The sequence below is a fragment of the Microcebus murinus genome, chromosome 6 (assembly GCF_040939455.1).
Source record: "Microcebus murinus isolate Inina chromosome 6, M.murinus_Inina_mat1.0, whole genome shotgun sequence".
In the NCBI taxonomy this organism is placed as follows: Eukaryota; Metazoa; Chordata; class Mammalia; order Primates; family Cheirogaleidae; genus Microcebus; species Microcebus murinus.
In genome coordinates this window covers 20,805,498-21,811,371 of record NC_134109.1, presented here as the reverse complement: position 1 = coordinate 21,811,371, position 1,005,874 = coordinate 20,805,498, and the positions used below count along the sequence as shown (strand labels likewise).

Here is a 1,005,874-nt window from a genome sequence, read left to right as displayed (position 1 = left end):
CCTTATTGAGTATCATAGCAATTTGTTAAGCAGGCTATTAGAACATCATTATCCTGAAGGCATGTTCCAATTTACTGAACTGAAACTGTGTATGCATAGGAGTTTTTACCTATGTTATGATGTCCACTAAGCCAATTTCATGCTATCTAAATCTTGATTTAAAATGTTACAGATTTCAGCATACCACTTTTGTTCCCAGCAAAGATGGAGTAACAGAGACAAGATTTACCCTCCTCCCAGAATCAAACAAAAAAATAGGCAAAATATATAAGGCAATGCTTTTCAAGACAGGGGACGTCAGACAAAAAAGGACAGTGATCCCTGAGAGACAGGAAACAAATAAGGCAACTCTTATGATTGTCACAACTTACTGCCTTGAGAGTGTTTCCAGGCCATGGTGCAAGGAAAAGGAACCCAGGCAGAGCCCAGTGGATGCTCTGTATTGAGGAGACAAAGCTGAGAGTCTGGGAAGACAAAGGTAGCTGGAGTTTGCAGGACAAACTACAGAAGAGAAGAGAGCTGTGTAAAGATAAAAGTCCAGAGAACTACAAAAGGTCTCCATGGAATATTCAGTAAAGTACTAATCATTACACATATGTGAAGATACTAAGACTGTTGAAAGAAGGATCTAACAAGATTGGAGGGCATAGTACCCATCATTCACACAAGACTAGGAATAGTCACTCTTCCCACCAGCGAGACTGAAACCCCACATAATTCATGGAGCATTGGGTAGGGTACCCAGAAGGGTCTTGCCTCAGGAATGGGGAATAATTAGTCCTAGATTAAATACTGATTTGGTTCCACCTAACAAATCTTAAAAGCAAGATCCAAAAATCCCAAACCGTTTCAAAGTAATTTAACCACATATGACAACAAATCTCAAGGATATTTCTACAATGCAAAAAATCCAGCACTAAAAAGGGTAATATTTCCAATGTCTGCCCTCCAAACAAAAATTATTAGGATGCAAATAAGCAGCAAATGTAATTCATTTTAAGGAGAAAAATCAACCAATCTAAACTAACCCGGAACTGACAAAAGTATAAGAATTATCAAACAAGGACGTGGTTGTAGGTTGAATAGTGTTCCCCAAAAAGATATCTTGAAGTTTTAACACCTACTACCTGTGAATGTGACCTTATTTTTGAATAGGGTCTTTGTAGATATTTAAGGTAAATTGAGATCATACTGGATTAACATGGGCCCTAATCCAATGACTGATGTCCTTATGGGAAGAGGGATATTTGGACATAGAAACAAAGAGACACTCAAGGAGAATACCACATGAAGACAGAGGACAGAACACAGTAATGCAAGCCAAAGGATGTCAAGGATTACCAGCCACCAGTACCTAGGAAGACTCAAGGAAGAATCTTCCCCTAGAGTCCTCAGAGAGATTATGGCCCTACCAACATCTTAATTTCAGACTTCTAGCCTCCATAACTGTGAGAAAATTAATTCAAAAAGTTACATATAAACAAGGAAAATAAGAAAAAAAATCCCCAAATTGAACTTCTAGATATGAATATCCAATTTATAAGATGAAAACTACACTGGATTAGATTAGTGTCAGATTAAATATTGCAGAAGAAAAAAAAGAATAATGGATATGAAGACATAGTAAAAGAAACTATCCAAAATTAAAAACAAAGAGAAAAATAATTTTGTAATGAAAAAACCATTGATACTATTTTTATGAGACAACTTCACCTTATATAAGTATAATAATTGGAATCCTCAAAAGAGAGGATTAGTTGAGAGAGAATTTTGAGTAGTTCCATTCAGTCCCACCATACCAGCATATTGTGGATTTCCCTTTTACCTTACCTTTAACATCATACTTGGTGCCTTCTTTCTTATGACTTATAATGGTCCTGTATTATTACAATGGAACTTGACCATCTGTGGTGGCCAGATGGAACAAAGCAAAATCTAATACAGGTGGTTAGCACCTGTGCTGGTTAGTCCCTGGGCAAAATGCAGGCTGCTTTCCTTATCTCTAAGGAAACAGAAAAAATATATGGAGAAATGGAAGAAATAATGGCTGAAAAATTTCCAAATTTAATGAAAATGCATAAGGGCTGGAAAACCTATTTGAGGGAATAAGTGAGGAAAACTTTCCTGTTTTTGCTAGAGATTTAGATACCCAAGTATAAGAAGCTCAATGAACACCTGGGAAATTCATCACAAAGAGGCAATCACTAAGGCACATAGTCATCAGACTGGCCAAAGTCAATGTGAAGGAGGAACTCCTAAGAGCCTTGAGGTGAAATAGCAAGTAACTTACAAAGGAAAACCCATTAAGCTAACTGTAGACTTCTCAACAGTGACATTACAAGCGAGAAGGGATTGGGGACCTATCTTTAGTCTTCTTAAACAGAACAACTGCCAGCCTAGAACTTTGTATCGTATCCTACAAAACTAAGTTTCATTAAAGGAGAAATACAGACTTTTCCAGACAAGCAAACACTGCAGGAATGTGTTAAAACCAGAACTGCCCTAAAGGAAAAACTCACAACCACATTATACATAGATCAGCACAACACACACCTACCAGAGTAAAACCAAGCAAAAGCTAAAGCTCAAAGCTCATACTAAACAATAGCACAAGAGCTAAAACAAAGCAATAAAGTACTACCCAACAGGATGAACAGAAAAGCACCTCACATATCCATGCTATCAATCAATGTGAATGCCCCACTCATTCAAGAGAGATAGGATCGCTGAATGGATGAAAAAATACAACCCAAGTACCTGCTGTTGTAGAGATCGTCCAGAGTCTCTACCAGTGTTATGGCACGATGAAGAATGCTATAGACCACAATCTCAGGCTAAAGAAGGAGGAGAGACTCTTTTCCTTTCAAAGAGCTCCCATACCTCTCCAAACCTTTGTATTTATTGCAGAGAAAGGCATGCAAGGTCAAAGCAAAGAACATACAGATAGCATGTTTGGAAAGAATATATAGATAAAAAAATATCTGGTGCCAGTAAACACATCATTCTAAAGAAATCTAGTTAGTGATATGCAACATATCCATATTTATCTTGTGATTCCTTGTGACTCCTTAAGGCTCTAAAGAAAAGGGAAGGGACCCAACATCAATCACACTTGCATGCATTCCAAAGCCTGCTGTATGCAGCTGACTGATAAGCATTCATATCCCAAGTCCTGTTTGCAGGACTGCCAGATTCCTACCTTTCTCACAGTCCCTTTACCGAGGCCTTTATGCCTTTTCTAATATCCTCTACAGCTGTCTCTAGGAAAAACATCTAACCCAAAAGGACTCATACAGACTCAAGGTGTAGGGATGGAAAAAAATATTCCATGCAAATGGAAATCAAAAGAAACCAAGTGTAGCCATTCTCATACCAGATAAAATTAACTTTAAATCAACAGTAGTAAAAAATGACCAAAATGGTCATTGTATGATGGTAAAGGCAGCAGCTCAACAAGAAGATATAACAATCCTAAATATTTATGCACCTAACACAGGAGCACCCAGATTCATAAACCAGATTCTACTAGAACTAAGCAAAGAAATAAACAGCAGCATTGTAATTGCCAGGAACTTCAACATCCCACTGATAGGAACTGGACAGATCATCCAAGCAGAAAATAAACACTGGACTTAAATGGGACTCTAGAACAAATGAGTGTAACAGACATTTGCAGAACATTTTACCCCAAAACTACTGAATATATTAAAACAGTCTTATCATCAGCACATGGTACATTTTCCAAGATTAATCATATCTTAGGCCACAAAACATGTCTCAACAAATTCAAAAACAGAAATCATACCATGATTCTTCTCAGATCACAGTGTAATAAAACTAGAAATCAACTCGAAGAGAAATTTTCAATTCTACCCAAAGCCATGGAACTTCAACAGTCTGCTGCTGAACGATTATTGGGTCAATAATGAAATTAAGATGGAAATCAAAAGATTCCTTGAACTGAATGACAAAAGGGACACAAGCAATCAAAATCTATGGGATTCAGCAGAAGCAGTCCTAATGAGAAAATTCATAGTCTTAAACGCCTACATCAAAAAGACAGAAGATCACAAATTAACAATCTAATGACATGTCTCAAGGAGCTAGAAAAGGAAGAGCAAACCAAACCCAAAGCCAGCAGAAGAAAAGAAATAATGAAGATGAGAGCAGAACTAAACAAAATGGAAAACAAACAAAAATACAAAGTATCAAGGAAAAAAAGAGTTGGTTCTTTGAAAAGATAAACAAAATTGACAGACCTCTTGCTACATTAACCAGGAATAGAAGAGAAAAGACCCAAATCAACTCAATCAGAAATGAAAAGGAGATATTACAACTCATAGCACAGAAATACAAAATATCATCTGTGAGTACTATGAAAATCTCTACACACATCAACTCAAAAATGTAGAGGAAATGGACAAATTCCTGGAAACACACAACCTCCCAAGACTCAATCAGGAAGAAATAGCACTCCTGAACAGACCAATAATGAGCAGTTAGATTGACGCAGTAATAAAAAATCTTCTGACAACAACAAAAAAATCCCTGGACCAGATGTATTCATAGCCAAATTCTACCAGACCTACAAAGAAGAGCTGGTACCCATACTGCAGAAATTATTCCATAATATCAAGAACGAGGGACTCCTCCCCAACTCATTCTATGAAGCCAGTATCACCTTGATACCAAAGCCAGGAAAGGACACAACAAAAAAAGAAAACTACAGACCAATATCCCATATGCATGTAGATGCAAAATTCCTCAGTAAAATAATAGCATACCAAATTCAACAGCACCTTAAAAAAAATAATACACCATGATCAAGTGGGCTTCATCCCAGGGATGCAAGGATGATTCAAGATATGTAAATCAATATATGTGATTCATCACATAAACAGAAGCAAAATCAAAGACCATATGATCCTCTCAATAGATGCAGAAAAAGCATTCAACAAAATCTAGCACCCTTTCATGATAAAAACCCTCAGCCAATTAGGCATAGAAGGAATATATCTTAAGATTATAAGAGTCATATATGACAAACCAACAACCAACATCATACTGATTGGGGAAAAGCTGAAAGCATTCCAACTAAGAACTGAAACAAGACAATGGTGCCCACTGTCACCACTTCCATTCAACATAGTGCTGGAAGTCCTGGCCAGGGCAATCAGGCAAGAGAAAGAAATTAAGGGTATCCAAATCAGGAAAGCGGAGGTCAAACTATCACTTTTTGGTGACGATATGATCTTACATCTAGAAAACCCCAAAGACTCCACCAACAGACTCCTAGAATTGATAAATAAATTCATCAAAGTCTCAGGTTACAAAATCAATGTACACAAATCAGTAATATCTCTATACATCAATAACAGTCAAGCTGAGAGTCAAGTCAAAGACTCAGTACCATTTACAATAGCTATCAAGAAAATAAAATACTTAGGAATATAATTAACCAAGGAGTTGAAAAAGAAAACTGCAAAACACTGAGGAAAGGAAATTGCTAATGACACAAACAAATGTAAAAATAATACTATGGTCATGAATTAGTAGAGTCAACATTGTTAAAATGCCCATACTACCCAAGGCAATTTACAGATTCAATGTATTCCCCATCAAAATACCATAGTCATAATTCCATTTAATCCAGCAATCCCACTACTGGGTATTTACCCAAAGGAAAAGAAGTCATTTTATCAAAAAGACACCTGCACTTGAATGTTTATTGAGCACAATTCACAAATGCAAAAATGTGGAATAAACCCAAGTGCCCATCAATTCATGAGTAGATTAATAAAATGTGGTATATGTATACCTTTAAATACTGCTTAGCCATAAAAAAGGATGAATTAAGGCCTTTTGCAACAATCTGTATGGAACTGGAGACCATTATCTTACATGAAATATCTAAAGAATGGAAGAAAACACCACATGTGCTCTCTATTAAATTGGAACTAACTAATGAGCACATTTGTGCACAGAGGGAAGAAAAACTCAGTGGAAATCAAGCAGGGGGAGGGAGTATGAGGGCATGGGTGAAACCTACCTATGGGTACAATGGACACTATCCAGGTGATGCACACACTTATAATCCTGTCTCAAGCATTTAAAAAGTGATACATGTAACCAAAAACATTTGTAATAACATAATATTTGAAATGTTTAAAAAGAGGATAAATTGATGTAAATTAATGATCTTGTTTATCAATAATTAAATCTACCCAATGTAATCTCATAAAGGATAGCTCTAAATGTCAGAAATTAAACTGTTCATACAGTTAGCCTTGCATAATTTTATTATTATAATTAAAAGTGCCCTGTGTGTGGCATGATGACTTCTTTATTATTCTTAGAATAAACATAAAAGCAAAGTTATATGTTAACTGGAAATTTCCACTAAATTAGGTAAAGACCAAAATAAACTTTTGAAACAAAAAAGGAAGAAGAAGGAGAAGAAGGAGGAAGAGGAGGAAAAAAAGAAAAAATGAAATGGGAAAAAGATAAATCCCTAACTACAGTTAAAAAAATCAGTATCCAGGCCGGGCGCTGTGGCTCACGCCTGTAATCCTAGCTCTTGGGAGGCCGAGGCGGGCGGATTGCTCAAGGTCAGGAGTTCGAAACCAGCCTGAGCAAGAGCGAGACCCCGTCTCTACTATAAATAGAAAGAAATTAATTGGCCAACTGATATATATATAAAAAATTAGCCGGGCATGGTGGCGCATGCCTGTAGTCCCAGCTACCCGGGAGGCTGAGGCAGAAGGATCACTCGAGCCCAGGAGTTTGAGGTTGCTGTGAGCTAGGCTGACGCCACGGCACTCACTCTAGCCTGGGCAACAAAGTGAGACTCTGTCTCAAAAAAAAAAAAAAAAAAAAATCAGTATCCATATCTCAATAATTGATCTAGCAAGTAGACAGAAAAAACAACAAAAATAAAGAAGACTTGAACAACACTATCACCAACTTGACCTAATGACATTTGTAGAACACCCTACTCAACAATAGCTGATTATACATTTTTTTCAAGTATGCACTGAACATTGGACCAAGATAGACCATAGTCTGAGTCATAAAATTAGTCTTACTAAATTTAAAATTTTTAAGTCATACAATGTATTTTCTCTTGCTACAATGAAATTAATTTAGAAAGTAGTAACAGAACAATATCTGGAAATTTTCCAAATATTTGGAAACTAACACACTTCAAAATAGCCCATGAATCAAGGAAAAATAATCAAGAGTATTTTTAACTGAATGAAAATAAATTTATCAAAACTTGTGAGATGTCTCTAAAGTAGTACTTACAGGAAAAGTCTATAGAACTATACACCTATAAAATTATAAAAGAAAAATGGTCTTAAATAATGACCTCAACCTTAAGAAACTAAGAGGGAAAAAAAAAAGGAAAAATTAAACCCAAAGTACACAAAGAAAGAAGTCAAAGGTCAAAGCATATAGCAATGAAACAGAACATGGAAAAATACCAATTCTACACAGACTCTCATCGAAATTTGATGAGGAGGGAATATTTCCCAACTTATCCTTTGATGGAAGAATTAAATTACTCTGGTACCTAAACTAGACAAAGAAATTACAGAAAAGAAAATAACAGACTGCTACCCCTTGTGTACATCTATGTAAATTTTCTAAACAGAATTTTAGCAAATCTAATCCAAGAATATATAAAAAATAAATAAATAAAAACATCATGATCAAGTAGGGTTTTTCTCTGGAATGCAAGGTGAGTTTGACATTCAAAAATCGATCACTGGCCAGGCGCGGTGGCTCACGCCTGTAATCCTAGCTCTCTGGGAGGCTGAGGCGGGCGGATCCTTTGAGCTCAGGAGTTCGAAACCAACCTGAGCAAGAGCGAGACCCCGTCTCTACTATAAATAGAAAGAAATTAATTGGCCAACTAATATATATAGAAAAAATTATCCAGGCATGGTGGCACATGCCTGTAGTCCCAGCTACTCGGGAGGCTGAGGCAGAAGGATCGCTTGAGCCCAGGAGTTTGAGGTTGCTGTGAGCCAGGCTGATGCCATGGCACTCACTCTAGCCTGGGCAACAAAGCGAGACTCTGTCTCAAAAAAAAAAAAAAAAATCGATCACTATGATTTATCCCATTAACAAACCACCATGGAACCACCACCACAAGCAAGAGTTAGAACAACTTCATCACTCAGAGAGTTCTCTGGTGTTCATTTGTAGTCAGCCTCCCCTCTGAACTCCAGGCCTTTGCAACCATTGATCTGTTTCCTGTTCCTATAGTTTTGCCTTTTTGAGAATGTCATATAAATGACTCCATCAACATGAATAATTACCTATACATACATACTATTTTTGAGTTTGGCTTCTGTCACTTAACATTAGGCATTCAAGATTTGTGCATGTTGTGTGTATCAGCTGTTCATTTTTATTGTGGAATAGTATTCCATTGTGTGGATGTATCAGCGTTTGTTTATCCATTACCTACTCGAGGGACCTTTGAGTTGTTTCCAATTTTTGGTGATTATGAATAAAGCTTCTATAAACATTGGGATGCACACATATTTTAAGTGCACATTTCAGTGAATTTTCATAAATGTAGACATCCACTTAAACCTCCAGCCTCATTAAGAGTTTAGTTCCCCCGTCTTTTTCTAGCCAATACCTCTTAACCTTTATTCTGATTTTTATCACCATTAACTTTTTTCCCTGGGCTAGAAGTTCATATAAAAGTGATCATGCAGTATGTAAGGAGTTGGTATTTCTCTTACCCCAAGAGGAATAAGTAAGTGATCGAAGACTTTCAAGGAGGGAATTGGCACCATCTGATTTATCTTTGCAATTATCTGCCTGGCTGCCGTGTGAGGAATGATGAGGAGATGCCGGTGTGCCATTTAAGTATGCTTTCTCTTCCCGTCTTCCAGCGGGCCACGTGTTTCCATAAAATTCTTGGACGGACCAGAGTTCTCAGGCCGGATCCATGCAGGGAAGCGTCTCTGCCGTTCCCGGCTCCCCGCAGCAGATGGCCCCAGAGCCCAGGTCCTGACTCGACTCGCCGGCTGCAGTGCGTGGCGGGCGCCTCGAGGCGACTCCTGGCGGCGATCTCGGAGCGACGGTGGCCGCCGGCGCGGAGCGGGGCCGCGGGGCGCACGGGTTGGGGAGCCGCGAGGAGCCGCCAGGGGTGTCGCGCGCCGGCCCCGGCCGCACCCCTGGCTGGCCAGGGCTGCGTGGCCGCCTCCGATTCTCAGCCGAGGCATCTTCGGCCGGGAGAGCTGAAGTTCTGCGGGACACTGGTCCGCCCGGGGACTGTCCGCTCGGCGGGGACTTTCTCTGCACAGAGCGCGCGTGCGGGTGGGTCCCAGGCAGGCGGCGCTTTTAGGAGGCTACCCGCGGGGGAAGAGGGCTCTTCGGGTTTAAAGAGAAGAAAAGGTGGGGGCATCTAAAGCAGGCTTTGAAGAGCACAAGTGGGAGGAACGCGCGGGGCGCGTTGGAAAGCAAAGGGGACAGCCAGGACCGGTGTTGGGTGTCAGGGAACAGACGGCGCGGGCTGCGTGGCTCCGGCCAAGGAAAGTAAAGCGAGGTTTGTTTGGGTGGAGAGTTGCCTAGGGAAGCGGAGCACTTAAGAGCCTCTTTCGCCCCTCTCCAGCCTCCTCTACAGTGGTGAGATCACTGCCCCGTTGAGCGAGTCCTCCCTCCTCTCACCCCTCCCGTTCCCTGTCTCCTTCAGCCTGGAGGAACCCGAGGCGCAGAGGGCTGACAATGAGGTGATTGCGGAAGATGAAGAAGTAGCCCTGGGGGCCCGTGGACAATGAGGCCGGCGTCCCTGCTGCAGCTGGGGCTGCTGCTCGCCCTGCCCAGGAACCTGGGGGGAAAGGGGTGTCTGTCTCCACCCTGCGAGTGTCACCAGGAGGACGACTTCAGAGTCACCTGCAAGGATATCCACCGCATCCCCAGCTTACCGCCCAGTACGCAGACCCTGTGAGTACTGGGGAGAGGAGAGGGTAGGACCCAGAGGTCAAGGGCACCTGCAAAGGTGGACAGAGTGCAAAAAGCAACTTGAGAACAGACCAAAGTGGGGGTGGGGGTCGTGCATGTGTGTGTGTTCCCACACTTGGGAAGATATCTTTGCTGACACCTTCGTTATTTGTAACGCATGAAAAGGTACTTTTCATTCCAAAGAAAAACTTTGGAATAGGATGACAGTGAGTTGTTCTTTCTAAAGAGCTGTTATTCTGCGCTTTGCCTACTCCAAGCCCTGGCCGAATCTGTTTCACTTGAGATATTAATAAGATTAATAGTAATTCAAGAACTGACCTTTTTGATCTTTCCTTGGGAAATAAAATTGAAAAAAAAAGGGATTTCTTCTCTTGGTCTTTCTAGATAGGAAATCATCTTAGCAGTTTCCTGATTCATCAAAGAGTTGACAATTTAATCAGGGGCACTTTTTTAAATGAACTGTTCATACAATATGTGTAAGTTACTTACTCAAATGTGAACTGCCAATGAAATAATGCATACAGAAACTTTTTTTGTAATAGGCATGGTAGAGGTATAAACAGATGAAATTGAAATATATGAAACATATGTATGTTTTTTTATCTTCAGGTTAAATGTTACCAATTTAGAAACTTGATGTTAAATAAGAGTGTACACACACACACACACACACAATCTGTTTCTTAACAGAATTTTAAATCAATGATTACTGAAAGGATAATTGTAGACAAGACCAAGGGGGAAAAAGGCTTTCTTGATTGGTTAAAAATAGAAAGAATAATAAAACAACCTAGGTAGTTAAACTCAGTTAAGGTACGAAAGTGCAGATTAGTAAAGGAAATGTAGGTAAATGAAAAGAAAGGGTGAAGTTGTGCTTTCAAATTTTCTCAAGAATTTAGCTCATAGGGGCATTCAGCAGTAGATAAGAAATATTTCAACACAGGTACTTACTTCTATCCTCTGAGATACCCTAGTTTCTTAACTCACCTGAATTAATTAGTGTAATAACTTCCAGTGTTTCGTTCTCTATGCAGCCACCATAGAATAAATTATGTTCTTATCATCTTCTTGATTAAACCTTTACATTGGTTCCTCATGGCATCCAGAATAAAATTGTTTTGTACAACCTACAAGATCTTTCAAGACCTAGTCCAGTCTTTCAAACCTCAATGCTCCTATTAATAATTTCTCTGACTTCCCACTCCTCCTCAAAAGAACTTCTGACACTTCCCCCAAAGTTCCCTGCTGTCACAACTGCCTTGCCTTCCCTACCACATTCAGTTTCCTCTACTGAAAGTATAGTTTCCCCTTTTTCATCTGGCTAATGTTTGCTTTAAAGTCCAGATTCCCTGTCAATTCCTTCAGGAAGCCTCTCCCGACCCTGTCCCCCATGCTGGGGGAGCTGCCCTCTTTCCCAACTATATTTGGTGCATGAACCCAACCCTATCCCTTAGACACTGTGTGCTTTCCTGTAACTTGTTATTTATTTGCGTGTCTACCCAAGTAGGACATGAGCTCCTCTATAAAAGGTCCCTGTCATTTAACCCTGAATTCCTCCAACCCAGCACAGGGCCTAGAACTACTTAGATGCTCAAAAAAACCATAAGTGAATGAAGGGAAAATGAATACGCTGGTTTCAGATTGTCCACTGCATGGTGGGAAGAAAGAAGCCCCAAAACATCACTTCCTCAGAGACTTCTTTAACAGTGGCAGAATTTCCAAAGTCAATGGAGAGAGATGTGGTCCTGACAGTGCAAAGGAACTAATAGTCATCCTGCTTAAAATTCCATCAAATGTGAGGGAGAAGGATAATGTTTGAGAGAAAGCAATGGAAACTGAGTCAAAAACCCAGCATTCTCTTCATCATCCCTCTCTCACTAACTGTGAAACTATGTGAGATAATTTATTTGGAAGGACCCAAATTTCCTTCTTGGTAACAGAGAGGCTTCAACTAGGTGCTTTCTAGGTGATGTCATGATGCTTTCTAGAGATATCATGACGTCTGTACTAAAAATAGAAAGAAAATTAATTGGCCAACTAAAATATATAGAAAAAATTAGCCGGGCATGGTGGCACATGCCTGTAGTCCCAGCTACTCAGGAGGCTGAGGCAGAAGGATTGCTTGAGCCCAGGAGTTTGAGGTTGCTGTGAGCTAGGCTGACACCCTGGCACTCTAGCCCATCCACCTGCCCCATGGTCTTATGGTTGGGTAGGAGATAATTAGTTACAGTTTGTGGCTGCCACTGAAGAAGTGATTCTGAATCTTTTCCTCACTTCCCCCCTCCAGAGGGGCATGGTACACTTTCGTTATAACAATGGCTTTAACTGGATGGAAGGTGAAAAAGAGCTGGTATCCCTACCCCCATCTTCATGGAACATTCTAGAATCTTTGATATGTAGGTAGTCTGAAAAAAAAATTACTCTCCTCAATTGAGAATTACTGATTTAAGGGAACTTAAATGAAGCAAGAGAAAAAAAATTAAAATTGTAAGTGTTGGCATATAATTGTAGCTCACATTACCTCAAAACCCAGGATAGCAAGATTGACCCATTACTCTCTCTCATTCAGAAAGTTGCCATGTGTTGCCTCCATGCAGTAGATGATCATCCCTTCTCTGAATGAAGAAGTGGGTAGGGATTGACAGCCATTCTGGATTTGTGTGGATTCTTCCTCAAGAACTTGCTGACATACCTTGTCTTGTCCTTTTAACCTACCTACTTTCAGTTTCATAATGGCAATAATTGCCACCTCCACCTCCTCTAAACCCACTGCTGTCAGGGGTCTTAGGTTTCAATCAAGTAAATGGCTTGTCTACCACACACCTGTGTGCCTTCAGAAGCCTTTCTGAAGGAGTGGTTGTCACTACTGTTTTCAGGTTCTGTTTTTAGTTATTTGCATTCTGCATCTGTGGCTCCAACTGATGAACTATTCTAGTGTTTTCTAAACTATAGACATTCGTCATCTTTGGGATTTTTGCCTTGTGTTACTATTTACTCAGTATTTTTAAGTTGATTCACTTCATTAACTGAAAGAAGCTTGTTTAGGAAAGTTTATATCACAACTGTAAGTGGAAAATTAGCATGGCTTTCTATAAATAGGAGGTAACCTGAAAACTAAATACAGCAAAAACAAAAATGTAATTAAATCCTAGAAAGAGACTATTGTCTATGAATGCACTGAGAGCCTAAGGCTGCCTTCTCTTTGTTAAAAAAGAAGAATGGGAAGTGTTGAGAAGTATTAAAGAGATAACAATCCAACATGTGTCCTTGGTATTATCAGGATCAAAAAACAATAGAAAAAAATCACTTTCTCACTGTGTGATTCAATATTATTTAATGCCACGTGGGCACTCCACCTAAAATAATTTCATGTATCTCCAAGTCATCTTTGTTACACACTTAAGGAAATGACGATTTTTTCGTATTTCACAATGGTTTTAGTCATGATCATCGGTTATAACTTGAATAACAATTGGTCTTCAGCCCTCTGCTTCTGTACCCACAGGCTCCCCTAAGACACTCCAACACTTTGTGACTTATACAGGTGACTTCATTTCATGCTTTCAGGCTCCTATATATATGAGGAGGAGAGAGAATGTATGTATAGAGAGGGAATATATATACATATATATTTAAATCAGTCTAGGTATTTAATTGTGAGTGACAGAAAACCCACTGTGTTTAACTTAAGGAATAAACAAATATTCTGAAAGAATAACAGGTAATTTACAGAATCATTTTAGAACCAGGCTTTGAAAATAGGCCAGGGCCCAGGGTTAGCAGGGAGCTGGAGCCACAGCCAATTATCCGGTTATGACAATTCCATGAACAATACCAACACCACAGCCACTGGACATCTGTGATCCTGTAGCTGCCAGACTGTCTGTGTGCTGCCACCAATAATTTCTCAACTGCCTTTGCCTCTTTAAATGACCAACCAGAGAGTGATATTCTATACGGAAGCATCTGGCATAAGTTAACTGCCCTACTCTAGCTGCTGGAGATAAGAAGGAAGAAGAAAGACATCCCCCATTCCCCACTTTTGGTGTCTGTAGTGGGAGATGCCCAATTGGGTCCTGCTAAAATTGCACACAATGGGGAATTCTCTACCAAAAAGGGGCCATATGCCCTCTACATTGCTCATCACTTTCTTCATTCTGCAAATGTTTATTAAGTACTGGTTATATCCCAGACACTGTGTTAAGTTCTGGATTTGATGGCGAACACTACCAACATGTCCCTGTCTTCATGGATCTTACTAAAGTCTAGGGTGGAAGCTGAATATTGATCAAATAATCACATAAACATATAATTGTGTAAGTGTGCTGACAGTGTTCTTAGTGGGAATGAAGGGACTTACTGGGGTTCTTAGTAGGGACGGAGGGACTTACTTAAACTGGCTTGGAGCTACCTCCTGAAGAAGCTTAGAGCTACCTCCTCAAGAGAAGTTGGATATAAGGAGTTGTAGGGGTGAGGATGGAGGGTAGAGAAGTAATATTCTAAGAGCTTTGAAGAATTGACCTGAAAGCTAAAGGGGTTTGATTTGTTCACTTGGGATGAAGATATTAACAGAAAAAAAATATGTTACTACTTCCTTCGTAACATGATATAAGTCAATGTGCCCCCAAAGACATCAAATTGATGTCTTTGGGGGCAGCTGTTGTGTACAAAAACCACTTATTGGAGGTAACTGGTATTATAAGCAAATATTTGATTTGTTGAAGAAATAAATGTAAAACCTAGTCCTTTCTTGAGTTTTCCATATATTTATTATTTTATTTGTAAATCTAATTAATTGTAACAATTGCCTTTAAGGAGTATTTTATCATTTAATAATACTTTAATAAGTAATTTACCATGTCACTTAATAAAATAATAAATCATTTAAATGAATACAAACTTATTTTATTTTCAAGTAGTTGAACGCTTTACAAAGCTTTAATTAAACTTTATAGGTACCGGGAATCCTAAGTTTTCAGACATCCCAATGCTATTCACAGGGACAGGACAGTAGAGTGGCCCAGAGCCCACTCTCTGGAGTGAGACCATCTGAGTCGAATGCCTTGGTCTACTATTCCCTGGACATGCTTTAGGGAACATTGCCTAGTTTTTCTGACCCTCAGTTGCTTCATCTGTAAAATAAGGATAATTGTAGTACCTGCCTCATTGGATTGTGGGAAGGTGTGAATGGGTTAATACTATTAAAGGATAATTTTCAAAAAAAGGTAAAATCATAACTCTCACACAGCTGTAAACTGAACACATGTTAAAGATTTTTAAAGAACTTATTGATGAGTGCATATTAGTTTCCAAAGGCTTCCATAACAACATACCACAAACTGGGTGGCTTAAAACAACAGAAATTTATTCTCGCATAGTTCCGGAAGCCGGAAGTCAGAAATCAAGGTATTGGCAGACCCACTCCCCTGAACGAACTTGGGTTGAATCCTTCCTTGGCTCTTCCTAGCTCCTGGGGACTGCTGGCAATCCTGGGCATTACTTGGCTCGTAGCTGCATCACTCCAGTTATTGGATTTAGGGCCCACCCTAATTCAGCATGACGTCAGCTTCACTAATTACATCTACAAAGACCCTATTTCCAAATAAGGTCACATTCTGTGGTTTCAGGTGGATGCGAATTTTGGGGGGACACTTCAACCCACTGTAATGAGGAAACTGGTAAGATATTACAACTGGTTCAAAGGAGAATCCACAAAATAGACATATTTATAGATCAGAAAGATTGGAGTGAACATTCGAATGGAGACAAAACTAGCTTCTTCCATGAGAAGAGGGAAGCTTATTAAAACTCTACCATACAGGACAGAATTTGCATGTCTGCAGACAAAATTATTTTGCATTGCTACAGTTATCTGCAATCTAGAAAGTTGTAGAATAGTTTCTATATAATCAGTCTCAGAAACCTGGAAGGGTATGCTTGCATAATTTCCCATTGAAACATGTTTTTTTCCCCCTATAATACTGGCTCCCAGTAAGCACTATCCAGGTAAAACTTAGTAAAAAGTCTAATTTCAACTTTCCATTTCAACTGATTCAAGTTGAAATGGAAATTTAGACATACATAAAATATATAAATTAGTCAATTATACATTTTAAATTGAAATAGCAAGGGCAATCAATCTATTGGATATCCCAATAGGCTGACTTCTCTTAATATAAATGCTCAAAGTATCAAATATATATTGATTATTCTTAAACTCAACACAAATATAATAATACTATGGATCTGATTTAGGTTCTCATTTCTATTCTATTTAGAATTCTAAATTTTCCCAAGCTAAACAATGTTTATTGCTTAAACAAATTGATCTTCCTTCCCTAGTGAACTCCAGGTTCTTTATGGAACCATCCACTGGCTTCCTAAGTTTTACCTTATAGTTAGGATGCCCTATCTAAATGGAAGGCTGGGCACAGTGACTCATGCCTATAATCCTAGCACTTTGGGAGGCCAAGGCAGGCGGATTGCTGGAGGTCAGGAGTTCGAAACCAGTCTGAGGAAGAGTGAGACCCCCGTCTCTACTATAAATAGAAAGATTTAATATTAAATTTAAATATAAATTAATAGAAAAAATTAGTCGGGCATGGTGGCACATGCCTGTAGTCCCAACTACTCAGGAGGCTGAGGCAGCAGGATTGCTTGAGCCCAGGAGTTTGAGGTTGCTGTAAGCTAGGCTGACGCCACGGCACTCACTCTAGCCGGGGCAACAAACTGAGACTCTGTCTCTAAATAAATAAATAAATAAAAATAAATAAATAAAGCCTTCTCTTACACCTTCAGAAATGAACACCCAAAGAACCAGGGGAAACTGTGTATTTGTATGGACGGTTGTGCAGAATTATGATGGGAGGACAAAGTGTATGATCTAATGATAAAAAAAAAAAAACAAAAACACGTGTGTGTTGCAGGGGGAACTTAGCAAGGCATGTTTGTTCAGATTCTTCTCTGTGTCTTTGTGTCTTCATTCCTTTCCTCTGGGTACAGGGAGGACCGCTCTGGAATGATGATCTTATGACCTACTTTAGAGGAAGGTCAAAAGATTACTTTATGGCTTCAGGGGAGAGGGATGGGAGAAGGTCAGAGAGACCACTACTTCTGCTGTTTTCTCAAATGCCACGGTGCCATGTTTTGAGATGGTGTGTCCTGAACGCCATCACATCTATCATTCAGGTGTAATTCATAGCCTCCGTTTCACTCTCAAAGGGGTCCCAATTTTAAGAATAAATTATTCATAAATCTTTCCAATAGACCATGAAGTCCAGAGGCCTGTGGGATGTGCTGGGACGTGCTGAGCCTTGTTTATTGTCAACATAGCTAGGAGTCTATAACTTAAAAAAGAGGGTTGGTCTCTCAGTACCACCTCAAATCCTGCCACCCCCATGTAGATGACAGCAAACCTCCTCTGCTGCTTCAGTTAAATTTGGCACTTCTTTGGGTTTCTTAAAATACCTAGAGTGGGCCAGGCACGGTGGCTCACACCTGTAATCCTAGCACTCTGAGAGGCCCAGGCAGGCAGATCATTTGAGCTCAGGAGTTCGAGACAAGCCTGAGCAAGAGCAAGACCCCGTCTCTACTAAAAAAAATAGAAACAAATTAGCTGGACAACTAAAAATATATAGAAAAAATTAGCCGGGCATGGTGGCACATGCCTTTAGTCCCAGCTACTCGAGAGGCTGAGGCAGGAGGATTGCTTGAGCCCAGGAGTTTGAGGTTGCTGTGAGCTAGGCTGATGCCATGGCACTCACTCTAGCCCGGGCAACAGAGTGAGACTCTGTCTCAAAAAAAAAAAAAAAATATATATATATATATATACATATATATATATATATATATATGTATATATATACCTAAAGTGTCTTTACTTCTGGCTTATGGCAGGAACCTCTTAATTGATTTCTTTCACCTTTGTCCTCAACAATTTATTCTTCACACAGCAACCAGAGAGATCTTTTAAAATGTAGGTCAGGTCTTGTCCCTCCTCTACTTAGAACATTCCCAGTTATCTCAAAATAAATACCAAAGTCCTTACAGCAGCCCAAAAGGCCCTACATGATCCATCCTCTTTATTTTCCTGATTCTATTTCTTATTATATTATTCTTGCTCAGTAATTCAGCTTTCATCCTCTTCGCTGGCCCCATGCTGGCCTTAAGCTTGTCAACGCTTCTCACTGTAAGTTTTTCCCTCTGCCTGGAACATTATTTCCCTAGGCATCCCTCTGACTAACCCCTTTACCTCCTTTGCATTTTTGTTGTTTGATGGTTACCTTCTCAATAAGGCTTCCCTAATCACTCTATTTAAAATTGAACACAGCTGCTTTCAAAACAAAATCATTCCATAACACTTGTCACCTTCTCATATATTACATAATTTGCTTATTTTTATGTTTCTTATTGATGTATTTCCCCATAAGAATACTTTTATTGTTTATGTCTTTCCCCTAAGAGCAAAAAGCAAGCCTTTTGTTTTGTTTTCTTGTTGTTTGCCTATTTTATCCAGTTATGTGTTCCAAGTGCCCAGAAGTAACTTGGTATATAATAGTTAATAAATATTTAATACAGGAACGAATGAATGCATGAGTGAATGATTCTAGAGGCACTGTCATCCCATTAAGTCCTTCACACCCTTTTATGATCCTCTTCAAAGTCCTTGAGTTTTATTGTTCTGACAGGGTAGATGGCGTTCTCCCCTTGTTTTATATTTTTCCTGGTTATCTGGGATACTAGCTTTTTACATACTGAAATGACATCTGATGGGGTTCTACATCTTTCGTTGTTGTCTGGCCCTATGCTTACATTACTAAAACCAAGTTAAAGACACTATCCTGAACAGCCACCTCCAACAAATGTTAACTTCACCTGTGCTTCCTAAGCTTTCCAAATGTAGTACTCCTAAGTAAAAGGAAAGGAGAGAGTTCCCCCCCCCCATACCTGGGATACCCAGGAACAATCCAAAACAAGCGTGACATTCCTTTGAAATCTGTGTTTTTTGTTTTTGTTTTGTTTTTAAATTTAACTTCTAAAAAATTATGAAGAAATATTAATTCTTTTCCACTGCATCACTGTTTTTCATGTGGCTTCATATATACCTTCCTGGAGTATTTCCCTGCACCTTTATGGTAATGTACTTTTGTATTTGAATATCTCAGTAACTTCACCGAAAGAGGTGACTTGAATAGTCAAAATGGCAGGCACTACTGGAGGACAGTGAAGAAGTAGTTTGGGAGGTAGTATTGTGAGCATTTAAAGAGCCCAGCCTCAACAATCAAGACCAGGTCCACTGAAGCCAAACCCATTCAGTCATGATCTCATAGACCTGGACCCAGAATGTCTGGCTATTTTCACCTGTGTGAACAAACCATGGGTATCCTGGGGTCTAAGTCTATTTTCTTATATCACCTCTGATAAAGTAGTAAGCATAGAAAACTAATTCACATGCTCAAAACTTACTGGTAAATGAATTAATTTTGTCTGAATCTGTCAATTTATCAAAATAGGGATTTTTCCCTCATCCAGAGCTAAGAAATTGTTAACTTGAATTGATCTAACTATTTCATTATTTTAAAAGTTTCTGGTTGTACAAAGTATGTTTGTTGCCCTTCAGATTAAGCTTTATTAACCACAGGTTCCTAGGCTTCCTAGAAGCCCATGATTGTGCTCCTAGGAATCTGTGATTGTGTGAAAATTTGTATACATCTGTGCATTTCTGAGAGTCTGTAAGTTTCCTAAGATTTTTCAAAGGTGTCCTTGACCTCCAAAAAGTTAAGAAATTCTGCTTTGGAATAATTTTGCATTTTCGTATGTCTATAAATATACATTTGATATTTACTGTGACTCAACCTTTTCATTTGATTACAAAAATGCTAAAAGATATATTTAAAAAATAAACAAAAACTGCCTGATCTTTGAATGTGATGGTTTTTCTTCTGTATATATTAGTATGATGATTGCTCATTATGCCTCATAGTTAGCCTGTCCCTTGAAGAGGCTGTTTACCCAGAAGTTCACTAAATGTGGCCATTTTTCAAGTCAGTAGTTTAAAACATATTTTACAAATGTCTAGTGCCTCATATCTGACATTAAATCTTTCACACTGACTCTGTTTCCATTTTTACTGAAGCTAGTTAATATACTTAATTACTCTTTGCCTATCATTATTGCAATTAAAAAATAGCAGATGAAAATTTTAAGTATGGGCAAAATGGTCCCATTTATTCAAAATTACAGATTGGAATTTAAAATGTTCCATTTAGATGTCAGACAGTACTAACTTTGCTTCGTTTCTTTGTGAATCCTTAAGAACATTTAGAGTGTGCCAGAAACAAAATTTTAAAAATAAATTTTTAAAAATTCCAAAGCAGACAATTGCGACTTTTAAGACATCTTATAAATATTGTTTTCTTACATGTAGTGACATGTATATGTGCCCTGGATTTTTCTGGCATAGTCCTGTTGAAAATATTTTGCTATCAGAATATTCTAGAAATTCAAATATTTTATCATCATCTTAAGTTAAACTTCCAGCATCACTTTTGTACCTGGGAAGAGCTCCCTTGTGTCCAGATTTCTCTTTCAGAAAACATGATCTCTGTATTTATATGATACCTGAAGCTTTTGGCTTCTATTTTGCAGGCATTAGTTTAATTTTACCCATGCCTGAGTGTTATTATAATTACTCAACTCCAGAAAGGAGATTGAAATTGTCTCTTCTTATTGCCAGGTACTGTCACTTTATATTTTAATCTTTTTGTAGTTGGGAGGCTTGAAGGCTAGCTTTGGGGAAGTGTTATGCACCTGAGAATAAACAGGACCTAAGAATAGGCATAAACAAGGGACTGTCCCGTGGTAAGTCTTTAGTGGACGTTATGACTATAGTATTTCCATCTCAACTAATTCCATCTTGAGGGCTCAACCCTCATGACCCAATCACCCCCCAAGAGCCCCACCTCCTAATACCATTGCATTGGTGGTTAGGATATGTATTTGGAGGTAAGGGAGAAACACAAACATTAAGCCCATAACAGAAGGCCTCACTGAGAAAATGGCATTAGAATAAAGATCTAAAGGAGCTGTAAAAGGAAACCAGGCTGATATCTGGGGGAAGAAAAATATGAATAAATGCAAAGGCCCAGAAGCAGGAGTGACATGGGAGGAGCATGCATGGTATGTGTAAGAAGTAACAAACAGAGAAATGAGGCTGAAGCAGAGAGGGTAGTAGGAAATAAGGTCAGAGAAGTTTTAGGTGGACAGATCATGTTGGACTGTATAGATCATTATAAGGGAATTTAAATAAATAAATTTATAAATATGTTATACTTATTTTCAGAATGAGGTAAGATGCTATTAAGGATTTTGAGCCAAGAAAAAAAAATGCAAGACCTGATCCACATTTTTCCAGGATCACCCTGGTTACTCTCTTTGTTAATCACATGAGAGATGATGATGGCTTGAACTAGCTTAATAGCTGGGAAGGTAGTAAGAAATAATTGAATCCTGAGTTTATTCTGAAGGTAAATCTAACAGGATTTCCTAACAGATTATGCGAGGTCTGAGTGAAAGAGAGGAGTTGGTGATATCTTAGCCTGGGTTGTCTAGAAAGCAGAGCCTGTGTGAGAATTCTCACTGGGGAGTGTGATTCCAGGGAGGAGAGGTTGGGATGGGGAAGTGAAGCAAAGAGGAAAGGAGAATTTACTGTTGCTAGAAGCAAATGGTTGCTGGAACCCTTGAGACCACTGGAGAATTCAGATGATACGCATCTCAGGACTCTTGCTCTAAGAGGGAAGAAAAGGAAACACATATCCATCAGTTCTTGTCCCCTGTGGGTCATGGTATTAACTGCTGACCTTCCAGGTTTCTTGTGCATGGGTGATGAGAGAATTCCCAGGTATTAACAACAAGCCCCAGGGTGGAAGGTGAGAGGTGCAAGTGCATGGTGCAGGGCTGAAATGCGGTACTGTCAGTTTGTGCCTATGTGAAGCTAATCAGAACTCACACGAAACTGGTGGCTGTTGTGGGACTAGAATAAGAGAAAGGTAAAGCAGAGAGAATCTAAACGGATGCATAAGAGTAGTTCCAGGGTAGTTCAGCCTTTGCACAACTCAGATCTGCCTGGGTTTTCCATTAATATCTGGCTCTCATGCTAAAATGTCGTGCCTCCAATTTTGTGAGGATGAGATGCCCTTACTTCCTTCCGAAAGAAAGAAGGGATACGAGTCTAATCTACTACAGAGCTCCCTTCAAGATGCAATCTTTTCAAAGACATAATGCAAGAGGGTTTGTGAAATAAACTAAAATCTCCTCTGTTGCAGCTGATCCCAAGGCTGTCATTGGTAGTCATCATCTCTCTTTGACCCCAATTCTAGATTTCTCTTACCCTTGGCCAGCAGTTTGGTTGAGGTGATTGCCTGATTGAAAGACCCAGACTTCAACCCCAAGGGTTCTGAACCCTTATTTGCCTTGCCCTTTTCAGCTATGTTGCTGTGTTTTCCCTTTCACCATTATCAGTGTGTACGGAAGAACCAAAAGATGCCCCAGTTAAATCTCTGTGTTCTAGACATACTCCCTCTTGCTGCTAATACGTAGCAGCTGACCAGCTTCTCATGGTGAAAAGGGTCTGATTTTCCTATCAGTAGAGAAACTCTTTTATTTGCCTATTTGTCTACTGGCATGAGGGGCCCAAATGACCAGGTGGTCATTATAGTATTAGACCCCCTGTATTTCTTACTTGGCAAAAGTAATCTTTCTATTTAGGAAGTAGGACCTTTGATCTGGGAGGAATAGAAACAGGAAGCTCAAATTCTGGAAGTCAGGTCACTGAGGGGTAAGTGTGAGAAGTGCCAATCCTACCAATATCCCTAAGTCTTCAGACCATGTATTCCAGCTATATGGAACACAATAGCATACATTGGCTGTTGTGTCAGTGCATATACTTCATTAGGTCAGATTCCCAATGCTCTAGAGCTTTGTCCCCAAGTTGGCACCTTAGCTCAGTCATTAATGTGTCATTCCACCATTCTATTAATTAGGTAGTCTGCTTCTGCATGATGGGGTACTTGGTAAGACTAGAGGATATAGTGTTCATGTGCCCTATTTGCAACTTCTCTGCCATGAAGTATGTCTCTTAGTTAAGGCAATATTGTGCAGGTATTCGTATTGGTAGATTATGCATTCCATAAGCCCTTGAACATTTGTGCTGGTAGGCTGGTGGAGACATTTAAGTCAGGGAAGTCAAAGTAACCAAAATAACCATTATTTTTTAAATGAATCAGTATTTCTTACAGGATGGAGAGGATCCAATGTAATCAAATTGCCACCAAATGGCTGGCTGCTCTCTCTGAGGAAATGTGCCTTATCATAGATACAGGTTGGGCCATTGATAGGGGCAGTATCTTGATTAGGGTTGGTAAAAAGGAGCCCATGCTGTTGGATCTATGCTTAGCTTCCATTTCTGTCATCATGACCACCTCACTTGTATCCATTGCACCAACATTAATTGATGTCCCTAAAATGAGTCATCCTGTCCACCCCGTTGTTGATACTCTCTGATGGGCATTGATGTGAGACACAAAGATCCACAGAATCTGTGCCCGCTCCCATAGGTCCATCCATAGGCCTATTCCCTAGACTTTCTTGTTCTCTCTCTTCCAATATTATTCTGTCTAGGCCAGTGACCAACCAGCTAGGCTGCTTGCTGCTTCTAGGTATTCCACGTACATCCTCACCACAGTTCCTTCTCCCTTCATGCAAAGCAAATAATTACTTATAATGCTCACAGGTCTACCCAATGGGAAGATTTCCTTTCACCACTATTCTTTAGGGTCACCCTTGAGTGGGAATGTAATGCAGCACTAGTTCATTTTCTGGCTAGCAGTGGCTTATACACCAATTGGTAAAGCAGGCACCAACCTATCACCTTCATCAGTTGGTCATATGGAGCCCTCCATGAAGCCATCTGAGGTGAGCATGTAAAAGAGATAAGGGGAGTGGGGGTCTAGGCCACCTATTAATGAATTTACCTCCCCCTTCTAGATTTGCTTGATCCAGAATGTAAAATTTCCATCGTGAAGTCAACTGCTGCTGTGCTTGCCTTATTTTATGACTCAGTGGAACTAATAATACCAAATTCACAATGGGCAACTACAGCCACAGATTTACCTGGTGTCCCAGGAGGAGGGCTCAGTCTCTACTAGGGCAGAATAGCATGTCAGGAACTATTTTTCAAATAAAGGGTATTTCTATTCTTCAGAAGGCAGATCCTTGCTCCACAACCTTAGGGACCTGAATTTTAATTCTCTTACTGGGACTTGCCAGAGTATCCACAGGATATCCTTATCTGCAATGGATATCTCTAGTACTGTAAAATCTTCTGGGTTGTGTGGCTCAAGTGGCAGGGCAGCTAGTGTTTCAGCTTGAATCTCTATAGACTCTTCTCTTGTTCTAGGTCCTTCCTGAACGTGGCAGTCTTCTGAGTTCTCTGCTAAATGGGAAAATGGGTTGGAGCATATCCCAAGTGTGCTGTGTACTGCCTCCAAAAGCCAAGAGGCCAAGCAAGTGCTGTACTTTTTGTAAGAGGTAGGAAGGGCGAGATACAATAACATGTCCTTTACCTTAGAGGGGATTTTCTAGAATGCCCCAGACTAAACACTTTACTGATGGAAAGGATCCCTGAACCTTTGTGGGATTTATCTTCTACCCACTGAAACTCAAGTTTCTTACTAGGATTTCTAGGCTTCTTTTTCTACTTCTTGCCTACCAAGTCCAATTAGCATGTCATCTGGTAGTAGACCAGTACGATGATGTGTGTGATACCAGTACCACCGATGTCCTTGTAGATGCTTATGAAATAGAGCTGGCAAGTTTTGCCCTAGGGCAAAAAGACAAATGTGTACTACTTTTAATCCTCTCTATTGATAGGGATAAAGAAGAGAACACATTCACCAGATCGATAATCATATATAAAGTTCTAGAAGCTGTGCTGATATGGTCCAGTAAAGATTTATCTGACACAGCAGCATGATAGAATCTGCCTATTGGTTAAGTGTGAATCCATTGTTGTTTACTGTGTTTGGGGTTTTTTTTGTTTTGTTTTGTTTTTGTTTCCTGCAGGGGCAGATAAGTGAGTTATATCTTTAAGTCTTTCAAGTTGGCACTAATATCTGCAATTTATCCTGAGATGTAGTACTGACAGCATCAGCTCAAACCCTGCATCCAATCGTCCTAAAAGTCTAGGATTTCCCTTTACCAATTGATAGTTACTTTGGCCAATGGCCACAGATCTGTTTTGGAAATGTTCATGGGAACACTTGACATTAATGCTTGTTGTTGCATTGTATACGTTCCCTTAGGAGGATGCAGCCTCCATTTCAATCAATTGACTTCTGGTTTCTGAGATATTAAAGTTTATAAAAATGTGCATCTTAAGTTGATGAAATATGGTAACTCTTGATTTAGTTACCATACATAGCACTAAAGTAAAGAAATTGCCATAACATTAATTTTTAGATTTAACTTAATGCCTCAATGACAGATAAATGAGTATAAACTATAATTACAAAAACATCTAATTCTTCAGTGTTAGGATTTTTGAAAATTGCCATGATCTTTATCTATTATGAATTACTAATCCAAGTTACTTTTATTACATTTTGACAGTTTTAGCTATAACATGAATTGAATGGTTTTTTGGTACTACCTTTAAAAAACTATCACTGTTATGTGGTTTTCTTTTGTTCAGTTATGTATTGTATGTCAACTCTGTGCCCAGACCCATACTGTGTGTCTTCCTGTAAAATATCTCAGTTCTCAACAACAGCTCTGTCAGGGAGGTATTGACTCTACTTTGGACGAGGAAACTGAGACCTGTAAATGTTATCTTTCTTGCCTTTTACATCATAGACAGTGAGTCAGAATTCAAGCTCATGTCTCCTAACTCGAAATCAAGGGCTCCCTCTACTATTCCACAGCTGTCTTCCAAACTCTGATCTATTTTTCTTCTCTTTCCCCCTTTCTCTCCTTCTCTTTCTGTCTCCTCAACTGATGTGAAACTTATACAACATAAAATTAACCATTTTCAAATGTACCATTCAGTGGCGTTTGGTACATTCACAATATTGTATAGCCATCACCTCTATCTAGTTCCCAAATATTTTTGTCATTTCAAGAGGAGATCCCAAACCGATTAAGCAGGCATTCCCCATTCAACATTCCCACTCCTCCCAGCCCCTGGCAACCACTAATCTGCTGTCTCTCTGGGTTTGCCTAACCTGAACATTTTATATAAATGGAATCATATAATATGTGACTTTTGTGTCTGTTTCTTTCACCTAGGATGATGTTTTTAAGTTTCATGCACATTGTAGAGATAGAGTGCGGATAATCGGAAAAGTGATCCAAAGAGAAAACAGATGTAAATAGGCAGCGTTAAAACTTGCAGGACTTTTGGGGCAGGTTCATTTCTAACACATAGAGAGCAGCCTCACTCCCTGTTTCAATATGCCTTATGCCTTAGATATAAAACCCTGAACACCAAAAGTGTCCATATCTATTATTGGAGGCTCAGATCTACAAAACTTATTTCCCATGTCAAAAGGCTCTAAGAGTGACCATCTTGTGAAGGAGACTGTTTCTAGCAAGTTGGCTGAGGAACACCATGCATTTATCCCTTCTGGATCTCATGGAAATCCTAGACAACACTTCTAGGGAGAGATGGTTTGGTAGCAATGCATGAGCCATTATCCATAACTGTTTTATGAGTCAATAGTCATGTAAAGGGCTTTTTTCTGTTACAGGAAAGCTGAAAAATAGCTCTCACAATATCCCACTTCTATTGATGTTTCTTATAATATAGGCTTCTATACTTTATGTCTCCATTAAAAATTCTAACCAATACCCTAAGAAAGAAAATTTGCTATGAATTGAAAAACGTTTAAATGAGAAGTAGATAATTCTTCATCTTGTGTTTCCCAGAGCTTGTTTCTTAGCTATTTCTCCCCAACCTGCTTTGAACTTGGAAGCAGAAGATGTGTGTGTGTGTGTGTGTGTGTGTGTGTGTGTGTGTGTGTGTGTTGAGACAGAGTCTCGCTTTGTTGCCCAGCCTAGAGTGAGTGCCATGGCATCAGCCTAGCTCACAGCAACCTCAATCTCCTGGGCTCAAGCAATCCTTCTGCCTCAGCCTTCTGAGTAGCTGGGACTACAGGCATGAGCCACCATGCCTGGCTAATTTTTTCTATATATATTAGTTGGCCAATTAATTTCTTTCTATTTATAGTAGAGACGTGGTCTCGCTCTTGCTCAGGCTGGTTTCGAACCCTGACCTCGAGCAATCCGCCCGCCTCGGCCTCCCAGAGTGCTAGGATTACAGGCGTGAGCCACCGCACCTGGCCAGAAGATGTGTGTTTTAATGCTGATCTCCCACAGACTCTTTGTGTAGGAGATTCTATTTGCTCAACTCACAGGATGAACAAACTAGTAGATCTATAAGATCTGCTGTACCTACATCATCGAGTGGTTATCAGGAGCTTGTGAGCTAATACTGGTAACATGTATGCAAAATACTTGGTAAACCAGAATATGCCTAGATGACAGGTTAGCTATGATCACTAATGCAATATGGGTCTGAAAGCCTGTACGACCTGGCCTGATTTGACCCTTGGCATGGCTTGTATCAATTTGTAGAGGTCAAGCATCCATGCAGGGACCATTCAGCAGCTGCTTGGCATCAGGGTTATACAACTTTATTAAGAAGAGCAAACACGTATCCACTTTGCAAAAGGGATATTTTAAAGATTGTTCTTAGCTTCTTCCAGGGATATTTATCCCCAAGGAATTGCTGTTAGTAGGACAAAGTGACTGAAATTCTAACTGGGGGTGGTAAGGGGTTGGGGGATTCTGTCCCAGTAGGGCCCATAAATCTGTAAGAAGGATTTATCTGTTGTGTGTCAGAGTTTGGCTGAAAAGCCTGTTAGTATTTCCAAACTCTCCAGATGCCCGTATTTAATGCTTGATTGGCCTTATGTAGCATAACCAAATTGCCATTTCACAACCATCCTCAGTCCCTGGAATCTAAAACAACAAAGCCAGAAGCTCTGAAATGTGTTTTACGAAGCATGAAAGAATCCATTAAGGCTCTGTCTGATTCAGCTGTGTGTGATAATAGAAAGTCAAATGTACTTATGAAGGATTCCTTTTACTCATAAGAAACTTGGTGTTTTAGAAAGTATGTATCTCCTGGCCAAAAAAAATAGGGTGGCTTTGAGGGGCTATGCTATTTGGTATTATATCCATTATCTTCATTAACAACAGCAGCAAAATAGGAAGGGAAAATATCTTTTATAAAGCCTTGTCAGCCAAAAGTCACGGTGAACAGCAGAAGACACAAGTTTTCCACCTAATAGGAAAATTATTGTATTACTATGTGAAGGGACTATTTGTATAATAAAAGTGGTAAGTAGAAATGGAGATTGTTAAGTCAGGAGACCATCAATAAGTCATCAATATTTTTGTATCTATTACATGAAAACCATAGGATGACTCTGTCCTACTTCAGAGGACTGTTGGGGAGACCAAGGAAATCACTGTTTAAGTACACAAGGAGCTCTTCATTATTCATGGACTATCGTTCTTATTCAGCAGAGTAAGAATATGGACGTTCTGATTTTGAGGAACACAGGTTTATCATATAGGGATTTTGAGATAATTAGGCCATAAAAACAAACAAAGCAACACAAACTATTTAATTTAAAAGCTTCCACACCCATCCTTTTCTCCTCCAATTTTGTAACAGTGCAAGAGAAGTCCCTCTTCCCGCATCCATGTTCTCTCGGTCTCTTCACCCTACTCTTTTTTTATTTCAGCATATTATGGGGGTACAAATGTTTAGGTTATGTATATTGCCCTTCCCCCACTCCCCCTCAAGTCAGAATTTCAAGCATGCCCATCCCCCAGATGGTGAGCATCGCACTCATTATATCTGTGTGTACATACCCCTCCCCTCCTCCCCCCTCCCATCTGCCTGACACCTGATGAATGTTATTCCTATATATGCACTTAGGTGTTGATCAGAGAAACCAATTGGATGGTGAGTACATGTGGTATTTATTTTTCCATTCCCAGATCCTTTCCACTGCTATCTAAACACACTCAAGTGTCTCTTCTCTAAAAAAAAAAAAAAAAAAAAAAAAATGTCCTCCATAGTTCTTACATCTGATTCCACCTACAATTCCTACCTCTCTTTCTCCTTCCCCTCACAGCTCATAAAGAGTTTTCTCAAGTTGCTCTCTTGTTGTTTTCACTTCCCACTCACCATTTAGCTTAGTGCAATATGGCTTTTGCCCCCATTACTCAATTGAAAAAGCTCTTGCCAAAGTCACTAACAACCTTTGTTGCAAAATCCAATGGACATTTTTAGATCCCTCCCTGAGTTGAACGCTTGGTAGCTTTTGTCATTGCCAATTGCTTCCCTTGGTGTCCCCCACATCACACTCCTTGATTGCCTGGTGCCCCAGTGTGGGTCTACTGACCAGCACAGGAGGCAGGGCTGCTGCTGCACAATGGGGAAGATACTGAGCTGGTTAGTTGTGCCAGTTGCACTCCTTAACTTACAGCAAGCATGAATACATTCCTGAATGGAGCGCTCACCTCCAGGACTGACACACCCACCCCTTACACATCTTCTTCTCCACATGCATTCTAGCATGCCTGTCTTCCTGAGGGGAAACTTAGAAGAAGGAGATTAGGGAGAGGAACTCTGATCCCTGTTGCTGTAGTAGCTCTGTCTCAGGACCACAAGAGGTACTTAGGGTCTCTCTCATCCAATGTTCATTCTAAATTTCCCTCAGCTTTAACCTCTGCCAGTGTTGATAACTTATCTGGTGATGTGATCAAAGCTCTCATTTATAAGGGGTCTGAACCCAGGGTAACCATATTCTTCTCAAGCTGGGGGTATTGCACTTGTTCATGTATAGTCATAATCGAGCAAGTACCAAGACAAGTCCAAGTGGGTCATCTGAGTTCCTCCCTGCCCTCATTGTGTAACAGCAGTCTTACCTCTTCTTACTGATCAGAGTCAGTTACTCCTAACAAGATATAGACTCCTTCTTTAGTCTGCTGGTCTCTCTATGCAAGGAGCCCAGAATGCCCATGTGGTAGTCATAGCTTGTAGTTCTCTTCAGAGCCTAGAAGTATAGGAGTAGGAAGCACAGACCCTTTCAGTGGTTCATTGGATATAACATCAAGCATGGTCTCTCCTGTGGTTCCAAGATCCATATGTTCTTACTAATGGGGATACCACATCCATATAGAGATTTGTGATTCAGTGTGTAGCATGTATGATGCCACCCATTACAACAGAATATTGTCTACAATTTACCTCTTCGGTTGTACCTTTGGCTAGGCTATTCTGTTGCTCTTTGAAGCTAACTGCTTCTGGATTGTGTAGTACTTGTTAAGACCAGAGGATCCCATGGTCATAGGCTTCCTTATCTCTCACTTCCCTATCTCCTCTGTGAAATGTATCTCTCATGGTCAGATATAATATTGTGTGAAATTCTATGTCTGTGGATCAGACATGTTGAAATGCCCCAGAGAGTGGTGCTACCTGGGGCTCCATAGGTAAGAAAAGCAAATAGTTACCCAGAGTAAGTGTTTACTACTATGATAATAAACCACTGACCCTTCCAGGAAGAAGGGGCTCAATGTAGTCAAATTGTCACCAAGTAGCCATGCAATCATCTCAAGGAAAATGCCTACTGATGTCTGTCATTACGAGTTAGGCTTTCAATCGTGGTTGTAGCCAGATCAGCCTTTGTAAGTGGGAGTCCATGTTATTGGCCTGTGTAGCATCCATCTCTGTCATGGTGGCCACTCTGCTAACATGCTAATTATGCTAGTTATGGTCTAGAGTGGCCAATGACAAAGCCTGGGTTGGTCAACTGACCAGGTCATTTTTTCTTGGGTGTTCAATGTCTTTTCAATGGTGGCTGCTTTCTGGTGGTCAATAGTATAAGCTATAAAGATCTTCATGTTGCATGCCCACTCCCATATATTTATCCTCATGTATCTATCCCAGACTGCCTTCTTTGAAATCTTCTAGTCTTTTTCATCCCAGGCCCCTAACCAGATGGCCTGTCCATTTGCTCACAGGTCCATATATATTCTTACTTTGAGCCACTTTTCCTTGAAATCCACATATTGGAAAGAGTTTCCCTTGCCACTGTCTTCTAAGTGCAGGTGAGGTCTATTTTTTGGTAGATATAACCAAAAATCACATACCAAACAAACTGATCCATTAACCAAGCTCTGGCTTTTTCCTCTTCCTTTAGCTGCTTCGCTGGTATATGGCCACAGGTGTGAGCCAAGGGAGGGGTACTGCTGCAATCTTAGTAGGTGACTTGGAGTCTGGGTTACCTGCTCAGTAAGGTGACTTACTTGTGCCTTGCAGTCCTGCTCAGACTTGATCCCTGGTGGACCACTGTCCACCAGACAAACTGCTGCTGAGTGTACCTGACATTATGACTTACTGTGTCTTATGGAGCTCAGCTTGTGATGGGCAGTTTAGGACACATGGTCACTTGGTTTCCACAGTCAACTATTTAGTCTCATCCAGGGTCCAGAAGCATTCCAGGAGCTGTTTTTCCATTCTACAGATGGTGTGGCCTCACTCCAGAACTCTGGAGTACTGAATTTTTATTCTTGTAAGAGGGCTTGCCATAAAATCCACACCACACTACCTCTTTTTTCACTATTGACTCTTTCCTCCTATACAATAGGGTCTACTAGATCCTGTAGTCCAAGAGCTGGGGCTGCTTGTACCGCAGACTCTGCCACCTGGTGTGGTTCATTGAAGAGTAACATCTGTGAAAGATAAAGGAGGAGAAAGCAGGATTTGGCAGGGACAGCCCCAGGCCATGCTCTAGATCTAGCAAAGTCTCTGCCAACCCAATGGGGAACTGTGGAGCAAAGGGTTGCCTGTTAGAGGAACCCACACTGAGCACAGAGGCCTGGTTCCAGCGCCCCTGCCATGCTCAGCATTGGCTGTGGGCTTCCCAGGAAGAGGAGGGCCTTGGTGTAAACACTGTGACAGTTCCTGAAGGTGCTACAGATGGAGGATGGCAGCTAAATGCCTCTTGACAGCTACACAGAAAGCTGTTTCTTGGAGAGAGATCCAAGTGCCACATCTCCATGGCTGCGATACCCAGTTTTATTTTTCATCTTCTCTGTTTGCACTTCCTCTGTTTGCACTTGGCTTTCTGCACAAGCTTCTCTTTCTCTACCTATCACTTAAATGATGCATTTTTTTTTAGGTTCTTGTCTCATGCCACATTTCCCTAACAATTTCATCCATCCCTTCATGCATCTAATGAGATTCTAATGAATTCCAATATCAGACCTCTAGGCCAGGTCTCTTTCTGATCACTGAATCTATTTCATCCGACTGCCCGTTTAATATCATACAGACTCCTCATAATTGAACATTTCGAAAGTGACCTCATTATTTTCTTTGCCAAAACTATCTTTCTGTATACTCATCTCAGCAAACGGGTCCACCATTTACCCAGATGCCCAAAACAGACAGCATGGTCATTTACGACAACATGGATGAAGCTGCAGGACTTTATGTTGAGTGAAATAAGCCAGACATGGAAAGACAAGTGCTTTATGATCTCATGCATATATGGAGTCTAAAAAAGTTAATTTCATAGAATTTGAGAGTAAAATAGTAGTTACCAGAGGCTGGGGCGTGAAGGGGGGAGGAAAGAATGGGGAGAAAGGGTACAATGGGTACAAAGTTACAGTTAGATAGGAGGATTAGTTCTGGTGTTCAATTGCACAGTAAAGTGACTATCCTTAATGATAATGTATTGTGTATTTCAAAATAGCTAGAAGAAATGATCTTGAATGTTCTCACTACAAAGAAGTGATAAATGTTTGAAGTGATGGATTTGCTAATTACCCTGATTTTATCATTACACAACGCACACATCTATCAAAACACGATCTTGTACCCCATAAATATGTAGTTTTGTGTGTCAATTAAAAATAAAACTAAAAAAAAATTATCAGTATTTAAAGACAAAATAACCCAGACAGCTTGGAATTATCGTTGATACATCTGTTTCACTTATTTCTAATGTCAAATCCATTATCAATCATTACCAGCCTAAACATCTCTTGAATTTGTCTCCATTTCATTCATTTTTCTGCCATCTAAGTTCACAGAACTAACATTTATTTCCAACTAAACCTCTCTAAATGGAGTTTCTTTGGTCCTGGCTAAACATAGCAATCAGATTGATAAGTCTGTACTGTGGATGGGGGTCTCAGTTCCCTCTATAAAACATATTATTGACACCCATTGCTCTCTGGAGAAATTTCAAAGTCTCCCCATAGTTTACGAAGCCCCCAGGCCTTTCTCTTTTCTGGCAGATCTCTTACCAGTTTCCCTCCACTTCAATTACTTCTATTATAACAGCCACTTTGAACTTTTCATATATTCTAGAATGTGCCATCCGCTCTGCTACTCTTATGTGTTTACACAAGCTATTCTGTTTTACTGGAGCATTCTTTATTTCTACTCTTTCTAAAAAAATCTAGTTAACTCTTACTGTCCCTTTACACTTCAAAATTATAATACCTATAAAAGTACAAAAAATAGTAATATAGGTAGCTATATACTATCATCAAGATTAATCAGAAGTTAACATTTTGCCTTGTTTGACTCAGCTCTTTTATTTCTTTAAATAAATACGATGTTACAGAAATAGTTAAAGCTCTCCCAATATCCAGTTTTATCCTTCCCTCCCCACCCAGGGGTCAAAATATAATCCTATTGTTTTTTGCCCTCTGTTGCTATTAAGAAATCTGTCTCCGGTCCATTTGTCATTCTTTTGATGATGATTTTTTTGCCTTTGTCTTTTATTTGGCTTTTAAGATCTCTTTGTCTTTAATGTTTAACAGTTTCACTAAAATGTACGTAGATATTGATGAATTTTTGCATATCCTGCTTTGAACTGTCTTATCTTGAATGAGTTCTTAGCCATTATTTCTTTAATATTATCTCTCATTTTCCCTGTTCTTTTTTCTGTGAGCCTATAAAGATGTGTATTGAATCATCCATCTTTCATTCTTGATTTTTAATTCTTCTTTTATGTTTTCTAGTATGATATCTCTCTGTGCTACATTTTCTGTAATTTCTTTAGCTTTATATAAACCTCCAGGGTATTATTTTCTAGCAGACTACTTTTCTGTCTAATCCATACAGTATTACTGCATGTATTTTGCATTTCTGTTATATTTCAGTTGTCTGTTCTCTTTCATATTGTTCTGCTCTTTTTTTGTGGTTTTGATTATGTCTTTTATGTCTTAAATTATTTTAAACAAACATTTTATAGTTTGTTTAGTATAGTTTTTATAGTATAGTTTGTATAGTCGCTATGAAATCACTCTATTCTCTGTAACTCTTGGGGGGCAGTATTAATTTGACAGGTCTGACTGGCTCTTTTATAGTATATTGTTACGTTCTTCATTTATAATTTTGGATTATAAATTCATCTTCAGCAGAGCTTTATTCTTGAGAATCTTGTACAGCCTGGGCTGGGAAAACATCTCATCAGGAGCTCTGCATTTGTTTCCATCAGCAACATCAGGGATTTTACCACCCAGGGCCATAGTCTATGTTACTATCTCAGATTGGGAGGTGTCTCACTCCTACAGGAAATGCCAACCCAAACACCCAAGTCTATGAGCAGTTGTTATGATTTCAGATTCTCAAGAATATTTTTTTTTTCAAATACAAGATATATATAAGGGATATGAAACTTTGGCAAGTGGGCAGATCTTTTCCGACTCACACTTTCACTAAGTGTGTAGGCCTTTGACATTCTTAATTTTCTAGCAATATCTTAATTCCAACTCTGCCCTCCACATGGACCAAGGTCTCTTCTTACTCAGTGTTAGCATTAAAATCCAAACTCCCAGGTTACTGAGACTAGAACACCATCACATCCTATTCCTAGACCACTCACCAGGCTTATACTCTGTTCTTGGTCTCTCCTGACACCTGGAGAGTCCTGTTCTTTCAGAGAGAGTTCAGCTATTCATTGGAAAGAATTGTTATGTTTTACTCAGTGATCGTAGTGGGAAGGTTTAGGATTATTTAGATTTCAGGAAGTCTCCATCTTTTAGTTCCTAGATTATTTGTTCTACAGATATAGATTGTCTTGGGGGCTATATAGTATATTGAAAACAGTAAGGAAAACAGATGCAGATCCTGCACTATTAACTGTACAATATAAATTAGACTTCAGTTTTTTTGGAAGATTGCCTTAACTTTTCTCAAGTCCACATTACATAGATCTAATCCAGCACTGTCCTTTTCCTAATTCTATCACACTATCTGAATTGCATGTTTACTTGTCTATATCATCTTCTGAAATACAAGCTCTGAGCATGTGGTAAAGAGTGTCCTCCTGACTAATGATTTCACAGTGTCTCACACAAAGGCCTTGTAAGAATAAGAATGCAATTGTGGAACACAAATGCTTTAGAAAGTACTTGAAAATTTTCAGTATTTTCATAAAAATTCAATTATCAGCCTATTTCCTCCATCATTCATGTACTATTAATATCAACCTTTTCTTTTCCTCAAGTTCTTTCTTCTCTGCATATAAATTTACTCAAGCCTCCTCTATCCTTAAAAACAAAGAAAAGCAGTAATACCTTGCCTAGTCTGGTTACCCTCTAAAAATCTCATTCTCTCTCTTCTTCCGTAAAGTGTTACTTGATTCACCATTCCTGCATCTGCAAGTTCTCTTAAAAGCCAGACAACAATCCTGGTGCTTCCCACATGATGCCAATTCCAAAACAATACTGGTCCCCCATGAGGCAACTTACTCTTATCCTCTGGCTCTTACCTGATGTCTGCATTGATGACTCCTGGCTTTGCATGCTTATTTCTATACTTCAACCCTGGTTCAATTTTTTTTTTCTTTGAGACAGAGTCTCGCTTTGTTGCCCAGGCTAGAGTGAGTGCCGTGGCATCAGCCTAGCTCACAGCAACCTTAAACTCCTGGGCTCAAGCAATCCTGCTGCCTCAGCCTCCCGAGTAGCTGGGACTACAGGCATGCACCACCATGCCCGGCTAATTTTTTCTATATATATTAGTTGGCCAATTAATTTCTTTCTATTTATAGTAGAGACGGGGTCTCGCTCTTGCTCAGGCTGGTTTCGAACTCCTGACCTCGAGCTATCCGCCTGCCTCAGCCTCCCTGAGTGCCAGGATTACAGGCGTGAGCCACCGTGCCTGGCCCAATTTCTTATATTAATTGTTTCAATCCTTCTTCAAGTCTTATGCTGCATCCCACACTTTTAAAAAATTGAAAAATAAAAACCTTTTTATTGCATTCCATACTTTTGACAGCTCAGTACACCTGGGATTCCTCCACCTAGTCCTTCAGTTCTGAAAGCTCTCTGTTGCCCCCTCCTGGCAGTTGGAGGACTAGTACTTCCATTAGCTTACATTGTCCATGCTAACCTTATTGCTTGGTGTTGCTATTCCTCAGGTTCTAGTATCTTCCTTTCACTCTCATATTCCTCACTGCCACTGTCTCTTCATCCTCCACTCATTCCTCATCCCTTTCGGAATGACTTCTTCTGCCACCATCCTTCTTCAAAAACTCGCTACCCCATAGATACAAGGGCTTCTTTTCAGTCTTCTGGATGATTTCTGGTATTTGAAAACATGGTCCTTGCCTTTGGTATTTACCCGTAACACATTCTAAGAACTGGAAGTTCCATTAGAAATTATCTACTATAGGAGTCTTCAAATTTGACTGCAGATTAAGAGTGCCAGAGAATTTACTAAAAATTGGTTCCTGGGCCCTGTTCCTAAAAATTCTCACCTCGTAGGTCTGAGGTTGAGGTTGGAAACCTTTATTTCAATTTATTTATTCAGTTAGGTAAATCATCCATATGGTAAAAATTTAGATGATACCAATGAGCAAAGGCTAAAACATAAGTCCTTCTTCACCCTTCCCCTTAGGTTCCTTAAATTACCTCCCTTAAGGGAACCACTATTAATGATCTCTGGCGAATCCATCCAGACACAAATTCTATATTTTTAATACATGTTTCAACTGATTTTGATGCAATTGATCCACAAAGCTTGGGGATCCTCTGATCTGGTTTAGCTCCCTCATCTTCCTTGAAATTCTTTCTTCCCTTGACATCCTCTATGTTGGTTGTCAAACATCTCTGATAGTTTTGACTCTGTCTTCTTGGCCCATGCCTCTTACTTAGTCTAATGCCTTAATATGGGCACTCCTAGAATATTCCCCCTTGATCTTCTTTTATGTCTGTATTTTCTTCCTTGGTAATTTCCTCCAGACCCATGAGTTACTCAGAGAATATACTCATAGCTCAATCACTTGCTTCAACATCTCAAGCTTGCCGCCCACAGACCAGTATTTTTTGATACTTGTTAGACATTTCTGCCTGGTTGTCTAGGAGCACCTCAAATTCAACATCCAAAATAAAACTTCCTGTTAACAGAACTTCTCATCCTTCTCTCTTTCCTACTACCCTTACAGTCTTCCAGCATTACTGACACCTTCTCTGTCTCTTCAGTATTATGGTACCTCTGAAATGACCCACACTTCCATTCTCCCTGCCCCAGTTTTATATGTTACAAAATTTTTCACCTTAGTTTCATTTGTGTCTTCCTTGCCCCTACCCACTGATAAGCCTCTCAAGGGCTCTTGAGGGCAGCAACTTTATTTTCTTTATGTCTCAACACCCCACTCACTCTCTGATACATAGCAAATGTTCCCTAGATATGTTGAGTCAATGAATACCAGTTAAAGGCCAGCTCTCCTAACATGGCAGTTGACATCTTCCGTTTCTACTTTACCAACCCCTTTCATTTAGATACTCTCATTTACCTGTTGCTTCAACTAAGCCAACTATTTACTGCTCTCCTGAATGTACATTATACTTTTCCTTTTGTATTGCTTTGTATATGCTTTTCTTTCTGCGTGAAATGCCCATTTGCCCCATAACTGCCTCAAAATCCTACATATTTTTCAAGGCTCAGCTCAAATGCCTCATTCTTCAAAGGCTTCCCAAAGTCCTAAGGCCCTAGGTTCCCATAGAATTTGCATTACACCCCTCTTATAGAACTGGTTATAATCTTATTTATATTAGATGAAATTTATAAAATTGCAGGATTTTAGTTGTGGAAAGGACTTTACAGGTTATCTGAGACAACCCTGTATTTTACAGCTAAGGGAACTAAGGCCCAGAGAGAGTAAATGTCTTGTCCAAGATTAAATGTCAGCCAGTGACCTGTAGGACAAGATCTAGAACCCAACTCTCCTGAATCCCTTTTCAGAGCTATGCTGCCTATGCAATTATTTTATTTGCTCTTCTAGACTATTAGTACCAAAGGTCAGAGATTGAATTTTATTCATCTTTGCTTCCCTTATAATATCTAATATAGGGCCTTTCACATAGTTAGGTTCACGCAACTATATTGGATTGAAATGAACATTTAATGTACTGGTTAATAGATATTTTTAACCAATCTTAGCTCAAGTTCCCTGGAAAACAGAGTGTAAGGCAAAGATTACTTGTTGGTGTGAGAATTAGGAGAAAGAAACGGCTAGGAAGAAGCAGAACACAGGCTGCTGGTTTCCAGAGAGCAGTGAGAAATCCAGTAGGTAACAAGGCAAATGCATTCATACAGGTATCTCTGGGCAGGCTGTATGGAAAACCCATGCCTTGGGGGGGGGGGCAGTTCATAAGAATTTCTTCCCACTTCTTCCCACCTCTTGTTTCCCACTGATCAAAGTGACTTCCCTGCACTTCCAGTTGTGTCATCTGGCCCCTTTGAAGGCTCTTTGGAAAGCCAAATTCCATGCCCTGTGGGGAGGCTTCTCATTTGAGTCCGGAGTGGAAGAGGATGCACCTAAGATGTGTTTTATAAAACATCCCCGAACCAAAGCCTGTTACTTAAGCCTGTTACCTAAGATTGTTATTGTGTTAGTTTCTGAAGCACATTGATATTAGAAACACAACACTGGTGGCAGCTTTCTTTAAGAGACAGGCTTGAAACAGATAATTTCTAAATGTTTTATACAAGGAAACAGTGACATTCACAAATAAGAAGATAAAAATACAGATTGAACAAATTTGATTTTTCTTTCTTAAGAATAATTTGCAAATCCATACATAACTTTTAAAAATGATCAAATTTCAATGTTTTCTCATATGATGTTATGATTCTATGTTATAAGATATGAAATTCCTCTTTTAATTAAATTACTCAACACAGTGCAAAAGAATCCATCCTTTTAACTTATTACTCTGTCCCCAGACATAACTCATACTTTTAATGAAAGTTGTTCCCCAGTGAACATGACAAGAAACACCTAAGTGGGGGAAAGAATTCTTTTCTTCAAACAAGTGGTTTTACCTACTTACAAAAAAGACTTAAGAACTTGGACATACTTCAAGGGCTGCTGAATATTTGTCTTCAGCAGAAATTCTAGCCCAGATGTTCAGTAACCCAGGTTTGTTTTGAAAGAGGAAATAAAGAAACAAATTTCGTAAAGAAAGGCCAAAATTTGAAAGCAATTAATGGTGACAGGTCCAAGAACTTTGTTTCATTTTATTATTAACACTACCATTCTTTCCAGATTTTATTGTCATGTATTGGAGAAGACAGAGAAAGGAATTCTGGGAATTGTCAATAAAATTTTAAATAAAGGGGACATTTTAAAGCCAAGTTAAGTGCAGAGGAAGAGTAAAAGATAAACTGGCTGCCAAAAGATATTTTAAAGTTAGAAGATAACAACAAATGACAATAGGAGGCCTACAGAAATTCTATTCCTTCTAGATTTTAAATTTGAAAAGGAGTCCTTAGAGGCAGCCCCACTGCCCTAGTGGTGGAAGTTACTTTAAATGAAATCACACTAACAAACCTAGAGGGATTACATCCCTTGAGGCTAACGCGATGCAGTCATAAATATCTGAGGGCACAATGTGGAATTTCTGGGGAATATTGGAATACAATTATGGGACCGGTATAATAGGATCACTTTGTTCCAGTTTTCTAAAAAGAAGGAAAGTTACTTTTTATTTGCTGGGTCACTTATATGCACTAAGCCTCCAGGTCTCCTATAAATTAGGGACTATTTACTAGCCCCATTTATCCACCAGAATTGTATTGGTAATTAAATTAAATAGATATGCAAGCTGATCATAAATTCTAAATCGATATTAAAATGTTGGTGATTATTTAAATATCTTCCTTCTTTGCATTTTCATTGCATTTTACACATACCTCTTTTATAGATCTTAATATGTTGCATGATAGAGAAGTTTCTGTCAACTTCCCAACTAAAACGTGATATGCTCAAGAAGACAGGCTGGGACTTTCTTTCATATGACCTCACAGTGTAAAACACTGATTAGCATTTAATAGGTGCTTAATAAATATTTGCTTAATGGGACAAGATTTAAAAATAATCTCAGTGGTTTGTGCTGTAAACCAAAATGTGCAGGATGATATTTGACTAAGATAAATATAAACCCCACATTTGGCTCTAAATAATAAATAGCACAGGTATAGGATGGTAAAGTCCTAGTCCAGAGTTCATAGCAAAAATATCTGGGAGTTATAGTTAACTATAAAAAGAGCCAAAAGATAGGTGAGGCTTCTAAAAATATTAATATTAATTTTATTAATAGTATCATGGCATCAAAGGAAATGATGGGAATCAAAAGAAATGGGAGTCTCACTACATTAAATGTGAGCCAAATCACATTTTAAAAGGAATCAATAAACAAGTAAATTCAGGTGACTGCTGCCACTTGACAATGAGGGTATACAGTGCTCCATGCTATATTAAAAAGAGTTAAAAGAGTCCAAGTAGGACCCTGGGGAAGAAAAAAATAGATAGACTTGAGCACTCTTTAGATATTTAAAGGCTATTTGGTATTATCCTTGTAGGACCAACTTAGACCAATAAAATTTGTACTCCCAAACTGGATTGTCATATGTCAGATTTGGATTCAATATAACAAGGAATGTTGTAAAGATAACAGCTGTTCAGCAATTGAATAGACTCATCTAGAACAGGGGTCCCCAATATGGTTAGTTGTATAATTATTTCATTATATATTACAAAGTAATAATAGTAGAGATAAAGTGCACAATAAATGTAATATGCTTGAATCATCCTGAAACCATCCCACCACCCCCCAAACCCCGTGGAAAAATTGTTCTTCCATGAAAATGGTCCCTGGTGCCAAAAAGGTTGGGGACCATGGCTCTAGAAGGTGGAGAGATTGTGTCCCACAATGTCTGTGGCTTACACATTTCCTATAGTCCTATCTGGGCCTACCATAGCTCTGAGCACATAATTCTTATTCACTAAGTATTTTTCACAGATTGATGCCAGAGGAAATAATCACATTTAAGTATGAGTATACGCCTACTCTGCCCGGTAAAGTTTAGAATTGAACCCATTGTTTAGATTAGTGATCTCCAGATTTAATTCATTGTGTACTCCTATCAATAAAGTTTTTGAACATGTACTCATAATATATATATTTACAAATTCCATACTATACCACTGTACTAATCACTGCATCTTCTACATTTCTATAAAACACACAAGTAATGTAAAGGCAAATGCTGTTAGATAAAGAAAAAGAAATGTTAATGTGTCTTCTTTCTACACACCAAGGGACTGTCACAGCCACTCACTTTGCAGAGCACTGGTCTACAAGTTAGGAGTTTAACATACTCCTGCCTCAAATATCTGGGTATTTTTGACCCTTGTTGGTCAGAATTATCTACATATTAATCTTAATGTCTTCATTTCCCTTTTCCCATGTACACACAAAAAAAGATTTTTTTTAAAGAAGATTATGTTTTCTACACAGTTGACCCTTGAACAACATCGGTTTGAACTTCATAGGTCCACATGTAAGAGGATTTTTTTCAATAACAGTTACACTGAATGTGCCTGCCTCTCCTCCCTCCCCTCACACTCCTTCTACCTCCTCTGCCTCTGCCACCCATGAGACAGCAAGACCAACCCTTTCTTTTCCTCCTCTTCAGCCTACTCAATGTGAAGATGATGAAGATGAAGACCTTTTTGATGATTCACTTCCCTTTAATGAATAATAAACATATTTTCTCTTCCTTATTATTTCTTAATAACCTCTTTTCTCTAGCTTTACTTTATTGTAAGAGTGCAGTATACAATATATAATAACATATGAAATATGTGTTCATTGACTATTTGTGTTGTTGGTAAGGCTTATGGTCAACAGTAGGCTATTTGTAGTTAAGTTTGGGGACAGTCAAAAGTTATATGCAGATTTTCCACTGTGTGGGCATTGGCACCCCTAACCCCTGCATTATTTAAGGTTTAACTGTATATGTTTTTTTGTAAGTCTTTTTTAAAAATAATAATAATAATAATTTTAAAAGTCAGTTTCTTGGTGAGCCTACATGATTTTTATCTAATTTTTCTAACTTGTGTGTCAAAAACAGATGTTGTTCCCTTATAATTATAGTACATTTTACAAAATTGCAAATGCTTGGTGTTCTGTTGAAACAATAAACTTAAATGCATGCGTCAGCAGTAACCAGATCAATAATTCTTGCCTTCTGTCAAACTTTCAGTTACATCCCCAAGGCCCAACACAAACTCAGCAGCCTTATTTGAGTATTTAGATGCCCAATATCTTCCCTCTCTCCTCCCATATTTGAATTATCTTTAAATGAATTATTATGTGGTATAATACCACATAATAAACGCATGATTCTTCTTCATTCTTAAAAACTTTCCCCTGTGACCTAGTAAGTGACTATGATTTGTTTATTGCAAAATGTTCTGAATCACTTTGCTCTGCTGTTTTATACGAAGCGTCCAGCTAACCAGCAGAGGGAGCACCACGAGACACACTAGTTTCCTCTTGGTGTACAGACCTTCTGTTATTAAGTGGGCCAGAAAACTCCCACAAATTCAGAACTGGGCCTCAGTGGGAAGAAGCTCTATTCTAGCCATCAGGAAAACCTGGGATTTAAGCAATGGCACCACTAAGACTGGAGTCTCTTGGTGCTCTGCTGTCTATGTACTCTGTGACCAAATCATTGAACTACTGAATCTCAGTTTGTTTAACTGCAAAGAAGACACATAATAATAACAATTATTATTATTACTACTACCACCACTACCACTATTACCATCCATTTCATAACTTCTGGTTTTCATTATTAATTTCATTTAATCCTCATATGAGCTCTAAGAGGCAGATTGTTTTGTTTCCATTTTACAGATGAGGAAACTGAGGCTTAGAGGGGTTGAAGAACTCAACCAAGGTCACATAGCCAGAAAGGGAACTTGAACAAAGTCTCTCTGACTCCAAGTCTCCATGCTCTTCACCTGTGTTGGGAATGAGAAGAATAATACCATCTCACAGTTCTATTATTATAAACCTTACAAAGCACTTTAGCCTTTACCTCCCTACTTTAGGATAATTCCAGGAGGTAAATACAAACAAATAGTAACATCCAGCTCCCTTTATCTCTATTTAGCTCTCATTTTTAAAAAGTTGTTAAGGAAACTGAAGTTCAAAGGAATTTCATAAGGTCACATATATAAAAAATGGAGTTGGAATTGAATGGCTTCTAGTCCTCTGATTGGCACACCACACTGCTCTGCCACCTGGAGGGGAAGAGAGCCAGCTTTGCCTCTGACTAGTACTTTTACCCTAAAATGGTCAATAAAACCCTGCGGTTTTTGTGCATGCAAAATCGATGGGAATAATAATTAATTAATACTTATGTTAACTACCTCGCAGTGTTATTTATTAATATCAAATGATATAATATATGGAGGTGTTTATGGACTAAGTAAACAATATACCAACCAATATAATTCTATTATTAAGATCATCCTGGGTTAGAACTAGGTCTGGATTCTGACTAAACTGAAAGACAGCGCAGGTTAGTGTTTAATACGACCCATCTCTCCACCTCCCAATCCCCAAGTAGCAAATGCCATCCTGCTGCCTTTGTCCTGCCTCTCAGAGAGGGCTGTTGCCTACAAAGGCATTAGAAGGTATTGAAGAAGCAGGAGATTGTCCATATTTACTTAAATTTTTTGTTGAGGCTGCTTGTCTTGACTGTCCCATGAGGTGATATTTACCTACTTGGGAAGCTCATTATCTTGTTTGGGATTTGGCAGCATTTTTGTTGTGCTTTGGAGCAAGAGCTCAAAAGTCAGAGGAGTTTTCATTACACCATTATGATTTGTCCCAGTGCCCACTTGATATCGTTAAAAACAAGGACTAATGAAGTAATTTAAAAAGAAGAAATAGAATCTTTGCACTGATCCAGGACAAAGGGACGAGAAAATATTATACTTCTTTCCTTCTGCAATTTGTGAAACAAAATGTAGGTTGCTTCTGTCATTTTAAGAAACTGTCCTGAAAAAATAAGTGTGTGTGTATTATGTGAAGGGCATTGGAGGAACAGGAAATCATTCACCTACTAGATTTATTCATTTAATTTGATGTCATTTGAGTGCTAACACTATGCTTTGGTGCTGGAAATGGAATGCTAAACAGGACAGATAAGTCACCTATACTTTGGTGGAATTTGCATTCCAGACAGATGGCCAACATTGATCAAATAATTACAAGTTTGGTGGGTGTTAGAAAGGAGAAAAACATACTTCTATTATTAGTCTATGTATAAACACACTGCAATTTTTTGCACTTATTACTAATAAACATCAAGTGGAATTTACTGCTGCATAATAGAGAGCTCCGAATGATTTCCAACAATGAAAAACTTGAATTTCTTAAATAGTAGTTATTATGAAAAGAAACTAGAATGGCTAATCTTGGTTCTCTGTCTCTCTAAAGTCAATATAAAGAAAATGAGAGATACACAACATTATCCTGACCTCACTGACCACTAGAAAGCCCAAGAAACAGCGCATGCAGTAGAGTCGAAGAATCAAAGGACATGTTTTATATGGATAATGAATTCTGCTGACTTTTCCCCTTCTGGGCTGTAATAATTTTTGCCTTTTTTGTAATCATACCCTGTTGAAAAGCCACATGGCTTGGACTGATTTTTGCCTACTGCAGATTTTGGTTTCCAAAAGTACATCTCCATGACTAAGGAAATGGGCAATCTCAGGTTGGCTGGCTCTGTTGAGAACACTTAAAACTTGATTGCAGAATTGTATAACCAACTGGGGTCTTAGCATCAACTTGAATTTTCCCACTGGCATCCAATTTGAAGGATATCATATTGCTTGGAGAAGAAAAAGGGAGTAGTTATAATTTTTGTGGAGTAAAAGCATTTAGTAAAAGAGGGACTTAGCTATTATCTACCTTAGCTTCCCATCCAATGTAAGAATCTCCTATACCCGATCATGGTACTCATCCTTTGAATACATACGGTGAAAAGAGCTTACTATCTCATTTCTGAAGAATTCTGTTATTCTTTTCTATACCAACGAAAATCTACTACTATTGATCTTATTTTTTTAACCTAATTTCTTTTTTTTTAATTTCAAAATATTAAGGGAATACAAATGTTTTTGTTACTTGCCTGAGTTGGGGCTATAAATGCCCATCACCCAAATAGAGTTCATTGTACCCATTGTGGGTTGTGGTCTATGTTCACTGGAGCTCCTATAGACTCAATCAAAAGGAATCTTACTTCTATTTACTGATTTTCCTCCTCTCCACAACTAACAGATCTTTTCTAGGCTAACATTCCAGTTTTTTTCCTCAATTCTATATATACAACATGATCCTCCAAACTGCTACTACCATTTCGGATGGTGGAGATTGAAGAGGTGAAAGAAGATCAAAATGTTCGTGTGTATTTCCTAATACATTTGCTATTTCTCTCAGTTTTATAAATTTAGCAGATTTGATCAGCATATCACCTGTGCTGTCAGTCACACTGATAATTAAACTCCACAGGGCTACTTTAATTGTAAAGACAAAAGTGGATTTTCTCCATTAATATTGCCGGGTGGGAGGCTTGCTGACTCATTCTCTTTGGGTCCAGAAAATGCCCAACAAAATAATATTGACTCTCAAACTAAGCTCTGGGTTTGAAGATGCTGCCATGCTGTTGAGTCACAGGAATATATTATTTTTAATTTCCATCATTCTACTAACTTCAGTAACTTTAGCAAAGGGAATATAAAAACAGGCAACCTCTAACTTATAGGGTTTTGTTCCAGAAGTCAGTTGTTTGGAATTTATTTTACATGAGTATTAAATTTTCAGGCGAGCCTACTATAGACTTTTTAACTCCTAAAATACCTAACATTGTAATATTATAGCAGGTATCAGTTGCAAACCAGAATGTCATTTCAGGTTCTTTGCTTAACACGTACCTTAAGCACTACTAGAAGTAGTCTAACATCCCTCACTATGTTTAACAATGTTTTTCTGGATTAGTATGGCCAGAGTCACTCCTGGGAACACCAGAAACATTTTCATGGTGTTTCAGGAACATTTTCCCTCTCCTATCCCATTGTGTTAAGGAGTTCTTGCCCTACATCTGCTAAACAAAGAAACCTGGGCTCCTTGTGACCTGAGTCTTGTGTTGGCTGGGAATGGGAGGTGCCATGATAGATGCTAAGGACTTTCTGGAAAACAAGCAGACCGTTCAAGTCTCAGTCTTCATTTGTTCCATGCAGACTCCCATTCTTTCCTTCTATGCCAGCCTGATTCATCGCCTCTTCATACTCTTGCTCTCTCCTGCTATCCTCTCTTCCTGGGATAGTGCACAGTGAAGCCTTTCAGTTTTGCTTATTTAACTCTTAAGCACTCTGCAAGGCTTTAGCAGTTTTCTAAGATTACTTATTTCCCTGCTGGGTAGCTAAATAAATAATAATAAAAAAAAGAAATGGGGCCCATAAAGAATCTCTCTAGCAGCATCCTGTCTCCCAAGCTCTCTCCCCCTTCTCTGTCTCACTTGCACCTGGCAGGGAGAGGCAGACTCACCTGCAGATGCAGCTGGTGGAGTGAGTAAAATGTGTTGACTTTTCAGAAGAAAAGCAAGGACAGGTGTCCTAGGCCTGAAGGGAAAGAAGGTGAGGTCGGTCTGGTGTCCCACCCTTGTTGAGAAAGCAGAACGGAGCTGTTTGTGGGAGTTAAGAGTGAGAAGCTGAGAACTTTGGTCTCGCTTTTGCCACCTTCTCTCTTCACAAAGGAACAGGTGTTCCCAGCCGTTGCCCAAGGCCAACCCTTCACCATCATCTGCTTCCCTTCCTCTCCTTCTGAGACACACTGGCTATTACGGAAACACAATTCCTAACCCACAAGTCCAAAATCCAAACAGCTCTGAACATTGACATTTTTTTGGCAACTCACATTGCAGCAGAATTTGGCTCAAAATGACATGAGGTTATTTAGTCTTATATTTCCTCACACACTTACTACAAAAATATCGATTATCAGTGTCATTGTTTAAGGTGCAACCCCAAAGCCTGATTGGGTATAATAAAATGTATGTATATTATCTTTCTAAAATCTGAAAATTTCTAAAGTCCATCTGGTCCCAAAGTTTCCAGATAAGGGATTCTAGCCCTTTAATCTCTATTTTTCCTGCATCTTCCTCTTTCCAGTAAAGTGCAGAAGAGCATGGACTCTGGTACCCCAAGCTGGATTCATATCCTGTCTCTGATATCCATGGTGTATGACCTTGCTCAATTTACTTAACCTCACTGTGCCTCAGTTTCCTCATTTGTAAAATGGGGACAATAATACCATGTATCTCAGTGTTGTTATGAAGATTAAAATGAGTTAATCTATATAACTATATAAAATATCTATATAAAATGAGTTAATCTATATAAACTGCTTAGAATAATTCCTGGCACATAGTAAGCACTATACGTTTGCTATTACATACATCAACCTTAACCCTTCACCTCTCCCCACAAATATTACCCGATTTTCTTATTATAAAAATCCTACTCTTCACCCCAATGCCCCTCAGCCCTCTATCAGTTTACTTCCTTTCATGACCTAAGCAGACGACCATAAGTTCCTGTCCCCATTCGTGCTGCTCTTCAACTTGCTAAAATCTGGTTTGCTATCCCGTTACTCATCTCTATAGTAACTGCTCTCATGAAGGCCCCTAAGGACTCTTAACTGCCTATTTAAAAGGTTGTTTTTTAGTTTTCATTGTGTTGATATTTCTGCAAGAGATGACATTTCTGTGACAAATAGACCCTCAGTTCTCCTTCTACCTCGTCTCCATTGTGCTGCTCCCATGACTTGTTCAGTAAAGGTTGACCTCCCGGAGGATTACGTCCTTTGTCCTTTTCACACACTACTCAGGCTCCTTGGAGAATCTCATCCAATTTAACACATCATCTATCTCCTGAATGATAATGACTACTAGATTTTATCATTGACCCTGAACTCTTCCTTGTGCTTTTAGACTACATTTCCTAGGAAATCTCCACTTAGATAACCCGCAGGAATCTCAAATTCGATATATCCCAACCAAATTCATTGTCTTCTCACCGACTTCCTGCCCCTAACCCCCACTCCAGCCCCCAAAGGATCCCACAACATGTGTACTTCCTCATTCTTAATCTCAGTTTTAAAGGCCTTGCATTTCATCTACTAGCTTGAGCCAGAAGTTTTGAATCCTCATCCTTCTTAAACTTCCACATTCAATTAGTCACTAAGTCCCACCAATTCTTCTTTAGTTATTATCACCAGAACCTACCTACTGCTTCAGTCAGAACTTCCATCGGCTATCACATAGACCCGTGGCTTGACCTTTTTGACCATGGACTCGTGGTACAATTTTACACTGTGCCCCAGGATACAGGCATATTTATTTCATTTTTCTAAAATGATGGTCATGACACTCTAAATTGATTTTACAATCTACCGGTAAGTTACAACTTGCAGTTTGAAAAACCCTAACCTAGAATAATGGCACTCTGTTATCACTCCATCTCCTTCCCCATATCTGTAACAGTGGCTCAATAGTTAATACTTCATGGGGTGTGTATCAAAGCCCCCAAGAATCAGGGTTATAATTTGCAAAAGAAAATGCACCCCCAAAGGGGATCTTGATATCTCTTATATGTTCTATTCAGTTATCAAAATAATAATGAATATTTATTAAGCATCTACCATACATAAAGCATGTAGTAGTGGCCCCAATAAGCATGGCTTACTGATTTGGCATTCACATTTACAATTACTTGGAGTCTTCACTTAAGGACCCTTAACACTCCACATATTTTCACACCTCTGTGCCTTTGTACATACCGTGTTTCCCTGAAAATAAGACATACCTATAAAATAAGCCCTAGCAGGATTTCTGAGCATTTGCGCAATATAAGCCCTACCCCGAAAATAAGACCTAGTGATGGGCGTGGCTACGCAGTGTATCTGCACAACCCATGCATTTCATCACAGAGCGGTAAAGAAGAGGAGCAGCCCTTCTCATCTGCCCCATGAGAGCTCTATTGCTCGACATGAGAGATTGGAGCCAATGGTTCTAAAGGAAATAGAGTCACAAGAAATTCAGGATGGAATTTGGGGTTTGGAGAGTTATGATTATGTTCCAGAAGAAGATGACTTAACTATATTTGAATAAATGTAGATTGTTGTACCGTACTTAAAAAAAAAATAACACATCCCCTTAAAATAAGCCCTAGGGTGTCTATTTGAGGAAAAATAAATATAAGACCCTGTCTTATTTTCAGGGAAACACGGTATTATTCCCCTTGCTTGGAATGTTCTCCATATTCCCTTTCATCAGGCAAATGTCTACTTTTAGCAATATATATAAAAATCTATTTCTTTACAAAGGACAGCTAGGTAGTAGGTAGTGGTGGTACTGAGCCCAGTGTACATACCTCTCCAATCACTCGGTTTCCTGGTCACGGTGGTCCCAGCAACAGCTCCTGCCATCCCTGCCAGCTCACCCCATAAAGTGCTGGCACAGTAGCCTGCACCTGCTTGTTCTCTGATTCACTCTGACTCAGAAATACTAGAAGTCAGTTTCACAGTTTGTTAGACAAGGAGAAAGGTATGTCTGAGTGGTGTGGCCCACAGATTTTATAAGCACATGGCCTTCTATCTAAGAAAGTTTCCATCCTGGGGAATTCAAAGTTTCCTCCTCATTCTTCAACTACCTGGGAAATAAAATATGAGGTAGATACTGTTATGATCCCCACCTTGAGGATGAGGAATCTGGGACACAGAGAGATGAAGTAATTTGTACAAGGCATATGAGCAACAAGTAGTGGAGCCTATAGTTTGAAAACATCCCTAGAGATGAAAATGTGCTACTTGTCTCTGCTATTGTATTCAGGGGAAAAAAGACTGAGAATCCAGTTTGTACTTGTCCATCCAATGGTCCTCTTTCTCCTGCCTTCTAATGAAATGGACTCCAAACAGTTTTTTGTGCATGCTCTCAATCGGCACTCTAAAATATATTTGTATCCTAAAATATATGTGTATGTATGCATGTTTCATAGACACATATTAATATTACTATATTCATATACCATGTAAATTATAAAACACAGAAAGATAAATTCAAAGTATATGAAATTTTTAAATTATAACAAAAGTTCTAATGTTTTTCTTCATCCCAAAGTATTGCATGGAACACTGCACTTTGGAGACCAGATGTAAAATATCACACGTAATAGAAAACTATGTCTTTCTTCATATACAGGAATAATATTGATCTATAATCAATATTGTTCACAGAGCTTCTTTTGAAGGTGTGGTGTTTGTCCAAATGTCACATCCCCCAGGACACTGTTAAAGATAAGCATTTGCAGTTCTGAGATGATTAACCCAAATTAGGAAAGCAGATTGCCACCATAGATTACAATCTAACTAATGTGCCCTTGGAACCACTGGGCTCCAGAAGTTTCCTGGTATAGGATCAGTAAGGAATGATGGAAAGAGTGCTAGATTGACAACAGACAGGGGTTCTAAATAATCTGATCTCTACCTATAATAGCTATGGGAATTGGACAAAATATTTAGTAACAACAGGCCCTTTGATTAAATTGCTTTTGCATGTATTAATTCCACTGATATCCCACTAACTCTGTGAAATAAGTAAGGCAGACATTACCCTCTTCATTTTACAAATGAGCAAATTCTTAAAGAGGGTAAATAACTTGCCCACTCTGTAAAAAGTATAACTGGGCTTCACCATGGTACTTTTGACTCATGTACAGCCTTGCTTAACCTCTTTGGGCTTCAATTCTTAAAAATAAATTTTCTGTAGAATGGTGGTTGCCAAGGGCTGGAAAGAGGAGAGAATGGAGAAGTATTGCTTAATGGGTACAAAATTTTATTTTTACGAGACAAGAGTTATGGAGATGGATGGTGATGTTGGTTACACAACATCAAGAATGTACTTACGATTACTTAACTGTACACTTTAAAATAGTTAAGATGGTAAATTTTATGTGCATTTTACCACAGCAAAAAAAAAAAAAAAAATAGGGAGCCATATGCAGTGGCTGGCATCTGTAATCCCAGCTACTCTGGAGGCTGAGGTGGGAGGATCATTTGAGTCCTAGAGTTCAAGACCAGCCTAAGTGATACAGTGAGACCCTGTCTCAAAATTAAAAAAAAAAAAAAATGGGGAAAAAAATAAAATAAGCTTTCTTTTTTCAAACAGTTTTAGATTTAACAGAAAAATTGTGAAGATAGTATGGGTAGCTCCCATATATCCTACACCCATTTCCCCCTATGCATGAGTTTGCTAGGGCTGCCAAAACAAAGTACCACAGACTGGGTGGCTTAAACAAGAGAAATTAATTTTCTGTCAGTCCTGAAGTCTAGAAATCCAAGATCAAGGTGTAGGCAGGATTGGTTTCCTCTGAAGTGTCTCCTCTCGACTTGCAGATGGCCTCTTTCTCTCTGTCTCCTCACAGGGTTGTCCCTCCGTCTCTGTTTTGTCTGTGTCCTAATCACCTCTTCTTATGATGACACCAGTCCTATTGGATTAGGGCCTACCCTAATGACCTCATTTTAACTTGAATACCTCTTTAAAGGTCCTGTCTCAAAATACAGTCACTTTCTGATGGTACCAGGGGTTAGGACTTCAATATATGAATTTTGAGGATACACAACTCAGCCTATAACACCTTATTATTAACATCTTATATTCTATGTTATCATATTATAATATCTCATATGGTACATCTGCCACAATCAATAAACTAGTATCAATTACATTATTATTAACTAAACTCCACACCTTATTTAGATTTCCTTAATTTTCACCTACCAATCTTTTTCTGTTCCAGGATGCCATCCAGCACATCACATTACATTTTGTTATTGTTATAGACTGAATGTTGGTGTTCTCCAAAAGTTCATGTTTACGTTCTAACCCCAATGGGATGGTATCTGGAGATGGGGCATTTGAGGGGCTATTAGGTTTATATAAAGTCTTGAAGGTAGGACTCCCATGATGGGATTAATATCCTTATAAGAAAAGGAAGAGAGACCAGAGCTGTATATATACTGGCACCTTGCTCTGGGACTTTCTCCAGTCCTCCAGAACTGTGAGGAATAAATATCTGTTGCATAAGCTACCTAGTCTATAGTATTTTGTTATGGCAGCCTGAGAGACTAAGAGGGTTATCATCTCTCTAAGTAACTCTGACTCTGACAATATTAGAGTTTTCTTGTTTTTGATGACCCTGACAGTTTTGAAGCATGCTGGTCAGGTATTTTGTAGAATGTCCCTCGATTAGTATTTGTCTGATGTTTTTTCTCATGATTTGACTGGGGTTACAGGCTTTCTAGAAGAAGACCATAGATGTAAAATGTCATTCTCATCACCTCATATCAAGGGTACATACTCTCAACATGCCTTATCACTGAAGCTGTTAACTTTGATCACCTGGCTGAGGCACCGTTATCAGGTTTCTCTACTTTCTCCCACAAAGTTACTCTTTTTTCCTCTTTCCATACTGTATTCTCACTTACAGAGTGGGCATTGTGGAGCTTTATGTTTGCTATCTGTAAAACAGCAGGACCAGATTAGTGACTTCTAAGTCATCTTTAATTTTTTCCTTGTAATCCATGAGAAGTACTGTCCTGGTTAAAAGTGAAGTCTTTATCACAGAACAGAATGAGAGAGCAGGATCACTTAGGTTCAGACCTGTAGCACTCACTCTGAACAGAGGGCTACAAAAAAGCCATTGTGAAAGTATCAATGTAATGGTTTTCTCCTCTTTGCACCAATGGCACTGATAATACATATTGATCAGCCTTGGATAGATCATTTAACCTGTGTTCAGCCTCAGTTCTCAAAGTTTGCAGGAGCTTGAGTGGAGGAGTGTGTCTATTCTTCACACTGTTGGCCATAAATCAGTACTCAGTAATTATGTTGATTGCTGATTAGTTACATCTGACAAACACAAGAAACTGTTAGACCATTTTCTACAACTAAAAGGCAAAATTAGAATTTGTTAGAAATTTTACCTTTTAGTCCTAGAAAATTTATTAGAAATTTTACCTTGAACTCAAACTCTATGTATTTCTTATTCCAGTATATGACACATGTATTGAAATTCTACCAACATGAATATATAAAATAAGGCAAACTAAATGAAATATTGAATGGAAATAAAGGTCTTTAACCTTTATCATGGATGAATTATTCTTAAAATGTGAAGAACTTCTCGCTGTTTCATATCTAACTTTTTATTTCCTGCATCAGCTTTAAACACATTCTCATTAAGAAATTCTTGAAAGCTTCAATTTCTCTAGGAATAATGAACATTTTTCTCTTTAAATATTTAGAACACTAATTTGTTGTTCTTTAAAAGGTTTTCCTTTCTAATGATTATAAAAGCACATCTGTCTATATGCAGCAATGTACCCATACAATATGGAATTATATTTTACCTATAGTCCTCTAACAGAACTGTTATCAATTATAAATTATTTTCTTGCTTACCAACTAATTAAAATCATATTTAATCCCGCATTAAACATGATTACATGGGCAAAATACCCACATTTTTAAAGGAGAGGCCTAAAATGTTAATTCATTCAGAGAAAATGATACTTTGTAATTAATAGCTTCCATTGTCTCAGATTTTTTAAACAATGTCAGTGTAATCATGCTTTTCTGTCCTCATGCTTTGCAGGAAAGGAAACAAATGATTTATCCTGTATGTAAGAAGATTTTTTTAAGTGATGAAGTTTCTAGGGTTTCCAAGTTGCCAAAATGTTTTTCAATAGCATCATTTAGTTTGTAGGCCACATTTATTCATATACTAGCTACTCTCTACATAGTAATTATAGGCTCTTTATTATGGAATATTTAAAATGCATAGGCCAGGCGCAGTGGCTCACACCTGTAATCCTAGCACTCTGGGAGGCCGAGGCAGGAGGATCGCTCAAGGTCAGGAGTTCAAACACAGCCTGAGCAAGAGTGAGACCCCATCTCTACTAAAAACAGAAAGAAATTAATTGGCCAACCAAAAATATATAGGAAAAATTAGCCAGACATGTAGTCCCAGCTACTCGGGAGGCTGAGGCAGAAAGGATTGCTTGAGCCTAGGAGTTTGAGGTTGCTGTGAGCTAGGCTGATGCCACAGCACTCTAGCCCGGGCAACAGAGTGAGACTCTGTCTCAAAAAAAAAACAACAAAATAAAGGCATAAAGGTACATAGTGTAATACAATAAATACCCTACATACCCACCTCCAAGAAAAGTAACAATTGTGTTTAAAAAATAAAACATTACAGTTGAGTTCCTCTTTGTTGGGTTTCCATTTCCTTCATTCTGCAGAAGTTATCAGTTTGTTGCAGTTGATGTGCATCTTCCTCCTTTTGTTTTGTCATTTGATCACATATGCCACATTCAGAAATACCATAGGATTGTGTTTTGTATTTTATTTTATTTAAATGCTATCACATTTTGTGTATTATCCTACAGTTTGCTTTCTTGACTCCATATATACGTTTAAGAGAGATTCATGTTGATGCACATAGTCTAGTTTATTTAAGAAAATAAACTAGACTATGTGCATTTATTTTCATATGTTTATTTATTTTCATAAATAAACTAGACTATGCTACATAGCATTTCATTAGGTAAATAAATCAGAATTTATTTATTCATTTCCCTATTAGTGGGCTTTAAGTTGTTCCTTAAAGTTAACTCTTGCAAAGAATGCTATAGTGAACATCCTTGTATATTCTTGTGTATGTCAAATGTGCCAGTTTTTTGGGGGGGTATATACCTAGAAGAGGACTTGGGTTGTAAGATATAGTTAACTTCAATTTTACCAGATATTGCCACATTACTCTTTGGAGTGATTGTAGCAGAATTCATGCCTAAGTGAATGACAATCTCTATTTCTAGACATTTTACATATTTACCAATCTGATGAATATTCTTCTTGCTCTCATTGCTCTGACAACTACTGAGATTGAACAGTTTTCATGTTTATTGGTCATTTTAACTTTTATCTGTAAATTATTTATTAACATTAAAAAGTTTTTAAAATTATGATATAATATTTGTAGTCTAAAAGGCATTGCAATTAGAATATTTAGTCATATGTACTAACTTCTAGGTAAAAGTTTATGTCTCTGTTTCAATAACACCTGGAAAATATGAACTTAAATTTTTTTCCTATGTAGTTTTTACAAAGAGAATCTTTTTTTTTTTTTTTTTGAGACAGAGTCTCACTTTGTTGCCCAGGCTAGAGTGAGTGCCATGGCATCAGCCTAGCTCACAGCAACCTCAATCTCCAGGGCTCAGCGATCCTACTGCCTCAGCCTCCCAAGTAGCTGGGACTACAGGCATGCACCATCATGCCTGGCTAATTTTTTGTATATATATTTTTTAGTTGGTCAATTAATTTATTTCTATTTTTGGTAGAGATGGGGTCTCACTCAGGCTGGTTTCGAACTCCTGACCTTGAGCAATCCGCCCGCCTCGGCCTCCCAAAGTGCTAGGATTACAGGCGTGAGCCACAACGCCCGGCCTACAAAGAGAATCTTAATGGATGTACATAATTATAGAGATGTATAAGTGGGTTTTTTTCCAATAAACTTCATATATATATATAGGATTTATTAGATGAGCACCATTATGATAAACATTTTTACTATAAACATACATGCTCTGTCGTTTAGGAGTTTTCAAGCCAATAAAAATGTATAGCTACTCTTTATTGTCCACTATACTCTGTTATGAGTCATGAGCTTTATTAAGTTCTTGTGACATTGGGTGCCAGATTTCTGGGAAAGTAAGCAACTTGCCTGGACCCCACAGTCAGTGAGCATCAGAGCTTGTATTCTACCCTCCAAAGCTTACTCTTCCTACCAGACCACACATGTGGCCCAGGGAGGAATATTTACTCTGCTCTTTTAGAGTTCGAGAAAACATTGTTTAGTGGTCTGGCATCACCTATATTTACTTGGCTCGATTTGGGATAGAGTATAATCCTAGTCCTTGATGAAAGGATCTTGATGAGTTAACCTTATGGGTGATGGTATTTGTGGGATTATTTCCACGTTTAAAGTGATTTGTGGGGGAGGAAAGTGTACTAATCATTAATTTAGGATTATTAAACAGATTTACCCGTGAGATATGGGTCTATAAAATTCATCATAATTTGAGAAATGCAACAAATAACCACTTCTAAAATATCTTGTTGGTACAGTTATTTTAGTCTAAAAGCCAATTGGAGATCCGTTCCATATCAAGGGTTCCCAGCCCTCTTATGAGAAGGATTTGTTTTTTACTTTCTTACAGTCTTGAAGAGAAGTGAAAACAATGTCAGTGATGGTTTCCTCAGAGCCTTAGAACAGGTGTCCTCAAACTCCGGACCGCGGGCCACATGTGGCCCACCAAGGACATTTATCTGGATCTGCCCTTAAGGAAGTTTGTCTCCCCAGGGGAAACCAGATGAGCTGAGTTTAGGGGTCAGACCAGAGAGAGTGCTAGAAATCAGTAGCCAATCCATGACGTTTGAGGCCTCCTGGTTGATTCACATGCTGCCAAATAATCCTTCTGTTGGGTGTCAGAATCCAGAAATGGTAGGGAGTTTGTGTCTAGGGGATATAAAGGAAAATAAATGAGATAATGTGTGTAAAAAGCGAGAGAGAGTGCCTGAAAAATAGCCTTCAGTAGATTTCTTCTCCACCTCCTCCTTCTCCTTTCCATCTCATCTTTGGCACCCTCCCCCCTGGGGCTTGGACTTGTCTGTACAAACCCTAAGGGTCTGACTGAACAATGGCACCATATGGGGGTTTGCTTGAACAATGACACTGTATGATCAATGCTGCCAGACTCTTTAACATGCCCTGAGCACCACAATTTCATTGAATGGGAGCACAGTGGCAACCAAACTGAGGCTAACAGACTTCATCCTAGAATTCCCACACCAAGCAGCAAGCACAAAATGACTTGGAGACCTGGCCTATTCGTCATGGTATGTTAGCAGAGCACAATCTCAAAAAATTATTTCCTAAATGCTTTCCAAAGACTTGGTACTTCACGTGGATTGTTTTGGCCAACTGTAATGACAGTGAGAAACTAAAGATTGTCTAGAAGAACGGAATTTATGCTTTAAGTTTAACTTTGCTTTGGATTGAATGTTCCTTAAAAATAAACCTTCACCTGATTCTAATTTTCATTTCAATTCCACGGACTGGTGATTTGAGTGTTGGGGATAGAGTTCTTAGAATCTGTTTATGTGCTGTGAATACAGAAATGGCCTAATTCTGAGTATTAGGATCATGATCAGAGTTTTGATATAAACTCAAAACCTCTCTAAGTCACGTGTTATTTTTTGAAGCACAGAAACTGGACTTTGCAAACAACCTAAATCCTTTTGTTTGGGAAATTTTAAATACTCATTGGATTTTCTTGCCATGAAGTTCTGTACTGTATCTAGAAAACTTCTTTGAAAAATAGCTTTGAAAATTTAAGACTGACAAAGAACTTGACTAGTTGAAGGGAAAAATGATAGAGAATTCTGTTTTGTGGCAAGGAGGAACAAAAGGAAGGGGAAAAGTAATTATTGTCAATTTAGAATTCTATATTAAATTTCTACTGTACAGTTTGCAAGAGAGTTTTTGTTTTATCCAAACATACCTACAAAGTTAGATATATGTTCTAAATCCAGCATGTGAATGTCACTTCTTCAAAAAATTTTTAAATTATATTTTATTTTTTTAATTGACAAATAAAAATTCTATGTATTTATGGTGTACAACATAATGGTTTGAAATATGTATTCATTGTGACACGGCTACATCAAGCTAATTAACATATGCATTGTCTTACATACTTCTCATATTTTGTGGTGAGAACACTTAAAAATCTACTCTCTTCGCAATTTTCCAGTATACAATATGTTATTTACTATAGACCATGTTGTACAATAGATCTCTTGAACTTATTCCTCCTATCTAACTGAAATTTTGTATCTTTTGACCAACATCTCCCCAGTCCCTTCTGGTAACCATCATTCTACCCTCTGCTTCTGTAAGTTCAATGTTTTTAGATTCCAAATATAAGTGAAACCATGCAGTATTTGTCTTTCTGTGCCTGGCTTATTTCACTTAACATAATGTCCTCCAGGTTCATCCCTGTTGTTGTACTTGACAGGATTTCATTTTTTAAGGCTGAATAGTATTCTATTGTGTATATATACCACTTTTTTTTTTTATCCATTCATCTGTCAATAGACACTTTTCTGTATCTTGGCTGTTGTGCATATGCTTCAATGAACCTGGGAGTGCAGATCTCCCTTCAATATACTAATTTCATTTTCTTTGAATATATACCCAGAAGAGGGATTTCTGAGTCATATGGTAGTTTCATTTTTAAGTTTTTGAGGAGCCCCCATACTGTTTTCCATAGATGGCTGTGCCAATTTACAATCCCATCAATAGTATACAAGTGTTCTCTCTTCTCCACACTTTTGCAAACACTTATCTCTTTACTTTTTGTTAATAGCCATCGTAACAGGTGGAAGGTGAGATCTCACTGTAGTTTTGATTTGCATTTCCTTATTGATTAATGATGGTGAATATTTTTTCATATATCTGTTGACCATTTGTATGTCTTTTTTAGATAAGTGTCTATTTATATCCTTTGCCCCCCAAACGCCCCCCCTTTTTTTAAGAGAGGGACTCATTCTGTTGCCTGGGCTAGAGTGCAGTGGTATAATCATAGCTCACTACAATCTCAAATTCCTGGGCTCAGCCCCAGCCTTCCAAGTAGCTGGGAATACAGGTATATGCTGCCATGCCCAGATAATTTTTTTTGTTTTTGTAGAGATGGGGTCTCACTGTGTTGTCCAGGCTGGTCTCAAACTCCTGGCCTCAAGTGATCCATGTGCCTCAGCCTCCCAAAGTGCTAGGATATGATCCACAATGCCTGGACTTTGCCCATTTTTTAATCAGGATATTTGTCTTCTTGCTATTAAGTTGTCTCAGTTTCTTACATATTTTGGATATTAACCCCTTATCAGGTATAAGATTTGCAAATATTTTCTCCCATTCTGTAGGTTGTTTTTCCACTATGTTGATTATTTCCTGTGCTGTGCAGAAGCTTTTTAGTTTGAGGTAATCCCTAAATTCTGAATTTAATGTAAGGCCTAAATTGGATTTCTCTTATGCATCAACTTAGTAATGAAAGTAGATGATACTTGTGAAGACAAAGATCAGGACTCTAGAGATACAACAAGAGATATTTTATGAGAGAAAAACTAGATGTGGGTTGATGGGCAGGAGAAATTAAGAGAAAAAGGTATATGAACATCCTTAAATAAACAACAAAATGGTCAAATTTTCCTAACTCAAAAACAGACATATGAGAAAAAAAGTCATATAACATGTGAATTGGCCTACTCCAGAGAATTGGTGGCATAATCAAATATAAAAATGGTGACTCCAGTTGTGCCAAGATACAAACAAGATTGAACAGGCAAGAAGATGTGGATGGTTTAACACAAGTCAATCACCAATTCCAAAACTCAATAACAAATATTTATTTGTGTGTGTGTTAGTTAGGCACATAAGACGTGTGTAATAAATATTGTTGAAAGTCTGAATGAGCAGCACCTATGTACCAGGTGCTATACTGGTACTGGGAAATAGTCCTGGCTAAGACACACGTGGTATTTATTCTCATGGAAATTATAGCCTAGTGGGAAGAAAAACCATCATCATGATATGAGTGCCAGAAAAGGAAATATTAGTTGCTATTGGAGCACACAGCAAGTGGATTAATCAAAGCCAAAGGTCATATAAAATATCTCTAGGAAAGCGTGGGAGGAAGAAAATACAGGGGATAGGATTTCAGTGTACGGTTGTACAGATAGTGCACCACACAATCCTGGGGGTGCCAGTCATATGTGGGATGGCCCTGTAGAGGGAGACTGTAATGGAATGGTATGTGGAAAGGCCTGGAATTCAGGGGAAGTGTAGTAAATGCAGTCAAAGAACTATAGTCAAGGGAAGAGGCTACAAGAGTCAAGGGAAAAGTCAAACAGGATGAGGCTGGGAGAAGTATGCAATGGCTTGTTTCAGGAGAGCTTTTGAGGCCAGGTGAAGGACTTGGGACTTTAATCCTAAGGGAAAGGGAAACCACTTATGGTTTTGAGATTTGTGGTTTGAAAAGAAAACCAGCACCCCTAGTTGGAGGGTGAAGAAAGTTTTGGAGGGTGGCAAGAGGCATGCCGGGCAGCATGTGCAGTGGTCTGGCAGAGAGGGAAACAGTAGCCTGGACTTGGTGACAGGAGAGACACTCCAGCACGTGAGGTAGAGTCAACAAGACAGGCTGGTTGGGTGGGATTAAAGATTAAGAAAAAGAGAAGAGGCAACTATGTGTAGTAGACATGAAACATCAAAAAAAGAAAAACAAACCTAGGTATGCAAGAAATTCTTTCTTATCTCTGAAATAATTTAAATTGAACTCTGAGCCTTTCTCACACTTCTCCGTGGCCCATTTTCCCCACCTTCACAACTTGAGAATGTATACTATAGTCCATTACCTACTCCAAGCAAAACGCTCTGGGAGACCCCTTTAACCTCCAGCGCATGTCACCAAAATACCTCTCGTCCAAACTGTGGCAAATGGACCACAGAGGTCCTTTACTGAAGCTGGGAGGCCAGTGCTTAGGATGGAACCTTCTGGATATGCCTAGCAGCCTCACCTCCCCAGGGCATTAACACATGGTGACCTGAAGCTTCTACTCTAAGGACCAAAACTTTTAACCTTTCTCTTGTGCGAGGAATTCCTCTTCTCCCCTCCTTGTACTCAAAGGCACTGACTGCCCTATGCCCTTTCCTTTTGGGACACAAGATATGATTTTTTAAAAGTAGTTTTTTAAAAAAAATAATAACCATTTATTTAGTCAAAGTGATAATTTAAAGTTTTGTTTTTGTTTTTTTTTGTTTTTTTTTTTTTTTATTTCAAAGTACTACAGGAGTACAAATGTTTTTGGTTATAAGGATTGCTTTTGTAATGCTTGAGTCAGGGTTATAAGTGTGCCCGTCAGCCAGATAGTGTTGTAGTGAGCACCCCTCACCCAGATAGTGTTGCAATGAGCACACGTGTGCACAGAGGGAAGTACAACTCAATAAAAATCAATCAAGGGGCAGAGGGGAGGAGGAGATGGGCGAAAACCTACCTAATGGGTACAATGAAGGCTATCTTTGAGCATTTTAGGGTTTCATAACTGAGACCCATGAACTTGGGTGGGAAAAAATTTATATCTTTATTTTCACACATGTCTAACTGAAATTCAGCACTTCTTTTAACCAGGAATGTAGCCAGCAAACAACCACTGTGTTGGAAGACCTTTGTTGCAAGAAGAAATTCAGATGTTTTTATATCCCATTACTGTTGCTGCAGATATCTCAAAATATGGTTTACCATATCACTTCTTAGATATTGTTGCTTAACATGTTAATAAAGAAACCCTCATTTTGCTAATTATAAATTTTTTTAATATTTTGGTAACTGTATTTCAGCATATTTGGTTTCCTTTATAATCCCATACATTTTATAGGATTACATTTTATTTTATGCATTCAAATGCATTATTATTCTGCCAGAGATGTCTCCCCAAGTTTCTGGCATGAACAACTCAAGGGCATATTTATGGAGATGAGGAAAACTGGAGAAAAGTTAGGTTTGGGGTTGGGCTGGGTGGATGGAGATGATATCACAAATTTAGAACACACTGTGATGCAGTTAAGTACAGTTCACCTGTGAACTCACTGAGTTCTATTGAATCACAGAAAGTTTATGTCACCTGCACTCCAAAACTTCAATCAAAAATGTTAAACCAAAGCTAAGGTTTTGCTGGAAAAAAAAAATACCTGAAATATGCAGCATTAGCAGTGAAAGTCTAAATATCCAGGGTAATGTTTATTTTAAAAGCCATTTATGAAGTAAAAGTAAATGTATCCTCTAAAGCAAAAGGGACGTCTAACAGCTATTTTTCTTCATGTCAACTTTATGCCAACTAAAATGACTCAAGAGTATGGACATGACTTAAAATAAATAGTCATTATGTTTCAGAGGAATACTTTATGATAATTTAGCTGACTGCACTTAACTGATCATTTTAACTATGCAAGTCTTTTGAAAACCCAGGGTGAAAACAACTTCCTTTATTCTACAGATGCACACACACATACACACACATACGCTTTCCCAATCTCTTTGTTAGATTGAAATATATGGAACTGCCATTGTTTGGTCACAAATGGTCAAATACCAGCTGTTTCGTATGGGTTTCATATGATTTTTCCAAAGGTTCTAGAACAGTGCCCTGATTAAACTAAAGGAATTATCTGATGCTCATGTCATGAAAGCAATTCAAGACCAATTCAGAATAGATAGACAGATGAATAGACATATATTTTACTTTCTTTCCACTGTAAAATAAATGTTGAATCTGGGGGAAGTACACATTTATTTCTATTATTAATCATTTCAAATATCCTAGAAACATAGACTGTTAGACCTGTAAACATCCTCAGATACCCACTCAGTGAGTTTAGCTGGTCAGGCAAGTCACCAAATGTTTGAATTTATCGATAGTGTTTAAGGGCATGGATGTTGAGGTCAATCTTGGTTCATCTATTTGTTTGACAAATTATTTTTGAGATCTCACCATAAAGCCAGATACTGATGGAAGCCAAACTTAAAATGGTGAACAACACTCCTCCCTACTAGTTTACACAGGATTCCTCTTGTGGGATTAGTTTCCTCAGTTATGGGGGAGGGGAAAGGATAAAAAACATACGCCTCATAGAATTTCATAAAGATTAAATGAAATTAATGCATGGAAAGTTTAATTAATTAATAAAGTGCATAGCACACAGTATAATTTCAGAATAGAGTAGCTATTGGCATTATTATGGACCAGCCCCTCATTTTAAAACTGAAAGAAAACTGAATCACCTGGACATTCCCACTCCCTGCCCCTCCCATCTTTTGTCTTTGCACAGATTTTATTCTCAGATAACCTTTTCAATATGGTGGCAAAGATGGACCCCAGTAGCTTTAGGCTTACATTGTCCTCATGACTAATGATTCCAATGAGAAAGCTGTGCCTTTGTCCATAAAGCGGTGGGTGGTGAGGGGAGTGAAAGAGTAAGCCCCACATGAACTATATAGAATGGATTTATGAGAAAGAGGATTCCTACTACTAAAGAGAAAAGGACAAAGTAAATGTAGAAAAGAACCATAGCTATCATAGTTCATTTTGGGTAGGCAGAGGGGGGAAAAAAGATGTGTATGTACAGTGGTGGTGGTAGAGTGTGTATGTGTATGTGCTGTGTGCAAACTGTGACAATGACTTAGGTAAAGTATTTCCTAAAGAAAAAAATAACTGAACAGTGGGCATGCAAAAAAAAAAGTCATTATCATGTTTGCATTCAAATTCCTTCATTTTACATAATTTTGTACAATTCCTTGTTACTTAATATGATGATGTTAACTGCAACACTATGGATTAGAGCAATCAGATTAGGACTCCTTTGATTGCAGTTATGAGAAACTCATTCCCAATTGCCACCATAAAAATAAAGATGGGAGTTGAAGATAGGCATGAGCCTATCCGAAGATGACAAGGCCAAACCAGATCTCTATGTCAGTTAAATGCAGGTGATGAACCAGCCTGTGTTTGCAAAGACAAAATTTAACAGGTACATTCATGAGATTTAGATTCTATAATATAAGAACAGGAAAGGTAGAACTTCTTTGAGAAGATTCCATAGCAATTTGAACCCGTTATCACCAAAATACATGGGCAATAGCAGGAACCTTCTGAATAAGTATGAGTTTGTGTAATGAGCAGAGTTGTCAAGAACTTGCACCACTTTATCCTGATGATCACAATTTGCATCTACCCAACATAGTTTATCTCAGAATGAGGCCAGAAAGGTTAAGAAACATATCCCAAAGTCATTCACCTTGTAAGAAAGAAGGCTAAGTTAGGAACCCAGGTTCCTTGATGCCTAACCTACAGTATTTTGTCTGAACTAGTAGTTCTCAAACTGGAGCACATATCATAATCACCTAAAGGGCTTGTTAAAGCACAAATTGGCCCCCAATCCCAGTGTAAGGGTCTAAGAATTCGTAGTTCTTTCAAATTTCTAGGTGATGCTGTTGCCTCTGGTCCAGGACCACACTTTGAGAAAGACAGGTCTATATAAAACATACATCAATTCATGAGTGGAGTAATAAAATGCGGAATATGTATACCATAGAGTACTACTCAGCTTTAAGAAACAATGGTGATATAGCACCTCTTGTATCTTCCTGGATACAGCTGGAACCCATTCTACTAAGTGAAGTATCACAAGAATGGAAAAACAAGCACCACATGTACTCACCAGCAAATTGGTATTAACGGATCAACACCTAAGTGGACATATAGGAGTAACATTTATGGGGTGTCAGGAGGGTGGGAGGGGGGAGGAGGGGATGGGTATATACAACCACAACAAGTAAAATGTGCAACATTTGGGGGATGGACATGCTTGAATCTCTTACTTGAGGGGGGAGGGGAGCATGGGCAATATATATAACCTTAACACTTGTACCCCCATAATACGCTAAAATTAAAAAATTTTAAAAAGAAAAAAAAAAAACATACTATAGGCTGGGTGTGGTGGCTCACACCTGTAATCCCAGCACTCTGGGAGGCCAAGGTAGGGGGATCACTCAAGGTCAGGAGTTCAAAACCAGCCTGAGCAAGAGCGAGACCCCATCTCTACTATAAATAGAAAGAAATTAATTGGCCAACTAAAAATATATAGAAAAAATTAGCTGGGCACGGTGGTACATGCCTGTAGTCTCAGCTACTCAGGAGGCTGAGGCAGAAGGATTGCTTGAGCCCAGGAGTTTGAGGTTGCTGTGAGCTAGGCTGACACCATGGCACTCTAGCCCAGACAACAGAGTGAGACTCTGTCTTAAAAAAAAACAACAAAAAAAATCCCTACTATACCTTGAACGTTTCCTCAAACATAAGTATGGATCTGGGTATGGTGGCTCACATCTGCAATCCCAACATTTTGGGAGGCCCAGGTGGAAGGATCACTTGAGACCAGGAGTTCAACGCCAGCCTGGGCAACATAGTAAGATCCTGTCTCTACAAAATTTTTCAAAACTAGCCTGGCACATTGATGTGCACTTTTAGTCCTAGCTACTCAGGAGGCTGAGGTGGAAAGATTGCTTGATCCCAAAAGTTCGAGGTTACAGTGAGCTATGATCATGCCACTGCACTCCAGCCTGGAGGACAGAGAAAGACCCCTTCTCTAAAATAATAATAATAATGAGACACAATTAACTGCCAACACCCATTGAGAACTTACCATGTGCCAACCACTGTTCTAGGTACCTTACATGTATTAATCCCTAGGAGGCAGGTATGTTATTGTTCTGAATTTAGAGATGAAGAAAATTGTTCACAGAGTAGGTAGGTAACTTGTCCAAGGTCACATAGCTAATATGTGGCAAAGCTGTGTTGCAAAGGCAGGCAATCTGGCATCAAAGACCAGTATCTAATTTGTACACTATAGTTCACTTGCAGTAGTGCAGCAATGCCCATCACATACCTCTAGTGTAATGTCAGAAGACCCAAAGCTGATAGAGACACTGGCTCTTACTGAGAGCTGCTAGTATGTAGAAACCGAGGACATGAATATAAAGCCTGCTATCCACATAATTAATTACTATTCCACTGAAGAACTCATTCTATTATCTAGTAGGTTAGTTGTTTTTCCTGCTTTTCTTCCTCACTAGAATAAGAAAAAAAGAAAGATTCTGTGTTTGTTTCATATTTACTTTCCCTAAATCTACTGCTTGTAGTACGGAAGTGAAAAAAGGAAAGAAAAGGAGTGAGGAAGAGAAGAGAGGACAGTAAGCAGGAGGAGGAGAAAAAAGTGAAATAAATCATGTTCTCCTGTCACTAAGGAAATTATTATGTGGCAAAGTAGTTTTGTTGTTAGATAATTGAGACCTCAGTTCTACCTTCTACTCAATGTTGAATTACATTAATTGCTCTACCGCTCTGGGAAGAAAAATGTAACTCTAAAATGTTTTGGATAAATTCTTTCTTCTATATTTCTTGCAGCTTATTGAAACCACTTAGCATTCTTTTAAGTATGCAAAATGTACGTTCTGCATCATGAAAAAAAGGAAGTTCTCTAGATAACAATTATCAGTAAATATATGGCTATATTTTCAATGATCGCCTAACTTTATTCTTTTCTGATTTGACAACCTCAATTCCCATGACATTACTCCATAGTTGACACATTACATTCAATACATTGACCTGAAAGTGGGCTTAAAAATTACAGTCATTATTGTAGGCACGATGGTTAGATTCATGTGTCAACTTGTGTTATATGCCACAAGGTGTCCAAATATTAGATCAAACAGTTTTCTGGGTGTGGCTGAGAGGGTGTTTTGGATGACATTAACATTTGAATCGGTAGACTAAGTGCTATGATCTGAATGTGTGTGTCCTCCCAAAATTTACACATTGAAACTAACCCATAATGTGGTAGTATTGAGACATGTGGCCTTTGGGAGATGATTAGGCCATGAAGGTGAAGCCCTCAATAATGAGGTTATTAATGAGATTAGTGGCCTTTAAAAGAGGCACAAGGAGCTTGTTTTCCCCTTCTGCCATCTCAGGGCACAGCTAGAAGGCATTACCTATGAAGTAGATAGCAAGTACTCACCAGACACTGAATTTGCTGGAAGTCCTTGATCTTGGACTTCCCAGTTTCCAGAACAGTGAGCAATAAATTTCCATTGTTTATAAATTACCCAGTCTAAGGTATTTTGTTATAGCAGCCCAAACGAACTAAGACACCAAGGAAAGTAGATTACCCTACTAATGCTCCTCACCCAGTCAGTGAAGCCCTGAATGGAACATCAGTCTTTTTCTGCCTTTGAACTCAAACTAAAACATCAGCTATTCGAGGATCTAGAGCCTGCTGAATTTCAGATTGGAAATTAAAACCATTGTTTCTTCTGGGTCTCTAGTTTGCTGACTACAAATCTTGGAATGTCTCAGCCTTCAAAATTATGTGAGCCAATTCCTTATAATAAATACAGATAAATACATAGATAGATCTCTATCTACCTACCTATATCTAAAGAGAGATAAAGAGAGAGAGAGATTATACGTACATATACACACACACACAAACACAGTTGACCCTTGAGCAATGCAAGGGTTAGGGGTACTGACCCCTCATGGAGTAAAAACATCTTTGCATAACTTTTGACTCCTCAAAAACTTAACAATTAATAGCTTACTGTTGACTAGAAGCCTTGCCAATAACATGTGCAGTCCATTAACACATATTTTGTAGGTTATATATTATACACTGTATCTTTATAATAAAGTTAGAGAAAAGAAAATGGTATTAAGAAAATCATAAGGAAGAGAAAATATATTTATTATTCATTGATTGGAAATGGATCATCATAAAGGTCTTCATCTTCGTAGTCTTCCCATTGAATAGGCTGAGGAGGAGGAAGAGCAGGAGGGGCTGATCTTGTGTCTCAGGGGTAAAAGAGGCAGAACAGGTAGAGGAAGTGGAAGGGGAAGCAGACACACTTGGTGTAACTTTACAGAAATACATTGTAACTTCTGACATTTTTGCTTTTTCATCTCTCTAAAAATGTTTCTGCATAGTACTAATCTTTCTTCCACTGTTTGCTTTAGTTTCAAAACCCGTATCACAGAAAGATCCATAGATCCATAAAAAGAGTCAAAAGCAGTCTCAAATGACTAGAACCCTTCTGCCAGCTTGTCCAGTGTCAATTTGTTTCCTGGCACTGTTTCTTCAATGTCTTCTTCCTCATTGTCTGCCACTCGTTCAAAGTCCTCATCTTCATCAGGTTGTCTTCTGTTAAATACTCTAGTGTGATGTCTTTGAGCTCTTATACTTTCTCCAAGATCCGTATCTTGAAATTCTTTACCCCTCACCTTTTTGCCATACCCACAATCTCATGATTTCCCTGATTGGCTGTGTGGTAAATCCTGCGAAGTCTTCCACATCTGGACACAGTTTTCTCCAGCAAGAATTCATTGTTTCAGGCTTGATGACTTTCACAGCCTTTTCTATAACAATGATGGTATCTTCAATGGTGTAACCCTTCTAGATTTTCATAATGCTCTCTTTATCAGGGTTCTCATTTATAGCATTGACACTCCTTTCCATAGAGTATCATGTATAATGAGCCTAAAAGGTCCTTATGATCCTCTGATCTAGAAGCCAAATTACATGTGTTGTGTTTGGGGGCAAGCAGACCATTTTGATGCCTTTGGTATTAAACTCATGGAGTTCTGAGTGGCTGGGGACATTGTCCAATAAAAAAAAAAAACTCTAAAAAAGTAGTTCCTTACTGGCAAGGCACCTCCTGGCTTGAGAGACAAAGCACTGATGGAATCAATCCAGAAAAAGAGCTCTCATTGTCCAGACCTTCTTTTTGTACAACCAAAGGACTGTCTGGTGTTTAACTTTTTCCTACAAGGCTCAGCAGTTATCAGCTTTATAGATAAGGGCAGTCCTGATCATACCTGATTGCATTTGCACAAAACAGTAGAAGTAGCCTATCCCTTCCTGCCTTGAATCCTGGTGCTCGCTTCTCTTCCTTACTGATAAATATCATTTGTGGTATTTTTTCCAGAATTCTGCTCTCTGTAAACCAGTGAAAAGCAACAAGGATATTTAGCAATAGACAATCCCATTTGTGATGATTAGAAAATCTTCATTAACTTGTACCATAATATATATGAAGAAGGTCTGGTGAGTATAGTGAACTTGGACCAGAGAGAAGGAAGAAACTGAAAGAAGATGGTTACTAGGGATCATAGGCTGAGAGTGCAGAGCTCTTTGAAGTAGGTTATACACATTAAGGGGTAAGATGTGATAGAAAAAGATGGGTAATGGGTGGGCTCAAGAAGCTCCTGGAACCCCACAAGATACCCAGCAGTTGCAAGGGTTGTGATGATAAATGTAGATATGTGCAGAAAAACTAACTCTTCAAGAAACTACCCCTCTGTTCGACAGACCAGATGAAAAACCGAATGATAAGCACCTTGAGACTGTCAGTCTTTATCCTTTACAAAATGTACGCTTCGTGGAAGGATGGATTTTTTTCTGATTTATTTATTGCTATATTCTCCAAACCTAGAGTAGTACCTGGTATATAATAGCAGGTGCCTAATAAATATTTGCATGATGTGTGGATCAGTGAAAAGAAAGTACTGATAAACCACTCAGTGAACATACTTATATGTGTGTGTGTGCATGCACACACATACACACACATGTTATTTGGGACTCATGTTAATAACTCATGTTATTTGGGACTTTGTTATGTACTAAAAAGTCTTTCTACTATCCCAGAGCACCTTTCTGGCCCCTCCCATATTCTCACACATTATTCTGCCACAACCAGAGAAAATCCCCTCATTACCATAAAGGACTTAAAGTAGGATTTATACCAAAAAACTCTCTCCATATAAAGGAGGAACACGAAAATAAAAATCATAAAAAGAACCTCCACCAAAAATATTTTTATTGCCATAACAAATAAAAATTGTGACTGTTATCTGTGAGTTCACAAAACTTAATGAATAAGACGCCCTTTCTGAATAAGGATCCCAAAACTGAAATACAAAGTCTCAAGGAAAGAAGGGAAAGACAACATAACATTTTTTAAAAATGAGTCAGCAGGTCTTGAGATGGAAGTAAAAGAGCAAAATAAAATAATCACAGAAATAAAGGCTTTGATGAGAACAGCAATGTTGAAAATATAGTCAAGACATTCATGACATCTTAAGAAAACTGAGCAAAATAAAATAGAAAAGAATAAAGGCTAGAGAAAAATTGTAGATATAGAACATAGAAGGAAATGGAACAGGTGTAATACATGCTTTTAAAGACAAGAACAAATGGAGAACAAACATATTCAAAGCTATGGCAAAAAAGACTCCTGATATAAAAGAATACTTGAATCTATAGAATTAAGAAGACATAATATTCTAGCAGACATAAATATTCATTAATACCCATGCATAATCTAGTAAAGCTAAGGGACTTCAATGAAAAATAAAGAATCCCGGAGTATCAAAAAAAAAGTGGTAGCATAAAAACCTTAGCTGAAAAACTAAATAATTAAGCTAGCTTCAAATTTCTCCACATTCAGTGCTAGGGATAATGAAGTCATGTCTGAGAAATTCTCAGGGAAGTAAAATGTGACACCCCCCTCAAATTGCATACCCAGACACACGGTGCTCCATTATTCACTGTTTATATATGCAATAACTTTTTCAAATATTCAAGAATATAGGGGGAAAACTACCTGAGCTTTAAAAAACTGTTAACTACATCAACCAAGATATAAATGATGAGCTGTGAGCATTGCATCATTTTAAATGTAAAACTAAGGTTAAAATAATTTGAGGGAATTAGGATTACAAAACAGAATATAAATATAATAAGTGATCACTTTATAGAAATAATATAAGTAGCAAAAAGTTGGACCTAGAGGGTCCAAAATGAAGATGGGTATTAGTTTAAGTACTGATTTCCTCATTTTCAAAGTTGATTGTGTACAGCTGATCTAAGTCGTAAACAAAATAATGATGGAAAGTAGTTTAAGTACTGATTTCCTCATTTTCAAAGTACATTGTTTATGGCTGATCTAAGATTAAGTACATAATTGAACAAAATGAGTGTGGTAGAAAAGCAAGAAGGTGGAAGAAACTGAAAATATTCTAAAAACATCAGAGTGAGGAATTAATGGGTACTATTTAAAAAAAGATAACTTACTATAATATGTAAAGTTGCACTTTAGAAGATGAAGAAATTACTAGAAGAACTCAAAATGATCATAAACCTTCCATATTATGATAAAGAAATATGCACACATGCACTATGAACCTAAGAAATCACAAACTAATGGTAAAATATTTAAAACAAAGTATAATGGACTTCTGATTCTAGGAATGGGGTCTATGCCCTGTTGCAGTATAAAAAAGTATTTAAATCTTACAGCCATTAATAATAAATAATTATGAAAGAGGAAAAAAAAGGAAGCCCAGAGAGGTAAATCCTAGGAGTGTCTGACGATTTTGGATAAGTTAGTTAAGGAAGAAGTTGAGCAGAGGTTTTAGCAGCTCCATAAGTCTAAATAGAAAAAAATTCTAAATTCTGTTAAGGAGGGATCTCTGATAAACCTTCACACATTAAGTTGGGATGCCAAAGGGCTCCACCTAGGAGAAAGTGGTAACTGGAAAAAACTGAGACTGAAGTCCAGTTTTAAATCATCTTAGTTCCTTAGTTCCTATAATTGAATTAAGGTGATCTAAGATTGCTAGTGTCCCAAACTACCTGTCAAATGCAAATATAAATCCTCCCTGGGGAAGACAATTCTAGGCTTCAAATGATTTCAATATTTTCATATATAATTTCTTATATACAATAAAAGGTAATCAGACAAATGAGAAGAGAAGATGATATAAACAAATCAATAGAAACAACAACAATAGAAATGAATGCACAAGAGATTCAGATAATGAATTATTATATAACTTTAACATTTTTAATAGAGATAATTTTTTAAAAACCCAGAATTGGTTCTTTGAAAGATTATTAAAGTTGATAAATCCCTCATGAGGTTGGCCAAAAAAAAAAAGAATAAAAAACAAAAAGGGGATATGTTACCAATGAGCCTACAAATATTAAAAAATCATGATATGTAACCTTAACACTTGTACCCCCATAATACACTAAAATTAAAAAAACATTTAAAAAATCATGATATCACTTAAAGACATTATTAATAACAACTTTATATCCCTAAATTTGAAAATTTTGATAAAATGGAGAAATTCTTAGAAAAAATACAATTTGCCAAAACTGACACAAGAAGAAACAGAAAATATGAATCATTCTATAACCTTTAAAAGCAGTAAAAACCATAACAAAGGCCATTGTGATTTTCCCAGAGTTATTTCACTTACTTTTCCTACTTAAAACTTATTTTCATATCTTTGAGACAGCATTCCTTTTTTCAGCTATAGGAATCTTTGGGAAATTTTTTTTAAATTATGAGCACTTATTTTTCTCCTTTATCTTATTTAATTCAATGTTATAAAACTCTTCTATGATTAACTTTTGAAGATTATATTAATATATATTAGCTTCCCATCTATATTTCAAACCCCAGGAGAATAGACCATACAGTATAATAGTAAAAGTAGAAAGGGAGAAAGGAGGGAGATTTGGAAGGAGGGAGAAAAAGAAGAGCTGTTCTGATTGAGATTGTTACAGTTCTGCATCCACACTTTCTACAGTTTATTTATAGCCTTCTGGCATATAATAGTCATGAATAGTCATAGGTATTAAATATAAAATATTTTCAGAGAGGCAATATGACAAAATATCAAGGGCTCTGTATGTATATGTGTGCCTGTGTGTGTAGTCTTGCAGTCCTTGAGCAAGATCCTTGGGAAAAGTAACTTTCTAACTTTCAATTTCCTGACCTACAAGATAAAAGTGATCATGGTACCTATCTCATAGTATCATTGTGAACATTAAATGAGAAAAGATCCATGTAACACCATTAACACAGAGCCTGGGACATAAAAGCATTCAATGAATATTAGCTATTATTTATAATTACAATGGAGAGAAAATAAGTAAAAGTATATGTGACTTAATTTTAGGCTTTAAAATGTATTGATAAGGAAAAACCCAAATCAATCTAAGTTCATTTATGCTTACTTCATGGAAATAAAAATTTGTTGTACTCAGTGGCAGAAATGAGTATGGGGCATTCTGGGAAACTGTTCTTAAGTTGGCCTACCTGATAACCTATGGGCTGATCAAAACATTTGACATTTTTCTAAAGCAAAGAGGGTGAAATAATAACTTGGCCTTTCTTAAACAAATATACTCAGGGACTCTGCATCCCCGCCAGTTGTCTGTTACATGGTTTGTTGAGACTGAACAACATTGTCTGGAATTTCCAAGCTTCAGCACTATAAAAATAACTCACTAAAACTGTCTCCAAATAATTTTTTACTGTGTGATTACTTAATACTGCACTTTTGACTACAGTATGGGGTGGATGTGCTGGGAATTATGTTAGGATCAGTGAGAGTCCCGCATGAAGCCTCTTTTGTCACAAAGATCAGCCCTTGATGTTTAAGGAATGGTTCTGATGGATTCTAGAAACTTAGTACCCATAATTACTGGAGTATATTTATCCCAATGCAGAGGGAAGTTAATGGTGGCTAATACAACTTTGGTATAAACAAGGTCAGTAACGTTCCAATGTGAACTCTCAAGAGCTCTTAGGGAAAACAAAGAAATCATTTTCACAGAGAATTTTCAATTGCCTGCTCTCTAATACTTAACAGAATAGACCAAGTACAATCTTTTTTTCTTTGTCTCTTGGCTAAAAGACCAAAGAAAACTGATCCTTCACTTAATTGCAAGCAAAAAATTGTATTGCTTTTACTTAAGTCCACTTTTTACCTCAAAGACTGAGCTCAAGGTTATCGCACCCGAAATATATATATTTTAAAAATCTGAAATCTTTGCTCTGAATTTTAAAGTAAATTCTACTTGAATTATCATATGGGATGACATATTTTGGCATTAATCCTTTTCTCGCTCAATAAATTAAGAAAAATACAAGCACCATTTAAAAATCATTCAGAGAGGTAGAGGTTAATTAAATTCTCTTACCAGTCATTTTTTCATTTCGTGAAACCAGCTTTTCTAAATCCAATAGACTTTACTGAAGAGTGTCTTTAATGATTCTAATGGAACTGAGTATGAACTCCCAGATAGAGGTATGGATTCCCATCCACACAGACTATTTCAATCAAAATATAAAATCATGTACATTTTTATTATTATTTTATTTTATTATTTTTTAATTTAAAGGATTTCAGGAAGAAATGTACATGTGGTTTTATTCTTATGTGGTTTTTTTGTTTGTTTGTTTGTTTGTTTGTTTTTACTTCAGCCTTTCTCTAAGCTTAGATTTTTGTTTGTTTTAATCAACAAGATTGTTTGTTTGTTTTAATCAACAAGATTGTCAGTAGGAAATGTATTCTGGATACAGTACACATGGAGCAAACATGCTTTTTAGGTAATGACATATTCCTATTATGACAGTGGAGTTTTCCCAGGGTATATACCATGTATTGATGCCTTTTTCATATAAAATCATAGCATGATAAAACTCTAGACCTGTCTGTAGACGCTGAGATATATTGGAAATGAGGAAGCTCTGACTGGTTGCCTCAATTAATAAAACAATCAGAAAATCTCTAGGACTTCATTCCATAGATTTGAGTATCCATATATGTCCTGCATAAGCCCTGGATCTTACAAATCTGTCCACACTCTCACATCAGGAGTATGGGAGATGGGAAGCTGACCCGTTAGTGACATATATAACATTATGCTTAGAAGTGAATAAGTTTCCTCCACACTGCCATCTCATTCTCGACATAGAATCATCATCCAGTTTGTGCCCCTGTAGTCACCCTTTGAAGGAACTATACACTTAGGAGAAAAAGTGAGCCTAGGCTCTGACTAGGTACTGTTGGTAATATTTTGATAAAGAAGTTTATGGAAAAACTTATTTTTAATTGAATAATAATTTGACTCATGGTAAATATATCAAGTGTGCTGTCTATGAATTTTTAATTTAATATTTTAGGAAAACCATAAAGCTTCAACTTGGAGAACTAAATATATTTTAAGGGAAATTCTATCTATGTTGTTTCTTATTTATTTGCACTTTTTTCTATGGTACACCATTAAGGTGTCTTATTTCAGATTTCAAAAATAGACATTAGCCCTATGATCCCTCAGTGTACAACCAGTTATTTCCTCACCCCCAGGGAAGCAGCACCATAGCTAAGGGACCAGCCACATAAACTCTGATAGCCTAAGTGACTGAGGAACTCACAAGCATTGCTGACATTGACTACAGCTGAAGAACCTGCACAGAGACTACATACTCTGCCTGCCTGGAACCAACGCCAATGTACTCTATTCAACTGACACCTTAGGACACATCTGCAGGTGAAAGTCTTTCCCTCTGAAAACCACTCTAATAAAATTGGAAGCGGCAGCTGTTGCACCAGATGCACAAATATCAATGCAGGGACATAAGAAATATGAAAAAGCAATGATACATGATGCATGATGTATGATGTATGATACATGATACATGATGTCCACTAACTGAACCTGAAGAAATGGAAATTTATGAATTGCCTGAAAAGGAATCCTTAAGATAAATAATGATCTTAAGGGAACTCAGAGAAATATAAGAGGGCACAGATAGGCAAATTGGAGAAGTCAGGAAAACAATTTATGATCTGAATGAGAAATAAATATGAAAAGAACCAAGCAGAAATCTTGGAGCTGAACAATTCAATGTATGAAATTTTTAAAAAAAATACAATTGAGTGCTTCTACAGCAGACTAGATCAAGCAGAAGAAAGAATTTGTGAACTTGGAGATAGGTATTTTCAAATAAACTACTCAGAGGAGGAAATAAAGGAAAAATAGAACAAAGAAAGGCCTACAGGACTTATGGGACACCATTAAGCAAACAAATATCTGCATTATGGGATTTCCATAGGGATACAAGATGGAGAAAATCACAGAAAACTATTTAATAAAATAATAGCTGAACACTTCCCAAGTCTTGGAAGACATACGGACATCCAGATTTATGAAGCACAAAGGATCCCAAACAGATTCAACCCAAAAAGGTCCTCTATAAGGCACATTATAATCAACCTGTAAAAAGTCAAAGACAGAGATAATTCTAAAAGCAGCAAGACAAAAGCATTAAGTTACATATAAGGGAATCTCTATTAGACTATCAGCAGATTTCTCAGCAGAAACCTTTCAGGCCAGGTAAGAATGGAATGATGGATTAGATGTAATAAAAGAAAAAAAACCTGTCAGCATAGAATACTATACCCAGCAAAGCTTTCTTTTTGAAATGTAGGAGAAATAGTGTCTCTAAGCAAGCAAAAGTTTAGGGAATTCATCACTACTAGTCCAGCCTTACAGGAAGGGAGTGCTTTAGTTGGAAGCAAAAGAACAAGAAGTAGTGTCATGAAAACATGGTAGAAATAAATTTATTATCAAATTTAAAATATTCCATTATTTTTTTAGTGGCATATAATCTTTCAAATCTCTAATATGAAGGTTAAAAGTCAAAATAGTCAACAATTATTCTGGCTACAATAAGTTATTCAAAAACACACAATATGAAGATATAAATTAAACAACAAAATTAGAAATTGTAGGAGGAAGGATAAATCTAGCCTATTTGTATGTGAGCAAGGTCAAGTTATTATCATCTTAAAATAATCTATTATAATATAACTACACAAATTTTTATGTAAGCCCCATAGTAACCACAAAGAAAAAATTACAGCAGAAACACACGTGAAAAAGAGAAAGAAAAAAAGAAAGCATATCACTACTGAAAATTACCAAACTACATAGGTAATAAGAGAGGGAAAAAAGATATACAACACAACTAGAAGATAATTAACAAAATGGCAGGAGTATGTTCTTACCTATCAATAACCTTAAATGTAAATGGATTAAATTTTCCATTAGAAGACATAGAGTGTTGCAGTGAGCTATGATGACACCACTGTACTCTATCCCCAGCAAGAGTAAGACCCTATCTTGAGAAAAGAAAAATATATAGAGTAGCTAAATGGATAAAAAAAAATGAAACCTAGCTATATGCTGCCTACAAGAGACTCAATTCACCTGTAAGGGGTACACATAGGTTGAAAGTGAAGGGATGAATAATGACATTCCATGCAAATGGAGATCAAAAGACCACAAGAGTAGGTATACTTATATCACATAATAGATAAGTCAAAAACTGTAAAAAGAGACAAATGCCATCACATAATTATAAAAGTGTTATTTTAGCAACATAATATAAAAATTCTAAATATATATGCACCCAACACCAGAGCATCCAAATATATAAAGCAAATATTATTATATATCTAAAGGGAGAAATAGAATGCAATGTAATAATAATAGGGAACTTCAACATCCCACTTTCAGCAATGTACAGATCATCAAGACAGAAAGTCAATGAAGAAAGATTGGCTTTAAGCTGCACTTTAGACCTAAGAGACATTTACTAAATATTTCACCCAGTAGCTGCAGAATACATTATTCTCAAAAGCACATGGAACTTTCTCCAGAATAGATCATATGTTAGACCACAAAACAAGTCTCAACGAATTTTTAAAAATCAAAATCATGTCTAGTATTTTTTCTGATCACAATGGAATAAAATTAAAAATTGATAACAGGTAGAACTTTGGAAACCATACAAATACATGAAAATTAAACAATATGCTCCTGGAACAACCTGGGTCAATGAAAAAATTAAAAAGAAATTTTTTAAAATTCTTAAGACAAATGAAAAGGGAAACACAACATATCAAAACTTATGGGATATAGCAAATGTAGTTCTAAGAGGGATGTTTGTAGCAATAAACACCTATATAAAAAAAAAATAGAGAGATCTCAAACAAGCTAACATTGCACCTCAAGGAACTAGAAAATACAAGAACAAAGCCCAAAATTAAGAACAAAGAAAATAATAAAGATCAGAGCAGTAACAAGGAAAATGGAGACTAAAAAAACAATACAAAGATCAGTTAGACAAAGAGTTGGTTTTTTTAAAAGATAAACTAAATTGACAAACCTTTACCTAGACTAAGAAAAAGAAATGACAACTAAAATGAATAAAATCAAGTAAATGCCTCCCAATTTGTTCTTTTTGCTTAAAGTTGCTTTGACTATACGGTGTTTTCTCTGGTTCCATATGAAGCATACAATTATTTTTTCTAGATATGCAAACAATGATGTTGGTATTTTAATAGGGATTGCTTTGAATCTGTAGATCACTTTGGGTAGTAGACATTTTAACAATGTTGATTCTGCAGATCCATGAGCATGGTATGGTTTTCCATCTGTTTATTTCCTCTGCTATTTCCTTCCTCAGTGTTTTATAGTTCTCCCTGTAGAGGTTTTTCACCTCCTTAGTTAAATATATTCCCAGGTATTTCTCTTTGTTGCTATTGTGAAAGGTACTGGGTCTCTAATTTGGTTTTCAGTTTGACTGTTGTTGGTGTATATGAATACTACTGATTTGTGTACATTGATTTTGTAACTGAGACTTTGCTAAATTTATTTATAAATTTCAGTAGTCTCTTGGCAGATTTTCTCTTTGGGATTTTATAGACATAAGAGCATAATGTGAGCAAAAAGCAATAGTTTGACCTCTTCTGCCCCCATTTGGATACCCTTCATTTCCTTCTCTTGTCTGATTGTTCTGACTAGGACTTCCAGCATTACATTAAATAAAAGTGGTGACAGTGAGCAACCTTGTCTGGTTCCAATTCTAAGTATGAATGCTTTCAATTTTTCCCTATTCAGTATGATGTTGGCTGTGGGTTTGTCCTATATGGCTTTTATCATTTTAAGGTTAGTCCCATCTATACCAATTTTGTTAAGTATTCTTACCATACTTTGAGCATAAAAGGCATAAATTGAGCATAAAAGGTGCTCAATTTTGTCAAATGTTTTTTCTGCATCTGTTGAGAGGATCATATGGTCTTTGTTTTTATTTCTATTTATGTGGTGAATTACATTTATAGATTTGTGTATGTTGAACCATCCCTGCATCTCTGCAATGAAGCCCACTTGGTCGTGACAGATTATTTTTTCATGCACAGCTGAATGCAGTTTGCTAGGATTTTATTGAGAATTTTTGCATCTCTATTCATAAGGGATACTGGTCTGTAGTTTTCTTTTTTTGTAGTGTCTTTCCTGGCTACAGTATCAAGGTGATGTTGTTTTGTTAAACATGTTGAAGAGAATTCCTTCCTTCTTGATATGGAACAATTTCTGCAGGAGAGATACCAGTTCTTTGTAGGTCTCAGAAAATTTGGATGTGAAATCATCTGGTCTGGGACTTTTTTCTGTTGGATGATTTTTTATTGCTGCTTCAATCTTGTTACTTGATATTGGTCTGTTCAGGAATTCTATTTCTTCCTGATTGAACCTAGGGATGCTGTGTTTTTCTAAGAATTTGTCCATTTCCTCCACATTTTCTACACAGCCAAGGAACCAATAAATAAAGTGAATAAACAATCTATAGAATGGGAGAAAATATTTGCATGCTATATATCCAATAAAGGGCTGATAACTAGAATCTATAAAGAACTCAAGCAAATCAGCAAAAAATAATCAACCCCATTAAAAAGTGGACAAAAGCCATGAACAGGAACTTTTCAAAAGAAGATGGGCTGATGGCCAAAAAACATGAAAAAATGCTCAACGTCTCTAATCATCAGGGAAATGCAAATCAAAACTACAGTGAGGGCCAGGCGCTGTGGCTCACGCCTGTAATCCTAGCTCTTGGGAGGCCGAGGCGGGCGGATTGCTCAAGGTCAGGAGTTCAAAACCAGCCTGAGCAAGAGTGAGACCCCGTCTCTACTATAAATAGAAAGAAATTAATTGGCCAACTGATATATATATATATATATATATATATATATAAAAAATTAGCCGGGCATAGTGGCGCATGCCTGTAGTCCCAGCTACTCAGGAGGCTGAGGCAGAAGGATCACTCGAGCCCAGGAGTTTGAGGTTGCTGTGAGCTAGGCTGACGCCACGGCACTCACTCTAGCCTGGACAACAAAGCAAGACTCTGTCTCAAAAAAAAAAAAAAAAAAACCACAGTGAGATATCACTTAACTTCAATGAGAAGGGCCTTTATCAAAAAGTCCCAAAATAATAAACATTGCCTTGGTTACGGAGAGATAGGAAGACTCATTCACTGCTGGTGGGACTGCAAACTGGTACAACCTCTGTGGAAAGTAATGTGGAGATAACTCAAGGAGATACAAGTAGAACTACCATTTGATCCAGCAATCCCATTACTGGGAATCTACCCAAAGGGACAAGACATTCTATAAAAAAGACATCTGCACTCAAATGTCTATAGCAGCACAATTCACAATTGCAAAGATGTAGAAACAACCCAAGTGCCCATCAATACATGAGTGGATTGATAAAATGTGGTATATGTATACCATGGAGTTCTACTCAGCCACAAAAAACAATGGTGATCTAGCACCTCTTGTATTATCCTGGATAGAGCTGGAGACCATTCTACTAAGTGAAGTATCACAAGAATGGAAAAACAAGCACCACATGTACTCACCATCAAATTGGTATTAACAGATCGGCACTTAAGTGCACATATAGTGGTAACATTCATCAGGTGTCGGGCAGGTGGGAGGGGGAAAGGGGATGGGTATATACTCACCTAATGGGTGCGGTGAGCACCATCTGGAGGATGGACACGCTTGAAGCTCTGACTCGGGTGGGGCAAAGGCAATATATGTAACCTAAACATTTGTACTCACATAATATGCTGAATTTAAAAAAATTAAAATTAAAAAAAATAAAACAATAAAAATAGTCTACATATAAATAGTCCAATTGTTTGACTGCATGATCTTTCTGAGTCTACCTCCCTGATTTTGAAACCTTTGCTTGCTGCACACTCTTATAACTTGCCACGAAGTATTAATACTAAAAAAAAATGCACAATAGTAAAACAAATTCATGAATGATAATTTATTCTCACCAAAATAAAAACACCAGGCAAATGATAAATGTCACATTAAAATTGTATTACTATTGTCCAATTTATAATCTATAATTTCACAATATACAAGTATCTGGATTATTTGTATTAATTCCATCTTTTTCTACTACCAACACTTTCCATACTCACATAGTCTAGTTCAGTGAAATATACTTACATCTTAATGAAATATTGGTTGATTGATTGGCACAGATATTTAATACAAAAGGAAAACCTTAAAATGCAGATGACATTGATATTAAACAAAAAACCTTGAGGCAGAATCACGAAGTATTCTTAGCCTGTTTGCCAGGACACCAAATATATGACACACATATGGGAAGTTTGGTGTTTCTGACTGCACAGGCTTAAACATAACAAAGAAAATCAACCAGGCTGCTCAACTTGGTAAAATTCAGTCATGCTTATCAAGTAGGGGCTGTAGTGGGAAACATGTAGCATTGATTAACTAAAACTGACAGCCACATGTGCACATGTACACAAAAACTGTGTATTTAAGATTACAGAGACTGTGTAAGAAACAAGATGTTGGGATGTTGATTGGATTTACATGTTGATGAAATTTCACTGAAATGAGCCTACTATCGTGCAAGATTACTGTGAAAAATTTAATTGCACAGATTATGCTTATTGGAACATAGAGAACTGTCTGCTCCCTTTACTAGCATTAACCAGATTTCCCTTCCCCATGGCTACTACAAGAACAAAAAGCATGTAAAACTGGATCCTAGTCTACAAAATCTGCAAGTCAATCAGTGACAGTTTGCCTGCAGTTCTATTTCTGCATAATATCTTCCAAATACAGACACTCGAGATATAAATCTTGCCTCTTCAAGGCCCAAAGGAAACATTTGTCTCTAAATCGTATTTTCAATGATCATTCTTGGTTCAATAAATCATAGAAAAATAAATTTAAACTGTAAAATCAACTTATATTTACTATCTCTTGCAATTTTCATATCTTAAAGCCAACTTGTTTAACTATTAAATGTGAATACTCCATTAGGATATAAAACTAATAGATGTGAACTTTTTTTCTGCTGAGTTATATGTGATGCCTTAATTAATTATAAATACTTGTACTATCTGTATGCGATAAGCGTTTTGAGTTTTATCACTATATTTAGAGAGAATGAATAATCATTACCTTCTCATTTTGGATCATTGAAGGCAAATAAAAAAACAGATCTTCACTACCTAGCATACTATCATAAGAAACAAATGCTATTTTGATGCTAATTCTTTGGACAATAATAAATCACCTTGAAGTTTTTCTTATATTTTTGTCAAAAGAATATATATTTAAATATGTACTTTTTCTTTTTCACAAATATTCAAAATGTTTTGTGGAATTAATATTTTAGCCAAATAATTACATCCACTTGTTTTTTTCTCCCAACTACTTTTAAAGCAATAATCACAATGTCACACAATTCCCTGAATAAAAGTGCTGCTCTTGAAAATGCAAACAATGGGAAAAACATCCAGCTGCTTACCCCTAGGTAGACGAATAAAGAGAAAACAGACTGATGGTAGACACTCTATCAATTATTAATATGAAGAGCTCTAGCCACAAAACTCCTGCACAACAAAACAACCACAAAACTCCCCTAAGGGTTATTGCTGATGCATCTGGGGTCATCTGGGGGTCATGAAGGCATCCACATATTACAATTTACTCTCAACACCCTTATCTTAGAGTAAAATTATTGGGGGAAAATGGAACATAAGCTCTGTACATACATATGGGTATCTTTTTTACTTCATTAGCTAGATGGCCACATCCTTGCCAGTTATTTCTATTCTCTATTTGAAGATGCCTTAGAAGTAATGGCTTCCTAAATGATTTCATAAGATTAACCAGACCTAACAACATTTTAAAAACTAGGGAAGAAAGTAAAGGAAAGCTTAAGCTAATATGTGATGAACTTTAGAGAGGCAACCAAGACAATTTGTACAGAAAGTAAAATATGTGTGTGTGTGTGTATATAAACTCAATAATAGATTTCCTTTTCTAGATTATGGGCACATTACCATGAATATATCCAGGCAAATGTATGACTGTTATATTGCAATTGAATTTGGCAATCTATACAATCACTTGCCATTCTGATACTTCATTTAGCACTATTGAAATCAGTCTTCCATCATGATATTAACTAAATTCATTCAACAAATAGATAATTAATTTTCATCTTAGGCTAGGATTGCTGGCACACACCCCCCTTCACTTTTGTTTATGACTTATTATGCATATTATATTATCACTAAGACAGTTGCTCTGAAATACATAATCCTTATTGGTCTATGTTTATTAGTGGGCTTTCTTTAGTGAGAAATCTGGCTGGGAAGAATATCTTGTTTATGGAATTAAGCAAAACATTAGCATTCCAAATATTTTTATCTTTTAAGACACATCCTGCCACAGCTAATTCAATAGTAGGAAAAAGATCTTTGTTCACACTTAAAGTGTGTGTGTGTCTTTGTGTGTGAAAGAAAAAGTGAGAATTCAAGAAACAGGTGCTATGTATTTCAGAAAATCATACTTTGGAAAAGAATATAAACATTATTTGAATCTTTAACTCAAAGTCTATTAAATTACATTTAGATACTATTTCTGTTCCAAGTCAAACTTTTTGGGAACCATTGTAATCTTATTCTAATTTTCTGTTTAATTTGATCTATGTTATTTACTTTTGAACACAGGCTAACCCCAAACATTTTTAGTCAGTGACATTTTTAGTCAGTGTCTCAACATTTTACAGTTGAGACACACATTACCCACAGCAGTGTGTGCAATCTTACAATAATGTATGCCCACAAGATTCTTGCATTAGGACAGCTCTTTAAGACTTTCTCTGGGCCTAAGAAACTCAGTATCCTTGGGTGATACCCAACAGGTGTGTGTCTTATCCTCTGTTTTCCTCTGGCATGACCCCAATTTTACACAGAAATTTTAGTAGAATAACTTATTCTTCTCATATCTTTTTTAACTTCAGAATCTTAGATCTGGACCAACATGCTATTAATCAATTAAGGGAGTCTAAGTGGGAAATATTAAAAGGAGGACAAGTAATTTATGGAACCTGAATTTCTGAAGTCATATTAAGGCAGCATTGGGCTTCAAGGTGAAACAGATGCTGAAAAGAGCTTAAAATTTACTCTTTTACTCATTCACATCACCTTCCTCTCACTCCAAGTTAATAGGTCCCTTTATAAATTAATTTGGCCCTTCTGATGCTTCAATTAGGCAGGTTACAGTACTCCAAAGAAAGCGTAGATCAAGGAAATAGATTGTTGAGAAATAACCCTATAGCTCAGAAGGAAAAATAAACAGTGTAGTCTACTATCTATAAATAAGGATACTAAATGGATGGTGTGTAATCACCAATATTTAAGTGGCAAAAACAGACATAAGGAAGAGGTCATTAGTGTGATGAGGCATTGTCTTTATGCAAAGTAAGTTATGGCACTAGGCCCGCATTTTTGCATACAAGATTCTATTCAAGTACTCACTCTAGTAAAGAGAGGAACTCAAAAACTAGACCACCTAGGTGGAGAGGTATATTGGAACACACGAAGGTGTATCATTACTTATGAGGAGAACATTCCCAGACTTCTAAAGAGTATCCAAAAAAAGCAAACTGGAGGAAAAGCCATAGCTTTAAGTTGCATATTCAACAAAGATGTCTTAAGATTTTGAGGAAGAGTTAACTCCTAATCAGTCAGTTATTTCCAAACTGTAGCAAGTAGATCAAGGTAATGGTTGAAGAGATCTTTGCTTGGGCAAAAAGATGGTAACCATACTAATATTTTTAATCTTTAAGATAAAATAAGTGGATTTAATTTCTCTTAGTATGTATTTAATATACATTCTGATGGCATTCTAAGACATTTCCATTGATAAATACATAATGTGCATTCAGTAGTCCTGACATACTTAAGAAATATTATGTTGCCCTGCAGTTAACAAATAAAGTGTAATATCAGGCAAGGCACACTAGTTTACTGCTAATTCATAAATGAAGTTTGAGGATTTGTTTCCTGCATGTAAATTTCAGTGCCAATTCTTGTCTTGTTGGAAAAAATATTTCATGTTGTATGTTTGTTGAGTATTATTTTTACTAATTATGTATGATGAACTGTATGTTGTAAAGACTGTCGTGCTTTTAATGTGTTCTTTTTATAATTTAGATGAACTATTAGAAAAGCCCGGTGATTAAAACTCTAATTGTGTAACTGTTTTTTTGTAGGAAACTTATTGAGACTCATCTGAAAACCATTCCCAGTCATGCATTTTCAAATCTGCCCAATGTTTCCAGGATGTAAGTAGTTTTGTTAAATATAAAATTTACATTTGTGACATGTTATTTTCTAAATGTCAAGAAAAATACTGGGTACTGGGTACTGCATAAGTCAATGGCATCTCCATTCTCCATTTTTAATGTATATTAAAATTTTGTGTACATATTTATTTGATTTTGCTCCACTCTCTAATTCCTAGATGATTCTTTTAAATCAAGTGCAAATTTAAATTCATTTGGCCTTGAGAAGTTCATAATTCTTGAGGTAGTTTAATATATCTTGAGATAGGGCAAAACTGGAATAGGGAATCTCTTCCATAGACAGATTTATGTATCTATCTCCAATCCATCTCTCTTTGTTACCAATTCTTGAATCACCTTTCACCACTAATACAAATATTTACATTTTGTCATAAACATTTTATCAATGCTTTTAGATTTCTCACTTTAAAAAATTAAAAATAATTCTAAACCTTAAAAACTGAATTGCTATCCACTCAGAGTAAGGAGAAAAAGGCATTCCATGATAAGTTAACAAAGAGTAGATCTGTGTATGAAATGAACCAGATCTTTATTTCATTTAATTGATTTTGACAGGCTTTCCAGATAATTAAATAATATAGCCAGGAGCAACCTGTAGGGTTTCTAGCTAAAACTATTCATTTCATGACCATTTCTGGTGTGTTAATTGTGTCATTTGAGCAGTTCTCAGCCAGAAACAATTTCGCCCCTAGAAGCACTTGGCATTTTTGGTTGTCATCATTGGAAAGGGGACAGCTACTGGCATTTAGGAGAAGAATGCTGCTGAACATTCTACAGTTCATAGGACAGTCCCCACAACAAAGAATTATCTATCCAAAATGTCAACAGTACTGAGGCTCCAGATCATTCTAACCAAACATCTCCACAGTTTTTGAAGTTGCTAACGAGGCCCTTCTTTCTTCAGATTTCTGCCTTTTTTGGTTTCCTTGATATTCTTCTCTCATCTCTCTTCATATTGTACTACCCTGGCTACTCTTCTTTGGTCTCCTTTCCTGATTTCCGTTTTATTTTTGCCACTTCCTTAATTACCAGTTCTTTCTTTGTGTATTCTGCCCTAATTCCTCTCTATTCCCATTCCTCTGGCTTCACTATTGCCCGATACAGCTAATCCCCATATGGATCCCTTTACCCCTGACTCACTCCTACAATCCAGGCCTAGATTACAAACTTCCTTCCAAATGTTCCCACTTTGATGTCCCACGAGCACTTCAAACTCAGCATATCCAAAATAGACATATCATCTTCCTCCCAACCTGCTCATTCTCTTTTTACAGCACCCCGATTTAGCATCCTGTAAACTAAAAACCTCAAATTCCCCTTCGGCTCTCCTTTTTCTCTCATTTCTCTTATACAACTGCCTATTTCGTGTCTCCACTTGGAGAGCTTGTTGAATAAATGAAGTAATAGCCACACATTTATTGAGCCCTGCTGTGTGCCTGGCACTTTGCTAGATGCTCTGTGTACAACAGTAGATGAGACTCATGGAGCCTCCAGTTTCATTCCTACAAGAGTGATGAATGCCATGATGGGCTCAGGTATTGGCTGCTGTAATATACATATTACTCATGTGTATATTACCTGAATTTGGCAGAGGAGAGGGGTTGGGGAAGACCTCCTGGAGGAAAAAAATGGCACCTGACCTGAGATCTACAATATCTAGCAAAAAGTAGATAGAAAGATAGTTCCAAGCAGAAAGGAAAAGCCTGGGCTTTCCTGGGACTTGAAATAAGTTTATTGGGGCTAGAACTTGGGCTGGGAGGGAGAAAGTAGAAAAAAATAAAACTGCAGGGTAACCACATTCAGGGTCTTGTGCATCTTGTGAAGGAGTCTGAAATTGTCCCTAAGGACCAAGCCATTGCATGGTTTTAAGCTGGCAAGTGAAATGATAAGATTTTAGACACAGTCCCTTGGCTGTGCCGTGAAGGCTTGAAGAAAAGGCTGCGGGCAGGGAGCTGGGGAAGAGGCTGATGCAGTGGCTAGGGGAGAGGAGATGGCAAATCGAATAATAGGGAGGTGAGTGGGAATAAAGAAAGCATACACAGATTTCACAAAAAATAAGGGAGAACTGGTAAAATTTAAAGTTGATTGATTTGGAGGTGGAGGAAATGGGAAAGAATTGCATCCAAGTTTCTGATGAGGACACCTGTGTGGATGACAAGCCCATTCACTGAGATAGAGGAGAAGCAATTTGTGTATTTGCTGTGGATGGGGAGGAGGTAGGTCAGGAGTCCAAGTTGGGGCATACAGCATTTGAGGTGCAGGTATATTCAGTAAACATCAGGACATAGACATAATTTTTTCATTGATTTGACCAATATTTTTTCAAACCTTCCTACGTGCCCATCATTGCTCTGAGAACTAGGGATACATCTGGAAACAAATGAACAAAGACACGTACCCCCACTTACATGTGAATGAGAGGAAATATACAATGAACCAAAAACATAATAAATAAGTGTTAATAAATTATATCCTAATGTAGAAGGGAAAAATATATATGGGAAAAAGATAAAAGTCAAGGAGAGTAAGGAGGATTGGAAGTTCTTTGTATGTAGGGGCACAAAGGGGAGTGGTTTGGGTAGAGATTATGACTTGAGAGTTATAAACAGATAGATGTTACTGGGACCAGGGGAAGGCCTCAGTAGAGGGGGACAGGCTAAAGAGAATGAAAGAAAGAACAATTTTAAGAGCATATGGTCCCCGAGGAGGCCAGGAAGATGGGATCCAAGTAGAAAGACTGCCCTTCTGTAGGAAGATTGTCACCTCTTGTGTCATGATAAGAACTTTACAATAAAAGATGGGGCAGATGCAGGTAAACTAATAGGCTTATTGGTGGAGAATTCAAGGAATCTTCATGCCAAGGCTTCAATCTTTTCTACAAATTGTTAAAATTATTAAAGATTATCTATTAAGATAGAGAGTAGGGGTGGCAGAGTTAGAAATTTGGGGAGAAGTTTTAAAATAAAAGTGGGGGGGGCAATAAGAAGATGGTTGATGAGCTATATGGGGCATCCAGGCAGATTTGAAGGCCCTGTCGAAGGTTCTTCCAGGGATATTGTGCTAGATTCTCCAGTCTGGGTTAATCGTTCCCTGATCAGAGCACTTAACACCTTGTATGTTAATGCCATTTACCTGTCTGTCTCACACTACTGTGAGTTCCTTGAAGCTAGGGAACAGGTTTGTTTTGTCATCGTCCAGAAAGATGTCTGACACACAGTAAATGTTCAATAGATATTTGATGAATGAAAGCACATACACATGCATGAATAATAATGATTTCATATATCTCAAGGGGGAAGAATGTAATCACCAAGACAACCCTAGGTTTGTCTGGGACAGTCCAAATTCCCACCTGTTATTCTGGCATAATTATAAACAGCACCCTGTTTTAACTCACAAAAATATCCTAGTTTGAATGACAAATGGTATGGTCACTGTAATGATTATACAAGATTTATATGCTAAGAGCAAATCTGAAAAAGTGGGATCTGATTTTTTTCCCTAGCTTTAAAAATGGGAGGCCAGCACGGTGGCTCATGCCTATAATCCCAGCATTTTGGGAGGGCAAGGCAAGATAATCACTTGAGGCCAGGAATTTGAGACCAGTCTGGGCAACATAGCAAGACCCCATCTCTGTAAAAAAAAAAAAAAAAAAAGTTTTTGTTTTTTTTTTTTAATTAGCCAGGCACAGTGATGTGTGCCTGTAGTCCCAGTTACTCAGGAGGATGAGGCAATAGGATCACTGGAGCCCAGGAGTTCAAGACTATGGTGAGCTATGATAGTGCCACTGCACTTCAGCCTGGGAAACAGAGTGAGACCCTCTCTCTAAAACAAACAAACCAAAAATGGGATAAGTAAGCAGGGAATCATTACCTTCATCCTACTGAATAAATGATTCGTACATATGTCTTCACAACCGAGCTTTAATATAACCTTTCAAAGAGGTGTCATTAGGTTACAAAAAGTGGAACTTCAGTCTTAGGATGTGAGATGAATGGCTACCCCTTCAAACTTTTGAGAAAAGTTCACATTTCATAACTAAGAAATGCAGTAGAAAATTTAGAGCAATGGATATGATGCAAACTTAGGGAAACAAGTTGGCAGCCTTCAAAATGAATGAATCTTGCTCATCTAGAGGGCTCAGAATCATCCATGGTAAAGCCCCCCAATCTCTACACAAGAAATTAGTTCTTTTCAATGTGTTCCATTGTTCCTCTATGTTGGAGGTATATTTGGATCAAAACCATTTATATAATGTTATTATCCACAAGAGGCAAAGGGTTGGGAGACTGGATAAATCAAAGGATAATTGTTTAGAGAAGAGGTAATTCAAAACAGAAAGCACAGGACCATTAGAATACTCACAATAAACAAGATAAAAGCTCAGAAGGGAATAATCAGCACTCCTCTTATAAACTTTGTATCAGTGAAAATATTTTGCTGACAGATTCAATTCAAATAATAGGCCAATTGTACTCAACCTGGCTAGCCCATTAGAATTACCTAAGAAGCTTTTGAGAAATAAAAATACATATACAGCCATACCACTCTGAACGCACCTGATCTCGTCTGAAAAATAAAAATGCTTGACCTATTCCTCATAAATTGATTTAATTATCCTAGACTGGGTCTTAGACATCTGTGTGTTTTAAAAGCCCCACCAGTAGTTTCATTGTATGTCCAGGGTTGAGAATCTCTGCTATGTGTACAGCCAGAAACCATCTGTTAACTGTTAGTTTTCCCAAATGTCATAGAAATGCCTCTCAATAGAAAATGGTCGTTGAATTTGGCTGCATTAGTCATTTTCATTACAAGATGGAATTTGAGGAAGCTATTTGAAACATTCCTTACATATTCTTTAATTGCATTTAGGAATTTCGCTTTTCTTCTTTTTTAGTACTTAAAACTTTTGGGTTACCTCTGGCTTACAAAATGTAAGACAAATCTTGAATTTCTAGCCTCATTCAAAATCAAGAAGGGAAGTCTTGAGAGAATATGTAGTCATCACCCTATGGAATGTTCTATTATAGAATTGTGGTTTTCTCTTCATTTTCTTTGAAACTACATTTCTAATCCCATGCTATCACAGATTCCATTAAAATTTCTTCTTATTCATTCTAGTGTCATCTTCTAATACTTTCATTTTTTGCAACTTTGAGTAACTTATCTATTCATTTGTTCATTTTATTGAGAGTCTACTATATGCCAATTACTCTAAAAGACACAGAAGACTCAATGGCCAAAGACAGACACTGGTTCTGCATTTCAGAGAACTTACAGTCTAAAGAAACATCATAAATCAAATATCATCCAAACAACTGGGGAGTTCCACTGAGAATTAGTGAAAGGAGAAGTTTACGGTGCTATAAGGATATAAATTGGACCTAATCAGGAAGTTCGGATAAAGTTTTTCAAGGAAGTGACAGTTGAATGAGAACTTAAGATGAATAGGACATAATATATTGGGAAAGTTTCAGGTATCATGGGATTTGAAAAAAAAGTAGCAATTAATTTTAATGTAATTTGGGAGAACCTATGAGGGTTATGCATGTTGCATGATTTGGGAAGCCCATGACAAAGAAGTTATGTCAAAAATAGTATGTCTGGAGTTTACAACCCTACTAACCTTCTACTTTGTCTTATATTTTTCTGACCTTCAGCTACTTATCTATAGACGCAACTCTGCAGCGGCTAGAATCACATTCCTTCTACAATTTGAGTAAAATGACTCACATGTAAGTATAAGGAAAAATGCAGCATAGACCTAAGCCACAGCCACCCTTGATTGATAATTGTGAGGTTCCAGATGGCAATGGGAGCTGATTTCTAGATCAGGGGTCAAAACTTCTGTTTATAGGCCGGGCGAGGTGGGTCACGCCTGTAATCCTAGCACTCTGGGAGGCCGAGGCGGGTGGATTACTTGAGGTCAGGAGTTCGAAACCAGCCTGAGCAAGAGCAAGACCCCGTCTCTACTATAAATGGAAAGAAATTAATTGGCCTACTAAAAATATATACAAAAAAAAAAAAAATTAGCCGGGCATGGTGGCGCATGCCTGTAGTCCCAGCTACTTGGGAGGCTGAGACAGGAGGATCGCTTGAGCCCAGGAGTTTGAGGTTGCTGTGAGCTAGGCTGACGCCACGGCACTCACTCTAGCCTGGGCAACAAAGCGAGATTCTGTCTCAAAAAAAAAAAAAACCAACTTCTGTTTATGATCAAATTCTTAACTTGTTCTCACTCTCAGTTTATATTAATCCACCCTAATTACCTCTTACCCCCATGGTTGGAAGTTAAAGACGTTAGAAGTTTGTTTTTGAACTGCTATCCATTCTATCACTACTGTATCAGCATATTTTATTGGTGTGAATATCCGTGAGTCACTAAATATTTACTGAGTACCTGTGCAAGATTCTGCCAAACTGACATTTTGTTCCTTAATCAAGACAGAGAAGAGTTGCTTAGTGAGGTTAGAATAGAAGGGGGGTTACAACTCTAGCTCTGGAGTTGGTCAGAGTTGTATTTGAATACTGGCTTCTCTGCCTACTCGCTATCTAACCTTGGACAAGTTACTTGATTTTTCCTAGCCTCATTTGGGTAGTAAAAGTTCCAACTTCATATGTTTATTATAAATATTGAATGATATAATGTATGCAAGCATTTAACATAGTGCCTAGCATATCAAAACCAATCAGCACACTTCAGAAATAATGTCTTTTATTTCTCTAGTACATTATAATCTATAAAAAGTTGTACATAAATATTCACACTGCATTTTTAAAGTAGCCATATATTATTAAATATTAACTCTATTTTCTTGATGAGAAAACAAAAATATTTATCTATAAATACTTAGTATATTCTAGACATTATACTAAACTTTTTTTTGAACAATATTTAACCCTTAAAACAGCAACCCTGTGAAATAGAGATTATTATTTCCATTACTTATATAAGAAAAATATAAATCCCAAGAGGCTGAATATATTTCCCTTGGTCACAAAGTTACTAGGGGACAGGGCCAGAATCTTTATATTAATACTATAAATTTCTAACTTAAAAATTCTTACCCTGTGTGCTACATTCTGCTGCCTTCAAGAATAGTGAGGCCCAAAATGTTGCTTGCAACTATGGTGTGCTAGCTTACACCAGATCAACCATTAGTCTGAGAATAACTAGAGGAGCTAGATTTTAAAAAAATTTTGTTGTTGTTGTTTAAAGGTATTGGAATATTATGAAGGCTGGAAGGATTTGAGGGGAGATAAGCAAATCCCAAAAATATCACTTGGTTTTATTCCCCTTGAGGTATTTGCTGAATTGTAAGGAACAGCTTAAAGGCCGAGAGGCTGAACAGAGGTCTAAGCAGTCTCACGGGGCTGGGAAAATAAAAATTGGAGTTCAGGAATCGCTAAGAAGGATGGATCCTATTAAACACCCCAGGATTTTAGCAAGGATCCCTAAATAACTTTATCCTATATGTATGGGGTAACTGGAAATAGATCAGCCCTCACAAAGACTAAAACCCAGCTTTAAATGAGTAAAAAATAACCAGGCATACAAAAAAAAAGAATATAAGGGGGAAAAAATATCAAGAAGAAAACAGACAACAGAAATGATCCACAGGAGATTCAAATGATATAGTTATCAGACATAGACTTAAATAAAACAACTATAATTAATATATTCAAAAATTTAAGTAACGAGAATTTTTTTTTCTTGAGATGGAGTCCCGCTCTGTCACCTGGGCTAGAGTGCTATGGTGTTAGCCTAGCTTACAGCAACCTCAAACTCCTGGGCTCAAGTATTCTCCTGCCTCAGCCTCCTGAGTAGCTGGGACTACAGGTGCATGTCAATGTACTTAGCTAATTTTTCTATTTTTTGTAGAGATGGGGTCTTGCTCTTGCTCAGGCCGGTCTCAAACTCCTGACTTCAAGTGATTCTCCCACCTCAACCTCCCAGAGTGTTAGAATTACAGGCATGAGCCACCACACCCAGCCAAGAGAATTTTTATAATAGAACTGTAAACTATAAAAAAAGAATCAGTTGTAAATTCTAGAATTTAAAAAGTCAATAACTGAAATAAAAACCTAAATAGATGAGTTTGACAATAGATTAGATGTAGCTCAAAGGATAATTAGTAACGTGGAAGATAGATCAGAAGAATATATACAGCCAAAAGCATAGAGAGAAAAATAAAATAAGAAATATATAGCATCATAAAAAGTCTAGTGTACTCATGATTAGATCCCAACAAAAAGAGAAAAACAATGAGAGAAGCAGTATTCAAAAGAAATTTTCCAAAGCTCTTATGAAACATCAAATCACAGATATTAGAAATACTATAAACAAAAGGATAACTACAAAGAAAACCACATCAAGGCACATCATAGTAAAAGTACGTACAACCAAAGACAAAAAGAAAATCATAAAAAGCAACAAGGAAAAAATAGATAATACTTTCAATAACATAACAAGACTGATTGCTGACTTTTCAACAGAAATGATGCAATTCATAAAACAATAGAAAGATATATGCAGAGAATAAAACAGCAAATATCTCCAAACTCAACAAAAAAGATTCTTTAAAATTGAAACATACTTCAAGCACACAAAAATTGAAAGAATTTATTACCATTAGGCTTATATTAAAGGAACTGCTAAAGGGAATTATTAACACAAAAGGAAAATGTCTCACATGGTAACACATTTCTGTGTAGGAGGAAATGAAAAGCAACAGAGAAGGTAAATGTATGAGTGAATATAAATAAACCTTGACTGCTCAACACAAAACAAACAAAATAATATCTTAGGGGGTTTAAAATAGGCAATCCTGCTCTACATGATAGTGTAGGATCATACAACTATGCTGACTGAAACAGTGCAAAGCAATCTTAATAATCAATGAGAAAGAATAGGATTATTTTGTGACTTAATATTTTTTTCAAAACATTAAACTTCTTTTTTTTTTTTTTTGAGACAGAGTCTCACTTTGTTGCCCAGGCTAGAGTGAGTGCCATGGCATCAGCCTAGCTCACAGCAACCTCAAACTCCTGGGCTCAAGCGATCCTCCTGCCTCAGCCTACCAAGTAGCTGGGACTACAGGCATGCGCCACCATGCCCGGCTAATTTTTTCTATATATATTAGTTGGCCAATTAATTTCTTTCTATTTATAGTAGAGACGGGGTCTCACTCTTGCTCAGGTTGCTTTCGAACTCCTGAACTCAAACGACCCGCCTGCCTCAGCCTCCCAGAGAGCTAGGATTACAGGCGTGAGCCACCGCGCCCGGCCTAAAACTTCTTTTAATTTTAGTTATAAAGGCATAGGAAAAATATTACAGTAAAACTAATATTTATTTAGTGCACTATAATTTTAACCTTAGAAACACTTAGAATTAAAATATTTCATTGCTTTGTAAGAACTTAGCCAGAGTGGCTTGAACAGTTCTTGCTCTCTTTATCTTTGCTGCATAACTTATAAGACAGTATCTTTTTAATTCTTGAAAAATTATCAAATATTCTTTCTAGGTCTGGATCAGTTTCTACCATTTTATCCTTCACTTTTTCAATGTCATAGAATATTTTCAAAAGTTCCTTTAATGTAAATGTTTACCAACCTCATTTTTGGGGGGACATCTTCATCCTTTTCTTCACAACTACTATTCTCATTTATGTCAATAATTTGCCTTCACTAAGTTCCTTTAATTGAATATCTAGAGCTTCTCAGATAGTGGTAATATCAATATTCCCATGTTAACTATTTCTTCTATAACTCCATTTACATTTTTTTTTTTTTTTGAGACAGAGTCTCGCTTTGTTGCCCAGGCTAGCGTGAGTGCCATGGCGTCAGCCTCGCTCACAGCAACCTCAAACTCCTGGGCTCAGGCAATCCTCTTGCCTCAGCCTCCCGAGTAGCTGGCACTACAGGCATGCGCCACCATGCCCGGCTAATTTTTTGTATATATATTAGTTGGCCAATTAATTTCTTTCTATTTTTATATAGTAGAGACGGCGTCTCACTCTTGCTCAGGCTGGTTTCGAACTCCTGAGCTCGAGCAATCCGCCCGCCTCAGCCTCCCAGAATGCTAGGATTATAGGCATGAGCCACCGCGCCAGGCCTCCATTTACATTTGATTCAAATTCCACTGTCAGAATTATCACATTTCATTTCTTTGCTTCATTTTCATCTTTTTTGATTGATCATGCCTTCAATTAACCATTTTTATAAAATGTCATAAGGGTTTATTACTGAGAAACCTATAGGAACCACAACTGCATGTTTCTTATTTGTGAGTAAACTGAACAACAGATATGCAGTGGCCAGTTACCAATGACTTTGAAGGAAGTGATAGCATTGGCCACTTCTTATGGTATGCACCTGTTATTTACATAGTGACTTGTGGACTGAAGAACTGGTAACAAAATTTATACTTTATTCAATTACAGTTAATATACTATGGTAACTTAAATTTGGATCATGTTGTCAAGAACATTTATTGTTTAAAATTAACTAAATCATGATAACTGAACTTCATGGATATTGAAATGTGAGCAAGGAATGCTGTATATATAGAATTAAAATATACAATGGCAAAAAACAAAAGCTGAGAGGCTATAAATGATACTAAAGTATTCTAAGGAATTTGGATTATCTGAGAAGGGTTAAAAGTACTAACTTTCATATTAGACTTTTATAAATCATGAATAAATATTTTAATCTATAGGGTAGCAGCTAAAATAACTATAGACGAATGAATGAATAACTGACAAGTTAATAGTAGTGGAGAATGGAATAATAAAAAGGCAAGAAGTTAGAAGAAATAAGGAACTGCTGGAACAAATAGAAGATTTAACTCCAAATAATCAGAATTTACATTAACTGCATTAAACATAAAAGGACTAAATACACTAATTAAAACACAAAGATTGCCAGATTGGTTAATTAAAAAGCCAGGATAAGCTGTTACTACTCAGAAATTCTCTTATTTGCACCCAAATGCATTCCCAGCTGATACCTCAGCAAGTTTTATAACCCCTATTCTACAGAACTTATTATGTGCTATGGCAAAAAGGGAAAAGTTAGTATATTAAAAGATGATTAATTAGTAATGAAAACTTACCAATTTGGTTGTTTGCCTACATTCTGCAAAAGAAAAATTTAAATATATGTACCATATATACTAGATTGTATAAGATCTAGATCATATATTTATGTACTTATATTATTCTTATATAACACAAAATAAAAACTCCTAGATTTCACATTTGTGCAAAGTTATAAATATTCCTTGATCCCCCCATTATTTTCTTAAGTGAAATTTGTAACATTAACTTTAACATATCCCTATTCTTTCTTTATATCCCTCTTTCTAGATCTTTTCTTTTCCTTGTAACATTAGTCCTATACTGAATGATTGCCTTGTCCAAAAGCCACATTTTTAAATAAAAAGATTATAGATAGCCCCCTTATAAGTATGAAAAAACGAAATTATACTGCTTACAAGAGACATATTTTAAACATACTAACATAGAAAGGTTAAAAGTGAAAAAAGAAAAATATATAACATGAAAACAGTAAAGAGAAAACTGATGTAAATATACATATATGTAAATCATAAAGTCTTACTCTATATAAAAAGGGGCACTTCATAATGATAAAAAGAATTACTATACCAAAAAGATATAATGATTCTAAATCTAATGTCTACATGAAAACAGCTTCAAATCATATAAAGCAGAAATTGGTAGAACTTAAAACGAAAAACAGATAATCTACAAACATAGTGGGAGCTGATTTTAGTATAGTTTTATCAATAACAGATAGAAAAAACATACCAAAAAGTAAATAACTATACTGATAAAAATTTGATAAGATTTGAACATAATATACAAATTTGACCTTATTGACTTATAAAAAATATTATATCCAACAGTTACAGAGTACATACTCTTTTCAAGGAAATATGGAACATTTACTAAAATTTGCCATATGTGGAACCGTAAAAGTCTCAAAAGCTTACCAAAAAATTAAAATCGAGCATGTTCTCTAACTAATAAATAACCTGACTTCTAAATAACTCTGACTTATAATTAAACATAGATCAAGGAAGAAGTCACAATAGACATTGAAACAAATTTAACTAAATGATATTATTAATGAAATTAGGACATATTAAAACCTGTGGAATGCAGTTAAAATCATGCTCAGAGAAAAATACATAGCCTTCAAAAGATATATTAGAAAGAAAGTAAAAATAAATCATTTATGTATCCTTCATAAGAAATTTATTTTAAAAAGTAGTAAATTTAAACCAAAAACAATAGAATAATACTGAGGCCCAGGAAAACTGAGGATCCAGTACAATAAGGACAACAGTCAACAAAATTCAAAACCAAATCTTCTGACTCCAAATGTAATATTCATTTACCAACAATTTGGGGTTTTTGCCCCCTCATCAAAAATTAAATAGAGCCCCATTAAAAACCCTGTTGATCTTTAAGCAACCATTTTGTTTTTGTTATGAACTTTCTTTCTCACAAGGATTCTGGTTGTTATTTATAAGTTCTTTTATAAATATTGATTATTTCCCCCACTGAGCAAAACATACTAACTTCTTAGAGCAAAGGAAACTATTAAATACAGTATTTAAATAGAGGATGAGTTTAAAAATGGATTTTTAGTCTCTGAGCCAGTGGGTCATGGGAAAGAGTGATCAAACATGCTTTATTGTAATTTTCCCAGAAAGATCAATGATTTTGCATTCCAAAATAATAACATAAAACAATAGTTTTTAATAACTTAGAACGACTAAAAACAAATGTGGGTTTGACTTGACAGATGTCAAATAAAAATATGGATACTAAAGAAATAGCCATCCTTTTTCCAGGAAATTTCATCTCTTTTTATCTTATTAAATCAATAAAATAAATTTAAGCTATATGGTGGTCAATAATCTAGCTAGGTAAAAGACTCAATACTGGATATTTGGGTGTTTAGTTTCAGGTCTAATTCTGATGCACTATTTTTCTATGGAAAAATCATTTAACTTTAAATTGCTTCCTCAGTAAACTGTTAGCTTTTAGCAACTATTTATGTTTTATTTTAAAAAGTTTTTACTAACAGAAAATACTTATATTTATAGGTGTTCTTTGCTTCTGGTTTATGCTCAGATTAAAATTAATATTAATTAAAAAAGGATTTTCAAAAGGATATTTGCTTTATATATTTGAACTATTAAGTCTAATATCTTAGAAAATAAAAGAATAATGCATTGTGCATTCTTCAAATTTTCTACATATACATCTAACTTTATGTGCAAATGGTATGGTCAGCAGAAAAAATAAGTGAAGATTTTTGGGTGCATGCCACCCAAATGTTTAATACATTTATTTTGTAATCATTAATTAAACAGTGACTATCAACTAAGAATTATGCTACTCACATAAAAACAAAGCTGAAAAAATTACTCACCTTCTCTCAAGGGATTGGGAATGGCTTTGTGGATATAAGGCATGAAACCAAATATTAATATAGAATGATTTGTTTAATTTATAGACCCCAAAGTACCATCAACCAAACTCTTCTGGGATTCCTGAGTATAGAATTCAAGCCTTCTGGTTTATTTAGGAAAGAGAGCTCTTCACTATGTTGGATTTGCTGCAAGGGTAGATGCTAAACTAAAGACTACATATTTCAAATATCAATTCTTATTGCATTTATTGAAAAGCCTCAATAAGGAGAACATCAGCAGTAAAAGAACATTACGTTATTCTGTTTCATAAATGTGCCCCCCTGCCAGCTGTCCTTCCTCTGATATTTTTTGGTCATGTTATTTGATAAATAGTAGGCTGAGCTAGGGCTACAGACGAACTTGCAGTTCCCCATCACCGCTACTAATCATCCCCGCCAATGCCTGTTCAACCTTCCTCTGGTAAAGCTCTCTACATACATTTCTAAGAGGGCTTCCTAATGCATCTTTACATTTTGTTCAGTGATATGAATTGGACTGTTAAAACATAAGCACTAAAATTGTTTGTTAGTGACCTAGAGCTGGCATTCCAAAAATAAAAGAACTATTCATTCAATAAATACAGTATGTTTAACACTGTGTTAAACCTGTGGCTATTACATCCTACAAAGCTATATTCAAGATTCAAAAGAGTGGATCATTCTATTTTTATCCAAACTCTTTCCCCTTGGCCTCTGTGATACCACAGTCCTGGTTGTATTCCTACCTTGCTGGTCAGTCTTTCTCATCATCATCTGCTGGCTGCTTCTCCTTCCTCACTTCTAATTATTGGGGTTCCATATGGCCCAATCCTGTGTCCTCTTCTCTTGTCGCTATACCTACTTCTGCTATGTACTCTTATCTAACAATTTTCAGGCCTCTCCTCTTAGTGTTGAACTAAGTTGATATCTGCTTGATATCTCCTCTCAGATATCTCACATATGTATATCACATTTTAAGTATTCAAAACTGAACTCTTAGACAGCAAGATGGCTGACCAGAGACACCAGCTACCAGGTTGTCTCAGAAAGAAGGAAAAGTTTTAGATGAAAAAGAAAAAGCAAACAACTGCAGGTTGGATGTAATTCCGAGGGAAAAGTGCCAGAACCTACAAGAGTTTCCACAGAGAGAAGTTGCAGAGAGGAACAAGCAACAGCAAGACACTGACAGAAGTCAACCCCAGAGAGGCTTGGAGTCCAGCAAAAAGGGTAGGTGGAGTGGTGTGTTTCTCCCTCCCTCACGTCTCTGGCAGTCAGCAGGCTCCCAAGCTGCTAAAGAGCATTTCTCACTCCACAAACCCAAAAGCTGCTGCCAGCAGTGAACTGGGAGCTTCCTGAGGACAAAGCACCAGGCTTCCAGCATCCATGTGGTGCTTCCTGTAACCACAGACTTGAGCCAAGATGGCAGGTGCCATATTGCTTCTCTACCCACGGTGTGCCTTTGTTCTCCCCACGGGGCTTCAGGCCTCGGTTTTTTTTTTTTTTTTTGAGACAGAGTCTCGCTTTCTTGCCTAGGCTAGAGTGAGTGCCGTGGCGTCAGCCTAGCTCACAGCAACCTCAAACTCCTGGGCTCAAGCGATCCTCCTGCCTCAGCCTCCCGAGTAGCTGGGACTACAGGCACGAGCCACCATGCCCGGCTGATTTTTATATTATATATATTAGTTGGCCAATTAATTTCTTTCTATTTTTATGGTAGAGACGGGGTCTCGCTCAGGCTGGTTTTGAACTCCTGACCTCGAGCAATCCGCCCGCCTCGGCCTCCCAGAGTGCTAGGATTACAGGCGTGAGCCACCGCGCCCGGCCAGGCCTCAGTTTTTGTCTTGCTCATTCCCACACAAACATTTCCCAACTCCAGCCCAGACTGTGGGAGCCACAGGGGCCAGTGGGCCCCGAGGGATCTGTGTGACCCCAGAGGCTGGACATTGTGGGTGAGATGCCTTCCGGAGAACCAGACAGAGTGCTAGCTGTCTCCATTCAGGCTCTTTTCCTCTCTTTCCCCTGCCCTGCCCCCAGTTGCTAAGAGAGATGCTTGAGCTGGGGTTCTCAGGAGCTGCTGTTTCCCCTTTGTTGGGGCTTTCACAGAGAGGCTCACACCTTTGCTCTTAAAGACCAGCTGAGGAGGGCTCAGACTATGAGCTCCCTACTCCCCGGCCCTCCCCGGTGCTGCTTGCCTGGCGGCTCCATCAGAGCAGGGTTTAGCCTGAAGCAGAGGGACATCAAACCTGCTTGAGCACCCCATAAGCAACTTGAGACCAGAACACTTCTGCCTGTCACAGTCAGGGACTGATCTTCAGGGACCTGGGGACAGGACTGCAGGCCAGATCCTACACCCTCAGGACTCAATCCTGTTGCTCAGGGGCATGAAGAGGAGATTTGTGAACTAATCTCACTAACCGAGGAAGCCCTTGTGGGCAGAAATGAAAGAGAGCACAGCATGGGTCCCAGCCACAAGCTGCACTCATGGAGCACCCCTCCCCCCACAGAAAAGCCATACTTTCAACCCAGAGCAGGATCCTGGATACGGACACTCACAATCTGCAGTGCCATGACTGGGAAGCTCAGCTAGTGAGAATGGCTTTTATCAAAAAGTCTCCAAACAACAAATGCTGACATGGATGCAGAGAAATAGGAAAACTCATACACTCACTGTTGGTGGGACTGCACGTTAGTACAACCTCTATGGAAAACAATATGGAGATTCCTCAAAGAACCAAAAGTCTACCTACCAGTTGATCCAGCAATCCCACTACTGGGTATTTACCCAAAGGAAACAAAGTTATTTTATCAAAAAGACACCTGCACTCAAATGTTTATTGCAGCACAATTCACAATTGCAAAGATGTGGAATCAACCCAAGTGCCCATCAATTCATGAGTGGATTAACAAAATGTGGTACATGTATACTATGGAATACTACTCAGCCATGAGGAAGGATGAATTAAGGCCTTTTGCAACAATTTGGATGGAACTAGAGACCATTATCCTAAGTGAAATATCTAAACAATGGAAAAACAAACACCACATGTACTCTCTATTAAACTGGAACTGACTGATATGCACACAGGGAAGCAAAACTCAGTGGAAATCAAGCATGAGGGATGGGGGGAGGAGAGGTTGGGCTTAAACCTACCTAATGGGTACAGTGAACAGTATCTGGGTATTGAGTATACTTATAACTCTGACTTGAGCATAACAAAATTGATACATGTATCCAAAAACATCCATACCCCCATAATATGTTGAAATAAAAAATAAATAAAAGAAAAAACTGAACTCTTAATAGTCCTCCTGAAATCTACTACTCCTTCAGTGTTTGCTGAGCCAGTAAATTGCCCCTCCACTCATCCAGATGCAAATCCCAGATACCTGAAGGGTATCACTATACCTTCTTTCCTCATCATCCACTTCTAATCCTTCACCAAGTCCTGTTAATTCTGTTGCCCTAATATATAAAATGTACTGTTAGGTTTATTCCAGGCGGGAACCTGAAAAGTATGTATAGGACCGAATGTGGTTAATGCAAAATTTAGGCTTGTAAAACAATAGCCACGGGAGTCTGGGGAGTCCCTGGACTTTGTAGATCTGGCAGATGGCTGCAGCCAGCATTCCTTCCCCCTCCCTTCCTGATGGAGACCAAGGCTATCCCTCCCCCCCCCCCAGCTCTCCCGATAAGGATGACACCGGAGCAGAAGGATGGATGTGACTGGGGCCAAGGGGTAGTAGGAGTCAGTTGTTTGAAGAAGAATTTACTACAAACAGCTGTTCTGCCTGCCTTCCTCTGCTACATGTAGCAGGAAGCAATTCTTCATCTGCCAGTTTGGCCCAGAAACAAAAAACTGTGCAGGGCAGGTGGGGGGGGGGTTACGAAAACCCTCACTAACCCCCTTCTGTGCTGACTCTCTTTTCGGACTCAGCCCACCCGCACCCGGGTAAACATAGCCTGTGTGTGAAATGTCTCCTTTGGGTCATTTGTTCACCCTTTCATGTATCCTTTTCCTTTTCACTGCTGCCACTTTTATCTAAGCCACCATCATCTTATGCTTGAACTACAATAATTTTAGAGCTTAACTGGTCTTTCCAATTTTGACCGCCTTTAATTCATTATCTGCACAGCAGCCAGAGCGATTTTTCTTGGGTAAAATCCAACGAACTTAACATAAACTTCTGCTGTTTTCTTGAGGTATCTCTTGTTCATCTTTCTCTTTTTTTCTTCTTGCATTTGCCCCTAGAAGTCCATCTCCTTTTTTGCCTTTCCTCCTCTTTCCTTGTGGCCTCTCCCACCTCTTTCTTCTTTTCCAGCCTCCATGTAAGTTGCCAGCCTCACTTCATCAATTCTTACTAGTGGCAGTGTTTTATTTTCCTTTTATTCTCTACCTTTTAGGCTGACCAAGGTGGGTTGCATTGTCTTTCATTGTGACATTCTCTTGGGCCATGTGCTCAAGACTGCTTGTTTTACAATACTCCCTTATGGAGCAATTTTCCAGACTAAAAACCACACTCAACTTCCAAACTTTCATAACTAGTTTACATTTGTTAGTCTCTGACAGAACCTCAAACTCTCCTACCCAAACGGAAAACTCTGGCAAGTTTATTGCTCACCTTGAAAAGAGAGAGATTCACATCAGCAGAGACTAATAGTTGATGGAGCGGCAAGGTGGGATACTTATGAGATTTTGAAGTAGGATGGCCAACTCTCCCAGTTTGCTCATGACAGTGGGAATTCCAAGGGTACAGAGCTTTAAGATTTGAAATCACGACGAAACACAAAGGGGTTTAAACGGGATCTTCCCATGCAGGGTCTTGGTTGGGTAAGAATCATAGCATAATAGTTTAGGATTAGAAGGTGAGGATTTTGAAATGAGGGCTTCTAAGAGTCTTGGGATATAAACGGTAGACGCTTTCTGTTGAAGCATTGTTGGGGAATTTCTTTCTAAAAGTTTCTGTAATTAACAATAAAGTTATTTGCCCGGGTAAGAATCTTGTGGAATAGTAAATTTACATTAATGAAGACAATGGACCAGTAAGGGAATATTACTACTAACATAAACAGTAAGCTGTTTGTGTAGGGAGGAGGAAGAGTAGATGGTTTCTGTTCTCAGAATTGATTCCATCCTTTCTTTTTTAAGGTCTGTTTCATATTCAATGTCCTTAGTCAAAATACCTCATCTAGCAGGCTTTTATTTTTAATTTTGCAAGGATATTGCAACACTTCCAACCCAAAGTCCCTAATGTCCCTTCTAGCTTTCATTCCACTCATGAAAATAATAATAATAAAGCCATTATTTATAGAACCCTCACTGCGTGAAGGCCACATACAAAATCCCTTAGAGATATTATTTAATCCTCACAAAAGCCCTATGACACAGGTCCCTATTTTATAGAAGAGGAAACTAGCTCAAAGAGGTCAAGAAATTTTTCCAAGGTCATGTAGCAAGAAGTGGCAGAGCCAAGGTTCTATCTCAGGCCCATCTGACGACTCAACAATAAAAAGGAGCAAACTATTGACTCACACTACAACGTGGATGAACCTCACAGACATCACACTAAGTTAAAGAAGACAGACACAAAAGACTACCCATTATATGATTCCATTTATGCGAAATGTCCAGATAAGGCAGATTAATAGATAGAAAACAGATCAGTGGTTTCTAGGCATGAGGGAGGGAGTGGGGATGAGCTGTAAACAGGCATGTGGTCACTTTTCTCATTGACAGAAATGTTCTGAAACTGTGATGATGGTTGCACAATTCTGTATATTTACTAGAAACCATTAAAATTTATACCCACAATGCATGAATTTCATGGAAGGCAAATTCTTCTTCAATAAAACTGTTTAAAAATTGTAGAGGTCATATTCTAAGCTTTCTGATGGGCATGACCAATGACTAGACACAGGTCCCTTTAGGAATAAAGCCTCAGATACCATCCCTAAGGAGAAAGCCTACAGGTCTTTCTGCGTTCTTATATACTCTTCATATAAGTATAAGGAATGCCTTTAAATTCTTTTAGCCAATCTACCTATGTTGAATACATTTACTTTTCCTGGTGAGAGTCCATTTCTAACAATCACTAATTTCACTAATGCACACTGTGTATTCTTGATCAGCATGTACATAAACCTAAGTATGTAGGCTACAGACACAAGATATCACACCACATATGCAGAAGAGTCTTAAATCGCTGAAGTTACAGAGTAAACCCAAGTGAACTGTGAGGACCCACTACCTCCACTACATCTGAAATAGCAATGACAGAAGGAAGAGCCTCACCGCCCATCTTGCTGTCATCAATCATACAATTCACTCAACCTCCCACTCCAGTGCTCATTGTCTTGGCCAGGATACTTGTTATTGTTAATATTTAATAATAAAGATGTTTGTCCTCAACTCCTTACCAAACCATTAGAGGTTTTTCTTTTCTGTCTAAATCTAAAAGGAAACAAAACAAAACAAAACAAAACAAAACTCTGAAACTACAATTAAAAGAAAGCCCATAAATTCAAATGGACTGGAACGAAGTCAATGACGCAAGAGATCAGAACAGCCATTGTGTGTGTCCCTGTGAGGGGTCGGGAGTGGTTTGCTGTTAACGGGGCCAACTGTGGGCAGCAACAGTCCCCATGGCATAATGTAAATGCATGTTCTTCTCAAGAACATTTGTAAACCTAATTCATGTTGTTTTAGCTAGAAATGGATGTCGTATGGTAATGTGTTCCTTGTAATTTATACAGAGAAATTCGGAATACCAGAAGCTTAACTTACATAGAACCTGATGCCCTCAAAGAGCTCCCTCTCCTAAAGTTCCTGTAAGTATTAACTCTCCTCCCATCCCACTTTCTTCTTTTCTTTTCTTTTTTTCTTTCACTGGGGGGAACATTTCAGTGCTGTTGTCTGCCAGGAATCTCCCTAGGATGATGTGATCCAGGGTCATTTTAATGGTGTATAACCTGGGTTGGGGGCAATGTAGCAAGTGAAATGATCCACATTTTTAAAACCTAATCAAAAGTCAGCACATAGTGCTGGGACCAGAGACCTCCATACATACATACATATATATATATATATATGTATGTATATGTATATGTGTATATATATATATACCATTAGTTCCATGAGAACAGGATGACAAGATTTTTGTTCTCTATTGCATCTTTACTGCGTAGCACAGAGTAGGTGCTCAGTAAAAATGTGTTCAGTGGATGGGTATATATGGCCTCAGGCCCTCTGGACACCAGCTGGAAGAATCCTCCTTATATGCATTATAAAAATTAGAAAACAAAAACAGTATGAAGAAGAAAATAAAAGCCAACCTTAAGCCCAATACCCAGAAATAATCACTATTAATATTTCAGTTCATTTTCATCTAGGCCTTTAAAATACATATCCATAGATATTTTATGAGATAAGTCTTTAAGGATGCATAGAAGTTATCCAGGAAAAGAAAGTAGAGGAGTAGAAGAGAAATACAACTGGATGGAATAGCATGATAAAGACACAGAGGTATGGAACCACATGGCTTATTTGGGGAACTAAAAATAGTTGCATATTGAAGAGGTAGGAGTGGGAGATGCCAGGAGAATAGAAGATACTGATGGGATATCTGGGGTGCAATGAAAACGTATGGAACAAGGAGGGCAGTTGCTCTTCTTATGGACTGTGAGTTTCAAATCAATCAATAACTCTTTGATGTGACGATCCTCTAGTATGTACAAAGTTCTGTGGGGAACACACAGGATTCTACGTCATCGTCCTTGCCTTCAAGAAGAGTTTTGGGCCGGGCGCTGTGGCTCACGCCTGTAATCCTAGCTCTTGGGAGGCCGAGGCGGGCGGATTGCTCAAGGTCAGGAGTTCAAAACCAGCCTGAGCAAGAGCGAGACCCCGTCTCTACTATAAAATAGAAAGAAATTAATTGGCCAACTGATATATATATAAAAAAATTAGCCGGGCATGGTGGCGCATGCCTGTAGTCCCAGCTACTCGGGAGGCTGAGGCAGGAGGATTGCTTGAGCCCAGGAGTTTGAGGTTGCTGTGAGGTAGGCTGACGCCACGGCACTCACTCTAGCCTGGACAACAAAGTGAGACTCTGTCTCAAAAAAAAAAAAAAAAAAAAAAAGAAGAGTTTTGGAGTTCAAGTAACTAGAGGATATGTCAAAAAGAACTCATTGGGATTTTGAAGAATAGAGAGATCCTGGTCCAAGTATATGGCCCCCACTTGACTGTTGGGCTTTTTCCCCCCCTCTTCCATATGAACCCCTATTGCAATTAAACCGGTTTGTTCACTGTACTTCAAATATACCTTGTGGAGTCTCACCTCTCTCCTTTGTTATCTAGAATGTCCCATTTGTTCATTTTGAGACCTCTGGCTCCTGCTACCTCTCCAAATCCTATGCCTTCTGCCTTCCTCACTAAAAGGAATCAGGTCTGAATCTGCCTTAGAAAGTCTATCAATGGAACTAGAGTTTTTCTACTAGAAGACTTTCTCTAAAGCATTGCTGGGTTTTATCTAGGTCTCACTCTGTGACATGCCAAACCTCTCAAAAAACATTTCTGCTTCCATCATCTACATTCTAGTAGCTGCAACAAATGTTAAATCTGAGAGGCATCAGGAACCTAAGCATTTTTGTGTTCATGCTATTTCATGCACATCTTTTAATCTTGACATTATTCCCTGTATGGCATAAAATTTGGAAGGTAAAGATGCTGCCTTTGAGTGATTCCCTTTTTCTGCACATATTTTTAAAAAGGTACTGCTGCAACGGCACTCTCAAGTCACTGCTGTAGGAAAACCATTCTTGGCAAAATATTTAATATTAATACATTACTCTCCATGTGTTGATTTTTCTTACCTAAATTCTGCCCTTTTTTTCTTTTTTTCATTAATGTAGCGGTATTTTCAACACTGGACTTAGAATATTCCCCGACCTGACCAAAGTTTATTCGACTGATGTATTCTTTATACTGTAAGTATGCACGCATGCAATGTTTGGCAACACTTTGCTTGCCTCTCACAAAGACTAGGAGGCAGCCATGGAGATTGCTTGAAGCCGAGGAAAGCAATTGTTTCAAGGAGGAAGCAGTGATTGGTTGTGACTGCACTGTTGGGTGAACTAAGGCAAGGACTGAGGAATGGCCATCGGGCTTAGTAATGTGGGACACTGGTGATTCTGACAAGAAAAGTTCCAGTGGAGGGATGGGGTCGGGGAAGTCTGGGTGGAGAGGGCTCCAGAGAGCACTGGAGGAGGTAATTAGAACCACCATAACAAACTCTTTTGAGAAGTTTTACTATTAAAAGGGAGCAGAAAATATTTCAGCAGTTAGAGGATATTGGGTCAAGAAAAAAGATTGTGTTTGTGTGGTTTTTTTTTTTTAAAGGAGAAAATTATGGTATGTTTGTTTGCTGATGGGAATGATCAAACAGAAGGAATATTTGGTGATAACAATACTTTAATGTACATGTAGTGTTTAGTAGCTTTGTAAACACTTTGCCATGTATCATACTGGATCTACTCAAACACCTTATAAAGTAAAAAAGGAAGTTATTGCCTTTTCATTTACAAATGAGGAAACAGAGGAATAGAAAACCTAAGTGCCTTTGTCTCAGTAGAGTTCCAAGGAGCACTTAGGAGTAGTGTTCAAACTACTTCCTGTGACTTCTGATTGAAGGCCATGTGCTCTTTCCCAAAACCTGTGACACAAGTCAGTTGTCTTGCCTAATTGTATTGGAGTGAAACGACATTATGCAGAGAGAATTATAAATTGAGTTTTCACTACAGAGTCAGCAAATGGTGGAGTGATAGGCTTTGAACTCTTGAGGTTTTGCTAGGAAAAAAAAAATTATGCTTCTTTGCTACAGAAGAGCTCAGTTCAACATATAAGTAGTCTTCTATGAACTAGATTGGCATAGAAAGGTTCTCCAGGAGTATCTGCCTAGCAGAGTTTGGCACATGGAGGACATGTTAATAATCATCATGAAATGAAATTCAGACTCCAAATTCTACTACAATGCTTGAAGCTCCGCCTCAAGGGAGGAGGGGAGACAAGGGCAATGTATATAAACTTAACATTTGTAGCCCCATAATATTCTGAAATAAAAAAAAAAAGAGAGAGAAAAAAAATTATACTACAAGGATATGGTAACCAAAACAGCATGTTACTGGTACAAAAATAGAGACATAGACCAATGAAACAGAACAGAGAACCCAGATATACGAGGTCTGTCCAAAAAGCATCCAGCCATTGTTAACATAAGGAGAACGGTTTGTGTCACACTGATGTAACCTGGCAGCCAAAGAGAGTGTACTGGAATGCGCATGCGTGAACAATGACGCCTTCACTATACTAGTCAGTGGGGTGCTAGACGCCATTGAGTGAGCATGCCGTACTGTGTGTCTATCGCATGCAAAATGACTGAGCAAGTAGAGCAAGGAATCTGGATCAAATTTTGCATTAAACTTGAACATTCCCCTACAAAAAAACCATTTGGATGATTCAGAATGCTCTCAGGAACGATGCAGAGTACAACACAAACAAAAGTGTGGCACAATCGCTTCAAAGCTGGCTGAGAACCTGTTGAAAGCGATACACATTCTGGAAGGCCTGCAACTAGCAGAACACCTGACAATGTTGCATGTGTGTGGGTTAGTCTAAGAGACACTGGGAGAAACGTGTGAGGTCCCAAGGTGCCTATTTTGAAGGGGACTGAGGTGTCATTGTCCTATATGCAATGTTTCTTGTTTCTTGTGTTTTCTTCAATAAATGTCTCTATTATCACATTACATGGCTGGATACTTTCTAGACAGACCTCGTAAAACCATCTACCTACAACCAACTGATCTTTGACAAAGCAGACAACAGTCTCCCTCCTTCTTAAAGGTGCCATGCATGTAGAAAACTTGCTATGGACAAGGTGTCACACATTCAGAAGCAGCCTCGTAGATCTATCTGCTTCTCTTGAGATGAGGATTAAGTCAGGGACTTCAGCCCACACCCAAATCTTCCTCGATTACCACGTACTTGGGAGTATAGGGGCACGTCCGTCTAGCACAGCTGTCACCACCTCACCAGACCTCTGAGCCACCAGTGGTTAAGAAAGGTCAATGAAACTTAAAAAGAAGTATGATCAAGCTGTACCATGTCAGTTTACTTATTTAAGTGCATATATGCAGCAAGAGCCCAGCCCCAGGAGGAATGCATTTTTTCATAAAGTGTTTTTGTCTTTCTTTCTTACAGTGAAATTACAGACAACCCTTACATGACTACAATCCCTGTGAATGCTTTTCAGGGACTGTGCAATGAAACCTTGACACTGTGAGTATTGCCAGTTCGACTCCTGCCAACCAGTGAATTTCGTTTTGGGCCATTGCCAAATTTATACAGACCATGCAAGAACCATACTACCTTATAATACATACTCTATAGTCTACAAAGAGTTTCACTTAATTAAATAAGAGTATTGTCTTGGCCGGGCGCTGTGGCTCACGCCTGTAATCCTAGCTCTTGGGAGGCCGAGGCGGGCGGATTGCTCAAGGTCAGGAGTTCAAAACCAGCCTGAGCAAGAGTGAGACCCCGTCTCTACTATAAATACAAAGAAATTAATTGGCCAACTGATATATATATAAAAAATTAGCCGGGCATGGTGGCGCATGCCTGTAGTCCCAGCTACCCGGGAGGCTGAGGCAGAAGGATCACTCGAACCCAGGAGTTTGAGGTTGCTGTGAGCTAGGCTGACGCCACGGCACTCACTCTAGCCTGGGCAACAAAGTGAGACTCTGTCTCAAAAAAAAAAAAAAAAAAAAAAAAAAAAAAGAGTATTGTCTTATGGGATAGTCCAATGTAGACTACAACAGGGTTTAAGTAACAAGATAAGGGGATTTCTTTATAGCAGTCATTGGTACATTTTTAATGTAAAGGGCCAGTAAGTCTTTACAGACCATGCAGCCTCTGTAGCAACTGCTCAGGGCTGTCATTGTATGGCAAAAGCAGCCACACTCAATACATGCACTAATGAGCGTGTCTGTGTTCCAATAAAATTTTATTAATATTAATAGAAACAGGCAGAGCTTTTAGGAAATTGGAAGGACTGGTGTGTTCATAGCTTTGTTCAAGCAATGCTGGGCTTGGGGTGGGGGCTCCCCCTTCTGTTCTGCTTGTCATTGTTGGCCTTCCAGATGGGAGCTGAATGCCATGACCTCCAAGAACAGTACCAGTCACCCCATCATCTCCTCCCAAGGCTAGGGGGAAGTTTCTGCCATATCTCCCCTCTTGAGCCTGCTGTTGTCTTTACTGCTCCCACCCATCTCTGATCTACCTGCCCCTTTGGACCCTGGACTCTGCATACATCCCGTGGGGTTGTTGCGCTAGAGGTGTTTTCTGTGCTGTGAGTTCAGTGGGGGGCTGTAGTCTAGGTTCCTCTCCACCCTGGTGCTCTGTTCCCATCCACCTCCCTCCTGGGCCTCTGCGCTGCCCCAGGCCAGCCAGGCTGTGCTGGGGAGGGAATGGGGAGAAGGCAGAAGCAAGCAGTGTCTGAGCCTCAGGAGCTTCTCCCTACCCCTACTTCCACCCCCACCCCCACCCCCTGGGAGCTGAGAGGAGTTGCACCTGTTGGTGTGAGACCCTCTTCTCCCCAACCTGGGGAGGGAGGGACCAGCAGATAATCCCCACCGTCCCTGAGCTATTGCTGTACACTGAAGCTCAGCAGCTCAGATTTTATAAAAATGAATTAAAACCTCAAAAAAAAAAAGAAAGAAAGAAAGAAAGAAAGAAAGAAAGAAAGAAAGAAAGAAAGAAAGAAAGAAAGAAAGAAAGAAAGAAAGAAAGAAAGAAAGAAAGAAAGAAAGAAAGAAAGAAAAAGAAAATAAACAGGCAATGGACCAGATTTGGCCTTCAGGCCTTATGGTGCAATATTTTGTATCTGAGGATCCCCATTCTATAAAGGAAGAACCTGAAGTTTAAGCAAATTTAGCTGACTTTCCCAAGGTGAGTTGGAACAGTGGTGCCACTAAGGGATTTTCATACTCAGCACTCACTTTCACTTAGTCACTGCAAACTCGTATTAAGCTCCTGTAAGGGGATATGGAACAGAAAACAGTGCTGCTATCCATCATCATTTCCAGAGCTTGAGTGGGTGCTGCTCTTTAGATGGGCAAAAGTAGATGCTTAATTGGGGATATTCACAAAATACTCTAATAGAAAAGATCTAATAGAGGTATAAAGGATAAATTAATTCTCTAAGCTGGTGGAAAATTCTTCTCTCATCGTATTAGCCTCAAAGCCGAGTTGGGGCTACTTCTGAAGGATCCCTTCTGTTTTCAGTGCCACTGCCCAAGTTCAGGCTTGGGGGTGGGTGGGGGGTTGCCTGGATCATCACTCCAGCTCCCTGCCCCTGCTCACACTGTAGTCAGGAGGTCTTTATCAGATAGAAGCCCAATGGAATTACTCCCCGCCCCCCCCCCAAAATTGCTCCAAGCCTCACAATTCTTCTAAGGGGTTGTTTTCCAAGCCATTCCAAGTCTATCAGTTTGAGTCCTGTGAAGCTGTTTCAACTTCTGGGAGTCCATCCAAAGTGGAGCATTTCAGCTGATCCTTCTCACAACATGGGGAGAGAACTCTCTTGAAAAAGCAAGAGTCACCTTCTCAGCCACCATTTTTTTTTTTACTGTGCAGAAATGACACAGGCTGTTAGCCAAACTGCAAGGACACTTACCTTCTCTGTATAGGTTTCCATTGCGCCATTTAGCGCCCCTCACTAGGAAACTCTTACATTCTAAACTCCTTTAAAGAATGTTGCCTTTACTTTTCGGCACCTTTTTTTTCTAAGGACCCCACAGTTCAAGCAGCCTTTCAAGTCAAAGTAGGCCAGTGTCCCACACCTGCCACGGCAAGGGGCCCAGTGGGCATTTGATAAACATCTGAGTGAGGAAACCTCCTATTTCCTGAACTGTAGGTGAGGGGAGGCATGGGTTATTCATTGTCTTTTCCAGATGATTATTTCTACATTTCCACAAAAGTCCTTGCTTTTTTGAAGCTCATGCTTAAAAAATTATCCACATGAAAGGATACATGTTCCAACAGCAGAATTTATATCCATATTCCTGGTAGGATAGAGTTTCAATCAAAGTCTATAATCCTTTTGTCTTTCTCCACTATTTTCCCTTTTCTAGGCCTATTTGTACATTATGAATTTTATTTAATCTTTGAAATAAATTCAAACAAAAAAATATTTCTAATGAGCAGGACTCTCAAAAAGTCTGGGAAAACAAAAATGCCAAATGCATAATTCTCACATCTTCACAAAATAGCTCCATCTAGTTCAGAAAAAACAAACTGATCCATTAGAGTTTTTTTCAGTCTTTGTGCCTGTGTTCCTGTTATATTGTAGTCTTCACCCAGGACACCTTAGTAGCTGAAATTAAACCCACCATCTAATTATTTAAAACAAACAAAAAATAAAATAAAATCCACATAAACAACAATAAAACCATGAGATTATTTCTCACTTCCCCACAACTATATAGGATAAATCCAGGTTTTAGGATACTTCTTTTTACGTGGTCATTTCATAAGCAGGCCTCACTCTGTTAAATATAGAGTTAATTGACCCTCCCAGCAACCTTTTCCTTCGGTATTATTATCATATTTTTAGAGATGAAGAAAGTGAGAATAAGAGAGGTTGAGAAATTCTCAGGATCACCCAGCTATTAAGTGGCAGAGTCAGATCTGATTCCAAATTTGGACTCTCCTGTTTGGACTCACATGTTGTAGGACTCACATGCTATAATTTTCAAAGTTCCTCTACAACTGCCAACAAGGCTTCCCACTAGCTGTACCATGACTGTGGTCATGGCTGTCTTCTCTTACCTTAGTGGAAATAACCGCCAATAACCCCTATTTATCCCCATATTGTTCAAAGCTCCCAAGGTTGAGGCTCCTTCTTCTGCAGAAAGGATGTATGCTTTTGATGGGTGGGAAGAATTATATTTGGGGTCAGAGATCCTAATTCTCCACAGTACTAGACCAATGCATGTTTGGCAAGTCACCTCCATGTCTCAGTAACTTCACTAGGAAATGCAAGTGCTAACATTTCAGACTGGCCCCCTGGAATCATTGTTATGAGTTATTAGTTGTAGAAACATAGCAACAAGTTAAAACATTAAAATTTCCACAAAAGGGCATGGTCTATCTACCTTCATAGATTTGGCTATGAAGTTCAATGTAATTTAGCCAACAACCGTTAAGCATTTATCTACGATAAGCCCAGAGGATAAAAAGATTGATAAATTGCAAATGTGAAATAACATTTTAAATAGAAAAATAAAAAACATAAACATTTAGATTAATGTCTTTCAAAATATTCATTTTAAGAAACTTCAGTTCCTCCTCCACTATTGACATTGGGTTAACTATCACCTGAGCCCCCTTTTTCTGAATGTACATAGAACATTCTTTTAAAATCCTTAACAGTGGCAAATCTTTGTTCCTCCAAGTAAATCTGCTTCTGAGAATCAGCTTAAATTTACTAGGAGCAAAGTCTGGAGAATGAACATTCAAACTGAGAAACATTATCTGATGTCTCAAACAAGGCATACTGTAAAGTTTTCTTGGGGGGCACATACATGGGACTGCAAAACCTTTGTGCACGCTTCTGACACTGAAGAAAGGAAAGGAAACCCAACCCTTCAGAAAAGTGCCAGCACCACTTCTCACAGGTCACTGATTTCTCCTCTCTCTGTTGGTTGTAGGAAGCTGTACAACAATGGCTTTACTTCAATCCAAGGACTTGCTTTCAATGGGACAAAGCTGGATGCTGTGTAAGTCAAGGGTAGCCATGAAAACTGTCCCCTCCCTCCACCCCAAGAATGACTGTCCTGTGGGTCAGAATTCTGTTGAGAGATAGGCTCTACCAGAAAAATCTCTCACCTCCAATGTTAGTATGACCAGTACTTGGAAATAATGTCAAGAAATTTGACAAGGGCCCACGTTGAAGAACACTTACATTAGCTCTAATACTAAATCCCAAAGCTTATCTGTGTGTGTGTGTGTGTGTGTGTAAATGTTCATCTACAATGTACGTGAAATAAAAGGGTATATTTAATTAAGTCCAAAGCTATTCAGAAAAAGAGATTTCTCTTTTAGTCTTTTCTGACGTGTTTTTGGGAAAGATGTCAGTTCATATTTGACTCACTCAGAAACAGCTGAAAACCATATCCAACTTTTGCTTTTTCAAAAAATAAATAGTGCTCAGAACAGCTAGAACAGCAAACAACATTGTATTAATATTTGATTTGTTTTATAACACTGCTTGAGTATTTAACAATTACATTTTTTTCATTTCAGATGTTCTATTTGTCTTTTTTTTTCAAATGTACCAGCTCATTTTTTATAGTGTCTTGTTACTTAGTTTTGTAATTCCATCATAGTTTTCACTTTAAACATTTCATACATGGTTATTTTATATTCCAGAAATGATCACTACAAATTATGAAGGCCTTATGATTCTAAATCTGTTGAGTAGTACAGTGTTTCTCAAACTTCATTAGACATACAAACCAACTGGGAGGTCTGATCAAAATACAGATTCTAATTCAGGAGATCTGGGGTAGGGCTCAGGATTCTGTATTTCTAACAAGCTCAATACTGCTGGTTCATGGAGCACACTTCAAGTAGCATATGCAGTGGCTCAGAATAGAAAAGAACATGCATGTAGATTAAGATACCACCTTGACCCTGTCAGAATGGCCATTATTTAAAAAGTCAAAAAACAATAGATCTTGGTATGCATGCAGTAAAAAGGGACTGCTTATACACTGGTGGTGGGGATGGAAATTAGTACAACCTCTATGGAAAACAGTATGGAGATCCTCAAAGAAATATATTAGATGTACTATTCACTCCAGCAAACCCACCACTGGGTTTCTACCCAAAGGAAAAGAAACCATCACATTAAAAATATACTTGCATCCGAGTGTTTATCACAGCACAATTCACAATTGCAAAGATATGGAAACAATCTAAGTATTCACCAGCTAATGAATGGATAAAAAAAATATATATGGTGTAGATTATACATATATATATACCATGGAGTACCTCAGCCATCAAAAAGAATGAAATACTGTCTTTTACATCAACTTGGATGGAGTTGAAGACTATTATCCTAAATGAAGCATCTCAGGAATGAGAAAACAAATACCACATGTTCTCGCTTATAAGTGGGAGTTAAATGATTGGGCATCTATGTTCATAAAGTGGTGTAATGGACATTGGAACTGAGAGGAGGATGGGAGAGGGCTAAGGGATCAGAAATCACCTATTGAGTACAATGCACACTGTGCTGGTGACAGTTACACTAAATGCCTTGAGTTCACCACCATACAATTCAGCCATGTAAGAAAAAGCACTTATGCCTAAAAGCACTTTTGCCCCTAAATCTACTGAAATAATATTTTTTTAAAAAGAAATACCTATCAAAAGGTAAAGCACATATATCCTTTGACCCAAGGGACAAAAAATTAAAAAGGTATACATAGCAATAGTTTTCAATATTGGCTATAAATTGGGATCAACTGAAGAGCTTTGAGAGCACTGGTTCCTAGGTTTTCCCACCAAACATTCTGGGTGTAGCTGGGGGAATGGGAATTGTAAAATCTCCCCAGGTGAGTTCAGTGCAGAGCGAAAGTCAAGAAGCACTGCTGTGCAATGCGTTTCCAGTCTTCTTGTCCAGTTGTCACATTTCACATATTAGAGGAATGAAGCCCAATGAGGACCTGTGGCCTCTTTTTTTTTTTTTTTTTTTTTTTTTTTAAATTTCAAATTTTATAGAGCTGTCTAGTGGTTGAGTCAAAGCCAAGACCTGAATCCTGTGGTTTAGGACTCTTTTCCCTGTCCTAAGCTGGGATTCACCATTGCTGACTTGCAAGCCACCACTAAGGTGTGGACACCTGATTCCTCTGGCCACTGCTGCTTGTTTCTTAGCCCTGGAGATTATTTAGGCCTCTTAGCTCAGTCTATCAAAGGCATTAAATACAGAAGTTAAAATATCTTGTACCTCGAAGAAACTGACTCCAAACTACAAAGCTTCTGCACAGCCAAAGAAAGAGTCATGAAAGTAAACAGACAACCTACAGAATGGGAGAAAATTTTTGCATCCTATGCATCCGATAAGGGACTGATAACTAGAATATACTTAGAACTCATGAAAATCAGGAAGAAAAAAATCAAATAACCCTATTAAAAAGTGGGCAAAGGACTTGAACAGAAACTTTTCTAAAGAAGACAGAAGAATGGCCAACAAACATATGAAAAAATGCTCATCATCTCTAATCATCAGGGAAATGCAAATCAAAACCACAATGAGATATCACTTAACTCCAGTGAGAATGGCCTTTATCAAAAAGTCTCCAAATAACAAATGCTGGCGTGGATGCGGAGAGAGAGGAACACTCCTACACTGCTGGTGGGACTGCAAACTAGTTCAACCTCTGTGGAAAGCAATACGGAGATACCTTAAAGCGATACAAGTGAATCTACCATTTGATCCAGCAATCCCATTGCTGGGCATCTACCCAAAAGATCCAATGACACTCTACAAAAAAGACACCTGCACTCGAATGTTTATAGCAGCACAATTCATAATAGCAAGGCTGTGGAAACAGCCCAAGTGCCCATCAATCCAAGAATGGATTAACAAAATGTGGTATATGTATACCATGGAGTACTATTCAGCTCTAAGAAACAATGGTGACATAGCACATCTTATATTTTCCTGATTAGAGCTGGAACCCATACTATTAAGTGAAGTTTCCCAAGAATGGAAAAACAAGCACCACATATACTCACCAGCAAATTGGTATTAACTGAGCAGCACCTAAGTGGTCACATAGGTACTACAGTAATAGGGTATTGGGCAAGTGGGAGGGGGGAGGGGGCGGGTATATACATATATAATGAGTGAGATGTGCACCATCTGGGGGATGGTCATGCTGGAGACTCAGACTTGTGGGGGGAGGGGGGAAATGGGCATTTATTGAAACCTTAAAATCTGTACCCCCATAATATGCCAAAATAAAAAAAAAAGAAGAAGAAGAAATAGACTCGTGTGAGAGAAAGGAGGCAACTCAAAACTAAAGGCATAATCAGGAGAAGTTTCAGAGAAGGCAATCACACCAAGCACCAGTCACTATTCGGTGAGAACCTGACTTTACCGGTGCAGGAAGGCCACCAGCTCAGTGAGCTTCCTGATGAAATCTGCTGGGGGGACAAATTAATGAAAATGCTGGGATGATAAAATATTGTTAAATTCTAAGAACTGGGGTTAAACTTGGATCATATATATTGACTACATTGCTTCAAAACATCTGACTCCTGCTACAGTTGGCCTCCTGGTCATATTTAGAGCCCCCTGAAAAGACTTCAAGAGACTTTCAAAAGGGGACTTATGTAATCAGGGACTCCACTGTGCTAAGTGGATCTCAGTGTACGTCCCATCTAACAGCCTATTATTTTATGGCTTTGGCCATAAAACCAGCTACGGAATATCAAAGGAGTTTAGAGACATTTTCCATCGAAATAACAGGAAAACTAACAAGGGAACAATAATTTCTGTCCCAGCCTCTCCTCAGTCTTTGTGATGAGAGAAGGGATGGGGGGAGCATTTGTTTGTTCAAGCAAGCTATGTTTGTTAGGCTCTTTTTCCATGGTAAGTCAATGGGTATTACTTTTAAAAAGCAATTCATGGTCTTACAAAGTTAAACAAAGTACACAGGTGGACTTTTTAGGCTTTTTAATAGAATAATGTGAATCACTAGTATCCAAGCTCTGCTATAGTATGCAGAGCTTCCCAGGTAGCTCTTGGTTCCAGGAGCAACTATCTGGTCTGGTGTTCTACAGAACACTTTTTAGTGAATACTATCAATACCTCTAAGAGATAGGAAAAACTCAAGTGTTTTCCTACACTCACACACTCAACACAACACTTCTCATACCAAATGCGCAGAGACTTTTTTCCACATACCAAGCAGTCAATTCTCCAATGGACACCAGCTGGGTAGCCTGCAATTTAACTCAATTCTGACACTATCTACCTGCAAAGAGAGTCCAATCCCAGAAGGTAAAGGCTCAGCCCTCAAAATTGCCCTCTACTTCAGATACCAATCAGAGAGTCCAGGCTGTGGCCCATGCTTCTGACCCGGCAGCCATAATTCAGAGTTTCCGTGACCTCCTACTCAGTTAATTCAATTAATTTGCTAGAGTAGCTCACAGAACTCAGGAAAACACTTTACTTACTTTAAAGAATATCTTGAAGGAACCACTATATGGAAGAGAGGCTTAGAGCAAGGCATGTGGGAAGGGGTGCAGAGCTGCCAGGCCCTCTCTGGGCATGTCACCCTCCAGGTACCTCCACATATGCCTTGACTACCTACCTTCCAGCTACCTAGAAGCTCATGCAAACCCTGTCCTTTGGGTTTTTATGGAGGCTTCATTATGTAGGCACGATTGATTAAATCATTGGCCACTGGTGATCAGCTCAATCTTCAGCCCCTTTCCCCTTTCCAGAGGCTGAGGGTGGAGGAGTGGGTAGAGTTTAAAGCCCCAACCCTCTAATTATTCCTTGGTCTTCCTGGAGATCAGCCCCCATCCTGAAGCCATCTAGAGCTTGCTGTCACTAGTCGTCTCATTAGCATACAAAAGACACTGGTATCAATCCAGAGATTCCAAGGGTTTTAAGAGCTGTATGCCAGGAAACAGGGAGGAAGACCAAATATATATTTCACAATATCACACTACCAAAGAAGAATCTTTTGGGATGCCATTTTGTTGGGAGGCAGGTAAATTTAACAAGGTTTATTCTAGAAGCAGCCTATGGAGATTCTAAGAACTGGTAAAGGTTTCAGACCAACCGATGGTCTTTTGACATTAAACCCATGTAGACAGTACAGTATGTCTTCACTTAATATCATTGGTGGGTTTTTGGAAACTATGACTTTATTTATTTATTTATTTATTTATTTATTTTGGAGGGAAAAATATTATTTTTCTCTTCATTTTAGGAGTTAAATTTTAGCAAAAGTGACAATTATAATTTTGGTTTGAACATGATGCTTAAAATGAATTGGGTCCTGGACTTACTAAAATCATACTTATGTAGAAAGCCATATAATTGTAGGCTTTTTTAAAAAGGAAAGGGACAACTTTAGTAATATCAAAGTTAAAAATATAACATGGTAAGTTTCATGAGGTCAGAAACCACAACTTTTTACTTGCTACATAGGGTTTTCAAAAAAAAAAACAAAAAAAAAAAAAAAAAAAAGAAACTACAACTTTTTAATTTTTTCTTTATCCTGAATTAAACCTAATAAAGTATATTCATTACATATTTTTTTTTTTTTTTTGAGACAGAGTCTCGCTTTGTTGTCCAGGCTAGAGTGAGTGCCGTGGCGTCAGCCTAGCTCACAGCAACCTCAAACTCCTGGGCTCAAGCGATCCTCCTGCCTCAGCCTCCCAAGTAGCTGGGACTACAGGCATGTGCCGCCATGCCCGGCTAATTTTTTTTTTATATATATATCAGTTGGCCAATTAATTTCTTTCTATTTTTATAGTAGAGACGGGGTCTCGCTCTTGCTCAGGCTGGTTTTGAACTCCTGACCTTGAGCAATCCGCCCGCCTCGGCCTCCCAAGAGCTAGGTACATATTTTTTTATTATTTTTATTTTAGTGTATTACGGGGGTACGAGTGTTAAGGTTACATATATTGCCCATGCCCCCCCCGAAACTATGACTTTAAGCGGCATGATATATAATGAAACCCATTTTACCATAGCTAATTGGTGTAAACAAAGATGAAGTTTCTACAGCATATTTCTGATCAAATAACATCACCAAACTTCTAAGTAAAGACCTGAAAATGATTTAATACTAAACATTGATAGAAATGTGAGCTATAGATAAAAAAAAAAACCAAGATAATTATTCACCCAATTATTCCAGTTCAGGGTAGAGGATGGCCAGAGCCTATCCCAGCAGCCCAGACACAAGGTGGGCATCAGCCCCAGCCAGGACGCCATCCCATGGCAGGGCACACTCACATACACACCCCCACACATGCTCAGATTGGAACCATGTGGACACACCAATGAACCTACCATGCGTATCTTTAGGACGTGGAAAGAAACTGGAGTGCCCAGAGAAAAGCCGTGCAGACGTGGGGAGAATGTGCAAACTCCACATAGACAGTGGCCCAACCAGGAAGTGATTTTTTGTCTCATCAACGTTATAACGACATTGAACGAAATAGCATTATTCCAGGATCCGCTGTACCTCTCTCTCTTCCATCAGCTTTCTCCACTGAACGTATCATGGGCTCTGTGAGAGGCTTGGCTGATGGCAGAGAGTTATTCTGTTGGAGACAATGGATTATAATTCACTGGTGCCCTATACAGTAATTAACTGTCCCGTGAAACACAAGAAAGAAATCCATTTCACAATACTCTCTTGACATTTCTATGTGAAGTATTAAAGATATTTGGGAGAGTTGAACAAATGTGGGAAATGTTTCTTACTTAAGAATGATTTGTTTCTTGGTTTCTAAAAGTTTAGACCAGGGGTCAGCAAACTTTTTCTGGGAAGGGCCCAGATAGCAAATATTTTGGGCTTTGTGGAACATATGGTCTTAGTTGCAGCTACTTAACTCTGCCATTGTAGTGTGAAAGCAGCCGTAGACAATACATAAACAAATGAGGGTGGTTATGTTCCAATAAAACTTTATTTACAAAAACAGGGGAAGGCAGCATTTGACTGGAGAGTCGTGATTTACAGATCTCTAGATAAAAGTGTTCAGTGAGGATGACCACTGAGTGGTAAAATACGTAGTCTGTTTCTCCCAATTCCTGGTAAAGGTTAAAGGGCAAGCATGGGATAAAGATAAGAAGTATCTGGATAAAAATATTTTCAGGCTTAGAAAGTGCAGAGCCAATCATAATAGAAAACAAAGATTGTTTTTCAAATCAGTATTTAGATCCAAATTGGAAACTCTGCTCCTGTTATAAAACAATGCTCCAACACTCTAGCCTAAGTTTCTGATTCCTGGTTGGTAGAAATTTATTCTTTCCTAGATTTAAGCTCTTCAGTAAAAGGTATCAAGTAAATTCAATGCACAATCAAGATGATAAGGAGGTTTGGGACTGGATGAAGACAAGGATTAAGCTTTAGGTAAAGGAAACAGAGGTCAAGTTTCTATAGTAATAATGAAATAGTATTCATTTTGTGTTTTTAACATAGGGATGTTTCTGTTCTCAATGCTAATTATGATTTTATACGAAGACAAACACATTGATCTCCTATTATCCTAATAGTGTTCAAGGATTGCACACAGCACTTTAGCAATTTGGCAATTTCTGCAGAAGTGTGTTCAGATATCTTTAGGTTCTAATTTAAACAATGTGTCATCCAAAAGAGTGATCATTCTACCGCATGACAATTTACTGAAATTAGCAGATTTGACCTCATTTACACCCATGTTTTCAGTGTAACTAAATAATACGATTACAGCCAAGTTGGACAAATTCCACATTAAGCACAAGCGCTGATGCCTCAGCAGCAGTTAATTAGTTAGGATTTCATGAAAATGATGGCAGATGTGTAAAAGCACGTTGTCCTGTGATTTTCTATGGAGCCAAGCACGTTGTCATCACTCAGATGTGAAATTAATCATAATACAAGCATCTCTTGCTCAACAGAAGTGGAACTGCACTCAGTCACAAGTCAAGTCACGCACTCATTCTTTGGAACCCCTTTTCCATCACCTCTTTTCACAGGATCGGCATGGGGATATACTGCTTCTTACCGAATGTCTGAGTCTCTGTATGGCATTTTCTATGATCAAATTCTAGGAACTACTATCTGACAGTAAACATTTGGGCAGGAATAAAAATAACATTTTGATGTGCTAAGAACCTACCAAGGCACTAATTATTAAGAACAGAGAGTCAACACAATTAATGTGTTAATTACCATCACACATTAGCTGATTAGAAGTAAAACACCACAGCTTGGAGCTCTGGGAAAAGATGACGGTAGAGAAGATTATTGGATTAAGCAGGCTATTATTTCTCATGGGGTAAGTATTTGAACAGCTTGCAGGATATGCTGTAAGGCTGACTTTTCCCTCTGTGTATTGAAAACTTGAGCATTTTTTCACCTGTTACTCTTTACAAACAGGTGTCCTGATTTCTGCCTCCAAAATGATTTCCATAGAGCAATCCAGCTTCTCTGTAGACTCCCTTGAGAGCCAGGCAGGGGATCCTTTTAATTTTCTGAATCACCAGAGCTATGGGAGGAAAACATGGTTCTCCAGAGAAGTGTTCCCATGTGAGTCTCACAACACAGCCAGGTGCCAGCCCAAGGCTCCCCTAAAGGGACTGTGGGGGCACAGGCTGAAATTCCATCTCGGAGCTAAAATGTATCCTACAACTCCCCTGAAAGCAAACTTCTGCAGTGACAGCAAATTTCCTTGCCACAGCAGCATACTCCTCTCTCTGACACAGCTCACTTCCTTCTAAACATGGCATAGCCTCGCAGGCATCCTCAAACTATGGCCCGCGGGCCACATGCAGGCCGCCTAGCACATTTATCCGGCCCTCCGGGTGTTTTTGCCACCGCTGCCTGTCCTGCTTAGCAGCCGACTCGTCCTGGCCCACAGTGCGCACTCTCCAAAGGTATGAGGGACAGTGAACTGGCCCCCCGTTTAAAAAGTTTGAGGACCCCTGGCATAGAAGGTGCCTCTCTCTAGGAGTTACCCAGCAACCTGCTTTCATTTATTCATCCAGCAAGTCTTTACTGAATGGCTGCTGTGTGCCAAAAGTGAGTCCAGCAGAGAAGAATGTACGCACACACATTGTGCACATAACACAACTGGATATTTTTCCCAAACTCATTCCTGACTACATTCATTTTCCCGACTCCAGTATTTTAACCTAAGAATCTTAAATCAGGGCAGGGCATCTTAACTTCCTGTATAGAAAATGACATCTCTTTTTTAGGAAGTACTTCGTTTCTTCTAACAGGTCTCAAAGAAGAATAAGCCTCCCATACAGTGAAAAGCTGTTGAACACGCATAGATGTGGCAGCATCTATCTTATATTTAAAGGAAATGCCAGTTCTTTTCTCGTAAGCCCTTCCTAGGATTTATATTTAGAAATCCTGACTTTCAAGAAGTCTTTCCTTTCATCTCTTACTATAGCCTTTCTACTCTCTTTTAAGTTCGTTTGTGTTCATCTTCTCTTTGCAAGTGATAGCTTAAATTACCACCCCTCTGTGAAATAATCATTGTCTAGAATAGGTTATCCACAAAGCCTACCAAGATTTGCAATTGATTTACCCAAGCTGGTTTATAGAATGTAGATTCCAAAGAAATCAGGATAAGTCAAGCAATCAGTTTAACTAGAGTGACATTTCCAGAATGTCCTATGTTATATGATAAAGGAGCTTGATGGGGACATTTTCTTTCTAGATATTATGGCTTCTACACATATGTCCCCTCCCCACTTTCTTGGCTTCACATGAAAGGTAGGAGCAACGATCAAAACCAAGGTTTAAAGCTAAATGAGGCAGCCCTCAAAATTGCTAAAGGCAAAGTGACAGTTTCATTTTTAAGCACTTCATTATCTCTGAGGTGAAGTACCCAAACAACCGTGTTGGTGTTAGAGAACACAGTTTCCTGCAAGATCAGTTCATCTCCGTTCAAGCTGGCTGCGTCTCCTCCGCATCCTCCTTCTCCCCTCCTGGACTCTGGCTGGCTTTCCCAGTTTGAAGCCTGCTGCAGGGTTTCTGGTAAATGGCAATGCTTATCAACCAGGCTCCTTGTCCTTAGGGACGTATTGAATAGCAGATGAAAACACTGCAGCATTGGACAAGCAATAATTTGGTTTTTACAACAGTTTCTAATGATTAGAGCAAGCCGATTTTCACTTGCAGTGCTTGGAGATGAAGAGGAAAGACGGAGATGAGCTCACCGGCTCTTACTTGGTTTTCAACAGTCTGGGAACATAATGTGATCTGCAAGCTGCACTGTCCAAAGAATACAAAAAGAGATGCAAGCCAGTGCAGATCTTACCCTGAGCTTAGTAGTTGTATTTTTATAAAATCGTGCTGTTCAAGATCTTCTCTCCAGTTGTTTTCTCCAAGGTGGCTCTTGCCTGCTCTAGCCATCACTGACCAAGGTACTCTGTGGAAGCAGTGGGTGAAAGGAGGGTCAAACGATGATCAAGTGGGGAGTGCGATTGGAGCCATTAGGAAAGCACAAACTGGCTGCTTTACCATCTTCCGGTCTTTGGAAATATAGGAGAGTAATTGATCCTCTCCATGCCATATATAACAATGCCCTGGAAGCTGGGTGCCCAGCTGCTACCTGAAGAAGTCATGTCTGGGCCATACCCTTGCAGTGTTTGTAAACCAGCTGCCTCAACCGTCACTGCCATGGAGAAGGTCACTTTGTTAAATGCCACCACACTGTACACCAATTCTATTCTTTCATTCTTCATTATTTTTTCTTTAAAGCAATCGCTGGTGCCACCGTAAGAGTTTTCCATTGCCCACTTCACTATGTGGGAGAAAAAGTGTGTTGATTTGTTTTTCACTCACTCACACATTCATGCAACAAATAGTTACAGAAGCACTAGAGTTGGCACTGGGTATACAGTGAAATAGTGATGTACATTTCTAGTGCTGTATATACAGCAAAATAGTGATGATTATAGAGCAAAACTAGTGATGGCTATTTTAGATTAGGTAGTTCTCAACCTCTATTTAAGAAGAAAATTGAAAGACTCCAAATTGCATACCAGTTTATGAGATCCCATTGTGTGGAGTCTCAGTACTTACTTGTCACTTGGTTAATCCCTCATCCTGCCTATCTGTGGTTGGTAAAACTCTTCTTCCCCCAACCCACCCTGCTCTAATGAAGTCTCATGTCTGGGTCCAATTAACCAGGGGAAGTTTCTCTGTGAGGGCTCTAAAGAAGAAATCTTTCTGACCGAAACCTTAATATCACTATTATTCATCATCCTTAAAAATTTTCCATCAGGAGAACAAACCCTATAAATAGAATAATGGAAGTATGATCCATATCTAAGCAGACCTCCTAAGGGTCTCTGCTGTTTATTTTGCATCAACAGGTGGCCACTCACTAGGCTATGCTATGAGTTATTCTAAACGTGTAAATTGAGATCACTTATAACAAGGTTATACATGTGCTGTTTCTTTTTAAGTAATTTTGTTCTCTAAAAAAGCTGTGGGGGGGAAAGGCCAGTTTCAAAACTGGAAGCTTTCCTTGGAAGGAAAGCTTGCATCCATTTGGAGGGAATTTTATTTCAAAATCGCTTTGTGATTTTAAGTGCTTCAAAAACATTTTACCCTCAAATGCCCAATTGTTTTTGTTTTTATTTTTATTTTATTTATTTTTTTTGAGACAGAGTCTCACTTTGTTGCCCAGGCTAGAGTGAGTGCCGTGGCGTCAGCCTAGCTCACAGCAACCTCACACTCCCCGGCTCAAGGGATCCTACTGCCTCAGCTTCCCAAGTAGCTGGGACTACAGGCATGTGTCACCATGCCCAGCTGATTTTTTCTATATATATTAGTTGACCAATTAATTTCTTTTTATTTATAGTAGAGACGGGGTCTCGCTCTTGCTCAGGCTGGTTTCAAACTCCTGACCTCGAGCAATCCGCCCACCTCGGCCTCCCAGAGTGCTAGGATTACAGGCGTGAGCCAAGGCACCCAGCCTAAATGCCCAATTGTTTTTAAAATGGAAAGATCAATGTACCCATCAAACTTCTTCCATGGAAGTTATTATACTCTATAATCTTATTTGCCTTAATACCACCCTCCTCCACAATAGGTTTATCAGATAAAATCCAGAACATCTAGTTAAATTTGAATTTCAGACAAATAGATAACTTTTTCATTTAAGAATTTTTGAAAAAATTGCATGGGGAATTCTTATACCAAAAAAAAAAATATTGTTTATCCGAAATTCAAATTTAACTGGCATCCTATATTTTTATTTGCTAAATCTGGCAACCTTAGCTAAAGAAAAGACCTGAATCTCTGACAGTCCCCTTACCACTCACCACCTCCATTCCATTCCTGATTTAAGCCTAGTTTTCAAAAGTAAATGGGAATATCGGCCGGGCGCGGTGGCTCACGCCTGTAATCCTAGCTCTGGGAGGCCGAGGCGGGCGGATTGCTCAAGGTCAGGAGTTCAAAACCAGCCTGAGCAAGAGCAAGACGCTGTCTCTACTATAAATAGAAAGAAATTAATTGGCCAACTGATATATATATAAAAAAATTAGCCGGGCATGGTGGTGCATGCCTGTAGTCCCAGCTACTCGGGAGGCTGAGGCAGAAGGATCGCTCGAGCCCAGGAGTTTGAGGTTGCTGTGAGCTAGGCTGATGCCACGGCACTCACTCTAGCCTGGACAACAAAGTGAGACTCTGTCTCAAAAAAAAAAAAAAAAAAAAAGTAAATGGGAATATTAACCAATATTGAGAAACAAAATTTAAATCTGTTGGTATTAAAGAGAATTTAAAAATGCAGCTGCCACCTGCCAGGAAAATACAGAATTAAGGCAACTTTTATAAAATTTAGGTATGCAAACTAGATCATAATCAGGCTCATTTTCAAAAATTTTTGTCATAATTAATGTGTTTGAACCTTGCACGATCAAAACATAGAGTGTTCTGAGTGCCTAAGCCAGAAGAAAGCAATATATCTTCTAAATTCTTGAAAATCAGTCACGGGAGACCATGTTCGCATTGTATTCTGGTATTTTTACTAATTTCATGTGATTGCTTGAACTCACCTATTTTATTCTCTCTCTTTTTCTCTCTCTAGTTATCTAAATAAGAATAAATACTTGACAGTTATTGACAAAGATGCATTCGGAGGAGTATACAGTGGACCAACCTTGCTGTGAGTAAGACACTCGGAAGAATATTTTAGACATTTTTTTATTTTTTTGGAATTAAAATTAAGAGGAGAAACTGATGTTCAGGGGTAGAGAATGTTATTGTCTCGGGTAAAGGCTTCTGCTAGTACCTTTCTGCCTGGCCATAGAGGCTATTTCTTGGAAGAAAGTCCTTGTTCTCTGAGACTTGGAAGGCCCCACGCTTCAGCATGCTGTCCTGATCTACTATCTGGCAGCCACCTTGCTGTGGGCTTTCATGGAGGCCCTGTTCATGGAGCAGCTGCCGTTTGCAAAATTTTGAGGTACAAGGTCTACAAACAGGTGGAAGACACTTTAGTCTTTGCAGACAAAATGTATGTGAATGTACATTGCACAATGCCTGGCACAAAGATGGAAGAATATACATGTTATTATAGTTTGATTCATATCTGCAAGAACTTACAATCATGGGGGAAGATGGGATATAGACATTTTTTTAATAGCATGAAAATGTGCCTATGTGTTCATTTCCTCTGATTTACGCCCCCCACCTCCAATTGGAGATTAGATCCTGTTGGTCCTGTTTCCCCTAAGCTACTTTTTTTTTTTTTTTTTTTTTTTTTTTGAGACAGAGTCTCGCTTTGTTGCCCGGGCTAGAGTGAGTGCCGTGGCGTCAGCCTAGCTCACAGCAACCTCAAACTCCTGGGCTCGAGTGATCCTTCTGCCTCAGCCTCCCGGGTAGCTGGGACTACAGGCATGCGCCACCATGCCCGGCTAATTTTTTATATATATATATCAGTTGGCCAATTAATTTCTTTCTATTTATAGTAGAGACGGGGTCTCGCTCAGGCTGGTTTTGAACTCCTGACCTTGAGCAATCCGCCCGCCTCGGCCTCCCAAGAGCTAGGATTACAGGCGTGAGCCACAGCGCCCGGCCTCCCCTAAGCTACTTTTTCATTACCATCGTCCTCATTCCCCTGGTTTTGCCTTTGTTGAGAATCTTATCATTAAGCACCTAGCCCAGTCCTTGCCAAAGTGACACATGGCACCCCAAAAATGCACAAGACAATCCATGAGGGGCAAGAAGAAATATTAGAGGTTCTATTCACAATTATGTTTTAAATAAAAATTAATAAAAAAATTTGTTCTTATTTTTGAGACAGAGTCTCGCTTTGTTGCCCAGGCTAGAGTGAGTGCCATGGCATCAGCCTAGCTCACAGCAACCTCAAACTCCTGGGCTCAAGCAATCCTGCTGCCTCAGCCTCCTGAGTAGCTGGGATTACAGGCATGCGCCACCATGCCCGGCTAATTTTTTCTATATATATTAGTTGGCCAATTAATTTCTTTCTATTTATAGTAGAGAGGGGGTCTTGCTCTTGCTCAGGCTGGTTTCGAACTCCTAACCTTGAGCAATCCGCCTGCCTCGGCCTCCCAGAGTGCTAGGATTACAGGCGTGAGGTGAGCCACCATGCCCGGCCCTATTAATTTTTTTATTCAGATGATACTGTCCTTTAGATGTCAGGTAGGGAGCAGATGCATCCTGAAAGAAGAGTGGATGATCCAGAGGAGCTGACGCCTTCACTTTTTCACTTTTAACAATTTTATTTCACTTTTAATTGAATGCACCCAGTTAAATGGGTTTATGGTCCTTTTTTTTTTTTTCAGAGATATGATCTCCCCTCAAAATTGCCCATGCTGGAATGCAGTGGTATCCTCATATCTCACTGTAATCTCAAACTCAGGGCTCTAGCAATCCTCCTGCCTCAGCTGGTACTACAGGTGCGTGTCACCTCGCCCAGCTAATGATATTTTTTTTTACATTTTTTGTAGAGACAGGTCTTGCTATGTTGCTCTGGCTGGTCTTGAACTCCTGGCCTCAAGCGATCTTCCCGCATTGGCCCCCCAAAGTGCTGGGATTACAGGCATGAGACACTGGACCCAGCTTCCTATTTTCTTAACACATAGTCTCTGTATAAGAGGTCAAAGCAACTTTGAAAATCCACTGTGCCATGTGGGAGTTCACTGTTAATTCATGGCAAAGTACTTAAAAGCATTATGCATTTTTTCTTTTTACAAAAGACAAGTGAAAAAAATATGTTAGCCTTTCCTGTGATCGGTCTCTGTCAGTATTTGCTTTTTAACCTGGAAAATATTTTTCAATAACACCTTGATCTGCTTCTTCAAGGAAAAGGTGATATTTCCTCAATGAATAAGGGAAGTTATTGCTTTTCGAAAGAAATTTACAGTTTGGAGAGAGCCTCTACGAACAGATATTTGGAAACATATCCATGTTATGCGATTTTCCTTAAGAGAATGGTGAATGCCATAAAAATTCTGTTTTCTTAAAATCAGAAATAGAATTTTAACCTGTTTTTAAAATCTTTCCAATTAAGTTTGATATGAATGGAATTGGGTGCCCTCCTCCCAATTCAAATGTTTAACCCTTAATTTCCAGTACCTCAGAAGGTGACAGTATTTGGAGATAGGGTCTTTAAAGAGGTAATTAAGTTAAAATGGGGCTGTTGGGGTGGGCCCTGGTCCAATCTGACTGGTGTCCTTGTAAGAGGAGATTAAGACAAACGGAGAGACACCAGGGACAGGTACACACAGAGGAAAGACCATGTGAGGACATGGCAAAAAGGCAGCCATCTGCAAGCCAAGGAGCAAGGCCTCAGGAGAAACCAGACCTGCTGACACCTTGATCTTGGATTTGCAGCATCCAGAACTGTAAGAAAATAAGATTCTGTTGTTGAAGCCACCCAATCTGTGGTATTTTGTTACAGCACCTCTAGCAACATAATAGAGGGTTTCAATGGGTTAAAATCCATGTGCATAAAATGAAAATGAAACACCTTTAGATGAGTTTGCAAAAACAACTGATCGACATCAGAGAATATGAATTTCCATAAAAACATATATTTAATTGCTAAATTAGATTGAAAAATGAGAATCTTGATTTAGTGAGTGCCCTCAAGCCTACTTTATGTCATTTGGAAATGTCTATCTTTGCGTGGTAACTTTTTCAGCTGAGATGGCCATTTAAACCAAAACCAAAATAAACTGAACCAAAAGCAAACTTCAAATAGCCCCATATCAGAAAGGGTTAAAAAAAACACAATTTTCAAAACTAATTAAGTATATTCAATAATGTTGCTTTCACTTTAGTGAATGTTTTAAAAATACTATTTATCTGTATTATGTCCTTTTAAAATGTGTGCTCAGTACATTTTATAATGTATATAATATAGTAGTAGAGAACTACATGTATACAGCTCATGAATATTCATATGTTAAAGGTACATACTCAAATATTTTTTATTTATAAATGTGTGAGATTAAAAGCATTTGAAATCCAATTGTGTAGACCAGAACCACTCGAAGTGGGTCCACTACAGGTAATAATGGCTGTTCCAGAATGTATATCAAAGCACAGCTTCTTTCATGGAGACAGTCTTGTCATGAAAGTAAAGTCAGCCAAACCAAACAGTGTGCTCAGTGACGTAGTTGGCTGACATCCAGCGTAAGCTGCTTACCTTGTCAAGGACCAGTACGAAACCAATGGGCACCACCCTTTCAGTAGCAGTAGTCTAGGTCACAAGAGTCTCCAAACCTTCTCTAGCCTTTAGTCTTGGTCCCTCTTAAATCCACCCTCCCTAGACCTCCTGGGGTTCAAATGCAAACAGGATCTTAAACCCAATACTGATCTCCCATTCCCCTCAGGATACCTGCCTTGAAGTGGCCTGTGAGGCCCTGCCACAGTCTGCAGCTTTGTGTCTCAGGCCACTTTATCCCCGTGAACAATGGTCTATCCATATTGAACCTCTTGGCTCCCCTACCTCCCCGGCCTACTTACACAGCTATACTAAACTCTCGCTCTTCCTACTGCCTGGAAAACCCTTCTACAGTCTTATCTGCCTGGTGAGCACCTACTGGCATTTTGATACTCAAATAAAGATATCCTCTCTGAAGTCATTCTTGGCTCTCCTTCTCTGTGGGGAAAAAATGACCACTTCTTTGTACACCACCATACCCTATATATATCTCATGCACCAATAATATACCTTTCTCTCTCTCTCTCTCCAGGAGATCCTAGGGGCTATATCTGCTTTATTTCTATAGTTCTAGTTCACTCCTGGAACCACAGTATGAGCTTAATAAATATTTGTGAAATTAATACAGCACACAATAAGTAATTAAATCACTCTTCTGTTAACACTATAGCATTTAAATAGCAGTCACATTTTAAAGATATTTTAGCATGTTGTCCTTAAGGGAACAAGTCCATTTCTACCTCTTTAGAAATGGTAAATTAAACTACCTATTTATTTGTGCTGCTTTAAAGTTGTTTTTTATATTAATGGCAAGATTTTCTACAAGACTCTCCAGCCAAGTTAAGAGCAGACATGCAACTGCTTGAAAATGCCTTCCCTGGCTCCAGGTTGTGGAAAGTGAACTAGATGAGGAGTTAGATCCAGGAGTAGACTCCAGCGATATCACTTACTAACTGTAAGGCCTAAGTCTCAATTTTCTCATCTGTCAAAACAGGATAAGTGAAAGTAATGAAGTTTAAATAAGATAATGAATCTAAAGGATACAAGGATATCCTTGATGAATGTTAAACATCATTATGATCGTTTTCACTTCTTTCTGATCCTTTACATTCCATCTTCTGATCTCCTCTAACCACTCTGAGCACTCCTTCCTGATTTCTCTCATTAGCTCACTGCACCATTTTTTAAAATGGTTTTAGGCCGGGTGCGGTGGCTCCTAGTACTCTGGGAGGCCGAGACGGGCAGATCGCTCAAGGGCAGGAGTTCGAAACCAGCCTGAGCAAGAGCAAGACCTCATCTCTACTAAAATACAAAGAAATTAATTGACCAACTAAAAATATATATACAAAAAATTAGCCAGACATGGTGGTGCATGCCTGTAGTCCCAGCTACTCGAGAGGCGGAGGCAGTAGGATTGCTTGAGCTCAGGAGATTGAGGTTGCTGTGAGCTAGGACGCCATGGCACTTATTCTAGCCTGGGCAACAAAGTGAAACTCTGTCTCAAAAAAATAAAATTAAAATAAAATAAAATGGGGTTTAGTCCTGGGTCCCAGCTCTTTATCCCCTTTATCTTCCCCTTTGGTTAAACCATCTGCTCTCAAATATGATAAGAATGTGAATGATTTCTAAATCTCAGATTTCAGGTCCCAGATCTCAGCCCTTATTTAGTCATCTCACCTGCCTGGAATTCCCTTCCCTGCTCCTCATTATTCCTATCCATTCCCATCAAGCTGGTTAAACTCTTCCTAACCAACCTTTGAAAATGTACAGTAAACATGTACTGAGAACTTGCTAAGCTGGGGACTCTTTGTTAGGAACTATCAGTAAGGGAAAGTCACTATTTTAAAGGATTGTCAGAGAAAGCCTCATTGAGAAGGTGGTGATTGAGAAAGTGTCTGAAAGAAATGAAGCAGCAAGCCAGGTGGCAAGCCAAAGGCAGAGCATTCTAGACAAGTGCAAAGACCCCAGGCGAGAATATACCAGGCATGTCTGAGGAATAGCATGGAGGTCATTTGGGCTCAAGCAGAGTGAACTAAATGGAAGAAAGTAGAAGCTGTGGTCAAAAATATAATGGAGTAGGAGGAGCAACTTGTGGACGGCCTTAGGGGTCATTGCAAGGTCTTTTGATTTTGCTTTTAGAGGGGAACCAGCAGAGTATTTTGAGCATAGATGTGTCACAGTCTGACTCATGTTTTCACAGGAACACACTGGCTGTTGTGTCAAAAATAGGCTATAAGGGACAAAATATGGAAGACCACCTAGGAGTATATAAAAATAATGTAGGCATGAGCTGATAGCAGCATGCACCAGGGTGATAGCCATGGAGGTGATAAGAAATGATCTGATTCTGACTATATTTTTAAGGTAAAGCCAGCAGGATGTGTTGATGGATTAGATATAGGGGAGGAGAGATGAGAGGAATCAAAGACAATTGCAAAGTCTTTTGCCTGAGCAGTTAGGAGAATGGGCTCACCATTTCCTGAGACAGGAAAGAACAGTTTGAGGTGCTTGTGACACTTACAGGCAAACAGTAATATATGTGAATGTGAAAGTCACAATAGAGTCAAAGCTAAAGACACATTTGAGACTCTTTTTTTTTTTTTTTTTCATGGAAATCAACAGGGCATACATTTGAGACTCTTAGGAATGTAGGTTGTAATGGGGGGTATGGGTATAGAGGAAATCTCAAAGGGGAAACAGGATTGAAACTTCTGATAACTCTCCCCACCAAAGTCATTTTCCCTGACCTTTTCTTAAAATGAGAGTACTTTTGAGGAAAAAAAGAACATAAATTAAAAAGCATAAGTTCTCAATGACAAAGAGAATACGAGAGGTGATCATGTAAGTGACAAGTGTCTTCAGAGACCAAGAGAGAGCTGCATGCTAAGTACTTGCATGGGTGAAACCAATAAAAAGCAAGCTAATTCAAATCACAAGATCTAGGAAAGATTTTATCAATTAAGTGTTAAGTGCTCTGCAGGTGAAGATTTAGGTGACACTGATGTTGAGAGTCCTTAAAAAAAATTCATCCCCCCTCCCAGATGTCCTCTCTCATCCTTCATGATCAAGCAACTATTTCTTACCTATCCCAGGAGAAGACTGGAGTTTGCTTTCTATTAAAAAGTCATCATCAGGGCTTAAGGATAATAGGTACAGTTAAGGATAGAAGTGAGGCACTGTTCTGGAAACAAGATTGTATGAAAATTATATTCTAAAATCTAAGGCCAACAACCCCCTTATCCATTCATCTCATAGAGCACTGGCCTCAGAGGTTAAAGTTCTGAGGAAGCTGACAGGTCCAAGGAAAAGAAAAACCTACAAAAATGATCTAGTTTACCAAAGTTGCTATAGTAAAGCCCATCGGCCAATAAGCTCCCTCACAAACAAAAACAGATATGCAAGGACCACCAGACCTCTGAGAAAACCACTAACATTAAAAACATCAATGTCTTATCGTTTTCAGTGTACATATCTTTCATCTCCTTGGTTTAAATTTATTCATAAGGTTTTTGTTTATGATACCGTTATAAGTGGACTTGTTTTCTTTATTTCTTTTTCTGATAGTTCATTGTTAGTTTATAGAAATACAACTGGTTTTTTGTATGTTGATTTTGTATCTTGCAACTTTACTGAATTCATTCATTAGTTCTAATAATTTTTTGGTGAAGTCTTTAGAGCTTTCTATATATTATATAAGGTCATGTCATCTGCAAACTGAGGAAGTTTTTATTCTTTCTTTCCAACTTGGATGCGTTTTTTTTCTTGCCTAATTGCTCTGACTAGGACTTCCAGCACTATGTTGAATAGAAGTGGCAACATGAAAAACAGAGATTAGAACAAACAGAGAAAAAAACTTGGAAGGAACACAGACAGCAAGAAACAGAAGAAAACAATACAAGAAACGGAAGAAAACTTTAATAAAAATTATTGTAAATATTCTCAGAGAGATGTTGTTTTACATGCACAAAATAATTCCTTATACAAGAATATCCAGAAAACCAAAAAGAGCTCTTACAAATTAAAAATATGATAGCCAAAAAAAAAAGTTGTAAAAAGATGAAGTAAAAAAAAAAGATGAAGTAAAAAACATCTTCCAAAAAAGAGAAACAAAAAAAAAGAGAAAAATATGGAATAGAGGAGAGAAAAGATAAGAAAATTAGAAAATCAAACCAGGTGGTCCAGCACCCAACTGGCAAAAGTTTTAGAAACAGAAAACAAAAACCAAAAAAGAAGATTTCCCATAAATGAAGTAAATGAGTTTCTAGAATAAAAAGACCCACAAAGAACCTACGTCATAGAAAAAGGGGGAACATAAAGATACTCCATAAGATATGAAAGCACTGGGATAAAAAGAAGAGCCTAAAGGTTTCTAGTGAGAGAAATCACGTTATCTGTACGGGCTGGAGACTCAGAATGCCATCGGTCTTTTTGGCAATGACATTGAAAGAAGACAATAGAATATGCCCTTCAAATTCTGAGGGCAAGTGGTTTACAAACTATCGATTAATTATGATTGATAAAATAAAGACATTTTCCAACAGGCAGAGTCTTGAAAACCTGATTTCTCATTCACCTTTTCTTGTAGCGTAAACCAGGAAAGAGAAAAAAAACGAGGACTTCAGAAACAGTGATCAACACAGGAAAGAAGCAAATAGAATTCCCAGGATGACCACAAAGGGAGGTCCTAGGAGCCTGGATAACAAAGCATATTCGGCAGAGCTGAAGGATGCAGAGCTCCAAGAGGAAGATCTTCTAGACAGAAAAGAGGATTAGAAGATTCTCTGACAGGACTATGTGAAAAACTGGTTTGATAGGTGTTTTACAGAACTTTGGAGCATGTGGGAAGACTTAGCAACAGGTCCATTCAAGCCAGGACATGCAAATAAAAAAGAGAAACCGACATCTTGTGAAGAAACAAAAAACTTACATGAGAAAGGAAATGAAATCACAACATGCTAAGTTGTAATAACCAAAATACCGAATATGAGTTTAACCAAATTTGTCCTAAAACTACCTTGGGAGAGTACAGGGCTGTCAGGAAGGGAAGTGTGTGTGGGTAAAGAATGACAGAAGAGAGCTGAATCCTCTTCTTCCACAGTAGGGAGTCCATGAATAAAATCTACAGCCAACGAATCAAGAAATATGTACAATTATGGAAGGAAATGCTAGTAGTTAAAAGGGGCTGCTTCTGGGGCATCAGACCCCAAACTGCAGGGAGAGGCTGGCCAGAGGTCTGCTGTTGTGTTATCAAGTTTGCAGTATAATTTGCTTTTTCAAAATAGGTCTATGCATTATTTTAACAAAAATTAAAATTAAAATAATTTTTTTTAAAAGCCACAAAGCATAGGAAGAGAAGCAAATGGAGTTGTCATCGTGTGAGTGGCCAGTAGGAAGAAAGTAAGAAATGAACAAAGAAGAGTCCAGTCTCATTCCTCAAATTCCAAACACAGTCATCTTAAAATGCACTTGATAACTAGTCATTCCTGGCCTTGTGACATCTCCGTAATTCCTGTCTTGATCTTTTGTCAACATCTTCATTACTTTATTTCCCAAATATCTTCTTCCTGTAACTAGATTTTAAGATTCCAAGGAAAATGGACTGTGTCTTATACTTCTTGTAATCTCCCCCACTTCAAAAGAAAAGACAGCAAGTACCCAATAAATATTTGATGAATTCTAACTAAATAGCATATTGCCATGGTTTGGTTGTCATTTGTTGTATAAGCCAAACTTGGAAAATCTTAACTCCATCTGAAGAAAAGGTAATGAGACATCATATATATTTCTGCCTCATAAAGATTTTTGTGGAAGAACACATCCATCTCTGACAGTCAACAATCAAACTTGCCCACTTAATTTATCATCTTTTTTTCAAGGTCATTTCTCAAAAAAGAACCTAATTTAAAAAACAGGTTTAACAGAGTGAGATCTATTCTCCAATCTTTGCTATTTGAAAAAAAGCCTTTTAAATTTAGTTTGGGAGTTTAATAATGTTTTTTACTTAGTGAATTTTTAATCATGATATACAATCTCATTTTCTATTTTTATGCTTTCTATTTTTGATTATTTTATTTTCTTTTTATCTTATTTTGAAAGAGAAGCTCTTGGTATTATAATCCCAGCAGAAAGAACACACTGAAATGCAATGCCTTTCATAATAACCAGAGTTCTCTAAATATTAAATTACTCTACTTTAGTAGCATTTAGTATACTGTTAAATAAGTACCTCCTAAGAAGAGAGAATCTCTATGATAATATCCTTGAGTTTGTATTACAGGTATCAACAAAAATAAGCTTCAAAAATAAACTTTTGTGGCTTTTAGCTAATCAAATTAACCATTTGAAAATCCAAGGGTCATGGTACTGCCATCTTTCTTGGTTTAGAGAAAATAAGCCTTTTATGTTTTTTTGCTGTTTTTTTTTTTTTAACTCTTTATGATCCTCACAAGATCATACTATTCAATGGCAGAAAAGTTGTGCCAGACTTCTTGCTAGTATGCCTGAAGTCCACAGGTTAATACACAATTTTCTAAGTTGATCCTGGGCAAAATTATTTTTTTAATGAGGTATAATTTACATACAGTGACATACACAGTTTTTAAGTGTACAGTTGATGTGTTTGACAAAACTATATTACTCTACCCTAGTAAAGACTTAGAACATTCTATTTTCATCACCCAGAAAGTTCCCTCATGCCCCACCCTCCCTCCCATAGATGTACTATTTTTCTAATATTAATATAAAAACATAGGAGTAAAATTAACAGGTCATAGGATAGATGTACGTTTAACTTTATAGGAAATACTGCTACACTGTTTTCCAAACTGGTTGTCCCATTTTCTGTTCTCACCAGCAAGATAGGAGAGTTTCATACCATCTAATGCTTTTAATTATCAATTGTTTTCATCCAAGCAATTCTAGTGGGTATACAGTGGTATCTCATTGTGGTTTTAATTTTTGTTTCCTTGATTATTAATAATGTTGAACATCTTTTCATGTACTTATTAGCCATTGGTATATTTTCTTTTGCCAATTTGTCTGTTCAAATTCTTTGTCCATTTTTTTTCTTGGGTCATTTGTCTGTTTGCTATTGAGTTATGGTCCAGTTTAACATTTTTGACCTAAATGAATTCTGTTTGGACCCTAATCACTGGCTCTCTGCTATCCTCTCTTTCATCCTTTCTTTCCCTTTTCTCTTCCCTTCCTAAGGAAAATTGGCTAATCTAAAACAAACTAGTGCAAAGGACTCATTTGCTCACTTTTTCCACAAGTATTTTACTGAGCACCTACCAAAGTCTGGCTAAGTTATAAGGATAAGATACAGCCTCTGCTTTTAAAGAGGTTACAAACAAGTTCAGAGGAAATGTAAATAAGTAACTATAAGTTTAATGTAAAAAGAGCCCCCATATTTAGAGACTAAAGGTACCATTTCTGGTTAGGGTGATCAGCAGATGCCTTATTAAAGGAGGAAGTATTTGAGATGGGCTTCAGGTGAGGGGTAGAGTTGCAACAGAAATAGATCAATAGTAATGAAAGAAAGAACAAAGGCAAGTCTACAGGAAAACGTAGGATGTGTTCAGAGGAAAAAAAACAAACATAATTTGGGCCAAAGGGTAGTGTTTGAAAGGTGTGTTGAAATCATGTTTGAGAACCTGATCTGACTCAGCAGGTAAAAATGACCCCTGTGGAAATAGCAGAAATAGTTGCATAACCCCTTGCAGTTCGTAGCCCTCTTCAACCCACCCTCACGCCTCCTTTCCTTCACCTTTGCTCACCCTCAGCCCTGCCTGTATTAGTCCTGGATACCTCTGTCCTGGGCTGGGACTGCTCATCTGTACTTCCTGGTTATTTAGCAGGGACTAGACTGCCCTCAGAGAGGATAGAAATCGAGGCCCCCAAAACCTAATCAACCTGGAGCTCCTTGTCTTCCTTTCCGTGCTTGCCAAGTGGAGCTCTTGGAGCAGCTTTCTTGGAGGAGAAGGAAACCTCCTGCAGATGCAAAGCCAGAGGAGATTAGCATGCTAGGTTACTTTGCTCATCCACTATGAAAGGAGCTGCAAAAACAAGGCAAACAGGCTTCTTGCAATACCCAGTGTGGGCACCAAGCCAGACCCATTTCAAGAGGACTGGGTTGTTGGGCAAGCAACTCAAGTAGGTCTTTAAATAAAGGAGAAGTTCTCCAAAATACTGGGAACCCCTGTCCTAAAGTAATGGCCTCAAATGTTCATTTTACATCAGGGGATTGAGTCTGAATAAAAGTTTTCATATTCATGCAGGGCCAAAAGGTAAACTAAGCTAGCTTGTCATCTCTAAGAGAATAATGCAGAAACCCGTACACTGTTTCTTATAACATGGTTTTGATAAAGTTAATTGTTTAAGTAAGGGCTTTATTACCTTGATGAAAACTGATAGAAAATAAAAGAATTTTTTTCTGAGTCTGAATCTGAGGAAAACAACACTGGCAAAGTGTTCTAAACCATGTAAATTCGGAACCATTTTATTAACTAATCATCACTTTTTAGCCAGGAGCTAAACAGTGATAAATCTGAGTAACAAAGAGCAAGTAGACCAAGGTGGGAGGATCACTTGAGCTCAGGAGTTGGACACCAGCCCGAGCAATAGTGAGACGCTGCCTCTACTAAAAAGAAAAAAAAAAAAAAAATACATAAAAAAAAAAAAGAGAGCAAGTAGGGACACAAGTATTTCTTCACTGTTTCTTCTTTGCAACTTTAAGTGTAAAGAAAACTCCCTTGTGGTGGGTGCCTACGGCTCTGTGCTGAACATTCTTACATAAATTTTATTTCATCCTTTCAACCCCAAAGGATTCTAACCTCTCCAACAACACTTCTCTCAATTCTTGGTTATTTTGCCCATATCAAGTCTCAATTATTTGTGTAATGAAACACAAACACAAGAAGCAATTTCTGGTGTGTATAATTAGGCACACAATTCTTCCCAAGTAAACATGGATGGGTACTCAATTTTTTCACTCTTCTGGGAGCTTTACTCCTAGAACAGGTGGAAGGAAATAAGGTAGTTAGGGTTGTCGTCCTGACACAGTATCTCTGCCAAGATATGGAAATCCATTTTGTTAACTATGTTCTGCCTCTGAGTCTAAAAGAAATAAACACTGTTTTTTTAAAAGTGGACTTTTCATTTCTCACGAGTGGCATCAAGACCAATCCTTCTGCCACTATGGTAACTAACGGTTGTTTTGTATGCGTGTAGGGGTTGTGAGGCTGAGAAGGGAGGAGACTCAACAATGAGGGAAGGATATGCTCATGTTTCAGCATCGGACTACTGGCAGTAAAATGCCCTCGTTTCCTCTTGTCACTGTGGGGTAGAGCGCTGACCTTACTGAATTACAGCACACGGGCAGTTTTCAATTGCAGGATCCATTATGCTGGGAGAGTAATCTCCATGCAATGTCATAGGTCATGGATGCTATAGGTTTCCATACATTAAAAGAAATGTCATTATGCAAACTCAAGAGGAAGGAAAAAAGAGGATAATAGTGATATCTGAACTACAAAGCAATTTTTTTTTTTTGAGACAGAGTCTCACTTTGTTGCCCAGGCTAGAGTGAGTGCCGTGGCGTCAGCCTAGCTCACAGCAACCTCACACTCCTGGGCTCAAGCAATCCTGCTGCCTCAGCCTCCCGAGTAGCTGGGACTACAGGCATACGCCACCATGCCCAGCTAATTTTTTCTATATATATATATGAGTTGGCCAATTAATTTCTATTTATAGTAGAGACGGGGTCTCGCTCTTGCTCAGGTTAGTTTCCAGCTCCTGACCTCGAGCAATCCGCCCGCCTCGGCCTCCCAGAGTGCTAGGATTACAGGCGTGAGCCACTGCGCCCAGCCTACAAAGCAATTTTATTTGTACACATGGACTTCAAGAAAAGGATTAGTAATTTACAACCACCTGAACTGTTCAGACGAGTATTTTCTTATTAATAAGATTTTTTGAGTTTTAGCTATGTGCTAGGTTCTTTACAGATAGTATATCACCTTGAGCCTTTATTTTAACAATTCAGTAGTAAACGTTATTAGCCCTATTTAACAAATGAGGAAACCGAGGTGCAAAGATAGTCAGGTAAGTCCTCTGAGGTCACCTGGTTATAAGGGCAGCACTAGGATGCAAATCCAGCACTAACTGACTCAGAAACACAATCTCTTCCTAGTCCACCATGTCAACTGCTTTTTCGTACAATTATTCTTGTACCTGCCATAATTCTCCAAGTTTACTTGATCATTTTCTTGAGTTTCTGCTTACAACCCTCCAGGAAGTTATCATCTTACCCAAAAAAAAGCCAAACTCCTCAAAACCAGCCTTAAAAGCCTGTGTTGTTTGTCCCCTACCCACACTCCGTTCTCTCTGATCTCATCTCCTATTTCTTACCTCCTCATTGCTCTACTCCAGCCACACTGAACAGGTCACCCAGGAAGGTTCTCACCTTAGGGGTTGGGCACTAGCTGTTTCCTCCATCTAGAAGGCTCTTTCCCCAGATATCCATGGGCTGGCTCCTTCGCCTGCTTCAAGATTTTGTTTAGTGAGTGTAAGCTTCTCATTGAGGTCCTGTCTGAATGCCCTGTTTAATTTGCAAGCTTCCCACCACACTTCATCCCACTTCCCTGCTTTGTTTTCTCTGAGATGCTTATCACCACCTAACATTGTAGACTTTTACAGTCTCCCTTACCCATGGGAATATGCTCCCAGATGCCCCATAGATGCCTGAAATGGAGGACAGTATGGAACCTTATCTCTATATTGCTTTTTTTCCATCTGATAACCAAGAGGGCTCCTCAGTGACTAAGACCAGGTAGCACCTACAGTGTGGATCTGCTGGGCAAAGGATGATTGACATCTCAGGCAGTCAGGCAGGACAGTGCGAGATTTCATCACACTACTCAGAATGGCATGCAACTTAAAACTTATCATTTCTTGAATTTTCCATTTAATATTGTTGGCCCATGGTTGACCCATGGGTAACTGAAATCTTGGAAAGCAAAACAGAGGATAAGGGAAGACCACTATCCTTATTTACTCTCTGTCTGCTTTCCTTGATAAATAAATGCAATGGGATAAGGTTTTCCCTCATTTTCCATTGCTGTAACCCCTCTGCCGTGAACAAAGCCTCGCCCATAGCAGAAACTCATTAAATGTTTGATGAATGATGAACAATTTCAAATAAAACTTACAGATGGGGCAAGAACAGTTTCACTCTTCTGTTTATAAGTACTTGTCTTGGCATTAAAGTTATCATAAAGACAACTCTTTCCTTATGGGTTCCCTGGAAATGAATAAACACAGTAGCTTAGTAGCACAAATGATCGCAAATTCATGTTGCAATTCAATCATTGTGTGAAAAAATTAAACACATTTACTTGTGGTCACCAACAGCTTTGAGGGATCTTAAAGTAGAATATCTAATTTTAAGACCTGCTAGTTATTTATTCACATGGCAGAAGCATCTGCAGTTTATATAAAATGGAGTTGGGGCAGATGTCCTTCCTCCTGGTGGTTTCTTTTGTAGCATTATCCCTCCCTCCTCCTCGAGACCCCTCCTTCAGCTTTGCCTCATGTGCCATTAGCAGTGCCACCCAAATACCGTTTTGTTGTTATTATCCATGAACACCAAAGTCATTTTGTCTCTTTTTTTTTTTTTACATTAAAAAATATTTTTTCATTGACTAGTGCTGAGAGTGAAAAGAAAAAAAAAAAAATTTTAGGCCGGGCGCGGTGGCTCACGCCTGTAATCCTAGCACTTTGGGAGGCCGAGGCGGGCGAATTGCTCAAGGTCAGGAGTTCGAAACCAGCCTGAGCGAGACCCCGTCTCTACCAAAAATAGAAATAAATTAATTGACCAACTAAAATATATATATACAAAAAATTAGCCGGGCATGGTGGCACGTGCCTGTAGTCCCAGCTACTCGGGAGGCTGAGGCAGTAGGATCGCTGAGCCCCGGAGATTGAGGTTGCTGTGAGCCAGGCTGACGCCACGGCACTCACTCTAGCCTGGGCAACAAAGTGAGACTCTGTCTCAAAAAAAAAAGAAAAAAAAAATTTTTTTTTGGCCAGGCATGATGGCTCACGCCTGTAATCCTACCACTTTGGGAGGCCAAGGCAGGAAGACACTTGAGGCCAGCAGTTTGAGACCATCGTGGGCAACATAGCCAGACCCTATCTCTACCAAAACATTTAAAAAATTAGCCACATATGGTGGCACGTGACTATAGTCCCAACAATTTGAAAAGCCCAGGATTTTGAGGTTGCAGTGAGCTATGATGACACCACTGCACTCCAGCCTGGGCAACTTAGAGGGAGACACTGTTCTCTATTTAAAAACGTATTTTTTTTGACAAATAATGTAAAGTGACAATGTGATGTTTTGATATCCATATGCATTACAAAGTGATGACCAGTTAACATACCACCTCGTATACTATGCTTTTGTTGCAGAAACATTTAAGATCTACTCTCTTAGCAATGTGAAGCATACAATACATTACTATTAACTGTAATTACTATGTTGTACATTAGGTCTCCACAACTTAATCATCTTATAACTGAAATTTTATACCCTTTGACCAAAATCTCCTCATTTTCCCCATTCCCTTAGCCCCTGGCTACCACCTTTCTACTCTGTGTTTCTATGAGTTTGCCTTCTTTAGATTCCACATATAAGTGAGATCATGCAGTTTTTGTCTTTCTGTAACTTGTCTCACTTAGCAAAATGCCCTCTAGGTTCATTCATGTTCTCACAAATGGCAGTATTTTCTCCTTTCTAGGGCTGAACAATATTCCAGAGTGTGTGTGCATGTGTGTGTGCCATACCACATTTTCTTTATCTGTTCATCCATCAATGGACACTTAGTTTGTTTCCATACTTGGCTATTGTGAATAATGCGGCAAGGAATATGGGCGTGCGAATCTCTCTACAGGGTGCATTTCCCATTGGCTCTGCCTTTTAAATACCTGCAAACTCCAACCATGCTCAGCATGTCCACTGCTGCCACTCTGGTCCACGGCATCATTCTCTCTATTCTCGGTCTCCCTGTTTCCACCCCTTACTCCCTTTGGGCTATTTTCAAAGCAGCAGCCAAGATGATCCTTTTAATAAGTCAGATTGTACCATTCCTCTAAGGCTTTGGATCTTATTTTGATGGAAACACAAAGTCCTTTTGGTGGCCTACAAGGCCACACACCACCTGGCTCCCTCCCCACTACCTCTCTGACTTCCATGTTTCCCATCCCCTTGCTGTCTTAAGCTCCAGCCACATGGTGGCTGGTACACTCCCACCTCAGGGTCTTTACATTTCTGGTCCCTCAGCTTACGATGTCCTTGCCCCAGATATCAACATGGCTCTCCCTTCACCTCCTCCAGACATTTGTTCAACTATTCCCTCATCTTTAATTGTGACCCCACTCCTATGCTGTACCTTTCCTCTTCCCTGTATTCCTTTTCATCTAATATACCATTTTTTTTTTATTTACCCTTCTTTCTCACTAGAATGTGAGGACAGCATTCTGCATAAGGAGAGCAGGAATTGCTGCCCGTTTAGGGTACTGCTATAGTCCTAGCATCTAGAATTATACCTGAGACAGAGGCAGCAATCAATACATACTGTACTTATTGAATATATATCATGTTTCTAAATTCTTTTGAACACATTAATAGACGAGCTCACTCTCTTGACCTTATAGCTTTTAAGCCCTTAGGTTATTTTAAATTCACTATTAATAAATTAATTAAACTGCCTTTTAAGCAGTAAATTAACAGTAAATTTAATAAACAGTAAAACAGCAGTAAATTTCTGTTTTTAGATGCATTTTGTCTACCAATTTACAGATGTGACTGCACATTTAGAATGCAGGAGCTTCTACGTATTGACCTTTAGAAAAACCTACTTTCATTACAACGAAAACAGAAAAGACACTTGCAATTGCATTTGGAACATTAGCAAGCCAGTTAATACTTATTTAATTTGCAGCTGAATTCATCAAAAGTTAATCTTAAATAATAAATCAATGACAAAATCTCTCTCAAAATAATGGAAATTGTTCCAGTGTTTGGGGATACTAGAGTGCATAATTGCTTTTGAGGAGCAATTTGGTCTTCCTGTGACATCAAATATCGTTGGCTCTTTTTTTTTTCCCTGGCATCATTTAAATTCGGTAATATTCTGCTCTGCATATAATACTGCAGGACCAACTCTCTCCAAATCCAGGTCCTATTGCTTTCACTAGACACTTAACTCGAGATGATTTCCATGCTCCATGCAATTAGACTTTAAACTGTGTGCCAGGCTCGGCTCAGCTGCATTCTGATTTGTGAGTAAATACTTGCTGGAGACAAATTCTCATGGAGTTCAGTGCCCATCACTTGATAGGCTCTTTGAGGAAAGTGCCAGAGTAAACAAGACAAAGGGAAGCCCTCCAGCTTGTAGGTTTCTGCCCATCTGGCTACATTCACAAATGGATCCAGACCCCCTAACCACCGACAGCAACTCTCCATATTCTTCTCACTCCGAAAACAAAACAAAACAAAACTTTAAATATATGTTGAAGGTCTTATGTTAGAAAAGAAAGTACACTATTAAAAAATTCTGGATTCAAAGTGTTTCAAAAAACTCTGGGTGAATGGGAAAAGATACCGCTTCAAATAAAATGATCCCTGACTTGTTGAGTTTTGGAATTTCTTCAGAGGCTCTTTCTCCATCAGCTCCAGCGTTGGGAGACTGCCTAGCATGGCTCAGTACTCAACAAGTATTTGCTCTAAACTCTTTCTTGCACAGTTCTATGCAGCTGAGCTGTGTGCTAAATAGGGGGTGACTGAACATTAAAGATGATGCACTTTACCTAAGATTTTATTTTTTTCTCCCGAGATGCCTCTAAAAATATGAGAAAGGAATTTTTAGTTTGTGGATATCCACAAGGGCACAGAAGATACATAAGGGCATAGCCACGGTCAGGAGAGCTACCGAACTCTGAATGAAAAAAGGCAGAAGAGAAGGAAGGCAAAACTTAGCACACTTACAGGGCACACACAGTCAGAGTTTGCTGTCTTGCCCTGCAGAACCTCTGAAGGGCATGGGATTTAGAGGTGAGGGGTATGGCATGTGGCAAGGGCTGAGACTTGGGGCTAAAAATAAAAGGATTAATTAAAGGTTTATATATTATATAACATTAACCCTCTACCCAGTTTATGCACAATGCCAACGAGCAAGTATCTCCCCTGTAAGCTAGAGATTTAGTCTTTTTTCTGAGGAAGTTGAAAAATTCCAAAACAAAAAAGACATCCATATTCTGGCATTTTAGGGTTTAACAACATAATGGCCAACTGCCCACGCAAGTGCCCTAATGTGAAGTGTGCCGGCAGAAACGCTCTGTTTTAAGTATGAATGTGCAAACAAGGATCATCAGTCAAAGAATGCTTCCCACATGGAAGATCAAATCCAAGGTAAACAAATGGGGGGAAATAAAACTGGAGGAATCAAAGACATTACAGAGAACAGACAAGAACCTTTAACAAAGCAATAAGTAGTCAGCTGAGATAAATCTAAGAAGACATTTCATCCCTATAACAATGACAATGAGTAAAAATAATAGCTAATATTTATCAAAAACACACTATCAGCTACTTTTCAATAAACCCAAGATAAGGAAACGGAGGCACACAAAAGTTAGATGATGGATAGTAAGTGCAAAAGCTGGCATTCAAATCTAGATAGTCGGAATTTAAAACCCATGTTCCTAAACACAGTGGTGTGCTTCCTCAAATATGCTATTTTAAAAAGAAACAGAACATAAGAAAGTGCTCTTAAAAATGTACTCAAGGCCGGGTGTGGTGGCTCATGCCTGCCTGTAATCCTAGCACTCTGGGAGGCCAAGGCAGGCGGATTGCTCAAGGTCAGGTGTTCGAAACCAGCCTGAGCAAGAGCGAGACCCGTCTCTACTATAAATAGAAAGAAATTAATTGGCCAACTAATATATATAGAAAAAATTAGCCGGGCATGGTGGCGCATGCCTGTAGTCCCAGCTACTCAGGAGGCTGAGGCAAGAGGATTGCTTGAGCCCAGGAGTTTGAGGTTGCTGTGAGCGAGGCTGACACCATGGCACTCACTCTAGCCTGGGCAACAAAGTGAGACTCTGTCTCAAAAAAAAAAAAAAATGTACTCAAGCATTTGAGAAATATGTTTTCAGAGCCTTCTATTGGCAGTACCAACCAATAAACAGAATGAGCAGGGTCTCAGCTCTCATTGAGCTAAAATTAAAATTTAATAGAAGAGGTAGAAGATACAATTAAATAATTCTGCCAGGCAATTTAATAAAGTAACAGGAGAATATTACAAGAAAAGATGGTGATATGTCCGAAGGTTCCAGGAGATTTCTTTTCCAGTTACTAAGAATTCCAGAGGGGAAACAGAGAAAATGAGAGGAGTAACTTATCCCAGAAACAATACAAGAAAATTTCCTAGAGCTGAAGAGCACAGGTCTTCAGACTGAAGGGCCCCCTTTCCCCCATCACAAAAAATAGAAAAAGATCCCTATCAAGACACACCCTCATGAAATCTCATACCAGGGATAAAGAGAAGGTCAAAAAAGCTTCCAGATAGTAAAACACAAGTCAGTGACAAAAGAGCAAGAATTTGCATGTTATTATCCTTACCAAAAGCAACACTGGGTGCTAGAATTCAATAAGATAAAGCCTTTAAAATTTGAAGAAAGGTGATTTGCAACTTAAAATTTTATAGTCAGATAAAGAATCAATTGAATGTAAAGGTAGGAAAAAAAGAATCATTTCCACACATACAAGGACTGTGAAAATATCTTCATATAGCCTCTCTGAGAAATTACTTGAAAATATGCTGCAATGAAACAAGAGAGAAAAATCAAGAAAGATGATAACACAAGATTCAGGAAGAGACTCCCACTGGGAAGAGAGGAGCTACTTTTCTGAGAAGCTTGAACTTTATTCTGTAGTTATTAGAGGGAGCCGTGGGTTTCAAGCTGGAGAGCGATATGATAAGATCCACGTTTTAGAAAGGAAATTCTTTCCTAACTCTGAAGGGTGGAAGATTTCTGGGAGACAATCAGGAAGTTTTGCTAAACTCAGGCGCAACGTAATTCAAACGTAAACTAAGGTGGTAGCAATGAGAACCATGAGATTGTAAATATACACACAGCTGAGCTGACATCTGCTGGGGGTGGTGATGCATCTAGCATAATTTCATTTTGCATAAATATTCATGTTATGAATGCAGGGCAAGAACAAGACAGACTCTATGAGGACCATGAAGCCTCAAGCGCTGGAATGGTAGATGGAAGACAGGAAATAAAGATATACCAGTAGGCTTGGAGGGAAGAATCATTTCATTTGAGAAATTCTGAGTAGAGAGCCAGTGCTAATCCATTGGAAAGTGCAAAGGAGATCAGACCTTTCTTTCTGAAAACACCTAGACTGCCTGGCTAAAACCGCAGATCACTGCAAGAGAAGTTAAATCGAAAAAGAAAAAGGCAGTTATCACCCTGCTTGACCCTGCAAATGTAGAAGTCGTATGGATGAAGCGCCACAGGACCACTTTAGGAGCACCATGCTTAATGGACACTTAGAACTACATTAAGAGGCTCATGCCAGTGAGGAGCAAGGTGATCCCAGGGAAATTCGAATTTAGGATTATAAATGGCCTTAGATCCCTGAGATGGGTTGGAGAGGTGATTGATGGCCAGATCTGCAGGAGCTTAAAAGGCATGGTAGGAAGAGTAGATGGTGTATAGTGGGAAGGCACAGGAAAGGTTTTAAGCGGGAAAGCAATATTACTCGATTCATATGTTATGATTCACTCTGGCTCCTATGTGGAGAATGGATTGGAAGGGAGTAAGAGTGGGCAAGAAAGACAGTGCAGCAAGAAACGATGTCAGCTTGAACTGGGAAGATTATACTGGAGATGCAAATGCATGGGTTTGAGATTCTTCTGGATTTCAACTCCATAGGTCTTTTGCTAGATTAAATGTGGATGCAGCAATGATGGCTAGGAAACCCAACATGTTGGAGTGATTCCAAGGTTACTAATTTGAGCAACTGAGTAGACAGGAGTGCCAATTCTATGATGGGGAAAAAATGTAAAAGAAGCAGGTTAGGGTTGGGGTAGGGGATCAAAAGCTGCATTTTGGAAGGAACTATTAAGTTGGAGGTGGCTGTGAGGCATCCAGGTAGAGATAGCAAATAAGCAGTTGGATATACAAGTCAAGGTCTGGACTGGAGCTATATTTGTCAGGTTCTTTGATTTTGGCTTGAGTTCAGGTAAACTTCAAATTGGAGGAAGGAGGGTATTAACATTTATTGAGTATCTACTGTGTGCCAAACACCCATTATGTTACAAATGTTTCTGTCATAAGATTTATACACATATTCTGACACCTACTTTTTCCATGCCTGCCCAAGCATCCTCCCAGTTCAGTCCAAGTGGGACCCAGCTAGAGACCACCTGGGATACGGTCATTGCAGACACTCAGATAAACTGCGCAATCAATTTCTCCCTCCCAGATTCCTAATGAGTCCCTGGAGGGTTACTTGCACCTGCATCTGTGTTCAAAACTCCAGAGACCTGAAGGTAAGGGTTAGCTCCTGGGACACTGAAGCTGAAAACTCTAGGCCCAAATAATAGTTATGACTCCATCCTTGGTTTGCTAAATCTCTTTGGACACAACATGCCTTGTTTGTTTGTCTGAATTTTAGTATTGGCCTGCTTCATAAAAATACTTTGAGAATTGAGTTGAGCTTCTGAGTCACCTAGAGAGCAGATTCCTGGGCTCTGCCATCAGAGATTACAATTCACGTGGTCTGGGTGTGGCTCGGTCTGCATCGCAGGTGACTCTGATGCTGGTCCAGAGTGGTACCTGGACCAGAAACACTAATTTGCAGAGTGATGAGCTGCCAGTTTTCCCCAGATATCTGCCTCAGTGATATCTCTACCACTTAGATCACTATGGTGGTTTTAAAATAAGGCACCAAATTCTTTGACTCTCCTCCCATCAAGAAATGGGTTCTATGTCTCCTGCCCTTGAACTTGCTGGTTCTCTTAGAATCTGGCCACCACAATGTACGAAGCCTAAGCCACATGGAGAGGTCACATTGACAGTCCCACTTGACCTCTGTCTTGGAGTCATCTCAGCCCTGGAACTAGACACACGAGTGAAGGAGTCTGCAGATAATCCCAGCCTCAGGCTGTTGAGTCACCCCAGACTTCAGGTCTTCCCAGCGGAGCCTCAGACATCCCAGAACAGAGACCATCGATCCCTACCATTCCCTGTTCAAACTCACGATCCACAAAACCTATGCTCATATTGAAAAGATCGCTGTTTTATGCTACTTAGTTTTGGGGAGTTTTGTCATGCAGTAACTGGAATGGATTACTAAATTGTTTTCTCAAGAAATACCTATTAAAATGCAAACACATTACTTGCAAGGATAAACTCTGTCAAATGAACATACACAATGTTGTGTCTAGCAGACAACAGAGCAGGGGAAACGAGCCAAGAGATGCTCTCTTGTTTCACGGATAAGAAAGCATCACTGGGTAAAGAAACACGTAAGCTGCTCCCAGAAAACTGGAGGCAGAAAGCTGGCTGCACCTTGAAGGCAGCATTGGCTGGAAGAGAAAGAGATGCACCAAAACGATGGATGGGGCAGAAAAGCAAAATCCAGCTTCATTTCCTCCACAAGCATGCTTAAGTCCGGCTTGAAAATCTCTCCACTCTCTGACTGCAAAGCTGTTCATTTATGTATGCCAGTTTCCCAAATGTACTTGCCTAATGTTAAAAATCACCCGGGAATCGTACAGTAACAAGCACCAAGGGTAATTCTTGCCACAAGGCAAATTTGGGAAATGCTGGATTGTGGAATTTTTAAACTAAATACAAAACAAAACAGCAAACACAACACCCTTTCCTCATAAGAGTCACACTTCTGCGGTGAGAATGGAGTTAATACATGAACTTCATATTTGTGAAAAACTAGCAGCAAGTTCTGGCAGCCTTGAACCTTGAAAATGTAAATTCCCAACTAAGTCCAATTACAGTGATGTGGGGGAAGGAATTGTAAATATTGGAATTCACTTGGTAATCTGATACTAATCATAATATTAAATATTTTAAGCTGCAATTATTAATACCTTGTCTAAGGAATATTCTAATTGATAAAACGTAAAATAAGAGGGATGTTAGGTTAAATATCCATGGCTTTATTCAAGCTATTAATGATGTAAGTAAATGTGATAGAACCTAGACTCTCTGAGATTGAGAAAAGCACAGAGAATGTAACCCCAAAAGCCATGAATTAATTCTACTTTAGTAACTAACACTAATGTCTACATTGTTCCTAGCTTCATCACCATCACCCCTCCATTGTTTCTGGAAGTGATTTGAATCTCATTTCAGATTGTTAATCTAAATACTTGAGTTTTCTCTGCAGGGATACATTTACAGTCTTCTAAAGAAACTGGGGTGGGAGGGCTATTCTCTGTCATGAATGCTCTGCCATGAATGTCATGATCGTAACTGGTTACGATCCCAAGCTCTGCATCACTAGAACATTTTCCTGGTACTGGTGGTGATTTCATATCAGTGAGCAGTTTATCATTCCCAAAACCTTGGTCCCCACAGAGACTGGCAGCAATTTAGGCCTCCTTGAGCCTACTCAATTTTATTTCTCTTGCTTCTTGAGACTCTGTAATAGTTATATGGTAGCAAGTTCCAGAGTAAAATTGACATCTTCTCTGATTCTAAGAGTTTGTATGTATTGTGATGGAGAGAATAAAATGTCTGTGGAAATAGAATTTGTACTGATGGATACTGGGATTCCAAGTAATAAAAACAGGAGTTCCTTATATTATAACATAGATTTAGAAGCCTAATATCCCTCCTTTGTCCAGTGGCTCTGTGTAAAGAACTCAGGTTACATACTCAATAGCGGAAGGGAAAAAAAAATATATATATATATAAATAGCGGAAGGGAGCATAACACCTCCCCATTCATCTAGGCCTGTTGGACTTTGTGGCCAAGGATTAGAAGACCCTCCAGATTCACCATCTCTGCATTGCTGTGTTCTCTGCCTCCCAGGGATGTGTCCTACACCAGTGTCACTGCCCTGCCGTCCAAAGGCCTGGAGCACCTGAAGGAATTGATAGCAAGGAACACATGGACTCTTAAGAAACTTCCACTTTCCTTGAGTTTCCTTCACCTCACGCGGGCTGACCTTTCCTATCCAAGCCACTGCTGTGCTTTTAAGAATCAGAAGAAAATCAGAGGGTAAGTGGCCTGGGGCCTGGAATGAGTGACCAAAGACCTTGGTGGGAGATTAATTCACTTCTTGGTTTGGGGAAGATGCTTCATGGTTTGAAAACCAGGTGGAGAAGAATTGGAAGCATTCATAAGAAACAGGAAATCCATGGGGCACCATGAGTCTGTGGGCTCAAAGTGGTTGCAGATGAGAAATAAGGCCAACGTTGTGGACAGCAGTAGGGCAGGGGAGGTCACAGGAGATGATGTAGGAGATAGGAGAGACAGGCACAACCAGATCACGTAGAATCTTGTAGAGGTTACACAGACAAGATTTCTGGCCTTCAGACACAACCCATATCAGAGACTGCAACACATATTAGAAGCCACAACCATGAAGAAGTCTTACAAACAACACACACAATTGGATTACCTGATTGTTTTGGGCTTTGCGAATGTGATAGCTCACTGGTTACATGCCTATGGGCTTTGGAGTCAGCTTTGAACCCCAGTTTGAACCCCAGTTCTGCCAGTTTCTAGCTGTGTTATCCCAGCCTAGTTACTTAATTGCCTTGAGCCTTTTGAGAACTGAGATCATAATATTATCATTCATAGATGTTTTGAGATTAAATGAGAAATGGAACAGAAAACACCTGAAATGGAATGTTATAAATTCCCAGCTAATATTAACTATGATATATATGATTTGAATGTCAGGCTGTTTGCAAGGCTGTGAAGGAGCAATGACCTTCTTTTTCTCTCCATGCTTTCTCTGAATCTTGTGTTCACCTACACTTATACCCTGCATTATTCCCCCTTCATGTCTTATACAATCTATTCTCCTAACTCCACCTTCATTTATCTCTCATTCAATCCCCCTCAGTTTCTATATAAGGACCTACTGACTTTCTACACTCATATTTGCAATCAGAAAAAAATTCAGGATCTAGCTGTAGGGGAAGAAGCAAACAGGAAAGTCAAACAGCTGTGCAAAGAAGGTCAATGTGGGCATGACAACTGCAGAAACCCAGGAGTGGGGTAGGGGATGGTGACAGTAGACTCTGTACTGTCACCATGTGGCACTGAGAAGGAAAGGACCTGGGATAGGATCTAGAGTTCTTCTTAGCCTTCAGAAAGGATAGAACAGCCAGTCCACCAGGCATTTTAACCAGAACCCAATGGATGGATCAAAATCCACTCAATAGCTAACATAAATTAAAGATTTCCTTTTAGGCTGAGTGCGGTGGCTCACACCTGTAACCCTAGCTCTCTGGAAGGTGGACGTGGGTGGATCGTTTGAGCTCAGGAGTTTGAGACCAGCCTGAGCAAGAGCGAGACCCCATCTCTACTAAAAATAGAAATTAATTGGCCAACTAAAAATATATATCAAAAATTAGCAGGGCATGGTGGTGCATGCCTATAGTCCCAGCTGCTTGGGAGGCTGAGGCAGGAGGATTGCTTGGGCCCAGGAGTTTGAGGTTGTTGTGAGCTAGGCTGACACCATGGCACTCTAGCCTGGGCAACAGAGTGAGACTCTGTCTCAAAAAAAAAAAAAAAAAAAAAAAGAATCCCTTTTGTTGTGGATCTGGTTGGTGAGCTAGGAAAAGACAATAAATTTTATTTCCACGAGCATACCTGCATGGTAGAATCCATTTATTCATTTGCTAAACAAGTATTTTATGAGCACCTACCATGTGCCTGGTGCTGCCTGATCCATAGCAGTGAGTAGGACAGACAAGAGCCCCCTCTTGCGTTTTGTTCACAGACTAGTGGAGGAAGTCAGAACATAGACAGGCAAACAAATAAGAATATATCAGACAGTGCTATGAAGGAAATAAACACAAGAGTTGGAAAATGTATTTAAGGAGATCAGGGAAGGCTCTTCTGAGGAAAAGGCATTTGAGTTTAAAACTAGGTAATGAGTAGAGACAGCCATGAGTCTTCCAGGCAGAGGGAACCTGAGTTCTAGAGCTCCGAATAGGAATAATAATACCACCACCACCAACCAACACATATATGGCACTCACAAAGCTCCAGGTGCAGTTCTAAGAGCCTTAAAGAGATAAACTCATCTAATCCTTTAACAGCCCTGTATGAAATAGATATTCCCACTATCCCATTTTACAAATGAATCAACCAAGTTTCAGAGACCTGCCCAACGTGAAACAGCTAGTAAATAGAGCTAGGTCCTAACTAAGGTGACAGTCTCCAGCATTCATACATTTTTATCACTGTTGTTCCTAAAGTGGTTGCAGAAGACCAATGTCCCTGGATCACAGTTGGGAGGGAGGTAACAGGAAATGATATAGAAGAGGCAGCCTGGCCAGATCCTGTGGAATCATGTATATCATAGTAATAGATTACATATTTTTATAAGTGTTGTGGGAACCATTCACGGGTTTTAAGCAAGCATGACTCATTTCTGTTGCCTTGCAGAATCCTTGAGTCCTTGATGTGTAACGGGAGCAGTATGCGGAGCTTGCGTCACAGAAAATCTGTGAATGCCTTGAATGGCCCCTTCTACCAGGAGTATGAAGAGAATCCGGGTGACAGCAGTGTTGGGTACAAGGAAACGTCCAAGTTCCAGGACGCCAACGAAAACTCTCACTATTACGTCTTCTTTGAAGAACAAGAGGATGAGATCATTGGTTTTGGCCAGGAGCTCAAAAACCCCCAAGAAGAGACCCTACAGGCCTTTGACAGCCATTATGACTACATCGTGTGTGGGGACAATGAGGACATGGTGTGTACCCCCAAGTCGGATGAGTTCAACCCCTGCGAAGACATAATGGGCTACAAGTTCCTGAGAATTGTGGTGTGGTTTGTCAGTCTGCTGGCTCTCCTGGGCAATGTCTTCGTCATGTTTATCCTCCTCACTAGCCACTACAAACTGACCGTCCCACGCTTCCTCATGTGCAACTTGGCCTTTGCAGATTTCTGCATGGGTATATACCTGCTCCTCATCGCCTCCGTCGACCTGTACACTCACTCCGAGTACTACAACCATGCCATTGACTGGCAGACAGGCCCTGGGTGCAACACGGCTGGTTTCTTCACCGTCTTTGCCAGTGAGTTGTCCGTGTACACGCTGACAGTCATCACCCTGGAGCGCTGGTACGCCATCACCTTTGCTATGCGGCTGGACAGGAAGATCCGCCTCCGGCACGCGTATGCCGTCATGAGTGGGGGCTGGGTCAGCTGCTTCCTTCTCGCCCTGCTCCCTTTGGTAGGAATAAGTAGCTATGCCAAGGTCAGCATCTGCCTGCCCATGGACACGGAGACCCCTCTTGCTCTGGCATATATTGTTTTTGTTCTGTTGCTCAACATAGTGGCCTTCATCATCGTCTGCTCCTGTTATGTGAAGATCTACGTCACAGTCCGAAATCCCCAGTACAACCCAGGAGAGAAAGATACCAAAATTGCCAAGCGGATGGCTGTGCTGATCTTCACAGACTTCATGTGCATGGCCCCGATCTCGTTCTTCACTCTGTCAGCACTGATGAACAAGCCTCTCATCACCGTTTCCAACTCCAAAATCTTGCTGGTTCTCTTCTATCCACTTAACTCCTGTGCTAATCCATTTCTCTATGCTATTTTCACCAAGGCCTTCCAAAGAGATGTGTTCATCCTACTCAGCAAGTTTGGCATCTGTAAACGACAGGCTCAGGCATACCGGGGCCAGAGAGTTTCTCCAAAGAACAGCGCTGGTATTCAGGTTCAAAAGGTCACCCAGAACATGAGGCAGAGTCTCCCCAACACACAAGATGTCTATGAACTGCTTGAAAACTCCCATCTAACCCCAAATAAGCAGGACCAAATCTCAGAAGGGTATAAGCAAACAGTTTTGTAACTTGACCCTACACTACTCACAATGGCAGGAGGACTTATGGAAGGCTTGGTTCTGGAACACACATTCCAAATCCCCTGACACACCCAACACACAGCTGCCCGAACCTTTGTGCTGGTGATGTTCCATGGGCAAGAATTTATTTCTGGAGAGCAGCTAGCATTACCTTAATCTTTGCCTCCAAGAAGAAAGAGAGGCTACCAGTGTATCTGTATCCCAGGTAATATCAAAAGAATCTAGGCCGGGCGCGGTGGCTCACACCTGTAATCCTATCACTCTGGGAGGCCGAGGCGGGCGGATTTCTCAAGGTCAGGAGTTCAAAACCAGCCTGAGCAAGAACGAGACCCCGTCTCTACTATAAATAGAAAGAAATTAATTGGACAACTAAAATATATAGAAAAAATTAGCCAGGCATGGTGGCGCATGCCTGTAGTCTCAGCTACTTGGAAGGCTGAGGCAGAAGGATTGCTTGAGCCCAGGAGTTTGAGGTTGCTGTGAGCTAGGCTGACACCACGGCACTCACTCTAGCCTGGGCAACAAAGCGAGACTCTGTTTAAAAAAAAAAAAAAATCTATACTTCCTGGAAGACTTGCTCAATGCTAAGTCCAGAGATAATGTTGTATAAGATTTTCAGCAAATATTAATATCAACTGAACTGTGTCAACATGGAGTGTCTCACTTTTATGGAACATTTCATACTAAAGATTCAGCAAATGGCAAATGCTATTCATTTGGTTGGTGACCACACGATAAAATCAGCCCCTTAGCCGTGTGTTGGCTCAGTTCAACTTGATGTTCCCGAATGCAACCAAAGAGAGTTTGAGGTCCTTAAACTAAAAAGCCAGATACAGTTAGATGTCATATATGGAGCAGCTATTATGAGACATGAAGGAGGGGAAATGCTTAGCTCTGAGTTGCTTTTTTCGGACTCTGAAACTATCAATCATCTCTTCACAAGAATCTACCTGATGTGACCCAGCTCTTACATGTTGCCTAGAAAAAGTGGCAAGATTTCCCTTTATGTGGCCTAGCAAACTAAAAATTGCTATTCTTGGCCAGCCTCATAGCATAAAAGATGTGGACACTAAATAGTATTTCTAAGTAGCAACAAGTGGGAATCATGGGCAGAGAACACTCAATCACCTGTTGATTAATAAAACAGGCTGCACATCAGTTAACTGTGGGACTTTGGGCAAATCACTGGGTCTCAAAAGTCTACAGAATTGAAAGAGTTCAATGGTGTCTTCCAATTTTAAAACTCTAGGTATACCCCTTTCCCTCAAAATGTGATTTCTATGACAAAGAGAAAGAAGAGTACTAAGTAAGTAGAATATATTTTTCCTATTTTGTAGGGCTGCTGTCTCCTTCTCTTTGGAGTGTAGACATAGGACCCAGGAAATTTTTCCTTTGTTTCATTTTTGGTTCTGATGCCTGAACCAAAAAATTGTATTGAGTGACTAGTGTTGGATGTGAATCGCTCATCTAAGTATTATATTTACCCTGCTAAAATAATCAGGCCAAAACCAAATTCGTGTTTATACAATAAATGATGGTTGTACAAATTTCGGTTCATATTTCACTATGAAGAGTCACTTCGAAACACTGGTCTTCAGGGATTGGTTTCTTTACTTAGCCATTTCCAGCCCAAAATACAATACTAAACCTGTCAAAAGAGAATTTTTTTTCTCTTCTGAAGCTGCCAGCTCCTTTCAACCCTATTGATCACTAGACATAAAACCTCTATTCCCCAATAAGACATCCTTACTTGAAAGAGTCAGGATCTTTATCGACAGATGTACCCTCTAGGTTACCTGTCACAATAATTTCCTGCTAGAAAAGAGTCCCCAAGCAGAGATGACGTTTGCTTCTCAGTGCCCATGAACCACACCATGAAATAAAGGTCTAAGTCTGGGGGTGGAGGGGGGTTACGGGCCCCTTAGAGATGGTTCCCACCTGATTCAGCTGGAATCTCTCCACGGCTGTATCCATTCTCGATTATCATTGAGACTTGCATGTCTTAATAGAGATATTACAAACACCTAAAATCATGAGTTACCTAGGAGTTCACTTGTGACTAATGAAATGAGAAACAAATGTGTTACCTTTTAGTCTGTGTTTCTCTCCTGTAACATTTTGAAATATCATGTCTTGTTAATAATGTGTTTTATCTTGAATAGCTGCTAATGCTTTGGAAACAAGAGCCCTACAAAAGTGACTTCAACTGAATTGTTACTAAAATTTGCATCACAACATGAAATAAATTTTCCTCCTTTGAAATGAGTGTGCTGAGTTATTGTTGTAATTTGTGAGTTTCTTTTGGGGTTACCATTAGGTGTTAAAACTAAAGACAGGAAAAAGCAATACATCTGCTAATAAATCTATATTTACAAACTGTTGACTACTAATTCATAACTGAAGTATAACATGGTATCTTGATTATAAATGGTCTTCATGTGAAAAAAAAACTTACTCCTTGGTGAGTTGAATTATAATTCACTGGCAGGCAATGACCACTAAGAGAAAAAAATAGTAAAACAGACTGTATCAAGCAAATGATTAGTACTGATACTAGGAATTTAAATAGTGCTCTATTAAAGATAATAAATCTATAAGTCCTGTTCAGAGTTCACTTTATCTGACATCTTTCAATTATCTGAAGATAAACGCAAATTGGTAAAGATCAAGAGCCACAGACTAGTCACAATGGATGTAACAAAATTCATTCCCTAAAGCTCATACATGTTACTCAGAGTGTCTCTCAAAACACCCTCAAAGTTTATTGCCTCTTGCTTTGTGGATACTCTACTGTATCACAGTAGCAGCCAATGAGAAGAGGAGAAGAGGGCAGCCCTATGAGAGTGGCAATAAGGTAAAAGTGAAGTCAAAAAGAAGAAAACTTACAGGAATTAAAACAACAACAACAACAGTTTGAGAACAAATTCTCCTACCTGCTTGAAGTCTTCAGGGGAAAATCATATTACAACACAGTGGAGTGATTCTCATGCATTCTAAATACCTAAAGCAGGGGTCCTCAAACTTTTTAAACAGGGGGCCAGTTCATTGTCCCTCAGACCATTGGAGGGCCATTGGAGAGTGCACATTCCACACATGCGCACTGTGGGCCCTGGATGAGTCGGCTGCTAAGCAGGACAGGCAGTGGCGGGCAAAAACACCAGGGGGCAGGCTGGATAAATGTCCTTGGTGGGCCACATGTGGCCCTTGAGGCTTAGTTTGAGGACGCCTGACCTAAAGGAACAAAGAAAACTTGGTCACAGTAATACATTCAGTTTTAAAAGCTATAGAAGTTCCACATCCAGTGGTGGACTGAGTTCCCCCATCTACCAAGCTTTCTCTTTCAAATTCCACTGAAATGACAATTAAGAAATTTAAAATGACACTCTAGCCCGGGGCAACAAAGTAAGACTCTGTCTCAAAAAAAAAAGAAAGAAAGAAAGAAATTTAAAATGAGATCAAGCCCAAACTGCATGACAAAGAGCATAGACTTTGATGGCTTTCTGAGAAAATGGAAAGTCAATAGCCTTTAGTTGATGGTGGAGGAGGCTGCAGCCTAGAACTTACTCACAGAAGAAGGCTGCATCTGCAGAAGGATGTGTTCTTCTGCAGATTCCCTGAGAGCCCCTCAAGCCGGAAGCTCACAGGACTGATGGCTAATTAGGTTGATTAATTGAAAATCTGTATCCAGTTGGCCCCTCCCGTCCCCCTCCCATTCCATTAAGCTAAAACAACTGACACATTCAGTGTTTGCCCCAGGCTGAAATCAGGATCTCAAAGAAAGTGAATGAATAAGTTGTAAAAAGAGAACCAGCTCACATGAGCCAGGAGAATTGCGAGACATTCGAGGCAAATGAACTGCACATCAATAGCAAAAAGACCAAAATAAACAAAAAGAACATTTCCCTAGAGAAAATGGATAATTCAGAAACAGAGCATTATTTTTTTATTCTAATTAATAACATTAGAGAAATTTGAGAAAATATTGGGCCCCCAAACAATAGCAAGCTACTATTAAAAAAAAAAAAAGTGGTAATCAAAAATGAGAAGGAATTTTGGCAAATTTAAAATGAAATTACCAAAGCAAGATCCAGAGAGTGGAAGTGAAAGTAGAGGAAACATCCTAGACCGTTGAACAAATAAAGATGTGAAATATGAGACAAAAGTTGAAAGATATAGAAGATCAGTCACCAAATCCAGTATCTGTCCAAGAGGAATTCTAGAGAAAACATAGAAAAATAGTCAAGGAAACAGAAGCAGAAAATTTTCCTCAGCTGATAAAGATTGATAGTGTCCACTTAGTGCTAAGGGCGGTGAGTGAAAAAGACTCACATGTAGAACAGCATTCATAAAATGTCAGAACACCATAAGTAAAGAGAAGATCTAAAATGCATGAGAGCAAACCAAGAGAGAAAAGTCAGACATTAGAAAAGATTAGCAATCAGATTGGCCCTTAAGTTCTCATTAACAACACTATATACCAAAAGACAATGGAGCAACACCTTCAAAGTCTTCAGAAAAAAATATTTTAAATCTAGAATCCTACATGCATCCAAATTATCATCCAAGCATGAAGGCAAAATAGTGACATTTTTATACATGCAAATATTCAGAAAGTTTACTTATGTCAGACATATTATCCAAAACTTGGAAATAAGCAAAAAGATAACTGGGTATTCTTTGGGGGCAGTGCTAGATTTGACTTCCTAGTGTCTGGGCTATTTTACAGCTCTGTAAGGACAGAAGTTAACTTGTACATTTTTGTGTGATAGAGATTCAAATAGCATCCTCACTGTTTATAGCCCCATTGAACATTAACCAGTTTTGTATCAAACTCAGCAGTCTTATCCTAACAACTTACCTATCCTAAACCCTCGCTCTACTTTCTACATTCATGAATTTAAATTTTTGAGATCCACATGTGAGATAGCGAAGTATTTGTCTTTCTGTGCCTGGCTTGTTTCACCAAGTGTAATGTCCTCTAGATTCATCCATGAGGTCCCAGATGACGGAATTTTTTTCTTTTTTAAGGCTGAATAGTATTCCATTGTGTAAAGATGAAAGTAAGTGTTGACAAGGATGTGGAGAAAAGGGAACTTCTGTACACTGTTGGTAGGAATGTAAATTAGTACAGCCAGTATAGAAAACGGTATGGTTCCTCAAAAAAAAAAATAAAAATAAAACTAACTTCTGACCCACATAACATCTAAAGGAATTGTAATCACCACATCAAAGGGTTATCTGCACTCCCAGGTTCATTGAAGCATTATTTACAATAATGAAATTTAAACACAGAATTCTGGCCAGGTGTTGTGGCTCACACGTGTTATCCTAGCACACTAGGAGGCTGAGGTAGGAGGATCCCTCGAGCTCAGGAGTTCGAGACCAGCTCTGAGCAAGACCCTCTCTCTATATATATATAAAAAAGAAATAAACACAGAGTTCTAATAATTAGGAAATTTATTGTCAAAAACAGGTCTATATTTCTGCCCATTAGACACAAAGTATTTTGACAAAAATCTATTCATAACTTATTCCTCCCTGTGATTAAATTTTCTCTTTTACTACAGGCACTGCAATTTAAGGATAACCCCAAGAAGAGCTGCAAAAAGACCAAAAGAGCCGCTAGTATCATCCTTGGTTTTGTGGGTTTTGTTTTTTTTTTAGCAAATCCCAGGTTTAAATTTCATTGCATTCCATCTCAGGTCCCTTGTCATCATGTGAAGAAAGCTTCTGGAATGATATTGGACAAACTTAGATACTGATGAACTAGATGTTGACAAATGATCTATGGGTCTGTGGGACTATGGGACTCCTATGATTTTTTTTTAATTAATAACAAATAGAACCATTTCACTTTATTTGCTCTCAGATATTTCTCCAATTTCAGAAAGTGTCCCTTAAGCACTTTGAACAGGAAAGGAAGTAAGGGAAGTATTAATAGCTTCAACAAATGTTGGAGAAATGAGATACCCTGACCCACCAGTGCCATGGTGCAGATGAAAGAGGAGAGGCCTGACATCATACCTGTTTTCATCATCTGTGAGCCAGTTCTGGTGAAAGGGAAAAAGTGAGCACACACCTTTGGCACTCATAGGTCTTCTCAGACATCCAAGTTGCTACTTGATTGCATTTTAATCAGTGCGACTGAGCCACTAGTGGGAGCAATACTTGGAGGAAGTTAAAGCATTTCCTTCTATCTTCTTTAACTGTTTGCGCATCCAGCCCATTCGATACCCGTTAGTTCTCTCCAAACCCATTCACCCTGCAGCCACACCATGTCTTACATCTGGAAGACCCTCAGCGTACACTAACCCCCACTCCTATCCGAGTCCCAAAGCCCCTTCTCCAACCTAGTCCATTCTGTCCCTGTCCAACTCCTAAAGTACCACTTCTAAGCCCCCCATGCCACCATCAAAAAGAGGGGAAGGGGCCAGTGGTGGTTGATGCTGCACTGAGATAAATCAAGAAACTTCAAGAATCACCATCAGAGACAGGCAATGGAAACGGTGCGAGGATGCAGAGTATAGTAGCAGGAAAGGTTGAATGGTTCAGGATTAAAGATGGTGGTTATACACAATGAGAAAGAAACCTGTGCAGATATGTCTTACCCTCTGCCCCAGTTCGCTGAAAAGGAAATGCAGGGGCTAAGAATTTCATACTTACATGGTTGACTCTTAGAGCAATTGCTCAGTATTGCTACCAGTTAGTTCTAGAGAAACATTCTTTAATTTTTTGGTAAGTTATCAACAACCACGACAAAATCAATGGCTGGAAGGCGTGTCCAAAGACACCTAATCCACGCATTTCCTGGAAGGTTTTATTGCATGGACCCTGTCAAATGTGCCTGACACCATCCTCTGCTTGGTCTTTTACAAAGTACTCTCATGCACTAATATATGTCCTAAATTAAATGATAATTTATTGAAAAACAAAGCTCAATTTATTCATTTATTATAAGTCTGAGCACAGGGAGACACCAGCAGGCTGGAAAATCAGTAGATTGTATAATGTTGGTCTTAATTCCACAAAGATATTTGGAAATTTCTTTTGAAAAATATGCTAAGAGCCTGATTTACTGTTTCTATGATTTTGCCTTTTCTATTACAAAGTCTTCTGAGAGGTGCCAACAAAAGGTTAAATGGCAACGGGAAAGTTGAATGATTGAATAACCACTGATTTGTTTCCTAGTAGCCTGTATTTCCTCTGACCCTGCTTGGCTGGAATAAACTAAGAAGGAAAAGGAGGACAAAGTGGGGAAATTGGTAATAGCCTTCACATATATAAGTGTTTTTCAAGGGAAAAATCATCATTGACTTTGTTATTAATAAAATTACTGGTGGCTTTGACAAGAATGTTTTCAGGAGATTTATGGAAAGGAAGGACTGTTTTCAGCAGGTTCAAGAAAGAAAGAAGGAGAGACAATGGCAACAGCCTTTAAAGACAACTCCATGAAAAAAAAAAAAAGACAACTCCATGAAAATTTGTCATAAAATGGAGCACAGTAGGCTGGGCATGGTGGCTCACACCTGAAATCCTAGCACTCTGGGAGGCCGAGGCAGGCGGACTGCTCAAGGTCAGGAGTTTGAAACCAGCCTGAGCGAGACCCTGTCTCTACTAAAAATAGAAAGAAATTAATTGACCAACTAAAAATATATATACAAAAAATTACCTGGGCATGGTGGCGCACACCTGTAGTCCCAGCTGCTCGGGAGGCTGAGGCAATAGGATCGCTTGAGCCCAGGAGTTTGAGGTTGCTGTGAGCTAGGCTGACACCATGGCACTCACTCTAGCCTGGGCAACAAAGTGAAACTCTGTCTCAAAAAAAAAAAAACAAAAGAAAGAAAACTTACAAGAATTAAAACAACAATAACAATAACAATAGTTTGAGAACAAATTCTCCTACCTGCTTGAAGTCTTCAGGGGAAAATCGTATTACAACATAGTGGAGTGATTCTCATGCATTCTAAATACCTAAAGCTGGGGTCCTCAAACTTTTTAAACAGGGGGCCAGTTCACTGTCCCTCAGACCATTGGAGGGCCATTGGAGAGTGCGGTGCACATTCCACACATGCGCACTGTGGCCCTGGATGAGTCAGCTGCTAAGCAGAACAGGCAGCTACAGGCAGCAAAAACACCTGGCGGGCCAAATAAATGTCCTTGATGGGCCACATGTGCCCCGCGGGGCTTAGTTTGAGGACACCTGACCTAAAGGAAAAAGGAAAACTTGGTCATAGTAATGCATTCAGTTTTTTTTTTTGTTTTTTTTTTGTTTGTTTGTTTGTTTTTGAGACAGAGTCTTGCTTTGTTGCCTAGGCTAGAGTGAGTGCCATGGCGTCAGCCTAGCTCACAGCAACCTCAATCTCCTGGGCTCAAGCAATCCTTCTGCCTCATCCTCCCGAGTAGCTGGGACTACAGGCATGTGCCACCATGCCCGGCTAATTTTTTATATATATATATATTAGTTGGCCAATTAATTTCTTTCTATTTTTATAGTAGAGACGGGGTCTCACTCTTGCTCAGGCTGGTTTCGAACTCCTGACCTCGAGCAATCCGCCCGCCTCGGCCTCCCAGAGAGCTAGGATTACAGGCGTGAGCCACCACGCCCGGCCGCATTCAGTTTTAAAAGCTATAGAAGTTCTAAATCCAGTGGAGGACAGAATTCCCGCATCTACCAAGTTTTCTCTTTCAAATTCAACTGAAATGACAATTAAGAAGTTTAAAATGACACTCTAGCCTGGGCAACAAGGTGAGACTCTGTCTCAAAAAAAAAAGGAGCAGAGTAAGTGACTGCTGACAGGGATCTTTTTTGTTTGTTTGTTTTGTTTTTTGGGGGGAATCTTTTTAAAGATGGGGAATATTTATATTCTCTCTTTCCTCCAAAAACAAAGAAAATTAGACATGGCCTTATACATTAATACATGCTTAAAGACCATGAGAAAAGATTCCACCACACACCATTTCCTCTGCAAGAAGCCCATTCACTGAGTCATCAATCTTACAGTTAGGAAGCCCTTGTGATTACAAACTGAAAACCCCCGCAGTTCACTAAAATTCAGTCTCAACTTCCCATTTAAAAGTCTGGGGAAGTAGCCACCCACATCCAAGAAAAAGCGTTGCTTGCTTTCCCTTACCTTGCAGCCCTAGGAGTGGTAACAGCTTCGCTATGGCTGACTGCTTCATCACTCTGTCAATAGTCCGTAAATAGTCTGTAAATTCTTCTCAGTTAAACCCTTTGAGTAGACCATGCATTTCCAGCCAGGATCTTCACTGATTTGGGTAGACTGATGCTAGATCATGGAGGCTCTTGCATGCCAGACTGCAGACTTTGACCTTTATTCAGTAGCCAGTGGAGAATATCAAGGCTCTCGGCACAGAGTTGTGCGGGTTGTGCACTGTGCAACCGTGTGTGGAAGCCCTGGCTCTTAAGAAAGGGAGAGAGAGAATTAAGGAGGATGCAAAGGAGTCTGCCTGGGCGACAGTTCAAGGAGAGAATCAACATAACCATGTCATCAGTAGCTGAGAGTACCACAGGCACACACTACTGGCACTAAGAAGAGTAAGAGTGGCCTTGTCAGTTTTAGATAGAGATGCTCACAGCTACTTAACTCTGAGTTAAATAGCCCCATTCTGTCCAACGTTCCAGAGTCCATCCTTTGCAGCAACCTGTGCCCATTCACTGCAGGATTCTCCATCACTGCTGGCTTAGAAGCCAGTTGTAGTTCATAGTTCTTCAGCAAACATTGTCCCACTTTATCATTGCCTGATATTAGTGTGTGCTGGTTCTGGAAACCAGATAACCAACAATAAGGAAGACTACACATTTCCTTTAAGACATCAATCCCAGGCCCTTTGACAAGTTTGGGGAACAGCAGTGTTCCCCAAACGTATTAACATCATGGCACTCTGTGAATATAATCGTATTGTGTGCACATTAGGCAAATGGACAAGGCTACTCCCAGCCAGCAGCGATCAGTATAGAGGCTCTGGCTGCCCCAGGGTTTGGCCAGCTTCCCCCAAGGGTTAAGCAGCTCAATATTGAGGCACAATTGCAACACACTTGAGACTTGGAGGTTCTGCCTTAGACTTCCGATGCCATCTGCATCTCCGATGTCCCTTTCTCTTGTGGCTCTTTCACGAATTATCACTGACCTCAGGCACAGCCCGGTCCCCCTTTAACATTTGACCCAATCACAGACTTAAAACTCCTCTCTTGATTATCTGAAGCACAGCCAGGGCCACAGCCGGCCCCTACTTCACCTTTGTACCAATTAGAAAAAGGTGCTCTTGCTCTGAATGGACATTGCCCAGCACTAGGGTGCAATAGCAGCCAGTCAAGATCAGGAATATTAAAAAATCATGGAGTTACAGAATAAAGAGAAAGCAATGCCACTCAATAATTGGCCTTATAACATGCCCTTACTCAGACTTGGTTTGCAGCCCTCAGCAAGGCTGCCTCGTTACCTTGCTGGGCACCTTTCTAGCTCTCCTGCAGTCACTTTGTCCTCATGGCCCTTTAGCTGGGGAATTGACTGCTCGGTCCTGTTGGCTGGCTCTTCCCTAGGTGGCTTAACCTTCTGTAAAAGCCACACTTGCATATCAACTGCCACGATTCATTTTCAGCCTCCCATGTAGTACTGAGCCTCAAGATCTATCTTCGTGATACCTAAGATCTCGTGGAAATTTGGCCAATTCTATGATTTTCTCCCCCCCCCCCTTTTATTTCTTTCTGGCTACAGGTTTATTCAACACAAAATAACAACCCCCCTCCAATATTACTGAAGTGGCTGACCACATCCACGACCAAATCCGGCTCTAAACTGGAATTCGGTTGCTGACGCAGCCCCAGCCTAGGCTTTCTTGCAGCACCTGGGGGCACAGCACTCCGCCTGTAGGTGTCTCTCTCAGCTTCCCTTCTTGTGAGTCTTGCAGGTCGCTCACCTTCCAGACCTTTCGGCGGAGGTCTGCCCGTCTCTGGGCGGCTGCGGCGCAAGGTGGCAGGCACGATCTCAGGGGGCAAGTGGAGATAATGATGGAGATACCGGATATCCTCGTTGGTAAGGCACCAGTAGAAATGTCTCCAGGCAAACTGTTCCTTCACGTAGCCTCGTGACTTGAGAGACTGCATGGCCTTCATGACGTGAAGGTTGGGCACGTTCTTGTCTGCCAATTCTCGATGTTTAGGCATGTGGACATCTTTCTTGGCCACCATGACTCCCTCCTTAAAAAGGAGTTCATAAATGGCAATTGGGTTCTTCCTGGGCATCAACATCCCAGCGACTACAGGGTCCGGAGCCAAGGCTGGAAAGGAAAGCTGATTTTCTGCCTTGAAGCTCCTACTCTTACTGCTGTATCTGGACAACTCAATAGCTAAATTAATCCCATTAATCCAAATAACCATAATGTAGAGTATAATCCACTAAACCATATGTAGTAAATATTACCACTCCCTTATCAAAATCAGTCCCCTGCCTTCAAAGATTGGCAACAGAGAAGACCAGGAGAGGAAGACTAGAAGTTGCAGCTCTAAAGTGTAGGTACCCCTAAGTTTGTGGAGGGTCTTTCTCCTCGGCCAACTTGAATCTGGGCCTGATTTTATTAGTAAATTGACAGAGAATGTTAGTTTTTACTTTGTGTGAAGTAAGCAGCAGAGGGTCTTCCAAGAGTCCGATCAATACACATACCTTGAGTGAAGGTCACTCAACTAGTTACTAGTTTCATTTGCGTACATCCACACTCTCGCCTGTGTCCTAGATAAGTCCAGTGGCTGGACACACGAGCTCCGCAGCAATAGCCAAAAATGATTCCAGTAGACTCAGCCACAAAGTCCAGATGTGACAAGGGATGGACCCTTTTCCGAATATGGCAAAGGCTAACATGACCTAAAACCAAAGCTCTTCTGTTCTTTGCCAGATGTGAATGACCCGCCTGCGAGGAATACAAAAGAGAACCTTGGTGGAAAATGCCTGCGTCATTGGGTGCTTATTAAACAGGCACTTACTCAGCCTGTCCGTCAGCTCAGTGAGGGAGGTCAGAACTTGCCACACTGAAGGGCCATTGTCAACCAACGGAACGAAAAGAGGAGGAGGAGGAAGAAAGTTAAGGAGTTTTGAGCTGAGACATGAGGCTCCTTCCCAGAGCTGCTTGGAAATACGCCTTTCTCCCCTTTCCTCTTTTTGCAGAATCAGAGGCCTCTCGATGTAGTCACAGTTGACTGGTGCCACACACCAAACCCTCACCTGGAGGGGACTGTCTCCCTCCGTGGGCTGCACAGCTCCACAGCAGTCCCCAGGCGAAGCTGCCTTGTCCCTCTCCCCCTTGGGTGTCATCCTCTCATCCAGCATTTTACATTAACAACAAACCGCTCTGCTGCTGATTCACAGACCGGGGGACACAAAAGCACTGCCAGACAATGTGTGGGCCTGAAACTTGGTCATGCTTCTTTATCTTTTTGTATTAGTCTGTGATACAGGTCATGAGTTAGACACATCCATGTTAGCGTGGCCCCAACAATACCAGAAAATGCCAACTAAGGGGATTTTCTGTGTTCTATGAGACCTCTGGCACCTCCTTATTTGAGTTAAAACTCTCCAAGATTGCTTTTCCCATTTGATAATGACAGTTGAATCGGGATGGTAGATTGCCCCATCTCCCTGCCCCCAGCCGTCAAACCATTGTAAACTACTTAGGTGGTTTGAAAACAACCTTCCTTCCTCAAAAAGGGCAGGGCATCGGAAGCCAGGCAATCTGAAGTTAAGTCTCCTTGTGAGCAGTCAAGGGGCAGGAAAGAAACACACCAAGATAGGAAAGATTCTTCCATTCTCCATGCTGAACACCAGACTTCCCAGGATTGTCACTCCCTCAGTTTCTCACCAGAATCAGACTGTATTCCTCGGGTGAAGCCAGAACCAATGACTCCGCCCCCTTTGATGCAACACCTCTTTTTCCCTCATATGTATACTGAACTCCTTTGCCCAACTGCTGTTAAATCCAAAGCAACACTATTCCAGGAAGTGCTAGCACCACCTCTGACAGCAGGCAGACTTGAAGAGTTGCTCTACTTCTGCTTGGCTGGAGAGCTTTCTTCTTCTATGAAAGTTCATAGAGTCAGGATTCAAAGTTCACAGGTGGGAGAGCTTAGGGCTGCCCAGCATCAAAGTGTTCTCCCCAGGCCACATGGAGGGGCATAAAGTGCTTGTCAATCATCAAGCCTCTATCAAAGAATGTTATGTCTTTAAATATAGAATTGAAGACGATGCATACTTCTCGGTGAAATTTTATAAGACAAAATGTTGATAAACTTTTTTAATCAAAGTGACATAACAAATAAACTCTTCTCATCACATTAACTAAGATGCAAGCTTCATATTTTAAAAAAGTAATGAGTGTTTCAAATGCATAAATAAATGAAATAGTGTTTAGGCAATAGGGCTCATGCTGATGGCTATCAGGAAATAATAGAATGTAATTAACTTGGAAAAACCATCAATGATAAATTATAAATGTGGCTGCTGCATAATTTAATCATTCCTGTTATCTTTTTCATACTTGCAAAACAAAAACCATCTGTCTCATAGCAAACACCAGGATATATAATCAGCAAACCCATTTTCCCCACATCCTGGGTACCCACCTACATAGACATCCCCAGCTTCTCTTTCAACATCCAAGACCTCCTACACAATCCTCTTGTGCTTTCTATCTTCGGTGTTTTTGTTTTTTTTTTAGTTGTCCAGCTAATTTTGTTCTATTTTTAGTAGGGATGGGGTCTTGCTCTTGCTCAGGCTGGTCTCAAACTCCTGAGCTCAAGCAATCCTCCCACCTCAGCCTCCCAGAGTGCTAGGATTACAGGTGTGAGCCACCACGCCTGGCCAATTTTGACATTTTTGACACCATTATTAATGCTATATGACTAATAAAATCATGTGAATTACCTTGACTAAATCAAGGATCAATTTGTGTCCAGAATGAATACCAGTCAAATGCATAAGAGAAAAGAACATAGTCTTCATCATCCATGGATCTCCATAGGTCCAAGATAAAGAAACAATGAAATAAACAGTGTGCATTTTCAAATAGAATCAGCTTAAGGGAGTAATAACAGTAGCATCAACAAAAAATATTTTTGACATCACTATTTTTATTATCTTTGAATTTTTGTTATATATATTTTTTTTATTATTTTGGCATATTATGGGGGTACAGATTTTAAGGTTTCAATAAATGCCCATTTCCCCCCTCTATATATTTCTTTATACATAAGAAAGATGTAGTAGGCCATCACTGAAGAGAGACAGGTAAACTGAAATAAAATCTACAAAATGTCCTTGTTTATATAAAGGGTCGTGTGTGTGTGTGTGTGTGTGTGTATACAGGTAGATAGCATCAGAACTGCAGAACTGATCGCTTGCTTGGTGGTGGGGAGATCACTCCATGCCAATTTGGTCACAGAAGTCTTCTGTGTTGATTGTTGTCGAGTGAGAGAACAGAAAAGCACTTTGAGTTTGAGTGTGTTTTTTTCTACAGAGGTCCTCATAGTCTACAATTTATGGAGTAATTGAGTTTTGGGTATACATTATATGGGTTTCATTTTCTTTTAAAATTTCCTAATTTTTTTCTTACAGTCAATATTTAGATGGTCCATGCTTACAAATTTCTTTGTTCTCCATTTCATCTTCCATCCCCCTTCTAAATTCCATAATCTTTTTCCTAAAATTTATTATTTATTAGTTCTTTCAGCCTGGGTCTTATAAATAATAAACACTTTCAGTTTTTAATCTTTATTTTTATCTTAATGAAAATATCTTTATTTCATCCTCACTGAAATATTTTTAGTATAGGGGATAGGTTCCTGGGTTGAAATTCTTAGTGCTCTGAATATACTAACCAGGGCATTTGTTCTTGTTTTTGGTGAGCAACACATTCTTACAAGGGAGATATTGTTATCCCCATTAAACAGACAAACGGTCTAAATGCCTTGTCCAAAGTCTGCCCAGGAGAAGGTGGAGCCTGAATTCAAATTTGGATCTATCCAATTCTGAAGCCCATGCTTTTTGCACAATGCCACTATTTCTGTATTTATTGAAATGATTGTTTTCAAGTCATTAAAGAATAGGATCTGGGGACTGCAAACTAGTTCAACCTCTGTGGAAAGCAATATGGAGATACCTTAAAGCGATACAAGTAGATCTACTATTTGATCCAGCAATTCCACTACTGGGCATCTACCCAAAAGATCAAAAGTCACTTTATGAAAAAGACACCTGCACTCAAATGTTTATATCACCACAATTCACAATTGCAAAGTTGTGGAAACAACCCAAGTGCCCATCAATACATGCGTGCATTAATAAAATGTGGTATATGTATACCATGGAGTACTATTCAGCTTTAAGAAACAATGGTGATATAGCACCTCTTATATTTTCCTGGATAGAGCTGGAACCCATTCTACTAAGTGAAGTATCTCGAGAATGGAGAAACAAGCACATGTACTCACCAGCAAATTGATATTAATGGATCAACACCTAAGTGGACATATAGGAAAAATATTTATCAGGTGTCAGGCAGGTGGGAGGGGGGAGGAGGGGGTGGGTATATACTAACACAAGGAGTAAGATGTGCACCGTTTGGGGGATGGTCACGCTTGAAGCTCTGACTCGAGGGGGGGGCGTAACCTTAACATTTGTACCCCCATAATATCCTGAAATTTAAAAAAAAAGAATGGGATCTGATCTGATGCCTAGTTTCTAATATATATGACATCCAGAGCCTTTCATTTTTTAACACCCCTTTCTTCCTTGTACAACCCAATTATTTTCAGTAATAATCATGAAATAAAATGAATGTATGTCATCTATGAACTAAAATTTGCATTTACCAAACAAAATAATTGTACATCGTGGTTTACATGGTTTGTTTCATACTTAAGCACAAATAAAAATTCTTAGGGGTCACATAGAAGGATATAATTGAAGAACTAAATTTTGTTTCTTTCCTTACAATTGCTGTGCTATCTTTCTTCTTTCTTTCTTTCTCTCTCTCTCTCTTCCTTTCCCTCCCTCCCTCCCTCCCTCCCTTCCTTCCTTCCTTCTTTCTTTTTCTTTCTTTCTTCTCCTTTGTTGCCCAGGCTAGAGTGAGTGCCATGGCGTCAGCCTAGCTCACAGCAACCTCAAACTCCTGGACTCAAGCAATCCTGCTGCCTTAGCCTCCCGAGTAGCTGGGACTACAGGCATGCACCACCATGCCCAGCTAATTTTTTCTATATATATTAGTTGGCCAATTAATTACTTTCTATTTATAGTAGAGACGGGGTCTCACTCTTGCTCAGGCTGGTTTCGAACTCCTGAGCTCGAGCAATCCGCCCGCCGCCTCGGCCTCCCAGAGTGCTAGGATTACAGGCATGAGCCACTGCGCCCGGCCTATAACGGTTCCTTTCTAATCTGCCTAAACACAGAAATATATTTTACCACAGGAGTCAGAGGCATGAGCTGAGCTCTGAGTGGCAAGTCTGAACCCACTAGAACTTACTCTAGAAACAATGTGGCTGCGCCTTTACGTTGGGGTCTGACTTGTACAACTGGGAGTTGTCTGAATTAACTTCTACATTGAATACAATGTTTATTAAAAGATATATATACTTTTTCACTGTAGCAGAATAAAAACATCATCTTTGTGAATTTTCAGTGCACAGTTCAGTAGTGTTAAGTATATTCAGGTGGATGTGCAACAGATCTCCAGAACTTTTTCATCTTGCAAAACTGAAACTCTATATACATTTTAAACAACTCTCCATTCCCCCCTTCCCCCAGCCCCATTCTACTTTGTTTTTAAGATTTTGACTGTCGTAGATATCTCATTTAAGTAGAATCACATGGTATTTATCTTGTGATTATTTCATTTATGTGAAATCTTAAAAAAATAATATAAATGATGCTAATATTCTATCAAAATATTAAATTTATTAAATAATGTATTTGATATCACTATGCTTTAAAATGGTTAATATGGTAAATTTTATGGACATTTTACCACAGGAAAAAAAAATCTGGAAAAAAACCTCTCAACACTAACTGTGACAATTACACTAATTAGAACAAAATAATTATCTGTGGCCATACCACCATGCATGCACCCAATCACATCTGATCTCAAAAGCTAAGCAGAGTCTGGCCTGGTTAGTACTTGAATGGGAGAATAAAACAATTATTTCTTGTGGGGAGGATTGTTTTATCATTGACCTAGTTTAGGATTACTGGCACATGGTAATAATAAAAAGCACATCAATTTAATCAGCTTTATTATTGTATTTATATTCTCTGCCAACAGTTCACCTCCTTACTGCCTGTTCTCACGACAGACTGCTCCCCTCCCTGGGCACACCACTGCTGCAAAACATGCCAACAACAGCAGTGTGACAGCAGTCCAGGCAGTGGGCTACCCCACTCACATATTTACATTAAAAGTGGCGTTTTCTAATAACTATCTTTGTTCAGGTGGCTATAACAAAACACCACAAAGTGGGTAGTTTATAAACAATAAACATTTATTTCTCACAGTTCTGGAGACTGGGACGCCCAAGATCAAGGCGCTGGCACATTTGGTGTCTGGCGAGAGCCTGTTCCTTGCTGCATTCTCACATGGTGGAAGGGGCTAGCTAGCTCCTTGAGATCTTTTTGATAAGGGTATTAATCCCATTCATGAGGGCAGAGAGACCTCACGACCTAATCACCACCCAAAGGCTCCACCTTCTAATACCAGCACTTTGGGTCAGAATCTCAGTATATGAACTTTAGAGGATACAAACATCCAGACCATAGCAATAATCACAGGACATTAGCCTCCGGGTGTCTATATTCCTGCTGCACCCTGCTATGAAACCATCAGAAGTAGGGCTGCTTTGATTGCACCAGGGAGCTCTCTTAGGAATAAACGCCCTTCACCATCAGATTCACCAGAAAAGAACTGAAGTGAGGTGAGTATAGACAACTCGCCTTCAGGCAAACAAAAAGTTTTTCCCTCAGAAACATAGTCTTTAACTCATTCAACTATTAGGGAAGGGGTAATATCAAAACTGATCACGTTGCTGTTCCCCAAGTTGACAGTGAACAAACTAACTTTCCAAACTTTGCCATCATGGTCCCAAGCGGTGTTATTTATCTCACTGTCTTTTCAGAGTGGTGAGTACGGAAAGTGAAGAGTGAAGAAGTGTTCCCAGAATGCCTCCTCTGATCAGAAACAAGAGACCAGGTGGTACAAGATCACAGCCTTTTATGAACAGGTTTAGCTAAGGTGAACACCATTTGTTCCTACAAACTGAGGCAATGGAGAGACCTTTCATCCTGACCTCACTGCCAACCTGCCCATGCTTCACTATATACTATTAGGCAAATAGGCCGGGCGTAGTGGCTCACGCCTGTAATCCTAGCACTCTGGGAGGCCGAGGTGTGCGGATTGCTCGAGGTCAGGAGTTCGAAACCAGCCTGAGCAAGAGCGAGACCCCATCTCTACTATAAATAGAAACAAATTAATTGGCCAACTAATATATATAGGAAAAAAAATTAGCTGGGCATAGTGGCACATGCTTGTAGTCCCAGCTACTCGGGAGGCTGAGGCAGAAGGATTGCTTGAGTCCAGGAGTTTGAGGTTGCTGTGAGCTAGGCTGACACCATGGCACTCACTCTAGCCTGGGCAACAAAGCGAGACTCTGTCTCAAAAAAAAAAAAAAAAAATTAGGCAAATCACTTGGCCTCAAAAGTGCAGTTAACTCATCTATAAGATGAATATTAAAAATAACTACCCTCAAGGATATTGTGTGAATTTAAAAAGCAGCAAAGTATTTGGCACCCAAGAAATATTCACTCCTTGTCCCTGTCCCCTTCTCTTCTTCAAAACCAGTATTTCCAAACATTTCTTTCTACTTCACAAAAAGTTATGCCTATAAAATCTTTCAGTGTTCTTCTTTCATCTTCTCACATAAAGTCCCTTGGTTGTGGGAGGCAGAATTCCACAGAGAGGCTGCACAATATATGGAGCACATCAAAAAGGGGGGCTTTAAGAACATAAACAGTAAGCACACCTCTCTCTCTCACACACACACACACACGCCTTATAAAATAGAACATATAAACTAAGTGCCAGGGCACAGGGTCCTTATATATGTTCACACCAAGAAAGGGAGGACATTTTGGAAAGAGAAGATCAAGTCAGACTTGTACTAGAACAAGTCCAGGGAGAAGCCAAAGACTTGGAACATCTGTGCTCCTTTATCTCCAACAAATTGGCCTGCACTGGCCTCATCCAGGCAAGCTCCAGCTTGGCCTCCACAGACCAACTATGCAAGGGATGAGGAATCTTAAAGGAACTCTGCCAATCTTCCCAACCAGTAACTCCATCAAGACTGCACTGGGTTTGAATTTGGGTCTGTCATTGCACATATTAAGTACTCTTATTTGTGGAATAAATAAATGACATAATACATAATGGGCTTAAATGTAACTGAGGCACCTTTTATGTTCAAGGATAATCCCTCAGCCAATCAAAATTGTGATGACATTATAAATATTGCTGTTTTGCTTATTCAGTGAAAATTCTTGAATAGGATATTGAATGTCTAATGGGAAGCAGGGGCTAATATGAAGGTGAAAGACTCCCTGTAAGGGAAAGAAGGTGATTCTTTTTTTTTTTTGAGACAGAGTCTCACTCTATTGCCCGGCCTAGAGTGCTGTGATGTCAGCCTAGCTCACAGCAACCTCAAACTCCTGGGCTCAAACAATCCTTCTGCCTCAGCCTCCCAAGTAACTGGGACTACAGGCATGTGCCACAATGCCCAGCTAATTTTTTAATATATATTTTTAGTTGTCTAATTAATATATTTCTATATTTTTAATAGAGACAGGGTCACACTCTTGGCTCAAGCTGGTTTTGAACTCCTGACCTTGAGTGATCCGTACGCCTCGGCCTCCCAGAGTGCTAGGATTATAGGCATGAGCTACCGCACCTGGCCAGAGGGTGATTCTTAAGACATGCCTCAGACTTTTGAAAATCAACCTTGTTTACTCCAGTTTAACAACAGAGAAATGTGGAAGTGATTGCATGTTGTATAGACATGTAACCTTGCTGTTGGGCCATGCAAGAGACACTGATTTACACGATTAACAATGCTTTTTACATAAATTCAATGCTAAAGGTGGTTTATTCCTAGATGAATTGAGTTATGAGGTTTCTTGGTTGTAAACAACAGAAAGACTGGTTAAATAGAAAGGGAACTGATTGGAAGGGCAGTTACAGAATTAACAGGAAGGCTGAAAAACCAGGCTCAGGCAGGAATCAAGGGGAGAGGGGAGGAGCCACACCCTGTCCCAGCAAGTGCTTAGGAAGGAGGCTGCCACTAGCACCCTTTTCCCAGTCATGGTCACACCACTGGACCTGACCATACATAGGACCTCTGGCTGATCCTGCAACTTAGTTTCATGTTCTCAAAGTTCAAAGTCCTGAGTGCAAGCATCAGACTGACAATTTCTGAGATTGTGGTTCCTGTTTCTGGATACAGAGGCAGGCGATTCCTCACCTGTCATTCCACTTCCATAAAGAAAGGTATAGACTGCCCCCTCCATCCTGCCTGGCATGAAGCAAAACAGGAAGACTATTCTGACACCGGGAAGCCTAAACAACACATTTCCCTCATGCATCCTATTGAAAGTAAACAGCTGTAAAAGTCTTGCTCTATTCATCTCTTGAAACCAACCTGGGTGATACTTCTTGGTTTTCCTGGCCCTACTAGTCCCACCCAGCACTGCACCCTAACCTATGGCATCAGTAGTGTGGAAGTTCTGTCAACTCCACAGAGAAGCCAGTGAACTCTTTTTCAAAGTGGAAGAAACAGACTGTCAGAATCAGAGTAAGGTACTCAGGCATCAGTGTTTGACAACTCTCCATGTTTTTCTCCTTAACTGAACTGGGCAGACTCTATTAGTATTTAGAAAAATCAATTTTTAAAATATTATAGTTCTACAGTTTTAGCTTTGGGAAAATTCAACTTATTTTAGACATATAATTCAGGAAGTGTCTTTTAGGGAAAAAAAAGCTGAAAGCCTTTCTATCTGTTTCATTATCCTCCCTCCTATACTCAACATTCCCTTTTCTTCCCTCTGGCACTTCCAGTCCTAGCCAGATGCATCACACTTCAGCAACTCAACCTCCCAGGCTTAACTGGTTTTGTTGTAACCCAATCTTTGACTGCCGTTCCTTAATCAGATCACATTCTCTTTTGCTATCTTTGACCATTAAAAAAATTTGTTTTTCAGCTGAGTATGGTGGCTCATGCCTATAATCCTAACACTTTGGGGAGGCCAATGTGTGAGGACAGCTTGAGGCTGAGAGTTGAAGACCAGTCTGAGCAATTTAAGAGACCCTATCTCTACAAAAAATAGAAAAATTAGCTGGGTATGGTGGTACACACCTGTAGTCCCAGGTACTGGGAGACTGAACTAGGAGAATTCTCTGAGCCCAGAAATTTGAGGTTGCAGTGAGCTATGATGATGTCGCTACACTCTAGCCTGGGCAACAAAGTGAAACCCTGTCTCAGAAACAACAAAAATTTTTTTCAGCTCCACTAGTCTTTTTAAATTAGGTAAACAATTATGCAATTAAGCAAATAATTATGACATCTAAGTGCTTACCATGTACCAAGCACCACCCTAAGAGCTGTACATGTATTACCTCATTTAATCGTCAAAATCTTATCATTGTCATTTTACAGACAGAGAAACTGAAGCCAAAAAGCTTAAGTTCATAATCAAAGTAGGAGCTTGAATTAAATTGCAAAAATACAAGATTAGCTGGCAATAAATAAGATATCTTTATTATGATTATTTTAATAGTTAAAATTTCCAAGTTTCCTAGATAAAGTAGTCTGTTAACAAGATAAAAAAATTATAAAAAGGCAAGCTTTTTCTTAATGATTCAGTTGAATTAACTATAAAATTAAAATACCTGCTAATTATTTAATACCTTCTAAAATAACACAAAATATATTCAATATGTAATACAAACCTCAATAATTCAATTTTCCTAATATGCAATTATTTACAAACTCTAAAAGGAAACTAAGAGGAAAAGATTTAGCCAAACAGAAAAAGAAGAAAGCAATAATGTTCTCATATAATTTTATCCTAAATAATATATACTTTGAGTAGAAATACTTATTACAACATGTTAATTATATCAATTTTAGTTATACTTTGTCAGTGTAAATTTAGCCCAATCAAAATTCCTGTGTACCTAGAAAATACAACTTTTTAAAAGCTATTAAGAATTAGTAACACAGCTGAATAATTCACACTGACATCCCAAACTACTTATCTTATAGGCACAGAATTTAATGATACCTTTTTGTTGCTGTTATTAAATGGAGCTTATTCTCATTAACAATGTAAAGCATTTTCCTTCTATATTGTATAATTTTATTCAATTATCTGTAACAATGTTATATACTAGTAAGCAAAGCAAGCAACATTACTTTTTTTAAATAACATCTTTAATTAAAGTTTTTGCAAAGGTAAAATATTAAACTTAAAATAGGTCTTAGTACATCAAAATACTAAGTTCTCTAATTGTATTCCAAGATGGTCTTTAAAACATAATATCCCGTATATCACAGAAGAGCAACCTTGATCTGCAATTGTACAGAATGAATTTTACAAACATAATAAATATATTTACGCCCTTACACATAACAGTATGTACAACAGCAGTTGACAATAGTAGCTCAGAACAGCAAAAAGGATTAGCCCCTCTCCCAAAGTTGTAGCCCTGATGCATACTGGACTGTTTTAAGGAACCTTGACTGAAAGAGTAATTACTAACTCAATACAGTTCTTCCCTAAAAGAGAAGAGAAAAAAAGTTCTTTTGTTCCTCAAACAAAAATATTAAGTTTGGTGTCTTCTTCTCTTAAACCATAGAAAATGACAAAAAGAGTAAGGCAGGCTTAAAAAGGAAAGAATATAAAATTCAGAATAGTTTCCATAGCTTATTAATGGAGGATTAAAATGCAAAACTACTTAACATAAACCCATGAGGAAACATGTAAAACTAATATTTTTTAACCAATTCAAAATCTGCTATAGTTGTTTTAGACAGGTAGGTGGGAAGAAGACATATGAAATAAAACGTACAAAGATGGATCAATAAAGTATTACATTGCACAAAAGCTCAAAAAATTCAAGATGAAATAATATGAAAATATAGGAATTTTCAAGTCAAAATGCTATATTATAAAGGGAACTCATAAGATGAAATTATGTCTGCTTTCCTATATACAAGGCATATTTACCCTCTGATAATAATGATGACATTATTGCTATGAGATAATCAAAAACTATTCTTAGAGGGAGATAATTCTTTTCATTCCTCCATAAAAGCCGGGGAGCGCGGGAAAAAAAAACCTTTGATTTTTACTATTGTAAAAGAAAATCTTTATACAAAAGCTATTATATTTTTATGTTATTGTTTTCTAAAACCAGAATCTATTATGCTCATATATCAAGAACATTTTAATCACTATACACACTGCTTAAATCTTGATGTAATACTATTATAATAACATCAGAGTGGCTTTGATTTTAAGAGACAACAGTGTAAATGTGACATTATGATAGTTTTTAATTAACAGAAAGAAATGTGAACATTTAAAAAATATAAAAGCCAAATATAAAGATCATCCTCTTATAACAGACATTTTACTCTAGAAACAAATTGCACATTAAAGAGTCGTTTTAGCCATATGTGGCACTCCAAGAAATTAAATGTGCTCTCAGGCATTCAAGTGGTCTGATTATCCAAATGACCACACCATGCAAGAGTTTGTATACTGAAAAGGCATACATTTCCTCACTTTCGTCACTTTATCTTGTAAGTTTATATAAATTTTCCTTAGCACTGTTAATTAATGTTAATTGTTTTTCTAAGTAAAAGGTGCCATCACCATCTGTGCAAATCCAAACAAATTCTCTTCAGAAACCGTTACTTATTTTCATAATACCAAGTCTGAACTATTTTCCTTCTTTGGATAAAAACATGCTACTTTCATTTTAGAATTCTGTCTGAAAGTGGGAATCCCTTGCTCTGTTTTAAAGGAATGACATTATAATGGAACCTAAAATGAAATGGTTTGTTAAATACAATGTTAAAAGCATGATTAAGAATTCAAGTACAATAAAAGACAAGCAGGTGACATTCTTACAGCAAAAGCTACTATAATAAAAATAAACATGCTACTGATTAAAAAGGAACACGATGCAATAATATATAAGAGCACAATTTGGTATGCAGTGTTGTTTGGACCAGCTTTCAGAATTTTCACAGGTAAAAGAAAAGCATTTGCCAAGTATACCATAATTAATATGCAATACACAGGTGCAAATACAAATGGTTACTTCCTGCTTCAAAAATAACAAAATAACCACTCTGAAAGCAGTGGTTGTTCATGTTTGAAAAATAAAGTTATAAAAACAGGCCAGTATACAATGCTATTATGAATATGAATACATGTCTATATAGAGGGCTCAAGGCATGAGCTGAATATACAATAATCCAAGTTTCAGTAGCATAAAAACTACTAGACAGCCGAAGGGTTTCACTTAAGCAACACTGCAGCACTGCTAAATTTTTATAGGTAGTTCAGGTCGTTGACTTCTTCATTGAGTAAATATAAACCTACTAGCAACTATACTGAAGGACAACTGACAACAGGACTTCTGTGACTTTACTCCCTCTCTTTTCCTCTTCTCCCAGTCCCACCAATAATAACTAAAAAACCTCTGTGTGCTTTGAGAGTAGTGGGATAAACAAATAAATTTCCCCTCAAAAAACTGAATTAATCTAGTCAAAATAAAAACTGTATTACCAGTTATGGCATCTAAACAAAATCTAACTACTAGCATGCTAGACATCACCATTTACACCAAAGTTCAGAACATAAGAGACCAAGTTGGTAAGCGAGGTGGGAAGTAGGCAAAAAAAAAAAGATTAACCTTTTTGAAAAGTTTAAAGATTTGTGTTAAGAAAGACACACTATATAACAGCTCACAGTTTTCTTCTTCGTAATGTACTTTAAAGCGTTCACCTGTTACTTCTGGAAACACACAAATGCAAATAAAAGGAAGACAAAAATTGAAGACTAAAAAAAAAAAAAAAATCAATATACGAGTAATTTAAACACATGAAAATTTTGTCAAGATAAAAACACGGAAAGTCAAATTAGTTACAAGAATACAAAGGTAAAGACAAGTGTTCCTGCAGTTCTCCCAGGCAGCTAATTCATACTGAACATGGCAGTGCCATATTGTTCTTTAGAGCCCCTTACAGAATACAGACCTATGCATTCTTAATATACATATTACATTTCTATTATTTTTAATATACAAGTCAAATTTCTATGCTTTCTTCCCAATGTGCAAACTGGAGCCCATGTGTATGTTATCAATGGCCTGGAAAGGCCACCAAATGAAAGAGAGGTAACTATGTACTTAGTGGCCCACACCCACTACCCCCAAAATTTTCCCCTCAAATTACAAAGTTGCTTTTAAAAATTTGTTCAATTAGAATAATAGCTTTTTAAAAAATTATTTACTAGTAAACACAAGAAACTTTTATAATTACTAAATCGTTTAATAAAAATCCAGGTCCTCACCACCTGCCCTATGCTTTAATCAATCAATGCACAGAACGTTATCTGAAATGTTTAGCTTAAAGACTAAACACATATATAAGCACACACTTCAGCCCAGAGGAAAAATCTACATGTACTCATATACTCGTATGTCTTTCAGCTACATGGTACCTTTGTGAAATAAAACTGTGTTCCTGAAGAGCCAATTTGGAGTTTCTTTTCAAGGTGTGGGACTAAAAGAAACAAACACAGTTTTTCTGTAAGGAAATTAAAGTTGTCATTTTAATTCCACTCAACTCAGACAAGACCTAAGCCTTTAAATTACATTTAATAAGTGTGAAAACCTAATTAAAATAAATATCCATTCCTGGGTCAAATTTTGTCTCCAAACTATGATCACTGGTTACTTCCTTTAAACCTTAAATAGGTGTTCCATAAAGCAGGAAAGGAAGAGGTATATATTACTGAGGGAGAATAGCAAGTAAAAATATTTAAGACCTATTATGAGAGTTTTAAATTGTTTTCTTATACAAGTGAATTAAAATTCAACACCATAATTCTTACCCTTTTGTAAAAAGCTCACACGCAAGTTTTACCAAATATAACCACATACAATAAGCAGTCTCAGTTCAATCTATCAAAAGGGAAGTTTCTTCAGTTCATTCCAACAAGTATCTTCTGACTGAACCCAAGTTGGAGGAAGGAAATATAGACAAAGCTTTACATGCTAATTACCGGTGGCAGGTACCTGTATTTAAAATCGACAATTATGGTTTTCCTACACAAAACCCCAAGCCCCCACCCGAACAACCCCCGGTGCTACAGTTCCATGGCTTGCCAGTTAGAAGTAGTGTCTATGTTGTCAAGGTCTATCTTTGTTCCAGTAGCTTTGTTTCCACTGTACTTTTCTGACATGCAGAAATGAAGTTTTGGTTGGTGTATGTCCCAAGTTTCAAACTGTCCACTTTAAATTTTTTTTCGAGTTTCTTTGTTTTATTTATAAAAGAAAAGAAGCAATTCTTCACCATTCTGCATCTCCAATGGCTTTGGAAAATATATAATCTCTCCCATTAAGATTCATAATGCCATCCTTAAGATGAAATTTCCATTTGTTTTTACTTCTGTGTATCTAAATAAACAAAAACAAAAAGAATTAAGATACAACCAGAAAACAGAAACCAAACCAAAAAAAAAAAAAAATTCACAAAATACCAACACAAAACTTTGTCTTATACAATACTATATTTGCCAATTTGCTTCTTAATAAAATGTAGTTTGATCAAAACCAAAATTACTTACTAGGTAGGTTTTTAAAAAAATTAATTCATCTATAATTAGTATTATTTTACAGCTTTTATTACTTGTGGTCATTAATGTAGTTAAAAATATTTCTTTGTAAAGTATCTTATATCTCTACCAGGTTTACACATATATTTTTAAGGTCTACCTCAAAAATACTACATCCTCCACAAAGCTTTCACTATTCTTTCTCACTTCTAAATTCCCAGTGGCATTCTCAGTGACATTTCTTGCATTATTTGTTACATAATACAATTATAGACTCATTTCTTCTACTAAAATAAAAGCTCCTTATAATGTTCTCAAGACCTAACATAGAACTTTATGCATAATGCCATTTAAAAAATAACATCTAAAGGAATACTGATCTTCCAGTCACTTACAGCAGATTTCAAAAACTATGCACATCCACAGCTAAACCCAAGGAGAAGGGCAGGCTCTGGGTACTTCCATCCTTGCTTTCACTTAAAGCATTTAATTATGTTCAATCCCGCAGATTTGGGGGGAAGACAATTGTAAAACTTAATTAACTGAAGTGACCTTTCTTTCTTTTCCCAGTAAGCCACTCTTTCTTCAAAACAAATCCAAGATCCAACTAATTCTCACCAACTTTAACACTATTACCATAGTCTGAGTCATCATTATCTAACAGTTGGAATACCACAACATACCCCTAGTCTCATTATTTCAACCTCTGCTTCCTCCATTACACTCTACTTCTCCAGGAAAGCAGCAAAGTAATCCTTTTAAAATTTTAATTAGATCATGCTACTTGTCTATTTGAAACTTTCCAACAACTTTCTGATTCACTCAGAACAATAGCCCATATCCTTACAGAGATCCACAACATTTACCCCCGACCCTCCGTCTGACTTAATCCAGTACTGTACTCTCCCCTTCCCTCATTCCAGTCCAGCCACACTGGACCTCCCTGGCATTCATCACACACACACACAGGTGGACTCTTCCACCAGATAATAGCAGAACTGTCTCCAAGTCTTTGTTCAAACGTTACCTTCTCCAAAGACCTACTATGACTACCCTATTCAAAACTGAAACCTGTCCCCTCCCTTTCCCTGTTCTGTATTTTTCCACACCAATTACCAGCTTCTAATAACACCATGTAATTGACTTATGTTTTTGCAACTGTCTTCTCCAACTAGAATAAGCTTCTCAAAGGCAGGAAGGCAGGGAGTGTGTTGTTTTGTTCACTAGTGTAGCTCAAGCTCCTAGAATAGTATCCTGGAGTATCATAGACATTCAGTGTTTGTTGAATGAAAAGACCTATCTCCCCTTTTAATTCCCTATTCACAAGCATTATGTACCCTAAATGTGAATAAAAATTTATCTCCAGCATGAACTAAGTGACTGGAACCTGAAAGACACTGGGATTATACTTTAAAAAAAAAACACAAGAAAGTGGTGAATAGCCAAGAAATAGGAATTCCACAGAGAAGAAACTGATTACATTCTGTTGTAAGGCTACTTGCAAAACAACAGATATAGAAAAGTTTCATGGATCAAATAATATTCTGTATACTCAGCACTTAAGTTACATTGGGTAATAAATACTGAGTATTTTTATTTGAATAGAAGTGCAAAGTACATTGAAAAGCAATTCATTTATTGGCCCTATGACCTCCATGAAGGACTGTCCTGAATGTCAGGAGAAAACTCTTAAATTTCCTAATGAAAAATGTATTAAAGTAAAATTAAAACATATTAAAGTAAAATTCTCTATAAACAAGGCTGAAGCCTCTATATCTGAGGTTAATTTCACCAAGTACTCTATCAGTTCTTATCCACACACACTTAACACACTGACAGCCACACTAGAAAAAAATTTTTCCCCTTGGTGCCATAGTGTTTTATTATGAAAATAGAAACTATGCTCCTAAAATTCAAGTTGGATCAAACCATATCCAATCCCATTTTACGGCCATAGAACACTATTATACCTTACCTTTGGCTAAAACATCAAGCCCCCACCCCTCCAACCTTTAGAGCAACTCATGAGATTTTGATCTCTGCAAATTTTTAAATTTACAACTCAACATACTATTTTTTTTTTTTTTTTTTTTTTTTTGAGACAGAGTCTCGCTTTCTTGCCTAGGCTAGAGTGAGTGCCGTGGCATCAGCCTAGCTCACAGCAACCTCAAACTCCTGGGCTGCTCAAGCGATCCTCCTGCCTCAGCCTCCCGAGTAGCTGGAACTACAGGCACGAGCCACCATGCCCGGCTGATTTTTATATTATATATATTAGTTGGCCAATTAATTTCTTTCTATTTTTATGGTAGAGACTGGGTCTCGCTCAGGCTGGTTTTGAACTCCTGACCTTGAGCAATCCGCCCGCCTCGGCCTCCCAGAGTGCTAGGATTACAGGCGTGAGCCACCGCGCCCGGCCTCAACATACTATTTAAAACTATTTTCCATTTATTAGTTTAAAACATTAAAATCTGTAGGCAAAACAAACCCACTTTAACATTTAAAATTTTGTATGTACAGTTTGTCTCAAAGGAGAATACAACCTTCTATTAAAACAGGAAAATACTTAGAAGCATATTTTTCAGTTACACTAAAATAAAGATCCTTTTCTTGCCTGATAAATCTGGCATCTCATTACCATGAAATTGTGTTCTGGATAATTTATTTGTATGTTCTTCCCTTGAGACTGCCTGACAATAAAGATGTACTGGGATCTGCTGTTTTAACATCATACTCTTGCTCTACATATAATAGGAAATTACATTTGTCATACATAATGTGCATGGTACAGGGTATTAAGGACACTTACCCAAAACTCAAAATGCACACAAATAGATGCTGTGAAACTCTCAGTAACCTCACTGACTTTATTTTATAACTTCACTGGTATAAAACTGATCTAACTTTAGCTTTTTATTAGAAAATAAGATCTACTATTATGGCATTCTCCCTATAGATTTGTTTGGAAGAAGCACAGCTACTTATCACATTCATTTCTATAAAAGCAACATATATTTAAGATTTTCTTCATCTGCAAAGGAAACTTCTTGCAGGGCATGAATTCTGCATGTTCATGACTACAAGCTCCAGTGCCTAGAATAGTGCCTGGTACACTTAGTCACTTAAGAAGTATTTGTTGAATGAATAAATTGAATTCATAATTACAAACAAAACTCAACTGCTTCCATCAGAGTTTTCAGCATTGGTAAAGACCTCTGCTAAAATTATAAATTCCATGTAACATGTGCATGTATGACAAATTTAAAAATTACAGTCAACAAAATTTGATCCCAATTAAAATGTCTTGATAACAAAAATCTCAACACCAATAAGCATAACAAAAATACTTGGGGCAAAAAAAATCCTGCTTGAAAATTAAGAATTCAAGAAGTCAATGGCTAATTGTCATAGAACTTGATTTAAAAATTCCTAATGTTATCAAAGTGTAGCAAAGTAACATTTTAATAAATTTTCAGTAAAAACAATTATAGAGATTCAATTAAACCCTCTGGTTTTGACATACTTGTGGCCAAACAGAAAACAGGATTATTCCATTTAGTTAGCTATTGTTAAAGGACAACCCCAAAGTGGCTTTGTTTACTTTGCTTACAAGTGGAGACAGTCTAAACAGAAAAAGGATCATACCTCTTTTTCATTTCATTCATAACGTCTTTTTCAAATGTGAAGCTAAGAAATTGTTTTATCCTATTAAACTAATCTACAAAACTATAACAATGTTTTCACACTATTCATAATGAGTACAAGAGGCATTAATTAGCTGTCCAAATGTTTCAGTAAGACAGAAAGGAAAGGGAAGAAATTACAACAGAAACAACATTAGTAATACGAGGATGAAGTCCTTACTTTATCATACTGGCATACAACAACATTTTCTGTGTCAAAGAGTTCCTGTCCTTCCTCATCACTCACATCATCTTCACTATTGAGGGGCTCCTACAAATAGAAGAGGAGAATTTATTAATGTATTATTATAAAAGGCCTTTCTAATATTAACAGAAAAGAAATACAATGACCTAGATGTTCTTTGAGAACCAAGTGCCAAAGGTACATATATACATACACCAGAAATGTAATAATGTTAATCAGCTATGATTTCAGAGTTTGCTAACATTTTTGAAACTTCAGCAAGAAGTTAAAATAGGCTATATAACTTTATAACTTGTAAGTCTGAAAAGATGTTCAATTTTATTTCCCTTTATTCTTTAAAAATAACACAGGAAGGCCGGGCGCTGTGGCTCACGCCTGTAATCCTAGCTCTTGGGAGGCCGAGGCGGGCGGATTGCTCAAGGTCAGGAGTTCAAAACCAGCCTGAGCAAGAGCGAGACCCCGTCTCTACTATAAAATAGAAAGAAATTAATTGGCCAACTGATATATATATAAAAAATTAGCCGGGCATGGTGGCGCATGCCTGTAGTCCCAGCTACCCGGGAGGCTGAGGCAGAAGGATCGCTCGAGCCCAGGAGTTTGAGGTTGCTGTGAGCTAGGACGCCACGGCACTCACTCTAGCCTGGGCAACAAAGCGAGACTCTGTCTCAAAAAAAAAAAAAAAAAAAAAAAAAAAAAATAACACAGGAAGATAATTTTCTACAATAACTGTTTAAGATGTCTAGAAGCAGACCTAAGAAAATATGAAACTTTAATGAGCCAATGGCACTATGTACCAGAAATAGTATGAAAAGGAAAACAATGAATGGTGAAGTTAGAAAAGATACAATAAACAATAAAAATACAATAAACTAGCTGTTGCTTATAGTCTGGCTTGTATCATTTACATTAAGAACTAGGTCTCTGAATACAAATCAGTATATCTATACCCTGACGATGGTTACAGCAAAGGCATGAAGTAAAATTAAGATTCAAATTTTTGGACAGGCACAGTGGCTCACACCTGTAATTCTAGCTCTTTGGGAGGCCAAGACAGGAGGATCCATTGAGGTCAGAAATTTGAGACTAGCCTGGACAAGAGCAAAACCCACATCTCTATAAAAAATAGAAAAACTAGCCAGGCATGGTGGCACTTGCCTATAGCCCCAGTTACTTGGGCAGCTGAGACAGGAGGATCGCTTGAGCCTAGAAGTTTGAGGTTACAGACGTTACAGGGAGCTATGACAACTCTGCTGCACTCTAGCTGGCCCAAAGGACAGAGCAAGACTCTGTCCTTCCCCCCCACACAAAAAAAAGATACAGATTTTTTTTTAAAAGTAGATGGCAACACAGGCAGCCTGGTGTAGTGGCTTACGCCTGTAATCCTAGCACTCTGGGAGGCCAAGGCGGGCGGATTGCTCAAGGTCAGGAGTTCAAAATCAGCCTGAGCAAGAGTGAGACCCTGTCTCTACTATAAATAGAAAGAAATTAATTGGCCAACTAATATATATAGAAAAAATTAGCTGGACATGGTGGCGTATGCCTGTAGTCCCAGCTACTCAGAAGGATTGCTTGAGCCCAGGAGTTTGATGAGGTTGCTGTGAGCTAGGCTGATGCCACAGCACTCACTCTAGCCCGGGCAACAAAGTGAGACTCTGTCTCAAAAAAAAAAAAGACCAGCTTGAACAGAGTGAGGCCTTGTCTCTACAGAAAAATTTTAAAAACTAGCCAGGCAGTATGGAGACACCTCAAAGAACTAAAAGCAGACCTACCTAACAATCACACTATTGGGTATTTACCCAAAGGAAAAAAAGACATTTTATTAAAAAGACACTTACATTCAAATGTTTATTGCAACACAATTCACAATCACAAATATGTAGAATCAACCCACTCAATTCATGAGTGGATTAATAAAATGTGGTATATGTATGCCATAGAGTACTACTTAGCTATAAAAAAATGGTGAACTAATACCTTTTGTAACAACCTGGATGAAACTGGAGAACATTCTTCTATGTTAAATTGGAACTAATCGATCAACACTCACATGCACATATGGAAGTAAAACTCAACAGAATCAAGCAGGTGGGAGTGGGGTGTGATTTTGGGGTAAAATCACACCTAACAGGTACAATGCACACTATCTGGGTGATGGGCACATTTATAACTTTGACTCAAATTGTACAAATAACTTTCTGACTCAAATTGTACAAAAGCAATTCATGTGCCGAAAACATTTGTATCCTCGTAATATTCTGAAATTAAAAAAAAAAAAAATTAGCCAGGCATGGTGGCATGTGCCTGTACTCTCAGCTACTCAGGAGGCTTAAAGAGGAGAATCGCTTCAGTTTGAGACTGTAGGAGCTATGATGACACCACTGCACTACAGCCTGGGGGAGGGAGGGAAGGAGAGAGAAGGCAATGGAGAGAGGAAGGGGGAAAGAGAGAGAGAAAGAGAGACCAGAGAGAGATGAGAGAGAGAGAGAGACAAAAGAGAGAGACCAGAGAGAAAGAGCCTGTCAAAAATTTAAAAAAAAAAAAAAAAAAGCAAGGGGTAGGAAATTCAGTATCAAAGAGAATTAAGGGCTAAGGTAAAACCTAACTAGACCATACAATGACTGACTACATTAAACTTCACCTCAATTGTGGCAGAAGATAAAGGCTATTTCTAATAAATGAAGATAGAGAAGACAAAAGTAGAATGAAAAATAAAGTGAGTCTAAGCCTATTACCTACTCACACACAGGTCTGTATGTGTATATATTCTTTAACTTAAATTAGGTATCACCAATATAAAATAAAAAAAATTATTAAGGTAAAATTCATATAACATATAATTCAGTATTTTAACATTTTAAAATGTACAATGCAGGTACACTAACATTCAAAATGTATGTAACCATCACTAAACTAACGAGTTCCAGGACATTTCATTACCTTTACCCATTAAACACTCACACATTCCACATTCCCCTCATCCCCTGGCAACTGCTAATTTGCTTTCTGTGTCTCTAGATTTGCCTGTTCATGTAGTATGTTGCCTTTTGTATCTGGCTTCTGTCACTTAGCATGTCTTCAAGGTTCATCCCTATTGTGGCATGTATCAATTCCACTATATAGATATATCACATTTTATTTGTCCATTCATCAGCTGATGAACATTTGGATTGTTTACACCTTTTGGATATTGTAAACAGTGCTACTATGAACATTCACATACAAGTTTTTGTTTGGGCCGGGTGTGGTGGCTCACGTCTGTAATCCTAGCACTCTGGGAGGCCGAGGCCGGAGGATTGCTCAAGGTCAGGAGTTCGAAACCAGCCTGAGCGAGACCCTGTCTCTACCAAAAATAGAAATAAATTAATTGACCAACTAAAAATATATATACAAAAAATTAGCTGGGCATGGTGGCGCATGCCTGTAGGCCCAGCTACTCGGGAGGCTGAGGCAGTAGGATCGCTGAGCCCCGGAGAGTGAGGTTGCTGTGAGCCAGGCTGACGCCACAGCACTCACTCTAGCCTGGGCAACAAAGTGAGACTCTGTCTCAAAAAAAATAAATAAATAAAAACTTAAATAAATAAAACAGGCCGGGCACGGTGGCTCACGCCTGTAATCCTAGCACTCTGGGAGGGCGAGGCGGGTGGATTGCTCAAGGTCAGGAGTTCAAAACCTGCCTGAGCAAGAGTGAGACCCCATCTCTACTATAAATAAAAAGAAATTAATTGGCCAACTAATATATTTATATAGAAAAAATTAGCCGGGCATGGTGGTGCATGACTGTAGTCCCAGCTACTTGAGAGCCTGAGGCAGAAGGATTGCTTGAGCCCAGGAGTTTGAGGTTGCTGTGAGCTAGGCTGCGCACCACAGCACTCACTCTAGCCTGGGCAACAAAAGCGAGACACTATCTCAAAAAAATAAATAAATAAATAAAAATAAAAAATAAAACAAAGAGCCGGGCGCGGTGGCTCACGCCTGTAATCCTAGCACTCTGGGAGGCTGAGGCGGGCGGATTGCTCGAGGTCAGGAGTTCGAAACCAGCCTGAGCAAGAGCGAGACCCCATCTCTACTATAAATAGAAAGAAATTAATTGGCCAACTAATATATATATAAAATTAGCCGGGCATGGTGGCGCATGCCTGTAGTCCCAGCTACTCGGGAGGCTGAGGCAGAAGGATCGCTTGAGCCCAGGAGTTTGAGGTTGCTGTGAGCTAGGCTGACGCCACGGCACTCACTCTAGCCTGGTCAATAAGCGAGACTCTGTCTCAAAAAAAATAAAAATAAAAAAAAAAATAAAACAAAGAGAATCTTCCTTAACCCAATAAACATATTCATAAAAACCTACAACAAACATTATACTTAATAGTCAGACACAGAAAACATTACTTTTAAGAACAAGACATGGCTACCTGCTATCACCATATCTAATCTATATAGCTCTAGAAGGCATAGCCTACAAGGCCAAGAAAAACTGCTGTTTTTCACATGTGATGTGATTATCTGCATAGGAGACACAAAAGTCTACAGATACATTATTAGAATTAACAAAGACATTAGGAAAGTGGCTGGTTCAAGGATGAATATTAAAATCTCTACACATTTGTTAACCTAAAAGCCCTAAGGGACCACAAGATATTTACCATATTTGTACTAGTACCCCATAATTTATATATCTATAAAAAATAAAAGATCTACACATTTCCATACTACCAAAAAACAAATGGAAAACATAATGAAAACATGTCATTTAGAGCAGCATCAAAATTATAAATAATTAAGGGAATAAAAATGGACACGAGCCCTGAATAAGCACTTCCACATAAGACACAAACAAATAATTATATAAAAAGAGGCTGAAACTCATTAGTAATCAAAGAAATGCAAACTAAAACCATAATAGGACACCATTTCTACCTACCAAACTAGCCAAAATTAAGAAGCCTGATAATATCAGGTACTGGTGAGGATGTGTGGACATATGCACAATTATTATTACATACTGAATGGCTCGAGTGATGTGGTATTTTACTGCAAAGTTGAAGATGTACATGCTTTAGGATCAGCAGTTCAATGTTTAGGTATTAACACTCTCGCATACATGTTCCCAGAAGACACATAATAAAACATAACTATTTATAACAGTAAACAATTAGAAACAGTCCAAATGTCCACCAGATCAGAAAAATTGTTAAATAAATTATGGTATATTCAGCAGTAAAAATATTTATAGCTGTATGTGACAATTTGGATGAACCTCAGGAATACCATCTTGAGTAAAAAAAACAACTTGCCGAAGAACAGATAACAGAATTATGCCATTCATGTTATAAATGAATATATAAAACTAAATAATATGCTGTTTAGGAATATAAATACTTATGATAATATATAAAGGCAATTAATGATAAACACAAAAGGAGTGAGCATGAGTACTCTGATGGCAGAAGGAAGAGTATGGGATTGGGGAGAAGAACCAAGGGGACTTTAAGTAATGGGATTTATTTTTTAACTAGATAGTGAGCACTAGTGTACTTACATCTTAAAATATTTTTTATTCCTTTATTCTTAATTCAATATTTAATAAGAAATTATTTTTTAAAAAACTACTTAGATAGTTTAGAAAACTTTGTACTAAGATAAACAAGACTACCACATCTTAGGCTACAAAAGGCAATCAACATGAAAATTGTGGTAGACAAACATCTTGGACACAAGTAACTGTTCTAGTTTAGTTACTCATGTCTAGTTTAAAGAGGAAAACAAAGACGTATTTACATGTTTCTAGAAGATAGATACGAGTAGGTGAGGTTATTATAGTACTGATATGGAATTACTGAAGCAAAAGATTGGTAGAACGTCTATCTGTTCTACCAATGTCTTACCTTGAAGCCACATAAATGCATAAGCCAAAGAGTTAGAAATATTTGCACCATCTCTATTTCCTTTATTAATACAATTTATTAATAGTTTGGTAAACATTCTTTTTTATCAGCTATAAAAGCAATTATATTTTATAAAGATAAATATAGCCAGATAATCTAAAAACCTTACTAAAGTTAGAACAATTTAACTTGATCTTTAAAATCCTATGTTATATACTATCTAACAGCCTCTGGGGAAAAAAGGATAAAATTTGTCAGTTTGGTACCAAGTAATTGAATAGATTATTATTTCAATTCTTTTACTAGAAACTTACTTCTTCCACTTGCCCATCTTCGGCTCCATCTTTCTCTTTGTCTTCCTCTTCATCATCATCATCATCAAAGTCTTCTTCTTCATCTTCATCTTCTTCAGATGATGTGTCCCCAGTTCCATCAACTTGTAACACCAATGGAGCTTGTGTTTGAGCAGGCTGGGCCTGTGGTTGCTGTTGGCCAGTTGCAGTTATTTGTGCTTGGGCTGGTGTAGGTGCTGCCACTGTCGTAGGTATAACTTGAGTCTTATTTCCTGTAAATAAGATTTGCTGTGGCTGGATGATGACACCTGTCTGTGGTGAAATCCCTCCAGGAAGAGGAGCGAGTACCTAAGGCAAAAGAAAACCACATAATAGGAATAAGAGGATCAAATATGGTACACAGAAATAGCCTTAAGATTCACCAGAAATGGCCACATCTCATACACAGTTAAATCTACCACAGTACAAAGGTAATGTTTAACTAGTAACACTGATCCACTAAATTTCCAATTTACCATTCAAATTTCTGAAGGAAAAAGATTTTCTAACAATATCGCTTCATTTATTGAGGACTTACTAGGAATATGCCAGACATCAGGCCAAGATTTACACAAGTTTATCTGCTTGAGGAGGATATGGTTAGTTAATACAAGCTCAGTAACTTGCAAAGTTTACAGCCACTAAAAGGCAAAATATAAACCTTAGCTTTCTGGTCCAGAGTCCATGCTCTTACTGTTATGCTACAGTGCCTTCACATGAAGAACACTCGACTGAGAATCTGAAGACCTGGAAGAGGCAATATTGACACAGCAATGGCAAATCGTTTAACCTCTCTTGGCTTCTATCATCATTTCACTGTTAGACTAGAACCAATGGTTCTCAACCCTGGCTGCAAATTAGAACCATCTGGTATAGCTTAAAAAAAAAAATGCTGATACCTAAGCCTTACCCCTAATATTCTGATTTAATTAGTGTGAGATAAAAGCTGGAGGTTTTATTTAAAGCACTCCAGGTGATTCTATCATGAAACTATAGCTGAGAACCAACAGACCAGATAATTTTTAAAGTTCCTCCCTTCAGTATCTACAATTCTAAGGTAAACCGCAACTCAAAACAATGTATTAGCAAATATTACTATATGTATTATAATTCACCTATTTATAATTATAGTTATTAATAAAGAGCACTGAATGCCTGTTACTTGCATTAGGTTCAAGGAATGCAAAAATTGTAAGATGTAGTTATTTCTTTTAAAAAACTTAACAGATTAATGGTATACTAGACAAAGCAGTAACAACTCAAAAAGATAGAAGATATAGTAGAAATTATGAGCAACAGAAGAGGGTACCATATTCAGCTTGGGGAAGAGGTCATGGAAGCCCTCCTGGTAGGTAATACTTGACTTTCTGTTTGTGCTTTAAGGAGATTAGCTAGGTTTTTCTCATTGGTTGGTTGGTTTGGGGGAAGTGGTGGGTGGTGGGAGTAGCTGGATGGAAGGCCAAAGGCAGCATTCTAAATAGAAGAATAACATCAAGTGAAAACATCAAGTGACAGCAGCACATAGTTTTAGAAAGACGTAAGTTAACTGGATTAATTCTGCTCTGATTTTGCTTCCATCATCATACTATTTTATATAGACATATGTATACATCTGTCTCTTTTTTAAAGTATCTAAGTTCCTCAAGAAAATAACCATTCGTTTTTGTCCTCACAGTACAAGAGTATAACACCTGGCACACAAGTAGATGCAAATATTTAACTTTGATCTAAAGAGCACTAAAGCAAATAAATAATTGGGAGCATGGCTAAAAATAAACCTGAAGAGTTCAAAGAAACAAGATTCCAAAAGATCTTATAAACCATGTTGAGTTGTTTAGACCAGCAGTCTCCAACATTTTTGGCACCAGGAACCATTTTCATGGAAGACAATTTTTCCATGGACTGGTGTGGCTGTACGGTGATGGTTTCAGGATGATTCAAGTATATTACATGTACTGTGAAAGGGTAGGGATGCCTGGTTTAGACTTTTTCCAATAGGCAATGGGAAGTCACTATAAAATTTTAAGGTTTTTTAGAAAGATGACTATAAGTCAGTCAGGTTAAGAGGACAAGAGACTAGAGACAGGGGAATCAGTTAAGAGGATAATAGTTATTTTTTAATGACAAATTATGACAGTATGAACTAAGGCAATGACAAGTGAGAGAGAGAGAAACTATTAAGAAGAATTGGTAGTAATGATACCTTGGATACTGGAGGTAAGGGAAAGAGAGGATTCCACACACCCCCTTCCAAAAATTCATAAGCATCATGAAACTAGAGTCCCTTTCTTTGTTCACTCTTAAATCCCCAGCCCCTTATGAAAACCTCAATATTCAGTAACTGCTTGTTGAATAAAGGCCAAAGGACCAGCTTAGAAGGCTGGATGGAGAGTGTAGCCACTGACAAAAAAAGTATATTCAGGGGGATGATGAAAGATGTGCAGAGACAATAATAATTAAGTTTTAAACACACTGAATCTGAGTTAAGCTATGAGGTATACAAAAGAAATTTAAAATGACAGGGTCTGTAGCAATGGAGAAGAGTCTAAGAATTGTATACATATAGCCATGGGGAAAGAAAGGGGAACCAATTAGGGAATTCATATAGAAGAAAAAAGAATCCCATGGTGATCATAAGGGAAGATTCTTTTACCTGTTGTATAACAGGAGCTTGTACTCCACCTGGTTGCATTTGTGGTATAACCTGTTGCTGCAGAACCACTGACTGCTGAGGCTGAATGATATATTGGGCACCATTGGCTGCTCTGACCACTTGAAGAAGCTGGCCTAAAGCAAAAAGCATGTATTCCAAGTTACCACTTTAGCAGTGACTATCTCAAAATAAACGAATTCATATTGAATGTCAAACCACCGAAGGCCTTAGAAATTATCAAGTAGGAAGTCTAACAATTTTATTAAGGGCTATCATCCATACACAGTAAACTATAATCCTTCCCTTCCCTGACTTCCCTCCATGTATCAAATATATTGCTTACAATGTTTTATTTTCCTTATTTATCACTCTCATTCAGCTGTTTTCCAATAAGGTTTTAACAATAGATTATGAATCCTGATTAAAAGCTTAAATTATCTTTGCTAACATGGTAGGAGTCAAGAAAGAGCAGTAAGATCAGACATTTCAGGGGCTGTTGGTTTCTAAAGCTTTAAAGAAGTGAAGGCATAATAATTCATTTAATATCCTAAACCAAAGCACCACAGTACTTTGCTTCAAAATTCCTTAAAAGCAATAAAAGTTTGCTGAACTAATTATCATCACCACATAACACTAATTGTATGACTAGTTTATTTACAAAGAACCAAAACCCCCTAATGTGTTGCTTTAGATGATCCAGAATCTTGAATTAAAAAGTCAACAAATTATATCATTAAAATATGTAGCAAGACATGTCCCTAATTTGTTCACAAATTTAGAAATTAACAAATAAAAAAATTATGTAATTAAGATTACAGAAAACTCTTAAAATCCATGTAAATAAATTTTTCAAACACTAATATGCCAAAACACAGGAGCTAGACATCAGACTTTTGTCAATGAAGAGATACTACGTACAATAATAGCATGCAATAAATTTGCTCTTAAGATACTATAGGATTTAGTTTGATATCACAAATCAGTTAAAATGAGTCAAGTTTAACTAACTTGCAGGTTAAATATGTTTAGTGAAAAACTAAGTAAACAAGTGTTTTTATGTAATCATACTTCCATTCAATAACAGGGTTTTCATTCACGGATCAAAAGCTCAAGTGCAATTCTCATCTTCTCTACTGCATCCTCAATAATGATTACAGTTGCATGTGCTACAGCCCTCAAATAAAGTTATTTTAATAACCTAAACCAAATGGTAAAAGAAATATTAGTATTTCCCATCTTTCAATGAAGATAAAACATAAGAACTAGATGGCACAATTTTCTAAATTATATTTGAAAATGGTTCCATTATTCCTAATTACCTGAGTTTGTTAATATCTGTTGAACAGGAGTCACACCTGCAGGGAGTGCTAAGGTAGCAGCTGTTGCAGCAGCACTCTGAAAAAACAAAAACAAAAGAAAAAAAATCAAAGCAAAGCCACATATGTACATAGCAGTATCTCATTGTTTACCTCTAGACTATTTTAATAGTATATGAAATTTTTTGTTTACTATATACCAAAATGAAAAGTTCCAACAATAAGACCAAATCCTATCTTATAAAATGGCAAAAAAGACCTAGTTATTTCCAGCAATTAAATAGAACAATAATTGTTTTTTTCCCAAGAGAATGTGCTCTAAAGAAAACTTACAAGTACTGTAGTTCTCTTTTCCCCTTCCCTTCAATCTTCTTTAAAGTACCAAACCTTCCTATACTCAATCTAACCTATACATTTTTAGAAAACAGGCACATAAACAATGCTAACTATTCCATTATTGCTTCCTTTCCCACTCTTTGTTTCCTTACCCTCAATCCCTTGTTTTCAATCGATACACTTGAGGCAAAAGTGTAAGTATTTTCTTTTTAGAATTCTTAACTTTTTTAATTTCTACTAGAAGCAACAGGTACCTATAGAAACACTGTATCTTCACTTCTTCTAAGATGCCATATTATCAAAAAGAAAAATATGGGCCAGGCGTAATCCTAGCACTCTGAGGCCAAGGTGGGCGGATTGCTCGAGATCAGGAATTCAAAACCAGCCTGAGCAAGAGCGAGACCCTGTCTCTACTATAAATAGAAAGAAATTAATTGGCCAACTGATATATATCTAAAAAATTAGCCGGGCATGGTGGCGCATGCCTGTAGTCCCAGCTACTCAGGAGGCTGAGGCAGGAGGATTGCCTCAGCCCAGGAGTTTGAGGTTGCTGTGAGCTAGGCTGACGCCACAGCACTCACTCTAGCCTGGGCAACAAAGAGAGAGAAAGAGAGAGAAAGAGAGAGACAGAGAGAGAGAGAAAGAGAGAGACAGAGAGAGAGAGACAGAGAGAGAGAGACAGAGAGAGAGACAGAGAGAGAGACAGAGAGAGAGACGAGAGAGAGAGAGAGAGAGAGAGAGAGAGAGAGAGAGAGAGAGAGAGAGAGAGAGAGAGAGAGAGCGAGAGCGAGAGCGAGCGAGCGCATTATATTTTAGGTAAAACATGTATTGATAACAGATTAATACAAAAAATATCTTAAAAATCTTAAGAGAAGTCACAAACTTTTTAAAAATGTCTGCATTTTAAAATGGAGTTAGTATGTGATATTTAAGTTATGAAGATATACATGGGATTTATATTGGGCATTTCTTTAAATTCAGGATAAATTCTTAATTTACTGCTTCTAGAGTTTTCCACTTCTTGCACTCTCTCGAAAGAATCACACCATTCTGTTTTTATATTCTGTGCTTTAAATATTTTTATGTATCTCACTATACCTATATTTAGGTTGTGGTTTTTTTTTCCTCCTCCCCCCTTCAATCTTCTTTAAGGAGTCAAGCCTTCATGCATTCAATCTAACCTATAAATTTTTAGAAAGACAGATATTTGTATAAGCCAAGAAAATAAATATAAATGTGCTCTGGAGATGCTAACGCCAGAGAAGTCAACAAAAAAAACTTCGAAAATTACACTAAACTGGGTTAATAATACAACTACTATCTAATCTGGGCTCTAGATATATAGCTTTCCAAGAAAATATGTTTGTTATTGCCACTTGACAAGCCTAAGGAATCTCCCTATCCTGAGCCTAAAACTCTCACTGTTATCTCTAGAATCCAACTATTAATATAATTCACCAGGTTCATCCATCTTTAAGTTAAATATCCAACTATTCAATTTAAAATAAACCTTCTCTAATAGGCAAACCAAAAGTCATATTAGTTTAAGAAACATTAACAACCACTTACTATTGAGAAATATTATTTAGGAATATTAAATGCTATAATTTTTATTTGGTAAGATAATAGATTTACCTCTACTGGCAAACTGATACAGTAGTTTCTATAAAGCATACATAACACAATAACCACCTGCACACCTTCCACACATTCAAGTTGCTCAATAAATATTTGTTGAGTCATGTATCATAACCAAACCACCTTTTATTTAATGACCATTAAAAATGTCTCTTTGTATGAAATAGCCCAAATGTGAATAATGTATTAGAACAAGCATTTCATAAAGAGAACCTGAAACACTGGTTTGATATATTAGTTCCCTGAAATAGCCTTCTAATATTATCACTATCCCACATTTTCATGAAATTATGTTCATTTCTAAAGCACACAGAACCATTAGAAAAATCAAACTATTTTTACTGATTATTTTTGAACAAGAATAATAATGCAAACCAACAAAAACTCAAAACACCTTTACTGGTAAAGAGCCTACATTAATTATGTTTCAGTACATGCAACGGTGACTAAACAATATTAAAGCAAAATGTTAAAATATACATAAATGCTAATCCATTTTACTAAATGACATTTCTGACCTGTGATCTGTTTAAAGATACATGCTCCTCTGAATCAAAGAGATACAACCATTAAGTAAGAGATGGCCCACTGATACCCCAGAATTAACACATACCATTAATTCAAAATTCTCTTCCACAACATTTAAAATTCTTAGAAATTAGAAGGGCCTACCCACAGAAAAAAATTTCTGTTTTAAAATGATGGAAGTTATTCCCAAGGACGGTCTTAATAACACTAACTGCAGTATAGACCCTATAGTGAGACTTTTTTTCTTTAAGGGTAGAGGTTAAAAAGAAATTTGGGGCCTTAAAGAATTTTTTTGAATAAAAATTCTTATAAGAAATAATAGGTATGCGGCCGGCGTGGTGGCTCACGCCTGTAATCCTAGCACTCTGGGAGGCCGAGGCGGGGGGATTGCTCAAGGTCAGGAGTTCGAAACCAGCCTGAGCAAGAGCAAGACCTCATCTCTACTATAAATAAAAAAGAAATTAATTGGCCAACTAATATACATAGAAAAAATTAGCCGGGCATGGTGGTGCATGCCTGTAGTCCCAGCTACTAGGGAGGCTGAGGCAGGAGGATCACTTGAGCCCAGGAGTTTGAGGTTGCTGTGAGCTACGCTGATGCCACGGCACTCACTCTAGCCTGGCAACAAAGTGAGACTCTGTCTCAAAAAAAAAAAAAAAAAAAAAAGAAATGATGGGTATGCAATTTTTATTATTTTCATACAAAAGAACTGACTGTAGTAACTTGTTGAACTGCAAGTACAAATAGAGATCCTTGTTATTTGTGAATTTAAAAATTGCAACTTCTATTATCATGTGGAAACTTGCGATTCTGCCAAGGGATGAATTTATGAAGCTAGTAATATATAGAAGGAAGACCTTTGTCACGTAGGTGAGCGCTGCTTCCTATCTGGCTTATAAATCAATAATGAGCTCTGTGGTTCACTATTTATCATTGAACAAAGTAGAAGTGATTTTTAAGAATATTGCTTTGGGGGGAGGACAGGATGGGTATATACCATAATGAGTGCGATGTGTACCACCTAGGGGATGGACACACTTGAAGCTCTGATTCGAGGGGGGGGGGACACAAGGGCAATATATGTAACCTTAACATTTGTACTCCCATAATATGCTGAAATAAAATATATATATATATATATATATTGCTTTTTGTTTTAAAAAATCTGAATCTTAAAAAAATCTCATTGCTAGCATTACATAGACTAAGAGATCTTTTCACAAATAATGATTCTTACCTTTAAAAGTTTTGTCTGAATTTAAAAATACAATGTTAGAGCTGAGACACTACTCTATGAAGTTAATAGTGTGTATATTTTAAACAGAAGAAAATCCATTTATGAGAAAGTATTGAACTACTCTAATCAGACTGTGTTTTAATGTTTTTCTAAAAAGAAAATTCAAGGATGTAAGTAAAGATTTTCTAAAAATCTGAAGTTCTTTCAATTTTACAGTTAAACTGAACCACAGTTGATGAGAAATATTATATACCCTAAGTGTAATTTGAAAATTTGAGGACTTGTGAAGTTCAGGGAATATGGCTCAGAAATCTCAAAATCCTAATGTAATTCAACTGGCTAAAATGCATTTTAAGGTAGCAGTTTACACATTATAAGGAAACTTATTAGGCTACATATTATGGTTAAATCAAAGCAAATATTTTTAAATGTTTTGTTTTAAAAAAAGTTATCCTGAACTATCCAAATAGTTCATCTTCTTTTTTAAAAAGTTTACAATTCTTAGCATTCCTGATCTCTTACAATTAATAGGTCTCCTGAAATAGAACTATACTTAGCATAATAGGTTAGGTCCTAAACCTGCTTTTCATAGTAGGAGATGAAATAGCTCTCACAAAGCACCATTTCTTTGGTATTTTTAAACAAAGAACTGCATAACTTTATAAACTTTCATGTATAAGTAGCAAGCTAAACTTTATATTTGCTGCTAAATTCAATATTCAGAAAACTAAATAAAATAGCTGTTTCATTCAAGTCTTCAATGAACTTCAAGTTAATATGCACTATACATAGGTATAATCTCGATTAGGATTAGAATAAGCAGAGCCAATCAAAGTGCTACATTCTGAGTCTTACCATGTTTGATGCATTCATATGTTGTATCAGCTTAGAATCAGGAACAATAACTTGTGGTGCTGTGGCTACAAAAAAGAAACATGCAAACAAGAAACCATGAGGCTATTTTATAATCACAAGAATGCTATACAATGCTGAAAACTTTTTTATGTTTTCACTTTTTCTGCATTCAAATGCTCTCAATCATTTGATATCTAATGTTATAAATTTTATAAATTTCTACTGCAAATAACAGCTGTGATGTGCCCACCCTATACTGGAAAACAACAAAAACAATGTAAGTGACAATTCCTATGGATGCAAGACAATTTAGGAACGTGAAGTAGTGGAGATACCTAACACATTAATGCATTTCTGAGCATTAAGTAAACTGTACATTTGCCCACGCAATTTAATCTTGTCTTGCTAATTCAGATTAACTGTTATACTGACATAATAATATCACTGTTGAATGAGTTACTAATCCGTTAAGAGTAAATTCAAGGGCCAGATGGGGTAGCTCACGCCTGAAATCCTAGCACTCTGGGAGGCCAAGGAGGGCAGATCTTTTGAGCCTGGGCAAGAGTGAGACCCCGTCTCTACTAAAAATAGAAAGAAAATAGCTGGCCAACTAAAAATATATAGAAAAAATTATCTGGGCATGGTGGCACATGCCTGTAGTCCCAGCTACTCAGGAGGCTGAGGAGAAGGATTGCTTGAGCCCAGAAGTTTGAGGTTGCTATGAGCTAGGCAGACGCCACAGCACTCTAGCCGGGGGAACACAGTGAGACTCTGTCTCAAAAAAAAACAAAACAAAAAAAAAAAAAAAACGAGTAAACTCAAGAAGTTACAACTGGGTTTTTTCTTTTTCTTTTTTTTTTTTTTTTGAGACAGAGTCTCACTTTGTTGCCCAGGCTAGAGTGAGTGCCGTGGCGTCAGCCTGGCTCACAGCAACCTCAATCTCCGGGGCTCAGCGATCCTACAGCCTCAGCCTCCCGAGTAGCTGGGACTACAGGCATGCGCCACCATGCCCGGCTAATTTTTTGTATATATATTTTTAGTTGGTCAATTAATTTATTTCTATTTTTGGTAGAGACGGGGTCTCGCTCAGGCTGGTTTCAAACTCCTGACCTTGAGCAATCCGCCCGCCTCGGCCTCCCAAAGTGCTAGGATTACAGGCGTGAGCCACCGCGCCCGGCCTGGTTTTTTTCTTAACCTACATAGTCCTTTCTCCCCATATGACAGTTGCCAGAAAGAAGCCTGCTACTTTCATCAGCTGTTTTAAAAATACAAATCAGAAATAATGGTAATATTATTTAAGGGAAACAGGAATTTGTTTGATTCCGCAAATTTCAGAGAACAGACAGATAATCCCATTATCCCAATATTCTCTGAGTGAAGAAAATCAAATTTTAATTTATGATGACCTAAAATCCTAGTGCCAGGCTTGAAGGCAATAGGAGGAACAGTCATCAAAAAATGATTAAAGCATAAAATTATTTGATAAAAGGTACAGATTAAAATCTGGTATTAAAAGTCTTATTTGACATAAACAGTGAAATAACCCAAACAGCTCTTTCTCTTGTGTATTACTATCAATTTTAAGTCTTAGATATACTCTGAGATGGGGCAAATGGTAACTAAATGATTATCTTAAACTTTTCAATTACCTTCATTAACCTTTCCAGTACCTGTAGATTCACTGAATTAGAAGGCCTAGAAAGTTTTATAACTGAATATATATTTGTCATCACAGGAAAACACTTGCTACATGTAATGGATAAAGCTCCTTAGCTTTTTCAGGGCCCAGATTTTCCTCAGCTGTAAAATGGAGCCAAGGGCTATTTTATAAGCTCTTACAAGGCATCAGTAAAACAGTATCTATAAAATGAATTGCAGAATGCAAAGCACTAAGGAGGACACAGTCTAGCTATAATCCTAACATTCTGGGAGGCTGAGGTGGGAGGATTGCTTAAGGTCAGGAGTTCAAAACTAGCCTGAGCAAGATGGAGATCCCATCTCTACTAAAAATAGAAAAAATTAGCTGGGCATGGTGGTATGCCCGTGTAGTCCCAGCTACTCAGGAGGCTGAGGCAGAAGGATCACTTGAACCCAGGAGTTCAAAGTTGCAGTGAGCTATGAACACACCACTGCACTCTCTGTGGGGCTTCAGAGCAAGACTCTGTCTCAAAAAATAAAAATAAAAAAATAAGAATATAGTCATAAAAACTAAACTAAAACATGTCTTTGAAGGAGCATGTTGCACAAAGAAAGTAGACAACTATTTTATTATATAAAGCCCTTGGTAAATAGAATCCACATTTTATACAAATTTATACATACATATACTTCTCAGCTAACAGAAAGAGGAAGAAAAAACCAAAATCAATAGTCTCTTTTTTTAAGGTACACCAAACATTCCTTAAAAACAAGGTCCAAGAAACCCAGAGTACTTCTCATCTTTCAAAATAACAAATGTAATTTCCAAATCATTAAGAAGGAAAACAAATCCATTCTTACCTTGCTGTGATGCAGGAATAAGGACCTGCTGGGTCTGTGCTTGCTGAGGTACCGTTTGCTGAGGTTGAGTTTGCTGATGGTGGTGATGGTGATGATGCTGTGGCTGCTGGGGTTGATGCTGCTGCTGAACTTGCAATAAAAGCTGCTGCTCTTCTGAATGAAATCCATCTACTGCCCTAGACTGCATTAGTTTATTCTCCCATAACTAAGGCAAAGAATATTAAAGATTTCTAAGTGGAAAAAAAATAACTCTGGATATATGGATAAAACATTTTTAATTAATCTGTTTATAAAATTCTTTCATTTTAAAAGCTGATACAGCCACAAAAATATAATCAATCTCTAATTCTTACCCCAATGTAAACAATAATGAAAACAAATTTTTAAAGTATCAAATCTCATTTTTGCCATTTCAGATACTGGAGAATTTTTGTGTTTTTATCTTTGACAATCTTTTTACAGTAATCCCTTAATTATCAGATATTGTTTAGCAAAGAGTTTCATATAAGCAACTTTTTTAGTAATTAAAGAGTATCCTCTATAATATCAAAAACATTATTGTAAGTATTTTTATGGAACTCTTTCCTTAACACAGAATTTTCTGCCTCTAAATAACATAGACAGAACATAAATCCATCTAGAAAATGAGAAACAGAGGCAATCCCTGATTTAGAAAAGCCCAACTTTCCATCTGTCCAATCCTACATAAGAAAAAAGAAATAGCAATGCCTGAAGGCCTTAGAGGTTTTCCCAATCCCTCACATTTCTTGAAATTTCCCTTTCTTCCATTATGCCAAGGATTGATAATCCTTCTCTGCTTAGCCATTTATATTTTCTCATTTCACCCTAGAAGAGGTTCTGTGATAGAAAAAAATCAGAAATCGACAAAAATAAAAAGGAAAATATTGCAACTATTTCATTCTTCTCCCTAACACATTTCCTCACTACCAAGCTTAATGTTCAATCTAGAGTTTCAACCCCATAAGCAATTGACCAAAAAAGTCACAAACTATTCCTTGAAAATTTAAATTGAACTTAAATCAGTCATTTCGCATGCAGAGATCCACACATATTTTGTTTTCTCATCCAGGATTTGCTCTTAGGACATTGCCTAAGTCTCACCTGAATCTTCTATCAGATCCTTCAAGAGTTCCTTTTGCCATACTCTGAGATGTTTTTTTTTTTTTTTTTTTTTGAGACAGAGTCTCGCTTTGTTGCCCAGGCTAGAGTGAGTGCCGTGGCGTCAGCCTAGCTCACAGCAACCTCAAACTCCTGGGCTCGAGTGATCCTTCTGCCTCAGCCTCCCGAGTAGCTGGGACTACAGGCATGCACCACCATGCCCGGCTAATTTTTTTTTTTTATATATATATCAGTTGGCCAATTAATTTCTTTCTATTTATAGTAGAGACGGGGTCTCGCTCAGGCTGGTTTTGAACTCCTGACCTTGAGCAATCCGCCCGCCTCGGCCTCCCAAGAGCTAGGATTACAGGCGTGAGCCACAGCGCCCGGCCTCTGAGATGTTTTTATTATCTCCTGAACCTTCCAACCATTCCAGACATTCTAGATTTGTGTCTACATGCTATTAACAATTCCACCACATCTCTAAAGGCTAAATAAAAAAGTAATTCAAGGTCAATTTCCCAATGTAACCATCCCACTAGCAGGCCTCGACTTCCCTGAAGCCTATCCTTACAGAGATAGTAACAATACCTACCTCCTTGTTGTGAAGATGAAATAGCATACTCATGTAAAATACTTAGAATCTTACATAAATTCAGTGATCAATAACTGTTAGTTATTATTAATATTATCGGTGGCGGTATTAACTGTGTAATAATTATACCAGAAGTCAGGAAACCAGTTAGTTCTGGTTTGGCCATTAATGTGACCAAATCATTTACCTTCCTTGGGCAGCTTCCTCACCTAAAACAGGGGCAAACTGAACTAGATTACTTCTAAACTCATTTCCAGCTGATAAATCTAAGTCTCTGCTAATCCCAGATTAAAAATAGCTAGTTTCTTCCTGTGGTAACAAAGCACTACTTTTTCAGAGTCCATGTTTTGTCTAATTCATCTCTGTACAGTGCGCATCTAGCATAGCACACCATTAAAACAGGCATTTACATGCCGAATAAAACACATAACAACTAATGTATCATACATAGTAAGGTTTCTAAACACTCTGCTATTACCCAAACCTTCTACATCTTTTCCTCTCTTTCAAAACAAAACAAAGCCTAGTTTCCCACAAGCCAAAAATCAAGATAAAAAAGTCCTATTGATGCTTTAATAGTTTTTAAACCATAATTTTCCAAACTTAATGCTTCACTTTTTTCACCTCCAATTGGTCTACCCATGTACTCTGGACCCATCACCTCAAATGGAACTTCTGTGATAATGGCAAATATTAACAAATACATATTATGTGTGGGTACCACAATTTATCTAGCCATCCAAGTCAACAACCTAGGAGTCAGAATCCACTCCAACACCCCATCATTATTGTCTATTTCCCTTCTGAAGCACTGTTCCAATCTATCCCTACTATTATGGCCCTGGTCCTTCCCATACACTACTACTACTGCAAAGTGCAGTGATGAATTGACCGAGCTCATTGAACCCTGCATCAAGTCATGCATTCTACAAACAATTACTTAGTCTCTCCTATATGCCACACCATGTTAGAGGCACTGAGGAGAGTGAACAAACTCAACAAAGTACTTGTCCTCACAGAACCTACATTCCAATGGAAACTTATACTTCCAATCTATCCTTTATACATCAGTGGTCCTAAAAATGTGGTTCCAGAGCCAAAAACATCAGCATCCCATGGGAACTTGTTAAAAATGCTAACTCTCAGGTCCCACCCTAGACCTACTGAATCAATAGCTCTGGGGGTGGAACTAATAACCTATTTTAATAAACTGTCCAGGTTATTCTGATGCATGCTACAGCTGAGAACAGTTGCTTTAAAGTCTAAAGAACCTACTTAGACAAAAAGAGAAATTTTAATATAAATGGTTATATTATTTTAAAAGCAAATAAAAAAATAAAGTCTAAAGAACCAATGTGGGCCGGGCGCGGTAGCTCACGCCTGTAATCCTAGCTCTTGGGAGGCCGAGGCGGGCGGATTGCTCAAGGTCAGGAGTTCAAAACCAGCCTGAGCAAGAGCAAGACCCCGTCTCTACTATAAATAGAAAGAAATTAATTGGCCAACTGATATATATATATAAAAAATTAGCCGGGCATGGTGGCGCATGCCTGTAGTCCCAGCTACTCAGGAGGCTGAGGCAGAAGGATCGCTCGAGCCCAGGAGTTTGAGGTTGCTGTGAGCTAGGCTGACGCCACGGCACTCACTCTAGCCTGGACAACAAACCGAGACTCTGTCTCAAAAAAAAAAAAAAGAACCAATGGGTCATAAAAAGTCAATTTAGAATTTTTTTGTAAATGAAATAAAGAAAATGTCAGACTGTATCACACAGAGAACTGTTTCGCAGATTTAATCAAATGTTAGATACTATTATTTCCTAAGCAGAGTCCTAGCCAAGAAGTTTGGGAACCCCTTCCACATTGTTGTTAAGATGAATTTTCTAAAATTATCTTCTGCTTAAAAACTGGATCTACAGCAAAGTAATCTCTGTATGTTTGTGTGCGTGTATCTAACAACCTGGAATACTAATTTATAAAAGATTTCTAGGTCCCATTCTACTACCACTATCAAGTCAGACTCTCTGGAACAGAAGCCCAAAAAACTGCATTTTAACTAGCACCCCAAATAATCCTTCTCACTCTAAACATCAAGCTCCTTCGTATGGCATATGTTACCATATGCCAACTGCTACTATAATTTGCACTCTATTTTCTAACAGTACCAAACTACTTGTAGTTTCCTGAATATAGCATGCATAACTTTAGACTGTTACTTGTGATCGGCAGTCTTTCCTCACAATTCCCTATACAAGGGAAATGTCAAAGTCATGTAGTCTCAAAAAAAAGCAATCACTCACTGCCTCTGTGCATTAAAGGTATTTCTATTTTTGTATTTTTCATACTAAGTCTACCATTTCTACTACAGTATGACCTACTTCTGAGCAGTGACTATCTTATTTAGGATCTAACAAATGACTAAGAACTTACCAGTTACTTAGTATTAATTTCAAATAAGAAAAGGGAAAACAAACTATTGTTTCCTAGAATGTTTTCTCTATAAGGATGCTGATGGTAGTGACATTTTAGGCAGGACAATTCTTTATCATACAGAATCCCACAGGAAATGTGCAGGAAATACAACTTTTCAGGATCCTGCCTATTGAATGCCATCAGGAAATACAAACATGGCCCCACATGACTGCAACAGCTTTGGGGGTGGAAGTTAAGGAGGTGGTGAGAGGTTAAGGTAGTCTACTGAGAATCAGTATTTACCAAGTACCATAATACTGTTCCAGGTAATATGGGAAATACAAAAACAATACTATACAAGTACTTTGTATTAAGCTTGTAACATCAATTAAAGTTCAAATTCACTGAATATTTAGTTTCTCTCCAATTTCAATTTTATATAATTTTAATTTTATTTATCAAAATATTCTAATTTTAAGGCCGGGCGCGGTGGCTCACGCCTGTAATCCTCTCTGGGAGGCCAAGGCGGGTGGATTGCTCGAGGTCGGGAGTTCGAAACCAGCTTGAGCAAGAGCGAGACCCCGTCTCTACTATAAATAGAAAGAAACTAATTGGCCAACTAATATATATAGAAAAAATTAGCCGGGCATGGTGGCTCATGCCTGTAGTCCCAGCTACTTGGGAGGCTGAGACAGAAGGATCACTTGAGCCCAGGAGTTTGAGGTTGCTGTGAGCTAGGCTGACGCCATGGCACTCACTCTAGCCTAGGCAACAAAGCGAGACTCTGTCTCAAAAAAAAAAAAAAAAAAAATCCATTGCAAATATTTTCAGACAACTGACTTGTTTGGAAAAAAAAAAAAAAATTCTAATTTTAAATATCAACTGTTTAAAACAAATGTAATACTGTTTTGGCAATAGTAGTCACTACTAATACTATTGAAGACAACCAGGGATACTAAATTGTTATTTATTTATTTTGCTTGGAAAAGAGGAATAACTTTTTTCCCTCATTTTCACAGTATTCACTTTTCCTCGACAAGTAACTATTATTTCTGGCAGCCTTCAGTAATCTTTGCCAGGTTTCTGAAATTAAACATGGTGAAAATTCATGTTTTGTTCCTAAAATGATCCAGATGTATATCATGTTAACTAGCCTCATAACTAAATTTTATTGAGTTCTATTTTCTAAGTGCCTTACATGTACAGATTCACTTTTCACAAAAAATCCTGTAAGATAGATATTATCATCTCCCTTTCATGGAAAAAGAACATGAAGAACAAGAAGACAGACAAATTATGCAAGATCACCAACTAACAGCAGGCCAAACTGGTATATAAACCAGGTGATCTAACTCCAGTGTCCCACTCAGAGGTGGACCTTGGGAGTCAATGTCTCTTTGAATTCTGCACCATAGGCATCTTGCTTGCTTCACTCTAATCCTAGCTCTAGTCTAAATTCCTAATCTCTAAACTGTACTCCTGCTATTAGAACAGGCAACTGACTCTCAGTATCTTCTCAGGTACCACCCATCACCGACCCCAGTCACCAACCCCTAGTCACAACTGCTGTTACCTTCCTTCTTACTGTTAATATTGTATATGTCACATGGAGACAAAAGGCCTACATTCACATCTCTATCACTTATTAGCTAAATGACCTTGTCAAAGCATATTCCAATTCTACTGTCTCATCTATTAAAATGAAATGAGAACTACTGCTCCCTGGCAGTATACTGTGCTAGAAATTCTAAAGAATTCTCCTCCTTTCACAAAACATCTAGCTCTTGGATAAAACATATTACATTTCTAAGCTCCCAAGAAATAATGCTGGAGAAACACTGCTTCCCCCAAGAGCAAATGAAATAGCAGATTATTATCCAATTTTTGGTCAAAGTATTTATATATAACTAGAATAAATCAAGTACCTATACATAACTAAGGTATATTTAGATTAGTGGTCCTCAACTGGAGGCGATTTTATACCCTAGAGACATTTGGCAATGTCTGGAGGCACTTTTGGTCAAAACTGAGGGTTGCTACTGGCATCTAGTGGGCAGAGACCAATTAACATCCTACAATGAATAGCAGAGTCCCTGAAACAAAGAATTAACGAGTCCAAAATGTATGTCAAGATTGAGAAATCTGAACTAGAGGCAGATAAACTGAATTTCAGATATATTTCAAATTGAGGAAACTTTTCACATTTTGTTTGTTTTACTAAAAAGAGAGGCCATGTTTATAGCTCCCACAGTACTTGCTGTTTGGATATGGGTAGTCTGACAGCCTAGAAATGAGGATGATTATATCATTCCCTTTGAAGAGAATTTCTTTCTAGACAATCATTCCCACCCACAATCACTCAGCAATTCCAAATACATTTTACAGTCAAATATATATTTATTGATTGGCCTGGTATTGGCTAGGCCTAGCTATAATCCCAGCTATTTGGGAAGCTGAGGTAGGAGGATCATTTGAGCCTAGGAGTTCAGGGCTGTAGTGTGTTATGCCAATCACATGTCTGCACTAAGTTCGGCATCAATATGGTAACCTCACAGTAGTAGGGACCACCAGGTTACCTAAGAAAGGATGAACTGACCAAGGTCAGAAATGGAACAGGTCAGAACTCCTGGGGCTTTACACATGGCATTCCAGCAATACAGCAACATGGAGGGGTCTCAATAAAAAAGTAAATGAACAAATAAAAAATAAAAACAAATATAGATTTACTGAAAACCAGGACTGTATTTTTTGTTTTTCTACCTCCTATAGTTCACACATTAAAGTAGGCCCATAGTGGTTTAAGAGATAACCTCAAGAACTGGGTTGAAATTTATTATCTTCCTTTCTGCATTACCTAGTTAACTCTCAAAATACGTGCACTTTTATGACTCATCTTACTTCCTAACCTAATTCACAAATGTATTCTTTATAACTTACACAAGATTTTGAGAAAAGTTTGTAAAACAACCCAAGAGGGGAGTATAAACTGCAAAATATAAAATTGCTAGTTTTATTAGCATGAATGTCTAAACATGAGCAGTCCAATATGGCAGCCACTAGCCACATGTAATAAGTTTAGATTAATTAAAATTAATAAAAACTCATTTCCTCACACTAACCTCATTTCAAGTGCTTAACAGTCACATGTGGCTAGTGGCTATCATACTGATATGCACAGATATGGAATATTTTTATTACTGCAGAAAAGTTCTATTGATCAATGTTGGCAGTCTGGCTGCTAAATCTAGGGCAGATTCTAGAAATTCTAATGAGATCCTAAAGAAATTCAGTGCAGATAATTAAAATAACAAACTCATTTTAGTCTAACAGTTTTATTTTTAACTCCAATGACAACCCAGGATAGAAGAGTATGGCCCATTTAAAAACAACAAAAATATTAAGCTATTTTGTTCAGGTAGATTCTGGAGCCACATTTGTTATTACCAGTTCAATGAAATACTTAGTGAATGCCAACAGCATATGCCAGGCATTGTGATAGAAGCTGGGGATTCAAAGTTGAATAAGTCACTTTTTTTGTCATTAAAAATGAACCATTAAGCTAAAAATCACTGCATGACCTATAAAATGTGTGCTAAGAAAGTCAAATATAATAAGAATGCAGGTGGAGACATTTGGTCTCAAAGATAGTTCATTCTCTTTAGATAGAACGTCTTCATTATACTGGAACCAGTAGGAAAAATCAATTATCCGGATTTTCATTGTGAAAAACAAGAGTAGATTAACAAGCAACCTGGACTGAGAACTAGTTTGACTTAGGGAAAGGGAAAAATAATTACTTAAAGTCTTTAGGACCACAAGGACAACCATTATAAGAGTGTAAAATAAATTGCAAAATATTTTTTCAACCTAACATGGAATCAAAATAAGCTTGTTCTCTTATTATTCATATTTCTGAGATACTTTTATGCTGCTTAAGCAATTTCTACTGTTCTTCCAAAGCTGACATTCTTAATTTGTATTTTTATTTTTTTGAGACCCGGTCTCATTCTATCACCCAGGCTGGAGTACAGTGGCACAATCACAGCTCACTGTAACCTCGAACTTCTGGGTTCAAGGAATCCTACTGCCTCAGCCTCCCAAGTAGTTAGTGCTATAGGAGTAGCAGTACTAGCCACCATATCCAGCTAATTTTTTTTTTAATTTTTTTGTGGAGACAAGGTCTCACTATGTTGCCCACATGGGTCTCAAACTCCTGGCCTCAAGCAATCCTCCCATCTCAGCCTCCCAGAGTGCTAGGATTACAGGCTATGAGTCAGTGTGCCCAGCCCATCTGTATTTTTAGGCATCTACTCTTCACTATTAGTAATCCTTACAATTTCTACCAAAGTAAATAAGTATGTCCTCATCTTACTTACACCTATGTATTTTTCCTTCCTTACAAAGGCAGATTCTTATTGAAAACTCTACTTATTGAAAACTCTTATTGAAACTCCAGGTCAACTTCCAAAAAAAAGAAAACTCTAGAGAAGTTACTTATAGATGCCTAAACACACTAAGACATATTTCATCACCACAATAAAGGTGAGATTTGCCTTATTTATTTATTTATTCAGAGACAGAGTCTCGCTTTGTTGCCCAGGCTAGAGTGAGCGCCGTGGCGTCAGCCTAGCTCACAGCAACCTCAAACTCCTGGGCTCAAGCAATCTTGCTGCCTCAGCCTCCCGAGTACCTGGGACTACAGGCATGTGCCACCATGCCCAGCTAATTTTTTCTATCTATATTAGTTGGCCAATTAATTTCTTTCTATTTTATAGTAGAGACGGGGTCTCACTCTTGCTCAGGCTGGTTTCGAACTCCTGACCTCGAGCAATCCGCCAGCCTCAGCCTCCCAGAGTGCTAGGATTACAGGTGTGAGCCACTACGCCCGGCCTCATTTGCCTTATTTAAAATGAGCTGCTGGGCTGGGTGTGGTGACTTACGCCTGTAATCCTAGCACTTTGGGAGACAGAGGCTCAAGGATTGCTTTATGTCAGAAGTTCGAGACCCCATCTCTACAAAAAACAGAAAAATTAGCCAGGCATAGCAGCACCTGCTTGTAGTCCCAGCTACTCCCAAGGCTGAGGTAGGATAACTGCTTGAACCCCGGAGTCTGAAGTTGCTGTAAGCTATGATGATGCCACTGCACTGTAGTCAGGGCGACAGAGCAAGATCCCGTGTCTCAAAAAAAAAAAAGAGTTGCTAAGTTGCAGTCTCCACACCTATGCTGAATGGATAAATGAAACCCCAACAAATGTTCCTTAGCATTTATTTACTGTGATTGCTTATCTGTACATAGCTCTAACAGAATTCAATATCCAATTTCTAAACCAGCAGTTCTAAAACTTTTAGATCTCAGGACCCTTTATCACTTTTCAAGTTACTAAGGACCTCAAAGAGCTTTTGTGTATGCCAATTGTATCTTTCTATATTCATAATAATAGAAATTATAACAAAGACTTTTTGAATATTCACTTATTCATTTAGAAATAATGTATCAAATATATTAACAAATTTTTTTTCCAAAATATATTTTCCAAATAAAATTGTGTGAGAGTGAAAAATGGCTAAAATGAAAATAGCTAGATTCTCATATCTGCCTCTGCATTTGCTTTGTTTTGGTTGAAGTATATGAAGACAATCTGCTCCCCTAAAGTTAAGTAGTTGGGAAAAGAAATGGTATTTTAAGTGATAGCTTCATAAAAGTTAGCTGCAATGTAGAATATGAAGCCATGTATCAATGAATTTTTCATATTGTTAAAGTCCATTAATTTATCTTGCACTTTGAATGGTTTTTCCAACATTATACACTGGCTATTGAAAATTAAAAGTTCAGTGAGGCCAGGTATGGTGGCTCACACCTGTAATCCTAGCACTCTGGGAGGCCAAGGTGGATGGATTATTTGAGCTCAGGAGTTCGAGACTAGCCTGAGCAACAGCGAGATCCCGTCTCTACTAAAAAAAATAGAAAGAAATCAGCTGAACAACTAAAAATATATATGTAAAAAATTAGTCAGGCATGGTGGAACATGCCTGTAGTCCCAGCTACTCAGGAGGCTGAGGCAGGAGGATCGCTTGAGACCAGGAGTTTGAGGTTGCTGTGAGCTAGGCTGATGCCACGGTACTCTAGCTGAGGCAACAGAGGGAGACTCTCTCTCTAAATAAATAAATAAATAAAGTTCAGTGAATTATGCAGATCTTTCAAATGTAAACACATCTCACTATAGAATATCAAACTGAATTTCTTAATATCAACACTGAGTACATATTTTTAAAATATTCAGTTCATCAAAATGATGAGAATGCATAAAGCATTTCTGCTGCAATATTTATAGTTATTTCAGAGAAAAACACTTGTGCATATGAGTTGTGAGTTGAACTATTCACTTTTCTCACAGAACCCAACTTTTACTTGAAAGACTGACAGATAAACTATGATTTTTTTTAGACTTGGGCATAGAGCGAACCTTGAAGACTTCCAGAAAGAACCTTTGGGGAGAACCAAGGAGTCCACAGACTATATTTCGAGAACCACTATTCTAACCAACACGGCCAAAAATATTCCACAATGTCATGAGTCATTACACCACCAGGAAAAACACAAATGCTATTAAAAATATCTAAATATTTCTGCTTAAATCCGAAAGACAGAAAACCACCTCCCAATGTAAAATATATTTAAAAACCTAACACTTGGCTCACATAAAGGATCTGACTCAAGAACTTAAAATTCTTTAATCAAGCACTTATTCAATCTCTACAATTTAAATACATTTTGGAATATAAATAGATTAGGACCATTAAAAAAAATCACACATACATACACAAAACCCTCTTAGAGGGATGTCAAATAATTAGCCCATAAAATATAGAATGTTAACTGTCCAATTATAGCAAATGCTACTGCCAGGCATTGTGCTAATAAGCATTTTATATGGTTACTACATTTAATCCCTCAAAACAACTGAGGTAAGTACTACCAAGCCTTATCTTACATTTAAGAAAACTAAAATACAAAAGTACCTTGCCTAAGGTCAGAGGAAGAATGGATGTTAGAGTTGGGATTTAAAACCAGCACCCTTCACTAACTACACTGCCTCCCTCCAGCAAAGTCAAACGTTTACCCTACAGAAAAACTATAGATTTCTAACTAAAGAGAATGTTTTAGGAGGAAAAAACTATATTTTTTAAAAAAGAGATACAAACTCACAGTTTTTAGTTCCATCAAGACTTGTTCATCCACTCCTTCATCCAGAAAGATGTCTCTCACATCATTAATAACATCTTCAATCACAGATCTGTATAATTTAGGCTTTAAAGGAAAAATAAAAGACTGTTGAAAAGGTAGTTTTTCACAGATAATGCATAAAAGGTATTCACAAACTAAAACAAATACATTTTTGCCAACTATCTAAAACTAATTTCAAAATACTTGACTTTAAAGATAAAGCCATCCTAATAAACATCATTTGCCCTAACTAAATTTGATGACTGCATATTTTAAGAGAAGTTTTAAGACTAACGCATTCATAAACAGATGGTCCATATACATCATATACATACATATAATTTCCAGTTATAATTTCCTACGTTGTAGTTAAAATACCTAATGTGATGTTCAATAATCACTTTGTGGATTGCTTATGTCTGGCTCCTATTATTCCATGCTTGGTTTGAACCCTGTTATATCTCATAACCTCGTCACTAAATCTTAGACTTTGGAGAATCTTATGTCCAGCGGTCATTTGCCTAGTAATAATCTGCAATCTAATAAATATTCAAATTTAAAAATCACCTAAGTTCTGCTTCTGTGACCTAGTCTGTATCTTCAATATACCATTAAACTGCTCATACATACCCACAATAACAGATTTCTGGGGCCCAGAAGAACACAGTACACTGATCTCTTCCCCATGATTTCTCTCCTTCTACTCCTACTCAGGTGATAGTATGGAACATTATCACGAAAACCCCTGATGTTTATTTTATTGTTATTACTATTATAGTTGTTGGTATTACTTGAAGAAGGGGGTGGGCTGGAAAGTGGAGGAACTGGCTTCTAGAAAGATGCCAGAAGGATAAAATTAGTAATATAAGAACACATGTGAAGAATTTCAAAAGTATAAAATATTTTCCAAAAGCCAAAAGGTAGGAGATAGAACAGTAAGCCTAATCCACATCCTATTTCTAACCAGTGTTAATGGCAGTTTGTCTAGTTAGATGTCAAAACTAGAGCTGCTTCATTATAAATTCTATCCATTAATTATCACAGAGTTAAGATTAACAACCTTTTTAAAAAATGTTTTGTCATTATTCATGTTTTATGTTTTGCTTAAGGTAAAAAGTTACTGGCTACCCAATAAAACCAAGAGTTTGCTCTCAAAAGCAACTTCAGACAGAAATAAAAGTTTCATTACCATCTCTATCAGCAATAGTTATCACACGGGAACCTCTAAGAAAATGTATCCTTGTCTAAAATGGTCCTTTTCCTTAATCAAAAATACAAATGAGTCTGCCAGTACAATGTACCTCAATCACAAAAAATGATTCATTCCCTTTTCATTACAACCAGAAAAACAACTCAAATATCTCTGTTCTTGTGCTTACTGTTCCTCACTAACCTTGCTTTCTAATTTTGCCAAATTTTCCTCTATGACCTTTAAATTATTCACCTGTAAAATGTGCATCTCTGCAGTGCTTCCTTTAACATTCTAATTCTATAGATATGGAAAGTATATCTGACTATGGGTATCATCTTACTCAACATGATTTAACTACTAAATTACAAAAACATATCTATAAAGTGTTTTTTTACCAATAACAATTCCTCAAGGCATTATAAAGAGGCAATGGATCTTATACTGGCAGGACAAATCTCAAACAACAATATATATTATTTTTTCAGCAAACTAGATGTTGTTTTAGTGTAGCGGAAGGCAGTGACCTTTTAAAATCTTTTGCTTGGAGATCCCAATATTTATACGTACAAATCTGTTTTCTTCTTATACTTTATTTTAATGAATCAATCTTTTTTAAAAATTTTGCCTTTGTGCCTTAATGAACCCACAACTTGACCCCCTTAAAGGAGTCACAAGCACTTTAGTTGAAGGAAGAAGGGAAATGTGTATTCTTCATGAAGTATATGCATAAATAATTTAGCAGAATTGGTCATTTTGAAAGCCCTCAAAATACTGATTTTCTAAAAGTATATGGGTATACAGGCACTATTTGTAATAGGCAATTTTTAAATTATTACCTAAAATTCTACACTTTACTTGAGCCAAAGTTTTTGTCTTTTACCAAATGCAAAGTAATTTAAGTTTGTCCTGAGTTTTAAAAAACAGACATTCCAAACTTAAAAACTGGTAAATTAGAGGGCCACTAGTGGCACCATCAAGTGATAAGCTAGAAAATTCCTTTCAAAAGTTTTAGTTCCTCGACGTAATGCTGGAAAACAAATTGAACTTTTATATTTGATACCATGTTAATAGCCAATGCAATAAAATTCTACTTAGAATTTTAATTTTTTAAAATCCAGTTGTGATAAATCTCCTCACTCTAATTACTCACAGATCCCGGATCTACACATAAATGTACTGGGGAAATAAAGTCCTATATTGGAGCTTAAGGCACTTATGTATTTCTTTGAAATGCTTCATGTCTTTTATATTATAGGAAAAAATAATGAAATATTAGGAGCTATATTTCTATTATATTTTCTGAATACCTTATGAACAAAATACTACCAAAACCAAGTTCTCTGCGGCTAACACTTTAAGGTAGAAAGCATTTAAATTCCCGAAAAGAATGCACACCCCTTCCTATGCAAGAGAAATAACTGGACCATCTGATCTAAAATTTTCTTTTAGAAACAATAAATGAATAAAAATTTAAAAAACAAAACAAAAAGGCACAGCAATTAGGGTACCTTTCTCCTAACAAAGATGGCAAATCCTAGAGGCTGCATCAAAACAAAAACTTGGGACTCTGAAAGCAGCCCCCCGTCGGTTGTGAAAGCACAGGGTTAAGAAAAAGACCTAGAAATAAATTGAGCTCCGCACGCGCCTGCCTCTCGCCTCGGGAGCACGCACCTCCCAGCCCCGCTCTCTGCAGCTCTCACTATTTAAAGCCGGATCTGGTGTTTAAATGGAGAGGCGGTGACGTAGGCCTGAAAAGCACCTTCCCATCCTGGCAGAGTCTATATTAGAGAGCGGCAATGGCTCTATATAAACAGGGCAGCCAAAGGGAGGAGGACCACAAGGCTCAGGGACTGAAAAGCAGGGTAAGCGGCCGCAGCCATGATGGATCGACCCGAGTCGCCAACGGTACGGTGTCGGGCGGCCGCGGGCTTGGATGCGGCTTTGGGTCCGGACAAAAACGTGTTTTATTGTCATAATAAAAATAAGAGTTGGGTGGACTAGTGATCACATTGCACTGGTGATTGAAAAGGTTATTTATGTGACTGCTTTTTGCAAACCTACGTGATCGCAAGTAACCAAAAAGGGGCAAACGGGAAGAAGTAGGCAAATTTCAAGGCGAAAGCAGGGGCACTTTGACCACTGTAGGCTTTTTTGGTTTGTTTTGGTGCTTTTGCTAGTCGAAGATACGATGGGGGTTTTGCTTCCCCTTCGCCATTTTACCCTTTCGGAAGGAACTGAGGTAAGTGCTTTTCAACCTTCGTCCTTTAGAAAAAAAAACATAAAATGGCCCCACTGAAGGTTCCCAAAGCACAACCGCCAGGAAAATCCCAAAGTAACCCCCAAAGTAACCATTAACCTTCCACCGCATTAAAGTGGATTGTGATGGGTCTTGGGGATTCGCCCAATTCCCCAGACACCGTTTTTGTTCTGAGGCTGCTCGGGGAGCCCTCGCCGAGTCGGCGCGGCCGGGCCCCTTCGGGGGAAGCGGCGGCTTCCCGCCCGCCCGCCCTCCCGCCGGGGTTTGGGGCCGGGGCCGCGCGCCCGCCCGGGCCCAACCGCCTCTGCGGCCCGGCCCGTCCCGCGGCGGCCCCAGGCCCCGCCGGCGCCCCCGCCCTCCCCGCGGCCCGCGCCCGCCGCCCCGGCCCGCTCCGGTCCACCCGAGGCGGGAAGCGGCGGCCGCGCGGGCGGCAGAAGAGCGGAGGCCGAGAGTCGCCGCCGTCCCCGCCCCCGCCCGGTCCGGCCGTTGCTGCCGCCTGAACGAAGCCCCCGCCAGCCACCGAACCACGTCCTTACCACGGTGTTTGTATTTGCCGAGTTCGCCATTTCCACACACAACACAAACAAGAGGGGGCAACCCCGAGAAAAGGTTAAAAACAAAACCAAAAAAAAAAAAAAAACACCTGGGGGGGTGACACAAGTCACCGCAAGATTAGGGGGGAAAAATTAAACAAAATCGATCCTTAAGGAGTAGGGGGGAGCAGTGAGAAGAGTAGGGGGGCACTCCTCCCGCAGCTAAAAACCCCGAGAATCGCCTTAAAAAGAAAAAAAAAAAAAGCCACGACCCTTCAGGGGTCCGGGGGGCGTTGCCCGCTCCCCACCCCGCACCAAGGAGGGAAACCACCACCGGTCACCGCTCCCCGCGCCGCCGCTGCCGCCACCGGCTGCAGCTCCAGCCGTCCGGTCCGCCCGCTTCTTCCCTTTATATAGCGAGCCAACAAGCAGCGCGAGCCGCCGCCGCCGCCGCTGCCGCCGAGAGACAGGGCGGAGGGGGAGGGAGGGGCGGAAAGGGCGGGGGCAGAGGTAGGCGGGGCTGAGCGCGAGACACCGCGAGAGCCGCGTGCGCAGGCGCGCCGGGGCGGAGGCCGTCGCGAGCCGCGTCGTCACGCGCCGTGAAGGGTGCTGGGCGGGCGGAGCCCGGGGATTAGAGTAGTGAAGGCGGGCCTCCACCTCCCCAAGTCTCGCGTGACCACGTGGTTGGCAGCCAGGCGGAAGTCTCTGGCAGTTCTCTGCAATAAGGAACCTTGCAAAGCATTGATAGAAAGGGCGCCAGTTCTAGTGTCACTGCAATCCAAAGCTAGCTGGAACCGCGGCCTGTCAGGCGTTTCCGCGGTGCCGCCCGGGGGAGTTAGGAAATGTGGGAGGGGCTGTGGTGACTGCCTCGCTAGGAATGGCCGCGGAGGGTGGTCACGTGGCGCGGTTTCCGGCCCTTGGCGAGTTCATATTCTGGACAGTTTTAAATGCGGAGTCATCTCGGGTTGTGAGTTAAACTCACACTGGTGAATTCGCGGTCTTTGCGCTTCCCGCTCACAGGGTTGTGTTCGTGTTTCTAAAAGGGGACAAAAGTTGCTTTGGGCCCAATATTTGCACCGTCCTGAATTAGTAACCCCTGAACAATTTGTCTCCACGCTGAGTCCGGCTACGAAGTCTCAGGCTTCAGTTTCCCGAAGGTTTAGCCTCCACTACCCCACGTACTTAAAGTGACTTCTCACTGTGGTGGAAATGTCAAAAAGAAACTCCAACCCCTGGATTATAACAGCACGGTAACCTTATCTGGTTTCTAAAAATACTACTAAAATACTGTGACTCCATGGCCAGCGTGTGGTGACAAGTCACATCTCAAATATGGCCTTAACCCATGGATTCACATGGTCTCTAGCTGCGAGAGAGCAAGAATATGTCCGTGTCTTGAAGTGCAATTCCATAGGCGTTTGACCTGCTCCGCCTAAGCAAATCCTGCCTTTATGTCAACATTGCAAGCAGAACACAGAATGCTGTTTAGAAGGCAGAACTCGTAGTACCTAATTTTATTTTCCCTAGGAATTTTGAGAGACTTGGAATGTAGTCTGAACGAGTGAGGGAGTTCGTCCTCAAAAGGCAAAACAAAACAAAATGTGAAAGTTCTATGCCTTTGAAACCAGATTCGAAGAGTATCAAAGGCATCCTACTAGAGAAAGGAAAAGATGCAGCCTGCTAGGACCTGAAGGAAGGAATTAGAGCAGAGGCCCTTAATACTTTAAAAATGGGAGTGAATGGGTGTAGGGAATATCTCTTAACCTTGAGATTTCTTTTCACACCAACTCCATTCTCTATATTTAGTTGCTTAGCAATTCCCTGCACAGCTGCAGTGCTCTGGAGCACTCTTAAAGAAAAAAAGAAATCACAGGTGTAAGGCTGGTGGTCGGCCCCTCCCTTCCCTAGATCAAAAAAGAAAAGGCCAAGAGATCAGACCCCCCAAGGACAAAACTGCCAGGCCCCGCTGAGAGGAACCACACCCAGAAGTCCACCCGGATAAAAACGTTTTCCGCTCTTTGATTCCACAAATACCTCCAGCCCCTCCTAAAATCCCTGGCTCTTCCCGCCTAAAGTCCCCAGCCCTGCACAAAGGGTATAAAAGGCCTGGGGGAGGGGGCTTTCAAAGGGCAGCGACTTCTGGGGCCCCCTCTCTTGGGGCCCCAGAACCTCATCCACAAGTGTGTAATAAAGCCACATAGATTGGTCCCCACTTTCTCTCTGTCTTTTCTTTTCGCCGCCCCCGAAAAACCTTAGAACAGGAAATCAGTGTTCTTTGTGTTTTGTATAAAATTATGATTCCATCAACATTTGTAATTCATTTAATGTTCAGGTGCCAATTAGCTCCCAAAGGTATACTAAACAATACTACTGGTAAGTTTCATTGCATATTACTTTATGAAGACTTATTACCTCCTTATAGACGTAGTCCCAAAAATGTGCACATGGAATCCCTCACCTTCCACCTAGTTTTCTTCCCTATTACTTGGTATTCTTAACTAAATGGTCAAGTGTTTTGCCATCAATTAAGGTTAAGATCACTGCAGACAGGACATGGAAGAAAATCTGTAACATGGGCTTTCCACAGAATAAATTGTGTCTAGGTATATTGATGAGATGTATGCTCTGATGGATCTGACTTGTGAAATAATGGAATGCACTTCTTGGATAAAAGGCTAAACCACTCAATCCTGGCCTCCTTAAGACCTTCAGAATAAGGAGGCTCTGAGTTTGCCTCTCTCTTTATACCTTCTAGATTGCAACAATGCTTAAGCATTTGATTAATATTTACCCAGGTCCCTTCACAGGCATTGAAGTACCCATCATGGATTCCATTCAAATATATTGGTTTTCCAATTCCTCTTTTAGCTGTCATATGCCTTCAGTTGCAATATATATGTGTGTGGCAGCCAGTTTAGTGTTAGAAAGAATTTTCTGATATTCACCAAAATTATGGGACTGAATATTTGGAAGCTACAGCTGTTTAATTCACAAAACTGAAAATGTGTGAGTGGAAAACTTCTCCCATATAAGACTAGATTTAACATCATGTGAATTTTTATCTCAACTTTTCATTCTTTGTGCCTTAAAGCTTGAATAACAGCTTTGTGCCATAAGAAACATTTATGCTTGATTTCTGGTTTGTGAACTCATACTTTGTAACAGCCATGTACTTAGACAAATAGATACATAATACTGCTCTCTTTTCTTTCTGCATAATGTTTGTCTATTTTCACTTCACAATGTTTTATGTTAGAGGATAAAAATTGCTTTCTTTTAATATTAATATCCACCTTAAACACTGAACTACAAAACAAGAAAAGGAAAAATCAATGAGTAAATTTTTTTTTTTTTGAGACAGTCTCGCTATGTTGTCCAGGCTAGAGTGAGTGCCATGGCGTCAGCCTAGCTCACAGCAACCTCAAACTCCTGGGCTCAAGCGATCCTCCTGCCTCAGCCTCCCGAGTAGCTGGGACTACAGGCATGTGCCACCATGCCGGGCTAATTATATATATATATATATATACATATATATATATATAAAGAAATTAATTGGCCAACTGATATATATATATATATCAGTTGGCCAATTAATTTCTTTCTATATATAGTAGAGACGGGGTCTCGCTCTTGCTCAGGCTGGTTTTGAACTCCTGACCTCGAGCAATCCGCCTGCCTCAGAACTCCCAGAGAGCTAGGATTACAGGCATGAGCCACCGCACCCGGCCATGAGTAAATTTTGATATATCATAAACAAGATTACACCAAGCCTTATATGTTCAAACAATAAAATATTTTATTGTGCAAGTGACTATTTTAGCAACAATACCGAGAAAGAAAAAAGTCTAAAAATACTGATCACAGAAATTGGCTTAAGCTAAAATCTCATAACTTCCCTTCAGCCTCCATTTTCTTAAATAGGAAAGGAAGGAAGAAAGGGAGGGAAGAGGCGGGGCATGGTGGCTCACACCTGTAATCCTAGCACTCTGGGAGGCTGAGGTGAGGCAGGAGGATCCTTTGAGCTCAGCCTGAGCAAGGGCAAGACCCTGTCTCTACTAAAAAAAATATAGAAAGAAATTAGCTGGACAACAAAAAATATATAGAGAAAAAATTAGCTGGGCATAGTGGCACATGCCTGTAGTCCCAGGACTCAGGAGGCTAAGGCAGTAGGATTGCTTGAGCTCAGGAGTTTGGGGTTGCTGTGAGCTAGGCTGATGCCAGGGCACTCTAACCTAGGCAACAGAGTGAGACTCTGTCTCAAAAAAAAAAAAAAAAAAGTAAGAAAGAAAAAAGAAAGGAAGGGAAGAAAGATAGAAAGCTAATTTTGAGGTGTTTTTAAGTATTACACAGTCTTTATGTGCTCAGTAGTATTGGGCAGTTTTGGAGGATATGAAAGTGGGGAGGAAAGATCTTAACCTCAAGCTTACTAATTCTAATGAAAGTTCCCTTTGTAAAGTATAAACACATGTATTTCAGCCCTAACCCCCCACCCCCAAATTATATATTCAGATGTCACCCATTTTTTAGGCCTTCACAAAATAAGTGCCAATTTCCACATGCACTAATTTTTGGTGTGTTGGCTAAAAGAAGGAATTGCTAACCATGCAAATTACTTCTATACAAATGGGGAGATTTTAAAAATCTTTTTTTAGTGTTCTCTTCCTTTCTTCTAACTTAGAGTTTGAAATTGCTACTTCATGTCTTAAGACAGCAACTAACTTGTAATTATTGTCTGTGTACCAAAATATAAGCCAGTTTATGGTGGTTTAGCAAAATAAATTAATTTAGTGAATTAATATGGAGTTTTGGTGGAATCAGGATTGATTGCCAATAATCTACTGTGTGACCTTCTGCCATAACTAATTCTCTCTCTATCAATAAGTGAAATAATCACCACCATCTATGGTTATGGGGGAGATCCAAGGTACTGGGAAGTGCTTAGACAAGTATTTGGTGGATGTTTCTATTATTAATATTAATGGTGACTGTATAACAGCCACATCAATATCATCAAAGCAGGGAAATGTGTTTTTAATTCACTTTGTAGAACACTACCATTAGATTTTAATAATGATACTAATGGTCAATGATTAACTTATCCACAAGAAGTTTAGCCAAATTTTGATTTCTCAAGTGGTGAGTACACAGTATAATTTTTGTATGTATATAATGTAAATAAACTTAATATAATGTTAAGTGGAAAAAACACAGTACAGGCAAGTGTTCTTTTTATGCTTCTATTTATGAAAAGAAGAAATATAAAAATGTGTGTATTCACTTGCTTACATTAAAAAAAAAAGGAAAGATAAGCCATAACTATTAACAACAACAATAAAAAAGTTTCACTATAAGGACAGGGAGAGAATTGTATGGAGAGAACAGGGGAAAAAAACTAGACTTATTTAACTATACTTTGTTTTTTATTTAATTTATTTTACTTATTAATTTTTTAGAGACAGTTGCCCACGTTGCTCTGTTGCCCACGTTGGTCTGGAACTCCTGAGCTCAATTAGTCCTTCCACTTCAGCCTCCCAAGTAACTGGGACTATGGGTTTGTGCTATCATGTCCAGAAATACTTTAGTTTTTAGATTTGACTCTGAAAACACATAAATATTTTTCTTAGTTATAAAAAAATTAACTTTTGAAATAATAACCACAGGATGGTGTAAGGACCCACTGGACCTACTGTGCTAAAATTTTAGTACCTGAGCTAAAAATCCAGTGATCACTTGAACTCCACTAGCCTCTACTCAGACTGGAGAGTCACAGTGATGTTTTGGGTCTCCTGGAATCATTGTCAGTTCAGAGCCAGTATCCAGTAGCACCTGAAGGTTCTGTTTATTTTTCCCCCCTCAATGCACAGTTACCCTGGTAAAAGGCCATAGGTCTCTTTGGGGAAGGCTGGGAGAAAGGTCAACAGTGTATTTCATTGCGCAACTCAGAATGGTGCACAATTTAAAACTGATGCAGGAGGCTGAGGCAGGAGGATCGCTTGAGCCTAGGAATGTGAGGTTGCCAGGAGCTATGCTGATGCCACAGCACTCCAGCCTGGCGACAGAGCAAGACTCTGTCTCAAAAAATGAAAGGAAGGAAGGGAAGGAGGGAGGGAGGGAGGAAGGGAGGGAGGGAGGGAGGGAGGGAGGGAGGGAGGGAGGGGAGGAGGAAAAAGGAGGGAAGGAAGTAAGTTAGTCGACAGGTTCAGTGTCTGGTGAGAGCCTGATGTCAGCATCCAAGATAAGGTCTAGTTGCCGTGCCATCTGGAGGAGAGGAACAGCGTGTCCTCATATGGTGGAAAAGATAGAAGGGGTGAACTCCCGCAGTCAAGCTCTTTCATAAGGGCATATAACCATTCATGAGGGCTTAGGACCTAAATGTCTCCCTTAAAGCTAAGTGTCACCCTATGATTAAGTTTAACCCAACTGGGTGTGAGATGTGATGTGTTCAACTCCACTCCTGAGTCATCTTCCTAAAGAGGAAATCACTTGCTCAGATCACAGCGGGTGACTATGATGATGGACATTGAATCTAAGGGGATAAATGTGAAGCGTGCCTTTGCAGCAGTGATAGAGTGTGCATTGTAATGAAGAAAAAGAATTTTTTTATATTTATTTATTGTTTGTTTTGGCATATTATGGGGGTACAGATTTTAAGGTTTCAATAAATGCCCATTCCCGCCTCCCCCCCCCAGGTCTGAGTCTCCATCATGACCATCCCCCAGATGGTGCACATCTCATTCATTATGTATGTATATACCCACCCCCCTCCCCCCTCCCACCTGCCCAATACCCTATTACTGTAGTACCTATGTGTCCACTTAGGTGCTGCTCAGTTAATACCAGTTTGCTGGTGAGTATATGTGGTGCTTGAAGAAAAAGAAATTGTTGAAGTGAGATATTAGATAAAGAGACCACTTGAAAGATGGGGATAGTGGTCAGAGAGTGGGGTGCTTGTATCGAGAGCTGTGATGATTGAGCAGATGTATGACCATAGAATTGGTCAGCTAAAGCCAGATAAAGAAAAATTCATCAGAGTTGAGAAGGTCAAGGAACTAAGAGGCCTCATCATTGGTTTCATCATACATTAAGAATGGCAACAGGAGTAGGGATAAATAGGAAGATAGAGAGCCAGGTGCTAAAACCTTCAATGAATGAAGACAGACTTGGAGGTCAACAGGATAGCAATATTTGGGGTTGTAAGCATCTGATAGGATGAACTTCAAAGGATCTAAGTTTTTGAAGAGGAAAGAAAGCAATTTATGAAGCTGCAATAGGAAGCGAAGAGAATACTGATCTTATCTGTCTTCTTCAAGCCCAGAGGTGGATGGTATCAGAGGAACAAAACCACATCCCTTTGAGGGAACTGTAGGGCAAGCAGTGCCCTTAGAGACAACTGGGTTTCAGTGCGGGCATGAAGTGAAGGGAATGTTCAGACAAAAATCTCATAGATTAAGAGTATTGCTATAGACTGTGAGTGTCAGAGGATACAGGAAGTGTTCAGGCAATTAGGGAGGAGTGGGATAGGGGGCCATATTCATGGATGAATTGGGATAGTATGTTGGGAAGTGTTTGGACTTCTATTGGTCCATAAAGCATGTTGGCACAGTGATCCTGAGGGCCAATCAGAAGAAGATCAGGAATTGGTTTAAGACAAAAAGTCCAGATATCCCAGCATTCTTTTTTTGTTTTGTTTTGTTTTTTAGATAGGGTCTCACTCTGTTGCCCAGGCTGGAGTATAGTCATGTGATCATAGCACACTGTAACTTAGAACTGCAGGGCCCAAGTGATCCTCCCACCTCAGCTCCTAAGTAACTAGGACTACAGATACACGCCACCATGCCTGGCTAATTTGTAAAATTTTTTTGTGGTGGTGGGTTCTTGCTGGGTTGCCCAGGCTGGTCTTGAACTTGTGGTCTCAAGTGATCCTCCCACCTCAGCCTCCCAAAACAATGGCATGAGCCACTGGGTCCAGCCTGTCCTAGCATTCTTGCAGTTAATCAATGTCTGGCAGATAAAGGTATTAGTAAAGATATCTTCTGAGAGGTTGGTCTCTCAGACAGTTTGCAAAGAAAAGGCAGTCACAGGAAACTCCAAGAACTCTGTAAACTCACATTATTTAAAGACTCTGAACCTCAGTTTATTTATCAATAAAATGAATAAAATAGGGATAATAATGATATTTGCATGATAGTTTTGAAGATTAAATATGTGATAGTTTGCAGTAATCGATCCAATTCTTTGCTCCTCTCTATGTGCACACTCTTTACCTGTGACTTTGTGGTACACAAAATAGGTGAAGCATGTTTTCCTACCTCTTTAATCTGGGTCTGGCTAAGTGACTTGAGTGACCAACAGAATGTGGCAGAAGAGATGGTGAGCCATTTCTAAGCCAAGGCCTCCGGAAGCCTTGTGTGTTTTCACTCTAATTCTTGTGCTGTTTCCCCATGAAAATGACATATTCAGGCAAGCCTGCTGGTTCCAAGAGGGGATACAAGACACATAGAGTAGATATGTCCTAGCTAAGATGCCTCAGCCAATCCCAGCCTACAGCAGAGCTCCCAGCCAGCACCTGGGTGAGCCCAGCCTAGGTCAGCCAACCCCTAATAGACGCACAAATGTGTGAACTATAGTAGAAAATAACTGTTTTTTTTAAGTTACTGAGATTTGGGGTGGCTTGTTACACAGAAATATCTACTGATATAAAATATAAGGCATCAAATACAGTACATAGCATTTGGTAATTACTCAATGTGAATGTTCCAGTTACTATGGCTATGTAACAAATTACCCCCAAAATTACTGGCCTGAAACAACCAGTTATTATGCTCACAGACAATGTGGATTGGCAATCTGGATAGGGCACAATGGGCCTGGCTTATTTATTTTGTGACATCTGGTGCCTCAGCTGGAAGACTCAAAGTGTGAGGGCTGGAATCATCTGCAGGTTTATGTATTTATGTGTGTTGGTTGATTCTGGCTGTCATCTGAGACCCTAGCTGGGGCTTTTGACTGGAACACTTACATGTGGCCTTTCTGTGTGGCCTGGGCTCCCCCAAACATGGTGGCTGTTCCAAAGGTGAATGTCCTAAGTGAGAGCCAGGCAGACCCTGTATCCTTTTATGACCTCACCTATTTCACAGAGCATCACTTCCACTATACTCTCTTGGCTGGAGCAGTCATAAGCCCACCCAGATTCAAGAGGTGGGAAAGAGACTCCGCCATTTGATGAAGGCTAGAAGGTTCTGGAAGAGTATGTGGGAATGAAAATATTGCTGTTCATTGCACTCATTTTGGGAGTCTGCCATAGTTACCCATTTTTTATTATTTCTACTACTCTCATAAGATAGATATACTGATTTTCTCTAAATCCACCATTTACTCTTCATTCTGCCTCCTTTACTTACACCATGGTGCTCCCCCTACTTGGGATGTACTTGCTCCCTTTGCCCTGCTCTGCTTTGCCTTTTGAAGTGGTACCTTTTCCTTCAAGAGCTCACTGAAAATACACCCCTTCTCTAGATCTTTCCCCTGATTGTAATAGGTCATTTGTTTTCTTCCCTGAATTTCCAAAATTTATAAATTCAGCACCATTTATTTAGTACTTATCATATACACCTTGCATTAAACATTATCTTCTTAAGTGTAATTCATTCTGAGGGCAAGAAAAATAATATTTTAAAGTTTTAATATATAGTAATTACTAGTTAAGCCTAATTATTGTGCTAATCTTAAGAATTCCCTAAATGTTTATTGTTTTTGTTGATGATGATAATATATGATAATATCAAGAATATTCTGTGGTCTAGGCTGGGCATGGTGGCTCACACCTGTACTCCCAGCACTTTGGGAGGCAAAGGCAGGAGGATTGCTCCAGGCCAGGAGTTTGAGACCAGCCTGGGCAACATTAGAGGGCTGGAACTTTCAGCCCTAACCTGGCTACCTCAGGGAGAGGGCACAGGGGCTGAAGGTTGAGTTGATAACCAAAGGCCAATGATTTCAGCAATCATGCCTGCATAATGAAGCTCCCATAAAAACTCAAAAGGACTGGGTTCAGAGAGCTTCTGACAGCTGAACACATGGAGGTTGGGGTGGGCATAGAAGTCCCCCCTTATCACGTGAGACCCCATTTCTACAAAAAACAGAACAATTATCTTGCCATAGTGGTATGCACCTGTAGTCCCAGCTACTCTGGAAGCTAACGCAGGAGGATTATCGAGCCCAGGAGTTGGAGGCTGCAGTGAACTATGATTGCACCACTGCACTCCGGCCTGGGCAACAGAGCAAGACCCTGTCTCAAAAAAATAAAATGAGGCCCGGGCGCGGTGGCTCATGCCTGTAATCCTAGCATTCTGGGAGGCCGAGGCGGGAGGATTGCTCAAGGTCAGGAGTTCAAAACCACCCTGAGCAAGAGTGAGACCCGTCTCTACTATAAATAGAAAGAAATTAATTGGCCAACTAATATATATAGAAAAAAATTAGCTGGGCATGGTGGCGCATGCCTGTAGTCCCAGCTACTCGGGAGGCTGAGGCAGAAGGATTGCTTGAGCCCAGGAGTTTGAGGTTGCTGTGAGCCAGGCTGACGCCATGGCACTCACTCTAGCCTGGGCAACAAGCGAGACTCTGTCTCAAAAAATAAAATAAAATAAAATAAAATAAAAGAATATTCTGTGGTCTTATGATAAGTGAAGACTTCTAAACACATTTGAAGTATTCCTTTTGGGAATATGTAAATGTGGCACAGCTTCCCAAAGCCATTCTTAGGAACGTTTCTGTGTGTGCATGTTTACAATTATACATACCATATTTCCCTAAAGTTTCAAGTTTAGGAAATGTGCTCATTCTTTGTAGGTCCTTCGTTTACCCCCTCTTCATTGGCTTTGGTTTTCCATTCATTGCACCTCTATTTTCCCCTCAAATACTTTGTTTCCCAATGGCTCATCTTCTTTCCTACCTTTTATTGATACAGGGATTAAAATGAACTATTAAAACATTCAGTTACTACCCTATATTTCCTTATATATGGGTTTGTTTTCACAAATTCTACGTTTCTGATATTTTCATGCCTATCTTTATTGAAGAGATTCTCAGAAGCTCATGATTTGGGCACCAACTATAGAACTGAGGATGTCACATAATGTTGTGTAGTTTTCACACTGCAGGGAGGGGCTCTTCCTACAAGGTGGAGGTGAAATCCAGCTCTTAATATACTTGCAGTGTTCTCTATGTCCTGGCGTGGGACTTTGTCAGCTAGAGAGTGGGTTGTCATTTTGTAATTCAAGCAGAGGGGTCAAATGTGCTGCCTGTGGCTCTGATGGTACAGTTGCTATCAAAACTTTTCTCGAGCCCAGGGGTCGCAGTGGCTCACGCCTGTAATCCTAGCACTCTGGGAGGCCGAGGTGGGCGGATTGTTTAAGGTCAGGAGTACAAGAGTGAGACCCCATCTCTACTATAAATAGAAATTAATTGGCCAACTAATATATATAGAAAAAATTAGCTGGGCATGGTGGCACATGCCTGTAGTCCCAGCTACTTGGGAGGCTGAGGCAGCAGGATTGCTTGAGCCCGGTAGTTTGAGGTTGCTGTGAGCGAGGCTGATGCCAGGGCACTCACTCTAGCCTGGGCAACAAAGTGAGACTCTGTCTCAAAAAAAAAAAAAAATTAACCTATAAATTCCTTTGCTAGCTCAATGTGCTTCCTCCTACATTACCCAAGAGTAACACTAGGAATGGCTAGTACTCTGTTCTGTGTTTTATGTGCATTCCTTCATTTAATCCTCACAACAACCCTATGAAGTAGATATTGTTACTGTCCTCATTTTACAGGTTACAAAAAATGGAATCACAAAAAAGTCATTGAATTTGCCCAAGAATCATAAAGATAATAGTTGGTAGAACTTGTCTGACTCCAGAGTCCAAGCTGTTATCTTGGCTACTCTGCCACCTACACTATGGTTGTGAGTGAGTCAACTCTGTTCCAGTGACAGTAATAACTAGTAATATCTTCAGAGTACTCTGTCATCTTCAGGAATAATTGCTAATTGATACAGTAGTCATTCAAGAAATGTTTTTAAGCTCCTCTTAAAGGCTCAAAGAACACAGAAGTAAATGAGACAGGGTCCCAGCCCTCCAGACACACCCAGTTCAGAGAAAAGTTGTTTTTTTTTTTTTTTTTTTTTGAGACAGAGTCTTGCTTTGTTGCCCAGGCTAGAGTGAGTGCCGTGGCATCAGCCTCGCTCACAGCAACCTCAGACTCCCGGGCTCAAGCAATCCTTCTGCCTCAGCCTCCCAAGTAGCTGGGACTACAGGCATGCGCCACCATGCCCGGCTAATTTTTTCTATATATATATATATTGGTTGGTCAATTAATTTCTTTCTATTTATAGTAGAGACGGGATCTTGCTCTTGCTCAGGCTGGTTTTGAACTCCTGACCTCAAGTAATCCTCCTGCTTCGGCCTCCCAGAGAGCTAGGATTACAGGCGTGAGCCACCGCGCCCAGCCTGGTTAAATTTTAAATATGTAAAATTTATTTGATAAGTTTTGTAGTGGGAAGCACATGTTTTGTGTCTTATGTTTAATTAGTAGGAAAAAATGTGAAGAGGAGAGGTGAACAAATTACTATGATGATGATGATGATGCTTATCGCTCCCTGGGCTAATTTTTGGAGGTACTGTCTCTACATGTCTCAGGGAACATTAAAAATACTTCTAATCAGAAACAAGTACTTGGAGAATTTTACTTCTAAGATCTAGAGGATTTTGTGTATGTCAGCTACTGCTGTCCCTGGCCTCTCTTCTCTGAGGGGATTCTAGAGGCAGCACACTGTTGGGAAGGTGAGTTAGCTTTGCCATTATTGAAGCACTAAATGGTTTATAAAGAAAAGGCCTCCGAGCACAAAGAACTCAATTGTGGGTTGTAAAGATGAGAAGAACATTACCTTCAAGGTTCCATCCTTCACCCGACCATGCTGCCTGGCCACAGAGAACATTCCCAACAGAAGCATCATCTACCTGCAAGAAGAAATCCCACCTTGGAATTTTTGTGGAAAGAGGTCAAAGACCTTGAGTAGAAACAAGGTCATTTAGAAGTGAATGTTCACCTTTGTGGGTGTCCTGGGGTTTGTTCTTATTTTTCTTTGGTTATGCAGCTTTTAAAAAAAATTTTTTTTTTTTGTTGACGAATCACATAGAATTTCTTGTTAGCTTTTCCCAAACTGAGCAGCAGAGTACAGAGTCTTGAGTACTCTTTATGATTTTAAAATCTCAGGAAAGAATACATTGGTGTAGCCGGGCACGGTGGCTCACGCCTGTAATCCTAGCACTCTGGGAGGCTGAGGCGGGCGGATTGCTTGAGGTCAGGAGTTCGAAACCAGCCTGAGCAAGAGCAAGACCCCGTCTCTACTATAAATAGAAACAAATTAATTGGCCAACTAATATATGTAGAAAATTAGCCGGGCATGGTGGCGCATGACTGTAGTCCCAGCTACTCGGGAAGCTGAGGCAGAAGGATTGCTTGAGCCCAGGAGTTTGAGGTTGCTGTGAGCTAGGCTGACCCCACGGCACTCACTCTAGCCTGGGCAACAAGCGAGACTCTGTCTCAAAAAAAAAAAAAAAAAGAATACATTGGTGTTGACATTTTTATCTGCTATTTTGGTAACAAAATAGCAACTTTTTTTTTTAAACAGTAGGTTTCTGATAGGCTACTTGCAGGATTAGCATGACCAGGTTCAGCATTCCTAAATCTTTCTCCTTTACCCCACCATTCAGTCTGATTACTAAATGCTTGCATTCTGCATTTTGCACTGAGCCTTCCTTTCTCAATGCAATTCTCATTTTCTTATCAGAAGTTATGATACTGTGAAATATGTATTTGGTCATCTTCCTGTTTCCTGACAAATAGCTGCCAAAAACCTGGGATCTCTGGAGTGACAAGAGTGTCTTTTGTGTGCTAATGATGTGACTGGTGGTTGCAGGATGGCTGCAGGATGGTGGCTGCTCACTGGGAAGACCAAGGCAGGATTAGAAGGTTGGAACTTTCAGCCCTAACCCCGCTACCTCAGGGAGAGGGCACAGGGGCTGAAGGTTGAGTTGATCACCAAAGGCCAATTATTTCAGCATTCATGCCTGCATAATGAAGCTCCTATAAAAGCTCAAAAGGACTGGGTTCAGAGAGCTTCTGACAGTTGAACACATGGAGGTTGGGGTGGGCATGGAAGCCCCCCCTTATCACATTACCTTGCCTCAATTCTCTCTTCCATCCAGCTGTTCATCTGTATCCTTTGTAATATTCTTTATAAAAAATGGGAAAACTCAAGTGTTTTCCTGAGTTCTGTGAGCTGCTCTAGAAAATTAACCATACCTAAGGAGGTCATAGTGGGAACTCTAATTTATAGCCAGTCAGTTAGGACACAGGACACAACCTGTGGCATCTGAAGTGGGGGACAGTGTTGGGAACCAAACTGTCAACCTGTGAGATCTGATGCTATCTCCAGGTAGGCAGTGTCAGAACTGAATTCAATTAGAGGACACCTAGCTGGTGTCTGCTGGAGAATGTGCTGCAGAATCCACTGGCAGAACTGCTTGATTTGTGGGGAAAAACTCCCACATATTTGGTGTCAGAAGTGTTGAGTGACTGTATGAGGGCAGAGGATAGGAAAAATACTGTCTTTTGGATTTTTCTGTTTCTAGAGTTGGTGTCAGATGGGTTGCAGTGAGTGACTGAGAGGAGAGAAAAGCACTTTGGGGCTTTTCCTATTTCTCCTTATGGAAGTGTATTAAGTGAGTAGAAGGGGAGACATTTTGTACCTCCTGGCAAATCAGGAGAATAGAACAAGCCTGCAGCATTCCTGCCAGCAATAACCTTGGAATTGCAAAGAGACAGAAAAGCAAAATAGTAGGGCGAAGACTTTCCAGACTGCAGAGGCTCAGAGATGCGAGAAGGGGACTGACTTCAGGGATTACAAGAAAGCTTTATTAGAATGCAGAGTGAAATTTTCAATTCCACCTTGATTTGCATTTGCCAATTCTTAGTATTTCTGGTGTATTTTTCCACTGAGAAAGCTAATTCTCTAAACCAACTATTGCTCTTTAATGAACAGACCAAACCTAATAAATATAAAACATAACAAGGTAGCACATAAGTGTTAAAGGCAACAGATGAGACATGCAATAGGAATTTGGACAAAAGGAGGTCAACTTGGGCAGAAACAATTGGGGACTGTTTCAGATCTCTCTGCCACTGCCACCAGATCAGTCTAGACTCTCAGGACTTTATGCCTGGTTAGGCTAGAAGAGACAAGAGAGGGAGAGAATATTGTGACCTGTGGGATTTGCTCTAGACAGGTAAACAATAGGTTTTGTGCTGCTCCTTTCTATTGACCTAGACAGTAATGGGGGGAGGAAAGTACAGGTCAAATTTTGAGTTTATATTAGTTCTTTTTTGGAGATTTAAGAAAGACTTCTCCTTTGTTTGGAAAGATACTTTCACTGGGTCCATGACCGGATGAGATGGAATGGAACTAGAAATTACTTTGCATAATAAAAGTGGACTATAATGGTGACTCATTTTACTTGCATTCAAGTTATTTGGTCTGCCATTCCACTTAATGGGTCTGCAGAGCAGATAGAGGATGCTGTCAAGTCTGAACCGGTTAATTCATGTTGGTAAAACCTGGAATATTTGTGTGACTCATTTTAATAACTTCCCCACACTAACCATGAACCAGAACACATTGTGCACGTGGCTGGGATTTGGTTGGTGATGACTCTGTTGGTATCCTCAAGGAAGAAATTGAAAAATTAATTGAGTGTCATAGAGCAACTTACATTAAAGACGACTTATCCCGTAGTCTACTTTATGGGTAATTTAGGTGCTTTCAAAAAGTGTTGACTTGAGAATTTAATCCCCACTAAAGATGGGGTTTTTTTTTTGTTTTGAGACAGAGTCTCACTGTGTTTCCCAGGCTAGAGTGCCATGGCATCAGCCTAGCTCACAGCAACTTCAAACTCCTGGGCTCAAGTGATCCTCCTGCCTCAGCCTCCTGAGTAGCTGGGACTACAGGCATGCATCACCATGCCCGGCTAATTTTTTCTACGTATTTTTGGTTGGCCAATTAATTTCTATCTATTTTGAGTAGAGACGGGATCTCACTCTTGCTCAGGCTGGTTTCAAACTCCTGACCTTGAGTGATCCTTCCGCCTCGGCCTCCCAGAGTGTTAGGATTACAGGTGAGAGCCACCACGCCCAGCCTAAAGATGGGATTTTAAGAAGAGATTTCAGTTTTCCTTAGTCAGAGACAATGGTTTGGGAACTTGAGGAGTTAGCCCATTTACTCAGGTGAGAGCTGCAGGAGAAAAATGTTTAAAAAGAGATTTTTTTGGCCAGGTGTGGTGGCTCAGGCCTATAATCCTAGTAGTCTGGGAGGCTGAGGTGGGAGGATCGCTCAAGGTCAGGAGTTCAAGACCACCCTAAACAAGAGTGAGACCCCCATCTCTATTAAAAATAGATAGAAATTAGCTGGACAACTAAAAATATATAGAAAAAAAATTAGCCGGGCATGGTGGTGCATGCCTATAGTCCCAGCTACTCGGGAGGCTGAGGCAGGAGGATTGCTTGAGCCCAGGAGTTTGAGGTTGCTGTGAGCTAGGCTGATGCCATGGCACTCTAGCCCAGGAAACAGAGCAAGACTCTGTCTCCAAAAAAAAAAAAAAAAAAAAAAAAAAAAAAAAAGGGATTTTCTAGGCTGATCTCAAACTCTTGGGCTCAAGTGATCCTCCCACCTCAGCCTACCGAGTAGCTGGGATTATAGCACCTGGCTCAATTCTTTACTGTTTTTATGCTGTAGATACTCACCATTGATTGCTAAACTTTGGCAAACATTTGTTATACCCACTAGCCTTGATTTACTAGTGCCTTGCAGAATGGAGAGAGGGGGCTACCTCCATTAAATAATACATTAGTATTGGTGTTTGCACCAGAGTATAAGCATCACATAAATATTAGCTAACATTATTTAATACTATGTTTTGGGAATACAGGAAGCTGCCCCAGCCTGGAGGAATAGAGAAGTAATAGTTGGAGGTGACCAAGGAGTTAGAGCAGTTTGGAACAAGAATGGACAAATGTCAGAGGACATTTAAATGCTCATCCTCATGTCCTCTCATCCTCAACTTCTTCCCCAATCCCAAAGAACACTGGGGAGTATGCTTGACTTCAGTTACTTGAGTAGTTATTTTACTGGGATATTAAAGGAAAAGGGGACCCTACAAGGCTAATAATGCCTGTGACAATGTGGAACCTAGACAAACAGGTCACAAAACTTGTTCAAGGGAACTCTGGGCTGGTCAGGTTGGAAGAATAGTTGGAAGGCGTACAATGTTCTCCATAACCTAAGAAAATTTCATGCTCTTATTTGGCTATTAACTCTTTCATGGACCTGTTATCAAATACATGATTCCATACTGACTAGGCTATAAAATTCTCTGTGTTCTGCTTGACAGCAGGGGGCACTGCACTGGTCTGAGTTCTCCCCTTGTAGATGCTTGTATTTTGCAACTAAATGTCCCTGGTTGACCTGAACTAAACAAAACACAAAGCTGGTTAGGGTTTTTTGGCCTTGTTTACTCCAAAAAACCTTTATTGTCCTTGCCTTTAATCTTTCCCATAGTCCAAAATACCCAAGCACATTGTTGGCAGGCTAGTCTTTCTAGAATGCTTTATTGGCAAGATTCCAAAATTGCTTTACCACATTTACTAGATTGAGTCCAAGCTCGAGCTGGATGCAAGCTCTACCACAGCTTGGCCTAACCAGCAATTTTCTCTCTCAGTGTGCACAACTCCTTCACCCAAGACCAGGCTGATCTCCTGCCCCCTCCCAACCCTAAATTCCCTTCCTCTTGTCACTGAACCAAATTTCACTCCCACCTCCAGGTTTTATCTGAAAGCCATCTTTCCTGTGAAAACTTCCCAAGTATTCTAGACCATACTGATTTTTCTCATCTGAATGTGTGTTGATATTAGTCATTTGGATTCATCAATCAATTGAACATTTGTTGAGCGCTAACACTACTCAGGACCATAACGCACATTTATCATTTGATTATGTACTCTTTTGTATTTCTCATTTATTATGTGTATGTACTCATATCCAAGAAAACCTTAAGGACTGTATCATTTTCATTCGTTTTCTCACAGAATTGGGCACGAAATTGGAATATATTTATAATAATAAACATAACTTGAATTGACTAAATTATACACACAATAAACTTAACTAGGATAATTAAGCAGGTCACTTGTTAACTTGTTAACTTATGATCAATAACCACATAAATTGGGTGATGGGCCTTAATAATAAACATTACTCTTCATTATGCTTGATCTCATTATATCTTGCATAGTGACACTTTGTTCAAATTTTATTAATAGTTCATTTTCATAGCTCAAAAAAAGGTATTACAGATTATAATCAGCAGAACTAAAAACAGAGATAGCCAGTGTGTAGACTTTATTACATAGGCACATATTATTTAAAAAACAAAAAAAGTAAACTGGTTTTACATAAAATTAACCACAATAGTGCAAGAAGTTACGTTGAAGGAGGATGGATGAGGAAGGAAAATGCAAGCCTTGGATTCGCTGAATGAGTCATTGGATCTTGGGTTTATCTGTCCTGATACACTGAAATGTCATGGATATGACGACAATGGAGGGTGAGGAGGGGTGCTCCTCTGTCACCACCTGGCTGAAACACTGATTCTGATGAATCTCTTGAATATGGTGAAGTTTCTCCAGGTTCTGTTGGCAAGTGGACACAAATGTTGAATGAATGCTGGCTTAAGGTTGGAGGAGTTCGTATCCTTCTCTTCCCTCACCCCCATACTTTAAAACGCCTACAGTTTGCTGTTGGGATTTGCTTTCCCAGAACTGCTCCCATAGAGTGCCACTGGGGTCGCTCATCCTAGAGCACGTGGGAGCGAGCAATGGTGCTCAAGGCTTCTTCACAGTGTGGCTAGACAGTGTCCACAACCAGAACTGAGGGTCTGATCTGGGGCAGAACACAGAAGTGAACAGGAAAAGGGTGCTGGAATTCCTTGCTCTAGTTGGAATCGATCCAACACATCTAAGTACAACCAGAAAGAAACTAAAATCATACTCAAACACACCACAAAAAAGATGCCATTGTGTAGCTTGTACATGGTTTTAAATTTTTTAAATGACATTTTGGTGTTACTAAGAGACAGCGAGGATGGCAGGGGGAGGGGGAGAATGTCCCTTTCTCTCATCTGGCTTTCCCATAGCTTACAAGAGCCCCAGGATGTTTAAGGAGTGTTTTTTTCCTCCTTCAGTTTCCACAGTCTTATGTAAAGGGACATATCTATAAATTGTTGATCATCCTAACATCCTAACATTCTTGGACATTGGGGGGTGAGACCTTACTTCTGCTTCAAACCCTAACAACCACTTTGGAGACCAACCTATGCCTCTGCACACTCTCACCACTGTCTGCGGGTGACACTGGTGGAACTTCCAGAGCAGCATTCCAGGGGACCTTCACCGCCCTCTTTGATCCCCCTTCTTAATCTGTGTTTTGAAGGCAACTGCAAAAGAGAGGATTGTAGAGTTTTCTATGTCTCTGTTGTCTGGGAAGATGGTAAAAAGTACAGATGATAAAAAGGAAAAAGATGGACCAGCTGATTTTCCTAATTTTCAACATTTGAATTTCTTGGTTCTTAAGAATACATGAAGTCATATTGGCATGAAGTATCAAGGAAAGTGGCACCAAAGGATACTTTGTAAAATAACCCATAAAACTAGAGCTGGAAAGGATGTGAGGGAACGATTTAGTCCAACTTCCTCACTTTCTTTGTCTGAGGGAACTAAAGCCCAATTGGGAAAATAGCAAGTCACTGAACATAGTGATGGTCTCCATGACTACGTCCCTTAAAGATTCACAGAAGTCCCAATTCTCCCTTAATAAATGCATTATGGCATGCCTACCAGTGTCCTTATGTTTAGCTACTGCTTCCTTTAGGGAAGCTGACTGCTAACGCAGCACCTTGACTGGAGTAGACACTTGACAGTACTTGAGTTGAATAATATTCTATTGTATATCCCTGCTGTGCAATCTTTTATTTTTCCTAGAGCTTCTTACTTTAAGAGATGGCCTCTAGTTCAAGTATTTTGAGGCTTGAAGCCCAATGCTGTTATTTGTCATCACTCTATACTTTATCTTTGCATACTGAAATTCTGTTTTTTTAAGTCTGTTCTTTTATAGTTTTTTGTTACATCCAAGTATTATTTGCCTCACTCCAGGTGCTACCAAACACATTACTATGGATAGCTTCTGCCTTTACAGGCTTGGAATTACAATTTGAGAGGTATGTTTTTTCAATTCTCAAAACAAAGGACTAGACTTTCTCCAGCAGATTTCCTAAGGCACACTAGAAGAAATACAAAAATCTCATGTTCTCGTCTTAGTCAATACATGGGGAAATATTACTAATATACACGTGTCTATGTTTATGGTTGCCTTACATTGCCTCCACTTTTAATTCCTTAAATACATAAATATCAGTCATGATATCTAATGCCAGTCTAATTTGCAAAAAGCATAATTAAGAAATGGTGATTTGTAGAGAATTGCCACTTAGACATTGGTAATGTTTAGGAAATACCCTAGAAACTTGGGAGAATGCCCTAATTTTATCTAAAGATTTGTCATGGTTTGGATGGGATGTGGTAGTGAAGTGTTACTGATAATTCGTCTACCAGATGATACTTTTTCTGGATTTAATTTTGTCAGTTTTATTTGAAATTCCTGTTAAATCGCATTTTTTTTTTTTTTTTTTTTTTTTGGTGACAGAGTCTCACTCTGTTGCCCTGAGTAGAGTGCCGTGGCATCAGCCTATCTTACAGCAACCTCAAACTCTTGGGCTCAAGCGATCCTCCTGCCTCAGCCTCCTGAGTAGCTGGGACTACAGAAGCATGCCATGACACCTGGCTAATTTTTCTAATTCTAGTACAGACGGGTGGGTCTCGCTCTTGCTCAAGCTGGTCTCAATCTCCTGAACTCAAGGGATCCTCCCACCTCAGCCTCCCAGAGTGCAAGGATTACAGGTGTGAGCCACTGTGCCTGGCCTAAATCACATTTTTAACATAGCCTAAACTCTAGATATGCTGGAATTAACTTATAATCATCATTCTTAGAAGAGCTGATGTTACAATTCCCAACTGGGAGAAAATTCTAAAAATAGGCTGGATAGCAGTGCTTCCTACTAACACCAATTTAATTTTCCCAAGAAAAAATTTCAGTTCATTCTCTGCTTTCCCCCCACTAAATTTATGAAATATAAATCAACTCTGAAATCAAAATTTCATCTTACTATCTCAGACCTCCATCTTACTATGATGACAAAATAAATACACAGTAACACTGGTCAGTGGTTAATATTGGGAGAAACAAAGACCTAGCACCTGAAGACCAGCAGTGCATTCTATCAAATGTTTTTTCTCCCACTGACCATTCACATGGGCAAGGTTGGGGTTCATAGATCTGTTTGGCTTGCAGGTAAAAAAAACTGGATCTTGACTATGGACAGCATCTATACTACTGTATCTTTGGGCAGAGAAATGTTTTTCAATATGAATAAGGTACACTGTGGTTTAAATTCAGCAGCACAGTAAGTGCCTAAGTGCTGACAAGTATTATTAGTTGACTTTAGATAGGGGAATATAAGGAAAACAAAATTATTTAAGTCTCCTAGGAAATAAAAGCATGCTTACTTGCTTTGATATGAATATTTGATAAGTAAGGGTTAAGTAGTCTTAGAGTCTCAGGGTCAATATTCTTCCAGCAATCATTTATTGAACACCTAGCAATTTTCCCATATTTCATGAAAAATGTTTGCCCTATCAGCAAGGAATTAAGGTGGCTGACCCCTATTATATTGTAAGCTTTGTGCTAGGCATTAGAAACACAAAGAATAAGACATATTCAATCCCTTCATGGATCACATTTCTAAGAAACATGAGTTTCTAGAGAAGTAAAGTACTGCTCCCAACCTCTAGATTTAATTAGAAATGAGTCTCAAGTAAGAAATATTTAAAGTAAAAAAAAAAAAATGTTCTCAAGGATTATGAGCACTGCCAATAATGCATGAAAGGTAAGAGTAGGACAAAAACTAAACAGAAAAAAACAGAACATTCATTTCATATGAATGAAATGTGAACTTTTGATAAGGAATAACTAGTACTGTGGCTACAAGAGCAGGCAAAGGGTGTTTAATGGTTCCCCCCGCAAAATGCCTCACATTATCTTATTTGACATAGCAGTGGGTACATTTCTCATCCTTTTACTGTAAAGTTGAAAAGCAAGTCCTAGACTCAAAGGAAAGTACAGTTCTTGGTATCATGTAACATCCAATATATGTTCTAATAGTAATACTATGTAAAAGTAAAATGAGTTCACTTTTAATATTTTCACATTATTGATAACAGACAAGGATTATTTGTGACCACAAAAAAATTTAAAAAGTAAAAACTCAGATCCAGGGTGGCAAATGAAGAATGTGTACATCAAAAAAGTAATTTGTGTGTTCTTGTAGGTTATTACATAGGTAATTTGCCCAACAGTGTGTTCTATGTAGGTTATTTAGACCAGTAAACCACTAGGTTATATTCCTCAAACCTCTAAATGCTACATATAATCAGTTTTCTAAAAACAGTAGAAGGAAAACAAATTTGATGAAATCAAGGTGGTAGATTTTCAAAAATTAATAATAATTTGTGTGCTAAATGTAGATAGCATAGGAGGGATTCTCCCAACTCTTGGGTTTAAAAAGAATCCCAGCCAGGTGCAGTGGCTCATGCCTGTAATCCCAGCACTTTGAGTGGCCAAGGTGGGAGGATTGCTTGAGGCCAGGAGTTTAAGACCAGCTGGAGCAACATAGAGAGACCTCATCTCTACAAACCATTAAAAAAAAAAAAAGTCCAGGTGAAAGCATGAAGTCAATGAGAATTAACCAAGGGGTGGGGGGAATAAATCCAACAAGCAATAAACAGTTGATATTAACAGATGAGGCAGAGATCCTGACAGGGTGCTGGGCTTGAGGAAGTCAGGAAGGTGCTGGGATGACCTTCATTCACCTTAACAACTCTCTGACCCATCCAAATGTTCTATGAGGAATCTCAGATGCCTTTAGTACAATACTGGGGAAAATATGCCTTTGAATCCCTTGACAAAGACCTTGAAGGGACTCCACTGTATTTCAAAGAGTATGAAAAACCGTGTCTGAAGGGAAAGAAAATTGGAATTAGAGATTCTTATTGACCTTAAACCTATATTTAGAAGGGATCTTGGTAGTGATCTAGACAAAATCCAATGTAAGAGTCCCTTTCATAGCACCTGGGATCAGTGGTTATTTTAAACTTGAACATTTGCAGCAACAGGAAATTTTACAGCTTGAGTCCATTCCTCTTTAGAACAAGTCTTATTAGAAAATTCTTTCTTATATTGAAGCAATCATCTGTCATCTGTAAAGTTCCTTTGTTCATTTTTTGCCCATTGAAGCTACAAAGTCTAATTCCTCTTCTGTTTCATAGCTCAACAGAAATTTCGAGGCAGCTATTATATTATTCCCTCCTTGTCTGCATCTCATTCCCCACTGTACCTTCTGTTCTTCAGGGGAGCTACCATCCTATTCCCTATATAATCAGACCTTTCACAATCCTGGTCACCTACCTGTGGACACAATCAATTTACTGATTGATTAAATTGATCTTAAAATATGGTACCTATAATTGAATCCAAGCCTCCATCTAGATATGGACTGACCCTTATGGCATGCGGGGCTCCCTGAACTTTTAACACAGGTTGAATGCATCAGCTTTGTGAATAGCCACAATATACTGCTGACTTAAAATTGAACTCCCATTTCCCTAGAAAACATTTCTACATAAACTGCTGTGAAACCAGGTCTTTCCAACACCCTTCCCATCAACACACACACATAAACACACATATCCACAAACACACATTTCACTCTGTACTTAGAAGGATTGCCTTTTAAAATCCCAGGACATAGGGTTTCTCGTTAATGCCTATTCAATCTCATCCTTTTAGTTTTAGTCTTATGTTCAGATACTTCAAAATATAGTAATGATTTCTATATGCTAACATCAGTACATAGTTAGAATTCAATGATTGTTCATTTAATAAATTAATCTTGAATCTATCAGCCCTAAACTGGAGATACTGCTATTTCTGCATCATCTACAAATGTGAAATGTATGCTTTCTGTCCCCTCACTCTATTCTTCAAGGGAGAAAACACCAAGGTACAAATAAGAGGCAGAAGAGAGCAGAAACAGATGAAGGAAAGGAAGATTGTCCCAGGAACAGAAGGAGGAAAAGGAGTGTTCTGACCCTTGAAATTAGTATTTAATGTTCTCAACATTAGAAAAATATGTCTTTTCCCCAGCTCTACCCTGGAGACCTTTTTGATCTATTATGATACTGCAATTATTAAACTCTGAATTTTGGGGGAAAGCTCATTCAAGCTTAATTTTAAAATAGCTTTTAAAATTATCATTTCAGCTTAAATTTCCTGGGTTGAAGAGATATGTAACTGAACTGTCTATTGGCTATGAGGTATAAAAAGAACTCCCAAATGCCCCTTACAAATGCCTGAGGTATAATATATATATTCATATGTTTCAGGAATCAGAAGTGGCCTGGATTTTTCAGTATGAATTTGGGAATTCACTGAGATTGAAGCTATCTTCTGAACTGAATATAATCTTACATTTAATGTATTTTTTCCCCAGAATGAAGAAAAATAAGCTTAATTTTGCCTTCCCCTAACAGTAGCCCTTTTGCAGAATGTGGGTCATTCACAGAATAAAAAAGTATCCTATTGTGTCTTTTTCCATTGTCTATTATGACTCAGGATAGCAAATCCTGGGACTGAAACCTTAGAGAGATGAAACCTTAGAGAAAAAGTGTTCCGATCTAAACAATCTAGAAGCAGGAGGAAAACATCTCGAAAACTTCTGTTGCATAGTGTTAACATTTAAAGAATGCAGACACCTACACTGGTCTAGTAGATCCAAACAGGAAATTTGTTTCGCACCTTTTCTGAACATTTTCTAGAGGGAGTGAAAGAGATGGATTCTTAAGTTCTCAGGACTGCCTTTTCTAGAAACTCATGTGAGTGACAGAAGAATATCACAAGGAAATCATGTCAACACTGATGCGGGAGGTTCTCTTCCTGACTCTGTCACAACAAGCCACATACCAGTGCTTGAGATAAGCGGAGATGAGACAAGGAGGCTTAATTATACTATAAGCTCCAGAAGTAAGGTGAACCCCTGCTTCAGGTGTGATCAGACTCAAAGAGCCTTTCCAAAACAACCATTTCAGGGTTTCCTGTTAAAATGCAGGTAACTGCAAACAGAAGGTCTGATACACTGTTCCCAACATGGAGTGGCCACAGCAGGTATTGACTTAAACTTCAGCTACTCAAGAAGATACCCTATCATGACTCCTGGGTCAGGGTTCCTTACTGCAGGGTTTTGTCACTGTACCCCACACTCCTTGGGATTTTCCATTTCATCTCCTTCAAAGTCCGGCTTCAAACTTTTTTTTTGCTCAATTTCCACCTGCCAAGAATAGAAGTTGGAGATAAATATCAAAAAGAGGAGAAAAGCATGCAAACAAATAAATAAACCAAAAGAGAGTACCTCTGTAGGTTCTTTGAGATTCCCTGTAATTTTGCTAATGTTTTGGGCTTTAGCCACATTGGAGCTACTGACCCTAAGTATATCATGACTCTCTCTTTGCTCATGCTCTTTGCTTGGTCTGGAATTCCCTCTCCCTTATGGTTCACCTGGAAAATTTTTATTCTTTGGCTTGCACATTTGCTCAAAGGTCAACCCTTCTTTGAAGCAATTTTCAACTCATTAAGTAGACTCAAGTGCTTCTCCCTGTGAATATTTCAACTATGCTTTGTACACTTGTCCAGCTCCACTATACCATAGGCTCCACAGGACAGGAACAGGATCTTGTTCAATATTTTATACAATAATGTAGGAATACAGTAGGCAATTGATTTATCAAATGAATGAATTCCTTTGTAATTGACTGTTTACACCCCAGTACTTTATATCTCTTTTAAAAAAAAAAACCCTCCAAACATTACTGGAGTGTTTACAGTTCTACCATATCTTCTGCAAAATACTGTAGCTGTCATTACAAGGGTGTAATCAATTAATCTTGCCTTCAAGGCAACACATCTCATCTGATCTTTGATAAATCAGGTAGGGAATCCTCTGAGCTCAGGAATTTCATGATTGAGGTTGCACCTCTCAGCAACACTTGGGATACTTAGGATGCTGGACTCAGAAGGCAATGATTCAATACAAAACAGGGTTAAGGGAAGTCCTATATTTTGTCCTGGCCACAAGATGGAGTACTTGTTCTTTTTGGTAATTATGTGTTTTAGCTCACACAACTAAGGAAACATTTAGAGCAAGTGTCCTCAAACTACGGTCTGGCCTGTGGGCCACCTAGCACATTTATCCAGCCCTCCGGGTGTTTTTGCCGCCATTGTCTGTCATGGTTAGCAGTTGACTCGGCTGGGGCCCACAGTGTGCACTCTCTAATGGTCTGAGGGACAGTAAACTGGCCCCTGTTTAAAAAGTTTGAGGATCCCTGATTTAGAGGAACAATAAATCACCATATAAATCTAAGGACATTACAAATAGAAAATTATTAAAACACTCTGCAAAATCTCTTTTCGATAAACCTACTTTTCAAATCTTTGGCATTTAATCTTCTATTGAATTTCTAACCCTTCAGGATATTATTGTTTTCTATCTATGTCAGAAAGCTCCAACTCTGATTATTCCTTCCATGGCCCTGATCCTGTTATAAAAATTTTCTTGGCTTTTAAGTCTTGTCCTATAACAGCCCAGTGCCCAGGTCACAGTGACCTAACTTTGTTTAGATCCACTTCATCAGCTCCTGTAGCTGAAATATATGCTTTGGGTTAAGACTTTCCTAATGCTCCCCTCTACTTCCAAGTTCACTACTCTGCTATATAAACTTTATTATAAATGACTAATAATAACCCTTTTATCCCATTCTCCTTTTGTTGTTATTGTTCCTGATGACAGAAAGACATTTATATTCTCCTCTTTACTTATTTTTTTCAACCCTTCTCTTAGCCACGAGAGAAACTGTTCATTCAAATCAGAGCAGGCTCATCCACACCCAAGTGTGGTGAACTTCCTCCAAGGTGGGAAGAGAATACCTGCAACCACGGTAAGCACTGCTGAAAGGAATAAGAGGGGTGAGCAAATGAACTTGAAAGCATCAGCCAGACACCTCTCGAGGCTACCTGGTAGCTGTAGTGTGCGGAGTAATTGACCCATTTTCTGACGTCAGTCTTGTCTTCCACGGAGATGGATCGTACAGTGGCTTTGGAGGCAGAAGTTGTGGGCATGCTGAACTCGACATTCACATGATTGGCAAATCTGGAAGGCACTTCCCGGTCAGAGCCAAGTTCAAGGTGGCAAAAGAAACAGTGGGGGTGACCGGAAGCTATGAGAATAAAAGACAATTCAGAGATCAGAGTCTTTGGCAGCAGTGAGACAGTGGAAGCAGCAGCCGGAGAAGCTGCCTCAATGACAAAGGAGGCCTGCGGGCTGGGCACCTGCGGGCTGGGCACCTGCGGTCCTGCAGAGGATCCAGTGCTGGGCAAGAGGATCTGCCTTGGCAGAAATCACACTGTGTGTGCCTCAGACCCTTTGGTATAACATCACGTGACTATAGCAGCCTGGTATCCTAGCAAGAAAACCCAAGGCCTGAGCCACCTGCTCAGGCCAGAGTGATAGGTGAACACAGCACAAGTGCTAAGAAACAGGGGCTGCAAAGGGGAAGAATGGGAAAAGAGGGATCGGCACTTAGCACCTAATAAAACATCAATGGCAGCCACCTGAAGCAAAAGTGCTTTCCTTTGAAAGATGAACTGAATTTTCTTAATAGCACTTCATATTTTCAAAAGGCTTTTGGCATCGTTTGTGGGTTAATAATACATGCAAATGCCAAAGACCTTATAAACAGCACACATGTGTTAGGCAAACATATGAACAATTGACAGACGTCCAACTAGCAGAACACCTGGGTTTCACTTCCAGCTCTCCTACTAGGCAGCAGAGCTCCAGCCCCAAGTCCAAGTCCTTTTTCTCTCCAGGCCTCCATTCCTCACCTATAAAGTGGGGGGCCTGGCACTGTGGGGAGAGGTAGGAAAAGGTAGGCTGGATGGTGCCAGACCCTGCTGCTCTTTAATTTCATAAATCTGTGGGTAATTCTGTTGTACTTGGATGGCAAACATAGGGTTTGATTTTCACTTGAGAATTATTAGATTTTTGAGGAAAAAAGAGTTGGAGCTTAATTCTATGGTCACCACTGAAACATCATTGTCATTCATCTGATGTAACAGGAAACGTGTGTTAAGCACCCGAAGCCTGATGGTTGGTACTATGCTAAATCTTTTACACAGATTCTCTCGCTGAATCTTCATTACAATCCCTCGAGGTCATAATAATATCCTCATTTTATAGATGAGGAAACTAAGGCTTAGGGGGAGGTCAAGTGAGCTGCCTCAGGTCACAACTAGAAAGTGGCAGAGCTAAGAACTGAAGCCAGTAGTCTGACTCCAGAGTGTTCTTAACCACTTTGCCTGAGTCATAACCTCATGGTCCCCAAACCTCAAGACCACATTTGCAGGATGACAGGGGTAGAGAGGGAGTAAGTTGCAAGAGCCCCCAGATAGCAACTGGCTATGAATAAACAGCACAAAATGACTTTGCCTTAATTATGTAACTGAAACAGCCCCTTAGTTATCCCAGTTTCCCCAAAGAAGCAATTTCAATGTTCTTTATTGGTCTGGGCAGGACTTTTCATCCTCAGAGAGTGAGGACTTAACACACCCGCTCTCTAAGGAAAACATTACCAGAGTGAAGTATTTGTTTTGCTCTCTGTTTCACAAATGTAACATATTTCAAAGGTTATTTCTAAAGAGTAATAACTGAAAAATTTGCACGTTTTTAGGAAAAAAAATTAAATAAGATATACATAATGGTAAAAACTACATTATTTGAAAATGAATCCGTTCACTCTTTTAATTGTGTACCACAGATATAATTACATGGCTGTTATTTATTGGACATTTATTACAGGCCAGATACTGTGCTTAATGCTTTTAAGCACTTAAAAGCATTATTTCATTACCTTCTGAATGAGCTAGGTCTTAATACCCCGATTTTATAGATGAGAAAAATTTCTCTGAGAGGATTAAGTCAATTGCCTCAGGCCGCACAGCCCTTTAGTGGCAGAGCTGGAAAATAAAACTCAGATATGACTCTGACTTCAAACTATTAATATGTCCTAAATTCTTCTCAATATATTGCTATGGAATTAGATCACTTCACAGTATATAGGTGCATCTCTTAATTCAAGAGCAACTTGAGCAACTCTTTTTATCTAATTACCTTTATTTACACATTGTTAGAACATTGAAAAATCATTTTTCTACAAAACTGATTCCCTCCTCTCACACCACCGAAGTGTATTCACAGCAAACTCTGAGAGCAACATTCTTTCCTAGCATCAACTGTCAGATATGTAGGGGTGGTAGACAAGGAAGTGCAATTTTGAAAGCTGGTATAATGTAATTCATGGTAATGAACTAAATAAGCCTACCCGTTACATCATCTTCCTTGATGCAGTTGAGAAAATACAACATTAATATTCAGATTTTTACCTTCCATAAAAAGGTAATCATATTGGGAGTGTTTTCTCTTCTCCTGGTCTAATGAGAACTGAAACTCCAGCAAAGAAAACTACCTATACAGGACAAAATGTTTTATTTCCTGGTGAATAATCAGCACGACAAAAAGGTGCTAACAATTTCCTCAACTGGTATGGAAACATGTAATTGGCCAGAAAAAGTATAAGAAGCCTCTTTGGGGGGTTTCATTATTAAAAATATATAAGCATGACAGCAAAAGCAGTAACAGAAGTTGGATGTTTAGGTAAGAAATATCCTTATGCTGTCCTGCATTTCGGAAATCTTCCACAAACGAGGTTCCAGTAACCTGGAAATATATATGTAATACAGTACATAAACTACATTTATTTGGCCTTGAGCCTACTGAACACTCTCCACTGGGAAGCATTAAGGAAAAAGTGTTCGCTGAAGGCCTGTCCTGTGTCCCCCGTTTCTTCTGGTAGCAGAAGAACCAGAAAGAACCTCCTTTCTCTCCTTTTGGGAAATAATCTTCCCCAGTGCTGCATGTTGTCTTGGTGGTCCTGTCAGTCAAAACGCACTACCCTCCTCTTGATTCTTGAGCCAAGTGGCACAAGGAAAGAAAATAATTTGTGGCGATACATCCCCACAACTGCATGCTGAGGAGACATCCATGAGTTTCCATTACCAGAGCTATTCTGGTGCGATCCTTTCTGAAATCTCCTTGTTCAACCTGTCATTCAGTTCTTTCAGCTGACCCATATCCATAACCCATATCCATCCAACCAACAGTCTGTGGTTTTATTGTTTTTTGGGTTTTGTTTTTTGTTTTTGCTTAAGGTAGTCACTCAGTCTTTGCTGCTTTTAATAAAAAATCTCTCATATAGTACTTTTAAATATTTGAGAGCAATCACTTTGAAACAAGTGAGATATATTTGTACATACCACATAAACTATAAATCTCTACTCTCACATTAGAAATTATTTCAAGTTTGTGTCTATTTAGTTTCTCCTACTAAGAGGTATCTGCGGTATTGAGAAATGGCCCCTGGATGTGGCTGTGGAACTTCCGATGAGTTCTGTCACCTCCCTGGCTTTAATTTTCTCATCTGTAGATTGAACAGGTTTGACTAAGTTATCTCCAAGGCCCCTTCCAGCTTGAAAATCCCCAAATTCCACGGTTCTCTCTTTCCAACGGCCTGTGTGCCCAAGGAGAACCCAGGGTGTCTCCTTTCCTCTTCCAAGTTAGATGAGCCCCCTGGCTGAGGTAGAAATCACGGTGCTATCGCCAGGGGAATACAGCGCTGACTTCAGGGGAAATGAACAAGCAAGCACAGAGAGGAAGACTTTGTTTTAAAAATTCTGTCAGTTTAGAAATAGGGGGTAGCAAAGGCAGCCTCTAACACAGAGGTCCGATTGTCTCTTCAGTTTGCACTGCTACACCCAGCGTCTGACACACAACGCCCTGCTGTGTGTGTCCACTCCCTGCACCGCCCGGGGAGCCGGCCAGATCGTGTTGCCTCTGGCCATCACATCATATTATCTTCAGGATATGATAACACCACCACTCCACACTCAAGAGCTGGGGAGGAAGACTCGGAACACACTGTTAGAATTTAATGGTCGGAATGGAAAAAAGGATAGCTGCATAAGAGACAGACATTTCACTCAAGAGTTTTCCCAAGCCTTACTCTTTCTGCTCAGCTAGCATATCCACTTTTGTTAACAGAAGGGCAGAATTTATTATAAACAAGAAGAGAAAGGATTTAAAGGCTCACGGGAACATGGACTTGTTTTGTTGCCTGCCACTGGGGTCACCCACACTTAGTCTGAGAAATAAGGGTATTAGTGCTGGTTTGACAGCTCCCTAGTTTTGTCATTTCACAAAATCCCACTGGACCTAGGGGGAAAGTAATTGCCTTCTGGGCTCATTCAAGCACAAAACCATCCCTGATAGCTGTGAGCAGCTAAGCTAGGGCAGGTAAGCTTCTCTTTTTCTTTGGTTTAAATCCAACATTCCTTCCTCTACTTTTTGTCTCATGGAATTTTTTGGCACTTTTAGACTTCCATGTCTTGGCTGGATCTTCAGTCTGATTGGAGGCCATTTGTCTTTCCCTTCCCCTATCTCTGAGCTTGAGATGTTTGAGCTGACAGCCCTGGCACATAGAAGCTACAGTCATTAAATTAACTGCTCCATATACTGTACATATGATTGACCATAAACTGGCCATTTTTCCTACATCAAGGGAGAGTGACAAAGATGCCTCTTCAGGACCAAGAAGCCTTCCAGAATCTAGAAATGGATCACTTCCAGCACCACAGCTAATACTTTAATGACTCCCAAAAGAATAAAAATTCAGAACCTGGCCAGGAGTGGTGGCTCACGCCTGTAATCCCAGCACTTTGGAAGGCTGGCAGGAAGATTGCTAGAGCCCAGAAGTTCAAGACCAGCTTGGGCAACATAGTGAGATCCCCATCTCTACAAGAAAATTAAAAAATAAATTAGCCGGGCATGGTGGCACACACCTGTAGTCCTGGCTACTTGGGAGGCTGAGATGGAAGGATCGCTTGAACCCAGGAGTTCAAGGCTGCAGTGAGCTATGATTGTTCCACTGCACTCAAGCCTGGGGGACAAAGTGAAACTCTGTCTCAAAAGAAAAAAAAAAAAAGTTCAAAATCTACCCTGGAGAACTGTCTAGCAGCTCAGCTGAGAAATAATAATACATAGTTTTTGGAAGGCGTGTGCTAATGAGGATGAAAAGACAGAATGAATTGAACCACTATGCTCATTACTTACTTTGCTTAACTGTTTTTACTATCCTGGTCCCACTCCCCCTCTGTCACCATGCTTATCACACAAGAAAAATAAGCACTTCACCTAGGATTTGGCACCTTGATCCCAGCTGTTTTTTTCTTTTTCTTTTTTATTTTTTGAGACACAGTCTAGCTCTGTTTTCCGGGCTAGAGTGCGGTGGGGTCAGCCTAGCTCACAGCAACCTCAAACTCCTGGGCTCAAGCAATCCTCCTGCCTCGGCCTCCCAGGTAGCTGGGACGAGAGGCTCATGCCACTGCGCCCAGCTAATTTTTTCTAGTTTTAGTAGAGACGAGGTCTCGCTCTTGCTCCAGCTGCCATCCCAGCTGTTTTGTATCCACTCGGTTGTTTTCTCGGAAGAGAAACCACTACCCACCTGAGTTTTTATCAGGCAACCGGTTTATCCTCCACACAATGGAGTTGAAGGCATGCTCGTACTTGGCGGTTCCCAGGGTGACCCTCATGACAGGCTCAGAGCCAGAGACACCAGTGGAGCCAAAACTCGCCCCCCGGTTCACTTTGGCTTTTAAAGACTTTTCCCCCAGGACACTTTCCCTGCGGAAGTTTTTCACCCACTCACTGGGGACAGGGTAACGGACCATCACATTCTCACAGGGGACCTGAGCGAGGGGGTCGCGATTAGAGGAGAAGCCAGTGGACATCCTCAGCCAGCTCTGCACCTCCACCTCCGCGCCATTGATACTGGCTGCCGTCCTGAGCGTGAAAGGCAAGGTCTTCTCAGCAAACACCGTCCTGAACCGCATTAGCTCAAAGCGGCAGGCGTCCAGAGGGTTGAACAGAATAACCCGGGAGCTGTCGAACACATCCTCATCCACACACCCGTGAAAGCGGCACTCGTGCAGCTTGATCCACTTCGTGGTGGTGGTGGGCATGATGTCCTGCCGTGACACTACTTCGTTCCCTTTGACGAGGACGTCATTGAGGCCCAGGCGGCACTCTGCGAGCCCCGAAAGGAAACTCAGAATGTGGATCCGCGTCAAGACGTGGTGCCGGAGGATCTGGTTGTCTCCTTTTCTCACAACACCAGAGAATTCATCTCTGACATCCACGGTAATCTCCTCTTCAAGGTAGTTCAGGCCAACCGTACTCAAGTCCATGGACGACACCGGGAGAGCCATGAGGTGGTCCTGAACTGCGTGGATGAAGCTCAGGAAGTCGTCATAATTGGTGGTGCCCAGCTTGATCACTTGTTCCCTCTCTGCTGTGTGGGCCACAGCAGGTTTGGGCTGGTATTTCTTCTTCTCCTTGTAGGTGACACGGTCTATCCGCAAGCTGTGGATCCTGCCATTCTCATCGTAGTTCTGAAGCCGGGGTTCTGAAATCTCGTGGCAGATCTCCAGCTTGAACTCGCGGAATGGTTTTTCTAGGCCCTGCTCATAATACAGCTGCAGGTAGCCACTGTCTGTGAGTTTGATGAAGATTGGTCCCCAGTGCCTGGAGGACATGATGTTTTTCTTCTCAGGGATCCTCAGCATCATTGGCCACCCATCCCTGGGCTGGGATGGTGCTGACCGAGGTGGGTGAGCATCTAGTTCAACCCAGGCTACCGGGTCGTCATCAGGTAGCGTAGCACTGCCAAAGTGATCAGGATCATCAATTTGGAGTTGTTTGAGTTTTTCAACAGCATCAGAGTGTGACTGGCTTTTGCTTGAGTCATCAAAACTGATGGCATCCTGGTAGACGACAATGAGGGAATCTCTTTGGCTTTTTCCTGTGGCACTAGAAATGGCACTGTTTTGGGAGCGCCTCTCCTGCTCCTCAAAGAAAGCACTGAAAGGATTGATAGGGGAGGGCTGCACATCCTGCAGAGTCTCATTCAGGAAAGGGTTGGTTGCCCTCCAGGGTGGAGCCTCCGTTACGGAAGGCGGACGGTGTAAGGAGGAAATGTCCAGCTTCTGAACTTTGGAGATGTTCATCAAAGTGCTCTTGGGACGGTCCCTCTTCTTAAATGACCCTGTTGAGTTATATGGTACATCCGGGATCACAGATGCATTAGGTGGTGTATTCGGCTTCAGAGGGGAGGTGATTGGTGGCAAAGGGCAGCTGACTTCATTGTCATCAAAGGTGACCCAGCTGGGGAAACGAGCAGAGGTCACTGGAGGGGCAGGGTGCCCATTCATGGCTGGACTGCTGGCCTGCCAGCCGATGGCCTCCATCTCTACCTCTTCATCTTCCTGGAGCGAAGAAGAGTTGTCTAAAAGGAAAAGGAGAACATATGAGGGGCTGCCCTTCAGGGGTGCTAGAAATGTAAAGGAAACTGAAATATGGGAATGAAGGATTACTAGACTTCTTTGTGGACTCCAGTAAATTCCAAAGCAGCTCATTGCCTGTTTCAAGTGCTTAGTCTGGGCACAGATCTCATATTTTTGTAAAGAGCACAGCAGAGGTAACTCATTAGGCGTGAAGTACAGTAAAAATACGATGGCTGTTATCAATACAGAAGCACTGACTGGCAGTACCAAGGTCCCTTGCAATTTAACTCTGCATGCTCTCCCCTTATTTCATAGAAGTTTATGGAATAGATGTTTTCTGTACTTGGCTCTCAGGTATATACTCTTAATTTTTAAACATTAAAAACTGCCTTCTACATAAAATGATATAAACTGATCTCACCAAAATAATTATCTTGATTGCGAATAACATCTTGGAGGTATTTTAGCCCAAATATGATCAATAAACATTAAAGGCAACAGGCCAACACCCTTACTATGTAATAAGTTCATATAAGTCAATAAGAAAAACCCAAAAGCTCCCACAGAAATATGAGCAAAGGACATAAACAGATAACTCATGAAACTAAAAATGTCTAATAAGCATGTGAAAAATATCCAATCTCATCAGTAATAAAAAATGAAAGTTAAATGAAAAAATCAATGAAGATTTTAGCACTCAATCAGGGTAAGGGTGCCAGGATAGGCACACTAAATAAATGTGCCCTTAATGAGACTGTAAGTTGCAACTAATGCTGTGAAAAGAGATTTGGCAATTTACATTACGGGTCTTAAAATGTTTCATAAACAATGACTTAGTAATCCTACCCAAAGGAAATAAAATTGTGAACCAAGTTTGAAAAGCAGATATGTCCATTTTAGCATTATTTATAATATGCGGAAAATAAAACGAAAGATTTTAAATATCCAACACTTAGGTATTAGGAAATGGAAGCACACAGTTGAATAATACCCAGGCATTAGAATGTTTACAAGTATGCAGTGTCGTGTGAATATGCTCATCATATCATTTTTTTTTCCTCTAAAATATTTCTCCATCTTGAAGTTTATTTTATGATAAAAAGGTTATTAAACATAAAACTCCACTCTAGCAGAGTCATCAAGGAAGGAAATATAGGACTTGAATTTTGATGAGGAAAGATCCAACCCTTTTCAGTAGCATAAGGACCCTGGGTGTCTGCTGGGACTATGGGAAGGGAGGGGAAAATGAGGTCTTTGGCAAGGAGATAGCACAGACAACAAATGTGTGGCATAGCATAGGTACTCAGTAGAGGTTTGCTGATTGAATGAGTGAAACAAGAAACTCTTCTTTGGAGTAGCTCTTCCATTCTCTAGTCTCTGGAGGAAGGTGTATGGGATCTCTGCTACCATCCCACTGGTTCCACTGCCAGTCATTCAAAATCAAAGGGAAAGAGACATTCAAATGACTGAGTTTTCTGCCCACCTCACTAAACCTTATGTACATTACATCCAACCATACCAAATCAGCAATGTCACACATAATTGCACATGTAATCACACATGAATGGGCTGGCTGGCTTGTCAGCCTTCTTTCCAAGTAATTTATTCAAGTAGATAGCACTTCCCTCAACTGAAGATGTCAGTTTGAAAATGTACACTAAATGCATAAGTGTGCATATACACATATCCATACCCACCCCAGAAATATAAGGAGCAAAGGGTATTTTCCATATATACAGCATCACAAAAAGATTTCAAAGCATTTTAAAATTAAAGATGAGAATCTCCCTCAAATTAACCATGAATCCATTTTTGTAGGCATGTGATTTATCTTCTGGAAGGAAACAGAAAATAGAAAAGGTCAGGAAACAAACTAGGTTTGTAGTATTTATATTTTATTTATCATTTTCTTTTTTTTTTTTTTATTCTTTTTTTAAGACAGAGTCTCGCTCTGTTGCCCAGTCTGGAGTGCAGTGGCATCATAGCTCACTACAACCTCCCACTCCTGTGCTCCAGCGATCCACCTATCTCAGCCTCCAGAGTAGAGAGGGACTATAGGTGCTTGCCACCACTCCCTGGCTAATTTTTTATTTTTTGTAGAGACTGCGTTTCACTGTTGCCCAGGCTGGTTTCAAATTCCTGGACTCAAGGGATCCTCCAGCCTCAGCCTCTCAAAGTGCCAGGATTATAGGTATGAGCCAGCACGCCTAGCCCTTTTAAAATTATTATTACTATTATTTTTGGAAGTCTAAAGGGAACGTGGTGGCCCTGAGTAAAATATAACCACTTCCTTAGAAAAGTAATTTATCCCCCAGAGAGAACTGGGAAAGGGGTATGTCTCAAAACTCATCAATTTCTTTGTCTTTTTTTTTTGAGACAGAGTCTCACTCTGTTGCCCTGGCTAGAGTGAGTGCCATGGCATCAGCCTAGCTCACAGCAACCTCAAACTCCTGGGCTCAAGCGATTCTCCTGCCTCAGCCTTCCATGGCCAGTTAAGTTTTTCTACATATTTTTAGCTGTCCAAGTAATTTCTTTTTATCTTTAGTAGAGACAAGGTCTCGCTCTTGCTCAGGCTGGTCTCGAACTCCTGAGCTCAAACAATGTGCCAGCCCTGGCCTCCCAGAGTGCTAGGATTACAGGCATGAGCCACTGCATTGGCCAAAACGCATCCATTTCTAATGAGGCAGCTCTATAGAGCTTTTGTAAAGCGGTGTTTCCCTGAAAACAATCGCTATTGGTCCACCCCTTGCATCAGGGTTATACTCTTTGCCTTGGAGATCATTGCCACTCCCTAGTTTAAAACAAGCTTTCCTTTGGAGGGTGGCTTTCTGCCAAAGCTGTTTGTATATGCTGCCAAAGGATTCCCTTCTCTTGGGAATTTTGTCCCCAAAATAGCACTTCTCATCTTTTTCTCCTAAGCCAAAAAAGAAGGGGGTGGGGGAATGCCTTTGTCTCTACTGAAAATCATTTTCTCACAAAAAATTCCTTTTCAAATCAAGTAATTTAAAATCATACCAAGTCCTAAACAATTCTGAAGCATAATACAGTTTAAGTGAAGTATCTTTAAATTTGGAGAGAAAATTTTTTAATTAATTTCTAGAGATTCTATTTTCTTTTTGACAACCATTAAAAAATATCAAGACTTTGTTACAAAATTCTCTTTCCTCTGGCAGTTTCATGTCCCATTAATTACAATTGTTTTTTTTTTTTTTTTTTTGAGACAGAGTCTCACTTTGTTGCCCAGGCTAGAGTGCGTGCCGTGGCGTCAGCCTAGCTCACAGCAACCTCAAACTCCTGGGCTTGAGTGATCCTTCTGCCTCAGCCTCCCGAGTAGCTGGGACTACAGGCATGCGCCACCATGCCCGGCTAATTTTTTCTATATATATATTAGTTGGCCAATTAGTTTCTTTCTATTTATAGTAGAGACGGGGTCTCGCTCTTGCTCAGGCTGGTTTTGAACTCCTCACCTTGAGCAATCCGCCCGCCTCGGCCTCCTAAGAGCTAGGATTATAGGCGTGAGCCACAGCGCCCGGCCAATTACAATTGTTTTAAAAATCTATCCTTCGGGAAGGCCATGGGGCAAAGGTCAAATTTCTGAAATTGAGAATTTGGTTTTCTATGAAATCATTTATAAAGAAAAATTATCTTTTTATTTTCCTGCCATAAGGGCAGCATCTGAATTTAAAGGAAAAATTATCTTAAAAACATAAGACACTTTTACAGATGAAAAGCAGCAGTGGTCCATAGTTCACATGAACACAAAGCATTTCTTGAGGTGAAGCCAAGGTCTGCCAAACACTAGTTTTAAAAATGATCCCTTATTGGCCGGGCGCGGTGGCTCATGCCTGTAATCCTAGCACTCTGGGAGGCCGAGGCGGGAGGATGGCTCGAGTTCGAAACCAGCCTGAGCAAGAGCGAGACCCCGTTTCTACTATAAATAGAAAGAAATTAATTGGCCAACTAATATATATAGAAAAAAATTAGCCGGGCATGGTGGCGCATGCCTATAGTCCCAGCTACTCGGGAGGCTGAGGCAGGAGGATGGCTTGAGCCCAGCAGTTTGAGGTTGCTGTGAGCGAGGATGACACCACGGCACTCACTCTAGCCTGGGCAACAGAGCGAGATTCTGTCTCAAAAAAAAAAATGATCCCTTATTAAAATTGACTTCTCTACCTGTGAGCTCTTAATTTTGCTTCATTTCTCACTTGACTGAAAAACTTCTTCAATTATTTTTACAAAGTTTAGATTACACATCTTCTGAGCTCCTTTTTATTGAAGAACGCTCTTTGAATTTTCACATATAAAAAAACCAATTTATCTGTACATAAAATTCCTGAGGGAAAACATTTACACTATATTGTGACAAAAAGTAAGTCCTTAATATATAAAGAGAATGCATCCTTAACAAAAATTGATACACCCTCACAAATAAATACAATAAAGAAAACAGACAATTCAATAATGAAGAAATATAAATGTCTAATAGCTATTTGGGAAGCCTTATATTTAACCTTATAAAACTATGAAACACAATTCTCCCAGTATCAGAGAGACAAAGATTTAAAACAAATAATAACCATTATTGGTGACAGGTGAGGAAATTTACACTTTGCTGAGTACGTTAATTTTTTTCTGGAGGACAATTTGAAAATTTGTATAAAGTCTCAAAAAAAGTGATCCAAGAATTTTACTTAGAAGAGTTTATTCTAAGGAAATTACAAGACAAATATGCAACAATGTATATATAGTGGATGTTTATCATAGCAATGTTTATATCATAGAAAAGTTGAAAACAACCTGAATGCTCAATGGGAGATTGTTTATACAAATTGTTATACCCTTAAAATGGAATTCTTGATGTATGTTTATTCACATGGAAAGTTGACCAGGGCGTGTTGTTGAGTGAACAAGAACCTATAATCTGAACTCAGACTGTCTGGGTTTCAATTCCGTATCTGCAGCTTTTTAGATATGCAACTTTGGAAAAGTTTTAAATTTCTCTGTATCTTGATTTTCCCATCTATGAAATTAAGGAACCATTAAATCCTATTAAACAGGCAAATAATAAATGTTCACTGGATGTAGGCTGCTCATGGTACTACTACTAGAATGATACTTTTCATTATATAAAGTATATATGTGTTAGAAAGCTTTGAAATACAATATCTCATGATGTTTTCATGTGAAAGCAAATATCTCATGTAAATAGATGATTTAAAACTTTTTAAATCTGTATTCTTTAACAAAAAGTTGTATTGCCTACAAAATAAAGAACTAATAAAAGTTCAAAACATACCATTATTGTTACTACTACTTTACCTTAGAGAAAGGAAGCAAACCAGTTAGTTAATAGTCTGTTGAGAAAGCAGCAGTTAGATCTCTCCTAAGACAGTTATGAATGGTGCAGCTGGGGGTTAGGGGGAAGGCTGGCAAATTTCTCCTGTAAGAAATAGGCAAAAACTAATGATCTTGAATACAAAGCTAACTGCCTTGTATCTTGTATACAAAGTTAACTATTATTCACAATTCCATTTTAATGGCCTATTAAAATAAAACCCAAACATCCAGCATTATTTTAATTACTATCTCTTCCACTTGCTACCTCTAAATTGCTTTTATTATGAGTTGGGCTGCTGCCAAATAAAAGGCATGTATAAAGATTAGGTTCTCATTCTATACCACAGGGAAAATTTCCAGTATCTAAGAGGTTCCTAGCGTCTTTACTGATGCAAACTAAAATGAAATGGTGAATTCTTTTAATGATATACCACAATATATTTCAAGTTCCCAACAGATTAAAATTAAATGAGGTGATTATAATGGTAATCAAAGCCCCTAAAACCAAAGAAAAAGATCGAGAGAAAAATTAAATGTCTATATTTTGAACATAGAGATTCTGCTCTCCTTTCCCCCCATTTGTTAAACTAATTTGTTAATGCAAAGATAAATGGAAAAAACTTATTTAGTGATGTTCACTGGACTTTTTTAGGAGTGGCAAGAACAAATATTCTAAGATTGTTGCAGCTTTCTCAACATGAAATAATAGTCACTGTTATATAAGACCATGTAGAGGTATACTTTGTTTTACTGCACTTCAATTTATTATACTTCGCAGACCCTGCATTTTTTTTTTTATAAACAAATTTGTGGCAACCCTGTGGTAGGCAAGTCTATTGGTACCATTTTTCCAACCGCATATGTTCACTCTGTGTTTTGGGGTCACATTTTGGTAATTCTTATAATATTTTGTACTTTTTGATTATTATTATATTTGTTATGGTGATCTGTGATCAGTGACCTCTGATATTATTATTGTATTTGTTTTGGGGTGCCACAAATCTCACCCATATAAGGTGGTGAACATAATAAATAAATGTGTATGTTCTGACTGCTCCACCCACCGGCTGTTCCCCTGTTTCTCTCCCTTTCCTTGGGCCCTATTTCCTAAGTCAAAAAAAAAAATTGAAATTAGGCCTGTTAATAACCCACAACTAATTTTCAACAAAGATGCAAATAACTTACATTTGGGAAAGAACAGTCTCTTTAATAAATGGTGCTAGGGAAACTGGATATCCATATGCAGAAGAATGAAACTAGACCCCCATCTCTCACCTTATACAAAAATCAGCTCCAAATGGATTACAGACTGAAATCTAAGAACTGAAACTATGAAACTACTAGAAGAAAATAGTGTGGAAACACTTCAGGATATCAGTGTGGAAAGATTTCTTGAATTAGGCCTCAAGAGTAACTAAAAGAGCGAAGTGAGAAAGTGAAAGATAGCCGGGTGCGGTGGCTCACGCCTGTAATCCTAGCTCTTGGGAGGCTGAGGCGGGCGGATTGCTCAAGGTCAGGAGTTCAAAACCAGCCTGAGCAAGAGCGAGACCCCGTCTCTACTATAAATACAAAGAAATTAATTGGCCAACTGATATATATATAAAATTAGCCGGGCATGGTGGCGCATGCCTGTAGTCCCAGCTACTTGGGAGGCTGAGGCAGAAGGATTGCTCGAGCCCAGGAGATTGAGGTTGCTGTGAGCTAGGCTGACGCCATGGCACTCACTCTAGCCTGGGCAACAAAGCGAGACTCTGTCTCAAAAAAAAAAAAAAAAAAAAAAAGAAAGAAAGTGAAAGATAAAAATAAAATCCTAAGCCCCCCCAACCAATTAAGGAGACTCCCTCTTGTCCATGGTGACCCCTGAGAAACCTTAAAATGGAGTGTCTGGCCATGAGTGAACAGGAGGTCAGGCAAGCTTCATTATAACCGCCCCCCTCACTACTGTCATTAGGCTTTCTTTCCTGAGGGTGAAACATTATTTTCCTAAGGATTAGACAGAATCAGCCTTTTGAAGAGACTTACTACATCATTGTTTTCAATCAGTCTTTATTTTTTTTTTGAGGCCACCATGCCTGGCTAATTTTTTCTATATATATTAGTTGGTCAATTAATTTCTTTCTATGTATAGTAGAGATGGGGTCTCGCTCTTGCTCAGGCTGGTTTCGAACTCCTAACCTTGAGCAATCCACCTGCCTCAGGAGAGTGCTAGGATTACAGGCGTGAGCCACCGCGGCCTCAATCAGTCTTGATGCTTCAAAGTGCTTAGTCTTGACTTCTGCCAGAGACTCTGTTTCCTATCTTGCAAGACAGCTGCCTGTAAACTGCAACGTTTTATGAGAAATAAAGCTCTCCTTTCCAAATTTATGAACTGTGTGATCTTCAGTGGATGATGTTCCTAACACAAAAAATGATAAATGCTCGTGGTAGATACCTCAGCTACCCTGATTTGATCATTATACATTATTATACACCAAAACATCACATGTACTCTGTAAATATGTATAACGATTAAGTATCCATAATTAAAAATTAAAAAATAAAATTTAGAAATAGTAAACCTTAACCCTCCCTTCATTTTGTTGAGAAGACTGATGCTCAGCAATTTTAAGTAAATTACCAACAGTGAGATCAGAAGTCCTGCTTTTAATTTTTATTAACTCTGGTATTTCCTTAGTAAGCTTGTTTATTAAGTTAAAATCTGGTTAATTTTTCCCATTATCTTTTGAGATTGGCAAGAGTTACCTTGACACACAACTTCTTAGGAGCATTGTTCAAGTGGGAAAAGAAGTTAATTAAACAAGGATTAACACCTATTTCTATAGATAAGTCTTTGGGCAAAAGGTCAGGTGATGTCATGCACTAATGTGTAAATGTGTAGTCTCAACCTTATCAAGGGAGCTTTTAATTTACATAAAATATGCTGGGACCTACTTAGTCATCCCATACACTGTGATTAAAAAGGAGAGCCAGAGGATGAGCCTATTTATTAGTGCTCAGCATTGCCCAATAGAGAGAATTCTTTGATGCTGGTAAAGTTGACTGGTCAGAGATATCCCCAAAGTGAAGAAGCCAATTCATCAAATGACCATTTACCTCTTCGTAATAGGATCTCCATCAAGACACCCCCTTCTAGTTTTTATTTACTAAGGGGGTTTGTGATGCAGTACTGAGCACCTTTTTTCAAACAACTGGTCCAGTCTGCCCTGCCAACACCCTCCCTGCTTTTCAGGATGGACCAAACACATTTCATCTCTCTCCTTTTTTTTTTTCTTAGATAAGTAAGCATCAGACTTTAAGTTTGTTGAATGGTCCAGGAATATCCCTTGTTTCTTGTGTGTTTTGGGGGTGTACCCTCACACGGCGACCAAGAGTCAAACTTTTCTGATTCTAAACTTTTGCCTCAGTTTACCATTGCCCATTCCCCATGCCTTCCCCAACACTCAACCTTCAGATCCCTACTTCTGGCCTCTTTCTCTAACAACTAAACTATGACTTTACTAGCTTACTGGTTCCCTGGCTTAATGTGCCTTTCTGGTATCAGTTGCTCAGGTTGTCTTAGATGAGGGTTCCAACTCTGCCTGGGGAGAGACCCCATGGTGACACCTTGCTGTTGTCCAACAAGGCCAACTCCAGTTCCCTAGCAGAGTTCACAGGCTGAGGACTGGAATAGATTTTGACATCTATGGTAGATTGAAAAATCAGCATTCTGCTTTATAAATTTCTTAATATTTTAAATATCAGGATATCTTGAGAAGATTTAACTAGTAATGAGACCTGCAGAGACTCTAACCTGTGTTTTATTTATTTACTTTATTGCCAGAGCAAAAAGTACTGGTTTCCTTCCCATTCTCAACTAGTCACGTGTTGCTTAACAATGGATACACATTCTCAGAACTGCATCGTTAGGTGATTTTGTCATTGTGTGAACATTAGACTGTACTTATACAAACCCAGATGGTATAGCCTACTACACACCTAGCCTATATGGTACAGCCTATATTGTTCCTAGGATACAAACCTGTAAAGCATGTTATCATAATAAATATTGTAGACAATGTAAGTATTTGTGTATCTAAACATATCTACACACAGAAAAGGTACAATAGAAATATAAAGGTACAATAAAAATATATCATAATCTTATGGTACCACTGTCACATATGTAGCCTGTTGTTAACCAAAATGTCATTATGCAGTATATGACTGTACCTATACGTCCACCAAAGAGAAGTAGACAAAGAGGAGTTTGTCCAATTCTGAGCCTTTTGAAGGGGCTATAAAGCTCTGCTCAGTGAACTATCAAACTCTTCTGTGGTTATGAAAAGCAGTGGAAGGGCCCTTTTGGTTCAGGAGGTTAAAAGAGAAGGAGTAGTATGGGCAAGTTACTGTAAAGGAGAATGTATGGTGGGATAAAGGAAGGAGAGGTCTCTGTCCTGACTGATTTGAGCATAGATCAGGAAGTGCCAGGGCTGGGACTCAGGAACTTAACTTCCTGGAGGAGCGCTGGGCGGGTCCCCAGAAGTGGTGGCTTCAATACCCACACTCGTACTGTCACCAGGACCAGTGATGCATCAGGACTGCCTGCCCCATTTGCCACCAAAGTCTCGCTTGTGTGCATCCTCACTCACTAGTCACCTGGTCCCCATGGGGGGACACACCCCAGAAAAATTCAGGATGGCTGTAAGCTCTGAGAAACCTCTGGAACCCTGAAGGGTTGGAAGAACAGTCAAGTTCCTGGACTTTGGTGAAAGTGGATTTTAGGCTGAATCATTAACCCCTACGGAGTTAGAAGGGATGGAAGCCTGATGTTACATGTGGTCAGGGATGCCAATTTCTTTTTTTCCCCAGCGCTCTGAGGATGATGGGATGCCAATTTCTAAGAGCCTCATCACTCTTGGATGATTGGGTGAGCAGGTAAAATCAGGCTTCAGGCTTTGTAAGATGATTTCCAGATCCTAGAACTGCCAAGGAAGTTAAAGACACACCACACTGCCTTTACCATCTCTTAACTGCAATAGTTAGGAGACAGAAAAGGGCCAGATTTATGAAGGATTAGGGAACATCCAAGGATAAGGGCTTGATTATCCTTCTGGTTGTGCTAGGGAGTAACAGAAAACCAAGCTATGTTTCAGAGAAGATGTTAAAGTGGCCAAATAAATAAACCTAGAGGTTTTGGTCTCACCAATGGCTCTGTCATCTCCCTCCATGTTCCTTTCAATATATGTGTACACTTTTATCCAGCACTAATGTCCTACCAATCCGCATATGCCTCTGCAGAACTGGAACTCATCACTCTCTTTCTATCTAATACTTTTAAGTCTGGTTTCCATCACATAGGCATGAATCCATGCCTACTTATTCTGGGAGTGGGGCTTGGGAGTCTCACCAGTCGCACCTGCTCAGAAGTGGCTCACCCTAATAGGCACATATACTTTAAGCACACACAGCCATGCCTTTCCCTTCACAGTCCTGACAGTTATATAGCAGTGCCATTCTACTGTGGACTACATTCTGGGTCTGACCATTGGAATCTTGGTAATGGGAATTTCTGTTTCCCAAAGTTGACTGGTGGGGGGGGGGTGGAGGTAAGGGCAAAGAAACAGAGCTGGAAGCTATTGTACATTACACACTCTTGTGTGCATGTGTGCTGGAGATGAGGAGAAGAACAGGTGCCCTGACTGAGTCTGTATCAGGTCTGACTATCTTCTGTTTGTTACCTTTGCGAGGCTATAATGTTGTTTCCAGAAGAAATTCAAGAAGTCTGTTGGGGATGCAATCTGCCAGCTAACATCACCCATAGGAAGGTGAGGGGCAATTCCTGCAGGCTGAAAGAATCTCTGCAGATAACTCCCTTTCACTGATATTACCCAAAGCTCATTGCTCTTTATGAGACTTTCTTTCCAGCAATGACAACAACAACAAAATAATCAAATAGCTCACGCACCCAGTAGGCCACCTCTTTTCAATTGAATTTGAGGTTGGTAATTTGATTTCATTTCAGTACCTGTCCAATTCTCTTTTAGTTACCAAGATATCAAAGGAGACATTTTTATAGTCTGATGTAATTTATAAAACTGTAAACATATCAAGTTAAGGTAATCTCTTAGAAAAATAGGAAAACAGCTCATTTTCAGCACGACAATAGATTTATTCCAGCAGGTAGAGATCTAGTTGTACTCCTGAACCTGTTAACTTTTTCAGAAGACCTCATGAGGTAATCTGTGGGCAAACAGAGTGAAAAGCTATTTCCAGATGATTCATCCACTCAGTACTTTCCCTGACTTGCTCCAGCACCTGCACCATTTAGCATGTACACACAAGAGTCCCCTGGCTAGACACAAGGCCTGTAAGGGAAAGGCTAGCTTTAAAGTGGCTTGTACTAACAACGCTGGCTTGAGTTCCTGGCCCCACGCTGATGTCCAGTGCCTATTTTGTGTCACCACAGGCAGCAGAGGGTAAAGCCTGGGCTCTGGAGTCAGACTGACCTGGCTCTGCCACCTGAAAACTGTGAGCACTTGAGCACATTACTTAATTCTCTCTAAACTTCAGTATTTCTCAACTCTTCTGGGGAATAACAACTGTACCCACTTCAAAGGTTGCTGTGAGGGTAAATGAGATGGATAGTGAATTTAACAGTGGCCCATAGCTCAATAAATGTTAGCTATCAGCCAGGTGCAGTGGCTCACGCCTGTAATCCTAGCACTCTGGGAGGCCGAGGTGGGCGGATTGCTTGAGGTCAGGAGTTCGAAACCAGCCTGAGCAAGAGCGAGACCCCATCTCTACAATAAATAGAAAGAAATTAATTGGCCAACTAATATATATAGAAAAAAATTATCCGGGCATGGTGGCACATGCCTGTAGTCCCAGCTACTTGGGAGGCTGAGGCAGGAGGATTGCTTGAGCCCAGGAGTTTGAGGTTGCTGTGAGCTAGGCTGATGCCACGGCACTCACTCTAGCCTGGGCAACAAAGCGAGACTCTGACTCAAAAAAAAAAAAAAAAAAAAAAAAAAAGTTAGCTATCACATGAAGAAAAAAATATATGTATACTTTATTATCATTTCAGAATTCTTTTTTTTTTTTTTTTTTTTGAGACAGAGTCTCGCTTTGTTGCCCAGGCTAGAGTGAGTGCCATGGCGTCAGCCTAGCTCACAGCAACCTCAAACTCCTGGCTCAAGCAATCCTGCTGCCTCAGCCTCCCAAGTAGCTGGGACTACAGGCATTCGCCACCATACCTGGCTAATTTTTTGTATATATATTAGTTGGCCAATTAATTTCTTTCTATTTATAGTAGAGACGGGGTCTCACTCTTGCTCAGGCTGGTTTCGAACTCCTGACCTTGAGCAATCCGCCCGCCTCAGCCTCCCAGAGAGCTAGGATTACAGGCATGAGCCACCGCGCCCTGCCATTTCAGAATTCTTGAGGAAGCAAAAAGTAGGATAGGAGGAAGTGGGGAGGGAGAATGCCTTTGAGGTTATCCTATTATCTGTCTGATGGAGGAAAAAGGAAAGGAAGGAGGAAGAATGGAAGAAAGGGAAAGGGAAATGGAAATAGAGAAAGAAGAATATGTCTGTTTCAGGTTGTGATTCTATGAATCCAAACCTTCCCATAACTATCACAGAGATAGTTCTCAAAGGCTTTGGGAATTATAAGGGATATGAAAGTCTGTACTTCAAGTATCACACATATACATTCATTATGAATATAACAAAGAAGTGCAAGAATCCACTTAAAGGAAATGGTAAGTCATGAGTACATTTAGATCAAGACAGAACGTCCAAATTTCTATTCTCCCTCCTGTACTAAGAGCTGTGTTTGTAATTGTCAGGCAGGTAGAAGATGTTTTAGTTGTCTAGACAAGTAGTCTCCAAAGCAGAGGAGTACACTGAAGGAAGCAGACAGGATGATCCAATGGCATGTAAAAAATATTTTACAACTTCTATTTTGTTCACTTTTTAACTCATCTTTAAAACATGTTTACTCTTTGCTTATTATGTTATTAAACATTAACTGAAACACACAGTATGCTTGTAATTTATAAATAAGTTTGTAATATATATTTAATGCATATGCAATGTGTATATATATATATATATATATTTTTTTTTTTTTTGAGACAGAGTCTCACTCTGTTGCCCTGGCTCAAGTGAGTGCCGTGGCGTCAGCCTAGCTCACAGCAACCTCAAACTCCTGGGCTCAAGCAATTCTCCTGCCTCAGCCTCCGGAGTAGCTGGGACTACAGGCATGCGCCACCATGCCCGGCTAATTTTTTTTTCTATATATATTACTTGGCCAATTAATTTCTTCCTATTTATAGTAGAGGCGGGGTCTCGCTCTTGCTCAGGCTGGTTTCGAACTCCTGACCTCGAGCAATCCGCCCGCCTCGGCCTCCCAGAGTGCTAGGATTACAGGCGTGAGCCACTGCGCCCAGCCTGCAATGTATATTTACATATAATGTACATTTATAAGTAAATATATATATTAGAGACTCATGATCAAACCTTTGGAGAAATATGATGAAACGTGGAGAAAACTGATTTAGTGTACTAGGCATGTTTCAAATGCTTAAAATGAGTTCATATACACACAGAGATATCATCTCCCCTCTATTTTTCGTAAGAGCAGGCTATTATAACCAGAACAATGGCCTTTGCTGTCAGTCCAAAGGGAAAGGTATTTTGGCAAATATGGAGGATTTATTATTCCCTTAAGCCTATTATTTGGGCAATAATTCAACCCTAAATGCACCACCTCTCTGGTGACAATGCTAACAGCCTCACTCAGGCTTTCCCTGTTGCCTGGACTCCAGCTAAATGTTGACTTCACCAGCACCTCTCCTTGCTTTCTAGAAAGTTTTAAAACCAGCCTTCCAAATTCTGCAGAAATTATGAAAGTGATATAAACAAATTAACTGTTGGAGTTGTTCCAGGGCCAAAGATCAAGTGACCTCACATCAGAACACCAGTCTTTTCATGTCCCTTTCTTGACTAAACTCTTAGTGCTAAATACATAGCAATGACAAAAAGAGGAGATGTCTGTGAGATCGTGACCCATACCAGGGTCATCATTGGCAAGTGTCTTTGAATTAAATGTTTAAAACCTTCTGTTGTTCAAGTAACAGGCTGAAGTTGTTACTTTTGCTTTCAATTAAATCTTAGAGGAAAGGTCAACCCACTGGTTCAGAGAGGATGGACAAAATCAATACAGGAGACAATACAGAGACAAAGAATACTATTTCTTGCTCTGCACCTCTCCTCTGGACTTTGGGTAACAACCTCATGATTGTCCTTTTGGGGACTTTCCCCTTCTCATTCAAATCTTGATGGATTGTCAATCAAGGTGCCCCATTCATGATGCATATGATTCAAGCAAAGTCAGATTCTCTTTGGAAATCTTGAATGGACTGACTCAGGACAGAATAGTTGGGGGCTAAGTTATTCAGAGGGGGGGAACCCTAAAAAGCCTACACATTAGTTCTTACTGACTTATGTCTTAGAGTGGACAAGTTTCCTGCCCATCTGCAGGAGATAGCAAAATGGCCACAGATTCTTCTCTTCTCTCTTTATGCTCTTGGCAAGTCCCCTCCCACTCTGACTCTGAGTTAGCCATGTGATTTGCTTTAGTCAAGATCAAATACATATGTCTCGAGCAGAGCCTAGAAAAGTGCTTGTGCGTTCGGGCTAGTCCTCTTCTGCTGTATTTGGAACACCAGGCCCATCACGTGAGTGAGCCTTCCAGGGGATGAGTCAAAAAGACACAGTAGCCAACCAGGCAACTGACTGCAGGCCCGTGAGTCCCCAAGGAGGTCAGCTGAGCCAGGCACAAACTGGGGAATACTCAAGCACTGCCCAGAGTTGCTGATTTGCAAAATCATGAACTAAAACAAATGGTTGTCCTTTTGGGCTACTAAATTTTGGGGTGGTTTGTAACACAGTAAAAGCTGATGCACCAACTTCCCTAAAGCCTGAGTGTTCACTTTTTCTTCTGATTCTGTAAGCTACTACATCCTTAGAATAAACTGATTTTGTTTAGAGTTATTAAAGTTGGTATCTGTTGCTTGCAATCCAAGCTCCTTAGCAGCCAGGCAAAAGATGAATGAAAAGATCCTTGTAGGAACCATGGGCACATATAAGTTCCTAGAACCGTCGAAACTTATCTGACTACTGAGCAAAAATATTTCATTTTAATACTCCTCTCTACTCGCCCTCACTCTTTCCACCAGGATATAGAACAATATTCTTATTGCTTCAGTAATCTTAGACACATACTTCAAACTCTATAAATTTGGAGGGAAGGCGTCTTAGGACTCTTATTAAAAGAATTTCCATCTTTGGCCTGGGTCAACCTCAGCATTAACAGGTGGGAGGCAGACAGGACCTACTGCGTTGTCAAGCGGTCAAGAGCATGGACTGCTGCTCCACACTGGTTCACATCTTGGCTACTTCACCTACTGGCTTTGTGATCTTGGGCAAGTTACTTAAATGTACTAGGCCTCTATTCCCTCAACTAAGGCCTATTGAGATAATAACAGTACTTAACTCTTAAGTTGTGAGGACTGAGTTAACGTGTATGAAGTATATATAGCAAATATTAATATTAGATTAATATTTGATATTATTATTTTCAGGATATTCCTTAGAATTCCTTAGAGGAAGATCTTGGAAAGAGGCACTGGGCATTGTGGGGTTTTTGATAAACCCATGGAACAGAAAGCTTTATTTCTGGTCCTGGCTCTACCACACACTCACTGTGGTCTTGTGTAAGCCTCTTTGTGCCATTTCCTCACTGTAACTTGGAATAATCATATTCCCTGTTCTAGTCTACAGGGTTATTTGGAAACAGGTATGAAATAAGACATGTGAACATGCTTCTGAACATTCAAAAGTGCTCAACCACTGTATGGCTGTAAGGCCTATAATTACTATTCAGTAACTGTAGTTTTAGGTTCCAAGTGAGTCCTACATTCCTCATGCTGTTTAGGTGGGCAGAATGCATTCTTAGAATATTTATTTACAGATATATTAAACCAAAACTTGTCTATGTCAACTCTAGAACTGTGCTGGATTCTTGGTTACATATCAGATGAAAGGGGTCATGGCCTTTTCAACAGTCTCCAAGATACCATAGAGTTTCCCAGACTGGAAATGAAATCAAGTAACCACAGAAGAGGAGAAAGTGGAAGGGCAAGAACACTCTCACACCCTTGTATGTCCTGAACTGATAGATTCCACTTAATTGACGTGTCCCCCAGCCGTCCCTGGGACCATGGGGTTGAGTGTTCTTTGCCTCAGATGGGGACGACTCAGGATTTAAGGCACATTGGATCTGAGGCACTCACATGTGCATCCATTTAAGGCACACTGGTTTATAGGTGTTCCAGTCACCGAGTTCTAAAATAAGCAACAGTTTCTGTAAATATCAAGAAGATTAAACATCTTAATAATTTTAAGGAAGAGGCTGTATGTTAATAAATTTGGAAGGTGCAGAAACACACACAATTAAACGCACCTAAATCCTGCTGCCACCTGAGATGATCAAAGTCACCACCACCTTCCTTCAAGCTGTGTTACTCTGCATGTGCACATTCATGAACATACACATTTCTACAACATAAGGATTATTCTGCATATACAATTTTGGAGCCTACATTTTTTGCTTAATATTCTAGGGCGAGAATTTCCATGGGACAATGTTCAAAACAGGCAGTGTGGAAGACAGTAAGTGCAAGTAAGTAGCTGTTAGCAGTGTCTGACCGAGCTGTTAGTATGAACATTACGTATGCTCAGAGTTTGGAGGCAGAGCATTAAAACATATTACATTCCAGTAAATCTATGCAATGTCTGGCCACCTCAGTGGATGCATACAGGATATGTGAAAAGTAGTAAGAAAATGTGATACTAGGTAAGAGATGAACAATGCTGCTGATCTGTTTCATGAAGAAAATTTTATTCCTGCTGACATTCAAAATCAGGGACTTCAGTAGACATGAGATGAGGTAATGGGATTAGAACTTCTATTTTCAAATCTAAAGCTTCTTGCCCAGCTGTGACACACCATGAAATGTTGACAAACATGCTGCTTTCCACTCTTTAAAAATAGTAACTTTGGTGTCCTATGCTGAGGGCATTTCCAAAGGACCGGCTGGAACCTCCTTTGCAGCTAGACACAGAATAGATCGGTACATGTGGTTACTTGTTGCCTTCTCTTCTCTACACAGATGAGAGAAGTCAAGCAAAGGACATAAAGGTGGAACTTTCTGTCCGCCTCTAAGCAAGGATCTTAATTACATCACAGGGCAGGCTGCACAACACAGAACACAGAGGTTTGCTTCCTCAAAGACTTTTCAAAAGCATGCACCATACAGCACAGAAATTTCTATGTGGCAAATATCCTAGTCAACATGCATTTGATAAAGGTTTATGCCAAATAAAGAATAGACAGTCCCTAAACTATTTAGAGAGGAAGAATCTAACAGTACCATTAAAAACCTTAAGATTTCTGATTAAGATTAAGAGTGTCAAGGGGTGTGTAAGAGGAAATAAGCACATACTGTCTTCAGCATCAGGGCAAAATTAAACTGAGGAAAGAGATCTTCACAGTGTGAGTTTTTCTTCAAAATATCCAATTTGGGGTTGGATTCTCCCACCCCGCAGAGCCCTTGGGGACTTCTGGAGTGTGTCTGGGGGTCTCTGGTGATTCCTGGAGTAGACTTTAGGTTTTAGGGCAGGAGAGGGAGCTGGAAGGAGTGCAGGATAATATCCTACCACTGCTACCTCCAAGACAACCCCAGTGGCCCAGCGGACCCTTGCTCACCATGTACTGTATGCCAAGTGGTCTATCAGAGCTGTATAGACACGATCTCATTTGACCCTGGAGACACTTACATGAGGCAGATCCTAGCATTTTCCCTATTTTAGTGATAGGGACACTAAGACACAGAGGTTAGGTGACTTGGCCAAAGTTATGGAGCTAGTAAGAAGAGGTAGGATCTGAACCCCAGAAAGTCTGCATTCACAACCCTCAGTCTTAACCACGCTAGGGTACTGTGGCATCGAGACCGCTGCTCAGTGTTCTTAGAAGCATCCAATCTTGAGCAACTTTCTCAACGTCTAAGTCTCAGTTTCCTCACCTTTAAGGAGCACAATTTGGCTTATACACAAGATGGTTGTGAGGAACAAATGAGATGTGAATACAGGTGAATGTCATTTGTTAAATATAACATGCCACACAACTTAAATTATTTTCATTATTACTGATGAGAGACAAGCGGAAACACTTATTCATTCATTTCGAGCTTGAGTTTTGTTTTTGTTTAGAACAGTATAAAAGTTTTAACTTTAATAATCAATAGAAGGTACTGAAATAAACTGATATTCATTGCTATGCACATTAAGTATTGAGAAAGAAGTTAAAACATTCCCTGTATCAGGAACCTGTAATTAGAAAGCAAAAAAAAAGTAATTATTTTGACAAGACAGTGACTTAAAATGGCTCCTTGGGGGGCTTTGTAACTCCACTGATGAAACCTATTCTAGATGCTGGCAGGTGCATGACACTTCCCTTCCGGAAAGGGGAAATGAGCTATCAAGGATGTGTAGCTCTCCAGATAATGACTTCCTGTTCCACAAAAACAAAGCACAGCAGTTGGAAATAACAGCCTGTCTCCCATCCCCACTCCACATCCTACAGCTACCAACCACAGTCCAGGCTGAGGGAGGCTTCCTCTAGCTCAGGTCTCTGGAGCCTCAACTGCTTCTGATGGACAAAACTCCCAGAATTTAAAAGCCAAGTTTTCAAAGAGTTACCTCTGATGAAAGTCACCTGGACTCAGACTCCATCTGCTGGAGTCCACGCAAGGCTGGAAGTCCCTGATCTACAGTACCTGTATCATGGCACACATGGGCAGAATCTGTTTGTGTTTATTTTCTTGCTATGGCCAGTAAGTTCCTAGGGAAGAGAAGCTACAGAAAGGCCTGTTGAATAGAACCATGCTGGGAGTTTCATCTAGGAAACCGAAGTTGGGACAGGTGCAAAAATGAGCACTGCAAAACACTGCTGCGAGAAATTAAAGTATGCCTAAATAAATGGAGAGATTTTAGGTTTATGGATTGAAAGTTCAAAATTAGTAAGATAGAAATTTTTCTGAAATTAATTTATAGAATTAGTACAGTTCCAATCAAAATCCCTAGGATTTTTTCTTTGGTAGTTCGTCCATTTCTATCAAAGCCTGTCAATAGCCAAAACAATCTTGAAGTAGAAAAATGTTAGAGGACTTACATTACCTAATTTCAAGATTTATCATAGGCCAGGTGCGGTGGCTCACGCTTATAATCCTAGCACTCTGGGAGGCCAAGGCGGGAGGAGTGCTCAAGTTCAGGAGTTCAAGAGCAGCCTGAGCAAGAGCGAGACCCCATCTCTACTAAAAATAGAAAGAAATTAGCTAGACAACTAAAAATATATAGAAAAACTTAGCTGGGCATGGTGGCGTATGCCTGTAATCGCAGCTACTTGGAAGGCTGAGGCAGGAGGATCACTTGAGCCCAGGAGATTGAGGTTGCTGTGAGCTAGGCTGATGCCACGGCACTCACTCTAGCCCAGGCAACAGAGCGAAACTCTGTCTCAAAAAAAAAAAAAAAGATTTATCATAAAGGTTCAGTAATTAAGATAGTATAATAGAAAAGAAGCTATATGAACAGCCAGATAGCACAGAAAAGGTGCTCAACATCAGTAAACACCAGGCAAGTGCAAATTAAGCTATAACGAGGTCCTATGCACTCATTAGAATGGCTATAATCAGAAATTATGATAACATTGAATGTTAATGAAGATGTGGTACTAGAACTCTCATATATTGTTGGTAAGACTATGAAATAGTAAAATCACTTTGAAAAATGGTTTGGTAGCCTCTAGTAAACTTAAACATTCACCTATGACCCAATAATTCTACTCTGATGTTTGTGCTCAAGAAAAATGAAAAATATGTCCACAAATAGACTTCTTCAAAAATGCTCATGGCCGTTTTATACATAATAGTGAAAAATTGTAAACATCCCAAATAACTATCAATAGGAGAAACAAATTGTATCATATTCATGTCACAGAATACTCCTATAGCAATAAAAATAAATGAGCTATTTATACACACATGATGAATCTCATAGCCACCATCTGAATCTTAAATGTTACTATTGTCCCATAATTTACCCTGTTTTGATTCATTCAATTTCACACCAACCCTATAATGTAGATATTTATCCCTCAGTGTTAATTAAAAAGATTCATAGAGGAAAAATTCCAAGATGATATTCATTCATTCAGTATTTACTGAGCATATATTATATGCTACTAGGCAGTGTGCCATGTGCCAAGAATATAGTATCAGCAAATATTGACACAAGATTTAAACCCAGTCCTTTCTCTTATTCAATGTAAAATAATGAATAAGTCATTGTCACCTCCTTTAAGAAGTTCAGAGTCTAGCAAAAGAAACAGGTAGATCAAAAACCAATTACAATACAGTAAAAGCAATTACAATACAACACTAAGTGCTCTTACAGGTATATAAAAAGTGCTGCGTGAACCCAAAAAAGGAAATGACTAGTAATTCTGCCTGGGATAGCTGAAGCCAAGCTGGCAAAGGAGCTGACATTTCAGTTGGGTGATATAACAGCAGACAGAATGCCTGCAGTGGAATGTGCTCAAGATTCAGAACTAAATACACCCAGTTGGGATGCCAGCTCAGTGTTCACCTTTGTGAAATGTGAATAATTATCCAACAACTTGAAGGGCTGTTGTGAGAATCAGAAAAAATACCTGTAAAGATCTGAGCCCATGCAGAGGAAACTCAATTTATAGTAGCTTTTAGTTTTTGAACAAATAAATGGTGTTAGTTATATTGTCAACATATGTTTCCTCTTGTAGATTTGTATCAGTCTCCAGAAATGCTCACCTCTCAATATAATAACTTAAGTTTCTGAGGCTGAAAAGCTTGAGCTTTAAATCCTAAATCCACAGTCATTTGCTGGCTTTTGGTCTCCTCTCTTGGACATGACTCAAGCCCCAACACATACCATGACACCGTGCATTAAGTAGAGTTGGCTGTCTCAATCAGAGCACTTTATTAGAAGGTTGGAGGCCAGAACACAAAAACATTAGGACTCAAGGGAATAGCAACCACTCGGGACTATGCCTCTTTGTTAAAAAACCATTCAGACTGTCATGCATAAGCATGTGTCTTATCAGTTGGCTCCTCTGTGCCCAGCTCACAGCAATACTCACTTTCATCAGCATCAGATACCCCTGTCTACAAATTTCTGGAACAGAGGCTAACAATAAGTATTAAATTAATCTGAGAGAGACAGTCCAGCAAAGTAGGACCAAAATGGCAGAACCTTCTTAATACACACAGATTCTTCCTGCAGAGAATGGAAGGCTCGCTTGTACCAAAGATTTTAATATAGATAACGAAATAGGCTCAGTATCCCTTCTGACAGTACAGCAGGTTAGTGCTGCTGAATACTAAAGCATTTATAAAACAACAACTCAGAAGTTGTTTGCAAGGCTGGCTGGGTCTTTACTGACATTTCCAGTCAAATTAGAATCATTAAGGCGAGAGAGTGACCCCAGTGCCAGAGTCCACGCTGCTGTCCCCTGCTAAGCACACAGGTTTGTATGTGCAGTTGACTCACAAACTGACACAGAGGGTGTTTCTATCATTTAACCATCAGAGCAAACACAGCAAAGAGCTCTACAAGGGATACAACACAGGGAGAGTGAACAGGCTTGCACTGTGCCACAAATAAGCTGTAAGAGATACTTGAGAAATTATGTAAGCTCTCCAAACCCCGGGTCCTTCACCTATAAAATGGGATATTCACGGCCCTGCAGGACATTGTGAGAGTTACAGATGATTTGGGCAAGTGCCTGGCATAATGCCCTATATAGAAGAGATACCTAATAAATGGTTGTTTTTGGTATTATATTAATGTGAGGCACTGCTATCTATAGTTTTCTTGGGGGGGGGGAGGGCAAGATAAAAGGAGAAGATAAAAGCTGAGTTGATTGTTTTTATTAGAGACCATGTCAAATGGCTTTTAGACTGCTTATATGGAATGGAGTTCCGTGAGGTATGTGTGTGAGGGAGAGAGAATGAATACAAATCAGAATGAGAATGAGAGAACACATACTGGCTGAGTGGAGGATAAGGAGAGAAAAAGAAGGGAGAGAAGGGGAAAGGTATGTACTGTGTTTTCCCGAAAATAAGACCTATCCATAAAATAAGCCCTAGCAGGATTTCTAAGCATTTGCGCAATATAAGCCCTACCCTAAAAATAAGACCTAGGACGGGCATGGCTATGCAGCGTATTTGCACAAATTTGCACAACCATGCATTTCGTTGTGGAGCAGTAAAGACGACCAGCAGCCCTTCTCATCTGCCCCATGAGAGCTCTATTGCTCAACATGAGAGATTGAGGCCAATGGTTCTAAAGGAAATAAGAGTCGCAAGAAATTCAGGATGGGCTTCGGGCTTTGGAGAGTTATGATGATGTTCCTGAAGAAGAAGACTTAACTATATTTAATAAATGTAGATTGTTGTACCATACTTAAAAAAAATAACACACCCCCTGAAAATAAGCCCTAGGGTGTCTTCTTGAGGAAAAATAAATATAAGGTCCTGTCTTATTTTTGGGGAAACACAGTATGTATATCTTGTTACTAGACTATAAGCTGTATAAAGGCAAACTCCTCGATGTTTTATGTTATTTTACTTTTTACCCTGTTTTCAGTCATCATTACCTGCCCCGTCAGTGTACCATCACGCCTGGCCCCCCGTAGACACTCAGTCAGTATTCACTGAGCGTGCACTTGAATCAGGCACTGCGCTCACTTGCAGGTATGGCCATGACTAAACACAGAAACAGGAAACCAACAGCGGCGGTGTGAGACAAGTGTCAAGCAGTGGCTCTGATAAGCAGAAGTGCCCTCTGCCCCAGAGGTTGAGTCACTGCGCCACTGCACTGACACACTGCGACAGGTTCCATTCACAACACCAATAACAACATGAAGTCATCCTCTCAACAAAGCAATAAACCCTAGAAAGAGGCTCCAAATTCTAACCCAGGAAACGTCTGCTCAGTGAGCAGATCAGGTGCATGATACATTTTACTGCCCCATCCTGGACCAGATGTTTGACATACACTGCCGTCATTAATCCTCATGACAGGCTGGGCAAGGTGGCTCACACCTGTAATCCTAGCACTCTGGAAGAGGTGGGAGGATCGCTCAAGGTCAGGAGTTTGAAACCAGCCTGAACAAGAGGGAGACCCTGTCTCTACTAAAAATAGAAAGAAATTAATTGGTCAACTAAAAATATATAGAAAAAATTAGTCGGGCGTGGTGGCGCATGCCTGTAGTCCCAGCTACTCGGGAGGCTGAGGCAGAAGGATTACTTGAGCCTAGGAGTTTGAGGTTGCTGTGAGCTAGGCTGATGCCATGGCACTGTAGTAGCCCGGGTGACAGAGTGAGATTCTGTCTCAAAAAAAAAAAAAATCCTCATGACAATCTATGGATGGTACTATTTATAGTTTATAGGTGAAGAAAATAAAATTCACAGAGCTTAAGTAACTTGTCTATGGCCAAATATCAACCAGGTTTCAAAACCAGTGCCCTTTTCATCTACTTGAAGTAAAACACACACACAGAAAAGTACGCATATCATGTGCATAGCTTTGTAAATTTTCACAACTGAGCACATGCACGTAAACCAGCACCCAGATCAAGAAAGAAGTCCCCCTGTGCTTATGTCCAGTTACTCCTCCCACCAAGGTAACCACTATCCTGACTCACAACAACTCTGAGTTCTGCCCAGGACACTCTAACCTACAGTACTCTCTCTTCCCACTGAATTCCTCAGCTTTTCTTATCTGTGTTACCCGTTTGGAATTTCCCAATATTCTCTTATAGGGTCAACTGTTCATTCTTTTACATATCTTGTCTTTCTAATTACAATTATAAGCTCCTTCAGGCCAGGGTTTTATACTTATTTACACTCCCCTAGCACATCTAGTATGGAGCGGTCAACTATACGATATATATACCCCTAACAGTTACTTTCTGATTATTGTGTACCTGACATTGTCTTAAGCACTTTGCCTGGATTATCTCATTTAATCCTTTCAACAACCCAATGAGGTAGGTCCTGCTTTTATATCCCTTTTACAGATGATAAAACTGGGGTACAAAGGAGTTAAGTAACCTGCCCTAGGTCACAGTTAGAGAGGGATGGAATCAGCATTTCAAACCCAGGCATTGTTATTTTAGCCCTTTTTTTTTTTCATTTTTAGAGACGGGGTCTCACTATCTTGATGAGGTTGGAGTGCAGTGGCTATTCACAAGTGCAATCATAGAGCAGTATACCCTTGAATTCTGGGTTCAGGCGATCCTTACTGCATCAGCCCCCTGGTAGCTAGGACAACAGGCACACATCATCACTCCCGACAGAATTACAGTCTGACCAGTCATACTGTACAAATAAGAAATTTACCTTTGTGGAACTCAGTCCTCATCCTTTCATGATTGTAGCATGACTTTTAAAAAACTGTGGGGTTCCAGGGCCGGGCGCGGTGGCTCACGCCTGTAATCCTAGCACTCTGGGAGGCCGAGGCGGGCGGATTGCTCAAGGTCAGGAGTTCAAAACCAGCCTGAGCAAGAGCGAGACCCCGTCTCTACTATAAATAGAAAGAAATTAATTGGCCAACTGATATGTATATAAAAAAATTAGCCGGGCATGGTGGCGCATGCCTGTAGTCCCAGCTACTCGGGAGGCTGAGGCAGGAGGATCTCTCGAGCCCAGGAGTCTGAGGTTGCTGTGAGCTAGGCTGACGCCACGGCACTCACTCTAGCCTGGACAACAAAGCGAGACTCTGTCTCAAAAAAAAAAAAAAAAAAAAAAAAAAACTGTGGGGTTCCTGACATTACCAGAGACGGCTCTTCCTTGACACTCACCACATTAGGAAAAACAATGGCATTTTCATCTCATTGGCTCTTAGGGAAATGAAGAAGGGAAAAATCCAGCTAAAACTGGGTGTCCTCCAATAAAGAAGACAATAAAAAAGTACAACAGGACATTAACCCTTTAATAAATTAGCAAGCAAAGACAGCTCTGCAGCTGTGCCTAAGCATGATAATTACTACCTTTTTTAGCTGGCACTATAACAACAAGCACTGATTATTTAAATGGAAGAGCAAACAATAATTTGGGTGGAACATTATTTAAATAAATAACACTTCTAAAAATCAAATGTATCATGAATAGCAAGCATGGGGAGGTGCACACCCACAGAAAACACTGTTATAACTGGCAGGTGTTTGGGGAATTCTCAGTGATTACTCTCTTAGACCCTCCACATTTCACAAAAGATGAGCACAGGGCAAAATTAATGAGATTTTAAAAAAACAAACAAAAAAGTTATGCTTCCATATGAGTCTAAGCTGCTGAGCTATGCACATATTGCACTGGTGCAATTACAACATTAGGTATTTCTGGATTGCATCTTTTGGAAGTGTTTCCAGAGTGGGCAGTGTTCTTCAGCATGACCTAAGTGGTGGGAAATCTTCATTCCTTGAGGTTAATTGGATGTAATTTTTCAAAACCGTCAAAACTCATCTGGAGTGAAAGCTGCTGAGTCAATTTCTAGAAATTTATTTTCTTTTTTTAAAAGGGACAATACAATGTAGCATGTAAGAACATGGGCTTCAGAGTTAGAGAAATCTGTAGTCCAACTGACACTTGCTGGTGCATGTATGATCTTGAACACAAAACAGCCTTGTTGAGCCTCAGTTTTCTTACGTGTGAGAAGAAACTAATAGTCAACAGTTGATCCTTGAACACCACCAGTCTGAACTCTGCTGGTCCACTTATATGCCAGTTTTCTTTTGCCTCTGCCACCTGAGACAACCCTGCCTCTTCCTCCTCAGCCTACTCACTTTGAAGATGAGAATGAAGACCTTTATGATGATCCACTTCCATTTAATGAATAGTAAATACATTTTCTCTTCCTTATGGTTTTCTAAATAATTTTTTTCTCTAGCTTACTTTATTGTAAGAATATAGTACATAATACATATAACATACAAAATGTGTTAATTGACTGTATGTTATCAGTAAGGCTTCCAGTCAAGAGTAGACTATTACTAGTTAAATTTTCAGGAAGTCAAAAGCTATATGTGGATTTTTTGACTCCTTGGGGGTTGGTGCCCCTAACTCTTGAGTTGTTCAAGGGTCAACTGTATTGGATGGTGCGGCTGATAACGTATCTGAAGCTATTATATCTTTAGCTTTTATTAGGAGACACAAGCTAAAGGAGAATGGCTTTTGTCTTTTGAATATAAATTGGTTCTGAAAGGACTTCCCAAACAGAAATTTATAAGTTTTAAGCATTATCATTAGTCACTGTCAAGATTTACTCTGTCTCTGGATTTATGCAATTCAGCTCAAACTCAGAAACTAATTTTAAAAGGACCTTGAGCAGAAAAATCCTAACCAGAGTCCATGTGCTAAAGGTAGAGCATATATTCACAGGTGAGCCTCTTGGCGTCTAAGAAGGCCTAGATACTCATGCTACAACTCTGAGTCTATCCCTAACAACTTGTGGGCAGTGAAGAGGGCCAGGGAAGAGAGAGTTTTTTCCCCCCTCTCTTGCACCTTCCTTGCTTTGGGAACAAGGAAAAATGAAAAAAAAAATGATGGAGGAATCAGAAATTCTTAAGGGACAACCAGATTCTCCCAGAGGATGTGGTTTTGCCCACAGACATATCTGTACTGAGAGGTTGTGAGAGGATTAGGACAGAAAGGCTGCATCTTCGAAATTCAGAAGAACTGGCACCTGGGACAGAGCGAGCCAGAGAGGACAGGCTGGTCTTCTGACAGAGTGCTTTACTTGGTTCAGCAACTAGATTCACGACCTTTCCCTGGTGTTTGCCTGAAACCTTGTTCTCCCCTGCTCCTGTGAGAATGGAAATAGGTTGTCAAAAACCTTATAAAATCTGATTATCTTGACCCTTGAGCTTCAGTTTTCCTATCAATAAAATGAAGGGAAATCATACCTACATCACAGTATTATGCAAATCAAATGAGATTTCATGGAAAGCATTTATTATACTGTCTGGCACTTAGCAGTTGCTTGATAGAACAAAGGAGATGTTAAATATTAGATCTGAACTATTAAAAAGATAATAATATATAGATTTAGAAAAAAATTAGTCTGGTCTGGATAATTCTAGAATTTGCTGAATCTTGGTTTGAAAAATTGCTATTGTATCTCAAATGCATATTTTCTCCATTTTCTTTATACTTTCTCATTCATCTATATACTTTAAAATGTTAGTTCAGAGAATTAAAAAAACACTTGATTATCCTTGAGAAAATCTATTCATAAATATTCAGGTCCTGTGCTCTGCAGATCTGACCCTTCCTTGGAGTAGAAGAGCTAAAGCATGAGGCTCTACTGTGAAATATTCTTTCCAGTCAATCCCTTGGATGTGTATGGAGTTCAGGAATCTTCCTCTGTTTTGATCATGATTGTGTGTCTAAGGGCACAGAGTTTGAGGGGGAGTTATCCTTTAGAAGGAAAAAACAGAAACCGTTCATTCTGCCATCATTGTCTCTTTCAGATAATAAACACATATTTCCTATAGAGAGCCAGGGATAATGTGCCAAAGACAGGAAGAGACTGGGCCAAAGGTGGTGTTATCTTATTTGAGACTCCTCCACACAGAGGATCACCCTTGCATTTCAAAACAACAGCGCTCAAAATGTTTTATGTCCATGGTTGCTGTGGAAAGGCAATAGGCCATGAGACCATGTAAGCAGGACCCTGAATTAGGGCTGGGAGACCTGCCCTTCTACCCCTAGGAGAACTCATTTGATACCCTAGGACTCAATGTCTACATTTTAAAGCTAGGGAGCTGGATCAGATGATCCTGAATTTGTCCTGTCTTTAAAACCCTATAATTTATATTCACTCTTTTCCTACTTTTTATCATGAAAAGAGGACAATGTAAGCCACCCCACTTTGGCCAGCATTAATTAAGAATGACACCGCTTTTCATGTGACACACAAATGAAAGAAATGGTAAAATATGAATTCATGTTAAAGATAAAATATATATATAGTGCCATCTGGCAGTCATCACCAGGAGAGCTGCCTGCACGTGGTGTTGCACGCTTTTTCTCTTGCACCATCTATGGTAGTGATAGAACAATATCTGTAAATGCTCAAAATGGGTCATTTAATTTCAACCTATGAACAATCAAGACTAACTAAAGCTGGAGACAGGTGCACAGTGTAAGTGGCACCTCCTCCTCATTCAATGAAGTCAACATGAGAGTGGTAGGCAGCATTAGAAACAGGTGGTAATGTTTAAATTGTGTAGGACTGAGAAGTCTACTTGGCATCAAATGGCTGAGTATCCAGGTGTTATTCATTCATGAACTACTTGTACTTAACTTTATGCCAAGCCTTAAGTCTATGTGCTTTATATACATTATCTCATTTAATACTTGATTGCCACCCCACTCCCATTTTGTGGGCCAGGAAAAGTAGTGCGACAGAAGCTTGGGGTCCTGGCCATGCTTCTCAGCTGCACTGTAGTGACAGCTCTGTCACAGAGAGGTGGACAGGATACCTCCTGTTTCCTCTCCTCTGTGCCCTGTTTCTAAGGTCCAGTGATTCACATCCCTTTTTCTCAAGCCTGAAAGTCCTGAGAGACTGGATAGCTCAGAGAGTTTGATACCTGATATGCTCTTTGACTTTTTAAAAGTGTTGTTTTCCTCTAAGTGCCAAATGGTTCTATGACTACCTCTCTGTCTTCCATGCTCAAGTCAACTGGTACCACTGATATCCCTTGGATGCTTGTCCTATTAGGCATTAGTTCGAGTAGTAGATTTAAACTAGGATTGGGGCTCATGAGCAAGTACACAGATTTGGACAAGAGGGGAAAGTGAGCCTGGAACTTAGATTCCCACTTCCTGGACAATAGAGCTGACTTTATATTTGTTTTTGTTTTGTACCTAGTGTTATAGCCAGCCATTAACAGGTTAAGAAACAGTATAGTATATTGGAAAGTGCAAGGGAATGGGAGGGAAGAGAGAACATGGGGACACAGGGCTCTATCACCCCCATTCCTGCCCAACCATCTTTGCTCTGCTCACCTCTCCCCACAACCCAACAGAACCCCTGATAATGAGAAGTGCCAAATGTCAAGGGGTGTTTCTAATTCGTCAGGTGCAAAGGAGAAAAGGCTGAATATCTCTGAGAGTTATCTATTAAAAACAGTAACAATTTTTAAATTATACTATATGTCATGTACTGTGCAAAACAGATTTCTTAAATGATCCATATATTTATATTAACTCCATATAAACATAAAGAAAAAGAGGCACAGAATGGCTTAATAACATCCCTGCTAGTTGTACAGTTAGGAAGTGGCAGAGCCAGGATTTAAGAGAGGCTTTGCTACTGAAAAGAAAGGGATTTGCTTTGTAAGGAATTTTGTTAAAATGTTATTTATTTCCAACAGGTCTAGAAAGAGGCAAATCCCTAGGAAACCAAGTGAGTGCTCATAGGGGACCTCTTTGGAACTAGTCAAGGAACATCAAATAGGAAAGCACAACATTCCCACGTGTCACCTTCGTTATGTGTATTTTTGTGAACGAAGGAGTGGCCAATTAATATTGCCCAGTGAGACATATGAGCCTTATGGTTTGGCGATTTGTCAATCCAATTATTTCCTGGTCTTTGGCCAACATACCACACTGTCTCTGCCTTAGTAAATGAATAGGCAGAACGGGCACAGACGTGTGTGTGTGTGTGTGTGTGTGTGTGTGTGTGTGTGTGTGTGTGTGTGTGTGTGTGTGTGTGTGTGTGTGTATGTGTGTGTGTGTGTCTGTCTGTCTATAGAGTAGGTGTAAAGCCCACAGGCACACCTTGCATTCTTGGCTAAAATTCCTTCCTCCTCATAAAGAAGAGAGATTATGTGATTGTTTTAGTCATTCTTTCCTCCCAAATGGCTTTGGGAAGGATACAGTGAGGCGGCTAAAGTTTAAGCTCCCAACTGGCCCAAACACAAAGACAGGTTACAGACCACCACCCCCAACCCTATGTCTGTGGGTGTTGGTAAGAAAGGGAACCAGCCACGACTATGCAGAAATCTGTCTTCTGCCATTAAAGTTGAACTCTTAGGGGTAAGAGTCAGAAGAGAAACTTTACCTGTCCTACTTGCAAATACATTTTTATCCACACTTGTTCTCAAGATAAAGGCTACTTTGACTTCTTGAAGCTAGAGATTTTATGCTTTCTACTGAAACTTAATTTACTCAGTAAAATTCCCCTAAACCACTTCCTCTACAAATTGCAAACTCAGGGAGAACAAAAGGAGTTGTACCTTCTAATTTACCCAACTTCCCCTGAAGCCTCTAGTACCTGGCTGAGGAACATTCATCACACTTCCAACCTAAGGCATTCTTATTCTTCTCTCCCGGCATCTGGACTTAAGTTTGCTGCTTAAAATCAATTCACCCTTCACTGTTTCAATGTAACAGGTGTAATGGTTAGCTCTGGTTTCATGGCACATTCTCCAGTATTGACCGTAACTGTATTGGTTTGCCAGAACCTGCCAATCCTTTTGAAAATAGGTAACTTTCTGTGTTTTAAAGCAAAACAACTTCTGCAATCCAGTCAACTTTTTGAGTGTATGTAATCACATTTTGGTAGCAAACTCTTTGTGCCATTACTCAACACTGCAGGTAGGAATTCTGTTTAAGAAAAATGTCCTTGGCCAGGCATGGTGGCTCATGCCTGTAATCCTAGCACTCTGGGAGGCCGAGGCGGGCGGATTGCTCGAGGCCAGGAGTTCAAAACTAGCCTGAGTGAGATTCCCATCTCTACTATAAATAGAAAGAAATTAATTGATCAACTAAAAATATACATACAAAAAATTAGCCGGGCATGGTGGTGCATGCCTGTAGTCCCAGCTACTTGGGAGGCTGAGGTAGTAGGATCGCTTGAGCCCAGGAGATTGAGGTTACTGTGAGCTAGGCTGATGCCACGGCACTCACTCTAGCCTGGGCAACAAGGTAAGAGTCTGTCTCAAAAAAAAAAAAAAAAAAACAGAAAAGAAAAAAGAAAAAGAAAAATGTCCTTGCTAATAGAGACAAAAGAAGGACTCTTACAGGCAAATTAATGAAAAGGGCATAGCCCCATATTTTCACTGTTCTTCTTGTCACTGTCTCATCTTCTTCCCTGCCTCTTTCTTTCCCTTTTTGTCTACCACTTCCATTCTATATGCTATATTCGATAATAATCTCCTTCCAGGGTCTGGCTTCATTTCATGGATTCTGTCACAAAAGACTTACCAGTCCAATCAAGGAAAATCAAAACCTAATGATCAGATCAATGTCAAGATCCCAGGGATCTTTGTTTTGTTTTAATTTCCTGCAGCATTATTTTGGGTCTGAGGTATGGATGATAAAGGAAGAGAAGAAAAACAGAGACAATAAATCCTAAGATCGTTGAGGGGCAGAAACTGTGATGTAATTATCTTTGGACTCTCCATAAAGCCTACTGCAGCATTTTCAGTCATTCAGCGAAGGCTTACTGAGGGGCTACTGGCAGATTATGATGGTGAGCAAAACTGACTGGGGCCTGCCTCAGAGTCCTCAGTCTCACGGTAAGAGAGAATTTTTTTTTTTAAATAAAACATTCAGATCGTTATGAACTGTGGTAAGCATGATGAAAGAAAAGAACACACTTATCAGGGAACATATACTGGGAGTCCTTTTCTAGAGCCTGGGGGTCGCAGAAGGCTTCCCTAAGGCAGAGACATTGAAGCAGAGCTGTGATGTTTGAGAAGGAGTTAAGGAAGTCTCGCACAGGAGCCTTCTAGTGCCTCACAAATTATGCAATTTCCACAGAGCAAATCCTGTTCTCCTTTGAAAACAACTGGAGTCCCACTGTTTGGGGAAAGATGTAAGAGAAATCCTGGAAATCTCATCCAAGTCTTTCCTTTTATATATAATGGAATCAAAATACCCATTTGAGCTGCCCAAGGTCACTCCTGGTAGGACACCCAGGCTTCCAGCTCCCAGTTAAGCTCCCTTTTGGTGACACTGCCACAAGAATGGCAGTTTCAGTGGCCACAGGAACCCCAGGGCAGTGATGATGGGGCCCGTCCCATATGCCAGTGGTATGTAGTGGTATGGGGACAAAAGGGTTTTTTTTGTTTTTGAGACAGAGTCTCACTCTGTTGCCTGGGCTAGAGTGCCAAGGCATCAGCCTAGCTCACAGCAACCTCAAACTCCTGGGCTCAAGCAATCCTTCTGCCTCAGCCTCCCGAGTAGCTGGGACTACAGGTATGCACCACCATGCCTGGCTAATTTTTTCTATGTATTTTCAGTTTGCCAATTAATTTGTTTCTATTTTTAGTAGAGACAGGGTCTCACTCTTGCTCAGGCTGGTTTTGAACTCCTGACCTCAAGCGATCGATCCACCTGCCTCGGCCTCCCAGAGTGCTAGGATTACAGGCGTCAGCCACCATGCCCTGCCAATAAAAGGTTTTAAAAACTGAACTCAGTGCTGCTTGTGAAGAAAGGCTCAAGATGTTCAGGTGTTTTTTCTTCAAAAGATATGTATAAACCAGGAACAAAAAGTGAACCAAGCAGATTTCCCTGTCTGCTTGCAAAGTGAAAACAAGACATACAAGTGATCTTGGTACCCTGGCAAAGTGATCAATCACTTTTTTTTTTTTTTTTTTTTTAGAACATGATAGTGAGGTGGAAGATCAATCACTTTGATAGTTAAGGCCTATTGACTTCATCCATTGTTAGCCCAACAAGAGTTACAATTAGCCCTAAACTCTCATTGTCACCACACCTGAGCCTTTCTTGCCCCTCATGGAGATGACAAGAAGCAACTTTTTTCTTTAATGTACCTGTGAAGCCCCCTGCGAACTTAACACTGCTTAGGCACCTTTCCTCAGTAGCCTCCCCATCTTCTTTCTTCTCTTTACAACAAACTCCTTACACCAAATAACATCTGTGCTGTTCATTCTTGGTTAGCTTTTCCTTCTCAGAAAACAATGAAGGTACAGAGTTCGCTAGGACTGGTAAGTACAGAGGAGAAATCTACATTCTAGTCCATTCTGCATCTCCAAACTTAGAAGTGAACATGGGCAATAACCCAGGAGCAGTTACTATCACTCCATTTGTTAATAAGCAACAATAGTAAGAGAAAGTGTTCCAAATGTTGCCAGGGGTATATCTCAGAAGAGAGGCCTCCTTAAGAAAAGAGAAAAAAATGCTATTGACTATAGATTAAACCTTAATTCCTTCTCCACCTCACACTTCTTCAGGGGACAAAAGATTGGAAATGTCCTTCCAATCAAAACAAGATCTCTCTCTGCCTTTCCATGATTCTTAGACCCTGCTTTGTGTTGGCCTCTTTGTTCTGGAAAAGAAGCTGCTTCATTGAAACATCATAGAAAAACCAGTTGTCCCCCAGACAATGAAGTCACTTGCATGGGAGCATTTCGTGGGCAGGCGAAAATGCTGGCAGAATTCTCAACCTGTTGCTATAGTAGCAGAAAGAATGTGATTCAAGCAGCTCTGCTGAGATCCATATCCAAAGCCCTCCTGCTCCAGCAGAGAACATTAACCCTTCACTGCCCCCTTTTATTTTTTTTCAGGGGCAGAAACACCTGGGAAGAACCCCCAATTTTTCTTAGGAGCTAGATGTTGTAGTTTTAGCATTTGCTCTTTCATTTATTCAATATTTATTTAGCTTCTGTTAACGCTGGCTCCAAGGTTTTCAAAAGAGTGGTAAACAAAGCAGACATGGCCCTTAGCACTGAGCAAGAGGAGTAGGACATTAAAGAATTGCTCAATCCTTTTATCTTCGAGTCTTCAAAACACAAAGTAAATTATTGCTCAAATAACAATATCTGATGTAGTATAACAGTGTCAATGGGAGATACAGGAGGTTTTCAGCAAAGATGTCACCAGAAAGGAAACAACCTAGCCAAGATAACCATCTTTTTCATTAATTGTAGGAGACCTTATATATTCTGGGCCACTACAGTTACTTGATTATTTGCATGTGTTAATTTGATAAAATTACCACTAGAAATGCCTACTCCAATCATATTATACATCCTACAAAACATTGGTTTAAAAGCATTGTTTAATTAAACCAATTTTTTTCACATAAAACAGAAATAGCATATTCTGTCCGGGAAGCACTGCAAGCCCCCGCTGAACACGAGGTTATGATTCCTCATTTACAGTCACCAGACAACAGAAATGGCAGGTGAGGACTCAGAAAATACACAGAAGCAGCACAGTCACCAGGACCCTGGGAAGACTTCTAAACAGTCCTCACCCCATTTATTTCTGTGGTCAAGGCGGTAATGAAAAATTGCAGGAAATACAGTTTAGAAATGACCTACAATCCAGCTTGCTTTCCCTAACATTGTGATGTGGAAATCTCATATTGTTGAACACCTTCCTGCTAGACCTCCATGTTTCTCATGGAACACAAATACTAGGAAGGCAAGATTTCTTAGAAGGATTAACTCAGTAAGTAATGACATCTTGATAAGCATTTTGTGAAACAAGGCAGCATCCATCGGATTGCCAAGAAAACGCTGAAAAAACAAGACAGGTGGCAAATCTCAGCTGGCCAATAGATGTTATCTCAGGACACTTACATAATCCTGTGTACCTCAGTTTCCTCAGAGGTAAATTTGATACACGGTATAGATTCAAAGGCACAGAATGATAAATAGCAAAGCCTATAAATCAGTGGCCTGAAATAATGTGCTCGATTATTATTCTTAGTCATACTATGAAACATGGTTTCTACCCAGAGAATATTTGAGAACCTTGATCATATGTTAGAACACTGGTTTCCTATCCCAAGGAGAGAGGCTCAGACCACAAGGCTTTCACAGAACAAATCATGGAAAGACGGGCCATCAGGAAGGGATATTCACCCAAGTCTCTTTTTACCACTGCAGTATTGGGCTCAGCTGTCGGAAAAGGTCCCAATGGTCAGACCAGATGGAAACCAGTTCCTTATCACCTGAGAAAGAGGGGAGGCTAATAAAGGGGGAGTCATGTGATTGAAAGTAGTAACTCTTCCTCAAATAATACCCCTTCTGGAATTGGGCAGTGGACAACCAAGCCCAGTGACCTATACGCTTTACATTTTAGAGGGTAGGGTGGGAATGGAAACAGAGGCATTCTATGGGACTCCATTGCCACCTCTGCAACCATCAAGTTTGAGATACCTTCAGGAATTCCTTTCCCTTTAAAATTCCATTAGACAGATCATAGCAGCAAGGAGTCCAGTGCTTACTTCCATATTACAAGGACCAGGCTGGCTCCAGAAGACGGACGCTCTCTGCCTCAGTTACTCTGGGATCCAGTTAGGACTTCAGGAGCCTTCCAAAGTGGAAAAAGTGCAACTCCTTCACATGCCCCTGCCCCATGGGGCAAGATTACTTTAATGGCCCTGTTTCTTCACCCCTCTCTATCTCCACGTCCTCTGACACAAGCCTTTGCAGTTTCTCACACTAAAAAAAGTGAAATATATTTCCTTGCCCTTTGACATTAAGCTTGGTCTTGTGACTTGTTTTGGACATAGGATGCTAACAGATTAGTGACATAGAAGGTTGAAATGAGCTTGCACACAGTGGCTTGTGCTTTTGTCTCTGTCATCTCCACGAAAATAACATCCTCAAGCTAGTTGCTGGTGGCAAGGAAAGGATGACAGACACGTGGACATGGGAGCCCAGCCTAGAATCAGATGATCGCCCCCCACAACCTGCAGCCATAGGGGTTAGGAAATCCACATTGTTGTATGCCACTGTGGCTGTTTATAATCCAGCATTATTGTAGCAAATGATATACCAGCCATAGTAAAATTTCACCTGTAGTTTGAGGGTTTAAATTGCTTGCTTTGTTTTCATCTATAATACCATATCTTTGATTTTTTCTTCCCCATTAGACTATTAAAATCCTCAAAGCAGGGTCCTGTTACTTTCCCAAGGCTCCGGATTTATTCACAAGTCCACACCATGTAAACTCCAGGGGATACAATGGTAAACAATATATAATCCTAGCTATCAATCTGTACCTGTGAATTTTTTCTATCTAGCATCAGGGTCAGTGTGCTTTTTACCCAAAGGTGATTATAAAGTCTACTTTTGCAGCTGGAAATATCTCAAGTCATATTGAACTCTGAACCACCTGAGTGTTATTTGCTTAAGTGCCGATGAACTGGAATCACTGTATCTTTCAGTGATAGAAGGTACTGACATGACTACTGAATTATTGATTATTAATCCTGACCAATTACCAAAGATTTTTAAATTACAGATTCCTAATCTCCACCTACAGATATTTGATTGAATAAGGCCTAGGCATCTGTGTTGTTGAAAACGGCTCAAAGTATTAATAATGCTGACCATCACAAGAAATGACATCCACCTCCCCATTTAATAGAACTCGTGTATCCAATGATTGAATCTCTTCTGCTGAGGGTTTGTGATGATATTATAAGGGTTTGTGCTATGACATATGAGGGTTTGCACTAAGGGCTTGTGATGACATTAATAAACCCCACAAAGGAACCATGTCCAGAGAACCATATGTATCAGTCATTGTTAGCACAGCAAACCACTCCAAAATGCAGCAGCTTAAAACAATAAGCATTTATTATTGGTCATGAGTCTATGAGCCTGGTTGGATTTGTCTGATCTTTGCTGGGCCCACTCAAATGTCTGAGGCCAGCTGACTGGTCTAGGACTGCCTCATTCACATGTCTGCTGTAGGGTCACTGTCAACTGGGGTGACAGAGTCTCTGGGCCACAGCAAAAGAGCCCAAGAGCCTCTGTCTACACGATGACCGGGCTGGATTCCAAGTGTGTGAGGTCCCTTAAGGCCTAGACTTGGGACTGACACACCCACACACCTTTACCTCAGCACATTCTGTTGGCCAAAGCCAGCTATAAGGCCAAGCCCACATTCCGGGGCTGGGAAGCAGACTCCACCTCTTGATAAGAGGAGCTGCAAAGTCATATTCAAATAGAGTAATAACTGAGACCATTTTGCAATCAATCTATTATGCAGCATAACATAGGAGAAAATACTACCACTTCTAGCCAAATGTGATTTCTGAGTGTGGGCCAAAGTTTTCACCCTCATCTCAAAAAGTTATAAAGTCCTCGGTTAATGCTTCACCTGACATTCCTCATTTCTACTCCAGCCTGCACACACACACACATCTTAACCTTCAAGATCTCAGTTTCAAACTAAAGCAAAAGAAATCTAGTTACTCTCAGCACTATTTTATCTTATCCTTTGGGTTTTTTATTTATTCACCTATTGTTTTAAGACAGCAACTCTCTCTGTCACCCAGGCTGGAATGCAGTGGTGTGATCATAGCTCACTGTAACCTCAAACTCCCAGGCTCAAACGATCTTCCTGCCTCAGTCTCCCGAGTAGCTGGGACTATAGGCATGTGCCACCATGCCCTGCTAATTTTTCCTACTTTTTTCCTTAGAGATGGGGTCTCACTACAGTGACCAGGCTAACCTTGCATTCTTGGCCTCAAGTGATTCTTCCGCCTTGGCCTCAGAAAGTGCTGGGACTGCTACATATTCTTTAAAAAACCCAAAGGGAGGCCAGGAATGGTGGTGCACACAACACCAGCAAATAGTCCTAAGGAGCAGGACACTGAAGTCATTGAAGACTACCAGCTGATGCTAATTATATTTTAGCCACTGGCAGCTGGCTAAGACCTCTTCACTCCACCTCCCTACTTCACTCATCCTTACCTAACTGTAATCATTTAGGAAATACACTAAAACTGCAGGGCCTGACCTGAATCTACAACTGTTCTCCCTGTTCCAGGTTCCAACAGTTATGCAGCTTGGCTAGGATGTCGCAGCAAGTATTCTAGCATCCCTCCAACTAAGGTGCTGTTTTCGGTCTTTCAGAAAAATCACCATAGCCTTTTGGTGAGGGCCACTCAAGTTCTTTAAATACCTACTTGTGAGGTCTGGGACAGCAAAGAGTGGAAGGGAAAAGAATTCTAGAACCAGAAAACACCAGATGGTAGAGGGGTGGCCAAGGCTAGTCAGTGTCTGAAGGCCCTTTGAAGGCAATTCAGCAAGTGGCATTGGGAAAGTATATGCTGCTCAAAGGCAAGATTGGCCAGGTATGGTGGCTCACACCTGTAACCCTAGCACTTTGGGAGGCTGACATGGGAGGGTCACTTGAGCCTAGGAGTTTGAGACCAGCCTGGACAACATAGTGAGACCTCGTGTCTATGAAAAATTTTAAAATTAAAAATTTGGGCTGGGCATGGTGGCTCATGCCTGTAATCCTAGCACTCAGGGAGGCCAAGGCGGGTGGATAGCTCAAGGTCAGGAGTTCAAAATCAGCCTGAGCAAGAGCAAGACCCACGTCTCTACTATAAATAGAAAGAAATTAATTGGCTAACTAAAAATATATAGAAAAAATCAGCCGGGCATGGTGGCACATGCCTGTAGTCCCAGCTACTTAGGAGGCTGAGGCAGGAGGATTGCCTGAGCCCAGGAGTTTGAGGTTGCTGTGAGCTAGGCTGATGCCACAGCACTCTAGCCCGGGCAACAGAGTGAGACTCTGTCTCAAAAAAACAAAAAAACAAAAAAACCAAATTTGCTGGACATGGTGGCACATGTCTGTAGTCCCAGCTACTCAGGAGGCTGAGGCAGGAGGATAACTTGAGCCTAGGAGTTTGAGGTTATAGTGAGCTATGCTGCACCACTGTACTCCAGCCTGGCCAACAGAGCAAGATCCTGTCTGGGGCGTGGGGGATCAGCAAGGTTGTCTTAAATGCATAGTTTGGTTTTTGTTTATATGTCTAATTTTCAATCTGCTTGGAAGGATCACTGATTACAAGACTAAGCAACAAGAGTGGATCAACATAAATGAAAAGTGCAAAATTTACCATAAAGTTGCCTTAGAAAAGCCAAATTCAAGTGCATATTGCATTCAATTTGGTTTATGAAGATCCCTAGGAAGTTCTCAAAACATAACCAATAGGCTAGCAATGGGAGGAAACATTGTTGCCCTTCTTTTAAACTCTATTCTGTTCCCCAGCACTGGGTCTAGGAGAGAAGCAGGTTCAGTAGGGATGGTGATGTTTCAATACCATAATGCGTAGTATCCAATATGCAAATACCTACAAGAGCCAGCATGGCTATCAGTGCTATGAACTCCATGGATGGCTCAGAGTGGGCTCCATTTGCTTTTTAATCAAAACTGAAAAGTCACCAACTTAAACCCGCAATCTCCAGGTAAAATCACCATCATGTTTCCCACTCCCACCTCTTACTCACTTGGCTTCAAAATAAGTGGTTATTCTTGGATTGTTTTCTAATGAGCTGACTGATTGGGCTGCAGCTAATCTATGCTTTCAATTAATTAGCCAAAAGGAAACCAAAGCTGTTAGAAAGCAAACTACTGGCATTATCACCCCAGGAACACTGGTAGTGACAATGACAAGGAATTCTTGACTCCAACAGAAAACATACTGTACTTTCCTGAAACTTAGAAGAGGGGTATAAATTCTAAGAAGAAAAACTCTCACCTTGCCTGTGCTCCTCCCCACTCCAACCCCCACACCAGCCAACTTCATACTCTCTCTATGTGCCAGAAAGTCCACATGTGCCATCTTGCAGCACTATTTTTTAGGGCTATTGTTCACTGCTGCTCTAAAAACCTATGAATACATATGTTAAGTAAACCTGCTGCTTACAGGGAATCCTTAAGTTGCCTGCACAGAGGTGCCAAGAATGAACCTGTGCTGCATTTACAGAGACACCTGGGCATGGACCAAACACTCACATGCGTCACGGGAGTGTCCCGGGTTTGGGCAATTTTTATTGGACTTTCTTATACCACTCTCCTATAAAACCCTTAGCTCAGCACCGTCACAGGACAACGTACTCACGATGTAATTCCTTACGCCTGTTAAAGGGATAGGGCTGTCTCACTTATACTATAGGATAGCGTAGTATCAAATTAACTTTACACGTAACCTTATCTTTCCTACATTTTTCCTGAAATCTTCCCAGGTGTTGAATCTAGGGCTAGGCCAGCAACCAGAGGCAGCAGTTTCATTCCTTCACATGCCAGTGCAATCAACGGCTTGTGTTTAGAATAAATATTTGAGACACAGAAGCCTGTTAACAATGCAGTGCTTGATTACTCTGAATGACTCTCTCACTCACAGCAATTGAGGGAGAAGGCCTTGGCATGGGCCTTGTGCACAAAACCTGCTCCCCAGCCTGCATCATTTGCCTTCCGACCCTCCCCTCAAAGAATTCTCAACTCACTACACAAAGATCTCAGTTTTCTCCCTTAAATACCACATGAATCCCACATTGAACATCAGACTCTTTTCCTTCCCACAGCACCGCAGATTTAATTTAATACTTCCATATATATTCATATATATTTAATTAGACTTATCTTTTAACTCTTCCTCGCACCCCATCCCTGGCATCTTTCATTCAACATGGAAACTCTTTAAATTGAGTCTTCTGTTTGCTTGTTTTGTTTTGAGACAAAACACCCTCTTAGTCTATTTTAAAGCTATGGTGACAATTAAGCCACATTTCAATTAGTCAGAAGTGCCCGTGTACTAAAATGCCCACAATCCTTAATACTTTTTCTTCCTCAAAACCTATTTGGTAAGCAATGTAGTTTTTTTTCTATAGGGCTGAAAGGGTAAGTTGTGCTAACCAGAGGTAATTAGTATGTTAGGTTTGGTTCAAGGCCAGGCTATCAGGTTACAATTTCTAATAAACTCTGCAGGGAAAAGACGTTTCCTTTGTCTTGGGACCACTGAGAACTAACCAAACAAGCAGAACACCTTCAATTGTCTCAGAAACTCTGCCATCTAAACACAATTGAAAAGAAAAGCCAACGACCAAAGCAAATTAAATGAATGAAGTGGTCCTGCTACTGGCAGCCCTTACCATTGGGACCCTCGCCGGGGCTCTGGCTGCTCCAGGGGTGGGGTGAGGGTGGCGAGGGGTCCAGGCTGTGGGTGCGGGTGGAGGTTCGCTCCGTGCATGCTTGAACAGGACTCACCGCCGTCTGCCTGCCTGTCTGCCACTCGGTCCTCTCGTCTGGGTGGGAAGGGCCAAGATGAAAAAAAATGTGCAGGTTACTCACTGGCCTTCCAGGCCGACACACCCAGGAGGAGGGAGAGGCAAGACGCGCAGGCAGGAGATTCTTCAGAGGCTGTGCCTGAGATCTCCCTTCTGGTTCCTTTGTTATTACTTCCTGAACTTTAAGCTCAGTCTGCACAGGCATGGTACTTAGGGAGGCAAATAACACTTGGGTAATTAGATTCCAAGGGCTTAATGCAAAGGTTACTTTGCAAAGGCAGTGCTTTGGCACACATACCTTTCGATTTAGCCCTGAAATTTGTTTCCACGGTGTGAAAGTGTTAACAGGGGCAGAGGAAATGAGAGTGAAGGGTGACCCCCGGGCAGGGGCCTGGAAGAGCAAGCAAACCTGGATGTGATTTAAACAGTGAATTCCTAGAGTCTAACTTCTAGACTCAATGTGAGAGAAACAGGATTCTTCAACAGTCTCTCAGGCTCTGTGAACTGAGCATTGTACAGTAGGCACATTCTTGAAATAGGTATTCGTAAATCACGATTTTAGAAATGGCTTCACATTGTAAATGCAAGAACTTGTTACCTGATAGCCTGGGTTTTGATTACTCCTGAAATGCAGACTTTCACAAATGGAGGGACCCTTCAGTAAGTTGTCTGCTTGGGTAGGTGTGGGTGTCCATCAACAAAGGCCTGGCAGTAATAAGGCAGGAGATGGGGCCCAAGGTGAGGAAGAGGAAACTGACACTGACACCAACTACGGAGCAGGGACCTAGCTCACTTAATGCTGAAAACGCCCTTATGAGGGAGGATCATTCTTCTTCTTTAGCCCAGAGGTTAGGTGACTTGGCTGGTGCTCAGCCAGCTCGTGGATGGAAGACCCAGGCTCTGGACCCAGGTTTGCCTGGACTCGAGACCCCATATGGTCCCACCATATCGCCAGGAATGTCTCCCCCCATTCCCAGGCAACACTCACCTTTCTTCCACTTGCAACTGGCCTAAGGACAGATCACGTTTTCTTAAATTTTTATAGCTTTTACAAAACTAATAAGCCATGGAATATAATTCTGTGGGGTATTAGTAAGTGCAATAAAAATAGAAAAAATGTACTGTATAGGTTTCTTTATTGTAGCTTCTCACAGCCTTTAATACACAAATATATATATTGTCAATCTCCAAGTTCAGGACTTATAATGTGCCATGTTTCCCAAAGAGGGGAAGGGATCTTTTGAGTTTGAGAAACATAATTATAGAGATGCTTTATTGTACTTTTCTCCTTCTCTCTCTTTTTTTATTTCTTGAACTTATACAAAAAAAAAAATTCATTATAAAAAACTTCAAACAGGCCGGGCCCAGTGGCTCACGCCTGTAATCCTAGCTCTCTGGGAGGCCGAGGCGGGCGGATTGCTCAAGGTCAGGAGTTCAAAACCAGCCTGAGCAAGAGCGAGACCCCGTCTCTACTATAAATAGAAAGAAACTAATTGGCCAACTGATATATATATATAAAAAATTAGCCGGGCATGGTGGCGCATGCCTGTAGTCCCAGCTACTCGGGAGGCTGAGGCAGGAGGATTACTTGAGCCCAGGAGTTTGAGGTTGCTGTGAGCTAGGCTGACGCCACGGCACTCACACTAGCCTGGGCAACAAAGCGAGACTCTGTCTCAAAAAAAAAAAAAAAACAAAAAAACAAACTTCAAACAGTATATAAGGGTAAAATGAAAAAGTAAAAATCTCTCTAGTATCTTTAACAGCCAGTCCCATTCCCCAGAGGTAACTACTGCTGGCAACTTCTTATGTAGCTGTTCAGAAATTTTTATGCATATAAAGCATATGCATACTACCCTTTTAAGCTATCCTTTAAATAAAGTCTTTTCAAAAGGCTGCTTTTTTAAAACACCACTACCAGGGTTAAAGTAAACCCGTGATATGTTATTTGGTACTTTTTTTTTTAACTTAATGATATATTTGAGATTTTCCATATCAGCATCTAAAATTGCTGCTATTGGCAAGTTAAGAGTCAAGAAAAGCAAAAGGTAGGTCTAAAATGCAGGATCCCTACTTTACAGAAGGGTCTTCTACATGGGCCACAGTATGCTTCACGACTCAATGTCAGAACACCTGGCTTTCCCTTTCGGCTCTAGCTGTGCCACTGCCACACTTGACCTGAGGTATACACACAGAAAGGGGAGGACCCTTCGGCCTACCTCACAAGTGGCTGTGAGGGTAACAATGATGGTAATAACAACAACGCCAACAACCTCAGCCAACACTTACTCTGTACCAGGCACTTTTCTTCATGCTTTGTATGTATTAATTCAATTAGGCCTCACCTTCAACAATCCTAAGAAGCAGTTGCTATGATTAACACCATTTCACAGATTGAGAGAGGCATCTCGGACTGTGTACCCAGCACACAAGAAGGGCAAAATAAATGCTTAAAGTTATTATATTAAAAGTAAACACGGGCCGGGCGTGGTGGCTCACACCTGTAATCCTAGCTATTTGGGAGGCCGAGGCAGGCAGATTGCTCAAGGTCAGGAGTTCAAAACCAGCCTGAGCAAGAGCGAGACCCTGTCTCTACTATAAATAGAAAGAAACTAATTGGCCAACTGATATGTATATAAAAAATTAGCCGGGCATGGTGGCGCATGCCTGTAGTCCCAGCTACTCGGGGAGCTGAGACAGAAGGATTGCTTGAGCCCAAGAGTTTGAGGTTGCTGTGAGCTAGGCTGAGGCCACGGCACTCACTCTAGCCTGAGCAAGAAAGTGAGACTCTGTCTGGAAAAAAAAAAAAAGTAAACACGGTATTGGCAAGCCTGATCTTTGCCAGAACGTGTTCCTAAAAGCAGCACTGCAAAGAGGTTCCCATTTTCCCTTAGGGACAACGTTGTAATTGGAAGTTCTGTTCCAAGACTTTACCTTGGCTTCCTTACATTCCAGAAACAATCAATAAAATCTTATAAAAATAGAGATACAACAACAAATTTCATAATCATTCAAAGTAGTAAAATAATGTACCACGGCTCAGAGATTGGCTCTTACAACCCCTCCTTTTTACTGAAGGAAATAATATCCAAGAGACTGTGTGGCTCTCCTCTAAGAGTACATACCTTGTTACTGTCTCAGTAGTGAAACAATTTTAAAATATGCATACATTTGAAGCCCACATTACACAAAGGACTCCAACATATTCTATCATGTACTTATAGAATATATTGTATCATAAATTTGACACAATATTCATATACAAGTTAGAACAAGTATTATACATTTAATTAGAAATAGCTTCCCCCATCTACCTCCTTAAAATTTAAAAGATCATTTGAGGAATGATTTGACTAACTCATTTCTTAGAAACACTGTCTAGGGATAGTGTGAATCAATACCTTCTATTTTCCTATAAAATCCAGAGGCCTTCAAAATCAATCCCCTTCAAAATTAGTCCACTGGGTTTTATCCCCCCAACATAGTTGCAGAAGCATCTTCATATTTCGAGACATTACTCAGGACCTTAGCTTGATTTGGAGTGCAGAACTTTGACCTAATAATCCTCCTGCTAATTCTGTCTCCCCTGTCCCCACCCATCTTCCTAAGTAAGGAAAGCCTTATAGGTGAAGTCACAGAGGGGCAGAATGAGACATAGGAATACAGAAGAGTGACTCATGCTCCTTTAACATGAATATAGTTGAATGGTTACTATGCATTTTACTCTAAGAGTTAAAAAAAAGAATGACAGGAACTAACTCCTTCCCTTCTCCAGCTTTGACTTTCACCCCAATATTAGGCTATAACTTTCAGCACAGTGCCTAGATTATGGTGGGAGCTTATTCGTTATTTGGGTTATTTGTCCTGCATCCTGCCGGTGTCTCATTTAGTGTAATCTTCATCTCCAACGAGATCACCACTAACAAGTGTTTTTTTCTGAATCCCAGTTATATTCAACAATGACTGTCCATCTAAACAGGAGTCTATGCCCGGAATAGACAGCACAGTCCTGCTCTGAAATACGCACACATTTAAACAACGTCAGGGCTGGCTCCAGCAGCTCTAGACTCAGTAGGAGGGGAAAAAAAACAGCAGTGCACAATGGTGTTGAAGAAAGGGTCCAAACCCCAGTGCTGCTGCGTATGCTCTGGTTCCAGATTCCTGGTCTCACCTACCGTAACATGAGGCTGTGATTAAAATTAACTGAAAGGAGTATGTAAAACATTTTGTAAACTGCAGAGCACGGCACCAATGTCAGGTGGTGACCACGGTCACTTCCAGCTCTCTGAATGTGAGTGCAGTGGGGCGTGATCATTGCTCTAAGAGAGGAGCCAAGCTGTGTCTATTGTTCTCCATTCCCCAGCCCAGGGTCTGCTCAGTTGCTGTTCCCAAAGTAGGTCCAATCAGACTATGAATTAGCAGAGGGCACAATTCAAGCAGAAAATGGGACCAGCTTATTTTTCACATGGACACAGGCCTTTTCCTCCATTCCTCTTGCCCTGTCAGACCTTCTGAACTACTTCCTTCTAGCATATTTACAAAACTATTTTTAAAACTTTTCATTATAGAAAATTTCAAATGTACATTAAAAAGTGAAGAGATAGGTGGAACAAATCCCACTTATGCCTCACCAGCTGCAACGATTATCGATTCATTGAAATCTTGTTTCACCTATATCCCCATCCAGTCTGGATTATTTTAAATCAAATTCTCAGTATCATGTCACTTTATCCATAAACATTTCTGCATGTATCTCTAAAAGATAAGGATTCTGTTTATAAGCACATCAAAATATTACATCTAGGCCGGGCGCAGTGGCTCACACCTGTAATCCTAGCACTCTGGGAGGCCGAGGCGGGAGGATTGCTCACTGTCAGGAGTTTGAAACCAGCCTGAGCAAGAGCGAGACCCCATCTCTACTAAAAACAGGAAGAAATTAATTGGCCAACTAATATATATAGAAAAAATTATCCGGACATGGTGGCGCATGCCTGTAGTCCCAGCTACTCGGGAGGCTGAGGCAGGAGGATGGCTTGAGCCCAGGAGTCTGAGGTTGCTGTGAACCACGGCACTCACTCTAGCCTGGGCAACAAAGCGAGACTCTGTCTCAAAAAAACAAAAACAAAAAAACCCCAAAAAACAAAACAAAACAACAACAACAAAAAAAACCCCAAAATATTACATCTAAAAATAAACTATATATTTTAAATATTATCCATTATCCAGACAGTATTAAATTCCTCTAAACGTCTCAAAGTTTTTTTTGTACTTTGTTCAAGTCAATCCTGCAATTGGTTGGTAGGTGTTGTCTTTTTTAATCTAAAGGTTCTTTTTCCATCTTTATTTTTTCCTTGCAATTTATCTGTTAAAGAACCTGGTTCTTTGTCATGTTGATTGCCCCATAATCTACATTTTGATGATGGTGTGGTTTAACATCTTATGGCCCCCTGTATTTCCTGTGAATCTAAAATTAAATCTAGAGGCTTGATCACATTGAGATTTGATTTTTGGATGGACAAGTTAGCTGACAGGCAGGAGGAAGCAGACATTTGATTAGCTCTGGTGTTTGTGTGCTTAGCAGCCACTGAGAATCAGTGCCCTGTTATTACTTCACAGGGATTGAGAAATGGTGATTTTCTTCAATTACTTCCTCATTTATTAACTGGGATGCTATTAACACTAAAGGTTTACATTTATCTAAAATGAAAGCATACATTTCCCACTTCTGTTTTTGGCCATAACATGTTATGTCACACAATGTATCACTTACTTTCCATCTACTTATTTCATTACAATCTGTTATACTGAAATGATTACTTGGCTTAATAAAAAATGACTCAGATTTCTGGAAAAAAACAACAGCAGCAACAACTGGGAAACATCATTTAGAAACTTTCAGTCAAAGGGCAGTGATGGACTGGTCTGTAGCACATCATTCAAGTTCAAACCTGACTTTGCTACATATGAGCTCTATAAATTTAGTCAAGGCTTTTTTTTTTTTTTTTTTCTTTTAGAGCCCCAACTTAAGCATTATAGTCAAGGCTTTTTAACTTTCTTATCCTCAGTTTTCTCATTTATAAAATGGAGATAATAATGCCTACCTTAAAACTTTTGTGAGAATTCATGACAGAGTATGCAAAGAGCATGTTTCAGCATCTGACTAATAGCAGATGCTCAATAAACTGTCATTACTACTAGTTTCCCCACTGTCTTCCCATACCTAGCACAGTGCCTGGCAAATGGAAGTTGCCCAATCAATTTTGGGTGAATACATATTAGGATGATTGGCTTTACGTCTCCCAAGCTATTGGTGGCTTTAATATTTCAAGATGCTGGGCATACAGAAGCGAACAAAACGAACTCTCTACTCATGAACTTTTATTTAATTGGATGTAGGAATGGGAAAATGGGCATTACTTTTCTCAGGTTCAATTATCCTAGGTGGCTCTTTTGAAAATAAGTACCACTGGTAACCCACAAGGCTGGAGCAAGAGATAGATGCAAAATTAACTCAACTGCATTTCCAGAAATGTGAGAAAATGTCCATTTTCTCCAAAAGAAAGATGTGTCAGTACTGCTATCACCTTTGACTCAGCCCCAGATGCACTGAGGGATGACCCAGTGTAGTGGGCTGAACTGTGTCCCCCAAAAGCTTTACATCTGCTATAGATTGGATGCTTGTCCCCTCCAAATATCATGTTGGCATTTGATCCCCAATGTTGGAAATGGGGGTCTAATGGGAAGTATCTGGGGTAATGGGGGCAGATCCCTAGCGAATACATTAATGCCCTTCCTGGGGGTGGGTGAGTAAGTTTTCACTCTATTAGTTCCTGAGAGAACTGGCTGTTAAAAAGAGCCTGCCACCTCCCTCTCACACTCTCTTGCTTCCTCTCTTGCCATGAGATCTCTGCACACACAAGCTCCCCTTCACCTTCTGCTATGAGTGGAAGCAGCCTGAGGCCCTCATGAGATGCAGATGTGGCACCATGCTTGTTGTACAGCCAATAGAACCATGAGCTAAATAAACCTTTTTCTTTATAAATTATCCAGTCTCAGGTATTCCTTTCTAGCAATATAAAATAAACTAAGACAGAAAATTGGCACCAGGCATAGGGTATTGCTATAAAGACACCTAAAATGTGGAGGTGGCTGTGGAACTGGGTAGTAGGCAAAGGTCTGAAGAGTTTAGAGGGCTCAAAAGAAGATAAAAAGACAAGGAAAAGTGTGGAACTCTTAGAAATGCTGATAGAAATATAGACAGCAAAAGCCATGCTGACAAGCTCTCAGATGGAAATGAGGAACTTATTGGGAACTGAAGCAAAGATCAGCCTTGTTACTACACAGCAAAGGACTTGGTTGCATTGTGTGTGTCTTAGGACTTTGTGGAAGGCTGAAATTAAGAGTGATGACCTAGGGTATCTAGTGGAAGAAATTTCTAAGTAGCAAAGCCTTCCAAAAGTAAGTGGCTGCTTTTTTTTTTTTTTTTTGAGATAGTCTCACTCTGTTGCCTGGGCTAGAGTGCTGTGGCATCAGCCTAGCTCACAGCAGCCTCAAACTCCTGGGCTCAAGCAATATTTCTGCCTCAGCTTCTTGAGTAGCCGGGACTACAGGCATGCACCACCATGCCCAGCTAATTTTTTCTATATATTTTTAGTTGTCCAACTAATTTCTTTCTATGTTTAGTAGAGATGGGGTCTTGCTCTTGCTCAAGATGGTTTCGAACTCCTGACCTTGAGTGATCCGTACGCTTTGGCCTCCCAGAGTGCTAGGATTACAGGAGTGAGCCACCTCCACCAGCCCTGCTTGGGAAAGAGAATTTTTAGGAGAAGAATCCAAGAGTGCTTGGGAGGAACCACTTGCTTGAGAGATAAGCACTGATAAAAGGGAGTCAGGTACTAACAGTCAGAACAATGGGAAAAAGGCCCCAAAGGCATTTCATAAAGCTTTGAGACTGTCCCTCCTATCACAGGCCTAGGAGGACAGAATGGTTTTGGGAGACAAGCCCAGGGCACCCAGGGCTGCCCAGTGCCACCTTGGAATGCTAATTTCCACATCCCTGGGGCTCTGCATCCAGCAGCAGCTCAAATGGCTCCAGGTATGGTTCAGGCCACCACTCCGGAGAGCATACGCAGCAAGTCTTACCAGTTTCCACATGGTGCTAAGTCTGCAAGTGCCTGCAATGCAAGAGTGGCAGAGGCTTGGTGGCTTTTACCTAAATTTCAGAGCATGCATCCAAAAGCCTGGGTGCCCAGGCAGAAGCCTGCCGCAGGGGTTGAGCCACCCCAGAGAGTCCCTATGGGAACAGTGCCTCATGGAGCTGTGGGAACAGGGCTGCCATGGGGACCCTAGAATTATTAATATAGAGCCATGGTCAGCATGCCACCTCAGCCTGGAAAAGCCACAGGCATTTACTCCAGCCCGAGAGCAGCCACATAGGCTGTGCCCAGCAAAGACATAGGGGGAAGGGTATCCCCAGTTTTTAGGAGCCCACCACTCACACCAGTGTCCCCAGGATATGAAACATGGAGCCAAAGGAGATTATCTGGAGCTTTAAGATTTACTATCTGCCTTGCTAGGTTTCTGACTTTGGTGGGGCCTGTTACCACTTTCTTTTGGCCATTTCTCCCTATTGAAATGGGAATGTTTACCAAATCCCTGTGCCACCACTGCATCTTGGAAGTAAATAACTTGTTTTTGATTTTACAGGCTCACAGCTGTAAGGAACTTACTTTGAGTCCCAGATGAGACTTTTGAGTTGATGCTAGAACAAATTAAGAATTTGGGGTACTATTGTGAAGGGCTGATTGTATTTTGCAATGTGAGGAGGATATGAGACTTGGGGGGCCAGGGGCAGAATTCTGTAGTTTGAATGTTTGCCCCCTTCAAATCTCATGCTGAAATTTCCCCAGTGGTAGACATGGGGCCTAATGGGAGGTTTGGGTCATGGGGGCAGATCCCTAATACATAGATTAATGCTCTCCCTGGTGAGGTGGTGTGAGTTTTTATTCTATTCGTTCCCACAAGAACTGGCTGTTTAAAAAGAACCTGGTACCTCCCCTACTGCCCTACCTTGCTTTATCTCCTGTCATGTAATCTCCACACACACCAGCTCCCTTTCACCCTCCACCATGAGAAGCAGCCTGAGGCCCTCACCAGAGGCAGAGGCCAGTGCCGTGCTTCCTGTACAGCCTGCAGAACCACAAGTCAAATAATCTATTTTCTTTATAAATTACCCAGTCTCGGGTATTCCTTTATAGCAATACAAAATGGACTAAGACAAAGTCCTCACCCCTAGAACTTACGAATGTGATCTTATATTTGGAAATAGGGTGTTTACAAATGTAATCAAGTTAAGATGAGGTCATGCTGGATTAGGGTAGGCCCTAAATCCAATCACTGGGGTCCTTATGAGGCACAAATACCAGCAAGAAGGCCATGCAGAGATAGAGGCAGAGACTGGAATTATGCTGCCATAAGCCAAGGAATGCCAAGGATTGCCAGACAAGAAGCCCTCCTGACATGTTGATTTTGGATGTCTAGCCTCCAATTGTAAGAGAATACATTTTGTAAGAGATTGTAAGAGAATTGTAAGAGATTATAAGAGGATTGTAAGAGAATACATTTCTTACATCTCTCCCCAAGCACAAAATAAAAAGAGAGAGGGAGGGAGGGAGGGAGGGAGGGAGGGAGGGAGGGAGGGAGAGAGAGAGAGAGAGAGAGAGAGAGAGAGAGAGAGAGAGAAAATTTCTGTCGTTTTAAGCCACACAGTTTGTGGTAATTTGTTAACAGCAGCCATAGGGAACTAAAACATGCAGCGAACTCAGACAACTTGTGGCTTAAACTGCTTAGTGGGGGGTGGAGGTGGGGAGGGAGGGAGGGAGGGGGAGGGGGGGGAGAGAGAGAGAGAGAGAGAGAGAGAGAGAGAGAGAGAGAGAGAGAGAGAGAGAGAGAGAGGGAGGGAGGGAGGGAGGGAGGGAGGGAGGGAGGAGGGGTGGGGAAATCCTAGACAGGAGAATCTGAATCAGCTTTAATTTTTCTTGCATCAACCAGGCCTATGGCTGACTCTTCAAAGCTGCACAAGTACCAACAGGTAAACCTACTTTACCTGAAAAGCAGGTGGGCAGAAGCCACAGAACTTGTTGGCACTGACGCACTGGGGATAAGAATACCCTTTGTAGAGTTAGGCAGCTTCCATCTTCCACGGGGGAAAGGGACAATGTTCACATGATCCAATGTGGTGGGAGAGGCTCTCTGTCCTAGGCATCCACCTCTCTATCCTGATTGTATCTTAGGAAGCACCTATAGTCTAATAAAAATATCAGCACATTCTAAAGTGAGATGGTCCTAAGCACTCCCCTAGTTATCTAACCACACGAAGCCTTGGCACACCTTCTCCTCAGCACTATGAGAACAATTCAAGGAAGTGATGCACCAGAGAAACTGGCATGCGAGAGGTGCCACTTTACAAAGCCACTATCTAGATATTTGTAATAGTAAATCATTTGTGGCACCTCTCATATGCCAGAATGGTGGTGGCCATTCACAAACAGTCGCTCTGTGTGCCAGGCACTGACCTGGACACTGGAGAGACTAAAAATGAGTGACAATCTTCGATAAATGAATTGTGTAGGGCTGTGGGATTTAGAGATGGCATCTTTTTTTTTTTCTTAAACTGTCTTTGAATGTTAAAGTTTTATAATTAAATGTCTTAAAACTCAGATCTGATTTTTTTAAAAGTGGGGAAAATTGCCACATGCATTTATTAAAAATATATGTTTTACAGCATTTCCCAATGGTTCAGCAAGGCACAGATGAACCTTGCCAAGATGCCGAGGGGTATAGTGTCCACTCTCGAATTTACCCTCACCCACACTCAACTCCAACACTCGGTCATCAGAACATTATTTAGCACTTAATTAGCGGCTAATTATTTCAGGTGTGCTGGTTTTATTTTCCCAGTTAAGCTCCCCCAGGGCAGGAATTACCTCCCTTCACACCATCTGTAAGCACCTACTCAAAAGCCCACCATGCTACATCCAGGACTATGCAACAGATTTATCTCTACCTTTCTGGAGAACGAGCCATAACAAGCTGCGTAATGATTATGTTAGGGCAAGGAAGGAAGCAGAAAAGACCATGACTAAGAGCTCTGTTCACATTTGGGGTCCGCTTAATCACTTCCTATTGGTTCACCCTGAAATGGCACCACCAAGACCGTAGGGCAAAACATGCAGGTAGCACTAAGAGATCCAGCTGTGCATCAAAGTCACCTGGGAAACAGGTGTGTGTGTATGCGCACATGCACTGGCATGTGTACACACCCCAAGGCTAAAGCAATTAAAGCTTTCCTTAGGAAGAGATTAAATAGCCTTACTTAGTGAAAATTAAAGCTTTTCTTAGGAAGAGATTAAACAGCCTTTCTCAGCAACTTCTAGAATTTATTGTTCCTTCATGACTGCCACATATGTTTTGGGGACTTGCTGGAGGAAACAAGGAGGCTTCAGCCCCATACATCTTTGGAATGTGGACAGGAGTATTACGTGCCAGACACTGTGCTAAGTTCTTTATATTCATTGTTTCATTTATTCCAACCGGAGGCTCCACGAGGTGGTCTCAACCCTGTTTCACTGGCTGGGAAACTACCTAAAAAGGGCAGAGCCAGGCTTGGGCGCCATGTCTCGGTGACTCCAGCACAGCATTTCTGCATGACCACGGCCCAACGCTACTGAGAGGGAGGGTACAGAGCCACAGAATTAGGATCAAGCAAAACCATTAGTCTCTAAACATTGTTCTCCCAAACCCTCACCCACTGCCCAACAATATAAGCAATGAACTTTGGAGACCCTCAGATCACTCCACAAGGATGGCCTATATGCCTAAATCCAGCCTTAGATAGAGGGGAAAAAAGAGAACCACGTTGAAGCCGCTGAACTAGGGTTAAAAGCTGCATTCTTCCTCCCCTCCATGCAGAGCAGCTAATTGAGGTTAGAGCCATAGAAACCAAACAAAAGGCTCAGAGGAGCCCACACATCCCAGCCTTACTGCTGCCAACCGCTGGGGAAGGGCGAGAGGGAGCCCTCACCCTCCCTCGTTCCTCAACAGCCTAACGAAGATGAGGCCTGTCATCTTCCCAGGGAACAAACTCCGAGAAAGACTGATTTTTACTCCCAAACAAAACAGCAGATCCTCCTTTAAAGCCAGAAGTCAGCAATAAAACGGGTCATAAACACATTTACAGGGTTATAACCTCCTTAGAGGAGGCAACTATTTTTCTCCCAGTCCCCGAGCCTGCCAAACCCAAACCCAAACCCAAACCCAAACCCAAACCCAAACCCAGGGGAAGCTCCTCAGCATCATCACCGAGTGGGGTGGGAAGTCATGGCTCCCACTGTGCCGCTGCCATGGGCGGCTCATCGGGCCAGATCTACCCTGGTCTCTTTAAGTTATGGGCGTTTTCACCCAATACCATCTATTAGCCAATGAGGATCTCCAGCTTGCTTTGCATGTTTGGGATGATTTTGAAAAAAGTCACATTCATACCCTAAATTTTCCAAGATTCTATCCCATAAATGACAAAAAAAAAAAAAAAAAAAAAAAAAAAGAGAACTCCATATACATGATAAGCAAGCAAGTACTACCTTTGAATCAGCAAAGAAAAACTCAACCATTTTCTTGTTAGACTTATTTTATTTATACTCTTTAAAATGCCTCTTTGGGGCCGGGCATGGTGGCTTATGCTTATAATCCTAGCACTTTGGGAGGCTGGGGTGGGAGGATCATTTGAGCCCAGGAGTTTGAGGTTGCAGTGAGCTATGCTGAAAGCCACTGCACTCTATCCCGGGCAACAGAGCAAGACCCTGTATTTAAAAAAATAAAAAATAAAAAAATCTCTCTTTTGGGGATAGAAATTCCTGGGAAGAAGTCATCATTACTCAGATTTTAAAAATATTTTAGTGCTGAGTTCTTCACATGGGCTTGCGTGTATTAAACCTACTTTAGTGCCTTGAACTTATTTTGTCATCTTCTACAACTTTTTGTCATCTTTGTAGAATTAAGTTGACAAGTAGACTGTTTCTGGGACTGAGGATGTTTAGCTCTTTTCAATTAGGGAAGAAGTTGTCATAAGGAAAAAAGAATAGATTTGTTCTTTATAGATCCAAAACCTGATGAGAATAATAACTATAATAATAATTTTACTGGGAGAGAGGTGACATCTATTAAACATTTATTGTATCAATCATAATTCTAAGAGCTTTAAATATTAATACATTTTTTCATTCACTCTTTACAACAAACCTATGAAGAAACTAAAACTCAGAAAAGTTACGTATCTTACACTAAGTCAAACAGCTAATAAGTAGAAAAGAGAGTATTCAAACCAGGCAGTTAGTTGCCAAAGGACTAACTGGGTGGATGTTAAAGCTAGCTTACTCTATATAAACTAGGGATATACCCTAGTCTATTTTAACATGGGGCTAGGCTCAGTGGCTCACACCTGTAATCCCAGGCCTCTGGGAGGCCAAGGCAAGAGGATCCCTTGATCCCAGGAGTTCAAGGCTACAGCTATGATCAAACCACTGCATTCCAGCCTGGGTGACAGAGTGAGACCCTATCTCTTAAAAAATTTTTTTTTGTAACACTACATGAACCTGGAATGGGCTGCCTCTCTAGAGAGTAAGTCCTTCAAGATGAGAGGAAGCGACTGTTGTAGCAAGAAAGCTTGAGTTCTTGCTACATAGTTCTAGTATTTATACTTGCAATATTGCCAAGTTACCCCATCATGTCCCTGGTGATGCTGAGTTTCATATTCCAAGGTACTGAGCTACTTGATATCAACATGACCTTTTAGCTTTGAACAAATTCTGTAGTTACATTTTTTCATTTTTGTCAGGAAGTTAATGTGCCATTCAAATAGCAGAAGGGGGAATCAGTGTGTCATCACAGGTGATATTCAGATTTCTGTCAGAAGAAAAGATTTAGATTTGTACACCTGTTCTGAAACCACCTCCCTTTCTTCTTCTTGGAAGCAGATGGTTAAATACGCTTTTGCCAAAGTTTCTGTTCTAGAGCCAAGCAGCTCATCATCAGTGAGGCAGATGCTACATAGCACCTGCAGCTCATAGTACTCTTAAGCAAACCCCAATTAGGATGGATGTCAAGGTTCAAACATGGCAATGAGGCCAGAGGTGATTCAGATGCTGAAAGGCCAGGTAAGATGCCATTAAACCAGTCTTCTCAAAGTCACTATGCCACCTCCAGGGCATTGGCAACTGTCCAAATCCAATACCCACCTCCTCTCTGCTAGAAATACTGAGTCTAAGAACTATCTGTAAAGGAGATATGAATTAATATTTGTTGAAAGACTGCTCATTTTGTCTCCTTTAACTACTTTTTTCCTCCTCTTCATTTACTTAAATATTAGGACACAATTCAAGTCCCACCATACATGATGGAGCTTACAAAACAGAGGAAGTGAGTAATGAACAAAGTTCATCATTCAGGCTTGAATCACTAAGAGATGAGAAGCTTGACCAAACTTCTAGAACCTCTACGACAGTGACAGCAATCCCCTTTTGTTATTCTGAGGGCCAACAACTAGAATCCTAGGTCTCAGTCAAGCTCTTCCTATCTTCTGCTTTTTCTACTTCCACTTCTTCTTGGCCAACTGTCTCCAAAATTCCCTTCTTGGACACCTAGAAGGAAAGAGGGCCATGTCCTTTTTGCATGAGTCTGAAGCACATCAGCTGCTGTTACTTCTACAAGTGAAGCTGAGCAAGGAAACACTGGCGAGCCCAAGGCAGAACCGTGCAAAAGGAAAACTGAGCAAGGGTGAGACAGGTCGGGAGAAACGCCCTGCAGCAGTCCAGTGTGCCATCACAGGGAGCTGGCTGCTCTTTGGAGCAAAGACTTGCTGCCAATTTTAAATTACAAGAGTCAGCTCTAAAAACAGTGACCCATTCTCTGTATAATAACTAACCAGAGATACTCTCCAAGACAGTCTTCAAGAACCAACTCTGGGTGGTAATGTAAAGAAAAAGAAAAAGGAAAAGGAAAAAAAAATAAACAACTAGAAGATAAAGAAAAGGGAGAACGAGGTCTCAGTTCAAGCTTTCATCATGACCCTCTCAAAATCCAGCAAGTATTACAATACATCTCTCCCCACCCCAAGCATTTCCTGTTGTGTCCATCTAATGAAATGTGCAGGGATAGTGTGGAGAGATGCAGGCAACAGGAGAGGAAGCTGCTGGGTTGAGAATAGCCAGGGCTTCCCTTCTCAAGAGCCATCTTGGTTCTAGGGACATAGCTGGACTGCCAGACACATTGTCATAGCAATAATCCTGCAGCCGCAAGGCAGACAATGGAGAGACCTGAAGGAAGAAACAAAGACCTAACTTGGAGGAAGTCCAGGATTTCAGACCATAGGTATGGGTTCCATGAGTTTCATGAATGTTACTTTTGGATTTACTACAGAGTCAGTCCTGACAAAATCTACACTAAGACTTGAAACCTAATTGAGGAAAGTCATTAAAAAATACTAATGTGAGAGAAAGCAGGATCAAAAATATTATTTCATTTGGAGTAAGAATTAATGGAGCACATTTAGAGGACAGAGACCTTAGGGGTGGGGGAGAGAGACAGATACACACACAATATGCATGGGAGGTATCTGAAGAAGCAAGGTTCTTGGAGAGACAACAGGATTAATTCAAGACTTTTTTGGGGTTTTTTTTGAGACAGAGTCTCGCTTTGTTGCCCAGGCTAGAGTGAGTGCCATGGCATCAGCCTAGCTCACAGCAACCTCAAACTCCTGGGCTCAAGCAATCCTGCTGCCTCAGCCTCCCAAGTAGCTGGGACTACAGGCATGCGCCACCATGCCTGGCTAATTTTTTCTATATATATATTAGTTGGCCAATTAATTTCTTTCTATTTATAGTAGAGACGGGGTCTCGCTCAGGCTCAGGGTGGTTTTGAACTCCTGACCTCGAGCAATCCACCCACCTCGGCCTCCCAGCTTTTTTGGTTTTTGGTAGAGCTCAACAACATAGAGTTTGCGAGTATCTGGTAGGGGTTACTTGGGACTGAGAACTGACCAAAGAAAGGGATATGGCGGTAGGTCAAGGAATCAAAGAGTTCTAAGGCTACTGGTATAAGGCCTGAAGAAAAAACTGCCCTTGGATGCAGGCTGAGTCACAAAGCAAGTGAAGTCAGATTACCCAGAGAGGCATTCTCGTTACCAAGACAGCTCAGGATGGAGTGAGTGGATGAATGAAGGCCAGGAGCTGGGCAGAGGGTCTTTACCCCCAGACAAGCAGCAGGAGCAGCAGGGATGAGGGAGACCACAGGTCAGGAAGGGGCTGCGGGCTCTATCAGTGACAGGAGAGGGGGTAGCTGCTGGAGAAGTTGTGAGACTTTTCCAGGGTCCCTAGTCTTAGTCCCAAGATTCTAACCAGAATATTGATGTAAGGATATGAAAATCTCCATGAGCTTTGGAGGAGACCACGTGTCTCAAAGTGTCTGATGGTGCCTGGCAAATGGTAGGTGGTCAACAACCTTTGGCTGAAACTGAAATTGAGTCATGTGGATCCTGGGAAATTTGATCCTCACTGTTGCTGACCTTTGTCTTTCAGTCAAATATTTACTGTATACTATTATGGGTGATGTGTGTGAGGTGACCTAATAATGAATCAGACATTGACGATACTGCTTTTACCCTCCAGGTACAGCTGGTACAGATTGTGGTGTAATAAACTAGCGAAGATTCGCTTGCTCAACAAAAAATTATTGAGCATCTACTATGTACCAGGCACTAGTGATAGGCCAGTGACCACGGGAGGTCCCTGTGTACATGGAGGTCACATGGGCACGATGGACAATCAGAAACAGATAATTTCAAGTGGGGTTAAGTGGAACAGAGGAAAACAAAGGAAGGTAAAGAGGTAGAGAATAATAGGACACGGGAGGCCCTATTTTAGGTGGGGTGGTCTGGGAAGGTATCTGAGAAGAGATGACAAGTTAACAGAGACATGAATGGAGTGAGGGAGTGATCCATGTGAAAGTCTTAAAAATGGCCTTCCAGACAGAGGAAAGAGAAAGAGCCCTGAGGCAAAGAATAGCAAGTATGAATATAAGCATGCAAAGTGGTGACTGACAGAGTTGAAATAGAGAAGTTAGTTCTACCTCAGGGTATTGGTGTATGTGTGGGGGTGTGATATTATGATACAATAAGAAATATAAACTCAGCATGGTGGTACACACTTGTAATTCCAGCTATTCAAGAGGCTGAGGTGGGATGATAGCTTGAGCCCAGCAGTTCTAAGACCAGCCTGGACAACATAGTGAGACCATCTCAAAAATAAAAATGAAAACAAGATTTAAAAAAAAGGAGAAAAAAGAAAATGAAAGACTGAGTGTGGTGGCTTACACCTATAATCCTAGCACTCTGGGAGGCCAAGGTGGGAGGATTGCTTGAATTCGAGACCAGCCTGAGCAAGAGTGAGACCCTGTCTCTACAAAAAATAGAGAAATTGGCCAGATATCATTGCATGTGTTTGTAGTCCCAGCTACTCAGAAGGCTGAGGCAGGAGGATTGCTTGAGTCTAGGAGTTGGAGATTGCACTGAGTTATAATGATGCCACTGCATTCTAGCCCAGGCAACAGAGCAAGACCCTATCTCAAAAAAAAAAAAAAAAAATAATAATAATAATACATATAGGCCAGGCGTGGTGGCTCACGCCTGTAATCCTAGCACTATGGGAAGCTGAGGCAGGCGGATTACTCAAGGTCAGGAGTTCGAAACCAGCCTGAGCGAGATCCCGTGTCTCTACTAAAAAAAATAGAAAGAAATTAATTGGCCAGCTAAAAATATATATACAAAAAATTAACCAGGCATGGTGGTGCATACCTGTAGTCCCAGCTACTTGGGAGGCTGAGGCAGTCGGATCGCTTGAGCCCAAGAAATTGAGGTTACTGTGAACTAGGCTGACGCCACGGCACTCACTGTAGCCTGGGCAACAAAGTGAGACTCTGTCTCAAAAAATAAAATAAAATAATAATAATACATACACACACACACACACACACATTTGGTCTCTGCCCCTGGTTCCTATGACAGAACTCCTAAAACTCTTATAGATAGGGGTGCAAGAAGAATCTTCTGTTCTAATATTTGGTCTTTGACAATGATTCCTGACACAGAGTTTCTAAATCCTATGGACTTTCCGAGGTGAAAGGAACATCTTTTGTTCAAACGAGACAACTCTTGGTGGGCTCCTGGATAGCTTCAAGAGGGGGGCTGGTTGCCAGGGGAATCAACCATGTGATTAGAGGGTTTGAATTTTTAGCCCCCTCCTCACTCCAGGAAGGAAAGAGGAGCTGAAGGTTGCGTTGATTACCAATCAATGGCCAAGGACGTAATCTATCATGCCTGCATGAGAAAGCCTCCATAAAAACCTAAAGGACAGGGTTCAGGGAGCTTCTGGATAGCTGAACACATGGAGGTGCCTAAAGGGTGGTGTGCCCAGAGAGGGCATGGAAACTGCACTCCTTCCACATACCTTGCCCCATGCACCTCTTCCATCTGTCTGTGATCCTTTAAATAATAAACCAGTAAATATAAGTAAAGGATTTCCCTGAGTTCTGTGAGTCACTCTAGCAAATTAATCAAACCCAGGAGGGGACTGTGAGAACCCCAAACATATAGCTGATCTTTCAGAAGTACAGGTAACAACCTATCACTTCCAAGTGGTATCTTAGGTGGGGGGGCAGTCTGGGGGACTGAGCCCTCGACCTGTGGGGTCTGACACTATCTGGAGGTAGATGGTATCAGAATTGAGTTAAGTTATAGAGCATCCAGTTAGTGTCTACTGGAGAATTGGCTGTTGGTGGGGAAAAACTCTCACACATTTTGGTGACCAGGGGTAAGCATTCAGTATTGAGAGTAACACAAGGAGAAACACTTTGGTTTTTCCTATCCCTATGGGAAGCAAAAGAAGGAATACAGGAAGACTTCCCAGAGGTTCTGGCATTTGAGCTGAACTTAACAGACTGGCAGCATTTAGACCCACAGCAAAGGAACACTGTAAACCAAGTCCCAGAGGGAGGAAAGCAGAATGTGAATGGAGAACAAAGAACAGTTTGGTCTGGATGGAGAATGCATTTGATGGAGGGAAGTGGCTGAAAATGAGGCAGGCAAGGTGGAGGGAGTAAAACAGGGCAGAATGGAAAGAAAGTTTAATTTCTGAAAATGTATTACCTACCAGGCACCATGCTAGGTACTTTGTATTATTTCATTTAATAAACACAATTACCCCAAAACACCCCCATTTTAATAGATGACCAAATGAGGCCAGGAAAGGTTAAACCCGAAAGCGAGTCATGGATGTCAGAAAAAGGAGGTCAGGGTTGAGGCAGGGGAAATCACTGAAAGTTTGTGAATGCTGAGCTGTACTCCTCTGGGATTAACCTGGCACATGGTGTGGACTGCAGCTCCGGGGGAGGGGACTAGCAAAGACAGCGCAGATTTTGAACCATCACTCCCTGGTTGAACCATCCAGTTTCTTTTGTATTCCCAAGGCCTCAGGGTACAATGCTGTATCAAATAACCAATACCTGATTAATTGTCTAACCACTCTGAAGTTCTCGTGACTAGAGTTATATATGAGATATTCAGGGTTCTTCTTTCTGGGCTGCCCAAAGAAGGCTGGGCATTCTGAGCTTTTTCGGACAGTAAGGTAAAATATCAGGAAGGAACAACTTGGTCCTCAAACACTGAAAAGCTGCACTTGTTTTTGGCTTTTTTTAAATAAAACACTGTGCTATAACAATAAGATGGAATACTTAGAAAGGAATGGATTTATTGATGCACACAATAACATGGATGAGTCTCAAAATAATTATGCTAAGTGAAAGAAGCCACACAAATTAGAGAATCTACTCTACGATTCCATTTATACAAAATTCTTGAACATTCAGACTAATCTGTAGTGAGGGAAAGTAGAGTATTGGGTACTTGGGGGGACACAGAGGGGAAAGGGATTACAGATGGACACCAGGAAAGACTGGGGGTGGTGCACAGGTTCATTATCTTGATTATGGGGATGACTTCACATGGAGTACATGTGTCAAAACTCATCTGACTACACACTTTAAAGTTAGGGTAAAACACAATGGCTCCATAGAACTTAAATAGGGCTCCTATAATCAGGGGAGATAAGCACTGCGAATTTCTATAACTACTGGGACACAGATTTCTCATAGACATTTGCATTCTTTCAGGGCAAGAGATAGACTACATTTTCCAGCCTCTCTGGCAGAACTCAGGACCAGGCCAACAAAAAACGTGCACTTCCTCCTCCCGCCCACCACTTGGATGGAGGTGACTCTGAGGACCTGGAGTAGCCCAGGTTCCTGAACTCTGTAACATAGCACTCTGACTCCAACCTGCACTGACAGTGGAGTGAATGAAAATTAACTATGTTGAGTCACTGAAATCTTGCAGTTGTTACAGTTAGCCTCCTAGACGAAGACATTATATAAATCATTTAAATATTATTAATATAAATACACATCAATATATAACATATAGTATATTACATAATAAATTAGTCATTAATGGAATATGTTATATAATACATACCAATATATTGATATATTACTATTCCTAATACTCATATTAATACTGGTAACAGAACAGAGGGCAAATCATTGAATCTTAATAAGCCCTAGTTTCCTCCTCTGTAAAAAGGAAGGACATTTTTCTGCTTTTCTCACAGACTGTCATAAGGAATGAATAAAATCATGTATTTGAACGCTGTTTAAAAATAAATGTATTTTTCACATACAAGATAATGATCATAACTGCTATTACAAATGTCTAAATCTGATTTCCTTAGGCGGTTTCGCTTCCAGGGAGGACTAGGTGGCTTTTCTTTGTCTCAGGTCAGAAAGACCTCTTAGTTCCAGCAGCTCCCTCCTGTTTGATACAATCAGAAAACCATTCACTGGGACAATTCTTTTTGACATGAGATGGGAGATGGATGGGTAGATACATTCAAATGTAAATTCATAGATAAGGAATACATTTTTTAAAATAAAAATACTGCCAGCTATTCTTCATGTTTTATTTATATTTACTCATTTTAGAAGTCCCCCCCCCAAAAAAAAGTCTGGCCCTGAGTCCTATTTCTGGAAGGTCACAGGGAAGCAAAGCAGAACTGATGTATTGCTTACTGAACCATCACAACTGGAAAAGGGGCCTCAAAGTGCATTTGAACAATAGCAACTGAGAAGCAAATGAAAGCAATTGGCAGTATGTTGGGGGGGTGAGGGGCACAAACTTGCTCACCCACAGAGCTCCAATAGATGCCTTCGATTTCTTCCAGACTCTTCTGGATAGCGCTACTGTGCATACTATAACAAAAAGTCCTGCCAATACCATATATAATGTGGGTGAAGTCAAACACCTTTCAATGAATGTCCTCTTCATTTTGGAATCAGTCACCTTAATCTAAATTATGTCATAGTTACAGATAACCCCAGAATCTCAGTGGGTTGCAATTACAAATATTTATCTTCTTACACCCATGGAAGGTTAGCTACACCTCTGTTCCACATCTGTTCCAGGGCCCAGGCTGAGAGCACAGATCCTGTCTAGAGCACCAGACTGAACCCTAGCATTCATAGGCACTGGCCTAAGAGCTCAGATGCAGACTCATATAACATATGTCTAATATTTAAAAGTATAAACCAAGCTAAAAACTGTTACTTCCTTTAAGTACATCCTATCCTCCTCCACCAATATATGTTCATAACAACCCAGAAGCTCAAGATGGAATTCTGACTTCTTGGAGCTCCACATAGAAACACCACAGTCAGTGCAGGGAGGTCTGCTCTCCTGCCCTTCCCACTCCCCTAGGCTATTCCAGCCAGCACTGTGAAGGCCCTGGGTGCTCACACGTGCCCCCCCCCCCAACGCGTCTGAGCTCTATTCCCAACCCCTGTAAGTCTAGGGGTGTGCACACCAGCAGCGTGGTTCACGTTTATGTGCAACAATCTTGCAAAAGGCCTGGAAGTAGACCTGGGGCTGCTTGTCTGGCCAGAAGATCTTGGAGTGCTGCGTACATGAGCCATGGTCTAGAAGGTGGGGCATGGGGACAAGTGAAACCAGAGGAACACCAGAACAGAGTCCAAGCCTAGGTCTAAGGGTGACATTTGGGATACTAATGGGTAGGTTTGACAGAGGAAAAAAGGCGTGGTGGTGGAAATGCCTAGAAATCTGTGCTGGAAGTATTGCCTCCAACTGCATTTCCCTGGCCCCAAAGCAAGTCACATGGCAAAGCCTGATGTCAACGGGGCAGGAGTATCATCCTGTTGTAAGGGTGGTGTACATCACAGGGAGGGACAGGGAATGTTTCCCTAGTAATATAACCTTCTCTCCTTAGACACCAGTACTGGGGGTTTAAGGAAAGAGGAAAGTGGCCAAGAGTTTAAAATAAAGATTAACAGCTCACCTCTGGTTATTTTCTAAATGTAGTGAAATGACACAGTGCCTGGCACATAGCAGACACTCAGGGAAAGTGGAGGAACTGTATTAAATATGCCAAAATGGAAAATGCCCCCACAATCCCAGTATCCTCTGCAGGAAAAGGACAATAACTTGGCAAAAGGGAAAACATAAGTCTCCTGGGATACATTCCGGCTCAAGCTAATAATGCGTTGCTTGAGGCAACCAATTTGTACAAACAAGCCAATCCCTGAAAGAAGGAGGGGGAGGCAGCTCCCGACAGTAAACCTGGCGGCTGCTCCCTTCCCCCACTCCCCAACTTCCCTCCCCCCCTCCCCCGCCTCTCAGGAAAGCTTTTCTTCCTGATTCCAACTCTGCAGCAAAATGCCACAGACACAGCATTTCACAAAGGGTGAGCCCACCCTTCAGTCAGTAAGAGCTAAAAGCATAAAAGAAACCGCCCTTTTGTAAAGGCAGTTTACAAAAACTAGCCAAGGACATAAAATGGAACTTTTTCTAGTTAGATTTAGCTGTTTTTTATACAACTTTGAAAAATTTTCTTCCCACTAAGTCTGAGCTTTAAAATATGAAGAATTCTGAAAAGTACATTATATTGCTATCCTTATAAAAGCTATTGTTTATTACATTCTAAGAACTTTATGTACCTGGTCTCGCTTAACCCTCAGAACAAACCTGCTTCTCAGTATTATTATTATTATTTCTATTCTACAGTTTCAAAAACTAAAGGTCACTGAGGTTATATGATTTGCCCCATCTCACAGAGCAGGGCAGTGGCAGTGCTAGTGTTTAACCCTGTCAAACTCTGAAGACCATGACTTGCCATTATGCTATTAATATGTTTACTTACCACAAAGAATAAGAAACTAACATTATAATGGTAAAAAGTTAAGCACATGTACATGGCTTTTTTACACACAAAAAAAGACAGAAATATTTTAAAGCTTAACTCTCCCCAAAGCAAACAGGCCAGCCACCAAAAAAATATATCATAAAATAAATTTTAATATAGTTCCAGTAACATATCTAATTTTATTTCTAAATAAAAATATTTTCATTTTTATTTTTCCTGATTTCTAGAGTAATTTATGATCATTATAAATAATTCAGATCATACAGAAAAAATATAGTAAGGAATAAAAGTCATATACCCTCAAGATAACCACTATTAGCAATTTGGGATATATCCTATCAAATTATTTTCTATATATTTAGAAACACACACACACTAATGTAGCAAAACTATGTAGAGGCTAATTCAGCATAATTACTACATATTCTTTTCTGTAACCTACCATTTTAATTAACAATATAATTAGGATACTTTTATGACTGCATAGCATTGCATTATATGCAAGTATCATACTTTATTTGATGTGTGGTTGGATATCTGGACTTGCTTTGTTTGCTTTGCTACAAAAAAAAGTATAGTGTTGCACTGCACACAGGCACATGTCTAAGTATTTCCTTAGAATAAACTAATAAAGAATATAACATTCAAACTGAAATGGACTGCTAGAATGCCCTCCAGAAAGAGCTTTCCACAATCTTTGCATGTGAATTCCCATCTCTCCACTCCCAACACTAGATATTTTCAGTGATTTAAACTTTATCAAGCCAATAGGCAATATTGTTTAATATGCACACCTGAATATTGGGTCTAATCATCTTTTCAGATCATTCTTTGCATTTTTTCTTTTGTGACCTAACATAGTATTTACTTTTGAATTGGCATGTAAGCCAATGTGTCCAGCAGGACAAATGAGCCCTTGGTGAGCCACCAAGTCATTCCATAGGTAAGCAGATGAAAAGGCTGACTGAGGGATTTATTTATTTATCTATATATTTATTTATTTATTTTGAGACAGAGTCTCGCTTTGTTCCCCAGGCTAGAGTGAGTGCTGTGGCATCAGCCTAGCTCACAGCAACCTCAAACTCCTGGGCTCAAGCGATCCTTCTGCCTCAGCCTCCCGAGTAGCTGGGACTACAGGCATGCGCCACCATGCCTGGCTAATTTTTTCTATATATATTAGTTGGCCAATTAATTTCTTTCTATTTATAGTAGAGACGGGTCTCCTTCTTACTCAGGTTAGTTTGAACTCCTGACCTTGAGCAATCTGCCCGCCTTGGCCTCCCAGAGTGCTAGGATTACAGGCGTGAGCCACCACGCCAGGCCCCTGATTAAGGGATTTATTAAGCATAAACAACTCTTTTCTCCTCACTACACCTGTGGGAAATAGGCAATAAATGCAGTATCAGATCCAAAATTCTATAGCAAGTGGCACTACTTATCATGACTCCCAAAATACTCTATAGCTGTGGTCGCCAACACCTCCCCTTCCCCCAACCCCACCCCACAGCAGCATAGCAGGAGGTGAGAGCTGCAGCAAGCAAGGGAGCAAAGCCCCACCTGCACCCACAGCTGCTCCCCATCACGGGCCTCACTGCCAGAGCCCGGCCTCCCGCCAGACCAGCTGCGGCGTCAGACCCTCATAGGAATACAAACCCCAGTGCAAACTGCATGGGAGGGGTCCAGGTTTCACGCTCCCCATGAGAATCCCACTCTTGACAATCTGAGGTGGAGCCCAGGCAGTGACACCCTCCAACCCCTCACACCCCCAGACATGGAAAAAGTGTCTTCCATTAAACCAGTCCCCGGTGTGAAAAAGGCTGGGGACAGCTGCTCTATAGGATGGGCTTATTGTGTCAAAATGGCTATTCTGAGCAGGGACTTCTAAGTTGTAGTATTAATATTATGGGCTGAATTGTGTCCCTCAAGTTCATATGTTGAAGACCTAACACCTGGTACCTGAGAATTGTGACTGTATTGTATACGGGTAATTAAGTTTAATTGAAATCAGTATGGTGGGCCCTAATCCAATATGACTATCTTTATAAAAACAGGACATAAGGACACAAACATCACAAAGGGAAGACCATATGAAGATACAGGACAGGCCATCTGCAAGCCAAAGAGAGAGTACTCAGAAGAAACCAACCCTACTGACATCTTGATCTTAGACTTTCAGGCACAAAATTGTGAAAAAATAAATTTCTTTTGTTTAAGGCTCCGAGTCTGTAGTACTTCGCTATGGTGGCCCTAGCAAACTAATACACATAGCACTCCACATAAAACTAAGGAGAAGGCTGACATCTTGTTAATGTTTATAACTTGTTTATAGTATTTCCAGGCGTACCACAAAGTGGTGACATGAAATTGTTCTTGTGTCTCATGGCAGATGTGCTCAGCAGCAGTGAATTTCTACCAAACACAGCTGCTCTGTTCTAGCAGCTCAGCCTCCTGAACTTTTTATGATCTGCTTCTCCCTTTGACCCCAAGGTTAAGTTGTGAACTCATTCTCTCCTTTGAAGCAAACGCAAAAAACTAACTCCCATTTTTTGGGTAAACCAATGTTAGTATAACATTAATGAGGAGACCTGAGTAATTTGAGAATAGAAAGAAGAGATGCCCCTGCAGTAAAGTCAAGTGGGTGCGAATGGATCTCTAATATAAAAAAGAATTTCAACACATATTCAATAAGAAGATGGACTATAACTCACTATGAAAGAGAAACCAAAGAGAATTACAAAGACCCACAGGACTTTGGGACCACAGAAAGAGAAAGCTAATATGATCTAAAACACATTAGCTTGGGAGCCAATAGACTTTCTATAGCCACATCTCATTTTGATGTTAAACTTGCTATTAAGTAAAAAAAAAAAAGTGTAGATTTAAGCTGCACTTTAGACCAAACAGACTTAACAGACATTTATAAAACATTTTATCCAACAGCTGCAGAATACATATTCTTCTCATCAGCACATGGAACATTCTCCAGGATAGACCATATGTTGGGCAGCAAAACAAGTCTCAAAAAATTTTTTAAAAATGAAATCATATCAAGTATCTTCTCAGACCACAATGGAATAAAACTAGAAGTTAATAATGACTATACAAACACATGGAAATTGAACAACATGTTCCTGAACAACCACTGGATCAATAAAAAAAATTAAAAAGGAAATAGGAAAATAAAATATTTCTTGAAATAAATGAAAATTGAACTACAATATACAAAAACCTATGGCATACAGTAAAAAGCAGTGCTGAGAAGGAAATTTATAGCAATAATTGCCTACATCAAAGCAAAAGCAAGACCCCATCTGCCCTAAAAATAAAAAAAATTAACTGGTCGTGGCAGCTCGAGCCTGTAGTCCCAGCTACTTGGGAGGCTGAGGCAGGAGGATCACTTAAGCCCAGGAGTTTGAGGTTGCATGAGCTATGATGATGCCACTGTACTCTAGCCTGGGCAACAGAGTGAGACCCTGTCTCAAAATAAAATAAAATAAAATAAACTCAAAAAACAGTAGAAAGATTTCAAATAAACAACCTAACGATGCACCTTAAGGAACTAGAAAAACAAGAACCAACCAAACCTAAAATTAGTAGAAGGAAAAAAATAATAAAGATCAGAGCAGAGCTAAATGAAATAGATACTAAAAAAGACAATACAAAGGATCAAAAAAACAAAAAGTTGGGTTTTTGAAAAGATAAAACCGAGAAACTGCTAGCTAGACTAACCAAGAGAAAAAAAGAGAGAAGCCCCAAATAAACAAAATCGGAAATGAAAATGGAGACATTACAACTAATACTACAGAAATGCAAAGGATCATCAGAAACTATTATGAACAAATTGGAAAACCTAGAGGAAATGGATAAATTCCTGAAGATATACAACCTACTAAGACTGAACCAGAAAGAAATAGAAAACCCAAACAGACCAATAATAAGTAACAAAATTGAACCAGTAATAAAAAGTCAGCCAACAAAGAAAAACCTAGGACCAAATGGCTTTACAGCTGAATTGTACAGCATTTATAGAGAACACAAATTTTTCTAAAACTACTCCAAAAAATTGAAAAGGAGAAAATTCTTCCTAACTCATTCTATAAGGCCAGCATTATCCTGATACCACAAGTATACAAGGGTTAAACAAAAAAAGAAAACCATAGATCAACACCCTTGATAAACAGAGATACAAAAATCCTCAACAAAACCAGCAAACCAAATATAACAATATGTCAAAATGATAATACACCATGATAAAGCAGGGTTTATCCCAGGGATGCAAGGATGGCACAACATATGGAAATCAACAAATGTGATAAATCACATCAACAGAATGAGGGAGAAAGACCATATGATCTAATGAGATTTTTGCATCTCATTAGATGCAAAAATAGCACTTGATAAAATTCAACATCTCTTCATGATAAAAACTCAACAAATTGGGCACAGAAGGAACATATGTCGACATAACAAAGGCCCATTTATGACAAACTTACAGCTAACATCTATGCTGAATGGGGTAAAGACACAACACTTTCACCAAATTGGAAGATAGAAGTCAAGTTGTCCCTTTGTGCAGAAGACATGATGTTGTATATAGAAAAAGTTAAAGACTCCACCAAACAACTCTTAGAACTGAAAAAATGAATTCAGTAAAGTTGCAGGAACCAACACATAAAAATCAGTGGCACTTTTCTATATCACCAATGAATTATTAATAATTGAAAAAGAAATCAAGAAAACAATCTCATTTGTAATAGCTACCAAAAAAAAAAAAAATACCTGGGAATAAATTTAACCAAAGAGATAAAAGAATTCTACAAGGAAAACAAAACACTAATGAAAGAAATTGAAGAGGACACAAACAAATGGAAAGATTGCCATGCTCATGAATCAGAAAAATTAATATTGTTATCTACAGATTCAATGTAATCCCTATCAAAATACCAATATCATTCTTTTCAGAAATATAAAAAATAATCCCCAAATCCGTATGGAATGACAAAAGAGCAATACTGAGGAAAAAAATCAAGCTGGAGCATCATACCACCTAACTTCAAAATATACTACAATGCTATAGCAACCAAAACAGCATAGCGCTGGTCTAAAAACACACATAGACCAACAGAACAGAAGAGAACAGAGATCTCAGAAATACAGCCATGTATTTACAGTCAAGTCATTTTCAACAAAGGTGCCAAGAACATACACTGGGGAAAGGACACCCCAAATGGTGCTGGTAAAAATGGGTATCCATATGCAGAAGAATGAAACTAGGCCCCCTTATCTTCTACCATATACAAAAATCAACTCAAAATGTACTAAAAACTTAAATGTAAGACCCAAAACTATAAAATAAATAGAAGAAAACATAAAGGAAATGCTCCAGGACAAAAGATTTTATAGCTAAGAACTGAAAATCACAGGCAACAAAAATGAAAATAGACAAATGGAACTGTATCACACTAAAAAGCTTCTGCACAGCTAAGGAAACAATCAACAGAGTGAAGAACAACCTGTGGAATGGGAGAATGCACTTGCAAACTATGCATCTGACAAGGAACTAATATCCTGCATATACAAAGAACTCAGCAGCAAAATAATAATAATTCCATAAAAAGTGGGCAAAGGATCTGAATAGACATTTCTCAAAAGAAGACATACAAATGGCCAACAAGCACATGAAAAAAATGTTCGTAACTAATCATCCAGAAAAATACAAATCATATCCCAGTCAGAATGGCTACCATCAAAAAGACAAAAATAACAAATACTGGTGAGGATAAGGAGAAAAGGAAACTTTTATAAACTGCTGGTGAAAATGTAAATTAGTATAGCCATTATAGAAAACAATATAAAGGTTTTTCAAAAAAAGTAAAAACAGAACTACCATAGAACCCAGCAATCCCACTACTGGGTATTTATCCTAAGGAAAGGAAATCAGTGTATCAAACGGATACCTTCACCCCCACGTTCATTGCAGCAGTATTCACAGTAACCAAGATATGGAGTCAATCTAAGTGTCCATCAACAGATAAATAAAGAACATGTAGTGTATATACACAAAGGATTACTATTCGGCCATAAAAACGAATGAAATATTGTCATTTGTAACAACATGGATAGAACTGGAAGATATTATGTTAAATTAAATAAGCCAGAAAGAAAATTTCCCATGTTCTCACTCATGGGTGGGAGCTAAACAAGTTGATCTCATGTCAGTAGAGAGCAGGATGATAGTTACCAGGGGCTTGGAAGGAGGTGTTGGGAATTGGAGGGAATAAAGAGAGGTTGGTTAATTGGTACAAACACACAGTTAGAAGGAATAAGTTCTAGTGTTCGATAGCATGGTAGGGTGACTATAATTAACAACAATATATTGTATATTTCAAAACAGCTAGAAGATTCTAAATGTTTCCAACACAAAGAAGTGATAAATGTTCAAGGTGATGGATATCCTAAATACCTTGATCATTACATGTTGTATGCATGTATCAAAAAAATCACATGTACCCCATAAATATGAATAAATATTATGTATCAAAAAATGAAAAAAATAAACATGATTTCTAGGACCTGAGGACTTCCATCTCCATTGGCTCCACTGCTTTTAACTTTTTGCGTGAGTGAACTGCAACCTTAAGAAAGGCAATCCATTGTTTAATTCAGGAAAAGAAGAAAAAAAAAAAAGAAACTTTCAGAGACAAATGAAATGAAAAATAATCAGTTGTGCCTGGCCAATCTCTTAGGTTTCCAACTAATTCGCAGATTGGGTGGAGGACAAGGAATTACAAGGCCTGGCTCTGTTCCTAACACTCTGTTCTAGGCCATGGCTTTCTCACCCATAAAATGTGGAAATTCTACTAAATAATTTCTTGGATTTCTTCTGATTTTAAAGGCCTGCAATACTTAAAGAAATCAAACAATCACTATGATCTTAAAACCAATTGGGAACACATCTGTTTCCAGAAGCAGTGGGGCTAATCAAATAATTATAAACACTTGAGAGGGGCTCCGTACCAGCCACTAGGGTTTGAGTGCTTTTTGTTCATTGATAGTTTATTGAGTTTGAGTTTACATTTTAACTTAAAAAAAAACAAAGGTTCTTTGAGTTTACATTTTAACTTAAAAAAACAAAGGTGCTGAATGGTTTGTACAAGAGCTTCGGTGAGCAATTTCTAATCTCATATCAGTAGTGTCATAGCATTCATCTAGGAAGCTACTTAAGGCTGGAGACACCATCCTTCACAGGTGAATTTGATGGTTATTCAGAAAAGCTACCTACATTTAAAATATTTGGTAAAATAATTTAGAATTATGACCAGAGGAACTAATTTCCATTTTTCTCAATTCTCTTTCTAGATTCAAGTAATTGGGACCAAGGTATTTTGACATAAGCTTTTCTTTTCTTTCTCAGGTGGAGGAAAGGGTATAATACACAATGTGACGAAAAGAGGAGATGTAACTATACAAACATTCACTGGACACCTCCTAAGGGCTGAGCCTTGTTGCCGGAGACCAGGATGAGGACAACCCAAAAATGAAACCATCGGGGTTGCCCTGGAGGATCTGAGAGTTTGGTAGAGAGATGACGTCCATGCAAAGGTATTAATAGAACAGGTGGTCACAGGAGTGCTAACAGAGCAAAACTCAGGAGGGCACCTGCTTGGGGCAGTGTACTTTGCATTTTGTCTTTAGGACCATACTTGGCACAAAGTAAAACTGTGTGTGAGAAAGCATCATTTAAATTTCATCTTACATAATCAGTAGGATTTTGTCACGTGGATAAAAAAGGAGTTATTCAGGTGAAAAGCAAGAGCACAGACACAGAGGTGGGGAATTTTAGAGCATAATGCAGCAAACGGTTTGATGGGGATTCTGTCCATTCAAAATACTAAACACATTTTGAATCTGTTCAGTTTTCTCTAACCTAGTCCAGTCCTCCAGCCCAGGCTGCCATCTGTCTTGCATGGATACTGCCCTGTCCTCTAACTGGCACGAGCCCATATCCACCCTGTCCCATCTATAGTATTTTCCACATCTGCTCACATCATTCATTCCTCGGCTTAAAACCTTTCATGGCTCTCTGCTGCTCTTAGGAATAATTTCAAACAACTTAATATGACTTTGCCCACAAGGGCCCTACAAGTTCTGCCCCCACCTGGAGTCTAGGGTCTTGCACTGTTCAATATGTAGCTATTAGCTACATGTGCCTATTTAAATTCAAATGAGTTAAAATTAAAAATTTAATTCTTTAGCCCCACTAGCCACATTTCTCTTTTATAAAAAACTTTTTATTTATTTACTTATTGAGACAGGATCTCACCCTGTTGCCCAGGCTGAAGTACAGTAGCCCGATCATAGCTCACTGCAGCTTCAAACACTGGGGGCTCAAGCAATTTTCCCACCTCAGACTCCTGAGTAGCCAGGACTACAGACACACACCACGACTCCTGGCTAATTAAAAAAAAACATTTTTTTTAAAGAGATGGGATCTCACTATATTGCCCAGGCCCCAAATGATCCTCCCACCTGGGCCTGCCAAGCAGCTGGTATTATGGGTGCAAGCCACCACACCCAGCTAATTTTTTTTTTTTTTTGTAGAGATAGGGTCTCACTATATATCTCCAGGCTGATCTCAAACTCGTGGCCTCAAGCAATCTTCCTGCCTCAGCCTCCTGAGTAGCTGGTATTGTATGTGCGAGCCACTGCACCTGGTACACTAGTCACACTTCACTGCTTACTAGCTACATATGGCTAATGGCTACTGTATTAGATAGCACAGATACGAGACACTTACATCATCACAGAAAGTACTACTGGACAGTGCTGGCAAGATAAATCTCTCATCACTCCATGGATGAGCAATAACTTTTAGTCAAATGGAAGTACTGTCAGTCCTCTGAGTTCACTATGCTTTCTCTGACTTTTGGGCCTTTGCAAATGTTCCTTCAACCTCAGCTACCAGTTTTCAGTTTTAAAATTAATTCTCTGGAGAACATTCCCTAACCCATAGGCTAAGAGTCAGCTACCCTCTAACTGCCTTTACTTACTCTCAAGTATATCCACAGCCCAAACTAGACTGCAAGCTGCTTGAAGGCTGGGATCATGCCTATCTTGTTCATCATTACATACTTAGGTCCTAGCCCGGTGGCTGGCACAAGGAAAGATCTTGCTGAAGAAATGAATTAACTGCCATTACATCACAGAGTGTGTGTCCTTGACTGAGCAAGCACCAGGGAGACATCATTGGTTCTTAACCATTTTTGTGCCATAGACCCTTTGTCAGTCTAAGCCTACATTCCTTCTCAGGAAAATATGTTAAATGCATGAACAGTTAGGACTTAAAAAAACACACACACACAAAAAAAACAAACTATGTTTTGAAATACTTATCAAATATTAAAAACCAATTTCATAAATTTTTAATCTAACAGAATCTATTAACACAATAGTAGTATTAATATCACCATTAATACTGCCATAACTACCATGATTTCCAAGTAGCAATGGTAAGTGATAAAAGATAAATGATATTTTGAGATACATGTCACAACTATGATGTGCTGGGGAAACATCTGTGATTTTTATTGGTGACTAAGTGGGAAGCACTGCTAATATTGCAGTGGTTTGTTGCCTACATCCATAATTGAGGGAAATGCTCATCTCTCTGACCTCCCGAGAGGTTAGAGACAACAAAGATATAAATCACCCAAGTTCATGGACCCTCTGGATTCTAAGTAGTTCCAAATATTTAGTTTTGACACCTGTTTGGGAATGAAAAAACAGCAACTTAAACTCTGACCTATAGGATTGTGAGGAGAGGAGTGACCCTTCCAGAGGGCCCAGCCACAGGAGGGGCAGAGTGGCACAGTGTTGACAAGCCCAGGTGCCAATCTGGAGTTTATCACTTAACCAGGCATCCTCAAACTACGGCCTGCGGGCCGCGTGCAGGTGTTTTCGCCCGTTTGTTTTTTTTTTGAGACAAAGTCTCACTTTGTTGCCCAGGCTAGAGTGAGTGCCGTGGCGTCAGCCTGGCTCACAGCAACCTCAATCTCCAGGGCTCAGCGATCCTACTGCCTCAGCCTCCCGAGTAGCTGGGACTACAGGCATGCGCCACCATGCCCGGCTAATTTTTTGTACATATAATTTTTAGTTGGTCAATTAATTTATTTCTATTTTTGGTAGAGACAGGGTCTCGCTCAGGCTGGTTTCGAACTCCTAACCTTGAGCAATCCGCCCGCCTCGGCCTCCCAAAGTGCTAGGATTACAGGCGTGAGCCACCACGCCCGGCCGCCCGTTTGTTTTTTTACTTCAAAATAAGATATGTGCAGTGTGCACAGGAATTTGCTCATAGTTTTTTTTAAACTATAGTCCGGCCCTCCAACGGTCTGAGGGACAGTGAACTGGCCCCCTGTTTAAAAAGTTTGAGGACCCCTGACTTAACTAATGTGTGGCCATGGTCACTGTTGTCCTTATCTGTAAAAGAAGGATTGAAACACTACAAAGAACATCACAGAAGGTAATCAATAAAGGCACTTGTCACTTCCACTTCAGTATTAGTGAATTAGCAATTCTAATAAAGGGGACTTGCAAAAGATCTGGTTGAGGACCACAGGTTTTTTACTAAGAGATTCTAAAACATCTAGTTTACATCGCCCTTTTGGAACATAGCAGCTTAAATTCTGCCACTCTTTCACAGGTTTTGCTCCACACAGGTGATTTATTAACTGTAAGAATCTACTTCAATGTCATGGAAAAGCTTTTCCCCACTCACCATATTTACACTGTCTGAAGTGAATAAGTAGGGAAGGAAAATATGGCTGGTTCGGTCAAAGAATGTATAGAAGAGTAAGATTCTGAGATGCCCAAACTTACAGAGCATTCTTCCTCGGCACACCCCCATATCTACATATATTAATTGTTATTATTTTTTTCTTTAGAAGAGTCTTGCTCTGTTGCACAGGCTAGAGTATCATGGTGTCAGCCTATCTCACTGCAACCTTCTCAAACTCCTGGGCTCAAGTGATCCTTCTGCCTCAGCTTCCTGAATAGCTGGGACTATAGGTGTCTACCACCATGACTGGCTGATTTTTTCTATTTTTAGTCTCCTGGTTAATTTTTTTTTCTTTCTATTTTTAGTGGAGACAGGGTCTCCCTCTTGCTCAGGCTGGTCTCAAACTCCTGAGCTCACGTGATCCTCCTGCCTTGGCCTCCCAGAGTGCTAGGATTACAGGAATGAGCCACTGCACCCAGCCTACATATATTAATTTAAAAAACAAATTTTTTTTTTTTTTTTTGGAGACAGAGTCTCACTCTGTTGCCCAGGCTACAGTGAGTGCTGTGGCGTCAGCCTAGCTCACAGCAACCTCAAACTCCTGGGCTCAGGCAATCCTACTGCCTCAGCCTCCTAAGTAGCTGGGACTACAGGCATGCGCCACCATGCCCGGCTAATTTTTTCTATATATATTAGTTGGCCAATTAATTTCTTTGTATTTATAGTAGAGATGGAGTCTCGCTCTTGCTCAGGCTGGTTTTGAACTCCTGACCTCAAAGAATCCACCTGCCTCGGCCTCCCAGAGTGCTAGGATTACAGGCGTGAGCCACCGCGCCTGGCCAAAAAAAATTTTTAAACTATAATAAAATTCAAATAAGAAAAGAAAAAACAAAATGAATGGAGACTATCAGATAATAGTCTAACATTTGAAAACATGAGACAGGAGTCTTATTTCCACACTAGTAACATCTAGTTGTTCTCTTTTAATTCTTCCCAGTCATGAAATTACATTCCAATGGGCAAACACCCTTAAGCCTATGTAACTGAAGAACAGTCTGGAAATGAGGACCTTTTAGCCTTGTATCAGAATAGTTAACTGAGGACATCAGCAAGGTGGCAGAACAGAAGGTCCTAGGTGTCACTATCCACACCTCCTCCCCTGAAAGTTCAGCTAACAACTATCCATAGATAAGAACAACTGGGTGAAATGCTCCCAAATTAGAAATAAGCCCGAGTCACCTGCATGGTCCACAGAGCAGAATAAAAACCACATGGAAAGGGTAAGAGAAACAGTCTCCCACTGACCACTATTCTCCCTCCCTCCCCCAATTCAGCACAGTGCCACACAGAGAGGATGCCCCAGGATCACAGTTTCTACAGAGATAAAAAGGAACTAGAGACAGACATCAAACTTCCCTAGAATTCTGAAATGCTTCCCAGGGAGCCCGCTTCTACCTCACACCTCAAAGAGAACCCAGAAGGAAACTACAGCTAGATCATCTGGGGTCAGGTAGAAACAAAATCAAGGATGCAGAGCCCATCACAACCATGATGCAGATCTTGGTGGTAGCTGTGCACCTAACAGAGGGGGTGCCCTATCAGAGGCATTTGCTAATAGCATAGCCCACCCACAAAGCTAGGCTAGTTGCTCCCAGAAAGGCTGGGAAGTTCTCTACCTGCCTTGAATCCCTAGGTGGCTGGCCTCCAAGACCAACCTCAGACTCTATGCCAGAGTCCCACCCAAGGTGAGAGACAACCACTGCAGCTAATTATGGTAAATAGCAGGAGCTTGCCGCACTACACCAGAGAATTTAACTGTTTAACAATGTTCAGTGTGACCTAAAAGCCCACTCCCAGGCCCCGCCCCGGGGTGGGGGTGGGGTAGGGAGAAGACCTCTGCAGCATATGTTGGCAAGGAGCAGGGGCTAGATCTGCCATACTCAATAGTTTAAACAGTGCTTAGCCCAGCCTCGAAGCCCACCTCAAGGCCCCACATAGGCAGGGAGGCAAACCTCAACTATGCATTTCTACTGAGAAAAACAACTGGTCCTATCCACCCTGATTAGCAATTCCATCTAAACTTAAGGCCCCTCTTGTAATCCTATCCAACTTCTGAACCCAAATAGTGGTACCAGATGGTCAGGGAATACACCCTGTGGCCCAGCCCGATCTGAGACAACTGCATTGCCCATCTGGCAGCTCAGCCTGATTGCAGAACTCAGACAGCTGCTCCATCCAAACTCAGAGCAAAAGCAGAAGCCCAGCCATGTAGAGAATGCAAAAGCAGGCTCTGTCTGTCCAGGGTCCTTAAAGGCTGGCCCATCAAGAATCACAGGCTAAGTAGTGAAGGTTTATCACTGCCAAAGAAAACTGTAAAAGCCAGGAAAATTAGCTGTCTCTTCAAATGCAAAGACACCAATGCAAGGACAGAAGGATTACAAAGACTCAGGAAATCATGATATCTTCAAATGAAATAATAAAGCTCCAATAATGGATCCCAAAGAAAGGGATATCAGTAAAAGGAAAGACAAAAAATTCACAATAATCCTCTTAAGGAAGTTCAGTGAACTGCAAGAATATACAAATAGGCCGGGCACAGTGGCTCACGCCTGTAATCCTAGCACTCTGGGAGGCCGAGGTGGGCGGATTGCTCGAGGTCAGGAGTTCGAAACCAGCCTGAGCAAGAGCGAGACTCCGTCTCTACTATAAATACAAAGAAATTAATTAGCCAACTAATATATATAATAGAAAAAAAATTATCTGGGCATGATGGCATATGCCTGTAGTCCCAGCTACTTGGGAGGCTGAGGCAGGAGGATTGCTTGAGACCATGAGTTTGAGGTTGCTGTGAGCTAGGCTGACACCATGGCACTCACTCTAGCCTGGGCAACAGAGCGAGACTCTCTCAAAAGAAAACAACAAAAAAAAACCCATAAAATGTGGGCAGGGAAAGAAGAGTAAGAGTGTAGAGTTATTGTATACAATCAAAGTTAAGTTGCTATCAGCTTGAAATAGGCTGTTTTAAGTATATGATGTTCTATGTCAACCTCTTGGTAACCACAAAGCAAAAATCTTTAGTAGAAGCACAAAATAAAAATAGAAAGGATTCAAAGAATACCACTACAGAAAACCATCAAACCACAAAGGAAGATAGCAAGAGGGAGAGAAAGAATGTACAAAACAACCAAAAAACAATGAGCAAAATGGCCATAGCAAATCCTTACCTATTGATAATTATCTTGACTGTAAGTAGATTAAATTATCAAATAAAAAGACATAAAGTTACTAAATAAATGAAAAAATATGACACAACTATATGCTACCTACAAGAGACTAACTTCACTGTTAAGGACACACACAGACTAAAAGTGAAGAAATGGAAAAAGATATTCCACACAAATGGAAACCCAAAGAGAGCAGGGGTAGCTGTGCTTATATCAGAAAAAGTACACTTTAAGTCAAAAACCATAAAAGAGACCAGAAAAGGATACTACATAATGATAAAGGGGACAATTCATCAAGAGGCTATAACAGTTGTAAACATATATATGCCCAACACTGAAGCACCTAAGTATATAAAACAAATATTAAAGGATCTGAAGAGAGAGATAGATTATAATAAATGAATAGTAGGGGATCTCAATACCCAACATTCAACAATGGACAGATCATCCAGACAGAAAATCAGTAAGGAAACATTGGACTTGAACAACACTTTAGACCAAATGGATTTAATAGACATATCCAAAACATTCCAACCAACAGCATCAGAATATCCATTCTTCTCAAGTGCAATGGATTATTATCAAGGATAAATCACACTCTAGGTCACAAATCTTAGAAAATTTAAGATTGAGGCCAAGTGCGGTGGCTCACACCTATAATCCCAGCACTTTGTTGTTGAGGGTTAGGGTTGAGACATGAGAACCCTAGGAGTGGGACAGGAGCAAGCTGTGGACATGTCAGTTCACTTTGCAAAAGCTGCTCGACCCTGAGGGCGACATTCCATCGACCTTGAGGGGAACATTCCATCGACCTTGAGGGGAACATTCCATCGATCAGGGATGTCTGCAAACAGACTCCCACCTTGAAGCCTGAGGGCTACAGCCTGGATGTCTGCAAATGACCCCAGTTTGTAATCCCAAAGTGGAGAGAATGATCAAAGGATGTCAGCCCAGCAGATAAGAGCAGTTTGCTATTCTAAACCTGAGACAATGTTCCCATCTCTCTCCTGAGTTCATCTCTCAGTAAATGAGGAACTAGATAAAGTAGAAAAAAGTATGGGGTCTCTTTGTTCCTACTTAGATTGTATGAAATCACTGTAATCTGTAACCGTGAAAAAGAGAATAAAAACAGGTGCTAGGCTGGGCAAGGTGGCTCATGCCTGTAATCCTAGCACTCTGAGAGGCCAAAGCAGGAGGAACGCTCAAGGTCTGGAGTTCAGGAGTTCGAAACCAGCCTGAGCAAGAGTGAGACTCCGTCTCTACTATAAATACAAAGAAATTAATTGGCCAACTAAAAATATATAGAAAAAATTAGCTGGGCATGGTGGTGCATGCCTGTAGTCCCAGCTACTTGGGAGGCTGAGGCAGCAGGATTGCTTGAGCCCAGGAGTTTGAGGTTGCTGTGAGCTAGGCTGACGCCACAGCACTCTAGCCCAGGCAACAGAGTAAGACTGTCTCAAAAAAAAAAAAAAAAAAAACAGAAAAATTAGCCAGGTGTGGTGGCACATGCCTGTGGTCCTGGCTACTCGGGAGGCTGAGGCAGGAAGATCATTTGAGTCCAGGAGTTTGAGGTTGCGGTGAGCTATGATCACGCCTCTGCACTTTAGTCCAGGCAACAGAGATCTATTCCTCCCGTGCCTCCAGTGAGACCCTGTCTCAAAAAAACCAAAAAGACAAAATACAGCAAGTGTTGGCGAGGACATGGAGAAAGTGAGATGCTAGTACACTGTTGGTGAGAATGTAAATTAGCACAGCTGTTATGGAAAACTGTATGGCAGTTACTCAAAAAACTAAAAATGGAATTACCATATGAACCAGCAACCATACTTCTGGGTATTTACCCACAAAAGCTTTGAAATCAGTGTGTCAAAGAAATTTCTGCATTCCCATTTTCATTGCAGGACTATGCACAATGGACAAGTTACAGAATCAACCTCAGTGTCCAACAATAGATATATACACAACGGAATACTACTTACCTTTCAAAAAGACATTTCGCCATTTGCAAAAACATGGATGGAATTGGAGAACATTATGCTAAGTGAAATAAGCCAGGCACAGAAAGATAAATACCAGGTACTCTCACTTATAGGTGGAATCTAAAACAATGGAATTCAAACAGAGAGTAGAATGGAGGTTTCTAGAGCCCGGGACAAGGGAGAACAAAAAAGATAATGGTCAAAGGGTACAGAGCCTCAATTAGGAGTAAGAATTTTTTTTTTTGAAATATATTGCACAGAACAGTGAATACAATACTAATAATGTACTGCAGATTTTGAAATCGCTAAGAGAATAAATTTCAAATGTTCTCACCACAAAAAAATAAGTATTTGAGTTGATGGATATGTTAATAAGCTTAATTGTTCCACATTGTATTAAAAAATCATAAACATCACTTTTTACCCCATAAACATATACAACTATAATTTGTCAGTTTATAATTAAAAAATTAAAAATTTTAAAAAAGAATAGTTAATTAAAGATCCACTGTGTAATTTCAATGTACCAGGCCACTTGCTGGAGAACAGATAATGGATGTGGTTCCCGCTTCCAAGAAGGCCTAGTGAGAGATTCCTAAACAAATAATTGCCTCCCAGTGAAATCTGCGCCTAAGGGAGGTTTGTTCACAGCTTCTGGGACACGCAGATGCAGAGGAAGCTGCACTGTCTCTCCGGAGGGTTCTAATTGCTCCTTCCCACAACCCACATTGTTCACAAACACCAGCCTCTCAGAGTAACCGGGCAGGGTGAGCCAAGGAGAGAGCCTTGGGTTGAATCCCAAATCTACCTTTTTTATTTGTCTGACTAAAACTTCTTTAGCCATCGTTTCTTTTTTTTTGAGACAGAGTCTCGCTTTGTTGCCTAGGCTAGAATGAGTGCCGTGGCATCAGCCTAGCTCACAGCAACCTCAAACTCCTGGGCTCAAGCAATCCTTCTGCCTCAGCCTCCCAAGTGGCTGTGACTACAGGCATGCGCCACCATGCCCGGCTAATTTTTTCTATATATATTAGTTGGCCAATTAATTTCTTTCTATTTATAGTAGAGACAGGGTCTCGCTCTTGCTCAGGCTGGTTTTGAACTCCTGACCTCGAGCAATCCGCCCGCCTCGGCCTCCCAGAGAGCTAGGATTACAGGCGTGAGCCCGGCCTAGCCATCGTTTCTGCATCTATAAAATGGGATAATAACATCTACTTTTAAGATTGTGGAGATTAAATGAGATAATAAAAAAATAAACCCAAGAGAACCTTTCTGAGCATCTAAAAAGTTACTGTCACAAAAACTGATGTTCCCAATCCATATTGGCACAAACACTTGTTTCTGAGAAAAAATGAGTGCAAAATCTCTAGGGATATCCTACTGCTCTGGCCAAATTCCACTAAGATCAGTTAAATGCAAATGAATCAAGAACATTTGGTCTAAATTTGTTTTAAAGCCCATGAGGGTTTAAATACTTCTTTGTATGTAAATACATGTTTAGCAAAAGGTATTCTTGGGTCCACAGAAACTAGAATTAAAAAAAAAAGAAAGAAAGAAAGAAAAAGAGGTTTAGCAGAGCATGAGACAAAGTAGGGCTAACGTTAGGAAGCTAACTAATCCAGCAAGTTCGTCAAAATACTTCTTTCTGGTTTCTCTGGTTTCCAACATTTTTGCAAGTGTTGGAATGGTTCTAATGCCACACTCTAATCTGCACCTTTCTTGTATGTGAAAGAAAACCAAAACCGAAGCCCACTAGTTAACAGCAGCTTGTCCTACTGCAAACATTTATGTGTTTTCTCTTCCCTAGTTGAAACGGACTTCAAAGGCAGAAGGCTTGTTTTTATTCCCTCGACCCTATTACTACTCATCAACCCATGTACACCCGGTGGCATTTCAGAGCTACTCTGGTGAAGACAACAGGATGTGCCCGGCTCATCTAGGCAAAGGGGACCCTGCAGAGAGGGAGGGTAAAAGCTGAACCCCAGAGCAAACATCACCACTATTCTCTAGCTCTGCTCCACACCCTGTGATTTAACCAAGGTGAGGAGATTTGTTTTCCTTCCTCCTAATTATCCCCTTGGTGAGAAAATGAGAAGAAAGTGTAGGCTGATCACAGAGTCTTTCCCTCCATGATTATGCTGGGAATCGGACTGCCCCAGGCGGCTGCCAAATCCCTGCAGAACTCCCACCGCAGATGACAGGGAAGGGGCTGCGGCTGGGCTCCTTGCAGTCCACTACCAAGCAACAGGGCCAAGGTAAACAGGCTGGGCCGGGGGCACCACAGGCCCTCTCCATGTGGGAGGTGAATCACAGAACGCCTGCCTGGTCCATTACCCTCACACTGCGCTGGGAGGGAGAGCCCGGCTCCCCAACGAGGAGCTCTTCATCCTCTACCCGCCTCCACAATGCTAAAGGGTATGGGGGGGGGGCGGTGAGGAATCGATGACAAAAGTCTCCCCAAGGCAGTTCCTATAGCACCTCTCTGTGTTCACTTAGCACTTGCGGGCTGAGAAATGCAAAGCCCCTCTCAGATCTCATCCCACATGCGTACAGTCCTTTTGGGGGTAATAAAGGAGTAGGCAGTAATGATCCTTATTTCCCATATCAAAGGGAAATGAGGCAAAGAGATATCACATTAGGGTGTTTTCTTATTCCTACTGCTCTTTGCACTATATGAAACACCTTCACATACACCCTGTCATCCTGCCTGGGCAGGGACTCTTAGCCCCATTTCACAGATGAGAAAGGGAAGCTTTGGAAAGATGGCTTGCCCAGAGGAGAGAGAGACAATGGGAATCTGCCCCACGGCTACAGAGGAATTCAGTATACCCCGACAGAACCATCCAGCCTCAAAGTGGGGCTTCCTAGAGGCTGGCACTGCCACAGGCCTGGTGCCAGGTGAAGAGAGGTCATCACCTGGCTGAGGGTCTTTCCAGTGTGGACAGATTTTCTTAAAGCTCTCAATAGCTCAACTGAAAGTATTTTAAAATTCCCCACTACTGGGGTAAGTGCCACAGGTTTAAAAGCACTTGGTCATTCTCCTAAACTTTGCTTTTCTTTCACTTCTTTCTATCCTAGGACTCTGGATAAGTTCAAGGCTTTTCAAAGCCAGAACTCCACCCTGATTGCACAGCTCGGGATGTTCGGGAAGAGCCTCATGGGGTTCCCATAGCTCGGGGCTGCATCCAGACCCTGCAGAACTGCTGAGGACTCACCTCACTGCTTCTCATCTTCTAGGGTCTTGGAGGTTCCTGATTGTCACCTTGGGGCCTGGAGGGGTGGATGGAGGTGAGATGCAAATGAATACTATTCCATTATAAGCAGATAGAAGCATTCTCTAGCACCTGGGCCAACCTGGGCCCTTGCCAGATTACTAAAGAATAGGATTTTTTTCAAAGTAGCGTGTGTTCACAAACTTGCTTATATAACATGATATTGTGGGGATATAACAATTATCTTTAGGCATTTATATCTGTTAAGGAATATGAACTTTATCCTCTCCTTAAGCTCTGCCTGCTAAATATCTTATTTTAAATCCCTTGGTCCTTTTTATATTAAAAATAACCCCTAATGCAATATATGTATTATATTTTTATGTATCCTCCGTATAGAAGACAGTCTGGAGGGTAACACAGCAAACTGGTTACCATGGTAACTTGGGGGCACCACCAGGTTTGGGAAACCACTGAAAAAGGCTTTGGAATTTTGATTAAAATCCAGGTTGTCCATTTCTCAGTGGTATTCTCTTTTTTTTTTTGAGACAGAGTCTCACTTTGTTGCTGGGCTAGAGTGCCATGGCATCAGCCTAGCTCACAGCAACCTTAGACTTCTGGGCTCATGCAATCCTCCTGCCTCAGCCTTCCGAGTAGCTGGGACTACAGGCATGCGCCACCATGCCCAGCTAATTTTTTTCTATGCATTTTTAGTTGTCCAGTTAATTTCTATTTTTTCTTTTGGTAGGGACGGGGTCTCACTCTTGCTCAGGCTGGTCTCAAACTCCTGAGCTCAAGCGATCCTCCCACCTTGGCCTCCCAGAGTGCTAGGATTACAGGCGTGAGCCACCGCGCCCAGCCTAAAATATTTTTCTTAACCTTCCTGAGACCTGATGTCAGCTAGAAAATGGGGAGAATGAGACCTGCCTTGCAGGACTATTGTTAAGGACACACGCGAGATAAGACGCCTCGTGTACTGACACACAGTAAGTGCTGGCTATGATTATTGCTCCTATAAAAGAGGATGGGTACCCAAAGGCCATGCCTCTACCCTCCCTTTAGCTGTGGAAACCGCCTCCTGTTAAAGGAGAGAACATTCCTCCTCATACTCCAGGCTTGGTTTTACATTTGAGTGTCTGGAGCAAGCCTGATCTAGGCGCCATTTAGTTCCTGGTGGGGACCAAAGTTTGTTGGTTATTCTCCGTTTGTTCCACCCCTTCAACCCCATATCCACTCTCTACCTGCTGCACTCTGTAGGCTGCCTCACTGGGGCTTCATGCCCTTTGGCTGCTGGCTGTGATCGGCCAAGGGAAACACCAGCACAAGATCTGAGTATTTATTCCCCTCTATCTCCCTGCTTGGTCAAATCTCTGCAGTGGACCTGTCCTTCCTACAGCCAGAGCATCTATCTGTTAGGCAGGCCCTCCTCTATGATTCAAGCTCTTGCTTCCTCTGTCCCTTCATTAACATCTCCAGATAAACCCTTTTTAGGGCACCATCACCTTCCTGCCAGGACCCTGACCAAAACACCAGAGGAGGAAGTTTTCTTGGTGCGAACTATTAGAAAGACTTTAGAAAAGGGAGACACTAGGCCAGGCGTGGTGGCTCCCGCCTGTAATCTTAGCTCTCTGGGAGGCCGAGGCGGGAAGATTGCTCAAGGTCAGGAGTTGGAGACCAACCTGAGCAAGAGTGAGACCCTGTGTCTACTAAAAATAGAAAGAAATTAACTGACCAACTAAAAATATATAGAAAAAATTAGCTGGGCATGGTGGTGCATGCCTATAATCCCAGCTACTTGGGAGGCTTGAGTCAGGAGGATTGCTTGAGCCCAGGAGTTTGAGGTTGCTGTGAGCTAGGCTGATGCCACGGCACTCAGAGTGAGACTCTGTCTCAAAAAAAAAAAAAAAAGGAAAGAAAGAAAAGGGAGATGCTAAAAATAATCATAAGCTTTGGAGACAGATTAATAATGTCCAGTTCAGGCTAGGACTCTGATTTTCATCACTTGATGTAGAATGGCCACTGTAAAAAAAACCAGCTTACGCCCCAAGATCCTGACTTTTCCTTCAGTGAGGACCCCGTTTTGCATTTCTCTGAAGCAACAAGAACCCTGCAGCAGAAAAGGGAAGCAGTTTCATCCTTGATGATCACTTATTCTGTGTCAGGCATCAGGTAATTTGTTCTACATAAATTGTCTTGGTTGAAGCTGATAACAGCTTGGTGAGGTAATCACTGTTATTATTCCCATTTTCCAGAGGTCATAAAGATAGTAAGGATCCTGCTTGAGGTCACACAGCAGGTAAATGGCAGGACCAGGATTTGAACCTGAGCACTCTGACTCTGGAGTCTGGGCGCTCTCACCCAAGCCATGTGTGCCTCCTCCACAGGAAGGCCTGGAAACAGGGCTGAGAGTGAGGGGAGGTGAAGTGGGGAAATGAGCTCAGCCTCCCTTCCCAACAGCTCAGCTGCTGAAGGTGCCTTCCCATCCGTGAGATGCCCCCACAGTGGAAATGGGGTTGTACAGGCATATTTCAGCCACTGACCGGGATCATCAGACACAGAGACTAACCAGAATTGAAGGACTGTCTGTACAAACAAAACACCGCATTGAACTGTGGCTTGTGAAGAGAGAGCAAGTGTGTAATAAACTAGGATCCCTCTGCAATATTATGAAATACCAAACCAAATCCTTTCTGAACCCTTTTGTCTGCAAGAAAGATCCCTGTTGCAGAACCCAACAGCACACAGCATGAGGGCAAACATTACCCAAATTTGAAAAATGACCTAGAAACTTCTAGACAATATTTTTGAGAAGGAAAAACAAATAGTGTTGACATGCTGGATAATTTCATCTGCAGAGAAACTAGCAGTAACTCTATCACTTTCAAAGGAAACCAATCTCTCGGGCCAAATAACCAGAATGCCAAGAACATACAGCATTTTTCCAATGCCATCCCAAACCTTGCCCATAATACAGTAGTTGCTGACAGACCCATCCATATTCCACCTGCAAAGAAAGCCAGCATTGCATCCTATGACCACTGGAAAGTTTAATATATGAGCCATGGGACATGGCTACATTGCTAAACTGAGGCACAACAGAATAAACACTCAACTGCAAAATTCTGCTTCACATAACATTCACTTTTTCTCTGCTTAAATCTACCTCCTTCTTGCTGAAGAGGGAAGATGTGTGGGTGGCAGGATGAAAGATTCAGCCTTGTGCATATTACACATAGTTCAGTAATCCCAGGAGAAAATAAATTGACAAGGAATGGTATTTGTAGCAAACAGTGAGAAAATAACACATTAAGATACACTGTCAAATGGTTTCCCAGTATGAATAATCTGCCAACCCATCAGCCAATGTGTTTATACATTTTTCCCAGTGCAATTCCAAACTACTTTGGATTCTAGCTTTTTGACCAGATGACTATACCTGTACTCATTCTGCAAACAAAGCTGGCTGTAAGGATTTTAAGATGACCTTAAGGAGGACCCGAGAACACCAGAAGTGATTTGCAAAGCCCTCTGGCTTGGGGCTCCATCTTACCAGTTGAGTCAGCCCCAGAAGCCCGGCCACTCGTCTGCTCCTCAGCATTGATGAGCTGCAGGTCTGTGTATGAACGGCCAAAACTAGGACTGCTGGTGTCTTCAGAATGGGTGGTCCAGCTGCTCTCAGAGGTCAGAGGGCATCTCCTTAGGGAGTCGAAGGAAGGGCACGTCCAGCAGGGCATAGTCAAGGGTAGGGCTGGGGACAGACCAAAACCCAGAAGCACACAATATAAATAGTTGTACTTTGTTTGTCTTTAGTGCTTGTCTTACTTTAATGTCACTCAGATCCTATGAAATCTCAGCAGCCATACAAGGCAAGGAAGTCCAGTGTAAGAAGTATCATTCATGATGCAGACAGGGAAAACTAATGGACTGAGAACCCATGGTGAGTCAGTACCAAAACCAGTATGAAAACTAAGGTCTCAGGACCTTCAAATCAAAGAAAATCTCATTAGAGGAATATGAGTTACTTTAGGGTCTAATTTTATTTCTAAATTTAGATTTCAGCTTCATTCAAACCCAAACTACATGAGTCTTGCAGTTTCACCCTCACCCTTACATTTCCTCCATTGTTAGTGGCACACCAACATTCTCAATAAAACTCACCAATGAACACTGCAAAATTAGAGCCAGTTGGGGTTACGAATAGTAGAAACTCGACTACGTATGTACATGCATGCAGTATGCCTCTGCTTGCTCTGAGTTTGACTATAACTGTAGATTCTGCAGACTGTTATATATACAAATGAGGATTTACTAGGGCTGCTATACTGCACACCACACAATAAAAAATATTGGGGAAATGCAATTTGACTTTATTATCTTAGCCATGAGCATCAAATCATCCTTTAAAAAACACTTTAGATAGTAGTTTTTTTAAAAATAAAATCAAACACTCAAATTCTCCTAATTTGTCTTTAGTTAATTATCTACAACATGCTATCTCCATGGTTCTGCATAAGAATCACCCCATTGCAAATTTATCAACAAGTGTTGAAAACAAGTGCTGAGAAGAGTGTGGACAGGGAAGGAAGAATGAAAAGAAGAAAGAAATCACCCTTTATTGAGTATCCATGACATTCAGGCACTTTTACAAATGTTATCTTGCTTCATCTATCAATTCTGAGAGGTAGGCAGTACTTTTTTTACACAAGGGGAAGCAGACTCAGAGAGGATAAGAAAATTGTCCAAGATGATATAGTCAGTTCTGGCTGGAGAACCAAAACTACAGGGTTAGGTTAAGACATGGCAAGAGAAAACTGAGATTTAAGAGAGAAGAAAGAATAAAAAGCAACATTAGTGACACTGTATAAATATAAAACTAAAGGGAATTATCATTCCTTATTCTCTTAGGCATTTATAAAACATTTAGTTGTTTGTTCTGGAGAGCTGATAGCTCATACCCTCTTTTCTTTAAAAATATCATCCTCTCTGCAAGGTATTTCTGAGCTGAGCTATTCTCTCCAAAGATGTAAGGCCTCTTGTCTGCTTTATTTTTCCTTGACACTATCACTGTCCAATGTACTACATATCCATGTCCTCCCTACAAGAATCTAAGCTCTTTGGGGGGCAGAGATTTTAGTCTATTTTGTTCAGTTCTATATCCTCAGTCCTGGAATAGTGCCTGGCACAAGGTAGGCACTTATTAAATATTTGTTGGTCAAGTAAACAGATGTACCACACATCATTCGATAACAGTCTATATTAAAACAGTAAATATTAAATATAGCCTGTTAAAACTGAACTGGTACTTATAAAACCTCCTCATAAACACCAAAAAAAAAAAAATTAAAGCACTAAAAATGAAGAAAAATAAAACTAAAATTAAAAAATCAAAAATAAAATGCAGCCGGGCGCGGTGGCTCACGCCTGTAATCTTAGCACTCTGGGAGGCCGAGGCGGGCGGATTGCTCGAGGTCGGGAGTTCGAAACCAGCCTGAGCGAGACTCCGTCTCCTACTAAAAATAGAAAGAAATTAATTGACCAACTAAAAGTATATATACAAAAAATTAGCCGGGCACGGTGGTGCATGCCTGTTGTCCCAGCTACTTGGGAGGCTGAGGCAGGAGGATCGCTTGAGCCCAGGAGTTTGAGGTTGCTGTGAGCTAGGCCGATGCCACGGCACTCACTCTAGCCAGGGCAACAAAAGTGAGACTCTGTCTCAAAAAAAAAATAAATAAATAAATAAATAAAATGCAAAGCTGAACTTGTAAAAAAGCCTATTATTCTAGGACTGCCATTTCCTACAGTAAAGAGAATTAGATACTTTGAACTACTGTGGAAATAAAATTAAAATGTTAGGTCAAATGTAATAACATTATCTAAAATTTATCACAAGATAAGTGAGAAAGTGAAGAATTACCAGCAGCCAAGTGAAAGCTGGAACCCAGAAACTGTAAGCAGAGCCCACAACCTGATTTTCACACTGAGGATTTAAAACAAAGACTTTGTGAATATGAAGTTTTTTTTGTTTTGTTTTGTTTTGTTTTTGCCAAATTTAGCAATGGGGTTTGAATATCAACTTTAGTGACTAATGTTAATAAGTTCTGATAACCCACTACCATCGGACCAGCCAAGTATGAATTTCTTAAACCTCTTGTGAAGAAGGCAGAGAGAAAGAACCTAGGGCCAAGCCAAAATGGGAAATAGAACATACATAAATCAAGAATTCCCAAAAGGCTTAAAGAGTGAATCAGGAATAGCCCCCTACCCTCAAGCTACAGATAGCAAAGAAAACTGCCTTAGGCTTAGGTGCAGAGTAGAGGGAAAAATACATCTCCCCGGGAATTAATAACCACAGATTGTCTCTTATAGGGGCTGGCAGCTAAAACTACTTGTGTGGTCTAAAAACCCTCCAGCCTGAGACTTTGGTTAAGTATTGCTAGGCTTGCAGTGGCTTCAGGCACCTAGAAAAAGCAAGTACTAATCCTTTCTGGAGAAAGATATCTTCAAACCAGCCTTCTCAGACAGAATGTTCCTAAGTTGATGAGCACATGGTTTAAAAAAAAAACCCATAAATTAATAAATCACAAAATACTTTAAGAAATCAAGTTACCATGAACAAGAGCCAGCAAGTGGTATGTGTGGGGAGGTGTGGGCATAATAGACAGAATTAGACCTGCAAAGAATTCAGACACTAGAAGTATTAAGCAGAAAATATAACTATGCTTAATATGTTTAAGAAAATAAGAAATTAAAAATGTAAAAAAGAAACATATAGAATTGAAAAAGAACTATTAATAAATGGACTTCCAGAGAAGAAAAAAATACATACTACTGTAAACACAAAGTTGAATGGACAGCATAGACAAAAAGATGAATATATGAAAGGGAGATGAAAACACAGGAGGACAGAGTGAGGTGGTCTCACAGCTGAGTTCCTAAGGAGAGGAGAGAGAAAATGGGTGAGGGGCAATATTTGAAAAAATGCTGTTCTGCTGTGGCTAAGCAAAAAAATAAAAGTAACAAAAAAGAAAGAAAAAATGCTGGCTGAGATTTTACTAGAATTTATGAAAGATTTTACTTGTCAGATTAGAAATTCCATCTCTAACAGGATAACTACTCTGGGAGGCCGAGGCGGGGAGATTGTTCAAGGTCAGGAGTTCGAAAACATCCTGAGCAAGAGCGAGACCCTGTCTCTACTAAAAATAGAAAGAAATTAATTGACCAACTAAAAATATATATACAAAAAATTAGCCGGGGCCGGGCGCTGTGGCTCACGCCTGTAATCCTAGCTCTTGGGAGGCCGAGGCGGGCGGATTGCTCAAGGTCAGGAGTTCAAAACCAGCCTGAGCAAGAGCAAGACCCCGTCTCTACTATAAATAGAAAGAAATTAATTGGCCAACTGATATATATATAAAAAAAAATTAGCCGGGCATGGTGGCACATGCCTGTAGTCCTAGCTACTCGGGAGGCTGAGGCAGGAGGATCGCTTGAGCCCAGGAGTTTGAGGTTGCTGTGAGCTAGGCTGACGCCACGGCACTCACTCTAGCCTGGACAACAAAGTGAGACTCTGTCTCAAAAAAAAAAAAATTAGCCGGGCATGGTGGCGCATGCCTGTAGTCCCAGCTACTCGGGAAGCTGAGGCAGGAGGATTATTTGAGCCCAGGAGTTTGAGGTTGCAGTGAGCTATGCTGACGCCACGGCACTCACTCTTGCCTGGGCAACAAAGTGAGACTCTGCCTCCCAAAAAATAACACAAAAAAATGGGATAACTAAAAATAAATCCATAAGTAGACATCAATACTATATTAAGACCAAAGACAAAGAGCCAGCAAACAGAAAATACAGCTTACCCAAATTTTATAGAAAAGAATGATGATTAGACTGATTACCACATTTTCAACAGCATGACTTTTGGGGAGAGAAAGATTTTCTTTACCAAGACACAGAAACCATTAAGTATTAAAGAAAAAATTAAACAAATTCCTTACCATTAAAATAAATATCTTCTTTTCACCAAAAGTCATCATAACAAGAATGAAAAGACCATCCACAGGGTGGGAGATAGTATCTGCCACACTTGTACCCACCTTAGTAACTCCTAAAATCAGCAAGAAAAAGGCAGAAAACCCAACAGGAATATTCTTAAATAGGCATTTTATGAAAGAAAAAATCCAAATGGCATCAAAGAAAAAAAGATGCTCAACCTCATTAGTAATCTAGGAAATGCAAATTAAAACCACATGAGACACTATTACTCTTCCCCCTTCTCCTTCTCCAACCTCCAATGACAAAAATAGAAACATACTGACAATCCCCAGTGTGGGTGAGGTAGAGAACCAGTACCTTTCATGAACAGCTGATAGGAAAGGAAACAGGAGCCACTTTATTACCTGCGTTGATCACATAAAATAATTTAAAAAAAGGAGCCACTTTAGAAAATGGCTAAAGTGTGTTACCTGATCAAGTTGAAGATGAACACACCCTACAGCACGGCAATTCCTCTCTTACTTTTTTATACAAATGAACCACTGGCACATGTTCACCAGGGTAGAGGGTAAAAATGCTCACAGGAAAACAGAATGCTCATGGAAGCACGTTGTTAACTGCCAATAAGTAGAAACAACCCAAATGTCCATCGATAATGGAATGGATAAATAAATTGTGGTATATTACTATAATGGAGTTATACTGCAATAAAAAAGAAAAAACTAAAGGAACTACAGCTACAGATAATGACATGGACAAATCTCACAAATAATGTTGTGTTAAAGAAGCAAGTCATAAAATAATGCAGTGCTATTCCATTTATATAAAGTTCAAAACCAGGCTAAATTAGATCATATCATTCTTGATGCATGTGTAGGCAGTAACGCTGTCAAGAAAAGTAATGCAGTTATTATCACAAAACTCAGGGAGGTGGGAATTTGGGAGGATGAAGGAGGAGGATGTGACCAGAGGAAAAACATGGGGAGCTTCTGGGTGATGACAAAGTTTTTCTTCATTAAACTGGGTGATGGGTTGTACTGCTGCTGTTCTTCATAATTTAACATACATTTTTTAAATGTTCCTTTGTATTGTTCAATAGTTAATAAAACTTATTAAAACTGCATATCCAAAAAGACAGATTACTCAGTAATAAAGCTATTTTACTTATTTGTATTTTCATACTGGCTCTTTACATTTGTTAGATAAAATGCCGATGTTTCCCTTAAAACAGAAACTAAGAAAAATATGGCTAGGAGGCAAAGTTCCTGCAGCTCTTGAACTGTTCTCACTTTTTTTATTTATCATCTTAGAAATCTTGGATGAGTTATTTTATTCAAGTTCCTAGTTGAATGTCCTCAGGCCACAAGCTCAGTTGAAATGAGAGAGAAAGTACTGAGCTTGGAGCCTAATCTTCTCCCAGGGGCCAGACCTTTGATGGCTGTACCAGATGGCAACCAGTGGCTGCCACCACAGCACTTCATAGCCACATCCACTCAGAAAGGAAAAAAGTGAAAGAAAGATCAAAATCTGCCTCTCCTCCTTTCCTATATGAGGTTAAGAGCAAGGACTCTGGATACAGACTGGTTCACAGCCTGGATCCAGGCTTGCCCCTGTAGCCTGGGGCAAGTTACTTACTCCATCTCTTCCCCCATTTTTTCTTTTCTGTTTTTTGTTTGTGTGTCTGGAGATAAAGTCTTGCTGTGCTGCCTAGGTTAGAATGCAGTGGTGTCATAGCGCACTGCGACCTCAAACTCCAGGGCTCCAGAGATCCTCCTGCCTCAGTCTCCGCAGTAGCTGGGACTACAGGCATGTGCCACCACACCCAGCTATTTTTAAATTTTTTATAGAGACAGGGTCTCACTATGTAGCCCAGGCCCATCTCGACTCCTGACTTGCCCTCCCAAAATGCTGGGATTACAGGTATGAGCCACCACACCCAGCCTATTCCCCCATTTTTTCACCTGTAAAATGAGGCTAAAGAGTACAAAGCTCATAAGGAGATTAGATTAAAACCGAGAAAGCACTTGGAAAAGTGCTTGGCACAAAAAAACTACTCGAAATGGGCTAAGTGGTAGTGATTACTGTTTCCAGACATATCCTTACATCCAACTCTACTTGAACTCTCCATTTACATCTCTAAGTTTACATACATGTCCAAAACTAAGTTCCTGTTATTCCCTCCAAACTAGCTCCTTCATCCTTTCAGCCACTCAGAACAAAGCCATGCTGACGCCACGGCACTCACTCTAGCCTGGGCAACAAAGTGAGACTCTGTCTCAAAAAAAAAAAAAAAACAAACAAACAAAAAAGAACAAAGCCATGGAGCCATCCTTGATTCTTCTCACATTTGGTCCATCACAAGTTCTGACAGTCCTACCTTCAAAATATACCTGGAATCCAATGACTTTCCACCATCTCCAAGCTACCGTGCCGGGCCTGGCCACAATCCTCTCTCACCCGGACCAGCGCAGTGGCCTCTTACCTGATCTCCCTGCTTCTATGTTCGTCCTCTTCTCTGAGTCTATTCTCAGCCACACCCTCTGGACTGCTACACTATGGCAACTTCCCAGTTTTAATAGAATCACCTGTTAAACTCAAACTGAATCACGTCTCTGTGCAAAACTCCCAAATGGCTTCCTATCTCACCCATAATAAAAGTCAAAATCCTCACCAAGTCCTCCAAGGACCTACATGTGTCTGAGTCCCCATGACCTTTCTGCCTCACCTCCTTCTCTTCTCTCCGCATTCACTCCAGTCACACACCATGAGCATGGGTCATCCCACAGGGGCTCTTCACGTGCTGCTCCTTCCACTCGGAAGGCTCCTGCCCAATCTCTGCGAGCCTCGAGCCCTCGTTTCCTTCCGGTCTTCACTGTTCCATCACCTCTCAAAATGTCACCCTCCGACCTCTGTAAAATTTTACACCCACTTCACCATATTCCCTTCTTTTGCCTCGTTTTTCTCTCCTCCCCTTTTACCACATTACCTAACACACCTACTCTGTATCAACTTCCCTGTTGTGATTCTGGTACATTCTCCATCCCCCTCCCCCCCACAGCAGAACGTGTTCCATGGGACAGGAACACTCGGCTATATCCACAGCCTAGAGCAGCATACAGTGGGGGCTCAAAGCAACAGGAGTTAAATGAATAATAAATTAACAAGTTGTCAACTAATACAATTAACACGGCTATTATTAATATAATATTTTTCTTTTTTTTTTTGCCCTTTGGGATCCTGGACAGATTAAAATTTTAAATACATATGTTTTGATGTCACGTCTTATACTTTGATGTCTAATCACCAGGGCTGTTATGATTTTTCCAATGCTGTAAATGTGCCCATCTGTGAATACAAAATAATTCTAATTCCATTCTTTATCTATGGCTCCCCTGCTATTTCATAGTTGGCAATATGAAACAGCTGTCCCCAGGACCAGTTCAGAGGTGCTCTTGTTCACTCCCAGAAAGCTCCACTAGTAACAGATTGTCCAACTGTTCAGTAATCGCAACCTGGAGAGAGCAGGGATTGGGTCCAGTGTTCTCATAGTTGTATTCCCAGCACCTACATTTTTTTTGCATGAATAAACTAGTTAATTGATGCATGCATGGGTAGTTTATTGTGTTTTGTTTCCCACATTGAGGGGGAGATAGGCCACAAGTCCTCTCTGGGTGAGCTAGTACAGTCTCTGGAAGAGGAGAATATTGGAGTTTTAATAAAACATTTTAAGTTCCCTTTTAGATAACTGGAAAAAGTTATCTTTAAGAGTGCTTCACCACCCTTCCATAGCATGTTAGTATCTTTAAATATAACAATGTAAAGGGTAGTTTTAAGTGCTTTTTAAAGCAGCACCCAAGAAAAAAACATGACTGTGTGTTCCTGTGTATATATGTGTGTGTATCTGTTATGTATGCATGTATACGTGTATTATCTATGTTTATGTATATGGTGTATACATCTGTGCATGTATGTATAATGTATGTATGTGCATTGTGTACAACAATGGGAAATCACAAACTGATAATTGTCAGATAATAGGAACAGGGCAGGATGTATGAGAGGTCAGCCTAGTTTTCTTGCCTATTTTTTTTTTTTTATTTCAGCATATTATGGGAGTACAAATGTTTAGGTTATGTGTGTTGCCTTTCCCCCTCTTCCCCCTGGAGTCAGAGCTTCATGCGTGTCCATCCCCCAGATGGTGCACATCACCCTCATTATGTATGTACATATCCATCCCCTCCTCCCCACTCCCATCTGCCCAATGCCCGATAAATGTTATTCCTATATGTCCACTTAGGTGTTGATCAGTGAAACCAATTGCTGGTGATATTTTGTTTTTTTAAAAAAGAAAAAAATCAGCCAACAAAACAAAACTGACTTCACTGAAGAAGCCATCCTTCAGGTTCTACCTAACAGCTCATTAGTCCCATAAATGAGAGTCACTTAGTCACTCTGTAGTGACCAATCCAACACATACTAAGTGGGTACGTACTAAGTTCCAGGCAGTGTATTCTGGGATAGCAAATAAGTTAGACAAAGTCCCTTCTCTGTGTGAAAAATAGAGACAACAGACAAGCAAACTGATAAATATGAGACCAAATTTCAGGTAAAGACATGGGCTGTGAAGAAATTTAAAGCAGGAAAAAACTAGAGTGGGGGTGGAGTTCTAGGCCTTGCTGAAGAGGCCATTATGGTGGCTGAAGCAACTCTATCTTGGATGCTAATCCAAGATGATGACTGATTACCCCCCAGTTCTGAGACTATCAGATTTCGATGTTATCTACTATTCCTAGTGTAAGAGCACATACTTACCATAAATCCTGCCCTTAAGTCAAAAGGACCCGGATGTTATAAATCCTGCCCTTTGGCAAATTCTTGCCCTTCCCCATGGGTCCACTTCAATTATCCTACACATTCCTTCCCTATGGTCTGTAAGCTACCCCGGGTCTGGGGGGATAGTGGCTCAGGGATCCACCATCACTTGGCAGCCCAAGACACAGCTTCTGTTCCTAAATCCCTATTGAATGTTTCTTTTTGAGAAACTGGATTTCTCAGCCTCTTTCCTCAACCTCTCAATTCCTTTGGCCTTTGGGTAGGTTTGCATAGACCTGCTCAAGGCAGAACAGCCATGCTTGAGCAGAGTCCTGAGTGAAAATGTGGAGGAAATGCCCTCCGGGCAGAGGAAACAGCAAGAGCAGCAGCTAACTTATCTGGAACAACAGGAGAGGGGAGACAGACTGGGTTACTAGAGCTGAATGGAGCCCAGGGGAGGGATCTGAGCTCACATCTGCCCTGAGGAGGAAGGGCTCTGAGGAAATTCATTCCTGGATGCACCACTGTCTGAGATGGACTCCACAAAGGTCACCAATTACATTTAGAAGTAGAGAAGAACAATTCAAGGTATTAAAAGAAAATAAGACCTCCTCTGTTAAAGTGGAAAATACATATGCATGCACAATGCAGTGGCCCTTGTCTACAGATTCGGGATCTTATTCCACCCCCACTCACCCCCATTAGCCAGAATGAACACCACAATGGAAATTCATCTCTGGGCTAGTCTTCTCCAGGATGGAGTCTCTCAGCTGTCACCCCTGCCTCCCTCTTAAATGGCTGATGTCATCTCTGATCCTCCCCCAAACAAGTAGCTCTTTCTCTAGTCCCAGATAATTAGCTTCCCCAGACACAATGGGAAGGCCTGAGCCCAAGCTTTTAGGGAAGAACATTTGAGGCACAAGGGAATACTAGTGTTTTGCTCGGGCTGTGGGACAAATGTTCCGGAAATGAAAGTTTTTTGTGTTTGTAATTATGCACATCCTGCAGTATCTGCATAATGGGTCCAATTCAACCCTGGCCTTGTAGAAAAATTGCCATGTCCATGGAGGAAGGTCAGCACATAACATGACAAGTGAACAGGAAGCCTCATGCTGACAATAGCGCCTTAATTTTTTCTTTATAATTCTGAGGGTGAACTTTGCTCTTTTAGCCCATTTGCAGGCCATTTGCAAACATTCTACACACACACAGACTTATAAAATGTACATACTTAAAATCGGCCTTTGCTTTGAGAGAACCTTTATATAGTATACAGATTTCAGGTGGTAGGTAAGCTGACTGCTATATTCTTCCTGGCACATGGTAGAATTTTAAAGCCACAGGAGGCCTTATAAAAGTTAGTCAAACTTTCTGTAACTAGGGAAAGTCTGAGACGTTATTGCTAAAGGACCCACTGAGAATAAAACACGAGCTGGATTTAGGTTCATTTTCAAAAATATTTCTTCAGAGAACTATAAAAAGTTTCAATTTTGACTTAAATAGATTCACCAGAGGCTTTCTTTGTTTGTTTTAAACACTTCGGTTCTACTCACAGTTTAGCAGAATATCTATGCATCCAATTCAGGGTTCAACAAACAAGTTTTCAGTTAAACGTCTTGACATTTTTCACCATACAAACTTAGACTATATGGCATTTTCAAACTGGTGATGGGAACAGTGTTTTTGTGGCTAACTTATTTTAAGTATTTAAGATTCTAATAAAAATCTTTCTGAAGAGATAATTTATCTAGATGACCTGACCCAAAATAGTCTTATTAAATCAAGAAGATATGAATCCCACAATTGGCCTCCATTAAATTTTGGGGATTTTAATAGAGGAGACAATATTCACAAAAGATTCAAGGGGAATGATTTCATATGCCTCCTCACTCCTAGTATGTTCAGGTCCAAAGAACTGATGCCAACTCTTGTCTATATGTGGTTATAAAAAGCCTTTCCTTGCTCTCATTTTATTTTAATCGTATTTTTCTAAGGGAGATTGTGTTATCTCCTTTGTCCCAGACCAACCACGATGGCACTTACTCACTTCAAATGCTCAAATCCTGCCCTAATTGAAGTCCAAAAGAAAGTTGTTCCCTTGATGGATTTAAGCATTTCTGGAGTTGTTTTCCCCACCAGCTGTTGCTGCTGGTTATCCAATCACCCTTGGTATGCCTCAGTGCACAATAAAATAAGTAGCCAGGTCACCGAGGTGAGGACTAACAACTCCCTGGCTTCTCTGAGCTTTCCAGTGCAGCTCCTGGCCACTGAAATGCCATAAAAATAAGAGATTTACCACTAATGGCAGTCTCTTTGTCCCTAACTCCACTGTGCTTAGAGCCTGGTTGCATTTCAATTAGGGCAAACAGTACATTCCCATTCCAGGCTGAAATCCAGTGCTCCCGTGGCTTTATACTTAAGTGGCACAGTTTACAAAGATGTGTTCTTTTGTTTTTTTGCTTTCATTTGCCAGAAAAACTTTGAAGAGAAGAAGAAAGGGAGCCAGGGGATGGGAAAGGAGTATCGCAGATAACTTAGCTACTTCTTGTGTGTGTGCTAGCCTTTCTTTCCCAAACTTCTCTTTGCAAGCCATGACGTTCAGGTATGAAACAGTTGGCGAAGGAAGGCTTCACTTTTACCTGCAGAAATCAAGACTAGGTAGTACAGTGCTCATCGGTCCCACTTCTCCTCATCCTCATCCTCCCATCTCTTTCTCTTAGGCCAAGATCATGACCTTCTCATAAAAGGATATGCACAGAGAGGTTGCATGAGACAGTTACCAAGATAAACATTTTTCCCTTTCTCCTGACAAAGACATCTGATCGTTAAGTCTGGGCATTTAATAGAAGTAAATAGGATGTGGGGAATAAAATGGGAAGAAACTAAGGCTGGGCACGGTGGCTCACGCCTGTAATCCTAGCACTTTGGGAGGCTGAGGCGGGTGGACTGCTCAAGGTCAGGAGTTTGAAACCAGCCTGAGCAAAAGCGAGACCCCGCCTCTACTATAAATAGAAAGAAATTAATTGGCCAACTAATATATATAGAAAAAATTAGCTGGGCATGGTGGCACATGCCTGTAGTCCCAGCTACTCGGGAGGGTGAGGCAGTAGGATTGCTTGAGCCCAGGAGTTTGAGGTTGCTGTGAGCTAGGTTGATGCCACGACACTCAATCTAGCCTGGGCAACAAAGTGAGACTCTGTCTCAAAAAAAAAAAAAAAATGGGAAGAAACTAAAACTTGCAGCTATATATAACATATAAGATATAGGAAAGAGTCTGTTTGCTCTCGTGATACTGATATGACTGTGAAGATAGCTGAAGCCAAAAATTTGTTTCCATGGATCTTTTTGTCTGGCTGAACTTTGTCTCCCACATGCACAGGGACACACCTACATCCTCCACACTTCATCAAAGATTCCAAATTTGCATGTTTAAATGCAGGATGTCAAACATCTCTCTTGCTCTAATTCCATTTCATTCATGTGTTAATCAGTCCAACTGAATCCCAGCACTTTGGGAGGATGAGGCAGGAGGATTGTTTGAGGCCAGGAGTTCAAGACCAGACTGGGTAATATAGCAAGATCCCATTTTTAAAAAGAGCCAGGCATGATAGCACACTCCTGTAGTTCCAGCTTCTTAGAAGGCTGAGGAAGGAGAATCACTTGAGCCCAGGAGTTTGAGGTTACAGTGAGCTATGATCATACCATTGTACTCCAGGCCTGGGCAATAGGGTGAGACCCTGCTCTAAAAAACAAAATTTTTTTTTTTTTTTTTTTAAAAGAGTATGCTTGATCCACGCAGATGAAGTTATAGCCCAAAACAGATCCAGGATCTAACCAATAGAAATTAATAAACTAAGAAAAGCATTTTTTTAGAGTGGATAAATGAGAAATAGATGAACAAATCATTTCTATGTTGTCAGATTAGATTAAAAAGCACCAGATAGCCACTCATGTAACATATGTTGGTCACCTAGTGGCAATTTTTCTCTAAATGAGTACCACAGAACTAGGATAAAGCTGAGTAAGAGCTTTGGGGAAGCCCCAGAAGTAAACGATAACTAACAAGGGAAGTTGCTTTAAATTCTGACTTTAATCCTTCACAAGAAGAGAGGACAGATGCACCTGCTATAAAATGAACCTCTCAGGCAAGCACTTCCCCAACATCTGTTTCTTCCTTTCTTTCCTCAGAGTCAGTTCCAAATTCTCAACTACTATGAAATGGAAAACTTAAAAAAAATAAAATAAAAGCTGGAAAACAATCAACTGGAGGCAGATGGGGAAAGCGCAGGAGTACAGGTTGGTCCTGGTATCTGACAGAAGATCCAGGAAGAAGCTCAACGGATTTCTGTTAAATTCTGAGCACTATACTATTAATATGTCTTCAAATAGCCACACCTAGCTGAACTACAGAGAGGAAGTGCTTAATATGTATTTGGTGATTCATGGATAAATTATAAAGGGCTGTGAGGTTTGGAGATAAAGCTCAGTGAGTGACACGCACACATCCACTTAACAACCAGCCTACGCTATTACAGGCGCTCCCCTAACCCAGAGTAATTTATTCTCAGCCTTATGCAAAGGGTGCCATTGTTAAGCGTTTAGAGACTTAGTATATCAGTGTCCTGTGGCTGCTGTAACAAATTGCCACAAACTTGGTAGCTTCAAACAACAGTAATTTATTTTTTCATGGCTTGAGAGGCCAGAGCCTGAAATCAGAATCACTGTGCCAAAATCAAGACGTGAGAGGACCACACTCCCTCCAGAAGCTTTAGGGGAGCATCTGTTCTTTGCTGGCTTCTGGTGGCTGCTGGCATCTCGTGGCTGTGGCTTCAACACTCAAATCCTCAAGGCCAGCATCTCCAAATCTCTGTTTCATCTTCGCATTGTCTTCACTTCTGCATGAGCAAAATCTCCACTGCCACCCTTTTATAGGGATGCTTGTGATTGCATTTACGGCCCATACAGATAATCCAGGATTATCTCCGTATTCCTAACTTAATCACACCTGCAAAACCCTTTTTCCAAATATGATAACATTTACAAGTTCCAGGGACAATGACCTGATGTCTTTGGGTGCCATTATTCAGCTTAGTATCAGAGAAAAAAACAGAGTAGGCAGCAGGGGCTGCAGGAAAGTCTCACACTGTCTCTATTGCTGTTACTCACTGCACACATCTGTGTCATTTTTATGTAATGCCTGCAGTTACATACGTGGTCTTATTGCCATATATGGCACATGTATCCAAACATTTTGGATTTAAATTAAATCTGAGCTGCCCAACAGCCTCCAGAATGGAACAGTTGTCTAACTTGGGGGATGTCTACATTATCCATGGTGAGGGGGTAAAAGCATAGCTTCTCCTGCTTCTCCTGTGGCCTTAGCTCTGCCAATTACTCTTCTTTTTTTTTTTTTTGAGACAGAGTCTCACTTTGTTGCCCAGGCTAGAGTGAGTGCCGTGGCATCAGTCTAGCTCACAGCAACCTCAAACTCCTGGGCTCAAGCAATCCTCCTGCCTCAGCCTCCCAAGTAGCTGGGACTACAGGCATGTGCCACCATGCCCGGCTAATTTTTTTTTTTCTATATTAGTTGGCCAATTAATTTCTTTCTATTTATAGTAGAGACGGGGTCTCGCTCTTGCTCAGGCTGGTCTCGAACTCCTGACCTCGAGCAATCCGCCCGCCTCGGCCTCCCAGAGAGCTAGGATTACAGGCTTGAGCCACCACGCCCGGCCCAATTACTCTTCTTTAATGTGAACACAGTCACTGAAGGAAACTCACAAGGGAGTAAACCCATGTGGGAGTGGTTAGTGTGGGTAATGGGAACTACTCTGCAGCCTTTCATTCAGTAGGTTCATTGATGGGTCAAGTTTGGTATTGGTGGAGATTTGAAATTGAGTCCTTGGATTTATTACCATTTTCTTTACCCAATGCTCTGCACAGTCCTTCATGGTTCCTGGGTTTTTAGGTTAGAGACACTGCCTGAGGTGGGGCTGGCCCTATGCATGGTTTATTCTTGCCTACAGATGAGGCATTTTTCCTACAACAAATAGTTCCATTTCCAGAGTTCAGTTAAATTTTGACATAAGGAAACAGATGGAATTATTCATGTTTGAGCAGTTTTCAAGCAAAAATCATGCTTTCGTGCATTTGAAAGTTGTCATTCTTGATTTATTTTCTAAGAATATCAGTAAATCTTGGGAGGCCGAGGTGGGGGAATCTTTTGAGCCCAGGAGTTTGAGGCTGCAGTGAGCTATAACTGGGTCCCTGCACTCCATCCTAGGCTACAGAGTAAGATCCTGTCTCACTCGGCCAATCAATCAATCGATCAATCTCATATTTTTACAACAATGCAAGGCTTGTATTAGACTAAGGCAAGTACACTTGCCTTGGGTATAAAATTTAAGGGGGTGTCAAAAAACTCAGTAATCAACAACATTTTAATGCAATTTTTTTTTTAAAAGAGACAAGATCTCACACCATGTTGCCCAGGCTGGTCTCAAATTCCTGTCCTCAAGTGATCCTCCCATCTCAGCCTCCTGTATCAGTTTCCTAAGTAGCTGGGATTACAGGTTTGAGCCACGCAGCCTGGCTTAATGCAATATTTTAAAAATACCAAATCAAAATCAAAGGAACAAATTATGGCCCACAGGTTGACTACCTATTTTTGTAAATAAAGTTTTATTGAAACCAGTGCCAGGATTGGGGGCAGGGGTCAAGTGTGGCAGAGTCATGAAAGTGTTAGTTGGATCCTGTCCTTAAATACTGACATCTTGGCTCATCAAAAATTTTTTGTATTATTTGATTTTTAAAATTAATTTTAAATAATCTTGATTTTTAATTTTTTTAAATATTTAAACTCAGTTTTTTTAAGATCATTTTTTAAGATAAACATTATACTTTGGTATGGAGCAGAAGTGCTTTTTGCATATTTCCCAATCCATCACAGCAGATTTTAAAAAGACATACTCTAGAATCAAGATTTTTAACAATTGGTAAGTTTTACCACCTCATCAAGGATATTAAGTAAAATTGACATTTTTTTGTTATGAGGAAATAATATCCAGAAATTTTACCTGCCATTGCTTTTGCATATCAATGTAAATGTCAATGTAGTGAATGAGACAAATAACATTTTAGAAGTGTTATGAAAATAATTTTAACCCCAAAGACCCCTTGAAAGGGTCTTGGGAAGCCCAGGGGTCTATAGGTCACACCGCTGCCTTAAAGAATAAAGCTTTAAGAATTTATCAAAAGCAGGCCAGGCGTGGTGGTGGCTCAGGGCTGTATTCCTAGCACTCTGGGAGGCTGAGGCAGGAGGACCATTCAAGGTCAGGAGTTCAAGACCAGCCTGAGCAAGAGTGAGACTCTGTCTCTACTAAAAATAGAAAGAAATTAGCTGGACAACTAATAATATATAGAAAAAATTAGCCAAGCATGGTAGCACATGCTTGTAGTCCCAGCTACTTAGAAGGCTGAGGCAGTAGGATCGCTTGAGCCTGGGAGTTTGTGGTTGCTGTGAGCTAGGCTGACGCCATGGCACTGTAGCCTGGGTAAGAGAGCGAGACTCTATTCCAAAAAAAAAAAAGAATATATCAAAAGCATTAACCAGGTCCTAATCTGATAGATAGTCCAGGAAAAATTTTTTTAAAATAGAAAAGAATGTTAAAAATTTTTAAAAAGAAAAAAAAAAGCATTATCAATAACAATGTAAGATCCTCAGTCAGATGGGGGCAACATGATGAGGACTAACCTTGAAATTAGTTTTGCAAAAATAAATAAAGAGTTGAAGCAAACTGACCCATCTGTCATAAAAATAGTTTTGAGCAATCAGGAAATCTTTGAGGCTAAAGGTAAGATATGAATAAGATGCGAAAGAATCTGAATGACATGAATATAATCAGTACCCTGAAGGCACAGCCATTTCAGGAAGACTGAGCGAGAAACACCACCATCCCTCACCTCCCTGCCTCCCCTGCAATGAGGGAGCAGAGGATACCAGAGTAGCAGCAGCAGCAGGAAGAATGAGGCAAACACCACAGCTCACCCCTAGGCTGCTCCAAGACCCTGGAGCCAGCCTGCCTGGTGCTAAAGCTCTCCCGGCTACTTCCTAGCATACAACCTAGGGCAAATTCCCAAACCTGTTGGCCTCAGTCTCCTCCACATGTAACATATCTCCCTTATATGACTGTCGTAAGGAGTACCTGAGATGATGAGATTAAAGCATAGAGCACAGAAACTGAGAGAATAAGTATGCAGTAAATGTATCTTATTAAACACAACGAACACATTTCTATGCTGTTTCACTGCCCAGTGTTCAGTAACTTTTTCCCACATGTACAAACACTTAGCCCAGTGTCTTGCCAGCGTTAGGTGTTTAGTAAGGGAAGCTTGTCTGGACCTGTCGCTTCTTCCACACTGATTTGAGTGTCATGGCTCTCTTACCAACAATTCACAGAGAAATCTGATGCTTAAATGTGAAAACGCATACATAAATGTGCAAATTACTGTGCAAAAATGGTAACATTTGTTATATGATAGAATTATGTTTTAAATTCTCTTAAAATAATTTTCACTGGTGTTGAAAGCATGTTTGAAAAACAAAGGAACTGTTTTTGAAAAGTAAAATTAGAATAACATTTAACCCAGCAACAGGAAAACACAACAACCCTGCTTTTGGCAAGCACGTCTCCAGCAGACAGAATAAAGCCCCTTTCCCTAACAATATGGACATCTTAATCCCTAGAACCTGTGAACATATTACCTTACAAAAGGAACTTTGCAAGTGTGATTATGTTAAGGACCTTGAGAAGGGGAAATTATCCTGGTAGGCCCAATGTAGGGACCACAGAGGTCCTTAGAAAAGATGGAGTCAGAAAAGATTTGACTTCAGAAAAAAGGAACAGAGAGAAGAAAGGTAGAAAAAAACACAATATTCCTGGCTTTGGAGACAGAGGAAGGAGCCAGGTGCTAAGGAATGCGGGTGGCCTCTGGAAGCTGGAAAAGGCCAGGAAACATTCTCCCCTGCAGCCCAGTGACACCCATAATGGACTCCTGAAATACAGGATAGTAATATGATAAACTCATGCTGTTTAAGCCACTAAATGTGGTTATTTGTTACAGCAGCAAATAGAAAAACAATAGTCCCAAAGGTTACCCTTTGATCACTGATCACCCTTGGTATGCTTCAGTGCACAACAAAACAAGTAGCCAGGTCACCAGGGTGGGGACTAACAACTCCTATGGCTTCACTAAGCTCCGCAGTGCAGCTTCTGGCCATTGAAATGCCATAAAATAAGAGAAGTACTATTAACGACAGCCCCCACCCCTCAAGATTTGGATGTAAGAGGCCTGGAACATGAGAATATACATGTTTAACAAGTCCCACTCTATTAGAAATAGTCTGGTCCACACCTTGAAAGACATTCAGGGCTTTGAAGCAGGTAGAATGGCATCCTGTCAGCCCTACAGACCTCCCATGGAAAAACATCCCTGCTGAGCATGTGCCGAACCTTCCTGGCCTCCCGCCTGTCTCACCTGTTTCTTTATGAGGTGGTGACGTGCTGGCCCAGGGTGTGTCGTCTTCAAATTGAACCCAGTTGCTGATGGCCGAGGCCAGGTCAGGCGGGGGCTGCTCAGGGCTCCCAGGTGGGGAGGCTGCTTCAGAGATGAGGCCCATCTTTTCAGAGGAGTCATCCTGCTCCGAGTGGGAAAGGTCCTGAGAGCCTCCATCCACCACGTGGTTGTCCCCAGAGGAGTTCTCAGACTGGTCTGAGGAAGATGACAGTCCCGGGAGGTGCTCTTCAGTACCCCCTGGAACAGATACCAGACACCACCATCATGGGAGAAAGGCTGCTCCTCAGATTTGTCTCGTGGAGGCAAAAACTAAGGATGGGCAAGGGGTGACCACAGGACTCAACATTACAGTGGGTGGGGGAGAAGAAACAGCCACACCCATCTGATTCTACACTATAGGCTTGTTTCCCTAATCATGTGTAAAAGCTACAACCTCAGCATGTCTCTAGCCGGTGTCCAGGCAGGCTGAGGCTAGGAGCCTTCTTCACTATTTTTATCCCAGTGGCTTCTCCAGCACTTGGGGGTCACAAATAAAAATGCCTACAGAGGTCAAGTATGAAATATACCTTGAGCGAGACAAGTGAAAGGCAATAGAGACTGGTAGAGACTGTGGCTGAACAGGACAGCTTCTGTCTGAAGACACACAAACTCAAATTTCAAACTCTGTGTAGTCCAAGCTACACGCATTCACAGACCACCAGGTGCAAACCCTGCACTAATGACCAGCTGAATGAACACAGAGGTTCTTCTTATAGCATTGTATTCAATGTACTTGTCTTAGAACATTTAATAGCCTTCAAAAAATTCTTCTGAAAATAAAAAAACTATATCCTGATTATGGTGGTAAATGAACAAATCTATAATGTGCTAAAATTCATCAACTGTACACCAAAGGAAGTCAATTGTACTGCATGAAAACTTTTTAAAAATCAAAGAACTAAAAAATCCTTTTTCCCCTCCCTAGCCAAACAAACTGGTTCACCTCCTTATAATCAAAACTCCTAGATTATCACTGCCCAAGAAAAATAAAAGGTGAGCCACATACATAATTTAAAATTTTCTAGTAGCCACCTTAAAGAAAGTAAAAATAAATAGGAGAAACTGTTTTCAATAATACATATTCAACTCAGTATGTAATCAATATAAAAACTGTTAATGAGATACTGAAATTTTTTTTAAAAACTAGGTTAACTGTAGGTATGTTACACTTAGAGCACATCTCAGTTCAGACTTGCTACAGTTCAGGTGCTCAGTAGTCACATGGCTACCATATTGGACAGCACACCTGCAAACTCACACTTTCCAAGTGTTGCAAATGAAGGTGGGATGATTTCAGTTGGCACTGGCAGCTTCAGAACAGAACCAAGTTATATGGCTCTGCAAATACCTCCCAGACTCAACCTTGACCTTCATCCCTGAGCATCAGTTCCCTGGAAGTCATCTTCATTATGATCAAGGATGACAATACTGAGCTCTTTCCACATGCCAGGCACTGTTCTAAGCACTTTATGTGTGTTAATAATTCACTTAATCCTCACAACCACCTGTGAGATAGGTACTGTAATTAGCCCCATTGTACAGATAATGAAATTATGCATTAAATAAATAATCTACCCAAAGGCACATCACTCATGCATGGTGGATCCAGGATTTGAGCCCAAGCAATCTGGTTCCAGAGCCTGTCACTCTTATCAACTATACTTTAAAAAGGCTGAGAGTAAAGCACTTTGTAAATATTCAGTCTTTGTTTCTTGGAAGAAAAGAGCCCTTTTTTAGGGCCTTAAGGTTCCTACAGTGCTTCCTCAGGCTTCTAAGTGGAAGAATTCATGCATCTCAGGAAAGTGACAAACTGACTTTTTTCTATGTTAAGATCTCATTCAAAGAATGATCAAGCCGAAGCCATAACAGGCCTGGCTCTTTGCCAATCTCTTCACTTTAGGAAATGAAGGCACTCCTTACCCTCGGAAGGGGCAGCAAAGAGTGGCTCTTCATTGAAGGAGACCCACTCTGATTGGTGGGTAGCAATCACATGTTCCAAAGTCGTCATGCTAGGAAGGCGCTGGTCATCTTCACGCTGCTGACCTCAGGTGGACCCCAGAATGATGTCTGGGTTGAGGTGGAGTATGGTAGCACAGCAGACTTAGGCCTAAGGTCTGTTATAAGGGTCTTGCCAAGAGCAATACTCAGAACGTAGACAGATTATCCCCTCCTTGCTTTTAGTTAATCTGTCAAGCAGAAATCTGTTTGAAAAAAGAAAAACAACAAATTAAAAAGGATAATCATCACATTATACCCAACCCACACTGGTCTAGGGCTTTTGGCACTACCCGTGGGGGGCCTGAGGTGGTTTCCAGCTTGCCTTACCTCTCTATGCTCCTGTTTTGCCCCACCTTTTATATGGAAAGATCTGTGTTTAGCATTAAGAGCTCTGGATAAGCCTTCATATCAAACTTGTAAATAATTACACAAATTTCAGCAATTAGATTCCCTAATTTTCCCAATTATTATATTTTAGAAATACTGTTATCTATAATATAGTGCTATCATTGTAAAACAAATATTAAAACTTTTCAAAGTACTTTTACTCTCTCTTACCAGATGGTGAAATAAAAGCATGTTCTTCTCTATTAAATCAGTGTAGTTTCTTGCCTTAGGCAGGTAACTCTTTTCAGGCCTGATTTAAATTCTTGGCAGAAACCCAATGCTCTCCAGATGGTATCTCCAAGCATGGTTTACCCATCAAGAAAAATAGAAATGGAGTCATCTTGTTCATTTGGAGTAAGAGGATAGGGAATATTTGCTTCAGTGAAAAATGTCAGTGATAGAAACATATTTTCAATCTAGGCCAATTTGAATTAGTATATAAAGATCTACCCTTTACTCACACTGTAATTACATTCTATGTATACATTAGAATAGTTAATTGACTTTAAGTTTAGTTAATGCTATCAATGTCTTTCTACAACTTGAACCTAACTCTTGATCTAATAATGAATTAATAAAATCTGAATTAATACAAAATAAATGTGCTCCCACAAAACAGCTACTATACTCCTTGAACAATATCAATTCTTGGCCGGTGCCTGTAATCCTAGCACTGTGGGAGGCGAAGGTGGGCGGATCATTCAAGGTCAGGAGTTCAAAACCAGCCTGAGCAAGAGCGAGACCCCGTCTCTACTAAAAATAGAAAGAAATTAATTGGCCAACGAACAATATATAGAAAAAATTAGCCGGGCATGGTGACGCATGCCTGTAGTCCCAGCTACTTGGGAGGCTGAGGCAGAAGCATCGCTTGAGCTCAGGAGTTTGCGGTTGCCGTGAGCTAGGCCGATGCCACGGCACTCTAGCCCGGGCAACAGAATGAGACTGTCCCACCACAAAAAATAAAATTTTAAAAAAAATAAATATCAATTCTTAATAACTGAATACACACAATATTCAGATAGTGTTTAGAACCATTTAACTCATATTCTTCCAATTGGTGCACAATAAAAAGTCGAGGAAATTTTACTATAGGTTATTATCTACAGTAAATAATCTATAATGAGGAAAAACAGAGTAGAAAGATTTAATAGCTTTTGCTTTTTTTGGTGATGAAAACAACTAGTTTTGCTATATGATACTTCCTAAAAACAACTGATGTCTATATAGAATATAATTTTCAGAAACATATTCATACCATACTTCATTTGAATCAGTAGGCATTTTAGTTGAGTGGGACAGGTAGTACTATTAAATATAATCCTTTTATAGACAAAGAAATCTGGGCTGAGAGAAATTAACTTATCCAACACTTTCAGTGTCTCCTGGCCCTTATTTGGATCCTAAATTGCTTCCTCCAGGTTTCTAAGTGGAAGAATTCACCAATCTCAGGAGAGTAACAAACTGACACTTTTTTTTTTCATAATAAGATCCCACCTAAAGAATAATCAGGAACAAGCCATAATAAGCAGGTGTTTCAGATGTACCAAGCTAAGAAGTGATAGATCCAACCCTTGAACCCAGGTCTCCTGCTGCCAAAACAGTCTAACCTTTGGGTGACAGCCACCAGAAAATACTGCAGACTATAGCGTATAGTATTATAGCATAGAGACTACCGGTACTACCCAACGAAAGCACTTACAAATATCAATAACAATGAAACTATAATGAAATGGCCCGGGAAACTCTCTGTGTGGAAGTCTGCCAGAATACCCACGCCGTACATAGGACGGAAAGCCCGTAAGTTTAGTCCCTCTGTTAAGATCCTGACCAATCACAGGACTGTGGACGTGTGCAAACAGCCTGGAGAGTGTGGGTCTCCTAAACCAGAACTTAACAGAGAGCAGTGCAGAGCCCACAAACACACCAAGAGCTGATTCCCACGGGCTTCTGCTGATGACAGCTTTCTCAAACCCTGTCAAGTGTTAGTGTCACTCAGGGTGGTAATGGCTGCAGGCCAAGACAAGACAGTAAAACTGAAGAGTCAGATTCCCCCTCTCACACCAGCAGCAGCATGTAAACCAGCCCTCCTGCCTTCTCCAAGTAAAACAAAAAAGCCACAATACAGGTCCATGTGCTGACACATGCAGCGTCATAACTCAGTGGGGAAAACATCCTGCCGATCCCGTGATGATGAACCCAGCAAGATTCATGAATAAGTGGGGTGGGAGAGGAGACGGAGGAAGAAGAGAAGGAAAAGGTGAAGGTAATAGGGAAATACCTAGAAATTTTAAATCTGGAGGGATTTTATTTATTTTATATATATTTATACACACACACACACATACACACAGGCTAGTCTTGAACTCTTGGCCTCAAGTGATCTGCCCACCTCAGCCTTCAAAAGCATTCAGATTGCAAGTGTGAGCCATTGCACCCGGCCAAGAACTAGAGGGGTTTTTTGGGTTTTTTTTGTTTTGTGTTTTTGTTTTTGAGACAGAGTCTCGCTTTGTTATCCAGGCTAGAGTGAGTGCCGTGGCGTCAGCCTAGCTCACAGCAACCTCAAACTCCTGGGCTCGAGCGATCCTTCTGCCTCAGCCTCCCGAGTAGCTGGGACTACAGGCATGCGCCACCATGCCCGGCTAATTTTTTATATATATATCAGTTGGCCAATTAATTTCTTTCTATTTATAGTAGAGACGGGGTCTCGCTCTTGCTCAGGCTGGTTTTGAACTCCTGACCTTGAGCAATCCGCCCGCCTCAGCCTCCCAGAGAGCTAGGATTACAGGCGTGAGCTACTGTGCCCGGCCAAACTAGAGGGTTTTAAAGATCAATAGTCCAGCTTTCAAGTTTTACTTGAGATGGATGAGAAACTACATCCATAACAAGGAAATCAAGCGTAACAAGAGAGATTTGAGAGCACAGGAACAAGGGGGTTAGACTCTCCAGATTTGAATCCTGTAGAGTCTTAGACTCATAATCTAATCTCTTGTAAGCCTCAGTTTACCCTTGTATAGCAAGAATAAAACTCCCTTCATAATTCTAGGATTAAATGAGATAATAATTATGCCAAATGCTTAGTGGCAGGCATAATAAACACTCTGTAACAATGACAATGGTAATAATAGCAGGTGACCTTACAGAGGGCTTCCTGTGTGCCAGGCCCCATCCTAAGCCTTCTGTAAATGTGAGCCATTGCTGTCGCTACTGCTGGTGTTAAATGACTCGCCCAAGATTGCATGGTTTGTTAAAGTGGAAGTCTTGGGGCTAGAACCCATATTTCATGAAACCACCCCATTTCTGTCATGCATACATTCTGTTTTTAGTGGTTTCCCTTTTCAGTCATTGTTAGAGCAGTTCTCCTAGATGCTAAGTGGAGCCATGTGTTCAGTTACAGAGCCCAGTGACAGATTCTGAAACCTCCTCTTTATAGATGCAGGTATCTTCTGGCTGAGGAAGCAAGACCAATACTCAGAAAGCATGAATGGAAGAAGAATCTACTTTTCTTTAGCATATCCATCCCAGGTCAGATACGGGCTGGTTACAAATAATCAGTAGTTTCAAGAAAGCCTTGTAGAACAAATTTATTAGAGGGAACCCCCTATGCTACTGCATAGCCCTGTGCAATGGGTTCTAGGTATTTGCCATGGGACAGCCACATCCAGTGACCTATAAGACACTAGACCTTGAGAAGTGTTGTGCTAGCAACTGCAAACCCACGGAAGAACCTAATAATTGTGAGGCTAAGTTCACACTGGAATTAGTTTCTCAGTAAAAACCTCACCCCATTTTTAGAATGTGAATCATAAAGTGAGGCTTAGATTCACCACAAATGAGTGGTGACTCAGTATCAGCAGCAGGATTGACCAATAAACGCTAAAAATGTCGCTGAAGTCTTTGTTTGGGTTGCCATTTTTCAGACGGATGCTTCTTTCTCAGTATCCCGTAACTACTAAAATTTAGAGGTAGAGAATGCAAGTGGCTGATAAGAGGGGGTCGTAGAAGCAGGTATGCCTCTGTCAGTCCTCTAACACACACTCGTGAGCCCTGTGTGTCTGGGAACGTACCAGGCACCCTTTGACACGGCAACTCTCAAGCAGCTCACAATCTTGTTAGGGACATAAGTGAATAACCGCCTGCTGAAGGACACACTGAAAGTGTATGGCAGCTCAGCCATGGGAAAATCTTCGAGGGCCTCAGTGACTGTAAGGGATGGGGACAGGGCAGGATCTGAAGGACTGGACTGCTGGAAGGGAAGAGTGAGGATGTCCTTGATGACGGAGAATCAGAATCGGACCTCAGTGAGGCTTGTTTCTGGGCAGCCTAGCGAGAGCAGAGATGTCTACTGGTGAAAGAGAGGGGAAGGGACTGAAGGACCTTAACAGCTACAGAGAAGAGTTCTAAAGGGAAACCAGAAGCTGCTGAAGGTTTAAGAGCAGAGTGACTCAAGAAGTGTGCTTCGAGCACAGTGGCTCACACCTGTAATCCTAGCACTCTGGGAGGCTGAGGTGGGAGGATCACTTGAGCTCAGGAGTTTGAGACCAGCCTGAGCAAGAGCAATATCCTGTCTCTACTAAAAATAGAAAAATTAGCCAGGCGTTGTGGTGTGCATCACTTGGGAAGCTGAGGCAGGAGGATCACTTGAGCACAGGAGTTTGAGGCTGCTGTGAACTATGATGACACCACTGCACTCCAGCCTGGGTGACAGAGTGAGATCCTGCCTCAGAAGAAAAAGAAGAAGAAACGTGCTTACGGGAGATTAGCATTCCTCCCTGCACTGGGCAGGAGCTTATTAGTGTGGAAGTTATCAGCCACAACAGTACCTCCGGTATGTTCCACAAAGTCAGGGGCCAGCATCTGTATGGAGTACTCTGTGCTGCGCCCATCCTAGAGCCTAGGTTGCAAGGAAGAGCAAGACAGCATCACTACCCTCGAGCAGCTGACAGCTGATTGCAAGGAGATATGACAGCCACCTAAAACAGTAACTTATGTTCTCTAACCTATTCTGACAGGTTACCCATCAAAACCACAAAGTAAGCAACCGAGTAAAGGACTTACTATGGAAGTGGGTGGTCTTGAACTACAGCTTATTCTGGAAAGGAGCACTCTTAGCAAAAGAGCTGCAAGGCAAAAGCACTTAGGAAGGGGGAGAAGGAACAGTAAGTCTACCCAACAGTGAGTTTCATTCTGTTTATCTGAAGAGAGTGGGAGTACACTAGAAAAGGAGGGGTTGGAACGGTGACAGGTAAGTCACAGAGCTCAACCACTACCTTGGGTTTGGTTCAACAAGCATTTATACCTAGTGTCACTCACTGAATCCAAAGATAAAGAACACAAATTCTTTTGCCAGAAAACCTTTATAATAGCCATGTTGATTACTTTTCGGGCAGGCAATATCCAAAAACTCTTTCTTTTCTGAGAGGGAAAAAAATACTCTTTCCATCCCTCCTGGATGAGCAAAACCTAACATCCAGGCTTTGTCGATGGGTGTTAGAATCTTGAGAGAATGCTAAAAGGTGCAGAGGCCTTGAATGCATGCTAGAGCGCATGTAGACAATAGAAATTTGATACAAGCCCAGAGGCAGGCACATCCTAATTCAGTGGTGAAGCCACCAAGTGTAACATCCTAACTAGACCCATGGTGTGACCCTGGCTCTGTTCATGACGGCTGGGTCCACCACCTTGGAAAATAGCTGGTTCTGACCTATTTTCCAAGCCACATTTGACAGTCATCTGCCAATCCAATGAGTTTTCCACACCTTTCAATAGACTCCTTTCCTGCTTATATCAGCCACAGTTTTCTGTTGCTTGCAACCAAGAACTCTGAGATATGATACCCTTCCTCAACTCCCACTAATCCCATTTGTCACTTATCCCCTATACCTTCTCTTATGCTGACAGTATCTTAACCCACACTCATTTACCAAACTATAATGAAACTGTTTGCTAATGCAGCTATCATGCTAACTTGCCTATGAGTTCCCTGAGGAAAGGGATTGGATTTTTTTCTTGGTGCTGTCTCCCAGCTCTTAGAATAGGGTCTGGCATTTAGTAAATGTTTATTGACTAAGTGGTTAGATGAATGAAAGGATGAGTTAATAAACTTGTTTTAGCACATAGTAGACCAAACTACAGCCATGGCCTAAATCTGGCCATCTGCCTTTTTTTTGTAATAAAGTTATACTGGCACACAGCCACACCCATTAGTTTACATATTGTCTATATCTGCTTCTGCTCTAAAGTAGCAAAGTTGAATGACTGTGACACAGTATGGTTCACAGGGCCTAAAATTATTACTAATCAATAATAATAACTGGGCCAGGCGCGGTGGCTCACACCTGTAATCCTAGTACTCTGGGAGGCCGAGGCAGGTGGATCCTTTAAGCTCAGGAGTTTGAGACCAGCCTGAGCAAGAGCAAGACCCCGTCTCTACCAAAAATAGAAAGAAGTTAATTGGACAGCTACAAATATATAGAAAAAATTGGCCAGGCATAGTGGCACATGCCTGTAGCCCCAGCTACTCGGGAGGCTGAGGCAGTAGGATCACTTGAGCCCAGGAGTTTGAGGTTGCTGTGAGCTAGGCTGATGCCACAGCACTCTAGCCCAGGCAACAGAGTGAGACTCTGTCTCAAAAATAATAACTGACCCTTTACAGGAAAAAATGGACAGACCTTGCTTGAGAGCATTGTCCTTACCCCCAAACACAGACTTTCTGTGTCTTGACTGGATGCTTGGAATGTTAATAAGATGTTAACGAGGCCTTTCCACAGTGGCCAGGCTGGACTGCCAATGTCCCCCAGTACTGCCTGACTCTAGTATCTCTGTCCCATTCTCAATCCTGAAACAGCCATCTTCATTAAGTTCTTTATGGCTCGGTCTGTACATGTGCACTCCAGCCTGACCAAGGATTCTCTGGGTACACCCAGACATACTTCTGCTCCTCTCTCTCCCATCCCCATGCAACTCTCTCCTCTCTGGTGCCCTCTCCTACAGATTCCGGCTGCTTCAGTTGCCCCAAACTCTGATCTCTGTTTCCTTAGCTCAGCAGGACTGCTGTGCTTGGCTTAGACTCCAGCTGACTACACTGCAGTCAGGAAACTCTTCCCTGGAAGAGAGCCAAGGTGATTGTGGGGCTCACCTCAGCACAGGAATCTTGTGCTGCCTGTTGACCAAGGCCTGAATGAAAGCAGCTGCCTCATACATGTTGTTGTTTTGTGGTTGCTTACTACAGAAGGACTAGTTTGTTACCAGTTATAGCCAGAATTAGAAGTACTCCCCTGCAACATTCCTTTCTGACTTGTGTTCACTCTTCAAAACAGAAAAAAAAGACCAGTTCAGATTGTCAACGGAAAAGAAGCCAAACTCTGCAAAATAAAGAGGTTTATTCTGAGCCAAATTTAAGGACCATGGCCTGGAGCCACACCCAAGAAGCCTTGAGCAAGTGGACTGGCTGTGGCTGGGTTACAGTTTGGTTTTATGCTTGTCAAGGAGACAGGAGTTACTCGTAAAGTCATAAATCAATACATGGAAGGCTTACACTGGTTTGGCTTGAAAAGGTGGGACATCTCTCAAGGGTGGGTGTGTGCTTACAGGTTATAGATGGGTTGAAAGACTCTTTGGTTTGTAATTGGTTAAAGAAACGAAGCTTTGTATAAAAGGTTGGAATGTTTTAAGTTAGGATAAAGAAGTCTGTTAATCAGAGACAAGCCACCCAACATATACCCAGACTCAAGTGATTTGTTAAGTATATTGAGGACTTGCAGGTTTGCCTTGCATAGCTCTAGGCCTGTTATTGAGTTACAAAGGATATCTACAAGAAGGGATGGTGGCATGATGAGGCATGTCTGACCTCCTTTCTTATGGCCAACAACTCAGTTTTAGGGTATCTCCCCCTTGGCCAAGACGGGGTCCATTCAGTCAGCCCGTGGAGTGGGGGGAGCCTTAAGATTTTATTTTAGTTCACAAGATAATCTAAATAAAGTTTGTTTTATACTACTATCCTAGAAATGAATTAGAAGTTTTATAGAAATTGTGTAAATCATGAGAATGAAAGGAGGGTTTCATACAGCTAATATGGATCAATTTTGTCCTTCCTAAGCCAGGACAATGTTTTATTTTGCTAGTTTAGCTGTGCCACATAATACAAAGACATTATTCTTGCCTGGTTAGTGATCCAAAAGAGGTTTCTAAAATCTTTGCCCATCTTCCCCTTATACTCATTTCTTTGAAAATCTTTCAAAGAAGGCAGCTTCTTTGAAAATCTCCAAATCCACTTGTCGGGTATGAGCTCCTGGCAAACACTATCCAGCCATCTGTTTGGGGTTTATGCGGAAACATCTGAAGCTAGATCCCAGTGCCAATTCCAAACCCCAGTTTTTTTCCTAAACAAGAACAAGCATCTAAAGGTCAAAAACAAAACAAAACAAAACCAACAACTAGGAAGAAGGAAGAATGGGAAAAGTAAGACTTCATGGATTCTATGTATTTCCTTAGAGCTTTCTTCTAAAGCACGATATTCTACTAACTTACTGAGCATCTACTATGCACTTACAATTGTGCACAGTACAATGATACAAAACAATATCAAGTATGGTTTTATACTCTGAGATTTCTGTCATAATGAGATATAGGAACCACAAAAGTTGAATCAGGAAATTGAAGTAACCATGCAGCTTACTTTTTAAGTTCTTAGAATAAACAAAAGCCTGAAAGGTCCCATCGCCCTGAGAGAAAGACCTAAATCAGATTAAGGCCTTGGATCACTGTTTCTCTTCCCTTTCCTTCTTCCGCATTCTTTTTCCTTAAGAGAGAACAGAGTTCTCACTAATAGAACCGGGACAGAGTTCACTGAAGAACACACATACGCAAACATATATTTCAATTAATAGGTCCTTTGAGGCTGCTCCTAAAAGAGAAAACGAGTTCCGTGACCCTGGTTGTTTGCTCTTCTTATTTCAACCTTTTTCCCCCACTTTCCTTCTTTTATTTATGTATTTCAGTTTTTAAAAACAAAAGGAGCCTAACCACTCTTCTTCCCTTGGAAATTGGGGAATAGCATAAACACCTCAGCCTCAAATCAAGCACATATGAGAAAGAATTCCAAAAGGAACATATACCGTATTTCAACTATAGTCAGCATCTATCCGTGACTCTCCATAAATGAACTGCCCTCTTTTTGTCTTACAGTCACACACACCGTACACTATAATCCCTTATACCTAGTTGTCTCCCCCTCTCTAAAGTCATATTATTTGTGTGTATGGGGGTGTATGTGTATATACACATACACATAAATATATACATATATGCACATATATAAGTAATGTATATCCCAAGGTTATAATTATAAAATATTCTATTGCATAATTTTTCTCCAAAATAAACAGTCCTTATGGTTGTGCTAACAGTTCCATGGCCTCACATTCAGAGTCAAGGATCTAAGTGACACTTGCCTTAAAAAACAGGTTATGTATTACCTCTGATCTTTGGTGCATTCCTGAGGCTGTGCCCTGGAATGACATCCCCAGGCACCTGAGCAGTGTGTCAAATCAATGAATGGTCCCAGTAGGAAGTCAAGCTTTAAAATTTGGAAAACATTTTCCAATCCCTTAAACTCTTAGAATGTATTAGCTTACTCCATATTGGTAAATTTATCTCGGCTTAATTCGGTTTCACAATTTTGGAACAAGGATACTAATAGTTTGCTTGTTTGAAGGTAGGGAGTTGATGTGAATAATTTCTTCTCATCTATATTTTAGAGCCATGGGTCTATCACTTTGGACGTTCCAACATGAGACTATCAGTTCCACAGACTTATACGGGAATCTTCTGGGTTAGGGGTGCCTTCTTAGCGCAGCAGGAATCTTCTGGGTCCTAGGGGTGGCCATATTTCCTGGGCATTCCAAGAAGCTTAACAAACATTTACTACTATATTTCATTGAGCTAAGATGCCATAGATTGTAAAGTGTACCTAATTTCAGAGAAGATAAAATATTTTTTAAAAATATCTTTATATACATATATTTCTTAAAATCAATTAAATAGTCTTATTTTTATACCAAATAGTTACCAAAAGTTACAATTAGTATATAGTTCCAGAATTCAAAGAACTTCATAGATTATTTCAATTCATTTTTACAATAACCCTGAAATGAGTAAAGCAGATATTTTTCTCACTTGATAAACTGGCTCACAGAGGCTGTGTGACTAATTCAAAGTCACATAGCTAACCATAATGGAGTTGGGACAGAATCACAAATTTCCTGACTCTAAATTCTGTACTCTTTCTATAAGGATGGCCTTGCTGAAATAACACGAAAATATCTAATCTCATAATTTTATAATAACAGCTAAAAATCAATCCTATGAGTCTCTCTCTGGTCTCTCTGCTGACAGGCAACCTGTTGGGACTCTGTTTCACAAACATCTGAAAAGAGCCAAAAGGAATGTAAATCTTTCTCTTTACATTCACTAGCTCACAGCCTATAGAATTTGTTTCAATAGCCTCAAGGAGTTCCTGAGAAGCTCCAGAGCAGACAACAGCAGGGTAGACCCCTGGCCTTAGTTTCCTGCCCAAAATCATATCTCAGGGGCAAACTCACATCCCCTGTGATAAACCTGACCTCGTCTCAGAGATAACCAAGTCTCCAGGAACACAAGAAACAAGAAAGACGGACAACCTGATGTCTTGCAGCCACCTGCTAATTACTCCACAACAATTACTACTTTTTTTTCTCTTTGTCCCCATAAAAGCAGCAAGCCGCTTAGTCAGGCTGCTGGCATCTTTCTTCTTTTTCTTTGAGATAGCACGCTATCTCCCTGCTCTCTGAGCCACCCCCTTCTGTATCTCTCTCTTTTTACTTTTATTGTTAATCTCTGCAAAAAAAAATCTTTCTCCATCAGCACTGTGAGCACCTACCAGGCTTTCCACCCTAATGCTTTCCACTATCCCACATTCTGCCTTCCAGAAATTAAGTATAACAGACTTAGCGCATCCCCAACATCCATTTCCTCTCACCATCCTACACCAGAGGAGGGATAATTAATCATTTAAACCAATCACAACATTTCCTATTCTGCTTTCCCAGCCTTCACCTAGGGGTTGGCCACTTGCCAAGTTCTGGCTACTTAGACTTATAAATGGAGATAAGGTGAGATGCATAGATCTGGAAAGTGTTTTTTTCTTTGTTTAGTTTTGCTTTCCCAGAGGAGAGAGATGTAGCTCAGGTACCCTAACCCTTCTCACTTTCTCCTTTTTCCTGTCTTGAATATGGTCATGAGAGCTGTAGATACAATAATAACACGAAGGACAGGCAAAGAGAATCACAATCATTGGCCCTGATGTCATGGAGCCACTGAATTAGTGTCGACAAGCATTCATTTCTCTGTTACTTATTATGTGAAAAAATTATATTTTTATTTAACCTATTATAATTAGATTTTCTGATGCATGCAGATGAACTGAAAAATCGGTAGCAATAAATGTGGTAGGCAGAATTCTAAGATGACCCCATGATCTCTGCACACAGGTATTAACTCCAGAGAGCAAAACAGATTTTACAGATATAATCAAGGTTACTGCTAAATTGACCTTGAGATAGGGAGATTATCCTGGTGAGCCTAACCTAAATCCTACAACCACCAGCTAACCCTTGATTTCTGCCTGTGGTACTCCCAGCAGAGAACCCACCCAGGCTGTGGCAGACTTCTGACCTAACAAATGTGAGGTAATAAATGGGTGTGTTTCCAACACCCATTTTGGTGATAATCTGTTATGCAGCAACAGAAAACTAATACATAAGAAAATCTCTGCTTGTCAATTAGTGAAAGAAAAGGTTTAAGAGCATAAAGAAAAAAATGGAAGGAGAATTTAATCTAGAGCTCAAAATCTTGAGGGTCTGGACATACCTTTCTTTAAGTAATTTCCCACTATGGACAAGGGACTGAACTTCAAGTAAAATCAATCATTATCCATAGTAGGGAATAAATCAAAGATATTGCAAAACAGCAGAAAACATAAAATTATCCATGTAGTGTCTTGGAACATGCTACATGTTCTGGAGAATGCTCCCTCCAGGAGGTTTGTCTGCCTTGTTTGTTTAGGCCACTGCAACATTAGCTTGCCTTTTCAGCAACATGGGGCAAGACTGGGAGGGTGTTCATTTTTAGTGCAGAAAGTTAGGGAACAATTTTGGGTACTGTCCCTTTGAACATCAGGAGGCCGATAAATATTTCAACCAGTTTTCTGGAGCAAGAATGACCATATCTTGCCAATGATTCTCCCTAACAGTGAAGGATGTTAACACTTTGGAATGTATTAGAGATGGCATAAGAGGAGAGTGAGCAAAAAGGAAGGAAAGGAAAAGTAGAATAGACAGTGGAATCTTCTTTCTCACTCTTTTCTTAAATAGGATATTAATTAATTCATTCAACAAATGGTTATTAAACACCTGCTAGAGGTTCAGGATAAAAAAGTAAATGAGACAGATATGGACCCTGCCTTCAGGGGGCCTACATCCAAGAGGGGAAAAGAAGTATGAAACAAATCAACCATAAACAAATAAAAGGCCTACAAATAAATAAAGAGTTAAGGGAATAACAAGGGATTTTATACAGAGGGTGATAGGAGAAGATCTCTCTGAAGGGGTTACACTTAAGAAGTACTTTAAGAGGCCAGGCGCGGTGGCTCACGCCTGTAATCCTAGCACTCTGGGAGGCCAAGGTGGGAGGATCCCTCAAAGTAGGAGTCCGAAAACAGCCTGAGCAAGAGCAAGACCCTGTCTCTACTAAAAATAGAAAGAAATTAATTGGCCAACTAAAAATATATAGAAAAAAACAGCCAGGCATGGTGGCACATGCCTGTAGTCCAGCTACTCAGGAGGCTGAGGCAGAAGGATTGCTTGAGCCCAGGAGTTTAAGGTTGCTATGAGTGAGGCTGATGCCACAGCACTCCAGCTGAGGCAACATAGTGAGACTCTGTCTCAAAAAAAAAAAAAGAAGTACTTTAAGGATGAAAAGACGACAACTATGATAGGATGAAAAATAAAGAGTATCTGAGGTAGAGAGAACCAAAGATATAAACAGTCTGGGAAGGAAACAAACAAACAAACACAAAAAATCAAGAAAAAACTTGACCTGGGCATAGAACAGGCAAGGAGGACAGAGACATGAGATAAGGTTGTAAAGATAATTAGCTTCAGAAATACTTGGTCTTGTGAGTCAGATGAAGATGTTTAGATTTTATTCTGAGCTCAAGGAGAAGTCACTGAAGGATTTTAAAGAGATGCAACAAAATTTGATTTGCCTTTTCAGAGCTGGGTAGAGAAGAGACTGGAAGGGGAAAGACTGGAAGAAAACCATTAGGAGGCTGTTGAAATAGTTGAGATAAAAAATGATGGTGGCCTGAAACAACCCAAGTGCCCACTGATGGATGAATGGATAAGCAAAATGCATTATACATTCAATGGACGATCAGTCTTAAAAATGAAGGAAACTCTGATACATAGTACAACATAAATGAGCCTTGAGGATACTAAGTGAAATAAGCCACTTACAAAAAGACAAATACTATGTGATTCCACCTATATGAAGTACCTAGAGTAGTCAAATGAACAGAAAAAGTAGAAAGGTGGTTGCCAGGGGGGAAGGGGAGGAAGGAATTGGGAGTTAGTGTTTAACAGGTAAAGTTGAAACTTTTTGCAAGATAAAAAGAGTTCTGGAAATGGATGTGGATGCACAACACTGTGAAAGTATTTAATGCCATTGAAGTATACCCTTAAAAATGGTTAAGATGGTAAATTTTTTTTTTTTTTTTTTTTTTTTAAGATGGTAAATTTTATGTGTACTTTAACAACACAATTTTAAAAATCAAATTAAACTATGCAAAGCGATCTTCACAATCAAAGGGAAAAACATGATTGTTTTGTGACCCTCAAAAGTTTTTATCAAAACATTAAAACTCTCTTATTGTTATCATTTAAAATATTAGAAACACTGAGAATAAAGTGGTTTATTTCTTTTATAAAGAAGAAAAAAGAAGTGGTGCCTGGAATCCAGATGGGGCAATGGAGATGGAGGGGAAAAAGTGTTATCTGAGATATATTTAGAGGCAGAGTCTACAGGACTTACTCATAGATGCCACATGGGGGGAGGGCAAAGGTAGAGAAGTGACCATGGGATTCTGGCTGAGGACAGGGTGGGTGATGGTGCCACTGACTGGGGTTGAGGGAAAAAGTCAAGATTTGCAAGAAAAATATGCATTTCTTTTTAAATATGATACACTTGGGATGCTTATCAGACATCTAAGGGAGATGTCCACAAGGCCCTTAGACATGCGAGTGTGGTGCTCAGGGCTGGAGATACAAATTGAAAGTCAGCATCAGACAGAATGGATCTAGTTACCTAGGAGAGGCTGTCATCCAAGAGGAGATGTGGTCAATGCCTTCACGTGCCTGGGGCAGGGTGGACGCAGCCCTGTGAAGCTCCATCCAACTCCCAGGACCCTGTGACTCCAAATGGACAGAGAAGATGGGGGAGCCCCCTGAAGGAGTGCCGCTGTGTCCTGCTCTTAAATGCCAGGGCATGCGGAGTTCAAGGTCCTGGACCAAGCAGGCTACTCAGAAACAGATGAGTTTGAAATGGGCTATTTGTCCATGAGATTCATTGTATCCCAGAATTGAAAAACCAAAATTATTGCCAAAAAACTCAATAAATCAGCAAATTCTTTCCCTTTCTCTTGACCAGGCTAACTCCTACTCATTCTTTCTTGGTAGAAATAACAATGGTAATAGATAACATTGATTGAGCACTTACTATTCACAGGAACACAGGAGCATGTATCCTCTGTGATAACTCTGCCATTAGGGGAGGGGCAGGTGCCAGGCATGTTATAACAAGAGCAGGAATTTCCTGACACCACAGGCAATTTTAAAATTCTGAATAATTATTAAATGAGATAATGTGGGTAAGCATGCTTGGTAGAGTGTTATTTATAAAGTAAGGTCTACGCATTGTTGTTGATCAAGTGGCAAAATGTGGAAAGGGGCTTAGGCTTAGGGCCCTGGGAACAAAGCCAGGTGCTTTGGAGACTCTCCAAGGGCCACCAATCGTCCTTCTCTGGAGCTGGTTGGGGAGGCAGAGGCACAGGAAAGGGACACAGCTGGAGTGGCTCTCGCCTTGTTGACAATGATGCCATGACCCATTTCCTACCACCTGCCCTGGACCCAAGCACTATTCATGCACCAGCTCACTTTTGTCATCCCATAGATAAGTACATTATCTCCTTTGCTCCTCTCATCAACCTTATGACATAGGTATCATTATTAATAATATCACTATTTTAGAGATGACAAAAGCTGAGGCCAGAGAGCTTAAGTGACTTGCCCAAGGTCAAAGAGTAGTAAAAGGTAGTGCTGGGATTCCAACTAAAACCTTCCTGATTTCTGAGACTGTTCATAGACAATTCATTGACTCATTCATTCAACCAACCAACACGAATAGCCTCTAATGTGCCAAGCCTTGACCCTATGCTAGATGTTAGGGATAAAGAAATAAATAATCCAGAATCCAGAAAGGCCAGTTAGCCAATAGCCTCATACTCATTAAGGAGTTCAAATACTACACTGAAAGGGTTGAAAGAAGATGTGCCTCCTACAACTTTAAATTCAAGTCCCAATACCAGACCACTCCACTGGGAGGGGTCAATGAATATCCGTTGTAACTTCTATAGTTACCTTGTGTGTAGCAAAATTATATTACATGGTGGGTTTCAATATGTGTAAATGTACACGAAAGGTTTTAATTTGATCAAATGGAAATATACACAAAAAGATCATAACATTTTTCTAATCCCATCTTGGAACTTCTTCAGTTTTTAATATTTTTCTGGGAACCTCAGAAAAAGCAAGGAACATACATCTCTCTCCACCACCTCTGAGAAGCCTGAACTTGAATAACAGTGCAGGTTACTATGGGGCATGATCAAAGGTTGCAGGGGTGGGGTTTGGGGAACCCAGGGAGGCTTCCTGAAAGAGGCTATACCTCACCTCAGTCTTAGGAGGATGCACATCTTACTGATTCAGAGCACGAGCTCCTCAGAGAGGCCCCAATACTAACTGTAATCATGGGAATATTTCTGTAACTCTCTAAGCCTAAGTTTCACCTAATAGTATCTATCTCAGAGATTCCTATAGGATGAATAAAGATGTTGCATGTAAAACCTTTAGTGAATAGTAAGTGTTCAATCAATGTTATCTATTACCATTGTTATTTCTACCAAGAAAGAATGAGTAGGAGTTAGCCTGGTCAAGAGAGAGGGAAAGAATTTGCTGATTTCATTCCTGTGGTGATGGCATTCAGGAAGTAAAAGTGCAAGGAAAGGGGGAGACCTTAGAAATGTGGGGAAGAAAAGGAAGTAGTGGTGTCCGCTTCAGCCTGAGACAGGAAATGGCCGGGTCAGCTCAATGTGAGACATTGGTTGGCCAGGACATGAGTGGTGAGAGAAGGTACAGAGGCAGGACCACCACTCAGGACAACCCCAGGGCCCCATCCATGTGTCCATCAGTGTAAGCAGTGGCCATGGAGTGTGCCCTACACAGCCTGTGCAGCAGGAGGCGGCCACCTGCACGGATGGTGCTCCAGAGGTCCCTGAACAGTAGACACTGCTGCTACCGGCATCAGCCAACATGTCCCACTCCTGGTGCGGCCAAATCACCTAGGCCATTCCAGTCAATGAGGGTCAGCAGTGTGACCAGAGCCATCACCAACTCTTTTGGGCCATTGGAAACTGTATCTCAAGTCCAGCTGAGAGCCTGGGATTATCCTAATTTATCAGTATAGCTGTAGGAACATGAAATCTTCATTTCAGAAGCTCCTACCAACACTCTCTATACCAACAACAAGGATTAGAGGAAAATAGAGCTCTGGGCCACAAATCTCAAGCTTGGTGGGTGACTCTAAATCAAGGTAGCTCAATGTAAATTTGTCTAGAAAAACACAGGGCTTTATTCCCCTAGGTAGATGATGAAGAAAAAAACTATTTCCCTAGACAGGCGCGATGGCTCACGCCTGTAATCCTAGCACTCTGGGAGGCCGAGGCAGGCGGATTGCTCAAGGTCGTGAGTTCGAAACCAGCCTGAGCGAGACCCCGTCTCTACTAAAAATAGAAATTAATTGGCCAACTAAAAATATATATACAAAAAATTAGCTGGGCATGGTGGCGCATGCCTGTAGTCCCAGGTACTCGGGAGGCTGAGGCAGTAGGATCGCTTGAGCCCAGGAGTTTGAGGTTGCTGTGAGCTAGGCTGACGCCACGGCACTCACTCTAGCCTGGGCAACAAAGTGAGACTCTGTCTCAAAAAAATAAAAATAAAAAACACCAGAACTATTTCCCCACCCTTTCTTCTTTTGTAGTAATGAAACTTTGTCCTGATTAAACTGCCAGCTCCCCCCAACTCTTTCCCTGCCACTCAAGTCTTCAGCATCCCAGAGGCCCTCACCCACACTCCATCCCTTCTCACCCAAGCACTCCCACAGCACCATGTTGCACAACTCAACAGGGAGCCATTCACACAGAATGCAACGTAATCTGTGTACCCTTATCTGACACCACCCCTGGAGCTGTACAACCATCAGCCCCACAACAGTGGACGCCCTCCCATACTGCTATCCACACTGTAGGAAAAGCAGGGCAACGTTGAATGTTCAGAAGAAAACTTTTTTTTTTTTTTTTTGAGACAGAGTCTCACTTTGTTGCCCAGGCTAGAGTGAGTGCCGTGGCATCAGCTTAGCTCACAGCAACCTCAAACTCCTGGGCTCAAGCAATCCTACTGCCTCAGCCTTCTGAGTACCTGGGACTACAGGCATGCGCCACCATGCCCGGCTAATTTTTTCTATATATATATATATATTAGTTGGCCAATTAATTTCTTTCTATTTATAGTAGAGACGGGGTCTCGCTCTTGCTCAGGTTGGTTTCGAACTCCTGACCTCGAGCAATCCACCCGCCTCGGCCTCCCAGAGTGCTAGGATTACAGGCGTGAGCCACCGCACCCGGCCCAGAAGAAAACTTTTGACAAGAAAATGAAAACAGAGAAAATACCTACAGCCATTAGTAATTCTTGGTGGTATTCATCATGCAACAGAATAAAAGAATCAATGATAAGAAATAGTTATTAGGCTTGGGTGATTAAAATAGCAATGTCATTAGCAGCTCAAGTGAGAGCAAAGAAGGCCCCAGCACATATCCTAATGAATTCAGGAGCAGCCCCTTAAACTGCACAATTAATTGGGGATGTAGGTGGGAAATAACTTTTATTTGACATATGTTGAGATTCAAAGATTGTGAAACAAGTATTGCTTGTAGACGATCTGGATTTGGTACCTCAAAAAAAATTAAAATCTAAAAAGTTAGATTTTAGAGTCATCGAGGAAAAGATGATATATGAAGCCAAGGGAATGAAAGAGGTTATCAATAGCATAAGTAAAAAGATAGACAGAGGAAGATGACTGACTCTTGGAGTATGCCTACATACAGGAGGGGGGCTTGGAAAGGGGAAACGTAAGTCCTAAAGAGACAGAACCATACAGAACAGAGAAAAACCAGAGGTCTCCAGGGCCATGAAGGCAAGAGGGGATTTTCAAGAAAAAAGAAGGTCTCCAGACTGGGTAACATATTAATAGCAAGACCCAGTCTTTACAAAAAACAGAAAAATTAGCCAGGCGTGGTAGAGCGCACCTGTAGTCCCAGCTACTCTAGAAAGTAGCTTAAGCCAGGGACTTTGAGATTGCAGTGGGCTCTGATGATCCACTGCACTCTAGCCCAGTTGACAGGATGGCAAGGATGGCAAGATGCAAAGAAAAAAGAAAGGAAAAAAAAAGGAAGTCTCTCTAACGTCAAATGCTGTAAAGAGACATAACGGGGCTTGGATGGTCACTGATGACTCTGAAGAAAGCTTGCTGGAATATTTGCTCCTTGAAGGATGGACTATGCCCTTCCTCTCAGCATTTCCAATGCTTAGTGCCAATTACGCAGAAAGAAAGCAACAAGCATTTGTGGAATAAAGTAGAACAGCCGAACTGGAAACTCAATTGCAAAAAGTTAATAATAAACCATGATTACAGTTTAAAGTTTAATGACTCTTAATACAGCTTTGTAAAAGAAGGCAAAAAATTACCAGCGTAGGCATTGCTCATCCTGGTTATGTGCTGCCATGCAAGAAGCACTTTTCCATTTACCTGGCACAAACTGAAACTCACCTCAGGTGAGGAGCAAGAGGCTCTTTCCTGGGATCTTCTCTACCACAAATTCTCTGAATGACCACTGCAACACCTTTCTGCTTTTGTCTTCACAAATTTATTAATTTGGGGTTGATATAAATTTATTTTCAAAGACCTTAAAAATACCCGGAAGATGGGAAATATACATTAAGTATAATAGTCTCAAACTATATGTGGTTCTCAGCCATTTCCAACAAAATAAAATACCAACAGGTAAACACTACTTTCATGGAAGATTTTTATCATGTCTTCCCACCTGCTTTAGCAAAATTAAAACTGGGACTCAGGTTTTCACTCCCTAGAAAAAATTTCCAGACCAAGAAATACCTCTTGAAATCCCAATAAAATCTTTCTAAGCACTACAAATTTAAAACAAATTTTACCTTAAACTTGTTTTCTCTAAGTGAAGTATCCCAAGAATGGAAAAACAAGCACCACAGATATTCACCAGCAAACTGGTATTAACTGAGTAGCACCTAAGTGGACACATAGGTACTACAGTAATAGGGTACTGGGCAGGGGGGAGGGGGAGAGGGGCGGGTATATATGTACATAATGAGTGAGATGTGCACCATCTGGGGGATGGTCATGCTGGAAACTCACACTTGTGGGGGGAGGGAGGGAAAGGGCATTTATTGAAACCTTAAAATCTGTACCCCCATAATATGCCGAAATAAAAAAAAAATTAAAAAAAAACACTTGTTTTCTATTCAGGCACTAATACTCTGTGATTCTCAAACTGTACTTTAAAGAGAGAATACTAACAACTATAGCTAATGTCTTTTGAGTGTTTCCTCTCTAAGGTACTATGTTGAGGGCTCCATGTGCATTATCTTATTGAATCTTTACAACAGCTTCATCACATAAGCTGCTACCACTAATATATATTGTCCAGATGAGGAAACTATGCTTGGTTTGCTAACTTTCTCAAGGTCACACAAGTACTAAGTGGCAGTAAGCAGATTTATTTATTTATTTAGAGATAGTTTTGCTCTGCCGCCCAGGCTACAGTGCAGTGGCGTCATCATAGCTCACTGTAACCACAAACTCCTGCGCTCAAGCCATCCTCCTCCCTCAGCCTCTGGAGTAGCTGGACTACAGGCACACATCACCACATCCAGCTAATTTTTCTATTTTTTTGTAGAGATAGGGTCTTGCTATGTTATCCAGGCTGGTGTCAAACTCCCGGCCTCAAGCAATTCTCCTGCCTTGGCCTCTCAAAGTGTTGGGATAACAGGCATGAGCCACCATGACTGGCTGAAGCTAGGGTTTAAACCCGGAATATATCACATATCCTCATAAGAATCCATTTTCACAGTTATATCATTGACATTAAAGTGATATAAATTTGATTTTTAATAGGATTTTTAAAAATAGGAAATTGTGGAACAGATGGCCAGCCTGAACAGGGACTAGTTCACAAATGATGGATTTTTTTCTACCAATGGACCCATCTGCCCAATTCCCCTAAATGAGGGTGGCCAATGCCACTCAGTGCTGCATGGACAAGGAAGGACACAGAGGATCCATGACTGAAGACCTGGACTCCCAGCTTAGCCCTGCTGGATGATCCATGGTGTTCCTCCCTCTTCTTCTACCTCCACTGGCCCATGTCTGTCTAGGGAAACAGTGGCAGGTTTCAATGTGTCTTAGACTAGATTCCTTAGAAGACAGCACCAAGTTTCCATGTCAGTACTTTATAGCAATCCCAGGGAAGCTGGAGTGAGAGAAGAAGAGAAGTGAGGTAGGAAAGAAAATATAAGACGGAGTGGGTCTTAGCTGGCTTCACAGGAATCATAGCTTGTTGCTTGACTGTTGTTGATCTCCAAAAGGCCTGTTGGGAACTATGGCATCTCAGAGTTCCACTGGAGGCCTGGTGCTCAAAGGGGAAATGTAGGGGCCAGCTCCACCAGTTTCTTGCTCCCCTTTGGTCAGAGTTCACTCCATTGTGACCCAACTTCTCACATTTTTGGGGTGCATCTTCCGGCTCCTTTGGCAACAGATGAGAAGCCAGATGAAATGCCTTCAGTGTGGCATTTCATCTGAGTCCAGAAGTGGTGGCAGGACCCCCAGCAGCAGCCTTTCATGGCAGAATAGTTTAGTCCAGCTTAGTTAGTCATCAGAGAGGTCCAGAGATAGGTGGGGCTAAGCTGAAGAGGTAGCCAAAACAGGAAGTTTAAATCTAGGTGGGTATCAAACACTGGTATGCAATCCCACACACACAGAAAATAGAAGAGATGAGCTAACAGGTCTTGTTGGACTCTGAGTTATTTGTGCTCATGGAGCTCCTGGGGGTTATTAGAATCCTGATTATCACAGAACATCACCCATTCATTCATTCAATAAGTATTTATTAAGCATCTCCTATTGCTAACCATATTGTTGCAAAATTCCAGGGATAGAAAGAGGACTAAGATCCAGTCCCTACCTTGGAGAGAGAGAAGCAGACAAAACAGGAGGCACTGGGACAGAACTGCAGGGGTTGTGGACTTCTGGATTTCCAGCTTTCCAGCACTCACAGAAGTAAAACCTTCATCTTTCTGCAGCACAGGCTTCAGTATGTGCATGCACATGTGTGGGTACACCTAAGACATCTGGATTTCCAGCTTTCCAGCACTCAAAGTGAAACCTTCATCTTTCTGCAGCATGGGCTTCTGTGGGTGCCCCTAAAGTGCTTTGTACACTTATACCAATATACAGCCAGCACATATACACAACACCAAGCAGGAAGAGTTCCTGAGTTGAGGCCGAGACCAAGATGCATAACTCAAACTTGAAGGCCTCTCCTTGGAACTGGCTCCTAACCTTTTTTCAAAAATATAGCTCTCTGAATCTCTTTGAGTTATAATTTAAGCCAGAGACTCTTGTCTCTGGAAAATGCACATACATGCAACATTTATAATTTATAGTGCTTCACAGACACTCTTCCCAAAGTCCATCCATGAATCCCCTAGGACTCTCTGGACTCCCTGTTAAAAGCTGCCACCCTAGAACAATTTATCTAGCTTAAGTCACTTTCAGCCCTTTCAAAACAAAACAAAACCATTCCAGAGGAGCACAGCAGAAGGAAGCCAGGCACTGTGGCTTCTACTGACCCTGAACTGATAATTCCTTATTTCCGTTTTCAGTAATGCAGAGGATATCTCCTTCCCTTTTCTTTTCTGAGAATCCTTCCCCTCCCTCTTCCCCCAACAAAACAGACACACAGGCATAAAACCAAAACAAGCCAGCCAACGCTGAAACTCAGGCTGCGGCAGCAGGCCTCTTGGACTGCAGCTGTGCGGGGGCCTGGGCTGATTGGGACGTTATCCTTGTGAACCAGGCCTCTCACAAACAAGACACAGACACATCCCAAGTTCGTGTCTGCTGACTGAAGGCAGTGGCGCGTGAGTGTCTCCAACTGCCAGGGACAGCCACGAGGAAGCAGGACACACTGGGTGGGCTTGGCACAGCGTGAGAGTCGAATATCTGTTGATTGAGGGCTGGCTGCTTTGGTAGAGTAGGGTCTGGCATTTTGATATATGAAATGCACTATTGATATCCCATCCCTTTTTATAAAGTGTAAATTTGGAGAGTAGATATGTTAGGAAGTGTCACAACTTGTAGGATAAAAGAATTCTCACATTCTAAAATGTGAGCAACTGAGCACCCTTAAATGGTGACAACGCATGTGTCACCACACTCCTAGTTTATTTCCTTCTTTTAAATTTATTTTTCTAATTGCTATACGTTTTTATTATAAAATGAATATACTCCCATTAAAGAAAATTTGGAAAATAGAAAAGGATAATCACTGGTGTACTTCTAAAATGATTTGATTTATGAAAATTCCATTTGCATGTACTTCTTCAACTTCTCAGGGACACTTCTATTGTTTAATGGTAAGGCGTTCCTTGTAGGGGGAGGAGAGGCTGTCACCACAGAAAAATGGGACAGGATCCTTTGACCTTGTGATTCCCTGGGCTTTATTCTAGTAGCTAAGAATTATTTATTCTATTGTTTTTTCCAAGTTGATGGAAATTTCCCACCATTTATGCCTATTCTCTTTACTTCCTCAACCTGAAAGACCAGAAAGAAAAGCTCTTTCCTATTAATTTTTCTGCTTAGGGTTTCTAATGTTTTCTTCTTTCGGTTCTCACATCACCCACATCCATCTGGAGAAGGTTTCTCAAAAACTCTAGGAAGGATTTAGAAACAAACCACACCATTACATATATTTGGTCCCAACACCACTAATAGTAGTATTTCTTTTAGTAGACGTCTCACTGACAGTAACTCTTGCAAAACAGAAAAGCCACAAATTCAAAGCATATAAACCATAAATGCAAACACAGCAGACATACTAATTAGAGAATGTAGAGACAAGACTTCAGAATGTGATTCTCCCTATCTCTGGATTCTTACTTAGCTTTGAGAGGGAGACTCTTTAAAAAAAAAAATAGATTCAGAATAATATCATTTGCAGAATGAAATGAAGTGGCTTAGATGCGTTTTCCAACCAAGTGTAAAACTTCAATTCAAAACAGGAGAGATCAATTAGCATATTAGTAAAGAATGAGAACCTTTTTTACCTGGCTCAAAGTGGTAGAGAGCAAGTATGAAGTTTGTGTGTAGAATACTGAAACCCTGTCTTTGCCAGGGGTCTTTCTTTTATTCTGTGTTTCAGTTTTCAGATCTCTGGATGTTTGTGTACCTGTGATTCATGTAACAATATCACATACACAGGCCAGACTTGATCTCTGCCTGCACTGTTTCAATTACAGAGGAAACATAAGTAACTGACATATGCGTGTGGAATTTATTGCAGCATCTCCCTGGCTTCCCTTTTATTTTTAATAAAAAAGAAGAAAAATAGTAGCAGTATGACTTACATTAAAATGTGGTTTTCAGTTCGGGGAAAATGCAAAGGGCTTTAAACATGTGTGAGCTATCACTGCTCCTCACTTTTAACATGTTGACATGAACAGTGAGAATTTTATAGTGATAAAGCAATAAATTTTATAGTGATAAAGTGTTCATACAGCTTCACTGCATTAATGTAACACTGAGCCCTTACACCTAGGAGATGGGCATTTTTATTAATAACTACCAGTTCTCATCCCACAGATGAGGAAACTGAGTCTCAGAGATAAAGTATCTTGCCCCAAAGGAACAAAGCTAGTAAAAGGTCAAATGGTATCAACCTTAGTCTTAATCCAAAAGTCTATTGTAGCTGCAGTTCCCAACCCCTGGGCCACCACCAGATACTGGTACACAGCCTGTTAGGAACTGGGCCATGATATCACTGCCTGAGCTCCATTCCCACCCCAACCCCTGGTCTGTGGAAAAATTGTCTTCCATGAAATCTAGGAACCCAGGGGTTAGGCCACACAGCGTCAAGTGGCCAGCGAGCTAGCTAAGCTTCATCTGTCTGTCATCTGTATTTACAGCCACTCCTCTTTTTTTTTTTTTTTTTTTTCTTGTTTTGTTATTGCACACACAGATCATCAGCACTGACATGCAGCCACTCCTCATGGCTCACATCACCACCTGAGCTCTGCCTCCCTGCCCATGGAAAAATGTCTTCCATGACAGCGGTCCCTGGTGCCAAAAAGGTTGGGGACTGCTGCATTATAGAGTTCAAATGATAAAACTATCCAAAGAAAATACCAGCTGGTCCACACTTCATTATACAATGGCAAAGTGAAGAAAAGAACAAAGTAGAAAACTAGAGTGAGCTTGACTTTTCCCCTGGAGCTGGAATGCCCTCTGGTACAATCCTCTGACTACTTTCGTTCCTTGACATATTCAGATCCCACATGGAAAGTAGGGACCCCCACACAGATGCTTCCAGCCTTGACTTCTCAGCTGACTCCACCTGGTGCCCACTGAGCGTCTTCACGTCAACGTCTAACAACCCACTCAAATGTAACATATCCAAAACTCACGGCGACTTTCCCTCCTCCAAAAATACTACAGCAGAAGCCTTCCACATCCAAGATGATGGCAGCTGTATCTTTCCAGTATCCCTGGCCAAAAACATCAAGTCATCCATCCATGACTTCTCTTTTCCTCTTACACTGTTTCTCCCATGTTCCTTTTACAAAAAGGCAGTTTATGGACATATTTTTCATATGATCCTTTTAAATGGCTAGTTCCCATAGTACATTAAATAGGATTTCATTTGCCTGTACTTATCACAAATACCTTTGCTGAAGTAATCACGTGAGCTTCATCTAACACAGCACTGTCTAACATACATATCATGATGTTCACCTACCACTTTTTTTTTGTTATTTGATAAATACTTATGTACCACTTCCTATCTCCCAGATGCTGATGTCAAAATGTTTTAAAACTCATTTAATTACTCATGTAATCCTCATAACTCTATGAAGTAGGTTCTAGTTTTGTCCCCTTTACAGAGATAAAGAAACTGCAGCTAGGGGGAGGCTAAATAACTTACGTGAGACCACACAATTCAAACCCACACAGTGTGGCTCCAGAGTCTGTGTTTGTAACTGCTTCACCATGCTCCATCCATGAGACATACTTTTTTATCCTGTAAACATTTTTTTTTCCTGTCAGTAGAGACATATATGTGTAAATGAACCTACATTCTTATCTGGCTTTCATTTAGCCAGGGCCCCCAACCCCCCTTGCAAAGTGCCTGGCCTGACTGGGTGCATATTCTCTACCCCCTTTGTAGAAAAAAGGCAACCAAATGACAGGGAATCTAAGCCCTTGGTCCCATGAGGATTGCGCTGTGACCAGCCAAGTCACCCAGACCAGAGCCTGATATCTGACAGCAAACAGCTCTGACTCCTTGGAACTGCCTCCCCAAGGCCTGCTCAGGGATCAGGAACTTAAAACCAACTAAAAGCAGAGCATGTGAGCTGCAGGGGCCCTGAGCATGATGGATAGCACAGCTGGAGGAGCCAGCAAATACCAGGCCTGGCTGCTGCAGACAGAACAAGACAGCCCCGCCTATGCCAATTAGGTTGATGGGTAAGTGACTGAGAGACATGCTGCATTTATTCAAATAGATCTCCACTCTCTCACTCACTCCTTTGTTGGAGATTATAACAAAAATATTAAGAAGGATGACATAGGGGAAAGAAGAGAAAAAAGTGTGCTTCAACTGCCCTGTTAATATAGGGAACTGACAACCAGAAAACAAGGGCAGTTTTCCTCCTTCCAAGATCTCCGAGGGTGTGGCCAGAATGGACAGACGGCCCCTGTTAACTCTTTCCAGCACATTTCCTTTTGCTTCCAGATATAATAGCATAGTGACTAAGGGCACAGCTTGTCCAGTGAAGAGATTAAGAGGGGTGGGTTCAAAGCCCAGCTCCATTAGCCTTTGACAAATTACTTAACCCCTGCCTCTGCATGTCTCATCTTTGAAATGAGACACTCCTCCTTCTGACCTTACAGCCTTTAGGGCAAATTAGGTGAGACAATGTGGCACAAACTGCTCAACAGAGGAACTGGCACATAGTAAAACTCAATGAATGATAGCTACTGATAGTGATGTTGATAATAATTTCAACAATGATAAAAGCTTTTCACGCCCTTCAACTGCTCAAAGTCTGAAGCGGAGAGCAATGTAGGGACATGGGATGATTTACAATTAATATTTTTATGTTTGGCAAGTGTGGGGGAATCCACAAGTAAGCTATACTTTTGGCAGCTCTGGGTTCACACAACAGACAACATTTAAACAATGTGTAACTGAATAAGGCCACTGAATACAGACCATCCCAGCTTTATCCACCTAACCATGGCATCATAATTCTTCTCTTTCAAAAGCTTAAGTCAGGAAAGACAGACAAATATATTCAATTTCTAAAGCAAACAGTGAAAGAAAATCTGTTTTCATTTAAAGCATCTCATTTTTTTTTTTTAAGCAATTAGTTTAACTTCAAAAAGCAGCCAGTGGAGTGATTCTATCAAGCTGGTAAGGGTCTGGTGTCTCACTTCAAAGTTCAGGCAGATTGAAAGCCACTGATAGTCCTGCGATACTAGTTGGCATTTGGCATGAAAAATGCTTGAGAATGCCATTTCATTCAGATGGTGTGTTTGCACAGACCCACAGCACTAAAACAGTACATTCTTTCAATGACAGCCAGGGTTAAGCCTGGAAAAGAAGGGTATAATTATCTCACCCCCAATTTAAAATTGATGAGAACCTCTATGGGGTGGAATACTGGCTGGAGAAATAATAACTAGATGACAGGTGCCCTAAGTTCTTAGTGCCACCATCCTTGCAGAGACCTCTGAAGCAACTTAAGCTAGACACCACCATGTGAGGGGAGGGAAGGCCAAGTGTCAGGGGATTCTTGCATGCATGACTTTAAACAAGCCACTTGACCTTTCCAGGCCATACTGGAAGTGGAGCAACACCAACTTGCCTGCCAGTTTGACACAGTTTACGATGGGATTAGATTTTATTTATATAGAGTTTGACATCCTTAGCTCCTAAGTGCTTTCCTATTAATAAAATGAACATGTTAAAAGGTCGAATCAGAGGCCAGTGTTACTCACATACTAATGAACCACTGAATGGCTTTATTTGTTAGGAGGTTATGCAAGCCTGCAGATCAGTCAGATGGCAGTCAAGAAAGGAAAACTTTAAGAAGTCACTTAACTTAGACTCCCTTCTACTGACCCCTCACTCCAGATACAGCAGTCTAGTCAATGGATCTGAACAGGCTGTGGATCAATTCAGAGACACAGTTCACTTAGGTCCATTCCATAAAAATCAGTGCTCCCACCTAGCTAATCCTACTTCTGTTACAGCCCAGTGTAACTGCTTCTCCATGAACCTTCCCAGCCCAGCACCACCTTAGAAAGATTTCCTGTCAGAATTCAGGTACCTTCTGATTATCTATACTTAGTACTCAGTACCTTCTTTGATTATATGCCTACTATTGGTCTCACTGTTATTTAACTATCATTGATTTTGCATAAATACTATGTCTCTTCTCAAAATAAACGCTGTATCTGAAGACTGAGCATTATACTTCTCTGAATTCTCCATAACAACCTCAGAACCTTGCACCCAGAAGATGATCAATCCCATTCACATCAAGCTGCCTTCCAAAGGTTTTACTGGGCCATTAGCAATTTGCAAGGCTTCCTCACACCTCTTATTGCGACTAAACATCACAAGGAACATTGACCACCCTTTTCCAGTTAGTGAGGCTACTTCAGGCACATGTCCAAGTTAGTATGGGGCCAGTTTGGTGACAGAGGTATACATGATGAATGAAAAATTCAAGCTACCTCGAGTTTTCACACCTGCCCTTCTATCTACAGAATTTTGGCCAACTGTTCCTATTTTAGTTACGGCATTTCAGAAAGACAGCAACACTAGAAATTTGTCTCCTGAAATTGCTAGACATGTGAAAAAATATATATATGAGCTATATATGATAGCATTTATTCCATATAAACATATAGAGAAGATACTATTTATCAAGTGATTCGATACTTACATTTCTTAAATATTAAATTGTTGGATAAATGTTATCAATGGGAACAGTAGCACTTTCCAATTAGTATGTTCAACATTTTAAATCCCAACTGTCAAGTTCAAGTGTCCCTTCTCTCACTGGCTCTGACACTTAAGTCTAGAGTTTTGTTTGCTGCATCTTTAGGCCAAGTCTCCTGGAGACCTGAGATGGAGGGAACTGCCATAGTTCACTGTAGAGCTGGCCAAGGGAAGGCACCACTGAGACCACACCTGCAGGAAGTGGGTAAACAGCTGGCTTTCCAAAATTACTTGGAGAAGGAAACAGTTGGCCTCAGGCCTCCTGGACAGAGGACATGGTCCCGAGCTTTCTCATGTACCTCTGGAAGTACAGAATCCTGAGGAAGTCTCCTGTCTCAAAAAGCACACCTTCAAGGTGTGATTCATCTGTCATGTCTCAATTGGGACAACGGTTTTTTCAAATTTCACTCTCTTCATTTTATAGCTTGGGTTCACCATAATATTTCTTATTTTATAGAAATACAATAAGTGGAGTTTCTAGAATTTTTGTCCATAACTCAATAAACTATTTTACACTCATTCCACCTTGAAACAATTATTCTGACTTGCTAGCCAGCATTTAAATTGTGGACCCTGAAAATATTTCATGCATTCACATGCTGTTTGTCACATGTGGGCAAACCACTGATTATTGGGACCCTAGACAGAGTTCAAACTTTTGGTGTGTCCACATTTGGTGTGTCTCAAAAGTATTTACAATAAACCTTACAAGAAACCTTCACTGTATTTTATTTCCTGTGTTATGTTACACACCAACATATTTTCTCCTTTACATCCACGTTTGGAATGCTCTGTCGTTACAGGAGTGATGAGTCACAGGGGAACTGTAGCGACTTGCTCCACCTATTAGCATAAGCCAAACTATGGGATGATCTTGAGTCCTGAGGGGGTTATTTATCTTGGGGGGGGGCTTGATCACAATTTGCATGACCACATGGTACAGATGTTTATTCATGAAGGTGACCTCAAGTGAACAATTTCTTGGTCTGACTATATTAAAATTCAGCCAAATGTCCACCCAGTGGGCAAGTTTAGCTCCAGAAGAAATTACAACTGGAATGACAAGAAGTGTGATGGGTCAGGATTGGAATATGTCGGCCAGCTTGAGTGAGAGGTCTGGAGCCAGACAAAAGGGTGTGTGCTTGATGACAGGATGGGCAGTCTGGGCAGAGTTACAAAGGGAGGGGGCAAAGCAGCACTTGTATGTTTCTCACTTCTCTGAATCTGAACTGTTTTCATTTCCTCACTATGAGGATTACATCTGCAATTTAATATAAACCTAGAGATCAAGTCACTCTTACAGAGCCCACTGCTCATGGCCAAAGTCAGCCTTCAGCAAAACTGCTACATGGAGAATGTTGAGACCTTCCAGCTTTTTTCCTGCATCCACCAGGCCTTTCTACTCAGTTCTTTCCCTCAAGCACATCTTTATTTCTCCCTTTAGTTTGGTGGTTTTCAAAGTGTGGTCTTAGGACCAACAGAATCAGCATCACCTGAGCACTTGTCAGAAATGCTCGTTCTCAGGCCCCATCCCAGACTGATTCAGAAACTCTGAGAATGGGGCCCACCAATCTGTGTTTTCTGAAGCTCCCCAGGTGACTCAGATGCACGCCAAAGCCTGAGAACTGCTGCTTTAGATGATATTATAAAACAATGACATTAAGAGAGAGCATGTACATTTTGGGAGAGGACTTGTGAAGCAAGCAAGCCACTCAAGTACCTGACAGATCAGTTTCTACAGTAGTGGAATCTGAAGTCACATGACAGAGACAGAGAGATCTGCACCTATGTCAATCTTCTCTCCACATTCCCACTTGAGATGTGTGCTTATCCTGAAAATCTAATCCTGTCAAACTCCAACTTAAAACTCTTCAGCGGCTGCTCCCTGCCCATAGGATGAAGTCCCAAACTACTGGGGCCTTATCATCTGCCACTGGGCCATCTCCTGACCTTATTTCCTTCCACAGTTTCCCTCCTACTCAGCCATGCTGCCTGTCTGCAGGTTTGTCCTTCCCCATACCGCAGACAGTAGGCTTGGCCATGTGATTTACCTTGGCCACCAGCATGGAAGCTGAAGTGATGGCTACTACTTCTAAGCAGACTTAAAGTGCCATAGTTTTGTCCTGTCATGTTCTTTTTACCTTTGCCATAAATGAGGTCAGCACTGTCCCCAAAAGAAGCAGTTTCTTAAGCCTCCATGGGCCCCAGAATGAAGACAGAGGAGGAGTAGAGCTACAACGGACCCACATTGGACATGCAACATACGTGGGAAATAAGCTTTGGTTGTTGTAAACCACTGAGATTTGGGGGTTATTTGTTATTTAGCCTAAGCTATGATAGCACTTTTGATCATTCCTCTCGATCTGGAATGTCTTCCCTCTGCTCTACCCCTCCTTTCAACTCTACCTCACCTGTCTGTGCAAGAGGCTTGCTCATCCTTCTACACTCAGCTCAGGTGTTACCTCTCAATTAAGCCTTTTTATTTTTCCCAGGATAGCCGATCACTCTCATCTTCAGGACCTCCTCTGGCTGCTACAGACCTGTAACTACGTCCCCGGAACTGTGCTAGGGGCTTTCCATTCATTAGTGCTATCCTTAGAACAATGTCTCTAAAAAATAATAAAGAAATTAAAAATTCAACTCCCCCTTTTACAGAGCAAGAGAGACTGGCTTAAGACAGCAAAACAGCTAGTCCACGTTTCCCAGCGTGTCACAGCTATAGCTCTCACCAGGTGGAGGTCTGGCTCTGAACTCAGCAGTCTTTGCCTAGCCACACAAGCCTCCCCTTCCCCCATCCGCAGCAGCAAGCTTTCAGATCCTCCCACTCCACTGGAGACAGTAAAAGTGTCCTTATCAACAGCTGAAAGGGCTGCCACATTAATTTGCGACTTGAAAGATTTGCATCTGGAAGTGGGCTTCTTACCCCCAAAGATGATAATCACTTTCTCTAAATGGATGTATTTATTCCAAGGCTCTCGGCAAAAGCAGTGGAGACCTCAGAAGAATTAGGGCATTTTGTCCCTTCCCTAGGTCCCATGCTATAGGGGTAGTATGGTGTGATAAGACAGGCAGATTCTCACTGACATCACCCTAGAGAACCTTTGGAAAGGTACTTTGGGGACTATCATAGGGTAGGAAGCAAGTTGCAGAAGGTTCAGAACTCCAAGCAGGTCTGGTACATTTGATATTTTAAATTTTAAAAGAAAAATGAATGTGGCCAAAATCTTTAACTTTTCAGATTAAACAAGTAAAGGAAAGTGACACAGTGGCAAAGAATTGAACCAGACCACCCAGGTCAGACATGGGGGGGAAAATCACCTAAAAAACATGACTGCCTAAAAGTAGCAACTGCATTTTTAGGTTTCTATGAGCTGCTGGCATTTTGTTGTGTGGTTGCGTTCTCTGTCTCTCTCTTTCCCTCTCTCCCTCCGTCTATCTAATTTGTTTGTTTAAGGGAGGAGTGAAAACTGTAAAAACCTTCAAATATTTCCCCCAAAATCAGCCATACTAATACAAGATGAGCAATTAACAGAGTACCAGGATATTCTTTTCACACAACATTCACACTGATTTCTTCAAGAGTTACAAAGCTTTTCTCAGTTACTAGTCAGAATCTATCTCTCTTACCATTTCAATGGATCCGTTTTTTTTTATCTCCACCCCCAAGGATATATTACCTTTAAAAGATACCATCAGTAACATTAATAATAGCATTCCCCCCCCCCTCAAATGTAGAAAGCTATTCAGAGCTCCAAATGGTTGCTGGGCCAGTTTGGACACGTCTGATTTACTCTTTAAAAGACCATCCGCTCCTGGCTAATATAATCCTCAAAACAACGCTGTCAGGCAAGTGCAATCATTATCACCACCTTACAGATCAGGAGAAGGAGGCCCCAGAGCATGGAAAGGACCTGCGGGGCGGGGGAAGGGGGGAGGAGGAGCGGGGCAGGCAGAGGCCAGGAGCTGCACAAAACCAGTTAATGATTCACTCACAGCCCTCAGGCAGCTCCTTTCAGTAGGGGCTGCACCGACACACACACGCACACACACAGCCTCATCTTCAACTCTCTTCGTCCCAGCGAGAGGCGGGTGTCCTGCAAATTGCTTGGCAACGCGAGTCGGAAACTCCATCCAAAGCCCCGGGTCCAGGCCGCCTCTGGGCGCTGTCCAGCGGGCAGAGCGCCTGAGAGGCCAGGCTGGGGTCCTGTCTCCCGACACCCCGCAGGTGGGGCGGACGCCAATGCCGGGATTCCAGGCGTAGGGGGTGTGGGGGAGAAGACACCGTCCCCAGGGACACCTGTTGTCGCCTCCCTACTCGGGCCAACGAAGACGTCCTGGGCGACCTGGACCTCGGGTTAAGACACCGTTAGCAAGAAGTGTCTGTGCCGGGTGCGGGGGTCGCAGGTGTGCTCCCCCACTCGCCTCAGGCAGACTCGCCTCAGCCTCTCCCACCTCTGGACGCCCGCGGCTCGTGGGACTGTCACGGCCGAGGCAAGCTCGGGGGCGCGGGTTTGGGGGCGCGGGCGAGGGGCAGCGCCGCGGCGCTAGGACCTCGCGGACGGCCAGCCCCCCGCCCGCTCCACCTGCAGGGTCCCTCTCCGGGGTCGGCTCGCTCCCCCGCCGCCGGGCGCGGTTACCTGCGACGCCGTCCGCAGGGTCCCGGGCGTTGGCGACAAGGCGGCCGCAGCAAAGCCCGCTCGTCTGGCCCCAGGATCCCAGCCCGGCCCCGCTGCTCCCGCCGCGCTCCCTCCCCGCCGCAGCGCCGCCGCCGGCTCCCGACTCTCGGGCTCGCTCGCCGCCAGCCGGCTCGGCCGCCGCTCCCGCCGCTCCCGATTGGCCGCGGCGCGCGCCCGAGCCGCGCCCTGATTGGGCGGCCGGGGCCGGGGGCGGGGCCGGCGGGCGCCGCCGGGATCTGCTCCCCGAGCCTCCCGCGTCGCAGCCTAGCGGCCCCGCGGCGCCCCGCAGCCCGGCTCCTGGGGCAGAAGCCGGGTTCCCGGCCCCACCGCGCCCAGTGGAGCCGGCCGTCTACGCACCAGGCAAAGCGGAGAGCGTCGCTTGGAGTGAAACGGGAGTGGCGGGGAATGGCGAGCGCCCTGGAGTCCCACCCACACTGGAGATGGGGACCTCGGAGACGCGGGAATCATTGCTCCCTTGGCCTCAGTCCCACATGAGGCTTGGACTGCACCTTCGTGTTTGATACTTTGTACTATACAAACGGTGTAAGCTTCAGGGCAGTGGCTTGTAAGCAATGAGCGCGAAATAGTTTTGTGGACTCAGATTGGATTTTACATACAATCTCTAGGTGGTCCTTCTGGAGCTTGCAAAGGGGAAGTGACTTGTCCAAGGTCCCAACGCATCAACAAGTTGCTGAGAACACTGCGCTAGGCGTGGTGAGAGCGACAGACTGAGATCTTGATTAACTGAGGAGCTTAATACCTAGGTAGGTAGATGAGGCTACATAATAATAACAATAATGACCCTAAGGTTTTTATGGAGCATATTAGTTGCTAGACACTGTTCCAAGGGCTTTACATATATTAATTTAGAAGTACAGAAAAAGGCTGTCATAAAGACATCCACATGCCTCGTGAAACTTGTGGGCAAGTGACACTGATTCTGAATCTGGAGAGAGCTTGTCATTCGAACCACACACCAGCAGTCACTCCACACTGTGGTGGAGAGGCACAAGTTAGAACAGAGTGGCCAGAGGGAATCATTTTTCCATCCTCCATCTCTTCCCGCGTAGGCCTTTAGTCCCCCAACATTTCTGCCCACCCGCACTAAGTCTTTCTAAACAATAAAAACAGCCACTGTAAATCTGAGTGCCACCAGACCTTTGTGCCACCACTCACAAAACACCACCTTTCAACACTCAAATAAGCAATGAGTAGAAATAAGTAGCATAGCTTATATTTTAGGCTCTTTGGCTTTGGTTGCACTACTAGCTTGAAAGCAAATATATAACCATTTTTCTACAGGCATTTCCCTCTAATTCTATTCTTCTAGGTTGACAGAACCCTTAAGTGAGAAATTTGGCTTGGTTGAGAAGTAAAGACCAAAGTGAAAACCAGTTTGACCCGCCCTGAGCAGTCTTGACTCTTACCCTAGTATGAGCTTAAAGTCACTTATTTTTAGGAACCCAAGACCCTAGGAGGAAATTAACTCAGTTTTCTCCAGTTTAAATCAATGGAAAGTTTATTCACTTTCTATTGAAAAGATGGATTGGGCATTGGTTGAGCCTCACTTTTTAGGAACACCAGAGCTCAATAGGGTGTAGACCATGGAGGAAAGTTCTTTCATGAGCATCCTTCTCCAAGCATCTCAAGTACGTGGAGACATCAGCCCACAATTTTAGTGGCACACCTTGCATAGCTGTGGCTTTTGCCAAAACAGAAGTTCCATTTGGATTGGTCATACTATCACTCCAAAGGAGTGGTTAGCCAGAAAACTAGGCTGACCAAAGCAGTTTGTCAAACTACTCAAGCCTGGTCACATGGCACTAAACTCAGCCCAACGATGGCAAGTGAAGGAAGGATGACAAGTGAAGGAAAAATCTGGATCCACCACAACCACCCTGAAATATTCTTGTGGGCAGGAACTGCTTATATATCATTTATCCCCTGTCTTATCTAGCAAAATGCTTCACTGAGGTCTGCCTCCTGCAGCACATTTCTTCCCTGGTGAGTCCTACTTAATGCTCAAGACTCAACTAAAATACCCCTTCCTCTCTGAGTCCTTCACTACTTTCCCAGGCAGAGATAGTGAACCATTTACCAGTGTTATATTTCCCTTATAGCACTAAACAACAGGATTGTAGAGATCTGCTTAAATGGCTGTCTTTCCAACTGAAAGACTATGCATTACATAGCAATGTATCCCCAATGCCTGGCCTAGTACAGGAACACAGTAGGAACTCAATAAATGTGAATTGAGTGACTAAAATCCCTGACAGTCTAATAGGATGGCATTAAGAAGACTAGGACTATACCCCTATCCTGATCTTCAACAGGGCATCCTCAGTTCCAGACTAGGTGGGCATTTGGTGTGGGTCAAAGTGATCATCCAATCCAACAGTGAAAAGGTAGTTTCTGTGTACGTCAGGCACTGTCAGGTAGAGAGAAGAATAAGCGTGGCGTCAGCCTAGCTCACAGCAACCTCAAACTCCTGGGTTCAAGCGATCCTTCTGCCTCAGCCTTCCAAGGAGCTGGGACTACAGGCACGCGCCACCATGCCCGGCTAATTTTGTCTATATATATTAGTTGGCCAATTAATTTCTTTCTATTTATAGTAGAGATGGGGGTCTCACTCTTGCTGAGGCTGGTTTCGAACTCCTGACCTGGAGCAATCGGCCCACCTCAGCCTCCCAGAGTGCTAGGATTACAGGCGTGAGCCATCACGCCTGGCCTGTTTTGGTCTTTATGTAGAAGTTTGGTGATGATTTGTGACCAGAAATATGCTGTAGGAATTTAATTTTTGTTTATATCAATTAGCCTATGGCAAAATTGGTTTCAATGATGTTAAGCAAGGACTTACTGTATATTCATATAATGAAACATTTTTCACCCCATAATATGCTGAAAAAAATAAAATAAAAAAGAAATATTTTTTCAGCCATAAAAACAAATAAAGTACTGACACATGCTACAATATGGATAAATCTTGAATACATTCTGCCAAGTGAAAGAAGCCAGAAACAAAAGACCACATACTGTATATCACTATTTATGTGAAATATCCAGACTAGGAAAATCCAAAGAGACAAAAAGCAGATTACTGGTTGCCAAGGGGCAGGGGGAAGGAGAAATAGAGAATGACTGCTTAGTGGGTACAAGGTTTCTTTTGAGGTGATGAAAATGTGCTGTAATTAGATAGTGGCTATAGTTATACAACATTGCAAATATACTAAAAACCACTAAATTATAAAAAAGTTCACTGTGTACTTTCTGAGAATGCATATGCTCTGAGAGTGTAGAAACTGTCAGTGAGGGAAATGTTAGTTAAATCCTAAAGTGTGGTCGCTGAAAGAGTAAAAGTGTAAAGAGATTTTCCTAAGCCCATGAGAAGCAGTTAAATGTGTCTCCCATCTTTGGCAACAGAAAGGGGATTGAATCCTCGGATCTGTGTTGTTCAAATGAACATTCTATGATGATGGAAATGTTCTTTATCTGAGGTGTTCATTATGGAAGCCACTCGGTATTTGTGGCTATTGGACACTTAAAATGTGGCTAGTGTGATTTGAAGGACTGAATTTTCAATTGTGTTGAAATTTAGTAGTCACATGTGGGTAGTGGCTACCAATATGGCAGTGCAGCTTTTGCTGGTTTAGAGGACTAGAGACATTTTAACTAGCAGCTGAGAAAAATACTATGGATCTTGGAAAGGGGAAGGTCAATGTCTTTATGTCCCACAGCCCAGTGCAATCCAGTATCTGCTAGAAACCCTTCAATAAGATTGCACAGGGCCAGGCGCGGTGGCTCGTGCCTGTTATCCTAGCACTCTGGAAGGCCGAGGCGGGTGGATCACTCAGGAGTTCTAGACCAGCTTGAGCAAGAACAAGACCCCATCTCTACTAAAAACAGAAAGAAATTACGTGGCCAACTAAAAATATATAGAAAAAGTTAGCCGTGCATGGTGGCGTGTGCCTGTAGTCCCAGCTACTCAGGAGGCTGAGGCAGAAGGATTGCTTGAGCCCAGGAGTTTGAGGTTGCTGTGAGCTAGCCTGATGCCATGGCACTCTAGCCCGGGCAACAGAGTGAGACTCTGTCTCAAAAAAAAAGAGATTGCACTGCTCTCAACCCCTCTCCTTTCTATGAACTCTTAATGAACTTCATCCCATAGTGCAGAGTTTAGTTTTGACTTTATGGCAAAGTCCTTCCAGTCCACAAATATTTTTGGCCATAAACTTTGTGGAACATCCTAGGAATAGGAAGGATTGTAGACAATGCCAGCCAAATTCCAAAGGGTTAGTCTTGAGAAGGATGATAGGAAGAAGGGACAAGGACCTGGCTCATGCCCTCCTTCCCTCTAACACCCCCTACCCAGTCTCTCTCTCTGACTCTCCCAAGTAGGAAATCTTGCTATTGAGATGCTGAAGGGGTGTTGGAGAATCTTTATTTAGACTTCCTGTTTCCAGCTCAAGCCCTGTAACATCGTTAACTCCTTCAACACATCTTCTAGTTCATGTTGCTCTTTCTGTTGATCTTTCCTTTCTATGAACTTTCATTGAACTTGAACACAATAATATAGACTATAATGATTTTCTAAGTGTCTTTCTATAATGTGATGTCCCAACAATAAGATTCATTGGTTGAATAAATATTTATTAAGCTCCTGCCTATTTTGTGCCAAAACAGTCCTAGGTGCTGAGGATAAAAGGAACGAAAGACGGAGTCACTAGGCCACTTAGAGCCTGGTGAGCAGTCACACAAAGAAAACATTCTACAGCAGTATTGCTTAGATGCGTAGGAAGGTTCACTGAAAGTACAGGGCATGGAGCAGCCAAGCATACACATAAAAATCAGGGAAGGCTTTTCAAAGGAGGTGGTGTTTGAGCTCCTCTGAAATTTGAGGAATTTGAAGGATGAGAGAGAGTTTTTTTAATTTTTAAATTTAATTCATTTATACCATCCACCTTCCCAAATTGGATTTGAGGTAGCTTTTCAGGAAAAGTTTGGGGGCCTGATGTTTCAAAGAATGCATTAACATCAAGGTCTAGCTCAACACCTATGATGACAATGTTTTGCATTGCTGATGAGGGTATTAACTGGACAGTCACTCTTGCTGCTCTCAGGCTTGTTCCGGAGAAGAAGATAAAATGAATATAAGATAAAACTTTCTGATATCAAAGAATTTATAATCTCTCACCTGCACTATTGCAATATCCTTCTTACTGGTTTCTTGTGCCTAATATTATTTTCTTCTAATTCAGTGTATCCCAAATTGCAGTCATTTATGTCCCATTATTACCATTCTTACCATATCCATGTGTCATCTGGACTATTATAAACTTAATTGTTTCTTTAAATTGGCTATGGTTTTGCTTAGCTTTATTGAAAAGGATTTATCATCAATGGAAAACCAGTATCACTTGCCACAAAAAAGAGCACTGACCATAAAAATAATACAATGAAAACAAAACTACATTACTTCATTTTGGCTGGATATTGTTGTTTGTTGAAGGTTCTGAGTTTGAGGCCCTACTCTTTCTTTGATAAAAAAGGGAAATTACCAAGCTTTGGAGAATATTAAAGACATACTGGCATGAAACTGATCATTTCTCTTTGGCTTAATCAAACAGACTGAACGAGAATTGAAAAGATCATAACCCTCTCACTACAGGAGTCAATAAAATTTAATTCCCCTTTTGCATACCACTTAGAGCCGGCTCCTACACCAAGTAATGTCAGTTCATCCTGGGTACCACGCAGTTGTAAACACTGCTGTGATCCATCCATCCCTCTCATAGCTATCCTAACACATTGATGTTATCCTTTCTCTCTTATTCAAAAATCCTTGAATGGCTCTTCATTACCTAAGCAGAAAAAATCTTAGTTCCTTACGATGGGATGCAAGATCCTCCTTGATCAGGCTTAGCCTTCTTCTCCATCCTTAACTTTTGTCCTTCTCCTCTTTAACTTTATATTCCACCACTACTGATATATTTGTAGTTCCCAGAATGTACCATATACCATCATGTTTCTGTGTCTTTGAACATACTCTTCCTTCTACCTAGTATGCTGTTCACCAACTACCCATCCTTATCATCTTCCATTTCCCTTCTCTGCTTATTTTTATTTATCTACCTAGTGCCAGATACACACCACAACAACAGCATTCCTTCTGAAATCACCTGTCTGTTTCTTCTGGGGGATCTGCCTCCACTGCCTTCAACCATGTGATTCTAGCAGGGCCTGACAAGTTGTCACATGACTCCCCATCCATGACCACAGCTGATTGGCCTATAGGTGGGCAACTGAACCAAGGCGAACCAATCAGAGTTCCTGAGAATCTCCTACTGGGAGTAGAAAATTGGAGTCACTCTTTATAAGTTGAAAGGCACAGAGAGAAACAGAGGCAAGCAGAGATTCTCCATTCCATTTGTGCTGCAGACCAGCTATTTCCTTGCCCTTCCTTCTTTCAGGTCATGCAACTTTCCCTTTGATTTTGTGAGACAAATTCCAATAGCCTTACAATTAGGTCTCTTTTTCCTATATTAGTTTGAGCCCAGTGTCCTAACACATTTCTAATCATCCTCAAGGTCCCAACACAAGTGCTACTCCTTTGTGAAGCCTTCCCTGACACCCCTAAGCTGACGAATGTTCCCCTTCTCTTATGCCCTGTCTGCATTTTGTAACACCACACCCCCCTTTTAGCAATTATTTCAATAATCTTGACATTTTTTGTGTGGACAATAGTGTGTTCTGTCCCTTTTACCTGTTTTGATTATTCCATTTCTCACCCTGATGAGAAGGAAAGCTTAGAGCATGTGTTAATCCAATTTGCATTGCTATAAAGGAATACCTGAGACTGGGTAATTTGTAAAGAAAAGAAGTTTATTTCACTCACCATTCTTCAGACTGTACCAGCATCTGCTTCTGGTAAGGGGTTCAGGGAGCTTCCAATCAAGGCAGAAGCATGGCATGTCACTTGGCAGGAAGAGGAGCAAGAGAAAGAGGAGGTACCTGGCTCTTGGAAACAACCAGCTCTCCCGTGAACTAACAGAACTCACTCATTACCATGAGGAGGGCACCAAGCCATTCATGAGGGATCTGCCCCCATGACCCAAACACCTCCCAATCCAATACCACCTCCAATACCAGGACCTAGGCTCTTTCTGCTCTTCCATCCTAGGTGTTTTGGCCTTTATCTTAGGCTTGTTGCCTAGTGGTTGCAAAATGGTTGCCACAGCTCCAGGCATCTCATCTTCAGAAAAGTATTTTCAAGGGAGGAAGAAAGAGGACTGGGCTGGAAAAGAGGCTTCATTTTATATTAAAGAGGAAAATATTTCCTAAAAATCTCATCTCCATTTGATAAATTATCTCTTATATCTCATTGACTAGAACTGAATCACATGGCCATGCCTAGCTGCAAGAGAGGCTGGGAAAACTAGTCTAGTATCCGATTTTTCCAGTTTCAAGAATGAAAAGTAGGTGTATTACTGGCAGTACTGCCTTTAGACCGGACAAATAAGGCCCAGGTCTAAGCTCTGGGCCCCAGAGTTCCTATGCTTTATAATCTCTCTGTCACAATTTTCCTCTCTGGTGCCTTAGCCTAGCTGAGTCTGATGGTGCTACCTGGGTGTGTGACACTGAGCCTACATTAAGACCCAAACCCAACCTCCTCACACTTGCTCCCATTTCTCCACATTGGGGCACACTTGGACCCTCTATCGCTCACATGGAGCTGAGCAGAGGACCGGAGGAGCTCTTGGATTCATACCTATGGGATGCTTTGGGTACCCTGTGTCTGGGTCCTCCATCCAGGAGGACCTCCTGGAGTGTGGACTGCATCACTGGCCTGTGCACTATTTCTTTTGTGCAATTGCACAAGATTAAGCTACCAGAATGGTGCTGGATATTGATTTGGGGTGATTCTTACTCACATCACACACAGGATGCGTTCAGGGCTCTGGGCTACTGACATTGCTAACTTTTGGTGTGAGTTGCAAGTGCAGGTCCATGCATCAGTCTTGACCGGCCATATTCCAGCTGAAATGCCACCTTTGGTCTACCTGAGGGCAGCTGGGTTGGTGGCAGGCATCCTTTACCCGGTACAGCACTCAGGGCAATTACCCATCCTCCCCCCACCAGTCCTCTAGGGGGAGGTCATACCTGTTTCCTCCTAGGACTTACCGGGCCATTGCTCCACAATGCCAACAGGCCCTTCTGGTGGATGTCCCTGCTCGCCTCTCATCAATGGGGTGACATCATGATCTTCCTGGTCAGTCTTAATCTGTGTGGATGAGGGATGGACATTCCTTGCTCAAATAAATCTTCTCTTCTTGTCCATCCTATCATCCGCCTGGTGACAACGTATGGAAGGCAGGGGTGTGGCCAAGAATGAAAGAGAGCACTTTCTGGGAATGCAGTGATTAGATCCTAAAGAGCTCCAGAGAAGATTTGGTTGGAAGATGTGTTGTTCTACCTTGACAGTATTGTGAGATTCAAAAGAGACTGTGCACCAGAGAAACTTTGTAATCTACACAATTGTACGCAGGTATTAGTTATTTTATTAGTCTCATGGACAGATAAAATAACTGGAAAAAAAGGAAGGTTAAATATCTCCCATGACAGAGAGGCCCCATGAAGGACAGGGAAGGAGAGCTCTGATTTCAGATGGCCAAGGAGTGACGCTCAGCTCTGCCAGCTCCTACCTGTGTGATCCTGGGTCAGCTTGTGAGCTCTAGTTCCATATTTATAAAATGGGATAACAATACACCTACATCAGAGGGTTTGGGTAAGCATTAAACATACCTGGTAAATACTAGTAGGTACTCAACAAATAGTAACTGTTATTATTAGTTTATGACACAGGTATTTGTAGCAGGGCCACATGTCTCCTGGGCCACAGTCTTGTTCTGCACTAGAAATGAGTTATGAAAATATACTTGCAAAATGAGATTGCCCAGGCTGCAGCAACATACTAGATCAAGGGTGGGGAACCTGCAGCCTGAAGACCACACGTGGCCTTCTAGGTCCTTAAGTGCGGCCTTTTGATTGAATCCAAATTTTACAGAACAAATCCTTTTATTTTTATTAATACATTTTTGTTTGTCTTTTATATTTATATTTCATTTTTGAAATGAATGTATTTAAAATACCAAAGAATAAAATAAGTTTCAACAAAATAATCCTCCCAGATTGACTGGCATAATTAGAACATTAGTAAGCCATAAGGGCTAAACAGACAGCTGCTATGCTAATGATTTAATTTTAACTTCTGCCACCTGACTGGCACCACTACCGCATGAGGCTGGTTGGTGAGAGTTTATGAGGGTTGAGTATGTCAGTCTGTTATCAGCTTTTGACAATGGTGCGCTGTGTTTCTATTTGAAGTGGAATTTGTGACTAGTTGCACAGCTCAACAGTATTTTTTAATTCTGTCTGCTTAACAGCCCATCATGTCAAAGAAGACCAAGAGAACACTGAAGGAAGAAAATAGATTTTTTAATGAGGATTAGAAATTGCAATATTATCTTGTTTCTGCTAAAGATAAGATGATTTGCTTGCTTTGTTATACTGCAGTATCAACATTAAAGAAATTCAGTGCTCATCAGCATTATAACACTCATAAGGACCACAAATATTTTAAATTAGAGGGAGAGGCACAAAAGTTGTATTGTAGAAATTAAAAGATGGGCCGGGCGTGGTGGCTCACACCTGTAATCCTAGCACTCTGGGAGGCTGAGGTGGGCGGATTGCTCGAGGTCAGGAGTTCGAAACCAGCCTGAGCAAGAGCGAGACCACGTCTCTACTATAAATAGAAACAAATTAATTGGTCAACTAATATATATAGAAATACATTAGCCAGGCATGGTGGCACATGCCTATAGTCCCAGCTACTTGGGAGGCTGAGGTAGTAGGATTGCTTGAGCCCAGGAGTTTGAGGTTGCTGTGAGCTAGGCTGACGCCACGGCACTCACTCTAGCCTGGGCAACAAAGTGAGACTCTGTCTTAAAAAAAAATATTATAGTATTGCTTTTAAATATCTACATTGGCTTTTATTTCAAAAGGCCTGCATTTTAGTGATTAAAAAAAAAAAAGAGCACAGAGATACACCTTCTGTCTTTGCCTCTTCTGTTCCTTTTGCCTGAAATCCCTTTTTGACCCATAAAATCACCAAATGTTGTCCACTCCCCCAACAGCCAGGATCATTTTGCCACACTCTTGTCCTTCCAACAAGATCCTTTTTACTTACCTGTGTATTTCTCGACATCCTCAATAAATGCTTCTTGAATGTAAAGGTGAAAGAGAGTGAGAAATATGATTTTCAATTCTTATAGTTTGCAAACACAAAACTGTAGTTAATAGTGGACTGCTGTCCTCCCTCTCAGAGGATGAAGGCATTGGCAGAGTAACTTAGGGAGATGGTGCCTCTCTCAACACTAGGAAGAAAATGCCACAAAGAATAACAAACAATCTTTAACCTTAAGGGCTCCAGCCCCCAATATCATATGTGTCCTCCTGGGTTTTGGGACAGGCAGTACCATAGAGTGACCCCGAGTAGGCTGGGGCCCAAGACAGCCTCTGAATGAATCTCACTCATTCTGTTACCCCATGGCTGTTTAATCTTAGAACTAAACATCTCTGAGCCTGTTTTCTTGCCTGTAAAATGAAAGTAATACCAGCCCCAAGAGGTAATTTTGATGATAAAATGAGATAATCGTGCAATGTCTGACACGTAGGAAATGCTTAATTAGCGTTTGTTAAAAAGCTTTTAGAAAAATATCATTGTTGGGTGAAACTGTGCTGTCACTACTCACTGTTGATCAGTGATGATTCCACAGTTGTCATGGGACCATCTCCACACAGCTTCTCAGACTCTCGATCCAGAGTTGAACCGCCACCAAGAAGCTCGGGAGGCAGGATTTGGCAAACCCCTTCCCAAACCCCTTCCCCTCTCCAGCTGGCATAGACACACTCCACATTTGCAGCTTCCACAGCAATTACGAGAACCTACACCCTTGTATTGTTTTTCTTTTCAACGATGGTGCAATCACATGATTTTAACAGGAAAAACAACTCTGGAATCGGAGACGGTCTGGATAGAACCATGTCCTCCTGTCTGAGCCCCTGGGAGAAAAAAAAAAAGACTTTCGATGCTGTCAGGATGGGGGCTGAGCTAGACAGGAAACATGGGCAACACCTGTTCATAGCAGGCAACTGAGCAGGTTGCATTTCAGGATTAAAAACAGTAATGATCCTAACAAAACAGGAGCTCATATATACCGAGTGCTAAGTATCGAGTGTCAAGCTCAATCATCACAACAATCCAAGATGAAGGTTTTATTAACTTTGTTAGATCAACGAGGAGAATGCACCCCAGAGAAGTCATGGGCTTACCTCTCTTTTCACCCCTTCTGTGAGCTCTTGGAACCGGTACATTCATCCTCTAGCCTACTGACTATGGCAGCAGCGCTTCCAAACCCTAAAGTGCACGCAGATCTACTGCGGATCTTGTTGGAATGCAGATTCTGATTTACCAGGTCTGGGTGGAGCCTGGGATTCTGCATATCTGACAGTCTTCCAGGGAATGCTGCAGTCTGAGGGACTCTAGGTGCAAGGGTGAGGCCAGTGGGCTCAACCTTGGCTGTCCAACGGAATCGCTGGGGAGCTTTCCAAATGCTGATGCCTGGACCCCAGCTTAGAGACTCTGATTTGGGTGGTCTGGGGTGCAACCCCCGCCCAGCATTCCTACAGCTCTCCCAGTGAAGGCATGTGCGGCCAGGGCTGAGACCGCTGTTCTGGAGGAAGGTAATGTCTGCAGGCTCCAGAGGACACTCCATTACCCCGCGCCCCCTTTTCCCAGCCGCAGAGATGTCCTTGAAAAGACCTTTCCCAGCGAACTCCAAGCTCACGAGGAGGCCAGAGCGGCCACCTGTTTCCTTGAAATAGTTTGCAGCTGTGCTGGGTGACCTCATCGCTCTGGCTCTGCCACGGGACAAGCTGCGATCTGGAGTCTTCTTCTCAAGGCAGGGCTCCCCCGCGCGTCGGGGCAGCGGAAGGGGAAGAGCCGCAGCGCGCGGAGAGGTGCGCGCCCAGGGCGGACCCAGGTTGGGATTCCGGGGAAGGACGGTGGTGGCCCCACCCCGGGGGACCCCAAGACAGGCGCCACTGGGCTGCGTGGCCACCGTGGCTGTGAGCGCAGCTGACTGCCTCAGCCCTGGCTTCCTCCCCTGCTCTCCCTCCCCAGACACTTGGGAACTGATGAAATCACAAGGGGATTCTCCTCCCCCTCATTTAAGTGATGTATAAACAAACTAATGTTGAAGTATGCAAGTAAAAGTGCACAGTCTGCCTCCTCTTCCTCTTGCACTTCCCAGAGGCAACCACCTGTAGCAGCCGGGCTCATATCCTTCCAGATCTTTTTCTATGCATAAACAGGTATATTTCTACATACAACATGCACACATGTAATCCTGTTTTATAAACAAAAGTGCATCATGAAATATTATTCCAAACACTATCTTGGATATCTTTTCCATGTAGTTGCATATACTTATCAATTATTTTAGCGTGTCTCAAACTTGTCTGGAAATCAGAATCTCTTGGGTACCCTTTGTTGTTTATTTCTTGAGATAGGGTCTTGCTCTGTTGTCCAGTCTGGAGTGCAGTGGCTCAATCATAGCTAATGGTAGCCTGGAACTCCGGGGTTCAAGGGATCCTCTTGCCTTCACCTCCCAAACTGCTGCGGTCACAGTCACGGGCCACTGTGCATGGCTCACTTTTTAAATACTGAAATGGACAGGTCTCACCCTAGACCTGTTGAATGAGAATTTTTCAGAAAGGGGCCTGGGGAAGTCTTTTCATATTGATATTTTTAACAAGTGTCTCAGGTGATTCTTATGGAGAATGTCTTGCAAGTTTTTAATGGTTTTATGTGTCTCATATATGGATGTACCATCATTTCTTAACCAGTCCCTTATTGTTGAACATTTAGGTGTTTCCAGCCTTTTCTTCTTGGTATAAACAATGCTACAAACATACCCACATTGTATATGTTTCTTTAGAATAGTTTCCAAGGAGTGGAATAGCTAAGTCCAAGGATTATCTAGAACTTCTCATCCCCTGTAAGACTGTTCATGTTTAAATCTTGGAACTTCATAGCAGGACAGAAAGTTAAAACCTGTGTAGTCAAGACCAGTGCCAATGAAATATGACGTGATTCACATGTATCATTTGACATTTTTCAGTTGCCACATTAATTGAATTTTTTAAATTAAATTTTTTTTTTTTTTGAGAATGGGTTTTGCTCTGTCACTCAATTTAGCTCACTGAAGCCTTGAACTCCTGGGCTCAAGCAATCCTCCTGCTTTAGCCTCCTAAGTAGCTGGGATTATAGGTACATGCCACCACACCTGGCTAATTTTTAAAACTTTTTGTAGAGATGGGATCTTTCTATGTTGCCCAGGCTGGTCTCGAACTCCTGGTTTCCAGTGATCCTCCTGCCTTGCCCTCTCAAAGCTCTAGGATTACAGACATGAGCCACCACATCTGGCTGCCACATTGTGGGGATACAGAGAGAAGTAACCATCTATGAAACCGAAAGTGAGTCCTCACCAGACATGGAATCTGCCAGGGCCTTAATCTTGAACTTCCCAGCCTTCAGGACTGTGAGAAATAAATTTCTGTTGTTTATAAGCTATCTAGTTTATAGTACTTTGTTATAGCAGCTCAAATGGACTAAAATAATATTCTTCAACTACTTTTCATGTTAAGTCTTTGGAAACTGGTGTGAATTTTATCCTTAGAGTCTGCCTCCACTTGGACTAGCCGCATTTCAAGTGTTCAGTAGCCACAGGGGCCAAGAGACTATGGTATTGGATAGTGAAGATCTAGACCTTTTATTTTACTTGGAGCATATTCATAGGGGACAAGGGACAAACACTTGTGGAGCAGCTGTGATCTCCCTGAATGAGCATTTAACATCCATTATTGTTAACTGCTCACCAAGAAGCTGCGTCACCTCCCCTGAGTTGATGTCCTGAGTCCCTGTCCATTGCTCCACAGTTCAGGATTCTAAGTTTCTGCCTGCAGAGTTGCTGCACTGGAGCGAGTGAGTTGGGAGGGTGGGGCAGGGTGCAGGGAGGAGAGTTCTGGACAGGGTCTCAGGGTGGCAACCCAGGTTGGGTGAAGCAGCTTTGTTGAGGACTGTCACAGAAGCTTGGGGTGGGATTGGAGCATCAGGAAGGCGGGGCATGGGTCATTATTATGCCCATGGTTTCAGCTGAAGGTCAGTGATCTGCCAGTATCTCATGGCCACAACAGAGGCACAGCTAGAATCAGGTCTTCAGATTCCACAGCCTGTGCTTCCCTTCTACCCCATAGGCGTCTCCCAGACAGCTATTCAAAATCTATCCTTACGTGTGATGCAGGGAGAGCTGCCAACAAATTAAGTGAAATATTACAAGTCACATCGTAAACTAGTCTAAATGGTGTCCCATTCCAAGACTCGTGGTTGAAAATATACGCACTGAGGTTCCCTGGTGGAAGTCAGAGTTATCGCAGGTGGCTGGCAAATGCATTTGTGGACCTTCCTAGTTTATTACCTGAATAAATAAATATATGACAACTATTACATTGAAGTCTTTAAATTTTTTTAAAAACGGGCCCTCATACTGGGTAAAGTTGGGAATCACTGCAATACACTCTTTTGTCTCAGACTGTCACAAAGAGATCCTAGCTGCAAGTTCTGCTTCAGTTATGTAATTTTTAAAGTAAGTGTGTTCATTGTACTTGGTTGTGTCTCAGTTTCTAAATTTACAAATGGGTGTATTAATGCGTTTCTTTTCTAGCTAGATTGTCAGCTCCTCAAGGGAAAGACCTGAACCCCTAATTTAAGGCTCTGGACATTCTGGGTTCTTAAATCAGTATCGATGACTGCTTGAATAAAATGATATAAAAGCACAAAATAAATATGGTGTTTGTAATGGAATCCATGGATTTTGTCTGCTCAGAATTTCTTTCTCTTTCTGTGGGCTACAGCACCGGGATTCTCTTTTCCTCCTCCAATCCACAGAGTTTTGGTGAGGCTGTCAATCAAGGGCCCTGCCTTCCCCTAGCTAGATAAAGGATGGGCCTAGAGATATGAATCTTAAGTAGAGTTGCAAGAAGTGCTGCTTCATCTCCATCAGCTAGGCCAACCATTTCAGCTCATTAGCGCTGTCTGCTTATCCAGCTTTGGGTCTAATGACAAATTATTTTTTCACTATATCGAGAATAAATCTGAAAGATGGCTTTTCACCTTTTTACTTAACTCTGTTTCTTTTTCTTTTCTTTTTTTTTTTTTTTTTTTTGAGACAGATTCTCGCTTTGTTGCCTAGGCTAGAGTGAGTGCCGTGGCATCAGCCTAGCTCACAGCAACCTCAAACTCCTGGACTCAAGCGATCCTACTGCTTCTCAGCCTCCCAAGTAGCTGGGACTACAGGCATGCGCCACCATGCTCGGATAATTTTTTTTATATATATTAGTTGGCCAATTAATTTCTTTCTCTTTATAGTAGAGACGGGGGTCTGGATTTTGCTCAGGGTGGTTTTGAACTCCTGACCTTGAGCAATCCACCCGCCTCGGCCTCCCAGAGTGCTAGGATTACAGGCGTGAGCCACCACGCCCGGCCTTAATTCTGTTTCAGTTTGGAAATTTAAGCAGGTTTTCATATGCATCAAAGGAAGGGAAGGCTTCCAGTTGCTAAGTGTACAACTAGCTATTTTTCCCTAGAGGATGAAATGACAACAACTAATTCGATAAAAATTGCGTTTCAAAAATCTTACACTACAATTTGATAATCTCTAAGGGTTTGGGCACCACGAGCAAGAGGTATTAGGTGAGGACTTTGTGAAGAAAGTGAAACAGCTTTAAACTGGCACCTGTTCAAGCCAGAAGACTAGAATTTCAGCCTCCTGGAGTTGGAGCCCTGCACTGTAGCCCTGCGGCCATTCACAAGTGGCTGCAGCAGACCCACCTGGGGAGCCTCTTACAGGGTGTCCTGCTCCTCCAACCCCCACATCTCCTACACCCCCTATGGCCCTCCTTCTAAGCTAGCCTCATGCTCCTCACCCATCGCAACCCACACTAACCCCGACGATCAGATCAATAACAATCAACAGTCTAATAGGAAAAGCGAGCAAACAACATGATTAATGGTTCGTAGACAATGAAATGGGTATGATCCTGGCATATGACATTTCCTGTCCACACTGTCCGTTTCCCACATCAGGTGCCTGCTACTCTCTGGTTCTCAGCTTCTCACGGGCGTGGAAGGAGCAACCCTGGAAGACGGGAGCTGAGGTCCGGGGAGGCGGCATATGGAAGGGACTGGGTACAAAGCTCGCAGATCTTTGCTTCTCGTGTCATCGCACTCAACAACTGGGCACACAAGATGACTCGTCGGGTTGACGTCGGCCAGCTCTGTCCTCCGCTACCTCAGTGTTTTCAAAAAACAGAACACAACACAGCACGGGAGGTGCAAGTAGGCAGCACAGATGATAGCAAAGAAGGCCCCGGCGATAAAAAGCGATGAGCTCAGAGGGTGGGAACGTGACCATGGGTTGGAGGGTCGGGGACACTTCAGTGTGCCTCAAACGCCAGCTGTGTGAGGAGCAGGGAAGCCTCAGTCTGGGGATCTCAGCTGCATGTGCTGAGGAGCCACACTTGTCTCAGGGTTCTTCGTGGGACAGAATTCATCAAGAGTCAGCTGTCAAAGCACAGGGACGTATCCCGAGGACAGTGGGCTAGAGATGAGGAGGAACAGCCTGGAATCTGGACCTCAGTCTGTGTCCCTGTGTCCAGGCTTCACGCAAGAGTCTGAGGGGCCACCAGAAAACTGAAGCAGCCGTGTCATGAACACCCTTCTCCAGTGTGACGAGGGCACAGCGATGCTGCTTTGGAGCCAACGAATGGAGCGGGCACCGTTTCCCTCAGAGGACCTCGGAGCGCTTTGGAGCACGGCCCACATCACACAAATATCGTTCACCGGAGCAGACAAGGGACATTAGTTAGTGGGAGATTCTAACACCAGGTCTGAGACTGCTTGGGGACTCCAGGGACTAACCAGGAGCATTTTGAGAGGGGCCTAGAGCTCTCACAGAGAAGTCAGAGCTGCAGCCAAAGAAATAGCCCTTTTGTCACTGCCAATATTTTTTACCCCTAGCACTCTGGGAAGCCGAGGCGGGCGGATTGCTCAAATTCAGGAGTTCGAAACCAGCCTGAGCAAGAGCTAGACCCTGTCTCTACTAAAAATAGAAAGAAATTAATTGGCCAACTAATATATATATATATAGAAAAAATTAGCCTGGCATGGTGGTGCATGCCTGTAGTCCCAGCTACTCGGGAGGCTGAGGCAGGAGGATTGCTTGAGCCCAGGAGTTTGAGGTTGCTGTGAGCTAGGCTGACGCCACGGCACTCTAGCCTGGACAACAAAGTGAGACTCTGTCTCAAAAAAAAATATATATTTTTTACCTCTAGCATGATGATAATGGCAATGAAAACAGAATTGGCTAGATGACAGAAGAAAGAAGGGGCCAGGTTGTTAGAATCTGAGTAGTAAGCTTGGGGAGAGTTTATCCTGTAATGGTGAGCCACAGAGGGTTCTTGAGCAGAGGAAGTATGCGTCTGTTGCAAAATTGTTTGAGGAGGATTTGTCTGGTACACAGGGGAAGTCAGAAGGGCAGGGGAGCAGAGATGGTATGAAGACTGTTACTAGCCGGGCATGGTGGTTCACGCCTGTAATCCTAGCACTCTGAGAGGCCCAGGCGGATTGCTCGAGGTCAGGAGTTTGAAATCAGCCTGAGCAAGAGTGAGACCCCGTCTCTACTATAAATAGAAATAAATTAATTGGCCAACTAATATATAGAGAAAAAATTAGCCGGGCATGATGGCATATGCCTGTAGTCCTAGCTACTTGGGAGGCTGAGGCAGCAGGATTGCTTGAGCCCAGGAGTTTGAGGTTGCTGTGAGCTAGGCTGATGCCACCGCATTCTCTCTAGCCTGGACAACAAAGCGAGACTCTGTCTCAAAAAAAAAAAAAAAAAAAAGACTGTTACTGAGGACCTTCACCAAGACAGTAAGAGCAGAAATGGAAAGGATGGAGAACCCGAGACAGAGCACAGAGGAAGTGTCTGTGTTCCAATGAGCACAGCCTTGGCCTGCAGCCCTCTCTCTTGCCTGGCTAACTCCCACTTGTCTTCTACACCCCAGCTCCTCCTCTTTCAGGAGGGTTCCAAAACTTCCACCCCTTCACTGGCTGGGACGCTGTGAGAGGCTCTATCTGTGACATACCCTTCACCCCCTGGGCTGGTCCATTCTCTCTCTAGACCATAAGTCTCTTGAAGGCAGGAAGCTTCTTTTTCATTTCTATCCAGTGCGCCCAACACACTTGTAGGTTATATTTATGGGGCTAGAGAAGAGGGAAGAATACAAAGTGTTTTTTTCTGAGAAAAAAAAATATTCATCAGGTTCCAGTTGTTTTTCACTTTTCTTTCTTTTTCTTACATCTCAATTTTTCCTCATGTCATCTAAAAATTGAAAGTAACACTGATGTGTGTGTGGCATACAGTGGCATTTCTTGACTTTAAAAAGAAAATCATTTTTCTAAGGAGGTTTTTTTTTTTTGAGACAGAGTCTCATTCTGTTGCCTGGGCTAGAGTGCCGTGACATCAGCCTAGCTCATAGCAACCTCAAACTCCTGGGCTCAAGCAATCCTTCTGCCTCAGCCTCCCGAGTAGCTGGGACTACAGGCATGTGCCACCATGCCCGGCTAATTTTTTTTCTATATATTTTTAGTTGGCCAATTAATTTCTTCCTATTTTTAGTAGAGACGGGGGGCCTTGCTCTTCCTCAGGCTGGTCTTGAACTCCTGAGTGCAAATGATCTGCCTACCTCGGCCTCCCAGAGTGCTAGGATTACAGGCGTGAGCCACCTCGCCCAGCCTAAGGACCCTTTTTAGACTTCCCCCTCCTTAATCATCCTCCTCCCCATCATGAGTACAATTTTAATACCCCAGACACACTCTATCTGTTGATATACTGTGGCCCTTTGGAGAACAACAAACCATTGCAACATTGGAGACTTTTTCACACCCCTCACCCCAAGAACCCGTTTTCTCCCCCTTGGGGAGATCCTGTCACTCCCAGTGAGAATGCATGCTGTAGTTTCCCAGGATTGTTGTAACAAATACTGTGAACTTGGTGGCTTAGAACAACAAAATTTTATTCTCTCACAGTTCTGGAGCCAAGAGGTTCAAAATCAAGGTGTCGTCAGGGCCGTGCTCCCTCTGGAGGCTCTGGGGGGCCACCCCTCTGTGCCTTGCCCAGCTCCTGGTGGCTCCAGGCATTTGCTGGCTTGTGGCCGCATAACTCCACACTGCGCCTCCGTCCTCATGTGAACTTCTCTTTTTCTGTGTCTTCTCCTGTCTTTCTGTTATTTTTTTATTTTATTTTATTTTTTGAGACAGAGTCTCAGTGTGCTCTGTTGCCCGAGCTAGAGTGCCATGGTGCCAGCCTAGCTCACAGCAACCTCAAACTCCTGGGCTCAAGCAATCCTACTGCCTGAGCCTTCCGAGGACTACAGGCATATGCCGCCATATATTTTTAGTTGTCCGGCTAATTTCTTTCTATTTTTAGTGGAGATGGAGGTCTTGCTCTTGCTCAGGCTGGTCTCGAACTCCTGACCTCGAGGGATCCTCCTAGCTTGGCCTCCCAGAGTGCTAGGATTATAGGCACGAGCCACCGTGCCTGGCCTGCCTTCTTCTTTTAAGGACACCTGTCCTTGGATTTAGGGCCCAACCAGATAATCTAGATTATTTTAGCTCGAGATCTTTAACTTTTTTCCTTTCCTTTCTTTTCTTTTTTGAGACAGAGTCTTGCTTTGTTGCCCAGGCTAGAGTGAGTGCCGTGGCATCAGCCTAGCTCACAGCAACCTCAAACTCCTGGGCTCAAACAATCCTTCTGCCTTAGCCTCCCGAGTAGCTGGGACTACAGGAATGTGCCACCATGCCCAGCTAATTTTTTTTCTATATATTTTTAGTTGGCCAATTCATTTCTTTCTATTTATAGTAGAGACATGGGTCTTGCTCTTGCTCAGGCTGGTTTCCAACTCCTGACCTTGAGCAATCTGCTCACCTGGGCCTCCCAGAGTACTAGGATTACAGGCGTGAGCCACCTCGCCCAGCCTAACTTTTTTCAAATAAGGCCACAAACACAGGTTCCAGGAACTAAGACAGGAACATATCTTTTTGGGAGCCATCGTTGAACCCACTCTAATGACTAAAATATTTGGGGAGGCAGGGGACCCTATCACTTGCTGACAGTGGAGGAGTGACAGTGTCACTCTTCAGCAACACAAGCCAGAACACTTTTCACAACTCGCACTGCTTGCTGGTCTAATGTACTTTTTTAACATTCTGCGATACTTCTGGCAGTTACAACGATTTTATTGTGGACAGCAGGGGAGCACACATCCATGCTTTCCATCTCCAGAAAAGATGCCTGAAAAACTTGAGAAACACTCAGTTTCTTCACCGCAACTTTCCCTCAGAGGTAGCCCTTTGGTGCTCTCTAGTGGACATCTTGGTAACTACAGCCATGCTTTCCAGAGGAACTGGTATTCGCGGATTTAAAACTATCTTATTAGCTATGTGAGACATAAGGTTGCAATTCAACACACACAAAAAAAGGAACTTGGAGCATCTAATCCATACTATACCCCAGTACAATTACTGTTAACCTTTGAGAGAAGCGATGCTGGGCAGAGTAAGAGGAGACTGCCTGGGTTGTGGACTTGGTTCTCCACCCCACTGGAGCTTCCCTTTGCATAAACAAAACAAGTCCAGAGGGAGCAGGAAGATGGAACTGAGACGGTTGCCTGTCTTCTTCACCCAGAAAATCCTGAGAAAGGAGTGAGGTACGTGCAGTACTAGAAGAATATTGAAAACTTAGTTTTCAAGTTTTTAATAGTACTTTGGCATGAGTGTCATTACTTGGTAAGACTTTTGAGAAAACCTAAGCAAATCCCCCAACTATATTTCTTGCATGATCTTATAGCAGCATCAACCTACTCGATGAAGAAAGACATGTGTCAAAGGGCCCGGGCCCCATGTGAGTATATCTATATATGTGTGTAACCATGATACAACCGCATCTCGTCCCGACTCCATCAGAGTGCTCCTCTTTCCTGGCTCAAGGCCTCAGCCACATATAGCATTCAGGCGGTACTGAGTGCAATTGCCACACGGTAGCTAGTGGGGCAGAGGTTGCCTTGGTTTCTTTTCAATGGTGGCTTGAGTGCTCTATGTTCCCTGCTTTTCAGCTTGCAAGCGGCTTTGTTATTTCAATGGGCCACCTTCAATGTAGAGCCCTTCTGCCTCAATTCCTGGAGCACAGCCACCCCTCTGTGGGATAGGAGTGGTCATTCCTGGGCCCCACATAAGCCATGAAAGTAGCTGCCATACACACTTTCCTCTCCCTCCTCTACGCTGTTTTCCCAGCAGGGACTTCTCCTGCTTGCTTGGGAGCAGGGAGAATTGGGCAGGGGATTCAGGGAAATTTTACACGAAGTAGTTAAGTCATACATACACACTATATTTGCATTTAGGCAGATTTTCTCTAGCACCAACTCTGGACTTTAACCATCTTTTATGATGCTATTTCTACTGGAAAGTTCGTTTGCTAATTCAAACATTAATCATATTAATTTGTGGGTTGGGCATTGTGTCAGGCTGTGGGCATATACTGGTGGGTTAGACAGCGTATGCCCAGTGCCTGTTCTCTTGGGATTTATCAATAGGGAAACCAAGATCAAACAAATACTGTCAGCAATGATAGGAAGTGCCATAAAGGAAAAACACAAAGGGTTGTATAACAGGTGGACCTGATTTAATGTGGGGACAGGCAAGTCTGAGCAGAGACCTGGAGGAGGAAGGCAGAGGTAGGGAAGAAAGGCATGCAAAGCAGGTAGAAGACTTGAAATAGGTGTGAGCAACACTGCATGCAATATCCTCCATTGGTGCCATTAATCTTTTCATTAGCTCAGCTATTTCAGGAAAATTGATGTGGGAGGTCTAGTTCTAAATTTGTAGACAAACTGGGTTGGTAGCAGTTAAATTAGAAGCTCTTAAAACTTAAAATCAGGGAAACAGCTTTGGTCTTGAAAAGCTCCCGAAGGCCACTGTTTAGGAAGTCCGTGAAGGTGGGGCTGTCTGATTCATTGTGTGTGTCACCCTCATATTCCCATAATTAGTAGCACGAGTTATATACAGAGAAGTTATCTAGAGGCAAGTTAAACACTGATGATTTCCATAACTATGTGTTGACTATAAAGGTTGCTGATGCCACAGAGAAAAATGAATTTGTGATTGTGGCAGCCTAATCTCCAAGACAGCCACCACATTGATTTCTTTCCTCCTTATCTGCCCAAGTTGATCCTCCACTGGGAGATGGAGTCTTCCTCCACCCAGTAACCCTTGAACCTGGGCTTGGCCTACATGACTCATTGACCAGTGGGATGCAGTGGAAATGCTTGGGATTTCTAAGGCTGGGCCCTAAGAGGCCTTGCAGCACCACCTGGGCTCTTGGAGTGCTCACTGTGAGGCAATTTTGCCTACTCTGAGACACCCACATGTGGACAGGGTGATGCTGGCCAGTCCCGGCTGTTTTGGCCAGCCCAGCCCAGGCACCAGGCATGTGAGTGAGGGAGCCATCTTGGATGCCCTGGTCCTGGCAGATGTCAAATGGAAAAAGACTGAGGTCCTAGCCACATGGCTCCTCAAGCCATTCGAGCCACTCCTTCTCACCCTGGAGTTTCGGCTCGGAGATGAGAACCCCAGTGTGTTCTAGATTTGTTTTTTAAGTCTTTATAATTGCAAAGCAGCAGATGTCTGCAAACACTGATTTAGGAGCACATGTTAAAAGTAGAACAGCATATTAGCATGGACAAGGTTGACAGGTAAATGGAAGAAATGTTGCACATTTTGTTACTCTTTCCTGTTCCATCATGGGACTGTATTTACACCTCCATTATAAACCTGACCATGTTGCATTAAGGAGGCAGCATAGCATAATAATTAAGAACTTGGGTTTTATAGTCAAGAGAATTCTTTATTTGAATTCAAGCTTTCAACATTAGCTGAATGACCTTGAGCAAGTTGCTTGGCCTCTCAAAGCTGTTTCCTCATCTGTCAAATGGGAATGACATGAACAGTATTGACATTGTGGAGTATTCAAGATTAAATTCAATAATGCATGTAAAGCACTTAGTGCCTGTCATATATTGTGTTCCACCAATCAATGGTGAAGATGACCCCCAGAGGACAACAGCCTCTTTAAATTCATTCTTTCATTCATTCTCACCTTTAAATTCATTTTATGCTTCAGTGTCTGGAACACAGTAGGTGATTAATAAAGACTATTGAATGAATGACAAAATGAAACCTTATGTTATAAATTTTAAGGTTGACCTTTTTGACATAAAAGGCAACTTTGCCTGTAAATTATTTGGAGCCAACCATTTTAGGACAGTGGAAGGTGTCATTTCCACCATGACCTTAGAAGAGTCTGGAACCAGTGAGAAAAGTCTATTCAATTTCTTTTGGCAATTAAGATCTCCAATGGCTGGATAGGACCTTAACCACCATCCACTGCAACCAGCCATGAAGCCTGTGAGAACCATGTAAAGTGAGTGGCTCATCCAAGGCCATCTACCCACTGTGAGGACCAGAACCCAGTCTAGAACTGCCTCCCGCCTCCCGCTTTCTATAGCATATTTTTCTTCTTCCTTTGCATTTTAGGGTCATTCAGTGGGGTTAGGACTAATCACTAATCTCTGTTAGTAAAGGTTCAGGCAACTCAGGAAGGGCAAGGGCATACGGGTTGGGAATGCAAGACCCAACTGCAGCCAAAGGTGCTTGTGTCTAGACCTCACCTCTCCCTATGCCTCTCCCCTGTGTGTCATAATTACTCTTGTGCTGGAAATGGTGACTCACAATTAAAAAGCCCCTTTACATACAGGTAAGAGGTCTAATGGGATGCAATTTAGTTTCTCCGTAGTTAAGGGCGGGCTTTCATCCTTATTCGTAGGTCTTTCCTCTCTTTCACTGCTCTAAGGTATGAAAGTCCTGTCCCTAACTGCGCTGTGTGCAGTGAGACTTAATTATTGACTCTTTTTTGGTTTTGCTAACCCGAGTACACAAAACATCCATTTAGTTATGAGGTTTCGATTACTTTAAGTCTCAAATGAGTAATGAAATACAGATACCAATTAAATAAACTTATGGCTTCAATTACCTTTTTTCTTGCTTTTGAAATAATAAAGGCTGCTGTTTACAGCTCCAGTGTGGACACTTCCACTTGCAGCACATACTTCAGCTGGAGTCCAAATAGGGCTGTAGGGAAAATATTGTGCTGTTCTCACCTCTCTCTGTCCTGGAAGTAAATTTCCATCTACTGAAAGATGTAAGATGCTACCAGCCAAAGAGTACTGTCTAAATAGTATGTAAAAGAAAATAATGTACATGGGCAGGTTGGGAAAATTCAAGTAAATTCTTTACTAGCACATAAGGGAAACAAAATCAGCTGGAAGGTTCTATTTCCCACCACCATGCGCGCGCACACGGATTAGTCTCTATTCATTCCAGAAGATTGTATTTCGAAAAAAAAGTTCAATTAATCAAATTCTCCTAAGAAAAGTACACAGTGGACAAGGCCATGGGGGAAGAGAGTGGGGAAACCCACTTGGGCAAACTCTGAAACCCACATCTGTGCTTTCACATCTTGAAATAAATCTGTTTCCGAGAATGGAGGTTTCTGTTGTTCATATTTAAATCTTGCATCATGTAAAACTCAATGACATCTTCATTTTCAAAGTCAGAATCCTTACTTAGGATACCTGAATCTCATATATATTACTTGCAAGACTATGAGAAATTTTTTTCAATTCTGAGAGGCTAATTAACAAAGTTCCACTGGGAGGTAGAGAAAAGGCAAAAGGAAACTGGATTGAGCAAGAACAAAAATATTTATATGAAATGTTCCAAAGTCAGTTAACTAACCACATTCTACTCAACTTACACGAGAAAAAATTGTGGGGATTTTAGAAATGTCATTTAAGACACAATTAAGCATCACCACTAGGTCATGTTTAGGGGAAACTGAGATTAAAAAAAAAAAGTGGCCTCTAGGAAAATCAGAGTTTTGCTCAAAATGTAGTACTAATGATAATCTACTATGTTGGTAGCATTTTCAGGATCTAATTATAAGCTTCAATCTGATGGTTTTCTACGAGTAGTGGCAGAAGTGATAAGAGAAGAAATATACAAGGCCCATGACACATTAGGACCTCCTTTTGAACTGGTAGATTCTAAAGTTCATTTTATTTATTCATAGAAAATAGTCAAAGAATAAAAATCTTTCTTCTCTTGTTTCTTTCTTCTCCATAGTTTCTACCATGGAAATTACTTGTAATTTTTTACTTGCACATAATTCACGTATATGTTGTTACTTAGCATAAGCAAATATCAAAGCTGGTCTAACCAATCTACATTAGTATCATAATGGAAGTAAGGAAAGAGGTTATATCTTATCAAGTTGCATCCATTGAAGATCGAGGGCTCATTCTAATGACTTGGCAGGGAGGCTAAGTGGCCAACAGGCATCACACCCAGCTCCAGGGTGAAGGGTCAACCTGCTGGTATGAAGGCTCTGACATCTGACTGCCCCTCAACTTTTATTTTAGGTAAGTCAAGGTCATCTAGGGTGGCAGATTGTGCTCCCACAAGTAAAATTTGAGATCCAGTGTCCCTCTTGCTGGTTTGCATCATGCAGGCTTTTAATCCAAAGATCTGAAGCTTCTAAGGCAGAACATTTTACCTCAATCATCTTTTCTGAGTTGCCTGCTAGGAAGGTGATGGCCATATTTGTAGCCCACTTCAAACTTGCATTTTGTGTACAGAGTTCCCTCCTGGTTTTATATTTTTTTTTCATTTCCCCCTTACTCAGATCTTATTTATTCTAAATAAATCTTATAATATTGTATTGTATGCATCTCTGCAAGCCCTCTTAAAAACTTCCTGGGAGAAGGCAATGCATAAGCAAATTTTAGACAAATTATACAATAATCAGGCTAATTTTGAGTGAATCTTGCTTACTATATATATCACAGGTTGATTCAAGTCAAAGATATCAGAGATTTATAAGATGGTAACATTTCTTAGCAAATTCATATTCTCCCTAAGGCAATATTCGACTTATAGGAATCTGAATTTCAGTAGTTAAAAATGAAAGATGGATTCAAATTGCCCCAAAAGTATGTTTCTAGAACCTCCTTAATTTCCAAAGAGTTTCAGTTAAAAAAATCAAATCATTCAGGTTGAAAAAAGGAGGCTGATTGGGAAGGTGCTTGGTCACAGCACATTACAGCATATAGGATAACCAGAGGTGGAATCTTTATTTCACAAGTTTCAAGATACAGTACAAAACGAATCTGTACATCTCTCTATTAACAGGATTTGTTTACACAATTATATTACACTTCACCAGCCTTTATACTGCATTTCATTAAATACAAAATAAATTTACAAAAAAAGTCTACCATGGTGTTCCTTCACAATGCCAGGTTATGGTCTTTTAAAACTTCCTCTCCTAAATATTCATAGTGGTTACACCTTGATCATATCAACATTATAAGTTTTATGAGTTTTTTTTTTTTTTTTTTAAATCAAAGAGAATAGTGTCAGCCTTTGTCTGTCAAACCAAATAGGAAAAACAGCTCATTTGAGATGGCTCCATGTACATAACCAAGCCATCCTTCTCATGCACAGAAATCAGATTTTTTTCTTGTGCAAATAGTCACTTTAAAATATAAATCATTTTCTACTTGTGATCATTTAAAATTTTCTTGATATACCAAATAGATGGAGAAATTTAGCTTCTTTTCAACGAATACTACACATTTAAAAACCAGGTAGTACCTCAGACAATGTAGCATTCAGAAATTGTATATTTTCACGTTTGAGAGCGATGACTGATGAAAGATATTTGCATGAAAATAGAAGTTTTCTTTTTCTCTAATTTTTTCATGCATACCTCTTTGTCATAATATTATGTAATATGTATTATAGTCACTTTCAAAATAAATATCAGCTGTCACTGGAGCAAATATAGCCCTTCTCTTCTTGGCAGGTAAAGGGACGGTTTACCTGAAGCATCTTGTTTTGAAATGTGCATGTGAATGCTAGTCCAGACCTCTGTAAAGGAAGTTTTTGCATATGTAGTTAGACATTGAGACACATGCTACACACATGAAGAATTGTATTAACAGTTTTCATTTACAGGCCTGCATGCATGCTTCCAAAACACTGGTTTGAAGAACAAACATGAGGAGGAAGGAAGGGAAGGAAAAACAAAGCAAAAGAAAAAGATTCCTATATATAAAATATTTAAGTTTCCTCGAGGCATCAGCAGCTCCTTAATTGAATAAATCATCAGATCATCACCAGGTCACTGGTGTAATTTTCCAAAAGTTGCCAATGGTACAGAGATAAAACAGCTTAGTGGTAAAACTCTCAGAAATTAACCTTACATGCAGAAAAGTAATAAATCCTCAAGAGTATCAAGATTAATGATTCATAAATTAAACTGATTTAATTGCTAAATAATGAAGTCTGAAAAAAGCCTTTAATTTACTTTTTCTGTGCCATTGACTATTAATCAAAACTAAGATAAGCCTCACCTAGAAAACAGAAACAAAAACTTCAAACACAAAAAGAAAAAAACCCCATCAATGCTACCTTGATAAAATAAAATAGAAGCAAAATGGATAGTTTCAAGAGAGTTGGCTAACCAACAAACCAAACCAAGAGAACATAAGCTAAATAGAGAACTACTGTCATCAACTTTGAAGGCAGGAAGACACACTATAAAAGGTATGAGGAGAGATGGGCTACCATGGAGAAATGAAGCCACACTCTGTTAACTGTAAATTCTAACATTAAAACTCCTGAATCCTGGAGTCAGTTTAATGTCACTGACATTAACTAGCTTTAGTTATTGTCATTTTATTCAAATGGATGCCATTTGATTAGGTAAGTACTGAGCATTATTTTAGGAGAAAAACCAAACCCACCAATTCCTATTTGCTTAGGTACCACGTCCCCTGAACAAAAATGAAAAAGGAAGCAAAGTATTTTGAGACAGTTTTTAAATAAAGCCATAAGAACTAAGAAATTTTAAAGATACCATTCAAATTTCTGGTAGCAAATGACCCAGGGTAAAACAGGAAGTGGAAACGAACCAAGAAAATGATATTTGGAATGTTAATTTAAAAAGGCAAGTGTAAACTAATAGCAAGTTTCTTATTACATGAAGAACAAGACTACACTTTCCCATCTGGCCTAGGTAGTACACACTGTTTTAAGAAATGTTTTCTCAAAGTACTAATGGAAGGAAGTAAATGAAGATAGAGATACAAATGCTAAAGGAGAAATTAGATGGCTGGCAGAAGAAAAAAATGGAAGTTGACAGTCACCTTAGAGGGGTTTTACAACTTTTAAATAAATTAAAACAGTTCCTTCTAAATGGAACATGGCAGCTACCATGGATTACCCATATTTGATGGGGGGGAAAAAGGCAGTGAAGACAGCAACATACTGACCAACTGCACTCAAATCTCCATGTGTAAGAGACCAGAACAATTCATAATATTTACAAGAGCTGCCTAAAGCGACATTACACTGCTGAGGGTAAAATTTCCTACCTTTCACAGACATGCTTTTATACATATGGTTCTCTCTGTGACCACCTGTTCAAATTCAGAAGCAATTATCTGGGAGGAAAGTTTGCTTACCAGATTTCCCATAATACTCTAAACACAATGTATACAACTTCACATTTAAAGCCTTCATGTTCATTACAGACCAATTAAATCTAGTTCTAAATACAATCCCAACTTCAAAAGACAAAGCACTATAACTCTGTAAGTAATAAACTCTTCAAGTTTTCCAGCAGATGAGGGATTATGGGAAAAAGTATAAAGGTTAGTATCAATAGACTGATGCTAACAGGCATCAAAGCCTGCTCAGATATGAATGCAGTCTCAGACTAGATACAGGCTGGTGAATGCTACCATGTGACAATAAAATGAAACACAAATTCAATTTAAGCTTTGTTTCATTTGTGTGATTATGTGAAGTTCTCAGTTTTCTTTGTTGTTTTTTTCCCATGCTATTTAACCAGCAAATTCTGAAGTGTAGTAGCCTTGATTTTCCTGATGTTAACAGTGAGAGGATGGTGAATAAGATAGCTAAGGAGGAGGCTGACTTTCTACTGTAATATAAAACTATAAGAAATAAAAAGGTACCTAAACAGTATAGAACGGTACAAACAGACTTTGGCTTTCATCAACCACTGAGTTTAATCCATCTCTGATTCTCTGTCTGAGTTCTAGTACGATAATGGTAGTCACTGTATGCAATATCCTGGCAATTACATTTCATATTTAAAGAATTCAGGAGGGTGATCTGTTCTTTGTTCAATAAGAAATGCAAAGTAAAATAAATTCTGGGAACAAATGCTTCAACTTTTGGGAAAGTGTGTCTATGATCCTAGTACCCCATCCAGAGTTGTTTAATATTGTTTTCTAATTTCTCCCATTTAGTCCATCCTCTGGCTTCCGGATCAAGGCTCTGTATATTCAAAACAAACAAGAAAATTACACCGAGTAGGTGGTAGGTAGGGCAAATTCACGTTAGTGCAAGGACTCAGTTCACTAAGTTTTACATACATATTCCATTCAAAAAAAAGTGAAGTTCACAAAAAACTCTTAAACAAGTCCTTTCAGTCTTTGAAGAAAGAAGTATAATGTGTGACAATCACCATTAAGAAGAAACCTGCCAACCTTTCTTTTAAAATAACAAATATGCTTAATGTGTATACTTGTAGGTGGACTGATAAGCTTCTCAGTTATCGCAGTTCCAAGACATTTTTTTTTTTACTTAAAAGGCAAGTTCTATTCTCTGGCTTTCAAACATGTTTAAGGTTAAACTTGCAACTAACCAGGTTTTCCTTTTTATATTGATCAGTTTTTAGTGTTGATGCACAAAACCTTAAAGATGGCTGATATAAGAACTTACGCACACTGAAAGAATGACCGAAAGGATCCAAGAAAGATAGCTGGATACAGTAGACATTACTGGATAGAAGATAGCTGGATACAGTAGACTTTTGAGTATCTCACATATGTTTCCAGGAAAGAAAAAAAAGGAAAGCCACTGAGAGTTGTTATTCCATATGGCACTGAAACAAACATTCAACTTAGTTCAGGTAAGAGTTACTTATCCCTGAAAATAAAGGCATCAGATTCTAAGCAGCTTTAGGAATTCAATGCTTCTTTGTGCCTCTTCCAGGAGGTGACCACTGATCCAAAGTCCTAAATCAAATGCAAGTGTTCTCAGCAAACAACTTCCTTAGTTGTCACTGATCAAGGGTGGACATGGCGGATGCTACTGTGGTGGCTGCTGCTCCGGGGGCCCTTCCTGCTGGGGTGGAGCTGGCCGTGGCCCTGGAGGCCTGGGCGCAGGCATGTCCTGGTGCTGCCTCTGCCTGTAAGCTATCACTGTTCCCAGCAGCAGCGCAATGATGGTCATGAGGTAAAGATCCCACTCAGGTCCCAGAAGCTGGTCCATGTCAAGTTGGGTGAACATATCTCGAATCTTAATGAAAATAACATAATAAAAATCATTATTGCCACTGAAATGTCAGGGAAGGAACTGGGAAAGTTATATCACAAATTAGAAATAAGTACAGAATCTAAAAATAATTGGTTTGAGGAACATTTTGCAATGTGTATTTAAAAAGAGGGTTTTAAAGCCTTCAACTGAAGCTCAAAATAATGTGTCTCAGGCACCAAGCTATTCATTTATAACAGGTGACTATACAAAATGTCTAACAGGGTTTTTTCCATCAGTAATCTAATGCACTAATTTTCAACCATTTTTCATAGAAAATATTTGAAAGGAACCCTGGGACAATGGAGAGCCAAGGAGGGGAAATTAGTATTGTGGCCCACCTGTTCCCTATTTGTAGTACTGGCACATCAACTGAAAAGCTCTCTTCTACAACAGTGGGGCTAGTCTACTATTCTCTTGTAGTTGAAGACTGAAGAAATTCATACATTTAATAGTTGAATGAATAATGCTTTTTAGTTAGGATTTAACTAAGATGCAAAATATTCAACATCTGAATTTGAACTTGAAAGTTATGTTCTTAGCCTATGACATTTTTTCATTGTTGTAATGTCACTTAAGAAAAGTTATTCCTGATATTTTCTGCCATTTACCCATAAAGGAAGTAAATATGGGGTATAATCCTTTATTTAAATAAAATTATGTTTAAAAGGTCTCCATAATGCATATTTGTAGGTATAGGTGTTAAATTGGTCTGGGGAAAAAATAAGAAAATACTAACTGTGTTCCCTGGAAAGGAACCTGGGATGGGAACTTTTGTGTTTTACTTTCTTACCATCAATACTTATTACTCTTGTACTTTTTTTTAAGTTGGAATATTTAGCTGATAGGATTATGGGACATTTTATTGTCTTCTTTATAATTCTATATTAAAAAAAACCCAGCAAAGATATAATATACTCAGTACAGTGTATTGCAAGATGAAATCTTAGACTGTAATCACAGTTTATTCGTTTTAAAAATTGTGGGAGACAAGAGTCTGAAACAGTCCTAAGAGAGAAACAGCAGGCTGCCACACTATCAGCTTTCTAATCAAAGGAACAAAGATAGTTTCAATCAGCATAGGGTACAGCATACTCTGGCTCATGCTACCAAGCAATTATAGCAATTGATATCACATGTGTTTCTCAGCAACTAGAAGACAGAGTCCCACACGTCCAGGGGTCTGGTGCCCTGTCTATGGAGACACCACAGTGGCATGGGCTAGGGTGGCAAAAGGGAGAGGTCTATTTCTCAGTGTTATGCTGGAGCTGTGTTGACTACATTTGTATCTGTGCAATATATGAGGGAAAGCCTGTTCTAGAATCTAAGGCTGAAATGACATACTAACCTGTTCTGAAAGACATTACAAAAGGGTGAAATATCATCCTTTTCTAGTCCTAAATAAACTAAAGTTAAATAGCCGTTGTGGCTAACAAGCACTCTGAATATTTTAGAGCTTTCAGAGTTATATGCTGCACCAGTTCATCCATTACTAGAACTATAGGTATTGGAAACAAAATTTAAAACTGGCTGGCTGGGCGCGGTGGCTCACGCCTGTAATCCTAGCACTCTGGGAGGCCGAGGCGGGAGGATCGCTCAAGGTCAAGAGTTTGAAACCAGCCTGAGAAGAGCGAGACCCCGTCTCTACTAAAAATAGAAAGAAATTAATTGGCCAACTAAAAATATATAGAAAATATTAGGCAAGCATGGTGACGCATGCCTGTAGTCCCAGCTACTTGGAAGGCTGAGGTAGAAGGATTGCTTGAGCCCAGGAGTTTGAGGTTGCAGTGAGCTAGGCTGAGGCCACGGCACTCTAGCCTGGGCAACAGAGTGAGACTGTCTCAAAAATAAATAAATAAATAAAAATGGCAGAACCCCAAAGCACCAACATATAAGTATTGTTAACTAAAGCTGGTAGTTTTTTTTTTTTTTTTTTTTTTTTTTTGAGACAGAGTCTCGCTTTGTTGTCCAGGCTAGAGTGAGTGCCGTGGCGTCAGCCTAGCTCACAGCAACCTCAAACTCCTGGGCTTGAGTGATCCTTCTGCCTCAGCCTCCTGAGTAGCTGGGACTACAGGCATGCGCCACCATGCCCGGCTAATTTTTTATATATATATATCAGTTGGCCAATTAATTTCTTTCTATTTATAGTAGAGACGGGGTCTCGCTCTTGCTCAGGCTGGTTTTGAACTCCTGACCTTGAGCAATCCGCCCGCCTCGGCCTCCCAAGAGCTAGGATTACAGGCGTGAGCCACAGCGCCCGGCCAAAAGCTGGTAGTTTTGAAGAGAATGGGTAACTCACCTCCTATCTAGGTCTATCATTAGCCTATTTAAATATTTCAAGCTATTTTTAGACAAGAAAATTCTTGTGGCATTTTTAACTTATGTTTCACTACCAGAAGAAACTGAAGTACAACACCCTAGATAGTTTCTTATGTTCATTGTCTTTCTTCCTTTTTGTTTGAGACAGAGTCTCACTCTGTTGCCCAGGCTACAGTGCCGTGGCATCAGCCTAGCTCATAGCAACCTCAAACTCCTGGGCTCAAGCAATCCTTCTGCCTCAGCCTCCCAAGTAGCTGGGACTACAGGCATGCACCACCATGCCTGGATAAATTTTTCTATATAGTTTTAGTTGGCTAATTAATTTCTTTCTATTTTCAGTAGAGACGGGGGTCTCAATCTTGCTCAGGCTGGTTTCAAACTCCTGACCTTGAGCAATCCTCCTGCCTTGGCCTCCCAGAGTGCTAGGATTACAGGCGTGAGCCACCGTACCCAGCCTTTCTTTTTCTTTTTAAGGGGCTGGTTTGAATCACTGCTAGGCAGTCATCTGATTTAATGTTTACTGAATTTAGTTAATTACCCTTTCAAACTGCTTTGAGTAAGTCTCAGTTTTCACTAAACCAGAAAACATACTCATCAGTGAAAATGCATTAGCAGTAGGAACCATTGAGTGCTACCTAAAAACTGCATTAACTACTCTGTGTCTACATTCATCCCTCACCTGATGTCATCCTTTGGTACTTCACCTGGGGGGAAGAAGGGAAGACAACTGACATTTGCAGCACACTCTGCCATACACATCCCCAACTTTTTAAATAAAAACTTCCAGGACAGAGAAGATTATAGCATCTGTTTCTTAATTAAGGAAGCATGCCCACTTACATTTGTTTCCCGTATGTACTGTAAGAAATAGACAACGCCCAATTTGCAGAGTGCTAGGAAGACTGGTACTTGTGCATCTGGGCTGGCTTCGGCTGCCATGTCATAAAAACGTTTTGCAAGGTGAATATCCTATAATATAGGTAATAAACAAAAATTTATGTCTTGTCAAAATAAGTAAAAATATTTAGTTTGCATATTGGGAAATTTTATTTTACCTTTCAAGTTTTCATTTTAAAATGAATTTCCTTCACTTAAAGAAAAAAACCAAGCTTTACTTGGGTAAAATTTATTTAATTATCTAACTGCTTAATTTTGAAAAATTTAATTTAAAAACTTGACTCATTTTCCCCCAAAATATCCCATTAGCTATGTAGAAATGCTGTGTATAGCCATATATCTATGCTTTAACACTGTTAACCTAGAGATTTCCAAGGGCGACCTTTTTAAGTCTCAAGCTAATTTTTTGCTACTTAAAACTTCAGTGAGTATAAGCAACCTGTAGTTTCAGTTTGGAGCAGTGATCTTCAAAGTGGGGTAGACACACTCAATATTTTACAAGAGGTTCTACCATGGACAGTGTTAATGGGCTCTATCTTGGAGTTCCTCAAACTTTCATACATGCTTTTTCCTGAAAGGGACCTGCCTGAGAACAGGCCCATGTGCACAGCAACTTTTCTCCACTTTATAAAAGAAAAGCACACCCCTCACCTACCCCACCCCTTCCTCAGGAGCAATGCCTTGGGGTGTAAAAACCTCAGGGGCCACCACAGAGAGATACCCTGAAGTGCTGGCTTTGGAGAAGGCTCCTTTATTGACTAATTATAAACCCATATTAGGGCATCTGGTGTTTCCCTGTGTTAGATGTATTTCTGTAAAGGGTAAAACAAGTCATTATTAATTTTGGCACAGGATACAGTGTTCTAAATTCAGCTATGTGGTAGATTGGATGGTGGGAGTTGTGACAACTTACACTTGAAAACCTTACTTCTTCCACGCCCTGATGACTGTCAAAGAAAACTCAACTCTTGAATTCCACGAAACATGAGAAAGAAAGGCTAAACACTAAAAATGACTTTTTCCACACATATTTAAATATAAGTAACTTTCAGCTATTCCTAATTCTTATCCTTAGAGTGTGCAGTTAAAAACAAGAGCAGCTTCAAATAATGGTAACATTATGGTTAGTGTCTCTGATTTTTTTTAAAAAAATTTAACTCAAATGGTTTTTTTGGATTGCCATATTTTTCAAGATCATGGATCAAACTTTATGTGATCTGTAAAGACTCTGTGGATTATTCATCAGTATGATTAAATAGATTGAACAGGGTAATAAGACTTATCAAATAATATCATGAATTATTTTTTTCAATTATAGCCAATCCTCATAGTATTTCATATTTAACACTTTCCTAACTATACTAGATGCTGGATTGATTAGCTTTCAGTGGTATGAATGTCTCTTTCATTTAAAAAATAAGAAAAAATAAGAAAAGGTGATCATGATGTCTTATAAAAACTAATGGAGTTATTCTCATTTTTATACATGATTATTCAATTATTCTCAAAAGCTGAAAACAAATTCCCTTCTCCCAACTCTTATCAAAATAATTGCCTTTTATCATACTTCATATTAATAAGAATTTATATTAGATATATCTTATACTATATTAAAATTAAGTTATCAGAAGCACATTAATTTTCTTATTTTATAACCTATTCTAAAAACAGATTATTAGATTGCCATTTTAACTTTGACTACTTTCAATAAATTATTACTAGATGTATCCCATAAATGCCATAACTTATATGTGATTTTTATATTAGTCACCAAACACATTGTAAACTTTATTATTTATTCAAAATGTTATTTGAATTAAGCCTTTCTGATGGAAGCTAAGTCTGACTTGGCTGATTGGCTTGACAGTCAAGAGAGACTCCAATGACTGTGTTACAGGCAGAGATCTTCAGAAGTCAAACACACTGAGCTTGCAGTTAAGAGTCTTGCCAAAACTATACTTAAGTATCTAATATTAATAATTAATATTTTAAATATTAAGGTAAACTTAAAATACAAAAAATTTACATATTGAAATTAAAATATCTAAATGTGAAGAAGCTGCATTTTGTCAAAAAATAGTGTGTCAGCAAAATGAAATTAACAACTTTCCCTCAATACTTAAAGACATGAGGTCAACAAAACAGCTCTAAATGACAGAATGAGGAGTATAATTAATGGTCATTTCATAAGTCTTTAAAGCCTTTTCAGTAGTCTTTCCAGAAACGGAGAAAGCGAAAGGCTTCAATATCAGGGAACACATCCTTTTACAAGGTTTCCAATTCTTTGCTTTTAACATAACCAAAGGGGGATCTATCAGGTTGTCAGCAGATAGATCATTAAAACTAATTCCTAAAGACAAATCATTCTGATTTTTGGCATATAACTCTAAAACAGTTTAAATAATTAAGTGACCCTGCTGCTATAATAAAACTTCATATTTCTGTATACTTACATATGTGAACAAGGTTCTAGATATACATTTATAAAAATTAAAAAAAACAGTATTAATGCTAAACCCAATGATAAACTAATTTTTAAAAAAACACTCCGTTCATAAATAAGCACCACATGTACTTACCATCAAATTGGTTTTAACTGATCAACACCTAAGTGCACATATAGGAATAACATTCATCACGCGTCAGGCAGATGGGGGGTAGGAGGGGATGGGTATATACATACATAATGAGTGCAATGCACACCGTCTGGGGCATGGATATGCTTGAAGCTCTGATTGAGGGAGGGGGTGGGGTGGGGAGATAAGGGCAATATATGTAACCTAAACATTTGTAGCCCCATAATATGCTGAAATAAAAAAAATGTTCCATTCATCTTATTAAAGATGTCTTTTCAATAACATAAAAGTAAAATTTTATCAAAATTTATATCATTTTGCTGATTTGATCAACAATGTATTAATAATTGACCAACTCTGACTAACAATATCTCATGAATTTTTCTTTCCTTTCTTTTTATATTTTATTTTTTTATTAATTTTATATTTTTCAATTTTGTATTTTATTTTTCTTTTTTCATACGGAAAGTTTAGATGCCCTGTTGATTTCTTTTCTTTTAGATATAAGCTCTCACTTTGTCACCCAGGCTAGGATGCAGTGGCACAATCACAGCTTATTGCAGGCTCAAACTTCTGGGCTTAAGCTATCCTTCCACCTCAGCCTCCTGAGTAGCTGGGACTACATGTATGTACCACCACGTTCAGGTAATTTTTTTTCATAGAGATGGAGTTTTGCTATGTTACCCAGGCTGGTCTTGAGCTCCTGGGCTCAAGCACCCCACCTTGGTCTTCCAAAGTGTTGAGATTACAAGCATGAGCCATAGCACTCAGTTGCAAAATGAATTTATATACTTGTTTTTTTCAGATTAAGTATGATAGAGTGATTAGTAAAATACCTAAGCATTAAAAACATTATTATATAATTCTATGGAAGTAGTAGCTAAAAATATAAATTTAGGGAGACAAGGAAAAGATATAATTTTCAATTAAAGAACTTCCTTATATATTAAAAAAATGAATAATGGGTATCAAATTATTTTGTTATTTAGATTCTATTGGATATTTTAAGAATAATTTAATAATTTTATTTTAAAATGTTAATACTTTAATTAGCTGGAATTCAGACCCTATGAACTTAAGAAAAATCTTGAATGTCAACTTAAAAATGCACAAAGGGGTACATAGCTTTTCAAAATTCTATTGAGGGTACATAAGCAAAACCTTAAGACCATGGCATGAGTCTAGAGAATGTTAGACTTCATCAGGAAGGTGTATGAATCAGAAATAACTTTATCAGTAGAAAATATTTCATTTCAAAATAATTTAGAAATAGAATTTGGCTGAAGATGGACAGCTAGTTTCTCAAACAAATATTAATAGTTATCAATACAGGCAGCACTGCATTTCCATTTTCATGGATCTGTCTTTAGTTTAATATCCTAAATATAAGAGCATAGATATTAATATGTGTGTGTGGTGGAAGATGAGAGAGATGGAACGCCAATCTTCTGAAATATTACAAATCACTCTCATAATTTAGTGGCCTAAAATATGACCGAATTTGACAGTAAGTCTGTTTTCTATACACATGCAGATGTTTCCCCCAATCACAATTATATTAGTCAAACATTTGTTTCGAAGCCACACTCACCTGTTTAATGCCCAGTCCTTTCTCATGCATATATCCCAGATTAAACATAGCTTGTGCACTGTGCTGTTGCTCAGATGCCAGACGATAATGAATAAATGCAGTCTCATAATCTACATCAGTGCCAAATCCATAGAAATGGTAGTCTCCAAGCTTAATTCTAGCCACAGTGTAGCCTTAAACAAAAGTTAAATGCAAAAATGCCAATAAATAAAGTATGTTTAAGAAAAGATAAAACTATTATTTCCCCTCCTGTTAACATGCATATATAAAACAAAGAATTTTAACTTGTAGTATACAAACTTTGTAGGAAATCCCTTAGCCAAACTATACAGTCAGTAAAAATATAAACTATAAGTGTAGCTCTTCTGCAGGAGGGTTTGTAATAGTCAGGGAGAGGTAAAACTAGGTGGATAGTACAGGTCACACATCCATAATCCAAAAATTTGAAATCCCAAATCCTCCAAAATCTGAAACTTGACACTTAAAGGTCAAACGCAAAGGAAATGCTCATTGGAGCATTTTGGACTTTAGATTTTTGGATTAAGAATGCTCAACCATTATTTACATGCAAATATTCCAAATCTGAAAGAATCTGCAATCCAAAACACTTCTAGTCCCAAGCATTTCAGATAGGGGATAATCAACCTGTATTCCCTCTTTCACTAAGTCTCCTCTTCAAATGATTATGCTCTACTTTATCATGCCATTTATATTTTTAAATAGTTCAGCTTGACCATTGTTTAGGCTTGGAGAAGGGATAAACAATGTTGAGAGTAGTATGCTTGAAAAAGAAATACTCAAAAGGAGTGGGGAAGGATTAGTTTTTTGGATTTTAGGCCAATATTTTATTCTATATTCTATTTCATTCCAATTTTAGACAATATACTAGTTTCAAACTAGAAACCCCCAAAGAGTGAATCATAGCATGATGGAAATGTCTAGTACAATGACTCTGTAACCCAATTTAGAAAGGTGGGCACTAGGACTTCCATTTTAAGAATAAATGCCAATAATATACAAAGAAGTTAAGCAATAGTTAATATTTCTGCTTAATTTTAAGGTGATGAATGGCATGATTTAACGGTCATGAGAGATAAACAATATAAAAGAGGTCCCCGGGTGAAACTCTTATCCTAGAATTAACCACTCACCTTGAGAGGCCGCCCTGTTCCAATGCAGCAAAGCTCTGGGATAAGTTTCATTTTCACCTACAATGGTTGCTTCTCCTATGGGAAAATAAATGAAATACAAATCAGGCATTTAGGGAAAGGCACTAGACTTTCAGGCTTTATTTGCAAACTAGGGAGGATATGTTGCACATAAGTTAAACAAGAATTAGAATATAATAGTATTAAACAAGTCTGAAATAAAATACTGAGTTCAAGGGAATCACTGGATTCGGGAGGGTACTACTTTGTGAAACATGTTTTATCTGTAAAACTAATAAAGAGACTGATTACTGAGCCACTTCTAGGAATCTACAGTGTTGGGAAAATGGGGTTTTGGTATCCATTGTATTTTGAAAAATATATTTATTGAAAGCACTTAACTTAAAATTAATGTCATATACATTTCTACTGTCAACTCCAGTTATAAAACTAACTTTCATGACTATGTAACAAGCATGTGTGTTGTTAAGTTCCATTTACAACAATAAAGAATGTTTCTTTGTGGCTTTTCTTTTTAAACAGGTTAACGTGATGCGAGCTCTTGTATTCTGAACCTACGGCAGGAACTAAAATGAACTTTACTCTGATCAAGAATGAAGGCTGCATTGCTTTGTGCCACTTCATAGCCTTGTTCGGCCAGTAGGAGGTACTGGATCACTGCAGCATTGTAATCGCCGTCTTTATAGCTGTTATAGGCAGTCATAAGCCTCTCAGACCAACGGCCTCTTTCACATACATTCTTAAACAACTGTGAGAAGGGGAAAGAAAAAAAATCAATACAAAAAATAAGAACGATATGCCAGAAAGTCACTTTTGCACTTTGGCTACAAGTGACTTCAGTTCTTTAAATCTCCAGCAGCTTTATTAGTACATAAAGGTTTGGGAATTTATTTGAAGCTTTCATTTACTTTTTGGAAGTCGATAAGGTTTTTTTTTTTTTTTTGAGACAGAGTCTCGCTTTGTTGTCCAGGCTAGAGGGAGCGCTGTGGCGTCAGCCTAGCTCACAGCAACCTAAAACTCCTGGGCTCAAGCAATCCTACTGCCTCAGCCTCCTGAGTAGCCGGGACTACAGGCATGCGCCACCATGCCCGGCTAATTTTTTCTCTATATATATTAGTTGGCCAATTAATTTCTTTCTATTTATAGTAGAGACGGGGGTCTCGTTCTTGCTCAGAGCTGGTTTCGAACTCCTGACCTCGAGCAATCCGCCCGCCTTGGCCTCCCAGAGTGCTAGGATTACAGGCGTGAGCTACCGCACCCGGCCTGGAAGTCGACAAGTTTATAAAAATAATAGCACACGATTATATGCCATTTACTCTGGTCAACTACTGCTCTAATGATTTATGTGTATTATCATACTTAATCCTCCCATGAGGTCTATGAGGGACCACTCTGTGAAATATGTCCTATTAACAGGCCCATTTTACAAGTGAGTAAACTAAAGCACAGACAGATCTAGAAATTTGCCGAGTGTTTATCAATGTTACTCTAAAGTGCCAGGTCTGAGAGAACTAAAGAGGAAAATTTCCAATTAGGAGATCTTACATTCCCCTCTGGAACATTCAATCAAAATAGACTTTTTTGACACCAACTATGTATCAGATACTGTCCTAGGTGCTAGAGATACTGCAGACGAAAATATCTGCTTTTATAAATGTTGATTCTAACAGAGAGAGACAAACTAAACCAGTAACTACAATAGTTAGAAACAGACCCTCAGAGTTTTTCCTCAGTGTATCAATGCCAGTAGTCTGAGCCTATTTCTACTATAGAAGAAATCATGCACAGAAAACCAGAATTAAAAGGAAAAATATTAATGCATAAATAACTTCTTATATACAAGTCCGTAGAACAGACCCTACCTCCACCGCAGTGTGACATGATCGCATCACACCTGTGCCACTGGCATGCATCTGCGCAAGGTTGTAGAAAGCCAAGATATGCCCTCCCTGTGAAGCTAGGTTAAAATACTTCAAGGCCTGTTTATAATCTCTCTTGACTCCAATGCCATCTGTTAAAACAAAACAAAACAATCACATAAAATTAAATAAGATTTAGTTAAGCACCAGAGAAGTCTTACATATGAGGAATAAAACCCTAAAGAAAGTCAGAATTCTTGCAGAGTAAATATGTGAATCTGACTAATACAAATTCATATAGTGATACAGATTAATATAATTTACAAAGAAAAACAAGATGTACAAATCGCTGAATTGGGAGAACATTAAACAGCCAGAATTATATAGCTCCCATTTCTGTATCACAGTGCCATCTAGTGGAAAATACATTAGTTTAGATTTTGGTGTATCCATCATGATGAATTCCAGTGTTACTACTGTGGTCCCCAAGCCCCTGGCCCAGGCTGCAGACTTGGTACTGGTCTGTGGCCAGTGAGGAACCAGGCCACACAGCAGGAGGTGAGCAGGAGGCAAGCCAACCAAGTTTCATCTGTATTTACAGCAGCTCCCCATTGCTAGCATCACTGCACAAGCTCCACCTCCTGTCAGATCAGCAGTGGGATTAGATTCACACAGGAAAGTGAACCCTCTTGTAAACTGCACACGTGAGGGATCTAGGCTGCACACTCCTTATGAGAATCTAATGCCTGATAATCCAGGTGGAGCTGAGGTAGTGATGCTACTGCTCGGGAGCAGCTGCAAAAACAGATTATCATTAGCTGATAGGTTTGACTACACAATAAATGTAATGCACTTGAATCATCCTGACATCATCCGCTCCCACCCTTAGTCCATGGAAAAATTGTCTTCCATGAAACCTGTCCCTGATGCCAAAAAGGTTGGGGACCACTGACTTACTATAGTACATAGAACCAAGCTGTAGTTGTCCATCCACCCAGCCTTGTTCAGCAGCTTTCTGGAAATATTTCAGTGCCAGATCATAATTCTGTAGAAAAAGATGTCACACGATGAGAAAGATCAAAAGGCTAATATCTTCAGAAGTTAGGATACCCACTGATTAAAAGGAATGAACAAAGCACACATAAAATATTCTTGACGAGCCATTAAAAAAGACTATTTCTCATTTTTACAATACACAGATGGTAATATACTTTAAGTCATGGGGGATTTATATTTAAGATTGTGAAGAAAAGGAAATAGTGTTTTTGTGAAGCAATTTGTATGTCACTCTTAGAAAGCACAAACATTGGTAGAACCAGGAATTAAGAAACAATCTTTTCTGCTAACCAATTAATCCTCTTTAGACCTACATTTTTCTAATATTATATGGGGAAAATTATTCTCTCCTTATTTGTTCCTTTCCTGTGTACCTTATCAAACACTTAACAATTATTAGATTTGAAAAGTCATATGTATCCACAGAGAAAAGTTAAAGATTACTACTGAATTTTCATATCCTAAAATGACTAGAAGGAATCAAAATGAGACATTACTGTCTTTTGTGTCACATACTACCTATAGATTAGACTCTTAAACCTAGCTTTTAGTTTCAGGCCCAAATTAAAAGAATACATTGCTTAGAAAAATCACATAAGAGAACAGCAACACAAACCCAGGGACATCCAATATGAGGAGGCAGTGCAAAAGGAGAAGACATAATGGTCAAGGAAACCAAGAGAGCTTGCAGTCTCAGAACCACAGGGAAGAGAGTTTGAGTGAGGCAGAACCCGAAATTGTCAATAGGATTGACATTAGGAGGTTACTGGTGACCTGTACAGGGAGAGCAGTTACATGAGGCAGAAGCCTGACTGCTAAGAACTCAAGAGTGCATGGTAGCAGCTTAGTTTGGCTTTCAGTGAAGAGCTGGAAAGAATACAGGAGTTAGCTAGAAGGGTCAAAGGGCAGAATGGAAAGTATTCCCCCTCCCAGATGGGAGGGATGTAAGTATTTTTGATGGCTTGATAAGGAAGTAGGCAAGGGAAATGTTTAAGTCCTAAGAAGTGGGAATAGTGAGTTAGTAGGGTGAAAAAAACAGATGGAAGAATGAGAAACAGCTCCACAGCTTCAGGAAAGAGCTTTATCCATTTGGGAGAATGCACCAGAAACAGTCATCCTAAGACTACAGTTGAGATGGGGGCTGAGAGGTGTGGGCTGGGCCAAACTCGGAGACAGCAAGAAAAGTTCATCTTTGGTTACAATGGAACAGCTTCACCTGGGCTGAATGGAAGCTACTTAAGGAATACTTCCCCACCAGCTTCCCCCAACAGTTTATTAAAGTCATAATGTTAGATGGAACACTTACAACTTGAACACCTCTTCCATAGAGGTATGCCATTCCAAGCCCACTCTGTCCAACTGGGTTGCCCTGAAAATCAGAGAAATAAGACAAATGAGTGAAAAAGATTCATTAAAAACAGGCAAGAATAAATGACTACAAAAGAAATCATGTATAAGCACACTTAAAACATGTCTTACTACTTTTCAATCAAAACAAAACTTTCTTCTTTCCATCAAGCTAGACATAATACTGACTTTTAGACATTTGGGGGCTTTCAGTAATTTCCTGAAAAAGAATAAATATTAAATTCACTTAAATTAAATTTTCATGACTTACCTTATGACCATTTGTACCACGAATTTATGATATAAAACATGAAGAATGTATTTCATCAAAATTAAAAGCAGGTCACATTTTTGTTTTCAGTTTTCACTGGTAAACTCTCACCCCAATAAAGAGAGAAGATGTCATGAAACATCTAGTAATAACAGCACAATCATGTAATAATAGCCAATACTGCTATCAGGTGGCAAAGATGTAAAGTAACATAGTTAGCAAAGAGTAAGTGTACATACTGCAAGTATACAAGGTATCAAGGGTTCACATGCAGTTTTCTCTGGGCCAAAGAAAGCCTAAATTATGTATTATGATTATCAAAAGTATCCAATTATGTAAGCTTTTAAACTTCAAGTTGCAATACTAATAGGGTATATTATATAACTCCCAGTTCCATTACTAAAATCAATATTTCCCCGATTAGGAAACTTCTCAATAAAATTTAAACAGAGAGTTAATATTTAACAGTCTGCTCTCTAATAAAAATTGCTTTTTATTGGGAAAGGTTTGTAGTCAATACATTCACATCATTCATACCTACATAAGCACTTTCAATAATTTACGGCATGAGCTGGTTATGATTAATTCTTCAATATAACAAATTTATTAAAATATTAATAATATGGTACACATTTTAATACACTGAGTCATAAAGTCTCACCATGTCAGCAGCTTTCTTAAAGTAGTGAAGAGCTGTCTCATTACTCTGGGGTACAATATCACTTCCCTCCGAATACATCTGGAAAACAGATCCCAATTTCATTAACAGCTGTAACCCTCTCTCTAATTATATTTTCCCCTATCTATTTCATTTTAGTTTTCTTAGATCTCATAAAGTCTTTCCATAAAGTTTAGAATTCCCTACAGGATATTTTAGGGTTAAAAGCAAACCCTTAAAAGTAAACATTTTAATGTTATTATATATTTGATGTCATAAAAAATTTATGACTTATCTGTAAACATGAATATATAAAATCAGCTCGTAGATGAGTCTCAAGAGATTTTTAACCCCAAGATGAATCTTTTTCTCTCATTCTATCCCTAGGCAGTCAAATGGTTAATAAGTTGCTTAGGATCAGATCAGTGATTAAAGGAAAAAAGGAAGAGGTATTAGCAGTATCCATTCTCCTTAAACTTCACCAATACTTTCCCCAGGATAAGATAAAGAGTGGGCCATAAGTTCAGAAAAAAAATAACTAAAAGGTTATTTTAAAAGGTTTTAAACACAGATAAGGTCTCACTCTGTTAGTCAGGCTGGGTTGCAGTGACACAATCATAGCTCACTGCAGCACTGAACTCCTGGATCAAGTGCTCCTCCCACCCTCAGCCTCCCAAGTAACTGGGACTACAGGCAAGTGCCATCATGACTGGCTAATCTAAAAAAATTTTTTTCATAGAGACAGGGTCTCGCTATGTTGCCCAGCCTGGTCTTGAACTCCTGGCCTCAAGAGATTTCCTGCCTTGGCCTCCCAAAGTGCAGGCATTACAGGTGGCTCATGCCAAAGGAAATAATTCTTTAAGATAGGGATAATTAGTAATTCAGAGCAAGAACAAAAAGGCAAAGAATGAAAAATTCTTAAATGCTTAACAAAAATAGATGGGAGAATACCAATTTCTATGCTCTAATGGTTAGAATGTTTAAATGTAAAGTTTTTGGGCCCCAATTAACTAGTTATGATCATGTGGCAAATACTGATAAGATTTTCCTATTTGTAAAAACCTTTGAAATATATTCCATCTGAACTTCCTTACTTTAAGATTTGGCTATAGATGAAAATATCCATTGATTTATACTATATTATTTTTTGAAGTATTGAAAAAGGAAGTTTTGAGATTCTTCCATGACATATGAAATCCATTCAGTAAGTCTCTGGACTTAAAAGTTTCCTTGCTTGAGAAAAGAACTACATTGAGAGGTGGGTCACGGCTGTCACAAGACAATTAAAAGGTCTACAGATAACTTTTAACAAATTCTAACTACCTCTACTCAGCAGGAAAAGGAAATAGGCAGTCTTAGTAAAAAACTGCACAGATTCAAGAACAAATTCCTCATGATTGCATATATAACACAAAAAGGAGGAGCTGAGACAGTGATTGCTATTTTCAATGGGGAAGTAACAGACAGACGAGCAAATGTTATGTTATGTTTAAGTTGCCTAAGAAAATGCCTTAGAATAGTAAATACCTTAAGACAAGTTAGAATATCCTTGCACTGGAAATTTTATTTCAATTTATTTTTGGTAAACTGTAGATCTTGAACACATATGCTTACTATGCAAACACCTCTTGCTATTTCATAATACATTCACAGGATGTACAGTACCTTTCCCAAGAAGGCCATAGCATGTGAATTGCCAGCATTGGCTGCTAAATTGAAGTAGTCAAATGCTCTCTGTAAGAAAATAATTTATTAAAATTATTAGTTCTTATTAGAATCTTCCCTGGGTTTTTAGCCAAAATTATTATTTCAGGAAAATTAAAAGCATCTTCTTATGCTGAAGTGGCTTTAAAAACAAGAATACCCATTTGCAAATATTTCAAAATAGAAATCAGTACATCTAGAAGTTTTATTTTACCAAAAAGCTGTATCAAAGTACCATTTCACATTAAGTCATTTCATAGTTACAGATGCAAAGAAATTTTGTGTTCCCTAAACTTAAGGGTCAACAAGATTTCTGCTATTTACAGGCAAAGCGTGCATCAGGCTGCTTAAAAGACAGCTAACAGCAGCTTGACTTCTTTGGTCTAGCTCTCTACTGCTAACCTGGGAGAAAGGAAAAACTAAGAAATCATTCCAAGGTATGGAGCCTATTTTCAGTTCTCTAAAGGAAAACATTTCTTTTTGTACTATTTAGAGAAAAATCCTTGATTCTACTTAAAAATCACACAACTAAACACAACAGTATCAGTAGAAATTTATTATCACTGCTCTAAACTGCTGTATTGCCATCTTTGTTAAGGACTTTGTACCATTGGTTACTCCTTTCCCTTGCTGATTTAAGCTCTTCCTCTTTCAAAACCTTTTCCCTTTAAACATTGTTTAACCTCCTGTTATTAAAAACCCAAACCAAAATACACAAGTTGCATCTCTCCTATAGACCCCCAATTTCTTTCCAATAATGACTGGTATCTGTTAGCTACTTTTCTCCACAGCCAAGCTTCTCAAATGAACTAGCTACAAGTACTTCAATTCACTCTACGATCTAGTTTTAACTGTCTTGCATAAACACTACTTCAAAATGACACCTCAAGGCCACCAGTGACCTTCGTATTGCCAATAAAAACGTTCTCTCGTCTCACTCCACCTCTCTCTGCAGTATTTGGCACAGCCCACCAGACCTTCCTTCCTGAAAGACTCTTTTAGCTTGGCTCACAAGATGCCATTCTCTCCTGGTTTCCTTTCTAACTCCCTACCTATGTCATCTAAGTCTTTGCTGATTCTTATTCTACCAGCTGCCTTCAAAACATTACAGTTCTTTAGGGCTTTTAGACTCTATTTAGGAGCCCAGGAATTTTGGACTCCATTCTTACTTTATATTCTCTAAGCAATCTTACCTACTCTCATGGCTTCACATACCATCTAGATGTTGGCAACTCCTAAGTTTGTATTTTCAGCTTCAAAACAGTCTATTCAACTACTTATATGTTCACTGCCTGAACACACAGAACCTGGAATCTTCTCTCCTTGACCCCAACTTGCCTCTCCTCTAGCCTCTCAGTTTAAGTAAATGGCAATACCAACTAGTGGCTGCTCAAGATACCCACCCCTGCCCCCCACTTTCATATCCAATCTATCACTAAGTCCTGTTACTTTTACCACCAAACACATGTTGAATTCATCTGCTATCTTCCATTACCACAGTTCTAGTCTAAGCCACATTCTTTCTCATCTGAACTTTTGGAATACTCCTCTCCCTGATCTCCCTGCTTTTATTCTTGGGGTCTTCTAAATCATTCTCTATACTGCAGCCAAAGCCATTGTTTTTTAAAATCTGAACATGGTGGTCTTTGCAGCCCCTTGAAGTGTTGCAGGGCTACATTGACATGACCAGGCATTGCTTATGTCAGCACTGTTTTATCTTGCCCTCTGCACTGTGGGCACCCCAGCCATGCTCCTTTCTGTCTCTGAGCCCATGCACATACTGTTCTTTTAGGCCAGGAATGACCTTACCTCTACTGTTAACTGAGATGTCATCTACTTCTCTTTAGAGAAGTCTTCCCTGACAACTGGTACCTCCTACTCATTACCAATTATTGTATCCTTTGTTTCTCCTTTATAACAATAATCAAAATTTATTACATATTTATTGGTGTGATCATTTAAAAACTATCCAATGCCCCTATTAAGCTTGAAGCTCCAAAGGGACAAAAACCAAAAACATTTTGTCCAGGATTGTACCCTGAATGTCTAGCAGTGAATGGCACATGATAGGTTCAGAAATATTTGAATTAATGGGATTATGTATTGGGAATTCCTTTTCCTTCTTCAGTGAAGATGGCAAAATAAATTATCACTGTGTAGTCCCTTTATATACAGGTAGGTAGCACATAACATCCAGAATATTCTCAAACTAGTTAATATAAAAGATATGCTGCAAACTCTTAATCAGAATTCTCTCTCACCTGACATTTTTATTAACCAGCTCATCTGATGCTTCACTGGCCTAAAGACATAGATTTTAATGACCTAGAGACAATGAAAGCTGTCAAAAGCTGTTTGAATAATAATAATAAATACCCTGTAGATATTTGGTATAGTTTTAGTGATAAGTGTTATTTTGTTACAATCTTAACCTTAAAGGTGATGGGATGTAGTCTATGCAATAATTTTCATTAGAATACTTAATGGGCTTGGTAAAAAAACAGAGTCTTATTAGGTTGTTGAACATTTATTGAGAACTTACTATGTGCTAGGTACTTCCAGGGGCTGGGAATAAAGTGGCAAACAGAGTAGACATGGACTTTAGGTTCTAGCAGAGAAAACAACTTAATTGTATAATTACTTAGTTTACAGTAGACAATGGCTACAGGAATACAGAGTTTTAGGAATCATAACTGTGGAACATGACCTACTCTTGGAGTGGGGTTCAGGGTCAGGGGAGATATATTATAGGTTGGAGTTGCATTCTGGAGCATGAGTAGAAATTAGCTCCATGAAGAAAGCAGATGGGGTAATATTTACTCTAGATAGAGGGACTAGCATTATGGAAACCTCCCCTGAGACAGGGAGGTTTCTGATATGTTCAAAGACCTGAGCAAAGGTCCATGTGCCTGTGACACAGAGAGAGCAAGTGGCTGGTGAGGTAAACAGAGACTGGGTACAAGGCTTGAATGTCATGTTACAGGTTCTGGTCTTTAAGCCACTGGAATCCCAGACCACTCAAGAGTTTTAAGCAAAGGATACATATGATCAGATATATAGTTTACAGAGATAGGATGTTGCTTAGGAAATGTAGGAAGATGATTCACACAGTGGTAGGTGTACTGACAGAAAAAGAAGGGAAGCGATGAGTGATCTTTAGGACAGAAAGCTACAAAACCTGGTGGCTAGATATAGATGGGACATTGCAACAGTTGTATACTTGTAATTTTTCACAAGCATAAAATTTTCCACAGTTCTATAGGTGCATGATTTTTTTTTCCTCTTTCTTTCTTTCCTTTTTCTTTTTCTTTTTTTTTTTTTTTTTCTTGAGACAGAGTCTCGCTTTGTTGTCCAGGCTAGAGTGAGTGCCGTGGCGTCAGCCTAGCTCACAGCAACCTCAAACTCCTGGGCTCTAACGATCCTCCTGCCTCAGCCTCCCGAGTAGCTGGGACTACAGGCATGCGCCACCATGCCCGGCTAATTTTTTATATATATATCAGTTGGCCAATTAATTTCTTTCTATTTATAGTAGAGACGGGGTCTTGCTCTTGCTCAGGCTGGTTTCGAACTCCTGACCTCGAGCAATCCGCCCGCCTCGGCCTCCCAGAGAGCTAGGATTACAGGCGTGAGCCACCGCGCCCAGCCTCTTTCCTTTTTCAAAGACAAGGTTTCACTATGTTGCCTGGGCTGGCCTCAAACTCCTGGGTCAAGTGATCCTCTTGCCTCAGCTTCCCAAATAGTTAGTACTACAGGCGTTTGCCAGCTCGACAAGGTGTTTTAAGACATACTTTTATCACATACTTACAGAAAACCAAGAACTTATATGTGTATTTTTTGGGCAATATTGAGAAGTAGGTTTTAGAACTAATAATATCTTTCTCAACACTCTGAGGTATATTCACGTTTTTATTCTTCAGCTTCCTTAAGGGTTACTTAGATCTTAAAAGCTCACTTATTAGGGGTGTTTAAATTACACAGGCTTGATATTGGCACTGACTTAGTAAGAAATACATCTGGAGCATCATTTCGGGCTATAACAAGTCCTACGGTCTAGTAAGAGGGTAGTTACCTGATGATTTTGTTCTACTCCACGCCCTCCATGCAGGTGCAGTTGTCCTAGACCAACCTGAAAATTAAGAAAAAATAAGGCAAAAGTAAATGGTAACATCTGGTACATAATTAAAATCAGAGCAATAAGAAATCATTTTGTCAAAAAAAAAAAGGTTTCTATTCATGACTGAGAAAAACTAAAGATTTAGTTTTAACTCTTGAAAATATTACTCTACTTTAACCTAAAATTTTTAAAAACTAAAAATGTATGCTTTTGATAACAAAGTATCCTGCTGAAATAGAGGTGAAATAAAGGTATTTTCAGATAAACTAAAACTGAATTTTTTCCCAGCGAACTTGCCCTAAAAAGAATATTAAAGGGTGCTATTCAGACAGAAAGAAAATTCTCTGAGAAGCTTGGAGATGCAGTAAGAAATAAAGAGCAATGAAAAGGTACATTAGTGACTAAATCTAAATTAACATGTAGTATATAAAACAATAGTATCTTGTGAGGTTCAAAAATATATAGAATGAAAACACACAGAGTAAGATCTTTGTGTTGTCCTGGAAATGGTAAAAGTGCTCTAAGTGGTAAAAGTGCTAACATGCATCCTTGACTTATAAAAGTCAAGGATGCATGTTGTGATTCCTGGATAACCACTAAAAGAGTAGTATCAGGCTAGCAGAGGGGAAGAGATGTGCTAGCGAAAGCACTCAAACTAAAAGAGGGCAAAAGAGAGAAAAGGAAACATGGAACAGCAAGATAAACAGAAAGCAAGTAAAACAGACAATTTAAACTCAAACATATCATTAATGTTAAAAAAAGGTATTTAATCTAACAAGATAACTTTGTATAATTTTCTTCAGCTAAGATTTGGATCTACCTTTCACTACAATTTTTTTTCTTTTCAATTTAAGATTCCCTTCTGTTAGCGTTAAAACCAATTGTTCTTAATAAGTATCTACTGCTCATCTCTTATATATTCTAAATCAGAAATAACTGCAAGCTTAACAGGAAAAAAAAGATAAATACTAAAGTTCTTTTTATTTTAGTATCATCAAAATATTAAAAATAAGCTAGGAAACACACATACACACAGAGTATTTTGATGGACATCATACAACTTCCATTAAACAAACCTGCTATTCTTGACCTTGAGGAATTTATAAGCTAAGATAAGCAAAATAAACATAAATAGCTCCGAAGAGAATCTGATATTCCAAATATTCCAGAGACTTCTTGTTTAGAGAAAATGACAGTTTTCCTCATTGGTGACTCCAGTAAGAGCTTTCATCATCAGTGTTAAAGCCGCTATGTTCAAGCAGTGAGTTTCACCTGTGGCACATGGGAGAATCACCTGGCCAGCTTTTAGGAGCTATCAATGCCTACGTGCCATCCCAGATGAACCCAAATGGAATCTCTTGAGAGTATAGGACTCTTGACATTTTAAAAAATGGTCCTCAGGTAATTCTAATATGTAGCTAATAATTGCTCAGAGCAATGAAAACGTTACTTTCAGATACAAGTGTTTGCTCCCTCCCACTTATTACTGTAAAATAAACAACATGGTAAAGATATTCCCTGAGATATTTAAACACATACCTGTGCTTGTACATCACCCTTTTCGGCCAGGAACTGGTAATATTGAATCAAATCTTCTTCTAGCATTCCACTATTCATTCCTGGATTTTCTACTTCATCAGGCAGGCGTATTCTCTGTACTACTGAGCCTCCTGTTAGTGAGATATCACTAGCAACTGAAACAGAGGAAAGCCAGAAGGATTATCCCACACAGAAAAGTACAATTCCAGCTGCCAAACATTGACAGATACGTTGTTAAAGGAAACTGTTTCTATAGTAGTCTACGTATTACAAAATAGTAATCTATTAATAAATCATACTTAAAAGTAGAACCCAAAGCAAAATCAAAGAAAAAAGTACTTCTTTTTTTTTTTTTTTTTTTTTTTTGAGACAGAGTCTCACTTTGTTGCCCAGGCTAGAGTGAGTGCCGTGGCGTCAGCCTCGCTCACAGCAACCTCAATCTCCTGGGCTCAGCAATCCTACTGCCTCAGCCTCCCGAGTAGCTGGGACTACAGGCATGCGCCACCAGGCCCGGCTAATTTTTTTTTGTATATATATATATTTTTTTTAGTTGGTCAATTAATTTCTTTCTATTTTTGGTAGAGACAGGGTCTCGCTCAGGCTGGTTTCGAACTCCTGACCTTGAGCAATCCGCCTGCCTCAGCCTCCCAGAGTGCTAGGATTACAGGCGTGAGCCACCGCGCCCGGCTAAAAAAGTACTTCTTAATCAACTGGTTTAAAGATGAGTCCACTTAAGAAAGTCAATCACAATGTTTCAAATAGTATGATAAATATAAATGTATTTAAAATTAATTCTGTATTTTCTTTTTTCCTCAAAAAGGTGAAAGGAGAAAAACAGATACCGTGATTGGCAACAAGACGATAATGAGTCAGTGCAGATTCACAACTCTGGAGGACTCCGATGCCAGCCCAGTATCGGTAACCCTGTAAAATAAATTCAGGTGAGGAGACAGGAGTTTCACATGCTACAGTTTCATCTTTTTGGGGAACAAATAAAGCTAACCATACTCAGAAATAAATAATTAAGTTCTTTTTTTTTTTGAGACAGAGTCTCGATTTGTTGCCCAGGCTACAGTGAGTGCCGTGGCATCAGCCTAGCTCACAGCAACCTCAAACTCCTGGGCTCAAGCGATCCTCCTGCCTCAGCCTCCCAAGTAGCTGGGACTACAGGCATGCACCACCATGCCCAGCTAATTTTTTCTATATATATATTAGTTGGCCAATTAATTTCTTTCTATTTATAGTAGAGGCGGGGTCTCGCTCTTGCTCAGGCTGGTTTCGAACTCCTGAACTCGAGCAATCCGCCCGCCTCGGCCTCCTAGAGAGCTAGGACTACAGGCGTGAGCCACCGCGCCCGGCCAATAATTAAGTTCTTAGAGCAATCAAAATAGATGCTTGAACTTTATTTATGAAACATGTGCATTTTACTCATTAGAGAAAATTACTTAGGCACTCTCTCAGAACCAATTTTTATCTAATTTTAGATACAATTTTAACAAAACTTAATCTTACAACCTAGCAAAGAAGTAACAAACTAGCAAAACAGAGAAAATGAGACTACCAGAAGCAGGCACCATAACACCAGCAATAAATGGCTTCCAAGTAAGAGGGAAGATAGCCAATTATAAAGAGCAGAAAACAGAAAGTAGACCTCTCTGGAGTCATTCTGCACAAATAACTTTATAAACTTCAACAATCCTTAGGGTAATGTTGCATAAATAACATGTATAATATTTAATGTTCTTAATCTGTAGCCACTATTTACAAAGATTGGTAACTATAATTATAAAAACTTTCTATCAAAAATATTTCACATACTTTTGCCATAAAAAATGTTTCATATTCCTTAAAAATTCATCTGAAAGGAAATTTTCAATTACTGTTTGAAAAATGTTATTGTAGAATAAAACTGAAAAATAAAAATAAAATCTATGATAATCCAATCTAAAAAGTGATTGACAGTTTCAATGCAGAGAAAATAAAAGAAAGCCATTTATCAGATCTTTATTTTTACAGGCAATCTGCCAAACTAATCATTTTAAAGAAAAATTATGGACACTACCAATTTTCATTCACATGTAGGTTCAATTTGTTATATCCATTAATAAGAATTTGAAGGATGTTCAACTGAATATTTGGTCTTAATTAATATAAGCAAATTTCAATCATTAAAGCTAGAATAGTTGTGGCCACTGTAAACCACAAATTCTTCTGCTACTTAATATTAGTAGTTTTCCACTGTAGTAGTACTTACCAAAACCATGTGGGCTATTAGATTGCCCCCAAGAGCACCAAAAGTGTAATATACAAGGGCCTGTGAAAGAACCAAAGATGCTTAACTGAACATAGGCACATATTTATACAGCTCAAATTATAATACACAATAAAGTTTTAATAGTATTACCTTTGCCTGACTTGAATTAACACCAAGTCCAGAGGCATAAAGAAAGCCAAGAGCCTGAAATAAAATGGTAAAAGTAAGAATTCTTCTTTCAGTGAAAGTTTATCTGAGACAGACACAGTTTTATGCACTCTAAAAGGATGCAAGAGTCTTTAAAAATGCTAAAAGATTTGAATGCAACTATGCACAACTGTGGAATTAAAGAGCCTTAGAAATACATTCAGGTTTTACAAATTACACAATTAAATGTAACTTTACACAAGTAAAAAAGTTTAGCATGAAGATAAACAACAATTTCATAAGTATTAAATAGAAAGTGAACAACTTAAATATGACTTTTGCTTTATCTTTAAGAACAGTCATTATAAAGATAAACAACCCCCCAGGAGTACATCAACGTATTTCTCTATTTATGCAGAGCGGGATACATTACGAAAAAGGACAAGAGATTACCAAGATAAACTATTGCACATATAAGGCAGCAAAGAGTCAAGTTGAAGGGGTCAAGGGAAAAAGGTCAGTTTGCAATGCCAGAGCACACACAACTTTCTAAAAAAAACACAACAAAGCAAATGATGCATTAGTAAGGTTCTCTGCTTTGCCTTCTGTGTATCATCCCTGACACAAAAGTACAAGTTAAAGGTACAAAGGCAAATATGAGAGACTGCTAGTGCTCCTGAATATCTACATTTCCCACTCTTCTTGTAGTTAGGTAGGATCATATGCCTGCGATGTGGCTGGGAGGGAATAAGCCATTTTTAGGCCTCGCCCATAAAAGCATCCCAGAGAATTCTCTGGCTCTCTCTTCTCCCTTCATGAGGGCTTGGAAGCTCTGTGTTCCAGATGGTGCAGGCACATGATGGAAGCACCCCATGACCCAGAGTCACCATTCAGAAAAGAGTGATGCAAACAGCAGAGCTGCATCAAACTTGGCATGAGCAAATGACTCTTTGTAGTGCTAGGCCACTGTGATTTGGGGGCTTTGTCTATCGCATCAACTAGAATTAATTTCCACCAAGAGAGTGCTTTGCAATGTAAAGTTCTATGGCATTGTAAGGTTCTAATATTAGAAGGGAATGATGCCGTATAAGTGCAGAATGCCTCTGAAGTTAAAGAATATAGGTGTAAATTTTAAATAGACTGATTTATTCAAAGAAGGGAAATAAGCCCTGAAAACAAAGGGGAGCAATTAAGATATAATCTGTTTATAAACAAAAACTGAGAATGTGAAAGAGCTGCAGAGTCATTAGGAATTCAGTTCTACAGAAAACAATGGTTATGATTCCTGTTATTGTTTAAATAGTCGGAAAACAGACTTTCTCTGTGATGAGAAATTTTGTTTATCTTTAAGTAAATCCTGAATAAACCTGAATTATTGAAGGCATGTTGAATAAATGTGATGGATTCCTAAATCCAGGTGTCAATCTTAGCATTACCAATGGGGAAACACCCAGATATTACATTATCAACCGATGTGATACAATGTGGAATACACAACATCCCCTATAATGTAGTCTAGCCAAAATATTTTACTTGAGTTCCTCAGTCCTTAGCTGTTAACTCTTGTTCACAGAAAATATAGGTGATGGAGAAACAACTGAAGGATATCACAAAGAAGCAAGATATTCTGCAGAAAAATGGGCCCTATCTCTAACAAAGACAAAAACGATAAGGGGCTATGCTAGAAATAACAACCAAATATGACTATAGTCCTGGGCTGGAGACTGGTTTCGACAAAACAGGTATAAAGAAATTTTTTGGTTCAACACCATGTAAACACAGTGTAGATATTATTTGAAATAAAATGTGCTGGAATAGAAAGGGGAAGGTTAACGGAAAAGAGCAAGTTACACAGAACAGTAGACAGCGGCATTTTAATACAAAATTCATATATATATGCACACATACAAAGAGAAAGGTCTAGAAGGATACGCATGCACTAATATATTATCACTGCTCATACCGGGGTGGGACATACATGATATTTACTTTCTTCGTTTTGTTAGCTTATATTTCTAGTTTCCTAAAATGGATATAATACTACTTCTGTAATAAAATATTTAAAAAAACCATCAAAATTAGCAAGAGCTATAGCATATGAACTTTGGAAAAATGGTGATGGTGAGTAATTTCAGATAAAAACAATTACTTTCACATTTCATTCTCTATAGATCTAATGTGGAAAAGTACAAATGTTAATTGTGGCAAGATACAATTGCAAAAATGCCTTCGTGGACCATGAATGTTCTTAGATTAAGGAAAAAGACTATCCAAGAAGATTGGTAAACGGTCTGCCACAAAATTGATATTTAAAGACATTTTGTCCTCCAGTCTTACTTGTTAAAAAAAAGTCATGGCATAGACAGTCAACTGCTGTTAAAATTAACAAGTGCTGTGTGTAGACAGCTTCTCCACTGAGAGTGCACTTACAGTTTGTCCCTTGGGAGAGCCTTCCTCAGTCAGTTTCTCAAACATCTCTTTAGCCGCCTGGATATTCTGTGTCAGGTAATCACCAAACAAAAGAGAGTATGACACTCTCTCCAGAGCCTTGGTATGGTTCATGCCTGCTGCCTTTTGAAGATATCGATATGCTCTTTAAATACAAGCAATTATAAAAATTAGCAAAGTTCTGAAACTGCCTTTCAAGTTTTTTAAGATCTACTAAAATACAGCACAAATAATTTTCTTATGTTATAGAATCCCTCTGCTATTTTATTTCCACTAAGTCATGTTACTTACATATGTAGAAAACATCCTATTTTGTTTTTACATAAGGTACCAGTTCTCCTTGGAATAGTCTAATTACACTAATAGTAATTCTAAAAACTTGTATTAAAAAAGTTAACTAGATTTGCAATAAGAGAATTTAATGTAATGATGTCCAGTAAATAATCCAGTAATAACCACTGCAATTTAATTTTCAAATCTTTGCATAGAGTGTATCAAAAGTCAGCTGAAATTACAAGGACATAAATGTGAGAAGACAATCATTTATGTTCTTTCCAACTGCAAAATTTCTAAATTCCAGTTGAAAATTACAAAACAAAAAACAAACAACACATATGACAATAATTCCTTTTGTTTGTTTTAATGTGATTTTGAATTCTGAATAGTATATGCATTTTTGGTTCTTGGAAACTATTAGAATTTTAGTCAATTACTTTCATTTTACTTGTTCGTTCTTGTTATCTACATTTATAACCTTTTTATCTTAAGCTAAAATTTAATAAAAGCAATGCCACTAATGTCCACAAATCATATTACATTTTCTTATAATAAACTTGAGAAATCTTCTATGTCTCTGGCAGTACAGTTTAAAAAAGAACTAGGCTATTTGTCTCAGTAATGACCTATCTCGGGGGAAGAATGGACTTAGCAGTGCTACCTACTCTCTTTTTTGGCTTTTCTTATTGCTTCCATTGAGAATTTTCATTCCAGTCTGATACAGCATTTCTGCTTCCTGCATCTGCCGTCTCTTAGAAGCCTCCTCTTCAGCTAAAAACAAATGTCAGATGCATTTAAGTGTATTTTAATTCTACACCAATTATTTATTAAATATCAGTATTTATTCTTTCTTTGGGGCAGTCATACAAACACAGTGAATAATCTTTCACTATTTCCAAATTTGACTCTAAAAACTTTGGGTTTAAGTGTGGCCTTTACCTGACACAAGATTACTTATTTTAAAAAAATATATAAAATTCATTGAAATCACTTTCTTTTAGAGAAAGCAATACCAAGCTGCTCTTAGGGAGCGCTTTTCTGTTAGTTACGGTAACTTTTTCAATATAATTCTATGAAAATTTCAGATTATGTGCCAAAGTCAGCTAAAATAAAGATAATAATAGTCAGAAAAATACTATTGTAGCCAAAACACACTTTTAGCCCTATGGAAATGCTGTAAATCTTTACAAGGAGAAAGTATTTGATTACTTAATACAAATTAGTAAAAACCCTGATTTTTTATTAAATATAGAACCTGATTTAATGTTCAAGTTCTCTAATTTTTTCATACTCACTGATGTAACATTGAAAAATCACAGAATTTTTATATATTTCTCAAAAATTATTTTGCTTCTGTAACAGATCATTTTTAATAGCAATCTAGAACTCATCAAAACATCAAAAGATATAAGAATATTTCATCAAAATATTTATAGAAGTGAATTCTTCTTATAATATAAAAAAATCTGATGTATTAAACTGGAGTACCCAGTCATACTGGCTTATATCCAAACATGGATTATATTTGATATAACCTTATAGGAATGCCCAAATATTCTATCAGAGCCATTATTTTGAAAATATTATTTGGTACCAAAGGGAGTATATTCAAGATTCCTGTCGTTCTTTTGTAGTTAGAAAGTTTTTCCTGAAAACATAGCTTGCCCATGGAAGCCAGCACCTTTACACTGACATTTACACTTAAAATGGTTAAATATACTATATTTGTCAAATGTTACCTTAGTACAGTATATTTGACTCAAAGTATTCTAAAATGTATTATTTTTTTTTTCTAATCACTATTAGGCTTCACCTTAATGGTCTGTTTCCTTTATTGCCAAAAATGTTTTATGTTAATTAATTTAGTAGCCTGCCTGAAGGGTTTATAAAACAACCTGTGCGCACCAATGGAAAACTATCTCTAAATAAAACATGAGTGTGATAAGCTTCCTGAGTGATAGCCTGGAAATAAACATATCACGTGCTTCCTGCTCTTAAGTCCACGCTTTAAGGCTATAACCACATCATCAATACAGGCCATTTCTGACATGGCTAGAAAAAGGCCTTTAAAATGTTGCCCCAGACATAAAGCAATGTGGACATGGCTGCTACTGAGCAATACTTACTTTCACAAAAGCCCCACTTCTCATCAGCCTTGTAGTCATAGGTTGTAGCACACCACAGTCTGCCATCTTCCCTCCCATCTGATGTACATTCATCATATTCTTTATCCAGGAAAAGAAAAGGGAAATGGCAGAGCTCCCCATTTGCTGTGCCATCAATGGCAGTCAGAGCTGGAATGACAAGAAATAAAAACCTAAACATGAACACCAGCTCTGGTATCCATGGATTCAATGCTGTCAATTTCAGAATCTGAAGTCAAAGATACATGATGCATGACTTATAATAAGCAACATAAAAGGGCCAGTGCTGACTTTGATTAGGATTAGTGAGCATGGCTACCTGGCTACTCAGCATCTATATCTAGCTTAGACTTTCTGAAGTTCTCGAGACATAACCTCAGGATGTTAAAAGTCTACTGTAGGCCAGGTGCAATGGTTCATGCCTGTAATCCCAGCATTTTGGAAGGCCAAGGTGGGAGGATAACCTGAGCCCAGGAGTTCGAGGTTCTAGTGAGCTATGATTGCACCACTGCATCCAGACTGGGCAACAGAGTGAGTCTCTGTTTCTAAAAAAAAGAAAAAGTCTACTGTAAACTCTTGCCCCTTGCCCAGTGAGCAAAAAATGAGGCAAAATGCAACTGAATCAATTCCACTGCTCAGCACAGCTCTCCTTTTTTAGTTTTTTTTGAAAGCCATAAGTCAATTTCCTCAATAAAATAAAGTTATATAGGGAGAACACTCCCCCAGGCAAAGTTAACCGCACACAGAAGGAATAGCATGTGTTAAGAATCAAATGAGCAGCATAGTGGACAACAGAAGAGGCTAATGAAGCATGTGGAAGCCACGCTTGGGAGGTCTTTACAAGTCTTAATAAGGAGTTTGGACTTTTATCCTGAGAACAATGGAAACTCACTGAAGAGTTTTAAGTAGGAGTGACATGCTCATACTTACATTTTATTAAGAGAGTGGAGAATAGAATGGAGGGAAGTAAAGCTGAATGCAAGGTAACCAGTTTAAAGGTTGTGATAGTAGTCTAATGGAGAGGCAATGCTAGCCTGAAGAAGGCAATGGAATAAAAGACATGGATATACTTAAGTGATGCTTAGGAGGTAGATATGGTACTACTTTCTTGATGTGTGGATGAGAGGAGAGATGAGTCAAGGAAGAGTCCCAGGTATCAGGTTTGAAGTGTGGATAGATGGTTGCCTTTATTAAGATAGAGAATACGAAAGAAAGAGTAGGTTATTGAGTAGGTACTGCTACATTTAAGGTAGCTATTAAAAAAAAAAGTGAAGATATCTTAGACATCATTTTGGTTGTAGCTAAAAAGAAAATTCTCCAGTACACAGATAACACTTGAAGTTAAGGGCATATATTAGAATGCTGTGTGAGAAGTATACGAGAAGACCAAAGGTCCAGGACTGAGCCTAGAGCCACACACAGTAGATATGAGCACATGTCAACTTCCACTGGTTGCTTTTACATGGAGAATTTAATTGGGAGCAGAGTTTAGTGATTAAGAGTTTAGGTTCTAGAGTAAGAACACCTGATGCAAATGTTACTACTTATTAGCTGTGCTCTTTGAGCAAGGTATTTAATCTCTTTTCTCATTTACTAATATAAAATTACTTGGAGACAACTTCCTTATCACCAAATAAGAATTACAGTTCTTACTACATAGGGTTACTTGCAAAGATTGAGATAAAGCATGTAAAAGACTCATCATGGTACCTATCATTTTAGGTAATAAAAATTCAAGAAAAGACATCTGCTATTATTATTACTGGCATTCCTGCTTTGAAGGATAGAAAGTATCCCTTCTTTCTTTCCAATATAAAAAAGGATACATCCTAAGATACTAATTTAAAAAAATATTTTCAGTAAGTTATGAAAGATAAAATTAATTTCAAGTGGTTTACTACCAGGTAAATATCATTCATCATCCTGGTAATCACTGCTCAGAGGCAAATAACTTCTCCTTGGATCTATCCAGGTTTTAAGGAAGTGATCTTTAATGCAATGTATAGGCAAAGTATCCTTGAACACCACCACCAGAGGGATCACTCTGACTACAGAATTTAAAAAGGGCATTCCCTGTACACTGCTACTAGATCCAAATCTGCTTCAGAAAGACAGTGTCTATAGAATTGCAGTTTGTAAACCTGAATTTCAAATTAAATAGCAAATGATGATTTAAAAGAATATTTAATTTTTCTATGATAACAGACATCTTTGTGTTAAAAACAAATAGCTTATCACAGGAATTCTACTTTTTCAAAACTTAAACTTTCTAGTACTTAGAAAGTATATTTCTAAATACATTCTTGTGTATATTTTTCAAATACATGAAAGAATTCCCTTCCATGGGATGAAACTGTACAATAGAAAAGAAACTGAAGAGAACCAAAAGGTTTTGGGCAACAAATGGTTTTAACCTACTGCTGATTCAGCACTAACATAATAAGCAGGAAGAAACTCCAGGATGCACCTGCTTCATCAATTTAGCAAAAACTGAAACTTGTTAAAATAATGTGTTTTTAGTGAGTTACCAGAAACAAAATTTGTATCTCTCAGCTACCTTCTCCAAGAAAAATCACAATATGAAAACTTTTACTACCTTTAAAACTTATTTTAAAATCTTCCAAAAGTTAGGGACTTCTTTATCTCAAGTAGACATTCCTCACAATAGCATTAATTTCAGTTAAATTTTCTTTCCATGGAAAGATTCTGCAATAATTTCAAAGCTATCCTTTTAACCTCTATAAGAACAGTACTAGTTTTAAAAAGAAGGTAATCACTACTGTAATGTAATGAAGCTGTCTAGTTATATGATTTATTAATAAATTAGTGATAGCCAGTAATCAAATCTGACACTTAACATAAAATGGTAAAAATATGTTGTCAATTCTACAGCTTCATGTAAAAACTCATTTTCTAAATAAGGAATCATATTTGACTCTATAATGACATAATATCATAATCTACTTTGACCTCAAAAGTAAGATATTTAATTTATGGTACATGAGAATTTATTATAATAATAAACAGACTGCTTTATATTTAATCGAGCAGAAATCTGCTTTTGCAAAGTCAATTAAAATCATTCAAGAAAGCTAGAAAAAGTAAAAAAAAAATAAAGCCCCCCAAACTCAAAACCAAAACCCCCCAAAAAACCACCAAAAACCCCAACTGAAAACATTCAGTGCTGGCCAGAGTATGGGTAAACACTTTCATACTGTTGGCAGAAATATAAATTAGTACAACCTCTTAAAGAAGGACATTTAATAATATCTACTAGAATTTAAAAGGTCCATACTTTAGATCCAGTTTTCCCACTTCTAAGATGTTTACTTATAGAAATGCTCCCACAAATATACAAAGAGATTATGTGCAAAAGAATGCTAGTACAGTATTCTAATTTTAAAAACACAAAACTAAAAAGAACTCAAAGGTCTACTGATAAGAGGTTGGTTAAATCAAATATGGTGCAGGCATTAAATTGAAACCTGATATAATAAACAGAAGGAATTAAAGGTCACTACAGAGTAGTGTAGACAGGGAAGAGGATCAAAGGCTGAGTCTGAGGTAAGCTCACGTTTCAAGATCAGGCAGATACAGAGGAACCAGCAGTCAAGTGAAGAAAATATCTTCAGAGAAAAGAACAAATAATGGTGAGGGGGTCATGATGATGAAGACCGAGAGCTGACCAGATATTCAGCAATTAGAATGTGAGTGGTGGAGAAGAGATTTAGTTGTCTGGAGGGGGCTTGAGCATTGCTGGAGTTGGATTAGAGAATGGGAAGAGAGAAAGTGAGATCAGTGATTACAGACAACTCTTTTAAAGAAATATGCTATAAAGGCAAGTAGAGAAGTGGGATGGCAGCTGAAGGGGGACCTGAAGACTGGTTTCTGTTTTTATTTTTTAGATACAGGGTCTCACTCTGCTGCCCAGGCTAGAGTGCAATGGTGTCATCATAGCTCAATGCAACCTCGAACTCCTCGGCTCAGGTGATCTTCCCACCTTGGCCTTCCAAAGTGCCAGGATTACAGGAGTGAGCCACTGTGCTCAGCCTTTGTTTTCAATATATAAGATATTACAGCATATATGAATGTTGAAGGAAAGAATCCAGAAGAGAAAAATGTAAATGTGGCTAGAATGTTGTTATATATATTGAATTAAATGTTTTGAGAATACAAACACATCTTTCCCTCAATTTTAATTGTAAAATCAAAACAAAACCCAAAAAGTTAACTTCTTAATCTATACAGATAAATGCTAAGAATTTACTTTTGTAAATCTCTCATTTTAAGAACTTTTATAAGGCCAGGCGCCGTGGCTCACGCCTGCAATCCTAGCACTCTGGGAGGCCAAAGTGGGTGGATCATTTGAGCTCAGGAGTTCGAGACCAGCCTGAGCAAGAATAAGATTCCATCTCTACTAAAAATAGAAAGAAATTAGCTGGACAACTAAAAATATATAGAAAAAATTAGCCGGGCATGGTGACACATGCCTGTAGTCCCAGTTACTGGGGAGGCTGAGGCAGGAGGATTGCTTGAGCCCCCAGGAGTTTGAGGTTGCTGTGAGCTAGGCTCCTGCCATGGCACTCTATCCTGGGCAACAGAGTGAGACTCTGTCTCAAAAAAAGAAAAAGAAAAACAAACTTTTATGGTGTCATTAAAGACTAATATTGTATCTATAAGTTTAGATGGGTGTTCCATTAAATAAGAAAATTAACTATTTAATCATGCTGCTTCTCTAAAGCAATCTTGTACTTCCAAATATGAGTACCAAGTAGCATTTGAATCAAATATATCTGTAGTCCAAAACACTTGAAAAACAATTATTTAATGTTAAGCTACCAACTTCAAGACAACTGTCATAGTGTTCATCAATTTTAATAAACAAGATAAAAGCGCAAAAAACCAATCATAACCAAAAAAGACCTCCAAAGTACTAAGAACAAAGCATATTAGTTTAGAGGATTTAAAGGAAACTATACAGTACTCTATTTAAAGTAAAGCATATTAGTTTAGAGGATTTAAAGGAAACTATACAGTACTCTATTTAAAGTAAATGGTATAGGCCATATAAAGGAGTATTTCACTGTTGCTTGGGAATATGCTATAGCAATCTTTTGGGAAAAATACCAATGTTATGTGATTTGCTATAAGCAGACTGCTTTCACCCAAAGTTGAGAACCACTAAATTTAGTTAAGAAACTACTTTTGTAAACAAATACTATACTAAGGAAGGCACTGCTTTACAGATTAAAACATATTTTTCAGAAGATGTAATCGTATGGAGAATCAACAAAACATAAGATCAGAATTCATGGAAGCTCAGCACTCTCTCTGATAAGCAACTAACCATTTTCAATGTGCCCAGAATAAAGTGATAAACTTCATCACAATCAGGTGACAGGCACTGTCAAAAACTATCCAGAGTAAACTTGCTTAAGAAAACAGCTATGTAAGAACAGTGGAGTTTCTCTAAACAACAACTTTAAAGATTGTTGAGTTTCAAAAGCCCTGGTGAGGCTAAGGATCCATGGAGTTTCCTTGCACAAAAAATTTCTTGTAAAACCAAATAAAATGAAAGAAACAACAACAAAAAAACCTTTTCAATAAAGTCAGGACCTGCTGCAGGCAACTGCCTATGTTTTCTTTACCACCTATTTTCTGTTTAATTTGATTACTAGGTTAAGAATTGCTCCTTCCCTGTCACTGCCAAGTAAGCAACAAGGAAGTGGAATGTCATTCTATTGCTTAACCAACTTGCTTAATTCAGAACCCGATTTTAAGAATGATATATAGTAAGCTTAAACTCAGTTCCTTTTGTACCACTTGAAATAGGTCAAAATGCTGCTTATTCTATATAACTTTCTTTTTCTTTTTTAAGACTAGAAGGATAATGTGTTTATTTCAGAAGACAATCCAAACAATAGGAGAGTATACAAAATTAAAGAAAAAGCACAGTCTTTTTTTTTTTTTTTTTTGAGACAGGGTCTTGCTTTATCACCCAGGTTATAGTGCAGTGGCATGATCTTAGCTCACTGCAACCTCAAACTCCTGGGCTCAAGCTATCCTCCCACCCTAACCTCCTGAGCAACTAGGACCATAGACGTATGCCACCACACCTGGCTAATTTTTAAAATTTTTTTGTGGAGATGGAAGTCTCACTATGTTGCCCAGGCTGGTTTCAAAACTCTTTGTTCAAGCTATCCTTTTGCCTCAGCCATCCAAGTAGCTAGGACTACAGGTGCACACCACTATGTCAGGCTAATTTTGAAGTGACAGGTAAAGATGACTGTTAGAAGTTCTGGACCTTTTTCATTTGTAAACATATTTTTAAAATTGGCTTCTCTTCACATAAAGGATCTATGATAGTTAATTTTGTGTGTCAATCTGGCTGTATATTATTCTGGACATTTCTGTGAAGATGAAATTAATATTTAAATTGGTGGATTCTGAGTAAAGCAGATTATCCTCCATAATGTGAGTGGACTTCATCCAATCCGCTGAAGGCCCAAATAGAACAAAGACTGACCCCCAAGAAGAAGAAGGAATTCTGCCAGCAGACTGCCTTTGGTTCTGTTTCTCTGGAGAACTCTAATACAGGATCATACTAAGTGAATTACTTTACAATATGAAATTTTCACTTAATATATCACTGACATTCTTCCAGGTGGCAGATGCGGTAGAATGGCTCACTATTAATTCCTAACCCCTTCCCCAGGTTTTGGCAGAGTGCTACTAGTGTCTTTTGGGAAGGCCTGATGCAGACACAAGTCCCTCCTGAGGACTCGGGACCTGGAGGCCCAGCCACCAACAGTTTTGACCACGTGGAACAAACATGAGGATGAAGCCAATTTACTAAAGAAGCTGAAAAGGAAAGGAAGCAAGCTAGAGTCTCTGATGGCAGAAGTGCTGAGCTGCCTATTTACAGAGTTCTGGTTCTGCCTATCTACAGAAAACACTGGTTTGATGGATTTTCTGTTATTTGAAAAAAAAAAAAAATATATATATATATATATGTTCCTTTTAAAATGACTACCAAGTACTCAGTAATAGGGAATACCACAATGTAATCACTCCCTTCTTGATGGCCATTTAATTACTCATTTGTTTTCAATAAATGTTTACTGAGATGATGTGCAGAAAATAGTTAACACAGCAGGCCTCACTGTTGTCCTTTGAAAGGCCTGCTTGTGATGTGGCCCTTGGCTGGTGTCTGGGAACTTAGATTTTAGGAGGTTTCCCACCATTCTAACTTATCAAAGCAACTCACTGAACCTTAACTGTACAAACATGTGGTTTATGCTCAACACCTGCTTTCCTTCTGGGAGTCTACAATTTTGATATATGCTAGGCAGAGAGTCCCCAATAAAAACTCCAGGCACTGGGCCTCTAATGAGCTTCCCTGGTAGGCAACATTTTTCCTGTGTTGTTACAATTCACTGCTGTAGGGATTAGGCCTATCCTGTATTACTCCTCTGGGAGAGGACCCTTGGCAGCTTGAACCTGGTTCCCTTCAGACTTTGCCCCATGCACATTGCTCCTCTGGTTTTGCTTTGCATCCTTTTACTATAATAAATCATAGCTGTGAATACAACTATATGCCAAATCCTCTCAGCAAATTCTCATACCTGGGGATGGTCTTGGGGACCCTTGATACAATTGACTTTAGAAGTAGGATTTGCTACAATGACCATGACTAACTGTAATATGGTGAAAGCACTGTTTGGGAAGAGGAAGGCTTAGGGACAGAGTATAATGTATCTTTGGTACCCAGGTGGTTATGGAGTTAACCATGGCATGAGCTGCCGTCTATTGTGAGAGGCAAGTTACCTATGGAATTTGAAAATGATAGATCCAACTCCAGGAGAGTTGGGTTGCTGGATCCCCCGGCTATTTTTGCCCCTGCTGGCTAAAGTGAATGGGAAAAAAACAGCGTAGCCCTGGTGAGGCCTTTGGTTTTTGTTCTCTTCTCTACATGGGAGGAGAAAGGGCCCTCAAAATTTGCAAGGATAGGCCAAAAATGTTAAAAGTTTGCATTGCTCTCTCCTCTATTTGAGGGTGGGGGAAGAGAGGGGAGGAAGAGTTAAATCAGGTCTCAGGGCTGTAGCAAAATTTTAGATAAGCCAGAAAAAAAAAGGGGGAGATAATACTCTAGTAGTTGTTTTCAGCCTAGCTGATGCTGCTACAGTAGCCTCCCCCACCTCCCACCTTCCTCCACTGCATTCCAGCCTGGATCTTCCTGGGCAGCTGTAATGTTAACACTGCAAATGCTGAATGTATTGTTAGGCAGTTGAATAAATTGCAGTGAAGAAAATTTTGTGGCTATTGCATCTGGGTGTATTGTAAAAAATGATATGTTAAATACTTATAATTTTATAAATATCAAAGGAATTATCCTGACCAGAAGTTGCAAAAAAAAAAAAAAAGTGTTAGTGGGACACAACTCCCTTGCTTTTTGCAGCCAGTGGGTGGGTTGGAATTTATACTTTGAGTATTGGAAACACAACATCTGTAACTGATGGTTTCTGCTACGGAAGATGCGGATTTTTGCTTTCTGGAGCCTCTGGAAAAAGGCAGACAATCAGGAAAAAAAGTGATCTACAGATGGAGATTTAAAAAGCAAATTTTAGTCTGCTAATGAGCTCTTATGAAAGCAAAGGTCTTTACCCTTCAAGGCTAATGATTTTCCAGCCTGATGAGCATATATTTTTGCATGGGTCAATTTGGACGCAAGACAAAAGGGCTTAGAAAAGCCTTGCTTATCACTTGGACTTCCCAGCTCTGCACTGTCTCACATCTGTTGCTGTCAAAGAAAGGTCTCTGGCTTTTTTTGAGCCCGAAATTCACAGATCTTAATGCCTAGACATGATACTAAGCTAAAACCTAACACTGTTGGGCATATAGGCTTTCAGCTGGGCTGGGCTGAACTGAAAGCTGGCATAGGCTCCATTAACAGAACTCAGACTGCAATCTTGCACATTCAGGATTTAGGACACTTGTCTGGAGCACTAAGCTGTAAAAAATCACAAATGCTTGCCTGGATTGTCTGAGTCACATACAATTACCCCCAGAAAAGGGCTTGTTTTCTGATGAGATCACCTGCTATCTAGCTACTGATTAGCTGTATATTTCTGATACAGAGACTGATAGCATCTTTAACTTGTGATTATTGCCAAAAGCTGCAGGATGGGATAGGGCACACCACAGAGAGTATGACCTCTATTCACTCTCGACAGGTCATCCAACTCTTGACCCATCTGGAGCACATCTCACTGCTGTGTCTGGCTTTCCCAATGAGTTGCAGTCCACAACAATGCATGGTATCCTGACTCTGCTTCCTCCACCTTTCTCCTGCTGCACATGCCTCAGTGCAATCTGATTATTAAGGGCAGCTATCCTTAGAAAGGGACTGATCTTTCCGAGACTGTTCACTGGATAAATGATCAGGGTGAGCAGGGTGAGAGATTATGAAAGCCCATTTTGAAAATTTCTGAAAATGCATGAAGGATTTCATCCTGTCCAAATCCTTAACATGGTATCTGATTAAGTTGTATAAAACTGGTTTTTTTTTTTTTTTGGTGAAGATGTTTTGTCTCTTTTGCACACAAAAGGTCTCCAGACAAAAGCTCTGGATGAGAGTAGGGGATAATTGAAAAAATGTAAAATTACCATATCTGAATGGAAATACTGAATTTGTAACAACTGAGGAAAATAAACCAAAACTCCTACACCTGAGGAGGCATGAGGGAAGGGCGAGGACATTAATCATCTTTGGTTTTCAAAACTGTTTCTGGAACCTTTCACCTCCTCCTAAAGGAAAACTCTGTGTGCTTTTCTAAGCCATTGGGAGTGCTTTGAATTGACACTGTTGACCCTCTGAGAGGGCTGACTATGAGACAACAGGAGGTGGCTCAGCCCCTGCACTTCCCACATAGAAAACCTCCAGATTCTGTCCATACTCATGACAGCTGTGATTGACAGCAAAGCCATTTGAAACCAACTGCAGTCCCTTTGAAACTAAGGACTGGACGAAATTATTTGGGCTGGACTGGAAACCCTACGACAATACGTCCATGTTGGGGGAGGGGCACATTATACTGCCTGACCAATGTACGTCTTGCTTGAGATGGCCCAACAATTATAAACTGTTTGCTTCCTGGGTTACCATGTGTACTCTCTGGGACTGAACTTCTCGTACCCTGACTCTCAAGACACTGCGTTAGTCCTGGAAAGCTTTCAAATCAGCTTCAACTTACTGTCAGTCATACTGTGCTTAAATTGACAAAAAGGTTAATAATACAGAAACTTAAGGCCAGGAAAAAAAAAGTTAAAAATGTCAAAAAAAAAAATAAAGGTTAACACAAAGGTAAAATGGTAAAAAAGAAAAGAAAAAAGTAAAAAGATAAGAAAGATTAATAGAGAAACCACCTGGCTTTCTAATGTAGACTATTATGATTAACAGGAATTGTTTTAACTAGATAAATCTAGGCCTCATAAAGGGCATAGCTGGAATTAATACTGCAGGATGGTCTCACTACTGTCTGGGTCTTATTGATGATAACTTTGTTGTAAAGATGCCTTGGCCAACAACCAAGGGAGTAGACTGTGCAAAAAAGACTTTAACACAACAGACCTAAACTTCTATCCTTGAAAAGGTCTGCTTACAAAGTTGGCCCTTGGCTGGTATCTGGAAACTTAGATTTCTGGAGCATTCCCACCATCCTAACTGATAAGAGTGGTTCACCCAAGCTGTACAAACAGTATGGTTTATACTGAACACCTGCTTCCCTTCTGGGAGTCTGCAATTTTGGTATGTGCCAGGCAGAGGGTGCCAACTTACCCAGCCCTCAATGAGCACCCCAGTTCTCTATTGAATTTCCCTGGTAAAAAACATTTCACATGTGTCACTGTAACTTGTTGCTGGGGGAATTAAGCACAGCTCCCTGTGTGACTCCCCTGAGAAAGAACCCTTGGAAGTTTACATCTGATTTCCCCCAGATTTCACCCCATGTTCCTTTTCCTTTTCAGACTTTGCTTTGTAGTCTTACTGTAATAAATCATAACTGTGAATACACTCTGAGTCCTTTGAGTCCTCCTAGATAATCACTGGGCTTTGGGATATGGTCTTGGGGATCCCCAACACAGCTGTAAATAAGTGTGAAATGTTCAAGAAACAGCAAGAAGGCAAGTGTGGCTGGAGGCATGTGAGTGAAGGGGATTGGCAGAATAGGAAGTTGCAGAGACAGGAGGGGCCGGATTACATAGGGATTTGATGAAGGTAAGAAGTTTGGATTGTGAATATGATAGGAAGCTGTGGGAGACTTCTGACCAGGAATCAGGATCAATCTGGCCGCTGTTAGGGAACTGACATTAGAAGTAACGAGCAAAAGGAGGGAGGCCAAATAGGAAGCTTTTATTAATACATACAGGAAACATTTCAATTACCCTTGGGTGGTTTGGGAACTGCTTCAGTAAGGAGAAATACAAGTTTATCTTTAAGGATGAGTAGAAATTTGATAGACATATTTGGGCAATGGAGTGAGGAAGGCATTAAGCACGGGGAGGAGAACTTGTACAATGGCCCAAATGCATGGTCTATTTGAATAACTGTGAAGAGTTTAGGATTGCTGAAAAAGGCTTCTTGTGGGAGAAATGAAACTGACTTGCAGGCCAGACACCCAAAGCTCCATGAGTCACTCTAAGGAGTGCGTACTTCATTTCCTAGGCAAATGGGGAGGTAATGAAAGGTTGTAAATAGGGGTGTTATAGGGTCAAATCTGGGTTTCAGAAAGGTTAATATGGCAGCAGTATGAATGAGAGGCTGACAAAGGGAGCAAATTTTAAAGTAATTGTCATATATCCCAGTTCTAATGTGGCTGGAACCCCATACACACAAAGCCATACATATGGAATTTATGTTATATATTATGTATGTATAAGTACACAAGCCTTTTCATGTATTAAGAATAAATTAAAAACAAGTCTAAATCACTGCTGCAAAACTAAAAAAAAAGGGAAACAAATGAATCTATTAATAAATGTTTATAAAAGTTGTTGGTATAACCACACAGAGGATTATTCAAGTGATTTTAAAACACTGTATTATTATAAATCCCTAATAAAATATATACTAAGGATAAAAAAGAACCATAAAGGAATCTTAGACTGCATTCTATGGTCCCATGGTTAGTGTTAAGGTTGCCACTGTTATTTTGAAACTATATTTATTAGGATAAAGTAATATAACATTAACGTACTTAGGTACTAAGATTTTCAACATCAGTAAAAGGAGACAAAAAGAAAGAAGCAAAACCCTGATGGAATGGAAAGGGCTAGCAGCAGACCTGCAATTTGTTCTCTCCTCTTACTGGCCCAAGAAAGAGAGAGAACAATGACCTCTCTTAGAAACATTCTAAGAGCATCTTAGAAACATTAAATCACCTCAGAAACATGCTAATGAGAGACCCGTAAACATACTGAAGGTATTAACTACTGCAGGAGTCCTTATTTATGAAATGCTTTAGCAGGATGGACTTGGTCTGTCTAGATTGCTCATTATACAAAAACCTGGGATGTATGTAAACATGACTCCCTAGAAAATATCAAATAAACTCTGTAATTATCAGAGAATAAACTGGACATGTTTCATGACAGAAACAGCTTCCTTTTGTGGAAGTGACACTCCATATGCATCACTTAGAGGACTCTTATGTTGAAATATGGGCCAGAGTGTATTCTAATTGAAGCAAGAAAGGACCTGGGAGCAGCTCTGGCAGCCATTGACTTCTCTACACTTTGCCAGTGTCTTGTGAAAACTGTATCTATGAAAATATTTGCCAAGTTTGATATTGGGTAAGATCTCTGATTCTTGTATGCCTAAATTGTTATTCTGACCTTTGGTGTTATGTCACCTGTAATATTTAATTGGAACTGGAAGAATCAGTATGAATGATACATTTCCTAACCCTATCAACCAATCAGCCTACAAGTAATGACAGCGTGGTAACAGTACATATATCCCTGGTGCTTAGAGTGTATTATCTAATACACTAAAAGGAACCTGGGTTCCTTGGAGAAATGGCTGAGATTTATTTCTGGGTCAGGGAATATATCAAATGAGTTCAGGACATCTTGTCTTGACTGAAAAAAAAAGTTACGAAAGATCACCAAGATCTAGTCAAAAAGACAAAGGAATGATCTTAAAGATATTCCCAATGGCCAGAATTGGGATAATTTGAGTAACCAACAATAAAGAACAAGTGTAACAGAATGAAACATAAACACAGTCATGTGACACATAATAACCTCTCAGTCAATGACACCACATATACAACAGTGGTCCCATTAGATTATGATGGAGCTGAAAAATTCGTATCGCCTAGTGATGCCATAGCCATTATAATATCATAGCTCAACAAATTACTCATGTTTGTGGTGATGTCGGTATAAACAAACCTACTATGCTGCCAGTAATATAAAAGTATAGCACATTTAATTATGCATAGTACATTAATACTTGATAATGACAAACTATGCTACTGGTTTATGTATTTACTATACTTTCTATAGTCATTTTAGTCCTTTTACTTATAAAAAAAAAAGTTAAACAGCCTCAAGCAGGTCCTTCAGGAGGTATTCAGAAAAAGGCATTGTTATCATAGGAGGTGACAGTTCCATGTGTGTTACTGCCCCTGAAGACCTTCCAGTGGGACAAGATGTGGAGGTGGAAGACAGTGATATGGGTGATCCTGACCCTGTGTAGGCCTACACTAATGTGGGTGTTTGTGTTAGGTAGATAGCAAGGGATTCCGGGTCCGCTAAGGACAAAAGTGGGTGCTGTTGCCCTCGTCTTGGTCCTGCCCAAACCTAATCCTGCCCTGAGCTACTGCCATACCTGGGGAGAAGGGAACACACTACAAATTTGCCAATCAACTTAGTGCGCCAGCTGCAAAAGAATGCAGAGGACTCTTATACCCACAGGCCAAGCAGCATGGGTACCACAGATCTCGGAAGTGACCTAGAACAACCGGCATGTGTAGTAATGCAACTCCCAACTATCCAATCAAAGTGGTTTCATAATGATGTCTGAGCCACTAGGGAGGTCCCAATCCAGGCATTATAAAACAAAAAGCAGGCCATAACCAAGTCCCTTTTTGGCACCCTTCCTTTTGCTCTCCCATTGCTGCAACAATGGGTCTATTCGTCAACTGTGGTGTACGTACCATGCTCTATAAACCTATATCTTGCTCTTGCCCTATAATCCTATCTTTCTCTTCTCAATAAACCTCATTTTCTTTCTTTTTTCTCCCTCTCCCTCATGTCCCTCTCCCTCCTCTCCCTCTCCTTTTCTTTCTTTTCTCTCTCTCTCTTTCTTTTTTTTTGAGACAAAGTCTCACTTCTGTTGCCCAGGCTAAAGTGCCATGGCATCAGCTTTAGCTCACAGCAATCTCAAACTCCTGGGCTCAAGCGATCCTCCTGCCTCTTCCCCCCGAGTAGCTGGGACTACAGGCATGTGCTACCATGCCCGGCTAATTTTTTCCATATATTTTTAGTTGGCCAATTAATTTCTTTCATTTTTTTAGTAGAGATGGGGTCTTGTTCTTGCTCAAGCTGGTCTTGAAGTCCTGACCTCAAGCGATCCTCCTGCTTCAGCTTCCCAGAGTGCTAGGATTACAGGTGTGAGCCACCAGCCCAGCCAAGAAATTTAAAAAAATAAATTTAGCATAGCCTAAGTGTACAATGCTTACAAAGTCTACAGTAGTGTACGGTATAGTCCTAGGCTTTCACGTTCACTCACTACTCACTGACTCACCCAGAGCAATTTCTAGTCCCGCAAGCTCTGTTCATGGTAAATGCCCTAGACAGGTGTACCATTTTTTATCTTTTATACTGTATTTTTACTGTACCTTTTCTATGTTTAGATAGATTTAGATACACATATACCTACCATTATGTTATAACTGCCTACAAGTATCCAGTAGGTAACATGCTCTACAGGTTTGTAGCCCAGGAGCAATGTGCTATATAATACAGATTAGGTGTGTAGCAGGCTACACCATCTAGGTTTGTGCAAGTACACTCTATGATGTTTGCACAACGATGAAATTGCCTAACAATGCATTTCTCAGAGCGTGTCCCCCTTGTCAGGCAAGGTGTGACCCTCCCCCAGTATCAGTGGGGTATTGTGGATTAGGTCCAGGATCCCCTCGGATATCAAAAACCACAGATGCTCAAGTCCCTTGTATAAAATGGTACAGTATTTGTATATAACCTATGCACATTATCCCGTAAGGGTGGCCTTGCTGAAATAACAGGAAAATATTTAATCCTGTAATTTTCTAGGAACAGCTAAAGATCAATCCTATGAGCTTTCTGTCACTTTCTCTCCATAGCTAGCCGGCAACTTTCAGGGACTGTTTTCAAAACATCTGAAAAGAGCCAAAAGGACAGAAAAAAAATGTAAATCTTTCTCTTTACATTCACCTGCTCACAGCATTTAGAATTTGTTTCATAGTCTCTAGGAGTTCCTGAGAAGCTCCAGGGTGACAGCAGGGGGACAAACTTCAGGTCTTAGTTTCCTGACCCAAACCACATCTCAGAGGCAAAATCACATCCCCTGAGATAAGCCTGATTATATTTCAGAGATAACCAAGTCTCCAGGAACAGAGAAACAAGAAAGACACCCGACACCTTGCAGCTGCCTGCTATAAAAGTAGCAAGCCACTTGGCCTCACTACTAGCACCCCCTTCTCTTTGGGATACCACTGGCTGCCTGCTTTCTTCCCCCCACCCCTTCTCCTCTCTCATACTCTCAAGCCTTCTGAGAAGAAAAAATAAACTTTTTAAACTTTTATATCTTAATTTCTACATGAGAAATCTTTCTCCATCGGCGCCATGAGCACCTACTGGAGATTTCCACCCTAACATCTCTTATACTTTAAATCATCTCTAGATTACTTATAATACCTAATACAATGTAAACGCTAATGTAAATAGTTGTTATATTATTAATATATTGTTTAGGCTAGCAAATAATGACAAAAATAGCCTGTACTTGTTTAGTACAGATATAGCCATTCATATTTTTTTCCAAATATTTTCAATTAGTTGGTTGAGCCACGGAACGGAATCCATGGATACGAAGAGCTGACTATATATAAAAATCCATGCATTTGTAATGATGCTTCTGATATTGTAAAAAATATAAATGGTCTGTCTTCATCCTGCTTCTGGACAAATAGCTTCTAAAATCCTTGGAATCTCTGGAGTGATTAGAATGTCTTTTGTAAGCTAATGAATGATGGGTGGCAGGAAGCTCCCAGATAGTCTCTAGGTGGGAGCTGGTTGCCAGAGGAACCAACCGAGATTAGAGGGTTGGAACTTTCAGTCCCACCCCACAATCTCCTGGGAAGATAGAAGGGCTGAAGGCTGAGCTGATAACACAATGCCCGATGATTTAATCAATCCTGCCCACACAACAAAGCTTCCATAAAAACCCAATAAGATTTGAGTTCTGGGGGCTTCCAGAGAGCTGAACACGAGGATACTTGTGGACAGTGAGACAATCAGGTCAGAGAGGGCACCAAAGCTCCATGCCCCTTTTCCCATACCTTCTCCCACACATCTCTTCCCTCTGGCTGTTCATCTGTATCCTTTGTAATATTCTTTATAATAAATGAAGAAATGTAAATTTATCCATTTTACTATATTTCCCAGAATTCTAAGTTCTAGCAAATTAACTAAACCCAACAAGGGAGATTGTTAGAACCCTAATTTATAGCCAGACAGTCAGAAGTGTGGGCAAATAACCTGAGACTTGAGGTTGGCATCTCAAGTAGTGGGTAGTCTCATGGGACTGAGCCCTCAACCAGTGGGATCTGAAGCTGTCTCCAGGTAAATAGTGTCAGAATTGAGTTAAACTGGAGGACATCCAAGTGGTATCTTTTGGAGAATCTGCTGCAGAACTAATTACTTGCTTGGTGTGTAGGAAAATATCACCATGCATCTGGTGTCAGAAGTCTTCACTCAGAGAGTGAGAGTAGGAAAAACACTTTGGTTTGGTTTGTCCTATATTTTTACAATGCTCAAAAACAAAGCAGAGCAAATTAAATAAACAAAAAACTCATTGGTCTCCTTTGGAGGCTGCTCGGGCACTAAATTCTTATGTGAAAACATTTTCAAGGGAAAGAATTAAGAGTGTATCTTGCTTTCCCCAGATGCACTATATTTCAGAGTAATAACATACTTGATGAGGGAAAATTCTTTATAAAAAAATTCCAGGTAAGAAATGCAGGTGGTATGGTAGCATTAGAAAGTCACCACTTTGTAACCCCTAATGAAATAAAGGATCCAGACAACATAAATGACTGCCAAAACCTCTATGCAAAAAAATCAATGAGGAACTTTACAATGGCTGGATCAGGCTGACAAACTGATCTCACTGATCTTAACTCACTAAAAGTCGGAAAATCAGATGCTGTATGCCTCCAACATAATGCAGTAGAAAGTAGACAATACCACCTATGAAAAACTTTCAATAAAAATATGGAACCAAATCTGTCCAAGCCTCTACCGCTAACTTTCAGTTTATAGAATATACAGCAGACAGTGGAATAAACTAAATGACATAATCAGGACATGCCCAGCTAGATCCCAAATGTATGAAACTGTATAGCACAAAGGACATCACACATTTCTTTAACAAATAAAATGACACTTTAAAACAAGGAAGCAGGCCAGGCGTGGTGGCTCACGCCTGTAATCCTAGCACTCTGGGAGGCCAAGGCAGGCAGACTGATCGAGGTCAGGAGTTCGAAACCAGCCTAAGCAAGAGCGAGACCTTGTCTTTACTATAAATAGAAAGAAATTAATTGGCCAACTAATATACACAGAAAAAATTATCTGGGCATGGTGGTGCATGCCTGTAGTCCCAGCTACTCGGGAGGCTGAGGCAGCAGGATTCCTTGAGCCCAGGAGTTTGAGGTCACTGTGAGCTAGGCTGACACCATGGCACTCACTCTAGCCTGGGTAACAAAGTGAGACTCTGTCTCAAATAAATAAATAAATAAATAAAACAAGGAAGGAAGAACAATTACAGATTAGGAGAAACCTAAGATCTTAGTTTGGATGCTGATTCAAACAAACCAATTATTAAAAAATACCTGAAACAAATGGTAAGACTGAACAGTCTGGGTATTAGGTGATAAAGGACTAATGGCTGATTCTGTGATTTTGTTAAAAAAAAATTCTTACTTTTAGAGATGTATACATAGGTAAAAGAACATGTGGAGTTTTCTCTAAAATACTCTAGGAAAGAAAAAAAGAGCAAATGTGTGTGGGGTGGTAAAGATGAAATGAGAAAAGCAGAATGCTGAGGCAGTTAAAGCTGGGAGACAGGTGAGTATGGGGGTGGAGTGGGGGGGTCATGAAAATATTCATGTCTATTACATATACCCTCTACTTCTGTTCAGGTTCAAAAACTCACTAAAATAAAAAGGGAATGAATTCAACTATAATATTTGGCAAACATTTTAAAACAATTTAAAATTTAAAATTGGCTGAGGTACAGGAAAATGATATTTTCAAAGGAAGTAAACAGAATTACTTTTCTCAAGAACAATTTAACAATATGTATCAAATGTCTTAAAATTTTACATTTAATCCAACAAATTTGCTTTTAAGAATTCTAAGAAAATTTCATTGCTGTACACAGGATGCATCTAAAACGATCCCCCAGCAGAATACCGTAAATAATCTATTTAACTATTAAATTGTAAAAGAATACTAAAGGACATGGGAAAATGTTTATGGTAAACTGTTAAGTACAAAATACAGGCTGTGAAACAGTATATATATTTTGATCCAATTTAGTTTTCTTAAGTTATTTATACACACACACACACAAAAAAAAGCCTGAGATTCTCTATAATGTTAATAATAGCTGTAATTTCTAGTTCATGGGATTAAGGCACTTTAAATTTTTAAAAAATAATTTTCCTATTTATGAGTATGGTATATTTATAGTAAAAAAGTTCAAATTTTTAAAGTGCAAATCCAGATCAGTTCCTGAGAATGATTAATAATGGAATAAGAAGTGGGTAATGCAGTGATCTTTAAAATAAACTAAATAACAAAAGGGTAGACAGGCAAAGCAGAATGGACATATTAATAATTAATTTTTTAAAGGATAGTTATTTAGCACACCACTGTGCAAAAGATCAAGTTTTAAATTTAAAAGTAGAAGTGTCAAGGTGATAGTTACAAGAGGATTAAAGTTTACATAAGCTTCAATTGGAGAAGGATAAACATCTAAATCAAATTACCTAGGATGACTGTCAAGGTTATTATTGTAAGAAATCTAACACAATTCTGAAAATAACCAAAGTAGCATGCTAGACAATTCTTCCTGAGTTTCTCCTTTGTATACCACCCTGACCAATTATTTTTTAAACTTTCTCAGAAATTTGTTCATATACTGGAGTCTAAAAAGAAATGTTAGGATATTAATATAATACAAATGCAGTTTTATCTGAGTTCAGCTTATATAATTTGGGTCAAATCTGTTAAGTAACTTTGATATATTAAAATCTAGACAATCCCATAAAATTACATTCATATATATTATATGTGGTTAACATTCGGTAAAACCAGCCTTCTTCAGCTTCCTCATTCACTACCTTTAAAATTTCAGTTGTCTCCTTCCTCAATAAGGCAAAAAAAAAATAAAGCAAAGAAAATGTCCAAACTAACCTGGTTTCTGTACTTTCTTTGGTTCTTCATAGTCCTTGTTTTCTGGATTTGCAGATTCTACAAAGCTGATTTCTTCTGTGACACTTTCTCCCTCCTGGTTCTTGAGGCTGTCTTCCTCTTCTTGAACATGAGTTTCCAATTCTGATTCTTCTGAATCAAGAAATATCTGACCAGCAACTACTCTGCCTGTGGTGGTATGGTCCTTTACTGACTCATCTGATGGCAAAGAAGTCTGAGAATATAACGTATCTTTAGTTATCAACGATACCAAGAATCTCTCCAACTTTGTTTGACCATTACTTTTACTAATCCTAGATATCATGTCTCCTTTAGCTCTGTGAAGTGCCACACTCATCCGTCTCTATCAGTTTTAGCGTGTGTTTGTCACATGCCTTCATCACCTGCCTAACTCTTACTCTTTCTTCGAATTTCAACTTAGATGTTATTTTCCCCAGGAAGCCTTCCTTAATTCCCAGAGTCTAGGTTAGGTTCTCCCCCTACACATCTTATACTTCCCCTATGATAACCCTGTATTGTAATATCCTACTTTTATCTTTATTTCCTCAAATCTAGAGATCAGCGCTCATAACTGATTGGCCTCTTTGGATATCTAAGAATCAGCTTTATTCATTTAATCAATCAAGAAGCATATTAACTCATTAGATTTTTTTTTTTTTTGAAAATTGCTAAGTGGAAATAAATGGCAGAGGTTAAGACTTCAAAATTGAAAGAAACTAAAAACTCAAAAAAAACCCAATCTCTCATTAGGCAGTACAAATTTTAGTGCTTTAAGCCTTTTACACACACACACACACACACACACACACACACACACACACACACACTGAACAGTAAAGTTGAAATTAAACCTGACAGTGAACACCCTTAATGGAAATATTTACTGTTCTCTCTGGTAGGTCAGTGATTTTTTTTTCCCCCAGAAGAACTAGAATTAATATTGATAGCATCTATCTTTTTTTGTTCTTTTTAATTCAATTCTGTTACTCAAGAGATGCAGATTTCATATCCTAAGGAACATAATTTACGCTTTTAAGTTGGGTAAAAAATACTGACAAATACAAATTTTAGTACACACCTTGGAGTCTAAGGAGTCATCCTGGCTGCCTTCTTCATCTGCAAAGAAATTTTAAGACATTTAGTCATCTTTCCTATTGGGAAAGTATGGGTACTATTAAAAGAAAGCACAATATAGATAGCAAATAAATACAGCAAATAATAATCAGACACTGGATAAGTAAACCTAGAATTATTTAAAATTTGGTTGTATTAAAAATTATTCAGAAAAGGTTAAGTGAAAGGAAAAAATATGGGTTGGGAGGGTATTCATAGTTTTTTTTTTTTTTTTTTCTCTAGGGAAGACATTCCCTAGAAAATAAAGGGAATTCTCCAGATTCCATTCAGTTCTTGTGTGTATAGTCTATTACTGAGAATGAGTTACTAAATTCATAAAAATATATCTCTAATTTCATACTCCAGGCTTCCACCTATTCTGTTCCTCTGCTCAGAACTTGGAGTTACAGTAGCACTTATTTTTGGGCTAATTAGCATTTTATTACTACTGAGGATGGAAACTAATAGTAATAATAATAATTTTTTTTTCAGAGATTGGGTCTTCCTCACCTGCTGCCCAGGCTGGTCTTGAACTCCTGGTCTCAAGTGATTCTCCTGCCTTAGCCTCCCAAAGTGCTGGGATTACAGGGGTGAGCCACTGCACCCAACCTATTATTATTATTTGACAGCTGAGTTGCCAAGAAAATATATTTAGGATATGTGTTTTACTTCACTAAGAGATAAGCAAATACAGATAAAAAGTAGCATCATACTATTATGTATTCACTGACATTAGAGCTATGTATTAAGAGATCAATAGCTTATATCAAACAAGTCACAAATCCAGCCACTAGTTACACCTTTCTTCCAAATTTACAGTCTGCTTTGGTTTTGTCTGATTACATTAATTTTCATTCTATTAATCTTTCTGTGTTTTCCAGATATTACTTCTATTCTGGCTGCTTGTTATTCTTTTTCCTGCTCCTATGTAAACACACGCACAACTCAATATCCAGATGCAAATGTCTGATCTTTGTATTCCCTCCCAGTTTAAAACAAATCTGTCAGATGCTAAAGTTCCTAGTTGCTCTTAAAATTACCTGATTTTATCCAGGAGTGAGTTTCTGTATTGCCTTCTCATAAGCTATGTGAGAAATTAATCATAGACAAAATGCTGTAAGACCATGTAATTTTCACTAGAAAATTAGGTAGTATAGTTGCCATTTATCTTTACTTCATATGGTTTTTCCCAAATATTATTTATAACTTATAACTGTCTAAAATATAACAAAAATATGTTTTGGAGTTTGTTACCAAAGGACTGAGCTGACTTTAAGAACTATAACCAACTCCATTATGCACAAAACATACAACTATCTTACAATATTTGTTTCTTTTTCTTTTTTTTACCCCTCCCATTTTTTTTTTTTTTTTGAGACAGAGTCTCACTTTGTTGCCCAGGCTAGAGTGAGTGCCGTGGCGTCAGCCTAGCTCACAGCAACCTCAAACTCCTGGGCTCGAGTGATCCTTCTGCCTCAGCCTCCCGGGTAGCTGGGACTACAGGCATGCGCCACCATGCCCAGCTAATTTTATATATATATATCAGTTGGCCAATTAATTTCTTTCTATTTATAGTAGAGACGGGGTCTCGCTCTTGCTCAGGCTGGTTTTGAACTCCTGACCTCGAGCAATCCGCCCGCCTCGGCCTCCCAAGAGCTAGGATTACAGGCGTGAGCCACAGCGCCCGGCCTCCATTTCTTTTGAATATTTGAAAAAACCAGTCTACTAAAAAGGTTTTGCCAGATATGAAGGTGCTGTCAATTAAAAAACATTCAAATTATAGTTACTATTCATTCACTTACTTTTAGATTATCTTCAAAGTCTGTTTAATTTTTGGTAGGTGGAAAGGAGAAGGGTATGGTATGTATTAGTCCCCACAGCGCTCATAACACTTAGTGGTAGTGAAGACAATTAACAATCATCCTCCATGCTAACTTCTTCACAAATATCACCTAAAGCCCAAGTTCTAACAGACAGTTCAGATTCCATTCTCAGCAAATTTCAAAGGAAAATATTCATGTCTATTACATATCAAAGTTGTATGTATAGATCCATGCAGTTAATCAAAATATCAACTAGTTTATATATCAAAAGCAGATATTAAATTTTCAAATGTATACAATATATCCCCATATACTGAAACTTCAGTTGGAACTCTAAATGACTAATCACTAAATTTAGTACCTTACCACAATAGGTCAGATAGATAACTAATAAGTAAATATTGTAGATAGCTATAAATAAATTTAAAGACATGTACATTGAAACATTACAAGCTGTTAGGCATTAGAGTAGCAAAATATGTTTCTGAACTCCAAGAGACATGATTTGTGACATCAGGGTTATTTCAAGTGAATTGCATCATCTTCTCTTTCTTTCTCTCCCTCTCTCTTCACAAACTAAGAATATATACTAATATTACCAGTAAATAAGAGAATTCTTTTTCAGTTACTAAACTGGGAAAGCCTACTCCAGATGGCAATCTTAAAGCATAAGCTATTTTCTCTTTCAAACTGATCCACACATTCACATGACACTTTTTAAAAAGTTGCTTATCACCTAAGAACTTCTAATATGTAATAAAGATTAAAGAGATTGAAGTTATACATAAATAAAAAAGCAAACAGTAATGCTTTTATCGGAACACAGAAATCAAACAAGAAAAAAATGCAAAAGGATTCAAGGAAGTTATAGATTTCTCCCTCATCAGTATCACATCCAAAATATAATAGGCCACATTACCTTATCAATTATACACCTTCCTTTGAAAAAGATCAATTCTTTATTTTATTATATCAGCTAAGATAGCTGCAAAGCACCAGGGATATTCTTTCAGGGAAAAGTGATCATTACAAATTCATTTCCCCACCTGTCATGTAAATTAAACAAACGAGACTTTCGAACACAGAAAGTCTAAATAGTTTGGTGAAAAGAGACAAGACATTCTGTCTTCTGCTTAGGCACTGAATCTGTGCAGATCTTAGGATAGTCTTGATTCTAAATTTCTCCAACTCTGAGACCCGGAGAGCTGGGTTCCTCACACATCAATTTTGACACACATGGTTCAATATCAAAAGCTTGTTCAGCCTTCATTTCTCAATCTGTCAAAAGGGGATAATATCATCTGTCCTGTTGCCTCTCAATGATGGTTTAAGGAACTAAAATAATGAAACTAAAAATCTTCTGCAATCTGAAAACTATTCTCTAAAGTTATGGTATTAATAAATTATTACCTGAACTACCTGGCAGTGGACCTAATTAAAAAAGACTAACATTGTTTGGCACAAAGAAAAAAGAGGGTAAACCATTTTCTTCTTCCTGACAAAATAATTTCTAAGTGAGAAAAATTATAGCCTTTTCATTATTATCTTGAGAAAATTAAAAAATCTTATTAATCTCCTCCTTTAAATTTATTTATTCACAGGTAAAACATTTCTAATATAAGTACAGTCATGTCACTTAACAATGGGGATATGTTCTGAGAAATGTGTCACTGTGTTAACATCATAGAGTGTACTTACACAAACCTAGAGGGTATAGCCTACTACCCACCTAACTTTACGGCATACCCTATTGCTCCTTGGCTACAAACCTGTTCAGCATGTTACTGTACTGAATACTGTAGGCAACTGTAACACAATGGTAAGTATTTGTGTATCTAAACATATCTAAACATAGAAAAAGTACAGTAAAAATACTGTATAAAAGATAAAAAATAGTACACTTGTACAGAACACTTACCATGACTGGAGCTTCCAGGACTAGAAGCTGCTCTGGGTGAGTCAGTGAGTGAGTGGTGAGTGAATGTGAAGGCCTAGGATGTTATTGTACACTACTGTAGACTTTATAAAAACTGTACACTTATGCTACCTTAAATCTATAAACAAATAAACTGCACTCCAACATTTTGACAGCTATGATGTCATTAGGTGATAGGAATTTTTCAGGTTCATTATAATCTTATGGGACAGCTGTTTTATATGTGGTCTCTCTTTGACCAAAATGTTATTATGTGGCATGTGACTGTATCATATTTTTATATGCCTCTGAAACAAAATAATAGATAACAGCTAGTAACAGTGATGGAATCAAGATTCCCTTTGTTGGCTAACAATTTTCTACCTGGTAATAGACACAACTTGCCTGGGTAACCACTAACATTCGAACACAAAATTATCACCAAAAACTTGATTTTTACACTGGAGCAAAACTTTATATCTAAACTTTTAAAATGAGGCTGAAATCCTGTATAAATAAGCACTTTACTGAATAAAAAGGCAGCTGAAAATCCAGCACTTAATTTATAAACCTTTATCTCACACAAGGGTCTTATGATATTTGAACTTCATGTGAGCACAGTACTGCCTTTATTACCCTTTAGCATGCACACCTATATGGTTTTAATTCTGGCTAAGTAAGGTTTTTGCCTTTACCAGAGAAATATTTTGGCACAGCTCTAACTATGAGAGCAGACATTTCTGAAAACAGTCCTCTACTTACATAAGTACAACCCCAAAATCTAAATTTCAGTATTAATAGTCTTTTATTATAACACCCTGAGAGTCCCAACTGTTGATCTTTAAGTATCATCTTCACTGGCATGGAGCTCTAAGTATATGAAGTATAAAGAAAGATTTAGGAAAATTACCATGCTTTAATTTTCTTTAAACTCTGAAAATTGAATTCAGAGGGATATACACCATGTTCTTTAATTTCTGAAGTTCTCAAAGTTTACTGTGAAGAATCAGGTATCTGCAGATTGTTAATCGTCTTAAAAATTAAATTTTTAACAAACTCATAAAAGGAATTCTGATGCAGAGGGGCCATGGTCCACTAGGTACTCTACCCATTAAACTCAACACCTTGTTTCATACTTCTTTTCTTCAAATAACTGCTAGAAGTGCTTTAAGAATTATGTATAGCCTTCAAAGATTTGGTCATAAATGCAAACCATCATTACAAATGGAGGGAGGGGACTGGACCTCAAAGCATGATGTTGGCAGTAAAGTAATTAGCATATGTTTCTTGCTTCTGAAATAGTACCTCAAACCACATCATGGATAGAATCTTAGGTTTAGGCCTCTTATTTTAGAAGCAAAATGATGTTATGGCATTGATTTACAACGAGGACAGATAATTTGGGGATTGAAATAACCATCTGGGGAATTTTCTGTGAAAAAAAAAAAAAGAGTTGACATTTATACTCTGCCTTGTTCCAAAAAAAAATGTAAAGCCACAGAACAGCTGTCTTGTTAACTGAAACTATTAAAATTCCAAAGCATTACTGTACTAATTTTTCTTTACCAACACTTAAAAGTCTAAGTATTTTTTGTCAACACTCCCCAAATGGAAGTTTTTAGATGTGGGCACATTAAAATAACAAAAAAGAAAAAAAATCATTTTCAGAACCAGAGTATAAATCAGCTAACTGTAAAATCAATGCAGAAGCACGTGAATTTCTTTATGTATATAAAAACGTTCAAACTATTTGCTATTCATTTTATAAAAACTAAGGTTTTTCTCAAAAATTATAAAACCACTGTCAATAAATGTGGGGCAACTAAGAAAACAGTGTGACAGAGATCACCACTTTCTCAGGAATGTTTTAAAAAGAGGATAGGGAGTGGCTACAATTTTGATCAAAGTCTTCGTTTTTATACAGACGAATAGAGCAAGGACTATCTCAGGTGATAAGAAACTCACCAAACCACTGTCAACATCCTGGTCTTGATGGACCCTGCTCTGCCAGAAGTGACAGCTTCAGGTGTTGTCAATTACTCAACTTAACAAATCCCAAACCCAGGGTTCCAGATCCAATGCAGCACATAATCTACATGAGGGTCGAGGAAGCACCACTCCGGCTCATGTGTCATTATGGGTCTAAACCAGTTGTCGGGATTCATTCCCGTGGAGTCAATTGCTCATTTGTGAGAAGGAGTCGCGTAAAGTTCGTCAGGTGGGAGAGCGGTGTGGGCAGGGTGATCTCCCCTTCTTGTGCTCCCCCCTCCAGCATCCTAAACTCCCCTTTTGGCCCAGGTCAACCGAAGCCCAAAGAGCGAGTGACAGCCCAGTGCGAGGTGTGACCAGAGAAAGTGGAGTCGGGAGCCTGGAGACCCCACGGCCCTGCCCACAGATGGAGGCCGGGGGGCGGCGGCTCCAGGCCTTCAGCCCAGGGAGGCGGATACTGACCCGAGGACGCCGAGGCCGAGCCCAGCAGCACCGCACAGAGCAGCAGCGTCAGCCCAAACCGGACCCGCATCCTGCTCTCGCGGCCGCAGCCAATCCGCGGAGCTGTCGCCTTCGCCTCTGCCACCACGGACTCCGCCGCCGCTGCCTCGCCGCTGCTCTTCCTGCTCTAGTCTCCTTCCTCCGCCCCTTCCCAGGCCACCCTGACCCAGCGCGCAGCCAATCCACGCCCGCCGCCGCGGGGTCTTCGCCCAATCGCCTTGGCTGCCCTGCCTGCCTCGTTGCCCCGCCCCGGGGTCGTCCATTGGCCAATCGTTGTGCGAGGCTCCCACAGCCGCTTTCCCGGTTGGGCCACGGCCTCACCTACATGGCCCCAGCTAATTGGTAGCGTTGGTTTCAACCATCCCAGAATCAGACAGTGAGTCAAAGGCTGGGAGAAAAGAGACACACCGAAGACTACAATTCCCATCATGCACTTCATGAAATTCCTTTGGTGTGTGTTCTTGGGAAATGTAGTCCATTGTGGGGCAAGATTTACAAGGGCATGACTGTTGTAATTAAGAGAATTTAACGCCTGAGCTAGATATTAACACAAGTCTATGAATCCACGAACCTAATTTTTTTTGAGCAAAATAAATATTGAGGAACACAACTTATAAGGTTAAGAACTTGTAATGTGTTAAGCATCTCTTATTTGTTTTATTTAGAAAATTTGAATTAGACAGTGATATGAGCACTGAGAAAAATACAGCAGCTATATTGAATCCGAGATTTTTTTAAAACAACTTAAATAAAACAGTACCATGATATATGGAAACAGGGAGCAACTTAGTATCTGTCCTCCTTTCTCGACAAAACAAAAGGAAACAAATCCACCCAGTACAGATTATCTGCATGCTAGTATTCATTTTTACTAGGTCCATCAGATGATCATCCGGAAAGTGTGCCAACAGCCTTTGCAAAATCCTTTTAAACACTTGTCCTCATCCCTATCTTCTTGTGAGTTGCTTTGTTCTCTTTCTCCCTAACTAGAGTTAGGCGGAGTTGATGTGAGTGGAGGTAGAAGTGATAATGATTGCGTTGCAGACACAGAAATACTCTATGTAATTCTGGGCATGCTCCCACTGAGTAGCAGAGCAGTGGCTTTGGTGTTCCTGCACCTTCTTTCATCAAACTTTGTCATTTAACTTTCCCTAGCACCTGCTCACAGTTGGCTCTTTGGACTGGAACATTGCCAGGCCAAGTGTAGGGCTTTAGAAAAGTCCACACTGGCCATATATCTTGACATCTCTGGGTATTTGTCTTCCATCTTCTTTGAGAGAGAGCCCCTTTTTTCCAGGAAGAGGCTAACAAACTAACTATGGTTCCTCATTGACATTGTAAGATATGAAGGAAAGATATTATCTCACCAAAAGAGTTCTATTTTTCTACTACAATCTCATTGGTTCTCATCTCCATTTCTGTCACTAGCAATGTTTCCCCAGAGTTCTTCTAATTTTAAGCCATAGAGTACAATCTGGTATGTTTTTCTCCCCTTTTTATCTTATCAATCATCAAGCCCTATCAATTTGAACTATGTAGTTATTTTTAATTTACTCTTTTATTGTTTACCTTTTTTCTCTTTCTCACTGAAGACTCCCCTAATGGTCCTCATTATCCCTGAACTGAGTTCTAGCCATATGCACTTATATCATTCTTCCTTCACTCTAACCTAAATCGCATACCACGGCCATATTAATTTTCCTTAAACACTGCTTTCATATACCAATTGAAAAATTTTCAGTGGTTTCCCTTTTCATAGAATCAAAACATATTAGAACTCCTACTCATAAGACAGGAACTTGTGCTGAGAGTTCTACCCTCTGGGGGAAATACTCAGGACGAAACTTCTGCCTTCCATGGAAAAAACAGTGATTATCTGATTGGTAAGACTGGGGAAAGTTCACTGCTTAGCTAAGGCCAACTTCTTTTTTCAGTTTTGTCTTTACTGAGTGCTTCTTATATTTTTAAAGCCTGTGCTGAGTGCTGCATGGACCAATTTCTCACTTCTTTTTTACTGCTTTTCAGATTTCCACATTAACACAATTGTGCCTTCCCATGGGCTCCCTTGCCCTCTCTCCAAGTGCCCTTGCTGCTGCTTCTTCACCACAACCCTGGCATCCTTTCCAATTTCACTGGCATTTCATCTTGGATGACGCTTCTCTAACCAGGCCTGTCTTCATTAATCTTCATTTCTCTAAGTATCTATTGGACAACCTTGCCTTGTAAATGGATCATAAACTTGCTAAGGGCAGAGACAATCATATGATTCTGTGCATAGGTATATTGCACTGGACTTGCCACCACTAGCACCAGATAATTGTTTGTTGGTTGATAGATATACCTTACTTATCTGTTATGAGGCTCAAAAGAGAAATGCAGGAAAAAGGCACTTTCTACATTGTAGAGCATTTTACAAATAATATTTTTTATTGATTGCTTGGTTGAAGTAAAGGAGGGAAATTAGTTTTATTCCCTTACTTATTTAATTATTATTATTATTTTTTGAGACAGGGTCTCACTCTGTTACCCAGGTTGGAGTGCAGTGGCATCATCATAGCTCACTGCAGCCTCCAATTCCTGGGCTCAAGGGATACTCCTGTCTCAGCCTCCTGAGTAGGAATACAGGCATGTGCCACTATGCCCAGCTAATTTTTAAATTCATTTTGTAGAAGCAAGGTCTAACTATGTTGCCTAGGCTGGTCTCAAATTCCTGGCCTTAAGTGATCCTCCTACCTCAGGCTCCCAAACTACTGCAATTACAGGTGTGAACTACCACACCGGGCCTCAATCCCTTAATTTGAAAAGGGTTCAGAGTTGTGAGAGCTTTTGGCTTTAGCCAGCAATGAGTAATTGACATGAGAATGTTCATAGGTCCTGATCTCCTGGGGAAATTTTTAGTCTCCAAAACAGGTTCAGAATATGTTGTGGGAAAGTCAGATTTACTTTATCAGCCTGCTGCAATGCATGATGATTAATTAGGAAAAGGTTGTGAATTCTCCATGGCCTTATCCAGTCTGAGCACACACTCCTCAAGGTTCCCTGACAATAATCCCAGTTAAAGTTATGTACTCACGTCTACTTGTAGGAAATGTTAATATTATTTATTAATTTGTTGGACTTCTTTAATATTTGCTCAGCTGTCTTTTTCAGTATGTCCATATCAATGTTCTGGGTCATTGTCCATAGATTTCCAAGTTGCAGAAAACCTGTTCACTCTGCATCACACTACAGCATAAGACCCAATGGAGGTAGATAATGGGTGCCTTTTTTTTTTTTTTTTTTTGAGACAGAGTCTCGCTTTGTTGCCCAGGCTAGTGTGAGTGCCGTGGCGTCAGCCTAGCTCACAGCAACCTCAAACTCCTGGGCTCGAGCGATCCTTCTGTCTCAGCCTCCCGAGTAGCTGGGACTACAGGCATGCGCCACCATGCCCGGCTAATTTTTTCTATATATATCAGTTGGCCAATTAGTTTCTTTCTATTTATAGTAGAGACGGGGTCTCGCTCTTGCTCAGGCTGGTTTTGAACTCCTGACCTTGAGCAATCCGCCCGCCTCGGCCTCCCAGAGAGCTAGGATTACAGGCGTGAGCCACCGCGCCCGGCCGTATGGGTGCCTTTTTATACCTGAATAACTGGACAGGCATCTTTGAGTACAGTCATTTCATAGATCTGTTAACTGCTAGTTCTGGAGAGAGACTGGATTAAAATTGAATTTCAGTAAGAACTTGATTAAATGAACTTTATAAGGTAGAGATGATATCGATGTGACCCCCTTCCATTGAAAGGAATTAAGCAATCAGCAAATGTTGAAAACCTCCTGAAAGTATTGAGAACATAAACCCAGTTTGCTTTTTGTTTAAGGATGGTGAGACAAACCCCAGAGATTTTCCTGTGAACAGAGTGATTGTCACCAACTCTAGTGGGGTATATCTTTTCCTGTACTATTCTTAGGGATCTATTTGAGTTGCTAATATGTACAGGCTGCCAGCATTTGTATCAAGGTGTCTGCCAGGGGAGGATTAGGGAGAATCAAAAAGCAGGATATATTTTCCCCTTAGGGCTTAGAAAAGAATACACTTTCTTTGATATAGATGAGATGAATTAAAGTCATTTCTAGTGTGTTTCTTTTTTATGCATAAATGAAAAATATAAACCCTTTCTTTCATTATATAGTGAGATAGAACCTGGCATCTCCTCATATACATTCTGAGCTCTTTAAGTAAATGGACAATGGCTTTATACCTCATCGTATCCCTTATAACTTCAGGATAGTGTATGGTGGGTACATAACAAGTAATTAAAATAAGTAAGTTTTGGATGTTCATGCCACTTTCCATGCTTATAAGTAAAGTATTAAGTTCAGAGTGTAGATCACAGATAGAGGAGGAGTGTATTCGATCTATTTAAACTTTAAAGCTAATAGAAAGTGAAAAGGGGAAAGGGGACTCAGGCTGTTTACCAAGTTTCATCCTGAAGTGACATTTGCTTTGGAGGTGTTTGTTCTTTCCGAGCAGTATTGACTTACACCAGATGAAAGAAAATCTAGGATACTTTTATACCTGAATAACTGGACAGGCATCTTTGGGTACAATCATTTCATAGATTTGTTAACTGCTAGTTCTGGAGAGAGACTGGATTAAAACTAAATTTCCGTAAGAACTTGATTAAGTGAATTTGATAAAGTAGAGATAAACAGCTTGGAGCTTCCATTAAATTCAGAATGTTTAACCCTTGAGTAGATGGCAATATATTTAATTAGTGACTATTGCATCAGGAACATTATATTCATAAGATATCCCTTCTTTCCTTCCTTCATTCAACAAATATATTTTGAGCACTACCAATGCCCTCCAGCCACAGACCACCAGGAACACTCCTATAGTTGAGCATATTGGCTTTATTACTAATTGCAATGTGGAAGAACATACAACATAAGGTGTCTGAGTAAGAGGGTAATAGAAAGAACTTATTATAGAATTTTGGCTTTGGTTGGGTCATTTGTGGGAAGATCTATGGAAGCTGGTTTGCTCTAGATTGGATGCTGTTATTAATAGAATTGCCTCAGATTTCTATATTTTGATACAAATAAATCAGTAAATCTTAAGTGAGGGGAGACTGGAATGAGGATAAAGCTGTAATTGGTAAAGAAGTAGCAGTCACTTATTTTGGCCAATAGAGGAGGAATTTGGTATTTTGTGGGTGGCACAGGGACCTTGTTTTTGTCTGTGCTTAGATAAAATTATGAAATGTTGTTGCATTGTCTAATGGTATCCTTGTCTCAGAGTAACCTGTCTCTGGTTGATATTCTGTGAGATTGCTTACATCTAATTGGAGAATAACATGGCCTAATTGTGAGTGCCAGACTGGGTTTCGATTGTCAGGGACTGCTCTTTGTTTTTCATTCTCAGCATCTACTTTGTGGCACACTTGGAGTGTGGCTCAATTGCTGGGAATTGAGCAATGAATAAAACAGTCAAAAAACCATGAAGTTTACATTCTAAATGGGGGAGAAAGAGAATAAAATCTATAAGTAAATTATAATGTATTAGAGGTGATAAGTGCTATGGAGAAAACAATAAAGCAGGGAAAAGGAATAAGGATATGGGGGGGGCATTTAAATTTAAAATAGGGCAGTCAGGGCAGGCTTCCCTGTAAAGCTCACAATTGAGCAAAGACTTAAAGTGTTGAGGGAATGAGTCATGAAGATTTGGGAGTGAAGAGCTAGCTGTCTGAGAATAGAGAGCAGGCTGTGTAAAGATTCCCAGGCAAGAACATGTCTGTTGTGGTCTAAGTACAGCAAGAAGCACTGTGTTTGCAGAAGAAGGTGAGGGAGGAGGTAGGAGCATATGAGGTCTGAGAAGTGATTGGGGCCAGATGGTTCAGGGATTTTTTTTTTTTTTTTTGAGACAGAGTCTCGCTTTGTTGCCCAGGCTAGAGTGAGTGCCCTGGCGTCAGCCTAGCTCACAGCAACCTCAAACTCCTGGGCTCGAGTGATCCTTCTGCCTCAGCCTCCCGGGTAGCTGGGACTACAGGCATGTGCCACCATGCCCGGCTAATTTTTTTTTTATATATATATCAGTTGGCCAATTAATTTCTTTCTATTTATAGTAGAGACGGGGTCTCGCTCTTGCTCAGGCTGGTTTTGAACTCCTGACCTTGAGCAATCCGCCTGCCTCGGCCTCCCAAGAGCTAGGATTACAGGCGTGAGCCACAGCGCCCGGCCGGTTCAGGGATTTTAGACCAATGTTAAGGGGCAGGCAGAATGCTACTTTTTTTTAGCAGAATGCTATCTTCAGGTGTCATTGGAAAATGGCCTGGAGATCTCCTCTCTCCTGCATGGGAATGACCAAATTAAATACACAAACTTCTTTATTAGTTGTTTGGATATAATGCTAAAGTGACCAATTAAAACCACTGTAGTCAAAAGTTTGATTCAGAGGAAGTTCATACAATGGTTAGAAATTGAGATAAATACAAAATAGCTATTATCAAGAGAAAGATCTTCACATAAGGGAAATAATATTACTGTAAATGCAAATCACATTTATGATGCAAAATAGGGCTTTGTGACCATTTCCTGCTTTTGAATAGGCTCCCATTATGCTGTGTTGACAAGGTCATATAAATCCAAATCAAAAGGCTGCCTTAATAAAAAAGAAATATATGTGAGATATATAAATATATTTTATATAAATCCATGAAAAATATGTATACACACAGGCACATACATATGATTAAAACAAACAGCATAGGAGTTGAGAGTAAGCTGCAGACATGATGCTTTTTACTCCCTAATTACGTTAGCGTATGTTTCCTGAAAACAAGAAATTCTCTTACATAATAACCGCAGTGCTGTCTATCAGTTAGGCACTGAACAATGATTTGATACTATTATCTCATCTGCAGACTTTATTCAAATTGTACCAATTTGCCATGATGTCCTTTCTAACAATAGAAAACTCCAAGATCATGAGGTGTGTCCAGTTGGTCACATATCAGTTTCCTTTTACCTGGAACAGTTTCTGATGGGTGTGAGTGTGTGGGTGTTTTCCTGAATCTCATGGAATTAGCATTTTTAAAGTGCATAAACCAATTATTATTAAAATGGGAAGAAAAAGAAAAAAGAAACCTGGAGTCTGTCTTGAAACAGTGAGCATTTCTAGCACTGTTTATGATTAGCTGGCAATTTAGGAAGAGGTTAATCTGGATATTCTGTTCTTGAGTAGCCTGACTAAGGAAATCAAAAAATGCTTTCAATTATTTATAAGTAAATAATTAAAGAAATAAAAAAAATTATGACTAAATAATTGCAACTCCCAAAACACCTTGGGAGTGCAGTCATGGAGCACTTGGGGCAGGTGCCTGGTGCCTTTATCAGTTCCTTCATGTGAATTAGCCTGGGCCGAACCATTTCCTTTGTCAGAATTTCTCAGCTGTCAAGCTAAGGAACTGATTTTACTATTTAATTGCAGTTAAATTCACTTCCAAGTCCTGGCAATTCTTGTCCCCTAATGTTTCTTGAAAATGCTACTGTTTTCTCTCCCTGTAGTCACCATCCTAGTCACAATTTTTATTACTTCATGCCACATAAACTTGCTGACAGGGTCAGCATCAGACTCATTTTCCTCAGACTCTCCTGCTCAAGAAGTTATAAGGGTTTCCTATATCCTTGTCCTATGTATGCACGTTCTCCTGCTTGACTGCCTAGCGTCTTTTTTTCCTCTTCTTCTCTCCATCTCCAATCATATTTTCCCTTTTCCTCTAATACATGTATTCTGCATTGATGCAATTTTGCCTCCATGTACTATCCTTTGCCTTCCTATGTTTTCCCTGTAGCTGGACTTTTTTTTTTTTTTTTGAGACAGAGTCTCACTCTCTTGCCTGGGCTAGAGTGCCATGGCATCAGCCTAGCTCACAGTAACCTCAAACTCCTGGGCTAAAGCGATCCTCCTGAGCCTCTCAGGTAGCTGGGACTACAGGTATGTGCCACTATGCCCAGCTAAGGTTGTCTAATTTTGGTAGAGATGGGGTCTCACTCTTGCTCAGGCTGATCTCGAACTCCTGAGCTTAAGCAATCCTGCCTCAGCCTCCCAGAGTGCTAGGATTACAGGCATGAGCCACCATGCCCAGCCTCTAGCTGGACTATTGCACTCATTTTCTGATAATCTTCCTTTTTAAAACCCAAGTCTAAATTCATCTTCTGTAAGAAGCATACATCTAGTTTAATCCCTTTTTTTGTTGGACTTTCTCCCTTTTCTAAAATATTTCTTTGTGCCATTTTGTATGTATTTGATCTTACATATTTTGTTACACATTTTTATTCCAGAATTATAATTGGGTTGTAGTGAGGCAAGTGCCATGTCCTGAGAATAAATACTGCCATAAAGAAAAATCTCTTTATTATGAAAAGATATTGGTAATCCAATTAATGGGCTACTCATGTTCATCTTTAGCTCTATGAAGAATCCATTATGGGGGGGAAAAAGGGCACAGTAGCCATTTCATTCTGCCTGGGCTGCTGTAATAAAATGTCATAGACTGGGTGGTTTAAGAAACAGAAATTAATTTTCTTACAGTTGTGGAAGTTGGAAGTCTGAGATCAGAGTACCAGCATGGTCATGGGTTCTGGAGAGGCCTCTCTTCTTGGCTTGTAGACAGTTGCCTTCTACTTGTGTGCTCACATGGCCTTTCCTCTGTGTATAAGAGTGGAGAGGGAAAGATCTGTCTCTCTCTTCCTCTTCTTATAGGCCACCAGTCCTATCAGATTAGAAGGCTGGGAACTGTCATGAGGAATGCCCTGGACAAGAAGAAAATTCCTTCTGTGAATTGGAGGATTTGAGAACAAAGAAGTGCCATGCCTCACTTTCTGCCTGGGCCTTTTGAGACATTAGCCCCATAGACCCTCCTCACACCATCAGGCGTAGAGAAGCTGTGAAAATGGGGACGTGGCATATCTAGTTAGAGGAGGGTAGGGGAGTGTGGCTTGGGGGTGTGGAGGGGATCCGAATGTTCTTATATAACTGGGGAGAGAGAAAGTGGAGCATGAGAACCAGCAGGCTGGTTGCTGGGAACTGGGAGGGCGGACAGCCCAAACCATCTATGGCAAAAATACACGGCTGAACTCTCCCAGGGTCTTCCACATCCCAGGGCCAAGCTGGGAGCCAACTCAGCAAGGGGGGTCCGAGGCGTTGCGGGTTCTGAGAGACCTGACAACACATCACCCTAGAGGAGGACTCCCAGGGGAGATCGGGGACCACCACTGGTGCCACCGTGTGACTTAAACTTTCCCTGAAGACAAGCAAGGTCCCTGGGAGGGAGAGGCTGAGTGTGTGTGTGTGTGAATAGGTCTTGGATTGATTCGGTTTTAAAGCGGAGATGACAAAACCAGAACAACAGCGTAAACATTTGCTTTATTAGGCCGAAGAAAACGTAACTTGTAGGTGCTCTGCCATTCGCGAGGAATGAAATGAGTCCTAATGCGTTTCGTTCACTGCTGTGAGTATGGGAGCGCACACCCTGGTACGTGCTCAATCGCCCTCAGGTTCTCCTCTTACAATGACCTGAAAACCGGACTTGCGCTTCTCCTGCCGCCTGCTGCCTTCCAAGGGAACAGGAAACGGGACGCGCCTTTCAGGTCAGCGTCCCCGGCCGCTCGGACTGGCGCTGCCTTCCGCGCTTGTCGGCCTCGCGCGCCCCCTAGTGGCCATTGCTTGCTACGGCCCCCGCTCAGGGTGCGCGGGAGGAAGCGCCTTTCCTCGGCGTTTCAGTCAGACCGAGGCAGCTCGTAGGGAACATGGCCTGGCGCTCGGAGGATTGTGACTCTTGGTGACGTGCACGTGGCCATTTCCCACAAAGTATGTCCGTGGTGTCAGGTTGGCTGAGGCAGGAAGATTCCAGAATCGGTACTTTGCTGTGCCCAGGACCAGCCGCTCCTTCCACAGTGTGACGCCTGGCACGGTTGTGTCACAAGTCCCGCCTCTTCACTCTCTGGGGTGAGTCTTCTTAGGGGACCCTGTTCTCCTTTCCTGACAGGAGGCCTCATTTGAGGCCATTTTGTCCTTCAGACATGTTCTGTTACATTAAAAAAAAACAAACAAAAAAACCAAAAAACAAAAACCAAAAAAATCTTTTTACCTTACAATAGTTTTTATTTACAGAAAAGTTGCAAAGTTAGTGCAGAGTTCCCTTATATTCCACACCCAGTTTTCTCCTACTGCTAACAACTTATATTAGGATGGTACATTTGTCACAATGAACGAACCAATATTGGTACATTATTATGAACTGAAGTCTTCACCCTAGTCGGCCTTCCCTAGTTTCCACCTGACGTCCTTTTTCTGTGCTGGGATCCTGTGGAGGACGCCACCTTACCTGTAGTTATATCTCATTAGGCTCCTCTTGGCTATGGCGGTTTCTCAGATGCTCCCTGTTTTTGATGATGGTGACAGTTTTGAGGGGTGCTGCTTGGGTGTTTTGTAGACTGTCCCTCAATTGGGATTTTCATGTATAAATATTCTCTGAGGGCTATTGCCTCACAGAGAGAAGACTGTACACTTGGCATCAAGCTAAATACAAAGGAGCAGGGAAGGAAACTGTCATTGGCAATGCTGGGCACTGGTGCCACCATTGCGTTCCCCCTTCAAAGGACACACCTGTCACACACCTGGCAGGGCCCAGGGTGTGAGTACAAGTGGAGGCCTGTATACCATGTTTCTAACAAATTAAAGTTATAAACGAAGCAAAAAAAACTGTTAAATTATATTCCGAATGCCAAAACAAATAACATCTTCACAAAAAATGTGCAAAGTTATATATATAGCCTTATGTAACTGAAAATTGGAAAGCATCAAGGACAACTGAATGCAATTATTATTGCATATGTTCTGTTGATGGGTTGGTCATGTTTGGATGAGTCACAAATTAAAGACATATGTAATTTACAAATTATACATTTATTCCAAAGTTTTTATTTTTCTTGCCTTAATGTCAGCAATATCTCCAATTATGCTGTTTAATCAAGACTTTCACAAAATTTCTGTTCTATTGATGGCAATACCAAATTACATAATCTTTCTTGAGTCATTGAAGTTTTTTTTTTTTTGTTTTGTTTTTTTGAGACAGAGTCTCGCTTTGTTGCCCAGGCTAGAGTGAGTGCCCTGGCGTCAGCCTAGCTCACAGCAACCTCAAACTCCTGGGCTCAAGCGATCCTCCTGCCTCAGCCTCCCGAGTAGCTGGGACTACAGGCACGAGCCACCATGCCCGGCTAATTTTTTATATATATATATTAGTTGGCCAATTAATTTCTTTCTATTTTTTATAGTAGAGACGGGGTCTCGCTCAGGCTGGTTTTGAACTCCTGACCTTGAGCAATCCGCCCGCCTCAGCCTCCCAGAGTGCTAGGATTATTCATTGAAGTTTTTATATGGCTTTTAAATTCCAATTTGGGGAAACCACTCTGCTGGGGCTGTAATAATTAGAAAGGCCAATAAAGTACTTAAGGCATTACTTAAATTAAAAAATGAGGCCGGGCGCTGTGGCTCACGCCTGTAATCCTAGCTCTTGGGAGGCCGAGGCGGGCGGATTGCTCAAGGTCAGGAGTTCAAAACCAGCCTGAGCAAGAGCGAGACCCCGTCTCTACTATAAATAGAAAGAAATTAATTGGCCAACTGATATATATACATAAAATTAGCCGGGCATGGTGGCGCATGCCTGTAGTCCCAGCTACTCGGGAGGCTGAGGCAGAAGGATCACTCAAGCCCAGGAGTTTGAGGTTGCTGTGAGCTAGGCTGACGCCACGGCACTCACTCTAGCCTGGACAACAAAGCGAGACTCTGTCTCAAAAAAAAAAAAAAATGAACCACAAGTATTACTAACATGTTCAAATATTGTTATGAGGTTTCATGTGATAAATTATTTTTTTCACAGAAAATATTACATCTTTTAATTCATCATCTAAATTGCTATTTTTGTATCACAATGATAATTGTCTTTTAAAGCAATGTCTAAATCCAGTCAGTATTAAGTTCTTCTTTCAAATTTTTCAATGCTGTTATTGTAAAGAGAACTTGAAAATAGCAGTTTGATACTTAATTTCTTAGAATCTCTCTTCAATTAAGAATATACCTTGAGGCTGGGCATAGTGGCTTATGCCCGTAATCCTAGCACTTTGGGAGGCTGCAGCTAGGAGTTTGAGACCAGCCTGAGCAACAGAGTGAAACCCCCGTTTCTACAAAAAATAGAAAAATTAGTCTGGAACAATGGTGTTCAGCTACTTGGGAGGTTGAGGCAGGACCATCACCTGAGCCCAAGAGTTTGAGGTTACAGTGAGCTATGATGATGCCACTGCACTGTAGCCCAGAGAATACAGGGAGACCATGTCTCAAAAAAAAAAAAAAAAAAAAAAAAGAATAAACCTTGATCTGTGATTGTCTTCCTGAAATTTGTTTCAGAATTATTTATATATGAATTTTCTTTCATAGTCATGAAAACTTCATTTCCTTTTTCTTTCTTTTTTTTTTTTTATTTTTTTGAGACACAGTCTCATTCTATTGCCTGGGCTAAAGTGCTGTGGCGTCAGCCTAGCTCACAGCAACCTCAAGCTCCTGGGCTCAAGCAATCCTTCTGCCTCAGAATCCCGAGTAGCTGGGACTACAGGCATGTGCCACCATGCCTGGCTAAGTTTTTTAATATATTTTTAGTTGGCCAAATAATTTCTTTCTATTTTTAGTAGAGACGGGGTCTCGTTCTTGCTCAGGCTGGTTTCGAACTCCTGACCTTCAGCAACCCTCCCGCCTCGGCCTCCCAGAGTGCTAGGATTACAAGCGTGAGCCACCGTGCCCAGCCTCCTTTTTCTTTACATTTTATTTAAATATCACCTGGGTTGCATATTTTATACCAGTTACAATTTTGAAAAAATTTTCTAAAATTAAAAAATACATAATTTAATGTTTTTAAGTGAAATATCAAACTAGATCTGTTTTACTACTTTTTAAAAATTAAAATTAAACAATGGGTCATACAAAATAAGCGTGGGTAGTATAAATTCAAAATTAATTTTATTTCTGACAATTAGTCTTTCTTTATTTGAGGATGTTATTTTGCCAAACTCTCCTAGTGGAACCTAATTGCTCTAACAGCATGTAGTTCACATTGCTATTGTGTGTCAAATTGTGGTGTAGAGTCAGATTTCATATGTGTTTCATCATGAAAGTTCATTTTTGGGCTGATCCAGAAGATACTCCATTTCATCTCTGAATTGTTCCAAAGACTATCATTGCTATTGGCATAGATGAGCCTGTTTCTCCCAGCAACAAATTCCAACTATGTGCCATATTTAGCGCAAAGAAATGCTTCTGGATTTGTGGTCAAGATTCTGGCTTACTCACCTTTTTCTTTGCCAATCGTGGTAGTGAGATTAGGCAAGCCATTAAGCTTGCCCTCAGCAGTCTCTTAGGTCAATGGCTAAAACTGAAAATTCTTTTCTCTGTTTTTCAGTAAAGTCTTCTAAATCTACTTTCACAACTGATGTAAACCAGTGAAATACTGATGAATTTTGACTTGTTTTCCATTTCTGGTAGCTCAAAAATACAGATAGTGAATATTACTTTTTCAGTATGAATTTTGACCCTGGCACAACCTAGTTGAACTGAGTAACAATAACTTTTAAAACTTTCATGTTTTATTCTCTCACATTGCTCATTAAATGAGTGGCCTCACTGTGAATTTTCTAACCTTGAGAGTGATCATTTGCTTCATTACATTTTTGTTCATTTTAGCATAAAATTTAAACCACTTTTGCCAAACCTAGATATTGTGCTTTTAGTGACAAAATAAGCATCATTATGCTTAGCAAATTTTGGGTACATAATGTCATCCTTTTAAGACTATTGCAGTAAGGTTCTCAATTGACATGTACTTATCTTTACTGAATATTATTGATTGCTCTTTATTCAGCCATTTTTTTAGTTTTAGTAATTGCATTTGTGCTTTTTCTGTGTGCAAATGATCTTTTGTGACATGTAATTATGTCTTCATTTGATAAAGAATATAAGATTGTAGGAATTTCATCTGACCTGTGCAGATTGTGAATTGATGAGAATGATTTGTTCATTTTAATTTTTAATAGCAATTAAATCTTTATTAAATACAGAACATATAAAATCTTGGTCAGGAATTTTATAGGGGTCATACTTGACAGAAATTTGTTCATTTTCCTTGTTCCCAGTTTTAAAATACTTATATAAACTGCCTCTTTGAAGAACTGCTTATTTTCTTCTTAGCTTATTTTCTTTCTGAGTTCCATTTTTGTACATTCTATTTCTCTCATGATTTCAATGTTCTAAAGCATTAAACAATAAAACTCAAAGTTTACATAACTTAGACACATTCTCATCTAAACCATAAATGGAAATACATTTAAAAATAAAAAATTAAGGTGAAATTTACATAAATTTTCAAAATTATTTTTCTTTGGAAATATCAAAAATGATATGTTAAAATTAAAGGTAAAGTAAACATTATAATGAATGAATATAGAATTTTTTAATAACAGTGATTGAAATGAAGTTAAGATATAGCTATTTAATTTTTTGAAAATTTAAATCACATTAAATATTTTATAAAGATAAAATAATTTGTAATTCCAGTATTCAATGTCCATCTAGTTACCAATATAAAGAATCAATATTAAGCCTCATACCTGTTAGTGCTATAAATTTAAGAGTAATATGAATTGTTTAATATTGCAAAATGTTCCTCTACCACTATGCAATTGCTGTAAACATTGTGGAAGTTTTGAGAATCTCCATAATTGTGAATTGGAGAATGAAATGAGTCAAAAATGGATGGTTGACACTACTGGGAAATGATAGTACATGTTGAGAGAATCTGTAACATTCATACTCTCTGAGAGGCATAAATCAATTTGTGTTGTCTTTTACTGAAGCAATGTCTATCTCCAACATCAGCATCAGACCAAGATAAAGCCTTTTATGACATATAGATAAAATTGCCTTCTGTTTCAGAGTCTTTGGAAAGAGATGTGCAGGTTGCTGGTCACAATGAACCAGAGTGCATTTGTAGCAGTTGGCACTTGCACATGCATACGTGTGTGTGAATCCCCTAAAATGTAGGGTCTAGGACAGGTCTCCTTATGCTTAGATCAGAGCAGTACCGACAGCAAGCATCAGAGCACCATAGCTCAAATAATAGATTCACAGTTAAGAATTCTTTTTTTTAAAACTTGTTAGTTTAATACAAATATGGACTGAAACTCTTGTAAGTTAATAGCCCAAACCCAATAAACCAAACACCGAAAAAAACAAACAAACCCCCAAACCCCACCAGAAAACCCTAATCCCCCAAACATTGTATAATTCTTTTGTCAAATGAGGGATAATCATATTCTTTGGCCAGATAATATTTTTTATACTTCAAAGTCCACATGTAGCCCAGAAAAGTTTAGCTACAAGTAAAAAAGAGCTTGTGCATATTATAACAGGTATGGTCTCCCTGTTATATTCTATGGTGTTTATACCAATTTGTAGTTAATTTTTAATTTATATATTATCCATTTATTGTTTGTTTTCCTTGTGAGAGTTTGAGGAAGATAATAAAATCCCACCTTTTTCTTCCTTCTTTGAGTTCAGAATCCATTAAGAAACAAAACACAGGAATCAGACATAAAAATATCAGCCTTATAACTGATTATGCTGCTCTGACAACTCCACTTGCTGCTGGTATTTATGACTTATTCAAAGGGAGATGGAGTTTTTGCAAGTTCAAGTATGTCCTTGGGGGATATATGCAACCCTGACAATGCCCCATTTCCAAATTCTTTCAGGAGATATAAACTTTTTCAGAGATTAAAAATATTAATTGCCATATCTTTTAATGAAAAACTGCCACATGTCCCGCTGGAAGTAGAATTGCAAGAGAAAGGATGTAGGCACTCTGCACAAAAACAGGACCATTCTGGGGATATGATACATGGAGTGTATGCACAGTGGTGCACAGTGTCTGTGCAGATGTGACACGGTAAACAGGACTCTTCTCTGCATGCATGCTGGGTCATTTTTTCTTAGCCCATTTGGCCAGAGGGGTTGGAGATGGATGTTTAAGGAGAAAAAATTAAAATTACTCAAGATTCTGGAGTTTCTGACCCTGAAGGCCTCCTAGAATTTCTGGCATAAATGAGAGACCCCAATTTTCATTCCTCTTGAAAAAATGGCTTGAGAAAGTTTAGTTAGTGCAGTTGTGTAAGGTTGCCAAGGGCCTCAAACTAGGAGACAGATAAGAAGGGAGTGAATAAATAAATGGGGTTAGCTCATAAAGAATGTTCAGGCAGGCCGGGCGCGGTGGCTCAAGCCTGTAATCCTAGCACTCTGGGAGGCCGAGGCGGGCGGATTGCTTGAGGTCAGGAGTTCGAAACCAGCCTGAGCAAGAGCAAGACCCCATCTCTACTATAAATAGAAAGAAATTAATTGGCCAACTAATATATATATATATAAATTAGCCGGGCGTGGTGGCGCATGCCTGTAGTCCCAGCTACTCGGGAGGCTGAGGCAGCAGGATTGCTTGAGCCCAGGAGTTTGAGGTTGCTGTGAACTAGGCTGACGCCACGGCACTCACTCTAGCCTGTGCAACAAAGCGAGACTCTGTCTCAAAAAAAAAAAAAAAAAAGAATGTTCAGGCAGAGTAGAAACTATTATATTCATCAAAAGTAAGTAAACAAGGCCGGGCGCGGTGGCTCACGCCTGTAATCCTAGCTCTCTGGGAGGCCGAGGCGGGCGGATTACTCGAGGTCAGGAGTTCGAAACCAGCCTGAGCAAGAGCGAGACCCCCGTCTCTACTATAAATAGAAAGAAATTATTTGGCCAACTAATATATACAAAAAATTAGCTGGGCATGGTGGCGAATGCCTGTAGTCCTAGCTACTTGGGAGGCTGAGGCAGGAGGATTGCTTGAGCCAGGAGTTTGAGGTTGCTGTGAGCTAGGCTGACGCCACGGCACTCACTCTAGCCTGGGCAACAAAGCAAGACTCTGTCTCAAAAAAAAAAAAAAAAAAAGTAAGTAAACAAAACCAGATTAATGCTTAGAGTGAGACAGTAGATGGGGAAGGATTTGTCCTGGCTGGGCCCAGGAGGTAAGGAGCCAGAAGTGAGCCTACCCACAGGATTAGTGGAGGCTAAATTAGAGAGAGGAAGTGTAGGAAGATAAGATGAGGCTTGCCTGGCTTACAGATAAGAGGCAAATACAAATAAAAATGCTGTTAATTTTAATGAAATTGATTCAGGAAACTCAGGATCCTGCAGGACACCTGATGAGTTGCTGCTAGTAGAACAGACTAATAAATTGTTGTGCTCAAATGGGAGCCAAGTAAAAAGCCACAGCTAAGAGGAATGTACATGAAAACCCACCAGGTAGGTCTGAAGGTTAGGTTGCCTCGTTGAAGAGCATTTCACGTGTTTGAAGCTTAAGTGAACACTGGTTCAAATTCAACACTGTGGAGTTTGAACTGTGGAGTTTTGTGTGAAAGCTCAGTAGGGTTTACTGTAAAAGAGGACATGTCTACACACAAATGAAAATGACCTAAAGAAGGCAGGTGCTGTGAGGCCCAGGCAGTGCCAAGCAAGGCATTCTGTCCACACTGGACAGATCTGAGCCATTCCTTGTTTATTCATCCAGTTTTACCTTACATTACATTTTACTAGAACTATAGTAGAAGATCTAATAAATCCAACCATAGGCACAGAGAGACCTTTAAACATGTAGATAGTAGCCAAGCAAATCTTGTTTGTCTTGTTTGCAATTTTATGGCAAAGGAGGCTGGAAGGTAGAAAAGTGCCTGCAAATATGCAGTTTCTGGAGCATTTGATTTTGAAGACTAATAGACAAGGCTGGCAGTTTACTTTCACTCTTTAAAAGGAAAATTCAGGGCTGGATTGATTCTTTGAGATCATCTAATGTCACTTTCTCCTTTTAGAAAGGGTAACAGACCCATAGAGGGCCAGAACTTTGTCAAAAAATTATGACACCTACCAAGCTATCATCCAAATTTACATATTCCCATAACTATAACCCAAAGGTGTGCTCTGATAAGACTGGAATATTGGGAACAATGTCTTCCAGGTATGTGTGACATGCTGGGCAATAGGGCCTCCTGAGTGTGGGGGCCCTCAAATTCCTTAACCAGCTTGGCCCCATGCTTAGATCTTGTGGGGCTCTCCCACTCCCCCAACACTCAGATGACTTTGTAGAGCCCCTAGGGACAGCAATGAGCTCTGCCAGATGTGCCTCCTGCCCACAACACCAGCTTGCTGGGCCCTTGGCTTCCTGAGTTTGCCAATTGTCTGGGAGGACACAGAGATGTTTGTGCTATTTTCTTTCTTTCACCAGATCTTAGTGATCTAGGAAGAGACTTTACACACAGGCCAGTAACACTTGGGGAAACTGAGAATTCAGTCTCATAGACTTGGATGTCAGATTTGAAACATCCTGCAATGGATCAGCTGAGTTCGTGGACTGATCTGGCCAGTCCCTTTGTCATGCCACTTTTCAGGCAGGAACGTCCTCTTTAAAGTTTAACTCACCACCAAAGCCACTTCCTGGTTCCCTCTCCACTCTTCTCTGGAGGCCTTTCAGCCTCAGGAAAGCTGCTTGCCTCCTGCAACCCCCCTCCCCCACCCTTTCAATAAGAGAGAAAGAGGCATCCAGGAACTCATGGAAGAGCAGCCAGCAAATGCAGATGACAGAGGGAGAATATAAAGCGAAGGTGTCAGCTTTCCTTCCGCTTAAAATCCAGCCCCAAAGCTGTCTTATGATAGGGCACATAGCACTATTCGACAGATCTTTGTTGATACAATCAATAAATTTCTGGTCACAGAAAGAAGATGGAGATTTCAGAAGAGGTCTGCTTACCATTGATTCTCTGTTGTCAGAGAAAAGGAAACAAAAGGATCTTAGTGATCTGGAGATGAGAGGGATTTTAGTGATCATTCAGTTTCCTTGTTTTTTTTTTTTTTTTTTTTAACAAATAAGAACTTAATGACTTGCATTTCTCACTTTCTGAACTGTTCAATAACACATATTCAAATATTTTCATTTTTGAATAGAGTATCTATTGGAGAGATACCCAAACTGCTCTGCTCTTTGATTTCCCATTCCTTGCTCCTGTTTCTTGAATGTTTGGCTGTGGAGTGGCTCATTAAGCTGGGAGACAGGCGGAGGCTTTGGGGTTTTTATGCTTCAATCCTAGGTCTTGCCATGGGCTCACAATTTCTAAAGTGGGGCCCCTTGACAGTTACAAAAACTGCCTTTGGTTCAGATTTACAAATAACTGACAAATATGCCTGAGCTGCTTTGATGAGTAAAATTAAAAAACACAACACATGGACTTTTTTTTTTTCTACAAAAAGCTATTTTATACCACTATTAAGTAATTTAGATAACCTAGAATGTTACTAATTAAGGTCCATGTCCCAAAATATCACACAGCAAATACTTGCAGGGTTGTGGTGCAGTTCCAGCTCTTAGAGAAGCGAAGGAAAAGCCAGCAAACTAGCTCTGAGGCTTTAGACCCATTGTTCAAACTGTTTAAGCCTCAACAATGTTGAGCACCTAGCAGGTGTTTAATATATTATTGTGGAATGATGAGTACAAATATCTGTAAATAGAGGGTGTATAAATACTTTTCAATAATGAGCTTACGAATATAGCAGAACAAGTCTTAACTTCTCCCTGGTTGAGCATAATCAGATGACACATGTCCATGGCAGGCACTCAACATACAATAAGTACTGGTTTATACTCTCTATATTTCGAACTGCTGTTGTAGATCCATGATGTTGCTATTGTCATTCATCCATTCAATATTTAGTGAATATCTACTATGTGTGTGGCACTAAAGATACAGCTATGAACAAATTATTGTAGGATATAATAGAAAGCACATGGGCTTTGGAATCAGATACAGCTGGTTTTGAATCCTAGCTCTTTCACTTACTAGTTCCAGAGTGAATCTCGATTTTCTCATCTGTAACATGGGGATGATAGCAACATCCTTGCAAGTAGGGTTGTTATGAGGATTAAATGAAATAAATAACTGGCCACATAGCAGGAGGTGAGCACCACAAGTAAAGCTTCATCTGTACTTACAGTTGCTTCCCATTGCTCAAATCACCACCTGAGCTCCAACTCCTGTCAGATTAGCTGGGGCATTAGATTCTCATAGGAGCAAACCCTACTGTAAACTGCACATGCGAGGGATCTAGATTGCTCACTCCTTATGAGAATCTAATGCCTGATGATCTGAGGGGGAGCTGAGGTGGTGATGCTAGCATTGGGGAGTGGCTACAAATACAGATTATTGGTTTGAGTGCACAATAAATGTAATACGCTTGAATCATCCCCAAATCATTTTCCTCCAATACTCCCTCCGTCTCCTCCGGTCTGTGAAAAATTGTCTTCAATGAAACCAGTTCCTGGTGCCAAAAGTGTTGTGGACCACTGGTCTAGAACATTTTCCACTGAAATGTTTCAGATGCTATAGCGTTTTACCACGAGAGGGCGGCATAACCACACTATTCGGAACCTGCCTGTCTGCATTCGCAGATGGCTCTCAGCATTGGACGCAGCGTTAGCCTCATTTTGTGAGTTTAACCCAACATTTAGAGGCCTAAACAGCTTAGTCTAATATTTTAAAAGTGGCAGGTTCTAACCTCTAGGTTTCTGTTCAACTGGGTATCTATAGGAACGATTAATTAACTATTCTAAGTTCCAGATGTTGAAAATATTTTTAAATTAGGACTCAGCTGGATCTGAAATTTTGAGTCTTGAAAATTAGGCCAAGTTATTTAAAAGCATTAGGTTGTCTTTGGGTATATCCAGAATTTCACGCAGAGTTGGCCAAGCTGTTAAACTCAGGCCTCCCGGCAGCCATTTGAAGTTCGTTTAAATTCTCTTTACTCTGTACAAGCCTATTATACTAGCTAGAGGAATCAAAGCTGGAATCTTTCATTCAGCATATATTTATTAGGTACCTACAATGTACCATGGTTTTAGGTGCTCAGTATTCAGCAAGAGATTAAAAAGAGGAGACCAAAGTTAAGACATTGCCACTGTCATTAAGAAATCTATGAGATTTATCAAGTTCCCAAGTGGAAAGTAACAAGAGAGCAGTACAATGCACTGAAACAACAGAACAAGGCCTGCGAGTCTAGCACTGGGGCTGGCCTGCAAATATCTGTAGACCCCATTGTTGGAGGGGCCAGCTCTGGCCCTCACCCGTGACTGATGAGCTGGACTTCGCCAGTATGATGTCCCGGTGGGGAATATTTGTACCAGTGCTTCTAAACCTTCATGTCATGACACACAGGGTTATTACTAAGAACCGTAAGGGATATGTCGGAGGCAATTTTTTTTTACAGTGAGTCTCTGCCTAGGACTCAGGGAGTAAAAACCGGAGCTTTCTTCTCCATGAGTCATTCTGATTTTATTTCGTCCCCTCATTCTGTTAGGATGGCAGAAATGTCATCTTAGTCACTTTGTGTCTCTGGTTCAGGGGTGGGCAGTGTGGCTGTAGCAGAGGGTGATGTGAAGGCATTGGTGTGTGTTTGGAGCCCCTCGATGTTATTTGGCCACTGATGCATCTGTTGAGATGTTGATTACTCATCTGGTTCTTGGTTATCAGTTCATTCAGGTTGCCACGGAGACATCCATCCTCTCCTCCATAAGTTTCAGATTTGTTAGCTCATTCTGCTACCTCCTGGTCCCTTTAGGGGCATGGGAATTGCTATGTCACACTGGAGTTCTGCACATTCTATGAGGCTACCCATGGCTCTGCCTAGCTGTGCTAGAAATGCCAGGCAGCCATTTCCTCTCTGCTTCTTGCTGCTTCCCAGGGCTCTTCTCCAAGAATGGGAGCATCTTTCCTGCTCTCAGGTGGGTCACACCCATCTGGGGATTTTGGTACCTCCCTAGGGTTGGCCCAAGATACCATCTTCCTCCACAGTCTCAACTTCCATGATTCCATTGTTTCCCCTTAGGTTTTCTATCCTAAGCTTAGGAAATCTTTAAAAAAAAATCTAGGAGTGAGAGGAATCCTTGCTCTTTTATGCATGATTTCTCTCTAAAAACCTGTACCCCTAATTCTCTTTGTTTTACCTAAATTCCTTGTCTTTTGGGAAAAAACAAAATCCAGAAGGAATTTTAAAGGCTGTTTGATTTTCTCCTTGCTGTGTGTCTCTCTGCCTCCCTTCTCCTTACAAAGCAAGTACAGGCTAACCTCGCTGCCTAGGGGCGGACATGAGGAGAAGGGTAGAAAGGTGAAAGCAAATACAGGGAAAAATATTGGTTAATATTTCAAATATATTATCCTGCCATACCAATAATAAAGTACCGGCATTTGTGAATGATTTATCTTTTATATAAGTTGGAGTGGTTTCAAGGTTATCCCTATAATAACTTCCATCCCATTGTTCCTTTGGATTTCAGCTCAATCATTTCTTCCTCAGGGAAGGGTCTACTGACCTCCTTTCATCTATGCCTTCATTGCACCATTTATCTCCCTCTCTTAATAATCTCATTTTGTAAAAGTTGTAGTAAAATACACATAACAAAATTCACCATATTAACCATTTTTTTAAGCGTACAGTTCAGGGGCATTCGGTACACTCACATTGTTGTGCTAGCATCAACATCATCCATCCACAGAAATCTTTTCATCTTACAAAACTGAAATCATTTTAACTTTGTGTTGTGTGATTTTTTTTTTTATTAGTGTCTATCTGCTCCACTAGTTTCTAAGTTTCATAAGGGCTCAGACTGCCCCATTCTTTTTATTACTACATTTTAGTGTTTGGCACAGTACATACCATAGGGTAGTTGCTCAACCAGTATTTACTGAAAGAGTGGGTTGCTTTTACTTGCTTTTTATATACACATTCTTGAGTGGGAAAGAAAGGAAGGAGGTATAGTTATACAGAAATTGCTCACAATGCTGGGTGCGTGTTATGCAATTTAATGGCATCTAGAAAAATATGAGACTTTGAGCTAACATGTCAGACTAAAACTGTGACCTTCTCCCAGAACATAATAAAATAAGGAAATAGTAACTGCTCCCCCCACCACCTGCACACATATAGGCAGTAACCAAATGAAGAAAGAGACATAATATAGTATGATGAACAATGGTTTATTATTAAAGAACCTGGTCTTATGGAAAAATTCAGAAGATGCTAGAACAGCATGGAATCCTAGTCTCGCTTGGACATCCCAGAAGCCAGATTAATGAGACAATAAAATTCTCAGAATTCTCACTAACTGTCCCAAATTTCAAAAGAAGCTAAGTGAGCAAACTGACCTTAGATTTTTCTTCTTCTGACTGAGGAATCATGGAAATGATATTGGAAGACATGAATGAGTGAGGATATGGCCAGGTGTGGTATTAGAGAAACCTACCGAAGCCCAAGGTCACTGAGCAATGGGAACGAGATACACCCTTCTACATCTGCTTTGGTAAGGTGATCCTTTGTGCCACACAGATAGCAAAATACTGGAAGAGTGAGAAGAATTAAGTTTTCCAACCAAATTTGCTCTGCCCACCATTGCCAATGAGTTCTCCTAATTGTGTCTCAGACAGGAAACAAAACTGGTCTCAGATACAGTGGTCAGGGAGCCAAGAAGTCAGCCCGGTAAATCATACCAGATAGAAAAGTCTGCATAAAGCTGTCAGGCATGAGTAAAGTACAAATAAACAGCACGGCAGCAATGCAAATCTGCTAGAGTTAAAAACAGCAACAAAAAATAAAATCACCCCAAACCAAGCAAGCAAACAAGAAGTATATTACAGAATCCATTTTAGAAGAAAACATAATTCAAGGAACAGAAGAAATTCTTGCAATCACTTTATGTTTTAGAACAATTTGACTTTATAAGAGAACAAATATAATAATAAATCAAGAACTCAAAGATAATAAAACAATCAAATCAAATCAAAGCATTATGGAAGAACTATGGAATTAGATTGAAGAACTAAACAATATCACCATTAGACTTATAATTGGTAACAGGAAAGGACAAAATTTAAATATTGTTGAAATTTGAGTTATTAACATAGACGAAAGGCTGGAGACAATCTCAATGTAATAAAAAAAGACAAAAGGTAAAGCAATAGAATTGAAGCTAATAGATGTAAAAGACAAAAATAAAATTCAGCATAAAAACATTGGGTGTCTGAAGAGGTATTCGAGGAAGTAATGGACACTTTTACTGGAATTGAAGACAAAACTGAGTCTGCAACCCTTGTACACTGTTGGTGGGAATGCAAAGTGGTGTAGCCATTAGGGAAAATGGTGTGGAGGTTCCTCAAAAAAATTAAATGTAGAACTACCAAATGATCCAGCAGTTCCTCTTCTAGGTATTTATTCAAAAGAATTAAAATCAGGACCTTGAAGAGATATTTTTACTCCTATGTTCATTGCAGGACGATTCACAATAACCAAGTGGTGAAAACAACCTAAAATGAACTCTATCAACAAATGAAGGAGTAAAGAAAATGAGGTATATACAAACCATGGGATATTATTCAGCCTTAAAAAAGAAGGAAATCTGACCATATGTGACAACATAGATGAACCTGGAGGACATTATGTTAAGTGAAATAAGCCATTCACAGAAGGACAAACACCATCTGATACGACTTATATGAGGTATATAAAATAGTCAAACATGTAGAAGCAGGGAGTAGAATAGTAGATGCCATGAGTTGGAGGGAGGGATAAGGGAAGAGTTGCTATTCAATGGATATAAAGTTTCAGGTATACAAGATGAATAAGTTCTTGAGATCTGCTGTATAACATTGTGCCTATGGTTGACAACACTGTATCATGCACTTAAAACTTCTTTAAGAGGGTAGATCTCATGTTAAGTATTCTTGTCACAATAAGAAAGACCTCAAAGAATGTAGCACTCATAAGAACTTCTTTTTTTTTTTTTTTTTTTTGAGACAGAGTCTCGCTTTCTTGCCTAGGCCAGAGTGAGTGCCATGGCGTCAGCCTAGCTCACAGCAACCTCAAACTCCTGGGCTCAAGCAATCCTCCTGCGTCAGCCTCCCGAGTAGCTGGCACTACAGGCACAAGCCACCATGCCCGGCTGATTTTTATATTATATATATTAGTTGGCCAATTAATTTCTTTCTATTTTTATGGTAGAGACGGGGTCTCGCTCAGGCTGGTTTTGAACTCCTGACCTTGAGCAATCCGCCCGCCTCGGCCTCCCAGAGTGCTAGGATTACAGGCGTGAGCCACCGCAGCCCGGCCAGAACTTCTTAAAAGAAACTACAGTACATGCAAGTAAAGCCACTGAGAGTATGCATGGAAATAGGGAACACAGGAAGGTAGATGTTTTAGTAAATACTAGTGGTGAATGTTAAATCCACAACAATTATGGTTAAAGAACAAAATGTGAATATTATCAACACGGACAATGTAAGCATAATAATATAACTATAACCCTGAAGAAGAACAGGGAGAGAATAGGAGGAAAAGGGAGAATCTGAAAGTCTTTATCTTTCATAGCAAATTGCAAGGAGTGAAGAAAACCTGTCCCTACTAAAATAAGTAGCCTTAAAAAACTCTAATCCTCTAAGGTTTTCAGTAAACTCATTTCTTAACCTCAGAGATATCTTTCTTTTTAAAAAACATGTTTTTAAAAAGTGAGAAAACTTTTATTTGGAGTTCAACAGTTCCTTTGATTTCACTGTAGTTTCTTTCACTTCTGGAAAATCAAAGTAAATTGAAAATGAACACTTTTTAATGAAAAGTGCATATTTAAGAATAAGCCAATTTTTTAATAAACAGATTTTCCTCCTCCCTCTCTTTCTTATTTACCTATAATATCTGTTCTTTTTTTCTGTATTTATGTATAGAAAGATACGTGAGATCATTTTAACCTAATGCAAGCAATAGTTATTCCTGGCTGTGGGATATTGATGTCTTTAGTTACATTTGGCTTTGTGACTTTTTGCATTCTTTACATTTTTATAATAGGCATGTATCATTTTTACCAAAAACCAAAGTAAAGAATAGAAATCGACATGAAAAGATACCAATAGTGGTCAATTCTGGGCAGGGAGTAATTGGATGATTATTAAACTTTTTTCTTTGTACTTTTCTGAATTTTTAAAAAATTTTCAAAAAAATTTATAGAGAGAAAAATAAAAAAGATAAGTTGAGAATATCTGCTTTATACCAGCTGAATCACAATCATGCTGATCTCATTTATGAGCTGTCTAAGAAATTCAAGGACAGTTGATGGAACAGCTGGCTGGCCAGAATGGGTTGTAGGATCTGTCATAATGAGCTGCAAAATGACAGGCTGGTGTGGCACACAGCCCCTCTCAGGTGGTCGAGAAGAAAAGTGACAGTGTCTGGGTACTGGAAGTCTCTTTCAAGGCACTGGGAGAATCATAGAAATTTAAAAAGAACAGTCAGACCTATTCATCATTGCATATACTCAAATATGCCATGACTCATTTTTTCCCATGAAGCATAACACCTAGTAAAGTCTGTGAACACTCATAGGTGTTAGTTTTTTCATTGACCTTATAATGGAATTTTATTCTACTTATTAGGCATTCAATAAAGATGGAAATATGTTCATGAAAACTAAGGAAATAATAAAAGTTTTATACCAAAAATTAGAGCAGATTTTGCTATATTAACAGGAAGAGTTAATATTTGCTATATTAATGGAAGGTGCTTCTTTCAAGATGTTGTTTGATGCTCAGAGATATGTAAAACATAGAACTAGCATGGCTGAAAAGTGGTTGTACAATAGTGGTGTTTTAATCATGCTGGCCTGACTCCTGGTGCCCTGAGACAGGCAAGCATGGCGTGGAGTTTGAAGTCAAATTCCCACCCATCCACTTATAGTTTCCTTTCCTAGAAAATGGAGATCCTAATGTTGGCTTTGTTGGTTTGATTAGGATGATACACGTGTAACAAGCACTAAACAGTTCAGCAGAGAGAATTATATTGCAGCATGAAACAGAGCAAACCTCCTCCTTTTCTCCAGAATGACCACTGATTAGCTGCTCCCTGAAATGTGTGTGTGTGTGTGTGTGTGTGTGTGTGTGTTTTTCCTAACTGCTATCATTATGTCCAACTTAACCGATTAGCGATCCACACAGGGAATCCCCTGGGGAACTTGCAAAATTAAACTTTATTTAAAGGGAGAGGGAGAACATTCCCATGTACCATCTGTGTACTGAGAGCCGAGGGACCACAGAGCTGGTCAGGTCCAACATTCTCATTTTATAGAAAAAGACACCAAGACCTAGAGGTTGTAGACTTGCTTGGACTTATTTATTACTAATAACTAGTAATGCTGTGACAAAAAACCTCAGCATCCTGACTTGGAATAAGCATCTCTATTTTGGGCTATCAGGCAAGTTTTCATGGAAGAACTGGCTTATAGAGAAACTCAGAGACTAGATTGGGGAAAAAGAGTTGGTGCTGAAAACTGCTGCCCTAGCCAATGGGCTACCCACGAGGATGGAATCTTTCCAGTAGTGTGCATGTCCTTATGCTGCTCTCTACTTGAGGCGAAGCTGTCCCTTGTTGTCCCTTATTCCTTGTTGCTAGAACACCTTACCATCTCTTCTCCTCTTCTCAGTTCACCTGCTGCTGAGCACACTGCCCGTCTGCAGAAGCATCACTGGGCCATAACTGTTCTCTGCGACATGTCCTTGGGGCTGGCATGGAAGAGACCTGAATGTGAACATTCCTGGGCCCCAGAGAAAGCCATGTCAAGAAACAAAGCCAGAGCTGACACCAGGAGTGCTCCTGGATACAGAAGCCAACGAGGGGTGAAGGGAGAGGTGGTGACTGACAACTGGGGAGCTGGCGGTAGCACAGTCAGGAACTAAGATGAGTCCCTTTGCACAAATATTGAGGTTGAACCTGGAGGGGTTTCTATCAAGACCCTGGGAAGGAGAAGATTGGTGATGAAGTAGTGCAAAGAATAAACTCTTAGGCCCAAAGAGGCGTAGGGGCAGGCAGGAGTTGCAGTTACAGCCTCTCCTGATTTTTCAGACTGAGAAGGTCTCTAGACTGAAGTCAGCAGATTTAGCCAATTGTGATCTGTTCTGTGGGGACCAAAACTCTGTATGTTGGAAGCATGTGCTTCTTTCAGGCTGAGCCAGGCACATATTCTGACAGGACTGGGTTGAGCTGTGTGCTTTGCGAATTTTTATCTTCAGCCCCCACCTGCCCCTTTTCTCACCTTCTTTTCCTTTCTCCAGGGTCTTCCCCATTGGCAAAATCCAGAAAGCACACATTTATAAATTCCAGGAGAATGGAACAAAAAATGCTTTATGAGAAGGAGACATGATCTCATAGAAGAGGGATGTTTATTTACCCCAGCCCTGGAGAAGTTCATTCTAAGAGCATAATTTCAGAGCCCATGAGATAAACACCTGTGAGAGTACAGGATAGAGTAAATTAGGAGTAAAGAATAGCCATTGCCTCGGGCCTCAAAATCTAAAGGAACTAGCACAGATTTAAAGACTGACTCTCAGAGTTACTTTTTCCTCCCCACTGACTTTAATTTTCTATTTTTGCGGTTTATTCCTGAACTTCTCCTTATTATTGGGAGAGAGAGAGGAGGATGTTCTTGGGGATTTGAGAAAATTAGGTTAAAACTAGTAGCTACAGACATTGGGTGTTAGTAATAACTCAGAGAGATAAAGTCAGTCCCTGCAGGGGCAGGTGTGGACTTAAGGACTGGACTTCGTTTACTTCTATGCCCATTTTTTTTTCTAGAATTGGCCTTTCCCTTATTTTTCTGTCTATTTGTTCTCCTTCTACTGAGGCTGTAGCATGTCCACTGGCCTCTTCTGGCTTTTATTTATTTTATTTTTATTTTTTTTGAGACAGAGTCTTACTTTGTTGCCCAGGCTAGAGTCAGTGCCGTGGCATCAGCCTAGCTCACAGCAACCTCAAACTCCTGGCTCAAGCAATCCTCTGGCCTCAGCCTCCCGAGTAGCTGGGACTACAGGCATTTGCCACCATGCCTGGCTAATTTTTTCTATATATATTAGTTGGCCAATTAATTTCTTTCTATTTATAGTAGAGACGGGGGTCTCGCTTTTGCTCAGGTTGGTTTCGAACTCCTGACCTTGAGCAATCTGCGGGCTTCGGCCTCCCAGAGTGCTAGGATTAGAGGCGTGAGCTACTGCACCGGCCCTCTTCTGGCTTTTATATGCTAAGCTGAAGTCTCCATAAACAAGGCACCCCCTAACCCCAAGTTCTTTTTTTTTTTTTTTTTGAGACAGAGTCTTGCTTTGTTGCCCAGGCTGGAGTGAGTGCTGTGGCGTCAGCCTAGCTCACAGCAACCTCAAACTCCTGGGCTCAAACAATCCTCCTGCCTCAGCCTCCCAAGTAGCTGGGACTACAGGCATGTGCCACCATGCCTGGCTAATTTTTTCTATATATATTAGTTGGCCAATTAATTTCTTTCTATTTATAGTAGAGACGGGGTCTCGCTTTTGCTCAGGTTGGTTTCAAACTCCTAAGCTCAAACAATCCGCCCGCCTCAGCCTCCCACATAGCTAGGATTACAGGCGTGAGCCACCGTGCCTGGCCTCCCCCTAACCCCAAGTTCTTGAAGAGAGAAACCATTGCTGGGCCTGACACACAGTAGTTACTCAGATATTTGTTAAAGTAATAAATGAATATGTTCTAGGTTTACTGCAAATGGAGAAACTGAGGCTCAGAGACCTACTCACTCACTGTCCAAGGCTGCACCCTAGCAAGTAGCAGAGCTTACAGTCTCTGTTCATTGCTGGAGTCACTGGAGGGTAGGATGGGCTGGAGCCATTAGCAAAACTTCCTGGAAAAGGTGGGGCTTGGGCTAGATGAGAAACAATTGGAGTAGAGAGGGAGGAGCAGAGCATCCCAGCAGGAGGCAAGCTGTGAGCCAAGGCTGAGAGGCAGTAAGGTTTGTGGATTATTTAGGGAGTATCTGGGGGGCTGGTTTGGTTGTAGAAGTCTGAGCAGAGGCTCTGTGGCAGAAAAGGCTGGAGAGGTCAGCAGATGCATGGCTGGGAAGCACTGGCCATCTTTATCAATTGCATCATCCTGATTGTTGATTCCCAGGGATGACGAAGATGCTGTGGTGCATGCTCCCCCATTACCCCCTGCCAGATGCCCCCTTCAGGACAAGCAGGTGTTCCCCCAGCTGCCAGGAGTATTGCATACGGAGGACTCACAGCTGGGTCCTCCCTGGAAAGGGAGCTGCCTCTTTCAACGTTGTACCCCCTATTAAATGACTAGTTGATGTGGGGGTGCCAGGCATGATCGTCTTGCACCAATGTGGATCCTACCTTCAGAATTCCTGTGTGATGGGACCAAAGTCTCTGCCCCAGTTCAACTCCTCTCTCCCTTGCAGGTAAGGTTTGGGAGAGCACTCCCTAACACTTTCTGCAGGGAAATCTGTCTCAGCATCTATTTCCTAGGGAACCTGACCTAAGCCAGTAGAGACAGAAGTCATCCTAGGAAGTGACTCTTAACAGTTTGAAGCTACTGGCAATGAAAATCCCATTGATGGTGAAGGCAGATGAAGTAAAGCTAGCCCTTGGCATGCTGCAGTGGTGCCTTTGTTAGAACTATCTCCAGTGGTGACCTGGGATGGAATACAAGTGGAAGAAAATGCACTCAGCCACAGCAGAGGTTTCAGGGAAGTGGAAATTATAAGGACTACTAACTGAATGGCTCTTGCTGGGGGCTGTTAATGCACTGGTAAAAGATTGAGGGTGATCAATGATCAATTTAAGGCCACTGACTTGTGACAGGCAGAGGTCCTCCTTGATGAATATAAATATTCTTTCATTTCTTGGAGCTAGAGAGGAGGAAAAACTAAAGAGCAGGCTCAGTATTTAATTACAAGGAGTGCTGCTCTCCAGAGAAGGTTGAATTCACAATTCAGCAGGGCGAGCTCACCAGCCAAGACCCCAAATGGGAGGAAAGAGGACTCTGAGACTCAGGATGGGGACATCTGAGTTGATATACTCAGAATTTTTTTTTTTTAATCTCCAGAATTCTCTGGACCTTCTGGACCTGCAGAAGTGGCCAGCTCTGCTCTGTAGTAATCTGAGGCTTGAGCTATTGGAGCCTGGGACTTGGGTGGTTATAGAAAGACTAAAAATGAAGAAAAGGATGTGGGAAATGATATGAAAAAATGAGGTTTGCATTCCAGTGGTCACTAATGCTCCAGGGGTTACTGGGATAAGAGGCAATTTAATGCATTGGCGAATAAGGTATTGCAAGAGAAATAAATATAGTTTGTCTATGTACAGATTAGATATAGTAACTCTTACATGTCCTCAAGATAGAATGTATTTTTCTCTCTCCTGTTTTCCAATTTCCATTTTCAGTTTTATTTCATGAAATAATAATAACTCTCACAACAGTAATTAAACTAATAAATAACATTGTGCATTAGTGCATGAGAATGAAGAATGTACATTATAAATAATAATAGTTTATTTATGATACTGTATCTATGCACACTTTCTATGCTCCTAACAAAGTGCTTGGGGATCTCAAAAATCTACCAAACAAATACACTTGCACACACACATCTATACACAGGAGATTGAGTTATATATATATATTTCACCACAAATAAGAAATCTTCCAAATGACAGTTCATAAAAAAAAATGGTGATCCTAGAGTAAAATTCATTAGAGATGGTGGACATTTATTAAATTTATATACTACTGAAACTTTTGGCTTTATGAATCTCAAACTCAATTTGGACATTTTTAGAATACAAATAGACAAAAGTCTTGCTAACCTTATTGACCCTCAGGTAGAAAAATATATTCACATGGTTTTTTTTTTTCTGACAAAGCTATACATATCCTGTCAATTTCAGTGGTTTGCAGATGTCTGGATTCCTTGAACCAATAAATTTTTTTAACAAAGCTTTTGGGGACCAACATAGGGTTGCAATCTATTTTGCCAGTTAAGTTTATTTGAAAAAAATCATTCTTCTTTTACTATCATTATTCCATAAAAAGAATGAAGATTTAACAGCAAAAAAATTAGGAAAGATGTAATCTCACAGTAAAGAACTTTAAATTTATTCAATGAATTAAAAAAAAATTAGCTTCATGAAAAACTCTTGGTTGTCTCATTTGTCTCATTTTACTGGGGATCAGTGGAAAATTTTGTCAAGATAGACATTGATGCTGTACATGTACAGAAGTTTAGGAACTACTAATGTAATGCACTTATATAAATTAGATTTAAGAAAGCTTTAATTATTTCCACTAGAGAGATGCAGAAAGGATATCACAGGATGATTTGAAGTCTCTTGCTCTGGGGCAGCTCTTCTCACAAGTTAGCATCAGCATCCCTTAGAGATCATCTTAAAACAGAGATTGCTCCCCCAACCCTGGAGTTTCTGAGTCAGTGGATGGGGGGTGGCGAGAATATGCATTTCTAGCAAGTTTTCAGGTGATGATGTTGCTGCTGACCTGGAGATCACATTTTGAGAACTATTGCTCCATATTAATAGAAGGCAATGGCTAAAATGTGTTTTCTTTTTTCAAGGAATATTGTAATAACTTTTTAGTCTTATTATTCAAAAAGTAGATTCAGACTGTAACTTCAGTTTTATAGAACAGAAAATGCAAATATCTTGCTCAAGTGTTCCCATGGCCAGGGATACCCTTATTGCTTGGTCTTTTGAGTGAATGCTGACACATCCTTCTAGAGCCTGTTTAAATATTGTCTCCTCTTTTACTAAGCCCTCTGGTAGACTATACCTAATCTTTCCTTCCTTTTCCTTTTCTCTCCCACCCTTTTCCCCCTGCTCCCTCCTTTCTTTCCATGTATAAGTGTCTCCATGAGATTCTGGGCTTGTGGAGAACAGGAGCTATAGCTTATTTATCTTTCAATCCTAGCATCTAGTATCATGCCTGGTGTTGCTTTTGTTCATCTGTTTGGCAGATTATGGCAATGGCCATATTAGTAAATTGAGGAATCATCTACTGGATTTGCTCTCTAGAGATGGTTTGGATTATTTAGGTTAAACATTTTGCTTCCTCTGCCCCCTGTAACCAGTGTTATTTTCCTTAAATCATGCGAATACCTTCTTAAGCTGCACACTTAAGAAGTGTCTACTGTAGGGGTACACTGTACTAGCCAATTAGTCAAGTATTAGAGCAAACATATGGAATTCAGTAGTCCTCATATTTGTCAATTGCCAGACTAACTGGCTTCACTGGACTATAATCCTATTTAGTATATCCCTGGCAAAAGTTTGCATACTATTCCTACCAGCCTTGGGGGACATTAAAGTATGATGCTTTAGATATTCAAATTGCAAAATTCTTTAATGTTCTTTTGTATATAAAAAATATATGGAGTAGTAAATATGCTTTGGGTATTTTTCTGAATTCCACAGGCAGGAATTGAAAGCTGGAGCCATCTGGAGTGCCTGAGTTTTTAGTGGCTCAATGCCCCTTCTCCCCATTTCTTGTGTGCTGTATCTCTTTTGAAATCAGGGGACAAATAATAATGGGATAACAAAAACATTGACAGGAATGAATACATGCTAAATGCAGATTATTTTTGTCTTTGATTTCATGAATTTTTTTGCTATTTTGGCCAGATTTTCAAGACCAAAGATTTTTGTTTGTGTGACCCAGGTATGTAGGAAAAGGCTGATTGATTGTGAGAAAGAGGGGTTCACAACTTACATTATATTTGTTACTGTTTGTAGGGCCATGAAGACAGCAATGAGTGAGCAAAACATATTTGGGCTGTAGACCTGGGCTCAGGAGCAGAAAAATATGCAGATATTAGAATGGGATAGAATACATAACGCAAGTTGAGGTCCTAGAATTTTTAAGTCATTTTCTTTAGCTGACATAAAATGTAACATTTCTCTAAATACCATAAGATAATTAAATGAGATAAAAAGAGAGCATTTTATTAGTTTTGACCAAAAGATGCCATTTTCCATCATACTTAGTGAGAGTTACTCATTACTTCTCAGACATGTTTAGATTGTTCAAACTCTTTCATTTTAGAAACATAGAGTGTCCTCAAACAGAGCTACACAATTAATGAACATTTGTTTGAAGTGCTTTGTGACATTTCATTCAAAGGTGTCTACGAAATGCCACATGCTATTAGAAGCAGCAATCCTTGTTTTGTTTGTAGACAATTCAATTATGGAAAATACTCAGAAAGAAGTTGTGAAAAGAATATCATTAAACAACCAAGTGGTTCTCCTTTCTTATGTATATTTTAAAGAGGTAATTGAGTGCAGAATTGGGTTTTTCTGGTAATTTAGTGCAGAATTGGGTTGTCCATTGACCAAGCATTTATTGAGATGGTTAGGGGTGGGAAGTAGTACACAGCAAGCTCCCTTGTAAGAATTTCTAGGATGTTCCTGGGGAAGGAAAGGGAAGAGCAAATTTATCTCTGGCCTTACTTGATGTTGAGAAACTCTTCTATGTTTAAGGTAAGAGCAACTCTGTGAAGTAATATCCCATTACCTCATTTATCATTCTGGCCCAAAGTGAGTTTACTCCTCTTTAGTGTTATAGCATTTTCTGTCTGCCATTTCCTTATCAATTAATGACATACTGTTCCATTCCTCACAGGGGAGGTCAGAATCCCATCCACAGATTTTAGGGTGTGTTTACTAGTGGGTAGGACATTTGCATGCTAAGAAGTCTCATATGCAGGCACTGTCTCCTTGTAGTGACCCCAGTAACTTGCCAGTATTTACTCGGGTAGCCTTTGACAGGTCAAGTCACCTTGTCTCACTGCCTCTTCTCCTGTGGGTGCTCAGTGTGTACAGCCCTGGGGCTGTCTCTGTACAATGCCTCTAGTCAGAAGGTGGGACAATCCCAAGATTTGGGTTTGAGCTTAGGAAGATGGAAAAGGGCCATTTGGTGTCAAGCAGAATACTGCACACCTCCCACCCCTCCAACCAGGTTATCAGCCAACCCTTCACAGAGTTTGGAGCATGATTCCAGGTAATTTAAAATAACACAGTTCTTCAATTCCTATTTGTCATTGTCCCTCATATGAGAGACCTTACAGTGTGGAAGGGAGTGTTGGCTAAGATAGCATTTGGGAATTCCTAGGTGTCTTTAGCTAACAGCATCTTAAACCTCATCAAACCCCAGACACTTTAGCTTTTCATTATCTTTCTATATATGCACGTATTTTATTCATTTTACAAACATTTACTGAAGACATGCTATGTTATTCTGTACCATATTCAACTAGACTATAAATTCCTGGAAGAACAAGAGGCTATATCTTAAGCTTCTTTGTAGCTTTCCTCTCCTCCCCACCTTATTTTAGAATCTAGCAAAGTACTATTCAGTTTGTAGGCATTCAATAATTATTTTTAATTAAATAAAACACTGAACCAAATCTCAGCTTCCTAAAATCTCAGGCAAGAAGACAAGTGTTGGGTAGAAGAGGGGAAAATCTAGCAATTATTGAATACTATGTCAGTGAGTTTGCTAGCTACATTATCCAACAGTTCTGCTGGCTGGGGCCTACAGGAATTTTGAAAGGAATTGTCAGGGTCCCCCATGGAGACAATTCATGAGAAAGAGCTTTCTGAGGCCACACCAAATATTGATTCCCAGAATGACAATCTACATGAATGCTCCACTTGAGAGCCACACACAAGATAAAAGATGGACTACTGTGGACCCAGGGATACAAAGAGGCTGCTACGGGAAGGCCCAAGGGAGAGTTGGATGTGGAGCTTGCCAAGGAGAAATAAAGAGAATAGAAAAAGTACAGGTGGTTTGAAGCAAATGTCATGTTTTCCAGTGCTTCCTGTGAACTGATGAAAACAACTGTTGGACATTCAGGAATTATTATTCTCATCAGGGTCTGAGTCAAGAGAGGCCCAGAGTTCTGCTCAGGTTGCTGGCATATAAAAGACTGAAGGAATGCCAGAAAAGTGTATAAAAAAGTGGGTGTTTTTAAAAATCTTAGAAAATTTTTTCAAATACACACACACATAAACACACACATTTTATTTGAAGATAATATAGACAATCTAAACATGAGCCTCTTTCAAAGGTGAGGCCCTGGCCAAATGTCCCTCGTGCTTAATCGGTGATATCTCCCATCCTCATGCTATAGGCAAGGAAACTGAGGCTCAGAAAGCATGAGTGATTTGAAGAAAGTGACACTAGTAAGTATTGGAGACAGGATTTAAACCTGGATCTATTGGACTCTAACTGCCCACTGTCCCCATCCCCACACTGTTCCCCAACTCTCGACTTTTTAAAAAACTACCCCATATTGTCCAGGCAGGCATAGCATCTGACAGCAAGGGCTGTGTTGCTGGTTGGGGCATCCCGCACACCCTATAGCTGTACCTACTGTTTGATCCTTGTTAACAGAGCCCAGGCAATGGTGGCTGTCCCCCACCAATTCGGCTGCCTTGCTTCTTGTGCCTGGTTTGCTGCAGATCTGGTAAGAAATGTATTTTAATAGTCTTGTGGAGTTTGATTTTGTTGAGTAAAAGAACCTGCCACTGCCCCAAAGCGGAATAAAATGTTTCAAAGGGCCAAAAACAATGTCCTTAATGACTTGATAATTAAAACAACACTAAACAAGTGCAATTTAAATGTAAGCAAATTACTTGGAAAGGAAAAAAAATACTCAAAGTCTTTCAAATGATATGCCATTTGTTTAATTAGAACAGAATCTTTTTTTTTTTTAAAGCTACTGACAATAGAATCCTAAATGAATTGACAGAAAAAAGTAGTAATTAAAGACATCTTCTCTGATAATAGCCCAGGAATAAAATTCACCATGAACTGCGAAGTTAAAGGATACTTGACACGGGTCCTGTATAAAGAAGGGTTGTGAAAATGTTTGAGTTGCTTTCTTAGTTTGGCCCTCTTAAAGCAGAGCTGAGCCAAACACTCCATGCAGGGAGTTTATTTGGAAGGTGATCTTAGAAAGCACAAGTGAAGGAGATGGGGAGGTAGGATAGAGAATAAAGTCTATCAGTGAGCAAGCTATTGGTCTAGCAACTGGGGCTGAATCCTGCTGGGGATGCTCTGAGAGACTGTGTAGAACATACCTTAAAATTCTCCTCCTGAAGGACTGCTGAAGACTGGGCAATTATTTACTTTCCTCTATTGAGTTGAGGGTTGCTCTTGGGAGCATTAAATTCTGGACACTTCCAAAATGCCCTGAACAAGCTTCCAAGGTGCCAGAGACCTTCAGGCAGAGAGACGCCCTCTTGAGGTGGGAAATGGGAAGCTCCTGGCATGCATGTAACTGTCCTTGAAGTCTGCTGGTGAACTCAACTTGGAAAGGGGACATGGGGCCAGCAGCATCTGCTCCAGACAGACTTTTGTAAGATGCCATCCTTCTAGACCTGCACAGTCCAATAGAAATAGAATGCAAACCATAAATATGAGCCACATAGGCAATTTGAAATTTTCTAGTAGCCACATTGACAAAGTAAAAAGAAACAGATAAAATTAGTTGTAATAATGTGTTTATTTAATTAAATAAGTCCAAAATACTATCATTTCAACATATATGCAATATAAAAAATTATGACCGTACAATTCTAGATACATACAAGAAAGATACTCATTTGGGAAAGGCAGGGAGCAAATTTTTTCTGTGATTTTTTTTTTTCTGTGATTTTCTTCAAAATAACATTCAAGTTATAATCTCCCCAAATATCTTAGGGTTATCTATTTTTATTTTGTGAACATCATTAAATGATATTCTTTTTTTAAAAATATTTTTTTCTTTTTTATTTTATTTTTTTCTGCATATATCCTTGGTAATAAATACAACATTAAATGATATCCTTTCATAATTTATGAACTCTTTCAGGAACTTTCTCTGCTCTTTTGATTTCAGATTCTCTTCTTCTGGTTTATGTGGCAAGGACTGTCATGATTAATTTTTCTTCAGAAGGTTGATGGGAAGAAGGTCGCCAGGCCTTCTTGCCATCATCAGTTTACAGCTTACCGGGCCCGTAACCAGGGCTTTCCATGGAGGTGGGGGGGAGGGTAAATGGGAAGACAGTAGCATCATTTGGCTTGGACTCTCAATCTGCTGGTGCTTCTTCTTCCTCGTCTTCCTTATTCCTTCCTGGAACTTAGACATGATGACTGGCAGTGTGGCAACCATCTGGCAACCAGGAGGCAACCAGCATTAGAATGAAGTCCAACATGTGAAGGATGCTAGAGAAAAAGACAGGACAAGATTTGGTATCTAATGGCAACTCTGGGGTCTTCCAAGTACTTTCAGCCTTGTTATTATGTGAGACAAAAAATACTTTAAATGTTTAAGTCACTATTGATTAGATTTTCTTGTACTTAGAAAAAATGAATTTCTATTCTGAAGTAGAGGCACTGCCAAAATCACCACTGAAAAAACTCAATATGCATTTGCTTGCTTGCTGTTCCCTACAAGTGGCTAATTAAGCCACCATCCAGACACAAAACAAATACACAAAACACTGTAAATCTGAAGTTATCAATTATCCAGAGACCTAAATTAGATATTTTATATTTTAGAAAAGGTATGATCAAAGCGTCTACCGTCATGTTTCAGACTCAAAGTCCCTTATTTAAAATGATTTCAATTTCTTCTTCCAATCGTCACTCTCTTCATTTAAAGGGGGGCAAAAAGATCACTTAAGATCATACATCTTTGGGTCCCCAGATCTTGCCTTGAGCCTGGCATGTAGAAGGCAACCAGCAAATGCTTATCATTTATTTTTTATTTATAACAATAATAATTTTATTGATAATGATGTACAAGTAAAAATCACTTTTCATTCAGGATTTGTTCATTTTTATCCCTTTTTGGGAAAGCTTCCTCAGGCTTTTAACAAGCTGTCCTCAGTGGACAATATTGGCTCAGGCTGTAACTACCCTAAAGACATTTTCTGGAAGTTGTCTGAGACAGAAGGAATAGGCAACCCAAATTAGGCAGTCATTTTTCTCAGAAGAATTTCCCCTCCTATAGTAACTACCTGGCATGCCTAAGAACTGCAAATGAGGAGTTATAAGTTTTCAAATTATCTTTACTTTCTTGAACAAAAAAAATCCCACATGAGTACTTTTTAGACCCATGTGGAAATTTTGTGCCTTTTCCATGTGGGTGAAACTCAAGGCAATTACTATGGAAGGATGAAAGCCTCAGCTCAGATTTGGCAACCCACATGGGAGGGTCAGAACCCAGTCTTCTGACCAAACCCACCTTCTGTATGTGGCTGTTAAAATAAAGTTTCTCTGTTGGCTCAATCAAATTCTCTGTGATCTCTCTGGGACAAAAGTATACAGAATTCTGGCTTCTACCTTTACCTCTTGTTTTATAGTTGAACTTTTGCAACTTAACTTTGAGTTCAACAAATATGCTAGCTGTCTGACCTCAGATAAGTTACTTAATTTCTCTGAGTATAAGTTTTCTCATCTTTAAAATGGGAATTATAATAATACCAATTATTATGATATAATTATAATAATACCAAATAATACTAGTTTTACTTGGCTGTTGTGATGGTTAACTGAGATAATATATGTATAATGTTTAGCACAGTGCTTTGCATAGACTAAGTCCTTAATCAATGTTCTTTGTTATTAATAAATTAATATTATAAAATTATTAATTATGGGTCATTAATATTTATTCATAAATACTATTTATAACAGTCTGATAAGAAATTTATGTTAGATTAAGGCAGATAGTGCTGACTTATTTTCAGGATCACATGACTTCCATGTTCTTTTTTAAAATAAATTATTGTAATGGCTTATACAGAGTTTCTTTGGTTTTTTTCTTTGATCTGCTGGAGGATTTGTTTGGAAATTATGGCCAAGAACTAGAGAATTTACTTGAAGAAAGAGGTTAAGAGTTTTCTCTCTAAGTTGTCTTAGAAAGCAATGGGAACTAAATCATTCAAATTCAACTTTCTTTCCCTAACCCATGCACTTGGATCAGAACAACATTCTAACATTAGTATTTGAACATCTTTCTTTTCAACAATTCTTTGATTGTGTCTTTATGGCTATGGTGATGTGGAATTAGGATTCTTAATATCCAAAGAAAGCTCATTTGTGTTTAGTTCTGACCCTGCCTGGGCCTGAACTTGGCAGTTATGGAAGAATAAAGTTGTTCAACATTTTTAGAGTTGAGAGAGCTTAGTCCTTAATTCAATCAGAGCTTGGAAGAAGGAGGTGGCGGAGGGGTTCTTTGTTTTGTTCCAACTAGTTTACCCTGAGTCTGCAGCTGGTTAGAGTTTCTAAGAGGCTGTTAGTTCCAATTAATTTGGTATACACTCCCGTATATGTGCTTGATGAATTTAGAGGCAGCAACGAATTTATCTGTGCACCAGCCATAAAATTTCCATTACTTTTCTTAATGAATTTTACATTTGATTCAAAGCTTTTTAAAAAGTTGCTCATTTGTTTTTCAGGGCCTTCTTCCCCTCCTTCTATATAATTCTTGTCAAAATAAGAACTTCACTTAGAGATTGGACATTTCTATAAGGCATTTTGCATTTGAGGCTAAGGAGACTTTGTCTTTCCCAATGTCTGTAAACTTCAAATGCTGCATATCATCACACACCTCTTGGGCTCCAAACTAGGGCAAAATATGAAGTCCAAGCTGAAGAGGATGGTTTTGCCAGAAAGTGCAGTTATCAGTTGCGGAGGGAAAAGGTGTTGATCTATGGAGCAACTTGTGATGGAGGAAAATAGATATTCTGCTGCAAAAAATGTCAGATCCGAGTTCCCACTCCTTAGCTCTGTGCTTCCTTTTAGAAGAGACAGCTGGCAAGATGAGAAGCACTGGGTGCTGTCAGTCTGACTCTTGGCTAAAATCTGGCCCTAAGATCCTCAAAACCTAGAAGGGAGTGACAGAAGCTGATAAACCTGCATTTTAAAACTCTAAGCGATTTTCTTTTTTGCACAATATAAACTGCAGTATACTTTTGAAGCAGCCTGTTTCTTTGTTCAGGCAGTACCACCCAAACGTACAATTTCATTGGGTAAATGTAATCACATCATAATCAAAAAATGTGTTTGAGAGGCTGTGACTCTAAGGAACTAAACTGTGAATGTTTATGTTGTCAGCTTCTTGCATGTCTGAAGACTCAATTTCTTTGAGAAAGATGCTTCTTTTCTGTGTATTATATCAGAATAGGGTGTAGCTCAAAAGTGTCACTTGTTCCTGTCCAGGTGTGAGGATGGGCAGATGGCAGGAAGGACGGCAAGGCAATAAGGAAAGAGCAGGGCTGAGCTGGAGGGAATTGATTCTGGACGGGGCCTTAATGCCTCACGTCGTGGTGTAGCAGTGAGAACAACTCAGACTTTGATGGTGAGCCTCCCTGTTGGTGTGTGGGGGTCAAATCTCATCCTACCGAGTAGCCATTGGTTTTTTTGGAGGCGGTAGAGGTTTCCTACATTCCTATTGCCATTTGTTGTGGGAAACAGCAGGGACTAAGCACTTAGAAGGTGGGCCTTAGACTGGGGCCCAGCTGAGCTTTGTGAAATGGGCCCGGTCATGGAGGAACGTAGACATGGAGGCAACACTCCAAGAGTAGAGGGCGGGTGGCCTGCCTAAGGAGAGAGACTCCGCCGTTGGGGGACTTCTGACAATGCGTCTAGCTTGGAATCCATGAGACAGCCAAATCTAGACATTGCAAGTCATTTCCTACATCTAATATTTTCAGTTATCTCTGGGCTTCCAATGAAATCATGTTAAATATTATGCTAAAATTTGCAGTCACCTTGGTTCAGAATGGTAAAAGAATAGCAGCTACTCCTGTGAGTGGAAAGGGCCTGCCAGTGGGTAAACCCTATTGTGGGAGGGGCCTGCTAGTGGGTAAAGCCTGCTAGTGGTTAAGGCCTGCTAGTGGGAGGGGCCTCAGGAAGATGCCCAAACTGAGTTTATAAATGTGGAATGGAAGTAAAGTACATTTTGGAAAATACAAGCTTTGAACTGACTTTTGAGGAGTAGATATGATAAAAAAAAATGGTAATGAAAGATTGGAGCAGTAGACAGAGAGACCAGTAAGGAAGCTTTACCCATACATTGTAGAAAATGAAAGGAAAGGGTAGGTTTGAGAGAGGGGGCCCAGACTGCTGCTCATGCTGTCTGTCTGGAAACTGCTCAACTTCTGGTGCCCAAAAGAGGAAGTTATCTCTGCCTCATATTCACCAGCACAGAATGGGACCATTAACAGGAGAGCAGGTATCCAGTGCTTCCTAGCTACTTGGTGTGTTCTAAGTGCTTCTCTTGTCCTATGAGATGGAAGCTATTACAGGTGAGGAAACTGAGGCAGCAGCTGTAGAGTAGCTTTTCCAAGACTCTTACTACTGCACTGTTAGAGTGACCTGTTAGAGTGACCTGTTAGGCTCACACTCCTCTTCCCTCCTTACTTGGTATTTTCTGTAGAAAAATAAAGTAATAATTGTGAAACTTATTTCACTTATTTGGGAGGAAAAATGTGAAGAAAGTCTTTTTTTCCCTCTATCATCATCCGCTGAGCCTCCCCCCAAAGTTAAAAACATGTATAAAATTTGAGCACTCATTGCACATGAATTCTGTGGGACTACATCATTCTGCATCCTTCTTGACTATGAAGTGGTGATATCTGGAGAGGATTGCACCTGTTTCCAAGAGCAGGGAAAGTGTGAGTTAGTTACCTTGAAGCAATGGGTACATGTTAGTATGACATTACATTTTCAAAGCTCTTTTACCAATGTTGTCTCAACTTACTCTAATAGCTTGTGAGGTAGTCCATATATTCCAGATAAAGTGACAGTCCTGGAGAGACTGAGTTGTCTAAGATCTGGCCACTTTAGTACAGGAGATCAGCTTCCTGACTCCATCTCCTGTAACCTATTCAGGGGCTTTTGCTGTTAATGGAAAATAGTGAGAGCTTCTCTGCCGTCCCTTCCCTCACTGGATTCATGACATTCATGGTATTTCTGCGTGAGTCTCTGGGCTGTGGTTGTGAAGGTGGAGGCGCTGTTCCATGCTGTTCACGTACAGAGGGCCCCTCTGGAAGCCCTTTGAGTTAACACATAGTATGCAGGAAAAAAAGTCAAAGTTATTCTTAAAAGCTGTGTTCGCTTGGGCCGTCTGGGGAGGAGCACTGATATTCCCCACTGCCCCACCTAGCAGAACTTTCCTCACCTTTAATTTCTACCCCAGTTTGTGGAAACTTTTGGTTTGGATCTCTGTGCAGGGCTGTATTCCCAGTGGGATCAGACCACATCACCTTATCAGACCCACTCGCTGATAATTACAGCAAAGTGTGTGCCCACCAGGAACTACTGGTTAAGGACTGCTCAGGACCCAGAGCTTTGAAGGGCCAAGTTTGTTTCCACATACTGAATTGTTCCTTGACCTCAATTTTTTTCCTTTACCAGTGGGGTGCCACGTGGGGAAGAATGCAGACTGTGGAATCCCGCCAGCAGGAAGTGTGAGGAGCTAGGAAATTACTGTATGTCTGAGCTCTCCACAGAACTATCAAACAAGCTCTTTTGGAACAGCTGGGTGTCAGCATTAAAGAGAGAGTTGAAGGAAGGAGCAGTGATGTTTGCAGAATGATACTTGTTACACAGCCATAACCAAGACCCATCTGCCTATCATGAAAGCCTCAGGCATTCCCTTTGCCTCTTCCTCATGCTAATTGCTTGGTATCTAAGGCTTAATAGACCTGTGCTTCCTGTGGAGTATGGGCTCCTGTTTGAGAGCTGCATCCCTTGACCCAGGTTGTCTGAAAGAGAAGGTTACCGTTTCATTGAGTTGCTGACAAAGCCTTTCAAATGATGGTTATGTTCCAATTTTGGGGGTGCTGTGAAGACCCCATCTCCTGCTGGGCTCTTTATTCTAGTGTCTGAGATCACAAGGAATGCTGTGGTTTGTGCAAGTGAGTCCAGGGTGCTTATGAAAGGACATTGTGTATCTTGAAGGATGGGGTTTTCCTACTGTATTCACTGAGGTGTACACTGATTTATTTTGGGTGCCTGACTCCTTCTCTACCTCTCTAGACAGAAAGTAAGTTCTCAGAGGCCAGGGTTTGCATTGTAGACATCTTTATATCTTCAGATTCTGGTAAATATTCTACCCTCAGGAAATAATTGTTGAGTAAAACTTTTGATTTAATTAATTTTAGGTGGTAGATAAGACTATTTTTATTTTTAAAAACTAGATTTTCATTGTGAAAGTAAAACAAGTGGCCAGGCATGGTGGCTCACACCTGAAATCCTAGCACTCTAGGAGGCTGAGGTGGGAGGATCACTTGAGGCCAGGAGTTCGAGACTAAAAGTAAAGCAAGTGCATGGTAAAAATTAAGAGGACAAAAAGGTAGAAATAAAAATAAAATTTCCACTATGCAGAGACAATCATGATTAGTAGTTTCCTGTGTTTCTTTTCAGAAATGTCCAATGAGTCTTTATCTCAAGCACATTTTTGTTTTCACAAGTGGGATCATACTACACTTACATTTCTACAATTAGCTTTTTTGTAGTTAACTATCTATCTTGAACATCTTTTTACAATAGCGCATGTAGATCTACCCCAATCTTTATAACTGCTGCAGTCCATTATATGGATTTTCTATAATTTATTTAACCAATTCCCTACTGATGGGCATACAGGATGTTTTCCGATTCTTGGTTATTACAAAAGATACTGCAGCAAACATCTATTTATGTTTATATTTGTATATCTGTGGGATAAATTCTTGGAAGTGTAAATCTATGAGATGTTCCCAGTTGTCTTTCAAAAAATGGCACCAATTCGCACTTTCACCAATAGTGTATGCACATGACCATTTCCTCACATCCTTAGCAACACTGGGGATTAGCAAACGCTTTCATCTTTCTCAGTATAATAGGGGAAATAGTAACTCCTTTTGGTCAAATTTGTATTTTTTTTTTTTTTTTTTTTTTGAGACAGAGTCTCACTTTTGTTGACCAGGCTAGAGTGAGTGCCGTGGCGTCAGCCTAGCTCACAGCAACCTCAAACTCCTGGGCTCAAGCGATCCTCCTGCCTCAGCCTCCCAAGTAGCTGGGACTACAGGCATGTGCCACCATGCCCGGCTAATTTTTTGTATATATATTTTTAGTTGGTCAATTAATTTCTTTCTATTTTTAGTAGAGACGGGGTCTCGCTCAGGATGGTTTCGAACTCCCAACCTCGAGCAATCCGCCCGCCTCGGCCTCCCAGAGTGCTAGGATTACAGGCGTGAGCCACCGCGCCCGGCCCAAATTTGTATTTTTTAAATTATGAGTGAGTTTCGGCCTTTCCCTCATTTAGGGGCTATTTCATTTTATTTACTGTGAACTACTTGTTCAAATCCTTTGCTGATTTTCCTACCGAGTTGCTTGTCTCTTTTTTTTTGTAGATATGCAAGGAATCTTAATTCATTTGTGGCATTATGTCTTTGTCACACTTCTTAAAAAATTTGTCACAGTTTAGCATTTACCTTTTGACTTTGAATAAGACATTTTTATCGTAAAGAATTTTAACATTTTATATAGTTAGATTTATCAATCTTTTATTCTTCTGAGTTTTATGTCATGTCTAGAAAGGATTTTGTCATTCAAGATTATAACACAATTCACTTAATTTTTTTAATAAATACATTTATGATATTATCTATATTTAAATATTTGATCCATCTGCAATTTCTTTTGGTACAAAAAGTAATAAAGAGATCTAGATTTATTTTGTCCAAAAGGCTAGGCATTTGTTCCAGCTCCATTTTCCCTTACTCGTTTGAAATGACACTTTATTATATATTAACAAATCATTTTTTGTGTGTGTGATACATGGAAAGTGATACATGGAAGTGATACTTGGAAGTATTTAAAGGAGATCAGCATGCCCTTTTCCAAATACTTCCTGTATATATATTTCTCCTTCCTTCCTAGGTGAGTCCTTTGGAATTGTTCCCAAATATGGACTCAAAGATTAAAAAAAAAAAAAAAAAAAAAAAGAACAGCGCTGCTTCTATGTTAACAAGTCAGGACAGGTTCAGGACAACATCAGTGCCATCCTAGCGTCTGCCTGCAATCTCCAGGCACGAAGCGAGACCTCGAGGCCCTGGTGAGTGTCCTTGGAAATTCCCTTGGTCACCAGATTACTCTGCATTCTGGGAATTCTTATACTGGGACCCATCCTCATACATGTTCTAACTAAATGTATTTCATACCCTTTAGAGGCCATCAAGCTACAAAAGGTCCTACATTTTCGGCCAGCCCCAGTGTCTACCTCCTCCTAACACCTACAACTACAACAATTTACAGAGAACATACACCAAAGTCCCCTGGCAACACCCCTAGAGAACCAGCAAGAGGCCACCCTGATAGGGATCATCACCCCCACTCAGCAGGAAGCAGTCAGATGAGCGATGCCCCTACCCGGTGATTTGGGCCTCTAGAATAGAGAGTCGGGACATGTTAGGTAGACAGCCAGGGGTCTCCAGCCCCTCCTGGGGACAAAGCAGGTGACTACCATGCCTGGAGTAGGAGGGAACACCCTGCGAATCTGCCAATCAGAACTTACATGCCAACTGTAAAAGAATGCAGAGGATTCTCTAGCCAGCAGGCCAAGCAGCACAGATACAATAGAATCCGGAAGGTGACCTAGAACAACCTAAGTCCAGTTATCATGTCATTAGCTTAAATCTATACTGTGGTTCACCCCCCTAAATTGGCTTTCAGATAGGCTCATGGGAGAGCTGCATGTGCAATTCGCATGCACAGTAAGACTCAGGACATATAGCTCCCAACTGTCCATCAAAGTGGTTCCATGATGACATCTGAACCATGAAGAGGGCCCAATCCAGACACTATAAAACAAGACCTAGACCATATCCAAGGCCTTTATTGTTACAAGAGGCCCGTTCAACATTCTGTGGCAAACCTATCTTGCTCTTGCTCTGTAAACCCCTATCTTTCTCTTCTCAATAAACCGTGTTTCATACTTAAAAAAAAAAAAAAGCTAATTTTTTCTACAAGAAATAGAAAAAGGAAACATTGTGATTTAAAACCATGCCTCATGCTACATACAGTTTGGGTAGTAAAGAAAGATTGGGTGAGTTTTGCACTTTGAAAAGATTTCTGGAGAAAACATGGCTATTGCACAGGCTCAGATTCCTGGTTGAAGCTGCCGGCCTGCTGGGTTTCTCTTCACTCTAATCGGGTCTTGCCTGCAGTTAGTCAAACACAACAGTCTGTCTCCTTGCACACAACTCCAGGGTCAACATCTGCCTCCCTCCCTGGGGTAGAACATGAGTCACTGCTTGTGGAGCTTGGCTCAGTTGCGAGTTCTGCCTTATACCCACATCTTTTCATTATGAATGAAAAGGCTTTTGATCCGTGCACACTGCTGTTTACTCTACCATCATTTGTCTGCCTCAAAGCAGAGGATTTGGCTTACTGAGAAGTAATTAAATTAACCAAAAGTCCAAACCCTAAGAAACAAATGAATATTATGTCTCAATCTAAGGGAAGGGACCCCCTACTCAGGAGATGTATGTTTTAGGGGGTTTCCTTTCATAATTCTGCTTAACCTTGGAAGTGTTAACTAAATACATGAGTCTAGGTAGGTTTCTCCTTTGCTCAAAAGAATCTAGGTCTGCAGACAATAATTTGATTATTTATATCCCACAGACTCATCCTGGAAAACCTAAATTTAATGTGTCCTCCAGGACATTTCAACATCACTCTTTCATTTACATTTAGGTGAATAAAAATTAAACAAATAAAAATTCAAACTTTGTACCATACCACAGACAGACGTATGAGAAAAACCAAAAAGTTTACTTGTAAACCTCAGCTCGATTGTTAAAGCTTTCTAATTTTCTTGTGTTTTTCCAGCCAAAATGAAGAAATTCCCTGGAGATTTCTCTAGCACTTTTCATCTGATGCTGTCAAAGCACTTTACACTCGCTATCTAATTAAGACTCTGAACACCTCAGTGAGAGAGGGAAGCGTCAACACCATAAACCTGACAAATAGAAGCTGGATTCCCTGAAAACCTAACTAAATAAAATAGCTCTGGGTACATGATGAGACTGCACTCAATTTAAAGCATTGAAAAGCTTGCATTTCACTGGGTTGTAGACTTCTTATTGTCTCCTAGAGCATCCAGATCATTCCACTAACAATTCTATGTTGCAAGAATATTTGGAGCAAGTAGTAGAGTTTCAGAGAAATATCTCAGGTGTTAAGACATCAGAAAAAGAATTGAAAGGCAAAGAAATACAGAGGAAGAATTTAGGGGCATCTGTTAGCATGGTGTAGGGCCCAGTGGATAATTGGGAGCTGGGTCATGGAGAGGAATTTTTCTTTGAGCAGTCTGGGCAAGGTTCAGGAGAGGTATGTGAGAGAGACTCCCAGAATATGTAGTGGTGTCAGGATTGTTAGTTGCAAGTAGCAGAAACCAACCCTAGCAAAAGGGAAACTTACCGCAAGTATATCAGGATCTCTCAGACTCAGGAGAAGTGTCAACAGAGACTGTTGAGGAGTCTCAACAGAACCAAGCAAGCTCTGAAGGGCAGGAATGGAAGTAATAGTTCTGCAGAAAGAACAGTCTAGTTTCTCCTTGCTGCTACTTTTGCCATGAAGAATGGCCTTCATTATTCCAACATCTTTGTGACACTCACTCATGAGTTTAAGTTTGGGAGACAGTATCTGATTAGCCTAGTTCAATTCATTTGTCCATCTTAGATTGTACAGGGGCAGGAGGGATCTGGCTCTTTCAGCTTCCATAGTGGGAGGGAGTATCTAGGACACAGCAGGGTCCTCCTCAAAGTATACAAGGAAGTGAAGGGCCTGGAATTTGCACAGCCAGAAAAATGGAAAATGTTCACAGGAATCACTCCTCTCCACTCAGCTGTTCTTACTTGGGATTCCAGTTCAGAAATTTAAAGTGTGTAGTGTGTAAGGTGTGTGTATACACATGGAGATTGCTCTGGCAGAGGGGTTACTGGCTTACTTTTGCCCTGGTAATAGCAGGGGGTGCCTCATGGAACAGGTCTGTGTTTGGGTGATCTTCCTTTTCTTCATATCCTATACCTTCCTCCATTGGTTATTTCTAAATGTCCACATTGGCAGGGCACTCAAGCTGGGCAAGGTGCATATAGATGCCACCTCTGACCCTTCTGTTTTCCTTTGGTCGGTAAGGACAATAGTGCCCTTGGGTAAAAAACAAAACTGGACAGATATGACTTTATTATTTGCACTGGTATAAACATTGATCAATCTGAAAATTTCACTCCAGTTTGCAAACATCCCACTGCCCTGTCATTCCTGAGCCTAGAAGGCCTAGTATTACTGCTTCCTTTAAATCTTTATGGCTTCTATATTCCCTATCAGACAGCCGAGGATGTTGTTCCACACTATTGCTTTGAGGATGTTAGTATTATTCATTTCTTCTTTTCAGCATTTGAAGAGCTCTTGAAACATAATCTTCTTTGAAAAACTGATTTTCAAACTGACATGTTTGGATGAAATCCAGGCAGTCAATCAGTCATACAGATGTTTTGATGCCACACTTCTGAATATATGACAACACTGGATAATCAACTGTGAGTTCCAGTGATTACTCATTCTGTACCTTTGATGCTCCATACTACTATCAGTCTGAGAATGAAATTTTAAAAGTCTGTCTTCATCCTCCACCACTCAATTCACTTGATACTAAGTTTGTATTCCTGTAAATGCTTATTATATAGTGGTCCAGCTTTTTCTGATTGGTGTATTTTTAAGCCTATTGGTGTCAGTAAAACACAGCTAAGATTGTAAGATCCCATAAAATTGGGACCTGAGACCCTTTGTTCAGTGTCCAACAAGGGTGGCAAATGACTTCTGGTGAGCTTGGTGTTAAAGATGGTGACAACAATTCGCAGTTAGAGAAAGCCTGGAGCTATAGACAGGATTAAACAGCTCTTCTTGCCTCAGAAAGAATGCAGACCATCTATGTTACCTGTTAAAAAGCAGTCTTCTGATATCTCTCAGTCTATTTCTGAATACTATGTTTTATACCAGCTAAATCTCTAGGTATTGGGAATACAATTTCCTGCTTCATGCTGGGCTCTGTCTAAAGGCTACCATTAGTTTCTGTTGACTGAATTTTATTAATAGGTTAAAGGGTTTTCACATGTGAGGTCTATTGAGCACTTAGGCTTGTGGGGAGGATAGGTGCAAATTTTCAGCTATTAACCTAGAAACTTCGTGTGCTACTGAAATATTTTGTCTCATGGAGAGTGCCAGCTAGGGTTAGCTATAGCATCAGGAGTGACAGCAAAGACATGTCTGTCACTGTAAATACTCTGTACTGTGTCCACCTTTGCATTTATTAACCTACTGCTACAGGACTGATGGGACAGGATGTGTAGAGATGCTGCTGAATATTTCAAGGATCTCATTCCCTTGACACTGACCAAGAGGTACAGCTAGATATTGAGGTAAGAGGACTATAGCAAAGTTGTATCCACTTTTATTTTTTTTTATTTTTTTTTTTTTTTGAGACAGAGTCTTGCTTTGTTGTCCAGGCTAGAGTGAGTGCCGTGGCGTCAGCCTAGCTCACAGCAACCTCAAACTCCTGGGCTCGAGCGATCCTTCTGCCTCAGCCTCCCAAGTAGCTGGGACTACAGGCATGCGCCACCATGCCCGGCTAATTTTTTATATATATATCAGTTGGCCAATTAATTTCTTTCTATTTATAGTAGAGACGGGGTCTCGCTCTTGCTCAGGGTGGTTTTGAACTCCTGACCTTGAGCAATCCGCCCGCCTCGGCCTCCCAAGAGCTAGGATTACAGGCGTGAGCCACAGCGCCCGGCCTGTATCCACTTTTAAAATGACAAATACAAACTCCTTTCCTTAGATTTACATTGCACGAATCTTAAAAAACTTCAGCTGGCAGGTAAAATATTCAATACTGAATCAATGCTCCCATGTGTAGGAGAATCAAACATGACAGAAAAATCCCAAGGCCATGTTTCCACCTCAGGCATTCAGACCTTACCTGTGACCTTGGCAGAATCATTCAGATTGCCATAAGCCCCTCTGCTTTCCATTGTTAAATGGAGAGAATAATACTATGCACTTGCCCTGGGATGCTGCTGTGCAGATGCACCAGGCATTGCTTACCAAGTACTTCCCTGCTCAGAGAAGGCACGAGAGAGAGGCTGTGTGCTTTGGCTCAGATCTGCACTGCACTCTAAAAAGATTTTTCCCCCTCTACCTTGTTATTGTTTGGTTTAGGAATGGAAGAACATTGGTGCAGATAGGCAGGGGCCAGGCATTTTACAAGCAAAGGCATCATCATTACTCTCTAGATCTGGGAGCCAAAGATGAAGCCTGGGGACAATATTGATATGGAGGGCTCTTCCATCCTCAGGTTTTGTTGCCTCAGACACTGCTCCCTTCTCCTCTTGCCAACTCACTTTCCATTTAGATTCTTTATCTGTCTTCACCAGTGTTGGATGAAAAACAAAATGAAGCAAACAAAGAATTTTTTGTTTGTTTAGGCAGGATTGATTTTTTTTCAAATGGATTTCTAAGAAAGGAATTACAATATACAAAGAAACCTAGAAATGAGTGAGAACAGATTTCTGATTCAAACTTTATGCCTTGGTCCACAGAGGTGACTGGGAGCTGTGTTTCCGGGGAAGCACAGCGATGGTGGTTAATACAGCTAAAGTGCTGTGAGCGGTGCAGGGCACACAACAGGTGCTCAGTAAGGTGGTGGTGGTTGCTGCTGTTGTTGTTATTATTACTGACTCTTCACTCTGTTCCAGGGTGCTGCCTCTCTGGAACATCCCTTTTGTGAGGTTTGGGATTTTTCTCTCTTATTTACTATTTTCTGGGAGCCAGGGACTCTGGCATTATCCCTTAGCTAGAAGCAATTTTAAGTGTCACAGAGTAGCTGTGTTGCATAATGTAATGCAATTTAATTAATATTCTTTAAGGGGAGACTAGGGAATAAAAAGGATGAAGTTAAGATCTAATCTCTACCCACAAGGAGCTTTCATACTGATGGGGGAGTGAGATAAGTACCATGTACTTTACCATAAAATAATTTGTGATTTTAGAAAAGAAAACAGAGCTGTGATGGCTGGCTGTGTGGAGAGCAGTGAGGCTCCTCAGACTTAGCATCCTATTTAAGCTTGTCTGGATCCAAGACTGTGCTCTGTTCCCTTCTCTCCCTACAGGGAAGAGTTTGCTGCCCTGCTCTCATTGGGAGTTTTTCTAAGAAAATGGTAATCTTCCAAGTGTTAATGGTTTGAAAAATTTGAGCCTCAGATAAATGATCTATGCAAATCCCAACTTTCACTTATAAAGGACCAAGGGAAGTGTTGCCTCAATGAGCAATCCCTGGGGTGTTGCAAAAACAAGGGAAAACAATGTTTTCCCCAGGTCAGATGCCATGGAAAGGGAGGATATGATGGACGGGCAAGCATTTAATCAACTCTCAAGTGTCCCAGCTACGAGGGAAAATGGAAGTGTGCCCTTGGTTTATTCTGAAATAGGAAGGCTCAGAAATGAAAGACTTTGTGCTAAGGCCTTTTGAGAGTGGAGGCTGGTGGTCCTTGTGCTTCAGGATTGCTATTAACACCTCAGGCGGCAAAGCTGAGATGATGGAATGATTCATGGTCTTGTCAAATGCTCTTGTAGTTTGAAATGTCACATTAAGTAACTCAAGTTGCTCTCATGATGGCAGTGATAGTTTGTAGTTCATAGAGAGTGGGGTTCTGAATTTCCATTTCTAATTATACTTTTTGTATTAATCATGTCTTTTATATTTTGTGTTCTGATGCTTTGACAGCTGGGGCCTTGCTGACCCTGAGGCCTTTGACATCCAGGGTCAGCCTGTTTGCAAAGACAGTAAACAATTTGCCCTTGAGCAACCCTTTCAAATGCAAACCAACCAATCCAGAGCCCACACTCCCAGCCACCTCCTCTATTGGGCTCTTATACTGGGTGCCACTATTCCTCTGTCCGAATCACCTCTGGACCAGGCACCAGACAACTAAGGACAGGCCCTATGCTCCAGAGCCCACGGAAATAATCCTAAACCTGTTTACCTGTCTCACCTGTTCCTTCCAGCAGAAACCACAGTAACCTGTGTTTTTCTGTGTGGTCCCCCCTCCTCTTGGGACCCCTAAGTATAACAAATCTCTACAATGGCACTCATCTCCTGATCTGTTGACCCTGCCACACCCAAGAACCCATTTCAAAACAGTTTCCCTCTTCTAAATTAGAATCCAGATGAGACAGTATCTGACAAGGTCTATAATAAAGGGTAGTGTGGATATGGATGAGATCAATTTTGAATAAATTTAACTAGGTGAAATAGTCATTCTTAAAAAAAAAATCTGTTAATAAAACTGTCCTGATATTGTAGGACATTGAACATGTGAAAGAATGCTAATACACAAGTGGAAAACGGCCAGATTATATATGACAATAGACTTCTTTTTTTTTTGAGACAGAGTCTCACTCTGTTGCCCAGGGTAGAGTGCTGTGGCATTAGCCTAGCTCACAGCAACCTCAAACTCCTGGGCTCAAGTGATCCTTCTGTCTCAGCCTACTGAGTAACTGGGATACAGGCACACACCTGGCAAGTTTTTTCAAGTTTTAGTAGAGATAGGGTCTTGCTCTTGCTCAGGCTGGTCTCCCAACTCTTGAGCTTAAGCAATCCTCCCTCCTCGGCCTGCTAGAGTGATAGGATTACAGGCATGTGCGCCCAGCCTCAGATACTTTTTGTAAAACTTCCCTAGGTGATTCCATGTGTAACTAGGGGCGAGAACCGTTGTCAGATCAGCCAAACTTCTCTCGGTCTGATAGTCAAGGCCATTAACCAACTGAACCCACAAATGGGGAATTCTTTTCAATGTTTCTAAAACTTCCTTGATAAGAATAACATGTGAGTACTTGTTAAATCTCATCTTTTCTTAGCTCTGTCTCAGAATGAGCACCTCTCTAAGGGATGGGCCTGGGAAGCTGCTTGTTATTCAAGTGCTCTAGGTGATTCTTCTGTTTAGGGATGGTGGGAACTGGCTGAAGAGTATCTTGTACCATTTCAAATTTTGATGTGCGTACTAATCACCTAGGGATCTTGTTGATGTACAGGAGACTGACTGAGTAGGTGTATGTTGGGGTGCTGGTACCTGTAGATCTAACAAAGTCCCCAGTACAGCTGGTGCTGCCAGTTCATAGACCATGCTTGAGTAGCCATGACTGCCCATTGAAATCACCTGGGGAGCTTCACAAACTACTGAGGCTGAGGTCCCCTATTTGGAGGTTCTAATTTAATTAGTCTGAGTGTAGCTTGGGGATCTGTAGTTTCAAAACCTCCCCAGGTGAAAGCAATGTACTGCCATAGCTGAAAACCAATGCTGTATAGATTCATCTCTGTGCCTGCTTTTATTGTCATCCTGTTCTTCCCACCAAGATCCACCCTTATTTTTCATCTTCATTAAACCACATCCCACAATTCTATCAAGCTCTGCTCAAAAGAAGACTTCCTTTCCTAAGACGCTTTCCTTTCTTAATTAACTCTGCTTGTAAAAATCTTCTCCACACTTTTATTTATTTTTACCACAAATGTATACAATTTATACTACATTGTCATGTGATTACTTACAGATACCTTTCAGGTTATGAATATATCCAAGTTTTATACTCTCAGACTTTACTGTAGGGCTTTGCAGACAGTGACTAGGTTTTTCTAGTCACTATGTATACATACATCTTCTACTTCAGTGTTTTAAACAATGTCAGGAAAATTGTCCAAACTTAAAGCAAAAGATATTATTGCATGTTTAAGCCCTAGTCTGGGCTTGATTTTCTAGTGACTGGTCTACTTTACAAATCTGTAGGGGCATAGGTTAATTTCTCAATTTTTTCCAGTAGAGATGAAAATAATACTTGTCTTTTGGAAGAGCTAACCCCAAAGGTTATGGTAAGACTTAGTCAATTTTGTAAGTAACCCTTATTCTAACATTCATTTGTTAAATTGGCTATATATATCTTACTTGTTCCTTCATTAATTAATGAGTTGAATAAAACCTTTGACATATCATTTGCATGAGAGTCATGATTTTACCTTTAAAAAAAGATTTTCAAATGCTGAGATGCTTAAATAGGAGTTTAATCAATGCATGTGAAATTAATTGGATTGATAAAGCAAGTGATAAAGTTTCATTTCTGAAGAGACAATACATCTTGCAAGTGTAAAACAGACTAATCAATAAATCAAATAACACGTGCAAAACCCTAAGTAGTAATAATTTCAAACAGGAACAAGCTATACTGATTTGGATGCTCTTAGTCAGGGATTATGAGGAGAATCACTCACCAGATATTTTTCAGCTGTTTTTCTCCTCCCTGTGCATTTAATCAATGAAAATAGAGATTCAGAATCATAGGCCAATAGTGGGAGGATCCACAGCCATGGAGTCAAACAGTCAGTTCAAATCTTGGCTTGGCCCTTAGTAGCTGTTCTCTGTAAATTGGAGTTAATAAATTCCTATGAGAAGTGTCTGCTGTATAATGGGCACTCAATAAATGTTAGTACTCTTCCTCATGAGCATCTCAGAGGATGAGAGAGGTGGACAACTGCAGCCTAGATTGGAAATCTGAGTTATGGAGAAAGAGTTAAAATGACTTAATACTGTTTATATAGGGCCGTAAAAACACCATCTGCTGGCTGCAGCCAGTTAAGCTATTACAAAGCTGACATACACTAATGCTGCTCTGATAGGGGAGGAATGGCCAAGGTTTTGCCATTTCTATCAGCATTCCACGAGCTGCCATCTCGGGACCCGTCTCCAGTTTACCCATCACATAACCCGGTTGTTCAACATTTAAAGATTTATTTCGGTCCTTAAATATTTATACTCTCCCCCAACCTTTTATTGCTGTAGTTACTGCTGGAGAAAAAACAAGACTCGGGAGGTTACTGTGTGGTATATCAGCAGTTCTAGGCTTTACTGTTAGTTTGGGGTATGTTTTATGTTGAATTAGACTCAGATGAGTGGATTAATATTAAACTCTTCATTTGGCATGATGAGGCTAGATGTGGCTGGGAGGAAAGGGTGAGGTCTATTCCTTTTTATACTCATCAGTCAGTGAAGAAAAGGCCACTCACTCTGCAGTACACGTCGCTGAGCCAGAAGTGAATAGCAGCAGATTCTGGACCTTAGGGGGCTTTGCCACCTGTAAAGTGTGCAGCTAAAGGCTGTCCCAGTGGTAGAAGTGAACTCAATGATTGCTCCTGCTGCTTCTCATAACACCTGTGTTTGGATCCTCAGTACCCATTAGGCATAATGATGGGCTGATTCCACATCCCTGGGACATTTGGCCTCATTTGGATGATTAAAGAGAATGAAATATATGTCCCAGACACCTGCCAACTTGCAATAATAATAGCCTGTATTTACATAATGTCTTTCTCTAAGAATCTCAAAGCCCCTTGTCTTTGAAAATCTATTCCTGATAGGGAGGGGGAGAGAAACTTATTTCCATTTTGCAGTGTCTTAGAACCATGGTAGGATCTAAATATTTGGTCATTTTGGTAACCGTTCTTATCCCAAACTCTGCTGCATATTGAAATCACCTGGAGATCTGTAACAACTATGATGTCCAGGTTCTATCCCCAGCATTCCCACTGACTTGCTGTGGGGGGATGAGCTTGGCATCAGGATTTTAAAAAACTCTTCAAGAAATATGAATGTGCAGAAAAGCTTGGGAATCATACAGATAAAGGCATTTGGTCTGAGACATTTCTGTGAAGTATTAACAGTGGGAAGCATTTCATATGGCAGATTGCTGTTTCCACTCCTGACCAACCCAACTAATAAGGAGGAGAGACATTCAAAATACAGCCCAATGTCAGAACTCTTGTGATGATTCCTGTCCTTGACTCTAGTTGGTAGGTTAACTCAGATCATTATCTTCCAGCAAGAATTATACTTTGGTGGAGCATTCCAGAGAGAAGATAATTAAATCAAGATATATCTGTGGTTTTAAAAGATAACAAGAATAAATTTATCCATTGGGAACTCCATATATAGCTTTGAGTGTATAGATGATATTTGGGAAATAGTTTTCCAGTCAGTGAACTGGGGTTTTAAGGAAGGAAAATGCCATGGGCCTTTTAATCAAGTCATGAATGCGTGTAACTAGGGGCTGTGGGGGCATGGCCAGGGGGTGGAGCTTTTACCATTAAACTTACTTGTTGTTTACTGACTTTCACGAAGATGTTCAGGCAGTGTTGAGGGCCTGAGAAGCCAAGGAGCAAGTGGTGTGTCCTGGGTCCCTGTATCACGGCTGGTGACTTAGCCATGGCTTCCCGTGTGGGACCAACTTCACTTGCAGATGTATGGATCCGATGGGTGACACTTACAAGGCTGTTTTGTGAAAGCAGCTGTTGCCTGTGGGGAGTAAGACTGGCTTCTCAGATGTTGAGCTGCTTCTCCATCTGTCTGGCTGAGGAGAAGAGAAAACAGAAGTCAAAAGCAGAGCAACTATGAAAAATGGGACCTGCACGGAAACCATGGAAAACAGGGGAGACGATTGGAGAGAAGGTGATAAAGCTTTAATTACTTACCAGTAAGAGTTCATTCTCTTAGTGTCTTTGGCACTAAAGACAAAAGTCGTGTCCTCCACTACTGCTAATGGAAGGGAAATGAAGTGATGGAGAAAATGCATTAGGGAAGCCGGGATTGCTGCCAGCTCACTGGTTCCATGGGCCCCCGGAAGTTCCCAGAGTCTCTTGTCTCTCTGACAGTGTCTTGTGTGAACAGTTACTTCCTTTCTATAGTCCTTTTGGTGCCCTTAAGTGTTAGGATCTTTTCAGTTTATTTCTGGAGGCACAAGGGCATTAGAATATTAGAGCAATTCTCTGCAGACGTTAGGTAAGTTGTTGGGAGGGTGCATTAGTTTCCTAGGGTGGCCATAACAAACCACACACTGGGTAGCTTAACACAACAGGAACTTATTCTCTCACAATTCTGGAGGCTAGAGGCCTGAAATTAGAGTGTCAGTGTGGGCATGCTCCCTCGGAAGGTTCTAGATGAATCATTTTGGTCATCTTTGTGTTTGTTCAGAGGAATAGGTGCCTTTTTGTACAGAAGGCTGCTCCATCTCTCTGTAATTTCTGTTCGTATACATTCATTCTTAAATATTGGACCAGATACCTTCTCTATTGTCTGAAGAACAGCATTCAAGTATCTTTATGGTTTAACTCTCACTTTCTTGACAACTGACAGCTTCAATTCCCTCCATACCTCAAACCTTAGTGTGTACCTCAGGTCACTATTCATTGGATTATTTACAAATTCCTAATGAAACTCTGAATTCTTATTAAAGGAGCTTTTGCCCATGCTCTTCTTTGTGTCTGGGACATTTTTCCTCCCATTCTTGCCTGTTACCTTGTAGTCACCTTCATGGGCAGCTCAAAGGGTACCTCAATGATCCCCAGTGTCCATCTGCTCTTTCCTGAGCTTCTGCACCAAATTGCTTGTTGCTTAATCCAGCCTCGGTTTTTATCATTACTTAATAATACAAGGTAGTTGTGTACTTGTTTATATTTCTTCTAGACTTAGAGGTTCTCACACTTCCATGTGCATGGGAATCACAAAGACAACTTGTTAAAAATGTAGATTGCTAAAATACAGACCTCTGGGCTCATCACTGTCACAATGTTAATCCAAGCGCAATTTAGGGGTTTAAAATGAAGATTCCCAGGACTCATCTCAAATGTATGGAATGGGGATCTCTGAGGAGAGGATCTTGATTTATAACAAATATCCTTGGATTACACTTGGAGTAGTCCTGAGACAATGATGGTCATGTTGAGTCACCAGAACCCCACAAAGTCTGGCACTCATGGGCCTGCAGTCAGTGAAAGGGACACATATGAACATCCCCATGTGAGGTAACAGAATTATGACTCAGGCCTTTGCCAAATGGAAAGAGATTTCTAAATGCTTGAGGAGAGGAGGGAAGTCATTGTGCATCTGGAGACAGGCCCCAAGCCGAAGTGAACTGCAGACTCACTTCATCAGCAGAAACCGCTGTCCTCATCTACTTAAAGAATAAGAGGACCAGTTCAGGTCGTGCAGTTAATGGAAAGGCTAATACAGGTGGCAGCAGTAATTGATGATTTACTAGATCAAAGACCCTTAAGCCAGGCAATAGAGATGACCCTTGCTTATTGATTATCATCTGATAGGTTTAAATTATTCTCAGTGTCCTAGGGGACAGAGAGAGAGGAGCTGGTAAGGAAAGGGGCTTAAGGAAGGTCAATAAGCTATCCCCCAACAAGTTAAAGGCATCAAGTATGGGCATGCACCTTCCTTTCAAGTACACTTATAAGAGGGAGAGAAGAAATGAAATAGGCTTCTAATTATTTAAATTGGACCTACACTCTGCTGAGCAGTGCATTAGCTAGCATTCTTCCTCCGTGTGAGCTGTCGGTTAGTCCAGGAGAAGGAGATTAAACATGTCAGCAAGAGGTGTGGAAATAATTGGGGGCAGTAATTGGGAGAAATCCGGGCGCCTGATTGTGACCGCTGTCTAGTTCTCTCTTTCAAAACCTGAAAACCACAATAATATGTTGATGGCCTCATCCAAACTGGATAGAATTCATTAACAACAAAAATAATTACAAAATGCCTTTCATTTAAATAATCAGGTAACAAGCCGCAGCCTCCTATGTAGCACTCCTCTAGAGCTACAAAGTGGATATACTAATACTGTTCCCATACAGAAGTCCCTTATTTCTTAGTTTTTAAATTTTTTTATTTTATTCTTTTCCAGTTCAGGGTTAGGTCAGGTGTCTGTTTTTCCAATTTGATAGTGTGGATTTGCCCCATGGCTGGAATTACTGGGTGGCAAGAAATAAGCTTATAGATTGTTTGAGAATGTTTGGTATATTTTCTATTGCATAGATATTCAATAATAGTTAGTGTAATCTGAAACTTTCCCTAAATAAAATTCTGAAGAAAGTAGTATTTCCCTTTGTGGCTCCCAACTTGGTTTTCATTTAACAGAAAAACAACTAGATAGGTAGGTAGAAGCAGATAGATAATTCTTTTCACCTCATTTTCAAGGCTCAGAATTCTCTCCTTTTGAAATTTCTCCCAGGAAGGGACTTGATACCAATAATTTGCACTTTTTGAACTATGTAAAATTATATCTAATGTGAATTAAAAAATCTATCTCATGTTATAGAAATGTTAAGCACTAGGATTCAGAAAGAGGCATTATCTGGGGAACTGGGTGCATCTTTCTATCTAAAATATATGGAGGGTGCATTAACCTATCTCACTTGTGGGAATGGTGCCCTTGTCTCTTTGGGGAAGGCATGAAGGGGATGTTTCAGCCTGATGCTAATGATGATGCTATCTTATGTTGGCCTGGTACTGTCTAGTTACAAGTTGAGTTAGCATTGACAATCTCATTAGAGCCCTCCGTCACTACTAGCAGGAACACAAGACAAATGTTTTTAGCCTTGTTTGTCATAGGAGAAAATGAGGCTCTGAGAGGTTGCAATTGGTCAAAACAAAAGTTAAATTGTGGAACTGGGACTATGATCTTTCTTTTTTTTTAAATTTTGAAATATTAAGGAGGTATCAACATTTTTGTTACATGGATACCTTGTATAAGGCTTAAGTCCGGGCTTTTAGTGTGCCTGTCACCAGAATAGTGTTCAAGGACTATGATCTTTCTAATCAGAGTCCATGCTACCCTCTTATTCCTTCTCCTGTCCCTCCTTTCCGGCATTAAACATTTACCATGTGCCACACATTGTGCAGGCACCCGGGATTTGCACGAGCTTTCCTGGAAACTTGCATATAAAGCACAGTTCCTGTACTTATGGGGCCTACAAGAAACTAAAAAGGGACAAACACAAAATCAATTAAGGGCACCAAAGTGTTAGGGAGGCCGTGATATAAATATTTACAAAGAGCAGTGTGAGAAGACAGGAGGAATATTAATCGATTGGATACGGGAACAAGGGAAGCAGGACTGTGATGCATTAGGAAAAGCTTCACAAAACAGTCAGGTTCTAGCAAAGTCTGAAGTAGGAACAGGCATCAGACAGACCTGATATTAACTTCTCTGCAAAGTGTTTTTCCATGAATAACTCTGCACCAGGGATTCCATGGCCAAATAATTTTGTGAAATATAGCAATGCACTACAGTACATCTGAAATTCATAATTCTTATTGGGATATTGAGGACTCTGGGAAGCCCTTCAAAAAGAAACCTCTTTAACTTTGTATCATCCAGCCAGAGTATAGGATTATAAAGCTGTAAATAAAAATTTTCAGAGAAAAATTAAAATTTTTGGTAGCGTACTGTGTAACTTTGGAAAGCACTAACTTAGGTCTGCTGGCTGGCAGATCTCAGCAGGCAGCTGAGATTTGGCTGTGCAAAGTGCAGAGCTGAAGTGCAGTGGGGAACAGCCCTACTCAGATGGACTATAAACCCTAAACCAGATAAGCCAGAACACTGACAATGCTGCTGTCTTATAGAATACATTAAGCCATCTCAAGAAAGGAACTTGAGGTTCTAGAGGGAAATAGGAGAGAAGGAGGAGGAAAGCCAGTGGTACATCCTGATTTTTATTTCTTCCATCTGGAAGCATGGTTAACTTGGAGATAATCCTGAACCCGACCCCCAGCCCTGGCATGGTGAAAAAGAGGTTGCTGGGGGGAAATGCTGTGGATGGCTTCATCAAGGGTATAGGCCACTCATCATGGGGTGTGAACACCTCGTCTTCCTCCAGCTAATGCGCTCAGCTTTTTTATTTTGAGAGGTGATTCGATTAGATAACAATCTGGTGACTTCCTTTTCTGTCTCTAAGGAGATCACCAAGTATTTTCCTTAATTTCAGTATTTGTCTATACAAATTTCAGTATTTGTCTATACCCTCTTCCTCCTCGTCAGGTCAATTAAAATCCATTCTGAGACATATCTAAAACAGACTGCAGTCTCTCATTATGCTATGATTTTATATTATTTTCTTCCAAGATCCCCTCATATTATAAATTTGTTCCACTAGGGAGGAATCTTGCCCATTCTCTGAATCTAGAATAATGCTTGGCACACAGTAGGGACTCAATAATTATTAAGACTTTGAATGCCAGATTTTTAAAGAAATGGACACTTAAGTGCTTCATTTTCATTTGGCAAATAAGCAGATAAAGGACAAGGAACAGGCTACAAAAGAGAATTAACTTTTATCATGCTCTATAAGCCATGTGTTATTGAATTTTCCTAAAATACCTCATTTAGGGTTTACAATACTGTCTCCATGAATGGGTATTATTATAGCATCATCGCCATTTTGCAGTTGAAGAAACAGAAGGTCAGAGAAGTTTCACTTTTCTTAGGTCATTCAGGTACTAAGTACAGAGCTGGGATGTGCACCTGGGGTCTGAGGCTGAGCCACCTCTCCATCAGGGTCACAGAGAGGATATTGATCTCAGCGCAGCATCAGGAGGTTGGAATCTGTTGCAGATCTTATCACTAACCAGTGTTAGATTCTTGTTACTTAATATTTGTCTATGGAGGAAATCATAGATTTCCACTAATTTCTTCTATTTACATGGCCTACATTAAGATTTCCTCCTAAATTTGGCAATATCAGATCACATGGAGGGAATCTTCTGAAGGCTAATGAATACATAATACAATTTCATTTAATACCATTCCCATTCAGCACTGCATTTGTTTGGGTAAAATGCCTGAATCTTAAGATTTGAGAAACCTAAGAGATCCATGCTCATTTGAGATACTTATGATTCACTAGATGGCACTGTTGTATTAACTTTATCTATTTTCTGGTTTCAGTTTAAAATCCTCAGAAGTACGTTTCCTGTGGTACTATGCCATCCAACTATCCAGAGTTTCCAGGTGTTGGTACAAGGGCAGTGCAGGGGACAAGCAAATATTGTATATACATCTCATTAGTATGGGTCCTAAGTCCTAGTTTAGATTTCAGGACTATAATAAAATACAGCCACCTCTCCGTATTTGCGGGTTCCACATCCACGGATTCAACCAATTGGGGGTTGGGACACCCCCCAATAATACAACAATAAAAAATAATACAAATAAAAAATATAGTATAACAGCTATTTACATAGCATTTACATTGTAATACGTAGTATAAATAATCTAGAGATGATTTAAAGTATGTGGGAGGATCTGCATAGGTTATATGCAAATACTATGTCATTTTATATCAGGGACTGGAGCATTGGTGGATTTTGGTATTTCCGAGGTCCTGAAAACAATGCCCCTCAGATATGGAGGAATGACTGTAGTAGTTTTTTGTGGCAATACAGTAATAGCTGGATTCATTGACAGACAGAAAAATAATGTCTTGCTGCACATTATTAAACCAAAATAATGGTCTCACTGGGAAGTTTGGAGAAGAGACATAGAAAATGTAGTTACTTTATCTCATAAATGCAACTTATCTGCTTGCCTCTGTGGTTTCTGTTACAGACCTTCCAAACTTTCTCTGGGGACAGGCATTTTCCTCTTTTAACTTAAGAGTCTTTATTTAACTCATGGGTTTGGGAATCCTTAATCAAGGATTCTCAATTTTGGCACAATGGACATTTGGGGTTAGAAAATTCTCTGTTGTGGGGATTTTTCTGGGCAGTCTAGGATGTTTTTAGCAGCATCCCCGGACTCTTCTCATTAGATGCCAGTAGCAGCCTCCTCTCCCTTCAAGTTTTGATAACTAAAAATATCTCCAGTCATTGCCAAATATCTAGTGGAGAGTAAAATTGACCTCGATTGAGTATCACTTCTCTGATCCCTGTGGAAATTTGCCACACAAAGTCTTTTGCTTGGGGACAGGGAGAGTGACCTTCATTGACCTGACCACTGGAATTGGGAGTGCAGGGCCTTCCTATCTCCAGAATTTCCAGTAAGACGATTAGACTGCCAAGGTGATTGGATTGCATTTCTAATGAGTTGAGCTGCCAACATCTGTTTGTGGTAATTGAAGACAGCTGTGATGCTGGCTTGGCTGCAACCTCCACAACCTTCCCTTGTCCCTCCAGGTATTTGAGCTGGTCCCGGCCATCCTGTCACACCAGCTTCTCGCAGGAAGATGCCGGCAAGGTCAGCATGTTTGCTGAGAGTGGTATCAATCCAGACAGCGTCCTAGATTTGACAATGCTGCATTGATTGGGATGCATGAACAACATTTATTCCTGTAATCTGCCTCAGAGGCACAGAAAAAAAAAATGTATATAGTGTAAAAAATCAAAACACAACCAATAATGGCAACAGTAATACTAGCAACTCACGTATATTCATCCCACACGTGCTAGGTCATGTTATAAGAGCTTTGTCTATGTTATTTCATTTATTCCTTATAACAACTTTCTGATGTAGGTATTATATTATTTAACTATTACAATTTAGACAGGGATAGCAAGAGGTGGAATTAGGATTTACACCCAAGCAGATGATTCCAGAGCTTACACTGGGTTCATACAATGTGGACTCAATTTTCTAACTTCTATCTTAATTTTACTAAGTTATATACACACATATTTGCTCCTAAGTAACATTATATAAAAGTCTGCAAGCAAATACCAAAATCTTAACAGTCTCTCTCTGGATGGCAGCATTTGTTTTTTTTAAAACAAATCTTCTTTAAATTTTTCTATATTCTCAAGTTTTCTATACTAAATGTTTATTATTTTTTATTGGGACTTATATTGAAGTTCTTAAAATATATGTGTTTGAGGGGGTGGCAGGAAGAGGAGCAGTGAGCGAATGGGATATTTGAGGAGCTAGGTCCTCCCTGATTCTAGGGAGTATATTCTGGGGACAGAGGTGAAAGTTGACCACTTGGGAGCCAAGGTCACTTATGGATGTGCCAATAATTGCTCTGTAGCTGAATTCACATCGAATGACATTACAACTTACCCTAGTGCATTGCAGACTTTCTGGGACTCTAGAATTTCTCTAAATCAATTTACTTTTAATCTCACTTGCTATTGCAAAGCCATCTTGTCCAAGGGCAGCCTGTGGCAGTCTGTGTTCAGCTGCACATGCCTCCTGATGGCAGTCCACCACAAGAGAGGCTAAACTGATGGTTGGTTTGCAGACTTTGGCCAAGGGAGGACTGTGAAGACCTGCCCTTTGGCATGGCTTGTGAGGGAAATGTGCTGATTTCCCAGCAGCAAAGTCAGAGCTGAGGCTGCAACAGCTCCCCCCCTTCTTCCATCTCCGTGGGCAGTGTGGAGACCTCTCTGGGTATCAGGGCACTGGACTAGTGTGTGGGACCACCCAGAAGACATGCTGTCACAGACCACTCTATGCAGATCATTCTCCGGGGGAGAGGCTGCCTTGGGGGTGAGAACAGCATTCTAGTCTGAGGTCTGTTTAAAAGCCTCATGCTATTTTTCTTTTTCTGTAGAAGCCTCATTAGTTACAGGGTCGACTAGAGGCAATTACAAGATTGGCTTTGCATAGAATGGAAATTGCAGGGCAGGTAGGTGCTGCCCAACCTCATCCTCCTGGGAGTGGCGGAGACTTCCGGTAACTACCAGTTTGGCTTGGAACTTGTGATGCCAATTCAGGGATGAAAGAGTCCACCTCCTCCCAGTGACCATCCTGGCTCCTTCAAAGGAATGTGAAAGAAGAAAGATGTGGTTTAGCATTTTCCTCATGAAAGGCAGGGGTGACCAGAGAAGTAGGAAGTTGCTGGGAGGCAATAATATTTTTCAAAGATACATTACTTCCATTAACATAAAACCCCAGCAGAGCCTCCAGTGGCTCCAAGTGGGTGCATTAACATTGTGCCTTTAAACTCAGTCATCCCACCCTGTCCTTTACTGTTGCTGGCTAATTAAAACTGCCGGGGCCTCAAGCCCTATTCTTGGTAATTTCCTTGGATTTCCCAGGTTAGTTTCTGCCCTTGATCTTCCCTAAATTACTCCCCACACAGTTCTGCATATATGCACACTTGAGGCTCCATCCTCCCTTGCTGGTCTCCTTGGGCTTAGGCACATTTGGCTTCTCTTTCCCTAAGATGCTGATGCTGATAATGTAATTGCTCTATTTGGGCATAAACATGAAATGGCTTTACTTTTTAAATAAACTTTCAACCAGATTATGACAAATGTCTTTTTCAAATCCTGATGACAGAGTCTGTAATTTCCCAGCCATATATAGATGTTAAAAGCTGAGTTCCAGGCCGGGCGCTGTGGCTCACGCCTGTAATCCTAGCTCTTGGGAGGCCGAGGCGGGCGGATTGCTCAAGGTCAGGAGTTCGAAACCAGCCTGAGCAAGAGCGAGACCCCGTCTCTACTATAAACAGAAAGAAATTAATTGGCCAACTGATATATATATATAAAAAAAAAAAATTAGCCGGGCATAGTGGCGCATGCCTGTAGTCCCAGCTACTCGGGAGGCTGAGGCAGAAGGATCACTCGAGCCCAGGAGTTTGAGGTTGCTGTGAGCTAGGCTGACGCCACGGCACTCACTCTAGCCTGGACAACAAAGTGAGACTCTGTCTCAAAAAAAAAAAAAAAAAAAAAAAAAGCTGAGTTCCAGCGGGGCGTGGTGGCTCACGCCTGTAATCCTAGCACTCTGGGAGGCCGAGATGGGGGGATCCCTTGAGGTCAGGAGTTCAAGACCAGCTTGAGCAAGAGTGAGACCCCATCTTTACTAAAAATAGAAAGAAATTACTTGGCCAACTAAAAATATATAGAAAAAATTAGCCGGGCATGGTGGCACATGCCTGTAGTCCCAGCTACTCGGGAGGCTGAGGCAGTAGGATTGCTTGAGCCTAGGAGTTTGTGAGCTAGGCTGATGCCATGGCACTCTAGCCTGGACAACAGAGTGAGACTCTGTCTCAAAAAAAAATAAGTAAAAGCCGAGTTGCTTTTAAACTTTAGTATTTAATATGATTTCAGTCTTATCACCAGCATCCCCACACTTTCCTCCACCTGCCACAGGTTTGACCCGTTGCCTCAGGCTTGAGTGAGGCTTTTCCGCTTGTTCTTCCACTTCCCTTACTCCAGCACTTTGACGTGATTGAGTGTGGGTGAGAAAGGCCTTCCTTAAAATGCCATCTCTTCCTTCTCTCTTTTTGTGATTGACTTTGTTTGGGTTGGAGGGCTTTGGAGGTCTGGGAAGAGATGGTGGAGGCAGGTTCATTGCAGGAATACCAGCTTCATGTCACACTGGGGAGGTGATCTCAGGGCTCAGTGTGGTTCCTCTTCATAGCTGGTGAATTTAGCAGTCAGCTTCCACCAGTCCTCTCTAGTGCCGGGGTTTCTGCCAGAGGGAGAAGCCATGTCCTCTGGACTCCTAAGATCAGTCCATGCCCCAATATCCTTTCCAGGTGGCAGCACCTCTCTCGGTGGTACCAGGATGACCCTGGGGCTCCTGCTCTTTTTCATGAAAGAGCTGCCTAGATCTTCTTTGCTGCAGGAGACTAGGGTGAGGGGCTCCCAGTCTTTTCTTCTTAGGGCATCTCATACCACTGTCCCTTCTCACCCTGACACAATGGGCCTCTCTGGCAAGCTTCTCACCTTTAAGTGGGCGCTAGTCTCTATGTTGAAGAATATTACTTATCCCCAAGGAGTGTAGGCCAAATTCTTCCGATAACTATGATAGCTGCAGAAGACTGGTTCAATAGCTCTGAAAGTTCCATGCAGGGAGTGAGATGTCAGTGACCTCATCTGGCATGCCATCCTAATCTCTCTGGGATTCTTCTGAAACACCCTACTATTTTGAATGTGTACCCCAAAGTTTATGTGTTGGGGACTTAATCCTCAGTGTGATAGTGTTGGGAAGTGGGACCTTTAAGAGGTGATTAGGTCATGAGGGCTCTGCCCTCCTGAATGGATTACTGTCATTATTGTGGGAATGGGTTAGTTATAGTGAGAGTGGGCTTGTTATAAAGTGCATTAGGCCCCCTCTTCCTCCCTTGCCCTTCCACCTTGCGCCACGTGGTGATGCAGTAAGAAGGCCCTCACCAGATGCTGGCACTTTAATATTGGACGTTCCAGTCTCCAGAACTACAAGAAATAAATTCCTTTTCTTTATCCATTCCCCAGTCTGTGGTAATCTGTTATAGCAGCACAAAATGGACCGAAACACCCCCTATTCCTTCTCTTGGAGAAGGGGTTGTAACATCTTATCAGTCTTTGTATCCCTGTCAAGGCCTGTGACCCTGGTACCCTTCCCACTCTGTCCCCTGAAGGAATGTCTTTTAGAGGCTGGGGAGGGACAGAGATTTGTGGTGGTGGTGAAAGGGCAGTTTGGGCTTTGTATTCTCTGAGGGAGGTACCTTGCCCCAGGTGTTGGCAGCTCTGCTTAAAATTGTGAAGCTTCCTTGTTTATAGCTTTGAGCCCTTGTTGTCCATTTTGGGGACACACAAAAATTGCCACTCATCCTGTTGCTTTAGTTCACACTTCTTGATTGCTACTTATATGCCAGCCCCTATGCTGGAATCTACACTGATGAGTTTGTTTAACCTCACGGTGGTCCTGTGAGGGGGAAACTATTATCGTCATCAGTCTTTCATAGATGAGGGAATTGCACACAGAAATTGTATAAAATATCCAGGGTTATGTGGCTAGGAAGGGTTAGAGGCAAGATTTGAAACTGGCAATCTGATTCCAGAATCTCTGAATGGAGAATTCAACTTGCATCCCTCTCTGCCTATGTCTGCCCATGGCCCACTCTCTCCATGGTCCTGGCAGCTTTGAATGGGCACCCCTTGCCACCCCTGAGCACTTATTATTCTCTGGCTTCTGGACCCTCATTATGGTGTCATTCTACCTGGCTGACCAGTTCCCCTAAAGGAGTGGTTTAAATATGAGTTAAAGTATAAGCCAAGAGCTACAGGACAATGAACCCAGGCAGAGGATGGCTGGGGGATACCAGATGGAAGGACAGTGGGGTTGGCATCATGCAAAAGATACCAGCTTCAAAGGACACCAAGCCCTGGGGAAAGTTTGGCAAGAGGGAAAGGAGAGAGTGCTGCTTTTACTGGATCCATATAAATGAGGAGCACACTTGTGGGCAGTGCCAAACTTTTGCATAAAGTACCAATAGTGGGAAAAAACAAGCAGAATATCAAGTTAGGGTATTTGGATTCAAATTCTCCTCTTTTTACTAACTGAATAACCCTGAAGAGTTTAGTTATTGCCATAGGCCTATCATTTCTTCATCTCTAAAAAGGGAAGATTCTCTTTTTTTTTTACTTTATAGGGCTGTGGTGAGGTGTAAATGGAATAACAGATGGGAAAGCACTTTGCACATGGATACACTGATACATGCATATGGGAAATATTATTATCCAGAATGACTGATGCTCTTAGTGGGTTAGATAAGTGAATAAATTTAATTAAATAAATTTTTGTTGATAGTCTACCATGTATAAGAAATGTGTTGGACTTTCCTGTTGATGATACAATGGATAAGGTTAGTTATGGTCTCCAAGGACTTTGCAATCTTGTATTTGAGCTGAAAGATATTCATTAATAACTGTAATAATGATGGAATTTAAATGTGCCATGAAGAAGTTATAGAAAAAGTGCTGTGGAATTCAGAAGACAGGCATAATTTTTGGCAGGGATGATCATGGAAGGTTTTAGAAACAGAAAATTTTTGAGGTAGGCATGGGGAAATGGTTAAGATTCAACTGGTAAGGAATTCTTAGCTAAAGACAAGACACAGTATGACTAAAATTTATTAGAAAATCATACTGCCTTTGGTGGGTGTTCATTACAAGGCTTTGTCTTAGTCAGGGTTCTCCAGAGAAACATAACCAATTATCTATCTTTTTCTTTTTCTTTTTGTTTTTCTTTTCTTTTCTTTCTATGGATCTAGATATATAAGAGGGGATATATTAGGGGAATTGGCTCATATGACTATGGAGGGTGAGAAGTCCCACAACAGGCCATCTGCAGGCAGGAGACCCTGCAGGAAACCCAGTAGCATGACTCAGTCCAAGTCCAAAGGCCTCAGGACCAGGGAAGCTGATGGTACAACTCTCAGTCTGAGGCTGAAGGCCTGAGAACTCAGCGTGGAGGGAGCACTGGTGTAAGTCCATTGATAAAAGCTGAAGAGTCTAGAGTTCCAATGTCCAAGGACACGAGAAGAAGAATGTATCTCAGCTCTAGGGAAAAGAGGAAATTGATCATCTTTTGTTCTCTCTGGGCCTCAGCTGATTGGTGGTGACCATCCGCATTAAGAACATCTCTTCCCTACTCAGTTCACTGACTCACACATCAGACATACCCAGAAAGAACTCTTTACTTGTTCTCTAGCTAAAAGTTAATCCAGTCAAGTTGATACCTAAAATTAATCATCTCAAGCTTGTAGAAGAGTGAAGGGCAATCAGGTTGAGCAGGTAGGCTAGAATCAGAACATGAAGGCATCTGGATGTCATTGAGGGAGTTGACAGAGGGGAGCTTTAGAGGAGTTTTGAACAAGTAAATGTCATGGTCAGAGTAGTGCCTTTGGAAGATTCATAACCTGGATACAATGTGCAGGATAGATCAGTGTCAGATGTGGACCCGAAGCAATGAGACCACATGGCCATGGTCATAGAGCCTAAATAATAATTGATAGTAGTAATGAGAAGGAAGATATCTTAGCTATCATATCTCTTAGGAGCCATGAGATATTTGATTTATTCTTTGTACTTATTATTTCTTTTAACAAACACTACTTGCATTCAGTTGTTGCTACACACCAAGCAAAGTGCTGGGGATAGAGAAAAATTATTTAATGCCCTTGGTTTAAAGATTATTGTCTATTAGCAAGTGATGAGTAAGCTGTTTGTCCTGTAGATAAGAGATGGGGTATGGGAGGAAGGCCAGTTCAGGCTGAGGGAGTAGACAGATGGGAGTGTGTTTAGAATTGCAAGTGGTTCATGTGCATGGTCTTCTAGGAGGGTCAGATAGGTGGTCAAGGATGAGATTGTGGGCTTTTTTGAGAAATTAAATTTAGTCTTTATCCTATAAGGAGTGAAGAGTCACCAAACTCACTTAAGAGAAGCAGTAATAAGAGAAATTTTGCATTTTAGAAAGGTCACTCTGACAAGAATGTGAAAGAAAGATTGGAGAGCCAGGGATTGAGAACAAGTCTAGTGGTAAAAGGATCAATTAGGAGACTACAGCAATGGTCCAAATGGTCCAGGTGGAAAATGAAATGGGCCTGAGGTAAGTGGGGATGGGGAGGAAGAGGAAGATACAGAAGATGTTGAGAAATAATAGGAGTTGGACACTAATTGGATGTACAGGGTGAAAAAAGAGTTGATCTTGACCTTCAGATTTATGGTCTAAGAACAAGGAATGAATTCCAAGTTCTGTGGTTTAGCTTACCTCTAGTCCATGTGGGCCAATTCCACCTTGCAGTTGCTTAAAATTAAAGCAACAATTTTAGCCTCTCTGTCCTATAGAAACAAATTTATTCAATCTGATAGAAGAGGAATATGTATGGTTAGCTATGATCAATACGTATGGTTCCTGGCTGATTTGTTTTTAGTTCATCATGATGTGGCTGCTTACAGGTGTGGTTTGTCCATCCTCCTAAAATTCCATCAGAGAAGGGAGCAGAAGTCAGGCATCCTCTGCTGGGCCCACATAGCTGTCCTGTTGAGCCATGCCAGACACATTTTTAAAGCACCTTTTTAGCACCTGCAGAGTTTGAAGGCTATCATTTAAAATGGCTGCTGGTCTGGGAAGGAGTTGTCACTCCTTTTCCTGGGAAGAACCAGCAGGGAAAAGTTAGTCAAGCTGATTAATAGTCAGATTTCAGAAGAAAAGTGGACAGTCTGGGGTTGACTGATGCAGAACCTTGGCGGCGGAAGCAGTGGGGAAATGTTGTGGCAAGTGTACAGCTAGTGTTACAGCTCTTGACCCGGGAAAGAACCTAGTGCCACAAGAAGAGTTGGAGAACAGTCTTTATTCTTCCACGCAGGCTCAACCCAGCAAGTGTTACAGCTCTCTTTGCGTCTTCCGATCTTCTGATCCCCCTTCCTTGTTCTCCTCCTGCTTTTATACCCTCGGTAGGGCTCAAAAAGTGTCCAATCAACTGCAAGCGTTAACATCCAATCAGCAACAAGCTTTAACATCCAATCAACAACAGAGGGATTCAAAAATTACCCAATCAGGATCACGCAAGCAACACGGCAGCATGTGGGTCAGGGGGCATTCTAGCACATGGGCTCCACCATGGGGCCTAGTGGCTCTACCGGGGGGCCCAGCAGCATGCCCTCCAACTGGCCACGCACAGCACTGGCCCGCAGAGATGCGGAGTGATGGGGAGGTGGCAAGCGGCCGAGTCCTGGCACCTGACATTTTCCGTGTCAGAAATACACCAGAGATTAAAAGGTGTCGGCATAACATGTAATGGAAGTCTCAGATTGACTGGACTGGATTTTACGGAGGAAGCTGAGAGCCACAATTTCACATAACAGACCTCTTTTTTCATTTCTCATAGCATGTCTTTCTGTGTATCCCAGGTGCTTCCCTCTAACAGGTATAAAAGAAAATTATCCTGTGTCAAAGATAAAAAATCCCAGCAGACATTATTTCAGGGCACTAGTGACCATCTCTGGAATCTTGAATGGACTGTTGTGATTTCTGGTAATTCTTCTTTTAGGAAAATGAGGCAATTGTCACACTGGTAATAGGACTGGAAATAGAATTCCATAGCTCCTTCCTCTAATTTTCTCCACCAGAGGGTAAAATTTTGGCTTGAATTTTGACTTTTATGTAAAAAGACCTTCTTAAAAGTGGTCCATGATCTGCATGTCAAGAATAGCATATAGCTGGGTTTGCCTCTTGGAGTTCAGGGGAGAGTCCTGTTGTATGTTCTACAGGATGAGAGGCAGGAATGAGAAAACGTGGGGTCTCCTAATATTATGTATCAATTTGTTCACTGTTTTTCTGCACACTAGCCTAGAAAATCTCTAGGGTAGGGGGCTTGTCTATTTTTTTTTCTCGCTATATTCCAGTGCCCAGAATGTTGTGGGATACATAGAGGTTCTCCAGAAATATTTTGAGTGACTGAATGAATGAATGAACAAATGAAACCAACAGATACTGAAGTCTAGAGTAGCCAAAAGCAGAAATTTAGAGAGCTGCCATATACAAAGGGAACAGAAATGGAGCTGCAACTGGAGTAGGCTTGAGAAATTAGGGAGCAGGGACAGAGGTCTTGTCTAAAGTGCTTTACCTATATTCTATTTATTTAATTCTCACAATAGTCCTATAGATTAGAAATTATTAGTTACATTTTACTGATAAGGACTTTGAGGTTTAGAAAATTGAATAACTTGCCAGGAAGTTATACACATAGGAAGCAGGTAGTGATGATGGAATTTGAACTCTGATTTGTTTTATTTTCAAGTTCATGGTAATAGCCGTATATGACAGTCCATTGGAGGGATAGAGGAATGCAGCAGAGCCCAGCTGCTCAGATTCCCTGAAACCATGTGTCTTCAGCAATGCCCTGTAATGCTGTTGGCCTCTAACAGAGAACCAAATCCTGTTTCTCACACAAGCTCTCAGATCCTCAATGCTTTCTTGATGATCTGTATTGCATTTTATGTTTTACTTTCATGCCTCCAACTTGTTACTTTTTTCCCACCCCAAGGGAAAGTGGTTTAAAGGATTGTTTTTACTTAATTAGATCCAAGGCTTGGCTTATTTGGTGGTGCTCAGCTTCTTTGGCAGACTTGCTTTTGTAGCACAAAAGTAGCTTAATGTCAGCTCAACAACTTGATAAGTCTAGTGCCAGTTTTTATGATAGAAAACGAAACTTCTAAACTCAAGATTAAATATAGTTCTTTGTGAACCAAGACAAAATGACTTTATGGCTATGCATTGAAATTGTTATTGGGGTGTAAAAGGATATTTAATGCTTTAATGAGTATGCGATGAGATAGAAAAATTAATAGCTGGCTGCTAAGGTGGGCTGTGCTGGCCGAAGTTTAGGGTTTGTTCCTTGTGTAGCATAGAAGATGCCCCATGTCCTGTGTCACACAGCTCCATTAGACCACCTTTGCCTTCAGCTATAGTTGCAGTGGGCAGTTCTATGTGAACTAAGTTTACTTTGTGTTAATGGTGTTCTGCTTCAAGTGTATGCCATGTGTTTCCCCTTTCTGTCCCAGGGACTTTTCTAAGGCACCAGAAGCCCAAAACTCAACACACCTAAGCACAGCCAGAAAATGTGTGTGTGTGTGTGTGTGTATGTGTATGTATGTATGTGTGTGTGTGTGTGTATAACACATTGAGGGCAGCCACCAACCAGTGAGGAGCCAAGATCCAGTAGATAAATGCTCCAGCCTCCTGTCTTTCAGGCAAACAATTCTAGGAGGCTTTCTAACTGGTTCTCAGAAAGTCCCAGTAGATTTAAGAGCAGTGACTTCAAGAATGCACCATTACATTGGCTTCTACTGCATCTTTATCTCATTTTCCTCACTCTCTCATTTCTGTTTCCTGGGATTATCTCTAGGAAATAAATAAATCACTTACATCAAGTTCTTGCCTAAGGCTTTACTTTTGGGAGATCTCAAACTAAGACACTTACATAGGCTGGAAGCGGATATTCAACACAATAAGCAGGAATCAATCTCTTAGAACTCAGTCTAACTCACACGAGACTAATGTATAAACCACAATGACAAATATTAATTTATGGAGATGACTATACTACTACATAGACTAGAACATTCATATCTACTGGACAGAGCAATCTCTTTGATCCTGGACAGAGTTGGCGATAGACTGATATTCCAGCTCTTTGATTCCTCTTTTTCTAACATCCATGCAAGTAACTTCCATTCTGTTAAGGCACTCTTTCCCTGGATATGTTTAGGCTGCAGCTTTTACATGTAAGTAAGGTTCAAGTTGATTTTCAGTCTGTTTATTAATCCGATTAGATTCATAGGCATCTAGAGTTTACAATGCTCAGGTACTCACTTTACTGAAGTTCCTTGTACTAATGACAACCTATCTTCCTCAACTACCTTTTTGTTTGTTTTTTTGGTGGAGTGAGAATATGCAAAAACATGGAAAAAGAGGATAAAAGTGTAGGTGAAAATATATCTATCCATCTGAAAGACCACTGAGTGCCTTTCTGTTTAAAGTCCAGTACACAAACTGATATTTATGATGATAGCTTGACAGCAATCCAAACCATTTCTGTATACTCTGTGTGTAACATCTCAGAAAGATTTTTTATCTCCAAACAGTTAAAATAAACATGTTTGCAACTCAAAGAATCAAGCTATAGTTATCTGAAGCTAATTTATATCAGAAAGCACATCCCCTGATTATTTTGGATACCCCATATTACTTGCATTTCTTAAATATTCATTCTGCAGAAGAAAGTAATTGCTGGCATATTTCCTGTGTACTGCTTTCTTCCATTCCTACTGCCACAGCCCTACTTTGACTTTTCTCTCCTCCTAGACTATATCAAGGGCCTCTAGGACAATCATCCGATTATAAGGATCCCTTCAAATCCATCCTGTGCAACGATGCCAGAGAGATCTATGACACATATCTGATTTTGTCACAATCCTGCTTAAAACCTGCCAAAGGCTCTGGGTGGACTGATTCTCACCAGTATTTCCAGCTCTCTGCCTGCATAAATATGGGAGAAATATGTTTCTGTGTCTTCTTGCATGCTATCATGTCCATGTGATTTGCTTTGCCTAAGGAAATGTGAGCATGGGTCACTTCCAGGTGAAAGCTCCTGCTATGGACTGAATTTTGCCCTTCCCAAACCCCCAATTCATATATTGCAGTCCTAACCCCTAATATGGGTAAATTTGAAAATAGGGTCTTTAGGAGGTACTTAAGGCTAAATGAGGTCATGAGGGTTGGGTTCTTATCCAGTAGGAGTGTGGCCTTATAAGAAGGAGAAGATCTCTCTCTCTCTGACTCCCTCTCTTTCTTTCTTTGCCATGTGAAGATGTAGTAAGAAGGCAGCCATCTGCAAGACAGGAAGAGGGCTTTCCCTAGAACCTGACCATACTAGCACTCTGATCTCAGACTTAGAGCTTCCAGAGCTGTGAAAAAGTACATTTCTGTTGTTTAAGCCACCCAGTCTATGGTATTTTAATATGTAACAGGGGGAATGGCCTGAAAAAAATGGCAAAAATATTTTTTGTCTTTTTAAAACATCCCCCACTCTTTTTGGGAACTGAAACCTATTGTGGTCAGGAGGGGCAGGGTAATGTCTTTTGTTCTTTGCACTATAGGAGATGGCTCAGCAGATCAGGTGGAGGTTCTAGAGGTCCAGGTGGGCCTCCCAGACGGGGAGAGGTCATGGGATTATATTAGGTGGAGATGGGACAGAGATAGGACCATTAGAATCACCAACTGTAGTTGAATAGCAATTGCCCACCCTTTAAAAAGCTGAGAACCCACCCTTTAAAAGCTCTCTATTTCTGCTTATCATTAGGAAATGGCATTATAGACAGTAATCTCCATCCTCCCAATTTGCTGGCAAATTAGTAAACTCCTCTTTCCTTTTCTTTTTTTTTTTTTTTTTTGAGACAGAATCTCACTTTGTTGCCCAGGCTAGAGTGAGTGCCGTGGCGTCAGCCTGGCTCACAGCAACCTCAATCTCCGGGGCTCAGCGATCCTACTGCCTCAGCCTCCCGAGTAGCTGGGACTACAGGCATGCGCCACCATGCCCGGCTAATTTTTTCTATATATATTTTTAGTTGGTCAATTAATTTATGTCTATTTTTGGTAGAGACGCGGGGTCTCGCTCAGGCTGGTTTCAAACTCCTGACCTTGAGCAATCCACCCACCTTGGCCTCCCAAAGTGCTAGGATTACAGGCGTGAGCCACCCTCTTTCCTTTTCTTCAAACCACTTGTCCTTGTTCTTCTCATGTGGCCTCAGGGACAAGTGCTGAGCTTTCAGTAACAGTTATGGCAGCCTGAATTGACTAGTACAGCTCCCTTTTTTTTTTTTTTTTTTTTTTTTTTGAGACAGAGTCTCACTTTGTTGTCCAGGCTAGAGTGAGTGCCGTGGCGTCAGCCTAGCTCACAGCAACCTCAAACTCCTGGGCTCGAGTGATCCTTCTGCCTCAGCCTCCCGAGTAGCTGGGACTACAGGCATGCGCCACTATGCCCGGCTAATTTTTTTTTTTTTTTTTTATATATATCAGTTGGCCAATTAATTTCTTTCTGTTTATAGTAGAGACGGGGTCTCGCTCTTGCTCAGGCTGGTTTCGAACTCCTGACCTTGAGCAATCCGCCCGCCTCGGCCTCCCAAGAGCTAGGATTACAGGCGTGAGCCACAGCGCCCGGCCAACAGCTCCCTTTTTATTGGATGAACTCTGAAGCTTTGTGTTGACATAACAACATTATAACATGATGGAATTTTCATAATTTGAGTTCTGGAGAGTGTTTGACAGAAAAATGACTCTCCAAAGACGGATGTCCATGCCATATTTTCCAGAACCTGTGCAATATATAACCTTATATGGCAAAAGGGACTTTGTAAATATGATTAAGATTATGGACTTTGCAATGGGGAAATTGTACTAGATTATCTGGATGGGCCGAGTCTAATTACAAGTTTGTAAAAGTGAAGAACTCTCTGTGTTCAGACACAGATGTGATGATAGAAGAATGATTAATAGATGCTTTCAAGATGGAGGAAGGGAGCCATGAGCCAAGGGATGCAGGCAGGCTTTAGAAGTTGGAAAAAGGTCAGGAAATGAATTTTCCTCTAGAGCCTCCAGAAAGGAAAGCAGCCTTGCTTATATCTTGATTTTAGTTCAATGAGACCTGTGCCTGAGTTCTGAACTATAGAAATATAAGATAAATAATTCATATTACCCTAAGCCATTAAGTTTGTGATGATTTGTTATTGATGATGTAGCAATAGAAAATGAATACACTAAGTATGGCAGATTATATAAGTGGTCACAAATTCTTCCCTTTCTTCCATCCATATCTTTATTAGATGACACTGCAGGTTCTTTTGTCAAGACGTGGAGGCTTTTTCTCTGAGCCTTAAATCTGGGTTGGTCATTCTTCCCCTTTCTGAATGAGAGTGATTATTGAGGTTATCTGGTCCCTGTTCCATCATGGTGTGCTGAATGTTTGTTTGTGGTGATGATGGTGATGGGAACAGAGGCCACAGTTCATGCAGCTTAACTTTTTTAGTTCCCAGGTCCCTGGTCCAAGAGGAGCTATGGTCAGGACCTGATATAAAGATGAAAGTTTGTCTCTCCATCCCTGCCAGGGAAGAGACTATTGAGTCTGCTGAGTCCATGGTTGAATGCAGTCTAGGATTGGTAGTCCAGATTGTCTACCTGGGGTTGGATTTAGTGTTTTCGAGATGTAGAAGAAGAGTGAACCAAATACAGGCTGACCAGAAGGGTAGATTGTTTTGTGCTAATCCATATCTGGCTCTCTTCTTCTTCTGGGCATGAAAGTGGATAAAATTTCTCCACCTTTATGGCAAATATGAAGAGTCACGTGATGTGTTTTGGCCAACTGATTGGAAATTGAAGTGAGAGTGAAGAAGTGAAAGTGATGCTTTTTTCTGCTGCCATGGTGATTGTGGAGGCTTGTGCTGAGATGTGGAGCCTGGATTGCTGAGCCAACACATGGTGGACAGATGCCCTAAAGAATCATTTTGTATGAATGAGAAATAAAGGTTTTCATATTAAACTATTGATATCTTGGTGCTTTTGTTACTGTAGAATAGCATTTAACCACTGTGACTAACGCAAGATACCTAAACTTTTTAATGATCCATGCGTTTGAACTTTGAAATTAAAGGTCTGGAGTTGAGTGTTGGCTCTTACCATGTGACCAGGATCAAATTACTTAATTTTTTTAGGTTTAAATTCTGGTGTAGCATCTATTTCAGGGGATTGTATGCATTAAATGAAGAAATGTATATAAAGCATTTAGTATAATATCTGGCAGAAAGGAATAAAGTTAGTTACTATTATCAAAATCACTACTGTTGTCATCATCATCACCATCATGAAAGACACTGAGGTTCTGGCTAAGCAAAACTGGAAAGTGTGAAGTGAGGACCTTCTCGGAGTGTGTTTGACATACTCTTCACCGTTGAGCTATAGAAGTGGTCCAGGCTGGTCATCTCTAATTTCAAGAATAAAGCAGAAACTAAAAGTCCAATGGAAACTTCCAGGGTTTAATAGCATTTCAGACAGGAAATCAGAAATATTAGATTAAGTTCTGTGATTATAAGAATTCTCTGTGTTTGTGAACCTTTGTTATTAAATTTATCATTTTTACTGTTTCATATCTCTTTTTAATTGCAATAAAAACCTTAAAGTGCCTGAGTTCCTGGAGCACTTTCAGAAGGAAGAGGGAAACTGGGGATGCTACATCCTACTCTTTGACCAACTCCAGATCAGGGGAGAGGAAGAAAATAAATGGATAAGGTCAGTAAGGCAGGATAAGGAAGAGAGGAGCAAGTGGAGCCACAGGGCTCTGTGGACAGAAGAAATGGAGAATATTGGAGCATGATCTGGGCCTTGGATAGTTCTCGGACTTACAGCTTGCAAAATCAATGTAATTCCCTCAGTGGGCATACCGGTAGAATGGAAAGTGCTAAGAGCCCACTAGACAGGGAGGAAACAGAAAAATGACAAGTGGATACAATAACTAAAAACAGTAGAGGCTTGGGGCCTCCTGGAGTTGAGGTAAATAGCCCATCACAGTCAAAAACTCTCAGAGGACATTAGTGAATTGCAACATTTTAAAATAATTGCTTTAATGATGACTCTGAATCATGTTGGGGAAAAATATGTTTTAAATATGCTTTAAAAAAGGTGGGCCAGTATATAAAATATACAGTGTGAAAGATTTCAGTTAATCTAGTTAAAACAAAAATACAATAAAGCCTTTATGGGTTTAAAAAAGTTTCATTTATCTGGAATATTCATTTACATATAAAAGTGAATTCTCTAAGGATTTATTCATTCAATAGATCACAGGTGGGCAAAGTCTGGCCTGTAGGCCAAATTGGGCCACACTTATTCCTTTGTAAATATATTGTCTATGGCTGCTTTTGGGCTATAATGCAGAGTAGCAGAGTAGTAGAATAGTTGCAGCCAAGACTCTGTGGCCTATGAAGCCTAAACTATGTACCATCTGGCCCTTTACAGAAAAGGTTTGCTGACCCCTGCATTATTAATTATTGTGCTTCTCCAATGCAGCAGGCACTTTGCTACAAATGTGCCCATAGCCACCGATGCCCACCTCCCTGGAGCCCCATAGAAAAGGGCATCATCATAGCATCTTACAAAGTGGATGTAAATGAAAAGTCGCTCTTGTTAGGTTGGAAAGCCTAGTAGGTGCTCATGGCGTGGGTGGAGAAAGATTTCTCAAGCAGAGATCAGGATATATAAAAGTACAAGAAGTTTATTTTATCTTCTCAGAGGAGAGGGAGTGAGAGAGTGACAGAGAGAAGGGAAGTTGGGGGGGATCAGGGAAGAGAGCAGGGAGATGGCATGGCATCCCAAAGAGAGAGAAGGGAGATGCCAGCCCTGAGGCCAAGTGGCTTGCTGATTTTAAGGGAGATGAAGAGAAAAAAAATAGTGATGGCTTTCAGTTGATAACAAAAGGGGCTGCAGGATGTCAGAGTCCAAGAGTTGGTGTCCCACCTTTCCCTGGAGAAGGGATTATCACAGATATGACTCTGTCCTCAAGGTATGATTAAGGCTTAGAGCTCACACTCTGCTGTTTGCTCAGGAACAATTCAGACTGTAAAAAAGCAGATTCTCAAAAAGACAATTTTGAAAGAGAGATTTACATCTCTTTTCTGTCCATTCAGCTTTTTGCAGAAGTTGAGCAAAACAGAACTCCTACAGGGTACGTTAGTGAAAGAACTCATAGGCTTGATCCTTACCTGTTACTGGGGAAATTATGGGATTAGGTATTTTCGTATTATTTTTGCAAGGCTGCCCACTTCAGCCCTGTGGAGTAGGGAGACTAGCGTGTGCCCATTGGGCACACTCTGCAGATGCAGTAGTGGTCAGTGGCCTGGCCCTACACTTTGAGAATGTATGAGGATGTGTGAGCAGGAAACTACCTCAGGACTAAATGCTGTTAGATGGTCTCTTACAAGCTGCCAAGCTTGCTATTAATAGTGTTCATTCGTAAAAAATGGCCCAAATCTCATTTCAGAGTTTAATCTACCACTGAGGTTTTACCTTTGTTTCTGAGTGACTCGCCACTGTTTAAGTCAACGTCTTCAGGCAGTCTTGATTCCTAAAGGAAGTTGTGCACCAAGTTCTAGTCTGTCCTAATGGACTCCACTTTCCATTAGGTGTGAGAGAGACATTTTTCAAAGGAAACAGACCCGAACAATAAGCAAAATAACAATGATTGCACACAAGAGCTGCTTCTGGCAAACACTTAACAGCTGGAGAAGTTGAGGACCTCTAACCTTATCCAATCATTATCTCCCAGAAATGCCTCACACAGGAGGAGTATGAAAATGCAAAGGAAATCATTTATACATACACACACACACAAAACAAACCCACAGTTAAGAAAAAATAATAGCTCTTAACACCAAGCAGCTTTTTGTTGTAGACACTAATTTTTGCCTGGAGTCTTTCCTCATTATGAAAGACCAATATAATACTTTATAGGAAAACAAAACACTTTTCTTAACCTTTGGTAGGTGCATAATTAGGAATATAATATGAAAGATGGCCCCTTACATGGTTCACAGAGGTCTTGTCTTTTAAGACCTGGGAGGGTTTGGAATTACAACAGGCAAATTCAAAGATGCTAATTAGAAATGCAGCAACTGCTTTTACAGACGTGCTGAGAACATCTAAGCTTTCCAGAAATTATGCAAGCTAGAGGGAGTGATCCCATTTTGTCTGGTTTTGAGAGCTTTCTAATTTGAGGAAGAAAAGAACAATGGTGGAGGCAACCAATGTGTTATATCTCATGTGAAACTGGCCCATGCAAGAGAAATATTCTCTGGTTTTATGCTGCTGGTAACATTTCTCAGGTTGCTATTCCAGGGATCTAGAGATTTTTTAAAAAGATGCCTGCCAGGCATTTGTTCTTTCTTTCTTTCTGGTACTTGTCTCTATCATTTTCTGTACTATTTTCTGAGTTAACACCCTGGTTAAGTTTCACAATTACCCGTGAATGTAAAAAGCTGTAGTTATATACATGCAGGAAAATATATATGACTATAGGTTCTTTAACTCTTTCTAAGTAACCTGTATTTTTTCCCCCTATGTATCTCTCATGCCTAGCATAGACTCTGGCATATAGTAGGAACTGGATACATATTTGGTGAATTAATGAGTAAATTTCTCAATTCAACTTCACAGAGGCTACCACAATAGTCAGTTTAAAAAAAGTCATCTGAAATTTTGCATTCTAGTTTTCACCTGTATGGCTACACTCTTGATGCTATTTTTTGAGACTTTCAATTTAGTGCTTTTTGTCTCTGGGAAAGAAATGGTCTATTTAGAATCACCTCTTTCTTGTGTTACTCCCTATAGCAATTTTTGTTCTTTAGTATTTTCACTCATTCATTTATTCATCCAAAGGCATTAGTTATTAATTGAAACTATTTTAGAATTTTTGTGCTTTTTGATTTGTTTCGTGAAGGAGATTTTAAGTGCTGCCACTTACCATGCTTGTGATTTTGGACAAGTTAATAAACCTGGCCTCAGTTTCCCTATCTGCAAATGAGGGTGGTGATAGAATCAATCACAAGACTACTGTAAGGATTAAATACTTGAACTAGTCCAATGGCAAGTGCTTAATACATATTAGCAATTAAATTAAAAAAGGATTATTATTATTATGAGTCAGATTCTTGAGGACAAAGACAATCTCACATTTCATATCAGGCAGCACAATGATCAATATTTGTTGCATTAGTTTTGTCTCACAAGGCAGTGAAAGGTTTCAATACAGTGCACAAAATAACTCTGGGGTTGGTATTTTTCCATAGCATCATCAGAACAAGCTGCCTTGGCTGACAGGGGACCAAAGTCTTTGATTTAAGAGGCTTAACCTTTGCATTCTTTTCTCATAGCCTCTAGTTCAAGAGCTTAGCTTTCTACCTTCCATTGTCTCCCAGAGGATGAGTTGATTTAGGCTGACTGCTGGCTCCTGATCTTTGGAGAAAGGTTCTTTATAGATCTCTGAACTCTGAACCGACTTTATAGGACTCTCATTGAGCTGAGGAAGAGTTGTACCAACAGGAACGAAATGAAAATGAAAGCAGGTGTCCTGGGCTTATTGCTAGGCCCCAGAAATGGGTAATAAACAAAAGAGATCCAAGGGTGTCAGTTGGAACTTGTTATTAGAACCAGTATTTTTTTCCTCAATGGTTTTGAGCAAACTTGTGCATTTAAGACAAATACACTACCTCTTTCAAAGTTGCCTTTCTGAGGCAAGCTTAGAGACAATTTTTCTTCTGATACTCATTTAATTCTTGTGGAACCCATCTATCCAATTCTTCACCTTGATGATTTGTTTCAAATGGTCCGGTATTGTTGGAATAGTAACGTCAAACCTTGCTGCTAATTCATGGGTAGGTTGAGATGGATTCGCTTCCACTATAGCTTTCAGCTCATCATTATCCACCTTGGACTCAGGTCGCCCACGTGGCTCATTTTTGAGATTAAAATTACCAGAGTGGAACTTCTCACACCATCAACGTACTGTGCGTTCAATAGCCACATCCTTCCCAAACACTTCATTGATATTTTGAACTGTCTGTGCTGCACTGGTTCCAGGATGGAACTCAGATTTGAAAATAACACGAATTTTTGACTTATCCAGGGTTTCACAAAAATTGCTCTAAAAAATAGGAAAGATAATCACAAGCCAAAATATGCATTTGAAAGACTGAGTATGTACCTTCACAATAAAAATACAACAAGAAGTGTCAAAGTGAAATGTCAGAAATATCAACTGTCAAACTTAGTACTTAAGGAAATTAGACATTTCATATTTAATGACCTAATTACTACAGTGCAGACTTAAATTAGAACCTGATATTGGTCATTGGCCAAGATAAGAACAACAAAATCCATTAAATTTTCAATTTGAAAATTTGGAGGAATTCTACTGAACTGTCTTGAACTATTTATATAAGTAAGAAGTAAACTCATGTTGTGTCTGGGCTATTAAATATTTTGTATGTATTAATTCAGCACTTAATCCAACTAATTTGTATAATGTAGAATCAGGACTAGGAGAAAGCTACCAATACTTTCTGCTATCCAGCTGGATCCTGAGTGACCAATTCAAAATTTATTCCCTTGGAGTTCTAAGGCTCAAACACCTCACAGGGATGGGTATCTAAGATGCGACTATAACTTGATATTCATGGTTTTACAATATTCTGGGGTCCAAAGCATACCTACTTTTCTAGCCAATTGTATCATAGGTAAAGTTTTAGGGAAATCCAAAGCTCTTCCTTTGCCATTTCTTTACTCTGTCCCTAAATCATATAAGAAATTCTATGATGGATAAAGATTAAAGACATACTAGTTTTCACTGTTAGGGTATGGTGTTTTTTCTTTCTGCCTGATTTGGAGAGGAGGTTCTCAAAGTTGTGATCCCTTTGGTGCACTTTCTTTCCTGATCTCTGTGTGTTTCCTGGAGCCAGTGCTATAAGAGCAAGAGCTACTCCATGAACTTATTCTATCACATAATCTTTTTCATGGTGAATAAAATGAGATTGGAGGCACAACAAACAAAACCAAAGAACAAAATTGCTTTTCTTAGTGCTATATTAATATGAATGTGAATAGCAGTTTTGCAAATTGGGTCCCAAGTTTTCATAGTCCAGGTTTGAGGCCCTGCATGCCTAATTCAGGCATGGGACTTCATCTTTTAGGAAATGGGGAGCTGCTAATGTTTTTTGATTTGAGGATTAACATAGTCTTTTTTGTATTTGAGAAAGATCATGCTTGCTGCAGCCATGTGTGCATGTATGTGTGCCCACATGCTCGTGTGTGTGTGCGTGATAATAGACAGGTTGAAGATTAGTCCAGAGACTAATTCCAGGTGAAAGATTGTGGGTGGGCAGCAGACAAGGAGATGGAGACATGATAAATGTTAAGGAGGTAGCTCTTAGTGGCTGGTGTGATTGGTTCTTGGTAGTTGTATGCACTTTATGAGGGAGGAGTAGGCTGAGTGGAAGACGTTGGATTCCTAGAGTCTCCTTCATTGATGTAGGAAATGCAGGTAGATGAGGCAGTGTCATGACTTCAGCTATCATCTACAAGTTGATAACTCCAAAATCTGTACTTCCCACCCCAATCTGTGTTCCAGATCCACACTCCCAGCTCTTTCTTTAAGAGATGACTCCATCCAGTTCACAGGTGCCTAAAATCCAGCATGTCCCCAAACCAACATGGTTATTTTTGCTTTCTGAGTCCTCTCCTCAACATTAATTTCCTCAGTGAATGACACCAACATCTACCTTGTTACTCATGCCCCAAATTTGGGGATTATTTTTAATTCATCTCCCTGTGTCATTCACATCCCGTTATCCCCAAATCTGTCAGTTTAGCATCTTTAATATCTCTTTGGTCTGTCCATTGTTTTCTAGCTTCACTTACAAGAACAGGAAGTGGAAGAAAGGTGCTGAGGGAGCCACAAGGTGAGGGATGTGTATTAGAATTTAAGATTTCAGAGATGGAGCAATTCCAAATGATTAAAATTATTTCATATGCAATGTTTGAAAATTAGTGGATAAGTTCTGATCTGAGGGAGGTCACAGGATTGACAAGGTGAGGTGCACATTCCTTCTGGCCCAACATATGAGTCTCTTCCTATGTGTAGGAGAATTCCCTACCTTATAAATCCATAACAGTTGAAAATGCCAGATATTCAACTTTTAAGCTCCACTTGCAGCTAAGAGGTGCACGGGACCTAGGTGCCACCAACTAGAGGCAAGCACTGTCGACTTTAATCTAGAATCAGAGTAGCAGGAATGGTATATGGTGCTTGGCCCAACAGAGAAGTGACAGTGTTGACTGTGGTGGTGGTGACTGCAGTGAGATTATGCCTCTGGCGCAGAAATGGCAACAGTACAAACAGCAACATCCAGTGGGTTGATGGCTGTTACTCGACCAGTTCTGTTACCAAAAGCTCTGTACTTGTCCTTGAGGCTGCATCAGAAGAACAAGAACAAATGGTTTGAGAAGGAAAGAAAGATTTATTAATTTGCCAGCAAATGAGGAGAATGGGGACTACTGTCTGAAATATGTCATTGTCCTCATAATAAGAAGAAATATAGAGCTTTTAAAGGGTTGGTTCTCAGTTTTAGGCAATTGTTGTTCAACTACAATTGATGATCCTGATTGTCCCATCTCCATCCCATCTCCTCTGAAGACAATCCTGTGACCGCCACCCAGGAACTCCCCTTACCAGGTCAGGGCTGAACAATCTCCTGTGGCACAAAGAACAGAAGACATTCCCCTCCCCAGTGCTGGCCCGAGACAGGGACGTAGGTTTTAGTTCTCAAAAAGGAGTGGAGGATTTTTTAAAGAGACAAAAAATATTTTTATTGTTTTTTCAGGCATTCCCTACTGTCAATATTTTCCTTCCATATGTATGGGAGGAAGGGCGATTACCCTGTTACAGTTCTGTGGTGTGTTTTGGGGCACTGGTGTTGGCTGCTTAGACTTGAGCCCTCCCAGTGAGTCAGAAAATGTGTCTGGTAGGCATTCTTTCAGCTGCAATAACAGAAAACATAACCAGTGTGGCTTAAGCCATTAGTACTTTTTTCTCCCATAAAATAAGAAGCTTGGAGTTAGTAGCTACTGACATTTGTTCAATAGGTTGATGGTGTCAAGGCTCTCTGCCAGCCTCTGGGCCTTTCCCTTAGGCTGCAGTCTCTGTCAAGAGAGGAGGAAGAGGGGACAGGTTAGCACTGGCTATATATTTCCCTTTAGTCAGAGGAGCCCAGGGATTCCTGGAAGCCTTAGCAGCTAGAGATTTACATCTTATTAGCAAGAGCTGAACAATATGGTCAACTAGCTAATGGGAATGTGGGAAATGAGTGTTAGTAATTGGAGTGTCCAACCTCTATTCTAGAAGTGGGAATGGAGAAGTAAGTTGAGAAAGAGACAGCTATTCTACAGTGTCTGGCACTTAAACCTTTTTTTTTTTTTTTTTTAATTGTGGGTGTTTCTTCAATCAACCAGAGTCAGTCTCTGTTGCTTTCCACAAAGAATCCTGTATGACAATCCAAGGCTTGGCACCTAATAAGGTCAACTATGAAGGGAGATAGTAATTAACGATGATTCTAAAAGCTTAGAATTAGAGAATGTTGTCTCTATTGATTGCGATAGGAAAACATTTACTGAGGGATGAGTGATCCATAGGCTTACCCTACTCTATTTCTTGCTGTTAAAATAAGAAGTGTTTTAACACAGTGGAATCTTTAATTGGTAAAATGGGTGGCAAAGATACTTTTGAACTGGGAGAACACACTTTACCTGTTTCAGGTGCCATAGTTACCTCGTCCACCCTTTGGCTAGCTTTTCCTGAAATTGAGTTTTCAGTATTATCATGGTTGCTTTGAGAACAGGGTTCCAGCTTGTCTATGCATAGGCCTTGTTCCATTAAGTGGTAGAATTAATTGTTCATTAAGGCAGTAAATGAGGTTGATTAAATGGTGATTTAGTGAATCAATTACAATATAAGTTCATAAAAGTCTAGCCCTTAGTTATTGATTTTCTTTTTTATTACTTTTTCTTTGAGGCAAAATTTATTGAAAATTGACAGTAAGAAAACCCTCTCTCAGAGTTATCTAACAATGCCAATGTCTTCGCACAGCCATATACTGCTTGCTACCTCACTGTCTTGCATGTTCACCCTCTGTGCCTGGTTAACTTCTGCTCTTCCTTTAAGATGCCACCCTTTTTTATTATCAGTGTTGGTTCAATAGGCAGAGTCAGTCACTGTTGCTTTTCACAAAGAACCTGTGTGATAATCCAAGGCTTAGCACTTAATAAAATCAGGGGTTGATGTCACCTTCTTTAGAAAGCCTACCCCCTAAATTTAGATATCCCTCCTCTAGAGGGGAGGGTGCCTTGCTTTATTTATCTCTTTAGTCCATGTATCTAAGATAGGTTCTCAATGCATGCTTGTTGAATAAAAGGATGTATCAATGTCAGAGAACTTATAGCTAATTGAATATAGTCCTGATCATTGTGAGGACAAGAATACATATTAAAGAAAGAAGGAGAGAGAAGGGAAGAGAGAGAGTGCTAAGACATTCCTAGAATATGAGAGGGCCACCGATGGGGAGGGAGGAAAGATGAAAGTATAGACAATGTCTACATACATTTCATATTGCCTTGGATATAGGTATATTGGGGCCTTTACTTAGAAATTGTGTCAGAGTTTGTTTTATTTTTTCACTTGTTTACAGCTCTAAAACTTTTCTTTCCTTCTTGCCACCCCCTCTAATTATTCAAATCCCCAGAGGCATCACTTCCTCAGCATGACAGAGTCTCCCAAATCATGGTTCCAGTTTTCCATACCTTTGTGAGGGTGAGGGGAAACTTCCCCTTCACCCTGAAAGGTTCACCTGTAGCATATTGAGGTAACAGGGAGGGGGGAAGGGAAGTTTATTGTTCTTTTGATGAGTCCGTCTGGTTTGAGGCAGATAGAGGGAAAGCCCCTTCCAAGGGGGCTTTAATTCATCTAAGGGCCTGATCTCTAAGGGCCTTTAATTCAAAATACTCTCTATACCAAGGAGTCATATTTTGAAGGAAATTTCCTGATTTCCTTCACTCTACTGGGGACATTCTTGCTTTCCCATTTTTCCCTGTGTCTTTGACTTTAGCATCTCTGGAAAGAAGCTATGATAATGGTATTTTTCCACCCTCTTTAATCTTCCAGGTTGGCAGGCCAAGGAAGTGGCTAGATCTACTCTATATCCCTTACTTTTCCATGTTTCTTCAGAACCAAAAAGACTAGTAATTTAGAGCTACAGACCTGGTTTATGGTTAAGTTGGCTCATCCAGTTCACTCACAGGTTTTGAACTTTAGAAGGCAACAGTCATTTGCCCCTACAGCTTAGTAAAATATATTCCAAGAAATCTCATTCTTCCAGGTTCCTGAAAGAATCTGTGCTTAGTTGCTCTTCTTATGACCCTTCTCCTCCCAACTTAATCCACAGTTAATTGCCTTAATCATGTTGGCTGGCATAAGGAGTCTTAATATATCTTTTCCTATGTTGAACCAGCTGCCTGTCTTTGTAGCTCTGTTTTGATGCTTGAGGTGATTGTCTACACTGTGATTTTTAAATTTAGAAAATTCTCTTGTGTTTTTAGGAGTGAAGTGCTTTTTAGAAATCTGGCAAATAAATAGACTCAGGTTTCCTCTTCCTGTCAGAAGGAGGAAAATGGTCCTTTTCTCCCACATTCCTATAAGGTGTTTTGTGCATAAAAGAAGTCAATGACTTACTTCTTCTACCTGCTATCCTCGTCTCTGTTTGGTGAGGGCTGTTGGTTAGTGATTTGTGGCTGAACTAGAACCATTTCCCAGATGAGAAAACTAAAGTTAAACTCAAGTGGTCTAATTTTGGAATAAAAATCAAGTGGCTTTTAAATTTCAAAGGCCATTATGCCACTTATTTCAAAAGCAATGTGTTATTTATACTTGGCCTAAACTGGGCCAACATACTGGAGTATTTTGTGATAATCAGCTACCTCAGGCACCAGAATTGCTGCTAGATCTTGTTAAAATGGCTGCCTGTTTCTCCTTGGAGGATTGTGAAAATATAAAAAGAAAATCATTGTGGTTAGAAAAATCTTCTTCTGCTTTATTATTCAAAAAGTACTGCTGTTAGCTTCTTCTGTGGGAGTGTTTCCCAGGGATAGTCTTAATTATTGATGGCTAAATTCTCATTACTTAATGGAATTTGAACTTGAAGGGGAAACAAGAGGGAACTTTCCTTGCTAATTGGTAACACACGTTGTCTTCCCCACATCCATAGAAAAAGATATTGGCTTGGCAGGGAGAGAGATCAGAGAGTGTGTGAAGAGACAAGGGAAAGGGTAGACAGGAGAGGAGAGTATAAACTGATTTCACATCTGAAGTCCTGTGAGATCTTTCCTAGTTTTAGTCAGAACTTAATGCTACTCACCTCTTCCACGTATGAGCATATAACAAGAAAATCATTGTGGAAAACACATGTCTGCCCTTCTATGAGGATGCTTCTGTTATAAAAGGGGCTACTTTCTGTTGGACTCCTTGGTGAGTTTGAATATGAAAAGGTGGCCTAGAGGGCAGAAGTCAAAGAACACTGATTTGTTCTCCATAATATATTAAGGAGATTCTAGAGTTGGGAGGGCTGAGTAGGGATCTTGGGAGACACAGTGTGGAATTGGAAGAACAATACAATTCCTTGGGATGACCCAGGCTGGGTAATTTCATGGGTTGAAGTGGCAAATGATAAAGCTTTAGTGGTGGCGTATTCAAAAGTCTTTTAAGAACAAGGATGTCTAAAGCTTACTTTGAACTCGAGTATACTATTGTGATCTATACCCCTTTTCCCAGAAAATTCTTTAGTCAGTTTTTGTTGAAATGATATTGTATAGCATGCAACCCCTAAATCTCAGTGACTTAGAACAACAAACCTTTATTTACTTTTGTTCCCGGTTCTGTGAGATTGGCTGCAGTAGCTGTGCTCCAGGCTGCAGGTCAAATTCAGGTCTGTTGCTATGGCTTTCATTGTGGGGCTCAGGCCAAAGGAGCAGTGGCTTCCAGAGGCAAGATCTTCTCAAGGAGGGTGAGAGCACCAGAGGCCAAGACAGACAAGGCAAGCAAATTTAAAGCCTCTGCTCAGAGGAGGCTTTGTCCTGTCTGCTCCCATTCCACTGGATGAAGCAAATGACCTGGCCAAGCATCTAAGGGGGAGGGGGTAGATGTCTACTCCTCTTTCAGAGGAGGGGAAGAGGGAAGCATGAACATTCCAGGACAGTATTTCTTAAACAATGCAACCCACATTCTCTAACCTTAAGAAAGACTGCGTAAGTAAGCTCAGGGGCATGCATGCTTGTCAATGCACACACACACACACAGACACGTGCTGCCTTGAGCTAGAATTTTTATTTTATTTGTTTGTTTGTTTATTTAGTTATTTAATAAGGGATTGTGGGAGTTGCAAATTAGGTTACCACAGTGTGAATCCAGACAACCCAACCTAGAGAGATGGTTCATCAACTATGCTCATTAGGTAAGAGTAGGAACCTGAAGCTGAGCAACCTTGAAAATGGGTTTCCTCACACCTACTGTGTAATTTGCAGAAATCGTGTGTGTGTGTGTGTGTGTGTGTGTGTGTGTGTGTGTGTGTTTGGGGGGGTGGGGGAGTCAGGGGAGTTAGCTTTTCAAAATCTAAATACTGAGCATTCAAATCAATGTGTTCCTGTAAATGTCAGTCAGGCTCATTTGTTCTAGAGTTCTGTTTAAGTCCATTATTTCTTTGTTTATTTTCTGTCTGGAGGATCTGTCCTGTGCTGTCTGTGGGTGTTAAAGTCTCCGACTATTATGGTGGTGGTGTTTATCCATTTGTATACCATGGAGTACTATTCAGCTTTAGGAAACAATGGTTATATAGCATCTTTTGTATTTTCCTGGATAGTACCCCCATAATATGCTAAAATAAAAAATCGAATTAAGGATCTAAACACCAAAAAATGAAAAACAAATCAATCTATTCCTTTTTTAAGGTCTGAGCGATCCTAGCTTACATATGCATTACATGTGAACTTTGAGACCAGTAAAATTATTCACTCTGACCCTGCTTGCAAAAAACTAATCCACATCTCATTTTATATAACCATTTTTTCCCCAAATAAAAAATCATCTGATTGGCTCTCAGAACCTCACTTTTACTCAAGCCTTTAAATGAGTTGATTTCCTATCTAGACTTTTGGCATCACCTCTGTTTCCATAAAGATATCGGACAAAGAAAAGGGAAAGACTTCTTTTGCCAAAGGCTATGGAACCACAGAGTTTGAAAGTTCAACCTCTGCTTTTTCCTACTTTTTTTTTTGGTACAGGCTCAATTAGGGGACTCAAAAACAAAATCAAAACCCCAAGGCTCATTGTATGCCTCAGTTTTGCACCAGTTTTTTGTTCCATCCTAAGCCCAGTCGTTCTTTTTTCACAGTTGAAGATTTGCAAGCTGTCACTTTTTAATAAGTGCACCGTCCATACAGCCATTTTTAGATAAATCACCCACCCCAACCATTTCTTTTCCCCAAACGGAAGCTTATTTTCTGTTTGATTTCTTTTTTCTTCTTGCAGAAGAATCCTATTCCTGAGCTGATAAGTAAAAGAAAGTGCAATATGTTTTTGCATCACAATAAGGCAGGAACAAAGAGAGGATGAAGTATATTTTTAAAGGAAGGAATGATGAGGTTAAAGGAACTAGATCAGTCCATTGAGGTGTCTGATGACTTGTACCTCAAGGATCTCTGTGCATGGCTCAGCCTTGCGTGGCTTTGTTATCGCGTCCATATTCCCCCCTCACTGCAACTCTTCTTGCAGTGAGAAGAGATGGGGCAAAGCAATTATTTGTCAATTCCCTCACTACCGTTCCATTTTTGCCATGGCTGGCTCTTCCAAGGCTGACTACTCACTGCTAGAATGGACTCCTTTTTTCTGTTATTATTCTTGCAAAAGAACCATAGAATTTGAAAGTTCACCTTCTGTTTTTACCTACTTTTTTTTTTATAGGCTCAGTTAGGGTACTCAACAACAAAACCAGAAGCAAAATCCCAAGGCTCATTGTATGCCTTAGCTTTGCACCAGTTTTTTGCCACTTCCTAAGCCCAATTGTTGAAGGTTCTAGGCCACGAGAACTGAATTAACTCTGAGAAAATTACTACGAACAGTCAGCTTTTTTAAATGTGAGGGTTCCTTTTTCATAGGAGCATGGAATTCTAAAGCCACATGATATTTAGAGATCTTCTCTTCCAACCACCTCATTTTATGGATAGATTTCCAGAGAAATTGAAGGCTTTCCCCAAGGTTATTGGTAATACCGAGACTAGTGCCCAGTTGTCCTCATTCTATTCTTCTCATTACATTTGATTTAATTCCAGAATCTAGATTACAATTAAAGGCACAGACATATTAAAGTTAATCATTAACCTCTAAAGTGGCAGATTGAGTTTTAACAGAGAGAACACTAAAATTCTCTGTAGGGATAATAAGGGGGCAAGCAGGAAAGAATAAAACTGCTCAAGAATAAAACAGCTTCCCAGCTTCTTGCTTTTGGTGGAAATACAGCTAACAAGAAAGTTTATTCCAAGGCATGCAAATTTAAAGAAAAGGGTTTGACAGAAAAGCAGGGAATGATTGTCAAAGCTAACCTGGAAAAATTTCCACTGCATCATTCTGAGTGACTCCAGAACAAAGAAACACAATGTCATTAACAAAAGAAGGAGGGAGTCGAAGGGCTGAGTGCTTTTGAACTTAAAACATTTCCTTTCTTCCTTGTAGGTTTATAAACATGATTTTAGAAGTGGAAATTTCTTACAGAACAACACAGGATTTTTGCTTTATTCCTGTAACAATAATGCTGAATTTAAATAACTCTAATCTTCAAATAGGCCAGAGTACCTTGCAGACATTTTTGAGTTGTTTGATCACTTCCTCCTTGCAAAGTCCCTCTGTATGGCTCAGCTCTGCATGGGTTTTTTCTTTTTTCCCATATTTCTTTCTCACTGCCACCTTTTCTTATGGTATGAAAGGATGGGAAAAGCAACTTTAGTCATTTCCCTCACCACTTCTTTGGAAAGTAGGGGTTAGAAGTTGGGAAACAACAGTTGTGAGTAAGGGTGGTGGCCCAGAAGTGTGGAGTTGTGAAAATATTGATTACTTGGAACTTTTTTTTTCCCCCAAAGGAAAAAATTTAGGTCCCCAAATACAGGAAATTATTTAAGGTTGAATGGTCGAGTTGATAGAAGGGAGGTAGCATTAGTAGTCACAGACAAGTCCAGATATTCCAGAGGTTGTTGGAGGAACATGTACCCCCTTTTTCTATAATTTTTCCCCAGGATCTGGAGCATGCAGTCCTCAAGTATAGAACTTTTTGGAGGTGCCCTCCTTGCATCACTAATCCTGTCCCTTCCCTGCCACCGTAACAGAGGAAATGGCCTGAAAAAAATGGCAAAAATATTTTCTATCTCTTTAAAACTTCCCCCACTCATTCTGGGAACTGTGGCCTGGCCTGCATCCCTGGGGCAGGGAGAAGATCTTTTGTTCTTTATGTTATAGGAGATGGCTCAGCCATCCCAGGCTGGGGCCAGCCCTCCAGGTGGGCCCAGGTGGGCAGAGGTCACAGGCTTTGTTTTTGGCAGAGATGGGATGCTTAGAATCATTAACACAGAGGCCTAGAACTGAGGGCCCTCCTTTTAAAAGCTCTGTGTTTCTGCTTATGTTCATTTTGAGAAGATAGTCTGCCATTTTTATTCCTTTGCCAGCAAAATAATAAAGTTCTCTTTTCTTCTCCTCAAACCACTTGTTCATGTTCTTCTCAAGCAGCCTCAGGAACAAGTGCTGAGCTTTTGGTAACACCATCTACCCTTCCTCCATTGCTCCCTCTCTCCTTCCTTCTGTTCCTCTTTGCTTTCTTCTTTCCTTTCTTCCTTTATTGAATCTTCCTTCGTTTCTAAGATTGTTGGGTGTCCGTTTTAATGTGTGTGGGCCCTTTTGATTTTATTTTGAATAGTATTTAAGTAAAAATTTAATAATAACACAACAGTGTTAATTCTAGCTACCTTTTGTTTTTATTTAAACATGTTTCTAAGGGCTTTCTATATATTTAATTGCCACCACAAAAGTACTAGTAACTGTTCTTTCCTTCATTTTGCAAATGAGGCAATAGAGGTTAGAGGGGTTAAATAACTTATGTTATTTCTGTCAAAGAGGCAGTAATTGGATGAGCTGAAATTTCTGATTAGAAAGCCCATTTTCTAGATTTTATTTTGCTATCAACAGCTATCCCCTTCCTCTGTTTCCTCCACATTATCTCCAAAGCCCTTGGACCTCAAATCCCTGCCCTCTATGTGATTTCCACATTTTAGCATCAACGTTTCTAGGGAAGAAGCATGCGGTTGGATTGTATTTTCCTTTAACAATAAAGGTGGAACTGCACTTGTGTCTATGTGTTAAGGGTTAGCAGCACAAAGGAAGATATGCCTTGGTTAATTGGAGTGTGAGATTCCAGAAGGTATGTTAGAGCAAAACAAGAGACATGAATTCATTCAATTTATTCCACAGACAGTAATTGTTGGCGAGTCTGTAGCTTTCAGAAAAGAAAGGGCTCCACTTGAAAAGAAAACCACCCAAACAATCCTCCTCATTCTTACTTCCAGGTGCTTATAAAGTAAGTTTTGTCTCAAAATACTTTGATTTTTTAAATGGAGAAGACTCTAAGTGTCAAGGGGTCCTGCATCAACAGCTGTGATAGTAGCTCAGTCTTCTATTTATTCTCAGAAGGGGAATAAAACACGTTAGAATAAAGACTTTAACCACCCCCTGCCACACACCCACCCTTCCAACCCTCCTCCCTTGCTTTCTTCCTGCCCGGCCCCACCATCTGAATGCCTTTACCCTGATTATGTAGACAGCCTGAGAGAGACTTGGAGGTAGCCACGGTCAAGTGTTCTGTTTAGTAAAAGCTCAGCTTAGCTTTCTCTTTGTCAATATTTCTCTAAGTGAAAAAAGAAGCACATGTAAACAGAAACACATCTCTTGTGCTTCCTCAGTGGTTGTTTTGTTTATCTTTGGCAGTTGCTATGATTCTACCTGGAGTCTTCCCTGCACGTCACAAGTCCTGTGTTTGAACCCTTAATCTCTGGGACCCGCAAAGCAGCAGGAGTTTGCTGGGTCAATATTGAAATGTATTGGAAGTAGAGGTCATGACCACTATTGGCAGGGGCAGATGTAAATGAAAGAGAATCCATCAAGTTTAATTTTATTTTAGATTTTAGATGGAATTCTACCACTGAATTCCAAAGGTTAGGAGGCCAGGGCTAGCTCCCATGCCTGCTGGTCTTTATGGAAAGAATGTTAATTAGAATAGCAATGTGAAAATGACAGCTGTGTTATTTGCCCAGCTGTAGGTAGGATATAATTGATGATAATAATCACGATTTATTGAGTACCTACTCTATATTAGGGTTTACAAATATTTCTTTAAATATTCACAACAATTCTATGAGGTAGGTAATCTTTTATATGTAAGGAAACTGAGGCTCAGAATGTTTGGAATGTTTCCCCAAAGACATGTAGCAAGGACTGGGATGCAAAAGCCCATGAATGCTCTTTCAATTTGATGCACTGTATGTATTATATGTGACATAGTATTTTCTATCCTTTAGGAAGAACTGTAACCTGTGGAATATGAATACGTCTTGGACACTGGCAGAAGTAGGAAATAGCCAAGGGCTCAGCATTATTACAGTACGTGGAAAATTAGCCCTGGAATACTACAAGGGAAACTGAGTAAGTAATGCTTTGCAAAAAGTCATTAAAAGACTTTGGAAGAAGAATGCTTATGGTATTCACAAGTGACAGTGACTTTGGAGATAGACACTTAAAAGTCATGAGTGAGAGATCCAGAATTTATTAAGCAGAGAAATGGGATGCACCTTCAATATCAGTAACCACGAGAAGACTGGAAAGCATCCATTACAACAAGAGATAGGGAATAGGAAGAAAATTTCACGAGACTAAATTGTTATAGTGGATCAAACCTGAGGGCATATAGTTTAGGACTGAATTTCTGATAGTGGTACAAGGGTGCATAATGACAGGAATTATGCACCCTTAAAATATTAGGAATTCTTCCCAGGTAAGTTCCAATTTCTTTAAGCAATGCATCCTTTTAAAAAATTAACAAGTTGAAAAATATTTAAGGCAATATTCATGGTATTGAGAAAAAGTCAAACAGTGCAGATGGATATAGGTGAAACGTAAAAATCTCTATTTCTATCCCTTTTTCCCTAGACCTACCTCTCAGATATATTCATCTTTAATAGTTTTCTATGTTTATGCCAGAATTATTTCATACATATGTTAGCAAATATATGTATATGTGGGACTTATGATTGATTTCTCTCCTAATTACTGGGGAGAATGCACCCAGAGGGGAGAAAAAACTATGTAGGGGATGCAATCTAACGTCTTTTTGACCATGATAACTAGACTTCTAGGCAAATAGGCTAATGATACTTGTTGGCTAGGGAGTTATTATCTGTAGAATGAGTTGAGTAGGATATCCCTGGATTAGGATTGCTTATGGTAAACAAATTTATAGTCTATGGATTTATGAGATATGACTCTCTGGAGAATGTCAGGTGAATTATATGACTCTATAAAATGGAAAAGGTGTTTCTTAACTGAAAATCTACTTGCTGTGTAAGATGATCCATGAAACACATTAGAGAACTCATTCTGCTCCAGAGACATCATACTTGATAAGTGAATGAATCACACTGTATGTAGCATAATTAATTAAACTAGTACCCTATTAAGGGAGCTTTATGTTATTTTGTTTTGATTTGCTATTATAAACAATGTTGCATTAGATACCTCTATAAATATATAGCTATATATTTGTTTAAGTTTATTTGTAAGATAAAGATAACACTAAGTCAAAGGTTATCTTCACCTTAAGTTCTTTTATTTAATTTTTGTGATGGAAATTTTCAAACATATGTGTACTAGAGAGAGGAGTACAATAAAATCCCAAGTAGCCAGATCCCAACTTTAATTAGTATTTATATACGACCAATTTTTTTGCATCCCTATTTTCATCTACTTTATTCTTTTCTCCCACCACACACATACAAGATTATTATAAAGCCAACCCCAGACCTGGCATCATTTTATCCGTAAAAACTTTAGTATATATTTCTAAAACCGAAGGAATCTAAGGAATATCTCTCTTTAAAAATGACTATAATTTCATTATCATATCCAAAAAAATTAACACTGATTCATTAATATTAATAAGTCAATGTTTAAATTCCCATATTTGTATCAAATATTTTTTTATTGATTTGTTTGGATCAGGATCCAAATAAAAACTGTACATTGTGCATGGTTGATTTATATGTCTTCAGTCTCTTTTATTCTGATTACTTATATCTCTTCCCTCTTTTATTTCTTGCCATTTACTTTTTGAAGAAACTATGTCTTTTTCCTGTAAAATTTCCCACATTTTAGATGTTGGTGCAAGCATCCTTGCAGTTGCTTAACATTTTCTTCTCCTATATTTCTGGTAAAATAGCAGTTAGAGCTAGAGGCTTGATCAGATTCAGGTTCAAGTTTTTATTAAGACATTGGATGATGCTGTGTACTTCCTGTTACATCACATTGGGAGGCATATGTTATCTGTTTGACTCTTTTCTATAATTTAGGTTTGTATTTTCACATTGATCCACCCATTATAAAATCCCCAGTTGATGTTTCAGCTAATATTTTAGTAAGCACTATGATTATCCTTAGACCCATATTTAAATTAGGACTTCCAAAATGTCGGCATGCTAATCCTATCATTCTTTCTGCTTTATTAATTGAAATATTTCCATAAAGAAAAACTTCTCCCACATCTATTAATATTTGTCTACTTTGCAGGAAAATTCATACAAAGAAGAGTAGGATAAATGCTCCATATTTTCTTTTGTCTATTAGTTTCAGACCAATGAGTGGTTCTGCTAGCATTCTATAAAGGTGACAGATGTGCATTTTTAAAAGTATTATTATGAAATTATTTTTCTAAACATATTCTATGTAGTTCAACCCATTGCAGTTTTTATTCTTTCTGATGTTCAAATTGAATTTGCTTCTGAGTGCTGCTGGTACAGCCTCAATAATCCTTTATAGCTTTTTTATTTTCTAGTACAACAAGGTTTTCTAGGCTTTTGTGTACATTTTCTGCCCTATGCCCAGGATCAGCTGCAGTCCTGTTCTTTCTTAGGCAATAGTATATTAAAATTGCTATTAGGCCGGGCACAGTGGCTCACACCTGTAATCTCAGCATTTTGGGAGGCAGGGGCAGGAAGATTGCTTGAGCCCAGGAGTTCCAGACCAGCTTTATAAAAATTAATTATAAAAAAAATTAGCCAGGCATCATGGCATGTACCTGTAGTCCTAGCTACTTGGGAGGCTGAGGCAGGAGGATCGCTTGAGCCCAGGAGTTTGAGGTTACAGTGAGCTATGATCAGGCTGCTGCATTCCAGCCTGGGCAACAGAGAGAGACCCTACCTCTAAAAAAATTTTTTTTAAATTATGATAAATATTTACATGGTTTCAAAGTCAAAACAAGTATATTCAGCATGTTTTATCCCTATTTCTTCTCCCTGTTCCTTCTCTTCTATGTTTTTATAAGCTTTTGGTTTATGCTTCCTTTTAAAATTTATGACCAAATATATTTATATGTTTATATTCTTTCCCACCTTTTTTCTTAGACAAAATGTAGTATGCTATCCACACTATTGTGCAACATGCATTTTTCTCTTAACATACCTAAGACATCACTGCATAGTAGTATGTAAGGATTTCTTCATTCCTTATTGCAGTTACATAGTATGCCATTTGCGGATGCGCTTTATGTTATTAAGCCAGTCTCATATTAATGACAATTGAATTATTTCCAGCCTTTTTCTATTGTACACAATTTCCCTGCACAAAAATTATTTAATAATTTTTCACTGCATATTTAGGATAGATTTTTGGAAATAGAATTGCTAGTCCAAAGGGTATATCAGTAAGAATATTTTTGTGAAGGGGAAACTGAATTTCATAAACACTTAGTATGCTTTTAGTTTGTTATATTTATGTAGTTTCCCATCGTTTTGTGCATAGCAAGATTACTGCTAGCTGTCTCATCACTGGAATGCCATCCAGGAATATTCCTCCTACCCACTGTGCCAACTCACCCACATCAGGACATCATTTCAGAATCCACCATAAAACTGTCACGAGGCCATTACAACCAGGATATCAATGACAAATCAGTTAATAAGTGCCATAAATTCAAAGTATGTATGACTAGTCACTAGAAAGAAATTACTAATAAAGAGCTATGATGTTGAAAGAAACTTTTCTAAACTATCCATAATGAAAACACAAATTTTGACCAACCAGTTTAAGGGAAAGACTAAATTATTTTTTGTCTCTGTAGGAAGAATTATTTTTATCTTTACAAAATTATTGTCTGATGAAGAAATATCAAAGAGTATATAACCAAAAATTGTTATAGATTTTGTGTCCGGCCAAATACTATGCATTTTTCTGGATTTTGTGATGTTTGATAAATTTGTCAGCCTTTTAACATTTGTAATTATTTTACTTTTTTATTTTAAATAAATATATATTTTCACTTCTAACTTCATATTCATAATTTTTGTATTCTTTTTTAAAATATGGTCACCCAAATTCCATTTATTTTAGGCCACATAAAACTGTTCTGTGCTTTTAGTAGAGTGATTGATATATCCTGTGACTTTCAATAATGAACCATCAGAATCCATAGGAACATGTGAGGGGAAAAAAAAAAGAAAAAAGTAATGAAAGAATAATTTTAAAAAATTTGAAAAAAAAACTAAAACAAAAAACCAATAATGAACCAGGCAATTAGTGGCCGGGTTCTGGTGGGAAGTGTACTCTTCTCATAGAAGGGTCTGTGAATCATGGTAATGGGTTAGTATATGTGGAATACTCTGTGGAATACCAATACTCTGTGGAAATACCAATACTATGTGGAATACCAATACTCTGTGGAAATATACCTTTCTTGTGGAGGAGTGTATACTGGGGCAGATAGTAGTAAATGCTTGAGGAAAATAATACAACCTACGAAGTTGCCCTCTAGTTTCCTCCTACATGGAAATTCACTTACCCTTTCCCAAAATAGATTTCCCCAAAGTCCCATTCAATCTTGTCATTGGCTCAAAGTATAGGATTTTTGTGATGTGTTTCATCAGTTCCAGGTGTGATTCTTTTTTTTTTTTTTGAGACAGAGCCTCACTTTGTTGCCTAGAGTGAGTGCCGTGGCGGCAGCCTAGCTCACAGCAACCTCAAACTCCTGGGCTCAAGCGATCCTCCTGCCTCAGCCTCCCGAGTAGCTGGGACTACAGGCATGCGCCACCATGCCCGGCTAATTTTTTCTATATATATTAGTTGGCCAATTAATTTCTTTCTATTTTTATAGTAGAGACGGGGTCTCGCCCTTGCTCAGGCTGGTTTCGAACTCCTGACCTTGAGCAATCCGCCCGCCTCGGCCTCCCAGAGTGCTAGGATTACAGGCGTGAGCCACCGCGCCCGGCCCCCAGGTGTGATTCTTGATTAGGAAAACAATGAACAAAAAGAAACACCAGGCCGGGCGCTGTGGCTCACGCCTGTAATCCTAGCTCTTGGGAGGCCGAGGCGGGCGGATTGCTCAAGGTCAGGAGTTCAAAACCAGCCTGAGCAAGAGCGAGACCCCGTCTCTACTATAAATAGAAAGAAATTAATTGGCCAACTGATATATATATATAAAAAATTAGCCGGGCATGGTGGCGCATGCCTGTAGTCCCAGCTACCCGGGAGGCTGAGGCAGAAGGATCACTCGAGCCCAGGAGTTTGAGGTTGCTGTGAGCTAGGCTGACGCCATGGCACTCACTCTAGCCTGGGCAACAAAGCGAGACTCTGTCTCAAAAAAAAAAAAAAAAAAAAGAAACACCAGACAATAAACAAACAAAGCAACCCAAAACTACCACCACAAAAAGACAATTTATCTTTTTACCCCTACCTCTCCTCAGCATATTTTGATGGAACAGGGACAAGGTGACTTCAATAAATATTCTCATTTGGAAAGTGAAAAGATGGGTGGCACACAGCAGTCACTGGTCCCCTAGCAGTTTTAAAATATCATCGGATAAACATTTTGAGATGTCTACTGTGGGGGTAGGAAATATTCCTTGTGTCTTTGCTCTTTCTCCTTTTTAGCCTTTGATCAATCTTTGTAAACATTTATCAATTTTATTGTAATTTTCAAAGAAGCAGCTTTTGATTTCATAGGCTTTTTTCTATTTTTTTGTACATTTCTATTTCATCAATTTCTGCTATTTTCATTATTTCCTTTCTTTGCTTAATTTGGATTTGATTTGCTCCCCTAGTTTCCTATGGTTAAAGTTTGGATCATTAGTTTTAAACCTTTTATCTTTTCTATTATAAGCTTCTCATGATCAAATTTTCTTCTAAGAGCTGTTTTAATTGCATCCCCACCATTCTGATATGTTGCATTTTTATTTTCATTTGGTTCTAAATATATCCTAATTTTCTTTGTGATTTCTTCTTTCACTCTTGGGTTATTTAGAAGTGTATTGCTTAATTTCCAAATATTTGGAGATTTTCCAGATATCTTTTCATTATTAAATGTTTGTTTTATTTCCTTGGGGCTAGATAACTTCCTCTGTATGATTTTAATTTTTTAATTTTCTGAGGCTTGCTTTATTTGAGAGGCCCAACTAGAGTCTCTCACGGTGGCTATCTCATGCACATTAGAAACAAAAGTGTATTTTGCTGTTTTGGGTTTGAGTTTCTATAAATGGCAACTAGGTTATAGTATTATTCAAGTCGTCTATATCCTTACTGGGTGTTTTGGCCTTCTTGTTTTAGCAATCACAGAGAGAGGAGTATTGTCCAGTATAATTATTTGTCTCTATCTCTTTTGAATTCTATGAGGGTTTTTTCATATATTTAAAAATTCTGTTATTTGGTGGATATGCATTTAGGATTCTTATGTTTTACTTTCATCATTGTGGAAAGTCCCTCTTTATCCCTAGAATATTTGTTCTGGAGGCTGCTTTGTCTGATATTAATATGGCCACACAAGCTTCTTTTATAAGTCCTTATGTGATATATCTTTTTCATGATTTTACCTTTAAGTTATCTATGTCTTTAAATTTAAAGTGAATTTCTTGCATATAGCAATAAAATTGGATCTTGATTTTCTTAGATCATTTGCGAATATGGTCTAACTTAAATCTACCATCTTGCTATTTGTTTTTTATTTGTCCCTCCCGTTGTTCTCTGTTCCCTTTGACCTCTTTTTCTATTGTTGGGGCTCAGAAAACATATAATACCCCAAAAAGAAGGCCTTAGAAGAGAAAAATTTTCTGTGACTTTCTCTTATCCTTCTGTCTCTGGCCCTTCACTTTCCTTCCAGGCTATGCATAGAAACTAGAATCCCTCTTCTCACGGTAGGTTACAGAAACCAGAAACTCTTTTCCCCAAAGCCAGCCACAAAGCCCCCAAATATTACTCCAACTTCCCCCCGCCTGTCTCTGTAAAAACTGGCCATAAAGAAATTATGTGACCTACCTTGTTTGATGGTTGGTCATAAGACCTCCAATTCCAGAGAGGGTCTTGCCCCCTTCCCTGAAGGAAACAAAGTTGCACAGAGAGGCCAAGAAGAATCTGAATAGACAGGCCTTGCTGGGTTTCTCTACTCAGTCTATTAGCATTTGAGCATACCCTTTTTGTCCAATTCTGTTTCTACATGGCTGTCCATACCTTGTTAAACCTAAGAACAACAATGAGATAATTTCTCCTGTATCTTTAGGTCTTTATTATGAAGGTTCCTGAGTCATGTAAAACTATTACCAAATAAATTTGTGTGCTTTTTCTCTTATTAACCCGTCTTTTGTCAGTGATTTTCAGTGAACTTCCAGAGGGTGATGGAGAAGTTTTGATGAATTAACTGCTTTGATGAATTAACTGCTTATTTCCTGTGATTTCATCTTATCACCACTTTTGGCATATTAGGGGTACCTTGTGTTTTAATTTCTGGTAATTGCTCTAGGCCTTACAATACACATCTTTGACTCATTTCAGTCTACCTTCTAATAGTATTATGCCACTTCGTTGTATTTTTTCTCTTCTATCCTCTGTGCTATTGTTATCATATATTCTATTAATACTTCCACATATAAGCCCCATGATTTATTAATACTACATTTACTTCAAACATCTATCTTTTAAAAAATGTAGGAAAATGGTCTTTGTTTTATATCTGTGAGTTGTTTTCTGTTTGTTTGCCATTCTAGTGGTACCATCTATTTTTGTTTATTTTGTTTTTTGTATTTGTTTTGGAAAAATTCCAAAGCTTAGCCACACTGTCATCTTGCCCACTCTCCCTAAGTAATTTTTTTTTTTTTTTTTTGAGACAGAGTCTCACTTTGTTGCCCAGGCTAGAGTGAGTGCCGTGGCGTCAGCCTGGCTCACAGCAACCTCAATCTCCGGGCCTCAGCGAACCTACTGCCTCAGCCTCCCGAGTAGCTGGGACTACAGGCATGTGCCACCATGCCCGGCTAATTTTTTGTATATATATTTTTAGTTGGTCAATTAATTTATTTCTATTTTTGGTAGAGACGGGGTCTCGCTCAGGCTGGTTTCGAACTCTTGACCTTGAGCAATCCGCCCGCCTTGGCCTCCCAAAGTGCTAGGATTACAGGCGTGAGCCACCACGCCCGGCCCCTAAGTCATTTTTGAACCTATTTATTTATGCAGCCTATACTACCTCTTAAGGGTGATGAGTTATATGACATATTTATTGTTTAAAATAATATTCCTCTTATTTCCTCCCAAATTCTAATGTTTAAAAATGTGTCTGTGTGATCTGGGACAAATGACTACTCTAAAGTTAGATACCAATTTGTAAAATGAGAATTCAAAGGACAGCTTTCATTGCCAGAGCTATTACAGAGACACCGCAAATGCTGTTAGTATTCAGCCCTTATGATACAGTCTCATTTGGAAGTGTTGGCTAACTGCAAAGGCTTTTATTTACTGTGATACACCAATTCCTCACTTAACCAGAGGTAATTACTCTGACAACCTCATCTATTTGGAACACTAGAGAAAATAATAAAGTAAAACAAATGGCTTCCAAACAGTCAAACTAGATGCATCAAAGTTATTAAAAATAAATTTCATGCATTTTACTAAAAGGAGAACCCCTGACTCAGAACCTGCTTGCTTCCATTAAAAATATAATTTCAAACAGCTTGGCTAATTGGTTTCTTTGCCTTAAGCAGAAGGAAGAGAGAGGGAGGTAGGGGTGGTAGGGGAAGAAATGAGAAAGAAACCCATACATTATGTAGAATAAGATATAATAACCAACATTTGTGTATTCTTTTATGCTGCAATCTCCTTTAGGGCAGTTAACGGTGTCCTATTTATCTTTGTGTCTGCTGCACAGTTCCTGACATAATATATTCAATAAACACTGCCCAAACAAACAAATGAGAGTAAGAGGCTGGAGAGACATGGAACCACACAACACTGGAAGAAGAATTTAAAAAGGATAGCAGCTAGAGGCTCTCTGTGCAGAGGCAAAGAGCTCTTTATACTACACTCTACTGTGCAGTGAGAACATTTCTATTTAGGGAAAATAGGAGCCAGCATGGAGCAATAGCTCATGTTGATATCAGTGACATGTCATTCAGAAAAGGTTACATTTTAAAACCCTAGTGAGTACTTATTGCCTTTAAAAATGATTTCCATTAAAACTACCCTTTCTTTCGTTCTCTCTGTGTGTCTCTCTGTCCATCTCTATTTCTATCTCTGGCTCTCTATTAATGCTTTCACCCTTTCACATTTAGGAAATTCATTTATAAAACTAATGGCTCATTGTCTTATGATGTTGTTAAAACGATCTGTTTCTGTACACAGAGTACATCTGTTGGAAGTAATTATTTGTTCAACCAATTTACAGAGGAAAAAAATGTTCATACATACCCATGCCTTAAATCTGAAAAATGCTGTTCACCTTTAGTAAATGTGTAGACTCTGTAAAAGTGGGTATTTTTCCCCTCATGCTATTGGTTTGTTTATTCAATCTGCCCTTGATATGCTAAGCCTCATTAAGATTTTTCAACTTAGAAGTGCTCATAATGGCAATGATAGCAGCTGGCATACCATGAGTGGTGACTTGTCTGTATTTGCGAGAAAATACACCAGGAACTCTACACAGAGCCGATGTGAATTAACTTATTATTTAATTCTCACCACACTTTTTGAGGTAGGAACTATTACCCAATCTTACATGTAGGGAACTGAGGCTTGGAAAGATGTGTTTACCATTCAGTAAATGGCAGAGCTGGAGTTTGAGTCTTAGTGTCTGATTCTAAAAACCTGTCCTCTTTCTCCCCATCATGTCTGGGAATAAAGTAGTCAACAATAGCACATTATCTATTTTTATTACACTTAATAAAATATTGCTCTACTGTCATTCAGTCATCATGATTGCAGAGATCAATTAAATAAACTAACCATTAGCTGGAGGAGAGAGAAAAAAGTGCATTTATCTCTAGGCATTGTTTATGAATTTGATAAAGGCTTTATTTTCTCTGTTTCTTTCTCTCCAATTCAAGCCTCTTGAATTTGATTGATGTATGTAGCTAAATAATATAATTCATGAAACATTTTCTTCCATCTCATCTAACCCCAATTTGCTGGCTGTACTGAATTATTGGGATAATTTCATTATTTCCCCACTTCACTTTTCTTTGGAGCTCTTTGGTCCTAGTTTTCATGTCTTTTCTCAATCTAGTTGAATTGTATTCATATCAAAATGTCTTTCTATAGATCTAGATCATATGCTAGAAACACAATTTTAAAACTAATTTTATTCATGGGGTCCCAAGAATAAAAACCAGCCATGCTGATTGGCATGGTTCTGTGTAAGCACCATCAACTGACAGGAAGATACCCAGTTTAATTATCTTGGCATCCAGATATGGAACAAAATATACCACCAATTTCTTTTCCTAAACAAAGCAAACCAATATGTACGCTTGCCAGAGGGTGAGGGACACAGGGATGCTTTTTGTATGATTTTAATAACAAACATGTTTGTCTTTTAAAATCTTCTACAAACGAGGTGGGATTCAGGGAGTTGAGGAGGCGCAAAAGACAGCTGCACTGGGGAATAATGAAAAATGAGGAGAACAGGAATGAGAGGGGCTGATAAGATTAAATGCGTTTAGGCTGTCTATCAGATGTCAGAAGCCATGCCCTGCTGTTCTGAAATTGCCTTTTCATGTTGCATTTCTTGAAGGTGAGCTCAGAGTGCAACCTTTAGTGCTCTTTTGGGAAAGAGAAAAACGAGTAAATACAGCAGTCAGCACATGCGCATGATTTCTTCCTATTCACAGTTTACCAAGATTATTGACATGTACTTTTTAGAGAAAAACTGTATTTTCTGATTATAGTGGTTCCTCCTGCTCTTTCTTTTTTTTTATTTTTTATTTTATTTTTATTTTTATTTTTTTTTTATTTCAGCACCTCCTGCTCTTTCCTTCTCTTGCTTCTTGCAAGCCTGGTCCTCTCTGCTTGAAGTTACACATTTTGAGTTATCATTAAGGGTGTTGCTCTCCGCTCTTCAATCCCTGCCCTGACCTTCATAGTTATATCAGAGACATTATTTTCTTACCTTCTTTCTTTTGCTGAAGTAATATCAGTCATTCCTTGAACTTATTAATATTCCCCCTCATGTTTGATAAGGACATTTTACAGGGCAATCATGACTCAGAGCGAGGGATGGAATATAAAGTTAGAACTCCGTTTTTTGAGCAGTTAATCAGAGGGTGAGCAATCTGAAGTTGTTCCCTGACTGAAATTTTCACATCTGATTGCTTCCCCTACTCAGCTCCATTGTCAAATGCCTCTGGGTGTCTCAAACTGCGCAGTAATAATGGCGGCACCTGGGTTGCGGTAATGGTCATGGTCCTGTTTTGATGGTTTGTTTTATGGTTTTTCTCAGACTTAAATAGCCTGAATACAGGTGCTGTCTGAGGAAGCTAAATGCTCCTGTATTATATCTGGAAACATTTGAGATCTAAATGCCTGTGAACTCAGCTTTTAACTCTCTCACCCCCTTATGCTTCCCTTGTGGTCTTAGCTCTACCCAAAAGGGCCATTAAAATCTGAGATCACTTTTGCTTATTGATCTGAAGAGAGGGCGACCTTACTAGAAAACTACTGGTCTTTCGCAAGTTGTGTAGGAACTTAGAAGGAATGTCAGGCTGTCCACTCTAATTTTATTCTGGGATCAGGCTGGCAGGCAGATCTATCCATTCCTCTGCCCGTGACTTGGCATCAAATCCACCACCCAGGAGGACCTCAATGCCGAGTCGAAAGAAGGGGATAAGTGATGAATGAATCTTTTACTGCTTATAAGAATGTGCCTGATACAGGATTTCTCCCTTATTTTTAAAAGCATTTTTCAGTTCACTTCTCTCAGCAAAACAGGCAAAGGGAAAGATGATTAAGTCTCAGAAGAGGCATGAAATGGCCTGAAGCTAAAGAGAGAAAAAGTTTAGGGTGGACATTTTGAAAGATGAAGAGTAAGAGCGATTAGGCAGTGGAAAAGAAGTCCCATCACTGCAGAGAGCCAAGGAAAGGTTAGATAAGATATTAACATTAATGAGGTAGAGCAAAGCCCTGGAGAATGAGAGAGGCTTGACTTAAGGGAGGAAGGCAGGCAGCAGGGAGTTGTAACAACCAGCTCATAGTGAGCTCTTTCCTTCCAGCTTCCCACCTTATGATTTTCACAGAACAATTTTTTGGAAGACAGCAGGGTATCTAGATTGCAATCCCAGGCAACAAAGATACTTGTTTGTATTAAGTAAAATAAAATCTTAAGCCCCTCATGTGACTAAATGGACCCCTTCTTGGCCAAGGGGAACGCAGAAATACCCTAAAGCTAAGTTGCTGCCATGAGAAGTGAGGCCAGACACACCTCATCATGCACCACCCCCTTGGAGATATTCTTTGTAACTCATTAACATGCCTAAGGCTATGCAAGATAAATCTTAGAACACTCCTGCAGGTCGTCAATTTACTTAACAGATCATGTGAATCTATGTCTGGTGACTTGTCTCTGATTAATAGACTTTCTTAACTTAAAATATTCGAAGCCTTTAAACAAAGCTTCATTTTTTTGACCAATTACAAATCAAAGAATCTTTAAACCTACCTATAACCTGTAATTCAAGATATTTCATGTTTTCGAGCCAAACCAATGTACACCTTCTGTGTATTTATGACTCTACATTTAATTCTTGTCTCCCTGAAATGTATAAAACCAAACTGTAACCCAACCACAGCTAGACCCTTCATTCAAGGCTTCTTGGGTGTGGCTCTCCAGGTCATGGTCACACATATTTGGCTCAGAATAAACCTTCTTTAAATTATTTTACAGAGTTGGGGTTCTTTTCCATTGACATTTGTATCATAAAGATGATTCTTTATTCAACGAATATATATTTTTAGCTTCTACTGCATGCTAGACACCGAGGCTCCAAGAATATAACTACGTAAAGACAGAAATGTATGGAAGAGAGACCAAATGATGAGGGTTGTGGGCTGGTGGTCTGCTCTGGAAGGGAGATCTGATGTGGGTCTGATGAATGAACCCAGAAACTTACAGTGCTTGGAAAAAGGCTTCTCCCTCCCCAGTGGAAGGCACTGTGTACAAACACAACTGCTTATGGGATTGGGATTCCCACCCCAGCATCTTGCATCCCTCCCGCTTATCCCAAGATTACTGAGTGCTGGCAGCTGACACTCACTCTCAGACAACCCTCTGCAGAGCTGGTACCCTCCCCAGAGAGCCTGGGGATCTGTGTTCAGCGTCTTCCCCTGATAAAGTTAATCTCATATTTGCACTATGAAAAGGTAAACTAGCAGGAGGACAGTGTCCCTCCTGGAATAGAAACCTTTTATGAGTCCACAAACTTCCCCCTCTGCATGCTATCCGAGGGAAGATAAGATAATGTGGACAACAGGCCTTTTCTGGATGAGCCTTGGCTTGCAGGTTTCTCCAATAAAGTCCATCCCTTAACTCTTGCTACATAATTTGGCATTTGTCTTTACTCTCTTCTGCCATAGTTCCATAACCACTTAGTTGGATTTGGCCAACAGATGTGTTTATCGATGCATATTTAGCCAGTGCATGTTTTAAAAGAAAGTGAATTGAACGCCTTTACATGGGGCATGTACTGCTGTGGTCTCAGACTCCTATAGGCTCACTCATTTGAGGGTTGGGTTTGTGAAAGAGAAATGTCCTGGTTTTTTGGCTGCTTGCTTGGAAGAATCGCAAGCAGGGCCGGTGGGACAGAGTGAACACAGACAGAAAGCAATTCCACACAAACAGCTTTCATTGTAGAAAAGAAAGAAGAAAGCAGAAAGCTACACAATTGTAGAAAAGAAAGAAGCTATACAAAGTGAACATACATCTCAGAGAGGAATGGATCAGTCCCCATGAGTGGAGAAAGATATTAAGGACTCTCAGGTGGTTTCCTTTTACTGTCCTGGTCAGGGGAGGGCTTATGGAAGGTGTGGGATGTTACCAGATGATTGATATACATGATGGTCAGGTGTTTTGTGTTTTTCTGCTGTCCCTTCCCCTGACTGGTTCCTGGCTTCTCTGCCCCTAGGAACCACCCTCCTGGCCTGTATCTGCCACCTGCAAATTTGATCTCTGCCTAACAGTTGTACTTGAATTTGCCTTACTTGAGGATGCAGGTGTGATGTGTTACAGAGGGCATACACAGGGGACTATGGGAGCATGTGAGGGGGGACCTAACCTGTAGGACAGGTGTCCTCAAACTACGGTCCGTGGGCCACATGCTGCCCGCTTAGGGCATTTATCCGGCCTGCTGGGTGTTTTTGCCGCAGCTGCCTGTCCCGCTTAGCAGCCGACTCATCCTGGGCCCACAGTGTGCACTCTCCAATGGTCTGAGGGACAGTGAACTGGCCCTCTGTTTAAAAAGTTTGAGGACCCCTGCTGTAGGGCTTTGGAAGAAATGGTGTTGAAGCTAAGACATGAAGGACAACAAGGAGTTAACTAGGCAAAGAGTTGGAGATGAGGGTGGGCCTGATGACAAAAGTGTTTCAGGTAGAGGGGGCCACATGAGAAGTCCTAAAAAGAGGAGTTGGTATCGCCTAGGAGTGGAGAGTTCAGCATGTGTGGAGTAATGAGCCCAAAGGACCTGTAGCATTTTGAAGAGTTTTTCTTGGATTGGTAACAAATTCTTACAAAGTCTGTTATACTATTTTTCCTGCTTCCCTCTGTGGCCAACATTTGGGGGATCTCAGAAAGTCAGAGGAAGAATCTATGGAAAGCCTGGGAATAGGATAAAATTAATGGAGACAAAACCTTCTTAATTTTGCCTTTTTGAAAATTAAATCTCCTTTCTATAATACAGATCTATTTAATTACTGCTAAATTAACTTGAAATGAATCTGTGAAATGCTGTGTAATTTCCTTTTTCTTTTCTTTGTATTTTTCCCTATTTTCTCTTATCCTTTCCTGTCTTCTTTCTTTTTATTTCTTAATAAGGACTCAGATGTAACTATACACAAAATAGTTCATTGCACTTAATTTTGTCCTCAGTGGTTTGAGAATCAGAAGAAGGGCCTGAGTTCCTAGGGAAACCCTAATAAAGATCATTCATTGGCAAATGAGACCTATAAAAAAAAATATGAATTAAAGACAAGAGGCTTAATTCTTTTTGTTGAAAATAAGGGAAGAGATATTTCTTCTCTCCCCTTTTGTCAGAACATTTACCTTAGACAATTTGTAAATGTTAAGTACTTTCTCTTTTTGAAATGCATCTTTTTAGAAACTAAATAAGACTTCTGTCAGATTTAGGACCCAGGAATGTCTTTCTCAAGGGACCTGAGATCCATCTCTGGGAAATGTAAACATCAAGGAAGATACAGCACTCCATCTCCCAGTTTCTCTAGGATGATAGGAACTTAACTTCAGTGGGTGCCTTGTTCTGAGTGGTTAAACTACCTCCTGCCACAAAGTAAGATGTTCACTCCAAATACCAGGTAAAGTTAAAAGTTAGGGTGAACTAGGTGTGACCAGTGGTGCTGTGCAGTCCTTTTACTTGAAGACTAATTGTTTATCTTGACAACATGTATGTAATGAGTGACATTGGATTTCTTTCTGTCTTTGCAATTTCTTAGCAGGTTGCCTGTGATGCACATCACATTCTGGTTTAATGTCTATTCTGTAATAAAGCTGTTTTCTTTCTCTACTATCTTTGTGGAGATGATTCTGGGTTGGGAGATTTTATTTATTGTATTTCCCCAAAAGACCTTCAAGAGGACAACATTTTGTTTGTCCTTTATCAGAGTCTTTTAGGAGAAACTAGTACTATGAGAAATGGAAATTGTCACCCTCTACTTCTCAGTTGCTGCGCCTAGTATGAGTTCTATTTGGCAGATGGAATGCCAGCCCTTTCAAATTTTCCCAGGTGGACCAAACACTGTTTGCTTTCAGAAGTTCTCTGTGAGGCTTTCATTTTAAATTCATAAAAGTTATCATCCAACTTCCAACAATTGTTTAATAAAAAGCAATTAGCCAGCCAGAAATATAATGGCTTTTATGTCAAAATATACTGGAGACAGCTGCTAAGCGGGCCACTGGCAGCCCCCGGGCCATATGCGGTGAGTCCCAGGCATATGCACAGCCAGGCACAACAGCACAGAGCATATTGGGAGTAATAAACCCAGCCCCCTACCTTCCTCCCTCTCCCTCCACCCAATCTCCCACTCCAGAGAAACTGACAGCAGGAAATTCTCTGGAGTAAATTGCCGAAGTCAAGATTCACGAAACTCATTTATTAGGCAAGGATCTAATCTGGCAATAGATGCAGAAAGCCCTAGTTCCCTAGCCTGGTTTGGATAAAATCCATGCAAACCTTATTGCACTGCAGAAAAACGATTAAAAAAAAAAGCCTTCACAAAACAACTAATTCAACAGCACTCATCAAGAAAATTGAACTCAGATTATAGACTTAAAAAATCCTATCTATTTGCTTTTTCTAATTTAATATTTGCATGGAAAAAGTTCCTAAAGTTTCCTATTCCTTGCAAAGACAGTTTTATTCACCAGAGCATTCTTTGCCACCATTGTTTATCACCCTGCCTAGCTCCTCAGGGATGTTCCAGTGATTGAGATATTGGTGATGGCACCGTATGTCTTTTGTTGTCATTAGAAGCACAAATCCAGATTTGTGCTTATTTTAATCATTGGAAGTAGAGAAAAAGGAAACTCTCTTGAATTTTTTTTTTTACCAGCAAGAAAGACCATAGTTTCATCAAAAGCATGTATATTTTGAGAACAAAACACAGGCAAATCACCTTTTGTTTATAGAGAGCTTTTTCATCCCAAAGGATCATATGGTTTGTAAACACATTGAATCTGTTTTTAGAACATTCATGTTGTCTCTCTCCTTAAAGATAGGTCCTGGAGGCTGCTCTATAATCATGCTTTCTGGCCATTATTGGAATGCCAACAAAACCTTATTCTCTAGCTAAAAAAATGTATTGTGTTTTTGAGGAAAATAAGAATTTTTTTCCCACTAAATAACCTTAAATAGCATAGTGTGGGCAATAGCATCCCGGAATAGCTCTTGAAAAGAGGGCAACACATACCTAGAAATCCCCAGACTCTAAATTTCAATTTATTCTTCAGTCTTTTCTTTCCTCAAGAAAATTTTCAGCGAAGTTGCCATGAGGGGATGTGTTGGGGTCCCCTAAGCACACTCCTAGTTTCCATAATTTGCTGGGAGGACTCACAGGACTCAGCATATATAGGGGCAGTCATAGCGATTTATTACAGAAGACATAAAAAGCAAAATCAGCAAAGGGAAAAAGCACTTGGGGTAAAGTTTGGAAGAAACCTGGCACAACTCTCTCCCAGGGGAGTCAGAGCTTGTGCTTAATCACCCCAGCAAAGAGTTGTGACAGCACATGTGAAATGTCTAATAGGAGAGCTTATTAGAGACTCAGTGCCCAAGATTTTTTATTGAAGGTTGGTCATGTAGGCACTCTTTGCATGGCAAGTACCAAAACCCAGCCTCCAGAAGAAACACAAGTATTCAGTGTAAACCATGTATGCACAAATAGTTTAGGCACAGTGAACCATTCGTATCACTGTTCTGGGAATGGTGGGAACTCTCCCCATATCTAAGTTCCCAGATGCCAGTCAAGAGCCAGCCATGCACACAGGCCTTTCTAATTAGAGCAGCCTCATACACATACACTTGGCTATGTTAACTCTTCTTTGCACAGGTAACATTATAAACTGATCATTCTAGCCTTTTTACACTCCCACTCCATCCCCCTGCAGAGTGGGTGTGAGGCCCTTTGTTGGTGCTCCTAGGAAGGTGGTGGAAAAGTGTAGACAGGTTGATTAGGAGTAAAAGGCATAGCCTGGGCCCTTGATGTCGGTCCAGTATAGTGAGGACTATAAGAGAGGCATAGTGAAGCTTAAACAGCAATGATTTTAGAATTATGCCGACCTGCCTTGAAATCCTGCTTGATATTTTTATAGAACTTTTAACATTTCAAACCTTTCATGTTTATGCTCTTGTGGATAATCCACCAAGTATTTAATGCTCTGGATGAGCAAGAGTTGGATAAATTTGGTAGGAAGTAAGAAATTTTTTTTAATGGCCTGCCTACATATCCAAGGAAGTAAGAAAACTTAACACTTCATGAGAAATATTGTATAGTACACCTATAGATAAATCAGTAGGTGACTGAAAAGTAAAATTAATATTTTTGGATGTCGAACCTGACGTTTCAACTTTGGTGCTTGGATTCTCATTCCATCTTTTTATGAATATGTCTGCACACTTAATGTATATATGAAAGAGTATGCTAAGGGGAATACAAGTGTCAGTGATATAGTCTATGCCCTCAAGTTGCTTATGGTGTAGTGTGGAATCTCATGGGGCAACAGAGATTCTGAATTAGGCAGTGCATGGAAACATAAAATTCCAGACAGTTTAACTCTAGAATCACAAAGGATAGAGCAAAGTAAGCTCTAGTAACAATGTTTCTCATGCACACAAGTGTGTCTTCTAGTAACTCACCATTAATGAGTCCTCTGTGAATTTAATTCTTTTTGTTAGACTTGTTTTTTAAGTCTTTGTTATATTTTCAGATTGTGTCATTTCCTGAGTCAACACACTAAACGAACTAGTATTCCTGGGAAAGGAGAATCTTGATTTACTTGTTCTAATGTGTTCACCGAAATAGTACTGAGTTTGATTTCCCCCCTCCATCTCTTTAGGCTGAGGGGTCCTCATCTTCCTTGCTTATTATTAATATCTTCAAATGTAAGATCACTAATTCTCTTGCTCTTCCTAGGTTTTATTTAAATCCATAATTTTTTATGAAGCATGAAAACCAGAATAGCAAACATGTTCTTTATTCAGGCTCTCTATGGGTTGGCATGATGCTTTGTTAATTTCATAGGGGGAGGGTCCTAATACTTGACCTTTGCCTTTAAGACTGCCAGACTTATCTTTCAAGCACCTGAAGAAAGTCTCTGCTTCAGTCCATGGTCTCATATCCAAACATGCAAACATCTAGAGTTTTGTGAATTCATTGTATAAAAGGTTTTTGATTGAGCTGCTCTGTATTTTCAATCATCTCAGAACAGAGGCTATGTAGTAGATTAGACAGTGGTTCATAGTATGGATTGTTTAACTTCAGTGTCTGGTTCAAATCCCAGCCCAGAAAATTAGCAGCTATGAGACAAGTAGACAATTTATGTAATCTCTTTGTTCTCAATTTGCTCACTTATAAGAAGAGAAATAAAATATTAGTATCTACCTTAAGATTAAATACAAATATTTTTTCCATGCTTAAAACACAATGTTTGACAGGATGTTTCATAAATACTGAAATTAGAAAAAGAGTCTAATGCCATAATACAGTAACTCTTAGATTCCTTTCTTGGATTGTAAGTAATTGCTGTGTGTTGTGTCTTACAGTGATTGCAAGACACTAATTAATATAGAGACTCAATCTTCTCACTGATTCACCTTTCTTAGTCTAGTTTTCTACAGCAGAAGTCTGGCTTATGCTAAATCAGACACAGAAATGAGAACGTCCAAAAGAAGATTGCATTATGTTATGATTAACACAAGAGGGAATACTGTCAGTTCCTTTTCTTTTTTTCTGGTTAAAAATGTGGTTACAAATCTCTTATCTTACAATGCCTCTTCCCCTTTTCTATTCACGCTAACATTTCGATCTCATTCTTCCCATCAAATAAGGCAAATGAGGTGGGCACATAAGGTTGAGTGGGCACATATATCAATGTTACTCTAAGGGAAAAAAGTGCTGGTGTGTGATCCCATGCATACCATCACGTACAAACCGACACGCACCGTGGGGAAATTCTCTTGAAATGAGAAAAACAAAACAAAACACCAGAGTGTCCAGCACACAGTAGGGACTAAGCAAATGCTAACTCCTCTGTCTCACTTTGCCTGGCTGCCAGGAGCAATTTTCTCTCTCAATATTTATGTTGACCTTTCTTTCCCTTTAGTGAGGAAAACACAAGGATTTTTTTTAAAGATTCGTACCATAAACTGTGTGATGTTTAGCTTCTGCAGAGGTGTGAAAAAGTCCTGCTGCTAAAAATGAAGTAAGAATTTTTTTCTTGGGTGGAAGCCCAGAAAATGTTAGATAAGCCAAGGTGAAGACTATTCCTGACAAATGATAGCATGGATGCTTGTGTGTGTATGTGTTTATGGGTGTGAATTATGTGTGTCAAGGTTTCTGAATCCATTTTGGCAAGGAGAAGTAAGGACTAACAGGGAGGAATTAATCCAAAGTGTTAGATTGCAAAATGGTTTGACCCACCCACAAGACCCAATATGGGATTCACTTAGTTCGCATTCTATATATGCTAGAGTTAGCCATCTTTAAATTACCTATCTTGGAAATGCACATTCAAATTAAAATAGCATTTTGTGAGCTGAGCAGACCATCGTAATTTCTCTGGCCAAACTAGAGACTAAGACTTATTACTTGAGTCTTGCAGAATTTTAAGAACTTAGGGTAAGAACAGCAACTTTTATCCATTGCAGTTTAGTGCAATTGGGCATGCCCATAAGAGAAAAGGTTTGTGGTTAGACAATTTCCCTATTTTAAAAATACTCCTCCAATTTCTGTAAGTTACATACATAGCTTTAAATAGGGATATGATAAATAAAAGGCTTCAACAGCAAATGTTTAAAATATAAAGCCCTTGCTCATCATAGATTGTTGGAGGTAGTGAGATGTGTAAAGGTAGTGCCCTGATGATAACTATAGATGAAAAGCAAGCATTTTGCTTCCTTTTCAACCCCAGTCTAGAAAAACCCTATTTCAAACAGAAGAGCTGTAAACTGGGCTCTTTTGGTAGGGACACAGATGACTGGTTCACTCCTTCCTAACGAGGCAAAGTGGGGGTTTTGAAAAGTTGCTGTTAGCCCTGGTTTCAAGCCTGCACACCTCGCAGTGAAGGCCACGGGCAGAGAGGGTGTCTGCCGCTGCAGCTGAGGTGCAGCCTCCAGTTGGCTTGTTATATGATCCTTACCACCTTCCCTGGGAAGAGGAAAAACATTTTTTTTTTTTTCTCTAATGGCTCAAATTGTCTTTACCACTTACCAGCAGGAGTTTGTGACAACTTTGTTCTCACAGGTTTCAGGGATTTAAAGAGAAACAAAATATCACACATTTCTAACTTGTGCAGGAAGAAGCCAAAATCTAGCTCATTAGTGAATGGAAAACAGCGTCCCCTTTGGGCCAGATCAAGAGGTCAATGGGTATATGACTGAAAGACCCTATTTATTAACCAAATACCCATTACGTGGGTCAAGTCCAAGGCCAGCCTGATGGGTAAGCAACTCCCCATATGGTTTCATTTCAGGGACTGAAATATCACTCCCTCGATCCTCAAAATGCCAAATACAGCTCCTGTGTGCCCACTGATGCCTGAAATGTCTTTAATAGGAAAAATGTCTTTCATTTAGCACTCAGTAATAAGGCTCATAATGAAAGCACCTTAGGTGTGACTTAAGAACATACCAAGGTGCGAGTGACTAGAGCCTGGATTCTCTTGAGAGTAAGTTTAATGGTTGAGAGAAGAAAGTGCCTCTGGAGTGGATGGGAAGAAAGACAGAAACAAGGAGAAGGGGCAGAGAGGCAAGAGTGGGGAACAGCCAAGCCAAATTTGTTCATTTGTTGTTGTTTACTTTCAGAGTAAGATGGAAAGCACTTATTATAGTGTCTGGCACATAGCAAGCTCTCAATAAATGTTAATAATTTTTATTTATAGTTTTGGCAGGTTCAGATCATGCCATGTTGGAGATAAACCTACAGATTCCCTGCTCTGAAGCTATAGTGCCTAGGCATAACATTTAGGGCCTTGAAAATCATTCTCATTCCATTTTCTCTGATCTCTCCCCATCCTAACATTTTCTCTTTTCATTACTCTTTGGTTTTTTGCTTAATGGAGGAATCTAAAGGAGTCTTAACAGGCTTTATACCAAGAAGACGGGGGTTGCACTTTGAAGCATATCTAAACCAACTTTTGGTGTTGAATCATATACCACATGTCCATGTCATATGTATAAATCATTTTTACCAACACCATTAGAGGATTTTTGATTAATATCTGTCTAGTTATGGGGCTATCTGGGAGCCATCCAAATAGCTCACCTCCAGGCATATCACTTCCATGCAGCCTTCCCTGATTACTCCAGCTGATGACGAGTTCTCTACCTGAACTGCTCAAAGAGCACCAGTTGCACTACCTTTTACCAGGCATTCATATATATTTTGCCTCATAAACAAAACTTGTTCTGTTTTCATCTAGTTTTATTATTAACATGTACATTACTATTCAGCATTTAATATATATATCTGTTTTCATTTTTCCAACTAGATTGTAAACTTATTGTTAGGGTGCATGGGGTGGGCAGCCTCTAAGATAATCTCCAGTGATCCCCATATCCTAGTATTCACAACCTTGTGTAATCTCTTCCTTCTAACTGTGTGATGTTCTTGGTCACTTGATTTAAATGAATAGAATAAGGCAAAAATGTTGGGATGTCACTTCCAAGACTAGCTTACTAAAAAATCCATGATTCCTCTCCTGCTAGCACTCTCTGCTTTAGTCTTTCTTGCTCAATGTTATGAAAGCCAGTTGTCATGTTGTGAGCTACCCTATGTCAAGAAACTGAAGGAAGCCTCTGGTCAGTAGCCAGCAAGAAAGCAAGGCTCTCCATCTCACAGTGTGTGAGAAACTGAATCTTGCTAATAATCACTTACAAATGGCTTACAAATGGCTTCTCCATCTGTTGAGCCCTCAGATGAGAATGCAGCCCCAGCTGACACCTTGATGCAACCTTGTGAGAGACCTGAGGCAGAAACACCCAAGTAAGCCATGCCTGGATTTTTGATGCCTAGAAACAGTGAAATAATAAGTGACTGTTGTTTTTATACTGCTGAATTTTGGAGTAATTTGTTATACAGCAATAAATAAGTAATATGATCCATGTCTTAAACTTATGCACTAATCTCATAAGACTGGAGCGAACAAATGCCTGGAATACTGGAGAAATCTGTTCTTAGTTACCTAAAGGACATTTATTTTCTTCTCTCTCAGGTGAGGGAAGATGAGAAATAGAACCTATGACTTAGTCTGAAAGGTCTTGACTCTTCAATTGTGGCCATGTTGTATGAAGCCAGAGAGCTAATTAACAAAAGGAGAAGTTTAAAAATAGCAAAACCAAATGAAGTTGATCATTCAAGGGGCTAAGTGACCCTGTAAGTTGAGGTTTAGAGGTAACATGAAGAGGTCAAAGAGTGAGGAACAGTGGAACAGGCAAGTGGGAAGTGGCTTGGAGATATTTCATTTTTAAAGACGGAGTGAATAGAGTTCATGGAAATACGGGTAGAGGATGAGAAGTAGTGTGGATCCATGTAGAGATGTGGTTGCAAACTCCAATGCCTATGGTCTCAGGAAATGAGTGACATGGGTGTGTCGGGGACTTGGTGAATTGGAGGGAGTAAGTCTAGTTTCAGGGGATATAGTTTATATTGTGATGGCCTCCTCAGATTTCCCCTCTGCTGGGACAATATACCTATTCCCCTTCTTGGAAATATTAGCTGTTAATGGTTCATAACTGTGTCCCTTACTGAGCATTGTTCTAAACCACAGGGAAATACCTCATCCAAGGTTATGCCTTATCCCCAGTGTGGTTTGTGGCCAAGGACTGGCAGATGTGGGGTTACAAAGAGCTGGCTCCTGTGTCTCAATGTGGGACAATCCCAAAGGCTCATCTCCACTCCAGAGTTCACCATAAGATTGTCTGATGTCTCAAAGGCAAGCACATTTCAGGGCAGCTTCTCCCTCAGTCAATTTTTCCCTTCCTCATTTCCTCACAGTGTATCTCCCAAGAGCAATCTCCAGTCAACCCTTTGCATATAACTACCCACCTTAATCTAAGAAAATCTAAGACAAAGGAGTAGCAACTCTTGAGCTCCACCAATTGTTGCCATGCACAGGCAGGTAGACCCATTGTTGTCAGATCTTGTTTCTCAAGAGAAGCTAGGAATGCAAATATGTAAGGGAAATATTCTAGTCTTTCTAATTTGGCAAATAATTCAAATTTAAGAGAAGATCTCTCTGAAGTGAAACAAAACATGTCTGTGAGCCAAATTCAGCTAATGGGCTAAGAATTTGAGTCCTCCAATCCTTGCATGTGACATTAGATTTTATTCTGTTTGTTTTGTAGCTCTGTTAATATGATTCATGATTTACTTAAGAGAAAAATTAGACTTTCCATATGCAGGTGGGAGAGGGAAGGTGGAGGAGGTTTAAGTCTTCTTGACTTCAGTACCACATTTAAGTAATTAAATAACACTTAATTCCTTTTCCTCCCTTCAAAAGGTGCTGAAAAAGCTGATTTCTAGATTTTCATGGGTATTGGGGATAGAGATTCTTCTCTTCCATCGTTTTTTGAGTAAGGGTGACCCTGGTTTACATTGGTTAACCCAGTGAAATTATTAATGGTATCACCTTCACCTCTCCTACTTTCATTTCCCAAAATGTTCCAGTTTGGATAATAAATTTTGTTCCCTTGATGCGTGAGTCATGTATTTTCATCTGTCTAGGTATATTTTTTCTTCTATGAATAAAACTTTTGGATTTCCAGGATAGTTAAGATATACTTCCTTTTAAAGGATGAGATTCATTAAAAGTAACATTTTTCTCTTGCAAGTTGAAATCATTTCCTATGTCCCAGTGCAGCAATTTGACCCAATGCTACTTTTCAGGGGAATAGTTTTCACACTCACTTCACAGTTTAAACCAATTTGATTTTACTACTAATTTGCCTTATTTTAACTTGGATATGCTGAAGTAGTTCAGGCTGCTTCCAAACACTTACTGCCTCATTAGCTGATAGCTGTAGTCTAATAACTTTCAAACCAAATGAGAGCTTCCAGGGTGTTGGACACTAGTTGAAACAGCTCTTTGCAACCTAAAGGAGAGGAAGTCAGAATTGGATTTAATTCTATCTTTTGTTAGATTTGGGATAGTTGGCATTTATTTAAATAAAATTGTAATTATTTTCAGTGGTGCTGATTGATGGGAAATCCCTGGATAAATATAGACTGAAGCCATCATGTGGTCCATCACATAGTTGAGCAAGTACATAACAAGGGAAGCCACTTCTGTTAGAGGGTTCAATGTAATTTTCAAAGTTCAGTCACGGAGGTAGATGTTGATGTAAACCTGTGTGTGTGTGTGTGTGTGTGTGTCCCACATATGTATTGTTTTCTCTCTCTCTCTTTCTCTCCATATATATATATGTATATATATATATGTATATATATATAACCCTCTATATATACACACACTTATATATATCCACATAAATATTCATGTATGGACACACACACACACACACACACAAGGTCTGTCCAGAAAGTATCCAGTCCTTGTTATTATGACTAGAATGGTTTGCACAACATGGATGTAAACTGGTAGAGTTTACATCTCTACATCTCTCTGGTAGAGTGGACCATAATGTGCATATGTGAACAATGACGATGTCACTATACTAGTCAGTGGGGTGCTAGATGCCATTGACTGAGCATATGTACTGTTTGGCCATTGCATTCAAAATGATTGAGTGAGTAGAGCGAGAAATCTGCATCAAATTTTGCGTTAAGCTTGAACATTCCTCCATGGAAACTATTTTGGATGATTCAGAAGGCTTTTGGGAGAATGCAATGAGTGCAGCACAAATAAAAGTGTGGCACAAATGATTCAAAGACAGTCGGGAAATCTGTTGAAAGTGATCCGTGTTTGGGAAGGCCTACAACAAGCAGAACACCTGAGAATATTGAACGTGCTTGGGCTGCAATCAACAAAGATCAGCGACTAATATTGTGAGAACTAGTTGATCTCCAAAAACTACTGTGTCTGAGATTTTGATCATGATCTTGGCATGAAATGTGTGGTGGCAAAATGCATTCCCTGGCTTCTGTAACCAGAATACAGGGAACATGGTGCTGCATTTGCTAATGACTTGCTCTAAACTGCTACCAATGAACCATATTTCATCAAGAAGGTCATTACTGGAGATGAAGTGTGTGTCTATGGCTATGATCCAGAAATGAAGGCCCAGTCATCCCAATAGATGTTGCCTGCTTCTCCATACCCGAAGAAGGCAAAGCAGAATCACAGCAAGATCAAGACCATGTGAACTGTGTTGTTTGATTGGGAAGTGTTGTCCATCACGAGTATGCTCCTACAGGCCAAACAATCAATAGGAGTACTATTATACCTCAATGTTCTTTGTTGATGGAGAGATACAATGTGATGAAAATGGCCGCAGCTATGGGCAACTGGTGATTGACAGCTCATCACGACAACATGCCTGTCCATGCATCATGTCTTGTGTAGAGTGTTTTGACAAAACATCAAATCACCCAGGTGACTCAGGCCCCTCTATAGCCCAGATCTGGCACCCTGCAACGTTTGGGTTTTCTGAAAACTAAAATAACTTTTGAAAGAAAAGAGATTTAAGACCGTCAATGAGATTCAGGAAAATACTATGAGGCAGTTGATGGCAATTCCAACAAAGGATTTTGCAGAGTGTTTTGAATGGTGGAGGAGACACTGGGAGAACTGTGTAAGGTCTCAAGGTGCCTACTTTGAAGGGGACTGAGGTGTCATTGTCCCATGTACAATGTTTCTTGTATCTTGTATTTTTTTCGATAAATGTCTCTATTTTTCATATTATATGGATGGATACTTTCTGGAAAGACATTGTATTCACATACATAAATATCTATGTGTATATATATGTATATATACACACATTAAAAATATGACTCCTGTTTTCTTTTTTAGTGTGTATATATTAGGCTCTTTGGCTACAGTAAGAGTCTGAGACTCATTCAGTCTATCTCAAGGACAAATGTGAGAATAAAGGAGATGGGAATCTTTCAGAGAGAAAAAGAACCGAGATATATATCCAGGCCACACAAAGCTCTAAAAGGTAATTCAGCATCTAGGTAGTCACTCTTAGTTGCCTATCTAACCTTGATTCCCACACCTCCTTCTTTATTTTTAAAGCCTTACCTTTTATCCCCCATGGAAGGTGAGCTACTTCCCAACCTCAAAGGATGAATTATATTTTGTCTAAGCCAGGCAGCATAATCTAATTCCTATTGCTAGTAATTTTCTTTAGGGGTAAGCATGGGAATTCTTTCTAGGCAATGATGCATATAAGAAAATCTGCTGTGGTAATTTGAGAAGAATTCTACTCTCCAAATTCATCAGACAAGAAATAGTGATGAGGCTGGTTCTATTTTTTTTTTTTTTTTTTTGCTATGAAGTGGTGTTCAAAGATTTTATGATTGGAGCTATGCTTTCATTTTGAAAGGATGAGGCCAAAAGCCTAGAGATGAAGAATCAATATGTAAAGAACAGTCTTGCAGAAGAATAGAAAAGACTTTAAGTCCTTTATAATGCTCCTAAACAGTTTCCCCAAACTTGGACCACCTACCTCCAGACTTCTTGTCAGGTGAGAAAATAAATGTCTTTATTGTTTAAACCACTCTTGGCTTAGTAGCCTACTATTATACTTATAACCCCCAACATCCTTAACTGGCAATGCCCAAGGAAGCTCTAGGAACCAGAGTATCTTGGTTCCTACTCAGTGCCAGGATTTTGTGGATATTAGTTTCCATATAGTCAGGATGGCTTTGATCAGAATTAGGGGATCTTTCTGAGCATTAGTATTATAATGGTTTGGAGTCCTAGCCATCCTGATCAGATTTCGTCCCTATTATGCTTTGGGATTAAGCAGTATTACAGCCTTCTCTTTGACATACTGCAGGTTTATCCACTAAATAGAGGTCCAGGTGATAACATGAAGACTTTTAGTTTTGGTACATTTTTCCTTCACACTTCCCTTAGTTGATAATTCATGAAATTGACTAATTTACTGAGCACCTGATCTGTCTAGGTTTGGGAATTTAGTGGGGAAATACAGAAATGCTCCCTGCCTTCTTGAAGTTTACATTCTAGTAAGATTATGTAGTTTCCATATGTGACTGACCTTTTTCTTTTTTTCGAGACAAGATCTTGCTCTGTCACCCAGGCTAGAGTGCAGTGCATCATCAAAGCTCACTGCAACCTCAAACTCCTGGGCAATCCTCCTGTCTCAGTCCCCAAGTAGCTGGGACTAGGGGTGTGTGCCACCACACCTAGTTATTTTTTTAATATTTTATAGAGGTGGGGGTCTTGCTCTTGCTAAGGCAAGTTTTGAACCCCTGGCCTTAAGTGATCCTCCCACTTTGGCCTCCCAGAGTACTAGAATTACAGGAGTGAGCTACCATGCCCAGCCTCGCTTGGGCTTTTGATGCAGAATGCCAGAAATTCCCAAGATGCTTAACTGCAAGGACATATTATAAAACTTTCCAGAATGAATGTGTGTGATTTTGAAGATGATGATAATGGTAGCAGATAACTCTATTTGTATTATATATATATATATATATATATATATATATATTTTTTTTCTTTTTGCTGTGGCATTGCAAGGGGTTGAGGAAATGATGAAATACTTTGGTATATGAGTGGTGGTAAATCTTAACAAGGGTCTCTCAGCTTTCATGTTGTGTTGAACTAATTGCAAGTTCTGGGATTCCAAGACTTCCATTTGGGATGAAACAGGGAGTAGCTGTGCCTTAAGTGGCTTCGCCACATTCACAGATGGGTAAGAACATTAAATTTGTGAGTTCTTGACCAAAAACAGCTCAAGTCCAGTAATCACATTCAATTTGTCTTGATTTCCCATGTAGTTTTTATTGAATGGAGGCATCATTGCTTCTTGTCCTGAATCAGCCTCACTTCATCATGAAGGAAGTACATTGAGCTATTGGGTGGCCAAGCTTGGAGTTGTTACTTTTTGCTTATTTATTTCCCTTTATATCTTTGGTCCCCATGGGGCTATTCAACTACTCAGGAAACATATTTACAGAGAGCCTTGGTTCAGGCAAGGATGGATCTCTAGTTGGTGGCTTATTGTGGTGATTTTTGTATTCTATGGAACAAAAATTATAATCCTGTACACGTATATTTATGGAAAGTAGGTGGATAGTGTTTTCTTTGATTCCTTCTTGCTTTTTCACAGTCCCTTCTATTCTTCTTTGGTTGGGATTCTAATGAAGACTATCTTCAAAAGCTCCTTTTGAAAAACTTCCTTTTAAATCTTCATTTTCTAGGCAATTCTCTGCATCTTTTTTGTATTTCAATAGATTTAGAGGCACACGTGGTTTTTGGTTACATGGATGGGTTGTATAGTGGCGGTGTCTGGGTTTTTAGTGTACCCATCACTGAATAATGTACATTGCACCTGATAGGTAGTTTTTCTTCCCTCATGCCCCTCCTACCATCTCTTTTTCTGAGTCTTCAGTGTCCATTGTATCACTCTGTATGCCCTGGCAAATCTGTAGCTTAGCTCCCATTTATAAGTGAGAACATGAAGTACTTGTTTTTCCATTCCTAAGTTATTTCACTTAGGATAATGGCCTCCAGTTCCATCCAAGTTGCTGCAAAAAACATTGTTTCATTTCTTTTTATGTCTGAGTAGTACTCCATGGTGTATATATAACACATTTTCTTTATCCATGTCTCGATTGATGGGTTAGGTTGATTCTATATCTTTGTAATTGTGAATTGTGCTGCAATAAACACATGATTTACAGATGTCTTTTTGATATAATGACTTCTTTTCCTTTGGTTAGATACCCTGTAGTGGGATTTTGCTGGATCAAATGGTAGGTCTACTTTTAGTTCTTTGAGAAATCTCTATACTGTTTTCCATAGAGGTACATTCCCACCAACAGTGTAGATACACGTTCCTTTTCACCATATTTGCACCAACATCTATTGTTTTTTTGACTTATTGATAATTGCCATTCTGACAGGAGTAAGGTGGTATCTCATTGTAGTTTTAATTTGCATTTCCCTGATGATTAGTGATTTTGAGCATTTTTTCCCTATATTTATTGGCCATTTGTATCTCTTCTTTTGAAAAATAGCTCTGTATGTTTTTTGTCCACTTTTTAATAGGGTTGTTTTTATCTTGATGATTTGTTTGAATTCCTTATAGATTCTAGATATTAATCCTCTGTCAGTTGTATAGTTTGTGAATATTTTTTTTCCATTGTGTAGGTTCTCTACTGTAGATTATTTCGTTTGCTGTTCAGAAGCTTTTTATTAAATAGTTGAATTAAGTCCCATTTATTTTTGTTGTATATGCTTTGGGGTCTTAGCTATAAATTCTTTGCCTAGGTCAATGTCCAGAAGAATTTTTCCTACATTTTCTTCTAGGATTTTTGTGGTTTAAAGTATTACATTTAAGTGTTTAACACACTGACTACCATATAAGTTGTATTTAACTCAGGCTAGTTTTGAGCCCAGGGCTTCGTAAAGCAAAACTCTGCAGTTGGTTCATAAGAACCTTAATTGTTGATGCTCTTATTGTTACAATTAATATTGACAATTCAATTCTAAAAATGTGGATTATGTTGCATATAACTCATGTACAGAGCATAATAAAAAATAACAAATGAAGATCGTTTTGTCTTAATAAAACAGTGTGGCCCCAGGGAAATTTTTTTTTCTAGTGTGGCAGTCAATGTGTTGATCCATCTTGAGTTAAATTTTGTATATGATAAGAGATAGGGATCCAGTTTGATTATTCTTTATGTGGTTCCCGGCACCATTTATTGAATAGGGTATCCTTTCCCCAGTGTATATTTTTGTTTGCTTTGTTGAAGATCAGTTGTTTGTAGATATTTGGCTTTATTTCTTGGTTTTCTCTTATGTTCCATTGATCTATGTGTCTATTTTTATACCAGTACCATGCTGTTTTGGTTAATATCACTTTGTGGTATAATTTGTAGTTGGGTAATGTGATGCCTCCAGATTCATTCCTTTTGCTTAGGAGTGCTTTGGCTATTCAGGCTCTTTTTTGTTTCCATATGAATTTTAGGATTGTTTTTTCTAATTCTGTGAAAAATAACATTAGTATTTTAATAGGGATTGCATTGAATCTGTAGATTTCTTTGGGCAATATGGTCATTTTCCATTATTGATTCTTCCAATCCATGGGATGTTTTTCCATTTGTTTGTGTCATCTATGATTTCTTTCATGAGTATTTTGTAGTTTTCCTTGCAGCAATCTTTCACTTCTTTGATCAAGTGTATTCCTGTGTAGTTTTTTTGTTTTTTTGTTTCTTTGTTTTTTTTTTTTTTTTTTTTTTTTTGCAGCTAAATGAGATTGAGTTCTTGATTTGTTACCAGCTTGGTCATTATTGGAGCAGTGCTACTGACTTGTGTACATTGATTTTATAACCTGAAACTTTACTGAATTCATTTATCAATTCTAGGAATCTTTTGGAATAGTCTTTAGGGTTTTCTAGGTATAAGATAATATCATTGGGAAATAGAGATAGTTTGACTTCCTCTTTTCCAATTTGGATGCTTTTTATTTCTTTCTCTTGCCTGATTGCTTTGGGTAGGAAGGACTTCCAGTACTATGTTGAATGGAAATGGTGAAAGTGGCCATCCTGTCTTGATCCAGTTCTTAGGGGGAAATGCTTTCAACTTTTCACCATTCAGTGTGATTTTGGCTGTGGGTTTGTCATGTATGGCTTTTATTATTTTGGGGTATGTTCTTTCCATGTCTAGTTTGTTGAGAGTTTTTATTATGAACGAATGCTTGATTTTATTGAATACTTTTTCTGCATCTACTGAAATAATCATATGGTTTTTGTCCTTCATTATGTTGATACAATGTGTCACATTCATTGACTTGCATATGTTGAACCATCCTTGCATCAGTGGGATAAAACCCACTCTCAATCATGATGAATTATCTTTTTGATGTGCTTTTCGATTTGGTTTGCTAGTATTTCATTGAGGATTTTTGCATAGTTATTCTTCAGGGATTTTGTTCTGTAGTTCTCCTTTTTTGTTGTGTCTTTTCCTGGCTTTGGTATCAAGGTGATACTGGCATCACAGAATAAATTAGGCAGGATTCCTTCCTTCTTGATCTTTTGAAACAGTTTCAATACGACAGATATCAGCTCTTCTTTGAACATCTGGGAGAATTCAGCTATGAATTTGTCTGGTCCTGAGCTTTTTTTGTTGGGAGAATTTTTTATAACTGATTCAATCTCACTACTTGTTATTGGTCTGTTTGGGATTTCTATTTCTTTCTGATTCAAGCTTGGGGAGTTATCTGTTTCTAGAAATTTATCCATTTCCTCTACATTTCATTCTTAATGCCATGCCAGAATTGCAATTATTCTGACCACCTCATGTTCCCCTTCATATTTGTGGGTTCAACTTCCCAATCTGCTTCTCCCACCATGGCCAGATTTTCTAATCTACATTTCAGAGTAGATTAGAAATATAGATTTTCTAATCTATATTTCAGAGGTGGTGCCTGGGGTTGATGACCATGACCTTGGCCCAGTAATTATTTTAAGAATCAAGTTATATTCTGGATCTTGTCCTAGCACAATGGCTTGGAGGTATGCCTAACTCAACCTATATTATTTTTTTTTTCAATTTTCTCAGGGAATATTTTTATTTATTTATAGTCCTATGTTTCAAAGACATTTGATTCATTTAAAAATTTATTTTGTCAGTTAGATGCAGTAGACCAGAAAATAGATTAATCCTATGATAAACTTTTAGCTACGTATGTATTATAGTTTTAAGAACCTTTAAGGTGAATTTGAATAAGAAAATGGTGACAGACTGTATCTATGGACTAGGTCCACAGGTGGTGGATGGTGAAAAATATTTTACATCAATAAAGTCCATTCTTTTAAAAATATGTACCCTTAGTACAAAACAAAATTGTATCTGTACATGAAAGGTGAAGATTTTCCTGGACTTTTAATGGATTTGATTAGCCAGATATGTATATTTCATTTTGTGTAAAATATATTAGTTAAGAAATTATTCAGCTCTTGGTTTTGGTATTAATTTGGCACTTAGATATAAAATAGCAAGGGTTGGCATCCTACTCATGGCTTTAAAAAGTAGAAGCCAACTGAAACTAAAGTACAGACTTTCTAATTTTAAAATATGCATATTATAAATGAAAATTTATAATTCTTCAAGCAAAATTAAGAACTGACTTTGAGATAATCTGATTACAAGGCTATTAGGCCTCTTCTCAATTTCTTCAGACCTCTCCCCCCTTCTCAATTTTTTTTGTGCTGCTAATAGGATGCTAAGGCTGAATAGAATTGTCCCTTAGGAAGACATTAGCCATCAGCTAAGCACAGCATAACTTTCTCTTTCTTGTCAATCCTACTTAAACCATTCTGTCATTCTGGGGGAAATGAATATAGTATTAAATATTTTGATTTCATAGAACTTTAAGCTCCCTTACTATCAAGGGAGTTAGATTAAACAGAAATAATATTGTCTAAAACAAACCTTTGTTAAGTCGAATGCATTGACAAGGAGCGGAAAGACTTGTGTAGCACAGATCAGGTGTGCAAGGAATATTGCTTATTCATTCTTGTGTAATAGGAACATTTTTTAAAATCTGTGTTTAGCTGCATTCCCCATGAAGTGTAAATTTAGGAGCACTTATGTGTAGCTGTGACATCCTATGTAAGTGTGTATGTGTGTGTGGGCTTGTAGCCCTCAAGATCATATGTCCACACAGGATCTGCTGATGTCCACTGTCCAGTTTAGCCCTTGATCACTGGTCAACACAGAACTGTGGAGATACTCTCAATTTGGTAGGCAGGGTTCCTTCGCCATCAGCAGCTTTCTGCCCTGTGTCAGGCTTGGTGCCAGGCCATAGTCTCTTCCTCTTCTACATCTATCACTGGGCTTTTGTGATCTGTCGCAAGATGAAGGAGATGGATGCTTTCATAAAACTCTATGAAAAAAGTATTATTTTTATAAATCATTTATTTATTCTTTTGTGGTTTTTCTTTCTCATTTAATTTTAGACAAGCTAAAGGTTTGTCAATTTTATTGTCCACTTTCCCATTTTCTGATTCTCCTCACATTAAAAATCCATTTACTTTTTTATTGTATATATTTAAGGTATACAACATGGTGTTTTTATATACATATGCATAGCAAAATGATTACTACAGGCAAGCAAATGAACATATCCATCACCTCCCATAACAACCTCTTTTTTTGTGGTAAGAGCACCAGAAATATACTCTCTTAGCAAACTTTTAATATACAATGTAATATTATTAACTATAGTTCTCATGTTGTACATTATATCTCTAGACTTATTCATCCTACATAACTGCAAGTTTGTACCCTTGGACCTAAATCTCCTCATTTCCTCCCCCCGCCTCCCCCACCTCATAACACTGTTTTATTGTTTCTTTGTATTTGACTTTGTTTTTAGATACTATATATAAATGAGATCATGCAATATTTTTCTTTCTGTGTCTGACTTATTTCACTTAGTATAATGTCCTCCAGGTTCATGCATGTTGTTGCAAATGATAGGATCTCTTTATTTTTTTAAGGCTGAGTAATATTCTTGTGTGTGTGTGTGTGTGTGTATCACAATTTCTTTATCAATTCATCCATTTATAGACACTTAGGTTGTTTCCATACCTTGGCTATTGTAAATAATGCTGCAATTAACATGGGAGCACAGCTATCTCTATGAGGTGCTGGTTTCAATTTTTTGCATATATACTGAGAAGAGGGATTTCTGGGTTGTAGAGTGAAGCCTATTGGTATCTGACATCACTACTGCTAGGTCATATTCATCGCATTAATTTATGCTTTCTGTGTTTTATACTTTCTTGATGTTTCTTTTGTTGTCTGGACTTAAATTGCTTTTCTTCATAAATAGGAAAAGAATACCTTTTATTCTGTCAGTGGTTTCTTTTAAGATCTATAAGGCAAACATGTCTTTTCCTTTTATAATTTAATAACATAATCATGAAACTATTGCATTTTATGGAAGATGATGACCTATAATCTTACTTCCTTCTACGGCTGCAACCTGAGACCTGCTGTGTTTTGTTGATATAAGATAGACCCAGTTTCTTTTGTGCAATTTTTCCTGTTCAGTGCTTTTACATTGCTTAATAACACCTTGTTTGTGACTTTATTTTATAAGGTGTAATTTCATAACATTTTAACATTTATATACAATGCACAGATCTTAAGTGTATAACTTGATGTGTTTAATGAGGGTGTATAAGAAGCCATGGAACATACCCATCACCTCAGAAAGATACCTTGTGTCCATTTCCAATCATTTCCCATTCTTCCGAGAGATAACCAATGATCTGATTTCTGTAATCATAGATTAGTTTTGCCTGTAGAACTTAAATGGAATATGCCTAGTATACACATTTGTACATGGCTTCTTTCCTTCAGAAAGTTATCCATGTTGTGTGTATCAGTAGCATTCATTGCTTTTTTTTTGCTAAGTAGTGTGTCATATGTGACTATATCACAATTTGTCAATTCTTCCATTGATGGATGTTTACTGCATTACCAATTTTTGGTTATAATGAACATTCATGTACAAGTCTTTTTGTAGAGATATACTTTTATTTTTTGCTTGGGCAAAATACCCAAGACTGGAAATGCTATATCATAGGGTAGGTATATGTTTAACTTTATGGAAAACTTCCAAAATGATTTACAAAGTACTTGTACCATTTTTACCCCAATGTTTGAAAGTTTTGTTGCTCTACATCCTCACTAACATTTGATTTTGTCAGTCTTTGTGATTTTAGCCATTCTAATAGGTGGGTGGTAGATGTAATTTAGATTTTCCTGATGACTAATAATGATGGGTACTTTTTCATGTGCTTATTGACAATTGGTATACCTTCCTTTGTGGAGTGCCTATTCTTTTGCCCCTTATTAAAACCAGGCTCTTGCCTTTTATTGAATTATAGGAGTTGTTTATATATCTGGATACTAGTCCTTTGTTAGATATATGTATTACAAACATTTTCTCCCTGTCTATGCTTGTCCATTAATTTCTCAATGATATCTTTTGATTAGCAGACACTTTAAGTTTTGATGAAGTCCATTTTATTAATTTTTTCCTTGGTTAGTGTTATGCTTTTATATTAAATTTTCTTTTCTGCTTTGTTTTGTGTATTTTTTCTTATAAAAATATCTAATCTATTTTGCCTTATTGATCTTTAACTTAATCTGACAGTTTCTCTTTGAATAAGAAAATTGAAGTGCTTTACATTTAAGAATTGAAAACGTAGTTTTATTTTCTTCATCTTACTTTGTTGTGTTCATTTTTCTCTGTTTCTTTATTTTTGTGTGTTTGATCAGGTTACTATTCATTTCCTTTTCTACTCATGTTAGTTTAGTTGTTTCTTTGTGCCTTTCTCTTCTGCCATTAGCAATCCTCTTATTTTCCACATGCATAATTGAATATATTTCTCTCCTACTATATGAAATAAGGATTTTGACCATATTCCTCAACCAAGGCTGTTTCCTGTTTCCAATCATTAAGTCGAGACCTATAGATATAGGATGATTATATGTCCTGATTTGCTTTTGAAAATCCTGGTTTATTTCTGTTTCCCTGGCATAATTAGTAATTGTACCCTCTTTTAATCTAAAACTATTTCATTTTGTACATTAAATTACATGTGTACAATTAGATGTGCATGATAAATTTAAAATTTTAGGTCGCTTTTACCTTCCCCGCTTCTCTTACAGACACATCCACAAGAATGCCTTTAATTTTCTCCTTTTTGCAGCATAATACGGTAGTTAAGAGCAGACTCTAGAGCCATGTGCTAGCTATGTAATCTTGGAAAGCTGCTCTCTTGGCCTCAGTTTTCTCATCTATAAAAAGGGGATGATAATATTACTTGCTTCCTAGGGTTATTGTGATGCTTTAATTAAATACAGTGACTAAGGCAGTACCTATGCCAAATGTATTACATGTCACAAAATGGTTGGCTATGATTCCTAGCTCCCTCCCAGGTCAAAGAGAGTTTATTGCATTCAGTTCCACACCACTGTTAGTTTCAGTTTTGCTCTGTGACTCTTCTATTGATTATTTTTAATATTACAAATTCTAATGACTCTGTCGTCATCTGTTTGGGTTTATTGCTGATTGCTGTTTTCTCTCCTTGTCATTGTCCCCTGTCTTGCCATCTGTTCTCTTCTCTTATTTGGTTATAGTCCTTTCCTAAGTATTTTCCTCAGTTGGGTTCTCTGGGTAACATGCTCTCAGAATCTTTTATATGTCTGTAAACGTACTTCTCACTGGGTATAAGATGATTTTCCTTGTAATCCTTTCCCCTCATTAACCAAGAGAAGTCTCCTGTTTTCTAGCATCTAAAATTACAGATGAAAAATTTAATGTTAGTGTTTGTATTGGTTTTCTAGGGCTGCCATAACAAAGTTCCATAGACTAAGTGGCTTACATAAAAGAAATTTATTTTCTCACAGTCCTGCAGGATAGAAATCTGAGAGCAGGGTTGGTTTTTTCTGAGGCCTCTCTCCTTGGCTTGCAGATGCTCCGCTTCTCCCTGTGTCTTCATGTGGTCTTCCCTCTGTGTCTGTGTCCTAAGGACACCAGTTATATTGGATTAGGGCTCATCCGAATTACTCCACTTAATGAAAGTGGAGTAAAGGCCTCTTTGAAGGCCCTATCTCCACACACAGTGACATTCTAAGGCAGTGGTCCCCAACCTTTTTGGCACCAGGGACCAGTTTCACGGAAGACAACTTTTCCACAGGACAGGGAGTGGGGGAGAGGGGTGGGGGCAGGGGAGAGCCGTGAGTGGCAGGGTGGTGGTGCAGAGCTCAGGTGGCGATGTGTGGCCATTTCGTAACAGGCCACACAAAGGCCAGTACCAGGCTGAGACTGGTGGCTTGAGGACTGCAGTTCTAAGGTATTTGGGGTTAGGACTTCAACATATGAATCTTGGGGTAATAAAATTCAGCCCATAACAATTTTATTCTTTTCCTTTTGTAAACATACCTCTCTTTCCCTCCCTTCCATCCTCTCTCTTTTCTTCCTTCCCTTTCTCATCCCTCTGGAACTCAAGTCTTTTTAATCTATGTACTTGAGTGTTCTCACCAGGAACATTTCCTTTGTTATTTTTGCCTAGTCTCTAAGTATTCCTTTTTTTTCTTTCTGAAATTCCCATTACTTGTCTGTCTTTTGATTCTTATCTTTTTTCATTATTTCCATCTCTAGGTATATTTCCTCTAGGTTGTGATGTATTTCTTCCAATTAAATTTTCTAGATCACTAACTTCAGTTTCAATAGTGACAATACTTTCTTTCAATTAATATGTTTACCTTATAAATTTCAAGTGCATGTGTTCTAGTTGATGAGTATTTTTATTGTGCCCAAACTGATTTCCTTTAATGCTATTTCATTAAGGTTTTGTTAAAAATTTAGCTATCTCCTCCAGAAATCCTATCTCTCTTAAAGGTACATAATCAGGAATTTCTATGTTTTCTTCCACTCTTGGATTGCTGATTTGGTTCCCTTGGGTGCATTGTTAATTTCCTTTGCCTATGTTCTACTTATTCTCAGTGCTCCGGTAAAACTAATGAGTACTTAGTGCTTGGGTGCTTGGGTAAAACTAATAGCAAGTCCATAAGTGATGATCCCCACTGCAAAGAGGAAAATAAAATTTTTGCTCATGGTTCTATCTCACATTCTTACCTCCATGTTGCCTTACATCTGAAGAGCAGTGGACCGGCCTTGGCAAGGGCTGACATATCTGCACTGAGGAATGAAATGGAAAGAAAGTGATATAGATTTGGAAGTAGGCATAGGTACAGATTTACAGACAGTTACCGTATATCAGTAAAGGAAGCTTAGGAACCTAGTAACTTCTGAGTCCAGTAATGGAATTACTACATGACAGTTTAGCATTGGTTATGAAACCTGATCCAGCAAGTAGCACTCTGTTATGACTTTGAGTGGTTAGTTTCAGGTCACTTTTGTATGTTGCAATGGACAATTCTCTACCTCTGTTAAGTAACCTCTAAAATTCTGCATCTCTCTTTCTGGGACTGTGACCTCCCCTGGTGCACATCTGTTAGGGTAGTTGAGAACCTGAGTGGTGACAAGTGTTTCAGTTTCTGTAGTATGCTTCTGTTGTGGATTTGTGCCTAGGGAAAACATCTGCAAATTTGTGATATCATATGTGATGAAATAGGCATAATGAAAAACCCTAAAGGAATATATCAGAACATTTAGAGGTATCCCGAGAAAAAGGAAGAAAGCAGGTATATCATTTTCCTCTATTTATTCATTGATCAATACAAGCTGTTTAGAATTGGAATTATGACCTGCTCTCTTCTTTTATTGCCATTACTATGGATTTTGAGATCATGGATTTTCTAAAAGAAATCCTGTGTTCCAATTTCATCTTTGTTATCATGGGAAAAAATGACAGAAACTCTTTAATTTCTCTGTTGGTAAAATGGGAATAATAATGCATACTGGACATGTTGAAATAATTAAGATGACTCTGTGACTGGCACATAAGGAGCACTCAACTATACCAGCTATTATTATTGTTTCTATTTTATTGTTTTCTTCACCATTACATTAATAAATTATGCTCAGAATACTTGTCTGCAAACAATGGAAAATCAAAATTCACCTGGCTTAAGAAAAAAAGGGGGAATTTATTAGATTATATTATACCAGAAGTAAGGTCCTAAAAAGGGCAAAATATATTATAAATTGCCTCTTTAAATGCCCCCCCCAACTCTTTTTGGGAATTAAAATCTGCATTCCTGTCTGAGGCCAGTAATCAGAGGGGCAGAGGAGTGGTCTTTGTTTTAAACCACAGGAGATGGGTCAAAGTGGAATTGTCCAGGCAAGTGTCATGGGATCATCTTCACTGGACCACCAACTATAGTTAAACAGCAATAGCCTGAAGCTGAAAATCCCCTTTAAAAACTCTGTATTTCTTCATAAAGTGAGGAAAATGGTTCTTTTTTTTTTATTTATTTATTTTTATTTATTTATTTATTTATTTTATTTTGGCATATTATGGGGGTACAGATTTTAAGGTTTCAATAAATGGCCATTTCCCTCCCTCCCCCCAAAAGTCTGAGTCTCCATCATGACCATCCCCCAGATGGTGCACATCTCACTCATTATGTATGTATATACCCGCCCCCCTCCCCCCTCCCACCTGCCCAATACCCTATTACTGTAGCACCTATGTGTCCACTTAGGTGCTACTCAGTTAATACCAGTTTGCTGGAGAATATATCTGGTGCTTGTTTTTCCATTCTTGGGATACTTCACTTAGTAGTATGGGTTCCAGCTCTAACCAGGAAAATATAAGATGTGCTATATCACCATTGTTTCTTAGAGCTGAATAGTACTCCATGGTATACATATACCACATTTTATTAATCCATTCTTGGATTGATGGGCACTTGGGCTGTTTCCACAGCCTTGCAATTATGAATTGTGCTGCTATAAACTTCGAGTGCAGGTGTCTTTTTTGTAGAGTGTCACTGGATCATTTGGGTAGATGCCCAGCAATGGGATTGCTGGATCAAATGGTAGATTCACTTGTATTGCTTTAAGGTATCTCCATATTGCTTTCCACAGAGGTTGAACTAGTTTGCAGTCCCACCAGCAGTGTAGGAGTGTTCCTCTCTCTCCGCAACCACGCCAGCATTTATTGTTTGGAGATTTTTTGATAAAGGCCATTCTCACTGGGGTTAAGTGATATCTCATTGTGGTTTTGATTTGCATTTCCCTGATGATTAAAGATGTTGAGCATTTCTTCATATGTTTGTTGGCCATTCTTCTGTCTTCTTTAGAAAAATTTCTGTTCAAGTCCTTTGCCCACTTTTTAATGGGGTTATTTGATTTTTTCTTCCTAATTTTCGTGAGTTCTAAGTATATTCTAGTTATCAGTCCCTTATTCGGATGCATAGGATGCAAAAATTTTCTCCCATTCTGTAGGTTGTCTGTTTACTTTCATGACTATTTCTTTGGCTGTGCAGAAGCTTTGTAGTTTGATCATGTCCCATTTATTTATTTTTGTTGCTGCTGTAATTGCCTTTGGGGACTTCTTCATAAACTCTTTGCCCAGGCCAATGTCTAGAAGAGTGTTTCCAACTTTTTCCTCTAGAGTTCTAATAGTTTCATATCTTAGGTTTAAGTCTGTTATCCAGCGTGAGTTGGTTTTTGTGAAAGGTGAAAGGTGTGGGCCCTGTTTTAGCCTTCTACAGGTGGCTATCCAGTTTTCCCAGCACCATTTATTGAAGAGGGATTCTTTTCCCCAGCGTATGTTTTTGTCTGCTTTGTCAAAGATGAGATGGCTATATGAGGATGGTTTTATATCAGGATTCTCACATCTGTTCCACTGGTCAATATTCCTGTTTTTGTGCCAATACCATATTGTTTTAATTACAGCTTTGTAGTATAGTTTGATATCTGGCATGTTAATGCCTCCCATTTTGTTTTTGTTGCTTAGAATTGCTCTTGATATTCGGGGTCTTCTTTGGTTCCATACGAAGCGTAAAATTATTTTTTCTATATCTGTGAAGAATGCTGATGGGATTTTAATAGGTATTGCATTGAATCTGTAGATCAGTTTGGGTAGTATAGACATTTTGATGATATTGAGTCTGCCGATCCACGAGCATGGTATGGATTTCCATCTGTTTACATCCTCTGCTATTTCCTTCCTCAGTGTTTCATAGTTCTCCCTGTAGAGGTCTTTTACGTCCTTGGTTAAGTAAATTCCTAGGTACTTTAATTTCTTTGTTGCTATTGTGAAGGGAATTGAGTCTTTGATTTGGTTCTCAATTAGATTGTTGTTGGCGTATATGAATGCCTCTGATTTCTGTGTATTGATTTTGTATCCTGAGACTTTACTAAATTCATTGATCAGTTCCAGGAGTTTCTTGGTTGAATCCTTGGGGTTTTCTAGATACAATATCATATCATCAGCAAACAGTGAAAGTTTGATCTCTTCTGCCCCTATTTGGATACCTTTGATTCCCTTTTCCTGTCTGATTGCTGTAGCCAAGACTTCCAGCACTATGTTGAACAGAAGTGGAGATAGTGGGCAGCCTTGTCTGGTTCCAGTTCTAAGTGGGAATGATTTCAATCTTTCCCCATTCAGTATGATGTTGGCTATGGGTCTGTCATATATGGCTTGTATCATTTTTAGGTATGTCCCTTCTATGCCTATTTTCTTAAGTGTTCGTATCATGAAAGGGTGTTGAATTTTGTCAAAAGCTTTTTCTGCATCTATTGAAAGAATCATGTGGTCTTTGTTTTTGCTTCTGTTTATGTGGTGAATTGCATTTATAGATTTACATATGTTGAACCATCCCTGCATCCCTGGGATGAAGCCCACTTGGTCGTGGTGGATTATTTTTTTGATAAATGTCTGGATTCGGTTAGCTAAGATTTGGTTGAAAATTTTTGCATCTATATTCATTAGGGATATTGGTCTGTAGTTTTCTTTTTTTGTTGCATCCTTTCCTGGTTTTGGTATCAGAGTAATATTCGCTTCATAAAAGGTGTCGGGGAGGTTTCCGTTCTTCTCGATGTTGTGGAATAGTTTCTGCAAGATAGGTACTAGTTCTTCTTTGTAAGTATGGTAAAATTCAGGTGTGAAGCCATCTGGACCGGGACTTTTCTTTTTAGGGAGATTTTTAATTGCTGTTTCTATTTCAGCTGTTGAGATTGGTCTGTTCAGGGAATCTATTTCTTCCTGGTTGAGCCTAGGGAGGCTGTGTGTTTCTAGAAATTTGTCCATTTCCTCCACATTTTCCAGTTTGTGTGCATAAAGATTTTTGTAGTATTCATAAATTGTATCTTGTATCTCTTTGGGATCAGTTGTGATATCTCCTTTTTTATTCCTGATGGAGCTTATTAGAGATTTCTCTTTTCTGCTTTTCGTTAGCTTAGCCAATGGTGTGTCAATTTTGTTTATTTTTTCAAAGAACCAACTTTTTGTTTTATTAATCTCCTGAATAGCTTTCCTGTTTTCAATTTCATTTAGTTCTGATTTGATCTTGTTGATTTCACTTCTTCTGCTGGGTTTGGGGTTGGTCTGTTCTTCTTTTTCCAGCTCTTTGAGTCGTTTCATTAGATTGTCTATTTGTGATCTTCTTGTCTTTTGGTTATAGGTATTTATGGAGATAAACTTTCCTCTCAGAACTGCTTTAGCTGTGTGGGACAATGGTTCTTTAAGGTGAGAGTCTGCCACCTTCCTTATTTGTTGGCAAATTAATAAACTTCTCTTTCCTTTTGCTCAAACCACCTGTCCTCATTCTTTGTTTGGCTGCGGGGACAAGCACTGAACTTTTGGTAACAATATAACTGAAAAGTTCAGGAATAGACTGTATTTCAGGAATGATTTATTCAGGATGTATATAATGAGAGAAGGATGTCTTTTTTTCCTTCCCTTTATCTTGAGCCATAATAATTTCATTCTCTATTTCCATGTTGTGGCAAGATTGCTTAAACACTTCTAAGACTCATATCATAAGAAAGATTGAGCATCTTTGTCCCAGCAGGCCTAGGAAGGTGTTGAGATTCTGATTGGCCAGCTTGTGTGCCAAGCCCACCTCCAAAGCAAACCTCACCCTCAGGATTAGGTGTGGGGTGTTGCTCCTCCTTGCGGGTGTTGGCTGAGGGTGGGGCAGAGCTGTTGAGAGAAGGGAGAATGTATGCAAGGGAGGCAAAAAACAAAAGTCTAATCAGTTTAGAAACTGGAAGAGTAAGAAGAATTCTTCCCCAATTGAACTCTATCTTTTATTGTAGGTTTTTATTGTAGGTTTGCAAAATGAGGACAGGAATAACTTAATAATGACCTCTGTATGTAAGCAATATTAAAAGTTAGGGATGAGAGACTGCCATTTTCCTTCTCTGCTTAGGACAGAACTAACCAATGCAGTGACAGGAAAGCAATGTGAATTAATGAAGAGCTCAGTCAGGAAGGGACTGGGTGACTTTTCACTTACACGGGCCATTCTAGGCAATGAAATGGAATAATGCAGATGTCCCCAAAACACAGGATGAAAGGATTAGATGGATTTTGACCACATTTAATTGTGACCAGATTGTTGGAGAGAAAGTTTCAGTTTGAGTCAAGTTAACTGTTTTATTTCGTGCCCCATTTTTTATGCTTCCATATAGCCCTCTCGCTTTTTCTAAATTACATGCCTCATTGTATTTGAGTTCCTCCTGCTTTTGACAGCTCCATGGTTTCCAATTTTGCTTCTGCTGCTTTGATTATTATTCCTGATTTTGTTGTTGATGAGACATGTGGTTTTCTTCAATTAGCTCTGTCACTCTTACAAATGTGTGTGTCTCACCAGTGTCCTAATTAAAGTCAGGAGGAGGAGGGGGGAAAGATTACAGGCAATTACAATGGTGCCATCCTCCCTTCTCGATGCTCTTTTCTCCTCATCATCGGGGTGCATTCTTCTGTATCTCCATTTTGCAAGCACATTGAGCAGCCTCTCTCTTTAAAATCCCATTAATTTTTTTCAGAACACGATATGCAGCTGTGTCAGTGTGTCATACATTAGCTCTCAGGAAGCCCCATAGCTTTCATTTAGTTTTATTAAGTACAGCCTCCTCCCTGCCACTTCCCACCATGCTTCGAATTCATCCTGAGACAGAAGGCTACCATCACCGCCACATATGCTCCTATAAAGTATCCCCGAGTCTGTGGCCTCGTGAGTTCACTCTCCTCTTGTGTGAGCTTACATTCAATTCACTCCAACTCAATACTACGAACATTTATGGAGTATTTGAGTCTATGTAATGTGCCAGGTATTGTGCTAGGAGCCGGGACAACAAAGGTGAATAAGTGCAAGGAGGTTAAGATGATGTGGGATAGTGAAAAGACATGGGATTTCAGAGCCAAACCAGACATAGATTCAAATGCCTACTTTGCCACATGCTAGCTTTTTGGCCTTGGGTAAATCACTTAGTTGGTTTTTTCATCTGTAAAATTATGCTAATAATACTTACCTTGCAGGGTTGTTGTGAAGATTGGAGATAATGTATGCAAAGTAGCTAGCTTAGTGCCTGGTATAGCTTAATAAATGGGAGCTATAATTATTATCATGAATAAGATATAGTGTACTTAAGGAACTCACAGTCTACTCAAAGAGAGAGAAGAGTAAATTAACTTTTAGAATATATTGTTACATGTGTAATAATGGCAGGATGTAGGTGGTAATGGGTAGACTCCCTGGGGCTCTACATGTTCTTTTTTCCACCCACTTCTCTGTCTCCTACTACTCTATTCAACCCCACCCCCACATGGTCCCCACCTGCAATGTGCTCCAGCCACCCGACCCCTCCCATCTCCGTTTGCATTTGCTCCTTGTTCCCTCTGCCTGAAAGCTCTTCTTTCTGGCCTTACGTGGCTGGCTCTTACTCCTCATTCAAGTTTCAGCTTAAATGTTACCCTCTAGAGAGCCTTCCTTCACCATCCAATCTAAAGTAACCCCATCCTTCCACCCTCACTTTTTTTAAAATTTTTTTTACAATTTTGTTTTATATATATCGTAGAAATTATCAGCAATGATCTAACTTGTAGGTTTAGATGTTTATTTTCTGGCTCTCCCCATCAGAATGTAAATGTCATGAGGGCAGAGACCATCTCTGTTTTTGTCCATAGCTGTATCTCCAGTGACTAGAACAGTAGCTATAATGTAGAACACGCTCATTGAATATTTGGAAGAATGAACAGTGGTGAGGAGATGCAAGCCAGAGTTCACAAACAGAAGGAATTCTGTAGTAGGGTATCTGCATTTTGCTGCTGCTGCTGCTGTAGCTATTGACAACTTCCCAGTGACCTACACGTTCTTCATCATGGGCCCCTAACTCTAAGGCAAGAGGCCAAGATGATGGGAAGTTCACAAGGTGGTATCTGACTTTGTACCTCTCAACCTGGTTTTGGAAAACTACATTTAAATATCCTTCTTAGATCATCAGTGATGTCATTTATTTTTTACATGACTGAGTTTTTGGTCTTATCCTCGAAGCAAATACCCTACAAGGGTCTGATCTAGGTACCAAATGGTGACCCACAATAAGTTTTCACGAGAATCTATCTTTTATTGGCACTTTTCTTATGGTTTACCAGGCGAAATGAGGATGTTTGCAGGAATAAGGTAGGTAAGTACTTGGGACTGTGAGGCTGAGTATTTAGCTGTTTAGCTATGTGAGCATTAGGCACAGATTTGTAGTGATAGGGAAAAATCCCCATCCTAGGGCCCCATGGCTGAACTCACTACCGATTGGATGTAAAGCTTGTTGCTGATTGGATATTAAAGCTTGTTGCTGATTGGATGTAAAGCTTGTTGCTGATTGGATGCTTTTTGAATCCCATCAAGGGTATAAAAATGGAGGAGAACAAGGAAGCAGTGCTCAGAATTTGGCTGCATGTCCCTCTGAGCCTGCCAGCAGAATAAAGGCTGATTCTCCGGCCCTCTGTGTGCTGCTCAGTTCTTTCCCTAGTCAGTCACTGTCACACTTGCTGTACACTTGCCGGAACAGTAGAAGTAAGTGCCAACTTTTACCACTGATATTTCTCCCCCAGCATCTGAGTTGAACTGAGAATGCCAAGGCATCCAGGAATACTAGCCAGTGTTTTTAAAAATGTGTGACCTTTATTAAAAGCAGAGATTGGGAAAAACATAGACGGCTCAGTAGGAATATATTCTTCCTGTTAGAAAACAATTCAGAGTGTAAGAAGCATATACCAAAGCTTCCAATTTACAGAGGGGTCCAGTCACACCATTCTCCTATAAAGAGGACAAAGTTTTTGTTTTAGCTCTACCAAGGCTTGCATCTCTTTTATGCAAAAAATATCAGTGAGCCATCCACTTAGCTTCCAATAATTATTTAACTAAGTCTTTATATTAACAGTTACTTCATTGGTGTTTCTGGGGCTTCTCACCACTCACTCAAATTTGTAATATGTGTCCATATATATATATATATATATTTTTTTTTTTTTTTCTTAATTGTCTCTCTCAGTCCCAATTCAAAAAGGAGCCTGAAGACTTAATGCAACTCAAGTTTTATCTTTGCATAACATTTAAGTCTAAGTTTAAGTTTTACCATGACACGGGAGAAACAGATTTGGCTAGGACTTAATCTAATTCATCATAATCCATCTTTAGGCCTTGGCAGTGTTGGAAGCTCAAAAAATTTCTTCCACTCTCTTAGTCTTTTAGATACTTGTAAGTTTGGCTACACAAATTGTAGGTCAGAAGTAGAAGTTTGTTCATTCACACACACAAAGCATTTTAGATGAGTCACATGCATTTCAAAAGTATATTGTTTTGTTTATGATGAACTCAGATATCATAGTATTTGCATTATTCTTAGCTTTCCATGAGAATATTCTTATGTAGACTGTAGACGTTGAGCATTTAAATAGTTGGCATTTAATTTTCATTGGCAGATATTGTTAGTGTTGAGATCTTTAACAAGGTCATGCAGATACTATGTGGTTTCAGTGCCTACCCTGTATATTGTACATCAGTTGGATCATTCATGACGATTTTTCAGATCATGACAATTTCCTTGTTGGGCATTTCTGAGCTTCTTGTATTCCATTTGGAAATAGACCCCAATAGTTAGATGGCAGGCATTGATATATGAGCCCAGGTGAGCCAGTAATAGTTCCTCATCTTCTCTAGCCATAAGCTGGATGGGATCATAGTCTGCGAGACTATATGTGGCTGGATATATCTGGCCAATCATTGTCCTGCCATGAAATATTTTAGATTCAAACAGGGAGAGAGAAACACTGTTGTCTTTGAGTCAGGCAACTGTTAGGATGTGAGTCTGTTGATCCAGGCAGCCGCATTTGCCGCAGTGTGGAGGAAGTCTCTTTACAGTGAGAGAAAATAAAAGCTAATATTCAGAGAGAAGCAGAGATAAGAAATCCAGCAGCACTTGAGTGCCTGGTCTGGCTATCCAGCCATACCTTTGCTGGTGTATGACATACTAACTTATATTTTGTGCTTGTTTTGTGTAAGGTAGCTTGAGTAGGGACTTTGACAAGCAATCAAGAAGTCTTTCACTAACATAAACCCCAATTCACAACAAAGTGCCAGTAGGGACAGGATTGTCATCTTCTTCTCATGAAATCAACATAGTGGAAAACATTGAATTTGATTAGGATAGAAAAGCGAAACACAGACCCAATTAGACACATAGATACAAAACTGTGGACACCTTACAAAAATAACAAGGGCCTAGAAATAGAATGTAACATCTCCTCACATATGGTAAGTAGAAACTGGGGACTACTTGCTCAGATACATGAGCTAAGTAAGATTTCTACCAGTTTCACTGAGAAGAGTTGCTGAATGTGTATACAACTTTCTGTATATTAGGGCTCTTGGACAACTGGGAAAATATTCTTGATACACAATGGCTCTTACATGTAGAAATGGCATTTTATTAAGTTTTGATGTTTGCTTAATGTCTAAATTCTTTATGTATCAAAAATGATTTATCAAACAATGATATTTATCAAACAATGATTTTTAAACAAAAAATATTAATATTCTTCTAACTATTCACATACTAGTGGTTCATGATAAATAAAAACTTATAGATTTAACAAAATAAATGTTCCTAAATACTTAGAGACTGCAAACTTAAATTTGTTTCATAAACCTCTTCTGATGACTTGATTAAAAACATAAAACTCCAGAAGTTTTAAAAAATGCTTAAACATGCTGGGAAGTGGACAGAAGACACGTAAAATATTTCATTGATTAACAAATTATCACACTTATAAGAAACTTATTACCATACTGCAAATAACATGAATTCAAAATGTGGTATCTCATGTTTCTAATCTCATTCTCACGTTTATATACACTCCTATTTCTAACTTTATTTCTATTTTTGTTGTAATTCTTATATTTACCTTAATTTTGGTTCCTTCCCAGAGTAACTTTTCTAGGTTTACAGTAAATTTATCATATATAGTATTGTATTTTCTTTTTTTTTAAATTTAAACATTTTAAGGGAGTACAAATGTTTTTGTTACATGGCTTGAGTCAGAGCTATAAATGTGCCCATAACTTCAATAGTGTTCATTGTACCTGTTGGGTGGGGTTTTGCCCTTCCCCTCCTCCCCTGCTTGATTTCTGATGACTTTTACTTCCCTCTGTGCACTTGCGTATCCATTGGTTAGTTCCAATTTATTAGTGAGTACATGTGGTACTTGTTTTTCCATTCTTGAGATACTTCACTTAGTAGAATAGTATCCAATTCCTTCCGAATTGCTACAAAAGGCATTAATTCATCCTTTTTTTATGGCCAAGTACTATCTATGGTGTACATATACCACATTTTGTTAATCCACTCTTGAACTGATGGGCACTTGGGTTGATTCCAGATCTTTGCAATTGTGAATTGTGCTGCAATAAACATTTGAGTGCAAATATACCGTTATGATAAAATCACTTCTTTTCCTTTGGGTAGATACCTACTAGTGAGATTGCTGGATCGAATGGTAGGTCCACTTTTATTTCTTTGAGAAATCTCCATACTGTTTTCCATAGAGGTTGTACTAGTTTGCAGTCCCACCAACAGTGTATAAGTGTTCCTTTCTGTCTGCATCCAGGCCATCATCTGTTGTTTTTGGACTTTTTAATAAGAACCATTCTAACAGGAGTAAGGTGATATCTCATTGTGGTTTTAATTTTCATTTCCCTGATGATTAGTGATGTTGAGCATTTTTTCATGTTTGTTGGCCATTTGTCTTCTTTTGAAAAACATCTGTTTGTGTGTTTTGCCTACTTTTTAATGGTTTTTTATTTTTATTGTTTTGCTGGGTTGTTTGAGTTCTTTGTAGATTCTGGATATTACCTGTTTATCAGATGTGTAGTTTGAGAATATTTCCTTTCATTCCGTAGGTTGTTTATTTGCTGTATTGATTATTTTCTTAGCTGTGCAGAAGCCTTTTAATTTAATCAAGTCCTATTTCTTTATTTTTGTTGTTCCTGCAATTGCCATTGGGGTTTTCATAAATTCTATGCTTAGGCTGATATCTGGAAGAGCTTTCCCCATGCTTTCTTCCAGAATTCTTGTGGTTTTATACCTTATATTTAAGTCTTTTATTCGTCTTGAATTAATTTTTGTGAGTGGTGATAGAGGTCTTGTTTCATTCTTCTGCATGTGGCTATTCAATTTTTCCAGCACCATTCATTGAATAAGACTTCTTTTCCCCAGTGTGCATTGTTGTCTGCTTTGTCAAAGATCAGTTGGCTGTAGGTACATGGTTTTATATACAGGTTCTCTACTCCACAGTACTCTATTTCATCCTAGGCTTGTGTTAATCTTATCAGACTCAACTGAAAAACAATACTCTCTCAGATTAGCCAAGAGGGAGAGTCTGGGCTGCAGACTGATTGGATTATACTTGAGTACTGGGAAAAGGTGAAGCTGTTGCTTTTGGATCATTGACAGAACTGGAAAAATATATTTCTAGTTTAAAATTATGAGTTCAAATTGATTCCTCCAGTGTCACAATTTATATTTCTGTCCTCTACTTTTCTTTAAGTATAGATTTTCATTTTTCACTGAGACTTTCTATCATATTAAAAATTTATTCATAGTTTAATGCACATTAAAATATATCTAGTTTGTGTTTCATATGGTAATAAATATAGTCATTCTCCAAAATCTTCTGCCATCTTCCTGAAGGCCTAAGTTCTACTGTGATAGAGCGATTCTCTTACCCCACTTGATCAGCTTTCTTCACTTTTGGAGGGAAACCTGAGTTAAGGAGTGTTCCTTAGCTGTCTTTACAAGACTTTTTTCTGTCTAAGTGTGCGGCACATTGTCCTTGCACTTGGAGCTCTAGTCACTTTCTGCAGACAGATTCTCATATTAAAATGGGCAGGTTTCTGCTTACAGGACTGAAAACTATCACTTCATTTCCTGGATGTAGCTCAATCAGCATTCCTTGTTTTTGTAAGAACTTTGGAATACCTCCATAGGAAAGTTACCATGGAAATGAAAAGTGCAAATGGCTAGTTATTAGTTTTTATTACCCTATGGAATGTTTCACTAGAATGTTTTGAGAAGGAGACCAAAGAGGAGTCAGAGCATTTGTCTCTTCATAAAATCTGTGAGGAACACTCTTGTACCTTTGGGAGTGACTACAGATTCTGAGACTCCTTGGAAAAATGTTCAGCCAGGCCATATGCACGATTCTTGCAACTAGTTGTTGCTAACAACTTCTTACACCAAAAGATCCAGTTTTCTGTCTCCAGAGTTTCAAAATGCTACATTTCCTCCAATTCTGACAATCAGTCCACAGCTTGCTCTAAATGTTTTCATTTTATGTCTGGAAGTTAATAGGAGCATGGTTTGTTACATGCAAAACACATTTGGACTAATAAAAAATGGATAAGACCACCTGGTGGGCTTTTCCTTAATCTAGACCTTGGGCTTATTTCTGCCCCATTTATTCAAGGCCGGGGCTGAATTCTACTTGCCAAGTATAACAAGTGCAATCATTTCTGTCCCCTCCACCCTCTTCGGCCTGCATATTTTCTGACTTCAGTGCAGGTGAATACAAATTTAAGCAAATGCAAAACCAGAGTGTATAACTTTAAGAAATCTTCGAATTCATTCAGCTCTGCCATTAGGTGGCAGCAGTACAACATGAAAAGCATTCAGGCAATAATGGAGTGAAAATGATGATGATGTGATGATGATGATGATAGTGATGATGGTGAGTGAGGCATATACTCTTGGATTTACATATCATCTTTATTTTAATGTAATTTTATTGCTGTTTTCTCATTGATGTTCATAATATATATAGAAGACGGAGAAGGGAAACTCCTCTTTCTGTATTTTGTGGTGAGATTAATTAAACTCAAAAGTTGTTGAGGGACTTGTCCAATTAGCTTAGGGAGTGAGTGTCAGAACCAGTCCTTGAATTTAGGTCTTGGGATCCGACTGCAGCATTCTATTCACTTCGGTCTACAAAGCATTAATCCTCTTGTATGAACTTAAATTTACCAAAAAATTACATTTCACCTGTTAGATAAAGGAACAAAGTAGGGGAAGGCATGAATGTATAGGGTTAAAATAAAACGATCTCCTATGCCAAATAAAAAAAAAGTGGTAGAAAAATGTTGTCTTAGGATAGCAACATCTGTGAGCTTTTGGGGGCCAGATCTCCTAGTTTAGTGAATACTGGGCATTTGTAGTTTTGAGTGTGTTTCTTCCATGTCATTTATGACATGCAAGAACTCCTGCATGACCCCCAGGCCACCTGAAATAATATTTGATGGTTTACTGCAAGGCCCAGGGGGCTGCAGGAGTGAATAATGCTTATATTGGTCAATGGATTCACACAATGGAAGGGAAGAAGCAATGCATATAAGGGGGCAAGGAGACCACCCTAAGGATAAGAACCACACTTCTCTCAGATTTATTTTGCAATCAGCAATCATCAAAAGCACAGCAGGGCCTTGAACTGTGGGTGGGATGAACTCTGAACCACACTTGGGTATCAGGTGCCTGAACTTGAGGGAATTGGGAATAGAAAAAGTTATCTTTAGTTTCTGTTTTCATTCTCCACTTTGCTTTTGAAGCAAAATGAGAGTATTGAGTCAAACCAATAATTTTTCGCCTCCTCTGGAGTAAAAATCCAGTTCAAGATCTGTGTCACAAGCTTATAAAGGTAACGACACTGTGGCTTGAAGTAGAAACTTTCCCAAGTTTAGTGAGAGGTGATCGAGCATACAGACAAGTAGAAATGAAACAATTAAACTACCAAGGCTGAGGCACCATAGTTGGGGTAGAGCTTGGGCAACACTTGAAAAGGGCAGAGAAGTCATGTTTCTCTCTAGTGAGGGAGATGTTCACTATGTAGATTTTCCACATATTTTCAACTCTTTTTATCATGACTGTGCAAAGTCTGGATTTTGAGCAATTCCATACAGTAACTGTATTTTCTGCAAAAGGCTTATGAATTCAGAAGGCTCCTACTCAGAGAGGAACACAGAAGACCAGAGAATAGGGGGAACCTGGAGAACAGAAGAGGATTTGCATTAGAACCAGGACAGAGATATTTTCTTAGATTGGAAGTAAATAAATGTTTTATCCCAGAACATGTGGGGAGTGACAGTTGGGATCAAAAGACAGATGATCATAGTATGGTTTTATTGTTGTTTTTGAAAAGAATTCTTACAATTTGTGGAAAAATATTTCACAACTAAATATAAATTATTGTGGGGTTTTATTGTTTTATGTCACCTATGCTTCTACCTCTTTCCTTTAGTAGGAAGCACTGAGCCTGGATGAAGGAAGGTAGTATTTGTTAGTGCTAGGCATTTTGCATGTATTATTTTATTTGCTTGTGTTGTTTGGTGAATATTGATTGAGAACCTACTATGTGCCTGGAACTTTGCCACTGGTACCAACAAGGCTCTTGATATAAAGTTCACAGTCCGTGCATTTATGTATCTAATAGGGGAAATGGACATTGATTAAATCGATATGCGTACATGTCTACATATGCATGTACATAACTATATAGTGGCAAGGGAAGTTTTGTGGCTTATGCAGCTGGATGCAGGGCAAGAGAATGAGGTTGAGTGGTGGGCAGAAACATGAAGATCATGAGTATGGCATATGAGGTGCCTTTGAGACAGCCAGGTAGAAAGATAAATAGGTCTGAGCTTACGGCAGAAGTCTGGACCGGAACTGTAACTTTTGGTTTTCATTAGTGTATGTATGGTGTTTAAAGTCATGGAAAAGAACAAAATTATTTTGGAGACTTCAAATTATACTATTAATGCAAGAATATAGTAACCAAAACAGCATGGTATTGTTATAAAAGTAGAGACATAGATCAATGGAGCAGAATAGAGAACCCAGATATAAAAGGCATCTATCTACCTACAACTGGCTAATCTTCAACAAAGCAGACAACAACATGCACTATGGAAGGGAAGCCCTATGCAATAAATGGTGCTGGGAAAACTGGATAGCCACATGCAGAAGAATGAAACAGGGCACCCATCTCTTATCATATACAAACATTAATTCCAGCTGGATAAAATACTTCAATGTAAGGCATGAAAACATGAAAATTCTAGAATAAAATGTAGGAAAACCTCTGCTGGACATCGGCCTAGGCAAAGACTTTATGACTAAGACCCCAAAGGCAAACCCAGCAACAACAAAAATAAATAAATCAGACTTGATTAAACTAAAAAGCTTCTGGACAGCTAAGAAAATAATCAACAGAGTAAATAGACAACTGACAGAAGGGGAGAACATATTCAAAAACTATACATCTGTTAAAGGGCTAATATCCAGAATTTACAAAGAGCTCAAATAAATTAGAGAGAGAGAGAGACAAAATAAAGAACCCAGTAAAAATAGGCAAAAGACATAAACAGAAGTTTTTCAAAAGAAGACAGACAAATGGCTAACAAACATATGAAGAAATGTTCAACATCACTAATCATCAGGGAAATGCAAATCAAAACAAAAATGAGATATTACCTTGCCCCAGTCAGAATGGCAATTATTAAAAAGTCAAAAAACAATAGATGCTCATGTGTATGCAGAGAGAAAGGAATGCTTATACACTATTGAGGGGACTGCAAATTAGTACAATCTCTATGGAAAACACTATGCAGATTCCTCAAAGAAATACATGTAGACTAACTGTTTGACCCCACAATCCCACTACTGGGTATCTACCCGAAGGAAAAGAAGTCATTTAATAAAAAGACACCTGCACTCAAATGTTTATTACAGCATAGTTCACAGTTGCAAAGATCTGTAATCAAGCCAAGTGCCCATCAATTCAAGAGTGGATTAACAAAATGTTATATATATATATATACTTAGCTATAAAAAGGAATGAAATAAAGTCTTTTACAACAACTTGGAAGTATCTCAGACATGGAAAAACAAACACTACATGTAATCTCCAATAATTTGGAGCTAATTGATGGGCACACAGGGGCACAAAAAGATATAAGGGTCTTTGGAAATCAAGATGGGGTAGAGGAAAGGAGGGGAGGTGTAAAAACTTACTTATCGGGTACAATGAACACTACTGGGGTGATGGGCACACTAAAAGCCCAGACTTAAGGATTATAAAAAGTATCCATGTAACAAAAACATTTTGACTCCCTTAATATTTTGGTATAAAAAAATCATTTTGATAGAGAGTAGACAGAGAAGAGGATGCACCCTGTTGAAGCTGGTGTGAAGTCAAATAAAATGAGAGCTAACATCTATTCAACTTAACACTCAATTAGGAGGTGAGTGGCCTTTTTAGAAGGTATTCTGTCCATTGAGCAAAGTGAGTGGTGGCTTGTTTGAAGACTGATATTGAGTCCCTGGAAGATGAAGGTGGCGGGGGTGTCGTGGCAAGTGTCAACTTAGAAGAACTTTTGCTGTGAATAGGAGTAGAGAGGTTTCATTTATTCTTCATAAAAAGGATGTTGGGAGGATGTTACCATTATTGTTTCATAGATGAGGAAACTGAGAGTTAATGATTCATGATGGATGATTATTTTAGTTGCTGATGAAAAAAACTCCAACTCAAAATAGCTTAGGTAAAAGAGAGAGTTCACGGCCTATGCTCATTGCTTTCTTGGAACCACATTCCACATTTCTATATATAAAAAAGCTACCCTAACTGAGTGGAATGCTTTCATCTTGAAGGCTTTGGTCCTTATCCCTCTTGCAGCTTTAGACACTGATCAAGTAGTTGGTTGATTGGTTGGTGCTCCTACTCCTCCAGTCCTCACTCCTGGGTGTGTGTACAGAGGCTATGCCCACTTACAAGTCTTTCTTTCCTGGTCATTTGCAGTTTTATCTCTTTTAAAAATTATTCATCCCATAATTTGACTTAGAGAAGAGAAATCTCTTCCCATCAGCCTTGAAATTCTTCTTTAAAGACATATGTTTGGGAAAATCCAAACCAATAAAAGAATGACAAGTCTTTCACACTCACTGCCTGGTTCTCATTATGTCTTTCCTTACCAGACAGAACCTGAGCCAGGAATGCTTTTGTGTGGCTAATTTATCAATATCAAACTCAAACTCTACATATTCTTCCCTATTGTCCTTTGTGGGATACTTTGTACCTGTAAGACTACTTGTCCTAGTTGTGTCATTGTGTAATATGGATCTCATATGGGAAGAGTAAGGGATTTTATCCTTAGAGGCAGGTTGCTGATCTCGATCCCCTGTTGCATTTGGTGCCAGTGATTCAAACCAGATAGCTCTTGCCTAATCTTGGTTCTTTCTCTCTGGCATTTACTGAAGCAGTAAATATAAACTTGTCTATAATGGAAGCACTGCATTGGCGGAGTTTGCATCCTCTGCAACAGAAAATAGATGGTGAGATTTTTGATTGCTGTGATTTCCATTGATTTTGGGACTTCTGAACTTCTAGAACAATGTCCTGAGTTTAGAGATTTAGAATAGAGTTGAATGTAAAATTAGTTTGCATAACGTTTTTCACAGAAGCTGTGTTGCAACTGTAAGCAGAGAGAGTCCAAATGGAGAATGCATTATAGAAGGCAGCTTGATTGGGGCATCTCTAAAGGGTGGAAGCTGCAGAGAGCAATTGAGGGCCCTGAGCCAAGGAGAAAGATGTGTTTGCTGAGATTCTTTTTTCCCAATGGGAAAATTAATTATTGACAGCTAGCAGCCCCTACATGAGCCTAGAGGGAGAGAGGGAGTTCTCATGGCTGGGTGGGGCTCAAGTGGCTGGCAAATAGAGTGGAGGAGAAGAGATTCTGACCTTGAGCTCAAGGACATCTTGGTTTGGGGCTTAGATTTTTCCAACTTCTCTGCTGCAGAGAGATCCAGATACACATGCCAGGCTTGAGGAAGGGCTATGGCAGCTTTGAACAAGAATCCCACTTCTTTATACTACCTTATGCCAGGCATTGAACTGAACATTTTACTTACATTATCTCATTTAATCCTCAGAACAAATGCATGGGGTAGCTATTTGGTCTGTTTCTACTGGTCAGAAAGCTGAAGGTCTGTGAGATTTGCTCACTTGACAAATAACAAGAATTATAACAGGTGACATTTATTGGGTACATGCTATGTGCCAGATACTGTCTGAAGTGTTTACATGGACCATTTCATTTCAGTCTTCATAACAACCCTATGAAGCAGTTGCCATTTGTGTAACCAGTTTACAGATAAGGAAGCCAAGCAGAAAGTTTAAGTAACTCACCTCGGGTTTCATAGTTAGTAGGTGTCAGAGCAAGGGTTCAAATCCAAACAGTTTGACTCTAAATCTGAGACCTTCACTGTGACATAACTCAAGTGTCAGCCATGCTCCCAGAACCATGCTGGGCCTTGGGGACAGAGCATAAACAAGGCAGACAGGATTCCTATCTTCTCAGTGCTAGAGAGGTTAAATGAGTAGTCTAGGATCACACAACTACCTTGACTGGAGAGTTGGACTAAAGTCTCTCAAAAAAGCCACATCTTACAGGGCACCTACCCACCTCTTGCCAGTAGTCTCCCAATTCTCACCGGGATGCTGCTCTCCCAGTCTATGCTCTGCCATTTATACTGCATCTTCGTCTGCCCTCTGCTTCTCCATCCAACTTTTATTCCACTTTTCCCTGCCCCAATGCAGTAAACCTAAAGCTCCTAGAAAGCCGTGTAGGGCTTCAGGGAGGGAGGAAATGGAAATAGTCATAGCAGTTTCTTTTTCCTCTGTAGCCTGCATAACTTTGGAGCATCCAAATTTCCCTCACTGAGTCTAGCTCTGACATTATGACATCGGGTGTGTAACCTCAGCCTGAATGAAGTAGCCCACTGCACTCAAGATTAGCTCCTTTCAATGGTAACCTCCTCAAAGTTAGCTCTACTCCCACTCTGTGTGGGACTCACATCCTGTCACTCACTCACTGCCCAAACAGGCATTTGTTAAGTTCTTCCTACTGTTGGGCCGTAGAAATGTACAGCCCGTTTGGGAGAGAGACGACCGCCCCAAAAGACTCAGAGTCCAGAGGCTTGATGCAAGAGAGCAAGAGGATTTATTTCTAGCGCAGCGCAGGGGCTAGCAGCATCACCGAGCTAGGGGAGCTGCCGCCCCGACTCTCAAGCTTAGGGGTTTTTTATAGGCTAAAACCGCACGCCGGTGGTTAGGGAGTTTAGGGTGGGGAAATTCCACTGGTCTTGTCTTGCACAACTGGTTGCACTCAGTTCCGGGAACTTGCAACAGCTACTTACTGGAAGGGCGGAAGGGGTGTGGGGTCTTGGTTTTCTGAAAGCAAGCGTGGTTACAGAAGCGGAGAGCTGGTTAGGCTAGTTTGGGGTCTTACACTATGTACCAACCGAACACTGAAATATAATGATGAGTAAGCCATCTATGGGAGCCACAAGGAACTCACTTTCTAATGAGGTAGACACCCGTGAATAATGCCACACAAGAGAGACGGAGAGAGAAACAAGGAGCGATGGTAAATATAGCTGTAGTTTTATTGAGGGATTTTGGAAGACTTAGAAGTGCACTGCTCAGCATATCCCTTCAAAAGGGACTCCCGAGTAAGAGGCATAGTTAGCTGACAGTCTCCAATGCAGTGGCTCCAGCTTTGGGGTCCACTGCATTGTCCACCTTGAGGCCACATTCTCCCTGGTTTGCTTCCAGCCAGAAACTGAGGACAGTAGGGAAGTTGGAGGTGGGATATTTCTGCCCAATACAAAATAATGAGCAGTTGTCACTTTGGGGCTCCCCATTGCCTGGCCTAGACCTTCCCAGAGCTACACTACAGTCTGAGACTTCTGCAGCCCGATCCTGCCTTCCCCTTACCTTCTGTGTGCGTTGAGCCAGCATTATGGTCTGCAGGCTCTCCCTGCTTACTCCTGCTTCTTCTCCTCTGTGCCTACTGCAGGGGTCTCCTCCAACTATCTCTTGTGCTTCTAACTCTGCCTTGGTGTCTGCTTCTTGGAGGAGTTGAACTGACCAGGGAGCATTAGTCAGGAAAGGCTTGACTATGCGGCAGTAACAAGTCAATCTCAAAATCTCAATAGTTTAATACAAAATGGTTGATTTCTCCCATGGTCCATATTTGATTCAGGTGGATGGGGAGGCTCTGCTCCTCATAGTACCCATGCTGACAGGAGCCTAGGCCTGTACTTGAATTCAAGACTTGCTGTGAAAAGATATGGAGGAAGAGAGGACTTTTATAGCAAGGTCTGAAAGTGGCTTAAATTACCTCTGCCCATGTCCAGAACTCAGTGACATGGTCCTAACTTCCAGTAGCCTATGAAGTGCCATCATCTATGTGCCCAGGATGAGGCAATATGGTGGAGAACAAGCATAGTATTTGCCTCGAGTGGCCACCCCGTGCTAAACTCTGTCTGTTCACTGAGTGCTAACTCATTCTTGTTTTATGAATGGAGCACCTGAAGCATAGAGAGGCCAAGTATTTCTCCCAAGGTCACAGGATTTAGCAAGAGGTAGAGCCAGAATTTGGAGTCTCTATGTCTGACTACAAATCATGCTTTTAACCACTCTACTATGGGTACAAAAGAAATGACTAAATGCCAGGGGGTTGTTGGTGGCTGACAGGTCTCTAAATCTTGACTATGCACACCCCAATCTCTCTAGAGTATTTTGAAGCTTCTGTGAAATGTCTGAGACACAGGAAATAGGACTGAGATTTATGCCAACTCCATTATACCAAGTGTCTTCCATTACTGCTGTGGGTTCATTGCTGAATAGGAAAGATAGCTTTTGAGTGGCTCTTTTCCCCATATCTCTTGTCATTATGGGGGCAGGATGAGAATTTCTATTTGGCTTTCACTTCTTGAAGTAAAACAGCCCAAGTGACAAAAAAAAAAAAAAAAAAAAAAAAAAGAGAAAAAGAGAAAAAAAGAAAAAATAAGAAAAACCCGAGTTGAACAAGTTTGGGAATTTTTTTTTTTTTTGGTCTCTTTTGATTGTATTTAATAGTTCTGAAGAGTGCTACAAAATAATGTGGCTGTTGAAAGAAATGCTTTTTGCCCAATTTCTTTCTGGCCATGGTTTTGAGAAAAGAAAACTATAAATAGCTGACAATAAAAGAAAATTGCTGCTGTGATCTGCGAAGAAAGAAAGGGAAATACAAAAGGACCGCCCTGAGAGGTTTTCAGATAAAAATTATGGTTCCCCTCCCAGGGCCTAAGATTGCTACTTCTTGGAAGACAGAAAGGGTGAGGATGTGATGGATGTTTCCCTTCTCTTGTTTGTTTTCAAAGATGTTTTGACTTAGTTGCTTTTACTTTATAGGAGTCAGAGCTCTTTACATCTACTAAACATTTTAAATAAACTAAATTTTCTCTAAACATAGGTAATTTACAAATAGAGTTTTATTATTCACAAGGCAGCCTTTCAGTTCTTTTAGTTCTCTGTCTAAATTTGCATCTCTCTCCTTCCTTCTGTCCTTACTTGCCTCTGGAACAGAAATGTCAGGTGGGGAGAGTTAAAAACTAAGGTGCAAAGAAAAATTGGCCCCAGCTTGCCTGATAAACACATATTGTCCTTTTGTTTATTTCTCATCAATAAACCATTTTCAGTTTCCTACCAAAAATGTTTGCTTGTCATTGATTAAACTTCACATTTCTATTACCCAGAATTAACTATAATGTTTATGAACATGGAAGGTAGAAGAGACAATTTCTCTGCAAGTTATTCTATTTTCCTATAACCAAAGGGCTTCCGGAAGCTGAAATCATCTCCCTTCCATTTGAAATGCAGTTCTTATCAACTGGAAGTAATCGGGCCACAGTTCAGATGTGCAGCCACTGTTTTGAATATTACACGGAGCTCTTTTTACTACTTGTTTTCCGTTTGATATAGAAGTTGGTTTCCAGAGGTTGTCTTAAAATAGAAAGTCTGGGAAACTGTGATCTCCAGATTCAATGAAGACAAACTGCTTTCAGTTTTTATGGACCAGTTGATATGCATGCACACTTATACTTTTCTTTCGAATTACCTCTACCTTCTGTGCTGGGGACCCTTCCTGCCCCTGTGGACGGAGTACAGGGACTGATCTTAGATTTGAAAGAATTAATGGGCTTCTGTGGAATTGTCTCAGGGTGGCAGGTGGGAGTCAGAAAAGGAGAAGTATATCTCTGAGATCAAAGTCATCTTGACAATTTGACATGGAGAAAGAAAAAAAATAAAGGAAGTTGAAAATGAGAAAGAATAAAGTCAGAGAGGAAACTTGCCCTGGGGTATTTTAGACACAGATCTTGTGATATTAACATTTTCTTTATTTTTTAAAAAATGAAGTAAATTGCTTCCCAGTGACCCTGAAGATCCTTAGTACCAGCTGCAGCTTCAAACTGCTGATCGAGAATGACAGTGAGGAGAAATGATATAGGTGAAGACTCGGGAGTGGAATTAGACATGTGCATGGCTTAGTAAGCCTGGACATTTGCAGCAAGTTCAGAATGAGTCAAACTGAGCTGTCTTTAGGATTTAGTTTAGCTGTCATCTTTGGGTCCAATTAGAAGGCACACTGGATTAGGAAGCAGAAGACAGATATGTAACTTTAATTCTGTCCTTAGTTATATAATTTGTTGCGTAGCTTTGCTTATTTGTGCATCGTTGTCTCTATCCACAAAACCAAAGATTTAGGCTAACTGACCTGTAATCCCTGAGGGTCTAGTTATGATTAAGGTGGATGTAGCTATGATTAGACTTTTTATTATTTGTTTTGCTCAAGATGCCAATCAATAAACACATATATTATGTACTTTCTCTGTAGTAGGCACTGTATGTGTGTGTGTGTGGATAATAAGGAGATAAAGACCCTAGTTCTTGTTTTCCATCAACCCCATGTGAGACAGAACTGTGACTTTTTGAAACTACTCTGTCCCCAGAACCTAGTACAGTGCCTGACAAGCAGAAGTCCCTGCAGAGATATCTGTTGGCTGATGAAGGGATATTATTTTATATCTAGTTAGAGACATAAGGCATTCAGAAAAGATGTCTAATGATGCAAGACTTACAAAATTGGTACCTAATCAGAAGGCACAGTGTAACTGTTACAGAACTGCTGAGAAGGTGGCTTTCTTTGGGCAGAAAGGTGTGAAAACTTTCCACAGAGAAGGGAAGATTTACCTTAAATGGCTAAAAACCAGGCATCAAATTCCTTTTGGATCCTGGAGGTAGAAATCAGTTTCAAAGCTTAGACAAAAAAAAAAACAGCACAATTCTTCTTCCACTGGTAGGTTTCATGATTCAGGGCTTTGCAGGCTCAGATTGTTATACAGAATGGATCTCAGTGAGACTTAGAAAATGTAAGTCTGAGGACTGTTGGGGGAAAGCAGCAAATGCTTTCCTTTTTGGGATATGGGCAGGTTTATTTCTTGGGGCAGTTATGTGACAGTGATGAACATACTTAGGTCTGGGAATTTATCCATTATGTATTGAGTTTGGGCCATCTTCCCACATCCCTTTTCTCCCCCAGCCCTCCCCTTTTCTTTGGGCTTGGGCACCCCTATAGGCCAAGCACTGTGCCAGGTGCTGGAGACACAGAAATGAGAAAAATATATGGTATCTCCTCTTGAGGATTCTAGATCAGTGGAAGAGGAAGACATGAAATCAGATAAGTTACAATGCTCTGGTTGCTGCGATAGATGTGAATAAACAACTGCTGTGAAAGATGGGAGCTCCAAGGAGCTCAGAGCCTCAGCAAACAGGGACAGATATCTGGGTGCCAAACTTGTGCTTAGTGTGGTGGAGAAGTGCAAAGCTGCCTTGAGAAGGGGTGAGGCTTCTTTGCCTGGAATCCGAAGAGTACACTGCTTTGAGATGCCTCTGCTGGGGACTAGAAGGCAAACAAACCCCACATGTTATCTGCATGGAAAAGAAGAGTCCATGCATTTTCTTTGCAAAGGTACCTGCATTCATTTTCTGTTTCGCTGTTGTCACAAATTACCACAGACTTAGTGGCTTTAAACAACACAAATGTATTATTTTATAGTGTGGAAGTCTAAAGTCCCCAAATGAAAATATTGAAAAGGCTGTACTCTTTCTGGAGGTTCAAGGGAGAATCCATTTCCTTATCTTTTCTAGTTGTGGAAGCTACCTGTTTTTCTTGACTCATGGCTCTCTTCCTCTGTTTTCAAAGTCAGCAGTGTAGCATCTTCCAGTCTCGTAGTCTGTCTCACCCTCTTACCTTCCTCTGTAAAGGACCCTGTGATTATATTGGGTCCACCCTGATAATATAGGATAACCTCCCATTTCAGAATTCTTAATTTAATCACATCCACAAAGTTTCTTTAGCAACATAAGGTGTCATATTCATGGGTTCTGGGAATTAAGGCATGTCCATCTTTGGGGGGGGCTATTACTTAACTACCAAAGTACCCTAGTATTCTCCTGAGAGTTGGCCTCTCTGCTTCCTCTCTTCTCTCCCAGATTTCTCCACTACGCTAGATGGTTTGGACTCCTCTATAGCAAATGTGGAATGGAGGTAGGATAGTAAGTGGGTTCTGCATTTAACTGCCACTGTAACAATGGGCAACTTAACCTTTCAAAGCCTCAATTTCCTTACCTGTAGGTTGGAAATAATAAAGATATTTATTCATAGGACTATGATGAGGGGCAAATCAGGTACCATATATTTATAATTTTTTTTTTTTTTTGGTACAGAAGTGTCTTGCACATAGAATGTGTTCGGTTAATGTTGGCTACTATTTTTGTTGTTATTATTAGGAAGCTGGGAATGGATGTAGGCAGAGAAGAGGAAAGTCTCCAATAAACCTGAGCTGCACTCAGAACTCAGCTGTGTCTTGGTTTTGGTTTGAGAGGTTCTTGTTTTTCACAAAACCCAGTTTCTACTGGCTAACTCCTCTCTTCATCCTAGCTCTAGAGAGTCAACTTGTTCAGACTATTGCTATCCCATCCCTGTACCCCAAGTCCAGCTTTGGGGACTTTGGGAGAAAAAGGTCACTTCAAGGCTTTCAATATTGTGGGAATTTTAATGCTAGAAGCTCTTTAGAAGAATCATGCTCTATGATTTCCTAAATTTGTCTTCTGATTTTAACCTGACATTATGAGGAAAACAGTCTCGTTTAATTTATTCACCTCAGTGTGTGCCCATCCGATAGTCCAGAAACTCTTTATCTTTATTATTCTATTTCACTAAGAGTAAATGTTTGAGATATACTAAAATGTCATGACCCACTATTCAGTTGCATGTACTATATGATGTAATATATAAAATAATTTTTAATGTAACTAAGTGGGGTGTGTTTGTTTTTCTTTGCTTTTAACTAAATGTGTATTTTTAAAATTATCTCTTCTGAAACTTAACCCCTCCTTTATCTTCCAAAAGTAGAGGACACTAAAGCAGTGCCCCCCTCCAACTCTGCAGTTGAATTTCTAGAAATCCCAGTTCTATAGCTCAGCAGCCATGTGACTTTGGACAAGTCACTTATGCATGTTGAGTGTTGCTTCCCCTAGCTATAAGGCAAGAATCCTGATCTTCCTCTTGTAAGACTTGGATGAGGATTAGAGAAAATGCAAAAAAGCACCTGGTCATGGGTGCTCAATCAATGATAACTTTTACTATCATCCTAGATCACCAAGAAGACCACCAGTTAATATTTTTAAAGTATTCTAAGATATCCATGTAAAAGAGGGCATCAAAATTCTATACTATAGATAAAACTGTGCAGAAACAGAAGTTCCCACCCAAACTATGATTGCATTCCTTAGGAAGGACCCCTTTTCTACAGAGCAAGTCACAACTGTTGGGAAATGGCAAGGTCTCTTTTGTGATGAATGGGATTTGGGTCTCTTAGGCCTTTCCAACTAGCATCTTGCACCATTGAATAATGTACCATCCCCTCTCTCCTGAGAGATTCTTTGGAGTTTAAAAACCAATGTGCTTCCTAATCATTTGCTACAGCTACTGATGCAAATTCCATGTCCTTACTGGGCTTATCAAACCTGGTGCCTGAAGATTACTGTAACATTTCATTTGCAGAAAGATAGCTCTGAAAAAAAACATTAATAAAAATTTTGAAGTTATATCTCCTTTTGTGATCCTGAGATATGGGATATTTAATAACTGAGCAGAATTTAAAACGTCTCTAGTTAAAGCATAGGAAAATAAACAGGAAGCAAACTGCAGTACAGGCAGGCCCTTTACTTCAAAACTCAGGATCTGTAATATCCCTTACAAAGTGACACCATCACCACTCTAGTCCCATGTGCTAAAATACCCCATCTCTCCCAGTTTCATCATGGCTTTGGAGCCACTTTGACAATACTGAAATAGAGAAAAATGTGTGTTCAAAAACTGAATAAAGAGAAAAAGCTAAAGAGCAAGAATAGTTTAGATCAACCAACTCCTGGGGCCGCACCCTTAGGCAAAAATATACCTAATAACCAGGAAAACATATTACCCATGTATATTTTCCCCTATGTTTACAACTCTTTCTTTGAGGGCGACCTGTAGTTAGTTCATAATAAGGCAGTATTTGATGCCTAATGTCTTTTTTTTTTGAGACAGAGTCTCACTCTGTTGCCTGGGCTAGAGTGCTGTGGTGTCAGCCTAGCTCACAGCAACCTCAAACTCCTGGGCTCAAGTGATCCTCCTGCCTCACAAGTAGCTGGGACTATAGGCATGTGGCTAATTTTTTCTGGCTAATTTTTTCTCTATATATTATACAGATTTTTTTCTGTATATGACTAATTTTTTCTGTATATATTATTTTAATTCCCAGCTAATTTTTTTTTTTTTTTTTTAGTAGAGACAGGGTCTCACTCTTGCTCAGGCTGGTCTTGAACTCCTGAGCTCAAACAATCCACCTGCCTCGGCCTCCCAGAGTGCTAGGATTACAGGCGTGAGCCACCGTGCCTGGTAGGTGCCTAATGTCTTGATCAAAATGGAAAAGTTGGCCAATTATCTAGATATCCAGAATGTTAGGAAAGGCCTAATAATTGAGTGAGGTGTTTATTGTCCATCCAGATGTTTTGCATCACAGAGTAAATATCATTCATTTGTTAAAGTGGAAAACTGGTTTGTAGCATAATTCTTTGAGTTTGTATTGATGATCTATAACTGCAATTACCAATAATCTTTCAGTGACTTCATTTTAATCTTTGGTTGAAATAGACAGCAGAGGATAAAAGACAAATGCTTTCCTACTCTGGAAAAGAAAAACTCTTGTTAGCTTGCTTTGGGATAACACTAAGCTTTGCTTTATGTTTAGAATGTTTATGTTGTCTTGGTGGGGACATGATCATATTTATTAAAAATTGAGGATTTGCAAAAGCCCAGAGTTTTAACTAGGTTTTAATAAATACTCAGAAGGTTGGATGTTTAGCTGGAACTTGTCTAAACTTCTTGTCTTGTTTGGGACTATGCAAGCCTCATCTATTAAGGTAGTTGGCATTTTTGTCTGGAATCAAAAAATTCAAAGGAAAATGGAAATTAAAAAGTGATTATTAAACAAAACATGATCAATATTTTATGAAATGTCTAGGTCCAAGCTACTTCTATACAGTTTTGAGATGCTTAATTTTATTTGATTTACAATGTCTATCTCTGATACCAATATTAATTCATTTGGATTTAAGTCTGAGGCCTGATAATTTTTTAGTTTGTAACATCGCTGAGCCATTATTTATACAAGATACTGAAATGATGGGACCCCAGGTTATCATCTATTGCTACCTTGCATCTGTTTTTCATTTTTCTAAAGCCAACTGGTGACTGGCAGGAGAGTGATGGTTTCAATGTTTATAGAAGCCACAGCTCAACTTGATTTCTCCAGAAAGGGGGACATTTCTGCCAAAGAGATGTCTAGGGGAGATCTGTCAGTGGTCATTGATTGAGACAAGCATTCACATACTCTCTTGGAGTTGACAGAGATGTGTGGAAACCTAACACATCTGGAAGACAATCAATCCTTACGGTTAGTCAACATCTGAGAATGTAACCACCTCAGGTTGACAAAACTGGTGATTAAACTTGATGGAAGTTCACTATCTACAGACAAGTACAGAGTAACCGACCGTGAATTATGAGAACATACATGCATCTTGCATGCTATAATGAGTCATTAGCACCCAGCTTGCGTGAGCTGGAAAGCCATCAGACCATTGAGGTATGTATGCAGATGTCTGAAAAAGTTTTTCCAATTTGTTTTTCTTTCAGAGCAATGTATAAAGCCACACTATAAATTCAGACAAAATAAAACATAAAGTCCAGCCTCTCTCTGCTTCCTCATTCCTTATCCTTCATATTTCAACTCACCATTTTCATTTTCTGGCTTCATTCTCATCCTCAAGCCATTTTCTTATGTGTCTGACTATCAAATACCAACATTGCCAGTACTTCTGGATCTTTCCTCAGATGCATTTTATCATTCCTAGGGCAATTTCAGATGCCCCATAACATTAGTAAGTATCAACATTTTATTCTGTCTTAAACTTAGAAAATAATTCACTTTGTTTAGATAACCATTTATCTCTAGAAGAACACAGGTAAGAGCAATAAAAGTGATTAACAGCGTCTCTCTCTTCTGTGATTTTTATACCCCATTATTTTTCTCTTCTTACCTTATTTTTTCCCCTTTAAGTTTCTCCCTAGGATTTATATAGCTAAAAAGATCTAGCATCAAACCACATAAGAGACATGCTGTTTTAACTTTCATCTTTTCTCACCTTTTTTTCACTAGAACAAGAAAATCAGTAGTTTGGGGCTAAATGAGAAAGAAGTCCAACTTTCTTATTGAAGCAGAGTTCACTCAAGTAGAAGTTGTCTTGTCTGTAGATACTGGCTAAAGATAGTCAGGATCATGAAAAATATTCCCACCACTTCTTGTTCATTGAAATCTTTATAAAATGCTGTAAATGTATCAAAATGAAGGAAGTAAAATTAGAAAAACCTTAACCATGCTCTCAATAGGCAGATTTTCCACAGAGCAAATTCTCAACTTCATTGAAATAATAGAATTAGTGGTACCTGAGGTATCAGTGGTACCTTTAAAATCACATCCCCCAACCTGCTAGCAGACAAAGAGAATTACATGAGAATGAAAAATTCCATAAAGCTTTCAGAAGTTAGAATGCCCACCACAGACTTAGTAGTATTAGGTAGTATTTAAGCCAGAAGTCTGCAAACTCCTTTTTTAAGGCTGGAAAGTAAATATTTTCAACTTTGTGGCCATAAGGTTTATGTTGTAATTCTTCTATTGCTTTTCAAAAGAAGCCATAAACAATACCAAACAATGAGTCTGATTATGTTCCAAAAAGCGCTTCATTTACAAACAGGTGTAACTTGAGGGCTGCAGTTTGTTGACCCCTGATTATTTAAAGCAAACATTTAGGAAGAATACAGAGAAAAGATCTTTCAACTATTGTGAGGTATTAATTTAAAACTCCAGGAAAAAATGGTTAGCACTTTGGTTAACAGAACCTACACTCTTATTCTCTAATTGAGGTATACTTTTTGGAATAGAAAGGTATGGAACTGCTACTACGGTGACTGTAGTTAGCTCTTCTCTTTCGTATTGCTTTTCTTCTTTTTCCCTCCTATTCTGACCTTCTTCTTTATTGTTTCCTATAATTTTTAGATTTGCGTCCATCTCACATTCATATCTGTATTCCATGAGAATGCATGGGCTATTTTGATAGATATTCAGCGTCTAGTCTTGGCTTGATTATCATTTAGAATGAGGCCGAGCGAGGTGGCTCACGCCTGTAATCCTAGCAATCTGGGAGGCTGAGGCGGGTGGATTGCTCAAGGCCAGGAGTTCGAAACCAACCTGAGCGAGACCCCGCCTCTACTAAAAATAGAAAGAAACTAATTGATCAACTAAAAATATATATACAAAAAAAATTAGCTGGGCATGGTGGCACATGTCTGTAGTCCCAGCTGCTCGGGAGGCTGAGGCAGTAGGATCGCTTGAGCACAGGAGATTGGGGTTGCTGTGAGCTAGGCTGATGCCACGGCACTCACTCTAGCCTGAGCAACAAAGTGAGACTCTGTCTCAAAAAAAACCAAAACATAAAAACCCCAAAAAACCGAAAAAAAGAATGAGATTGGAAGAATGCTTTAATATTAAAAAACAAAGGTTTTTTTTTGTCAATTTCAATAGTTTGCATGTCTAGCAGCAATGAAGAAAGACAAATATTCATGTCAACATTATTTCCCACTATCACGTCAATGACTGAAGAGTACAATTATGTGATATAACATTTTCTAATTGATGGGCTATATGTGTATGCAAGTCCATCATAATAGATTAGCTCCTAACAAGATAAAACCATCATGTGGAACTCCCTGCCTGCCATAAACAGGACTCTGCCAAACCATCTGATCGTTATAGAATTTGCTGCCATTTATACTCAGAAAAGTGACTGTAGAAAAACAGAAGCTTCACACTCAGCATATTTGCCCTCTCCCTTGCTTTGAGTCACATCTGCTGATTTCATAGTTTGACACAATTTTTTTTTATTCTTGTTAGCTCAGTTGAGCCTGTTGGATCCAGGCTTCTAACCTTACACATTAAATCAACCAAGTTCAGATCAGGCTCTCTGCTAAGAAGGATGGAAGAAATAAGCAGAGAGGAGCATAGTAACATTGTACCAAACTCTGGTAGATTTGGAGAATATTGCACTGGATTGACCCATTGTGTTTTGAACTTGACAAACTTGTGTGTTATTCATAGTCACATTGTGGAAAGGGCAGTATTGAACTGGACTTGGTACAGACCACACCCCTAACTATGTATGGAATTTCAGTGACTCACAAAATATCTCTGGTCCTCAGGTTTTTATAAAATAGGAAAGATAGATTGTGGAGTTTTTGAGGACACATTTCAGCTTTATATTTAAAAAATCTCAGATGACATCCTTTGAAAATTCTTTTTGACTCTAAACTTAGTAGCAGTGCATTTAGTTTACTGTGAGATTCAGTGTTCTAGTTATCTATCACATAACAAACCACTGCAACGTTTTGTGGCTTAAAACATAAACAGCATATGTTTTGCTTACAAATCTTCAATTTGGCCAGGAATCTGTGAGGACAGTCATCTTTATTGCAGTCACCATTAGCTAAGGCAGTGCCAAGGCTGGGGGCTGGAATTATCTGAAGGCTTGTTTACTCTAAGCTGAAACCTTAGCTAGGACTGTTGGACGGAACACCCAAATGTGGCATTTCCATGTGTTCTGGGCTTTCTTACATGTGGCTGGGTTCTGAGAGCAAGCTTCTAGATAGAGCGAGTCAGGAGGTAGCTGTATTGCTTTTTATGAGCTAATCTTGGAAGTCATGCAGAGTTCTTCCTACCATGTATTTTATGATTTGTCCAGGAAGTCACAGAGATCTGCCCAGGTCAGGGGAAAAGGAAACAGACTGCAGCTCTGTGGCAAGGTGCTAGAAGAGCAAATGAGACTGAGGATATTGCTGTGGTTATTTTTGGAAAATACAATCTGCTACATTCTGCTTATATAGTCATGAGCCACATATAATGACATTTATGTCAACAACAGACCAAATATAAGACTGTGGTCCCATAAAATTATAATGGAGCTGAAAAATTCCTATCACTTAGCGATGTCATAGCCATTGTCATGTTGTAGCACTGTGTATTACTTTTGTGTTTGTGGTGATGCTGGTGAGCAATGTCATAGTGCAATGCATTACTTGCGTGTTTATGGTGATACTGGTGTAAACAAACCTCTGAGCTGCCAGTCCTACAGAAGTGTACAGTAATAATCTAGGCCTCCACATTCATTCACCACTCACTCACTGATTCACTCAGAACAACTTCCAGGCATGCAAGCTTCTTTCATGGTAAATGCCCTATGCAAGTGCACCATTTAAAAAAAATCTTTCTTATCATATTTTTACTGGACCTTTTCTATATTTACATAGATGAAATACTTTAAATACTTACCAGTGTGTTAAAATTGCCTAGAGTATTCAGTGAAGTAACATGGTGGACAGGTTTATAGCCCAGGAGCAATAGGCTATACAATGTAGCCTAGGTATGCGGTAGGCTAAACCATCTAGATTTGTTTGAATATAGTCCAGAATGTTTGTACAATGATGAAATTGCCTGACAATGCAGTTCTCAGAAAGTATCCTCCCCATCATTGACACTTAACTGTATTTGAATAAAACTAATATCACTGCTTGGGAACTCAGCTTCCTCATTAAAAATTTTAAAAAAAACAACTAAGTGATTGTATATTCCAAAGCCTCTGCTTAATGTCCCTATATGTTTACTCTCATTTAATCTTCATTTTTACAAATAAGGAAACTGAGGCAGGAGGAGTTCAAGTAACTTGCATAAGCCTTCATTGCAGTCAAGTGCACAATGGAAAGGTGGCTTTCAGAATCAAGCCTGTCTGGTTCCCAAGCACATGTCCTTCTGCTACCCTACACTGCCTCAGTCATGAAACTCTTGTTCTCATATCTCAGCTTTGTATTTTGCTAAAAGAGGGTAGAATTCAGATGAGATTTTAGCTGAGACTTAAGAAGGTGAAGAGTTGCCAAATATTTTAACGCTGAAGTGGCTCCATATCTAAAATTGGTTTTTGCACAAGAGTTGACTGTTGACATCCATATTTTCTTTCTTGCATTGGAGAAGGCAAAGCAAGAGGATGGCCTAGCTGCTATTGGTACAATAAGGATTGAGGGAAATGTTGAAGTACGATTCATAGGTAATGGTGTATAGGACAATAATGTGAGTATAAAATTAGATGTGAGAGTTCTCACCAAGGGTTATTGATGAGTAAGTAGATACATCGTCTTCATAGTCAGATATGAGAAGAGTCAGATATGGAAGAGTAGACCAAAGCTGGCCAGTGGTATGGACTAGAAAGGAGTCTTCTTTGTGTAAGGGATAGTAGCAGGCATAAGTATCTTTGCTTATCCCTGGATTAAGTTCTTTTACTGAACTCATGTGTCAGGCATCTGCCTACGATTGCTTTTTAAACAGAGGCCTTTGCAAAGGCTCTCTGTCTACACAGGATAACCCTTGACCATTGCTTACTCCATTCATTCCGAAAAACAAACAAATAAAGAAATCCAACAACAATAACAAAGCAAAAACTGGTTGACTTGATCCAATAATCTTTTAATATATTTGACATTGATGGACCCAACCAAAAGTGTTATGATATTATGTGAACATAATCTTGTGAAAATAATCCCTCCCCTCTCACTTTTTCCCTACATATTAGCTATTGAGAAATCTATCATCTTTAGGAAATTGATTACAAGAATTTTTGTTTTTTTGATAACAACGGGTTAGCTGTTAAAAGTCCATTCTGGGTCTGGTTGACAAAAGGTTTTGCCTTGCTGTCTACATCAACATATTCTTCCAACACAAATGATCCCTCAATGACAATTTGTGAGTCTTAACTGTGGGATTTTCTTTCTTTTTTTTATGTTCTTGCAGCAATCATAATTGCTTCATAGCTCAACATCTGGAAGCACATTTGGCTTCATTGTGGGAAAATAAATTAGCATCCTTGTTCATGAATAAGGGTCTGACCTTACACTGGACAGCAATGACTGTGTCTTTGGTGGACAGATCAGTCTTCCTTGACTACAGGAAAAAAGCTGAAATGCATGTCTTTTCTGGCATTATTGCCTATCTCTCAGAACACCCTGAGTCTACTCACTATAAAATGGACTTTTGCCCTAGGACATGGAGCAAAAGATGACACTAATTGGAAGTTGGCATCCTGGAAAACATTGTCAGAGTCATCTCCTCCAGGAAGATGACTCTTATTTTGTGCCAGCAATGAACTGTGGGCTCCATGGACCTGCCCGTGTCTACTTACACCTGTTCTGACACAGATGCCAAGAAATGGGGGTTCAGGAGGAAATTAGATACACAGAGCCTTTGGGAAACCACCGTAAGCCACAGAGCCCTTTGAAAGTCTTTCAGAATTGTAATAGATTGCACAAGGAGGGGGTGCCCTATGTAGATGTATTTGGCTGTGGTCATGAGCATTGAGAATCCTATATCAGTTCACCAATGCAAAAAAACTGAAGAGTGAAGGAAAAAAAGACTTATGAAGACAGAAATAAACACTGTGAAAGATTTAGAGGAGCTAAGTAAATATGTTTTAAAAAATATTGTAGCCTTTTCTTTTTAAATTAGGTATGATGTACAAATATGGAGGTAGAAATATGCCTTTGTGTTTGCATTGGTATAAATAAATAGATTTATACACACTACTATCTTCTGTTATTTCATGGATTTGGACAGATTGTAAGTCAAATCATGTTCCAAGAAACATAAATTATGCACACATATAAAACCTAAAACACTACAATTAGCATAAAAGTAGATTTTAATCCTGTTAAACACCAGTAATATAAAGTGATTACATTTCATAATCACACTTTTCTTGTTTTATCTCCCTACCTTCCTCTCATAAAAGGATCCCAAAACCTTTAATTTAATAGGACTCCGTAAGATGCAGAAATGAGAAATGTATATAAATGATATTTGGGTAGATAGCAGAGATGCTACTTCTTTCTCACTGTGCTGTGTTAGTTCCCTTTCCTATTATTCAGTTAGTTCAACAAAGGTTTATTAGGAACTCAGTTAGTGTCAGATGCTGTTTGCTTGGGATCCAAAATATTTAGGCCACCCTTAGCTGCTTGACAGATTATTTCATGAGTCTTCTAGCCAAGGGTCTTTCTTCTGGTCTTACCACTCCACCATTACACCTCCTCCCAATTTGTTCTTTGCATTATAGTTTGAGTTATCCTTCAAAAATGCAAATCCTATTATGTTACATCCATGAATAAAACTCTGTGGTGGTTATCAATTGCTCTCAGGATACAGTGCTAGCTTCTTGGCAGAGCACCTGAGATTCTCATAAGCTGGCTACTGCTTGTCCTCCAGCCTCACTCTGGGCCATTCTCAGCATCCCTCTGATTCGATGCCAAAGTTAAACAGAACTGCTTGTGGTTACCTGAAAGTACCATGTGCTTTCTTATCTCTAAAGTCTGCAAAAAGTACTACCCCCATCTGGATTGCCTTCTGCCCCTCCTTGAGTGGTTAATGCTATTTGTCTTTCCTGCCTTAACTGAAATGCCACTTCCTTCAGGAAGTTTTCCATAACTCTCCTTCTGCAGCCCACATCAGCTTAACCAAGTAACAATTTCTTACTAAATAAAATGATTTATTTCATAATTATCTCTAGGACATTTATCATACTTTTTATATCTCTCTGAGGTAGTTAAGACTTGGATAAAACTGTAATAAATCTATGTATCCCTCCTTTGTGCTTTGTCAGTATTTGTGCTCACACCACCAATATTATATTATAGCATTGTACAGATCCTCATATTTACTTAGCACTTATTATGGCTAAGAACAGTTTTTTATTATCATAGTTTAATCTTTAAAACAATTCTTACAAGTAGGTATCATCATCATCATCACATTTTCAGCTATATCTAATTAATTTTCCCAGTGTTTTAAGAATGGAAGAATTAAGATTTAAACCCTGACCTGTGATACATTGGAGCCTATTTACTCTCTCTTATAGTATAGTATTATACATTTTTTTTTCTCTCACTTCATTCAAATTTAAACTTTCTGAGGTAAGGAATAATGTCTTAATCATAGGCATATCTCCAGTGTATAGTACAATATCGTTCATGTAGCACATCTTGAGAACATAGCGAATGAATGAATAGAAAGCATTTTGTACTTTCCCTTAAGTTGTTCATAGAACTGGTGGGAAAACACCTAAAAGAATAATTTTGATATAATGAGACAAATGCATTATGATAGGCAGGCATAGGTCCCATGAAAATGAAGACAAGGGACACATAGCTCAGACTTCATGTACTTGGCTTCCTAGAAGAGGTGATGCCTGAATAGAACATGAGTGTACTAACTTACTAGATGCATTTCCACTAAATTTATACCTAATGGTAATCTGGGTAATATAATCCTCTTTGTGACAAAAAATTAAGGATAAACTTCAGTTATATTTTTGAAACACTTGGCATGTGGGGTGTGTAAACAGTGGTTGTATTTTTGAAAAAAAAAAGAAAGTTTCAGAAATGGATATACCATTGTTAAATTATTGTTAAGAAATGGGAACATGTTAGGGTCAAAGGTTAGATTTTCTCATTTTGGTTTTGGCATTTTTATGTTACATATAATCATTTGGAATATGGTTAAATAAAAACTTCAAATCTTTGAGTAATATGAACCAATTTAAAAAAACCCTCAGGATTTAGAAAAATGTTTAAGTATATATAAGCACTATAATTTCCATAATATCCAGACTCAAGTTCTGTTAAACCCACAATTTTGTCTGTTTAGGAGTAATGTGTGTGATCACTTGTCCTAATTCTTCTCATCTTTACAAACAGTAGCTTGGGCTGAAGACTCTGGAAGGATCTTTCTAGCTCTGGTAGTTTCTGATCCTCAGTTTTGTTAAAAATGTACTCTGAGAACTTAGTAAAATGTCTGACATGAATGAAGGAATCTGCTATTAATGAATACAGATAATCATATTCTGAATAAGAAAGGTAGTATTTCAGATCAAGTGCCTACAACTTTGTGCTAAATTACTAGGATTTGTAATATGAATTCAAGGAGCTCCTGAGATAAGGTCACTGACATCTACGTAGAACTAAGAGCTGCTGTCCTTGGTGCTGACGGCAGTTTTTACAGTGATGCTGAGAAAGGGGATGGGAGCAGAGGGATAGAGAAAGAGAGGGAGAAAGTTGTGGGGAAAATTTGAGCATTATCCAAGATGCACACACAATTCTCCTTTCTTAATCATTTAACTAATAAGCCTCACTTTGTGCTAATTCCATGTGGATAACTTAGAAGATTTTTTTGGAATTCTTCACTTATTAATTTAGCTTGTAATAGTGACCAAATTTTTAGATGAGAGGTTCAATTTTTTTTCTCCCTTAGTTTTACATTTTCCACATTGATTTCTCAGTTTTCTACAATAGCCTTTATATGTATATCATATAGGGAGTTTATTTTTTAAATTTACAGAAAATTTAAATACCCATCTTGCATTATTCCTTTGTGTTCTCCTCTCTACAGACATGTAGGCCATCAATTCAGCTTCTCTGAATTTAAAAATAAATCAAGTTGCAATTAACCTACTTGCGTAAATGGAAAATTCTGTACCACACCTCCTTTACTCCCCTACAATAAGGTATCTGTGCTTCCTGTTTGTTCTTAATAACAACCAAAGTTCCTTGGGCTGATGATGATATTTGTTAGCCAGCATGGAAGAATACTGTGAATCATTGTCTTTTCCTGCTACATTTTCCTATTCTTTTTTTTTTAAAGTATTATTAATCTTTTGCCTCATTTCTTTATTTTTTTAATATCTCACTCATGTAGGTCACTAAATTTCACATCAGGTACTATTTTTCTAGACACTTTACTTACTTTACCTTTAGCTTCCTTTATGTAATTCACAGATTTTTTTATTTCCAATTCTTTTCCAGTTATCTTAGAAAGATTTGTCTCCATCTCTTTGTTACACTTGAGAGAAAAAAAGCGGCTAATCCAGACTACTCTATATAGAGTATTGCTGGAAATATCTCTATAGTAAAGAGTGAAAGCTGGAAGCTTTGATGTGGAATTAGGGAGAATAAAGGACCAGTGCCTTGAATTTCTAAAACCACTGAAAATGCACAGTAAATGCATTTAGGGTTTTTAAGAGTCAACAATTACTTCCTTATCTCTCTCTAATTAAATCTACTTTCACTAAGGAACAAAATCTTGATCTTTCTGTTTTGTTTTTCTTTTTACTGTTTCAACTATATTGCTTACTATAATTTATCTTTCTTTTCTTTTCTTTCTTTCTTTTTTTTTTTTTTTTTGAGACAGAGTCTCACTTTGTTGCCCAGGCTAGAATGAGTGCTGTTGCGTCAGCCTAGCTCACAGCAACCTCAAACTCCTGGGCTGAAGCAATCCTACTGACTTAGCCTCCTGAGTAGCTGGGACTACAGGCATGCACCACCATGGCCGGCTAATTTTTTCTATATATATTAGTTGGCCAATTAATTTCTTTCTATTTATAGTAGAGACAGGGTCTCGCTCTTGCTCAGGCTGGTTTCGAACTCCTGACTTTGAGCAATCCTCTCGCCTCCCAGAAAGCTAGGATTACAGGCATGAGCCACCACACACAGTCGCTTGCTATAATTTTTCTATCACAACTGTATAATATTTCAGTTTCAATTGAGGTTAAAAATGCTTTTGTGAACTGGACCCTGACAGATGATGTATAACATTTCATTATGTCTTTGAGGTCAAAGCAATTGGCAAATAACTTTTGGAAAATATTCATTTCCATCAAGGTGCTGCTATGTATTAATTTCTTATGCTTGATCAATTTTATTAAACATTTCATTGCCATTCATTTATTTTCAAAACCAAATGCCCCATTTCCTTTGTATCAAAGAAATAACCACCTTAGTTGGTGGGTTTTTCTTTACTTACACTCCAGATTTTAATGTCCATTAATTTATTCACATGGCAATTATTTATGACAGACAGACATTGGGTGCCTAGTATATATCAGGCATTATACTAAGTACTGGGACAGAAATATTTAAGAAACAGTCCCAACTTCAAGTGGGCATACTCTATTTGGGATATTAGATGAGCAAACAATTATAAGATAGTGTTAGCTGAATTATGACAGACATACAGAGTAACATGGGAACACAGAAAAGGGTGCCAACTTGTTCATTGAGGTCTATAGCTAGGAACTCTGCTCTCACAAGGGTTTTACCTGAATGGTAGGCAGTGGAAGGAAACTGACATCTGTGGTATAACCTTGAAGAATTGCCCTCATTGGATTAATAGCTGAGCAATGATTATTGGCCCTGATTGTGATATATCTGGTGCAGTAGTATGGGCTTTGGAATCAGAAACCTGGAAATAAATTCTCGCTCAGTCATTTATTAAATAATGTTTTCTCTGAGATTCAGTTTTCTCATCTGCAAAGTGAGAATAATGATACCTGCCTCATGTAATATGAACTCTAATAATTGAACTCTAATAATCACACTTGATAAACTCAAGACCAAGTTTAAGATATAAACATGCTTATTTTTTTATTATCATCAAAATTTTTAGGTACATATTATTATTTCTATTATCCATTATTCACAAGAAGAATAATGAGGTGTACTGAAGTTAAGTGATTTTCCCAAGCATATGATTAGTAAAGGTAGTGCAAGAGCTTGAACGCAGAACTACATGGCATTGAAGTCCAGGTTCTTATCCACTCCTATACTCTTGCTGTCTGCCTTGCTTTATTTTGATTGTTGAGTATGATAACACTTGTCCTATTAGGTTTGCTCCAAGACAGGAGACTAGGGTAGATATTACATTATGTTTTTCCACTGGGACATGTGTCATGTGTGTTTTGCTAAGTAGAATCCTCAGCATGTGGTACAGGATCTAGTACTTAGAGGCACTTCTCTTTGTAAAGGTGCAGGCTAAGCTGATGTAACAAAGAGTTTTCAGAACACAGATATTTATTTCCCTCTCACATCATTGTCCATAGCAGACAAGTAGTCTTGATTTTGCCATTTTCAGTAAGCAGACAAGAGAAAGCAGAGGTCCAGGTCAAGGATTTTCTTCAAAGTAAGTGAGATGGAAGTTGTCCTGATTCCTTCCACTCATTTTCCATTAGTGCAAACTTAGGTCAACACACCTCCTATAAGATCAGCTGGAAAATTTAGGTTCTAGTTGGACAGCTAGCTACTATCTCAGGAAAGCGGTGTGATGGTTCATTTCAGGTATCAACTTGATTGGATTAAGGAATACATAGAGATCTAGCAAAACATTATTTTGGGGTGTATCCATGGATATATTCAGAGGAGATTAGCATGTGAGTCTGAGTGGACTAGGTAAGGAAGGTGGGCAGACAGTGTCCATTCTGTTGGGGGCCTGGACAGAACAAAAACAGAGAAAAGATGAATATGTCAATCTAGCTTCTGGAGCTGTGATACATTCTTCCTCCCCTGTTCTTAGACATCAGAACTCCAAGATCTCTGGCCTTTGGACTTCACGACTTATATCAGCATTTCCCCTGCCCCTCCCAACTTCTGCCAGTCTCAGGCCTTTGGCCCTGGAGTGAAAGTTACACCATCAGCTTCCCTGATTCTGAAGCCTTTGGACTGGGACTGAGCTATGCTACCGGCATCCCAGGGGCACCAGCTTGCATTTGGCTTGTTGCAGGACTTCTCAGCCTCCCTAAGAAAGTGAGCCAATTCCCTTAATAAATTCCTTCTCATATATCTAGCTCTATATATCCTATTGGTCCCATCTCTCTGGAGAACTCTGACTAATACAGGAGGTGAGAATAGATTTGGAGACACCACCAGCAATTTCTATTACTGTGCTCAATACATATTTATGGAATGAATAAAGGAAGACAGTCAAAGCCTGTAAGTCAATCTGGGCCACAGTGAGATTAAGACAAAGATGTTAGCTTGATCCACTAGCTTAGAAATCCATGCTGGCACATCAATGTGTCTTTCGAGCTAATTTTTTTCAAAATGCATTTTTAGTCAGAGCTACCTATAGTAAGTATCTCTTCACTGTAATATTTTCCTTTAATCTATGGGCGTCAACTTTTCTACTGAATGTCAGAATGGGATTGAAGCCACAGAAGACTTTTTGTGAGCTCCATGGATTATGCTGTCCTCTTAAGGTTGTAGAGTACTTACCTGTACCGCCTGTCAGGTTGTAGAGTACTTACCTATATCACCTGTCAGGTTGTAGAGTACTTACCTATATCATCTATCAGGTTGTAGAGTACTTACCTATATCACCTGTCAGACTCTACGTCCTGGGGCAGGGGAGAATATAAGGAACTTTAGCTGGTTGTTTGTGATTCTCTTTCATAACTACTTGGCATTAGGAGAGAGTATCCCTCTGACACTGGCACAATGTGTCTTCTTTTCCTAAAAGACATTGTTGAAAGTTTTCTACCTCTGCACTTCTAGACTCTGTCAGATCAAAATCCTATGTGGGAACTCTATGCTAGTAATTTCCTCTTTTCTGCAATGTAACACTTTCTTTGTTTCATTAGAGATTTTTTTTAAACAGCCACTGTAGGGGCATGTATTGTGTGATGTTCAACTGGTGGCAGATAATTCATCCCACACTGAGCGTGACCACTCTTCTTTGTTGCCTGAGGATATGGCAGATCCTTATTAATTTCACTGAGTCAACAGTCAGAATTACAATCGACTTTGTAAATGCAGAAGAGACAAAGCTACGGAGCAGGGGGAGTAGTCAGTAAGGCCCTATTCTTCAAAACTTACCAAGGTGGAACATTTCTCACTTGTAAGGCTGAAAAAATAAAGAATAACTACTGAAACCTTAGATCTCTTTAAGCTTTTTCATTCCTAAGAGTTAAAGTGACTATAGACCTACATCTCATTTATTTTTACAACATCCCTGTAGAGTCAGAGGCTAGTTTTTCTTTCACTGTTCATGTGGCTCAAAGGGGAAGGAAATGCCCTGAGAACTCATGTGACTTGCATTCAAGGTCAAAAAGTGTGTCAAATTGTAAAGCCAGTGCTTGAACTCAGGTATTCTGACTCCTCACCTAGTGGCTGCTTTAAGATTATGGTATTTGGGGAAGAAATACAGCTAAGAGAACTCAAAATATATAATAAACACACATGATGTCATGATATATCAACGTTCAGATTTGGAAATGTTTCTTAGTTTCCAGATTAAAAAATTGCTTTTGATGACTTGATAATATTTAATGCTATGAACTGTTCTCACTCCCTTAAGCCATAGGCACAGAGATTACCTTGATTTAGTTTGGAATATGCTCTGGAATCAGAGCTCCTAAATAGCACTAATAATTGCACATATCTCAGGAAGAATGGAAGACATTGACCATGGCACATAATGATACTCATTAAATTGTTATAGAATACTTGTTATAACAAATTGAAAAGTGGGGTGAACAAAACCTAAACTCATAGACATGTAGGGTTGGAGAAGGGCCTTGTTAACTCCTGTGGTACCTTTGTGCAAATTGAAAAAAAGTGCTTTCCTTCCAGGTAGACACAGCCCTAAGACTTACAGGGCTTTTATTCCAGGTAGACACAGCCCTAAGGGTACAAAGGTTGGTGAGCAAAGGTCTGGCTGGATACCAGGCTCATTTATCTATTCCCTCAGATAGATGTTCTTTGTGGTTATCTTGGGGTGGAACAATGCCCTTCAAAGTCATCTGGCCCACATTCAGGTAATATAATATCACGTCTACCCCACAATGGAAGTTTATACACTTTAAAAAAATTCTTGGAAAAATATTTTCACAACCTCATCATATTGTTTCTTACAATATTTTGAAGTCTTTGAGGTTAAGATAAAGTTCATCTTCATACAAAGGAAGACATCATGAGTGTCCAGTACTGGGAGGAAACTGACATTTATGTGTAATTCATTAAGAAATCAATCTTAGGCAGGATATAACTTTCAGCACAGAAAGGCAAGAAAGATCATGGGAAAACCTGAGTTACAGTAGGTCCACCTTATATATTCATCCTTATAAATGGAGAAATTATTTGTCCCTCTTTCCTGAGAGCCCAGAATTACTAACTTTCAGTTGGGACCTAAGTTAGTGTAATCAATCATAAAGCGGATTGGAAAAGAGGGTATTAAAAGAAATAAAATACATTAAAAGTAGAACCTTATAAGATCTCTTTGATCCCACCCACCTCAAATTAAAGTACTGCATGGTGACTTTCTCTATGAAAAGATAGCAACAATCGGGCATATATAGATTATGAGTTTGTAGCATATTTAACAAACTTCACAAGAGGGCCATTTATAATGAGCTCTCCACTGGAAATGAAGAACAGTAAGGGGAGTGCTGGGATATAGACATGTATAGCCTGGACAAACTTTTGCCCAACAAAAGAAGATAGCCTGAATTTCCCATGAATCAGGATTGTAGGTATCTGCAGGGATGCAGGGACGAAGATCACAGGGACTCCTAGAGCCTCCAAGATATAAGTAGTTGCTGCAGAAAACCAAAACCAAACAAAACAAAGAACCCCAAAACAACAACAACAACAAAATACTAGTTCCTACAAAAGTAGCTGTCTTTCTTGGACTCTATTATTTCTATAAGAATATTACTATATTGCATGCTAGTATGTGATGATGGTTGTATTATAATTCACAGTTTAAGGAGGTGGATAGAAATTAAGTGATTTGCTCAATTGGCATTAGCAATCTTAAATATTTCTAATTTCTGATTTCCATATCTTTCTACTAAACTTGATAATTTCTGGAGTTTGTTAAATAAGTTTATAAAATACCAATAGGTACTATTTGTTGAGTGCTTACTATGTGCTAAGGTCTGAATGTTTGTGTTCCCCCCAGATTCATATGTTGAAACCTAATCACCAATGTGATGGAATTAGGAGATGGGGGCCTTTGAGAGGTAATTAGGTCAAGAGAGTAGAGCCCTGATGAATGGGATTAGTTCCCTTATCAAAGAGATTCCAGAGAGCTAACTAGTCCTTCTAGGGATAAAGTGTTATCCATGACCAGAAAGCAGCTCCTTACCAGATACCAAATCAGCTGGCACCTTGACCTTGGACTTGTCAATCTCCAGAACTGCGAGAAATTTCTTTCATATATAGGCTACTTAGTTTATGGCATTTTTCTATAGCAGCCTGAATGGACTGAGACACGTGAATACTTATACATATTAATTATGATGCTAAGTTCTTTATATATTATTATGGGCTGAATTGTATCTCCTGCCAAATTGATATGTTGAAGCACTAACCACCAATGTGACCACATTTGAAGATTGGGACTTTAAGCAGGGAATTAAGGTTAAATGAAGTTATAAGGGCAGGACCCTAATCTGATAGGGCTGGTGTCCTTATAAGAGGAAGAGACACCAGAGATCTCTCTCTCCATGCATGAGCACAGAGGAAGAGCCACATGAGCATACAGCAATAAGGCTGTCCTTTGCAAACCAGGAAGATAGGCCCCATGAGAAACCAAATATGATGGCACCTTGGTCTTAGACTTCTCACTTCCAGGCGAGAAATTAAAATTTTAGTTGTTTAAGCCACCCAGTCTATGGTGTTTTATTATGGCAACTTTAGTAGACTAATGCATATAGGTAGCTCATATAAGCTTCTTAATGAGGAAGGTGATATTATTTTAGGAATTCAGTATAGTGATTCATAGTATAGGTTATAGATCCCAACTGCCTCATCTCAAATCTCAGCCCCACTGCTTACTACTTATGTGATTCTAGGAAAGTTCTCAATTTCTCTGTGCATAGGTTTTTCCTTCTGCAAAGTGGTGTTAATAGTAATAATAGTATCTTTCTTATTAGGTGTGGAAAGGGTTACATGAGTTAATGTTTAAAAGTATCATAGTGGCTGGCAACAGAGAAAACACTCAATATGAATGAGCTGTTTTTTATTACCCCAATTTTCAGATGAAGAAACCAAGGCTTAGGAAGATTAATGCTCAAGATCAAGATCATGTAGATACTAAGTATTAAGCTGGGAAGTAATATTATTAGAACGAGGTTATTTATTTGCAGAAACCAAGGCCTTAACTTTCACACTGTATTGACTCTCAGAAAGTACAACCAAGTGAGAAATGCAGTTGGCTTTTTTTTTCAAGTATAATAACAATCTAAACATTCTGAAATTTTCCCACTTGTACTGCAGGGCATGGGCCCTTGTGGGACTTATTTTGAACCACTTTACCCTGCTCAAATCACTAGGGCTTTGAGGTTGGGCAGAGAAGGGATCTGTTATTATTTCTTCTCTTCCTCAACACAATCCTGCCTTGCTTCTTTTGTACCAGCAGTCCTCGGAAATGTCTAGAATATAGAATAGGCACTCTTTCCTTAGAGTACATGTGGAAATTTAGCTAATAGAAAATGCTATATAACAAACATTAAGTGGATGCATGGGCACTGAGAATTCCAAGGGGACCTCAGTCTTCTAAGTTTATTCTATTATACTTCATTCCACTGGGCAGTGATACCAAGATAGGCTTGTGAGACATTGAGGGATGCTGCTTGGCCTCTATGGCAAGCACTGCATATTGGGAATAACCAGAAAATGCCTCCCATCTTTGTTGCAGGTGAACCATTAGCTCTGCCTGATACGGCTGCACTTCTGGTAGATCTGACCTTGATTCTCTGGTTGCTTGAGCTGTGATTTCCTCATACTTCCCCACACCCCTTTGTGGAAAGCTGGAGGCCACATAGATGTTGATTATTTAATATACTCTTGACCTGAGACCATCATGAGTGTTAAATGCTCTTTAGTGCAGCCAGAGGGAGGAGAGGATTTAATTGCTTTGGCTGATGATGGACCATCTTCTCTTTGCTTTTGAAGTCTTGCCAGAGACACTCACTTGCTTCCCTCCCCTGTACCCACCTAGTCCTCCAATTTCTACTTCTCTTCATAGTATATCTTAGTGTTTCCATCTTTTAACACATAATAATTATCCACTGTACTTCAAGGTCATTGAAAGTAAGAAATATATATATTAATACATATAATATACATATAAAATATATATTTATATATAGTCTAGATGTTATGGGCTATGCTGGGTACTGGGGACAGTTTCAAGGCACTCAAAATATGTGTATTGAATGAATGAAACAGTGAATGAGTTAATGGGTTCTACTCAGCTGCCCTTGCGTAGAAAGGACCTAGCAATATATACTTCCGTGTTATAGGCTATTGGAAGATTAAGGATTGAATAGATATTTATTTGTATACATGAACTTCTTTGAAACACGGCCAGATGCCAACGTCTTCTCAGGCAAAATGGCAATACTTCAGAACTTGATAACTTTCAAATTTGTAGGTACTAAGGTACTAAGTCTATCAGTGTAATTGAAATTCTCCAGCTTCTTCATTGTCAGAACTAAATTCTGTTCTGAGAAGGAGTGCTGATGTCCCCATGGAAACAGGGCTCCATTAAAGGCATGACATCACAAAGCTGTACTTGTCTGAGGACATCTGGGAATTTCAGGTATAGATGGTAATACTGTTAAGGACAAATTATATGTACATATCTGTGTAATTATGTGTGCATGTATTGATATGCCTAATTTAGCCACACCTCTCATTTAGTCCCATTTATCATTAGACTTTTTAATGACTCAAATCTCAAACATGTCTGAAGCTCCAAGTGCTTAAAGAAGAACTTATTTAAATTTTGGAATAAATAACTACTATTAATATGATGAAAAAAATCAAATCCTCTGCTTCTCTACTTGTTATTACTCTTTACACAGTGAAGAGAATGTTGATTCTTAACACAACCTCTGAAATGGATAAATATATTGTCTCTATGCAAAATTGGTGAGCACCGTTCACCTGGCTGGCCATCCATAGCCTAGGTCAGTACCAACAGTGTGCTGGAAGTGGGGTATTTTAGAGTTAAGAGAAGGGATTGTGCAGACAATCTGGGCAAGGTCTTTTTTTTCTGATTAAAAAACTAGTCAAAATATTCAACCCATTTTTTTTTTATTTCGGCATATTATGGGGGTACAGATTTTAAGGTTTCAATAAATGCCCATTTCCCCCCCTCCCCCCACAAGTCTGAGTCTCCATCATGACCATCTCCCAGATGGTGCACATCTCACTCATTATGTATGGATATACCCACCCCCCTCCCCCCCCACCTGCCCAATACCCTATTACTGCAGTACATATGTGACCACTTAGGTGCTGTTCAGTTAATACCAATTTGCTGGTGAGTATATGTGGTACTTGTTTTTCCATTCTTGGGAAACTTCACTTAATAGTATGACAACCCATTTTTTTATTTTGTAGATGCATCTAAATGCTTTGCAGTGTCTGAAAAAGATTTTTTTTTTTTTTAAGAAAGAAAGAAAACAGAAGGTCAATGGATTTGAGAATGGTCTTGATTCCCTCATCATTAGTTTAATCCTTTTGCCTAGTTACCATTCCCTTCCTATCAGAGACAATGCTTTTAATGGCTCTATTTTCATGTCAAACAGTGGAGCCAGGAAAGGTATTAGGCAGACTGGATTCGCTCTGAAAATGCAGACAAATATGACAAGGTGAAAGGCTAGCTATGAAGTTGGTTAGCTCATAAATAATACAGACCTGACAGAACTTGTAAGAAGAAAATGTGAACAATTTGCATAGCTGTGTTGAAGGAACAAGTGTGTCTAAGTGTTTACGCTGGCTGGAGAGATGCTTGGAGCAGGAATATTTGCCAAGGTGACTTGTCTCTGTGGTGCTTTGAAAGATTCTTGCTGCACTTCCCTCCTTGCCCCCCAACCAATTTCCTTAAAATTGTTAAAAATAGGGAGCTGAATGCTTTTGGCTTTGTTGATGACATTGAGCCTAATTGAATTCTTTTGAATGAAAAATCTAATGCTATTTTTTCTAAATAATATGTATATGTGTTCCCTTTATTGACATTCATATTTTGAATATAAGAAAAAACATGTTACATTTTCTGCATATCAAATGACTCCAGAGCAGGGGTCTCCACGAGGATTTTCCTGAGGGGTAGATGAACAAAATAACTGAGGATCAAAAATTACTTTCTCTATGTCTTTTAAATCCCATGCAATCATAAGTAAATTTCTTCCTCATCCCCCCGGCAGAAAAAAAGTTCAAATAGGAAGCTAAATCTGAAAGAAAACATTGTTCAATACCATCATTTTCAGACATGAAGAAACTAAGCAAGAAGAAGAAATTAAGCCATGCCATTCATTTGTGGCAGAACCAAAGAAAGAAACCAGCAATCCCAGCTACAAGTTTATTGCTAACATGTGGGAATATGTGAATACATATACATATGACATATGTGCATGTATGCATGCAATATAGGATATGTATATTTCTAAATGTTAGCAGCAAACTATACACAGATTTACATATATATGTAAATACAGCTTGAATTCTAATTTTATCCAACCCAGTACTACTACTCAAGCATCATACTACCACCAGGAGCTTGTTAGAGATGCAGAATCTCAGGCTCCACCCTGGACTCACTGAATTAGAACCTGTATCGTAATAGGATCCCCAGGGTATTCATATGCATTAAATTTGAGAGGCCCTGTTCTAACAATTCCTGGTTTTCTGCACTAATGAAATATAATTAATCAGAGTCCAAAAATAATCCAAAACATTTATTATGTGTGTTGATTTCTCATCTGTTTTCTTTCCTTCGCTAAACTTTACAGGCACTTTCTGCTGGTATAAAATGAATGCTGTTGAAATGTATCACTTTCCTTCCACCCTTGCTTTTTAGTGGAAAGCATTACTTTCAGTTCAGATTTTGCCTCCTCATTCAAATAATAATTGTTAATATGTCTTGCATGTTTATTCTGCTCCCCCAGGGTGAGCTAAGTACTTTGTACTCATTATCTCATTTAATTTAAGCAACAAGAGCATGAGGTTATAATGATCATAATCTCCATTTTACAGAAGAGGAGACTGAGGCTGAAAGAGATCAATTAACAGCTATGATGTGTCAGAGCCTGGACTTGAACCTGGGTTTAGCTCATTCCAGAGTGCGAACATCAACTGCAACATATATTGCTTTTGCAATTGAAAGTTCTAATGTGCTCTTCTCCCATGCATTTATGCCTCTAAATAAACTACTTTACCAAGTGAGAATTAGAAGCCAAATTTAGCACAATGCTCAGTTCATAGTGGCTACTTGAGCAATATTTGTTGAATAACTGTATGTATGAATGAAAAGACCTATGCCTCTCTGATAAGAAAGTACATGCTCACTCTATAACAAGAGAAAAGAGATTTCTGGCAGAACAGACATTTCCTGTTTGGGGGTCACTAGTGTTTTCTTGACTAATTCTTCCACTCCTTTTCTGCTTTTCTCTACCTATGGACCTATGTTTTACTGCAATGCCCTCCAACCTACTACATTTTCAGTTTTTACTCTTGTCTTACTCTTGCCCTAAGACTCAGGTCTCAGAGCAAGTCCTCCTGCCTGGAGGACTAAGGCTAAATCTAATGACACCCTTCCTTGGAGTCCCTGAGCTACTATTTCAGGGATTCTCAGAAAGTCTTACTAACTTTTAATCCTTCTCAGTCTCCTGGGAATTTTAGAGCTAAAGCATCAGATTTAGGTGAAGATTTTATGTTTTTAGACCTTTGCACTCTAGTGTTAGTAAAACATCAAGAATCAGTCTCTGGGGGAGGGAAGAAAAATATAGGGACCCAGAAGGCCCAGGGACTAAGAGGGATGGGTGGTGAGGAAAAACAGAGGCCAAACCATCTGAAAATCATGCCAGGAGAACTGAAGATAAGTGGCCTGCTGTCCCCTTAAGCATAGGGCTGTCTCTGACAGGGTAGAGGGTGGCAGGAGCCAGTGCAGGACAAAGGGAACCCACTGAGCACTGGCCCCTACTCTAGAGCTGCTGCCTCCTGTAGATTAGGTAAGAGAAGAGAAAGGGTCACACTCCTCTCTGGGTCTTATTTCCTAACTTATAAAGCAGAGTAGTTTCCTTTTCTTTGGGAACCTTAAAAAAGCAATCTAAATAGATAAAGGAGCAAGCTGCAGTCCGTGGAGAAAGGCTCATGAAGGCCAGGTGAGTGCTGTACAGCATGATTGGTATGTGGCCTCTTCCCTGGCTTGGGCCCTTTACCCTGGTCAGTGGTGCTCTGGAATTTGGGGAATAGCCTCAGTACCACATGATGCCCATTGTACCAGCTGATCTTCAGACCTTCAAAGGCGTTGCACTAAGTGTGTTTCTACCATGTATGGCCCCCTGGGGGAAGTGAGGGGACAAGTACACCTAGCCTAAAGGGGTGATTTGAGATTTGCTAGAGGATGTTTTTTTAAACCTCTGAGCTGACAATGCTGATCTGAATGTCATTTGCTATTTCACTATTTTCTTCTGTAAGTGATTAATATATTAAAAAGAGTCCTTGCCACATATGCATTTATTGATTACATTTGTGTGTATGTGTGTGTGTGTTTGATTTAGTTTCCAGAGTGGAAAAACATCTTTGGTTACAAATTTATGGTCCTTCAGCAAGGAATATATGAGAAATTGATTTAGGTCTCCTCATTCATTCAGTCCAGATATGTGGCACATCAGCCATGTGTAGACATTATGCGGGAGTTGAAGATAAAGATAAACAAAAAATATAGCCTCTGGCTTTAAGGAACTCCTAGTGTAGTGGAGCAGATAGATATGCAAACAGGAAAGTGTAATACAAAGTCGCAAATCATATAGTGGAGGTGGCAATAGAGTGTTAAGGGAGCACATAGGAGGGTGGAGCAGGCTCTGTTTGGGAAATTAGCTGAAGTTTCATGGAGGACAGGCTATCTGCAGATGGTGAAGTTGTAAAAGTTGATTTGTGCATTATTTCTCTAACCTTGAGATGACATTTGATTGTTTAAGGGCTTCACAACAAATTTTTCCCCTTCTCTGTGCTCCCTCTACCCAGCAAACAATTACAATTAGCTATTATGCATCAATGCAAATTGTGTAGGATTAAAAGTAAAAGCCACACTTTGCTGACTTGGATTGCCCCTGGAAGCTGCAGAGAACACTTCATTATATAGCTTTTCTGATTAAGGCTTTCTCCTGCATCTCCTTTTGTGGAAATAGGTAAGCAAAGCAAGCAGGCTGGCAAGCAAGATCACAGATCTTAGTATTTCAGTACTCCCTGCATCTGGCAGACTTAGCAGGATGTCATTTGCCTGGTGCACAAGGAAAATAAAATTGCTTGCATGAGGCCCTGGTTACAGTAAAGAAGGGGGGAAACAGTAGAAATTCAATCTTTGGCTTAGAAAAATCTAATTCTCTCAAGGTATATTAAAGTCTGCAAGGCAGTTATCTTTCTGAGCAGCGAGATGCAACCTGGAAATGTAGCTCCTAATAGCCTTGGTGAGATTGAGTGAAGTTTCTGTGATTGTGCTCGTCATACACAGGTCACCAAGGATTTGATACCCTTCCTCCCAAGGCAGCCTATATCTGCCGTTCCTTCCACACTCCTTGTCTACCCCTCGCCTTCCACCTCTTCCCTGCTGCCCCCAATCTACTGGCACTCTCTATAGGAGGAAGGAGAAATGAGTGGCTTGACAGCTTTGAAGGATAAATTTAATAGAAATTGATGGAAGCAGTTCAAGAAGGCCACCATTGTATTATTCTTACAGCAAAAGAGGTTATCAGGGTGTGATGGACCCACACTCTCATGCTGAAGTATTTTGTGACTGAGGAGTCTTAATGTTTACTGGACTTGCAAGGGAATTGGGACAGAAGTTGAAAGGGAAATTGAACTGTAATTGATATAAGGTCAGTCACAGGAAGGTGGGAGGGAACAGAGTTGTGGGATGGTTTTTGGATGGGGTGGGAGATACTGCTCCTAAGTTGGCACAAAGACACTTTGCTGTAAAAAGTGTAATTTGTGAGTAAGTCAATCTACAGGTCTAGTTTGATTATAATGGATGTGACAGTCTTTCAAATTGAAATATGTGTTGATAAACATGCAAACAGATTTGGTGGCACCATTTTATGTCTTATATTATTTCCATGTAGCCGTTAATCTCTGGAGAAAATTGGACTCCTTAGACAAAAGGTGTTTTAGCAGCCACTGCCTGGAATTAGACTTGGACTTTGATTTGAATTCAATGTTTCTTTTGTTTTTACTTCCTTCTCTTCTCCCCCTCTTCCTTCCTTCCTCCCTCTTTCTCTTTATCTTTCTTATTTATAACTTCAGTAGCCTCTTCAGATCACGCAGAAGGGAATAAGTTTTCTAAGAATACCCCAAAAGTGTTTGCCTATTCCATAACTCAGGCTGAGAAGTGACTTTCCTGAACACCAAGACTCCCACAGATTCACTTGTAGTATAGCTTTTCTTTTTAAACTATTTGCAAAACAGGCATATATTTATTATTACCTATAATGATTCTTATAATTCTCCATGACAGAAAGCAACTCAAACTCAAGGAAGACAAAGGGAGAACTATTGGCTTACAAAGAGTGGGAAGTTCAAGGGTAGACGTGAGGTCACCTCTGCTAGATGGAGGGTCTCAAAGAATGGTGGCAGGCCTTTCTCTTTGTCTTCATCTCTAGACTGTTTCTCTTTGTGTTCTTCATGATGGTGGGCTGATGGCAGCATTGAGTTCATGTCCCACAGTCAAAAGTCAAAGGGAAGTATTCTTTTCCCAGATTTTCTGTAGCATTCTCTCAGAAGGAAATGAATAGTCCCTGACTGGGTAATGTACCCGCTGAGGCTTAGAGCATGGAAGGCAGTGAAAGGTTAGGTCTTCACTCCATTCCTACAGCCACTTGGCAGGCCAGGCACTGTGACTGACAGTCCTGACAGAATCACATGAAATAGGAAAGGGACAGTTTCCAAAAGGAAAGAGCAGAGCTGAGTAGACAAATATATTAATAACAGGTTTTTACTACTTTACTGTCCTGGTAGTCTCTCTTCCAGGTGGCTGTCATTCTGGGAGAGGATAACATTCCCATGGTAGAGGTATAGTTTGGTTCTTCTTTCCAGACATCCCAAGTCCTATATGTAATATGACCTCAACTTACCCTTTTGGCTTTCTTTTTTATTATTCCTAGAGTCATATCTAGGCCCTGGCCAAACATGACCAGTCATTTTTCTCTAAATATTTTCTTCTCCATGGCTTTGTTTTGAGGGCACTTGATTGTCAGAATTAGGGTGAAAAGTGCTTTTAAAAGTAAAGAGTAGAATTTTTAAAGACCTTTTCTATTTTTTTATTTATAAAACTGAACCAAAGTTTAGATTTTTTTTTTCTCCACGATGCGGTAACCCTGAATAGCATTTGAATAATGCCAATTTTTTTTCATGGTTCTTTTGTTGTTGCTGCTCTAGCAAATTGGTTTAAAGACTTGTGTGATAATCTGCATTGTCCTAACCTATATTGTTGTATGGCCCTCTAATTAATATTTTAATATTTCTTTTAAAAAGTATTTTTGGCCGGGCGCTGTGGCTCACGCCTGTAATCCTAGCTCTTGGGAGGCCGAGGCGGGCGGATTGCTCAAGGTCAGGAGTTCAAAACCAGCCTGAGCAAGAGTGAGACCCCGTCTCTACTATAAATACAAAGAAATTAATTGGCCAACTGATATATATATAAAAAAAAAAAATTAGCCGGGCATGGTGGCGCATGCCTGTAGTCCCAGCTACCCGGGAGGCTGAGGCAGAAGGATCGCTCGAGCCCAGGAGTTTGAGGTTGCTGTGAGCTAGGCTGACGCCACGGCACTCACTCTAGCCTGGGCAACAAAGTGAGACTCTGTCTCAAAAAAAAAAAAAAAAAAAAAAAAAAAAAAAAAAGTATTTTTATGTCTCTTTTTTCACTATAAGTATTCCAGAAAATAGAAAAAGACAAGAAAGGGTTTGATTATTATGTTGTCAGAGGAGACTGAAACAGAGTTAGTTAACTATGGTTGTCAAAGAACAAAATCAGTCCCTGGACAAGAAAAGCCCCCAACAACTTCTCTGGCATTTTGGTTAATAATGCTTATTTATTTGTGAGTATAGATTGCCATTGTGATAGATGTAGCAAAAGAGGTAAGAGAGTAAATGAAGATATTGAAAAATTAGGATCTGAGGGAATTCCTTTGAAAGTTTGCTGTTTTAAAATTTTCAAGTAAGGTGAAAACGAGAATATCTTCATTCCTATATTTTATTCTTGGGTCTTTAGGACCACAATAGCATGAGGGCAGGGAAAAATTCTTATAGTCTTAGCTTATTAATTAGCACATTACTTTAATTTCTAATACCTTCTTTCTCTTATTTCTCGTGTTGCAATCTTATGTCCTTCAAGACCCAATTTATGCTTAACTTTCTCAATGAAGCTATCTCCAATAGCCTGGGCTAAAACTATTGTTTCTGTCATCCTCTAAAACACTTGTTCTCAAAGTGTGGACCGGCAGCATCAGTAACACCTGGGTATTTGTTAGAGATGCAGATTCTTGGGCCCTTCTCCAGACTTACTAAATCAGAATCTCTGGAGGTGGGGCCCAGCAACCTGGGGTTTAAGAAGCCCCCCAGGTGTTCTGGTGGACATGGAAGTTTGAGTACCACAGCTCTAAAACGTAGCATTCTGTTCTTATATTTACATGGAGAATGTACTACACCTGCCCTACCAGAGAATGTGCTCCTGGGAGGATCCTTATGTCATATTTGGTTTTTTGGCCCCTGTGAAAGATAAAAGACATTGAAAACAGGAAGTCTGTAGATGAGCAGGCATAATAGGGTGAAGAGCTTACATAAGAAAGAAATAGGAGAGCAGTCCAATCCCAATCCAGTTTCTCAATTTTCCAAATTGCCTTCTTCTTTGGCTGAATGGACCAGATAATTGCTAAATCCCTATTAAATTTTATGGCCAAATACCTATTTTGCTTTATGTGGTATCTGGGTGAACACAGCATCGGTGTGCTCCCATGCTGTAGGCACTAGATATGTGTTCATTGATGATGATCTACTTTCATTTTCATATTTAACAATTTCAGTACATTGCTTAGAGCTTTTGTGGAGTCTGCTGGTCAAGTTTAAGTAAAGGGCAAATCCACATTAATTTAAATATATAGAACAGTCTATTAAACATTTCTGTTCTTCAGAAGACACTGTTTCATCCTATCAAAACAGATTCTCACTCACTTCGGGTGTTGCCGTAAGGCTGCTGAGCTCTCTGGGGGTCTAACCTTGCCCTCTTGTCATCAGCTATTAAAACTGCTAAAACAGAAGAATGCTTAGCCACTCCAGCTGTTAAAACATTACTACATGCTTTGGTGAGTGCAAATTTAGATACTTTGAATGGCCCTTTAGGGGATCTTCCTCCTCTTTTTAAACTTACAGTTCAATCAAAATTTAGCCATAGTTTTAACTTTTTCAATCCCTGGGTATGCTTATAATTCTCTATTATTCACAGAAAAGGTCCAGTTAGCCATTAGTCTAAGAATTACATTTTAAGCAGTTTATATTTAAAATTCATCAGTCAAAATTCCAATGATTCACTGGCTTTGCCTTCTGTCTTTGACTCCAAGACTTTATAGATTTTTTTTTTTACTCTAAAATATCAAATGACTCTTATAGGAGGGTCAGGATAATTAGCAAAAAGGGAATCAGAGGGGAGTGTTTTTCATTTTATCCCTTATAGAGAACGATATCTATCTAGTTCAATATCCAGTTTACGTTGTATTTCAGATCCTTAAATCCTACATTTATCTCTGGTTCTCTTTTCTAACTTCTTTTAAATCATATTGTGTTATACAAATGCTGGCTTCTTATACATTGTCTACTAAGTTTTTTAGGATTTTCCTCTAAACGCTCCAGTTTGCTAATTCTTCTATTAATATATATTCTCAATTTATTGGACTTTCTTTAAGAAATATATCTGATGTTACAAAATTTTTTAACTCAATTTCTTGCCCTTCTATACAGTGACAGATTGCAATTCTACCTGGAATCCACTCAGTATCTAAGTGGATTATCTAAGAACTTGCTATTGAAAACATGGTTCATGTATCAGCATCATTGACAGATGCCAGAAATGTCAGAAATGTTGAATCTTGGGACTACCCAAGACTTACTGAATTAGAACCTGCATTTTAATAGAATATGAATTTTATATATTTTATTCTTTTTATTATTGGCACATAATAGCTGTATATATTTATGGGGTACATGTTATATTTTGAAACAGGCATACAATGTATAATGATCAAATCAGGGTAACTGGGGTATCCATTACCGTAAGCATTTATTATTTCTTTGAGTTAGGAACATTCCAATTCCACTCTTTTATTTTAAAATATACAAAAATAATTGTTAATTATAGTCACCCTGTTGTGCTACTAAATACTAGATCTTATTTATTTGATCTGACTATATTTTTGTCTATCATCAACCATCTCCACTTTATCCCCTCCTCCTCACTACCTTTCCCAGGTTCTCATAACCATCATTCTATTGTCTATCATCATGAGTTCAATTTTTAAAATTTTCAGCTCCCCCATATGAGTGAGAATATGCAAAATTTGTCTTTCTGTGCTTGGCTTATTTCACTTAACAGAATGTCCTCCAATTTGATCCATGCTGTTGCAAATGACAGCATTTCACTCTTTTTTATGTCTCAATAATATTGCATTGTGTATATATACACCACGTTTTCTTTATTCATCCATTGATGTACACTTAGGTTGATTCTATATTTTGGCTATTGTGAATAGTACTGAAATAAACATGGGAGCACAGATATCTCTTTGATATAATGATTTCCTTTCTTTTGGATATATATCCAGCAGTGGGATTGCTGGATCATATGGTAGTTCTATTTTTAGTTTTGTGAGGAACCTCCATACTATCTTTCATAGTAGTTGTAGTAATTTACCTTTCTAGTGTATGAGGGCTCCCCTTTCTCTACATCTTCTCCAGCATTTGTTATTACCTTTTAAATAAAAACGCTGTTTTAATTGGGGTGAGATGATATCCTATTGCACTTTTGATTTGAATTTCTCTGATAATCAGTGACGTTCAGCATTTTTTCATGTATCTGTTGGCCTCTAAGTCTTCTTTTGAGAAATCTCTATTAAGATCTTTTGCTTATTTAAAAATTGGGTTATTTATTTCCTATTGAGTTATTTGATCTCCATATGTATTCTATTAATAGTCATTAATCCCTTGTCAGATGAGTAGTTTGCAAATATTTTCTCTGATTCTGTGGGTTGTCTCTTCACTTCATTGATTCTTTGCTATGCAGATTTTTAGCTTGATGTGATACCATGTCTAATTTTGCTTTGGTTGCCTGTGCTTTTAAGATATTATTCAAGAAGTCCTTGCCCAGACCAATGTCCTGGAGCATTTCCCAATGTTTTCTTTTAGTGGTTTCATAGTTTCAGGTCCTAGGTTGATTTGATTTTTGTATATGGTGAGAGATAAGAATTTAGTTTCATTCTTCTGCATATAGATAGTTTTCTCAGCACCATTTTTTGAGGAGACTGTCCCTCCCCCAATGTATGTTCTTGGCATCTTTGTAAAAAATGAGTTCTCCAATAGATGTATGGATTTATTTCTGGGTTCTATATTTTGCTCCACTGGCCAGTATTGTGCTGTTTTGGTTACTATAGCTCTGTATCAGGGGTCCTCAAACTTTTTAAACAGGGGGCCAGTAAACTGTCCCTCAGACCATTGGAAGGCCAGACTATAGTTTAAAAAAAACTATGAACAAATTCCTATGCACACGGCACATATCTTATTTTGAAGTAAAAAAACAAATGGGCAAAAAACACCTGCATGTGGCCCATGGGCCGTAGTTTGAGGACGCCTGCTCTATAGTGTAACTTGAAGTCAGGTAATGTGATTTCTCCAGTTTCATTTTTTTTTTTTTTTTTTTGCTCAGCTTGGCTTTGGCTATTCAGGGTCTTTTGTGGTTCCATATACATTTCAGGATTTTAAAAAATTTTAGTGAAAAATATCATTGGTATTTTGATAGGAATTGCATTGAATTTTTAGATTGCTTTGGGTAGTATGGACATTTTAACAATGTTGATTTTTCCAATCCATGAGTATGGAATATCTTTACATTTTTTTGTGTCTTCTTTCATTTCTTTCACCAATATTTTATAGTTTGCATTGTAGAGATTTTTAATTCTTTGCCTATGTTTATTCCTAAGTATTTGATTTCATTTGTAGCTATTGTAAATGGGATTACTTTCTTGGTTTCTTTTTCAGATTGTTTCTGTTGGTACATAGAAATGCTACTGATTTTTGTATGTTGATTTTTGTATCCTGCAACTTACAGATTTTATTTATTGGTTCCAATAGGTTTTTTTTTTTTTGGTGGAGTCTTTAGGTTTTCCTAAATAGAAGACTGTATCATCTGCAAACAATGATAATTTGACATCTTCCTTTCCAATTTGGATTCCTTTTATATCTTTTTCTTATCTAATTGCTTTGGCTAAGACTTCTAGTACTGTATTGAATAACAGTGGTGAAAGTGTGCATCCTTGTCTTGTTTCAGATCTTAGAGGAAAGAGTCTGTTTTTCCTTATTTGTTATGATACTATCTGTGGGTTTACATTATATGACTTTTATTGTATTGAGGTATCTTCCTTCTGTACCCAGTTTTTTTGAGAATTTTTATCATGAAGGGATATTGAATTTTAGTAATGCTTTTTTTTGCATCAATTGAAATGATCATATGGTTTTTGTCCTTTATTATATTGATATGATGTATCACATTTATTGATTTGTATATGTTGAACCATTCTTGCATGCCTAGGATGAATTTCATTTGATCATGATGAATGATTTTTAAAAATGTGTTGTTGAGCACCTAAGTGGTCAAATAGGTACTACAGTAATAGGGTATTGGGCAGGTGGGAGGGGGGCGGGTATATACATACATAATGAGTGAGATGTGCACCATCTGGGGGATGGTCATGATGGAGACTCAGACTTGTGGGGGGAGGGGAGGAAATGGGCATTTATTGAAACCTTAAAATCTGTACCCCCATAATATGCTGAAATAAAAAAAAATGTGTTGTTGAATTCTGTTAGTATTTTGTTGAGGACTTTTGCATCTATATTCATCGGAGATATTGGCCTGTAGTTTTCTTTTTTTGTTGTGTCTTTGTCTGGTTTTGGTATCAAGGTCACATACTAGCCTCATAGAATAAGTTTGTAAATATTTACTACTCCTTAATGTTTTGGAATAGTTTGAGTGGGAGTTCTTTAAATGTTTGACAGAATTCATCAGTGAAGCCATCAGTTCCTGGGCTTTTCTGTGATGGGTGACTTTTTATTATTAGTTCTATCTCATTACCTGTTATTGGTCTATTCAGGTTGTGGATTTCCTCATGGTTCAATCTTGATAGGTTGTATGTGTCTAGGAATTTCTCCATTTCTTTTGGGTTTTCCAAATTATTGGTAGATAGTTGCTCAGATTAATCTCTAATGATCTTTTGAATTTCTGTGGCATCAGTTGTAATGTCTCATTTTTTGTTTCTGATTTTATTTGGGTCTTCCTTCTTTTTTTTTTAGTCTAGCTAAAAGTTTGTCTATTTTATTTATCTTTTCAAAAAAACCAACATTCAGTTTTATTGATCTTTTGTATACTTTTGGTCATAATTTTATTTATTCTGCCTTGATTGTTATTATTTATTTTCTTCTACTAATTTGGGGTTTAAAATTTGAGAAAGGCTATTTTAATAGGGACCCCACACTTAATTAGACCAGACAGAAATTTTGACTCCTCCCTCTAGTTCCTCTTCTGTCACTCTCTGCCCAGCCCCATTCCCTTCTTTCCTTCACTCCTTTCATACACTCCATCAGAAAGTTTTATGATATCTACCTCCTATGTATATTATAAATCCATCCATCTGTATCATTCTTCATGATAACCCCTTTCTATTGCTATGTTTATTACAGGAGGGTTATCTGTCAAGTATCCAGCCATGTAATATGTTCTCATTATATTAACAGTGGCTGAATGCTTTCTGGACATCCCTTGTATATGGCCACTCATTACTAATTGAAATCATATTTCTATACTTTTTTTTTGTCTTTTCTCCTTCTCTCCCTCTTGCCCAAACTAAAAGGTAAAATCCTTTGGAGGAGGAGCTTGTCTGTCTTGCTCACCTCTGTATTTTAGTCACCTAGAATGATGAATGGTGTGGAGAAGGTGTTCAAAAACATTAGTTGAATTAATAAATGAATTTTGAGTTTTTTTTCACTTATTCAAACAATGTCTATCACAAATTAGTGTGAATAATTAGTGAGCTGAGACTCAACAATGGCTTCTCTCTGGGTCATATATTCTGATATGGAGAAATTATTTCACACTGAAGAAGGAATTTCCATTCTGAGAAAACATATTAATAATATTAATAATAAATTAATAATAAATTCTGAGTATAAAGAGATTTGGTTTCATACCCATATTTAGTAACATACCAACTATGTGACTCTGGATGTTTTTTAAATTTGGGTTTCAGTTTCCTCATCTGTAAAAAGGAGATTTACATACAGGTTATCTACCATATGTCTTCTTGATTGAATATATTCTATGAAAAATGTTTTGCATACCCATCTCCCTTCCTCATTTTTCAATAATTATCTGGTACACATCAACTAATAAGCCATTTGTGTTCATGTGTTTCTGCTACCAGGTGTCATGTTAGCAGATTTTAATCAATTATAATTTTTAATTGAAGCTTTATATATTTAATTATATAATTTTGAGCTATCCAGGTTTAATTCCACCCAAATTGCATCAAGAAACTGGGACACTATGAAAGATAATTGGCAAAGAGAAAAAATAGTATAAATAAAAATTTTATATGCACTAACTCACATATCCTATTCCTATATCCTAGATATGGTTTTTCTCTATTTATTGACCTTATTAACAAAATAAACTTAATGTAGCTCACATGTACATGGACTTCTGATCATTTAACCTGCAGTTAAAAAACAAGTTTTCAAGCCTTTGTACTGAAGTTTCTCTAGAATCTTGCTCTATTTTAAAACACATAAATATATACATACATAAATATATACATTGCCTTTAATGGTAGCAAATTAAAGATAAGTCTATTTAAGTAACCCAATAATGAAAGATATTGATATAAATGAATTTATTCATACATTTAAAAAAGTATCTAGGGCTTCCAGACAAAGTAAAGAAACAGAGGCCAAATTTATTTCTCCACATAAAATAACTAAAATCCAGACAAAATTTATGAATTTTCTATTTTTGAGACATTAGGCAACAAAGAACAGTGACCCTAGAGACATGAGACCTGGGGGAAACAAACAAGATAAGCCCTAAAATGATCCAAGACTATTGTCTATTGAAGGCTTCAGGCTACCGCTCAGGGCAGGGGAAGCCTGTGAGCAAAATGAGCCTTGTGAGTTGAAGAGATGGATCTGGGAGTCTGGGGAGGCTAAGGGAGCTGGAAAGGTGAGCTCTACAGAGACAGGACCTTCAGAGATCTAAATAAGGTCCCCATCAAGTCTTCATCTAAGTATTGATTATTACATGTGTGAGGAAACTAGCCAAGGCTGGGGAAATAACTATCCAAGATGATTAGAGGAAAGAGTGCTCAGAACTGACATAGGGCCAGAAACAGTTCCTGGCCCATTAGCTAGAGTGGAAAAACATCATAGTTCATGGTACATTGGCGAGAATACTCAGAAAGGTTTTGCTTCCATGGTGGGATAAAATTGGACCTAGCCTAAATGCTGCTATGTTACCACATAACAAAGCTTAGAAGCAGGCCTGAAAATTGATTCCTAGTAACCTAACTTTGTCCCAGAACTAGGCTCAAGAATATTTATGGGAATATCAAAGTATCTAGGACTCAACAAAATTCGTAATTGTAGCATTCAATCAAAATCTATGAAGCATGTGAAGAAGCAGGGAAATATGACCCATAATGAGAAAAAATCATCTATCAAAACCAACCTCAAAATGTCACAGAAACTGAATATATATTTTATTTTACTTTTTAAAAAAATTTTATTATGTATATTTGTAGCTTATGACATGATGTTATGGGATACATGTAGGTAGTAAAGTGGTTACTATAGTGAAGCTGATTAACATATCTATCTCACATAGTTACTTTTTTTGTGTGACAAGAGCAGCTATAATCTACTTATTTAACAAACATCCCTAATACAATATAACTTTAGCCCTCATTTGCACATTTGATCTCTAAACTTATTCATCCTACTTACCTGCTTTTTTGTATCCTTTGAGCCACACTATTTTGTATTTTGAAGAACCTAGAGATAAGATTGAAGATATTAAGTAAGGATATAGAAGATATAAAAAGACTCAAATTAAACTTCTAGTCATGTAAATTATAATGTTACAGATGAAAAACTACCCTAAATTTGATTAATAGCAGGTTAGATATTGCAGAAGAAAAGATAAGTGAGTTTGAAGACATAGCAAAAAACACTATCTGAAATGAAACACATGAAGAAAAAGCCAAAAAAAAAAAAAAAAAAAGAATGGAAAATGATCAAACTGTAGGACAACTTTAAGTGGGTTAATATATGTGTAATTGAAGTCTTCAAAAGAGAGGATAGAATTAAGACAGGAAATTTTTTTAAGAAATAATGTCTCATAATTTTAACATTTGAGGAAAACTATAAACCCACAGATAGAAGAAGTTCAAAGCACTAGAAATCCTAAGCAATTATAATTAAAATGTTTAAAATAAGTAATAAAGAAAAATAATTTTGAACAGCCAGGAAAAAATGCATTAAGAACAGAGATGCAAAGACAGTGAACTTCAAGTCAGACGCAATGTAATCAGAAGGCAGTAGTGATATCTTTAAAGAGCTGAAAGAAAGAAAAAACAAACATAGAATATTATACTGCTATAGACTGAATGTTTGTGTCTCCCAAAATTCATATGTTGAAACCTAATTCCCAATGTGATGACATTTGGAGATAGACCTTTGGGATATGATTAGGCTGTGAGAGTGGAGCCTGAATCAACGGGATAAAAAACCTCAGAGAGCTCCCTGGCCCCACCTGCCATGTGAGAACACAGCAAGATGATGGCTGTCTATTAACCAGTAATGTGCTCCCTAACGGGCCCCTGAATCTGCTGGTGTCTTCATCTTGTCTCAGCCTCCAGAACTGTGAGAAATAAATTTCTATTGCTTATAAGTGACCCAATTTATGGCTTTCTGTTATAGCAGCCCAAACCAACTAAGACATACCTACCAAATATCTCAAAAATGAATGCAAAATAAAGACATTTAAGACTTTAAAAAGGTGAAATAGTTTGTTACCATTAGACCTGGACTACAAGAGATGTTAAAAAGAAGTCTTGGAAAATAATTCCAGAGCAAAATCGAATACAATGCCCATCAATAGACCTACACCTATATATACTCCATTGCGTTTTTTTTATTTCAGAATATTATGGGGTTACAAATGTTAAGGTTACGTATATTGCCCATGTCTCCTCTCCCCCCTCGAGTCAGAGCTTCAAGAGTGACCATCCCCCAAACATTGTGCATCTCACTCATTATGTTTGTATATACCCATTCCCTCCTCCCACCTCCCACCTATCTAACACCTAATAAATGTTATTCCTATATGTCCACTTAGGTGTTGATCCGTTAATACCAATTTGCTGGTGAGTACATGTGGTGCTTGTTTTTCCATTCTTGAGATACTTCACTTAATAGAATGGGTTCCAGCTCTATCCAAGAAAATACAAGAGGTGCTATATCATCATTTGTTTCTTAAAGATGAATAGTACTCCATGTTATACATATACCACATTTTATTAATCCACTCATGTATTGATGGGCACTTGGGTTGTTTCCACAACTTTGCCATTGTGAATTGTGTTGCTATAAACATTCAAGTGCAGGTGTCTTTTTTGTAGAGTGTCATTTGATCTTTTGGGTATATGCCCAGTAGTGGAATTGCTGGATCAAATGGTCGATCTACCTGTATCACTTCAAGGTATCTCCATAGTGCTTTCCACAGAGGTTGAACTAGTCTGCAGTCCCACCAGCAGTGTATGAGTATTTCTATCTTTCTGTATCCACACCAACATTTGTTGTTTGGGGACTTTTTGATAAAGGCCATTCTTACTGGAGATAAGTGATATCTCATTGCAGTTTTGATTTGCATTTCCCTGATGCTTAGAGATGTTGAGCATTTTTTCATATGTTTGTTGGCCATTATTCTGTCTTCTTTTGAAAAATTTCTGTTCATGTCCTTTGCCCACTTTTTGATAGGGTTGTTTGATTTTTTCTTGCTGATTTTCCTGAGTTCTAAATAGATTCTAGTTATCAGCCCTTTATTGGATGTGTAGCTTGCGAAAATTTTCTCCATTCTGTGGGTTGTCTGTTTGCTCTCTTGACAGTTTCTTTGACTATGCAGAAGCTTTTTAATTTGATCAGGTCCCATTTATTTATTTGTGTTGCTGCTGTGATTGCCTTTGGGGTCTTCTTCATAAATTCTTTGCCTAGGCCAATGTCTAGAAGAGTATTTCCAACGTTTTCCTCTAGAATTCTAATAGTTTCACACCTAAGGTTCAAGTCTGTTACCCAGTGTGAGTTGATTTTTGTGAGAGGTGAAAGGTGTGAGTCCTGTTTCAGTCTTCTACATGTGGCTATCCAGTTTTCCCAGCACCATTTATTGAATAAGGATTCTTTTCCCCAATGTATGTTTTTGTCTGCTTTGTTGAAGATTAGATGGCTATATGAGGATGGTTTTATATCTGGGTTCTCTGTTCTGTTCCACTGGTCAATGTCCCTGTTCTTGTGCCAGTCTCAAGCTGTTTAAATTACTATAGCCTTATAGTATAGTTTGAAGTCTGGTAAATTGATACCTCCTATTTTGTTTTTATTGGCTATGATTGATTTTGCTATATGGGGATACACTTCTATGGTTCCATACGAAGTGTAAAATTATTTTTTCTGTATCTGTGAAAAATGATGATGGTATTTTAATAGGGATTGCATTGACTCTGTAGGTCACTTGGATAGTATAGACATTTTAACAATGTTGATTCTGCCGACCCATGACCATGGTATGTTCTTCTACCTGTTTACATCCTCTGCTATTTCATTCTTCAGTGTTTCATAGTTCTCCCTATGGAGGTCTTTTACCTCCTTAGTTAAATATATTCCTAGGTACTTTATTTTCTTTGTTGCTATTTTGAAGGGAATTGAGTCTTTGATTTGGTTCTCACTTGTACTGTTGTTGGCATATATGAATGCCTCTGATTTCTGTGTATTGATTGTGTATCCTGAGACTTTTCTAAATTCATTTATCAGATCAAGGAGTCTTTGGGTTGAATCCTTGAGCTTTTCTAGGTATAATATCATGTCATCAGCAAAGAGTGAGAGTTTGATCTCTTCTGCTCCCATTAGGATGCCCTTAATTCTGCTCTCTTGTCTGATTGCTGTAGCAAGGACTTCCAGCACTATGTTGAATAGAAGTGGAGGTAGTGGGCAACCTTGCCTTGTTCCAGTTCTAAGTGGGAATGCTTTCAATTTTTCCCCATTCAGTATGATATTGGCTGTGGGTTTGTTATATATGGCTTGTATCATTTTTAGGTAAGCCCCGTCTATGCCTATTTTGTTGAGTGTTCTTATCATAAAAGGATGTTGAATTTTGTCAAATGCTTTTTCTGCATCTATTGAGAGATCATATGGTCTTTGTTTTTGCTTTTGTTTATATAGTGAATTACATTTATAGATTTGCATATGTTGACCCATCCCTGCATCCCTGGGATGAAGCCCACTTGGTTGTGATGAATTATTTTCTTGACAAGCACCTGGATTCGATTGGCTAGGATTTTGTTAAGAATTTTTACATCCATATTCATAAGGGATATTGGTCTGTAGTTTTATTTTTTTGTTCATCTTTTCCTAGTTTTGGTATCAGGGTTATATTCACTTCATAAAATGTGTTGGGGAGGATTCCATCCTTCTCAATGTTGTGGAATAATTTCTGCAGGATAGGCACCAGTTCTTCTTTGTAGGTGTGGTAAAATTTGGGTGTGAAACCATCTGGTCCAGGACTTTTTTTTTTAGGAAGGTTTTTTATTGCTGTTTCAATTTCAGTACTTGATATTGGTCTGTTCAGGAATTCTATTTTTTCCTGGTTGAGCCTAGGGAGGCTATATATTTCTAAGAAATTGTCCATTTCTTCCACATTTTCCAGTTTGTGTGCATAGAGGTTTTTGTAGTATTCATAAATTATATCTTGTATCTCTGTGACATCCATTGTAATTTCTCCCTTATTGTTCCTGATGGAGCTTATTAGAGATTTTTCTTTTCTTCTTTTTGTTAGTCTAGCCAAAGATATGTCAATTTTGTTTATTTATTCAAAGAACCAACTTTTTGTTTTATTAATTTTCTATATGCTTTCCCTGTTGTCAATTTCGTTTACTTCTGATTTGATCTTAATGATTTCACTTCTTCTGCTGGGTTTGCGTCTGTTCTTCTGTTCTTCCATGCAAGACCTGGGTGCACGAGATCTGGTCTGCAGGTCTGACCTCTGGGCCCTGGAATTCACTTTGTGACCCCACCAGGGAGAGGAGCACCAGTCTTAATTCACCCATGGGGAGCCCAAGCTGGGTTGATGTCTCAGCTTCAGGGTCTGCCCCGTTGTCCTGGAATCATCAGGCCAGCAGCACCTGGGAGGGCTGGTGAGTAGGGAGTTCATGGTCTGAGTACCCCTCAGTCAGCTCTAGGGCCCTAGAAAGGAAGGTCCTGTTCCCTGGAGATGCCTCTGGCTGGTGGTTATATTGTCTCTCTCAGCAGCCGCAGATAGTGAAAGGAGAGGGGAGAATGTAGTAATATGGTGCCTGCCAAGCGGCTTGGGTCTATGCACATGAAGGGTGCCCTGAGGGAGTTGGGAGCCTGGTGCTGTGTCTTCTACAGGCTTACCGCTCACTGGCAGTGGCCATCTCTGGGCTGGTGTCGCAGGTCTCTCCAACCGCTGGGCAGCCCACCAGCAGTCCGAGATGCAAGAGAGGGGAAAGTTAACTGCCCCACCTACTCTTGCTGCTGGTCTCCAAGCTTCTCAAGGGTTAACTTCTCCCAGTTCTCCTCCATAACCTCCTCCAACCCTCATCTGATGTATGCTTGACTGCTTACTTATTTCTTCTACTCTCTTCTAGAATCTGTCTTTTTTGCAGATACACTCTGGCTGGCAATGTTTCTTGTCCGCCATCTTGATCCGCCCCCCCCAGTTATTCTCTCCATTGTGTTTTAACAAAGATGTGAATGTAATTTAGTGAGTCAGGATAGTCTTTTCAACAAATGGGACTGTAACAATGGAACATTTATATACAAAAACAAAACAAAACTTCCACCTATATCTTGCATAATACTTAAATATTAATTCAAAATGAACCATAGATATAACTCTAAGACACAATCATAAAACTTCTATAAGAAAATACAGGAGAAAATGTGGTTTTTGATTAGACAAAGATTTCTTAGAAAGGATCCAAAAACACAATGCTTACAGAAAAAAATTGAGAAGTTAGTCTTCAAAATTAAGATAAGCCATAGACTAAGAGAAAATATTGGCAAGTCATATATGTGACAAAGGAATTATATCCATAATATATAAAAATTCTCAAAATTCACTAATAAGAAAAAATATATTTTTAAAAAAATAGGTAAAATGTTTCAATAGACACTTTACCAAAAAATAAAAAAAAGATACAGGCATGGAAAATTAACACATAAAAAGGCATTTAACCCCATGAGTTATTAGGGAAATGAGATACACAATGATATACAACCACATACACACCTCTTAGAATGTTTGAAATTAAGAAAAATGAGGAAGATACCAAGTGTTGGCTAGAGGTTGAAGAAGTGAAACTTCTATACACTGGTGGTGGGAATGTAAAATGATAGTACAGCCAGTTTGGAAAACACTTTGGTAGTTTCTTGCATAATTCAACAAATACCTACCGATACCAAATGATCCTGCCATTCTACTAAGGTATTTACCCAAGAGGAATGAAAACATATGTCCAAATGTTCATTTGTATGGACATACAAAGACTAGGACATGGAATTTCATAGCAGCTTTTTTTGCAATAACTGCAAATTAGAAACAACCTACCCATTCATCAACAGGTGATTGGATAAAGAAAATGTTGCATATATGTACAATGGAATGCTATTCAACAATGAAAATGAATAGACTATCGATACATGCCACAACATGAATAAATATTCATAAAAAAGTTAATATATTAGCTCTGTGACTGCTGTGCTTAAAAGGCCCTGCTTACAAGCGTGGTCTTTGGCTGTTATCTGGGAACTTGGATTTTGAGAGGGTTCCCACCATTCCCAGAGCTATTAAGAATGGCTCAGTGTACTTAAACTGTTTTTGCCAATAGTGTTGTTCATGCTACACACTTGCTTTCCTTCTGGGAGTCTGGAATTTTGGACTATGACAGGTAGAGGCTGCCCCAGTCACTATCCCCAGTAAAAACCTTGGACACTGAGTCTCTAATAAGATTTCTTGGTAAATGATATTTCATATGCATTGTCATAACTTGTTGCTGGGGGAATTAAGTGTGTTCTGTGACTTCAGTGGGAGAGGACTCTTAGAAGCTTGAATCTGATTTCCTCTGGACTTTGCCTCATACACCTTATCTCTTCACTGGTTGTGCTTTGTATCCTTTTAGTGTAATGAATCATAGCCATGGGCAGGACTTTATGCTAAGTCTAAACCCTGTGAGTCCTAGAAAATTATTGAAGATAAAGGTGGTTTGGGGATTCTTGACACAATAAATCTCAAAAACTATGTTGGCCGGGCGCTGTGGCTCACGCCTGTAATCCTAGCTCTTGGGAGGCCGAGGCGGGCGGATTGCTCAAGGTCAGGAGTTCAAAACCAGCCTGAGCGAGACCCCGTCTCTACTATAAATAGAAAGAAATTAATTGGCCAACTGATATATATATATATAAAAAAAAAAAATTAGCCGGGCATGGTGGCGCATGCCTGTAGTCCCAGCTACTCGGGAGGCTGAGGCAGAAGGATCACTCGAGCCCAGGAGTTTGAGGTTGCTGTGAGCTAGGCTGACGCCATGGCACTCACTCTAGCCTGGGCAACAAAGTGAGACTCTGTCTCAAAAAAAAAAAAAAAAAAAAAAAAAAAAACTATGTTTAGTGACAGAAGCTAGACCACCTTTCCACACTAAAAAAGTACACGGTATGAATCCATAGTATAAAATTCTAAAGTATAAAAACTAATCTATAATGATAAAGAAAATAAGTTGTTTCCTGAGATGCTGAGGGGGGTGGTGAGAGTGGGAAGGATAGAACAAAAGAAATAGAGAAAGGGGCATATGAGAACTTTTAGGGTGATGGGCATGTTCATTTTCCTAATTGTAGAGATGGTTTAATGAGGGTATACATATGTTAAAACTTATATTGTACAACTTAAATATGTATAGTTTATTGTAGATCAATTATATGTGAATGAAGCCATTCCTTTAAACAAAAGTACATAATACTTTCTATATAATAATTAATATGTTAAGTGCTTTATACGGATTGTATCATTTTGTCTTCATAAAACCTTGTGAGGTAAGCACTATTATTATTATTCTCAGGAGATTGAGTCTTAGATAAACAAGTTACTAACCAAAGCACACAAAGTCAGGGAAAGAGCCTAGACTTCAATCCAAGTTTTGCACAATTCCAAACGTATTCTTCATCCACTATTTTATCTTCTATAAATGAATAATTGAGAAATTAATTTTGTTAATTATTTTAAAATTTCTTATCTAGAAAGATCTTCCATTGACATTTCAGCTCAGGGGTTATAGGACATCATTATTTCCAATTTGTATCCTTTGGCTCTTTGGCCTTTTCAGTGTAACTGCCTTGTCATGATCGCCTCAGGCCTTTGGGACAGCTGAGGCCAATGGCTCCTGCTACAGAATTCACATACTTGAACTCTTGGCTCACCTGAACTTGAGGTTTCCTACTTTCATCTCCCTGCCGCTTCCATCCTTGATTCTATGCTTCAAGCTCTAACTCCTGTTTCAGATTTCCTATTGAATTACTGGCTTATTTGGTCTCTTTTTTTCCTGACTAATTATCTTTCACTCTTTCCACTTATATTTTGACTATTGATTCCATGGGATCCTTGGCAATGCCAGTACCCACTGCTCTGGGTGCGGAAACCCTCTTTCCACCAGCCCAGGCCCTGATCACTCCATGGGTTAAGTTAAACTCCTATCTCCAGAGAAGAAAAATCAGACACTGAAGTCAGTGAACCAGGGAAACTTTCAAAGATTAAACAAAAATTAAAAAATAAATAAATAAAAAGAGCATCTGCTGTTGTGTTTTGATGTATGTGACTTATCACTGTTTAGAGCTGTGCTGTACATCATCTGCTATTGTTACATTTGTCATATCAATCAATCAGAGGTAATTATGAAGCTGCCAACTCCATCTTTTTCATTTAGCAAGGCCATCTAATTCTGAAACTATTAATAACCTTCTTCTCTCTCTTAGTTTATCATTCCTCTTTTCTCTGCTTCTTTTCCCACCTCCTTATTGCTGGTACTGATATGGCTTATGAGACAGTTGTGTGTAGAGGATGTTAAATATTAAACAATATTGGTTGCACCCATTTGAAGTCATAGGGAATTATTTTCATAGGGTGCCTAGGATGTGCATTGTGCCATAAATTATGTAAGGTTTTTCAGATGGAGAAATGAAGATCATTTTCTTAAGGTGTGGACCTGAATATTATTATTGGATTATGTAAGAAATAGTTTCAATGGTATAGGAGAATTTGGTCTTTTCACCAAAAATTTCATGTCATGTTATAGTCTGGCAGTCTGTCCAGAAATCAGAGAGTTGACATTTAATTTAGCTTTCTCACATCTATTATACTAAGGAATAATAGTGAAAACAAATTTTTGCTTTGTTAGCATTTGGGATTTTCAACTGGCATCTAAAATTATGCTTCCAAAAGCCTCATTTCTGTGGAGCCAGAGAATTTAGATGAGAAGGCCAAATGTTAAGTGTGTGCTTATACCCCAGCTGTAAGTCTTTCTCTGCCCTGTGATCTGCTTCATTTAATGGATTTAATATAGGAAGGGAGGGATGCAAATTCATGGCAGCTTACAGAAAAGAGGGGGCAGGAAAACACTTGAATTTTATGACGAGATTTGTTGATCAGGCCAAACTGTCTGTCAGGATATTTCTTCCCCCCTTTCTAAAGAGAAAAATTAGGAATTTAATCATTTAGTGCAGCAAGAGAATTAGAAAAGGGTCCATGTAATTTAAAAAAAAATCTATTTGTATTTGTATAAGCCACCTTAGATACTTTTAAAAATTGAAATAATACATACATAATAGGTATATGAACTCAGAAAATTTACTTAATCTCTTAAACCTGCAGCTTCCTTCTCTATAAAGGGGAGATGATAAGTGGGGGCCACATTTAGCACTGCTCAGGATTTTGGGCCAATTTATTTTGGAGGGAGGAAGTGGGAGTAGTTGCACAAAATTAATAGATGCTTAACTTTTTAAACAGAGGATAATAGAGACAATAATAAGGATAGTTTTGCCTTCAAGTTACAGAAACCCAACTGAAACTGACTTATGCAAAAAGTAAGATTGGCTCATGTACCTTTAAAGTTCATGAGTATATCTCATCAGTCAAAAGTTGATTGAGGGGCTCAAATGATGCCTTCAGATTTGATTTTCTCCTTCTCTGTCATTTATACTTTGTCCCACATGGGATTCACCCTCAAGCACTCTCTTTCTATAAAGTGGTCCCTGGAAACTCCCTGCTTACATTCAGGTGCCTCTCAATCCAACTGAAAAAGAGGCAGATTCTTTCTTCCCTAACAGTTTTCCCAAAAGTCCCCAAATTAAGTTTCACTGGACCAGCTTCTGTCATAACCCTGTAGCCATGGGGAGTCTTGACTATGATTGATCAGGTTTGGGGCATATATTTATGTCTGGAGCCAGAGTGGAGTTACACCATTCAAACTACGTGGACTAAGAGTGGTGGAGAGATTCCCCAAGGGAATATGTGGGTTATTTTTTCTAGAAGAAGAGGGAACAGATCCTGGATAAGAGTTAATAATAGCTGACAATTATTAATTGTCATAGTGCATAGTAGGCACCAGACACTGATCTGATTGCCTTACACATATTACATTCTTTTTTTTTCACAGAAAGTTGGATTTATCATTTCTCACAACTGCACAGTGACTTTCAGTTTGCTCACATTACTAGCATTATAAATCTGAAATACAATTTTGCTTCTCAATTAAAAACATATACTCTGAGAATTGATTAGGAAGTTTTATAAAAATTAATCATCACTGATAGAGTATCTAAAATATCCTTGCCAAGCAAGACATTCACTTTACCTTTATAAATCTTTGCATAAAATGAAAAATCAAGGCATATAAATTTCATTGGGGTTCTAATTTTTAAATACCATCCTTTGTTTCCTTTAAAAGATTTTCATCCATTCATTCAAAAATCTTTTGAAGCTCAACTGTCCAATTTAAGACAGAATAAAGAAATGTCTGAGCATCTGAACTAAGCATTCTCTTGGCTGAGACCCATTAAGAAACTGTATCAGCGTTCTCGTGGGCCTTCTGGTCATGCCTTTCTGCAGATAGGGAACCTCATCTTTGTTGGTCATCACACCTGCTATGTCTAAATGTGCCCACATGGGATGAGTCACAAATTCTTTCAGGAATGCTGCTGCTGTACATGCTCCTCCAGATCTTTATTTTCCAATGTTATTAACATTAGCAAGCTGGCAATCTATAACTTGTCTTGTATAATGTTCAAAAAGAGGCATCCTCCAGACATGGTCCCCTGTTTCAATACTGGCCTGAAATAGTTTCTTCCAGAGCCAGGATGAATTGGTAAAGACCCCAGTGGCACCTGACCCCAAAGCTACGTCCATGGCACCTGTTAAAGTGGTGGCATCGATAATGACCTTGGGATTGTAGGTGTGCGCATAACAGAGTGCGTCAGCCAGTATGAGCCTCCCCTCGGCATCAGTGTTATTGACCTGTATGGTCTTCCCGTTTCTGGCTCTGCCAACATCCTCAGGCTTGTTGGCCTTGCGGCTGGGCATATTTTCACAAAGAAGGGCCAAACCTATGATATTAATAGGCAAATCCAGCTTTGCAGCAGACACGATGGCTGAACATATACTTTCAGCTCCTCCCATGTCAGCCCTCATGAGGTCCATATTTGCAGAAGCCTTGATGGAGATACCACCACTGTCAAAAGTAATTCCCTTCCCGACAAACACCAGGGGCTGTTCACTTGTGTCGGGGCTGCCTGTGTAGTGAATTTCCAAGAAGACTGGGGGCTTGTCGGATCCTTTAGCCACACTTAGGAATGATCCCATGGCCTGATCCTCAATCCAAGATTTGGGTCTGATATAGACCTCTGTTTTACTACTAGCACTTTTGAGATTCTTCTCAATAATTTTGGCAAATCTGGTTGGCGTCATCTCATTGGCTGGGGTCTCCATCGAGTGGCGTGCCAGGTTCTGCCCAGAAGCAAAGATGACTTCTTTCTGCCAGGCCTCTTGGTCCCTGCTTCCGTAGAGCTTCGCCGACACAGCTGTCTTTTTTTTTTTTTTTTTTTTTTCTGCTTTAGGTCATCATATTCATAAAGACTGAGCATCGAGCCTTCCGCAGCAGCCTGGGCATCTCCACAGGCATCCACCCCCACGGAAGCCAGCTCCAGGTCTTGAGCCTGCTTGCACCCCACTGCAATAGCAGCTCTGATGTTTTCTTTGCCTTCATACTAGTTTTCCTGGTCGTCAATTCCAGCTCCCTTTTTCAAGGCCAACTAGCACCACGCTGGGGAAGTCCTGATGCAGTCCATAAAAGGTCCAGATCCTGCCTGCCTTTGGAGGTGGTCCAGATATGTTCAAAGCTTCTCTCAGCTTTCCAGCTACCAGTTTATCAAAATTGTCTCCTGCGCTTGTAAACTGTGGCATATCATCATCTTTTTCCTTGGAATAGATTTCTAACACAAGGCCCTTCGTCATGTTTGCAGTGGCGAGAGCTGAGCCCCAGAAATGCCTCACCCCCAGACATTGGACCGCAACTCGCTACATATTACATTCTTTAAAGATCAAAATTCCCACTTTTCAGGGAAACTGAAGAACAGGGAAGTTAGGTAACATGCCTAAGGGCATATAGCTAGAAAGTGGCAGAGCCGGGATTCTACACAGGCAATCTACTGCTAGAGCTCATGCTTTCTAAGTCACCAGGCAATACTGCCTGTCTGGATTAACAAAAAATCTATTTCCACTTAGTCTCCAGAATTACAATTTCCAATCTTGACTTTTTTGTTTATAAGCCATTAAGACATTAGATGAGGCCCTTAACCATTTTGATCTTTGTTTCCTCATTATAAAATAGTGGTGGTAATATTACCTGAAAGATTAAATAAATGAATATATTGCTGGTGGATAGTAGGTACTTGACAATTGGTAACTGAAATGACAATCATGTTGACATGTCCTGGTGCTTAAAAAAATCCTCAATTATCTGAATTCCAAAAACACATCCATCATGGAATGTATTTTCTTCTCTCATCAAGAAAATGGTTAAAAAATAGATCATAGTTCTTATTCTCTTCTGCCTGATTTATATTTTAGTGATTGCCTCATCACTGATTTTACTTTAAATATAGAGGTGTGACTAAATAATTCTGTCTTGCAACATAAATTTTAAAACAAAGTACTTAGATTTATACTTCTCCCTCATTTTTCTCTTCCTTCTCCTTATCAACATAAAATACCATTTACTGAACACCTACGCATAGTATGTGGTATACCATTCCTTGCTCTTTCCTAATTTTCTTCGTTTTTTCTAAAATGTTTTGTATTACAGAAAGGAAATAAAATCACTGAAAAGTATGACATTTCTTTTCTTTAAATAAATAGGGATTTATATAACTCTTGAAAAGAGATAGTATAAATATGTATTTTAGCAACATTTTATCACAAACATTGGTGACAGTGGTTTCCTAAATAGTAACCATAAATTCAAAATAATGAGACAAAACTGTTAAATGTTGGAAGAGGCAACTATTGTTTGTTTTTCTGTTTCTTTGGGTACCTATCAAATATGTTTTTTTCTTTTTAGTGCATCATCTTGTTTCCTTCTAAAAGAAAAAAATTTACCAACTCTTTTAAGGAGTAAAAACAACAATAAAAAATAGTATGACATGTTTCAAAGTCTGTCTGTTTGAACAGGTAACCAAATAGTTTTTAATACAATACTGGGGGATCGAATAATGGAGCTCCCTCCTTGTTTGATCAAAAGGATGTTTGCGAAATAACATTTAGCTGAGAATGTGGAGGGCACTAAAAGGAGGCTTTATCCTTGAACATAAAATGTTTGGAAACAACCTGCAACATATTACTTAATTTTTCTGCTCATGTAGTCAAAACCAAAATTTCACTTAGCCTGGAACCTGGTAATCTATGGTCATGTAAAACTTGCTAATGTACACTAATCATGGTGGACTTTCCATTTGAGTTTCTTTGACCCATGTTCTCTGAAATGGTACACAAGAAAGAAGAATTATCTATGTCTCGGGCAGACTTAGGCTCAAATACTAGCTGTCACTATGTAACTTTGGAAGCAGATCAACTCTCCTGTTGCTCTAACCAAATAACTAGTTTTTGCCAAATTTACTTCTGATAGTTTCAACAACAATGTTACTAAGTTTAACATGAATATGAATTACATTAAGGCTGATATGATAGTTGAGAAAATGGTCAAAGAATTTTTAAAAATGATAAAAAGTTCCCATAAGAAATGTTATTTTCCAGCCAACAAATTGACTTTCATACATGATAGGATTGTTTCAGTTACTTCTTTTGGATGTGAATTTATATGCTTTTGAATGTCATTCTGTATTTTTTCAAAGTTCCGGGACTTTTAATATTCTGTTGCCAACATCTCAAATGGCATATCAGCTTTCAGTTTGTATCTGTAGCCATTTAAAATTTAAATTTAATTCAAAAGCATGTGAAATAATCACAATTTTAAATTAAATTAAATTTTAATTTTAAATTAAATTGAGCTTCAATTTTAAATGGAATTAAATCTTTATTTTAAATTAAGTTCAATTTTTAGTTATTTTGATTAAAGTAAGATTGAATTACATTACATATTTAAATTAAATTAAGAATTTAAATTTAAATCCAAAGCATCATAAAGAAATAAAAATAACCTGGAAAAAAGTCTCATCACATAGGAAATGCAGAAATTCTATTTGCTGATAAGAGACAATTGGAATAGACCAATGTATTATAAGTTTATTGAAATGCTGGATAAAAAAAAAGAGGTAAACTCAAAGTGTGTAAAGAAAGTGGTGCTGTTCAGAATATTTTGCTATGGTAGATCATATGATTAGTACCTCTAATACTCCTTGACTATATATCAGAAAATGCAAAGGAAGAATTTTTAAAAATTATCTAGAAAAACCTAAAATTGTTAAAAATCTGGCAAAACAAATAATATTGAAATGGGTCTAGAAATCAGTAGAAATTGAGAAATTCCAATGATAAATGCTGACATTTCTGTTTTGCTAAAACATGTTTTATTGGTAGAAACCAAAATTCAACCTTCCTTTTGTGCTCTCAAAATATTGTTTGATTTTCAGTTTCTTAATTAATTAAAGCTAATAAAACCATTTTCATTAAACCAATAAACTTGATAAATATAATAAGTTAGACATTTATGAAGCTGAATTTTATTAAGTTAATTTTCAGGAAATTAACCTGTTGCCAGTTACTAACATCTCTAAGCCTTAGTTTCCATATCTGTAAAATGACAATGATAATAACCTTGCCTTCTTTTCTAGTTCTCTTATCTATATTTATCTTGTACCATTTGTATATTTCCATTAAAATACCTTGTTTCAGTCAGATGAGGTGGTTCACCTGTTATCTCAGTACTTTGGGAGGCTGAGGTGGGAGGATCGCTTGAGTCTAGGAGTTTGCAGTTATAGTAAACTATGATCACACCACAGCACTCAAGCCTGGGTGATGGAGCAAGACCCTGTCTCTCATAAACAAAGCAAAACAAAACAGTACCTTGTTTCATCTCTATAAATGTTCTCAATGACCTGTACAAAGTAAAATAGTAATATTAATAAGAGCTTATTTCATGCCAGACATTGTGAAAATGCTATACCTAATCATTTCATTTAATCTTGACAACAAGCCAGTGCAAAAGGTATAAATGAGAAAACAGATGTTCAGAAAAGTGACAAGAGGGAGACACAGGTAGCAAATAATGGATCTGAGCATCAAACCCATGTGGGATCACTCCAGTGTTCATGTTCTTAACTGTTGGGTTAAGGTCAGTCCACGTTTGCTGTACTAAATTCCTAACAATACAAATAATCCAACTTTTATCTTTTTAAAAGTTGGTTATATATATGCACATGCACATATGTACACATACACATGTATATGCATATATGTATATATATTCAATAGTACTATATTTATTTTCTGGTCCATCTTTTTTCTCTTGGGACTAAGAATTTCAAAGTAAGACCACCTCAAGAGGTTAATATGGGACATGAATACAGATACTGAGAATGAGAGTGGAGGATAGGTGGATGGGTAATGCAACCAAATGATTCATTACCATGGAAAAGGGAATGAAACACCTACAAGTGAGGACAACTACCCAAATGCACTTATGTTTTGAACAACGTAAGATTGGTGTGGATTATTCTGAAATCAAGAGAACTCCCGAGTCATTAGTCCTCATTGCTTCTTATTAGCTTCTGTGGAGTTATGTAATTAGATTTGTTGAAAATGTGTGATGAGCAAGGGCCACAGATACCTCTTTTCTCTGTGTTTGCAGGGGGTTTTTGATGCCTTTACTTTCTGCAGTTTACTGCTATGTATGTGATGAATTTATCACATTCTGAAAATTAACAGAGAACACCTGGATATGCTTTTCTAGGCTGAAAGCCTCATCGGATGTGAAATGTTAGCTTGCTCATTTAAAAGGACTTCTCGGCCGGGCGCGGTGGCTCACGCCTGTAATCCTAGCTCTCTGGGAGGCCGAGGCAGGTGGATTGCTCGAGGTCAGGAGTTCGAAACCAGCCTGAGCAAGAGCGAGACCCCGTCTCTACTATAAAATAGAAAGAAATTAATTGGCCAACTAATATATATACAAAAAATTAGCCGGGCATGGTGGCGAATGCCTGTAGTCCCAGCTACTCGGGAGGCTGAGGCAGGAGGATTGCTTGAGCCAGGAGTTTGAGGTTGCTATGAGCTAGGCTGACGCCATGGCACTCACTCTAGCCTGGGCAACAAAGCGAGACTCTGTCTCAAAAAAAAAAAAAAAAATAAAAGGACTTCTCCATCCATCCATCCCTTAGATATTTAATGTATTCTTACCATGTTTCAGACACTACTAGGCATCAGGGCTGCAAAGATGAAAATGATATTGTGGACTAAAATAAAATTTTAAGCCCCCTAGCTGACTGATTGGACCCCCTCTTAGTCAAAGAGACCCCAGAAATACCCTAAAGATGAGTTGCTTGGCCATGAGAAGAGAGGTCAGACATGCCTCACCATGCCCTCTCCACTTTTCTTTTCTTGGAGATATCCTTTGTAACTTATTAACAGATCCAAGACTATAGAAGAAAAAGGTCAAATCACATCTGTAGGCCATCAATTTACTCAACAGATCACTTGAGTTTAGGTAAATGTCCAGTGGTTTGTCTCTGATTAACAGACATCCTTAAGTGAAAACATTCCAAACCTTTAGACTAAGCTTCATTTCTTTAACCAATTACAAATCAAAGAATCTTGAAATGCATCTATAACCTATGAGCCCTATTGACTTAGGCTCTTACATGTAGTTCTGGTCTTTATGAATGTATAGAACCAAACTGTAACCCAGCTACCTTGGGGACATTTTTCAGGACCTCTTGAGACCATGTGCTCTGGACCAGTCACACACATTTGGTTCAGAATAAACCTGTTTAAATTATTTTATAAAGTTTGAGTTCTTATTCTCTTAACAATATTGTCCCTGCATTTTGGGGACCAAGGAAAAACAAGACACAGAGATTTTAAGTAACTTGTCCAATGTCACACAGATAGCAAAAAGGTAAACTTATATTTGAATTCAGACAATCTATTACCAAAGTCAGGGTGTAAGAATAAGGGTTTCAAATAAGGGCCCTGATAGAAATGTAAAACACATTCTCATTATATTCAGTTTAAAATGAAGGTTGGAAAATTAAAATAAATTTCTGCCTTTGGGAAAAGAAATACAAAATTAAAAAAGCATGCTTCAATTGAAACAGTAACATATAGTGCTTAACAGCCAGACCTAGGGTAAGTTATTAATAGTTATTTAATTGCACTGAGCCTTAGTTTCCTCATCTGTAAAATAGGATAACATTGATGTATTGCTCATAGATTTGTGAGGAAGATTGCATGAGATAGTATTTGCAAAGTACTTAGAAAGAGGATTGGAGTTTAATAGGGAGTGATAAAAATATTAGTTTTTATTAATATAACCAAGGAATTTACAAATTATTTCTTTATAGCACAGAAACTAGTGCTGTATCCATACTGTCTGATTTTTGAGAGCAGGTAAAATATGGTAGTGATGAAGTAACTCATAAGGTGGCTAGTGGAGCACAACATCAAAGAAAAATACTGCAACCTAAGGGGAGAAATGATTTTAAGCTAAATAAGTTAAACGTCACACTTGATGAAACTTTATACATTTGGATTGACTTAAACATTGCTTAAAAGGCACAGGCTTAACTGATCATTTCCCAAACAGCAGAACCAAAAGCTCAGAGAACCTCAAAAAGGATAAACACAAAAATCATAGTCAAACTGCTGAAAGTCAAAGACAAAAGAGAAACTCAAAAGCAGTAAGAGAAAAGTGACCCAAACCTACCTGTGAACAATAATATGATAAATGCCTTATAGCAGATCGAAAACTGTGGAGACAAAAAACAATGCAATAACATTTTCAAAGTGCTAAAAAAAACAAACAAAATAAACAACAACAAAAAACAAAAACAGCTTGCCAATCATGACTTGTATAATCAGCAAAATTATCCTTCAAAAGTGAAGGCAAAATAAAGGCATTCTTTTTTTTTTTTTTTTTTTTGAGACAGAGTCTCGCTTTGTTGCCCAGGCTAGAGTGAGTGCCATGGCATCAGCCTAGCTCACAGCAACCTCAAACTCCTGGCCTCGAGCAATCCTTCTGCCTCAGCCTCCCGAGTACCTGGGACTACAGGCATGTGCTACCATGCCTGGCTAAGTTTTCTATATATATTAGTTGGCCAATAAATTTCTTTGTATTTATAGTAGAGACAGGGTCTGGCTCTTGCTCAGGCTGGTTTCGAACTCCTGACCTCTAGCAATCCACCCGCCTCGGCCTCCCAGAGTACTAGGATTACAGGCGTGAGCCATGGCACCCGGCCAAGGCATTCTTTACTAAACAAAGATGGGGAGAATTCCTTGCTAGGCACTAACTTACTTATACTATCTGATTTAATTCCGACCACAAACTTGAAAATTTTCTTTTTCCTCGTTCCTATTGTACAGATGAGGTCATTGTGAAACCAGTCAGAAGGTAAGTAAATTGCTTGAGGGTATAGAGCTAGGGAATGGGGTTTGAAGCCAGACCAGGTGGATATGAAAGGGCATTTCTCTCATTCTTAACTTCTCATGAAGTTTCATTCCTTTTGTTGCCCTTCATCCAAGTTGCTTTCCTTTAAACTAGTCTAATGCTGCTAGATATATTCTCCCAAGTACCACTTTCTTGATGTTACTTTAGTATTCAGAATCCTTGAATGACATTTTCTTACCTATAACATAAGGTATATAGGTAAGGGTGATTTATAAGGGTTTTTAAAATTCGGCACTTAAGTATCAGTTAAACATGCTCTCTTAATATTTCTCAAGTTGACTGGTTTATCTCATATCTGCCAATCCCTTCTTCTCCGTCAGTTGAAATTCTCCTTATTTATTTATTTATTTTTTTGGTATAGGATTGAGGGCAACTTAGAGCTCATATCTTTTAATTCTTTTCTGATATTTCCACTATTCCTTTTTATATATTGCTATTCCTCTATTTGAACCTATATGCTGCCTTATGTTGTGAGTTATTATCTCTCTAATCTACCTATATAGATACAGATAAATATTTATACATAAGCATTTGTATCTTTATGTATGTATGTGTGTATGTGTATATATATTAACACATATATAATACATATAGTTTGTTTTCAATCCATTTATGCCATTACATACATACATATAACTGGATTACATATATATGTAATGGCCTAACTAAATAGGAAAAAAGTCATGTCTTATTTTCCTTTACGTCTTCAGCAGGACTTAGCAAAGTAACTTCAATTTTATAGCAGCCTATTAAATATTTATTGAATGATGCCTTATGGTTCCTAGTTAAAAAATGAAATACTAAAATCAAATAGTAATAAAAAAATCACCATATTCTGCTATTTAAAGTGGTCCCCTTTGGTTGGAAAATTATGTCAGTCTGGAGTCTTGTTAAAATCCAAAGGAAACAGTCTTCCTCTCTTTTCTTACTTTAGTCTCACGAGGCCAATACAATCTTTCAAATCCAAACACTTATGAATTTCTTTTCAATCATTATTGCTGCAGACCCAGGGAAAATCAAGACAGTTGTTAGTGGTCATGGAAACTCACAGATCATAAATTTGGTAAACTAAGATGGTAACCAAACTGCAATTTAATGGGGCAGGTATGGAAGTTTCCTTCAAATTTAGAGTATAAACCATTATGTAATTCTCATGTTTATCACAAGAAGTGAGCAGAACAAATCAACTGATCCCAAAATAGATTCTATCTTAGATAAATTTTAAGAGTAGTGGGGAAGGTTAGTACATTATTTATGAAAAAGTATTTGATTTCATAGCAGAAACTGAGGACTTAAAAATTGCTGTTTGGGAGATTTTTGTCTGTGGGTAGACAAACAAAATGCAGTCTCTCTTTAAAGACACAATCGGGTCAAATGTTAGTATGGATGTTTCTGTTTCTCTTTTTCTTTAAGCCTCTCCTTTGATCTCTTTGTCACTTCCCTCACTTTGAAAAAAAATTCAAATCTTGTTGGGAATATCCTTTGCCCCAGTGCATCCCAGTTTCATTTATGCCATGAAATATTAAATATGTCACAACTATACCTTTGTTTATGTAGGTCATATTTTTAACTATATATTCATTTAATGTACCAATAGTAAAACACAGTAAGGCACAGTGATTGTTGGTAATTGATGTTGGTCCTCTGCCCAGCCCCTGATTGAAGTTCTTATCTTTTAAGGGATGTGGGGACTAGGTAGGAAGGGGAGGGTGATACCAGGTGAAGAAGCAGCAGGGAAAGTTTTTCTTGGGAAGTGTGAAGGCAGAGACTGGGTCCTCATATTTCCAGTGTTCTTTATTTTTACCCAGCTTAGGGACAAAAAAGGCAAAAGGCTATGCCTGTAATTGTTCCTACTATCCTGGAGATTTCAGTCAACTACAGGACCCAGAATTAATATTTAATCCAGAGCAGATAATAGTGAGGTGAGATCAAGACACAGCCATGTGACCACATGCATTTAGATTGCGCGCCCGACAGCTCCCAGCTGGCAAACCGCATGGCCTTTTCCTTAATATTGCAATAATATGATCAGGCATTTTATGTAAGTGAATAGCTGAATTCACATCACTCACTGTAAGGGTTTTTACTATTCTTGCTGAACACCTGCTGTAGTCCTGGCACTTTGAGACATACTAGAGATGGTCCCTTGTGAAGATAGGCATAGACCATTTTATCACTGGTTAAAGTTTAGTGGAGAGTGGCACTCTCCTCTTGATATTTTTTCTCTCTATATCTAAAATTAAAGAGAACAAACACATCTACTCATAGTCCAAGTTGACTTTGTCTATATTACTATATTACTATAAGCAGCATAAAATATTAGGCATAAAATCCTAATAATTGCATGGGGTGATCTAACAGCAATACCTACAACAAAATGCATATATATCTTTGAGATTTACAATATACTTTTTAACCAGTGCTATGTCTTTTAACTTTGATGAGTCTTCGCTTTCTCACCTAGAAGATAAGGAATAACAACATCTGTCTTGCATTGATAGACATAGATAGCCAGTCAGTCAAAGGTTATGCCTTCACAGTTGCAGTTGTGAAGGTCTCCATTTTGTAGATGCTAAATCAGAGCCTTGGAGGGGATACATACATTGTTTGTAGTTGAGTATAAAACCAAAAGAAAAACTGGAACTTAAAGTACAGTCTTTGGACTCTGAAGTCTATGATTTTTCCATTATATGTCAGTTGTTGCTCAATTGACCCATCCATCAATTGAGAGCCAGGAGTATCCCCTCTGAATTTCTCCAGACTTAGTGTTCCAGGAAAGCAGATCACATTTTACTTCTTTTGGCAGCCCATATAATATGAGTGCATCCAAACAGGAAAGGAATAAAGAGGAGAGACAGAGAACATTACTTTAAGGTAATAATAAAATTTATCTACAAGTTGACCACCCAGAAAAAATCAATTTTGTGCATATCCTTCTAGCTATTACTTTTGAATGCATTATATTTCTTGCCTCTTCTTACTTACATAAGCCCTAATCATAGAGAGCTATTTTTGTCTTTCTTCCCATAGAACATTAGACCAGAAAGTGACCTCTGAGACTATTTAGTCAAACCTCCTTAATATTCAGATGATTAAGTCATGGCTAGAAAAATATAGACTAAAGCAAAGTTCTAAGAAGGGAAAACAATTAGTAAATTAATGAATTATTTTCTACAGGTAATTGTTTATAAAATGAATGTTCTATGGCTTGACCATAGAATAATAATTGAGATTTTGCCTGAATTTAAATTTAGATGAGATTTTGATATATTATATCATTATTTTGGGCCCAAAAGAACCTTTGCAGGGCCTGATATATATGGAAGGCTCTTAAAAATGTGTACTTGCCTAATGGCAATCATAGCAACAACAAAAATTAAAAAAAAAAAATGAGACTTGATTAAATTAAAAACTTCTACATAGTCAAGGAAATAATCAACAGAACAAAAAGACAACCTATAGAATGAGAGAAAATATTCGCAAGCTATATATCTGATTAAGGGCTAATAATCAGAATCCACAAAGAATTCAAGCAAATCAGCAAGGAAAAAATAAACAACCCCATTGCAAACTGGGAAAAGATATGAGTGGAAGCTTTTGAATAGATAGACAAATGGCCAATAAATATATGAAAAAATGTCCAATGTCACTAATTATCAGGGAAATGCAAATTAAAACCACAATGAGATATTACCTTATCCAAGTTAGAATGGCTTTTATTAAAAAGTTCAAAGACAGTAGATACTGGTGTGGATGCAGAGAGAAATGTATGTTTAATGCACTGTTGATGGAACTGCAAATTAGCAGAAACTCTTTGGAAAACAGTATGGAGATTTCTCAAAGAACTAAAAGTAGATCTATCATTCAATCTAGCAATCCCACTACTGAGTACTTACCCAAAGGGATAAAAGTCATTTTATCAAAAAGATACTTGCACTAGAATTTATTTTAGTTTATTGCAGCAGAATTCACAATCACAAAGATGTGGAATCAACCCAAGTACCCATCAATTCATGAGTGGATTAATAAAATGTGATATATGTATGCTATGGAATACCATTTAACCAAGAAGAAGGATGAATTAAGGTCTTTTGTAGCAATTTGGATGGAACTGGAGACCATTTTTCTAAGTGAAATATCTCAAGAATGGAAAAACAAACACCACTTGTACTTGCTATTAAATTGGAACTAATTGATGAGTATACATGTGCACAGAATGAAGAAAAACTCAGTGAAAATCGAGCAGGGGGGAGGGGGAAGAAGGGGATGGGTGACAACCTACCTAACAGGTACAGTGTATACTATCTGGGTGATGGGCACACTTTTAATTCTGACTCAAGCAAAAGTGGTCCATGTAACCAAAAACATTTGTACCCCCATAATACTTTGAAATGAAAAAAATGTTTGCTGTTGAATGAACTATGCCTGTATGACTTATGTATGTACTTTGAAACTATAATAAATGCAATTTACTAATCTAACATCATTATTATCATATTCATTCACTTCATGATCATTGTCAAGGAAACTTTATTGAATGGATGCCATGTATATAATAGAAATGGAAAAGAAAGGGTGAAGTGGTGAAATGTTAGGTAGTTGGAATTGAAAGAGATTTGTGTGATTGAGCTTTGAGCGTGTGTGTGTGTGTGTGTGTGTGTGTGTGTATGTTCACTGAGGAAGGACATGGGGGCAGGACTAATTAAGGGGGAGGAGGAGGATTAGATGTTACCACTTGTGGTTACATATACTGATAAAGAAAATGGAAATATAGTGATTAATCTTATGCAGTTCTGTCCTGCCATTTGTTGAATACTAACTTGCCCATATGTAGGAATCTAGTTACAGGTGAAGGTGAGGTAGTAAAAATTGTGAATCATTCTACTATATAACAGCCTAAATATTGGACTCATCCTCATTTTCTGAATACCAATAACATAGAACCCCAGCATAATAATAGTTGGCATTTATTGAAAACTCAATATCTGCCATCCATGATTATAAGCACTTTACATATATTAAATTATTTAATCCTCAGCACTATGGGTGGATGATATTATTATTATCCCCATTTCACAGATAAGAAAAACAGAGTACAAAAAGATTAAATGAACTACTCAAGGTCACTCAGGTTTTATGTGTAGGTTCCAGGTGGTTTTGAACTCAGGCAGTCTGTGCTCTTAGCCATATGGTTGTACTACCTAGTAGAAGCTTTGCTATGAAAGGAAATTTCTCACTTTACAAGTGAGAAACCCAGGGCCCAGAAAAGTTCAGTAACTTGCCCAGGGTCACATAATTATTTTGTGACAAGCTTGAACTATGACAGTTTATGCTCTTATGTGAAGGCTGAATTAATTGGAGACAAATTATGGTAACATTAGCCGGCAGGTACCACGTACTTTTATTATTCCTGCCATTCATAAACGAGTCTTGAAAAGCTGGAAAAATGAGGCAGGCTACACAAGTTTTCAAGATTTCTTTCCTTATGTGAGGCACTTAAGTAATTCCATGAATGGAAACATCATTCTGGCTTGTTCTGGATAAATGTCAGTTTCCTTTGAGAAATACGTAGCATTAGTTCATTAGCTACTCAGGTCTCTATGCATGAGGAAAGATACTCCCCCCCAGTGGCTTCCCCCCCAAATAATGTATTGGTGGCTTCATGCCAGGGCAATTAACAAAAGATGCAGGAGATTGAACAGGTCATCTTATTTCTTTCCTCTCTTCATGGGCAGTGCCCTCTACCTCTTGCCACTCCAGAAGAAAAGCTATTCATACATAGTGTTCCCAGAAAAAAAATTCTATGACCTTCTTCTTCATTGCTGACAAAATAATAAGGAAGACGAGAATGGCATAACTGGTACCATTTCATTCTTCCAACTAGAAAAGCTCTTCTGGTAAATGTCTTGAGGCTAACTGGGACATGCACATCAAAGAGAATTTGGCTAACCTGAAATGTCATATTTCATGGGGAGTTCAATAAGGCAATTTATCACAATTGACCTCATCAGAGAAGGACCAACCATCCTTAGTAGACCCGGGGTTGCAAAATGCCACCACATTTGGCCATAAAATTTATCATGTCAGGAGATCTATAGTCAACACTATGCACTCTGAAATATGGCAGTGTTACTGGGATATTTATCTTGGTTGGACCTGACAGATTAGCCCTGAGTTTCCACTTAGTCCACATTCATACCTCAGTGCAATCTATTATGACCCATCAGGACAATCTGCTTGGAAACATGACTTGCAGCGTCAATAAGCTGGTACAAATGCACGTATTTTGAGGGTGCTCTGTTAAAATGCTAAAAAATTATTCAGTATGTTTTTTCTCTTTCAGATAGTTATTGAATATTTTAAGAAAAACAATGCATTAGAAGGGGATTTAGCCTCTTGACAAATTAATACACATTTAACTTTTTATTTCTTTTTCCCATTTCACAGAGAAGAGGCAAAATGGATAGGCATGGTTTAATTCCTCCTTCATTCCTCAGTCTCTCCTTGGGCAGGATTGTGAGGGGGGCAAAGCTGGTTATCAATTCTTGTGTCTTGCAGCTCTCTATACATACTGGTGTGCTGCCTCTGCCTTCTTTGTGGCCCTGTTAATCTCTGCATTATCCACCTTTTCCTAATCTCTGTTCAATGGAAAGTCACTTACACTCCTAGATTGTAAAAGATGGATATGGCTAAATAATCTCCTGACTATGTTTTCTTATTTTAATAAATATAGAACTTTTTAACTAGAAGAATTTTGGAATTCCAGTTCTTAGCTTCTCCCTGGTAGTAATAGTCAGATAGAGGGACTATCATTTTACCCCAGAGCATAGCACACTGCATGGTAGGAATACTTTATGTGAAAACTCAGAATTGGGTGTTAGGAATTTTGGGTTTGAGTCCTATGTCCGTGCTTTGTGCTAGTTGATCTTGGGCAAGTTCTGAGACCTCTGAGAGTCTCAGATCTGTGAAACATCAGGATAAATAAAAGCAACTCTTTCTCAGGATTGGGGTGAAGATTAACTAGAATGTTATACATCTCTGTGTATATAGCCATACATATATATATTTTCAAAAATTGAAGAACATAATAAAAATGATTTTTCTTTTTTTAGAGGCAACAGAAAAAGAGCTTTATTTGGAGTCATAATTTATGTGTAAAATTCTAGTTTTCCAATGACTAGTTGGACAATAGGACTCATAGCCTGTAAATGACTTCCCCAGTGACTGTAGCACTAAGCAAATAATGCCATCTCCTCCAACAAAAGACACCTGTCAAAACCAGTTACTCCTTGAACACGTGGCTTGTGTCTTTATTCATGATATTTATTTTATTCTGCCTTTCTTTAGAGTTGTGTACCTCTGTTTCTTCAATTCAGTGAAATCTTTGAATACAAAGATTTTGTCCCATTTATTAATATTTCTGTATTTCCCATAGGTAAACTATATTTAATTGAACAATAGGTATTTATTAAACAGTTGTTAGCCTATAAAAGCATGTTGGCTTTTGTGAGTTTGAAGAATGTTCTATATGTAAAAAAATAAAAAATAGAAACTATGCAGTTTTCTTTGTTTTGATTCATATTTTCTGCTATGCAATGACATCTGGATAGAGACCCATTTTCATGAAAATTTATAGCTGAATAAAGCACTTTTAGAACTGCATCCTTGTAGGAAAATTGCTACTCTTTGAACATTGTTCAAAATTCTTGAACATAGTCACATTTAGCAATGACTCTGAAAGGGTGTTAACTTCTCTGTTCTTTTCCTTTCAGCCCATTTAACATTCTCATTGGCAAACAGAGAAGAAAGTTAGGACAGGAAAGAAATTTAATAAGCATGCAAATAAGCTCCTTCATCTCACAGAAGTGGAAACTGAGGCTCACAGCCCTTAAGTGATTGCCCAGACTTGTGCTATCAGTTTATAGGGTGCCAGGAGTAGACAGAATATGATTACTAGTCTTGGTACCATGTCTATTCTCAGATCAACATTGCCTTCTTCAGTTGCTTCCCATTCTTTGTGTCATTTTGTATAGTAAACTGTGACTTAATCTCTGGGAAATAATTTTCCCACACAGGGTTTGAACTGAGCCCTGCTTCTCAAACTAGGGTTTATACACTTACAGAAGTCCCTGAGGTCATGGTTTAAACATCATACATTTTTCTGGGAGTATCAGTTTTCTTCAAAAGAACTTTTTGGGGGTGAAAACTACTATTTTCATATTATACTAAGCCTAAATTTGGAAGAATTACTAGGATAAAGCTAAAAAAATTTTGTGGTTGTGGACTCCTATGCCTTTGGTATGCAGGGGTTCATATCCCTTTTTGCTATAAGGAATATTTTGGTGGAAGAGTCTGAGAATTATTGGGCTAGGTTGTACCTTTGTTATAAATGGCACCTGAGACTTACCTTGCTAGGCAGAAAGCATAAGTTAAGGCTGGAAACAGTCTATCTTTGCTATTTTTACTTATTCTACAATCTGACCTTTGCCCCAGCCACTCTAGAGAAATGGCTGTGTATGTGGCAGCTAAATCCAATGGGTACTGTTAAATCCAGTGGATACTTTTCAGTCTCTTTCTTCCTTTCCCTCCTCTTCTCTCTCCTCCTCTCCCATCTGTTCCTTTCTTTCTGAGCTTTCATTGCATCTTTAAAATATCACAGATAGGTCTTAGGAATCATCTAGCATCTTCTTGTTTCCGTAGCTGGAAATTTTATTCATCAGACTGCTGAACTGTTTCTTTTTCAGAGAGATCAATACCATTCCTCAAATTTCTGATATCCTTGTTTTTCACTGCGTGGGACTTGCTGAATCAAAGAAGCTCAATTTGATACAAGTTCACTATTGTTTCTCTCAAGAATTAACTCATCTTTCTGGGCTTGAGATGCTGAACAAGCACCTGGCTTCATTTGAACCCTCTGGATGTATTTTCCACCCAAAAAGTTTCTGTTTTCAACAAGAGACTCATTCTTCTGAATAGCAACATTGAGGGGTGAAGTGAGCATACACAGACCTCATCTTGTAATGGAAGCCCAGGGTAATGGCCTTGATAGTGTTCGTTACATGACTAGGACGATGTCAAGAGGAGTGAATTCCTGTCTATTTCTCCACCATGCCAACTCGAAGCCTCTTCTATTTCTTTCCAAGGAGACCGAGACTTCTATATTGATGTGACTGAAGTCTCTCTACAGAGTTCCTCTGGGGCCCTTCATGATAACTGTGAGTCCCTTCAGAGTGATACTGACATTTTCTGGAATGTCTGCAGTCTAATGTCTAAGAATTGTCTTCATTCTTGCAGTAGATGCAGCAAAGAGAATGCCTTAGTTCTTATCTTTCTTGACCTTTCTGTAGCATTTGACACAGCTGACTCACCCCTTCTTAAAAATGCACTCGCTTCCCTTGGCTTCGTAAGGTTTCATTCTCTCTCTTTATCTCCAGCCTCTGGACAAAGACCTTTCCTGACTTTTGTTTTGTTTTGTTTTTAAATGTGATTTGTTCTTTTCTCTTTTCTTGAGCTTCAGACTCACATGCACAACTGATTCTGCACAATTTCTCTGAGAACTTTCAAAAGACATTTCAAGTTCAATAAATTGAACATACTCTTTTCCACCCTTCTCAATTACAGATACTCTCTGGGCCATTATTATCCTGGCCCTAAATTTCTCTCTCTCTCCACTGGCTCCTATTTTGTGGTGTAAGTAACCACTGACCAACCAGATATCTAAGCATTTTTCTTCACTTTTCTTTGTCTCTCACTTTCTTCATTTATTCCATCACTGTGAACTACCTCCTAAATATTTTTCAAAGCCATTCACCACAAGCACAACAACTTCTACCCAAGTTCAGATGATTATCTCTCACCTTGTTCTCTCCAACAACCCTTCATTTATTTCATAGTCTCAGGTCTTGCTCCTTTCATAAATATAGGATTGGAAAGAAAAAACTTTCTAAGAACTGTTAGAAATGTAATAAAACTGTCAAAAGGGCTAAGTCTCAGTCTATTGTTTTGTGACAGTTTGTAAAAAAAATAACTTCAAAAAAATCCAGGTAAAAAATATGAAGCAAAATACAAACATTTTGATATGTTAACTGATAAATGACACTTCAATGACACTAACCTATGGAGGAAAAGACAATGATCAAATCTAAGTAATCTATGTATCAATAAAATTTTAAGCACACCATATGTTTTCAATTTTATTCTGCCTTCTGGAGCCAGAGGGAATCTTTCTAACATGCAAACTATGTCCCATCCCTTGCTCTACACCCTTCAGTGACTCCCTATTGCCCACAGAAGAAATTATAGACATCTTAATTTGGGTTCTAAAGGGCTACATGATTTGATCCCCACTTGTTTCTCTATACTAATAATCCTTTCACACTTTAGCTAAGTCAGTTTCTCAAATTCACCATGTTCTTTTCCTCCTTCAAAATTTGATTGATTAAAGCATTGCCATGCTAGTAAATGTTTAACAACTGTCTTTTGGGGGAGGGGAAGAGGGAGAGCCTTGATTTGCAGCATTGGATGCTTTCCATGGTGTATTCTTACCATGGCTATTATCAGGCTACCAATGTGATGTCACTGAACAGAAAGTTGGGAAGGAATGTGTACAGTGGGTCCCTAGAAAGTGGGGGCATGCTGCCTCTAGTACACCACTAGGCTAAATTGTACAAATCCTTTAGTTTCTGGCTCAATTGTCTTCTTCCCTAAAGATACTTTCTTGATCATGCCACATGCTTCCGTTGCTTCCTGTTCTTAGCCTGTTTGCACATTTATCACATGATATTGTAATTTCTGACTCTTCTTTGAGCAGCTCACATTAATAAATGAGAATTGGTTAAATTAAAAAGCTTCTGGGCCAGGTGCGGTGGCTCATGCCTGTAATCCTAGCACTCTGGGAGGCCGAGGTGGGTGTATTGCTCAAGGTCAGCAGTTCAAAACCAACCTGAGCAAGAATGAGACCCCGTCTTTACTAAAAATACAAAGAAATTAATTGACCAACTAAAAATATATAGAAAAAAATTAGCTGGGCATCATGGCACATGCCTGTAGTCCCAGCTACTTGGGAGGCTGAGGCAGAAGGATTGCTTGAGCCCAGGTGTTTGAGGTTGCTGTGAGCTAGGCCGACGCCATGGCACTCTAGTCCAAGCAACAGAGTGAGACTCTGTCTCAAAAAAAAAAAAAAAAAGGCAAAAAAGCTTCTGCACAGCCAAGGAAACAATCAACAGAACAAACAGACAACCTACAGAATGGGAGAAAATATTCATATGCTATACATCCGATAAAGGGCTAATAACCAGAATCTACAAAGAACTCAAGCAAATCAGCAAGAAAAAAATCAAACAGCCCCATTAAAAAGTGAGCAAAAGACATGAATGGAGCTTTTCAAAAGAAGATAGACTAATGGCCAATAAAGATAAGAAAAAAATGCTCAGTGTCACTAATCATCAGAGAAATGCAAATCAAAACCACAATGAGGTATCACTTAACCCCAGTGAGAATGGCTTTTATCAAAAAGTCCCAAAACAGTAGATGCTGGTGTGGCTGCAGAGAGATAGGAACACTTATACACCATTGGTGGGACTGCAAACTAGTGCAACCACTATGGAAAATTGTATGGAGATTTCTCAAAGAACTAAAAGTAGACCTATCATTTTATCCAGCAATTCTACTACTGGGTATTTACCCAAAGGAAAAAAAGTCATTTTATCAAAAAAACACTTGCTCTAGAATGTTTATTGCAGCACAATTCACAATCACAAAGATGTGGAATCAACCCAAGTGCCCATCAATTCATGAGTGGATTAATAAAATGTGGTATATATACACTATGGTGTACTACTTAGCTATAAAAAAATGAATCAATATCTTTTGTTATAATCTGGATGGGACTGGAGACCATCCTCCTAAGTAAAGTATTACAAGAATGGAAAAGCAAACACCATATGTACTCACTATTAAATTGGAGCTAACAGATCAACACTCATGTGCACAGATGGAAGTAAAACTCAATAAAGATCATGCAGGTGGGAGGGAGGAGGAAGGGATGGGTGAAATCATACCTAATGTGTACAGTGTACACCATCTGGGTGATGGGCACACTTAAAACTTTGACTCAAGCAGTACAAAAGCAATCCATGTAATCAAAACATTTGTACCCCGTAATATTAAAAAAAAAATAAGAGGGTAGGAAATTAATTGCCTACCTTAAAGGCAGAGTATTTATATAAATTACTTGGAATTTTTCTAAAGGGAAGATGTATCTATTTTCCTCCATTAATTTATTTACTATTCAATTTTAAGAGTATGGATGCATAGATATTTATTTTCTAATTTTGGGATATAGTACCTTTATCTTGTTGCTCAAATTGTTCCAGCTTTGACCATTAGAAGCTCATTTAGTTGATTTCCATGTCCCTTTGATGTGGCCCATTGTTGTGTTTTTTAAAGCACTTCCTTACTTTCTGGTACTACTAGATGCTCCAGGCTCACGTGGTATATTTCCTGCCCCAGTTCTGAAATCAGCCATTCATCCAAGATGCCCTTGTTACATTTATTGAAGAATGGTATTAGAAACCAAGATTTGGGATCTAGGTAGGCTTGTTGCTACTGCAGTGTCAGTACAACTAGGTTCTCTCAGCTGACAGAGCAAGAGATTAGATGTGTATATACTAACCCCTTAATGTATGTATATCTACAAATATTTCTATGTGTAACCATCTGTATCTATATTATGTAAAATATGTGTTCATACAGATGTTCTGCAACTCTATTATCACATGGATCATTTTAACTACCACCCTTTGCTTGTCTGTAACCTCACACTCCAACAGCGAGAAACATGGTTCTCATTATCCACCATATTTACTTAATTCTTCAACTCCAATATACATGTATAGTGATTTCAGAATTGTCAATCCATATCCCCATGGAAACAATTTTATCTATGAGAGTAGAATGTTTATGTGGCTTTTCTTTTACTTTTAGTCTTACAGACTCTACTCATTTCTAAAGTTATTTAGATCAGAACCTTTTCTCCAACCCCTTAGCAATATACAGTATGAATTTAAAATTCATCCATGTCTTTTCATTGGCCTTGAAATCTGCTTTGTTTTCTTGCTGAATAGTATTACATTGTATGGATGTACCACAATTTACCCATTCGTTTATTGAAGGCCATCGGAGTTGCTTCCAGTTTTTGGTGATTATAAATTCCCAATAGTTTCATTGTGAATCATTGAAATAAAAACATATTTAACATTAAGCAAATATTTGAGTATACAATAGTACATCCCTAACATGATATATTAAAAGAGTTTTTGATAGCAATGGAAAAATAAATGTAGAACAAAAAGATTGTATATTCAGTATATTCTCAATTATATGAAACATGAATATATATCTATATCTGGAAGGAAATATAATACAATACAATGTTCATGAAGGTTATCTCTGGGGATTAATAATGGATGATCATTACTCTTTAAATAGTATTACATATTTTTCATGCAGGTAATTATTACTTTTATAATTGGGAAACATAAGCCCAGATTGTCTCTCATCATGAGTCATGCTCTAGATTTTGTAGGGAATTTTATTACCTCTTCAGTTTGTCTGTTTTATTACTGAACAAGTCTAGTTGGGAAGCCCTTTCCTATGTTAGTGTAAAATCTAGCTTTTTGTACGCTCCACTCATTTTGCTCTTGGAGTAACACAAATCTGCTTCTCTTATTGGAATTTCAAATATATGAATGCAATTCAATTTCTATGTTATTTCTTTCCCAGCTAAACATTATCTCAGTCTCTTTGACTCTCATGCGAATTGGTTTATCTCTTACGGAGTAGGTCATTTCCCTATACCCTAGACACTCTATACGTGACTTCATATAATTACCTTTTTCAGTCACTGCAAATCCTCTGGTTAGTTTAAATTATCATTCACAGTGCTCAGGCGCTTGTTAATTTCCTTTCTAAGGAAATTTATTTCCTTCCCAAAGAAAATATAAATATTTCACCTGTAGAGAGATATGATTTCTTTAAGAGTTTTGTGAGTTTTACCAGCAATAAATAAGTTCTTCCTTGGTACTTTTTCTTTTCTTCAATGTTATAATCTTTTAATGTGTTCGCAGGTTCTACCAACTTGAGATCCCTGGCAGAGATGTTTTTATTACCGGGTGTGTCTAAAGAAATAAAGGCAGTGTATCTCAGAAAAGTGTATTTCAACTGTCTCCTGGTGAGTGAAATCTTATTAGATGGAGATAGTTTTCTGAGAATGGTTTTAAAAGGAAAGTTAATGGGCCTATTGTCAGCAAGCATAAATACTTCATCCAGAAGACAACGATATATTGTGAGTGGGTTAAATTATTGATTTCTAAACTGAGCTTGGCAGGAACCCCGAGAGTTCCTTGTAGTTATACATATAACCCCTCCTGGGTGTGAGAAGATGTGTGTACAAGGGGTAGCACCTACCTCAAATGGGGCTGCTTCACATTTATCTGTTTTATTCTTTTTGTAATTGGAATTTATCATCAGATTTAGTTGAAGAAATGCAAAAATTATTTTGAAAATCACTGAACCTTTTGACTATTTTGGATACTATTTTAGGATTTTTCCTTATAAATAGTGGGATATCTTTATTAAGTCTCTTGCTAAAGCTGGGATCCTTTGTGACGTTGGGGCTCTATGTGTAACAATTAAAAAAGATGCCACCCACAATAGCTAATGACATTAAATGAAGAAGTAAGGATTAGGAATAGGTAAACTCAGGAACTGTAGGGCCCGGCTGTCATGCAAATGTCCTTGATAATAAAGAAAGGGGAATGAAATTACAGTTCACATGACGGTATAGAGACAGAATTGTTCCTATAGAGAATGCTTTCTAAAGGTTCCCCAAGGCTGTGCAGCTCTTTAAATCAGCAAGCCCTTTTTATTTTCAACCACAGAGTGGAAAAAAAAAGCAACTTCTTTTTTTTCCCTCTTTCAAGAAATCCAAACTATAAGTATTGTTGAGTCATCTTATCTCTCCTTGAGAAAGGAAATGCCATCCCTTTGTAGGTTGAATGTGGACGATTTATGAAGGAAAAAAAAAAGACATGAGAAATGGATCATAACAGCATGGGATTTAATATTTTCTCCATTTTACAATGTTCTGCCTTGCTTGACATGTTTACTTTACAAACACTTATATTCCTGGCTCAGAGTTGCTCTCTGAACACCATGGTGCATAATTAATGTCAAGGTGGAAGGCGATTATGCTGCAAATGCTGCTCCCTCGGCTCTGAAAAGCATTTTTAAAGCCAATTTAGGTCACACATGGTTCAGTCTCTTAGAAATTTTTCTTAATTATTCAGCTAAAGAGAATGCCTCAGGGCGTTTATTAATAGACATTCCAATGGGTTGTCGATCCTGGGGTGTGTGAATGTGCTGGAAGGAGAGCACAGTATCTCACAGGGTGCAGGGGGGGAGGCGATTGTTGCAGGAGAGAGGAACCCCAAGAAGGTTATTCATTTTTTTAAAGCCTCACAGAAATCTGAGCAAAAGAACAGAGCTAAGAACACAATTTAAATGAAAAGTGTATGAAAAGTTGTACACTGTTTTAAAGAAGAAAACTGTTCTTATTTTCTTCACTCCAGTAAGCTTCTGAGGTTCACAAGGCAAGGAACATGTCAGGCTAGGAACCAGATACAAAATTCGTTTTTAAATAGACCATTTCTTTTATGTTTAGTTGTCATTTGCTGCTCTTTCTGAGCCTGCTGCTGACTGGGGGTTTGCAGCATCTGTCAATGAAGTCAACATGATGAAAAAGTCTCCAGCCTCTTTTGGCGTCTAACAGCCACTAAGACTGGAACAGAAAATAAAATGTCCTGGGGGTGACAATTACTGTTCCTGGTGGAGAAAGGAAGGAAATGGAGATTTCTTTAGGATTTATCATCTGCACAAAGGATCACACTGATTTAGAGCAGGATAGTACTAGATGGCACCTCCTTTCTTCCTTCCATTTCTCCCTTCCCAACTTCATCTCATAATGCACACCATGTTGCCACACATTTCTCTTCAATTATGTATGGACATAAGGAATACTCCTCATATATAATCAGCAAGTGTCTTAAGTAGGTAATTAAGAAGGAGCCTAAGACTGGGCTTCTTCTGCAAGGGACTTGGTGAGGGGGTGCTCCAGGTGAAACCTGGAAAGGAATGAAGGAAGCAGGAAAGTGTGAGGGAGAAAGCCCTGCTAAGATGGGGATGCTGCTCAAGTCCTGCCTTAGCCCAATTCCACAGGGAGCTTTTGACCCTGACACCATATGCTTGTCCCACCTGGAGGCAAGGAAACTAGCATTTTATATTCTAATATTAGTCAGTTGTTGGCTATAGGCTGCCTCCAGAAGAAGAGCATGACCTCTTAAACATTTCTGGGGGTGGGGGTGGTGGCTCCAGCCAGCCTTCTGAGAGCAATTCTCATGAGAATGTTACAGCTGGGAGCAGCTAACAGCTAAGCTCAGAACAGCTGAGGGATAGAGGCATTGTTAGGTAAAGCAAATTTTGCCAACAAGGGCACCAACAGCATCTATTAATACTACACCATGGAGAATATTTGTCTTATCTAGTAATTTGTTTATGACATGGAGATACCAGATCCCTTAGATAAGCTAAGCTGTGAAGATAATTATTGGAGATATAGGGCAGGGGTCTTCAAACCTATGATAAAGGGCCAGATAATAAATATTTTACTTTGTAGGCCAGATGGTTTCTGCTGTGGCTACTTGACTTTGCTATTTTAGTATTAGAATAGCCATATAACAGCCATGTAGACAACATATAAACTAACGAAAAAAGCTATATTCCAATAAAATTTTATTTATAAAATCAGGTGAGGGGCTGGATTTGGCCAGAGGCTATAATTTTCTGAGTCCTGATATAGGGGATAAAGCAGAGAAAGATAATAACTATTTCTAATTCATCTAACCTCCTAAAGCAGCGTTAATTTTTCATATCTAATAAAAAGCTTATAACACATTTTTTAATTTGGGTTAAGAGTAGGCTTTGTAGTTATAAAGATCAGAATTCCCTTTTTGCCACTTTCCAGGCTTTCCACCTTAAGGAATTAATAAGAGAATGTATCTAATGCACTTATAATATGGTGGCCATCACTAAGAGCCTAACAAATGGAACTTTGTTATCATATCATTGTTGTTATTTCCCTTGGAATATTGTGGGGTTTTTTTGTTTTTGTTTTTCTTTTTTTTGAGACACGGTCTTGCTCTGTTGCCCAGGCTGGAATGCAGTGGCATGATCATAGCTCACTGCAGCCTTGAATTCTTAGGCTCAAGTGATCCTCTTGCCTCAGCTTCCTAAGTAGCTGAGACTACAGGCACATGCCACCATGTCTGGCTAATTTTTTTAGTTTTTGTAGAGATGGGGTCTCATTGTGTTATCCAGGCTGGTCTTGAACTTTTGGCCTCAATCGATGCTCCTGCTTTGGCCTCCTAAAGTGCTGGAATTACAGGCATGAGCCACCATGCCTAGCCTGGGAATATTGTGTTATAACTACTTCCCTGGCATTCTCACTATTTTTATTCAGTGTCTGATTAACTTATGAGACATTATGCAATTGATAATTAAGTTTTGCAGAATAAATATGGCTGCAAAAGGAAAGGTCTGTTTTGTCACAGCAAGTTGACCCAAGATCAAAACACATGATTTGTGATCTCCTAGTTTCTCCCTTCCTCTTGCTCAGCAGAGATAGAGTGGATAAAGATTTATAAAATAGATCCTTATCTAGAGATGGAATTGATGTTGTGAAGGAATTAAACTCGATAGGAGTCTGGTAGAAAATTGGACATATAAATGGATTCTATTTGCCATAACAAAGAATTACTAGAGGGGAAAAATGAGAATGACCTGAGAGAGTATCTTAACTTGGCCACTCGTATGAGCACCACTTGCCTCAATTACTCACTGAATGCCTGAGTGAGTTTCTAACTCTACTGGGTATAAGTCAAAACAATTTTCACTTGTTTTATTTACCTTCTAATATAGGATGGAGGCAAGCCTTGGATTGGGGGCTTGATTTAAAACAGAACTATCTCTCTGTGTTTCTCAGGCAGGGGGAAAAAAATGTGGGCAAAAATTTTTCTCGCCTCTGAGGAACCTGTTGGAGTTGGCCCCTATTCCAGAGAAGAGGCTGGAAGGCCAGTGCTGCTGATGCAGATGCATTGAGGAAGTGTACTCCTCAGAGGCGAGCCATCTGTCATACTCACTGGCTGGGCTTTCCCTTCCCAGATGACTACATAGTGTTCAAGTTGTACATATAGCTCTGCATCGGCCTAGGGGAAACAAATGGCACCCCTTTGGTAGGTTAAATGGATTGGGCCATTCAAGGGAATCCATTTTATGGAATCATTTGGCTTACTGAAAAGCCTTGTATCACAGGCAAATGAAATCCTATAGCAAAGGAGCCAAGCCTGCATTTTAGTTATTTTTCCAGAAGTAGAGACATTTGTTGCCAGAAAAAGTTCAGCTTTATGATAATGTGGGACACTGGACTTTGAGAGCACTGTACTGGGAGTATCCTTTTGCTCTTCAAATAAAATACTGATTTCTCCTTGTGGCTGTAAACACCTCAGTCTCATGCCACTTTTCCCCTTGTGTATCCTCTCCAGACTGGCTTTCTCTTTTTTCCTCAGTTCTATCAAGTGTATGCTATTCCTGAGACTTTGCATGTGCTATTCTCTTGCCTGTAACATACTTTTTCCAACTCTTCATGAGCCTAGTTCTTTGTGATCCTTGATTCAGCTCAAATGTTGCTTTCTTGGAGAGTTCTTTGCTGACAAGCCCCTCTAAAGAGGCACCCACATCACTCTGTGGTATGTTATCCTAAATTTTTATCTTTACAGCATTCTTTAGTATCTATCTTATTTATGTGTTTACTTGCTTATTGTTTGATTTTCCCTTCTAAAATATAAGTTTCATGAGAGCACTGTCTTTTTCTGTTTGTGTCCTTAGCTTTTGGAACAATGCTTGATACAAGGTGATGCTTAATTAGTATTTGCTGAAAGAATGGATTAAAGAATGAGTCAGATAATCTGGATAATGTTCAAAACTAGTCCTGTAAATATTGGAAATTTTCATGTTCTTTCTGACTCTCAGTTCCCAAAATGAAGGGTTTGGAATGTTAAAGAATTGATATACTATTTTATTATTCTATGGGGATTTTTCTTTTCACTGACTCCAAATTTTGCTAGCCTTTCAAAAAAAAATGTCTTAATATTAGGACCAGGAGTTGGTACTCTGCATCTTTCTCTGTGGCTATGTCCTCACAAGGCCAAAGCAGCCAATTAATTCCATCAATTCTGTTATTTGGTATCACACAAAAAGCCTGTTTGTTTTCAGGCTATGTAAACACAATTCATAGGAATAGTTAGGATTAAACTAGAATAGTTGACCATTGAAATCCTGGAAAATGAGATACAAATATTAATTTTCTCAATTGTCAGCAGATTATTTTCCACTGAGAAGTACCCCTTAGTGATGATAATGAAATATGGCATGCTAGAGCTTATGTCAATAACTTTAAGAAATGACTAGCTTTGACTTCAATTTTAACTTTTTGAAGGTGATAGAAAATCTCTTCTAACATACATCCCCACACACTTCATCAGCCCTGTCATTTATCTTGAAGATCACACTTTTATCAGCAGGATGTTGAATTTCTCTTTCTAGTAGACTGTAGTTGTCTTGTCCAGTTGGTCATTTCTGTGGTGCGATCACATGACCACATGCTGTGTAGTGATGGTTGATATTATGTGGTGAATTCAGTTCATTCATACTCTATTCTGTGTACATAGCAGTGTGTATGATTTTATATGCCAAAGAAAGCATTTCATCATTATATTTCATTGTTGCTTGCAAATATTTATTAAGTGTCTATTATGGCTGGCACTTTGGAAAATGTAGACAATATGGATCTTTCCCTGATTTATACTATACATTATATATAACAAACATTAATTGAATACCTACTGTCTACCAGGCATCAGCTGGACACTTTTCCTTTAATTATGTCATTTATTCCTCAAAACCATCACTCTTTAAAAGGTGTTATTGGCCGGGCGAGGTGGCTCACGCCTGTAATCCTAGCACTCTGGGAGGCCGAGGTGGGTGGATTGCTCAAGGTCAGGAGTTCGAAACCAGCCTGAGCAAGAGCGAGACCCCATCTCTACTAAAAATAGAAAGAAATTAATTGGACAAATAAAAATATATAGAAAAAATTAGCTGGGCATGGTGGCACATGCCTGTAGTCCCAGCTACTTGGGAGGCTGAGGCAGAAGGATTACTTGAACCTAGGAGTTAGAGGTTGTTGTGAGCTAGGCTGATGCCATGGCACTCTAAGCCTGGGTAACATAGTGAAACTCTGTCTAAAAAAAAAAAAATGGTGTTATTGTCCAAATCTGGCAGATGAGAAAACTGAAGTTTAAAAGGTTTTGAAGTTTTCCCAAAATTAAATTATGTCAAAGCCAGAACTTAAAATTAATTTTCTGATTATGTCTACTTCACTAGACTATGGAAAGACAAATGATACACAACATTAGTGAAATGATTATAGAAAAAGACAAGCTACTTTAAATACAGCAGGGAAAGAGAAACATGTACTTCAATATCCCAACTTTGGAAGGGTAAGTATATCAGTCAGGGTTCTCCAGAGAAAAAGAACCAATATGAGATCTATCTATTTATTTAGAAGGCGAGATAAGGAAAGGGGAGGAGACAGAGAGAGAGAGAGAAGAGAGATACATTTATTATAAGAACTTGACTTATACAATTACCAAGGATGAGAAGTCCCAAGATCTGCATAGGTGGTGACCCATGAGAGTTGATGGTGTAGTTTGAACATGAATGCTGGAAGACTTGAGGCCCAGAAAGAGACAATATTTCAGTTTGAGTCCACAGGCAGGAAAGAACTAATTTCCAAGCTCAAGGCAATTGGGCCTCTTAATCCTGAAAGTGTCAGCCCTTTTGTTTTATCCAGAAGCTCAGTGACTGGATGAAGCCCACCCACATTAAGAAGTGTGATTCACTTTACTTAATCTATGGATTCAAATATGAATCTCATCCAGAACCACCGTCACAGACCCACCCAGAATAATGCTTGACTAAATGTCTGGTCATCTTGTGGCCCAATCAAGTTGACACATAAAATTACAGTAGGTTTACCCTACTCTCTTGATATGTATTAATCACAATAGCTTATATTTGCTTCTGTATTAAAACCCTTACATCAAGATTTTTTAAAAAATCGAGGCAGATGTTTGCTTTTGCTTGTTTTATACTGCCCAATTTTCCTTTCATCCCAATTCCTGATAGTCTTTTATGGAATTATCTCACTTCCATTGCCTATTCTTGGGGGGACTGCAAAGCAAGGTTCTCCATTTTTATCTATTTGAAGAGTAGACATGTGAACCAAGCTAACCTCAACAAACTATCTCTGGGACTGGGAATCTTGAGCAGAGTGATATAAGGAGGGAAAAATGATTGGGTGCAACTCCTTCATCAGTAGAGGCTCTTTGAGTACTTTCTGCTGCTTAGACACCAGGGACTGCCAGGTTTTAAGCCTGGTTCCTTGCCCTCCCATCAAGAGCCTTCTGATAAATTTCCTTTATTTTTTTGCTTAGGCTAGCCACATTTGTTTCTGTTGCTTGTAATGAAAGTACCCTAGCGGATACAAAAGCATTCTATTCTTCCCTACCCTTTTGTATCTAGTCTCAGTGGGAATGAACATCAACTATTTTAGATTTGCTGCTGGGATGAATTTCCCAAAAGATTATGTATTCATCTGAAGCCTGAACTGCCACTGAGAATTTTGTAGCAAAGCTATTTTTTTGAAGTGCTTTCATTTTTACATTGTCAAGTTTGGCTTCCTTTGACTCATATGGTTGCTACATCCTGAGACCAGGACTAAAGTCATTATTTTTGCTTAATCTTAAAATCTTCTTATAATGCTCACTTTTCAAGTGGGATTCCTGGAGTTATCCAACCTTCTATATTGTCTGATTTAACAAGGATTTAAATTGTGGATTATGCAGCACTTTACCTACCACCTTGGTAGACTTTCAGTATAGTAAGAACTCATTACCAAACCTCCCCATCCCCAATGAAGAAGCAAAGGCCACAGGAAACCAAGTGACTAGATGGGGACTTAACAGTATGGCAGAGGATCCAGGAACTTAACTCAAAGTTTTCCCTTTCATTGACTTTAACAGCCTGGCTGTGTAATGTTTATCTCTCTCCTTCTCTCTTTCTCATTGACCTGGACAGCTCTTAGAATGCTCTGGTGTATCCCCCAGCCAGACTCTAGCATTGGTGATGTATTCTAGAACTGAATCCAGACAGGAACATGGGCTAGGAACCAGCAGCAGCATCTGTTTTAGATAACCATGGCACTGCCATTTTCCCCCTTGTTCTGCGTTGTGTTGGCTGATGAAAATGTTCCCCTTTGGCAGTTTCATTTGGCTACTTTAGAGTATTTGAAATCCTCACATTGCCATCTGGGTTCTCTCCTATTGCTATCAAGTGGATCTCACCATTGCTGCTTTTTTGTATTCAGCATATTATACCTTTTTTGTCTCCTTGTTCCCTTTGGCTCATATTTCAACAGTGTTGATGCTCCATATACAGTCTCATCCCTGCTTTTCTTTTATGCATGTAGAGTATATCATGGATAAACCTTCAGGTCTTACAATCACATCAGCAAACATTTAATGCTGCCTTTTATAACCTGAACATGCTTTGTTATTCCTCTCACATTTCATGCCTCAGTGGTTGCTGTAAGTTCCCTGCTGAATTACAACAGCCTGTTCAGACACTTAATCCTTGTATCCACTGGGACATCACATATTGCTAAGGTCAGAATTTTCCCTTCTGTGAAATTGTGCAGTTTTACTCATTAAGGTATATCATGTGCTTAGGGTAAAAGCTTTAACAAGAAATCAAGGAACTTGCCTTCCTGACTTGAGAATATTCACTGGAAAATATTCACAGCTCTACAGGGACAATACAATTTTCTGTCCCATCCTGAAAATGAATGAATAGGATACTTAGAAGGCTACGCATCTTCACTGTATCTTTCCTACTCTTGGCACATATGTAATAGCATCTACAACATATTTATCTTTTTAGAGTGTATGTTTATGTTTTCATTTTGAGGAACTACATTTAACATTTCACATCAAGCATAAGGAGCATTTTATATGAAAATTTTCAACAACTTGATTTAATTCAGCATAATTATCTTTATGCCCCTGAGGCAGGGCATGAGTGTTTTCTTTTCAACCTCACATTTTCATTCCCATAATGAAGGTAGGAGACTGCCATTTTCTTGCAAGTGGCTGTAGAAGGTTGAAGGCTGTCCAGGTTTCTCAAATTTATCTAATCCTTTGTCGGCCTTTACCCCAAGAGTGTAATAATCTTCTCTCTTTTTCAACACTAACTCCTCCATCTATGATCCCTTCAAGGTAGTCAATCCCTCTTTGATTGCTTTTTTTTTTTTTTTGATACAAGGTCTTGCTCTGTGCCCTGGACTAGAGTGCAGTGGCATCAACATAGCTCACTGCAACCTCAAACTCCTGGGCTGAAGTGATCCTCTTGTCTCAGCTTCCCAAGTAGTTGGGACTACATGTGCATGCCAATACGCCGGATAATTTTCCTATTTTTTGTAGAGACAGGGTCTTGCTCTTGCTCAGGCTGGTTTTGAACTCCTGGCCTCACATGATCCTCCCACCTCAGCCTTGATTGCTTATTTTGGTCTCTCCTTCTTATCCAACACATAGTGCCCAGCTTCCCTCTGTCTATAAATGTGCTCAGGATTCTCCTCATCAGAAAACTACTTTTCTCAATTGTACTAAGCCCTCTAGTCTCATATTCTATTCACCACCCAAACTTCGGATCAATAGTCTAAACCATCAGGTTCTGTTTTATCACATTCTATTGTTTTATTTGTCCCTGAATAGTTTATAGTAGACTTCAGTTCTCCTCACTCCACCAAAACTATTAGGAAGACTGGCTAAATCTGCCAAGAGGTGGTGGTGACATTTGAGCTCAGACTCAATGTGAGGAAAGGGCATATCAGCGAGAGGAAGGTTATGGACAGAGCCTGAAGGCAGGATTGAAAAGATCCCTTTTGTCAGAATCAAGTGCATGCTATGACTTTCAGTTTTAGAGAAAATTGAAAACAAAGCAAAACCCTGACTTGCTATGCAGAGAAAAATGAGGAGAAAGGATAGCCTTATGCCCTCTCTGATACTGCTCTTCCCATGACTTTTCCATTGTTCAAGTGATGATTAAAATTCTCATCTTTACACTCCATGAACTTGTGCATAGATTTAAACAACCCTTGGAAGGCTGTCGTTTAGGTGGACCCTTGATTTATCCAGAACCCCCAGCCACTGTCTGTAAAACCCTCTGGTTTATTAATCCTAGTGCATACTCCCTCTTAACAGCTTTACTCTGCTTAACAGATACGATTCCCTTTCTCTCAGCAATATTCAGTCTGGGAGAATGTTCCCTGTCTGTTGGACCCTAATATAGGAGGTCCATCTTCATTTTGGGTCCACAAAAATGGGATGTGGAGAATAAATAAAATTTGAAGGATAAAATTTAGAATGGCCATGTTGAAAAGTCACTCTGCTCAAGTCAGATGATTGTTTAACAATCATTTATCTTTTTCATTGATGACACTGGGCATCTCCAGTTGGAATTTTGGGTTCCCTACTTAAGCATAGAGGTGTCAGGTTATAGCCTCTCCAGTATTTATTCATGTTGTCATATATTGCTTTCCTTGTTTCTCTTACTCATGGTACAGAATCTATGTGAGGAAGGATCCTTCAATTAGATAATCAATTAGCCTGGTTCATGGGAAAGAATAGTTTAATGGCTAAGAACATGGATTCTTGTGCCAGATTTGCCAAAGTCAAAACCCAGCTCTTCACTTACAAGTTTTATAACCTTGGTCAAGTTATCAAACCCTTTGTGCCTCCCTTTCTTCATTTGTAAAATAAGAATAACCATAGTGATTTTCTCACTATACTGTTGTATGAAGGCGAAGTGAATTAAGACATGTACAGTGTTTAGAACAGCATTATGACAGCAATTTCAAGCTATCATGTGATTATTAATATCACGGTTGGGTGTTATAAGACATTAAGTACATCTGAGAAGCTTGAAAGTAACTTTTTAGGACAAAGGGCAAAATTCATAGTGGTAAACCACCAGGTGATCCCATTCTTCTTTATGGTACCCCACACCTCCTATAACATGTCATAAGATGTGAGTTATCACATTGCTTTCTTGGAAGGGGGCTGGAATTGGAAGATAATGAAATGATGTTGTGCTGGGAAAAAGGATTCTTGTAGTATATGTATCGCAAGAAAAATGTTGTGGACCTTTGAGGTCAGAATGAACTGTCTTGATGTCAGTTTCCCCTATTGCCTCTCACTAACCTCACCCTAGGATTATATAATAACCGTGAGGCCAGATCCAGCTTGGCCTTTTTAGTGATCCCAGGACCTAAAGGAATATTACTACTGTGAAGGAAGCCCTGGTACTGATGATAATGTATTCATAGGCTAAGTAAGTGCCAAATTCTGATCCCTTGGTGATGACAAATATACTTAAACTTTGAAGGTATTTCTTGTGTATCATGGAAACAACTAAGAAGACAGGTGACTAGATAATTCTGGAGAAAAACTGGTGATGTACATTCCATAGAGTCTTTCTTTTCTCTTTCTCCTTCCATGAATGTTGTTCTGAAGATTTTCATCTTCAGAACAAACTCTTGATTTTGATTTTCTTATACCTGGGATTTAGCATAATATTTCCTTATATTACATGTTCCATAAAAATTTTTTGGCACTTCTCTTCCCTTTCCTATTCTCTGCCCATAACTTACTTTCATCTTTCCTTTATGGTGGGAAAATCCGGGAATCTGTCAACACTCAATGTTGCTTAAATGGCATTGGGTAATGATGGCACTGATGAGAAGTTTGGGGTTGTGCTTAGCTGAGCCTTTGAGGCACAGATGTTTCTCTAAGACCTTGCTGAAGCTGGCCAAACCTCTCCAATTTTGTAGGCAGAGAGAACCCCAGAATTTCTGGCCCTCATGCCTCCAGATGGAGCTGGAAACATTGCAGAGGCAGCCTCTCTGGTGGAATTTCTGCATTTTGCTTTCTGTCTAATGGCTTGGATTTGTAGCTTGACACTTTCAAGCCAGCAAGACAGCCAGTGAGCGCTCCATGCTGCACTGTAATTGAGAGGTTGATTTCTTCCATCCTTCTAGCTCTAAATTTAATTTTACTTTTTCCTCTTGGTTGTTACAGTTGTGCCAAGTATTGTCACTATAGCCCACACTAATACAGAGAGAGAATTAAATGCTGTTGATGTTCTTTATCCTGCTGCACATGTCAAAAAGTGCATGCTGTTGAGCAAGCCTGAGACATTGCTTTTTAAAGCTGAATACTGTGATCTAGTATCTCTGACATCTGGGCCAGGGAAACAGATTTAGTGAGAGATGAGAGAGAGTTGTGTGACCTTCTCTCAAAATCTTGAACTGAATTAAGTGTACTTTTGTCGGGAGCAAGGTAATGACTAGAACTGAGGTCATCTGAAACTGACAGTCTATACAACACTCTGTCCCATTCTTGAGAGAGATTATAAATTCTCCTTCATGGATGATAATTTTTCTACAATTTCCATGATAATTTTCCCATGAAATGATGATTCTTCATCATTGTTTTGGTTTGTACTCAGTGGGAGGAAGATGATATTGTAAAATCACAATTTGGAGACATTCGAGAACTGAAAGTGAACTAAGTATCTTAAAAGTTTATGATGAAATCTCCTAGGAAGAAGAATTCCAAATATTATACTTTATGTAGATACTCTATCCCCAAGGAGGTGGAGCATAACTCCCTATTATTTAAGTGTGAACTGCACTTCATGACTTCCTTCCAAGAAATACAGTATGGCAAGAACTACTGCACAGTGGAGAAACCTGAAAAACACTACCTCAACTAGAAGATCAAGGTCAACATCCACAGTAATAAATCATGTTGATAGCATGTACTCTTGATATGACATGATGAAAAGGACACTTTTACCCCTGTGAATTCCTCCTCCTAGCCCATAATTCAGTCTAATCATGAGAAAAACATGAGACAAATTTTAATAGAGAATCATCCTATAAAACACTTGACCAGTACTCCTCAAAACTGCCCAAGTCTTCAAAAACAAGATAGATCTGAGATGTTGTCACAGACAAGAGGAGTTTTAAAAGTCATGAGAACGAAATGTACTGTGACATTCTGGATGGGATCCAGGAATAGAAAAAAGGACATTGGGTAACATCTAGGGAAATCTGAATAAACTATGGGCTTTAGTTAATTTAAAAAAAATTTATGATGCATTAGTCATTTCCTTATATCTCAACTGATTTAACTCTCATGGTGAAACCATGCCTCCTTTCAGGGATAAAATATATGGCTGAGAGCTTAAATCCTAACCCTGTGGTTAGAGACAGGTAAAGTGACTTTTCCAAAGCTACACATTTTCTGAATGACTAAGCTGGGATTTAAGCCTAAGACTACATGACAAAAGAGAATTGCAGGATTTGCTGTAATCTTGCAATGACTTATATATTAATTTTCTATTACTTAAACATATGTACCCCTGTAATATGCTGAAATAAAAAATTTTTCTATTACTGCTGTAACAAATGTCCATAACTTCAGCAGCTTAAAAGAACACCTATTTATAGTAGTATATCACAGTTGTGTTGTCTTCCAAAGTTGTTTTCCAAATTCAGTTCTGTGTGGTCATAGGATTGAGGTCCTCATTTTTTTTCTTTGCTAGTTATAGGCTAGGAAACCTTCTCAACTCCCAAAGGCTTCTTGCATTCCTCATCATAATGCTTTCTCCATCATAAAACCAGCAAAGGCACACTGAGTCTTTCTCATGCTCTGATTCTCTAGGACTTCCCCTCTGGCCACATCCCTCTGTCCTAAACAGGGAGTAAACACTGATTTTTAAGAGCTCATGTAATTATATTGGGCTCACTGAATAATCCAGAATAATCTTCCTATCTTAAAGTCAACCGATTAGTTATCTTACATCTCTAAAGTCCCTTTTTCCATGTAGTGTAACATATTCACAGGATTCAGGGATCAGAGCATGGACATCTTGGGGAATGTGGCATTCTGCCTACCCCAACTTATTTTTTATAAAAGAGAACTCATGGCTGTTTGATGCTGAAGATTACCACTGCTATCTCCTAGCCTCTGATATTCTCCTGAGATACACCCATATGTTTGTTTATAATCACGGACTAGCCTCAAGTAAACCCTAAGGTGGTAGTTACCTTTCCTGCTACTGCATTTCAGAATGAATCCTACCATTTCTTTTCCCTACTATTCCAGTATCACCATTTTTTTCTTTAGTTGAGATTATTCTTGACTTAAGAAAAAAAATTAAGCTTTTAAAGAATTAAAGTTAGTCTTATTTAGAAGTCTTACTGAGGACTATAGACCAAGGCCTATAGCCCAGGAGCAGCCCTTCAGAGAGGTTCTATTAGAACCTCCAGCACATAGTGGGGTTTGGTACCTGCAGAATCACATTAAACTTGTTTAGAAGCTATATTAAAGCATAATCACATTAATGTTCAGATGTGGGAGTATTCCAGATATAGAGTATAATCACTATCCTGGTCAGATGTTATGTGTGGTAGGCAGGGACTATGGTCATTTATCTTTAAAGGACTATAGTGACTCAGGCAAGAGACATGGGAGGCCATGTGTTTAATTTTGTGTTGTCTTTAAAGTGTCCTCTAGAGAGTTGTATTCATCACAGAGTCATGGGCTCAAGTATTAACAGAAATGAGCAAATATGGCTTTTTATGTTTGTTATGTTGTCTCACAGAAGATTACAGCCTGGGTGTGGAACTCTCTTCCTGGTGCTGAGGTCTTTCTTTTCCTTTCTTGTGCTAGAAGTTGTAGATTGACACAGTCATAACACTCCTATAACTTAGTCTTCAGCACTCTCTTCTCTCGGGTTTCCTTCTTTCATGCAGTAGGGTTGAGTTGGGTAAAATTTAGGTTTGAGCTTAAGGTGGGGAGAGAAGGAGATCTCCAGGGAGCATGGATTTTATAGGTCAGACTGCCTGGGTCCGTATCTGGAGTTGTCCTTGAGTAGCTGTGTGAGCTTAGCAAGGCTGGTTACCCTTTCTTGGCTGAATTTCTTCATCTGTTGAGTGGTTAATAATGGCAGTATATGTTTTATAGCAGTGAAAATGAGGTCATGCCTATAAAGAAGTGAACCATAGTGCCTGGAATCTAGAAAGTGCTTCTCCCTTTTGCCCCCTAGGCCCACACCATAACCAAATGTTAAGTATTTATTTAGATCACATCTTTGCAATGAAGCTTCTTCTGAGCACCCTGCTTAATACCCCAAACTACTCCCCACTCCATGATCCAATAGGCATTTCTGATTTATCTTACTCTGTTTTTCTTCATTCTATAACCCTTATCTAACATTATTCTATATTACATCTATTTTTTTACAGTAGGTTATATTTTACAGATGAAATAGGGCTGAGATGAGGAGAAGGCTACTATTCATGAAAATCTTATTCTTTTCAGAGATTATCAACAAATAAAAAAAATCTTTAAGCTAAATACATCCCTATGGCATCATAGTTGAAACTTCTACCGAGCTTTAATTTAAACATCAAATCGCCCCCACATGGTAAATAAATACCAGATAAATATCTGGTGACTTCGTAATGTCTTTTGTGTTTTCTACAAGTTCAACTCCTCCGTTCCTGACTATGGTTGCCACTAAGCACAGATTATACCCACATTATAAATGAGTAGCTTTGCAGGTTTATTTGAATTAGAGATGTCAGCAAGGATTCTTGGTCTTAGCCTGCCACTTGAGGAGGCCTGTTTGGAACCACAGAGACTCTAATAGTTCTACAAATTCCTCTAGGTTTGAAGCTCTGCTTGGTGTTTTCCCTGAAGCACTATGAACTCCTTTCTTCTATAATTCCCTTTATTGATAAACACTTCCCCCCTCCATCCCTTCTGTATCCTTATCTCTTTCTGTACTCTTATTCTAATAATGCAACCAGTGTCTGCCACCTTTTTTCACTCTACTACTGTGTCTGTCATTTGGAAACCAGCATTCTTTCTACCTGATTATCATCACTGAAACTGAATTTTCTTCTCACAATTCTTCATTCCTGGTAGCTCTCTCCAGGGTTAACTATTACTTAATCTATGAACATTGTTAAGTGTCTGCCAAAGTTTAATTAAAACTTCAAGTTTCCCCACGTGGCAAATAAATACCAGATAAATATCTGGTAAATTCTTTTTCTTATAGTCCCTTGGTGTTCCCCAGAACTTTGGGGACCAATTTGGGGTTCAGTATATCTCTTATAACATCCAGTTCAACCTTCTTTGTACTTCTCAAGTGACAATTTATTTATGAAGGCTTTTCCAAACTTCCTGACAAGCTATGGTCTCTGCCTTTAGTTTAATGGCAGAGTTAAATTCAGTCAAAATTCACTCAGAATTATGCCTATTTTTGACATCCTTGCTAGTCACTTATACATCTTTAGTGTTTTAAAATAAAGTTTGATTATTAGTCATGTATGATGAAGCCAACAGATCAATCAGGAGATGATGGCCATTGAAAAGATAGTTTGTGATTTGCAGTTCCCAAAAGAAGGTGGCATGCCATGCCATGTAGGGTCACACAGGGAGGCACTGCCAGGAGGCAAAAGGAGCAAGGAAAAAACACTGACATGTGCCATTATTGGGGTTTCTGTGAGGAGGAATGGGTGAGGCTTAGTAAACACTTTAGGATTGGCTAGTTTAAATAATCTGAGCAGGCTCTGGTTGTAGGGGGTCTCTTTAGTTGTCTGATGCCTGGCCATGAGGTGGTTGCAAGTGGGCTAGTGGACCAGAGTATAATAAGAGCCAGGTAAAAGAGGTTGTTGGGGAGTATGAGTTCCCTATTGATTGGTTTGCATGTGACAGGTGCACTTGCAGGAGTGTCCTTTACTGTCTTGGAATAGGCTAGCCCTGGGAAGAGCAGTCACTCAAGGTTCAGTAAGGCCTAAATGTCATCAGAAAACACAAAAAAGAAAAGAAACATGCTTATTATGTTTAGTCTCCTAGAACCTCTCCAAATCTATTAATGATTGGATTTCTGTCTTCTTCCCAACATAACTACCTCCTTTCTGTTTACCATCCAGTTAACTTGATATTCTATTTTCGTACTTGGGAATTTAACTTTCAATCAATATCCTAACCTGCTCCATTCCAGCAATTGCCATCTTTACTTAAGCTACCCAGATGAAGTACTATATTAAATTAATAAGCTTCACATCAGTTTGGGTCTTATTTTCTGAAATTTCACTTTTCATCTGCACACCTCTGGTCATTTTTTATTTTCCATTTGTTTACTTTTGTTTACTCTGTGCAAAAAGTTCTTCATGTTTATTTATTTAAGGCCATGACACCTGGAGATTCTCTCAGTCCATCCTCTCCATTTTGAGTTCATAGACTTCTCCATAACTTCCTATTAATTTCTAGATGCTACTGATTGACCTACATAATGTCTTCAGGATAGATACTTCTTTACACTCTTACTTCCAAGGCCTTGGTTGCTTCCCTCCAACTGGGACAAACAAGCTTATCCCTCCAATTCTCTAAGTAGTTTTTACATTGATGCTAGATTACTGTTTTTTAAAAATAATTTCTATCGTGCGACTCTCCTGTAAAATTTCTTCAATTATTTCTCTATATTTATTGAGTGGAAAAAGATCCAGATTATTCCAGGATCAGGATTAATGTCCCTTAATGGTATGGCTGTTTGCCCTCCTTTTGATGAAGATGGCTTTTATTTTCTCTGGCCGAGTATGACCTTTATCTCCAAAGAACTATATACCTCTATGGGGGCACTCATGTTCTCTTTTGCTTTAATTATTTATACACAAATTTCAATTATTAGACAGTATGCTTGTTTGTCATGAGGTCTTTATCTTATTCACATTTGTGTTTTCTATAGTCATTAGCAATAAGCCTTATTATAAATAATAGGTGTTAATGATTATTTTTAATGAAATAGAATCTCAAAACACCAAGGTAAAAACCCTGGTCTCTCAACTAAATCCTTAATTAGGTGCCATTTTTTAAGAAAATAAAGATAATTTACAAGTAATTGAACAAACCCACACAATTGCTCTACAAATGTTTGTTTGAATCAAACAGTTAAACAAAGTCCCAAATTGCCACATGTACCTTAGTTTGCATTATATTTTGTATTATATGCTCTTCTTGTACTTTTAACTGCATGTTCAATGTTTAGAAAAGGATTAAACAAATGTGATATGTTGAATCCAAGGGAGGAGAAAGTGAGGCGAATTAAGCTGTTTATATAAAAGCCAAATAAATCTAAGATACAGAAATAGTCTAATACATCATGAACTCCCACACATTGCAGAGTTAGAGAGGGCAGACACATTATCTTGCCTGGAAAGAGTGAGGGGGCAGAGAACAGTGGAAAGTCTGATTTATGATCCTATATTGAGAAGACTGACCATTCCCTAGTTATCCACTGAGTGGGATCAGTGCAGGTGAGAGGAATTAGGAGACAGAGTCATAGAATTTCAGACATAGAAAGGCTCTTGGAGGTCATCTGGTTCAATCTCCTGCCCGTAGCAGGAATCTTTCCTAAGTGCTACCAACATATGGCTTCTGTTGAATACCCCACTGAGAGAGATGATTGCCCTATAGAGGGATCTCATTTCACTTTAGGACAGAGCTAATTATTAGGAAATCCTTTCTATTGAGTTGAAATATGCTTCCCATAACTTTTACCCATTGGCCTTCGTTCTATCCTCTTGAGTAACACAGAATAGATTTAATTTATCTTTCTTATAATTGCCCTCAAAATAGCTGAAGCTCACTATCCTGTCCTCTGTCAGTCTTTTCTAGAGGCTGAATAAAAATCTCCATTCCTTACATAAACAACAATTCCAAAGCACTTTATTTGCTTCTTGCATTTGGAATTTATATCATGCTAATTAGCATATTAATTTGTGTATATTTCTGTTCCTCTGCTTTGTGCTGAATTGAATTAAAGAAAAAAAAATGTTTTTTCTGAATCTTTTATTCTTCAGTCACCTTGCTCAAGATCCACCATAGGTCTCCAGTGTTTCCTTTAAATGTATCTTCAGAAGAGAAAGAGGACAAGAGGAAATATATTCTCTGAAAGTAACAACTTTCCAATGATTTTAAAGGGAAATGTGTAAATATCAAGGGAGTTAAGATTATGATTAGAATATTTTATAGGAAGTAGTGCAGAAATGAGATTCTGAGAGATAGCGCAGGACACAAAGCCTGGAGCTTTTGAAAAGGGCTTGCCCAGGCACCCTCCCACTTACCGGGCTGCCTCTGCTTTCTGGGCTGTGAGACTCTGGTTCTCTCTCTGTCTGAACCCTAGAGAATTTGGGGTGGCTACAATTTCTCTTGATTACACTAGTGTAATTACCTCAGGGCAGCCTCAAATTACAACTTGATGAAAAAAAATGAAGTTGATATACATGGCCCAAAGAAAGGGCAACTAGGACCTTCAGGACTTGACCTCCTGAGCCTCACTTGAAATACTGGTACAAATTAATGAAGTACCCCCAAATACTAAATGAACTATACTTGACTTCTATTCCTGATAAAATTTATCAGGTTAAGTTTTGTCTCATTTTTTTTTAATCCTTTAAGAATCCCTGATAGCTTGATTCTGTTTTCCAGTGAGTATTTCTGTCATCTTTCATTTGGTGAGTATAGTTATGGCTTACTCTAAGCTTTAGATAAATGTGGAATGGGATGGAACCTAGAGCTAGATCCTTAGGTCTGCTATTTGGGACCTCCCTCCAGACAGATACGGATACTTTAATCAATATTATTTAGGTTCCATTGTTCTACTGTTTGTGAAAATGCAAAATTGTATAAGTCAGCAAAAATATCTTTATTCTGCCCACAAGAATGTCCTAAAAAATTTTGTCACAGCGCTGCTGAAGTCTGGATATGGTGTGATTACAGCATGGTTTTATCGAATTTTCTTATCAAAAAAAGAAGTGAATGTTTTGTCTTAATGAGCCCATGATGGTTCCTGAGATCTATCACATTTTCTTTTCTCTGTGTACACCAACAGCATGTATAAACCATAACTCCACAGATGTGCAAATGAAATATATTAATTTCATTAGGCTGTAATTTCTAGGATGTTTTTTTATTTTGAATTTTTATTTTCATTTAATGCTTTTTGCCTTTCAAATGTCTCAGACAGTAACTTCATGATCATAACTCAAGCTTCTCTTAGTATCATAATTTAACTTATTGTGGCTTGGAAATTTATTTAATCCTTTATAATGCATCTAGATTTTGAACTAGGTCTAGAAAAATTCCCATTTGATTAAGCAGTACTAATAGAACTTTCTATGATGTTGGAAGTGTCTGTATCTACATTGTCCAGTACGGCAGACCCTAGTCACATACAACTATTGAGCACTTGAAATGTAGCTCGTGCAATGGAGGGACTCAATTTTAATTCGATTAATTTTAATTTAATTTGAAATGCCCATGTATGGCTAACAGATAGTATATTGGACTGCTCAATTCTAGAATTCTGGACCTTTTATGATCAATATTTATTTATTCATAATCTTCTCACTGTGTTTCATTATTAGAATCATTTTTTATTACATAGTCAGATTTATAAAAATTTTAGCATGCCTCTCTCATCATGGGATCAACTTTATTCTTGGAGATGTATGAAGTCAGATTTTCTTAATATGCATAGATGTTTCTATTTTTTTTATGCTCCTCTTCAGATGTCCTAGAGCAAAAATTTTTAGGATTTGACATGGCACTTAGGAAGAGAAACATTCCAGTCACAGATGGCTGACATTTTGCTAAAATGAATAGGCATAGATCTTTCTTTTTTGTTTACAGCATACTATTCCTCAACACCACACTCCCCCTCTCACCACCCCATTCTCCACCCTTTCAATTTGCAGGAAATAAGTTTTTGAGATTGCAGGGACTGGATGCAGTCACGATAGGTAGAGACATATCTCCAATTAGGAGAGTACAAGGTGTTAACAAGAAATTAATGCTTACTACAGAAATACCTTTCTTAAGTTATTTAAAGGTTGGAGCCACAAAGTATTATAAAGAGAAATTAATGGTTTACTGAGGCCCTGATAAAACTGTAACTTGACAGGTTTTTACACAGGGCTATATTGGAAAGATGTGGCTTATATCCACATCTTTGTCTTTGTAGCCTGGGTTGCTAGATGGGCATGTCTTACAAGGTGTGTATGTGTGCACACTCGCCTGTGTGCACGTGTATATGTATATACACACACATGTAGAATCATTTAATATGTGCAGGCAAATCTACATAATGGCATATATTTATTTCTACATCTGAGTTTGTATTCCAGATTTCCTTATGAATAATTAACTTTTATGACAAGAAAAGTAGGAGGAGCCCTATGATTTGTTAACTGTGAAACTATTGGGGGAACTGAATGTTTTATCCTCAGCAATTTATAGATTACTAACAAAGGGCAATAATAATGCTCTACTTTGTGGTCTTCATTGCAGAGAATGTCTTGCCACCCTTGGCTCTCTACTGTGAATTCTCTAAGTGAAGTGGAGGTTAGGTGGATCTGGCAGACACAGCTCACTCATTCGAGGACTCACAGTAACAAATCTGGGACACCACCTGCCCTCACCATCTTTGTTTTCCCACTAACAGACTTGAGGGATTAGTGAAAGGACCAGACTAATCTCCTCAGGATATTAGGTGGCAAAAGTGCATTGGTAAATGGGCAAGTGTTTTGAAGAAATAACTCCTAAGTAAAGCACTAAGTGTTGTTTTATGCCTCCTGATTCACACAGCCCATTTACAGGCTCAATTCCCTTGTCGTTTTTGACACAGTTGGAGGAGAAACAATTAACTCTGGCCATTGTATTCTAAGTAATTACTGATTACCCCATACCTTCTTGGAACATTATGCAGAGTGGAAAATAAAACCAAACAGTGACCTGTAGGTGGTTTCTAGTGTTTGTAGCTAACACACAGCTGCACCCCAGCTCCATTTATGCCTCTGTTGCTGAACTCTCCCCAGCCAGCGATGATGGACGATAGTACTTCAGTTCTGAGGAAGGAGCCCTGAGGCCCTTACCGCATCACTGCACTAATGGACCCTGAACTTGTTTAAGAGGGAGCAATTAATCCTGAGGCCAGCTTGGCAGCAGAAGCTTCCAGAGCTGACTTTTCTTTGTGTCCTAGAACCAGCCATCACATAGCTACCCTTGACTCCCTTATGAAAAGGAAAACATATATAGAACAGGAGGAAAATAGGGAATGTGGGTGAGCTTCCCTCCTACCCAATATCTTTTATTTGCTATTGTTTGGTGCACACTCACCCTCCTTGGTAAATGCCCCCCTCCCAAGTAGGTGGGTGAGCCCACACTCTTAATGTGGAGTAATAAATATCCCTTTCCTCCTTCCTCTCTTTCTCCCTCCCTCCCTTCTTTTCTTCTACTTTGTAAATATTGAATGAGGCCCTACTATGTGTCAGGCACCATGTTAGGTGGTGATGGTTGTATAGGGGATACAAAGATTAATGAGGTGTTCTCCTGAAGGTGATAGTTTCTGCAATATTGCTGTTCCTTCCCCAAATCGTTCCTCTCACTCCAACATAGGTTCATTGAAAAAAGAGGTGCTGATTGCAGTAGAGGGAGGAAAGTTTACTGGAATCATGACAGAATTTAGGGATAAGAGGAGAAGCTCAAGTGGATAAAAGGAAGCAAGGCATTAATAGTCTTTAAGTAACACATTTAAAGGTTGGCTGCTTTTGTGTTAAAGCCATTAGACATGATTAACACTCTGGCAACTCGGTAAATAAGAGCTTTAGCTCTCAAAGAATTCAGGGTGGTGGGTGGAGAGAGCAGAAGGAGAAACATAATTAGGGGGTAGGTGGAGAGGCAGGAGGGCCCTTCCAAAGCATTTACTTGGGGGGCTTTCTTAACACATAACCCAGCCGGTTCACCCTTCCATTGTTACATGCTAAATGATGCTTTATTCTTGTTCCATAATTGAGGGAGATTATAGTTTAGAAGTAATATTTAAAAATGGATTATCTAAGTATATATGACTTATTATGTTGGCTCAGTACATTGTGTGTATAGGTTGTAAAGTATTTTAGGGATTAAGTTGTAATTAATTTTTTTTTATCACTTTAATTTCTTATGTTGTTCCCTATGTTCCTTTACGTGTAGTATCCTCTAACAGGAATTTTCCAAATATCCTTGAACATTTTTACCCAGCTGCTAGGAAATATCTCTTGGTACAATTCATATAGCACCAACCCAGATGAAGATACAGTTACAGTGAGAAAAAAGGATGGTTTTCCTTTACAAAATTCCTTTCATAGTTACATTATAATTGTAGGATTACTTGAACTAACTCTTAAAACTAGTTTTTCTTTTTAATTGAAAAGTTGAGTTTGGGGAATTGAATAGTGGTGGAATTTGTCTTCATAAAAATGTAAGTAATAAGTAGGATTCACGTTGTAGGCTCTTAATAAATATTTGCCAAATTAGTCATAAATGAGAGGTTTCCTTATCATGACAATTGCTTTTTACGCTCTAAGGTATTCAAATTGAGGACTTTGTTGGATTAATGTAGTATTCTAATGGCACCCTGGAAAGGCTCTATGTTGTGGATTTCTATTGAAAAAAAGGAAATGTCCAATTACTTAAGAGTCACAATACCAGCTCAAACACTAAAAGATATTGTATTCAAACTGGATGTTTCTGGGATGATCTGATTTTAAACAAATAGTTATATTACTTGTATAATTATTCTTATTGACAATGTTAAATTTTACTTGAACCTTGTGCTCTCAGAAAAGAGCAAAGATTAAGAAATCCTCCAATCCTCTGTGTTCCTGGAAAGGGCTCAGTGCAAAGAACCACCCTTCCCCATGTGACCTGGATAAGACTCATGGGTATCCCCCTTGTTTACCTATGACAAAGCCAGACACAGGCTCTCCAAATTCCCATTCTTCAACATAAATGATTAGCTGAACTGTTTTGTCCATAATGATCAATTGAAACAAAATGTTTGTTAGCAAAACTTTGGGTAAGTTTTCCTCCTTCTCCCAGATCACTGAACTTTGACCCACCCTCAGCCTGAGCCTGCACACAACTCCTCCCTAACAGTCTCTTCCCTACTGAGAATACTCTAGCCTCGTGATAAACCTTTTTTGGTCACTATCCCATCACACCAGCTTCCATCCCACTTCCCCATACTGGTGTCTTTGCAGCCATGCATCTTAGTCCCTGTTGTGCTGCTAAAACAGGATACCCAAGACTGGGAAATTTATAAAGAAATGTATTGGCTTATGGTTCTGGAGGAAATTCTAAGATCTGGTGTCTGGTGAGGCCATATACATTTTCTAAAATGGTGCCTTACATGCTGCATTCTCTGCAGGGAAGCTACACTGGATCCTCACAGGGCAGAAGGCAGAAGAGCCAAAAGGCAAAAGGAGGTCAAACTTGCTCTTTTATGATGGCCAATAAGTAATCCCACCCTCAACCCTCATGAGATAATCACCTCTTAAAAGTCCACTTCTTAATATTATTACAATGACAATTGAATTTAGACATGGATTTTGAAGGGGCAACCCTTCAAACAATTGCATCATGTTCACTCCTCTCTATAAGAGAAAAATTCCTTTTGCCTAACAGTTGAGATGCTTACAAATCTTATAGTCAGATTGTTTTTCCTATTGCAATAGTCTCTCTCTCCCTATTGCAATAGTTCTCCCACATGCATTTCTTGCAATAATCCTTTGGAATAAAGTCTCTCCTTACCAAGTCCAGATTTGTTTCTTATTTGACATTACTTGTCAGAAATTATTTCCCAAGGAACTCAGAGAAATTAAAAAACTTCCCAAGAGCTTTCAGGAAAATAAATCAGACATGCTTTTTTGATGTTTTTAATGGTATGAATAAATTAAGATGATAAGCTCTAGTTCCTTATATAGTCTACATTTAGAAACTCTCAACCCTTCCTCTATCTGGCCCATATTTTGTTCACTACTCTAGGATCTATGTACCCATTTTCTTCAAAATAGGCTATAGAATAGACCTTAGGCACTGAGGATTTGTTTCTAGTTTCTATTATTTGACAGCAATCTTTAAGGTCTATGTGGAATAAAGTAAACTGCAATTTTACTAAGGCACCAATTTGAAGTTCACATTCTATGAGACTGGTGTGGGTAGAAAAGAAAAATTCAGTCACCTCAACATCATTGCATCTTTATTATTCAGAAACAATGTTAAGGGAGAATAATGTTTTAGTTGTGCTCATATATTTTGGAGTTCCTTTGGAATGTTGGCTTTCTGCAATAGGGGAGGAAAAAATTTTCTTCTATCTTCTTACTTTCTGTTGGACCCTGTGAATTCAACTGACAAAAAAAGAAAGATTAGCAGGAGAAAAGGCATACAAATCTTATTTTTAACTTCATGTGCATAGGGGTTCCACAGAAAAGAAATGAAACCCCAATAAAGTGGTTAGACCTAGGGCTTATGTACCATTATAACAAAGGGTGAAAATTTATGGAGAAGTGACTAGACAAAGAAAAAGGAGTTTAGATTCCCAGGAGCAGTAAATTGTGGGAGGGTGACTAGAAATATGTGGTAGTTATGGGTTGTTTAGTTAAGTTTGTTATGCAGGTAAAAGTTATTGTCCTCTTCCAGCCATAGGAAAGGGGAACACATGTACAAATGGAAATTTATGTCCTGCTTTTAGGTAGAAAGGGGGAGGGCAGAGGGAAGAGAGCTCTTACCATGTTTGCTGTTTCTAAATTGCCTTTAATTCAAAATAGTCCTTAGGCCAAAGTGGAATATTTTGGGGTGGCATATCCTGATCCTCTTCACTGCTATTTTCACTAGCTCCCCCATCGCTCAGGACAGTTCTTTATGTACCATTCAGACTCAGCAAACATTTCATTCAATGTATTAGTAAAAACAACTATATTGCAGGGACTCCTGCTGCAGATCTCAAGGTAATGCAGATTTGTGAGTCTTCACTGGGTTGCTAGCAAAGCAGAAAACAGGCAAATAAGGGAGGCAGCATTTTCCTCCTGATTTCTTTCCCAAGGTCAGAGCAGGAAGGGTGCCTTTACTTTGCAGAGCATTCTTCATGTGGCTGTTACCTATCCCGTTGGGCTTAATTCTGTTCTTAATGAGCTGCACACCTGTGTCCCTGGCTGGCTGCCCTCTACACAGTGGGAAGAGGCGAAGGAAGGCAAATTCTTTCTTCATCCTGAGCACTAGGATTTGGAGTTGTGTCTGCTTATATTTTGTTGAACATCCCAAGTGGGGGTGGCATTCTGAATATCTTCCCATTATACTAAGCAGCCAATATCAGCTTTGTTATGCAGATTGAGGTTAAAGACAGTAACATTTCTCAGTCATATCCAGGTTCACAACAACCCAGCAAATTTCCCAGTTGCACAGTGTATTGAAGAAAACCATGCCTGAGTTTTTTTGTTTTTGCTTTTTTAAATCTACTGGTTAGTAGGTCCTGAGCTCAACTCAGAGAAGGTGGTGGGAAAGAATGCCAATGCCTTGAGCTTTGGAGCATGGCCTCACAGTAAAAAATGCAAAATGAGTCCTGGGAGCTATCAGACTTTTGTCAGCTCATCACTCTTTATGGGGGCATCCTAATAAAGATCTTAGGTCAGGAGGAAGGTGAACAACAGCAATTCAGATTTCCACTTGGCTATTATCCTATCTCAGGAAAATGCCTGAATGGATTTTTACCAATTTAAAGGATACATTTAGGGTAGTAGTACTCAAAATGTAGCCTATGTGAAATATGCAGAATTCACTTCAGGGGGCCACAGGAGCACCTTAAGCAGATAAACACAATTTACCTGGAGAAGCTGAAACTGAGACATAATTAAAATTCTTGGCAGGGGCCATATCTGTAGAGACATGCCAGACACTTTGAAACATAGAAGGCAATGAAAGCAAATGGTCTCTGCAGTATGAGCCCAACATCTGAAGTTTTTATAAGGACACTAGTTGTGGCTGCTGACTTATGAATGAGTTTCTTTTCACATGGACAACTCTATTGTAGCATCATCTGGGAGAGGCATCCTGAGTATAAAGGGCTTTAGTCTCTGCCACCTCAAAATATGCCACTTTGGCATAGGACTATTTTTAGCTGAAGGCAATTAAGGAGAAGCAAATGCAGGAAGAGCTCTTTGCCCTCCTCCTGTCTGCCTAAAAGAGGGACATAAGTTTTTCTTTATGCAGTTTTTCCTTCTCCCCTCTTCTTTAACAGGAGGAGAATAATCCTTATCACTGGAGACAGAATGTCAGCATCAAGATGGATCTTCACAGACAAAAATAACCCTTAACTTTTATCACTTTCCCTTAAATATTTCTTCTTGCCTTTTACCACCCCTAGAAGCTCGACTCTCCCCACTTTTTTGTCTTGTCACTTTTCCACAAATTTATCATCCTTTGTTAAAATGGTATAGAACCCCCTGGGTCTAACCATTCTTTGAGTCTTAACTTCTTTTCTATAAAGCATGCATATAAAAATTAAAATATTAACATCAAATAAAGTTTTATGCTTTTTCTCTTATTAATCTTCTGTCAATCTTAACTCTTGGGCCTCAGCCTCAGAACCTAAAAGGGTAAAAGAATGTTTTTCCTCTCCTCTATATATAACTATCTCAAACCTCACGCTCTCATTTTCTCTATTGGCTTCTAACTTACATGAGCCTTTGGTTACCAGATTTTTTTAAAATCCTGCCCTCTTGTCCTTTTATCATTAAAGTACAGACCTCCAATATATATTTATCTACTTTTAAATAATATACCTCTGGTACTGCACTAGTATTTCATGTGCATTATAAAACATGTATAGAAATAGAAATTTTAAATAAAAATATCAATATTCTGATATTTCTTTTCTTGCTTTCCAATGAATCTTTGAACATTCTTCCCAACTGGGGAAACCTGCTCCAAGCTAGTCTTCTTTCAAAAGCCATAGTGAACTTTTTGAAATGTAATTCTAGTCCTTATCACTCGGCTGCTTAAGAATAGTTTGGTGGCTTCCTCTTGCCCTGGGAGGGAAATGGTATTCCTGAGGGCCAATAAGCCCTCTCCTGTCCTGATCCTACCTGATCTTTGTCCTTCTTCGGGCCCGCTCTGCCACTTTGGCCCTGGCTCATTAGGCTCCTGCCATATTGGACTCCATTTGATTCTTAATTGCTGCAAGCTTGTCCCTGTCCCTGAGCTTTCATGTAGGTTAGTTTTGTAGGAGAAAATAAAGTATCTTTTCCTTCTACTGTTCCAAGTGCTTGGCTATAATAAAAGACAGATCAACAAGAGAGAAAGCATACAGATTTATTTAATATAAGTTTTATATGACACAGGAGCCTTCATAAGAAATGAAGATTTGAAGAAGTGGTTAAACCTCAGCATTTTTATGCTAGGTTTGATGAAGAGTGGAAAGGCATGGAAAAATGTGATGGAACAAAGGGTAGGAGCTAATGGAATAACTGGGGAACACTTAGCAAAGCTTGTTCATTCAGATTCCTTTTCATATCCTTCTGACTTTGGAAATAAGGATCCTTTTTTCCTTATGTATAGGGATCCCTTTTTCCTTATATATAGTATGTATAGGGAGGGCACTTTTCACATCAAGGTCTTATGATGACCTGCTTCCTGGGAGAAGTGCAGGGGAAGGTCAGAGAGTCTTTTCTGCCATTTCTGAAATTGCTTCAGCTTAAAACATTCCATATGCTAAGGTGCCATATTTTGGTGTAACATATCATGGACCTCGTCAGTTTGAAGACTCTGACTATTCTTGTCCTCACCTGATTAATTTTTACTCATTCTCTGAATGTCTTCTTTCCAGTTATTTCCTCAAAGAAAGCTCCCCTGGGACCAGCTCTTTCATCTCTCACTAATCCAAGTCAGTTTTCCCTATAGTAAGTTCTCATCTCATTTTAAAAGTTTTTCTTCTTAGCAATTACTATAATAGATACTTTTGCATATATTCATGGCATTGTTTTTTGAATATCTATTTTTATCAATAACTTTTGTGTACCCTGGGACTGTATCTTTTTTTTTTTTTTTTAAATCATTTTACACCTGGCACCTAGAATAATATTAGTACATAATGGATAGTTGCATATTTGATGATTGAGCAAACAAACAGTGACCATAATTTCCAAACCAAATATCATGGCATGTGGTTTTGGGGGATGAGGGCCTAGCCTATTTTGAGCAGAGACTTTTCCATAAAATCTGTGGTTCAGGACTGGTAAATTTCCTCTTCATTCTTGTCAACCTTGTATCAAGTCAGCATTTGTAGCAATTGTGGTATAAATATCAGAAAAAGATTATATCCAAAGAATGAGCATATTGCAGAATACTGTGGGATAGTACTTCTTCTTCTAAATGTGCTCATCACTTTCCTTATTTTAACTCTGTCATTTTTGGCAGGGAGCTGCTGATGCTACAAGTCCAGATCTCACTTCCATTCAGTTGCCTTGATTAGGGAACAACCCAGCATTTCTAAATTATTCACAAGTCCCAGGCATTGCTGAGGACTAGGAAATGTCAAATATGGTAATTGTCATCCAGGCAGGAAGAAGGACTTGATTTAAATGTGTGCATTTAAATTAATAGGAGAGCAGAACTGGGAAAGTGACCCCACCCCTTCCTTAAGTGCCCAGACAATTAAATGCAAATGGTCTCCCCCAGGAGTCTCCTGCCAGCTGCTCCTCATCCCTCTCAAACAGAAATGGAAATGCCATTCACAGTGTCATTCTAGGGTAGAGGGTCTGACATTGACTGAAACCCTTATAGTGCTTGACCAGTGCTAATCTGCAGAAATATATCTAATGGGAACATATTTTGAAATATCATTTGGGGCTTTTTCTTTTCTAATTATACTCTGTGATATTCAAATTCCTAGTGCTTTCCCTACAGCCCAGACAGCTGTACACTGCTTTAAAGGGAAGAAGGGAGTCACCATATAATGAGAGCACAGAGGTCCAAGAAACTTATTTATTCATTTATTTCTTTAACAAATATCATTAAGTCATACTAGGACTTCTGGTTCTAGAGCTATGGTGTGATTACAACATCCCTACCTCATGGAGTGCATTCTACTTGGGTAGATACATAGCAAACAGAAACTAATAAGCAATTAATATAAGTGCTATAACATTAACAATAATATTAATAATAAATCAGTTTAAAAAGATAGAAAGTGAAGGAGGTGAGGATATTTAGATATTTCATTCAATAAATGTCATTTAACACATTAACTGCCATGTGAGTTGTATTTAACTCACACTAGTTTTAAGTCCAGGGCCTTGTGAAGCATGCATACATGAACTCACACATCTTTGTGAGTTCACAAGCATACATGAACTCACACATCTTTACCTGGAAGCCACGTGGTGTGCAGGCAACTCATGCTGCCATGCTGTAGCATACATGTTATGTGATGGGTGGCCCCTGGGCAAAACCCTACAGTTGGTTTGTGAAAACTTTGTTGATATTCTCTTGTTGTTATGATTAATATTGACAGTTTAATTGCATATAATTCATGCACAGAAAATAATAAAAAAATACAAATTTTTTATTAAATTAGAAAGGATCATTTTGTTTTCAAAGTTTTTATTCTATTTTCATAATAAAACACCATGGTCCCAAGGAAAAAAATTCCCTAGTATGGTGTCAGTGTGTTAAATATGATTGCCAGAATTAGCAAATAAAAATATAGGATGCCCAGTATGTATATTCATAGGATATACTTACACTAAAAAATTACTCATTAATCTGAAATTCAAATTTAGCTGGACATTTTCTATTTATCTTGCAACCCTACATTCAAATCACATCTTGAATGCTATGAAGAAGCTGGCCATGAGAACACCTGGAGAAAACGCTGGCTATACAGGAGATTAGCATCTGTAAAATGCCCTAAATCAAGAACAGGGAGGAGAAGAGAGAATATTTGGAGATGGGGTTGGGGAGTTTGTCCATATCAGACTCTGTAGGGTATGGTTCTGAATTTTAAGTGTAATGGAAAGCTACTGAAGAAGCATTTGGAAAGAAGAGTGTCATGATTGGCTTTGAGTTTTAAAGATATCATCTTGGCTTCAGGGTTGGTTGAGAACATTCTGGAAGTAAGAGAGGAAGCAGACAAGCCTGTGAAGGAGGCTGTTGCAATAGACCTGGCATGAGGTGATGTGGCCTTAAGAAGGGTGGGAGTCATAGATGTGATGAGAAGTACTTCAATCTGGTATATATTTTAAGAATAGAGCCAGCAAGAATTACTGGAGGACTGCATATGGAGTGCAAAGTTTTTGGCCTCAACCGTCACTTCAAAAGTTGCTAATATTGGTAGGAACAACAATTTTTTATTCAAATTTCTAGAGGTTCTCCAGCTCTAAGAAAGATTGAAGAAGAAATGAGGAGAGACGGGGAGAGATGGTCATTTAAAACAGAAAGATCTTAAATCTGATGGATTATTCAGCTTCTGAAACCACTTCCAGGGATCTGCATGGAATCTGAGTCACATTTGTCCACTCTGTGGTGTTTTGATGAGAACTATCAATTGCTAATAGATAACAAGGTGTTTGCTGTGTTCTGAGACTTGAGTTCTAAGACTTAGATCTGCATCTAACCCACTGCCTAAGAACAGCGATCTATATCCAATTTTCTGGAACACTCAGACTTATTTCCTCTCCTTCACCCTGAATAGTTAGAGATGGTAATGACAGAGTGAAAGCAAAGCTTTCATACCTGTGGTAGGCAGAATAACAGTCCCCTAAAATTGTCTACATCCTAATCCCTAGAATTTTTAGATATGTTATATTACATAGCAAAGGGGAATTGAGGTTGCTAATTGGCTGATTTTAACATAAAGAGATTTTCCTAGATTATCTAGGTGGGTCAAATGTAATCACAAGTGTCTTTTAAATGCAGGAGAGAGAGGCAGAACACTTAGTGCCAAAGTGTGTGATGTGAGAAAGACTCCACCTGCCATTGCTAGCTTTGACGATAGAAGGGGGCAAAGATCCAAGGAATGTGGACATCCTCTAGAAGCTGGAAAAGGCAAGAAGGCAGATTCTCCCCTAGAGCCTCCAGAAAGGAAGGCAGCCCTACTGATACCTTAATTTCAGCCTAGTGAGAACCATTTCAGACTTCTGGCCTCCATAACTATAAGATATGAAACTTGCATTATTTTAAGCCACTGAGTTTGTAGTAATTTAAGTAGCGATGGAAAATTAACACACTAACCAAGATAGAAGTATATAACCAGCTGGATGTCTTTCACTGGGGACAGCAATGATAGAACATGTTGCTCCTTTTACACACAAAGGAGTCTTCAAATTTGCCATGGCAGAGAGAACTGAAAATGAGAGAATTACTAGATGATTGAGGGAAACATATAAAACACCATATTTCTTCCAGTTTTCCAAACCCTTGCCTCAGTTCCAAACCCTTAGCTCAGCTTCCCAGAAAAAATCTAAAGTTTTTGCATATGGACTATTCTCATAGAGCATTGACTTTTCTGTGACCTTCATCCCTAGACTGTAAGCTCCTTCAAAGTGTAAACTGTGTCTTATTCAACAGTCTTAGCTTAGCACTCAGTAAATAATGGTTGAATGCATAGATGAATAAATGAATGACTATCTGAATGAATGAATGCTTCCTTTGCCTTTCAGTTTTAACAAATGAGTGTGGTAGATCAGGTGTGTGTATAACAACTCTGAGTTGGAGGATCACAAGTTAAGCTTGAATTCGTGCAAGTCACTTGGCAAGACCCGTTTGACAGATCCATTTGTTATGCAAGGTCATATTGTTGTAATTATTGTCCCTGAGCATAAATACGGGCTAGGAACCAAGCATTAAAATGCAGTAAGTCCTTGGCATCTAATCTCTTCCTTTGTTGTTTGACCCAATCTCTGACAGAGTAGAGAGCCAGTCTGCAGTCATCTGCAGCCTGCCAGACTGCTGTAAGAATGACAGCTCTGCCTCTCCACCGGGAGCAGGATAACACGAGGGGTGATGCGGTCAGTCCACAGGGGAAATTGGAACTCAGTTGTCTGGGAGGACTGGGACCGAGGGCAAGGCAGGGCAGAGTGAGAGAACATTAAGAGAACTGTGTGAAGCCTCAGGCTGTTTCAGGTTAAATTTAAGATGTGTTAGTTCAGTGATTGTTTGCTGTGGGATGCTTTATGCAAGGCATCACACGAAATACCAGGAGGGAGGCTACGATGAATAATCACAGCTGACATTTATTTCCTGTTTATTATGTGTCAGGCACCCGTGCTGAGCACTTTAAAAGCAGTATCTCATTTAATCCCCCAAACAATTTAATGAGTGCAGAACAACTATTACACTCATTAAGCTGATAAGAAAAGTTTAGTGACAATAACTTGCCCAAGGGTGCCCAGTAAGTGGTAGAACTGAATATTCAAACTAAGGTCTGATTTAAAAGCCTCTTCTCTTAATCACTACACATTATGGCCTGGTCTTTAATCACTGAACCTAATACTCTAATGATTCCACTTTTATTCTAGTACAGGAAATAAGATGCACAAATACAGAAGTTATAATATGAAACAAATGGCATAAATGCTGTAAGAAAGGACTGAGATCAGCATTATGGAACACAGACCTTCTGGGGAATGCAATCCAGACAGGATTTAAGTAGCAGGAGTTAGCAAATAATAGCAGCAGCTATTGAGTGTTTACTATAAGTCTGGTGCTTTACCTCCATTTATTCATTAATTCAAAAATATTTATTGATTACCTACTATTTACCTGGCACCCTTCTGAGTACTTGGGACCCATTAAAAAATAAAACATAAATGTATCTGCCCTCTTGAATCTTGCATTCTAGTAGAGGGAGAAAAATAGTAAAGAATAAACTTTACATGTATAGTTTATCCACACTCACACCCACATACACATTTTTAAATGTTAAAGGGCATTAAATGCAATGGAAAAAAAAAGTAGAAGAGGGAAAGAGGTATTATTTTAAGTGGGGTACTCTTATTATAGGGTGTACTGGAATCATGACATAGGGTGTACTGAATCATCTCATTGAATCCTCACAACAATCTTCAAACTCTTTTGAGGCATATACTACTTTTGTGCCCCCTTTTCAGATGGGGAAATAGGCTTAGAGAGGTTAACTACTTTGTTCAAGAAAGTAATGGAACTGGAAACCAACTTGGGTGTATGAACTCCAGAATCTGCATCCTCAATCTCTTTGCTATTCTTACTCCTGGGTAGGCTGACACTGACTCTTTTTCTCTCCTCTTCTCCTCCCCCTCCTCCTCCTTCTTGAAACTACAGTTTAGTAGTCATGGCTGTCAGGCACTACTACTCCTTGACATTCCCTAGAACTTGCTGAACCTGGAGACATGGAGGACGCCTTCTCTATAGGCCCAGCTCAACTTTGGTTATGGAGTCCCCAACAAAGACCACAAAGACTGCCTTAGCTATGGAGTCCCCAGCTTCAGCCACTCCATGCTGCACCATCTGCCTCCAGAAACCATCTCCTGCAAAAAAGAACCATGTTTGTGCAGCCTCGGGGATTCAGCATTTGTTTCTCCATTTCTCCTGCTTTTTCTACCTTTTATCAGATCTCCTGGTTGTTGAATCATATCTGCACTTACCATGCCCTTGAGAAACTGGATCTTGGGCCAGCAGAGGCTAGTATAGGGACCAATATTTGAATCTGGGCTATTGCTCTCCAGCCTGAGGATTAAAGAGTCCTTCCTGTCCTTTTCTTCACAATTGCCCCAAGTTTAATAACGGTTTGGGGCCATGACAAATCAGTTTCTGTTACGAGATGGATATAGCTGAAAGAGAACTGGATTGGAGATCTTCAATTAGCAACACAATGTGCTCTGCTAGAAAGCCTGGACTTTGAAACCTCTGCTTGACCTGGCCTCTGAGGTCTGTACTAGTATTGTAATTTATCTTTAATGTGCAAATGGATACTTTTGTTGTGTCTTCTAAGTCCACCAGGGGCTAGCCTTGGGCAAGATTTCAAGTAGTAGATATTTTCATTTCTCCATCAGAAAGAATATTCTATCATTCAATTCTTGGTATCCAATGAGATAGATATCATATGATCATCCCTATTTTACAGATGACAAAACTGAGGTACATGGAAGTTAAGTTGCCCAAAGCTACATCACTAGGGAGTAGCAGAGCTGTATTAGAAACTGCATTATGTCATAAAACTTCTTTACAATATTTTATCTAGTTGGGAGGACACATCTAGACAAAGAATTCCTGACTTCAGGCAACTTATAGGCTAGTGGGGAGATAATCAGGTCAATTCAAAATTTCAGAAAGAGGCTATTTCTTAAAAGTGGGCCTGTGTGCAGACAGAATACTGGAGAAGCATCCAGGGACTAGTGGTGCTTTCTTTCTCCTTCCTTACCCCCATCATTTGTGTCTGACAGGTAGCATCATGTGCTTCTATGACTCATTCGCCATAAGGTCAGTTTGGCTGTTTCCCATCTCCTCAAGAGCCTGTTGGAGCACTATGTTGAAACACGTCCAAATGAGGTAGCCAGTCATACCAGCTCATCTGTTGCTCTAAATTCTGGTTATCTATTATTGCATAACAAACTACTCTGATACTTAATGGCTTAAACAAATCTATTTTATTATGTGTCATAATTTTCTGGAACAGAAACTTGGTAGGACTTGGCTGGGCTCTTCTGCTCCACATGGCAGAGACTCGGACCACTGGATGGTACATAACTGGTGGCTGGACTGGCCTGGAGTGTCCAAGATGGCTTTACTTTACATGCCTGGTGGCTTGGTGGGATTATCCAGAAGGCTGAGCTTCTTTTCCATGTAGTCTCAGGACTCCTTCATGTGATCTCTCCAACAAGTCATTAGAATTCTTATAGGGTGACTCAGCTGCCAAGAGAGAGAAAGATTGAAGCTGCCAGCTCTATGAAAGGCTAAGCCTGGATGTGGTATGGCATCACTTCCACCATCTTCCACTGGTTAACCTGCAGATCAGCCTAATCCAAGGGGAAGAGAAACACACTCTGCCTCTGGATGGGAAGAGTGTGAAAGAATATGTGTCCATCTTTCATTCACCACTTTCTATTGACTTTGCATTGAATTTGGATGAAAGATTCAAAATATTTCTAATAAGATATTGCCTTTCTATGAAGACTGATTGAAGCTGAGGTGCCACAGCCTTCAATATATTTTAATATTCAAAATAAGATAACCAGACTGTCAGAGTAGTCATTGTACAGGGATTGCTTTTAATATACTCATGTAAATTGTGAATTTCCAACTGGTATTATGAAAAGTAGTGGGGGAATATATAGATCTCCCTTGCAATTTTGACAGTGAGAGTAATTGTTTCTATAGCCCATGGTCTCAGGGTTTAGGATGAAGAGGAGGCAGGTTTAGGAATCATTAGGAATTGTTAAAGGAAAACTGCTGCGGGAAGATACTCAAAGAGAAAAAGTGGGCTATGCTCATTTTGGGAGGAGGAGCTGTAGAAATTCCCAAGAAAGGAAAAGACAGCAAAGCTTGAGAAAATTGGGATTGCTAGGGCTAGTACCAGGGAGACAGCAACTTCCAGAACAGTTTCAGAAACATGGTAGGTGTCAATAAGTGATTATTTAATGGAAAAAAGAATTAGTGAAGATATGACTATGGGGATGTTCTAGGTCAGGGGCCTCAGAGAGAGTGGACTTTGGAATAAACAACCTCTTAGACTATTTTGGGAGAATTAAACAAAATTATTTGAGTGAACTGAGAGCCCATGCCTAGCACATGGAAGACACTCAAAACATATTAGTTTCATTCTATTATTTATTTATATTTCTTCAAAAGCAGAGAAAAAGATAAAAGCTTTGTGCTTGTGAGAGCAAGCAGAAAGTATGAGTGGGATTAAAGGATAATTTTACTTTTGTGGGTTAAGGAGTAGAGTGGAACTGTCTAATAGAGCTTTCAGCAATGATGGAAATATTCTACATCTGCACTTTTCAATATGGTAGCCACTGAACACATGTGGATTTTAAGTCCTTGAAATACACTAGTGTGACTGAAGAAGTAAATTTAAAATTTTAATTTTAATTAATTTAAATAGGCTTGTGTGGCTGGTGGTTACTCTATTGGACAGAAGAATTTATTTAATGCTTATTTGAAGCAAAGTCCATGACACAAGATGGTACTTATTAACGTCAGGTGTGTAATATCTGTATCTTAAAATTCTTTCTTTCACATTTTAGCAAAATTTAATTATTGAAGTACATTAAGCATGTAGGAGAAAATGAGAGACTTATGGCTAACAGGGAGCAAATGTAGAAGCCTAAATGTAGGCATATAAGACAAAGACTTAAGGAAGGATAGTAATTTAGGGACAAGCTGGTTAGTGTACACAAACAAGACTCCCGGGCAGGTCAGTAAGTATGTCTCAGAATGCTGTAGTTTGGTTTTGCAAAGAAGTTCAGAATGCTTTCCAGCTTTATTGCAGGTAGCAAATTGAGCAAAATGAGCATTATTTCTATTCACCTGGCATAATTTGTTATTCGACTTTTTCTGACGGCAGTAATAGAACTGGAGCAGTTAAACCATGTTCTCCAGGGTACTGGAACTACTGCCAAGAGCGGAAAACTTTCATCTTCCAAAGCCTCAATCAGCCAGTTTCTCATCTGCATCCCATAAATCATCAAGGAGGAACAAGCTCATTATCTGAGCACCAGGGACAAAAGTCTTTTACATGACACTGAACTTCTGACTACTGCAAAACATGGCAGCTTGCCATCATATCTTTAACAGGTGTGTTGGTCCCTTTAACAGACTGGGCCAGAATTTTGAGAGTATGGCCTGAAATTTCAATTTTGTTATGTGCTGTGACTTGCACTGGGCCCATGTCCAAAGGTAATTGGGCCCAGTGGTCTATGGAGTTACTTAGATGTTTTGTAATTTTAATAGATTTGGGGAAAGAGAAGTGGGGATTTCTGTCTCTGAAGACATTCTCTCTTAGAGGTTGGGAATTATAGGAATTTCTCTGCTCTACTTTGGGAAAGTATTTCAATGATGCAACTCTAAAGACCTAGATAGAAATTCCAGGTGCAGGTTATTAGAATTTGCTATATCTCCTTCATTCTGTAGTTCCCTCTCTATGTAACATGTTGGTTAGGTCTTGGAACCTTCTACATTACCCAATATATGATTCCTGTGTCATATAGAATTTCTTATGATTCTTTATCATATTCACAAAAAGAACGCTCAACTTTCACCTCCCTTTCTAAGGACAGAAATACTATGAGTGTTGCATGGAGGGTGTTCTAGATATGGGCATTCACCTGTTTCCTGATCAAGAACAGATAATTTGGTACAAATAAAAAAGGGTAAAGTTTATAGCAGATGTGGCAAACCTTTCCTGTAATGGGTCAGATAATAAATATTTTAGGCTTTTGGGCCATTTAATCTCTGTTGTAACTGTTCAAATTGGTAGTAAAAACAAAAGCAATGTGTATTAATACTATGGGTGTTGTATAGAGTTTTCCAACTATAGGCATTTACTTGTTTCTTGATCAAGGAAAGTTAATTTGGTACAAATAAAAAAAGGTAAACTCCATAGCAGATGTGTTTTGTTAAAAACAAAACAGAACAAAGCAAAACAAAAAAGCAAACCAAAAACAACAACGTTGGAAGACCATATTTGGTTTGTAGACTATAGTTTTCTGACTCCTACTCTATAAGATATACAAATAAGTAACTAGAGTATAAATATTTCATAAAAATTATTATAGATAATAGTAGGTTCTAGCCCTAGTATTATTTAGAGTTATGGAAGACTTTATGTTTCCACCTTTATATATAGAATTCAAAACCACAAGTTGTTTGTAATGAGCATCATTGTAAGTGGGTATTTTTAAAAAATGAAAGAAAAACAAAGCATATTTTTATGGTATAGTATAAAGATAACTGAACAAGGTCTGATGAGTCCAGGACTTTTTGCTCAGCTTTGACACTACACAAGGGCTCATTAAATTGGATCTTCTCATCTCTAAAATGGGAATAATGAGAGTTGCTCTCCCACTCTCATGAGGCTGTTATGAAAAACAAATGAGATTATGTTTTTGAAAACCTGTAAAGAAGATCAAGTGTGATATATGTGTAATTTTCCAGGAATATCTAAAAAGTTTTGGGGCTGGAATATTGCATAATTTTTCTCAGTAATTGTGTCAAAAGTACTTCATAAATGGACAGATATAGTTGGTTATTTTTATATGCATGCAGTGATGATCTGATGAGAAGAATGATCTAACCTGAATATTTCATCTTTTAGTAGTACTAGCAATCTTGCCATGTGTGAATCTTTTAAAAACATACTACAAACTACTGTTTCATTTAGAATACTATATCTTCTCTAACTGATTCCAAATATGAAAATGGCCAAGGGGATAAAATGTGCCTGCACACACATCATGCAGGGAGATATTTAAAACAACAGGTTAAGGATTGGATTAAAAACAGACAAAGGCCTCTGGTTCTTTCTAAAATTGAAATGTTACCAGTTAACAAGGAAAGAGGTCTATTTGACCTTCTACTATTGGAGAGTTATTGGAAATAAATGATTGTGTGTGTGTGTTTATGTATAAACGAAAGTGAAAAGACACATATAATATACTATGGGGGAATAATTTTAAGAGTGAAAAATATCCATGTTAAAATCATTCAGTTTGTTTCATTTATTTTAATCAATTTTATAAAAGGCTTTTTTTTGGAACTGAAAGAAATAATTCAGTGAAGACCAGAAAACACTGTGAAAAGGGTAAATTTTTGTTTATATTTCTTAGGATATGAAATCACTTGTTCCCTAAATGGAGAGTTTTAATTAAAATAGACGAGAAACCAGGGAAGCAAAGGAGAAAGACATTTAAACATATTTTTCTTGCGTATGATTTTTTTCATGTTTTCTTCATAAATGTTGAATTTCCCTCTGGGCTTTGCAGTATAGTTTGTATAATTATTTTGGAGAAATGAGAAATGTGAGAAGGAAAATGGGGTATTTTAGAGCTAGCCCCAAATATATGCTACATCTGGCTGATGTAGTTAACTCTCCAAGCACCACTATAACAGTGTAGATGTCACGAATTATGATGATGTAAAGTTTTATATTTCCCACTTCTGACACTGATTTTCACAGTTCTGGCTTCTTGGCCACTTGTTTTTACACTTTCTGCTGAAGATGTATATATTCATGTAATCCTCATCCTTTTTTTTTTTATTTCGGCATATGATGGGGGTACAGATTTTAAGGTTTCAATAAATGCCCTTTCCCCCCTCCCCCGACAAGTCTGAGTCTCCAGCATGACCATCCCCCAGACGGTGCACATCTCACTCATTATGTATGTATATACCCACCCTCCGCCCCCCTCCCAATACCCTATTACTGTAGTACCTATGTGTCCACTTAGGTGCTGCTCATTTAATACCAGTTTGCTGGTGAGTATATGTGGTTCTTGTTTTTCCATTCCTGCGATACTTCACTTAGTAGTATGGGTTCCAGCTCTAACCAGGAAAATATAAGATGTGCTATATCACCGTTGTTTCTTAGAGCTGAATAGTACTCCATGCCTCATCCTTTTTTATTTTTATATGTTTTAAATATCAATATACCCTTTAACAAAGATAATATATAATATAATGCAATATAAAGTAATATATAATAGAATGTAATATAAGGTAATATATTAATGTGCCTAACATTTTCTGATTTGGATGTATGTCTGTGATATTGGTAGCCACACTCAAGAAAATTGATTTTGGGAGAAATAGACCTAATGTTTGTTTGTAATCCATGGTGTGATGAAAGAACCTTTAGTGATGGGTCAATGGTAACAAAAGTTTTTCTCATTAGGTATAAACCAAAGAGTCCTGGCATAGCTGTTACTACCTTCAGCTTTAATGAGAAGAGACCATAATGCACATTAATATCAGATTCAAAATTTCATTGTGTAGAACTTGTAGAGACTATAAAACCTAATGATGCCAAATACGAGTCCGAAAACCTCAATCCACTCTACCATCTTGTTATATATTAAACACACTGAAGAAACAGTTCAAAAGGACAAAACACATTAAATTCCAAACCAAATTTAAACTCAAAGAGTTTCATGCCTGATCTTGAATGTTTCCTTGTACCCCGGGTTCATGGTCTATTAAAGTCAATGTAAAGTGCCTGTACCATGAAGAGACAATACCACCCAGTGGATGAGAATCAGCTCTGAGGTCAGACTTACCTGGTTTTAATCACAGCTGTGCTCTCTCTTAGTTGAGCAACCTTGGGCAAGCAACTATTGTCTCTAAACTTTAGCTTCCCCCTCTTTAAAATGGGAATAAACGTTGTACCTTCTGAGGAAAACCCAATGAAATAAAGCATATGCAATGCTTAACACATTTAAAGTGCTTATTACAGTGCCTGGCTCATAATAAACACCCAATAAACACCACTGGATATTTTAAGACTAGTGTAAGGTCCTTTTAGGGAAGTACCAAAAAAAAAAAAAAAAAAAGATTATGCCTGCTTTCAAGTAGTTGATGGTCTTTCTGTAGACAGAAGCTCTAACTTCAGGAATGATTTCAGGAACAGCATCAGGACGTGTATTGTCGAGGGACTCAGAATAGATGCGGCAATTGGAAATATATTAAAGATCCCAAGGAGGGAAAAATCAGGAGAGGATAGACTTGCTTGAAAGAGTTTCTTGAGGATGGTAATTGAGCTGGGCCTTGCATAATTTAATAGACAGGGAGGAGAGGGAGGAAGGCAGTAAGTTGAGGGTATTTCAGGTTAGGAATGGGAAACTGTATTCTAACATTGTCTAGTCAATATAGGTCTGGCTTATGGAAAGGCCTCATGTGAAAGTCCCCTGCTTTTAGACCATACTCCGATGGCAGTCATTACAGGGCTTTCAAAGAAGGTGGTTGTATTAGTTTGAGAAGGATGTCATAACAAAATACCACAGACTGTGTGGCTTAACAGAAATTTGTAACATTCCTGGAGCCTGGCAGTCTAGGATCAAGGTGCTGGCAGACTAATTTCCCCTTCCTGGGGTCTTTCTCCTTGGCTTGCAGATGGCCACCATTTCACTATATCCTCATATGGCCTTTTTCTCTTTGCATCTCTGGTGTCTCTTCCTTTCCTTATATGGACACAAGTCCTATTGGATTAGGCCTTACCCTTCTGACCTCTTTTAACTTTGATTACCTCTTTAAAGACCTTGTCTCCCCACTTAGTCACATTGGGGGTTAGGGCTTGTGTTAGTTGGGGTTTTTTGGAAAAACAGAACAAATAGGATAGATACAGACATTGATATAGATATAAGGATATATGAGAGGGGACTTTTTATGGTAATTGGCTTATGCCATTCTGGAGGCTGAGAGATTGCTCAATAGGCTATCTGCAAGCTGGAGCACCAGGGAGGCCAGTGGTACAGCTCAGTGCAAGTCCTAGGGCTTGAGAGCCAGGGGAGCTTGTGGCGTAACTGTCAGTCTGAAATCAAAAGCCTGAGAACCTGGGGGCCACTGGTGCAGGTCTGGAAGTCTGAAGGCTCAAGGACCTGGAGTTCTGCTGTCCTGGGCAAGAGCAGATGGGTGTCTCAGTTCCCAAAAAGAGAGAGAGAGAATTTGCCTTTCCTCTGCCTTTTTGTTTTATCTAGGCCTTCGACTGAGTGGATGGCTCCTGCCCACGTTGAGTGAGTGCTGATCTTCCTAACTCAGTCCGCTGATTCATATGCCAATCTCTCCTGGAAATAACCTTCAAAGACATAGAAATAATGATTTAACAGCTATCTAGAGATCTCTTAATCTCTTAAGTCAACACCTAAAATTAACCATCACAGGGCTTCAACATATGAATTTTGGGGGCATGCAATTTAGTCCATAACAATGGTGAATCCATAGATGGAAAAACAGGTTCCCTCTCAAGTGTTTTGCATCTGGGACTCAAATTCACAAGGCCTGGGTTCTAACTTAAGTCTGCTCATGGACTAGTTGTATGACCCTGACCAAGATACACCACACTTGGTGCCTCGATTTTCTCGTCTCTAAAGTGGAGGCAAATACATGTCTATCAGAGGAAGATTTTGAGTTAAGTTCAGTGTTACAGATGGAGATGCCTAGTATAACACTGTAAATAACTACGTAATGTACTTGCCTAATGATTGTCCTGTACCTTCCAAGTCTTCACTTCCCTGTTTAGACACTGATGACTTGGGAAAACATATTCAGAAAGATTTGTAGTTTATTTCAGTTATTCTTCCAAGATAATAGCCATGTGTTTTTAGAGAGCTTTGGTAATTAGAGCCCCCTCCAACATCATCTCATTTCATGCCTACAATATTGCAAGTTAGACAGGGAATTCCACAAAGGGAGATCCAACAGAGTACACAGGAGTTGGCTTCTTGAGGGATAATGGGGCTGTCAAGAGAGACACAGGCCTTGCTGACTTCAGCCCAGAGGGGAGTTGGCTGATAGCTTGTCTCCTTCACTGGGAATACTGAACATCTGAGAACTATACTGTGACCAAAGCAACACAGGGGCAGGAGTTTTAGCTTTTCATATGCTCAAGAGCCTCTAAGACTGGATACAATGGATAATCTCTTTGGCAAATAGATATTTTATTCTATAAGCAGCTCCTTTAAATTTCTGTAGCTACATGAAGTTTTACTTGGAAAATTTTGCAAGACTTGAAAACAATATATTGTACAACCTAAATAGTCTGTATTGGGAAAATGGCCCCAGAGATACAGCATGTATATAACTGGGATCATTTCATTTCTTTGGGACTAGTGGGTGGTGAATGGAAGCGATGGAGGGAATATACACACGAATGGGTGTTTTCATAGGTGTGAAGACCAGGAGTTAATTTGACATACCAAAAGAGAGAGCAGCATATATTAATGTATGCTAGGATGTGATTTCAGGCATGTGTCCTTGGAGATTTTCTTGTACCTCCACGCTGTTTAGTTCATCTTCTTCCCAGGCAGACCTTGACAAGCCATTTGTTCATAGAAAACACCTCTGGAGCTAACCTTCAACATTTACAATGGAGATCCATTCTCTGGAGGAAATACATATGGAATATAGCTATGCTTGTTAAAGAGCAAATGTTCTGTTCTCAGAAGGCAAGAAACAGTTTCTCCTTTTGCTCCCTTCACATGAACTTGGGGCCACCCTCCAACCTTATTCTGCCTGTCGCTTTTTGTGGGAGAGTCATGCAGAGTTATTTACTTTATTACATTATTTACATTTTCAGATTATTCCTGGGATTAATTGCTATTGAAGCCCAGATTTAATTAGCGTAAACTTCAATAACAGCTTAATATCAATTAAATTACAAGCCATTTCTCTTTGAGAAATATTAGGATTTATTAGCAGTCCCCCCAAAACTAATTAGTTTGAAGGGATACATTTCAGCATTAAGGGATGGAGGAAGCTTTGTTTGCTATTGTTTGTAATTATATGAGCAGATTCTCTCCCTCCCCTCTACTCTCTTTGTACCTACTTTGATGATTAGCCTGGATGGGAAGGCTTGTCTGTTTGCCCAGGGCTTTAGGAAAGCAATAATGGTCACTGAAAGAGAGAGAGAAATTGTCTCTGCTGAGAGAAAGTGGAGGGGAGGGAGAAAGAGCCTGGGAATTAGAAAAGGGTCAGATCACAGCTCATGATTTAAATTAAAAAAAAGTTGAAGCAAAAGGATGTGTTAAATTAGCATTTTAAATCCAAGAAGTATGAAATGATTTTCTCATAAATCTCTAAATGGGCAAAAGAAACTATCATTTAGCATTCCTGCTTGTTCTGTGGGCCAGGAAAAAGACAGTGCAGGCTCCGTGCTGTTGCCAAATTAATCTTCCAAAAGAAGAGCTTGATTATGTAATACTCCTGCACAGGAAGAGACAGTTAAAGAGAATGAATGGATCTTGGAGTCAGACAAGTTTGAGTCCTGATTTTACCTATTTGTCCATTTGACCTTGGGCAATGCACTAGCCTTATGCTACTTTGGTTCTTTCATGTACAAAAAGATAATGCCAGAACCTACCTCACAGGGTTATCATGAGAATTACATGAAATGATGTAGGTAAGACTCTTAGCACAGTGGCATATGATAAAAATCAATGTTTGTTGTTGATAATAGATGAGGTCTTTTGTCATCTGGTTTCTATCTACCTTTAAGCATAATGCCCTGCCATTCCAATTCAAGATGCCTACCCTCCATCTAAACTAGTACCTTATAATTTGGTGTGTCTTAGTTCTTCTGTTACACAGCACACACTGTGTCAGAAAGAAACTAGGTCTTATTCAGCTTCAGAACTTCCAGTGGCCAGGAGAGTCCTAGAAAATGAAGATGCATCAACAATACATGTGGAAAGATTAGGTTTGCAAAGTCTGTAAACTTCAGTCCATGCATTTGTAAATCTATAGTGTTTAAAGAAGAGTTTAAGCTTGCAAGTTTTCCTGTACTTGAGTTAGTTGAGATGATTAATCAGTAAGGCTCTCTCCAACTTAAAAATGTTGTGATTTTATTTAATCCGTTTTAACTTATTGTCATAGTTTCATGATACATCACCAACATGAAGCTTAAAAGATTAGCAACAAAGTGATATTTTCAAATACCCAGATGTTTTATATTATATGAAAAATGTATGGATTTTTTAAACCTATTTTTTTTTTTATTTCAATAGGATGCTCGACACTAGACTATTTTTTATTGTGATTGTGGTAAGGAAAAGCTATCCAAAATGAAGGAGATGGTTGGCAGATTTAGAAAAATGTAGATAATCCATATATATATATACACATATATATATATATATGTGTGTGTGTGTGTGTGTGTGTGTGTGTGTGTATTTCTGTTACTTGCCCTTCTTGAATATTATAAGAAAGTAGTAAAGGCAAAGATTTTCAGTTATTATCAATTGTTCTTGATTTTTATTAATGAAGGTATCCTGTATTTGTGGAAAAACTTCAGAGAGAATGTTGACATCAGGAAACACCCCATCTTAAATAGGTCATTAGTCATATAGGTGATAGTGTCACAGAGTTGGGGAAGGTATTACTTTTCAAATCTGTGACTGACCTCATCACCAGAGGTGTGCCAATGAATCAGGTGAAGTGAGTGTTTCTTGGAAAAATCTAATGTTTAGTAAATTACCTAAATTACTAAATGGGACATTGGCTTCCTTGAAGAATTAAATTCACCTCATGAACAAGTGAGCAAATTTTTTTTTCAACAGGTAATTTACTCAGTATGTAATCTCAGCTTGTATATGGTAATACTGGTCAAATTTTATTGAAGAAAAAGAATTTGCATTTTAAAACTCTTTCCAGTTGCTCAGCCAGCAGTATGGTTCTTTCACACAATATCTGAATGTGTAAAACCAGTAAACCAGCACTTTGGTCAGCTGCTTGTGGGCAGATGAAACAGTGTTTGACAGGATATCGAAATTAGTTCCCACATAATTGTTCCATTCTTTTGGTAAAAGTACTGAATGATTTGCTTTAGAAAATATATTTTGTATGGTTCCATGCAATATTTAATTTGAAGTGAAAAAGTGAGAAGGCTGACTAATACAAAATGTGAATTATAGAATCAATTTAAAGGGATTGAAAGGAGACTATGTTATTTTCTTCAAATTTTGTGTGTTGTTATTATATTTTAAATAGTAACTGAGACTCTTTCTCTGACATCTTCTGTTGCCCCAACCCTGTCCATAATTTGAGTTTCAGTCAAAAGATATAATGATAAGAGTGTATCTATTTTTTAGTGCTAATTATATGCCCAGTCCCTACAATAAGTACTTACATATATTATTAGCCCATGTAATCATTACAAAAGCCTCAACCTGGGGGACATACAAATATCATCTCCATTTTATAGATGTGGTAACTGAGACACAGAGATGTTAAGCCACTTGCCCTGAGTCACACAGCTCGTAAGACTGAAGAAGTCTGACTCTAGAAGCCAAGCTTCTACTATATTCGTCAAACTTGAGCTTGCATCAGAATCACCTGGAGAGCTCCTTAAATTATAGATTTCTGGGTGCTACCCCAGGGTTTTTGAGTCAGTAAGTCTGGGTTAGGGCCTGAAAATTTATATCATAATGAGTTTCTAGGTGGTATTGATGCTGTTGGTCTCTGGGTACCACTTTAAGAGGCATTATGCCTCTGTAATACAAATAACCCAGGAAAGGATTATTATGGCAGAAAAAGTCAAGGCTTTTACATTTTGAAAATCCAGACTGAAACCACTGAAGATGTAGAAAAACATGTAATTATCTGGCACTTTTGGATCCTGAGACTAGAAAAGCTTCCCAGGATAGAGGGAATGAAGGAAAGTATAGACACTGTTGGTTTCCTGAGAAGGGATTTCTGGACTCCTCCCCAGGGAAGGCTAAGAGGATACAGGGAGAAAAATAGAAGCCCCAGATAACACTGGTAGAGCTTGAGCAGAAAAACCCTGTTTCCTCTACCAGAGGGAGCCTGTGGAAGCTGCAAGGCCTTGGAGTTCCCATTGCTCAGCATGCTGGAGAGACAGGAGAAGCAGCCACCTGGAGTGTCTCTGTGGCCAGGTGTGGCATGCCAGTACAGAGTTCCTGGAGTCTCAGCAAGGGGCAGAAGCAGGAAAATCATCCCCATGGGTGTTCGGAAGGACTTGGATATGGCTGGAAGAAAGCGTTTGACTTGATGAGAGTGACCAGCATTGGTCTGCTCTGGTGGATGACAAAGGTGATAGGGGGATGGGGATGTCTCCTGGATGCTGCATGGAGAGATGACCACAGGGAGGCCCAGAAGCCCATCCTCTGCACCCCCGCATAGGAATCATATAACCCTTCTGCCCCCAAACTCAGAGCCATCCCTGGAACAAAGAGATGGAGGGGTCCTTCCCAGCATCTTGAGGAAAATAAGCATAGTAAAACAAATTTAGTTCTATAAAGAAAGCTACATTCTTGCATATGAGTTTGTGTGATGAAATCTATACTTACTGCAAATTGGTTGCTGCGTGGAAATTTAAAGAATGCTAGTCCAGGGGACATTTATGTCACAGGCTGATTAAGAGACCCAAGGGCAGATTTAAAGCCAAATCATCGTAAGTCAGTAGAGGTGACCCTGCGGAAGGATGGGTGTCCAGAGAAGACTTGGCAGACTTTGGAAATAATACTACTGAACTGCAGAGAGACTTAGTTTGAAAAAGAACAACCAAAATGCTTTAAATTTACAAGGCAGAAATAAAATAAGTGCCTGAAAGGAGAAAGAAAGGGCAAAAGTAGGCTTGTAAGAGTTTATTGACACAATTCACCTATGATTCAGACTTTCTTTCCCTGGAAAGCAAAGGGAACCTCCAGTGTTGTCAGCCCAGATCAACATGGCAGTGGGAGGACATTACCCTGTCAAAATAGCATCTGTCTTGACCTTCAGTAAGCAGTGACGTGGAGCCAACGTGGAAATCCTATTATTTGAAAAGAATACTGGACCCTGAATCTATCAAGCCCTGAAGGGCTAGCCATTGGCTAGCCTGAGCTACAGTTTTCTTACCTATAAAATTGAAATAATACTTCCCTGATAGAGTATTACTTTTTATATGACACCAAACATATCACACTTGACACATACCTGCAACCAAATTGCCTCTATTTTTTGCAAATATAAAGAATACGGTAGTCCCCTTTCATCCACATAGTCTACATTCCAAGCTCCCCAGGTGGATGCCTGAAACCGTAGATAGTACCAACAGAAAGTGAAATCATGGGAAAGGGAGGACTGAAATACGTTTGACATAATGTAAAGTTATCAAGCTTGGAAGCAACAAACAAATTATATGGTAAAAAGTGATATTTGACACCAAAGCTTTCTGTTAAATGAAAAATTCTTGACTGTCTTTAAAACATCAATTTCTCATTTTGTCCTTCATCTAATATCTAAGAATGAAGAATCTTTATAATTATAGATATTCTTTAGTCTGTATTTACAGAAGGTAGATTTACCACAGTGTATGGGCCCATTATTTTTCTCTTTTTAGGAAATAAAATTCCTGATTAAGTAAAAGCAGAAACATGCCTAGACAAAAGACAACATTTCCTAGTTTTCTTTGCAGATAGGTGTGTTCATATGAACAGGTTCTGGTCAATGAGAAGTGAATGGAAGGGTTATGCGGTACTCCTAAAATGCCTCTTAAAAAGGAGAGTGTGAGAGTTTTAGCTAACTATGCAGTTTAGAGTAGGGGGCACCGTCCACATAAGTCTTCCCTCACATCTAATACCAATTTCAAGTTTAGGGGGTTCACAAACCACCTTCAGTTTCAATAATTCACTAGAAAGATTCACTTAGCAAACTCACAAAGTAAAGCTGTCATATTCACAGTTATGGTTTATTGCAGGAGAATGGTACAAATTAAAATTATCCAAGGTAAGAGATGCATAAGGCAGAGGCCAGGTGAGGCCCAAATGCAGAACTTCTAGTTGTTCTCTTCCCATTAAAGACAGTGTTAACTCCTCCTGGTTATGACGTATGACAATACACATGTAATATTGCCATGCAGAGAAATTCACTTGAGCCTTGGTGTCAAGAGTTTCTATTAGTTCTCCATCACATGTTGCCTGTGTAGCTCATCTGTAGTTTGCAACTCTTCCTGGAGGTTGGCTAATAGCCACAGTGTCTAGTTACTCTGGAAGTCAGAACCAATACTATGTGGCCTCTGTTATAAATCACATTGTTAGACTGTCCAGTGGTCAAAGACCTCAGGCAAACAAAGATAGTCCTATCATGCAGAGGATTCTGAGGGCCAAGAGATCACCTCCCAGTAGTTGAGGGAAAAGGCCAGACCTCTCTTTGGATAACATTGATTTTTCACTACACAGAGGGTCAAGACTGTCTTCCTCTCCTTTATCCTGCTGCTGAGAGCACCAGTTTGATAGGTGTTGCTCTTGGAACCATCCTCATGAAGATAAAACCACATCCTGGAGTTATTGTGATGGGGTCATCAGAGACCTGGGTCTCTGATGACTTCATGTGGCTAAAGTCATCCACCAGCATGGACTCTTTTATACAAGTGAGAATTAAAAAATCTATCTTAAGCCTTTTATCTTGACTATTTTTCTTCACAATCATTAAATATAATCCTAACTAAAACTGCATGATTCTGCCTTTAAAAATGTCCTTATTTAAAAAAAATGTCAATAATTGTCAGGAATGTATGATTCTGATTTTCAACCTCAATAATAATACACATTTTTGAGAAGTGTATTTTTAATTGCATTTGTAAAGACTTCTTTTAAAGGCAAAAGTTCTCTCCATGCTCAGTGCTTGAGGGGTTCCAAACTTTCATCATTGTATTCAATGTCCATTTTTTACTGAGGACACATTTAAGCACATCTTAGTTTATAGAATTTTTGTTTTTATACCAATACTAATATTTCCCATAGTCTTATTCACAGTATCCTTATATCAGGGTAACTCTACTTCCCTTCTCATTCTTTGTAAGGGGGACCTTTTAGTGACAGGTGACAATCATTTTCTCTATAGTCACCTTTTGGTGTGCTTGCACACCCTGTCCCCATCCAAGTGTGTCTTTCCTCTACTACCACTCATGAAACAGAGTTATAATAGCCATAATTCTCTTGCAATCAGTCAATTGCTGCAATTAACAAATGGTTTATTAGAGTGTTAACCTACATTAGCTGAAAGGCTAGATCATTAGCTGCTTTCGATAACCATTTCTCAAGGTTTATGACTTAAATAATCACCTAAATGATGACTTTTATTTTTTTACCTAGATTGAAACAAAGTTTCATAAGAACTTGGAATTTAGGGATAAAATGAACAATATTTGTTAAAAAAATATCTGTAGACTTGTGCCCTCTTTTTATTTTTAGGGCCTTGGTGTTTGCATTAGAGGCTCCAAGCAAAGATAAGATAGAGAAAGACTCTGTAACTGCCATGCACTGAGGAAGCATTTTCTACGACAACATGCATTTGTCTCTCATGGATTGTGGTATGTAGGTAAATAAAGTGTTTTCCTTTTCAATTCTAATTTCTTATATTGATAATATCAAGTTTTAACACAAAATATATAGCTTCAATGTTTTGTGACTTATTCATTGCTAAGCTATTACTGTATATCTCTATTTGGCATCTCTAGTGATTTGGGATAAGTAAAAAAAAAGGCAATGAAATTCATAAATTTGATCATGCCGCATGACTGGTCACAAACCTTACCTATGCTCAATTGCCTATTTTATTTACAGAAAAGGTGGTAGATTTGGGTTCTAACTCATGGAATGCCAGTTTCCCTATCTAAGGTGGGTATGGCAGTATTAATATTTTTATTCCTAAATATTTTTTTTTTTTTTTTTTGAGACAGAGTCTCGCTTGTTGCCCAGGCTAGAGTGAGTGCCGTGGCGTCAGCCTAGCTCACAGCAACCTCAAATTCCTGGGCTCAAGCAATCCTGCTGCCTCAGCCTCCCGAGTAGCTGGGACTACAGGCATGTGCCACCATGCCCGGCTAATTTTATATATATATTAGTTGGCCAATTAATTTCTTTCTATTTATAGTAGAGACGGGGTCTTGCTCTTGCTCAGGCTGGTTTCGAACTCCTGACCTCGAGCAATCCGCCCGCCTCAGCCTCCCAGAGTGCTAGGATTACAGGCGTGAGCCACCGCGCCCGGCTTATTCCTAAATATTTTGAGAATAAAATGAGATAGTGCCTATGAAGATTTTATGAATGGGATGAGAGATCAAAATGTCACATCTATTTCCATATTGCTAATATGAAATGAATGCTTTAGACCTGTGTAGTTTCTCATTGAATTCTGTCATTCAGTCATTTAAATACCTTTAACTATATATATCAGATACAAATTTGCCATGAGACTATTAAAGCTATTTTACTTTGAAGGTAGACTGTAACCAGTTTTGTTTTGATTGACTTGGCTCTGATGAATAAAAATAGTTTATTCATCAAAGGAGAAATATAAACCATTTCTTGTTCATCTCTATAGCTACTCTGGCATATCTCACCCGGTGAGTTTTGAACAAATATATGTTGAATTTCTCTGATACATATGGTAAAAATTAATCTCGCTTTTTGGTGATCCCTCAATGATAATATCTTTAGAAAGTAGATTTCTTTTTTCACATTGTCTTGTATCAGCTCTTTACTTTTCTGCTGACTCTGCTAATTTATAGAATTATTAAGAGCATAGACATAATCTGTTTCTCGTTGTATTCCTCATAATGTCTAACATCATACTTTGTCTGTAGCATAGCATTTCCTAGAGATTTTTCATTGAAGACTAATACTGTAGGATATTGTATTAGTTTCTTATTGCTGCTATAACAAATCACCACAAATTTAGTGGCTTAAAGCAACACAAATTTATTATCTTACATTTCTGGAAGTCAGAAGTCCTGAGTCAATCTTATTGTGCTAAAAAAAACCACCAAAAAACCAAGGTGTCAGAATGGTTGGTTCCTTTAGAGGCTCTAGGGGAGAACTATTTCTTGCTTTTTTCAGCTTCTAGAGACTCCCTTCATTCCTTGGCTTGTGGTCTCTTCCTCCATCTTCAAAGCCAGCAGTATAACATCTTCAAATCTCTCTCTGCTTCCACGTATCATTGCCTTCTCCCTGCTTCTGACCTGCCTGCCTCCCTCAGGGACCCTTATGATTATCTTGAGCTATGCAGTTAATCAAGGATCATTTCTACATCTCAAGACCTGTAACTTAATAAAGTTTTGAAAGTCCCTTTTGCCAATCAGGTACATGTTCATAAATTTTAGGAATTAAGATGTGGGCATTTTTGGGGTGCTATTATTCTGTCTATCAAGATATTGCTTGGTATAAAGGAGAGCATAAAAGAATTCCATAGTCATATAAGTGTGGGAAATATTTGATATAAATAACATGAACATGTGAGTTTTAATGCAGGATTTTTCTGAGCCTTTATTATAACTAGCATATGTTATAATATTTCTGTTAAGGCAATATAGAACATAATATTTCCTGAACTTTTTAGTAATGGGCATCTTCCTCCCTACCCTCAAAGAGTATTTAATGGATCAGCATTTGTGGTAGTCATTCCAGAGGAAGTCTGGAATCTTTTCTCACTTTCCATGGCTTATAGATGGAATTTAAATACCAGAAATAAATAATGAAATTTCTGAAAGGATCTGACTTCTTCAGACTTTGCTATGTCTGGTTAATCAAACTTTAATTTATTCTTTATTGGTTTTCCCCAATTGTCCTTATCTAAAAAGCATGATTCCTTCCAGTTTTAGCTCTGACATATAAAGAGCTTAGAAGTTGTCCTAGATATTTTTCTCATGCCTAAGACAACTCTTATCTGTAAACTCTCAAGAAAAAGCTGGAAAAACTGAACAATCACCTGCTTTGCTTGAATCTGAGAACTGGAGCTGCAGGGTAAGTCTCAAAAGATTTATCCTCAAATCTTGAGAGGCTGGAACATCTAGAGAGATACAGCAACTGAGATCTGCTTACCTGGGGCATAAGCCACTGGAGCTGTAAACTCACAGAGACACTTAGATGGAAATTTTGACAAATTGCTGCCAGCTGAATATGGACTTGCTTGAGAGTGGAGCCCAGCCTTGTAGGTGTGTGTGTGGAGGCACATTTTCCTGGGTTTTTCCTGCAGAAACTCTGCTAAGTTCACATAGTAAAGGTCCAAGAAAGATCCTCTTGTGACCGTGGCAGGGACAGGGAAAAAGTAACAATTGTGAAATATGCCCTGAGATGTCTCCATAATACAGGCACATTCTACAGAGGAAAGGTCTTTTGCCAGAGCACAGTTCTGAACTTTATTTCAGCAGGAGGAAGGGAAATCCTTGTTCCCTTGAAACTTCTTCATCTTCCCTGTCTGTCTTAAATAGGGAACAAAAAATATTTTCAACAGGAGTCAAGGTTTTGAGGAAATATGTTGGGAATGCTAAAGCCAGGGGAGAGTGTAGGGAGCAAGGGAAAAAAAATACACCAGTGGAGGAGGGACAGAAATACTCATGAAGGCCACAGCCCTGAGACATAAGCTTATTAAAAGATGGAGACATAATTTAAACATTATAGAATGACCCCCCTGCCTTACACCCTAGCACCACATCAAAAGGCTCCAGTAAAATAACAGTGGTTATAGCTGAAAGTACACCGAGAAGCCCCAAAGTGAAGAGGGGAGATAAAATGAAGGATAGTAGAGGAATTTGAAGCCTCTGGTGCTTATAATTACAGCAAACATGAGTACAGTCCAATTCCTAACCAGGTTTACATAAATCCTCATACTAATGCCTATTTAAATCTTCAGTTCCTATTACCTGATACTGCATAGTCAACTTTCAATAAAAAATTACAAGGCTTGCCAAAAGATAAGAAAACCAGCCTGTAGAAAATATAGTCATCAGAACCAGACTCAGATATGACAGAGATGCTAAAATTATCAGGCAGGGCGTGAAAATAACTAGGATTATTATGGTAAGGGTTGTAATGGAAAAAGTGGGCAATATGCAAAAGTAGATGGGAAATGTAAGCAGAGAGATAGAGCATGTAAGAAATAATCAAAAGGAAATGCCAGAAATCAAAAACTCAGTAACAGAAATGAAGAATGCCTTTGGGAGGGAGGCGCTCATCAGTTGACTTGACATAACTGAGGGAAAAAATCAGGGAAGTTAGAGATAGGTCAATAGAAATTTCCCAAGCTAAAAGGCAAAAAGAAAAAAAAATGAAAAACCTGTGAGATAATATGAAAGGGTTTAACATATACCTAATTAGAATACTAAAAGGAGAGGAAGAAAGAAAAGAGAAGTATTTGAAATAATAATTGCTAAGAATTTTCCAAGATTAATGACAGATACCAGTCTACAAATCCAGGAAGCACAGAGGACATCAAGCATAATAAATTTCAAAAAAAAACCCCTCCACACACTTGTGTATAATATCAAACTACAAGAAGTCAAGGACAAAAAGAAAATCTTGAAGGAAGCTAGAGGAAAAAAAAATCACCTTGTCTATACAGGAACAAGGATAAAAATTATAGCAGACTTCTCTTTAGAAACCGTGCCAGAAAGAAGAAAGTACAATGAAATTTTAAAGGTGTTGAAAGAAAAAAAAACCCCACTAACCTAGAATTCTATATCCAACAATATTATCTTTCAAAAAGGAAGAAGAAACAAAGATTTTCTGAGACAAAATATATATCAAAAGAATTCATTAGCAGCAGACCTGCCCTGCAAGAAATGTTTTAAAAAGTTCTTCAGGCAAAAGAAAAGCGATATAGGTGAATACATTGGATCTGTATAAAGATAGCATAGAGTAGGAAAAACTTCACCTCTATCCTCTTAGGCTAGGTAAACGGGGCCATGCATTAAAGTGACAAAAGACAGAACAACAGGAGAACAAGGTAGTTTATTTACATGTGCGATGTGCCTCCCATGGGAGAACTCAGTGATGAGTAACTCAATGAGGTGATTCAAATCTGGAGCTTATATACCATTTTAATAGGTGAGGGGGAGGGGGAGAAAGGCACCTAATGTAGAAAGTTGTTGGAAAGACAAATAGATTTTCAGGAGAACAAACAGGAAACAAGAGTTTGTGATACTGTTTGTTTATACAGGTGTAAGTGGTCTTTCTGTCTCCTTCAGGGGTGATAAATCCAAATCACTGGAGAAGGGATTTGGGGTAAGCTTTATGCTCTCTCTTCTAGGATTAGATTTGCCCTGAAGAGGAATATAGGGCAGCCTTATTTCCAAGAAGTTGCTGCTTTTAGTTAGATATAAGGGAGGCTCCAAGAAGGCTTTTTTTTGGTATCTGTTGAATCTCTGATGCTTTTAGGTACATGATTAATGCATGTAGCATGTCCAACATCATACCTGATGTAAAATAGCTGCAGAAAATAGCACTTATTTTTCTTATGGCTTTTCATAGAATAGCAACTCAATTCTTACCCTCCTTCCTTGGTCTTTATTCTATTTTATAAAAATTCTGTGTTCCTTCCCTGCCATTTCCTTCTAATTTTTTTTGCCCTCATACTATATCTTTCAGTATTGTGTATGTGTTGGACACTATTATATAGAGTGGTGATTAGATGAAACCTAACAGCTTGGGCATAGATTTAGCAATAATTAGTAAATGATTATGATAGTTAATACTAGGAAATTTAACAAATTATTCAGATGGGTTTGTACAATTCTGTAATGTTAACTTTTGCTTGCTGAAGACCGAGAAAAGGAAAAATAAAGGGTTTGGAGAATATGAAAAGCCAGAGAGGCTTTGCCTTGAGTCCTGTGTTTGGCACAGACCAAGAAGGATATTTTTCAGTGAGGTCTGAGAAGAACAGAAAGGAAAACTATCCTTTAAAAATCGATAATAAGGATAAAGAGGAACGATATGTCCTCTAAAGAAGTCTGAGGAAATGGGTGAAAATTAATTCCCAGTGATCAACAGTAAAGTAAATACATTGCTTTTCTCACATTTATGGCTTGGAAAATAAAATTCAAATCCTCAAACTCCCAGTTGCCAAAATGAGTAACAATAATTATAGGAAGCTTGCTACATAATGGTCATTTTAATTACCATGTTTTTGCTTCTGTGATATAATTAGTTTTTTTGAAAAATTTGAAGGAGAGACTTTTCCAGCTGGTTTTAGGTCTTCTATATTCTAATGAGTATAATTATACCTTCCAAGCAATGATGTCCAGAGTCCAAGGAAGTAAGGAGGATTAGACACTGAAAATCTTGTATCACAAAAGAGAATCCAATGACACGTTTTCTATAGCCAGTTCCAAAGACCTTTTTCAACTCCTAAGCCAGTGGAGAAGAAAATAAACTTGTGCTGCTTTTGTCATTGGTGGGGATGACTGGCCATGCTGTAAGTTGTGCCTTCCCATGCGAGTCCTACACTTTTTCAACTCCGGTCCAGGTTAAACCCTGATGTTGAATGCAATGACACCCTAAGCAGTTATTGAACAGAGGGCTATGGAATCAGATGAGTTCTGCAACTCCTTCATTGGCAGCTAGAGTTTATGGTTGGTCTCGATACTGTTCTAAACTATATACATAAAGAGCCACAACTGTCTCAGTGAGATCATTGACAGGACCACAGAGAAGCAATGAAGGGGCTTGCTGTAGCATAGCTATAGCCATAAAGGAACGATATTGTCCACTTTATTAAGTAAGAAGCCAACTGCACATTTAGCCACTAGGACATCCTTTCTGATCACAGTCTGTGAGCAATTAGAAAGGGTTGCAAATTCTGGGAGGGGGTCATACTTTCCTTTTATACTGTGGATCATGACTGCAGTTGCTCTTTGGGAGATGCATCGAACGCTCTGAGGTACTGCCCCATGGTAGCAGTTTCTGGAGGCTAATTAAGTATTGCATAGAAAATTATATCCCTATATCTGCTTTAAATTTGCTGAGCATTAATTTGGAGCAGTCTCTGGCTCTGATGTGATGGGGTAGTGCAATTAGAAGTAATTCATGGCTCATTTCTATACCGTTTATTGCTTTATGGCTATGGCAGGATACAGCTTCCAGTTGTTAATGAGGACCCCTCCTGAAATGAGGGATAACGAGATGATAATGCTTTCCATTTGTACCATGTCTGAGTCTTGGCAGAACACAGGCCCTCACTCAGATACCCTCATTATCTTCATTGTGTACCAGCCACACAAGGGGCAGAGGTTAATAGGCACAATTTGCCAATCATGATTCCACAGCAGAGAGGGCTAGTCACCTGGCCACTGTGACCTAGCCTGGACTCTTGGAATTCAGCTCCTTCTCTCTTCTCAAGCCTCAGTCCCTTCTTTGCTTTCCTACTCCTATTTTCTCCCTTTTATAGTGGAAAATGTGAAAAGCAGATAGGGAGAAACAGGAAGCATCTCCTTGTGTGTTTCTCCCTTATTTGAAAAGGCAAAAATTCTCAGAAGCTTCTAGTAGGCTAGAACCTCCTTTTGGACAGAACTAGGTCTCACATCCACCTGTAGAACAGTCATTTGCAAAGGGCTGTGAAATTGCTAAGAATGATTTAAATTGATTGTGATTCTTCCCCTGGGATTGAGTACATTGCCAGTGGACAAAATTGGGGTTCTCATGGCCAGGAAGAATGGCTGATGGCTGGGCACCCAAATTTGCCGGCCACAGCTACTTACTATGGTTTCTTTGGGAAGTCTGGAAGCTTCCGTTGTACTCTAGGTTACCATGGCTTTTTGCCTGGTTGCTGGGACATCAAGGCCATCAGGATACCAGATGGCTTTCTCTCAGTTTCTCTCTGCTGGAGCAAGGTTGTGTCCCATGCAAAAATAGGGAGAGAGGTGTCTTTTCCAAAGTAGCTTCGTTATATCCATCCCTCATAAGTTTCCTCACTCAAAGAGCCCCTTCCATAATGGTCCTTCAGGAAGGTCCTGAAGCACCTTTATGAGGGAAGAATAAAAGTTCCCCACCTCTGACTTTTAATGTTTAACTTGTGCGGATTTCTTTAGCGATATAGGTCAAAACAAGGTAGCCGAAAGAAATACAAAGCACAAACGGTATTCTTAAGTAGCTCCTTTTGCGTGGTTGGTCATCTTACTTGTAAACATGCGATGATGTGGAGACAGCTCTGCGTCACTTGCCAGAAAGAAATTTAAGTCTCCACAAACAGGCAGGAGGTGTGGATTTTACTCTCCCAGGAGCTCCTATACTGCCCAGGAGTGAGAGCCCTGTGTAAGTAACCTTTGATAAACTCATCTGAATCCTGTCATGCTGGAGTTGTCTGGGTTGTTCTTTGGTCCCTCAGCACCCTCTTGGTTTGGGGTTGGTTTTCCTATACTGTCCTGTCCTGGGATTTTCCTGAAACAAGAGATCAGATCCAGGCCCTGGAGCTGGGGTTAAGAGCAGGTGTCTGTGGCTCCCCAGCCCATTCTTGTCTGGCAGGAGATTGTCCATCTACCCAGATTTTATTTTAGGTTCTATTGTACAGTATGCTACTTGAATAGTAAGTATCAACAAACCAAAACTAAAAATGAAGCTGTGATTTTTAAAAGATTGAACTTTAAGGCTAATGAGCTAGAAGAATACTTTCAGAATATTTGACTTCAAGAAACAAATCATAAGTTGTATACATTTGAAAAAAAATCAGGAAGCTCGTATTATAGTTGAGAGTTGGAATGTAATTGAGACAGACCACAGCTGAAACATCTGGGGCTGGAAACTGGTCAGGTTTATCAGCTTTATTGATTTATCATGGGGTACTACTATGATTTAGGCCACATTTTGTATGGGAGAAATGTCAGGCAGGGAAAATACAATGCTCAGTGCATTGGGCATATTTTTGCTATGTGGAAATCATCAGAATCAGTAAATGCCAACCAATATGTTGTGGCATTTCTTAGAGGCAGTGGAAACCAAGCACACAGGAAGCAATAAATGATTAACTTCTATTAGAATTGCCATCAGTGTGTTTGCTGATAACATGAATGTGTGGATTTAGCTATTACTATTAGATAGTACTGATTGCAATGTAGAGTCTACCTCCCCTAACCCCCTACACCTCATCATAGATTTTCCCGGTATCATGCACCACTCTGTCACAGCCCTGTCACTCTAGGGATGTTATGTTTGTTTGAGAGAATATTCGACTGTTGTATGACTCCCCCTGTAGACTGTAGCTCCATGAGGGCAATGGCTGTGGTTGCTTTTGTTCATTATTATATCCTCAGACCTGTCATAGGGTCTGGCTCAATGTAATATTTTAAATAAATAAATACACAATAAATGAGTGAATGAATAGATTTTAGGGTCAGTCTTTGGTCTTTAGAGCGTCATGGAGAGAGATAAAGAATGAGGTTATATCTGAAGTGGAAGCTTTTATTAAGAATTGGACAAAAAGTCACAGTAGAACCAGATCCAAGATAGATTTGAAGCTGAGAATTCCAGTACTAAAGAGGTTTGTGTTGGGAGTGCAAGTCAAGTGGCCCCTCCTTATGGGTGGAGATGTGGAGTCTGAGAAGTTGTTTAGGCCATCAAAATTATTTGGTAGCTTGTCTCACCTTTCCTACCTGATCAGAAGGTCTTTGAAGGTGGATGCCTCGTCTGGTTGTTACTGGCATCACCTTGGTTTCTTGCACAGGTAGGCACACAGTGACTGATGAGTGGTTGAATGAATCAACAAATGCATGAAAAAATTTCCAGGTTAAAAACTATCGAGACACATGAATGCAAAGTGGGAATGTCCAGATGCACAGCTATGCAATGCAATATATACTGGATGAATATATGCTTTGATTCTGCAATCGGAAGAGACAGGGATTTCTCCCATGAGTTTATAAATCCTAGGCTCAGCTGGTTTCAATATTCAACTCAAATGGCAGTTGCATTTTTGCCAAACATGCCAATGAGAATCTTTAGGTATGAGGGGCATTTATATTTTATCATAAATGGAAAATTCCAAATTACAGATGGCTTGCCCTGAATTTTTTATGATCTGTAAATGATTTTTATCATGGTTAAGTATCATGAAATAGTCTTCATTCCACAATTTATATCAAGTGCTTGCAGTGTGCAAGTCTAAGAGATAACAGACAATGAATCAGGCACAGCCTTTACCTTCAGGAGCACATCTTTAGTAGGTACATGACCTTTTGTGAGTCACTTAACCTCTAGTAGCCCCAGTATTTGAACCTGTAATATATTTGTTTTAAAAATTAAGAGGGGCCATATCTGCAGATTCAGAGAAAGAAATCTGCCTAGGCAGGACCTGCATACTATGACTGGGCAAAGACTAAACTACCTCCGTTCTCCTTCATCAATATTTTTTACTGATGAGTTCCTTTAACCTCATCTATATTTGTTCATTTTGCTCCCAGCCTCACCATCACTTCTTTTATAAAGACCTCTGCTGTTTCTGCCCTCCTATTTTATTATTCCCTACCACAACAGAAACAGTGTAGGTATGTTGATTTTTAAAAGCAATAGATGATATATTTGGGACACATTCCTTTCTGGAAGAAGTCACATCACCCCTCACACCCAATTTAAGAAACAGAAGGAGTTAATTCTGAAGGAAGATTGCCAGTTAGAGTCCTAGAACTGAGCCAGAGTTTTAAAATACCCTTTAGTTTTTAGGTCCCTATGAGCCTTTTTAAAATTTTCTGTGCTCAAGAATGAATCTTAGTTCTTACTTCACTCTGCTCATTGTATACTCCTTTAAGCCAAGCCTAGCAAAAAGGTTTCACATGGTCTGCTAATTCCTATTGTTTAACAGTTGCCCTTTGCAGCACTGGTTGAGAAGAGTTCTGAAATGACAGAAGGCTCAGGCAGAGTATCAGGATTGACTGGCTATGTGTGCCCTGTGTTCAGCATGGGCAAGAGGCAGCAGATATTTATTAATGCTAGTGCCACTTCCTTTTTGGTAAACCCTGGTCTATTCTATTCTTCAGGGTAAAGACTGGATTTCCATCTGGAGCTGAAAGGCAATGTTAAGCCATGGCTGTTACCTAGAAAGAAGCCTACCAATCCTCATTGGGATTATGAGAAAATAAAAAGCTGTAGGTTAATGATAAGCACCAATCTTCTGAAGCTTCAGTAAGCCAATCTGTGTTGCTATAAATTAGGAGCCAAAAATGAAGGCAGAGTGAAGTAGGGAAAGACATAGTGACATACAGAGACCAAGTTTAAGGATACAAGCCAAGACTCTGTAGCAAAGAGACCAAAAAATATGGTCACTTTAACCAGGTACAAGTTTTGTCTTGTCTCATGTTTTGGTTTGCAATTTGAAATAGGCAGTCCCTTGGGGAGGGCAGCTTCTCCTTTAGACCAAAGTGGATACTTTTCACTATCTGCCAACCAACAGTGAGGGGCAAAGGACAGGGGAACACTGTGGGTTTATTGTATTTGGGTACTAGATCCTGAGTGGCATATAGCAATGGAATGTTCTGTTCACATCCCATTGGTCAGAATTCAGTAATATGACCACAAAGTTGTAAGGCAGGAAGGAAATGTAGTTTATAGTGGGCTTGCCATCTGCCCAGGGAAAACTCAAAGTAATAGATATTATTGGACAATTAGTGATTACCACCACACTGAGGAAGCTTTGGATGCATAAGAGGAAGCAGAAAGAAAAAATAGAACAGAAATGGTTAGATTGCATGAAATAATGTCTTTTGCAGCAACTTGCATGGAACTGGAGAACACTATCCTAAGGGTAGTATCTAGGGAAGGGAAAAACAAATACCATATGTTCTTACTAATAAGTGGGAGCTAAATGATAGGTACACATGGTCATGTAGTGGTGTGAAGGACATTGGAAAATAAGAAGTGGGAGGGTGAGGATAAAAACTTACCTGTGAGTACAATGTACACTACTCTTGTGATGAGCATGCTAAAAGCCCTGACTTTAGCATTATGCAATTCATTCATGTAACAAAAACACTTGTACTCCCTTAATATTTTGAAATAATAATAAAAAGAAATGTTAGATGCTGTTTTCCTATCTTCCCATGGTTTGAATGTCTCCTCCAAAAATCAGGTTGAAATTTAATTGCCATTGTGATAGTATTAAGAAGTGGCACCTTTAAGAAGTGATTTGATTATGAGGGTTTTGTTCTCATAAATGGATTAGTGCCATTATCTTAGAAATGGGTTAGTTATATAATGTGTATAAAATAAAATTTGCCATTTTAATGACTTTAATATAATGGCATTAATTATATTCACCATATTGTACAATCATTACCATTTTCTATTTCCAAAACTTTTCCATCACCCCAAACAAAAACCTTGTACTCATTAAACAATAATTACCCATTCTTTCCTCCCTCCAGCCCTTGGTAACCTCTAATGTACTTGCCTATTATAGATATTTTATATATTTGTTTTTTTGTGTGTCTGGCTTATTTTACAGAGCCTAAAGTTTTCAAGGTTCATCCATGTTGTAGTAGGTATGACAACTTCCTTTTTATGAATGAATAATATTTCATTCTATGTATATACCAGATTTTGGTGTTTTGTTTTATTGATAGACACATGAGTTGTTTACAACTTTTGTCTATTGTAAATAGTGCTGCAATAAACATTGGTGTTCAAGTATCTGATTGAGGCCCTGTTTTAAATTATTTGGGGTATATACTTAGGAGTAGGATTTCTAGGTCATATAGTAATTGTATGTGTAACTTTTGGAAGGATGGCCACATTGCTTTTCAGTGGCTGCATTATTTTACTTTCTCACCAGCAATGTCTCACCAACACTTGTTATTTTCTGGGTGGTTGTTGTCGTCATAGTAGTTGTTATAGCAATTGTAGTAAGTATGAAGTGTTATCTCATGGTTTTGATTTGCATTTCCCTAATGATTAATGATGTTGAATATATTTTTATGTGCTTATTGGACATTTAATTCCTTCATTTATTTTTTAATTGGGTTGTTTTCCTTTTGTTGTTGAGTTGCAGGGGTTCTTTATATGTTCTGGATATTAAACCCTTATCAGATATATATTTTGTTAGTATTTTATCCCATTATGTAGACTGTCTTTTCACTCTATTGATGGTATCCTTTGTTGCACAAAAGCTTTTAATTGTGATAAAGTCAGTCTTTTATTTTGTTGTGGTTGTTGCTCATGATTTTGGTTTCATATCTAAGAATACATTGCCAAATTCAAGGTTATGAAGATGAAAATGTGCTTGACTTTTATAATACAACTGTATCACAACATGAATATTGTTTCCTGGATTATCACCAAACATTAATTTTCATTTAAATCCTAGGAATTTCCATGTTATTAACCTTCCCATAAATTGTTTATATCACAGCCACACACAGAATGAAAAGCAGTGGAGTGAGGTAGCCGTCAGCATCCTGAAGAATTGGTTCTATTTCAGGCTCTGCCAATGTTGACCTTCTTGTCATTCATTTTCTTTCCTTCTAGTAATAGCCTCTGCTCTTTGAGACTCTATGCTTCCTCCATTTTCAGTCCATGTGTTACCTGTGGGGGTCCTACTCCTACGTTAGAGCTAGGCACATGGTTCAATCACACATTAGTCTTGGCTGCAAGCAGGATATTTGGTTCAAGTAGGACATTTTATTTTCACAGACATATTGAAATACAATAAATTTTTTTGCTGGTAATTGTGGTACACAGGCAGATGCTCTTTCTCACTGGACTTCAACCCAAGGGAATAAGTTCTGGTGCTAAGAGGCATCACATCTTGCACTATAAGAAGAGAACCTGCTCTGAGAATGGAGCCAACCTAGAAGATGGAGACTCAAGAGCTCTGGAGAGAAGAATTTGGTCCTGGTAAAATTTTTTGATACTGTGAATCAAGTTAAGCCTGAAGCTAGTCCTACTTGAGCCGACTTTGTTCATCGGAACCAATAGCTACCGATTTTGTTTAGGCCAGTTCGGGTTGTGTTTGTAGTCACTTACAACTAAAACACTCTTCCTGGACACAGTAACCAGTTATGGGACCTTGGATGCATCACTTCATATGTGTGATCTCTGCTTTGATCTTTGTTTTGAAAACTGGGAAGTAAAAACACTGCAAGGTGAAGTAACTGTTTCCAAGGTTCCACTGTATATCTCCAAAAGCACTGAATCTAAATGCTGAAGTTTTGGATGCTTATTGCTTGTGCAGAAAGAGCATTGTTTTTCATTAATCAGAAGACTGACTGATGATATCGTCTGTAGACTTGCTCAGACCTGAAAATTCTAATATTATAGACAGGAATCTGAGCCTTTAGGTAAATTACTTCATATTTTCACCCTGCTGAGCTGTGGATGGAGAGTACAGTACAAAATGTCCTGGGAACAGTACATGTACCCACAGTTGATGTCCTATGAGATCCGCAAATTATGCTTGACAAAGGAAATTAAACTTGACTAAAAGAAAGCTTTAGGCAGTTCTGAGATATTGAATGAGCTTGCTCTCTCTTTTTAACATCCCAAGTTCATGAACTCATTTTCTTTGGCTCACATTTCATCGTCTCCCTAACAGATGGGGTTATTACCCACATCTTGGCTTGGGTAAGAATGTGAGACTGCTACTTTCTCTTGAACAGTCCCCTTTTCCTTCAGGCTACATTCAACTGGCATGCACCTGCTTGGTTGAAAAGACCTCTTCTTTTGTTGGAAATGCATAGATATACCTCTTCCCTCCCTCCCTTCTTTCTTTCCTTTCTTTTCCTAATTCTTACAGAAAACTCACCTTCAGAATCCCCCTCCACTCTAACCTTTCTCTGGCGGAAAGGATTTTATCTTTTCAGCGTCTTCTGGCTTATGGTGTTAGTAACGGCCCTCCCTCTAGGGGTAACTGAAAGAGGTAATTTTGGATTTTACAAAGTAGATTTTTTTTTTTTGCTTGAAACTTGCGAAAAGTGAAAAAGTAAACTTGGATTCCTACAGAGAGAGAATTTGCATACAGCAGTTGTAATCATGAACATAATATTAAGAATCTAGCTCCATCTCTTCATTTTACAAATGTTTGTATGAGGACCAGAGTGACAAAAGGAGTTCAGAATTGTGCAACTAATTCTTGGCAGAATTGGTCCAATCCAAGACAACTCTTTTGTTGATACTCTTTCCTGAACATAAGCAAGATTCTTCTTTATAGAGAACTGAAGTTTCTAGGTTTTAAATTAGAAAGTGTCTAATTAGAATAGAGCCATAGTATTCAGATGGACAGTACAGATGGCCTCTTTTACATGATATATTTTAAATATGTATGACTGTTGGATTATTTGCATAACCTCTGGTTTATTGTTTTTAATCTTCAAATTTATTCTATTTTATTTTTAAAATATTTGTATATACTTACATAAATTATAATTTTATATAAATAATTATTATATCAAATCTATTCTTTCTTTTTTCTTGCCTCTTCCTTCCTTTTACTTTCCTTCTCCATTCACTCAAATTATCCCTCATCCCTAACCTTTCAGTGTTTATATATTATAACAAAATCATCAATATATTGTACGCAAATGCATCTCCCTAAATAACAGTTTTTATATTGTTACAGAAATAGGATCATATTAGACATATTTTAATATATCTTGCTTTTGCTACTAGAATGCTAATATTTTACATAGGTATAATTTCTTTTATTATAAAGCAAAGGAAGACTTGGAGATTTTATCTTAGTCATTTTCTAATCTCTTACTAGTTGCCTATACTTCTTCCAAAAACTCACCCTAATGTTCTTCACATACCCTATTTCAATTAGGGTAAAGACAAAGAGGACATGGTATACTGCAAGTACACAATTAGTAGTTGACAAGTTGATGGCAGAACTCAAGCGTCAGATGGAGACTGAGATACATTATCATAGGGAAATGACAGAGTGAGTTGAAGGTGAGATTTGTCAAGATTTGTAGTTCACCTTAGGTCTGTTTTCCAAGCAAAGAATATTTTTGGAAGGCCTTGAAGCTAATCGGCTTCAGTGTTCTCATACTTTGTGAGTGTAAAAATCACTTGGGAAACTTGTCAAGGAAAATGACACCTTTGCAGCCTGATTCAGTAGGACTGGGTGTGACTTAGGAATATGCATTTTTAAGAAGCACTCCAGGTGAGGCTGTATATGGTGATCCCCATCCAGATATTTTATTTATTTTTATTTTTTTATTTCAGGATATTATGGAGGTACAAACATTTTTGTTACACGTTATGGCTTCTTCTATGACAGATGAGCAAAGAGAGGTCCAGGGAAACATTGACTTGCCTCAGGTCAAACAACCATATTTAGTGACAGAAATAGGATTAGAAACTCATTCTCCTTCCTTGAAATTGAGTACTTGGGATTCTTAATGTATCTTGAGATGACTTAATTTCATGATCTCTGGCAAATCCTCTAAAAATGTTCCAACTTGGCTTCCTTTCTCCAAGGCTTCATTTGCAAAAAACATTTTACCAAATGAGACATAAAACTTTTAAAGTCAGAATGGTTCTTGGGAGATGGAGGCAAAATCTTATTAAATAGGTGATCACAAAGTAATGTTACTTTTTACGTAATCAAAGAAAAGAGATTTCAGTAAATGACTTGCCTGTCTACCCAGAATATTCCATTAAAAGAATGTTAAATAATCTCATCCCACTTGCTGCTTGGTTATTTTCACTTAGAATTTCAGGAACAAAACTCTGTTTATATCTGTGAAACCAAATTTGAATCTTTTCATTTGAAAGTGGCTTCATGTAGGTAGAATAAGGAATCTTTTGAAGAAATGAAATATGGGTTAGTATTATTAAACTTCTGGGGTTATGTTATGTATTCATGGCTCATTATGAAATATTTTTATATCCCCTTGTTCTTAAGGGATGAGTGATATCACCCATACAAGTTAACAAAGCTTTATGTTTAACATAAAAGAGTTTAAGACCTCATGGGGAATCTGGTTTACAATTAAAATGTCTTGGGCAGTGAGTCCCTCATTAAAAATACAAAGTAAAACTTAACTAACAGCATTAAAATACCTCCATTCATTACTACAAACATACACCATCTGGGGTTGTTTTGTGCCTCCCAATTTCTTATTAGCAGGGGAGAGATAGAGGTTGACTTCCTCCAGAAATCAGTATGTCTTATATAATGCAAGCACACATTGCTGATTGCAAGCAGTCCTTAATTACTAATGGGAGCCTCTGACCAAGTGCTAATACTGGAACATGTCCTTCACCAGTGCTTTAAAAATGACTAAAATTGCAAATTCCTACTGAGGTTTACTTTTCTTCTTAATGATGTTGCCTCTTATGACTAGAAAAGATAAAGTTTAATTATTAAAATTTAAAAAAGAAATACCCATCTTCCTCAATTTATAGTCATGGTAAAAAGAACTCTTTACTGGGTGCCAGCTTTTATGTACCAGGCATGATCTCTTTCATCTTCTGGTGAACTAGTGAGTCACAGATGTGGGCATGATGTTTCTCAGGGGGGACATTATATCATAAAGATGTTATGAGGTTGCTCTTTTGGGGTCATGGCTACTGGGTATATAAAGGATTAATGCACAGTGACTCCAGCTGCATTGAAATACCTTGGTAAATTAAAGCAGGGATTATAGTCTACATCTTTGCTACTCTAAGTGTGGTCTGTGAACTAGCAACAGCTGCATCACTTGGGTAATTGTTAGAAATACTGAGTCTCAGGCACCATGTAAGACCTATAGCATATGAATCTGCATTTTAAATGATCCTCAAGTAAGTTGTTTGTATTTTAATGTTTGAGAAGCACTGGACTAGATGATCTTTAATTTACATTTTACAAGTATTACCGTGGTCCACGCAAAGAGGAAGACTCTAAGTCACCCTCATATACTATATATCTCTTGAGAATAGCAGCCCTATCTTACACAATTATAGCTCCAGTAGCATTTAGCCCTATTACTTTTCCCTAGAAGTTTAAGTTTAATACATCCTTTTTAAAAAGTTATTTTATTTTTAAGTATTTTTTTTCTCAATGGACAAATACAATTCTATATATTTATTATATACAACATGTTTTGAAATATATATATACATTGTGGAATGGCTAGATAGTGCTAACATATGCATTACTTCACATACTTATTTTTGTGGCAAGAACACTTAGAATCTACTTTCTTAGCAATTTTAAATACAAGACATTGTTATGAAATGTAGTCACCATGTTTTACAATAGGTCTCTTGAACTTATTCCTCCTTTCTAACTAAAATTTTGTATCTCTCACCAACATCTCCTACCCACCGCCACTGATGGCCCCTGGTAACCACCATTCTAAACTCTACTTCTAAGAGTTCCTCTTTTTCAGATTTCACATATAAGTGAGATCATGTGGTATTTATCTTTCTGTGCCTTGCTTATTTCACTTAGTGTAATTTCCTCCAGATTCATTCATGCTGTTGCAAATACCAAGATTTTCTTTCTTTCTTTAAGGCTGAATAATATTCTATGGTATGTGTGTATATATGTGTGTGTCTATATACATATATGTACATATATATATATCACATTTTCTTTATCCATTGCTCTGTTGATGGACAGACACTTAGGTTGATTCCATATCTTGGCTATTGTGAATAATACTGCAATAAACATAACAGTGCTGATATCTCTTTGACATACTGATTTCATGTTCTTTGAATATCTACTCAGTAGTGGTATTGCTGGGACATATGGTAGTTTTATTTTTAAGTTTTTGAGCATGGAGATGCAAGAACAGGCTTGGTGCTGAATGGGCCTGGATTCTGTATTCACAAGGACAAGTTCTAATGACTAGGGCTGTAAGGGTGAGCCTGGTACTAGAGTGGTCCTATAGCCTATGGCTGTGGGGGCTAGCCTGGTGTGAGGGCAATCTGGAGCCTGAGTCTGCCATTGGCCTGGTGGTAGGGCCTAGAAGATCATATCAGGTACTGGCCTGGAGTCTGAGGGTGTAGGGACCTGCCTACCCTTGGGTTTTTCTGGGGTAGGCCTGGTTTTGGAATCCAAGGCAAAGTATGGTATTCACTTCTCTTTCCTTCTCCCAGATGTGGAGGGTATCTCTCCACACTATGCTGTCTGGGCGTTAGGGCTGACATAGGTACTGCACAAACTATCCTTTCTACCCTCTTCAATGTGTCTTTTCTTATCTGTGCTATACTCAGGTCCTGTAATCTCTCACTTGGTTTCCTTAGCTCTTGGAAAGTTATCTTTGTGCATGGATGGTTCCTCAAATTGATGTTTCTGCAGGGAGATGACTGCTGGAGAGTCCTAGTCTACCATTTTGCTGTCACCCCCTTAATACATTCTTAAATAATAAATAAATGACTGTCTTCCTTATGGAAATGTAATGTATGTAAATGCTTGAGTATTAAAGAAATCAACAATGGATGCCCTAGCCTTCTGAAACATATAATTAGAGCCTCTAGATACAATACTATCCCATTCCTTCTTTCTTCCATTTTTTCAGCTTTTTCAAGATATGACAAATAATTTTTATTTAGTATGTAAAGCTAAGCATTAAATACTTCAGGATGAGGATCCCAGGCAAGACAAACCTTTTCCTGCTGTGCTTATTGTTGCATATCTTCCAGCTCAGAGTCAAATCACAATTCTACCTCCTTCATTATCTTGTCCATGTTATTGATCCCAAGAAGCTCTGATTTTTGTCAGCCTCATCACCCTACCTTTGACTAATTTATAACAACTATGAGTAAATAGTTTCGATTTCCTAGCCAATTCCTTACCCTCATCTTTACTGGATAAGAAATTAATTAACAAAGTTGACAGAGATAGAATTGGTAGAGTCTGCCACTTGAACATATACACTTGAACACATACTATATCCAGAGTAGAACTGGGACTTTTAATGCAAATTTTTTTTTTTTAAACCATAAAAAATGCAGGATCTTAACATCTTTCCAGCAAGAATAGGTCTAGGAATAGGTCTGGCAAGTTCTTCTACCTGAACATGACTGACATATACATCCTAAGAGCATCCCAAAGTGCACTGCAGAATGACAGGACAAGCAAGACTGCAATGGGAATGAGGTATCCTGGAAAGGACCAGTGCAACGGCTTCCATGAACCTGGAATGGGCGGTGGTTGCAGGGCTGTTTGGATGTAGCTGTCTGCCTCCAGATAGATATCACTCTGTGCCTGAGGTTCCAAACCTTCACAGCTTGGAGTTGGCAGCTAGGAACTGTTAGAGAAATGTCTTCGCCCATCTTTTGTTGCTATAAGAGAGTATCTGAGATGAGTAATTTACAAAGAAAAGAGGTTTATTTAGCACATGTTTCTGGACACTGGGAGGTCTAAGATTGTGTGGCCACATCTGGTCTGCTTCGGGGTGAGGGCCTTGTTTTTTGCTTCATAGCATGGTGGAAAAGTGGAAGGGCAAGTGAGCATGTGCAAAAGGAGACCAAACACAAAGGTGGTCTTACTTTATAAAAACCTGCTCTTGTAGTAAATTATCCAGTCCTGAAAGAGGGAGAACTCACTCCCTCGAGGAAGGCATTAATCCCTTGTAATGACCTAATCACTTCTTAAAGGAGCCACCTGCCAACATCATCACTTTCTGGACCAAGCCTCAACATGAGTTTTGTGGTTGGGGGACAAACTCTACCAAAAAGGGAAAGGTAAATGGAGAATGTGGGATAGGGAAGAAATAGGATGACTGAAGCTGGTCTGGCATTTTTTTAACTGTACTTTATTGTCATAGAGTTAGGATTCTTGAAATTTGTATAATAATTTATGTCTGATAGACATAAATTCTTGTTTGGTGTTAATGAGTGCTATTTTTTAAAAGGCTTAAAAGCAGAGTACACAAAAGTAGAAAAGACATTGCTATATATTTATATATATAATTTTATATAATTTTCACTGCTCATTTATGGTGGGTGACTTGGAGAGATGAGGTTGGGAGGAATGAGAAGTACAACATTTCACATCATTTTTATGTGGCTTCATTTTCTGCACTATATGCTTTGGAAAACCACCTTCCCTGATTCCTTCCCTGATTCCTTCCCTTTCCTCCTTATTTTTCCTACTTTATTCTTAAGCTCAGAAAGACATAGAGAAAAGTTAGGAATGAACACTTTATTAAATAACATGAAGAAATCATTCTGATTCTTGTCTTCGACTTCTCCTTTTCTTTGTTTTAAAGATCATCAAAAATAAAATCATGGCAGCTCATGAATTCCAGAACCTGGGCTGGATAATCCCTTGAATTTACCTGGTCTCAATAATAATAATAAACCCACATCAATAATTCTCTAAATAATGTCCTGCTTGGTAGAACAGAGTGGTGGCTAAGAGGGTGGATTTTGCAGGTTGACAGTCTTGGTTTGTATCTTATCTCTGCATTTTCTAGATGTGACCCATAGAAAAGTGGCAAACCTCTCTATGCCTAAATTTCCTCATTAATACAATAAGGATATTGATAGGGCCTATCTCTTTGGGCTATTACAGATGATTAAATAAAAGCACTCAGCACAATGCCTGGCATATAACAAGCAAATATTAGCCATTGTTACATTTGTTATCCATTCACCTACCATTTGGACACATTTGCAGAACCAAGGATCTTAGAGCAGGGAGGTTCTTAGAAACAACTCCTCTATCAGCTGTTGTGTCTGGGTACCCTGAGGAACAGCAAAATGTTATATACCTAAAGAATGCTGAATATAAGTGGGTAAAGAATTGGGTCCATGTGAAAGAAGACTAATGACATCTCATTCTAAGTCTAGTTCCCCATCTATGACTCAAGGTAACTCAGTGATTATTGTTTGCTGGCTCCAGTCATCTAGCTTCAGTGCTGACCATACTAATAACATTTCTTCTTCAGCTGTTTTTTTGATCCGGAGCTCAGAATGAGCCAGTGCTAAGACATTGTTTTCCAAAATGATTATATTTGAGCTTTAGTGGGTGATGTGGAGCCATCTTTTCATATTGTGTTGTTAGCCAAACCATATTTAATTATATATCGTGTAATAAACAGCTATAGCTTACACTATTTGGATTTTTTTAAACCTCTGTGCTTCGTATAAATGGGAAGTTAATGTTTATTATTGTATTTGCTAACCATCACTGTCTATAGGATTTAGCAGACAGGGATGGAGTTATAGTTACATAGGAGTAAATTATCTATGGAAATAACCCTGCATCTAGTTCTCAGCTATTAGAATTTAAAGAATTACCCTGTGATAAGTGATAAATCTGTTGGCAAGCATTATAGAGTAGGGGTATATTTTCAGAATCTAATTTAAGTATTCTGCAAATACTATGTGTATACTATTTATCAGGAGATCAATAATCTATCTTTTTCTATTTTTTCCAATCATTGCAAGTATCTTAAGAAATGATCTTCTTATTCCCAGATTAAAAAACAAACAAACAAACAAACAAACTGAGGCTCAGATTATTCAGTGAGCAAGTGATATTACTGGAATTGGAACCTAGGTCTATCCATCACCAAACCCTCTCTTTTTTTTTCTCATTGTTTTTTTTCCTCCCACAGCACATGGATATGAGAAATTGGTTTTGGTTAACTGAAGGTAGCTTCTTTTAATAACTGATGATACCATATTTGTCAGCATTGCTAATAAGTTTTCTACTCGATTAGTTGGTTGGACAAAAAGAATGAGATTGGGGCTCAGATGTCAGTTTTTGGCTCAGTAACGTTGCCAAGACAACATCAAATGACTTGAATTTCTAAGAGAGTTTTGTTGGTAAAAGGGGGAATCATTTTCTGGAATTCATTTAAGAAGTATCTAGTGAATTCCTACTGTGTGCCGTGCATTGTTTTAAGCAAAGGGAATAGAGTAATAAACAAAATTTATAACAATCCCTGCCTTTAGAATGTTTTCCATGTATATTTTTAAACATCTTGAAATGCTTTTTCTTATAGACTACCATTTGAAAACTACTTTAACTGGTTACAGCATCTTGATACTTTTATTGCCTGCTATAAGAAAACTTTTATTAGGCAACTTTAAATCCAACTTGTTTACCACTTACTAATTATTGAATCAGGAACTACCAGACAGTAAGAGCTTTAGGCATTAAAGCAAGAGTAAACAAAATTTTATCTTGTTAGATTGTTACAAGAATGAGATCTTTTCTTCCTCTTCTTTAAAAAAAAAATATGCTATTTTAAAATGAATATCTGAAATCTTATCTATTGAGGTTTCCAGAGGCTGCTTGCTTTTGCAGTTTAATTTGTTGCAGCAGTCACTTTGCAAACTTTTCTTCCTGTCATTGCTCTCCAATTTAATCTTCAGATGATTTTTCTTTGTATGAGCTAAAATACATATCTCATTAAAAGCACCTTAACATGGTCCAATACTCAGAGTAGAGAGACCCAGGTTTTAGGCCCAGAATCACCATTTATTAGAAAAAGAACATGAGACAATCTATTTAAACTTTTTGGGGTGAGGTTCCTTGTATTTTTAGTGTTTTCTGTAAAAATTAAAGAAAATAAATAAGGGATTTTTTTCACACCCTCCAACCTGGCATATTAATATGAGTTTAACTATTTTTATTTAGCCTTTTTTTTTGAAGTATATATTTTGTCTTCCAAACTAGATTATCAGGTCTTTGACATCATAAATATTGTCACACACTTTTTTAAATCATCTAATGCTGTGGTCCCCAACCCCTGGACCTCAGACCAGCAGCAGTCTAAGCCCGCCAGGAACTGGGTTACACAGTAGGAAGAGACCGGTGGGCCAGCGAGTGAAGCCCCACCTGCACCCACAGCCTCTCCTGTCGTTCGCATCACCACCTGAGCCCCTCCCCTGTCAGATCAGCAGAGACATCAGACCTTGATAGGAATGGCAACCCCACCGCAAACTGTGCATGGGAGGGATCCAGGTTGTGTGCTCCCAACAAGAATCCAATGTCTGATGATCTGAGGTGGAGGCAAAATGATAACACCCTTCCCTGAGGTCGTGGAAAAACTATCTTCCATGAAACTGGTCCTTGGTATCAAAAAAGTTGGGGACCACTGCCTTAATATTCTAGAAATATATGTTTGGTGGTATTTTGAGTGACTTAGGACAGAAGTGAGTGGAAATAATATAAGTAATTAATTCACTCATTTTAGCTATTTGCACTCATTGATCTAAATGAGGCATTTTTCTGTCTAAAAGAAGGAGTTGTGATTGGGGGCAAGGCTAGGCGGACAATGTATATGAAAAATAAAATAGGAAACAGCTTTTACTTTGTACCTTGACTGGTTTCCAGTCAATAATTTTATTTATTACTCTATATCCTGTGGTTAGAACAATGTGCAGCACATAGTAGAAATTCACAGGATACTTGTTAAATTAATTCCAGAAAATTATTCCCCTTATTACCAACAAAACTCTCTTAGAATCTCACATCATTTGATATTGTCTCAGGGCAATGTTACTGAGCCAAAAGCTAACTGAAGAGGAAGGGTGGGAGGCTGATCTTTAGGAATAAGTGGAATTGTGTTGGTGTTCAAATGGCAAACAAGGCATGGTTAGGGGAGAAGCTCTTCTCCTCACCTTTGTTGGGAGCTCAGTGGTACTCAGAAATCTTAATGATTGGAAGCTTTTGAATATTCTGAGATGACACCCCAATAATGAACATGATCCTTTTGTGATAGGTTGTAGGAGTTGTGAAGATTCTATGAGTAGCTTCTGGCGTAACACATAAGGACAAGTGTGAGAATATGGGATATTTGAACAATCAGGGATTCTTCATGGTGGCTACATCTTACAGACTTGTTTGAGGGCACAATGACATACCTTTTCAGAAGTTCAAGGCATAACATAAAACAGGCTAATTTTTAGCATTCAAATATTGAGGAGCTTATGCTTTTACAAAAGGTGGTCACAAAAGCAAGTGTGAAATTGAACTTCTGCTCAGGAAAGATGCAATAGACATACTTTTTCCTATTTCTCTCATTAACTACAATTAAAATTCCAGAACAGGCCGGGCGTGGTGGCTCACGCTTGTAATCCTAGCACTCTGGGAGGCCGAGGCAGGCGGATTGCTCAAGGTTAGGAGTTCAAAACCAGCCTGAGCGAGACCCTGTCTCTACTATAAAAATAGAAAGAAATTAATTGGCCAACTAATATATATATATAAAATTAGCCGGGCATGGTGGCGCGTGCCTGTAGTCCCAGCTACTCAGGAGGCTGAGGCAGGAGGATTGCTTGAGCCCAGGAGTTTGAGGTTGCTGTGAGCTAGGCTGACGCCACGGCACTCACTCTAGCCTGGGCAACAAAAGCGAGACTCTGTCTCAAAAAAAAAAAAAAAAAAAAAAAAAAATTCCAGAACAAACATCAGAGAACTATTTAAAGTGAAGAGAAGAGGGCTAGGTATCTCATGATCCAAGGAATAAAATGTTGTTGAGTTTCCTCAGTTTTTGTTGTATCTCATTTATTCCAAACTTGGAGATAAAGAAGCCAGCAATCCAGAAATGCCAAGGAATGCAGAAAATAACAATAAGAATAGCAACAACAGCAAAATCCTGCTTTTTCCAGCCACAAAACCAGGAAAATGAATGCCTAGGAAGGCAGAAAACTTTTGGATTTCATTACAGAAAACTCCCCAGAAAAATCTGTTCCCCTATCCCCACCTCCAGCAGCCAAGACCATGTGGGGAGCTGAGACTTTAACAACTCATGAGGCATAAATGAGGAGCCTCCAAACACACTAGTTTTGACATATTAGGGTAGTGTCAAAAGGCCAAAGAGAGGTGGAACTTTTACCACCAATGAGCGAAAATATGGCCACCCTCCAGCATCATAGAGTCAGTGAAGGCTATGTGGGGAGCAGTAATATGGCACCATCACTCCTCTCAGCTAATGAGGTATCACTGGAGGTCTAGAGTAAGCCAGAACTCCCACCTCCATCCAGCAAGAGTGTGTCAAAAGAAGCCAGGTAAAACAGGAGGTTAAAAAAGATTCAGAAGTATCATTACATAATGCCAAATATGTCCCAGTTTCTATAAAAATATTACCATACCAAAATCTATAAAGTTCTAAGACTCACTGATAAATAGACAATAAATATTTCAACATCAAGATAACAGAGATGTTAAAATTATCTGACAAAAAATTTAAAGAAGTTATCGTAAAAATGCTTCAACAAGCAATTATGAACATGCTGAAAGGAATGATAAAATAGAAAGTCTTTGCAAAGAAAGAAGATATAAATAAGAATCAAATGGAAACTTTAGAACTAAAAAATTACAATAACCATAATGAAAAACTTAATGGATGAGCTCAATAGTAGAATGGAAGGGATAAAGGAAAGTATCATTGAACTGAAAGAAAGAGCAATAAAACTGTCCAACCTGAACAGCAGAGAGAAAGTGGAATAAAAAAACATAAACAGGGCTGCAGGGACCTCAGGAATATAAAAAAAGATGTAATTTTCATGTCCTTCGAATTTCAGAAGGAGAGGATGAGGAGGGTGGAGCTGAAAAGTGCTTTAAGAATTAATGACAGAGCACTTCTCAAATTTGGAAAAAGATATAAAACTACAGATTTGAGAAGCTAAGTGAACTCCAAATAGTATAAACCAAATAAATCCATACCAAAACATGTCATGTTAAAACATCTGAGAATTAAAGACAAAGAAAAAAAATATTGTGAGGAGAAATAGAGAAATGGTATCTTACTTATAGAAAAAACAGTATGAATTACATCATATAGCTCGTTGGAAATCATGGAGCCCAGAAAGAAGTGGTTCAACATTTTCCAAATGGTGAAAGAAAAGCACTATCATCCCAGAATCCTAGATGCAAAGAAAATATTTTTCAGAAATGAAGGGGAACTTAGGACATGCTCAGATGCTTGAAAACTAAAAAATTATCACCAGAATACCCTAGAAGAATGACAAAAGGAATTTCTCTAAACATAAAGTAAATAATAAAAGAAGAAAACTTGGAACACCAAGAAGGAAAAAAGAATACAATAAGAAAAAATATACATAAATACAGTAGACTTTCTTTCCTCTCTAGAGTTTTCTAAATTATGTTTGATGAGTGAAGCAAAATTATAACACCGTCTGATTTGATGTGATTCTAAATGTATGTAGAGAAATATTTAAGACAATGATAAATAGGAAAGGTAAAGGAATATAAAGAAAAGTAATGTTTTTATGCTTTACTGGAACTGGTGAAATGATGACACAAATAGACTGTTATGAATTATTTATATATAAAGTAATACCTAGAAAAATTATGATCACTTAAGAAGCTATCGAAAAAGATTAAAAAACACTATCATAGGTCAAAATGGAATTGTAAGAAGTGTTTTAAGTAGCTCACAGGAAGGCAAAAAAAAAAAAAAAGAAATAATAACAGAAAGAACAAACAGAAAACAAAAATTCAAACTCTAAACTCAAGTCTAACATATCAATGATTGTGTTAAACGTAAATGATCTAAATATGTCAATTAAAAGACATAGATTGGTAGAGTAGGTTAAAAAATGTGACCAAACTGCATGCTATCTGTAAGAAACTCACTTTATGTTGTCAGGTTGAAAGCAAGAGGATGAAAAATGATATATTACATAAATAATAATCCAAAGAAAGTGGAAGTAGTTATACTAATACCAAACAAACTGAATTTCAGAGCAAAAAAATTACCAGAGACAGAGAGGACATTGCATGATGATAAAAGGGTCAATCCAACTACAGGACATAACAATCTTAAATATGTAGGCTCCAAGTGATAGAGCTGCAAAATATGTGAAACAAAAACTGATAGAATTGAAAGGACATATAGATACATCCACAATTGTGGTTGGAGACTTCAACATTCCCTCTCAATAACTGATAGAAAAATCAGAGACAAAGTTTGCAAGGAGATAGAAACACTCAATAGCACAATCAATTGATGAAATCTAATCAGTATTTGTAGAACACTTTACCCAACAACAGCAGATTACATAGACATTGTTTTCAAGTGCCCGTAGAACATACAAAATATCCTAGGTCGTAAAACAAACCTCCAAAAATTTAAAATAACTGAAATGATACGGAGCATGCTTTTTGTCCACAATGGACTCAATCTAGAAATCAGTAACAGCAAGATAACAGGAAAATGTCCAAACACTTGGAAACTAAACAACACAATTATAAATAATCCATTAGTTAAAGATGAAGTATCATGGGAAATTTAAAAAAATACATTAAACTGAATGAAAAGGAAAATACAGTAGATCAAAATTTGTGAGATACAGCTAACACAGTGCTGAGAGGAAAATGTATAGCACTAAAGGCATACATTAGAAAAAGCCTAAAATCAGTAATCTAAGATTTTATCTCAAGAACCTAGAAAAAAGAAAGGGGGGAAAAAACCAAAGCAAGCAGGAGGGAGGAAATAAAAAGTAGAAATCAAGATACTGAAAATAGAAAAACAAAAGGCATCATCAATGATTCAATGACCTGGGTCCTCAAAAAAATTAATAAAATTGACAAATTTATAACAAGACCAACAAAGATAAAAATAATTACTAGTATTGGAATAAAATCACTGCAGACCCTGCAGAAACAAAAGGATCATCAGGGAATACTACAAACAACTCTACACATATACATTTTTTTTTTTTTTTTTTTTGAGACAGAGTCTCGCTTTGTTGCCCTGGCTAGAGTGAGTGCCGTGGCGTCAGCCTCGCTCACAGCAACCTCAAACTCCTGGGCTCAAGTGATCCTCCTGCCTCAGCCTCCCAAGTAGCTGGGACTACAGGCATGCGCCACCATGCCCGGCTAATTTTTTCTATATATATTAGTTGGCCAATTAATTTCTTTCTATTTATAGTAGAGACAGGGTCTTGCTCTTGCTCAGACTGGTTTCGAACTCCTGACCTTGAGCAATCCGCCCGCCTCGGCCTCCCAGAGAGCTAGGATTACAGGCGTGAGCCACCGCGCCCGGCCCACATATACATTTTATAACCTACTTTAAATTGACCAATTCTTCAAAAAACATAAACTACTATAACTCATCTAATACGAAATAGATAATTCGAATAGCGCTATAACTATTAAGAAAATTGAATTTGTATTTTAGAAACTTCACAAAAAGAAACCTCCAGGCCAAATGGTTTAACTGCATAATTCTACACATGTTTAAATAAGAATTAAGACAATTCTCTACAATATTTTCCAAAAAATAAAGAAGGGAACATATTCTAATTCATTTTACAAAGCTACTCTGAAACCAAAGGTAGACAAAGATAATACAAAAAAAAAAAAAAGAAAACCACAGAACATTATCCCTCATAAATATAATTGCAAAAATTCTTAAGAAAATATTAGGAGATGTGATTCAGCAACACATAAGAATTATACACCATGACCATTTTGGTTTTATTTCAGGGATTTGAGGCTGGTTTAATATGTCAAAACCAATAAATGTAATCTATTATATGGACAAACTAAAAAAGAAAAATCATGTGGTTATATCAATTGATGCAGAAAAAAAAATTTGATAAAATTTCAATGCACATTTGTGATAAAATGATTATTAATAAAAGAATAAAATGGAACTGTTTCTACTCGATAAAAATCCATACAGCTAACATTATTTCTGACTAATGGTGAGAAATTTAATGCTTTCCTCTGAAGACTGGGAACAATGCAAAGATGTGCATTCTTACCACTCTTTTAAAACATAGTAGTTCTGGAAGTTTTGGCAGGTTCAATATAGAAAGAGAAGGAAATAAAAAGCATACAGATTGGACATGAAGAAATGAAATTGTCTCTATTTGCAAACTACATCACTGTCTACATGGTGTTAGGGATAGAAAAACAAGTGAGAGGTAGTGGAAATCAGAAAAATAGAAAAGAGAAAGCAGTTATAGAAAAACAATAAGGAGGAAATGGTTACAGAAAAATAAGCAGTGAAAACAGTTACTGTGGTCTTAAAGAATGGAGTAGTTAGGCCATGGAACACTGACCACCAGTCAGAGAATGTAAATAGAACTTTCCCCACAGTATATATAACATAACCTTTAAGTCATGTCCATACCTGGAAAATTTTCAGTTCCCAAAACAGTCACATATAAATATGAATAATTATAACGAACCTTTAACTACTAACATATAAAAGGAGAAACAGGCCAAGCACGGTGGCTCATGCTTGTAATCCTAGCACTCTGGGAGGCCAAGGCTGGCAGATTGCTCAATGTCAGGAGTTCAAAACCAGCCTGAGCAAGAGTGAGACCCCATCTCTAAAAATAGAAAGAAATTAATTGGCCAACTAAAAAAATATATAGAAAAAAATTAGCTGGGCATGGTGGTACATGCCTATAGTCCCAGCTACTTGGGAGGCTAAGGCAGACGAATTGCTTGAGCCCAGGGGTTTGAGGTTGCTGTGAGCTAGGCTGATGCCAAGGCACCCTAGCCCAGGCGACAGTGAGACTCTGTGTCAAAAAGAAAAAGAAAAAAAAAAAAGAGAAACATAGAAGTAGACAGTCTTCTCCACTAGCTGAGACCGATCCATTTCCCCTTAGGAAACGTCTTTCGCTTTGCACCGTTAAACTTTCTTTACAATAACTTCTTCACACATACTTGTTGAGTGTCTGTCATCTCTCTCTATCTCATGGGCCAAGGCTTGTGATTCTTCCAAATCCAAGACCCAAGAACTGGGACAACACTTTAAAGTCTAGCAGTGAACAGGACTATGACAATTGACTGTCCCAAGGAATCCACAGAAAAGTTCTCAGAAGTATAAGTGAGTTCTGCAAGGTCAAAGGACATAAGATAAACATAAAAAGGCAATTATATATCTACATACCAGCAATGAATTATAGATTCCCCCCCCCCAATAAAAATGCAATACCAATTACAAACACTCAAACCACAATATTTAGGTGCAATTCTAACAAAACATGTACAGGGCTTTTATGTTGAAAACTACAAAAAGGCTGATAAAATAAATCAAAGGAGATCTAAATAAATATAGAGAGAAACCATGTTAATGGAGAGGAAGACTTGACATAGTAAAGATGTTACTTCTTCTCAATTTGATATTCAGATTTAACACAATTCTTATCAAAATACTAACAAAGATTTTTTGTAGATATAGACAAGATGATTCTGAAATTTTTAATAGAAACGCAAAAGTGCACAATTGCTAAAACAATTTTGAAGAGAAGAATAAAGTGACAAGAATCGACTTCAAAACTTAATATTATGTGACCATACTAATCAAGGCTGTGCTATATTGGTGAAGAGACGGACACACACATACATTGATGAAGTGGTATAGAGAGCCCCGAAGTAGATCACACAAATAATCCCAGTTGATTTTTGATAAAGGTACAAAACAATTCAATCGAGAAAGAATAGCATTTTCAACTAAAGTGCCAGAGCAATTGAATAGGTACCTATATGCAGGTAACAACAGCAGCAGTAATAAATCCTCTGACATAGAATAAAATCTTTGGGAGCTAGGGGTAGGAAAAGAGTTATTAGACTTAACAGCCAAAGATGATCCATAAAGGAAATAGTTGCAAAGTGATAATAACTGTTAGAAACAAAAACAATGCAAACAAAACCCATCCAATTAGAAAAATCCAGTTATATCTTATGGCAAAAGACATAAACAGAGATCTCACCAAGGGTAATTTACAAATGGCGTATCATCAGCACATGAAAAGATGTTCAAGAACATTAGCCATTAAGGAAATGCAAATTAAAACCACAATGAGCTATCAAGACACATCTATCAGAATAATGACAACCCCAAATGCTGACAAAGATTTGGAGAAACTGGATCACTCATACATTGCTTGTGGGAATACAGGATAGTAGAGCCACTTTGAAAAACGGTTTCGTAGTTTCTTTAAAAAGTAAACATGCTATTATTGTACAATGCATTGATTTATTCCTGAGCATTTATCTCAGAGAAATGAAAACTTTTGTTCACATAAAAACCTGTATGTGAATGTTTATAGCAGCAGTATTTGTAATATTCAAGAACTAGAAACCCTAGATGTCCTACAATGAGTGAATGTTTAAGCAAACTATAGTACATCTATACCATGGCATGCCGTTCAACAATGAAAAGGAATAAACTTGATACATGCAGCAACCTGAATGAATCTCTAGAGAATTATGACAAATAAAAAAAGCCAACCCCAAAAGTTTATATACTGTATGATTCCATTTATACGACATTCTTGAAATGACAAAATTATAGTTGTGGAGAACAAATTATTGATTTCCCCAAGAATTAAGGAGGAGAAGAAGCAGAAAAAGGTGGGTACAGCTATAGAGAAGAAGTGTAGTGTTCCCAACACAAAGAAAAGATAAATGGTTGAGGTAGTGGATATCCCAATTACCCTGTTTGATCATTATACATTGTATATACATGTATACAAATATCATATGTGTTCTCCAAATATGTCCAACTATTATATATCAATAAAAATTTGAAAAAAAGTGCAATGTAGAAATCTTCTGTATCTTGACTATCACTGTCAATACCCTGGTTGTGATATTGTACTATAGTTTTACAAAATGTTCCCTTTAGGGGAAACTGATCGAGAGTACCTGAGATCTCTAGGTATTATTTCTTACAAATGAATGTGAATCTACAATTACCTCAAATACAGTGGCTCTTCCTTATTCACAGTTTTGATTTCTGGTTTCAGTTACCTGTGGGTATACGTGATCCAAAAATATTACATCACTAACTCTTGTGCTTTGGGGCCATTATTAAGCAAAATAGTTGAACACTAGCACTGCAACAGCATGGCAGGCAGTTGATCTGGTAACCTAGATGGCTACTAAATGAGTAAAGAAAATCCAGTCTGGACAGAGCTGAGTGGCGTAAGATTTCATCACGCTACTCAGAAGAGTGCACAATGTAAAATTTATGGATTGTATATTTCTGGAATTTTCAATTTACATCACAATGCCTATGTGATTCACCTCACTTTGTCTCATCATGCAGGCATTTTATCATCTCATATCATCACAAGAAGGATGAGCATGTACAATGAGATATTTAGAGAGATTAACCCACATTTACCTCTTTTATTATAGTATATTGGTGTAATTGTTCTATTGTTAGTTACTGTTAATCTCTTACTGTGCCTAATGCATAAATTAAACATTATCATAGGTATGTATGTATGTATAGGAGAAAACATAGTGTAAATAGAGCTTGGTCCTATTCATGGTTTCAGGCATCCACAGGAAGTCTTGGGGCACATCCCCCATAGATAAGAGGGGACTACTGTATAAAGTTTAAATAAAAATGAACAATAAAAAACCAAGTGTGTCTTAATTTTATAGGCCGAAGGTGGAAATCTGGAACATTTGACACAAGGCTAAGAGTTAGGATGTCTAGATTCTACAGGGAGTCCTGTTCCTCCTTCACTGAATGACTTTATACAGATGATGTTATTCATTCAATTGCTTAATAAATGTTTCCTGTATTCCTTCTATGAACCAGGCTCTGGGCAAAGTAATGGGGATTGTTGATTCCCCTGGCCTTAATTTCTTCATTTTTAACAGATGTGTTGGACTCTAAGGTCTCTTCTTTGTAAGTCAAAAATGCAAAGGTCTTCAAGATGATCTAGTAGCCAAAAATCACTCTTAAGCATTAAAGTTAGTTTGTATTTGAATTGCAACTTGCTTTGTAAACATTTTAATTCAGAGATTGCTACTCCTGTTCTTTATTTACCCAATGCCACCAAAATACCTCATTATAGGGTCAAGAATTCAATGCCAGTGCTTCCTAAAGCAATTATGCATTCTCGGATGCACACAAAACTTTAATGCCAGTTTTAAAAATCTCTTCCTGTGCTAGATAGCCCATCATGTTTTAAGGCAATCGTGTAATGTTTAAATATTCCATATTAGAAGCTCATATAATTCAGCTCAAATGTGTTTTAAAACTCACAACCATTTTTAATTAATCTTATCATAGTTATACAACTACACAGCAAATATCATAAGCATCAATATTATAGAAGATAGGACCTTGGAGAGACCATCAAGCTGCAAAAGATGGCTTATTGGTCTGAAAATCAAATTTCTAATGCTTAAAGAGGCCTGGAAATGCTTAAAGAGCTGTGATTCTCTCTCATTTTTCTCTGATTTTCAAAGTAGAAAAGTTTTTCATAGTCCTAGGGAGTTTTTAAAGGATGTTTTAATGACTGTTACATACCTAGTGAAATTGTAGAACTAGTGTCTATTTAGGAGGCAAAGACCAGACAAAATTGGCTTAGTTTGGTCCAGTCTGTCCTTTTCTTCTAATTATGAATTTGTTGTTTAATACCACTGACATGAGCAGTCAAACCCAGATGCCACATGGTCTCTGGGTTAAGGTTCTGGGCTTAACTCCAAAAAGTACTTCCCAGCCCTCATGCAATTTCAGCAGACTCATTCTACAAAATGTTATAAAGTTTATTTACTTGTTTTTGGAGTTCATTGGAGGTCAGAGGCAGAAATCACTAGAAGACATTATTGTGACAGCAGCAAGAATGGTCAGAAAATTTTCTAGCAGTAAGGGGGCAAAAAACCTAGAAACTTGCATGTGGTACCTCAGTTTTGCTCAAGTCTTACTTGAGCAAAGTAAGTTGGTGGATCTTAGGCATGATATTTTTAACAGTTTTCCCTAAGTCTGCTGGGTCAATAACTGCTTCTGTCAAATGACAGAATCTTAGCTCCTGCCCCCATCTTTCTCTGCCTTTCTCTGGGATGTCCTGGGGGTGTAAGGGTTGGGGTGGGGAGCTAGCCACATTTGAAATCAGCTACCTGAACCTCTTTTGGATTCTCTGCTCCAAATACTTCCCTTGACAGTCCACTCCTAGCCAATGTTGGCTGTAGCACTACTGGCCTCTGACATTGCCTGCTGTTATCCTCTGAGCTATTAACTACTTTCAGACAATCCATCTCTTTGTCCATGGGTTGTGGGTCATAGTGCAGCCCATAGTATTGCACAGTTATGGCATTCTGTAAGTCAAGAGATGTGACTAAATCCACTGTAATGAGGAGAATTTCCAGAGCTGAGAAAAATTAACTACAAAATCTGATTCTCCTTTTTGACTTGGGGCAGGCTTCACTTCAAATATAACAGCCCCCAAACTTTTCCAAACAAATTATCTATTAACCTCATGAAAATAGGAGAACCAAAAATGTAACCAGATGGTATTGAAGTAGGTCATCTAATGCCACTTATTACAATATATTAATATAAGCCATAGGTTGGAACTAGCCAGAACCATTCCATATATCAAGGATAAAGGTAAAATCTCAAAAATTATAAAAGCCTGAGGCCCTTTAGTGAAGAGGAAAATGGTCCTGTCCACCTCAAATTTTCTTACAGGTATTATGATATTACTGCATAGTACTGTGAATATTATGATAATAAAAATATCAACAAATATTTCAACAAATATCAAAAATATCAACAAATATCAACAAATATGTAAATCATGCTAGTAATTTCTGTTTGCAAATTCACAGCAGTACATATTGTTTTAGGAAAAAATTTCAATTAAAATGGTTAGAACAAAAATGATTTGATCCTCAAATTGTAAGCTTCAAGTATCTTGGAAGTTTGCATGGAAATTCCCCATTCTCTGTTACTGAAGAATAAATGATACCATTGAAATCAATGCTGTTAAAATAACTGTCATATAAATGCTTGAAATTATAATAATTTTTACACAGGTATTATGATATTATACCATATGATATGATATCATATTATACCATATGATATGATATTATATCATTGAGATCCTAAGTGTCAGGCTCAGTGCTAAGCCTATTACATATATTATTCCACATATAACAATTATGTAGTGTGATGAGTTAACTGAGGCTCAGAATGGTGGAATGATTTACCAAAGGTCACACTAAAGAGATAAGATTTGAACCCAGTTTTTTTCTGGCTGTAAAACCTTATTATTTTTTCCTCTTCACAACACTGTAATAGTGTATTCCTCTTGCTTACCCTAGCTGGTAAAATCTGAGGCTCATAAGAGATGATTAGAATGATTACTATAGGTTATATTCCTTTATCACATCCTGCCAGTGGAAGGAGAAAGTATGGCAAACAGGTGAGAAAATACAGGGATCTATATGCTCATTAAAGCCTTGGAGGTGAACAGCTATACTTCTGTAGAACTTTGTTTTCTGCCCAGAAGTGTAGTTTCTTTTTGCTACAAAATTTGTCTTCAAGAAGTGTTATTGTGTTATGCATTGCCCGACCATGCACTAGCTAGACCATGAATGAAGCAAACAGCTTCAAATATTTGCTTGATAGTGTCCTTCTGTTTCTTTTGTCTTAAGGGAACCAAAGGAAGCAAAAAGACATGATGTCTATCCACTCCTCTTACACTGCACACAAAGAACACACAGTGAGACTCAACACCCTGCAGTGTGCCCAGAGGAGAATGATTTGGATGATGGAACAATCTAAAACCTTCCCAAGCATCAAGGCACTGGAACTTTCTAGCTTAGCAACAGAGGAGGAGAGTGATAGCCTTTTAATCACCTTCCAATGGTGAGAAACTCTTATGTTAAAAAGGCTTAGCCTTCCTTTCAGTGGTCTGAGAGGAAAGGATCAGATTGGAAGTTGTATTATAAAAAGGCAGATTTATTCTCTTTGCAAGAATGAGTTTCCCAACAATTTAGCCACATGAAATTTGCCTCATAAGATAGTGAGTTCTTCACCACTGAAGGTATTTGTACTCATATATTGGATTGTTATTACTTGGGGTTAGTAGATCAATGGTTTCAAAGAGATTTTTTTATTAGTTTTTCTGCTCTTTCTCCTTGTTCCCCTTCCCCTCAAAATGAAATCTCACTTGGCACACCAATCCTGTATGTAAAATCAGATAAATGTAATACTCCTCAAGTTGTGTTAGGGCTGAAGCATCATTGAGGAACCCTAGGGATCTATGGAACACAGTTTGAAAACCATTAAAAATTATGGAGACTTAGATATCTAGGAAGCCCTTTCTCTTCTGAAAATCTCTGAGTGAATTGATACGTTACATGTACTGATATTGCGTCACCTTCTAAACATCAAACCTAAATTTGAACAAGACAGAACCTTAAATGTCTAGTCTGTTTCTTTCTCTTTTATCTGTGCCTTAATGTAGCTGAAGAAAGCCAACAAGAAAATAATCATGAAGATTTTCTTTAATACCACCTTTCTTGCTATTTTTCATTCCTCCCATCCCCATTTTATCATGAGAAGAAACAAGCGAGTACTTGAGCCTGCCTACCGGGCTACTTCAGAACTTTATTCCACGTTCCAAAGTGTTTGCTATTGCTATTGCTACAAATGTTATTTTGAGAAAATATCATTTTACATTATTTTTATCAGGGAATTTTGAAAAATTTTCCACTATTTTTTGAAAATTGAGACTAAGAATTTTTGTACAGGGTAGAAGAAGCTAAGTCTTTTAAAACTTATTTTACTTAAATAATAGCCCTACAGCTACCACATTTCATTAAATCAGCCTCCCAAAGGTCTTTATTTACTTCTAAATGTCATCTCTAAATTATATATCTTCAAGGATTCTCATCAGCTATGTTCCCAAAAGCTCCATGGTGCCTGCTAAGTTGAACTATAATTAAAAAAAAAAGTTGACAAGTTGGAATTGGAATTTTGTTTTTCAGTATGGGTTTTTTCTTAAAACTCCAAAGTAGATAGAATGGAAACCTCGGCACCTGCTGCAGCTTAATGTTGTTTTGTCAAGTCAGGTTTGATTCTTTAGAGCAGGCGTCCTCAAACTACAGCCCACCAGCCACATGTGGCCTGCTGAGGACATTTATCCGGCCCGCTGGGTGTTTTTGCCCCCCTGCCTGTCCTGCTTAGCAGCCGACTCATCCTGGCCCACAGTGCGCATGTGTGGAATGTGTGCCGCATACACTCTCCAACAGGCCCTCCAAGGGTCTGAGGGACAGTGAACTTGCCCCCTGTTTAAAAAGTTTGAGGACCCCTGCTTTAGAGTATGATCTGCTTCCTGCTGTTCCCAGAAGTAAAGCCAGCCCACAGGTTAAGTTGTTAAGATCATGGATGACCAGTTCATTTCAGTATGAGGATTTCAAATTTTCTTGATACATTTAGTGACACCATTTGCTATTTTACTAGGAGAAACCTTAATCTATATCCTGGCAAATAGTATTTTTCCAAATAGAAAATAATAAGAAGCTGATCTGCATTTATTGTTGAATAAATATCTTTCGAATGTAATGACTTCACATTGGCATTAGGAAATATCACCTGGACTAATGGATCTTAATTTCTAAATGATTGTTTGAATTAGAAATATGTATATATGTGTGTGTATGATGATGATGATGATAATTTTTACATGTACATTAGATTTCTCTTGGATTTAGTCAAGTGAAAAAGGAATTAGTTCTCTCACTGACCAGATAGAACTGAATAAATGGGATTTCCAGGCCTTTCTCTCTAGAAAATACTTTTTCCCCTCCACTCTATATAACAGGTGTGATGATTTGTAGTCCTTGAAGCTTATGAGGATCCAGCTGATTGTCATCCAGAGAAGATTATTTCCATAACCTGGGCACTAATGTGATAATAACAATCATTTGTGGAATATATACATTTGGTTATTTGCAAGCATTAGTATTATCTAATTAACTATCAATAATTATAGTAAATCCTATTAGTTTAATCTCCATTTTACAGATGAATAAATAGAGGTTCAAGGGTCATGAGACTTGCCTCAAGTCACAAAACCACCAGTATCAGAGTTGTTCCGCTCAGTTCCGAAGCCCAGGTTCTTTTCATGGTGCTGCCTTGCTCACACCACCCTTCTTGTGCCTTTGGGATCAATCAGGACCTCATAACTGAGCAGGTGTGTGAATGTTATTCAACTAATGGCTATGCTGCAGGAGGGAAAAATTCAGGAGGGATTATACTACTGCTGTGTTGGATCAGAAATCAGCCTGACTTCAGAGTCTTCCAGAGGGCAATTCTATGTTCCTCATGACCTGCAGAATAATCTTCTCTTAATGATGATGAAAAAGCAACAAGCTATTCCATTCCTAGAGTTATTGTGAGAATTTGCTTGACATGTTTTGCTAGAGTTTGTTCAATCCCAAGGGAGATCCCAGAGTGTGGGAAATAACATTTTCTTCCAAAGACAAGAATACTTCTAAGAGTGCTTATGGAAGACTGCTGGTTACCTCCAAGTAGCACAATTTCTTTTGAGAGCTAAGGTCTAATCTGTTGAAAGGAACATCCCAAAATGGAGTTCTCAGCACCTGGTGATAAAAATCCTACATTTTAAAATGTTGGAAAATATCTCCCTATTGACATAAGACTTTTGTCTCTAAATCCTATAGACTTTGTCTACTTAATTTGGTACAATTAGTACAAATTATCCCTTATAGATGGGCCTTAGCTCATGAATTATTTGGTTTGTAATGAGCTTTCTTCAAATGATCCGAGAGACTGATGTTGCTTTGTGTGAGCTCGCATCTTTGTCATCAATACAGCAAATTACCCCATCATTCATTATGGCCCCTTGCAACTTCCAAGTCACCAGGGAATAGAGGAAGAAAGAAAACACAGGACTGGAGTGGAAAAATATATTGAGGAATAGGGTTTTCAAGGTTCTGATTTTGAAAGTTACCCTTTCTTAAGGATTGAAGCAAATTAAAAATATATATGATAAAACTCAATTCTCCTCTCTCTCCATCCTTGAATTAGGGGAATTCCATTTAAAATGAAATTTAAAATTCCATTTGAAAAAAGAAAAACCAAAAGCAAAGAACTCCATCTGAGATTTCAAGGCACTGTTGTTGTTTTTTTCTTTCCTAGCTTTAACTAGGTTCCCCCATGGATCATATTTATCCCTTAATATTCCTTATAGCACTCTGAAAAACCACAGAAGTACCCACCCAGAATAAAAGACATCAGTTCTACCTGAACAATCCAGGAAATGAAGGAAAAACAACAATGACAAATCATCTACTGTGGGCTAGTTCTGTATTTTACATCAGTCTAGACATTTGTGGTTAGGTTTTTGCATTTAATAGATACCATTTGTATCCCGTGGATATATTTGCAAGATTTGGACTCAGCACTTAGATTCATTTAGTTGTTTTTTTTTTTTTTTGTAAATTCAATCCATGAGGTAACTGTTATTATAATTAGCCCCATTATACAGATGAAGAAATTACACTTTACTAGTGTTAAGTAATTTCCTCTCCCAATGTTTTACAATTGGTACTTTAATCCACTACCCAAAATTACCTAGAGCTGTTTACATTTGAAAGAAAATATAATGGGGGGTAGTCAGAGAAGGAACAATTAAAATGTAGTCTATGTGCCACTATTGACTTGGGTAGCTGTTAGTGAGTAGGGAATAGCTTTGTTCAAAATCAGTTAACTCTTTTAGGGAAAAAAAATTATTTTATATATATATATATATATATATATATATATATATGAAAACTTCTCTTTATGACTTCTAAGCTCTCAAGTATTTGACTTCCAAAAATATTTCCAGAATTAATTCTTAAAAAATTTTCCCACATATATTCCCACTTTAGTTCAATTGCAATGGAATATGTACTATTACATTTGTGTCATTTCTTGTGCCTATGTTCATGATGCCATTTATATAAATTCTTCTCATCCTTGAATGCTAAAATGCCACTTTCTCTGTGAGGCCTTCCTTGATATTCATTCAAATTTAAATACTCCATCATTTGGATGCTTTCATCAAGTTACGTGTACCATTATGTCACTCTCCTGTATTTGTGTTAGTTGTGTTATAGTAAACTCCTTGAAGGCCAGCCCTTTATCTCATCCAATCATAGGCTCCCTAAACTTTCTACTAGTTTTTAAGTGAGGCAGAAAGACAGGGGCAAATTGTGAAGTAATTGAGTAGAAAGAGAGACCTGAATTTTTTCACTTAGGCATTAAAGGGAGAAAGAACTCTGTAGAAGAGAACACGTGTAGCATGCTTTCTTCTATTTACAACATCCTTAAAAATAAAGATTTCCTCTTCTCCATTTTCTTTTTGAAAATAAATGTTGAGAAGTTTTTCTTCATAAATGAAATTATATGCTAGTAATTTCTTGGAAGAGGCAAGAGTTTACTGGGTCTCTTGGTACTGACTAGTATTTGGGTCCCTTGTGCAATCACACTCAGGACCACAGTGTGAACACCATTGTGCTCAAAGATAATTGGATCTGTGTTCAGAGTTTGAAATACTTGCCCAGAGAGGATTGGCTTAAAGTCAGAGGCAAAGTTTAAAATAGTAAAAGTAGAAGGAGTAAATTAGGAAGACAGTTTTTTTATAAGTTGTTAATTGAATCATTAAAAATGCCATTTTGAAACAGGGCAGGTAGTGTGTATTAATTGCAGGCATTAAAAAGAGCAATAAATGTTACAGCACCTCTTTTAGGCATGAGTGTTGAGAGCTGTTAACAGAGTTTCACAAGTGGAAGATTCACCCAAATGTATTCAGTGAATATTTGCATGCTTGCCTTGTGCCTGGCACTGTCTTGGGTTTGGAGAAGACTTCTTCTAAAAAGGGTTGAGATCTGTTGTGGGAAACAGATCATTTAAAAAAAATAAATTGGAGGGGTGTACATAGACCTCTGGAAGCATAGACGACGGACCAAATAACTGTCCCTAAAGAAATCTGGGAAGGCTTCAAGTGGGAGATGGTATCTAAGCCTTATTTTGAAAAACAAATTTTCGTGGACAAAAAAGTAAAGCAGAGCATTTTATGCAGAGGGTTCAGCCCATGCACAGACATGGAGCTATCCAAGCTCCTGTGTATTCAGGAGCATTGAATAATCCAATGTAGAAAGATATCGTATTCATTGTATTTTCTGGAAGTGAGTATGAAAATGTAAGGTAGGGAATGATGATGAAGAGTTGTCTGTGCTATGACAAGAGGTTTGAACATTATTACAAGCCATAGAATCTTTAAAAGGAAATTTAATGCAGGGGGTGTAATATGATTCTATGCCATCATACTTTATAAGGACTTTCCATTATTCTAGTTACCTGGGACTAAATTCACAAGCATGAAAACAACAATCTAAATCAAAAGGAAGTGTCAATGTTTTAAGGCCATAGTAACCATCAATCAAATAACTAGTAGGATTGTTTAGGGTGAAATCAAGCCCTGTTCCTGAGTGGGTATGCCATTGTCTTCTACTTTTCCCCTTGAGTACAGATTGTAAGCTTTCAGGAAAATTATCTCTGCAATTAAAACACTAGAGTCAGTTAGTGCTAAATTATTTAAACCTGAATAATTTCCTGACAACTAGTAATTGTGGACTTTGGAAACTTTCACAGAGTAAAGCTTAAAGACTGAAAGGTCATGAACATTTCCTGAAGTTTTCCCCATGTGTAATCCTTTTGGGTCTTTACAACTGCGAGTTCTAAGTAGGAGAAGAACAAACAATTAGTGCCTTTTGGAGGCTGACTAGAATGACCAGATCTCAGATGTTATAATGAAAACTGTGTGAAGCTCTTAATTTCTCCTCTTACTCTGGAAATGGCCTCATCTCTTACCCCAATGGATTGATGTGCTGGGAATGCACAGCTCAATTAGCAACTCCAGCCTCCAGTGGCAGATCAGTAACTTCAAAAAATCTTTGTTCAATGTCTCCCCCCACCCCCAGCACTTCGGCTAAACAGTTGAGTATTAAAATTCATTTTTCATTTTTTCCCTCCCTTTGTGTCTTTCTTGAAGGATCTTTTCTTTTTGTGTGTGTCTAGTGCTCCTAACATGGTGTTTATCTTCTGATTCTAGTAGAAAGAACAGGTTTCTGGCAGGGTAAGAAGTTGTCTCTTTTGACTTCATTTCAACATTAAGTCAGAGATGTAGGTGCAGATTTGAGGAATAGAATTAAGGTTTCAAAACATGGGCTTTAGCAGTATTTTCACTTTTGTTGTCCTTCATGACTCTAAGGAGGTGAGAAAGTATGAATTTTGAGACTCTTTTCAGTCTAATCCTTTACCCAATTTGTACAGAGATGAAATTAAGTAAAACACACACACACACACACACACACACACACACACACACACACACACAGAAAACAAACAAAAAACCCCCACCAAACTGGTGATAAAACTATTTTTTAATGTAAAATATTTAATAAAAATGATCAAACCCATCAAATGGAAAATTAATGGGGAAATGTTCATAAAAAGGCACCATAAAGACTGCAGGGAGTATACAAGAGAAGTAATTAATCCCAAAACATCCCCCTCCCTTTTTAAAATCTTGATAAGGACTGGAAATAAGGAGGGGAAATTTAAGAGCCTTTTCTATGTATACAACTATTCTTTTGAAGAAGCCACAAGAACATTCCTTCCTTCTCTACAACTGAGTTAAAGTGGGGAAGCTGGGGAAGAGGCACGAGTGTGGCCCCAGGGTGGGCTTTTCATTTTTTTACAACCTAAGTCTGGTGAGATGTGGTTGCACTATTAATGTAATGTTCATTTCCTGCAGTTCTGACTTATTGCACCTGGCTAATAGGACTTAAGTTGTACTTAAATGCTATTATTTGAGCACTAAATATTATTTTTGTGGTAATCATATCTTTTAGTGCATTCACAAATTGTCTAAAAATGATTACTCTGGCTCATTTTACTGCCAAGATTACATTTATAGCCAACTTGCTAAACAATTCAATTCAGTAAACATTTATTGAGTACCTCTTTACTAGTACTGGAGTTAGACAAAAGTCCTGCCTGCAAGGAGGTCACAGTTTGGTAAGACCAAGGAAGAAATTGTTCAAAAGAACCAAACTAAATGCTATTAACTCCATAAGTGTTAAGGGGAATGTGGATTCTAGAAGGCATTTTCAGTTTCCTTTTGAGGCTGATAATGAATGTTTTTTGGGGGCAAACCTAACTATCAGATGGCAGGTCCTAAGTGACAGCTATAAGCTAATTTTAATAATAGGTTAATATTAAGTTTAAAAGAAAACTTTAAATTCCAAATATAGAATTTGGGATTATCCCTGTTTTCATTTGTTGTTGTTTTGTTTGTTGGCAATTGAGTATGGGATTCTTCTCAGGAAGAGGCTTGATTTTCCTCTGGGATGCAAAATAGTGGGTGTGTTTGATTTTGAAAACTAGTTCCTTCAAACATAGCCTGACCTCACTATGAGTTGGGTAAATGACTCTTCACTAGAATTAATGAGAACTGTGGGTGTTTGGAATAAGTGAGCCTCCGGAGGAAAATGGGTAGTTCAAAAGAAAGGAGCTGGAGCCCTAACAACATGGCAGAAGCTGTGGCTTCCCTGGAGATGACCAGGAAGACCATTCTGGAAGCACAAATAGCTGAAGGACCTTGAGAAGAGTGACATCTACTATTGATTTCTATTATTTAAGTTTAAATTGTTTACTGAGCTATGTGTGTGAAGAAGTGACATAAGTTCCCCAACCCAATGGTCTCAATTGGCCTAAAACTTCAGAATTATCTACTATATATAACATTGGCTTAGTGGATTACTTACTATGCACGTTCTGAGACATTGAGAAAGCATGAGAGAGAGAAGTTTAATTTTTATTAACATATTCTGAATTTGGCAATATGAAAATTTAATGAGAAGTCTTTTTATTTCAGTGTACATGTAAATTGAGACATTTTAAAAATAAATTTTATTTTGATATTTTGAAATTAAATATAGGGAAATTGTTGGCACCATAATTTTTTCAATGCTTATGTCCTTTAAATCAGTGGTCCCCAACCTTTCTGGCACCAGGAACCAGTTTCATGGAAGACAATTTTTCCATGGATGGGGGATGGGAGGGTGGTGGAGCTCAAGTGGTGATGCCAGCAATGGGGAGTGGCTGTAAATACAGATGAAACTTTGCATGCTTTCCCCCCAGGTCGTAAGTTTCATGGGAGACAATTTTTCCACAGACAGGGCCTGGATAGACAGCAGAGCTCTGCGGCCTGGTCCCTAACAGGCCATAGACCGGTACCTGGTACTGATCCGTGGCTCAGAGGTTGGGAACCACAGGTGTAAATGACCTAATCCAGCCTGATTGGGGATATGTTAGAGAGTGACAGGTTGGGGGTGGTGCCCCACCAGGTCACAAAAAGAGAGGGGAAGAATGCACCGGAAGGTTTAGAGGAAAGACAGAGATTATTAACTCAGCAGATGCAAGAACTTAGAACCCAAGATGTTGAAGAAAAAAGTCCTTTAAGAATCTCAGGGCTAGTGCTGGGATAGAAATGTAAGCCAATTTTTAGCCACTTTAAGGGACAAAGAAATTCAACAAGCTGAATGACTTGAGAAACTCCAAGGTTGACAGCCAGGTTACATATGCCACTGAAAGTGTAACGCATATTTAGCCATGGTGCTTTCCCTAAGCAGTCCTGGAAAGGAAGGGTGTTGTTTGCAAATAGGATTCTTAAAATAGCTTTGTGAGATTTCTACTAATTACTTCTCTTTCAAAAATGTTTTAAAAAAGGTGACTCTGGCTACTGCATAGAGGGTGGAATGTATGTAGTGAGAGTAGAATCAAACACCTACCTGCTAGGAGGCAATTGTAAGTTCTGTGTCAGACTATGACTGACTAGAAGTTTGTAGAAACCTTCCTTGCATAGCATACCTGAAAATACTGGATAAAAAAAATATAGCTCATTATCTTTAATGTATGGCTGAGTTGAAGGAAAAGCAATGGAATTCTTCCAAAGTCAGAAAGTAAATATTAATCCATAGGGTTAAACAAGCTCCAGAGCAGGAGTTGGCCCTGGTGTTCTGTTATCTATGATCCTTGACAGCCAGTGGTTTGGATTTTAATGGGGCCAAATCATGGTAGGAGGTCATATCTGCAAATCCTGCAAAAAGTTGGGAGCCCCAAGGGATGATGACATCATTGGGTAAATTAGGAAAAACCTTCCCCCACCCCCAAGGATCATGACTAAGGGGTACTTATTTATATTGCCTTTGGCTCTGAGTGTAGCAGAAAATTAAAAAAACATCTCCCCTGAGAAATTCTCATCACAGCCCACACTTGTGCCGATTTACTTTCTGAATTCACAATATCTGGAAGCCTTGAAACCCTAAAGTCTAAAATTTGTATTAATGATACTCCCAAGGTCCTAGAAAATGTATATATAAACCCTCCCTGGAGGAATAAAGTTTAAAATCCAAACTGAAAATCTCCACAACATTCTACTCTGAGCCTACAACTTAAAGATATGAGGAATCAGAAGAAATAACAAACTAGAGTCATACCATAAAATCTACAGATACCTGGAATGATAAAATATGGATGATAAAATAAGTATATTTAATTAAGTTTTAAAGAAATAGAAGAGTAGGAAGAAACTACTATCAATATTGACCTGGCGGATTTGAAAAAAAGAACCGACTACAACTTATAAAATGAAGATGGTAATAATTGACATTAGAATCAGTGGACAGTATGAACAGTAGAATAGACATACCAAAGGGAAGATTAGTGGACTGAAAGATGGAACTAAAGAAATTGCATGGGAGGCAGCAAAGAATTGGACAATATGAATAAGATTTTAAGAGTCATGAAGGATAGAATGAGAAGACTCAACATGAATCTAATCATAATTTTAGGATATCATAAAGAAAATAGGATGAAGCACAAATTGAAAATGTGGTTGGAAATTGGTTGGAGAAATGGTTGAGATTTTTCAGAATCCTCTGATTCCAGAATGTCAATGAGTACCAAGGATAATAAATAAAAATAACTTCATGTGTAGACATATAGGGAAATGAGAGAATCTCAAAGTCAAAATGAGATTATAAGGAAGTCCAGGAGAGGTAGACTACAGGAGTAATAGCAGAGGCAGATTCAGGCAATGTTTCAGTGCTGAAATTGGTACAGCTTGCTGATGGGATAGGTTTAGGGCATGAGGAGAACTAGGTATCAAGGATGATTGCTACAGCTGGGCTCGTGATTGGTTGTGTATTAACTAGGGAAGATGGATTTTGCCCCTTCCATGTGGGAGCTCAGCATGGCACCCCAACTGGATATATGGGAGGGAGATAAAAGCAGCTGGCCTTTCACGTTGTCATTCCTCAGGCCCTGCTGACCTGCTTCTGCCCAAAGAGCCCCTGTGCCGGTGCCAGTCGGTTGATGTGAAAGGCAGTGAGAAGGGTAGAGAGCTCAGCCTCCAGATGGTTGTCTGGAGCTATGGGGCTTAAAAGAATAAACGTGGGCTGTTGTCAGGAAGTGCAGTCAATGTGACTTGGAGAGAGCCTGAAGCCAATGCCTTGAGTGAAAAGGTGACATTTCTGCCGAGGCTCCTTTCTAAGACAGCAAGCAATTTTAGTCAGATTCCCACCAGGATTTTCCTGTCACTCTATCCTCAGGCGCAATCTTAATCTTGCATTTTTCAAACCAGTCAGTCACTGTCACTTCTCCTTGTTTCAGCAAGATTTTTTTTTTTTTTGAACTTTCTAGTTTTCCTCAAAATGTATTCAAGGGCAATGTGTGCTATTATAAGCATGACTGAAGGAAGAGATGCTTGGTTCTGAGGCTACAGTTTATCCTGGGCTTCTAAATGGGAAACATAGTTCTTTGGACATTTGGATTGCTTCCTGCAGGACACTTTCAATAAAAAGAGAGCCAATCATTTTGTAAAACCCTATAAATAATGTTTCCTGCTTTCTAGTGACTGTGCCTTTCCAGCTTCCTTCTCATCCCTGAGTAAATCCTCTGTCCTCATCAAAGGGTCTGGGAATTATGTTCCACAAGCTCTTCATGCCCATCTTCTACTTTCCCTCTGAACTACGTTCCCTCCAAATGCAGCCCCTTGGCTTTGGACCTGATTTTTTTTTTTAAATGAAATTTTCAATGTTTGAATAGTGTTAGATTTGCAGAAAAGTTGCAGAGAGTACAAAGAATTTCTGTATACTCCTCATGTATACAGTTTTCTCTATTTTTTACATCATACATTCCTGTAGTTCATTTATCATAACTAAGAAACCAACTAGTATATTACTGAACTATGAACTGAACTTTTCACTTTATTTGGATTTCACCAGTTTTTCTAATAATGTTCTTTATCCATCCAGGATGCCACATTGCATTTAGTCATCATATCTCCTTAGATTTCTCTTGGCTCTGACAGTTTCTCAATTCTTCTTGTTTTTGATGACCTTGACAGTTTGGAGGAGTATTAGTCAGATATTTTGCAGAATGTTCCTTTATTTAAATTTTTCTGATGTTGTCTCATGGTTAGATTGGGGTTCTAAGTTTTTTAGGAGGAAGATCACAGAGAGAAAGTATCATTTTTTAAATCAGATCATGTCAAGGGCACATACTAAAAACATAACTTATTACTGTTGATATTGACCTTGATCTCCTGACTAAGGTAGTGGTTTTCAGGTTTATCTATTGTAAAGTTAGTTTTTTTTGTTCCGCTTTCCATACTCTGTGCTTTAGAATTAAGTCACTAGGTGTATCCACACCCAAGAAGGTGAGGAAGGATTAAACTCCACCTCCTAGAGGACAGAGTACCCACATAAATTATTTGGAATTCTTCTGTGAGGAAGATTTGTCTCTTGTTCTCCATTTATGTATTTATTCAATCATTTATTTATATCACTGGACCTGATTTTCATCCCTCTGCCTGGTCTCCCTTGTTGGGCTGGATGCTTTGTTCAGCCTACCTCTGCATTCTTAACCCTGCTTTGCTTTGGATACTGTCTGTATAGGCAGTTCTCTACTTTTATTTCCAGACCTTACCGTTTTTTTTTTTGTTTTTTTTTTTTTGTTTTTTGTCTTTTTTGGAGGAGGGATGGAGAGCAATAGACAGAAGGGAGTGGATAAAAAGAAATGGAAGTGTCACTTTGTGGGGTGAAAAGGTAGAGAGGAGAGAAGACAGCAGGATTTAAGATACGTGATGGAAAATGAAACAGATGCAGGTAATTAGAGCAAGAGATGACTGAAAACATGTTTTCTAGGAACTTGTAGAAAACATGGAGAATGCACCGGAATTTCCACATTTTAAGGTGAAGGGTGATTCTGGAGGATTCTGGGTGGCAGAGATCCAGGTTACCTTTAAAGATAAGGAAATAGGATCATTGAGGCCTTAGAGATCAACCTATCACATTCCGAAAGATAGTTGATCTGTGGATTTGGGAGTTCTTGTGGATTGCCTCAGGTCAAAGTTGTCGCCAGCAGAGCCCCAAATTAGATGTGAGGTTTCCTGATTCCCCATCTAATTCTTGTTCCAGGATGCTGCAGCTGTTTCCTTGTAAGCTGATTCTGATACTAATAGACTGGGGTTTTTCATCCCCCTGGGAAGTCTGAGGCTATAAGTAGAAATAGCCTCAATGGGATAGAAACAACTCAGGGAGGATCAATTCCCTTCTTGGTGATTTAAATGTTAATGCCTTGGCACTTCTCCAGGCAAGTGGGAGATTAGAAGGCAGCTGAGGAACTGTGCCTATTCTAGGAAGCCCCAGTCCCTGTTGTTGGTTAAGTGACACTTTGCAGTTCTTGAAGACAGGATTAGAGGTTTATGAGAGATTCCTAATGGAACCCAACCATCCTTTCATCTTGTGTCAATGGCAATATTTCTTCCCTTCTCTCTAGACCAGTAGAAGCATCCAGTAAACTACTGAATCAGACATGCTTGTATTAAAAATCTGGACCTTTATTTGGAAGCAATTAGTTGCTCTAGCTCAGATATAGTTCAGACAGGTGCTTGGTAAACTTGTATCTGTGTGTTTCTCTGCCAGAGCAACCTGCTCCATTTTTCTCTGAAATTTTAGCTGCCCTTGTTTCAACGCCCAGCTTTTTTAAAGCCAAAAATCCAAATGGAAAACAAAACTAGGCAGTTAAAGATTTGGCGATTTAGTTTACTCTGTAACAAACATCTGGGAATTTGGAACATCTGGGTTGTTTGCTTTGAAACTTTAGTGTTATGTATTAGTAATTATGCCTTATTTATTTCGGGGCATTTGCCAAATCCTGGTCCAGTTCCAGACTGTGACTGAAAGAAAGCTGCCAATCAACCAACTGTAGCAATGACCTTGAGTTTAGCAGCTCATAAACTTTTGTAAAAGAACATTTGGAAAGTACTGAAAAATAAAAAGAAGAAAGTAAAAATTGCCCATTTTTCTATCATCAAGTATAGTCACTGTTTTCACATTTTAGTAAAATTTATCTTGTCATTTTTTCCTATGTGTAGTCTTGTTAAAACATACTTCTTACAAATATATTATACATTTCTTATCCCTATTTTTGTTTTATTATATAACAAATGTGCACTTTTCATGCCAATAATATGTTAAATATTTTAATTAATATATTAATTATATGGCCACATCATAACCTATTTTTTCTCATTGTTTATTATTTAGATGGTTTCCAATATTTGGTAACACAAATGCTTTTTACCTTAAGATTTTTCTGAATTTGGAAATTTTTATTTGGACAGCTATCTAGAGTTGGAATTAAAGATTAGTATTTTCTTAAAGGTTTGGGTTGACCAGGTCTTAAAGAGACTCATATCTTCCAGATTTTTTTCCATGAGGACAAAATCAATACCAAAATTATGATAGTGACTTTCAAATTCTTCATTCCCAGCAATTTCAAAAAATTACCTATCTACTTCATCTTTTAAACTATCAATACTTTTGTCTGCCCAAAGGTAATTGTGCAATATATGATTTCTATTTTCATTTGTTTATTATCAAAGTCATACATCAGGAAGTATATCCTCATCCTCTGTCTTATCTCAAATGACCAAGATGGGCCAGTTTGACTCAAAGTCAGAGTTTTGTCAGAGTTTTTTAAACTGCATGTTTTCTTGGTCCTATTAGATTGAACAAGGATCCAGACAGAGTGGGAGGTAAGGGTGGTGAGTTGGAGCTAACTTCTTTAGGAAGAACCAAAGTTTAAAGTAGGGAAAATAGGTATGTTGTTAGGTCAAAGGGCAAAAGGACCATGGTGATTCCAGAATATCTCTATAGAGGAGGATTAAACCAGAAGGAAATTTTGTACTTTAATTTAAAAAAGTTCAGAGACAGAGCAGTTCCAAGATTATTCAATGGATCAGTAATGTCACCTAGGATCCAGGCTGTTTCTAACTTTCTACTCTATCACATCTAGTATAGTGGCTTTGTCTTTATGCTTGTCTACTTATGGTCATAAGAAGGTATCACATTCTTAGCTAAAGGAGTCCAAAGGGATCCAAAGCTTCTAAAAATATTCTCAGGAAGTAAGAAAGAAAAGAGTTCTTATCAGATTTCTGTCTCCCTTTTTATCATAAAGGAAAATATTTTCTAGAAGCCTCTAGCCAACATGCCCTGAGATATCATTGGATAGAACTGGATCTTATACATGCATCTGAGTCAATCACTGGCATTTGAGTCTTAAACCAATCAGAGTTCAATCCCTGGGAAGGGGAAGTAGCCCATCTTCTCTGAGCACTTTGCTGCCATGTACCTAACAGAATGTGCAGTTTTTTGTTTGTTTGTTTTGTTTTTATTTAGTAAAGAGAAGGAGTGGATTTTTTTAGGGATATAGCATACAACATTTGCTACAGCCAACATTCTGGTTTTGAGAAGCAGACCAGATGATTTCTTTATACTATTCTTGTATAACAAACATATTTATTTTTAGATTTTTGAAATTCTTCTTTCTTAGAGTAACTTGTATGTGTATGGGGAGGGGAGTGATTAAAATTATGGAGAACTAAAGTTTCCAAAGCCACTTCATGGCTTCTTCACAGAAGGATGGGGAAACAAGCCCAACCCTCCAAAGTAGTTTATGTGAAGCAAGAAAGTAATAGACCTTGAAGCAAGATAAAGAGGTTTAGGGTAACTTCTATGAACAATGTTGAAGATTATGTGACTTGTCAGAAAGGCTATCTTCTGATGCATTCTGGGTCACACTGGTATAAAAGTTCAGAGTTAGGGCAGCCAGTAAACAACTGATAAGGCTGAAGAATAGTAGTTTGAACTCTACTAGGTTGTTTGAAATATTGGAACTAGTTTATGGAACCATGGGAGTTTGGGATCCCAAGACACAAATCATGAATCCATAGGTTTCCAGTTCTCTTGCCTATTTCAAACTCCACTAAATTCACTGGGGAGGCTTTGAAGTTCACAGGATAGCTAAAGAAATTGGGTTACTCTAAGGGGGTGCTATGGTTTTTGAATGTTTTTGTTCCCTCCAAAACTCATGTTGAAACTTAATTCCCAAAGCAACATTGTTGGGAGGTGAGGTCCAATGGGAGTTGAAAAAGGTCATGAATGGATTAATGCCACTATAAAAAGGGCTTGTGAAAGTGGGTTCTCTCACTCTTCCTCTTATCTGCTATGTAAGGAACAATATTCCTCCCTGACAGAAGATGCAGCAAATCATCTTGGAAGCAGAAACTGGGTTCTCACCATACACCAAACCTGCTGGTGCCTTGATCTTGGACTTCCCAGCCTTCAGAACTGTGAGAAATAAATTTCTCATTTTTTATAAATTACCCAATCTTGGGTATTCTGTTATAGCAGCACAAAATGGACTAAGATAGGGTGCTCCTAGTTCTCCTGGGATTAGACATCATCTCCTCTGTTAAGCATGCCTTAATTTTCAAGGAAATGATTGGTTCTCTCTATATGGGATCTCTGTGCTCACTTCTGAGGTTATGCTTCTAATCCACAGTGTTATAGTGTAACACCTACCTACAGTGTAATACCTACAGTGTTACAAGGCATGCATGGCAGTTACAATATGAATAATGAAAAACAAATTCACAAGTGAATGAAATTAAATGAACTACAGCATGCAAAAAAGGAATTTCTTTTATTCTTTCAGAAGATTCAAGATAGCCAGAGTAGAAGATTTTAAAGTATACTTACACATGTACAATAAATTTTATTGAACATTCTTCTTTCATTTCTTATAATCCTACTTAAACAAATACTTTATCTCTAAAGCAGTGGAATTTCACCCAGCCTTGAAATTAACAGCTAAGTATTCAAAAAATAAAAAGGACAGATTGTGTTATCAGATTTGTGCCCTGAAACCAACCATCCCCTGCCTCTTCTGTACAGTTATAAAGACCTAAATATGTTTCCAAAAAGCCTGTTTACTCAATCTGTATGCTAATAAAGATGGAAATCTGGAATTTGACCTTTCTTATTTAAACACATTTTAGTGGAATATGTTTGGCTTTTTAATCTCAATAATAAGATAATTTTTGAATCTGAATTGCCAAAAATAAAAATAAAACCTCAAATCAGATTGTATTCAATGTGTTAGACATTCTTAGAAGCCTAGCACATGGTAATATTTATTAATAGTGTCACCTTACAATTTATGTCTTTATAGCACATTTATGCCAACTATGAAATTAGATGGTCAAAAGATATGAACATGGCCAGTGTTACAGGTTTGATTCTTGGTATGGATATGACTTTTGCATAAAATAAATATTATTATAGCTACATAATGGACCTTTTAATATTAGGCAATCATCTTAGAAAGCATACTGGCTGAGATGTCAGGTAAGTCCGACACAGGTCCTGGCTGTACCTTGGATCATTCATTAATTCCTTCTGGGCCTCAGTTTTCTTCTCAAGAAGCTGAGTGCTATATATATCTCACCTATTTCATTAGTAGTTTTGAGAGAAAATGAAGTGATTGTGTCAAAGGACTTCGAAGTCTGTAAAGATCATAGAATCCCAAAGTATCACAATTATTAGTCAAAAGAGCCCTAGGCAGACTTGGTGAAAGGAGAATACCTATTCATTATTCAGAGGAAAAAAAAACAAGCAACAGGTCAGTGGAATCATATCCCTGTATGAGGACAGTGTTTACACTTTTTATAAGAAAAAAATCATTGATTAAATGTGGTTCATTTGCCATGTTGTCTTGCCTTAGCTATTATTTCCACTGTGACTTGATCAAAGAAGATGTAAAGTTAAATAGCTTTCAAGGAAGAAAGAATCTAAAATTTGCTGCACATTTAAGAAATCGTGAGAAAAAATAAAACCTAGAGGTATAAAGAGAAAGTGGAAGATAGGAAAGAAATCTATTTTCTGTTAAATAGTGCACATAATCTCTTTGAAATGTGTGTGTGTTGGGAGTGGGTAATGAGGAGAGAGACAAAGAAGGAAGAAATCAGAGCACACTGTTTTGATCTCTAGGGATGAAGCGGGGCTATTTAATTGCCAGATTGACCTCATACTGTGTATATCTATTGTGCTGTGGTTGAACTCTGAGAAGCAGTTTCTGTTGTGTCTGTTAATTTCAGTGCTTTGTGAATCCCTTTCCCCCTTTGCTTAAAGGGAATAGTTAGTTCACTTGATGCACATTTCACTGAATCCACAAATCAATAAACCACTTGGAAAGAAGTAAAGTGTGAATCTTCCTGCATGGTCTCCTGATGGAAGAGACAAAGCACAGCAATAAGATCTGAAATCCCCAACTGGGAGTTAAACCGGCTTTTACTTGTCTGGCTTAGCATATGACGTCAGTTGGCCATGGCTTATGAATGTTATCTCTATATCCCTCTTTCTGTGGGTCTCTCACTTTTCCAGCTGGGCGTCTAAGGGCTGGCTCACAGTTTCATGTCATATCTTGAAAATCAGTGAAGCATGGTTTTTTAGCTTACAGTGAAACTGGGCAGTGGGACAGGAGCTGGTGGAACTATTCCAGCTGCAGGTTCTGAAATATGCAGTAGCCTGCTGGGAAAGGCATAAGATCAAGGATATGGCAATCTTTGGGCTCGGTCCAAACCATGGACAAAAACCGATCGTCATCTGGTCACGGGGCACAGAACTGGACTGGGGTTAAGAGGCAGGACTCCAGGAATGTGATCCAAGGCGGTAGCCCATTTTATCAGCCAAGGCTCTTGATTGAAAGCAGCAGAAACTTATGCTGGCTATCAGAAGGAAAAAGAGAATTTATGATAAGTGACTGGGGACTTGCAGGATTGATTGGAGATTGGAAAACTTGGCTTGGAATAAAAAGCAGGGACATTCACAAAAATCAATTCCCAGTAGATTAAAGACCTTAATGTGAAAGGTAAAATTATAAAGCTTTAGAAGGTAAAGCAGGAAAATAGCTTCATGAAGTCAGAGTTGGGAAGGATTGTCTTATATGACACAAAAAACGCTTTGTAAAGGAAAAGATTGCTTTTTTTACCACATTAAAACTAAAATCTCTATAGAGCAAATGACTTCTTAAAAGAGTGAAACAATAGAGTAGGAGATGATATTCATGATACTTAACAACAAAGGTCTAGATCCAAAATATATAAAGGGCTCCTACAAATATGAAACATGAAAAAGTCATACAACTCAATAGAAATTTATACACAGGACCTGAACAGGCATTTAACAAAAGAGGAAATTGAAATGGCTAATAAATATATGGAAAGGCACTCAGCCTCATTGATAATTAGGCAAGATAAAACCACAATGAGTTAACAATACATATTCACCAGATGGGCAAACATTAAAAAATCAGATCATACCAAGAGAACGATTTGTGCAAATGCTATAGAAAATTCTTTGCCATTATCTCATCAAAACTAAACACAAGCACACCCTGTGATTCATAAATTCCACTTCTAGTTGTTTATTAATAATAGAATGGATCTATAATATAAAGGACCAAAAAGGTCCAGAATGCATGACTATGGCATAAAAATTATTTTGAGCAGAAGGCATCTGAGTCCCTGCAATCTCTTATCTGCCAAGAAAGCAGAGCCTCCCCAAATAACTCAAAAGAACTCTATTGTCATAAATCCCCTCACAGAGAGCAACCAGAAAAGATTGTCTCTTATCAATGAAGATGAGAACTCTCCATACCACTCCTAAACATTGTTTTAAAACTATCATGTCTCCCATCTATTCTCCATTTATCTTTCCTAAAAGTCATTTGTTTTCTCATAAGCACCCTTCTCTCCCTCCCTTTTCACTATTAAGATAGTATATATGCCTAATATTCTAACTGCCTCTTTTAGTCATATTTTTCTGTGAACTCTCATACATATGTAACTGAATCTGTATTTTCTCTTGCTAATCTGTTTTTTTTTTCAGTTTAATTTGCAGGCCCCCAAATACTGAACCTAAAAGGATAGAGGAAAAGTTTTTCCTTCTAGATAGGAACTATAAATAACTTCACAGCAACAAAAATGAATACACTACAGCTATATACAATGTCAGAGACAAATATTTTACCCTATATAATGCTCTAAAATAGTTAAAGAAACAAAATTAAACTGAATTGTTCAATCATGAATCTCTAGGTGGTAGAATTAAAAGAAAAGCAAGAAAATAATAACCACAGAAGTGAGGACCATGGTTATTTCTAGGAGAGAGAGAAAAAGAGAGAGAGAGAGACAGAGAGAGAGAGAGACAGAGAGAGAGAGAGAGAGAAGGTTATGATTGAGAAAGTGTATATGGGTGTGGAAGGTTGGGATGCTGGTAATATTTTCATCATTCAAAAGAGGGCAAGCAACCAGGCATAAATATGTCATCCCTGCTGGAGGACTGTTCATTGTGGGAAACTTATGCAGACAGAATCAGTGGCACATGGGCAAGTGCCTGGATAATGCACTGATATCTATCAGAGCCATACATAAGACGCTGGGACAGGCATCACGACCACTGGGCTTTGGAGTTTTTAAGCTGCAAAATGTCATGACAGACCCTTGGATTGAGCCCTACTCCACCAGATTATTCTTTGTGCTTAGAGATAGCACCATACCTTCAAGCCCTGTGACTGGCTTCTAAGCCTTGCATTTGTAGCTTTATGACATAGTATTGAATTAGTTATAGGACTTGCCAAATCAACATTAATCCTTCCATAGGATATGCAAAAAATTGTAATCCAAGTCTTATGGTTTACCAAGATCAACTGCCTTAAATATCAGGCTGTGGTCCATTTTAGTGGGGCATTGCAGGAAATGCAGATTTTTTTGTTTTGTTTTGTTTTGTTTTTGTTTTTTAGTATGCTAAGTTATAGGTGAACCAGTCTTGGGAAAGTTTAACTCCTACATATGATTTAATTCTCCTACTTTTTGGTGAAGTTATATTATTGTTTATATTATTACTATTTGCCAAATTTTACATATTTTTATGTACTTTTTGCTATGTATGCCATCTTTTACAATAAAAAAAGAGAAAGAGAAAATACTGAAATCAGGAGGATTCTAGAGGGTATAGTGCCTGTACTATAGCCAAGATTCCCACAGAAGCACAGTCTGGTCCTTAGACTGCTATTGCATACTCTAATCATTCACTCTTGACTCAAAAAGTCCCAGAACAGAGGGGAATTACCTGAGGCAGTGATAGCCTTTGAATATACTATTGGGCATCTTATCCTAGAGGTCATAGAACAGAAATGTTCGCAGACCAAATTAAGATGCTCAAATGATATGATTTATCAAATCAAATCAAATTTAAATGCACAGTGAGAGGGATGGGGTAAATTAACTCACTTAGGATAAGTGTATGTGAGATGGAAGGACCACACCATCTGAGTCTTAGGGTATGCAATGTTCTTATATCCTGTCTCTCTGTCTGCCACATCAGTCTCTCAAAGGTATGGTTATAAGAACCAGAGTTGAGATTTGAGCAAAGGAACCCACAGATGGATGATACCTTGGGCCAATGACACACATTTTCTCTATGGCAGACACAGAGGGACAAGTACAACTGGCCATGGCTAGAGCTTGCTAACTAGCCTGAGGAGCAGCCAGGGGTTTGATTTATTTCTTGGGCCACAAACACATGGAGTTAAAATGGGTATCACTGATGAGTGATGAATTTGAGCCTCATGAACAGTAAGTACTCTCGTATTGTGTATACTGAATATTTAGTGCCTCTTATATATTTAGTCTCACTAGTGTTTAGTATCCAAGTGCTTCATGGATATTAGACATCTGTTGGTCATTTCATTCCTCTCTGTTTGACATACACCATACTCTATTTGTTAGCTTCTTATCTTATGCTTACTACACCCTATAAGTTCTTTTTGTATGTGTGTTTGTTTTTATTGCAAAATATTAATTAAGGGGGTACAATGCCTTGATTACAAGGATATCTTGTATAATGCTTAAGTAAGGGTTTTAGGTGCACTCATCACCAGAATAATGTTCATTGTACCCAATACGTAACTCTTTTCTCTCCTCCTCTGCTCTAGGGACTCCTTCCAGTGTCTGCCCACAAGCAGTAGCCCAGACTACCTGATCTCACCAGCAATCGTGTCACAGGCTGAGTTTCCCTGCCCACTATCCCACCCCAGGCAGAAAGCGTGACTTTCATGTGGGGGAAGGGGTGCTCCATGAATGTGCTGCCACTAAGACCCCTACTGCACTCTCCTTTAAGTTCTGTCCATGTGTGCTCCCTTACTTCCCAAGATTAGTTCATAAATCTCCCCTTTGTCCCCGCTAGCATCATGTTTGAGCCCTCAGGGTATGGAATCCAGCCTGCAGGCCCATCTCCTGGTCCTCTAAGATCAATCCCTAATCATGCCATTATTATCCCTCTGCTTTAAGATTTGCTCTGCTTTGCTGGAGCAGCAGCCTGAGCATCCCCTGATCTTTAAGAGGAAAGGTGTGAGCCCCATTTTCTGTGGAAGCCACTGTGTGGTGGGGGTACCAACAGAGAGGAAGCAGCTGCTCCTGAGAACCCTGGCTCAGTCATTGCTAGGGTTACCTGTTACTCAGCAGCAGTGAGTAGGGGGAAGGGGCAGGAGAGGAAATGAGTCTGAATGGAGGACAGCTAGCACTCTGGTCATCTCTTTCCCTGTCCCTGGAAGGCAGTCTACCTGGAATGTTCAAACTCTGGGATCACACAGATTCCCTCCGACCCACTAGCCCCTGCCACATCAGTCTGAGCAGAAGTTGGGAAATGTTTGTGTGGGGATGAGTGACATGAAAACGAAAGGGCTGAAGCTCCCTAGGGAGGACAAAGGCACATAATGGGTAGAGAAACAGTATGGCACCCACCATCTCAGCAGGGCATAAAGTTCCCTTTGGGAAGATATCTCCCCATGTACCAGCAAGAGATTAACACTCTTATTCTCAGAGATGGAGACTTGACACCAAGATGAGTGTCCATAAACAGATCTTGTTAAAAAAATTTATCTTCTATTAACTCTCCCATATATTTCCTAGTTGCTTCCCCTGATTTATCATCCTTTGAAGCTCAAACGTCCTATTCTTTCTTAAAATGGTGTATAAGCTCCATAGTTTAACTGCTTTTTTGAGTTTCACTTCTTTCCTGTGACCTCTCATGTGCATAAATATTAACAAAAATTGTGTACTATTTCTCCTGTTAATCTTTCTTTTTTTAGTTTAATCTTGAGGCTCCCAAGAGAAAACTAAGAGGGTGGTAGAAAAGCTTTTCTTTCTGAATCAGGCAGATGTTACAACTGGTTTAAAGGAAAAATGAAAAAAGCACAAACTTATCCGGCAAGAAAAGGAAGTTGAAATTAATTGTCAATGCAGGCAAAAGCTGTGTTTTTCTCTGGAGAATAGGAGAATAAATTAAATTTCTACCAAATCAGACAGAATTTACATGTCTTTCAGTTACCAACAACTCAAAGGGGCTAAAAGATAGCTCAAAACAAATACAAGGATAGAATCTGATGAACTGGTGCTTGTGTAGACAATGCATAGTTTTATACTAAAACACAATTTTTTTCTATAATATGCAAAATACCTAGTACTAATTTTTGTTGACTTGTCAACTGTTAGTATTTTCTTGACTCAAGCCTTTAACAGGCTCCTTATATATCAGGGTTTTATTTCTAGAAAGACTTTTAATATTCTCAAGGTTAATGTGCTGAAGGTTTGAAGAGTTTTGGAAGGGCAATTCGAGAAGCCCTTAGGGTTGCTTGAGATTAGATTTTAGGTGCTAGTTTTTTTGAGAACTGGGAAATCAATTACTATGCCAGCTTTCTGGATGTCAAGAATGGCCACTGTTTCACACAAAATGCCTGCCAAGTAATAAAGCAATCAACATTTCCCCATTCAATAATCTTTCACACCACTGTCCAGCGTGACATTCTCTTTAGAGAAATCACTGTATTTGAAACCCGTTCCTGAGGCATTTAGAATTTAAAAAATGTTCATCTTACATATTTTGGCAATGCCAATCTGTTTGTATTACCCCCAAGGTGTTATTTTCTGCATATGCTGTTTCTGGGGGGTGGGGTGGGGAATGATACGGTCAATCCTCATTATTTATGGATTTGGTATTTGCAAATATACCTATGTCTTTGTCAGTTTGTGCTGCTATAACTAAATACTAGGCTGGATAATTTATAAACCATAGAAATTTATTTCTCACAGTTCTGGAGGCTGAGAAGTCCAAGATCAAGGTGCCAGCAGGTTGGGTGTGTAGTCATGGCTTTACCTTGCTCCAAGTTGGCACCTCACTGCTACATCCTCCAGAGGGGATGAATGCTGTGTTCTCGTATGGGGGAAGAGCAGAAAATAGTGAACCTACTCTCTCAGGCCTTTTCATAGGGCTCTAATCCCATCCATGACAGCTCTACCCTCATGACTTAATCACCTCCTGAAAGTCCCACCTCTTAATACTACCACATGGCCATGAAGTTTCAACACATTACCTTTGGGGGACACTTTTAGGCCATAGAATTCTGTCCCTGGCTTCTCCCAATTTATATCCTTCTCACACACAACAAAATGCATTCATTCTATCTTTTTTTTTTTTTTATGTCAAATTTGCCAACAATTTTTTTTCTTTTTTTTTTTTCTTTTGGCATATTATGGGGGTACAAATGTTTAGGTTACATATATAACCTATATCTCTATATCTAACCTGTATCTCTTGCACTCTGTACTCCTGCAGAGTTAGTGCCACATGGATGCTGCCAAGACTTACTGCCTGTTCCCTCTGAAGCAGAGGCCCCAGCTGCATGTGGGACTGCTTGGGCCATAGCTGGGGGTGCTGAGGAGTATTGTACCAGAATGCAAGGAGCAGAGACTTGAGGTGGTGCTGGGTAGTGATCCCAAGGTCTCAGGTACCCTGGTCCCCTCCCTTGAAACTGTTCTGCCCTCAAGGCCCTGAACTTTGGGCCTGTGATGGAAATGACAGCCTCAAAGATCTCTGAAATGTCTTCAGGGCTATTCTTTCATTGTCATGATGAACAGTATCTGGCTTCCTTCTATCTATGCTAATCTTCTTATCAAACATTTGATTGGCCACACCTTTGCTATCTCTCCCAAACATACTTTTTAATTCTTTACATGGCCAGGCTGAGAATCTTCCAAATCTTTAAGTTCTGCTTCCCTTTTGATTACAAACGATAATTTTAATCTATTTCTCTTTTCTTGCTTTTTACTATAAGCAGTCAGAAAAGCCATCGAACATACTGAACACTTACAACACTTATTCTACCAAATATTCTCTTAATTGTTAATCACTCGTTAATTTTGCCTTCCACAAAGTACTAGGACATGTGCAAGATTCAGCCAACTTTATTGACACTTTGTCACAAGGATGGCCTTTCTTCCATTTTCCAAAAAGATATTCCTCATTTCCATCTAAGATCTCACTGGAATGGCCTTTACTGTTTATATTTCTACAAACATCCCAATCATGACCACTTAAGTAATCTTTAAGAAGATTTAAGTGCTGTCTACGGCTCTTGTCTTCTGAGACCTCACTAGAATTGCCCTTAACACTCTCTTCACGGCAGGCTAATATTTTTCTAGCATAGGCCTCCAAACTCTTCCAGCGTCTATGCATTATGCAGTTCCAAAGCTATCTCCACATTTTTACGTAATTAGACAGTTGGTGATTGTTGGTCCTGGTGCCCTTGAAAAAATTTTTTAAAAATTCTGATTAGCCTTTTCACTTGACCCTCTTTCACTTCTCTATAGGTTTTTGCAAAATTATAATTAATACATGAGTGCTGGGCAGACCTCATTTGCCTTACAGTTCTGTGCAATTGTTTCTTTGAAGGAAAACTATCCCCTCCCCCCAACACTAATTGGGATTCTATGGGAGCAGGGGGCATGAGATAGGAGAAGGAGGGCAGGATGATAATATTTCAAAAGGAAACTTGTTAAACAACACTTCATGGAACAGCTTTAGGTATAACAATTGCTCTTTCCATTTTCAACCAGGCCCTCAGAAGCTGACACAGGCTGATAAGAGAACACTGCTGTAACAACACATTTTACCTTCACTTTTGACGACAAAATACAAAACAAATCAGACGTGGGAAGGGAGGATAAATCATGGAGGTGTATTGAGTTAGGTGTATTGAGTTAAAATATTATTTTTCCCTTTAAAGAAATAGTTTGTTGACTCGTGTATAGATGAGAAAACAGGCTTTGGAAAGTTATGAAAACTAACCAAATTCACACAATTAGTGAGTGGTATAGCCCTGACTATTACCCCTTCGTTGTATTTCCTCAGAGGTTTTACTTGTCCCAAACCAGATCACCTTCTACATGACATGATTTTGATTTCTTTAAAGTAAGGGCCCCTCCTGCCTCCTTTTACACCCTCATGCTTGGAATTTCTCGAGGAAGGGATAATTCTTTCATGTTACAATGAAAGATAAGCCTTAAAATGAAACATGCCTAAAAACAGAAAAATAAGGAATTAAGCTTGTATGAAGGTGGTAATGACTGGTAATAGACCCCATTCCCTGAGTAGAGAAGGAGGCCAAGTCATTTATTTATACCTGGTTATAAAAAAGGAGTGATGGTTCAAAGGGAAGTTGGCACAAAACAAAAATGTGGTTGCCTAAGGGCAGTCAGGCATCTAACTCAATACACCTCCATGATTTACCCTCCCTTCCCACGTCTGATTTGTTTTGTATTTTGTCGTCAAAAGTGAAGGTAAAATGTGTTGTTACAACAGTATTCTCTTATCAGCCTGTGTCAGCTTCTGAGGGCCTGGTTGAAAATGGCAAGAGCAATTGTTATACCTAAAGCTGTTCTGTGAAGTGTTGTTTAACAAGTTTCCTTTTGAAATATTGTCATCCTGCCCTCCTTCTCCTATCTCATATTTTAGGTATTGAGGATCATACAATCTCTGTTGCAACTATTCAGTTTTGCTATTGTATGGCAAAACAGCCACATAAACTACTGAGCATTCTGTGTTACACCAAAACATTATAGAAAACGGGCTGCAGGACAAATTTGGCAGGCCTGATTTGGCCCACTGAGCTGCCATTTGTGGACACTGATCTATAAAGTGGAAATAACAATAGTATCCAACTCTTCAGTTGTTGGGAAGATGATATGAGGTACTACATGTAAAAGGTTTAGTATAATGTCTGAATCATAGTGAGCAATTTTGTTAAAAAGATAATTAAAAAAAGATAAAAATCATGATTTTCATACAGATATAAAATAAATGTATGTTACAACTATTACCCATTATCAGTGAGGGAATCAGCAGATATTATAGCTGGCTCAAAGAAGATGTAAAAAAAAAAAACGCAGAGGTTTACAAACAAGAAATTACAAATTAATTTGCAAGTTGACACAGAACTGGCTTGGTGGAGAGACAAGTTGTCTCTCTACCAAATTATTCATTCGTATATCCATAGTCAAGAGTCTTTTGTATTGCACTATAATTTTCTACACCTTACAGAGTGAAAAATAGTTCAAAGGTGATAAAAAGCCAGAATCAGATGTCCCAAAATAACATGCTCTAAAAAGTGCAGAATATTCCACTTATTTGCTTATTCCAAGTTTTTTTATACCCTCAAACTTAGCTATTATTATTGCTGAGATGTTAACTAGGGTTACCCTGTCTTCTGAGACTGAAATGGAATTGACATAAATCCCCATCTGTGTGTTGCAGGGGATTCAGAGGCTAGCTCACGTTTCCTTCAAATTGAGATTGAGTTGAAGTTCTTGATTCTTCCGAGTTCTATGTGTGGATTTTCTCGCTGAAATAACCTTATTTGAGATGCCTTCCCAATGACTCCATACCTGAGATATGACCAACCAGAGGCGGTACGAATGTGTGGGGCAATAGAACATTTGCTTCCCAACAATGCAAACAGCTTAAAACTACAACAGCTCCATTGCCTTCCCTGTCATTACAAATGAATAATCTGGTAGAGAGACAACTTGTCTCCCCACCAAACCAGTTTTGTGTCAACTTGCAAATTAATTTGTACTTTCTGATTTGTAATGGTTGGCTTAGTCTGCTCTGGCTGTTATAACAGAATACCATAGACTGGGTGGCTTACAAACAACAGAAATTTATTTCTCAATGTTCTGGAGGCTGGTAGTCTGAGATCAAGGCACAAGCATATGTGATGATGGCTGCTTTCTGGTTCATGGATATCCATCTTTCCACTGTGTCCTCACATGGCAGAGGGGCAAGGGAGTTCTCTAGGATCTCCTTTATAAGGACTCTAATCCCATGCCTAATCATCTTCCAAAGGCCCTATCATATTAGGGATGGGTGGCTTTCAACATACGGATTTTGGGAGGACACAAAAGTTCATTCTATAGCACTGACTTTGCTCTGGAGGCTATATCCAGCCTAGTTTCTCATCTCTTTTTCTCCTTCTTTCTCCCTGCCCACCTTCCTTTCTTTCACAGTCTTGAACTCTTGTTCATTTATTATGTTAAACAGTTTAGTGATCTCTTCATTTTACTGTCTCTTTAGAAATAATAATTTGGTAGTCTACCTTTAATACTCCAAGTGACCCATCTGCCAAAATACATAGTGGAGTAATTCATAGATCCTCTGCTGAGCAGAACTTATTGTGATCAGTTCTTAGCTGCAATTTTAAATGGAAGTTCTTTCTTTTACCATCATCATCATCATCACTAGGATGAGGTAAATCAATGGTACCAATAGGAATTTTGTGGATAAGCAGTTACTTCTGTTGGCTGCTATTTATTTGGCTTTTCATGTTTGTTACTCAGCATTTCTCTACTTTTCCATTTTTTAAAAAAAATTTTTTTTTCTACACAAATTAGAAATGTTTTAAACTTTGAAATAATATCCTCTCTCCTTGACAGGGAAATCACAGGACACATGGAAGCAATGCCAACTTTCAGCAAGGCAGCAAGGGTGCTCAGGTTTGGGGACACCTCCCAGGGTTGCCCAGGCATTCCGAATATTAGAGGCCGGCTAGGCCTGCCTAAGCTGGCACTGGAACAGTTATGCAGAGGAAATTAGCTGGAGATTGTGCCATCTCTCTTTTCCATAAAGAAATCAATGGTAGACTTTTGTCAGCTTGAGGAAGTTCAGCTTTGGGCCTAAAAGTCAGAAGATGGAAAAACAGGCCTTTTAGGTTTAGTGGTCACTAACCTGGCAACTGGAATTTGACTATTAGTTATAGTTGGTGTAAAGAAAAATTGTGAATGACTTTTGAATTTTAGTAAGTATCCTGACTAGCTCATCTCTTTAGTTTATGTTTGCATTTGTCTGTTACTAGGCTACTTTGCAATAATGCAAATTGAGAAAACTGAAAATAGTGCAACTAATTTCTGTTCCTAGAAATGCAAATTGTGTTCAATGTGTGTTCAGGTTGAACTCTAAAGTAAACTGGTGTTGTGAGCGATGGGGAGAGGCTTTAAATACAAATGAAGCTTTGTTTGTTTGCTCACCAGCTGCTAACTTCCTGCTGTGTGGCCTGGTTCCTAATAGGCCATGGGTTGGTACTGGTCCATGGCTCAGGGGTTGGTGACCACAGACCTAAGGAATAAATTTGCTTGACAGTGTGAAAGAATAGCAAGAAGGCTAGTGCGATGGCCACTACAATATTTCCATATCATATGTTCTTCTTACAATGTGATATTGGCACTCTTTTATTAAGTAAGGGGTCTATATCCTTTTCTATTAAACCTAAGGCATTCAATAAAGTAGAGGTGAAATGATACTATTTGACTTCTGAGGCTAGGTCATAAACATGTCATGCACTTGAACCTTGTTCTGTTGGGGCACTCATTCTTGGAGCCCAGCCACAAAGTAGTGAGAAAGCCTAGGCCACACAGGGAAACCACATATGGTGTTCCACCAACAGCCAACATCAGCCACCAACTGTGTGAGTGGTAAGCCTTTGAATGATTCTAGCCCTTCACCATCAAGTCTCCCTCACCAGTAAGTCACTGCCCACCCCAGCCTCCCAAACTTCCCAACTGGGGCTTCTGACATTGACATTGGGGAGCAGAGAGCTAGAGAAAATCATTCTTGCTGTGCTCTCTTAGTGATTCTAACCAAAGACTCTGTGAGCATATTACTTGAATGTTTGTCCCGACCCGCAGGACCTTCTGTTACTCGCGGGGGCGAGGGGGACCGTGCCTGAAAGAGATGAGCGAGAGAAAGAAACGAGACCAAGCGAATGATTGTCAAGGTCTACTTTACTTGGATTTTTAGTAGGTTTTATATACAGAAAACAAGGAAGTAGAAACAGAAAAATAGAGTGGGGGGATGATGAGGCTTGGGTGTGGGCTAATCAGCCCCAATCAGCATCTCAATGGCACCGAAAGCTGTAATGCATTCTTCTCCGAACTATAGCTGGAGGGCTGGGTGCTATTTTCATCTTAGGCTATTTTCCGTGCCTAGGACAAGTCAGGACAAGTCAGGACAAGTCGTTGGAATGTGGAGGGTCTTAGTCTCCAACAAATGTTGTTTTACACCACTGAGATTTGGGGCAGTTTGCTATGCAATAATAGTGTCCAGAACATCCAATGGCTGAAGTTTAGTAAATAAGGGAGACAGTTTAGTGGAGGTGAGTTCAGAATGGTATTGGCAAAGAGGCAGAAAATATAGCATATTATAGGCCAGGGTAAGGACTGGCTTTTACTATCAGCAGAAGAATAAATAATAAACTAATGAATAATTACCTAATTATTTGGAAGGATGGAATTTTAAAAGAGAAGAACTAGCATGACCACAATTAGGAGATTGTGTGGTAAAATGAAAAGATTGTGGAGTTGAATCCTAATACTACCACTTGGGTCATAGAAAAATTATTTTAATATTTTGAGCTTTATTTTCTTATCCATAAAATAAAGTGATGGTAGGAGGATTAAATGTTTTAATATTTATAGTATCTATGCGGCATTCATTAATTTTCTTCTTTGCTCCTTTTCGTGCTTTGAATATGTTTGGTTGCCTATCACACTGAAAGGGATTGAATTTAATCTGTCTCTCCATTCAAAAGAATTAGGACCAGTGGATAGAAGAGACACAGAAGCATGTTTAACTTTGTATAAGGGTGCATAGTATAATGATTATTGAATACAATTACAGAAACTGAATCTGACTCCCTACTTACTAGCTTTGTGACCTTGGACAAGTTACTTAAACCTTGTAAGACTAATTTTCCTAATTAGTAAAAATGATGTTAATTATAGGACCTATTTCATGAGTTTCTATAAGATTTAAATATAGTAATCTATAAAATGTACTTAGCATGGTGTTTGACACTCAATATTTACCAACCATTTACTCCTAATTAGAATAGGAATGCCTTATGAAGATTAACTTCCTTTACTAGAAATGTTATGGAAAATATTGGATGTTTATCTAAAGAGGAAATTTTTTCATTGACCAATTCCAAATCTAAATTTCTTTCTAGGTTCCTCTTATGAGACCCTGGTTTCCTTTGATTAGTTACTATATGAACCCAATTTTTATTTTCACCTTGTGTATTTTGTCATAATTTATGAGATTATGTCAGTTGAGATGGGCCGAATTTTTCTGTAATAACAAAAAAATCCCCAAGTCTTAGTGGCTTAGCTCAACAATAGTTTATTTTTCATTTTAATTGCATTTCCCTTGTGAGTTTGCCTAGGGCTGAGGGCAGGATAGGAGTGTGGTGAGTTTTCACTCATTAGTTATTCTCAGATCCAAGTTGAATGAGTGGCCACCATCTTGAATATTGCCATTCCTGGTGCCAGAAGGAAATGAGAGCTCTAAAGCAATACTTGTCTATGTGTGGCAAAAGACCAGTTTTTATTTATTTATTTTATTTGTTATCTGTCATGCACTAATACTTTTGTAAAATATAAACATAAATTACAGATCACATGTTTAGACATTGCAGCAATGTTAGATTACCATACAGCTTTTTAAATGCTTATTTCCATTTTTGTACTTACCTTGTCATGGACTAGGAAAAAATTAGTGAGTGGACTGGGACTAATTTGTAGCCCACACTTGGAAGAGTACTGATCTCGAGGGTCTCACACTGGTAATTTAATATTCTGGCCCGAGAATAATGTATATTGTTTCCTTTCAAAACTTTTTGGCCAAAACTAGTTGTATGTTCCCTCCCTGAATTGTGAAGAAGTCAAGGAGTTTAATCCTGTTAAATGCCTCAAAGCCATGAATTTGCAGGACAGAGGGGATGTGGGGGCAGATAAAGGAAATATTGAACATTTCTAAAGACTACCACACTGATCATAAGAGCCCCCCACCCCTTTTTTTAAAAAAAATAAAATACAAAATTCTAGGTATAAATTTGGGGAGACTGTAATACAGTAGGCCTAGGATGAGTAATAGGACTCAGTACTTTTTGTTTTTTTAGTTTCCTAGTTGATTTAGTTCTTCATGGGAACTATTCCCTAGGGTGAAAAGCATGAAATCATTTCTTAGATCATGAAGGAAATTTTATACCATCTTGTATTACTAGTCCAGATCTTCTGAGAACCAGGTACAAAAATAGGATTAAATGTGCATGGATTTTATTAGGGGAAATGCTTGTGTGAATGGAAATAGAGAGGGAGTGAAAACAAAACTGGGTGGTCCATCACTATAATCTAAGTCTGATCCCAAGTTAAGAGGGAAGAGAGAAACTTGGTCAAAACTTCGTAGAGTGTTGTGCAGTCTAAGAAAGACTCAGCAAGGTCACTGAGGAGAGTTTTAGCCAAAATTAGAAAACACTGTTAGCCAAAGTTAGAAGAGTGTTACATCTTTCAGGAATGGATCTGCCATTCCCATCTTTACTTGGGCATTGTCTGAGAGTAGCCTTGACATAAACCCGGCAATGGATTTCAAAGCGTCAAAGCTTAGGGTCTTGGTCAAGTTCCCTCCTAGTGGAAGAGGTCGTTAAAGCGCATTCTAATGGCTGCCACATTCCTGGTCTAGTCTCTGACTTCAGTAATTTAAAATATTTATTCCCATTTTATGAATTAGTTACTGAGGTCAAGGGAACTTAATGAATTAAGGTATTGGCACAAGGTTCCAGAGCTATTAAATTTGGAACCAGGGACCAGCCCCACTTGTACTCTGCTGTCTCTAGTGATATACTTATGGTTTCCCTAATTGAAAATATTTTTAGTAGATTTTTAAATTTTTAATCTGCCAACCACTTCTCCTTTCTGCTGGAAGCAGCACTTCCTTTTTTCAACCATGAAATAGTATACCAGGTGTCCTCAAACTACGGCCCCTCGGGCCACATGCCACCTGCAGGGGACATTTATCCGGCCTGCTGGGTGTTTTTGCCACTGCTGCCTGTCCTGCTTAGTAGCCAACTCATCCCGGGGCCCACAGTGCACACTCTCCAATGGTCTGAGGGACAGTGAACTGGCCCTCAGTTTAAAAAGTTTAAGGACCCCTGTAGTATAGCATCCCATCTGCCTGACTACTATCAGGCTATCTAGGAATGAGCATGTACTCAAGCTGGGCCCATTATGTTCTTCTCTGGGACTTTCAAAGCTTGAACCCCCTCTAAGTTCTGAGAGCATGAGGCAGGGGAGCTGTTAGCAGTCATGCTTCCCACTGTGGTGTAAGTTAGTCTCAGACAATGATATCAAAATGCACAAAGAAGCAGAGGTGAGAGACGGTGAGAGTAGTTTCACTTGTCCTTAAGGCTTAGCTGCACTCCCTTTTCTTCTAGCTCTTATATAAGATACCTCAGTATCCTTCCAATAATTATCTTGCCTAAACTATAAGCGAGTTTCTGTCATTTGCAACCAAGAGACTGTGACTAATACAGTTCCTCAGAAATGCAGACTTTGAGATCTGTCATTGTAGTGCTAATACGATGTTGTGATTATGCTTTTTCTATTTCCTACTTTCTTTTCTGTTTTAAAAAAATGCCCTTGATCAGCTGTCAGGGACAAGTGATTAACTCCTAGACAGAAAGCAGATGGTTCAACCCAGCATTGGGAAGGCAAGGAAGTATGGTATACCAATGAGCCATTAGAAACTCATTACTTCTATAATAAAGGGATTGATCCCTTTCTTAAAATTCTCACCTAGCTTCACAATTAACCCATGTGCAATTAAATGCTGACAGCATTTGGTGTTCACTGATAAATAAACATTGTATTTCTGAAGGGAAAAAGAGATAGACTAAGAATAAGAGTAAGCCAAGAATATTGAATGAATTTAAATTTTAAAAAAATCATAAAACAGGTAGATTGTTGTTGTGATTAAGCATGAGATGATATTTCAAATCCATGTGTCATTGGTACATGCTTCAAAGACCCTGTCCCTTGAATAACTAAAATCTAAAAATAATTTTTTGTAACATCCCAAACTCAGGTAAGTGGATTACATTTTAGAGGTGAGAATAGCTTGGGTTAGAAGCTGGATTGATGCCCACCTTGAACTCAAACAGGGGTATGATCTTTTACCTGATAGGTTCTTTGGGTCTCAGTTTTCCTGATCTTTCAAATGGGACTAGTAGAATAAAGGATCTCTAATGACCCCTATAATTCTATAATCCTTTGATTTAAAATAAAGTTCTATTTTTGAGAAGATATGATTTCTATCTCTCATATTTGGTCTCATTTCATATATATAAAATGGAGGCATAGGTAAACAGATTGATATATGTGGTAGAGCTTTTTGTTTTCATTGGAAAATTGGATATAGCTCTTCCTGAGAAGGTATTACAGCCAAGTTCTCCTAATGGTGACAAATAAAGTGGTCAGAATTGCTGTATTCTTTCTTCTTCTCTCTGAGCTTCCTTGTGTTATCCTCCAATCTACTCAAATTTCTATAATAGTACTTGATGCAAGGGCAGGAAAAAGAAAGCTCAGAATGGTAACTCTGGAGATAGCAAGAATAACATTTTCACTAGAAATAATGTAATCAATGACAGCTCTCTTCCATAGATATGTACCTTATAATATCTTTTTAATTTTTAAAAATCTTTCACAATAGTTTTTCTTTTAATTTTTACAAGTTTTTTTTAAATACAATACCTGCAAATGGGAAAAGTTTTTAATATTCTAAAAAGCTGCCCGCAGTTTAAGTTGGTTGGCTGAGGGAAGAAATGAGAATGAATGAATTCTTCTTTGAAGAGAATTGTTTTTGAAATGCTGAATAGACATGAAGTGTAGCCTTATGAAACATAGTCTTATCCCCACCCCAGGCTATTTCCTTTTTTAGACAAAAAAAAAAAAAAAAAAAGGAAAGAAAACATTTACGCAATAAAGTGTAAGAAATTTTGTAACTGTTGGTTTAGGAAAGGATTTAGCAAACTTAAAGAGGAAATGGGAAGAAAGTTCTAGAGAAGAGGCCCCAGGAAAGAGAAAGCTTGGGGCCTAAGAACATAAACGGCTTTAGGAGAGAGATTTCCTTGGCAGGGCATGTTTGATGAATTTTGAGGCACAATGATGTCTGATGTCCAATTTGAAATAATATTTGGTCAAGCACTGTGCTGTTATCTTCCTAAATTACCAAAATACTTAGCAAAAACCTTCTGCATAAAATATCTTTGTGTGTGTCGTTTTAGAGAACAAAGTGAGAGGAGCTATATTCTAGCTCAGTGAGGAGGAGAGAGGATTGCAACTGCGGGGAGTGAGATGTGAGTAGCACAATCAGGAATTCAGTGCAGCAGCAATTTGGAGTGAAGGGGGACCCTGTGAGGGGGCATGAGGTGTAGGACCCTCTGGGAAATCTCAGCAAGTGGGGTGGGGGTAGGGTTGGGGCTTGAGCCATTGTGTATAGTTAGTAAAGAAGAGATTTGTCCCAGAAGTCAACCCAATTTCAGCATGAGAAATCTAAAGTACAGAGAAATCATTTGTCGTCTTTTTGTTTATCAGATTGTTATGGAAAAGGGTAGAACTAGAAAGCAGTTTTTCTGAAGTCCAGCCTTGATAGCTCTCTGCTGGATGACAAAGAATGCTAGATGATGGTCTTGGGACAATTGTACAACTAACTTGCGTTTCTGGGCTGATGGCAATTGTCATGTTACTTATGACATGAGTTCTTTCTAACAGGGAGACTCTCCCCTTATGTGCCATCCTATCTAGTGCCTGCTTTGTGCATATGGAGTCAGACAGCAAATTGAATTTAGTTTACATTACTGTACTCGAGGCTCACTGGCAGAGCAATCCAGCCTTTGCGGACCCTGAAACTTATACAATTTGGGTGGAGGCCTCTTTAAACAAAAAGAATCAAAATTCCTGAATATACAATTAGACACAAAAGAGAATATGTATCTGGACAAATAAATTACAACCAAGCACACATTTTTAAAAAGGTAACAAATACCACAAACATAAAGAAATCCTGAAAAATAATGATTTTTTTACAGCCTGCCACTTGTCTATCATACATCTTTTCTGCATGCTATTTTGATGGCTTCTTCACATAACAGCATTTTGTAACATGATTTTTTATTGAGAGAATATAAAGATAATTCAGTGTTTCCTCTAGAGGGGTTGATGCTTTTTAATATTTTTGATAATAAAAATGCAGATGTACTCTCTGTTTGTAGGACAGTTATAGATTTGTACCCTTTAACCATAGAAATTCTGTTAAATTCTATTTTGCATGTTTCTCATCAAAAAAACATTCATATATGGTGTTTATAATTTTATTTTGTGCATTATTAAATCTATTCCTGAGAGGAGAGAACTGTTTGGATTATGTATCTTTGAGAACTGAATCTATTTATAATTTTATGTTTGGTATATATAATTATTCACATTATTGCACATACTAGCAACCAGCCACAGACCTTTCAAACTTTCTTTCTTCTCTGCTATGGTCTAAATGTTTTTACCCCCCAAAATTCATATTTTGAAATCCTAACCTCCAAGGTGATGTATTAGGAGGTGGGACCTTTGGGAGGTGATTAGGTCATGAGGGTGGAACCCTTATGAATGGGATTAATGTTTTTATAAAAGAGACCCCAGAGAATTCTCTTGCTCCTTCTATGTGGGAACAGAGTGAGAAGGTACCATCTATGAACCAGAAAGCAGAGCTTTACCAGACAACCGAATCTGCTGTTGCCTTGGTTGTAGACTTCTTAGGCTCTGGAGCTGTGGGAAATACATTTCTGTAGTTTATAAACTACCCAATTTATGATATTTTGTTGTAGCAGTTCAAACAGACTAAGGCATCTCTAATGCCCTCATGTTACTAGTCTTGGGTAACATGTTCACCTTATGATAGCACTTTGACCTAGCACCAATGTGTCTGGTGAAGAGTGAGTTGGCACAGTAGGTGGCAGGAATATTCCCAGCATCCATTACTACAAAGGAAGGGCTCACAATAATTTAACTATATGCAGAAGTGACTGGAAACCATATACATGCATCACATAAGTCAAAACTAAATGTATTCCCAGCTGAACTTCTGCTTAGCCAGATTGTAAAAATGCCTGTAGCCATTCAAACTTTATCAAACACAGTAGGAAGTTTAATGATAGGAACAGCAGAGTGGAAAGAAATAGTCTTAATCAGCTGTAATTAAAATTTTTATTTTGGCAAATGTTATAAATACATATTGACTATGTGGACAAATTGCAGGGCACCTCCCAGAGCCTTGGAAGAGGTGTAAATGAAGGACCCTGAAGTCTAAGCTTCATTAGCTTTGTAAATCCAACTCAGATAAGTGATTAAGCAATTGCTTATCAGGTGAGTTTCACTTTGGACCAAATTCTTTGGGCAAAGGTGTGTATTCCAAAAACACATTATTGCTTACTTGGGGTTTTTTTTTCCTTAAGAGAATTCTGGCTTTGGCAGGTAGTGGTGCATAATGAAGACTTGCTTACTTTTCTCCCTGGTGAGACTGTTATGATTAGATGTGATAAACCTAATCATAACTTTAATAAGAAAATGCTTTTACCTTATTATTTGCCTAAACTGTGTGTGGGGATTTTATTGGCTGTATGCTGTGTTTACTAATTCCTCAGGCTTAGGAACAAAGAAATCCAGGGAAAGCTTCCCGGCCAAGAGGTTTCTGGGCAGATCAACTACTATGCATTCAAATGCTTCAAAGAATCAAAAAAGGGTGTTAACTGAGGCATAGAATTGAGAGGGGCTTCCTTGGCAAAATGAGAAGACTTACTGCTTCTCATCAATGTCAGCCCTGTTAATTGTGCTCTAAGAATTGTCCCTCCTATTTTTCCCCATTTGTTACAGTAGATCTTTTTATTGCTTTGGAGAGCATTAGTGGAGAGGCTTAAAATTATAGAGTGAATTAGCCAAGTTTCTACTGGGAAGAGATAGAGTAATTGAGGCTAGCTTAGTAAAGGGACTTTTGGCATGGGCATGGGCAAAGTTAAGGAAATATAGGATGGTTATGTACCACCCACTGTAACAGTATCAAGTTATCACATCTGTGAACTTGAATGGTTTGGGGAGGGGGCCATTACTGACATCTGGAGAAGAAGTGATAGCTGTGGGAGAGAGACATCTGGCAGGAGTGGTGGCCTCTAGGAGAGGATTACTTCCAACCTACTGGCTGACAGGAGTTAGAGGAATAAAAACCCTGACTTTCCTTTCCTGCCCTTTGATCCTCTGCAGGTGATTCTAAATAGGAAACCAAAGGGCAAGAAAGCTCATTGCTAAAGTAAATAAAATCCAGCTTTCTATGGCGAAGGCGAAGGTGTTGAAGGTGGAAAGAGGATTTAGAGGGGTAAAGAGAAGATACCACCACAGACGGATATTTAAATTGGAGTCTTACCTTTATAAGATTGGCCCAAGAGAAAAATATCTGCATATCCCTGCATTAATTTAAATATCTGCCTATGCCTTGCATTTCATTCTAACATCCTGAATTCCTCTTTTTAAAGGAAAGACTGGCTGCCCAACTGAAAGAAGTGCAGGCAGCAGATAGCCCTCGAGGTGTCAGCTCCATCAGGGTTTGTTACAGTTGCCACGAGCCATCCTGTCAGATGCCAAGTCATCCTTGTGTTAGGTTCAGAAAATGGTACCCCAAAGTATGGTGCTTTGGAATGCTGAGTACTTTGAACTAAAGGATATTGGAAAGCCTCAGAAGCAAATTCTCTCTGACTTTCTCCAGCCTTCCTGTCTCCCATTCCTCTTTATCTTCTGAAGCAAGTCATATAAATCAGAATTCTTCTTTCCCAAAGTGAGTAATGGAAACTAGAGCTCCTGTCTTTGAAAGCAAGCCAAAACCTAGAAAGGTCTTCTCCTCTTCCCTTCTCCCTTGAAGATCCTCATTCCAGAGGGGTTCTTCCCTATACCTAGGGGAAGACTTTTTATAGGATTCTAATATTAAGCAAAAATGCAAGTACATTATAATACCATTTATATACAGGTTTAAACAGTACAATGTTCTATGTTGTTTGGTACCCACACATATGCATATACCTATATACACACTTATAGTAAATATATAAAGACAACCATGGGTATGATAAACATTGAATTAAAAAATAGTTACTTTTAGAATGATAGAATTATGGGTGGATATACAGAGACCTTCAGTGGTGTTTGTATTTTTCATCTCTTTTTATGTCAATCTTCAATCTGGCTCTTTTCCTTTTATGTATTTCTGGTTTACTAGCACTCTCTTTAGCTGTATCTAGTTTGCTGTTAAATCTATCTATTGAGTTCTCAATTTCAGTTATGGCATTTTAAGTTCTAAGATTTCAATCTTATAATAGCTTTTATATTTGTGATAAGATTCTTTGTAAAATTGTCTATGTTTTTGTCAAGAACTGAGAAGGGTCTGAGGTTTAGCCATATTTGCAAGCTAACAAGTTAGCATACCACAGTTTCTAGGATCCTGACAAAAGACACAAGACTCCTGAATCAGAAAAAAATATGACTTTATTACTCAGAGCATAGCAGTATGCATGTGTTTTGTGGTTGCATTGGTTCCTGTTTTTCAATTTGTTGCACAGGGTGACATATGGGGTGTAATTTTCCAGCCTTAGTCCCAACATATAGGGTCCCAAAAGACCAAAATTGTGAATCCATCATTTGCTTACAGTTATTCCTTGTTGGGGTGGGGGCATTTTGGATATATCTTTATAGACATTAATGCAAACAGAGGAGTAGAAAATAGTGAAGTTGCATTGAAAAGTAGACATTGAGTTCAATCTAACTGACTGACTTTTGCAAACCTTGCTCAGCATTATTCATACTGGAGTTTCATCAAAGTGACAAACACAAGTTAAAGATCTTTGGAAATTGCTTGTGCATGATCAACAGCATGAATGTTGAATCCACAAATGCCAAGAGTCAACCATGGGTGTGTGTGCTCAGGTGTGAGTCAGACCAGTGCAGAAATAACAGGAGCATTGTAAACCCTTTAACCTGCTAATCGAAAGTTAGAGGAATTCAGGTCGGCACATGGGCTTCACTCTTTTTTGCCAGAGGGCTTTTCTCTTCAGAGTTTTTCTTTTCCCAGAACCGTAGACATTTATTTTATTGCCACTTTATTCTGTTGCACAGTTTTTCCCTGGGCTAAGAATAGAGTTACTAACATTGCATGTTCCATACTCTGAAAATCGCTGTCAGGTGTGAATTAAATGTTTTATTTGAAGATTTAAGCTCCTTCTCATCAATCACAAAGGGAATTTTTATGGAATAATACTCATTGGCACTAATATAATTCTTTTTGTCTTAGACTCACTAAGTGCTTTCTAACAGTTCTCTCCCTGCTGTCTACATTTCAATGATTCCCATCACCTCTCCTTCTAGCATCACTGATGGAAGCTGTATATGAACTCCCTCAAGTCTTCCAGAGCTGCTTTCAATTGAGTACAAGTGGAAAACATTGGAATGATTGTTTCCAGGTCCCTAGAGGAAGGAATAAGACAATTTTGATGATCTTCTGACATATTGTGAATTCAGAATTTAGGAGGTATGCTAAGAGTAAAATGTGGCCCCTTGAGCTGACAGATTAAAAACAAGCAAGCAGCCACTCACTTCCCCCACTCCCTCATATATACAAACAAACCCTCCAAAATTTTTCTTGATCTTCAAAAGATAAAAATCAGGACTTTAAATTATTCCACATTTCCATTTGAGTATTATAACTGTTTTCCAGTTACTTACAGTCATGGCCTATTTGAGTTGGAAGAGATGGTAAACACCATTAGTAGTTATTAATAATCCAGCCAAATCATGCTATAGATGAAAGATCTCAGAGCAGAGCGATCTACTGACTTATTCAAGAGTAAGCGCAAAGCTAATTAGTACAAAACTGGGTCCCCGAACTTCTTGCTCTTCACTCCCACAGTGTTATACCAACTCTGATATTCTACATTCTTTCTTCCCTTCTCTCTTCTTTCCTCCTTCACCTCTTAATCCTCCTTTTCCTCTTTTTTTTTTCTTAAATGTTGTAGCTAGATTTTAATTACATGGACAAAAGTTGTTTCTGACGAAAACATATACTAATTAAAAATATACTAGGGAAAATATGCTAATTAAATGCACCTAATAAGTGGAAGAAAACACACTAGACTCTCTTCTTTGTCATTGAGGAAGGCTTTTATTTGTACATTCTGTGTCACTCAAACCTTACATTATGTCATAGAGCTTTACTCACTAATTAAGGATTCTGCAAAACATAGATTGTCATGTGTGGATAGAACCTTAAATGTGCCATATCTTGAAATAAGAACTTTAGGAAAAATGGCTTCAGAGTATCATATGAAACGACCATGGAGACCACATTCCTCAATAAACGGTCATCCTGACCTTTTATTCACCAGCACTTTTTACCTTCTTAGCTTTAAGCCATCCTTTAGAGTTTAGATCATTTAAAAAATATTTTTTAATTCATTTTAAAAACCCCGTGGAAGAAGCAGCATAAGGTGTTGACAGCTAAAAAGGCAATACGCCAAGGAAAAAAGCCTGTTAGTTGACATTTTGAAAGGGATCTGAGATGAATGCTTCTAACTGCCTTTCCTTAGTGGTCCGGTGTTGCTTCTTACTCCTGGGTGATTTATATAACCCTCAATTACTGGGTAGCACCTGTGCAACAGAATCATATGATGTTAGTGCTGGCAAGGGACTAAGAGATCCAAAACCCACCATTTCATTGATGAGATTCAGAAGGGTGAAATGACATATCCAAGGTCACCTTCTATTAATAATTCTTCTCTTTAATTTGATTTATTTTGGATATAAAGGCAGTTTGTTCTTTACCTTCTGGAAAAATGGAATTTCAATATAAGAAAGGTCTTTATGGTAATTTGGCCCTGGAGAATTTAAGTGGAGCAGGAAATTCCAAATTATGATTCCCACAACAGTTTTAACTTGGCCACAGTCAGGAGGATCATTAAGGCAGAGTCTGTGGGATTCCTACATTAGCGTGTTTTCTTTTTTAGTTTTTTAAAAAAATTAATTGAATTTTAGATTATGTGTAAGCTTGGTAGCTGGATTCATTTGGGGAAGAGCTTCTCTGTCAACCAAACACATTGCCTTCAGAGAGCCAGAAAGGGCAAAACTCCAGAGAGTCAGGCCTTTTACAACAAAGGACCCTCTCTGGATGTGGGATGCACAGAGCTGAGACCAGGCAGAGTGCCACTGAGCTACTCTGCCAAGCTTGTTAAATTCTCTCTTGCCTGCCACAATCACCAAGTTAAAAGGATGTTTTGTAGTCCTCATCTTTCTTAGCCATCAGAGTTTTAGGATTCTTCTTCCTCCAAAGTGACAGTCCTGTCTGTATTGATCCAGTTTGGCTTTCTATTGCTGGCTGTGTAGCACTTCTTAGAGACAATTGGAAACAATTATAGAAGTTTGGCAGGGGATTAGAGTTTAAAAGGTCTTTATAAAATCAATTTGAATGTTATTAAAGGAAAGTATGCTGTATCCCCAAATAAAATAAAACTTTAGATACAGTCTTTTTTTATTTCAGCATATTATGGGAGTACAAATGTTTAGGTTACATATATTGCCTTTGCCCCACCTGTGTCAGAGCTTCAAGCATGTCCATCCCCTGGATGGTACACACCACACCCATTAGGTGTGAATATACCCATCCGTTCTCCCTCTCCCACCTATCTGACACCCGATGAATGTTACTACTATATGTGCATATAAGTCTTGATCAATGAATACCAATTTGATGGTGAGTACATGTGGTGCTTGTTTTTCCATTCTTGTGATACCTCACTTATTAGAATAGGCTCCAGCTCTATGCAGGATAACATAAGAAGTGCTAGATTACCAATATTTTTTGTAGCCAAGTCATACTTTATGGTATATAGACCACATTTTATTTATCTACTCATGTATTCATGGGCACTTGGGTTGTTTTCACATCTTTGCAATTGTGAATTGTGCTGCTGTAAACATTCTAGTGCAGAGGTCTTTTTTATAGAATGTCTTTTTTTCCTTTGGGTAGATGCCCAGTAATGGGATTACTAGATCAAATGGTAGTTCTATTTTTCGCTTCTTGAGGTATCTCCACATTACTTTCCATAGAGATTGTACTGGTTTGCAGTTCCACCAGCAGTGTATGAGTGTTCATATCTCTCTGCATCCATGCCCACATTTATCGTTTTGGGACTTTTTGATAAAAGCCATTCTCACTGGAGATAAGTGATATCTCATTGTGGTTTTGATTTGCATTTCCCTGATGATTAGAGATGTTGAGCATTTTTTCATATGTTTGCTGGCCATTAGTCTGTCTTCTTTTAAAAAGTTTCTGTTCATGTTCTTTGATTTTTACTCGCTGATTTTCCTGAGTTCTATATAGATTCGAGTTATCAGCCCTTTACAGGGTGTGTAGCATGTGAGTATTTTCTCCTATTCTTTTAGATAAAATTTAACTTACATTGTTTTCCTAAAATTATGTGAGAATCCCCTTAGTAATCATTTCTTCCCACCCTCTTAATTTGCACAAGTGGGAACAGAGGTGCAGAGGAAGTAGGAATCTTGGCCAAAATCAGGAGTGGCAGAGGAAAAACGAGAAGACAAAAACCTAGCATGTAGTACTTGAAAATAAAATTGAAATGTTGAAGAACAAATGAATCCAGGTTTATAAATTCCCAATTATTACTTTGTTCATTACACCATGATTACTTGCTCATTGAGTCTCTCATTTGACTCCTTTATCTCCTTTACTTTCAGGTGATTCCATTAAAACTGATTCTGGTTGACCTGTGTTCAAGTTGGGACACTTCAGTCCTCATTCACAAAGGATTCCCAAGGTCTATCTTTCCACATGGCTTGAGCAGGCACTTCAATCAGTGTGCTAATTTGGGATTGCTGAGAGCACAACTCCCTATCTACTTGTTTCTTTTAACACAGACATTTTTAATCAAGTGCCTAATTTGGTCCTGGGAGATTTCACTCTGCTTTAATAATACATGTGACAAAATTTACCTCTTTGCTTTCAAAGTTGTTAATTATGGAATGCATTTCAAATGAGCTACCATGGCCAAGAAATCATCCCTTTTAGATGCTTATATACTGTAATACTGGGAAGAAGTAATAAGCAATGAAGGGTTATGAAACACCTCTTCATATGGACAGTTGTGCTTTGGGGGAACCAAAAAGGGTAGTCATGAGGACTTTTTGGAGATGGGCTTATATCAGTTGTTTTCAGGTTATTCTATAGACATTTTATAACCCAGAGGGCTTAACCTGCTTTCAAAGCAGATGGAAGAAGAACAGATTTAAGCAGGGGGGCCTCCGACAAGTAAGTGGGCTAGGTCATTGATCTTTTTAAGATAGTAGAATCTGTTGCTTCAGGGGAAGACAGGCTCTTTATGCCTTCCACAGTGAGCATAGCCAATTACAGGTTGCTCCAGGCTTTTGGTGAACTTTCTGGTGTATTCTCAAACTCACATGTGTTGTGAGTTCTTATAGTCACTAAAGCCATTACTTCTTAATAAATTAGCAATAGGTTTCTAAGAGATTTGTAACAGGGCCTCTGGTCTTCAGAAATAAAAATGCAGTTTAAATACTGACACAGTTAAAAAGATTTAAACAATCATCTAAATTACTGTGCCTTAAAAGCAGCAAAACCTAGCCAACCCATTTGCACATGTTAGCCTCAAAAGATAGCTTTTAGTGGCCTAGTTCCAGAGCTTCTTCCATTATTTTCCCATTACCTGAAATGATTAGTGGCCTTTGCAAATGTCTTTGAGTGCCATACAAAATATTTACTTTAATTCTCTATGGAACAATGTCTTAGAAAATAATATTGCTCAAAAGTTGAAGTGTGAAATAGTTCTTCATGAGTGGGCATTTTATGTCATCTCTTCAAAGGCATGCTTAGTCTTGTACCAAGACCAAGAGCAAGAGCAAGATAGATGACAGTTAAGAAAAGCTTTCCACTTTGCTTTATGAGAAAAGCCAGGGATTTTTTTGTTTTTTTAACAAACCAAAAACTTAATCCAGATTTACTAGGCATTACAAAGGCCAGAGGAAAACAGTCTGTGTGGACCAGTGCAACGTGATGTTGCCTTTGTACCCATCAGTAACCAAAAAAGTAGGTTAACTTTTGGAATACGTGGATGATGCTAATTTTTCTTTGGGGAACTGGCCTAATAAGAGAAATCTTGCTAGTAGAAACTGGGTACTTTGCAGAATAATAAAACTGCTATAGGAAAAGGGTAAAATCTGATTAGTATTGGTCTAGCCAAGGAAGACTGAGGGCCGTTACTCCTGTTTGTTATGCCAGGAGAAACTATGGGGACTATAAAGAGTGCTACAGGTGTGGGTGATTTACTTGACATCTTTGCCATCAACCTCTCATTTATCAAATGAGGAGTTCAGAGAAGATGATGACAAGGAGCCCCTCCACTTCTAACATTTTTTTGGTCCAGATGGTGAGGCAGCATAGAATAAGACAGAGGCTACTATTGCTGAGGGTCTCGGGAGGCTGGTGATAATTGTAATTCTTCTTCTAAATTTTTGCTACTACTTTGGACATTTAGATATTTTCAGTTTTGTTCAATGCTATACTGAATATTCTTTCACATGAACCTTTACTTTGGAATAAATTCCTAATGCTACATCAAAGGTACTCATAAAACTTTTATTCTATTACTAGAACAAAACCACAATATTATCCCCTTATCAGTTATATAATTTTGCCCATTTTTAAGATGGTGGACCAGAGATACCAGCTGCCAGATTGTCTCAGAAAGAAGGAAAAGTTTTAGATGAAAAAGAAAAAAACAAACAAACAAACAAATATAGTTCCAGTATTATCTTGAGGGAAACATGCCAGAACATACCAGAGACTCCATGGGAAGAAGTTGCAGAGCAGATCAGGAAGGAGCAAGGTATCAGCAGCGGAGATCAACCCTTCAGAGGCTTGAAGTCCAGTGACAAGGGTAGGTGGAGTGGTTTATTTCTCCCCCACCCTTACATCTCTGATGGATGGTGGGTTCTTGAGCTGCTGGAGAGACCTTCTGCCCATAGCTGCTGCTGCCAGTGAGCTAGGAGTTTCTTGTTGACAGGGCACCAGGCTCCCAGCCCCTCTGGGGCACTTCCTGCCCAATAGACCCAAGCTGGGATGGCAAGTGCTATATTGCTTCTCTACTTACCATGCACCTTTGTCCTTGCCAGGGGGCTTCAACTCCTCAAGATTTGTCTCGCTCATTCCCACACAGACATTTTCCAACTCTGGCCCAGACTTCAGGAGCCACAGGGGTCCAGTGGGTCTTGGGTGACCTGCGTGACTCCAGTGCCCAGGCATTCTGGACAGGTGGCCTCCTGGAGGGAGATGGGCACAACCAGAGTGCTAGCATTCCGACACGCAGACTCTTTTTCTCTTCTTCCCCTACCCCACTCATGGCAGTGGAAAGAGACAATTGAGACATCACACCGAGGCATCAACAGATAGTGGGGCTCAGACTTTTCTTCTCTGGGCTCTGCAATGGACTGATGGCTGCTTGGACTGTGAGCTCTTTGCCCTCCATCTCTCCATGGTGCTGCTTGCCTGGCAACTCCATCAGAGCGGGGCATGCCCTGAGGTGGAGGGGCATCGAACCTGCTTGAGTACCCCATGGACAACTTGGGACCAGTGTGCTTCCCCCTGGCATGGCCAGGGATTAATCTTCAGGGACCTGGGGACAGACCCACAGTCATCGCAATGAAAACCTATTGTAGAGAAGAAAGTCCCTCCAGCAATGGCTAAGCTCTCAGAGTTATCACACACACACACACACACACACACACACACACACACACACACACACACACACAGACAGACACAATCTCAACCTTATATTCAATATACATATTTCAACCTTATGTGCTCTCTCTCTATATATATATTTCAAACTTATTTTTATAATAAGCATTCCTAAATCCTGTTCTAATCCCTCTATTGCCTAGAATATATGTAGAAATGATCTTAAAAGTCATCGATATGACTTAGCCATGTCCCTTATTAGAATTGAAACCAGGGAGCTCAAATGTCTTGCCTATCATCACAAAGCTATTCATAAATAAAAGTAAAGAGTTCTGGAATGGTGAATGTTTAGGAATGGTTGTCATGATGGCAAATAAAAGAAAGTGACATGTGTGGCATGTAAGGAGGCAAGATATTAAGTAGTCCCCCCAACCTTTAAAAAAATTAATGTTAGACTTGTGGCAAGTCCCTATAATTTATGAGACTCATGGTAGCCTTGTGCAAGTCACTTCATCTCTCAGGATCTCAGTTTTCTTAACTATAAAATAAAACTCTTAGATCAGATGAAACCTCCATTCTCTTCTACAGTTAATATTCAAGCATTTTCTCTAGGTCATACCAGTGGCCTGCTAAAAAGGCTGTTGTTTTAAGAAACATTATTGCAAATCTATGAAATATCAAGATTTTCATCTTTGTACATTTTTATTAATTGTCCTCAAGCAGAAGATGACAGATTAAAGGCCTGAGTTTTATTTTCTAAGTCATATAACCAAGCCAGAATTTAAATGTAATGTTGAAGAATAAAGTATCAAAGTAATCTAATGAATTTAGGCATGGGTCCTATAATAGCAATTATTATACTTTATGGGGCAGATAATGAGGTCTATTCTCAGAAAAATGTTGGGATTTCCTCAGCCAAAATGAATTTACCAGATTTTCACACCATTTCAGAGAAGCCTATAGTAGAGTTGTGAGTGTTTTAAACAAATCATCAATATGTCTTATTTTCTTTTCTAGGTATATTCTCCAAAAGGCCTAAGATATTGGCTCTGATTTCAAGAAACTTAGCAGTATAAGAGGCAAATGAATACATAATAATTATAAAACAACTTAATAGGCAAACTAATAGAGATAGGATTAAGATATAAAGGAATAAAAATGTCCCTTCTATCCCAGCCTTGGGAAGAGAGGTGCAATTAGGGGTGGTTTCCAGGAAGGCAACATCTAGGGATGTTACGTGATTCGTGATAGGTGACACTACTGATTAGTGGCAGAGTAAGCACTAGACTAGAATTTCACAGTCAGTCTCTTTCCTGAGTGTCTAAATTCTTACTCCACTTTTAGGAATTGAATAGAGGAAGCTTAAGTGATGAAGTATTCTCTCCTCTACCCTACAGAACCTCCATGAATGTACTTAATATTTGTGAGAGAAACAAGTTTCTCCAGAAGGACAGTAATTCTCTTATTATCAGAGCTTCTCTCTGTTGTTAAACACCCACCTGTTTATTGATCTGGCATTGTTCAGGTATCTTCCTTTGAAGAGCACTTCAGAGTGTCCTAGTCCCAAGGAGTACATTGTCCTTCCAGTATATCTGATGTGACACCGAAGGGATGGAGGTAAGAGGCAATGTGTAATTATTTGCTGCTAAGAATAATCAAAGTACATTAGCTGATTTTATCATTAGTTCATATAGACCTATATGTAGAAAGGTAAATTTATTGTCTTAATAGAGGCATTGAAAGTCAAAAAATCAAATTTTTTCTGTTTTACTGTTTAGTATGAACCATTCTTCATCTCTCAGCATAGATAATCCATCAGATAGTCAAGGGCAAAGGAAATTGTTTACTCCTTTTTTTTTTACATCTCCAGAGTACCTGACACATAAGAGAAACACAATATATTTTTGTTGATTGTATGGATTAGTGAATGAATGAACCAAGGAATAAATGTAGACTTCAATGTATTCATTACTTCATTTGAACCTAAGTATAATCAAATCTCTCTTGTGGATTAAACACTCTGCTTTTTTATTGTATTAAACATTATAGTGGATAATGTTGTTGGTCCCAATTATTCTTCTGTTCTGCAGCCACATTCTTAATGTAGCCTCATGATGGGTGGAGCGTACTTCCCTTCTCCGTGACTTTAGACTTGGCCATGTGACTCACTTTGGCCAATGGGAGGCTAGTATATCTGACATACTAGGATGCTTGGAATATATTTGCATGATTTATCCTAGCCCTTTTGTCCTTCTGTCATCACGAGAAGAATAGGTCCCAGGTAGCTGTTATCCTTTCAGTCTCGGATCCAGAGTAAGATACATAAAGCATGTCTTTTTTGTTGTTGTTGTTACCATTTAACTTGTTTTAATGTTTCTTCACAAATGGAGAAAAATACTAAAGTACAGATAAGGAGTTATCATAATGTTGTGGCAACATTATAAATTTAAAACATATTCTGTTTTAAAAATTAAATCTGGTAGTCAATGCAGCTCTGTGGGGTCTCTGTGTCTAGTAGGGCTGGTGTCTGTGCTCCTGGAAGTGCTTTCCTTTATCCATTCTTCCAGGTCCTCCACATCTACCTCTTCTTCCTTCCATCTGTTCCATCAAAGGTCCAGGTCCTATAATAGCAATTATAGGACCCTCAGGGCCACCTTGTTTTCCTCCACCAAAGCCACATTAGTCCATGCCCTGGCCACCATGGAAGCCACCTCTGTCTCTACTATGGCCACCTCTGAACATTCCACCAGGGCCTCTATGGTCCATGAGGCCACCTCTTCCACCCTACATACCACTAGGCCCACCTCTGCCATGATCACCATCCGGGAGTGGGAAGTATGGTGGGAGGAAGCCTTCAGGCTTCAGGGCCTTATACTGGTTGCATTCTGTTCTCCAGGTGAACTTCTGGTTTCCACAAGCCAGACTGGGACACTGCCTGTCTCAAGCTCAGTGTTGGACATTTCCTTCTCTGGAGGGGTTCTTTTTTTTTTTTTTTTTTTTTTTTTAAGAAAAAGTCCCAAACCAACAGCTCTTTTATTGCACCATCAAAATTACAAATACATCTTAGTAATCATGTGGTGTCTTCATGTGGCTGGACAACTCTTAGATCTTATTCATCAGCCTGCTGAACTGTTCCTTTTTCAGAGACATAGATACCATCCAAAAATTTTCTGATATCCTTGTTTTTAACTGTTGTGGCCTGCTGAATCAATGCAGCCGAATTTGAAACAAGCTCAATGTCATTTCCTTCGAGGATCAACTCATCTTTCTGTGCTTGAGATACTGAACAAGCAACACCTGGCCTCATCCGAACCCTGCGGATGTATTTTTCACCTAAGAAATTCCGTATTTCAACAAGAGACCCATTCTCCTGGATAACAACATTGATGGGGAAGTGAGCATACACAGACCTCATCTTGTAACGGAAACCCAGTGTGACACCCTTGATCATATTCTGTACATGACTACAAATAGTGCGAACAGTAGCCAGTTCCTTTCTATTTCCCCACCATTTGTCAACCCGGAGCCTCTTCTTTTTCTTTCCAAGGAGACTAAGTTCTACATTGATGTGATTGAAGTCCCTCCGCAGGGTTCCTCTGGGACCCTTCACGATAACTGTACGTCCCTTAAGAGTGATGTCCACATTTTCTGGAATGTCGACAGTCTGATTGCTGAGAATGGTCTTCATTCTCGCGGGAGATACGGCAAAGACTCTGGAGGGGTTCTTTTGAGAATTTCAGGGCTCTCCTGGAGGGAAACCTCCCCTATCTTCTCCATGGCCTCCCATGTGACCCATGGGTCTCCCAGGACCTCCTGGGTCTCCTATACCTCCATGGAGTGGTGGTGATATCCCTTTGCCCTCATGGGGTAGCATACCTCCCTGCATGCTGTTCACTGGAGGCTTTTTCTGACCAAGAGAGACTTTAAGTTTTCTCCCTTGAAAATCTTTCCCATCAAACTACTCCATGGCAGCTTTGGCAGTTGGTGGGTCTTCACAGGACACTGTGGTGTCACTTTTAGGCTTTCCTGTTTCTTTGATGAGGTAGATGTGGATCATGGGTTGCCCAGTTCTCTCGTTCATCTTAACAACCCCACATTGCTTAGAGAGGTCTGCCAGATCATCTAGAGTCACATTGTCATTTAATCTTTGCACATAAATCGCACTGTTGCCAGTCTTCATCCAGATCTATGGGTGTGCCTAGATGAAGATTTGGTTCTTTGTCCATGGGTCCACCAGGCTTATTGAAGCCACCTCAGTGCCCATCCACTGCATCCTCCTCCCCACCCACTTCTGCTCATGCCTCCATGATCAAATCACCCTCTTCCCCTTCCCTGGTTATCAGGACCACTCATGGTTCAGTTCAATCCTGGTCCAGAAAATCCTTTAGATTCTTGTCCATAAACACCCATGCCACTGGGGTGGTCCTGTCGGAATGAACTCTGCTGCCCGTAGCTGATGCTTTGTTGGCTATATTGACTTGGAGCCTGGCTGTAGGATCCAGTTTTGGGGGGATAACTAGTGGGAGGCTGCTTCCCATAGCTGCTTTGTTGACCATAGCTACTCTGCTGTCCATATCTGCTCAGCTGCCCATAGATGTTCTGCTGAGAGTAATTGCTCTGATCATAACTAGTTGGTCGTGTAAGAGGGTAGGATGGAGGTGCCATGACTAGCTGCATGGGGTAGCTCCCAGGTACCTGGGGATAACTGTATTTACTCTGTCCATATCCTAGGCTGGGCTGGTTATAACCCCCTGTGCTAGATTGAGATTTCCTAGTCTCAGCAGGCTTGCTACCATCTTGTGGCATTGTAGGTGTGGTAGCTGCCGGCTGCTGCCCAAGGCTGGGTAAGCAGGCTGAGTGCCACATGCAGACTGAGCTGCATAGGAGGCCTGGGTGGTGGTGACTGTAGCAATGGCATCATAAGCACCAGTGCAATATCCCTGGAGATGCTGACTATACGCCTGGGGGATGGTTGGAGTAGTATAACCAGTGAGAGGCTGTCCATAAGAAGTTGCATAGGTGGTCTTCCCATAGGTCGCAGTGGTCTGAGCTTGGCTATAGCTGACATCAGTGGGCTGACATCATAGGTTCCATAGCTTTGCTGCCGTATGCCTGGGTTGTCTGTGCATATCCTTGAGGGGGCTGGGATGTATAAGCACTGTAGCCTTACTGGGATGTAGGTACTGTAATCTGTGGGTGCCATTTTCTCTCCTTCCTCCTCATTCTCTCAATGTCCATCTCCTCTCAATGTCCGTCTCCCTCTCCCATAAAGCATGTCTTATCCTAGATTGCAGCCTGGGATTCAGTTCAGCTGAACCGCTTGGGATCCAAAACTTGTGAGTGAGAAATGTAAATATTTGTTGTTTTAAGGTACTCTGGTTATGTGTTTATTTGTTATTAAAGCATTATTATGGCAATAGATAACAGATGAACAGATGATTGATACCCCCAGTATGCTGAACATTCCTGAGTGCTAAACTGACCTTTTGCTCCCAACAGTTGAGTTTTATACTTACCAAGAGTCTTTGTTCCCAAACCTGTGTATTACTTATGCCCATTATTCTAATTATGTAATTTACTTAATGTTACATAGGCCAATGGATTATGTATTAGAGAACAAACTTGTCTCTATAAAACAATTGCTTTTTAAAAACTTGATAAAGGCAAATTGTTAAAAAAATGAAACTTAATTAGGTATTGGTGAGAGTTTTTAAAAGACTGGAGAAAAATATCTAGAAAAATCTTGCATTGAGATAGCTTGCTGGAAGTCTTGGATGATGCAATACATGTGGTTTTATGCAGGAAAGGTAAGCTAAAACTGATTATTGCAGGCATTCTCCCCAAATTCTACCTTCAACAAAAGATTGCTGAGTGAATGTTCTTATATTTAAGGTAAAATAAAATGCTTAATCTATATTTGTATAAAATTTTATGATTCCCTTCTTTAACCAGTTTTTCTGATTAACAGAACAACAATTATCCCAATTTCATTTTATTAAGAACATCATAAATTTGATACCACACTGAAAATTCCTTCTTTCTTTCTTTGTAAATATGCTAACATTGTTAGTATAAATTACAAGTAGAATAGCCTTTTCTTCACAATGAACATATAAAGAGTAAACTCCTTTTCAGTTACTGCCCCTCTTCGCATGCTTAGATCTTACTCTGGTTTATAGATTTGCAGTTGGGTCAATAACTTTTGTTCTAAAGGAGGACACTCTTTAATCGAGATCACATTTCCTGGTTTGCTCATGAAGTTGTCTTTTTCATAGCAGTAGACTGAGTTTCATGAATGCTGAGTGCTTGTGGTTATTCCAGCTTTTTTTTGTTCCCACAAAATCATACTCCAGAATCATTTGGATTTGAACAAATCTGAGAATGGAAAGGGAAAGTCAGCCATAGCTCCCTATCTTCACCTAGCCTTTTGGATGCCACCAAATAAAACCAACATGTACATTATTTATCCCAAATCCTAAATCTTTGCAAAGTATGTATGAAACAGACCCAGTTATAGGGGAAAAAATCACTAACATTTTGTATGCATGTGGACTTGGCTTTGGGTTTGGGAGAACTTGGATTTGTTTCAGATTTTTAAAGAAAATATTGTATATATTGATTGATGAAACATGCTGCTGGTAGTGGTTTTTGAGATGCTGACGGTCACCTCCTTGGAACAATTCTAAGATGAATGCTTTGTGGCATTTCAGGATCAAAAATCAATCTATTGGTGATGACATTCAATCACCACTGACTGTGGTTGAAATCGAAAAGAGAGCTCCAATTGGAAAAGCAAGTTTCATGCCACATTACCCATAAGCCAATTGCTTGGCGTGTAAGGACAAACTGCACAAGGAACTCTAAGAGCCACTCAGCACCAGCTCACCAACAGTTTGGGACACATGTGAGTAATTTGGAAAGGGAGTTCTGGCACAGACATTTGGTTTATTCCAGTTTCAAAAGTGTCAGTTCTCACCTGGTGAGAAAAGGTAGACAAAAAGGGCTTGACTTTAATAAAGCACATGGACTCTAGACAGTTTTTAATATTAATACAATGAGATTAGCACAGGTTCACAAACCAATAGATTCAAAGACACTGGATCGGCTAAAGAAAATCAGGCAGTGGCTTTCAAGGAAATTGAATATGTTCTTCCATTTTAGGATATTATTTTTCATTAGAGTTTCTTCAGATTTTGAAAGAATGGAGGAATTGAACCATTAATAATTTGTTCCAGGCGCATGTAAAGACATTCTTGGATTGGTGGTATGAAAAAATGACATTAAAAAAGTGACTGTGGGCATAATATATTGGCATTTAAAAACAGTCATGGGAAAATTAAAAAATTAAAAAATAGCTGGTAAACATCCTTGAAGACTAAAAGTTGTTGTTGATCTTATTTATTGTTATTAAATAATAAACCAACACCAGAAAATATGTGTCTGAAGTTGGTTTAATATTACTGACATAAACTATGTCAAGCATAATTGTATTTGAAAACATCCAGCTTAACAACAGAAACAAGCAAAATGATACAGTGAAAATGATACAGCTATGATACAGTGAAAAAAGTTGCTGGGATGGGAATGAAAAGATCCACATTTGAGTTGAGGCTATACTACTTTGCAGTCCAGAGACATTTGAGAAAACATTTGGAGTATTATGTTATTATCTGCAAACAGTACCATGGTGTTATTATCTGAAAACTGTCAAAATAACCAACATCCCTGAGTTGTTGAGATGTCATAATACATGGAAGTAATCTGTATTTTAATACCACCTTACATTTGACTAGCATTTTACAGTCAATTGAATGATACACATGTTGACTCATTTAGATATTCATTTAGCACTTAGATACTACAGTGTCTACAGTTGTTTAGTGGAGTTATTTGCGTTTAGTAACACAGGGGTGTTTGGTGTCTGGTGGACAACAAGGGCAGCTGCAATGCTAATATGGGCAGAGAAGGAGGTACGTTAAAGAAACTTCACTGAGCTCTGGCCACACTGACTCTGCACTGGGTTCGGTGGCCTTTAACCTCTACAGTTGATAAGCATTCTTGGGAAGGAATAGCTTTATTAAGCACTCTGCTGACAGGCTGCCCTTTATGATATGAGCAGATGGCAGTCACTGCTCTCTTTGCCTCTTCCCTCCTACAAGCCCAACTGTCTTTGTGCCTAGAGAAATCAAAGTGAATAATACATAGCTATTGGTAACGGATAAACACAAACTCCAGCCTTTTTCTATTTTAATTGGACCCTCAAGCAGGGAATCAGGAAGAGAGTGGCAGCTACAACACTCAGCCTCAGATGCCTGATGCTTTGTCCTCTGCGTGTGGAAACAAAGAGTCCTTTATTCTGATCTCAGCATGGTTATTTTTCACACAGAAAAAGATGGGGGTAGTTGATATAGATAGGCTCCATTCTTATCTGATTTTATTTCATCACGTCTCCATTATTCCTTTTCTTTCACATTAATTCTCTTTTTAGTGTCTGTACCTTAGAAGTATTTGTAGATGCTTTTTATCATACACTCTCTTAAATGACAACGAGCCAAACTTGGTGGCTAGGCAAATGGCTTCGGAATCAGATTTGATTCATTTTCCCCATTTATTTTGGGACACACTGCTTGAACATTGGGACATACCTCCCAAGGCTAAGATAACTCACTGAAAAAATGAGGAAAATAATAGCAACTTCCTCAGTGGATTATAGGTCCATTAATGAAACAATTACTGTAACATGATTATTCCATCCCAGACAATATACTAAAGTGCTCAGTAAAATTTTATAAAAACATTTGAATTTCTTATAACTGAAACACTTAAAATCTCTCAATTTCAGGCAGATTAGAGCCTTCAATAATTTATGTGTAGCAGTATATGGAAGAAGACTTTGACATTTATGCTAGTTGATATCATTATAGCTGATGGTCCCTTCCAGTTTAAGAGATTGAGAAAGTAGCTATATTTTATTTTTATTTCTGCAAGAGAAAATAACAGCTTTTAAATGATAAAGCCTAACCCCCACATACAAGGAAAGAGCTAACTGTATGTGGAGTGTTCTTTTAAGGCCATTTTAGGAAAACACGGAGTCAGCGAACTTTCCAACTCATCATGAATTCCACAGCTTGAGAAAGTTATGTTAATGTGCACGAGATGATGACAGTGTTTTAGGGTAATCTATCTGCTAAAACATTCCTGTGTCATCCATTAAACTTGTTACCCAGTGGGATATCTATACAATTGATGAAAGAACCAGCAGTCTCACTGATTTTCATTTGAAGTGAAATATATTTTCTTGGTAAATCTCAGCATTAAGATTTTATTTTCTCAAAGTTGGATTGAAGCAGAGAAGAAAGGGGGCAATGCAAAAGACAAAGTAAAAAAATAGTAAAGAACTTTTTTTTTTTTTGTGCTTACCCTGTCTGTTCTTTCTGATTAATTATAAACTTAAATTTCCGACATGAAGAAAGTTTCCCCTTGCCTTTCCATTGCCCCCTTTCTTTTATGCTCCACCTCCCTGGATGAACCTGGCAGGAATGCATCTACTTATAGCAGAATGAACTGCATTTATTTCTAAATTTTTCAGCATCTAATATCCTACAACCCAAATTGCTCACTAAGTCTGGCAGAGAATCTGGTAGATCTCAGGGTCCATGGGCTTAGAGAATAAGTGGGTTGGAGACATATCTAGTTTATCTTAATTTAATTCAAAGGCCAGCATGACTTTGAAATTAGGACATTTCACCTGTCACATGGCTCCAATTGAGGATACTTAAGGAGGTAGCTGAGGGTAAGAGGAGAATGGGGACATTTCACTGTCGGGACAAAGCAAATATTAGTGTGGTTCCCTTTTGTTCTGGGATGGACCTTCATAAATGATGGAAGAACAGAGTTGCCTTCCCTGAGGATTTTTTTTTTTGGATGTATTGCAATTAAAGAAAAAAAAGATGGCCATTTGAGTAGTTGTATAAGCTAAGGCCATGAAAACTGTAATTTGAAAAACTATATGGGTGGCAATGCTGTTTAAGAGGGAAAGAAAAGGGAAAGAAAAGATAATTATGGAAAAAAAACCCAGACAGGAGATGCTAATTACATAAGATGTTTAATTTAGGAAATAAAGCTGAATTAGAGTCAAATCTCATATGACTCAGATCTTAAAGTAGCAACAAAATAACCACAGACCCTGGGACAGTCTGGCATGAGTTTTGGAGAAATAATAATACTAGTAATAGTTAATATTTATTGAGTGCTTACTATATGCTGGATATTGTGCTTTTTTGGTCTTATCCTATTTATTCCTTAAAATGAACATTTAAGATAAGTATTATAATATTATTTTTTTCCCATTTATAAGGTAAGATAACTGAAGCATAGAGTGGTTACTTTATCCAAGAATCAGGACTAGAACACAGGTATTTCTGACCAGAAAGCCTGATGCTTTTATTTACCAGGTACTCCTTCTCAAATAATAGAACTGTAATTCTGCAAATAAGAGTGCTTCCTTAGGAAGCCAAAGCATGAATCTGGAATCTTGGCTTCAAAAGAACAAGGAAGCCTGAACAAGTTTGTATTCCTGTCACCTGCGTGTGTATAATATGCTTAATTGTTGTTCTTACTATTCTGGGGATTGTTATTACTATTAACAAACTTGAAAGACACTAAAAGATATTCTTTAAAGAATTATTTTAGAAAGCAATAAGGATGTTATTCCTTAATAATCACTTAATATGATGCCTTATATGGCTAGATTAAATAAAAATTAAACCTATCTTTGAGAAATTTAACTTGAAAATGTATCCAGATGAGTAATTTGGAAGAACTTTGCCCCAGGGAGAAGGTAAAGATATCAGTGCCTATGTCTTTTTTGGACTTTAGCCTTATTCCCATTCTTATCTATTGTTTTCTTCCCTTTCTTCCAAAGAAGAAGGATCATAGAGAGACACAGAAACCCCTATCTCTATATGGATAATGTCTTTTCCCATATTAAGGCCAACTCCTTTTTATCTCTTCAAAAATGTATTCACTGGTTTCGGCACAATGATTTCAATTTTTTTTTTTTTTTTTTAGCATCTCAAATATTTATACCAATTTGTCAGCAGAAAGTATTAGTGACAGGTGGAAATAAAGTATTATTTATGCTGAGATATCCAATTTTTACTTGTTTGGCTGCTTTCTTAAAAGATAATGCTTTGGGAAATAAAATACAACATTTATCATTGTTGGGTTGACTACAAGAGATGGAGTTTGCTTTTTTTGCTGTGACCCTGTTAGTTCACATAGCAGAACCTTCACAACTCCCTTCCACAAACCTCCACCCCTACCCCAGTGCTTGAAAACCTCAGCACAGGAGAGACATTTGCAAGCCATTCTTTGAAAGGCAGAACAGTGCTAGAATAAACTATTTGTCAACAGTGTTGGAGAATCTACCCTCTACAAGTTGCAACCTGTTTCAAAGTCAGTGGGTAATCAGCATTTTTGGATTTGCATGCAGACTGTAATATATCATGTTTATAAATGTTTAAGGATGGGAAGAGGAGAGAAAGAATGTGAGTGGTAGAAGGAAAGGAATAAGATGGCTGATGGAGTTTCAAAGAAAGGGTATGGAAGATTGTCCATCTATATTTGGCTCTTATCATTGCACTATTATTCATGAAATATTTTGAAAGTTAATTTGTTCATTTGTTCAACAAATATTTGTGTTTTTTAAATTAATTTTTTTATTTCAGAATATTATGGGGGTACAAATGCTTTGGTTACATATATTGCCTTTGCACCGCCCAAGTTGGAGCTTCAAGAGTGACCAATCAGCAGAGGTGGTGCACAGCACCCGTTAGATGTGAATTTACCCATCCCCTCTTCCCCCCCTCATCTGCCTGACACTCTATGAATGTTACTTCTATATGTGCACATAAGTGTTGATCAATTAGTACCAATTTAATGGTGAGTACATGTGGTGCTTATTTTTCCATTCTTGTGATACTTTACTTAGAAGAATGGGCTCCAGCTCTGTCCAGGATAATACAAGAGGTGTTAGTTCACAACTGTTTCTTGTGGCTGAGTAGTACTCTATGGTATACATATGTCATCCACTACTGTTCCTCTTCACACTTTTTAATTCTTGACTCAAGATTTGGTGGATTATTTCATTTAAACAAATCATTAAAAATCATCCTTTTGCTAAGTTTAATTTTAAGCTGTTTAGTTTGAGGCTTCCCCTCTTCCTGTTTTGCAAGATGCTGTAGTCACTGATTATCTCCTGAGTTTGGAACTTTCTTGCCAGTAACTTGCAGGTGACATAATGTGAGTGCAGTTCTCAGATTTGGTGCCTCAGAGAACTGTTGGTGATGAAAATCAAAGACAGACTTTCCATGTGAACAACAGTTTCCCCTTGAATGCACTGTGCAATACAAAAATTGCTGTGTTAGTTTCTTTTGAACATTTACTTTAGTCTAAAAACCCTGAGGAGGACGAATAACTGTAGTCAATTTCTCAGTGCATTGCATCAAAATAATGAAATCCCTTTTGCCTCGCATTTGTTATTATATCCATGTTAGATCTAACAGGGTGATTGGTGTTGAGCTTGGCTTTTTACACATACAGGCTTGATATGAGGCAGAACTTAGGGTGTGGGTCTAGTTAACCTTATTTTAAAGAAGTTACTTCTGTTCTATTTTTGTTCATTAGGTTGAAAAAAAATCTCCATGAATGATGGCAAAAAGAGAACAGAGAATTATTTTCTCTCTTTTTGTCTGTGATCAATTATTCAATCAACTGACCAATTTTGATTTAGTACACATAATATATAGGTATCCTAAATAACATAGGGTATTTTAAAAAGGAGGACTAAGTTCTAATATTTAAGGAATGAGGTGATGTTGGCCAAATAACACTAAATCAATTTGAAAAATCCTGACTGAAATATAAGTAAAGGGTAACCCTTATGATTCAAAGGTCATGAGGAATTAATTCATGGTTCTTCACTGCAAGCAAGGGAAGCTGAGTCTAGTAGGCTAAGCAAAATGGAGTTTAAGTTTATTGTGCAGTTCACAGAATTACTGGGAGAGCAGAAGAATAGAGCCTAAATAAGCTTTCTGAACAAGGACTAACAGCGTCCTCAGAATACATCTGCTGTGCAAACCACTGTCCCTCCTGCCAAACACCAGATTCGAAAGTTGGCATGATTACTAGTTCTGGACCAAACATTCAACCTTGCATCCAGCACAACACCTGCTACTATATGCAAAGAGAGCTCCTCATCCCTTCTTTCTTGGATCACTAGCTACTGGGTCGAAGTTGAGCTAGGGTGAATCTGATTGGAAGAACCTCCGTCAATGTCTAAGTCCTAGCAAGAAGAGATGCTAGAAAAATAATCAGCTAGCGTTTCCATTTCTAAAGGAGATCTTTGCTGTCCACCAAAATTAATAAACTGGAATTCTGTAAACATGGAAAGGGGTATATTCAGCAGGCTAAAGAAGCAATGAATTGTCACTATAAAAATCAAAGTAAATACTTTCCTCCAACACTTGTTGATCCATATATACCTATGTTGGATATGATAAAGGGATTTTATACTTCATATCTATGGTCTATTCTTTGTAAGTTTACATTTATCCAGCCAATCATCCAATTTTTAGCATCTTACTTCATCTTCTTATGTAAGGGGTTCCCAGATTATTTCATCTGCTATTTCCCTTTTTAGACAGCAAACAGAAAACTATTGGACTGATGTGTTGTCACTGGAAAAAATAAATTTTTTGAAGATTTGCATATTGATTAAGGAAAACATTCTGGCAGATGACAGAAAAGTTTCTTGTTCTAAAAAACTCAAAATATTCTAACTAAAACAGTATTTTTTTAAGAACTATTTCAACCTTTTGGATAATACTAAAAAGGAGGAATAATTAGAATACTTTAAGTGAAGTATCACCAAGATCAAGAGGTATAATAGAGCATTCAGAATTGGAAAAAAATTATAGCAATTATGGAAATTAAAAAAGTATGCCTCAATGAAAACAGAAAGATTGCTTGTAATGTATTCTAAAACTTTCATGTAGTCCCTATATTGAACAAACTATAAAAATGCACATCTGAGGTTGGATTGATCTTCCACAGATATTGTAGGAAAAAATTATTTTTTGGTCCTTACAAACTTATAAAATACACATACCAAACCATTTAATATTTTACTGATATATTCAAGAGGAGTTACTTTATGAGTGCTGAAACTAAAATAATTTTTTGCCAAATGCTGATCTTTTTATTTAGAAAATATATTTTTTTTGGATAGGTATATTTATGCAGCAATATAGATGCTTCTGGCTCAAGTTCAAAGCCACATTTTTTAGAGGGAACCACCATCACCAACTAGAACTTCAGAGTGAGCAGAACTATCATTCTGTTAACCTTGAAAAGACTTATTAGCATAAGGAAGGACAATAGGTTAGGAGCTGACTCTGTCACCCTAAGACATACATTATTGGTTGGCTATCAGATTCAACTTACATTCACATAGCTGAGGCCTTATGGTCTTAGGACCAATGAATGCCAGGACTCGTAGAACGTGTCCCACTTACCACAATACCTGTGCTGAATTGGGTTGTTTTGCTCCATTATGCCATTTTGCAATGTTTAATAACTTTTCATACATCTCATTCCCCTCTGATTATTTGAGGTTCCACCGGATGAGCAGCAAATAAATAAATAAACTAGTAGAGTTAGTGAACCAAGCACTGCAGCTTCTTCTGTGCTTGCAGATGCAGTATTTAGTCTGTATTTAGTCTTTTCATCACCTGTGGCCTAAGAACCAATTCCTAACAATGTCAAGATACCTGGTGAGGCATAAGAAGAGGTTCTACATCTTTTTCCATTGGTGTTTCTGGTTCTATTTGCTCAAATCAAGCCCATTCCCAGAAGAGTTTATACTGGAAAAACATAAGTGGCAAAAATAAGTGATTTTCTGACTGTTCTCACAGCTTTTCTGGGGATTTCCCTGGTTTATCTGCAGTGTAGCAGGAGCTACTCAAGGCACATCTTGGTGGTCCTGGCCTCCATCCTTTCTTCAGCTAATTCAGTCCTGCTTTTATCTTTTATATATTAGGACTGGAGTATGATATCATAAAAAAAAAAAAAGAATTCTGCAATTAAAAGAAGGGGAAAAAACCTTTTTTTTTCTCTAAAAACAACAAAGCTTGGATGTTAGCACATCTGTTTACAGCATGGTTTATTGAATATTTTATGCCTGCTGTTGAGACCTACTGCTTAGATAAAAAAATATTACTTTCAAAACGTTTCTGCTCATTGACAAAGCACTTACCTAGTTGCCAAGAGCAGTGATAAAGATATACAAGGAGATTAATATTGTTTTTCATGTTTGCTAACACCACATCCATTCTGCAGTCCATGGATCAAGGAGTAATTTGGACTTTTAAGTTATTTAAAAATACATTTAATAAAGCTATAGCTGCTATAGACAGTTATTCCTCTGATGAACTTGGACCAAGTCAATTGAAAACCTATGGGAAGGATTCACCATTCTAGATGCCATTAAAAATGTTTGTGATTCATGGGAAAGGTCAAACAATCAACATTAACAGGAGTCTGGAAAAAGTTGATTCCAACCCTCATAGATGACTTTGAGGGGTTCTAGATTTCAGTGGAGGAAGTCACTGCAGATGTGGTGGAAAGAGCAAGAAAATAAGAATCAGAAATGGAGCCTGAAGATGTGAATGCATTGTAATCTCATGCCAAAATTTGAACAGATGAGGAGTTGATTCTTATGGATGCGCAAAGAAATTGATTTTATGAGATGGAATCTACTCCTGATGAAGATGCTGCAAACAAAGTTGAAATGACAACAAAAAAATTTAGAATATTCCATAAACTTAGTTGATAAAGGAATGGCAGAGTTTGTGAGGATGGACTCCAATTTTAGAAGACATTCTACTGTGGATAAAATGCTAGCAAACAGCATCACATGCTACAAAGAAATCTTTCATGAAAGAAAGAGTCAATCAGTGCAGCAAACTTCACTGTTGTCTTATTTTAAGAAATTGCCATATCCACCTTGAACTTCAGCAACCACCACCCTGATCCGTCCGGAGCCATCGACATTGAGGCAAGACCCTCCACCAAGCAAAAAGATTACAACTCACTGAAGGATAAGATGATCTTTTGCATTTTTTAGTGATAAAATATTTTTTTAAGTTAAGGTATATACATCGTTTTTTCAGACATAATACTCTTGCACACTTAACAGACTATGGTACTGTACTTACAATATAGTATAAACATATAGTGGACCTATTGGAGGAAGACTTATGAATATGGCATGATTATTTCCCCAAATCTTTTCAATAGTGATAATTATATGGTTGTGATAAAGTAAGTGCATTAAAAATCCCACATGCTTACATATATCATCTGCTAAAATTCATTAGGAAGTGGAATAGGAATTTCTATTTCCTTCTCACTCTCCTAAGAAAATAACTTCCAGTTTTCCTTGGATTTGCATATCTGCCCAAGTCAAAAGTGCTCCTCGCCTTCCTCAAGGCACAGAAAATAGATTTATAATTTCTCAAGGAAGATGATGATCAAGTGAGGTCATTCTGGGTAGTTTCCCCCCTTTGATACTACAAGTTTGGAATCATTAGTCATTATAACATGAAGGGAAGTTAGCAGAGATGATGTTAAGAGGCAACAGCTGGCCTTTATTGATAGCTTACAGGTGTCAGATATTTGCAAGGAACTTTATGCATATTACCACATTTAATTCTCATGTCAGTATCTCAGTAAGTGTACATTGAATAAATGGATAAACAACACACTGCGGAGTATTATTATTTTCTATTTTCTGTACAAGGAAAATGGTATTTAAAGAGGTGAAATAACTTGCCTGAATTTCCAGGCAGCTAGGAGCTGTTCAGAGTTTGTTCTGACAGCACTCATGCAAGTAACCGAACTATTATGTTATTCCTCTTCTATTTTAAGCTTTAAGAGAATGAATATGAGTAAAGACATATTCAGACTTACTGTGATTGAAGAAATGGGTGGAGAATGGCATCATTTCTCATTGGTGAAATCCTGAGATTATAGGTGAAAGGTGTTAGTAAACATTCTCTAGCATAAGATATATATGGTTCTGCGACTGGCTGTGAAAATTCCTCTTCATAGGGATTTTCCTACCTAATAAAAAGAATATTCCCCCCATCCCCCAACTTTTCTCTAGACTTCATTTGAGAAAGTTCAGAAGCATGTGTCAGTCTTCCATCACAGGCCAGTAGATGGCAGCAAAAGTCCACCCTAGACCCCTAAAATTTTGCCTCTGAGTTTCTGCACAATGTGAAGATAAAGGCAGCTTTTAAAAATATAATCATCCACCCCCTTACCTGACACGTTGGAAGGGCTGATTTTCCAGGTCACACATGTCTTATTACTTTCGAAAATAATCATGTGGAAAGGCTTTTCATTGTGTTTGCTGTTACATTTCTGCACAGTGGTGACTGTCAAGCCAAAATCAAACTAATAGCAGGGGGAAAAAAGACAACCCAAGAGAAGTGCAAATAATTTCCGTTAAGAATGTTCCTCTTGGGTTTTCAAAGAAGTTTTCATCACCAAATCTGATCAGTGAAGCAGTCTTGTTCATAAATTATTTATCAGTATTTCTTCTCTATCTCCTGTTTCCCACCAGTGAAACATGCAAAATGCAACTTGGGGCGAATTCTCTTTTAAGAATATCTGGAGAGAAACATTTCTTACCACACTTCCCTGTCAGAAATGAAGCATAACCATAATGTAAATCATTTACAACAAAAGGTATTTTTGTTGTTATTTTGTTTTAATTTTCTTTCTGAAGGATGTTACCCTTGACATTTAGCATTTTGTATTAGTATTTATTTGATTTTTCAGTCTGTTGCTAGCTCATTCATCTGAGTAATGTGCCTTGGATTTTATGGACAATGCACTGTGATTGATCTGAATTTGAGACAAATTACTTCCCTGACCTGGGAGACAGGTACAGGTGCAGCATTGATATTGCTTAGCTATTTGACAAGCAAATAGCCTCTCCAAGTCTTCTTTTCATTTTCTCAAAAATGAGGATAAAAGTATTTTATGGAATTGTTGTGAGGATTGTAAAAAATTAGACGAGTTAATGTAATGAAACCTCTAGCTCGGTATGTGCTAAAAATTCACTGTTAACTAAATGTGAATTGAGAGGTTGATACTGGTAATGGGTAAGATTCCCTCCAGTTTTAAGTGTCTGTGATTCTATTAGTTTCTTTCCATTCAACCTGAAGCCTAGAGTTACAGATATCCATCCTTAGATGGGAAGGCACTTGAAATACGCTGAGATGAAAATGTTCTAGAGAATGAGAAGTTGATTCACCGTGGAGAAGAGTGGTATCATTTTTACTATGAAGAGGTGGCTATAGTTCATCTTTGTCAAAAGTTCATCATCCATCAATGAGAAATAATAGAAAAAAGAAGAAAAATGATACCATAAGGAAGAGGGGAAATATGAAAAGCAAAATCTCTGAAGGAATAAAAATGATACTATCATCATTATTTGCGCTTGATCTGTGGAAAATTGTCCAGGATCTGAAAACAAAGGAAATGATATTTAAGAGCACCTCAAGAACTGGGTAAATTATAACATAATATAGAGATTCTCAGCCAAGACTCTCTTATTTTAATTTTGCCATTTATTTTGGAATTGAATCCTACATCAGGAAGCAACATCATTCCCTCACTAATCTCAGTCTGGCCAACTGACCATAACAGGTTTGGTGTTTTCCATAGCATTTTTGAGTAATCCATCCTTTTGATGCCATAGCAGTTCTTAAACATTACCACACTGCAACTTCATAAGGCTCACGTGAGCAGGTGTTTTAAGTCCCATTTTGCCGAGGAGCAAACAGAGATGCAGAGAAATTTATTTGCCAAAGATTGCCTAACTCTGGAGCCAGGACAGGCCATCTGAAATCTGAGTTTCTCATATTACCACTGCTGCCCTATGGGAGCCATAGCAACTAAGGAAGAATGGTCAAGCATGAGGTCTTTCAAAGCAGGTGACTACTTACCATTTCCAGGCTGTGTGACTGTGGTCATGGTCCTTGTTGGGGAAGGATGGACCTAATGGTTACCATGGACAAGGGTGGTTGGGTTTTTACTGCTTAGGAGAGGTTTTGTTAATAGTTCATCTTTCATACAATAATGAATATTAATAAAAAGGGGAAGGATAGACTTAATGGTCATCATGGACAAGAGTGGTTGGCTTTTACTGCTTAGAGGTGGTTGTAGTTAATCTTTGTTGATACAACAATGAATATTAGTAAAACGAAAGTAAATGATAGCTTGAAGAAGAGGAAGCAGAATGCTTTTGATAAGCAAAGACTTTGAAGGAAATAGAAAGGGTATTGTCATTATTTTGTGCACTTGGGAAGTGAAAAAAAATAGCCCATGATCTGAACAAAAAGGAAATCAAGACCAATTTTGAGTGAAATCCTTGCTGTAATCCTGGCTTCTAAACAGCCATACAAGTTGACTATCACTGAGACTACCCTCCTCTTAAAGTGGAAATGGTAACAAAACATCCTTCCCAGTTATTTTAAGTGTAAAATGAGCTTATGCAGTGTGAAATTCTTACCATAGTGCTGTGACATAGAAGGTGTTCAATAACATGTCGGCTATTAAAATTACCACTCCATGCTACTACCACTATTAGAGATCCATCTGTGAGAACTTGCAGTTCTTGCCAAGGGCTGAGGACTAATTTGACCTTGAATATTCAACTTGGTCAAACTCAGTGCAATCAATAGCAAACTTTTCAAAATTTCAACAAAAGTTCCTTTATAAAAAATCCTTTCATTGCATTTACAGTGTTATACACCTTTATCTTTATCTTGGCCTTAAACTTGAAATGTGTTCATGGGTTATATATATTATAATATATATATATATATTATAATTGCCTCTCTTTGCCAATTATTGGTTATGAATTGGATTCCTTGGCCCAGAGATGCTCCTGATAGTGAAAATAAAACAAACAATTATGATACAGGGCTCTGACCTATCTTCTGAAAATGAATACTCTGCTTAAACTTGAAAAATATAATTAATTATTTTAATGTGGGATGTTATTTTTTAATGAACCATTAAAACCTTTGACTCAGTATTTATCTGAAAAATCTAGACTGGTTCCAGCTATCATTTTTTGAGCATTTATCATGTGGTAAGTGTATTACATATACATCCTTATTAAACTGACAGTAACCTTGTAAAGTACATCTTATTTCTGTTTTATAAAGAAGGAAACTGAGGCTCAATATTTAAGTAAGCCTCCCAAGGTCCTGTAGACAGCATTGGCACAACCATGATTTGCACACAGGTTTTCTGACCCTGAAGATTGTGTTTATAACAACTTCAGAAGTCTAACACTACTGTGAAGATCTCTTCTTTATATAACATCCTGGGATTACACTTAAAGTACACCTTAATGTAATAGGTAAAAGTGTTTTGACATATTGTCTCTGGCTTGAGGAGGAACAAGAAAATTTTACAAAAATAAACATAGTATATCAGGTATAAATTTATATATTATCACTCAGGGGCACAGAAACATAACTTTTTAGTTTTCTATACCTCAATTCCATTTTGTTCTCAAGTTCCCTTAAGCTACTTAAAGCAGACAACTTATTTTATGGAGTTCTGGTATATTCAGTCCAAACTAGACTCTGCAGTCAAATTTAAGCATTATTATTTTAGCTACTATTTTAGTTCAAAGCATCCTCACTCTCGAGGGAGAACTCAATATTTCTGGATTCTGTTAACTCAGTTTTTCTACCCCTTTTCTTTCTCTTTGGGCCATTGGGTTTTAGGAATAATAATGACCCATAATCATGGGAGAGGGAGGTGTCTCTGGTTCAGTATGGTAGCTTCTGGATTATTCCTGGACATTGCTGATAATGAAACTGCTCCTACTTGACCTATGACTTGTTCTGATACCTGCTGCAGATGAACATGTTTCATGGCTCTGAGACTTCATTGTTCTAACTGTAGATATAGTTCAGTGGAGTCTTAGCCCTCACTTATCCTTCATTGGAATATGTGGGAACTACTGGATCTGCCGCAAGCCACAAAAAGTTGGTCAATGGAGACATACGAGAACCACCTCAGTCATTCTCTTGACTCTCTTCTATGACTGCCTCATGTTGTCATGCCTCCGTACTGTAAGCCCAAAACTAAGGGGTTCAGAGCCAGTTGAATGCAGAAGCAGCATTTAACCCTTGTATTATTCCTTCTAAATCTCTCTGTGTTCCTGCAACTATGCCTCTTCTCCCCTCCCCACGTCTCAGGCTATGAAGAGCTTTTTCCTTTATTTATGGGGAGGAACTTTCTTAGGTCATATCCCAGCTCCTTCCTGCTGTATAGTTACACCTTGATGCTTTTATTTGTATTACATAAAAATCCAGCTTCCTGAGTTTTCAGGAAACTCTTTTATTTGAAGCCTTGCTTTCAATAATATTGTTTAATTATGGATCAATGGAAGTCTACTTTGATGAAACAAAAATTAAGCAGTAGTTCCTTTATTCTTGGCTTGTCTGTCTAGCCCTGGAAGCAATTACAAATGTATTGACTATAATTTGTTGATGGTCAGAGATTCTTAGGGCAACTGGAAACAATTAGGAGTTCTGGTGGGTGGGAGGCAGAGAACTAGCTAGCTCCACTAAGATTTGTGCTCACTTTCTACGGTGCAGAGTTTACACTGGAAAGTGGATGCTCAATCTGATCAATATTTCCCACTTGCCCTTGTAAACTTGACATGCATGTAAGTGTGTCCCATGACTCGTTTTAGCCAGTGAAATGTGAAAGAATATGGTATGTCAATTCCTGGTTGACATGATTAATACATGAGTATGTTTCTTTGTTTACTAGCTGGATGTCAACATTAATGATGATCCCTGTGTTAATACTGGTTGATCTTCTGTCAGCTTGGATTTCTGCACAGCTGTATGGAGTAGACAGTCTCTGCCCATCCTCCTGTTGGATGAAAAGTACACTGTCTTGTGTGTAGCCACTTGAGATTTTTGTGTTCATTTCTTATATCAGCTAGTGTTACTTCAACTAATAAAGGAGGGGGAGTAAAACGATATTGGCATAATATAGTTTTAAAAAATTCAGCTACCTCGGCCTAAATTTCAAGTCTTTAATGTTCTCAATCACTCTACTGAACACACTGAAGGTTGACTATGTTCCTATACAAGAATGAAGCTCACTACTGTTGGTGAAGTACTATGCTGCTCTTTATGAAACATGATACATTTTTTTTTTTTTGGTTACCTTTTATATCTTTGCCTCTCCCTAGCAAAGGTTAGAGGTATGCCCCTCCTCTCCAAAATGCTCACGGCATCCCTCAGTTGTGAGTCTACCCCTCCATCCCCCTAATCCCTGGAGAGCACCACCACCATTTGAGCACCATAGTGTTTATCAGTCAGTACCAATTTGATGGCGAGTACATGTGGAGCTCATACTTCCAATCTTGTGTCATCTCCCTTTGATAATGGGTTCAAGCGCAATCCAGGAAAATATAAACGGTGCTAGATCACTGTCATTTCTTATAATTGAGTAATATTCCATTGTATACATATACCAAATTTTGGGAAGATGCTGTGATGATACACATATGGACTCACTATAAGGACCAATAGTCAGGGGTACTCAGAGATGCAATAGGCTTGGAACTCTTCATCACCAGAATTACTTAAGCATTCATGAAAGCCCCTTATCAAGGACTTTAGAAGTTATTTAGACATTATATAAGCAGTTAAACTAGAATAAATTCAAATTTCATCTGTCCCTGTAAATCTAGGATATTCTGAATTCCTCTACCCTTGGTATTGTGTATGTCTTAGAGAGATGCAAAAAATGTGAAGTAAATGAAAAAAAAAAAACTATTCCTGCTATGATAACCAAGCAAAATTTTCCTAAAAGAATCAAGGAGGCCAGGGCGTGGTGGCTCACACCTGTAATCTTAGCACTCTGGGAGGCTGAGGAAGGAGGATTGCTTAAGGTCAGGAGTTCAAGACCAGCCTCAGCAAGAGCGAGACCCCGTCTCCACTAAAAAAATAGAAAGAAATTAGCTGGACAACTAAAAATATATATAGAAAAAATGAGCTGGGTATGGTGGCGCATGCCTGTAGTTCCAGCTCCTTGGGAGGCTGAGGCAGGAGGATTGCTTGAACCCAGGAATTTGAGGTTGCCGTGAGCTAGATTGATGCCACGGAATGGCACTCTAGCCTGTGCAAGAGAGTGAGACTCTGTCTCAAAAAACCAAAAAAACAAAAAACAAAAAACAAAACAAGCAATCAAGGAGTTTTCAAAATGAAAAGAAAAAATATCATTGCCTCCATTCCTTATTTGGACTATATATTCCTAATATATCTGATGTTGGTTATAAGTCAGGACTTAACAATCTCTGGCCCGTGGCCTGTTTTTGTGTGGCTCATGAGCTGGATATAGTTCTTATGTTTTTGAAAACCTGTAAAAAACAAAACAAAACAAAGGAGAATACATGGCAGAGATCATCCATGGCCTGCGAAGTCTGAAATATTTACTATGTGGTCTATTACAGGAAATCTGCTAGGAGCTTAAACTATTAATATATGGTTTAGAGAAGACTTCTCTGAACATAAAGAATTGAATATTCTACCCTGAGTTGAACTTTGATGTTATGATTTAGGACTTTGAAATTGATAGAAGCTCTATAAAAATTGTACACTTGACCTAATAACACTAGTGGAAAAGTAGAAAGATTTGCTCAATCTTCATTTCTTATGTCTATAGAACTAAGATCAGCATGACTTGTTCATATAATTGACTGATTATTTTTGAAGCTGATAGTCAATTTGGTACTATCCAGACACAGCCAGAGAGAAGAAACTGTTCATTTTTGTTTATTTTGGATTGGTGGCTCCCTAAACCAAGGCCAATGACTCTTGGATTTATAGGGTGGATGAAACATTTTCAACAGTTCAGTAAGGAAAAGAAATTCTCTTGAGATTTGAGTAACTGGAACACAGTAATGTTCTGTTTTCCCCTCCATTTATAATCTCAGAAAAGCCAAGCACATTTGTCCTGAATAATCTAGATTATCCATCAGGCTGTATTTAGAGCCTGTAAATTATAAATATATGATTTTTGGTACGTTTGTAGCCAAACCTGCTCATTTTATTTCCCTGAGTAATTGATAATAATTAAGTGGCTGTATTTGTGGCTTTCTAAGGGTACCAAAATCAAGACTGTACTATGATTAAGCCTCTGCTTATGATAGGTGCCAACGAGCAGGATTTATTTAAGTTGGCAGATTTTAATGCTTGTGTAAAATATTTTTTATTTTCCTGCCACTAATGATGTTATTATTAAGTTATATACACCAGAGTGTAATTATCTATTGCATAATACTTTTTATGCATGAGTCTCTAGAAATTTGCCTCTTCAGTAATGCTGACTGAGAGTTTGCTACACCTTCTTAATGACAAAACTTTCTTTGACACAGTTTGGTTTATCTTCTTTTCCCTAAAAACTCCTCAACCATCATTTCCCAAAGAATAAAATCCTAGTTTAAGCTGTTTATCTTGCAGATGTTTTTTTTTTTTTTTTTTTTTTCCATTTGGCACTTATAAATTCTGGGGCAATCATGATTGTGGTGTGTCCCTGAAGGGGAAGGAGCCCACTCAACCATGGTAGTGAGAAACTTCACCAAGAGATGGCGCTGAGAGTTTGTTTTCATTTTAGTTTCTATTTTGATAGCTTTGAGTTTTTCCAGGGTAGCAGACCAGTGGAACTCTGATTCATGTGTCATAATTGATGCCACCTATTTCCTTCACTCTTAGATTTTATATCCTCTTATGTTTTAAATAGTTATACAATTTTATTTGCCTCTGAAACTCTGGAGTTATTAGTTCACTGGATGGGGGGAATAATGTTTTTCCCATCATTTGATTCCTAACAATCTAGTATAGTTCCTGGCATCTAATAGATACTTACTGAAAGAACTAACGAATGATGTCTTTTTTCTGCTGTAGCTTCTGAAATCCTTCTCAAAAATGATATTTTACCTCTCTGAATTTCATTGTATACTTCTGGAATTAAGTGGTTAGATTAGATCAACTATTAGTTCTTTTCCTGCTCTAAGAATCTGTGAATTTAAATATGTGCTATATGAGTGATTTATTTTATTCATTCAGTCATTCAGCAAATATCCATTATGTGCTTACTGTGTGCTAATTAATGTTGAAATCTAGTTGAAAGTATTCCTGATCTCATGGAGCTTACATTTTTATTGTGAGAGAAAGAAAGCTAAAAAAATTGCAAAAGTATTAGCAATGAATGTGCTGAAGAAAAAGAAGGCAAAACACTGTGAATGAATCACTGGAGCTGACTTTAGGTTGGGGATTTGGAGAAGCCATCTTTAAGGAAGTAGCATCAGCTAGTTATGCAGGAATAAGGTGAAGAAAACATTCCAAGCAGAAGGAGCAGTAAGGCAAAGGTCCCATGGTAGGGATAAGAATGACATATTCAGAGAAGGTAAATGAAACCATAATATAGGGAACAAATGAAAAGTTGAAGCTTTGAGCAGGATTTGGAGGTGGGTGGATGTCACAGTAGAGAGGGGACAACCTAAAAATAGCATTAATAATTCATCATGAAAACATTAGCAAGGTTGGTATTTCAAAAGCATTCTTGGGACAAAAGGCAAAAGGTTAAAAATTAATTCTTGATCTTAGCCCATCTTCTATATTAACACCTTAACATCCCTGAAAGCAGAACAAACCTTGTACTTAAGCCTACGGTATTACAAAAAAAAAAAAAAAAAAAAAAAAAAAAATATATATATATATATATATATATATATATATATATCTCCATAAAGAAGGGCCAAGAAATAAAAAAGAAAGAAAAAATTCTATAGCATTTAATCCAAAATGGATTCACAGGGGAAGGTCTTTCTTCTTGAAAGCAATTATACTTTACAACGTGTTCTTTTCCCTGGTGTTTCAACTTCCCATGATGCCTGACTTCATTAAGGAAGGCAGGAAACAGGATTTTCTGTGATGTGTTGGTAGAATTATATCTTCTGAGCTGTAGCTAATTGTTTTGATGAAAACAAAAACATAATGTAACACCATATGAGAAAAAGATCAATGCTTGCACACTGGCCAAACTGAGAAAGAAAGAAAACAAAAAGAAAAATAACAAAAAACCCCACAGCACATTGTTTTATTGGTCACAGTTTGTTCATATAAAACATAAAACTAGGAGAAGACAGCTTGGCTTAATGACAGATCAGAATACCATTTGAGAAAATCCTCACTGTAGCTTTGTCCATGTATTTGTGTGTGTGTGTGTGTGTTCTCAGGCAAGTTGTTTGCTTATTCTGTTACTGTCTCAGTTTCTTCAATTTTTAAAATGGAAATAGGTGTATTTATTAAGATTCTATCCTAAGAAAACTGACCAAATACAGTGCGATAAAACAAATGAAATAACTAAATTGTTATTTTGTTCTTTTCAATAATAATAATAATACACAATTCAATATAAACCAAGCACTTTTTTGTAGGTGTGAAAAAATTGGGCTCTAGTTTTAGTTGTTCTCCAATAATAATGAGTGTTTGGTCAAGTCATCTCCATTCTGGGAGCCCTACCAAAGGTAATTGGGATTTTATCAGATCAACATTGAAGCCCTTCTCTGCTCTGAGGTTCTGTGATTCTAAATATGCATTGATCCTTAATACTTTCACTATGTATTTTGCCTGTATAATCACAATGACCTAACCTATGATTTCTCTCCCAAATAATGTTCTCATAATTGTAGCCAGAAGAGGATAGGAAGTGATTATAAAAGAGACACTTTATTTGGAGTCTGTTTTCAGAGAACAAAAAGCCTTTATATCTATCTACCAAATCCTCTCTACTTCTTGTCACTATAAAAAGGAAACAAAAGGATGACTGGAATTAGAGAGGTGATTGGTCTGTTTGAGATCTTTGCTACTCAGTATGGTCTATGGTATAGAAATATCCAAGTCACCTGGGAGCTTGTTAGGACAGAATTTCGAGCCCTACCTCAGACTTACAGAATCAGAATAGTCAATGTAGCTAGAGTTTTAGGTGAATCATTTGTACATTAAAACGTAAAAAGCCCTATTTTAGATGAGTGGTCAAAAAGAGGAATTATCTGCAAATTATTCATTCTAGTCCCAAACAGAATAAACACATTACTACAAAAGACCCAACTGACACACTGGTTGCTCTTAGCCCACATCTTGAAATCTGTTTTCTGAATCACTTATAAAATATTGTACCATCCAAGAAGTGGTACTTTTCCTTCAACTTCAGAACTGAGCCAGTAACCCACATTGCTGTTAGAGGTTACCCTTCAATCTTTCAAAATATAACTCCCATTTCTGCTTACTGAGATGAGCATATTTTGAAGACATACTCATGCTAGAAAAAGCATTCACCTCAATTCCTCATCTAAATGCTATAGATTAATTAATAAGCAATCTTTCCACTTTTTAAAAGTAAAATTCAAAATCATTTGTTTTCTCTTGTGCTTGCACTGAATACTGAATTGTGTGTGTGTGTGTGTGTGTGTATGTTTGTGTATGCAGGAAAGGAGGCAGATAAATATCAGCTTCTGTTTAACTGAAAATATCCTTATTTTGGTCAACATTTGGAGTCAGAGTGCAGTGGGCTCAGCAATGATTGTCTGGGAGGAATATTTCTTTTCCAATTATTAAGGTCTGAAGTTGAATAGGTGATTTTGTACCACAGAGTTGGTGACTTCACCACAAAAGGTAAAAATGAGCCACCTGGGATACTGTTCTTTTTCTCATTTCAGCTGAAGTCTGCTATATGGCTCTGAGAGATTAGATGTACTTATCACTTGGATGCTTCTTTTTTAGAGAAAAAATGATCAGAGAATCTTAAAAGAATGTATTCAAGCCATGCCCTTGACTTAAATAGGAGCAGGACAGAGACCACATAGTGCAGAAGAAAATATTATTGGCAAGAAGTGGAAAATCTTCTGAAGTCACCAGGGCAATATTTGAATTGGATGACAGGATAAGTCAACAGACTTCAGAATGCAGCTTTCAGAGCTGAGTATGCCTTAACCGACGCTGTTCAGATTGTGAATTTAGAGACCTCATTTATAATACCGTAAGCTGTTCTGGTAAGTCTATCTAGGAAGGGGACTCTAAGAAATAGGAAAGCACATTGATGAATCTTTTGAGCCAAGGCTCCAATAATAACCCAACACATTCAGTTCTTTGTCCTGAATAGGTGATCCTGTGGAGAAGAAGTACAGAGAGAGGAGTGATCCAGACTGTTAGTTAATTATATTCACATGGCCATGAGCTTGACTTATGTTAAAGCTTCATAACATGTTCGATTTCCTGGAAAAAACCTTGGAAATATGCTGGTTAATTCCTTTATTTTGCAATTTAGTGCACTAAGTCTTAATGAGACGTGCCAAGATCACAAAGTTGGTAGCAAATTTTGGACTAGACCTTGGTTTCTTTGAATTGCAAGGCATTGGATTGTTTTGCTATATGAGAAGATATAAGAGAAAGTTATAGGAGGAGATAAGACACAGGAGAAGGTTAAGCCACAAAAATTTAAAGTAGATTCTCAAATTACAAGAAATTGGGCCCAATTGTCTTTGATTGCAAATGCCCATTTGTCTATCAATTAATGCCATAGCACATGTGTTCTGAACTTTTCTAGCCTGGTATATGTGTGTGGAAAAGCATCAGTGTAGATCTTCATAATAAATTGGCATTAGGGAAATCTGTTCAATCAGAAGATGGGAGGTAGAGGGTGTTGAGGGTGTGTCCATCTCTTTAGCATGCATTCATTCTTTCAATAAACCTATTTTGACTCTAAGCCAGCATCTAAGTTAAGTAGTAGTAATATAAAAGTAAACAAGACACACACCCTGTCCTCAGAAAACTTATAATTCAATGGAATAAATATCCAATTTAATTATCCCATATATTTTTAAAATTCCGTGTCAGGCATTGTGTTTGTCATGGGAGATGCAACAAAGAACAAGATAAACAAATTCCTTGCACTCAAGGAGTGCACTATATAGTCAGACTAACAGACATTAAAGAAATTCACAAATGATTAGTACTATAATATTTACATGTGGATTCTAGGAGACTAGAGTAGCGGCATGTGACACCAATAAGGATGGTGGACAGGGAAATGTTTTACTTAAATTCAGCCATGAAGAGCAGTGATGGATTAAGCAAGAGATATTCCTCTGAGTTAATGGTGTTCCTAGATTTTAGGGGTCCCTTTTCATAAGCCATAGAATGCTCTGGAGAGCACACATAGGTAAAGATAGACTTGTTTCCTGAGCTTGAAACAAGTCTTTCCCACTAAGGCCCTGGGAGCTGAATAAGGCAATCACTTCTTTTGATTTCTTTGGCTAAGAGGAGAGGATTTTTGGCTCTTTCCCCAGAAGGCTGTTTTCCACATTCATCACTTTGTGTGACGGCTTAGCCATGTGATTAGCAGGTACTGATTTCAGCAGGAAACATCCTGCTGGATGTAACTGGACCACAGGGCTTATTGTTTTGGGCTGTTTCCATTAGGATAATGGAGACATGAGATGATTTGTTTTTGTTCCTTCTCTCAAAAATGCTCCTGTCTGCGGCTTTGGGAATCTGAATCAAGCTCTCAAAGACTGTTAAGCTTTCTGGAAAGCCTGTGGATGCTAAATAGAGAAATTTAACTAAAAAAAAATGTTTACAAATGAGAGAATTGAAGTTTAGAGTGGTGAAGAAGAGCTCTCCAAGGTGAGATGATGAATTAGTAAAGGAGCTGCCTGAGCTCTTGACTCCTGTCAGGATTCTGTTCTTTGCACAGACTGTATACAAATTCACAGTCATTTCCCAAGCAACTCTCCTACCAACCTTGTTCCTGGAGGTTTAGATGAGACATAATTCTGGGTATGAATGTTTAATACAATTGTCTTAAAGCATAAAACAGCAATGATAGTAGAAACTGTTTTTTTTTTTTTATTTTTGTATCTTCGATTCCTAACACTGTGTTGACATGTAGTAATGTAGTAATACATATTTTTAATACATATTTTATTTTTTAATACATATTTTATATAATGTATTTATGTATTAGGTATATAATACATATTTAATACATATGTTTTAATACATATTTTTTGAATTGAAATACTGGATATAATTTTGGTCAATGGAGTTTGAAGTCTTATCCCATCAATGCCATTATATAACTGTATGATCATAGCTCTTCTAAGCTTCTGTTCCCTTAGCAGAAAAATAGCAGCATTTGTTCATTCATTACTTCAATGAATGGTTATTGATTACTTACTGTATTCCAGGAAATATAATAAGTTCTGGAAAATCTATAGATGATGATAAAAAAAATTATATGTGCCCATTGTGATTTCCTGCCTACCAGGTATGAGAAACAGTTAAAAAGCTGGTGTACAACTGACAAATGGATAAAGAAAATGTGATATACACATATACATACACACACACACACACACACACACACACATAAACACCCACCATGGAGTACTACTCAGCCATGAGAAATAATGAAATCATGTCTTTTGCAGCAATGTGAATGGAGCTGGAGGCTGTTATTCTATGTGAAGTATCTCAAGAACAGAAAAATAAAGGCCATATGTTCTCACTTATAAGTGGGACCTAAGCTATGTCTATGCAAAGACACACAGAGTGGTATAATGGACATTGGAGACTCAAAAGTGGGAAGGGTAGAAGGGATAAGGGATGAAGAAATACCTATAGGGTACAATATACACTGTCCAGGTGATAGGGACACTAAAAGTCCAGAGTTCACTACTGTATAGCATATACATATAACGGAATTCAACTTGTACCCCCTAAATCTATTGAAACTAAAAAAAATAAAATAAATAAAAAGCTAATGTAATAGAAGCCTACTCATAATCATGATGGAGGCCAATGTTACTTGATTAATAAAAAGTAGTCAGTTAAAGTGAGGAATTATAAAAATTGCTTTAAACATTATTATTATTATATTCTTTTATTTTTAAATTGTGGCAAAATACACAATATAAAATTTACTATTTTAACCATTTTAAATTGTACAGTTCAGTGGCATTAAGTATATTCACATTGTTGTGCTAATATCATCACCATACATCTCTAGAACTTTTTCATATTCTCAAACTGAAACTCTGTATCTGTTAAACAATAACTGCACATTCCTCCTCCCCCTTTTCCCCTGGCAACCAACATTGTATTCTCTGTGTTTATGAGTTTGACACCCTCATATAAATATAATCATGCAATATTTGCCTTTCCATGACTCGTGTATTTCACCAAGTGCAATACCTTCAAAGTTAATCCATGTTGTAGCATGTATAAAAATGTTCTTCCTTTTTAAGGCTAAATAATATTCCATTGCATGTATATACCACATTATTTTAATGTAGACATTTTAATGAGGACTGCTAGTTGGAGTTCTCTGTCATTATTCTTAAATAATGACATAATATTGCATATCATATTGCAATATCATATCCATAAAATTGCATCTAATATTTCTAGTTTCTTTAATGTGGAGAAAGAACCTAAGCACTTGTGAAATAATGTGAGTAAAGAATTCTAGATTTTTAAATTTTTTTTCTGAGTCTTATACATTAATCTTGATTGTAACAAATGATCACCTCATTTTTAGCATCTTGTTTTATCTCTTCTTTTCAAAGTATTTAATTTTTCTGAAAAAAATGCTTTTGTATAGTCACTGCTCATTAGATACATAAAATCTAATTAAATCATGTAACTAGAATAAGAAGTATTAATATATCTGACATAAAGAAGTATGTAAACAAACACAGTGGTTCTTGGTGAACATAGGTAGACCTTGGATAATGGGAGACAAAAGGCTGCAGGTCTGTTAGAGAGTAGCCAACTATCCAAGAGTGATCAACACCCTTGTATTAGTTTATTTTCAGGAAGAGTTGAACGGATTGATTAATCCAGTTAAGCACCTTAATGGATGTTGTTTTAAAGAGCTTCTGCTGTTAAGAAAAGTGTTAGAGGGTTATACACAGAAGGATTTGGAAGCATAGGACTTCTAGCAACTTAGTTAAGAGATGAAGTACTCCAAAAAGGGTATTCAGATTTATTTTGAAAGATGGGGAGAAATTAGCCAGAGAAAACTAGGGAAGGTATTCTAGGTAGAAGGAATAACATATACAATGGTATGAGACTGAAAAAGAGTCTGGCGTCATTTAAGTATTTTATCTTATTTTTTTTAAATAAAATATTTTTTTAAATTTCAGAATATTATAGCTTGCAAAAATTTTCTCCCATTCTGTGGGTTGTCTGTTTGCTTTTTTGACAGTTTCTTTGGCTGTGCAGAAGCTTTTTAATTTGATCAGGTCCCATTTGTTTATTTTTGTTGCTGTTGTGATTGCCTTTGGGGTCTTCTTCATAAATTCTTTGCCTAGGCCAATGTCTAGAAGGGTATTTCCAACATTTTCCTCTAGAATTCTAATAGTTTCACACCTAAGGTTCAAGTCTGTTACCCAGTGTGAGTTGATTTTTGTGAGAGGTGAAAGGTGTGGGTCTTGTATCAGTCTTCTACATGTGGCTATCCAGTTTTTCCCAGCACCATTTATTGAATAAGGATTCTTTTCCCCAGTGTATGTTTTTGTCTGCTTTGTCAAAGATTAGTTAGCTATATGAGGATGGTTTTATATCTAGGTTCTCTGTTCTGTTCCACTGGTCAATGTCCCTGTTCTTGTGCCAGTCTAAAGCTGTTTTAATTACTATAGCGTTATAGTATAGTTTGAAGTCTGGTAAATTGATACCTCCTATTTTGTTTTTATCACCTAGGATTGATTTTGCTATACGGAGTCTTCTCTGGTTCCATACAAAGCCTAAAATTATTTTTTCTATATCTGTGAAAAATAATGATGATATTTTGATAGGGAATGCATTGACTCTGTAGGTCACTTTGGGTAGTATAGACATTTTAATAATGTTGATTCTGCTGACCCATGAGCATGGTATATTCTTCCATCTGTTTACGTCCTCTGCTATTTCCTTCTTCAGTGTTTCATAGTTCTCCATATAGAGGTCTTTTACCTCCTTAGTTAAATATATTCCAAGGTACTTTGTTTTCTTTGTTGCTATTTTGAAGGGAATTGAGTCTTTGAGTTCGTTCTCACTTTTACTGTTGTTGGCATATATGAATGCCTCTGATTTCTATGTATTGATTTTGTATCTGGAGACTTTACCAAATTCATTTATTTATTTTTTTTTATAAAGGAATTTTTTTTTTAATTTCGGCATATTATGGGGGTACAGATTTTAAGGTTTCAATAAATGCCCATTTCCCCCCCTCCCCCCAAAAGTCTGAGTCTCCATCATGACCATCCCCCAGATGGTGCACATCTCACTCATTATGTATGTATATACCCGCCCCCCTCCCCCCTCCCACCTCCCCAATACCCTATTACTGTAGCACCTATGTGTCCACTTAGGTGCTACTCAGTTAATACCAGTTTGCTGGTGAGTATATCTGGTGCTTGTTTTTCCATTCTTGGGATACTTCACTTAGTAGTATGGGTTCCAGCTCTAACCAGGAAAATATAAGATGTGCTATATCACCGTTGTTTCTTAGAGCTGAATAGTACTCCATGGTGTACATATACCACATTTTATTAATCCATTCTTGGATTGATGGGCACTTGGGCTGTTTCCACAGCCTTGCAATTATGAATTGTGCTGCTATAAACATTCGAGTGCAGGTGTCTTTTTTTAGAGTGTCACTGGATCATTTGGGTAGATGCCCAGCAATGGGATTGCTGGATCAAATGGTAGATTCACTTGTATCGCTTTAAGGTATCTCCATATTGCTTTCCACAGAGGTTGAACTAGTTTGCAGTCCCACCAGCAGTGCAGGAGTGTTCCTCTCTCTCCGCAACCACGCCAGCATTTATTGTTTGGAGATTTTTTGATAAAGGCCATTCTCACTGGGGTTAAGTGATATCTCATTGTGGTTTTGATTTGCATTTCCCTGATGATTAGAGATGTTGAGCATTTTTTCATATGTTTGTTGGCCATGCTTCTGTCTTCTTTAGAAAAATTTCTGTTCAAGTCCTTTGCCCACTTTTTAATGGGGTTATTTGATTTTTTCTTCCTGATTTTCCAAATTCATTTATTAATTCAAGGAGTCTCTTGGTTGAATCCTTGGGGTTTTATAGGTATAATATCATGTCATCAGCAAACAGTGAGAGTTTGATCACTTCTGCTCCCATTTGGACACCCTTAATTCTGCTCTCTTGTCTGATTGCTGTAGCGAGGACTTCCAGCACTAAGTTGAACAGAAGTGGAGTTAGTGGGCAACCTTGTCTTATTCCATTTCTAAGCAGGAATGCTTTCAATTTTTCCCTATTCAGTTTGATATTGGCTGTGGGTTTGTCATATATGGCTTGTATCATTTTTAGGTAAGTCCCAGCTATGCCTATTTTGTTGAGCATTTTTATCTTAAAAGGGTGTTGAATTTTGTCAAATGCTTTTTCTGCGTCTATTGAGAGGATCATATGGTCTTTGTTTTTGCTTCTGTTTATATGGTGAATTACATTTATAGATTTGAGTATGTTGAACCATCCCTGCATCCCTGGGATGAAGCCCACTTGGTCATGATGAATTATTTTCTTGACAAGCACCTGGATTTGATTGGCTAGGATTTTGTTGAGAATTTTTGCATCTATATTGATAAGGGATATTGGTCTGTAGTTTTCTTTTTTTGTTGCATCCTTTCCTGGTTTTGGTATCAGGGTTATGTTCGCATGATAAAATGTACTGGGGAGGCTTCCATCTTTCCGATGTTGTGGAATAATTTCTGCAGGATGCGCACCAGTTCTTCTTTGTAGGTCTGGTAATATTCAAGTGTGAAACCATCTGGTCCAGGACTTTTCTTTTTAGGAAGATTTTTATTGCTGTTTCAATTTCAGTACTTGATATTGGTCTGTTCAGGAATTCTATTTCTTTCTGGTTGAGACAAGGGAGGCTGTGTGTTTCTAAGAAATTGTCCATTTCCTCCACATTTTCCAGTTTGTGTGCATAGAGGTTTTTGTAGTATTCATAAATTATATCTTGTATCTCTATGGCATCAGTTGTTATGTCTCCTTTATTGTTCCTGATGGAGCTTATCAGAGATTTTTCTTTTCTGCTTTATGTTAGTCTAGCCAATGGTGTGTCAATTTTGTTTATTTTTTCAAAGAACCAATTTTTTGTTTTATTAATCTTCTGTGTAGTTTCCCTGTTGTCAATTTCATTTAGTTCTGATTTGATCTTAATGATTTCACTTCTTCTGCTGGGTTTGGGGTTGGTCTGTTCTTCTTTTTCCAGCTCTTTGAGACAATTCATTAGGTTGTCTATTTGTGATCTTTTCAACTTTTGGATATAGGCATTTATGGAAATGAACTTTTCTCTCAGGACTGCTTTAGCTGTGTCCCACAGGTTTTTGTAACTTGTGTCACCTTTGTCGTTTAGTTCAAAAAGTCTTTTGATTTCCATGTTGATTTCCTCATTTATGAAGTGATCATTCAGCAGAAGGTTGTTTAGTTTCCATGACTTTGTGTAGAAATGAGGACTCCTGTTAGGATTGGTTTCTACATTTATTCCATTGTGGTCTGAAAAGATACATGGTATAATTTCTATTTTTTAAAATTGTTTGAGATGTGCTTTGTGTCCTAGGATATGGTCAATCTTAGAGAACAACCCATGAGCTGATGAGAAGAATCTATATTCAGTGGTTTTGGGATAGAATGTCCTGTAAATGTCAGTGAGGCCCCTTTGTTCTAGAGTTCTGTTTATTTTTCTATTTGGAGGATCTGTCCTGTGCTGTCAGTGGGGTGTTAAAGTCTCCAACTATTATGGTGTTGTTGTGTATCCATTTGTTTAGATCCAGTAGAGTTTGATTTATTAATCTGGGTGCACCGAGGTTGGGTGCATATATATTTAGAATTGTTATGTCTTCTTGTTGAGCTGTACCCTTCACCATTATATAGTGACCTTCTTTGTCTTTTATTACTTTTGTTGATTTAAAAACCGAATTATCTGTAATCAGCACCACCACCCCAGCTTTCTTTTGGCTTCCATTTGCTTGAAATATTGTTCTCCACCCCTTTACCTTTAGTCTATATGCATCCTTGCAGATTAGATGTGTTTCCTGAAGGCAGCAGATACTTGGCTTGTGTTTTATTTATCCATTCGGCCAGCCTATGTCTCTTGAGTAGGGAGTTCAAGCCATTCACATTTATTGAGATAAATGATAGGCGGGACAGATTTCTGTTCATTATGTTGGGTTAAACTTTGTTGCTTTGTTTTCTCTCTTGAGCCATTGTGGTATCTGGGCTTAGATCTTTAGCTTTTAGTAGATTTACATTCATGAGTGTTTATTGTGCTGATCCTTGGGTAACACTGTTTTGAGTACTTCTTGAAGGGCTGGTCTTGTCTTGGTGAATTCCCTCAGTCTTTGCTTATCTGAGAATGTCTTTATTTCTCCTTCATATCCAAAACTTAGTTTTGCAGGGAATAAGATTCTAGGCTGGGTATTGTTCTGTTTCAGAAGAGTGAGAATGGGGCCCCAGTCTCTCCTTGCTTGTAAAGTCTCATTAGAGAAGTCTGGTGTTATTCAGATTGGCTTTCTCTTGTACGTTACTTGCTTCTTTTGTCTTACAGTTCTTAGAAGGGCCTCTTTAGTTGATATTTTGGTCAGTCTAATGACTGTATGTCGTGGCATCTTCCTGTTTGCATTGAATATCTCAGGGGTCCTCTGAGCTTCTTGAACTTGTATATCGAGGTTTTTAGCAAGTCCTGGGAAATTTTCTTCTATTATATCTTCAAATAGCTTTTCCAACCCTTGTTTGTTTTCTTCTTCCCCTTCTGGTAACCCTATGACCCTCACATTAGGTTTCTTCATGTAATCCCACATCTCTTGTAGGCTTTGCTCTTTTCTCGTTTCTCTGCTCTATCTCTGTGACTGATTTTTTTAATTCGAAGGTGTTATCTTCAATCTCTGATATTCTTTTTTCTGTTTGATGTACCCTGTTCTTGAGACTTTCCACTGTGTTTTGTAGTTCCCTGAATTGATTCTTCATTTCCAGGAGTTTGGTTAAACTTTTCTTCATTGTATTGATTTCTTTAGTGAATTTTTGCTCCAGGTTCTGGAGTCTTTGTGTGTTTTCTTCATGTTGGTTATCCAGTTTTTCTTGCAAGTAGTTGAATTTTCTTATGAATCACATTCGAAATTCCTTTTCTGTCATTTTGGTTGCCTGATTTTGGTTGGTGTCTGTTTCTAAGGCACTGTTGCTCCTCTTTGGCTTGTGGTTTCCATTTGGTTCTTCATGTTTCTGGAGTTCCTTTGCTGATTTCTTCCCATCTGGATCAGTTGTTGCTTCTTTCCTTTAGGTTTTCGTTTGGATATTGACACATCCTTTTTAGTTTCTGAGCTGGTAGGTGGTGTTTGTGGGTGAAATTCGACCACACCCTGTATGATGAGTCAGTAGGTGCTGTGCAAAGGGTGTGCAGAATGTCCTCCCTGTCAGTAGGTGGCGCTTGCTTCAAGGAACAGGCTACACTGTTGTTTTTGTGTCCTGTAACCTGCTCTTGTTTCTCTGGAGAGATACTCTAGTGCCTCAGGTGGTGGATGGGGCCCTGGGACTTCCAGGTGTGTCCTTTTCTGCCCTTTAGTGAGAGCTGGTCTGGGAGTGAGTCTGGGCAGAGCTGGATTGGGTAAGCTTACACTCAGACACCACAAATGCCGTTCGCAGGGGGAAAAGTTCTGTTCTCTGCTTCTGGGAAAAGCTGTCAGTGAGGGGCTGGAATGGCCCTACTCGGTAAGAAAGTCTGCGTGTTGGGGTGGGACTATCTGAGACCCACAGTCTGGAGTAGGCCTCGCTTCTTTCCACCCTCCCCAACTCCTCAGCTACTCCTGGCCTCTGCCAGCAGGCCAGACCTCATGCCACCGGGCCTCCCCTGGCTGTGATGCAGGCCAGGAGGTTCCCTGGGCAGGATCGCTGCCTGGGCTGGGTGCATGGCCCCCCTTTGGGAGGAGGGTTGCTCTCTAGGATGCTGATCTGCCCCAGAAGGCACACACACCTCAGTAGGCTGTTCACGTATATCACCTCCGTGACCCGGGCAATGTGAGACCTGGGTGTACTGGATCTGGTCTGCAGGTTTGACCTCTGGGCCCCAGAATTCAATCCCTATCCCCACCAGGGAGAGGAGTGCCAATCCTAATTCACCCATGGGGAGCCCAAGCTGGGTTGATGGCTCTCAGCCTCAGGGTCTGCCCCATTCTCCTGGGATCACTGGGCCAGCAGCACCTGGGATGGCTGGCAGGTAGGGAGCTCACTGTCTGAGCTCCCCTCAGTCAGCTGTAGGGCCCCAAAAGGGAAGGTCTAGTTTCCTGGAGGTGTCTCTGGTTGGTGGCTATATTGTGTCTCTCAGCAGCTGAGGTTAGGGATGGGGAGGGGAGCATGAGGCAATATGGTGCCTGCCATTTGGCTCGGGTCTCTGCACAGGGAGGTGCCCGAGGGAGTTGGGAGCCTGGTGCTGTGTCTGCTAGAGGCTTACTGCTCACTGGTGGTGGCTGTCTCTGGGCTGGTGTCCACAGGTCTCTCACCTGCTAGGGAGCCCACCAGCAGTCCAAGATGCAAGGGAGGGGAGAGTTAACCATTCTACCTACCCTTGCCACTGGTCTCCAGGCTGCACCAGAGGGCTCTGCTTACAGTTCTCCTCCACAACCTCCTCCCATGGAGTCTCCCATGGTCTCAGGTACCCCTCCTTTCGACCCTCGTCTGATGTACGCTCATCTTCTTGCTTCTTTCTTCTGATTTTTCCTAGCATCTGTGTTTTCTGCAGAGACACTCTGTCTGGTGGTGTTTCTATCTGCCATCTTGATTCAAGACCCTACACATGTTTTGGTTACATAATTTTCTTTTGTACAGTTTGAGTCAAAGTTATAAATGTGCCCTTAAGCCAGATAGTGTGCATTGTACCTATTAGGTGTGAATTTACCCATTCCCACCCCTTCCCTCCCACCTACTTGATTTCTATTGAGTTTTACCTCCATGTGAGCCCATCAGTATAGATGATTAGTTCCAATTTAGTGTTGAGTACATGTGATGTTTGTTTTTCCATTCTTGTGATACTTCACTTAGAATAATGGTTTCCAATTCCATCTAAGTTGTTACAAATGATACTAGATCACCATTTTTTCATGACTGAGTAGTACCCAATGGTATACATATACCACATTTTATTAATCCTCTCATGCATCGATGGGCACTTGGATTGTTTCCACATCTTTGCGATTGTGAATTGTGCTACTACGAACATACCATTGCACATGTATTTTTTATAAAATGTCTTTTTTTTCCCATTGGGTAAATATCTACTAGTGAGATTGCTGGATCAAATGGTAGGTCTACTTTCAGTTTTTTGAGACATCTCCATACCACTTTCCATAGAGGCTGTACTAGTTTGCAGTCTCACCAACAGTGTATAAGTGTACCTTTCTCTCTGCATCCATGCCAGCATCTGCTGTTTTGGGACTTTTTTATAAAAGGCAATCTCATTGGAGTTAGGTGATATCTCACTGTGGTTTTTTTTTTTTTTTTTTTTTTCTTACTTCATTTTACTTTTAATGCTACATTTTTGGGAGGAGAGGTGGCCGGTTGATTTCTACTGTCTCTCCTATTTTTTTTTTTTTTTTTATTTTGGCATATTATGGGGGTACAGATTTTAAGGTTTCAATAAATGCCCATTTCCCCCCTCCCCCCAAAAGTCTGAGTCTCCATCATGACCATCCCCCAGATGGTGCACATCTCACTCATTATGTATGTATATACCCACCCCCCTCCCCCCTCCCCCCTCCCACCTGTCCAATACCCTATTACTGTAGTACCTATGTGTCCACTTAGGTGCTAGTCAGTTAATACCACTGTGGTTTTGATTTGCGTTTTATCTTGATGGGAGAAAAAGTTGCATCTCTTAATTTAATAAGGGCTTATTATGTGCCAGGCACTAGGAAATGCAAGCTCAACAAAATAGACAAAGCTGCTACCCATATGAAGTTTACAATCTAGAGAGGAGGACAGATACTTCTAAACACACAAATAAATATGACACTATATAAAGTGTAGAAATGAGAAATAGAAGGTGCAAATGAGAGCCTATAATGGGGCAGGTGACATAACATGGATTTGGGGGAAAGGGGTTGGAGAAGGGCTTTGAAGAAAAATTGAAAAGGTTAATGGTCATATTGGAAGAAAGAAAATTCCACATAGAAGAAACACACATGCAAAGTCAATGTGGCAAGAGCCATTAGGACAAGTAAGAGAGCGAGTTGGACAAGTACAGAAAAGGTTCTGGTATAATATTAAAAGATTGTAAGATTTGAGCTAGATGATTTCTAAGCCCCTAACTCATCTCTAAACTCTGTCATTCTCCAAATGTCCTATCTGTCAATGAGCATATCCCTTCCTACCTTTATCCATCTTGTATTTGTATTTCTTTCAAGCTTTTAGGGAGCCAAGAATTATACCTCAATTATATAGTAATTCCTATGTTCTGTGGGATTCTAATAGCTTTTCAAAGAAACAGAATCTTTGGTAACTTAAAGGAGAAATGAGTTCTTTTTTTTTTTTTTTGAAGGTTTTCTTCTATATCTTCATCTTGCTTAGCATCAAATACAAAAAAACATTCTAGATAGTTTTTTAGTCCAGATTAGATCAAATTTCTACTGTCTGTTAAGCAATGCTGAATCCTAATTGCTTGGGTTACCTGAAATGCAGGATACACATTGCTGACAGCAAATGAAATTGACTTTTCCTCTTAGTGCCCTCCTGTGTAGCTAGTAGACCACACTTGATTAAGTGATGGCAGCTAAGCTGGTGGTTTACCCTCAGTCTATTGGTTTAGTTTCTTTGGTCATTATACTTCACATGCAAAAATTCTTTCACTTAATATATTCTTTGTTTTTATGACAAAGTGGAAATTTTGGACACAAAGAGCTAATAGAAACATTCTAGTGCCCACTCAAGATGATCAAATGTTATGTTGGATTTTGCTTCTTTTTAAAGGCAAAGTAAATATTGATTTTAAACATTTTTATGATTACTTTGTATATTCTCTCAGGAGCCAAATGGGTGGGCATGAGTGTATTGTAAATCAATATTAATATTATTTTATGGTGTAATTACAGAAATAATACACAGTGACAATGAAAGCAGTGAAAATAATATTTGGTCAGCTACCAAGGTCAAATTATTTTCTTTAATTTTACATGTGAGATGTATTTTAAAATCTCTAATCCTTCCTAAAATTATGTTGCTTAATTTATGGAGTTAATTGTAAAGTGGCATCTCTTTGCAGATCACTGTGTGCCACCAAATCAACTTGATCACATTTGAATTTTTCAGTTGCATTTCAGAATCTCACATCTGTTTGCTGTAAAGAAAGGGGATGCCGATGCTTGAATAATGATGTATCCTTAGCTTTCTCTAGCCCTGTGAAACTACTTCCGGTTACCCGAATATGACAAGACTTTATTATGCCTTTGGTTTTAAGTCTGTTCTTTTCTTTCCCTGTGATGCTCTTCTCATCCCTTGCATGTTAAGCATCCGCTCATCCTTTAAGACTGAGCTCAGGTGCCATCTCTGCTGTGAAGATGCTACAGTTTCCTAGGCATTAGGTGTATGCCCTTCCTTTCTGGTCTCATAAGATTACACATATACTTTATCATAAAACTTATTGAAGTTATTCATTCAATAGTTATTGCACTATATTTGCTGTATTAGGCGTGGGGATACTAGAGAACTTCCTCAACAATTTTATCCGCAGGTTTGCGAACTACTCAAGGCAAGAGGTTCTTCCTTGACACTGAGTAGGAACTCAGTAAATCTTTGTTGAATGTATACATCAGCGATAATAAGTGTGGCAAACCTGTAATGAATTATTATTTTTACCTAGGGAAATCACCTTCCTCTTGCCAATTTATTTAATGTTCAGAATAATCCTTTGATGTAGGTATCATTATACCCATTTTTCCTTTAAAATACCTAAGACATACCAAGTTTGCCCAAGGTCATTCAGCTATCAAGAGGGAAGCTAAGATTTGACCCCCAGTTCTGTATTATTCTAAAGGCCATATAAGCTGCTTCCCACTTATGTGATTTATGTTGAAATTACAGAAGCAGCTGGATAGAAAAAATTAGAATGGTGATTAATAATTCACATCTGAATAGCACTTTACCATTTATATAGTGTTTAATATGCATTATATCATTCAATTAAAATTATAGCTTCATTTTGCATATAATCCTTTTCCAATTTAGAGGAATTACGAGTAAAATTCAAATAAACTAAAAGAAACAACCTTCAAATTTCAACATTCAGAGATAACTTTCATCCATGTTTTCTTTAAAATTATTATTTGGTTGTGTATTTTCTCTGTTTCTTTTCTTTTCCTTGTGTGTGTGTGTGTGCACATATATGTGTGTATGTGTGTATAATGCTGTTTGCCATGTTTCTTACATAATAATATAGGAATAAATATCAATGACTTTTCTTCATGTTCACAAAGATATTTCATGGTTTTCCATATTGGTGCTGTGTATTATTTTTTTGGTATTTATGTTGATTTAGCTACTTTGATCCCTGTGGTTTTTGCTTCCTTGCAGTATTGCATCCCAGTTTCTTCTTCTGGGGGTAGTTGCTGGAACACTTGTTCCTCAACATCTGATTACTCCTCTGCCTGATGCTCAGCTCCAAAGATACTTCCATATTTTTAGGTATTAGTTACATGAGCACTCCAGTGCTGATGTTGGCCATGCGCGGGTGGCTCACGCCTGTGATCCTAGCACTCTGGGAGGCTGAGGCGGGCGGATCTCGCAAGGTCAGGAGTTTGAAACCAGCCTGAGCCAGCAAGAGCAATACCCCATCTCTACTAAAAAACATAGAAGAAAATTAATTGGCCAACCAAAAAAATATATAGAAAAAAATTAGCCAGGCATGGTGGCGTCTGCCTGTAGTCCCAGCTACTCGGGAGGCTGAAGCAGAAGGATTGTTTGAGCCCAGGAAGGAGTATGAGGTTGCTGTGAGCTAGGCTGATGCCATGGCACTCTAGCCCGGGGAACAGAGTGAGACTCTGTCTTTAAAAAAAATCTGTATTGTTATAATTTTTCATGTTGTGTAACAAATTACCACAAATTTAGAGGTTTAAACAACAAAATCTTTCTATCTCATAGTTTCTATAGGTTGGGGTTCTGAGCATGGCCAATTGTCAGCCAGGGCTGTGCTCTCATCTGGAAATAGAGATCATGGGGCTACCTTGAAGTTTATCTGCCATGGATGATTTAAACAATTATATGAGAAATAAACAAGTAATCAGGTCATTAAAAAAAACTAAACAAATATAGGCGAATATTTACCTGACCCTGCATGGTGAATGACACTTTAAAGAAAAGGAAATGAAAAAAGTTAATAAAAGAGAACAAACCATATTTTACTATGTTAAAAATCTAAAAATTTCTTATTGTAAAAATGATGAGAACAAATATGATTAAGAAAATGTTAATATGGACACATACAAAGCTCATGCAGATTGATAAAGAAAATACTACATTATCAATAAACAAATGGAAAAGACCATGGAACAAATCACAAAGGGAAAATATAAATGGCCAGCAATTCCTAATTTAAAAAATTAAGTAATAACAATACTTTCAACTATCAAATTAACATAAAATAAGATGCAAAATGCTCAATACTGGTAAAAATATGGCAATTGGGCTCTCTCTTGCCACTGCTAAAAGTTGAAAATTAGTGTAACAGTCATGAATGCAATGCATTAATTAATCTGTTTCAAAAGCCTCAAAGTTGTACATATTCCTCTTCTAGGAATCTATTATAATGAAATAATCAGCAATGTAGAGAAAGATTTATTCACAATAATGTTCACTGAACTACTTCTCATAATAATAAAACACTGAAAATAACCTAAACATCCATCCAGAAGGGAAATGTTGAGTAAATTATGGTGTATAAATATATTGTGAAATATCCTGTACTCATTAAAATGATATTTTTGATGAATATTTAATGTTGTGAAGAAATGCTTAGATAGGTAAGAATAAGGTAGGATACAGAATTTCTTATAGTGTGAAACTAATATGTCAAATAATTTATTACTAGGAGGAAATGCATAAAGATGTTAACAATGATTTTCTTTGGGGTTTGACCTTGTCCCAGTCTCATAAGTCTTTTCACAAAGAGTTAATTGCCTTATTTTGGAGCTTTTACAAAGTTTCTCATATTATACGTGCTCCTTCACTTTCCTTTTTTCCAAACAAAAAATTAATGTTGGGGAAGCACATTAGCCTGAAATGACCTCAATCACAGCCAGTTTAGGCACTTATAGAAGTCACTTTGCAAAATTGGTGAAAATGGAGGAAAAAATAACCTCAGTTATTACTTTACGATTGCCAGGGTAGCATGCCACAGTAAACAGTACACAAGTGCAAAGACTAATTTAAACAACAATAGGGTAGGTAAGGTTTAGTATTTTGTTTGTTTATTATCATTTTGAGTGTATTCTCCACCACAGAAATAAGAAAATAAATGTCTTTATTTACACAAATGGATACTGTTAGCTTGGGATGAAATATTTAGCTTCACAAACATTTCAAAATATCTTATCTGAAACAACTCAATAGAAGTGAAGATGACATATGTCATGACACTATGTTAGATAAGTATGTGAAGAGTTTAGATAAAATTACTTTGAGGAATGTGAGATAGTAATATATAACTTTTTCTACTTTCTATATATTATGTGATTTAAATATGCGTATATATTAAATTGACATTAAACATTGTAAGTATACATTTGACCATTTGCTTTATATTATAGTAAGTAAATATTTAGCTAGGCTAAAAATAACAATCATGGCATAAAAGCTTTTATTAATCTTCTCATTGTGAAAATAGAGAATTGCCTAATAGGATCACTTTTTATTTGACATATATTGTTTTATATTTTATATTTTTTCTGCAAAGAACAGGATGACAAGAGTCAACAGAAGTTTTCAGTTTATAATTTGAAATGGAACTTAAAATTACAAATACCTTAGGAGAAAAAAATCTTTAATTCAATTCTAAAATAAACAGATGTCAAATCCTTCCTACATAGATGGTTTGGAAGTATATTTAAGAGGCATAGAAATTCTAGGGAACCTAAAGTGGGAAGGAAAAGAGGAGAGAAAAATACACAGAGTAGGGCTGCTATGAATGCTGGAGATAATCTTTGCATTTATTGCAATTCTTTTTATGGCTTGTTCTCTCTTTGAAAACTGGTATGATTTTTTTCTCAGTAACATTACAGCCTAACATAATACTCAGAACCTTTGTTTCTTATGCTAATGCTCACAAAGAATTGGAGAGAGTTCTTTTCTCTAGAAAAGGTAATGTCTCACTGAGAACACTCAGCCCTTGATCTAGAGATTAAGTCAGCCCATTGGATTAACCAGGATGGTGTTGGCTGCCTTTGTGTTGGGACCTCCTGCTTTTTGGGTAGTGAATTCCAGCTATGTAGTTAACACAGTGTGATGGTCCTAGCCAAATTTATGTTAAAAGTTGTCATATGAAGATACCAATTTCCTTCTATGTGTATTTGCATAAAGTAATGTCCATGTGGACTTTTGTTTTGGTTTGCATTTTGACTGGTGGAAGGAGAAGCTAAACAAAGTCACATGGCCAAATCCAACATCACTGGAGTGGGCAAGTGTTCTGCTCCTGTGGATGAGGTAGCTGGACTTACTCTTTTGTTCTTCTGTTAGGGAAGATGCTTCTCTCATTGAGAGAGGAAAATTGGTGAACAATCAATTGCTGGAGCTTAGAGTCAGACTGCGAATGAGAAGGAAAATGATAAAACAGAGGATTCTATGTATTTCTCCCATTATACCCCCAAGAGCCTGGGGCTGGCCTTACTTAAGATACGTACAGTTGGTACCAAATGAGTTGGTAGCAAACTCTCTCACAACAGAGAGTTGTGTATTTTTATGACTCAATTCTCATTTTTGTGTTAGGTTTTTTGCTCTGGTTTACATAAATAAAGGGAAATTCTTAACTTAAAAGAATTATACTAACATTGAGTGTTTAAAAAAACTTTGCTAATCCTAAACAATAAAAAAATGCCTTTCCCCAGCCTTCTCCTTTCCTCTCTTCCCCCAAAGAAAGAGGAGTTAAGTTTATGCTGTTCTTCCTATTTAACTGCCAATTTTTGGTTAAAAAACAGATGAAGACTTCTGTCGGACTGATAATCTCTTGTTCTTGAATTATTTATACCTAGAACAAGCTCCACATAATAGATTATCCATCATGTATTCACTGGGGACTTGAATTTTATTATCCTCATTAACATGTCATTTCTAGAGCCTCTTCATTCATTTACATTTTTCAAAAGATTGCATAAGAAAGCCTAGGTTTTGCTAATTCATTATATAAATATCTTTAAGATCATATTGAAAATAATGGCACCAATAGTTTATATTTACCAAAAGATATGCCCTATGTATTAAGGAGTAATTAAGAGCAAATACTTTCAAAGTATTCAAAGTTAATCAATATGTCTATTAAACTTTGATGGCCACTTCAGACTATATATTAAATATTTTGACATATTAATTTAGTTAGGAAGGAGAGATCTAGAATTAGGTATATAATCCATTTTCACCTGGTACTGAGTGGTACCCAAAGAAAGAAAGAATAGTTATCTGCTCAAAATCTTTTTTAAACATGCTAATAACAGACCTCTTGTCAAATAGACAATGGTATATACTAGCCAAAGAATCCTTACTTATAGAATACTTTTTGAAGAATGTACATGATCTTCCATAGACAGTGGTAAACCTGGAATCTATTGATTCATGCAGAGTAGCTTCAAGGAAAATGTTGTATAAGATATGTAACAATTAGAATATAAAATGAAAATATGTCATGATGAAACAAACTCTCTTTTTAGTAAGTTATGCTCTTACAGGCATCACTTGGAAATAGGAGTTTAGAGATTGGCACACAGGAGTCCTTTACTTTTACTCTTGTTAAGGTCTGGGTTCACCTGGAAGCAGGACCTGAGATACAATGCAACGTAGAGTACTAGTAGTTTGTTTGGGAGGCGAAGGGAACACCTGTAACAAGTGGGAGAAGTAATACAATCAATGGGAAGCATTCAACTAATGCTGTGCTACTAAGCCAGCTGCAACAGTGGGGGATCGGCTAAATCCACTGGGAAAACACTGGGAAATGAGGACAATCCCACACTCAGAATTATTTCATTGGAGGACTAAGGCAGCTGGCGTGTTTATACACTGAAACTCCAGTGTCCTTGGTTGAATACTACTCTCAGGACGTACTATTTTCTTGGAATTTCTTGTCTTCTGTGCTGAGACAGCATGGCCTTCTGTGGTCCTGGACGAAAGTCTCCCCAGGCATAGAGATGTGGATATTGGCAGTTGGGAGTCTCTGGAGCATATGAAAAGTCGGGACAAGAACACCAACAGCATCTGCTCCGTCACTCAAATCCTGTCTTTAACCAAGTCTGCTCCACCAGGTTGGCCATAGGGAGTCTCTGCATTCACTCACTCAACAAATATTTATTTATTTATATTGGGAATATGACAGGAATAGTGAGAGAAATATACAATAAGCAAACATATAATGTGAGATAATGAAATGCATTATTAAAAGAAAATAAAGCAAGGTATGGTAGGTTAAAAAATGACCCTCAAAGATGTCACATCTTAATCCCTGGAACCAGTAAATGTTATCTTATTTGGAAAAAGGGTCTTGCAAATGCAATTAAGTTAAGGATTTTGAGATGAGAAGATTACTCTGGATTATTTGAATAATCCACACCTAGCCTCATTCTCCCATCTGTCTGGGCAGGGTCCATACCTGCTTCCAGGTGCTCTGGAATTAAGCTAAAGGACAGGAGTAATCTAGTCCCAAATACTATCACAAATGTTCTTATAAGAGAGAGACAGAGGGAGATTTTACAGACTGAATAGGAGAAGGAAATGTGAAGACAGAAACAGGGATTGGAGTGATGCAACCACAAACCAAGCAATGCTGGCAGCTGCTAGAAACTAGAGGAGGCGCAAATGGATTCTTCTCTAGAGCCGCAGGAGGGAGAGCAGCCCTGCCAACCCCTGGATTTTAGATCAGTGAAACAGATTTTAGATTTCTGGCCTACAGAATTGTGAGAGAATACATTGCTGTTGTTTTAAACCACTAAGTTTGTGGGAATTTGTTTCAGCTGCTACCGGAAACTAATACACAGGGCAAAGAGGGGAGCAAATGACTACAGGGTTATTGTTTTAGAGAGTGCTGAGGAACAACCTAGGAGATAATTGAGCAATGATGTGAATGAAAGTAAGAAGGGAATGAGTCATCTAAGGGAAGGGGTCTCCAGGCTGAGGGGCAACAGATGCAAAGATCCTTAGGCAGGAGGGAGCCTGGTGTGCCTGTTGAACTCCCACTAAGATCAGTGTGGCAGGAGCTGAGAGAGCTAGGATGGGAGTGGCCAGAGATGAGACAGACTAGGGATGGGGGTCCAGATTATGTTATGATCTTGCAGGACTTGGGATTTTATTCTTTGTGAGGTGGAAAATAATCAGAAGGTTTTGAGAAGAAGAGTGACTGGAACTCACAACATTTTAAAGTCCTCTGCCCCCCTGCCCCACTCCCTATAAAGCCCTCTGACTCAGTCCATTGGATGTTTAGTTTCACCTAATTTTCCCCTCAATAGAATTTGAGGAAGTGCTTCAAATCTCTTGAAATCCTTGACGTGAAGGAAGTGGAGTGTCATTCCTAGTCTAGTCCTAGCCTGAATCATCTCCAAGTAAACAGACGTTTTCTTCCAGTAAGATTATTCCCTTCCTTTAGCTTAATTTGTGAGCATCTGGAAGTGGGTATGGGTCCTGCCCAGATAGATGAGGCTGGCTGTGGGAGTGTAGGGCAGGGGTCCTCAAACTTTTTAAACAGGGTGCCAGTTCACTATCCCTCAGACCATTCATTCCACACATGTCCACTGTGGGCCAGGGACCAGTCGGTTGCTAAGCAGGACAGGCTGCCATGGCAAAAACACCTGGCGGGCCAGATAAATGTCCTCAGCAGGCTGCATGTGACCCATGGATGTAGTTTGAGGACGCCTGGTGTAGGGATTCAATAAACAAACATGCAATTATCTACACCTGCATCCCTTGTTTAACCCTTGGCATGTGACCATGTGTCTTTTCCTAAGCATCTCTGATATCTTAAACTACCTCAGAAGTTCAAGAACCATGTCTCTGTGCGTGTTATATTCCTCACAGTACCTAATGCATTGACTTATATAGATGGTGTTCAATACATATTTATTGAACAATTTGTTGTTAAAGGACTGAGCTATGAAGTGGAATGAATCAAACCTACACTTCCTGCATCCTTTTCTCAGATCCCTTCACAAACTCAGGTTGTAGGCATTGACTGCATACTGGATGTCAATGTTATTGAAACTGAACACCCACCTTCCTCTCCCCCACATATATTCTCAGGAGAGAGTTCTGTGGGTGCCTTTCAGAGGCAGCTGCAGGGGTGGCCTTTTCAGTTTGAGTATCAGAGCTGACTCATTAGCACTGGAAAGTCTTAGAATTTGCTAGGATTACTCCTCCTCTCCACCTACTTCTTCCCACCCAACACCTTTATAGGGAAGAACATTTAGATCTAGTTTATTTTGGAGTATATACTTTTTACATCATGAACACTAAAGTCAATATCTCATTGGCTGGATAATTTTAATTCTCTGATCCATTATATGCCTCGTTCCACAAAGGTTTTGAAACAGTTTATATATATATATATATTTCTATATAAAGTATATTGAAAAAGCTAGGGGAAAATATAAATACTAGATTGTTTGTTTGGTGCAGATTAGAATATGATAAGTGTACAAAGAATTGGGGAGTCACAGTGGGATGGATAAATCAGGAAAACCTTCTGAGAGGCAATTAATCTATTATGACATTTACGTATATTCGTTCTGATCCCTGGAGTTATTTTTCTTTGGTTTTCTGCTGAGTTGCTCTTAGACTGATGACAGAATGGGAAGTTCACCCTTAACTAAAATTCACATTTTTCATTATGTTTATTTCCAAAGAGAAAGAAAGAGAGAGAGAGAGAGAAAAAGAGAGACTCCTCTAAGGGATGAGAGTGTTACATTTTGCTTTGGTGAGAAGCCTAGGTATTTCATACAGCACAACATTTTAGGATATTATCATAGAAATAGAGAATGACCTTTCAGAGAAGAATCAGAGTTATTCTGAAAGAATAGAAAATCGGGAAAATGGAAGAAGCTTCAAGCAAAAGGCAAACTTTTTAAAGGCTCACACTGTGAAAATAAATGACTGTGGTCAAACCAGTTTAAAGCTTTGCTTTTCATTTTGAAGTATTAAAGCAGGGACAGATCTTAGAGTTCGTTTAGTTCAACCCCTTCATTTTACAGATGAAAAAGCTGGGACCCAGAGAGGTTAAGTGATTTTCCTGTGGTCACACGGACAGGGTGGTGTGGAACCACAGCTGCATTTCAGGTGTCTGACTTTTGGTCCTGGGCTCTTCATATGAATGCTTATTGCTGTCTCCAGCTGATGTCATTTTGGGAGGGTGGCATACAGTTGTCTCAGCAACAACATGTACCTGCAGGGAAGAGGACCCGTGCAGGATGCACAGGAGGGCTGGAGACACAAGGACCAAGGGCAAAATCTCTACAGAGAGTGTGGCAAACTTTGATATGGTTCTGGCAGAAAAATACTGGGGATTTACTCCAGAGAGGAAGGCCACAGGACAACTGTAGGAACAGGTATATTAAATGATGGACTCTAAGATATGAGATCATCATTTCATAAAGAGTAGGCTTAGCTATAGATTGAAGTAATGTGATCCATACCCAAAGGAAGGCTCTGGGAAGAACTAAGTAGCATATCAGAACCTCAGCAGTCTAAGGTTAAGACAGGGCCAACCCCAAATATAGGACAGAACTCAGGGTTCTAATATGGGAGACTTCTGAGCCCACATTTTAGCTGATAGGCAAAGATTGAGACTTGGAAACAAAATGAGTAATCAGGAATCTGCTCTGTGATATGGCCTACTGTGAATTTAGCAATCTTCTCATCCTTGTCTATGAGTGTGGTTGAGCCAAATGTTGTTTCTTTCATCAGCCATTCTCTCACAGGAATAACTACTTAAGGGGAGGGGATGAACCTGATTATTGAAGGCCTCTTGAATTTAGCCGACAGAGACTATGGAAGATAGATAGGTGTTGACACCCTACACATATGCATACTATATCAGCCAGGATGCAGATCATCTGATTAAAATCAGCTGAAATCATATGGATGCTTATTTTTTGCTTAACAAGAAGTCTGGAGGTAGGCAGGCCCAGGGTTGTTTTGGTGACTCAGAATGTAATTCAGTTTTGCCGCTTGACCATTCTTAGCATATTGGCGTGACTCTTCTTTTAGCTTCAACATGGGGGCTGCAGCTACAAGCAGAGTCTTGATGTGACAGTATTCTAAATGAGATATAGGGTTGGAAAAGAAAAAGACCTTTCTCTAAACTTCTCCTATCATCAAAGAAAAATATTTCCCAGATGCTCCTTTTGGGGAGTTTTCCTTGTATTTCATTTTCTAGAACAGAGTCATGTCACACACCTTGGCCAATGACTGGCTAAAGTAAACAGGTTTGCTATAATTGACTTACCCTGTTCATAATTCTTTCCTACAGCTACACAGATTTTTATTCTATCAAAATTTGTTTCTGTGAGTATGGAATATTGAAAAGAAAGCCAATGGTCAGCCACACTTAGTTAACTGATTTGACATTTCTATAAGATTTTGAGTCAGACTCAACTACAGAGAGTGTCTGATATCTAATAAAATTTTTGTATTATTTCACCTACCTACATGCTGATGTGATAAATAAAGCCTTTGAAGCCAGTTTCTTAGAGGTCCATTAAAAAATTCAAAAGTCACTTATTTTATTTAATGCCACAATAAAATGGTAGGTTAAAAATATTCAAAAGTTGAAGCAACAATAACAACAACAAAATTAAATGACCATGAAGCTTCTTTCTCTAACCAAATTTGAATAGTCAAAGAAGCATATGAACCTGGAAGTCATGCCATGTTTCCTTTTCTATCTCATATTCTTTCTTAACCATCTTTTCTAACATTTTACTCTGATCCTATTTTAATTTTGCAGATAGATTATTTTCTTTTTTCATATGATGAAAATATAGCACAGTTACTTTTAAATATATAGATATTTGATGAAATTTAAAATTAAGTAATGATCATGTTTTTAATATATATCCCCAATGAAAAGCTGAGGATTAAATAACTGGATTGCACAGTTACTATTTTTGGCACAATCAATGTCATGTAGTCACCGAACCCCACAGCTGAACCATACTCCTCAGACTCCTTGCCAGAGGGGTGAGATAATGTCACTGAGTTCTAGCCAATGAGATGGCTGTGGGGATAAAATATACAATATCCAGCCCTGGCCCATAGAAAATTTTCCATTGCTATGGGTTGAATTATGTCTGGTGGGTCTCTAATCCAATTTGACTGGTATCTTTATAAGAAAAGAAGACCATGTGACAAGGGAGACAGGCATGGAAGTGCTGCAGCTGCAAGATAAGGAATGCCTGGGGCTACCTGAAGCTAGAAGAGTGAAGGAGGAATCCTCCCCTAGAGGATTAGGCGGGAGCTTGGCTCTACCAATACTTTGATTTTAATTTCCAATGCCCAGAACTGTGAGAGAATACATTTTCTATTCTTTTTAGCCACCAAAGTTTATGGTACATTTTTATGGCAACCTTAGCAAAGTAATGCATTGTCCTCTATACTCTTTCTGCTCTCACCAGTTGGACAAATGCAAAGATCCACTAAAAAACAGAATGGCAGAGTCATGAATTAAAAGAAGCTTAGATCACCAAATAACTACATGGACCAGATACTACCCCATTATCCTTGTATGTATGAGAGACAACCTTTGTTTTGTTAAATCCTGACATTTAAGGTGCTGCTTGTAATCTCAATTAGCCTCCTTGATTGAATATATCATAAAGCCTGGAAAATTTGCAAAATGAGTGGTAATCATAATGCATATTATTTTAGGGTTCCCACCTTTATAGATGCAATGAATCAAATAACACAATATGTTGTCTGCATGTTGGGCTGTGGATCAGTAAGGGACCTTTTTCTGTCTCAGGTCCAAGGGCAGGAACTGTAGAGGCCATACTGTTCTGCCTCATAAACCTACATGTTGAATAATGTGAGTGATGATATGGAGAGGGAGGCTGGCTTCAATTTGTGAATGTGAAGCTACCCTTTCATCTCCTTTAGTGCTATCCTGCAAATTTTCAGTTTGCTTCAGTAATGCTGATACTTTCTCTGACAGTATGAAGGAAAAAGGAAATTGCTATTTATATCTGAATAATTAAGTTTTTGTAAGTACAAACCACAGATGTAGGTAATTGCACAAACCCTCTTTATCACATTCTTATCTTCACCCTATGACACATCTAAGGAAGATTTTGCAATTTAAATACTCACTTTAACAGTTTTAGTTATTTTTGTTTGAAATGGCAAAAAAGTAGAATGTTAAAGGTAAACATGCCCAATTTAGCCAGATGCAACCAGCAGGGAATGTAACCTAACCTGTATTCAGCAATCTATATTTGAAATCCTCATGGAACATTCACTAACTGCATGACTTGGGGGGAATTTGTACAGATTCTCTTGTTTCCCTTCTATTATCTGTTGACAGATGGATTGGGGGTGGGTTTAAAGGTGTTTGGAGAAGCCAGAGCTTTCCAGGTGTTTCCTTAGGGCCTAACTCAAGAAGCTTCCTCTAGAGTTGCTCTACCTTTATGTGTTTTACACATTCAATTTCAGAGGAAAACAAACAAAATATTAAATAGTGCAGCCATTCTGGAAAATGGTTTGGCAATTCTACAAAAAATTAAACATAGAATTACTATATGACCTATCCATTCTGCTGCTAAGTGTATACACCCAAAAAATTGAAAACAGGGACTCAAACAGATACTTGTATGCCAGTGTTCATTGCTGCATTGTTCACAATAGCCAAAATGTGGAAACAACTCAAGCATCCATAAACAGATGAAATAATAAACAAACATGATATATACACATACAATGCAATACTATTCAGACATAAGGAATGAAATTCTGATATATACTACAACATAGTTAAACCCTGAAAATATTATGTTAAGTAAAAAATAACAAATATTTTATGATTCCACTTATATGAAATATCTAGAACAGGAAAATTTATAGAGGCAAAAAGTACATTAGGAGTTATTGGGGGCTGGTGGAGAGGGGAAATGGGGAATTATTGCTTAATTGGTTGAGAGTATCTAGAATAATGGAAATGTTTTGAAAATAAATAGCAGTGATGGTTATGCAACATTGTGAATGATATATCACTAAATTGTATTAAAATGGTTAAAATGGCAAACTTTATGTTCCATATTATTTTACTGCGATAAAAAATAATTGAAAATAAAAAGCAATTTTGCAATTAAAAACCAAACAAGTGAATTTTAAATATTCTCACCACAAAGAACTTATGAGCATTTTAGATAATGGACATGTTAATTAGCCTGATTTGATTATTCCACAATGTATTCATGAATCAAAACATCACATTGTACCCTATAAAAATATATAATTATCTGTCAATTAAAAACAAAACTTGAAACAAAAATTCTTTCCCCAAAGGGTTCATGTCAACAAAGATTGGGGAACTCCTGTATGTATCATGCTAAATGACCAATATGACTTTTTTTTCTTGTAAAACTGAATCTTTTCGTAAGATTGCCTAACTCTTCCAGAATTTGTATTGTATGTCATTAGACTTAAAGATAATTCTACCAAATCAAGCAAATTTAATTTTTTTCAGCCCTGAATCTCAGAAGCAGAGCTGCATAAGGATAGTTTGGAGAAAACAGTGGTTGCCTGGGTAGCTCCAGCAATGAGCTCAGAGCTAGCAACTCCATCCCTTGGATTAGTAACAGTTTCAATGCTAAATGTTTCAAGAAAATAAGTATCTTCAGGTCCAATAAGTTAGAGCATTGTTGTGGTCTCTCTTAATACTGTAGGGTCAGCAGGGGAATGGTGGTGGGGTGAGATGGGGCTGGGACACTCAGAGGCTTTCTTTTTTCTTTACTATGTAAATAAGGCACATTTCCTGAGGTTTGTGAGCAGGGGGAGTTTCTAAGTGTTTTGTGCAATGGTTGATGCTGCTACATATTTTCTTTAAAAATTATCCTTATCTACAATAGTGCTTGACAATAGTGATTATGATTTATAATCTTCAAAGTACTACATATTCTTTTATCTTTTTCTCAGTATATGGTCAACATGTGTGATGGTTGACTGAGCCTCTAAGTGGGTATTCTAGAATATGTCTGGAATATGTTTTCCCTTTCCACATTCCTTTATGCCTTAGATTCAGAATCTGTCCATTGACAGGCTGATGAGAAATGTTTCTTTTATGAGACTGATTGGAAGTGTGAGCAGTCAGATAAACCATTTTTTTGTTTTCTTTTGAGCTTTCCCTTATGATGGAAACTCACCATTAACCAAGTCTCCCTTCATTCTTTTGTGTTTTAGAGAAGAGAAACTTTTAGAGACACATTTGAAGAACTGTCAAACAGGTCTCAGAAAGCTTTCCATTCTTACATTAATTGTGAATAACGTTTGCATGACATTAACATTTTACCATTTGAAGTTACAAAACAACACACAGCAAGATGGAATGGGTATTCATCTTTTCTTTTTATATTTTTGAAACAATGTGAATATGCCATTAAAAATAGTATATCTTATTTATGTTAAATAACTGGTGATGGAAAAAAATAATTGGCAGTGGAGCTTTCTCTTTAAGGCAACGTTAAGACATAAGTGTTCTGGGAAAGAATTTACCAAATTTGAAAGTTTATTTTTAACATTCCACTTTTATTAAGTGATGCCTCTACAGGGTGAGTGTACCTTTTTCTTCCTTACTCTGCTAATTTCAGCAAATATCATTAGAGATTAGACTCTTTTAAATTCCTAGTACATGGTGGGCCCCATTTAAAAAGACTAGACTTATGTTTCCAAATTGCCATTATCAAAGGATTTTGTAGAAATTCCATGGTGAGTTAGACTGGCTAATCTTAGATACATTTGATTTTTTTTCTGAATAAAAACAGTCTTTCAACGCCCAAATCCTTTCAACACTGCATCTCTCTTACCCCAGTTGCTGAGCCTCGAAACTTGCTGGAGGTAGTGGAGACATCAGAGAATTGAAGAAGTTGGCATATTGAATTACACATGCATGCCAGCTGGACTGTTTTTCCTTAGGAGTGATGGAACCAACAGCAAAGGAGAGATCACTTTTGATTATGATGATGTTAACAATTGTTAAAAATTTTTGAGTGCCTATAGCGTAGTAGGAACCTTCTAGGGCTATCTCCTTTAAACCTCAAAAACCTATAAAGTTAAGTACTATGAAGAAAAATATATATTGTTCTGTATAAGTATATTGGGGGAAAATTACAAATTCTAAAGGTTTTTCTGAGTAAGAAACATGTAAGCAAAAATCTGAAGATGAGTACCTACTAGGAGAACAGAGGCAAGAATGTTCCTGATAGGTGATGGAGATATATGGAAGTTCTGAGGTAGGAAATGGCTCAGGCTATTAAGGAAGCTGAGCATAGGCTAGATTATCAAAAGACTAGTTGAGGACAAGGAGCATGACTTTAAATAAGTAGGCAAGAACCAGATCATGAAGGGCATCTGTCTGTGACCCATTCATATGAATTAGTTGTTTGTATTGATCATTGCATAGATGTTGTCCATGTTCTCTACCATGTTGAGTGAGGTAGGACACTCAGCTACTTTTCTTGATTACCACAAAAACAAAATCACCGAAGGTTTTTGTGTGTGCAGTTGACTTTGTTAGAATTGGGTTTGCATATAAAGTTGTAGCATAGAGATGAGACATAGAAAATACTACATATTTATTATATTTGTTTCATGACAAACATCACCAAAGGCCAATTTGGATAAGAAAATGAATGAAATGTTTTAGTTGTGATTTAATTGTTTTCAGGATATTTCACTTTCCTGGGCTTATTACATATAATTCAAGCAAGTACAAATTCTCTTTGTTTATGAAGATGATCTGTTGTGACAACTTATTGCTTAGCTATCCCTTTTCAGCAATCCCAATCTTTTTCCAATTTTTCCCTTAATGTGGAAGTCCGAACTTGGTTGCGCACAATAGAATTCTCTCTGACTGGTTTATGCAGAAGAAGATCTTAGGTAGTTCAAAGACTTTCAAGTTGGCAGGACAAGAGTACCAGTCTCAGAATTTATGGAATCAGGAATAATATCCAATTATATTGAATAGTGGAGGAAGAAGATAAGAAAATCTATTTTGAGACATTAAACTGGTAAAATCAACTTAATTTGAAAATTGGATAGGGAGATAAAAGAAAGGAGAAATTAAATCTGAATCCCAAATTTCTGGTTAAAAAGCTAGTGGTTTGATAATCTTATTTACTAAGCTTTGTGGCTATTTAAAATTTTCTTCCTGTGTTTAGAAATTTTTACATTATGAATACTCTCACACCAAAAATGGAAACTAGAATTTGTTTTCACAACTTTCTTTATTGTTAAGTTATGTGACAAGAGAGGTTTTTTTTCCCCCAAAAGGACTAGAATGAAGACATAGTATGCACACAGTCAATCTTTGGGTTAGCCAGTGGCAGGCAGGTTGAATTCTTCAGGAGAAGTCACAGAGCATTTTGTTTCCAGTTTGAAGTATCTTCTTTTGAGCTGTGGTATTGCTGTCAAGCAGTGGAAGCCATCATGCTTTTGCTCGAATAACTCTCACAGGATATAATTGGGTTTGATTCTTGGCTACATAACTTTCAGTTTTACTGCTACAGTCTCCAGTTTCTCTTCAACTAATCTTGCTCCTTTTACAGTCTATATTTCCCAGTGTAGTCAGAATCAACTTTTTAAACTGCAAATCTGATAATATTGCTTCCCTAATCACATCTCACTGGTGGAATTTCTCTGGCCTGAGTCAAAACTCTTAAGGAATTAGTTTCCTAAGGCTATCATAATAAATTACTACAACTTAGATGGCTTAAAACAAAAGAAATGTATTCTCTCTCAGCTCTGGAGGCTAGAAATCCATAATCAAGGTGTCAGGTGGGCCATACTTCTTCCCAGTCCCCTAGGGGAGGATTCTTGCTTGCTTCTTTTAGCTTCTTGTAGCCTCAGGTGTTCCTTGGCTTGTGGCAGCATAACTATTACCTCTGCCTCCATCTTAACGTGGCCATCTTCTCACGTGTATGTTTCTGTGTCTTCACATAAGGAATCCAATTCTTATAAGGAATCCAATCATATTGCATTAGGACCTAGTCTAATTCAGTATGATTTTTTTGTTTGTTTGTTTGTTTGAGACAGAGTCTCGCTTTGTTGCCCAGGCTAGAGTGAGTGCCATGGCGTCAGGCTAGCTCACAGCAACTTCAAACTCCTGGGTTCAAGCAATCCTCCTGCCTCAGCCTCCCAAGTAGCTGGGACTGCAGGCATGCGCCACCATGCCCGGTTAATTTTGTCTCTATATTTTTTTTTTTATTTTTTTAATTATTTTTTTTTTATTTTGGCATATTATGGGGGTACAGATTTTAAGGTTTCAATAAATGCCCATTTCCCCCCCTCCCCCCAAAAGTCTGAGTCTCCATCATGACCATCCCCCAGATGGTGCACATCTCACTCACTATGTATGTATATACCCGCCCCCCTCCCCCCTCCCACCTGCCCAATACCCTATTACTGTAGCACCTATGTGTCCACTTAGGTGCTACTCAGTTAATACCAGTTTGCTGGAGAATATATCTGGTGCTTGTTTTTCCATTCTTGGGATACTTCACTTAGTAGTATGGGTTCCAGCTCTAACCAGGAAAATATAAGGTGTGCTATATCACCATTGTTTCTTAGAGCTGAATAGTACTCCATGGTGTACATATACCACATTTTATTAATCCATTCTTTGATTGATGGGCACTTGGGCTGTTTCCACAGCCTTGCAATTATGAATTGTGCTGCTATAAACATTCGAGTGCAGGTGTCTTTTTTGTAGAGTGTCACTGGATCATTTGGGTAGATGCCCAGCAATGGGATTGCTGGATCAAATGGTAGATTCACTTGTATTGCTTTAAGGTATCTCCATATTGCTTTCCACAGAGGTTGAACTAGTTTGCAGTCCCACCAGCAGTGTAGGAGTGTTCCTCTCTCTCCGCAACCACGCCAGCATTTATTGTTTGGAGATTTTTTGATAAAGGCCATTCTCACTGGGGTTAAGTGATATCTCATTGTGGTTTTGATTTGCATTTCCCTGATGATTAGAGATGTTGAGCATTTCTTCATATGTTTGTTGGCCATTCTTCTGTCTTCTTTAGAAAAATTTCTGTTCAAGTCCTTTGCCCACTTTTTAATGGGGTTATTTGATTTTTTCTTCCTAATTTTCGTGAGTTCTAAGTATATTCTAGTTATCAGTCCCTTATCGGATGCATAGGATGCAAAAATTTTCTCCCATTCTGTAGGTTGTCTGTTTACTTTCATGACTATTTCTTTGGCTGTGCAGAAGCTTTGTAGTTTGATCATGTCCCATTTATTTATTTTTGTTGCTGCTGTGATTGCCTTTGGGGACTTCTTCATAAACTCTTTGCCCAGGCCGATGTCTAGGAGAGTGTTTCCAACTTTTTCCTCTAGAGTTCTAATAGTTTCCTATCTTAGGTTTAAGTCTGTTATCCAGCGTGAGTTGGTTTTTGTGAGAGGTGAAAGGTGTGGGTCCTGTTTTAGCCTTCTACAGGTGGCTATCCAGTTTTCCCAGCACCATTTATTGAAGAGGGATTCTTTTCCCCAGCGTATGTTTTTGTCTGCTTTGTCAAAGATGAGACGGCTATATGAGGATGGTTTTATATCAGGATTCTCACATCTGTTCCACTGGTCAATATTCCTGTTTTTGTGCCAATACCATATTGTTTTAATTACTACAGCTTTGTAGTATAGTTTAATATCTGGCATATTAATGCCTCCCATTTTGTTTTTGTTGCCTAGAATTGCTCTTGATATTCGGGGTCTTCTTTGGTTCCATACGAAGCGTAAAATTATTTTTTCTATATCTGTGAAGAATGCTGATGGGATTTTAATAGGTATTGCATTGAATCTGTAGATCAGTTTGGGTAGTATAGACATTTTGACGATATTGAGTCTGCCGATCCACGAGCATGGTATGGATTTCCATCTGTTTACATCCTCTGCTATTTCCTTCCTCAGTGTTTCATAGTTCTCCCTGTAGAGGTCTTTTACCTCTTTGGTTAAATATATTCCTAGGTACTTTAATTTCTTTGTTGCTATTGTGAAGGGAATTGAGTCTTTGATTTGGTTCTCAATTAGATTGTTGTTGGCGTATATGAATGCCTCTGATTTCTGTGTATTGATTTTGTATCCTGAGACTTTACTAAATTCATTGATCAGTTCCAGGAGTTTCTTGGTTGAATCCTTGGGGTTTTCTAGATACAATATCATATCATCAGCAAACAGTGAAAGTTTGATCTCTTCTGCCCCTATTTGGATACCTTTGATTCCATTTTCCTGTCTGATTGCTGTAGCCAAGACTTCCAGCACTATGTTGAATAGAAGTGGAGATAGTGGGCAGCCTTGTCTGGTTCCAGTTCTAAGTGGGAATGATTTCAGTCTTTCCCCATTCAGTATGATGTTGGCTACGGGTCTGTCATATATGGCTTGTATCATTTTTAGGTATGTCCCTTCTATGCCTATTTTCTGAAGTGTTCGTATCATGAAAGGGTGTTGAATTTTGTCAAAAGCTTTTTCTGCATCTATTGAAAGAATCATGTGGTCTTTGTTTTTGCTTCTGTTTATGTGGTGAATTGCATTTATAGATTTACGTATGTTGAACCATCCCTGCATCCCTGGGATGAAGCCCACTTGGTCGTGGTGGATTATTTTTTTGATAAGTGTCTGGATTCGGTTAGCTAAGATTTTGTTGAAAATTTTTGCATCTATATTCATTAGGGATATTGGTCTGTAGTTTTCTTTTTTTGTTGCATCCTTTCCTGGTTTTGGTATCAGAGTAATATTCGCTTCATAAAAGGTGTCGGGGAGGTTTCCGTTCTTCTCGATGTTGTGGAATAGTTTCTGCAAGATAGGTACTAGTTCTTCTTTGTAAGTATGGTAAAATTCAGGTGTGAAGCCATCTGGACCGGGACTTTTCTTTTTAGGGAGATTTTTAATTGCTGTTTCTATTTCAGCTGTTGAGATTGGTCTGTTCAGGGAATCTATTTCTTCCTGGTTGAGCCTAGGGAGGCTGTGTGTTTCTAGAAATTTGTCCATTTCCTCCACATTTTCCAGTTTGTGTGCATAAAGATTTTTGTAGTATTCATAAATTGTATCTTGTATCTCTTTGGGATCAGTTGTGATGTCTCCTTTTTCATTCCTGATGGAGCTTATTAGAGATTTCTCTTTTCTGCTTTTCGTTAGCTTAGCCAATGGCGTGTCAATTTTGTTTATTTTTTCAAAGAACCAACTTTTTGTTTTATTAATCTCCTGAATAGCTTTCCTGTTTTCAATTTCGTTTAGTTCTGATTTGATCTTGTTGATTTCACTTCTTCTGCTGGGTTTGGGGTTGGTCTGTTCTTCTTTTTCCAGCTCTTTGAGTCGTTTCATTAGATTGTCTATTTGTGATCTTCTTGCCTTTTGGTTATAGGCATTTATGGAGATAAACTTTCCTCTCAGAACTGCTTTAGCTGTGTCCCAGAGGAGTTGATAACTTGTCTCTCCATTGTCGTTTTCTTCATAGAAGTTTTTTATTTCCGTCTTGATTTCTTCATTTACGAAGTAATCATTTAGTAGGAGGTTGTTTAATTTCCACGTTTTTGTGTAGAAATGTGAGTTTCTGTTAGGGTTGATTTCTAGTTTTATTCCACTGTGATCTGAGAAAGTACATGGTATGATTTCTATTTTTTTAAATTTCTTGAGATTTTCTTTGTGTCCTAGGATATGGTCAATCTTAGAGAATGTCCCGTGAGCTGATGAGAAGAACGTATATTCAGTGGATTTTGGGTAGAATGTTCTGTAGATGTCTGTCAGACCCAATTGTTCTAGAGTTTTGTTTAAGTCCATTATTTCTTTATTAATTTTCTGTTTGGAGGATCTGTCTCGTGCCGTCAGTGGGGTGTTGAAATCTCCGGCGATTATGGAGTTGCTATTAATCCATTTGCTTAGCTCCAGTAAGGTTTGCTTTATGAATCTGGGTGCACCTAAGTTGGGTGCATATATATTTAAAATTGTTATCTCCTCTTGTTGGACTGTGCCCTTCACCATTATATAATGACCCTCTTTGTCTTTTACTACTTTTGTTGGTTTAAAAACTAAATCGTCTGAAATTAGAACTGCCACACCAGCCTTCTTTTGGTATCTATTTGCTTGGAATATTGATCTCCACCCTTTTATTTTTAGTCTATGTGCATCCTTGCAGGTTAAATGTGTTTCCTGAAGACAGCATATACTTGGCCTGTATTTTCTTATCCATTCAGCCAGCCTATGTCTCTTGAGTGGAGAGTTTAAGCCATTCACATTTATTGAGAGAACTGATAGGTAAGGTAGATTACTGATCATTCTGTTGGGTTGGATGTTGTTGCTATGATTTCTGTCTTGAGCCATTGTAATATCTGGCCTTTAATATCTTTGGGTTTTGGTTGTTTTTATATCCGTGGATTATTATTATGATGTTCCGTGCGTAACGCTGTTTTAAGTACTTCTTGTAGGGCTGGTCTTGTCTTGGTGAATTCTCTGAGCCTTTGCTTGTCTGAGAATGTTTTTATTTCTCCTTCATATATGAAGCTTAGTTTTGCAGGGAATAATATTCTAGGCTGGGCATTGTTTTGTTTCAAAAGAGTGAGAATGGGGCCCCAGTCTCTCCTTGCTTGTAAAGTCTCATTAGAGAAGTCTGATGTTATTCGAATTGGCTTTCCCTTGTATGTCACTTGCTTCTTTTGTCTTACAGCTCTTAGAAGGGCCTCTTTAGTTGATACTTTGGTCAGTCTGATGACTGCATGACGTGACGTCTTCCTGTTTGCATTGAATCTCCCAGGGGTCCTCTGGGCTTCTTGAACTTGTATATCGAGATTTTGAGCAGGGCCTGGGAAATTTTTCTCTATTATATCTTCAAAAAGCTTGTCCAGCCCTTGAGTGTTGTCTTCCTCCCCTTCGGCTAAACCTATGACCCTCACGTTAGGTTTTTTCACATAATCCCACAGCTCTTGTAGGTTTTGGTCTTTTCTCTTGTTTCTCTGCTGTATTTCTGTGACTGATTTATTTAATTGGAAGGTGTTATCTTCAAGCTCTGAGATTCTTTCTTCTGCTTGATCTACCCTGTTCTTGAGACTTTCCACAGTATTTTGTAGTTCTCTGAGTTGATTCTTCATCTCCAGGACTTCGGTTAAAGTTTTCTTCACTGTGTCAATCTCTTTGTTGAACCTTTGTTCCATTTCTTGGAGGTTTTTTGTGTTTTCTTGGTGTTGGTTATTGAGTTGTTGTTGCAGCTGGGTGAGTGTTCTTATGATCCACATACGAAATTCCTTTTCTGTCATATTGGTTGCCTGATTTTGGTCGGTGTCCGTTTCTAGGGGGCTGGTGCTACTCCTTGGGGGTGTGTTTTCCGTTTGGTTCTTCATATTTCCTGAGTTCTTTCGCTGACTTCTTCCCATGTCGATCAGTTGTTGTTTCTTTCCTTAGGTTATTGTTTGGGTATTCACACACCTTGTTTAGTTTCTGAGGCGTTAGGTGGTGCCTGTGGGTGAAATTGGACCACTCCCTGTATATTGAGTCAGTGGATGCCGTGGAAAGGCCGTGCAAGATGCTGCCCCTGTCAGTAGGTGGCGTTTGCTTGGAGGAACAGGCTATGGTGTTGATTTTGAGTCCTGTTATCAGCTCTCGTTCTGGGCGGAGCTGGGTTGGGTAAGCCTGCCCTCAGGCCGTTAGCAGGGGTCAAAGTTCTGTTCTCAGCTTACAGGGAAAGCTGTCAGGGCAGGGCTGGAATGGTCCCGCTCAGCCAGAAAGTCTGGAGGTGGGGGTGGGGCTGTCTGAGACCCGCAGTCTGCAGCAGGCCTCGCTTCTTTCCACCCTCCCCAACTCTTCAGCTACTCCTGGGCCTCTGCCAGCAGGCCAGACCACAAGCCACCAGGCCTCCCCGGACTGTGGTGCCGGCGGGGAGGTTCCCTGCACAGGAACGCCACCTGGGTTGGGCGCACGGCCTCCTCCTGGGAGGAGGGTTGCCCTCTAGGACGCCGATCCGCCCCTGGAGGCACACAGCCCTCAGTAGGCTGTTCGCGTATAATCCTTCTGTGCCCGGGGCAATGCTAGCCCTCGGTGCAGGGGATCTGGTCTGCAGGTCCGACCTCTGGGTCCCAGAGTTCAAACTGTATTCCCACCAGGGAGAGGATTTCCGGTCCTAATTCACCCACAGGGAGCCCAAGCTGGATCTATGTCTCTCAGCCTCTGAGTCGGCACCGTTTTCCTGGGAACACGGTGCCAGCAGCACCTGGGAGGGCGGGCGGGGTCCCAAACGGGAAGGTCCCGTTCCCTGGAGGTGCCTCCGGCTGGTGGCTGTATTGTCTCTCTGGGCAGCCGCGGGTAGGGTCGGCGGAGGGGAGGAGGAGGCAATATGGCGCCTGCCGCGCGGCTCGGGTCCGTGCACACGGAGGTGCCCGGAGGGAGTTGGGAACCTGGTGCCACGTCTGCTACAGGCTCACCGTTGGCAAGCGGCGGCAGTCTCTGGGCTGATGTCCGCAGGTCTCTCCACCCACTGGGGAGCCCGCCAGCAGTCCCGAATGCAGGGGAGGGGAAACAGCAATTCCACCTACCCTTGCCGCTGGTCTCCGGGCTGCTCCGGTGGTCTCAGCCTCCAGTTCTCCTCCGCAGCCTCCTCCCGTGGAGTCTCCCGGGGTCTCAGGTATCTCTATATTTTTAATTGGCCAATTAATTTCTTTCTATTTATAGTAGAGACGGGGGTCTCACTCTTGCCCAGGCTGGTTTCGAACTCCTGACCTCGAGCGATCTGCCGGCCTCGGCCTCCCAGAGTGCTAGGCTAGGATTACAGGTGTGAGCCACCGCGCCTGGCCAAATTCCCCTCATTATACTATCCAACCACTCCTGACTTTTTTCCATTTCTTAAAAGCACAATGCCCTCCATAGCATCACATTTCCTGACAAGTAGATTCCCTCTTCCTGGAACACCCCTTCGGTATTTCTCCTCCCCTGTTTTTACCAATGTTCATGGAACCTTAACATCTTTCTTGACACTCTACAATAGGTTCAGTGTCTCTGTCTCTCATAGCTAATTGGACTTTCCCCACCATAACACATACCACAATTTACAGTGATAACTTGCCTGATCCTATAGCTCCAAGAATTCTGAGACGATGTCTATTTTGTTCAATGCTGTAGTCCCAGCACTGGCTGCAGAATTTCAAGAAGATGAATAAATTTGTAAAGTCTTTGGTAGTTTTAAATACCTGTGACCCACTTAGTTATCTAGCTTTGGATCTTATTGGAAGGGCTTAGCTTTTTGCCAGTCAATATTCTTTAATACAAGTTCCTACTAGGGGGACCACATTGCAGTTCTTAGAGGGTTGTATGTCACAGAAACTTTCTACAACCTCCTCTGTCTACAAATGACTTTGGATAATAGTCCTGTGATAATCTCTTATTGGTAAACCATGTCTTCTGACAACTTGATGAAAACATGATTCCACAATACTCTTCTAGACTTTGCTCATTTCTCTTTGATTTATTAGAGTTGTTTTATAACTTAATTTTATACTAGTCATTAAAAAAAATTAATCTATTACCTTCTAGTTATTATAATCATTATTAATTTCTAACAACATGAAGGCTTCACAAACCAAATATAAAATCAGTGCTTTGTGCAAGCTCTATAGATTCACTGACTGTTTAGATGAACTGCTTAATATTCAGAACCAAGATTTCTGATTCCCACTCTGTATTCTTTGTCAACACCTCTCTCAATTACTCACACTGAAAGAGCAAGGCTTGCTATTTCTCCAATGGCAGCTAATATGAAAGTATTTCACAATTGTTTTTGGATCCTGATTCTGTTTTTATGAGTGAATATGAATATGTCTGTTTTGGAAATTAGAAATGTATGAAATACACTAATTTAACATTAACATCTCATTCTGTGAAGGCTCCTGCCCTTCCTAATTCTTGAAAGAAATATATTTTAATGTTTTTATTTTTATCTACTCTTATTGTACTATAGATAGATTGCCTGAAGAATTAAAGGGAAATAAGAAATGAAAATTTATTAGAGAAAACCCTTTATCAATTTTTCTGCTAACTCAATTTAGGAAGGACTTGAATACCTGCATTATTTATATACTAATACATATAGTAACAAGGAGATGCTCTTTAGTGGTATAATTTGTCATAGGAAATTGCTAACTATCAAAATACCACATAACACTTATCACAATAATGCTGATATTGGCATTTATTGAAACTCATGTAATCCATCTCAATATCTGTTTAACTTCCATCCCAATAGAGACAGACAGACAGACACACACATACATGTGCATGCACAACTGGATTACGTGAGCACAGGAATCACTGTTTACTACTATTTATCCAGCTGGATATTTAACAGGTTAGTGAAGCAACATAGAGATGTTGAGATGAATTTTAAGAGCTGGAACGCCTCATCTTATCCCTGTGGGAGTGAGGGGAAACTTCCCTTTTGTCCTGGAAGGTTCACTGAAAGATCAACTCACACTAAGGCAGATTAGTAAGAGAAAGAAGTTAATTACTGTGTAAATGGGGAAATCACAGAGCAATTACCAAATATCCCAATGGTGTACAGAAATTCATATACCCTCATGTTATAGGAGAGGGGGAGATGAGGAATGGAGATAATTCTATTTAGTGTCAATAAATGGTTAGTAGGGAGGATGAATAGATACTTGGGAGAATGAATGAATGGGAGAAAACATACTGACTTATAAATGATTCTCTTTGGAAATTAAATTAACCTGAGAGACAGATATTATCTTTGAAATAAATGGGCCCAGGACTGGTTGTATTCTTGATCTTCTTTCCTATAATATATTGATATAAAAGGGAGGGAAAGGGAAGTTGACTGTTGTTTTTGATGGGTCTGGTTTTTTAATGAAGAAAGAAAGCCCCTTCCAAGACCTGTTTATTTCTCAGGGCCTTGAATTCAAAATATTCTTTATACCAAATGTCATATTTTGGGGTAAAACTTCCTGAGTGCCTTCACCCTCCAGTGGATATTTGCATCTCCTTGTCCTTCTCCAAGGGTTACATGAATCTGTAAAGAGTGTCTCAAAGGATTTGGGGCAATGCAATTTGAATGGGCAAAAATTACATCTTGGATAAAGAAAATGTGGTATATATATCCAATGTAATATTACTCAGCCTTAAATATGAAGGCAATTTCTATTTGCAACAATACAGTTGAACCCTGAGGACATTATGTTAAGCAAAATAAACTAGTCACAGAAAGATAAATACTATATGATTTCACTTATATGAGGTATCTAATATGGTCAAACTACTGTACCATTTTATTTAAAATAGTCAAACCACCTTCACTCACTAAGCAGTTTGCCAAGGGCTGGGGAGGAGAAAATAGGAAATTACTTTTCAATGGGTATAAAGTTCTGTTATGCAAGATGAATAAGTTCTAGATCTGCTATATAACATAATGCTTACAGTTAGCAACATGGTATCGTGCACTTTAAAATACATTAAGAGACTCAAGTTGTGTTCTAATAAAAAAAAAGGCATACACACAAAGGAACACAAGGACATTTTTGGATATGGTTATACCCTGACTGTGTTGATGATAACATGGGTGTATACTTATATCTAAACTCATAAAGATATATACATTAAATAAGTCCAATTTTTGTATATCAATTATACAAAAGCTATAAGAACAGCATAAGTATTTAGTATTGGTTGTTTTATATATCTCAAAGATATTTTTGAAACTGTGGTAGTTATTCTATCAAGATCTTATTACTTTGCATATGATATAGAAGATGAATATATTATATCATAAATCTGTTTGTGATAATTTTATTAATGTATTTGTTTTCCTTTGTAATCAGTTGCATTTTATGTCTTTTAAAATATTATTCTGTTGCTGGAATGACAAAGGGTCCATGGGACAAAATATTTAAGAACATATGCTTTAGGCCATCTAAGTTGTAGTTTTTGATACTTTCATCTTACTTGAGAGGCATTTACCTTGCGCTTTGACAGGTTCCAGTACAGTAATTCAAAGTCTACAGTAACACGGGCCATAGGCTATGGTCATATACAGATGATCCAGCTCTGTAAAGCCTAGGATAAAATCTCCCACATCCCTTCTCACTCCCAAGACCATCCCACCTCTAAATTGTCCTGACTTTGAGTTGCTTGCATATTGATCCTTTTCTTATTTATGTTTATTGCAGAACCATTTACCTTTGAAGCATTATGAAAACCTGTGTTTAAGTCCTGGCTCTTTCACACACTCACATTATGTTCAGTTTCCCCATCTACATAATTATCTTCTTTCATTGGTTGGTGGGGAAGATTAAATAATTTAATATATGTGAAGCTCTTAGATGAGTGTCTTGCAGATAGAAACTGTCATGTGAATGTTTCCTATAATTCTTAGATGATTTTGTTCATGAGTCTTATAACTGTGTAATAGATAACTATAATTTTAAAAATTAAAGCACTGTTTAAAAAGTCCTATATTATGAGCCACCTGAGACCATCTTTACCTTGCCCTGTCTAATTCCACCTGCAGCAAAGGCAACCAGTGATTTGTGGGCTCTCACTGACACATTCAGATTCCAGCTGACAGGGCTTCATCTCATGCTCATGCTGCAAACTTCTTTTCTCCTGCATTGGTGCTTTCTTGTTCATGCAGAAGTACAGAGACCCTGCATGTGTACATGTACAGCTTAGTGCCCAATCCAGAATCACCAAGGAGTTAATGTCCTAAGGGAGTGTGGACAATGCATACATTTGCCATGTTTCCAAGTTTTGGAGATGACAGAAGTCTTTTCTTTCCAGAGTTGTACCTCTTCTGAATGTGAGTTTGCTTTCATTACCCTCAATGTCTTTGCAAGGATGGCACACAGAATGCCTCATCTAATAATAGGATTGTCTTAGATCAAGAAACCCTCTGGGTGGCAAATAAGAAGGATATACTAGCTATCATGTACCCCATCATCCAGAATTTGCCTGAAAGCACGGTGGTGGTATGCTTGTTAAAGGCTTAGCTTACAGTACAAGGTCAAGGTTAACACCCTGTGGCTTTAGGGAGCTGACTTCCAAATATAGTACGTGAGCTGAAGCAATGACCAGTGTATGGTGCTTTGTCCCCAGTAGCTAGAATGTATGGATCTAGGAACCAAGGGATGGAAGTAGAATTGGTCCCTTTTACCATAAGTCTCAGGAATCCATTTGGATTGAAATCCTATCCCATGATTTAAGCCTCTGGTCCATAGAGTTTCTACCTTTCAGATAGAAACACTTCTATCAAGTGACAGTAAAGAATTTATCCCCCAAACATAAAGCTATAATTAACATTTAATTTCTTCAGGTTTGTTATGTTGATGAACCAGCAAGCAAAGAAAGAAGCTACTAAACTAATGGGGTAATCAGCCTTTATTGCTATGAGGAACTATGGTTGATACTACACAGTGGTTATTGTCTGGACCTGGGGATTAATTTGGGTATGGGTTCCTTCTTCCCTGCCCAGTGGAAACGGCAAGTAGGCAATCACAGCAACCGTGGCGTGACCAAGGCCCAAACTAAAGTCTGAACTCTTCATGCAAACTCTTATGATAACAAAATGTAGTTCATAATGATTTAAAATGATTTTGTAAAAAAAGAACAGTTGAGTAAAGGAAAAAACAAAAAACAAAAAATAAAATAAAGGAGAAAAGATTAGAGCATCTCTATGGAAACTGTGAGAACTTTTATCACTTGATCCTGTGGTGAACTTAGTGGCATATTCTGTTTAGTAACTGCATATTCTTACCATATTTGCAGAATTAATGTGGACTTCCTGTCAGCAGTGGGTTGGTACAAGATAGATGCCGGTATTTTTGTTTCTTTTGCATTTCTGTGCTGGCATCCTGCAGTGATTTGTGTGGGGTGAACACAGAACAATTGTTTCACTGATGCCTATTTATTCATCCATTGACTGTTTTATTTCCATCCATACCAAGTGGGTTAGGAGCTTGAAAGGTAAAAAAAAAGTTGTGCAATTGCCTTTAACATAAATTCATGTTAAGAACCACTGATAAACAACTGAGCAATCTAGTTATTCCACAAACTCTGGATTTTCAAAGGCTTCTTCAAGGGTATATGGAAAGGCCTCATATTAGTCAGCCTGGTTTTTTAATAGTAATTTTCTGAAAGGCTTTCATTTTATTTTAAAAACTCTATTTCATGTAAGCCATATTTATATTACGATTTCAATAAGTCGTAGTGCAAAAGTACAGAGTTTTCATATACTCTGTGAAATAAAGTGTTCACACAATTCTATAACCTCCTTCATCACATGAATAGGGGAAAGAAGGTGGATATAAGTTCCAGTTCCGCCATTTTCTAATGAAATAATTTGGGCAGGTCATTTGAATAAGCTTCATTTCTTCATCTGTAAATAAGGGAATGGTTCTAATAAAAAGAAAAAAGAATAAATGATTTAACACTCAAATAATATGAACCTCACTGTGCTTTGGTTCTCTGACCTGTGGAACATGATTGTACTTTGTAGTGTCTTGTGAGGGTTACATTAATTAATTAATATATGTAAAGCACTTAGAACTGTGCCTGCCATGAAGTAAGGTGTTTATTATGTGCCAGCTACTTTGTATATAGTATCTCATCTATTTATCCGCCAAACACTAGGTACTATGATTGTCATTTTGTTTTATAGACAAAGAAACTGAATCCCAAGGAGATTTATTTGGTTAAGATTGTAGAGACAATATGTGGCAAAATCAGGTTTTCAACACAGACATTGTGGCTGGCTTATATTGCCTCTCTAACAAGCACAAGCACTTGCCTAATCTGCATATGTTGTAAGAATGCTGTAAGATAATTGATACAGAAATACTTATAAAATGTTACAAAAATGTTAAGATATTAAAAATCTACATAAAACATTAAATTGTCTAGTCATTTCATACTTACTACTTACAAATTCTCCAAGTGGCATTTTTAGTTGGTCATTGGCAATCCAATGTTTCAGGAAATTGACATCACGGTTTTTGAAATTTAACTATTTTCTTACTTTGAGCATTTGGTTTGTTTTTATTCTTTGTATACTTTTGTTCTTTTTGTAATTCTACATGTAGGTTCAGACTCCAGCCAAACAGAATATTGTATTGAGTGAGGTTCTAACATCAATAAGGAATAACAAGATTGGTAGGGAAACAGAGGTGGTTCAATACTATGGATCAGGAAGTAGGCAGGAGGTGGAGGAAACCTGTGAAAGTGTTTAGGCCCTTCCTAGACAATAGGTATCCTAAGCCACTGAAATAAGAACCCATATCCAGTGTTGGAAAGTTGAGTTTATTTATCTATTTTCACATAGAAATATTCTAGTGAAATGCTCAGTTAATAGACTTGTAAAACATTCCAATGTGTTTACAGCATAGCCTTCTAAACCCTTACAGGTTGAAATTTACCTCACCTGTGTTTTCTCAGGCCATAAAAAATAAAAGTGGGGTTATAATTACTGAGTTTAAGTGTATCCATTTGTACAATGATGGTACTTATAGAACCTACCTTACAGGGTTGTTGCAGGGATTTAACAAATATAAGAGAAGCATTTAACACAGTGTCTGATATAGAGTCATTGCTCAATAAATAATAATCATCATCAATATCTACTTTAGTGAGGCTTCCACTCCCTGAGAAGTCTCCCCATTATTTCTGGAAGTCACCAGGTCGTATCTCATGTGTGCTTATAAAGAGGTCTTCTCACTAGGACACCATGGTCATGTGACACCATGGTCAACTTCTTTTTTCCCTGATTTGTAACCTGCTTCTGGAGCCTTCAATGCCCGCTGGGCTGTGGGAACTCCCTCCCCACCGCCACCTTAGCTGGAGGTTTCTGGTGTTGGTTCTGAAGTATACCACGATTTTATAATTTCATGGTAGTTCTCCGGAGTCTCTGGATTATTACTGCAATAGCACCTTTCTCCTTTAAGTCTGCACTTGACTCTGGAGTCCCAGTGCTCTGGCAGCAAGTTGGCTGCTTCATTTCTCAGCATTTATGTAGACGTAGATCTTTCAGGTTGTATTACTCACAGCCTTCACTCTTATATGGAAGTCTAGTTCAGGGGACTGGTCTATAAAACAAATGTGAGTGAAGAACAATGTTTTGTTCTCAATTTTGCTTCCCTCGTTGGCTGCCAGACTTTGTCTTTGCTTAAAATGAGTGCTTTCTTGGAAAGCTTGCCTATTTTTCCTACAAAAATAAAGACTTTTGATGTGCCTCTCTTACATAGCCTCCAGATGTTTCTTAATGCCGTTAGCAAGCAGCGCTTAGTATCAAACTGAACCCATGCCCCAAACACACCTCGAAGATTTGTGCTAGCAAATAAAGAAAGAGTATTAAGTATGCTAGAAGGTATTGGTATTTTCTTTTGTTTGAGTACACTTTATTTTTTTTCAACTCTGGTAGATGTTGGCAGTATAATTTTTTTTTTTCAGTAATAAAGAGCTGTTTTGTTGAAGGTCATTCTTTTTCTAGGTTTATTGATAAACATCACAAGACTAAATCATACCACTCACTCTCTGAGTCATAGTCAAGATTCCTGTTCTCTTTGGAGAGTTCAAATAGTTAATGGCTATTAATGTTCATATAGAAAATTGTTAATAAATTTTTCTGCATCTGTTGTAAAAACAGTTTCAGTTGATGAGCTTCTTGAACATTCTATATTAGAAGGAGAAAAAGAAAAGAATATTGATATATCTCATACTTTGTTAAACCTGGTACAGCTATAATCAGTTTCAATCTGTAGAGAATTTATGATTAATAAGATATGCAAAGAAGAAAGCACCAAGCCACAAATGTGTTAACAATGTGCTTGTACCATTGCTGTTCATATCACACCAGGGCTGGGACACATCCGTTTTGGATTTTTAGCAAGAATGTCAGCTCTCTTTTTTTGCCCTAACTTCTATCTTGTCAATAACTTTAGTAATATCGACTTTGAAGTCCTTATTTACTTTAACTGAACTATAATGATAAACCTAAGTGATGGTAAAGACTTTGAAGTTTTATAACTTTTTATTTTTTTAATGTTTATGCAGCAAATGATAAAAGAAATGAATCTACTTTTAATAACACACAAGAAAGTCAGCCACATTTGCTTAGCAAACTATGTATATACATTAGCATTTCTCTGAGAATAAGCTATATATATACATATATGCACACATACACAGTAATATTGTAATTTTTCCTAGATAAGAAAAGATTTTAAAAACTTTATAGATATCAGTGTCTTAGACCCAAGATAGCTGAACTTACACTTTAAACCTCAAACTTTGTTTATTCCAGTAAGCAATGAATCTTCTGTAACAAAGATTTAGTGCTATCTCCCATACCAAAAAGAATCACACAGAAGCTTTTTATTATTATTTTTCAAAAATCTGAAATATTATACCTAACTCCAACTTTTCCTTGGCTTAACTAACTCTATGTATCTTTCCAATTCTAGTTTATATAATTTTCCAGCAAACAGGTTTTTCTGACCCATTACTTTGTGTTAGGTGTACTAACCTCCTATGTGTTCTATAGCACTGCTTATATCTTATATACTTTCCCTTATCATAACAAAACATATCAATTGTATATGTAAATTTTGTGTATATATAAATTTTATTTATATCTTATTTCTTAAATTTCTTCTCATAACAACCCTCCTACAGGTAACAATGGAAACTTCAGATAAGTTATAAGAAAATAATGATCTGAAGTCACTAAAGGGTAAAAATTGGGAAGCAGAGGTCACAATTTGTAAGAAGGGGTAGGAGAAAGATGAATTTCCTGTCTTTATGGTTTTTATCCTGATGGCAGGCAAAGTCAACAATGTATATAGCCATCAAAACTCAGAAAATCTAAAGTGTTTTTAGCCTGAAGAACAGAGGACAGAATTGGGGGAAACTAATCATGAAAAAAGAGAGAGGAACTCCTGGGAAGGAGAGAACCAGGGAGGGGGAGTACCAATTTCTGTCTAAAAATACTGTTCAGATTTTGGGTTGACCTCTGATCTGTGCAAGGGCGGAGAAGACTCAAAGCTTCTCAGATAATGATAAAACACTGAACTGAAATTAAGCTGCTACTCAAGAAAGAGAATTTGTATATTGGGTGCAACCAAGTTAATTTCCTACAAAAACCAAAATACCAGTACTCTTTTGAGGAACATGGCAGGATCTAGAGTCTCTACAGCACAGTATTTACAACGTTTGGGATTAGCAGATGTAGATGTTAAAGCAGCCATTATAATTATACTGAATGAAGTCAAGGAAAATAAGCTAAAAATACATGAAAACATAGGAAATTTCAGTAGAGAAATAGAAATAAATGGAAATTCTAGTACTGAAATAAAATAGCCCAAATTAGAATTCCCTGGATAGGCTCAACATCAGAATGGAGATGATAGGGGAAGTCATCAGTGAATTTGAAAATGGTTAAAAGAAGACTAATCTAAAGAAAGAGAAAATAAAATTGGAAAAAAGTGAATAGAGCCTTGGGTACCTTTGGGGCAGTAAAGAAAATAATAATAAGAAAATCATAGTATAATCAAACTGCTAAAAGCCAAGGGTAGAGAGAAATCTTGAAGTAACCAACATCAGTGACATTTTACATACAGGGGAACAAGGAAATTAACCTATAAATGAAAGAATCAGAACAATGGAGGGATGGAGGCTGGGAAAGTCTGGGAATAAACATTGGAAAATTTGGGAGTTGATATCATGATAAAAATTTGGGTTACATAGGTAACCCAAATTTGGGTTGCAGTTACGATTAGTTTGTTTCATTATGTGTAAATTTAAATTTTACACCAAAATAAAAAAAAAACTAAGCAAAATAGTAGTTTACTTTCACTAGTTTGAGGTACTCTGAAGACTGGGAACCACTTTAGTTCCATCATTGTGTTCCTTGTGTTGACTACAGTATGTGACACGGAGTTGATGCTTAGTAAATTTTTCTTGAGTTAGATTTAATTCCACATATTCCTTTTACATCTGTACTGGTCTAATGCAGATGAGTAGACCATGACCAAATTTCTACAAATTAAAGAAAAGGATGAAATAAGAAATCTGTATAGTCTTAAGCATCGTATGCTAATGAGAATTTAAATATTATTTATAGTGTTGGTCATGTAATAACCTGTTAGAATATGCACTTTTTAGAACTTCTGTTATCCTATATCTAATGCACAGTGTAAGCCAGGATCTAAACCCACATCGCGTCAAAGAACATATAACATACATTATCTATAAGACCACTGCAAAGTAAATGTCACTATCTCACTTTTTTCAACTGACCAAACAGAAACTAAAGAATGGTAAAGGACAAAGGATGCATGGCTATGTGAGTAGCTATGTTAGTCAGGATATCGGCAGAAAATAGTCCTTCTCAGGTAATTCAAATGCAGCAATTTTAATAACTACCTACATATAGAGATGTGGGTAGAGTAAAGGGAATCAAAAGAGAATGATGAGAACCCTCTAGCAACCTCAGAAACCATTATGACCCCTGAGAATAGAGGGACCAAGAGAGGAATTAGTGTTATTAGTATCCAGTGAGAACTGGAACTATAAAGGAGTGGAAGTTTGATGGGGACACCAGTGGTGATGGCTTTCAGGAGTTGCTACTGCTACTGATGTGGTATGGAAGAAGGGAAAAGACACCTAGCCCTTCTCATTTCTTGCATTCTTATCTCCTGTAGTTGTTTCCCATTGGATGAACCCAACTGGATACCAGCATTCAAAGGAGCTATTAGGGCCAACCTCTCAGGGCATAGAGCAGGTCAGAGGAGAGTGGAGAATGGAATGGAAAGGGTGGAAGGTAGTAATCAGTACTTGTGGCCACACTCAGATTTGATCCCATATCACTGTGTCTTACAGGCCCTCATTCTTTCTTACATATCACACTGGCTCTCAGTTTAGACACAGGAATTTCAGTAGCAATCATGACTTTTAGCATGGTTAGGGACTTTTTGAACTCAACACTGTCAATTTTTTTTCTAGCAGTCAGAAGGTCATCACATAGATTCTGAGTTTAGATGGGGAGTGGAAGATGGGAATGAACCACCATCACTTAGGTTAGTTCTCCAATCATTAGCTCAGACACCCCTAACCATTTTTCAAATTCAATGCACCTTTGTCTCCAGGTTAGTAAACTCTTTTAGGACTTTCACATGAATGATACTGAGTTACTAATTAAATGCCATAAGGCTAACTGATGGATGGTTACTCTTTCATGTGACAGTTCAGAGACTAGAAAAGACAGGGACTAAAATAATTGTTCTCTAGCTAGCTAAATGTAACATAGCTAAGGAAAAGGTGCAGGGTTGACTTCAATTATTTCTGGCCCAGCAGGTCTTTTAGAAATGTCTTTTAGAACTGCCAGCCCTATCCAATTGTCTGGACAATATTAGACACAAACTTTTTCTCATAAAAAGTGTTGAAAATGCAGAACAAATGAAATATTCCATTCTAAGTGAAACAAGTTAATTAGTTTCACTGAGCCTCAGTTTCTTGTATGCAAAATGTGGATAATAATGGTATCTACCTCATATGATGTTTGTGCAATTTAATGAGGTAACAAACCTAAAGCTCTTATAACAGTGCTTGGAAAATAATAAGCATTTAATAAATACTGGCTGTTATCATCGTCATTATTATCTTTCTTTGGCCTTAGTGGGATGAGTCTGTCAATAGAGTTTCTTTTTCCTATGCCTTCTACTTCAAAAGACCAAGCAACCCAGGTGTGGCTGACCAAAAATCCTCAGCAATTAGGCAAAGGATAGCATGTTATTTTCCTTGGGCTGCCACGTGAATCACCATGAATTGGCTGACTTCAAACAACAGATCATTATTTTCTCAGTTCTAGAGGTCAGAAGTCCAAAATCAAGGTGTCAGTAGGCATAGTCTGGAGGTTCTGAAGGAGAATATGTTTTATGCTTCTCTCCTACCTTTGGATGGTTACTATCAATCTTTGGTGTTCCTTGGCTTGTAGATACATCACTCCACTGTCTACCTCCATCTTCACAGCTCCTTCTCCTCTGTGTCTTTTTCCTTTCTGTATCTCAGATGAGCACACGCTATTGGAGTTAGGAACCTACCTGGTTAATCCAAAATGATATCATCTAGAGATCCTTAACTTAATCAGATATGCAAAGGCCCTTTTCCAGATAAAATAATATTACAGATTCTGAACAAACATATCTTTTGGGGCCCACCATTCAATTCACCACAGATGGGCACCTGATCTAAGCAGAGCCTACCCACAGGCATCAAACTCACAGGAAGAGCCTGTATAAATATCAAGCCCACACAGAGGGAAGGAGGGACAAATGGTGAGGCAATGGGGAAGAAGGAGAGAAGGGTGAGAGAGGGAAAGAAAGAGAAAAAGAAAAACAGTGAGAAAGAGAGAGAGATGAATATCAAGGGAATACCTGGATCTAGTTGAGTCCTGAGTCTTTTTTACTTCTGGACCTCTCAGTTTCCTGAGCCAATTAAAGATGTGATGTGTGTGTGTGTGTGTGTGTGTGTGTGTGTGTGCGCGCGTTTGCCTAAGCTTGTTTACAGTGGATTTCATCTCTCACCCCTGAAAGAGTCATGAATATTACAACTGCTAATACTAACAGATGTTAATTCTTTTTTTTAATCTGCCCTTGGTAGGAAGGAGCAATGGGGCTGTTGAAAGGTCTTCCTGGTGAGTGATCAGTTCAGTTAAAGGTGATGTTGGAGTAGATGCTACAGGCCTTCTCACACTGTTTTTGTAGTGGTTTGCTTACCTGTCTGTCTCCCCTCTGGGATGCTTACAACCTTGTGAGATACCAGATAGAGTGCTTTCTATTTTTTAAGTGCTGGACAAAATCTTTACATGAATTGTATATTTTTAAATAATTTTTATAGCAAACCTATGAGATGATATTATTCTATTTATAGATAAGAGAAACTGAAGCTCAAAAAGTCTGACTTGTCAAATTTCTTACAATTAGCAAGTGGTTATGTCAGACAGTGAATAGATATTCTTCATTATTGTATCACAAAGATTTATCCCATGGCTTAGCACATAGTAGATCAATGGTTCTCAAAGAGTGTGCCTTGAAGAAGCAGCACCAGTATCAGCCAGGGTCTCTTTAGGAAGGCAAATTATCAGACTAGACTTTATATATACTGAATCAGAAACTCTGGGAGTTGAAACCCATTTCTCCAGGCAATTTTGGTGCACTAAAATTTGAGAACCACTGAATGGATATTCATTAAGAGTAAAAAAAAAAAAAAACAAAACACTGAAAATGTTGCACAAAAAGCTGGAAGTCTTAGGTAAGGGAAAAGATTTAGCCTAAGGTCTGCAGTTCCCCAAGAAATAATATGATTTCTAACATCAGTGTGACAGAGAATATCTGTCAATATTCTAAAATTACTCTTCTCCTTTATGTGATCTCAGCTGACTGCAAAGTTACTCCTTTGGGGTATAGAATTTAGAACACACCTGCTGTATACTTGACACAACCACAGGAACAAAGAATGCAATGAATTTTTGCCTTCCTGGGAGTGGAGGGCTTCTATCTCTTTCCACTTGTGGTCCTGGGCTTTCTTTCTGGTACTTTTTAGCCTTTTTTAAAAGCATAAACTTGCTCGGGAGGAAAAATCATTTTTTCACACCATTTAGGCCATTGCTTACCTAATGGTACATATAATGTGATGAAATTGCCACCTGGTGGTTGAGATATGGGACAGTTCCCAAGGGTATAATTATACATGCTGTTATTTAATATTTTAACTGTATCTACTCCAAAGGCATGCCTGTAGAGTTAGTTAATGTTATGACAAGCTGTAGATTGGAACTGAGATTTTTGACACTTTTAAAATGGTAGAACAAGTGACTAGGTCTGTGGGGGAAAAAAAAGCCCAGCCACTTGATTTTAGAAAAAATTTATCAGATACAAGCATTTAGAATAAAATGTGACTTAAGGACAAAAAGAAGAAAGTAGCAAACAATAGTTCAGAGTTTAAAAATGTGGAATGTGCATTCATTTTGAAAACAATGTTCCATTCTATGAATATAATATTATATGTAGAAATGAGGTAAGATAGAAAGTTAAATATCCCTTTACAACAACATTTTTAAAATATGTATTTCTAGGAAATTTCAGAATGATTTCTAGGAAATTCAGAATGAGTCCTTCCCTGTGGAGTATTGAAGTGCTACATTAATCAGAGTGGGCTTTGCTGCAAAAACAAATTAGTCTTAAGATATCAATGATCTAACAACAACAAAGGTCAATTTATGTCGCATTCAATGTGTCTAACACAGTTGGTAGGCAACTGTTCTCCACATAGCTATTCAAAAACCCATACTGATGGAGGGCCCTGACTACTTGTAATTTCATCCTTTAAACATGAGCCTCCAAGGTTACCAGAGTGAAAGAATAGAACATACATTGGCTCTTCTGTGTTCTGGCCTAGAAGTGATACACATTAATCTCCACCCATTGCCCAGAACTTATCAATGGCCTCATTTAACTGTAAGAAACTTGGAAATGTGGAGGTAGTATGTGGATTTTTTGTGTGTAGAAAATGTCTTTGCCCAAAGTACCTACTAGGTCTAATGAATGTGATCTTACTCTAGGCCACCCTATAGCTCAACTATACATTCTGATAGCCTCTTGGAACTTCAGGTCAAAACCTTCAACTCTCACTGTAAAATATGAACATTTTCTCTGTATCCTTGCATAACCAGAACATGTGAACCTTGTTTCCACAGCTGAGATCCAGCTTCTACCAAAACACTAAGAGATAACAAAATTTTGCCTGAAGGCAAAATTGTAAGGGATTTTCTTTTCAACTATTTCTCCAGGACTAAGTATATTTTTGAAATCAAATAAGGTCACCAGAAGGTACCATTTCTGGACCTCCTTAACTGAAAGCTTTTATAGACTTATCTTTAGTGAGTTAATGTTTTAATGAGTTAAAGTTTTAATGTACTGGTAACACCTTTAATGTTTATCAAGAGTAAATACAAGAACATCTGTTTAGCATATGCTTTAAGTTCTCGAATCCTTTTGCATAAAGAGCCAAGGATAGTATCCTTTTAGGGACCACAATAAAATGAGGTAGAAGAGATGTAGCCTTTGGAACTAGTTGGTACTGGATTTGAACCCTAAGCTTGGCAATTCTTGTCCTAGTCACCTGGTTCAATCACCTCCTCCTCATCCTTCTCAGTATCCCAATATAGAGGATTAAAGTGAGGTCTAGCCTTATGGTTAAGAGTTTAAATCATGGAAACAGGCTTAGGTTTGGGTCCCAGTTCCATTACTTACTAGCTATGTGGCCTTGAACAATCATCTAATCCTCTGTGCTTGGATTTACTCATTTGTAAAATGAGAATAAAAGTAGCTATATCTAAAGTTATTAAGAAGATCATATTGGTTAATATGTGTAAAGCCCTTAAAACAGTACCTAACACAGAATAAGTACTATATTAATTAGTATTAGCTATTATTACCATGAAATTAGATGATGTTTGTAGAGAACCTTCCACATAGTAAGTGCCTTGTTATATAGAAACAGCAAAAATTTAGTCATTTATGAAGATATTGGCTCCCTTATTATCAAATAATAAAGAATTTGAATTTTTGTACATTTTCTTTTTGCATTGGCTACTAGGAAACTCAGTTAGATTTAATGCTCAGTCATAATATTTGCACTTCCTTATATTGTTGTATTTATATGTGTATACTATAAAATGCTACAATCCTCTTTTAAAAGTAGACAGGCTAGAGATAGATAACATTTTTCATAGTAGGAATGTACAAATTTAGGAAATTATATATTTTTTTGTAAGGCAGATATGATTAGAGATATTTCCATCCTATTCTGTGACCTATATTACAGAGCCAACTTGTGTAGGATTTAGATATTTTTCTAGAAGGATTTAGCGAACCAAAATGATGCATAAAAATACTCATGATTTAAATAACTGAATGTCTTCCTAAATTTCTTACAAACTATTGTCAAGTTTTAATAACTTCATTCTCCTTTCACTAAAGCTATTTCCCTCCTCCTATGTCCTGTGTCAGTCACTGATTGGGAAGTGTAATAGTTTGTACACTCTAAGCTCTGCTTTCTATGAGGAATATGTGTGATTAAATACCCCACTCATAATTAACAGAAGGGAGAAGTAGACCTTGGAGAGTTTACTTCAAACCACTCCTGATTTCATTTAAACTGGTTTGTTTCTCAGTGAAAAGGCACAGTTCCAGAAAGATATAAGACTGCTGGAAAGAGCTCAGCAAAATGAAAGAAAATATGGTCTGTGGCAGGATGGAAGTATTGAGTTCTTAGGAACTGTCAGAGGCCAAGTACATAATAAACTTGAGTAAATGACAAGATGATGGGGAAGAATAATTGCCCAGAGGTTTGTGGTGGGTGTAAACACCTAGGAAGAAGAGGAAATGGAGGAGAGGATTTCAGACAGCATGGCTGGGAGCAATCGAAAGAAAGGAAGTGCTTTCTCTCTCTCTGCCAAACTCCAAGTACTCATTGTTTATACTGTTCCTTTCAGAATTAGTCATTTTTATTACCTAGGACATTTCCTATATGGTTTTGTTTTATCGCCCAACCTTTTACCTGTGTATGTCTTATTTCCACAATATAATCGTAAGTTACTAAATGGCAGGGAGCCCTGCGATCCTTCTTTGTCTCCCTGTCAGTGAACAAATCACACTGTTCTAACCCTAGCTCTGGTGCTGTTCATTAGTGGCGCAAACTACAACAAGTTCCTCGTCTTCTTTAAATTTTCATTTCTTCTGCAAAATGGGCTGATGATTTCCACACTGTAGCATTTGAGAGAAGTTTAATGATAAACAAAATGCTTGGATGTATTAAGCAAGATGTAAACGCCAGTTATTATCTTTTCCTCCCACAATGGCTAATCCAATGCCTATTGTAGACCAAGTATAATATCACACTGTTATAGTACAGATCAGTACAATATATTGTTAAAAACATGGTGTAAATACATAGTTTACATATATATTCTACATATACAGATATACAATATCTAAGTAAAGTAAAAATATATTGCTGTATTATGGTTCTTCAGAGAGAGAGAGAGAGAGAGAGAGAGAGAGAGAACCAATAGGAGGGATAGATAGATAGATAGATAGATAGATATGAGAGGACAAGAGGGGATTTATTAGAGGAATTGGCTCACATAAGTATGGAGGCTGAGAAGTCCCACAACAGTTTGTCTGCAAGCTAAGGAACCCGGGAAGCTGATAACGTGCCTTAGTCTAAGTTGGAAGGCCCGAGAACCCAGGAAGTCCTAGGCTGAAAGCTTGAGAGTCCAGGGTGGCTGCTGATGCAAGTCTCAGAGTCCAAAGGCTGAAGAATCTGGAGCTCTGATGCCCAACAGAAGGAGAAAGACGGGTGTCCTACTTCAGAAGACAGAGAGAGGATTCTCTCTTCTTTAGTCTTTTTGTTCCATCTGGGTCCCCAGCAGATTAGATAGTGTCTGACCATGTTGACAATAATCTTCCCCACTCCATACACTGACTCACATGCCACTATCCTCCAGAATACACCCTCACAGACACACCCAGAAACAGCACATAACCAGGCATATAGGCATCCCTTAGCCAGTCAAGTTGACATGTAAAATTAGCTATCACAAGTCTACCCCTTGTCAGCTCTGCATTCATATGCATCTCCTTAAACTTAAACTACAAATAAACATGATAACAAGGTCATAGTTCTACCTAATGTGATAGGACTATTCTGCATATAGTAAAAAATGCACTAGTCCTATCCCAAGAAGAAGAGGTAAGGTCTTGAATGATGTTTACTCTTCTCCTGATATCCTGTAACTTAAATACTATGATATAAAATTAATAATACTTTGATACTGATATAGAGCCAATAAATTTCATTTTATATGATGATAGAAGAATAATAGAGGAAATAAAAATATTTTCTTTATACACATACTCACAAATGCATTCTTAACAGCATAGGGAGAATATAAAACAATTAAAATCCTTGTTTCTGTAGCTGGTCACGTATTTGTAGTTGGTATTTATAATTATTTTCTCTTACTAGTTATCCTATATTTCCTTTTCCTTCAACAAATCATGGTTTTCTATCTGGCAGTGTGATCTACATCTTCATTCCTGAAGGGTCTTGGCCATTAATAGTCCTGCCTGAATTGAGTTGTTGTTGTTTCATATTGACTTTAATGACAGGGCATGATAATACAAAGAGATACAGGATCTCTTGTATAGCAGACATATTCTTCCTTACCTCCACTGTGGCGTAGTAGTCAAATTTCCCCTTGATAGTCTAGATCAATTACCCTAGCCAGCATTGTAACTCCCTTCTTAGTCTGTTGATTCAGAGAAATGAGGATCACTAAGAGGCTGGGTGGCAGTCTTAACTTCCAGGTCAGTGGCATTATTATTGTGTCTCCTGGTGGGAGAATTCTTCCATCTGGAACTAAGACCTCCAGGCCAGCAGAGCATAAAGTTACAGAAACAGGAAGCAAAAATTTTGCTAGTGGATCTCCATGGGTAATGGTAAGTGTGCCACTCCCATTTCCACTCTTTGATTCCTGGACCCATGATTCCTGGCTATGGGAGAAACAGTATCATATGTTGGATACTAATTAAAAGCATATATATCCTCTGAAGAATCCTGCCCCAGGTCTGCAAGGTATTGTCACCTAGCTGGCACTGTAACTGGATCTTTTTTTTTTTTTTTTTTTTAAATTATTTTTTTTATTTTGGTATATTATGGGGGTACAGATTTTAAGGTTTCAATAAATGCCCATTCCCCCCCTCCCCCCAAAAGTCTGAGTCTCCATCATGACCATCCCCCAGATGGTGCACATCTCACTCACTATGTATGTATATACCCGCCCCCCTCCCCCCTCCCACCTGCCCAATACCCTATTACTGTAGCACCTATGTGTCCACTTAGGTGCTACTCAGTTAATACCAGTTTGCTGGAGAATATATCTGGTGCTTGTTTTTCCATTCTTGGGATACTTCACTTAGTAGTATGGGTTCCAGCTCTAACCAGGAAAATATAAGGTGTGCTATATCACCATTGTTTCTTAGAGCTGAATAGTACTCCATGGTGTACATATACCACATTTTATTAATCCATTCTTTGATTGATGGGCACTTGGGCTGTTTCCACAGCCTTGCAATTATGAATTGTGCTGCTATAAACATTCGAGTGCAGGTGTCTTTTTTGTAGAGTGTCACTGGATCATTTGGGTAGATGCCCAGCAATGGGATTGCTGGATCAAATGGTAGATTCACTTGTATCGCTTTAAGGTATCTCCATATTGCTTTCCACAGAGGTTGAACTAGTTTGCAGTCCCACCAGCAGTGTAGGAGTGTTCCTCTCTCTCCGCAACCACGCCAGCATTTATTGTTTGGAGATTTTTTGATAAAGGCCATTCTCACTGGGGTTAAGTGATATCTCATTGTGGTTTTGATTTGCATTTCCCTGATGATTAGAGATGTTGAGCATTTCTTCATATGTTTGTTGGCCATTCTTCTGTCCTCTTTAGAAAAATTTCTGTTCAAGTCCTTTGCCCACTTTTTAATGGGGTTATTTGATTTTTTCTTCCTAATTTTCGTGAGTTCTAAGTATATTCTAGTTATCAGTCCCTTATCGGATGCATAGGATGCAAAAATTTTCTCCCATTCTGTAGGTTGTCTGTTTACTTTCATGACTATTTCTTTGGCTGTGCAGAAGCTTTGTAGTTTGATCATGTCCCATTTATTTATTTTTGTTGCTGCTGTGATTGCCTTTGGGGACTTCTTCATAAACTCTTTGCCCAGGCCGATGTCTAGGAGAGTGTTTCCAACTTTTTCCTCTAGAGTTCTAATAGTTTCATATCTTAGGTTTAAGTCTGTTATCCAGCGTGAGTTGGTTTTTGTGAGAGGTGAAAGGTGTGGGTCCTGTTTTAGCCTTCTACAGGTGGCTATCCAGTTTTCCCAGCACCATTTATTGAAGAGAGATTCTTTTCCCCAGCGTATGTTTTTGTCTGCTTTGTCAAAGATGAGATGGCTATATGAGGATGGTTTTATATCAGGATTCTCACATCTGTTCCACTGGTCAATATTCCTGTTTTTGTGCCAATACCATATTGTTTTAATTACTACAGCTTTGTAGTATAGTTTGATATCTGGCATATTAATGCCTCCCATTTTGTTTTTGTTGCCTAGAATTGCTCTTGATATTCGGGGTCTTCTTTGGTTCCATACGAAGCGTAAAATTATTTTTTCTATATCTGTGAAGAATGCTGATGGGATTTTAATAGGTATTGCATTAAATCTGTAGATCAGTTTGGGTAGTATAGACATTTTGATGATATTGAGTCTGCCGATCCACGAGCATGGTATGGATTTCCATCTGTTTACATCCTCTGCTATTTCCTTCCTCAGTGTTTCATAGTTCTCCCTGTAGAGGTCTTTTACCTCTTTGGTTAAATATATTCCTAGGTACTTTAATTTCTTTGTTGCTATTGTGAAGGGAATTGAGTCTTTGATTTGGTTCTCAATTAGATTGTTGTTGGCGTATATGAATGCCTCTGATTTCTGTGTATTGATTTTGTATCCTGAGACTTTACTAAATTCATTGATCAGTTCCAGGAGTTTCTTGGTTGAATCCTTGGGGTTTTCTAGATACAATATCATATCATCAGCAAACAGTGAAAGTTTGATCTCTTCTGCCCCTATTTGGATACCTTTGATTCCATTTTCCTGTCTGATTGCTGTAGCCAAGACTTCCAGCACTATGTTGAACAGAAGTGGAGATAGTGGGCAGCCTTGTCTGGTTCCAGTTCTAAGTGGGAATGATTTCAATCTTTCCCCATTCAGTATGATGTTGGCTACGGGTCTGTCATATATGGCTTGTATCATTTTTAGGTATGTCCCTTCTATGCCTATTTTCTTAAGTGTTCGTATCATGAAAGGGTGTTGAATTTTGTCAAAAGCTTTTTCTGCATCTATTGAAAGGATCATGTGGTCTTTGTTTTTGCTTCTGTTTATGTGGTGAATTGCATTTATAGATTTACGTATGTTGAACCATCCCTGCATCCCTGGGATGAAGCCCACTTGGTCGTGGTGGATTATTTTTTTGATAAGTGTCTGGATTCGGTTAGCTAAGATTTTGTTGAAAATTTTTGCATCTATATTCATTAGGGATATTGGTCTGTAGTTTTCTTTTTTTGTTGCATCCTTTCCTGGTTTTGGTATCAGAGTAATATTCGCTTCATAAAAGGTGTCGGGGAGGTTTCTGTTCTTCTCGATGTTGTGGAATAGTTTCTGCAAGATAGGTACTAGTTCTTCTTTGTAAGTATGGTAAAATTCAGGTGTGAAGCCATCTGGACCGGGACTTTTCTTTTTAGGGAGATTTTTAATTGCTGTTTCTATTTCAGCTGTTGAGATTGGTCTGTTCAGGGAATCTATTTCTTCCTGGTTGAGCCTAGGGAGGCTGTGTGTTTCTAGAAATTTATCCATTTCCTCCACATTTTCCAGTTTGTGTGCATAAAGATTTTTGTAGTATTCATAAATTGTATCTTGTATCTCTTTGGGATCAGTCGTGATATCTCCTTTTTTATTCCTGATGGAGCTTATTAGAGATTTCTCTTTTCTGCTTTTCGTTAGCTTAGCCAACGGCGTGTCAATCTTGTTTATTTTTTCAAAGAACCAACTTTTTGTTTTATTAATCTCCTGAATAGCTTTCCTGTTTTCAATTTCGTTTAGTTCTGATTTGATCTTGTTGATTTCACTTCTTCTGCTGGGTTTGGGGTTGGTCTGTTCTTCTTTTTCCAGCTCTTTGAGTCGTATCATTAGATTGTCTATTTGTGATCTTCTTGCCTTTTGGTTATAGGCATTTATGGAGATAAACTTTCCTCTCAGAACTGCTTTAGCTGTGTCCCAGAGGAGTTGATAACTTGTCTCTCCATTGTCGTTTTCTTCATAGAAGTTTTTTATTTCCGTCTTGATTTCTTCATTTACGAAGTAATCATTTAGTAGGAGGTTGTTTAATTTCCACGTTTTTGTGTAGAAATGTGAATTTCTGTTAGGGTTGATTTCTAGTTTTATTCCACTGTGATCTGAGAAGGTACATGGTATGATTTCTATTTTTTTAAATTTCTTGAGATTTTCTTTGTGTCCTAGGATATGGTCAATCTTAGAGAATGTCCCGTGAGCTGATGAGAAGAACGTATATTCAGTGGATTTTGGGTAGAATGTTCTGTAGATGTCTGTCAGACCCAATTGTTCTAGAGTTTTGTTTAAGTCCATTATTTCTTTATTAATTTTCTGTTTGGAGGATCTGTCTCGTGCCGTCAGTGGGGTGTTGAAATCTCCGGCGATTATGGAGTTGCTATTAATCCATTTGCTTAGCTCCAGTAAGGTTTGCTTTATGAATCTGGGTGCACCTAAGTTGGGTGCATATATATTTAAAATTGTTATCTCTTCTTGTTGGACTGTGCCCTTCACCATTATATAATGACCCTCTTTGTCTTTTACTACTTTTGTTGGTTTAAAAACTAAATCGTCTGAAATTAGAACTGCCACACCAGCCTTCTTTTGGCTTCTATTTGCTTGGAATATTGATCTCCATCCTTTTATTTTTAGTCTATGTGCATCCTTGCAGGTTAAATGTGTTTCCTGAAGACAGCATATACTTGGCCTGTATTTTCTTATCCATTCAGCCAGCCTATGTCTCTTGAGTGGAGTGTTTAAGCCATTCACATTTATTGAGAGAACTGATAGGTAAGGTAGATTACTGATCATTCTGTTGGGTTGGATATTGTTGCTATGATTTCTGTCTTGAGCCATTGTAATATCTGGCCTTTAATATCTTTGGGTTTTGGTTGTTTTTATATCCGTGGATTATTATTATGATGTTCCGTGCGTAACGCTGTTTTAAGTACTTCTTGTAGGGCTGGTCTTGTCTTGGTGAATTCTCTGAGCCTTTGCTTGTCTGAGAATGTTTTTATTTCTCCTTCATATATGAAGCTTAGTTTTGCAGGGAATAATATTCTAGGCTGGGCATTGTTTTGTTTCAAAAGAGTGAGAATGGGGCCCCAGTCTCTCCTTGCTTGTAAAGTCTCATTAGAGAAGTCTGATGTTATTCGAATTGGCTTTCCCTTGTATGTCACTTGCTTCTTTTGTCTTACAGCTCTTAGAAGGGCCTCTTTAGTTGATACTTTGGTCAGTCTGATGACTGCATGACGTGAAGTCTTCCTGTTTGCATTGAATCTCCCAGGGGTCCTCTGGGCTTCTTGAACTTGTATATCGAGATTTTGAGCAAGGCCTGGGAAATTTTCCTCTATTATATCTTCAAAAAGCTTGTCCAGCCCTTGAGTGTTGTCTTCCTCCCCTTCGGCTAAACCTATGACCCTCACGTTAGGTTTTTTCACATAATCCCACAGCTCTTGTAGACTTTGCTCTTTTCTCTTGTTTCTCTGCTCTATTTCTGTGACTGATTTATTTAATTGGAGGGTGTTATCTTCAAGCTCTGAGATTCTTTCTTCTGCTTCATCTACCCTGTTCTTGAGACTTTCCACTGTATTTTGTAGTTCCTTGAATTGATTCTTCATTTCCAGGAGTTCGGTTACACTTTTCTTCAATGTGTCTATTTCTTTTCTCATATCCTGGAGACTTTTTGTGGTTTCTTGGTGTTGGTTGTTGAGTTGTTGTTGCAGCTGGGTGAGTGTTCTTATGTTCCACATACGAAATTCCTCTTCTGTCATATTGGTTGCCTGATTTTGGTCGGTGTCCGTTTCTAGGGGGCTGGTGCTCCTCTTTGGGGGTGTGTTTTCCGTTTGGTTCTTCATATTTCCTGAGTTCTTTCGCTGATTTCTTCCCATGTCAATCAGTTGTTGTTTCTTTCCTTAGGTTATTGTTTGGGTATTCACACACCTTGTTTAGTTTCTGAGGCGTTAGGTGGTGCCTGTGGGTGAAATTGGACCACTCCCTGTATATTGAGTCAGTGGGTGCCGTGGAAAGGCTGTGCAAGATGCCGTCCCTGTAAGTAGGTGGCGTTTGCTTGGAGGAACAGGCTATGGTGTTGATTTTGAGTCCTGTTATCAGCTCTCGTTCTGTTTAGAGCTGGGTTGGGTAAGCCTGCCCTCAGGCCATTAGCAGGGGTCAAAGTTCTGTTCTCTGCTGTCAGGGCGGGGCTGGAATGGTCCCGCTCAGCCAGAAAGTCTGGGTGTGGGGGTGGGGCTGTCTGAGACCCGCAGTCTGCAGCAGGCCTCGCTTCTTTCCACCCTCCCCAACTCCGCAGCTACTCCTGGGCCTCTGCCAGCAGGCCAGACCACAAGCCACCAGGCCTCCCCGGACTGTGATGCCGGCGGGGAGGTTCCCTGCACAGGAACGCCACCTGGGTTGGGCGCACGGCCTCCTCCTGGGAGGAGGGTTGCCCTCTAGGACGCCGATCCGCCCCTGGAGGCACACAGACCTCAGTAGGCTGTTCACGTATAATCCTTCTGTGCCCCGGGCAATGCTAGCCCTCGGTGCAGGGGATCTGGTCTGCAGGTCCGACCTCTGGGTCCCAGAGTTCAAACTGTATTCCCACCAGGGAGAGGATTTCCGGTCCTAATTCACCCACAGGGAGCCCAAGCTGGGTCTATGTCTCTCAGCCTCTGAGTCGGCACCGTTTTCCTGGGAACACGGTGCCAGCAGCACCTGGGAGGGCGGGCGGGGTCCCAAACGGGAAGGTCCCGTTTCCTGGAGGTGCCTCCGGCTGGTGGCTGTATTGTCTCTCTGGGCAGCCGCGGGTAGGGTCGGCGGAGGGGAGGAGGAGGCAATATGGCGCCTGCCGCGCGGCTCTCCGTGCACACGGAGGTGCCCGGAGGAAGTTGGGAACCTGGTGCCACGTCTGCTACAGGCTCACCATTGGCAGGCGGCGGCAGTCTCTGGGCTGGGCTCTCCACCCGCTGGGGAGCCCACCAGCAGTCCCGAATGCAGGGGAGGGGAAACAGCAGATCCACCTTCCCTTGCCGCTGGTCTCCGGGCTGCTCCGGTGGTCTCAGCCTCCAGTTCTCCTCCGCAGCCTCCTCCCGTGGAGTCTCCCGGGGTCTCAGGTACCCCTCCTTCCGGCCCTTGCCTGCTGTATGCTCGTCTTCTTGCTTCTTTCCTCTAGTTTCTGCTAGAATCGGTCTTTTCTGCAGAGACCCTCTGTCTGGCGGTGTTATTCGTCCGCCATCTTGCTCCGCCCCCTGTAACTGGATCTTTATAAGGCCATTCCACCATTCTTTCAAGACAGTTGCTTCGGGATGGTGCTTCGGGATCATGGTAAGACCATTTTTGTAGTTGGTATTTATAATTACCTTATTCTACTAATTATAATACTATAGCATGAACCCATTGCCATACTTCTTTGGCTATGAAGTGAATTCCTTGGTCAGGAGCAATGAGGTGTGAAATACAATGACAGTGGATAAGGCATTCTGTAAGTCCACAGATGGAAGTTTTGTTGGAAGCATTGTGTGCAGGGAAGGTCAATCCATATTCAGAATAAGTGTTTATTCCAGTAAAGACAAAATGTTGCCCCTTCTGTGATGGAAGTGGTCCAATGCATTCAACCTACCACCAGGTAGTAAGCTGATCACCCTGGGGAATGGTGCTATACCAGGGTCTCAGTGTTAGTCTCTGCTGTTGGCAGATTGGGCACTCAGTAGTGGCTATAGCCAGCTTGGTCTTGGTAAATAGGAGTCCGTGTTGCTGAGCCCAAGCATAACCTCCATCCCTGCCATGATGGCTACTTTGTCCATGAGTGCATTGGATGATGACAGGGGTGGCTGAGGAAAGAGGCTGGTCATCCTATCCACTTAATTATTAAATTCATCCTCTGCTGAGCATTCATATGTTATTAATACATCCTTTTGTGGGCATTTGCATGTGACACAAATATTGTCACATCCTTTGCCCATTCAGCGTTGTTTATTCACATAACTTCTCTGCAAATTTGCCACCAAGTTTTAAATCACATTCCTTTCACGTCCCTGACCATCCAGCCAAATGGTTATTTATAGCCCCTGAATCAGTATTTAATCACATACCTAGCCATTTCTCCTTCTAAGCAAAGTGAACAACCAGGGGCACTGCTTGAAGTAGAGCTCATTGAGAAGATTTTCCTTTACTGCTGCCCTTCAGAAATGTTTCAGAAATGGGCTGTAGTGCTATAGATATTCACTTCTGAGTGATGCCTGCCTATTGTGCAGAACCATCTGAAAACCAGGCCCTAGTCTTCTCTTCTGTCAACTCATCATGGGATTCTCCTCATGAGGCCATAGCTGCAGGCTGGGAGAAAGAAAGCAGTGCAGCAGCAGTAGAAGCCATAGGTATTTGGGCCACTTCTTCCTGTAACTTACTTGTGCTGTCAGGACCTGCTTGGGCTAGATCATGTACACACCACTTCCATTTGATGATGGAGTACCGCTGTGTACATCCAACTTTATGGTTTCATGGGTCAGATAACACTCAGGTCACAGGGTAACTTGGTGGCTCATGGTCAAGTGTTCAGTTTGTATTGACACCCAGTAGCAGGCCAAAAGCCATCTCTCAAGAGAACAGTAGTTACCTGGGGATAATGGCAGAACCTTGCTCCAAACTCCTAAAGGCCCCTGCTATGATTCAGCTCTAGGGACCTGACAAAGGCTCCAAATTACATCCCTGTCACTGACACTTCAAGTACTATTGAATCTGCTGAACTATATGGCCCAAGTGGAAGAACATCCTGAAACTGTTCCAGAGACTTCTCCTGGGCCCCACTCAAAACTAGCAGCTTTTTGAGTCACTTGATAAATGGGCTTGAGTAACACACCCAAATGAGGAATGTGTTGCCTCTAAAATCCAAATAGGCCCACTAGGCTTTGTGCCTCTTTCTTGGTTGTAGGAGGGGCCAGTTGCAACAACTTATCTTTCACCTTAGAAGGGGTATCTCAAAGTGCCTCATACCACTAGACCCCAAGAAATTTCACTAAGGTAGAAGATCCTTGGATTTTAGTCAAATTTATTACCCCCCTCTGACTTGCAAATGTCTTACCAATAAGTCCAGAGTGGTTGCCATTTCTTCCTCACTGGGTCCAGTCAGCATAATGCCATCAGCATAATGGATTAGTGTGGTATCTTGTGGAAAGGAAAGGTGATCAAGGTCTTTGTGAACTAAATTATGACATAGGGCTGGAGAGTTGAGGTAGAATAGTCAAGGTATATTGCTGGCCTTGACAGCTGAAAGAAAACTGCTTCTGGTGGGCTTTATGGACAGGTATGGAGGGAAAAAAAGCAAAAAAGCATTTGCCAGATCAATACCTGCATACCAGGTACCAGAGATGTGTTAATTTGCTTAAGCAATGAAACCACATCTGATAGAACAGCTGCAATTAAAGCCCCCACTTGGTTAAGCTTATGATGATCTACTATCATTCTCCCAGATCCACGTTTCAGCCAACAAACCAAACTGTTAGAGCCTTTCCTAACTCCTTAACTGCAAAATAAAATGTAGAATTTCTGCTTAGTGGATCATATCAATAAATGCAGCCTGATCCAAGTTTATGTTTCTTCTTCATTATCCTACATCCTTAATATTTATTCTCACACATGTTCTCTGGATATCTACATTTATAAATTGAAAAAAAAAAACCTCTAAGGTAGTTATTTTGGAGTGCAGCATACCTCCTCATCGGTCATGCTTTGTACCTCACCTTCAAGGACCTACTGGGACTTGAGTCTAGTTGTAGGTTTAGAAGCAAAGAGGGGGGGTGGGGGTGGGTTCTGAGGAGAATCACATTGTCTTGATTGGCAACTAACTCAGGGGAGGCCATTACTGTTTCCTCAGGCTGTGCAGAGCTAACCCCCTCAGACAGAGGGGAAAGTCCCTTATCATTGGGGGTGGGGTGGGGATGCCACTGCAGCTGGGGTGAGGAGGTCACTTCCTCTGGCAAAAAAGACTCATCAGAATTTAGCATCTCAATGCCCTCAGTTTCATCAGCATCCTCCCACAATCCCCATTCCAACTTACAGGATCCTATTCTTTCTCGGTCAAGGTCAATGCTCAGCTTTGACAGCAGACACCTGTCAGCCTGAGTGTTCAACTTGCATCGTACTTTAGCCAGTGACATGATAAGGGCTTGCTTGATTTTGATCAATTTTAACCCTGTGGCTACAGGAGAGAAGATTCTCCTTGAGGGGACACTTTAAAGCTTTTAGGCTATTTATGTGCATCTGAAGCCCAGAATTCAAATTCCTGAGTTCCTGCTTTTTTTTCTTTTCATTATTTTGTCCAATGACATTAGGTGTAACCAACCAATGTCATTATATATATTGGAATATATATATTCCATATATAGGAATATATATATATATATGTGTATATATATATATATATATATATATATGTGTATATATATATATTCCTTGGTTTTCCAAAGATGTTCAAAACTATCATATACAGAGTCACTAAGTTACTTGGCTCTTATAAGTGGTTGATTAGGATTATCCAATGCAGATATTTTCTATATTTTTCAACAGTTTACACCATGGGCTATCAGTGCTTTCTGTACTGTTCCTTAGTATTTTTAAAAACAATTAAATTAGAGAACCAAATCTAGAAACCCCAAAACAATTAAGAAAACTCATCCTTAAAATTCTATTCCTCTAGAACAAAATGTGTATTAGGGTTCTCCAGAGAGACACCAATAGGATATATACATACATACACACAATACACACACCCACACCCACAGAATAATCCTATAGGAGATATATATATATACATATATATATATATATATAGAGAGAGAGAGAGAGAGAGAGAGAGAGAAAGAGAGAGAGAGAGAGATTTATTATGGGAACTAGCTCATTACCTCAAGTGATTATATGGGCTCAAAAGACCCCAATAGACCATCTGTGAACTGGATAACCAGAGAAACTCATAGTGTGGCTCAGTCCAAGTCAAAAGGCCTGAGAGCCCCAGAGAGCCCCACCCTGGTCCAAGTCCCAATATCTGAAGGCTCAAGAACCTGGAGTTCTGACGTCCAAGGGCAAGAGAACAAAAGTATCCCACCCTGAAAGAGAGAGGGAATTTGTCCTTTAACCTTTTTATTCTATCCAGGCCCTCAGCCAACTGGATGGTGCCCACGCACATTGACAGTGGGTGTTCCCCACTCAGTCCACTGACTCACAGGCCAATCTCCTCCTGAAAATAACCTCACAGACACACACAGAAACAAGCCTCTAAATAGTCTAGTTGGCACCTAAAATTAACCATCAAGATAGCCTAGTCACATATTACAAACCTTTTACAGCTTGCTACAACTTTTGAAACTTGGTTTTAGCATTTAGGTATGTATAGTATGCACATGAACTTATCACATACTAGGTCTGAATTTAATAATATACATCTGGAGGCTCAAAGAATAGAATTAGCCTAAAGATTCCTCTCTTTGGGGAGGTGCTGAGTACATTCAACAGACCTATGCTCCAACTTTGTGTTCCAAGATTTGGCTGTATGTTAATTGCCGTGAAGCTCATTCAACTTTGCCCTTCAGGTCCTTGGTGACAGGAAAGCGCCAGTATTATTCAAACTGGACTGTGTCAAGTTGAACAAACAGAGCATTGGGAGCCAGTTCTCTTTAATGGGGAAGGCTACAAGAAGCATGGTTAATGTGACCTAATGTGAATTTTTCATTTCCAATTGTCATTTCTTTGAAATCTCTCCTAATTGATTGCAGAATCTGAATTCAGAGAGAACAATCAGCTGTCGGTAATTCCTTTTAAGCTCTCTGCAGACCCAAGCACCACTTTTCTCTTTAAGAGCTCTTTTTTTTCTGTGAGGGGACTAGAGCAGCAGAGAGAGGGAGGGTAAGTAGCTGGTTTGCATGCGGTGAGGACAGGCAGCCCAATCAGGCTCTTGCCGGTGTCTTAATCAGAGGCCTGCGGTTCACTGCAGCGGTTGAGTGCTACCTCCTTGCCAATGGCATCTTCTGTTTAGAGACGCTATTGATTGCTCCTCTCTCTTTCTCTTTGGGGAGAGTTTTCAGCCGCAGGGCGATGTCTGGAGAAGGGCAAGGGGAAAGGTGTTCTGTTAATGGTGCATAAGACTTGGAGCAAGGCTCTAATTTTCCACGCAGTAGATGCACTAACAATGCAGACTCTTTTAGAAAGGTGATGAGTGAGGAGATATGAGACAGCAATGATAAGCCAAAAATGCTGGTAGAAGCTTAGGGGAGAACAATATCGTGAGTGGCTAAGAAGTAGGTTCAGCATAGTCAAGAAGATGGTAGGCAGTGCTCTAAAGGAGGTCAGGCTGAGTGCATTAACTCTGCCTGGAAGAAAAGGGAGAGAGTTGCTGGTTAAAATCTTTTTTTTTTTTTTTTCTGGAGAAATGTAAAATCTGGAAAGCAGGCAGGGACCAAAAATATAGTGGATCTATTTGTAGACTCTACATACAAATCAAAATTTCGGTGAGGGCATTGGTGAGCAAGCAGGAACGTCTTTAGAAACTGAGACCCGTCACAGAAGAAACTTCAACTATTTTGAATATGACATCTATCGGGGGTAAGAAGAATGTAGAATTTAATTATTCTTGATTTAGAGTTTGCTATGAGGATGAATAATTGAACACAATCAAGACACTTTTTCTTCAAGCCAGAGAAATAGTGCTGAGGCAGATACACAGTGGGAGGTGACTCAAACCAATTTGAGATTCTGCATGAGGAGATAACATAATTTTGTATATTGAATGGTTATAAAAATAAGGAATAATACTTTATCACCCTCTTGTTGTTAAGTAGTTCAGAGGCAGATGTATAAAACGAAGTAAACTTGAACTCCAAGTGCTATAAAGTAGAAAACTGTGAAAGAAAGAGAAAGGATTTTCAAGACTTAGACAGACATGGGTTCAAATTTTGGGTCAACCTCATATCATGTTACTTTGGTTGAAGTCTTCATTTTTCTGAAACTTGCTTTTTGTAAATGGGTAATACTAGGATAATATGCGTGCTAGCTATTCTTCCTCCTAACTCCCAGGTCTGCATCTATTTCCCACCTTTCCCTGTCCTGTTCTGCACTTGACAGGCTGTCCCTTGTGATTACACCCCCTGGGTGTCCCTGCTGGTTGGCTTCAGGTTCAGATTAGCCAATGTGAGGTAGCAGCAGGGGTAAAGAAAAGTCCATGTGTTTCTTCCTCACTCTCTCCTGCTTTAGCAACGAAAGCAGCAGCTTTGTCCTGTCCTGATGGAGCTCCTGCCAGGTGGAACCTGCTCCATGGTTGCTATTCTCACCAGGCTTCAGTAAATATTGCTTTTTCTCCTTGTCTGTCAGCCCCAGGAAGTCAGGTAAAACTTTACCACTGTTGCTAATCTTTGAGTGCCTCACATCCATTGTTTGTTTCCTTAATTCTGTCTACCACACACTCCTTTAAAACACTGAGGTGAATCCCATTTTATGTTGGTACCCTGATTAATACCTAATATTTGTAAAATATCAAAGAAAATGTCAAAGGATGTATGCAACAAATAAAGACCTATCAAGACTCACTTCTTGATAAGTCCAGTAGGTTTTACTCAGAGAGGCCTCAAAAGATGGTATGATAGGCCCAATCATAGCCCCCAAAGATGTCCAGGTCCTAATACCTGGAACCTATGACTGTTACTGTACACACACACACACACAAAATAGCAGATGTGATTAACTTAAGGATCTTGAGATGGGGAGATTATCTTGGATTGTCTGGGTTATAATTGCTATCCCAGGTCCTTACAAGAGTCGAGCAGAGTAAAAATTCACACAGAAGAAAAAGGCAATGTGACTACTGAATCAGGATGCTGCACTGCAGGCTTCAAAGGTGGAGGAAGGGGGCAAGAGTCAACAAATGGAAGGAATGCAGCTCTAAAATCGGGAGATGGCAAGGAAACAGATTCTTCCCTAGAGTCTCCAGAAGGAACATGCTCTGAAGGTACCTTGATTTTGGCCAAATGAAACTGATTTGGATTTCTAGCCTCCTGCATTGCAAGAATAAATGTGTGTTGTTTTAAGTCACCAAGTGTCTGATAATTTGTTACAGCAGCCGTAGAAAACTCTCAGTGCATATACCAAGGTTCAGGGCTTAGTTTTCAGGTTGCAGATTCAGAATGCAGTTCTCAGATACTATATCCCTTTTAGGGATGTGCCAACATGAACCAAGATGTAAGACTGATGCATAAAATCACAATGACAACTCGTCAACTTCCCATGAGAGATATCATTCCTGTTGACTAGAAGATACATCAAACTGACCAGTCCACTCTTCCCTACTGACAGACAAGCTTGGGAGACTAGTCCGTAATCAGGATGCCAGTATATTGATTTATAATTAAAACCAAAATTCTACCACATGGGTGGGAATCTTCAAGGTTTTCACAGGCAGCCTGTTTTCCATCTGCCAGCAGAAAAACCTGGAAAGACAAAGCATAACGGAGGGTTACGTGTGGAGTGCTGACTCTGAGGAAGGGAAGTTAGATTAATTACTTGGTGAATGGCAACAGGACAAGACATCCTGAGACATGCCTTTGGGACTGGAGCACTTGAATTGCTTTGGCTGGCCTCTTACTGTCCCCCTTCTCTTTAGGCAAGGCCTTGCCAATGGGACCAGGATAGCTGTGCTGGTTTTGTAAGGATCCCTCTCCCTGCTTTATTTCTGGATAGTCCATGGCAAATTAACCTTTGTAATTCTTTCTTCTCACATGATCACTGTCCCCACATCCTTTTTCTGGGATACGTGAATGCTTTCGTTCTAACTGGAATTGAATCCTGCCAGCATAGGATTCATTTAGTTTCTTTAAAGTGGCATTGTGTATCTCACTATGTGTTGATAGAATAATAAATCAATGATTATATTTTCCTTCTTTTCTAGTTATAGTGTAGAGATGTGCTTCAATGCTTTTCTATAAACTGCTAACAAATCGTGTGCAATACAAGGTAATGTACATAAAGGGCTTAGCTCTGTTCCATACAGAGGGCAATCAATAAAGGTAATTTCTCATGCCTGTGTTCCTCAAATGTCTGGAGTATGGTAAGGATGTGTCACAGGTTAAAATTCAGAATGGAAACCTCAGAACCTGTCATCTTCTGATGATCTTAAACATCTCAGGAAAGCAAAAAATCCAGCATATAGAGCTCTGTTTCTTTGTTCTTCTTATGAAACATATATTGTTCAAGAAAAAAATCTATTTTATTCTCATTTCACTCTCCTCTAGCTGCAGAAATACTTTTAGGCAGTGATAAGATTTCATTATTCCAGAGACCAGTGAAATGCTCAGTAGGCAAACATGTCTCTAAAAGACAATATTCCATTTTGCATGTTGATATATTGTAGAAAAAGAAAATTCAATGATGAATATATTTAATTTCACTCAAATGTTTATAAATCAGATTATTGTACCATAACTATATTTTCTCCATTTATATTATAATTTCTGAAATATACTCTCTCTAAAATTGAACCCTGGAGAATAAAAATATTCATCAGAAAGGATGTAGCAAACTTAAACTTACATAATTAACCAAATACTAATAATTTCATTAAAAATATTTTCACAAGCTGTCATATACAATATTAAACTTAGGACAGAATACAGCAGAAGGAAATGAGCTCAGGTTGCAGAGAAAGACAAACCTGTATTTAAATGATGGCTCAGCATAATATCTTCCTCTCCAAAATGATGTTGATAAATAAAATTATGTAGGTAAACATCCTGGTTTAGAATTAGGTATTTGTTAATAACAAGAATAACAATTGCCTTTTATTGGTAATTATACTGATAAACTTAGTATTATATAGAAACAGAAAATTGACAATGATTTATGGGAAGACCAAAAAAACCTTATTGTGAAAAAATATATCACTATAGTTTTCATTTTTAAAATTTACTATCTTTAAATAGTCTTTTCCCCTGTACTTCTCTTAATCTCTTACCTGTTGTCACTAGACATTTCCAGTAGAGGTAGTGAATTCAGCTATAATAGAAATATTGTGCTGTGTACTGATACTTACAATAAACAAGTTCTTTATGTTTTTTTTTTTTAATTTAAAAGTCAGGGAAAAATGCATTCTAACATCTTGGCAGACTTCAGGCAGTATTCCAAGTGCTTATATCAAATCATCTGGTAGTGAGCTAAGTTACTGTTTGGTGTTGCTTAGCATAGGAAATGGGGAACAATAATAATGGGAAAGGTGAGAGTGTTTTGTCACCCAATCTCCTAGAATATTTGAAAAGTAGTTAGTGGAAATCTTTCTTCACTTGAGTATCTTTATCTCAACACAGCAGCTAACATTTTTATATTGCCCTCTATGTTATTTGATACAGTCCCCTCAGAAATAGAGTAAAGCCAGTTGGACAGATATTATTATTACTGTATCTCTCTTTTTATTTTGTTATACTTCGTTTGCTTAATAGCTGAGGAAACAGGCTCAATTGGTTAGATAATATCCCAAGTTAATTTGGTTGAACTATAGATTAGAATTTTCTTTCACTGGAAAAATATTTGGAATAATTATTGGTAGATAGATAAAGTGGGTAGAGCTAGAAAGTAAGCAATGGATGAGAATATAAGATTGAAGCTTCCAGAACATAAACCAATAGGATATAACCAAGATAAATGATTAAGTTTCCTTTGAGTGTCTAGACATATTTTATTTATGTCAGATAACTGTCACCACTACACAAAGAATAGAGATAATTCAGGCAACTAAGTCATATTACCATGTGTTTCTGGGGATAGGATAGGTATGAATTCCAGGCATTTTTCCTTCATACTTCAGTGTTAAAGTGTAGACACCCTGTGGAGTCTGTGAGTTTAGTAAAATTGTGGCTATTCTTATTACTGATGACAACCATAACTGAGAAAGCTTGTAAAATATAATTTAAAATTGGATTGAAGCTAAAAGGGTAAATCTCACATAGAATATGTGCACAAAAGTTGTAGTTTGTTTCTCATTTAATATAGTATGATTGTATTATGCCTTTACTTAAGTTTACAATTCAAGTTCTATATAAAGATTATTTTATAATCTCCCTTCCCCTGCCCCCAAATAATCCATACTCTCCTCTGCAGCTGCTTTTTGCTTCATGTCAGAGATCTTCTGACAGTAAAACCTGAAGAGCTAATACGATTAGATTACCCCCTTCAGGTAACCTCCGGAGGTTATGAACTCAGCTCTGGAATTAGATGGGTTTGGTTTTGAATTCTGGTTTGACTATTTCTAAACTGTATGACCATTGACAGGTTACTGACTGAGCCACATTTTCCTCATCTATAAAATAGGCATAATAGAACCCAACTCAAGAGGTTGTTGTGATGACTATTCATTACACAGTGTAAAAATCCAAACTATGCCTGGAATATAGTAATCATTCAATAAATGGTAGGTCTGCTATTGCTGCTATTATTACCGGTGCTAAAGAAAGTTTGCTTTCATAATTATGTACTTTTTCAGTTTGAATAATGCTTTCATAATATTCTTTCTGCTTTATTAATTTATTCACTCACTTGTTAATTCAACAAATATTTCTTATCACCTATTTATTCTTTCATAAGTTCTCATGAGACATCAAATGACCAATTATAGAAGAATCATCAGAAAGAGAACAAGAAAGGCTGAGGCAAAAATGATTAATAGTGTTCTTATGCTTCTTTCCTGCCTTTCTTTGAAGAATAATCATTGATGTAACAAATAATTCACTTGCCATAAATTATATCACATGCCCCTAGAAATATGGGGCATACAGAAATGTTGTAATAAGAACTGTGTTATATGGATTCTTTGGGGTTAACAGAAGTTTTTCTAATTCTTCATTATTCTCTGTGCCTACATGAATGGAAACCTGTTTTATTTTATTTCTGGCCCCAATCTCTTATTTTAGAATCTGATAATAGTCTGAGTTGGTTATTTAACAAACTAGCATTCAAGTTGGACCTCATAGGTATGACTTGAGACATAAATTGTACACTAAGTAGGAAAAGGAGTCTGTGCCTTGCAGAATGGTTCACTGAGAAGAGCCTCCCTAAGGTATGGGTTCCCTGAAAGAGGATTGAAAATTGGAAGACAAATCTCTTTGCTCCATGCCCAAAGGGACACATCTACTTAAAAATATCTTCTTTATCAAATTCATTATTTTTAGACCAAATTTTGAAATGCACCCCTTGCCATGAGCAAGGTGGATATGACAAGGCAACCAACACTCTTACACAATAAATAGAGCTCTAAGCCAAGGCAGTTTCAATGTGACCTTGCACTTACTCTAATTACCTTTCTCTTATTAATTCCAATCTGCCTATTATTGATAGTTTCATTATGCTATGCTTCTAACGACTTTGCCTGGGAGGATCAGGAGAGTATTAAACATTTGAAACACTCTTTAGCAGAAGAACTTGGGGGAAAATAGTATTATAATTACAAATAACACTTTTCAGTCTTTCCCATCACCCTTTCTACCTAATTCCTAACCTTTTCTTAATGTATAACTCCACTCTGTCTCCTTCATGAACATTCTTGGACTACTTCAGTCCAATGATTATGTTTTTGCTTTTATTTTTCATTTGCCTCAATTGGAACTTATTATTCCACTCTAATTTATAGCAAATTATTTCTGTAGCTTGTCTTAGGTCCTTAATGAGTTGTAAGCTCTTTGAGGTTAGAGATGTGACTTATTATCATTATATTCTTATGATCCTAAGCACTGTTCTCTTTGCCACTCGTAAATTTTCATTGCAATCATATTGGTTATATTAGTGCCATTTTTAGATTTCAATTGTTCATAGGATTTTACAAAGTATTTTTATATACATTATCTCTTTGGATTCTCCTCATTGCCCTGTGAATAACGTGTATAATTTTATAGATGAGGAAATGGAATAAAATGAAAATTTAATTTATTTATTCAAAGTCAAACTATACCATAGAATTTATTGATTTTTAAGTAAAGGGGTTTCATTATTGTTGTTATCTCAACTTCAACTTGGCTTTATTGTTGTTAATGCACTGACGTGGAAATAGTCTTACATTTCTACACTTTGGAAAAACCTAAGGAGGATAAAGACTTTGAGATGAAAGGAGACAAGTTATACATGATTTCTTATCTTTGGATCTGCATATCCTATTCCCCCTAACAGTAAGAAAAAAGAAGCGGCAAATGCAGGGTTACTGCTAGCACACACAGCACTTTTATGAGAATTAGAAAAAGGCACCCCTCTGGGTAGATGCAGGACTGGGTTGATGGTGCCTGGAGCCATTTGCCTCCTGCCCAGCACCTTGGACAGCACCAGCCAGTTGGACTGTGCACAGCAGTCCAGGGCAAATGCTGGGAAATCGATGGCTGTGGAAGGATTATAAGGTCCAATGCAGATACTAGTATAGAAGAAATAAATGATACTGGACAAGTTGGTTGAGGGGGCCAAAAAAGGAAGGAGTATAAGCTAACAGATAAATTTAGAAGTGCTGTTTTGGCATAAAATAAAAATCAATCTGTTATGCTCTTTAGCCTCATGGACTCTGGAACTATAATTCCTCTTTGTAAGAAAAGAATAGAATTTACAAAAGTTGATTTTATTTTTGCCTTAATTCAAGAAATTTAAGCTCCTAAAATACCCCAAAATATTTCAATAGAGGAGTAGTTTTCATCCATGTGCCATCCCATTCTTGAAGGTACCTTTGAGAATTTAAAAAAGGTAGCTTTGAGAATTTTAAAAAAGTACATCCTCTACCCAGTAAAAATAATAAATGATACATGCACATAAATATTTAACAATTAGTTTTAGTGGTTACATGAGAGCATTTTTGGGCTTAGTGGATTGTTCTCATAACTGGCTGGTCATTACAATTATTGGAGGTTTCTTAAAACATGCAGATTACTCACCTTCACCCTAGCAGATTCTGATTAATAAATTTGAAAATAGGCCTAATATATTTGAATCATTTTTTATAGATAAGATGAGATCAAAGCAAGAAAAAGTCAACAGATGTGACAAGAAAAGTAGTTAATGGGTGTTTTTATGTTGCTAAGCATAAATCAGCGATGGACGTGGCTATTTGAGACATAAATTTCTCGAGTGACTCTCTCATAAAAATATTCCTCTCACTTTATCCATAAGAATCATGAAATATGTGGCAGATAATGGGAAGCTATGGGCAGAGGGAGGGTTTTCAGAATGCAGCATGGAGGGGAAGGATCTCTTTCTACACTTGGTAGCATGTAGGGAGTCCCTGGGGATAGGACCAACTTGGAGGCACAAAACTGCTAGAAGACAATATTGTGTTTTCACTTTGTCAGTATGAATAGTTGAGTGAAAATATCCAGCTCATTTTCAAAGCAAATGTAATTAATGATTCCTAAAAGGGTGACCAGTGATAATGAAATTATAAATCGAATTCTCTGATAGACACCCCCCATAAAAATTCTTAAAGAAAAGTTAACAGATTTGAAATGGGATGTTCTGAAATATTTTAAAAGTTTCATTCATGAGTTTTCAGTGGGAAACAAAATATAGCATATGTAAGAATTTCTGCCTCATGCAGAGAAAAGTTCAAGGGGACATGGTATTGGGCTAAACATTAGATATAAAAGGATTTTTGAGGGTAAAATAATCTATTACCATGCATTAATTCATTTCCTTTCTTCTGTTTTTGTACCAGTTACAAAGATTGACCCTACTTGTGAGTTTTAATATTAATTGATATTATAAATGCAGCAAATTGACACATTGATTATAAGACAGTGTGCTAAGGGGAAGGAAATGGAAGCAAGTGAGATGTATGTGGTTCCATGAGAAGCAGGGACTACGTGATTTCTAAGGTTTTATTAATTGCTTTCTTTAGATGAATCTTCATTTTGGATTGGTGGTTGATAGGAAAAGGGTCCAAAAACATGGCAGGAAACTGGAGCCTTAATTGGTAGGAATGATTGAGAGTCTTTAGAGAACATCAGTATCCAACATTTGTTGTATTGTTGTGGTCTAAACCTTCCGTCAAGTTTTCACAATGACAAAAAGTCAAAAGTGTGACTATATTTAGTCCATGGATGCTAAATGTGTAAATTCCAATTGTGTGTTCCTCAGTGTTTCTCAAAGTCTAGCACAAGGATTTCCTGCATCATACTTGAGCTCTTTTTGGTAATAATATAGATTCTTCAGCCTCTTTCATCAGAACTTTTGAGGGAGAGTGGGAGTCCAGGAATCTCCATTTTTAATAAATGTTTTGAAGCAACTTCTATATACACCTAAGTTTGAAACTGTTATCATGGTTTGGTAGAAAAACTTTGAAAGTTAAAAGCATCAACATCATTGGGCTCACTTAGCCTGATAATCCCTTGATCATTAGGCTTGAGAGCTGGATTTTAAAGCCTGAAAGACAATGGCTGTCAGGTTTGGATTTGAGTGAACAAATAAATTAGGTCTCTGTGTTTACTGAGCTCTGTGCTTTTGAAAATAGATTTGGTCCTCTAGCTACAACTTTCCAACTGCAATGGAGCTGAGTGCAAAACACAATCACTGATTGATAGCCTCATACAGTGTTTAAACCTTTAGAGAAGCTAAGACTGGGCTGATTTGTGGTTGAAAGGGGCTAAATGATCTCTCCTGGAGTTCAGGGAACCAGCTGCTTCCGGAGCTGGCAAAGGAGAGCAAAGCTTGAGGCAGAGGAGCTCCAATTTGCATGAGATGTACTAAGCAATGCTCCTATTAGCTGATGTTGCCTCTCTCTGATGACTACCTTGGGGAGGAGATGGGGGTTGTGAACTTTGAAGTGGATTATTAATTATTCATGTCTTCCTTGCCTGGATGGAGGTAACCTGCATCTCAGGAGCCAGGTCCAGCATTCATTATCTTCCTGTCGATGTTTGCAATAAAGTAACACTGAATATTAATCCTTTCACCTCATTCTTAACTCCCTCTTCTCCCTTCTCCATTCTTTAGATAGGTTATGCAAAATCGTGCCTTTCCCTTAATTTGCTTCATTTCTGGTACTCCTAAATCATTTATTGTTTATTCAATTATTTGAAGCCCCATTAAACTGAGAATTAAGTTCAAGGGCTGCTTACTTGAAAGCTCTCCAGAATGCAGTATTTCCCTACTCGGATTTTCAATTTATTTTTTAACATGTTTGTGATAATCGTGTCATGATTAGTGACTTCTCACCTGTCCCTTTATGTCTATATTTTGAAATTTTAGGAGTTTCATAATTTGTTTTTTCCTTAGGTAGAAATCTTTAGAGACTTTGTTGTCAGGTTTAATCAGGGTTTTATAGTAAAAGGCAAAAGACTTGTTTTCTTGTCAAGTACAGATGTTTGCGTGTGTGTATGTGTGTGTGTGCATGCCTGTGCCTGTCTGTGCATTATTTATTTATTTATTTTGGTACAGATTCTTGCTCTGCTGCTGGGGCTAGAGTGCTGTGGCATCAGCCTAGCTCACAGCAACCTCAAATTTCTGGGCTCATGTGATACTCCTGCCTCAGCCTCCTGAGTAGCTGGGACTGCAGGCGCATACGATGATGCCTGGCTAATTTTTCTATTAAAATTTTTTTCTATTTTTAGTTGCCTGGCTAATTTCTTTCTATTTTTAGTAGAGATGAAGTCTCACTCTTACAAAGGCTGGTCTCAAACTCCTGAACTCAAGCAATCCTCCTACTTTGGCCTCCCAGAGTGCTAGGATTATGGGTGTGAGCCACCATGCCCGGCCTATGCATTACTTCTTAAACATTTAATTATTTTCAATTTCTTTTAATTTTTATTTTTTGTTGATATACAATGTTTTGCATATTAATGGGGAACATGTAATATTTTATTATATGCATAGAATGTGTAATGATTAATTTAGGGTATTTGAGGTGTCCATCACTTTGACTGTCTATCATTTCTATGTGTTGGGAACAATTCTTCTTCCAGCTACTTTGAAATATGCAGTACATTGTTGTTAGTTAAGTCCCTCTACTCTGCTGTCGAACAACCAGACTTATACCTCTTATTTAACTATATGTTTGTACCCATTAACCTACCTCTTTTCATCTCCCCCAACCCTTCCCAGTCTCTATTATCTATCATTCTACTCTCTAACTTTATGAGATCAGCTTTTCCTAAAGAGGGACAGTAGATAAATCACTACTTCTAAAAGAAATAAGTTAATTAAGCAAGAGATCATCAAGTCCTGATAACAAAGAATAATGTGCCTCATCATCTGGTATATTGAGATAGGGATTAATTCAAAGGTGAATTAAGATTATCTAGCAGAAGACTTGGTATGAAGATTTTTAAACAGAAAAGGAAAAACAAAAAATTACCACAGCATGATAATGGCTAATTGAAAAAATGCAATGACAGCCACTGGGCTAATGCCAAGAAATATAGGTGGTCAGTGTTGATGATTTTAGCCATTGCTTTCTTGGTTTAGTTCCAGCTTTACTTTTTTCTTTCTTTGTATTATCTCTTCATTCTTCTTTCTCTTCTTATTTCCCCCTTTTTATTAACTAAAACATGGTTTACATTAAAATTCACATGCTATGTTGTATATTCTATAGGTTTTGACAAATGTCATGTATTCAACATTATAGTATCGTACAAAATAATTTCAGTTCCCTAATCCTCTGTGCTCCACCTATTCATACCTCTCTGTCTCTCCCCCAAACCCCTGAAAGCCACTGATCTTTTTACAATCTCTACAGTTTTGCATTTTCCAGAATGTCATTATCATTGAAATCATACACTATGCAACCTTTTCAGACTGGCTTCTTCCACTTAGCAATATGCATTGTGGTTCCTTCCTGTCTTCTTAGAAGATAGCTTCCATATCTTTATAGCTCATTTCTTTTAATTACTGAATTGTATAAAATTGCATGAATGTACCACAGTTTATTTATCCATTCAACTATTGAAGGATATTTTGTTTGCTTGAAAGTTTTGGCAATTTTGAATAAAGCTTCTATGAAAATACATTTGCAAGTTTTTGTGTGGACATAAATTTTCAACATAATTTGGGTAAATATAATACCAAGGCTTATGGTAAGATCATGTGCCCTCACCAGAACCCAACCATGCTAGCTAGTACCTTGATCTCACACTTGCAGCCTCCAAAGTTGTAAGAAGTAAATATTTGTTGTTTCAGCCACCAAATCTATGGTAATTTGTTATAGCAGCTGAACTAAGACAATTATGCATTGAAAATCACCATTTAAACTATAAGTCTCTATGACATAGTATTTCTTTTATTTTTCCTCTTTTGCCTTATTTATTTCTCTAACTATCCTCTCTTCCCTAGCATCTATCTTTAGTTGCCTGGCTAATTTCTTTCTATTTTTAGTAGAGATGAGGTCTCACTCTTGCTGTGGCTGGTCTCAAACTCCTGACCTCAAGCAATTCTCCTACTTTGGCCTCCCAGAGTGCTAGGATTATGGGTGTGAGCCTTGAATATGAGAGGCATATTTGCCAGTCAACCTCAAACTCCTGGACTCAAGCAATCCTGCTGCCTCACCCTCCAGAGTAGCTGCGACTACAGGCATGTGCCACTATGCCTGGCTAATTTTTTCTATATATATATATTAGTTGGCCAATTAATTTCTTTCTATTTATAGTAGAGACGTGGTCTCGCTCTTGCTCAGGCTGATTTCGAACTCCTGATCTGGAGCAATCGGCCTGCCTCGGCCTCCCAGAGTGCTAGGATTATAGACATGAGCCATTGTGCCCAGTTCCAAACCAAATATAGGTTTACAAATGATTTAAAATAACTGTTTGCACCTAACTCAACTAAAGTGGGAAGTTGAATAATTTGTGTTATTTTTCATTTTGCACCTGGACTTTTGGTGCATTAACCTAGTGAACTTGGATAGGTACTTTTATAAAATGAGCCCCAAGGTCACGTCTTAAACCTAGAATTGATTTGACAGAGAGACCAATTACATTTTATTTTTTTTTTTTATTTTTTTTTTTATTATTTTTTTTATTATTATTTTTTTTTTCTTTCTTGCTACAACAGAGTACCTGAGAGCAATTACATTTTAGAAATTCATCCCCATCTCTGTCACAAATATTGGGTGAACAACCATACTTTAAGCCCACTGAGGCAGCGGTTTTCAAACTGTGCTCTGTGGAGCCTTAGGAATTTCAAAATATATCTACCTTGCACCTGTGAACATAGTGCAGTGCTTTCAGAACTCTAAGGACTCCCCTACCTCTGCTGATTTCTCCAGAACAACTTTGTTTATGTTAATTAATTTTTCATGTGATATTACACTTGAAGAAATGGTTTTTCTGCTCACAAAATGTTTGATTTTTTCAAAATTATAAACTGAAGTTCAAGATTCTAAATGTTCACTAGTACTCTGTTTTTGAAACTGGCTCTTATGTTTAAAGCCCATTCCTGGGAAGAATTATATTAAATGCATTAGGTGTTTTATATGTTTAGAAGACTATTTGGTATGTTGTCCTAGGTATGATAGTTGATCAGTAAACTATTTTTACTTTAAAATCTTCTGTATTTATAACTGGCTATGACAGAGCCACTATATCTTGTCACTGATTCAACTCAAGTTGAAAAACACTTAAGCTCAAACTCTAATATGTTTTCTTTCTTGCTTGATTTATAAACCTGGCCTTTATGTTTTGAGAGCCAAGGATGTGGATATAGACTTGAGACATAAATGATGAGGTTGTTTATTATTCTGTTTCTTCTCCAAAGAGATAGATCAAGCAAGGGTTAGAAGCAAGAGCTGTGTGAATGAAAATATAAAAGAAGAATCCTCAATGGAAATGAACTCATATCTTCAGATATTCAATCCATTAATTTCTACCGATCAATCCTTTGAAATATCTCATGAATCTAGTCCTTTCTATTCTTATAGCTTTCATCCTCTTCCAAATATTTTTCAACTCATGTCATTCTCCATGTCTTTATTTTCTGTCACTCATAATTCATTTTATATATGGCCTTTAGAATTAGCTTTCTAAAATGCCAGTCCTATACTATTGCTTTCATGGTAAAAAAAAAAAAAAAAAATCTCAAATGGTTACTCATTATGTCAAGATTAAGTCCTTGCTCAACAGCATGGTATTGAAGTTACCTGTATTTTTTAAATCTTTAAAAGTATTCAAATTTTACTTTTTAGTATATCTCAATCTAATTTTTATTCCATATAGACTAGTTTACTATCTCCCTTCTAGTTGTATAATGCTCATTCACTGTTCCAAGATTTTGTTCATGCTTTGTTTTCTACTTTTCCATCTGATTATTCAAATAACTGGACCATTTTCTATTCAAAGTTTGGTTTGGTTCCACTCCCTCTATGACCATCTTTGGATCACTATTGTCCTTCCACTTATATTTCTCTACATATATTATCTAAGACATTTATTTTGATTAATTAATGTTGTCTTTTTACTGGCTGTATTATATTTCTAATAAATTGTCATCTATTGTAAAACAAGAACTGAGTCTTACCACAGCAACACAATCACTGACAACAATAATGACAACAATTTTTTATGAGCACTTGTTTTGAGTGGTATCCACTTCAGCACCCAGGACAGCTCTACCAAAAAGGAAACGTGGAACTGAGTTTTTGAAATCCAGCATTAAAGAGAGCAATATGAGTCACAAAAAGGCAACAGTGTAAAATATCTCCAGGCTACTCTAAAACTGAATTTCTGTTACTTAGGCAAGGAATTGATATTGAAGTCAAGTTAGAAATTCTTGCTAGTTTCAGTTGTGCTCTAACATGGAATCTTCCTGTATCCAGCAAATGTTCTAAAGTCCTGTGAGTGAAGACGAATGAGGGTAGGTGCTTGGAGAAGCCCCTGTAGAGTATGAGCTTTAGATTTTTCCTTACTTAAGCCAGAATAAGTATGCTAAATATTATCTTATACTTCTCCTAACTAAAGTACTAAAGAGGCTAGAAGTAACATTATTTCTGTGGAATAAATAGCAGAATTGTTCCTTTCTTATTTCTCTGGGAATAAAGGCTTGCAGAGAGAACATACCACTCATACCTAATCCCAGATAAACTTTTCTAAGGAAAGAAGAGTAAGCCCTTTGTAAACTCGTTGGTCTGCAAAGATATTTTTCTTTTTTTGTTTAGAATACTGAAGAAAGGCCTCTTTGATGATGATTTCTTTGTTGATTTTTAATTTAGAATTTTTCTAATCTCCCTTTCTTGATTATTACAAGCTTCATTTTTTCTACCTACAATACTTGTGGCCCTTATGAATATATATCATTGATATCCAAGAATTTTGGAAAAGTAAGGGTTCCATTAGTAATCATAATGTCGAGAAAGAGCATTTTGAAAGCTCCAAGTTTATCTTCTCACTTACAGCTTTCCCCCTCTTTTCTAAGTCCTTAATTTAAAACAATGAGTAAGTGCCACTACATTTTGAACTGTGATTTCTTAACATTCTGCTAAACAATTTGCTGTTTGTCTGGGACTGACACTTTCTGGTTCTAATCTACTTGGATCAGATCATTGACTGAGAAAACAAGAGCTTAGAGAGACATTAAATATAATTCAAATAAAACAAACAAACAAGGAAATCTAGGGAAACATTAGTAGACTTCCCTCCTCCACCAAAAAAAAAAAAAGACAAAAAAAGGAAAAAGATAGGAAGAAAAAAGAGAAAAGAATAAGAGTAATTATTTTTTTCCCCTCAAGAATGTTAGTTATTTAATATTTGGGTCAGGGAGGTATTAATATAATAATCATTGAATGTTTTTGAACTAAAATTTAAAAGAAATCTGGTTACATTTTTTATTTACTATAAATTCAATTGTGTGTGATATATAACTTATGTATCTTTCCTTTTACACAGTCTGAATAAGAAGTTTAGGCTACCAATCAAGAAGGTAAAAGAAATTAGTTGTAAAAATGTAGGGAGAGGAACAGTGTCTGGGAAGTCTTAGGAAACAAATCTGAAATACAGAATTTCAGGGAATTAAAACTATTCAGATGATGTGCTCCTTAAAATTTTATGCTGTTTGAATAATAGCTGCAAAATTCTTATGGGGGAGAAACAAACACATTTTGAATGCAATCAAGTTTTAAATCATGGCAATGCCATTGAGAGCCTTAAAGGACACAGCAGGATTTGTCTATGCCTATTAATTAGATAATGGTGGCAAAGCACTCTAAAGATGAACAATGTTATATAAATAGTAGCCTTGTTATTTGGGGCATTAAGCATGAGTTTCTGTATACATATGGAACTGATAAATCTTTTTAAATGTTAATGTGTTGAATTTTTCCACTGCATATGCTCCTTACGTTTCAGGTACCTCTATTGAATGTGTTGTAATTTTTTAAAGAACTACACAAGTATAGGTACGTTTTAACTCTACTATTAGATCATTATTATACACTAGTCTAGAAGATGTACATGCATTCTTTGAAATAAAATATAATGCAACATTTTGATAATTTCTATTTGAAATTTTGAAATATCACCACTATTATTATTATCACATATATTAATTATTCTCCATACTCTTTATTAATACTCTTCATCAATTCTCTCTTATTTTGAAAACTAAAGTAGTGCAAAGGAGAGTAATAGCAACTTAATTATCTACTTCAGTAAGGAACAGTTGAATTCCTAACTGTGGTATAATAGTTTTATATAACTTTGAATAAAGGGTTCTAAATTTTTCTCTGTGTAAGCAAAATCAAAATGGGAAGTATGTTTGCTATGTAAGTACATATAACTAAAAGCGGAGGTATTTAAATATCAAGAATATAAAATTCCTTCCTTCATTCTAAAATTTTTCATTGAAAATGTTCATATAAATTTTTAGGGAAATTTTTTGTTGGAAATAAACTTTCAATTTGATAATGAACTTTATTTCCAAGAAGACACTCTGCTTTACATTGTTCATTTTATATTTTTTATGATGCATTTACTTAGATACTTAAGGATTCCTGTATTAATAACATTTAGCACTAGTAATACATTTCTAATTAACCAAATGATTTACTTCATCAAAAAAATAAAATCTGTAAACTTAGAGGGTGGAAGAGAGAGGAAAAACACTTATCAAATATTCTATAGTCCTTTCTTCTACTGTTTATTTATTCATTCAGCATTTGTTGATTACCCGATTATTATTAATATGAAGAAAGAGTATTCTATGACAGTTTGTATTTTAGTTGGTGGAATTTCTTTTTGACCTTAAATTCAGCAGAGTAATTGGGTTAAGTAATCATTCAGGAAAACAATCCTAGAGTCATTTTTATAAAAAATTACTCCAATCAACTTAATTTTATCTTCATTCAATTTATTTTTGCTTCTTACCCCACCATGTTTTTGGATGATGGCTCATAAGAAAGAGACCAAAACCATTTTTTCCCCAAAGGATGAGACCTGTAATGGACAGTTTTATTGTTAATGTGACTACATCATAGTACCCAGTTATTCAGTCAAACACTAATCTGGGTTTTGCCTTAAGGGTATTTTGTAGATTTAATTAGCATTTAGAATAGTTTGACTTTTTGTAAAGGAGATTAGTCTGGATAATCTGTGTGGGCCTCATGCAATCAGTTGAAAAGTCTTAAGAAGGAAGATGAGTTTTCTCTGAGGAAGAAGAAATTTTGTGTGGACTGCTGGTGATGTTCTAGCTGGGCTTCCAGATGGTCTGCCCCACACTATCCTACACAAAATCCTAGGACTTTGGACTTGCCTAGGTGGCCCCCACAGTCACAGTCACAATAATTTATAAAAAATCAATCTCTCTTTCCACCACCATGTATTTGGATTGAGAGATCTATATATCTAATCTATCTATCTCTATCATCTACCTATCTTCTACTTCTTTTGTTTCTCTGAGGTAATCCTGATGCAAGATCATCATGCTATTCCACTGTAATTTCCATCAAAACACTAATAAACAATTCATAAACAATGATTCATAAGGCCTCATAACTGTCCTGTGAGATAGGGTGTATTAACTATGTATTCCTGATGCTTGACATCTTGGTATCTTGCAAATGCAGGAAGGCTACCCCTCCCAGGGCTAATCAATCCCTAGAGATAGTAAAGGATTCACCTCCAATAGTCTTTTACCCAACCCAGAAACCATGCCCTCAACCACTTCCTCTAACAGGCTCTCACACTTGCAGCCACTATTTCCCTGCCCTATTCACCCTAAGACCCAGGTCTTAGTCCATTTGTGCTGCTATTACAGAATACCTGAGACTGGGAAATTTATAAAGAACAGAAATTCATTTCAAGAATGGAAAAACAAGCACCACGTGTACTCACCATCAAATTGGTACTAACTGATCAACACTTATGTGCACATATGGAAGTAACATTCATTGGGGATTGGGCAGGTGGGACGGGGGAGAAGGGGATGGGTAAATTCACAGCTAATGAGTGTGATATACATTGTCTGGGAGGGGCATGCTTGTAGTTCTGACTAGGGCAGTGCAAATGCAATAGTGGTAACCCAAGCATTTGTATACCCCCATAAAAATTTTGAAAAAAAAATTTTGGAGGCTGAAAAGTCCAAGATCAAAATGCCAGCAGGTTTCTTTATCTGGTAAGGGTCTTGTCTTTGCTTTTAAGATGCCTTAAGATTGCTGCATTCCCCAGAAGGAACAAAAGCTCTGTTCTCACATGGTGAAATGTGGGAGGGCAATCAGGATGAATTTTCTCCCTCACACTCTTTTATAAGAACACCAAATCCCACTCTCAGGACCTAATCATCTCTTTCAAGCGCCCCCCTAATATTATCACATTGGCAACACCTGCATTTTGAAGGTGCCAGACAACTAGGGACAGCCCTTGTACCCTGGAGCCCACTGAAATTATTCAAACTAATTCATCCTAAACCTGCTTATCCTGCCTCACCATTTTTCCCCACAGAAACCACAGTAAAGGTTCTTGCCCACATTTTTTCTTAGCTTTCTCTGCCTCTAGACTGATACTGGGGCTTCCTCATGTGGATCCTAACAGTGTGGAATGCCTCCTCCCCTTGGGATCTGTGAGTATAACCAATTGTCTTTTCAACAGCAATTATCCATATCCGAATAATAATAAAACCAACATTTTAAAACAGAGGAAGGCGGTCTATGTATTTTAAAGATATATGACAGAAATGCTTTATAATATTTTAGTGCTATAGATTGTGAATTTATTTTGCTTTAAGGATTTTAAGTGGATTGTCATACATTTATATATCCAAGTTTATTTTTCTTTGTTTTAAATGCATGTCATTTTAGTTTTTTTAAAAAACTCCCAATGTTAACTTTGCAGTAAAAATGATTTTGTGAAATCTATCTCTTGGGTTCTTAATTAGTACTTGGCTGACTTTATATTTGGGGTCTACTTCTAGAATGTCAAATAAAGCAACATGTGAAAAATTTAGAATTCTCTCTTTTTGTGAATGTGTGTGTAAGCAATCTTAACTGCAAGAAAGTTTTCTCATTTTCACAAATACACTTCGACACATACATATTTCTCAAATGCACACTCACCTAACATTAGGCATATCTGTATCTATCTTGCTATTTTGGATACTACATTAAAATTTGAATTTCTGTTTATCAACTAGGGATTTATATATAATCTAAACTGGAAAAAATAACTTTATATATATATACTACCAACTTGAATATCAGAAAATTGAGATCAGTAATGAATTCTTATTTTTAAATTGTTTTTACATGTTAATGCTAGCTCAACTGTCTTAGTCCATTTAGTGTTGTTGTAACAGAATACCTGAGACTGGGTAATTTACAATAAATAGAAAGTTATGAGCTTGTGGTTTTGGAGGTTGGCAAGTCCAAGACCAAGGGGCTGGTAAGCAAGGGACTTCTTGCTGCTTCATTCCATGGCAGAAGGCAGAAAGGCAAGAGAGTGTGAGTGAGACAAAAGGGGGCCAAACTCATCCTTTTATAAGGAACTCATTCTTGAGATACAAACTCACTGTGATAACAATATTAATCCATTCATGAGGGCAGAGCCATCATGGCCTAATCTTTCATTAGGTCCCCACCTCTCAACATTGTTGCATTGGAGATTAAGTTTCTAACACACACATATTGCTTATTGGGGGACACATTCAACTCATAGCAATCCAATCCTGGGCCCCAAATTTGTTTTTTTCAATGCAAAATATATTCATTCTATCCCAATATCCCCAAAGCCTTTACTCATTTTGGTACCAACTCAACAGTCCAAAGTCTTATCTAAACATCATTCAGATAAGACTCAAGGCATGACTCATTCTGTGGCAAATTGCTGTCCCCCTGTGAGCCTGTGAAATCAGACAGGTTTTCTACTTCCAAAATACAATGGTGAGACAAGCATAGTGTAGACAACCCCATTCCAAAAGAGGAAAAATAGGCAATAAAAGAAGGGCAATTTGTCACAATTAACTCCAATACTCAACAGGAAAAATAGCATTAAATCTGAAAGTTGGAGAATAATATTTTTTGACTCTATGTCTTACCTTCTGAGCATACTGGGGTTGGAGTTGAACCCTCAAAGCCTTAGGCAGCCTAATCTCTATGGCTTTGCTGTCTTGGGCTTCTGAGCTCTCATGAGTTGGCAGCACTCCTAAGCTGGGGCTGCATGCTGGTAGTTCTATCATTCTGAGGTCTTGGGAGTGGCCCCACTACTGTGGCTCTATGAGACATTGACCTAGTGGGGGGTCTCTGTGGTGGCTCTACCTTTGCAGAAGATTTCTTCCTGGGCCTCAGGCTGTTCACAACATCCTTTGTATCTAGGTGGAAGATGCTATAGCCCCATAGTCCATGTACTCTGCAAGTCTACAGAGTCAGCACCACTGCTTTGTAAAGAAGTGTTTGTGCAATTATTTCACTATTTTTTTTTTTTAGGATTTTTTTTTAAATTTTTTTTTATTTTGGCATATTATGGGGGTACAGTTTTTAAGGTTTCAATAAATGCCCATTTCCCCCCCCCTGTATTTCACTATTTAACATTATAATGTCTTTCATTTTGAAATGAGTATAAAATTGAAAGTGCTACAAAGATGGAAATATTAAGCACATTAAAAGTGAAACTTTTAATCCATTTGAATATTCATTAAATTTAATTCAATTACAAAAGAAAATAAAAAGCTAAATTGTATGAAATCCTAAAAATCTATAATTGAATATGGTTTTTGAAAGGTGAAGCTTAGTGATAAATTTATAGAAGAAGTTATTAAACTGTGGTTTGAGTAATAATTAATAATGTTATAGTTAAAATGTGAAGTGCTTCTTTGCCCAAGCAAGGAGTGAAGGGATATAAATGGATAATATAATTTGGTTCCTACAACAACCATATGATATACATGTCAAGAATTGTGAATGAGCTGAGGTTTTACTCTACTTGCCAACTAACTAGTTAGCATGACAGATTCAAGGGTACAGGCAGAAGTTAGAAGACTTTGGGTCAGAGACAAAGAACCATTTATTACAAAAATAGCAGAGACAAAAGTATTGGCATTTACACCAGTTCCCCAAGTCTAAATTATACAGTAAGGGCCAGATGACTCTTGGGTTGCATCATTGGAAAAGAACCCCAAGTTTAGAAAGCCCTAATCTTTTAATGGGTCTATAAGCAAAACTGCCATGTTTTTCATCTGAAGGGAGATTGGTACTATTGTGGAATGCAAAAGGTAATGTTTCTACCCTGGAACTAGCTCTGTTTTTCAAAGTTATTTGGTATGCAAACATTCTTGAAAAGATATTCTGGAACAAAATATTGTCAGAGCCTTGATTCATAATATATGCAAAAAGGCAAAGGACCCATGGGAAAATTTCTTCCAAAGATACACATTTCATTATTTCCAGTATAAAGATTAGGAAGCTGAGACTTTGAAGCCTTAGGTGACTTGATCAAGGTCACAGAGATTTGTATCCAAACATCATTCTAGCAATCTAAATGCAAAGAGAAATTCATAGATCTACATAGCTATTAATAGGATTAGAGCTCACCAGAGAATGTTTAGAGAAGATTTCCACTCATAGCCCTATGATTATATTTTGTTACCTGTGGACTATGCAAAAAACAAAAAACAAAACACACATACACACATAAAGCCAGTCTCACAATTCCAGACTTAATCCATGCTCAATCCTGTGCAATTTTTTTCAATCATAGTTTCTTCTTCCCAATATTAGAACCAATTTCTTCTTTTTACTCAATGTTACCCAATTAAGCTAAAAAGTTAACTTTCTAAAATTAATGTGTGTGGTATGCTGCAAATAGAAATCCATGTTGTTAACCTTTGAATTAATTCTAGATTGTTGGATAACCTAAAGGAAAGCGATAGCAACATCAATCAGCCTGCCTTATATCAATAGTTTTCTGAAAATGAAACTGTCACTTAACATATGCATGGTTATTGTTTTTGCTTTGAGACATTCAACTATGAAGTACCATTTCAAGAATGCACTGTATATTAAACTATTGGACTTCCTTCATGTAAATATCAGTGTGCGACTAGTCAAAAAGACAATCAAGACTTCACTTCCTATTAGCTGGGAAGGCCACAGTGGAAGTGTAGCTTTGTGCTTGACATGGGATGACCTGAGAGAAGGGGTGACCCTTAGGAATAGAAAGGCAGAGTCCATACAGAGTCTGAATGGGACTGTACAACCGAAGCAGAGTGAGTGGATTTGTAATAGAGGAAAGAATGGAAACTTCCTTTATGTTCCTGTTTATGCCATCTACATAAATCATGCTTGAGATTTAATTTTTGCTCTAAACTATATTAAACATAATACTTACTATGATATGTTAACAATACTGGGTAAAGCCAGCCCATACAAGGGAGAAATAGTTGTTTCTATTTAGATGCTACTTTGGATAATCTCAAATTGAGCTCATGGGATTATAAACTGTGTGTGTAGAAGTGTCTTTGGGGTTTAGTCCCTGTTCAATGGCACATTTTTGCCCTTTCAAGATACTATCTTTATTCTATGGTGAGATAGCAAGTTATGTAATGTAACTTATTCGTCTGAAATGGTACTGGTTTGCAGAGTACCCTCCAAGCTATGTTTATCACCTTGGGGGAGTTTTGCACCTATACTAATCTACAACTACATACATATATGAAGAGAAAGTGCCTTATCATTTTCACTCAAACACAAACAGAACCACCCATCAATCAGAATTTCCTATCAGTTCCCCATAAACCTAAACATCATATGTTCCATTCTGTACAGGGTATGCGCAAATTAGGCTGAACTCTGCATTAAGTTCTACACTGTTCTGGGGATTTATTGAACACAATTAAGCAGTCATGTCCTTTGAATTGTAAATGATGTTCCTAAGCTACAGACTGAAATATCAGCAAACAATTCAGTCATCTGATCAGCTGCCCATAAATTGTGAAAGCTCCCTACCAAATCAGACTTATTCTTTAAATCCTATTCATTTCTGACCTGTATAAAGAGCCTGAATTAAATTTTCTTCAATTTCTACAATGTAGTTCAGATCCATGTTTCCATTTGTAGGCAGTGTGCAAAACAGCAACTGGATTACAGTACCCTATAACAATTTGTAAATTTTTTATAAAAGTAAAATAAATGAAGATACACTAGATACAACCCCAACTTCTAAGTATATAGCTACACAAATTACATACAATTTTGATAATTTTATGAATGTATAGGAGAGCTAATACTATGAGACCCAGGTTCCTTTTACTTCATAAACTATCTATATCTATGTCTATATCTATATGTGGTATTTAAAAGAAGGAAGACATAAAATGTTTAGCAATTTCATACTGAGAGTCAGTGATTATTGTTATTCTTTTTCCATTTCCAAGGGTGAAGAACATTATCTTAACAGCATTAACAGACTTCAGCAGTGAAGAAATAGCCACCTGAGGCCTGGAAAGGATATGAAAGAAGCTATAGAACCAAATTATGTTGGCAACATTGAGGTAAAGAATCAGAAGGAAGAAAGTCATATAATTAGAGTTTGTGAATGAAGCTGAGTTGAAGCCCGACATAGGTGTATAGAATATGATGAGAAAATGGCAGTTTTTGAAATCATTGCAATAGATGGGATTGCTGAGTCTGACACAGGGCAGAAGAAGGATAAGAAAATACTGGCACTCACTCTGAAAAACATGTATACATATGTTAAATGGTAATGAAAGGAGCCCCCTCTGTGGCTCACTCCAGATGCAGTGGTTTGTCGTTTTCAATAAAAACTTAATGCCTCTCCCTGAGAATGAATGCGTGCCCTGGTTTATAAACGGATAATGTGCTGGCCTTATTTCCACTGTCTGACAGATCAGCAAATATACGTAGGCACAACTGCCTATTTGCTATTTACTACTACAGTAAATGGCAAGCCATAAAATGAGATCTGTTTAAATTGCATTTTGCAAACAATCCTTACTTCGTGCCATACACTCTATGAAACATTATTATTATTATTAATGAGGCACAGTTAAGGGTGCCTGGTGCTAGGAGAATTGTGGATTTCTTTTACATTTAATTTTGCAGAAGAAAGGAACTCAGAGATTATCTTGTTGGAGGTTTTCATTTTATGGTGGAGAAAACTGAAATATTGTAATAACTTGACCATGATCATACAGATAACTAGAGATAAAGGCCAACTACAAATACAAGTTCTCAGTATTTTTTATTTTAAGTTGGACTAAATACCCATATTCCTATATTTAAAGCAATTGTTAGCGAGACAAAATCCCCAGGAAGAGTGATTACTGCCATGAATGAGCATTTTGAATATATCATTCAGAAAAGGAAACACACACACACACACACACACACATATATATATATCCATTTATATATTCAATTAGGACCTGCATGAAGAGCCTGCATGAAATGCATATATGTGTGTGTGTATATATATGTATGTTATACATAATACAATGTATATGTGTGTGTGTATATTTCCGTATTTCCCACTAGTTGTCACTATTTAGGTATTTCATCTTGGAGAAGATGAAATTAAGAATAGATTTTCAAGGTTCATCAAGTGAAATGACTATGGAGATGTAAGGAAATAGAGATATAGTTTCATATTTTTATTAAGGGGCTAAAATGAAGAATTGCCCAAGACCATGAAAGTAAGTGAGATATATCTATTCACTAGGAGTTAAGCATTAAAATACAAATACAATGGATTGGAGCAAAGATTTGTGAAATTTTTCTAACAGGCAAAATATTAATATTTCCTAGGCCTATAAGCCAGAATAATCTTATTTCTATATATTTAGGGCCTACTGATGACTTGATATCTTTAGTTGGGGGTCTGCCAGGCATTTCAGACTAAAAGTAAACTGATGGTTTGTCTATCCAAACTGGCATCTCCTTCTCTCGTTTTTCCACCAGAGCTGTAAAGACCTCTGTTGGCATGCAGGCTAAGGAACAAAAATCTAGGTGTTATTTTAAATTTATTTCCATCCATATCCTCTATCTCAAAACTGTAGTGCTTACTCTTTCACCAAAACATGTCCCAAACCATCTGCTTTTCTCCATTTCTGCTATTAGCACCCTACTGTCTTCTGGCCTTGACAAATACAAAAACTTCCTGACTGCATTCTACTTGAACCTCTGTGCTTCTACTTGAACCCTTCCATAATTCATTGTCTACACAGCAATAAAAGTGACCATTAAAAAATATAAATATGATCACATAATTTCCTTGATGAAAAATAGCACATGGCCTCTTGTTTTATTGAGTACAAAACAAACAAATAAATTCCTGTCTCTACTTTATAAAACCCTACAGCATCTGGCTACCACCTATTTCTTTGAACTGACTTAATACCAATTTTCCCCTCACTCTTTAAGCTCCCATTTAATGTTGTTTCTTACATTCTCAAGACAAGTCAAGCCCATCCTTCACTGTGGGGAATTCTCAGTAGCTCTTCTCATTATCCTGAATGGGTTTTCCCAGTCTTTGTATGAATAATCATTTAGCTTAAATGTCATTCCTCAGCCAGGTCTTTCCTGACCTCACAATATAAAGTAAGCATGCTGTTTTCTCACTCTTGGGGCTTTTCCTTTCTTCAGGGCTTCACAGGGGAAGAACAGAGCTCCCCACAAGAACCCATCAACTTCTTGTCTTATCTCTTTTCCCTCAGCTAAGGAGGAAACAAGAAAAATATCAGTTAGTGAAAAATGCTGTAAGGAAAATTAAAATAAGAGGAGCAAGACATCAAATAATTCCAAGAGCAAACACAACGCATATGTGGTACAAATATTGGTAAGTATTATAAAGGGAAATCACAGAGTGAGATGAAGTATGCACACTGTCCCCAGTGGTCCCACCTGTGACCAGGGAACTGTCCACACCTTTTGGTGACACTAACCCTAAGTGGATTAGGAACCTATTAGGGGCCAGAAAAGTCCAATATCAGTTTTTCACATAGATTTATAAGCCATATTTGCATTTTTATTAGCCTGGTACTTTGAACAAGCAATGAGCAGGAATCTCATTACTTATTCACCTGAGTTTTGAATTATAACAAGACTAAATGGCTGGGATTTAGAGACTGGTGGTTATTAGCACACAACGTACCGTATTACCTAGAGGCAACAGGCATACACTTGAAGCTATTTCCTGGTTTTGTTATTTTTCAATAATTACTTTAGGAAATTGTAATAAATGTGTTCTGGAATCCTTTGAGAAGTAATATGATTCATGGGAGAAGTAGGTTGGGTATCAGAAATAAGAGAACAAAAGCCAAGATTTGCAAGAATTGAGCACCTCCTGTGTGTTAGATGAAGTGCTATCACCTGTTACATGCTCACCTACATTGTTAATTTCCTCTTGTACTCATTGCAGTTTAATTTATATCGTAGTTTGATTAATATATGATTCCTCAATTATATAATGAGTAAAATGAAAGCATGGGTTTTTCTTTTCTCCTTAACTTAATATATGGCTCTATGTCTGACATATAGAAACTGCTTGAATGAAATTGTTGAATGTAAAAGATGAGCATACATTATTTCATTTAATCATCTCAGTGACCCCTTCAAGAGGTAGTATTTCACAGATATCACCATCCAGAGATAAAAAGGAACATTTTGTTGCACTTATTAAAGTCTTGCGAACTAATAAAACTATTATCTACATAAATCTATTCAATAGCTGAATAGGACTCTATTATATAAACATACTAACATTGTCTAATGAATCCCCTTCTACTGGAAATTTAGATTGTTTCCCTGTTGCCACCATTGTAAATAATTCTATAATAAATGTACATATTTTTTTTATTTCAGCATATTATGGGGGTACAAATGTTAAGGCTACATATATTGCCCTTGCTCTCCCACCTCGAGTCAGACCTTCACGCATGTCCATCCCCCAGATGGTGCGCATCACACTCATTATGTATGTGGTTTTACTGATAAGCACCTAAATGCACATATATTTTTTGTGTGATTTAAAATAGTACCTTCATCTTTTAAAACTTTTCCTGATTTCTAATTTGTTGTTGTTGTCATTGTTGTGTTTTCTCTTTTTTTCCTTGATTAGGTCAGATAGTGGTTTATCTGTTTTTGTTTGTTTTCAAGGAACCAACTTTTGGATAAATATATTAGTTGTATTGCTTGTAGTTTTCCAATTCATTTATTTCTATGCAAATATTTTATTAATTCCTTTCTTCTCTTTTGGCAAGATCTTTGGTATTCTTTTTATAAATGCACTTATAGTAACCTGAGTTCTCAAATTAAATGAAAGTTTTTTCCCTCCTCTGAATTATTTGGAGACCCATGTGTGAAAAGAGTGCATGGTTTTTGTCTCAATGTTTTAATTACTATAATATATATAGTTAAAAAATATTATTTATTGTCAAGTTTTTACTTGTAATTTTTTCCTGACGTATTCTAGGTCATTTGTGTTTTTCTTAGACTTTTACATCTCTAAGTGAATGGTAACTCATTATCATTTAGTAATGATCACTTTTTAGTGAATCCTAAAATCATTCAATTGGCCTGTGAGATACATAGGCATGGAAGCTTATCAGAGTGTGATTGAGGAGCCAATATCTTTCTGGATACCACTTATTTCCCTCACCAAGCTATTAAACTCTGTCATGTTTAAACGTTTCTTTTCTTAGAAAAAATAAAAGTAAGTTAAATATATATTTGACTCTTGTTGTGCTTTGCTTTCTCCCAGGTATATATTAAAAGTTGAAGAAATATTAAGAAAAACATAAATTTTTAGTTTTTAAGCATAGACAATTGAGAGGGAAAAGTAGTCAGTTACATAGAATTGAGGCCTTTCTATAATTTCATTTCGTGGCTGGATAATATACAAGTCTAATTCTCTGAATTCCACAACATATCTCCATATGTAGGTTTATAATTTTGCTGTCATTTTGAGGGTAGTTATGGCTATTACAGTTAATTACATCAATCCAGTATAGTTCTGAATTTGAAAGTCTCAGATACAATTATTCAAAGACATATATCCCCCAGCTGAGGAAAATATCCTTCCCACCCAAATTCTATTCTACTCACTAATTTGGCACTAACTTAAGTATTTTTGAAAGCTTCCCCATTCTTTCTTCATCTTTGACACTTCACCTCTTAAACTGTTTATATTTAAAATTAAGAGAATAGAAATGAATGTTACGGTTTGTCTTTGAACCCAAAACAGTGAATCCATTCAGTAGGGACAAATGGAAAACCTTCGGAGCAGCTATCATCATCTAACCCAAACACCCTGCTCTTTGTATTTTGTAGCAAATGAGGTATAATTGAAATGTGATTCATACAATTTCATTGAATGCCAATATTTGCAATTATCAAGATTAATAACTATAGATCCCTTTTAAAGGAACTTAGTCTACTGTGGAGTTTTCAGGTTATGTATTGTTTTGTGACCTAAGAGTCATACAATATTTTTAGAGTGGTTGATACACTATTTTAAAGAAATACTATTTAAGGAGATACTATTTTAGGAGATAGAGTGATTACTGGCAACTTGGGAATAAAAAATGTCTTCACAGAGAAGGTGGCCCTTGTTTGTAGGCTGGAAATCATCAATTGGGGGTTGCATGAGTCATAGAAAGTATAAAACATCAAATGGTGGTGAAAAACCTGTGGACTTATGGAAAGGATCTAACAGAGAAGAAAAGAAGAAAGATGTGAGGCAATAGGGTTCTAGGAGAGAAAGAGAAGGAATAAAAGAGAAGTCAGTGTTTTAGACTTGAAGAAAAATGTGCTATTTGTCTCTCTTTAAACACTGGGAGAAAGAAAAGCACATGGATATATATGTATCTTATTTATTTCCCAGGGACTTCATGTACTGTTGTTGATGCAATTGGATTCATGGAACAGAAAAGAGAGCTAGTGGTGGCAGAGGCTGTGCACCTTTGGTCCCCAAAATTGGTCATGGCCCTAGGATAATTAATATAATGAAAGTGGTGTGGGAAGATGGGACAGGTATATATATGCCTGTTTTTTAAAGTATCCAGCCTAAGTTTCTTTTACATCTTCCAGAAGTTAATGATACATGTTTATTTTCTCATTTCTACAACTAGAATCACGTCCATGAAAGAAATATTTTGTTATTACATTTCTGTAGACCCCAGACAAATGTTCACTACTATACCCTGAGTTTCCTGGGGGAGCTGTCTTATGAATCTCTAGATTCCCAGTATATAGTATAGTGCCTGACATATAATAGATTTTTAATACTTTTTGCTTGACAGAATGAATAAATAGAGTCAGAATTCAGTCATGTAGAATTGGGGCTGTTCTTTACTTCCAAGTCTTTTCATAGCAGATGTTCCTATTGAATTTTGAGGGTAGGATATAAATGTCACCTTGTACATTGTTAATCCACATAAACACTAGTACTATCTTCCTCTGTTGTTTTAACTGAACTCTGAGGTGATTGGACATGGTCTCTGATTAACCGATTGACAAATAATCTGCAAACGGCTGGCTGAATTGGTTTGACCACATGGAGCTGATCTCATTCATTCTACCTCATCCCTTCCGCAGATTATGAAGATAATGAGACTCCTAGAGTTACATTTATTCTGAAATAGATTGCTGGAAAAGGGAAATTAAAATTATTTATAAGAAAGCCTGGGAGAGAAAAACACACTACAATTCTTGACAGCAATGATAGGGGACTCATTTACAAAATCAAGTGCACTAATCAATTTATAGTTTCCCTTGTAGAAAAGAACCAAGCTATCTTATTCATGGCCTAAGCATTTTTCTCTAATTTTTAAAAATTGTGAGCAGATGACAAATTACTGCACGAGTAACACTTTATGAGGACTGAGCATGCATGTTTATATTTCATTGTTTTAATCTAATCTAATAAAACACACACTAAAGTCCCTCATACACACATTTAATGGCATGCATAATCATGATTGTGCTGCATAATAATTAGGCATTAGTGATAAGCAGTTCCCATAAATTACTGTAATTAGTATTATTCTTATACCACCACAGCAATTTTTTTTCAGGTTTTCCCTTCTAATTTTGTTAATTCTTTAGTATCAATCATTAACACAAATGTCAGCAGTTTCCCTAATGCCATGTGTGACTTAATTATCATTATTCTTTGCCCAGAGTAAGGTCTCAATCAATGTTTGTTAGATTGAATTGAATAAAATCATCACACAGCAGCTAACATTTACTATGTTATAAGGTAGACAAGTTGGATTTGCTCTTCAGAACTGGGGGTTTCTATGTGCATTTCCCAGAGTTAATGCTGTCTTTGCCATTCTGTATACCTTTAATCTCCTTAATTCTTTCTTGACAGAACCATGAGTTTCAGGTCTTGATGAAGTATGGGTCAGGAAATGCTTGGCTGGAGTAGAAAGTGTGGCCATTGCTCACTGCCTGTCTGTGTAGCTCGCAGATCCAGGAACTGAATCAAAGTGAAGGGGAACCATGAAAATGCATCTTGGTACTAAGCATCTTGCTATATTGAACTGAAAAATAAGCTAAGGGATTAATTTAGTTCACCAGAGTGTTGGCTCAAGTTTAACAGAGACACGAGAAGAAAGTTGACAATATAAATGTAACATCATCTGGATCACCCTACTAATACAGGGTAAGGACAGTTTATCTGCTGGGGTAACCTTAATCTTAAATAGCTGTGCAGCAAGAAAGTGCCCTTGCTTACAAAATACTTCCTCTTCTTCCACCAACAGGAGGCAGAGCTTTCTTTCTACTACTTAAGAAAAATAAAAATTCAAATACCTACAGCAAACATTGGTATAAGTAAGTTTCAACCAACTCTTGAAAATGAGATCAAATCTTTTCTTGGATTGTTCAGGAGAGTGGACTAAAAGTAAATGTATAAAGTTGGCAGAAAAGCAGGCTCTCTCTACCCCACATGGCCTGGATTCTTGGTTCCTTAGCCTCTTCAGAGTAGCCATACATTGTGATAGTACTTGACTGTGTTTTTTGGTGGAACAGAAAAAATATCACAAGACATAGAAACACTAGGTGACTGTATTAGTTTCTTATTGCTGCTGTAACACATTACTGACTTAAAACAATACAAATTTATTATCTTACAGTTCAGTAGGTTAGAAGTCCAACATGTGCTTTATGAGGCAAGCAACAATAGCAACAACAACAACAGCAACAAAACACAACAAGGTATTGGCATGGCTGCCTTCTTTTCCTGCAGTCTCCAGGGATGAATCTGTTTCCTTACCATTTCCAGTTTCTAGAGGCTGTCCACATTCCTGGCTTGTGGTCCCCTTCCATCCTCAAAGCCAGCAGCAAAAGGTCTCCACCACTCTCTTTCACTTATAAGGACCCTTGTGATTACATGTAGACCATCCAGATAATCCAGGATAATCTTCCCATTTTAAGATCTGCAAAGACCTTTTTGCCATTTAAGGTAACACATTTACAAGTCTGAGGATTAGAATATGGACAAAGGACAGGGGGCACTATTCTGCTGACCATACAACTGATAGTCCATTTGGCTCATGAATACTGAACTCCCTAAGGAGGTTCCATAATTTTAAAACCTGTGGTGGAACACTCTCTCCTCTTTGGAACAGGCTCTCCTCTTTGGAGCAGGCTCCTGCTTCCTAGCATCTTACAGCCCCTTTCACATAGGGTTCATGTACTAATGGGAATCATTTTCCTTCATTCTGTCCAATGCAGGAATAGACTTGCTCATTGATTCCTGGGAGCCACGGTCTTTGCCAAGTTCACATTCCATAAATCAGTCATCCTGATTCTTATGGTGACTCTCATGAGCAATTTAGGCTTTGGAAGCATGAGCATAATACCAAGAGAAAATATCTCTATAGAGATTACTATGTACTAGGAACTGATTAAAATGTTTTAAACATACTAACTCATTTAATCTCTACAACAGTCCTAAGAGAAAAATGCTATTATTATTGCCATTTTGCAGATGAGGAAACTGAGGCCCAGAGAACTTAAGTAAATTACCAGGGTCCATATCTGGTAGATGGCAGAGCTGGTGTTCGAACCTAAGCTGCCTGGCTCTGCAGTCAATTCTTTAAATCATGACACTGCATATTGCCTCTCATGACACAGAACACAAACTTAATTTAAAATATGAACAATGCTTACTAAACTAAAAATAATGCTAGAGAGTTGGAAAGTGAGAGGGGGGATTAGGAGGAGGTTTCCATAAAGAGTGAGCATGTGTGCACACACACAGACAAGAGAGGGGTGGGGGAAACAGAGAGAGAGAAAGAGACAGAAGGAGAAGGCAGACAAAGAGAGAGAGAAATGGGAGAGAGAGAGAGAGGCAGAGACAGAAACAGAGGAAAAACGAGAGAGATGAGTGAGAGAGAGACAGACAGAGAGAGACTGGGGAATTCATTACTTACACTTCCAGTGTCTAGGACCTTACCAGGATGGAAGACAGACTCATCTGTCTGTCTGGCCATCTCTGACTGTTAGACCCCAACTAATTTCCAAGTGGAACAATGAGACTTGCTCCTATAAGCTTTCCATGTAAAGACCTCCCTGCCTCACTGACTGGCACCTCCTGTGCCTCTGTTCACCCTGGAAAGGACATACTTCAGTATTTCGCTCACAGTCATTTCTCCCTAAGAACTTCATGATGTAGAACAAGTCCTAAGTAGCCCAACTTCTCTCTTATAAAGGTAATGAATGAATAATTAAAATATATACCATGAGCCAATAAAAGGTAAGGCTTGGGCCCTACTCTAGTCAAAAGGCAGTAGGATAAAAAAGATTTGATTTGTTTCTTGATACATAACAGTTTTTGAAAATCTCACTTCATAATCTTCATGCTATAGGTCAATAACAAAAAGTTTTTTAAGTTCTCTGATTTTATCTCCCTATTAAAATAACTTTAATTTTTAAAACTGAAAGATTTAAAAAATTCATAACTGTGATAAAAAATCTCCATCTATTTCTCACTAATATGTGTATATATTGAAATGTTTCTATATTGATGTTATTTACGGAATGGTTTAACACCCTCAGGGATAAATACTGGCCTTGAACTTCCTCTCATTTTCTATTTCCCTTTAAGCATAGTAATTTATAACATATGCTTCTTAAATTGCATCAAAAGTATTAGGATTCAACTGTATAGTGAATAAAACTATTACTTAAATAAAACCATTTCAATATTTAAAAGAATATTTTAACATTTGCTTTTCCATGAGGTTTTCCTTTAATGGCCCTCCTTATCTGCAATTTATATTATGCGGTGACAAATTTAGGTTGGCAACCAAACATGTGCCAAGATTGATAATCAATATGATATACATTGGTTGTTTTTTTAATCATTCTCCTTATGGATGAAAAAGTCTGAATAATTTGACAATATGGCTAATGCTTCTGCACATTACAACAACAAGGAAAGAAGGAAGAGAATTGGAAGGGAAGGGGAATCTCTTCTTTTGAGATTCTGCTAATAATAATGGCAAATATTTATTTAGCTATTATGAAGTGTCAGGATCTATGGTAAATGCTTTGCATGTATTTATTATTTAATTGAATCCTTACAATGGTCCAACGAGGTCAGTGTTCTTACTTCATCTACTTTGCAGATAAACAAACTGATGAATTTTCTTAAAGTCAGAAGACATTATTAAGATTCAGATGATTAAATTCAATGCACATTTTAAAAGAATGGTTATAGAATAATTTTAGACTGACAGATTGCAAAGATCTAAGAGAGGTTGTCTTTTTTCCTTGCACATAGGTACTATCTAGGCTAGCAGTAACTCATTTTACAAGCTGATGAGTGTGTAAGGGCAATTTTTTTGACTAGAGAAAGAAATTTATCGAACAGACATTATATTACAAGATTCCACAAATACGTTTTCTGGAATCAGGATGCTGGCCTCTCATCAGAATTCCTAGGGGAGTATTTAGGGGGTAAGAACCCTGAGTTGATCCCTGCAAGATTCGGTGCCCATATAGCACCAGCACTTTCACTCTTAGGCTGTTGGACTCCTGTGAATTACTTTTTCTTTTGGAATTAGGGCTTAAAGATTAAATTTCAAATGGTCTTTACAGGTCTAAAATTTTAAGATTTTTGTTTCATTTTGTAGAAACATAAATAAGCCTTCCAATGGAGAGATGCTGTCTTCTTGCAAAGCTTCTTTGAAATGCTCTGGTATCTATAGTGGTATTTATGCCCTTGCTTAGGCTGTTAAATTTATCAACTTCTTAACTAAAGGATATTCCATGAAAATAACATTAATCATGATTTATAATGACTAGATAGCAGAAATTTAATAATCAATGAACTTTAATCCTGAAATATTAATTCTTAGTCACTTAGTAGTTAAAATATTTAACAACCTCAAATTAGTTGTACATTAACGCTGCACTTTACCACAATGGCCATTTCTGAAAATGTTTGAATGTGGAAAATAATTGAATTTCTATCAAAGCTATTAGAATGAATCACAATTGGATTTCACATAAAAGATTTTAATGCACAGATATTTCACATATGGTCCTAGGCAAGGGTTCTTCAAATAAAGCTGTTTTGTCCTATGAATCAGATTTACCTCCAGTTAGATCAGATATTCTTGCTTTTCATTTTTGTTTTTTCATTTGCTACTTAAATTGTTTATAGCACTGTTATAACAACTACAGTCCTTATTGTGGTCACTCAGAAAAAGAAGGATCGGGCCTCATTCAAACTTTGGTCTGGATGTCAAGACTGATGATGCCACAGGCATGCTAAGAGAATATGAAAAGTTTTGTTACTCACATAGTGAGGTTTTCTGTGGAGAGCAAGGCAGGCTCCCAAGGTGTCCAAAATGGCTTACAAGAGCAAGAAAAGGAGGCACTGGTTTAGGGTTTTTATTTGTGATTAGACAGGGTAGGACTGGGGTGAGGGCTCTGGAGAGTGGTTTTAACTTCCTACCTGACTCAAAGGAAGGAGCACCTAGGGTGCTGTTATCAGCTTGACCAGATATGGAGCAGAAGAGGAAGGGAGAAGGGGGGGGGTTAGAAACTATCAGCTGTTAAACATTAGGGAAAAAAATGGAGTTGGACTCTATTACCTTCATCCATATTAGAATGTATTTTTACAATGGATTTATCTATCTGTTATTATAAAAATAAAAAGCATTTTTATTTTAAAAATAAAATTAAAATAAAAATTATATATAGCATGATATGGTTGAAAAAGCAAGACTTTGAAGCTAAATAGACTTGGAATTGAATCTGAGGTCTGCTGATTTCTTGTTGTATCAGGTAAGATCCAGTATTCAGTAGCACAGCAGGGCACTATAGTTATACAGTTAACAATAATTTATTCCAGATCTAAAAATAGCTAGAAGAAAATATTTGGAATGTTCCCAACACAAAGAAATGATAAATGTTTGAGATGATGGATATCCCAATTAGCCAGATTTGATCATTATACATTATATACTTATATCAAAATATCACTTGTACCCCACAAATATGTACAACTATGAAGTATCCATAAAAATTAACAATAAATTTCTAAAAATTATGTGTTGTTATCCTAAAATTCACATTTAATTATGTTCCCTGTCTTTTATCTGGCCATTCTAGGAGGAAGACTTAGATGGGGGTGGTGATACAAGGAAGACTTCTCTGAAAGGATAAATAAGCAGAGAACCAAAGGATAAACCATCAGTATTTATTGGCTAGCTGAAAAGTGGTGGAAAGATATTTGCAAGCAGAAGAAATAGCATGTACAAAGTTCCTAAGGTAGGAGAGACCTTGGCATTTAAGACATGGAAAGAGCATCAGAAGGGCTAGAGGAAAGTGAGCAAGGAAGAGAATGACCTGGAATGGGACCAGAAAGGTAGGCAGGGTCAGACCAAGCAGGGAGTATGCTCTTTTATAGCAGTGGTGTATTATTTTTTTAAGTCATAAATTCCTTTTCAAACCATCTTGGATAGAAGCTCATAGCATATGACATATAAAATTGAAGCTGCTCAGCTTAAAGAGTGAGCTTAAGGTGCATTTTGAGGGTCTAGGCCCCTCTATGTGTTTGATAGTTTTTACACTCTGTGGTAACATACCTTCTGGTACTAAATTATGTGCAATATCAGACCATGGTGTCCCCCACAATTGATACCCAGAGAGGGGAAGGAACTTATCCAACATTTAGTGTTCAGTTTACAAGCATCAGTCCCCACCCCAAATCCAGTAGCTAGAAATGGGCAGCTTCTAAATTCATCTTTATAATAAAGATAACTTGAACTACTGAAAATCAACTCAGCATTTTCCTTTTGGAGATTAAACTGATCAGAGTGCCTAGAAATCAGTTTAGTGTTTTAAAATCAGCACCTCCCAGTCATCTCTGTTGGGAAATTGTGGGTCACTAAAATAATTCTAGTATTTTAATTCTAAGGAGAGTCTACTTAACCTTTCCCAGCTCAAGGCAGGTCATCTCCATGGAGCAAGTACTAACGTTTAATGACCTTGTACTATGTCACCAGACCCTGTGCTGAGTGCTTTACACAAACAATATCCCATTTTCCCTTTTACAAATGAGGAAGAAAGTAAGCTCAGAAAGTCAAAGGGATTTGTTTAAGGTTACCAACTCATTAGGCACAGGAAGAGAATTTGAGTCCAGACCTGTTTGAGTATAAAGCTTACGTGTCACAGTCTGAAGGAGGACTGATCTGAGGTATATAGCTGCTGTTTCAGCAGGAGGGTCTCTAAAAGTGATTTTGGTTTTTGTTTTGTATATAGCATTTTAGTCTTACAACTGTCTTGTGACTCACTTGCAGGAGAATCAACATTTAGGTTTTAAGACAGGTTGTCAATTTCATCTGTGAAGTTTTTAATTTCCTGTACTCCTCTGGGGTGTCAGTCATCTGCCTTCCCACAGGAGAGCTTTGTCTTTCACCTCAGGATCTATTGGATTGCCTGTGTTGATGATATAAACAATATTATTAATGGATGACTATAAAACACTTAAAAACACATTTTTACTTTTGGTTAGATTTAGAACATCTCAAAGTGTTGTGCATAGAATTTTAAATGCTACACATTGTTTTTAAACAATAAGTATTTATTATTATCATTATTATTTTGTTTAGGAAGAAAAAGAAAAAGTGCCAGAGAATAAAAGAGAAAAAACTATGTATATTGAAGGGAAACTAGAGCATAGCTGCTTCTTCCTTCTGATTTATGGCTATTATAATCTGCAAAAGTTAATAATCAAGAAAGGAACTCATTGAATATAGTAGCACATAGGATTATGTTTCCAATAAAAGCATAATTAAAAACGTGAGTTCCCTGTGTATTTTCCATGAGACAAGAATACACTGCCAACAACATTTAGCTGAGAAAATGTGTTATCATATTTCATGCAGAGTGCTATGATTTGAATGCATTCCCCAAATTTCATGTGTTGGAAACAATTTCCAAATTCATACATTGATAGTATTTGGAGATGAGGCCTTTGGGACGTAATTAAGAGTATATAAATCATGGCATGTTGGTGTGTGCCTGTAGTCCTAGCTACTTGGGAGGCTGAGGCAGGAGGATCACTTGAGCCCAGGAGTGTGAGACTAGCCTGGGCAATGTAGCAAGATCCTATCTCTTAAAAAAATACATAGAGTTATCAGGATGGGACCTCCATGATAGGACTGGTGGCTTTATAGGAACAGGAATCTGAGCTGGCACAGTCTTGCCTTTTTGTCATGTGATGCTCTTTGCCATGTTATGAGGCAGTATGAAGGTCCTTGCCAGACACCAACACCATGCTCTTGGACTTCCCAGAATTTCCAGAATCATGAGCCACATACTTCTTTTCTTTATAAATTACTGTGTGTGTGGTATTCTATTATAGCAACAGAAAATGGACAAAGACACAGAGGAAAACCAAGAAGGGTAAGTCTATCCAAGGATGGTAAAGAGGTTTTCTCGCAGGTCCCAGCTTTGACAAACTGGTGATTGTGGAGTGTTCCATTCAGAAAGACTCTCATGCCAAATCTCCACAATATATAATGCATCAGTGACCAACTAGCAAGGTCTACCATGGCCAAATGAAGGATTGTTTCTTGTCAAATATAAATGTCAACTAGAAACTGGGTATTGTAAGAGATTGGATAGATCTGTGCCAACTTAGAGGCATACACACACACATTTACACATACACATAAATGTTAAACATATGTAATGTTAAATAAATTATTTTTACCTTTTTATTTGGTCAAGTCCCTGATAAGAATAAGTTTAGGGAGGATTTATCTTTCTCTTTACTATAAAAGATAGAAAAATAAATTCTGTTCATGTGAGGACTCTAAATAATTGATATAGTTTATTAAAATGTTATATTTGATAAATAAGTAAATATCTAACAAATATCTAATAAATATCTAACATTCACAAATGGATCAGTAGGCAGTGTCCTCATTCAACACAGTGTGTGGGCAAAGCAAATTGGAAACTTGATTATGCAGTTGGGACAAAGCTGGAAACATAATGAATCATCTGGAGACAATAAAGGACTGAAAAGTATGGAACCAAAAAGAGAAATTGACAATGGAAGATGATTTTCTAAACTTCAAGGAGAAAAGTAGTGCATGCTAATACTTGGAGCTCAACTATTGTAAAAAACATGGACTTAACTCAAAACAACCAATCACATAATGCTCAGAATGGGCCAGAAATATAGAACTGCTTCTTAATCTGTGATGTTTTGTGGGAAAAGTTAAATTAACACACCTAATATTTATTACATATCCATATGCCAAATGCTTTACAAGATATCTCTTTTATCTTAAATGTAATAGCAGCATAGTCCCTGGGAGGTAGTTGTTGCTTCAATGTAATAAAAGCAGAGCTTAGAATGACCAAGTGAATGTTTCAGACTCCCATCCCAACCAACAAATCTAGCTCAAGATCTCACACTTTCTTAATCACTGACTATATTACTTTTCCAAAATCATAAATAAGGTATATTTCCTAATCCCTGAGCCTGTGAGTGTCACTTTATATGCAAATAATGGCTTTATAAATATGATTAAATGAAGACTTTTGAGTTGAGGTGCTTTTTCTGGATTATCCTACATGGACCCTAAATGCAGTCACATGTATCTTTATGACAGGGAGGCCTGGGAAGATTTGACACAGACACAAGAGGAGAAGGCAATGTCTCTCCAGATGCAGAGATTGCAGTGATGTAACCATAAGCCAAGGAATGCCAGCAGCCATCAACATCTAGCAGAAGCAAGGAACGATTCTCCCCGAGAGCCTCAGGAAGGAGTGCAGCACTGCCAACACCTGCATTCTGTCCCTGTGAAACTGACTTTGGACTTCTTGTTTTAAACTACCAAGTTTTTGGCAATTTGTCACAAAAACAACAGGAAACTAATACATGAGTTTGGAAAATAACAAAGTTGAATATTTTTTCACTCAGGTAATTCTCTCTTCCTAGATGAAGTGACCTTTCCCTAGCATATACTTGCCAGCACCTCAAACTTTACCTTTTGTAACCTTCACCATATTTGCTTTCATCCATCTTGTTTACCTCTGTGTTCCAAAGTGTGTGGCAAAGTAACTGACACAGAATAGGGGATCAATAAATATTTGTTAAATGATCAGATGGCATTCAAGGCAAGGGTCAATACGGTGGTGAAAGTCGGATTATGACTTTTGTAGGGTATAGTTTGCGAATAGGGCATAGCACTTACTACTGAGTAGCCCACATGTACCTGTGAGGTTGGGTAGAAACAAAATGCAACTGCTTAGTCATTTTGGGAAAAAAACCTGCCTGCACCTATTAGAATTATAAAAATTTATGACTTTTGACTTTTGGGAATTAGCAGTATAGAAGATTATACAGACAGAGATATTTATTGCAATGTTGCTCATGGTATAATATCCTGGAAAAAGTGAGTATATAGCATTAGAAAATATTTGAAGCAATCTTAAAATATCTGTGCCATAGAGTATTACACAACCATTAAAAATAACTGTAATTTAATCTTTTTTTTTTATTTCGGCATATTATGGGGGTACAGATTTTAAGGTTTCAATAAATACCCTTCCCCACCTCCCCCCACAAGTCTGAGTCTCCAGCATGACCATCCCTCAGATGGTTCGCATATCACTCGCTATGTATGTATATACCTGCCCCCCTCCCCCCCTCCCCAATACCCTATTACTGTAGTACCTATGTGTCCACTTAGGTGCTACTCAGTTAATACCAGTTTGCTGGAGAATATATCTGGTGTTTGTTTTTCCATTCTTGGGATACGTCACTTAGTATTATGGGTTCCAGCTCTAACCAGGAAAATATAAGATGTGCTATATCACCATTGTTTCTTAGAGCTGAATAGTACTCCATGGTATACATATACCACATTTTATTAATCCATTCTTGAATTGATGGGCACTTGGGCTGTTTCCACAGCCTTGCAATTATGAATTGTGCTGCTATAAACATTCGAGTGCAGGTGTCTTTTTTGTAGAGTGTCATTGGATCATTCGGGTAGATGCCCAGTAATGGGATTGCTGGATCAAATGGTGGATTCACTTGTATCGCATTAAGGTATCTCCATATTGCTTTCCACAGAGGTTGAACTAGTTTGCAGTCCCACCAGCAGTGTAGGAGAGTTCCTCTCTCTCCACATCCACGCCAGCATTTGTTATTTGGAGACTTTTTGATAAAGGCCATTCTCACTGGAGTTAAGTGATATCTCATTGTGGTTTTGATTTGCATTTCCCTGATGATTAGAGATCTTGAGCATTTTTTCATATGTTTGTTGGCCATTCTTCTGTCTTCTTTAGAAAAGTTTCTGTTCAAGTCCTTTGCCCATTTTTTAATAGGGTTATTTGATTTTTTCTTGCTGATTTTCGTGAGTTCTAAGTATATTCTAGTTATCAGTCCCTTATCGGAGGCATAGGATGCAAAAATTTTCTCCCATTCTGTAGGTTGTCTGTTTACTTTCATGACTGTTTCTTTGGCTGTGCAGAAGCTTTGTGGTTTCATCATGTTCCATTTATTTATTTTTGTTGCTGCTTTGATTGCCTTTGGGGATTTCTTCATAAACTCTTTGCCTAGGCCGATGTCTAGGAGAGTCTTTCCAACATTTTCCTCTAGAATTCTAATGGTTTCATACCTGAGATTTAAGTCTGTTATCCAGCGTGAGTTGATTTTTGTGAGAGGTGAAAGGTGTGGGTCCTGTTTTAACCTTCTACAAGTGGCTATCCAGTTTTCCCAGCACCATTTATTGAAAAGGGATTCTTTTCCCCAGCGTATGTTTTTGTCTGCTTTGTCAAAGATGAGATGGCTATATGAGGATGGTTTTATATCAGGATTCTCACATCTGTTCCACTGGTCAATAATCCTATTTTTGTGCCAATACCAGATTGTTTTAATTACAACAGCTTTGTAGTATAGTTTGATATCTGGCATATTAATACCTCCCAATTTGTTTTTGTTGCCTAGAATTGCTCTTGATATTCGGGGTCTTCTTTGGTTCCATACAAAGCGTAAAATTATTTTTTCTATATCTGTGAAGAATGCTGATGGGATTTTAATAGGTATTGCATTGAATCTGTAGATCAGTTTGGGTAGTATAGACATTTTAATGATGTTGAGTCTGCCGATCCACGAGCAAGGAATGGATTTCCATCTGTTTACATCCTCTGCTATTTCCTTCCTCAGTGTTTCATAGTTTTCCCTGTAGAGGTCTTTTACCTCCTTCGTTAAGTATATTCCTAGGTACTTTAATTTCTTTGTTGCTATTGTGAAGGGTATTGAGTCTTTAATTTGGTTCTCGATTTGATTGTTGTTGGCGCATATGAATGCCTCTGATTTCTGTGTATTGATTTTGTATCCTGAGACTTTGCTAAATTCATTTATCAGTTCCAGGAGTTTCCTGGTTGAATCTTTGGGGTTTTCTAAATATAATATCATATCATCAGCAAACAGCGAAAGTTTGATCTCTTCTGCCCCTATTTGGATACCTTTAATTCCACTTTCCTATCTGATTGCTGTAGCCAGGACTTCCAGTACTATGTTGAATAGAAGTGGAGATAGTGGGCAGCCTTGTCTGGTTCCGGTTCTAAGTGGGAATGCTTTCAGTTTTTCCCCATTCAGTATGATGTTGGCTATGGGTCTGTCATAAATGGCTTGAATCATTTTTAGGTATGTCCCTTCTATGCCTATTTTCTTGAGTGTTCGTATCATGAAAGGGTGTTGAATTTTGTCAAAAGCTTTTCCTGCATCTATTGAGAGAATCATGTGGTCTTTGTTTTTGCTTCTGTTTATGTGGTGAATTGCATTTATAGATTTGCGTATGTTGAACCATCCCTGCATTCCTGGGATGAAGCCCACTTGGTCATGATGGATTATTTTTTTGATAAGCGTCTGGATTCGGTTAGCTAAGATTTTGTTGAAAGTTTTTGCATCTATATTCATTAGGGATATTGGTCTGTAGTTTTCTTTTTTTGTTGGATTCTTTCCTGGTTTTGGTATCAGAGTAATATTCACTTCATAAAAGGTGTCAGGGAGATTTCCATTCTTCTCGATGTTGTGGAATAGTTTCTGCAAAATAGGTATTAGTTCTTCTTTGTAAGTGTGGTAAAATTCGCGTGTGAAGCCATCTGGACCGGGACTTTTCTTTTTAGGGAGATTTTTAATTGCTGTTTCTATTTCAGCTGTTGAGATTGGCCTGTTCAGGGAATCTATTTCTTCCTGGTTGAGCCTAGGGAGGCTGTGTGTTTCTAGAAATTTATCCATTTCCTCCACATTTTCCAGTTTGTGTGAATAAATATCTTTGTAGTACTCATAAATTATATCTTGTATCTCTTTGGGATCAGTTGTGATATCTCCTTTTTTATTCCTGATGGAGCTTATTAGAGATTTCTCTTTTCTGCTTTTCATTAGCTTAGCCAGTGGCGTGTCAATTTTGTTTATTTTTTCAAAGAACCAACTTTTTGTTTTGTTAATCTCCTGAATAGCTTCCCTGTTTTCAATTTCATTTAGTTCTGATTTTATCTTATTGATTTCATTCCTTCTGCTGGGTTTGGGGCTGGTCTGTTCTTCTTTTTCCAGCTCTTTGAGTCGTTTCATTAGATTGTCTATTTGTGATCTTTTTGACTTTTGGTTATAGGCATTTATGGAGATAAACTTTCCTCTCAGAACTGCTTTAGCTGTGTCCCAGAGGAGTTGAAAACTTGTCTCTCCATTGTCATTTTCTTCATAGAATTTTTTTATTTCCATCTTGATTTCTTCATTTATGAAGTAATCATTTAGTAGGAGGTTGTTTAATTTCCATGTTTTTCTGTAGAAATGTGAGTTTCTGTTAGGGTTGATTTCTACCCTTATTCCATTGTTATCTGAGAAGATACATGGTATGATTTCTATTTTTTTAAATTTCTTGAGATTTACTTTGTGTCCTAGGATATGGTCAATCTTAGAGAATGTCCTGTGAGCTGATGAGAAGAACGTATATTCAGTGGATTTGGGGTAGAATGTCCTGTAGATGTCAGTCAGACCCAATTGTTCTAGGGTTTTGTTTAAGTCCATTATTTCTTTATTAATTTTCTGTTTGGAGGATCTGTCTTGAGCCGTCAGTGGGGTGTTGAAATCTCCAGTGATTATGGAGTTGCTATTAATCCATTTGCTTAGATCCAGTAAGGTTTGCTTTATGAAACTGGGTGCACCTAAGTTGGGTGCATATATATTTAAGATTGTTATCTCTTCTTGTTGAACTGTGCCCTTCACCATTATGTAATGACCCTCTTTGTCTTTCACTACTTTTGTTGGTTTAAAAACTAAATCGTCTGAAATTAGAACAGCCACACCAGCCTTCTTTTGACTTCCACTTGCCTGGAATACTGATCTCCACCCTTTTACTTTTAGTCTATATACATCCTTGCAGGTTAGATGTGTTTCCTGAAGACAGCATAGACTTGGCCTGTATTTTCTTATCCATTCAGCCAGGCTGTGTCTCTTGAGTGGAGAGTTTAAGCCATTCACATTTATTGAGAGAACTGATAGGTAAGGTAGATTACTGTTCATTCTGTTGGGTTGGATGTTGTTGCTTTGATTTCTCTCTTGATCCATAAAGATATCTGGCCTTTAAACTTTGGGTGTTGGTTTTTTTTTTTTTTTTTTTTTTTTATATTCGTGAGTTTCTATTATGGTGTTCCGTGTGTAACACTGTTTTGAGAACTTCTTGTAGGGCTGGTCTTGTCTTGGTGAATTCTCTGAGGCTTTGCTTGTCTGGGAATGTCTTTATTTGTCCTTCATATATGAAGCTTAGTTTTGCAGGGAATAGGATTCTAGGCTGGGCATTGTTTTGTTTCAGAAGAGTGAGAATGGGGCTCCAGTCTCTCCTTGCTTGTAAAGTCTCATTAGAAAAGTCTGATGTTATTCGAATTGGCTTTCCCTTGTATGTTACTTGCTTCTTTTGTCTTACAGCTCTTAGAAGGGCCTCTTTAGTTGATACTTTGGTCAGTCTGATGACTGCATGACGTGACGTCTTCCTGTTTGCATTGAATCTCCCAGGGGTCCTCTGGGCTTCTTGAACTTGTATATCGAGATTTTGAGCAAGGCCTGGGAAATTTTCCTCTATTATGTCTTCAAAAAGCTTGTCCAGCCCTTGAGTGTTGTCTTCCTCCCGTTCTGCTAACCCTATGACCCTCATGTTAGGTTTTTTTCACATAATCCCACAGCTCTTGTAGGCTTTGGTCATTTCTCTTGTTTCTCTGCTGTATTTCTGTGACTGATTTATTTAATTGGAAGGTGTTATCTTCAATCTCTGAGATTCTTTCTTCTGCTTGATCTACCCTGTTCTTGAGACTTTCCACAGTATTTTGTAGTTCCCTGAGTTGATTCTTCATCTCCAGGACTTTGGTTAAAGTTTTCTTCACTGTGTCAATCTCTTTGTTGAACCTTTGTTCCATTTCCTGGAGGCTTTTTGTGGTTTCTTTATGTTGGTTATTGAGTTGTTGTTGCAGGTCAGTGAGTGTTTTTATGATCCACATTCGAAATTCCTCTTCTGTCATTTTAGTTGCCAGGTTTTGGTTGTTGTCTGTTTCTAAGGGGCTGATGCTCCTTTTTGGGGGTGTGTTTTCTGTTTGTTTCTTCCTATTTCCAGAGTTCCTTCGCTGATTTCTTCCCAGTTTGCTCGGTGTTGTTTCTTTCCTTTAGGTTTTCGTTTGGGTATTCACACGTCTTGTTTAGTTTCTGAGCCAGTAGGTGGAGTTGCTCTCTGTCAGCAGCCTTCGCTGGGGTGGTGTCTGCAGGTCTCTCAACCCGCTGGGGAGCCAGCAGTCCGAGATGTAGGGAGGGGAAACAGCTAATTACCCTACCCTTCCTGCTGGTCTCCTTAATTACACAGGTTGAAATAGATGGCAGGAACTTGAGCAGTTTCTCTCTCAGCTCCACCCCCAAGGCGGGGCTAGAGACTTTGGAACGGAAGGCCTAGCTCCAAGTCACCAGGGTGTGTGGGTTGTAACGCCTCTTTGTTTTGTATTCACCAAAGGCTGCTTCCTGCAAAGCTCGGCTCTGCCCAGGCAAACTCCAGGGCCTGGACACCGAGCGCAGAAGACCTGTGCAGATAGAGATTGGCCTGAAGCCGGCAGGCCCGTAGCCAAACCCAGGGAATCCCGTCTTCTGTCTCTTTAATTGCACAGGTGGAGATAAGCGGCAGGAATGAGAACAGTTTCTATCTCAGCTCCGCCCCCAAGGCTGGGACAGAGACTTTGGAGCCCAGGGTGGGGCTCCGGGTCGCAGGAGAGTGTGGAAGGCACCCTTTCTCTGCCTTAAATTCGCCAAGGGCAATCTCCCCTGTAGCTCTGCCCCGTCCAGGCAGGGTCCACTTTCTGAGCAGAGTCAGTGCCGCTTGTGCAGCAAGTGACGGTCCAATATGAAATTGGTGGAGCAGCGGCGCTTACCAGCGCTTTCTCTGTGCCTCTTCTCCAAACCCCGAGCCCAAGTCAGCGCTGGAATGCCGAGTCAGCACCGGAATGCAGGGGCGGAGCGGTGCCGGAGGGGCAGAGGGAGGGGGGTCCTAATGGATCAAGGAGTCTAACTTTGTGCACTCTGATCTCTCAGTGCTATCCCAAACCTCCTCCAAATCCAAAGTCAAAGCCTCCTGCTGTGTAAACTCCCCTTACCCTCGACCTGGGAGTGTTTTGCAGGGAGATGCCCGAGCGGGCTCTGGTTCCTGCTGCGTGGAGAGCAGTTGCTGCACGTGGACCCTCCCCCACCGTTAACTGCGGCCGCTGTGTGCTCTGGCGAACTCAGCGCCTTCCCTGTTCTAGTCTCCTCTCCACACAGCTTAATCCTGTGCTACCACTTCTCACCAACTTCAGGCACCTCCCAGCCTACGTGGGAGTGGAGCTCGGTGTAGGAAGGGGTGTTTCTCAGCGCCAGTTAGGGCTGGCGCCACTGCCCGCCGGCAGCGGCTTAAGCCGCGCCTCGCTCCCTCCCTGATGTGTGCCTCCGAATCCCCGAGTTTTGCGGAAGAATGATCGGTTCACCTTTGCTTTAGGCTGTAAATGGTCTTATCCCTCCGTGTCCTGTTGGGTATCTGCAGGCTTGCAAAGCTGGTCTCGTGGAAGTGCAGATCGCTGGAGTGTGGCTATCCGCTTTCTTCACTATTTGTTCTGGGAGCAGAGAGCCAGGAGGGCACCCCTACTCCGCCATTTTCCTAATTTTATCTTTTTGGTGAGAGGGAGGATCAAGATGGCGGACAAGAAACACCACCAGACAGAGTGTCTCTGCAAAAAAGACGGATTCTAGGAGAAATTAGAAGAAAGAAGCAAGAAGAAGAGAATACATTAGACAAGGGTCAGAAGGAGGGGTACCTGAGATCACGGGAGACTCCACAGGAGGAGGTTGTGGAGGAGAACTGGAAGCAGAGAACTCCAGAGCAGCCTGGAGACCAGTGGCAAGGAGAGGTGGAGAAGTTAACTTTCCCCTCCCTTGCATCTCGGACTGCTGGTGGGCTCCCCAGCGGTTGGAGAGACCTGTGGACACCAGCCCAGAGACAGCCACCACCAGTGAGCAGTAAGCCTGTAGTAGACGCGGCACCAGGCTCCCAACTCCCACAGGGCACTTCCCTGTGCACAGACCCAAGCCATGTGGCAGGTGCCATATTGCCTCATTCTCCCCGACCCCGACCCTACCCGTGGCTGCCCAGAGAGACAATATAGCCACCAGCTGCAGGCACCTCCAGGGAATGGGACCTTCCCTTTTGGGGCTGTACAGCTGACTGAGGGGAACACAGACAGTGAGATCCCTACCCACCAGCCCTCCCAGGTGCTGCTGGCACAGTGGTCCCAGGAGAATGGGGCAGACCCTGAGGCTGAGAGCCATCAACCCAGCTTGGGCTCCCCACGGATGAATTGGGACTGGCACTCCTCTTCCTGGTGGGGATATAGTTTGAACTCTGGGCCCAGAGGTCAGACCTGCAGACCAGATCCCGTGCACTGAGGTCTCGCATTGCCCAGGGCACAGAAGGAATATACGCCAACAGCCTACTGAGGTGTGTGTGCCTTCTGGGGCAGATCAGCATCCTAGAGGGCAACCCTCCTCCCAAAGGGAGACTGTGTGCCCAGCCGAGGCAGTGTTCCTGCCCAGGGAACCTCCCGGCCAGCATCACAGCCAAGGGAGGCCCTGTGGAGTGAGGCCTGGCCTGCTGGCAGAGGCCCAGGAGTAGCCAGGGAGTTGAGGAGGGTGGAAAGAAGTGAGGCCCACTCCAGACTGTGGGTCTAGGACAGTCCCACCCCACACGCAGACTTTCTGACTGAGTGGGGCCACTCCAGCCCCTCACTGACAGCTTTTCCTGGAAGCAGAGAACAGAACTTTGACCCCTGCTAACAGCATTTGTGGTGCCTGAGGGCAGCCTTACCCAATCCAGCCCTGCCCAGACTCACTCCTAGACCAGTCCTCACTGAGAGGGACAAAAGGACACTCCTGGAAGTCCCAGGGCCCCACCCACCATCTGAGGCACTAGAGTGCCTCTCCAGAGGAACAAGAGCTGGTTACAAGACACAAAAACAACAGCGTAGCCTGTTCCTCCAAGCAAGCGCCACCTACTGACAGGGAGGACATTCTGCACACCTTTTTCATGGCACCTACTGACTCATCATACAGGATGTGGTCGAATCTCACCCACAAACACCATCTAGTGGCTGAGAAACTAAACAAGGCATGTGAACACCCAAACCAAAACCTAAAGGCAAGAAGGAACAACAGATTGACATGGGAAGATATCAGCAAAGCAACTCCGGAAATATGAAGAACCAAATGGAAACCACACCCCCAAAGAAGAACACCAGCCCCTTAGAAATGGACACTGACCAAATCAGCCAACCAAAATGACAGAAGAGGAATTCGAATGTGAATCATAAAAAAGTTCAACTACTTGCAAGAAAAGCTGGATAACCAACACAAGGAAACCACAAAAAATCTCCAGGACTTGGAACAAAAATTCACTAAAGAAATCGATAGAATGAAGAAAAGTTTAACCAAACTCCTGGAAATGAAGAATCAATTCAGGGAACTACAAAACACAGTGGAAAACCTCAAGAACAGGGTACATCAAACAGAAGAAAGAATATCAGAGATTAAAGATAACACCTTGCAATTAAATAGATCAGTCACAGAGATAGAGCAGAGAAACAAGAAAAAAGAGCAAAGTCTACAAGAGATGTGGAAACCTAATGTGAGGGTCACAGGGTTACCATAAGGGGAAGAAGAAAACACTCAGGGTTGGACAAGCTATTTGAAGATATAATAGAGGAAAATTTCCCAGGCCTTGCTAAAAATCTCGATATACAAGTTCAAGAAGCTAAGAGGACCCCTGGGAGATCAATGCAAACAGGAAGACATCATGACATGCAGTCATCTGACTGACCAAAATATCAACTAAAGAGGCCCTTCTAAGAGCTGTAAGATGAAAGAAGCAAGTAACATACAAGAGAAAGCCAATCTGAATAACACCAGACTTCTCTACTGAGACTTTATAAGGAAGGAGAGACTGGGGCCCCATTCTCACTCTTCTGAAACAGAGCAATGCCCAGCCTAGAATCTTATTCCCTGCAAAACTAAGTTTTGGATATGAAGGAGAAATAAAGACATTCTCAGATAAGCAAAGACTGAGGGAATTCACCAAGACAAGACCAGCCCTTCAAGAAGTACTCAAAACAGTGTTACCTAAGGATCAGCACAATAAACACTCATGAATGTAAATCTACTCTAAGCTAAAGATCAAAGCCCAGATACCACAATGGCTCAAGAGAGAAAACAAAGCAACAAAGTTCAACCCAACATAATGAACAGAAATCTGCCCCACCTATCAGTTATCTCAATAAATGGGAATGGCTTGAACTCCCCACTCAAGAGACATAGGCTGGCAGAATGGATAAAAAAACACAAGCTAAATATCTGCTGCCTCCAGGAAACACATCTAATCTGCAAGGATGCAGTTACACTAATGGTAAAGGGGTGGAGACCAGTATTTCAAGCAAATGGAAGCAAAAAGAAAGCTGGTGTGGTGGTGCTGATCACAGATAACTCGGTTTTTAAATCAACAAAAGTAATAAAAGACAAAGAAGGTCACTATATAATGGCGAAGGGTACAGTTCAACAAGAAGACATAACAATTCTAAATATATATGCACCCAACCTTGGTGAACCTAGATTCATAAATCAAACTCTACTGGATCTAAACAAATGGATAAACAACAACACCATAATAGTTGGAGACTTTAATACCCCACTGACAGTACAGGACAGATCCTCCAAACAGAAAATCAACAAAGAAATAATGGACTTACACAGAACTCTAGAACAAATGAGCCTGACTGACATTTACAGGACATTCTACCCCCAAACCACTGAATATACGTTCTTCTCATCAGCTCATGGGGCGTTCTCTAAGATTGGCCATATTCTAGGACACAAAGCACTTCTCAAACAATTTAAAAAAAAATAAATTATACCATGTATCTTTTCAGACCACAATGGAATAAATGTAGAAACCAATCCTAACAGGAGTCCTCATTTCTACACAAAGTCATGGAAACTAAACAACCTTCTGCTGAATGATCACTTCATAAATGAGGAAATCAACATGGAAATCAAAAGACTTTTTGAACTAAACGACAAAGGTGACACAAGTTACAAAAACCTGTGGGACACAGCTAAAGCAGTCCTGAGAGAAAAGTTCATTTCCATAAATGCCTATATCCAAAAGTTGAAAAGATCACAAATAGACAACCTAATGAATTGTCTCAAAGAGCTGGAAAAAGAAGAACAGACCAACCCCAAACCCAACAGAAGAAGTGAAATCATTAAGATCAAATCAGAACTAAATGAAATTGACAACAGAGAAACTACACGGAATATTAATAAAACAAAAAGTTGGTTCTTTGAAAAAATAAACAAAATTGACACATCATTGGCTAGACTAATGAAAAGCAGAAAAGAAAAGTCTCTGATAAGCTCCATCAGGAACAATAAAGGAGAAATTACAACTGATGCCACAGAGATACAAGATATAATTTATGAATACTACAAAAACCTCTATGCACACAAACTGGAAAATGTGGAGGAAATGGACAATATTTTAATAACACACAGCCTCCCTTGTCTCAACCAGAAAGAAATAGAATTCCTGACAGACCAATATCAAGTACTGACATTGAAACAGCAATAAAAAATCTTCCTAAAAAGAAAATTCTAGAGCAGATGGTTTCACACTTGAATATTACCATACCTACAAAGAAGAACTGATGCCTATGGTACAAAAATTATTCCACATATCGAGAAGGATGGAACTCCCCAACACATTTTATGAAGCAAACATAACCCTGATACCAAAACCAGGAAAGGATGCAACAAAAAAGAAAACTACAGACCAATATCCCTTATGAATATAAATGCAAAAATCCTCAACAAAATCCTAGAGAATCAAATCCAGGTGCTTGTCAACAAAATAATTTATCACAACCAAGTGGGCTTCATCCCAGGGATGCAGGGATGGTTCAACATATGCAAATCTATAAATGCAATTCACCATATAAACAGAAGCAAAAACAAAGACCATTTGATCCTCTCAATAAATGCAGAGAAAGCATTTGACAAAATTCAACACACTTTTATGATAAGAACACTCAACAAAATAGGCATAGACAGGACTTACTTAAAAATGATACAAGCCATATATGACAAACCCACAGCCAATATCAAACTGAATGGGGAAAAATTGAAAGCATTCCCACTTAGAACTGGAAGAAGACCAGGCTGCCTACTATCTCCACTTTTGTTCAACATAGTGCTGGAAGTCCTCGCTAGAGCAATCAGACAAGAGAGTGGAATTAAGAGCATCTAAATGGGAGCAGAAGAGATTAAACTCTCGCTCTTTGCTGATGACATGATGTTATACCTAGAAAACCCCAAGGATTCAATCAAGAGACTCCTTGAATTGATAAATGAATTTGGTAAAGTCTCCAGATACAAAATCAGTACAGAGAGATCAGAGGCATTCATATACGCCAACAACAGTACAAGTGAGAACCAAATCAAAGACTCAATTCCCTTCAAAATAGCAACAAAGAAAACAAAGTAACTTGGAATATATTTAACTAAGGAGGTAAAAGACCTCTACAGGGAGAACTATGAAACACTGAAGAAGGAAATAGCAGAGGACATAAACAGGCAGAAGAATATATCATGCTCATGGGTCAGCAGAATCAATATTGTTAAAATGTCTATACTACCCAAAGGAACCTACAGAGTCAATGCAATCCCTATCAAAATACCATCAGCATTTTTTACAGATATAGAAAAAATAATTTTATGCTTTGTATGGAAGCATAGAAGACCCCATATAGCAAAATCAATCCTAGGCAATAAAAACAAAATAGGAAGTATCAATTTACCAGACTTCAAACCATACTACAAGGCGAAATATAGCTACAAGGCTATAATTAAAACAGCTTGCAACTGGCACAAGAACAGGGACATTGACCAGTGGTACAGAACAGAGAACCGAGGTATAAAGCCATCCTCATATAGCCAACTAATCTTTGACAAAGGAAACAAAAACATACACTGGGGAAAAGAATCCTTATTCAATAAATGGTGCTGGAAAAACTGTATAGCTACATGTAGAAGACAAACAAGACCCACACCTTTCGCCTCTCACAAAAATCAACTCCCACTGGGCAATAGACTTGAATCTTAGGTGTGAAACTATTAGAATTCCAGAGGAAAATGTTGGAAATACCCTTCTATGTATTGGCCTAGGCAAAGAATTTATGAAGAAGACCCCAAAGGCAATCGCAACAGCAACAAAAATAAACAAAGGGGACCTGATGAAATTAAAAAGCTTCTGCACAGCCAAAGAAACTGTCAAGAGAGCAAACAGACAACCAACAGAATGGGAGAAAATTTTTGCCAGCTATACGTTGTATAAAGAGCTGATAACTAGAATCTATTTAGAGCTCAGGAAAATCAGCAAGAAAAAATCAAACAACCCTATAAAAAATTGGCAAAGGACAGGTACAGAAACTTCTCAAAAGAAGACAGAATAATGGCCAACAAACATATGAAAACATGTTCAACATCTCTAATCATCAGGGAAACGCAAATCAAAACCACAATGAGATATCACTTAACTCCAGTGAGAATGGCCTTTATCAAAAAGTCCCCATACAACAAATGCTGACATGGATGCGGAGAGAGAGGAACACTCCTACACTGCTGGTGGGACTGCAAACTATTTCAACTCTGTGGGAAGCAATATGGAGATACCTCAAAGCAATACCACTAGATCTACCATTTGATTCAGCAATTCCACTACTGGGCATCTATCCAAAAGATCAAAAGTCACTTTATGAAAAAGACACCTGCACTCGAATGTTTATAGCAGCACAATTCACAATTGCAAAGCTGTGGAAAAAACCCAAGTGCCCATCAATTCATCAGTGGATTAATAAAATTTGGTATATGTATACCATGGAGTACTACTCAGCTTTAAGAAATAATGGTGATATAGCATCTTTTGTATATTCCTGGATACAGCTGGAACCCATTCTACTGAGTGAAGTATCTCAAGAATGGAAAAACCAGCACCACATGTACTCACCAGCAAATTGATATTAACGGATCAACGCCTAAGTGGACATATTGGAGTAACATTTATCAGGTGTCGTGAGGGTGGGAGGGGGGAGGAGTAGATGTGTATATACAACCACAACGATTAAGATGTCCTACGTTTGGGGGATGGACATGCTTGAAGCTCTTACTCGAGGGGGTAGGGGGGCATGGGCAATATATGAAAACTTAACACTTGTACCCCCATAATATGCTAAAATAAAAAATATAATTAATTTTATAACTAAAATTATAACTATAACATTATTTTTATAATTAAAATTTAACTATAATTTTAAAACTAAAATTAGCTTTAACAATTGAGTTGAAGAAATATTCATGAGACATTAACTAAGAAGAGCAAGATAAGAAGTGTTTATGTGATTTATTTCTGTTAAAAAAATCAACATTTCTCTATCTATATGAAATATTACAACATGCTTGCCTAACCACATATGCAAAATATCCTATATGACTATATAAACATATGTACACATATAACTATAAACATTTACACTGATAGAGTTTTATATTGATGCACACGTAATATCAGCTGAATTGTTATTAAGGGTATATTATGGAGCATTGATATGGTTGGGAGAAAGGTGGAAGTGAAAAAAAAGCAAGAGAAAATGAAAAACCATGCAAGAACGGCAAATATGCTATAAACTTCTAATGTATCTATTTAAGTTTGTATTTATTTGCAGATATATAAATTTATGGACACTTTAAGAAGATAAATGGGAAAGACATTATACAAATGCAAAATATTGTTTAGGGAATGTCTTCCAAGCAGGAAATGGGGACTTGATGGTATGACGGGCAGTTGTTAGGCAAAATAATTTTGTATTGTGCTCCCACTGTATTCCCAGGTATGTTGAAGTTTTGAAATAAATCAGTTATTGAAGAGGAAGAAGGGGCCAGCTTGTGGTCCATCAAGACTTCAGTCAAATCAGTGGGCGTGTTGGGTTACTTAGGGGGTGAGTGGGAAGTGAGCACTGAGTAGCACACCTGAGAATAAGTGGTAGATACACACACTGCACCCAGCCATGTGCCCCCAGGCTGTAACCACCAGCTCTCAAATTAACCCTGACAACTGTGAGGAGACTAAGCCCAGGTTCACCTCAACCCAAAGAACCAAACCTACTGAACTGTCTAAAAAATGATCTAGATTGGTTTCTCTCACTGTGCACTTTGGTACCACCCTGCTCTTCGTTTTTATAGTATTACACCTTTCACCTTTATTTACGGGTCAGACACTGATGTCTGTTCTCCCTCTTTTCTTCCATACCCACCTCTCTAAGGGAAGGCACTTAGACCCATTGTCATATCCTCAGCACTTAGCATGATGCCTGGCACTTAGAAAAACCTCAAGAATATTTGTTGAAAGTCCTTAAACATAAGCCTTCTCTACCGGAAAACACAAGGTAGTGACTTTTACATTTTGTTGTTATGTGATCATTTGAAACTTTGACAAAAGCTGTGAAATATCTTGTCAGAATTGTGTCACATTTTCTGGAGATTCATTGATCCCCTAAAGCTCATTCATGTAGGGTTCATCATTTCCAAAATATGTTAATTCCACATTTAAACAGCAGATGTTAACATTTATTGAATATTTACTATTTGTCAGACTTTGCACTGTAATATTTCAATTAATCCTTACAGCTCAAGGATATAAATCCTATTTTTATTTTTTAAACAGATGAAGAATCAATTTAAAAGAGACCAAGTTACTCACCTACCCAAGCTTGCAGAGCTAATTAGCAGCAGAATTGGGTCTCAAATGGAGGTCTTTTATTATTCCAGCTTGAGCTTTCACCCTTAACTGCTAACAAGCATCTGTCTGTTGTATGTGCCTGCCCATAGTGAGCAATGGAGTTATCCAGTGAAGACACTTAATCTCCCCTAGTAAGAGTCTGAAATGATGATATTAACTTGAGCTCCTGACTTGATATGAGCAAAGTTTCCTTGATCGAACAGGACAGGCTGTTCTCCCAACAGCACTCTTGATGCTTAGAGAGCCTACATTCCTGCTGCACTTGTTTAGCAATTGGCAGAGCTGTGACTCCAAATTATGTTGTGCATGTTTGAAACCATTTAAATTGTCATTGTAGGATTTTGCCTATTAGCAAAATACCATCCTCTGAATACTGATTATGTAAAATAGCACAATTGTCTGTGGTAGGAAAGCAATAACTTCTTGAATGCAGTCCAGCAGAATGACTGCTCTTTTTTACTGAAATGTAAAAAAGTTGCTTGTGTAATATTCTTTATGTAATTGGATTCAGGGTATATTTATATTTTACCACATGTTGATGGAAAGTAAATAGGCAAAACATTTTAAAAAATGCTTCATTGCACATCTAAGTGTCCATTGTCACAGTAGAGGATAAAGAGAGTGAAACACACCTTGTTTTGCATTCTTCTCCTTTCTTCATTGGTGGTGACAACATTTCCATCAGAAATTAAGTTAACCCAAGAACACCAAATGCAGTCTTAGCGTGGGACTTAGCTCTTAGCCTGCTGGCCCTGAGGGAAAGCACTCTTGGTTAATTTGGGGGCCATTAGCATGCTGGTGATTGATCAGCTGAGTTACTCACTTTTAAGCTTCATCATTTTCACATTTAAAGTAATTTCGGTCAGTAAGAGTAAATTATACTCATTATATCCAAATGCGAATAGATGTTTAGAAAGCATGTGGTTTAGAAAACAAATGGAATACAAAACCAACACTAATACCTCTTTAGGGGCATTTGTACACCTCTAGGGACTGTTTCTATTTCTTAGTTCTTTATAATCATCATAATGTCATGCCTCCCTCCATGAAATCAGGAAATATATTTATTTGTGTCACTCTCCCCACTGGCATGTGACAGAATGCATCCTCTGAAGTAAACCACCCCGTCAATGATTTGTTTTTATTCTTCTTGTTTTCTGCACCAGAGTCTGTACTAATCAGAGACAACTTGGCCTGAAACCATGCAGAAATCCTAGATGACACTCCTGGCAAAGATTGTCTAATCCCTAGGAGATCATAAAATTAGAAAACAACTATGCTTAGAATTCTTTCAGAATTATCACTGGCATTGATCATCAATTAGGGATCTGTAAAGGCTTGGCTGAAGTGAACTCGCTTGTGATGCATTAAAAATGGTTTTAGAGTCTTTACTTCACTGCCCATTGAAAGACAGAGTCTAATTCACTTTTCTTGACTCTGGGTTCTCCTAGCCACCTACTTGACAAGTTCCAAGGAAGTGACTTTCTAAGATTTTGCAGGCAAGGTCATATAAAGCCTTGCAGCTTCTGCCTTGGAATAATTTTTGTGAGATCCTGAGTTGCCATGAAAGAAGTCTACCTACTCTGAGGTGATGTGTAGGGGCTCTCTATGATAGTTGCAGAGAGCCCAGCCTTCCAGCCATTTCTTCCAAGGCACTAGTTTTTGGTTTTTATTTATTTTTTTAAATTTCAATATAGGTTTTATCCTTATTCAGGTATAGTGAGACCAGCAGATCGGGAGACAATTGCCGTTGAAAAGACAGTTTGTTACTCATAAACCCCATGCCATGCAGGGCCACGGGGGAAGCACTGGGGCAGGGTAAGCAGGTTTAGAATCAGCTAATTTTAATAATTTTAGCAGGCTCTGCTGTGTAGGGTTGACCCAAGTTGTCTGGTACTTGGCCCTTGGGTGATCAGGACAGAGAAATATTGGCCCAGAGGGTAAGAGTTCAGTGAACCTGATAAAGGCGTACATGGGCTTTTGTACTGAGTGTTTTGCATATGAAAGGCACTCTCATAGAGAATAGTTCCTAGAATTAGCTCACTGACAGGACCAGTGTCTCCTGGGTCAGCAAGGCCCCAGATGCCAGAGCATCAAGAATAGAGAAAATAAACCTTCCTTTGTCACCACATCCATAACAGCATCTATGGAAAACAGTATGGAGATTCCTGAAAAAATTAAAAGCAGACCTACCATTCAATCCAGCAATCCTACTACTGGGTATCTACCAAAAGGCAAAGAAGTCATTTTATCAAAAAGACACCTGAACCCAAATGTTCATTGCAGCACAATTCACATTTGAAAAGATATGGAATCAACCTAAGTGCTCATCAATTGATTTGTAGAAAAAGAAAATATGGGGTGTGTATGTGTATATATATATATATATATATATAATGCAGTGCTACTCAGCCATAAAAAAGGAATGAAATAATGTCTTTTGCAGCAACTTGAATGGAACTGGAGAACACATTATTATAAATGAAGTATATCAGGAAGGAAAAAACAAACACCACATGTTCTTACTAACAAGTGGAAGTTAAATGATGGGCATACACAGTCATAAAGAGGTTGAAAGGACATTGGAAACTAAGAAGGGAGAGGATGGCAGGGGAGGGATAAAAACTTACCTATTAGGTACAATGTACACATTTCTGTGATGGACACACTAAAAGCCCTGACTTCAGCATTAAGTCATCCATGTAACAAAAACATTTGTATCCCCTTAATATTTTGAAATTAAAAAAAAAGAATACATAAAATAAGAAAATATAGTTAATACCACTAGAAATGTGAGTAAAGCCATCTTAGACCCTCAAGACCACCCTCTCTGTCAGCTGAATACTATTGTGAGGACTCCATCAACAGAACCGAATAATCAGCCAGCGGAGCCCTGCCCAAATTCCTGGCCCAGAAACTTATATAATAACACAAACTAGTTGTTTTCAGCCATTAGGTTCTGGGTAGATTGTTATGCAGTAATAGTTAATTGGAACATTGCACCACAACTTTGAAGTCCCTTCAGTTTCCATCCCATACACTAGAAATCCACTTAAATGACTATTAAATTGTTTATTTTTGACTAATGCAAAAATTCAGTGAAAATTTAACTACAAGTGATTTCTTCGTATCTTTTGTCAGAATTACACTTGGATAATATATTTAATCAGATTCCTTTTAATGATTCTGGCAAATAGAAAAATGACATAAAAATACAAAGTAATGCAAGCAAATAATAGAAATGATTCCTGGGTTTCTATATTATAAAATCACATTCTCAAACTTGCATAAGCAGAATAACTCATTCTTTTCAAACTCACTTTGCCAAAAGATAGTTGTTGGAGTTTCCAGTTGATATTAACATATATGGGCCATGTGGATAATGCTAACATTGAAAACGATGAAGTTACACAGATGGAGGAAGAAGAAAACTAACACTATCTCTGTTTCCATAAAAATTAATTTCAGAGGGTCTTAGGGTTTTCCCAAATAGTCATTGCATGGCTGCCTTCACTAGTGCCTGCATTTCCCTGTCCTGTGGTTGCCTCCATCTGGAGTTTAATATGCACTCATCTCTTTTCTATTCCAGGAGGGATATGCAATGAAAATCTCCATATTAGTCATCAGCTGTCGACATTGACAAATTTCAATTACCATCCTTCGGTAGCGGTTCACACTAGAGAAGGAAATCAGAATGGCAAACGGGGATAGCATACTTGTGACAGATCTATTTTAATTGCTTTTCTTATCCACATTTAACCTCTATCATTTTGACAAGAGAAAGAAACTCACAGAGGAGGTAACTTTTCCTGCCAGTGATCAAGAGGAGGAGGGTGGGAAAACAGAGCTTGCTAGGAAGAGACTGGGCAACATCCATCAATATATGGACTGGCATTGATTGCTGGGGCTGCTTTCCTTCCCCTGTGAGGCCCGCCGGTAACTTTCTGTTATCAAAATACTTTGCATTTAATCAGATGCCTGGATGGATGTTCCTGCTGATCATCCATAAATTATTCATCCATTAAAAAGACTTGGCACAATTTATTTTTGCTTCATTTTCTGAGAGATGAATTTTCAAGAGCTCCATAGCAGGAGTTTACCTTAGTGGATTCTTGTTACTTCTAACAATACTGCTCATTTAGCCTTTTGATTGCAACTTGATGTTTGCATTGAAGGATATCTCTGCAGTGATCGGTCATGTAGAATTGTGCTGTTTTGCTTTTGCTGCTTTCTTTTTCTTTAATCCTGAGGGATCAAAGTGCTTTTTGTGAAATAAAGAGGAAATGTTTTTTGTTAATGAGATGTGCTAGTAAAACACTTATGACCTTTGGTTTTTTATGACCCATTTCTCAGGGGATTTTCATCGTGGGTTATTCTGTGTCTTTAGTGTTCTGGTTTCTGGTATAATCCATTCAAAATTAACGGCAATCATTAGCTAATATTTACTGGCCATGACTATGCTTCAAATTGCAATATTGACCATACAACATGGTTATTTATTTTAAAAGGCGAAAGATTTATACAATCTGAAGAGAAACCAGAGTATGGTTATTTATTTTAATCTTCAAACAACCCCTATGAGTTAAATACTGTTATTATCCATATAATACATATAATAAAGAATCTTGGAGATTTTTAGTAGCTTGTTCAGGGTTATACAACTAGAAAGTAGTGCCTGGGACTCATTCTCAGGGAGTCTGACTCCAGAATCTGTATTCCAAATCTTTGAGCTCCACTATTCAGTGGCAGTCTATGTCTACATTGTTTTATTAACCATTTTAGTCATTATTACTGCCCTGCTAAAGAATAACATCCTCCAGGGGACTTACAAATTCATTAATGCTTTGAAACTAAAAAAAGAGAATAATGTGGTTTCGCCCATACTAGGAAAAGACCAAAAGGGCTAAGTTAATTTTCCCAAAGAAATTAATGGCAGGAGACAAGGGCAGTATTTAGATTAGTTAGATTTGAGAAAATTACTGAGGGAGTTGACCAAGGCATTGCTGACTTCAGGAACAAGTAAAAACATGAGTGCAAATGGAGTCAGGTGGACCCAAAGGGCACAGAATCATTTGTCATCTGTGACTCTTCTGTGGTCTTTTCTAAGTATGGAACCGTAACAGTAGCCTAGGTAGTTTCTCTTTTATATCCCTTTTCTCCAATTTAGTTCATATTCAAGCTGGATCTAGAGGATTATAAGAGCCATATTCACACAGATGTATAATAAAGGGATATATGTTTCCTCTTAATTTTAATCATTAAACTCCTGGAACAAAACCTGTCAGTTAACAATATTTACTGATCATCTACTATGTATATAATTTAAGAAATATGCAAAATGAAATGAAAAATACTGTAGTCCTCTGAATTTTCAAGATGTCTAATGGATGCTCCTTTCACCCAGGTAGAAGGAATGAGAAACAGAGTAAGGTGTTAACAAATTTCCAATTGTGAGAAGGAAGTTAAGACAGGAGAGAGAGCACATACTGCTGTGAATACCAGGCCAAGAATGGCCCAGAAGGAGGCAAATTACAATCAGTTATTAATCATGGTGGAATTGAGAGGGGTTAAGGAGGTAATTAAAACCTTCCTCTGAATAGAGATTGCAACCTTTAAGTTGAAAGAATAGTCTTGGCAGAGTTTAATAGAACTCTTCCTAATTATTTAAAGGATAAACTCTGGTGTTTGATAGTGTTCCTTTTTAAATGCAAGCAAATCAAAACCACCCAGGGGTATGTGAATTAACTGTGCTCATGTATAAACTATAAAGTGCTTTGTATCTAAGATAATGCATAAGACAAGCTGAAGACAAATCTACGAATGCATGTAGACTTGCTTGTGCCAAGATTCCTTATATTTCGTTAGGTAGTATCCCAAATGAGATATAATACACCTTGGGAAATCTTAGTTGCTTGGTATAATTGAGGAGCCTGTGCAATGCAGGGATGCCTTTAGAATGATTAATATGGGAGAACAGATTTGAGTTATAAATATAATAGTTATTTCTGCCCCTGGGAGTATGACACATTTATCATGTAGCTCTCTAGCACCTGACAGCTAGGGCTTAAGGCTGGGGAGGGGAGGGCTCACATTTATTGAATGCATATTGTATATTAGGAAATGTCTGGGCTCTGTATATTATTTCATTGAAATCTCAGAGAGACTCTGTGAATAGGCATCATTAGTACTGTTAAATATGTAAGGAAACTAAGGCACGGGGAGCTGAAGTAAAATGGCCAATGGTCATAAGGTTGTCACTGCAGAAGCTGAGTTTAAATCCAAGGTCACAGGTCTTTAAAGTGTACACTTTCCACTACTATATCATGCCTGCCTTCTAGAGTATTATAGGTACTTCCTGAACATAGTAGGTACTTAATAAATGTTTGTTGTGTGAGCTCTGAAGAATCAGTCCACCTGTACTTAATGGACTTGAACTTTTATTAAAAAGAAGAAATAAAAGTGAAGTAAAGTGCAATTAAAAACAACACATGAATATTATTAAAATAATAGACATAAACACATATAAGTAATAACATTTATAAGAACTGAATGGAAAGTACTATTATTGAAGCATAGTATTTATCAAAGCACACTTCTTAAAAAGGGGAAGAGTAAACATTGCTTTTTAAAATATGTAATTCCTAATTAAAATTTTTACTCCAAATCTCTTACCAATCCCTTCAGAAATACATATGACAGTTTTTCAACATTATATGCTGGAAGATGCTTAAAAGCATATTTATTTTACAGTAATTTTACTGCAGCATTGGAGCACATTTTTCTTTCAGTAATAAGGGAAATTAAAAGCATTTGCTAATTTTTTTTTTTTTTTTTTGACAGACTGCATAGGCAATGACAAAGTTTCCTCAGTGAAAATGTCCTATCTAGGTCCTCAAAAAAATTTCAGAACTGGCAGCATGTTTTCAGGCATAAATATCTCATTCAAGCAAGGCATGCTTGACCTTGAGAAGCAGCTGGGGATTCTGAACATCGAGCTATGTGACTTCCCAGAGGCCACAATCAATCTATTGCTGACTACAGTGTTGACTCTGTATCATAGTGAGTCGGGAGAAAAAAGGGCAGAAGTAGCTTTTGACGTAGCTGATTTGGTTAGAAGGGCCCCCGAAGACCAGTCTGGATGATAGGGAAGTCAACCCACAGACTCTCTGTTTGGAATGGTTTAATTAAGGCACTTCAGTTGACATCTACATAATGTAATGTGAGTTGTGTCAAATTGCAGAGAAGCATTTTCTGCTCAAACCTGCCCCTGACTCTTCATTACCACATGAAAAAGTATTTACATTTGTCTCATTTTAGATTATTTCCAGATCATTTTCCAGCTGTTCTCATTTTCTTACTTGTTCCTTTAAGATTTTGTGTATTATTTGTTTATTTTCTGATCATGGACTTTGAGGCTGCTAAAATAAAACTTATAGCATGCAAAAATATCTAATATTTGGTTCATTAATATATGTAAGA

The 1,005,874-nt window shown here is 38.9% G+C and overlaps 6 protein-coding genes, 2 long non-coding RNA genes, 1 other non-coding gene and 2 pseudogenes across 11 annotated transcripts; 2 read left to right on the top strand and 9 right to left on the bottom strand.

Moving 5' to 3' along the window:
• The first annotated feature begins 9,733 nt into the window (after nt 1-9,733).
• Nucleotides 9,734-157,195, top strand: TSHR (thyroid stimulating hormone receptor). Of its 2 annotated transcripts, XM_012758279.3 has the most exons (10): nt 9,797-9,966; nt 85,611-85,682; nt 91,364-91,438; nt 105,934-106,008; nt 108,088-108,162; nt 110,432-110,509; nt 114,940-115,008; nt 128,084-128,161; nt 152,814-153,002; nt 155,409-157,195. In XM_012758279.3, the coding sequence occupies exons 1-10, from the start codon at nt 9,797-9,799 to the stop codon at nt 156,820-156,822; spliced, it is 2,295 nt and encodes a 764-aa protein (XP_012613733.2). In that variant the 3' UTR covers nt 156,823-157,195. The 2 variants fall into 2 exon arrangements, with proteins under 2 accessions (XP_075859736.1, XP_012613733.2); XM_076003621.1 differs by lacking the exons at nt 152,814-153,002; nt 155,409-157,195 and adding an exon at nt 128,308-128,640 and having other exon boundaries at nt 9,734-9,966.
• Nucleotides 157,196-167,606: 10,411 nt separating this feature from the next.
• Nucleotides 167,607-168,121, bottom strand: LOC105868012 (small ribosomal subunit protein eS10-like). Its single transcript, XM_076003620.1, is given in 2 exon segments — nt 167,607-167,695; nt 167,698-168,121. Coding segments are annotated over 2 exon segments (495 nt in total). The 5' UTR covers nt 168,104-168,121.
• A 10,550-nt stretch (nt 168,122-178,671) lies between these two features.
• On the bottom strand, nt 178,672-220,741 carry GTF2A1 (general transcription factor IIA subunit 1). The gene is made up of 9 exons (XM_076003808.1): nt 220,276-220,741; nt 216,273-216,374; nt 204,947-205,151; nt 202,448-202,512; nt 197,857-197,932; nt 196,538-196,671; nt 193,867-194,193; nt 187,650-187,739; nt 178,672-183,630 (listed from the first exon to the last, which is right to left on the bottom strand). The coding sequence occupies exons 1-9, from the start codon at nt 220,303-220,305 to the stop codon at nt 183,523-183,525; spliced, it is 1,137 nt and encodes a 378-aa protein (XP_075859923.1). The 5' UTR covers nt 220,306-220,741; the 3' UTR covers nt 178,672-183,522.
• On the bottom strand, nt 203,758-203,901 carry LOC142871789 (small nucleolar RNA SNORA79). The gene has a single exon (XR_012919976.1). It is a non-coding gene; the product is annotated as a small nucleolar RNA SNORA79 (small nucleolar RNA).
• Nucleotides 205,348-208,024, bottom strand: LOC142871439 (uncharacterized). The gene is made up of 2 exons (XR_012919690.1): nt 206,457-208,024; nt 205,348-206,110 (listed from the first exon to the last, which is right to left on the bottom strand). It is a non-coding gene; the product is annotated as an uncharacterized LOC142871439 (long non-coding RNA).
• Nucleotides 220,742-243,294: 22,553 nt separating the features above from the next.
• Nucleotides 243,295-397,580, bottom strand: STON2 (stonin 2). 2 transcript variants are annotated; one of them, XM_012758290.3, is made up of 8 exons: nt 397,442-397,580; nt 363,536-363,816; nt 361,538-361,813; nt 342,759-342,956; nt 296,519-296,671; nt 253,264-255,102; nt 247,664-247,866; nt 243,295-245,924 (listed from the first exon to the last, which is right to left on the bottom strand). In XM_012758290.3, the coding sequence occupies exons 2-8, from the start codon at nt 363,621-363,623 to the stop codon at nt 245,841-245,843; spliced, it is 2,841 nt and encodes a 946-aa protein (XP_012613744.2). In that variant the 5' UTR covers nt 363,624-363,816; nt 397,442-397,580; the 3' UTR covers nt 243,295-245,840. The 2 variants fall into 2 exon arrangements, with proteins under 2 accessions (XP_012613744.2, XP_012613764.2); XM_012758310.3 differs by lacking the exon at nt 296,519-296,671.
• A 26,351-nt stretch (nt 397,581-423,931) lies between these two features.
• Nucleotides 423,932-483,853, bottom strand: SEL1L (SEL1L adaptor subunit of SYVN1 ubiquitin ligase). The gene is made up of 21 exons (XM_012758322.3): nt 483,667-483,853; nt 477,443-477,480; nt 476,347-476,578; nt 456,583-456,750; nt 455,122-455,227; nt 454,163-454,325; nt 451,736-451,789; nt 451,586-451,645; nt 450,174-450,255; nt 449,332-449,486; nt 447,748-447,804; nt 443,640-443,708; nt 441,978-442,055; nt 441,005-441,067; nt 439,600-439,687; nt 438,646-438,794; nt 437,366-437,531; nt 436,766-436,840; nt 435,615-435,787; nt 431,391-431,519; nt 423,932-428,216 (listed from the first exon to the last, which is right to left on the bottom strand). The coding sequence occupies exons 1-21, from the start codon at nt 483,734-483,736 to the stop codon at nt 428,007-428,009; spliced, it is 2,385 nt and encodes a 794-aa protein (XP_012613776.1). The 5' UTR covers nt 483,737-483,853; the 3' UTR covers nt 423,932-428,006.
• Nucleotides 483,854-493,132: 9,279 nt separating this feature from the next.
• Nucleotides 493,133-966,989, top strand: LOC105867926 (uncharacterized). Its single transcript, XR_012919616.1, has 5 exons — nt 493,133-493,693; nt 580,202-580,325; nt 713,672-713,775; nt 764,656-764,782; nt 966,866-966,989. It is a non-coding gene; the product is annotated as an uncharacterized LOC105867926 (long non-coding RNA).
• Nucleotides 691,373-692,902, bottom strand: LOC105867922 (cytosol aminopeptidase pseudogene; annotated as a pseudogene).
• On the bottom strand, nt 849,907-852,602 carry LOC105867919 (RNA-binding protein EWS-like; annotated as a pseudogene).
• LOC142871438 (large ribosomal subunit protein uL6) lies at nt 850,409-851,104 on the bottom strand. Its single transcript, XM_076003806.1, has one exon. The coding sequence runs from the start codon at nt 851,085-851,087 to the stop codon at nt 850,509-850,511; it is 579 nt and encodes a 192-aa protein (XP_075859921.1). The 5' UTR covers nt 851,088-851,104; the 3' UTR covers nt 850,409-850,508.
• Nucleotides 966,990-1,005,874: the final 38,885 nt, after the last annotated feature.

Bases quoted from the DNA above. Each gene is read 5' to 3' on its own strand.
- TSHR (XM_012758279.3), top strand. From the start codon at position 9,797: ATGAGGCCGGCGTCCCTGCTGCAGCTGGGGCTGCTGCTCGCCCTGCCC. The intron at 85,683-91,363 runs GTAAGTAGTTTT...TCTGACCTTCAG, and splicing joins CTGCCCAATGTTTCCAGGAT to CTACTTATCTATAGACGCAA. The intron at 128,162-152,813 runs GTGAGTAAGACA...TCTGCCTCCCAG, and splicing joins TACAGTGGACCAACCTTGCT to GGATGTGTCCTACACCAGTG.
- SEL1L (XM_012758322.3), bottom strand. From the start codon at position 483,736: ATGCGGGTCCGGTTTGGGCTGACGCTGCTGCTCTGTGCGGTGCTGCTG. The intron at 443,709-447,747 runs GTAACTACCCTC...ATTTTCTTACAG, and splicing joins GAGTAGAACAAAATCATCAG to AGAGCATTTGACTACTTCAA. The intron at 437,532-438,645 runs GTAGGGTCTGTT...CCCTTCTCACAG, and splicing joins CATGTCACACTGCGGTGGAG to TTGTTTAAGAATGTATGTGA.
- STON2 (XM_012758290.3), bottom strand. From the start codon at position 363,623: ATGACGACTTTGGAACATGTGATTGCTACCCACCAATCAGAGTGGGTC. The intron at 342,957-361,537 runs GTGAGACAGGCG...GTCTGTCCCCAG, and splicing joins ACCACCTCATAAAGAAACAG to CCCTACCCTTGACTATGCCC. The intron at 296,672-342,758 runs GTAAGATGGAGC...CTTCCCACCCAG, and splicing joins TTCTGGGGCTGACTCAACTG to ACGAGAGGACCGAGTGGCAG.
- LOC142871438 (XM_076003806.1), bottom strand. From the start codon at position 851,087: ATGAAGACCATTCTCAGCAATCAGACTGTCGACATTCCAGAAAATGTG.
- GTF2A1 (XM_076003808.1), bottom strand. From the start codon at position 220,305: ATGGCGAACTCGGCAAATACAAACACCGTG. The intron at 205,152-216,272 runs GTGAGTTTGTAT...TCTTTGCCTTAG, and splicing joins TCTTGATGGAACTAAAAACT to TTATGGGAGAATAAACTAAT. The intron at 183,631-187,649 runs GTAAGGACTTCA...TTGTTTATTTAG, and splicing joins TTGTATGCCAGTATGATAAA to ATACACAGAAGTAAAAACAA.